At 37.5% G+C, this 1,042,773-nt stretch overlaps 90 protein-coding genes and 1 long non-coding RNA gene across 226 annotated transcripts; 50 read left to right on the top strand and 41 right to left on the bottom strand.

Moving 5' to 3' along the window:
• Positions 1-1,459: 1,459 nt before the first annotated feature.
• On the top strand, positions 1,460-9,026 carry Six4. Of its 2 annotated transcripts, none has more exons than XM_066730398.1 (4): positions 1,460-2,681; positions 2,970-3,431; positions 7,336-7,664; positions 7,779-9,026. In XM_066730398.1, exons 1-4 carry the CDS (start codon positions 2,368-2,370, stop codon positions 7,979-7,981), a joined length of 1,308 nt encoding a protein of 435 aa, XP_066586495.1. In that variant the 5' UTR covers positions 1,460-2,367; the 3' UTR covers positions 7,982-9,026. The 2 variants fall into 2 exon arrangements, with proteins under 2 accessions (XP_066586495.1, XP_066586496.1); XM_066730399.1 differs by having other exon boundaries at positions 7,785-9,026.
• Positions 9,027-9,594: 568 nt separating this feature from the next.
• LOC136776013 (baculoviral IAP repeat-containing protein 8-like) lies at positions 9,595-16,461 on the top strand. 4 transcript variants are annotated; one of them, XM_066731319.1, is made up of 3 exons: positions 9,595-10,260; positions 11,269-12,126; positions 12,206-16,461. In XM_066731319.1, the coding sequence occupies exons 2-3, from the start codon at positions 11,293-11,295 to the stop codon at positions 12,569-12,571; spliced, it is 1,200 nt and encodes a 399-aa protein (XP_066587416.1). In that variant the 5' UTR covers positions 9,595-10,260; positions 11,269-11,292; the 3' UTR covers positions 12,572-16,461. The 4 variants fall into 4 exon arrangements, with proteins under 4 accessions (XP_066587416.1, XP_066587413.1, XP_066587414.1 ...); XM_066731316.1 differs by having other exon boundaries at positions 9,596-10,342; XM_066731317.1 differs by lacking the exon at positions 9,595-10,260 and adding an exon at positions 10,353-10,980.
• On the bottom strand, positions 15,098-166,882 carry LOC136776012 (cysteine-rich motor neuron 1 protein-like). Of its 5 annotated transcripts, none has more exons than XM_066731314.1 (12): positions 165,070-165,572; positions 164,732-164,877; positions 161,653-161,882; positions 158,577-158,719; positions 137,363-137,587; positions 132,095-132,127; positions 21,478-21,657; positions 21,183-21,362; positions 20,365-20,705; positions 19,269-19,589; positions 18,495-18,695; positions 15,098-18,211 (listed from the first exon to the last, which is right to left on the bottom strand). In XM_066731314.1, exons 3-12 carry the CDS (start codon positions 161,793-161,795, stop codon positions 17,969-17,971), a joined length of 2,010 nt encoding a protein of 669 aa, XP_066587411.1. In that variant the 5' UTR covers positions 161,796-161,882; positions 164,732-164,877; positions 165,070-165,572; the 3' UTR covers positions 15,098-17,968. The 5 variants fall into 5 exon arrangements, with proteins under 5 accessions (XP_066587411.1, XP_066587410.1, XP_066587409.1 ...); XM_066731313.1 differs by having other exon boundaries at positions 164,988-165,572; XM_066731312.1 differs by lacking the exons at positions 164,732-164,877; positions 165,070-165,572 and adding an exon at positions 166,800-166,882.
• Positions 166,883-168,601: 1,719 nt separating this feature from the next.
• On the top strand, positions 168,602-175,454 carry Nup188 (nuclear pore complex protein Nup188). Of its 2 annotated transcripts, XM_066730810.1 has the most exons (7): positions 168,602-168,748; positions 168,821-169,028; positions 169,110-169,586; positions 169,669-169,793; positions 170,512-171,028; positions 171,095-174,976; positions 175,105-175,230. In XM_066730810.1, exons 1-7 carry the CDS (start codon positions 168,726-168,728, stop codon positions 175,108-175,110), a joined length of 5,238 nt encoding a protein of 1,745 aa, XP_066586907.1. In that variant the 5' UTR covers positions 168,602-168,725; the 3' UTR covers positions 175,111-175,230. The 2 variants fall into 2 exon arrangements, with proteins under 2 accessions (XP_066586907.1, XP_066586906.1); XM_066730809.1 differs by having other exon boundaries at positions 171,095-175,454.
• A 161-nt stretch (positions 175,455-175,615) lies between these two features.
• Positions 175,616-178,991, bottom strand: LOC136775760 (mesoderm induction early response protein 1). 4 transcript variants are annotated; one of them, XM_066730823.1, is made up of 6 exons: positions 178,455-178,991; positions 178,244-178,379; positions 176,975-178,009; positions 176,790-176,917; positions 176,460-176,707; positions 175,616-176,205 (listed from the first exon to the last, which is right to left on the bottom strand). In XM_066730823.1, coding segments are annotated over exons 1-6 (1,827 nt in total). In that variant the 5' UTR covers positions 178,457-178,991; the 3' UTR covers positions 175,616-175,927. The 4 variants fall into 4 exon arrangements, with proteins under 4 accessions (XP_066586920.1, XP_066586919.1, XP_066586918.1 ...); XM_066730822.1 differs by having other exon boundaries at positions 175,619-176,208; positions 176,460-176,704; positions 178,455-178,987; XM_066730821.1 differs by having other exon boundaries at positions 175,623-176,208; positions 178,455-178,987.
• Positions 178,992-179,467: 476 nt separating this feature from the next.
• Positions 179,468-183,314, top strand: CPT2 (Carnitine palmitoyltransferase 2). 2 transcript variants are annotated; one of them, XM_066730813.1, is made up of 7 exons: positions 179,468-179,855; positions 179,942-179,982; positions 180,066-180,621; positions 180,711-181,244; positions 181,314-181,803; positions 181,872-182,064; positions 182,139-183,314. In XM_066730813.1, the coding sequence occupies exons 1-7, from the start codon at positions 179,811-179,813 to the stop codon at positions 182,266-182,268; spliced, it is 1,989 nt and encodes a 662-aa protein (XP_066586910.1). In that variant the 5' UTR covers positions 179,468-179,810; the 3' UTR covers positions 182,269-183,314. The 2 variants fall into 2 exon arrangements, with proteins under 2 accessions (XP_066586910.1, XP_066586911.1); XM_066730814.1 differs by having other exon boundaries at positions 179,763-179,855; positions 180,050-180,621.
• A 134-nt stretch (positions 183,315-183,448) lies between these two features.
• LOC136775763 (V-type proton ATPase 21 kDa proteolipid subunit c''-like) lies at positions 183,449-185,192 on the bottom strand. Its single transcript, XM_066730828.1, has 5 exons — positions 184,971-185,192; positions 184,774-184,822; positions 184,630-184,713; positions 184,171-184,564; positions 183,449-184,100 (listed from the first exon to the last, which is right to left on the bottom strand). The coding sequence occupies exons 1-5, from the start codon at positions 185,029-185,031 to the stop codon at positions 184,068-184,070; spliced, it is 621 nt and encodes a 206-aa protein (XP_066586925.1). The 5' UTR covers positions 185,032-185,192; the 3' UTR covers positions 183,449-184,067.
• A 572-nt stretch (positions 185,193-185,764) lies between these two features.
• Positions 185,765-188,630, top strand: LOC136775759 (SET and MYND domain-containing protein DDB_G0273589-like). 5 transcript variants are annotated; one of them, XM_066730818.1, is made up of 5 exons: positions 185,772-185,859; positions 185,989-186,224; positions 186,519-187,356; positions 187,420-188,053; positions 188,123-188,630. In XM_066730818.1, exons 2-5 carry the CDS (start codon positions 186,205-186,207, stop codon positions 188,614-188,616), a joined length of 1,986 nt encoding a protein of 661 aa, XP_066586915.1. In that variant the 5' UTR covers positions 185,772-185,859; positions 185,989-186,204; the 3' UTR covers positions 188,617-188,630. The 5 variants fall into 5 exon arrangements, with proteins under 5 accessions (XP_066586917.1, XP_066586916.1, XP_066586915.1 ...); XM_066730820.1 differs by lacking the exon at positions 185,989-186,224 and having other exon boundaries at positions 185,765-185,859; positions 186,531-187,356; XM_066730819.1 differs by lacking the exon at positions 185,989-186,224 and having other exon boundaries at positions 185,770-185,859.
• Positions 188,631-188,688: 58 nt separating this feature from the next.
• Positions 188,689-192,287, bottom strand: Drp1 (dynamin related protein 1). Of its 2 annotated transcripts, none has more exons than XM_066730812.1 (7): positions 192,049-192,287; positions 191,283-191,847; positions 190,961-191,208; positions 190,192-190,893; positions 189,805-190,066; positions 189,507-189,718; positions 188,689-189,405 (listed from the first exon to the last, which is right to left on the bottom strand). In XM_066730812.1, the coding sequence occupies exons 1-7, from the start codon at positions 192,148-192,150 to the stop codon at positions 189,349-189,351; spliced, it is 2,148 nt and encodes a 715-aa protein (XP_066586909.1). In that variant the 5' UTR covers positions 192,151-192,287; the 3' UTR covers positions 188,689-189,348. The 2 variants fall into 2 exon arrangements, with proteins under 2 accessions (XP_066586909.1, XP_066586908.1); XM_066730811.1 differs by having other exon boundaries at positions 189,805-190,108.
• Positions 192,288-192,559: 272 nt separating this feature from the next.
• LOC136775761 (uncharacterized) lies at positions 192,560-194,727 on the top strand. Of its 3 annotated transcripts, none has more exons than XM_066730827.1 (4): positions 192,560-192,657; positions 193,243-193,628; positions 193,703-193,762; positions 193,848-194,727. In XM_066730827.1, the coding sequence occupies exons 2-4, from the start codon at positions 193,257-193,259 to the stop codon at positions 194,238-194,240; spliced, it is 825 nt and encodes a 274-aa protein (XP_066586924.1). In that variant the 5' UTR covers positions 192,560-192,657; positions 193,243-193,256; the 3' UTR covers positions 194,241-194,727. The 3 variants fall into 3 exon arrangements, with proteins under 3 accessions (XP_066586924.1, XP_066586923.1, XP_066586922.1); XM_066730826.1 differs by lacking the exon at positions 192,560-192,657 and adding an exon at positions 192,669-193,172; XM_066730825.1 differs by lacking the exon at positions 192,560-192,657 and having other exon boundaries at positions 192,671-193,628.
• An 848-nt stretch (positions 194,728-195,575) lies between these two features.
• sev (sevenless) lies at positions 195,576-222,141 on the bottom strand. The gene is made up of 21 exons (XM_066730110.1): positions 221,460-222,141; positions 212,585-212,644; positions 208,438-208,497; positions 208,278-208,368; positions 205,782-206,014; positions 205,384-205,623; positions 204,556-204,703; positions 203,983-204,479; positions 203,603-203,892; positions 203,177-203,533; positions 202,772-203,075; positions 202,369-202,692; positions 202,040-202,301; positions 200,985-201,963; positions 199,500-200,905; positions 199,004-199,411; positions 198,702-198,925; positions 198,158-198,628; positions 197,703-198,066; positions 197,374-197,427; positions 195,576-197,250 (listed from the first exon to the last, which is right to left on the bottom strand). Exons 1-21 carry the CDS (start codon positions 221,613-221,615, stop codon positions 196,412-196,414), a joined length of 7,767 nt encoding a protein of 2,588 aa, XP_066586207.1. The 5' UTR covers positions 221,616-222,141; the 3' UTR covers positions 195,576-196,411.
• LOC136775388 (cAMP-dependent protein kinase catalytic subunit 1-like) lies at positions 206,957-208,054 on the top strand. The gene is made up of 2 exons (XM_066730111.1): positions 206,957-207,538; positions 207,640-208,054. The coding sequence occupies exons 1-2, from the start codon at positions 206,976-206,978 to the stop codon at positions 208,052-208,054; spliced, it is 978 nt and encodes a 325-aa protein (XP_066586208.1). The 5' UTR covers positions 206,957-206,975.
• Positions 222,142-224,763: 2,622 nt separating the features above from the next.
• On the top strand, positions 224,764-231,713 carry LOC136775609 (dual specificity protein phosphatase CDC14C-like). 4 transcript variants are annotated; one of them, XM_066730539.1, is made up of 11 exons: positions 224,769-224,927; positions 225,120-225,587; positions 225,814-225,930; positions 226,032-226,300; positions 226,377-226,671; positions 226,732-227,101; positions 227,186-227,478; positions 227,582-227,732; positions 227,797-227,919; positions 228,053-228,328; positions 229,172-231,707. In XM_066730539.1, exons 3-11 carry the CDS (start codon positions 225,897-225,899, stop codon positions 229,257-229,259), a joined length of 1,899 nt encoding a protein of 632 aa, XP_066586636.1. In that variant the 5' UTR covers positions 224,769-224,927; positions 225,120-225,587; positions 225,814-225,896; the 3' UTR covers positions 229,260-231,707. The 4 variants fall into 4 exon arrangements, with proteins under 4 accessions (XP_066586638.1, XP_066586636.1, XP_066586637.1 ...); XM_066730541.1 differs by having other exon boundaries at positions 224,764-225,587; positions 227,186-227,391; positions 227,630-227,732; positions 229,172-231,713; XM_066730540.1 differs by having other exon boundaries at positions 224,769-225,587; positions 228,679-231,707.
• Positions 231,714-231,812: 99 nt separating this feature from the next.
• Positions 231,813-234,186, bottom strand: por (Protein-serine O-palmitoleoyltransferase por). 4 transcript variants are annotated; one of them, XM_066730543.1, is made up of 8 exons: positions 233,960-234,186; positions 233,833-233,861; positions 233,464-233,755; positions 233,198-233,390; positions 232,890-233,118; positions 232,723-232,829; positions 232,448-232,650; positions 231,813-232,372 (listed from the first exon to the last, which is right to left on the bottom strand). In XM_066730543.1, the coding sequence occupies exons 3-8, from the start codon at positions 233,675-233,677 to the stop codon at positions 231,930-231,932; spliced, it is 1,389 nt and encodes a 462-aa protein (XP_066586640.1). In that variant the 5' UTR covers positions 233,678-233,755; positions 233,833-233,861; positions 233,960-234,186; the 3' UTR covers positions 231,813-231,929. The 4 variants fall into 4 exon arrangements, with proteins under 4 accessions (XP_066586640.1, XP_066586641.1, XP_066586639.1 ...); XM_066730544.1 differs by having other exon boundaries at positions 232,899-233,118; positions 233,833-233,864; XM_066730542.1 differs by having other exon boundaries at positions 233,833-233,864.
• Positions 234,187-242,727: 8,541 nt separating this feature from the next.
• Positions 242,728-245,330, top strand: LOC136775492 (uncharacterized). 13 transcript variants are annotated; one of them, XR_010822933.1, is made up of 5 exons: positions 242,728-242,956; positions 243,051-243,186; positions 243,475-243,555; positions 243,646-243,734; positions 244,024-244,161. XR_010822933.1 is itself a non-coding variant. In XM_066730320.1 (4 exons), the coding sequence occupies exons 1-4, from the start codon at positions 242,857-242,859 to the stop codon at positions 244,063-244,065; spliced, it is 333 nt and encodes a 110-aa protein (XP_066586417.1). In that variant the 5' UTR covers positions 242,733-242,856; the 3' UTR covers positions 244,066-244,164. The 13 variants fall into 13 exon arrangements, 6 of the variants coding, with proteins under 6 accessions (XP_066586417.1, XP_066586422.1, XP_066586420.1 ...); XR_010822931.1 differs by having other exon boundaries at positions 242,737-242,872; positions 243,051-243,295; XR_010822936.1 differs by lacking the exon at positions 243,646-243,734 and having other exon boundaries at positions 243,475-243,504; positions 244,024-244,164.
• On the bottom strand, positions 244,148-249,596 carry LOC136775490 (protein Son-like). 9 transcript variants are annotated; one of them, XM_066730310.1, is made up of 12 exons: positions 249,146-249,591; positions 248,783-249,079; positions 248,102-248,705; positions 247,871-248,022; positions 247,662-247,807; positions 247,493-247,601; positions 247,259-247,431; positions 247,083-247,193; positions 246,906-247,019; positions 245,759-245,987; positions 245,569-245,684; positions 244,148-244,282 (listed from the first exon to the last, which is right to left on the bottom strand). In XM_066730310.1, exons 1-12 carry the CDS (start codon positions 249,459-249,461, stop codon positions 244,148-244,150), a joined length of 2,502 nt encoding a protein of 833 aa, XP_066586407.1. In that variant the 5' UTR covers positions 249,462-249,591. The 9 variants fall into 9 exon arrangements, 7 of the variants coding, with proteins under 7 accessions (XP_066586407.1, XP_066586408.1, XP_066586409.1 ...); XM_066730311.1 differs by lacking the exon at positions 244,148-244,282 and adding an exon at positions 245,360-245,499 and having other exon boundaries at positions 249,146-249,593; XM_066730313.1 differs by lacking the exons at positions 244,148-244,282; positions 245,569-245,684 and adding an exon at positions 246,148-246,223 and having other exon boundaries at positions 245,848-245,987; positions 249,146-249,596.
• A 375-nt stretch (positions 249,597-249,971) lies between these two features.
• Positions 249,972-251,245, bottom strand: Pmvk (Phosphomevalonate kinase). 2 transcript variants are annotated; one of them, XM_066730319.1, is made up of 5 exons: positions 251,114-251,245; positions 250,790-250,886; positions 250,488-250,693; positions 250,272-250,418; positions 249,972-250,181 (listed from the first exon to the last, which is right to left on the bottom strand). In XM_066730319.1, exons 2-5 carry the CDS (start codon positions 250,873-250,875, stop codon positions 250,063-250,065), a joined length of 558 nt encoding a protein of 185 aa, XP_066586416.1. In that variant the 5' UTR covers positions 250,876-250,886; positions 251,114-251,245; the 3' UTR covers positions 249,972-250,062. The 2 variants fall into 2 exon arrangements, with proteins under 2 accessions (XP_066586416.1, XP_066586415.1); XM_066730318.1 differs by having other exon boundaries at positions 250,790-251,179.
• Positions 251,246-252,199: 954 nt separating this feature from the next.
• On the bottom strand, positions 252,200-260,224 carry LOC136775685 (calcium-independent phospholipase A2-gamma-like). Of its 2 annotated transcripts, none has more exons than XM_066730668.1 (7): positions 257,790-260,224; positions 255,873-256,009; positions 254,529-254,749; positions 254,048-254,438; positions 253,546-253,967; positions 253,064-253,466; positions 252,200-252,989 (listed from the first exon to the last, which is right to left on the bottom strand). In XM_066730668.1, exons 1-7 carry the CDS (start codon positions 257,840-257,842, stop codon positions 252,736-252,738), a joined length of 1,881 nt encoding a protein of 626 aa, XP_066586765.1. In that variant the 5' UTR covers positions 257,843-260,224; the 3' UTR covers positions 252,200-252,735. The 2 variants fall into 2 exon arrangements, with proteins under 2 accessions (XP_066586765.1, XP_066586766.1); XM_066730669.1 differs by lacking the exon at positions 257,790-260,224 and adding an exon at positions 256,083-256,267.
• A 188-nt stretch (positions 260,225-260,412) lies between these two features.
• Positions 260,413-272,171, top strand: LOC136775571 (atrial natriuretic peptide receptor 1). The gene is made up of 19 exons (XM_066730470.1): positions 260,413-260,550; positions 261,527-261,695; positions 263,512-263,677; positions 264,087-264,161; positions 265,000-265,279; positions 265,868-265,977; positions 266,206-266,394; positions 267,617-267,837; positions 268,196-268,435; positions 268,738-268,864; positions 268,960-269,168; positions 269,572-269,722; positions 269,994-270,153; positions 270,334-270,494; positions 270,610-270,776; positions 270,928-271,074; positions 271,178-271,370; positions 271,466-271,739; positions 271,881-272,171. The coding sequence occupies exons 1-19, from the start codon at positions 260,424-260,426 to the stop codon at positions 272,162-272,164; spliced, it is 3,450 nt and encodes a 1,149-aa protein (XP_066586567.1). The 5' UTR covers positions 260,413-260,423; the 3' UTR covers positions 272,165-272,171.
• A 155-nt stretch (positions 272,172-272,326) lies between these two features.
• On the bottom strand, positions 272,327-278,678 carry LOC136775572 (zinc finger TRAF-type-containing protein 1 homolog). 2 transcript variants are annotated; one of them, XM_066730472.1, is made up of 7 exons: positions 277,441-278,205; positions 276,632-276,899; positions 274,954-275,192; positions 274,464-274,675; positions 274,214-274,374; positions 273,574-273,776; positions 272,327-273,497 (listed from the first exon to the last, which is right to left on the bottom strand). In XM_066730472.1, the coding sequence occupies exons 2-7, from the start codon at positions 276,860-276,862 to the stop codon at positions 273,470-273,472; spliced, it is 1,074 nt and encodes a 357-aa protein (XP_066586569.1). In that variant the 5' UTR covers positions 276,863-276,899; positions 277,441-278,205; the 3' UTR covers positions 272,327-273,469. The 2 variants fall into 2 exon arrangements, with proteins under 2 accessions (XP_066586569.1, XP_066586568.1); XM_066730471.1 differs by lacking the exon at positions 277,441-278,205 and adding an exon at positions 278,535-278,678 and having other exon boundaries at positions 272,329-273,497.
• A 729-nt stretch (positions 278,679-279,407) lies between these two features.
• LOC136775607 (rho-associated protein kinase 1-like) lies at positions 279,408-293,146 on the bottom strand. Of its 5 annotated transcripts, none has more exons than XM_066730536.1 (9): positions 292,982-293,145; positions 292,776-292,861; positions 292,511-292,698; positions 281,340-281,476; positions 281,042-281,263; positions 280,740-280,922; positions 280,530-280,661; positions 280,231-280,453; positions 279,408-280,159 (listed from the first exon to the last, which is right to left on the bottom strand). In XM_066730536.1, the coding sequence occupies exons 2-9, from the start codon at positions 292,817-292,819 to the stop codon at positions 280,095-280,097; spliced, it is 1,194 nt and encodes a 397-aa protein (XP_066586633.1). In that variant the 5' UTR covers positions 292,820-292,861; positions 292,982-293,145; the 3' UTR covers positions 279,408-280,094. The 5 variants fall into 5 exon arrangements, with proteins under 5 accessions (XP_066586633.1, XP_066586630.1, XP_066586629.1 ...); XM_066730533.1 differs by lacking the exons at positions 292,511-292,698; positions 292,776-292,861; positions 292,982-293,145 and adding exons at positions 281,962-282,184; positions 283,004-283,215; positions 291,403-292,088; XM_066730532.1 differs by lacking the exons at positions 292,511-292,698; positions 292,776-292,861; positions 292,982-293,145 and adding exons at positions 281,962-282,184; positions 283,004-283,305; positions 291,403-292,087.
• A 445-nt stretch (positions 293,147-293,591) lies between these two features.
• Rpn10 (regulatory particle non-ATPase 10) lies at positions 293,592-295,765 on the top strand. Its single transcript, XM_066729897.1, has 6 exons — positions 293,592-293,660; positions 294,202-294,342; positions 294,421-294,532; positions 294,605-294,979; positions 295,044-295,329; positions 295,410-295,765. Exons 1-6 carry the CDS (start codon positions 293,635-293,637, stop codon positions 295,625-295,627), a joined length of 1,158 nt encoding a protein of 385 aa, XP_066585994.1. The 5' UTR covers positions 293,592-293,634; the 3' UTR covers positions 295,628-295,765.
• A 79-nt stretch (positions 295,766-295,844) lies between these two features.
• On the top strand, positions 295,845-312,279 carry LOC136775271 (rhotekin-like). 15 transcript variants are annotated; one of them, XM_066729880.1, is made up of 9 exons: positions 296,308-296,661; positions 298,472-299,173; positions 308,942-309,135; positions 309,213-309,434; positions 309,509-309,688; positions 309,762-309,856; positions 309,923-310,137; positions 310,441-310,711; positions 310,790-312,279. In XM_066729880.1, the coding sequence occupies exons 2-9, from the start codon at positions 298,583-298,585 to the stop codon at positions 310,999-311,001; spliced, it is 1,980 nt and encodes a 659-aa protein (XP_066585977.1). In that variant the 5' UTR covers positions 296,308-296,661; positions 298,472-298,582; the 3' UTR covers positions 311,002-312,279. The 15 variants fall into 15 exon arrangements, with proteins under 15 accessions (XP_066585986.1, XP_066585977.1, XP_066585992.1 ...); XM_066729883.1 differs by lacking the exons at positions 296,308-296,661; positions 298,472-299,173 and adding exons at positions 301,869-301,995; positions 303,313-303,880; XM_066729882.1 differs by lacking the exons at positions 296,308-296,661; positions 298,472-299,173 and adding exons at positions 301,879-301,995; positions 303,301-303,880.
• Positions 296,671-298,615, bottom strand: LOC136775274 (uncharacterized). Its single transcript, XR_010822916.1, has 3 exons — positions 298,510-298,615; positions 298,267-298,429; positions 296,671-298,189 (listed from the first exon to the last, which is right to left on the bottom strand). It is a non-coding gene; the product is annotated as an uncharacterized lncRNA (long non-coding RNA).
• A 1,412-nt stretch (positions 312,280-313,691) lies between the features above and the next one.
• Positions 313,692-319,024, top strand: LOC136775577 (5'-3' exoribonuclease 1-like). Of its 5 annotated transcripts, XM_066730490.1 has the most exons (5): positions 313,692-313,813; positions 314,658-314,787; positions 314,998-315,387; positions 315,783-315,926; positions 316,443-319,021. In XM_066730490.1, exons 2-5 carry the CDS (start codon positions 314,713-314,715, stop codon positions 318,786-318,788), a joined length of 2,955 nt encoding a protein of 984 aa, XP_066586587.1. In that variant the 5' UTR covers positions 313,692-313,813; positions 314,658-314,712; the 3' UTR covers positions 318,789-319,021. The 5 variants fall into 5 exon arrangements, with proteins under 5 accessions (XP_066586587.1, XP_066586582.1, XP_066586585.1 ...); XM_066730485.1 differs by having other exon boundaries at positions 315,783-319,024; XM_066730488.1 differs by having other exon boundaries at positions 313,797-313,890; positions 315,783-319,024.
• Positions 319,025-319,207: 183 nt separating this feature from the next.
• LOC136775576 (5'-3' exoribonuclease 1-like) lies at positions 319,208-324,342 on the top strand. 2 transcript variants are annotated; one of them, XM_066730483.1, is made up of 3 exons: positions 319,208-320,158; positions 320,369-320,758; positions 321,161-324,342. In XM_066730483.1, the coding sequence occupies exons 1-3, from the start codon at positions 320,084-320,086 to the stop codon at positions 324,176-324,178; spliced, it is 3,483 nt and encodes a 1,160-aa protein (XP_066586580.1). In that variant the 5' UTR covers positions 319,208-320,083; the 3' UTR covers positions 324,179-324,342. The 2 variants fall into 2 exon arrangements, with proteins under 2 accessions (XP_066586580.1, XP_066586581.1); XM_066730484.1 differs by having other exon boundaries at positions 319,208-319,297; positions 320,532-320,758.
• Positions 324,343-326,204: 1,862 nt separating this feature from the next.
• On the top strand, positions 326,205-328,373 carry LOC136775768 (caspase-1-like). Its single transcript, XM_066730842.1, has 4 exons — positions 326,205-326,513; positions 326,577-326,836; positions 326,914-327,219; positions 327,293-328,373. Exons 1-4 carry the CDS (start codon positions 326,470-326,472, stop codon positions 327,541-327,543), a joined length of 861 nt encoding a protein of 286 aa, XP_066586939.1. The 5' UTR covers positions 326,205-326,469; the 3' UTR covers positions 327,544-328,373.
• Positions 328,374-328,728: 355 nt separating this feature from the next.
• Positions 328,729-329,172, top strand: LOC136775780 (uncharacterized). The gene has a single exon (XM_066730854.1). It carries the CDS (start codon positions 328,729-328,731, stop codon positions 329,170-329,172), a length of 444 nt encoding a protein of 147 aa, XP_066586951.1.
• A 162-nt stretch (positions 329,173-329,334) lies between these two features.
• ago (archipelago) lies at positions 329,335-337,390 on the bottom strand. Of its 6 annotated transcripts, none has more exons than XM_066730836.1 (8): positions 337,148-337,157; positions 333,721-333,831; positions 333,140-333,376; positions 332,718-333,047; positions 332,099-332,623; positions 331,625-332,032; positions 331,216-331,531; positions 329,335-331,136 (listed from the first exon to the last, which is right to left on the bottom strand). In XM_066730836.1, exons 2-8 carry the CDS (start codon positions 333,820-333,822, stop codon positions 330,973-330,975), a joined length of 2,082 nt encoding a protein of 693 aa, XP_066586933.1. In that variant the 5' UTR covers positions 333,823-333,831; positions 337,148-337,157; the 3' UTR covers positions 329,335-330,972. The 6 variants fall into 6 exon arrangements, with proteins under 6 accessions (XP_066586933.1, XP_066586932.1, XP_066586931.1 ...); XM_066730835.1 differs by lacking the exon at positions 337,148-337,157 and adding an exon at positions 333,998-334,102; XM_066730834.1 differs by lacking the exon at positions 337,148-337,157 and adding an exon at positions 333,925-334,034 and having other exon boundaries at positions 333,721-333,826.
• On the top strand, positions 334,923-339,874 carry LOC136775766 (egl nine homolog 1-like). Its single transcript, XM_066730839.1, has 5 exons — positions 334,923-335,680; positions 336,111-336,805; positions 338,673-338,792; positions 338,972-339,182; positions 339,381-339,874. Exons 1-5 carry the CDS (start codon positions 335,314-335,316, stop codon positions 339,410-339,412), a joined length of 1,425 nt encoding a protein of 474 aa, XP_066586936.1. The 5' UTR covers positions 334,923-335,313; the 3' UTR covers positions 339,413-339,874.
• A 601-nt stretch (positions 339,875-340,475) lies between these two features.
• On the top strand, positions 340,476-348,857 carry spas (spastin). 3 transcript variants are annotated; one of them, XM_066730829.1, is made up of 9 exons: positions 340,495-340,506; positions 340,596-340,621; positions 340,692-341,337; positions 341,416-341,586; positions 341,956-342,201; positions 342,447-342,793; positions 342,883-343,214; positions 343,599-343,909; positions 343,982-348,857. In XM_066730829.1, exons 3-9 carry the CDS (start codon positions 340,806-340,808, stop codon positions 344,143-344,145), a joined length of 2,103 nt encoding a protein of 700 aa, XP_066586926.1. In that variant the 5' UTR covers positions 340,495-340,506; positions 340,596-340,621; positions 340,692-340,805; the 3' UTR covers positions 344,146-348,857. The 3 variants fall into 3 exon arrangements, with proteins under 3 accessions (XP_066586929.1, XP_066586927.1, XP_066586926.1); XM_066730832.1 differs by having other exon boundaries at positions 340,476-340,881; positions 341,114-341,337; XM_066730830.1 differs by lacking the exon at positions 341,956-342,201 and having other exon boundaries at positions 340,476-341,337.
• An 84-nt stretch (positions 348,858-348,941) lies between these two features.
• On the bottom strand, positions 348,942-353,137 carry Rox8 (TIA1 cytotoxic granule associated RNA binding protein Rox8). The gene is made up of 4 exons (XM_066730841.1): positions 353,008-353,137; positions 351,943-352,899; positions 351,577-351,873; positions 348,942-351,489 (listed from the first exon to the last, which is right to left on the bottom strand). Exons 2-4 carry the CDS (start codon positions 352,528-352,530, stop codon positions 351,196-351,198), a joined length of 1,179 nt encoding a protein of 392 aa, XP_066586938.1. The 5' UTR covers positions 352,531-352,899; positions 353,008-353,137; the 3' UTR covers positions 348,942-351,195.
• A 728-nt stretch (positions 353,138-353,865) lies between these two features.
• Positions 353,866-356,918, top strand: LOC136775455 (transmembrane protein 242). Its single transcript, XM_066730237.1, has 3 exons — positions 353,866-354,693; positions 354,982-355,367; positions 355,428-356,918. Exons 1-3 carry the CDS (start codon positions 354,543-354,545, stop codon positions 355,431-355,433), a joined length of 543 nt encoding a protein of 180 aa, XP_066586334.1. The 5' UTR covers positions 353,866-354,542; the 3' UTR covers positions 355,434-356,918.
• A 6,286-nt stretch (positions 356,919-363,204) lies between these two features.
• On the bottom strand, positions 363,205-369,707 carry Baldspot (elongation of very long chain fatty acids protein baldspot). Of its 2 annotated transcripts, XM_066730460.1 has the most exons (4): positions 369,224-369,707; positions 369,058-369,148; positions 367,288-367,721; positions 363,205-366,561 (listed from the first exon to the last, which is right to left on the bottom strand). In XM_066730460.1, exons 3-4 carry the CDS (start codon positions 367,611-367,613, stop codon positions 365,994-365,996), a joined length of 894 nt encoding a protein of 297 aa, XP_066586557.1. In that variant the 5' UTR covers positions 367,614-367,721; positions 369,058-369,148; positions 369,224-369,707; the 3' UTR covers positions 363,205-365,993. The 2 variants fall into 2 exon arrangements, with proteins under 2 accessions (XP_066586557.1, XP_066586556.1); XM_066730459.1 differs by having other exon boundaries at positions 369,058-369,707.
• A 1,155-nt stretch (positions 369,708-370,862) lies between these two features.
• Fadd (fas-associated death domain protein) lies at positions 370,863-372,714 on the top strand. 2 transcript variants are annotated; one of them, XM_066730458.1, is made up of 4 exons: positions 370,867-371,806; positions 372,032-372,196; positions 372,312-372,439; positions 372,513-372,714. In XM_066730458.1, the coding sequence occupies exons 1-4, from the start codon at positions 371,479-371,481 to the stop codon at positions 372,633-372,635; spliced, it is 744 nt and encodes a 247-aa protein (XP_066586555.1). In that variant the 5' UTR covers positions 370,867-371,478; the 3' UTR covers positions 372,636-372,714. The 2 variants fall into 2 exon arrangements, with proteins under 2 accessions (XP_066586554.1, XP_066586555.1); XM_066730457.1 differs by having other exon boundaries at positions 370,863-372,196.
• Positions 372,715-373,144: 430 nt separating this feature from the next.
• Positions 373,145-380,317, bottom strand: LOC136775568 (eukaryotic translation initiation factor 4E-like). 3 transcript variants are annotated; one of them, XM_066730462.1, is made up of 4 exons: positions 380,218-380,317; positions 374,005-374,183; positions 373,603-373,920; positions 373,145-373,530 (listed from the first exon to the last, which is right to left on the bottom strand). In XM_066730462.1, exons 1-4 carry the CDS (start codon positions 380,251-380,253, stop codon positions 373,416-373,418), a joined length of 648 nt encoding a protein of 215 aa, XP_066586559.1. In that variant the 5' UTR covers positions 380,254-380,317; the 3' UTR covers positions 373,145-373,415. The 3 variants fall into 3 exon arrangements, with proteins under 3 accessions (XP_066586559.1, XP_066586560.1, XP_066586561.1); XM_066730463.1 differs by lacking the exon at positions 380,218-380,317 and adding an exon at positions 374,772-375,036; XM_066730464.1 differs by lacking the exon at positions 380,218-380,317 and adding an exon at positions 374,259-374,389.
• Pof (Painting of fourth) lies at positions 375,762-378,665 on the top strand. The gene is made up of 5 exons (XM_066730447.1): positions 375,762-375,919; positions 376,125-376,799; positions 376,863-377,365; positions 377,437-378,142; positions 378,225-378,665. Exons 1-5 carry the CDS (start codon positions 375,908-375,910, stop codon positions 378,279-378,281), a joined length of 1,953 nt encoding a protein of 650 aa, XP_066586544.1. The 5' UTR covers positions 375,762-375,907; the 3' UTR covers positions 378,282-378,665.
• PCNA (Proliferating cell nuclear antigen) lies at positions 378,938-381,272 on the top strand. Its single transcript, XM_066730461.1, has 4 exons — positions 378,938-379,314; positions 379,729-379,894; positions 379,983-380,127; positions 380,573-381,272. Exons 1-4 carry the CDS (start codon positions 379,094-379,096, stop codon positions 380,827-380,829), a joined length of 789 nt encoding a protein of 262 aa, XP_066586558.1. The 5' UTR covers positions 378,938-379,093; the 3' UTR covers positions 380,830-381,272.
• Positions 381,273-381,427: 155 nt separating this feature from the next.
• LOC136775563 (zinc finger and BTB domain-containing protein 14-like) lies at positions 381,428-386,086 on the bottom strand. Of its 2 annotated transcripts, none has more exons than XM_066730451.1 (6): positions 385,745-386,086; positions 384,025-384,266; positions 383,270-383,788; positions 383,035-383,142; positions 382,642-382,806; positions 381,428-382,549 (listed from the first exon to the last, which is right to left on the bottom strand). In XM_066730451.1, the coding sequence occupies exons 1-6, from the start codon at positions 385,890-385,892 to the stop codon at positions 382,163-382,165; spliced, it is 1,569 nt and encodes a 522-aa protein (XP_066586548.1). In that variant the 5' UTR covers positions 385,893-386,086; the 3' UTR covers positions 381,428-382,162. The 2 variants fall into 2 exon arrangements, with proteins under 2 accessions (XP_066586548.1, XP_066586549.1); XM_066730452.1 differs by lacking the exon at positions 385,745-386,086 and adding an exon at positions 385,480-385,674.
• A 767-nt stretch (positions 386,087-386,853) lies between these two features.
• On the top strand, positions 386,854-392,055 carry app (Palmitoyltransferase app). 3 transcript variants are annotated; one of them, XM_066730448.1, is made up of 11 exons: positions 386,854-387,002; positions 387,546-387,927; positions 388,003-388,288; positions 388,408-388,700; positions 388,774-388,934; positions 389,006-389,164; positions 389,241-389,378; positions 389,455-389,609; positions 389,688-389,805; positions 389,881-389,993; positions 390,058-391,268. In XM_066730448.1, exons 4-11 carry the CDS (start codon positions 388,552-388,554, stop codon positions 390,865-390,867), a joined length of 1,803 nt encoding a protein of 600 aa, XP_066586545.1. In that variant the 5' UTR covers positions 386,854-387,002; positions 387,546-387,927; positions 388,003-388,288; positions 388,408-388,551; the 3' UTR covers positions 390,868-391,268. The 3 variants fall into 3 exon arrangements, with proteins under 3 accessions (XP_066586545.1, XP_066586546.1, XP_066586547.1); XM_066730449.1 differs by having other exon boundaries at positions 388,012-388,288; XM_066730450.1 differs by adding an exon at positions 391,742-392,055 and having other exon boundaries at positions 386,893-387,002; positions 387,546-388,288; positions 390,058-390,157.
• Positions 392,056-393,209: 1,154 nt separating this feature from the next.
• On the bottom strand, positions 393,210-396,687 carry LOC136775564 (protein odr-4 homolog). 3 transcript variants are annotated; one of them, XM_066730453.1, is made up of 10 exons: positions 395,876-396,686; positions 395,497-395,748; positions 395,103-395,284; positions 394,808-394,987; positions 394,530-394,732; positions 394,296-394,461; positions 394,037-394,222; positions 393,732-393,942; positions 393,467-393,649; positions 393,210-393,394 (listed from the first exon to the last, which is right to left on the bottom strand). In XM_066730453.1, the coding sequence occupies exons 3-10, from the start codon at positions 395,196-395,198 to the stop codon at positions 393,240-393,242; spliced, it is 1,380 nt and encodes a 459-aa protein (XP_066586550.1). In that variant the 5' UTR covers positions 395,199-395,284; positions 395,497-395,748; positions 395,876-396,686; the 3' UTR covers positions 393,210-393,239. The 3 variants fall into 3 exon arrangements, with proteins under 3 accessions (XP_066586550.1, XP_066586552.1, XP_066586553.1); XM_066730455.1 differs by having other exon boundaries at positions 395,857-396,686; XM_066730456.1 differs by lacking the exon at positions 395,497-395,748 and having other exon boundaries at positions 395,876-396,687.
• A 210-nt stretch (positions 396,688-396,897) lies between these two features.
• Positions 396,898-399,841, top strand: Uba2 (Ubiquitin-like activating enzyme 2). The gene is made up of 7 exons (XM_066730446.1): positions 396,898-397,217; positions 397,373-397,527; positions 397,615-397,902; positions 397,991-398,058; positions 398,141-398,359; positions 398,423-398,680; positions 398,754-399,841. The coding sequence occupies exons 1-7, from the start codon at positions 397,074-397,076 to the stop codon at positions 399,602-399,604; spliced, it is 1,983 nt and encodes a 660-aa protein (XP_066586543.1). The 5' UTR covers positions 396,898-397,073; the 3' UTR covers positions 399,605-399,841.
• A 22-nt stretch (positions 399,842-399,863) lies between these two features.
• Positions 399,864-401,372, bottom strand: LOC136775781 (carbohydrate sulfotransferase 11-like). Its single transcript, XM_066730855.1, has 4 exons — positions 401,028-401,372; positions 400,524-400,804; positions 400,307-400,450; positions 399,864-400,242 (listed from the first exon to the last, which is right to left on the bottom strand). The coding sequence occupies exons 1-4, from the start codon at positions 401,286-401,288 to the stop codon at positions 399,864-399,866; spliced, it is 1,065 nt and encodes a 354-aa protein (XP_066586952.1). The 5' UTR covers positions 401,289-401,372.
• An 82-nt stretch (positions 401,373-401,454) lies between these two features.
• On the bottom strand, positions 401,455-405,057 carry Ythdc1 (YTH domain containing 1). 2 transcript variants are annotated; one of them, XM_066730194.1, is made up of 6 exons: positions 404,860-405,057; positions 403,476-403,961; positions 403,142-403,358; positions 402,871-403,075; positions 402,540-402,795; positions 401,455-402,459 (listed from the first exon to the last, which is right to left on the bottom strand). In XM_066730194.1, exons 2-6 carry the CDS (start codon positions 403,823-403,825, stop codon positions 402,120-402,122), a joined length of 1,368 nt encoding a protein of 455 aa, XP_066586291.1. In that variant the 5' UTR covers positions 403,826-403,961; positions 404,860-405,057; the 3' UTR covers positions 401,455-402,119. The 2 variants fall into 2 exon arrangements, with proteins under 2 accessions (XP_066586291.1, XP_066586290.1); XM_066730193.1 differs by having other exon boundaries at positions 404,058-405,057.
• A 505-nt stretch (positions 405,058-405,562) lies between these two features.
• Spn (Spinophilin) lies at positions 405,563-417,895 on the top strand. 4 transcript variants are annotated; one of them, XM_066730341.1, is made up of 17 exons: positions 405,563-406,037; positions 407,416-407,765; positions 407,850-409,303; positions 410,040-411,078; positions 411,248-411,268; positions 411,355-411,570; positions 411,714-411,891; positions 411,980-412,243; positions 412,302-412,660; positions 413,005-413,251; positions 413,582-413,635; positions 413,921-414,226; positions 414,300-414,686; positions 414,758-415,016; positions 415,089-415,433; positions 415,510-415,610; positions 415,680-417,895. In XM_066730341.1, exons 2-17 carry the CDS (start codon positions 407,503-407,505, stop codon positions 415,929-415,931), a joined length of 5,745 nt encoding a protein of 1,914 aa, XP_066586438.1. In that variant the 5' UTR covers positions 405,563-406,037; positions 407,416-407,502; the 3' UTR covers positions 415,932-417,895. The 4 variants fall into 4 exon arrangements, with proteins under 4 accessions (XP_066586438.1, XP_066586442.1, XP_066586440.1 ...); XM_066730342.1 differs by lacking the exon at positions 405,563-406,037 and adding an exon at positions 406,795-406,998; XM_066730343.1 differs by lacking the exon at positions 413,582-413,635 and having other exon boundaries at positions 405,564-406,037.
• Positions 417,896-418,135: 240 nt separating this feature from the next.
• Positions 418,136-420,206, top strand: LOC136775783 (dynein axonemal assembly factor 4-like). Its single transcript, XM_066730856.1, has 7 exons — positions 418,136-418,255; positions 418,323-418,557; positions 418,633-418,831; positions 418,900-419,497; positions 419,565-419,665; positions 419,742-419,895; positions 419,979-420,206. The coding sequence occupies exons 1-7, from the start codon at positions 418,136-418,138 to the stop codon at positions 420,186-420,188; spliced, it is 1,617 nt and encodes a 538-aa protein (XP_066586953.1). The 3' UTR covers positions 420,189-420,206.
• Positions 420,207-420,215: 9 nt separating this feature from the next.
• Positions 420,216-421,531, bottom strand: LOC136775509 (uncharacterized). Its single transcript, XM_066730351.1, has 2 exons — positions 421,033-421,531; positions 420,216-420,840 (listed from the first exon to the last, which is right to left on the bottom strand). The coding sequence occupies exons 1-2, from the start codon at positions 421,149-421,151 to the stop codon at positions 420,507-420,509; spliced, it is 453 nt and encodes a 150-aa protein (XP_066586448.1). The 5' UTR covers positions 421,152-421,531; the 3' UTR covers positions 420,216-420,506.
• A 2,915-nt stretch (positions 421,532-424,446) lies between these two features.
• Positions 424,447-426,730, top strand: LOC136775932 (uncharacterized). The gene has a single exon (XM_066731140.1). It carries the CDS (start codon positions 425,734-425,736, stop codon positions 426,241-426,243), a length of 510 nt encoding a protein of 169 aa, XP_066587237.1. The 5' UTR covers positions 424,447-425,733; the 3' UTR covers positions 426,244-426,730.
• A 184-nt stretch (positions 426,731-426,914) lies between these two features.
• Positions 426,915-435,972, bottom strand: Mgtor (Megator). Of its 2 annotated transcripts, none has more exons than XM_066731135.1 (8): positions 435,666-435,972; positions 435,031-435,193; positions 429,626-434,957; positions 429,142-429,543; positions 428,725-429,063; positions 428,421-428,607; positions 428,036-428,353; positions 426,915-427,967 (listed from the first exon to the last, which is right to left on the bottom strand). In XM_066731135.1, exons 1-8 carry the CDS (start codon positions 435,841-435,843, stop codon positions 427,852-427,854), a joined length of 7,035 nt encoding a protein of 2,344 aa, XP_066587232.1. In that variant the 5' UTR covers positions 435,844-435,972; the 3' UTR covers positions 426,915-427,851. The 2 variants fall into 2 exon arrangements, with proteins under 2 accessions (XP_066587232.1, XP_066587231.1); XM_066731134.1 differs by having other exon boundaries at positions 426,918-427,967; positions 428,695-429,063.
• A 741-nt stretch (positions 435,973-436,713) lies between these two features.
• LOC136775931 (type I phosphatidylinositol 4,5-bisphosphate 4-phosphatase-A) lies at positions 436,714-439,080 on the bottom strand. Its single transcript, XM_066731139.1, has 7 exons — positions 438,659-439,080; positions 438,474-438,589; positions 438,222-438,403; positions 437,876-438,085; positions 437,660-437,800; positions 437,527-437,581; positions 436,714-437,455 (listed from the first exon to the last, which is right to left on the bottom strand). Exons 2-7 carry the CDS (start codon positions 438,562-438,564, stop codon positions 437,370-437,372), a joined length of 765 nt encoding a protein of 254 aa, XP_066587236.1. The 5' UTR covers positions 438,565-438,589; positions 438,659-439,080; the 3' UTR covers positions 436,714-437,369.
• Positions 439,081-439,177: 97 nt separating this feature from the next.
• LOC136775929 (uncharacterized) lies at positions 439,178-440,555 on the top strand. The gene is made up of 3 exons (XM_066731136.1): positions 439,178-439,367; positions 439,479-439,956; positions 440,027-440,555. The coding sequence occupies exons 1-3, from the start codon at positions 439,334-439,336 to the stop codon at positions 440,541-440,543; spliced, it is 1,029 nt and encodes a 342-aa protein (XP_066587233.1). The 5' UTR covers positions 439,178-439,333; the 3' UTR covers positions 440,544-440,555.
• Positions 440,556-440,661: 106 nt separating this feature from the next.
• On the bottom strand, positions 440,662-442,481 carry LOC136775930 (phosducin-like protein). 2 transcript variants are annotated; one of them, XM_066731138.1, is made up of 4 exons: positions 442,267-442,481; positions 441,571-441,807; positions 441,094-441,508; positions 440,662-441,032 (listed from the first exon to the last, which is right to left on the bottom strand). In XM_066731138.1, exons 2-4 carry the CDS (start codon positions 441,769-441,771, stop codon positions 440,800-440,802), a joined length of 849 nt encoding a protein of 282 aa, XP_066587235.1. In that variant the 5' UTR covers positions 441,772-441,807; positions 442,267-442,481; the 3' UTR covers positions 440,662-440,799. The 2 variants fall into 2 exon arrangements, with proteins under 2 accessions (XP_066587235.1, XP_066587234.1); XM_066731137.1 differs by having other exon boundaries at positions 441,872-442,479.
• A 2,893-nt stretch (positions 442,482-445,374) lies between these two features.
• Positions 445,375-453,075, top strand: LOC136775540 (purine nucleoside phosphorylase). Of its 2 annotated transcripts, none has more exons than XM_066730409.1 (6): positions 445,375-445,714; positions 449,887-449,981; positions 450,280-450,488; positions 451,302-451,477; positions 452,217-452,407; positions 452,491-453,075. In XM_066730409.1, exons 1-6 carry the CDS (start codon positions 445,599-445,601, stop codon positions 452,712-452,714), a joined length of 1,011 nt encoding a protein of 336 aa, XP_066586506.1. In that variant the 5' UTR covers positions 445,375-445,598; the 3' UTR covers positions 452,715-453,075. The 2 variants fall into 2 exon arrangements, with proteins under 2 accessions (XP_066586506.1, XP_066586507.1); XM_066730410.1 differs by having other exon boundaries at positions 445,376-445,714; positions 450,310-450,488.
• Positions 453,076-455,788: 2,713 nt separating this feature from the next.
• Positions 455,789-656,516, top strand: Syn1 (Syntrophin-like 1). 3 transcript variants are annotated; one of them, XM_066730411.1, is made up of 8 exons: positions 455,789-457,413; positions 460,827-461,415; positions 588,612-588,800; positions 623,147-623,355; positions 641,395-641,615; positions 651,925-652,163; positions 652,658-652,875; positions 652,975-656,516. In XM_066730411.1, exons 1-8 carry the CDS (start codon positions 457,390-457,392, stop codon positions 653,065-653,067), a joined length of 1,782 nt encoding a protein of 593 aa, XP_066586508.1. In that variant the 5' UTR covers positions 455,789-457,389; the 3' UTR covers positions 653,068-656,516. The 3 variants fall into 3 exon arrangements, with proteins under 3 accessions (XP_066586508.1, XP_066586511.1, XP_066586510.1); XM_066730414.1 differs by having other exon boundaries at positions 455,790-457,491; XM_066730413.1 differs by having other exon boundaries at positions 455,791-457,413; positions 651,946-652,163.
• A 5,601-nt stretch (positions 656,517-662,117) lies between these two features.
• dachs (unconventional myosin-IXb-like dachs) lies at positions 662,118-694,594 on the bottom strand. The gene is made up of 17 exons (XM_066730857.1): positions 694,222-694,594; positions 668,637-668,999; positions 668,155-668,432; positions 666,122-666,293; positions 665,740-665,912; positions 665,501-665,660; positions 665,307-665,423; positions 664,979-665,214; positions 664,711-664,900; positions 664,337-664,614; positions 664,050-664,239; positions 663,781-663,964; positions 663,505-663,716; positions 663,128-663,390; positions 662,774-663,037; positions 662,605-662,704; positions 662,118-662,531 (listed from the first exon to the last, which is right to left on the bottom strand). Exons 1-17 carry the CDS (start codon positions 694,592-694,594, stop codon positions 662,374-662,376), a joined length of 3,711 nt encoding a protein of 1,236 aa, XP_066586954.1. The 3' UTR covers positions 662,118-662,373.
• Positions 694,595-711,343: 16,749 nt separating this feature from the next.
• Positions 711,344-712,997, top strand: Naa60 (N-alpha-acetyltransferase 60). Its single transcript, XM_066731349.1, has 2 exons — positions 711,344-711,867; positions 711,954-712,997. The coding sequence occupies exons 1-2, from the start codon at positions 711,618-711,620 to the stop codon at positions 712,541-712,543; spliced, it is 840 nt and encodes a 279-aa protein (XP_066587446.1). The 5' UTR covers positions 711,344-711,617; the 3' UTR covers positions 712,544-712,997.
• Positions 712,998-713,039: 42 nt separating this feature from the next.
• Positions 713,040-715,708, top strand: ecd (ecdysoneless). Of its 2 annotated transcripts, none has more exons than XM_066731338.1 (6): positions 713,040-713,162; positions 713,342-713,616; positions 713,683-714,176; positions 714,253-714,751; positions 714,990-715,188; positions 715,290-715,708. In XM_066731338.1, the coding sequence occupies exons 2-6, from the start codon at positions 713,361-713,363 to the stop codon at positions 715,699-715,701; spliced, it is 1,860 nt and encodes a 619-aa protein (XP_066587435.1). In that variant the 5' UTR covers positions 713,040-713,162; positions 713,342-713,360; the 3' UTR covers positions 715,702-715,708. The 2 variants fall into 2 exon arrangements, with proteins under 2 accessions (XP_066587435.1, XP_066587437.1); XM_066731340.1 differs by lacking the exon at positions 713,040-713,162 and having other exon boundaries at positions 713,477-713,616; positions 713,683-713,746; positions 713,809-714,176.
• Positions 715,709-716,348: 640 nt separating this feature from the next.
• Positions 716,349-719,472, bottom strand: LOC136776022 (tether containing UBX domain for GLUT4). Of its 7 annotated transcripts, none has more exons than XM_066731344.1 (8): positions 719,365-719,472; positions 718,478-718,602; positions 718,311-718,366; positions 717,998-718,247; positions 717,242-717,670; positions 716,804-717,161; positions 716,565-716,724; positions 716,349-716,487 (listed from the first exon to the last, which is right to left on the bottom strand). In XM_066731344.1, exons 2-8 carry the CDS (start codon positions 718,562-718,564, stop codon positions 716,394-716,396), a joined length of 1,434 nt encoding a protein of 477 aa, XP_066587441.1. In that variant the 5' UTR covers positions 718,565-718,602; positions 719,365-719,472; the 3' UTR covers positions 716,349-716,393. The 7 variants fall into 7 exon arrangements, 6 of the variants coding, with proteins under 6 accessions (XP_066587441.1, XP_066587439.1, XP_066587442.1 ...); XM_066731342.1 differs by having other exon boundaries at positions 718,478-718,630; positions 719,365-719,458; XM_066731345.1 differs by lacking the exon at positions 719,365-719,472 and adding an exon at positions 719,169-719,190.
• armi (armitage) lies at positions 719,001-723,177 on the top strand. 2 transcript variants are annotated; one of them, XM_066731337.1, is made up of 4 exons: positions 719,001-719,135; positions 719,236-720,117; positions 720,199-721,090; positions 721,168-723,177. In XM_066731337.1, exons 2-4 carry the CDS (start codon positions 719,266-719,268, stop codon positions 723,030-723,032), a joined length of 3,609 nt encoding a protein of 1,202 aa, XP_066587434.1. In that variant the 5' UTR covers positions 719,001-719,135; positions 719,236-719,265; the 3' UTR covers positions 723,033-723,177. The 2 variants fall into 2 exon arrangements, with proteins under 2 accessions (XP_066587434.1, XP_066587433.1); XM_066731336.1 differs by having other exon boundaries at positions 719,030-719,172.
• A 124-nt stretch (positions 723,178-723,301) lies between these two features.
• Positions 723,302-725,621, bottom strand: eIF3e (eukaryotic translation initiation factor 3 subunit e). Of its 2 annotated transcripts, none has more exons than XM_066731347.1 (9): positions 725,342-725,621; positions 725,166-725,282; positions 724,928-725,089; positions 724,734-724,856; positions 724,416-724,648; positions 724,229-724,346; positions 723,935-724,146; positions 723,618-723,855; positions 723,302-723,431 (listed from the first exon to the last, which is right to left on the bottom strand). In XM_066731347.1, the coding sequence occupies exons 1-9, from the start codon at positions 725,429-725,431 to the stop codon at positions 723,405-723,407; spliced, it is 1,320 nt and encodes a 439-aa protein (XP_066587444.1). In that variant the 5' UTR covers positions 725,432-725,621; the 3' UTR covers positions 723,302-723,404. The 2 variants fall into 2 exon arrangements, with proteins under 2 accessions (XP_066587444.1, XP_066587445.1); XM_066731348.1 differs by having other exon boundaries at positions 723,550-723,855.
• Positions 725,622-736,305: 10,684 nt separating this feature from the next.
• Positions 736,306-739,049, top strand: LOC136775704 (nudC domain-containing protein 1). The gene is made up of 4 exons (XM_066730707.1): positions 736,306-737,123; positions 737,197-738,160; positions 738,222-738,586; positions 738,682-739,049. Exons 1-4 carry the CDS (start codon positions 737,009-737,011, stop codon positions 738,879-738,881), a joined length of 1,644 nt encoding a protein of 547 aa, XP_066586804.1. The 5' UTR covers positions 736,306-737,008; the 3' UTR covers positions 738,882-739,049.
• Positions 739,050-739,072: 23 nt separating this feature from the next.
• Cmtr1 (Cap methyltransferase 1) lies at positions 739,073-741,567 on the bottom strand. The gene has a single exon (XM_066730706.1). It carries the CDS (start codon positions 741,446-741,448, stop codon positions 739,073-739,075), a length of 2,376 nt encoding a protein of 791 aa, XP_066586803.1. The 5' UTR covers positions 741,449-741,567.
• Positions 741,568-741,847: 280 nt separating this feature from the next.
• LOC136775696 (uncharacterized) lies at positions 741,848-746,700 on the top strand. 3 transcript variants are annotated; one of them, XM_066730691.1, is made up of 3 exons: positions 741,848-742,122; positions 742,276-743,095; positions 744,904-745,028. In XM_066730691.1, the coding sequence occupies exons 1-2, from the start codon at positions 741,897-741,899 to the stop codon at positions 743,091-743,093; spliced, it is 1,044 nt and encodes a 347-aa protein (XP_066586788.1). In that variant the 5' UTR covers positions 741,848-741,896; the 3' UTR covers positions 743,094-743,095; positions 744,904-745,028. The 3 variants fall into 3 exon arrangements, with proteins under 3 accessions (XP_066586788.1, XP_066586787.1, XP_066586786.1); XM_066730690.1 differs by lacking the exons at positions 741,848-742,122; positions 742,276-743,095 and adding exons at positions 743,130-744,259; positions 746,557-746,700 and having other exon boundaries at positions 744,904-744,993; XM_066730689.1 differs by lacking the exons at positions 741,848-742,122; positions 742,276-743,095 and adding an exon at positions 743,130-744,259 and having other exon boundaries at positions 744,904-746,530.
• Positions 746,701-746,767: 67 nt separating this feature from the next.
• Positions 746,768-747,727, top strand: LOC136775698 (uncharacterized). 3 transcript variants are annotated; one of them, XM_066730696.1, is made up of 5 exons: positions 746,768-746,992; positions 747,059-747,172; positions 747,335-747,394; positions 747,465-747,491; positions 747,552-747,663. In XM_066730696.1, the coding sequence occupies exons 1-5, from the start codon at positions 746,912-746,914 to the stop codon at positions 747,576-747,578; spliced, it is 309 nt and encodes a 102-aa protein (XP_066586793.1). In that variant the 5' UTR covers positions 746,768-746,911; the 3' UTR covers positions 747,579-747,663. The 3 variants fall into 3 exon arrangements, with proteins under 3 accessions (XP_066586793.1, XP_066586792.1, XP_066586791.1); XM_066730695.1 differs by having other exon boundaries at positions 747,335-747,491; positions 747,552-747,727; XM_066730694.1 differs by having other exon boundaries at positions 747,335-747,727.
• Positions 747,728-747,795: 68 nt separating this feature from the next.
• On the bottom strand, positions 747,796-749,167 carry Mnat9 (microtubule-associated Nat9). Of its 2 annotated transcripts, none has more exons than XM_066730692.1 (5): positions 748,785-749,150; positions 748,498-748,607; positions 748,368-748,424; positions 748,133-748,273; positions 747,796-748,013 (listed from the first exon to the last, which is right to left on the bottom strand). In XM_066730692.1, exons 1-5 carry the CDS (start codon positions 748,859-748,861, stop codon positions 747,796-747,798), a joined length of 603 nt encoding a protein of 200 aa, XP_066586789.1. In that variant the 5' UTR covers positions 748,862-749,150. The 2 variants fall into 2 exon arrangements, with proteins under 2 accessions (XP_066586789.1, XP_066586790.1); XM_066730693.1 differs by having other exon boundaries at positions 747,819-748,023; positions 748,785-749,167.
• Positions 749,168-754,773: 5,606 nt separating this feature from the next.
• Med (Smad/Smad4 homolog Medea) lies at positions 754,774-766,032 on the top strand. 2 transcript variants are annotated; one of them, XM_066730274.1, is made up of 11 exons: positions 754,774-756,490; positions 756,608-756,804; positions 756,877-757,025; positions 757,108-757,387; positions 757,615-757,920; positions 758,673-758,810; positions 758,981-759,172; positions 759,249-759,434; positions 759,496-760,032; positions 761,402-761,532; positions 761,643-766,032. In XM_066730274.1, exons 2-11 carry the CDS (start codon positions 756,738-756,740, stop codon positions 761,721-761,723), a joined length of 2,067 nt encoding a protein of 688 aa, XP_066586371.1. In that variant the 5' UTR covers positions 754,774-756,490; positions 756,608-756,737; the 3' UTR covers positions 761,724-766,032. The 2 variants fall into 2 exon arrangements, with proteins under 2 accessions (XP_066586371.1, XP_066586372.1); XM_066730275.1 differs by having other exon boundaries at positions 757,630-757,920.
• A 154-nt stretch (positions 766,033-766,186) lies between these two features.
• Positions 766,187-767,236, bottom strand: mRpS26 (mitochondrial ribosomal protein S26). The gene is made up of 2 exons (XM_066730276.1): positions 766,698-767,236; positions 766,187-766,628 (listed from the first exon to the last, which is right to left on the bottom strand). The coding sequence occupies exons 1-2, from the start codon at positions 766,937-766,939 to the stop codon at positions 766,208-766,210; spliced, it is 663 nt and encodes a 220-aa protein (XP_066586373.1). The 5' UTR covers positions 766,940-767,236; the 3' UTR covers positions 766,187-766,207.
• A 493-nt stretch (positions 767,237-767,729) lies between these two features.
• LOC136775785 (uncharacterized) lies at positions 767,730-769,070 on the top strand. The gene is made up of 4 exons (XM_066730859.1): positions 767,730-767,890; positions 767,986-768,338; positions 768,419-768,843; positions 768,903-769,070. Exons 1-4 carry the CDS (start codon positions 767,784-767,786, stop codon positions 769,068-769,070), a joined length of 1,053 nt encoding a protein of 350 aa, XP_066586956.1. The 5' UTR covers positions 767,730-767,783.
• On the bottom strand, positions 768,615-770,263 carry LOC136775786 (uncharacterized). The gene is made up of 3 exons (XM_066730860.1): positions 770,038-770,263; positions 769,771-769,945; positions 768,615-769,711 (listed from the first exon to the last, which is right to left on the bottom strand). The coding sequence occupies exons 1-3, from the start codon at positions 770,261-770,263 to the stop codon at positions 769,366-769,368; spliced, it is 747 nt and encodes a 248-aa protein (XP_066586957.1). The 3' UTR covers positions 768,615-769,365.
• Positions 770,264-771,637: 1,374 nt separating this feature from the next.
• Positions 771,638-773,604, top strand: Pdp (pyruvate dehydrogenase [acetyl-transferring]-phosphatase 1-like protein, mitochondrial). The gene is made up of 4 exons (XM_066730521.1): positions 771,638-771,940; positions 772,027-772,168; positions 772,250-772,720; positions 772,786-773,604. The coding sequence occupies exons 1-4, from the start codon at positions 771,812-771,814 to the stop codon at positions 773,466-773,468; spliced, it is 1,425 nt and encodes a 474-aa protein (XP_066586618.1). The 5' UTR covers positions 771,638-771,811; the 3' UTR covers positions 773,469-773,604.
• On the bottom strand, positions 773,549-776,353 carry Vps4 (vacuolar protein sorting 4). Of its 2 annotated transcripts, none has more exons than XM_066730522.1 (7): positions 776,208-776,353; positions 775,874-775,967; positions 775,698-775,809; positions 775,239-775,612; positions 774,901-775,168; positions 774,383-774,825; positions 773,549-774,309 (listed from the first exon to the last, which is right to left on the bottom strand). In XM_066730522.1, exons 2-7 carry the CDS (start codon positions 775,895-775,897, stop codon positions 774,208-774,210), a joined length of 1,323 nt encoding a protein of 440 aa, XP_066586619.1. In that variant the 5' UTR covers positions 775,898-775,967; positions 776,208-776,353; the 3' UTR covers positions 773,549-774,207. The 2 variants fall into 2 exon arrangements, with proteins under 2 accessions (XP_066586619.1, XP_066586620.1); XM_066730523.1 differs by having other exon boundaries at positions 776,155-776,303.
• Positions 776,354-776,910: 557 nt separating this feature from the next.
• LOC136775666 (ecto-NOX disulfide-thiol exchanger 2) lies at positions 776,911-784,986 on the bottom strand. The gene is made up of 10 exons (XM_066730642.1): positions 784,851-784,986; positions 784,431-784,695; positions 783,772-784,361; positions 783,469-783,686; positions 783,178-783,372; positions 782,793-782,976; positions 780,616-780,722; positions 779,481-779,675; positions 778,291-778,600; positions 776,911-778,176 (listed from the first exon to the last, which is right to left on the bottom strand). The coding sequence occupies exons 1-10, from the start codon at positions 784,897-784,899 to the stop codon at positions 777,959-777,961; spliced, it is 2,331 nt and encodes a 776-aa protein (XP_066586739.1). The 5' UTR covers positions 784,900-784,986; the 3' UTR covers positions 776,911-777,958.
• Positions 784,987-786,469: 1,483 nt separating this feature from the next.
• On the bottom strand, positions 786,470-788,563 carry LOC136775603 (ATPase ASNA1 homolog). The gene is made up of 6 exons (XM_066730528.1): positions 788,306-788,563; positions 788,003-788,211; positions 787,820-787,922; positions 787,599-787,749; positions 787,215-787,523; positions 786,470-786,746 (listed from the first exon to the last, which is right to left on the bottom strand). Exons 1-6 carry the CDS (start codon positions 788,431-788,433, stop codon positions 786,627-786,629), a joined length of 1,020 nt encoding a protein of 339 aa, XP_066586625.1. The 5' UTR covers positions 788,434-788,563; the 3' UTR covers positions 786,470-786,626.
• An 82-nt stretch (positions 788,564-788,645) lies between these two features.
• On the top strand, positions 788,646-795,638 carry LOC136775602 (probable phosphoserine aminotransferase). 3 transcript variants are annotated; one of them, XM_066730526.1, is made up of 9 exons: positions 788,646-789,262; positions 791,861-792,006; positions 792,528-792,658; positions 793,252-793,367; positions 793,724-793,885; positions 793,991-794,085; positions 794,188-794,357; positions 795,071-795,331; positions 795,416-795,638. In XM_066730526.1, the coding sequence occupies exons 2-9, from the start codon at positions 791,956-791,958 to the stop codon at positions 795,525-795,527; spliced, it is 1,098 nt and encodes a 365-aa protein (XP_066586623.1). In that variant the 5' UTR covers positions 788,646-789,262; positions 791,861-791,955; the 3' UTR covers positions 795,528-795,638. The 3 variants fall into 3 exon arrangements, with proteins under 3 accessions (XP_066586623.1, XP_066586624.1, XP_066586622.1); XM_066730527.1 differs by having other exon boundaries at positions 788,646-788,998; XM_066730525.1 differs by having other exon boundaries at positions 788,646-792,006.
• A 30-nt stretch (positions 795,639-795,668) lies between these two features.
• Positions 795,669-799,959, top strand: Cul4 (cullin 4). The gene is made up of 10 exons (XM_066730514.1): positions 795,669-796,704; positions 797,161-797,524; positions 797,583-797,771; positions 797,844-797,990; positions 798,070-798,256; positions 798,362-798,856; positions 798,934-799,164; positions 799,229-799,507; positions 799,594-799,746; positions 799,820-799,959. Exons 1-10 carry the CDS (start codon positions 796,401-796,403, stop codon positions 799,913-799,915), a joined length of 2,445 nt encoding a protein of 814 aa, XP_066586611.1. The 5' UTR covers positions 795,669-796,400; the 3' UTR covers positions 799,916-799,959.
• Positions 799,960-801,457: 1,498 nt separating this feature from the next.
• LOC136775598 (mitochondrial intermediate peptidase) lies at positions 801,458-804,881 on the bottom strand. 4 transcript variants are annotated; one of them, XM_066730519.1, is made up of 10 exons: positions 804,767-804,881; positions 804,020-804,156; positions 803,699-803,961; positions 803,354-803,620; positions 803,085-803,273; positions 802,863-802,998; positions 802,432-802,773; positions 802,136-802,357; positions 801,848-802,078; positions 801,458-801,780 (listed from the first exon to the last, which is right to left on the bottom strand). In XM_066730519.1, the coding sequence occupies exons 2-10, from the start codon at positions 804,149-804,151 to the stop codon at positions 801,487-801,489; spliced, it is 2,076 nt and encodes a 691-aa protein (XP_066586616.1). In that variant the 5' UTR covers positions 804,152-804,156; positions 804,767-804,881; the 3' UTR covers positions 801,458-801,486. The 4 variants fall into 4 exon arrangements, with proteins under 4 accessions (XP_066586616.1, XP_066586613.1, XP_066586615.1 ...); XM_066730516.1 differs by lacking the exon at positions 804,767-804,881 and adding an exon at positions 804,575-804,645; XM_066730518.1 differs by lacking the exon at positions 804,767-804,881 and adding an exon at positions 804,525-804,566.
• Positions 804,882-804,909: 28 nt separating this feature from the next.
• HDAC6 (histone deacetylase 6) lies at positions 804,910-810,754 on the top strand. 2 transcript variants are annotated; one of them, XM_066730512.1, is made up of 18 exons: positions 804,910-805,048; positions 805,447-805,611; positions 805,694-806,116; positions 806,191-806,288; positions 806,361-806,534; positions 806,605-806,797; positions 806,876-806,935; positions 807,163-807,252; positions 807,324-807,430; positions 807,513-807,656; positions 807,722-807,828; positions 807,905-808,074; positions 808,192-808,532; positions 808,605-808,800; positions 808,870-808,999; positions 809,075-809,793; positions 809,869-810,156; positions 810,339-810,754. In XM_066730512.1, the coding sequence occupies exons 1-18, from the start codon at positions 805,046-805,048 to the stop codon at positions 810,432-810,434; spliced, it is 3,504 nt and encodes a 1,167-aa protein (XP_066586609.1). In that variant the 5' UTR covers positions 804,910-805,045; the 3' UTR covers positions 810,435-810,754. The 2 variants fall into 2 exon arrangements, with proteins under 2 accessions (XP_066586609.1, XP_066586610.1); XM_066730513.1 differs by having other exon boundaries at positions 804,984-805,048; positions 805,451-805,611.
• Positions 810,755-811,085: 331 nt separating this feature from the next.
• PIG-Z (phosphatidylinositol glycan anchor biosynthesis class Z) lies at positions 811,086-814,381 on the bottom strand. The gene is made up of 4 exons (XM_066730520.1): positions 813,965-814,381; positions 813,499-813,899; positions 812,773-813,311; positions 811,086-812,232 (listed from the first exon to the last, which is right to left on the bottom strand). The coding sequence occupies exons 1-4, from the start codon at positions 814,140-814,142 to the stop codon at positions 811,281-811,283; spliced, it is 2,070 nt and encodes a 689-aa protein (XP_066586617.1). The 5' UTR covers positions 814,143-814,381; the 3' UTR covers positions 811,086-811,280.
• Positions 814,382-814,614: 233 nt separating this feature from the next.
• LOC136775651 (uncharacterized) lies at positions 814,615-821,560 on the bottom strand. The gene is made up of 5 exons (XM_066730628.1): positions 819,032-821,560; positions 817,923-818,125; positions 817,329-817,679; positions 816,145-816,225; positions 814,615-816,048 (listed from the first exon to the last, which is right to left on the bottom strand). Exons 1-5 carry the CDS (start codon positions 821,211-821,213, stop codon positions 815,848-815,850), a joined length of 3,018 nt encoding a protein of 1,005 aa, XP_066586725.1. The 5' UTR covers positions 821,214-821,560; the 3' UTR covers positions 814,615-815,847.
• Positions 821,561-837,189: 15,629 nt separating this feature from the next.
• Positions 837,190-840,013, top strand: LOC136775508 (glutathione hydrolase 7-like). Of its 2 annotated transcripts, none has more exons than XM_066730349.1 (8): positions 837,190-837,468; positions 837,543-837,709; positions 837,814-837,971; positions 838,048-838,400; positions 838,466-838,756; positions 838,909-838,975; positions 839,363-839,593; positions 839,666-840,013. In XM_066730349.1, exons 1-8 carry the CDS (start codon positions 837,450-837,452, stop codon positions 839,853-839,855), a joined length of 1,476 nt encoding a protein of 491 aa, XP_066586446.1. In that variant the 5' UTR covers positions 837,190-837,449; the 3' UTR covers positions 839,856-840,013. The 2 variants fall into 2 exon arrangements, with proteins under 2 accessions (XP_066586446.1, XP_066586447.1); XM_066730350.1 differs by having other exon boundaries at positions 838,912-838,975.
• Positions 840,014-840,383: 370 nt separating this feature from the next.
• LOC136775368 (ubiquitin carboxyl-terminal hydrolase 4-like) lies at positions 840,384-848,196 on the top strand. Of its 3 annotated transcripts, XM_066730080.1 has the most exons (14): positions 840,384-840,462; positions 841,248-841,333; positions 841,768-841,996; positions 842,168-842,370; positions 842,611-842,891; positions 842,974-843,256; positions 843,499-844,241; positions 844,751-845,023; positions 845,533-845,790; positions 845,906-846,214; positions 846,484-846,701; positions 847,004-847,120; positions 847,316-847,434; positions 847,507-848,196. In XM_066730080.1, the coding sequence occupies exons 3-14, from the start codon at positions 841,788-841,790 to the stop codon at positions 847,677-847,679; spliced, it is 3,186 nt and encodes a 1,061-aa protein (XP_066586177.1). In that variant the 5' UTR covers positions 840,384-840,462; positions 841,248-841,333; positions 841,768-841,787; the 3' UTR covers positions 847,680-848,196. The 3 variants fall into 3 exon arrangements, with proteins under 3 accessions (XP_066586177.1, XP_066586180.1, XP_066586178.1); XM_066730083.1 differs by lacking the exons at positions 840,384-840,462; positions 841,248-841,333 and having other exon boundaries at positions 841,914-842,084; XM_066730081.1 differs by lacking the exons at positions 840,384-840,462; positions 841,248-841,333 and having other exon boundaries at positions 841,914-842,064.
• A 1,261-nt stretch (positions 848,197-849,457) lies between these two features.
• LOC136775437 (hemolymph lipopolysaccharide-binding protein-like) lies at positions 849,458-851,059 on the top strand. The gene is made up of 2 exons (XM_066730201.1): positions 849,458-850,031; positions 850,334-851,059. Exons 1-2 carry the CDS (start codon positions 849,636-849,638, stop codon positions 850,625-850,627), a joined length of 690 nt encoding a protein of 229 aa, XP_066586298.1. The 5' UTR covers positions 849,458-849,635; the 3' UTR covers positions 850,628-851,059.
• A 599-nt stretch (positions 851,060-851,658) lies between these two features.
• LOC136775326 (acyl-CoA Delta-9 desaturase-like) lies at positions 851,659-861,070 on the top strand. Of its 4 annotated transcripts, none has more exons than XM_066730001.1 (7): positions 851,659-851,978; positions 852,190-852,257; positions 858,631-858,882; positions 859,080-859,210; positions 859,339-859,544; positions 859,735-859,917; positions 860,113-861,070. In XM_066730001.1, exons 3-7 carry the CDS (start codon positions 858,672-858,674, stop codon positions 860,387-860,389), a joined length of 1,008 nt encoding a protein of 335 aa, XP_066586098.1. In that variant the 5' UTR covers positions 851,659-851,978; positions 852,190-852,257; positions 858,631-858,671; the 3' UTR covers positions 860,390-861,070. The 4 variants fall into 4 exon arrangements, with proteins under 4 accessions (XP_066586098.1, XP_066586099.1, XP_066586101.1 ...); XM_066730002.1 differs by having other exon boundaries at positions 852,202-852,257; XM_066730004.1 differs by lacking the exon at positions 852,190-852,257.
• A 14,709-nt stretch (positions 861,071-875,779) lies between these two features.
• LOC136775353 (protein CASC3-like) lies at positions 875,780-877,802 on the top strand. Of its 5 annotated transcripts, none has more exons than XR_010822922.1 (4): positions 875,780-876,387; positions 876,486-876,695; positions 876,806-877,165; positions 877,247-877,802. XR_010822922.1 is itself a non-coding variant. In XM_066730047.1 (4 exons), exons 1-4 carry the CDS (start codon positions 876,385-876,387, stop codon positions 877,275-877,277), a joined length of 621 nt encoding a protein of 206 aa, XP_066586144.1. In that variant the 5' UTR covers positions 875,780-876,384; the 3' UTR covers positions 877,278-877,802. The 5 variants fall into 5 exon arrangements, 4 of the variants coding, with proteins under 4 accessions (XP_066586144.1, XP_066586143.1, XP_066586142.1 ...); XM_066730047.1 differs by having other exon boundaries at positions 876,486-876,712; XM_066730046.1 differs by having other exon boundaries at positions 875,784-876,163; positions 876,486-877,165; positions 877,247-877,798.
• A 7-nt stretch (positions 877,803-877,809) lies between these two features.
• LOC136775352 (uronyl 2-sulfotransferase-like) lies at positions 877,810-881,693 on the bottom strand. Its single transcript, XM_066730042.1, has 6 exons — positions 881,042-881,693; positions 879,833-880,042; positions 878,483-878,643; positions 878,333-878,407; positions 878,042-878,205; positions 877,810-877,956 (listed from the first exon to the last, which is right to left on the bottom strand). The coding sequence occupies exons 1-6, from the start codon at positions 881,216-881,218 to the stop codon at positions 877,811-877,813; spliced, it is 933 nt and encodes a 310-aa protein (XP_066586139.1). The 5' UTR covers positions 881,219-881,693; the 3' UTR covers position 877,810.
• A 1,372-nt stretch (positions 881,694-883,065) lies between these two features.
• On the top strand, positions 883,066-886,695 carry Nop17l (Nop17 like). The gene is made up of 4 exons (XM_066730162.1): positions 883,066-883,590; positions 883,694-884,911; positions 884,969-885,411; positions 885,486-886,695. Exons 1-4 carry the CDS (start codon positions 883,066-883,068, stop codon positions 885,853-885,855), a joined length of 2,556 nt encoding a protein of 851 aa, XP_066586259.1. The 3' UTR covers positions 885,856-886,695.
• Positions 886,696-903,567: 16,872 nt separating this feature from the next.
• Positions 903,568-970,729, top strand: Elk (Eag-like K[+] channel). Of its 5 annotated transcripts, XM_066730638.1 has the most exons (17): positions 903,568-903,872; positions 903,999-904,202; positions 916,405-916,515; positions 955,532-955,765; positions 956,374-956,505; positions 957,337-957,464; positions 957,580-957,808; positions 958,863-959,026; positions 959,712-959,925; positions 962,594-962,773; positions 963,124-963,323; positions 963,390-963,672; positions 963,816-964,081; positions 964,242-964,396; positions 964,530-964,695; positions 964,937-965,318; positions 965,568-970,728. In XM_066730638.1, the coding sequence occupies exons 3-17, from the start codon at positions 916,440-916,442 to the stop codon at positions 965,804-965,806; spliced, it is 3,048 nt and encodes a 1,015-aa protein (XP_066586735.1). In that variant the 5' UTR covers positions 903,568-903,872; positions 903,999-904,202; positions 916,405-916,439; the 3' UTR covers positions 965,807-970,728. The 5 variants fall into 5 exon arrangements, with proteins under 5 accessions (XP_066586735.1, XP_066586736.1, XP_066586734.1 ...); XM_066730639.1 differs by having other exon boundaries at positions 903,568-904,202; positions 964,245-964,396; positions 965,568-970,729; XM_066730637.1 differs by having other exon boundaries at positions 903,568-904,202.
• A 765-nt stretch (positions 970,730-971,494) lies between these two features.
• Positions 971,495-975,174, top strand: mIF2 (mitochondrial translation initiation factor 2). The gene is made up of 11 exons (XM_066730213.1): positions 971,495-971,847; positions 972,255-972,396; positions 972,479-972,780; positions 972,878-973,038; positions 973,120-973,346; positions 973,493-973,763; positions 973,851-974,104; positions 974,187-974,442; positions 974,520-974,684; positions 974,749-974,889; positions 974,992-975,174. The coding sequence occupies exons 1-11, from the start codon at positions 971,810-971,812 to the stop codon at positions 975,162-975,164; spliced, it is 2,130 nt and encodes a 709-aa protein (XP_066586310.1). The 5' UTR covers positions 971,495-971,809; the 3' UTR covers positions 975,165-975,174.
• A 102-nt stretch (positions 975,175-975,276) lies between these two features.
• Positions 975,277-991,064, bottom strand: LOC136775444 (uncharacterized). Its single transcript, XM_066730214.1, has 6 exons — positions 990,087-991,064; positions 978,525-978,640; positions 978,290-978,405; positions 977,556-977,700; positions 977,289-977,471; positions 975,277-976,679 (listed from the first exon to the last, which is right to left on the bottom strand). Exons 1-6 carry the CDS (start codon positions 990,178-990,180, stop codon positions 976,326-976,328), a joined length of 1,008 nt encoding a protein of 335 aa, XP_066586311.1. The 5' UTR covers positions 990,181-991,064; the 3' UTR covers positions 975,277-976,325.
• A 4,599-nt stretch (positions 991,065-995,663) lies between these two features.
• LOC136775556 (uncharacterized) lies at positions 995,664-1,000,912 on the bottom strand. Its single transcript, XM_066730439.1, has 5 exons — positions 1,000,806-1,000,912; positions 997,610-997,934; positions 997,126-997,359; positions 996,728-996,963; positions 995,664-995,915 (listed from the first exon to the last, which is right to left on the bottom strand). Exons 1-5 carry the CDS (start codon positions 1,000,852-1,000,854, stop codon positions 995,689-995,691), a joined length of 1,071 nt encoding a protein of 356 aa, XP_066586536.1. The 5' UTR covers positions 1,000,855-1,000,912; the 3' UTR covers positions 995,664-995,688.
• A 2,314-nt stretch (positions 1,000,913-1,003,226) lies between these two features.
• Positions 1,003,227-1,009,173, bottom strand: LOC136775717 (uncharacterized). 3 transcript variants are annotated; one of them, XM_066730730.1, is made up of 5 exons: positions 1,008,981-1,009,173; positions 1,008,466-1,008,508; positions 1,008,190-1,008,292; positions 1,007,916-1,008,110; positions 1,003,227-1,007,752 (listed from the first exon to the last, which is right to left on the bottom strand). In XM_066730730.1, the coding sequence occupies exons 1-5, from the start codon at positions 1,009,066-1,009,068 to the stop codon at positions 1,006,145-1,006,147; spliced, it is 2,037 nt and encodes a 678-aa protein (XP_066586827.1). In that variant the 5' UTR covers positions 1,009,069-1,009,173; the 3' UTR covers positions 1,003,227-1,006,144. The 3 variants fall into 3 exon arrangements, with proteins under 3 accessions (XP_066586827.1, XP_066586828.1, XP_066586829.1); XM_066730731.1 differs by having other exon boundaries at positions 1,008,190-1,008,303; positions 1,008,466-1,009,084; XM_066730732.1 differs by lacking the exon at positions 1,008,466-1,008,508 and having other exon boundaries at positions 1,008,190-1,008,303; positions 1,008,981-1,009,079.
• Positions 1,009,174-1,042,773: the final 33,600 nt, after the last annotated feature.

Below are 1,042,773 nucleotides of genomic sequence, written 5' to 3' on the forward strand. Positions count from 1 at the left end.
TTATGCGACATTACTCGAACTGACTGGCATAATTGATATATTTGATTGGGAATAGAGGAGTTCGTTTCGTGAATTCGTTTAATTAAAACGTACTTATCATTTGAAATTTTCTATTGGTAATAGTGAGGGGGAGGGGTGGAAGAGGGAGAAAGAGAGAGGGGGGGGGGGAGAAAAAGAGAGGAAAGGCTGATCCAGGGGTTGTTTGAGAGAGACCGGAAGGGGTTGTCAAGACTCGTAACGCCCTCGAAACGAGCCAATCACAACTGTCCTGGGATTTTCTACCAGCCAATGAAACCCAAGCTGCATTCTGCCTCTTTCCACCGGGATTCGCTGCGAGAGGGGAGAATAGGACTCACCAACACATGCTTCAACATCCACACACCTCGAGTAGCTATTTCACTCATACCTCAAACTCTTCAGCCGTCTTCAGGGACAAACTTATTACAATGTCAAAAAATTTTAATTCTTACGTAATTAAATTCTAGGATGCTCCAATTTTTATGCTTTTAAAATTAACTACGCGCGTAATCTATCCTCTTATTTTTCTTTCATAGGTTGAGTGACAAATGAAAAACGCATACGTTAAAGTATATATTTATTTTGGAGAGAGAGAGAGAGAGAGAGAGATTTTATTATATCATTTAAGTCGACCTTAAGCTTCCGAATAAATATTCAATAAATAAAAGACGTTTACCTGAAAAAATCTGTTGACGAAAAAAAACGTACTCATCAAATACAAAAAGTTGCAATTATTCAGCGAGCTTCAATATTACGCTTTAAATTAATGCTTTGTAGTCAACAATAAACCAGTGGGAACCGCACTGGTGCGAAATAAACTTGACGCGGCCCAGGTAAACAACCAACTGAACCGAATATCAAGTTAGCATTATTTTATTTGCTCTACCGCCACATCCAATAGACCAATAAGAGGAGAGTTCTATCTAATAAAGTACTCCTACAATTCGATTTAATATTAAACATTATTAAATTTTTATAAATCACAAAGGTCTTTAATCAAAAACCATTCTTGTGCTTTTAATATTAAGTTGTTAATTATAAATATTAAAAAATTCATTGGAAAAAATTATAATTTAATTATAATAAAAATTGTCTTTTTTAATATTTAAAGTTGTCGAATTTGATTTTATTAATATTATTATTATTGTGATATTTAACAAGAAATTTTTAATATTGCAATGTTACAAACACTATCAAATTTTAGACACCGATGATAAAACTAAAATACCATCCAGTATTACTACCATTGCTACTATAGTTTTGCACAAGCACCAATACCATCGCAGCTGCACCAATACAATTGCAAGTTTACGCGGCAGCCACCGGCATCTCTACCACCACCACCACTAGCACCACTACCATCAACCACCACCACTGACTCCGCTTTAGCTAGCAGAAGCAAAAGCACGTTACTTCGGGTCGTACCGTTCGCTAACTTGGTGACTTGGTCACTCAGTGACTGTGCCTTCACTCCGTTATCAAGAAAACCCTACGAAAACCAATTATAAACAGTTTTCCCAGTCCCTTTCCTCACTTCCTATCATCAGCAACCCTTAATTCATCCCCAAAAATTTGACGCAATTTTCGCTCGGTTATCTCAATCTGAATAACATTTTCTTTCCAAGTGATTTTCCCAAATTTTCATCCGAGTTTTCATCAGTTTTCCAAGTGTTTCTTCGGAAAAGTTTCAAGGAAATTACCAGAAATCGAAAGGATCTTTTTGCACCGCTCCGAAAAATTGTGAATGGATCTGTGTTGTCAAGGAATTTTCCACCCTTTCCAAAGGCTTTTCTTTTTAAAAATGGATGCTAAAGTTTTCCGGGGTACCGACATCCGCCTAATCTGACCCCGTCAAGTACTAAGATTTTGAAAGAAAATTGGAGTACAGCACTTGTCATTGATACTCGAGCTCTTTGAATTTTCTGGAAAATTGTTTTCTTCCGAAGATTTTCCGGAAGCTGACGAGTGTTCCGGTGGCAAACAAGAAAACGTTTTGCAGTTGTACGCTTGTGAATGGGAAGTTAGTGCAGGCATGAATGAATCGCGTGTGATTAAACAACCGTCAAGCTGGCCGTCGATACATCAAACAAATTTGATCATTCAGTAACCGTAAAGGAAAAGCCTAGGAAAAATCGAGAAAAAAATTTATCGTTGATTTACCGAAAAGATCGGTCAAACTCTTTCAGTGTACCAATGAAATAGTTTTAGTTATAGTGACAGTTCTAGTGATTGGCTAAACGTGAACAGTTACGTAATCAGGGAATATTGGAAGAAAATTAGGAAAAGAAAGCTTCGGAAAAATTGGTGGACAAGGTGTCGGTTTAATGCGAATTTGACAAATTTTTAAGGATGTCTGACTGTTCGGAGCAGTTGTCTTCGCCCAGTAGCGACTGCAACAGTCAAGTTTTGCAAAGAGAGACTAGTCAGTTTTCGAATTTGAGCCTAAATCATCACACGCACCCACCAAATGTGACGCCAACATCGAACGGAAGCCCCCTGTATTCACAAGAGCTGTTATCTTGCAATTCCTCCAGCGTTCCCGGAAACCTCTTTAACCTAAGCGGAATCAGCATCAGTACTTCCGCCAGCAATTTCACACCCGAGCAAATCTCTTGCATCTGCGAAACCCTCTGCCAGCGACAAGACATCGAAAAATTGTCCAGGTAAATCTCCAACTACCCTGTCAAGCCTCTCCATCCTTCCTTTCATGTCCCAAAATCATTGTGATTGACAAGTTTCCACCCTTGAATTCTCCAATAAAAAAAAGAAACAATAATTCTTGTGAATGGATCGAACACCAGCTTAAATATTTAACGATTGTTTATTGATATAATAAAGTTTCAAAACCAACCCTATATTATTATTACTGTGTTACTTTAATCGAGAAAAATATTTTTTTTTCAAGGAAGCTTTCGTCTAAAGTATATTTAACGAATATGACGTAATTAAAGGTTTTTGTGGTCCTTGCCACCTGGGGAGCTTCTGCGAGGTAACGAGAGTATTTTGATGGCCCGGGCAGCAGTGGCTTTCCATCGGGGAGCTTATCACGACTTGTATTCCATCTTGGAGAGCCATCCTTTCTCAACCCGACGGCACCAGGAACTCCAACAGATGTGGTTCAGGGCCCATTATCGCGAGGCCGAGAAAGTTCGTGGTCGTCCATTGGGTGCTGTCGATAAATATAGGCTGAGGAAGAAGTATCCTCTGCCAAAAACCATCTGGGACGGCGAGGAAACTGTCTATTGCTTCAAGGAAAGGTCCAGGAATGCCCTTAAGGAATGCTACATCAAGAATCGATACCCAACTCCCGATGACAAAAAAAACCTCGTGAAGAAAACTGGACTCTCCCTCACCCAGGTCTCCAATTGGTTCAAAAATCGACGTCAGAGGGATCGTACGCCTCAAACGAGAAGGTAAGTGCGTTGAAATTATTTTTTAACAAATGACAATTTGATAGAATTTTGTCTAAAATCGACCCGTAACTGTAGGAAAAGGAAGAAAGCAATCGGAGATTTTTTTATAAGAGGCTCGACAAATGTTGCAAATTTGAGCCAGAAATATTGCAAAAGTAGTCCAGTTGATAACGAGATGCGATAGAAATTTATTGCTAAATTCTGTATTTTTATAAAATTCAATTATGTGTAAATTTAATTGTTGATACTTTTTTTAATAACTGCTTTTAAATTCTATAATTTCTGGTAAGATCTCTTGTCTACTCTGTTTTGAATTAGTTTGAAAAAATTTTCTCTTATACTCTTTACCAAGTTGTCTTCGGCAAAGGATGCTAGAGGTGGAATAGGTCGAACTTAACTGATGATTTTTGCCTCTTAAGAGAAGATATATTGATCCCTTTGGCGGACGAAGGTCTTTGGAAAGGACTTGGGCTGGACACATGTCGAAACACTTGTTGCTCCTCCGAAAAGAAGACCCCCCATTGACACACGTGCCCTCCATACACGACTTTTCTGTCCCCGAACCAAATTCTTCGCGCAAATGCATCCAAAAATCTCCCGCAGTCAGGGCCCCATTGTTTTAAGTCCCAAGGAAAATAGCGTGTGTGCATAATTTCATTGCTTTTGAGCTCAGTAGATATTTTCAAGTTCTACGTCTTGAGAAAAATATTTCTTGGGCTGGCACATTTAATGTGAAAAAAAGAGCATGTGTGACTCTCTCATTGTTTAAGGCCCAAGAAAACCTCTATTGAAATATTGATTCAAACATTTTCAGATAAAGTATTCATGAGTGGTAAAATTTCTTGGAAGGTCACTGAATTTCTCTACAAATTTTTCGTCTTGAGGACAAGGTTAATGGATTATTGGTGTATTCAGTTTAAAAAGTAACATGTGTGGCTGCTTTGTTATTAGGCCCGAAAAATCTTTGCTTCAAATGCTGATTCTTAAATTTTTAGATACAGCATTAGTGAGTCGTTTAATTTTTGTAAAACTTATTGAATATCTGTGTAGCTTTTCATCTTCAAAAAATGTCTCGTGAATTGAATCATTGAATATGAAAAATAGCGCATCATCTTATTTAAGGCCCAAAACAGCTTCCCTCGAAAAATCGATTATAAATTTATTTTATAAGATTAAATATTCCCAATAATGTTTATCGTCTTAAGTAGAAAAAAAATTAATTTAAAAAATCATACAAGCCCTACAAAAAGGAACGAGAGTGTCTCCATAGAGATTTTACTGGACGGAAAAAAATGAAATTTAATCACCGATCTTGCTGTGTCAATAAAATTATGTCAACACGCGCCCTGCATTGTCCTGACTAACCTAACCTTATCAATTCGTTATCAGGACAATAACAATAATAATGTACTAATAAGGCGAGCCTAATCGTAATGAGACAACACGTTCTAACCTTACCCGGCGATCTATCCACAATTCGTGCTGCGGATATCAATACGTTTGTATGAATTAGATAATTAGCCAGATAAGACACGAATTATTATAGCATCCATCTCCTTCTTCCAGGAACCCAAACAATAAAACTTCAACCTTAATTAAAACAAAGGGGTGTCAAAAATCTATAGCTTCATCTATAATATAATGCTCTTTCAGATTATCTCTGTATAAGCTTCATTTTCCATTCCTCGAGATAATTGATCGAACAAGATAAACGAGATAATTTTTAATTGGAAAACTGACGGCTACTGGCAGTTTTTTTATACTTATCTGACTCTATATACCTTCCAGGTAGAAGGGGAAATTTTCGTCTTTTTTGCGGCGTCGACCGCCATTACTGGCGCGTTAAAACAGAGTGGCGTGAATTTTCGTGCGCGTGTGCGCTTGTAGAGTATTGGTAGAGAGGAGAGAAAGGAGTTATAGTGAGTGGGTAGGAGAACGTTGCGTTGTTATGGCTACGACGTGCTGCGGTCACGGTTCGCGCCATGAGCTCCATAGAAATACCAACAAACACCTTTCGCTGGTCCCCCCTTCAGTCCTTTCTAGATAATTCCTATCCTAAACTATAAACCGTAATCAGTTAAAACAAATACATAACTCGGACAACGATACTTTTATAGCTCGCTCTACTCCTTTCGTGCCTATTGCTGTATTAAGCTCCGATACTTTACAGACTACGAAAGAGCCATTTTGATCAGGGTGTTCTCCATCCTCGAATCTATCCTTTTGGGTTAAGATTCGGGGACTGAAAACATGGTCTCCTTCGATCGAAGAAAGATGGCGTTGGACGATTGAGAATGGATATAAATGAATGGCTAGATGGGAGAGAGAACATTTTCGATGGTGGAAAAGTGGAAAATGTGCTTTTCGGATTTGTCCTGGGAAGGGAGAAGGAAACGCGACGCCCCATTACCGTTTTATGACGCAGCTTCGGTTACATCTCGCGTTTCACCATTGAGCTGTTCGCACTACCAATAGTTTACTGCATAAAGGCCACGGCCGGCCCCCTGCACTTCGATTTATCTCTGCAAAGACCATTTCCCCCTTCCCTTGCTAAGAAGTACCCCTCTCACCTTCAATTGCACAAGGATCCCAAAAAATCCCGAGAGAAAAACAATTGATTTCGCCCAATAAATTTATTTTACAGATACTGGGTATATCGATTCTTCAGGCTGTGACCTTAGAATTGGTAGGCGAAATTTGACTGTAAGTCTATTTAGCGGAAACTAATGATTTTCGCATGGAACTTCTAAGGTCAAAGTTTCAAGAATTGGTACCCTGGGCTATTTTCTCTTATACGGATTTTTCACTCCTCGTGCAAGAGGAAGACTCTGGGTTACCTATAGAGCTGTTTTACACTTCTATTTATTTTCGCAAGGATCACTTCCTTTTTCACCTTCAACTTGCACAAGGATCCCAAAAAATCTCGGGTAACAAACAATCAATTTCGTCCAATAAGCTTATTTTACAAATATTGGACTAGTTTGATTTATACAGATTTTTCACTCCTCGTGCAAGAAGATGGACCCAAGGATTTACTAGAAAAAATTTGAGCTACAAAAAGAGGGTCTTGGACGCTGAGAAATAATTTTTTCTCCTTGCCTCGTACAGAGCAATTTCTTTGCTGGGCGTATTCTTTCCGGCTTATACCTTGAAGCGTGCCCCATAAAAATCGCCCCTCTAAAGGAGAATGTGGGGTCGGTCTAGAGGCGTTACACACGTATGCATAACCCCAACCCAACACGCACACATGCACAAACAATAATTAATTTGCAATACATGCAGCATGCGTCTCTTGCAGGAAATTACACATATTATGCATTACAAATTACACAATCTGGATTTGGGGCACGTGCGAAAGATCGAATTTCTAATTCGCTTTTGTTTATAAGCTTCTTCATTTTCTGCAAATTCATCTTGCTTTCATCTTTTTTAATACCGTATTTCTTGTGTAAAAGTCGTTACTAAAATCGCAATTAAAACGAAAATTCCTAAGCTAGAAAATCTTGAGTCAAGTCATAAATCAAGCTTGGTTTCCCGTAAACTCGAACTGGAAAGGGACACAATTTTTCTAGCCGGTCATGTGGTTGCCATTGTCTCACAAGGCGAGAAAAAAAGTGACCCAACCATTTTCTCGTATGTGTGGACAATTAGCCAGCTCTACATATGCACCGGAATTCCGGGAAAGCAGAGAAATTTAATGAAACGACGGGACCAAAATGCTCGTTTGGCTTCCCATTATTCTTCTATTGTTTTCCTGGTGTAGAAAAACAGAAATTTCCAACGTAAAAAAAATCACATGTTTTTCATTAAACCTTTGAATCTTATTCTCAAAATCTAGAATCAAAGTAAAAATTTACTGTATATATAATATATCATTTCTAATGGGTGAATTGTATGATTTCAGTGAAATGATACCGCTGAATTGTCTAAGTAGCAGCAATGCAGTGATGAATGGATCAGTGAGCAATGGCAGCAATAGTGTACAATCATTGCAAAGCATCGAATCTAGCAGTCCAAATCTCGCTATATCACCCCTATCCACCATGGGAATGTCTCCTGTGGGCATGAATCCCTGTAGCCCGATGGGCATGAGTCCCATGGGTGCCCACCACCATGGATATGCCACTTCTGTCACACCTTCGTCGGTTCACTCGACTCACTCGCACAATGGTGGCCTCAGTCCTATGAATGACGTCAAAACTCTCTGCTATGGACGAGGCGTTTATGACAACGGTACGATTTTTCATTCAAATGTTCTTAGACACTGAAACAAAAACAAATACTAAAAAGTAAGGTTAGTTTTAAGAAAAATAATAATGGTTCAAGCCTAACCTAAATATGTCGTAGGAAAAGATGTGGACCAGAGCTCTGTTTACTATTCGAGTCACTCGGGAATGCACCACCAATATTATCAGCAAACGCACCACCAAATGATGACGACTCATCACCATCACCATCATCATCAGCAGGGGATGCCATCGGGCTACGAGATCATGCTGCCTCCTCCGGCACAGGACGATGTTCAAGAAACGATTCGATCTTTTGCCTGATCTCCCAATCTTATTCTCGTCGAATCTGAATTTTAGAAACATCTCAAAATTATCTAAAAAGGGAAGCTTGCCAAGAATTTTCGAGTCTCCAAGAGCTGAGAAGTAAAAACAATGGTAGAGCCTTCAAAGATATTTGAGGTTAGGTGACTATTCGAATAGAACATCGAAGAAACGGAGAAAGCGATTGATCAACTTTAAGAGTAAATGTGATGGGTCGGATTGATTCAGTATATATGTTAGTCGAAGCTATATTTATTTTTCTAAAGCAGACTTTGCTGGCAACTGTGATTGTGAGAATGATGGCTGCAGAGATCTTAGCCAATGGAGAGGCAAGAGAATACTTAAAGGATGGAGGAGGAGCTAGAAAACTGGTTTTGCAATTCCCCTACGATTCTTACTTTCACAATGGCGAGTACCAGCTGCTTACCAACACATATGCTCAAACAATAAAATTGTAACGCAATACCAAATTATATTTTAGACTACTCGAGATTTTCACTAATTTTGCGAGCAAATTAAAAGCTCTCGCATATCACGAATTGAAATTTATTCAAACTGCATAAAATTAGGTTTCTTACTAAGTATATGACGAGTCTGATCCATCGATCTCTATTTATGTAAAATAATTGCTCAGTTAACTTAAAGTCATTTTTTTAACTCAAGACTACCCAGTTTATAAATGAAATATACACAATTACGCTAACGCTTGTGAATTAAATATGCAAATTTTGCACACAGAACGAAGATCGACTAATTTTCCTTTATTAATGTAATAAGAAAGTTGAAATAGGAAAATTGTATCAAAAACCAGTGATACAAAAATATGTACAGTAGTCCAAATGATTCTTCGTAGCGTTTAAGAATTAAAACAAAAATTCTATCTTAGATAGTCAGCATTAGCTTACTTAGTATCTAGTACAGGTCTGAGATTTATTTATATAAATATAAGAAATGTCAATGCCAATGTGTCATTCTAATTCATCATCTTTTTACTGTATATAATTAGAAACCTCTTATATCATGTTATATGATTATGTATGTAATGTATATAATGTGGCAAACTGTGTATTGCAAACAGTGGATTTTAATAAATAAAACTCCATGAAGTCCTGAGTATCTCTACTTCTTTAGTATAAAAACTTTAAAATGTAAACATATAAAAAAAAGGATTGTCTTAATTTTTTGCAAAGCTTAATTATTTAATTGAACAAGAATTTTTCTTGTTGAAATTGTTTACCGTTAGATGATCTTCCCTTTAAAGCTTACACACTAGAGGTATACCAAAGGTCGGTATGATCTTCTTTAGGTAAGGGGAACTCCCCGAAAGGTCTTTGTGGTTTCATGACCTTAAAGCCAGATGTCAGATGTTGATACATTCTCCTTTATTTTTTTGCAGAACTTTGTATTTGCGTGAATGCATGTGTCATTTATGTATAATAGAACTGAATATTTATTTTATCATTTTAATAACTTTATTATAATTTAGTGTTACCTAAATCCTCATAATTAAGGATTAAATTAATCAAATAAAAAAAGCGCTGTATTTCAAACATTATATTTAACATCTTTTATATCATTTAAAATTATTTCATATATATTTGTAATAGATGTAGATTCAATTATATGAAATTGTTCGCTTCATTTATATAGTTTTAAAATTTGTATACTTCGAAATTAGAAAATTTACTAAGGTGCAGGTACACGGCGCGTGAAGCTTGTGGAGCGGACGCGCGATGTGTAGTGTATGTATAGTACATATACGCGACGCGCGCGTCCAGTCCAACGTCGCGCCAAAAACTTGCATGCCGCGCAAAAATGTCCGCACCGCGTGTGCTTCACGCGTCGTGCACCTTTACAGTCAATTTGAGCCAAAAGAAAGATATTTCTATATAATGAGAAAAAGTTAGAAGAAAATAAAAAATAGAAAAATAAATTTTATCCAGCTGTTGAAAATGGTGTTAAAAAAAGGAGTAACAAATAAAGCGGCAAATATTTGAGCCAATTACTAACTGCGCATGTGCAACTAATCATATCAAGCGTTGCGACCGCATCGCCATCTGAACCCTGAACCTTTTCTCGGGAACTAACGTGATCCACATGATTCCCTTTAAATGCATAGGTGTGTCGGCATTGGTCAACATCGTTGTTGAGTCACACAAGCATTTTGCACTTCTCTCGTCATTGATACGTGCGAGCTTGGTGTAGGAGCATTTTTTTTGTATATTTACCAAGCACCGAAGCGTGGAGCGTTGTTTACGTGCGCGCTTGCCTCATTTATCGTGCGTGAGAGATCTTTTTCACATTTACATGTTTATTCCCATCCGTGTACTCTCTCGTCCTCCATCTCCATCTCACCTGTATGTAAGTATTATTACTGGACTGTTTAACATTTACCTGTTTTCCAATTCTTTTATTTTTCCTTGTGTCCCTGTAGGTGAACAAATGGTTTTATTTATAAATGTATTATGTTCATCGTGACATTTTCTTGCACACGTAAATGCATAACCCAGTTTATAAAATTGTTTACGTTGAGAGAAGTGCTTTGTATGTGTGAAACCCTAAAGGTATACTAATGTAGCCATATTGAATGTTTATAATCTGACTAGCTTATCGCATAAACTATGTATGAGTCGGATACTTAGTAAGTTTGTTGTGTCTCTTCTGTATAAATGCCAAGCCTGAGAACCGAGAGGGACAGATTCCTTTCCAAGAATTTCCTATCTTTGTTACGTTCTGGTGCGCGGGCGAGTAAATTTTCTACGCAGCTTACCGTATACCAAGAAAAATTTACTGCTCGGTCATTCACTAATAAACAGATTCGTTGTAGCACTCATTATCTGGAACGCCCCATAGCCAGAAATAGTACACATGTGTCTCGTAACATCATGTAATTTTTATATCTTTCTCCACACATTTCTGTTCAAATATATATGTTCCTGTACACAATCATAGGAAAAGTATCATATTAATGATATTCTTCATTGTGAGTTATTCTAGTGGTATGACTAAATTTTATGTTTGTATATTCTGAGTCATGAATGCAACCTACATTAATTTAGTTTCATTAATTCAGTATTGAGTGCATTCAGTAGAGACCATGGTTATGCTATTGTTAAATGACTCTTATTAAAATCTTACTGCCTTAGATGGCAACTATAAAATCTAAAATTGAGAAGCAGTAATAATATTCACTGACACGTTGTCTCTGTTGAATGATCTTATTTATTCCCTATAACTCAATGACTGTTGAATGATTTATATTAATTTTATGTTTTTCTGTATTCCAGGATCAATAAACAAGCAAATTCAAAATGAGTGAAATTATTGAATGTAGAAATTTGCGGAAAGAAAATCCTTCTTCCAAACCAAATGAAAATTCACACCTAATATCACTACAAAACTCTGCTTCTTCCAATTGTTATGAAGTTGATTATTTTGATTACCGTTTTGAGTCTGTTAGGTTAGCCAGTTACAATAATTGGCCAGTTCCTTATATGGAACCAATGAAGCTGGCAGCTGCAGGATTTTATTTTACAAAAGATGGTGACAGAATAAGGTGTTTTGAGTGTGGTATAGGAATTTGCTGGTGGATGAAGGGAAATGATCCTATGGAGTATCATCAAAAATGGTCTTCAAGATGTAGGTTTGTAAGAGGTCTTCCTTGTGATAATGTCCCAATTGGAGTAGATCCCTCCACTATCCCAGGATGGAGGCCAAGGGGTAAAGACGAATGTGGAATATACCGACCAGGTTTTGGTCCTAGCTGTCATAACACTCCAACTCCAACAAACTTTCAGCTAACCAGTACAGTTAAACGTGCATACTTAGGAACTGGAAAGCCTAAAGGTCCAGTGCACCCTGAATATACAAATATTGATGCAAGATTACGTACCTTTGATTCGTGGCCAAAATCCATGCCACAAACAAAAGAAAAGTTGGCTGAAGCAGGTCTTTATTATACTGGAAAGGGAGATCAAACATTATGCTATTACTGCAATGGAGGTCTCAAGGATTGGGAACCAAATGAGGATCCATGGGAACAGCATGCAAAATGGTACTCTAAATGTGGTTTTCTATTAAGGGTGAAAGGGCAAGAATATGTAAACAATGTTACTGGCCAGCAAATATTGCCCTCATCCAAAGTGGTAATTTTTTATTATAGAATTGAATGCTCTTTACAAACCTACTTGAATCCTACACTCACCTTTTGTTTTGTATTTCCAGGAAAGCATGACAATAAATTTACCTAGATTAATGAATGAAACTGAAAACCCGTCTATTCAGCACGCGGCAGAAGATGAGGAAAATCAACCTAGTACTAGTAGTGGATACCAGGAAGGTAGTCGTCCACAAAGTTTCGCTAGTTCTACAAACTTCACAAAAAGTTGTCAGCCACTGTCTGAAGCACAATTGAGCAAACAATCAATTGGTCATTCCATAATGTGTAAAGTCTGCTATAAAAAAGAGTTGGGTGTAGTATTTTTACCTTGTGGACATATGGTAGCTTGTGAAATATGTGCACCTGCTCTGAAAACTTGTCCAACTTGCAAGGGGCCTTTAATTGTCAGTGTACGAGCCTCTATATCATAATACAGTTCGTTAAAAAAATAACGTTTGAAGCAAAATTGTTCAATAATAGTCTTTTGTTGACAAAGAGAAACATTATAGATACGACACTGTAACAAACCAAGAGGCTAATGTAACGTAACTAACAATGCAAAAGAGAGAGAGAGAGAGCAATTGTCGCTTAAGAAAAATTAGAAAATATCTCAGTATGGACCAGTATTATAATTATACAGTATTCATAGGTATATCAAGAAATATTTACAAATTTGTAACATATCATAGAGATGCCTAGGCGCGAACGGGTTAATAACGATTAACAGTAATCTTTAAAATAATACAGATCTGAGTAAATCTGTATATGTAACCGAACATTTTGCTATTTGCATGGCTGCAGGAAAGAAAAATTTCGGACATGTTACTGGATTAGCAAATAGCAATAAACGAGAGGTTATTCGCGAGGCAGGTCAAATATTGTACTCGGTTTACAATTATAGTATGGGAAAAGAAAACGATCAATGATGCATAAATGAAACAAAGTTTGCAGGAATAATTCGTTATAGTTATTTTTCTCGATTTAGATTATTCTATTTGTGTGTTCTTCCCAAAATCAATACTTTATTAAACATTTGAAACTATAAGAATTATTCCAATAATCATTTATATAAATACGTCTATAAAGCGGTTTCATTTAGTTTGTTTTTTCCATACTAAAATAATTCGTGTGTTTGTGTAGCGAAATCCAAAATGCTTCTCTATAAATATTGATTAATTTAACTGCCAGTTCGTGTTAATATTTTAATCAAACAAATGCGTTTTTATAATTTAAAAGTCAGTTGTATAAATTGTTAGAATAGTCTTTTTGTGGGTGTAACATATTTGAGAATACGTTTAAGATATTTTAAAAAACTTTACTATTAAGTTATCGCAGAAATTGCGATTATATATTTGTATATATGTATAAAAATATAATTATTCTGACTGAGAGAATTCGGCAGTAAATTATTATACCTGTGTTTGATAACGCTGCAACATAGTATCATTTCATTTTTAAACAAATGTAAAGTAAAACTGTAACCATACGATAATATTTGTGTAGTACTGATGGGTATATAGGCTAGGTGAAGTGTAGAAGCAGTGGTGCCCACATTTTCTGGCTCTTATACGTGAGAGAGGAAGCTAATTAATAAATATATTACGCATAATTATTGGATTATAATTTATTTACAATTTTATAGGGCGAATAAAATTTGATATAATCGCTACGTGTGGTTACGTTTATGTGCTTTAAGCAAACTGCGGAAATACTTTGCGCATGCCCGTAATTATATCGTTAGGATTTTTCCTTTGGCGAGAAGCGTCATTATACAAGTGTCACCTACACATACAGTGCAAGAAATGACTGTCTGCGTTGCGCTGTAAAACGTTTGCAGCGCAAAATCTGTTTAATGAGTATTTTCATAAAAATTTAAAAAAATGTCGAGTATCTTTTCAATGTACCACCATGGTGTTAAAAGGACGTTGTGTTTTTCCAATATATTAAATACTAAGAATGATTCGGTGATAATTATATGATGGCAGAAAAACTTGAGCACGAAAACATTCTAAACAAAACAAAGGCTAAGCTGAGTCCAGTATTGCTACATACATTATAAAGTCGTTAAAAAATGACTGAAAGATGGTAGAGAATTCTGAAATTAATTTTTCAGGTTCTGTAAAAAATCCAGTAAAAGAAACGTTTTATTCCTTTTATGATATCCAAACGGCTTATCGCATGTCAAAATGACGTTATGGAAGTGAGAATGTGTAATGATTTATATGCATGCACATTATGGATTATCTATAAGTAAATTTGGTCATTTTGCGGCGACTTATTGTATAAGTTTACACACTTCGCTGTCATTGCGTTAAATATGCAGAGGGCTTATAGGAAATATCTCAGACAATATTTTCTGTATAAAATAAGAAAAAGAATATTGTACGATCAGTGTAAAGCGACTTATTTGCATTTATCTCCTTTTCTCTCTCTCCTGGCATTTAGCTTACCTCTTTGTAGTTAGATTTTTCTGAATTTATACTCCTATCAAAGATGTCCAAATTTAAATAAAATATATATAAAAATTTAATTATACTCTTTTCAACGGTAAGTATATACTTGTTACAGTACTAAAAAATTAATGAAAATGTAGCAAACTTTTGATTTATTATGTAATTTTCTTTCAAAAAACGACCATCAAATGATATTAGTAAAATTAATTACCGGAGCAACGATTCATCCGTTATTTATGAAGATAAATTAATAAGCAAACGCATGTGTAAAATTAATTGACAGAGGAATAGCATTTACGAAGATAAATTAATACTAAAATATGTGTTATATATGAAAAATTAATTGGCCGAGAATTGATGTTTATGGAAATAAATTAGTGATTGTTATGCAGAGCGAATTAATTGTTTGGAAATTGATGTTTATGGGTTAAAGAGGAAAAATGGATTCGGTATAATTATTACAATAATTATCCGAGGGATTGTCCAGACAAATCCAATTACAGGTATCGTGTATCAACAATTTTTATTTAGTCTCCTTTTATTTAACATACAAGAGCTATCGTTTAAATATGCAGTATAGTATACGCATATGATAAACAAAACTTTAGTTACACTGATACGAAGTTTAGTCACAGTGAAACTGTACAAAAGACTTGTTCAAGCGTTGTTTAAATGTCTTAAACAGAGTTATACGCCCGACCCACCCTATTGTCCCATCGAACAAGCCTTGATATGGCCACAGTCTAATTTATCCATTTCTGGTATAGAAGTACCAAAAAAAGAGCAGCCCCCGATCAAGCCACTTTTCTCAAAACGATCGAAAGGCTGTATCCTGACATATTACTATCGACAGAAACGCATAAATATATTTATATTATATTTTATTGTATGTATATGTATAGTATACTATGTACTATAATAGAAAAAAATAAATACCATCTTTTCCTATGAATTTTCCTAGAAAACTCCAAGGTTCTCTTGTTTTTAAATTAACTCTCGTTTTTCTCTTCCTCTCAAGTTACGCCCTAGCTTGCTTTTATCTCTCATAGCACACTAGACTAGTCGAGCAAATACCACCAATTTACAAGTTTTCCAATTATGAATTTTTACTGCGAGGACCCTTCTCTATTTTTCGGTCTCTATGATTGGAGAGAAAATATCGTATCTCGTGACAATCGATTGAACATACAAAATTTTCCGCTTCTCTATTCCATCACTAATTGTTAACGTACGGATCTTAGCAACAATAATTGGCCAGTGCTAAATTAATTTGCTGCAACTATATATTGTCTCTGAGGTATACATATACACATATGAGATAACACCTGCACTTCTCTCTCTTCCTCGCGCTCCCTTGCACTCTCGCTCCCTCTCACTTCGATCCCTTCTCTCATACAATTTTTTATATGCAATTATTCTGATTACGTTCAGCTTCCGCAAAATCCAGGATAGCTCGATAAAGAATTTACCGTCTAAAATTTTTAAAATGACTTTATTCTGTAAAATTTCTATGAATTATTTTCCGTAGAATTCTGGAAAGCCGTAAGTACCTCTCTCGATATAAATACGATACATGCTTATACATGATTTATTACAGAGAGTGTCACATTGAAAAAATATATATGTGTTAATTTAGGAGAGGACGAGACAATCAAATGCCCGTGCATGTGTTATGTGTATATGAGTGCTGCTGCAATTGTGTACATGTATAGGTATACAAAGATATATATGCAAATTTACTACAATTTAACTATTGCATATAGGATCGATAATATAGCAAGGTTTATTAATTCCAAATGGTATAGAACTACGATTTTTGTAGAAAGTATTGTGTAATTTTTTATGTGTGAGTGCTTGTTGTGACAAAACCCCCATGCATGGAATATAAAAATTTGTCTCGATGATGATTATTATTATTGCAACATTTTGCATGAAAAAAATCGCAAGCTTGTGTATGTACAAGTGAGAAAGAGATTTGCTCTCTATTCTTCGCTTTATATTTAGCAGTTGTATTTGTTTGCCTCTTAATCTCTGCATGTACACGTATGCAATGAAACAACACCCTACAGCTAAGGATAACTCGCCTGCATTAAAGCTAAAAAAACAAATTCGATTGTTGTTAAAAAAAGCAATTCCTTAAATAGTTACACCTCTCGTTAATATTAATATGTATATACATACACGCTCATTCACGCACGCACACACACATACATACACACTCTTCACCCCTTGTTTCTATTACTTCGATGCACTATCCAGTGTGGTTTGAAAAGTTCCCACTCTCCCCCTTTTCCACACTGCTGTTTAACTCTCTTCAAGATAATATTACAATAAATCCCCTCGTTATTTATAAGTATTACGCGCGTTGTAGTTAACGAGCAGCTCGTACGATTAATCATTGAAATTCGACTAATTAACGAAGGGTGTAGGAACGATCTAATAACACAGTTAACAATGCTTCAGTTAAAATTAACCTAGGATTTTTGTTAAATATACAAATTTGTTCAGTTTATAAAAACATCTCTCAATTGTTTTTGCTATCGCTGTTATTGTTTCGCGTTACATCTACACTACTATTTTCATTCTATAGAAAGTTATAAGTTAGATTTCTTATAATGTATATCAATCAATGTATTCAATTCGCATGAATTTTGCTTACCCCTCTGATAAGGAGTTTTTACAATTTTCTAAGAATGTCTCGCTCGGATTGATTTTTTTATCGATTCATGAATGGAAAGTATATACTTTATATATCAGTATATATAATTAAATTGCGTGATATGCATTATTTTGATAATTATTAATGAAACTGAGATATACCTTAAATTAACGACATATTGTATTAGCTTTATCAAGTTATAGCATTAATTTGTAGTGTTCAGCTCGTTAATACAGCGCGATATGAGAAAACTGGTCCAGAGATCAAGGAAGCTAATACTATTTTATTAATTTAAGATTTGTTGTCCCTCTTTCTACGACTGACATAAGAAGTTAGGAGCTAGGAAGGTTAACATTAGTACATTTATCCTTTCGAGTACGATAATTACCTGGCTAAGCTTTCTTTCTTCGTTATTATAATTTACACATTACATCGGTGTAATTCTTAAATTATTGGAGAGTCCATTAACAGTCCCTCCCACCTCTCGTCCCTCTCCTTTATACTTCGCTTATGAATAATACTGAATCTACACTGGCCAAGGAATACCGTCGAATTTCCAAAAATTAGACCATTATGACAGAAGTCTATCAAAGATTTTCTTTCTTCGAGAAACTCAAGCAGTTCTTTGTCCAGTGCGAAAAATCAAGATTACAAAATCGACCAGAGTTCTGGCGAGATTAGACCACAACAACATTTAGGCGAGGCTTGGCTAAATTTTAGAGGCGGACGATTTTCTCGCGATGATTTTGCGTGTCGTAGGCTGGCACACACTTGTAATATTGGGGTGGGTAGGAGGAGTAAGAGGCCTCCGAGGGTGCCAGTCGACCACGAAATCTGCTGCGGACCGTGTGAACCATCAATAGAATGCACAGCAACGCCAGAACGACGATTACTGTTATTGGTATCGTGCCCCATCCTTTACTGTGCTGCTGACCTCCAACCTCGTTATCCTTAGATTCCTGAAATCATGAATTAATCATTGTCACGTGATCAAAAGGAAAATTTCGAAAATATCCTTAAATATATAGACTTTCGAAATCCGATACTCAAACAATTCAAGAAATTGTGATATTTAAATTGAAATGGTACCATCTAAATTTCTAGCAAAATATTTTTATCCCAGTTGGATCGTAACGCGAATGGCGACAAATGGACCAATCTTTACTTCTGAAAATTCTGGAGAGCTTGAGAAATAGGACGAGTTTAGGATAGAGGAAACAGAGGAGGGAAGATAAAACTTACCGAGATGGGACAAACGGGACAGCAAGTGTCCGGCTCGGGTGGTAGTGGATCCCTACAGGCGACCGAGCAAATGGTCTCCTTGCAGCTCAAACGACCACCAGACTCACAAGTGCAGTTCGTGCACGAATTTCCCTTCCAAGACGTACCCTCCGCGTGTGTTGAATTCCAACGATCCGTGCAGGAAGCCTTGCAACGACAGGTCTGCGACAAAAATTGTAATATTTTTCCCATTTCAAAAATCTCACTTTCAACTATACTTAACCCCCAGAGATTTGGCCTTGCTAATTCCACAATTCTCTCCTTACGAATCCTATCTTTACATCCTACTTTATTAACGTACATTTTATTTTGAGAAATGACCATCCATAAATGACTGTTTCACTCAGCGATTTAATTTAATTTAGTGGCAGATTTGTCGAGATGAGAATATTGTGGCAAATTAATAGAGGATTACCAAGTTACAGATATAGCTGTATCTCCTGTCTCACTCTAGCTGAGTATTAATAATCTAAACTCCCGTCACGTGGTCCACTTGAGCGTGTATTATCCCATTAACCATTAAACATTCCAACAAGCTTGCATAGAAACCCGCAAGATAATATAATGCTAATATCAATGATTAAAGTGAAACCTGTGATAAACAATATTGGACTAGAAATTTTGATGGGCATTTCAATGATGCTTCAATGACAGGCAGTAATAAGTTTAACGTGTTTTTAGGTAAAGTTGAGATACTTTGTGTAATTGATAGAGTTTGGTGTACAGTATACTAACAGGGCATCCCCGTTTGTTGAGTTTGTATCCAAAGGGGCAGTCCTTCTTGCAGGAATTGAGAGGTGGACAGTCGTCTCGACACTGACAAATCCAGCATAGATTTTCATCCATCTCCAGTCCACGTGGGCAGTGTAGAGCACACTTGATCTCTGGGCAGACTTTTTTCTCTTTCTGGTCCTTTTCTTCACCAAAGGGGGTAGTTTGGCAGGCGCAAACGGGACAGCCACCCTCGTCTTTAACAAGTGCACAATTCAGTCCACAATGGGATAGATCTGGACAGATCCTCTCATCCTCGTTCGTTGACGTCACAGCCTCCACCACCTTCGATTAAAAATAGAGTACATACATTTTTAGATTAGTCAGAGTTAAATTTGTTCCTGAATTAAATCTTAGTTTTTATATAAATAGTATAGGGAGTATCAAGCAATAAGCATAAGCCAGTCTTCCTATCACTTTCCTATCTTAAAGAGTTTGATCCTTCTTTCATCCCCTTTTTCATCCCCCAGTGTACTACCTAGACAAGCTCTACCTCCACTTCTTAGTTCTGGCAGAGCTTCGAAGAAATTCCATCAGTCTCGTTAGCCCAGGGTCTTTTATTACTCACTCTTACCCCCACCTTCTTATGCCCCAGTCTCCAGCACATTTTCTCTCATCTCTTTTCACCTCACGCTATCTCAAAGCTGGAGTTTTACCACTTATCCTGCCTTTCTCCACTTTCTCGTATTCCCCCCTCCCATTGCTAAGACGGGGACTACTTTCTCACACATCCACATTATCCTCCTTTTTCCCCACTTACATTTTTCCATGAGCAACCAACACCAGCCCTTTTCTTCCTTTTCCTATCATCTCTTAAAGTCACTTTCCTCTTCATTTCCACACTTTCTCGAATACCTCTGCCCCACTCCCTTTCTTAACACCACTGCGTCTCGTTATTCTCCCCTTTCAAGATCCCAGCTTTTCTTCTTTCAACCACATTAACAAGAAGTTACATCATCCCAAGAAGGCGATAAACCAATGCTTGCTGGCTTGGATCAGTGTTTGAAAAATTTATCAGTGATAGAGGTCAACGATTGAGCGAACATCCAGAAAATATTACCTTTGACTCAGCACACTTGCACATGGGACAATTGTTGTCATCATTGGCGTAGCCATTTTCGCAGTGCAGGTGGCAATCGAAGTTCTGACAGGTCCTGACAGGACTCAGAGTGGAGTTGTCACGATTCGAAGGACAATGACCACAGCACTCACCAGGATCAGCTGGGATTGGATTCTCACAACTTTTGCACATGGTCACCTGACAGGAGAAAACTGCGTCGTACTGACAGACGCAGTGCTCGCAAGGACTCTCCTTCCATCTTTCACCCAATCTTCGCACTACTCCATTGTGCAAACAATTACCCTGCTTCTGGCCCTCCTCTTGCACTATGGACACTGGCTCTGGAATTCATAAACAATTTCACCATTATTTTATCATTTCATCATTCTATTTTTTCCACCTGTCCTTATGTAGACTGTTCGCCGGTTTACAGGGGTGGAAAATTAACTGAATTAGAGGATCAAAGTGACAGAATAATTAAATTTACAGAAAGGCGACTCAAAGGAAAACGCATGGGATTAGGATTGAAATTAATTTAATAACGAAGCACTCGCAGTTAAAGCAAGAGCCCAAGTGACTGAATTATAATTGGTGCAGTGTTTAACATGAGTTTAATTTGACGTATACAGGCTGAAGTTTGAATAATAGTTAGACTAAATCGATAAACATACTGTACTAGATGAAAAAGGAGTGAAACAGTTTCTTACTACTTTTAAATTATTCAAACGACACTTCGTGTAAAGTGAACTTAAATACATTAACATTATAATTTTTCTTGTAGCATATTGATTAATGGAAAAGATAATGCAACGATTTACCTAAAGGGATGCATTTATAAAGAGGGCAGCAACTACCAGGTGTTTCCGGTATGGCTGGCCTTACTTGCACAGGACGCTCGTTCCTATTACATGTATGTGGTGGACACGTGTCCAAGCATTTGCATTTTCCATCGTCAGTAAGAACGCTGTCCCCTGGACAGTACGTTGTCTCCTGTATCACTGTGAAGCCAGAAGTTTCATTATAAAGTAGACAAAATTCAACTAAAGAAGTCTTTTTCATTACACAAATTTCATAGGTTATTTTAAGAGACACATATTTTTTCAAGAAACTTACGAGCATTTATACATTTGTAGATGGTGCAGCATCTGCCAGGTGTGCCTGGAATTGGATGGCTGATTGGTGAAGCTCTCTGGCCAGGAAGGCAGTTTGGTGGTGGACATGTAGCTGGACAAATGCAACCAGTCCCGTGTTCGTTTTGCACACTGTCCCCAGGACACTCCAAACTCAAAGCACCTGAAAAACCAAGAGACCTTGGTATAAGTGACGTGACAAGAATTAACCACTCTTAAAACCTGAAAGGCCCACTAACCACTTTGGGTGCTTTAAGCTCAAAGGCATTTTTTGTAGGGTGACGCTTCAATTAAATTTCCTAACCAAAATATAAGAAAAATACAACTTTTAAGTGAATATCAAACGTTTCTAAAATACCTATAGCTACTTTTACAATTTTATCCATTATCCACAAAAACAGATATTATTCTTCTTGATAATACTGTCCGTGGTTACACTGAAAGTTTTATTTGACTGCGGAAGTAAGTCCAGTCCTTGTAAAGGAACGAATATGTTTATTTTAATTTAAAAAGAATTTTATCTCATTTTTCTCAAAGTTTATTTCTTTATCATAGCAGGATAATTTTCCAGCTTTTATAGATTTTCTAAACAGCACTTGGATTCTTTCATTTATTCCATTTGTCAATGTGATTGTAGTAAAAAATATTGGAGGCTTGATTTTCGTCTGTAACTTCATAGAGTTATGACTGATTCAAAAAGCGAGATTCGTTGCTTTAATAGGAATAATTTTATCGCACAGTTGGATTTGTCATTTGTTCGATCTTATCGCTATACTCGATAATTTCATTCTCTTCTTTATACCTTGTTAAACTGCCGAGACCAAACAGTCACGGTTAAATTCCTGCAGAGACATCCATAAACCCTTAGTTCTACCGACACCGATCGAAATAAACGGTGCCAGAGCATCCTGCCGGAGCCACCTACTAGTAACGTCTGACAAATCTCATCCGTTTCCACTTAAAAATCCCCTCGACCCAGCATCGATGTCTCCGTCGGAGAAATTTAAAAATTTATCACTTCCTCGAAAGAACCGCATGATTTCTTGAAATATCGATTTAACTTCTGGCGAATCTATTTGTATTTTTGATCAATTCCAGGATTTTCTCTCGATAATATAAATTCCTTTGACGTTGGTGGAGTTCTTTGTGAAAATTGATGGATGGTCAAGAAGGAATAATTGACAGGAGAAGATTTATCTTTTGTGGAGAAAATTGTTAATATTAAAGGCACGGAGAGAGCGAAAGGTTAACAGGTGTGTAAGTTTTTGAGAAAATTAGTGAGTCGAGTAAGTTGCGACGCCGGTTACAAAGGCGTCGCGATGCTTCAGACGTGAAACGCTTGGTTGGGGCTGCCTATTGCGAGTGGGTCAAAGGGTACGTAGCAAACGAAAACGCTTGGCAAACCGAATATACGCAGTAACGACGAGAATCCTTCGATACGATGACTCCACTTTCTTACGTCTGACTTCTCGCTTTTTCCACTTAAAAAAGTGCATGCCACGCTTTTGATATAAAACGATATTTCAGGCATTATTTCCCATACATTAAGATTTTGTTCAGTTAAAAACTTCTATTTTTAACCTTATGAATAAAAACATAGATTTGTTGACACAGTTTAAATTAAAATAATATAGTTTATTTTTTACTTCATGGGGGCAACTAGCTTAGTTTTAATTTCAGAAAAGTTCGCAGTTGCCTATAATAGGTTATAATTATTGTCGAGTAATTTTTCTCTTTCGATAGCGCGAAGTGCTAACGAACTGGTTTTAATTATTTGCGTAGCGGGAGCGCAGGTGGAAAATCACCTGGCCGAAATCGAGTTGGTCGTTGAAACGAAGCTAATGACAGCGCCGGGGCGACGCTAAATTGTACGCAAAGTCGTAATAGCTTGTCCAAACTTCATCCTTTCAGCGCCAAGTGTTCCAGAAAATTTTCGCAGGTGCACAAACATTTTAAAAGGTCGAAGTTCGAGGAACAACGAATAGGCGAAAAATGGGCTGCTAGAATAGACTGTATAAAAGAACACTTCCGGGATACACGACAAAGGCCATGAAAAAAGTGTGTGCTTGCACTAAATAAGCATAAAAAACGTGAGAATTGTTTTGAAGATTCAACAGATGATAGGGAGTCGAAACGAAATTATTGATAAAATCAGAACGACGGTGAACTGTACGTCCGAATGTTCCGGAGAATTTTCATATTTGAACAAAAATTCAAAAAGTCTCCGATTCGAGTGACAGTGAATAAATGAAAAACGGAGGGTTGAATAATAGGTTTGTTCGGTTTAGTTATACTTTTTACGCTGGAAATGGTATAATGCTCTTTACATATATACTTTAGGATTTTAAAATCAAATGCGAGCTGAGATGCTATTTTCTTAAATTTTTCGTTTGTTCTTCATCTGTTGTTTTAGACTTGCTCAGGAGCTGGTGTAGAAAAACAAATGGAAAATAAACGAAAAATGTAAGAAAATGCACTACAGCCTGTACTTAATTTTAAAATTCTAAAGTACGCGTAAAGAGTATTATATATACTATTTTCGGTGTAAAAAGCGTAACTAAAATGAGCAAACTGATAATTTACGCAGCGAAATAGAACAATATTCAAAGCACGCACGATACTTCGGGGATCTATGGAAATCGCTATAAAAGAATCTGTTTACATAAAATAAGAGGGAAGACACGCGAGAATTATTTTGGAGATTGAGGGGATGAGCGTGGGGGTTGAAACAAGCGCGAGTCGGTATCGCGTGTATGGCAGGTTGGAAAAATCACTCTGGCAAGCAGACAGGATAGTTTTCTGTTGTTTCAAATAATATTTTGTCAGCGTCCTGCGGGAAAAGAGCCGCGCTCCGGCTTTTTTAATCGATCAGTCGCGCGGAATTGCAAGGGAGAATTTGATTTTCAGATGAAAGGCGAGTTTTTCGTCACGCTCTCTGCCAATGCGTTGATGTAAAAAACGCTCTGGTGTAAATAAAGTGGGAGAAAAACGCGCGAGAATAGGATGGAAACACCTGGCAAACCTGCAGCTGATTGGCGTCTGACTCTACCTCGACTTCTTCCACTCGACTCAAATCATTTATCTCTTCCACTTATCTTGATTGAAGGAACGACAAAATTCTTTTTCTTCCGTCTTTTTCTCATTCTTCCTTCGGCTCACCCCTCAAAAAAGCCCCATTCTTAAATATGGCCCCTGAAATTGTCAAATAATAAACTGCTACTTGACTGAAGTGCTCTTGTCTGGAAAATTTTCTACTTTTCTTAACGTAAAACTTTTATACTGTACTTGCTTTGTCCACTGTCCGTGCAAAAAAACGCTGGTCAAAAGCCAAGGGAAGGGATTCTGCGGCGAGGATCCGATAAGCTCTTTTTTGAAGAATTAAAATCCTTTTTATCTCAAAAGGTATTATTAAAATTTGCATTAAACTGAGAAAAACCAGTTTGCCAAAGGGGCTGAAAAAGTTTCAATGAAAATTACAGAGAAAGTAAGAGGTACCCCTTTAAAAAACAGAAGTAATTATTCGTTCAACGAGTTTGCTTAAACTTTCGTGCCTCACTGAATACACACATTTTTTTAGTGGGTATCTTAATGTTAATATGATTTGCCACAACAGAAATTCGCGTACCTTCAAAACAGGATGCTCATATCCAAGGAAAAACAACTGAATATTAGAAATTATTATTTGTGTTATTCTTCGATCGAAATTCCTGTTACGAGGGTTGCAAAGGAACGAAATGGAGTTAGATGAAGCAGAATATCTACTTGGAAAAGGCTTCGTCTCTTGCGTACCTTATTTCATCCCCATCATGCCGAGATATCGACACACCTATCCTTGGATACCATCTACCCTCCCTGAAATTGCACTTCAGGCAATTATGATCCCTCCTCCCACATCCCCATCACAACCCAAATGATCCAGAGTTTTTTTCTTGATCAGCAAATTTCACTGATAACATTTGCTGCTTCATTCCAGATTCGACTGGATCGGATTGGGATTAAGAAATACCATTTCAAACCCCTTGGCTGATGGTTATTTCATCCCTTTCAAATCCACAAATTATTTTTAGCTCATCCGGTGAAACTTTGAAACTGCTCCCACAGCCCTTCACGGTGCTTTTATTTTAATTAATATTTTTGACTAATCGTGAATTCGTGTATCTTTAAAAGGATCAAGGAGGCTCGTTGGCTGACCATGAAGAACGAGTGGCATTACCGATTTATAAATCTCGTTTGATCCTGTTAATGGTGATTTTATGTAGCTTTTATCAAAGGATCAAAGCGGAAAGAAATTTATCGATGTCCTTTGAGTGGGAAAGGGTAATAAATAAGGATAAAAAGTGGCGGAAGGATCGAGAGTAGCAGGTGAAAGGACGAAATGGTCGTGGAATGAGCGGTAGTGATGTTGAGGGTGGAGAAAGGGGTTACGGTCGATATATCGAGGGGCAGGACGTGGAAAATAAAGTAAAGAAATGGAGAGGAAGGCACAAAGTCGAAAGAAGAACAGACACAGGAAAAGTCCTATTTTGTAACTTGGATCTCCCTCGGGATATTCCCACTCGTCCAACTTGGCTTATTTGATACTTTGATCGAGCCTGTAAATAACAATTTTCGACTTCGTACCGATCTTTCCTTCGTGCAAATACTACCACATAAACATTATTAAACATTGCATAAACATATTTTCAATAACACTGGGCTTCCTTTCACCACCGACGACGAGCTCACCAATACAGAGGCAAGTTTATATTACTCTACTGTATTGCTTCATAAACAATGCAAATAAACATTGTTTTCTCAGGTCCCATTTTTTTTATATGTATAGAAAACTCTCTCTCTCCCTCTCTCTCGGCTTATCTTCACTACCAGCGATGAACTCATCAATATACAGAGACAAGCTAAATTTTATTACACTGTGTGCCTCCACTAATAATGCAAATAAATATTATTTATTCAAATTTCAATTTACAAAAAAAAATCAATAACCATCGACCCGCATTTTCCCCCAGGACGAGTTCACACCAATATATATAGAAGCTACAGCTTATCCAAATGTATATTATTCCAGAATTTGCATGGCTATTAATAAAATTCAACTTACGTGCTATATGTGACAGTACATTCTAATATCTGGATAATCATATTTTATTCGTGATCCATGAATCGTTAGTCGGACCATTTTCTAAGAATAAAGCTTTGGGAAGGTCGAAGGGGTTGGGGTGGATTTTCTCAACAACAGCCAAGTTTCCCCCCTTTCGCGCACTAATTATTCTACGAGGATTCTCGAGTTTGTAATGGACTTGGTGAGTTTCCTGCTGAGGGAAAAAATTAGCCGCGAATTAAGCCATGTGTCTCGGGAGAGGCGACACTTTTCACCATCCGTAAGTTAAATTGAGTTCCGCGCCTCAAGCTCTCCGAGGAAACGGGACTTTTGACCCCATCCCAACCCCATGCTGATGTTACAGCACAAAAACAGATTGCCTCGATAATCCGACCCTACAGATTTATTATGTTTGTCTTAAATTTATTTCAGAGAGAAAATCTAATTGAAACGCGAAATTAAAATTAATCCCATGCTTCTCGAGAGGTGATAATTTATTTAACTTAATATTCAAGCCAATTTAAAGATTTAATTCCATGGACGAGCGTGAAATTCGTTAAACAAATTGGATAAGAAAGAATATGTCGAGCTTAGTAATGATGTATTAAACCCTAGACTGTGGTGGGGGATGATTTAAATTGAGTTCCGCGTTTCAATGAGAGTGAAGCGGTATAGGAGGAGGGGGTGAATTGTGCCCCCACCACCTTTCGATCCTTTGTGCCTACTAACTCGCCGACATAAATTCGATGGCTACAAAAGATCAAAGCTGTAGTTGCATTATTCATGCCTAGCGATCTTTTCGACGAACAAACGTTTACTCCACCTACCCACCCACCCACCCAGCCCAACTTCCCACTTCCTGGAAATACGATAAAAGAGACTTTTTATTTTTCACACCCCGTCAGTCATGATTTTTAAATAAACCCTCAAAAGCTTCTTATCATAATTTCTATGCATTTTATTCGACTCTAATATCAAATATATAATGTCAAATGTGATAGTATTTTTATGAGTAGATGCTCTAGGAAAAGAGACGTTGTTACGTTATTACCATTATTAATTACTTGTTCTCTCAATTTTATAATTATAATCTATAATATTTATTATAGTAATAATAGGATTATCTATATTTTTTTGGGAAAATAATCGATTTGATTTACAGAAGATTCACATTATAACAATTTAATTATGGTTTCTATTTGTACGATTTGATACTTTGGGGAAGAGGGGAGGTTTATTATAGTATTATAGATAATTGCCTAATCAATTTTAATTATCACCTATAAATTTTTGTTATAGGAATAATACGGTTTATTGAGTTTAATGGTAATTAATCAAATTGCTTTCAGAGGAATCATATCATAATAGTTTAATTGCACCTGCTAATCGTATGAGTCGATACTCGAAAGAAGAGGAAGGGTGTATAATGTTATTGAGATAATTGAGTAGTTAATTTTAACCATCACTTTAAAATTTTCTTGTGGAAATGATAAGTTTATCGAGCTTTGTGGTAAATAATCAAATTGATTTTCAAAGGAGCCATATTATAATAGTTTAATTGCGCTAGCTGTTGGTATGGTTGGATGCTCTAGGGAAGAGGGGTAGAGGTGTTATGGGAAACCGTTTCGCGGATAAAGGAGGCTCGCTTGATATAGGGGGAGACATAAAGGCAACCTGACGCATTCCATTACAGTGATGTCTACGGCGTAGCTATCACCAGCCATGAGCCAGCTGACGCTCTGCAACCACCAAGTTTAGCCCCCATCCCTTCGCAACTAGAATTCACTCCACCCCTCCTTGTATTTCCGCCCAGGAAACTCCACACGTCCGGGATCTATTACGTATGTGGATCTCCATTTGCATTTTGCCACACTCCACTTTCATCTCGATAAAAATTTTTCACTAAAATATCCTTGTCTCCTGACAAACAATCTCAATTCTTTCGACAAATTTATATTTTCACAAATTTCCTCTTAGACGAATCTATTTTTGTGGATCTATATTCGATAAGACGTTCAAGAAAATTAACTAATTTCTAGATAATATTTTCTGGACTTTTCTTGTTATCTTACTAATAGCCTTGTGCAATTAATAAAATTTTCATAGTAATTCCTAGGTAATAATTAATAATTCATTCAAAGATGTTTACATATAGTACGAAAGATTTATTAAGTATGTGTGTTTCTATTCGCGTTTTGCCATTCTATATTTTCAAATCGATCAATATTTTCTCCGTCTTCTGACAAACAATCTTAATTTATTAGAGACATTTAAAATTTAATAGATTTTTTGTTACGAATCGAGTTTCGAATCCCTATTGAGTAGGACGTGTAAGAGAATTAACTAATTTCCAGAAAATGTCATTTGGAGCTCTGTTATCTTACTGATAACCCTTTGCGATTATTCAAAGTTTCGCAGTAATTCCAGGATAATAATTAATAATTCATTGGACGCTGTTCATCATATCAATGAATGCATTATTGTATTACCTTAACCGGATATGAAAACGCGTATATACATACAATAGAGGATTGCAAGTTGGTAGGGGGTTGTTAGGGTTACATCAAATAATTCACTAATCGTTTCTCGATGGCACGCGCGGCTGGTCGAAAACCCAAATTGAATTCACCTAGGGGACTAACTGCCTGATTAAAAGCTCTGAAATTAGGTTAATCTGGAAAGCGTCGATCGTGGTACAATCGAGTTTTGAACAGAAAAGCTCGGTCGGTAAAATCGTTTACGCGAAAAGCATCGTACGTGCTTTCACTGATAATTATATAATTACCAGTCCCCAATTACGATTATGTTCGATTTGTTTCGTGTCCACCCAGAATCTACCCTTATCTTCCAAAAACACGATATGTCGATTCAATTTTAACCAAACTTGTCCCCACCATAAAATTCCTCATCCTCTATTTAATCTATCGTTCTATAAAACTGCAAATAATTGCTTGAAAAATATTCAAGTCAATTCTCTTCAATTATTTTATCCACGAAATTTATCAAGCTTTCTCTTAACGATTTTTTTAATAAAACTCTCGTTCCAATCATGGAAACAATTCGTAGGTTAGATCCTCTGATTGAAATTTTTAATTAAACCATCACGATACAAGAGCTACTCGAATAAATTGTACACCCTCTATACTAATGAGTAAAGGGACCAACCAAATGAGACGTGTATAAAGTTGTCGGAAGGTGGAACAGCTGCTACTTACCTCCTGATTTTTGTACAACCACAGAAAGTTTCCTCGCAAAAAATTTGTGATACAGGTTTTAAAAGAAAGCATCGTTAATAAATGAGAAGATAAGGTAAAATATAAAGTGGAAGAAAAGTTTGTCCCTACGACAAGGTTGGAATAAGGAAGCTTTTACTGGATAGTTTGGAGACTGAAAGATTGTACGTCAATGAAAATTCAATTTGGACCATCGGAGGGGGTGGAAATTCTCATCTGGTGAACTCCTGAGTCGATTAGATGGAGGAAGGGGTTGATGTGCAGATGTAAGTGCGATTTCATCGTATCTCGTCACTAGGGGGTGACGCCGTAAGTGGAAGTGTCGGGGGGGGGGGGGGTGGTAATTAAGGGATTTAATCAGGAAAGCTGTATCGGGGTGCCCTTACACCCCCCGGCTTCGAGAAAGAGGCCAGCAATCCTTAGAGGAATACAGTTAAGTCATGCCTAGCTACCCTTAAGGCACCTCCGGACAAATTTCATCCCCCTACCACACCCTTAAGACACGTGCAGCATGTTTCACCCACTTGCAACCCCTATGAGACGCGGAAATAATTAACAGCGTGCATTATGCGGCCGGTATCTGCATGCCGGAGTCCTGGAGCACCTTATCTCCTCCTTGTATCCCGGAATCCACCCCCGTCATCCCCTTTTCGTCTGATAACAGGGATAGGCGTCCCCTGTTGTGTAGTATACTATATACATTCCAGCGCTCTGTTGCAATACAACCTCCATTTTATGCATATGCTTTCCACCCCCGGGCCAGCTGAAATATTCACCAGTCACCCCCAAAATATTTCATTGCCCATTTCCAGAGACTTCATTCCTCTTAAGCAGGAAACATTTCTGTAAACCAGAATATACCCAACTTTTAAAAAAAAACTCTATTTGGGTTTGTAATTTAACTTCAATAACTCGATGGATTTTATTACGAAAATCTGGAGCAATTGTTTCATGGAATTTTGGATATTCGAAATAAATTTTTCGTTAATTGTTATAATATTGAGATTCATATGTAACGAGCGAAGAATAAAAATATTCAATACTTTTTGCGAGATTTTAATAAGTTAGTTGATGTTAATTAAGAATATCTTTAACAATTGATTCGTGTAATTTTTTGACATTCGGAATTACTTTTCTGATAATTATCAGTATCAATCATTTTACTGGCAGTGAAAATGTTAAATATTTAATATTTCTCTCTAGATTGTAATTTCCGGTTTCATCGATTTGCAAAATATGTTTGTCATCTTTCACGATCGAGCAGAGACAGGGAATAGGGGAGGACATAATGTTTCAAAATATATAGGAGGATATTAAGGCGAGTGGAAAACTCGACGTTACGCAAGTGACGATGGCTACCCCAGGCGACCATATCCGCTCCGTTCCCGAAGCTAACCGGTCTCAGGGGTACCTTTCGTTTATGGGGAAACTCCGTCGGTAATATACCGACTGTCTTATCGCGTACAAAATAATTCTTGATCGCCTTAAGACGAATTTATACTCTCAAGTTTATAACAGGGACCAATTTCAGGGGATTTTATAGTTAAGGGTGACTTTGGTCAGTGGCAGTGTAGAATTTATCAGTAAAGCATAGTTCATCGAACTCCATTGGATGTCTTCAGAGGGTTGGAGGGGGGTGGAAGGAGAAAATGAAGACCTCAGAGGGAGTTTGAAGGTCTAATAACGCGATAAATTGGTCTCAGGTTAATTTCCTAATTAAACTACCCTCCAGATGCATGGGTTATTATATTACTTAATTATTCGTTAACGTGTGTGGAATTACTATCCCCTCCCTCCCCCCTTACAACTACACCTATAACTCTCATCCATTCACTTCCTTAATCTTAAAGGAGAATCTAGTCCTGGAAATATTCTTCTCTACTCCATCGGAGAAATACTTGAGACGCCTAATTAATAAACTTGCCTAATTTATTTAATTAAAGGATTATTCGCAGTAATTAAGAAAATTTATACGTAGGTTAGATCTAACATTACCTGGAGAATGAAAAAATAGCCTCTTATTCTCAGAAATTGACTGTCGTACTTTACCCTTTTGTTTCGTTATTGTTATTATTATGAAGTTTGCCGAGTTTCTTGGATATTAAATTGTTGTAATGTACCGGTGCACGTTTTTGATTTATCAGGGTACGTTAATATTTCACGAGAAAGTTTCAACGTCCAGCTAAATAATGTCGAGCATAATGTTTTCGGCCTGGTGGGGGTTGCGCGAGAGGGGAGGGAGGGATGTTTAGTATCCGCAGGGCTGAAAGAGGAAAATTTACCGTGCCTTTTGAAATACACCAGTTCATAAAAGACCGCAAGATGAATGGTTACGCGAGGCGGAAGATTTCCATTTTATCGGACCATAATGCATTCCATGAACCATCCGAGCATAGTCGACCAACTCGGAATACGCCTGAAACTTAACAACCTTTTCATAAAGTGAACATAGGCTCTTGTCCGAGAGAAAAATTCCTCTCCCTTTTCTCCGTTATTTCTTCCCCAGGGCTTTCACTCTCTTTTCCACACATGAAGAAATCTGCAACAGATTTTCTCGCTTCGAATTTATAAACTATCTATTTGCCAACTGTTTCGGGCCATAAAAATCGCGAGCTTTCATTTGGCAAGAAATATTCAAGCTGGAATTATTGTAAACTTTGTAACAACTATTTTTAAGTTTACTGCTTCAGGCCATAAGAAATTATTCCTTCGTTAAAGAAAGATCAGCAAGAAAATTGCAAGTTTTCATTTTTGCAAAGAAAAACTTCATCGTTATTCGTACAACAACTATTTCCTAGTTAGTATTTCCGGTAGTATAAATGTTCTCCGTCATTAAACAAGAATCAGCGCAAAAATCACGAGTTTTCGTTCGAAAAATAACAAGTTTTAGCCTTATTAAAACTATTCAGCAGCTACTGTTTCAAGTGACAAGAAATTTGTCCATCATTAATGAAGAATCAGCAGAAAAATCGCGAGTTTTCATTTGGAAAGGAAAAATTCTGGTTGGAGTTACATAGTGAATGGGGATGTGGCGGTGGTTTCCGGTGGAGGATCAGCTTGAGTCGTGCGAGTGTCAGGCAGTTCTGGAGAAGCCGCAGACAGTTCCGCGAAGTGGAGTGACTTCGTGACTTGAGTCCAAAAACTTTTCTCTTTCTGCGAGTCTCAGTTCCTCTCTCCATACTTTTCTGTCTTTGTCTATGGTTACCTCCTGTCCCATCGTTTCTCCTTTGTACCACTTCACTGTATCTTCATCCCTCCTTTCTAAAACGTAGCCCCCTCCCCCCCCCCTCTCTTTATTTTATTCCTGAAAATGGCGTATTTCTCTTTCCAAAACTCCCCCCCCCCCTCCCTCTCCTTCTACCTCACTACATTCTACTCTTGTTCCTTCCGTCAATCCGCGTGTGTCTTTCCTCCCACCAAATGTTATGTGCTCGCAAAGAGAAATCCACGGATGCACCGTGAAATCATGAAAAGCATCCGTTATGGTCTGATAAAGTGAATATGCCGAGCGCGACTTCCGAACTTCTCAAGCAAATCGTCCTGTCTTACCAGCGACCACTATTATCCAACTCACCCCATTTCCCTCATTCGTCTACAAAAATCTCTATATCTCTCTACTTGGCAATTTTTTTTGTCATCAACAAATAAGAACTTTCCACGAGAGTCGGGAAATTCCCTTGTAAACAGCTTGCAGCTCTTGGAGAACGGAAAAAATCAATATTGAATTAGGGAAAGAGGTAGAGTAGAGGAGAAAATGGAATCGAATGGACAAAGGGAGAAATGATTAAGCAAAGAACGAGGGAAATAAAATTTTAAAAAATAAAAGAAGGAAACAGGTTGAAAAAAAATCGAAAATGTATTATTGAATTGACGAAGGGACAAGGATGGGATGAAGAGTGGAGGAGCGGGGGGGGGGGGGTAATAGAAAAGAAGTTAAAAGATACTATGAATGAGGGTGAAAAAAGGGGTAGCAATTATGTAAAATCAATTGCAGACTGAATTATTATTGCTGAGGAAAAGAGAAGCAGTGGACGACAATAAAGAAATAGGGGAGAAAAAGACTAAAAAGAGTTTAAAGGATATACTACGAATGAGAGGAAAAAGTAGCGATTATGCAAGATGATTAAAATGGTCATTATTAAAGCAGGGAGTTAGCAATTTGTACAAAAGTCGGGCTGAATCCTGGCTAATTGTAACTTTCTCACAGGAAGTTTCTTCGTCTCTGGGGAGAGTTGCCGATTCTTTTCCGCGGAATTTCACTCCGGAGGATCGTTGCTTTTTATCACCGCTCAACTTCCGGTTAATTGTCCAACCGGAAGTCCCAGACCTGCTCGCAACCTCGGTCATCTTATATGCATTATTCACACTTCGTACGATTTCATTGATCTGTAAAGTTAGTAACCTTTCGTTCGCTAATTGTTTTTTTTAATTTCACTTTTCACTTTTTAGGCTTTTTTGTTAAAATTAGAAAATTACAGAAAAATTAATAAAAATTTTTGAATTAAGTAAAAAATAAGAAGGTTAAGCGGGATCTAGGTGGTGAAAATATTAAGTTGGATTAATTTGTTTCTTAAAGTGGAAAACTTAAGGTTTAGTAAATTTTTATACTTAAATTAAGAATGAACTAGAGGTGTGATTAAGATGCCAAAAACACAGATATCTCAATTTAATTTGATATACAAATTTTCGATAGAATTCATTAAGATGCTGATAAAACTATAAAAAAATAAAAATTTTAATTTTAAACGTTTTCGAAGTTCTCTATAAACTTAATTTTTTTGTACTTACTATAAACTCTAAAAGTTTTATCATTTTGTCTAATAAAGTTTTTTGAGGTGCAACTTATTTTAAAAGTTACATTCAGTTTTATAAATTACAAAATAAAATTATAACAGTAAATCTTTATATCATATTTTCTCGAATTAAATTTTGAAAACTATTTTTAACACTCGACTAAAGCACTATAGATATAAGTAGAAATAAACTAATATGTAATTGCAATTTACGATTTGAAATTCTCTTTGTTTAATTCTATTAGAAATATTTTAAATTCTCATATAATTAAACTCTTATTATCTATCCTTTATTTTTTCTTACAATTTGTCGTACAAATTAAATAAAAACTTCAAAATTTATGCAGTACTTACAGCAAGTGAATACAAATGAATATTCCGAATTAGAGACAGGTTAGAATAACTCATACAGTACAAAATCGTAATACGAACGTAGTGGTTTAACTGAGGATTACGAATGCTGATAGGGAACTTTGGACTCTTCGAGACTTCGCTAGAACTGCTAATACTTTTTAAATGTGAGGCTTCGATGTACCTCTATACTCATTTATAGTAGAGAGGAAAAAGCAAGGGTTAGAAGTCGGTTTGAGGTTAGCTTGTGACGTCACACATTTCACCAGAAAACTGGGAGGCGCCCATGGCGAAGCTACGTGTTTAGAGACACGATTGAGATGGATGGCAGATACGTGATCGAGATCCAGCGAAGACCACTACGTTTCCTATCATTGAGAGACCCAGAAATGAAACTAGAAACGAAAGGCGCTCACTCTTGACGTTTTCCCATTAAAGAAAATCGCACTAAGAGCTTACCTCGAACTGTTCTTGGCTAAACAATTATACCAGTGATACGAGAGATGAATAAAATCCCCTTAATCCTCAAATTATAATATTTTATATAAAAACTCCTTTAGTCTTTCGTTAAAAAATTATCGTAAATAACAAACAATAAAATTATTGACATAATTCCTTCAAGTAGAAAAGTTCCTTTGTAGTACAGCCAAGTGGAAAATACACGTATTAAAGACGATGATATATAAATTAAATTTTTGCTCTATTTTCGTCCCGTTGCAAATAAATTGGCACTCGTTTAAAAATAGTCGAGGTGATCTCGAGTAGAAAAATCGAGCGACAGGGTTGCTCAGAAGGATTCCGAGTTGCTCGAGGAGGGGAAGGTGAGTGTGGAAAAAAGCTTTGCTTGTTAATTCTCGCCTTTGGTGGAAAAGTTGAAATTCCACGAAGCTTGCGAGAAAAAGCTTTTGGCTCGCTTTGCAATAAGCTCGCTAACAACGGGTTCGATCGGCGATAAAATACTTAAAAGGAGCAACTTCAGCTGGAAATTGCAGCGTCGAGAACGAAGAAAGCTCCGGATGAAACTGGCTGAATTTTAGCTCGGATAAAATTCGCTTGTGCGAAAAGCTCCTTAGTTGCATATTTCTCGCAAGCTCACGCGCGGTTTATGTAACTAATTCCTTGCGTCGAAGAGTAAACTAGAGCTTGCTTTAGCAGTATTGTTAAAAAACATAAAAATATGACATTTCAAAGACATTTCTTTTCATTTAGTTGTACAGCTGGTTTTTTAGAATTATAATTGCTTTTAGCATAAGATGCGCGACCCAATTGTAAAGAAAATCAAGAGAATTTGATAAATCTATTATAGTGAATAATATTATTAACAAAAAATACTTTGTTTCTGTCATCACGTAATATTTTATTTTAGATATAAAGACTAGTGGGTGGATGCTATAAAGCTTTGTCAAAATATAACTATAAACGTAAATTACGTTTTTTTTGGTCAACTAGCTGCAATACGAAATGTTAAAGAAAAATTAAACTAATTTATCCAGTGTTTTTTGATCGAAATAGATTTATTTGGTTTTGTGTGATCGTTCCACGATTAGGTGTATTGCATGAAATATTAATTACACAGCTTATAATAACAAAAAATAATCTGAAACCGATACGAGACGATTTTCCGAGGGGAAAGTTTGCTTTAATCGAGAAAAGCTTTAAGTTCTGGCCAAAAACGTCTCTCAAGAACTGATTTTTCTTTCTTACATCTTTCTTTCCTTTCTTTCTAAGAAATTGTAATATAACTGGCACACGCAGGTTTCTCATTTCGCTCCCTTTGAACGTCATGTGCCACTGTGTGCATCCTGCCTTTGGGTAAACAGTTATTTTATCACGTGATATTTGCCTAGAATATAATATGGAAGAACGTCTAGGATCCAACCTGCAAGATCCCAAAATATTAAGCAGACGTGAAAAATTGAAGAAAAAAGAGCTTTTCCTTACTTTTCCACGTTTTAACTGACAAGCTAATCTCGTCCTGTGCGAAAAACGCACGCCATTCTTAAGCGCATTCCACTCAAGCATTTTTACCCAACAGTTGATATTTGTTATGATAAAAACTCTTTGTATGGATTTTTCTCAAAAGCTTTGCTGTTTACTGTTATGAATGGAAAGGGAAAAACTTTTAAAAAAGCTGACATTTTAGATCGAAGCTTTCAAAACGTGACAAAACTTGAGTTTTCAGCTGACATCCATCTTTGCAATTGTTTTTCCTCAATGTGTATGCATTATGATACTTACTTGTACCTTGTAAAACTATTTCAGCAAACACACGACATTGGACTCCCATGCGAGGCTCGAGCTTTGAAAACTTCTTGATGCACTTTGCATGTTTCGAAAAGCACAGTTTTTACCACCTTACACGTATTTCCTATTTCCCCACATGAAATCCTGTTCTTCCATATATTACAGGTTAGTCAATCTGTAAATTAGTCATTTGATTTGAAAATGGTCTAATTTCATTTTTTTATCATTTTTATTCATGATACTAAAGTTTCTGTGCGAAAGAAAATATATATATCTTATAAATAATAGCTTTAAATATTTTCCTTAAATAGACTTATATTACTTTCAAATAATATTAAAGTGTATCAGATATTTTTAAGTCGATCTGTTGTTAAAAATTGAAATAACTTTTCTTCAGTATTTTGTCGTTAAGAGTAAGATTGTATTTACTAGATTTTTTACAGAAATGTAATGCCAATTCTCAAAAGTTTATGTGGACCATAAATGGATCAGAGTGGTGGTCCAAAGGTTAAAGGGATTTTACGATTTGGCATATTGACTTTGAAGTGTGCTTACAGTTGATATGGATGAGGAGGGACATGGTAGAGAAAGATTAAGTAAGCGAGAGACTATATAGGGAACAGAGAAAAAGATCGATAAAATTTTAGGAGTAGCGAAAGGAGAGAGAGAGAGAGAGAAACAGATTAAAGGAGACAAATAGGTAAACTCTATCGATATATATATTTTCTTTAAAATAGGATTTCATGTTTAGCAATGTTTACATAAAAATGTAATAGTTTCAACTCTAAAAACTCTCATGTGGACTGCAAATGAACCAGATTTTACAATTTGGCCTGTTGACTTTAATAAGTGTTTCAGATTGATATGGGTGAACAGGGGCACCATAGAGAAAAATTAAGACGAGGGACCGGGATATAGAGAGAGCAAACTAAAAGTTTTAGGTAAGGAGAAGAAACAGACATAAAGGAGACAAACAAGTACACTCTACTGAAATCATTCTAGAAATAAACTATTACATTTTTATCAGAATTTATATAAAAATATAACTTCGATTCTTCAAAAGGTCATGTGAACGACAAAAGAATCAGTTTTTACTATTTGGCATGTTGACTTTGAGGTATGTTTAAAGTTTACATTGATGAAGAGGGATACCATAGGTAAAGATTAAACAAAGTAGTGATTGGGATGTAGAGATAATAATCGATAAATTTTAGGAGACTGAATATATATATATATATATAGAGAGAGAGAGAAAGAGCAAGATGAAAAAGAGACAAATAGATAAAAAGAGAATCAGCCTAGACGATTAAGTGCGAAGGATCCAGGTTTAAACCACCTGGGAAATCATGTTACAACGTATATGGCAGCACGAAATGACGTGTAACTTATTTCCATAGCCGTTTCGTAGGTTTGCTCGAAATCGTTTGTACCTTGCTAAATTCTCTTCCCAATTCACCTCCAGCAATAAGTTTTGAAATTATTCAATGGCACGTCTGACCAATCACACTCGCTCAAAGAAAATTCTATTTTTACTAAGTAAAAAAAATACGTTAATTCTGGTCGGATAATAGTGAAATTTTTTGATCGAAATACGTTGAATGACGGAAGATGGATGGACGGGTATAGAATCGTTGTTTGATTTTAAAAGTCGTTTCTTTGGAGGAGTATCGCGGAGGGTGGATGAAATTTTTCAGTGGAAAAGAGCGGAGGTATCGCGTATATTGAAAAGTTCGCCGGACTTTATCCGTCTGCCAATATGCAACATCCGGTCGAATGCGTGCTTTTCCAATGCGTGCTGAGCTTTCCACTGCATTTTCTATCCTCTCCTTTTTCTCCCCACATACATGTACATATTTACCGTATGTGTGTGTATATATAGACGTTATATATATATATATCAACACTACCGCAGTGCGTCTCCATTTTACTCGCCTAGGTGAAAACACGCGCGGCATTTCGAACGAGCGATTTTCCATGCCAAAATTTTCACATTGTTTTTCCCTTTTGGTCATTCCGGGCACGCCGCAGAACCAACCCTTTCCACTCTTATGCTTCCGCAAAAAATACATCCCTATTCATTCGTCGAACCTTTAATAATCCCCGTGGCAAAATCACCTTGCCATAATTTTCCATCGATTCTAAGAATTACCAGAATGACAAAAAGAGTTTCCCGCCAAAAAAAAATTCAGTGGTGAAAATATGGCAATTATCGGGAAAGCTTATATTGGCGAAGGTATGAGAATTCTGTAATTCTTGGAATGAAAGATGATATAGGATGGAGAAAAAGAACCAAGTGTAACTTAAGACTTCATCAGAGTTCGACTACGTTTCGATATTCATTTATTTAAATGCCATAATCGAGACAAAACAACGTTGTAATAATTTGTTGTAAACTTACAATAATTTTCTATAGTAACAACTGTTAAGATGTTTCTCTGTAAATGAATGGAAATTTACAATGTACAATTATAATGTGTTGACGTCCGTTGTTGTAACATTACAACAATTTTTTATAGTGAATAAATTAGCTGGCGTTGCTATCGGGCCTGATGTCAGATATGTGTTTTTTACGAAGACAGTTACTTTTTCAAACAAATTGCAGTGGATCCTCGAGCCAACTTTGAATTACGATACAACAAATAATTACAACAATAAAATGCTTTTCATTATAGTTGCAAAATAATATAATCGACGAGCTAGTCTCGAGAAAAGAAATTTCTACGAAGGTTAAAGGGAAAGAGTATTTGAATGGTAGGAGAAAACACTGTAAAAATAAAAAGTTTACAATGGTATTACACGACACTCGTTTCGTTCTATTCCCAGATCGATGCAGACATTAATTTAATCATCTAAAATGTAATTATCGCCTGGGAGGGAAACAAATTAAATAAGACCAATCGAATAAAGCACTAAACTGGATTAAAGCCTCTGGTATTCTCTGGTAGAACAAAATAAATACTAAGAATTGTTCATAATTTAAGCCTTGGAAATCGGTGAAAGGTTCAAGGCTGCTTCACTTCTCTCTATACTTTTTTATACTTCGTTTTTTCTTTCTTCTCTCTCTCTCTTCTCTTCTCATTTTCTATTCATCCCGTTACGAAAAACCTGATTACTGATTTACAAGCAGCTTAATTTTTCAGTATTAATCTACCCCGATCGTAAAAACTTCGTACCTAATTTTGCACATTGACACTGAGATCCGTCATATTTGTAAATATGCCGCGCGGCAATTAACGATAATCGCAGGATCTAAATCCACTCATTAAATCCGATAACGTGAAAATACCGCAAAACCGCTGTACGTCCCAATAAGCTGTTATAGGTAATTAACGCGTCAACTTTTAATTGGGACATTATTGAATTGGATTTGTCAGGTGTTTGCTTCATTGGGATTAATTAGTTGGTGGAGTTTTAATCAAGCGACGAATAAATATGTTCTCCTGCCGTTGGTTCGGTAAGTTACAGAGAAACTAAAGCAGCGATGGAGAGTGGATTTTCGTGGATCTTTACCGCTCTTTGAGAAAGTCCTATACCTTGGGGATTAAGAGAGTTGGAGCTTTCAAATTATAGTTTAAAAACTGTTTTACCGACCGAGCAGGGCAGAAAGTTTAATCGGAAGCTTTTCCTGTCCCGAAGAGTCAGTATTGTTGCGGTCACTTGTCCCGGGCACCTCGTAGCTTCGTAACTTTGTTTGTTAATTCTGACACTGTTTTACCGACGGTCGGTAAAACAGATTAGCCAAAAGATCCCCTTAATTCCACCTTTTTCTCTCTGCACCGACTACCGTTGTCCCGTGGGTCTCCCCTCTTGCGTCACGCGCAAAATCTTTCCGATAACCATGCTGTCGCTATCAAACCGGATTAATTTGACTGAAAAGCGTAATTGAGGCAAAACGATATGGAGAAATGGCCCAGGCTAGTAATTTATTGGCGTTTTAGGGGTTGCTTCGCAGCCGATTGAATCGTACGAAGGAAGGATTCTCGTTGCAATTGGAATTTGGCTTGGTACGGTTGCATTTTTCAAGCGAGCCGAGCATAAATTGCCGAAGAGCGATGGGCCAATTCTCTCGCGAAGATTGACTGGTTCTACCTGAACCAGTTTTCACTCCTTCCAGCCGTGCAAACCCCCCTTAGCCCGTTGTACATAACGGGGGAAGCTTCATCTTCTCGTGTTTGAACGATTTCGAGCGTGTAGCGAGGAGATAGTTTGTCATTTTGTTATTCACCATGAAATTTCAGGCTCGTCCCTCTTTCCCAGACACCGCAGACACTTGTAAACGACTTTACGTTCCAACCATGACCAGTTGCCTCAACTTTCCCTCGCCATATTCTTATATCCTTCAATTCACCCCTCCCCCATCTTCCAACCTCTTCCACCCTCCCACCCTCTCTCGACTACACTACCAACCATCCCCTCAGCGAACTATCCATCTGGATACCAGGGATTCTCCTTATTTATCGCTATCTATTTATTACTCAACCCATCTATTTTCTTCGCAAAATTCACGATTTTCTCATGAAATTTAACCCTCGGCTAATACTCTGATCTATATTCGACCTCACAAATATTTATTCCAATTTTTTATACTTTATATTGTAAAATTCATATTTATGGCATTATTTGTCATTCGTAAATGTTAAAAATGGAATTAAGAATTTTAATTAATAATCACTGACTCACTCGAGAAATTTTTAAATATTCTTATATGAGTGTAGTAATTTCTTGATTAAAATATACAATTTTTTTGGCTTCAGGACTTTTATTTTTTACATTTTAGTTTTTTATTTTAGAATAATCATAAAGGAAATTTTACGAAAAGTAGCGAGGTAATATTTTAAAGCAATATTGAAAGAAGATATAAAATTGTTTCAAATAATAAAAACGAACGGCTTCTTCTCAGGAAAGATTTTGGTAGATGGAAACTTATAGTATAAGACCTCAGTTATGTTATTCTGAAGAAGTGTGCGAGTTAAGAGTTACATTACTTCCAACAAACTATCCATTTCAATTTTCTTCTTCAATTTTCCAATCGAGAAACAGTTAATCGGGACAGGGAAAGTTGGAACGAAAATTTAGGTGGAAAATTTACGAGGTAGCACTAGGGACTTTGAATCAGTGTATTGTGCATATTATATATGACGCGCGCGTTGTGTTGTGTACATATGTACTTTTATTTACGTAACACGATAAAGGTACAGAAGCTGGGAGTAACATATAAAGTTCTAGGAAACCAACTAAATTTCAACTTAATTTTTCAATTTATCGAGCAACATTGACCAATGTTGATATTTTCCAGCGGTGATTAAGGTTTCGATTACAGATTTCCACGAATAAAAACTACATCGTTGTTTGGTATTGTTATATTATTTTGAGAATTTTATTTAATTATGAAATAACAAAAGCACGAATACAAGTTAAAAATAGTCACTGGAAGCGAAAGAAATTTAAAGTTAATTTTTTAATTAATCCAGGAATATTGATCAGTCTGTATATTTTCCAGCAAGGCGTCAATTTCATACTTCCACGAGCGAAAAACTGCACCAGTCGTTTCACGATTGGATAGCCGTGGCTTGAATATCAATAATCGAACTTTTGATCTTAAGAGTCTTTCGATATTAAAACGAGTTCGGGACAGTAGGCACATAAAATACAATCCTCCCACTCACAGAGCCAATGGATAGGTATAACAAGGGTGAATCAAAAATCTCTTCGAAAGAGGATTATTTATTTTCCAATAAAGTGAGCGAGCGAGGTGCATTTGTGCATCATGGAAAACGCGAATAATTCGCGGACTACTTTGAATAGACGACTCAGTCATGGAAAAAGCTCCAACTTTTCCAGGAGGGGACGTGGTAGCGATGAATTACCCTCTGTCTTCTAGAACAAATCTGTTTTATCTCCCAACGTCCCATTTTTCAAGGGTTTTTCTATCCCCCCCCCCTCTCTCCCTTTCTCTCTCTATCTCTCACGAAAAATTCGAAAGCTTCGAAAAGAGTTTTCAATTTCGATACACTCAAGGACACTTGTAGCACGATATTCTCGAATAAACATTCTCGAAAATAACGAAAACTCCACCAATATCATACCTGGAGTGTCCCATCAACGAGACACTTTTTATCAGTAAGCTATAGTTTTCCCCATCATCTTTATAATATTTAATTTCCAACGTTCCATCGATCAAACTTTTCTCACGGTTTTTCTCGTATTTTCTTTTTAAACGACGACGGTGAATATTCCATGCTCCCGCGGACAAAGTGGGACTGTTGGGATTAGGAGTAGCGTGAAATCGGATAATTTTTATCGTCCAATCAGCGGTTGAATGGGAAGGGGGTGGGGGAGGGGGTATATATGGAAGGAATCCGTGATTAATTACAGAGAGGGAGACGAAGAGAGGGAGGGGGAAGAGGATGGCAACATACAGGAAGAGAGTTAGGCATCGTAGGTTGGAATTCGCTTTTTGCTGGACTGTTTCTTTGGCGGCTACAGAGTACCGAGTGGGGAGTAGAAAGAGCGCGTTGTTGTTGACAGAAATGGGTCAGGATCGTCCTCGACGGAGCAAGATGAATTATTCGTTGGATACTCCGGCCAGCGTTGCACCAGTTACGTAACGTTCAACCAGTTATGGCCGTCCTTTATGCTATGGCCACCGGGTAAATGACCCTAATACCACTACAGTTTCCCCCACTCTGATCACCCTCGTAAAATCCCACTACATCCCATACTCGTAAAATCCTACAAATCCCCCTCCTCCCTCCCTCCCTCTCTCTCTCTCTCTCAACCCTCACTTAAACACAAATTATTATCCACTCGGTTTAAAAATTTCTCACCCTTATTTAATCTTAATCTCATTTCTTGCACCGTGAAATTGTTTAATAAATAAACAGAAAATCATTCCTGGTTAAACTTTGATGCTTTTTATTGTTTGACTTGGAACATTTTTACGAGCTTTTTTAGGGCCTTCAGAGACACTAAATTGAAGGGGACGTTTTTTATGGTAAGCAGGATTTTTTTATCTGTGAATGGTGTTCTCTTTTTTCTAGTTCAGAAAAATATTCGTCGACTCTAACGAGTGTCCATTGAACTCGAGAAGATGCGAAATATGGCGATCGGAATTTGGATTCAGTTGAATAGTTCCGAGTAAAACGCGAATTGGATATACGTTGGCGAGCGAGGATCAGCGATGGGAATTTTAGGGAAAATGTTAAATTTTAAGGACGAGTGAGAATTGAATTTTTGGAATATTTCGAGAAGAAAGTGTAAAGGGTGGGAGTATTGTATATTCAACAAGGGTGACTTGTATAGGATTGAGGGAAGGCGAAGGGTAGAAATACAGAAATCCATCGCGGGATTCATTATGAATTCCGGTACGATAATGAATGGTTATAATGCAAACCCCCAAAACCACCCCTCCCACTATTGTCCCACCCCCTATACAGGACCAACTTCCACGTACAATCTCGGAGTTTCTCCACGTTGCTTGGAAACTAATCGTCGGTTAACCAAGCTGCCTTTCCCTGTATGCTATGATCGGAACTTCCCACCTAATAAAATAAAAGTCACACGAATATCTAGGAAATCCTAATCGAATACAACGCCATCTTGAGAATTAATCGAAACTCAGCCTCCGTATATCTGTTCGTAATAATTTCCAAGGAAACGCCCATCAGAATTTTCCCACGATAATATGGAAAATTAATATATCATGTGATAAAAAACCGTCTTTAATCGACGATCAGGTTACAGTCATTTATTGGTGTTTCAGTGACGTTAATCCAACGATCTAGGGTGGTTTTTCAACTGTTGCAAGGGAAGGGAGGATATACCAGATCACGCGACGTAATGGGAGATTTTACGAGAGATTAGAGCACGCGAGTTGCGAATCCATCTCGCGTGGGATTCTTCAAGAATCGTAAAGTAGTTCGACCTTCGACCCCTCCCCCCTACCCCACCCCCAGTACCACTTTCCCACCACAAATGGCAACGGTGCCGCCAAGGACGGCTCGTAACCACGCGTAAATTACCGCTTATCGATCTTGGCGAGCAAATTACACACCGAAACTCGTGAATCTCCTCCTTTACATTCGCTCGTCATTCCAGCGTCGAGATTTCAAGGACGTCATGACTATATATAGCGAGACATTTTTTTTTTTCAAATTTCACGTCGATACAAAGTAGCGAGAAGATAAATGGTGAAAATTTAGGTCCTATTGCACAGAAATGGTTATAAAGAAGGGAAAATTGAAAGAAGAAAAATTATTGGTGGGGGAAAGCGGGTGTGACTCGATGGGCGGGGCTTGTCCGGAAAATTTTTTAGTGATTTTTGGTCCATTATGGGCAAGATAAGGTTGTTTGGGGTAAAATTGAGATACGAGCTGGTCGTAAAATATTGCAGGAAACATCGGCACGCTTGTTCGTGAATGTTTTGAGCGCGACGGCTTGGTGGAGATACACGGGACAGTTTTGCTATCAGTTTTCATTCCCATCTGGCATCATCAAGCTTCATGCTGACTGGTCGGGTCACCGACGGTTGACACGAATTTACGAGCCCGCTCGAGTCCTTTTCACTACCGAATCACTCCATCTCCGTTTTTTTCAACAACAACAAAAACAAAAACCATGAAAATTTATAAAAAAAAATCTGTTAAATATGAAAATGATGTAGTTTTAGTATATATTAAAAATCAAGAGATACTTCGTTTAATCACGAATGTTGGAAGAAAAATAGATGTTTTACGACGAGAGGGACGAGTATGGGGCAGTAAATTAAGCGTGTGGAAAGCGTTATGCAATTTGCGAGAAGTTTATAGTGACAGCGATATAAAGGGGGGGGGGGATGGGGTATAGTAGAGGGAAAGCGAGGGGAGGGGTAATGTTGCGTGGGCGAAAGCAACGTCAAGACGGACACATCGAAGGTCTGCATTATGCTATCCTCGTAAACCTCCCTCCCCCTCCCCCTCCCCTGCCTGCCGTGGGAGTATACGATAGTACTCGGGAGATTTTCTCCAGGCTTATCCATCCAACTGACAATAACACCACGATACTACCCAAGATTTACCTCGCCATTGTTTCACTTTACCGATTCCAATCCCGTCGATTCTATATATACCAGTTAAATAGGCCAATGATGAAATGACCCACTTGTAAAGTAATTATCTCCGTGGAACCTCAAATATCCGTCGAAAAATTTAATCATCTCCTCTAAAAATAGTCGACGCTTCATTTGAATGAACTGGAAAATTTCTATTTAAAAAAATCTGGCTGATTGCCAGGGGTTTATGATGAAATTATTCAGACTGTTATAATCGAGCTGTTTAAAAATCTGATGAAAACGTTTCGCGGTATTTAATTGGAATAAGTAGTCGAATATTATATTGGAAAGATAATTGAAACTGAATTGAGAGTCGAAGGATTAATGGAGTAATTTGAGAAAAGAATGGAGCGAGTGCTCGATAATACTTTTGTGGTGGAAAACGAGAGGATTGTGAATTGATTGAAATTAAAGTGGTGGGGGGAGAGAGATAAGTAAAAGGGGATGGAAACAAGGGAAATAATTAGTAGAGACAGAAAAATAATTATTATTTAATTACAGTAATATTTTAATCCAGAGAATGTTCCACCACAAGGACAAGGACACTGAAGGATTTGGTGACGATAATTAGTAATAATTTTGTGATAAAAAAGTAAATAAGTTAATATTATGAGTTGAGTGGAATTAATATAAAGGGGTGGGAGAGAGGACAAATAATTTTAATTTAATTAGTAGTGTTTTAATCAAAAGTATGCTCAACCGCAAGATGCCAGAATGCTGAAGGACCTGGTGACGTTAATCCTTGCCTAACAAGGATTAAACTTTGTCTCTTCTCAACATCCAAACTCAACATGGGCGTTAGGGTATATGGACGGATATCTTCACTCGTGATACATTAAACGAACCACCCCTCTATAAAGCAAGAGACGTTACAAAACTTTTGCAAACTGTTGCATTAACAAGCTACCAATATTACAATCAACCTGAAATGTGGATCATCCATCATGAAAGTTTCCAAGAATTAAACTTTGTGTCAAAATTGTCCAAAGTCACGCCTTGTCAATCAGCAAGAAATATTGACAGTCTTGAAAAATCCAATAATAAAACCCACAAAATGGTTTTCGAATTCTGTCCGAAATATTGCTGGTTATACTACTGTAAATGTTGTTACTCGTACGTTGGGGATATTTCTAGCAATATCACTGTGGGCTTTATTAATCCAAGTTAGAGCAGTATGGGATTGGGAATAGGGTTGCATGGATTTAGATAAGTTTACGCGTGGAAACCACGAGTGTTCCCTCAAAATGTTTTAAGCTTACACACACATTAACTTAATCATGGTATCTTGCGAACTCTGCGCGTAAACGCATTTGGCTCCCGCCGATGTAAGCAGTGCTCAATGATCGCAATGTCTGCGAAAACTCAACTCGAAATGAAGGAAGCATCTGTCATCCATGCGAATCATTTCAAACTTTATCGTCAAAAGTTACTCATTTTCCTTAAAAATAAACAACAAATTATGAAGAAGGTTAATTCAAGAGAAAATTACACCAAATTAACGATTCGATCAAATTCCAAGAGTCTCCTGACATCTACCATTTAATAATTTGATCGAAAAAAAATGTCTATCCTATTGCCAATAAATGGAAGAGTCTTATTAAAAAATTGGCAAACAATCTGATTTCATTTAATTAAAAGGTCAACTGTGGTGATGGCTTTGTATTTCAGGAATAAAACGAGTTGATTGAAAAATTTCGTCGAGAGTTTCTTTCGAGAAGTTCCAAGTTTCGTTAAATTGAAATGGAAAGTGGTGATAGGACGAAGGAGCTACTGAAAGTAGGAAATCTGGCAACTTTCGAGAGTAAAACGTGTTTTACGAGGGAGGGAATATTTTTTCTACTAGCTTTAGAATGCTGTTGGGACACGATAAATAATTCATACAGCTGGTCCAGTTAAGCAAAGAAATCCCAATGATGCGTAAAACAAAGAATGATATTGGAAAATAAAAGTATAAATAGGATAAGAATTTGTATTTATCTTTTAAATATATACAAATGACCTAGATCTTATTAAAAATCAAGTGGTACAATTCAAACGCATTTATTAATCGAATAATTTCCATTTCATTTGAGACATTTGAAAGTTATATCAGAGTTACAAAGAAAATACAATTTTTACTAACCAAGATACTTTATTTTATGCTTTAAAAACTGGAATATACATAGAAGAAACAAAGCGAAGTTTTTCAAAAATTTTTTCAAATATGTACCAAACACTTTCGACTAAAAACTATATAATAATTCTTACCAGGAAAATGTCTTACAATACCACAAGGTAAGTTAAAAAATGTATTTTGTAAATACTAATTATTATGAGATTCTAAAAATACTGATGATAATCTACTAACAAATTTATAAAATCTTTCCATAAAAAACCTTATATTTAGTTTCTGTATAATTTTGTCCACTATAAAGTTTGAAATATTTCAAGAGAAATGAATATCTTATATAAAAAATTTTATCGTTTCGTGAAATGTCTGTCAAAGCATTAACCCGTATCACTTGATTCAGGATGACAAATCAGAGAAAGGCATGAAACGTGGAAGGAAAGGAAAGGTGTAAGAATTCTGTGTTATTTACCCTCGCTAGTTACTAGTGCAGTGAAAATTTATGCGCTGTCGGTACTACGGCAGGTGCGTCGTAGCTCATGCCAGGATCTCGTATAACTCTTTGCACACATATAGGGCCAGTACCGGTGTAAATACCAAGATAGTACCAGCCGCAAACACGTTCGTCAGCTACTCTCGACTTTATTAGCCCCGTTAAGTCTTAGACGAGCTCTAAGAACCAATTCGCGAACCTACACTAAGATCACAACTCCCACCCCCTCCCCTCCTACACGAATAAGCAAGGTAAGAAAATCTACAGTCACTTACACTATTCCCTTTGAAATTCTACCGAAAGCTTCGAAACGAAAAGTTCATTTGCAAAAATTTCATTCCCTTGCAAAATTGAACTGGTTAAATAAAAAATGTGTGTTTTATTACCGGTACAAATAAACTCAGAAAGTGGAAGAAAGAGAATTTAGAGCGATTCATCGTTTGGTTCGTTAAGCAAGTAAATTAGTAGCAAAAAATAATAGGATTTCCTTAGACAAACTTGAAATGTTGCACGGCTGGATAAGTTTGTACGTGACGAAGCTAGTATCTAAGAACGCGTACAACGGAAGATTGTGTTGATCCAACAAATTGTTTGGTCAAGAAGAAAGTTCTGGCGAGGAAGTTATACCAATATTACTCTAGTTTGAGACTATGGCTGATATAGCGCGGACTTGCACTACTGCTGAATCCAGTCTAGTTAGCACTAGCACACTAATCGACTCTGGTATCGTACAATTATGACAATAGACAATTAATTGAGTCATCCCTTCGCCTCTGGGATTGGAATTTCAGCCATCATGAAACTTACGATAGAGGAGCCCAGACGGCAGTAGTACGAGTCAAACATTCTATTTTAGCTATAAATAATGTTGAATGGAAAGTGCAGTTGAACCAAACATTGACACTGTAAAGACTGTTATTGCTGTTAAAAAGTTAACTAAAAATTTTTGTTTACTGTATTATAAAGTTGGTTAATGAGTAAAACAAGTTATTCCTGCATGGTGTAACTGCAGAGAGCTTGCCTAGCTAGGGAGGCCAACCACGTGATGTTATATTTATTTACTTATTGTCTCTAGTAGAAAACTACAACTCTATAGAGTGAAATTGTTTACAATTTTGAATGCTGATAAAGTTTTTGGTTACAATACCAGTATATGCGTCGTTTGAATGATATATCTCTAATTGAAAACTGAATGGTAGAAATGACATGCTTTTTCTCGAGTATAACCAATTATCAAGTGGTACGAGTCAATATTACAGAAAAAAGTGAACAAAACTCAGAAGCACTGTTGCTACTTTATAAATCAATTAACAACAAGTGGAACAGCTGTATGGATTTATAGGCAATATTGACAAGAAGCATAACGAAGCAAAAATTGACTCACCATTGTTGATCTTAACTGGCCTAATTTCATACAATTTTTAGAATTGCTTACCTGTAAGAAAAAAAAAACGAAATGAAACCTTAAAATATTCGGTACATAAAAGTGGCTTAAAGGGCAATTTGATGGAAATTTTAATGGGTATTATTACTCGTGATATGATTGTAGTATTCTGGGTCGGTAAGAGCGGTATTAGCGTTAAGGGCTGGAAATGTCGTTTAGCATATAGGGTGAACTAAGGGCGGCATACCTTGAAAGCCGATAGAGTTACAAGCTGGGATCGTTAGGGAATTGGCTAGTTATCTGTAAAACGTCTCGTTGAGTCACTATAATGAGCAGAACTGGCAATGAATAACTAAGTGGGAAGCAGAGCTAAGATACGGCTGGATATTAGGGACGCCAGCCAATGGAAATCCGCTCAGCAATGCCAGCCACGGTTTATCGTCTAGCTTAACGCGTTAATTAACACGTTAAAGCCTATTCCACAAACGCGAATTAATCGTCCGTAAAACCACTTGCCAGTCAACAACTAAGTAACGGCAGTAACAAAAGGATAAAGGACAAAGTACCAAAAAAGTCAAATTTACATCGTACATAAACAAAATAGTTATATATACAACACTCCCGCGCGTAACATCAGCTTTCATTTTATTTTTATCTAATAAATATACGCATTTAAGAATTTTATCAACCCCTTCAGATGTTGATTGCTTATCATACCACAGATATTTTTTACATTTAAATCTCAATGTTTGATAAATTAAAACTTTGACCCTTTGTTACTGCTACAATTGTAATTCAAGCATCAATATTGCTGATTATTGTCGACAATTTATGAAATAAAGAAGGAAATATTTCTTTCCTCCTTAAATTGTTAATTTAAATGACACTTTTTTCTGTTAACCCCTTGGAGCAATATTGCGAAGCAATATTACCACTATACCAGTGTCATGCAAACAAAATAAGTTTCTTTCACGATATTTGCGATCGCATAAGGCAGCTGGAGGCTGTTGCATAGAGGAATGGGTAAGTTTTATTTCCACAAAATTGAAGCAGTCGCGGTGCTTTCCACGATCGAAGAGTATCCCGGCAAGCCAGAGTCGAATGTTCTGTATATGGTTTGGGAGTTGCATTACCATATATAAACTCGAGGATCCTATCTCTAGGGCATTGGCGGTGTGCCAGGATCATCCCTTCTGTCTGGACACAACGCACGCTGGTCAGCAATTCTGTCGCTTCACTTTTCTCATTACGTTCACGCGCTTGTTTGGTCCATCTTGATCCAAAATGATCCTCTGACCCAACCAGTCACTTATACAGGTTGATGCTAATTAAACGATAAGTTTGCTCCAGACTCGACTAAACTTCGATAATTTAGCGTGATCCCAGCTTCTCTTGTGTCAACATAATCGACTTATCTCTACTACTCGCTGCTGTAACCTTGTCCATTGAATTTTCTTATTGCAGCAATAACTTGCCCGCACAATAGTTGAGCCAGCAATTCTCATTCTCCGAAAAAATTCGATTTTCTTTACCGTCGAGACGAGTACACATAATTAGCGTAATTCCCTCGTTACATTGTTATTCCGCTCTAGTACCTCCGCAACGAAATTATCGAAACTTTCTTCACGCATTGGAATACGTACACAAGCTGCACCGATTCGCTCCAATAGTAAAATCGAATTTTCCGAGACACTTCACGACGAGCACCGGTTTTACCGAATAAAACTTTTCCGAGAGAGGAAAAACAGGACTGGAAATACACGCGTAATTACGTATAATATACTTTTCTTGTTCTAGCTAATTTAGACCATACTTGGCACTTCCCCCAATATACATACAGTTTTTTAGCAGAACAACACACGTTCCACGGAATTTTAAGTAAAAGTGGAAAAAGAAACTACAATGGAAAATGGACTCGCAAATTTACGAGGGGTGCATGGAAATTTCGTTGGAAACATTGTTCAAGATTGGAGCAATATTTTTGCAGATCTACTTTATAAATTCGAGTCACGCGAAGAGAGTAAAATTTCAATTTTGCAGGACGGATTGATAAATATTGCCGCAAGGATTTTCCAATATTTCTAGCAAGCTCGAGGAATTTCGAAAGAAGTAGCAATTTAGGTTCGTTGATCGCACGAAATTTGAGGTTTGCAGGACGCTCGTCAAAATGACTGGTGGAATAATTCTGGATGTGTCCAAAACTTGTTAAAGATAATTCGGTTTGTCACCTTTGGTAAATTGGCACGTGGCAGGTGGAATTCGTCGGTTGAGTTTCCGTCTTTGCGTACCTTCGGGAGGACTTGGCCCACTTTCGAGCTGTCCGCGGCGGCGGCGGTTCGAGGCTAATCGAATCCGGAAGCAATACACTGGCAAATTAGAGTTTAACCAGGAAAGAACTCTCGACGAGACGAATTGTTTTCCAAACACTTTTACGAACATTGCCGCAAGCTGTCATGCTGGCTAGTGAAAAAGTTACGTTCTGGTCGGACGAGTATACGTATCAAGCCAGGAATGAACTTGCTTGGCAAATGAAAAATATTCTCGACAAAAAACGAGAGGGAGGAAAATACACATCGAGGCAGAATCGAGCTCACCTAGCCATGAAAATATTATCAACGAGCAGAGGATGGAAAAACATATCGTTAGGGAAATTATTGTTCAATTCTGGCCCCATATACAGGCCGCGTCACTTAAAGCTTTCAAAGAAAAGTCCATTAGAAAACTTTCATCTCTGTAGCTGTTACAAATATTAATTTTTGCACAGAACCTTTTTGAAACTCGTTTCTATTTGCATTAAAAGAAGTTTTATGCAAAAAAAAACATATATAGTTACAGAGATAAAGGTTTTTTCACGTCTATGCTTTGGGGCATTTCACGTGACACGCACTCTATACAACTATATTGGCCCATAAATATATGAAAGATTGGAGGATCGTTGAAGGGAAGCTGCAGAGTGAAAAATGGGGTAGTTCAAGGGCTTATTAATGGGCGAGGGAGCTGGCTGGGTATGCTTAGCGCTCAATTATGGGTGGCAGCTGGGCAAAAATGTCAACCGAGGAGGGGGGAAAATAAAAATGAAAAGCGTTATTCGCGGAATCTATGAATTCTCAAGGAGCCCGACCTCGTAGAGCTGGTATACCCACTGGGTGAGGAGCTACAGGCTTCCCGAGGGATATTGAATCCTGGATTCCCTGAATCATTTTTATCGTCCTGCTGGATCACACTCCCTCATCAGATATTCAATCGAAGTTTACAAAACGCTCGCCAGCCCACGGAATGAATCCCATTATACAGCCCCGTTGAGAATTTCCATTCGGAATCTCCCTATCCAAAAATACCTCACAATCGAGGATTAATTTCAGCAAAATGTAACGACTCGTCCTTGCTGATTCTTCTCGAAAATTGCCTGTCGCATTTCTCACGAGGGAAGATTCCTTAATCACGAGATAACGAGGGGATCTATTAAAGGACGATATCCAGCGGTTTCCACTGCTTTTCCTCCTTGAGATTGTTCCCGAGATGTCCAATAAACGAACGCAGCCAAATGAAATCACCGAGTCCCAAGGGGACATTCTGACACGCCCATGGTGAAAACGACCCGGAGTCTGGCATGCTAATTAGTTAATTTACGAGCTTGCACACTCACGTGTGTGCGCGTTCATCGGAGAGAGACGAAGCGACTGCGGTAGTTTTCACAGGAAATTTCCAACACCGCTGTGTGTAGCATTCAATTTGCAACAGTGGAAATTTAAAGTCGACGAGAGACTGGTCCAGGGATAGTTGTGTGTATAAACAGACGAGAAAAGTTTCGATTTTTGCTTTTCCGGGATTTTCCTTGGCAAGCTTGTCGCAATATTACTCCAATATTGCTTCAACCTTGACGGCAATATTGGCCGAGCAAGCTTGGGAGAAAGAAAAGTTTCTTGAAGTTCGTGTCAGAAAATAAGCTCGTAAACAGCTCGGTGAAAACGGCGAGTAACTGCCAGTTTTACGAGAGTCCTGCCCCAGCTTACCACGTCGGTAAAACTCCAGGGTCTTACAGATAATATTACAACGCTTTAAAAAGGCTCGAAATAGTTCTGTACACGTCCGCAACGCTCTCTGTCTCTTCTCCCCTCGAAATTTCATAAATTTCAAGCATCGAATGTTCAATCTCGATCCTTATGAATCGCCCGGAAATCCTGATTTTCCTCCGAGCTAACCTAACCCGAGCAGCAAGTGATACAAACGCAGATTTATCAGACCGTCCTTTTGCTTGAATTTCTCGCAGATGTATCATGGCGTCGCGCACTCGTATTTCTTTCTTTCACGTACCACTGGAAAAGCTTTTCAATGGACTTAAATTAGAGGGTTTCTTTGCTTTTCTCTCTGCTTGTGCGTCTGGACACTGCAGTTCGCTGGGTCCGATTCCTCTTGCTTAACGGGGATGACCAGTCGTCCAGCTTGTTATCGTTAGTTGACCGAGGAAAACCATGCGGATCGCCGGGTATGAAGAATTCTGCGCGGGATCAGCGTTTATTCCAGCTGGACGGAACTGGATTGAAGCGCGCGTCGACCGTAACTTCCCGTTTCCAGGTCGACCTCGACTCATCCCCGAAACGAGGTATAAATGGTAAATAACGACTATATAGGAGCACCCGAAAACGAATTTACAATCGAGTGTAAATCTAGCTGTGAATTAACTACGGAATCTCGATAGGATAACGCAAACATTTTTTTTTTTCAAAGAATTACATTTTTAAAAAGTATAAAAAATTGTCAAAGATCAAAAGTAACAGCTGTTTATAGGATGATAGGGTTTCCGTTTAAACGCGAACTTTTATATAAAATGTCACTAGTCAGCTTTTGAGGGAGAATACTGTGAACAAGCAAATCTCCATAAAATCAGCGAGAGAAAACCAGCTTTTAGCTTTAGAGGCTCTAATAAATGCGCGTCGAAACGGAACAATGAAAAAAGCCTTCCTATGAATTACAGCATTCATCTGGTTTGAGGGAGAGAGTGGAGTAGTCACCGGGATCCCTTTTACACTATTAAGCGAAATGCTATACGTTTATGAAACGTTATTAAATGCAACGGCGTAAACAAGGAAAATTGTCGAAGTTTTTATGGAAGCTTAACCTTTGCAAAGGCTACTGAGTGCTTCGAGAAAGTAGAAAACGTTAAAAAAAAAAGAAGTGGAAAGGCGCAGGAGCAATTGCGGAAAAGCCGCGATGGGAAGTTGCTGAAGGAATGGATTTTAAAGGGGGAGGGAAATGTTATATTCATCGTTAAGGTAAGAAAAAAAGACTTTGTAATTAGGGTCAGCGTTTTATTGGTAAGCATTAAAACGAAGCACTTTCAGCTCGCCGTATCGTAGTCCCATGGCGAATAATAAACCTATTTTCTTCGAATCGAATGCGAGCCTTGACACTAAATGCTACTGGCTTACTCATTTTTCATCAAATCTTTCAATAAAATTAATCCAATTGTTCAGTAAAATCGCCTTATAAAGAGAGAAAAGATTCATTCCAGAGCTTTCGTTTCTAAGATTTTTTTGCCAAGGATTCATAAACTGGTCTCTTTCGACCAGAGCTTTTGTTTGTTTTCATTCCTATATTAATTCTTACTCGGTTCATCTGTTAAAAATTGTTCAACTAGAGCGCTTGCTTAGGTTTCCATGGCATTAAGTTTCCTTCCATTTGCATAAAATTTAGAGTCCGGTATTTTTGTTTACGCTTTTGAAGCAGAAGCACCTTTGTCTACCTGGGACCTTTTATCCAGGTCACTGAGATTTTTGCTCCAACGTGCGTGCAACGTTCCATCATTCCACACGTGGGTGCAGCCATCAATTAAGCAGAATTCCGTTCCAGGGCAAAATTTCGAGTTTTCCAACGAGTTTTGCCGACACTTCCGGTTTTCCTCGGTCGTTTCCCCGTGATTCAGAAGTGGTCGTAATTAAAATAGATATAATTACCAGAGCGCGACGAGGCTGACACAGTGGCGTCCAGGTTGGCCCGGGGCCGAATATGTGCTTGTCGACAAACAAGCACACACGCGCCCTAGTGCAAACACACACTGGCCAAATGCGCATCGTATACGCTAACCGTGAAATTAAGCCTGCCTGTCGTCACGCTATATCGCGAGTAATAAAAGAAATTTTACGATCATCCACATAACGGTAGGAAAATTTAGGAAAATAGTTTTTTTATCCGTGGTATTAGAATTATTGATATAGACGAAGTTCATCCCGACTCGTTATCACAAGTTTGTGTATAAGAATGAATACAAAAGAAAATATTTTTTCACGAGTTTTGTACAACAATGGGAAAGCTTTGGAAAAAATGTTCTTTGTGATTTTAGGTATTGGGGCTGATGTAGGTGGAGTTACGTCTACCTCTCATGACGCATTCTTATGTGATGCAAAAGAAAATAATTTTTCACGAATTTTCCTCGACGAAAGGAAAAATTTTCCGCTATAAGGGGAAAACGTGAGAAAATCTTAATGCTTTTTCGAGTTTGAAGGAGATTCGCGTGCCGGCAGCTGTAAATGACTGAAAAGCTTGCTTAGTTTCGCTAGTCAGCGATACTGGAGCGTGATGGATCCTCGGTGGCGCGGTACCTTTTCAGGAAAACAGGGAAAACGTTTATACCGAGAGAGTGCTTCGCTGCCGACAATAGTCATAACGCAGAAATGAAAACGACCTTGCTCCCGTACCTTTGAAGATGCACGAAGCAGAAATTCCTTTTTGAGTGAATATCAACTCGCGTTACTTTGGAGCAATCATATAACCTTCTGTTTTTCTTCATAATCACTCGAGCTATTGACTACGTTGTTGCGCGCTTTCACCGATGAAAATCTGTTGGAAAAGCTGGGAAATTCATGAAAAATTCAGGAGGAAAATTCGGAAAAACGCGAAGCTTAAGGATTTCCATCGTGGAGATCAAGGACTATCCCATAAAAGGTGATCCGCGTTTGGTTTAAGAAGGGCAGGGAGTCCCCGCTTAACGCTCATGGAGCGTTGGAATTTCTCCAAGTTCCCAACTCTCTCTCTCTCTCTCTCTCTTTCTCTTTCGTTCTCGAATCGAAATCTTTCTCTCTCGTTTAAAGTGCAAAGTTGGCCGATTTCGCCGATATCGCCGGAGGATCCCAGACATCCCGGCGCAGCCTCGCGGGCATCCTAAAATGCCTGATTAAATTAACGAAGTAGAATATCCCGTTTTGAAGTTATCCCAGTGCTGGGAATTTACCGGGAAACTTTCGAGTTTCCACGTTGCGCTTCGCGTTTAGATAATAAAGTCTTCGTTTAACAGTCACTTAATCAATATTCAAAAATCTCCCTGGGTATCGCTCGCTCTTTAAACCTAACCTTACCGTGAGTGCGAGGCAGGTAAAAATCAAGAAAAAAATTTCCCCCAACTGGAAAACTCTTCCGCTCGCTACGAATTTTCCAATTTTCCTTTCATCGATCTTCAATCTTTCATTTTCCCTTGACGCTTAAAGAAAAGTGGGAAAGTCTTGTCCGGAAAATTTGTATCCGGCTCAAGATCAAGTTGTAGAAAGGTGTTAGAGAGATAATGAGATTTGTCTGAATGAAAATCCAAGGTTGAACGGAGGAGGGGGTATTGTTTGCCCGTATGTCCCTGTGCGTGTGTGTGTGTGGGTGGATGGATTCTATCCACAACTACAATTTAATTCGCTATTTCAAGCCATCCGTAAGATTGCAGAGACGCGAGCGAGAACTTACATCCGGAAGTTGAGACGAGTTAGGGTCTGGATAAAGTTTTGGAAAATCAATTTCAGCTTTGAAGCGCTGTTTTACGCCCCTTTGGATCGTGCGTGTAATTCCACCTCGTCTCGCTCGGCTTGCCAAAGTAAAACTGCTTAAAGTCTCGAGTATCCCGGAGAGAAGAAGATGCGTCAAAACTACATCATTAAATAAATTTGTTTTACGGAATAAGGAAATTAATTGGATTATATTGTACAAGCATGACTCTTCGAACGAATTCTCGAAAACGAGGCGTTAATGACGGTGGTAAATCAATAATGCAGCAGAATTCCTGAGCGATTCGCATTCCAGAATATTTTTGCGACTGGCACCGTCGAGAAAAAGCGTGCGTTTGGTCAAATATTTGCGTATCTCAAGAGAGTATCTTTTGGGCGAGAATGCGAGCTACGGAATGTTAGTTAGTTGGCACAATGATAAAGCCGGATTCCAGAGGAAGCTCGAGTTGCTCGAGCTATCAGTAGGTAAAAAAACATATCTATCATAAGGTACGTCTGTATATTACAGATTGTCCTCTATATTTTTCAAAGGCGAATCTCCCGTTGATATTTTCGAAGAAGAATAATTTGTGAATTAGTATATATATATATATGTATTTATAATAGAAGGAAAACTGGTCTCGTGAGATGTAAACATAGCACGCAGGTATATGAATTGTGGATTTCTCAGGAAGAACGAGGGACACTGATTTATCGGAGGTCAGTGGAATTAACCCCCGACACCCCCACCCACTGACGATGATCAAACGACGTTACGCAATGCCTGTGAACACGCACGCATAGTCGCGCTTCCTGCCAATTGGGCGCGAACACGAGAACGAATAACTAATGTTCCTCATTTATCAAGAAACTCTAAGCTATATGGAAACTTTGCACTGACAAGTGGGAAATGAGAGTGGAAAATTGCTCGTTTCAACGGGAAAAGCTGAAAAATGCAATAATTGTAGCGCGAAATTGAATCGAGACGTTGAAACGTTAAGAGGGGAAAACTGGTGGGAAAAACTAAGATGTGGAAATTTCGGGAAAACAGTGGTGGAAATTTTGGAAAATTCTTGGCAAGATTTTCTTCGAGTTTTCCGGCTTGAATTTTCCAAGCGGGAATTACGCAAAGTGGGAATGAGGAATGCATAAAGAAGAAGAGGATGGAGCGCGCAGCGTCGTAAATTTCTACGGATGTAAATAAATAAGCAACAGCGACGTTGCATCGGCCGATAACCGCTAATTACACGAGGCAGTTTATCAGCGATAATGTAATTATTGGCGAGGTTTGATGCTGGAAATTAATCCATTAAAGTAAACGCGGGTGAAACCGCATTACGGATAGTGGTGATCGTTTGCTTCGGCAAACACGAGACAGTTACGAGCTACCGGAATTCCGAGAATTAATTGCGCCTCCCACATGAGTTTATTGCAAGAGGGGGACACCCAATTTCTCGACTACCTCTGCATTTTTCCTTCTCCTCTTTGATCGATTGACGAGCGCGCGCGCGGAGATAAACGCGAGGAAAATTGTGGAAAATGCCGGAAAATTTGGATATTTGAGGGAAAATTCGCGATCCGGGGGAACATTAAATTTTCCGAGCAATTGTCAAGCAGCTGTTACGAGTTTTCCGGGCGAAGAAACTGGCACTGGCGATTCATGGAAACTTTGAAATGCGGCCAGATGCCCGAGGAATTCTCCTCCGCGAGACGTGCGCCGTGTCAAATTTTCCAACATCTGGCCAGTCTGAAGTTACGTGTCAGCCTGTAAACATCATTCCAGCTTGTATAGCCAACATATGTTGGATCAACTCAGCAATGGAATCCGCCAAAATAAAACATAGCTTCCCGCCTCGTAAATATTTCAAGAAATTTGGCTGGCGCTACGTTCTCGCACACATGCACAAATACACACACAAAAGCGATTTTCTATAAATTCTTTTCTTATCCGATTCTTAGCGAGTTTGAATAAGCTTGTCTGAGAAAAATGTACAATGCAAAATATAGTGTAGGCTCGCTGAGGCTAAATCTACTATCGCTTTGACTGCTATAAATCATGTTCCCGTTTACTCTTGGACGTAGCCCGGTTTTCCTACGCGTTTTGCCACGTTCCTCATTCTCAGAGCCAGCAACAATTTCGTCACGATTTTTCGCGTTTCTGCAAAACGCGAGCACATTTCACTCACCTTGCATAGTCTGCACATAATATACATAAAACTGAATTTCTAATTCACGAATGAAAATGCGCGTGGAAAAGTGGTGAGAAAATTGGGAAAACCATTGGTATATACAGAGAGGGAAAATTTAAGAGGTCGATTAAAAGAAATCTGGTCGTTTGTCGTATTGCTTCTGGAATCTTCTTTTTCAATGGCTTCTTCAGCTGTAAGTAAAATGATGGGGGACTATCGATTGAATTCGGAGGAAAGAATTCTTAGTCACTCGATATCTATGAGAATTATATATATACATATATATATATATGTATATAATAAGTAGCGTTTATTTCTGCGGCACAATTTGAGGCAATGAAAAGGAGCGAGTGCAACTGGCGCATTCCGTGGCACTGAATCATCCGGGCGAAATATCGATTAGCATATCGGTGCTTACATCAATAACAGATGTTCTTATTATATAAAGAAAGCTGACTCAACACGATGATTAATTATCGAACATTCGTCAGTGAGAATCCTGCGAAAAGATTGGTAAGACTTAATTGAAAGAAATCAATTTATTTCTATATATCATCATTTTATCCATCATCCACAGATGGACCGTTCAGTCTCTTTTCAAAGGAATCGAGAAAAATTGAAAACGTTGTTTCTATGAATTTTTTGCATCAGCAATAAATTGTTTATGCCACACGCACGTGAAGATTCCACGAATCTCTTCTCGTCTATTCCATCTGGGTCGTCGTTCCTTTTCCATTCGTAGAAACGCCTCGCGGTATACAAGTGGCGAGTATTATTAATAGACTCGTGCTAATTTTTCTACGAGCGATAAAAGCCAAAAAAATTCAAGTACCGAGAGTGCGAGGGAGAGAGAAGAGGAAGAAGATTCTGGATGATCACGGTTATGTAGTCGCGCTTGTAAATCAAAGCGATTAGCCAGTCTCGTCTGTGATACGCGCGTTTATCCAACCTTATGTGTGCGCACACTTATTGGGCTGGCTGTATTGGTGAATATTGGTGGTGGATGTGTGCGTGCGTCAGCGTTTTATTGCCCGAGCCAATCTAGGCGAAGCTGTCTAAAACGCGGCTTTCTTTGATTTAGTATGCGTTGTACGCTGCCTGCTTTCCACAAACGCAGGGCGCGCAACCTGTCACACCCTTCTACCCCAATATAGTATCCGTGTAACGTCCCCTTGACATTTGGCAACGTCGCAAAAATTCACTCATTAATTTCCATCATTAATCCCTCCGGACCCTTAATTATTGCTTTTCAGAATCCCCCCCCCCCCTTCCCCCTCCACCAAACTCCCCTGCAGCACCGGTACGATTTATGCGCCTCGCATTTACCTCAAATATTTATTTAAATAAATTGGTGAATTCCCCGACGAAGTTACGCCGCTCGTAAATTAGCAAAAGAGTAAAATTTCTTGTCGACTCTATCCAGAGTTTAAGGAACGCTGAAAGGATGAGTTAATAAATATATAGGCAAGACTCTCGTGGAAGACGAGAAGTTCGTCTCGAAGGCACCAAGTTACACGAAGAGATTCTCTGAGAAGTATCCGGATGTAATTATTATGGTGGTGACGCGGTGGGGTTACATTATGGTGATTCGAAAAAAGGTGGAGCAGTTATTTATGATGGTGATTAGAGACTCGAGAAGGAGGATGGCAAATTATATTCTTATAATAGTCTGATTATGGTGGTGAAAAGAGGGAAATGTTACATCGTTGTAGTGCAAAAGAGGTGCAAAGTTACATTGTTATACATGGGGAAATATTACACTACAATTTACTGCGTTTTCACAGTTCTAGGGTCATAAGTTCACACTTTAATCAAAATTATACTGTAGAATTACGCGAATAATTTTTCTCAAAATGTAAGCATGTAATACCAGCACTGTTTATATGTTGTATACGCAGTAAATTTTACTGTAATAAGTCATACGTGCACGAAAAGACATAGAAAAGAAAAGTTAAGCTATAACAGCAGCTTAGTGAATAAGTCTCGAGGTTTCATATCGCCTAATCAGCGATTCGAAAAAGCGCAAAGATAGGTTTCTTGTAACAGTGCTGAAAAAATCCTAAAATTACATTACCACGCGAATGAAAAGGCGAGAAAATTCGTTATAACAATAATCAGATTATGGTTACAAAAAAGGGAAAATTTACATCATTATGATCTAGAAAAGGTATAAAGTTACATTATTACATGTGGAAAATATTACACTAAAATTTACTGTACTTTCGCAGTTTCAGTGTCGTATGTTTACATTTCGAGAAAAATTACTTATGTACCTCCACAGTAATTCTTTTCAAAATGTAAACACACGACGGGAAAACTGTGGATATACACGGTAAATCCCGTTGTAATATTTTCTCCGTGTATGATAGCGAAAAAGGGGAAAGGTTAAGCTATGGTGGTGATTTTCGTGAATAAGACGCGAGTTTACATTATGGCAGCATGAAAGAAGACGCAAAGTTGCATTACGCTAGAGGCACGCACGTACTGGTAGCATGAATGAAGGTTTCCCTTTACAGACACGCTTCGATGACCGTATCAATGAATGGCGCAATAGATATTCCAGTTGCGTGTCTCTCACACGAATGCGTATAACTACGCACTAAGGAATTTTTCAACGTTTTTCGCTTAGCTAGCGACGCTTCGGCGCTTCCGGTGACAAATATCATCACCCCCACCTTGAATAACTGCGATACGCTAGCTCCACCGATGATGAAACCAGGAGTGAAAAATTTGAGAAATGAAATAAAAAATAAACTCGCCATATTTAATCGGAGATTAACGGAAGTTAAACAAAAGGGATGGAGCGATTTGGTGGTTTTTGGAATTGGGGGAGAGGGGGAGGTTGAATTTCGAGTTTTCATATATTTACCACTTGGACGGGCTCGGTGTTGCGGGAAATCCCGTGGGAGACCCGTATTAATTACGTGGACGCGGTGCGGATTCACCCTGTTCCCGTTTTAACGGTGGAAGAGCGTTACGTCGGACGTAATCCGTTTTGCCGCGTGCAAATGAAAATAAAGCTAGAGGCGAGGAGCGAAGGGGGAATTGTGGCTAGGTAAAAGAATAAGTTAAAGAGGGGGTGGCAGTGCGAGAGCGATAAAAATAAATATTAAATAGGATAAAAAGGGATAAATTAAAAGGAGAGAGAAAGGGGGGGGGGGTTGATAAGAGTGGAAAATGTAGAAGATAAAAGTTTAAATGGAAGAGGATAGAAAGGAGTGGTGGGGACGGATAGATAAGGACGTAGAAAGGGGAAGCTGCGAACAAAAAGAGAAAAGTCAAGGCAACCAACATTTCAACGTTCGGGGGGTGGTACCTGTGGGGAGGGGGGAGGAGATGTGAAGTAGAGGACTGTTTTTATCAGTGTACCGAGCTTCTATGCAAACCCTTGCAACTGTGACCCGGCCAACAAAATTATTTAGCGAGTTTCTCTCTTGAAATTGCTCGTCGTCTCATGAAAAACGCATTAAAAAATATCTAACAATTGCACGACATAAATTATTCACGCCTCATCCCGAATCCCTCTCTTTCTCTCCCCCCCCCCCCTCTCTCTCTCCCTATTTTCAACAAGTCATTAAAAATTCTCATTCCTTCTTAATCGTTACTCGACTGAATGTTCGTGAAAGAATTATTTATAAATTGACAGTCATTTATCACCTTAATTTAATTTAACACTGGGAAATAATTACTATTTTTTTTTATGTTCTGCTCTTTCGTATTTTACAGTTTCTTCCAGTCGAATGCATTTGTTTTGATTGTAAATTCACCAGACGTTCTCCAGTCTTTTTTGTTTCGCCAAACATTCCTGATCTTTTTTGATACGGACTGTATTTTAAAGCTGTTTACGTGTGGTTAATTTCATTCCATAATTTATTTTCACCAAGAGTCTTTCGACAATCCTGTTTACGCTAATAAGAGTCGACAGAGACAAAGAAAACTCGGTTAAACCGTTAAACTGGAGACTCGAGCAAACGCAAGAGAAATACACAACAGGTACGAGTCTCGTCCCTGCTCTAGGATACCCGAAAGACTACTGATTTGTGGTTCGTCCTTAATCCGATGGCCAACCAGTCGCCCATAAGCTTGCAAAAAATCGACCAATCGGAGCTCTTGGTTGAATTAACACATCCACCAATATAATTACAGGTATATCCAATAATGAACGAATGGACAAACGAGAACTCTTGGAAAATTCTTAGAAAGCTTTTATTGCTGCTCTCGTAATTCCATTATATTCGTAATATGATTTTCTGACAGAACGAGAGTTTCTTCTGTAATAATGAAAAATATAAGAGAGAACTGGGTTAATTTCACTTGAATGCACACTCAGGTATGAAAAGATCATTTATAGTTCTTCCAACTCTCATCGGTTACTTCTTTTTTCTATCCCGACAAGTACTTCAGATAGAATCCAGTGGCCCTTCGTGCAGGCTTTTCTGCCTGAAAACGTTTAATCTTTGATAGGAAGGCTGAAAAGTGACAGTAGAAAATTAAAATTACGAAACAGACGTCTGTCACGTACATACAAAGAAAGGATTAGAAATATTGCAAATATAACGAAAGTTTTAACAATACAAAAAGTTTATCCAATGAGATTAAAGAATTAGCGTTGAAGCATAATTTTTCGTAATTTTTATAGGAAAGTTTGGTGAATTTATTTTAAATCTCTCTGGTAGACTGTTAAAATGATAAATGCTTTATACTCTGCAATTGTGAAAGGGGAGAAGGCGAGGGGTATTTAGTTGGAGTATATTTAATGAGGGTTGATTAAAAGTTGCTAGTTCATGATAAAAAGGAAGGAGAAGAAAAAAAGACTTTGGTATAGCAGTGGAAGTTTTCTGGATTTTCTACAGGGAAAAGTCTCACGGTCTAGTGAAGGGAAGGGGTGGTGAGGGGAGGTCGCTTTTTCAGCCCTTTATTACCAATGGAAGACTGGGTGTTAATCCGACTATTAGATACTTAACGAAGTCTCGGACTTCTCTCTACCGGAAGTCACTAGCTGGATCGATAGATTCACCCCCTCCCCCCTCCCACCCTCCCCTCACAATCCCCCTTTCAACCCTCAACGCGATAATTGCTACGTGCTCTTCCGCGATTCTAACCCCTCCTAGATCCCTGACGTTTTTCACCCTGGATTGAGAGATCAGTGTATCGCACCTACCCACCAAAAAAATCAACCGAGCAAATCACACATTTCCCTCTTTTCCTTTTAATCCCACTTTTATCGTACTCCAATAAATATACCATAAGCTAAAATAATTTCATTGATATTTACAAAATTTTATGTACTTAAATTAAAACAAAAACTCTGCTTGGCTTACACATGATAATTTACCATTTATCGTATTACTGGGGATAAAAGAGAAAAGTGGCTTTTATTTATGATGATAATATTCGAAATTTATAACTCTTAATTTTATCAGGCTTTTATAAATATACAATAGGCTACAATAATTTCATTGATATTCAAAAAGTATTATATTTGACCAGAAAGACTCTGATTGGTTGCACACACACACACACACACACACACACACACGATAATTCACCGTTTATCCTTTACTGGGTTTAAAAGTAGAAAGAGATTGTTTTACGAGAATAAAATTGAAAATGTATTATTCCTAGCTTTATCAGACTACCATAACTATACCAGAAGCTGAAATAATTTCATTGATATTTAAAAAGTCTTGTACCCAAGCAAAATAAAAGCACAAGGTGTAGATAATAATTTACTCTATACCTTTTTTTACACGAGTTAAAAGAATGATTCTTTCCAACGATTATTAATCAATTAAATACGTATTTTGAATAAAAAGAGGGGTTGTTTTGTGAGATACTCGTGAGTTTATCACAGAAGCGAGGTAAGATTAGTATTAAGGGTAGATTTGAGTTGATTTTGTGAGAAAAAAAATCTGCTCTCGGTGGAAAATTGCTAGAGGATGAAGTGGTAAACGAGATTTTTGAAGGGATAAGAAGGGTTAAAATGAAATTCTTGGCTGGAAAAGATGCACTGACCTCTCGTGTAAAGAGGCAACCGCTCAATATTGTCTCTAGGGAAGGCAAGCGGGGGGGGGGAGCAAGTTGATTTCGTTCAGCCGCAAAAGTGAGAAAGATAAGTCAGGATCCGTTTAAGTCGTTCAAAGCTTCGTTAAATAAATAAGGAGGAAAAAGCTGGGGCACAATATCCCTGACCTAGGTAACTTTCCGACAAAGTGATTACGATTATTCAAATAACGCAGTTCAAGGGTATTTATATCCTCGAATCTTTAGAGATAAAATTGCAAAAAATTCTATAAAATTGTCCAGATGTTTTTAAGTCGATCCAATCACGATTCTGCCTTCTACATTTCCATGTAAAATTCCATTCGGACGTTTAGGGATTTTGCATTTTTTTATCTATTTTTTCCAGCCTTTTAACATTTATTAACACTCTACGGATTACTCAAATATTTAAAGGCGAGATGAAAAGCAGCTAAACACGCTTGCTTCATTTTTTTTAATCGAGATCCGTTTGCGAAATGTTTTATCGAGTTTTATTAGACGCAGCTAAAAATAGAAAGTTCATTCGCCTCGAGAACGCCGGTCCCACACAAGCCGCGCCTCTAAATCGCTCAGTTAAATATATATATATATATGTATATAAAGCGTTGGTTGATAAAATTAAATAAGTTAGAAGATAAACAAAAATTCAAGATTCATGAGTCTTTGAAATCGAAATATCTATAGGTATAATAATAATAAATTAGAAAAGTGAGAAATAAGTGAAAGCTGGTGAAATTTGAGGTTAGGACTCTTGATAATATCGTTGCATCAATTGGTATCGTGTATCTTTGCTTTCCGTCAAATTCAGCAAATTACTTGGGGAGTCTGGGAAGCGAAATGCTTGCGGCACTGCTGTTTACTGACGAAAGTTTGCCTGATTGTCAGCGGCCGTGTAATTAGTTCCGTAGAATCGACCATAACTATGCGCTCTTAGCTATGTGGAGCTAGCCTAAATCGAATTTTCCAATTATCTCCCCTCTCACCTTCATCATCTACCTAAAATCTAATTAAATTTTTGAAAAAACATGCAGCATTAATAACAATATGCATTAGGGAACGAAAGATATGAAAATTACAAGAGTGCACAAATTGTATCAATCGAATTAGTGTAATATATAATTTTGGAAATAACTCGAATAATAAATTAACAATATCCAACCTAATACATCGTGATGCAATGATATTCTCCTATTGATTATATATAGGTCTTTTTCTCCATAACAATAGTAATGGAAATTGTATTAATTCACTACACAATTAATTACTAGTATCACGTTTAATCAAATCTAAGTTTCCATGGCTATTACGATTATGATTAGCTTTTATATATCGTTATAAACAAAATGTAGTTGAACATTTTCATAAAAAGTTTAATTAAATACAGCTGTACTGTGTTGTATAATAAAATAACAGAGAATGCACTATACATGCAAGCTTGAGAGAAGCACCCTGTATAATGTACTTGTACATGTTTTAAGTAGGAAAGTGCAGATCGCTGTATACTCGGCTGAGTAGGATCGGACGAAAGAGAAGCGAGAGATTTTCGAAGATAAGAGTGAAAAAAAATGTGGAGCAAGAAAATCCAGATGCGCATTATAGGAGTGGATTGAGTAATTGGCGCGTGCTGACGTAGTTTGTCAGTGGTGGGAGTAGAAGAGGGGGTTGCATGTTTTGCTTCTCTCATCTATTTCGGTCTGGTATGCTCGCGTAACCACCCATTTTAATCGCATAGACGCTAATAGACGCAGCGTGCACATTCACGTCAAGACTCTGATCAGCTGAGCCAGCTTTTATTTAACCCCACTCCAACCCTTCACATCCCCACCACTTTGGGCGTCCCCTATCCAAACTACAGGGTGATTTTCATAAAATTCTTCGAGAAACTCTTATTTCACAATATGATTAATTTTTTACTAAAAAACACGTAAATTTTATTAATAACAATTTACTTTTTTATTCACGAAAAATACAGTTAATTAATTTGAACAAAAAACTGGATTGCTGCAATTTTCAAATTAAACGAGTACGAAGTGACAAATTTTCGTGACGTACGATTTTTAAATGGCTTTGTTTGTCACGGATCGAGATAAACGTGGTAGAATCTCGCACGAGTCGATTCGATGAAAAGCGATAAGATAGAAACGAGAGAAAATGAACGATGACTCTGACCCGTTTATCGCAGCGAGATTTTTCCGCGTAGTTTTTCCGTCTAGCTTCCGGATGAGCGAGCTATCGGCTGGTATATACGACGCAGTTCTATTCAGAGAGAGAATCTATTCGCGGCGAAGCAGAGGGGCGTATATTTCACGCTGTTTTCGAATTGTCGAATTAAACGATCGAGATGATTTGCTGCTGGCATGAATGGAGCCTCTACGTGACACGGTCCAAGGTCATCGCGATCCCAAATGGAACGATGCCAAGTTCAGCGAATATAAATCGTCCCTGAGTCTGGGATTAAATTCCAGAAGCCAGTTCGTTCGAGATGACACGCTTTTTAGCCTAATGGACAGTTTTTTCCCCTCCCCATGGCACTTGGCTCGACGGGGATCCCCCGGCAGAGCCTCGCATTTCATTCCACAAAAATCTCTCCTTCCATATTTATCCAACCACTCGAGAATTCTTTCGCTGATCGGTACGAGCGATTGGAACGAGTTTCATATATATTTTTTAATCGTTTCCAATTAACATCTCTGTGACTCGAAGTGATCCGAGGGGAAAAAGTCTGTGCGAGGAAGTTTCATGAAAGTCAGTGTTATAGGTGGGGAGGGGAAAGGGAGGAGGGGGGGGGGTGCTTTTTGTTGCAGCTAATAGCGTCTGGCGTACATAAGCCGTGACCATCGATGAAAATAATCCAGTCTGGACACGCGTCCTTTTCAGAACGGTCGAGGCACGCCAGCTCGATGAGAAAAAAATTCCATCACTCGCCAGTATAAATAAACACAGTTGCAATCCAGTTTCTGTGGCTCGAATCATTTTTTTCTTCTCTTATCGGTGCCCCCTGGCTTTTACCTCCTGGAACTGGCCAGTATTGACAAATTCACTGAAATGACTGTTACGACCTGTAGGCCGAGGAGTGGGGGTAAAGAAGAAAAGCTTGTTTTTCCGGTATAAATATAAATATAGCAGCAATCCAGTTTCTGGCTTAAGAAATTTTTGCTTTGCGCATCCATCGATGCCTCGACATTGTGCAGTCTCGTATTTCCAGCTGCGAAACACGGTAGGGAGGGGGAGACTGAGAAAGAGTGGGGAGAGGGTGGATTCCAAGGATTCCTATACCTGGGTAGCAGCCTAAATGAATTTTCTAATTAAGATTCAGACGCTTTAGTCGGTGGTTTCCTCCCGTCAGCCCTTTATATAGGATAATCCTACCCCCTCCCCCCTCCTTCCACCTTAATAAGGTAGAATTACGAGTTTGTCGCTGTTTCATCATGCAGCGGTATTAATTATTCAAATTAAACACATCCACTGGAACGATACGGAGCCACGTGAGAATTATTTTTGCATTTTCTCTTAAAAACGTTCGATAGACTCCCCCCCCCCCCCCTTTCGCACCATGTAATAAATTGAATCGAAGCGAATGTTTTCCTTTCTCTCTCTCTCTCTCTCTCTCTCTCTCTCTTTCTCTGTAACTTCTTCAGAGCTTTTATTGAAACGACAGCTCCATACGTGATCAAAAGACCATTCGTAAAACGTGCTGGAAACTCCGTCCCGTGGGGAAAGGATTGGCGAAGCGAAATGAGTTTTGCCACTGTTTAAACGTTGTAGGAAGAATGGATAAGGGAGGAGGAGGGGGAGGGGGTGGTGAAGGAAGATAGGAGCACGTCGTATCTGGTTTGCTCAGACTACTCGTCTCGGTAATTACTTTGCCTACAATTTCCCTAATTATGCTTGGAGACATATACTTTCTCTGTTTGGTCAGGAGCGAAAGCTCTTAAAAGCTCGTGATGAAAGTGAGAAACAAAGGACCATAAGCAAATATCCCTTATTTTCCTGCATTCCAAATTATTGTAGGAAAAAAGGGAGCCTTTATACGCGTTGGATAAAGATCGTTATCGAGCGTGAAACACAAGTGGAAGTTTGACAATGGAAATTAATTGAGAATAATTTAAAGACTTTCCTGATAAATTAGTTAGGAATCGCTGAATGGGAGAAAGTACGTTTTGAAAGGGGATACGCAGCCTTTCCCCGGTTATACTTTTAGTGTTTGCACACATGAAATCAGTCAGGTTATTCGCGCTGTGGAATTCCAACACAAGCATCGTAGCTCCAGACTCGGGAATCCCCAACGAAGGGTTAATTAAGTTGAATTTTCTTCCAAACTTTTCCCATTTCGGAAAATCAACTTTTCTTACAGTTTTTCATTTTCCGATGCGTGGGAGAGGACCAGGAAGATATTCTACAGAGGCTAAACGTTAAAAACAATTTATACAAGAATTTGATTAATTTCTAAATAGATTATGTAGAAAAATAACGTACACGTACATCTGCATCGAGGAAAAATGACGAATTTTATCGTTAAATAGTAAAATGAAAATTCGTCGATGATTTGTTAATTGAAAAGTGTTTGGAACGTGTCTGTTCATACGAGCATTTAATTATTGCATCAAATATGCGATTAATATTCTACCAAAGTTTAGGGAAATATTTTTACGGACAACTTTTTCCGGGGATTGAGCGAAGCATGTGCACCGATAAGCCGGAGATTTGGAGTCGAGTCTCGCCATTAGAGCTTTGTTTAACAAAACGACGATCCAGCTGGATTATAAAGCGTGTGGGGTAAATGCATAAATAGGCAGGAAGAGGGAGCTGGAAAAAGATTTCAAGCCAAAATTGGTAGGAGATATGCAAAACATTTTGTTTCCACTATCCCAACCCACTCCATCCTTTGCTTCGTGTCAGTTGAACGTATCGGGTCACGCAGGAATTAACCGTGTCCCTGTTGCAACGATTCGAAAGGTATTTTAGAATTTTAACGAATGTATAACCGGCACCATCGAAAAAAATGAAAAAAAAAGTACCTATAAGAGCACACTAGGGAAAACTTGGAATATTTTCGCGAAAAGACGAGGAAACTTTTTTGGCATTGCAATATCGACACTGAATAATCTATAACCCATTATAAAAAATCATGGATCCATTCGCATTTATCAAGACCAGCTTTTATCCTTTTACCCATTCCGGATAAATCCCAAGATAAAAATTGGTTGGAAGAATTTTTTCTACCATCTCTCGCGCGACATTCAATTATTGGATGAAAAATTGTTTTACGATGCTTCGAAAGTTCGAAGGAATATATTCATGAGGCAGGACCTTTATTTTTCTCCCTTTTCACAGTTTATTTTCATTTTATGCCAGAGCACCTCTTATTATTTGCACAGGCATAATCATCCAAGTATTACTGCTGTTTACCAACTGGGTGTTTTACGTGTTTCCGAGCAATTTCTCTGGTTTTTCCAGCAACGTGTAATTTCGTTCGGTATCGAATGGAGCGAGGTGAAAAAGCTAAAAAGCTCTGATGGGTAATGGGGGTGGTCGTATTAGCGAAAGTAGAAGCAGATGGTGAAGTAGAGATGGAATGCAGAGGTAGAATGGAAGATCGATCGTTGTATGGCCGATGAAGATTGGTGCTTGGGTCATTTCCGGTCTGGTTATTTACTTGCTATATAACACGATTAAAATTTATTATTTATATCAGAGGTTGATACTTTCGTCTAATATCGAGTGGAACGAGATAGAGAAAGCTAGAGAGCAGTGGTGAGAATAGAGTTCGTAATATTAGAGAAAATAGAAATAAATGCAAAAGTGAATTGAGAACTAGAGATGGAATATAGAGGTAGAAGGAAAAGGATTGGTAGCTCTTCCATATTGAAAATAGATGAAGATTGTTTCTTAGTCCATGTCTGGCATAGAAATGTACTTAATAACATAATTAATGTATATATCGAAGACTGAAATAGCGGGGATAAGAGCTGCAGTATTAAAAAAAATAGAAATAAATGGAAAAATTGGACAAAGAATAAAAGAGGATTGAAATAAATGCAAAAGCGAATGGAGATAAGAGATGGAATGCAGAAGTAGAATAAAAACCATCGGTAGCCCTGCTGTATACCAGAAGTCGATGAAGATTGGTGCTTGGTTCATGTCCGGCGTGGTTATTTAGCTAATAACACGCTTAACATTTATATTAGAGGCAGATACGGTATACCGGCGCTGTTGGCCTAAGTAAAAGGCACTCCCGAGGCCTCTGGGCCTCCACTTTCAGCATTTCAACTTAATTATACACCGACCAGTTCCTGTCCTGTCCTGCGCTATAGTGGAGGATACCGCTCCCCAAGATGTCTTCAGATTCGTCTTACGACACTCCCCCTCCCACTCCCCCTCCCTCTGATTCCAACCACATCTAGACATCTCTTCATTAAAGCCGAATGCAGTCCCTTTACACGAGAAACTTTAGCATATCCACACGGGTCTATTCGAAGCGTCCCCATCGATCTAAGAGACCCGTTAATCGTCCAATAATTTCATGCACCCTACATGATCTTAATCCTTCTGGATTACATCCAAGCTCAGAAATAATTTTGATATACTCTTGGACCCTTGGATTATCTTCAGTGTGGAATATTAGGATTTTGTTGAGTGGAATATCGAGAGATAAGCGAGGATATACTCGAAGGTGGTTACATATATTTTTGACGAGTACAGAGGGAAACAGGAATATATTTGTCATTCGTGCAGTAATTTCACTCTTTATGATTTTCTGGATTGCATCGAAGCTGAAAAGTAATTTTAGTATGGATGCTCCTTGGATTATCTTCAGGATGTAATATTAGGATTTTATTCAGTGGAATATCGAAAGATAAACAAAGGTGACACGAAGATGGTTAATGGACAGATTTTTCACGACAGCAGAGAAAAAGAGAACGAGATTTGTTATTCTTCCAGTAATTTCACTTTCCCTGAATTTTCTGGATTACATCCAAGCTGAGATGCAGTTTCGGTATAGATGTTCGCTGGATATTCTTTAAAATAGGGTATTAGGATTTTATTAGGTGGAATATCGCGAGAAAATGGAAGGCACTCGAAAGTGCTTCATGGAAGAATGAAATTGATGGACAGATTTTTTGCAAATAAAAAGAGAGAAAAATTTGGTATTATGGAACTACTACAATTTTCTGTTTATTACAAAGGAAAGTAATAGGTATTTAATTATAAATACTCTCTGAAACAGAGGGAGACAGAGAGATCTGTTAATTTTCCAATAACTTCACTCTCCACGATCCATCCCAATTAAATCCAAGCAGAAAAATAATGCAGCTAAAGATGCTCCTTGGATAATATTTAGAATGGAATATCAGGATTTTTTTGCTTGGATTATTACAAGAAAAGCAAAGGAGTTTGAAGGTGGTTAATGGAAGAACGAAGTTGACGTACAGATTTTTCGCCACTAAAGAGTGAGAGAGTGAGAGAAAAAAAAATGAGGGAGATATATAGAGAGAAGTTGGAGAATACGCCAGATGCACCTTAGTATATCCCGTATCGTTCCAAGTCCACAAAGGATTGTATAAGCTCGGGACAAGGATGGCAAGAGGCTTCGAGGTCGTGGCTAGCGGTTTTCTTTCGTCCAACCGGTTTCTTCCACCCACCCCCCCCCCCCCCTCCTCTTCCTCTCTTCAGCTCCACATTTTACTCTCCCTCACTCCTTCGATAGTTATGACGTCACCTTCCCTCCTACCTTCGATTCAACAATTAAAGGATACTGGAGGAACTTCAACAGGTGCAGAGAGTCCAAAAATTCCCTACAAAAATCATCATCGCAAGGCACTCCGGTCCTACGCCCATGATCTCATCATCCATTACAGGAAGCAAACTGGATAATGTATAATAGTATTGAAACCGAGCTTCTCGTGACGTCACGTAGAGGGCATTAATCTTCACTGTCCTGTTTATCCGTCCTCTCTTTAATTTCCCCCTTTTGACGCAACCATTTCCTCAAACGTGCCCAGTCTCCGTTACTAAAGTGGACCGGAAGTGACGCTAGAAAATATTCTTTTTGCTCACAGTATTTCACTCTCTCCTCCCCTGCCATCGAACATTTTTTCGTTACTCCTCTTACGCAAGTGGACAGTTGGAATGTTACTCCTCTCGTTTTCAACAAATTCTCTCATGCAAAATTGAACCTAAAAATACCCTTCGGACCCTGTATCACGAATTTTTATTAATTTTTTTGAAGAATCAAAAGAAGTTTTCGCTGATTTCTGTATTTTTGTAGTATATTTTTGTGTATTAGGGACTCACGTTGGTGGGCAATACTGTATTAATTGGCTGGTGGTACATACCTGGAACAAAAAGTAAAATATTTTTTAGTGACTTTTGTGCTGTAAACTGCACTGTGAATAAAATTTATTAAATTACAACGAGAGACGTAATTATGTAAGTTGTAATTTTGACTGTCGAAGTGTAAATTAATTAATGTATTTACTGATATAGAATTGTAAGTTGTTCTTTTAATGTAAATTTAAATTCACACACACATGCTACGAACTGCCCATGACTTTTGTTATAATTTTACATATTATTTTATAGTGTATATAGAAAGAACGAGATAAATTCATTCTCGATGTGTAAAAACCGAGTTTGTTTCAGAAATAAACTGTATGAAAGAGCAATTTCATGGTATTGGTATAAAGTTATTGGTTATTAGTTTAATGCAATTGTAAACCTTTAGTCGTGGGTTAAAAAATATTCCACTCTCCTTTACATTTGAAATATATTTTTATACAGAATGGAAATGAGATAAATCGAGTTTTGGTCATGAGTAAGCTGATTTTGTTCGAGGAAGTACAACGATTGACTCGTGTTTGGTACAAATTTTGAAAAAGGAGGAGGAAAATGAGAGGGAGAAGTGAGAGAGTGGAAAAAGGAGATTGTACGAAGAGAGGGGTAGGGTAGGGTGAGGCAAATAAATAAATAAATCATCAAAAGCATTGGTAAGAGATTCTTGCGAGCTTTAAGCCGAAGGAAGGAAAGCTCTCGCGGAGCTTTTTCATCGAATGCACTCGGGTAAAGCTCGGGAAAAGGAGATAATCCCGGCCTGCATTCTTCTATGACGCGCCACTGAAAGTCGTGGGACAATACTTCGGCGTCCCAAAAGCTCGAAAGCTCTCCACTGCATCTTGCAGCGGAAAAAGTATTGTCCCGGAGTCGAATATTCCGTCGGCGTTTGGAATTTTGGCAAGCAGCCCATCCGAGATAACAAAAACGTCGAAAAAAGCCAATAAGGGAAACAAAACAAAAAAGCCTGCTGGGTTTCCTCCCTTTTCACGCATTTCCCCGTCAAAAAAATCTCTGTCTTATTTCTTGATCTTCCACACCTTTTGAGCTTCCTGAAAACAAATCGAGCATCGCAAAAATTTATCTTCTCCTCAAAGCTCGTGAAAGGTGCTGAATGTTTAGAATTCTGATTACCCTTCCAAGATAACGCAAACATTGAAAAAACAAACAAACAAATAAAAGTAAGACGAAAAAAGCCCGCCAAAATCTGTCTTGATTCTTGATCTTCCACACCTTTCGAGCTTTGCGAAAATAAACCGAGCGTTGCAAAATTTTGTTTTCAACTCGAAGCTCCTGAGGCGTTGTGCGTCGAAAATTCTAATAATCTGTTAAAGATAATAGTATTGCACAGAACTGAAAAGATAGAAAAACAAAACAAAACATCCCACATTTCCACACTTGTCACGCATTTTCCCACCAAAAAAAATCTCGTCTTGTTTTTTGATCACTCACACCTTTTGAACTTTGCGGAAACAAATCAAACGTTGCAACAATTTATCTTCCTGAAGTTCATGAAAGACGCTGAGTGTTGAGAATTTTGATAACCCGTTCAAGAAAACAAATACATTGAAAAATAAACAAAAACAAATACAAAAAAGCTTGCCAGGTTTCCTCCTTTTTCATTTATTTTTTCCCGACAAAAAACTCCGTTATTGTTTTATCGTCCACACCTTCCGAGCTTTACAGAGAGAAAGAAAAAGTTGCAAAAAATTATCTTCTTCTTGAAGCTCGGCAAAGCACTGAAGGAGGATCAAAATAATCTTAAGGAAAATTTAGCAAAATGTAGATTTTTTTTTTAGAATTCTCATTGGTTGTCGAGTGTTTCCAATGAATGACCCGGATTCTTTAGGTAATATTACGCCAGGAGCATCACGAGTTCCACAGCTGACCGTTCGTTACATCATACCATTATCCAATTGCCACGACATTCGTTTTTCTAATCTGATCGAGACCCCGGCATTCCATCCTTGCCCCGCCCACATGTGCATCGACGACAAATATTTCTCCGAGCATCTGCCATCCCCCCTCCTCTTTTATACTATATATATTTGCACGAGATAATATTTTCATCGTAGAATGCATAACGTTGTGCTCGATAGACTGGAACTTGGACATTTTTTATCCCCCACCCACTTTTATATCCTCCCAATACAATTTCACTTCGATCAACCTGTACAAACATCTTCCACCTCGAATTCTTTTTACCAGGGCCTTATCGTGTTTCCCTTCTCGCAATTTGCAATTAATATTCCAAACCATGCGTTGTGTTGCTGCGTAAACGCTGAAATAACAGCTGTTATATATTTATTGGAACGGAGAATATAACTTTCGAAAAAAAAAAGAAAAAAAAAAATAGAAATAGGAGGCGTGGCCTGTTACTAAACTATTAGAAATATTGAACAGAATTTGCAAGGCCATTAGAAATTCTTAGACTCTGTCCCTCGCCTACTTTTATCTCATCCCTTTATTATTTAAATTCAATCAGCATAAACAAACTCTTCCTTTCGTTTCTCGCATTTTTTCATTAATATTCTTAATCGTACTTGGTTTTATCTCTCTATTTAGAATAACAGCTGTTCTATTTATTCCAAAAGAAAGACAATCGCAACCCTTTAATTTTTCTAAAAAGAAATAGAAACAGAGGGCGTGACCTATCGGTAAACTATGAAAGCCATTGAGCAGATTTTGCAAGGCCAATTGGAATTTTCAGACTTTAACTTGGTGGCAGAATGCAAGCCGCGTAAGATGCATAATGCATCGGCCCTTGTGCACTTTTCGTGACGCAACAGACCAGCGTGTGCCGGGAGATCACCTTAATGGAACGATCCTGATCGAAAATCCCTAATGCCCCTTTCCCCATCTGCCCAGCCAGCCGGCACCTGTATCCTATGCCGAAACCAAACCTAACCTGACATTAATTGCATGAATAATGAACGATCTCTTCCAATATCGAGCCAATCGTTTCCCTCGGAAATAATTGAAAACAATGGACAAAATACCAACGATAAATCCTAGAACCCTCAGAAATCGTTGACAATTTTGAAAACGACTGTACAAGGTGAAAAAAGAGGATTTAGAAAAATTACGAGCACGCTGAGAGGATAAATTTTGATTTGGGCGTTAAAGTAAAGTATAATGGGGAATGAAAAGAGGAAGATAAAGAGGACAGGTTGGAGAAGAAAGTTATTCAGAAAGTTAAGACGGAAAACTTAACGCTTGCTGGAGAGGTGACTCCGGTCTCATGAAAGTCAAGACGGTGGTTGTACATAAGTGTCTCTCTCTCTCTCTCAGCAAAATATATAAGATGCCCTCACCCAAGAAAGCAGACGTTAAATAGCTGATACGATTTCTGAAATAAAACTTTATGCAACACGAATCCTGAAACCAGAATCGATGCCTCTAAAATGACTAAGAATTTGCTCCACTGTACAAAAAAGCAGGATTGTCTTTCATCTTGAAAGATTTGCTCGTGAAAATATTGATCGACGGAAATTTGTCAAGATACCAGGACGATTTGGTCACACGATCGATAAAATCGAGTCAGTGACAGACTTAAATGGTTGAAAAATATTTCGTGCAAAAATGTAGCAGTGGAGAAATATTCTCGTGATATTTTTCACAAGTTATCCGAGGCATGTCATTGATAAAATTGACTGTGAATTTTATTAAGAGACAATTTAAGATCGTTTAACCGTTGGCCGAGGTCGGCCACTGGTTGTACGTGGGCCGAGCGAGCGTCTGGCGTTTATTAAGCAGCAATAATAAAAGTAAGAGAATGAGAATAATAAAAACACCGAGTGAAGTAATCTGCGATTGTCGTGGCACGTGTGGCGTGGCGTGGGTTGGGCCATTAAAAGTGAGAATCGTGGCTGCGAAATTAATCGGTCAAGGTGACTGGCTCACCGAGTATAGTATCTAAATTCGAATGGTTGAAGAGCATAACGATGGATGAAATATTTCACGAGGTGGAAAATGTGGGATAATTGCCAATTGATAAACGATCGTTGAGCTAATGAACTTTTTGCTCTCGATTGTTAATAATGATTATTCAAAAAGGAATTCGATGATTTCATCGGATAAATTGATCGATGAAGTGGCGGAGTGATAGATTGCTCCAATTTAGCACTGTGAACCCATTGTTTTCTAAGAACGTTCAATTCCATGGCAAATATACCGTGTATATCGTCTAGGAAATATAAGAAGCATTGTGCGCTAGCCATACAGGAGAAATCTGATACCAGCTGGAGATTTATATACACACATATACAGATCGAGTTAATATTTACAAGCTGAATGCGCGCGTGGTGGTATTTGAAATCTATAAGGCTCTTAATAGACCATCCGGTGCAGCATCGAGTTGTAACGACGTTTGTGGCTCCATTGAACTTCCTACCCCAGACAAGGTTATTCTATACCCGACAAAGGGGGATTCCCCTATAGTTAATTAATTCATCTTCCAGGAGCAGACAACTTTGCCAAACAGCTGTCCGTCGACGAAACTTGTTCCGTGTGCGTGCGTGTTGAGAGAGAATGAAATTTGATCGTGGAAAAATGTGTAAAAGCGTATACGATGAGTGAAAGCTGGCTTGGAAAATCCCCTAGAGTTAATTAGTTGGGTAGATTATTGTTACAGAGGTCGATGACCTATAAATATTAGAAAGGTTTTATGCAAAACGGTCGTTTGATCTTAAAGAACCTTCGCAGCAACAAATCGAGCATTAAAACATTTATTTTCTACTCGAAACTCGTGACAGAGATGAGGAAATTTAGATAGTAGACTCTCTAATTTATTTAAAGATAATTTTACAATACCCGCAACAAAAGCGAATTCCTCTATCGCTATCATTAACTTATCTTATTGCTGTGTGTACGCAATGTTGAGAATGGAATTAAACGATGACAAAATGTGTAAAAATGTATGATGAATGAAAATGAGCTCGGACCCCACTCCTTCCACTCCTAAATATAGCTGAATAGATTATTATAGCCGAGAGTCGACGCTCTGTAAATATTCGAAATAATATATGCAAAATGATCGCTTGATTTGAGAGAACTTAGCAGCGGCAAATCAAAAACAACAAAATTTATTTTATTCTCGAAATTTATGGCAGCGAAAGATAGCAGACTCGAATTTTTAAGGAAGATTTTACAATATACAATCAAAAGGAGAATCCCCTACTCGAGCCCCATTACCACCACTGATTTATATTGATAAATAATAAAGGATGAAAAAATGTTTGAATGTGTACGACAGGAGAAAATTGGGTTGGAAAACCTTCAATGAAGACGAGCAAAATAGTTGGATAGATTCTTGTAAACTAGCCAACACAGGACGCCCTGTAAATATTGACAAGGGTGGACACTATACCGAGAGGTCACTCATTATGTCAATAAAGGTTAACGCTAGGAAATAATTGAGTTCCAATGTCGCTGGCGCGCCATTAATTATACGTGTGTGATTTAATTAGGCCGTGGAGGTTTTTGCGCAGCTGCGCAGTAATTCGCTACTTTCACGATGGATTTCCCTTTTGAATATTCCATATTCATCAGATTGCTCGATTCGATGATAGCTTTATCAGTGCTGTCGGTAAACATTTCACCAAAATGCAACAGCTGCCGATCCAGCAAGAACATTCCTCGATAAATTTGTTATCGTGCTAAATTATAAAACCGTGAGACGAGAAGCTGTTAAATAGACTGAGTGGCAGGAAAAGTTTGGCAAAAGGATGGAAACAGAGCTGATTATAGCTTTATCAGTGACGAACCGACAACATTGTTTGTTTTGGTGAACGCTTCGATGCAGCTGCTGAAATGGTACAATTAAGAGAAAACTCGCAAACACGGATGAAAAGGAAATAAATTAATAATGCCCTTATCAATGATGGCTCAACAACGTTCTTATTGTTATTAGCCAGAAACTTGTGCGAACAATTCGGTCGATAAGAGACTCTTGAATAAATTCATTATAACGAATTGATGATCGAGGAGACTCCAGTGGTATGGAAAGATCGAGATGGGAAACAAGTTTATCCGTTAAAAAGTGAGATTCAAATTAGATTCTATCACAGGAATAGGTTTGTATAAAAATTGGGCCTGATTAAATTTTGAAGGTAAATTTGATCGGTGAAATTGGAAAGAATTGGCAAGACGGGAGTGGAAACGTCTGAATAATAAATATAGATGAAGAGAATGCGAAAGGAAAATCAATGGCGGATGGAATTATCGTGGAAACTGCACACCTCGCAGTTTCATTTCTTGATTACGTGAAAATTTGTTGAGATTCGCTGGTTATTCAGATATTTAATCGATATTCGAGGTGGCAAGAGGAGGGTGGAAGAGATTGATTTGAAAATGGACAATGGGATTCGTAGAAAAAGGCTGGGTAGCTTAGTTACCGACCGAGTAGTTTCTCGATAACCGTGATAAAATGTTCGTTCTTCCACGTCAATATTGGCAGTTCATCGATACTTTCGGTCACGTGTTACTGCCTCTCCCATTCCAATCCTGTATATCCGCAATTGATAATCTCGAAGATTCATCGAAATGCAGGAGAAAAAAAAACGATTCAATTGAATCCGGTAAAAATTGCCAACACGCGCGCGCATACAAATCAAGTACACGATCAATCTGGATTTGATAAATCGAATCGTTCGGGATGCCGTTAATTTATGTGGCAAAGTGCATGTTTGCAATTACGTACGACGACGTAGGGAGGATATTGGTGAAATTGTTTGTGAGGCAGATGTATCGTGTCAGGTTATAGTGATCGTAGAGCGATCGAATTTGCAGTAGAGCGTAATTTTTCCGTAAGTTTTATCAGGTTTTTGTCCTGACAGGACAATTAAAACCATTCGTTGCGGATAAGCAATTCACTGATTTATCTGCTTTTAGTCATCGTGTCGTTAAAGCCGTTCGATTTGGCGGCAAAAAAAATATTGTACAGGTCGAATGAAACCGACAGAGGAAGGGGGGGGGCGAGAGTCGTTAGAGACCAACGCGGACATTCCTTGATATTAAAAGCAATTATATCCGTAAATCCATCTCTTTTTGCATTCATTTAATCCGATTTGCCCGTCCAGATCGCTATCGGATTTTTCAATAGCAGCTGCTGCTCATCTACAGGGTGTCTCGGGCGATATTTCTGAAATTGTACAAAAACGAGAATCTATTGGATTAAATAAATGGGAGAAAATAGAGATATTGAAAGATGGATATATAGAAAAGAAAACTGCAAGCATGGAAGGAGTGCAGATGGGTTATGTATAGGTCAATATGGTCTTATTTCTTATTTGTATCTCAGAAGTGTGACCGGCATTTATAAGAGACTGTACTGGGCATCCATGAGTATCGAACTTGAAAAGCATTGTGATCGACTTTCCACGAGCACTGCGACTCGCAGTAAGCTCCTTTTTACGGTAAAAATGAATTTCCGGCCCAGGCGAGAAACGCCCTGTAGAAGGGTCGGGGCCTGATACAGGTCGTTTCAATCGAAAATCCGTCATTTGTCAAAACGACTTTCCAGGTGGAGGAGTCTCGTTTTACTCCGGTTCTTATTGCACATTGTATGTTAATGCTCGGTTCTCATCGCCAATTGACTTCGTACCTCGTATTGTATGGTAAAATCATATATAAGAGGACCGCGATGTTTAAGCAAAGAGAAGGGAGAGCGGACTATAAGGGGGGGGGGGGGGGGGGGGGAAAGAAAGAAAGTGTCTCGGAAGTAGATAGAAGATAGTCTGGAGGAGCAGCAGGACCATTGGAGAGCGCGCAAAACGTCGATAGCGAGGTCTTCCGAGTACAATGAAACCAGAGAAGAAAAAAGAATGTAGGTCTGAATGCACAACGGGAAATAACGAGACGATCGGACGACTTTAACGGAGTGGAGTGGGGAGAGAAAAGGTAGTTAGAAAATAATGGAGAAGAAGCGCGCGAATAGCCGAATAAAATATTGAAGGTTGGATCTAATGCCAGCTGGGAAACGTTGGAAAAATAACCAAGTTCCAAGGAGTTTTTGGTTCGAATGACAAAAATAAAGGGAGAAAAAATTGGAGCACCGACAGCAGATGAGAAAAAAGTGAGTTCCAAGAGCGAGAACCATTCTTGAAACAATTTGAGGAGAAAATTTAAACTTTACGAATGAATAAAGTGGCGTTGACTGGGGATGAGGTGGTTGGGTGAATTTGTGGAACCAGCGGAGAATGACTGGGAGAAAAAAGGGGTTTGTTGGGAATAAGAGAGAGAGGCGGAGGGGGAGAAAAAAAGACTTAATCGATTCGACAGCGAAAACCAAGCGAAAACACACTGGTAACGTTAAGGATGACGAATAGTCCCGACGTGACTGACGGAATGGCGTCTGCTGTGGAGAATCAGGTGTCAAGCCTGAGGTTTATTTATGCACGGCAGATTGAAGTGGAAAAGGACAAAAGGCGAAAACTCGCGTGAAACTTCACCGATATTTCACCCTGAAAATCGAGTTTTATCACCGAGGTCATTAATCATGCAAATTATGCCCCGGAGTCATCCGGCAGAGCTGAAAAATTTTAGGTTGCACACAGGACAACGTTGCGGACAAGTCTGCGCCAAGATCGACTTTTCTCCTCTCTGCCAAAACTCTCGACGCTCATTCATAGAATTCGACGAGCGCGCGGTCTCCTCTCGTTTTTGTTTACCTTGGCTCATTACAAATGACAGTTCATCGATTACTATGCAAATAGAATATCGTTAATGGAAGAAACAGGAGAGGATTTGCAGTTGTTCGAAGGTCTCGAGTCGACGCGTATCGTGTTTCGCGACAATTTCTCACTGCATTATGTTATATCAGCCAGAAATATCCACTGGAAATTCGATTTGGCAAATAAAGTGGACTTTGTCGCATGGTTGGATTTTGTCATATGATGCTAATTTTACGTTCTATTATAATCTCCAATTACGACGAATTTCATTCTGGTTAATATACCCCTCGATTCTTATAATATTAAATTTAATTGTCATACACGAGAGGCATGGACAATTGACAATTCATTCTTGTTAAAACAGTCCTCGATTCCTATAATATTAAATTCAATTGTTATACACGAGAGGCATTAACAAGCAAAATTTCATTCTGGTTAAACCGGACCTTCGTTCTTATAATATTAAATTTAATTGTTACACACGAGAGTCGTAAACAAACACATTTCATTCTGCTTAAAATAGCTCTTGATTCTTAATATTAATTTCTGCTGCCATACACGAGAGGGGCATGGGCAAACAATCCTTCCATATAAGAGGAAATAAAAAAATTGAATGCTTGTATATAATTCCTTCAATGAAAAAGGACGAAACGAGAAGAAACCAGTACTACAGAGATCGCATTGATTTTGCAAATGAAATATGATAGGAAAGCTGGGAGAAGACATAATTTATAGTGCACTATAAATTATGTTAATTTTTGTAATTTATAATTCGGTGTGAAAAGAAGTGTAAAAAAATGAAGGTCGTATCGTACTAGCAGTCACCTAATTAATTAACAAACGCGCCGCTATGGCTATACGTGTTTACGATACGCGGTTGGATATATTCGCGCGCGCGAGTTCTGATGCAAGAATTACGCTTGCAAATTTCACGCATGACGGCCCGATTGGCTCATTATTCATGCGGGAAATGATAATCCGTCTGGCGAAAAAATAGCACCGATACTCGCTGCGAGAATAATCTCATCCGCGATGATTAAGGCGATAGCGAAGCTGCCTCGGTCGGTAATCTTGAGGAGAAATTTTTATCGGGCCAAAATTATGCACCGTGCACGCAAACGTGGATTTTTGCTTGTGTCTCGTTCCACTTTGAATCCGTAATTATTTTAGCGATGGTGCAGAAACTCGATCGTACAGATTTTTAAAGCTTAAGGCTATTGAAAAGCTGCTCGGTCGATAAAAATAAGAACTCTTGAAAAACTTTTCTTTTTTAGAGGACAATTATCTGCGAGTCGTAAGATATAATCACGTATGGAGTACACAGATTCGCGTGGATTTTTGCTTAATCAAAAATCTGCTCGGTCGGTAAAAACGAACATCTTTAGCACAATCTTTTTTTCTGAACACGATTGGCAATAAAGTTTTATCGGTTTAGCCATAAAAATTTGCTGGATCTCTTTGAAGATTTGCCAAGCGTGAATATTACATGCTGGAACCATGCTACCAGCATGTTTTTCACGGTTAATATAGAATAATATTTTACGGATCAGTTACCCTAAAAAATATATCTAGATAGTATATATTGTATAATATCATTGATGATATTCAATGGTATATCGCACAGGGCACTGATAGATTAAAAAAAGCGTGCATCGAAAAAAGATTTGATGGAAGTTGTTCTGTTGTATAAAATATCGCTGTGTGGGAAAACTGAAAAGTACGTTGAAATGCGAAGCTCTCGTTTCTTCGTGTCGAGGATTGCATTAAACAGCGCTTAAACATCCGTCGACAGGCGCAGCCATTAAATCTGACCTGCTTGTTAGCCGTACGGGGGAGTATTTGACTTTGTAGGTGCACGCACCCACACAATTGCAGTTGGAAGCTGCCGTTACATCAATGGAAATCGAGCCAATGCGACGAAACGAACGTCGAACGTGTCGGAAGTGGAAAATTTGACAGTTGCTAGCTGTCGCGAAAGAAAAAACTGAAATATATACAAGGTGCTCGTTAAATAGGCAAATTATCGACCGAGTAGCTTCGACATCCCCTTTGGATCCGATCCACTTATTTTTTTCATAATCTCGATCATTGTTCACAATTTCTATCATTACGGGAACATCGATGCTCGTGAAATGCACATAAATGTAATACGAGATTCTTGAGAAGATAGCTTTAAGGGTATCTTGAAGCTGGAATTTCTTATTGCTTTTTTAAATTCATTAAATTATACTATAATGGCGTCTTTCTTGTGTTAAAATAAGATGTATACAAGGTTCCGCAAAAAATCGAGAAATTACCGATCGAGTGCCTTAAAGATCCCCTTAAGATTCAATTCACTCATTTTCTTCCCAATCTTCCTCATTTTTGCAACTTGTATCACTACAAGAACATCGAGACTCGTGAAATACGCATAAATGTAACATGAGAACCTTGAGAAAATAGTTTTAAGGGAATTTTAAATCTGGAATTTCTTTTCTAATTTTTAAATCGTGTAACATCGTCTTTCCTCCCTTAATGCATTGTCCATCGATTGCAGGGATTATTGTTTTATCTAGTTTACTTGGTGTATCCGAAGTTCCTTGGACAAGCGAACAAATAAACGGGCTGATTATCCCGTTTATCCTGTACTAGTCCTGCTGAACTCGCTATCTTAATGGTGTTAGGAAGTCAGGAACGTTTGAAGTTCCATCTGCGCACATTATATTTGATACGACCCAAGGACTGCAAGAGTCTCTCTCTCTCTCTCTCTCTCATTCTCTCCATTTCTATCTTTTCCAGACCACCTTCCCCCTCCCTCCCTTCCCGTCCCTAAACAAACTGGTCATTAACGTAAAACGTCAAAACACAACACGCCAAGACTTTAGCCAAACTAATTTTCATCATATAAAATATTTACGTAATTGGAAAACACTAATGTACGAAAATTAGCAACGGTGACTGTTGATTAATCTCGTTTCGACTAATTAGTGGGATATTGATCGATCATCTACTCGTTTAATTCAGACGAAATAATTACTCACTTCTGGTTCTACAAAGAATTTCTTGACTCATTAAACGAGTTTATTAGACGCTTGAATAAAATAATTCTTTTGATCCCTCTTCTCTTTCTTTCCCTCGACTAACTGCCACGTCGAATATTATAAGCAGACTTCAGCCAACTCAACTTTTATCGTATTACTACGCTGTGTGTTACCATTCCACGTCCAGCAAAGGCCGCATTATCATTCTTCAGAATTTCATATTCCACAAAAATTTCAACTTCCACCTAACCCTCCACGAGAATTTTTCATTAATTTTCACGAATAATGAAATAAACTTTTCACCCTTCTCTCGAATCGAGATAATTTTTGCAAAGGAAAATTTCAAAAAATTAAATGTAAGCAATTATACGTATACAATTTGTATAATCAGCGGATCTATATTTATCTATTTTATAGCAATATTTGCATATGTGCAGGCAATTTCTTACGCAAGCTCTCATTGGCCCACCACTAACAACCGCGAATTCCCAAATCTTGCGGGGAAACTCTCTGAATTCGGGCAAAACTTGGTAACGAGGAATTAGTGTCTGTATGCGCTATGAGTTTTCGGACATTAATTACTTTGAAGTTTGCCGGTCTCACGCATTTTCCGTGGAATCCTCCCCGATAATTATGTGTAACTATACTCCGAGCGAGGTCGTTATACAATTTTATGCAATTACACTTTAACTGGCTCAGACAAATTAATACGTGGAAACAATTATTAAATCCCTCGCATATAACCTAAAAACTCTATGAATCAAGTTTTCCCCTCGATTTTTAAGCCAAACAACAAACAACAGCAATAAAAAACTTTAATAATTAATTGTTAAATTTCAATAATTTTCCATCACAACATTTCTTCTTTTCACAGCACTACCTTTTAAAATAATCCTTATCAAACGATATTATTTTTTTTTACTCGTCAAATGCCAAACAAATATCGTTGAATGCGAATTGAAATCATCTTTTCTTCCGTTTAAAAAGTATAAAAACTCTCTAATCGAAAAATGTGCTAATACCAGCGGATGGATAGCAGAATTGGCAAACCAATAGCTCGAACGAAGTCTATCGAGTGGCATTAAAAGTTATTTTTATCGGCTTCTCACAATTCTGGATTTATATGTATACATAATATATCGATCATTCGGTAATAATGAATGTAACGTGATGGAAAATTCAATTAGCGTTTATTTATTCGCGGATCAGCTCGTTAAAGAAGTAAACATGAGATTAATTTTCAGTAAGAGAAAACGATCGGGTGAGAGGGAGTGGGGGGAGAGGGGGGGGGGAGTTAAAGAAACTAGACAGCATAATAAATATCGTTGATGGTTGAGCATTAGTATCACAGCAAAGGCAGCAAAGTAAAGAAGGAACGAGACCGGAGAAGCTGATAAAGGCTTAGTCTCGTATCAGATTTCAGCGTGGTCCGCAGAACTTGCGATAGGAACTGGAGTAAGGCGGGACACACAGTCGAGTAACGTACAAAGCGTTGAAAACTACGCCGTGCACCGATTTCCACATTTTTATTCCACTCCTCGACAAGCCACTATTTGAAATCCACTTTAGATCTGCCGTAAGAGTGTTTATTCCTTTCGAGAATCGATACCCCTTTTCTATCTCTTCCCCCTACTCGCTCTTCCCCTCTCATGGTCAACTTATCTCTTTCTCTCCTTTACCACTCCAGATGACCTTCCCAAACAATTTCCTTCGTTAAAAATATTAGAAAATATTTTTACGAAATTTGTCATAAATTGCACCCAAAAAAAATGAAATTATGAAAAAAAAATGGATAATCCGAGGAGAAAACTTTTAGAGGACAGTGAAATTATTGAAAGGAGAAATAATGATTGAAATGAGGAAATATTCACGAGTGGGGCTCTAGGAGAAAATCCACGTATAAAATTTGGAAATACATAAAGTATTGGGGGGGGGGGGGGGGGTTCTGGTGAAAATCCTTTGTACTCATTGGTCCAAAGGGGCTTGCCAACTCGAAAAGTGTCGAGTCGAAATTTCCAGATAAAAATGCAAACACTGGAGCTTTTAGGAGAATTTCCGGCGAATGTCGAACAATACATATTTCAGGCTGAGTAAACCTTAACTGCACTTAGGTACAGTGTGACCCAATGCATTTCGTTCGAAAGAAAGTTTCTCGCGAGGTTTTCGTCGCATTTACAGGAAGAAAAGCGCCTTAGCAAGGTTTGCAGCTGGAGGAAAATTTTCGTCGTCCGTTTGGTTGAACCTGGCGAAAAATTTAATCACTCCACTAATTTCCCACGCGACCTAACCTTAAAAAGAATGGACTCTTCTATGTTTTTTTCCTGCAATTTGCAATCTGATGGGATTTTACATGCGTTGGAAGACTCCGTGGTAATTGCATGCGATAGCAAGGAACCAAGAACGATTTTACGAGCATAACTTCCGCTTGCGCAAAACTACATCGGCGTTAACCTAAAAGCGCGACCACTTAAAGTTTACCGGTTAACTCGATGACCAACTTGCCTTTCCAACAAGTAAATTTTGCTGGAAAATTTATCGATACGGAGCGTCTCATCCTATACAAAGCGTAGAACCTAGTTTTCCATTTTATCGCAAGCTCCTATAATACTTTGCGTATTTTACAATTTGAGGTTAGGTTGGTCACGTGATCCAGCTTCGGCCACGTGGCCGAGGAGGTTCCGTCTGACGCAGTCCCTTAAAAATAACAGAGTTTCGAAGTCAATACTCGCAATGTTTATAGGAAAATAAATTGTATTTAATTCGATTCTGATTTATCTATATCTCATCACACGCTCGTATAACGCTTTAATGCGGTTCTTAATTTAAGGTTAGGTCGGTCACGTGGTCCCGACTGACGTAACTATTTATAAATGAGAGAATTACATAGTTAAGGTCCGTAATGTTGTCTTGTAGAAAAATAAAGGGACTCCAAGTCGATTTAGAGTTTTCCCAACAACAGTTTGAGGCAGCATTTCGTTTAAACTCTGAATTTCCTAGATGTTGAACGTTGTTCGTCGGATTATCGTTCTAACCTCAGAAAGGAGAGCCGCTCGATAATTACAGGATAACTGGAGATTACAAGTGGCGCTTTCCTGCTAGAATTACTTAGCTGAGAATCGATACTGAAGAGTCTCTGTGTGCAGAAAGGATCAACTCCTTGCTTAACTTTCTCCTCTCTATTACAATTATTGATAAACCCTTCTGATCGGTTAATAGCTAATTTCAGTTCTTCTCAGCAGGAATTTCAATAAACCGACTTTCGTGAACCATAAAAAAAAAAAAAATTAATATTAAGAGAAAGTAATGTTAAATCGCGTTGATGAATAGAAAGTAATTTTTTGTCTTATTATTAAACTTGTATATATATATATATATATAGTTATTTAACATTTCCTAGTTGATAAGGAAAGTTAGCAGAGGGTTTAATTTTCCAGTTGCTCCGGCATAAATTTTCCAGTAGGAAACTTGCAGTAGTCATCGAAGAAATATCGTAGTGGCAGGATCTTGTTAAGGTTGGCGTAAAAAAGGACACGATAAGAGGGTCCCACCCATCCCTGGAACTGAGAAAAGGTGTGTAGGAGGGGAGGGGGGATACGTGGCAGTATTCGTAACTATAACTCAGCAGAGAGAAACTTTGCGAGAAAAGGGAGGCCGTGAATCAATTTACGATGAAAATAAAAGGACTAAGCGCATGAACGGACAAGAAGAATGGCGAGGTGGAGAAAAAGTGGGAGAAATGGGGTGGGGGCGAGACTCCCCGCGTTCCAAAGAACTTTCCCGCCAAAACGAGAAATTAGTGTAAAAATCACACAAGGAGAAAACTTGGCTGATTTTCATGCGAAACAAATTGCACCACGATGACATTTTTTTTTATTTCGCCAAACGTTGATCCTTCTGTGCTTATAAAAATTATTAAATCAAAAAAAAAAACGAGTGATCCGTTAGTTTAAACGGAAGTAAAGTTCGACTCACCGGCGACGTAACAGAAGAAAAAGAGTGCGTGGATAATCCGGGACACCGTGGAAAGATCCATGTCGGGATAGAGGGATGAAAGACTGAAAACTCCGCTAGTCACGTCATAACAGTGACGCGTGAGACACTTTTGACCTTCTTCTTGCGCGCTCAACCAACTGCCATTATATCACGACTGCTCGAGCACTGATTAACACTCTGGTCGGTGTTAATTATAATAATAATCCCGCAGGCTCTTCTTTAAATGGACTCCTGTTCGGAAAACAATTAACAAATGAATTAATGAAAATAAAAAAAAAATAGTCAAATGATAAAATAAAAAGCATCAATCACCAAAAGTACTAAAAATTAACTGATTAATTTAACGAGTGAATTAATTAAGATTGGAAAGTCAGAGGTCGTTAAATTGTAATGAAGAGAGTATAAAGAGAGAGAGAAAGAGAGAGAAAGGGTGGGAAGAGTTTCTCGAGAGTAGAGGGGGAGGAAAATTTTCAAAATGGCGGGCGATCCTAACCTACGGAGAATATGGTAAAGTTTATACTGGTGAAATAATCAGGGGGAAAATAGTGTAATGAGTGGGTGAGAGAAAATTAGTCGAGGATTAGTGGGAAGAGGGTGACTGATGGGGAATACTTTATTGGTGAAGTTGGATGGTACGCGCGCGAAACAATTAGTTAGCGCGGGCGGCCTTGCACTGTCTGTTAACAATGTTCCATTACCAGCTGACACGACTACAGTAATTATGACTGCTTAAGTGCGCGCGGAGCTGACGTTAATGACCGGCCTGGCTTCGACGCGCCTTCAACGTTCGCTTACGCGACTACGATTTCCTCTCCCCACCCCAATTCTCTCACAACGCCTTCTCCCCCCACCCCAACTCCATCCAACGCTCCAATTCATCCGAGTGAGCCCCACTCCCCTCCGATTCCCACTAATTTTTCTATCAATCTCTCCACTCGTCGTTATAATTACTGCAAAAATTCTCATGGTTCTTGTTTACGAAAAAATTTCGAGGAAAAATAATCAGTGGAAAATCGATGGACTGTTTTTCCGGATGGATTTTGGTATCAATGCGTCGATCCGACGAAAAGAGAGACGAACCTGTTTATTATTAGCTGGAGAGACGCGGTCTTGTGTTTCTCAAGACGCTTCCCTATAAATAGCTGCATTAGCCAGAGGTGAAAACCAACGCAGCTCTTGAGGGGTTAAACGAACCTCGTTCACCCAATTAATTTTCCCGCCAATTTTGGCAATCTCCGAAATTTGCCAAAGTGGGATAAGAAAGGCGGGGATACGGTTAATATGCAATAATTGGGTGATGAAAATCGAGAGGAGTACAAGTGGAAATGCGATTTTCCTGTGGAAAACTGTGGGAAATACGAAAGTCTGAAAATCAATTTTCCTATCACGAGGATCGATCGGAAAGGGATCGTGGAAAATTAATGGAAATGATACGGAGAGATTATTATAGGTTAGGATGTTATGCAGATTTGTCCTTGGATGAGAAATACGAGACCCAATTCCTCTCGAGCACCGATGGCTGTTCGAAGGTTAAAATCACTAGCGCCGGGGATATATATCGTTTCCAGCGATAGGACACGTTTAAAAGTTATAAAGATAACCTGCGCAGATATAAAGATACCAAGCTGCAGTGACGTGGGGAGCAGAGGCTAAAGGCAGAAACGACAGTTGCAGTGAAGAAATCCGGTCACGTAGAAACTTTAATTCAGCGTGTCGCTTACGATTAGATTCACCCTTGGAAAAATATCGAATTACCATTTACGTCCCCTCGTCGCAACGTGATTTTCCACGTTTCGCTGAAAATTATGCAAGAAAAATAATCCTCCTTTTGGGGGAAAAATTCTCTTCTATATTTCGACCAAAAGTCGATAATTTGTTGATTTCAAACGCGACGAGGAATTCCTAATGGATTCTCGTAATTCGGAAGCGAGTGTTCGAGCCAATACCGTTATACAATTAACGTAATTGCGCGAGTGTCTGTGCAGGGAATGGCTTCCGTAACGTCGGGCTGGATCGATCGGACCGATTTGTTTCTTTTTTTTTTTGTGGCAGTATAAGAGCGACCTTCGTGAAAACGTGGGCCATTTGCATGGGAGTTTGGCGAGACGTTGGGCCGCTTGATTAATGACGTCTTTGGCAGCGTCTGTTGCCTCGCAGGTGTCGCCCAGTGCCATTGAAATTCAAAGGCGCCGCCGTGACCACAAAGACCGAGAGGGAGAGGAAAAAAAAACACTCTGACCACTCTTTGTTCGAACGCTCACGACTGCCATTCGACCAATTAACACTCGTCCACTAATTCCCCCCCCCCCCCCTCCCCTCCCTTCGCTCCTTCGGAACACTCGCTCGTCCCGATAAATCGAAACTCGCGAGAATCCCACGCCACGTGCTTCTTGAACGGCAAAAGAAACACGAGAAAAAACCAAGCACCTCGGTTAAATGCGCGCCTTGCGAAATGGCATTCCAGCGTTTGCCTGAAAAAGGTTCGAGAGAATTTTGACCCAACGCCTCGTTGATGTCTCGAGAGAGAAATTTGATGAATTGGGTAGTCGTTGTAATTGATTTGTTTTTAAGTAGCTTGTGTCTGCGAGCAGTAAAGTGGTCTAATGAGAGAGGGGACGCAACAGGATCAACACAGGATCCACGCAGGACGTACGGTAGGACCAGATCCGGTAGTTTGTTGCTGGAATTGTCTCGGAATTCACGGAATTTCGTAGCAGTCCGGGCCATTAAGCGTCAGGACGAGGGTCTGGAGTGCCAGAGGGTAAGGGGGAGAACATCCTGGGGATCCTTGCGGTGTCGTCCTTGTTGTCCCACGGAGATACCAGTACACGACGACTGATTCCAGTATTCTCGAGCCTTAACGATGGCTGATTTCGTTCGTTCGAGGGAAACAAAAAGAAATCGAACAATTATCGTCGAAAACTTTCCATCCAATTTAATCCAACTCGTTCAAATATCCTACGGACATCCTCCTGCGAGACGGAAGATAGAAAAATAGAAATTTCACGTTAGAACTCGCTATAGCGATTAAATCCAACCCAGTATATTACACACACAATGTTATTTATTTCGTAACGATGACAATTGGAAAATTAATTTTAACAGAGAAAAGTGATAAGATTCCTTGGTGCCTATTGAATTGCCGAAAGACTGCAGCTGAGAGCAGTGTTCGTGAAAGTTTGCACGCGTGCAGCGTGTAAGTTACGCATTAGCATATATCGGGTTGGGTTAATCTGGTCGGATCTGGGCAAAAATGGCGGTGTTTTCGAAAAGCAGGTATCGAGAGTGGTGGCGAGCGTGCAGGGGCCACCTATATAGCTGGCGACCCGCTGACATCATCCACGCTATTACATTAGCCTGCGTAAACATTTGCACACACGCGCGACAACCTATTCACACATACTCGCTTTTATTCCAGGCGGCTGCAGCGAGGAAAAAAGTGTCTTTGTCCAAATAACGTAGTCCCGGACTCTGCTTCGAGTGTTTATTTAGATCGAGATGCCCTTTGTTTGGCTCCTGGTTTTTGCACGAATTTACTCCAAGCCCTACAATGGCCGCTCCTCTACGATAGCCAGTTGTGCTAAACGAATTTCTTCGCAAAACTCACCAAACTCCATTGAAAGTCTCGTTTGCGATACTATGGATCGACTTATCAAATCTTGCCTAGTTAAATCTATACAATGATTATTTGCCCCAATCGTTCCATTGACAAATTTACCTTCTTCTTTGTCGATTCACGTTTCCTGCGAAATTTCTCTTCGCTTATTTACCGAATCCACAAGGATTTCCTTTGTTGGACTCTAGGTAAGAACGATGGGGGGGGGGGGGGTGTTTAAACAGCAAACGGAAAGGGTAACGATAACAGCATCGTAGAATGACATTAATTTGTTTTTGATAAAACCGAAATCGTCTCGATAGCCTCGACCTCCGGAATTCAATTAACCAAGATACTCGGAATCGCTTGGTACGAGGAATTAACGCTTGGGACCTTTCACCCATGCTGGAGTTTCCATCGAAATAAATTAATATTTATATTAACGAATCATTAACCTTACGATTACTGTGACATTTTTCGAATACGAGTCTTCCTAAATGGAACTTGGATGATTTGCTCGTCAATTTGAGAATCGGTTGGTTCGAGGAACTATCGTGAGAGAGAGAGAGAGAGAAAGAGAAGACCTTTGACCCTTGTCAGAGTTTTCGTGGAAAAATAAATAATTAAAAGGACTATACAAATTTTTCTGCAGAAATTACGAATCTTCCCAAATGGGACAGGCTGATTTAACTCGTGTATATAGTCTCCAAAGCAGTTTATCGTTCGATAATCTTTACGAAGGATCGGCGAAGACTACGAAATTGTGAGAAGCCGTTGATAAAGCGAAGATCAAATATTAAGAAAGTGGCTGTTCCATCAGGAGTGGACTCGTTAAATGTTTACCGGCGTCAGGAATTAAATGGATTTTACGGTGCTGGCCGGAGGTAGAAGAGTTCCGGGATCGATTCCCAGGGGAGATCCGGGATAGTCCGTGTGTCTAAGCACGTTCGCTAAACAGCCAGATACATTCGCCAGATAGTAGATACTTATGGCACTCGGGGCTACGAGAACGTGGCAGATACTGGTCAGGATACAGTTTCACCCTCGAGTCCTGCAGAACCATCGATTCCTATTAGTTTTAAAACTTGCTTGATCAATTATTGCTCTCTAACTCTTAATTGATTTCAACTATTTTTTTCAAACGATATTTACAGATAAAGTGTGTAAGCAAAGACTCGAGTAGCTCGAAGATCCTCTTAAAACTTTTCAACGATAGGCGATATCCCAAACCATTTAAATTTTATTTATGAGGTTATTTGGAGATAGAGGGAGATATATATAGTAGAAAAGGAACAGGTTGGAGACTAACTTAAGATTTTTTAATGACTATCACGAATTCTGTAAATTCGCATTGTCCCCGATGGCGTGTGCTAAGTGGGATTGTCATCTAAGCACGTTCGCTAAAAAGTAAGATATACGTGGGAGATAGGGTCGATATATATGACACTTGGAAGTAGGGACTCGTGACCGGTAGTGTTGGTTGGTACTTATAGTATCCCCCTAACTGGAACTTGAAGAGCAGATAAGGCAAGAATGAAAATGTTGATGATACATGTTGCAATTGTCGATGACGTTTTACCAAGGATGATTTATCATAGTGAGATTTACTACGTGGACTGGGCAAATCCCAAAAGAACCAATCATAGATACAACAGAGGACAAGTGTTTAGAGGATTTGGAAAGAAACGATTGGATCGTGTTGGAACTAATCCTGACTGATGCTTCTATTAGCGTCACAAACCATAAACCTTGATAACAGTTTGAGGACTATTCTGAAACTTTTGGCAATTTGGTTCATCGACTTCATAATAATTTAATAGACAAATCATTGGAACATTAACACTCATTTTCCCCCAACTTCATATATCAAGACTCGTTAATTTTATGCCATGTGTGCGCACTTCTGTATCAACATAGATCTTTCCACATCGTTTCCTCCTCATTAGCATTTCGCATCATCGGAGAATCTCATTGACGAATCGTTACTTAATTAGTTTGACTTGTTTTTGCATAGTTTCACTGTCCTCGCAATATGAATCTTGCTAATCGTAGTTGCATCATGTCACAGGTGTGTTGGGGATTTAGAAGGAAATGTTTAAATCTGATCGAGGCTAATGACGACTGATGCTTATATTTGCATCACAAGCTATAATCCGCGATAGTATTAAGGACTATTATGGAACTTTTGTCAACTTGGTCCATCGACTACACAATAATCTAGTAAGCTAATCATTGGATCCTTCGCACCTATTCATCCCATCAGCTCGCGTATCAACGATCGTTAATTCAATGTTCCATGTATGTACTTTAGTGCGAACATGGATCTTCCCAAATCGCTGCCTCCTCGTTAGCATTCCGTCCCATCATCAGCGAAGCTCATCGACGAATCGTTACCAAGTTTCAATCTCCTCACATTACGAGCCTCGCACATCGCAGGTGCATCAGCAGACAAGTGTTTTGGGAATTTAGAAGGAAACGATTAGTTAGGATTGGGGCTAATGATAATTGATACTTCTGTCAGCATCACAAACCGCAACCCACGTGATAGCATCATGAACTGTTATGATTATATGACTAGCTTGGTCCATCCACTGCACAATAATCGAGTATCCAAATCGTTGGACCTTCGCACCGGTTCATTCAACTTCTGTACACACCATGTGTGTGTACTTTGGTATAAACAAGGATCTCTCTAAATCATGCCTCCCAGTTAACATTTCATCATCAGCCAAGCTCATCGACCAGTCATTACTTAATTAGTTTCACTTTTACTTGTTTAGTTTCACTCTTCTCTCTCGCAACACGAATCTTGCCTAATTGCAGTTGCAACAAAGTAAGAGTTTTTAGGGATTTAAGAAGAAACAATTAGATCAGGTTGGGTCCGATGACCATCGATGTCTCTATTAGCATCACAGACCGTAATCCACGATACTATTATGTATTATCATCGAATTTTTGTCAGCCAGGTCCATCGACCGCAACATAATGAAGCATCCGAGTCAATGGACCGTTCACACTCACTCGTCCCACCTTCCTACATTAACGTCCGTTAATTCTACGCGCTTTGTGTATTTTCGTATCAACACAGATCTTCCCAAATCGCTGCCTCCCCATTGAAATTACGTTCCATCATCAGCAAAACTCATGGACCAATCGCTACTGAGTTTCACTCTCCTCGCACAATGAACCTTGCCAATCGCATTTAACGGTTTATACGCGGACAACTCGTACACGAAATAACCGGGACTCGATGACCCGGCGTTATCGATTACAGTTAAATAGTTTCCTGCTGGTTATCTCTGACGGTTGCTTTTCGCTATTTCGCGGCGGGCGAATCGGAATTCCAAATGGAAGAATTGCAGCCATTTTCATCAAAGCTCCATTTGGCAGGGGAAAAATGAGGGCTCGACGTGTGCGGTCAAAGTCCATTGGTTTGCGGTGGCGTTGCACAACCGGCATGCCCATCGGTGTTCGTCTCATCGGTTATCGGTTCGTGGTGGAAAATGAAACAATGAACCTGTGGTAAACAGCAATTGAGACAGGGATGAGACACAAGCGAGCCAATAACAGGACAAATAAGGCCGATGGATACACGAACCAAATTGGATACGTAAATATTAAGTAAAAGAATATCTAAGGTACCTGTAGCTTAGATACCTTTTATCATAGTCATTTGAGTATTAGGTGGTTGATATTTTTGGAGCTACACATGTGTTATTCAATTTGTGATCTCACAAATGATGATTTTAAAAAGTTAATAAATTAAAAGTTAAATTTTTATCAAAATTGATGCAGTGTAAATAATTTTAAACAGATTTAATGCGGTTGGCTAGTATCATAAGGATGCATCTGTCAATATGAAAAGTTTTTTATCTTAACAGACTATAACCTCGTAAAAAACAACTTCAATATCTAGTATATAATCAATAAAGATTTATTTTCTTTGTGAGAATCTGGAAAAAGTTTTGTAACAGTAATATATAAATATTATTATAAAATAAAATTTTTTCAAAATAACTGTTAGAGACAAAAGTTTATGGATAAAATTCTATCACGGAACGCTAAAAGAACGATCAATCAAATAATGTTATATAACCGCGCAAGCACTACTTTTTTACCTGGTTCACACTTCTATATACGTATAATTAAATTTCAATTTATTTTTCAAAAAATCAATTACACCTGATTTAATTAACACGTCTGTATAAAATTGTAAGAATTTTCTTTCCAAGTATTTGAAAAACCATTTTAAATCCAAGAAGATTAAGGAGGCTGCCAGTAGCTTTCCTTCGGAAAAATGTATGAAATCATTAAAACTTTAGAAGATAGAAATCAGATATTTCTATTTATTATTGGACGATGGAAAGATTCAAGGCAGAATCGTTACGAAGAACTTGAGTTAGAGATAATATTGGTTGTGTGGAGGATATCAAAGAATATTCTGGAAATTCGTTGGGGCTGATTTATAAGGAAATGGAAAACGTGGTTGGAGGATGGCTGAAATAGGGATTATCGATGGTTGGGATTTTTTTTCGAATCGGTCCACAATGAAACGAGTTACTGGTCGGTTTCAATCGAATCGATTAACGCCGTATGGGGAAGTTCGCATCCGTGGATAGATAAGCTTCTGGCTAGGTTATACGTTTCATATATCTGGACGAGGTGAAGATAAAAAACAAACCGATGGACCTGAAATCGCCGCACAACCGATCAGCAGGCGGAGGAATAGTCGGCGCGACGCGGTTAAATTGTTTTATGGCGAGTCTGACTGTGACTTTTTCCACTTAATCGAGCCTGCCAGTGGAAAATCCTTGTACGAGCAAAAAATATAATGACTTTGGCGAAGCCGATTGGATCGCTGCGATTAAGCAATATTTTATAATTTAATCAAAACTCGTCGATCAACGACTTTGCAAGGACTTTTCATCTATTTTTCCACTTGCTTCTACTTATTTACCATCCAATGTCGTAAATTCTAATCTTACCGTAAAAAAAATTCTGATTTATGCAGCTAAACGATTTTTTTTTCCAACTGTCAAGGTGATAATTAACAAGGCGAAGGTTATGAATTTTTGTATATTGTTGTAAAAGAAATACAATAAAATTATTCATGATTAACACGATTGGTGTGTGGACTTTGAGAATAATATTTATATAATTTAGATGAAAACTCGTCGATCAACGATCTCACGAGAACTTTTCATCTATTTTTTCAACTGCTCTTCCTTATTTACCATCCAACGTCATAAATTCTAATCTTACTATACAATACTCGTGATTTATGAAGCTATAAACGATTCTTTTTTTTTCAGCTAAGACAATAATTATCAAAGTGAAAAATACGAAGTTTATTGTAAATAATTGCAAAGCAAGAACATCATGAGATTGTACGATTAATATTATTGGTGAATAAATATATTGCAGAATATTATTTTATAATTTAATAGAAACTCTTCGATCAATAACTTCGCGTGGACCTTACATCCACATTTTTTTCAACTGCTTTTTTTATTTACCATCCACCATCATAAATTCTAATCTTATAATACAAAAGTCATGATTTATGAAGGTAACAATTTCTTTCTTTTAAAGTCAAGATAATAATTGTCAATGTGAAAAACAAAAATTTCATTGTAAACAATTGCAAAAAGAAACATCAGTGCAGATGATGCACAATTAATATGTTTTATATACAAATTTTGCAATTGACTTAAAAAATAAGTTTACTTGTGGTTACAGACAGACAGAGACGAACTACCAAGTAAAAAAAAATAAACAAGATTAATAAGGAGAAAAGATCAATATATAGATACGAGAAAAATTGACCAAACAGACAATTCGTTTAAAATAACATATGAAATTTGATGAAAACAAAAGAACCTTCTTATCTTATCTCAGAGATGAATAATGAGTTTAACAAAGGAAAATATATATTTTGAAGAAACGTCGTCTGGGTTAAAAATAAATCAACGAAAATTGTTCAAATCTCCCAATTTCTCCTTTCTAATCATATTAACAACCTCATCCTGAAATTCGATTATTTTTATTACGAACAATACAGAAAAGTAATAAAAATCACAATTTCTTATCTTCCTGAAAAAAAAGCACCATTTTTATCCCATAGTCCCATCATCGTGTGTCGTGCCAACGAAACCGCGTAAATTGGAAACTTTTTTCCAGGCAATTTTCCTCGTCAAATCTTCATCCATTCCATCTATCCAAACGTTCCAATGCTGCCTGTTCTTTCACGTATTTATTGGAACGAGTTGTGGACGAAGTTGACGGTTTCGATCGGTTCTCGCTGACGATACATCAAAACGTCCATTGGAAAAATTTTCGCCGAGGAAAATTCCTGGAGGAGAAGCTGCAATATTTGTATGGATGGAGGAGCAAATCCTAGGTGGATTATTTTAGCACGAATCGTGCAAAGGCAGCATTATCGCATTTTCCATTCCACGAAACGCTATCGGGCAAGCTCCTATATTCCGAAACTCCTATTACAGGAGAACTTTTGATATTTTTATCTGCTTAAACATATCCATTGCCCCATATCCTGGCAATATTGCAGGGGAAAGAGCTTGCTATAGAATTGTCGAGGGAATATTTGCTCTTTATCCATGAAATGGCAAATAGGGCCTGCGAGGCATTCTCCCCAAGTCTTATATATATACGAGATGCGTCCTTAAATCATACGAACCAATCATGTAAATCTGTGGGGGATATCCTTAACGAACCGAGCCCATTAAGGGAATAAATCTATCTTAATGAAACCAACCAGTTACGAATGCAGAAATTTATAGAGTCTCCCTTGTAACAAACACGAATCAAGATTTAATTAAAGAATTGACCTTGACAGACTTTACGTGTCAATAATACTGAATGACCAACGATGGAAAAATTGAATTTGACACATGGTGTAATAAATGACTGTCCGACGCAATTAAAACGGGCTAAGGGTAGATACTATCAATAACTATTAATTCTGGGAGCTTTTGATGCCAGCCAGAGCTTTAATGACTGAAGGGATCTGTCTTAATTAAAAAGAATCATTAAACCAGCTTGTACGGAACAGGTGAAAGTTCGAAGGCGTTGAATGGGAGAGAGAAAAATCCATGAAAAAAGAAATCAAGCTTTTCCACGCTCTTATCAGACCTAGAATCTTCCAGAGGTGCATGAATTCTAAAGGATTATTTTAATAATTCTGTCATTTTCCTCCCTCGAGTCAAATTTCATTATTATATTTTGTTCGCGACAAAAAAATAACAAGAGACGTACAAACTTATGATATTTATCGACTCGACGAGCGTGAACGAAACGGAGCTTTCCCGAAATTTTAATCCTCGGGCTTTTGTAAGGGTGTGAAAAAAATCCGTCGGAGCTTTTATTAATCCGATGAAAAGCTCCATTGGCTTTTTAGCGAGCTGAAAAGGTTACAGGGATAAACACAAAAGGTGCCCGTTCGACGACTAAAAATGACGAATCCAGCGATAAAGGATGACATTGGGGGGGGTGTGAAAAAATATTTGTATCCCTGCTTACGTCAATTATGGACAACAAGCTTGTGGCTGCCACCGATGATGCCTCAGCCTATCTTCTTTTTCTTGTCAATTTCTTGTCACGCTCTTCCCACTGATCCCTCAAAGCTCGTCCAATCCCACAAATGCAAATTTTTCCCACCTCTCCTTCTCACTATTTCCATAATTGCACAAGGTACTGTAAAATATTGTACGTATTTAGCTTTTTCGACGCGCCTTCCTAAACTTTTCTATGAATATCCGTCGACCCGTGATAAATGGCTTCTGACAAGCTTTATCCGTGGCTGTTCAAAATTCTGTCAGACCGTAATTCGGCGAGTTATGGAAGGGGTGAAAATGGTCAAAACGTAGGGCAAAATACGTCTGACGAAGCACGCCAGGTATTATTGATGCGAGTTTTTCGCAGAATTCTTGCATGGCAGGCAAGAAAAATCATCGTGGAACAGTTTCAAAGTGGAAAACCCCGGTGTATTTGGTGGACTTGGTTAGCGAGCTTTCGTTGATCCGAGTAATTAAGATTGAACTATATCGTTGATAGGGAATTTATCGAGGAATTTGAGGGAAAAAAAAACTTCTCTATTTAAAGGATCATAGCGAAAGACTTTTTCCACTTATAAGCAGCGACAGCGAGCAAGATACTTTTTCTACTTGTCGAAGGTACATTTAAGAATTTAAAGGGGAAAAAATTTCAATATGAAAATTTTCTAACGAAGCACTCTAAGCATTATCGGTGCGAGTTTCTCGGTGAATCCTCTAGGAAAAGTGCGAAATGGTCGTAAAACAGCTACAAAGTGGAAAAGACGGTGTTTGGTTGACTCATTAGTGAGGTGCCGTCGGTCCGAATAGTTAATATTATATTATCGTTGTGATCGAGGATTCATAAAAAAAAAATGGAAAAAAAACATAACTTTAAGTAAAGGATGATAACGAAAGAATTTTTCTACTTATAACCAGCGAGAGCGAGAAACTTTCTTTTTCTACTCGATCGAGAGAAGAATGTTTCCACTGAGGCCGACCAGTTCTTTTTCCACTTGTCGGGGCAAAATTTAATTATATAAAAGCGAAAAAAATTCCATATGAAATTGTTCAAACGAAACGTTTCGAATATAATCGGTGCGAGCTTCTAGCTAATTCTGCACTGAAAAACTATGGCATTATTGAAACAGCTAAAAAGCAGAAAAAGTTTGTTTTTGATTAGCCCATTAGCGAGATTGCTCAATAATTAATACCCAATTATCATCGATCGCAAATTCATTAAAAAATTGTAAACTTTACATTTTCAGTAACGTAACGAATGAATTTTTCTACTTACAGTGAGCGCGTGGAGGATTTTGTTTCTACTCGGTCGAGGCAGGAACGTTTACATTGCGGTACAGCAGTTCTTTTTCCACTTGATGATGGAAAAATGAACAGTGCAAATGCAAAAAAAATCCCATATGAAAATTTTCTGACAATCATCGTTGCTCTGCTTTTGTTTATTAAGAAATTCTCGCGTTCCCCTGGGTTATAGAGTGCAAGTTATTTCTCGGTTCGCGTGGGAACAACACAGGGAGAGAGAATGGTGAATTATGAATACGAGAGTCGACTCGCAAACACGCCGATACTTTCTACCTCCGCGTAAACATTTCTCTCTCTCTCTCTCGCGCGCGATTTATTAATCAAGCAACGCGAGTTGTCGAACTTCTCCTCGTGATTACCGGGAGAGCTTTTGCTCCATTTGGGAACGACTGGAATCCTCGGAGAGTGGTATCGTATAACTTTTCCATCGGAGAATGATGGAAAAAGGCTGTGCTCGCGTATACCACGCGAAGAGATTCCTCGAGGAAAATTCGAGATAACACGATTATCGACTCTCCACGGTTATATCATCGAAGAAACAAAGCACGATGAATTGATCGCTCCGCTGAAAATTAGCGATACAACAAAGAGCGAATTTTTACAATTCGTTGCCCCTTTGCGCGTACAGCACCGTTACGAATAATTGGGAGCCGTGCAATTAATATCGAGTCAGGCATTCCACAAAGTGTCGTCACTTCCTTGATAACGGAGCTTCTCGTCGGGTGCCGAAGAGTCGAGGCAAATAAAAATTGCATTGAATAGCGCAAGGTCCATTTACGAACGTAGCCCGCGATAAGCATTGGAATGTGCTGTGCTCTTGAAAAGTCTGACGTAACCGATAAGAGAGTATATCGATACGTTAACATTCCAGTGTGGCAGTCCCCGCACGCCAAATGGACGCTCGCTTATTAATCATCCGGAAAGTTTATCGAACCCCTCGTCGTTCCAGTTCCGCCTGCCACGCTTCTACCGGAAGAGCAAACTTTTGCCACGGATGAAAGAAGAAAAAGCTACCTTGACTAACTAAAAAAAAAATGAGGATTAAAAATAAATCGTCGATCGTAAAATCTCCATCGTTTTCAACAGATTTTTCGTGGCTCTGCCAATAGATAGAGGGTTTATATTTATAAAAATTGTAAAACTGTTTTTTTAATCGATTTAGTTGGATTATAAACATTTTGCCCCCAATTCTGTCAAATCAAGAATTAAAAAATCATTTATCATTAGCACCAATTTTAGTTTCACAAAAACGTCCGAATATTTTTGGAGCAACGTCAAACGAATAAAATTTACTAAAAATAAAAATTGCTCATTGTCTACGAATGAGAGTTATAACTCGGAAAATGTTGAATTGATAAAAAAATCCTCGATTCTCAAAAAAGAAAAGGAAGAAGAGAAAAATCATACGCTAGCTGTAGCTGCACTTTTCTTTTCCACACAAAAAATAAGATTCGCTAAAAATAAAACTTTGCCAGTGTCTAACAATGAAAGTTGCACGTAAGAAAAATCGGAATTAATTGAATAAGAGAAGAATGGCGAATGGCTATACGCGAAATCCAATAGAATACAACGACAAAAGAATAAAGTTTTGAAGCAGACTGTCACGATCCGAGTACCTTAACGCAACGTTAGAAAAACGAGCGTGTTTAGTTGGCCGTATAGCAGAGGAAACAAGTGTTTCCCAAGCAGTAGGAGAGATAAAGTGGGCTGAACGCGATATGGCCAAAAGAAAAAATCTCGGCATGCCTAATAATCCCATTGACTTTTATCACCGCATGATTAATGGATTCCGTGGAAGCTCTCCGACCCGTTTAACGATTCCGGTGCTACGATATACTACGAAATTCCTGGGGCAGGCCGAAATATGAGAATAGATTCATTCAGTGATTTACGCAACGTTCCGACGACCTTTTCACGCTTGCGTAACTCTTTCACAGATCTGCCTGGTTAAGCACGATAATATCCGCTACGATTATCACGGAAGCTCTTAATTGCCAACAAAGAGGCTGCCTGCGGAATTCTCCTTACTTCGCAGCTAAGGGAGAATTTGAATTTAAAATGAGATATTAGTAAGCACCCTTTGGTTTCTCTCTCCTTTTAAATATTTGATCGCGTCAGACGATAAATTCGTGTAACGCACGCTGCCACGAGGATTCCCAATACCACCCACCTAGCACGACCTAAGCTAACCTCAACGCAAGTGTCTATATCGCGATTCGTACGTGGCCCAAGGCGGAAATATGCTAACCAGCTCTCTCGCTCGTCACGAGCCTCTCGCCAATTATTGCCAACTTACGCCACTTCTATTTTCCGACCTTATACGCTATCTCTCTCTCTCTCTCTCTCTCTCTCTCTCTCTCTCTCTCTCTCTCTCTCATTCTGTATACCAGTTACGAGAGCCAGGAAGGCTTTTTCTACTCGTGGAAACTCCACTCGTTCGATTATCGAATGGAATTGCATGGAATAGGTGTAAGTGGAAAAAGCCAGTAGTATAGACACATTCCGAGTAGAAAAAGTTGGCGAAGATATGGCATAGAAGATTTTCATGGTCCGTCGCAGTATCTCCTTCCATTTGAGTGGCTTTATACAGGGATATTTTATAGTAATTAGAACACTGATTAAATTCTCACTAGATTTTTTTCCTAAGTACATTTTTGCCAGTATCTATTTATATTCGGAGTATTATCATATTTTTTCCAGTTGGATTAATCGGAGAGATTTCTTGCGTAAGTAGAGAAAGACACTGATAAATATCATTTGGATATTTCAATAGTTTCCCATTGCACTCGAGGCAGTATTTTAAAATACATTTTTTCAGATCGTTTAATTGGATAGATTTCTTACGTAAGTAGAAAAAGTCAGTGATGAATAAGGTTTCGTGTGTACCAGTGCAATTTTTCACATTTAAGTCTCGGTGTTAAAATATTTTCTCGCTATCAGGGCATCGATCAATCGACGAAATTTCTCACGTAAGTGGAAAAAGTCGTCGGTGGGTATTTGTCAACGTGCCAAAACGAGGCACGTGCGCCAAATAGTCGCGGTCGTTTTGTTTACTGACGGGGGCCGTGAAAAGGCGTGCAGTGGGCGATTTATTAATACATATGTGAGAAGTAGAAAATGTGTACGAGAGAGAGACGCAGTTCGATCGATTCTCGTTTTTAGAAACGTCTAGGAACTAGCAGAGCCACCTGTAGATTCCCTCTACTCTCGCTGCGCATGAATTCCAGCCATTTTCCCCCCTGCCCCGACTAGCCCACGAATAGTCAGAGACTCGCGAAAAATAAACAGCGAACCATCGTCGCGATAAACCGAGTTCGACCAAGGTCAACAGTGTGAATCTCCTTTGGATCGTCGACACTGTCACAAATCGACCATTCAGACTTTCAACCCTCGAACCTACGATTTTTTTTCTTTACCTTCTACAAAGCACCGAATACATTCCAACTTGTCTAAAAATTGACACAAATGTTACTGTACGTGCTTTGCACAGACTGTACATTTTTTTAATTGTCTTAATTTTTGGATTTGTCAGAAAGTGTCTTCGTGCTTCAAAACCGAAATGCTACGATAAGCATTACAATAGCTGTGCTTTTTTCTGCTTGTATTGATTTTTAGTCTGAGTGAACATATCCATCATCATATTTATGCTTCAAAATCTTCAAAAGCCATCATTTTTATTTTTTATCTTCTAGAAGATATCGACAGCATTGAAACTAATCTAAATATCGATACAAACGCTACAGTACACGTCACAGAAATTGTAAATTTGTGCCTGATTCTGTCGATTTTTAGGTTAAGTGAAAGCATCCATCAAGTTTCGTTTCATTTTTCATTCGTCGATCGCCACAATTTTGTTGGACTCTCCAATCAACGTCCGATGACTGACCAATTAAACTCATTCCAGCCTAGAAAATTGTAGTACAGCTACCTGTGGATTCTTGCTGCTCTTGGTAAACATGAATTCTTACTATTTTTGTTTTCTTTTCTTTCAGCGTGCAAGTAGTTGGAAACTCCTGAAGAATAAACAACAAGCCGTTGCAATAGATAAAGTTGAACCAAAATCAGGTTTGAATCACAAAAACAGTGATAAATCAACGAATTAGACTTTCAACCTCTAAAAAGAAACTATTATTATTCTCTAGCTATGACAAAATAAAAGAGATTTATGTTTCTAAGGCTGCTATAAATTTTCATTCCTTGAATCGTCACGATTCTTTTCACCCTCTCGGTGACTAACCAATTAAATTGACAAATTTAACTGTAAGAGAAATTTTTCAATATTTGACAGATAAGTCGAGTGATAATCAAAAGGCTCAACAGTATCTGAAAGGAATTAATTCTTGTGTACGAAGATTGGGACTTTAATTTTTCAAGTCCATTATGTTAAAAAAAAGGACAGCCCTTTTCCTTAACATAGAAGTATTTGAATTTCCTTTCAAGTTGTTAAAACATTCATGGAATAGCATTCACACACATTGATTTCTATATAAATCATACAACGAAGATATAAAAGTGTAGAGCTATTTGGAAATTTTCACACTATCCGGCTCAACTATCGATCAGCTGCATAATATAAATTTCTGAATTTTCTTTTAAGTAGAAAAAGTATTCATGGACCTCCATTCAGATCCATTGATTTCTGCATGGATCGTATAACGAAGATAAAAAAACGTATAGCTATCTGGGAGTATTTGCACTTTCCAACTCAACTATCGATCAGCATAATATAAATTTCAGAATTTTCCTTTTTCAAGTAGAAAAATCATTCGCGAACCAGCATTCAGACCCATTGATTTCTACTTGGATCGTACAATGGAAATAAAAAAATGTATAGATATCCGGAAATATTTGCACTATCCAGCTCAACTATCCATCAACACAATATATACATACATATATATATATATGTATATAGATTTAAGAATTTTCCTTCAAGTAGAAAAAGCATTCATGGAAAGCCATTCAGCCACATTGATTTCTGCACAGTTCGTACAAGAAAATGTAAAAAGAAACGTAAGGATTTGCAAGTTTGGCATCATCGAGCGCATTGAACGATCGATGATACGCGATATAGTAATGGTGGGGAGGAATTCCGAGCACGTTTGAACTGCAACTTCCTGATTGTGGATCGTCGCTCGAGCTAACCTTAGTGTGTGGAGAGTGTGCGCATGCGCAGAGGCCAGTTCGTGTTTTCGCCGGTGCAAACGAGGTCGACACGTGAACGTTCTGACATTTGCCAATAGCTTGCCTGGCCGATCTTCCTCTTCGGAAACAAGATCGGGCTCCCTCTTGCCAAACTACAATACTCCCTGATGACGTCACTCCATCTCATTTAACTGTCCAAGCAAAAGCAGTGTTTTTTCTGGCCATTCCATCAGCAAATTTTCCAGGGAGAGGAGAACCGTTGTAAGATGATATAGAGTGTTGGTTGGATTGTAAAGAGAGTCATGGAGAAGGATAGAGAGAAAGAGGGGGGGGGCAGTGGAGAAAAAGAAGAAAATACGAAAAGTAGAAAAAGAATTATATCGACAGACTAATCTTCGACTTACTGAAAGATCGTAATCCAAGGAACGTCGAGTCGGACGGACAGACGTGAAAAGAGAAACGGTACACACACACTAGTGCAAACGGGATCACGCATGAACGCACATGGAACACACTGACGTCTGGTGACCTCTGGCGAATCTTCGTTGCACGCACTCAGGCCAGCCTTGTGGAAAAGAAAAAAGTTTGTCGTTGGACACGTTTCTCCGAGTTTTAGGTGTATCGGTGTGAGAAGGAACGCTATGGTAGTAGTGGGAATACGCTGTTACCCCCACTCGTGTTAAAGTTTGCTTACGACACACGCGAGCGGCGCGAGCGAATGCGACTGACTCGAACGCTACTCGCTAGACGCTTTTATACGACTGACTGGTTTCCCCTTCGGCATTCCCCCCTTACGAACCTCCCGTCACTCTCTCACAACTCGCCTTTTGCCTTTACGTTTACGCACGCACCAGCCGAGCACAACCGGCCAAACTCACCTACCTACCTACCTGTCTAACCACGCTTCGTCTTTTTTTATACTTATTTTCTTCTTGAAAAAATGTCATTTGTTAGTTGTTGTTTTAGTACAGTTTTGTGTGGTTCTAATTGTTTTTTTGTAGCTTTTTTTCTGTATATAATGTTGTGGATTATGATATTTACGAGCCGATTGTTTGGGGAATTTATTACACATCTACTAGAATTATTCAATTGACCAAACTTACCTTTGATGAGAAGAGAAATTATTTCGTTCGCATAAATTTTGCTTTGAATAGTGACAATGAAATTATTTTTTGGCATTAATGAACTTTAATTTAAATAATTTGGTTTGTGTGTATTTATTTATTTAGGAAACCACTGTCTGCCTTTTCTTGTGGCTTTAAAAACCGAAATGTAATAATATTTCATTCCAGGTTTGTGATTTTTTAATTTTTTTCTTTAATAATAATTTTTTGTGGTTTATGTTATTAGCCAGTCAATTGTTTGGAAAATCGACGCATTGTTATATACTTTCCTCTTATTCGACCAACATCTAGCATTTTTTCACTTGTACTCCACGACTTGTTCTTTTCTTCCCCTATGAAAATGTATTATGGCCCACAATATTCACGAGTCGATTATTTGAAAAATCAACAACATCATATAAATTTTGTTCTCCAACTGAAATATGTTAATTTTTCATTCCCATTTCGCAATTTTGACTTTACTGCTCCAACTGTTTGTTACGTCCCATAATATGAGTGATTTGATTATTTGCTTTATTGACACCAGTAGTAATTTTTCTTGCGGCCTCCGGGCTTGCCAATAAAGTTTCACGAAAATTAGATTTGCCGGTGGTGATTTACGTGCCAAATGTTCGCCAAAGCTTTCATAATAAGTCAAGTGAGTCACGGCGCTATCAGGTAGGCGAGCGAGCCACGGTGACCCTGAGAGAGCGTCTGTACTTATATACTTTTCTTTTCTCTCCTTCACCGAGAGAATTTAACGTGCACCATTCCCATGAAAATATCTCCATTCGCATCGTGCAATAATCGTCCAAAAATCTACTCAACTTCTATCTTTAGAGCTTCACTCGAAAAACCCATCGAAAATTTATCAGTCGAACCCTCATTATCTTTATATTATCTTTTCTATTGTTTTACTTCTCGCGTATGTGTTCTGTACGTGTGCGTATATAATCTGACCGGAATCGGTCGATTATCACACACATTTTTATTATACATCTGAAGAAAAGTGTCCTAAAAACAATTAATCTTATCACAAGGCTATCGTGTGGATTAAACTACAGAAACAAAAATTTAATAATATTCGTTAAATCTATAGGGATAACTATTATAAACTGAGAAGAGAGAAACAGTTGACTTTTGGACTTCCTACTTGATGCTTTTGTATAATAATTAATTTTTTTATCTAATCTTTAAGGAAATTTCGAGAAGTTTTTAAATGGATAAAAAGGATTTCGTAGTGATTACATATTAAAGAGGAAGAGAGATTCTGTAGTATTTTGGGAATCAGCACTGATTGGCGGCTGTGTAAAAAGTTTCTCTATTGGAAGAGACGACAAAGTGTATAATGAGAATTGGTGAAAAAGGCGATTATCAATATTAGCAGCGTTCTCGTAGCATCTTGAGAGACCTCCAACCTACACGTGCCCATGCCAAAGAATAAATAACCACCTACTATCGATCGTTAGTGACTCACGGTACAGATTCTGCAGTTATGAAGGAATCGACCTCTATATTTAGTCTTTATCTCGATTGCTCAACGCCTTTTTCCCACACCCAGTCTAATGAGCGTTCCCCCAACTTTTATCAAACGTCCCAGAACCCATAAAATCCCTTAAATTTATGTCTTCCTACCAACCAAATTTAAATTACAAGAACAACAAGCCTCTCGAGATCTGCATGACATAAAACTGAGAGCCAAATTGCGAAACTGAATGATTCAGGTAAATAACTCTAAAAGGTTTATTTTGATAAGAGTGAATCTTGTCGTTGATGGTCCTCGTGATTCTTACGCTGCTAAAGCGCCCAAAGGCTGACATTTCCAAAGCTCGTTACATCCTTGCCAAGAAAATTACTTCGTGTAAACTACGAGCCTCTGAAGATCTGCATTGAAGCATTTGAGAAAAATTTACGTGAGGGAAGAAATGTGATAAACAAAAGTTTGAATGGTTTATTTTGATAAAAGTGAATTTTGCAGTTGTTGTTGATACAAAATGGCGGATTTTGTGCAATGCACCGGAAGTAGTTTGTTTTATCGCAGATATACCAACGTAGCTTCGTAGCCATAAGCATTTCCGCTTGTTCCACACTAACGATTCGGATATGATCCAGAATCCCACGATCTGGACTAAGCCAGGGATTCGTATAACAAGGTCCTCTTAGGTGAAAACAGCTGTTCGTAGTCGTTTAGTCCTCGTGGGTCTCGAGTTGGCAAAGTGTCCAAAGGCTGAGATTTAGCAAAATGTCCAACGCTCGTTGCACCCTCCTCAAAGAGATTCCCTCATGTACACCATTAATAAAGTGTCATGAGCCCGAATCCCCTTTAAGACTCTGGCATAAATGTGGATTTAAGCATCACTCGCTGCCTCCCACTGACATTCAATAGCACAGCGATAAATAATTTAAGGATTTGTTGCTACTCGGAACTATCAAACCTTCAAACTCGACTTGAGATTCATCGTTCCTCTCGCAAACTTTTATCCTCCCTGGAAACTATCGAAAGGGGCCTAAATCATCCAAAATTCTACTTTCTACACCCTTGAGCATTAATCATCCTGAAGAACAGGTTGTTTCTTTTTTCACTAGAAATGTTTACAGCTCGTAAACACGAATTTAACCTGATTGACGAAAGGTGCAAGGTTCAGGATGTTACAGTTTATAAAGGGAGTGGAGGATAAGATTGAAATTTATTTGTATCCTGAGAATCCTTTGGGTTGATAAAAGGTATTAAGGTTCGCGGCTGGTAACGGGTTAAGAGGACATTAGTCGGTCGACTATCATGCTCTTTAATACATATATACGCTACACGTAGGCTGTAATGTGGCAGATTCAGTCGTGTATATGTGTGTGTGTGTTATCCAGGTACATTCTCGGATATTCCAGTTAAGCTAAGCTAAGCTCCGAGTGCTACGAGGCCAATAAGAGGGATGAGAGGGGTGGCAGAGAGAGGCTTACGGACCTTACTGGAGAGACCTAAGGGGCTGTGAGAGGTTCGAGAGTGTTCAAAGAGTCTGCGGAGAAGCTTCAGGGAGACCATGAGCTTTGGACAAGGTGAGAGGTTGACTATAGGCTTGGGACAAGCCGTGAGGGTGAGACTACAGGCTTGGGACAAGGCGAGAGGGACCAGAAATCTTCTGTGAACTGAAATTCAATTCGTACTGATGAACAAATGTTCGAATTAACTTGTATAACATTAGTAGGGGAGAAAGTAGAATTTTTGTGTCAAATAAAAATATATTTTTCATGAGAAAGTATACGGTAGAAACGCGTTATTGAACAAGTGCAACGACGGTTGATGATAAATTTAGGGATATTCGGAAGATTATAGGAAGCTCTGATGAAATTCCTCGATCGCTGGTAAAAGGTTGATGTCGGATCGTGGGTTTTCTAGAAGAAATAGTTTTTAATTAGAAAGAGTGCAGTGTGGTAATGACACCAAAGGGGCCAACGAGAGTGTAATGATGAAATTGGAGATTTTCAAAAGACTATCGAGAGTTTTAGTGAAATTTCTGAATTCCTGGAAGGTAGCAACGAAATCGTCAGGGGGGATTTCTTTTAAAGTTGGATTGGAGGATCACCGTACGGTTCGTCCGGTACTTTGAATTGCGAACACGCGTCGATTCGTGCGTGCGTGATCACAAGCGGAATACAAACATGCAAGGAGCTTAGGTGAAATTTTTAGGTACCCTCCTTGATATTCCAGCTAGCATCGGATGCATCCAACAAAATCATAAATGCTGCTTGAAAAACGTACGAAGAGCTCGCTATTATTTATTTAAAGCACTGCTCGCACAATTTTATTCTTCCGTGAAATTCTTGGACATTTTTCCAAACGAGATCTGAAAATTTTTCATCAAAACGCTCCTGTACGGCATTTCTCGATAATGGAATATGAATATCTTATTGATAAAAAAGGGTGAGTTATTTCTGGACGATTCTTTCAGGAATAAATATAGAAGTTGTTGGAGAAATACGACCAGGTTCTCGTTATAAATTTTCCGAGCGTGTTGGCAGGATCGATTACATCGAGGTTAATTTTAGCGATAATTCAACGGGGCCGCGAATTTTCCACAAGAGCGCGTTCAATTTTCACGAAGGTTGAGGGGAAAAAACGAGTGGTATAAAATTTTCCTCCGCTTCCGTACGATCCTCTTAACGGTGCTTTAAAATGGCTTTGGAGAAGATAATTATCAATCCGAGGATTTGCGATTCTTACCGCGAGATTTCTCCCACGTGATTCTTCGAATTTCTCCTCAAACCAAAGAAATAATTTAAGGTGCTTAATATTACAGTTTTAAAATTAATAACTGCTGTTTAAACATTTGAAAATTAGTATATATTTTGATACGAGATAAAAATGTTTATTCCATTAACACAGTTTTATATCAAAGCTTAGAAATGTTGATAAATTTCTGCATGCTATTTGCAAAAACATTTAAAAACCATGGGAAATGGTAAATTGAGTCTGAAGATTGCTTGTAAAGGTCTTCAATTTAATTTTATTTCATTTTATTGCTATCTCTTATCAATTTTAATGAGTTTACATCAAGCTATGCTTCGATTACATTTGTCCCAATAAAATCCCTTCAATATTCACCTTTCAAATAATAATCGTTTTCACGAGTCAAATAAACATCTGAATAGCTTGAGAAAATTATTTAAATTAAATATATTAATGTGCACAAATTTTATAATCTTATTAATCAATTAGTGTAAAAAATGGTCAGAAAATTAAACGAGAGTCTGGAAAGATTATCTTGCTGTAATCACTTGGTCCTTTAAATAAAGCCGAGGTGATTCTACGCTGAAAACTTGCTGGTCAAAGAAACATCGTTTAAAGAACTTATTACGCGGCACAAAGACATTTTAAATTTGTCCCAGAAAATGTCACTTAAAATTGCATGTCCTTCAAGCCACTTAATTAAATGTGCCCTCAGCTGATCCGATTGGCTTTTGATGCCACATTATTTCTCGCGTTCTCCATGCACGGTTCATCAAAACTCACGTAGAATCCAAAAACACTGCCTCGTTAATTAATTTATCCCACAAATCTCCTCCTATGAAAATTTTCAATTCCAAAATAGCGAATTTTCATCATTATTTCCATCGATAAATTATCCAGTATAGTCCAAGCTGTAATACATAAAAAAAATAATTCCTGTGTCACAAAAACACTTCTGTCATACACAGTAAATTTATATGTTGTATAGCCTGAAAAAATGGTTCCAAAAAGACTTACACAAGCATAAATCTTACGTATCGATTTAAACATTAAAAAATTTAGATTTGGAAATTAAAAAAAAATAGAATTTAGTAAATAAATTCTGAGCTCGGACGAGATATAAATATTAGTATTACTCGCGTGATGAAAATGGGGATTCCCCTATATATATAGAATTCGTTATTGCCTCTTGTCCCTTTTTGTCACGGTGGCATCATCAAAGGAATACTTGATGTTCGCGAAAACTAATTACGGGGAATAATGGAGTTGTAGCATTCTATCCCAGAGACCCGCAAAACGGACACAAATAACTCACTATGTTTTTTCCTCTCTTTCCTAGGAACATTCTCTTGTATCGCGACTGTGCTTAAGAAACTGAGAATAATGAAGAAAATTTACAAAAAGAAGCTGAATAAAAAATAGCACAAAAATTAAATACCTTTGAAGCAATTTTCACTGTAAAAATAGCACAGATTATTAGAAGAAAAAAAACGTTCCAATCGGGATTGTTGCGCTTCGAGAATTTTTTCATTATAATCTTTTAAAACGAGTGCCACTCGATAGCGTAAATATTGATGATTACCTGGTTGAATTTCATTTAACTGCGAAATTCATATTTATCGTTCGTACTCCCCTGTAATATTTATTAATTCATTTTTTTTCGCGTATATTGAAATTCTATTTTTACGGACGATTGGATGCGTACAGCTAGGGAATATTACTGTATGAAATAACTTCCGGTGAGATTGGTCAATTGATTATCTCGTCGGCTTATCGGTTCGAGTGGAATCTAAATAGGGGGTAGAACCGGAAGTGCTCGGAGGGAGAAAAAACCAAACAAACAAAACTATATCGATTTCGATCGTGTTGCTTTTGTTCTCGCCTGCGTTGTTTCCGGTTTTAAGCAGAATAATGTGCATCATCCAGAACGAACATGGTCGGACACTTCAGTGATCCGGAAAACAAGACAATCCGTCGTGTAGCATTTTTACCGCGAGATAGATGGAAGCTTTGAGAAAAGAGGGGAAAACTGAGATGACTTCGGTCACGAAGCGTGAAAATCAACGATCTCAAAGTCAGATATGGGGAAAAACATTCGTGACCCCCCCCCCCCTCCACCTCTTTCAACGGAACCTCTACTAGAGAAAATATATCGTTCCGCGTAAGAAACGCAACAAAGAAATTCTAAGGAATTAATTTTGCTGCATTCTAGACTTTATCTGGTAGTCGATGAAATTTTAAGAAACTGTCGGCTCGACAAGAAAACTCTTCACTGTGGATTTTTGAACTTTGACACGAGTTAATGTTATTTTAACTATAACGTAATATTAAACAAATAATACAATTTTTAACACAGACGTTGGCTTGCTTTTCTCTATTTTGCAGTCAACTATTAAACGAGTTGTGAAACATAATTATTATATAATTATCAAGATATATCTTATTTGAACAAATTAAAAAGTGGAAATTATTGTGTGATCGATATAATTTAAGGAATAATGTAATATTGATGAAACGCTAGCTTATTTTTTAAACAAAAAATACTAGTTTTCTTTCCACCCTTTTTTACTTAACCCTTAATCAAGCTATTAAGTTTAATAACTGTACACTATTGTTACAGTAGCTAAAGTGATAAGAAATGGGAAACGATGTTAAATCAATAATCACGAGGAAAAAATTAGGAGTTAGAATTCAATTAAATCTGAACTCTCCGTAGGATTTATGACGGTGTCCTTGGGGAATTCGATTATTCGTGATTTAGCATGAAGGAAAGGATAGAGGTTGGTATAGGCATCTGGAAAATAAGGGGTTTTGCACTCTTTGGCCTTGCTGGGTAACAACTTTAACGGTCCGATTACTCTACTGAAGATCGACGATCCTCCCGGGGCATCGAAGACCATATGAGGGAGGGGGGATATCGCGATGTCGAGGATTCATTCGATTGTCCTTGATTCATAGTGACCTACCGCAAAGTCTAATGTCAATATTTTCTCCAACTAATTTTACCGGAAAGCAACGCGAAGAGCTGTTGAAATAAATAAACGTAAATATACTCTGCTCCATTCTACCAATTCTTAAAAGCCTATTCTTCCCATCAAAGTGACTGTTATTGTTGATATTTTTTCTCACGATTCCTGCAATTGAGCGAATTCCTCAATGCCTATCCATTGTTATTGATATTTGCCCTGTGACATTGCTACGTTTCGATGAACTCCATTGTTATTGATATTTACTCCAGATTTCCACGAAAGAATAATACGCTGCTTCTTTCCTCGAACCTTTTCTCTCCATTCTAATCCATTTATTGTTCTCCCGATCGGTCAACATGTTTTCTTCGCATTTTCGACCTAATCCGCTTATCTCGACTTTCTCCGTATTTGGAGCTCCCCTCTTTTGTAATTCTCGCGATTACCGTTCTCTCGTTTCCCGAATACAAAATCATTCGGCATTTTAGGAAAATCAACTATTTACGTAGTCCACGAATTTTCCTGATGGTTACAAAAATAAACAAATACTTAGGACAATTAAGGCCCATGACTCTTTCATTCATCAACCATTTAATCTTGAGAGTTGTTCTGTATTCTGTTCCATAAATGATTAACCGTAGAATAATTAAAGAGCTTAGCGGATGATCGCGTTAATGCGATATATTTTTAAAATTGATATTTTGGAATTAACATTCTCCTTTTTTTAATACGAATAGTTGTTTGGTTCTGCCAAGTATTTTAATAAAACGAACGGAGAAACAGTGACTAAGTGATCGAAAAAAAAGTAGCGTTGTAACACATTACAGCCAATTTTTTTAAAACATTTTTCATCCGAATAGCTCTTCCATTATAAATCGTGTAAAAAATTTATGAGAAATATAGTAGCCACTTCATGATTAGCACAGCACAGCGAATGAAAACCTGTTAGGTGATGTTTTTAAACATTTTATTTTTCCTATTAAAGGAACATTTAATTTTAATACGACACGTTCATTGGTTCTGCTAGATGCTCTATTGAGTCTAATGAAATAAATGGACAAATAATGATTGAGTGAAAGAAAAAAAAATATTCTAGCAACTTCACATACATCATTTTCTTAAAAAACTTCATACAAACAGCTTTTGCACTATAAATAATGAAAGAAATGTATAACAAACGTTACAACTATTTTACGATCTGTACAACACCTGACGAAAAAAACAGTTTAAAGCTTACAAAAACACAAAGCGAAAATGTTACGCTCACCTTCGGACGCGATGCAATATTTGAATAAATTTTTCTCGCGTATAGGTCAACACAGCATTGTCGTTACTACGTGACAAATATGTACGATCGAAATAAATCTCTATATTATATCGGGCAAATCTATTACTACCGATATCAATTAAATTGACATATAAATCATGCACAACGATACATTGGATTAAAAAAAAAACAAGTTTAACGCTTATTATGGGCCAAACGATAATACCTTTTTTTTTGTTCAAATTAAAATTTGATGCTGAACAATAATATCAATATTCATCAACATGATCAAAGCGTGCAATAATATACTTAAAAAGATCAATGAGAATCCAAATAAGATGAAGTTTTTAAAAATGAAAAATGAGAAAATTTCATTTTTTTTATACATTTTAAATCAACGCATATTCGTTAAAATGAATAAGAAAATATTATTGATGATGCAGAGCCGAATGAATGATATTTGGCAAAAATTATGAAAAGATAAATGACGGTGAGGAATCAGGTAGGGGGGGGGGGTTAAGGATGTGAATTAAAAGGGCTGGATATATAGGAAGAATGAGTGGGAGAATTAAAATGAACGAGAAGCAAAGGAGAAGTAAGAAGATAGATAGATAGAGGGATAGGAGGGGGGAAAGACAAAGGAGGAGGACCATAGTCGCAGGATCAGGGCCCGATGGGCGCTCTTAGTGATTACATTTGCAAGTCAAACGAGCCAGTCGACAAGATGGCAGAAATATATACCCCTGATTTGGCGGAGGACACGCTCCCTTTTACCTTTCCTAGAATGGAAGGCCAAAGGGATGCTACCTGCTGAAAGTGTCGATGATCCTTACTGCGAAATCGACAGATCCAATCTACAAACCCTTCATTTGTCTATGAATATGTAATCATGCTTTTATTTTTTTTACCATTTATTAAAATTTGGACTATTATTTCTGCGAAGGCTTATATATGTTTTTAGACGTCACAATTCAATTTCTGTACTAAAATCAGCTTATCCAATCTACAAAACCTTCATTTTTCTATGAATATGTAACCATGCTTCTATTTTTCCTCACAGTTTTCATTGTTCCTCCAAAAGCTTATTTATATTTTCAGACCTCAAGATTTAACTGTCAAAGGAATTTTTTATAGATTAGTACATGATCCGAAATACTTCGTTAATTACTGAATGATATAGTCTGTCTGGAATTTGACAAATTTAGACCCAGCTATTGATAGAGATAAAATAATCCATAATCACAATTGTAAAATCAACAGATCCAATTCACAAAAAGTTCATTTATCTATGAATATGTAAATACGGTTATATTTTGTCACCAATTTTTATACTCCAAAGGCATTTTTACGTTTCCAGACCTCGCGATTCAATTTTTGTAGAAACCTTACGTAATCGCACATGGTCGAAAACAGTTTGTTAATTGATGGGGTGATTATAGTTTGGGTGGAAAATGTTTTTAAATAAAGATTCTGGAGGAAAAAAGTTTCGAAAATTTTAGTCCAAGCTTCTGATTTATACAAAATTATCGATGATTGCTATTTCCACATCGACAGATTAAACTCATAAAGAGTTCTTTTCTCTACGACTATGCAAATATAGCGTGCTCTTTTTTTTTCCAATATATTTTATATTAATTTTTCAAAGACTTATATGTGTTTCAGACTTGACGATTCTTTTTTTATAAAAAGTTTACGGACTCGTACATGATAGAAAACTGTTTGTTAATTAACGAAGGGACGTATAGCCTGGCTGTGTGGAAATTTTTAAGAGGAAATGATCCAAGAGAGGCGTGAAAAATTTAGGCCAAATTACCTGATAGAGAAGAAAGTGGCGATGATGGAAAAAGTAGTTCGCCAAGTTTTCATGGAAATTGAGATGTAAGGGTTCTTCAGGGATAAAAAAATGCAGCTAGTAGAAAAAGGAAGACTCTGAAAAATACGATGTATCACAACGGGCGAGTATTTCTGCAAATGTCGTGAAAAATTCAGAAATTGTCAGTGGGTTCGGATGTGTTTGGAAGTGTTTAATAATTCAAAAATGTCACTGGGCAAATCTCCTGAATTATAAAACATAACATATTGGCAAATATTTTTTTGATGTCGTTGAAAAAGTAATAATTTAGGAAACGTGCAAAATCAAAGTTAAGGCATCATTAATAAAATGACCCACAATGATTTTTATTGTTGACTGTGATTCTCAAAATCAGTAATAAAGACAAATTTAACCATCTTGCAAGGCAAAAAACAAATTGTGAGATAGCAGCCATATTTTCCTGATTGTAAAATCTGTCATAATAAAATAATACTTAGGTTTGCATATTTTAATTTTTATAATACAAATCTTGCACACTTTCAAGTTGCCATTATAAGAAATTAAAGAAATGACTTTAAAATCTGTTTTGAATTTTTGAAAACAGCTCGTTACATTGTACCTGCATCCTTTCAAAAGTACTATAACTGACCTGCTTAACGATAAAACGTTTAAAGTTTACACCGTAAGTTGAAAATAATTGTGAAATAGCTGTAAAAAGTTTAGCAGACGGTTGTAAAGCGAATGCAAAATCTTTCTCGGAGCGGTCGAAACTTGAGCAAACTCAATCAACGGAGACGTAAAAGTGCCTTAAAAAAGCCAAAGGGGACGGGGATGAGCAGGGTGAAATTTTTACTCGGTGGAAATTAATTAAGGCGTAATAAATCTTGCAAGCTTGTGAAGAATAATGATCCCGGAATTTTAGATCAAGACCAAAGTTTCCGGCAGAGCGTGCATCTGTGCGTTTACTGCATTTTAAAGATGGTTAAGCTTAGAATAGATTGCTAGGTTATAAATTGAATGAAATTAATTAGTGCTACCGGAAAAATTTCTCTGGATCGTCCAAAAAATCGAAAGTCTTCTGCAAAGAAAACCATCGAAAACAGAAAAAAGATCGAGAGGAGCGAATCAAATTTAAATCTCGGTTAAAGTAATAAAAATAAACTTTCCGAGATTATATTTTTCATGAAAAAAATATGTGTCACTATAGAAGAAAAGAAACTAGTGAATTTGTTATTTGAGCATTCCGAGGAGTACTCGTAAAAGAAAACTTTATTCCACGTCGAATCTCCAGGGTGAAATCATTTTCCTGCAATGCAGTACCTATCTTGTACATGCGTCTAGTAAATTTCCTCCATCCCTTTTCATTTGCATAACCGTTTTCCTGGCAAAGTATCACTCGTGCACCACGTTTTAACCAATTATTAATTACCAACTGGGATTAATTGCTCACGCTACAAATTAATACAATTTTCTCAGTATTTTTCTTTCTTTCCTCAATATTGAAAAAAGCAGAAGAAAGGGAGTGGGGTAGTGACTATTTACATAAAAGAGTAAAAAACAATAGAGGGATGAATGTTTAATAAAGTAAAGATAGGGAGCATCCTTTTAATCAATTATTAATTACCAGCTGGAATTAATTTCTCGCGCTATAAATTCATGCAATTTTCCCAGTGTTTTTCTTTCTCGCCTGAAAATTGAAAAAGGGGAGAAGAAACGGGTTGGTCATTTAAATTAAAAGAAAAAATAGTAGAGGGATGAATGTTTAAAGTAATAAATATAAGGAGCATTCTTTTAATCAATTAATAAATTTATTAGCGACGGAAATTAATTTCTCACGATATAGATCATTAAAATTTTCTCAGTGATTTTCTTTCTTTCCTTGTATAAGATTGAAAAAAAGAAGCTAGGAACGGGGTGAGGTAGTGGTAATAATTTATACAAAGGAGACAGAGATAGTAGAGAGACGAATGTTTAAAATATAAAAATAGAGAGTATCCTTTAACCAATTATTAATTACCAACTGGAATTAATTGCTCGAGCTACAAATTAAAACAATTTTCTCAGTGTTTTCCTTTATCTCCTCAAGGCTGAGAAAAAAAAGAAGAATAAGTAGGGGGACCATTTATATAAAAGAGAAAAAATTAGTGGAGGAATGAATGTTTAAAAAGATAAAGATAGGGAGCATCCTATTTCCTTTTCCGGAAGTGTTTTGTGGCTTCCATTAGCACGAGCGTTCCCAACGATTGAGCTTTTTGCAGTTTTTCTTCTTCAACGAGTTTACGTATCTCTCCTCATACGGGGAGGATATTACGATGCGCGCTTTCTTTGCTCGAGCTACCTTGGGGAGCATGGCCTCCAGCTGGAGAAAAGCACGTTGGATAGTCGAGATAGCGATGGGTTCGTCGCAGGGGTGAACGGCGTGGGGTTGAAGAGGGCAAAAAGCGAAACTACGACAACGTACAGTGACAGAAACCCGGTAAACGAAAATGAGGCAGGAGGAAAAAGGAGCATGAACGGTGCATATGAATAAATGGCGCGGGAAAACTGGTGAAAAACTAGAAGAAAAAAAAAGAAAATTGGAAAAAATAACAAATGCAAGAAAATGCATAAGTACGCGCGTAAATTTAAATCTAGCGGTACAAGGCTCGAAACAAGTTTGCGTGGGTGGAAGAGGGGATGAAAGATGCTGGGGAAAAAAATATAATAAAAAAAATCCAGACAAAACGGAGAGTGGGCGTGTAATAGAAGAATAAAGTAAATTATGTGTAGTGGAGGGGAGGGGGGGGGGGGAGGGGTGATCAAAGAAAATATGAGGTAGACATGAAAAAATGTTGGAAAAGAAGAGGGGAACGAGATAAAATGGCGGAAACGTGTGTACTGCGTAGGAAGGGTGGGGATAGGAAAAATGAGGAAAAGCCAAATGAAGAAATAAAAGAGACGAAATGCCTAAAGAAGAAAGATGGAGTGGGGGGAGATAAAAAAAGATACTCAAATGAGATAACCGGAGACACAGGGATCCCCTTTTGAAAATCCTCCTATAATTAAATTGTCCTTTATATTCAGACGAGGGCTGAAAATGAAGCCAGAGGATAAACCTTCTATCCCGTTTTCTTTCCCACTGTGCCAATTTTCCAACGATCTCCCCCTCTACTATACTCACTGTACCGAGCGCCACCTAGCGAGCGCCCGCCATTTTTAATTTTCCGCGGGAAAAATATCCCAACCCCTTTTTCAACATGACAAGATAAAAAGGCTCTCGTCGAGGATTTAATTACTAAGATGACTGGTGGTCTTTTCAAAGTTATATGTTTGAGGTGAATCAAAACTTTATTTAAATCCAAACGGAAGCGAGGAGAATAATCTTTTCAACGAGTTTATTGGATATGCGCGATTGAATGCCTACTGTTTTTTTTGGCATTTTATTTTCACTTTAATTAATTCGTGAGACGCCGAGATGAAAATCTTTGCTGGTGCAGTACGAATATTTTTGCATCCAAATGAATTTCATTTTGGTTCATATTCCGTCCGCTGGCGCTTTTGTCCGGCGGCGATTCTGGGAAGCTTGCCAAAGAGAGCTGTGAGTCTCCAGAGGATGATGGGCAACAGTAAACAATGAGATAACCGCTTGAAAATCCTTCGTCGTTGGGATCCTCGACACAGAAACGCGCGGCTGGATCGGAAGATCTTTTCGAGACCGAGACGTAGAGAGGTGAAACGGAAACTGTGGGTTGAACAATGAGGTTAGGTTGATCGTTTGATGATACTGGCGCCATCTACGGGAATAAAAATTTGATAACCGAGCATGGATAAGGGTTTAAATAATGCAGCCGCGAAAGCGGTGCTCGAAATTAAATATGAGTATGATTTTAGGGCGTGCAATTTAAATGTAAATGGTGGCTGAAAGCTGGCCTGGCTATCTACTCGGAATATTTAATAATGCCTATTGTTTCGCTCTTTTGGCCAACTCGGTGCTCCCTAGCGGATTCAACGGCGGCCCGTGGCATTAAAGCCGTCCAATAACCGAAAAAGGCCTAGAAAAGCCTGAAATAACAGTATCCATGAATAATTGTAATTTGCAAAAAAAAAAGCATTTCCACGTGGACGGACAAGGCGGCATGCAAAAAAGTACAGTCATCTGGTCTTTCATTGAATTTGAAAAGTTAGTTTAAACCCGCTTTATTGTATCGAAGCGAATGAAACTTGGCCAGATCCATTTATTCGCTATTCGATTGAGATTTAGGTTAGTCGCTCGTTCGTCGAGTCTCTCGCATAAAAGCAGCTACTTTAACGAGAGTTTAATTACGTAATGATAGTTCGCAATTGCCCAAACGGTCAGATCTTAAGAATATTCCACCCAGCCAGTCCCTTGGGGTAGCTTCGATTTGTCCGATTGCTACATTTTTCCCCTCAATCTAACCCAAGCTGACCTAACCTAAAAGCACCTCGATCGAATCTAGCCTAGTCCGTTATCCAGCATCTGATCAAATATACCCGATCCGTTCGTTTGACATATTTGAATAATCCGAGATTAATTCGCGAAATGGCAAGAAAACGAAAAACATAATTATTCGATATCGGTGTGCAGCACGCGACTCCACAAATAGTGCCAATTACACGTTTCGATGGGAAACCGAAGCCTGCAAAATCATAGAATTATTCGGCCAATGAAAATTATGCCAGAACTCCTTTCGCATAAAATTTCATGCTACTGAGGATACTCGTCAGAATGATTCATAGTTTTTTTAGGTTATACGAGGTTTGGTTAGGTTATGGTTTGGCGAGACTCAAGCGTTTTGGTGCCTGGTGGTGGCGCGTGAATAATGGAAGGTGGCTCGAGAGATGTTTGACGTCGGGCTGGGGTGGAGAGATGCATTTTGAACGACTCAGCAGCTTCCTGGACAATGAATGGGAAGGGGGAGTCGCATAGTCACATTCTCCACCGGGCAAGAAGACGCCAAATAGCGTCTTTTGTGCTACGAAAGACGACAACTCCAAGAGTCAAGATGCGCGCGCACCTCATCCACTCACAATGCTACAAACCAACTTCTAGTTTCAAGCAAATTCGTATCTCGCGAATAAACAATGCCAGTCGCGAATTGAAATTAAATGGAAAAGCAATCGCGCGATTTGTCCGAAATGAAACGCAAGCAATACACATATGTATATATATAGTATATAATAAACGAAAATCCCGTCACAAAGGAATTTATTTAATTGCTTTGGAGGTTAGGTTCATCAAAGATCTGCAATTTGCAAAAATAAACTTGAAACACCGCTGTATAAGTATGAATATACTTTATTAATTCAATTTTTCAATCGCGGTATTGATTTATATGATATTTTGTACCAATCGGGACAGTTTTCTGTTTACTTTTAGTCAACAGCCGTGAAAATGCAGCAGCGGTCGAACCAGCGAGCAGTCAGTTTGCTTTTAGCGAGATTTTTAATGTCCATTAAAACGCTCGCTGAAGATAGCGTCTGTACACACCCATTAATTTTACTTGCACAAATTACTGGTGTAGTCCGTGTAGTCCGACGGAGAATTTTAGTGTCCATTAAAGTTTTTCAAATGTAAAGGCACTACTCTTTATGCGAGCTCGTTAAGGGGATTGGGAGGACATCTGTAGTTTCTATGAAGAACTATTCCGCTGGTAAATTATGAATTGCTGCCACTACGATTTATATGCGGCTTATTTCGTTGCTTCAATTTCTGCCATCTAAAAATTGCTATTTCTTGGAATAAAGCGCGTTTGGCAGTAAAAATCCACAAAATCGTATCGTATTCCTTCCGGATTGAAAGGATACCAGCCTAACCTAAATTCGTGCTTTTCCCTCAAGGACAACATTACACGTGACTAGAAGCCGAAAAGCTTTGATATCCTATGGGACTTGGAATGGATCGTTAAGTCCCTAATTACTCTCGGAAAAAAGTAATCCCAGATTCGGTTCGATTTTTACGATAATTAAAGCTTTCCTTTCGAAACCTTTTCTCTTTCTAGAAAATATTCGACGAATGAACCGGAAGTAGAGGGCGTGAGGGTAGGAAAGTGGAGACTTCGCTTTCGAACGAAAGCACAAATCGCTAATTTGTGTTTCGTCACCTATATAACCGTTTGGACATTGGAGGATAGTTGCGGTGAGCCATTTAGTTTACCACGAACTAACTGTACACCTGTTTCACTTAATACAGGTAATCGTACAGTTGTTTCGCTTAATTGGATCGCACGTATACCTAAATTTAACGTAAAAAAACTTTTATAGGGCATTGGTGATAAGCTTCGGTTCTATATCAAGTAAGAGGAAATTGGTGTTGAGAATTAAAGAGGGAGAGAGGAAGAGAGATAACTCGATGATTGCACATGCGACCCTAATAGCACAGGGTGTTGAGTAGACATCCTCGGTATGTCCACCGGACGCGTGGATATTCAATGAACGTTCTAAGGATGTTTTAAGGATATTTGTGTTATTAGAGGCATAGTAACAGGTAATTAATAATTTCGAGGCACAAAAAGGAGTTTTAAAAAAACTATAAAGTTACAAAAATATTATAAACAAAACAACGCAAGAGACTAAAGCTAAGAATTAAAACTAAGTTGAAATGCAGATAGAGCGAGATGGAGAGAGAATAGACGACAAAGGAAAAGGTACAAAGAGGTGTTGGATTACGTAGGGGAATCGAAGCCGAAGACAACGTGGAATTCGATAGCAAGTGGGATTCGTATCCACAGGGGGTGTCGTAATTCTTCGTACGGGCCATTGATGGTGGTGAGAATGCACCAATCAGTTCTTCCTAACGAATACGCGAAACAGGTATCTCCTTCCGTGCAAGGAATACAATACTCAGTAACGGGCCACATTATTAGTTTCCCAGTGCAGTTACAGCACTGATTGCGGCCTAGAATATCAGTTCCACAGTTCTGCTCCTGTTCCTCATATACTCTTGCACCGAACTACCGCAACTTCCGCTCTGACGTCACAATCTTTCACTCTCTCAATTGGGGGAGAGCGAAAAACCGAATTTGACCGAGTTTATCCGAAGTCTAACGAGTGATTTATAGCGGTGCAAGCATCGACTTTTAAAACTGGCCTCTCTCGTGCATTAAATAGAAACAACCCAAGAGAGATAAAAGCGAGTACCCCAGACGCGCTGGAAAAATTATTAATCCCGAACGACCGCGGCTGTCAAACCATATCTACCCATTTGAATTTTCAGTTTAATGGCTGCGTCCAGGCTGATTGAATGCTCGCAGAGGAAAGTCGGAACTGCCAATTACGCAATGTCAACTCTTCTCGACATTATATTGTAGTAGATTTTATGTAAGTATTTTTTTATTTATTAATTTTTTAAGTTTATCTTTAAACGGAAAAATAATTTGTGTGTTTTTGTTTGTTTAAATCATTTTCTTATAACTTTAGATTCATTTTCGTAAGTTGATCATCCTAAATGGATTGGCTCTTCCAGCAAGTAATATGAAACAGTTTGGTGTATTTAAAAAATGATTAATCCCAAAGGAATTGGGCTGGAAAAACGTATTTGCCTATTTGAATTTTTATTTTAATCGCTGAGTCCAGCTTGATTGAATGCTCGAAGAGAGAGCTGCAAATTATACAAAGCTATAACTCTTATCGAAATTATATTTCAAGAGATTTGATTTGCTCTTCAAGCTCATCTTTAAATATGGAACAGGAATTTATATTAATTTGGGACAATTTTGTGAGATTTTTAGAGACAGGTAGGGATTGTTTGAACAGCGACTAGATTATCCCAAATGAATTAGCTTCGCCAACAAGTTATATGAAATAGTTTGGTGAATTTTAAAAATGATTATTCTCGTACGGCTATAGATGCCAATATGCCTGCGTCCAGTCTGATAGAATTGTCGCAGAGGAACGTCGAAACTGCTAATTACACAAAGCCAGTTTTTCTTGAAATTATATTATAGAAGATTACATAAGTTTGTATTTGATTTTCTTCTAAAGTTTATCTTTGAATGAAATATAGATTTATTTGATAACGTTCGAGATCATTTTTTGGCAGTTTAAATGCAAGTATATATAGTAAACGTTTCAATGCAAGTGGACTATACCTAATGAAACAACTTCGCCAGCAAGTAGAACAAAATATTTTAGTAAACCTAAAAATTATTCATTCCACACGACTGCAATTTTTAAACAGACCAGGTCCAGTCTAACAAGTTTAAATTCCATTTTCTATTAAAATTTATCTTTAAATAGAATAAGAAAACGAATAATATATTTAAGAGAATTTTCTGTTATTTTTAGATGTGCACAAAGAGTCGTTTCAATCGCAAGTAGATCATCCCTAATGAATCAACTTGGGCAGCAAGTAGTACGAAATAGTTTGGTGAATTTGAAAAGGTGCTTACTCGGTAAATCGATAGTTGGCCTGAAATCAGTCAGGACTCGGATTTCCCCATCAAGAGTTACGAGAGGTGGCGGAGCCACGATAAAATATCGATATCCACTGTCGTAGCAAGCAATTCGACGAGGAAAACCGCGGATGGCAAAGTTTGGGACGAGGAGACCATAACTGGGAATTATTGCAACAGTTGGCAAAGTCCCCACTACTTCTCGCCAATTTCGACGCTCGTCACAGGACCGATGCAGTTGCGACTGCACGAAGGACACTTGGATATAATTTTGCATCTGCAACTGTGTACGAAGGACGGTTGGATATAATTTTACATTTGCAACTGTGTAGGAAGGACACTTGGATATAATTTTGCATTTGCTGCAAACTTGTCATTCTGGATGCTTCTTAGCTGTAGAGACACGAGTTTGTTTCGGTTTCAGGATTGCTATAAACTAATTGAGAATTTTCCATGAAACGCTGTGGTTATTTTTCAGGAGTGATTCGTTTTTTAAAAGTGGAGAAGAGGTAAATATGAGAGAGAGAGAGAGAGAGCGAAAGAGAGAATAAAGAGGAGGCAACGAATTCTTTGTGGGGCACAAGCTTCGTCGCGTGGAAATCTCTTTTGTAGGAAGTAGACGATGCGCCAACGCTTCAGTTTCCTGCCGCAATTTCTATTTGGCTATACGTATATATCGATATACACGCCATTCTCTCCCCTTGTATATATATATATACTCACCCACCCACCCTCCCTCGGCCAATATATGTACTTCCGTCCGTTTTATCGCTGCAAATATCTCGACTGGCCTACATTGCCATTCCCAAGCACGCTTTTCCCACTACGAGCATTCCTTTTGCAAAATTAAGAATTATACTTTATACGTTTTAAAACGTCTGCTGGAAAAACCTATCTTCGCAAAAAGCCAATTAACTCGTTTACAAAATCCTTCAAATTTACTCGTAATTTTTATCTGCTTAATTTATTATTTCATCCGCGGTTCCGTTTCTTTCTTCGCTCTTCCTTTAAATTAATTTTGGCCAAGCCCGGATTAAGTATGATTTAACGATACTGGAAATAAGCTCCGGCAAAATCCCCGCAGAGTCGAGGAGTGAAAAGAAAAAAATATGGCGAACATTGATATTCAGGATCCACGTACTTTCACCCTTTCGCGGATTAAGGATTAAGAGTTGTATGGATTTTTCTTGTTGAAATACGATAGATCAATAAATATTTAAATAGCGTTGGTGCGGTGAAAGAGGTTCTTTCAGAAATCGTTTGATGTATATACATTTTTATGCAAAAGTGTGATTGTAAAAGGACATTCTTATCGTTCTAGGGACTTAGTATAGACAATCTTGTGGCTGAGTAGATAATTAAATAGGAGATATTGTAGATTGCATTCTAGTAATTTGTCTGAATTTGCCGTGTATATTGGCATTACTCGGAATTGTCCTGTATTCGTGCGATCTCTGCGAAAAGTAACACACAAAGAATCTCTTCTCTCTCATTCACACACATACACATAGTCACACACACACGTTATTTCTCTTTCTCTCATCCTCACTCCTCCTAAAACCACAATCTTACAAACTTTCTACAATATGTTTCACAAATCTACATTGCAACGTGATTATACGCAGCCGGGAAATGGAGGTGAGAATTTTCATGAAAATTACTTTTCCGGAGGAAAATTATCTTCGTAAGTTTCAATAAATAAGCATTTTTCAAAATCAGCCTCTGCGATTGACAAGCGAGGAATGGAACAAGCAATTAATTGGATTGTAAGATTTAATTTTCCGGGAAAAAAGAGATGGAAAAATCTGGAATTTTCTATATCGAAACATTGAAGTTTTCCCGTGTGGTAGGGGAGGGAAATTTGTGGGCGAAAGAGCGCGATATTGTGGACAGGGTAACGGTGTAATTTTATCGGTAGGAAAATGCCGGCAGGGTGGCACATACGGGTCACCTTGCGGATTACCAACAATTTTCCGTTGGGGGAAAAGCGGAAAACCCACGGGACCCCTGCATACCAGTCGTTTCTTCGCACCTCCTATTACAGTCTTGGCGTTCCCTCATCTACCTCGAGGAATTCTCGTTTGCCGATTTTCCTTTTCAAACTGGAAAATAGGATGCGGTTCAAAGGCAAATTTCCATCAACATCAAGAAAAGTCTAGAAAAACCGTTACAACACACTTTTCCATTTTCCAAAGTGTTGATAATAATAATAATAATACACGACAAGTATATTGACCACAGAAAAGAATAGTTTTTTTGATGAAAAAAGTAGTAAAATCAATAATTCAAGGAAGCTCTATTGACAACTATATTAACAAAAATAATTTATTAATATATTTCTAGTAATATTTAGTATTTGTTAACGATTATTTCCACGTAATATTTTATTACTCGATAGACTACCATCCATTTTGAGAATTACACAAATAACCAAGTTTGTAATATTTTCCAAGTTGATGAAGATCATAATAATATAATAATTTTCGTAATAAATCTACTATTAATTATAATTTTACAAAAGAGAATAAGTAGAAATAAAAGTTTTCTCTCCTCCACGACGAGACTTGACTTGTTGGGGGCTGAAAGGGGTGAAGTGGTGGGGGTATACGTATATCTCGAGGGGAAAGTTCTTGACAATAGGTCGTAACGCGAGTCCAAACGAGTTTCACGTCCGGATCAGATATAGGAATGTAAGTTTCGACTAAAAGGACTCAACACTATGAACTATTCGCGAATAAAGCTACTGAGAGTCCTATTCCCATCCTGAAATAGCTTCGAACGGAGAGCAAAAGAACACTCCAAATTCACGAATAACTTTGATGGGTCCTTTTATGACCACGACAGAATGTCAGGAAGAAATTTGTCAGAATTTGACGTTGGAATGTAATAACGCGATATTTTCGTTCAATATTATCTTACAATATGGGTATTGGTAAATTAATTAGGCGAAACCAACAGTTTCATGAAAAGCTAATAATTAGCCAAATAATTACACAAGCTTTTATCAAGCTAATTGATTAAAGCAGAAAATTGAAATATCGTTTAGTCTTTTCTGCCTAAATCTTACTATCCTCTTTCAAATCTCTTCTTCATCCATCGTTTTTATACCTCAGTTACGACGTTCGTTTTATTTTTTCCTCACGTTCAAGGTGCTTCAAGGGAGCATTTAAGGTATAATCGGGATATCCCTAGCTGTAATCCTGCGGATCGAGCAGCTAGGAGTAGCGAGGATAACACTGAGCCGATCAGTTATGCCCCTGGGAAGGTCTTGACTAGATTTTTAACGACCTTGAAGGGAGAATTCAAATGGCTCTCGCAAATATGACGTTTAAGATCATTATAGGCATTAAAAATGATGGGACAGTATCCCTTACAAGATTCTGAAAAATTCCAGTCAAATTTAAGATTAATGGAAATTTTCCAGGATAACGTCAAAACAAGATGTGGGAAGGGAACGATTGGGGAAATGGAGGGGTGATAAATTTTTTAGTGGTTTGCATAATGTCGACTGACGTAAACACCAAATGATCCCACGAGGCCTGAGAAAGTCGTCCATGTTTTGATGGAAGATCGGTTTCTCGTCAGGGTTTTTCCTACCTTGTCGAGAGAAAACCTTAATAATTCATTTTCTTGAACATCAGTCTTCTAGGAACCTGCACTTTTTCTACATTTGTTTCTTTCTATAAAATTGATACACTTCAGAAATTAATGCACAGTTTTATAATGCTTCGTATCTCTCTATAGACTTTGAATTTTTAAAAATTCGCATATTTAAAATTTTTATAAAATAAAAGTTTAACAAATTTTATTTAATTCCACTTTTTATAGCGATTATTAAAAATAGCATTGAGCAGCGAAATTAATGCTTTAAAATATGACGAAACATAAAAATATTGAGTGCTATAGTTCAATAACAAGAATTTTTTATATCACCATTACGGAAAACCTGTAAAATCTAATAAAAGAGACTCAGTTTCCTTGTGTTACTGTCACAATTATTAAAATAAAATTCCAATCGTAATTCCTTTGCAAAAATAATTATAACGACTGCCTTAATGGACATTGTCTACCAATAGTAGGAATTTTCCAAATTTGTCAAAGCGATTTGTTCATAAATGATCGAACCATTTGTCCGTAGCGATTGATTTTAAAATTTGGAAAATTCGTGCATGGAATTTTAGCAAGTGAGTAGAATCGAGGGGGTCGTTAGCTCGGCGAGATAAAATTTAGTGTTGGAGTGTAGGAATTGATAATAGCTGACAGGCGTTTAGTCGGCACGTGGAAATAACGTAGGGCGACCAAACGAAGTCACGGATAGTTAACGTTGCTCGCTGAATTTCACTTAATTCCGCCTTAATCCTTTAAACTCGATCGTCGATGAATACTAAACACCCTCGATTAAAACTCCCTGGCAAACTTTGAAAATTGGCTGAAAGTGACTCTCACCGTTCTTGTCCACCCCGTTGAAGAACTGGTCGTCTGAAAACAGAAAGCAATGACCTCGTTATAATATTAAAACAATCCTATTTTTTACCTAATTACATAAATTTTCCTCATAAATTTTTCAACGCTCTAAATCGTCAATTATATAGAAATATCAAAATCAGTTACATAAATTTGTAATTTCACTCTACTAATATAGATATTTGTCTAATAATTATGTAAGTGTTACGTTCGTAATTTGCAGAAGGAATTTCATTATATCTATGTATAATAGTTGAGGAGAGTTAAGGTGAAAATTGGTCGAATGAATTTTCCAGCCAAAATTAGCGTGGAAAACCGTTTGAACTGATTAGTCGACCTCGTTTCTCGTTAAATATCGGCATCTCATTATGCAAATACTCGTACGGATTGTCGATTTATGTGAGATAGGTGAGTTTAGCGATATAAGCGAGAGTCCTAAACAAATACCGAAAGGCCCGGAAGTACTCTCAGCGAAATCCCCAACGTAATCTTACCGGACGACCATCAGTCCCATGCGATATTTGCCATTAATATTTGCGATCCATCCTCTCACATAATAGAAACTTAACACAAGCTGCATTACAACCGACGAAAGCTCATTAATTATGGAAGGACTTGATTGAAGCGTCGAGTTTTTTCCGAGGAGGTCAAGGACCGAAAATAATCAAAACTACGAGGACCTTCGATATACAAGGTTTGTCATTTAAAATAACTTGGACTATAGATACAAAAAGTCTGCTGTTAATTTTTTTAAATTATTAAAGACATGAATTTTTTATATTAGACCTTTTTTAGAATCATTCTTCGATTTGCAGTCAAAAAGGTCATTGTATATATAGTTTACTAGTCAATTTCTTAAAGCACACTAACATGGATCTTATAATTTATATTCTTATCTCCGAAACTGTAATAGATATCAATTTTTACCTAAGGATCTCTCGAAATATTAATAAGGAATAGCTTGAGAAAGGTTCCATGAAAATAAACGAGTGTTTGAGTCCAAGTTCTGATCCTAATTAAATGAAACACCTTATATATTGCAAAAAAATGTATTTCACTGGTTAAACCAGAAAGACGAGACGAAAAGCTTAAGGCGATGAGAAGTCAGGAGAAAGAGATTAGGTGGGGGGAAAATAGGATTTAAGGATTAAAAGTCAACGATATGTGGAGGAAAGAAAATAACGAAAAGGGGACCAACATGTGAAGCTGAAAAACAACGAAAAGTCACGGTAGAATTAAAAGTCACGTGACTTGCGTAAAAGGGAGGGGATATGTGTCGCGGAGTCGTTTCAGGAGAACTCGGATAAGAGGAATGTTTACATGTGTAGAAAACTGAAGTATAAAGTGCAACGGAGTGTAGAATGCAGATAAAGGGCTTTTTCCAAGGGAAAGGTAAAATATTCATAATTTCAGCATAAATTCCTCGCGTGATGCTAGAAATTGTTTATGGGGTTGGGTGGAGTCTGGGGTAAGAGGGGTGCAAAAGTGGGCCGTGGAAGAACATCGGACAGCATTCCTGCTTGCGTCAGAGAATTTTATTCTATATTCCCTTTGCACGCTCCTGTGTTAGTGTGGCTTTACTGTAATAGGTCGTGATGGGATTAAGCTGAGAATCCGAGGATCGATAAAACTTTCGTGTAATGACCCAATTATTAAGTTATTGACCAGCGAAGTGCAAAGTGAACCACTTCTAGCTTAAGACAGTGTATGCTATCTAGCATAACTCCTCACGCTCCACCGTTATGCCAATCTCCTCGATAACACTCCAGTGCCTTTCCTTTAAGGAAATCCCCCCTCCACACTAATTACACAATTAAACCAGTTATTTCCACCATTTCGATCAGCCAATCAATCTTAATGAGCAACTTCGGATTTCATCCCTTAAACTGTCCCTGAAGAAATCTCCACTTGGTAGTTTTATTTCTTTGATTCTAATCTCTCTGTAATTTGTTATAAAATTTTCTTTGCACGTATTCTTTTTGGCAAAGTGTATTTTTCCAGAATTTTATAATTACACGAGTTATTTCCAACATTTCGATCAATCTCTGAACAAAGTTCGAATTAAATTTTTCGTTATTTTTATCGTTTTATTATTATGGTCGTAAAATCTTCTTTCGTTTCATGACGACGTATATATATGTTTCTAGAATTCCATAACGTCTCAAGAAAAGTATACTCGATGTCTCCCTCACGTGTAGCTGAACTTTTACTACTTGGCATGAGACTCAATCGAGTCTTTTGATTGCATAACTTATTTTCACCATTTTCATCAATCCATCAATTTTAATCAACAACTTTCATCTTTCATTCCTCAAATACTGCCAGTAAAAAAATTTACTGAAAAGATTCATTTTCTTTTTATGTTTATTTTCGTCCTTTTATTATTAATAATGAAAGTCTCTTTTGCAACAGTTTTTTCTCTACAAAGTTTGTGTGTCTTCCAAATATTTACAATATCTCAAAAGGAAAGTAAATCGAGCATTTCTAATTGATATACAGCTTTAATTTTAACTAATTGGCACGAGACTCAATCGAGTCTCTTAATTACACAAATTATTTCCACCACTTTGATCAATCCATCAACTTGATAAACAGCTTTCATATTTCATCCCTCAAATGCCTCCAGTAAAAAAAATCGACTGGAAAGATTCATTTTCCTTATATTTCTTTTCGTCTTTCTATTATTAGTAGCGAGACTCTCTTTCGCATCTGTTATTTCTCGCGGAGGTCTGTGTTTCCTCGTGGAATTCCAGAGGTGAAATTCAGGGATGGGATTCGTTGATTTTGCAAGTTCGACACGTGTCTGGGTAAACTTATCGAGCGAATTTCATCGAAGAAGCCTGTATCCGAGAAGGAATTTCTGCATGGAGAACCTTGCCAAGAAGGAGTTTCAGCTGACAATATGGGATATTAGGATGTTTCGGCTTGGCATGATGTAAAAAGTGATTGGATCCAAAACGTGAGAGGCTTCGCTATTTTTTCTTTAAGCTCCTCGATATTATTTATCACCCCTTCAACGTTGATTTTCTTTTCTTTCCACTTCTCGCGTCTTAACATGCTGCAGAAAATCCTTCATCGTATCCTGTATCTCTTTGACAAGAATTTTTATTTACTCGTCGATTTTCTTTTCCATACCATTCCCCAAGCTGTTCATCTTCGTATAAATATGCAAATGGTAACTGCGAATACTTCAATTTACCAGACAGATAAAAGTCTACATTTATTGCTCGTTCCTCCAAGAATATCAGCATTTTTTCGTCCTATCGTGTTTAGATCGCAGCCTGATTGCCAGGATTTTATCTGTGATTTCCTGACGGAGCTAAAATTTTTCATTGGCTCTTTAAAAAGCTGGTCTTCTCGTGGCAGGCTTCATGATGAATCGAGAGCACTGAAATTAATCAATATGAATGGTTTTTCAGGAGATAAACAATTGCTCCAGTCGAGTGAGATATTGAAAAAGATTAGAAACGAGTGAAATGGAAGGGGGGAGCTTTTGTGTTATTAAGAAACTTAAATACTGGATTACGTAAAATCTCCTACAGAGACTAGTGATTTTTTTCCTGCACTCGAGAGCACGAATTTCTTTCGTGAAAAATTGAAACGATTGAAAATTAATCAGTATGAATGGTGTTTAAGTGGTCCAATAATTTATTGGCTCGAGTAAAATATTGAAAATGATTAGGGTAGAGTGAGATAACCAGAAGGAGAGAGATTTTGTGTTATCATTGATGAAGAAACTCAGACAGTAGACTACGTAAAATCTTCTCGAGTAATATATTCTATCCTTCCTATATATATCTTGCTTTATATTCTATACTTACAAGGACACCAATTTCATAAATTAGAGTAGATTAACAAAAATTTGCAAAAGCTGAAAATTATCTCTTCTGGGATATTGAAAGCGATTAAAGAAGGTTGAGATAACCAGAGGTAACGAGCTTTTGTAGCATCATCAATGAAGAAACTTAACAAGTGGCGTAGTAGGTGAAATCTACTCGAAAAATATATTCTTTCCCTTCTACGCGCTCTTCTTGTTCTATACTCGAAGACACGAATTAGCAGGAATGTTTCTAAGGGAGGGGGATGAAAATGGGTGGAATTGGATGGTAGAGCGAGGAAATGGTGGGGAGGGGGAGAGGTGGACATCCCCTTAGTACTTACACGATTAAACTTTCGCCTCGAATCGAATTTAACTTTCTGCGTCAGCGAAGGGGAGGGGGGGTAACTACTTTTGTTACTCGCTCACCAACAACCTCGTTACATCCAGGCCCAATCGAGTGGCTCGCGATGAACTTCCGCAACTTATACTCTCCCAGAAGAAACGAGTTAACTATCGATTTCAACCCTGCTTCCGCGACATTCTACCCCTTAATCGCCAACAATGTCGGTGATAACGCTTCACGATCTGCTGCTTAAATCTTTCTCGTGGCAAAAACTCGTCAGACGTGTAATAAAAAGCTGAGAATTTCAAGAAAGAGCTGGATTTCTTATTTTATATACAATAAAAACACGTTTGTACGTGAGCAAATCTCTCATAATCGAGAATCCTGAAGTGAATCGATCATGTGGGAGGATGGAAATAAATATGGCAGATTTAACAATGACCCCACGAAAGAGGGTTGTTATTAATTACCTTTTTATTTTTGTGTTATTAAAAGGGTCGTATCAAACGTCAAAACTTCTCTAGTTTCCCTCTTTTCGATCCCTAACCCACCCTCGTAATTTATTTTTCCTTTTTATTAACCGGAAGATCAGTTGCCTCCCTTTTCTTTCGATATTCAGCCTCAGACCCTCCTGTGGTCATGAGTCGACCTATAACAAAGTTACTCTTTTATCGTGTGCTCAATCACGAGATATAATTTATACTAGTTAATAAAAATATTATTGAACTAAATTATTAAGACGAGCCAAGATACAAAGAGCAATCCGAAGAACATTTAATGGTTTCTGGATATCGAAAGATCAAATATTCAATATCTTCCTTTTAGTAGTTTCCACGATATACGTATTATATACTCATGACCAAAGAGAAGGAATCGCGAAGCGAACTTGAATTTATCCACGTTCTCGATACGCACGTATCGCAAACTCTACAACGTCTGCAAATTGAACTTGAAATTGTTCGGGAGTCTGTCCTGTGGTTGGAACATTTTTCGAATTAATAGAAATTCGTTCTCGTTTCGTGGGAGGAGAAGATGATTTTCCCGTAAGTGGAAACGACAGTAAAAATATTTGAGTTCTTCAGCTAACCGTAGGCTATCTTGGCGAGAAGATTCAGCTTGCACTCGTGAAGATTCTTGTAATTGTACGGAGCTGGTTCATCCGGGCACCAAGGAACTGCAGGACCACACACGCATTTCCCAGCTATCAACGAATTTTCGCTTTCGGATGAGCCATTCTCACCGACCAAATTGCAACCAGCTTGAGACATTACAGTACCACGAGGGCAGTGTCTTCTCCATCTGCCTGGTTTTTCTGAAATATAGAAAGAGGAAATATTAAAAACCAACCAGTGATAATAGGCTGCAATAACACAATTGAAATTTTAACCTGTTAAAGTCACACATTAACTAAATTTAAAGTTTATTGATAACACATTTATACTTGATAAATTAAGGGTAGATAAAATATTATCGTTATATCCCTCACGTCAAATTAAAACAAATAAGAGACATCAAGTTTCAGTCGATATATTACTAGAATATCTATATAACGTAATCCCAGTGATTTATTTTAGAAATAGGAGTTGCAGAGTCACGAAATTTCCCTAGGTTCCTCTAGATCCCCAGTGACCTCGACAGATTAATGGCGAAAGAAGAATAATTATTGTCGAACGAGGGAAATTTCCGGATATAGTTAGGGAATTAAAAATTCAGTAAAAATAGGACAAACCTCTTTGACCATGATAAATAATGGGCAGAAGTGGATGCAGTTAATTTGCTCGCTAATTCCAATGGCTTCACTATTAGCGTAAGGAGAAACTGTTGGGAATTGGGCGATACCACCGATCTTTCCCAAGAGAACGTAATGTGGTTGGCTAATGAGACGCGGTATGTACCGGGACGACAAATTCCGATTCAATTGCAAACTCTACCAACCCCCGTAATAGCCCTGGCTGCCGATTAAGACTGGAAATTTTCCTGCTGAATGGCGAGAATTTCCTTAGCTTTCACGATTATAGGATTCCTTAAAGACTCGACGAAATACTCACTAGCTCCTATCAAATAACTCACTTAATACGCCAGATTTTTCCCTCCTTCCCTTTGCAAACTTTTCTGGTCTTAAAAAAATACTGTTTTTATCGCAGCCTGACGATTCGCCTCATGACACCATTATAAACATTTCGTTTATAACAAAACTTTTATAAATTATTATCCACCACTGTCACGTATTCTCCTCTACGAGTAAAATATTTTATTTTTTACAGAATTTATGACAAGGATTGATTTATCGAAAGGGAGCAAAATGTAAAAACTTTGTATAGTTTTGTAAAAGTGATGTATAGCTATGCATACGTATTACGTTTCACGAATACCAATTACGTTTCGAAGCTGGTAATCAATTCTTGTGAGTAAATGTTTCTATTGCAGGAAAAACCACTAGGGATTGGTATTTGACTGCGAAGGATTTCATAAATTTAGGGAACAGGATATTCCTCTCTTTTACCTTTGTAAAGTGATTTACTGAATATCGCAGCGTAGAAAAATAAAAGAAGCTGGGGCTATATTAATATTGAAAAAGTTAAATTCCTTGGAGAAAATTCATAAATGTTCCATCTGAGAGCTTTGAGGCAAAATGAAAAAGTAGTGGAGGAAGGAACGTTAAAAGCATTATTGGCAAAAGTATGAACAAAAAAAGTCATCGGAGGTTGGAAAACATTATAAAATTTTCACTATTTTTCCAGCTGGGTTAATGCAAAGAATTGGATCTGGCGTTTTTCCAGAAATGAAACTAAGCGCATTAAGATCTTGATTGGAATAACTGCTTCCTGAGATTTTTCGATAATAATGCATTCGGTTTATGAAATTTTATTTTGCAACTAAACGTGCCAAATAAATATAGTTACTCGTTTAATTATAAACATTTGTTAATTGGATAATCAAAAGTTAAAATATTCGACCTCGATGGATCTCCTTAAATAGCACTTATATTGAATCTGCTTTCATGCATTCAGATTTTCCAATAACAATCCTTTCAGCATACGAAATCTTAATTTGTATCAGCTAAACTTGCCAAGCAGTTACTCATTTATCTGGATATGCATATTAATTAAATAATTGGATCTTACAGTTTTCCATAAGTGAAACTAATACCACTGAGGAAGACTTTGATTGGAAATGCTTTCACGCACAAAGATTCTCCAATAACAATGCTCCCAGCTTGCGATATTTTATTTTTGCAACTGAGTGTACCGAACAGTTATTTAAACAAATGCTGCAAGCATTCATTCCAACGAGGACGGTCCGTGGCTGGAAAATGTACCGAAACTAATTGAACATTACAGTTACGTTTCAGTTAAAGTTGGATATTTTGCTGCGGATCTGCTGAAATAAACTGGGCAAATCCGTGGTTTTCTTTCCCCATGCGGTTTAAGTGTGCTAAGCGCAGTTTATTTCGCGGATAACACGGGCATTCTTCAACTTGGCGTCTGAAGTTAATCCGCGTAAAACGAAATGATTTAACGAGAAACTACGATAAATACAAATAAAATCGAATTGCGAATTTTGGCTGTGAAGATTAAAAGATAGTTCAAATGGGACGAGTAGCTGCAGAATCGATACCAGTGAAGGTTTCGAAAAAGCCAGAATTTATTTTTTCCCAGATTGACACTCTTATCAGATCGAAAGTTTATGCTTCGCAAATCCTCTATATACGAATTTGCTCCTGACTGCTTACACTGTAAACTAATCTGTAAAATTAGACAACAGTCATGGATTACACGGTGGCTCACAACTGCTGTTATATGTTTAAATTAAGCCAATAACTAATAATTATATATATATAGACAATAAAAACGAGTAATATTGCAGTCAAATCATAAATTCTTCTTGTAATGTAAACATTACAAGACAGTTTGAATGGAACGAGTAATTACAGAAATGATACTAGCAGAGGTTTATAAAAAGCTAGTATTTTCGCTCAGATTGACACTCTTATCAGATTCGAGGTCTATGCTTTGCAAATCCTGCATAATCCAAATTTGCTCTTCATTGGTTACTCTGTAAACTAATATGTAAAATTAGACAACAGTCATGGATTACACGGTGGCTCACGAATGTCGTTTTAAATTTAAATTGAGCTAATAACTTAATTATCAACGTAATAAAGAGTAATAAATTTTAGAATTGTGGGAAGCGAGAAGATTCAACGAGGACATCTGCAATAAATAATATAACTTTTTGGTTATAAAAATGATACAAAACAGTTTGAATGGAACAAATAGTTACAGAGCCAGTATCTCAGTGGAGGTTTCTAAAAAGCCACAATTGTTGTCGAGATGATACTCTTATCAGATCGGGAGTTTCTGTTCTGAACGTGTTTCTGATAGGCTACGACCAATTATTATCCAACCCACATTCGGTCCATTAACTCGAAACGAGTTCGCGATAGACACCCTTGTATTATGGCCTCTGGTCCACCGGGGCGTCTCGTATAAAATGATCCTTATAATCCAAAGTTTATTGAAATCAAATCCGAAAAGACAGTTTCACCCATTAAAAACCAATAACCTATATACTTACAAAATATTATCCTAGAAATAAAAAAATATTATTAGTTAACAAATCTGAAATTTAATTGTAAAAATAAGAAAACAATTTAAATGGAAGAAATATATATGTATATATAATTGGAGAGTTCATGGATATCAGTGGAGGTTTCGAAAAAGCCACAATTGTTGTTCAGCTACTCTTATCAAAACCAGAGTCCATGCTTGGAATGTGTTTCTGATGGGTTACGACCAATTATCAAGCTCGCATTTGGTCGATTAACTTGAAACGAATTCGCAACAGGATACTCTTGTGATATCCGAGCATTCGATTTGCAACTGGCTGTGTTATTAAACGCAGAGAGATCCCTTTTATCTTCTGAGGAACGAGCTCGGCCAAATTTTGTCCCTTTAGGTCCAATGAAAACCTTTGGCGAACAAATTAGCGAACGTAATTATCGACGTAATGGGAAGGAGAAATTTTGCAATTGCGGAAGAGCCGAGACTGCGCTGATGAACTCCTTGAAGCTCCAATAACCGTCGATGGTAGAACGGAATGCCACGATGAATTCGCCAACGTGAATTCATTTGAAGTTAATGGGGCGAACGCGCGCGCGAAAACCAATTGGGCGTGACCGCTCAGGATGCAAGCTCTTCACCAAATTTCCAAAGGTTACAACGAAGCCGGAATTTCTCTCAGTTGCTGTAACTTTAGCAACTTGGACCAACCCGACTTCCGCCACACCACTCCGTTCCATAACTTAAATGAGTCGCGAGTATATGTATCCGCGAGACTAAAATTCTTCAATTTCATTCTGGATCGTTCAAATGTGTACATTTCATTTTGTAAGAAGCGTTTTCCGCTTCGTATCAATGGTGGCTGTATCTGCAATCGCTCTGCTATATTTTTATTTGAAAAAAAAAAGCGTTAATTTCGAATTTTTTGTAAAATTCCATTTAGCGCGTGGAAATTTATTTGCAAAACTGAAATTCTGCAATTTTATTTTGAATCGTTCAATTGATTGAATTCTTTGATAAGCGTTTTCTGCTTTTTCTCAACGGTCACTGCATCTGTAATTGTTCTGGTATTTTCATTAGAAAAAAGAGTAAATTTCGAATTTTTGTTCCGACTGAGTCATAAAAGAGAGAAAGAGATTTAGCGGAAACCACGAGGCTCCAAGTCCAAACCTATCTGCCATTTTTCGAGATCTTCGCGAGCGAGGCGTTCGGACGGATAAACCCGTTTTATCTTAGCTTTTTCTCCACCGAATGAAAAGTAGCAACTACTGAGGGAGTAGGAAAAAAGCACTTCTTCTCTCCGACACAATCATGCTTCAATTCTACCGAAACAGTTTTCCCATAAATGGCGGAAAAATCGTCACTGGAATATTCCGCTACGAATAAGATACATCCCTGCATTAATTATGAGGCACCCAAATTAATAATCAACGAACGAGGGCCTTTTGCTTTTATATCCCGTTTTATGGCCACGGGCAGTCGTTTATGGGAAAATTTTGTAATTCGACCCTCCAGAGATCTATACATAAACCCGTCACAGAAAATCGCACCAATTAAACGCCTCTACCGCGAATGAGGGCGTGCCCTTAATTATTAATAATAATCCTAGCCGATTTTCGCTTGGGCAAACCCAGGAAAATCTCACGGGAGATCGAAATGAATATGAACCAGGCTTTTCGGGGATGATTTGAACAAGAGGTAGAGGGGGGTGGATAAACATGAAACGTTATACGTTCAAAAGCAGCTTTGCTGGATTGTAAAACATAGGCAGAAAGTGGTAAATCATAAACAACTCGAAATGGTTTGCATGGGAAAAAATTGCCCTTACAACCCTTTCCCCTTTTACTTTAATTATTAACACTTTTTTCCATAAGGAACATTGGCTAATACATATTTACAAATACTAGCGTGCAAAAAAAATAAAAACAAGACAGGCACCATTATAAAAATAGTTTGCTCCTTAAAGGGCAAAGGAGCAAATGTTTATAGGTCCACTCACATTAAATCGATGAAGCTAAAAAATTGTTAACGATCCAGATCACGTAAAAATATTACAATCTCGATGGGAAAGCTAATAAAATTGATGTATAATAATATACAGAATTATTTAATTACAAATCTTTGTAATTTTTCACTAAATTCCTGCAGCAGGTATTTGACCTCGACCTTCTGAAATAATCGTAGAGGGAATTTCAGAATCTTGGTTTTCAAATTTGAATGAGAAATTGCAGTGGGGTGAAATGGTGGTTTGTTCGTGTAGATATATATAGCTTAATAAATAAATAATCAAGAGGATTGGCGTTCTCTACATGGAAACAACTGTCTTTGACAAAGTCGAATGTCCACGTGGCTCTGCAAATAATTGCATTTAGCCCTTTCAGGCGTGAATTTGCTAGTAAAGTCGTGCTGTAGATTATTCAGATTGGTGCGTGTGTCGTTAAGTCGACGATTACTCGATATTGAAACTATAAGCGACTCGAAAATCGAATTGTGGCTAGCTTTCAAACCCAGCACAGCGCTGGTAACTCGATTAAACAGAGCTAGCAAATTCCTCTGCTACGAAGGAAACAAATAATTACTATCATGAAAATAATGATTCACGATACTCCAAATAAGCGATAATTCAAGAATAAGTAGAACTTTTCTAAAAATTTCTTTCGTTCCTCAATTTTTATCGACTACCTTTGCTAAATGAGGCAAGTGGAAGTGTCTGGGACAACTTACGCTACGGAATCAGATTTTCTCGACTACCGGATGACTAGCCGGTGGTCCTTTGGGGAATACCGTGTCGCACCCTAATTAACTACGTGAAATTGAGTCTCTGAACACGCCGTTATGAGCGCCTGATGCGCCATCGCAAAATTAACCTTTAACCCATTTAATTCCACTCAGACTCCAGGCTACTGTTTGTCAAATATTTGAGAAAGTGAGAGAAAGAGAGATATAGATGAAGAAAGGCCAAAATTGATCGTACAATTTAAAATAGAGATACAACATTTCTATCCACTTTACGAACGCTTTAAAGATCCTCAATGGATTTCTCAGATAGAGGGGCGTGAATTTCATTTCCGAAATAGGAAGATCGCTCGTAAATGGCACACTTTGGCAGTATCCATTGTTATTAAACCGAAGATATCGTGAATTTTACAGTCAACTATTAAGACCGTTCATATCCGAGTCGAGTATCGACTGGTCTACCAGAAAAGCTGCTGATAAATCATTCAGACCGATCGGGTCGTGAGAACCAGACATCAAAGGAATAGGGTGCCCTTCGCTGAATAAATGTCTGGATTTTTTACGGTGGCTTTATTGCGTCCAGTTCGTGTGATTCACGAATTAATCTCAACTGGACCGAAGAAGATTTTAACGTAGGACGAACGGGATGGAGTTCGGAGTGGCGATTTAAAATATTGTTGACAACGTGGTAAGATAAAGCGAACAGTGTGTGTCTCTTTTTGAGGTTTGCTCGAGTGGTTCGGGTGTTATTCTGTTCCATTGTAGTACCCTGCAGCTTAACATAGTCCTCCAATAGTAATGCTGATAACAAGCATGCGACATGCTGGACACAGCACACATACACAGTTACAGGATGCTCGTTATCCACACAGACACACTTAGCGCGAAATAGAGTAGGTAATCGATCGTGTGCAAAGCGTCGTTGCGGAATTCTAAACAATTGCACAGTTATCGAACGAATGGTGTCCCGATGCTGCAAGGGCAATACATCATGACTTTTGTCCCTCTCGAGCAACACTGATCCCAAATAGTTGCTAATTTTCAGGATTAACGGATCAGCTTGGCTCTGGTCCCAATAATTCCACAGGAAACGATGGTAACTCTTTGTAATAGTTGTGGACCAGGGGACAGAGTTCATTGCGAACGTTAATGATACTTGTAAACAGCTGTGGGCTCAGCCCTTTTCAAGAAGAGTCTTCGGTTAGGATCCGATGGTCATTGATCGACCCCAGTGTAAATTCGTTGATTCTTTATACTACAAGCTCGATGTTTTTCTTCCCAGTGTAAACTTGATGTTCCAGTCTTTTCCACAGTTTTGTATTTCTCCCTCGACTTTTAGTTTAAATCTACCGAGCTCCAGTCCCAATAACTCCATAGATAATGATGAGAGCACTTTGTAATAGTTATATGGACCAGTGGACAGAGTTCATTAGAAACTTTGATAAAAAGAACCTTGCACCTTGGGACATTCGTTAATTATTCTTAAATCAACATAATTTTCTAATTAAACAAACAAAAAATTTAGAAAAAAATTTGAAAGGATTAAATAGTCAATGCATAAAGCAAGTACCAATAAAGAATGTCAATAAAATACTTTATGTAACTAACAGCAATAGTAAACTAAACGAAAGTATCCCAAGGTACAAGGCTCTTCTATTCTTGTAAGTAGCTGAGGGATCAGCCCTTTTCAGGAGAAATCTTCAGTTCGGATCCAATGGTGGTTGATCGATTCCACTGCAAACTGATTGGTTCTTAATAGTGTAAACTCGATAGTTTTCTTTCCACTGTAAACTTGGTGTTCCAATCGTCTCCACAGTTTTGTATCTCTCCTTCGAGTCTTTTGTTTAAATATCCAACACTTCAACTTTCCTGTCTTTCCCCCAACTACTTCATCCTTTGACCCTTATCAATTCTCAGGTCAAGTTTTTCAGCCTGTGTTACCAAGTCCTTTGCCTATGAATATTTTACAGGCCATTGCTGTCGTGAGAATTAACGGTAGCCTAAGGGTATTCGGTTCTGGTAACGTAGGAACACGTCAGTTTCTCAACGTCAGCCAACAAATCTCGCAAGCGCCTAGTTACAACCAGCCTGCTCACTGGGCAACCAACTGCATTCCTATTCGGTAAACAGCCAGCAGCTCCGATCTAAATAGACTTGAACGACTACCACTTGGAGTCAGTGATACCAGAATTCAGACTATAGTAACTATTAGGACAGGGCTACACACACCCACAAGAAACACACATACATCTTAACTATACTCTGATTCAGTGTGCGTACACGAGTCGGTATCACCTGATTCATGGCATCACTGCTTGGAGTCCTACACAAAATCCTGCAATATAAATTAAAGGAAATGAGTGGCTTTTCATAAACAAACACACGAGAAACTCCATGGTAACTGCTCTTTATGAGCCATTCGTGCTGCCATGCATTTGGAGCAAAATGTTCAATATCGAGAATGATGAACAGTTTTTACTGGGATTTATCGAATGCAAATTAATCGACGTAACGTTTAATCGTATCGAAAAATTGATGGGTGCGCGAGCTCACTGAATAAAGCTCGAGTAAATCAACGATAAATGTTTATTAAACTTCGCTAGTAAATCTTGTCGGCCCATTATGTAGCCTAGTATTGTGTGACTAGGTACATACGAGGGGAACTCCATTTACATTTGACGTCATCATTAACATCTGTTAAACTTGCATCATGAATAATATTGTAACCGTTCATTGGACCATTAAACGTTGAGAGAGACTTAAATTATATTGACCAAAATGACCTGGATTTGCTCGTCTCTCGATTTACCCCCTTCGCCGGCTTCGTTACATCCAACGTCGTACTTTGGAAAATGAAGGCGAAAAAGATGAAAGATGCGAGGAACGAGCTGCTAAAATTTCACGGTTTAACTCTAAGAAGACCATCGTATTTTAACGATCTCGACTCACTGCCCCGCCAGATGAAAACTAATCCTACTTACACTTATAAATAATGGCTCTCAATGGCGTTCCACTGTTCTAATTATAGTCGAGAATTCCTAATTAATTAAGAGAATTGTTACAGCTTTAATTGTGAGAAATGTGCATTACAATCTCCAGTTAACATAAATACACTTTTCTATATATTGTTTATTCTATTGTTATCCTGTAACTTCTGCGTGTGTCGTTTTTCACTCTACGTATAATATCCTGGTGAACACAGAGATGCCTGGAATATTATAAATATGTTATCAGAATATTTGTGGAGCGTTGTATATTCTGTAAATATTTTTAAAATATTCTATGCACGTTTGTGTTTACTGAGACGGTTTTGGGTGAAGCGTGTCTTACAGTTCGAATAACATCCCGGAAAATAGCGTCACGTCTTTTTCACTTCTTTATCGGGTAATCGTTAGTCAATCGCGTCGTTAGACCAAATATCGATGTCGTAAAGACGTCTTTTAGATGACCAAAATTTCACCTCATAAAATAAGCAATATTATAACGTCGTAAGAACGTTATTTAGTGACCATAACTTTGCGTCGAAAAGTAAATGTTATTTTTTCATCTATCTCGCATTATCTTCTGATGTTTCTCGTCGTTAGAACGATACAATTAGGCCTTAAGATAGGGTTTAATGACGTAGCTAATGATGTCTCTGCAATGTGACAACGTACTACAGTTTAAATGACGTGATTTATATTACATAAGATACACGTGGAAGGCGTGTAAAAAAACGTGACAATTGCTTGAATGGGATCCAATCTTCGAGGTTTGGAACCTCTGATGAAGATCCTAAGTACCCACTAGCAAATTAGCATTAACACACTTCCATTATTTTCTATAATATTATTTTACAACAACTACATGTATCTTTCTCACTTTACAGACAATATGGTTTTGGTGCAAAGCGTGTCTCAGGGTTCGAATAACATGGGATCTCGTTCAGAGTTTCTGATGGAGATCTGAAGTATCTACTAGCGATTTTCTCGTAAAGGGTTTATGGTTCACCGTGCACGGGATCGTTTCTTCCCCCGAATTGAAATATCCCGCCGTGCCACGCCGGCAAGAATACTCTCGCGTTTTGCCAATTCTACAGGGTTCGTTGATGTTTTTATACGAACTTTGAAATGTGCGTTCATACTGTTTCTCCATAGAGATGTATGTTTCCTCCATAAAAGGGAAACGCTGCACTGGCCGATCGGTGCGAGAAATATGGGACGAATTTTCAAAGCTCATTTCTTATTTAGCTGCTGTATTTTTCACGTTTCGTCCCAGTGGAAATTTATGCCTCGCGAAATTGGTCTGCTGCAAAATTTTATTTCCACTTCCTTGTAGAGCCCGTTACATCTGGAAATGATCGGCTCCTTTTCTACTTTCAACTCACCGGAAGTCGAGTAACAACGAAGGAAGTCCTTGGAAGCTCTCGGTTTAAAAGCCAATGAGAGCTTTCGCCCTTGGCGAGAACGAGGCACGCGCTAACACTGAAAAAACCTCGTCTCAAGGGACTCCAACGTGCCTTGGTGAAATATTAAAGGAAACCTTGTTGCTAAATCTTTTAAACTTGCATGGAAAGTCGAGAAATATTTGTAACAGTCACTCAAGATTTCTATAATTCATTGGTATCAAATAATATAAACAATTTTAACCGAGTCAAACAAATTATACCACACTTTGGCTCTTTTAGTATTGGTTTAAAAAGTATAACTTTCAAAGTTCATTTAAAATTTCTAGTGAAAAGGGTGCAACTCGTGAAAGACGACCTCGTATCGTAAAGTTTGCCAGGAGTTGATTTATAAATTTAGATTCAATTTTCACTTGGCGTTTATACTGGGTAGTCGGGTCTGTACACATTAGTCACTCCGCAAAACCGAATCAATTTCATTTTCTTCAACTTCTCCACGTAGTTTACGAGATTTTCCACGAGCTGCGATTAAACCGCAAGCATAGCAAAGCTCGGTTAAACCGAAAGAGTAAGAGTCGGAAAACTCTTGCTATTCTTGGTTCCTTCTACCTAATGACCCTGCAAATTATGCCAAGGAAACAAAGAATTAATTTCTTTTACAATTTAATTTCAACGTTTCATCGATTAATCATTCGACTGGCTCATTAAATAAATTAATTTTTATGACTAATTATTCTTGTAATTTGTTTATGTGTATAGAAGATTAAAATTAAAATTGTAGCAGAAATTCATATATCGTTTATGAACTCCTGATCTATTTAAATATTGCAATTAGCTGATGTAAAAGAACACAGGCATTTGTCTTTAAAAAGTGAGGATAAACACGTAAGATGACAGAGAAGGGAGGATGAAATTAGAATAAAACGTTTTATGAGTAGAATAATTATATGCTTTATTAAAATCCTACCAGAAAAGAGCTCTGTTTTTAATAAAGAAGCAAGTAGAGAGTGCACGACAAAGAGCCCTTAGTCTCCCAAGGGAACGAGGACAGAACGAGCAACACGTTTATAATAAGTTCTTCTTGCAATTTAATGTACGTAAAATATTAGCACCAGAACTAATAAAATAAAAATTCACATTGCTTATTAAATCAAGATTTATTTATTGCATATAGACGATAAGCGAGAATTCAGTAAAGATAATGATAAATATTAAAAACTGACAAGAGACGATGAAATTAGAATTAAATGTTTTTATGTCTAGGATAACTATATGCTTCATTAAAATCCTACTAGAGAAGAACTCTGTTTATAATAAAAACGCAGGTAAAGAGTTTATACGACCAAGAGCTCGTAGTCTCCTGAGAGAACAAGGGAGGAACGAGCAACACATTGATAATAAATTCTTCTTACAGTTTAAAGTATATGAGAGATTAGAACTAAAAATAAAGCAGAATTTCAAATAGCTTATTAAATCATGATATATTTGTTTCTTTATATAACTGATGTCACGCATATTACAATAAAACGTTTTTATTACTAATATAACTACCCATATATGCTTTATTAAAATGCTACCAAAGAAGAACTTTGTTTATAATAAAAACACACTTAAAGAGTTTACGACAAAGAGCTCACAATCTCTAGAGAGAACAAGAACAGATGGAACCAAGTAATGTATTAACTTGTTCCAAAAATTAATAATTATGTGATCCGGATACTGGACACTAAATTCAATACTGAATCTCCCATTAGACCAAAACTAAACGTAAATCCTTAAAATAAATTTTCGTAACAAGAAGAAGGGATGAAGAAAGATTTTTTTTAAAGAGTCATTAATTCCTTAAGCACTAGTGTCACAAAGATTTGTGTGGTCCAAGTCCAAAGGCAAAGATCTTTGATGTCGTCAGTTAAAGGGTTCAGAAGCTCCTTGATAAGGACGCGTCCAGAGTCCAAATGCAAAGAGAGAGACTACTACAAGGTCGCTTCTTAGTTGCCAGAAGACGTAGCAAAGGGTATGTATCCATTCTCGATGACGAATCTGGTGTGTTAATTAGATGCTGGCTCAGTTCCTCCTTATCCTTAGCTACCAACTAAGTGGAAGGTAGATTGGAGCAGGGCAGTACAGTCCTAACAACCCCTAATCCAATGGGCACATCATACATCCTCAATCTCCTGCAATACTTGAAAAGTTCTCATAAACAAAAAAAGAAGAATCTTAGTGGAGAACATAAGGAAACCAACAGGCTGGATTTTATCAGTTATCACGCAACAATATTTCTTCGAGGAACCTTAAGACTTTCCATTAAATCCTATCTAGCGTGATAGTGCCAATAGACTTCGTGCTCCAGGTGGAAAGATAATGGAGTAGCGTCACGAGAAATTCGCACGAAACATTTTAATCGTACTACAGCCTCGTGTCAAGGTAAACTCCAATTTATCTGTGCCATAATTACAAGTCACGAGATTCTAGAAAATATCTCCTAAAATGTGAGAACAAAGGCAACGTTGGAATAAAAATGAAAAAAATCGAATTAGTGGATTAATGGGTTATTAGTTATTATATCAAGGGAAGGAATGATGATGAAATCATTAGGAGGGTAACGTAATTTAGGATCAGATTTACTTGGTTACGAAACGTCGAACTCGTTATAGAAGGAGAGCAGTTTCTTCCTGGGTGCTGTAGCTGGGATCGAATATGAGAAGGGGTGACTGCGAAGGGAGTTGAGACTGGTGTGGACTTGTAGAAGTTGTTGACCCAAAAACTGGTTTGCCTCATAACGGGTAAATACCAACTTTGTACAAAAGAAGGGAAAAGAGGCAAACCACTCATAGATTGTATATAGTATATATATATATATATATTCAAATCTTCGCTATAACTGGGGTAACGGTCAAAGGGAGTGCAAACGGCACAAGAGCCACAATGCTGTAAGCATTGTCCTTTCCTGGGCGATTTAACAAAGCAACTATACGCAGTGACGAGTGTAAATAATAGCTGAATGAATAATAAGATTTCACCTCTGCCCTTTGTCAGAGGTAAAACCAAATATTTGTTTATATTCTGCCTTTTCAAATATACATAAACAATGCCTTATAATTTTAATGCATTGTAATTGTTGGTATCGAGCAAGCAAATGTACTTTATAAATCCAGTAAACATAAAATCACAATTTTTTTGTAGTGAATACTGATTGGCTTTTAATATGAGTCATTCTCTTGCTCTGTTAAACTCTTTTAATTATTTACTATACAGATACGAATAAGGGAAATAGTGTAGCTAGTTTCTATTTTCAGAAAATTCACTTAGTGGGTGAAATAAAAAGCACAAAAATAGTTCTAGAGAAAATAGAATCGTCAAAATAGATACGTGAAAAATGTACTTGCTCCAGCGTCCTATATTTACCTTAATTATATCAATTTCTTGGTGACATTTTATTTTTAAATATTCTAATTGCACGGATAAAAATGATTTTAGCAAAAATTAAATATGTTTCCTACGAAGTAATACAAATCTTCCCATTAAATATTACAATCTTCCAAGAAATATCACAATTTTCTATAAAATATTGAACATTGCTTTAATATGAAGTCAATCTTTCGAATTTTACATATCACCATACCTCCTCCATTTTAAAATGATAAGTATTACAGTACAGAGCGGTAAAATTCACTGTGTGCGAAAAGAGCACAAATTACCTTTCAATCGCTATATGACGATTATTATTTCCGTTTTAAAGACAAATTCAGTAAATTTACTGACTTACACTGTAATATTTATTATTTCACCAATTCTCCACTGATAAATTGAAATATATTGTCATCTCGCAATCGAGCAGATTTGGTACCATACCATCATGGCAGTTCTTGCAGTTTTATTTTCTCAGTATGGATGAAAAGAGCAAGCTTTCATTGAAACTGCTTTCACGTCTGAAATATATTATTTCACGATTGATTTGTATCATTGCTCGTCGATTGTTGATATTTTATTAAACTCTTTCGCGTCATTGCCACTTCTCATTGCCAGCAGGAAATTGACCACTTCTACCTTTTCATTCTGGCTCTCCCATAAATTCTGAACAAAGCTCAATAAGCAAGGGTACAACGAGAAATATCTACACTTGAATATTTTAAAACGCAATTCATTTTAGGAAACAATTAGGTTCCCCTAATGAAAAAAATTTAGGACTACTCTGTTTTAGCATAAAATCAAAGTATGATTATTTGCACGAAAACTAACGGTAAGCTAATGAAGCCTATCGATTGAACTTTATGAAATTTCTCGTTACATTACAGAGTCTAGAAATCGTATCTCAAACTAGTGGCGCGTAAAAGAAGCTGTGGATGGGTATTTTTTACTGGGCCATTTTTCACAATAGGCGAACCGATAGGAGCAGCAGCATCATCCAAGGTAATTTCCCGAACATCGAAGCTGCTTGGTAAATTGTTCCCTGGGATGGCAAACATTAGGTTTCGACAGAAAAGAGTTGGAGGGCTGGTGATCATTATCCTGCTCCATTGAAATGAAGAAACCTAGCCTTTGTGCTATGAAAAAAAGGATAAAAGTCTCCACTAATTTTCTCTATCTTTTACTTGCAAATTTTACCAAGATCCCTATCTTTAAGCAACTCTGACACCATCACCTGTATGTGCAAAAAAAACAAGTAAATTAAAAAAGCCCAAATAAGAGAAAAAGCATGTTTAATAAAATGGGAAGAACTTACAGGGTTAATAAGGGCAATAATTCAAGCAGAATAAGCCAGTGGATGGTTTGACAAAAAAAAAAGGAAGTTTTGGGATGAGGAAACACTGCATATTACCAGGGAAGGAGGGATCTAATGCAAAATTCATAAGGCATCTAGGACACTTTTTGTTAGCATGGTTAATACAGAGGCTGAGGACTGAATGAGAGGGAAGGGGTGAGTTGAAAACTGATAATGTTCTTGGTTAGCAAATTTCAGATACTCCACCCATCCCTTACCAAGCAATAACATCATTACGAGGCTGAGCAAGGAAATGGCGTGTAAATGTTGAGATATCATCCCCTCACTCACACCCCTTTCCGTCATTCCACTGCACAAAGCTCTCTTGTCTCGTTTCTATTCACCCACTCCCAGCATTCTTCTGCAAACTGTTATTGATCACATTCTGCGACGTTCTCAACCTAATATTATTTTTTTACCAATATCTCCTCCCACAGAGGATAGATAGAAGCCCTTCCTGAGCGTCCACCCTTTGCAATTCAAATACCACAATGATCAGACTCGACCTTTAAAATGAGCCGGTAGAAGTGTACAAGTGGAGAATCGTCAGTTTATGGACCAATTGCAATGAGCCTGAAATGTATGCTGTGCAAATAATCCAATCCCAATAATACAGCAATTGCAATTATTGCCAGATTTGGGTGGTTAAGCCATGCTGTTCGATTTACTACGAGCGGATATTGGCGGTTTCGAGGATTAATCCCTCGCAATTTCAACACTTTGGCTCAAGGTCGATCATACGATCCATCGAGAAAATTGATAACATAATATGTAAAATGATTTTTCGCTCGAGCGTTTATTGGAACAGTCCAGTAGGAATAATGAATCACAATGGAAAGTTTCCAAGTTGGAACTGGAACGAGCGTGTACATATAAATTTCCCAACAACAGATAAATCAATAGTTACAAATAGCTCCCAGCTTTGCCCTATTGGCGAGATATCGTTCTCCAGCGATTCGGATGCTGTTTTGTTTATGAGAATACCTAAAATTTCAAGGGTAAACATAAACCAGCTTGGAAAATCAGCCAATCCAGGATGGAGCTGATAGTTACAAGCGACACTCGCCTATTTCATCTGCTGTTTATGGCGTCAGCTTTACGACGAATCTTCCGGTGAGAAAAATTCACAGTCCCTTTCATCCGTTGGCCCGTGCATAAACAAACACACAGCCACGTATGTATAAGCTCTCGCTCACAATGAAGAAGAATCGAGAGTTAAGCCGATTTTGTCCTCTCTGCAGCCTCGACTTATTTGGCACGACAATATCTCGACAATGGAGTGAAATCGAAAGCAATTTCATCTCCCAAAGACACTTTCCTCTATGGGCGAATCCTCACTTAGGTCCGGTAAAACCTCACTACTATATATATATATATATATATATATATACACCCACACACCATAGCATTGAAAATGCCTTGCTCAGCGAGAAAAATCTCCCTCGTGATTTTAATTGGTTCAATTAGACAACGTTAACCAATTACATGCAACTGAATCAGCTATAATTCACTCGACGAAGCAATCAAGCAAATGCTACACGGCTCCCCCACCCCTCCGCCATTCAATTTAATTAGACTTTTCACAACAGGTGAATAATGTATTCGAATAATTCCCAGAGAGATGAACTGGCAAAAAGTGGAATTAGTAACCGGAAGCAATGTTAAATGTTGGTAATTGGAAATGTGGAAATGATTTCCATGGAAAACTAAATGTGGGATAATTAAGGGAGGAAAAGTAAGAGATTGCAGGGGTAAAAATTGGGTGGGACTAGTGGTAAACACTGAAAGAGCTCATTAATTATTAACAAATTTGCACTAGCTCGTTAATTGGGTGCTCGAAAGACCGTTAATGGTGTTCAGCTATAGCTGAAAGATTTTTTGTCGAATAATACAAAATGAAAAGCGCGGAGAAGAAAATTCTTAACGGGGGTTGCAGTAGAATTTTTATCGGTCGAGTTAATGCAGACCAAATATTGACGATTCGCTGAAGAGGAGAGTGTCAGTGAGTGAGATTATCGTCGATGGGAAAGCTCGACGAGCTTGCGAGCTTTCTACGAAAGCACTGTTGCACAAACTTGGCTCCCTGCCACGGCTAGTCGAGTTTACTGCTGCTCGAGTGCCAATAAAAGCTCGAATTTTAAGCAGCCACCAACTCCTTCCAGCTTTCTTTCCTCAAATCCAGCGAAATATTTCCCAGGAACCATTTTTTCAACCAACGAATTTGTCGAAAACTTGGCCAAATTCTGTGGCTTGGCTCTCGTGTATCTCGACAACTCCTGGAAGATCTTCCTTCTGCAAAATTTCACTCTCTGGATCGTTAAAAATTCTTTCGTAGCTTCTCTCCTTGGTCTCGGTTATCTGCAATTTTTAGAATCAATTAATACACGCGACTCGAGCAGAAAAAGGACATTTTTTAATTAAAATAATAGCAACGGTGATAACACCGAAAGGAATCGAGCGAAGAGAGCGAATCTGGATGTTAAAGAGTGAAACAAATTGGGTTTATTGCAATGGGTAAAATGATATTGGAGTAATCAAATTTCGGTGTGACTTTTCCACGAGGTGAAACGAGTGATCAGGCAAATGCGCAATTTTCCTGGATGAATTTACAATGCGGTGAGCTTGTGCCGCTTGTGCCATGGAGTTTTAGTCGAGAATGCAGGGTCCCACAACATTCTCCTATTTCAAAAGCTTTTAACTTGTATATTGTGTTTAAGCCTATTATTGTACTGCATTAAGTATAGGTATACTCGTACACGAGGGAATAAGGATAGAGAAAGAGAGACACAGAATACTCGCATTTAACCTGACCCACACGTAAATTCCATTTGCCAAGAGAGCGAAAGTGCAGATTCAATTGTATAATATTCTCAGTTTTCACATTTATCAATCAGTTCTTGCCAAAAAGTTTTCATATCCTGTCTTTTCACTCTCAACTCCATTATAAAAACTTGTATTCCCAGCAAAGTAATATAGAACTATTAAAAGTTATTACGAAAAGACGAAACTGTGCAGCTAATGAAACAGAAATTTATCTTCACCCTAACAGTGAATAATCTAAATAATTTCACCGTCTGTTTCACTCTCTGGTTTAGAAGACTAAGAAAATTTGCTTAAAATCTGAAGAGTTTTTAGGGGTTTCAGGTAGGAAGAGAGTAAGCTGAGAGAAGACTTATCAGTTTGGCAAGTACGTAAAAGCCAAGTGAAGGTCCTTGTACTTGACGATGAATGTGCTGTGGGTTGATGTACAATGGAGTAAAACGGCTTGCATTAAGGTCATTCCGCGCAAGTGGCTTATCTGCCTGTCCTTTGCGATGACAATGGGGAATTAGTGCTCTAGCATAATGTATTTCCCCCTCCCACGGATCGACAAATGAGCCAAGCTCTCGCAACCCTCCTTTAAACTTCAATCACACTTGAAACTCTCCACCAACACACGTTTCATCCCAATTTTTCATCCTTTCTGGCCTTAATTGGTCCAAATAATTCCTCTTAACACTAACAATTAATAGTTTAACAAGTGCCTCCTTTAAATCTCCAATTAACAATTCCAAATGGCAAATAATTTATCTTAACGCTACAACGAGAATATTTTCGCAAACTCCTCGCTCTAAATATCCATTAACGAGTATAAACAGTTTTCAATATTAATCATTACAGTTAGTTCCAATTCATTCGTGATCAACAGAGTTTTTCGTGTGAAATAAATATATATATATATATATGTATAGAGAGGAATCAGAATGGATTTGGATTATTGGGAGTATCCGCGCGCTGGCTGAACGATTGTATTATTAAAACAAAGCTGGCCACCAAACGACTAATTCCCTGTTTGATTATAAGCATTGCTCGATAAATTCAACGTAATATTCCTATTTCCCAACTGGTAATCCAGGATTTTGCGCAAAAGTTTCACGTTAATACACGCTCCGAGTAGAAACAATATTTTCCAGATAATATTATCTACCACCGCACATTGTTCACCATTATAATTCCAAATTATCTCGCGCATTCGTTGATTCGTAAACATCTGAAAAATTCATCCACCACAAAATCACTCGTTTGCTATACATATACACTTACTCTGAGAACTTTTCACCTGAGCATTTTCATCGCTCGATTTCCCTCGGCTCTAATTTTATACAATTTTTCACCATTCAACTATTCTTTTGTCACAATAAAAACGGTGATGCTCGTGTGCCACTAATTTAGCGGCTAATCGGACGTAAGCCTCGTGTATTTTAATTACAACTGTGTATACCACCGGGGGACAAAGTTACTTTTGCAATTCACATTTATTTTCATAAATTTTCGCCAATCGCTTGTAATGCGCGATATTCCTGTGCTGGGAATTTAAATAAAACGAGACTTTTCGAATTAAAAAAGGTTGAAAGAGAGGAGAAAAGCCTGTCTGGGAATTTGGTTCGTAAAATCGCAGGGGCGATTATTGCCCAATGACCCGACCATTAACCGAGAGATCTGCAAGCTTTGTAACATTCTCGTTGCCTTTTTTTGCTTTCTCATCGACGATTATTCCTCTTTTCCGGCTCATCAAGCTCGCGTCGAAAAAGGGATTTTTTATTGCATCCAATACAAGAACGTATCGTCCAACGAATCCACTCGTTCGTTACAAAATTTCTCAATTACTACATTCACGACTAATCCTACAAAAATATTACCTTTGTGTGAGATATTACAGCAAAGAATTATTTTTACACTACGTCTGCACACAACGTTTGCTTAATAGAGTGGTCGAGTAAATCAGTATTCTACTTGTTTAGATATAAACGTTTTAGGAAAGTTTACTGACACTGCTTCTCATCGATTTAAGTGAATAAAAATTTACTCTTTTTTTCCAATCGATGAGACTACTCCACTACATTCTTGAAACTAAATCAAACATTAGTTTCGTGCGAATGCTGAATTTTAGTCGCCTTATTTAAACACTTTGTATAATAATTTGCTTCGTGTGAACATTAACATAAGTACTCGACTTCTTTGGACTCAATCTTTTCAGTCAAGTTTACTGGCATTAGTGCTAATCGTATTTAGGCCAGTCAAATTAGCCTCTGGAGACCACATTTTCTGCACAAAGCCCCAGTAGCAATTTTATGAGTGAAAATGGTTCTAATAAATATGTAGAACGAGATAATATCGAAAGGGAAACCATCAACTTTGTTCGCTAAAATAATTACTAAGAGTTAACATCGAAATTCTACACTTTTTACATTTTACTCTATTACAGTTTTAGTTGGAAAAAAGTAATTTCTATGAAGCACCAATGAAAAAAGATTAACGAACGACTTGGTTCTCTTTCTTGTGACAGAACTTTTGTTTGGAGCAATTAAATAAATTAGAAAATAAAAAATTAATTACTCCCTCTACGCAGGACATACTTCCGGTTTGAAAATCGAAGCATTTTTTTCCTCTTCCTCCACCTTCTTTTGTAGAACGAATTTTTTTGTTTACGAGCAATGCAGCAGGGGGTTTTTAACGAGCGTTAAAAAGTCGATAAAGCAGGTACGTTCTCTGCTCAGCAATTACACTCTCCTATTTTTCTCCTCCTAGTCGCTTTAGCTATGCAACTAATTTAAGGACTCCCTTAGTTTTACGTAAAATCCACTGACGCCCACAATTCTAAAAAAAAAAGAAAAAAAATAACGCGTGCGTGTGTTCACATGCCTTCACGAGTCTCATTAGGCTCATAACTATGCAATTGTCGAGGAAACGCTACCACACTACGCCCAGAATCTCTCACACAATTACTTACTTAATTGCTTAACTAGCCTATTTGATTTATCCTATTTTTATACCACTATTTATTTATGCACCTAGCTATTACCATTGGTTTACTCACTTGTACAGACACCTTCGTCGACTTCCCTGGTATGAGGGAGAAGATTTTTGATCACGCATTGCAGCCCTTCTGCGCAACTTCCGGAAAATCCGAATAATCCCCCGCAAGGCTCACCCTCAACACGGGCACAAACTCTGCAGCATCTGTTCGACACAAAAGTTTAAGTTTAAACCTCGAGAAGATTCTTCCACTCATCAGAGTGAATTATGTTGGGGGAGGGGGTTCTATTTTTTCTTATCTATTACAATATTCTTGTAGTCAGCAGGAACAACTGTTAAGTAAGCTGTGTGCGTTATTATAAAGGTATATCACTGAAAATGCTCAAAAGAATAAATATATAAGATCTAAATTATCTCCATAACTATAAGAGACATCCATTTTTTTCATAGGGCTTTTTAAAAGCCACTTTTTATTCACATTCTAAAAGATGCTAAACACAAAAATGATATCTGTTATAGTTTCAAAGATAAATGTTTTTTTACATCCATGCTCTGGTGCACTTTCATTGGTTTGGTATATTCTCTGACTGTTATTGTTGGATACCACAAATTAAACTAATGATAGTATGATTTTAATATCATGCAGTTATTCAACAATTGCATAGCTGCTATCTCTACTGAATTTAACTAGTTTACGCTAGGTGAAGATTATTGGGTGGTTTTCAGCACTGGAATTTTTCTTTGTGTACGTAGAAAATCGAGTCGAAACCCGAGACTCCATACATCTCCATTCTAGCTTTCCCCAATTCGAATGCCAGTGTACAGTAAACCGGAACACGCGTCGCGTGCTAAACATTTCCCGATAAATTCCAGATACGCTAATGCTTCAGTTTGCGCACGCAGTACACACACTTTCAAACATATTTATCTGATAGGACCAATCGTATTTTTTCGAATCCTCGTTATTTTCATGCCAAGAATAAATTATTCCTTCGCTAACTCCACGGCTTACTCGACAATTTCAAATTTGGTCAAAGTAACTGTTTTTTTCTTTTTTTTTTGGTAATTATTCTGTTTCATCAATAAAAATTCTCCAATAAAATTGAAAAATGATAACGATGGCTGAAAATAAATTGCCGCATTTAGATTGGTTTCAATTATGCGCATAATTACGTGTGATTATTCTTTCATGAGTTTGCATGCCGTTCTTGCAGAGTTCTTATCGCCAGATTTTATCGTACCGTCCAACTTGGAATGTCGCGTGCATTTTGTAATAATGACTCAGTCATCCTGCCAACAACTCTTATGTAATACATTGGTGGATTGGTTTCTTGTAAATCAATCAAACTGATAATTGCTAGAACCAATATTCGTTCCTTCGAATTTGTAATAAAGCAATGAATTGAAGAGCATGAGAAAATTGGTCAGAAACCAATAACTTGATGTTTTCAAGGGTTGCTGAAGAAATTGCTTCAGTCTAATGAAAATACATGAAAAGCAGAAAGAAGGGATCGGTTCCTTATCGAAATCGAACAATTCAACGATCTGCCATTTAAAGACGTTGAACTTTGAATATCGCGTGCACGTTAATTGGAAGAATCAATATTCTTCCCTTGGCTCATAATATATAAGTGAACTTAAAAGTATAATAAAATTCGTAAGAAACTAATGGCCCGATGCTTTAATTTAAAAGTCATTGGGGAATTTGTCTGAATCCAATGAAAATTAATGAAGAGGAGAAAGAAGAGGTTGATTTTTTATCGACATTGAAGAATTAAATAATATGCCAATTGAAGATGTTGAACTTGAAATGTAACATGCATCGTTAATTGCACAAAAAAAGTCAATATTCCCTCTGTGGAATGTGCAAAACAAGAGAAAACTTAAAAGCATTAAGTACAAAATTGGTAAGAAATTAATTCATCGATGTTTTAATTTAAGAGTTGTTAGAGAATTTGTCTGAATATAATGAAAATAAATGAAGCAAGAAGGATCGGTGCAATTTATCACTAACAGACTTTCAGTTTGGAATATCGAATAAGTTTCTGTGTAATAATAATTTAAAAGAGACTTCCTTTATCATTTTTAAATTTAGCCTTTAATAAAGACAATTATGGATTAAAACTTGCTTAATTCGACATTTTTATTGGCATAACAATCAGTGATTATCTTATACTGGTCAGACTTCACTGGAATACTCTTCGAAGCTACACGAAGCCTCGAATTAAGCAACGTTTTTAACAATTAATAAATAATTCATCAAGGGCTACATTTAAAAATGGTACAGTGAATTGATTCTCTCTCTCTCTCTCTCTTACAATTATTAATACAATTCTAATTTATACGTTTGGCCATAGTTAACAGGCTACCTGCTATAATAGCACGAGGTTTTAATTCGAGTGCCGTTGGAGAATTTACCTGGCTCTAATGAAAATAAATGAAGCAGGAGGGATCGGTGCCTTATCGATATCAAATAATTCAGCGATCTGCCACTTACAGGCGTTGAACTTAATTAAAGTTGGAGAGAAGCCGGAGGCACACTGCGATTGTTTTAGAAACTTGGACGACCGTTGCCCGGCCAGCAAGTTTGTTCAATTAAACGCGCCAAGACCGGGAGTTATTCGCGTTTTAAATTGCCATCGCGTAATCCACGTTTCTCGATAAATCGCTAATCTCCCGTACTAATTATCATATTTTATTAGGGAAAAGCCACACGGAACCGCAACCAATGAAAACGCTGCTGCCCAGCGCAAGAATTTCCCTTCATTCAATTACGAAACATAAATTTAGATTTAATGAAGTTGATCAGGCGTGTAACAGTAATTAGTTGGTAATTAACGACTTGTGGCTCTACCGAGGCTATTAATTCTCCACTGTGCATGCTTTACTATGTTTGTACTCATAGTACACCATCCCACATAGCGCACACAGCGTCAGAAACATTGCTGAAACGTTCCTGGATTCGATTTGACACGTCGGAACGTTCTAGTGATGTTCCAGGAACGTTTCTTTACCTTATGTCTATTACTTCGGTTACGATTACAATTAAGCAGAGCATTTATTCCTTAGTTTCTAGGCTTCTTAATTTTCTCTCCAAAGCAGCTTGGTTTTAACGCTGTTGGGAAAGCTTAACGCACTTGCAGGGATCCCAGGTGAGACCTCCGGGACAATCCTCGTCTGTGAGAACGTCGCATTCCAGTGGTGAACACACGCAGGAAAAAGCTCTGGCGACCGCAACGGACAGCAGTACAATCCCCAACAGTAAGAAAGGGGTCTTCATTTTTCTCTCTTCCCACCCTCTTTCGCCTCTCTCAAATCCATCGATACGACACTTCCGGTTCCTCCAGCACCGCCTCACAGGTCACTTCTGAAAATCAAAGGAACATTCAGAATCTTTCAAAATAAAAACCGTAAAAATATATTATACATTTTCATCGTCTACTCGCGGTGAAGTCTAAGGTTTTTTTTGCTTCATATACGTATAGGTTTAAATTTGCTACAAGCGTGTTCGTGGGAGCTCTCAGAATATGTTTCAACTTAAAAATAATTTGTTGCTGGCGAAAATAATTAAGTCGATTTTTTAAATGCGAATTCCTTATCAAAGGGTATTTTTTAAGCTAATATTATTACAGATACTTAGAGCGCAACAAATTATGCTGAATACTCCCTTTTTTCTATTATCTTTTTTTATGTTAGGTTTCCTGGAATGTAGCTCGTAAGCATTTCTACTTAAACTATTGGAGCAACAAATTATGGCATGCTTTTTCTTTTATTATGATTATTTTTGTGTTATATGGTAGGTTTCAGTGGAAGTAAACTCATAAGTATATCTGCCTAAACTATCGGAGCAGCAAATTCAAGAATGCTGCAAGAAAATTAGCATAAATTTTTGGTTATATTTCTTGTAGCCATCGTTTGTGTCGTTGCCAGAATGTACATCGAAAATATTGACTCTCCGTTAAGAATCAGTTTAATATCCTTCCAGTCATTTGTTTTTTTAAATTCCTCCCTCCTTTTTTCTTTTACAAACAATGGATAAATCATTTTTCTGTGATTAATAATTGATTTTCAACGACTCTTCCAGAACTGGTCGACCAATTTTTCTTTAGGCAATATCGAGATTCCATTTTGAATTTTTCCTAGAGATAATTGATCGTCGCGTTGGATAATGATACGGGTACCAGGGTAAACCAATTTTCATGGGAAATATTTTCCTCTTGCCATTTCTTCATGAAGCAAAAAATCACTAACAGATTTAACTCGGCATGGCTGATTCGCTGAAAATGTCCGGCGTAAGTATGGAATGAAATTTCGTTCCGGTCACAAAACATCCGTGCGTCTCATTAGCGAAACGTTTCATGGCTCTTCCTCCTTTTCACCCTGGCGACTTTTCATCAAACGTAACACCAAATCCCAGTACCAATTTGCCAAATTGAACCATTCGCCGATAATAAAATTCACCAACGAAGTTTCTTAGACTATCAGTAATTTTGCCTAATTAGCTCTAATTGCTTCAACGGATATTTTAAATAATTTAGTCCATAGAATTAAATTCGGTAAATGATTTACAAAAATTCAAATCTTCTATCGTAACCACAATTGATCGGTTTCAATATTATAATTTAGTATCTCTCTCACATACCCAAACACATATTCAAAGCGCATTAGAATACCACATAGTATCAGAAACGTTCCTGAAGCGTTCCCGAACTCAATCCGACACGTTTCTGGCACCATGTGCGGTAGGTGGCTTATTACTAAGAAACCGAGCCTTATAAGAATGACAAACGAGTCTAAGTAAATAGCTATTATCAGTTTGGTACATCTGACAGAGAATTTGGACACTTGCACCAGTGAGCACTGAGAGAGTACACATCCCTATATATTTTCTGTTCCTACTGAAACAAAACATAGAGACTTACTCAATGAGCAATGGTGCTAGCGACCAAATTCGCTACAAGTTGTATAGTAACCTACTTACAGTAAACAATTTTAGCGTCAGAAACGTGCCTAAAACGTTTCTGAACTCAATTTGATACGTTGGAACATTTAAGGAGCGTTAATTGGACTATTATTAAAAAAATTAAGAGCTTATAGCTCATACAAGACAAATAAAATCGAATACTTTTCTAAAACGTTCTAACGCGTTAAGCTGAATCCGAAAATGTTTTAGGAAGGTTTATGACACTAAACGTATTGTTAGGGTAGGAAAATATTAATTCAGACCCTCTACTTAACGTAAGAGGCAAAAGTAGCAGATTATAGTTTACTGGGTCCTTTCGCGATTCGAATCCTTAGCCGTGCCCTCTTTTCGACGAATTTCTACCGCCTTAAGATTTCCGGCGGAAGTGCATAATGTAGGAAGTATTTGAGAATCAGAAGATCTCGTGTCAGTGCACGTGCTTTAATAATTCACGCAGCTAGTCGAGTTACGCGCTCTTGTGCGTAACGCGAAGGTTTCTTCATTTTATACACCTGTACTCTCTACACTTCTTGCATTTTTTACACTGTCGACTTGCACAAAAATAAAGGCACATACACGCAAAATGCAGCAGATTCCAAACACAATTTATGGACCACTTCCGGTTTACAATTCAAACTCAACTTGGTCGCTGTGAAACATCGCGAAACTCTTCAAAACGTTTTCCATTTTTTTCTCCTCTCTTCTTTACATTTTGCGTATTCGAATCTTCAACGACCTCAGATCCATTAAATCAGGACCGATCGATTTGATCATCAAACTTGTTTTAAACCGTTCTCCTAGAACCTGCAATGAATTTTTGAAACTTTATACTGATTGAAATGTGCAAATATTTTCTTCAGATTACTTCGCAGAACCAGACCAGATATGTTAGCCGATATTACATTAATTAGTCGTTCCATTAAACGAGTACTACCTTCCTAATTAATTATTTCATTGATCACGAGAAACTAATTAAGCTTCCATTTCAGTTTAGTTGAATTTTTCGCTCCAACATTCTGACCTTTTCGACTGGAATTATCAATTTTAATCGTGACTCGTTTCCAGAGCGAGCAAGAAAATTCCTGGAAATATATAAGGAAAATTTTTCCGTCCATCCATAATCCGGCCACGATCAATCATGCTTGTCGACGCAGCGTGTTTATGTCGCAACTAATAATCGACTATTCCGCCAGTAAACAGTTTTTAACCCCGTCCGAGTTCTGCCAGTTTGAATTACACGCCACTTTTTTTACCTTCAAGCAACGTTCCTCTTATTTCTATTTCGGATTTATTTCGGTTCGAGGTAAAACTTCCATTGGGGTCCACGATTTCAGCAGAAATAAACAACATCCTTTTATATCAACAGTGGCAGTTTCCAGGAAAAGATCACTGACATATACTACAATAAAAAAAATTAACTCATAACTTTTAGAATCAACAAATTCACCACTTTTATAGCTTCAAAACAATGATATTCTACCTACGTAATTTGAATAAAAAAGTACTTACTTTGCAGAGAGTTTTCATCAATATTGATGAAATGTCTCTGCAAGTATTTGCTGTTATAGATATGTATTTATTATACCCGTACCAAAATCATTCGGATGCGAGAAAATCACTGGAACAGCGAGAAGAATTGAGGTTATTCAGTCCTTGTCACATCACGAGAAAAGAAAATAACTTGTCGCCAATTGTATTAGCTGGACCAGCTGGACAACTCAGGCTAAAGCTCTGTCACAGAGTCTATTCTATCGTTCCCAAAAGTACAAATTTTTTTCACCGCTTAAATTTCCACAATCGACGGTACTTTCAATGAAATCGGTATAAAGTTCTTCGGCTAAGTTTGTTGTTTTTGCTTCGCCCAATAAAAACTCGATTTAACGCATGGTACTTTCAACGAAATCGGTAATAAAACTCTTTGGTCGAGCTGTGTTCTTTTTTGCACAAGTTTACAAAGCAAAAATCTTAACGATTCAGTTGTAGTTAACTGTACATTAAGCAAAGTTGTTTTCACCACTTGTAGGAAAAACTGCAGTTTCGCACGTTTTCGGACGTGAAACTAGACGGGTTATACGGGAATCGCGAGGCGCTCGGTGTTCGAGACGAACGTGCACTGAGAGAACTGAAAAGCGAAACCAAACGATGCCGAGCGTCCCGGCGCCCGGCGTCGGCGCCCTATCACACTGCGACGCCAATGAGTTTCCTTTTTTTTCACAAACCTTCGACTTATCACGTCCCATTTTTCCAAACCGTCCATCCCTACACCTGCTTATGCCTTTCTACTTCTCCCACCCGTGAATTTGAATTTTATTGGCGGGAGGGGAGGGGTTAAACATTTCTCTGTTGACTGTTTCCCCAAAAGTCCATTTATACAGTTGTACTGACTACTGTATAAATGTTCGCGCATTCGATATCAGTAAATCTTTTCAAATTCTTCTTTAAACTTGTCACTTTGAATGCAAATTTGCCAAGTTTGGTTTGGAAAACCATGTGTACAAAACATATAAAAGCGTAGAGATTTCTGTGAAAAGTAGTAGACTGGTGCTGCCTTTGAAAAACGATCTTTTGTAGGTTAGATAGCACTTGGACCGTTCCATTTGATTACCCGTAATGTCCCAGGGATAAATTGAAAGAGCCTCTGACGTTCCTACAGCGAGCTATGGCACCTAAACCGTGATAAATATACTGACAAAAGTCTGAAGCTACCCTTTGCACGAAAATCCCACACTGTTCTCACAAAACGATTTTTCTTCGACACACGCGTTTTATATAAGTCATGCCTCGTTATTTTATCTATCAATTATTATTTCGACACAAATAACTATTCTTTTCTTATAATGATTTACTGATGATCTGCATCCACTTAGCTCTTAAAAGCTGTTTATCATTCAAATATATAACCTTATCAGTAGAATTTAATATATACTTTCTTATTTATTGATAATGTACATCATTATCTAATTACTTTGAACATTTGAAGCCGATTAACCGTTTAGAATTCGAGATAGCTTATGTTAAAGTTGGAGACATTTGCATTGCAGTGCATTACTTGTGCAAATAACCCAAACTTTAGCAAAAGCTATCTCTGGCTCTAAACGCGCTCAATCGACTTCACATATTCATCATTATTAGATAATAATGACCTTCATCAACAATAAAAAAATATCAGATTCTGTCAATTAGCTTATTTGGACAAAACTACCTTAAAAGGTTAGGTTATTCTAGAATTAGAAAAAAAGACTTTTTAAGCTTTAAAAGTTTAGTATAAGGGCTGTAAAAATAACATATTAATCTATAATGGTTAATGGTTCAAAAAAATACCTAATGTTCGAGTTTTTAATTTTATCGCTGCCCCTCGTGCCGGTAAACCCAGAGTGGAGTGAGTGAATTCACACACTTCACACGGTGAGTGGTGACTGCATGTAGGTTACGGGTATGAGAAAGCTCCCTGATTGGGTTCTGCTGCGCATTCACTGTCTCACATATTGTACAGATCGGACCACCCGCTGTTGGATAATTCGAGCCAGTCAAAGCCATTTCTTCATAAACCAATCGTACTGTATTTCATGGTCATATTTTTAACTTCCGGTTTAGAATGAAAACTGCTTTATGGTTTTTGCATTGTTTAAAGATATGCATCATTGAATAACTTCAAAATGTTTTTTGATTCTAATAAAACCGACTTTTAGTTGTTCTGACGGCCAAATCGACTTCGGCGCTGGTGAGCATGAAAAAGAAAATGATTGGTTTATAAAAATAATAGTTTTGCTGAATTCGAATTACCAATCGCCTTATTGATTGATAAACAAAGCTATAAGGTTTTGAAAGTCATTTAGAGTGTGAGAAATATATAAAAAAAAATTTTGTTTAATATTCTTATTTTTTGGCACGTAGAATCAAAACTTGTAATTAAAATACTATGTTCCATTTTAAAAAATTATACTGATATTAAAAAAAATCCATTTCGTATTTAAAACGGAAGTTGAAAATTTATAGCTATGTAATAGAGCGCTCCCGCTTTAGAAACATCTTTCATCGATTTGAATTGTTAATTCCTTATTACTTTTTAAACAAATATAATACGGATGGTCTGGTGTACCCTGTATATTGAAAACTGTATTAAGTTTTGTTCCAAATTGAAAATCTCGAACGTACTACATTTTCGCCTATTCAACTCCGTAAAGAAATGAAACAACAAAAAATTTCATATATCCTCCATATAGTTATAAACTAATTATCATACAAATATGAGATATTATATATCAAGTTCACACAATTATTACTTTTTAAAAATATATAAATTAAATAAAAATTTATATTTTTTTCTTACCCTAGCCATAGTCTAATGCCTTGATGACAGATATTAATCTTCATAACAAATTTCTGTAAAGCAAAAAGTAGCCTATTAAAATTGTTGTTAATTAAGTACAAAATTAATATTTCTTAGCTTCTGTGCTCAGTTAACACGATAGTGTTAATATTAATTCTATAGAGGTAGTGCCAAATAATGATGGAAGACTCCGTGTTGGAGTATTTGCAGCTTTTCTCCATATTCGCCTTGCAGCCTTTGAGATCTCCCTCGGTTTCTGCTTCTCGCTCTTTGTTCGGCTTCTAGTGAAACCGTACGAAATCCTTTTGTTCCCTAGGAGGACGAGACAATTAATTAGACGAAACATCTCGTTTAAACTACGGCCATTATGGCTCATAATTCATCCAGATTGGTCAAATGGAGCTAATTTTAATAACAGATGATTAATACTTTACAAGATTCAGGCCTTTTTAGATTTAAATGATGTTGTCTTTTCTGTTTTTATTTTTTTTTGCACTTTCTTTCTGTTTTTGCATGATTAATTAGAAAATGCTCAAAAGTTTTGCAAAATAAGACTACATTTGAAAGAAAACGCTCCGTGCCATGCATTTTATCTACCCCACCCTCTTAGCCCTCAACAACAACACCTAGATTACCTAGAAGATAAATTATCAACAAGTGTTTCTCGGTCGGTATCTCGCCATTATTCTTTTGATCGATAAGTAAGCTTCTCTTCTGCGTTTTACCGTGTGGTGTCAGTTGTGTCGCTGACAAGGACAAAAGATTCTGAAGAGTTGAAATGTTGGTTAGATTTACCGCCAATAACGCAGTTTGAGGTTATGCACCTACAATATACTGCTAATAAGAATGTTAAATGAAAATAGTAAATGATACATTTTATAAAGCTGTATATAACTTATTTATGATATTAAATAAAAATGTCTTCGTCAGGAGGTTTACCGTAAGTGAAATATTTTATTTAGTTTTTTTTTTATTTTGGAAGTAGTATTTTTATTGTTACTTGTGTTTTTAGATACTGTAAATATTTATGGTCAGTAATATCTGGTACTACATGCCGCTGTGAAAAAAAACTTGTTGAGGAAGAGATACAGGAGGCTACTCCTTTGCTCAGGGATGGATTATTGTATTTTAAAAAATTCACAGAAGATTCACTTAAGACGATAACAAAAAATGATCCACCAAAAATGTATGATTTTGTCAGTAAGCTTGGAGCACTTTTAGTAAGTATCCCCTTTATAAGTATATGAATATAATGTTGCATTTTTTTTTTGTGTTTTTTTTTTAATAAAATTATTTCTAAGAATTTAGATGCTACTATCACATGGGAGATTGTACAAAACTTCATGGCCTATGAATATAGAAATTCAGCAGAAGCTTTTGCATCTCACTTAACAGATTTGACATCCATGAAAGCTTTAATAGCAGACATTTGGAGTTTCTATTATTCAGAAAGAATTACATTGATAAAATGTTTAAAATTAATGGTTGAGTATAAAGACAATGATGCTCACCCAAATCAAAAAGAATTTTCTAAGTTTTTTGATGAAGTTTGTCTTGGTGACCTACTTGTATCTGTCATGAATCAAATTGAAGCTTTAAAATTCATAGACCCACCTTTAAGGTCTCAACTGTGTACAGAAGACCACTTACATTATTTGTACAATACTTCTCTCATTGAAATGAGAGAGCTGCTTCATGTATTGACAATGATTTTAAGTGATGTCCATATCTCTGAATCAAACAAAACAAATTTTGGTAAACTTTATGAAAGCATTGGGGTAATTTAAATTATTTAACTCTAATAATGAAAACAATTGTCCTACATACTAATTAACAAATGACTTTTTTTATCACTTTTAGGGAGAACCAAAAAGATTAACCAGTACTAAAAGTCATGAGGAAAAAGCAGCAATTTTCAAAAAAATTGAAGAGATACAATACAGTCAAGCAGCATTGCTCCTAGTAGTTGTAGATGTTTCAAAACAGTATGTATGAAAGGTGTAAGCATAATTGCTCATGGTGTTACAATGTTTAAGCGCTACAGTGAAGGGAGGCAGTCCTAAACTCAATTTAAAACTATCATTCCTTTGGTACTTTACACAAAAATTGGTCATTTTTAAGTAATTGAGTTTTTTTATTTACTACATGTGTGATAAAAAATAATTCATTTAGCGTAAGACCCAAAGATGACGAAACCGCAGTATTATATAAAAAAATATCTTACTCAATAATTGCTATTGAAAACCAGCAAATAAGTCTTCAACACTAATTGTTCTTTCTCGCTCCTCTGGTGCTTTTGGGAAGTGCAGGAGTGAATTGGAATGTTTTGCACAGCATACACAAGATTTCTATTCACTGCAAATATAAAAATTGCATACTTTCACACTTTCTAAGTACTTTTCTATTTATTTTATTATATCTAGCGTAACAACAATTTAAAAATAAATAAATTGTTGTAATTGTAAAATGTGAAATCTATTGTTACTCTTTTCATTCTGACGATATTGTACAGTTAATGTCATCCGCGTCAATAATAACGTCATACACATTAGGAATCTTAATATCTAAAAAATCACCCATTTTAGTGCAATATGCCAGAGAAAGGATAATTCTAAATTAGGTTCAGTAATGCATTCCTTCAATGTGATATGCAAATCTTGTAACGCCCTATATAACAATCTAATAAGACATTTATAATTCCAGTACCAATATAGACAATTGGATAAAAACTATAAGGAATTCTTCGGAATTAAAGTTCGTTCGGGATAGTGCGCCCCATGATGGCCCGTTTCTCCTAGCATGGATGCTGGCAAATTATGCTATAGAACCAGACAATCAAGACATTTTAAATCAATTTAAATTATTTGGACTTAAAGCAATTAAACTGAACGTTTTCCATTATTTACGAGGATTACTAAATAGTGAAATAGTGCAAGATGATACTTATTATGCAGAAGTAGTACGTAATAGCGTGTATAATATGTTCACGCTGTTGTCAGTATTTGTCGATAAAGAAAGGATGAGTTCTTTAGACGGAATTTTTCATGCTACTGCTGCTCTTCTGCAATATCCTGAAGTTGCTGACAAATTTTGGAACGAGCAAGAAGATGAACTAAGGACAATATATCAATGTGCGATTGAATTATTTCCTTACAATTTCAGTCCTCTTACAATAATTGCTACTGGATTGGCAAATGCATCGGAAAGTAGCGCGCAAAAGGTAAAATTTTCATAATAAATAAAAGGGAATTGCAAATGAAAATAAATGAATTTTTACCGATTTCAGATAGCTACAGAGCTGGATCATCTTCCATCATTAACAATTGAGGTACCAAGACAAAGAGATCACAGATCTTTGAGACCATACGAAAGAGAATGCATAATTCACAAAAATACATTCACGATACCAGACAGATGCCCTGGTGAAGTACTACACATTATCTCTAATACAAGAGAAATTATTTTGTTCAAAACAAAAGCTAATTATTGGGACGCTCTTCATCATAGGATAGAGCAATTGTTTCTTAAAGCTGGTGGAGGCGTTACTCACATTAGTGGAACAGAAGAGGATATACTAAACAGCGTTTCCGAAGGCTTAAAGTTACTAGTAGCGCTTCTGTCAAAGGATATAGATATAGTGGGAAGTATTATTATACCCACTGAATTAAGTTTCGACATCATTAATAAATTTTCTTATCCAGTGTTACCTCTTAAAGTATACAAAATTGTCACAGAATGCATGAGGATTGCATCTAAATTGGTACTAAAGTATCCTGAAGAAATTTTGTCGAGAATGCAAGCTGGCGTTTACCCAAGATTCAATAATTGGTACCAAAAGGCGTTAGACTTTGCAGAAGCCATATCCTTTGATGGTGGCTTGGTTGCTTCTTGGTTATCTGGAATTGATACAATAGAGCATACTTACCCCATACTTAACGCTTATTTAGATACTCTTTCAAATTACTTAATAGTGAAACATAATAAAGAAGCCATGTACACCATAGAAATTCCAGGAATGGTGTTCCTGTTACAGGGCGTCTTACCCAAATTGGATTCATGGTACTTCGAATCCGAGTCGGAAAGAATTGATTTATGGTTGAAAAGCATGTTCTGCCTTCATCGAGCACTTGAGTCTGCTTTACCAAAAGATGATATTAGAAATGAATTGCAATTAGTGGTAGCATATAGTCTTCTATATCTTGAACCAAGGCACGCAATTTTAAAGCTAATACGTACTGGAGAAAAAACGCTGCACAATCAAATGCTCACAGAAACTAATTGGATTTTTGGCAAAGGCTTTAAAGTTATCAAGAGTGTTCAATTAGCGTTATCGGTAGTGAACAGATTATTAATGTTTAGAAAGTCATTGGGATTGGAGCTGACAGATAGGTCACCCTTGGAAATTGCCTTATACACTTCACCGAGAGTTCCAAATGCATTGTTAATAGTTCCTACCATCGTTAATTATCTCTACGTTTGGTTCAGCCCTTCCTTGCAAGCTATGGCTGTTAGATTATTAAAAAAATTCGCTGAAGGATTTTCGATGTCTTTGCTAGTCTGTATGGGTATGGACGGTACTGCGATTCGTGAGACTTTCGCCTCTCGATTGATGTCTCCAACTTGTGCTGTAGAGGTGAAAGTTGCCATTTTGGAATTAGTTGCAGTTTGTTTGGAAAAACAACCCGGTCTTACAGAAGCTTTGTTCAACATAATGCATCAAGCAGAGCGTAAAAGAACATTTCCTAGACGAGACGAAGAATTTCACACCGAAGGGTGCAACCAATTTTTGGACCAATACTTGAAGCGAATCTACAACGAAGAAGAAATTGTCGAGGACAGCTTATATGACAGTACAATGACTTTGATTCGAGCCATGTGGTACCACAAGAACGAGATACTCGTCAATTTTTTCAGGAAACGAGAGAACTTTTGGACTTATCTATTCGCTCCTCTCTTTAAGGATTTAATGATTGGAGCCAAAGGATATTCTCAACTCCTTGACGTTATTACGTTAGAATTATTTAAGAATTCGTTACTTGAAAACGATTATTCTATAAATCTAAAAAAACTCTTGGATAAGTCTCAGTCACATTGGAAAAAGCTGGCAGAATATATTCTCAAGCCTATCCTAATAAACGAAGAGCAGGGAAATTATAAGAAATTACAGCCACTTTACCAAACGAATCTAGAGTCTTGGTACAATTTTATAGTGACCTTGACGGACGAAAGAGTGGCTAAGCATTATCATATTGACGTTCTCCAGGCACACCTGATAACTGAATTAACTTTAGACTCTTTGCTAGAACATATAAAATATCCTAAAGATCAAGATGTAGGAAAAATTATGATGCTCCTAGCATCCTTGTCTCTTCGATGTGTTACTTCTTGGAAACAAATGTGTGTAGGAGATTCTCAAGCTTTTAAGTCGAGACTGACTCAATTAACCCAGGAAATAGCTCAGTCTTATCGTGGGTATGGGAAATATTTACGCCAGACTTTAATATCTTTGCTACTGGGGTCTGTGCAACTTGTTAAATGCACTTTAGCAGACGATATAGCGAGTTTAGAATACTTGCTAGGATATTCTTGTACGATCGCAACTGGAGAACTGGAAGAACTGCGAGAGGCCACGGTGAAAATGGAGCAACGAAAGCAACAACAGATGTTGGAGATTCGCAGGACGGAGGATAAAGCTGCGTCACAGGAGAACACCGAGGGAAACGAAGTAGAAAATCTTAAAGGAATTAGAGAGAGCTTACCAGCAACCTTGGCAATTTCTATGGTCACTCAGCTTCTACGTTCGTCCGTAGACCATAATCCTTCCAAGCACTGTCGGAAACCTACCTGCTTACAACTTCGTCAAATGATACCAGAACTAATGAACTGTGTAGTAATGACTTTACAGAAATATTCTTTCTCAAGATTTAGCAGCGTAGCGTTGAGTCTTCTAGGTGTTATTGCCAGATCTGCGTACGTTCCCAATCCAATCGATGAAACAGCAGTAACGAAAATGTGGCTGAGCTTAATTCCACCTATGGAAATAGAGAATAGCATGTTAGATTCTCTGTACGACGACCGTCCAAGTGGCCAATGGAGATGTCAGGATTGGTGGCCAATTTACACACTTGGCCTTGAGTTCTTGTTGGGTTTTGTCAGCAGCGAAATGCCTACTATTTACTTGAATATAATTGTAAAATTTTTTAACTCCCATGAACAACAATTAATGGTGGCTTCGACACTTTTGAGACACACGGCTGACCTTATAGCTGCTGATTTGGTCCAATCCTTGGTTTCTCTGATTTATTCAACGGCAACTCAGCCTGTGCTATGGTATTCCGTGCAACCTAAAATTCGCGAAACTTTAATCAAGTGTATGTACTTGGTCTACGATAGCACCGTAAATTTATTACTCAGACCAAGGATTTTAAAATTCATCATAGACGGAATAAGTGTGAGCAGTGCTGAGGAACTAGAGTCCTGTGACGAGAAATTACCGAGTGGAGAATTGAAACTTTTGATGAACAAACTGATAGTCATTAATACAACTTGTGCTTTGAGTTTCATTTACTTCTCGCCAAGGCTAAATACTTTAGTGGACACCATATACACACAGAATTTCTGGTACACCCCAATGGCAGAGATTAATTTCAGTCCTCCACGAATGTGCATTAGCTCGGGTCCACGTCTAACTTATGGAACAATAATAAGCTCAGCACAGTTGTTTACCCAAGCTTTATATTCTCGATTCCAACACGGTGTAAACATTCCAACGAGTCAACCTAGTAAAGACGATAAGATTGAGCCACCTAGGAAAGATACAGAGAGGACTGACGTTTTACGAAAAATGCATCACACATCAAAAGATATCAGAAGGATAATTCACGCCCTCCCAGGCACCTCTAGATCGTCCGGTATATTGAATTTACCAGTTCTAACTAGTCCACGCTTAGTACGAAGACCTTATGACCCTCTGATATGCGAGAACACAGTGCTATCTAGTGTCATCTCATCAGCCTTGGCTCCTGGAAGGCATATTGCTAAAGGAAGTGGATCTAGTGCATCTACAACTGGAAATGGAAGTCCCGTAGTTGCTAAATCTCACGCTAATAAAACCAGCGATCCATGGTTTGCGTCTATGGAAGAAAATAACACGCGTTTAGCCTTAGAAGTTAGTTTAGTTTTAATACTTTGTCAGGCCCTGGAAGGTATTAAAAGTCCAAGGCTACCTTTGAGAGACCGTCAGCTAATCATGAGGGAAACTGATAATGAACTGAGTGTATTTTTCGATTTTCTTAGTCATAGAGGAACTCCTGATAATTGGCATGTCAAGGGTTCACTGATAGATACCGACACTGAAAGGATAAAATTTATTCAAGCACCTGAAACTACTGGTCAGACAATTTCACCAGTAAGATTGACAAGTAGCAGCACTATTGATAAAGCTCCAGTTTGCTATCCAAATCACATGCAGGAAGAGGAAGAAAATCAGAGTAATCAAACAAGAGAAGCCAGGTTGCAAGATAATATTTTAACTACTGGTAGTTTCTCGATAAACATGAACAATGTTCAATTCCTACCATTGATGGGAAAATTGCTGAAATCAGTGGTTAAACCACTAGATTCTGCACAATTTCGATAAGGTTTTCTTAATTCCCTGTTTAATTAATATGTATAAATACAGTTGGTCGTAAGGTGTAATATGTGTATATGTAAAATTACTTTTCTCAAAAACTGTTTCTAATAAAAAGTAAAATCATTTTAGTTTATCTATTTTTTTCTAGGATGTTTGCAAAAATGGTAATAAATAAAGGACTGTCGACTCTTAATCTTTGTTTAATCTGTTTTTAGGTATTTATCAAGATTTGTCAGATTTACAAAGTTGTGCAGAATTGCACAAATGCTTCTTGCCAACACAGATCGAATCAAATCGTTCCCCAACCTTCACAAGATGTTATCTCTAACCACGATAAGAGAAAATTTTTCGTGCTGGGGACAATCGATAATCGATTAGGATACAGTATAAAAATATAATTCGTGATACTAACGAATATTATGCTTAAGATAGCGACGAAGTAACGTATGGCCTATCAGAATTGAGGGCCAAATAATAATTTAGACGCTAAGGAGGTAAATGGGGTAAAATATTTTCTGGCGACGGTGAATCCTGCGGCTCGTTAGTTTTTGCTGCAGGTACTCGCTGATGGTAAAAACTGTTCGCCGTAGAGTTCGACGTTGAGCTGGTTATAGTACTCGTACTGATTACTGCAGTTGTCGTAGCCGAGGAAGCTACAGCTGTAGTGGTGTTGATCGTTATAGTCGTTATTACCGACGAGGTAGTTTGACCCCGGGATCCCAAGTTGGGCCAGGCTGGATTACATGCAGGATCCACTGCTGCAACTTCTAAACAAATTAACCCAAAAAAGGGTATTCAACTTTTTTAATACCAAAATTATGGAATAACCCACTACAACAATAGAGATATTCAGCATGTGATTACTCTTAAAGCTACTTACTGACCTATCGCATCTGATTGGCGCAATTGTAACTTACAATAAATCAGTCCAGTGCGATTGCTCAATAAGTAAATCAATGAATTTTTTTCGTTATGGACATCCCGAATATCTTTACTACTTCTACAATTATTTAATCACCTGAAGTAGAAACAGGAGGTGGAGGAGGAGGTGGTGGCGGTGGAGCTGGCGTTGGACCATTATGGTCAGCCAAAGGATCCACAGCCCCACTATCCCAGGTTTCTGGCTTTGTATCTTCACTATTTGTCGCATTGGCGCTTGTTCTCTGCCTCTTGACATCTCCATACAGCAAGCAATGTACGTTTGGCGAACTACTACGATCACGTACCCCCTCTTGCTCCTCCAGAAATCGATCCATATAGTCCCTGCTTACAGTTTAGTTACCCCGTTAAAAAATCTTTTCCATATCACATTCCAATTCATCATCAATTCATGTCCTAAGATACTCACGTGATACCAGGATGCAAGGCATACTTTTTCTTCTCCAATCTTGCTTTATAAGTGAAGATATCGTGTCTTTCTGTTTTCTTCCACAGATAATAAAATTGCACCAGTTCCCCAACTGACCTCGTTCTCACCTTTACATAAATTATTTGTTAAGGAATTATCTTAACTTCAATTTCGATTTATCTCACCTTATTTTTTTGTATCATATGAAAATCCTTGCCATAACTTCGTAATCCTGATTCAAAATTGTGGCACTCTTCTTCAGACCATAAGCTCACTGTTTCTGTAGGAGGAACAACGTTCATTCTTCGTCTTCGTAGAGCCTCTTCTAAGTTGTATCCACACTGCAGTAGAAGATACAAGGCTTGTTCATCGTCCCTTATGTGAGAGCCAGCAGGTAATGATCCACCTTTAACCGTCGGTAGTTGAGCCCGCTCGAGGAACTCTTCAGTTTCTTCTTCAGGTATGTGACTTGGATCCCAGAGCATTTTGTCTTCATTTTCGTAGGGTAAAGCATCGTCGTACTTGCAAAGGCCTTCGGGAATCGCAGCCTGATAATCGTTGCCTACCATTATTGTCTTTTTCCATTCTTCCTCGTCAGGACTGTAATCACAGTCATCTTCCTCCTCCTCACTCTGTGGCCTTGAAACGCTTCTTAGTAGCCTGGAAGTACCACTGCCTATTCCACCAGTAACAATACCGTCTTCACCGCCATCGGCTGTTCCTACACCACTGGCTCCTTCGATTCCATTATTGCCCGAATCCCCTTCCCCTTCACCAGCAAGTGCTGCAATTTTTGCACAGACTGCAGTAGCACCACTACCTACATTTTCTGCCAATCCTGTTGTTGTGACTCTTTGACCATCCACCAAAGGACTATCTTCCCCCTCTTCATCATCTTCCTCTTCGTCATCCTCTCTACGCCTCTTCTGAGTTTTTGCTGCACCTGAGGACTTTATGGATCCTCCTGATGGTGTGTCTTTTCCCTTTACCAACATCTCTGTATAAAACTGCTTTAGATCTGGCTCATTTGTGGTATCAGTTTCATCATCATCATCATCGTCATCCGCATCATTATCTCCTTTATCAGAATAATTTTCATCACCCTCTGCATCTCCACTCGCCGATGGAAGCAACATCCTGTCAGAACTGTTGGAGTTCTCTGTTGATGGGTCCCCATATCCGTACATAGCAAGCAAATCTTTCAAAGGCATGTCTCCTTCCTGAAAAAAGAAAAGAACATAAATTGATTAGAAGACCTACAGATACTTTGATGATAGGCTTTATATCTCACTACAAGAACGCACTTTGAGTCCAAAGTTTTGCGGAAATTTATCATTATTGTAACTATTTATGGGCTTGAATTTTTCTTTTCACAGGCTTGATCCTAGAATAGTCGGGATCAGAATAATGTTACAAGCTGAGAGATAGACTTAAAAATTGCTTAAAGTCTATACCTTTTGTAAGTTGAACAACTCGTTGTGAGAATCTTCACTACCTTCTAAAGCTTCTTCTTCGTCCAATGTTCGTTCATCATCAAAGTCATTACACATCATTTCTGTTGTAGGACCCATTTCATAATCCCGATCTGCCCTGTAATAGTTATCATAATTTGTCAAAAGCAACGTAATGAAATGTTATTGTTGCATGCCCCTTATTAATACTTACATGATTGGGTATTATGTCAAATATAGTGGACTCATATCACAAAATCACTAAGAATTTACGTTTGTAACAATGTCACAATTACAGGAAAACAATCATATACACATAAAATAATGTTTAAGTTTTTTATACATTTACATTTCTCTATATCTTCAGTTAATAATTATTGCATTTTTAGGTCTCTGAAGTTTTACATAGACATGACGCTGATTCTAACCTCAAATATGTGACAGTAGAGGTACACATATGTAAAACCGCAAGATATTTACACAATATCACATAAAGAAACGTCAAAATCATATCATTTCGATTTATTCATATAAATTTCACTCTTCATTCTTTGCCAAAGTCTATTCCAGTCACATAAAATTAAATATTTTGTACTTCTTCATTGGATAAAAAATGCACTGAAAATCTGATTAATAGAAAAATAATATCTCTAACAAGTATCTTAATAAATGATAACCATTATAAATTGTAGGAACTGTATTCTTGAGAAAAATAGGAAATTTATTGAAGTAAAATCAAAGACGCACACTCCATTATTTATATCCACGGTGTATGAAAATTATAGTGGACACTGGACAGCCATGGACCATGGTACTATGATTGACTAGACGACAGCTAGCTGGCTTCTTCAAAGTTTCAAACTGGTAATATACTACAATACAAGCTGTGTTTTATTTAGCTACACTTTTAACACTTTCTACACTTTCCGTATTTCTGTCTTTGTCCATTGTATAAAGGTATGATCTCGTTGGCCTACACTTTTAACACTTTCTACACTTTCCGTATTTCTGTCTTTGTCCATTGTATAAGTTGACATCTTAAAAAGTGCACAAAGTGTAAAAAGTGTAGCAACTTTTTGCTAAATAAAACAAAGGTACAGAATATACTACGTGTATTATGCACTATATGCAGGTGCAGGTAGGTAGGTAGGTGATGTAGTGTAGAAAAGAAGAGTTTCGTTTAGATGGTTTGATTGGAATAAGTCCAGATCGAGAAAAGATTTTTAGGGCAGTAACTGATATTTTCATCAAATGTATAATATACATATATATACAAAAATTATATTAGAAACATTATATATTATCCACAATATTTGATTCCTCACTAATCTTAACAATTTAAATAGAAATGCAAGCACGCGTACAATTTCAACAAAGTTAATTATAAATTTGTTGCATTTCAACACGTCCAAATAAATGGTCCAGTTTTCCAGTCAAAGACTTCAAGTTTGTAGTTAAATGGAAATGCCCATTTCTTTACGCGTAAAAATTTTTGCTTATGCATTGAATTAGATGAAGTTTCACTTGATTGACTACTTGCCTGTCATCAGCAAGCAAAGTGCTTTATAAAATGTTAAGCTTGACTATTCAACAAAAATGGATAAACAGAAAATTGGTATTTTTTCACCATGGTTTTTAATTTCCTGCATATTTGTATCTTCATTATTTTCATTATTCAATTATTTTTGTCTTTCAATATAGGTAAACAGAGATACTATGTTCCTAGCCATTTGTTTAAGCAGGTATTTTCCTTTATATAATACATATCTATTTAATTTAAATTCTCACAGGTCATATAAATACAAATAGGAAATTATTTTTGCAGAAGTACTCTAGCATGGAATAATTCTGATGAATGTCAATATATTAAACAAAGCAAAGTGCCAACTATGCACTTTCAACCATCTCTACCCCGTTTACCAATTCCAAAACTGGAAGACACTGCTAATAGATACTTGAATGCACAAAGACCTATTTTAAATAATGACCAATTAAATACAACAATATCTTATGTTAACAAGTTTTTATCTGATGAAGGTTTAATGCTAAACAAAGCTTTATTAGAAGAGAACAAAAAGAACAAGCATACAAGCTATATTACTGAGCCATGGTTTGATATGTATTTGAAAGACCGTAAGCCATTACCAATTAATTATAACCCATTTTTAGTATTTACACAGGAATCAAGTGATAACAATCAATTAGTTAAAATTACAAATCTTATTGTATCATCATTGAGATTTATGAAATCTCTAAGAGCAGGAATATTAGAGCCAGAAGTTTATCATTTAAATCCAAAAAAATCTGATACAGAATTATTTCGTACTATTACAAATTTAGTACCTTCTAGTTTAAGTTGGTATGCAGCTTATCTTTTCAAAGTAAGTGTTAAATATATGTTAATATGTAAAAGGTGATGGATGAACCTTTTATCCCCTTAGGCATGAGTCATAGAAGAAAACTTTCACAGGCTTTTCCATTGGACATGTCCCAATATCATAACTTGTTTAACTCTACAAGACTACCAGAATTGGGAAAAGATAGAATTTACCAAAATACTTCAGAAAAACATATAGTTGTATCTAGAAGAGGACATTTTTACGCTTTTAATGTTTTGGATGAAGCTGGATATATACATCCACCAAAAGAAATTGCAGCTTGTCTAAAATCAATTTTAGATGATAATAGACCAATCAATATACATTCTGTTGGTGTTTTAACAGCCTCTGAAAGAGATTTCTGGTGTAGAGCAAGATATCATTTAATTGACATAGGAAACAGAGATGTATTGAAAAAGATAGATTCAGCTTTGTTCATGGTTAATCTAGATGATGATGTGATGCAAGACAATAAAAGTAAATTGATCAGAAATTTTCTACACAGTGATGCAATAAATAGATGGTTTGATAAATCATTTTCTATAATTTGTACCAAGGATGGATATGCTGGAATTAATTTTGAACATTCTTGGGGTGATGGTGTTGCTGTATTAAGATATTTTCAAGTAAGCATCAATTTTATAAGATTTGATTACTGTGAAATATACTCATATATATAACCATCTATTTTATAGGATGTGAAAAAGGATATAACAGAAAAACCATGGTTCCATCCACATGACATTGAAAATCTCAAAGCAAATAATTCTGATATTCATAGAATTGAATTTGTGTTAGATACAAAGGCAAAAGGTATTATAGCTGAAGAAAGTAAAAAGTATAAACAACGCACACAGAATTTAGCAGTTGATTACCTAATAATAGAAGGATTTGGAAAAAATGAATGCAAAAGTTTCAATGTCAGTCCTGATGCTATCATGCAACTGGCTTTTCAACTGGCCTTTTACATGCAAGAAGGACATATGGTTCCAACTTATGAGTCTTGTAGTACTGCTGCTTTTAAGCATGGACGTACAGAAACCATTAGACCAGTAACACTTGAAACAAAAGCTGTTTGCAGTGCCTTAACTGACAAAAATTCTAAATTATCAACAGCTGAGATTAAAAATATGATTGTAGCTTGTAGTAAAGCTCATTCTAATTTAACTAAAAATGCTGCTATGGGTAAGAAGTTATTCTAACATAATGAATAATAGTTTTTAATCCATTTTTAAAATATTCATTAAATACAGGACAAGGTTTTGACCGACATTTATTTGCTTTAAAAAATCTGTGCCAAAGATTGAATAAGCCTCTTCCTGATATTTTTAAAGATAAATCATATGAATATATAAATCACAATATATTGTCAACATCCACTTTATCAAGCTCAGCAGTAATGGCTGGTGGATTTGGCCCTGTAGTTGATGATGGATATGGAATTGGGTAATAGTAAAAGTGTTCAATTAAAGGTCAAACATAAAATTGCAATTTGTATTATTGTTTTTTTTTAATTATAGATATATGATTCAAGATAAATTACTAGGTTCAATTGTAACAAGTTACCAAGATAAACGTAGTGCCAGCGACTATATCAAAAACTTGGATGAAGCTTTTAAGACTATCAACAAAGTAATGTTACATAAATAGTAGAACTGTAAGAATTTTCCAAGATGGTTACAAAAGATTTATCCCTTTATGAATAAGTATTATTGAATTTAAGTACTACTAATTTTATACAATCAAATTTATTATACATTTATACACTGTTTAAATATGCTATTTGTACCATTAATCCCATATTTTATAAAATGTTAGATAAAAAACATATTTTCAAGTAAAACTAATAACTTACTTTTATTCAATAAATATCTCTTCTAAAGTCCTATTTAGGTCATATTTAGAAAACTGGTAACAATCTGCTAATATAGGATAAAGTAATTTTTTAAAAGCTCAATACTTTACATGCATTCAACCAAATTTATTAATAAAGGCATAAGCCATCAGGATCCAGTTAATAATTTTAACCCAATTAATGATGCAAAATAAGATGACACACTTGAATATCAAAAAAAAATTTCCTATTGTTATGAATATAAATTAAAATTATGTAGGATATATGATTGTATTTTTGCTGCAGAGAAATTCAACTTTGGAATTACTATTTCAGCCTATCCAAAAAACCTTTGCAAAATGGAAAGATAAGAATAGAGATTTAAGACACCTCCTACATGTCTGATTGCAATAAAAATTTCAAGTAATTGCTCGGTTTGTGGTAACTGCTTTGTATCTTTTATTTCTTTCACTAAAAGATTTGACTGCATCAGATTCTCAGAATCAGATAATAATTTCTTTCCACTCACTCCAGTCTCTTGTAGATTATGCTATGATCCTCAGTCTAGTCCCTATCTATAGAAGATTCCTTTAAATTTCAGTTGTAGGATTTGACTTACCTATTTATATCTCAGTTTTCTGTTTCTATTAATTTCCTTTCTTTTATTTTATGCCAATATAATGAAATAATGTTTGACCTAAAGCCATATTCCAAAATTTACTGCCAGTACTGTGAATATCATTTATATCTTTGTCAATAATGAAACATTAAAAGAAGACAGGAATGACATTTGTGCAGTACTGGCACAGTGAATTCTGAAAAATAACTTAAATGTTATCTCATTAGTTTACCTGTGTTGCCTTGCATGAATAAAATGCATGACAAGTCTTATGTACCATGCTACATACGAAGTTACTACACAATTCAAGGAATCTGCAGTAAATCAATTTGAATACAAATTTTAAGAGAAAGTTATAATTTCATTTGTCATATATCTCTTGACATAGAGTTTTATTGTTACTTGTTTAATAGCATATTTTTTAATTAAGCTCAGTTACACTTGTTACAACTACACCCAGATTCATAAGGTGATTGTTATTAGTGTACATAAGTCAGCGTTTGGTACTTATAACAAACAGAGAATGCTTTAAATTGTAGGATTTAGGCATAACAGCTAGTTTTGAAATTATTTCTGATTAAAGTTTTCAGCAAATTTATTTTGGTACTTCCAATACTACTGAAGAATATTTACATTATAGGTATTATTAAGTGAGCACTATAACGTACTCAAAATACTGCAAATGAAAGTAATATTACAGAATAAAGTTAATAAAATGTTTTACACATACAAGATGAACACCTATTTATATTTTAGAGACAGTCACACCTTACTCTAGTAGTCTTTAATTTTAAAATTAAATTTATCCAACTTGAAACTAAATCCTACACAAATTGCAATTATAAATTCTGCACTAACTTTTGAAAATGTTCAGTACCTTGATTAAAAAAAAATTCGGCCATTTGTAAATATTTCTCTCAATTTACAGTGAATGCTACACATGGAATGAAAACAATAAGATTCTCATTTGAAGATAAAATTCTGTTTTTATCATCCTTATTCTTTTTTGCCCATTTTAGATTTTGATGTCTAAAAAATATTAATAAAAATTAATATTAACTAATTTTGGTTTTAAACAGAAATGTTGTGGAAAACTTACCATGTAAATACCAACAATTAAACCAAAAAGACCAATAGCTGATCCAAAGATTTCAACAATAAGAATTTTAACAAAAAGAGCAGAGTTAGCTGCATCTGATAAGGCTGCTCCTGAGCCTACAATGCCAACAGCTATGCCACAGAATAAATTAACAAGACCCACTGCAAGACCAGCTCCAAATAATAAGTAACCAGCTAACCAAGTTCGTTCATGTTGTACTTCATTCAACTCAGCAACATTGAATTCTTCTAGTAATCCAGACAAGACAATGGCAGTAATCAATCCATAAATAGCTACAGCTTCACAAAATATCACAGAAATTAAATTCTTGGTTTTTATGCGTGGAGCTTTTACACCCCCTCCAATGATTGATACTCCCGTTGTATGAATGCCTCTACAAAATTACAAATCAATAATGATTTCTTATATATAATTTTCTAATCATTGAAGAAAACTTACAGAGCAGCCCCAACTACAGAAAGTGCAACAGCCAGTCCTACACCCAAACATGCCCACATATAAGGAGATGATTGCTCCAAAAACCTGAGAATTACCAAATCTTTTTTATAGAAGACATAGCTGATACCATTCGCTTCCACTTACCATGCTAAACTGACTTGTTCACCCTTACCAGTGAATACGTAATATAGAACTAAAAGAAAAAAGGAAGAAATTAGGAAAATTTGACAAAAACTAAGAAAATTTAAAAATTAATGGTTTTAATATCATAATTAATACGAAATTTTCGTTTATTTTGTAATGTCGATAATTTAATGGCTGTTAAAGTATTAATATGATACCTAAAACAGTTATTGTAGCAGAGGCAGTGCCCGCAAAAGTGGATCCTAAAATGTATCTCATGATTTGCTAAATTGTGTAACAATTTCACAAATAATGCACAACGAATTTCTGTGTTTCAAAACGAATCAGATGATTGATTTTAAGTTATCACTGTTGGATTTACAATCAGAAAATCACTCGCACCCGTGGTTGTCATGTGACGACCAGTGAGGTTGAGGACCAGTGACGTGACGTCCACGATAGGAATAAAACTGAAAAAACGAGGATTAACTAAAATAATAAAATTCATTTATTCGTTAAAATTTAATTATAAATTTAACCCTAAATATTTATTTTAATGAATAACTAATTTACAGCTTAAAACGAAATTTAACGTTATATTTTAGCATTGATATTGTCCTGAGTAGAATCCAAAATAATACGCCTATTATTGGCGGGAATTTTGAACTACCTTTTAATGAAATTTAACTTATTGATTTATGTTCATTATTAATTTTTATGTTTATTATATTTTTTTTATAGGAAAATAAAAGCTGAACAAATAAAATTTTGTCGATTTGTATCCCTTACTTATATCTTTATTTTTGTTAGAGAGTATATCTTTATATTTAATTAATTATATATTATTTTATGAAGAATTATATTTGTAAAAATGAGTGAGATAATAATTTATTTGGCTTGGACGGTTGATTTATAATTAATTAATATTTTCTGAAGCTCAATCATTTTAGGAAAGGAGATGCTCTAGTTTCGAAACAAGCAATTTCTATATTTAGATTTCAGCTTTCGTATCTTTTAGTGACAACGTAGAAGCGGCTGTCGAATTAATGTTAATAAGAAAATCAACCAATAACAATAACCAGAATTAATAATGTCTTTATCGAAAGGGTAAGTTAAAAATTTCCATACAAACGATCCTCTACTTCAATGGCTGTTTTTAAAAAATTTGTGTTACAAGTGAAAATTGGCCAATATGGGAAGATATTATCAAATTTACTTTAATCCAAACAATTCTAGCTTTGGATTGAATATATAAATTTAACATCTACTGGTTTCTGAGGAGTGAAAGCATTGCTTTAGCTATTTTAATCGTCGACGAAATTACTCTGACAATTTTAGAGCAAGTAAATGAGAACTGGCTGAGATATTTGCAGCAAACTGAAAGCTAAAATGTCCCAAACTCCTTAATTAACACTGTGAAAGTTGAAAATAATTCTTGGCTCCAAGAACTTCATGAAATTCAAGCTAAAATAGTTAAGGTTCCTCAATTAATATTATAACAACTTTAAATGATATTGAAATTTAAAATATTCACAAACCTTCCCATATTTATATTCTAAAATTTTTTTTATTGATTTATAAAATTAATCTTTTATTCTTTAATGCTAACCAATTTTTTCCTGGCAACTAAAATAATGGATAATTCAGGTTTATATTATTATATATAATATATTACACTTAATAATTGTGGTTAATCATTTTTATTTGAACCTACATTAGCATAGTTCAACTGCTTAAATCTTGATTAATGATAACTGAAGAAATAGCACCTGTTCTAGAGTTGGCACATTTGGCGAATTTTACCGGATCGCTTACAATGCAGCATCTGTGGAGCCAATATCATCCACCTTCGAGGAATCTTCTAGGGCTGGTAATAGGCAAAAGATGATTCAATCACTTCTGGTATCTACAGTGGTGTGCAAATGGCAGTCAAAAGATTCTTTCTGTAGTAAAAACGACAAACAGGCAGAAAATCTATATAAAAATGCAAAAGGAAAGTTGAATGAAGAAAAAGCATGTATCCTTACTCAAGCACTGTTTGCAGCCAGTGCACATAGCAAACTATTCCTACAGGTCCTGATACAACGTGCTAAGCTTTGGTTTGATTTAAATGTTTTTGATAGTTGTATCAAAGACTGTGAGTGCATGCTTGCTCTCCCTGAGAATTTCTATGACTCTAAAGAGATAGCAAAATACTTTGCACAGTGTAAAATTGAGTGTTCTCTCTTGATATCTGAGTGCTCAAAAAAAATCTATTTAATAAATATGAATCCAGTTTCTTGTAGAAAGCATAGCTCTGATCAAGAACATGGATCCAAGGACTTTTCTAAATTAAATGAATTGTCACCAGCAATCCCTGTGGTTGAAGGAAAGCTGCATAAAACTCTTTTAAGTTGTTCTGATGCTGTAATATTGAAATTTGACAATAAAAAGGGAAGACAACTGGTGGCTCAAAGAAGAATCAAAGCTGGAAGCATATTGATTGTTGATCATCCATTTTCCTTTAGCACTAATGAAGATGCTTTGATGAGAAATTGTTTACATTGCCATGCTAGTCTGGTAATGAAGAATTGTAGCAAAATTCCTTGTCGTGGTTGCCAAAATGTTAGTTCAGTCTTAGAAAGCTTTGGCACTTACCATTTTGTATGAAAATAATTTTTTTTGCAGGTATTATTCTGTTCAGAATATTGTAGAAAAGAAGCCTGGATGAACTATCACCAATACGAATGTAGAATTTTTAATTCATTCTTCGAGTCTACTTCAAGTCAACACAGGCAAACTTCTCATTTGTGCTTAGCATACAGAACAACTGTGCTAAAAGCACTAATACCTCAAAGTGAAGAAATAATAATTGATAACAAAGAACGTTTGAAGTCTAACTTATTTAATTCTAATTTCATTCAGTATCACTCAGGAGCTACAATAAACGATTTTAAATTAGAAAGGACAGACACTTATGATCCTCTTGATTATAGAACTGTGCTTAAATTAAAGACTCATTGTAAAAATTCAGAGCCTATCATAAATCTTATAAGAAGCATAGAAGCAATTTTTTTAGCTAAATGTTTATTGTACATTTTAAATTTGGATTCAGCAGATGAAATATTAGTACCACTGGCTGTTGCCACTCTACAACACTTACAAGCTATAAATTGCAATGCTTATGATATTGTTGAAAATATAAAAAATGAAGATACTCATGTTTGGGAACCAAGATGTGTTGGTGGAGCCATTTACACTACAGTTAGCCTGGTAAATCATAGTTGCTATCCTAATGTTGTTCGACACACCTACCCAGAAGGTAATGTAGATAAAATTGAATTAAATTAGTAATATTTGCACAGAGATATTTAATAAATAAAATTTGTAGGAAGAGTAGTTGTAAGGGCCACCAGGTTTATAGAAAAAGGGTCGGAACTTTTAGATTGCTATGGCCCTCATTTTCTCAGTGAAGAACGAAATGCTAGATTAGAGCATTTGTGGAAAAAATATCGTTTTATGTGTGCATGTGAAGCCTGTAGGGGAAATTGGCAATTGCCACTAAAAGATGTAATTATTTATAAATGTAAATGTTGCTCATCAGAATTAAGAATAAGTGAAGAATTTAAAAATTCTTTGCATTGCAAAAAGTGTAATAATAAAATCGATTGTAAAAGAGTAGATAAATTAATAAAAATGTCAGTGGAAAAAAGAAAGTGGGCTACAGAAATGATGTACAATGGAAAATATGAAGAAGCACTGCCAGTTTTGCTAGATCATACAAATTCTATTGAAAAATTTCTTCAACCTCCAAGTATGGAGGGTATTAAAAGTCAGCAGTGTATCATACAATGCTATAATCGATATGGATGTACATCCCAATAAATTACTTACCTATGCATATTTTATGTATTGTTCTTAAATAATTTTTTAATCATTAATCAATCTATTTATTTAAGCTGAACATATTATCAATATTTTGAAATTAATAAACCAAATAAAATTTAGATTAATCAATTAAAAGAAAAGTATTTGATTTTTAAAAGTTTTTATACTAGAGCTATACAGAGAAGGCTATCTGCCATAAAACAATGAAAAAATCATATCATTTTCACTCGCACTCAGCAGTTATTCAAAATCATTTACTATTTATAATTCTAACAATGCATGGAGATACTACTCTACTTAAAACTTTTCCACAATACATGATCATATACAATAAAAGCTCAGGAGTACTATTGGCAAAAAAAGAGATAAAACCATCATGAGGGTTCATTATATTATAATGTTCACTCACTGGGTGGCCATAAAAAAATAAAAAGTAAAAGTTTAGGATAAGATAGTATTATAAACTAATTGCCTAAATTTTCCTCGTTTTAAATGCAAGTTTTTCTCCTGCTGCTTCGATTCTGCGTGAAACGAGCGATAAAATGAAAAAGAAATGAAGAGGGCATTGTTTCACTTACTCCGTTTGGTTGCATGGAAAATAAGGACTATATACAGTGGTCCAACATATACATAGTTGCATTTGCCAACTTATCTACGATAATGCGCGTTTATAATACCGATAATAAACTAATTAATTAATCCGAAGGTGCTAATGTTGTCGGTGATGATTTACCACATGTGCGTCTCACGAATTTCACTGATAATATGGCCTGCTTGTGTCAATGCCTGAAACACAATTTATGACAGTTATTAAGTAAAAACTATCACCTTTACTTTTCAAGGAATTTTGTTGTTATAGATTTAGATGAAAAGAAACGACATAATACTTTTAACATGTCTGCTGCTTCTTTACGTCTAACAGCAATATGTTCGCTTTCATTTAATAAGGCCTCAATATGATCTGACTTGTATAAATGAGTGACCAACTCGCTTTGTAAATTATCCTTCACATAGTTGACTAGAAAATGCATGACTGCCTTTGGAACACTGTCTTGGATGGATTTACGAACGATGTAGAAGTAAGATTTAATAAGTCTCTCTGTAAAAATAAAAGATATTGCATTGTATTTAAATAAAAAGTTGTTACTCTTGACGCATCGATTACTAAATTTTATATTTATTTACCAATAACATCACAGTCTCTTTGCTCTCGTTCGCTAAGTTTACGAGAAGCCTGGGTGGGTACCTCAGGAAGTAAATTAACCGGTTTTTGCTGAGGCGAGGCTTTCTGAATTTCAATCGCTGGATTACCATCAGGATTAGGTGACATATTTAGATCTCTGTTACGGACAGGCGAGCCATCCGTCGAACCTGTTGACTCGGATCTCCCATGTGGTAGTAAATTGCTGAGTAACCAATGATTCTGCTGAGTCTGCTGATCTTTGTTCTGCTCGGCATTTTCGTCTTGATTATTCATCGATTTCGTATTCTGTCAAGGATGTTAATGGGTCCGATACTTGAATCTTAGAGAGGATCTATGAGGGTGGGGTATAAAGAAGATAAAATACTCACAATATCGTTCGTAATAATAGTATTAGAACTTGCTGGAATTTGTCTTCGATTATGCTTCATGTTATCTATTTCGACATGCTTTAATAGAGATGACACCAGTGCTGCGTCCTTGTGGAAATCCGGATGTTTCGTGTTAATATAAGCCAGTTCGATGGCTACCAGATTTTCTACCATTTGATTTGTGGTTGGGAGCCTCCTTCGCAAAAGTTGAGTAACCACGTCGACGATTCTCTCGTGCAGTTTAGGGAAACGAAGCATTTCCTGTTGGACTTCCGTTCCACAATGCTGAATGATTCTCTGCATTTCCTCGTGAACAAGCTCAACGCAACGAAGAGATGGTTCTTCAAGTCTCCTGATTTGCCGTTTCACTAACAGCTCAAAGGAGACTTCCGATACAAATAAAGCCGGTCTTGGACCAGTAGCGTTCCGAATCGCCGTGAGAATATCCATCTTCGTCAACCCCGCCAGTGGGTTTATACAATCCAAAGTCCTTCCGAATGTTTCGTGGAAAATGTAACAGATTCTGGCACCACCGCATAATTCTGTCGTCTCAATATTTCTTGCGGTACCTTCGATAGTTGAGCAATAACTGCTGGCAAACTTTGTAATAATTTGTAGCAGAGTCTGGCTTTTGTCCCCCACATCCTCACCATAAGAATTTAACAATGTTTGAAACTGAGAAACCATGACATTCACTCTTGTCTAAAAAAAAAATATTTTTTAATTTGTGTCAATATTTTCTTATATTTAAAAATGGATTCTACTGTACCTTTAACTCTGGTAAGCAGTCTCGTATGTGATGCATGAGCAAACGATTTAATGTTTTGGCTAAATAAGGTGTGCCATTTCTATTTGCTAATGTTGGATATCTTCTTTGTAAAAATGCTGCTTCATCTTTCAGAGCTTCTTCAATACTTTTATTGTTCATTATATCTTGCTGTGATCTATTTACAACACCAATAATACCTAGTTTTACAGGTATAACCCGACCACAAAGAACATCAATTGCATCAGTTCCTTAAATAAAAAAGAAAGTTAATAAAAAATAGAATTTAAGATAAATTCACAACAAAATCCTATAAGAAAATTACCAGCATCCATTAGATCTAATTTAGTCACTACTGCAAGTGTACGTCTTCCATCTGGATCTACTTCCTTGCTTAATTTTAAGCTTTCACTTGTTGTCATATCTGTATTAGCAGTAACTACAGCTAAGATAATTGAGTTTGGACTGCAAATATATTTGAAAACTAAAGCACGAATTTGGCTTTCAATGTCTTCAGGTTGATCACCGACAGGTACTTTAGTTATACCAGGTAAATCTATTAGAGTTAAGTTTACAACATTTTCTGAATAGATCTTTAAATTGATTGGCTCAGGACAAATTCCTTTATTAGTTCCAGCCATTCGCTCAGTTTCTCTCTCAATTTCTTCTCGAATTTCATCAAATTCTTTGAAAATCTTATTTTTTGTATGCATGAACATACCCCATGCTGGACATGCATTAGTTCCATTTTCTGCACTCCTGTGTTCACGGTCAGTAAGTGGAGAGTATATCAATTGAAGAATTAAAGGACGCCTTGTAACTATACCAGTCCCTCTAGGTAGAAAAGATCTGCCAACTAAACTTTCCAACACAGATGACTTCCCTGAGCTCTAAAAAGTGACAAAATATATTAATTTCATTGGAACTATAAAATATAATATTTTACATGAGAAAACTTAATAGGGTGAGATCAAGGTCAAATGAAATATTTTAAACTCCTGTATATATAGAAAAAGAATGGAATAAAGGAAAAAATTTTTGAAACAAACAATGAATCAGGAAGGTAAAGAAAAATTAGTATTTTGACTAACCTGTGTCCCAAGAACCACTATCTGAGGTAATTGAATAGCATCAGAGCCAACAGTATTGAAAACATCCTGCAGCTTATTTATAACAGGAATTAGAGCTTCCATTTTCTTGTTTATAAATTGGAAAATGAAACAATTGTAAAAACTGCTTTTTCCAACAAGCCGGCTATATAAATTTTGGTTTTTTACCAAGGGATCTCACTTGCCAATAACATTGATGGCAAATCCACTGATACTACCATAGATGAAGGGGATGAAGCAAGTAAGGCAGCAAGGTAGACAGACAGCAGCTGAGCAGCTATAGTGATTCCAGCCAGACCCAGTTGCCAGCGCCCAGAGGAGTGAGGACGGATATCAGTGAACGCAAAACCTCAAAACCGGCAAAACGAAAGGAAGGAGAGAGAGGACGCTTACGAACGAACTACAATACAAAGCAGTCAAAGCACCTCTGCAATCTGCATAGTGCATGAGCTTCACGGCGTTCACGTATGTAGTACATATCTGTGATATGATGTGATGTGATGTGAGTTATGAGTTGTGAGTGTGTGTATGGTAAACTAAGACGCGGGGGACGCGGGTTGCGGGCGTTGCGGGCTGCGGCTGGTTGGTAAGGTGGGTAAGGTTGGTTGCGTGCACCAGCGCGCACTGTGTATTGTGTAGTTGCGTGTGCCGTATGGGTGCGTGCGGCCACTTGCTGCTCCGTCGTACTCTAAAGTGTAAAATGTAAAATAATGTATATAAACAAACATTATCAGATATTAAAATTTATATTATTAGTGCTATCAGAAGAAATTGGAAGTAATTCAGAGAAAAAGAGTGAAACCTTTGAAAAAATCATTGCAGCGCAGGGTGTGTAAGCTCTGTACGGATTAGACAATTCGAATTGTTTTAGCCAGTTTTATCTGTAATGCCAATTTTCCACTTGTGAAGTTATGAGTAAATTTATTTATTCGGGAGAGCCTCTTGGATAGAATTAACTACTATTTACAATTTTCAACAAGACGTGGAACCCTTAGAGCTACCAATCCTAAATGAACTTGAAAATTTGATATATAATATATAATTCTAATCAAAACCTTATACAAAGATATATGTGTAAACCTTAATAAAAAGATAAATCTCAAAAGGTTTGAAGTAAGATAAGTAAATGAAATTATTTATTTTCATAACAAGACTAAAACAACTTATTTGAGCTAGGCTTAAGCCAAAAAATGGTCCAAGCATGCTGCGTTTTAGGATGTAATTCAACTGCTGGTGTGCCAAGTCATAAATTTCCTGTTAAGGAAGAAAGAGCTGAAAAATGGGTTAAAGCTATAAAATTATTCAAAAGGCCTGTTGTCAATAATATGAATCTAAAAAATATGAGAATTTGTTATGAGCATTTTGAAGAGGCTGATTATAGGGTGGGAGGATACAAAACTAGAAAACTAAAAGAAAATGTAATTCCATCTGTTAATCTGCCAAACATTAGTTATTTTTCCCAGTTTAATGAACAAATTGATATTAATCTCAATGACCATAATGGAAAAGAAGCAAATAAATTTCTATTATATTCTGATTTAATCAATGAGATAGGAATGCAGGTATTTATATTATGTTAGCTTTTTATGATATGAATTTTTAACCAATTTTTAACTACATAAATATTTCTACTTAGTGTGAGCCAACATCAAACAATACAGAAAGTGACGATGTTATTCTTGAAATACAAAATGAGGTAATTTTGGTATTTTAATGTGTCAGTTTTTTGTTTATTTATTTATTATTTTTTATAAATACGTATACAATTTTTTATTTTTTAGTGTGAACAAGTATCAGACATTCTACAAATTAAAGTTGAAGGAGATCCTGAAACAGGAACTGAAGATACAACTGAAATAGTAAAAGGATGTAAACGAGTTAAAATGTCTCCAAGCATAATATCAAGAATGCATTTAACTCCAAAAGCAAGAAAATTATATCAAATAGCAAGTAATCTGCATAGAGAACAATTAAAAATTTCAAAAAAGTTGAAAATCTATAGACAAAGGTTAATAGATATAAAGAGATATTCTCAAAGTAAATCTGTAAAGAAGCTAATGTGTTCTTTAAGCAAAGAAGAAAAAGTAATTATAGAAAAGCAGCTTAGAAAGTCAATATTTAAGCCAAAAGTGCGTAGGAAATCAAATTTGGCAATTTTAGAAAGAAAAAAATGATTTATAATTTTATGACTTTTACAGAAAGATTATATTAATTACATTAATTATTAAAGTTAAGATTATTTGGTGTTGTTCTTCATTTTAATAAATTAAAATTGCATGTTTTTTAAATAAATGTTTTTTTTTAAATAGGTGTTTCGTACCTCAAATTTAATAATTAGCCTATTTTTTTTACAAAAGCTTATATATAATATATACTTGAAAGATATGTAATAAAATATTTGATTTCTTAAAAATTGTTTAAATTTTTTATTTACGAGTAAACTTATGGAATTTGTAAAGGATTTGGTGGGCTTCCAGAGAGCATTAGGTTAAATATGCGTGTAATTTTGCTTCGACGGGATGAAATTAATCACATAAAGAAGACACCTCTAAATCTTTATTTAATGGCCATTGTACAAAGTGTGACGTAAAGCTTTTGTTATACAAGGTTTTCTCTTTGTTCCTATTTATATATAGTATGTATAAAATACATTTTCAGAAAAGAAAGAACCAATCCGGATGATCTACTGCACGTTCCCAGCTGTTTTACGATATCGATTAGTTAATTTTAAGAAAGAAAATGGTGCAGAGGGAAGAAGAATACCTCCATATCTTATAGATTTAGAATTAGCTAACGGTACATTTGTAAATAACGTAAAGCTAGAACCAAGAAGATACCACGAGCTTTTAAAAAGAGATGTTATTAAATATGGATTTAGTTCAAGGGTATATGTTTTATTACATGAAAATAGCAAATATGATACATTGGATGACGATGATGTTTAAAATAGTATAGCTTCATAGGATAGCTGGTAACCGGTGCTATCAAAGATTTATATTTTAACCTTCATATAAAATGTTTTGTTATTAGTTAAATACCTGTCACACATTGGATAAGGTGTGCATGTTATAATGACATACCAATGATTACGTATTATTATTGAAAACTGGCATAACATTTCAAAAAGCAAATGATTTAAATTTTGTTAATGTGAATTTTCAATTGAACTTGTTCTAAATTGTATGATGCTAGTAAAATTATTAGAATTTGTGATTATGCTTAGTGTATAAATTAAATGTAAAAACTTAAATTTTATAGAATTATAAATTTAAATAATTTATGTGATGAAAAGAATTTTCAGATGTATCTTAATCAACTTATGGTAATTATAAATCCTTCATAATAAGTGTAGTTAAGTTTTTATTCTTAAAATAATATCGCAATTTGTTTGGCTCATATAAAAAAAAAGTTATACAATTTCAGTTTTTATTTAAAGATTTATGTACAACATATAAAATTTCATTAAGCCCATATGTTTATTTAAAGATTATTAAAATAATTTTGTTACCTTATAAATAGGAAGACATTATTTGTATGGAAATATAATTGATATTATCCAAACTTTGATTGTCCATGTGAATCCTCACTTTTTAATCTCTTAAATATATATATTTATAATACTTCATCCAAAGAAGAATATGGCAATTTTTTAATAGCTTATTAAATTCAATTATTTACATTTTATGTTTAATCTTAAAAAATATCTTGGACCTCTTGTTCAGTCTATAATAAGATAGGATTAAAATCTTTCATGACTAAAACTAAAGAGAATTATATTGTATTTGGATATATTAAATTATAGGTCAAACTTAACAATTTTGTTATAAGAGTTATCTGAGGATTATATGTAAAATGGAATTTTTACAATGAGGGCTAAAAATTTTTTAGACTTAAAAAAACAATAAATATACTATCATATCTTACATCTAAGGCAGAGCAAATTATTCTATGACTCATTCCTAATTTTCGTGCGCTTCCATGGCAAGTGTGGAGTAGTTTTGTGATTAAATTGTAAAATTGAAAATGAATTTAATGGTATAATGATTTTGATATGTACAAAAAGATCATTTGTAAAAATCTTATAATATTACACACAATTTAAAGCTCTCCATTCCATAACATTCATAGATCATTTTTCTCTACAAAATTCTCTACCACTTTACATAACAAGAAAAGTCGAGAAGCTAGTCCAACTAAATTTATCTAACAATAGAATTGGTTGATTTCTTAAAATCAATTTAATTAATTCAATCACAATTTTCAATCAAATTAATTTGATAAAATCATACTCATTGATCCCAACGAATATGGTTAATTTAAGAGAGTAAACAATTTCCAAGTTACTTCATGATCCATTTACTCTAACAGCATCAGAATTGATATTAGTATACGTGGCAAGATTACCATTATCTTCCACGACAGGAGTTTGCCTAAGTAAATTGAGAAGAGCACTATTGATTACCAATGGAATATTGGCTTTACCGGTCTGCACGTTCGAGAGAGTCTTTTGCACTTTTGGCAATCCGTTTTTTACACTACTATCACTATTGACCTCACCATTTGTGTTCTTAGTAAGAGTCTGAGGAATCATCAATGAGGAATTGGGTCTGGTTGGTACCGAAATGTTCAAATTCGATCCTGAAGAATTGCTTCTACTATTCAAACTCAATTCGGAACTACCGGAAATTGGACTCCTTCGGAATTTCCTCTGATCATTTAAGGATGCAAAGGAATCCCTCTTCAAAAGAGTTTTTATGGCTGGACTGGTCAGTTTCGAAGCATCAAGAGTACTGCACTTCTCAGTTATACTACTTATTGACGCTCTTTTCACGTCTGGCAAGGTCAAACTTGTCACCGATGATCTTTTGGTTCTTTCCTCTTCAGCCTCCTCTTCGGCATAAAGCTTTTTCTTGTTCTCGCTTTCCAGAAATTTCTCCACTGTCCTCCCCGTAGTCTCAGAAAGAGTTTTGGGACTCGGACAACTTTGACTCGAGATTCGAACCGATTTTGGAACTTCATAATCGCTCATTGGATTTTCCCAGTGGACTATCTTATCGTGATCAGACAATAACTCCAAATACTTCGGAATATCTGTGGATTGCTGTAGATTTGTACTTTGCACGTTTTGCAGGAACGGTTGCATGTCTCGACTACCCTCCGAGCTACTTGATTTCCATGAATTTCCTGAAATTAGTAAATCTAATAATTATGATCCTCTAATTAAATGAATCTGTGATTTACCCATGACAATTCAAAGTAAATTTGAATGGTTTTCCAATTTATTAGGACACAAGTGCCAGAACCTACCTGAATGGTTATGATTTTGATTCTCGTCAGCGAAATAAGCCATGTTAGACACGCCTGAAAGCCATGCAATGATAAGAATCTTGTATACGAAGCCAAAGTACCATTTTTAAGCAAAGATAAGAATTTCAAGGTATAAGGGGTATTATAAAAATTTCTTAGAGAAAAACTGAATTTTCAGAGTTATGCCATTTTAAAGATGTACGTAGTTTTGCAAAACCCTGCATAGTTAAGGATGATTTATGGTTATGGAATCTGGCATGAAGAGTTATGGGAAATTGCTAATATCGGGTTGAAAACATTTAATTCTACTGAGTTTATTAATTTTTTACCTCTTCTGACCAAATAATGTCCAGCATGTACAGGACTCAGTGTAGCATCCTCGATATTGGCTCTCAAAGTAACAATGTGTTCAAGACAAATTTTGAAGCTTGGCCTTGAATCAGCTGTACTCCAACATCTCAGCATAAGTTGGTGAAGAGCGGGTGGACAATTTAAGGGTTTTGGAAGACGTCCACCGGCTCTCACATGGTGCAACACCTCAAGATTAGTCCTGGCTGGATAAGGCTGTTGGCCTAATGACGTGATTTCCCACATTAAAACACCAAAAGCCCAAACATCGCTCTGAGACGTGAACACACCATCAACTAACGATTCTGGGGCCATCCAACGCACTGGCAAAAGTCCCTCACCTTCCTAAGCAACGAGAAAATCAGAAAAAATTAATTTTTACTACAAATGGCTAAAAAATGGTAAATGTTTATAGACAAAATTCTTTTAAAATTACTTTTCTGTAATAGTCATTCTTGTAAATATCCCTGGCGAGTCCAAAATCTCCAATTTTTACAACTCTTTGCTCTCTCTCTCTGGCGGAAACCAAGCAATTCCTACATGCGAGATCCCTGTGGACAAAGTGTAGTTCCTCTAGGTATCTGCATCCCCTGGCAACATCCTCGCACATCGATAACAAATCCTGTAGCCTCAAGGCCTGCGTGTCAGTCGCTTGCAAGGACCTACTGGCTCTTAAGTAGCTTAACAAATCGCCAGCCTCCATCAGTTCAAGGACTAGCAGGGGAGGATCCGTATCTAAGCAGACTCCGAGAAGCCTTAAAACGTGTTTATGCCGGAAGTGACTCATCAGTCGAGCTTCTTGAAGGAACTCTGTCTTCTCTTGAGCAGAAGCACCTTTCCTTAAGGTCTTTATTGCTACCGGTGTCATTTCTGCACCATCAAGGTCTTTGGCATTTCCTTGGAAAACCTATAAAATAAAAAGGTTCATGAATAAATTAAATTTAATTTTTTATATTAAATGTAATCATTAAGAAAATAACCTCTCCAAAAGCTCCACTGCCTAGAAATTTGGCTAATGTTATCTGTTCTCTTCTAATTTTAGGCAACAACGAGTCGTCCGAGTCAGTTTGTATGGCTGACGCATAAAGTGCGTTCGATTGTACAAAGTTTCCACGAGGAATCTCACGAAGTGTCGCTAGTTCAACATCTGATACAATCGGTGGAAGAACTGCCTTTTTGTCTTCTTTACGCTGCTTGTAAACTGCTGAAGGAAAACCAGGAAATTACAAAAATGCAGTTAAGATGGTGTTTTTTTACCAAATCAGTTGGATAGTTTACTTACGGCAGAGGAAATAGCAGAAGCAAACCAGCATAATAGTTATGACAAGCACACTGAGACCCAATACAAGGCCAAGGTGTTGTTGAGCAGCTAAAATTCCTCCAGTAATTTCAGTGAGATCCACAACTGAGCTGGATTCGCTCCAAGCACCAAATCCATACGCGTTTCTAGCCTGCACTCTAAATCGATATTTTTGGTCCATTTCACCAGTTATTATCCAATAATTATCTGTCCCATTATAGTACAACTGCCATCCTTTATTGTAATCATTTTCATGATCCACGACCTTCCCTTCCAATTGGTACAAAGTCACTGGTGATCCATGTGCTTGTGCTGGCTCCCAATTTAATTGATACACTGAATTTCTTAATTTTATGACTACTGGCATCCCTGGTGAACTTGGTACATCCCCTACAATCAGCAAGTTTAAAACGCAATGATTCAAGAATCTTAAGGGAAGAAAAAAGCTAGCTGAAAAATTTGGGTTTAATGAGCTTACCAAGTGTTTGATAAGTGAATCTAGCATCGGTAGGCCAAACAAAGTATTTCTCGTATAGTGGATATTTTAACAACAACCTAAATTTGTACAATGTCTTTGGTTGCAAACCTTTGATAACGTAAATTACTTTATCTTTCTCAATGATAGATTCATTGGCAACCTGCCATTTTTCTAAGGCAACATCTTCATACTCCAAAATAAAATTGATAGTTAGATTTTTCGTCGGTATCCAAGAAACATTAAAACTGTCAACGGTGACACTTGTTAAGGTCAGGTTATTAGGACCAGGATACATTTTGAGGATTTGTCCTGGAGACTCGCTGTAAATTTCACTAGAGTGGGTAGGATGTGCCCTGACGAAAACCAAATATTCCTGATCAGGTAAAAGTGGTGTCAAAGTCGTAAAGAATCTGCCATCAAATGTTTTTTCAGCGTCTTTGACGAGCTGCTCTCCCTTTTGCCTTACCCCATTTACCAATTTCACCGATCTCCAGTGAACCTCGTAATTAACAGCAGCAGCATTTAAGATTTTAGGTGGATACCAGTAAACTGCAGCTAATGTTGGCGTAAATGCCTGAACAGTAACATTCTCAGGAATTGAAGGAGCACCAGCTCCAGTTCTCAAAATTACTCCAGAACCAAATTCCAAACTCAATCCTTCAAGATCCCCATAATAATTGCTCAGTGCAATTTTTATTCTGTATTTAGTAAAAGGTTTCAAGTTTTCTATTTGGAATTCCCTATCATAAGTCTTTAGTTTCCTTATGTCATTGGATTCACACATATTGGGATCATTTTCTAAGCACTGAGATATATGGACAGTATAGAGAGTAGTTGGTAGATTATAAAATTCGCAGCCATAATGGGGAATAGATTGTGGAAGCTGGACTGTAATGCTGTTGGATGATTTAGAAATTTCTTGAACGTCGTAAGACACTTGATATGGGATGAGACAATCTATGATAGGATAAGGCTGGAGAGATTTACCCAAGGCTTTGATACTTTTCACGTTTGGCAAGTAAAATGATTTTATCTCTCCGCCATCCTGATAATCCTTGTTAACGTAATATATTTTATCTTCCGCCGATATAGACCAGTAAATGTTAATTTTATCCACTGTCAATGACGTAGGTGATAGAAACCTGTTAAAAGCAGAATTAACAACTAAATTGCAAATGCAACCATCTACATCTGCTATGTTCAAATGTCCTTCTAAGGAAATCCAATAGACTACTGGCTTCTGAATGTTTGTTCTGTCTATAGCCATAACTGAAATAATCGACGGCTGATATGGACACGAACAGTCTTCTACATGGTTGAAGAAAGGCTGAATATTTTCCCCATTTAAATCAGATTCCATTATTACTCCTCTGTCATGTTTAGTTAATTCTATCCAGTATAGCGAGCTGTAATAAAGCATATCATAATTATATTGACTATTGCAAAATAGTAACAAAATTGATGGTTTTCTTAAGAACTACTTACCCAGTCAAAGGTAGAATATCTAAATTAGTGATTTGAGATTTTCTAGTAACAATTCTCTCAAACTTCAAAAACCCAGCATACAAAGTAGTTAAATCAAGTTTTACAATGTAGCTTCCGGCGTCTTCATACTCGTACTCAGTCCAATACAGATTCCTGGTCACCCAATCCACACATAAACTGGTAGCAGTATTATTAAACCTTAAGATTTTTGTTACATTAGCACCGTTAAGTCTTGATGTAACTAACTCTTGTATTCCATTAATCCAGAAGAGTTTATTCTCAGCTGCCATATAAGCAACTTCGACTGCAGTATGTCTGGTGATTGTATAATTGATTTCTTCGTCCAGATCGGATAACCTGACATCGTCGCGAGTGGTAACCAGTAATTGGGGTACAGGATTCTCGTATTTAGTAGAAACATTGATTACATCAGTGAATGGACCAGCACCAACCTCGGTGTATGCTCTGACTTGAAAATAGTAAGTGGTGTTTTGTAGAAGATGATGCACAGTATGCTCTAAAACATCAGCTGGAACAACCACACTGTCGCAAATTCTTATTTGAATATCACTTTCTATGAACCAACAATCCACCGTGTATCCCTTAATAAGTCCATTTGGGAATTCTGGAGAATTCCATCTGAAAATAGCAAAAGTATCCACATTCTCCGTCAGATGTTCTTTGTGAAATTCGACAAAGGTTCTGGGCTTAGTTGGTTGGCTCGGAACGCTTTGCGGGGATCTTAAAATCTTCCTGGAATGATGAGCCGTCTCCCAGTAAGTGAAAGCCTTGACTGTTACCTCCAGCACCGAGTAGGGTAGTATTTGTTTCGAATTGTTATAAGGCATTGTTGTTTCTGTTGTAATCTCAGGATTGGAGTTTGTGTTAATGTAATCAGCGAATTTTATTTCGTAGAAGACCGTGCCATAGTTTATGTTTTCTACTGGATCCCAGGAGATGTTAAAGTTTCTCCATGTACCTTAACAAAAAAAGTAGCAATATCGAGTAAGACATGATAAGATAATAGAAATGAAGACAATTAGGGAAGAAGGTACCTTCGACTCTAATAGAATCAAGGTCAACGGCCTTGGGCAAAACGATAACATTTTCTGAGGTAAGATTTTTTGGATATCCGTGTAGAGCTGGATCCATTATCCCTACCATATGTAACCCAGACAATGTGACTCCGTTAATGATTGCTGTATTTTGACCAGATAGGTCACCAATCACGGCATTTCTGTCATCCTGTAACCACAGTAAATGTTCGGAAAAATAACAAAGTGGTCCTTGCATGTTTGGATGCTGCAAAGCTGACACCTAAAATTGATATTTTTTTTATTCTCGTATTAAAATGCAAGTAGAAGTTGTAAGGAAAATGGCTTACTTTTTCAGGTACAATTTTTTGACTCATAGGAATTCTCTCAGAAGTCGGTGCCCTATAGACAATAGACCCACTTTCATAACTTCTAATGATCCAGTAAACGTATCGGTTCTCAGTATCCAGGGTCAGTCCCATGACTTGTTTACCATTGAAAATCTCGTCGGAATGATAATACCTTCTGTCTTGTCCGTTTAATCTGGCAACTTCTACTGCATGGCCTGTAGACCAGTAGAGATAGGCTTCCAAGGAATCTATCATTAATTCTTTTACGATTGCCAAAATCGACATTGGTTCCTGGTGGGAACCATTTAAATTTGCCCTCGTTATCTAACAAAAGTAACAATAAAATAATCTCAATACTAAAAATAATTTTAAGTAAGTAAAAATTCTTTAAATTGATTATTACAATTTGCTGTTTAGGATTCGCCCAGTACAATTTCTTGGATATCCAGTCAACGGCAATACTGCCAACTGAGTGAATGTTTAGTTTAGTTTTTTGATGACTGGTGATATTGTATCTGTACAATACTGAGTTATTTCCAACGATAAACAGGACGTCCTTGTACCAGCTAACATCCACTATGTGGTATTCGTTCTCGGATTCTCGCAAGGTTGCTTTGTATATTAAGGTATCTATATTTTCACCAGTAACGTCACTCTTAAGTAATCCCTCGTTTGCTGACCACAGGATTGACGTTTGCGATCCCGAACTGAAAGATTATTCGTAAGTTGGACGTTTTGCAAGTCTTAATTTAATATTAATTGTTAAAATTATTTTTTTAGATTAATTCAGATCATTAATTAAAAATACCGTAAAGTACGTCCACGAAACTCGGTAGACCAAGGTCCTCTACCAGCACTAGTATATGCAGCAGCTTTGATGGAATATTCGGATCTTTCCCTGAGATTGTACACTGTGTGGAAGGAACCAGCAATGCTTTTTTGTTGAAAAGTTTCGCCCGTGCTTTCGTCCTTAACTTCCAATTCATAGGACCAATTTTGCCAGGCTCCTTTTCCCTGTCCACCTAATAAATGCGGTGCCTGCCACGATACTTTTGCTTTCTCAGCACCCAAAACTGCTTGAACTCCTGTTGGAGGGTTTACTGGTACCGGAACCGGCTGGCTTGCATCCATCAACACGTTTACACTTACAAATGAACCGTCTGATCTGTGACAAACATTGACCGATGAAAATAAAATTCCTTTCTTGTTTGCAAATTAAAAGAAACCAATCTACCTATCGGGATATGCATTGTGAAAATATCGATTTTGACCAGAATGATATCCTTCGGTCAATACTTCCTCTCCATTAGTCCAGTAAAATAAACCATTAGCCATCGTTAGTGAAACTACATTTTTGAATTTTGGTTGTTGAGTATTTGCCCTCAGATCCAAAACTTCCCGACCATCTAAGGAGACAGAGATCACAGTGTTTTGAGTATGATGAGGTACTAAAAGGCGAAAATTCGTGTGGTCCACAGCGAAAGCGCCCAGATGAGAATCTTCCAGTATCAGATAAGGTTGGACCTATAAAAGTAAAGAGCAAAGGTATAAAGTAAATGTATAAGTAAGTAAAATGATAAAATAAGAGAAAAATATAAAAGGATAAAGTCTTGCCTCGTGTTTTACACCATTGCTAATGTCAGCAAGGTCGAGTCTGTAGAGACCATCCCTGGTAACCCAAAAGAGGTAACCGTTGTAAGGGTCTACCTCGATGTGGGTCGGTCTAGTGAGAAAGCCAGCCATAGCTACGGTGAGTGCACGGCCATCCAGATTACATCTGGCGATCTGCCAGACGGTTGTAGCATGTTTTACCTCGCCCAGAACGTAAAGGTGCAAATTGAGCCAATCCACAGATAAACTGAGTGGCTTAAAGTTTACTTGACTTGGACTGAGAATCGTCGTTGGTTCTGTTGCTTCTAGAATGGACGTCCTGTATACGTATCCCATGGAATTTGAGACGAATAGTTGAGCGGATGCGACGTGGATCGCAACCCCGCGAATCGTGCTGGAGGTCTGATAAACAACGCTCGGTTCATCCAACATGTCAGCACCCTGCTTCATTACCACGTGTTCACCTCCCAGAATTAATACTGGCTGTTGCGTATCTCGAACTGAAATTATTTTGGTTTTAGCGTTATTCGATGTAAAAGGGGCAATTCCTTTTGCATTTAATTTTATAAATATTACCTGCTGGTTCAGGACTCGTGGAAATATGAATGATAGCTGCTGGTCCTTCGCCAACTCCATTCCTCATGGTCACGCTGATGGAGTAATTTTGATTCGGCTCCAAATTTTGAAACATGTAGTGATTGGCATTTTCCGATGCTGGTATGTCCTGTTATTTTAGATTAAAAATTAAATTGTACTGAAGCATATAATTGTACAATAATTCTCACCCAGTTACGACCCAGTTTTGTGCTTTCTATGCACGATCACACAAACACACGTACACATTTGCGCACCCACACATAACAGGTTCCCAGATTAAAAAAGTTGTGCTGGTAAAAAAATAGACGCCATGCCAGAAATGAGGTTCGTCTGGTTCGTACAAGTCTCAAATTGGTTTGTTAACTAGGAGAGTAAATTATTTTGCAATTGCAAATTAGCCAAGCGGGTTTCATGCCACAGGCTATTAAATCGCATCGAGCAGCGATGACTTATCAACGATTGTCGACAAAGACTAATGATTGACATAAATAACAAAAATATTAATACGATCAATCGTCGATAAATCAATGGATACAGGGATAAAACAGTCTAGGAAGGCAGTAGAGATCATTGCAGAACCAGATCTGCTAATAAGCTAAAGCCAGTACATAGATCGTTAATTAGTTGATTTGTTTTTCAGTAAGAAAAGAATTGACTTTTAGATAGAACAAAAAGAATCTAGATGGGTAGAGAAGAAACAAAGAACGAGACTGAAAAAAAATGGAAGAAGACGAAAAAGAATAAGAAAGAAAGAATCTGAGGGTAAACTCGTGTGGTCGATCGAATATTTCTGGCGTGGCGTGGTACCTTAAGCTGGGAGTGATTTGCCCCTTGCAGCCGTAGGACATAGGACAAAAGTGGCCCATTTGGGAATGGCCCAGGTTCCCAAGAGACGGACACGCGGCAGCTGTCAACAGCCGCTGCCCTTACAATTACCGGTGCTGATGCAGGCAGGTCAGCTGCCAAGGTCAATATCACCACGCTTGGGGCTGATACAATTGGTTCTGGATTATGTTGTGATGACCTTAACAGCAAGGCGACTCGAAACTACAAAAAAATAAATCAATTAATGAAGCTGTATTGTATACAATAATAGAAATACAGAAAAAAAGATTTTTTAATTGAAAATTAGTAGTCTAAAGCTTGAGTTGACCCTTTGAGAATTAAATATTGACTAAATTTGATGTCTTTCTTTTCTGGTCTACCTTGTACTTTGTGTAGGGTTGAAGGTTCTCCACAAGAATCTGATCATCCTCGCCCCAGGATTGATTCCTGCAGTATTGCCATGTTTCAGCGATTTCTGCGTATCTCCATTGCACCAGGTATGATACTCCACCACCACGTCTCTCTACATCCCTTCCTTTCCATTCCAGCCTAAGGGAAGTCGCCGTCAAAGAATCCGCTACCAAAGCTGGTGCTGGAGGAACTCCTATCTCGGCTAACGCACGTGTGGCAGAAAACAGAATACAAATTAAAATTAATATAAAATATCTCGATCAGCATTTTGCTTAATAAATATTTTGTTAGTTAAATGACAGCACACTGTCGCGAATCGATCAAACATGGCGAAAAATGTCAAAGATTAGAAAAACAAACAGCCTCCAACACAGGATGTGAGCGAAGAAATGTTTGAATAGTCTAATAATTATGTGTAAAGAGCGTTTGGTATATAGGTGCCAAACCAAAAAATCTAGATGGGGGAAAAAATTGTAAGAAAATATTTTTACGTAATTTTTACGCGTAGCCTCTTATTTAAAAATTTATTAAGGATTACAAAATCTTTAATTATAGGCATTCTATTAGTCAAAAGTTTGTCCTCATGTTACTTGGCCAATACAGCAGAGTTACCGGTTTTTTCGATCAATAGAAAGCCTCCAATCAAAGAAATTTAAATTGTTAACGAGATCCCTCATACCGACATTACAGAGCAAAACGCGTATCAGTGATATAGCGTTAAGTAAACACCGATTTCAAATTTATTATAACATTTTAGTGAGTCACTAACTGCTCTTTGCAGAGTAATAGGTGGATTTTCCCAAAAAGGAAAAATTGTTTCATTAATTGCTTTTATATAATAAAGTTGACTCACAAATCTTAAAAACGGATAATTTATAAGGAGACAATTTTAATTCGCTACGCTTGAGAGATCAACTTAATATGTTTTTGAGTAAGAGCTAAACATAACAAATTTATAATAGTTTTTTTATCTATTCCTCTATCTTTATTTTTTGAAAAAATGTCGCGTTTAGAACCGACGTACCATATATAGGATTATATAAATCACTTAAAATCTTTATAATTATTATTCACAATTTTGTGATGACTCTATTTTACAGACTGAAAGAGACAAAAATGCGAAACAATACAAAGAGATTCTGGATAAACTTAAGAAATCGTTTATGGAGAAATGGGAACAAAAATTGTCACAGAATGGTTCATTGGATGATTTTGAATGTTTCCCAACTGTGGGCACAGGAGCCTTCGGTAGGGTGAGTCTGGTCAAAAATAAGAAGAATTCAGAATACTATGCGATGAAAATTTTGGATAAAGAAGAAATTGTAAAACTCAAGCAGGTCCCACACACTATGAACGAGATCAAGCTTCTTCTTTCCATGAACTTTCCATTGGTGGTTTATTTGGAGTATTATTTTGCTGACTTTTCCTACATTTACATGGTGCTACCGTTCATTTCTGGTGGTGAAATGTTCACCCATCTTAGAAGAATGGGAAAATTCGACGATGAACTCGCCAGATTCTACGCTGCTCAAGTCACTCTGGCTTTGGAGTATATGCACCACTGCACCATTGTTTACAGGGACCTTAAACCGGAAAACATTTTGATAGATAAAGATGGATATCTCAAACTAACCGACTTTGGATTTGGAAAAATGGTCGATGGACGTACCTGGACCTTGTGTGGCACTCCTGAATACCTTGCACCGGAAGTCATTCTGTCAAAAGGGTACGACCTCCAAATTTTCTCCTTGCAATTCTACAATCTTCCATTTGTCATTAAAGAGCCTCAGACATGCTCGAATATGAATGGTACAGATTCAATTCCAGATATGGTAGTGCTGTTGATTGGTGGAGTTTTGGAGTACTTGTGTACGAAATGAACGCCGGGTATCCACCATTTTATGCTCAGAATCATATGAAGATCTATGAGAAAATTGTTGCTGGCAAGTTCAAATTTGCCCAGCACTTTAGCGAGACTCTGAAAGATTTTATAAAGAATCTTTTGCAAGTTGATCTGACGAGGCGTTATGGCAACCTTAAGGATGGGACCAACGATATAAAAAATCATCCATATTTCCAGTCGACGGACTTTCTGCAGATCTACAAGAAGGAAGTCAAGCCAACTTTTGTTCCACACAGCGGAGAACCGGGTGATGCGAGTAACTTTGACATTTACGACGAGGAGGAAACGAAAAAGACCGAAGCCGAGAATCGTTGGGCCAAAGAATTTGCCGAGTTTTGAAGAGTGTACAGGTTAATGCGAATCTCCTTTTCTAAGTTATAGACGATATATTCTTAAGTACTGCCCACACCCCCACCCAATTTTGTAGCTGTAAATACTGATTATCTCAAGATCAAATCTATACATCGAATAGCGTCGTACATACATTCCAAATTGAAACTAGTGAAAATAGAGGAAAATGCACAATTATAAAGAAAATAAATTAATATTGTTGTAAATATACCTTTGAGCTGCTGAAAATAACGATTCAAGGCGTCGTGGCATCCTAAAACGCAATACAGTTCTTTTGGCGGAAGTAATTCCTGAGTTCCGTTCTAAACAAAATATTCTTTTTTTAAAATCTGATGTTCTATATAAACGGAATAAAATGAAGAAAAACTTACGCAAACTGATTGACAGCTGGTGTCCAAAGCTCGTTCCCAGGCTCCGCATCCTTTCGTGCACTGAAAACAAGAAATTTTATGAAAAAATGAAAATTGACAAAAATTCTAATCAAAAAGGAAAATGACCTCTTCGTGTGAATAAAAGTTGAGGTTAGATTGAGGAAGGAAGGAGGGATCATTTATTTAATTGGAGGGAAAAACGATGAATTTATACAACACAGTGTCTCGAAGCCTAGAGTTTTCTTGAAGTCCGAGCTCGCTTGTTGCGGCAGACAAATGCTCATATCCTCTCCAGTGCAGAAAGTTAATGCGTTAAACTCTTCGGTTCGCAAATCCATGCCCGGCACGGAGCGCTCCGCTTAAATTACGAATGTGGGCGTAAAAGACTTGCGACACGTGCCACATGATGTCGAGGATCTTGAAAAATTGCCGTTTCTTTACGGTACGTGAGGTTATGTCATCGACGGTGGCGGCCATTTTGCATGCTTCCCCCTCCACAGGGACGCTTCCACAACGAAATTCCATTTCTGAATTAACGCGATTCAGTCTTCTCGTCGATTCCACCTCTATCCCACTCGCAAACTAAGCTTTAATTGCTAAAACATTCTGTGACTCACCGGACCTAACCTACAAAGAAAGCAAAACATTCACGTTCTAGTTGAAAACTTTCGAGTGAGAATAACGTTCCACGCGAATCAAAGCAGATGGAATCCTCGGGAGGATTCTGAAGAGGTGATCTCGTTGACTCGTGTAGGTCGTGTAGCTCTTAGAATCCACAAACAAACAGTTGCCAATGTTCCATGTAGGTTACAGTGTATTCACTGGGTCACGTGACAAATAGAATCCTCCGTGACTGCAGCTATTATGGGTCAGCTGCAAAATGTCTGCTCAAGCACTCCATTCTCGAGATGGATCCAAGAGAGATAATTTACCAATTGCAGCTTCATCGACACGAGTGGCGCCGCGTATAAATAATAATGGCCAGTGACATTTCGAAATAACAAGTAAATTGCTGTTCTTCGGCTTAAATCTAATCTTTTTCTAGAATCGAATTATATTCAGAGAGGTTATGGATGGAAGCAGTTGGTTTTTGTAATAAATCTATATAATCCTCAGATAAAACTTTTTTCTCGACGAGAACATTGAATTTTTGTCGCGATAAGGCTTCAGCGGCGAAATAAATATTATGCCCAAGCGAACTGTAATAAATCGGCCACTACAACTTTTTTTGTTTCGTAAGCTTTGTTATCAAACCATGATACAAGTTATAAGTTATCGGTTCTCGCGCTTTTTAGTGTCCCTCTAGATTCGATCTCGTTGATGTCACTCGGTTTTCGAACGACGACTTTATTAATAGTATTTATCTGTGCCCCAGTCCCTTTTCCTCCATTACCGGAATGACCCGCGTGATACCCCCGTACGCCATCTTGAATCTATTTAGTTCGTTATATTAGAACCCATTTTTGGGTTTCCGATTGAACATAAGTATCCGGAATTTGACGAATGTTTGGTTAAACAAATTGTATAAGTATATTTCTCCTGTCGATTTTGCAAATTTGACTTTAAGTGTGTTCTTTTGACCAAAGTATAATAAATTTTATGTAATTCTATATAGTAGAACCGAGTAGTTTCAACTCTTGCAAAAAATTGAGTTTCAACGTACGCGGTTGAGAGGGGATTTCAAACGCGTTGGAAAAGGCTGGAAGTTGGAGCTACTCCGCTAATTTCTCACTTCCTCATTAAATCCTCAACACATATTATGCCCCTTGCTCCCCCCTCCTACTTGGCTTCCCGTAGATCGTAAATCTCCATCCGACCGTTAATCTTCCGCTCTAGTCTTTACAGATAAACTAGAAATCAATAAAATAAAATTTTTGTAATCTTATATATAAACAAATTAAAGCTCTCGAATCTTGATAATTATTATAGTGATTCAAGTGGTGATAGATCTTTCTTCCCCTAATTTTCGTTCGAGTCTCATTTGTCTTACGGAGGACTTACATTAATGTCAAATGATGGATAGCTCTTCTCAGATCTTTGTTCTACATATTAGTCTCATCTGAATAACCGTCGAACCGGAAGTCGCGTACTTGGGTGATCTAATGTACATAAATGAATATTAAATAAAATTTCAAATATATTTATAACTATTTGTCAGAAACATAGATCATTTTGGTATCTGGTGAGTTTCGAATTTTAAAGTGTTTATTTTTGTTTTTGATTTCTGTGTCATAACTTCCTTCTTTAAGGGTATCAGTGACAGTCCAAATGACTTCCGTTGGTGAATGTCAATAGAAGGGATTTTGGCCTGAAATTCCTCGCCCCTGGTGGTCTTCTTTTACCAGCTTTTACTCGGTCATTAGGAAAATGTCTGGTTGCGGTTGTCGTTCCGAGAGTTTTCTTCAAGTGCCATAAATAAGCTGGTGCCAGTAGCCTAATAAGTCTAGCAATCTAGCCTGTCCCGCATAGAAAAGGTGCCAGACGAAATACCAGACGTGAAGAGTCATTGGAATGGAACGAGGAGGAAGCGACAAAAAAAATGAACAACTCTGTTAAAAATTGTATCTATACAAAATAAAATGTATTAAAGAAAAAGCAAAAATAAAGAATATACCTGGAAATATTAGAATTGTGTGGAAAAACTGATGCATTGTAAAATAGAAAGTGAGGATAGAACAAAAGGGACCAAAAATTAACGTCCATCCGGGTATGAAATTACCGGAAGTGCATTCCAAAGTTTATGAAATGTTAAATGCTGAACGAGGTAAGTACATCGTATGATTGTTCCTCGTGAATTTTCTTTGGAGCACGAAAATGGTTGCGTCTCAGTGGGCATGGTTCAAGAGGAAGGGCTTAATGGGTGGATTTTTTCGGACTCGATAATTAAGCGTATCGGAACTGGAGGCCCTTTGTCCTCTTTTGCGACTAATTGCGGTCCTCGCAGCAATGAAGACACGCGTTGCTGGATATCCTTCCGGCATACCGGGGGTCCTGTGCCCTTTCTGCCTCTGCTGGGAGGAAAGGGCACTCCAGCTTCCTGTTGTGCTTGCGAGTTAATCCGATGAAGCACCACTTTTAATTATTATTACAGCCCTACTTCGTTTCTACCGTCTCCCCACTGGTACCATTAAAATCAAAACGTTCATTCAGTTTTTCTACCCATCATGAATTTAAAAATAACGCTCCACTGTGATTTTTGCTTATGTAAAATCTCAAGGTCAAATTTTCAAAATTCTCGATATACCAAACATCACGATAAACACTACCAAATATTAGTTATGTACCCTTGAACCGGAAATAGCGATTCAAACGAAATTGTACGGGTACTTCCTTACGGCATAAAATAAAAATAATGGGAGCGGTACCAGTGAATTGCGACAGTCGAATAATTGCAAATTTCCATGTGGACTTCCGGATGAGGTTGGGGTGGGGGCGAGGAATAAATTAAGTGTGAGAAGAGCGAGAGGAAAGTGGGAGAGATTCTCGATGAAAAGAAGGAAGATGAAGAGGAGGGAATATTTTGGAAGAGGAGGGAAGATGTCATGATTGAAGAGACGGAGGGACCCAACAAATATGAATAACAAACGGAAAGAGAGAGATGAGAATAAAATAATTTATAAAGTTGGAGAGAATAAATTAAAATGACGAACATAAGGCGATAAAGAAGAGATCCATTTCATGGATTAAAAAAAGGGAAGAGTAAGCGAAAGATTTATTTATTCATGAGAAAGAGAGAGATAGATATGAAAGAATCCGGAGTCGCACGTCAATTTGTCAACATCCGCCAGTGGTCGCACTTGTACGCGATCCAATTTAAAGTTACGAAGCCATACAAGCATTCTTTCATTCGTACAGCATAAATACAAGTGTATAGGGCACCATGACCGGCCAGCGGGGACGGACTTTGTTTTTATTCGCCGTTTACCGCGTCGTCTCCGTCGGCAGTTACGAACGGGGACGTCGCCGGAAGTACCTTCATTGTCCTCAACTCTGCCCCTACCCTCTCAAAGTCCCTTTTATTTTCGTCCCCGAGCAAAGAGTTCGTTAGTAACGAACACGCCGCTTCTCGAATAGCGAAAAATCAACGCTACTTTTAATCCTCCTAAAGTTCTAAATAGCAAAGAGATCCAAAATGGCGGACCATTACCTGATCGATCTTACACCGGATGCCACATCCAACCTCCGTGCTAAAGTCATCCGTTCGATTCTGAAAAAGAGGAAATTTATTATTTTCTATGGTTGTAATAATACACAAAGAAATTCTTATTAAAACATTTATTATAATTTTCCAAGCGAGACATTCAAATGGGAAATGCAGATTTTTGGCAGGTGATCCAACGCCGAAGCCGGTTGGGATATAATTACCGAATGTGTGGAATGGATCAACCGATGAATTCTCATGGATCACGCATGGTTTCTCACCCTTTAACACGCTTTTTTTTTAACTCCACCAACCCTCCCGATTTATTTCGTTCGCCCATTACCTTTCGGTCTCGTGAAACGCACCTGTGTACCGGAAGTAACGTACAGGTGCAGAAAGCGTGACTTTCGAATTCTTCGATCCTACACAGAAATGTTATTTTTCGATACGTGTTTGTTTTAACCGGACAGATTTAATCTTCGCAGTCACACTTCGTCCATCTTCCGCAACCTGCGAACCGGAAATAAATGAATTGAACTCGAAGATTATTCGGCGATTTATTCGCGACTCGGAGTGGATATACCGGGGGTGCTAATTGAACCGGATGAAACAGTTTACTGTCCTTTAAGGTTGGCAAGCGATTCAATTTATTTTCTGCGACCCCTGTGCTTAACGTAATCGCACCGCTTCGGCCTACTAGTTCCTTTTTTTACGCTATTCGCTGAAGCCTTCTTCTTTGTTTTCCAACGGACGACCCTCGCTGTCAGCTGGGAAGGCTATTTTCGTTATAGAAATTCTTCGAGTGAACTATAAATGGCTCGATTAGACCTGGAAGACTTTCATATCAGAGTCGGAGTTTCTTCTTAGAATATTTTGTTTTTCATGAAAAAAAGCAGATTTGGCGATCGAGGAAAAAATTGTTGAGTGAAAAACGGAAGACCTTGTAGTGGAATCCCGGAAAGAAACGATCGCGGGCTTCGTGCTGCAGCAAAATATCTTTGGCTGTTATTAAAGACGTAGTGGGGATTACGTTTCTCGACAGTTGGCCAACGCCACGATGCGTGACGAAGAAAACGTTGACGGTCACTGCTCGTTTAGTCGATTAGCTCGCCTCGGATAAAGCGTCCTTTAACAGGTGATTTCCCCTTCCCCTCTTCGCCCCCCCCCCCTTTACTGTTCTTCTTCGAGCACTTCTTCTGCACCGGAAGTCCCAAGAAAGCAGCTGCAAAAAATTCCCTAATCCTTTTCCTCGAGATTCTCGCTATTTCCCATTTATCACAGAAATTCGGGACCAAATTTTAAAAACGCTGAGAACGCTTTAAATACTTTGGCTATTTTCTTAGGTGCTATGTAGCGTTTTTCAAAACTTTCATAAAATCTAGTCTCTAAAATTGAAAAACTCTGAAGAAACTTTAAACTCTTCAGGTTCCTTCCAAGGCATTTATGAAGCGATTTTAAATTTATAAACAAATTCTGTAACCAAATTCGACAAACATTTGTTACAGTCCTCTCCGGTTTCCTTCCCAAGGTCATTACAAAGCGATTTTCCATACTGACACGATAATTGCATCTTCGAGTTTTCTCGATCGATCCAGGAAATGGCCATAGGAATGAAATATCCAACTCATTGTCTGCTAGTATAATTTTAAGACGATTATCCTGTTCAATCATTTCGAGTATCTTCTTCCCAAGGAAAATGGAAGAAAATGAAGAAAACAAAAAACCGTGAGAGAGAGAGAGAGAGGGTGAAAATAAATGGTTCATTGTTAAGAGTAAATATTGAATAACTAAATTAACAATGATCCTCCATCGTATCACAAGGAATGTTTATTCTCCTTAGTGTGGAATGCTGCTTGATTGATCGGGTGCAAAGTTAAATGATCCGCTGCTTCTGAAGGAAGAAGAAAGAGCAAGATGAGAAAGTTGCATCGTAAAATTGATACATGTTCGGTAAAAAGGCGACGATTGTCGGAAAAACATTTGCTTATCGCCAATCGTCACTTTCTACTCGTGGCATTGTACGAGGAAAATATTAGCAAGGCCTCTCTCTCACTCTTTCTCTTCGTATCTATGTAAGTGGTAATAAAATCATTTAAATGATTGATTTTCATTGTCAAGAAATAAAGAAGAATTTTCATTTCTCTTGGACAAAAACTCAACGAGGAATTTTAAACAAGATTTCGAGGAAAATAAACTTTATCCCCCCCCCCCCCTCTCTTGCATTTTTTTCATTTCTGTTTATTTTCTGATCGTGGCATTGTACGAGGGAAGCATAACAGCACAGTCTTATCAGGAAGTGGCAATTATTCCTCTATCACTTTGTCAATGATTGATTTTCACTCTTGCGATGCTTGACGATGAGATTTCGAGGAGAAAAAAGTATTCTCGTGGAGAAATTTTATTGGATGCGAATAAAAATTGCGAGGAATTTGATCCGACAGCTTGGGAGTCGAAAGGGTGAGGAGATTTTGGTTTCAAGGTTTCACGATATCGAATTTACACCGGACTGGGTGCACTGGCTTGAAAGTTTTGGTTTTGCTGCCCTTTTACGTACCAACCGTCCACATCCCCAGTTTTATTCCTTCATTAATTAACGATTTACCAGTCTCTGTCTCTCTCTCTTTCTCTTTATTTTTTTCATTCCTATGTCCTCTCTATTCAACAATTGAACGTAGTTGTACAAAGTAAAACTAATATTTAAAAAAAGGAATTTAATAATAAATTTCTATATACCATATCTCGTTACTTAAAGTTTACAAAATTGTTAAAGATCCTTTTTGGATAAATATATGTTCAATTTTTTATAATCCAGCGTTAAAATCTAATTAATACTTTTTGATTTTGGTTTCAAGGTTGCACGATATCGAATGTACACCGGACAGTGTCCATTGGTCTATATAGAAATTTTATTTTTGCTGCCCTTTTAGGTACGAGCTATCCATTCCCAACTTTAATCCTTCGCTAATTAACGATCGGTCGAGCAGTCTCTCTCTCTCTCTCTCTCTCTCTCTCTCTCTCTCTGATTCTTATGTACTCTCCATTCAGCAATTTCTTATAATTCAACGTTCAAAGTTCAATTCGAACGCGTGTGTCCAGAATTTTCTTCGTAACCACGTCAATTATGGCTGAGCTACTCCTAAATTGAAAGGATCAACTTCTGTCCATCTACTAAAGTCGCGTTAATTAGCGTTTCTCTTATAATACATGTCCAAAAAAATAAAAGAAAACCAAATTCTTGTATTAATAAATAAAAATATTTATTTCGATCATTTGTGTTCAACTTTTTGCAACGTTTAATAATTTGCACTTATCTTCGAATAAAAAAAAGTAAACAAGAACAATTTAATTTCGCGTTAATAATAAACAACAATAATTATTTTTCGCTAATGATATTCAACTTTTGCAACGTTTCATCGATAGCGTTTACTTATTCCGCACTAAAATAATTCATTATCGTTAAAAGAAATCTCTGCAATTATCTAGCGCCTTTACGATCGTTTTAACGTACGCGTCTAAAAGCTTTTTTGCCATTATAGGCAGTTTTAATTATTTCTTATGTAAAGATCGCTCTTTACGATAATTTTATTGGCCAATAACGATAACCGATTTGTGTTCCTCAGCGTGAGATTTGAACGAGACAAATTTTGCGTTCGCTCATCATCTCTCGTCCTCTCCATACTCGCCGAGCACCAATTATTTTCTTTTAGGCTTAGGCGAATTCAATTGATGGACGGTCAAAACTCTTGCGTGCGCGCAAGGTTGTGTGTGTATATGTGTTTGTGCGTGTGTCCAGTAATTTGCGATTAGCTTAATTGGAGTGACGTCACTCGCGAGGCCCGAGACGTGGATTTGTCTATACGATGAAAAATTATCGCCGAGTTGAAGAAGCATCGAAGAAACTTTTACCAAAATTTTTTATTTTTATGTTAAAAAATTCATACATTTTTTATCGAGCTCAGATTTGTCGTCACGACTGAAAATATGTTGAAAAGCGAGGATCGTTCCTTATATTCAAGTCAACATTTGTTAATAAATTCATAGGAGTGTCAAAAAGATTTACAAAAATGTTTAAACAAATTTATTTTTTTTTTTTTATTTAAAGATCGATCAATTCCTGATCGTGCTCAGACTTGTCGTCACGACTGAAAATATGTTGAGAAGCGAGGATTATTTCGCATGTGCAACTCAATACGTGTAGCCCAGTGTACACAATGAACTTCCTGCCAGCCACATCCTCTCATGTATTCAGTGCATCGGCATAACTTGCTAGGGATTCGCATTCAAGTCCACCGATAATCGTGTGAAATTCGCTCGAAATCATTCCGCAGCCTCTCTTATCCAACGATTAATTACTTATAGATCTTATTCATCAGCATATACCAATCAAATTTCTATAACATTTAAATCTCTCCAACAATTATCATTTATCCATCGTTGAATGTCTTTATTATAACAATATTTAACGTTGTATGTATGTATATTTGTAAGTATTCAATTTTTAAAAAAGGTATTTTATTTCAAGTTCTAATATTTTACGAATTTTATTAATATCAAGTGAAAGACTATTTATTCTTTTTTGGAAAATTTATTTCTATTATTTTTTTCCAAAGCCGTTGAGATGTATATTTTAATTTTTTATACTGCATGGTTATTGCGTGAACTTGAAAGTTTATAACAAGATTGATATAGTTTATTACTTTTACTGTATTTTTAGCAATTCTTTTAACCATTTCAATTATGTTTACATTTTTCTAAATTTAAATTCAGCAGTTTAGAATATTTTAATTGGAAACGTCATAAATTTTAATTTCCAGTAATTAAAGCGATCTAGGCGGTGCACGTTGTAAATGCGATCAGAATTGAGACCGTTCAACTGTCTCGCCATTTTGAAAGAATTTTACACGAAGTATTAAAATTTAGGTTATATTATATGAATAATTTTAATTGTAATTTATTTTAATATAATCATTTTTCACACATTTAACAAAATCTTGAATAAAAGCCTCTTCAATTATTTTATCACCTCCCCCCTTAATATTTAACGTTACGTGAGATCCACGTTGGAATAATTTCATTGCAACAAAAATGTGTATTTTTATTTTACTAAATAAGTCCTCACACATAATCGTGAATGTAATATTTCTGTATAATTAATTTAATTTTTTAATAGCCACAATAATTTTATAAATGGTATATAATATGAAATGATGGCGTTTACCATTAACGTGTGCGTTAATAGTTTACCACGAATTATTACCACGGATAATTTACCACGTGTTTTTAGGACACCAGAGATATTTTTATTTTGTGGGGGTAGGAGCCCTCGCGCGAGCTAAAAATTATACGGGTACGCCCACATTTAGGGGAATTATGGAATTCGAATTGGTCAGTTTTCTATAAAGTGCGTGGAAAAAGGCTGCAAAGTACAGTCTCCCATAAAACTTTTTCAGCTACCATAATCCAAGATAAATCCTATTTTTCAATTATATATTCATCCCATCCTCAATTTCCTATAATTAATTATAACTGCTCGAGCAAGATTAACCTTTAATTTCTTCATTGAGTTTCTGTAATCCTTCGCTTAACCTCCGAATTAAATTTCCACGTTAAACCTCTTTCTCTCTTTCTTATAGTTGATCTTCCCAATAGAATCAAACGAATCTAAAAAGTTCCACGAACTCACTCCCCAGAAAAATTAGGAGGGAGAAGAAAAATAAAAAAAATACTGAATTAGTTAAAGAAAGTGGGGAACTGAGGAAAACAAATAAGATTCGTTGTTCGTAGTCTTGGAAGTGGCGCCTATGATGTTTACAAAACAAAAACCTCTCTCTCTCTCACTCTCTCTCGTATAAATTCATTTTCCTAGTTAGGGTCTACCGTTTCCACGATCTCGCTCTCGAAAAGAATAAAAAAAAATTGCTAAGTGCAAGGATGAAGGAGGGGGGGGGGGGGAGAGTATTGAAAAGATAAATAAGATTCGTGGTTGGTAGTGGCGCCCGTGATATTTACAAACCAAACACGAGTGGTAATAAGTCCTTATCGTATCTAGGGGTGATACTTCTAGTGACCCTATGGGACTTGCATAATAGAAACGGAATAGTGTTTTTCAAGAATCTATTTTCTCTCGACTGTCCGGATCTCAGCCATTCGCGCTCTGACTTACGACTGTAAACACCCGAGACGTTAATTGATCACAGCATCAATTAGTCGATAATTTGCAAATTGCATACAATCATTCGTCAATGAAAAAATCCTGCACATTTCGTGGAAGTCTTCCCATAATTAGCCGCTTGCAACAATGGCAGTGGAGTATTCAAGAGAAAACCGATTCCAAGAGGAAAAAGAAAACAATAATAAAGTGAAAAGAAGAATAAGTATTACTTTTTTCTAGCTAACGCTCCAAGTTTTTGTTTACAGACTTTTCTACGTTTTGAACATAAACAGTTAGCAGAGTCACGTGAACAATGGCGGAAGTTTTACGTAATAGATGGGAGCAGCATAGAAATAATAGCATTGTTATTATACCTACGTTGTATTTTGTACTAGAATTTAATTTAGACCGGTCTTTATTTTTATTGGATTTTTAAGAGCCGACGAATATATCGTTTAATTGGAACAACGTTCAGCTATAAAGTCATAGACCTTTCAACCCCACTACGAACGCTTCGTCCATTAAAACTTGATGTTTCAATTTTCCTGGGACCCCATAAATTAAGGGAACGGTCTACTGTTATCCAAACCCTTTCGTAATCCGTTCCCAGGCTAGTTGGATAATCGTGGTTTATCAATTCATTATACAGTGTTTATCGATAGACTGAAGTTTTTTTTCAAATCTTTAAAGAAAAACTAGTAATTTTTCCAGCAAAACTTGAGTTTTTTCATCATTTTAGAAGGCGTGAAAAGTTAAGTTATTGTTTAATAGGACGAATTAATAGACCTTCTTCTCGACGTTGTATTCAATTTTCTGGCCGGGGTCGTCAATTGTTAGCGAAGGCGAAATGGGCGTTAAAAAAGATAGCAATCAGTGCATCCAATAATGGTCAGAAATGGAACTGGTGCCAATTATCAATTTAAGCCAATATTAACGGATTCCGTTGATTCGTTCCTACCACCCATTATATTCCCTCGCGTTACACGCGATTATGTCGAAGAAAAACTTCTTTTAAAGGAGTCCATAAATTTTATGATAATTTTTCTTTGATCTAGTAACTTATAAAAATATGTACCAGTTTGAAATTTGAGTTTTTATGAAGAATAACTTTTTTTATGTTTTTGTTTTGGAACTTGTTTTTGGTGGTACAAAATTTGTAAAGTGCAATTGGCTGTCCTGGATTTGTTACATACTCGTCTTTCATCCTGCAGACTATACTTATGGAGACTGCGATGATGCGCCGACGTGTAGTTAAGTTAATTAATGAATGGAACAGTCGGATGGAGAGTAGACTTAAATTGAAACGTCCTTCGCTCTCAGTCATTTTTGTGCTATTACAGCTTTGTTGAAGGAACGAAACTCGAAAATCAACCAAGATCACGTCAAAATTACATTGGCCATTATAATCCGCCATTTTATTACAAATCATTTTTCAATGTCCGCCATTTGGCGCTACAGTTACCCCGCGGATTTATCTTTTGCACACTAAGCGAAAACAAAAATACCGATGAAAAGTTTGTTCTCTAAAGAAATACACTAGTTGCTAAAAAAATCTACGGCTTTCCTAAGCCGTAGTCATAAAAATACAAGGAGACGGTTATAAATTTCGAGAATACGATCAGCCTTTAGTGGGCGTGCGTTGCGAGGTTATGTGAACGAAGAATGAAAATTAGAATAACAAATGGGTTTTTATTCTTAGAACGAAGTAAAATCTCTGGACGATTTGCTCGAAAAAAGAAGCGAGCTTGTTTTCATAGATTCTTCGTGTGTTCTTTCATTTCTTATTTTCTAACTTTAAAAAAGTATTCAGTCATTAATTAGGTCTTTCTAGTCTAGTGATGTTATTGTTTAAAAATTGAAAATTCGAATGGATGAGTTTTTTGTTGATAATTCTTTTGATTTTATAGCTTTTATCTCTCAAACCAATAGTATCTTTATCATCAACAATGGCGAAATAAGAAGCTTGCGCCAAGTTATCCAAGGGACGTATAAAATTTAAGAGCTTTATGCATAATTCGGAATACACCCAAGATCGACTGAAGGTTGACTTCTCGTGTTTTGGTCACGTGGTCCATTGGTTAAGATGGAATTGCGCGTTAAGCGAGGGATCTCGGGTAGAAATTGAAATAATAAACGCGAAATATCGCTACGGCCTTAGGAACGAAAGGCTATCGGCCTCCACGAGCAGAAGAACGCATCATCTTCTGTTTTGCCATTCAGCAACAACTAAACGTGAACTTCGCAGCTACATTGACCTTTCGTTTATAAATTAATCGATGAAAGCTTGAAATCCCAATACACGAGACTGTATAAAACAAATAAAATTTATTAACACGAGGAGCAACCAGAAATTCTTTTTTAGCTAAACAGACCTGATAAATAATTCGAATGTTTTTATTTTCCAACCTCAAACTCGATAAGGAAAAAAAACGACTGCTGCGCCCCCGGGGGCTTCTGTCTACCTCTTACATCATTCAATGTTATAGGGAGGGGATGATCACCGATGAATTAAAATGTTCTAAAAATGAATGAAAATTGATACATTATAAATGTATGTATGTATACGGTTCTCCCCAATCAACTATATTTCAATGACAGTGATGTTGGATGAAGATATTACTTTCACCTTTATTTATTAATTAAAAACAGGTTTTATTCCTAAAGCCTTTATTGTTTAAAATGGATGAACTTCGCGGGAAGTGAAATAAATATTGTCTATAGTATATTTACCTGATTCAAGTCAAGATCAGGGCATTTCGAGGCACACTCCTCCTGAAGACTGACTGGTCCCGATCTCTCATCAAAATTATCCGGAAGAAGCGCGAGGACACCATTCCCGATACACACGAACACTGTCAGAAGCAAACATAATCCCTTCCCTAACATAATATTGCCACCCCGAAAGCCTCGATCAGCTTTGAATCCGGAGGACTCAGCTTCCTATCATCGTCTTCCTCCTGATTGGCTTGACGACTCCACGAGCCATCCACCTGCCAAATTCAAGTTCGGTACTTTAACAGTTCTCAACATCGATCGTGAAAAACATCAAACTAGTAATTTCACCAATCTAAAACTTAATCCTTCCCACGTCAATTTTCCACTAAACACTAAAACAAAACGAAGAAATTGTCTTTCAACTTTAAACCATATTAAACACGTATCGTAAAGTTTAATCCTTTCAATATTCATTCAGAGGCGAAATTTGCCGGAAGCACACTTATCCAAGGATATTTCCGAGTTTCCGCAAGGTTGAAACTTTGACCGTGCTGAGTGATTTGAGGTTTTAACAATTGATCGATCATGGATAGTTAGTTAAGTAATTGTGAAGTGATGACTTTGAGGGTAGTTTTGAAAAAATGGAAGGATGGCAAAGTGATATGGCAGTGGTGGAGAAATCGGCGAGAAGAGTACAGCTTGCCGGGTAGCTTACTGTTGACTGGCAAAGCAAATACAACTAATACAAGAGCAACCATGAACCAAACCCCCTCTCCCCCTTCTCCAAATGTGAGCAGAGTGGAGTCAAGAGATGCCCCCACTACTTGGTACCCTTATCTCTCGTGACTCCCCTTATTTCTATCCCCACTCCATTTCGCTCTCCGGACAGTTGAACACCCCCTCCCACCCGGCCTGGACACCTAGCGTACTCTCTATGCACTATCTCGTCTCCCGTCAGTCCCGTCCCGTCCCGTCTCTCGTCACTCTTCGATTCTTCAGCCAGGAGGATAGTTCAGGAGGGTCGGCCGAGTCTCTTCGCCCTTACAACTAACCTGGTCAATTGGCAGATTGACCTGTTCTTACTATACTCGTCGTAAACTTTCATTCATACATTCGCACGTGCCTCTAACCGTCAATCATACGCTTCTTTCTCTCTCCGACGCTCTCCCGAGCGCCACTCTCAACTTCACCCTCCCCCTGCTTTCATCGTCAACCGACTTTTTAAGAACACCAAAAAAATATAATTTTTATTCTTTTAGATCAATTGACCAATTCGCTTCAATTTCGTTAGTTTCGCTACTGTTGGCACTTCGAATTAAAGGCGTCAAAATTTGGAGGTCTAAAAATTTACGCAGGAAAACACTTTCATGTAAAAAAATGTTATTCTCGAGCGTAAGAGGTTGAGGTTAGAAAGAGTTTCGCGCTAATGTCGTCGGGTCGATGACGAACAAAGGGGAATCTGAGGAAAAATTCGCGTTCCGAGCTGAAATTAACTCGTCGCGAGAAGTCTAATTGAATTGGAATGTTAATCCAGCACCCTGAGGAAAGTACGAGCATCGTAAAATATGTTGAGCTCGTCCCTTTTCACGAACTCCGCGTCTGCCTATATCTCCGCGGTATCTACGGAAAAACACATGCAAAGAACTTTTCTTACGGGATACAATGGGTAAGGTATAACGATCGGTGACTGATATGCAACAGGCTTTGTGAGAACTTAGTTTTTCTTCGGGTCAACGCGGGGACGCGTCTTGCTGGCTCTACAATGCCGGTCCAGCTGTGCTCTCGTCGTCCGCAGATTTAATCTGTCGAAATGACTCATCATTTTGACGGCTCCACCGCGTACAAAGCGTCTTTTCCATCAACAACGACTGATAAAGGGCTAAGACGTTCAATTTTCCACCAAAATATTCTCCGGGTTTCTCAAAAACCAATTTAAGGAGAAAAGAATCCCTCCAATTCTATGTATTCGTCCTTGAAAAACTTACAATTAATTAATCGATCATCCAACGGTCTATTCCAGATCATCAAATAGCTATTAATTTAAATTTACCCTGGATCAAAATGGACGACCATTCTTCGTCCAACAGAATCATATGTATTTTAGCAGATTTTACGATTAATAATAAAGAGCAAAAACTTTAAATCGCGAATCGAGTTCAGTTACGAAACGATATAGCGATCTGTGGCACATTCATTTCTAACGTCAATGGCGGTTACAGGTTACCTAGGGCTTCCTGCGGAAATGGCCAATATACTCCTCCGACCTCCAACTCACTCAGCCAGCCGCTAGCTCGGATCGCTCCTGTTTGGTGTACCCCAACTTTATTCGATAGCCCCGACACGTACTCGTTACAAGTCATCAAAATGATCTATGCATATACAACAAACGTTATATTCCTAATCTAGTTCACTACATTCAATTCAAAGCTCGTGCGCTAGTCCGATTTTCCTTAAACTCTGTAAAAAGAAACAGCAATCCTTTTTAGAACTAAAACTATTCAGTCTTCGATTGATGATTACATTTTAAATTAAGGATATCGCAGTCTTCTTATTTTTACAAATAGGATAGACATTACAGAAATTTAATTTCTTTTGGGTGCCTAGCATAAATATATTTATAATTTGTGTTGGTGAACACCCGCACTCTGCTGCATGTATATTAGTGAGTCCGAGGAACGGATATGAAGGAATTATCTTAAGATTGACTGGAAGACGCATTCCTCCTCTTTCATACAGTTTGTCCACTTTATTGGTTCAATAGAACCGAATTGTTGCTGGATCAGGCTCTGAATCCTGTCAGCTATCTATCCAGTCTGGACAATTTAGGAGTTCCTTTTATCCTTCAATTTCGTTGTATGCAAAACAAACCGTAGAGGTCCAGCAAATTAGGTCACTCTAATACCAGGCAAAATTATCTACTTCATAATTAGCATACCAATATATAACTTAGCCCCAATTTTGTTGTTACCCATAATTATTATCGTCATAATCACATCATTATCAGCATAACTATACAACTATAAATAATATTCGGAATTTATTTTAAAATAATTAACTTTCAGAAAAACTAACTCGTCATCTTATTATATTTAACTTACCCAAGAAATCGTTGAAACTTTCAGAATAGTTCTATAATTAAATTATCCTAAACTTTTTTGAAAAAAAATATTTGATATCAGGTTGTTCCTGTGCTTTTTTTTTAAGAGGGTATTAATATTATTGACCGTAGATCTCGAGTGGTCACACTGGCCAGACAAGAGAGTGCCAGTAGAAAAGATCTATAGATAAAACAGTTTCCTAGAAGAGCTCAATCGGTAAGTCTTACCTTTGTAAAATCAAACGTTTTTAAAAATAATTTCCAAACTTGCTCCAAAAACGGTCAATATATCGATCATCGTTGAATGCAACAATGGAATGGAAAAACTTAATTGTCCTTCATTCGTTACGTGTAGAGAGTGGATGACTCAATCAATAATGAGAATAGTCTGTAGAATAAAATCAACCAATTTTCAAAACCAAAAAGGAATTGAGTTGGATGGGATGCAAATTTAACGCGTTGGAGTGAAACGAGAGAGAAAGAGATAAATATACGCACTACACATACACTGCATACACAAGTATCATAAGAGAGAGCGTGAGAGAGATAAAATAATTCTTCCTCTTTTCCCCCCACAGCGGCCACAGCTAGCCCTCAACATTTCCTCACTGGATTGGAAAATAGGAAGGAGGGAGCGAGAGCGAACGACATGTTTTCCTGTGCAGCGAAGCGTATCTGACAATTGTCCACTTAATTAGTTGGCAAGCTATAATGTGGATAGTGTCGATCGGTAGCAGAACTAGAAAAGTACAAGTATCGTGCACGGCAACATGGCAGTAGTGGTAAAATTACTTATTAATGCTCATGGAGGATAACTTGGTTTATATTTATTAAACGACGCAAGCAAATTTACATATTTTATATGTATCAAGTATCTTAAGGAATGTTTATTTGAGACTTTGGAGTCTTTGGAGCTTAGTACGGCTCCTGACTGACGACTGTTGTGACTTATTTTTCGAAAGAGGAAAAAAAAAGTACCGCAGCTGATCGGCCAATTGGTCCGACTGAAAATTTTGAATCTTTAACGGTCGCTTTGGCACCGATTGGTGAGTGAAACTTAATTATATTTCTTAGAAACCATTTCATTTTATAAATTTTCTTTTGATTATCGAAGGAAACTTTCTGTATGTAGAATGATTTGCATGGGCAGTAAAATTCAGTTTACCTCAGTTTCCCCGTTCTACACCCACTCTAACCCTACTTCCGCATGTTTACATACTTGGCATTCAACAGTAATTGAATTGTGTCATTTTTGCATTACCTACTTGACAGGTTTACCTGATCTAGGACAAGCATCTACATTGTAATAGTAAGCCTAGTGTGAGCCTAGATTACATGAAAAGCAGCTGTTAACAATGGACGACTGTGAGGAATTAGAAATAATTAAAGGTACTTACGTATATTGTGATTGTGTTCTAATCAACCACTTTAAATAGATCTGTTAATATCTTTTACATCATCTCTGAACTTTTGTACATTTTAAATTGTAGACCGGTTGTACTTTGTGGCATTTGAATCTTGGCCATTACCAAAAAGTACTCAGGATACTCACTACTTTTGTATCGACGATGAATTTAAATATGAAAATTTCTTTTGTGATTTTGGCCCTCTTAATCTTGCAATGTTATACAGATATTGTCAGAAAATCAATAAGAAACTAAAAACTGTATCTTTAAAAAAGAAAAGAATTGTCCATGCTACTATGCTGTATAATGAGGAGAAAAGGGTCAATGCAGCTTTTCTCATGGGGAGCTATGCAGTAAAATCTTGTTTTTAAACTAACATTTTTTCTCCTTCAGCTCTATTATTAATTCTCATTGTTGTATCAATTTCAGATTATATATTTAAATCGTACAGCTCAAGAGGCATATGATCTATTGATAGATCGATGTGGTCCACCTTATGCTATGTTCTGTGATGCTTCCATTGGGTCATACTACCAGATATCTTTATATGATTGTCTTAGTGCCATACAAAAATGCTACCAACTTGGTTTCTTTAATTTTGAAGATTTCCATGTAAAAGAATATGAATATTATGAACAAGTAGAGAATGGAGATCTCAACTGGATTGTCCCTGATAAGTTTATTGCCTTTTGTGGGCCCCATTCAAAATCAAAAATTGAAAATGGTATGTTTTCCTTGTTTTCCTCAAATTTATTAGAAGTTACTTTATATTTCAATCTTATAGGTTTTCCTCTGCATGGACCAGAATTATATTACAATTATTTTCATCGTAATAATGTAACAACCATTGTAAGGCTTAACAAAAAAATATATGATGCTTCAAAATTTATTGAGGCTGGTTTTGACCACAAAGACTTATACTTTGTTGATGGCTCCACTCCTACTGATGCAATAATGAATCAGTTCTTGAAGATATCAGAAAGTGCAAAAGGTGCAGTTGCAGTACACTGTAAAGCAGGCCTTGGTAGAACTGGGTCTCTCATAGGCTGTTATATTATGAAGCATTATCATTTAACAGCACTTGAAACTATTGCTTGGATTAGGATATGCAGGCCAGGATCAGTAATAGGACATCAGCAACATTGGTTGGAAAAGTAAGCAAATTTTCACAAAAACATCATTTTATCATTATTAAAACATTATGGATAAGAAACATTAAGATTTTTACTATTAATTAGGAAAGAAGCTTATTTGCATTCTTTGAAAGCACCACTTCAATTGGAAAATACGAAAGTTCACGAGTATGGTATCTATTCCATAATGGGTAGACCCAGGACTATTTCATTGGCGAATCTGAAAAATTCGCGTATAGTGCAAGACAATGTATCAGGAATAATGCATCGTGTCGATGGAATTAAACTTGAGGATTCAACACCCACAGCTGGTTCATCTGATTTTAGTGTACTAGCGCCTAGTGAAAGGTTTAAGAATAAAGCAGAGGAGCCTAGAAAACGAGTTTCCTGTCAATCAAGTAATTTCTTCACATTGTAAATAATGTCCTGGAATAAATTGTTTAATTTAAATTGTTAGAAAATTATTATAATAAGAATTATTAAAAGATTAATCAATTTCAGGCGAAAAGCTGGAAAACAAGGCAAATACTGGTACGATTACTAGAATAGAGAAGCTCACTCAAGGAGATAAATTGAATCAAGCAAAATTAAGAAGAAGAGCTTTATCAACCACCCAAAGCTCACTCAGTAATGCAAGTCCATCCAGTGTACAGTAAGTAAAGAAAACATTTAAAAAGAAATAAACATTGGTTAATACATAAATTATTTAATCACAGTCCCTACCTTGGATCATTACTCCACGTCAGAAATCAAAAGAGCAGTACTTTATCAGGTAGCAGGGAGAAAGAACCTTCAAAGAAAATTGTCACCAGAGCTGCAGCTACAACAATTGTAAAAAGGTAAAAAATATAATTTTTCTAAAATGCTTTTCACAAATACTTGAAAGGAAAAGGAAACTATCTTTCCCCTTGCTTTGCTTGGTGCTTAATAATGCATGTTCGACTACAAAAGGGTATGTTTCTTTGCAAATAGAAACAATTGGCTCGTAAGCAGTGGCTGCGATCCCGCCTCTCGGCGAATACGAACAAAACCAGCGAGTCAAATACATATTATCAACAGTACGACTACCTCAACCTCGTCTATTTCCGTTACGAAACCAGTAACCAGGGCAAGTATGAGGCCTATCGGTATCGCGAAGACACGAGCTACGAATTCTTCAGCAAATCACTCAGTCACACAGTCTCAGCCAGGCATGAAAATGATCCTCAGGTCTGCTGACCGAGCTGCTCGCTATCATTCTCTCAGGCAGTAAGTCTTAACAATTCTCATTTCGTCCCTTTAACTACTATTAATCCATCTTATAGATCTCTTTATTACTTGACAGCAAATATATCTCTAACTCTTTTCTATTACTTTCATTGCTTTCCAACATAACTTATTTTTATTTATACTCTGGTTACAATTACTTAACACTCTGGTTTTAAGTTGATGTAATATTTATATTGCTTGTTACGCTACTTTAACATTTCATTCTGCGACTAGATCGTTTAAACAATTTTCTGTCATTCAGTATGTGATTATATTCGTTACTTTGTTTTTCTATCATTATATTTTTTTTAATTTTTTTATGCAACTATCCCTAAATCATATTTTTTTAGGACCCTACGTTAGATATTCGATAGAAAAAAATACCATGAAGCGGTCGAAGAGTGCGAAAACAAAGAAATTGATTGCACGTACTCTCAGCACTCAAAACTAAAAAGAGCGCGATTGAGATCAAGAAGTTAATAATAAAGCATCGCAATTTTTGCATGCCGCATGTGTACATTGAGAAGGAGAAGTAATTATTGAATAATCACATTATATGCTTAAATGAAAAAAAAACATTCTTGAAAATTGGTTTGAGAGAAATAATAAATTTTAAAGCTGTACGAACAAAAGACGACTGCATTTCATTAGGAGAGGACATTCCTAAAATAATTATTTTGAAAAGAAAATAGAGGTTTTGAATAATCATTGCCCAGTTCAGAAAAGCAAATTAGAGTTGAGCATGTAAATTTGTTTTTAAGAAAAGATATTAAACATTACAATTAAGCATGTAAATTAGCAAATTGGCTAACTAGTAGACCCAATGATTTCTATGACTTGCAGTGCGCGCACAGCAAGAAGTTATAAAACGGCATTTAAACGACTAAGCAATATTCTCAGTGGCGTTGGGGAGGACCGTACAGTAACGTGAAAAATTCACCAAGATGAAGGAAATACATCATTTAATTTCCCCATCATACTCTTTAAATGCACTTCACTATTCTTCAATGTTGTGGAGCTCAGCAAACTCTTCGTTTTCTTTGTTATTTTATTTAAATTATGTAGCAAGGTTTTTTAATCGATCAGTCCATTTAACATCATCAGATTTTCATTGCAATTTGATTGGTGAAAACAAGTAATTATTTTTCACTGATTCAATTAATCAATTTGAATTCAATTTGATCTATAGATTCATTTAATTGAGCTTAATTCATACTAATACAGAATATTCATGTCATAATTTAAGCATATATCGCTCTTCGTGATATTTTCTGCAGGACGGATAATACACAGTAAAAAAGTAGTTTCTAGTTTCAACTTTTTAATGCATTACTAAATGTAAGTTTAATTTGCACACTTCTTAGATAATAAATGTAAAATGCATTTAATAATAATAATAATATCCCTGTTCATTCAAATAGTTAGTATAAATGCAGTAAATGTTTGCTTAACATAGTGGCTTATATAATTTCTACAATTGGAGAATAATCTCAAAGACAATAATTTACTTGACAGAGCCTCTGGTGAGTTTAAAAAATAATCTTGCAATTTCTCAAAAGAAAGTATACGAATATGTTAAAGAGTCCTTTTTTGCCGCTTACTGGACAATATTTGGTAATTTCAATTATTGTAAAAGTACTAGTAGTAGTTGAGAGAGAAGCTTAGATAATTTCTATGATAAAGTGTAAATTTTATATATTCACAGCTTTGTACGAATTTGTTATTTAATTTGTGGTTTCGTGCGCTGTATTGACAAACAGAATTATAATTTAATGAGTTAAATTTGTAACAAAAGATATTTACTTAATAGAGAAACGTATAACTGCGTCTTATCTTTATCTTCACGTCTTTTTTCTCAAGTATGACGATTTGATATTCCACATTTTTTTATTTTTTACTCAAACACATATCAAGTCAAGGTTTTAGAAAATTTTCAGCTTCTAAAAAGGAATCTATATTAAAAGCTGATAAATAATTGTAGAAATTCTTAAAAAGACCTGGGGATAAAAATGAATGTCAGTCTTCCTAGCGAAGTGTAGATTGTAGAACTGGATAAAAATTGAGTAGCATTGCTGCATGTACAATGAATAATCATTGTAAATTTAATTCAATTTTTTTCTTATTTTATATAGAGAGCACCGCTTTTCGCTCTCTAATAATCGCAGCTTCAATGAAGCGATATGTAACTAATAATTCTGCCTATTTGGGAAAAAAAAGTATGTAATGTACTTGATTTAAAATCCTATGCTTTTTATAATTGTAATTAATTATAAATCATGTAATTAATTGTTTAAATTAATTATTCTAGATTTATACATTATATATGAGATGTATATTAGATGACCAAAAGTTACAGAATATATTGTAGAAATCATATTGTTTTAAAAAATATTTTATTCAATTTGATATAAATATTATAACTGTAAAAGTAGCGGTCACTGTTAAAATAATACATAAAGCTTTTCTTGTATATGAAAGATTATCTTGTCCCATGAGTATTGAATATTGTCATTAAATAAGGGAAATTAATTGACAAATTTTTAAATGAAAAGTGTGAAACAAGCATTTTGACAATTTTGATCAAATTATTTGATAATACTGTTACTATATTATGTTAGAGTTTAGTATAAATTAGATAGATGTGGCAACACGAAATATTAATAGAAAATGATTTAATATGTGCTTATATCTAGTAACCATTTTTTACAACATATATATATATACACAAATACCTACAGGGTTTTCCACTTGAAACTAGGTGACTGGATAATTCGTAATGGAAAAAACAAAAAAATTTGTATAATAAAAGTAGTTTTATTAAAAGGTGGCTCAAATATATCGCCATTGGTTTAATCTTGAAAGGTCGTTTGGCAATCACGTGAAGATTATCTTCAATTTCTTAAATCCTTTATGAAATTACTGTTTACATTAAGTTTTTACGAGATATATAAGTTTGAATCATTTAATGTGAAGTCGCGATTCGCGAGTTATACAGAGCGATCGCTTATAAACTCTACTTCACATATATACATTTATGGAAAAATTTTAAAATGCATACCTCGTAAACGCTTGGATTAAATGATTTTCTCATTGCCTTTATATGGTTTTCAGAAAAACTCTAGATTGTTCCATTTAAAAAACTGGAGTGACCTTCAAAGGATCCTTTATAATCAACTAAATGCTATCTTTTATTATAGGTAGTATATAACCATACAAGTTTTAATAAACAATTCTTTCAATTCTTTTTCATTTTGAGTTATTTGGCAGGCCTATTTAAGGTGGGAAACCTCATATATTATATATAAATATCACCACTTATTAATGTTTTATGTACTTTATATATAAATGACATCTAGTGATCTTTATATTATGTTACATAATCAATAAAGACTATGTATTTTACGTATCCAAAAGAGTAATATTATTATATAGGCTATCCTTATTTATTGAAGGATATTCTTTAATAATGTTTAATCAATTTGTAGAAAAAGTAAAAAATTTCTTTATTCATAAAAATTTGTATAAAAGAAGTATCTTACAATATACTTATTAAGCTTTGTAAATATCACATTTAGAAAATTGGTGAATCTCACATTTTCGTTTATTTAATTAAGAAGTATACGCAATAACTAGCAAGTGCCAACCAGTGACTTTTATAACCAAGCTCGGACCATTTTTCAAGGGTATGAGAGTAACTATATCCAGTGTCTTGTGATTCTGATCCATCAAACATGACTCCTAAATAAGCCAAATGAAAGATCGTGATACAAGAAAATATTATATTTGCTATGACTGTCCACTTGCAGTTCTGGCTATTATACATATGTTCACATCTTTCTCTTACACATATCTTAGAAGCAATGCAAGCATTAAAAGTAGTGGCAAAGATATTTCTTAGTTGATATTCCACATAGGTATAAAATCCAAGACTTAATAATACTGCTGCAAGTTGAAAATTTACTCCATGTAAAAGAGCACTTGCTGAAAAAGTAAGTGTCACAGCACCAAATTTGCCCAATTGCTCTAACATTGGTCTAAACACATCTAAAAAAATGATTCAATTTTGTATATTCTCTCTTGTTCTTTACTTTGTTAATAAAATATTCAGTTTTTACATACATTTCTTTAGCCACATATGCATAGGAATATTCCAGTAAATAACTACTTCTACCAGAGATCTTGGGAATTCTATTTTAAGTGGTTTTGTTATAACTGACTTTGCTAAAGGATATCCTCCTAAAGATAATAAAGCTGAAGAGGTGAATGAAATGAAATAATGGGAACATCTGAAGGATAAGGCATCCCTGTATGCTCTTACCCACCTAAAAATAAGAAAATAGGAAAATGAGAAAATGTTAAAATATCTTTCAATTTCAAACTAAAAGTACACTCACATCCAACTTTTGTCACTGATAAACCATTGCACCCAGCAATTTGATGCACTTAAAAAGAGGAATGCCGAACATAAATACCCTGCTATCATCAATAGTGCCCAATTGTTCTATAAAATTAGAGAGATAATAAGATATTATTTTCACAATGTTATTATATAATTTAATACCAAGCATACTGTTTCATCATTTTCACGTAAAGACAAATAATCTTTAAAAGATATCCATGTTCCGAAATAGGTATTGAGTGGACATAGCATGTACCCACAATAGGGCAAAAATTTTGGCATTCTAATGGATGATCCATCAATATCAACTGCTACACTAATACTTTTCATTGCTGCAGTCATAATAATAATTCTACAGCTATGCCAAACTACCGGGTCCATGAAAAGCTCACTGTAATTTATAATTTCAACAATTATGAAAACTTTAATAATTATAATTTAACATTTTTTGAAAAGAAAATAAATCATACCAATATAAAATTATTAGAAAGGATGGCACAAATACACACATTCCTGTACGGTATTTCCTTGGGAAGTATAGCACAAAGTATGAACTAATAATGAATGCCAATAACAAATGCAAACATTCTAAGGCATAAAGTACCATGATATATAGTCCTAACACTGTGGATATTGCATGGAACATATAGCTGGAAAAGTAATCTATAATAGAAATATGAATAAATGATAGTATTTTTTAGAAATATGTTTTGTATAAATAAAAGAATAGACCTACTGGAATAAGAAATAATCCTGAAAAATAATGCAGCTGCCAAAAATGGAAGTATGAAGAAACTTATTAAGTTGGTAGAAGGAATGACACACAAACTAAATACATCTGAAATATTTTCATATTCCGGAGAACTTCCAAGGCTTTCATATTGATTTTCTTGGTTATAATCATCCATAAAATAATTTTCATCAGCATAAAACTCCGGATCATCATCCATTACAATGCAGATTAATAAAAACAACTAATATTTGTTATTAATATTCATTTTTTTCAATCAAAGATTTAAAAATAAAATCTGTAAAAGAAAAATAATTTTACAAAGTACAAAAGAATCTTTACATAGAAAAAACGTTGGTTCAACAAAATAAATACTTTGTCCTTAATACAACTTCCAGCAGCCTCTACTAATAAAAGAGAAGATATAATCAAAAGTTAGTATAAATTGTATTTAAGACTATAAAAAGTAAGAAATAATAATTTAAAACTTTAATTAATTTACCGCTCATTAAATAAACGTTAATCCTATTCGAAAGGAAATAATACAGGGCGCGATCGGGCTGATACTTTAGCGCTTACTAAGGTTTACATGATTTTATTTATATTTCTAATTGACACCATTGGTCAATTTTAAAAAGCGCTGACTGATTAACCCAATCGTGTCAAATGTGTCAATTCGCGCTTAGTAAACATTGTGTAGTGTGTAGACTGGTGTTAGAGTGGTGTAGAGTGTAGACGATAGGCGCGTTCACGGGTCGCTTGCCACGCTTTTAGCACAGCCAACGCTACTGCGCATAGAAAAATGATTGAAATGTGTGCGCAGTAGCGTTGATAGCGTCTCCGTGAACGCGCCCGATGTGGATGTGGACCAGTGAACCGAAAAGGCCGCCTATGGTACTTTTATCGCGAAATTCAACTTAAATTTATCGGTGGTAAAGAAGATTACCAAATGATAAAATGACCAAATGATGATATTTTTGCCAAAAAACACTTCCGAACACGAAATTCTTCCATTATTTATTTCGCATGCAGCATCGTCATTTCTTGAAGGATTTGCATTTTTGTGGACTTTTAGGAAACGTAAGAACATTATCTAGTGAAATACGTTGGGGGATTTTGCGATTTAATTGTCGTTTCTCAATAATGTTAATATATTTATTTAAACAAAATTTTTTTTCATTTTTTGTTAATTTTCCTAACGTAACTTAGTAGATAATCTTCTAGCATTTCCAAAAACCTGCAATAACATTACAATTCACCAACAAATGATGACGCTGCATGCGAAATAGTTTTCGCCCTGTAATGTCGGTATACGGATTCCCGTTAAAATGATATAGTTCCTGTGACGTGAATTATATCACTTTAACCCCGGAGTGAGTTGGTGAAACCAGAGATGAAACGGGAGATTGCTCATGGCATTGTCCTAAAATAATCCTTGCCGGTAGGCGGCGCTGATGTTTGTTAGAAGTTGAAAATTCCATAAAACCACTAACGTCATCTGTCGGACGCGAATGGAAAGCACTTTGTTAGGCACACACACCATTACTGTGGTGCGAATGCGTGTGCAACCTCCTTCGGTTACCATCGCTCAGCTTCGGACATCTTCGCTATACATCGAGTTCGAGAGAGAACGGCATAGTTTTATCGGATCTCTCTCTCCCTCTCGATCTAACTTTCGTTTAGCCGAAGAGCCGAGTAAAATTCCTTTTCGTCCTGCTAGGCCAGGCGATAGAGCATTTTTGCATGACATAAATACTAACAGCAAACCGCCTGTGCGATTATATAGAAGGGGGTGCGTAGATTAATGGCTATTTTAAATCTCTATTGACTGGCCTATTGAGGCTTCTGCTCTTAATCGTTGCAAGCATTAACACACACACATGCGTGCAACTACGTTAATTATTAATTATCAACATATTATAATTCTTCGCAGGGTCAAAACTATTCTTAAATTTAAAATTTCTATGAAAGAATGACAAAAATATATTTTTCTAGGAAGGTAATTTTTTCGAGGTACCTTCTCTCCTCTAGATCCATTGCTTTTTGCTAAATCAGGGGCACCTCGCGAAGGCTATTGCAATGGTCTTGAACGGAGCAGAGGCTATGTTTGTTCCTTTTTGCTTGATTTAAGTTTTAATTTATTTTTAATATACAAATAATTCATATATATTTAGAAAGAAAAAGGCAAAAACGAACAAAACTCATTGCGCGTAACTCCGTTCCTGAGCATGTTTGCTCTTACCCCCTGGAAGGGAGGGGAAGGGTAATAAAATTTGGAAATGGGAACCTGAAAAAGAAAGCCTACCTATCACCGAAAGCTATAACGCCTACCTATAGTACGCAAAGCTAAAAAGCCTACCTATATCGAAAAGCTAAACCTGAAAGAAAATACACACGCACGCAAAATATGATAACGCAATTGAAGAACCTGAAAAGAAAACACACGCACGCAAAATATAATAACGTAAACGAAGAACCTGAAAAGAAAACACACGCACGCAAAATATAATAACGTAAACGAAGAACCTGAAAAGAAAACACACGCACGCAAAATATAATAACGTAAACGAAGAACCTGAAATGAAAACACACGCACGCAAAATATATTAACGCAACGAAGAACCTGAAAGAAAAAAACACACGCACGCAAAATATAATAACGCAATGAGAACCTGAAAAGAAATCCTGCCTAACACCGAAAGCTATAATGCCTACCTAAAACGCAAAGCTAGGGGGCCTACCTATATCGGAAAGCTAAACCTGAAAACACAAGAAAAAAAGAAAAATATGGTTTTAACCGAAGAAGGACCGATTGGAAGCTACCGGTAGCTTCTCTCGGTCATTCTTAGGTTAAATAAATAAAATCCACAGTTTTACCCGTGGGACTCACTCGTTCGGCGAAAATCCAACGATGGTCGAGCTGCAGTCTGCGGGAGATGACGACGATGACGGAAACGGCACTCCCGATATTTAAATAATTGTATTATTTCGACGCGGCGCGACGCGCACTTTTTAAACGAGACTACATACGCGACGCGGATATTTAAACAAATTAAAAATCGCGGACGCGGAAGATTAAAAATTGCACTCGCGACGCGAAAGTTTCAAACTGTACTGCGAAAAATCGGGTTTAAAAATTCACTCCGCGACGCGGACGTTCGATTCGCGCACTTACACCTCAAAGTGAGGTCGCCCACTATAACAAAAAGAAACAAAAAGAACTCCATGTTATTAAATTCTATCTATTTGATTGTAATTGGATGTTTATTTCTAGCTTGAAAAGAAAAATAATGTACTTACAGGCTATGAGAGTCCTTGAGGCTGTTGCCCTTGGCCGCTGCATCCACCAAAACGATGCACTACCACAACACTCGCGCCGCGCACTGTCTTTATTTTCGATTTTTTTTCGAACGTAAATACTTTAATTTTAATCACACTATGCATATTTCACTATTGTATTCATTTAATTAAACCCGCACTGCGAAAAATATCCTCAATTAATGAATCATTTTTCATTATAACAATGGTTAAGTTTCGTTAATATAACAAATAAATTCATCGATTTAATAACGAATAGTTCATTACGTACTAAACTATTCGTTAAATGAATCAATGTATTTCTTATATTAACTCACTTTTTTCATTCTTATAACAAAAACTTGTTCAATTATTTCAGTATTTTATGTGGGGTATAATTAAAGAATCACAATAATAAAACTACACTTGTGTGATTAAAATAAAGTATCTTTAATTATTATTATTCGCGAATAATTAACTGGTTGTCGATGATTACGACGAAAAAAAAACCGGCGCGCGCGATTCACCGACAACCACCACGTGTAGATTCGGAAACTGAACTGCCACTTTTGACAAGCAACGTGCTCGTCCAGAAGTGACGTAATCGAATCTGATTGGCTGGAGATTTGGCTACGCCAATCAGTGCGATTACTGACTTTCGGTTTGGATGATTTAAAGATGGGAGCCATTTTGGATTTAAAATGGCGACTGCTGATTAATTATCTGCATTTTTATAACCAATCAGCGATCAGCATTCTAAATTCAGCAAACAATTAAGCATTAAGCGTGTTTAGACAGCTTAGCACTGTGATAGCGCTGCTTAAAATTAAAATGCGCCATGATTGATCTCGAATTAACAGAATTGACCAATCATAATATAGCGTTAAGGTATTTGGATTGCTAATAAAAATGATTTTCTTAAAATGAAACCAGGCTAGCAATTGGCTAGTTTTACTGGCAAGTCCATTTAGGCAGACACTATGCAAAAAGTATCAGGCAAACGCCGCATAAAGCTAAAATTATTCTTAATTTTGTGGCTTGTCCTTTCATAGAATGAAAAAAGGTCTATTTATTCTTAAAGGGATCCTTCAGGCTCTCGTCGTAAGCCGCAATAATGAAAAGATGAAACGACTTGAATGTTAATCTACACATAACGTCGTATCATTGCCCAAAAGTTTCAACTTAATAGGTGCTTTCGAGGATTCCCTTAAAAATAGACAGAAAATAAATTTTATACATAGGCCAGGCGATAGAGCATTTTTGCATGACATAAATACTAACAGCAAACCGCCTGTGCGATTATATAGAAGGGGGTGCGTAGATTAATGGGTATATGTTTTTCACTCGAGTTTCGTGTCCGGCTAATTGTTATAAACAATTTAATGCCAAAAAATCGCATTTTTTTCAGTTTTTTGCTTGTAACTTTTTATCTAATGGAGCAATCTTAATGCCCCCAGGAAATAAAATGTAGAGCATTAAAATACGAAGAGATTGCCGGGTCAAAAGTCCTGATCGGATAATTAGCAGCGGAGAAAAATCGGAAAAACCGGAAAATTAGGCGTTTTTTCAAAAATTCATAACTCGGCCATTTTTTGAGCTGGAGCACCGGCCTTTTGGGGAAAAAGTAGAGAATTGTAGGTAGTTTATGTGTGCAAAACCCTATTACTGTGAAACAATTACTTTAGTCACAGCAGCAGTTTGAATTTTCGAGAGCGCGATTTTCGAGCGAGGCTGTATGAAATTCTGTTGGGGTGATTTTAATTTTGAAACCAGATTTGAAAAGTTGACATCGTGCCCTACAAAACTGCAATTTCAGTTTTTCGATAAAATGCTTGTAAGTGGGTGAAAAAGCTACGTTAAGTCGGCGAAAAACGGCCGAGCGCGCTCGCGCGGTCGAGGAGTGGAGGACCGACCGGCGGCGGCGGGGAAGATATATGCGCGCTCGGCCGTTTTTCGCCGACTTTACGTAGCTTTTTCACCCACTTACAAGCATTTTATCGAAAAACTGAAATTGCAGTTTTGTAGGGCACGATGTCAACTTTTCAAATCTGGTTTCAAAATTAAAATCACCCCAACAGAATTTCATACAGCCTCGCTCGAAAATCGCGCTCTCGAAAATTCAAACTGCTGCTGTGACTAAAGTAATTGTTTCACAGTAATAGGGTTTTGCACACATAAACTACCTACAATTCTCTACTTTTTCCCCAAAAGGCCGGTGCTCCAGCTCAAAAAATGGCCGAGTTATGAATTTTTGAAAAAACGCCTAATTTTCCGGTTTTTCCGATTTTTCTCCGCTGCTAATTATCCGATCAGGACTTTTGACCCGGCAATCTCTTCGTATTTTAATGCTCTACATTTTATTTCCTGGGGGCATTAAGATTGCTCCATTAGATAAAAAGTTACAAGCAAAAAACTGAAAAAAATGCGATTTTTTGGCATTAAATTGTTTATAACAATTAGCCGGACACGAAACTCGAGTGAAAAACATATACCCATTAATCTACGCACCCCCTTCTATATAATCGCACAGGCGGTTTGCTGTTAGTATTTATGTCATGCAAAAATGCTCTATCGCCTGGCCTATGTATAAAATTTATTTTCTGTCTATTTTTAAGGGAATCCTCGAAAGCACCTATTAAGTTGAAACTTTTGGGCAATGATACGACGTTATGTGTAGATTAACATTCAAGTCGTTTCATCTTTTCATTATTGCGGCTTACGACGAGAGCCTGAAGGATCCCTTTAAGAATAAATAGACCTTTTTTCATTCTATGAAAGGACAAGCCACAAAATTAAGAATAATTTTAGCTTTATGCGGCGTTTGCCTGATACTTTTTGCATAGTGTCTGCCTAAATGGACTTGCCAGTAAAACTAGCCAATTGCTAGCCTGGTTTCATTTTAAGAAAATCATTTTTATTAGCAATCCAAATACCTTAACGCTATATTATGATTGGTCAATTCTGTTAATTCGAGATCAATCATGGCGCATTTTAATTTTAAGCAGCGCTATCACAGTGCTAAGCTGTCTAAACACGCTTAATGCTTAATTGTTTGCTGAATTTAGAATGCTGATCGCTGATTGGTTATAAAAATGCAGATAATTAATCAGCAGTCGCCATTTTAAATCCAAAATGGCTCCCATCTTTAAATCATCCAAACCGAAAGTCAGTAATCGCACTGATTGGCGTAGCCAAATCTCCAGCCAATCAGATTCGATTACGTCACTTCTGGACGAGCACGTTGCTTGTCAAAAGTGGCAGTTCAGTTTCCGAATCTACACGTGGTGGTTGTCGGTGAATCGCGCGCGCCGGTTTTTTTTTCGTCGTAATCATCGACAACCAGTTAATTATTCGCGAATAATAATAATTAAAGATACTTTATTTTAATCACACAAGTGTAGTTTTATTATTGTGATTCTTTAATTATACCCCACATAAAATACTGAAATAATTGAACAAGTTTTTGTTATAAGAATGAAAAAAGTGAGTTAATATAAGAAATACATTGATTCATTTAACGAATAGTTTAGTACGTAATGAACTATTCGTTATTAAATCGATGAATTTATTTGTTATATTAACGAAACTTAACCATTGTTATAATGAAAAATGATTCATTAATTGAGGATATTTTTCGCAGTGCGGGTTTAATTAAATGAATACAATAGTGAAATATGCATAGTGTGATTAAAATTAAAGTATTTACGTTCGAAAAAAAATCGAAAATAAAGACAGTGCGCGGCGCGAGTGTTGTGGTAGTGCATCGTTTTGGTGGATGCAGCGGCCAAGGGCAACAGCCTCAAGGACTCTCATAGCCTGTAAGTACATTATTTTTCTTTTCAAGCTAGAAATAAACATCCAATTACAATCAAATAGATAGAATTTAATAACATGGAGTTCTTTTTGTTTCTTTTTGTTATAGTGGGCGACCTCACTTTGAGGTGTAAGTGCGCGAATCGAACGTCCGCGTCGCGGAGTGAATTTTTAAACCCGATTTTTCGCAGTACAGTTTGAAACTTTCGCGTCGCGAGTGCAATTTTTAATCTTCCGCGTCCGCGATTTTTAATTTGTTTAAATATCCGCGTCGCGTATGTAGTCTCGTTTAAAAAGTGCGCGTCGCGCCGCGTCGAAATAATACAATTATTTAAATATCGGGAGTGCCGTTTCCGTCATCGTCGTCATCTCCCGCAGACTGCAGCTCGACCATCGTTGGATTTTCGCCGAACGAGTGAGTCCCACGGGTAAAACTGTGGATTTTATTTATTTAACCTAAGAATGACCGAGAGAAGCTACCGGTAGCTTCCAATCGGTCCTTCTTCGGTTAAAACCATATTTTTCTTTTTTTCTTGTGTTTTCAGGTTTAGCTTTCCGATATAGGTAGGCCCCCTAGCTTTGCGTTTTAGGTAGGCATTATAGCTTTCGGTGTTAGGCAGGATTTCTTTTCAGGTTCTCATTGCGTTATTATATTTTGCGTGCGTGTGTTTTTTTCTTTCAGGTTCTTCGTTGCGTTAATATATTTTGCGTGCGTGTGTTTTCATTTCAGGTTCTTCGTTTACGTTATTATATTTTGCGTGCGTGTGTTTTCTTTTCAGGTTCTTCGTTTACGTTATTATATTTTGCGTGCGTGTGTTTTCTTTTCAGGTTCTTCGTTTACGTTATTATATTTTGCGTGCGTGTGTTTTCTTTTCAGGTTCTTCAATTGCGTTATCATATTTTGCGTGCGTGTGTATTTTCTTTCAGGTTTAGCTTTTCGATATAGGTAGGCTTTTTAGCTTTGCGTACTATAGGTAGGCGTTATAGCTTTCGGTGATAGGTAGGCTTTCTTTTTCAGGTTCCCATTTCCAAATTTTATTACCCTTCCCCTCCCTTCCAGGGGGTAAGAGCAAACATGCTCAGGAACGGAGTTACGCGCAATGAGTTTTGTTCGTTTTTGCCTTTTTCTTTCTAAATATATATGAATTATTTGTATATTAAAAATAAATTAAAACTTAAATCAAGCAAAAAGGAACAAACATAGCCTCTGCTCCGTTCAAGACCATTGCAATAGCCTTCGCGAGGTGCCCCTGATTTAGCAAAAAGCAATGGATCTAGAGGAGAGAAGGTACCTCGAAAAAATTACCTTCCTAGAAAAATATATTTTTGTCATTCTTTCATAGAAATTTTAAATTTAAGAATAGTTTTGACCCTGCGAAGAATTATAATATGTTGATAATTAATAATTAACGTAGTTGCACGCATGTGTGTGTGTTAATGCTTGCAACGATTAAGAGCAGAAGCCTCAATAGGCCAGTCAATAGAGATTTAAAATAGCCATTAATCTACGCACCCCCTTCTATATAATCGCACAGGCGGTTTGCTGTTAGTATTTATGTCATGCAAAAATGCTCTATCGCCTGGCCTAGCAGGACGAAAAGGAATTTTACTCGGCTCTTCGGCTAAACGAAAGTTAGATCGAGAGGGAGAGAGAGATCCGATAAAACTATGCCGTTCTCTCTCGAACTCGATGTATAGCGAAGATGTCCGAAGCTGAGCGATGGTAACCGAAGGAGGTTGCACACGCATTCGCACCACAGTAATGGTGTGTGTGCCTAACAAAGTGCTTTCCATTCGCGTCCGACAGATGACGTTAGTGGTTTTATGGAATTTTCAACTTCTAACAAACATCAGCGCCGCCTACCGGCAAGGATTATTTTAGGACAATGCCATGAGCAATCTCCCGTTTCATCTCTGGTGAAACTCACCCTAAAGGACACACTCTCAGCCGGCGTGGCATCTGTCTCGTCCCCGCCCAGCCCCGCCAACCACTAACCAGTCTCGGCTGGACCGACTGGACGAAGTATTCTTCTGATTTCTTCTGGCCGTCTGGACTCTGGCGTTACTTATTACTAATATTACTAATATTACATACTATGTACGGCCGTGTTCCGTTATTGACTGTGAGTACTGAAAACCTATAGTTTATGTCACGCAAACTATAGATTACTAGTACTCACAGTCAATAACGGAACACGGCCTACATTATGTACGAACGAACTACGAACGAAGTACTTTTCCTTTCTCCATTCTCTTCATTCGAGGCTCAGATCAGCCGTTTATGTCAATATGGCAGGCAATCGTAGCAAGTGTTTTATTACTCTTGATTAAATTTATTGTGCATTAGTAAATTATCAATAATTTAGCAAAACACAGTAATGTTTGTCTAGTAATTGTAATTTATAAAATTTCCACCAAAAATTAATAGATGGTGGCACTCCGTAACGGGTTGTTGACAAAACTAATATTATATTTTCTTTTAGAAATGGAATTGCCAGAAAATAATCGTGAATCTACTAAAATGTGTTATGATCAATTAGAATGGCTAAAAGCAGAAGAACGAAAATATTCACGTGAAGAAGTGGATCGTAGATATGAATGGCAACTCAAAAAAGCAAGGTTAGCACTTCATCTCAGAAAACAAAGAGAATTAGGCAACATTATGGAGAATGACTATCTTAAAATATATAAGGAAATACCCTTAACCCCAATAGAAGAGGGATATGTGGTAAGACAATATGATCAAAAACTCTGGATAACCAACAAAGATTTACAAATGTCAGAAAAATAATATTACATACTTTTTAATATCAGATCCAGTTTACAATAACAATTATTCAAAATTATTTGGCTGATGTATTACAGATTATCGTGCAAATAATTATACTTGATATTTTTTGTTTGTAGTTCCAACAATATGTGCAAAACTTTAGACAAGTGAGTGGGGCTGGTTGAAATATTATATTTTTAATTTCCCGCAAACCTCTGGTAATTAGTTTGATACATATAATAAGCTGAAATAATTTTTGTAAAGAAAAATATAATGCAATAAAACAATCTATGAATCATTTAAATTAGGAAAAATTTTATAAAAAAAAGTTAAAAGGACTTACATGTATACAGTATTGATAGTTATGAGGAATACGTCTAGAATTAAGTATTAAAAGGTAAATTAAACAATTAATAATATTTCCATATATTTCATTATATATTTACAATTTGACAACAGAAATTATAAACACAATTTAACATGTTACCTCGATCGATTCTCGAGCAGAAAAAGAAAGAAATACCTTTTTACTAGAGCTCGAGGCCCCAGTTAGAAATTATATAGATAATTATATTTATTATAATAAATTCATTACAATCCCATAGTGTGTATATATGTATATATATACACATATATTATTTGAATTTGTAACAGCTTTTGTAGCTATTCAATACTTTTTCTTTTAGTACCAGCAGCTCTTTTCAAGCTCTCTAGGATGGAAATTTTAGAGCAAGGTCGACGCCGTCAGGATATCCGTGACGACTGGTTTCGAAGGGGGGTCCAAGCATCACACTCTCATCTCGTTCATAGTTACTTGAGACACACGGCTCGAAACTGTTGCGCTTTGCAGGCTTGCAGCAATGGTTGGTTTTCTGGAGGACTTTTTGCCCTCGGAGGCGGTGGCGCTCTAAGCACTATCAAGTGGATGGATCCGTTCGGTGAACCCTGAAAACAATACAAGGTCATTTCGAGTCATTCAACATATATATCTCAATTTTATTCTTATTCCAAAATACCGAATTTCGTCCGTCAATTTTGATCGGTCGATCGAGCACTCGCATTAATATACATACGAGTTGTATCATACACTGGTTTTAAATATCTAAACTTCGGCTCCAGAAAAACGGCAAATTTTAAGTTTTACTATCAAGAATAAAAAATGATAAAAAAGGTAATCCATGGTACCGGTTGATGTTCACGTGATGGAGGCACATAATATAAGAAAAACATTAAAATTATGAAAACTTGTAAATCATTTAATAATTATGTATTTTAAAAAATAATTTTTGTTTCGCAACTATTGCAAACAGTTGTACTACTTTTATTTATTAATAATGTGTAAGGATTTTTCTATTATTCTAATAATTTCGCTATTATATTAAAATCAAGTTTTTAACAAGAAATACGTTAAAATTTATGTTATTATAATTTATAATATCTACAAGTTTACAGTAGAAAAATATACAGTTGTACATTTATTTAAATTATAAATACAAATATGTAATGTGAAAGACTTTTTTAATTATTTACAATTTCCTTTACCTACTTCTATATATTCTTTCAAATTTGTAGACTTGTTTGACCTATACTTCTGCTTAATTTATCAGTTTCACAATTAAAATTTGTTGAAAAACTGTAGGGCAAATCTTTAACTTTTTAGCAACAATTTTCGAAATCATCAACTGCAGTTAACGACCAATGTCGCTAAATACAATAATAAGTGTATATTGAAATCATTCTTGAACTTTAAGACTGTTTCTACGTTTTAGTTGTTTATTCCCTCAGAAGCTTCGGGAAAATTTACGTTATTTTTTAGCTTTTACCTAAACAAAATGTGAATCATAGCTACCGTCTTTTGCGATACACTCTGGTGATCGAAAGGTTAACAATAGCTACTATAGTTTAAAATTTCTAGAATACTAGGCTTGAGACATACGCTCATAAACTTATTTACAATTTAAATAATCTTTCAATTTTTTTACAAAGGTGGCGAAAATTACTTTAACATATTACAATTAGATTGATAGATTAAGATTACACATATACACTTATGAAGGTAATAAGTCCAAAGTTTGAAGACAGATATGCGCTGCATCTGCTTTAGCTTGTTTTTTATTAGGACTTGTTACACTCGATTTGTATTCAATACCATTAACTTTGACCTATAATTGTACGGAAAATATAAAATGTTTATCATATTATTATTATGATAAATAAACAAAACGTCTTACTTTAAAAAGGAACATTTTCTTATGATCTGGTCCACATTCGAAGCATAATTCATAAACGGGGGCCCCATATTTACGTTTAGAACAATATTCTCCAAGTAGCGAGACTGGATGTTTGCCTAGAAAACCATATAAAGGACAGTCATTTATTATTCTATTAAGAGAGTCAAGTTCTTTAGTTAAACAAAATTACCCTCCAGTGTTTTTATAGTTGGAGTAATTGATTTTACCACTTTGTTAGTTTTTGGGCCAACATCTTGTTCTGAGACTAGACCTTTTTTATCTAGTTTAACTTCGAGTTGTAAAGGTACCAGTGTACCTTCTTTGTTTTTACCCAACCCTTCTCCTGGACGCCAACCCATTTTTTGAAGCAATGCCATTCCCATACCACCAGTAAGTGGTTGTGCTGATACTAATTGATCCTAAATAGTTCATTTTCTGATAAAATTTATAACAAAGAATTTTTATTACAAAATATAATAAAATAATTCGAAATATATATAAACATTGAGCAAAAATGTTAAAGTCAAAGAAAATAAATCCTTTGAATTAGCAAAAACCTTTTTATACAAGATTACTTACCAAACAGGTTCTAATTTGAGTATTAAGCTGCTGATGTAGTTTCCTCTCTGATGTAGCTACAAGCCTGTAACAAATCCTCAGGTGGAAATAGACTAATGCTAAGTATTTCAGTTTTTCTAATAGAAAAATATCTTTATCAAAGATTTATTGCAGACCGACGATAGTTAGCAATAGTCTTACAAGAAACCATTAAATTCACGATAAACAAAATTCTACATATAAATTTATTTACAAGATTATATTTTTTTGACTTAATTTTTAATGGTTGACTTGTATATCCGTGCAGACACAGATTCTACCTCTAAAAAAGAAATAGTCTGTGCCTACATCACAGCTCTACCGGATCAAAGATTTCCATGATCCCAATAAAGTCTGTACCTGAAAAATTGTTACAGGCAATACTATTACTCCACCAAAAATTGTTGTGTTTCTTATTTAATGTACACTGTGCCAAATTGATTTGTGATCATTTCAGCTAAACTAACTTCGTAATTCTCTGGCCTATACGTCTGCAGCAATTCCCCCTTTGTTTCTGGTATTGGCTGTATAGGCCAAAGAAGTATGGAGTAACTTTAGGAATTTAGCTGAAATGCCCATGAATCAGTTTGGCACAATGTACTATTTGTAAAATAGCTCTGTATTCATATCTCAGCAAAATCTTTTCACCAAATGTATTTTAATTATGCTGAGGTGCAAATACAGTGGAGCTAAAAAGTATATGAAAAAAATGGATAGCACATGAATATTACTGGTGTTACCTTCCGGGCCCAGGCTTGATAACCTGAAGTAAGTTCAGCAGGTGTGAGCATTTTTGCTCCAGTGCTGCCAGTAAATTGACCTGGCATCTGTTTACTTTTGGCCCAGTTTGTCATCTGAAACCAAATAATTAATTGGTAAGGCAGTTGTAAAATTACGAAATTAATATAAAAACTTACTTCTTTCTGAGCCTTATACATTTCATTCAAAGCATAAACGTCATTAGGATTTTCCCTTAATTTTCTCATAGCTGCTAGTCTTTGAGACACTATTGAGCCAATATCCACTGTCTACATTTATAACTTAATTATTATTATAATAAACCTTTAAAGAAACCAAAACAACAATTTTCTACCTCAGCTGGAAATTGTACTGGGAACACTGTATTTGGTACTGAAGGTGAAGGTACTGGTGTGGATAAGCGTATAGACTGAGGCAAAGCAGCAAATGGTTCTGTAGGGGCTATTGCTGGTATAAAAGTTTTTTTCGACTCCGTTGTTTTTGGAACAACCGGAATCCACTCATTTTCTATGTAAAATGATAATAATGATTAACCAATCAAATAATATTATGAAATAAAAATTTTTACCAGATTTTCTATGATGCTGCCCACTTGAAACTGGAAATTGAAGTCGAAGTTGATTTGAAGATTCTGCCGTTTTTTCTTGAAAGGTTTTTGTAGGCAATTGTTTAGCATCCTACAAAAGAGAATTTATTGAATTTCTACTAATTATAAGCCACTTTAAAATTTCATTTACCCTAATATTCATAATAATAGAGCTAGGTCTCTCCTTTAAAAGAAAAGGATGGTGAAAACCTATCTCTGATTCACTTCCATCATCATCTGATGAAATGTTGGATAATTCTCCAAGAGCTTCAGATTTTGACAAAGATTTGCAAAAATCTGGTAAAAGATATTAGATGTTATAGAATTTAATTTAAACCTGAAACAAATAACTAAACAAACCTGTTAGTTCATCCACTGTCTTTCCACCAGCTTGTATAGCAGCTATAGCTTTATCTTTTTGTGCTAATGGTAAAGCTCCCTGATTGATAATATTTATTGCATTTTTTCTTGCAATTTCTAATAATTTCTTTTTGTCTATTTCTATGCTATTTCTGGTTAAATAAAAATTTTTTCATAAGTTTAAAGTTGATAAAAATATAGATTTATTATTAGTTTTTCTTAAATACTTACTTTCTTTCCCTGCTTTTACTTCTGCTTCGATGCCGGTATTTATCTTTGCTTCTCTCATTACTTGGACTTCTATATCTCCTCCCTCTGCTTCTTGAACATTTTTCCCTGCTTCTACAATGTTCATATCTCTCTTTACTCCTCCCCCTTTGCCTGTCTTTTCCTCTGCTTCTACTATGACCTGAATTTGACCTTGCAGGAGAATTAGAATATTTTCTCTCAGAGGAATAACAACTTCTACTATGTTTTCTGTCTCTACTATTTGATTCTAGTTGATCCTTGTGTTCCTTTTGGTGTATTTTAGATTTGCTCTGCTTCACTCTTTTCTTTTCCTTTTCTTTTAAAATCATTCTAAGATCATGATTTTTTGATGATTTCAATGGAGGACTAAGAAGCTTTTCCTTCATTCTCTCTAAATTTGGTGGAGGTATAGGACTTAGTGTTAGAGTTCTATCTTCAGAGCTACTATCTGATAACTCCCCATCCTCCATACGAGCATCTTTAGCTTTCTTCTTTTTTTCTACTTGTTTTATAGCATCATTATAAACAGTACTATTCTTCAGATCCTTAATTAAAATTTTTCCTTGTGTTGTTGGCTTAGACTTATCTGTAAAATATAAGAAAAAATGACTTTTTTTCATTATAAATGAAAAAAATAATACATATTTTTTATAAGAAACAAACCTAATATTTTTGGGATAATAGTTTCATCACTATTATCTTTAACTTTTTTTGGTATTGGTGGCAATTTAGGACTCCCTAATCTTTCATTTAGAAAGTTGCTGGAAAAATTATTTTCCAATTGAAGTTTTGCACCATTAGAATTTTGTACAATGCTCTCATCATGATCAGGTTCTTCTTTATTATCACAATTGATTTTCAATTTGGATACTTTATTTTTTGGTTCATCCATATCCAAAACCTTATTAGATTCATGCTTACGCTTTGATTTTTTTTTATGCTTTTTTTTCTTCTTAGTATCTAAATTCAAAAAATAAAATGATATTTGTATTTCACATTAAATTAAAGTAAGCACGTTATACGTACCGCTAATTTCTGTATCACTATTGCTATCAGAGGAGTTATGTTTGGATCTTTTCTTATGTTTCTTTTCCTTGTGTTTGTGTTTTTTCTTACTTTTCTTCTTTTTGACAGAGTGCTTCTCATTCTTCACTTCCGTATCTGGTACTTGTTGGTCACTGTTTTCAGAGGAAACTATGCCCTCGTCAACATCAAACGTGCTGAAGAGTTCTGTCAAAATTTCACTTGATGATTTTTCAGGTAAACCAGGCTCAGGTTTTATTTTCACAGCGTCCACTCCCACCGTAGTAATTAAATTAGCTATATCGAATAAATCAGTCATTTTAACGTACAATTGAATATACAGAAAACTATTCAATTTTTCAAAGAAATCCGTTTTAAAATATCTTGAACTGTGCCATGCTTTACTTCGCTTAAAGTTATGCCTTAGGAAGGTAGTAGGGGAGAGGTGGGTTAAGAAAACCTAACCTAACTAAACTATTTAAACAAAACGAAACGTCCCATCTCCCAGCGGTCCCAGCTGCGCGTGCATCTGGAAGGAAGAGCGATTGGAACGGAAGATCCTGTAACTTTTTCCTTTATTGATTATCAGTAAAAAAAATTCTGATAGATAATCTTTATACCGGTAAGTTCGTGCTGCTTTTAAACTTTGTGTTATGATTTAGGTCAAATCATGACATGAAGCTAATGATCAAATAATTCACCATAATTTTCGAAACTTTTGCAATTGTTATATGTTACAAGATTTTATTACTCAACGTCAAATAAATTGTATTTTTATCATTTTTATTATAAGAGTAGCACTGAAAAAATAAATTTAAAAATTTTGTGGAATTGCTATATATATTTGTCATATTCAGTACAAAAAATAGTTTATACAAAATATTCAATAACAATTATTAATAAATTTAATAAAGATGAAACTATATTAATTCTATTATTTTGTTTAATATATCAGCAGTATTTGAACCATTATTAGTAACTTCTAAATCCCAAGTGTCTAAATTATCCAAATCGCACTCTGTTTCAGAGTCATCTATGTCTGAGAAAAATTCATTGCATTATTATATATTAAACTTTACAATTATGTTATGATTTATGATAACTTGAGCGATAAAATGTAAATATTTACCTGGCGTGTAAATCCAGCCACGATCTTTTCTTACTGAATCATCGCAACTGATTCGAACAGTTTTGCAAGTTTCAAAATTTTCGGTAAACCACTTGATGTCAGTTTTCCTTCTAATATCGCTTATTATCCAAATAGCTTTTTGTTGTGCTAAAATATTAATTATACGTACAGACAAAAGGAAAAATATGAACTTTTCAATAATATTATCCAAGTTACCATTGTACATATTTATAGCTGCACGACAAAAGTACCCATAATCTTTTCTCCTCAGATCTTCACTCCATTTTACCATTTCCAAACGATATTTTTCCTTATATTCCCCATCCCCTAATAATTTATCAATATCTAGATTCAATGTCCGAGCCCAATGAGTTTTTATTGGGCCAGATATTTTTATGATAACAGATTGTTCTGGTCCAATTCTAATTGAGATTTTATCATTATAAAAATAAATCTTCAGCTTGTTATTCTCTGAACAATGATCGAGATATAAACATAAATTACAAAAAATATCATACCTTTGGTACAAAATATCGGTTATATGGTCCTTCCCTGATTTTCTTTTACCCGAAAATAAAAAAATTCGTTCTGGTTTATCAGTCATTTTAAAAGCTTCTGGAAAGGTTAAGTTTTCACTTGCTTGATTTTCTCATGTGGCTGCCATACTGGTTTTTTCAATTAATGCACATTCCTACATATCTAAGATCTTTCAACTTATTCTATTTATGTGCACTCATTTATATTCATTTTAGAACATTAAGATTAATATTATCTATCCTATTATCTTTTAAACAAACGACTACCAATCACTGTACTTATTATGTAAATTAAAAAATATTTACTTGGAAGTAAAATAGAGAGGTGATGTGAGTTTTTTTAATTTTATTTTAATAAAATCATAGTCACAAATTATTTCTTAGCTTCACGGGCGGCCTTGCGTTTTTCAGCAACCTTCAATTGAGCTTTTGGTTTCAAATTGTGTTTCTTTGCAAAGCGCTGATTCCTCAAAAACTTTAGGTCCATCTGTATTATTAATATATTTTTTGTTAATTAGGTATTTATACTCTGGATTTATTGGTGTACTAATATTATTCAGTAAATATGATCATATAAATATAAACTATAGTAGACTTACGCCAAGAGTAGATTCATGCCTATAACGCTTTGGCTTTTTAATACCATTGCGATGAGCCTTGCGGTCTAAACAATAGAAAAATTTATTAGTTGCAATCTTTGGGAAAAGAAATAATATCCTATTATAACTGAAAGATATAAATTTTGACAAATAGCAACCTATAGAAAGGAGCACTGTAGACTTATTTTTATAAATTATATCTAGTCGTTTGGTAACTTACTTTGGTTGTGGTTTGTATGATTCTTTGACTTTGCCATATTTTGTCTTGAATCTTATTCTGAAATTAATTAATTAAATTAATATACTACTTAAAATATATTTTTAGGTTATGAAGAAATATAATGAAAATAAATATTATACAAAATTGTAGATCAGATATATCACAAAAAGAATTAAACACAAACTTATAATAATATAAATAATAAATTTAAACAAGCTCAATATTTATTATAAGCGCAAGGATTCAATGGATATTAATAAAGAAAAATATTAGAAACCTTAAAATACGGGCTTATATGAAGGAAACGGAAGTAGGAAAAGAACTTCTCCAGAATGTTTGTGGCAGCAATTGCGCCATCTACTTATGTAAAGCTCCGCAGAATTAATATTTTCCTTTTGATTAAAATTTTTTTACGAGTAATTATTTTACAAAAATCATTTAATAAATAAAGATATATTTGTTAGTTTCTTATTGTAATACTTCCAATGTAAATTTGAATGAAGGTTTAATTAATTTTTATTTAAAGATAGGAATTAATAAATAAGTTTTTGTCTTTTTTTATATGTTAATTTATTAAGACATGAAATTAAAAATGTACATATATGCATAGTTCGTTTGGTAATATGATGTTCGTATACATTTATTTGAATGAATGAGACATTTTTTGTTATATTAAAGTCAGGTACCACAGTTGACAAAGTATTTACAATATTTAAAGATTGTTTTGATAAAGAATATTCTAAAAATTAAAATATTTTAATAAATAAGCTTTTACAAAATGTATCAATGAAAGTCTTAATTATTCATCTTACAATTAAAAATTAAATACTATCAGTAAGCATATATCACAGATAAAATTATTTTAACATTATAATTTAGTCAAAGATGCATAAAAAGAATGCAATGTGAATATACTTGAAACCAGGCTCTCTTGTAAAATGATTCATTTTTAAATAATTCTTAATTTATAAATAAATATGAATTGAATTAACTAATATTTACATTACCAGTAGAAGTGTATTTTCAATTTTTATCAATTTTAATTGGTATAAAAGTGTAAATCGTTTAAACAAAAGTAACATTGGAATGCACACTGAATTTATAAAAATTTATAATCCATATGTTTTCTTTTGTAAATCAACCCAATCGGAAATCTTTTGTTGTACTTTTCGCTTTTTCAGTAAAGTATGCGCTACCTTTTGGAATTTTTCCTCGTTTCTTCGAATATACATTAGCGCGTCCTGTTCTAATTGGTCAATTTTTTCTGGTCTAATTTCTGCTATTGTTAACATTTCCGTTAAATAAGGATTAAACCTAAAGTAGATATGATCCGGTAATAAATCGTTTAACATTATATGAACGGCTGAAAAAATATAATACAATTTAACCAATGTCTCTGGAGCTAAAATAAAATTATATAAAATTATAAATAAATACCTTCTGTATCTGTCGCGCTGTCGAGAATTCTATCGAATTTCTCCTTCCAGCTAGAAACAGCTACCTTGCTTGATTTGGAGTCTTCACAAATAATATTTGGTATTCTACCAGTGCCAAATGAAACGACGCACTGAATAGGATAATTTGACCAAAGTTGTCGTGCTTCATGTATGGCAACAGCACATGGATTGTTGACCAATATCCCTCCATCTTGATGAAGGAATTCATCCAATTTAAACTCTTCAAAATAACTAGGTGCTGCTGCAGATGCTCTAGCAGCTTCCCATAATTTATGTTTATGAGATCCTATGTATTGGCTCTCTATTCTATGAGGCAGAGTGTAATTTCTAAATACATAAGCCATGACAGTTGCATGATTGACAACAGCCGACACAGCAGAGAACTAGAAATAGTCGAATAAATATGATAAATACTTTAAACTCTATCTAATCTTTTCTTTACAATTAATTTTAAGTGTTTACCTTGGGTGTAGTGATATCACGAGCAGTTTTAATGAAGGTCTTATCTCCTAAATTTTCTTGTAATAATTTCTCCCATAAAGCTGTGTCATAATATGAATGGCTCCAAACTAAGTTACTTGTCCCTTTTAAAGCACTCTGAGTGAATATCTTAGCACTCATATATTTATATAAGTCAGAGATTTCATCTAAGGATTTCTTCTTATATCCTCCTAATATTATAGAGAGAATTGCTCCTGTGCTAACTCCACATATATAATCAAACAGTTCGTGTATTCTTTTTCCTGTTAACTCTTCTAATTTTTTCATCATTTCAATAACTAATACTCCACGTGTACCTCCCCCATCAATTGATAATATTCTTATTCCTTGCCCAGGCAAAGGATTAAGATGGCCCAATACTGCAAGTGCTTCGTTAATTGATGCTATTAAATATTTAAGATAACATTTAAGATAATAGAAAAATATATACTAATTTGTAAAATTGTCTATATTTGAAAAGTACCTTTTGTTTGATCATCTGTAGCCTGCCGCCTTGCCTTAAGTAATATTCCAATTGCTCCTTCTTTAATTGCATAATGCCTAGCATCTGGATATTGATCAATGTGTTTCAATAAATCTTCTATTCTTCGCCATCTTGATGTATTTGATTCAGCAGTAGCTATACTATTTAAAACATGACGTGTTCTAGATATAATACTGTGCTTTGATACATAGCTAGAGGCATTTATTTTCCATTTAGGTGTGGGAATAAAAGTAACTTCTGGACTTTTATTTTTTAGCTTTAGAATTATGTTAGCAAAAAGCTGAGGGAGACCATAAATTGATTCCAATGTTTTTGTATTTGGCTTTTCTATCTTTTTATTTATTGGGTCTGCAATTGGTTCAGCAGTTTTCTATAAACATATAATGAAATTGATTTTTAAGGTAAATCAAGTCAAATAAGGCTATAATCTAAAAAAATAATATATAAACTGTCACAATACCTCTTCATTGGTTTGGTTTGTTTCATTTGGTAGTGTAACAGCTACACTTCTATCAGAATTACGCTTCTCCACCACCTTAGTATTTTCTGATTCGCTGCTTGAAGATTTTGAAAAATTGATAATTGACAATTTTTTTATAGTCTCAATTTGCATATATGTAATTCTTTGTAACAGTTCAAACCAATTTTTGGATAACATTATTTGAACACTTTTATCAGAACCTGCATTATGAACATATACATAATGTTATTTCTTTGAGAACTGTAAGGTAGTAACGGTAGTATAGATAATGGCACAAAGGTATTTTTACCCAAGTGTATTTTGGCACAAGGGTATTTTGACCCAAAAGGATTTTGTCCTGAAAAACGGCAATGTTCAGATCATTGAACGCTGAGATTGTAATGTTACCGACGATTACCCAACATTACAATTTCGGCGTTCAATGATCTGAACATTGCCGTTTTTCGGGACAAAATCCTTAGGGTGAGTCCGACCAAAACCTGTAAGGTAAAATTTTACCATGTAGGATTGCCAATTTGCTGTGAATTAGCCAATCAGCATATGTATTTTTGAAAAATTGGCAATCCTACATGGTAATATTTTACCTTACAGGTTTTGGTAGGACTCACCCTTATGGGTCAAAATACCCTTGTGCCAAAATACACTTGGGTAAAAATACCTTTGTGCCATTATCTATACTACCGGTAGTAACATTCTGTGTACGCTAGATATTGGAATGTTTTAAAGATAACATCAACATGATAAAACTGATAGCAAGACTGTGACCTAAAACCATACCACTGTCCTAGAACCTTATGTGTATTTGAGCATACCCTATATATACAGCCCAGTATAACCACTAGTACTCAAGCTGTCTACCCTTATATGCCAGTTATCTCAATATCTCTTCTTGACACTTACTTTGTAAGCTAGCTTACAATATTCAGTAAAAAGTATAGGCCAAAAAGAATCTGAGAGTATGTATTAGAAGAGGCAAACCAAGAATATTAAAAATTTCTCTAAGAGCAAAGTAGATAGTTTGGTATAGAGTTATGATAGGCCAGATAAACAAATTTATATTTTTTGGAGCTATATTACTTTTCATTGGACATATAAAAAACCTAATCAAAAACGAAGTAAAAAATAAAGATTCATTCTCTGGATTCCTAAGCTATTGATAAAATATATATTTAAAAAGAATAAATAAATAAATTGTAGTTTATATCTTAGCATTAATTTGATGTACACAGAATGGTTGTGTATCTTGTAATATTTTCTTTACGAGGTTTTCACATAATTACGAACAAAAGTCGTTCTGCGAAACTCGTTAGATTCTTTTATAACCTTTTAACTGTGCTAAAATTTTTCTTTGGTTCTGCATAGACATTTTTGGTTTTCCTAGAGTCCGCAAAGAGCCATATGATCTGATGTTTTTATTATTATTTCCAACATCTTGACCAGTTGTGACATTTGGGAATTGTCTGCAATAAAAAAAAACTTTCTTAAAATCTTCAAACATAACCTATAATTCTATCGATGCAATTCTTGTTTCACCTGTAGATTCGAATAAATCTTTTTCATGAGTTAATCTCATAGAAGAAAATTTATCACGAGTTCACGATTTCATTAAAGCGATCATTATGATATTACGATTACTCACAAATTTACTAAACATAAACAGGTCATTTTTTTTAATGGACCGAAATAAATTTGACTAATTTCAGTCAATTTCAGTATTCTACAGTTGGGTACGTTCAGTTTTCAAGCTGCATGCAACGCTATCAACGCTACTGCGCACACATTTCAGGCATTTTTCTATGCGCAGTAGCGCTAATAGCGTGTCTGTGAATGCATCTCTTGTGTTAAGGTGATTCATGAGCGTTTCAGCTAACTTCACTCTGAACTTTCTTTGACATTTCCTATATTACAGTGGGTGCGTTCACGGAGACGCTATTTGTGCTACTGCGCAGAGAAAATTGCCTATTATACGTGCGCAGTAGCGTTGATAGCGTCTCCGTGAACGCACCCAGTATAGGCGCTGAAATGCTCACGGATCAATTTAATACAATTGTGTTATAAGAAACTGTTGTGTTGACTGGATATGAGCGCAATTGAGCAGACAGAAATCAGCTGTTGGAAAATTTTTTAAATTCATCAATAGGCAGTATTCTATAGTTGCATGTTAAAGGTAGTATTAAGCGCATTGTTTTTTTCTATTGGTAATAAACGAAAAAGGACAATCGATGCTCTAGTCATCGGTCTTATTTATAAGATTTATTAATAACTTTATATGAATACCGCCTAATCTTATACAAAGTAAATATACGAATATATTCTTTATAATAAATTCCTAAATTATATATTTAAATAAAATACTAATCGTCTTTTTAATTATACTATTACTATATTTTTATTTTAAAATAGCCTACAAATGAAATATTATTGTCGGTGAATTGTAATTTAATGAAACGATTTATAATATGAAGGACAAGACGGAGGAATTAAAATGGCTTTCTAACTGAGTGTCCATTCTCCCGAGCATCTTGGAGTGTCTCGGACCCGAAAGGCATCGTCTGATTCGAAGTAATCAAATTGTTTTTGACATACTGAAGAATTTGGAGTATTGGCTGTTACGAAGTAAGTGGGGAGTAGGAAATACCCGTTTCTAGGGTGACTCTGCACACTGCAACCTAGTTAGTAGACACCGTAATCTTTGACGCGTATCTTACTGTACCTAATCAGCTGTCTTTTATAAATGTATTGTGTATATATATGAGCGATTGCGTATTAGATGAAGTTTGATTATAACCTCTCAATTGTTGTTACGTATGTAAATTTTTTAGTCCACATCAATACAAAAGCAATATAAATATGTAGATAATGTAATCTGGAAAAAATAAGTTTAAATCTATTAAATTTTTAATTAAATTACATGCACGCCAAATTCAGATAGTCTTGTTTGTACTAAATTTATAATTACAGTATACATAACTGTAAACTACATAATGCATAACAATGTTGTTTTTAGAAACAAAGTCGATAAATAAAAGTATAGTTTCAGTAGATAAGGATTATTGTGCAAGGCCAATTAAGTCTGTGTCGCTTGCACTTTAAATAAAAAAATTAGAATAAATTGATGGATATTGCGTACTCTAAAGTATAATAATAAAATACAATTAAAAATTTATATCGCTTTTGTACTGCAAAATTGAATCATTGATGAATCAGCAAAACATTTAAAACTGTTTTGGGAATAATTACCTTGTAAGTAAGATGCATTTTCGGTAATTTAGGATACGCCTATTAATAGACATCCTTCAGCACCACTCTCTTCTAATTAATCACAGAACGATGAATGAAAATCGAAGATATACCAAGATAAGAACGTAAATAAATTATAATTAAATGTCTTGATTCACTCTCGGTTGAAATATTTATAAAACTCTGTGACTATTAATTAACGTCACTCCTCTTGATTGAATATGTCCCAAGATAAAAAACACAAATAACACAATTGTCAAACTAGGATAAAAACTTCCCAAGTGGCTGATTATTTGATAGAATTGTTTCTGATAAATATCGATCGAATCTTTAACGATCACTGGATTTATCGCGCAATGGCACGTTTCTAGAATGAAAGAGAAAGATTGGTCGAAGCAGGTTGCGACTGTTGCTAGTCTTTTGGGTTTGCTGGCTGTTTGTTAGCTACTAAACTGACTCAAAGGTTTTCTCATGCTTTATATAAAAGACTTGTATGTGACGCATCACGCCACGCGTGGCTCGGTAAATAAAATCATACGATGCTATCGGGGGTAGAGTCTGTGAATCAGAGGAATGCTGGCACCGCTGGCACGCAGTCAGTGACCATTTGTGCTTTCGACAAACGACAACAAACAGTTCATCGGCTCAGAAGCCTGTAAACACTATTTACATCCGGCTCCTAAGTCGTAGGAAGCACCGCGTGCAATTAAATTATTTTTTTCAAGCGCACATTGTTATTTGTTTTTAACAGGTCGATACGCGTAGTTGTGGCCAAATTTTTTTATAATTCCTTATTATATCCAATGAGTTACATAACGAATGATGTTTCCAAACAATTAGTAAGTAAATTATTAATTAGAAAACAAATCGATCGATTGGAGCATCTATATCTTTTTTGGTAAAAGATAGTTTGGCAGTTTTTCAACTTACTGGCTGTGTGTCAAGAAACAACTTGATTCAAATATTAATATTATAAAAATTAGTAATGGCTATAATTATTCATATTTTTCGTTTAATACATTGCAAATCGAAAACAAATGTCGAAAGTATGTTGATGTCTTGTACAATTGTTTATAGTTAAGAGCGTTTGTAAATATATTATGAACTTAATAATTGAAACGTAATACAATGTTAACTTGTTATTGTTGGATGTTTTTTTTAAATATTTACTCCGACCAAAATTATCAGTAATAGATTTACTTATTTTTATCAGCTTCGTATTCTGTACTTTTAACAGTGAGTGAGGCAAAGGAAAAGAAGAAAAAAGCGAAAGAGAGAAGTCATTTATCAGTAGAACACAATTTATCAATAAAATGTCAGCATAAATTCTCGTAAAAGCATCTTAAACATTTTTTAATTTTTTAAACGAGAAATTTGACATGAAGTATGATTCTATTGGTTTTGAATGAACCGAGATGTATCAGCAGAAGGAAAGCGAGGATAAAAACAACAATTTAACATAAATTGGTTAAATTTGTGTAGAGGTTTATAGCCAGAAGAGAAACATTTGAAACGCATGATTCTACGCTGCTCGCGCTGTCAAAACATATGACATAACTACGCTCTCTAGCGATAAACATTGTTTCTGACTGAAGATACTGATTGGCTAACGAACATTGCCCTTGAGATTTGACTGGTTGAAAAAGAGGCTCGTCCCATCGCGCGATATTTCCTATTTTAAATCTTAATGTGACGATCAAAATAAGATGCGAATAATATGTAAGTTTACCGCGACTATAGAAAGGCCAAATGTGTAAATTTGGACGGATCATATTTATTAAAATTATAAATCTACTAAATCCACATGCATATATATGTAGCATTATACTAATTAATAGATTTGCACTCCATTGTAAACAGTTTAATCTACGAAACGATTTTTCTAAACTTACGAAGATTGCCGATAGTATACTATAATTAACAAAGTACAAGTTTTACGATAACCCAAATTATGATAGTTTAATAAATTTAAACTAAGCATTAAAATGATTCATTTAAGACTCTTCGCTACTGAAATGTGTAGTATATAACAAATTGTTGGAGATTTTAACTCTTTCTAAAGTATCAATAAAGTATTTTTAAACATCACAAATTTGTTATCATCAAAAATGGTAAAAGCGATTAATTTATCCAAGTCTACTAATTATTATTAGATTTTGGCGATTGTTCAAATATTTAACAAAATATTTACCTATTTGTTTTTCAACAAGGTTTCTCATCAATATCTCATCGTATGATCCATCGAGATAAACAATTAATGAAAATTGCGTATTGTATGGTTGGACTACTATTTGTTTCTCGCCATGTAAAATATATGCTGCGCGAGCATGGTTGGTATCGTTTCAACCCCTATATAAGGGTGGCTTCCTACCCCGCGAAAGTTTAGATGTTTCGCAGTTTCCGAAGTGACGCGTGCTCTCTATAAAAACCCCATAAATCTGAAACTTGTAATTTCTCTGGAAAATAATATATTTTGATTATATTAAACATTGTATATGTTATGTTTAATATTTTACCAATCCTTTAACGATAGTTTATATTTATTTCTTCAATGTACCTGATAACAAAAGTGTACAATCTTTTGTCACATAAATTTTTGATGTAGAGAATAATTCACAAAAAAAAAAAAAAAAAATGCATTTGAACGTGTTAACTTTTAGAAAAATTCAGAATGTTGTATATGATCCTTTTTTCGTGACAGTGGATTGTTTTCCTGCAAGATTTTTGGTTCAATTGCTTTGTTTCATCAGCTTTTACCCAGGTAAGAAAATTGAAAAATAATTATAATTAAGCTTTTTTTATGTAATAATTTTTTGTGTTCATAAACATATGCATTATTAGAGTATGATAGTCGCAAATATTTGTAGTCCTTTTGTAAATTAATTTTATCAAAAGATTTACAATTTCTGTACGTGTTGCTTATGCATGGGAAATTAATACGATGTGAGTGTAATAATAATTAATTTATTGTAATAAATATTTTCGATTGAATTGATAATTTCAACAATTAATAATAAAAAAATTCGGTGTCCTTTCGTACTTAGCGAACGATCTCACGTGAATACGTATGTCTAATTATTACGCATAATTTGTTAATCGCACAAAGTCGACCATTAGTGTTACCATGACCCTTCTTCGTTGTCACGAGCTGCCTCTTCTATGAATAAAATAAACATTCATTCTATACGATTTGTCACGGGGACTATTGACACAATTGCGAACTCTTCCTTTCTCATCCCCATCCCTCATCACTTAAATCCATTCGGAGCTCTCCATCGCTATTAAATATAGCATCAATTTTATTAAATAATAAATTTAACTTCTCTGTCTTTTGCCTAATATAAATATTTTCAAATACTCATCTATACTCAAGTTTAAAGTCTAAAGCTTTGATTACTACTGAAATCTTTAATTTTCACCTGTTGAAATTACAAAATTTTAATAATTTTATTAAACAATAATTAAAATTAGACCCACCTACAAATTTTCTATTCTTCTGTTTAGCCACTGAATGATATAATATAATAGTTTCAGTGTTAATTTACAAGACACACACTGATACTTTTATTTCCAGAATTAAATTTTTCAATATTATCTATAAAAAGTGAATTGTAATTTTTTTCTATCGTCACTTAATTTCATTGTTTGTTGCTTTTATTGATTTGATTTAAATTATTCTCTCTTTTTACATCGATACATTTCGAAGGCGATAAAGATGGTAATTTTTGTTGACGCAGTGGGTTTTGGTATTTCCCCGAGGATTTATAACGTAGGTGTACTGATGGCGTCCCACCTAGACAGTCCTTTTGATCTAGAACGTTGCGGACCTGCGGTTGATCTGGCCCTGGCAGAAGTCAACGAATTCCTCATCGTCCACAACGTCCAGCTTCGCAAAGTACAAGGAAGGTATTTATTAACTTTCCGAACATTGTACACGATTGGTGCAAATTACTTGAATTTGTTATCTCAACTTGTATTTAATTATAATTTTATTGTTATTTTAATTATTTGTCAACATTGATATCTCTCCCTCTTATTATTATTATTATTTAGGATATGTGTAATTGTTTGTTAAATGTTTTTAATAAATTTCTATGAATTATTTATCCCATGGTTTATTAATAGTTTTTCTTGTCAGTATGTTTACCATCCTTAAAATTATTTGTCAATAAAGTTTCAGCAAAAGAATGATTAGGTTTTATATATAGAAGTTTGGTCAGAGTTTTGTGTTGCTTCTACCATGTACACAGAATTTTATTAGTTTGAAAGGTACAAGCAATTTTTTAATTCTGCCTTATTCATGAATATTCTTTAAAACAGCTTTGCGTAGAAGAGAAGTTAATCAGTTTGACTTTGGGCAAAGCTAAATGGAGAACATGAAAAAAATCTCGTTAGCCTTTTTTGCTATCGCATAATGAGTGAAATTAAGACTGATTCGAGGCCCGAGGTAAACTCTCGCGCAACATAAAATATTTCCTTCTGCCTCATACGACACGTACCTACACTATATATATATATATATATATATACAGTATGTATTTGTATTAAACGGAGAGAGAACGTACGTTCTCCTGTAATTTTTATTTATAAACACGTAGAGGTTGTCGACCTGAAAATCTTGTTGTGAGATGCTTGGCAGCGTACCCAGGATCAACATTTATACATAAACAAATTCTACACGTGTATCTACGCAGTGATAATTGATTAAATTTTATCTACGCGATAAAAAAACACTTGCATTATTTTTAAGTTATTTGTGAGCAAACAAACCTTAATTTCTTAAATTAACCAACGCATTCGTAGAATATATTTTCTGCGTCATTTCATTTTTATTAGACTATATATATAAAGAGATATAGCTGTTTCATAAAATTTTGCAATTTTACCACAAATCGATCTTTGCTTTTAAAAATTTTCTATCAAATTGCACGATTTTGCATTTATCCAAGTTCCATGTAAATTTGAACGCGAGTTGTAATATTTTTCTGTTCGTTTCTCGCGGAGTACAAATATTAGAGATTTGATTACATATGCTGTGGGGAGAAATACCGAGGATTGTTAAGGTTGACGATGAATTTTCTAGCCACGCCAGAGTATCCAATGATTGGACATTGTCCATTTCGCGAGATAATTAATCCGCCGTTATCGCAAATTATTATTTACCCCAGGTTCTACTATCCACTACTCGCGCACTGTGTACACGACACACATATTACTCTCCTTTGATTACCCCTGGCATTCAGAGAACGATTAAACATCTTAAATCGATATCGAACTATTAAATAAATATTACCTAATTCCCTCTATTTTTTCTTTTACAAATAAAACATTGTCGATTGATAAGCAAATCAGCTTTCTTTCAAATCGATATTCGACTATCGAATAAACTTTAATTCTCTCCTTTTTTTAAAGGATAAAAAAGTATCTCTGTAAAGTATAAGAAAATTAGCTGTCATATCCTTTAAATCCCTGCAAAAATAAAATTCGATTATATTTGACTATGATATTAGCGATGATAAATAAACTTTGACTTTTTAACGAATAATTCCATTCAACCTAAAGCTCCCCCCCCCCCCTCCTAACGTTAAAACTTTAAAAAATATCGCACGAAAGAAACGAAATTTTTTCATTGTCAAGTCGAGTTTGTTTTATTATTATATTTAAGATAATGTGAGATAAACAAATTGCAACGTTTATGTTCATCGATTATCATTTGTCTCAGCTATCCATCATGTAGCGGTGCAAGGGCACCAGGATTGGCTGCTGATATGCACTTTCGAGACAACGTAATCGCTTTTATCGGGCCTGCCTGTGCTTTTGCCTTGGAACCTGTTGCAAGACTGGCAGCTTACTGGAATAGTCCAATTATCACAGGAATGGGGGACCAAGTATGTGACGATTCACCCATAACTCAAATTAATTCAATAGATTCTTCCATTTTCCTTATAAATGTTAATACAATAATATTAATTGATATATATATATATATATATATATATATATATATATATATATATATATATATATACAAAATGTTAAAATATTGTTTTTCTCAATGAATCGATATGAAAGCATTGCTAGTGAAATATAACTCAATCATTAACAAGCAAAAATAATTTCGATGAAACGATTGTGTTTTGTAAGAATTGGTTAATAAATTTCCACGATATAATAAGTGATTCGTGCGTGTGTTTGCACGTTACGATTAAAAAGGTAATAATCTGTTTGGTAAATGCGTCGAATTGGCGAGATACGGAAATGTATATTAAAAAAGTCTAACATGTTTTATTAATGAAGCCGCCTTCCGAAGGTGAATTATCCGTAACATCTGGAATTCTCGGGAGGCTGCACAAATGGAAAAATGAAACTTCGGTAAGTTGCCGTACGAAGGGGAAAAGAATAAAAGTTTATGGCTTTAGTATAACGAAATGCTGCTTCGCTCGCGCATTATATTTGCACTTGGTAGTACGTCAGGATTACTGCAAAATCCACTCAATCCACTCAAAGCTACGTCAAAGGTTAAATTTATCTCTCGAGCCTCCCCTGCATGCGCATTTCAAGAAATTTTACGTTCAATTGAAATTTCATTTTACATTGTATGATATTGTACAAAATATGTTGGTATACAATCGATGTATTACTTACATCGTAGCACACTACCAAATTTATTATTAAATTTTTCCCTCAAATTTCTCGTCGATTTATTTACTTGTATTAAAAGTATTTGTTATCTTTTCTTATTATAAGAAAAAAAAACATACTTATATATACACATTTTATTTCAAGTAGCAGAAAGTGGCGCACGGTGCTTTAACATCTCGAGGCAAATGGTTTTTCAGAGCCAACATTTAATTAGTAGTTTAATTAAGAGTAGGCTAATTTATTCCTCGCGGTGTCTTAACGAAATATTGTAATGCTCGTTAAAAAGAAAAATGTCACGTTTTCGGTTTGGCTTACAAGATTTTATTCAGACTTTTCCGCAGGGACTTTTAAGGTCGACTTTTCCTTTTTTCTTTGCAAAAGATTTTTTTTCCTCCAGGCTTTATCTCTCCACGTGCATACATCGTTCCCTCGAAGCCATTTTCACCGAATTAATTTCGCATAATAGGATTTATGAAAAGCGTAAATAAATTAAGTTTACTCGGAAAATTGACGAAAAATGAACGGAGAGATTTAACGCCAACTATTGAAATTTTTTTTTTTTTTTAAGGGAATTTTCAAGGACAAAAGTAAATATCCAACCCTGACCAGGATGTCCTATTGCCAGTGCAGGTTGAAATTGGTGTTTTCCAGCATCTTTAAGCAATTTGGCTGGTCGCACGTGGCCCTGATCCTCGACAGGTCAGATTTATTCTCCCTGACAGTGGGCAAAAATTTGGAATATGGCTTGCGAAAAGAAGGATTATTGAAATTCGTTCGAGAACTCGATGGCAATTCGGAAGACGAGTCTTATCATCTTTATTTGAGGGATGCCAGCATGTACGCAAGGGGTATGCAAACTCGCTCGTATAATACTTCCCCCCCCCCCTCCCCCCCAATATTATGCAGTGTGTATAAATATTTAACAAACTTTTCATCTTTAATATTTCCTTTTACTCCACCAATTCCACGTGGTAAATCCAAAAAATAACCTTATCTCGTGCTACAATTTTCTTTCGTTATAATCTATAGCTATACACGCACTAATAGTCAAATATAAAAAGTAAATAATTTATTTCAGTCTCTCGGTGAATCCTCGTAAAGTTTAGAACGATTCTTCCACCTGAGGTTTTACTGAGAAAATAATAATAGGAAGATGCAGAGTTTTTCTTTTGCTATCCGGTTGTCATTTTATTTGCCACGATTTTTCATCGAATGGACAGAGTTTCATGAAAAATTCACAGAGCCACGAGTTACGCAAACGAACCATCGCTGTGATATTGCGTAATAGCTTTTGTAAAAGGGGCTTGATCGGGGCTGAGATAAAAGAAAAACAGACTAAAGGGTAAAGCTCATTATGGGGGTGGAGCCGATCGTGCGAACTTGAAACTGGTGCATGCGAGACGACGCGAGAAAACTTGACGATTTTTCTGTAACAGTGGTGATTCTCAGTGTACGTGGAACGCTCGTGAGGAAATTCATGCTGGCTGCTCATCGACTCGAAATGACCAGAGGAGATTGGGCCTTTCTCGACGTGGAAATATTTCAGGTTGGTTTGAAAATTATGCAAAATTCTTTTTTATTTTGGTATTTAATTCTCTGTGTGTGTGTGTGTGTGTTTGTATGTGTGACTGAGCGAGAGATTACGTTGAAACGAAGAGCCCGAGCATTTTTGCCAGTAGAAAAACTCGAAATAAACGCTACGAGGAAACTAAATATCGTTAGAGAGTAGTTCGGACGAGAATTTTGAAAAAATAAATGAAGGAAATTTTGTTAGGGCTCGTACTGGGGTGACCACGACTGGGAGGTTGGCGACGAGGACGATGCTACTGCGAGAAAAGCCTACGAGGCCCTTTTAAGGGTCTCCCTTCTGCAGCCGACCAGTCCAAGATTTCAAGACTTTGCGGAGGACGTGAGACTGCGTGCGCAAAGTGATTACAACTACACATTTTCCGATGGAGAGGAAGTCAGTAGAAGAACCTTATATAACCACCACCTGCGTTTCCCTTAATTAAGGAAAACATGATCCTTGACATTCCTCTTTTGCCCTCAATTACCTATCCTCGCTCCTTTAATTACATTTTAAGAAAAAATCTATATACTTGGATAAAAGAGCATATTTTTTCTATTCGTTCAAACTAACGAATTATCTAATTTAAAGATAATAAAAAAAGTTTCCTCTATTTTATTCACAACGAACGAGTTTATTTTGAAAAAGAAGCTCTTTTTAGTATGCTCTCTGAATTTCTGGTATATATATATATATATATAGAATATTCGAGAGACATTTCTATGTCTTTGACAAACACAATTGCATCGAAGAAAATAAACTTTTTCATTGTCGATTATTGCTCAAGGTCAGGGCAAGAAATCGCAGCTTTCCTACAAATTAAAGCTCTCCCTTCGACCAAGCATCCGATTAATCGCCAGCTTTTAGCACTAATGCGATTAGGTTTATTGTTCAAATCGATCATTCCCTTGGCATTTCCCGGCACTTATCAAAGTAATAGATTTTTCGTTGGTTTCTACTCGATGAAAGAAGCAATGGTCGATGGGAAAAGAAAGTTTATAGCTAATCGACGTAAAACCAAGCTTCGCGCGTGGAGTAAGATGGGAGAAACTCGATTATAGCTTCACTGCCAATTAACATTAATTATTCGTTTGAGCCTTTTCAAAGCTCGATCGTGGGACAATAAAATAACATTTTGCTTAGAGGAATTAATTTCAATAAACAGTGCTACTTTAAAATTAAACATTATACAGCATTGATCGAAGCTTAAAGTTAAACCTATACTCGAGGTTATATATGCAATCACGTGAAAGCTCATTTTATTTAGTTAAATGCGAAGGACGATGATCGAAAATTGCGAGACTAAACGTTACGAATCGACTGGTTGATCGAGGGACGATAACAAATTCTACTTTGGTATTAATGAAAAAAAAATCGAGCTTGTATAAAGAAAGTTGAGTAAATTTATGCGAAAGCTCGTTGATAATGTTGAGATTAACCGGGTCCCCAACCGAGCAAGATAATCCGGAAGTCAAGCGAGCTTTAAAGCTCGAGTCGAGTAGCTTAAAGGGGAATAAATTTGTCTGAATCGAATGAGAGGTTAAGGGTGGGGGGTTAGAAGAGGCAGCAAGTTTATTAGTGGAACGAATGACTGAGCTGCTGTGCTACCCTCTGGCAGGTGAACTTCTTCATCGGTGCTTTTTACGACGGCGTTTACCTTCTGGGGATCGCCCTGAACGAGACCCTCAGCGAGGGTGGCGACATAAGGGACGGCATTTCCATCACAAGGAGAATGTGGGACCGGGACTTTATCGGCATCACAGGACACGTCAGGATTGACGACAATGGGGATCGTGATGCGGATTACAGCATTCTGGATTTAGATCCCATCACCGGAAGGTCCCCGACAATTAAGCCCAGTATTCTCAGCCTCATTAACTCCCATTCAAACGCCATTTGTTTCCCAGTTTCAACACGTAGCGCACTCGTATTATATAGACACACAGTATATACGTATACTCGAGTTCTATAATCGCGGACGCGCGTATGTCATAAGCGCGATTACCTTGAAATCCTGCATCAACTCCGACCATCTTCGAATATCCTTATCGATTGTATACTCTTATTTATCGTTTTATTGTTATTTTGCTTGTTCTCTCATCGAGCTCTTGTACTTTTTTCAAGTGTTTCTTTTTTTTTCATGAGTTTTTGTTCTTAGTGATTTTATTTCAAGGTCGTGTTATGGTCTTGTCTGTAGGTTCGAAGTAGTGGCTCATTATTTGGGAGTGAATCGAGAATACAGCTCGGTGCCAAGCAAGAAAATTCATTGGCCTGGGGGGAGGGAAGGTCCACCTGCTGATATCCCAGAATGTGGTTTTTTGGGGGATGATCCAATCTGCACCTCGAGAACGGAAGCTTATACTTTTGTTGCTTATACCAGCTTGGCTTTGGCAGTTTTCCTACTGACCATTATTGCTGCTGCCTGTGTTTTGTACAGGTAAGCTTTAGTTGCATTCTTCCTTTTATTAAATTTTTTAAATAAACAAATATTGAAAGAGGAGAAATTTAATCAAAGTCTCTTTTATCGTCACTTGCATCGTTATAATAAAGTTGAATAAACAAATTAACGAGAGAAATATACAAGATTTTAACAATTATTTTATTGTTACACTGAAATAAAATATTAAATAAATGATTCATTTGGTTTGTGTATCATTACGTTTTATTTTTAAAATACTAAATTAAACTAATTGATAAATTATTTAATATTTCATTTTGAAAATTTCGTATTATTTACAGGCACCTGAGGCTCTCGGCTGATTTGAATAATATGTCTTGGCGAATCAGACCGGAAGAATTACTCTTGGAAGTGGGGAAACCCTTTTCCTCGAAAATGAACTTGCATCAGGCCATGTCGGAGATAAATGTGAGAGTTCAGGCCATTGGAATGGTCGCTAATCATTCGCACTAGTCTTGCAAATATTATATATATATATATGATAAATATTTTTTAAAATATAGAATTTCGGATTGGAGCAACGGACTCGTCGCGGCTCCCAAGCAAGTTGTGGCTCTCTTCCACCAACCACAGTTTTCACCACTGTGGGCATTTATAAGGGTGAGAGAGTTGCCATTAAAAAAATTACCAAAAAGAAAGTGGTTGATGTGACAAAAAAACTGTTGTGGGAAATTAAGCAGGTGAGAGATGTCACTTCGGAAAACACCGTTAGGTAAGGACCGATGTAGTTGTCTCAAAATACAGGCTGTCTCAGAATTGATGCTCAGAATGCAAACCCTATTAGATGAAAGTATCGATTCTGAGAAGAAAATTCTTGTACAATTATTAATATTGCTTATATTTAACGAACTGCGTAAATGATCTGTAGATCACGACCTAAGGAAATTATATTTGGTGGCAGATTTTCATTTTACTTGATGAATAATATTAGCAATATTAAACAAAATTAATATTCTCCTGAAAGAGATATCAGATTCAAACTCTAATGAATTCCTGCATTAATTATTGTCATATATATTTTGATTTATAACTTATTTCTTTTTTTTTAATAATGCAGTGATTTTTGTTTCTACTTTTATAATTAATCAGATAAATGTAAACAATGATGTGAAAAGATTTATAGGAGCCTGCCTGTGCTCACCTTCGCCAACAGTGCTCATCCTCACAGAGTATTGTCCTCGAGGTTCTCTCAAGGACGTTCTAGAAAATGAGGCAATCAAGCTCGACTGGAACTTCCGGATGTCGTTGATCCACGACATCGTCAAGGTAGAGCAGGTGCAGAGTCAGTTTTACTCGCTTGAATCACTAAACTCCCCATAGATCCTCTACTATACCTTCATTTATCCAATGATCGATCAAAAAAATCCATTTTTATTTTATTAATATTATCATGAATTTTTATCTGATTTTAAATGACCTCAAAATTCATCATTTTATCAGTAACAAAAGTCAATGTTTCGATAAACAAATATTGTATTTCTACAATATTTCACTTTTTGTTGATCCAATCATCTGTACAAGAGCCTTTTCTCTTCAGGGTATGGCGTATCTTCACGCTAGCGAAGTTATTGCACATGGCAAGCTGAGCTCCTGCAATTGTCTAATCGACAGTAGATTTGTCTTAAAAATATCAGACTTTGGACTAAAAACTCTGACAACCCCTTCGGAACTGAATATGGATGAAAATTATTACATCAGTGAGTAAACATAGTGGTCTGCCCAATAAAGGACCTTTCTACTTGCTGCACATACATTATACACATATGCGTAAAACTAACGCTCTGTTGTTAGCTCTCAGATTAAAATATTATGGATAATTTTTAAATACAGTGATAACATTGAAAATTTTCATGATTTTTTCTTGTTTTTTTTTCTAGAATTATTATGGATTGCCCCAGAATTGTTAGCTTTAACTGTAACACCAGGAAGTAATGCAACGCAAAAGGGCGACGTTTACAGTTTTGGGATTATTCTGGAGGAAATAATTATTCGCGGAGGTCCTTATGAGATTGCAAGACGTTCAATGACGTGCCAAGATGTACTATAATAAATAACTTATATATATAATATACATATATACAATTTTTATAGAAAATATATTTATTCAAAAGTCATATGGAATAAAATCAATATTTTTTTTTACACCCTTATAGATAATAAACCGAGTCATAGAGACAGAAGCACCACCTTTTAGACCGGAAGTTGCTTTAACCGATTGCCCAATTGACATTTTAACTTTGATGGAAAAATGTTGGAACGAAATTCCGGAAGACAGGCCCACTTTCCATGCAATTCGTGGTACAATACGAGGAATTATGAAGTTAGTTTTTCACTGTTCTTAACCATTAAATTTTTTTTTAAGATATTCTCATCAAATGTACAAAATAATTTCACTACATATTTTGTTTAAATTCAAATATGTGTGTCTTTGCTACATTAATACAGTAAAATCATTTCGATCGATTTTCCAGAGGCTACTGTGAAAATTTAATGGATGATCTATTGAGAAGAATGGAGCAATATGCTAATAATTTGGAAGCCCTTGTGGAGGAAAAAACTGAACAATTGAGTATGGAAAAACGACGTAGCGAAGAATTGCTATATCAAGTACTTCCAAGGTAGCAATTATAATATTTTGTAAATTTTTAGTTTTAATCAATTGTAAAAGTGACAAGAGACACGACTCATTATATCATGTATACATTAATAATGAATAACCAGGCAAGTGGCAGGTCAATTGATGGCTGGGGAGCTTGTACAGCCAGAACAATTCGAGTGCGTGACTATTTACTTCAGTGATATTGTGGGCTTCACTGCTTTGTGTGCTGAGAGCACTCCTATGGAAGTAGTCGACTTCCTCAATGACCTGTACAGTACATTTGACAGAATTATTGGATTTTACGACGTTTATAAGGTAGCTCGTAAGAAATAATGATTAGATATTTAAGTGGAATTATGGAAATCAAATGATAAATTGGAGCATTAAGCCTTTATTAATTGTTCTTCAAGGTTGAAACTATAGGGGATGCTTATATGGTGGTGTCTGGTCTGCCAGAAAGAAATGGGGATGAGCATGCTAGGGAGATAGGTTTAATGGCACTTGCCATTTTAGATGCTGTCAAGTCCTTTACGATCCTACATAAACAGGAAGCTCAGCTAAGTATAAGGATCGGTGCACACAGTGGACCAGTTTGTGCTGGAGTGGTAGGACAAAAAATGCCACATTATTGTTTATTTGGTGATACAGTCAACACAGCTTCGAGAATGGAATCTTCTGGGCTACGTAAGTTTCTTTTGAAATTGATAAGCTACGGCTGATTAGGGATAAACAGATTAACTGGTGTTAGTAGTAAAATTAAAGATTATAATGTTAATGTTAATTAAATATAAATAAAATGAGAGAACATGTGACAACATTTTATAGCGTTAAGGATACACGTGTCCGAAGCAACAAAAAATATTCTTGACAAATTTGGAACGTTCGATTTGGAGCTTCGAGGAGAAGTTGAACTAAAAGGAAAGGGTAGAGTCACTTCTTACTGGTTAACTGGATGCTCTGAGCCGGATCCAAGACCACTCACGCCAAGACATCGTCAGCATAGTTCTAGTCCACCCGAGAATAATTTTAATCCGCTAATCTTTCCACCGAACAATACGAATGGTCTAAAAACTACTAATAATACATTTATTAATTTATCTGAGTTATAAGCTCGTTGAAATATTTTTTTGCAAATCGATTAAACTTGATTTTTATAAATGGAATATTATAAATTAGATAGCTTTGTATGTACAAATGGTAAATGACTCGTGGTATTAGATAATAATAGCCGATGAGCTTAGGTTAGTGTTAATAAATTTATTTAATTTATTCTATTATAATGTGTGGTGTATCTCTATGATTTTACATATATATTTTATAACACTTCTCGTTTAAGTAAACAGAGATGGGCTCGTCATGTTACAAACTCCCTTATAACTTAAGTAAATTCAGATTTCTCAAAAATGTGTCAAATCAAATTCAGGAAATATAATATAATTATTACTTAAACCTATATGTATATTCCATTAAAAAAGCAAGATCTACGCTTAATTAAAAAACTTTTCAATAATTTACAGCAGCAAATTAACACTTAAAAAGCAGGCACTTAAAAGTAATTCCTAAAATATTCTACACACTTAACTATTTTTTCTATAGTTTAATTAAAATGGCTGCGTTATGAATTGCACAATGATTATTACATTCAACATTGAATATAATTTTTCAGTAGTATTATATATTATTATTCGCCCATCTCCAAAAATAGAGAAATTTTTCACTAATTGCAAAAGTTTATGAAACTGTTGCTAGCATTTTTGCAGATCATTTTTATTCTCAATTAAAATATTATGCTCTTTTAGAAATATCTGGTAGAATTTCAAGTGAACAATTTAATACACGTTTATACAACAATTGGTGTCAAGCAAAATTCTGCTTAAATTTACAAAGATTTATAAATGAATTTCAATACAAGAGGAATATTAGATCGACCTATTATCGTTTCAACTGTAAATTATATGCTGTGCATTACGTAACATTATATTATAATGATTCATCTTCATTCTGTATAAGTCTAATGTCAGATAATAAGGACTTAAGTCAGTTATTAGTTAATTTTATTTTTGTGATGTAGTTACTGAAGATAATTTTTAGTAACTCGCTGCACAGTAACTGCTAGCGAAGTTTAATAATTTAAAAATATATACGTGTATTTTGTAATTGGATATATGAATACATTTATTAATATATTTTCGGCAGATTTGTGCAATATTGAATAGCGATTTTCTCAAAACCATATTTTTTACTTAAGTCCCTTGTACCTTTATATTCTACAGTGATATTAGCATCTTTCTCATTAAAATTACTACTGTAAACGATTATAATTCATCTTGATTTATGCGTCTATTATTAATATAACATTATAAGAAAATGAGAATTTGCTCTATTATGACAAAGATTTGTCAATGATGGCCAAACTACTTTGATGCCAGGAACATAATTAGTCTGAAAGAAATAGCACTGTATTTAATTTACAAAACAATATTTTTCAATGAGTCAGTTGCTTTTTAACTTCAAGTACCTGAAGCTAATTGCTTTTGCTGCTAGAAGTCTATTGCACTCAGCTGTATCTGGAAGCGGCAATGGTAAATAAGGACTTTCATTGACCTGCTCAGTGAATTCGAATCTATGAATCCTTGGCTGAACTTTCATATCCCCAAAGGGTCCTTTCAAGATCAGGTAATGAAGGGGTAATGGGTACGTAGTTTTCGTTTTCAGAATGAGCTAAACAGGAAAAAGAAAAATATTTAAGCTTTTGTTAAAGGCAATAGAATACTTATAATAATGAATAACAGTCATAGTGCTAATTTTGAAATGCTTTAGAGTAAACCACCTAAGATAATTTTTTAAATGATTAGCTTAGCTGGAAATATAGCTTATCAGAACAAAATTAGCATTATTCAGAATATATGAAAAATTTGAAATGGAAAATGATTTTTTTTTTTTTTTTTTGACACATACACATTTATTATAAATCTTTTGATTTATAGAAATGAATCATATATTTTAGTAGAGATTTCATAGAAGGACCTTATTTAAAACAGAAACGTTAAAAATAGGTATCTGTACTGAAAGCAAAGAGAAGGAGAATTAGGAAAATATGTTTTTCTTTCATTATGTCTTTAACTGAATTATTATTTTCTATTTTTTCGGTTACGTACTTGGTAAGTCATGTCACGTTCAGAACTTTGAGTCGGATCCCGTTGGGTATTATTAATTCTTGCTTTTACAACCCACTGATTGTTGAAAGCGGTGAAACGTGACGTTTCATAAAACAATTTATGAACAAATTCATCTGTACGATATGGTTTCATTTGCAAATCTATTCAGGAAAAATTCACCATAATCAGTCAAATGTATATCTCATGCAATAATTTAACAAACAAGAATCTATAAATAGACTATACAAACCACTGAAAGTAATTTTCTCATAGGATAAGAGATCGAATACGTTATCATAGAGCCTACGTTCTTCCAGGGTTCTGGCATCGATTTCACGCAAAGCTTCCATTACATCTGCTCCAGTACGATGCGGGTGTACGCAATGTTCTTCGTGCTCGGCACCTTCATGATTGGGTCCACGCCAGGGACATCCAATCCTGCTGTATTTACAGCTCGATATTCTGTACAAATATAAGTTATTAATTTTTATTCTTATAAACATTCATACAAATATTTATTAGTCTTCTTTTGAAAATTTAGAGCTTTCACTTAATAATATTAGTTTGACACCACATATAATAAATAAAAGAGATCTAATTTAAATGTTTTTCTATAAATTATATCTTTTCAACTGTAATTATTATTTATTTGTAGATATATTGAAATCATTTGTATATAATTTTAAAATTAAATGGTTTTGTGATTTACATTACCTTGACAAAAGATAAGAATTATTTACCTTTCTTCACACATTGTCTCCTCGTGTCTCTCCAAAGAATTCCTTGGGAATTCTTTGGCACAATATTGACATTCTGCTGGTAATTCAGAGACAGCTTTTTCAACAGCAAGATTTCGAGATGCCGATGTCTTGCTGATCTCGATTCTGCAGTTGGGACATGTAGCCAATTCATCTCGTAATCTGGCATCTGCGAGGACATGAGTGAAGCAACTGGCACACATCAAATGTCCATTTGTACACTGTGAACATCATAGCAGCGAGCAATATTAAAAATAAAGTTGGAATATCACATATTTAAATATGAATAAAAAATATTGAGCATGTTGAGCATGAAGGAATTGTATTGCACATGTAAAATACACATTTCTTTCATTTTATTCAGGTTGCCATTAAAAAACATTGTATTTATTTGAATAGAAACCAAGTATTTTACACATACTGGCTGTATTTAACATAAATTTCACGCAGAAATCCGACAAAAGAATTAAAATAAAGTATAATAACGAAACTAGTGCCATATATATTACCATGATTTTGTTGTTTTAATACCTGAAACACAAAACCGTATGGGTACTATTAATAAAATTCTAATGATGAAATTTTGATACATTCTATCATAATGAGTATCATTGTTGAGTATTAATTGTTCTTTGATACTTCTATTACAATGTTTACATAAAAAGGACGAGATGAAGGATAAAAATGCTAGGGATGTGTGAATTAGGGTATTATATGCAAAATAACTAACTGATAACCTTTAAGAACGTTTATTTTTTAATATATGTTTCAACTACATATCGTACAGATCTTTAAAAAATTCACTATCTCTCTCTCTCTCTCTCTCTCTCTCTCTCTCTCTCTCTCTCTTTCATTCTCACTCACTGTCTCTCGCTCTCTCAGCTCATTATAATTCTAGCTATTATTAATACACATAATACGATAAACCTAAATCTCATTCTAACATCAAAAAAACTTCATGTTTTATTCTTTTTTCTTTATACAATAATTTTGTTATTATTTCACAGACTGCTAGCATATTAACCATTGTAACATCTAAAGATCATCCAATTTAATTTTAACTATATTATATAACAAGTTACAGTTTAGTTTAATTAATTAATAATAAAAATTTTCTTTTCAAGAATAAAAGAAGAGAATATCTAAGTGCCTATTCGATATCCTGTAAAGCGAATACAAAATTAAACAAAAATTCATTGATTAAATACAATGAAAGGGTATCCCTATTAGTAGAATAAATATTTGACCTTAGCAAGCTTTTCTATGACACTGTACAAATGCAATGATCTACACTGACAGTCATTGCAAGAATGCAGAAATAAAGAAAAACAAACATGTGTACTGACCAAAAAGCATCTTAATCATTAATGAGGATTAATTTTTGCTGAAAGAGAATTTTATACGAATTTTAATTTCTGATAACATAAGTATATACAAACTATATATGCGTTGTAGATGTCTATATATATATATATATATAAAAGGGATGTCAATCACGTAATAAAAAAATGTCGGAAGAAACAAAAATTTGGATAAAATTTCGTGTAAATTCTGATTAAGAAACAAGCTGGAGGCTTGATAGAAGCTTTTCGTTGGAACGTCAGTTGGTCAGCTGTGAATTGAAATGAAAGAGAAGTTGATTGGTAAGTTTTTTATGTACCTGATACACGGCAGCCCTGGGTAGGTCGAGGCAAACGGCGCAGCAGAGGATTCCGCCCAGCCGATGCTCCAACTTTTGTTCGGTTTTCCCATCCGATTTTAAAAGTTTTCTGCGCTTCTTATCAGGCTCCAGAAAGTCTTCGATCTTTTCAAGGTCGTCACGTATGGGGGTGGCTGTCGAGGCCTCCGCGACACTGCTAGATGAAGCTGGCTCGTTGCTCGGATCCGCCATTTTGTTTGTTTTGATTTTCCACCAGTTAAAAGTAGACCTGAGAAATGCGCAGCTGTCAAGTCAAGTCTCCTTCTACCATTCCCTTTAAATTCCCAATTCCTCTCATCTCTATCCCAATCCTCTAACGTATACCCTTAAATTCTAACGAGTCAACTCAATTTTTTGCCAAACAACAAAAACAAAGAAACTTTTATTGGTTATCTGATCTAGACTTTAGGCTTAGTTTTTCCCGAATATTAAAAAAACGTTTATTCATTCCCGAGAGTCTCAAAGTATAGAATTTATTAGCAATTTTCTTTGTTTTGATTTTCTATAATTGTTCAAAGCGAATAAAAGTGAACCTGAGAAGTGCGCAGTTGTCAATTAGCCTCTTATAGTCCTATAAAACAATTCATACACTTTCTTTCAAACAATAGAAAAGGTTTATTTCTTAATTTTCGTTTGTTCATTAAAGTTTGTATACGTTGTCACTTTGTTTTGATTTTGCAACAACATGTCAGAATATGAACGTAATTTGAGAGATGCGCAGTTGTCAAATTTCTGTACCACATATATTTTTTTAATTCACAGGATGTTACCTCTTTTAGATTTTCCATCTCCTATAAAATTTATGAGTTAAAACTTTTGATTCTACAATTTTTCTTTTAAAACTATAAAAATCAACAATTTGTTTGAACAGCGTTCAAGTATAAGGATTGGAATGCATGTGCATCAGTATGCATCATCTGGGCAGGTCGGCCATTTTCTTTGTTTTGAGTTTTCCCTTCCCATATGATCGGGCTGCGCAGATGTCAGTTTTCTGTTGTTGCACATTTTGTCTTTTACTCTGCTTTTCTTTCTCATTATAACATTCGTTAATTTATTCTTTTTCCATATAAAAGAGATAAAAAAATTCAATTATTTATCTAAAGTTTATGGATGAGACGAGCGAGTAATGTTGTATTGTCTAGGTCAGTGAACCGGAAGCATGTGTGTTCCCCCACTACACTGCTGTTATGATGCTTTATGGTATCTCGCCGAGAATGTGTGTAGACATTTTACATGTGTTAGTGATATGCGTGTAATCGCATAGTATGCACGTTGGAACGCTCAGCTGGTATTACGAAACAAAAGTGGATCAATAAAATTTAAGAATTATAATGATTATTATACATTATTGTTGCAGCACAAGAATTAATAGATTTATTCTTCCAAACGTCATCAATATAAGAAGCGTTCCAAGTCATATATTAAAATGCAGTTCAATAATTATGTGATTAAATAAATATTATAAAGTATAATATATATATGAAAACAAAGGAACTTTTGTTCTTTTGTAAAATTATATATTATGGATCAAAAATAATTCCGAAAATACGACAGCTTAGTATTTGTTAATATATTGAAATACTTATTTTATGAATACGAATATATATAATATATCAAAAGACCTAAATTAATAATTATAACTTTAATTTTTTATTATAATTTAAAAAAAGTTGTAAAGCTGTAAAACTTATGATATAATTACTATTTATAAATGCATCTATAAGGATGTATACATATATAGAGATGTATGACGCCGAGGTAAACGATAAATAAAACGTGTATATTAATTTAATTCATTAGAAATAATTGATAACCATTAGTCCCTTTTAATAATAATAGATAGATAGAGATGTTAATGAATTACCTTTATAATCGAAGTTGAATGAACTGCGCTGCTTTGTTCTTGCAATTGGAACTGGCGACCTTCACTGTTGACTTTTCCAAGACTAATGCGTAGAAAACTCACAACTATACACAGTAGTGTGCAGGCCCACCCAACCCAACTGCTTTCGAAAAGATGGTGGAACACGTGTACGAGCCCCCACCATCTTCCTCTCTCCAGCTGCTTATGACACATATCAAACTTATTCAATACGCCTACACAACCCGCATAACCTTTTCTTATTCAATAAAGAATAAAATTTCTATTTATTGACTAATAACTTGTAAATTAATTCATTTTTATTATTAATAGTACTCTGTAATTCAGTATATTACTGATTATTAGCAATATATTAATTTATTGTAGACTACAATAAATCATGAATTATACAATTCTATAAATTTAATTTATTTATAGATTCTTACTTTTCATTGTTTACTTTTAACGTTGCTAGGACGTATAGAAGGAAAAAATAAGGAATATCATTTTCGTATTTATCTAATTCTTTATTAGCATTTTAGTATAATTAGGCAACTTGAAATGTCATATTTAGTATGTTTATATTTCAAAATTTATAACATAATTTATCTCATAGTATAGCCACTACATAACAAATTAAATTGAATGAGTTGCAAAGGTATAAGATTTTTAATCTTTGTATCTTTTTTTCGGTAGTATATTTGTTTAAATGCTGGAGGGATTTAAAGTTTTTCTTAAGTACATATAGAAATTAATAACTATTTTTGCTTTTGAATATATAGAAACGTTTAAAATTTATGAAAATATTACGTTTCTATTTTATGAACATGCTATTGACTAGATTTTCAGAAATAACAAGTCATTAAAAACGAAGAATAAGAATTATCGTCAAGCATGAACGTTTTATTTATTAAAAAAATTACTTTATCAGACCGCTCTTATAAGTAATATAATTTACAATAAAATTATTATATTAATTGTAAATATTGCGTTGACCGGACTAGCTCAGTTTTCAAAGTGCAATAGGGCTTATCGTAAACTGCTGCTAGCTATGAATAAAAAAAATGTATTTTATAAAACGTACAAGAATATGAAACTCTCTAGCAGAGGGAATTGTTTAATGCTAAATGTTAAAAAAATGGAATTCTAAAATTTTTAGTTTTGTACTTTCATCGTTTTACAAAATACACCTACAGCTTTTTCAAGTTCAAACAACGCTATTATTTAATATTTTAATTAACATAACGGACTTATCTATTTTTATTTCTGCACTTCACTGATACTAATATTCTACTGTATTTATACATTTGATTGCTCACTACCACAAGTTTAAGCTGCTAAGTCTTTCTTAATCACTCAGTACTCAAAAATCTCGAGTTACCAACGTAATCAAAACATGTTCTGCTATGACTTATATAATAATAACATACTTAATTTATTAATATTTACAAATACACAGATTTGCAATGAATCGTGTATCAAGATCATACTATACACATTATGGTAGAGAGAAAGAGAGAGACGTTAGATTAGTCATCACGCCATATATATATATATATATATCTACATAATTGTAATATTTGAAAGTAAAGATTTACCAGATGAATCGTTTATCCTAACCACTCCATCTGTAATTTAATAAGCAAGTGATCAATTAATGGAAATTGCTATAAGATTTTATTAATCATTTATAACTGACCTGCCCCACTAAGATCTCTCTGCATGGGTAAATTAGTAGTAGCTAAATCATTCAACGTATCCTCTGCTTTATTTATAGATGACTGCAAATATTGGTCTGCCTTGACCTTTGATACCATAGTCAATGGACTATTATTGGTAGAATTTTTAAATCCATTGTACAGTTGCTCTATATAATTCAATTTTGTTTTTAAATCTAGTTCTGATTTTTGCATAAAATTCACCTAGCAAAAAATCAGGTAATTAGTACAAAATTTCAATATTTAGATAATTAGTTATATTGATGTTTTTCAAGCATACTTCATCTGTCAAATTTTGAATAGAAGCTGTTAAATTGGTTTGTTCAGCGAATCTAGATCCGCATTCTCTTTGTAAAGATATAACCTTACTACTAACATTCTCCATTGTTTCTGTCAATTTCACCAAAGATATCTGAAAAATCGTTGATGTGTTAGAAATCTGGCTTATATAAATGCATATATTGCAGTATTCTTTTTTTTATTTACTTACATGGTCTTTCTTTTGATCCTCGATAATCCATTCAATCTTTTGAGCTAAATCAATGTTTATATGCGTTAAATTATCTGTTAAATGTAATATTGCTGCATTTAATTCATCAGTCTTAATTTTATTTTCGTTCGTGGTTAACAATTGCGGCTTTTCTGTTACGTTGGACAGTTCTATAACAGATTGCTAGAAGAAATCATAATAACGATAGATTAATAATAGTTTTCAAATACAAATATAACTATTCCTTCTTTACGTTTTTATTGTATATATATATATATATATATATATATTCTGAATGGTACCTGAATACTGGTTATATTCTGTTTCAAAATATTTTCAAGATTCTGAATATTGGCATTGGTTTTTTTCAATGTTTCCACGGTGGCAACCAAATCCTGTATTTGGCTTCCAAATTTGGCCACACTGTTTGATAACAATTTCAAATCTTGCGGCACTGTAGCTAATTCTGGAGCAGCTTGGAACCAAGCTTTGACCTGGGTTAATTCATGCTGTATTCCAGCCAGCTGCAATGACAGAAAATTAGTCGAAGCGCTTAACCAAATAATGTTACATATTTACTAAAATCAGAACGACATTTACCTGAGCTGTAAAATTGGTTATTTGGAGCTTGAAATTTGACAGTTGAGTGAAAATTACAGTTTGATTGGATTTAAGATCTTTGGACAAAGAGTGACATTTTTGTAAAGCATCTGGAACACCTTCACTCCCAGCTATGACTGTAAAAGAGAAAATGAAATTTACACTCTATTTGTGGTACAAGGTGAGTTTTGTCCTCTGTTGGAACTAATTATGGATTTCTCAAGCATTCATCAGGGCTTATCTTATCAGTTTCTTTAGTAACAAAGAACAAGGTGAGTTAAGACTAAAATGTCGAAACATGAAAAGTTATCCTTGTTTCTGAGACAAGAGCCAAGTACAAGAATTAATTAACTTTGTCAAAATCAGCTTTGTTTGAATTACTCGCCTCGGCAGTGGTTTAGTTTAAAAATAAAATTTTGTCATGGGGACGAGGAGAGTGGTGGAAGGGATACTGAGCAATTTTATTGTTTTTCACATGTTTTGGTCGTACAGTACGACTTTTCTGACATTCCAACAATTGTTTATATTTGTTGTAGCGCGGCTAGCCTTTCTTAAAGAGTCCTAAGAATATTTCATGGCATTTTCTTAGTGTTTGCCAATGGTAATTGGCATCTGCCATTACCTTGGTCCAGTTCGGTGCGCAATGCTGTGAGTTGTTGACGGACGTCGATAAAGAGCCAAATTAGACAGGCTGTAGTCAGGACGGAGGCACACGCCAGGAAGGCACTACAAGCTTTAACAAGTCCAGGACAGGCTCGTCCCCTTCTACCTCGATTTTTACGTCCATTCCGCAAGGATACGTTCCAGTACTCCGACCTCTCATCGCTGCTGTCCGTTAATAGCTCCTGAAAATCGTTAAAAATTAACAATGACTACTTGCCCATAATAATACAACAATAACTGCCACACTATCATTTCTATATCTTATCACAAACAATGATGATAATAAATAAGAATAAAACTAATTCATAGATATAATTCTCGCTTGAAAATTTAACAAAAATTTTCTAAGCTACACTTGTAAAAATTCGTGATATGGTATTAATAAACGTGCCAATAGATGACTAAAGTTTTATTCGATGAAAAACTTGATCAACGATACATTTGTCGTCCTGAGCAACAATATCGTCTCGCTTATCATTGATAAGGGGCATATATGTATTATTATGAGAAATAATACTAATGGCTGATAGCGGTATACCGATAAATAATGCTTTCAGTTTGTAATGAGTCATGAAAATTCTAAGTGATTCACTTAAGCGCGTGCAAATGTTTAAATAAAAGGCGTTATTGTTAAATAGAATGTTGCAAACCTGAGTTGTCTGAATAATACGCATTGAAAATATAAATGTTTTACTAACAACTTCGGAATGAACAGCGAATTAGATTGATATATCTATATAGATTAAAACTATTGATTATTACGATCAATACGAATTAGAAATTAATTAAACGGTAATTATACAGATAAAACTTAATATTGAAATAGCGAGTAATTAAATTTTCAAAGGCTGAATAATAAATTGTATATACGTAATTAAATTAATCGATCGATATTCAGATGAGATAATGGCGCTGCTGAAGATAATTAGGGATCAGAATCGAGCAAGGAGGGGTGGAAGAGTGAGAAAAATGAAAGTGATTTTTAGTGGGAGTGAAATTACCTGAGAACTCCGCTTCCCCGAGCTCCTACGGGAAATGGCATGAGGCGGTGCGAGGGCGTCGAGTTCTTTCCGCTTTTTCATCTTCTTGGTTGGTGGTCGAAGCGGTACCGTCACCGCTACGGAGTCCATCTCAAGAAGAACCAGCCTGGACAAGTTCCGGTACACTTGGTGCTGCACGCACTGCACGCACTGCACGCCTCCCTTCTATCGCCCTGCCCAATAACACACGCTTTATCCACTCTCAAAGCACTTTATGCTTTTTCCATTTGCTCCTTCATTTCCATTGCGTTCTCGCTACCTGCCTAAAATACCATTTTATTTTCTTCGTCGACTCTTATAAACATTTCGAAACACCAATTGCAAATAAATCTTTCATAAATTGCGAAGCTTTACGGTAAAATATCTAATTTGTGAAACCGTGCAATAAATTCTTTTAACCTACAGTTTATAATTACGGCCGTTATAGCATTTTGTATTATAAATAAGAAAATATTAAGGGAAAAAGTGGGTTGCAAAAAACATAAAAAACTTATATGAATGGATAATATTGGAATTTTCCTAGTGGCTTATTTTTGATTTGCTGAGATTAACAGAATCATTTTTCCTCTTGATAAGCAGTAATTATAAGAGTTTTTATCTTTATAAGTCATCATGTTCATTTATCTATTATCCAAATTATTTTTTTGTTTAAAGAGTTAAGCACCAGGAGGGTATAAAATATATTTTTATTTGATAAGAAACACAAATATGATAACTTTGTATTTTTACAATTAGACAAAAATTAATTTAAAAAACTTGTATAACTAAAATAAAATTTCACAGATTTTCACGAAATACTTGATCGAAATTGTTTTTCTTATTTCTGAATAAAAATATTCCATTTTATTCTTATTTATATTATTAATACACTATTTTATCATACATTTTTTATTATCCAACTTAATTGGAGTTTTTAAATTATTATTAACTTGTTTTAACGAATGTATCATTTGTAAGAATAAATGAAAAAATATATTTACTCAATTTCCGGAGTGTAAAAACCACGTGGACTGACCTTACCATTGAACAATTTGTCAAACTTTTTACTCGCGTTAAAAAATTTTACGGCAAGAAAATACTGCGTGCTCGACACATGGGGAGCGAAAATTTCACTAACGGCTACTGATTAACAGCTTCGCGAGTCACTGATAACCGCGGGCATATCGTCAAATTTATTCCAGACCGACACAATCGTTTGATCTGGAACTCGTTTACAGTGCTGATAAGCCTTTACAAGCAACCACTTGTCGGAAAAACTGAATGAATACTTGTATAAAAAGACTTCCGACAGTCGACAAAAAAGTCTAAATATATTTAAACTTGGATAAAAAAATCAACGCTTTAAATAATAAAGTTTAATTGAATCGGACAACAATTGCACAATAGAGATATTAAATTATAATAACTATTTTCTAAAATTTAATTATATCTTTTATTACTGTCAAATTAATAAATAAATTTGATATAATAAAGCAAGCCTAGTAAATTAGTTAGGTGATTTTTTAATATTAAAATGTAGTCAGCTACTTAGCTTATGGATTTAGTGCATAAACTTGATAATATCAGATTCCTCGGTGCTGGCTAATATTACTCGTTTAATTTATTTTATTAATTATTTTGCAACGCGCGTTCGCCTCGTTTTCTCTCTTGTTAATTATATATATATATATATATATATATATATATATATAGCTACGATGCAAGAGGCCATAAAAAAGGCACCGAGGAGACAAAACATAAAGGCTTTAATGAAATGGGAGAAAAAAGCATGTTAAAGCTCGAATATGGAGGGGAGGCCACTTTCAAAATTTTTGTTACAGCCAGTTCCTTCAAATTAACTAAAAGGGCTTTACTTGTTTTCCTGTAGATGACTCACAAGCTAACCACTTTCACCCGAGCATTCTTCGATTACTTTTTTTTCATTAAAATTACAGATATCTTATTAAAACTCGGACTATAACCTAGTGCATTGAACATTTAAATTATTCCTCATTAAAATATATTTTTTAATCATAGTAAAAAATGTATAATATATCGTTTCGACAATACTACACTTTTTTTATATGTATAGTTTTATCGAATCATTAGACTGGATTTTAATTTGATAGTTTATTCACAGAGGTTTAAAATAAAATTAACGGGACTTACAGGGTGTGAGAGTCCTTGAGATTTTTCCCTTTGGCCGCTGCAAGCACAGGAAAGCACTATGCAATACAAACACAACACACGCGTTTGCCACTGGTAACATTCACTAGTATTTCACTTATTGCACGAAAGTAAAATCTCGCAGTATCGCCTCCCGCACCGCACCTCGACATTACGCCGAATTGAAGAGATTGCGAGTGCACGACCCACGGACACCATATATGCACGGGCCCCGACGATCCCGACGGGCCTCGCTCCGAGGGATCCTATGCGACGAAGGGTGGGAAAAATATCGGCGAGTACGTCGAGGGGAGAGCCGACGGAGAGGCTGCACGTGCGCGCGGTTCGCGCCCGCGGTCCCGCCCACGAATTTCGAAAGGAGCAGTCGCAACGGCGGATTCGAAAAAAGCTGAATAAATATGGCGGAGGTATATCGGGAGGCGAGAGAACGTGCTCGGGCACACAAATTTTGAACTCCACTGCTGCCCACTTCACGTTGATGTTCTATCGAATTTTTAGAGATACAAAAGTTTTCTAACTACACTGTACACATTGTACTGCAGTATGATGTACGACAAATCTTGGAGAATCGAACGCTTCCGGTATCACTCGACACTTCGTTTGGACGTTCTATCGTGGTTTGAGCGATTTTCTTGATTAAAAGTGAAGAAAAGTGCGAATTCCGGCGAAAGAATGGAGGAAAAGCGAGGAAATCGCGCGCACGTGCAGCCTCTCCGTCGGCTCTCTCCCCTCGACGTACTCGCCGAAATTTTTCCCACCCTTCGTCGCATAGGATCCCTCGGAGCGAGGCCCGTCGGGATCGTCGGGGCCCGTGCATATATGAGGTCTGTTCTCGTTGCCTACACTTTTTACACTTTGTGCACTTTTTAGGGTGTCAACTTATACAATGGACAAAGACAGAAATACGGAAAGTGTAGAAAGTGTTAAAAGTGTAGGCCAACGAGAACAGACCTATGGTGTCCGTGGGTCGTGCACTCGCAATCTCTCCAATTCGGCGTAATGTCTAGGTGCGGTGCGGGGGGCGATACTGCGAGATTTTACTTTCGTGCAATAAGTGAAATACTATAGTGAATGTTATCAGTGGCAACACGCGTGGTTGTATTTGCACTTTTTTTAATTGATAATTAAATTATTTTTTCAAAAGAATATAACATCAAAGTGCACTATGTAGTGGAAATGAAAGCTTTATCTTTGTTAGAATTCGTCTAGTGGTTGAAATTTGAGTAAAAATTGTCAGTGATAAACGCATGTGTTGTGGCTTTTTTGTGTGTGTTTTCCTGTGCTTGCAGCGCGGGCAAAGTCAAAACAAAAGTCTCAAGGACTCTCGCACGCTGAATGTCATGTTGATTTTATTTAAAAGTTAAAAAAACGCGATTCGGCTTAAAACGGTACAAATTTTCATTTTCTTTCTGCATTACCGAAAGTGATAGAAAACAGGGACGGATATTTTTGTCTTATATGTTCGTATAATTTTGGAGAGTAGTCTTTAAGAATCTGTTATTGTTTTTTTATCTATCTCATCGTGTTTTTTCAATATTATGTACCATTTAAATATTTAAAGAACGTGAAAATTTACACATTATTTTTCAATCACCTGTAATTTTAATTTGGAAAATGAGGCTTGAATTATACTGAAATTTAGGATCGCGTGGGTGGCATATAAATATTTACTTTAACTTCTACAAGGGTAATTTAAAAAATTCAATATGGCGACTATTTTGTACGGAAATGATCATTTTTCGCTTTTATCCAATATTTTCTATTATTTCAAGGCAGATACTGGCAAATATTATTGAAAAATCGCTATTGCTGTTGGTGGAAAGTGTTACTTTCGATTTAAAGGCCTGCAGCCAAATCAAATTTATTTTCGTTTTCAAATTTTAACTGTTTCTTGGCAGTTTTTGTATATTTTATTAAAGACAATGATTTTCTGGTTTAAATTTTAAATATATTTAGATATTCTAATTGCTAATCTGAACTGAAAATGGCAAAATTATAAGTGGTAGATCCAATATAGTGCGATGCCATTTAAAATATACAAAAACTGCCTAAAACCAATTAAAATTTGGAAACAGAAATAAGTTTGATCTTGTTTCGGGCCTTTAAAATGAAAGTAACACTTTCCAACAACAGGAATACTAATTTTTTAATAACATTTGCTAGTCTACCTTGAAATAATAGAAAATATTGGATAAAAACGAAATTTACCATTTCTGTAATAAGTTCTCGCCATATTTTTTCCGCCATATTGCATTTGTTTAATTGGCCCTGTTAACTTTAAAGTAAATATTTACATGCCGCCCGCGCGTTTCTAAATTTCAATACAAAACAATCCGTATTATTCCAATTAAAATAACAACTAATTAAAAAATAATGTGGAAATGTTCATGTCTTTTAACATTTAAAAGGTAATATTAAAAAAATACGTTGAGATAAATAAAAAATAACAAACAGATTCTGAAAGAGCTCATTTCAAAACCATACGAACATGTAAGATAAAAATATCCGTCAATTTTTTTATATGCACTCACCAACTACAATTTCATTTGCTTACAGCGATAATTTGTTATACAGAAATATAGTATAAAATGACGTTATATATAATTTATTTATTCATTTCATAATAAAGCATCACACTTTTCCATCAAAGTTTGTTAATAAATTTCCAAAAGTCTGTCAAATTTCGCAATAATTATATAATATTTAAATTAATTAAAAGGATAGTGAATCGATGGTATTCTCGCGAGATTGTAATTTAAATTTTCTCAACAAAAGAGGAACTATTGGTTTAGTATATATAGACACCTCGATGGAATATTACTGATAACGCAGTTAGATACGATACCAAGAAGAACTAAGGTTATTATTTCTCAAGGTAAGAGTCCCGGTTAAGATAAGTCCAATAAATAGCTGCACCTGCTTAATATTTTAATACTTGGTCTATCTTTGGGATAGATTTTACGTAATCTCAATCCTCTAAAGTGGCTCAGCAGTTTTAATCAATGTGGCGAATTCTAGTTGAATTTAAGCTAAAATTCTGTAATCAATATCTTTTATTTAGAAAAATATTTAAATCCAATTGCCTTGCAATGTAAAATTTTAAATCGATGAATTTAAACATTTATGTTAGGCTGTTATATATGGGAGAAGTCACATTATTCACCTTATATACATATATATATACACCAGTATTTTAATTTAAAAAAGAACGTATATCTTACGGGGTTTTATAGCAGCACTCAAATGAATCATTTTAATATTAGGAAAAATAGCTGGGATGGTAATTTTGAAATAAAGCGAAATTTTATTATTTATTATTTTTTACTTTAATCGTCTCGACTGAAGAAAAACAAATATTGTTTCAACCGTGCTTTATGAGCGATTAAACCGAATTCATTTTAAATTTATCTTTTGTATCGCAGATGAAATATTTACATTTAAAATGACGATAAATTTTATTATATTAAGACCCAGTTATGTCTAAATCAGGTATACAATTATTAAAAAATCTAAATTGATAAAATTTTACAATAATTAATTAATCTCTCTATCTCGTAATAGAAAGGAAAAAGATAACACTTTAGTACTTGGAAGCTGCAAGAGTAACAATTTTAGTTGACTAGTCTGAATTATAGTGTGATTTGAGCGCGTGCCAAGGCCTAGAAGAATTGTACTCTTATCAAGGTTTCGTAGCTCGCTAAATTTTTCTTTGGAAACCACGTGCGGTAATCACGCAACCACATAGAATAGGCACTTGTCAGATACGAATTAACTACACGTGACAACACTACTGACACCGTCATTCGACATATAAACTTCGTATTCGCAATTTTTTAATTATTAAAAAAATATCTCTTGTTACATCAGCTTTTATATTTTGTCCTTATTTATAATTATTTTAATTTGTTCTTATACATGTAATTTTAGCAGAGTAGAATGTACATTAAATTAAATCTTCCGCTTTTCATTAATTATTACTATATATATATATATATATATATACGCTTTAAAATTGTCATTGTTATTTTCTAAACGGACAAGGATGAAAGAAAAACGTAATAATAACTAGACTTGACGCAACAATTCCCATTTCCAGCATGACACGTTCATTTGTCTATTGTTAGTAATTTTTTTCAATACCTATTTATCGGCACCATGACGTAATTTCGTACTACTCGGCACGAGATTCGAGAATTCCGTTCAGATTACGTATGTACAAAAATACTTGACTAAAAAATGTTCGCTTGATAAAAACTATAATCTCTAACGTCGGTAAAAATCCAATTGATTGTTTATGCCGATGCAATTCCGGTTATCTCATGAAAAATATATTTCATTGAGAATTTTTAGATTTCAAAATAAAATTGTTCGTTGTCTTGAACGATTGATTCAATCGCAATAAAAGATGCGTCAAGGATATAATAATAAGTTATTAAAAGTGAACCTTTTCTGGTCAATATCTGAAATGCTCGACCCAGAAAATTCTTAATGAAATTCTTATAAAAATATTTGACTTTTAACATTCCTTCAAATGCAGACTACAAATTTAAATTAAATTTCTTCTTGCTCAGATTTTTTATTCGGATAGATACCACAAGATAAAAGAAACGCTTGTTTTCTTTTTTCAACTTAAAGAAAGATTCGACTATGCACTTTGTGTAAAATCAGTCTAGAAAGAAAGAAGAACACTCGGAAGTAAACTACCATATTCAATAAATGTTACACACAATTGTTTCAGAAGAATAAAAAACTTGCTTCGAGAAGTAGTTTAAAACTGCAAAAACTCGAGTCAAGATTTTACGGATATAGATGTAATCTTTTTCACGGTCTTGTGTAGAGTTCATGGGTATAATTAAATTATAAATGCCTCTCAAGTATTTTTTCCCCAATTTGCAATAGATTTAAAGTAGATTTAAAATTTTTAGGAATTAAACCCTACGTAAAACCATGCACGTTACATGAGATATGTACAGAAAAGTTTGCTCTATTCAGTCACTAGAATAGCGAAAATATTCTACTCGTAAAAAAAGTAGCTTTTGCATACTTGCTTTATGAAATACCACATAAGCTTCGACAGAAAAAAAATCTATATACGTATAAATATACAATTCATACAAGTTTTATTAAATTCGATATGGACAGAAAACTCTATTTTTATAAAAAAAAAAGTAAACTCGATTGAAATTTACTATTTTATAAATATAAGCTAAAAATATACAAATGTATTGTAGGATAAAGTATCATAATAGTCAGATGACATTATGTATATATTAAATTGCAGGTCATAAGAATATAAGGTCAATTTCATTTCATTGGAGGTTCATAAAATCAATTTAAAAAAATACCTGAGGTACTATTACAAGATGCTAAATTTATTTGAAAAAATTGTAGGATATTTGATATTGACTGTTCCAGCTAATAAATAAGCGATGTAATCGATTGTAACTACAGACGGTGGGCTTCCAGCTATCTTCGGTTTGTCTGGCGAATTATTTATATAAAGTACTTGTAAAAAATTGTTTACGCTTTTGGAAATGGTGAAATGCGTATACATATGTTTGATTAGTGTTTACTACTGCAACCCATTCAAATATTTACTGCCCTCTCGTTATGACGGTATGCACGTACTCACACCAATGCAATTCCACACACACACAAATACATACACCCACAGGTAAACGTCTCAAATACACAAATTCATCCTGCGCGCGCATGATTGAAAACATCATCGATGATACATTTTATTTTCGACGTGAATAAACTTGTAGCTTCTACGAATTCTTTGGCCAACTAAATTCTAGAAAAAACTTCAAGAAGTTTGTATACAAAGTTACTGGTCGCTTGAACGAACATTGAAAATTCCACTATTATTCCTTACACACAGATTAGGTTCAGCTTTTCTTTGGTCTTATACAGATTATGGTAAGCAAAAATTATTAAAAGAAAAATAATTAACTGCCAAGTGTCGACGACAGTTCAATTACTGAATTTAATGGACTTGTAACAGTTTTTTGTGCCAGACACAATTGTTCACAATACTCATAGAAAATTCTATTTGAATAATTTATTTGACGTTTCATTCGCCCAAACATATATAAGTTGCGCGCGCACAAATGGAAATATCCTCGACACTGGCATCCTCTATTCGATTCTATTCCATTAAATAAAGAGAAAAGTTAAAGAGAATTTCTTACCTAGAATAATTCAAAATATTCCTTATCGCGTAATCCAAACAACATGTACGAATGATTTACATTGTAGTTCTTTTTAATTGCGCAATTTGTCGTTTCACTTGGGCAAGATGAGGAATAATTTCCGCATAACGGAAATTCGATTGCGACAAGCCGCACTGCTGCCTCAACACGAAAATTCAGTTGGAAAAAAGCCACGATGACTTAAAATCCTCTGCCCAAACAATGTATCCGATTGATTTGGAAATGTTACTGCAAGAATTACACCAACATACAAATGCCGTGACGAAATTTGCAAAAAAATCGACCTAAATACACGAATCAGCAACTTTGTAACTTATCGTCAGTGTACGTTCTTCTCTTCATCAAATTTTTATAATGATCGGAAATGCAATTGAAAGGATTCCGAAATTTATAGGATTCGCGTTAAGCTGCACTAGGAGAAATGCATTTCTTTAATAAGGCCCTTTCTGTTGACAAACAATTGCGATGAAAAATGTTGACTTTGGAAATATTAGTTCACTATCAGATATTTTTGTAGTGTGTAACTTGTTTGAATTGTGAGGGGAAAGTATACCGGCTTTTGACAAGTCGAGTCGACTAGAATAAAATTTTGACGTTCTCGACTCCCAGGTCTGTTATCGACTGACCGAGCGTTGCCGAACGAGGCTGCCTGAACTTAGCCGGGAATTCTCTGATAAGGGTAAACCATGTATACGTGACGTAGCGCGCACACGCGTAAAAATTATATTGCTCCGTTCATCAAATTCATTAAATTATACTTTTGAATTGTTCTTTTTATTTCTAAATTTTCAGTTTAGTGCAAAATATGGCAATAAAATCCTTCGTATTAAAAGTTTGAAGCAATTTGACTTACTTATTATTTTTTTCTTTTTTAAACCAAATATTTTAGTCATTTTAACAAAATTTTTTTTAAATTAATAATTACAGTTAAAATCGTAATTATACTTATGATTAATTAACTTTTAATATGGATTTAATCCTAATAAATGATTAAAAATATTTGCTTTATTGTTTTTGTTGTACATCCATAATTAGTTCCATAATTATTATTGCAAATAAGAGATTGGGTTAAAAGCTAAAAGTTTACCTGATTTAATAGACATATCCATCCTGTGAATCTCCCCATAAATCACTATTGCTAGCCATGATAAAAACACTAACCAAAGAGTAGCTAAAACTGCTGCTAACCAAAGTGCAATTGTTCTCACGTAAGACTTTTTACATCCGCATGTATTAATACTCTTAGATCTATTCAAGTTTCCAGCTCTTTGTCGTCTGTAACATACATATTAGCATTAATAACAATGTTAGGTTTATACAGTAAAAGACCAAAACATCGATACAGCCCATACCTTTTCAGTCTTTTCTTCTTTACTGGTACAATCAGATCAGACATAGAGTCGCTCTCTGACAATAATTCAAGAAGATTGATTGTTTCCTTGTCATTTGAGTTTATCATGATAAAATAAATTAATAAAATTATATTAAAAATTGTGTAAAAAAATATAAGTAGAGTGAGTAAGCTTCAATTATATTAAAACTCAAAACTAATCATCACCTAACGAAATATTTCAAATAAAAAATAAATCTTAAAATTTTGTGTTGCATAGAACAGTCTAGCATATTTTATGCTTTTTTATTATATTTTAAAAATGTTTGCACGACATATCCTAAACAAAAATAATAATTCAAATTACTGCAACATAACCTATACAAATTTATTCTTGACATCTTTTATGCTGAGGACATGATTCTAGAGGATTCTTTCAAACTATATGTATAAAATGTGTCACGGAAAATATAGATAGACCTTCAATACCGGCAGTTGATAATACAACATGGCATCTGCCTAGCAGTTTAACTGAATTAAAGTTAATTCTGGCTATATCTGCTTTACTTAGAACATAAAAAATATAATCAAAATAAAATTTATAATTCCTCACACACACAAATAATGAATATAAATAAAGCAGTATAAAAACAGTCGCAATTACTGTACTTGAAATTTGAGGGGAATGCCTTTCCCGGTTATACGTTCCGTTATTTACTGTCAGATGACTCAGATGATAAATCTCTATAAGATGTGTCACGGATAATATAATTCAGTACAAGCAGTTAATAATAGAACGCAACCTCCAGTAGTCATGGTTATTGGTATGGTAGAATCACTAGAATCAGTAGAATGAATGGTTAATGGTATACTAATTCAAGATGGTGCTGGAAAGTACGGTTATTTGGTAAGCTCAATTATTTTTATAGCTTTATTACAAATCCTGTACTTTGATAGAAAAAAAAACTGTCTTGACAAATAACATAACAAAAAGTACACATCATATACTAATTTTATTACATCCGATAAATCTTGTAAGCTCCTGCAATGTCAGAAAATATGAGTTTGTTTCTCTGGAGTGACAATGCAAATTATTATCATATGAGAACTACAATAATGGATTTATTCAAATTTATTAAATTTTGAGTTTGTTCATCGTATTAATTAAAATTTTATAGAATAATTGACGCAATATTCTATTATTTATTCAAGCAAAATAAATAATACATTTTGTGTTAACAATTTAAGATCGTACCCACAAGAGTACACTGATTTATCTAAAGGTTTCCTTAATCGAGTCTTATCAACCCACTTGACAGTTACTACAGGAATCCTTTAATTTAGAGAGTTAAGGAAACCTTATAGTGATATAGTGCTATGAATGTAATCATTTAATATCAAATAGGTTAATTTAGAATAACTATGTTTAACCTACTGTTTTATTTTAGTGTGGACAATAGTGATTATATGAGGAATGGAGATTTTTTGCCAACAAGACTTCAAGCACAACAGGATGCTGTGAATTTAGTATGTCATTCAAAAACTCGTTCAAACCCAGAGAACAATGTTGGACTTATTACACTAGCTAAGTATGCATACATAGTGAAATGAAAAATTTATTAATATTTTATAACAGATGTAAAAAACCAGTTCTATTAAATTTTTAGTGTTGAAGTCTTGGCCACATTAACAAGTGATGTAGGTCGGATTCTCTCCAAACTCCATCAAGTACAGCCTAATGGAACTCTCAGTCTTATAACAGGAATTCGAATTGCTCATGTAAACATATCATAATAACTTTTCATTATAAGTTGAGCAATGATTAGAAATTTCCATGTTATATTTTTTCAGCTCGCTTTAAAGCATAGGCAAGGAAAAAATCATAAAATGCGTATAGTTGCATTTGTTGGGAGCCCAATCGAAATAGATGAGAAAGAATTAGTAAAACTAGCAAAGAGGTTAAAGAAAGAAAAAGTAAATGTTGATATAATAAGCTTTGGAGAAGAAAGCATAAACAATGAAGTACTGAAAGCTTTTGTAAATGCATTAAATGGAAAAGATGGAACTGGCAGCCATTTAGTTACTGTGCCACCAGGTCCACATTTGTCTGATGCTTTGATCTCCTCTCCTATTATTCAAGGAGAGGATGGAATGGGTGGAGCTGGCATGGGAGGAGCTGCCTTTGAATTTGGTGTTGATCCAAATGAGGATCCAGAATTGGCATTGGTAAGTTTATGGCATAAAGCAAATCACGTCTGTTGTTAGTAAATAATTTTAAAAAAAATTATAGGCTTTACGCGTGTCAATGGAAGAACAAAGACAACGGCAAGAAGATGAGGCACGTCGCGCACAAGCAACTGATAATGCTGCGAATAAACAACCAGAAACAATTAAGGAAGGAACAAACGAAGAAGCTATGTTGAAGCGCGCTTTAGCTATGTCTCTTGAAGGAGCCGATGATTCTGCTGCTGTCAGTGACAGTATCGCTCAGGGTAGTGGAAGTGTTCCAGATTTCGCTCATATGACGGAAGAGGAGCAAATCGCTTTCGCCATGCAAATGTCTATGCAGGACCAACGTAAGGAGGAAAACCATAGCCATTGAAAAAATAATTTTTGTAAGAGTTTAATTCATAGAAGCACTTTGACTTTTTTTCAGCCGAATTATTAGAAGAACTTGGAACACAAAAAGAGGAAGCCATGGAAGTTGAAGAAGATTATGCAGCAGTTATGTCAGATCCTGCTTTCCTACAATCTGTCTTAGAAAATCTTCCAGGAGTTGATCCGCATTCTGAAGCTGTACGCCAAGCTGTCGGCTCGCTACAACAGAATAAAGATAAGGAAAAGGAGAAAGAGAAAGATAAGGATAAGAAATAAGTATATAATTTTTCATCAATTTTCGAATACTGCAATTATTATAATTATTCGATACTCATAACAGTGTATAACATTTTATCTGAATATTTGCACACATGAAATAGATCACGAATTTATATACATACTTTTTTTTCATTACCTGTGTGTCATTTTTATATACATTAATGCCATTTAATCTTCCTTACCGACCAGAAACTTCACCTTCACACTCTTCCTTCTCAAAATCCTGATGTACCTGCAGAGCACTGAAAAGTTTGTCGTTTGAGTCCCATCCAATTTTGTAACGGTTTTGTGGTGCATCGTAAAGTTTTGTGACAGTTGTATGTGAACACGTTTTGATTCTAATTAGATATAACCAAAAAGCCAATTTAATTAGGTCTGATGAAATGGCGCCACGTAAAAAAACTGATAAAACGTATCATCGTTCTTTAAATGGTGCTCCGGAAAAAGAAAACTTTTATTTACGCTGTTTCAGTGATTACCACACACGAGTGAGAAGACGAGAAACTCTACGTAATGCAAGAACTTTAGCGGTAAGTACATTTGATTTTTACTTCCTTTTTAAAATTCGCTATGTGATGTTTGAATATAATAGGTTAGGTTTTATCATTACCACATCTGTCGTACAGACGTCATGGAAGTCGCAAAGCATTTCAAAACAAACAATTATTCATTTCCATTAATTTATTTACATGTTACAACATCAAGATGTATATAAAAGTACATTATTATCTACCTTATCTGATTATGTTTACATCATTCGCTTATAGTAAGCGTTATATGATTATATCCCACTCTTTTCTTCTCCCACTTTCCATGCACTCCAAGAATGTTGACTATGTATACGCATACACGTGTGTGCAGATAGATAGTAACTAGCTGCCAGTCAAGATCAAAGTCAGTTGTCAACTTTTGGTTGACACTATATTTTCTACTAGTTTTTTTAAATTTTACTCTCAAACAAAAAATAAGAAGAAAAAGTGTGCCTGCTCTTTTATTTAATTGATTATTTTTTAAATGCAAATTAAAAGCATGTAAGTACTTATTGGTTCTTAAATTTATATGTACGATCACAAAGTTTTTATTCGCGGCATTGTAGCTGCCTTGTTTTTATCTCTGTAATAATTTTTTATCTAAACGATTAGGGCCAGTTTTTTCATCTGGTGGCAAAATTACCCAGCTGCAATAAATTCTATTCATTTAGAAATTTAATCAAACATTTATTTATCAAAAATTTTACGAATCAGTGAAGTACCGGTCCTTATATCATGGACTGTACGAGCTGCGTGATAAAAATTTGAGAAAAACCTAACAATAATATAGCTAATACCATTTTCATTGTATCCAATAAAATTCAAGTATTTTTTCATTAGTTTTACCTTCTCGTGAAATTTAACGTGTGTGCGTAATGTAAACAAATTTTAGCCAAGTATAAAATGTTGTTAATTGTGGTGTGACGTGCCTTGTTAGAAATGAAGTAAGGTAAAGGTTTGAAGATATATCTGTGTGCAAGTTTTATTTGTTTATGAAAAAAGGAATTTTAATGGTAACGGATGTTATGAAATTGGGATCACAAATAAAAAAATAAATGCTGATCGCGTGTTCAATAGAGCTATACATTTTGCATTGGTTCGTCAAAAGGAAAACAGCTATTTTAAAAAATTATCAATTTTTGTATCGATGGACAAATTTCACCTATACTGTGCTTCCTCCAAAAACTCCTGATCACGGGAATGGATGTTTGTGTGTTTGATACCTAAAATTTTAAATATGGAGAGGGTTCTCAAATCACAAATCATTCTAATATATTAAGAGCTCCATTACAATGTTGAGTTATTTTTTTAATTAAACGAAAAAAATTGAATAAGCGAGCTTTTTTAAAGTACAAAAAGGTTGATTAATCTGATAAAGTTGTTTCCCCACTGAGTCGATTTTCGATCATATTGATCGATTAACCCTTCAGACCTTAAACAGTGATTACGATGTTTAAAATACTGATTGAGCAAGTAAATCGAAAATGTCGACTCAGTAAGGACACGATTTAACATTTATGTGCGCTGCATGCCTCTGCACTCTTCCACCTGTCGCATAACTGATAAGTTGGTGCGCGGCAGTCGTAGCCTAGAATCTATTAATAAAATGTACCACTTCTTAACGGTTTCCTCGCTTTTCCCTACTTGGCTTTAAAATTGTCAGGTAAAATTAGGTTAAGAGGTCCTTTGCTTTTCGTCTCGATTTTGGAATTTCATTCCTACAACGATTTCTCTTCAGTAGTAAACAGAAGGTGTACGTACTTTCCAACGCATTGTATTATTATTATTGTGTACATACACAGAATAATACAGAAAGAATGAAATAGTTTTAATGAACTTCTTATACAACGGAAACTTTGCGGAAAATGCTTAACACTTACATAATCAGTGATATTTCACACAATATAACTGGCGAGTAATAATAATGTTATTCATCATTCACAGCACGCATTGATTAATCAATCCTTCCCTTCCTTTTGGCGAGTCGTGAACGTGCACGAATTTTTACCTCCAAATATAAGAGTAAGAACTAATGGTAAAAGTAGAAAACAGTTGATAGCACCACATTTATACTATGGAAAGAAAGTAATAGTACTAGTTTCTCACTTTTCCTGTAATTGCTCCGCAGACATTTTTTTATAAAAAAACGTCGCAATTTGTCTCGATTTAAATGGCAAGTGCTAGTTTTTCTCAACAGGTTTCTATTCTGTATACGCTACTGATCCCCTTGCTTCCTTGCTAACCTCACTTTCGATACTCTACCGGTTGACTATAATAGCGGATATTTATTGAGACTCCTTTTTCTATGTAGATCATTCGCTCCATTTATCAACTTGCTTTTTCACTCACCTGACTGATAAAACGCTAAATAAAGGAACACAACGGCTAATCTCACGCGTCTGATATTCATGGACCGCGCATAATGCACAAAATAAGACTTTACATTGTACCGGATAATGATGGTGATGCTGCTGAAGAGGGAGCCACGTTTGAGAGGGAGCAACGTGACTCGATCAGCCTTCGTTTCAATCTTTTACAAAAGAGGACGCCTCGTTCGACGACAATTGTTCAAATATCACAACAAACAGACTTCCAACGTGAAAGAAGGCAAGAACAGGATGCTACTGTATTTGGACAGAAACATTTTGGAGCTGATAATAGCGAGGATTCTATCAAAGCCATCCCACGATATTCTAAAAACGATATGAAATTGGAAAGAACGTTGAGTCGGTTGAATCAGGAATGCAACATTGATTTCTGTAAAATATCGATAAAGCCAACCATTGATTTTCAAGAGCACCACAAGATTAAGCAAAAAGCCGGGACAACTGATTATTGCGTTAATAAAAAGCGAGCTTGCACACACACACGTTGCATGAATATTAATAAAGGATTGAATTTGGAAAGTTCCCAATGGGTCGAGAGCGTCCAGTCCCGTAAGATCTGTCACCGTTTTAATAAATGCGTTAAGAAAATGGAAGATGCAAATTTGACGAGAAGGAAATGTTATAAGGTAAGTACCTACTACTGCATAAGCCTGTCGTGTTACTTTATTAGGAGTATTTCTACATATTTTTATATCCGACTTTGTCCATGTTTACAAATATTAGTTATGAAGGACTTATGTGCGACAGGGTCAATTCTAGTTTGTGTTTACACTAATTCGGGCATTCTCCCTCCATCACCATACGTAATCCTGCAAAAGAGGAATTAGCAAAGGCAACTCAATTGATTTCTTAAGATAATTACATCTCGATAAGAGTGCTATTGTGCTACGTGAAAACAAACCTGAATTGTTCGTACTCTGAATGCACTTCAATACACATTCGTTGGGATAAGTATTTCCATCGTTACCACATACAGGCTTGTAGTCCCTGCGACAAACGCAGTTTTCTTCCTGTGCTCTAACCGTCATTAGTGCGATTAGAGAAAGAAGAACAATGATAATCTTCGTAAAGCGCATCTTATCTACAAAAATAAATAGCTTTCCAAAATCTCGATAACGATAAACGCATTCATCGACGTGCTTGAGCGTAAATAATGAATATACAATAAATCTTTAGACGTCTGATAAAGATCAATCCAGACGTAGATACAAATCAAAAGTTTCTCATGTGGATTGTTGAATGTCACCTTGTAATATTAAAAATCAACTTTGATTAATTGAAATTTTTTAGACTCATAATCTTTTCTCTTGGAAATTGTCTAAATACAAAATTTCACTTTTTTCCATCACAATGGTCAATTATACAGAAATAGTAGTTCTGCAGCGCGGGAATTTTCGCATTGCTTCCGTAAAGCAGCGTCTTTCGATTTTTAACTAGTAGAATAAATTGTCGTAGTATTTTGTGAATTATAAGTACAAATATTCAGAATCTATTAATATATTTCCGTTATATATTCAGGAACTTTAAAAACCGTTAAAAACTTATTACTCGAAAATGCATTTTTTTTTATACTTTCTTCACTTTGTAGGCAGTCGGTAAATTTAAATATACAGACGCTAGCTATGTAGGTAGTGTGTAAACATTCATGTATGATTTATTAAGCAAGTTTATTTAATTGTTATTATTGGTTTTGGTGAAAAAAATCGACCATCCAGCAAAGGTTAATTATCATAAAATGGTAAAAAACTCTAACTACAGTTTAAACTCTCTTTCTCTCTGATATTGTGTTTGGTAAAATACTGCGTCAAGAAATTGATTTATATTGATATCGCAGTAGGATTGAAAGTGCAATATTACCTTATGCAACGCTCGGTAAACAGTAGGTCTATGTTGGGAACGGTAAAGTCATAGAGCTGCCATCAGTTGAATGCCCCAAGTTTGACTAACGTCAAGTCAGGATTGTCGGAAACCTGCTAAGACATTGATAAAAAAACGATTAATCTGTGATAAGAAATCTCTGCGAGCTGACTTTCAGCTTTTAGTAGCATATACCGTACCCCACCTGAGTGTAAAACCTGAGATACCGTTAAATCCTGATTATTGTTTATCATAAAGTCAAATTGATAAGCCTGACTGACGGCATTTTCGCATTGCGCTCCACATTTTTCATTGCGTCCCTCTCTTGAGGATATTGCACTGTAAAATTCACTTGCAAGAAAAGCACCTATGGTTTTATGGAAGCGATCTATATTATCGACAGAAGATAAATCTCCAATTAGTCTGATCTTAAAAACCTGTCTTTTATATCCTTCTTTAATTATTACCGAGCATTTATCCTTTAAACTAATAGTGGACACGTGTAATACAACATTTTTTGGTTTAAAAATTTTGTTGCTGATGAGGCATTTCTTATATTATATATTATATGCAGTAAGATAACCACAGAAACTCTCTACCAAACATAACTATATAAACATAATTTATCGCATATAGCGGATGTGGTTAATTGATAATTTCTTTTGTCACTTGGTTGTAACATTTGCGGAAATATGATAAAAATAATGCTTTGCTCGTTTCAGTGCTTTCTATTGTTCTGGAGAAGTATATGTAACCTTTGGAGGAAATGTTAAGCTTGAAAAAAGAAATTTCCGCTTGAAGCATTGTACATTTTTATATTTACACTTGTATTAATTAAAAAAAAAATATCAATTAGTCATACTGCTGGCTTGAAAGCTTATATAGTTATAAAGAGAGAAAACGTCGGTTGGGCGAATGATTTGAAGAAAATGGAAGTCGTAGCAATACACTTGACGCTGGTTGAGTAATGTTCTTTTGTAGAGAGATGCACGTGCGCACGAACACGCACATATGATCTCTCTGTTTCCGTCGTCGAAGAGGAGAGATCGAGGTTTATAATACTAACAGGGGGGGGGGGGGGGTTAAGTAGTGGCTGGCTGCAGGCTGCACTCGGCTGCAGGCTCTTTCATTTGGAGAGGAGGCCGGCCGGACCGGCCTCGAGAGTTGGAGACAGTGGTGAACGAGACGGGAGACGAAGGATGCGGGACGAGGGACCTGGGACGCGGCTGGAACCGAGGGTTTGGGGAGACGAGAACGAAGGCAACGAAGCTCTCTGTAGTATGCCGGAGGGTCTGTAGACTCTGTAGGCCCGTAGTGGCCGTGGTCGTGCCATAGCCATATTGCTCACTCTGCTCCTACCTACTACACCGACGTTCCTCCCCACTACCCCTCCAACGCGCCCGTTCCACGCTCATTGCCTCCATCCATCCGAAACCACCACGCCACACAGTAATGTTTCCTTTCCTTCGGTTCAGTTCTGTTCACGCTTTCAGACCAGTCATTCAAAGTTAAATCGTTCTTGTGCCATCGACGTCATCATTGGCGAGTTGTTGTCATCGACCGTCTTGTCCTTATCATCACAGTTGTCATCGTTAGTTTAGTTTTCTCTATTCGTAATCGTGCAACGGCATAATAGTATATGCATATAAATATAACACATCTTTCTTTCAAGTATCTCTCTTCTCTTCCATTAACCTATGAACACAAGAATTTTAGAGCATTCGATTGCGTTTTAGGAACGAGAAAATGTTTATTTACATGCATCGTAGGTCAATCAATACGCTACTTGTTTGGTTTTAGGTTATGCTTTTCTTGTTTTCTTTTCTACTTATATACACTGATTCAAACGGCCGAATAAATAGTATAAATAACGATGCACAGAGGGGGACAGGATCGTATGGTTTTGAGTAGTTTTCACCGCTGGCCCATGAAGTGTTTTCTATTGCCAAAATACAGATGGAGTAGTCTAATCTAGTCGGCGAATCGGACGATGACTAAATGCACGGTAGCGAGTTATAAACGGGAAACGTCGTCGAGAAAAGGGAAATGAAGAGATTACGCTAAATCTCCGTAGGTCCTTGAGTATTTTCGAGTGAAAAAGAAAGAATACGCGTCACCAACATCTCTCTCTCTCTCTCTCTCTCTCTCTCTCTCTCTCTCTCTCTATCGTTTCTTTCCCCCTGTATATACATAAATACTAAGAAGCACACGTTTTGAGCACGCGTCGTTGAACGATCTTCGGTTTCAGTTTCGACTCGAGTGATATTTCTGACCTCACCGCACACCGCACAGACTTGTGCCACTCGTACTCGTGTCGCTGCGTCGGTCGTCGGTCGTTTCGTTCCGTCCCGTCCCGTCCCAATGTTTCGACCTACCCGGGATACACGCGGCACGGAGAGCAAGCACGGTCTTCAACTTCGCTAACTCCTGTATTCCTTTTTTATATCAAATTAAGTTGTCGCGTTTATGTGTAAACTTGAAGAAAGTTTCAAATTATAACAGAGATCTTTTCCCTTTCAGTTTAGTGTATTTATACGTAAAGAATTTAAGCATAAACATGTACTTTCGTAAACGGTACTCGTTTGTAGCGCAGCGACAAAATAGCTATTTTGGCAACTGGCCAAGAAAGGCGACGTGCATTTGTTTTTATTTATTATCTTCCTCAGCTTTTGGATTTCCAGCTCTAGACGATACGCGACTAATGAACTAGCAAACGATCTTTCCAGGAGAAAGAATAATATAAGAGAAATAACTTAGAGATTGCAAATATAGGTTATGATTCGAAGAAAGCCGAGCTTTGTGGAAGCAGAAAGCTGTCGCGTCGTTGCAATTGAAACTTGTGAAGAAGCGTAATCGGTGTTATTGGTGAACAGTTATCCATTAAGAATTTTCTTAGTGTTTCCTTTAGACCGAAGCGATGTCGTTGTCAAAAGCGCACCTGTGTTTGCACGCGAGCCCGTTGAAACCACCTATTACCTGCTGCCTACCTGTTGTATAGCTCGGTCAAATGGGAAGGATGACGTCAGCTCGCCAAATTAGCCAGCATTTCATTAGGTCCATTCTCAGCGACCTTTCAAAGACGAACATTACTTTAAGCTTTAATGGATTAAGATTTGTGATCCGCTGAGCAAGTTTTTCACGTTGTACGCTTGCGCGAGGGAGAATTAATAATATAATTGATGCGTGTGTGGATGCGGAATATTTTGACTGAGTCGGAATGACCGATACGATTGGAATTGATCGTTGTGCAATTATTCGTGTCTCCGAATATTGACTAGAGAATGGATTCGTGCTTCCCACCCCTGGCGGCCTTGAGTCTAAGAGATCCAAAAAAGTCCTCGACAATCGTCGTGAGAAATCGCCATAGCAGCGGAGAAGACTCCCTGCCTTCCCCCATTACTACCAATCCTGGTAGAATCGAAATTTTACAGGACCTCGATCTCTATTACATTCGGCAAATTGCCCACAATTTGAAGGTAGGTCTCTCAACTTTTTACACGTTATACATTTTTATTAAGACTAAATATCGAATTACCAAATATGGACGCACGACGCTGCTGAGTAAATTGATGGAAGCGATAAAAGAGCTAACCTTCGTCAAAATTGTAATAATAAACGCTGGTATCTCGAGAACCATTAAATTGTACTTGCAGCGTCTTCAAATTTTTATAATCTGACAACTTTCAAGATTGTTCTCTTTCAAAATCGTTAAGTGATTTTGATACACCCTGTATAAGGCTCCTGCTTCTACTCTTCATCTTTGTTTTAACGTTTAAAACAATAATCTTTCATTGTAAGTGTTTGTAGCCACCTTACGCATAAATTGCTGACGCGTGAACATTCGCTTATCATCCGATCAAAAAATTTAATACCTCGCTTTTTTTAGTAATGTAATTCGAAGCACTTCCTAGCACGTGCTTAGCGATAAGTGCCGAATTACTGTACTATAAATGCACATATGTTTATAACACAGCTGTCCTGCTGCTATTTCATCAATCTTTCTCTCACCTTGACGATATGCTATGCTACATCTTGCTCGTCTGGTCGCAAGAATGTTTCTTCGAAATTTCGTTTAACATATTTTTCACCTTTTTCTAAAAAGAGATAGTTGAATCACTCTAATTTTACACTCCCCATTTGTCAGTTAAAATAAAGCGTTTTATACCACTTAGAAAAGAACAATTGAGTTTTATTGCGAACCATTATTACACTTCAACTTTGTGTTACAAACGATCGCTAAAACAATTGTGGATTGCATTCTTCATTTATCACTTCTTACGTGCAGATCTATATAGTTGACGGACTGAAGTCTTTCAATAGGAGTCATAACGGTTATGACAGATATCATATACCGTTTACTGGCTTTAATAACGGCACAATTCAAAAATATATAAATTTAAGTTAAACCTGTGCGTAACAATCTTTTGTGTGTTCTACCATAAAATAAAATTTGCTCCCCAAGACAACTCTTCCAAGTTCCGCTTGGTGGCGACAGTGTCACTCTTTGGTAAACACGAGTGTGCGGCTGAGAAAAATATGAAGCGTTCGTAAATATCAGGCCCAATTTTCAGAGATCATCGTCTAGTAATAACACTGCTACAAACGTTCTTACAGTAAACTCACAATATTAATTCTTCGTCTAGTCTAACTCAATTGTGTAAAACTAATGATTTGAAATACGTAATATATAAATGTTTCGAAATCTTCGTTGTGTCGTTATTGCAGCTAATGAGAATGATATATTCTAATGTATATGCGTAAGCATGCGCGCCCTATTGAAACCTTAGTGTAAAGTGCAAATTAATTGTCTTTGAAGAGAGACTATAAATGGTCGGTATACGCATATATACATATTGTGAACTGAGAACAGACAGCGTCGCAGTACTGTCTCGCTTATTTCTAGGAACGACTCTTCGGGTTTGCGCACGTGTCTCTTCAACAGAGGTTACACGAGAGTTCAGGAGAGCTTTAAACTTGGTGTATAAAATCTATTCGGGATGTGTGTCACTTTTTATGGTTGTGTCAGAATGGAAAATAGCTTTCCGGGTGTAGGGGCAACGATCTGTCGCTGACAAAAAAACCAAGAAGAGTTAGTTTAATTTTTGTCACGAATATTAAGGCAGAAATATACCTCTTTTACATATAAAATTTTCTCTCCGTTATATATCCTTCTGTATCAGCTGTAAAAGAATATATTTCTGCAAAATTTCATATTTCAAAGATGTACGTATACACCAGCACCACACTATTGGACTCTTTGATTTTAATCAACTTCCACGAGTTCCATAACAAAAATAAAGAAAATAATGCAACAGGAGATTTTACATTTTCACTAAAAGTCTGGATTTCAAATAATGAAATCTTATTTAAATACAGTACACTGCAGAATGCGCATGATCAATGAATTATATTGATATTTTATCAATAAGAAAAATTGTTTATTCATAATTAAAACTACATTTTATTAATAATAGCTAAAAACGTGAAATTGTCCGCAATTATACATGTACAATTATAATTTAGTTTTTGAAAATAAAATGATCTAGAGTGGTCTATTTTAGCGTCGTAAATCCCTCCTTGAGCATGGACATTAGTAGTTGCGCCCAGTCAGAGTCTGCCGCAGAAAATCAATATAGCATAGCTTGCTTGGTTGTCCAAAGGGGACTTGGGCTCTAAAGTCCAATGGCGAATAGTTAGAGCGGGCTGCAACTTGTGTCACTGGGACGCTGGGTACGCAGTCTCGTGAGAGGTTGAAAGACTTACGGAAAAATCTTAGACACCCCTAACCTAATCTAGTCCTAACCTAACTAGTCGGTGTTAACTTCGAGTGAGATAACGAACGTAACGGAAAATGAGACCAAATGACTACTTGTATTTAAGCTATTAATTTAGATTTGCTAACTTATACGAACAAATCTTACGGTTAACCTTATTATTCTAATGTTTGTTGATCGGCTTCAACGCGACCTCTTTACAAAAAATGACAAACTCTACACACACAGCAATAATTATCACCAGATCCTTGAAAAAGGTAAATGTTTATGTACAATTGGCATAGATTAACGACACTTTTCTCTACCGCTTTGAACATATATATAGGATGTTATAATATTCTTAAAATGTAGTAAAGGGCTGTACTCCTTAACTTATTTTGAAATATTATTCCTCTACCATTTTGCAGACGTACTAAATAATCCTTCAGCGTTATTTTGGCGTACCCCTGCTTCCTTGTTGCTTTCTCGACGTACAGAAAATATCTCAATGTGTACACAGCACTGACGACTCATATATGCTCAAAGTTTATCCTTTCATGATTGAATATATTAAAATTTGTCTAAAATTATTTTTTTCTTTTATAATAATATAATTATAGTTTACGACGTAGGATGCACAGTAGACATTTGTTTCTAATGGTGATATAATGCGCGACATCTGTGAGAAGTAAGCGGTGTAACTATTTAGGGACTTTCTTCTCTAAGTAATTATTGATTATCGATTGAAATTATCACTTGAGCATTGGTTATTTCTTATGTGGTTATATGTATGAGTGTTGAACGAGTTTTAATGAAAGGAACATAGATTTCAACCACTGTAATATGATTTTACCTTGTCTTGTAGGCACCGTCAAAGAATCTCACAATTGGTATTCTAAGTACAAAATATTCCGGATGTAGAATCTTGTTGAATGTTTTGAATTTCAATTGAATGTAGCACTTATTTCTGTTTTCTGTCTTTCAAGGTGAGGTTTTTTGTGACTCTCGTGTATATTGTATAGACATGTCATTGAATCAGTTAAGAAAAATTGAAATTGTGATTAACGTGAATTGAGCAAACTCTCGTTGGTTGATAATAGGCGACGTAAGCATAAGTGTCTTACGTGTTTTCAATTTTGTGGCGCAATCCAGCAGCTGCGGGTCGAAGATGACAAGTAGATTGGCAAATACAACTAATAAGAAGAAATATAGTATTATATAGGCTTTATTCTCTCAAGCTTCGTTATTGTAACGTAGGCGTGGTAATTTTTGACGTAAGCTTCTGTCATTATCTATCGCTCTCTCTCTCTCTCTCTCGCCTATTATAGCGTGGAATACGGGAATAAAATAATATCTCAAGACAATTTAATTTTTTATTGGAAAATGACACAAGTAAGAGTTATTTATTTTAAATTGATAAATTGGAAATTAATGCTTGCATATTTACCTTGTTGGAAAGGTGTTTTAATTTTCTATAAAAAATAGTCTGTATTGCATTTATATTATCAGAAATATAACACTACTAATTTGTTGTAACAAATATTGTGAATGAAATAAATTCTACTTTCTGTTATTTTACACAAAACAAATAACAATCCTAACATTAATTAAATACGAGTGGAAACACTTTAAAACAAGGCATACGAGGCCCTCCTTCCATTTTATAAAATGAGGAAGGGGTGGACAAGTGATTCAAAAATGAAACATTTACACTGCAAAATTTGACTGTCGAATAACAAATGAAGACACTACTGAATCTTTAACATAAATATACAGAGAATAATTAAAATAATTACACTATAGACTGTTTATTTAATTATCAGTTTTACGAATTTAGCTTGTGTTGGTAATTTTATAAAACCCTTTATTGAAAAATTTCTGCATCCAGTCGGAAATAGGGAAGTAAGGAGCGGCTGGATAAAGTTGGCGACAGTACGAGTGCAATAACCGGTGAAAGCTCTTCGCTCTTCCGTGTATAATTGTAGTCAGCATTTCGTTCATGAAAACAAGAAATGTGGGAAATTGGCCAAAATATGCTTAATTAATAATAAGTAACGATAATGAGAGAGGAAGACCTCAAGTCTACATTAGACGTTGAATAAAAAATTGTCTGCAAGTGAAGAAAATTTGTTTCGTCTTTTAAAAGTTTTCTTTTTTCACATGTTTGTGTCACTTTGGTGTTTCAATTTCATTCTCGCTCACGTTGTAATACGTATGAATAATTTGTTCCCGCTTCGCCAGAGATTGCGTCATATAGACATTTTTCCATGCAGTTTAGCACACGATGCAAATCATACATGAACTGCTATAAAACACTGTTACACTGCCACAGTTAAAGTAGACTTGAGTGGTTGAAACGTTTCTCGCGCCTGTTGTCCCTATATTCCCGTCCGGATGCGCATCACAGTCTCATAACAGCGTCTCTCGAAATTCATGTAGGCTATTTGGTACAGTCATGTAGAAAAATAGAAAACAAAAACCTCAGAGCTATTAAAGGTTTGTTTTCTTTCGTTACGTTGCTGTGCTACTGCAATAAGTTAGAGTGAAAACATGTACTTGTCTTATTTCAACGAATCTCACCAGTTTGGTGGTACAGCGAAGAAAAGACACTGAAGTGCCTCGATGGTAAAAAATGTAAACATTCACCGAGACGTTACGGCGTTATATGATTTCTTACTACAAGTTTGGTGCTCTGATATTTCAATACCTTTTTTAACATTATTTCGATTTTAAGAGTATACAAGCTATATATTATTAATTTAGAATTAATTTGTAAATTTACAGGAATATGATCTCGAGCAAAAAATCGAAGTGGAGATCAAGATGCGCGAAGGATCGGCAAAGCTGCTGGCAGCTGCGCGACATCGAGCACAAAGTTTGGAAGCGGCAAGAGCCTTACTCACTTCGAACGAGAGAATGTCAGCTTATATGGCTGAATTGCAGCGACGTAAGAAGGAATCGTCCAATAAAAAAAATAGGTACTGTGTAGGTGGAAAATTTAACCCTTTGATCTCATAAAAGTATTAACTTATTTATTGTGGATATCATATTTCAGCCTTGGTTTAACCTCAAACGGTAGTACTGCCAGAGTATCGCTGTCGGATCTTAGAATACCATTGATGTGGAGGGATTCTGATCATTTTAAAAATCGCGGCGATTATAGAAGATTCGCTGTATTTTGTCTGGCTCGAGTCGGCACAGAAATTCACGATACTGCCCTACTATGTCCTGTCGACAGAAATCTCACAGATTTAAGCTTTCCGGACGTTTTAGTGTTGTAAGTGACTTTCTTAGGCACTTCGATAACCGTCCATTTTCTTGCGATGTTTTCATTAAATTTTAATCGTGCAGCAATAATGTACCGGCTGAATTTGAACTGACCTTGGAAATATATAGTCACGTTTTACAAGAAGACCTGAGCATTGCCAGCACACCTAGAAGAATCAAGAGAACGATTCACTCGTCGATATCGAAAACTGTCGGTAAGAAGCTGGCTGCCTCCCTCAGGGACGAACTTAATTCTGGCAAGATGTGAGTTATTTTACAGTATTTTAGTCGATTGACTCAGAAAACATTCTACTTAGACGAATTTTTCTCAACTTAGCGGACCACATTTCGAACTGATGGCTTCTGCGAGACTAACTTTGGATGACACAGATAATAATATTCATACGCACGATTTGGTCATCAGTAGCTTGGGTATGACATGATAATACAGTTAGGTATTTTTTTGTATTATTGCTAATGCATTTATTATGTTTACAGATAATAAACAACATTCTTTGCCCCTTTTTGGACATTTTTGTTGTCGTCTGGCAGCTCAGCCGGAATGCATCAATAAAGAGATCTGTACGGGTAATGTTATTCTCAATGGTAAATCTTATTGGGCCCGCTTACGTGGCTTCACTATTCAAGCGTGGGAATCGAAGAAACTGGCAAACGAGGAACACGATCCTGTACAGAAAATACCCATTAACAGAGTAAGCTGAGGGTACAAGCTAGTTCAATAAATCGAATTCAGATTGATTTAAGCTTCTTTCATGTTTAAAGCGATCAATAGTGATGAATTAATGTAGCTATAGCGTATTGTAGATCATTTGTTTTTTTAAATTGGCTGAACCAAGTCTCAACTTAAATTCTAGCTTCTTGCAATCAACTAATAGCGGAAAGAAAATAATTTTATTTGAGACAGCAGCTGAGATTAATCACTGCTAAATTTGCCAATGTTTCATCAAATTGTTCGTTGAGTGTCGGCCCTTTTCATTTTCCTCTTCTTTTTTCAGGAAACATCCATTCAACCTTTAAAATTATCATCGAAAGAATTGCGAATAGCAAATAACACTGATGGTACAGAAAAAATTACTGTAATGAGATTTGATTCGAGCGAGGAGATGCAAAATTGGCTTAGAAATTTGATAACACACTCCAAGGAGCATCAACGATGGAAACACGCTGCCGAAACTATACAACAGGTACCTTGTGTCGAAAGTGCCAGAAATTCGTTTATCGGTAATAAGAGGCAAGGATCTCTGTATGATGAAACTCCATTGATCGGTAATAAGTCCAATCCTTATTTGTTGCATATTTTGAAATTTATCATGTATTATATTCATGTCTCTTCTTCGCATAAAGAATCTGTGCAATCCAATTATTCTTCAACCAGACCAACTGTACAAGAGATTTTCGGTCTCACCCCAAGTACAAGCCTTAGCAGCTGCAGCTCAACCAACAGTCCACCAAGCCTTCGATCAAGATCGTTAAGCACCACTGGCTCTCGCAATAAACTCAGCGCCAGTGTTCTTAAAAGTCATTGGCCATTTTCAAGTAAAAATAATGATCACTGATTGAACGTTGAAAGAGCATCACTAATTATACATCATTAAATGATATTTTCCTTAAATTACTCCATCAGTGCTATACTGTAATTTGTATATACGGGACGTTTAAGAAGAATGAAGTGGCTGAATATCATGACAGCTAAACGATTTAGAAAAACTGTGTTGAGAACATAAATTAAAATATTTTTAAATAGCTTTTTGATGGCTGTTTTGATTTAATCTTTGATGGAGTATAGAATATAATATACGTGAAGGTCACCTCGGTCTTTTTATTGAATAGAAGCTATATTTTCATTGCATATTCTTCAACTGCTTGCAAGAGCTTCTTAAAATACGTTATTAGTATATTATTTGATCTGATCTTTCTACGATTATTTACTGTTTCGCTCATGCTCGAGTAAACTTCTTACATGTAGTTATAAAAATATACAGTGGAAATATAATTTCGCAGTTAAAAAAATCTAGGAAGCTTTCACACGTACTACAATACACCATATTAAATGTATACGTTAATACCGTATAATTTTTAATATTACAGAATTTATGACCTCAACAAGATTTAAAAAAAAAACACTTAACTTTTCAAGACATTTAACTATTCCGACTTTTATGAGAAACTGTGTATTGGCCTGTATACATATACATATGCATACAAAGTGTCTCAAATATCCAAACTACCTCAAAACTGAAATAAGATTTGTAGGGCTCATATGAATCTGTTTATTCGTCTTATTAATATGACTTTTAGTTCACTTTTAAAGTTAAATGATATAGTTTTTATTGCATATTCGTCTAATTTATCTCAGAAGCTTTCCGAAACTCTTTATTAATGTTTTATTTAACTTAATATTTATGAAGTATTTGTGTTAAAAATAATACGTATGCGTGAGCAATACACATATCCGTAATTTCAGTCGTATGCGGTACTATAAAGGAAATGTCACATTAATATAGTGTTTTTAAAATCTCTCGAGTTAAGCTACAAGAATTTGTAATAAAAAAAAATCGTTTGATAAATATAAATAATAAGTTTAGCCAAACTCTTGTGATGCAATCAAAGGTCAAATTAATTAACCTAATACATGGATTGGTGTAAGCTTTACTACTTATGTATGTAAACTTTTTCGTGTAATAATTTATATCAGTCTGGACTTCTGACACACCTTGTATTTATATGAATGGTTGTGTGTATAATGGTAAGACTGAAATTATATTAAAAATAGCATGGTAGTTGAGATATGCACAATTGAATTAATGTTCAATAATTAAACATCTGTTTTTGTACTTTTTCTATATTTATCCATTGCTTGCAAAAGAGATGAAGTTATGAATAAAATAGTTGGATAAGTTGATAAGTTTCTAAACTTGGCCATACTTTAATAATATCTAATTCAATAAAGACTGTTTATATGTCTCCTTTTAGGACTTTTTCTTTAATCGATACCTCATGTGGTTGTATCATTCATAATAGGAGAATCAATTAATTTATTATTTCTTCTACTATTTTCTTTTTTTAATTATTTGTATTGATAACAGGGTAGGTTTCATAAACCTTGAAATAATAATATAAAACTTTCTACAATGAGTGATTAGTCATAAATAGAAGGAGAAACTATATACATGGAACAAACAAGGCACAACTATTGAATGACCTGCTCTTCATCGTTCTTTGTTTACAGAAAGGATGGCTCCTCCTGTACAAGCTAAAATTGTAAAAAGTTGAAAACCAACACGTGCACGCATTCCGTAATTTGACTTAAGCGAATTTCCACGTATAAATTGTGTAACTCCATAGACGAATGCGCCAACAGTTGCAAGGCATCCTGAAAAGAAAAAAAAAACTTAGAAATTGAATTGATAGAATCTTATTTTATCCTTGATTCAATCTAATAACTAAAATATGCATCGATCTGTGATAACTTTTTTATTTTATCAAAAGAATAGAAAAAAGATTTATGTGTAGAAGAGCTGCAAGTTAGTCTTACCTAATGGTATCAATGGATTTGCTTTAAATTTTCGCAAATTTCTTTCATACAAGCTTTCTTGATTGAACCCGCTTAGCTTATATGATGTAGGAATCCAGTCCAAATCGTCTAATTTCACAGGATCCGGCTCAGTTGTCATAATTAAAAAAATAAATAATGTATCAGTTACAATAAAAGATACAAATTATTTTTTGCGTATTTAGTTATTCGCTAATAGAATGGATCAGCTCTTTTTGCGATGTTTTTCTGAGGTTGACAGCTGATTTCAGTCATTCCACTCATTCCTTCTGCCGCATTCATGCCTGGTCATATTCCGATTATTCCAAGCTGTGTTCGTAAAATTACCCCCGAATGCACAACGGTACAAAATTAAGACTCAGGCCCGATTCCACAAGACTTGTTTAAACTGGATTAAGTTAATTATGCTATATTCTATGTGACATAAAATATAGCAAAATTAACTTAATCCAGTTTAAACAAGGCTTGTGGAACCGGGCCTCAAGGGTCAAGATTACTGAAGTTTCAACTTGCCTTGCATACACATACATTGGTTGCATTCAGTAGAGACAAATGTTGAGGGAGCGTTGTATGTTATTGGCTATTACTCTTAGATCCTATAATGTTTTCCAATAGAAGTAGAAGTTTAAAAAGAATTACTCAACAGTTCCGCAACTGTTGTCTCTACTGAGATTGTCATACATAGTTGCATGACGTTTCTCCGGTTTTAAGATGGGAGACATGGGAGTTGATAGGAGTGATGATGGGAGAGAGAGACCCGGGACGAGAAGTCGGGAAATACCCCAAATACGGCAAATACCTTGACCTTGCCATGCGTGAGTTTAGTTTTATCAATATACAATTTAGCTCGATGATCGCACTGATGATTACAGTTGTTAGTGGCGATTAATATGTAAGATTTAATTAACCCTGTATTAAAGTAAGGTGATTTTATAAATTCTTGCGACAGTTTTTGTTATGTCAAGGGTAGTTATCGGCAAATATCGCTATATATAATGATAGATGTATAAATGTAGGACCCGTCATTTAAAATGTTTTAGAGCCTAAATGAAAAAAATGTTTATCTATATAACTATAACAGGTATCAAATTTTTGCATAAGACAAGATCCCTTCAAAGCATTTTACTATAATACATTCAGTACGGTCTTGTATAAATTTTGGATGTATATAATTGCTATGGAGATAAATAAGTACTTTCTTGTATGTGTGCTTTTGGGCGTTTTAATTGACGGACCCTGTATATTAATTTTGTTCTTAAAATAAAAATAGTTTCCGTTAAAATTACAGAGTCCGGAAACTGATAATAAATTCCGATCTGATTGCATTGTAATAACTTCGTAATTTGACCTATTAACTTTCTTAATAAATTTATCTATTTAGCATAAAAATTATCAACAGAAATAAATAATATTTAATTGGAATCCTTAGACCTTAGCAGAAGGATACATTTTTTAAAAAAGTACTGATAAATGTAAAAAAAATAATCAATCCTTTAGGTCCTTATCAAATCAGAAAAATTTGCCAAACAATGGGGTAGTTGTTTTTTAAGGAATTAAAGTAATTGAATTGTAAATCTAATTTATAGTAATAAGAACAGAATATTTTAAATAAAAAAATTAAATGTGTTAATCTGTTCATAAAATTTCAAATTTTTTCAGATAATTGTTGTAAAAACGTATTCTTTAAACTCAGTTGGTGTAATAACACAATAACATGGGTGTACATGGACTTTTTGCATTTATTTGCCAAAGATATCCTTGTGTTTGTGAGACAGTCTCAGAATGCCAAGTAAGAAATAAGTTTTTAGTATAAAGCCTATATTGATAGATTTTGTATTAATATGTTTTCATATAATATATCAGTCTTTTGATCATTGAATAATAGCTTTTGTTTTAAGAATTGAAATAAAAATTATTTTGTTTTGTTATTTCATACAGGAATCTTTTTGTTTTTAATTGCTATTAACAAGTAAAAGGTTGCATGTGTGAATTTTTGCAGATCCCAAAATTTGATGCCTTGTATTTGGATATAAATGAATTGTTATATAAATGTGTAGAGGAGTTTACAGTCAAAGATGAAGATGTATTTAAAAATCTATTTAACTCTATTGAATTAATATTTCAACTAATACAACCACAGAAGCTGTTGTTCTTAGCCGTAGATGGAGTACATCCATCTGCAAAAATTAATCCCCATTATACTTCAATGTTAATGGATGAAGCTGAAAAGATGCTTCTGAAATCACAATGTAAATTTGATTCAAATAATTTTAAGCCAGGAACACTCTTTATGTGCAAATTGACTGAGCAATTGAAATATTTTATTTCATATAAAATATCTAATGATACGGAGTGGCAAAAATGCAAAATTATACTTAGCGGATCGGAGGTATGGAAAACACACATATATATGGTATGCAAGATCATAGCCACAATTCACTCACCAGCATAGAGTTCAAAAATTCTAATAGGAAATAAAAAAATTCTATGATCTTGCAACACTTATACAAGGTCTATCACTTAAAACTTCTTAGAGTAAGGATACAAGAAGATGTTACCCCAAAATTATAAGAAATATTAAACTTTCGTAAAGGATATTTCCTAAACCTCTTACAATTTGCATTCAAAGAGGTATTATACATAAATTGTTATTGTTTTTAATAATTACATTAATAGATTAGTAAATGTTTTGTTACAAATATGCTTTAATACATTTTGACTGGTAGACCCTATATATGTTAATAGTACACAATTTATACCATTGGATATAATTCTTCATTACAGGTGCCTGGAGAAGGAGAACATAAGATTATAGAATATATAAGGTTTATGAAGTCTGAACCTGATTTTAATCCAAATACAAGGCATTGCATTTATGGCCATGATGCAGACTTAATTATACTGTGCCTCTGTTCCCAGATCTCAAATGTTAGTTTGCTAAGGCGTAATAGATTAAGCTATGAGAATATTAATTCAAGAATTGAGGCACTAGCAGGAACAAAGTTTTGCATTGTTCATTTGTCATTATTGAAGAAATATATAGAATATGAATTTAGTTCACTAAAGAAAAAGATAAATTTTTTCAATATAGAAAAGATTATAGATGATTGGGTATTAATTGGATTTCTGGTTGGTAATGATTTTTTAACAGCTTTGCCACATCTATATAATTTAAGGGAGGCATTACCACTATTGTATAATGTATATATAGAAATTTTACCTGCACTAGGTGGATATATGAATGAATCAGGAACATTAAATTTAGGACGTTTTGAAATGTTTATAAAAAAACTTAGTGATATCGAGATACAACTACTCGCAAATTCTTGTAATGACTCAGAGTGTTCTGAGGATAATATAACGGAAACTAATGTTGACATTATTGTATTACCTAGCGATCTGATGAAAAATAATGCTAATTCAATTGCTATTACTTTATTACAGAAATTGAATATTGATAAGAACATGAATAGCGATGAAAATATTGATGAAAACGAAGATGATACGGATAATGAAAGTAGTTTCAAACGCGATATAATAAATGCATTTCGCTCGCAAGTAGAAAATTACATTAAAACGATTCAATGGAATCTTAGCTATTATTACAAAGATTGTTGCAGTTGGTCATGGCACTATCCTTACTCTTTTTCGCCTTTCATATTCAATATAAAAAACTTTAAAGATCTCAAATATGATTTCGAATTGGGAGAGACTACTCCACACTTCTTACACTTATTAAAGGTAACACCAAGTTTCAGCAAACATATTTTACCTATTGCATTTCAGAATATATGGAAGGATGAAGATGAAGAAAAAAAGCAACAATATATAAAAAATATCTCAACCACTTGTCTAACTTATATAAATAGTAAAAAGGAAGACAAGTGGAAAGCTGCTGCATCATTCAGTCTCTCGATGATATCTTTAAAAAATGTAGAGCTTTTATCAATTGCTATAGTGGAGCATTACGATAAGCTAACAGAAGAAGAGAAATTAAGGAATAATTTTGGACCATTATGGATATTTACATACTCGGAAGATGATTTAGGAGTTTATCCCGCACCGGAGTACTTTCCATCTGTAAATAACAATCATGCAAAAATTTCAGTAAAATATCCAGAAGAAATAATCTGTCCTGTGGAAAAATTGGTCTTGAGCCAATCCCCAGATGTGAGAGCTGCTGAATATCTTCCAGGATTTCCTACTTTAAAGTTTATTGAACATACTCCAAGATTAGAGAATTTCGAGATGGTACGAACTCAGCCGGCAATGTTACAGGATATTATGACATTAAATGTAGTTACTAAAGAGGACTTATTGGACTTGCAAACGATTGCCTCAGAGATATTGGAAAAAGTTGTTTATGTAAACTGGCCATACCTTACAGAAGCCAAGGTTGTAGCAGTATCCAATAGCAAAGTGAAGCTTTATACGAACGATAAAAATTATGAAAGCAACGATTACCAATTTTGTACTGCTGTAGTAAACAAATTAATGTGGAATCAAGACAAGGAAAATGTTACTGAGACATATAAAAATCGGTGGTTTATAAACATTGGTCGCACAGATATTTTAGTGCATGCTCATCCATTACTAGGTATGAGATATATTTTTGATACGCAAGGGTTGCTCCGTCGAGAAATGCAATGGTCGAAAGAACTAATGATCTATGCATATCAGATGGTATTGAAGAATGTTCCTACTCCCAACGACAATATAGAACATCAGAGAACCGTTTTTGATGTTTTTTCTCCTGGCTGCAAATGTTTCATGATTGACTATCCCTATTACGGAAGTATGGTCGAGGTATATGATAACGAACATTATTCGACTTCTGGTAAAGTAAAAATATCTACGACTGTTATAGAAGAACCTAATTTGAATAAAAGCAAGTTTACACAACTTCATCATAAAACCCAGTACATGTCTAGTTTTAAAATCGGTCAGTGCTTAGGAATAAATGGTGGTCTTGTGAGTTTAATCACTGGTATATTTTGGATTGCTAATAAAGATAATGACTTGAGAAGGTATAATCTTGGCTTAAATCTAAAACGAAATAGGCATAATAAGGAGGTACATGGTTATACGAAAAAATTAAACGGCCGATGGCTATACAGTGAAAAGGTTGTTGAAGTTATACAAAATTATATGTTTGAATGGCCAGAGCTGTTTGAGAAAATGGCTAATGCTAATTACAGCGATGTCTGTTATAAACTGGATTTACCCGTTGAGGAGAACGCTGTTCGGATTTTGGACTATATGAAGAAACAGAAATTTTACAATTCCCAAGCGCTGATCTGCGGCGCCGATTCTGTAGAAATGGAAACAATAAGCGAGATAGAAAAGGAGCTCGATGACTACGTTCATAGAGCCCCTAGCCTTAAAAAGAAAATAGTCCTAATGCAAGTAGAACCTAATCTACTATTGAAACCTGAGCTTCTATCACGGAATTGGCCACCAGATGTTAATTCCTATAATTACTTATTAGATAGAGTCATTTGTATAAGAGATTGTTTTACCGTTCCAATGGCCTTAAAGGGTGTTATCATCGCGATAGAGAAAGAAAAAATAGGTAGGGATAACATATATACTGTTCTTTTTGATACACCTTTCATTGGTGGGTTAACGTTTTCCGGCTGCGCAAAAAATCGATGTTATCGTTTGTCAATATTTGACTTTTTAAATATAAGCCACGGTGAGAGGAGCAAAAAGGAGAAAGTATCTGTTATTTCGTTTAACAATGAAGATGAGAGTACGTTGATTCAAAAAGTAGTTCTTGACGACATATAGCATATTAACTTATTTCAAACAATATGCATTTCTTTTGCCAACACCTATCAAATATAAAATGGAATGGAGTATAAAATTTATTCTTATATTTTTTTAACCAAGAATAATGTAATTTTATAAAACTGTACAAGAGCAATAAGTTAATAACTTTTTTACACTTATGACTGTTAAATAAATTAAGTTTATACGCTTGTTTTATATATATTTTTTGTTATTAATAAATAAACACGGTAGAACCGGAACAAACCCTCATAGATTAAACACTGGAGGAAAACAATTTGATGATTTCTTTTATTTTTTATTTTTGTTGGGTTGCATTTGCTTGTATTTGGGAAAAGATTACTAGCGGATTTATGAAACGGCTCACATGCAGACGAGATTAAGTTTCTGGAGTTTTGAGCAGTAAGCCTGTGTAATGTGGTTTGAGGAGCCTGCCATCGCCCGAATAACTGGAACTATCGGATTTCGCCGTTGGATGGGGGAAATACCCTAAAATCCTAAATTATACTGTATGTGCACGATATTGATCTTATCGGTATACAGATCAATTACTAGTGATCATAGTAATTAGTGACGGTTAATGCCTTAATAGTTTAATTAAGCTGTATTTTAAAATGGGTGCTTTTTCTAATTAGCTTAAAAATCGGTACAATAGAATACAAATGCATAGTTTCTGTGACGTACAATATATCATTTGTCTCCGATTGTTTCAATATTTATACTATTCAAAAGCTAATAATAAAGTTATTCTTCAACTTTTGATGACAACTTTTGGTATTGTAGATTATAGTGATCAACAAATATTGCCAAATATAATGATATATATATATATCATTATCTTGAGCAATAGCGAAAGTTGTCGTTAAAAGTTGCAAAGTACGGAAGCTAATAATCAGTTTTGATCCGGTTGTCTTCCGCCAAAATTCATAGTTTGGTCTTTTATTAAAATTTCTTGGTATATGTTTCTATTAGGCGTAAAAATTACAAATTGGAATAAATTTTATTTAATTGAAAGTATTAGTAAAAGGATAAATTTTTTAAGAAGTTTACCGATAAATGAAATAAGAAAAACCAATCATTTAAATTGTATTAATCCAAAAAATTTACCAAACAGTGGGACGGTTGTTTATTAATACATTAAGCTAAATGAACTGTAAATCTCGTTTAAATTTGTAAGGAAAGAGTGTTATGGCTGTTATCAAGAAATTAACTGTTTATAAGATTCAGAATTTATCCAATTAATTGTTGTGTAATTATATTATTAATTCTTAGTTGTGGTTTATTGACTCACTAAAATGGGATTAAAGGGATTTTTTGGATTTATTGACCAAAGATATCCTTGTGTTTGTGAGGCAGTCTTAGAGTGCCAAGTAAGGAATAAGTTTTTAATATAAAGTCTGCATTGAAAGATTTTGTATTCATATAAATTTTCATTTAATATTGGTCATTTGATCGCTGAATAATAGCTTTACTTTTAAGAATTAAAAGAAGATATTATTTTGTTTTCATTTTATATAGAAATCTTCCTGTCTTTAATTATTGTTACACATGTAAAAGGTTGTTTGTGTGAATTTTTGCAGGTCCTAAACTTCGACACTTTGTATTTGGATTTAAATGATATTTTATATAGACGTATAAGAGAGTTAAATATCAAAGATCAAGATATATTTAAAAATGTATTTAATGTTATTGAATTAATGTTTGAAGTAGTAAAGCCACAAAAGCTGTTGTTTTTGGCTATAGATGGAGTTGCACCATGTGCAAAATTGAATCGTCAGAATTTTTTAAATTCAAATGAAGAAGATGAAGTAATGCTTTTGAAATCACAATGTAAATTTGACGCAAATAGTATTAAGCCAGGAACACTCTTTATGACCAAATTGATTGATCAATTGAAATATTTTATTACATATAAAATATCTAATGATAGGGAATGGCAAAACTGCAAAGTTATACTCAGCGGACCAGAGGTATGGAAAGCACATACAAGAATATTATGCAAGATCATTGGTATTTGCCAAAACTAGTATTCATTCACGGAAATAGAGCCTAGGAATCATAATAGGAGAATAAAATTCCTATGATCTTGCAACACTTATACAAGGCCTGCTACTTATATTATCCTAAAGTAAACATATAAGATGTGTATCTTTATAATTGTAATAGATATTTAACTCTGGACAGCATATTTCTGAAACTTCTTACTATTTGCATCCCAAGAGATATTATACAAAATTTGGATATATTTATTAATTAATTTAATAGATAAAGAAACAGTTTCTTATGTGCATGCTTTGATGGGTTTTAAGTAGTAGACTTTAGTGTTGATATTTAGTACATTTCCTAGCATCAGATATTATATTTCATTAAAGGTACCTGGAGAAGGAGAGCAAAAAATTATAGATCATATAAAATTTTTGAATTCAGAACCTGATTATAATCCAAATATGAAGCATTGCATATATGGCCAGGATGCAGATTTAATAATATTGAGCCTCTGTTCCCATGTACCAAACATTTTTGTAATAAGAAATATAAAATTAAGTGATGTAGAAACTAAAGAAACTAAAGTACCTGCGGAAACAAAGTTTACCATTGTTCATTTATCATTATTGAAGAAATATATAGAATATGAGTTTAGTTCACTAAAGAAAAAGATAAATTTTTTTAATGTAGAAAAGATTATAGATGATTGGATTTTAATGGGATTTCTGATTGGTAATGATTATATACCACCTTTGCCAAATTTAAATAATTTCAAAAAGGCATTCCCACTCCTGTCTAATGTGTATATAGAAATTTTACCTACACTAGGTGGATATATGAATGAATCAGGAACATTGAATTTAAGTCGTTTTGAAATTTTTATGAGAAAAGTTAGTGATATCAACATAGAGCTACTTACAAACTTTTGTAATGACTTGGAATGCTGTGAGGATAATGTAATGCAAACTAATGTTGACAATAATGCACTACCTAAAGATCTAATACAAAATAATGCTGAATCAATTTCTGTTGCTTTATCAGATAAATTGAATATCGATAAGTGCAGCAATAATGATGAAATTATTGAGGAAAATAACGATGATACTGATAATAAGAATAGTAACAAATGCGATATAATAGATGCATTACGCTCGCAAATAGAAAGCTACATCAAAACGATTCAATGGATATTAAGCTATTATTACAAAGATTGTTGCAGTTGGACATGGTCCTACCCCTATTTTTTTTCGCCTCATACATATAATATAAAAAATTTTAAAGATCTCAAATTTGATTTCGAGTTGGGAAAACCGGTTCAACCCTATTTATTGTTGTTAAAGATAATACCAATTTATAGCAAAAATATTTTACCTATTGCATTTCAAAATATACTGAGGGAAGAAGAGGAGAAAGAAAGGGTACAAATTGTAAAGAATATCTCAGCCACTGGTCGAACGGATGTAAATAGTCAAAAAGATGACAAGTGGAAGGCCGTATCTCGAAGATTATCAAAACTACCCATCAGAAGTCAAGAAATTTTATCAACTGCTATAGAGAAACATTACAATGAGTTAACTGATGAAGAAAGGTTAAGGAATAATTATGGACCAATGAGGATATTCACATACACAGAAGATGATTTAGGAGTTTATCTCGCACCAGAGTATTTTCCAAATATAGATAACAATCATGCAAAATGTTCAGTACAAATTCCAGATAAAATAATCACTCCTGTAGAAAAACTGGTCTGGGGTCAATCTCTGGGAGAGAAATTCATCGAATATTTTCCCGGATTCCCTACTTTACAATTTATTGAACATACTGCGAACTTGGAGAACGAAGTGGTAAAACCGCATGATTCGGACCGTCCGCCAACGATACGTCATGTTATGGCATTAAATGTAATTACGAAAGAAGACTCATTGGACTTGCAAACGATTGCCTCAGAGATATTGGAAAAAGTTGTTTATGTAAACTGGCCATACCTTACAAAAGCCAAGGTTGTAGCAGTATCCAATAGCAATGTGAAGCTTTATACGGACGATAAAAATTATGAAAGCAACGATTGCCAATTTTGTACTGCTGTAGTAAACAAATTAATGTGGAATAAAGACAAGGAAAATGTTACTGAGACATATAAAAATCGGTGGTTTATAAACATTGGTCGCACAGATATCTTAGTGCATGCTCATCCATTACTAGGTACGAAATATATTTTTGATACGCAAGGGTTGCTCCGTCGAGAAATGCAATGGTCGGAAGAACTAATGATCTATGCATATCAGATGGTATTGAAGAACGTTCCTACTCTCAACGACAATATGGAACATCAGAGAACCGTTTTTGATGTTTTTTCTCCTGGTTGCAAATGTTTCATGATTGGCAGATCCTATTACGGAAGTATGGTCGAGGTATATGATAACGAACATTATTCGACTTCTGGCAAAGTAAAAATATCTGCGACTGTTATAGAAGAGCCTAATTTGAATAAAATCAAGTTTACACAACTTTGTCATAAAACCCAGTACGTAAATGGTTTTAAAATCAGTCATCGCCTAGGAATAAAGAGTCATGTCGTGAATTTATTCACTGGTGATTTACGGATCGCTGATAAAGACAGTAATTTTGAAATTCACAATGTTGGCTTAAATCTGAAATGGAACAAGCAAAATAAGGAGGTACATGGCTACTCAAAAAAATTAAAGGGCCGATGGCTATACAGTGAAAGAGTTTTTAAAATTTTAGACAAATATATGATTGAATGGCCAGAGCTGTTTGAGAAAATGCATCATGCTATTCGCGACGTTCACTGTTACAAGCTAGATTTACCCGTTAAGGAGAACGTCGTTCGAATTTCAGAGTTTTTGAAGAAACAAAAGTTTCACGATTCCGAAAGGCTAGTCTGCGGCACCAATTCCGTAGAGATTGAAACAATAAGAGAGATAGAAAAGGAACTCGATGACTATGTTCATAGAGCCCCTAGTCTTAAAAAGAAAATAGTACTAATGCAAGTAGAGCCTAATCTACTATTGAAACCTGAACTTTTATCGCGGAACTGGCCACCAGATTGTAATTCCAATAATGAGTTATTAGATAGAGTCGTTTGTATCAGAGACGACTTCACCGTTCCAATAAATTTAAAGGGTGTCATCATCGCAATAGAGAAAGAAGATAAAAGAATGGATAACAAATATACTATCCTTTTTGATAAACCTTTCATTGGCGGGTTAACATTTTCTGGCTGTGCAAAAAATCGATGTTACCGTTTGTTAAAATTTGACTTTTTAAATATAAGCTACAGTGAGAGGAGCGAAGAAAAGGAAAAAATATCTGGTACTTCGTTCAATACTTTAGATGGGAATGCGTCAAAACTTAATACTTCTTGGCGAAGTACGTCATATTAACCCGGAATAATGTTTTTTTTTTAATTAACATTGTAAATTTTAAAGTGGTTTTGAGCATAAAATTTTTTATTGTACATATATTTTTAATTAAGATTATTGTAATTTTATATGATTATGATTACGACAATCACCTAATGAATTTTACACTAATAATGACTGTAAAATAAATCAAGTGCATGCTTACTTTTTTTACTTTATTGGCAATCTTACCTGGATAAAACCTCATACATAAGTTGACCGAGCCGGTCAAGCGTTGTAGGATCAGCTTTACGTTAGTCGCTTACACTTTTAATATAATAGAAACCTCATAGTTACCCATCAGAGAAAAGGATTCATTTTTTAAAAGGATCCAATTTTCTACATGTAAAAAGAGTCTGTAAGGCCGAAAAAAGACGATGCTTTTTCACATGATGATGTACACCAATTCTGTAACTTACTAATAAATTTCAATATCGTTAAGTCGAAGTTAACGACAAATCGGTATGTGTAATTGCGTGTAATGATAAGTGTATATTCATATATACTATTTTCGGTTCTTATTGATAATTCCGATATGGGAAATTTTCTTTAAAATTAAGCGAAATTAGACGATGCTTTTTTACATATTTATCGAATTGCTTACTAAATTTAGAATAGCGACTGGTAATTGTATAACCGTTTATTATAACCAATCTGCAATCAACCTTTCAATTCCAACAAACAATCTAGCACGTGGAAAAGCATTGCCTGATTTCGGCTTAAAATTGCTGAGGCAATTGGGATGAATTTCACCAAGTTGACTTAATTAAAGTTTGACCTAAAGCAGTCTAATTCATATAACGGGAATTGCGTAACTATTTTATGTCGATTGATCAAATTATAAAAGAATTGATGAAGATTAATATAAGAGTAATCTACATGATTTTGTTCAATCAAATAACCCGCGTTTTTCCGTCCGTATAAGCTGCTGAGTGAAATAAACTGAACTTTACATTTTACCCATTTTACCAACTTCATTCTACACTTGCAATTGTATATATACATACATATATATGCACTGTATGCAGTGACGTGATTGCGAGGGTATGATAGGACGGATAGGACGCGAGTGGGTGAAAATATTTTCTTTGTGCAAGTTTAGATGAAGTAGAAAGTATACTATAGCTATTGGGATCTGACAATTCTGACATGGGAGAAGAGTGGGGGCAAATATGGCGGAAAGAAGCATGCATTATAATAAAGAAATACATACTATACATACATACATACATATATGTATGTAGACGTATGTTTAAAAATGTATTTAAACGTAATTGAAATAATATCATGGGTGGGTGATAATCCGAGACAAAAAAATTAGTAATGGTAATCAAATGATCGCCAGCTTTAGGAAAAGAAAGGAGTGTAATGGTTAAATCCTTCGTGGAATTACTTTGGCAAATGTTTACTGCACAATACAGTCCATTTTTTTATTTCTCACGTGCTGGAATAATTCCTACTTCCCTAATTTCTTATTTTTTATAATATTAATCAAACCTAATAATCAGTAATAGGTGTCAATTAATACCATTAATAGCATGCTTAAAATAGTTCTGATTTCTACCACCAGATGTCATATTTCAATCTGTCAGTTCCCTTCCCAATGTGTATGTATACATACATAGACTATACAGAGTGAAGTTAGTTGACATAACCGAATCAATTTCCCGCGGCGCGCTTTAGGCCCCGTTCCGCTATTGACTGCGAGTAGTGCGAGTACTGAGAAGTTATATTTAGGCCGTGTTCCGTTATTGACTGTGAGTACTGAAAATCTATAGTTTATGTCACGCAAACTATAGATTACTAGTACTCACAGTAAATAACGGAACGCGCCCTTAATGTGTAACCATTAATATCGATATTATCGAAATATCGATACACTGACTTCGATATATCATATGTATCGATAAGTCTGTTCGTAATACGTATCGATACAAAATATCGATATAATTGTATGATTTAGGCATCACCAACACACACACACACACAACAACGTGTGTGTGAGAGCGTCACTTTCAACACTACATAAACTCAATAAAGGAATATGAAAGGAGTAAACAGAACAGAGAGCGATAAACAGTAAATAGCAGCAAACTTGATTATAAAGAAAGTAAACGGTAAACGATAAAGGGGTCATTGATGTCGACAGGCTGAACCAGATTTATATAGAATTTGGAAAATATATTGGTGGGCAAGAGAGTAACTCCAAAAAGTATCTATTATTATCCAAGTACTGAATAGTATTGTCGTAATCGTGAGAGAGTAATAACATTATGGAGACCAACAAAGACGTCGGGGATGCATTTGGATGTTCAAGGTAGATTCTAGGTAAATGGTACAAAACAATAATGTGACTAACTTGTTGATCATTAAACTTCAGAAACACTGTAACTCCTTTAAACGGACCGTTGCAAACAGCTCCAACTCTACGATATGCAACGCATTACAACATGGAACATTCAAAACGCGGCCTAGCCATTATTTTTAATCACGAATTCTTTACCGTCAGTCATCTGAAACCGAGAAGCGGGACAAATGTCGACTGCGAAAATTTAAAAGAGACACTGAAGAATCTGGGCTTTGAGGTGAAGGATATTCACAATTCAAACCACAGAGACATAGTGAGAAATTTGGAAACAGGTAAGAAAAAAAAGCAAAAATATAATAAGGAACTTAATAAATTCAGAACACAATAATGAAAAATGTGATTGAAACAGTTGCTGCGATGGACCATTCCAGTCATGACTGCTTGATAATAACAGTTTTAAGTCATGGAGAGCTGGGACTGCTGTATGCTCATGATACACCATACAAAGCAGAATCCATCTGGTCTTACTTTACAGCAGACAAATGTCCAACTTTGGCAGGCAAGCCAAAATTGTTTTTCATTCAGGCTTGCCAGGGAGATAAACTAGATGGTGGAGCTACATTGAAGGAGCGTACAGAAACAGATGGTCATCCAACAGCAACTTTCCGTATTCCCAGCCAAGCTGATTTTTTAATTGCATATTCCACAATTCCAGGTTAGAATGAGTAGGAAATGACTTATTGGAAATTATACATTAGATGAGAAATAACTAAGGATATATTTAACAGGATATTATTCATGGAGAAATACAACCAAAGGATCATGGTTTATGCAAGCACTGTGCATGGAATTGAACGAAAATGGAACACGATATGACTTGTTGACCTTACTGACATTTGTCTGTCAACGAGTAGCATTGGATTATGAATCAAACACCCCTGAAAATATGATAATGCATCAACAAAAACAAATTCCTTGTATCACTTCAATGTTGACTAGATTGGTCAGATTTACACCAGCAAAGAATGGTATGGTCTAATTGTAAGAGTTTGAAAAATTAGTGGTAAATTTTCTACCAGAGTGATTGATAAAAATTGCAATGATGTCTTTTGGTACAAAGTATGAGTGAATAAGGCAATTTTTATTTTTATTCAAGTAAAGCAACGATTCGATTTTAGTTTCCTATCGATCGCTGAGAATTGTAAGAAAGAACGCGAGTAGCAATATCGAGCGATAATAGTTTACTCTAATAGCACAAAAATCATAAAAACACTACCACCGTTTTTAGGATATCCAGATGTTCTGTCAATATATTTAGGATGTTCTCTGGATATTATGTGCTAGTAGAGTAGGGGGAGAAAGGTACCAGCGGTCTTGCTCAATATAAACCATGCATTTAATATTACAAAGTATTTGTATAATTACCGATAATTTTTTTTAACAATTTTCCATTATATTTATATACAATAAATTTTGTACATTATAGAACTGAAATATTCTAGAATTATTAACCTCCAACACAATGCTCACAGCTGGGTCTTTATTAACTTAGAATGTAGTGTCAGAAGCGTAATATGCTGAAGGGAACAAACATCAATAAGACGTTTTGGAGACGTTAAAAGTTGATCGAGCTAAATACATGATTCACTTAGTTTTCTCTACCGCATTCGAAACCGAAGATTTACGTTTAACAAAAATTGTAAAAATATCCGTACCATACACATGTACATTGTAACGAAGTTTTCCGTTACGTATACGAGATACCGAATAAAGAACGTAAAAGCTACCGAATAGTGGATATTATTAATCCCTATGTTACCGACTCGTGAGACAGACTCACGACCGCTAGGCTAGGAGCCTAGGAGTGCTAGGTGAAGTCATACACACACGGTCCTGGTCCTACTGTCCTAGCAGCAGCTTTCTATGTGTGAGAACTGCGCGCGCAGAGAACGGCATGGTGGGGAGAATATTCTGACCATGATTTGGTTTGCTTGACTTTGACTATGCGTTTTGTTGACACTTGACAGTGACCAGTGGAGACCAGTTGACTACGTTGAGTGTTGACCGCTTCGTGGTGCCATTACTGCCATTTTTTGGTCCAATTAGTGTTATTGATGGTTACTGGTCCAATCAGGTTGAAGGTCAGACAATTCAATCGACTTACGAGACATTTTCTACCATCCTATCCTACAATTTGGCAGCTGGGTAACATGAAAAACTAATGATGACTTTTCAACAACGTGATGATGAATATGAATATGACTATTACGAAATTTTGGGATGTTCGACTAATTCGTCACACGAGGATATTAAACAAGCCTATCGTAAATTGGCGTTGAAATATCATCCGGATAAAAATAATATGCCCGACGAGAGTATTCGTCATTTTCAATTGATAACAAATGCTTGGAAAATTTTAGGTTCGAATAGAACCAGGAAAGAGTATGATGCTGAGCGTGAACAAGCTCGATTGGATAGTATAAGTATTCCTGTCTATGCTACTATAAGTCCTTGTGACTTGCAACCTACCACTGATTCCACTTTGTTAAAGTATCCATGTAGATGCGGCGATTATTATTATGCATCTGTGGAAGACCTGAAACAAGCAGATGCTATAATCCACATACCTTGCTCTGAATGTACCTTTGTAATTGCTGTAAAAACTTAATGTTAATGTTACTTAAATTCTTTATTTTACTTAATCTTTAGTATAAAATAAAACTATCATATTATTTATAAATATTTATGTTCTTTTTCTCACCTTTACTCGTTTTTACTTCTAAGTCTTTCAAGAGGTTCATAAGTTGATGATAAAGGAAATGCTTGTATCTAATGTATAGAGCAACATTTTCTATTTCTTATAAAAAATGATACAACGGATAACACATTCTTATAATATAAATCATTGAGCAATATACAAATGAAACATCCTTTCTCTGTCAATTGAGCTCTGTAATAAAAGCTGCGCATGCAAACGTTTATTTTTATATAATAATACTGACCGTGCGAAAGAGTCGAAAAGATCTAGGAACTACGTAACTTTGGAATTTTTCATCGGTCGATTTCGACTTACATTTTTCATTATTTACGTATTGCACGAGAATAGCGAGCATGCAACTTTTATTATCGGGCTCTTGCTAAGCTTACGTACTGAGGACCCATCGGAGTCAATATTCATTCCTTTTTCTTTCTCTTTTCTATTCTTTACATTACTTAATTTAGCTTAGCTCTGCTCTCCCTATGTTTGTATATTATTACGGATTGCGGCATGTTTCTCAGTAACATGTATTCGTCGCAGGAAATAATGTTACGACCTGTAAGAGCAATAAATTCTCCTCAGCGTCGTTATCTCTGTATAAATATTTTTCCAACAAAATTACAAAATTTAGAATGTACATAATAATTCATTTGCCCAAAATAATTATTCAAAATAATTGTCACGTATGAGGGCGAGCGTTGACATAATTCTTATGCCAACCTACTATACAAACAAAAAGTTAAAAAAAAAGATAAAGGGATTGAGAGTTTTATAACTAAGAACTCTATTAATTTTTTCGCCAACTGCAGATTAATGTTAGAACACGAAAGATGATTCGAGTTGTTTATTGGTTGGACGGGTGCTGACATCATCTTCCGTATAAATAATTTTAAAACATCAAGATTTCGATTACTTCGACGTTATGGCACGTGTATAAATAACCCATGACATTTTTCTATTACTGCGCAATCGCATATTAATATAACAGCGGGTCAATTACAAAAAAGAAAGTTCGGCAAATGCTACTGAGGTATTGGTCATATCTATAAATTTTGAATTCATTTCAATTTTTAACCAAAGATTTTCACTAGCCGGTCACAGCTTTAGTGGGCGCACGAGTTCCTCGTAAAATCCTTTTTCCTTTACCCCTTTGTTGCTTTCTGTTACTTTTTGCCATTTTTTATTTACTCTTTTTACAAGTTTTGCAATAAAAATTACAAAACACTCATTAAGAGGGCAAGCGAACGTTCAAAATCATATCAATGAGATTCTTTAATCTTACCTAACATGCCCGCATAAACTATTAAATTGTAATTGAACGATGGCCTGTCTTTCTTATTGGATCACTAACGATTTCACTAAATCGGACAACGATGATTCAGTGATTCGCTGATAAGCTCCTTTTCCTATTTCGTCCCATTAGCCCATCCCCCGCTATAACCTTGAGTCTTTTGAATCTCGCTATAATATTCGTACACCGCGACGAATAGGATTCCACTAATGATTAAATTAATGCCATCGGTATCGATCGGGTATCTGGTATTTTAAACATCACATGCCGCGACGCATGGCTATTCTCTCCTACAAGTGCTCATAGCTTCCCGATTTCCCGTACACAGTCTTATCACAATCACACCATGTAATACATGAAACATTGTACGGTAAATTAGTTACGCTATCCAATTGAATTATTTACAAAAATTTTGCGCACTATTTTACCTCCACATCGAAATCGAGTACGAGAAGTTTCGTCTCCTCGGTACCGTTACGACTACCTACTGCGCATACCAGTTTTGTATCACTCGCTCGTATCCTCCAAACGACGCCACCACTTCCACCGCTCTCCAGCGCTACCAGGTTTCTTATAAATTCACCTAAACAACGTGAAAGAAAAGGAAAGAAAATTTAGAAAAATACTCCTTTAGTTAGGATTCTATCAAATTTCATAAATACCCGTCTTAACGTCCCAAAGCTTCACGGTACCATCATCCGAGGAAGTGATGACAAAATGGCTATTGAACTGAAGACACGTTACTGCTGACTGATGCTTGTTGGGACCGGAAAGAGTCTGCAGGCAGTGACCACTGACAATGTCCCAGACTTTAACGGTAGAATCGGCATTGCCGGACACTAGAATATTATTGCGTAGTTCCATCCCCGAAGTCAGAGACTGATGTCCCATCAAAGTATGCCTGCAGGCCCCTGTCTCCACCTCCCATACTCTGATACTTGTATCCAGCGATCCGCTAACCACATGAACACCGTCGAACTTAAAGAAATGGAGAAAAATTGTTTTGGTTACTCTTGGAGATCTATTTCACTCCTTGCCAATGCCTACGTTCCAAAATTCATTTCATCTTACTTGAAGGGAATAGACTCTATTGGTATGTCCCTGCAAAGTATGTAGGCACTCTTCTCTTTCGGGATTCCAGACTTTGACCATGTAATCGTAAGCCCCGCTGACCACCAGCTTACCATCATATTGCACACATCTAACGGCTGCCAAATGTCCCACTAAAACGTGTAAACACTCTCCAGTGTCTACTTGCCATACTCTGAGCGTCGCATCCCTGCTGCCACTGACTACCTTGTTCCCATGTAAATGCATACACCTCACGGTTGAGGTATGACCATACAACGTGTGAATACATTGGCCGGTATCGGCATTCCACACTTTTAAAGTGCGATCAGTACTACCGCTGATAACGGTGGTACCAGACATCTGCGACGACCATACACCTCCCGTATGCCCGACTAATGTACGCAAACACTGTGAAAAGAAAAACACGAAACAACAAGAGATGTATCAATAGAATTGGAAAATATTTGCACTTACCTTGCCAGTGACGGCCGACCAAACTTTCAGAGTATTGTCGTCGCTTCCGCTAACTATTCGATTTCCAGAAAATTGAAGGCACGTGATTACGTGATCGTCGTGACCCTTCAAAACTTTTGGCGTCCGTATAGGTTTTGTCCTCCAATTCATTTTGATGTTGTGTTGTCTCATGTATGCTTGCTTCCACGGCGAAGACGGGACAGGAGCTCCTGAATGCTTCGAATTCTTCCGTTTCGGCACAGGCACATCTTTCACATCGTCTATACCGGCAACTCTACACTTTTCTTTCCATAATAAATTATCGTCCGCAAGAAATCTCCAGCTTCGGCACGTTTGCGCCGCCCTTAATAAATCCCTTGGCTCTAAAAAAGCTAATACCGATAAAGCTAATTCCTTGGGTAATAACGATATAAAATCTCTTTGAAACTGTGGTTCTATCACTTGCATCATGTGACGAACTTGTGTTGGCTCACATCTCTCTATTAGTTCATCTATTGCTAGCATTCTTTCTGCATTTGACCATCTCTGCAAGATATTGAGAAGATATAATGAATTAATGTTTGGTAAAAATTATGCCCCAAATTTAATATTGTAGATTTTATATGGAAAACAGTGATACCTGAAATTGTAAAAGCCAATTGCTCATTTCCGGAGGAGGATTGTCCTTTGTTGGAATAACACATCTTACAGGTTTACTTTTATCTTCCATTTTTTTAAAAATGCTATTAGGTTTATCTTCTGTGTTCAATTTTTTACAAGGCAATATACTCTCTGAATCACTTTTTCTTTTTCTTTGGGGTTGCACTATGTCCAATGGAACACAAGTATGCAAAATTGGACTCTGCACCCGTTGAGAGAGAGAACGCTGAGGTTGCAAAAGGGATGCTTGGTGGTCATTGGTCTCAGCTTCTTCTTCATCAGCATCACAAAATATATCTGTATCGCTTATCTGATTTTGGAATGAAACATATAACAATAAGTAAATAAATACATACAGAACTGAAGGTTATTAGAGTGTACATAAGAAAAAAATGAACTAACCTCGCTTTCCTCCTCACTACTATTTTCATCCTCATCTCCTTCATCTCCGTAATCAACAGACTCACCCTCTTGTTGTGCCAAACAATGCATGGCCTCTGATGAGTTTGGATCTGGAGTTGCTCTAATACCTCTAACAGGACTAAGGCTTGCTCCTCCTGACTTGTTATTACTCAGCTCTTTAGAGGAGGAAGATGGGCCGGACATTTCTATTTGGATACTCTTATTGTTGTTTAAATCCTAATAAAAGATTATCTTTCTAAGCAATCAATGGGTGGTTTGAATGACAAAGAGAAATGGCATAAAAAGTTTGTTCCTAATTATTTCAATTGTTAATTGAAAATGAGAAAGATTAGTGGGTCAGGAGTCGATGTTCACTTCTCGGTAAGTGAAAAAAATATGTAATTTAGAATTTTACTAAAACCCTAACCTTGATCATATACCTTTAAATTTTTTGATCAATCTGGTATAATAATGACAAGAAAAATGAACAGCCACACCCTTAATATTACCAAGAAAAGACGTACTATGGAGCAATATATAATTTGGAAGCTTGAAACGGCGTATAGAAAAATGAATCGTACTTGATCAAATGATTTTCTTCTGTTCCCTTGAGCGTAAGGCCAGTGTCTTGATATCCCAATTTGGAGGAATGGAAAAAATTTTCTAGTAAATAATCGAGGCATTCATCTGCACTGGGTAAGATAATAAAATTCAGTTTGAGTATTACAAAGAGGAATAATTTTACTAAACAATTACAACAAGAAAAATGAGAAAATAAAAACAACGGATAATTATAAACACTGCAAACGGTCCATCGGGGTCCAACCGAGGTTGTACTGTTGTTCTCTTCGTTCTCACCAGTTCTCACTCTCACCAGCAGACCACCCTATCTTTCTCTCTCTCCCTCTCTCTCTCCCCGCAATTCCGCAGTCCGCACTCCGCTGCCTCAGGCCTCCGCTGTCCGCAGGCGGCACACTGCACAGTCAGACTTGTTCCGTGTTCGACCTGTAGAGAGTAAGGCCCGGTTCTACATACAAGCCTTTTTTGATCTGGATTAAGTTAATTTTGCTATATTTTATGTCACATAGAATATAGCATAATTAACTTAATCCAGTTTAAACAAGCCTTGTGGAATCGGTCCTAAGTGGAGAGTGCTGTTCCTGTAGAGTGAGACTGTGGACCGCTTCGCTGTTCCCTTTCCTACTTCCCTAATTTCCCCTTTGCTCATGTAGCTTTTTAATTTTTACATTTTTATTTTTTTCTAACGATTTCAAAAGTTGATGGTTCCATTATTGGTCTGATCAGTGCCGATGTATTCTGCCGATTCTGCGGACTTTTGCTGCGGCCTGCGGAGTTACGGTTAAGCAATTTGATATGATTGGTCATTCAGTCAGCACTTCGTAAAATCAACCAATCGGCTACTTTTCAGTTAGGGACCAAAATGGCTATAAAATTGAATAGACCGATTCCACAAGCCTTGTTTACACTGGATTAAGTTAATTATGCTATATTCTATGTGACATAAAATATAGCAAAATTAACTTAATCCAGATCAAAAAAGACTTGTGGAACCGGGCCTATGTATGCGTCTCGTTTTTCCTCGATAGATGGTGCGCAAAGTAAATTTTTGATGCGCCTTCTGCTAAATTGTTATGTTGTCAATTGTCATAGGTATTTTTTACGGTGCACAGGATAGAGGGTGCTTTCTAATTAGGCTACAAATCGACACAATCGGACACAAACGGTACATTTCATGTCACACAAGCTGTACATTTGTGTCCGATTGTGTCGATTTTTAAGCTAATTGGAAAGCACCCAATGACCATTTGTATTACAGTATACCAGCAATCGAGTTGGGGAATTTGGAACTTATGAGAGAAAAAGATGCACAAACTGTAAATAAATCGCAGCTTGCGCGCGCGGAAGAATGGCGATAGGTTGACAAGTTATAAGGAAGATAAAAAAAGATAGATAGAGGGAGAGAATGAGAGAAATATACCGATAGAAAAATAGAGAGAAAGAGAAATTTGTGGTGAAAAACGGAGTGTCCGGAGGCCAAAAACCTCTGCCAAGAACGAAGAGTTTCAAGCTTTAAGCTTTTAAGACCGTTATCAAAATCAGGGAGTCGTAGAGATGCGGCGGTCAGGCGAAGAATAATCTGTGGGAAAGGAAAGATGTCCGTGCCGTTGATCAGTAGAGCTTTGACATCCGAAGTTGATGCTCGGGCGGCTGCAGCTATAAGCACGAAGAGTTGCTGCGTGATTTGCAGTACGACTGACAAATTGCTCAGGTGTGGGAGGTGTAAATCTGTCTTTTATTGTAACAAAGATCACCAGAGAAGAGACTGGAAGCGTCACAAAGAATTCTGTAATACCCAATCAACGTCAGCATCCAACGATTCTACCAAAATATCTTTGGCTAACAGCAGAAAAATTGAAACCAGGAAAACCTTGGATCATCCTCGGAATTATAACAATCCTGTCGTCTCCGATTTTTCTCGGGAACCCGGGGAAGACAGGCTAAACTCTTCAACAACAATAGGTGCGTTTCCACTTAATTTCTTAATTAATCTATATTTTTGCTGCTACTTATATAGATAGGGTTATAATAGGTTGATCAAACTTACATACATTTTATTTATGCAAATAAAATTTTCCTGGCATATTTATTATTCTCTTGAATATTTTTGTTTAATGATGTTTACCTATTGTTTTGCTTTTCCTGCAAATTATTCAATTCTCTATTGTTGTGATCTTTATATTTTTTTGTTATCATTATTGTTGACATTGCCAATCATGTTTGAAGTCTGTTTACCATGTTTCAATTTAAAAATGAACAAAGATGTTTTATATTTAAAGGATTTTTACATAGACCTTGCTTGTTTTTCAGACCTTTGCTTAATTTGTATATTATTTTTGAGGAGTGATAGTAATTTTAATAATATATTTTTTATATGGTTGTTTGTTGACAGTCTTGGAGGAGGAGCAACAGAACGCTAATGTAGATAGCTTGGAGATTCAAGATTCCAAAAGAAGGCAAAATAGCAAGACAAACGGAAGTAGAATCAGCAGGCCTGACGGTTGGACTTCACCAATTACATACGAAGGAAGTTCTGAGGATACAATCCTGGGAGCTAGAGCAGAATCCTTGAATCCTGCTTTAGAGAGCTCTAGAATTCTTCTTGATCATTTGAAGAATTCCAAATTCGAAATGCCTACAAAACATCACAATGGCATAAAAAACTTTCCAGAAGTGAGACTGGCTAGAGAAGTAGATCTGCTACCTCCGTTTCTCCATAAAAATAGAAACAATATTGAAGAGTTAATAGATGAAATCTGTAGAAATGTTATTAGGGACATGGATGAGTATGGAGTTTGTGTGGTAGACAATTTCTTAGGAACAGACAAAGGTTTAGCTGTGCTCAATGAAGTTTTAAATATGTATAGTGCTGGTATGTTCAAGGATGGTCAATTAGTGTCTAACAAAGCTGGTGCCAGTGATCTAAAGACGATTCGTGGTGATCAGATAACATGGCTCGATGGCAAAGAAAAGCAGTGTCAGAACATAGGATTGTTGATATCCCAAGTGGATGCCATTATAATGAGAGCAAACAAAATGCACAATAATGGCAAAATGGGAAACTATACCATCAATGGTAGGACTAAGGTAAATAAACTTTCATTCCATTCTATTGTTCCACCAAAGTCCAAATTTTCCAAAAAAACACTCCAGAAACTAGTCTCATCCATTTGAAAGTCCTTGACTGATCTCTTCGTTCAGACTGAGTCATTTAGCTGTGGCATAATGGAATCAATGAGATCATCCAATAAGATAAAAAGAAACGCGGTTCTCTTTCTCATCATTGATGAGATTATAAAGCTGAAAAGTAGTTGAAAAACCCGGTCAAACGAGGATCAAACAAAAGATAAAAACTAGAAAAGTGTTAGTAGAAGCAGAGTGTGAAGCAATGTCGAACGTTGAGAGAAGGTCAGGATCCTAAATTCTTACTTTGTGTGTGAATGTGTGGTTGTGTGTACGTGCGTAAGTGCGTGCACGCCGTCGATCCCCAACGCAGCGAGTTTGCCCGCCGGTGGTTAGCTGGTGGTGGGAGTCAGCTAAGTGCAACTGGTCACGTACGCCGTTTGCTCTCCCCCCTTCCTCTTCCCACGTCAACTCTTTCCTGCTCGGTTACCCTATGTCATCCTTATCCGTGAACGCCCACCCACACTTTCAACCATTTATTTGCACTTTTACGTATACCAAGACCAAAAGTACGTATACAAAGTTAACGACTGCATGTTTCTCTCTCAATCCCTTCTTCTTTTCCCCCCTTATCTACTCCCTCTCCCACTCTCTCGCTCTTTAAATTCCTTATTTGTCTCACCCCTTCCTAATTCTTTTAATTCTATTTAATTTCCCTATCCCCTCTCTTCTCAAAAATGTCTTCCCGCTTCTTTTCCCTTTTACTCTCCTTTTATCTCTCTTGCTCTCTCATACTTTAACCTTTCCGAAGGTGAAACCAATGAGGCGGCCTATACGAACCAACACGCGCGAAAAACGAAAGAATTTCATACGCCACTCACCGGGAATGAGTTGAATCACCTATGCGAGTAAAAATAAATAATGCCCGAACACGAATAATCGGGTCTATATTGAATCTGTTTTTATGATCGCTTGCCTACACGTTTTCTGTCTGGCGAATTCTCATTAATAAATACATTAGCTACGTTCTTCCTATTTTTTAGTAAATTTATTTATTTGGTAAAAATCAGGGAAAATGTTACAAATTTAATGAAATTTAGATATTTACCGAACAAATAAATTGAACTAAACTTAGACGTTTGTCAAATAGATCAAATTACCAAGAGGCTTAATAAAATCATAAAGAATTCTGAAAAAAATAGTGAAGAGCAGGGACAGGTAGGGATTTTAATACTTGAAATCTGCAGTGCAATGCGTTGATATTCTACGAGACGAAAGAATTTAATCGACTATTCTTGGAAAAGAATTTAATCCTCCAACAACATGATGGATTAATGCAGCGTAGTAGAAATATTCCAATAATGAAAGTCGGCAGATAGAATTTTCATAACTGGTGTTTTGTTAACGCGGAATAATTGAATTATCTTTGTTTTTGGTAAATTTGTAAGGATTTCAGAATCTCTATAGCAGACAAGTAGAGTTAGCATTTCAAAATAATAGGTTTATTTTGGTAAAACCAGATATACAGCTCCTTTCGAAAAAGCACGTTAAACACGATCTTTATACACTAAATATAATAGAAGAGTAAAGTTTCTATGAAACAATCAAGAGCTTCTTTTTCAAAACATTATTTCATTATTCTTGTAACGTGACTTCGAAACGTCGAATCAGAAGAGTTTTATTTTAGCGATTGGGTGAATAAAGAATGTTGAAACTTCGCAAAGAAATTGTGTAACAGAAATAAAAAAAAGTATTTATCACATAACTGAAAAAAATAATAAAAATCGATTGATGTATCCAACAAGAAAGATTTATATTTTTTGTGTTTCAGGCTATGGTGGCTTGTTATCCTGGACATGGATCGCATTACGTGAAACATGTGGATAATCCTAACAGGGACGGCAGATGCATCACCGCAATTTACTATCTGAACAAAGATTGGGACATTAAGGTAACTTTTGCTTGTTTGTAAAGATTCGTAGCTAAAAAATATAGTTCTGCCACACGTACAATATTAAACACCAAATGCACCTACCAAATAAATGTATAAATTTGTATTAACATTTGAAAATGGTTATTTAACTGATAAATAACGATAGTGTTAATAAAAATATTTTATGAATATTGCAGAAGAATGGCGGTCTTCTAAGGATATTTCCGGAAGGCTGGCGCGATCAGGTAGCGGATATAGAGCCTCTTTTCGACAGGATATTGTTCTTCTGGTCTGACAGGAGGAATCCGCACGAAGTCCAACCAGCCTACAAAACGAGATACGCAATCACCTTGTGGTATTTCGATGCTGAGGAGAGGAATCAAGCTTGCCGTAGATATCAAAGAGAAAGTATGTAAGAAATTTGTCGCGGTAATATTAATTAGAAGAGAATCTCCCGAGAGAAAAGAATTCAGGGGTCCCTCGTTGCGTAGCGTTGAAATGTACAATAATGTAAACAAGTTTTTGTCTTAATGCTTAAAGATGGCGGAAAAAATTTAGTCGTTTTAACATTGAAATGTCATAAAAAACGATCGTATATTTTTACAGGAGAATTGCATGCGGAAACAGAAACTTATTAGATCCCAATCTATGAAGGACCGCTACACCGTCCGCTGACTGATTATGAAACTCTCCCCTCCCCATTTTTTAATTGTACATAGTTATCATTATAAGGAACGCTGGTACATAAAAAACATTATGTATTATTATGTATTAATTTAGTACGCATCAATCAACGCGGAACGAATTGAATAGTGTAAATTATATATTGAATTCAACGAAGTTATAAGCTATGTTATATATATATATATATATATATATATATTATGTATAAATTAAGTGCAATAGTTCTTAAGCGTGTTTTTCTTGTGATTGCCGAAATGTAAAATATGTAATAATGCGAAAAATGCTTATTAATGCTATTTTACGAGTATTTTGATTTTTTTGTCTTTATTTATTTCGATGAACGAAGGGAAATTTGAATTCGGCTTCGTCCACGTTATACTTTGAACAAAATAAACCAATTATAAATAATTGCTATTTTCTACCTTGACGAGTATTTTTTTTACTCTCTTTTACGTTTTTATTTTCCTAGTAATGTCTCTGGTATTAATTTATATAAAAAACTAACTATACTTTTCCATCTCCAAACACTCTTCCATTGCCGTCCTACTAATTATCTTGCAGTTCCGGGAAGAATCTTAATTTTTTTCTCGTAAATAATTACAAGTAAACCTTTTTATTATTGTTAGGTTAAGAAAATTAATAATAGTTTCTTGTGAGTAATTTTTTGCCTCGTTTATAAAAATTGTTGGTCAGGTAGCAAAGGAGAATAGTTAATGAAATGAATATTATGCATAAATAAAAAGTAACCACAAAATGCTACACTTTAATTTTTGAAAAAAAATCTAATCATCTATAACCTCAAAAAATGTAAACTCAATAATGCAGGGAACAGCCCAGAGGAGCAGTGAGCACCCAGCGCTCAGCGCCTAGCGGCCCCGGGCCCAGACAACCTAGCTAGCGACTGTTTCTCGAATGGAATTCGCCTTCCTATTGGGTAAAAATAAAGGTTGTCTGCTATTCCGCTTATATTACACCAATTGGCCATAGTTGATTCTGCTACCTATACAGTCCATCACGGGGGATGATCGCGGGCTCTGGTCTGGTAGTGGTAACACGTCAGATGAATTCAATAATAACAAAACTAATGTAAAAAAATCTTACAAACAGAAACCATTTTTGCTATATTAACAATTACAGGAAGTTAAAAGTTTCTATTTTTACCTGTAAGGTTTCATCTCGAATGTTTTTTTGTTAATTAGAACATTTTTTAAATTTGTTATCAATGAATTCAAGCGAGGATCCGGCGTTTATTTGTCTGTCGAATGTCAGTAAAGCGGTTGGAATTAAATGCCAGGAGGGAAGGAAAGGAAAATTGGCGTAATTGGGGATTGGAAAGTGGAATAGGCAATGTCTTATAATGACGGTGGGCGTTCCATACGAAAATTTGGTTCCAAATCGCCTAAGAAACTGCGCGTGACAAAAAGTGAGAACAGCGATAAAGTCACGACTACAATTAATTATAGCAGTCATCACAGTCACCGTCATCATAGTCATTGTTTTCTGGATGGTTCACAGCCATCTGTACACAAGCGTAACTTGTATATTGTCTCCTTTCCTCTAATAATCCTTTTCAATATCTTAAGAATCATCCTTTATCAGCTCTTTATAGTGTTCAAATACCTTTATACCTCTACATCTCATCTGGTACATCGCAGGAAGAAGCTCAAGCGTGCTTGCAATCTGGAAACTGTTGTAGAACAAAAAAACATTGTACTCAATGAAAATATTAGAGAGATAGAAATTGAAGAAATGGCTCATATACCCAAAAGACATGCTGGACCTGGCCCAGGGGATCCTCTCCTGGCCAAACAAAAACATCATCATAGAAGGGCTTTCGAATTTATCAGTAAAGCCCTTAAAGTGGATGAAGACAATGAAGGTTTGACTTCGATAAACGAACTATCTTATTCTTGTAAATTTGCTTCTTTGAATTTTTTCAAGAAATTTATTTTTATAGGACAAAAAGAAATGGCTATTGAATTATATAAGAAAGGGATAGGAGAGTTGGAAAAAGGCATAGCAGTTGATTGTCATGGGGGTGGTGGAGAAGTTTGGGAAAGGGCTCAACGACTCCATGATAAAATGCGTACAAACCTATCAATGGCCAAAGATCGATTGGATTTTCTTGGTAATTATTTCTTATCTCAGTTATTACAATTCTATTAGCATGTTCATATACTGTGTTTTCTTAAATCCATTTAATGTTTGTGAGAATGTATACGTGTTGCATACTTTATGGCATGAATGCATTGTTACATTCATTTTTAATTATTGCTTAGTTTTTAATGTGTGATACTAGGAGTTTTATATCAATTTCAAGTTAATTTACTTCTTTACTAGAACTCTAATTACTTATAGAATTATTTTTTATTTAAAACTTTAAAAGAAAATAATTTAGTAGGAAGAGTAAAATATTAAAAGAAATTTGGCAAATTTTATCTTCATTTTTACCATTTAGCCCATTGCAGCATGGCACATATGTTTTTCCTTTTTGTAGTGAATGTTTGCAAGCTGAAAAATATGGATATCAGCAGTGAAAGTCCTGGATCAAAAAGGCCTGGAAAAAACTTGAGGTTCCGGTCAAATGTTCATAATTTAGAGACAACTATGACATCGTCCAAAACTAATTCAAACACACACACTATTACTACACAGACAGTGATAACTGGACAGAACATAACTTCTCATATTCCTAAATTAAGGCCACATACTCTGAAAAGCTATTGCTCTCATACTCCTGCAGGTATTAGCTTTTTGCTGTGTTATTTTCAAAATGTTTCATTTGAGTCTTCTTATGTTTGCATGTGCATAACATAATTAAGCCCTTTTAGCACTGTCATTAAATTTTCTGGAATTTTAGTTGAAGATAAGCTTCTTAGCCTTTTACAAAAATGTTGTTATGAATCAGCAGTTTATTATTTATTGTTTTAAAATTATGGAGAGATTAAAAGGAATATGCCTATCAGAATACTAAATTATTTCTTGTAGTATCTGGGAGAAAATTATCCATTCCTGGGAAAAGATCAACAGCAATGAGTAAGAGTCAAACATTACCAAGAAGTATGGGTCGCTCCACTCCAAGTTTGCCTGGCCATAGAGTACCTATCAAACCTATTTCTACACCCCCATCTGTCAAAAGACAATTATCAGTGCCCAATAACGGATCGCCAATTAAGAGGCCAGGTACCCCTACTGCCTCCAATAATGGCAAAGTACTAACAAATCGAAAGGTACCAATGCTCAAAGGGGTAGATCCAAAGTTAGCACAAGTAATACTAGATGAAATCATAGAGGGTGGAGCTGCTGTTCAGTGGGAGGATATCGCTGGACAAGAGGTGATATAGCTCCCCACGTTAACTTTTCTATGTAAAAGATTAAAACATAGTAATTATATGAAGAATTTATTTTAACCAAATGTTTTCAGACCGCAAAACAAGCTCTGCAGGAGATGGTTATTTTACCATCATTGCGTCCGGAATTATTCACGGGATTAAGAACTCCTGCAAGGGGACTTCTGCTCTTCGGACCTCCAGGAAATGGGAAGACTTTACTAGCTCGTGCTGTGGCCACTCAATGTAACGCAACATTTTTTTCCATATCCGCTGCGAGCCTCACTTCAAAATACGTAGGTGAAGGCGAGAAATTAGTGAGAGCACTCTTCGCATTAGCGAGAGAAATGCAACCATCTGTTATTTTCATCGATGAGGTAGATTCGTTATTAAGCGAACGCAGGGATAACGAGCACGAAGCTTCAAGGTACAAATAAACTTCTAATATGATAAAAAGAAAATGGAATATAAGCTGATCAAGAAACGGGATAATGTCTCATGGAAAGTGCAGTCTGAATCAGAGAGTTTTATACCTATCATTATTACCTTAAAAATACACTAAAATATGGATATGTATTATTAAAGTAACTTGTTCATGAGATAGAAAGAGAAGTAGTAACAGTAGTTAAATGTAAAACTTTCTAAGTTCTTGACTGTGCATAAAAGAAAAGAATGTTTGATTGCACTAAAATCTCTTATGCAGCTAATTTGAACTCTATAACGCGAATACAAAATTTAAAACAAACTATTTCAATGAAGTTTCTTTAATAGATGATTTAAAGATATTTTATTAATATATTTGTTTTAACAGGCGACTGAAGACTGAATTTCTGGTAGAATTCGATGGACTTCCTTGCAATCCTGATGAGAGGGTCCTAGTGATGGCAGCGACAAACCGTCCACAAGAACTAGACGAAGCTGCTTTAAGAAGGTTCACGAAACGTGTTTACGTTACTTTGCCAGATTTGCAGACCAGAGTCGTATTGCTTAAAAGGTTGCTGGCAAAACATAACGATCCGTTAACAAATGAAGAGCTGATTGAGATGGCTGTTCTTACTGAGGGTTACTCTGGCAGTGATTTGACTGGATTAGCGAAGGATGCTGCGCTAGGACCCATAAGAGGTAATTGATTAAATTATAAATCTTATTAATTCTGATATCTAAGTCAATAATAAATTATCTTTGAATTTTCAGAACTAAACCCTGATCAAGTGAAAGAATTGGATTTGAATTCTGTACGTAACATAACAATGCAGGACTTTCGTGATTCCTTGAAAAGAATTCGCAGATCAGTTTCACCGGGTAGCCTTGTAGCTTATGAGAAATGGAGCTTGGAATACGGAGATGTGAGTCTTTGATTTAGAAACGTAGCAAAAATTGCGCGAGAAAAGCAACAGGAAGAGATTATCTAAATAAGAGTAAACAAAGTTTTACGTTATATCAGGAAGTATCGTAAGTAAATTTACAAATACGTAAAAGCCTTCTGAAGCTTAAGACTTTCATATAAAATATTTACATCGGTAACAGAATTTGAGAACTCTTCACACTGTACAGAGATTTTTTATACTATCCAAATACCAAATAATACCCCTAAGTTTAAAAAAACAATGGAAAAAGAAAGTTTGTGTTCAAAAGATTCTAGCGTAAGGATACAATTTGCACTGATGAGTTTAGCGTGAATAATTTTTCAATTTTTATTTAATCTTCCTGTTAACTTTAGATCGATACGTTTTTATTAACAATATCCAATATATCTCAATAAATTGCGAAGATTTTGTAGATTCGTGTAAAATATCAACGATGAACAAATAACCGTTTCTTCCATTGTTAAGGTCCGTATTATGGTTATTGCCGATTTTCTCACACGCTACTTTAATACTTAAAAAGGTATAAAATGTAAGTTATCGCGAAAACCACTGATAAAAGTTTATATTTTAAGATAAAAAAGCAAAGGCAGAGAAAAATCACAAGCTTCATACTAATAGAAAAAGGGGGAAAACTCTTATAAAAAGACTGCTAATTTGCAGGTGTATAGAACGTCCAACTTTTAAGATAATAAATGATAAAAATACAGCTAAATATCACATTATTTTATCTGTATTTTCTATAATAATCTTGAACAAAAAATGTTTCAATGAAAAACTGGATATTATGTCTTTAATATAATAAAATTAATATATATGAATCCGGTGATCTCTTCCAATATCCTAGCAAATCATTTACATGTTACATATATGCAGTTACTTTATCAGAACAAAATGTATATTTCTTCAGCACACGCACACATGAACTGTAATATTACTATAAGAACGTAATATGACGCAGCTACAACTGTTGACATGTAACATTCTTACATATTTTTTTCTGCTGTATATCCTGTTAGTATAAATAGACATTTAATTGATACGTATATTTTATAATCAGGGCCTATTCCATGCCAAGACGCATACTTTTCTCAGTATATGATTGATTTAGCTGGAATTAGTAGGATCCCTCATACCGAGACATGACAGAGCATAATACAAAAATACATGTCACGATACAGCTCTATTTGACGACCGATTTGAGACTTATTATACTATTTTATTGAAGTCGCGAACTGTTTTTTCCAGTAAAATAATCACATTTTTGAGAAAAAAAGGTTTTTGTAAGTATTGTCTTTTTAATGATATTTTTTCTTTCAATTTTTCGATAATCTGACTATTTTATTAGGAAAAGCAGTTCGCGACGTGACTAAAATAGTATAATGACTTATTAATCGGTCGTCAAATGACACCATATTGTTGACACGGGTTTTGCTTTGTAATGTCAATATAAGAGATTCCTATAAAATATCTTAATAGAACGAAATAAAAAAAAAAATAGCTGAATTAAGGATGAAACTTCTTTGAAAGTTTTGGAGATTCACCGATTATAATCGCTTACAATATGTAGGTAGTAAAATCATAATCATACATTAAAATGAAATTGTGTAGTGGAAGAAGCATCGATCTCGTAGGATCTGGGTTCACGTGCCGCTATTGGAACCAATTTTTTACAACGGATTTATGTGAAATAATAAGTTAATAAATAAAGCATTCCAAAATAAATTGAAGTAAAAGAATCTAGATAGAACGAAGTTTTGCTTATATCTGATACGTATATGATCAATCTACTCTTTCTGAAATAGAACTGTATCAGTATGTTGTATTTATCTTAATAAGAAATATTAAATACAGCTTTCTGTAATGTAATTTATACATAAATGTTACATGTTTTAGTTTGCTGGGATATAATATTAAATATTTTACACTCTCGGCTATGTACTATATAAACATAGACTCACCAATGTGAAAATCGCGACTAAAGTTGAAAATTTTATATTTCTGGTTCAGAAAATGATACAGAAATCTTGGTCTCATCCAAAAGCTTTTTTTAAGTTCTCCCAAATTCAATTTAATTAAACTAATGAAATATTTTTTTAGCTTTTAAATTAACAAAAATTTATACAATAAAATTTCAAATAAGTATCCGCTTTAAAATTGCGTGCATCCCCAAAGATAATAATAATGTTAATCTTTAAAATATTAAAGATTTTTTAAATATCCTTCAATTAAAAATTGGAACAATTCTCTATCTTTATTACCAAAAAAATGATATAGCAGTTTTAATTTAAAATAATAAATTTTGAATATTTCAAAATAACTTAGAAGCTTCAAAATCCGATAAATTCTTTGAAGAGGAAAACTGAGTTGTTGTGCGGTGAATAAGTATAAAATTTTTTAACGGTTTTGAAAATCGACTTTTTTGTTTTGTGTAGAGTAGATAGACTATACAATCAGTATACATATGGCACATATAGTCCTTGTTATCAAATCAAATGAAACGAATGTAAAGATACGCTATAAGTCATAATATTCTTACTGTAATAAAATTGCATAATATTTACAGCATAAAAAACATACAAAATCCACTTTCAAATAAGTTGAAAAATAAGTACTTATTTCTTTCACAAAAACTTACACTTTTCTTCTGTAAAATTTTCCTTTAATGTTTGAAGCTTCTGAGATATTTTCATTAAGTAACAACAAATGCTATTTTAAAATTAAAACTGCTGTACCTGTTTTATTTAAAGATATCAAATTTTTATAAGTTTTAATCTTGATAGGTATTGAAAATATCTTCAATATCTATTATTTTAAATATTAATATAATTATTCGCGTCGAAAATGCATGCAATTGTAAAGACAAAAAAATTAGAAAGATACAACTATATAAGAAGCCTTGAAATTACCTTTCGAATAAAATCAAGAAGACTTTTGTATCAATTTCTGAAATAGAAATATAAAACTTTGAATTCTGATCAATTTTCACTTCGATGAGTCAGAATTCACGGCCGGTAGTGAATTTAGGATATATTAATAAAATATCACTAAACTAGTGTTACTAATCTTTTGGAGCACAAATGAATTAATTCACTCTGCTATTAATCATCTAATAAATATGGATACCGTTTCTTGAGAATAATTATTATTGTATTAGCATAGAGCAACGTATGGTATTGAATTACGGTAGATTGTCGATTGTATGGATTGCAAACTAGATGATCAATATACTGAAATGGATGATTTTATTGTAATATTTAATTTTTTATGCTTCGATTCATGTAAACTAATTGCAATTATATATATATTATATTATATTAATTATTCAGCGTTAGTAACAGATGTATTGATTCTTTACTAAAGAGACAGGGGAAAGAAACGAATATTTCATTTTAAAAAGACAACGTATAGAAAACAACGAAGTCCTAGATGAATAATCGACATATTAAGTCTTAAATTTGTCGTTCCAGTGAAATCTGTAAATACCAATTAAAATGATATTGTTTGTAGAATCATTGATATATTTATGTATGTTAACCATCAGTTTTGTTAACCATCTTCACTAAGTATAATGTAGTGCAGTATTATTTATTCAGTATAAGCAAACTATTAATTTATTTATTTGCAATGTATAGTTTGTGGGAAAAGAACGAAGGAACAAATTAATTATTAAGGATCTAAAAGCTAATAATTGTAAAGCTTTGCCGATATGATAATTAAGCCAACGATAATTCAGTTTTATTGTGATTTTTGTTATAAGCCTCTGACATAAGAGTTATCGTATCGTTGGCATTTCTTAATATACAGGATTAAAAGGATGCATGGTACAAAAATGTCAAGTCAATGCGATACTTTGCGTTAATAACCGGTATGCCCCGAAGTATGGTACACGTGACCTTATTATGATACATATTATAATGCTAAAATAATGCTCAGCCTTGATTATTTTGCTACTTTTATAATTAAAAAGAAAAAACAGCCGATTACTTATAAAACATTGATATGTGAAAACATAACGCATAAGAGCATGCAACAAAGTGCTGAACTGCATTTAAAAAATCCTTTTTTTAAGCTACTGCTTATATGAGCGTACGTGATTTATCGTTAAACAATCATAATTTCCCCAAAGGGAAATAAACCGTTCAACAATCGATATGTTAGTGGTAATGAAACAATTGGTAATTAAACATAATAATAATCATTAAAAAAAAGTAGTTATCTTGGTCACAGAAGTCATTTGGCTGTTTCTATGATCTCTAGTTATTTTTGAAGATTAATCTCACTTTAGGAATCACTGCTAATCTTGCAAAGCAAATACTATAGAATAGTATTTCTACGCGTCGCGCAGAATTAAATTCACTACACGAAACTTTTACGTTCCGATAATATTTACATGCTTCCATTATTGTTTTCTCCCAGAAAACAAGTATTAGGTTGAAAATAAGAGTAAAGTGCGTTAAAATTAAGTTGTTAAAGATTCCACGAGATCATATACGCAAAACAGTACTTAAGAATTTGATTTTAGAAAAGTTTACGATTGAACTATTCAGTATGTAGTATTGTCCTCGTTGAATGTAATTGTATCTAAGTATCGTTTATCTCATTTAATGTTACTGCATTTGTTAGAAACCTAGCAAACTACACGTACAAAACAAAAATTACATTTATCGTTAATGGAAGTAATCGTTGTATAAGCAAATATATGATATTACAAAATAAAGAAATATTAGAAAAATTTTATAACGAGTGTGTCTTTCATTGGAGCTAACTATGAATTAAAGAAATGCGTATGTATTTTAAATATTTATTCCTTTCTTTTCATTTAAAGGACAATTTGTTTTTATTATAAGATAACATTATCCTAAGCATCTTCGAGGGCGCAATACCCTGCCGTACCTAAATTACTTTTTATATAACATTTTTTTGTCTTCTTTTAAATTCACTGATTAATAATCCACAAACACATTCCAGTATTGGCGTTCTTCGTATAAGACATCACTTATCGCAGTCAATTTCTCATTTTACTTTTGTTTTATAATTTGTTTGTTTTATTTAACTTCCTCTTATTCCTTTTTTCTCTCGCCACAGCACTCTCTCACTTCGCTGTTCCGTCCACGTTTTCGCGTACCGCACTACGACTTTATACAAATTGGTTTCTCAGGTTTTTTGATGGTATTTTTTGTATAAGTTTTTATCGGTTCTTTTTTACCGTCGGTGGTGAAGCTACATCCAGTCCAATCAGCAAATTTCAATTTAAGTAGAGAAAGTCGAATGTCATTTGCGCGGGTCGATGATAGAAATTTAGGATTCAATCAAAAGGACGATCTATAGTTCCCCCTTCTCTTCCGTTAAAGTGAAAAATGCTGTTTTATCTTGCAGATTCATGAAGTATGGATCAAAACGGGCCGTTTGGAAGACACGTAAAAGCGTGCCAAGTGCGACAATAAACGATGACACCGGTATTAAGATTGATACCGATGATCTTTGTAGAACAGTCGGTTTTAAAAGAACAAGACTCGCTCCATTTTTATCAGTGATCTCTATCTTGCATTCACTGCATTTCATTATCTCCGAACGGATCAGGGGAGATTTATTTATTTACCTTACGATGAACGCTCGAATTGTCAAAACGCAAGACTTGCATGTATTTTACCATACGATTAACGAAGTGATCTGTTTATTAAGAAGAAAATTTTCATTCGCTTCAAGATAAACACTCGGTCTTTTGTTAAGAACACGACTAACTTGTTCGTAATTCATTAAACGACCCTCGAATCAATCGGTCTATCTAGAAAAAAAATTTTATTCACCTAAAGACTAATGTTCAGTTTGACTATGAACAAGACTTGCTCGCTCGTATTTAATTAGTGATTCGTATTTTTGCATTCATGCACTTGGAAGTATTCGTAGAAATTTGTCTATCGTACTTAATCTTACACCCAGTAATCGTATCCCGATCATAACTTTTTTTTCTGTACAATCAGAGAGAAATCACTATAACAGCATTAACAGTTTATCGATAATTTCTGACGAGAAGACATGGATGTAACGCATTTGACTAAAAAAGAAAAAAGAATAATTCCTTACTCATAAAGAGTTCTTGTACCAAAATGGCCTTTATACACCCAACCACCGACGATAAACATATATATATATATATATGTATATATATATATATATATATATATGTAGATATATATACTTTTTTTTATATATATACACATATTTATTCATTCACTCGGCATATACATACATACATACACATGTGTATATATATAGGTTGCTTAACAAAGAAACTTTGAAACTTTTTTGCTAATTCGCACAGCTTAAATTACTTCGTGGGCCCTGCACATGTTAAAACGTGCACACAAGTCTAGCTTTTCATCACAGGCACTGCGTCTAGCTACGCTTTACTATCTTATTCTACACTCAACGTCATACTCCATGTTTACCGGAACTGAACATTCGTTACGTTGCTCTCTAATGACTCAAAATAAACTAAGAATTGATTAATTGTGGCAAAAATATTAAAAAATATAACAACGTAATAATGATCTCTCATACATACGTACTGCAGACGGAATATAACGAATGCAGGGCCTTTGCGTTTTTCTTTTCTATTCTTGTTTTTTATGTGGTTGCTGTTTTTCAGGGACAGGCAGGAAGAGTTCTGATATATATCCTGCTGATTGGCAAATAAAATGCATTGGCGTAAACAAGTCCCGCTTGATGCATAATGTTCACTTTGACCATAGTGTAAAATTTGCGATCGTTCTTACAGTTTCCTTATGAAACTATGTAATATTTACACAGTTAAATTGACTATTTGGTTAAATAATATCTCTCACTCTTAACAAATGTCAATCATTTGTCAAATAATAGAATTTAGATAGAATACAATAAACACATTGTAGAAATTTGTTGCAAGCTGAAACACTAATTTTACACTCTAAATGGATATATGACAGAACGCTTCAGTTGACAATCCCTGGGATGAATGTTTCTCGTATGTAACAATTACTTGATGCCGATTCGTATTCAGTTTCATTGTGTAGGATACTGAGGTGGCATATATGCTACCATGGCTGGTTGTTGGCCAGGAGGCAATGGAGCAGTAGCAGTTGGTGGAGCAGCTGTTGCCTGAGCAGGCTGCCATGTACCTGTAGTAGGAGTTGGCATCCTCATGCTATTCATATACTGTGCTTGTTGTCCATAATATTGTTGCCCATAGTATGGGGGTTGCAAAAATTGGCCTTGCATTTGTGGGTAGCCTTGCTGGTACCAATAGCTCATCTGTTGGCCATATCCATATGCATATTGACCAGCCCCAGCTGTAACCTAATATGACAAAATACAAGATAGTTATTGCACTTTTAATATTATGACTTAATTATTTTCATATACTCGAGTCTTAATTTAATTCACCTGTTGAGTTTGATGATTGGCATTGGAGCCAGCATTGTTAGGGTCCCCTGTTTCTTTCCCCCAGAAGCATTTGACAATGCTACCATTGATTTCTGTATTTCTTATTGCTTCTATGGCGAGAGTTGCAGCTTCTTTTGTAGTAAATTTAATAAAAGCATAGCCTTTGTCCTTAAACACTCTTATATCCTGAATTGTACCAAATGGAGAAAATGTCTTAGTTATTAATTCTTCCGTAATACCATTTGTAAATCCACCGCAATATACAGTACAGTTGGTTGGACTACTTTGGTTATATACCTAAAATGTCACAAAGATTATAATAAAAGTATAAACAGAACTATGGCTAAATATTAAGTATAAACTTACTTCTTCATAATTAGGCTTACTGCTGTTAGAGTGTCTTGCTCTCTCAGACCTTGGTGGAGGTGGTTTCCTAGTAGACCAATTTGTCCTGATGCTCCTCGAGCCAAGCCACTGTCCATTCATGGCATTAATAGCAGCCTCAGCCTCTGACTTCTTGACAAATGATACAAAGGCATAGCCCTTACTCTTTAATGTCTGAGGATCACGTACAATTCTACAATTGCTGATCTCTCCGAAAGGTGCGAAAGCCTCTTTAAGAGTCTGGGTCTCAATCTCCGGTGAAAGATCACCCACAAATATGTGATGATGATTGCTGGTATCTAGCTTGGGCTGATTGCCAGGGCTGGTCGCCCAGTTAACCTTCATCTCCTTGTCGAGAAAGTTTCGCTTATTCATGGCGGCTAACGCTGTAGCCGCCGACTGGTGATTGGTGAACTCGAGGAAGGCGTATGGGTCGTTGCCCGGTTCCCTGATGATTTTGCATCCTTTGATGGCACCAATCTGAGAGAACAGTGTACACAGTAGGTCCTCCGACACCGACGTGTCCAGATTCCCCACGTAAAGTGTTCGTGGATTGCTTTCCTCGCTCATAACTACCTCTGTCTCTCTTTATTTCTATTTTCCTCCGTCTCTTTCTTTCTCTCACTCACTCTCTCTCTCTCTCTCTCTCTCTCTCTCTTTCACTCTCGCACTATGGAGACTGCCCTGTCAACTCGCCGATCTCTGCTCTCTCCTCGATCCCGCTTTGTCCTTGAAACGATTCCCGGCCGCTTAGAGTCTTTCCGCGAGGACTGCACGCGTCTATCTCGAGAACAGCAGCATCAGAATTTTCATCACTAGCTGACTGGCTTCCTTCGTCTCTCCTTTCTCTCTCTCCACGCTCCACGCTTTTTCTCTTCCTCTTCACCACTGAGACTCCACTGACTCCACGGACGGTTGAACGCGAAGCTACACCCAGCCCTACGTCATACCAAACATAAAATGGCCGCCCACAGCCACACTACCCCCTTCTCGCGTTATCCTCCCTCATATATAACCCCCGACAAACCCGAACCTCCCTTTACTCACCAATACTCCTCTCCGCTATCCTCGATTTGTCAGTCGTCCTTCGAACAATGTTTTTTTTTATTTATCCATTTATAAAACTCAAGCTTTTTCGGGGAAACGCTAAAGAACACGTGTTTTTGCCTCATCCGTCGGAATTCATAACAGCGCGAAAACGTACGGCAACTGGAAATGGCGTTGCGCCCAAAGTTACTAGCCGGAGTCTTTTGGGGAATTTATTACCACAATTCTTGTGTTCTTTTTCGCTTTTGAAAATATTTAACCGTATCCGTCGTGATAAAGATAAACTAAATATCATCTAATGAATTTTGAACAAAACCAGAATAAGTATAAGTATATAAAAATATATATGTATCTTACTAAGCGGTAAGCTAAAGCCAACATAGGTGCTTTCCAATTATAGCTTAAAAATCATCACAATCGGACACAAAGGTACAGTTTGTGTGACATGCAATGTACCATTTGTGTCCGACTTCTGTTGATTTTTAGGCCAATTGGGGCGCGTTCCACTAAGGCCCGCAACTACCCGCAACAGCAAGCAACAATGTCAATAAATGTCATATGAACTATTGTTTCTGCTCGTTATCGTTGCACTACAGATTAGTACAATTAGCTGAAACGTGACAAGCATGTTTTTTCTTTCCCATTTATTGCACTAGTACGGTACAGACCAGTGCAGAGTGCGACTGGTGCAGACCAGTGCTGCCAGTAGTGCCAGTGCAGACGAGCCTTCGGATGCTATATTTTACGTAAAATATAAATATACCATACTTTAATTTAATTTAGCTTAAGGTTGAGCTTCATCAAATCGGCTTAGGGCCGGTTGTTCCACCTATTGGCAAACGTCTGGATAAATTTATCCGTTTGGTAAAGCTTGAAATTGAATAGAATTTACTACAGTTTGTAAATTTTACCAAGCAGATAAATTTTACCAATAGGTGGAAAAACCGGCCCTTAGTCCCGGTCACCCGGTGTCACAATGGTTGCATTCAGTAGAGACAACAATTGCGGAAGTGTTGAGTAATTCTTTTTAAACTTCTACTTCTATTGGAAAAAATTATAGGATCTAAGAGTAATAGCCAATAACATACACCGCTCCCTCAACATTTGTCCCTACTGAATGCAACCAATCTTGTAAGCCCGGATTAAGTTAATTATGCTATATTTTATGTCACATAGAATATAGTATAATTAGCTTAATCCAGCTTTAAACAAGGCTTGTGATACCGGGCCTAAAGATACATAAAACGCTGACTTAAGCTTTTTCTACATATACATAGGATATACTACACACACACACACACACACATTAATATATACATATCTACCTGCTGCATACCATTGAAACGAAAGAACGCAACAAATACAACTTTAGAATTTAATCATTGTTCAACTAAATTTTAAGAAATGAAAAGATTAAAACACAAATTGTTGGATAATATTTATTTAAGGTATAGCCTTTATTAAATATACTAGATATATTTTATTATTACTCTCTGAAAGTGAGCTGAGGTTAGCCGTGTAACCCTGGTTAGCACATGCCAGCACATGCTAGGTCCGTCCTAGGTCATTTAAAAATGGCTTCAGAATTGAAAGGTACTCCTATTGAAAGCGTAAAACAAATTAGCTTTGAAGCTAATATATATGATAAAAATAATGAGAAAAAGCAGAAAATGGAAAAATATATACGTAAGCCTCACTAATATTTATTTGCTGCACTAAAATCTTTATATTAATATTTACTTAGTTCCTAACCTATATGGGGTTGTGTTCCATTCAATATATCCAATGCTTATAAGTATATAGATTGTGTGAAACATTATACAAATTGGACCGTTGGAAACAACAAATGGAATATGCTCATATTCCTTTGTATTTGAATGTATAGTGTATAATACTTTGTGTGAATTATGCTTGAACTATAATATAAATTATATTTAACTTTAACTTTAAAGTAGAATAATTACAAATTTTCAGGTGTATTTGTTGTTATGAGCATTGGCTTTATGAGTAGTATAATAGGATTTAGTGCAGCATACAACCTTGCTGTAAGAAAGGATCGAGAAGCACTTAATAAAAGTCTAACCTCTGTAACAAAGAATGGAGAAGTAGCACTAGAAAGTGGTACATCATTGGCATTCAGAGCTCTTCGTCGAGGATCTTTGTATGCTGTAGGAGGATGTAGTGCCATATTTTATAGTATTTGGAAATTGTCTGGAGCAAATAATTTTGAAGAGTTTAGGTATAAAATGGGCTCAATTCTTCCAAAAATACCAAAGAATGATCCCCCTCAAAGTAAAACTGAGTTTGAAGGACTAACAGATCTACTCACCTATGTATCAGAAGACTGGAATCAAAAAAAGGTACTATTTTTCAATATTTGCATTTTTTATAGAAATATTAATATGAAATATATTTTACAGGAATAGATATAGATGAATCTTTATTCTGTGATATATACCTACAAATTGTCATCATATGCAATTAAAACTTATTGTATACAGGATGTTACATTTATCATGCACAAGCAATTTTTGAATAAGCTAAAAATTTGAAGGAAAAATGTTTCAAGCAAAATTTGTTTTATATGAGAGAGTACTTTAGTTGACCTAAAAAGGTTCTTAATAAATGTCTTTTTAAAGGACATTTTACAATTATTTTAGTTTCTTTTAGTTGAACTTCCTACTATTTATTGCAAATTCTTGCACAGTTTATGTAAAGAAGATTGCAAAACCCTGCTTTCATTTTTTTATTTCATGTAATCATAAAATATTTTTATTACGAAGTATACGTGGATAACAATATGCGTGTGTCGCGTTTTGTCACGCACACTAAGCAAACTTACTATATGCAATTTTAAATTAAAATATCTGGTAAACTACTATACGGATAAATAAAAAAAATGAAAACGGTTTAACACACCTCTTGGGATAAGCTGTAAAAATATACAATATAAAAATGAGGTGTTTTCATTTGAAAAATTGATCGAGCCTAGAAATGATCATTAAATATGTTTTAAAAATATTTTCAGTTTAATAGAAGTGTCCTCTCATATCAAAAAAATTTTGCTTAAAACGTTTTTCTCTCAAAGCGTTAACTTTCGAAAACTGTAAATTATGATAAATGGAACAACACATAAATTGTAATAGATATATTAAACAATTGTAGACACTTTAAGAACAATTATATCTTATAAATGTTTTCTTTTGAATAATGGGTTAGTTATTTTTCTAATTTTACATAGAAGCATATTGCTTTTGATAAAAATAAAGATGAGAGATTGAGTCAGTGTATAAAAGTATTTTATAATCTCTATAATACTTAATGCAAAATAAAATAGAATAAATAAAATAAATTTGTAGGCAATAATTGTAAAATTTATAGAAATTACCTAAAGCTGGCTATTGTAATACAAGTTTAAGAAGAATCTTGTTTGATGATGCTAAGTGTAATTAGCTAACAAACAACAGTACATTGGCACATAAAAAGGCCTCTACTGACTCGGAGATTTTACTGTGATTATTTATGGACACGTTAACGGTATTGGATTAAAATGGTTATTGTAATAAGTTTGTCATTCAAGATCCATTGTACTATGATCCTCCTGCGCACTCCAACTACAAAACTTCCAATACTTAACTTTCAGTATCCAATTTGTCAGACGCATAGTATTAATTTCTCTCAAATAGAATGTTTTATTATACTAATTCCTAGACTCTAGCTACATTGAAAAAATACAATTGTGTTTTGATAATAAAAACTAAAGCAATAACGTCGGTGAAGTAATACCCTCGTTAAAGTACTTCCTCCCTAAAAACTTAAATTTCTAAACATCCAAATATTCTAGGTACATATTTTGAGGACTTGTACCATTTTAAATCTTTTTTTATACAGCAATATCTTTATCTGTAAAAATGCATAGGCGTTTAAATATTCATTGAACAAATTTTGTTATTGGAGATACATGGAGCTAAAATTGTTTTTAGATATCGCGCTTGACTTCCACTTAAATCGTCGATCTTTCGACATCAACTTTTACCGTTTTTTAGCATTTTTTTCATTTAGAATTCTTTAAACCAAAAATTAACGACTAATGAATTTATTGTAGAATTCCATAATTCAAGAATCCGTTTCACTATAACAAGTTGTTATATAAAGAGTATATTCCTTCATATGATTCTAATTAATAAATTATTATAGAACTCTAGAAACGAAGAAAATCTACCATATACCATTATTAATTCCAGGTTTCCTATGAATTATCAATCTCAAGTCCACGCGCGTAGAAAGTGTTTCATATGTAAGAGTTTACATAGTGCAACGGTGTAAGAGCCATTGCATAATGGTCAATATTGAATGCAAGAAGGGGTATCATGATTAAACATAAACTACAAAAAGTGTAAATGAAATCTTAACTTTATATGCGGTATTGCGTAAGCGTGACGGACAAAAGGATAAGAAATTAACGTGAGAAATGACGTAAATGCAAATCTATATTATTTTCACGTAAAGTAAATAAAAATTATGATCCTCAAAGTCCTGATGAAATACCGTGTGACGCGGGAAGTTTTGTTTTCTTTATCAATTAAACGTGTGTAAAAAAAAATATGTGTTTTCAGGAGAGCCGAAAAAAGTTGCACGCTAATCGGGCAATTTCGCAGTAATTTCGTGGACTGTGAATAATAAGAAATTATGTTGAATCATCATTGTTGTCGACCGTCTATCGTAGCATAATACTATAATAGATTCATCAGAAAATGTCATATCATACGTTATATTCTAATCGAATCATCTCTTAAATCATTTAATTCCATCCTAATTTATCATCGTCATTCGTGCTTAATCAATTCAAAAATTGCAGTAATCACGATAAATCGGATTAGATCGTTCGTTTTACTCGTGTTTCACTCGAGTTTATCGTGGCTCGGTCGTGCTCGATTCGAATTAAAGAATCGACTTAATCGCGATTAATATAAAAGTCGGGAAATGTGAAGAGTTGAAAAGAGATGTTTTTTCTTGGTAAATCACGTTGACGATGAGTGATTGGGGAAAGAAAGGCCGTGAGCGATTAATGAATGCGAGAAAGGGGTTTTATTATCTTCGATGAAAAATAAAAAAAAATGGCATACAGAAGGTCATAGTATTGTCTGCCGAATATTTTAAAGTATAATTCATTGTTGTTCCATTTTGCTTTCGAAAACGAATAGCACGACAATGGTAAAAGATTGTTGAAATTCCGTAGATCTTCCTAGCTATATAGTGTTTTTTCATCAGTCTAGTCAAATGAATCAAAATGAGTATAATCTTTATTATAATCAGAAGGAGATCAAATGTTGATTTTTACATTTTTTTCACGATGAATCAATTAAGTAATTTTCCATTGGGACAAAAATAACGGTTACGGTGTAGCACAAACAATTTATATTAATTAGGCTATCAAGGATAAATGCAACGTTGATAAAAAGATACAAATAGATCGAATACAACTTAATCAAACTTTTATCCACAAAATTTCTTGTAAACTAGTGGAATAGTTGAATGTGGTCAAAATATTTATATTGAAAGTTATTCCCGAGAATGACCATGTTTCCATTGAGAGTGAAAATCGGGTCAGAGTCCAGAGTAAGGTTAGAACTAGCGCTCCTTCAACGGAAGCAGTCTCAGACTGTACCCCAACTATTTTCATTGGAGGAACGCTAACTCTAACCTGACTCTGACCTAATGATGGGAACATAGTCAATGAAGTTGCGTATTCATTATTTCATTGGACATCTTTGTCAGTTTTTGTATGAACGCGAATAGAGGCTCAAGTGTTCCTTGTTTCATTAACCTTGAATGAATGAGAAGTATTTCATTATAAATTATAGAGTTAACCCGGCAATGGGCGCGCGGGGTGTTCAGAACACCCCAAAAATAGAAATCTATTGGTAACGTAGCGAAAAATTGGTGCAGTCACTTAAAAATATTAGCGTTTAATTAATACAAATAATGTAAAGAAATGCAATTGCTATTGTATACCAAAGGGAACTTCGCATAGATGATATTTATTGAAAAATAAATCTGTATTTGTAAATATTTTACGTCTAATAACGAAAAACAAATGGGGTGTCCGTGGCACCCCACGCGCCTATCTACGTAAAAAAAAAGCACGCGCCTATTGGCGGGTTAATTATTATGCGACTAACTATCCTATACAAATTGCATATTTCTTAAGATTTTGTCTGTCTCGGATTAGGTGTGTGTAATGCAGTGTAGTAAACATTTCATTCAATTTCGAATACAAGAAATTAAAACTTATTAACTTAAAACGTGCAACTATGCATCTTTGCTGAGAGACGTTGAAATTTAAATCCTTTTTGGCACAATAGTTATCGATAATTTGAGCAATCCTAAGATAGAACAGAGGAGATAAGTCAAATCGAAGAATCCTTTCATGCTTGAGCAAACTAGTCACGCGAATGGTTTAATATTTACAAGAATTTTGCTTTTCCTAAAGAGTCAAGTGGCTCGGCGCGTTGCGGTGAAGTGGAATGAACACTCTTAGTATTTTCAGAATCAATGTACGTTCGACTATATAATAAATAATGTCGAATGACTTTTTTTTTAGGACGAACAAATTTTCGTGTAAGAGAAAGGAATGTACAAGCCAATGTTATTTTCAATTCTGGTGCAAAGAGTACAACGATAATTACGAATGAAGAACAAAATCAACACGTTTGTTAAGAACCTATAATTACAATTATCGAGGGAAGACGTGTTTTGTTAATTGCAAAAGGCATTTAAACAAAGCACGCGCATTACTATTGATTAATCTCTAATTGTTTTTTGGTATATTTTGTTTTTTTTTTTTTACTTTTTTCAGAAAATGATTGACGCAAATATGAGATCATGTCGTCACTTGGTAATTGAAGAAGACCATGAATTATGCAGACTCGAAAGAATCCACTGAAAAAAAACAAACTTGAATACTTTACGTACTGTCGGGAACAGTCAATGCGTGTATGTTTCCCTTACTAGAACGCCCACCATTTTCTGTCCTTCCCTTTTCTTCTACTCGTTTATGATAATTTTTTACCGTACATTGTTTTATTTAATAATAATTAAGCAACTTGTTTAAAAATTCACATATTTCACAATGATCTAAATATTAAGAAAATAAATAGATACGAAAGTAGTGGGAGTATGTAGGGGAAGTATTCACTCTGTACTTGACTGTACACATTGACCCTTTTTTGAGGATTACTCATCGACAGAAGTGAATATCGAACTAATATGAACTTAAATTATCGATCTATACGGCTGAACTGGCGTAAAAATATACACATAAAAATTTGTTCCGAGAATTGTTCGCTTCCAATTAGAATATCGATCAAGTTACAATGCTTTAAAATTTTGATAGGCGCAAAAAGTTTAGAAATTCCTTGTAAAATGTTCGTCTCCAAATTCGGAGTAGGAAAAAATCATCTATATACAAGTTGACAAAAATAGAGAAAATTACTCAAAAAAAATATTTAACGTAAACGTGTAAGGCTATTTTAAAATGATCTTACGGGCAGAAATAATAGTCAAAAGTATCAAGCATTACTGTCGCTATAAATTATTATGAGATAAAAATGCTCGTGTTAAAAAGAGACAATCATGATAATAATTCGCTGCAACAGCCTTCGAGAATCTTGTATTTTCTGATTAAGCTCTGTAAAGTACAAAAAGTGCAAGAGCAAGAAGAAGTTTCTCGATGATTGTTCACCAATAAAAATCTGAATGGTAAGCGAGGTAAATGGACCAAAAAACAAGAACAAAAAGAGGAGTAGATGCTAAACGAGAATTGAAACGAGTTGATTAAATATATGAAAAAAATGCTCGGACGAAAAAAAAGCGTACAAATAGTCGGCATAGATGAAGAGTTTTTACGTATTCAAGCGTGGTTCTGAAGGAAATGCAGAAGCCATAAAGTATAGGTAAAAGCAACAAATCGTCCAGTGAACTTGTTTGTGCGATCAGACAGCTTAGTCGCGACGATCTAAGCCGATTACTTCACCCAACTTAAAAGCAAATGTCAGCAGCTTAGATCGCTATTAAATAATATTGGATGGATTGATGGTCAAGTGGATTATTAAGAGCCCAGTCCTATAGACGTAGTAATATTATTATACAGCGATAATACAATAAGTTATTCATAATTACTTTTAGTTGAAAATACAGTTTAAATGAATAATAATAATGATGATAATTCAGGAATAGCGTTGGCATAAGAAAAGTAACGTAAGAAATTAAAACATAAGCGAAAAAGAGAAAAATAACAAAGAGGGAAAGAGAGTTATTGTTTTGTATATAAGAGTTTGTTATGCTGGAGGGCGACACTGTCGAGCTCTCGAGGAGAGTGACATAATGGGCCGGTTATACTTACGTGGATGGCGAAATCGTAATGTGGCGTGATCGAAAGCCAAGGGCCCCCTACCATTTCACGAGAAGGAAAACAAATTGACAAAGACAGAAATCCCGAGCCATGCTAAAAGTCTTTTCGTTCTAAAGTTATAAATCTACATTCGCTATCATTGATAATGAAACGTGAACAGCGTTGACTAATTGCTGGAAAATCTTTATCAATGATAACACTCGACATCACTTTGATAATTAACTAATTAATTCATCTGGTAAAACTTGACTGGTCAAGTTCAAATAACGAGATTGAATAAGTAAAATAAACAATATTCGTGCAGATATTAGTTGAGGAGAGTAAAAGTAAATGTAAATACGAGTAGAGATAGATTCCAAGAATCCTTTAGACTAAGGGGTAAGCAGAATTTTTAGTATACACAAATATTTGTCAATCACATTGCTTGGCACGGGTCTGATTACCCTATTTTGACGTAAGTAATTAATAACAAGTTCAAAGTATAAATCCATTCTGATGAACTGAACTTGTTTAAGCCGTGCCGTAAAAGTTTTGTTTATTTTCAGGGTTAACGGTTGGCGGATTCGCTTTTACAAAGAAACGAGCGATCGATGGAATAATATAGTCTGCAAAAAATTCCGTTATTGAGACAAATATTAATTCAAAGGTTTGGTCAATGACGACAGATCCAAGACTCTGAATGTTGTTTCACCCTAATCGCTATTAACCAATGCTTCTTTTCATCGAACAAAAAACTTTCAATCTCGTTTCTGCTATTAGGTGATTCATTGATATACCAAGAAACTTTCTTATGCTAATATTTTTAATTTATCACTGTACGTTGTAGACTTCATTGCCGAATAATTTTGGGTAAATTTTGATCCTAATAATGATGTTTTTTCCGAGTCGTTATTCGATTGATCGCTTGTCAAAAAATATTCTATGAAAAATGTTCAAATGTGGTGTAATAATAAAGGATCTGCCAAACTATTTGAGCAATATAATTCTTGTAAACCGAAATAATAATATAATAGCATGTTTTAAGGGTTGCCCTACGAGTTCCTCAATTGAATGCAAATAAATGAAAAAAGCGTTTCTATACGTTGATTGAGAAACGTTCTAAAACCGTTAATAATCGAGTCTTAGACGAATTTCATTCAGCAATCAATAATAATTGACCATTCGAATAGAAATTAGAACAATTGACAAAAAAATCCTCCAGGAAAAAACTGTGGAAGGATGTCGTAAAAGTTTTGTTAATACTCGTGCTTGTTAATTTTCGAGGACTGGAGTACTCTACGTCAATTTACTGGTGAAAAACTAAGAGGAGGTTAATTGTGGCTGATAAGGGACGCGAGGCTAAATAAAAACAACTATGTTTTGTTTCGTTTAACAGTGCTCATAGCTGAAGTAACTTTTGCAATGACGTTCTCTTTCCTAAAGTGGTAATCTTTTCTAAATGGGACACGACTTTTACTTCATACGCAAAGCATCATCTCTAAAGGCCTCTGAATGCTAATTGCTACCAGCTTAACAGCTGACTAAATGAGACACACACAACGCAACTGATTTTTCAATATCCTTCCTGCTCATGTAGCAACTCCAAAGGAGAAATGTCAATAGAAAGTTTTTTTCCTTCTCTCGTTCTTTCACCGGAATCTCTGAAAAATTCTGAGACTCCCGGAACGCTATTACCTAACGCCAAATACGGTCCTTAATTATGCAACGAGGAGCAACTTACGAAAATCATCATCCAGTCTGAAATCGTTCAAGCAGTTTAGGTAATAATAAAAATAAAACAGCCATAAAGGTAAAATCTATATTCAATGACTTGGAGCTTTATTGCTTGGACAAAGATGTAATAAAATATATAGAAATAAAATAAATAGGAGCTAGAGTAAAGACATGCATTTAGGAATTTTGCTTGGAGAAGGAATAAATAGCTACAAGTACACAGTTTCATTCTCGTTATAAATTATTATTAAATAATATTCAGATTCTTAAATGTAAATGCTGACGATAACAAAAATTATATAATAATAATAATAATAATAATAACAATCATTAGTTACAGTAGCCTGCGGATCTTGAAGCCCATATACAGTAACCCAATACCAATAATTATTGATAATCTGTTTAAAAAAATTTTTCGACGCCATTCGTTACATTCCCTAAAGCAAAAAAGGAAGGACCCGTATCAAGTGTTAAAAAAGAACAGAGGGAGAGAGAGAGAGAGAGAGGGAGATATATTTATATATGTAAATTATATTACATTATTATATTAAACATTTTAAAAAGTAGGATGCGATTTAAAAATAGGAGTAGGGGGAATGAGCGACGTTTTCCTAGAAGACATCCAATGTCAATTACACAATAAAAAAAGAAGTATCACAACCCGATCTACCCATTAATCTTGCTCTCTGATTAAGTTACTTTATCGTAATTTGTGAATCGCTAGTGACGAGCTACAATCAATTCTTCTCGTATTAAGAGTAAAAAATATTAAATTAATGATATGGTAGTATGTCGTAAAACTTGGACTTTAACATTCTTCCATAGCTGGAAAAAGCCGCGGAAGGAGACTGATTAAATTGTGGAAAATTACAATTTGGAGAGTCAATAGTGTCAATTTCTGGTGTAAAAATTCAATTCCTGAAACGGTAGGATTTTCCGGAAATTTAGAACCGGTTTCCCTCTTACGTGTAGATTCTTTTTCCTTGTTTTGTTTCTCTCCCTCTCTCTCTCTCTCTCTCTCTCTCTCTCTCTCTCATACATACACGCAAAAAACACGCTCACATTTGACTATTTCACTCGCGCTATTCATCCTATTAATCGTTCATTAACCGGCACGGATCTTATCTAATCGTTGAACAAATTTGACAAGATAATTGGGTACAGTAGGAAACAATGATGCATAGATAAAATATCTGATTACGCGAGTCCAATTGACTAAGATCATTTAGAATCGACGATCAAAGATAAGGCAAACAACGGGCAATTTGTAAGATTCGATATCTCTTAGTGGTCAAGTTAAGACCGGAATCGCTAAACAAAGTAGCAAATTTATTTTCTAGGTATCTTTTTTTGTCATTATTCTGTGCCTTTGCTGGATTTCGAGCGTCCAAATAAATCAGCTCTCCGCACGTGGAAGAGCAAGTTATCATTGTCTTCTGCTGTATGGGGCAGGCGTTATCGCATCCAGAATCAAGTTAATAGTATCGCGAGCAAAATACAAGAAAATCTGGAAATGCTGATTGGCGCAAAGCTCGCCGTAAACCGGCGGCGAACTTTCACGCGCGTGCTAGAATGCACGAAAAATGATGGCCGCTGACCCCGTTCGGGTCTCAAAGTAGCCACTCGTCAACCCTGCGCGTTGTTTAACTACCGACTCTCTGGCGAGGATCGACGAACATGCGGGAATGCCTGGACGAGCCAGCCCGGAAGCCGTCATCGACGACCGAATCCTCCATTCTCGAAGCTACCTGGATCCTCCGAAGCTTCGAAGAACCTAATTAGCCTCCAAAATGAATTTCCAAGCCCCGGAGCGATAGCGAAGCCTTCTCCACGACGGCGAACGCGATTAAGTCCCACCCAATCAGCTTCGAAAAAGTAGCTGATGTAAAGTCTCATTTTAAAGAATCGAGATAAAATATTGGACTAAAATATTCTTTTTGCCAAGTTCTCGCCGCAAAACTGATGTAGAAGTTTTCATAAATAGTATATAGTACTCTCAAAAGTAGCTGGTATCATGCTTCTTCTCGCTCCATAGTCGTAGATCAACTACCAATTGGTCTCTTCGAGTTGGACTCTGGAGCATACGCCGCGAAACTCCAGCGACGATTACCCCAAGGTCGCGTAAAATGATATTTATCGAGCTCTCGATTGGACTGTTACTCGTGGGAAAAGTGGAAAAGTTGGTGGGAAAGGGTCCAGGGGTGGGGGTGGTTGTAGGAATCTGTCCTGCAGATATCGGCCGTTCCGAATTTCGGACTAGAAGCATCTTGCGTTGTCCTGCTTGAGCCAGCTTACACTTACGCCTTCTGGATCGAACTTGATGAGCTTGGATAACTCGCGCGTATAACTTGGGCTCGAATGTTGAACACCTTTAGTCTTATCAAGAGGAATTGCAGCGAATCCCGATCGGAACACCCTCCGAGGCAACAATCCTTAGTCACTCGCGACACTCGTTACTTTATCGACATCGTTTACCACTGGCGAACGTTCTCTTGCGGGCACAAATCGGTGATTTTGTTCATGTTCCAGTAAAACAAAGTCGCGAATCAGCAGTCCCTCTAGTTTCTTCGTCCAATATAACATAAACCGAGCACCAATTGGCTGTCCATCGGCGGAAAACGAGTACCGACCGATGATTCTCGGTCTCTCCTCATGGAATTTTCTCAAGATATCAGTAACTAGAAGCTCTTGGTTAGTTTGGTAACGAGACGTCGATACCTGACGACCATTCCGATGTTGGAAGGAGCCCGGACTAATCGACGATACCCTGGGCTTCAAATTCGCAATTCTGGCGTGTTCCTTACCAAGCCAGGGCTCGGTTACGCGTATCCGCTTGCCTCGAACCAAGGGTTAAAAGGTTTTAATTAGCTTTGAGCTTGCTGGCGGAATAATCCTTCGATAAATGATTGGCGGTTCCATCGACGTAGAGCTTCTTGCTGGACTTGCCACGTTTGCTGCCAAGGTAACTCTTGTGGAAGAACCTGGCGAATAGGACGAAGTAGCTGAAGTACATAGCTAAGCTGAACTTGATGTTCATTCTCGAGATGTGGCAGTCAACCTGACCGCTTTCCAGGTACTGATAAGCCCATACGTTTATCGCGCAGCCTATCACCATCTGCGTGAGCTGGAGGGCCGTGATGATCATCGAAATCACTTTTGGTGGCGAATAACGCATCGCCCTTAACGCATAATAAGTGTACATTATCGAGTGGACGCAGTAATTCATCACTACGAACCACCTGGCGGATGCCGTGTACTCCGTATAAGAGAACCAGGAGTACAACAGGACGGTTATATGATGATACCAGTGTAGAAAGATCAGTGGCTGCTTGCGCAATACTATGAACACTGTGTCACCCAACTCTGGCAGCTTCGAAAGCACAAACATCCATGTCCAAAAACCGGACACGCGATCCTGCTCGATGAAGCTGAAACCCAAATTCAACGATTGGTCAAACTTCCTCATTCCCGTTTAATCAAATGCAAATAAATGCCACTGACCACTCTTTTTCCAATTGACAAATGGTACGAAACACTTAAATTAACTAAGAATTACGTTCTCAGTGATAAGTTTAATCGTTCTTCAAGTACTATAATCAGTATTTTAAGTCGAGCTTTTGACACCCGATTTATTCAACAATCGTTTCTTATCAGCTGAGTTAAATTAGAGGTCGTTCCCTAATTAATATTGTACGATCTCCTCCTCGCCGTCTCCTCGCATTCTTGTTCTTTAGCCATCACTTACTAACGATATCCCGAGAGAATTATACGTTTCCACCTTTTCGAAATCGTTCAATGAAAAAATAACAAAAGAGAACTTATGCATAACAAAAAGCGGAACTCATTTGTACTCCAACTTATGCCACATTCGCACGATTTCTGCAAAGGTTTCCAACGATAACAGTGATAGTGATAACGACAACAATCTGAAAAATTCGCTGACGAAACGTTATCAACGGACAGTTAAGCGTCGGTCATTGAAAAGCTACTTTTCTAAAAAAAAAGCCTGTAAACAACTAATTTTATTTGTCTTTTTTTTACTAGACAAGGATCAATTTTTCTTTCGTTTCTAGCTGCCGGCGATGAAGAGATCGATGAAAATGATTCTTGTGTTATTGAACGAGAAGAAAAAGCAACTATTATAAAGTTCTTACCTAGGTATGCAAATGCTATGATAAAGGCCATAGTTCCTGAGAGTATGAATCAATTCCGGCGCCGTTCTGGTGAAACCAATGATGGAGAAAGTGGCCAAAAGCGTGTTCCACAGGCTAAGAACACCCCTAAGTTCGAACTTCGGTCTGCTAGCCATATAGTGCTGTCCACCGAAAATTAATATCATATAAATAGCGCAATAATAAAATCCATTCGTCCAATTTTTCGTCATCCAGACTCGGGTATCCTGATGAATGAACTCTTCCTCGAAGTTAAAAACGTACGAGTAGTTCGGCAACGTCACTTCCATGTAATCCATCTTATTCATTTTTGTGTTCGCGTATGTGTATATATTTATATATATATATATTTCTCTATTTCGCTTTCCTTGGTTAAAATCTGATTTGGTTTCTATTTCCTCAAAATTTTGGATTTTCTGAAAAATTGAATAAAAACAAATAAAAACAAACATTAGACATAAATTTCCGATAATAATCGTGTTTTCTTATTAAACACATTCATGAAAAATGACGCGATTACTGTGATTTACCGGCATTTCCGGTATCATTTGAAGGTTAACCGGAAACCAAGGATTCACCGAATAATTCATCGGGGAAAATCAATGTTCTTGTCTCGTTAAACCAGTGTTTCACTCTCAAACAGAGTTTCTTTAAAGTTCAAAGTAACAATAAATATTTATAAAGAAGGAAGTAAAAAATTAATTATTTATTAAAGGAAAAGGAAAGCAGTACATTTTATGAAGAATGTATGCGAGTTCCTGGTTATGGTTGGTATTTAGGTTAGGATGGCGTTCGATCCTGGCTATAGACGCTATGAGACATCCGGAATGATGCGAAAATTTTCGTTTGCTATGAATAAAAAAGTCGTAAAAAAACGTCGCGACGAGCCTAATTATCTCTTAAAGAATGCGAGAAAAAATATACGGAAATTTCAGAATTGCTCTAGTGCGCTGTATTATCGCGCATCACACCACTATTGTGATCAACTTCACTCTGTACTTCCGATTTGTGTGCACGTAGAATAATTCCCCCCAAAATTCCAGGAGTTTACGCGAGAATGATCGCGACATAACCTTAAAAAGTATCGTATTATCTGTAAAAGAAATATTCCTATTTTTTTAAAACAGACGATGAATTCAAGAGGAAAAATGGTATTATGAAGAATCGAGATGGACAGAAAAAGAATTTATAAACAAATTTGCAATAAGTATTTAATCATTTTTTTCAGCGGGGAAAATTTTCTTATAAAACTTGCTTGCGAGGAGAAGAAATGCCATATTGGTTAGCTTCTACACGTGTTGGAGTGGGAAACGCCAGGTTCCCGGCACGTAAAAATCGCTTTAATCGTGAGAAAGTTAGCATTGAGGAACAGTGGCAGCTATGACGGACATGTGATAGACTGTCACGCGTTTCGATTTTCTTTGGCAATCAAGCCAATTTGCAAATGCGCGCGACACTGCCGCTAGACATTATTCGATAACTGCGTTTTCCCCAAATTTCACTACAAAAAACATGTTTATGAGAAATGAAGGTTGTCGAAAAATTAAGAAAAAAGCTTGTAAATTCCCACGTGTATTCCGTCTATATGTCAGATAGACTACCTAAATCTTTAGGTACTAGAGTGAAAGAGAGAAAAGCACAGGGGGAAGAAAGAGGGTGTATATATGTGTGTGAGGTAGAGAGGAAAAGAGAAAGAACACGATAGAGAGTGGGAGAGAGAAAAGGACAAGAATGGCATAAGTATTGACTTACCGGGGAACGAGAAACGATGAACACTTTCTTCCAGTATTTTTACTAACTGCTGATGAAGGTAACACTCCGCGGCGAATTTAACGATTCGTCGCTGTAAAAACACAATTATCTTCTCGCTGTACTTCCAAATAGTGACAGAAAGAGCCGGTCGCAACTCGCAACTCACCTCGCCGGTGTCTTTCGTAAAAAAAAAATCACAAATTTCACCGGTAGGCTTAAAAACTCGTGCCTTTCCATGCACGGCTCGTGCCAAGCTCCACCCCTTTCTTCAAGTAGGTAAATTACTATTGGCAATTTGATTTTTCTAGGTTTTCCCCCGAAAGCCCGGCTGGGCCAATTTTACTCAATGGGAAGGCAAAAAATGGAAAGAAAGGAGGCTCAAGCACACAGTGAATATGAGACGATTATAGAAAACTGTCCTACTGTCCAACTCCCAGAATTCCTAGATTCCTTCTCCGACAGACAGGTTTTCCCTTCCCTCACTCCGGTTTTTCCTTTCGGCACGAGAAATTTTCCTTCAGACAGTCTTCATAACGTATGTACACCGTGCGACGATCTGCGGAAAACTGCGGCTATATCAGGCGATCACACCGCCTTTTACATTGGGTGATTCAACCTCTCTGACCATTCGCATACGCTTAGATCGCACTATCGACTGAGAGAGGGGACTCTATACCTGTCTCTCCACTCATCTCCCATTGGTCAATCTCCTCCGCTTGATGTTCTTAACCGCCAATCACGCCTCAGCCTTCTCACATTTTGCACTCTGGTTTTCAATAGGGAAGAACTTTTCGTTTTTATTAAACATCTATATATATATATATGATGTGTTGCCTTAAGTCGCTCCAGAACGCTTACAAAATTTTATTTATTTTCGCAAGTATAAGAGATATACATTTTTTTCACAAAAACTTCAGAAACTATTTTCTATCTAGATTCAACAAGATTTTATCCAGAAATTGATATCTTATTGTTACAAACATAAATGAATGTTCAAACCTGCCCTATAGGGCGAGTTAAATAGTAGTTTAACATGCTCAAAACATAAATAGGCAATAGACGTAAGAATCAATTTATTGTATAAGAATTTTTTTAAACTTATTTCCAATTTGCAAAATAGGTCTTGCGCAAAAAATGTAAATGATATCTCTTTAGAGTTACGCACAGGTAACAGAAGTTTACCTTCTAACCCTAGCATATGCCTTTAGTAATTTTTAAGTGCCTAACCCTTTACCATATGATGTAGAATTTATAAGGTTGTATACGTCATATATGTATATGAAATGTATATGGTTTCAAATTTAAACGTTTTAGCAAATCAGAAATCAACCTTACTTGTCTCTTCAAACATAAGGTCTGTTCTTTTTATATGTATTGCTGTTCTATTGTAATAAAATTAAAATGAGAAAACATATATTTGTCTTATTTCAACCAATTGCACCAGTTTGATAGTGCAGCGAAAAAGAACAAACCTATTATATGTGTGCATATATATTACATTTGTTGCGCAGCACACGCATCGCGTGATGTTTATTTCCTTTTCTCCCTTTACAAGTTTTATCTTATTTCTTTTTTATAATTCGGGCAAACTTTCGTACTAAATTAAAATCTTCATTTTTCTTTTATATTTTGTTTGTTTAGGATTGTATAAAGTAAGCATGGCACATTCTTCTTAAATTTTTTTATTTATTTATATATAGTTATCAATATAATTAAGATCACTAAGAAGTTACTTATAATGATAAAATAATATTCTTTACGTAGATGATCATGATATCTTTTCATAGCTTTTCGTTCCTCTCGTGTCTGTTGTCAAAGTCTGACTACACGGTTATCGACATTTTTATGTGTATATTTTTTTTATAATTTCTGGCTAGTAAGATCGAGAAAAGTAATCCCATTGGCTCATTTGTGATATACCGACAGTTTTATTAATGTAACATAATACATACATATTACATAGACATACTAATGTTACAACGATAACTGATAAGCTGATAGTGATAACGAACGGCCAATTAGATACAAGCACAAGAAATCCGAAGCTCTTCGATTGGTCGTGGCAAAACACTTTCGCCGGCCGTCAGTAAAGTCAAAGCAAATCTTTGGAAGTGTTTTTAGTCCTCGTAAAAGATATAGGTTATTTTATCGATTAAATATTACTGCTGCTACTCTTCGATAGATAATTTTGGTTTTTGCTCTATTTGTAAACTGTTTAATTACCTTTGTAAGCCTAACATATGTGCTAATCGAAAATTATATTTTTAAGAAAAATCTTCACGGATTTCATGCATAAAATGTAGGAAACTAATAACGGTGAAAATGATTTGGTTGTAAATGTCTTGAGTGAATTAGTTAACAAGGGGAGTCCCAAAACTGTACTTTTAAGAGTTTCTAAGGTATAAAATAAATTTGGCCAACATGGAGGATTCTTGGTATAAGCAACTATGTAAGGATTTTTTATCTATGGGAAGTAAGTTCATAGATGATAAAGCACTGACAGAGCTAAAGCATAATTATGCTTTTATAATTGACTCAAAACGAAAACTCGAGAAGGTTAAGGATTTAGAGTCTCTACTTAAGGTATTAGAAAAACGTGATGAACTTAATGCTTATGAAATAGAACCATTGAAGTTAATATCTCAAAGATACATTAAAAATATTTGTTTACAAGAAAGAATAAAAATTTATGAAGAATTGATCAAGAATAAAAGTTATCCAGATATAAACATGTATTTTCATAGTACTGGTAAGTACCAGAATAAAGGAGGACCTCTTGATTACCAAAAGAAACTTCAACAAGATAATTGTAAAATAAGAAAAAGACTTAATTCATCTTTTTTTATGTTAAAAATTTATGATGTTATAAATATAATAATAACCAATCTTCCATGCATTTCTATTTATTATATTACTAATAGCTATACCTTTACTATATTGGTTGTTTTTATAAAATTGTGTTTATCTTCAAAAGAGCATGAAAGAAGCGATGAAGCCAGAGGGCAACAAGAGAGTATCTGTAATTCGTCAACCTCAATGGCATCGCAAATAATAAATCCCACCATAAATCTTCAATCTGGTGGCACAAGAACTTATGATTCAAATTATCAAAAATACCAGCATCTATTAAAAGAAGAAGGTACTTTTTATTTCAACTTATGACTGCAAAATATTTTGGTCAATTTAAAATTAAATTCATATATTTTATTAATTACCTAATATTTATTGTGTAAACCATATGTATTACAATGCAGTGGTACTTCAGCTGAGCAATAGATTGGGACGCTCATGGAGGGATGTGGGTAGACTGCTTAAGTTAAGAGAATGTGACATTACATCCATATGTATGAAAAATTCGAATGTGCAAGTACAAAGCTATGAAGTAAGATAGTTCTTTTATAAAAGTTGCATATTTGTAAATGTTTCAATAATCATAGCTGTCTTGAATTTTTAAGGCACTGAAGCTTGGTTTGGCAAATTACGATTTTGATGCCTGGAAGATAAGACTGCTAGAATCATTAGGAGATGCTAGGAGAAAAGACTTACAAGAGTTTGCCAGAGACTTAATTTGCAAATAGCCTTATATATAAATAAGCAACAAGAAAAAATTGATTTACAGTAACTGCGACAAGAAATAAAAAATATTTTATATATTTTATAAAATAAGGGGAAAAAATTGTTAATAGAAATATATGATCAGTTTATATCATATATGCTTGCCTGTTAAATGGAATTCAAGAAGTGAATTTTAATGTATATTTTACTAAAAGATACAAAAACAACAAGATGCTGTATTTTTTTTCTCCTTTATTTCACATTTATATGTTTAGATTTATTATAATACAATACCTTTTAGTTACAATATAAGCTTAGTTTATTAAATATTTATCTACAAGTCTCAAACTTGATAATAAAACAAAGATATGAAAAACTCATAAATCATTTAATCCAGTAGAAAAAAAAACTATAAATAATGTACCATTAATAAATTTTATTTTATTATCCATAGGAAAATACAGCAGCCTGCTTTTTGTTCAAGAATTATCTTTGCAAGATATTTAATTGTTTAAACCTTCTGTAAATGTAATATTTGTGTCTACTCTCTCTCTCTCTCTCTCTCTCTCTCTCTCTCTCTCTCTTAATTACTTATTAATTGATCTATTCATTTTTCAAATAATTAAAATTCGTAAATTTTGCAACTAGCCAATTCAGACTTTGAAATATTTTTCTCTTGAGCAGATATGTAACAAAGATTGATACTTTTTCTGAACAGACCAACTAAATTTTAAGTAACAAGAGGTTTTGACAATCAAGTTTTTTATGCCAAATTAGAAATAATTAAATAAATTTCAATCTTTCTAAACGGTGTAGGTAGTTTTCGTTTGACTTCCAGATTTTATCATAGTATCTTTATGGACTTCATAATTTATTTTTAACTTTGGTGTAATTCTCAATCTTTCTTTAAGCTTACGCCTACAAAAAAATAGTAAAGTCAATAATATAATAGCATAGTATGAATTAATTGATTGAAAGTTTTGCACTCACCCTATTTCCATAACACCATCTTCACTATTGGCATTTGACGTCCAGACACCAAGTTTATCTCCTTTTGTCCTAACATTTACTACTGCGCCACATACGTCATCTGAGTATTCATTAAAAGCTTCTCCAATCATGCAAAGTAATATCTCTAACCAAAACCGGTCTAGATCTGATGTTCTCTGCTTTTTTTCTAAACTAATCAACCATCTACCTCCACATTTATTAGCATCATCCTCCCACATAGGTCGAATGCCTTGCTTAAACATACTATAATCACTGCCTTGTCTAAGCTCTGAAGCCAATTTTATGTGATTGTACAAGCTGTCAAAAATTAACATTCATATAATTATTATTGCAGAATAAAAATAATATTTGGTAAATGTAACATTATTTAAAACTATATACCTCCAGAAATCTTCAGCCGTATCAAAGCTAGTTATTTCACGCTGATTCTCTTCCCAACTTTTACTTCTATCATTTTCATAATACCATAATGTCCAAGTATTCTGCAAAGGATGCTTAATAAGCACCTCTGGTGGAAACTCATCAAATGTTGCAGCTTCTTGCTCCTTCCTCTCAATTTCCTAAAAATGTGAAAAAACTTAAATCCTGCTGCATTAAGAATGCTTTAATTTTTTCCAAAACAAAAATAGCTATACCATAGCTATCAATGTTAGTTCTAACCACTAAAAATGATTACTGTAAAAACAAAAGTGAAAACATTTTACTGAAATTAACAATTGACTCGTGTGCATGTTGGCTAACTTCTTTCGTACGATACCCTACAATTCTACAGTTTAGTATAGGGCAAGCTTGCACACAACTAAATCTTCACAAGCTGTGCCGCCTGTGCCTAACTTGCCACACAGAAGCAGGGAAAGTAAATTGTGAGCAGGCGATTCAAACAAAATTTTGCCTTTTTAACTATGTTTTTCGGGAATGTTCTTCAAGAATTCCTTTAGAGAAAAAATTGATAATTACAGAGAAACATTGAATACGATATGTAAGAGAAATCTGGAAATTAAGTGTCAGAGGGGGGTTGATGAATGGAACCATGCTGATGCATGGAATTTAAGTTTTATAAAAAATGATTTAAACAGTCAATGAAAATCTGTCCGATCGTATAAAAACTTTACTGTTTCAAATAGGATTGATCAGGAATTTAGAATTACCTCGACTTCTTCAGTATTACTTGTAGCCATGTCACAGTTACACGTATAAACGTTCAATCGGTGAATGCAGTGAACACCAACAAGGGCATCTGTCGGCAAAATTGTCACTTGGAATTGGAAATCCTTCTCTCCTTCTCACTTTTAAGTGCTATAGAGAGCTAACCGACCTAACACAGCCTTACCAAGCCCAGCCCTCCTGAAGCACACCAACGCGTCTGTGTCTTCTTGTCTCCTTCTTTCTCACCATCAACCAATTAAATAAAAATTTTAACTATTGACAAAAAAAATACACCAGATTCCACGATACCTAATTTTTTCCTTGACACAATAATTATGATTTCATACATTTGAAATGATTTTATTATATAGTGCTACTATCTCAAATCTCATTTTTTTTCTTTTCTATAAATGTATATGTATGTATGTACTATATCTGTATCACGATGGGTATAGTAAGTACCATATTTGGCGAAATGAACTCAAAAAAAGTTTACTTAAATTGACTTACAAATATTTTAATCAAGATTTAATTTTAAAATTATTTATATGTAAGTACTTCATATAATTCTTATTTTATATTAAAACGGATAAAAAGTTCTCAAACATCTCGATATTTATAAAGGGCAGCTTTGCTTGCTATACTTTTTTATTTAGCAAAAATGGTCCAATATAATAGTGTAGTACTTCCGGTCCTAGTTTGTATAAACTTTTATGTAGGCTGTCACTGTCAACCAATTGTTAATTTTACTTAATTAAATGTATACATATACATATTTATTTCCATTATTTCAATAGCCATCGTATTTAAAACTTATTAGACGCTTACTTAAATCCTTTAAATGTATAATCTACGTCACTTATACTGTAAATTTCGATCACAAATGTACCATCACTCATGTCATTTTTAAAAGCGTTCCAGTTGGCGTTTAACAGGCTTACTGAATATATAGTTTGTGTAACACAAAATATGTAGTTCCGGACATTGTAAACGCCAACTGGAACGCGTCCTTAATTAAGCCGATGGCTTCTGATACTTTGTATCATTTTTTATCGAATTCTTTATAGAATGAATCTACTCTATTATTTGAAAAAGTTTTCATGGTTTTGAAGCATTTAGTAGAAATCACATATGCAGCATGAAACGCTCGGTAAGTATTTAGTTCATAGATCATTAATGACTGTAACACAATCTTGAATTCCTTACATTTATAGGTTAACATGTAAACATTTGAAATATTTTTGTAAGCAAAGTGTAACATTAAGATAAACATTTGGTATTAAATACATTAAGATCGTTGTAGCTTAAAAAACTTATTATTTCTTTTTAATTTTTATATTAATTTCTTATTTTAGACAGAGAAAAATGGAGATTTAAGCAATAGAAGTTGTGATCACCAAGAATCTGTTGCATATGGATATGATACTAGTTATGGCAGCTATTCATCAGCTACTGCAACTGCTTCAGCAATTTCTCAGCCACTACCGGGTCAACCACCTTTACCTCCTATGCCACCACCTGCAAACACAATTCCTCCACCTCCTCATATATTTCGAGCTGTCCCTACTGCCCAAGTTACTCCTATTCAAACATGGACTACACCTCATCCACCCCCACCTCCATGGCAATGGATAACTCCTCAAACCTCTACTCTACCTCCTCAAGCCCCACGTGAGATTACTGCTAATGCTTTTCAAAGAGACTTATCTATAAGACCTAGTTTTAACCGACGAGATAGATTCTCTCATAACAGGAACACTATATACCCTCATAGAAATAATTATCATCGTAAAAATAGAAGATTAGCAAGATATGACCAATCTCAGCACCAATTTGATCAAGCAGCATATTTTGGTGCAGCTTTGACCAATACTCTTGGATTGGATTGGCAACGAAACAATTATGTCACATCTGCAAGTGGTGCAATTATTAATCACATACCTGTTGCTCTTCCAAATCCTATGACTTCCATTGCTTCTAGTATAGTGACTGAGAGACACAGGGATGATTCTGCTACTAATATTAAGAAGGTATTGGCAATTTATAAAATATCCATTGTCCTTGTAATTCTACAATAAAACTGATGATTTTAGGAGGAAGTCTTTACAAAAAAGCTTAAACAGAGAAAGCCAATGTCTCTGTGTTATCCTAGTCGTCCTTGGAACCAAGATGATGCAGAGAAAGCCCTTGCAATTGAGAATGAATATACTAAAGCTATCAAAGCTCAAAGCTTAATAATAAAATTTCCAGATCCAGATCTTAATAAAGAAATTGTAAGAGCTTACCACCCTGGAATACAAAACATACATTTTCAGAGTCCCAGTGGTCCCCGTTATTGTTTCATTCAAATGGCAGAGAATGTCAATATAGATGAAGCTATTAGAGAATTAGAAAAAATTCCTTTTGGCGTTGGCCATTTAACAGCCGAAAGAAAGTCCTTAAGAGATGAGGATAATCCCATGCCCGATGAAATAGATCCTTACACTCTTTACATTGGAAATTTGCCAGAATCCGTAAACGTTAGTGAGGTTAAAACTAAATTTCCAACAGCTGTTCGCGTAGATGTTGGATTCGCGCAAAAAATGAGGAATACCCGGTACTGAATATTAATTAATTATTTTAACCAGTTGATTAGCTACTAACTCAGTTATATCGTTTCCATTTTAGATATGCATTTATAAGATATAATTCTGTGGAAGAGTCAATCTCTGCATACAAGCAAGCTCATAATTTAATGTGGGACACCAGAAGTATTATAGTTCGTTTCCGAAGACAGCGTGGAAACACTTGCTTGCCGGGTGAACAAAAGCCGAACTTGAAGAAGGTCAAAGACGAACAGAAACCTAACGCGAAAAGCGGTAAAGACGAGCAGAAGTCGGATTTGAAGAGCGGCAAGGGCGAACAGAAGGATCAGAAATCGGTGTCGAGTGAGAAATCATTAGAGAAGCCATTTACAGAGAATCCTGTGGACGATAATGATAAATCTAAAAGCAAGACGACGGAAGTCGCAAACCCTTTACCGATTCCGGAAACGGCTGAAAGCTACGAGAAGGCGGCTTCCACATCGGACGTTCCAAAGAAAAATGTTACGGAAGAATCAGTTTTGCTGTTGACAGAAATTAAAGAAGAACCGGAGGATTATTTTGATATGGATACGTCTCCTGATTTTCCGATGGAAGATGAAATTGATAATGATGACGATGAGGACGATGATGATGATGATGACGATGACGATGATGAGCCAAGGGATGAAGATGACGAAGACGATGATGATGATGAAGACGATGATGATGAAATTGACAACGGTATTCAAAACAGCATATTACTGCACGGTAAAAAACAACAGGATTCCAAAGAAAATGAAGCGACTGATGTAAGCTTTTTTCATTGAATCAAATGATCAATTTTGTTGCATGAAGAAATAATTTGTAATCGAGATACTTCTTACTTTTCAGCCACTTGATCATGTATTTAACCAGTTGGAGGATATGGCGAGTGATATAATCTTTTAATATTAATAGACTGAGAAGAATCTAAAAGAATGATTTAGTTTTATGAAACTGTACGTATGTGCATGGAATTGTAAATATTAGTCATTATTGCTGAATAACGTAAGACTGTATTTGAAATGAAAAAACACATTGCATTGATGCATTTAAGCAATTATTAATGCAATTATTTTAGTCTTAAATTTTATTTCTATTACGACAGTATTGCGCCTGATCGCGCTCGTGTATACGTAATGTTATATACATAGTGTATAAAAAAAGTCAATTTAATCGTCGTTAAAATTAATAATTTTCCTGTAAATTATTCATCATTGTTCATTCCACCCGACTTGGTCTTATTTATAAAAGCATTCATACTGTTTTAAGGTACAATTCTTTTAATAAAAAATATTCTCATGGAAAAAAATGAGTGATTTATTAAGCTGCGTTAATTCTAAGGAATTATAAGAAATTTTTAAGTTTATTTTTTACCGATGTATTATTTTAATAGTGCGGCACATTAGAAAGAAAAAATATTTTTTATTTTCAACTTATTGTAACACAAGCAGCAAGTTAACAGTGATTCCTTTTCTTTCGACTGATTTTCGTTTGAAAATTTGATATCTATCGCGCCACTCGGCAGTCATAAGCGGGAGCCATCTATTTCCGGTAAATTTAGGCGGTAAGAAAGCGCGGTTAATATCACGGCTCAACGCTCTGAAATCAAGTATATCTGTTAAAAGTGAACCGTCGCGTCCCTGTTCCTAGAAAATCGCGATTTATCGAACGGTTAAGTTATATATCTGCGGGAAAAGTCTCTTAAGGATTTTGGAAAAATGTTCGAGGCACGTTTGATCCAGAGCGCTATTCTGAAGAAAGTCCTGGATGCTGTTAAGGACCTTTTGACAGAGGCGACTTTTGAATGTTCGGATTCTGGGATTCAAGTGCAAGCCATGGACAATGCCCACGTTTCCTTGGTCTCCTTAAATCTAAGGAGCGATGGTTTCGACAAATACAGGTGTGACAGAAATCTGTCCATGGGTATGAGCATCCCTTGGTAAGTGTAGTAATGCTTCTTTTCCAGAATTTCTAGGTTATATTCATCCAACGAACAAAGAAACCGCACGTTTTCAGCTAATGCCGGTTGATCATGACCAGGAAAATTTTACGATACGTCATTTTATACAAAATTTCTATTTAAAAAATGATTTAGATTTTGCTTAAAAACAAATGCTGTTTATAATTACGCAGACAAAGGATTATTTGAACTTTACTTCAAAAATTAGTAGAATTACGATTGGAAGCTACGAGGAAGAATAGATACTTTATTTATTCTCGAAGACCATCTCCGGGCTTATGTTGGTCCTTTTGTTATTATCTATTTTTCTATTTTTACTTGTTATTAATTTCTAGTACGAAAGAGAGATTTAATTATATAACGAGGTCTAAAAATTTCTATACTATTTCGCAGCATGTCAAAAATCCTACGATGTGCCGGTGCCGATGATACGGTGACCTTGAAGGCCTGGGATAATCCAGAATCCATTGTATTCACATTTGAATCACCGAATAAAGAAAAACTCGCTGAATATGACATGAAACTTATTAACATGGACCAAGAACATCTTGGCATTCCTGTGAGAATCATACATAATTTGTCTCACCTATTTTTTTAAGTTAAAGTTAAACCTATCCCTCTTACTGAAAAATTTCATTTTTCTTTAGGAAACTTCATATTCCTGTGTTGTAAAAATGCCATCTCAGGAATTTGCTCGTATATGCAGAGATCTAAGTCAATTTGGTGAATCAATCACTTTTGCTTGTTCCAAAGAAGGAATTAAATTCACAGCGACTGGTGATTATGGATCTGGTAACTATCTGTTTTCATTAATTTTTTTTTGTTTTATGTACATTATTTCACTATTAAAAAAATAGGGCAAAATAATTTGGTAGTACTTACATTCACTGTGAACACCTTAAAATGTTGTCCTAGCATATTGAAATGATACTTCTACCACAAGAGTTATTAGCTTACTAATTTACAGAGATCTATGATTCTTTGACTTAGTATATGTAGCATTTGAAGAAGGTCAAACCAGTGTTTATATGTATATCTTGTATCATAACTGACCTTGAATGATATAGTACTATTATAACTATGCATTTAATTTAAAATAGACAGAGAAAGGACACTAAATTATTTTTGAAGCTTTTATTGTGAAAAAAATACTTTTTTACCTAATGATAAGAAGGATTTTATTTGAACCATGCTTAAATTATTCTATATCTTAATAATTATTAATTTTGGTTTCTAGCTAATGTGAAATTGGCACAAACAGCAGATGCGGATAATGAAGAGGAAGCAGTGACAGTAAATATGCAGGAGCCAGTAAAATTGACATTCTCATGCCGTTACTTAAATTGCTTCATTAAAGCAACTCCTCTCTGCAACCAAGTACAATTATCTATGTCCAATGATGTTCCTCTGGTTTGTGAATATAAGATTGGAGACATTGGACATATTAGATATTATCTTGCACCTAAGATAGATGATGAAGAAGAGAACAACTAGAATTTTAAGTGAATTAGTGCCTTTTCAATACTAATTAGTATATATATATATATATCATTTAAGTCTACGTAAAGTGATGACTCACGTAAATTATTTGCAGTTTTTAGATACATAGTATTTTTTTGATGAAGAAAAGTTAGTTATTTAACAGCGATTCTGAGGTACGAGTAAGGCAAGAATCAAGGAAATACTTTTAAGATAATATATTATTTAAATTTTACATTTAAAAGTTATTTGGCTCGTCACAGTATCAACGCAACGTGGAATTGACACTATTATTTCATAGTAAAGTGATGTAATCATGATTAACAGCATAAAATGTTATAATCTGTTTTTTCTTTAAGGATTACACCATTACTATTTTCATAGACTGTGACAGTATTTTTGATAATATCGCACTTTTTTATATGTAAGAAGAACTGAATATATTTTCCCAAAAACTTTTTGGTAAATTTCTGAATTACGAGTTATCCTTAAGTACTAGATCCTAAGTAAAATTCAAATCTTCACCTATCGTACGTATTTTATTCCTCATACACCTTTTTGCTTTGTATAAGCTACTGTTATATAAAAATACATAATTAACTTACGAGCTGAGGGGGAATAAGAGGGCTACCATGGATGGAATAGCCTAGAAGTATACAGTTAAATTTTACATAATTTAGATCTCACATAATCTTAATCTTTATTACCTATACTGCTGTTATCCTTAATTGAAATTAGTGTTATTTAGTAAATGTTGATTTTATCTTAGTCATTACTTTACATACTAAGTATCCATTGCGAGGACCTCCAAAAGTGATAATTTTTTCATTCATCGTCGTTACCCAATCATGCTCACATGAAGATCTAGCTCTCCGTAAGTAAATGGATGTATAATATACACACATATACTCATTATACGTGTGTGCATATATATCTTTGGTATTTTACATTACATTTTAATGAAGCTTCAATAGCAACGAAATTACTTTGGCAATGCTCATCAGCCTCTTTGGTTTTTAAAACCTTGGATTATCTTCTCAAAATTCTTAAAAGCGCAGGATTAGTCCTGAAATACTTAAGAAAATAATGTAACTCCGTCTTTTTCAGGGACAGAGAATAAAATTCGCAAGATTATCCTAAGAGTATCCATGGGATATTTAACGAGTTTGTAAAATGATCGAGAGCTGTTCTATCGACTTTTAGTGGATATCAATATGACCTTGAAACTAGGTAAATTGTAGAGATTGACAGGAAAATGAAGAAATTATGGAGAATCCAGCGAATTTCGTGGAATAATCAATTTGCGAATTGTCGGATCGTCGATTATCGTTCAACGGCGTAGAAATAATTAAGCGTTCTTGTTACCGTTGCTCCCATAAAGACTAGGATGCACACACTTGTCATGCAGTGTCCTTAAATGCCTTAACAAATTGCTTTTTACATTGAAGCCCTTTTTACAGTAGGAACAAAGAAAAGGTTTTTCGCCGGTGTGCGTCCTTTGATGAATCACCATGGACGCGTGGCTTGGAAATACTTTTTGACAAATGTTGCAAAGCTTCTGATGGCTATGGACTCTCTTTGGTTTTGGTGGTGCCGAATTATTCATCAATGCCAACTGCTCTTCCGTGTGCTCAGTTTGTATGTGACGTACCCATTCCTGTGGTGTGGGATACATGTTTCCACAGAGATCACACTTCAATGGTGGAAAATCTTTGCTATCGTCATTCACGTCTCCCTGCAAATTATAAAAGGTAAGCACAATAATATTTCAAGTTTTTAAACTTTATATTTTACTTGTTTTTTTTACAGTGTATAAATGGAATTTACCTTTCGTTTTCTTCTTCGATTTTCCGTCATATCAGCATGTGTGAATTCTATATGACGAACCCAATCCGAAGGTCTGTTGAATGTCTGACTGCACATATCACAAGTTAACGGCGTGTATTCTTCCTCCTCCATGTCACCATCCTCATCTGCACTGTGTACGATTTCCTGAGGATTATACGGGACTGGTTAAGTTATATAAATTATACGATTAAATAAAGTATAATATTTATATGACAATGATATATCGCAATATTAATCTAAAGGCTTTTTGATGCTTCAACTTCCTGGTATATTTATTTGCTTGGTAAGAATTATGTACTGTACTATGTTTTATATTTTAAACCAGAATTTTACCAAATAGATAAAACATTAATATATTTACAATTCACTTACAGGTTTGATATCTATCTCATGATCTATCGTTAGCGATTCTGATGGATCCATTGACTCTTCCCAATCAATAGGTTCGTCTTTTACCAACAACTCCAGATTTAATTCAGCCTGCAAAAATTAATTTTTTTACTGATAAGTAAAAACGTTTTTCCAGAGTAATTGCAATACATAAATATAGTTTAAAATAAAAACAGAGATGAAACGAAGCTCTAGTTTTTAAAAATTAAAATCTTACGTTATCGCCACTTTCGCTTCGCGATTTAGCAGAATCCGCATCACTAACGCTTTTCCTCTTTTTTGCATTAGCCTCCAAATTTTCTTTATTCTTATTCTGTTCATTATTTTTTGTTTCCTCCAAGACCTTTTTGGTTTCAGGTTCAGCCGTTTTCTCATCGACTTTCTCCACAGATTTTCTCTCTACTATTTTCTGCGGGGAACTCACAGAGTTCTGAGTCGTGACAGGCTGTTGAGCTGTTTCCACGATTTTCTCAGACGTTGGTTGGACTAATTTAATCTTTTGAATTTGTCCGGTCAGTGGGGGCTGCTCCTTTTTATCTCTCTCCACTTTCTGATTGTTCGACTGAATGTTTTCTTTCTTACTGCCCATATTGGATCTCCATAATCCCCGGACGCGCAAAATGTCGCCAGCCTTCAGAACACCTTCCAACTGGTCATTCGTCACTGTCGCCTCGCCACTGTACATGTACTGGATCAGAATTTTCAGAGTTCGGTATCCAATCTCCGTTGGCAATACCTGAAATTTATTATTTCTTTGATAGATACTCGCCGGACACAAATTCATCCCTCTTTTTACATAATCATTTGTAACGACTAATGTATAAATGTGGGGTATTCATTTTTTAATTAAACCAATGATGGTAATGAAAAGGAAACAATTGGTAGCCTGAATGACGTGCAGAGTGAGAGCGATTAAAAATTTAATCCTTGATCACAGGAGGAAGGGGGGTTTAATTAGAATTATGGACGAACCACAATAATGGGAGCATTGGTATTAGCTCCAAAATGGCACGTCTGAAAAATATGGCTGAGATATGAGGAGCAGGCTGCGAGAACAAATCGATGGGCTGCCACGTGCCTGCCGCAGGATGTGGCAAGCAGGACATCAGCGAAGGATTCGGAATGGAGAAGCGTTGCTACGGAACTATGCAGATGTGCCCCATAACTGTGCCATTTCAGTTGATAGTTTTCCGAAGCTGCGATAGCCATTTTTCCTGAAAAATTCAATTCATCATAATTAACAACAATTTCATTTAAAAGTCCAAAAAATGACGATATATTAACTTTCTACAGGTTACTTCTATTCGTTAAAGAAATTCTATACTAATACATTTTTTGACATTCGCCCCAAATCGTCGTTTTACATTGATTTTAATTAACATAGAAACGAGAAATATGATTACGTTATTTTACATTCATGTTTTGTTATCCGCGACAGTGCTAGTTGCTTCCATGATATTAATTAAACAATTATTTTTTATTTATATGAATATTTGGCCAACTCTGAGAGCAGAGCGTAACAATTTTTTATTTTGCAAAAAGCGATATGAATTTTATGGAAAGAGACGAAGCTGAAGTTTCGTATTCAATAACGATTGGAATCTATTCCCTAGGGTTGGAATTATATAGTCACTTCATTGATCGAAACTACGAATAGCATTATTGTAGGATCCTCCGCGTTCCTCGATATCGATTTTTCCTAAAAATGCACACATGCAAGTACACACTGATTCACTCTACGAAGGAAGAGGCTAAAAAAACCTTTTTAAAACTCAACGGCATCATACTCAACCCTAAAATATTATTTTCACTCTGAGAAAAAAAGATAGCAGTAAAAATAAGTAGAAATATTTACAGACTGGTAAATGTTTGGAAATCGCAATTTATAGTTTTGCAAGTTTTAAAGCTTTTCACTGCATAAACACCTAAAGAATGCTATTACTTGTATAAAACAACGTACAAATATTCGTGTAGAAGAAAAGATCTTTCGTCAGAAGAGAAAACAATGCACAGAAGCTGCGGTCGATCGAAGTAGGAAACTGAACAAAAGCCCGGGCGGGGGATTCGAGAAAAAACTAATGCAGAATTTTACTCAAACGATCATTGACGGCACTCGTAAGCCGGAAACGGAAGCACAACAATCCTAACAGAAATATAGCGCGAATTCTTGCTTACAAAACAACCCAATTTCTGAGACAAAGATGAGAAAATATAAATATACACTATGAACATTCGAATCTTCACAAAGACCGGAAATGGAAGCACATATATAATTAGTACCAGTTAAAAATTGAGCTAAAATCTAAAAAAAATTAAGAAGCCATAACACAGGGATTCGAGATGAGTCACAAGGAGAGCAGTGTTGACTTTCACACGAGAGATATCGGTTAAGAATACTGGAAAAATGTATCAGAGAAAGAAACCCACCACAAAGAAAAAACGTTGAAGGGGGGAGGGGAAGGCACCGGGGTTGTGTCACGTTTTGTTTATCACACACAGCATACACAGCACACAGTTATTATCAGCAGCGTGTAGCGAATTGAGCGAGCAAAATATTTTGTCCGAATATTTTGTGATGATTCTAAATGAAATGGCGACACACACACCGTTGACGGCAGGTTGGAGCACATTGAGTGGCGATGGTTTTTCGGAATTTAATCCTGGAGGTTAGACGAACGATATAAATAAATACCTGATGACATGGACGAGGCAGCGAGAGAACGGTTTTTCTTGATGTTTGGGAATCTTTCGGAGAAATTTGCAGTTGGGGAGTGATCGCAGAGCGGGGTTAGTCGGTGTTTTGAAAGGCTCACTGGCGGACACGGGGCAGATATGAGCATCGAACCGCCGCGTAGGGGCCTAAAAATCGATATTTCGGTCTTTGCTCCATCCTCTCCGGCGGTGCAGCCGTGCTGCTTTCGCTGGCTAGGTAGGGTGCCCCCCTGTTCATCATCGATTTTCCTGGCTACCAATCGCACGCATCCATTTATCGCATCGATCGCCCGAGCTGATTTCAGCGTTTGCGTCTGTCCGTCCATCCGCGCCCGATTCATTCCCCTTCTCCCCACCCTTTTCCCGACTCACAAGCAATCCCCACCCCCTCATCCTTCTCCGTCCTCCCAGCCCTTCCTTTTCCCATTTCTGCCGCGCTGCTGTGCTGCTGCTGTTACTGCTTTAGCTGCTGCTTTGCCTGCTTCTCTACTTCTTTCCTTTGCTACATACGCTATATGCTGTAGCTACCCCTACTCTTTCCTACTACATACCTCCTATCCATCCCCACTTAAATCCTCTACAACCCCCTCTTCTTTTCCCGTCATCCCCTTGCTTACCACGCAATCCAGTGCAACCTTTCTTTCTTCCTCCTTCTCTTCTTCTTTCTGTACCAGCATCTCCTTCCCTTCCGTCCTCTTCCTCCTACTCCATGATCATTCACGCGATTCACGCAAACATGTCTATCGCGACCTTGCTTTTTACCTAGGAATGCGAATCGCGCGAATCTACGAAAACCCGGCTCTCCATCGACATCCCTGAATCCCTGAGATCTTGATTTTTCATTTCTCACATAAATTTTTCTAATTCCTTTTTTTGCAAGCAATTTTTTTATTTACCAATCTGAATTTTTCCCATTTACCTGTCCCTCTCTTGCCCCTGCCACATCCCCACCCTCTCTCCTATCATTCGCTCCCTTTCCCTCTCTTGCTCCCTCATTCCCCAATCGTATCGCGAAATATTGATTCAGTTTATTTTAAGCATAAAGATTTGATCCTCCCGTGAATTCTTAGCCGGAATACTGCAAAATAATATTTTCGTTATCAAAAGTATTTTTTAAAATTAGAATATAATTCTTCAGTGTGTTTCTTTTTCACTATTTGAATGGGTTTAGACATTTATACAAAAATCAATTCACTTTCTCGGTCGAACTCGTTTTTTGGCAAAGGTTGAAAATGATGGTAAGATGGAATTGTATGTGCGTACGTAAATAAGCGAAAGATATGTGTGCATCGCAGATGTATGTACCGCATTGCGTCGACGACCCATTTTGTAACGGGGGCGTTAAGTTGGCGTTTGCACACCCTCCTACCGCTAAATAATCAATCGAGAGTTCCTCCGCGCAATCGAATCCCCGATCATTCCTACAATCACGCGAATTCCTGGAAACCCCTTCAACCTTCAACTCGAATCTATTAGCTCGCGATCGCCAATTTCCGTCTTTTCTCTGCACAATCCTTACCATACCCCCTCTCAAATCACTATTCTTTGCGTCTGACAACTATTTATCTTATAATTACTAACCCAATCAAATTCTGGAAAAATTAATTATTGTAAATCTCAGCATAAATAATTTTTTCTTTCCATTTCAAAATGTATACAGGATTTAGTAGAAAATTTATTTTGTAAATAATTTATAATTATCAAGGCTATTCTATTTTTAATCATTTATTTAAATCCTATTTAATAGGAGCAAAATTGCTAATTTTGATGTTTTCTTCCAGGTGAATTTTTTAAATCTACCCAATGTTTTCCCGGTTTAGTCACGTGACTTTCGGTCACGTGGGCTGTTTACATTCCCCGCTAGATGATGTTGGTGCAGTATTCGAGAAACCCTCGGGCCTCGCTTGCTGGTGCTGGTGTGTACTGTGTACTGCTGGTAGTGGTAATGCCCTGTGATGGGTAATCAGGAAGGAGGGAAGAGAGCAGGCTTTTCCTTGTGTGTAAATATACGTGTTACTGTCACACTCGAGACTTGTCATCCTTGTTATTGAGTGGTCGAATGATTCTTCCCTCAAGAATAATGACCTCGACTTCTCTTAAGAAATTTAAACGCTGAAATTAAGCACTAAACGGCCAGTTGTTTTGGGAAAAAATGCCTTTTGGGTACTAGTTCATTGACTTAGTTAATAAATAGATTATCAGTAGCAATTTTTAAATTTTTGGACTAAGTTTTCGTAGCTATTCCAGTTTTGTGAACTCTCGCGGTTGTGATCATTTGAAGAAATTAGGGGAGTGGAAGGAGATGATATTAATGGAGTAAAGTAGCTGCGAATAGTTGGTCAGAAGAATTCCACCAGGGAAAGGTCATTTGCACCACAAGGATGCCGCGGACTTCTCTCAAGGCGAAGGCTACAAGTGAACTATCCAAAAGAATTAGGTTAAGTTGACCCGAGGTCAAAATTCTTTATAAATTCATTAACAAGCACGATATATATAAATCAAGGACTCGAAAGATTCTGATTTAGTAAGTAATTGAATATTTTTCTATATCTAGATTCATTTTTGTTCTAATTGATTCTCCTTTAATGATTAATTGTGTTTCTCTATTACTTGCTCTTTTTCAATAGAATCTTTTCTTCGTAGGTAAATCAAAGTATAAAAGTGATCAAAATGAAATATGAATATCTTTGTAAAAATATTAGCATAATACTCAAAAGTTGGATGGACTTGCAGAACCATCTGCATTTCAAAAACCAAATTTAGGTAATAATTGCCAAATTCATAAAAATGCCACATGTGACTAGAAAATGGGAATTGTTCCCTGGAAGAAATCGCTTTTGTTGCGATGGGAGAGTAATGATGGCACCCCAGACAGGGGTATTTTATGTTACTGTTTGCCTCATTGCTGGAACTAGTGGATTATTCTTTGCTTTTGAGTAAGAATATAATTTTCCTGTATTTATCCTCTATTTAATAAACAAATATGTCAGATTTTAAATCTAATTTTAGCTGCCCTTTTCTGGCTGTACATATAACACCAGCAATACCAGTGATAGGTGGTTTATTATTTATTTTTGTTATGTCTGCATTGTTTAGAACAAGTTTTAGTGACCCTGGTGTAATCCCCAGGGCAACTCCAGACGAAGCTGCTTATATTGAGAAACAAATAGGTCAATTTATTAAACTTAATTTATAATCTTGATATTAACTAGAAAAATTATAACCTTTCTTTTTATTCTAGAAGTTCCAAATAATGGTAATGCAAAGACTTACAGACCACCACCCAGGACAAAAGAAATCTTGGTCAGAGGACAGCCAGTTAAATTAAAGTACTGTTTTACTTGTAAGATATTTCGACCACCAAGAGCCTCTCATTGTAGTCTATGCGATAATTGTGTAGGTTAGTAAGAGATATCTGAGTATTTCTTCCACTTTTATAAATAAAGTTTATATAAATTTCATCTAATTATTTTTAGAAAGATTTGATCATCATTGTCCATGGGTTGGTAATTGTGTAGGTAGAAGAAATTATCGATACTTTTATGCTTTTATTTTATCATTAGCATTTTTATGCGTCTTTATATTCGCATGCGCTGTTACACACCTTATAATGCGTAAGTATGAAGTATAGACTTCAGCAAACTATTTCAAAGTTACAATTAAAACATTATTTATTCTTGTCAATTGCAGTTACAAGGGATGATAAACCATTTCTAGAAGCTGTAAGATTATCTCCTGGCAGTATTGTTGTTGGAGTAATATGTTTCTTTTCTGTCTGGTGTATACTTGGTCTTGCTGGCTTTCACACATACCTAACAACAAGTAATCAAACCACTAATGAAGATGTAAGATAGACCACATATTCAATCATTAATACCTAAATCAAGTTTGAATTTGCTATTAAGTAGTTTATCTTATATTAGATCAAAGGATCCTTTACAAGTAAGAGGGGACAGGAAACATTTAATCCTTATAGTCAAGGAAATATTTGTGGTAATTGTTTTTACATACTCTGTGGACCTGCACCTCCTAGCTTGATTGGTACATTTTTAACTAGTAGCAAGTTGGTATGAGTTAAATTAGCAGGCTAAATGTATTTAACGGCATTATTTTCAGATCGCAGAGGAATAGTTACGCCTGAGTTTCGTGCTGAACAGGAGAGATCTGGTAGCGAGAGTACAATTACGAACAACAAAACATATGGAACGGTTAAAATTGTACAACCCCAGGTATGACAATCAATTTTTCTATATCTCTTAAGAGACACCCTGAAATTCATTTTTTTTTTCTCAGATAAACGGTATTAATATTTCAACAAGTTTGAATACGGATCTTGCGGGATCAATGAATAATCTTGCCGGTCAGCATTCGCCGAGGCTTGAATCTATAAACGGTGAGTTATCGCTTCTGAGACATCCAACACGTTATCCGGAAAATCTTTCGGAATATTCGCGGCAGTACATCAGCGACTCGTATGTACCACTGTACACAATGCAGCATTATTCTCAAGAGCCAGTTCCTCTTCCGCGATTTAACGAACCGGATGGATTACATTCAGATCTAAAAAAATATCCTTGCAAGTGCGAGGAAGGCTTCCACAAATATTCACAAAAATGTAGGGAAGAGTATCACGGTTGCTCTGACAACAATTTGATGTACGATCAGTGCATGGGAGCGGAAAAACTTCGTGTTGATCTTCAAAAATATCCACAGAGATACTCGGAAGATCCGTTGAGATACAAACCAGTTGAGCAAGCTTATCCGGATCTTCAAAAATTTCCTCAGTGCTATTCAGAGGATCGATTAAGATCCTCCCATTCTCAACAGTCGATGAAATATAACAATAATTTCCGGTGTTCCGATCACGGTTTCAAATACCCCATCTCTAGAGGTTTATTACCACCGAAAATTTTAGGAACTGGTGGAATTCCTATGATAGGGCAAGCTGCGATTGGACTTGTTGTTAATAGATTCGGTTCTGGACCGTTGACCAATAATATAGGATATATGGAAAATTCTTTTTGTCCCAGCGATGCTACCGAGGATGATTTGTTGAATGGACGTTACGTTATGTCCTCTTTGAGCGATAATGAAGATATTTAGCCCTCGTACAGTTCAAATAGTTTTTTTCTTAAATCTCACTGAAAAACACCACTACTATCTAGTTATATCTCGTCTAAATCATTTGTTAGATAATGATAGCTTTGAACATTTTAAGAATGTTAATGAACAAAATCCAGAAAAAAAATATTAAGAAATTAGACTTCAGGTTTCATCCAATTAAATGTATAGAGGCTTGCTTGAAAAGCATTTTCAACTATTATAAGACTGCATTGCAATTATTAAGAATACTCATTAGTTTTACATGGGGATTCTTTGTTGAGAAGAGTTATTTAGGTTAATATAATGTAGCATTTAAACGAATTTCTATGCATTTTACAATAAACTGTGTTTCTCTGTTGTTTAAAATTACGTCCGATTATCGAGGGCTCAGTGCGTACCGTTTGGTAAGTCTGTTTTCTTATTCACGAAGCATCCCTGATTGTAGAAATTAATACGAGAATGATTTAACATTAATCGACAGTATTGATAAGTATTGGATTTCTTTTAATCACCTTTACTAATTTTTAGTCTTTTCTCCTCGTTTACAGGTTTTATAACTAATAACAATAGACCATGGTCTCCCGATTAATATCACACATTAATGCTAGTGATCGGAAAATTAGGTTTCTTTTATTTATTTTCAATTCCAATTTTGTTCGTTTAACTGCAATACATGCACTTTGGTAGTATGTTTGTCTTTATTTTTTATGGACGTTTACATTCTACAGGTTCAAAAACTCGTAGAAAGTAGAATTATAAAACGAAGAAGCCTATTAATATATTCTTTTTGGTTTCTCGTTTATGCCAAGTTTTATATAAAAAATCTATCGAATGGTTTAAAAATTTTCATTGTCTAACTTTTTTTTAATTGTAGGTAGTACCACCAACAGCGTGAGTCAGCTAGTTACCAACGAATTACCATTAGCCTCTCTTAATATATCACCAATTGACATTGACGAAATCGCTCCGTTGCCATCTCGTCAAACCATGATGGTTTCTTCAGCACTGGATACGTCTGCTATTCCTCCTGTAGTGGTTAATGCACCATTATCAGCCTCCAAACTTAAATTCCTGCAGGACACAACGATGATCGAGTCCGCGTTAGACTTAGACTCATTGGAGGACGCTAGTGTTGGCCGAGGCAGTCAAGCTGGTCTTCTTAAAATGGGTGCTGTCTAATTGCTCGGTGACTACACTGTTGTACCAATTAATTAGTTACAAAAAAGAGTTTTCGTCAGCTAAACTTTTTTAGGTTTGTGATGCATTTTCATAAGACGAAAGATAAATTGAATAGTTTTTGGTAGCTTCTTACCATCTTTATTCTTCTATTTATAAGATCGAATGAACAAAGATGTTGGCGAGAAAAGTTCGACATTTTTTTTTATATTATGTAAATGTAGGATGAATGACGTGTGTGTATAGAAATTTCATTCAAGCACTTGTTTCTTATATGCACTTGCAAATACGTAATGTGAGGAAAGGTAACGTTTATAAATTTAAGATTTAAATTAACGAGGTGCTGCAGCGTATTTAATATATCTTTACTATTTTATGGCATTAAGTGTGTCAGACTGAATTTTTTGTTTTCATGTACAGTGTAAAGAAACAATTGTATATAGATAAAGTTTCGTAAATATGCGATTAAGCTTGGAAGTGATATGTAATTACATCAAGCATTTTATTAATATAGGATCACTGCCTGATTTGAGCTCGACCTTTTATTAAGATTGCAAATCGGTAAAGTTCTATGCAATAATTACGTAGTGATATTATAAAAGACATGCGATAAGAGCAGCATCAAATTATTATTGTAATATTGTCAATATTAGAAAGAAACAAAAACTATTGGTGCACTGTCATTGGAAAGTATGTATTAAGTGTATATGAATTTGTATATATTACAATGCTATAGTTCTAACATGATAACATAATAATATAAAAGATAATTTACTGTATATTTAAAAATTATAGGGTTGGACAAGATTTCATTTAGTATTTGATATATCTACCAAACGTTAATTCATGAAGCTTATGATTTTAATTCATCTTTGTGACAACTGTTATCGTTTTTATTTATCACGTTTTACACTTGTACTTTGTTTTAACATTATAAAAATATCTATTATAGCGTTAATACAATAAAATGAAAATTAAAATTAGATATGTAAATCCATTAAAAAACTGGTCAAAATATGAAATCTTTAATATAATGTATTAAATAACTTATTTTATATCATTTTTTACCTAAATATACAAATTTATATGATTTCAATAAGCCCTATATCTAAAATTTTACTTTTATTTCTTCCCTTAAAAAAAGACAATTTATTTGTTGTGTATGACATTTAATATAAATATACTTAGTTTAATTTTTAATATAATTGTACAAGAATGGCTATCAAAACAACAAGGAATGCAACGATTAGTCCTGTCATATAAATTTTGTACCGACGATTGTTAAAAGGAGCATGCGACTGATCGCTTGGCATTGCTTCCATTTCATTTCGGCAATAAAATTCTGATGGATCTATAAAAGATTAGACAAAAATAACTCAGTAATGTTTTAATTATTCATGAATCGAATACCATAGTCTCTTACCAACTTGAACTTCAATTTCTTTTTGAATATTGCTCTCATGAACTTTCAAATCTAGAAGTTCTTGTAGGGAGATCAGAGCTTCTTGCGGCCCTTCTCCAGGGAATAAATAGTCCGAGAGAGTTATTTTACTTTCGGGTAAAGCTATCAATATCCTTCTTGGAGGTTCATGTAGTGTAATGTTTTCTAAAATAATGCCTTTTTTTAGAAAAGTAAATATTTTTTTGAGTTTAATTAAACCTAAATATTATTAATCTTCTTAATTTACCTTCAGGCAATCCATTTTCCTCCTCTATTAAGCTGTCCCAATGCAACTCTAGTCTACTTGCCAAAGATCTAATTATATCTTGTTTCACTGCATCCGTAACTTCCTGAATAGTAGCTTTTTGGTGAAGAAATGTTCTGCTTACCAAATTCCCAACTAATCTTATTGAAGCAGTGCAAGTTTTCAATTTAATAACATAATTTGGATCGCTAAACTAAGATTATAAAATAATAATTAAATTATATGCTAAACTATCAAATCTTTTAGAAGCATGCACATACCATAGGTACAATTTAATTAATACATACACATGGAATGTAAAGACTAGCTTGAAGTGGTTTCTCATTAGCTTTTTTATTTTCATTACTTTTGAATTCCTTTTTATTTTCTTTCACTGTAATTATTGTTTCTAAATTATCATCCTTATGCCTTGCTTCCCCTTCTATGAAGACAACAGCTGAATTAATTAATTCTGAGACATCTTCAAGGATATTCTATAAATGCAATTTATTTTAAACAATCATTTTTTTTTTAAAGTTATAAACATTGTTAAATTAATATATCAACCTGAAGTTGGTTCTTCAAAGTTTCTGAATTTTCTTTGGCTGATATATGAAATAATTGATCAAAATCTATAAGAGTTTCTATCTGATGCCATTTTATAGCTTTTCCTTGAAATTTACATTCCGCTGGCTTTAGTATTCCATTCTTACTTACTGATCTACAGGTGCACCTAAAATTTTAATTTTGTAGAAAACATGTGTACAAGATTATTTTATAATTAGTAAAAATGGTTCATACTTTTGAGTATTACTATTGAATCCCAATATTAGCTGCTCTTCATTGTTACTTCCATATAAATATTTGTTATATGAAATGTTTCTTTCAATTGCTACAAGTAACAATTTTAATTTTTCTAAATTACTATTGTCATTATTGATATCCTGAGGACCTACAATAAATATTCCCAAAATATACATTCCTCCAGGTAACATTCTAATAACCTGTAAATTTAAATGATAATTTGTCATTGCTTGTAAATAATTCAATTCTATATACATATAAGTGTTACACCATACATGCTTAGCATGATCCGCTAGCCAGTTTGCAGGTATATCTTTAATTGATTTTATGTATACATCATTAATTTCATTTGACAAAGCTATACCAGAAAGCTGAGCTGTTTCTTCCACCACATTTTTTGGAGCTGGAGGGGGAGACTTTGTTAAATGAACAACATAATCCTTCTGTCCAGCACTCTAGAAAAATGAAAAATACTATAAACTTCAAACATTTTTATATTTTTCTCTAATATTTATTTAACATATGCAATTATTGAAAAAAGGTTGAAACAATCAAAAAATAAAGACTAACCTGGCCTAGAATTAACCCTATAGTAAAACCATCTGGTTTCGTCAAGGAGATTAGATAATTAAACAAATTTTCTGGTATAAATATTGTTCTTCCCATTTTCTGTTACGGTCTTTATTAATTTTATGGATAATAATCATAGAACACTGATTATAAGTGATTAAACTTGAAAATCACGACCCAAGCTATTAATTAATAAACGTTTAATAATTAGCAATGGTTAATAATAATAAAAATAATAACATATGCCATATATCATTTTTTGGAATTTCATTGACGTTAAAAACTTTTGTGCATCTGATATCACTTATGGTTTGAGTGTATGCTAGTTTATATACACATTGATCTTCACTAATGCCAACACTTAAAGAATTTACTGAGTTATTAAATTTTTTACCTAAATTTTAATCCTATACATTTAGAGAACTGGTAACCAAAAGTATAAAAACTCAATTTTATTGGTATATATATATTTTATATATTCCCCTAAATTTGGATTGTTTATTTTTCTTATATGCTTGAAGGTTTTCAAGGTCAAGTTTGTATGACTTAGGGCTTGAGTCTTGAGTACATACGGTACATACTCTTGAGTCTCAAGCTGCTTTAATTCTTTATTCTCGAATATCAGTTCTCGTTCTGCAGTTCTCTACTAACAAGTAAAGCAGTAAATCACTAGTGATTAGTTAACTCGAGTGAGCAAGTGTTAAAGCTAGAGGGTGCTTTCCACTGTTGCTTTGATATTGTACATACTACATACATGTCATATGTATACATACTTTCCGTTCTATAGACTATAATGTAACTATTTTCAATCTTCCATCTGCTAAACGGACTAAACATTAATGGCACTACTCTTGCATTTATCTGCAATTTGCAAGACCACAATTCGATATTTGTTTTCTGGTTATACCATCTTGTCTTTGCCAAATTGTTATTTGCACTAAAATCGTTACCAATAAAAGAGGATTGGAAGCCGATGGCGCGGCACTGGACTAATAGATTCGTGAGGACCAATGAAGGTGCAGATATGAACTACAATGCAACAATCTTATTCTCTTTAATCTCATTGGTTCTTACAAAACACAAATTGACACGGATTTAACGGGATTCCTCACGCGTGCTTTACCGACAGTACAAGTCAAAAAACAATTCGTTTAATAAAAGTCAAATGCGAAGCAAATTGCAAAAACGGGCTTCTTTAAGACAAGGTGCCAATTTTAACGACTCAATCGAGCTTAAAAAAACACAAATCGGATGAAGAATAACGTTGAACCACTGTCCTGAGTTCTTGAAGTGGAAATAACCAAAAGTAACCTCTCTTCAAGAACGCAACACAATGGTACAGCGTTATTTTTCAACTAATTTGAATATTTTTAAGTTCGTTTGACTCGTTAGGACTGGCACATTGTCCAACAAACGCCCGATTGTTCAATTTGCTTCGCATTTGAATTTTATTAAACTAATTGTTTATTGATTTGAACTATCGATAAAGTAGGCGTGAGGGATCCCGTTAACATACATATGTATATTTTGGATTGAAAAACTTTGAATAATAAAATCTAAAGTCTTTTTTAATTAAAAATGTATGCTGAAACGCACTTTTCCGTATTGATGACGTTAATGCGTAGTAGAGGTGTAAGGGCGTGTCCTCAAAATAATTTGAAAAAAGCTTTCACTCTGGCCCGGTTCCACAAGCCTTGTTTAAACTGGATTAAGTTAATTTTGCTATATTTTATGTCACATAGAATATAGCATAATTAACTTAATCCAGTTTAAACAAGTCTTGTGGAATCGGGCCTCTGGAAGTCAACGATAGATAAAGGCTCCCTCACAGTTGAGTAGAATTTACATAGTATGTATGTAGTGTGAGTAACGTTTATAAATACGGCCATAATAACGCAACATAAAAGTGGCCCTAAGCCTAAGCCCCATAGCAGATAGCTGCCTAAAGCGCCTAAAACACAAAGTAGAAATATGGCAGCGAGTGTCAGCGGCGTTTTTAACGAATCTTTACAGAATAAAATATGCAACAGCAAAGTTTTAATAGTGGGTGCCGGTGGAATCGGTTGCGAAATATTAAAAAATTTGGTAATGACCGGTTTCAACGATATTGAAATAGTAAGTTCATGATTCTCTTTGATTCTTATCACTTAACCTCTTTCACTTAGTAAAGACGCTATGTGCTTTTCGTAATTATTTAAGGAAAATTGGACACCTTCAATTACTTTTCATATACTCTATTAATTATTAAACTTTCATAATTTTTTCGTTAGATTGACCTAGACACAATAGACGTTAGCAATTTAAATAGACAGTTCTTATTTCAAAAGAAACATGTTGGTAAATCAAAAGCCGCGGTTGCAAAAGAAACTGCTTTGATGTTCAATCCTGATGTGAAAATTATTCATTACCATGACAGTATTACATCGTAAGTACTTGCTTTCCATAAAAATTAGTGAGGTTGTTCGTAAAATTTTGTACAGTTGTATAAATGGATTATTTTATTCCCTTCTAGTCCTGACTTTGGTCTGAGCTTTTTCAAAAAGTTTACACTAGTTATGAACGCACTTGACAATAGAGCAGCTAGGAATCATGTAAATCGGATGTGCCTGGCAGCAGATATTCCTTTAATTGAATCAGGAACTGCTGGTTATGAAGGACAAGTTGAGCTTATTAAGAAAGGCTTAAGTCAATGTTATGAATGCACACCAAAAGCTGCTCAAAAAACATTTCCAGGATGTACAATTCGTAATACACCTAGTGAACCCATTCATTGTATTGTTTGGGCAAAACACTTATTTAAGTAAGTAATTGCATTTCAGGAAAATTCAAGATGCATAAGCAAGTAAAAAGATAATATTTTAATATTATTAAGTTGATATTTATTTTAGTCAGTTGTTTGGAGAAGAGGATCCAGACCAGGATGTTTCACCAGATACCGCAGATCCTGAAGCAGCTGGTAGTTAAGGCTTTATTACATCCTTTAATACACTTTTTTAATTATATTGAAAAATTAATTACTTTATTATGGATTAAAATAGATAAAGCTGGGCAAGAGGCTTTACAGAAAGAATCTAATGATAGGGGAAATGTAGATCGTGTCTCCACTAGAGTATGGGCTCAGGCTTGTGGATATGATCCTGAAAAATTATTCAACAAATTATTTCATGATGATATTAAATATTTACTCAGTATGGATAATTTATGGAAAAAAAGAAGACCACCTATTCCTTTAAACTGGGATGAATTACCAGATGGAGGTTTGTTTATTGTTTCAAAATTATTGAAGAAAAGATTTCTAATAGCCATGCTTTTATTTTTAGTACCAGGATGCAGTAAAGAAATAGAAGCTGTTGTATTAAAAGACCAAAGGAGGTGGAGTATAGAACAATGTGTTTTAATATTCTCCAAATCTGTTGTGAATTTAAAAAAAGCATTAGCAGCAATTCAAGAGAAATCAGCTGATGATCATCTACATTGGGATAAAGATGATCAAGATGCTATGGATTTTGTAGCTGCTTGTACCAATATTCGTGCTTACATTTTTGGCATTCCACAGAAAACTCGTTTTGATATCAAATGTAAACTACACCTTTTTTGCTTTAGATATAACAAGTTGTTCTTAATATTAATAATATTTTTTTTTCCTACCAGCAATGGCAGGCAATATAATTCCAGCCATAGCTACAACAAATGCAATAATTGCTGGAATAGTTGTATTGCATGCTTTTCGTATACTTGAAGACAATCTAAAGGCATGCAGGTCAGTTTACTTGAGGTTAAAAATGAATCATCGTAATCAACTGTTAGTACCAGAGAAATTTGTGAATCCACCAAATCCTAAGTGTTATGTATGTGCACCAACACCACAAGCTATTTTAGCTGTTGACACTTCGAAAATGACAATCAAGGAATTGGAAGAGTTGGTGCTGAAAAACAGACTTAACATGATTGCCCCGGATGTGATGATCGACGGAACTGGCGCGGTTGTGATCAGCAGCGAAGAAGGAGAGACTGAACAAAATAATGAAAAAATTCTTGAAGAACTAGGCATCAGAGACGGAAGCATTCTCAAGGTCGACGATTTCCAGCAGAATTATTCTTTAACCGTTACAATAGTTTATCGAGAACGTCCCAGTGTCAAAGGAGAAAGTCCAGATTTCTTGATTCTGGCAGATGAAAACGATTTAAAACCAAAGGAAGAAAATGATTTGGAAAAACCATCAACTTCGAAGGAAATTACACCAATGGAGTCTGAGAATATTGAGTTGACCGCGAAGAAACGTAAAACTGAAACTCCAGATCACAATGTTGGTAGCAAGAAACGCCGAACAAAATCCAATGAAAATGATGATGATGAAGATAATAATGATGACGTTGATGAAATTTGTATTATTGATGGCAAAGAGAAGAATCAAGTCAATTACAATAATTCAGTTATTAATAAAAAAGCAGCAGTAAATACAAATCTTGAAGATGATGACATTTGTATCATCGATGATTAATATCGTGTCCTATGTAATTAATATCTTTTTTATAAACTTACTATTTATTTTTGTGATCATTAAACTAACATATACTAAAGTTAATTTTATTAAAAGATATTATAAGTTTATTTAATGATCTTTTTATAAGAACTCATCTATTAGTTTAATGAACAAAAATATGTGAAGATCTTACATGCATTACATTAAAATTGTAAGATGTATACATTTGTGTTTTAAAATAAACATCTCTTTATACATTCTGCCTTTATTTTTAGCTTTATTCAGACTTATTGGCACATTGTATGTACCTTGTTAAATTATAATCAAACATTTCAAAATCCACTTTATATTTTTCATATAACTTTAATACGTCATCCTGAGCCAAAGTTGCAAAATATTTGCAAGTTTTTTCAAAGTCTGTGAATCCTCCACGGCTCGTTTCAAAATTAGGTAAAAAATCTGTAGATTCGTTGAGGCCGAATTTTGAGAGTATAAAATTAATTTGACCAAGTGTGTAGTCGTTCAGTTTCAATATAAAATTATATTTTACGCTGCAGGTCGAGCAATGTTTATAATATAAAGCCCAATGAATATCGTCATCGGTGGATTTTAAGAGATACTTTATAAATTCTCGGAAAGTAGGAACTATCCTTAATCTAGGGGAGAAACAACATGTATTTGTTATATAGAAAAACTAATGCATTTGCGCGGTATATGTACCTTTTCTCAGAGTCAAAAATTCTTCTTAAAGAATCACCAGTGGTTTTGTTTGAATAAAATAAGTTCGGTCGTGTTAAACTGAATATCCTTCTTGCGTAAATCCAAGCTTGAGCTGTATATTTGGAATTGTCCTCTAAACGATCTCTGCGATATTAATGATTAATTATTTTCTTATTTTCTTTTACATTAATTCTTTATTAGTATAAAAATATTTTACCTATACGACGAAACAAGTCTTTCAAAAGGATGTCTTACAAGTAAAAACTTAAAAACGTCCGTATTATTAGAAAGGATTAACATACTTTCATTTTTAGGAATTATAACATCACTCGCCTTTTTCATAAATAATTTAGTAAAACTAGTAGAAGCCACTTTACGTATCCAACAATATAGCGATTTATGTTTACGATTATATAAAAAATGTTTACTTCTTATTGGAGTAATCAAATTATGTTTTCTACATGTTTTCGGTATTTGCTGCAATATTTTGTAAGTTTCCTATTAAAAAATAAAAATTAAATTAAATAAACTTCTATATAAAGGTCGAATTTCATTGCGATGTTCGGCCATAGTAACTAGCAGCGGCATTTGAAAAATTGGTAATGATTATTAATATTGCTTCTGTTCAGTAGTCATAATTACTAGTGTTTCGGATGCTGCTGCTGATTGTAACGGTCAGACGTCGCATCGAAACTTGGCCTTAATTTTTATTAAATTATAAAAAGTAAATTGCCTGAGGATCAAGTGCTGCACTTTTAAACTCATCGAATTTATCTTTTACTTTCTCAGATGGCAAGATTTTCGTCCTATTCCTCTGTTTGTCAATATTTATCAATTTCTGCAAATACTGCACTTCACTTTCTGTCGCCTTTAAGTCTTTATTTTTGTAATAATTGGACTTTACTTTCATTAAAATAACACAGACCACCAAATATAAAACTACAACTAAAGTACATTGGAGAAATTGAAGTTTTAACGACATTTCAGAAGCATCAAGTTCTTCTGGAAACAATAAGAGATTAAGTTTCCGGCTGTAGTGTAGAAGCGCTGGACAAGATAAATCTTATCTTCTAGTTCCGTCACGGATTCTCAAGCTTCTCTCAGTGAATAGAATAAAGCCAAAAATTAATAAGCCAGTCCCATATTACAAATGTTGTTTATTTAAAGAATACGATCAATTACAATATATGAATTATATATTGTCAATAAAATACAAAATAATTGCTAATTTATTAAATTGGCAAAAGCCTAAACATAAATGGTATATTTTGAAAAATAGCAGTGACGATTATTTTCTTACATTATATACTATAATACATGAATATTGGTATGATATATATATGTATAATCGAAATTATATTTAGGCCGCGTTCGCGTTTATGAGCTACTAGTACTCGCAGTTAGTAAGTGAACGCGGTTTTAGTTTTACATACAAATTCTGGGCCATTTTAATTAAAAGTTTTGCGGTCTAAGTTATGAAAGCCCAAAGATTCACGGATAAAAACGATGAATGACAATATAAATAAATGAATTAAAAATGATTTTAATAATCTTATCTGCAATTCTTCCATTGATAAAAATCACTGAGAGGGATGGCAACTCATTAGAGATATTCATCAACGATTGTTGTGAATTGATCATTACCATTATTATTATGATTATCACTGAGACGGCTAGCAATCAATTGAAAAAGTTCATTCAAGTTACGTCTATAGATCAGTCTGACGTTTTGGTGATATTATCGGCTACTACACGGTTGCCTGCTTCCCATAAAATGTAATTATAATTGATTTCAAATGACAATTCGGCGATTTTATCTGCGTTCTCGGCATCTGTGATGATGATGGTGATGATCGCGAGAAGACCGATGGTCGCTGTGCCTGCCGTGTCTACTACTTGATGTCCGCCATAGAAATTCATCTACGCTTCGTTCGTAGCTTCTTTTATCGATGGACGATGATGATGTGCTGTAATCGGGCGGTAGAGGTAACCCATCGTAGTACCTGGGTGGTGGTGGAGGTGGGGGAAGAGTATCATATGGATGAGGAGCAGCGTAAGGAGGCAATGGTGGAAGTTGTGTCATTGTCCTCATATAATCTGCCACATAAGCTTCTGCTGCAGCCGCTACCCCTAATCCAGAACTTCCATAAGCTCTAAAATATTATCCTATGTTATTCTCTTATTTCTTATGATTACTTTTTTTTAATTGGTCAGTTATTACAAAATCATATACTTTGAGTACGGAGAGTCTCCGCGACTGAACCAGGAAGAATATCTGTGATGATCTCTTGATCCTCGATGATCTGACAGATGAGATCCACGAGCCAAGGAAGCAAGACGAGATCTGGAGGTGAGGAACAATCGACGTCCTCTACCACGTGTTCGTAAAAACCGTAAATGGTTAGGTCTCTCCCGATGTGCTCGTGATGGTTTTATTACGTATTTAGCTGCCTCCTTAGATTTTCTCAAGATTGGAGTCATTTCGATTCCTGCAAGAAATATTTTAATATTCGTAAAATAATTATTTGCATTTTTGAAGCGATACAGTTTATTTATCTTCCTACCTTCATCTTCTGGGAATAATCTACAAAGCTCTTCGGCGACTCTTGGCTCGATCTCCTGTCCGTCCCTACCTATTTTCACTTGCTTCCCATCATTCCATGAATTGTACAAATTTAAAGTTGATGTGAAAGGCAATTCGTTTCTACATATCCAGTCAACTTTGAAAACTCCATTTAATGCCTTGGCTGATAATCCTGGTGGTAACACCTGAAACCAAGTAATTGATTATTTAATTTAATTTGACAACATTGATGATAAGTAATGTATACCAACCCAAGAGATAGTCGTTCCATCTCTTTTTGATTCAGAACTTAATCTAGCAAAACCAGCAAATTTTCCTGATTCCTTTACAGAGAATATTAGCAATACATTTCGAGATTCCCTGTATGCTTGATTCAAATTTGCTTCATTTTGGGGTAGTGTACTCCATACTCCCATTGCTTTTGATAGAGTGATATTCTCCGCATTATTGGATTTGATGATGAAAAATCTAATAAAAAATACTTTAGGCTTGTTTTCTTAAAAAATTACATAAGTTTCATTTATAAATAGACTAACTTAGCACCTAATAAAATTTAATGAAAAAGTTAAAAAAAAAACATCAAACCTTGCATCTCTAAATAAGTAGTTTAGTTTTGTAATGTAATCATAATTTTTGCTAATTCCTTTATTATTCTCTTTTGTTCTGGCATGTTTAGCCTCTGGACTGGATGATTTGGAGGTTCTTGATCTGGATCTTTTGCATGTAGTTTTTCTGTTGTTTGCATTATCTTCACCAGATGATTTGGTAGAAACTGAAGTGATACTAGGCTGACTGGAGTCAGAGTCAGAGCTGCTACTACTGGATATTTCGCTACGAGTATCATAAGTCTCGTCTGCTCCAATTTTAAGCTCATCTCCAATATCATTTTCCCCGCTACTCAGATTTAAATTATCACCATCTGTGTTACTGCCCATAATTACTTCCACTCTTTACTACTATCACAGATGTTAAATCAGTTCTAATACGATTGATTATCCAGTATCTATATGTTTGGATATATCCTGGATATTTTCAGCAAGCCGCCAATGTTCTGATGAGTTAATAATATTTCTGAAATAAAAATATAAAATGGAGCTTACTAGATTGATATCCAGACTAAAATAAACTTTGTCCAAGAATAATGTTAATTTAAGAACTTCTGCATACATCTTATAAAACCTATGCAGTAGTATGTAATTCAGTAACAGTTCTAGTATAAGAAACAAATAGCTAATAGCGCACATAAAATAAGATTTAATGTCACTGTAGCCTAAGCTATCTATTTTAAAATAATTCATATTTATTAGAAAGTCCATTGGCCAGCAACTTGCAAGTAGTTTTTGATACTTTATATTTCAAGATATTTTAGTTGAAACATTTGTGTATTCCATGATTTTAGATTTATATATGGGAATGTAGTCACAGGAAGAAAACAAACAGTTCTTGCTGTAAATAGATATATAAGGGAGGTCATTGCATTTTTAAGTGTACTTTTGTACAATTGAATTATATTAAAAAATCAGTGAAGTATTTGATTTCACTTTCGTTGATTTAAATGTCCCATTAGAACCAAAATGGAGGGTCGTAAAGTTTGTGATTCCTTTGCATATCCCTTACTTGGGAAGTTTAATAGGATATATGAGCAACTATAAACTCAGATATTTAAAGGATTTGAATAAGCAATAGATAATCATGTCTGTTTTAGAGCATTTCAGCCTACTAGAGAGAATAGAGTAGTCCTTTATGTTAATTCTAACACCAGAAAAGATAACAGCAAGTGGCTAAATTGTCTTTCAAAGCGCAGGGGTATGCCTACGACAATGTTCAATGTTAATATAAATTTTTAACTATGTCCTGGCACCACTAGACATGCTCAAACCATCCTTATTAATTTTCGCAGAAATGTTCATGATTGGTAACAAAAGTCATTTTATTGTGCGAGCCCTTTAAATAGCTCACACACACTTACGTGTACACTTGTTTTCCTCACTAACACACTTAGCACGTCACCAGGGATTATCATTCATATGACAGCTGGAAAATCCCCCGATCATTTCCTGCCACAAGCCTCACTGCGAGCGATACGAATTCTGTTTTAAAATAAAAACGACCACCGAATAAACAACTTCACACAAGACAAGCACAAGTTTTGGCGTCCATAATGCGCCCTACGATCAATAGTGATGAGGACTGAAAATAGGGGTTAGGAGGGGGCTTGAAGCAGAAGAATGTTTGACAAAAATTCCCTAGAAACCCTGGAAAGAGATACTAGTCCGCACACCACACCTACAATTTGTCATTCTCTAATACATTTGAAACAAAAATTATTGTATTTGGAAGAACTATTTATTTTTTAAATAAATATTTTTATCTTATTAATACATATATCTTTAATTTTATGCCATCAATTACATTTAGATATCTATAAAATTGTCAAATAAAATCTGGAACTAGGATTTCTGTCGGATTTTCTCGATTTGCGAATCTCGACAGAAATTGATTGTCAATTCTGGAAAGAAACTCCCTAGAAAGTCTCATCGACGTGTTTTCCTCTCAGCTAAACCATAGCGGTGTAGAGTATTATCCTTGTAGGAGGACAATTAAATGTAAAATTAAACGGACGGGGATGAACGTAATTAAACGAAATTATTACTGTTTGGAGTCGATTTATTAAACTTCTTTAGTGAAAAATCCCTAGACTTGAGGGGTCCATGTCTGGAAAGAATGGGAGCCATCTTGGGCCATTTTTCACGGGTTGTTGACACGGATAGGTCCCAGCCGGTTGTGAAAGTCTTTCATACTGGAAATCGATTCGCAAATAAATCAAATGGAGCTGGGAAGAAATTTTTAACGAAAGAATCGGCATTTTTTCCTTCGGACGATTTACTAAAGATTTAGAACGAATCCTCTTTTGAGTGTGAAAAATCGGTCCAACACGAGCGTCTGTCATGAAAAGCGACTGATCAATTGGCGACGTAGAAGAGAAAAATATCTTCCCTCACCCCTGGAAAACGAATTTCTATGAAAAATTCTCAACGATTCCACGATCTTTCTTCAAAGAAGAAAAAACCTTTTTATTAAATCGTAAAAGGAAGTTTCTTAGTGGAAAAATGTCTCAGTGCACATGCTGACACACACATACCTCCGGTTAGTTTATTCATTTAATAAATATATTTGTCTTTTTTTAATTCAAATCAATAATTTAGAAGATTTAGACGGAAAAATTGCTTTCTCCCGTTTACTTCAAAACGGTATTCTCATTAATAATAATCTTCTTTTAAGAACAAAATTTTCATTGTTCACTCCTCCTTCCTTCACTTTCAAATTTTCTAAATTATTTATTAACGAATATGATAATTTATTTTTGTTTTCTCTTCCCTCAAAGAATAGTTACCATAAAAATTAATTATAGGCTATGATGAAATTGTTTATGAATAAAGATTATTGGGAATATATGATAGGTTTGTTATTAGTTTAGTTCATAGAAAATTAATTTTATGATTATACTTTTTATAAATAATTTTTATTTGTTATTCAGTACAGATACCTCTATCTTACACTTACATTTTAATTATGGTGTTTTTGCTCTGAATAATATTTTTCTATTTCCTCCATTTTAAGTTTGTAAATTGAAAATGATTAAGAATCATTTAGTCTTTATAAGTGGTAATAAATATAAATTCATTGATGCCTATAATAATGATAATGATAAATTAGAATAATAATATAACAATTTTTACTGTGTGAAAATGCTAAACAATTAAATAAATCTTAAGTTTTATAATTAAAGCAGAGGTAGACATGTTTATAAAAAAAGGTTTTATCTTAAAGCCTGATTAATCTGATAAATGGAGCATGATAAAAGTTCTACTTATCTTTTGCTGTTTGACCATTTAAATAAAAGTCATCCACTCATTATAACATAATTTTTTCATGATTTAATTGAACAATGCATTTTGATAATAAATATAAATTTTACAAGAGTGTTAAAAGCTGTTTCATATGAAATTTAAGGATCTTGGTCCAGTTTAGATTCATGCTTCTACTCTAGGGATAAGATTCAAGTATTGATTGCAGCAGCATGGTGTGCTATGACAATGGGAGGAGGGTAATACCCAGACAACTTATACCTTTTATAATATTTCCTACTTCTAAGCCCAGTTTTGTCTCTACAATTCCTCACAAAATGTTATATATAATGAAAAATGATTAATTTGTATTTGAATAATTATTCAGTTTATCAAAGATTTGGAAACCTTATTCTGCTCAATTTATTTGATATCTCTGTTACTAAATTTGTATTGCTTAAACTGGTTTTAAAATATAATAAAAATTAATTGAAGCTTCTTTTATTTTATGGGTTAGTGGAGAATGATGAGCTTACAAAGGTCAGAAGAACCAGTGAGCCATATGAATGCTCAATGTGCTAGTAATAAATGGCAAAGCTTTAGTGATTTAAGACCACATATGTATTTATAAATAGACTATAGAAATAAAAATTACTAAGAATAATTTTATTTTTTAGATTACAAAAAAGATGATTAAGGATTAATTACGAATGACAATGGGATGAAATAAGAGTGGAAAAAAGAATTAACTAAGAACAGTTAGAATGGCTGCTATAGAGGAGAAGAAGCGAGTTGGAGGATCAAAAGTTTCAGCAATAGCAAATATATTTCAATCAAAGCCACAGATTGACAATAACAGTCACAGACCTACTACAATTTTGACAGATGGTTTTAAGGAACCTTCCATTCCATTAAAGGATTCACCTACTCAAGTGACAGTAGTTAGAACGGAAAGTCATGTTGCCAGATTTAACAATGCTCGGGCATTATTTGAAAAACTGGGAGAGGAAAATAAAACAAATAGGCAGTAAGTGTGAATTTTTTTTAACCTTATATTTTATAATGTAATGAAATTTAAGTAGAAAATTTAATAATATGGTTTTCAAAACAGGATCGACCGCGTGATAAAACCTTCAAACTTGCATGGTCTGAGATCACGTTCGAGCTCGGCAAATTCAGGATCTGGATGTACTTCGCCGACAAGATCACCAAGGCCGAGGTCACCGTCACCACCAGGTTCGAGGGACCACTTGAGCAATTGGAGTGCAAGCGTGCCAGCCTTGAATACCGAGAAACACTTTGAGAATGGGCACAACTTTGGTGTTAACAATGTAAACGAGAAAAAATCACGTGTTTCATCGAGTAAATTTGAGAAAAGTTTCGGTAAGGAGAATCGCCTGGAAGAGAAGCCAGAGAAACCAGAAAAACCAGAGAGGCGGCTCAACTCTAAGGAATTAATAGAGAAACAAAAGAATTGGACTAGCCATTTCTCCAAGACCAGGTCGAGCAGGTACAACTCAGATCCCAATCGATCTGTCGTTCAATCCTCCTTGAATCAAAATTCTGCCAAGATCGATAGTTCGTTGGGTAACGTTCCAAGCTCGATTTCCCAGAATGAAATAAAAAAGTCTGTTGATTCTCCGGTGAATTTGGCAACGAGATCTGCTAGTTTTTGTTCCATCAGACAATCAGGAAATGTGTCGCCACCACCACCGATTCCCCCATTAAGGAACTCGTCGAATGCGAAGAAAGAAAGACCAACGAGCCTCGCGGAACTACCAGACAGCCCTGAATATGCAACCGTGGAGAAAAGTTTTGATGTCTCTCCCACCATTCCTGAATATGCCGTGGTTCAAAAGCCTCATCAAAATTCCAAAAGTCAGAAAAATCAGGAAATCCAAAGAGAAATCGCAAAAAATATCCCAGTTGTTCAAAAAAGTCAGGACTTTCCCGAATATGCAGTTGTTCAAAAGAATTCTTCGGGGAAGGTTACCATCAAGAGTATAGACAGCTCGAATGGTACAAGTTTTCAAGCCAAGAACTTAACGAATGAAATTGCTAATCAGCCTCAATCTCGAGTTTTTGTTTCTAGCTATGATAAGACCAAAGAGTTTACTTCGCAAAACTCAGAAATTTCCACAGGGAAGGCAATGAAGAATCCGGAGCATTTGGAGTTGCCGGAATATTCGAATTATCCTGCAGCTCCCGTACGTTCTCCACCGAAAACTTCTGAATGGAGAAACGAATGGTTGGCGAAAAATGACGAAATCTTGAAAAATACGGCGGATTTAAAATCACCGAAAGATATGAAAACAGAAGTTAAAAAGGAAATGGTGAGAACCGAGCCGAGGCCAGATTGGGCTAAGCCGTGTGTAAATACTGTGAAAAGAAAAGATTATTCTAACGAGGAGAGAAAAGTTGACAGTAGGTCTCCAGAAACCGAATTGAGACCACCTTCTGGCGGAACTGACAGTGCTTCATCCAGTATGAGTTCCCCTAGTTCTCCATCTAAGGACAGCAAGGAGGAAAAGGCTGACAAAGAAATGTCTGAGAAATTTCAAACAGGTAAAATACCACACGTTTATTTCTTGAAATATCTTCATGTTCTTTTTGTCGTTAAGTTAATTGATCAGGAATCATACAAAAAATATTTAAATTCCACTCGTTTATTTCGAACAAGATCATCATTTTGCCGAAATGATAATTTAATTCAAAATTCGCCTAAAAATGCTTTTTTAAATAAGTCACTAAATATTTACGTTTGTTTTGCATAAAATTTGTTAATATCGGGGAGTGAATAGCAATTAATGAAAACCTAAATTGTGTAAGTTACTTAAAATCGTGGAAAAATGGCAGGGTGCCAAAATTCTGTAAAATAAAAATACTATAAGTAAAGCTCTTCCTCCTCATTCCCTTCTTCTTCTATCCTTACACTTCTCCTACCCATTTCAGCAGTATTATTTATAGAAACCAGTATGAACTCTGTTCGGTATCTGCCTACTAGTAGTTACATTTATATTATGAAAATATATTGTACACATATAAATTTTCACGAGTGATTTAATTATTAAGAGAAGGATGTAGTACATTAATGAAACTAAATTAATAATAATAGGACAATTAATTATTTTTACTGATAGTGACATGTGTCTAAGATTACTTTGCATTGATTGTAAAGGTGACCAATGTTGATTATATAATTTCTGAGTTTTTTCGTTATATTTCTAGTGCAGCTTTTATTATTTTGAGAAGATGACATATTTCAAGTGAGAGTGCAGTTTTGACGATTGATCTTTTTTAGGTCGTAACAGCTATGACTTGGAGGCTGAAGAATTGGAAAAAGGAATTACTTGTACAGAAAGTGTATTGAATAGAGATATCAATTTGGACGAGGAGTCGAAGTTCAACGAGACTGATACCACTACGGTTATTAGACGATCTCACGTACGAATGGATTTTCACGCAGCTGGCATGGTTCAACGCCCACCGTCAATTGTAAGCTCAGACCAAGAGTATCTACCACTGGAACATAAGGATATTCCTATACCTTCGCCGTATGCGAAAAGAAGTCTTAATCAAGATCTTAGTCAAAAGACAGAATCGAAGTCACAAAATTCAAGCGAGGATCAACCAATGGATGAAATGTCTCAAAACCATTTGAGAACTGGCGAAAAATCGAGAGAAACCCAGAGCTTGGGGGAGAAACCGTGTCAAAAGACAGCGTCTAATGCTAAGAACGATCAAATAATGATATCAGTGAGAGAGAAATTAGCGAAAAACATGGAGGAGGTGACTGAGAAACGATCGAGTTTCTCTGAAAAATCGGATGAAATTGACGAAAAATGTTTTAATCAGCTGAAGGAGGAAGTTGAGACGAAGGCCTTGGCTTCTCCGAGAATTCAGAAATCTAATGAGGAAATGGAGGAATCCAGTCAGAATTTAAGCAGGAAAGAGGAGGAGGAAGAGCATATTCAAACGACTTGGGAGCAAGAGAAGCAGAAAGCAGAGTTAGCCAAGATGCGTTTATCAGAAAACTCCCTCATTAATTTAGTTCAATCATGCAAACCTCAAGCTTCACCTTCGCCAATATCGATGGACAAGAAATATTTTACGGATCATGTTGATCCGAATGAAAACATTGTCGACGACAGTGACTCTAGTGATGCAAAAACCGTGACGAATCTGAACCATGAGGAAGTAGAAATCAAATCAATTCCCGAGCCAGAGATTAAATCTCCAGCCATACAAGAGACTCCGGTGAAAAATCGCTTCAACCAAAGCTCCGGCGTAACTCCGGATACCATGACTGCGGATGAAGCGGAAAATTTGCTCAGTTCACGGTAATTCAAAGAAATTGTTTTAATAGAATAATGTTCATTTCAAAGGCTCAGACAGGTTTGAAGTTTTGCAGTATATTATTTGTTCTTTTTTTCTTGCTTTTGCAATCTAATATGATTTTTGTTTATGATTCTCCCAAAACAAAAAATGTTGTACTATTGGCTAATGCAGAATATTGGAGAAAAAGATAAGGTACGTATGTTCAGTGACTATCTTTTATAATTAAATTTCAACAATTATACTAAAAGTTTGAATTGTCGCTGAAAATTGAAAATCAGACAAGGTTCGGCTCTATTATCGGATGAAGAGGCACAGGAAATAGCTAGGTTATTGTCTCCTTCGACGATTGAAAATGTTAACGAAGAGAGTTTGAACGAGAAGGGCAAAATTGGGGAAAAAGCTAAAGAGGAACAGGATAATGCACCAGACTGGCTTTCCGATATCACTTCGAACCAAGATTCCAGTATTATCAATAGTACAATTCATGATTATAGGTGAATTTTCTTTGCTTTCCTTATTTGTTTTCTATTTTAAACGTTGATTTAAGCAGCTTGTTGGCAATTCTTAAAAGATTGGGGAGCGGCAAGCATCAATGAAATATTGAATATTTGCTTTCATTATTCTAATTATTTTTCAGTTTATCGCAGAGATCTCGCAGCGATTTAACGATAGATTCTTTAACCGAGAGTCAAATAGGATCCGTGACTGGTAGCGAGAGTGGATTGCTTGGCTCCGTTAGTAGCTTAAATGACACCCACAACGAAGACACGGAAACGGAGCATCAGGATGATTATATACCAATTCCAGGAAAAATTGTAATGTCTCCATTAATAAAATCGTACTTATTTGAACTAATTTTAATTTAGGAATGAGGTTATTGACTGATAATTTAAAATAATTTAGATATTAGTAGAGAATGGAGTCCATTATTTCGAGGATGGTCATTTTTGGATGGAAGTTGCTGGTCTTCCCGAATCCGAAGACGAGGATGAGGAATATCCAATATCTGTGCCAATCAAAAAAACGTCAAAGGTCTCTTTTGACACTGGGCCAATGAGAGTGTATTCGACTCATTCCGTTAATGAGTACGATCGACGTAACGAGGACGTTGACCCTGTTGCTGCTAGCGCAGAATATGAACTCGAGAAACGTGTTGAGAAAATGGAGGTAAGATTAGAGCATAATAATCAAATTTTTAAAATTATTTCGAGTATTATTTCATCAGGTTTTCCCAGTGGAATTGATGAGAGGCCCAGAAGGCCTAGGCCTGAGTATAATTGGGATGGGAGTTGGTGCGGATGCAGGTCTGGAAAAGTTGGGTATCTTTGTGAAGACCATAAATGAAAAAGGTGCAGCAGCCAGGGACAAGAGAATACAAGTAAACGATCAGATCGTAGAGGTTGATGGAAAATCTCTGGTCGGTGTTTCTCAAGCGTATGCAGCTAGTGTTCTACGCAATACTTCTGGTTTAGTACGCTTTGTCATTGGTAGAGAACGCGATCCCGAGAATTCCGAAGTTGCCATGCTAATACGCAGAAGTTTGCAAGCCGATAAAGAAAGGGAGCAGGCGAATGCTGCGAATAGGTTTGTATTGCTTTAATACAAAATTAACAATAAATAATAAATTTAAACGATCGATCACACACAAATACAAAAGTAATATTATTAAATAGAAAGTGAATAACTAAATTAAGGCTCGCTAATTGTAAATTAAACTAACTAATATAATCAATACTTTTAATATTAATAATAAAATTTCCCAATGATGGTTTATCCTTGCTCGCAAATTTTCTATGACGACAGTTCATGGCCACTTCACTATGAGCCCGAGGCCTAGTGAGGTACTGAGGGAATATGAGATATATAACTAACAAAGTCATAACTACTGGAAAATCAACAAGTTTTTTTAAGTATTTTTTTTTCGGTAGGAAATTAAACTTTTCGGATGCCTCTCCTGATGGTCAAAGGGAGGAAGTCGGTAGTGGCATGGGAGGCATCCCAGGTTCTCCTGCCATGTCTTCGTGTTCAGAAGGGGAACCCCCGCATAGTCCTATAGAAAACTATTTATCTCCTTCTAGTCGTAGCAGATCTCCCATACTTAGCTCATCGATGCCCCCTCATACACCCAACACTACTCAAAGTGACGTTGATAGTCTCAGACTACTATTACAAGAGGTACATGGCATTATGTTTCTTATTATTTCCATTTGAAATTTATGCTAAGAAAAATTGTTTTATATACACAGAACGTTATGGTTTTATACAATAATTTTATAATCACAATGAGATAAATGCTTCTTGTGGTCTCATTTTGCATTAGATTCTTATTCATTAGGAAACATGTGATCATTATTGTCGTATATATTTTTTTTCTTAATATTTTTATACAGCTCTGAATGTGCATATTTTTATAAATAGATCCTGTTTATATTTTTTTTTTACGAGTTTTGTATATAATTATGTTTTTGGTTCGCTTATGCACTGTGTGTTGTTGGCTACTTGCAGAGTCAGTATAAACTCTCGCTAGCAGACGAAGACGTGGAAAAGTTAAAAGCTAAGGTAATATTAAGAAAATATTACTGTGCTAACCAAACGTTAATATTAAAGCTTTTCTGTTCATCCACTAACACTAGTCTATTGTTTTTTTTTTGCATGTTCATTTGCTAATGCTTCTTTCCTGCTTGTAAGTAAACTATGTTGCATGTTTATGTGTGCTTGCTTTAAAAATTACATATTGACATTTCAACGATATCTTTGTGCTAAATTGATATCAATTTGATAATATTTATATTATATTTAGAGTATTTGCTTAAGAAAATTTGATATATATCTCGTGGTTTTTAGTTAGTTGAATTGGAAAATAATGGAGCGAGTAGTGAGGAGTATGCAGCAAAGTTGAGAGAATCTGGATTGCGCCTCCATGAATCTGAAAGAGCATTGGGAATGACCAGACAAGATCTGAAAACAACTCGTGAAATGTTAACACAGTCAACTACGCAAAGTGCAACCTTACAGCAGAAATATACGAGAGCCAAACGGACTGTCAGGGAATTACAAGCTGATATTGCTGCCAGGGATGAATTTTACGAACAACTCTTGCAAGAAAAGGATACTGAGTATAATGCTCTGGTGAAGACTTTGAAAGATAGGGTAGGTCCAATGTAATAAATGCAAATTTACTATATTTATGTATTTTTATAAAAATTGTATCAATTTTTTTAAGGTGATCACTCTTGAGGCAGAATTAACAGAGACACAGAAAAGATTTGGTTTACCAGTGCGGTTACCTTACGATAATGCAACGGCAAGAATCGTAACTCCACAATTCAGTCGTCGGCAGCTACCCCCACCTTCCTCATCAACAAATTGTCAACTTTCCGACACAGAAACGTCGGATCTTAGCAGTCCTGACGACGGAGACAAAACAGCAACCGTTGAAAGAAAACTCCCACTTCCACTTCCTGTCAAAGAGGAATTAGATCGCGCTGTACCAGCTCACAGGCTTCTTGATAATTCAGCTGGGAAGAGCAAAGCTGATTTGGCCAGTCGTGGGGGACTTGCCAATCGTCAACTTCCTAAGCGCTCGGGGGGTCTTAGTAATAGTAGCTCGGTATGAAATTATGTTTGATACTGGTAAGCCATCAATTTATAGAAAAAAACTTGATAAATTTTACTTTTCAGGATTATGGTTTGGATGAGTCTGGAGATAACACTGACGAGGATTCCTCATCCAAATTCATATCACAGGACAACAGTATTCGGTCGGCAAACGACGTAACGTCAAAACACTCAAATTTAAGTTCCTATTCGAGCAGTTCGTCCATCAGTTCGTTAAAGAGCAAACAACACTTGGACTCCACACACTCTATCAGGCAACACAGTACAATTAGTTCACAAGTCAGGGCATTGACTGAGCAAAGCTGGACGCAATCCCAAAAAGGTTAATAGCATTTTTTTTATAGATACAAAGATAAAAAAATAGACCTCTTAAGAAAAATTGAATTCGAATCAGGTTTATCCGGTCCACCAGCATCGCTAGCAGAACAATTAAAGCAGGTTTTAGCGGAGAGAGAAAGGCGATTGGGGGGAGACATATCGTCTTCTAGGGAGAGTTCTGGTGATTTTAGTGATTTGAACAGTCCGCATAGTAATGATCCAACGCTCGTCACCCATCATTTAGTTGAAGAAATTCGACAAGCAGTAAACGAGGCTAACCAAAGGGCAAAGAAAGTTGCCAGTTCATCATCAAATCTTAACAGTGGAACTGCACCGTGGTACCATCCTGGTAGTTCCCCATCCAGCTTGTCTTCCGGAGGATCCATCAGCCCAACTGCTGTTGATCCAAGCCCATCGAAAGGTATTTTTAATTTTGTTAATCGGTGGATTTAATTGTATACTTAAAATTTAATTTCTAAAAAATTGATTACTCTTAGATACTAGCGAGGTTTGGCTGCCACCAAGTGATTTTGGTTTCGGCGACAAGAAGTCTCATTTCTGGCAAAATGCATCCATTTCCGACTGGTCCAAAGAACAAGTAAGACTCCAGTGAAATAAAGCAAATAATAGTAAGAAAAAGAAATGTTAATGATTTTTTTTTCACCAGGTATGCCAGTGGTTATCGGGAATAGGAATGGAGCGTTTTGCACCTCGGTTTTTAGATGCTGGAATCAGTGGTGGAAATTTACTGAGACTGGAGTCGCGTGATGTGAAAGCTTTGGGCATTTCGGGGGAGGAAAAGGCTCATTTAAAGCGGAAGCTGAAAGAACTGAAAGCTCAGGCAGAACGAGAAAGAAAGGAGCGCAAGGCCATAGAACGAATGCGACAAAAGGCAGAAAAGGCTGCCAGAAAGAAATAGTTTATTGATGATTGCTCGTAATAACGGTAAAGCCAATTGGTGTAAGAAACTAAACGTTTGCTGTTTCTTAGAAATATCCGTGGCATCAATTTATTCCTCAAGCTGTTCTGCACAACACCGTTTTAAAAACTAAAGTCTTTTAAAATACTTTAGCATTTATTACGATAATCTTTTTTCATCAACTTTGTCAAGGTGGAAAATTTTTTGTTATAATAACTAAAGAGTATGTGGGAGACGTTCGGAATTCGAGTGAATGTGTCATATAGATAATATTGCTATATGCCAGAGTGCATGTGATATGTATGTATAGGATGGAAACATTTAAAATTTTTATGAAATGTTATTAATATCTAGATATTATCCGAAATCTTTTGTAACTGCGAATACGTCTTTGTACCCACAAATTTTTGATGCGAAGTTTCGACCTCTTGTATTTATTTTAGTATTATTTTATTGTGACATAATGATTAATAAGGTTTTTACAAGTTGATATAATCTTTTAAAATGAACTCTAGCCAAATTTCCCGTTGAAGAATCAATGTAAATCTAGAGTTTTCTCCATTTTTATCTAGCAATGCAATATCTGTTTATACATTTACCCCTTTTTCACACAGATGGTAATGATTCTTCCTTATATTTATATTGCGACTTATGATCGTACTATGAATGGCATTATTTTATTATCAGAATTAAGAGCTTCGTTTTATCCATTGATCCTAACGCATACTAAGTCAAATCTTTCGTCACATTCCACACACGCACGAAATTACTTTGCACTTTTTGACAAGAATACAAAGAGAATACAAAAATTGATTCCGAAAATAAGAAAGTTGCGTGAAAATCGGACGATGGATAAATTTGGAAGAAGTATTCTGTATTAATGGAAGACTAGTAACCAAACGAGAGCGTATACGAAATAATCGAATCTAGTGATCTGCGATACTCGTTTGGCTATGATAGAACGATGTACTTATTTATAATAGCATAAAATGGTTCATGAGATATTTTTTATGTTAATCGCATCGAGCTGATTGATTAAAATATTTGAATCGACTTATTTAATTAGCAAAGACTTCGGTGCGAATTAACGAGAAAAATGTCTTTTGACACACAAGCATTGTATATATTATACATATATATTTAATTCTTATTCGCAAAAGTACTTATTATGTAATTATAGTGTCATATCGTCGGATAATTTTTAAACTTGGTAGCTCTTACGAAAGTCCTAGGTTTTTTATTGTTTGCTCCGATCATAGTTTGTTGTGATCGTTAATTAATTTCGAGCCGTAAGCAAAAAGTTGCGATGAATTTTTAATCGATTTGCATTCGTTCTGCTTGTTTTCTTCCAAAGAAAAGACGAAAGAAGGAAAAATGGTTTAACCGTCCGGAAGTGGTTTTTTAATGATATAATTTATTCTATTTAAGAGATTAGTTCACAAATGAATTGTGTTTACTTTTTGCCTTCGGCTCTCTTGACCGTTACTACTTTTTATTATCAAATTGAATTGAAAGTGTCAATGTCAGGGTCTCGTAAATCGTTAGCTGATAAATTGTTAATAATTTTTTGACATATCTCGCGTGATTAGTATATATATACCCGTCGGCGTGCGCATTTTTCGTCTGCCAGCTTTTTCATTCAGCAGATGTCCGCGAAAACTGACTGATTTATCATAAGTTTTTTAATCGATTTAATCAACGAATGGTTTATAATAAAATGTAAGTCGTGAAGTGTCCAAATGTACGTAAGAGTAGAAAAGCAAAGGAATACCAGTTAAGAGCTCTATGTTTACGGCACGTTTATGTTCAGAACAGATGTAGTTATACAAACGCATTGTCTGAACATTATCTGAAATAAAGGAAAAAATGTGATTCAGTGATCGCAGCAGCTTTTTAATAATGTCTACAAAAGTATTGTCAGCAAATACTCTTGAACGTTTTAATTAAAAGTATTCATAGAATAAGTAGAAGTTGTTGTTTTTGCATTTACCTCTTCGTCTTGCTTTTCTATATGTAATTTTGTTGTTTGGTCAATAGATACCACTCTTGTTTCGTTCGGTCCATCAAATCGCTCAATTATATTGTCTCACCACGTCCTTTTAATTTTCCGCATATTTTGTAGCAACCGCTTTGTTTGATCGATATTTCAATCTGTTCCTGTTTTCACTTTCAGCGAGGCTTTCTTAAACGAGTATTTGCCGACCATGCCTGCTATTGTCGTCAAAGATTTTAATTGGCGCCAGAGTTTCGACACTGTGATTATCAGTGTTAATCTACATGGCTACAAAAAGATAGATTTTTTTGTGATGGGCAACTATGCGAAGGTAAGCAATCGATTCGTAATTTTAATTTTGTCTCAAATCAGTTTTTCCCTCAATGATATCCTAATAGGCAAGCTACCCTCCATTTTTACTTGAATTATTTTTGTGGTCCGAGGTAATTGACGAGGAGAGTCAATGTATAGTGGATGGGGAGAAAGCAATAATTTCCTTGAGGAAAAAGGAACAAGTTATGTGGCCAAATCTGGAAATGGGGAATCTGACAAAGGCTATAAAATGCAAGAGAAGAAATTTGGCCATTGAAGAGGCTCAGAAGGTTGCCGAGGAAAGAGTAAAAAAGAAGGATGGTATACTCTCTTGTATATCCATTTTCTGTTCTTTATTTTACTGCTGCTTAAACCGATTGCATTTATATAATTTAGAGAAACTACACGAATTGCAGCAGAAAGCTGTAAAGGCCCAGATTAATTTGGACACTGCCACGATAAATAAAATAGACGCACTTAAGAATGCTCATAGAAATGAGGCGATGAAGGAACTAGAAGAGTGGCGTGTAAACTCGGAAATTCCTATTTTAAGGGATAGCTTAAACGAGTTGCAGGAAAATAGAAAGGCTTACAGGTATATATTGCAAATAAATACTGAAGGAATAATTAGTAGACGTAACAATTGGCATTTGTTTTGGAAAGGGGTCCATTAAAATGGTTCGTGGACGAGGACAACCGGGTAAAAAGCCGAGAGCTGAGCGAGGAAGAAGTGCTGAGTGGACAGGAAACAGGAAAGCAATCGAGTGAGTTGAAAAAGTTGGAATGGAAGGAACTAATGGACGAAACTAATGAGCAATCGTCAGAGATGGAAAAAGTCGCTCAGGAACAAAGAAAACAGGGCAACACAAATGTCGAAGAGCAAACAATAACTGAACCGGAAACCACAAAGATCCCTTCTTCTTCTTTCTATTCTCCCTCAGGAGTAAAAGAGCATAGCCTGACAGATGATAGAACAGCTTCAAATGATAATAAGTGCGCTATGAAAAAAATAACGAAAATCGATTCTTCAGATTCCTCTTCTTGCGAGGAGGAGGAGGATGCGTATAGCAAGGAGAGAAAAAGAAAAGAAATGTTGATCGATAAAATTATTAGTGGAAAACCTTTAATGACAAACAAAATATTTGACGAACCATCCGGATACGTTCCTTTGCCTAGGAAAACTGGAAAAATTAGCGTGACATTCAGCGAGAGAGCTTTTCCTACACCCGCAAGAGAGAGTCGGCAGTTGGAAGAGCAGGAAGTCAGTAGACGGATAATCTTTACAAAAATAGTTAAGCTCGTAAAGATTCTAATGAGTTTACTTTTAGTGGTTAGAAAAACAAGCAGAAGCCAGACGACAGACAGGATTTTATGCCAAGGATCTCAAGCCTGAGGAGCAGGATCCTATTTGGTTGAAGGATAAAGGAGAGTTAGTGTTATATCAGTAACAAAATTGTTTTGCAATCTCTTATAATTTTATCTCTATAAGTAATATTTATTTACAGCGAGTTCTACAAGGCTAAAAATTATCTGGCAGCAGTAAGTGCATATTCCCACGGGATAAAACTAAGTCCAAAAATGGCATCTCTGTATGTGAACAGATCTGCCGCGCAATACTCTTTGGGAAATTATCGTAGGTGTACGGAAGACACTAGCACGGTAATTGTGATTGATTCTAGTGCGATAAGATATTACTACAAGGAGTAATGTAGCTCTCACAGTTGAATTAAAAATTTCTTTAGGCTTTGGAGTTAATGGTACCAAAATGCGAGGGTAACAGGGAGTCCAGAGCTAAGTGTCACGCGAGAAGAGGAGCCGCTCTCTGCAAATTGTCAGCTCCTCAACATGGTATTCCAGAATTGGAGGAGGCACTGAAATTGGTACCAAATGACGAGGCTATTAAACGAGATCTCGCTCAAGCTAAGCAATTTTTCAACGTCAGAGAGGAATAAGTATAAGCTGCATGGAATCAAATATTTATTCAGTTTTGTACAAAAGGCAAGCTCTTAAGAAATACAATTATACGTACAATATCACAGATAGATTTGAATGCCCGAAAATACATTGCAATGAAACGAATGAACGTTCATAAATGATTTTAAAATTGATGATCCACGAAATAGACAGAAAAATGAATGAAATCACGAATGATCTTTATGGCGATGAAGAGTAATGATTTGATAATGAATACGTTTAAATAATTTAGAGATAAATCGATGATCTTCGAAATGGAAAGTGGAATGAAGGATAAGTGTTGTTTAGGATTTTTATTAATGATTTTGGAGGTCTTGGTGAATGCAGCCACATTTTGTGTGCTCGATGGCATGAATGATTTCGTGGTGCCTGTCCCTTTGACGATCGATGGAATGTCGAACCATGAAGACCAGACTGACATTTTTCGTCTCCGTCGGTGCACAAATCTGCTTAGCGTCCGGGCAACAACCCGATCCTCCGCATCTCGTCAGTACGGTCGACGCTGGATAGAATATCTCATCCGGGCTTGGACCAACTGACAAAAGCTCTTCCACTGGAACTGCTCGTGGCTGAGGCAAAGAACACCTGAATTGGTGAACTGTCTGCACGTGATTCAGAAAGCCACCGTCTCTGTGATTAAATTAATAACATCGATTGATTCCTTATTTATAAATGAAACTTGCTTCAAACAACTATTGTATAATTGTTCAAGAAATTTATCCATATAATAATTAAAAACTTCTATAAACCATAGTGAGATAGATTAGAATTAACATAGAATATTGATTTTTATTATAATCCAGCGTTTTAATTTATATTTACCTGTGATGCCTTCCAATTACGAGCGAAGCAGATTGCACAACAAGAAGCACAAGAAAAATCTTCATTTTTAAATTTCCCGCAAAAGACTTGGCAAAAATATACAGTTTTCTCAGCGTCATGCAAAGTGTAAAGTGACAAATTATGCACCAACTATTAACTATTGCAGTGAAGATTGAAAAGTTTGAAGCACAAAGTCACGAAATTTCCGGTATTGGCGAAAGTTGAGGAAACGCAAGGGTTTTCCGAATGCGTCCTTGAAGGTCCTTGTTAAAAATGCTCGACGGTTCCGTTCTGTCTGGTAGTAGTGCGAGTTCTGGCGATTCGAATTCCATCCTCCTTAGTATATATATACATATACAGAATCAACTTTCATCTCGGCATCCCCTCCCAAGTTCCACCTCTTCGTCCTCTTATTTCCTTCTCCATCCGATGCTGATCTTTGGGCTCTTTCCTCTTTGTCCCGTCCACTCCACCCCCTCTCTGCTCCCTTCTCTTTTCTCTTCACCTCCACCCCCTCCCCTCTTCACCCTCACAGTATCCACAGAGGACCTACTACTTCCCCGTAAACTCCGCAGGGTTTCGTTGCCCACAAAACCCTTCCTGGAATCCTTCGGGATCACTGTAATTACTGCACAACTCGCCCTCTCCTACTTTTCTCTCTTTTTTCCCCTCCTTTCTCCTTTCTTTTCAACCACGTAGCCCACCTCCCAAAGTACTTTGCGTGACCGGGTGCACTTTGATTCAACTTTTGTGCCGAAATTCGTTCCAGTTTTTGGTCGCCTCAAGAAAAATTTTCTTACGGTTAAAAAAACAAAAAATGTCCTGCATTTTATCTCAACAAGTTTTTGCGGATTGAAAGTGTAATTGGAATATAATTGAAACAGTAGTCGGACTATTTTAATCTTTTGAGGGTTCAGCGAGAGAGAGAGAGAGAGAGAGAGAGAGAGACAGAGGGTGATAACCGATTGGTTAAACGAATTAATTAATTCGGGCTATCGAGAGGTTGGTTTACTAGGAAGTTATACGATCCCGCGGGTTGTGGCTATCGTGAGTCACGAGTGTGGTTGTGGCCTGAGAAATATCTCTAAGGACTATGCTCTCTGAGTTCGTTTACGTTGCAATATCCAATTGCGAATTCCCCGCACTCGTAATTGCATATTAATCGCTTTGTCTCTTCTCGCGAAAGAGGCAGAGAGTATGAAGAAAATTATAATTATGATTAATTACATATACAAATCAGTTTTATTTATATTCATAATAAGGGAGTTTCCGCTCTGTCAAATGTTTATCGTTTAACAATTTTTACTTTTTGGATAAAGCAAAAATGACAAATGTTGAATTATTCAAGAGGAAAATTATTGATTTTTGCTATGAGATATTCCAAAGAAATTTTAGTTTGATTGAATTAGAACCATAAATGGCGTACGTGTGCTTTGATCCAACGTACGAGACAGAAATTCCACTCTCCAAGAGAGAGTAGGTTTGAAGCGATCGAAATTGGGGATTCGGTGGCGAATATCAGGAAGGGATTCTCGGTTCTGATTCATACCCGATAGTCTTATATGTGCCGTACACGCCTCGCGCGTTAATTTATGCGTAAGGAAATCGCCTCTATAACGGCCGCTGACGTCATCGATAACTCGACGTACGGAACCGCGTGAAATCATTCACGCAACATCCAGTTTTTCTATCGTTTTGCTGTCTATTAGCGCGCTGTTTATTTTTAAACAACGCCATTACATCCATTAACTTGTTTATTACGTCATTATAGCCTCGTTAGTGACGTTTACTTCCGGTTTATTTTTTGTGCTGCAAGTATCACTCGACCGTCAAATGCAAGCTGATTACAATTTCCATCCACTTCTTCCTCTAATTCGATCGATGCTCTTCTGTCCGAGATAAGCTTGAATGTGCGTTGACAGACTGTCTCGATAGTGCTCGTGTTAATAATTCTATTATATTTTTGTACTCCCCCCCCCCCCCCTTGGAACAGAATTACAATTACAATTTTATTAACCGATTATTAAATCGACTAATTAGCATTTTGGTGCGAAACCAAGTGTGTTATTATTCTGCATCTCAGATTATACTGCAAGCTTGCAGCAGAATTTCTCGGTACTGATAAAAATCACACCTGCAGAGAACGCCAAATGCAAAATGGTCGACGACAATTCAATCTTGATTTCTCCGGAACAATACCACAAATTTTCTTTTGCTCGATAAACTCTTTTTCCACGCGTGTATCGTTATTATAAGTCAATTTTAATCTTTGCTTCGTGTAACATGATATACAGCTTTAAATTTTATCATTTTCAAGGCTTTGTAGACGATTTGATTAATGTGAATGATCGCGACAATAAATTGTAATTGTCAAGTTTTTGCATGGAATTCGTGTGAAAGTTTTGGTGGAAAGACAGTATATATGAGATCATAGAACCTGCTGAGAAATATCGATTAGAATTCGAAGAACTTTCGTGGGAAGATGTTGAGTTAAAAATAACGCGAAACGAATGGCATGTGGATAACTTTGTTCGTATCACGTGCTACCGCTCTTATCCTAATATACAACTTTTCTTTAACCACAAATATTTATCTCGTCCCTTTTAGTACTTTTTGCCGTTGAATCAAAAAGCATTTTTAATAACAGTGGCTTGTAGTAAACCGAAGGAAAAAGAATTAAGAACGTATCAGAGTTTTATTTAGAGAAAAATCTTGTAAAACAGTCTCTTTTAATTTAAGAAAAAGTCAATTACTATTGCAACGACAAAAAATTGCAATATCACAGTAATAATTGTCTCGATATAGCATAGTTTTTTCAAGATTGATGTGCAATATCGAGAGGATTTTCCTCTCTGCATATTGCAAAACGAATATAAATTACTGGGCTTCCCATACAATAAAACAGCATAGTACTTTGTGGTTGAATTGCGAGCTATTATTAAAACACGAATTCATACTCATTCTGTTGTACATTTCGCGCTAATCACGATTTAACTTCTCTCTCTCTCTCTCTCTCTCTCTCTCTCTCTCTCTCTCCAATTCGCTTTTATATTCGGATGCATCATGATTTGCGTAAATGGACTAATTTTCCCCTCGAATCCACTGATGTCATTCTATGAATGGACGTACAGTTTGACGCACAACATTGCGAAGGGGTTTAATTGCACACGAGGATAAATTTGAACAAAACGAAAATCGAACTTTAATAATGATCATTAGCATGCAGCGCGTAAGCTCGCTGAGACACATTATTCAACAGTCTGAATCAGCTTTGCTCGTTGCATCCGAGGGTGCGAAGATGCCAAAATTTTTCCTCCTTTCCCAAAAGAGGAAAATTCTTATTTTTCTGTCCACTTGGTCTCGAGCAGAAATCAGACGAATTTTTTAAGAATTAATTTCATCGAAAATACCAGGAGAAGAAGAAGAATTTTGCGACCGAGGATTTTCTGGTATCGAGAGCGATTATTCTCGAGTAAACAAACTATTGCGCTGGATCGCGAGCAATCAGCGCGACTTCGAATAATGAAAAGGATAAAAATAGATCTCCTGGCCGGTGAGTATCGGTAGACGGAGCCGGCGTGACCGGAAAACTTGCGGAGGCAAAAAAGAGGAAGGAAAAGCGATGGAGGTGAGATAAAAGGTAGAGAAGAGGTGAGACAAAAAATTGAATTTTGTAAAATATATAATAAAGAAAAAAATGAAGGGAGATAAGGAGAAATTGCGAGGTAAAGCAAAGAGAGAGAGAGAGAGAGAGAGAGAGAGAGAAAGAGAGATGGAGAGGTAAAAGCAGGGTCTGAGCGAAAAAATACAAGAGGACGAGAGGAGACGCGAGAAAACGAAACAAACAGTTTGACATTGTTTCATTAGCTGACGGTACGATATTACTGATGAGACAGGAAATTCGCAACGTCCGAGGAAAGGCTCGACATTGTCACTTGGAGTTTCCGGAATTCCGGAAGTAAGAAGATTCAGGAGCGGCACACGACTCGTTCTTCAGCGACACCTCCGTGCGTGTGCCTCTTCATGTATAAATACTCCTCTGCCACCAGGAAAGTCTCAGTCGACCCCAACTTACTCCACACAACCAAGTCTTTCCTACAATATAATTATTTCACAGTAGACTTCTCAAGAGATTTTCCAAAATAAAAAACTGCACCTCTCCGATTTTCAAAACTCCTGCTTTAAGCCGTCTCAACGGAGTGAGAAGAATTCCCTTGGATTCTTCTGTCGAGATTTTAATCGGAGTCCACTTTAATGTGAATTATTGCCAGGTCAATTTTAACTGTCGTTGGTCGGTCAATCGACGATCCGTACGGTCGATCCAAGGACGTATCGCTTTGGTGATATCTCGCTGACTGGTAATATCAGTGGTAAAAACTTGTGTTTTCGTCGTACCCGGCGAGAAGTGAGTGCATGTGTCGCCAGGAATAGAGTACCACTATCGTAAAGTTCCATGACAGTTCTTTCGTCACTGGGCCAACTCGTGCCAGAAATCAATTTTCGCCAAGCTCTGCTCGTAATCTGAAGACACCGATTCGAAGGAGCCAGGCCGGAAGGGTCGAGTTCCAAAGAGTTGCTTGAAAAATATATATCTGGAAGCGGCGAAATACGAGAATTAGAAAGGCTACAAATTTTCTGATCTTACTGTTGAACAAGGGCAGAAGGAATATTCTAAGCTTCTCCGAGTGACCCAAGGATGAGATGGGGTCCAAGATGCGAGTGCAGAATAAAATTTCGTTTCTTCGCGTGATGATAATAGTTTTAGCAGCTTTGGACGACGCTTCTTCAGCGGTCAACGAGCATCGTCATCCGGGTAATCACTTCCGGAGAATCCATTTGCCAAAGGGCCTCGAGATGTCGAGGAAGTTCGCCTGCAAGGAGCCCCAGAGTCGGGCCTACAATCTCAGGGATCTCATGCAGAGACATCATCAGAATGCTGGGGAGACCGCCAATCAGCCCATCTACATCGTCCTTAAAAGGTGCGACCTTCACTCTGGATGCTGTAGGAGCCCAGATATGAGCTGCACTCCTGTGGAGTCCGACGTCTACTTCGAGGACTTTGAGATCGAAGTCTGGAGTCTCTACAACAATGACACCAGGAGACAGTGGATCAGGGTGGCTCAACATGGTAGTTGTTACTGTGAAGAGACTAATGCGAATAACAGGACTCAGCTGGAAAAAGAAAATCCACAAGTTCTTCTCATCAATTAATCTCTTGTCGTCTTCTATCAATTTACTCTTCTTCTTTATTAAACTGCGGTGAAAACTCTACTCCACACAAGGACTACTAAATTTTTCCTATTTAACATCAAAGACATTGCTTACCAATTATTAATTTTATTCTACTTAACAATAGTGAAAATTCCTTCTTCTATATTTATATACACATTGATGTCGTCCATGGGAAGGAAAAGCATCAAAGACATTATTCTGAACCTGGTGACTCTAATTACCAATAACCTTCCCTTACAATAGTACTATTGTACTATTATCTGGATCATAGTGTCCCACACAGAATCAATGGTTTTCTGACACTGTTAACAAAATCATGCATTGATCTGTTTAAAGTCAACGAAAAATCTTTGGTGAGCAATAAATTTGTAAAAGTGGATAGTGTCTGAACCTCTTGGTGAAATATTGAATTAGTTTAAATACGACGCACCGATGTTCAAGTGCGACGTGAGAGAATCAAATTGGCAACTTTCCTGGTGAATTTTTTCTCTGAAGAATCGTCTTTTCGAAGATTGTGAAGAATATGAAAACGTTAGTTCAACATGTATGGATTTTTAAGCAGCTATGCACGACGCTGCTTCTTGATTTATTGCCAAGCATTGTGATATTACGTATATATATAAACATATTTTATAATCTGTATATAATGCTCCATATCGTCATCTCAATAAGACTGGAAAGTCTGTTGAAAAGGATGATTGCGACAAGTTGTGAAAATCCTGATATTAGTACACTATCGCTTACTGATAAATCTATTATATTTAAATATTTTATTATAGATTACAATGTACATAGTTATTTTGTAATATTTATTTGATTTGTTACGTGGATAGCATAGTGTATTCGTAATATCCGAAAATAATACAATTACCATATGTAAAACTCATCCGAAGATCGTATTGTTACATTGAGACCTTATCTTATATATATGTATAAAGGGAATTTTTTATTCCGCAAGTATCACACTGAAGTAATATAAGTAAAAAATCTGTTCGTGTGACAAAGATCACGTAGATTTTGTCACCTTATGTCTCTTAATAAAATGCAATTTATATGAGAAGGAAAATGCAGATCATATTCCAATACAGGTTCTCTTTGTAATGTTTATAACGCTGATGATGGAATGTTATGAAAATTCGTGCAAAGCTAATTAGGAGAGCTTAGTTTTATTTTCTTCCTCGTTATTATTGAATATTAATAGCATGAAAAATGCATATTGACAAAACACTGTAATCTATTATTCAATTATTACAAAAATAATTATTTTGTGGCATGATGAAAAATGGAAGATATACGATACGCCTGAGCAGCCGATGATCGTTTCTAGCACCTAAGGACTACAAAATCTTAGTATAAGTTAATTACCGAAAATGTGCAAATTTAGACTTGGTAAAATAACAACGCTTTCCAGATAAAAATAAAAATGAAGCAAAACAAAAAGAAACAACATCAATAATTGACTTTGCATTAAAAATGTCGGTCATTATTAGATGTTTGATGACATTCTTTGAGAAGATTTTTAAGAAATCAATTAATAAAGTATGCATGAATATATATCTGTTGAATAAGTCTATGGTGTTGTATAGCTTATCTATGGAACGGAAATTTCCCACGCATTCTTCGACCTCTGGTACTTCTCCCACGTGCAGTACCTTCGTTGTTTATGCCTCCTCTGGTTACTTGTCCACGTCCAGGCGATTGACCTTAAAAAGGGAAATGAAGATGAATTTGTTCAAAGGAAGAAAATTCATTACGAAATTGAAAAACTAACTTCTTTCTGGATGGCAGGACCAAACTATCGGAGTTGGTCTGGCTGTCCTGGTAGTGGCCCTGTAAGATGATCTTGTTGGCCTTCGTATCGATCCTCGGGATCCATTAGCAGCCGCAGCTGCAGCAGCAGCAGCTCTCTGACGGGTGTTACTCGATGGCGAAGCCTCCGCTTCTCTACTCTGCTCATCCGCATCCTCACCCACTAATTCACTCCCTCCTTCGTCAGTTACCTCAACCTCGGTCTCCCCTATCGAGTCATCCTCAACCGACGCGGAAGTCCCACCCTCTTCCAATTGTTTCTCACTCTCCGAAGTTACTCCTGCGCATTAACTAAGTTAATAAAAAATTATATTAATAATCAGTCCAAGCAATTTAAGAATTTTTACCATCTGACTGAGCTGTACCCGACTCGGTTATCCCTTCTTTCTGGCCATGTTCTTGTTCCTCGGGAGAAATAATTCGAATGTTTGTTATTTCCTGTTCCTCATTTATCTCTGGGCCAGAAGCGTGGCTCACCACAATCACTGGAGTCACTGATATAGGGGATTCCTGGTCTTCCGATGATCCACTTGTCTAAATAATTTTTAAAAGAGTTGAATTAATCGAGTTGCTTCTAACAATAAAGTAAATAAAATATAAAAAAAAAACATGTGTCTATACAGATGGAGGTATATCAGCCGCTGGAGAGACCTGCAAAGGAGTGGTAGGTACACTACGACCCGTTCCTGCATCCTCGAGTTGGGCAAGATCCATTCTGGAGTCATCAATGCTTTCTTGAATAACTGGAGCGACTCCAGTCGTCGAGGAACTAAAAATAGTTCGAGCTGCAGGATTAGTAGTAACTGCGTGAGATGACGACGCAGGTGTGTGACCGCTAGATCCTGAAGAATCGCCGAAGGTGAAACGTCCTTGAGGAACTTGAGGGGAACTGACAGCCTCGGCAAATCCATCTGCACGTCTTGGTATGAACAAGGTTGGGGTGCTTGGCACTATGCTGTCATCTCCGCCATCTTCATAGCCTTGCTGAGGCTGAACAAATATTACATCATTGATAAAAAGAAATAAGTCACAAGAAATTTATTCTACAGTATAGTTCTATCGACTAACTAAGAGAAGATGCTGCTGCTGCTGCTGTCTGGGCATAGGTGCAATTCCCCGAGCGGCTCGGGAATTGAAAGGAGGTTCTCCAGTCTGTCCAGCACTACTAATAGCTTCTGACTGCTGTTGTTGATTAGTGGACAAAGTACCAGATGGTTGTCTAGGTACCTCTACACCAGCAGAATCGTCTTCCATAATAATCTCCACTTCATTATTGTCCCGTTCCACTTCTACTCCAACTTCGTAAGGCAGTTCTTCTTCCTCCTCCATTTCCTCATACGTATCATTTTCAAACTCCTCCTCTTCCTGAACTTGATGAGTACTACCACCTTCTCCTTCATCGCAATCCACAACTACTATACAGCCTTCCTCGACTTCTTCGTCCTGGTCGCGCTGACTTGACGTAGGCACCTGACATGATGAAACAATTAGTACATCTGATGACTACGCATTGGGCCCGACGATAAAGATTGATCAATAAATTAAGAACTACCTGATATTCGATCTCCGAAATGCTTGCACTGGGTGCAACGGTTCCATCGGTTCTACTTCGTTTTGATTTAGGACTAGGAGCTTGGTCTTGCCTTACCAGGTCAAGACCCTCAACGATACCGGATCCGGAAGCAGTGGAATCCAGCTGTCTGGGACGTTTATGTCCGCTTTGAGTTTGAGAGGTGCTAACGGATTGAGTGGAACTACTGGCTACTGTTTGTTGGGTTTCACTGGCTACAGCTTGCTGCTGCTGCTGCTGTTGTTGCTGTTCAACTCTCGGACTGACAAGTGCAACAGCTTGTTGTTGTTGTTGCGGTTGTTGACAAGGTTGCTGCAGCACCGTGATATTCTCAACGTTCTCCGAATCCTCCCGCTGCGTTGACTCGGCGGTTTCGCTGAGTTGCGGTTGAACCACTTGTCTCAGAGGTCCAGATGCACTTGGAGTACTAGTACTGGCTGGTTGAAAATCCGTTAAGCTACTGGTTGGTGAACTGGTCTCAGTGGTATGAACCTGCTGGGCTTGTTGATGAGGAGCTACCAATACCGGTGCACTGGCAGTTGTTGGCAGAACAGCTGCAGTTCTTGATTGGACGACGCTCATAGGTCGTATACTCGCCAGAGGAGTCTCGGATCTTGCTGACATTGGCTTAATATTCGCTGTGGGAGGCTCAGACGTAGGACTGACTCCGCTCGCTCCAGTCAATTGTCTCTGCAACTGAGCCACTTTCTGCACCAAAGTTTCTTTCTCATTCTGTATCTCAGTTTTCTCATGCTCCAATCTTGATATTCTTCCTTCCATTTTGGATTTCAATGCCACGATCCTCGATTCGTGCTCGGAACAATCCTGATCACCGGCACCAGACTCGATCTTAGTTTTTAATTCGAACAGCTCCTTTTCAGATACTTTTTGAGCCTCTGTCAACTGCATAATTCTGGTCCTGGCACCTTTCAATACCTGCTTAGCTCGAGCTTCCTTCTCCACGCTCGCCTTGTTCAAAATATCTATTTCTTTTTTCATGTTCTCTCCGTCTTCATGAAGAGACGCTATTTGCTTCATGAGTTCTTCGATCTCAGTCTTTAACTCTTGATTGGCCTGACGTAACTCGGTTCTACCTTCTTCTCTCAGTTGGTCCTCGCGCTCCTGCGTCATTTGAGCCGTTTCCTCCATTCCAGCTGCCTTCGCTTCTGCCTTTGCCTTCTCCTCCTCTACAGTCTTAGCTAGCTCCTCGAATTGAGTCTTATACTTTTTAGCTATTTTTCTGATCTGTATCTCTTTGTTCCTTACATCAGTCAGCAAAACTTCTTTCTCACCCAGCTCTTTTTTAAGGTTCATCAAATCCTTGGCTTTCACATTTGAGTCCGTTAAAGCGTCATTTAGGTCCTGGCCCAATTTGCGTGCCTCCTCGGACTCTTTGCCCAACTGCTCACTCAAGCTATGCACTTGTTTCTGAAGCTGAGCAACTTGACTATCCAATTTAGTTTTGTCTGCCTTCAACTGGTTGAATTCTTCGAAACGTTTTGCGTGGATCTCCCGTTCAGAAGTCAGCAATTTACTGAGATTTTCACGTTCGGTTTGCAATCTACGCCAGTCTTCGGGGCTAGCCCTATTGACCTTCTCCACTAAGCTATTGGCTCGTTGTCGCCATCTCGTTACATCGCCTTTGAGACTCGTGTTCTCTTGGCTCAGAGATTCTACCTTCGCTGTCAAATCCCTACAAGTGTTACGCAACGGTACCACTTCTTCCGAAAGATCATTGACTTGCTTCATAAGTTCGTTGACCTTTGAGTTTAGCTGATCCCTCTCCTCCCTAAGAACTCTATTGGAATCGGTGATGGCGTTCAAAGTCTCGACTTTCCTCAGTAACTCGGCATGCTTCGAGGTAGTCACCACGTCGATCTCCGACTTCTCCCTCTCAGAGTTCAGCTGCTGCTCAGTGTCCTTCAAACGTTTCTCCGAAATTTCTATCTGCGCTTTCAGTCTGAGATTCTCTGCTCTCAAAACGTCCACCTTAGCCACTGCCAGATCTTTCTCTCTTCTCAGGTACTTCATGACCTTGAGCAATTGTTCGGTTGACTTGGAATCTTCATCAGCGAAGCTTCGGTTTAATGATTCTACGCTAGTGTCCATATTGGACTCCTGCTCTCCCATCTTGGATTGCTGGATAGCAATTTTATCGCTCAACTCTTGCAACTGGTTGTGCAATAGCGAATTCTGCGCGTCCAGATCGACGATCCTCTTCTGTGTTTCCGATAATTCCTCGTGGAGCTTCTTCTCTCGTTCCTTGTACAAAGAAGTTTCCATTTGCAATGATTCCAAAGCGGAGTCCCTTTCCTGGGTCAAAGTAGCTAGCGTTTGCTGGAAGACCTGCGATTCCTCCTTGAATTTAGTGAGCATTTGAAGATCGGTAGAGTGAAGCATCATCTCCCTGGTGTATTTTTCTTCAGCTTCTTTAGCAGCCTGGGCAGCTGCTTGTAAGTCACTCTTAACAAGCTCCAGTTCCCCTTTAATCTCATCTAATGTTTCGAGTTTTCTTTGAGCTTCCGACAGCCTCTCTCTCAACTCAGAATCCGTTTCCTGCTTTCCACTGGAAACTCTCAGCAGCTCATCCCCAAGATCCTTGATCCTCTTATGATTATTGAGAATCTCCACTCGTGACTCTTTCAGAGCGTTCTCCAGCTCCTCCTTTGTTTTATTATGCTGTACCGTCATTTCTCTTAATTGAGCTTCTACGCTTTCAGCGATATCGCAATATTGCTGACTCTGCTGATGTGCAACCTTCAACTGGTCCCTCAATGATTTCGCCTCCGATTGAGTGTTCACCAGCTGGACTTCCAGTTCCTTTATCCTGTTGGTCAAGTTCACATCGCCCGAAATTGGTTTTGAGATGGAATTTGAAGCTGCTTGTCTTAATTTTCCACTAAGTTCTTCGATTTTCTGCACGTGCTCAGCCTCAGAATTCCTCACTTGGGCTAATTCTTCCCGAAGAGTCTCAGCGACCGTTCTTTCCTCGTTCAACCGATCCTGGGCAGCTGCCAATTGCTTCTCCAAGTGCGATGTTAGTTCTCTGAATCTGTCCTGTTCCTCCTGCAAACGTCTTCTGAGAGCTGCACATTCCCTGGTTACATCATCCAATCTATGCTCGGACCTCAGAACGCTCTCAGCCTGTACTCTTTCGAGACTTGCCTTAATAGCCTGTACATCGGCTCTTAACATAGCTTGGGTCTGTCTCTCCCTTTGATAAACTTCGCGCTCCTTCGACAAACGACTTTCGGAGTCTCGAAGAATTTGTCTCTCCTGTCTCAAGTTCTCCAATTGTACTTCCGCCCTGGACAGTTTGCTTTGTGCAGATAAAGCCTCGTCCTTGAGAATCATAAGAGATTGCTCGTGCTTTCCTATTGTTATCGTATAATTGCAGCACTTTTCCTCCAGTGCTTTTATTTGTGCTTTGTAAGAACCTACGTTCCCCTGCAGAATTTGGAATCTCTCGTTAGCAGAGTCCAGCTGAGCTTTTAACCTGCAACATTTGGAAGAATTAATCTCAGCCTCTTTTCGCAGTCTCTCTACTTCTTCACCGAGCATTCGCTCGTGGGCTGTTTTCTCCTTCCTATAAGTCTCGAATTCAACCGTGATTTGCTTCAACTTGGCTTCGGAATCCTTTAATTTTTCCTCTAATTCCTTTTGTTTGGTGGAAACTTCTTTGTCCCCTGACGTTTTATCCTTCATTTCTGAGTTATCACTAGCTTCCTCCTTGTTCTCACTTCCTTCCGGTGCTGAACGCTTCAACGATTGTTGATACATATTCTTGTACATATCTCGCTGTCTCAAAAGACCATCGAGCATTTTAGCCTGTCTCTCCTGTGCAGCTTTCATGTCCTCCAGTTGCTCTACGTAACTTTCTAGTTTTTCTTTCATGGCACCTGAATTAATTTCGTCGGTAGCTCTTTCTATTTCCTCCTGTCTCGAGGACAAAGTACGAACTATGGATAATAATTTCTGATTGTTCTCCTGCAACTCCTCGATGTCTCTGAAGGTGACGAGTTTTTTACTAATGATATGAGAGGAAGCTAGATCATCTGTTTCCATGGAATTGTTTAGGTCATTGTTACGAACGGTACTTCCACTTCTACTTTCTTGGACTTCCTTGAGGAGGAAGCAAACTTGCCTTGCCAAATCAGTCATTTGCGTTTTTAATTGTTGATTTTCTTTGGTGTGGTGATTTGCTATACGTTCTGCCGCATCAGTTGTTTCCTGCAATCTATTATTTTCTACAAGTAGCTCATCTAGTTTTGTGGACAATGTAGCAACGTTGGCTACCGCAGTGTCATAGTCCTCTCGCAGTTGCAGTACCACAGGTGCCTTTTCCTCCAATTCGCGGAGAATAACGTCCATTTGGGATTTTAATCTCTCGTTCTCCTCTCGCTCCATTGTTAGTTCATTAACTGTTTCTACCAGTTGAGTGTAAATTTGAGTCAAACTCAATCCTTTCTTCAATACTTTACTGGCTATTGCTGCTGTTGGTGCTAATTGTTCTACTGCAATATCCAATCTCTCTTGTTTGATATTTTTCAGAAGGTCGTTTGCCATCTCCAGCTCCTTCGAGAGGGCGCCAATCGCTTGATCCCTCTCTTTAATGTCCTGCTCATATTTTAATTGTAACTCATTGTGCTTTGTTTCCAGATTTCCAAATTGTTCTGTGGCTTGTTCCAATATTTCTTGTAATTCTTTTACAGCTTTGCTGAATTCGTCTGCTTTAGAATTTGCATCATCAGCTATTCCTTTATAAAGATCCGCTAATCTAGTTTGAGCTACGATTTCTTCCTGATATGAAGCATACATAGAAAGATCTTGCGTTCGTTGCTCCTCCAGTTTTTGCGCTAGTTCATCACGACGGCGCTGAAGGGTCGAATTAACTTCTTTCAATTGAACTATGGTTTCATTAGCAATACGAATTTCTTCTTCTCTTTGAGATAATCTAGTGTCAGTCAAAAGTGCTCTGGTAGATGCTTCAGCCCTTGTAGCTTGTAGCTCAGCAGTTCTCTTGGCCAATTCTTCCTCAAGACCAGCCATTTGCTGTGCAATCAGAGTCCTTTCTTGCTCCAATCTCTTTTCTTTGAAGTCTAGTGTCATTTCACGGCTTCTAATTTCTTCAGTTTCTGTCAAGGCTTGGCATTTAGCAGTGATTGCAGACTGTAATTGTGAGGTAAGTGAGGAAAGTTCCACGCGCATTCTTGCAATATCAGCATCCATACGTTCAATTTGTGATTGTAAAAAATTTCTTTCGTCGACTGCATCATCCCTTTGTCTTCTAAGCTCTATTGATTCTCTCTCCAACCTAAAAGGAATTATTCTGATTAATACCACAAATTTTTTTAAACCACCTACATTCTATTTTGCTAATTTGGTACCTTTTTACATTCTCTTGTACTCTAGTCAGTTCACGTTTAGCTTCTTCTAGATTAGATTTCAGTTCAGAATTATATTTGTCAGCTATTTCCAATTCTCCTTTACACTCAACTAAATCTGCTTTTTTTTCATTCAAATCCTTCTGTATTGTTTCTACTTGTTCTTCTATAAAATATAAAATTTAGTGTATGTGAGTGTCCAGTTTAAGGCAAATTATCTAAGAAATGTAGATAGAGGGAGACTGTAAGAAATAAAAACTTTTTAAAAATTTTCAGGTTTAGTCTTTACTAAAAAAGTTATATCAAGGAGGAAAGGATCTTTGATTCAACACTTTTATTGATTGAGTAATTTAGTGACTCTGCTCTGTTGGCCAAGTATTGTTAGGACAAACTGTTGATTTATAAAACCTCTTAAAATAACACGTTTTAAATCCTTAATATCATTTTAATTAAGTACTAAATCTAAGTTTTATAAGAATTTTTTTCTTTAAATCCCTTTCCCTATCTACATTATTCAGGTTGGCATCCTTATACCAGGCACCGAACTCATAATCTAAAGTTGAAATGAGGTTAGGTTTGCAAGCAATCAACATTAACTTTTAACAAGGAAATATCGCAAGACTTAACATAGAGCTTACCAAGACTTTGGCGATTGGTCTCGAAAATAGCTTTAGCTGTTATGAATTCCTCACACTTTTCATTAAAATATATTTTAAGCTTTTTGCCGACCGATTCGGGAATTTGAGCTAACTCGTCCTCGTCTAAAATATCTTTTAGCACATCGTGCTCTGTTTCCTCCTGACTCTCCATACTCATCAATTGTGATTGACACTAATCAACCTTTTAATAAATTTTTTAATGACTTGGATAAATTTACGATAAATTTTTTTAAGGCTCTTCGTTAGATACCGCCATCCACCTTACTGCACCTTACTTGCTGTGTGTTCACGGTGCGTTCCCGGCAATCTCGGGCGGCTCGGCAATCGGCATTCGGCATCACTCGGGCCATTCGGCCGCCATTCGGGCTTCGGGCGCTTCGGCTTCGGCATCAAACCATCAAACTAGTAGCAAATAAACCAAAGAGAAAGAAGTCGAAGGAAGATTCGAATTGGTAGTGTTAAGTGTTGCGCCTTTTCATTGGTCCATCAACGTATCGGGTTATTCATCATATTTCATCACCAATAGAGTTGCACAATGACGATTGTTTCAATAAATTTAAATAAACGTACAATAATTTACGCAAAACGGTAGTAGAAAAATTAATACAATTAAATTAATTTTGTGTTAGAATAATCAATATCTATTATTTATTCTTATATTAATCAATTTATTCAGCATTTATTTTGATATTAGATGCGAAGATAACATATTAAGAATTGAATTGAAATACATAGATCAACTTAAAAAAAAAGTTTTTAAAAACCAGAAGACAAACGATTTGATAAAATTTTACTATGCTCATTTATTAATTAAAATTTCTAATAAAAAATATATAAACTTATATCAACAAGTCTTTGGTCAATTATATATAATATAGATAAGAAAATTATATTAATTTAAAAAGTAATACATTTAAAGATAAAATATTATTTAATGATACGCGTTAGCATTTTTCAAGATTTCCTTATTGATTTTAAGAAATATATTTTCTACAGGGAATCGTAAATAAAGATTTCAGCAACTTAATATTTATTGCATTAGAATATATTTTCATAGGGTACATATATTTATATGCAAATGTAGGGACAGATGTAGTTTATAGTTGAGGATATCTGAGAGCTGTGCTTAATTGATTATAATAATAGCAAATAATAGCAATAATAATAATATACAAATATAAGAATATACGCCCACGTATATTCCTCTATTATTTAAAAACATAGTACATTTCAAATAAAGCTTTGATAAAAGAAGCTTTCCTATGGCATCAATTTGAATGTAAAAATACAATTGCGTCATCATTTTTCAGATGGTATTGAGTATAAAATGGGAGAGGAATAATTAAAAATGGAATGGATAAGCTAATGCTTGATAGTAATAAAATTTGAATCATTAAAATTGCATGGAGAAAGTAAAATGAAACAAATTTACCCTCCCTTTGTCTTTCGTGTTTTGATACACGACATATACTTAATCAGTAATCTATGTGCGCATGTTTGCACTTATACAAGCGAGTATATGTCTAATATATTGGCCTCTTATGAATGAGGTTTAATGTCATATTCCTACAAAACAAATTATCTAATTAATTAGCTCGATGGTGAATTCTGTTTTTCTTTCATGCTGTTTTAATGTAAGATCTTCATTCCGGAAATTTGATCGTCTTGCAATTATTCAAAGGACTACATTGGACCTTCTATCAAACTGATTTTCATTCTACAGTAATAAAAACTACGCTCGACGCAATACACAGCTGCTATAAATGCTCCTAAAAACAAAAATTAATAGGTCATTATGAGTACTAGATTATCTTATAATAATTGAATTCTCTAGACTTACCAACGTATAAAACGTAAATTCCTCCATGGGATCTGGCATACGAAAATGTACAGGCCTGTTTATTGTAAACAAAAGAATTTTATTAAAATGAGATATCTAGTATAGCAATTTCTAGATATATTTTAATATTTACCGTAACAGCAATAGCAATAACCAGAAATACAAAACTTCCTATAATGAATGCTATACCACGTCCTCTAGTAAAGTCTGGTCCAACAGATGATACTTTTCGACAATGTGGACATCTTGCTAATGCATTTGTAAGTGTCTTAAACTATAAAGATTGCAATAAACAATTAATGTGTAAAAGGATCAATTTTTAAAATTTTTTGAATCTTGTATTACTTACCAGAAATGTGTCATGGCAATGGGCACAGCAGACCCTGCACATACCAGGCATGGGTAAAACTGGAGGCGTAATTGGGCTTGGAGCAAGGTTAATAATGCGCTTGCAATTTGGTCTTGGACAAGCAATTCTCTGTGAAGAGCTCTTGCATATTAGCAAGCAATTGCAAGGGCATCTGACATATTTCTTCCCAGCTGGTGCATTTCTGATTGGCTGTGAAGAAAAATTGAAGTTAATATAGCTAGTCAAAGCAAGAGTGACACCTCTTCTCATAAACTCAATTTCAGGTATCATTCTTGCTTCTCAGAGTTATACTTTAGTTTAATTGATGTTTCTAGTGATTGTTTACCGTTGCTTCATTGCATTGGGTACACTTGACTACATGTTGGTCTCTTTTACCACTAATGTCTATCATGCCCTGACAGACTCTACAAGTGACCAATGGAACTCCACTCTGGTTACTCGAGTCATAAGAAGGTGGTAACTCATCTGGTCCTATTGGTGAAACTGTATTTATAATTGATGGGTCGTCTAGAAAATTACAGAAATCAATCAGAACTAATAAAGACACTTGAACCCTTTATATACTGTAATTATTTACCATTTGTTGGATATTTTGGTGCTGTATATGAACTGGGACTTAGTGTTTTATTTAACAATGATTTTCGCTCGTCATCTCTGCCGTCCCCCATTTTGCCCCGATGACCAGTCTAACGTCTATAACCAAAAATTATTATAGCAATTTTTGACAGAAACCCTGGTAATTTGGTAACAAAGGGGACTAACTTCCTTATGACACAGGCCTAAGCTTTATTGTTTCCTAGATAAGAAACCCTCCCGATATTTTCGAATTTTCAAAACTTACTTTATAACATTAATCTAATTTACAATTCAACCTTGCTTCTTAAAAGTTCTTCTTAATCTTGGTTCTACTCAACAGTCCGTCTTTAATCACTGACACTTTCGAGCTCTGATCAAAGTTTTAATCCCATCCCATCTGATCATCATTCGCACAAATCGCAACCACCATATTTTCTATAAATTCAATTGTCAAAAGCTAGCATAACCTCGAATATTTTTTTTCCGATAATCGAAAAGTATTTTTTGGTTTTTTGACTCCTAAGCGTTGTTCTAACAATATTATATTAAATATATTATATTAAAAAGAATTTAATTTTTGAATAATGTGAGTAATACGTTTATTGTTGTTAAAACCGGGATGAAATACAGAGTAAAACGTCAAAGTCTTTTCGTAACGTTTTTACCGACGTAAGCGCTAAACTGTCGGATCGGAATGATCGGATTCGCAAGTTCGCAATATCAAAATTTCAAAATGGACAACCTTCTATACATTTGTAAATTTTGGTTTGGTTGTACAGGCACTTTTAAATTTTCAAAAGATTGTTTGGACTGTTTATTTGATTACCCTCACTATTGTGAATAAACAAAGTTCTGTCAAATATGGATAGCTTTGGCAATATCAGTGGAATTTTAGGTACAGATTAAATTAATGGTTTACACAAGTTAATTATGAATAGGATCTTTTTTCTCAATTCTCATTGTTCTCTATTTAAATTTCATTGTTGATATCAATTTTAATTTATAGGTTTATCAAGTATATTACAAGTCTCACGTACTAATAATAACCGTATGGGTGGTCCAATAGATTCTTTGAGTAATTTAGTGGAGCAAAGTGCTGTATCTCAAACAGACGTAAGCAGAGTTGCTTCTACTAATGACAATAGTAAACTAGAAAAGATCATAAAGTCCTTTAATAACTGTGAGCATAGTCTTGGAAAATTTATAAAGATAAAGATAATTTTTGATTGCTTGCAAGTATCAGCTACTGATGAGAAACGGATACTGTCTGAAGATACCAGAAACAAATTAAAAATGCTTTTACACAATCATGAGATGTCAAAGTATATGCAGTTGTCTTCAGTGGATAAAATTTTAAAGAACACTTTGCCAGTGTTAGGTATTCTTGATTTACCAAAAGTAGAATTTTCTTATGAAGAAAAGTTGAATATCAAAAGTTCAATAGAGTCATTGTTAAGAGAGAAAATTCATAACTTTATAATAGAGTGAGTATAGATATTTCTAAAAAATAAATCTGAAAAATCCTTGTTATATTATGACTTTTTTTTATTTCAGATACAATGAATTGGGTGGAAATATTAAAAATATTTTCAAAATGAATGAATCTAGTATACAAAGTAAATTATTTAAACCCTCTGAGCTTCAGATTCTTCAATGGAAGGATAAAATTGAAGATATTTGTAAACAGCATGAAGCTAATCTTATACAATTATATGATTCTTTAAGATCGTGGAGAGAGGCAAAATATTTATCTGTGCCACATATATATTTAAATAAAGCAGAAAACATATTCCTACAAGCAAAAATAGCTGAGGTGCAAGCAAAAATTACAGTTGCTTCGTGTGTGAAAAAAATGATGACTGAAGCTCCGTTAACGATCAATGCATTTCAGATATTAAGTGATATGGTTAATAAAAAACTATATTCAACTATTGAAGAGGTTACTCAAAGAAATGCCTTGCTGCAATTGTATGAAAATTTACAAAATACTAAATATGATGAAATTTTAAAAGCATATTTGCATATTTGTAAAGCTATTAGAAAGAAAAAACGTTTACTAGAGGAACTTTGAAGTCAATTTCTATTTTTTTTAATTTTCAAGCCTGAATTTTTTGTATGTCTGTTTCATCTATTATATTAAGAGCATTACGCAAGTAAAAAGAAGGATTTTACATCCATAGAAATACTCATTATTTTCCCTGGTATAATATATGTATATTAATCTAGCATTATCTATTTTTTTTTACAAATAATTGAGAAAAATATAAAAACATAAAAAAATACATTGTTTTTTTCACTGAATGTTTATCATAAATAGCATTGAGATTTTAATCACTCTCAGAGCTTTTCTCTTCGCGCGGCTTTAAAATTTCGGGAATACAACGTTTATCACTTAGCATTCCGTGCTCGACCAAAAAGCTTTGAACGTCTGAGGCATAAAAATCGGTTCCTAAATACTCAGTAATACGGACGTAATTTCCAATTAGCTGTCCATGCTTATAAATTAATAATGCTGGTACACCTCTCTTCTTGAAATAATCACTCAAACCAGCTGTTGATCCTGTGAAAATAAAATTTATTTTAATATTAAATTATACAGAAATTTGAATAGCAATACTCACCCCTAATTATACAAAATTTTACATGTGGATGTTCTTTGGCTAAAACGAGCAAACAACCATTCATAGTTTCACATCCAGGGATATTGTCTTCATAAATATGTATTATGACTTTTACTAATGGATCTTCTTTATCTATAGCTTCTAAAAATTGATCCGCAGATTTCAAAACAATTAGTTTTCCAAAAGTTAGTTTTTCAGCTTTAGCTATCATCTCTTGCATTCTTTGTTTCTGATATTGCACTAAAAATTCATCTGCTAGCAGTTCTGCTAATTCAGGATCTAACTGTAACAATTTGTCTTTATCTTCTTCCAGAGAACTTTGACATGTTAAACTTATTTTTTTAATCATTGATAATCTTTTTTGGTCTTCTTCTATTCTTTTCTCAGCTTCTGCCTTTTTATACTGCTGCCAATCCTAGATAAAATAATGAAAATAAATAAAATAAATTTACTAAGAAAATACAGCAGTACTCTTACTTTAAGGACACCCTTCGGCCCAGTATTGCTTGATGTTCCTCCCCATTTGGAAAATGGAGCTACAGAAGCAGGTTCTCCAGTCTGTTCTTTTGGTTCATTCTCCTCCTTATCAGAGTCAGGCGAATCATTATTTTCATCTTCAGAGCTGCTACAATAATATTGTGCTTTCTCTCCTAGAATTTTATCTTCCAATGTTGACATATTTGTTGTTGAATTAAATATTTATATGAGTCAATGCTAAAAATATAAACAGCATTAAGTTTCAGAAATATATAAGAAAAAATTGACAATATTAACAAACCTGTATAAGTAGGCAACTCTAGTTTAGAATAGTTAATATTTAAAAAACAACCAAAAGAAAATCAGTATATTTGTTCTCCCTCAGAACCCATTGGTTCCAAAATTATTGAAAAAAGTGAATAGTTATTCTATCAATTCATGATTAAATTAGGACATAATTAAATTATAACTAAACTCGATTAATTCGTCACAACGTTTCTCATTTTTTGTTTAATTTATAAATATATAAATCTTAAAACCTTTAAGTCATACGAACAGTTAAAACTATAAAATATTATTTAGATGCAATATAAAATGGAGCTAAATTTTGCCTAAACCGGAGCAATGGTTGCTGCTATAGTCTATGTTTACAAGCCTGTATGGTTCCTTTAGGATTTCAATACTCCAATAGTTTACCGTTGCTTCCTTGCGTTATAGTAATATTTCTATCTCTCTTTAATTTAATATCCTAATATATAATAGCAGTATCTAATGCAATCTTGTATCTAATGTTTTGTTTCTCTATAATATCGTTAGATATAGAAACATTCTTCATGATAGAAACTCAACAAACTCAAGTTCGAACTTCGAAAGCTAAATCATGAAGCTGGAATTGTTAAATTTATGTATACATACATATGTATGCCTGAGCGTCTGAGCCCTGAGTATTTGAGACTGACTCTATCGCCATCTACTAACTCTTACACAAAATAATAGAAATTATTAGCAGTCGATAAATCAGTGTAAAAGAAAGAAAAAAAAAGAATTAATTATAACACTTCCATTTTTGCATTGTTTTGTACTATCAAGTGCCGTTCATACAGTTTATTTTTCGGGTCTATTTAGTTTCGTTTCTTTTACATTCAATTTTAATCGATATTTTTAGTAGCAAATTACTTGGTTACTCGAATAAATTTACAAACTTTATGAACCGATGAATATTTATTTCAATTTAAACTAACTTATTTACTTGTAGTGTTAAAAATGAGTGGAATTCTATCTTTACGTGGGGAGATGTATCAGGACTATTGCCGCAATTAAGACGTCTGTCATCTTGTAATATGTTAGCAAAATTTTATTGAAACATTTTTGAAGATCTAATGCTTTTAGAGATATGCAAATGAAATGAAAATAAAGTTTTAAAAATTTCCATCTTAATCACTTTATAAAAAAATAATAATGCATTTCATCCCCTGGATTTTTACCGGCGAATGCACGGCTGCTCTTTTTTCATTAAATGAAAAGAATACGTAAACAATTATTACAAACATAAAAAGATAATAAAACCACATTCCTTTTTTAAGGTTTTATTGAATGACTCTATTCTGGAATATTTACGTTACTTACTAGTGTCTCTATGTTTGCTCACTGATAATTAACTAGGGGTCATTGATAAGAAGGAACCCCAGCAACCAGATCGGCACATAAAACATCGGTCTACCCCCAGGAGCCGGACTGACGTTATTTGTTATTTCGTAATAACTTTTTAGCTTATCTCTTTTCAGCCTTACCAACGACACAATTATGCATCAGTAAACTAATCTAACGTAATTATTTTGCTACCAACTTACCATGCTTAGCATTTTCATAATTTTTTATATAATACATGTGTAAATAATGTACCATGTCCTCTCATAATAATTCAAACGTTATATATTACATAAATAAAAAAGTAACTTCATGGTTGATAAAAATAAAGGTCTAGAGAGTGGAGGCAATTAGTCAATATATTGTTTTTATGAATTACTTTAAAGTATATCCCGAGCTCTTAGAGAATTAAGTAAAACAGTTTAATTACAGAGTTACTTTTATAAAAAGTTTTGTAGAAAAATAATGGCCTTGCTTAACTTTTTCTATTTGTTTAGGATGGGGTGACGTAAGAGAAACAAAACAGTATTGGATAACAGGAGGCTTGTTTTCATCTCCCATTCCGTTCTTAGAAACAACATTGAGAAGCTAAGGAGGGGCCTTTCTGGAAACGGAAAATTTTACTTTTTTCTCTGTTTGGAATTTATGAATTTCTTTTTTCAAAACTATACTCATAAGAAATTATCAGTATTAGTCAACGTATGGATCGACACACCGTTTTCTGGCAAAACAAATGTAATTTTCTGAAAATGGAAAACTTCACTCATTAGTTTAAACGTTTACTGGAAAAATCGAAGGTGAAAAAGTCAGGTTTGGTGCGTGCAGACTTAAATTATAATTCTTCTGACGAATAAGTAACAACAAATGATTTCTGTCATAAAGGAGAACTCGATCAGTCATTGGTTTATTTTTATTTCGGCATATGTGGTCACATAAGTTGAACATTCTTTGTCACGCTTATTTGAATCTGACACAGTGTCTGACTCTGTCAAACCAGCGTCCCTCACTGATCATTTCTTCTTGCTCTCTTTGCCAAGGCCTCCTTAGATTCATCGATGCCAGCCACGTTCCAATCGAGAAAATCATTGCAATTGACATTGGATGATAAATAAGGGTCGATTGCCCGTGCCCGCCGCTTGGATTTTTATCATAAAAATCCGTACGGATCCTTAACCAATGAACAATAGGGGAATCAATAAAAACTCGTTGGATAATCGACGCCTCCATCTTCAATATTTTCAAGGTCACCCCAAGCGTAATTCTAAGAATTTTCCGCTCAGATTCATTCGCCAACAGCTTAAAGGTCTGTTTTCTCTATGTTTTTATGTTAAATCTATTATTCTCTTCTTTTCTATAGCAGAAGCGTTGAGAATCACAGTAATCGGCATTCGCTTAATTATTATCCACACTATGACATAACGTGAAAAAGTCCTTCCTTTAATTAACAAAAATAATTTATTTAATCGAGCAAACTATTATAAAAAATCAAAATTGTTCTAAGAAAAGATGTAGTGTTTACGAGAAATTTTAAATTCTCCAGACTGTTCCAAATGACAACTGCAACGGTAATCAGATGACTGATTTGTGCAGAATTGGACACAATGATCCTATTTATATAAGGTCGCAGAGTTATTTGCGTTATTTTTATAACGTTCCGTTATATGAAACGTATTGGGCGATAGCATTTAAATTATGTCACAGCGAGATACACTTTATCGTTTGGGGTAAGTACGGCGGGGAGTGGTTCATCTCCTTCGAAAAAACAAGAGAGGTTATGTTGTAACCTCGAAGATGATAAACAGATTGACCAAACGATCTCTCAGGCTAATCGCCTTAGCGGAATTGCATCGCGGTTTTAGCGTATTGTAAGTAATGACGAAATTTTCTTTAGTTAGCGCCAGTTAGGTCGCGGATGTTCGACACTTGGACCGATGTTTTGTGCACAATTCAATATGGCGGTAATTGGAACGCTCTCTCGCGGACTTATCAGAGATCCCCCTTCCAACGGCCGGTCGGCGGCTGCTATTGGTCGCTGCCAAAACAAATCGTCCAGATCATTGGCCGATCGGTCCCGCCGATATCTTTTACTTTGCGTCAACTTCCTCTATAAAATAGCCGTCACTAGGCGTCAATTGCAGTTCGTACTCTTCTCTCACGACAAACACGTATATCGTTTCTTTTATATTGCACTCGACTCTTTTATATTACCCTTCCCTTCTCGTACATTACTTTCTCAGCTCTACCAACCACCTCTTCCGGTTCTCTTTCATTTCCGGTACAGTCCCTTTTAACCCTTCTTCTTCTGCCTGGATTTTTTCCAGATTGGATTTTTTTGACCATTTCATTCGGTGAATCTCGTGTTTCATTTAAAAAGACCAGAGATGCCGTTTCCTGACACTGAAATAGTTAATGGCCACAGTCATAGCAATGGACCCCTTAAGAGGCCTAACGAGAATGAATTTCTCCACTCCACTGTCAAGCACGTACCTCATTCTGCGTAAGTACTCCTGTCTTATTTTTCCTTTTCTCCAGCATAGCCATTTTCATTCTGACTCTTATCTCTTGTTTTTTTCCTTTTTTATACAAGGTGGACCCGAATTTGTAGTAAAACTGACTTCGTCTTGATTCTACGAGAAAAAATTAGAGAAAATTTGGATATATATACAAATTTTACTGGGCCCTATTTTCGAGAAAATCGATTTTAAAGTTAGCGAAACTGGTTTAACTGCTGCACGATTTAGTACAATTTGCTTAGCCTGCATTATTCTAGTACCATGTTTTCGTTTATGCCTCTGACGATGTTTACAAACATTGACATCAGGTGAAAAGTATCTCTCTGCACACTTTAGTTTACGCGCGCGCGCGCGATAGGAGTAATTATTTATATCAGTCTGTATCTTAGTTCACTGTTTTTCATTGATCTCTGTCAAATTATGACACAACATTTTCTCAATGTCGCAGCAGTTTACCAAACTTTAAACTCGAATTGTTCGAAAACAGAGTATTCAATAAGGAAATGTAACGTAAAAATTATCTCTCACTTTGTACGTAGAATCACCCTGTATGTATATACTAAAACGTTTCATCTTTTTTTTCAATCTCGTCCCTTTATATTTTTTAATCAAGGGCTATTTATTTTATTGCTACTTTCCGAACGGTGGCCTTAAAAAACTTTGTTTCTTTAGGATCGATCGATCAACGGAGAAAAATTTCTTTTAAAGTTCTCTAATATTTTTCCTTTTTTTTCAAAAATTTTGTTGGACAAAGCTTCTCTCGAGTTTTTCATGGAGAATTTTTATCTCGCTTCAGACTACAGATATTTTATCTGCCAAGCCTGTTGACTGAGATTCTTAAGGGGGTCTCAGCGAGATCTCAGAATTCCTTTCGACCGAGCATATTTCCATTCGGATTCTTTCGTGCATTTTCTTTTTTTCTACCCTCAACCTGTATTCCGCCATTTTAATCCTCGTCCGTCGGCCTGGATTTTCCATAATAGGACGCCACGAAGAATTTCCAAATCCTACGGATGACAGGGGGTAATCGGAGTAAGAAAATTTCGAGAGAATAATTATATTCGGTACTCGAATAATTGTACGACGAGAGAGAAAACGTCCCCCCCCCCCTCTCTTTCTATTAACTATTCGGCGGCTGCTTGCTTATTTGGGAATCTCTAATGTAAAGTACACTACGGGGTGGAAGCAAAGATTGGACGAAAAAGGGACGAAGGAACTGTTAATTAAACTGTCACGATTGGTACTTGGCGTGAAATTCTTACTTTTTCGTTTCAATGTCCTTTTAATGTAATGAAATCTTCTACTCGTCCTTAGAATCTCTCTCTTTTTCTACCTCCTTGGCTCTTTCACCTTTAGGCGATACTCCACAATTATTTAATCGCAGTATCATTTGGTCTAATTGATCTCGAGTCTCGCTCGGCCTTCCAATTTAATTATTAAATTACCAGACTCAATAGTCTGAATTCTTGCTTGGAAAAATGCAACATTATTTTTCGTCGGATTTACCTGGATATCTTAAGAATTAAGCCGTTGGAATGAAAGGGAAGAGAAATAATTTGTCGTGAATCGTACATCGAGATGTCGGTTAACGCTCAATGAAAATAACGGTGGATGTTGTCAATCGGAAAATTCACCGTTCTCTTCTATTTGTTTATTAGCTGAACTTTACTAACTATTGACCGAAGCTTTTGCGTCAGCCTGCCATTCCATATTAGCAACTTTTCGAGGAGAGTTAATAGAGTCAAGACAAAGCAATTCAATTATACGCCACCGAAGGCCACCGAGTGGGACTGACGTTTTTCCTCTTTAGCTTCTTGAGGGTTCCCGTGCAGCTTTTATAACCCCTCCTTCGTCTACTATCTCCCCCCACCAATCCTTGTTGTTGTTCGATCTTGCTCTTTTTCATTTTACTCGAGCTCTAACAGTTTTATTAATTCTTATCGACTCTTGTTTAGCTTTTTTCTGAATCCTTCGAGCTATCTCTCGACTCCCTTCGATCTTCTCAGATATCAAACAGTTTTCACGATGGTAATCTGCTCTTTTTCCTTTACCATTCACGCTCAGTCCCCACTCGGCTCACTCACTCTCACCAGTACACCAGTCTCACGGGTCTCACCTCTCACCCACTCCACTCACTGCTCGTCGAAGTCGAAGCAAATGCTCTGTATCGCCTGGCTGGGGTTAGTCAAAGGCCACAATGCACTCACCTCATCGCGGTTGAGCTAATCGCGTTGCCTTTTCCAACTTTTGTTGAAAAAAACTTGGAAACTTTCGGAAGCTGGCTCGATTTATGGCCCGTGGAGCCGGCTTGGCTAAAAGCATAATCTTTTGTTGCGCCTTCTAAATAATAGAGACCGCGCTCTGCTGAGTATTATTAATGGGTGAAAAGTGAATTTTTGTACGTATACGAGAACGTAGGATATAAAGGTCGATATCGATGGAGCACGACGGTGGCGCGTCTTGTCCGACTCGTTGGAAAAAGTGAGGTTAGGACGAAAATCGGTTTGTTTTCGTTAGTTCTCTCGTAGCACCGTACACCTTGAGAGAGATGCGTGAAACGAGGTAAAATAACAGATTGAAAGGTGGAAATGTTGGCGAGAGTGTAGTATTCGGACACGCGATGAACGATTTGATTCAACGACGAGAGAGTGATGGAAGGGTGGAGGTGGACATTTATGTACTGGACATGCAGAGGCATATGGAATTTCCGTGGCGCACAATGGCGAGAATAACGTGGGGATTTACTTATTGACGCTTTAACCGTTCCCGTTGTTTCGTTCGTAATGGACCACAACCCTTTCACGAATAATTCGCGGCCAAATAGCGGTGAATCGAGTTGGCACGATATAATATCGGTCGAAATTTAATGTAGTCCCGTTGGCGCGAGCCAAATGTTCGCACTTGCCAGTAAATATACAATATTATACCTATGTATATATATAGTATAGTACATACATGGCTACGCACAGGGAATCCCCGGTTGGCCGCCTCTTCGCATTTCCATAGGGTTTCCTCGAATAATTGCGACATTTGCCGATGGATAGCGAATAATCTAGGAAGCATTCACGTTGGACGTATAACGCGTAAATAATATCGACTGCTTTCAGGGGGGGAATGGGACGGGGACAAGATCGCAGTGGCACGCTACACCGGAAACACGTGTCTAGCCGGAGAATACGCGCGCGATTTAATAATAATCCGGCTCTGGGTGAAATCAGTTTCAATGGGCGGTGCTTAATCGCGTTTATCGCTAGATTTACCTTGTAATGCCGACTGGGGACTCTACGGAGAAGCCTTTGATACTGCATCCTATGTACACGTTATACACACCGAATACCATTGGACCAATAACCCCGTCTCGCATAACGTAACATAACCTAACATATTACGCGAGAATCGAAATTTCATCCATAACCATCATAAGCAGGACTCGTCTATGCAGTTACAAACAGCTTTCTCCTTCTCTCGAGTATAACGTTTGTGCGTCTCTCTCTCTCTCTCTCTCTCTCTCTCTTGATCAAATGATGCAGTTTAATGTAGACATATACATCGCGCGAGGAGAGTGATAGGCTAGCGTAAATAAATTTGTTTCGATTATTTTCTCGATGAAGGGGAATAGTGTGACGAAATAAGATAATAATCACCGAATAAACGAGAGAGTCCCACGTTTCTTTCGCGAGAGCGATAACGCGGCAGCAGTAAACTCTTGCAATTCTTGCGCCAGATAAGCCAAGCATCCCCAGCGCGTCGTTTGTTTTTTCCCGTTTCCCGTTATGAATTATTCAAAAAACCGAGATACCCCAGTCGCACTTTACGCCGATTCCTTTATCAGTCTTACATGCATTTTGTTTACCATAAACGCTGTATCGCTCTTTCTCTATCCCGCCGGATTTCCAGGCGTCACGATGAATGCAACGTTCGCCAAATAAAAATATTTTTCGAATAATTCTCTCGCCTCGTTTCTCCCCTACAAATCGTCCAATCCTGCTCCTCGGAAATGTCCAAAATTTCCATTGAATCGGCGTACAAACAAAATTTTAAACTTATCAAAAAAAACAATAAAAATAGTATAGTATTTCTCGTTGGGATAGGGAATAAAACAACTGTATAATTTTTCCAAACTTTATAACATAAATTTCGTTATTTCCTTTTGCAGCTACAGTTTCGAAGCGCTACAGGAGTCGGCGCAGTACCTGCTGGACAGGATCAAGTTTCAGCCAAAAATTGGAATAATATGCGGCTCCGGAATGGGTTAGTGGCACTTTCCTATTGGCTCATTTCCTCATCGATTCGTCAAGTTTGCACAATTGATTTGTACAGCTTCGACTACTCGTGTTACAGTTACAGTAGATATAAAAATATAGCTGTGTACTGTATATGTAAATATAAATATACGTAGTAGTACATATATAGTTTATTGGAAAGAGAATTACGTAAGGAAAGTATGTGTTGGGCCGTAATCAGACGGGATAACATTAACACGATACTGAGTTACGTAAAAATGTAGTCTTAATTGTACAATATATTGTTGTTTGATATGATTGTCCAGGATCATATGAGAATATCGAGTTGTGTCCAGGTTCGATCGCCGATTCCTTGGAGGACAAGCAGATTTTTCCGTACCAAGACATTCCCCATTTTCCAGTCTCCACCGTCAAGGGCCACAATGGTCAGATGGTTTTCGGTTACCTTCAGGGTGTGCCAGTCATGTGCATGCAAGGCAGATATCATTACTACGAAGGATATCCTCTTTGGAAGGTAAAATTCTATTGTTACGTATATCCATTAGTATATATATATATATATATATATATATATATGCTAGAGAGCTTTAATCTATCCAGATACTCGAATAATATCAAATTTTAGATTCGACCTGTTAAGAGCTTTTAACGATTAATAATAGTCATGCTTAGCGGAGAGTGAGAAGAAGTCAATTATAAGGAAGAGAGAGAGAGAGAGAGAGAGAGAGAGAGAGAATATTCTTGATAATGTGGCTGCAAGTTGTGTTAATTTAAATCGATCGAGCATATCCTGACTGGCGCCAGTCTCCACCATATATCAATATTCTTCAAGATGCCAAATGATTGAATCAACTGTTATCGAAGCTACGATTAACACGACCCACTTTGGATGATTTTGTTGTTTTGAGTTTGTTAGTCCCTCGTGTCAATTACCGGCTCTATTTAATTCCACTTATTTATACTCGCGATTCTTTCATCGACATTCCCAACTAATACCGCAGCATTAATTATCTGAAATTCTTGGGCGCACCTGCAAAGCTCTGCTCAACGAAATCCCAAGTGGTATTTTAAGAAGCACTTTAAAGCACATTTTGCATAATGAATTAATTGGATCGCGTTTTCAATCGTGTAATTTACATATTTTGCGTGCATCGTACGATAAACTCTTGTGCCAGGGTATAATAAATTATAATATATATTATTGCAAGTATATTAATAATAATATAAATTCTTGCAATTATGAAGCGAAACGTAGTAAAATAATGTAATTTTCGTTGCGGCGAATCACCCTAAATTTTGTCACTTAAATTGATTACGATGTTTTTAGTGTGCCATGCCAGTGAGAGTAATGAAATTAGTAGGAGTGACCTCCCTGATTGCGACGAACGCGGCTGGTGGACTGAATCCCAGCTTTAAAGTCGGTGACATTATGCTGGTGAAGGATCACGTGAATATGATGGGATTTTCTGGCAACAATCCTCTTCAAGGACCAAACGACGACAGGTACTTTCCTCCGGCGACAAATTTGCTTTCCCCTTGAGATTTTTTACAGCGATGTCTTTCCACGATGAAATTTTATAATGCTCCGCCATTATATGCATATATGTATGTATGCAGGAGGGATGAAACGACGAGTGAATTAGGAAAGTAATTAGAGTAAGGAAGAGGAAGGGGGGGGGTATATGGTCGAGGTAGCAGAGAACGAGAGGGGTCGAAGAATACCGATTCTTGAGGGTTGAAGGCGTCGAAAGGGTAGAATAGGCAGTCAAGGACGATCCTGGACGAAATGAGTGAATTCGATTCGTTGACAAAGGCTTTGGGGAACCGGAAGTGGAAGACTGGATGATCCCGAGGCTCCTTCGGGACTCCCTATTTGCCAAGGGGATCTTGCTTCAGGAGTGGGGAGAAAAATAGAGGGAAAGAATTAATTTATTTCGTTGGAAAAACCCTCTAAGCGGATTCATCAACTATTTGCACGAGGATATAAAGCGGTTGATTGACGTATTTACTCATGAGACTCTTTTCACCTCTGACTCTTATACCGGTCGGTCTCTATTTTCTTTTCTCCGCCATCTTTTTTTCTACTTTTTTCTTTTATCTCAACTTCTCGTCGTTTTTTCCCTATCCTGCCTAACGTTAAAACTCGCGAAAAGTTTTCTCGAGATTGCTCGTTACGCTTTAGTCTGATAACTAAACTGCTTTACTCTCGAAGAAGTTGTTTCATTGAAATGTTTTGTCGCAGGTTTGGTCCGAGGTTCCCACCGATGAACAAGGCGTACAATAGCGAGCATCTGGAGATTGGTATGGACGTTGCCAGGGAAATGGGAATCACCGATATAGTTCACAAGGGTGTTTATACTTGTCTGGGTGGACCTAATTTTGAGACAGTCGCTGAGCTGAAGATGCTCAGGATGGTTGGAGTCGACGCTGTAGGTTAGTTATCGTCGGTCGTAATTTCTTAATTCGACGATTATCGTCCTGAAAAAAAAATCAGTCATTGATCGAATATTTTTTAGGTATGTCGACTGTCCACGAGGTGATAACTGCACGTCACTGCGATATGACGGTTTTCGCATTCAGCCTGATAACGAATCAGTGCGTTGTGGACTATGCGAATCACGACGAGGCTAGCCACGAGGAAGTCATGGATGTTGGCAAGTCCAGACAAAAGTTGCTCCAGGAGTTCGTCAGCAGGTTCGTCCTACGAATCAAGGACACAACCAACGCGGATGCCAAATGAGCCACCGATCCTCCACTCACGCACGCGCGATTCATTCTCGAATTTTGTCTTCATCCTCGTCGAAAATCGCCCCACCCTACCTGACCTGACACCTTAGGAGCGATTCTACGATTCTTGTCTCGCACGAAAAATTGTAACAAGACGGCCGAGTCGTTAAAGGTATCTTGCGAAATGACAGAGAAAAATTAGGAGCGTCGAAACATGGGCAACCACCTCAGACACTTTCGATTCTGGAAGCTGGAGATTCGACACGATCACCGATACGATAAGAAACTGTTAATTCTAATTGTTTGTATGAAATGTAACGTATTAGACAATAAGCCACTCTCGCACATAAAATTGTATCGTTATTATATACAGAGCCGTGTCTCTCTTATTTTAATTAGCGAGGTTCTAGCGTAGTATTTATATTATTATTACCATTAGTATTTGCACGGACTCCTCGTCGAATTTTAACGAATAAACGGTAAATATTGTTGAAGCGACAATGCCCTCAGTTTGGGCGAATATTCCATCTATTATCAGTGGATATTTTATTCGTCATTAAATTATTATGGATTTTCTCGAGCGTTGCTATAGGTGAATTGAATCGTTGCGAGTGTCGAGGGGTCTTGGGGACCAAGTTGAGGGTGGTTGAAGGGTGCGAGGAAGCGGAGGGTAGACTTTGCACTCCTCGATTTTCCTTGTTCGCTTCGTTACCCTCATCTCGTTTCCGTGCTCTTCCATCGCTAATGCATTGGCGTTCGCTTCCGATAAATCTTCAGACCGGAGACCATACGGCTGCTCGTCCTATCCCTCCCTCACCCTCCGCCATCCTTCAATTAACTTATGATTCGACTGCCAGAAAAATTCTCCAGCCACCCCCGGACCACGCCTCTCCGCGATTTTTCCCACCCATGCAGAAGTAAAATTTCACACCGCGCTCGTTCCCCTCGATCGTTTGTCCATCGATTGGCATAGAAATGGCGAATGCCCTCGGGAGATTCGATTTTATTCGTTAACGATTACGGTGTCCCATGGAAACTTGGCGTTCCCAAGTTCTGAGCACAAAACTATATTTGAAAATCGTCACTCCAGACGCTTCGTGGCTCGACGCGCCATCTCCGGGCTCCTCTGTGTGCCTGATAATTATTTAGGAGGGCATCTGCTTTACGGATTAATATTGGCGAGTAGGAGGCGCAGCTTAATATCCGTTGGAGGGTATGAACCAAGGTAGAAAGTAGGAAGTCGTTTTCTCGCGAACAAAATCACCTGATAAGATAAACTGGTTTCGTCTCTTTGCAAATTTTACTCCCCCCCCACCCCGGCCCCTCCTCTCCCCTCTTTATCCTACCCTTATCATTAAACGAGATTTGCAGGATTATCAAATAGTCGGAATCGCGAGGGTCTCGCCAGATTCTTCTATCAACAATAATCACGATCATGCAAATAACAACATTAAGCCTCTCTTAATTAAGAGACCTATACATCTCTTGCTCAAACATGACCTGCGTTAACTTAAATAAGAGCAAGGTGGAGACCGAGATTACAGAGCGTTTTCACTTGAAATCTCTGTTTTTAAAAAGCAGCGTTATTCCAAGACAGATTTCAGTTTCAGTCATGCTTTAGAATCGTTAGAACAGCAATTTTTGTAGAAAACTACGAAATATTCGATGAAAATATAAAAAAAAACAAGTTTTTTTATAAATTAATTGTTACTGTATAAAAGAAAAGCTAAAATTACAATATCGAGTTGTTTTGTGGAAATATGCTATTCCGAGGATTCGAATCGCTTTGCTGAAATTTAAATCGAAAAAGTTCTCTTCAGTGCTCATTCGAAGGGTTTTAAAATATCTAGTAAATATGAACAAATTGTCAGAGCTTTACAAGTGAAAAATGAGTTTGTTCCGCAACAAAAATAATATCTATAAGCTGAAAAAAGTATTGAAAACAAGAGATCCTTTGATCAAGTGCCCCATTCTTACTCGAAAAATATGTTTGTAAAAATTGGAGAATTATATATTGAGCTGTTTTCCAATAATCTTGCACAGCGTTTTGAAAAATTTATTTTCGAGGAAAACGGGCTTGAAATTTAAAGCTTGTTTTTATGGTAATTTCATTTTTTTATTATTTAAACTGTGCCATCTAATCCTTCAAGGTCATATATGTAGAGTATTTTCTAGCGAAAGAGCTGCTCCTAAATGGTCGATTTTCCATTATAAGCGAAGCATTTTCTCTCTCAAGCGTTCTCCTACGCGAGTTTACAGCTGAGTTTGTTACGAGCAGGTCCCCTTTATGTGCAAAATTATGTGCGTTGACACTAAAAATAATTGCAATTGTATTGATTATGGTTAAAACCACATGGAAGCATTCCTTAAACGTATAGGTACCTATATACGCTGCTGAGTTGCTCAAGATCATTACAGTTGCTTTTCAAAACACTCTAACACACATATAGGTACCGTTTAAGTGCTTGCAGTATTGGTTGCTTCTCTCCGCAGACGATTCAGCTAGCAGTAAGGCAATAACCAATACACGAGTAGAAAGCAGCTGGTCTGATGCACCAGGATACTTATTGCTTAAAATCAGTAAAAACCAGAAACCGTTGCTCCGATGCACATTTGCATCCAGGAAACCGTTAATTTTACCCAAAAACTACGAAACTTTGGGAAAATAATCTTAAGAATTGCTATCTGTACCAAATACCAAAATTAAATAATCAATAATGTCAAAAGTTAACGAATGCACGTAAACCATAATTAAACATAAAATTTGTCGTATAATTAAATTGATGACAGGAGGAATAAGTATTGTGAGAATAGAATATATATAGAAATAAAATTATATAAGTGAGGTAAGTCGGTAAGGTAGATAGATACGTAGAGAGAGAGAGAGAGAGAGGATACGCAGTAGTGCGCGCGTGAGAGAAACAAAGAGCTATAGTCAGCTATAGTCTACAGCGAAAGGTTTGGAACTCGACGCAGAGATAGCGCTGTAAGTGGGAAATGGCACAACCCCGCACACAGTCACTCACACTGACTGAGACACTCTGCGCTGGTCTCGCGCCTGCTTGGCTGTGCGGCGCGGGCGCGGGTCCATCTCCGAGTTCCGACCGACCTCCGTAGTCCGTCGTTTAGTGCAGGCAGCGGCCGCCACTGTGACTGAGAAACCAGAGACCCTAGTTTAGTACGTCCCGTGACGTCGTGGACGCGACTTGTCCCGTTTGTTCGTCGTTCGCTCGCTCGCTCGCTCGCTCGGTCGATCAGTCACTGACGATGTGACCGCTTTTCCGTGGTGACGTGCGAGCCGTGATTTTCCTCAGTGACCTCGGCAAGGTCACCCAGGATCCATCAGGAACGACGAGAAATCTTTCCAGTAAGGACCGTCGGCTCTTGAAAGTGCGGAAAAACTCGCTGGAGCATTCCCGAGATGGATGGTTGACAGTGTTGTTCGTCTGCGAAAATCCGAATAATTCGGAAAATTTTTGTTCGGCGCTAGATACGCGATTTCTCCGTAGCGAAAGCTTGCTCTACCGGCGCATTCTTGCTTAATTAAGTAGACTCGATAAAACCCACTCGCCTTGCCTCGTCGAGCGGCCCAGAACGAGTCCCGATGAGCTCTGCACCGAGAAACAACGAGTGCGCGATTATAAATCGCTGATGGTTAATCTCGGAAAAATTATTCCTGTCAAGATTTCCACGAGGAGAATACATCGTCAATTTTTTTCGCAATCATTCAACCATCTTGCTCTCTGCTCGGGGGAGTACTGTTTTCGAGACAAGGTGGAAAGATTCGTGTCACCTAAGTAGGTCATTTTCAACGAAGAAAATTGCCGCCTACAGTTTTCCAGCCTGGGAAAACTGTCATTAGCGCAGTTTGCTCTTGGCGATCTTGGAAAAACTGTTGTTTATATGCTTGTTAATATTATTGTCAGAATCGATTGTTCGATGGAGAAAAACTGTCAACAGTGACAGATCTCGGATTACGAGTTGTCAAGGACGGAAAATTTTTGGTTTTACTGTCAAAGTTTTCCCGTAGTTATGGAAAATCGTTCTCGTTGACGGACGAGCTACTGTCATGAAAAGTTGTTTCGTTACAGGTGGAAAAATCAATGATATTTTGGAAATTTGCTTTTCTTGACATCAAAATTTCCCGTCTCCCGGCGGAAAACTAGCTGCCAACTACTTGCCGTTTCGATATTGACAGTTTCTTTGCCACGTTGGGAAAATCCGCGTTTCTATCGTTTTCAGTGTTCAGTGTTTGTTTTCCGGCGAGGTAACCCGTGAAAAGTGTCAGTGTGACAGTGTGAAAACTCGTAGGAAGCAAGGAAAATCTGTCAAAGTTTGTCTATTACGAATTGATCGTGAGGTTGAAATAGGTCTTTGGCGCGGGGGCCGAGTGCATCGGTGGAGAGAGTGACGTTTTCGGCGCGATTGGAAGATAGATGGCGGATCGATCGAGGATTTTGGATGAAAATTGAGGAAAAGCGTGGAAGTGGAGGGGGGAGGTGAGACATGCCGGGGTTGCTGAAAGGCCAGCGAACCGACGGTTATGTCACTGACGGGAACGAGGATCCTGCTGCCAATTAGCCCGTTCAGCGAGAGAAATCGAGAAAACAGCAGTAAGACTATCTTCAGCCTGTTGCGAGCTTGCCTACCGGAAATAATCAGGCCACTGCCTTCTCACCGGAAGTCATATGCCCATACACGCGCGTAAAACGGTAAATCACCAAGAGGCAGCAAAAAAAGCTCCCGTTTTTCCAAACTTCCTCCAGCATTGATTTGCTTCCGATCTCGAGGTACGTTTTTCTTTATTTTGCTTAATTTTTTTATTCGACCTTCGCGCATTCCGTCTCATCTCGCTCGCGATAAATTCATCATCAAGCTTCCATCATCCTCCGCTATTTACTCCGATCAAGAAAATCCTTTGCGCCATTAGCTATCGCGGAAAATGCCGAAATTTTCCATTTTTCATTTTCATCGATTTCCCAGCCTCCGCTTTTTATGACTCGCGATCGAAATGAAATTTTTTATCCATTTGGGCTTCTGCTTTTTTCATCCTATAGATTTCAATCCGACCTGTCCAGCTTTTGTTGCCGATCCGACTGGTGGAATAAATTAATCAAGGATTCCATTTAATTAACAGTGTACGACGGTCATCGAGATTGACGTCGACGCGCTGTAATATCGATCGAGTCGCGCTGTACGTGGTGAAATATTGTTTACAAAATTTCTCGCGAATCCTGATGTTCGCGACAAAAGGAAGGTCCATTATAGGAATCTTGCCGTTTCGTTGCGAGGCTTTAGTTTATGGTACTCGGTTCCACACAACGCGGATTATCCATCGTGGCCTTGACATTTGGACATTGCTGGGCGGAAATGCAGAATTCTGCCGTCTCGCCGGGAGTCTCTTATCCGTAAGGAAAAATCGTCAAGACGATTCTTCCCTTTTATTTCCAAGGAGGGGAAAAAAATTACCGGGCGAGCGAAAATTGTTGGAGAAAACTTTTGCCAATTAACCGGAGAATCCCGGCGGAAAGTCCATTCGTCATTTATCATTGATCCGCCATCGAGGCTACTATTATTTTCATCGCGATTATTATCAGTCTTGTCGCTGTAATTTATACCCATCGTTATCGGGATCCCGCTATTGCTGCTCTAATTCACCCGGATTTATTGAATGAACGCACCAGCTGAAAATAGGCTGGGAATATTATTCTCGCCTAAATATTTGAATTCCAACATTGACGATATTATTTTCCCTGTCGTAATTAGGTTCTTAAAATATAGTTTTAATCAACAGTGGTAAAAGTATTTTTTAAGAAAGGTAAAAAAAAAACATTTATAGAGTAGTTAAATCGACTCTGTGCAATAGTTAATTTAGCGATAATCGCGCTGGTGTGGTTGAAGGAATTGGTGAAAAAAAACGATATTGAGAGCATCTGGGTGGAATTCCGGGAGTCCTTTGAGAAGGATCAGGATCGGATCCTTTGGCAGGATTCGTTGGTTTAGGTTAGTGCCAAGCTTCGAATGAGAATGAGACGGAACGATTTGAAAGGTTAAGCGATGTTTTTCTCTGCTGTTTTCGAGCGCTCCTACCTTTCTCGGTCAACTCGCCTCTCCTCTCTTTCTCTCTCTCTCTCTCTCTCTTTCCGTTCTTTTTTGTCCCTTGTCTTCTCTCTCTTTCTCTCAGTCTCTCTACCTTGAGAATTTATACAGGTCCCTTGTTGGGACCCTTTCCTTTGTCATTATCGTTTACTTTATTTCTCTCTCTCTCTCTCTCTCTCTAATTTATTCACTTTCTCTTTTATATCATTCTTTTTCTCTCTTATAACTCTTACATTTTCCTTCGGTTACTTTCCCTCTCTTTCCAACGTAACAGAATTTTTTCTTATATTCATTCTTTACTCCCCCCCCCCCCCCCAACCTCACCCTCTCACGCACACATACGCAAACAGAAACACTCTTCTGTTCTCCCTGGTCGCTCCTGTCTCTCTATCGAGCCATAAACAACCGGTGCTCGACGTACGCCGAGGTTATTGGTTTTTGCGAGGGGCCCCCAGTGCTGTATCTATCAAGTCCCGGGCCCAGAGGATTTTTCGGGAAAAGCCTGTTGTCTGCCAAGGGGCGCGGTGTAAACAAATCGTTCAGGTTTTTGCTCGGGAAAAAATTCTCTCGCTCCTCTCGCTCTTTCCACTTCCACTCCTCTCTCTTTCGCTCAGCTGTGACGGGAATCATTTGTAGCCTTGCGAGAGTCGGCCAACGCAGCTCGTTTTACGTTCTCCCAGAAGGCTACACAACAATAATAATTATATAAACGATTATTTGATATTACGCGAATCGTTCTCGCGTGAAGCGAAATAAATGGACGAGGAAAAAATTTCGTTTGCGAGGTCAGTCCGCGAAACCTCAACTTTCCAGCCTTCTCTTTCGGTAAATAAATTGAGTAATGGAGGGGGGGGGGGGGGGAGCAAATAAACTATTCACAACTGGTAAGTAAACCGCGTTAGGGAAATCACCGCGGGCGAAAATTAAGCGGGGAAAAATGTGGATTTGAAAATAAAAACAAGGAACGAAGAGAGGGAGGAATTGAAGCGGTCCGTGAAATTGGCTAAAAATGAATCGATGGCACACACCAACGCCCGGCGCTACCCATTTTCTACAAGCCTGGCCCCGCCGCCACGCCGCCGTTCTGGTAGCATATGCGCCGGATTCACCTCAGCTCCCTTATCTGTGTGCGTGCACGTCCGTGTGCCCCCCTTACCCCCCTACACTCCACGTTGAGTCGAATAAGTTTTCTACACTCGCCGACAATGCTTTCTCCGGCTGAGATACTCGATTACATTCTATTTTTAAAATACACTCTGCAAATCTCCCTCGTTACCAAACCTTCCAATCTTAATATGGCTACTTTTCAATCTTACAATTCAAGCCGATATACTTTTACCCCCTGGAAATCCTCTTACTTTCGATAGTCTTTTTATTTAGCAGTAAATCTGGAAGTAAATGTTGCAAAGTCGTTTGGATGTAGCTTGATGGACGATCGAATGATTTATGATGGAGGCGAAGAAAATTGAACGTGGGTCGAGAGAGAGAGAGAGAGAGAGAGGATGGATTTAGGTTAGAGAGTTAATGGGAGAAAAATAATGGAGGAGTAAAAGCGACGTTGAGCTGGCGTGCACACCGATTCCTGATGAGAGACGTAATAATTGCGAGGTCGTCGCGCAACTACGTGGCTCGGGGAGCCCCGTGACCTCGGGATCGATGTTTTCATCGTGCGTGGGTACTATCCACGATATTATTATTGTTACCTCGTTGCGCTTGTAATCTTTATTGGAACGCTCGCTACGTAAGAGTTCCCCAGGTTCGTCTTCGTGAATTATTCATGAGTCACCGGTAGAAATTTAGATACTCTCACTCACGCGCTTAATCCCCGCTTAATATCCTCTCCTTCGCTCTCTAAACTTTTTACCAATAAAATCATACAGCCATTACGTCGAATAGACTAACATACGCAAGCTTATTCGCCGATAATATTCGTAAGAGCGTTATCAAGCGCAAGAGAGAAAGAAATAAGAGGGAGAGCGTGCGAAGAAGGATTGTAAGAGACGTTTTGTTTGTTTTGAAATTTCAGCGTGCATCCTTCGAGGAAATCGAAATGGTGGAATTGAGCGGAAGTGGCCAGGCTACACCAGCCATGGGGGTGATGGGAATGGGCTCGGTGGTCTCGGCAGCCACCTCTTCGTCCTCCTCATCGACCACTACCGGCGCGTCGTCCTCCACTTCCGGTAGAGCGGGCGTCCTCGAGACCCAGGTCAGAGGTCAGTGGTACCGAGTGTTCGTGTCCTTGGAGGACGATTATCTGAGCATCTCACTGGACGAGAGCTGCGAGAACAACGCCTTGAACAATGGCAATCTCAACAACAATAACGTGGACAGCCTGAACGACCCGGATGTGCCGGACTCGGTGGCCAACCAGAAGAGAGTCGTTCGGGTGGTCAAGAGCGACAATAACGGCCTTGGAATCTCGATAAAGGGCGGAAGGGAGAACAAGATGCCGATTCTCATTTCGAAGATCTTTAAGGGTATGGCGGCGGATGCCACCGAGCAACTTTACGTCGGTGACGCCATCTTGGCCGTCAACGGCGAGGACCTCAGGGAAGCTACCCACGACGAGGCTGTCAAGGCCCTCAAAAGGGCTGGCAAGATCGTCGAACTAGAAGGTCAGTATATATATATATATAGTTAGGTTTCACGTAAACCTCTCCGCAATAAATAATACAGCGTTACGGGAACAATAGCCCAAAACGTTTGATAACCACGAACTCGGAACGGAATAACGATGCAAGCGACGCGTCTGCAGTGTTATTGATTCACTTGCGTTTAGAGACACTTGAAAACACGTCTCGGAGATAAGACATTCTTACTTGCGTCTAATATCCTAATTCTCAAAGTGCTCTGTAAGAATATATGTATATATATATATATATAACGCCAGTTTCTCCTATCTTCTCCCTAAGTTTCTATCACCCAGCGCGACGCGACATCTCGCGCAACACCGGTCGGAAAAATAGGACAACATTTTTCCGCCTCGTAAGAGCTACCTCAAATATTCATTAGCAAACTTCCGCGAATCGCACACCCTCCGTGAAAAGTTCCCTGTTATTTTTGCGGAATTTTTAGCAACTCTCCGCGGAACTTGGCCGGCAAGCTCAAGAAAAAGTATTTTTCTTGCCGGAAGTATGGAAATGGGATAATTCCCGTTTCTAAGAGGGCTTGGACCAGAGATAAAAGTAGTCGAGTCACTTTGACAAAAATTCAATGCTAATCTACGGATAAAAACTGCTAGATTTTCTTCTGTTAATGTTTCTTGTAAAACGGTCGGTTGGCTGGGGGAAAATATTAGGATGTTCCGGATATTTGACGTACGTTCCTCGAACGCGTGCGCTCCGCTTTTTATGTTTAAAGAGTGAACTGTCTCGAATTAAAGAATGTCTCGTATACTCGATAATTTTTTGATCTAGGAATAGACTTAAGAATCGTATAAAGAATTTCTCTTTATAAGATTGCCTCTTCTATCAAGATTTTTGGGGCTCGCGTCCTTAAACCGGACGCCCTGTGTGTATAGAGCGCAGTCACCTAGTGTTAGTAGGGCTGTCGTTTAGCTGGCAGGTGCGGGATCGAGCTTTTAGCCGGATTAATGCGCCAAGGTGGCGTTGGTCGTTCGCAAAACTCCAAGCTTCCTTCTCCAGTCTCACTCTATTCCACTTCCGTCCGGGCCCGGAAGTCTGCTGGTTCCTTGATATTCTGAAACTATGAGAAAAAGCATGAAAATTTAGTCATTCTAGGAGGAAGCTAATTTAACCAAAACTTGAAAGGATGGCCAAAAAGTTTTAAAGAAATTGCCGAGAGTAATGGTTCGATAAAACAATAATACAGGAAGGTGGAGGAATTGTTTTGGGCGAAAAGAAAAAAAAAAGATAAATATTGAGGGACACGGAAGGTGGGGGGGGGGGGGGGGGGGGGGCCTCGAGACCTCGATGTTTGTCGAGCGCGAGGACATCTGTCGGGGAAAGTGGCGATCGAGTAATCGTCAAATTAGTTTCGTCGAAGCAAAACTGTCGGCTGCGTCGGAGTTTTCCTTGGCATTCGTGAAAAGCTGAATTTTTCTCTCCCCTTGGGAAACGTCTTTTCGCGAGTTTTCCCTCTTATAAATAATTGATAACGCAAACTATGAGAAACCTTGGGAAAAAGAGCGACGGAAATCTTGTTTCGGCTAAATTCGTATCGAGAGAGAGAGAGAGAGAGACGAGTAAATAAATATCCTGCATCAGGCGTAATTAAGGAATACATTTGTTGGATTGCTAGGAAGCTTAATTTTTGTTCGAGAGACGTCCACTATTTTACCATTAAGGCGAAGTCGTAGCAAGGTTGCCCCCTCTACCTGCTAACTCGATCACTTAAACCGTCTGCAACAAAAATCTATACTCCGCAAAAGGATGCTGAGTAACATAATCAAATGGCACAACTTCTCTGCGATATTCAATTTATTTAAAAAGATTACAAATAGTTCTTATTTTTCAAAACTCGATTAGATCTATCGTAAGATTAACAATTAAAAGACAACGCACGTTTGCCAATAGGTTTACTCATATTTATCTGAATAATCTTCTAGATGGCGCTAGGCAATTTCACAAAATATGAACTTCGTATATAATATTTAACAGTAGATATTTACGATCTTGTAAAAGTTTTTGTAAGTTATGAGCGCTGCGAGCCGGGTGGATAAATTGAGCCTGGCGTATCCGGCGATACGGTTGAATAATAAAGACGCGATGACGTCGCCATTCCGGCTGGGCTGGCCCGAGAACGTCCCTATTACCTGCTAAACGCCGGGAAATGGCTTTGCTGTTCGCTTCTTCCGCGAGAAAATGGCGCGAATCACGTGCAGCCTCCCCCCCCCCCCCCAACAGAGCCTCACCTCCCCTCCATTAAAGCTTTGAGCACCTCCCATGAGAAATTGTTTCTCCTTCCTCAAGAAGCTCTCCCTCCCCCCCCCCCCCTCCTCTCTCATTTTCATAATAAATGATTTCTTCATCAAGCTGGCGTTACTTCCTAATTATGCCATTAGAACGCCTCGTTATCTCAAATCGCATCTCTATAAAGTACGATATCGATGAGTTTTGCGTTATTTTTCTGACTTTCTCGATGGAAGGAACTGGAAGCTTCGTGCACCAATAATAAAACTGATAAGAGAGCAGTGTGAAGTGGTCGGGTGGTTCTGGCCTGATGAGATCTAAATTATCTCTCCGCAAGGTGAATTCGTGACGTTGCTGTAAATAACGCGAGAGCGATGTATAAAAGACTGGTCGATAATGTGGCTCTATGAAGGTGCGTTCATAATGCCCCGGTCGATAGTGCAGTATTGTCATCCGACTGGATTTAGAGATTTATTAGAATGCCAGACTATAGTCCCTATATAGCACACTTGACTAAAAGTTGTCCTATAGACATCTTTTAGTCATGCAATTGACTAAAAGACCTCTAAAAGATGTCTATAAGTCACTTGTTTCTGTATGGGTCGATACTTGGATCAAGTAAAACTGTGTAGATTTGACACAACCCTGGCAGCATCACGCGTGTACGTACACAAATATTGACGAAAGCAAAAGTCTCTTTTTTTTCAAATGGAAAATTACGGCGATCAAAGGGTGAAGAAAGGTCGGATTGCACCGGAGGTAGCAGCTGAGTTTCGTTGCAAGTATGCCAGTATGCAAGTATGAGCGCGCCTTGAGGCAGCGGAGTTATTACCTAACCAACGACGCGCCGGCTGATGTTTACCAGCCGGTCTGTTTACACACGCGTGTCCGGACAGAGCTGGATCGCACGTACGCCAGGACACGGCGATCCATAATCAAGGACACGCGATATATTTTACCAAGAGAATTCTCCAGATCCGACGTGTTGATTGCCACTGTACAGATAACCGTGTGGAAAAGTCACGCGAGCATCTCGCTCCCTCTTGTCTCTGATTATCTCTGAAAACGAACCTAACCTCAAAAGTTCGCTTCGCGTATGACGAAAGGAGCGTCCCAGCACGACCGAGCCAATAACTTACCCGTCTTGACCGATCGCGAAAATTCTAGGTCAACTGGATTTGGAAAAAGACACGGGGTATACAATATAGGCAACTGGGTTCAGTGTACTCGACAGCTTCCCACGCGCAAATACACGACTATTTGTCTCGAGCGTTCCCCGCCACGCTCCTTCCTCGGCCATTTTTGGTGCAGCCTCGAAATACCAGAGGGAGCGTGCACGCAAAATCGCACAAACACCACGAATGCACACACACCTAGGCACACGACACGACACTGACACGAGAAAACGCGTGGAGTCTCGCATTCCAGGCGTTTTACGACCTCTCACTGTCCTTCCGTTCATTCTCCTATTAGAAATTGTATTTATTCGTCGTGCGAGCAACTGACAAGGAATTCTCCGCTCTCGAATCGAGGAGCTCGCTTGTAAATAAAAGAGAGGAACTGGAATAGCTCTGAGGAGCGCGGGCCAAATAATTGTGGAAGAAATTTCGTCGTTACGAATAAGCTAGGGAGGGAGAGGTTAGTTTGTGTTTTGGTAGTGGGGGAAGGGGGGGGGGGCGCCGTGAAGATCTCTGAAGAATCGTGGAAGGGGCAAATGGTAGGGGTGGGAGCGAAGGTAAGACTCGGCGTGTGGATGGAACACCAACGAGCGCACAGTGCTCCCTCCCCTCCCCTTCCCCATTATCATTTTACCTCGCTAAATCCTCTGCGTTCGCGCAGCGATCCAAGCTGCATAACGTATTGTTGTGAATAAACCAGACAGAATCTCCCAAGGAATTTCTGTTGGCGCGACGACACACGCGACTATCGCCCTTTTGCTGTTTAGCTTGAAAACAATGGAACACCCAAGAAACATTCGCTTTAATCTGTCTCAGCCATTTCCACCCATCTAAAATTCCTGCGAGTGCCGAAAGAAATCCAATCGCTCCACCGGAAGTTTCCAATCGCTGTTCGACTAAGAAATTCTGCACTGTTTGTTGTTTCTTCGGGATCAGATAGATCGGAAAATCGAAGAGAATCACTGGAGTGATAATTTAATTTCTGCCGTGGTTCGGCGAATCGTCCGGGGCTGCTTACGGTTATTGCGAATTGTTGATCGGCTGCTCGGAAGTTGCGCGCGGAGCTACCGGAAGTGGGTTGGAGGGGGCGCGGTCGAGGCATTTAAACGGAGAGAGCGGTTGTACACATAAGGTATAGAGGTACGTATGCTAGTATATCACGAGGTATCGTGACTCGCGCCGCTGTTATTACGAAAAACCCGATTTGGACCTCGCCAATTACCGGCTCTCGTAATTAATAGTAATTACGTCTTGGCGCTCTTCGATTTCTCCCTCCCCCCGTTCGATCCTTCTCAGCTTTTGCCGGAGTGATAAATCTGACGCTGGGATTCTCGCAATTGCCGAGGTCACGTGATGGAAAATTTAGTTAGCTTCCTTTTGATTTATTTTCTCGCCCGATTGATTCCTCCCCCCTCCCTATTTCTCTCTTTACTCCCCCCTCTTCGCTTCTACTATAAACTTTTTCTCCCTCGGAGTAGTAGTCATTTATCGAGGATCAGAGTTTTCAATTTCCTCGTCGATTGTTTACAGAAATGTTCCACGTTTGGTGGATCCGGGGGAGTGGGGGGGGGGGGGGGGTATAAGTGAGAGAGGGAGGTACCGAGAGAAGTAAAAAGTAGTAGAAAGAGAGAGCTTTCTATTGCCAGAAGGCGTAAGTGATTCATATCGACGTAATAAATGACAATGCGAAAGAGGCTGGTTTTTTTAAGTGTGGAGAGTGGGGGTAGGGGAGGATGCTGGGTTACACAATTCCGGACGGTAAGTGTATTTATGTACCGGCTCGAGCAGAGTGCTCGCACGGACTGGAATATAAGGAACTCTCAAGCTCTTCCTTCGCAAGCTCGCGTTATATTCCCCGCGTTATTTCGCGTGCCTTTCACTTCGTCCTTTACGGTGCTCCGTCATGATTTACGGGCTATCCGCATGAGGAGGAGCGATGTCCTCGCATTTACCTCCAACCCCGAAAGCCCTCGCAGAGCTTTCGTTCCACCCCTGGACCACCCTGCACCTTCTTCCACTCGCGCGCCCAGCCAACGTTTCTCGCTTGTAATTTTCAGGACAGTGTTGGAGGGGTTTGGGGGTGGGGGGAGAGGAGACGCAGGGACTAACCGTCGTGGACGTCGCGGAGCGGAGGGATGGTCTACACTTACAGGAGTATGGCTCCCGCATTGAGCCAGGTCACGGCAATAAAATCCTACCAACCACGTAAAAGCGTTATAAACGACTCGCTTCTCCGTTTGTATTTCCACTCGACATTATTTGCTATCGAGGCGTCTTTCTTCTATTTTCCCGCGCACTGCTACTGTTCTCACGCTCCCCTCTCCCCCTCCTTACCGTCGTCCGTTCCATTCTTCAAACTTCCCCCCCCCCTCCCTCTGCATTCCTGTCTTTCATTTTGGCCAATTGCATCCTTTCTCTACGCAAGCTCTCCCCCCCCCCCCCCTGCGTTCTCACCTCTCCCTATTTACCACTCAACCTTTTTCCTCCCTTTTCCCGTGTTTTCTCTCGTGTCCACAATTTTTCTCTCTCTCCGTCCGCCAACTACGTACGTGACACTTATTACGTCCCCCCTCCCCCTCCACTGAGCTCCGGGCCCTGTCAAACTCGCAGGCGAGAGCCAAGCGTCCTCAACGGGCCAGCACGCTCGTTCGTTCGTTCGACTCGGCTCTTTCCACTTGCTTCCGCTGGCGCCAGAAATCACGCGACCAGCGGACTTTTCCCCATCGATTTTTCCCGCCACGCGCCGGACCATAGCCATCCTTAACCCCTGCGCGCGTTACGGGCTAATCACGCGTGACGTCATTTACCCCCTCTCCTGTACCCTCGCAGATTTTTTCATCAAAAACGAAAGGCGGCGGGGTGTGAGTAATGGTGACTAGCGGGGGTTGTAGGTCGGGGGGGGGGGGGGGGAATGGGACTCTTGCATATCCCATCCGAACGAAACTATTCTCGTTTCCGCGAAATCGTTATGCTTTAATCCAACAAACTGAATGACGCCGGATTGGAAAAGTTTCTCGCGCCCGGATCCAATTAATCCGCTCTGCTTTCGGACGCTTTTCCCTGACTGCTTGTCGCGACGATACGTTTACGGCTTTATAAATTCCAACGGGACGTCGATTTCATTCCCGGTCCGCCAGCTGACCGGACGATATCCGACGAATCGAAGCCCGTACGATTTTCCACTCCAACGAGCGAACCTCGTGATTGGACGAGGACGGGGAGTGGGCGGGACCTCTTTTCTTTAAATTTCATTTCGCCAAAGCGAAGATCGTCGCGAGGCGAGCGACGCTCGAGTGGAAAAATCGGCGGAAAATCCGGGCGATCGAGTCTCCTCGAGGAGAGTCGGGTTTTGGAATATTTGTGGGAGGGGGGATTCGGTCGGAGTCGGGGCCTCCGAAGGCGGCCTATAGCGAACCCTTTCTCCTTATCAGGAGTAATATCGCGAGTCGGCAGTTCGCTCCACATTTTCGCCGCTGGAATTGCATAAGATCGAGCGATAGTTCGCACGAGAGCTCGTGGGGGTTGGCCCGTGTGAGAATTTCGTGGAGTTATCGCCCGTCGACCGTATCTGTATATGTGTATCTATAGTGTATGTATATATACGTGTATATACATGTATAGGACGGCCCATGCGATGCTGACTCGTATAAGGGATACTCTTGTGAGCGAAATCGCGTGCCTCATGCCATTCTACGAGCTCCCCCCCCCTCCCCCCCCTCCCCTCTCCCACTCTCTCCATTTTCCCATCCTATCCTTTTCATCTGCCAAGGTGTCACTAAGAGAGAAAAAGATGGATAGATAGATTATTATAGAGAGAGATTATTTTAGAGAGAATGTGTGTGTGTGTGTGAGGGAGAAGGAGAGCAGAGTAGAGTAATTAGGAAAAAAATAGAGAGATGAAACAAAAATGGAACCAGAGAGTGAATGCAAGAGAGAGCGAGAGAGAGATAAGGTATAGAAGTAGCGCGTATGCATTGAGGTACCCAACCCACCCACACTCGAACGTTGTCGAACAAGAGATGATTTCTCAGCTGGTTCGATATATTTTCGATATTTCACCGGGAGGTCCGGCCCCGATAACGCCTCGGGGAATAAATTGGAACTGTCCCCGACGTCTTGCCATTAATCGTCATTTGTTCGATACCAGGCTTTCTCCCTTCGCCTCTTTATCCCAGCTCTGATTTGCCTCTCTCCACCGTCCCTATACCCCGTACGAGCTTCCTCCAAATTTTATACTCCATTTCTTCTCGATAAATAAAATCAATTCGATTCCATCTCGATCGTGTGTAATAAGTGTCGCCTCTCTCTCTCTCTCTCTCTTTCTCCCTTTTTCTTCCATTTTAATCTCTACACGCGGAGTGGTATATGTGAGAGGGAGAACACACTGGCAGGAGAACACGTAAACGGAAGTTGGATAAGAGGTCGATTATGGCGGAAATAAACGTTTCGATCGTTAAACTTCGGACGGTACGTCGACCAATTCGATAGACTCATTAATGCGTAATGAAATACACATGAGTACGTAATTAATTAGGAGTTGCGCAATCGGTTGACCAATCCTCCCCCCTCTCCCTCTTTGTCTTCTCTACCGTATTGGTCCGGACCCCTCAGAACGACAAAGCTTTATTCCGTCCCGGTCTTTCGCGTTATATTCCGATCGGCATACCGCAAAGTCCACCCCCCACCCCTGTTCCCTACCACCAAGCCAAACAACAAAGCAACCTCGCGTTTCAAATAATTCACCGACCTCTCGCTGTTAACACCGTAAGAACTTTCAGCCAACCCCCCCCCCCCCCCCGAGGAGCTTCATTTGTTCATTTCCACTTTAACGAGCTCGCCCGAAACTGACAATAATCGATGGCCTTTCGAATTCGCCGGCTAACCAATACCTCCCCCCCCCCCCATCACTCCACCACTCTAACCATCCTAACGAGTCGGCCGACAACAGCAAATATATATAATGCAAAACCCAATCTTCCATTTTCGAACCTTACAGCCCACTCGTTTTGTTTTTTATTCGATAAATTCGTAGCTTTTGTGTCGTATGTTTTATCGGATGGCTTTAATTTTTGAGCCTCGGGAGAAAGTAGGAAGGGCTACAACGCCACTTCCGGTCTCCTCACTCCACCAGAGCACAAACATCCGACAGACGTACTGGGTTCTGGTCGACCGTCCGATGAATATTAAAGCTCCTCCCCTTACACCCTGTTCCGATGAATATTGATACTCGAACCCCCATAAACACTGAGAATCATCGGGCTTTCAAACTGACCGCCCTCGGCTTTCATAAACTCTGCCGGGGTCAGCCGGAAATCTCCAATTCTGTCCCTGGCTCACATCTTTTTACGCTGCGCTTCGGAGCAATTTATCTTTCATCCTCCTCCCCATTTTTCTTACTCCTTCTCACTCTCTCCTCTCTTTTTCTCAAATCTCTATTCGAAGGTGCGAGAAAAATCCTGTGGTCAAAGTGGACAATCGGCTGAGGTAGTTCAATCGTGGATTTTTCATAAATTAAGAGACCGGAAGTAATAGTGGTGAAGGGTGGGAAGGAGAGAGAGAGAGAGAGAGATATACATAGGAAAAATTGGCTTCATTTTCAGGAAAATTTCACGAGAAAGAGAGGAACGTGAAAATCGATGGTTCGGTGCTTAAGAAACGAGATGCGTTTGCTCGAGGGTTACTCGCTGTCCCACCGGAAGTGAGACACTTTTCTCTCTGTTACTTGGATAATTTTATTCGATCGCTCGTTTTATCGTTACATCTCGTTCAGCCACCACACTGGCAGAGACTCAAAGGAGCCCTCGAACGACATAAAATATATCTAACGAGGAGAATAGCATAATTGAACCGGTATATCGAGGAGGATGATGCGATTGGATTTCTTCGGGGATTTATACGAGCTTTGTCCTCCTCGATGTTGGCCCTATAATTCGGCAATATTCCGGCGGAAAATGAAAATGAAAGCAGCTTGGCGAGGGTCCGGGACACGATCCCCCATGGAAATCCTTATAGCTTAATTGCTCGCCTCCAATCTCATTTTCAGCCTCGTGGCGGAGAGATTGCGCCGTCGTCGCCTCTTCCCGGACTTTGCGTTTATTATTGCTGGCAGGAACTCGACACCGAGTGACGTCACAGGGTGACTGTAGAAGAAAACTCGCTCCTTCTAAGGGAGGAATTCAATTTTCCACCTGATTTTAAGGTTCCTGGTCGCCTCGAAACTGAGATATATATATATATATATATAAAATCTTTTTGTATAATTTTCTCATCTCGTCAGGACCTTGAAATGGTCCAAAACGCTCCGATTGGTCGAATCACAAACGTTTTCACTAATATCCTATAAGCTTTGTAGGATGAGGAAGCTTAACGATAATTGTTAATTGTGGTAGTTTTTACACATTATAAACTCCTTTGTGTTAACATGCGTTTAACAAGGGAAAGGGGAGGGGGTGGGGGAGGGGGGGGGGGGTAAAGTGGCTGTTTCGGTGCTGAAAGCTGACGGAGCGCAACGAGTGATCGGCTGGAACAATCATGGAGAGATTGAACGTAGAAACACACCGTAACCCAGCAATGGGACGATAATACGTTCCAGCCATTGTTCCTCCGTTGCGGCTAATTTCCGCTTCCGGTCCTCTATGAGTTCCGGACTAACCGTTCAACCCCCTTCCAAAGCTCTCGTCACTGCAAATCCCTCTTACATCGGAGAATTCGTGCGTTTGAATCTCGATGGAATATTTAATGAATTTTCATTTTGTATTTTTTAATATTTTCTCCATGCTGAAAAAATGGCGGGGAAAATTCGATTCTGATTAATTTCCGAGACAGCGTGAAGTTGGCGGTCAGGATCGGTGATGAAGTCCTGGGAAGCTCATGAAATTAACTTCGCACGTCAGTCTCGAAATGACGTGGCGGATTTGAGAGTGAGAATCATCGCGTGTAGCACCTTCGAGTCAATTTCAAAGTCTCGAATAGCGAGGCCCCTACTCGTATCCTTTCAACGTTGAACTGAATAATTTCGCTATTTTTTGCATATTTTCTTCTCTCACTCTCTCTCCGTGCCTAATTTTCGCTCTCTTTTACACTTTATTTACGCTTTATCGTTGTGTGTTAATAATTCTCATTTCCAATCTTTTACCCTTCACCCCCCCCCCCTTTCTCTAATTACAAAAATAAAAAAACGATTTCCCCATCATTGCTTGCTCAGCATAGATTTTTACTCCGGCAAAGTTTCGAGCGTCCAAGAGACGAAACAGGACGAATTACCAAGTCTGATTTTCCTCGTTGAAATATGCATGAAAGTCACGAGAGCGTCACGCGTGTGTCCGACAAGAACCGGTACCCGTCGTGGGCGGTCAGAAACCTCCTGAAAAGTCTCTTTCACGTGTCATTCGAGCAAATCCTGAATCACCAAATTTTCACCGCCTCCGTCTCTTTCCTCTTATTTCAAAGGCACGCGGGAATATAAAAATTTTAGATTCATCAAATTCCAAGAGGCGGAAGAAAATCGAGGCAAATCGTTGGAAGATTGCTTCGTATTTGTGATAGTGGATCGGACTATATTTGGGCTGGCAAAGAGGGAGGGGGGGAGGGGGGAGGAGGAGTAAACAATAACGCGTCTTATCACCCGAAGCAACGTGGTCTTCCAGCTCGCTCCACGGTTATATTGGATAGGATAGTCCGGAGTGATCAGATTGTAAACAAACCTGATCAAAATATGTCTATATAATAGTGTTGGTGTTGCAACAGCTCCCCCCTCACAATATTATCCATAATCCAAACACTCACCACTACTCATCACTGCGACTAAGAGTGTACATATTATCATTATTATTATTTTTCTGTAAATCCCCAAAACAATAGGTATACTGTGTATACCGTTTCACTGGACGATCAAACATACACCATTCCCCTTTTACAGGAAAGAGACCATCGAATCAGCAAAACGCGTCATGAATAATCCAAGCGAATTTTTCCAAGTCTCACACACACCGGCGTAGATCCGTCCGATTGTCAAACTCGTGAAAATTCGGAGCTTTCGACTCGGGGGGAAATATTCCAGTGGAAAGAAATCTCAAGGTCGTTGGCTCGTTCGGCCGGAGATAAGTTTTTTTGCGAAGCGTGCGCGTCCGGTGTGCGGTCGGGTGTTTCCGGCGGTGGGAAAGTTAGCGGAGGGAGTGTGGAAAATTAGCATAGACGCGGTGTCCGTGATGGCGGTGTTGGTGGTGGTGCAGGATGGTCGAGTGGTCGGTTTGGCCCTTTGATGTCCCGGCCCGGTTAGATAGAGCGGAGCCTCCGGAGCTGAGGAATGTTTATGAATGAGCGGACTGCGATCCTGGAACGTCCAATCGCCATGCACTGCTCCCCGGCCATCCTGGCCGCCGCCTTCCCATGGGACCTTAAGCTGCTTTCCCGTTCGAGCCGATAGCCGGACGGTCAGCGCGCTACCAACCCAACCTGACCTCTGGCTCGGCGAATTTCGATCCAGCAATAATCTAAAATCGATGCAAAAGAAATTTCGCAGCCAAACGCCTTGCCATTCGTTGCCATGGTTTCCCGCGAATCGCGAAACTCCCCTCGGTGATCCAGCGGCACTCGCGGCTCGCTAACTTTTTCCACCGAGTCCCGGAAAACACCGTCAAACATTTCTCGCGCCGACGGAAACTTCCCTATTATTCGCTTGATCATCGATCCTTTATTCGGGATAGCGAAAAATGTGGAATATTGCGAAATTGGCGAATGGAGTTTTCTATGGGGAAAAGTAATGAAACGCGTGAGGATAAAAAGGAGGCTGTATGGAGTGTTGAATTATGTCTGCGAAGGGGGCAGAGACTGGAGGGGTAATAATTCATAGCGGTCCGTGCACAATACCATTGTGTTGGTCCTACGGATTCTCCAGGAACTACCAGCCTCGTATAATATTTTCTGTCTGTGTATATATATATATGTGTGTATATACGTGATACCTAAGTACAATACGAAAACTAACACAATCCTTCGTTACTACCACAACTCGCCTTTCACGCGAGTAAAAATCCTGGCGGGAGTCCCCTTGAAATTCGTCAGGGTTTCGTCACGGTATGGATAAATACCTACTTGAAAATCCCCTCCACGTTTACTTCTGTCTACTTTTACTCGTAGAAATAAAATATTTCTGCCATAAAGCCACGGTGTGATCAGTTATGACTTTTGACATTTTTATAAGGCTTTGTACGTTTTATTATTACTATTATTTTAATCACGAGTCTCGCCACAAGTGTTAGAAGTCACGTCATTCGTGAGATATTCATCGTGATATGTATTGAATTTCAAAGCCTCGCTTTTTATCCATTCCGGTGCAGGTGTCCTTTGGAGAAAAAAGGAAAATTTACTCACGATTTTCAGGACAATTTCCAAGTTTCAATTTTTTATAAGTTACATCGTTGTTATTGTTTTATTAAATTTACCGATTTTACGATGTATTCCTTGATTTAGTTTTGGTATTTTAGGAGAGATTTATTTTGCTTTTGAGCTGGTGCGATACTCATCGAAATTAGCGATCTTGAAACAAAGGCTTCCGTAAGGGGCGTTAGGTTGCTTTGGTGAACGATCCCCCACGGGCAACCGACCAGGACTCTGCCAAACAATCAACCCAAGTTCAACGCTTTTGTTGATGTCCGGTCTCCTTCCGGTACCTCGCGAGCGCCCTAGTACAGTCATTGGTGCCTCGGGCTTCCAACTCTCAAAATACATCAAATTTCGTGAAGATGGAAACTTTTATTAGTGCTTTTTTCTAAACAGTTGATTTGTACTACTTGTTGCCATGGAATAGATGTACTGCAATTTCGAATTTTTCTTAAAAATTCGCAAAATATCGTACGATCATGACTCCAGGAAAAGACAAATATCGCTAATGGGATTTGTTGCAATGGACCGATGGGAGGTTTGGTGGTGTGTGAAAATGGTTAAACGACATTGACGGGGGGATATTAGGCAAGGACAACGAGTGGTTTTGGTGGAAGTGCATTACTGGATGGCGTACACAGGTCGAATTCCGAATAGCTTGATGCGTCTGGATGTGTCCGGATTAGCATGCACGCATCTCCCCGTGCAAAATTGAGCGTGCGTGTCGCGTATCGCACGTGCTTATGGCAGTCAGCGAATAGCTAAGCCACCAAATCGATTGGCGTCTTTCCCATATATCCACTTTTCCTCTAATAGGCTCTACGTGCATTGTACGGCCTACCCCATTGGAATTTAACCTACCACCCTTCTTTTAACCTCGTTTCGAACCCTCTGCATTTACCAACCCAACCCCTTCTAATACCAATTTTCATACATTTTCTTTTTCTCGAAATATCTCCAGAATTCTTTCGTTTTTTTTTTATAACGGAGTGTACCTGATGTAGCGAAGAATCAAATTTTATTTCAGTCGCAAAAATCAACCCCCGAAAGATAATCCTGGCAGAAGGTATTACGCGTGCTTCCCTCGCACAAATGGCACCGTAACTCGTAAGAGCGTCCGCTCTTATCGGACGCCAAAAAGAGGATGCCAGCTTTTTTTTTCCACACAGCTCCGGCGACTATATTTATACGGACGGGCCCTAAACAATACCGGCGAAAAAACAGGAATTCGGTGTCCAATGTTGAAGAGGAGTTGCAGCAACTTAATTACGAATAGACGGATGTCTCCAGTGAAACATGGAAACGTCAAATGACCAAATGCCACAGCGACGATAACACTGGAGCAGTTGGATCGACCTCTGAACTTTCGCAAACCATTATACATTATAACGACCGTGAAAGCCGAAAGCGAGCAATGTTGTTATAACTTTTTTCGAACCGTAATTTCGCCCCGCTCTCCTTCACTGTCTCCACTTTCTTACCCCCAGCCCTCCCCTTCGGCTTTAAACGAGAATTCTACCAATTTTTCAATTTCTGCCATTAATCGCGTTCGCCCCAGGTGGTTTTCGAGAGTTTGCCATCGTTAGGAATTTTTTCATTGGCTCGAGGACGCACTCGAGCTCGAAATTCTCCCCTGAAAATCTAATTCTGCATAGACGCGGAATTATCAGGAGGCGGGGGGGGGGGGGGTGGTGGTGGTGGTGAAAGTTTCGAGAAGGAATCGTGGCTTAGAATTTTCAACTGGTGGGGATTTTCGCGAGAGTCAAGGTAATCGACGTTGCGCGGTGTTTGTCGTTCGAAAGGGGTGGGGGGTTGCAGGAGGGGAGGCTGGAGGGGTAACAAGTGCAACACGGAAGGCAGTCGTAAAGATTAAGTGGCGGACGTCCATAAAGCGGACCGATAAACGGCCCATATATGCTCGCTAGACTTACGACCTTCTGCAAATCGCTACGGGGGGTGAGGGAGGGGGTGCTTGCGGGTCGAATCACTGGTAAATGGCTGCAGTGAGTATGTCGGATGAGGGGTGGGGGAGGATTGAAGTGTGACGAACCGCCACTTGGCTCACGAGTGTTGTGCGTTGAGTGGATTGCTGGACAACCACGTTGCATTAATTGTCACAGCGTAATTTTTCTTGCTTAAGGAAATAAGCCGAGAAGAAGAAAGGAACGAACGAGGTGGACAATTGTCGAAGGGTTATCTGACGATTTAATAAATAAAATATGGCCAGGCTGTGTATACTTTACGTTTTCTAGGCATGCACAGCGTTCGTGCGCTGACGTTGAGGGGGTTGATCGATCGGGAGGGGGTGGGAAGGTCACTCCGGGTGATGTAAAAGTTCGCAAGGGATGAATTCTGCTGGAATTCCGTGGATGAAGAGGAGGAGGGGGGAGGAGCGGATATTGCTGACCGTAGGTTGGAAGTCCCCGGAGGACGAGGTCTTTCGAGTCGAGGCTTTCAAGTTGGGAAAGTCCGAGTCTCCTGGAACCGTGGCAAAAGTTACACCATTATGCGATAGGGTGGTAAAGCGCGAGGGCAAAGCGGTCGCTGTTAACTCGGAGGTCTCCTTCGTGACCAATGCTAAACCGACGACTCCCTCCCCTCCCCCTCCCATATTCTGCCATCGACGATTTCCCCCCCCCCCCGCGATTACCATCGGAAAAAAGTTTTCTTTGCGCGGCGAGTGCTCAATTTGCCGGCTTGCACAAAAACCTAAAATTACACGACGAAATTTTTCTTCCCACTTTTACTGTGGCAAAATGGAAATTTCGGCTGGCGTTAAAGCATTGTCTTCGTTAAATGATTGTTCAGCGGTCGACAATGGCCCTCGGGAAGTTAGGAGGGGCCTTGGGAAGGTCCTGGCGGTTCCGGTTTGCTGCATAATAGGCCACGACGCCTGCTTGGCTTGGTTTGGCCTGGCTCGCTTGTGTGTAATAGCGGCTTTAACGAGCCGCTCGCCAATTCCGAGACTAATGCTCCTCCCCCCCCCCCTACCCTCCCACCACCCTCCTCATGCCCTATCTTCACCGCTTTTCCCAAACGCGCGAGATTCCTCGCAGCGCCAACAGCCAAAGTCCTTCTCACCGGGATCCTCCTCCCTTTTTCCACCACCACACGGTGACACGCGTGCTCCAAAACGCGAGAATCCTTTCATTCTAGCCACCGTTGGGATACGTACCGTTGCTGAAAGGAACTGCTAATCGCGGCTGCCTACGGGACAAACCACCGGGTCTCTCTCCTTTCATCCCTCGTTCCCACCTAATTATCTACATCCCCTCCCTTCTTCGCCTATACTGTCCTCAAAACTTACTCCCTTACCTAACCTTACCCCTCTCCTTCATCAGCAAGAATTTCCAGGGAGAAAGAAACTTTTCACCGGTCAATCGGTCGATCCTCGCACAACCACCCGATTAACGCGCAGGATGTTCATGGGACATTCTCGGTACGTCAAGTAAACTCTTGGATATCCTCGGAGTGATCCAAGTACGTCTTAAGGACATTCGCGTTTTTGTGCTCTAAAAACAATTTTTAAAATCAACGTTTCGTTCCAGCAACATCATTCCTACGAACTTTCCCATAGTCTCGTGATATTTGCTGAGTCGAGTCCTTTGAACAATCCTATCTACATTCTTTTGTATCGTTCCGGGAGGGAAAATCTTCGTTTCCAGCGAGCCAATCGAATTCTCCGCGCGGAAGAAGGAAGCAGCGACTGGTCCCGCGACCTTTGACCTCTGATCCGTTTTCGGTAACTCTCGAGCAATTACCGTATTAAAGGATTATCCTTGCGGAATTTCTCCGTGGAGGAAAGGGTCGATTGTAGTGTTCCAATGATTCTGCGGATACCGAAACAGTTAGGAACTATGGAAGAGTTTGCTTTACAGGCATCCATAAGTTAGCGTCAGGGGATCGTCTCAAATTTGGAAATAGTTTCTTCCAGGCTCCCCCTCCCCTCCTCGAGCCCTTTTCACCGAGAGGAGAACGTGTACAAACACGTTTAGCCCTGCTCCGGGCAGGTTGCCCTCCTCAATAAGGGTAAAGGGGATTCCCCGTTCAACTGCTGCCTCGCATTTCGCTTTATGGACGCGTTAAGGCTGGTAATAATAATAATGATAATAATAATAATAATATGTTTCCTAGATTACCCCAATCCGTGTTTATTACGACTCTTTGTGGCTCGTTACCGGAAACCCAACCTCGCTCTCCGTAATTCCCAATTTGCGCTCGTCAAACACTCCGACGAGCGACGCGTCCTTTTGTTTCAAACGTCGCGCGCCTCATCTCCCCCCCCCCCCCCTCCCTCTTTACTCTTTTCACCGAGCTACACCGCACAGGAATAAAATGAGAAACGTTACGCCTCGAATCCCTATAACGGGGAAGATGTTTCTACTCTCTATCGTCGGTTTATCTTTCACCGCGGGGTCGATCTCTCGTTTACCGTTATCAGCGGTACGATTTACTTCCTTCCCCTCCCCCACCACTCGCCAACGGAGCATCGAAAGTTTGCTGGAATTGAAATTGAGGCTGGTTATTTCTTTGCCGGCAAACGGACCGGCATATTCTTGCCGATGAAAAGAAGAAAGGGCGCTTAATCTCGCATTAACGAGTTTCCGGCTGGCCGCTCTAAATTTCCGCTCACGCAAAGAGCAATGTTTGAGCAAAGGGCAACTTTTAACGAGCAAGTTTACGATAAAACAAGAGTGAGGAAGGCCCCCACCCGCGCTGGGAGGGAGAAAAGTATTATTGGCGGAGCGGAGAGAGAGTCGGCAACTTTCGCAGTCGAACGTGGAAGGAAAAGTTATGGATAACGGAGGCGCAAAGGCTGAAGAGGAAACGGAAAGGGCAAAAAAGGGTGGTTTCCGCCCTCCGGCCGAGGGGAAACGGACCGGTAAGTTGATCAGCGTCGATTGCTAGTTTAGTTTTGGCGAGGGTGAGCCAACCGACGACGCCGTCCCAACAACCACACCCGCGCGCGTTACGGCCAATTCCTTCAGGAATCTTAGTCTTCCTCGTCCTTATGGAGCCTGGAACAATATTTGCTCGAACCGACCAATCGAAACATCCACCCCCCACCCCCACTCTCACATATTCCAGCCGACGAGATATTACGTTAATCGCGCGTAGGCTGCTTCCATCTCTTCAGCATCGACCCTGAGGAATTGATTTTCTTTGCAAATACATCCTCCTCGTCCTCCTCCTGGTCGTTCCTACACCAAACTAGACGTCGATCCTTCTTTCGCGTCATTCTTCTTACGCTTTTTGCCATTTTAACAGGCAGAGAGGGTCCATTGTTACGCGCCGCATTGTCTTTCGACCGATCGAAGCTTCGACAAATGGCGTTTGGCTTCCGAAAGACACGCGACATTCATCTCCGGCTGGTAGTTGTTGTTGCGTTCCGACTGCTCATTACTCGCGCGTCGCTTTTTTGCCCCTTGCGACGTGACTCTTTGTTGGCCCTGAGGACTCCCACCCCCCCCCCTCCCACCCGTTCGACGATCGACACGGGAAAAGGACGAGAGAGCCATTCTTGGAAAACGCTTTTGCGCGCGAGAAAAATGGAATTTCACCCGGAGCACTGCGATTAGTCAACTGCTGGCACGACATTCGCGTTCGCCAACGTCCGAAACTCACTCGCACTCGTATTTCACCACTTATATACTCTGGAATCATCCCCCGTGACCCTTCATACGGGTCGCTTCCATCCACCCCCCTGACACCTAGCCGGACCAAAACCGTTTTTACAAACGTCTCTTCGTAGGAGAGCGTTGGGAGGAGAGTCCCATGGTACACTCTGTGGTTGCAGCACGGTAAAATCTTTAACGATCGTATAAGAGACTACACGACCTGGAAGGTCCTTCATCTTTGGACGCGATGAGTCGATAAACTTCCATTCGATTCGGTTCAAAAGTTTGTTCACAGATCTCTTGGAGGAGACGAAGACCGATGGTCCCTGCGTACACTGGCTCGAAAATAATCCTTTACGAATGTCAAGGACTGTATAACCTCGAAGGTCCTTAATTTTTAGCTCCGACGAGTTCATAAGCTTCCTCTCAATATTGGATTCAAACTTCCTTCGCAAATCTCATTAAAGGAGCGGAATTCCAAAGTCCAGCATAATACACCGAGTCTGAAATAATCCTTGACGAGCATAACCTCGAAGGTCCTTGTAATTTTTAAACGACGAGTGGATCGACCAGCCCAAAACACACACACAGTTTTCACATCCGCTATATATATATATTATATATACTCACTGAGAATAGACAATAGACACCTCGGTGATCAATCAAGGGGTATAAGATCCTTGATTTTTCGGCTACGAGTTGATTAAAATTCTATTTATAAAAAACTGGCCAATTAATTACAAGAACGGATCAGGAGGCTACGGTTCTTCGGGCGTTAATCCTTTCAGGATGTTTTTGCGGGAGCGTCTGAGCCGACCGCGACCTTAATATCATCCTGGAGACGCTGGAGTCTTGGCACTCGGGATAATTAACGACGGACACGCGCGGCGGGACGGGAAGGACGAGAACCGTTGGAGATGCTCGTGCTAAGCTACCGCATCGATTAGGCATTATCACCCGGGGCAAAATTGATTGCACCTATTATAACCACCGACGACGAGCCGCTAATGAGAAACTCGTCATCCGCCAACCGATTTTCTTTCTCCGCGTCCCTGCACGGAATTTCCAAGATAGTTCTCGTCCGACTATATATTTACCTAGACTACTGAAGCGGAATTACTCCAATTTTTGGATTTATACCAACAAAAAAAAAAAAAAAAAAGAAGAAAAGAAAAAGGGAGAAGAGTTTTTACAGCGGAAGAGTTAACCGGTTAATTCCGAGTCTTCTTCGTGACGGTGAGAAATTTGGGAAGCCCGAGGGAGATAAATGAGAGTGGAGAATAAAGGAAGGAAAGAAGAGGGTGGGGGTTGTAGAGGATGGAATTCGTAGTTGCGCGTGCTGAATCATGACCAGAGCAGAGTCAAGCATGGTCTGCAAAGCAGACGCAGACAGCGAAGGCAACGCTGCTGGAGTTATGCAAACTTGTCGGGATTCGTTTAGGGCTGGAGAGGGGCGGGGTGGTTCCGGGCTGGTTCCAGGGAGACAGCAGAGACACAACGACGATGCCGTTATCAATGGACCGTGATTCTCGTTAAGCTCAACAACATATTCCGCTCGCATCCCTAATTCCATTGTCGCGGTACGTCGTTACGGAACTGTTGTAAATGGCGACGATGAGGGTATCTTCAACTACGACCTCATTCGACTCGTTACGGATTGCCGTCGTAGTCACGATGATGACGACTCTCGCTCTCCGCAATTTTGTTTCAGAAAGTGGGAAACATGCCTGATTAAAAGACATTTTAAACGACTCTCCGATTACCTGTAATTAAGCCATTTCCAGCTGTCACTTTACTCGCACTTTGAGAATTCTTGTAAATGACGATGACGATGGTATCGCGGACTAAGGTAAATGTTCCAATTAGCACGCATACCCCAATTAGCACGTAGTAATATATATTTTCATGAAACAAAGCGATATGTAATAATTAACCCATTTAAAAGTAATGTTTGCATATTCAACAATTATTTTATCACAAAAATTAATACAGGTTTGTATAAACAGTATTTAAATAATAAGCTGGATGAATAATCACTCGAGTCGTTATCTTTGGTTAATCAATCGCTGTTATAGTGTTATTTTTTGTTCGGTCACAGTTAGCAGGTTGCGTCAGTGTAAGTGAGACCTCGAGATAAATAGTGGATTAAAGAAAATTATTGATAACTGTTATTAATTCAATAAGCTCTTGTTGCTATGTATTAGTACTGTTAGCATTGTGTAATCAAAATATAGAGCAGGTTAATACCAGCCTTTGTACGACCCACAGCACGCTACATTATCAATAATAAATCTTGTGAAAAGTTAACAAAGGTCTATATGATTACAATTATCTAAATATTCAATCTTTTCAGCTTCTATAATTATCCATTTGAGATTTAAGAACTTTAAAAAGATTTCGTCGTCGTACTACGACGAAGACCTTTTGAACTCTTATTAATTGCACCATTCGCCTTACAACTTTTTCGCCTTTAGACGAATTTCCCCCCTCGTCGTCACATCGATGACAATTCGACGCGTATAACTCTTCAGGATGTTCTGTTGGGAATCGAGGACCTTCCTGAAAGAAATGTATAGGAAAGGTTTGATTAAAAAACATTTCAAACGACTCGTTCCGATTACGTATTTACGGTAGTGCTATAAGTGAAAAAAGAACTATTAGGAATTACGCCAGCAATCACGTTGATGAAAACGTTACTTACCCTCTATATCCCGATAACAAATGCTGTAATAAGCCAAAGCGAATCGCTATCTCGAGCATTCCACCCCGAATCGTTAATTAAGCACCACATGGCCAAATTCCTAGAAAAAAGATGAGGATACGTGGAGAAGGTTGCTCGTGGAAAAATAAAGAATAGAGATAAGAGATTGCTAAGCTTTTTTTTTGTTCGAGGAAAAGTTGGGCTTCCGACGATGAGCAATGGAACGTGACGAACTCGCCATGCTATAGAAGAGGTGGCTCGATTATTTAGAGAGATAGCAAGAAGCCAAGGGCTAATTTCCCGAGTCCTGCTACGGAATTCTTTTTGCCGACAGAACTCGAAAAGTGGGGCCGAAAATAGGACGGATGCCTTAAAGGGGAAGTTACGGGCCAAGGTAGTCCTATGGACGATCTTCAGGAATTCCGACTACGAGTTTTCAAATTTTGCATTTAAACTCGAAGAAATGTTTGTACTCGAAGAACGCTGATAGGATCATCAGGGTGGGAAAAGGACGGCTGGTGAAAAAGTCAGTCGAGCGGGACGGTCCAGGTGCACGGATGGCGGAGGATTGGTCGGTGGACAATGGACAAGCTAGGTTGGTTGTCGGTGGTTTGTCAATGACTCGAAGGACTCGACTGAAGTTGCTGCAGAGCTCGATGTCGTGGACTCGTGGTCGTGACGCAGGACGCTAACTCGCTCGACCGCTTTGAGGTCGAGTCGAGAATGCTAACCCCCCACTACATCCCCACTCCTCCACCCGACCCTCGCGTCATCTCTCCACATGGTTCGGTTCGTCTGCAACTGTTGCCATCGAGTATCATCAATTACGCAAAGTATTCATCGTCCATCAAACGAGGACCGACTCTCTTCGACATCGGGACCTTCCGACTCTTCGTCCTTGGACCCCGAGATGACCGATCGCCTCCGATTTACTCGCCTCACCTCTGCAAATTCCATCATTCCATTTCCGATCTATCATCGCGTTCTTCGCGCGACCTGTCGAACCGCGCGACGCTTCCAATCTTTTTCCAAACGAGACGACCCTCGCTCTTCGCACGATTCGACCTCGAAAATTTCTCCCGGAAGTAACCGATTTTAGCACTCTTCATTGCACAGGCTTCTGAGATTACTGCTCCTGGATTTTTTATAATTTAGTTTCCAAGAATTAGAGACAGAGGTAAACTTTTCTCTCTAATTGGTCTTTTCTCTGTGCACAAATTCTGTCTTGAAATTTAGTTATGTTCGACTTCCTTTAAGAAAAACATTGAACATACACAGAAGAACATTGAGAAGAGACTCGATGCTAAATTCTTCGAGTTTTCGCTACCAACTTCACGGAAGACTGCATACAGAGATGTGTGATATATTTATATAGGCTTAAAAATAACTCGTGTGGGAAAAATTGGAGAAATCCACCGAAATATGCGAAACAAAAATTTCCAGCATTTTCCCTCCGCCGAGGTTTCCAAACTTTTGTTGCACGATTCTGGCGGAGAAAATGCAGGAAATCGGATTTTACATTCGAACTTTTGACGATTGTAATTAACTGAACCGAACAGTTCAAAGTCCGTAATTAATTTAATTAAATGATACATGTAATAAAATAAATTTAATCAACTGTCTTAAATTTACGTATTCCAATAAATCTGAATTCTGGTGCAGTACAACTGTTACTCCGCACTGTCGGCAGTTTCAAGTTGCGAGTAAGTAGAATTCGCGTGGAATATTTACAGCAAAAGCCAAAAACTGTTTAAAATTTGTATCCCGAGCACCGAAGAGCTTTGAATTCTGCAGAGAACGTAAGGTTAAACTTGGGGTGAGAGCGAGAGAGAGAGAGAGAGAGAGAGAGAGAGTGGGGGAAAAGATGTATGGAAACGAAGAAGAGAGCGGCAGGAAAGAGGTGAGTCACGTTGGCTGGTGTGGGATTAATGAATTCTAAGCAAGGAGTGTCGTTATTCACGCGCGAAATTCCAGCGTTATCTCGAATTCGCCTTCTAACCAGACCGCGCGGCGCCATTCTTGACCAGAAAACACGTATGCGCCGCGAATGCCGTAATTAACGTGATTGTGCACTGCGAATATTTGCGGCCGGTGCAAGAAGCGCCAGGGTTTCGAGCTTTCGAATTAAACGTCCTATCTCGATGGCGCATTTTCCACCTCTAGCCGCCTCTAACAAATTTATTTGTTGCGCTCGGCTCGTTCCACCGAGTTATTTGACGAATTTATCAAATGTGAATCGTCCGCTTCGAATTTCTTCCTAATACCCCCCCCCCCCCCCCTATTTATTTTTCCATTATCACAAAGTCGCATCATTACCTCGACCACATTATAAAACGCGAGAAACACAGGCTGTGGTAGTTTAGCTCTCGTTTCTCAGATTAGTTGCATGCTGACTGGCATCTCCGACTCGACTTCTCCGTAACCGATAACGACTGTTCGCCGTCCATTATTAGTTTCACCGATGTGTTATTACCGCTCGCTGTACCTTGCACCTATATATATATATATATATATATATACAGCGCACGGATGTTTCTCGAGGCAGCGAGATCTTTCCGTGCAGGACTGGCACGTTTATATTCGTGCTTCGAGCTAGTCGAAGGCCAGCCGGGTGCGAATAAAGCGAGAGGAATCAACGAAACAAGAGACGCGGAGTATATAGGCACGCGAAAAACTTCCACTTAGCGTGGGATTGTGAAATATATTACATATAAAAGACGACCCCGGGCACACCGGGCTTCTCCGTACGCGAGTGTTTGTTAAAAGTTCCGAGAATACGCTTCAAGAATTCCTCTATTGTTGTTTACCTTGTTTCACGCTTTACTGCTATATTTGCCAAACGGAATTTTATCTCCCCCTTCTGAGAATCTCTCGCCGTAGGTAGCTCTCTTCCGAATGTTATTCTATGTGCGCTGTACGGCTACACTCGTTAAAATTGAAATTTTCTAACGCGCCTGTCGAAACTTCCGGCCATTGACGGACGTTGCTTCCGTTCTTCTCGGTTCTTTACTGTTTTTTTCTCCCTACGCGATATTGTCCTTCCTCTCGCTCGACTCGTGTGTATAGTTCTAACGATGAGGTAAGAGTTCTTTAAGGTGTTTCGAGTGGAAAGTCGTTTTGAGGATATTCGGAGGTTTCGGTGACGTACTCGGGACGTCCCTGGGACGTTGTTTACTATTAGAAAAGCGCCGGATATAAAAGAGATCTTTCGCGAATTTTGCGGGATGTTTTTAGCGAGGTAAGAAAGTTCGCGCGACGTATCGTTAATTTGAATAATTAATATACGGATGCGCCATGCATTTTAATACCTCGTCGTTGGTTGAATAGAGGGAACGAGGGAGGGGGGAGTCGTAGCAGCACAAAGGGGCGAGAGGCGCTTTAAACTTCGCGTTAGACTTGTGCGTGCATATACATTAAAACAGTTTTAGAACTGAAGGAGCCCGCTAGCTACTTTAATGAATTCGCTTAGGTCACTGCACGCCGCTATCCTTAGCCGGCGCACTTTGCTTGTTTATTTTCAAAGTCCCGAGAACGTGGGTGGAGTCGCCCTGCTCGCCAGATAAAGTTGGAAACATCCCTTTTCGACACGCCCCTCCACGATTATGAACGTCGAGATTACGCTCGTCTATTGAAAACCACGCTACACCCTACTAAACTCTGCTGGAATTATTTCGTAAATTATATAAGATAGCCCTATTTTTTTTAAATAAAGGCGACTCCAGCTGTACCGTTAAATTCCTTCGTAAGATTCTTATCGCTTAAACGTTATCGACTCTTCGATAAGTGCCTTGGAAAAGAATCGACATTTGGATAATTTCAGGGGATGGAATTGTAGAAAAGCTAAGAGTTTGTCGAGCAAAAAAGACTCGAATTCATCATTTGCTCGGAGTAGAAAAATGAGGAGATTGTGCGTCATCGTTTAAAAAGAGGGAAAGTGGAGGGGGAGGCGATGCCTGTAACACGGTGGTGATAGTGGGAGGCCAGGCACATCGAGCATCGTGTGCTCAGCCGGTAGAATAATTATTATTTCAAGAGAGATACTAGACAGGGGTGTATTCGTGGGGGCGAGGCTTGTCGGAAGAGGCGTATAGGGCGAGTAGATAAACCCCGTTACTCTCAGACCGTCTAGCGTTAAGCACCGTTCACACCAAGCGTTACTTCGGAGACTATAATCCGATCTTACGTTCGATCGAGTTACACCCGGATTAACGACCACCTCTACCCCCCCCCCCTCTCCCCCTCTCCCATTTGCCCTCTAAACAACTCTCGGATTTCTTACTTTCCCATCATACACCGGTTTCGACGGCTTAACAAACTTTGCGCTTTAACAAACCAGCTTCGCTGTACGCTTCACGCCTGATCCATCAAATTAATTAATTTTCCAAATTAATCAATCCGTGCGGTACGTGTCTCCTGTAAGAGAGAGAGAGAGAGAGAATTCGACTGTAAAGCATGAATGTAAATCTATTTATTACAACTGTTATATTGTATGTGTGTGTATGTGTAGAGTAATTAAGTTGTTACGGAAAGAACGGTGCAATTAGGCTGGTGAAGGAAAAATGTGGGAATTTCCGAGGGAATTGAATGTAAAGCAAGTTTTGGAGAAATTTGCGTTTAGTCAGCAGCTGATAGTGGCAAGTAGCGTTTCTGAATTTCGATTTGAATGGCCGGAGGCTGTGTTTCATTGAATGAGGCGAAGGGCGGGGGTGCTGCCAACGGCACAAAAGGCGGCCAACGGAAAACGCGGATTAATCAAGCAGCGAAAATGCCTCGGTCATAAAGAGAGAATTCAGCCGCGACATTATGGCTGCTGAATATGTTTTGCTTGCAAATTGCCGAGACTATAAAAGCAACCGTAATTACGAGTCGAGGAATTTCCTTTCCCACCCTTCTGTATGGTGGTTACTCCCTCCCCCTACCCCCTCCCGCAATTCGAAAAGCTGGCAGTTCCGGCAAAGACGCTCTAACCCCCCACCCCCTCCTCATCCCGAGACTGTCACGTTTCTGAAAAGCCGCAAAAACTTCCTCTGCAGTTGCGTGGCCATCGTAAATACGAAAGTACGAAAGATGCAAACGTTTGAAATTGTGACCGTCGAATGGGGCTCTTGCAAAGGCTACAGCCTGGTGTAAACGGCTTCGAAATTGCACCGAGTCAATCCGAATTTCATGCGACAAGTGGACCCGGCAAAACCGCCCCAAACTTCGTTTTTTATTACCTTGTCAGTGGCTCTCAATCACAAACCACGGAATTGTGAATGTAATAATCTTGCTACTACAGTTGGATGGATTGTTTAGTTTTAACTATTATTTAACTCATGTATCCGAGATACTGACAAAATCTACTAGAATAAATTTTGACTTTTTTTTAATTATAAAAAAATTTTCAGTTTAGTCACGTGGGTCGTAAATAAGAAAGACGTGCAAATCTTTGGAGCTTTGACTGTTAAATTAAGGGGGGGGGGAGGATAGTAAAGGCTATACAGGGTGGTATAAACAAGGCCAAAATTACACAGAATCGATTCCAATTTCACGTGACAAGTAGACCTGGCAAACGCCATCCTAAAATGTGTTTTTATATCGTATTCAGTGGTTCTCATTCATAAACCAGAGAACTGTGATAATAATACACTCTTTCATCCATGATTTGGCAAGTGCACCTTTGAGCCCCGAGCCGGTATTTTCGTGAAAAGCCGGAAAATTCTACAGCGCCATATCACCGTGCATAACGAGTGTACAGCCGACAAGAGCCACTGAAAATTCGTGTTTCACCCCCGCGTGATCAGTAGCTGCTTTACTTCAGTTTAAATAATCTGTTTAACTTGCGATTTGTTTGTTTTTATTGATAAGTTGGCAGTTCCGATTGCAGTGCATCTTAATTAGAAGATAATTTCACGCTCGGACTTGTTTACGGGGGGCAGGCGAGTTTCGGGGGTGGGGTTAAGGAGGTAGCATAAAATTACCGAGTAAATAGCACAAATAAATAAGCCCTTCAGGGCATACACGCTCGAGTAATTTTCAGCGAGCAAAGCCAGCGGCTTGACTTATCGCAATAAGCGGCTTCGCCGGTTATAGCGCACGGGCTTGGCAGTCTGGGGGTGCCGGGATATCGAGGGGCGGAGGAAACGGGGCCGATGGATTATCGCCATTTCGAAGCCCCTGAGATAGGCGACAGCTATACTCTCGCTCTTTCGCGAGATATCGTTATCGCGATAAATCACGAAAATCACATTCCTCCTGATAGATATACACAACCCCACACCCCAGACTCTTCGCTCAACCTCGATAACCCAAAATTTTCCAATTCTGGAAGGTACCTATATATACACCGAGTGTCTCTCCCCACCATTTTCAATCAGTCACGTGGGAAATATAATAATAACATGTTGGTGCGATAATCATGGCAAAGATTTATATATACAAATATAGAGTACAGTCTTTGGGTGATTATAGAAAATGAAGAATATTTAGGGGTGGATATTGTTGGTGTTTATTGAAATTAATTCCATCCTCGTTTCTGTTAACCTTGACCACAAATTTTCTGAAACGAGCGAGAGCACACCGTGTCTCTCGGAGGATTGAAATTCTGGATAATAAGACTGGCGAAGAGGGGGTGGGGGTGGGTTGGGCTGCTGGAACGAGTGGTTGTAGCAAGAGGGTAGTATTAGTTTTGCGCGCGAAGCTTGCCGTGAAGCAGCAGTTAAATCTGATTAGCGGAGGGAAGCTCGACGGGAGCCGTTCTGTTAAGACAAGTTGCCGTGACGTCACGTCCGGAATTATCCAACAGGAAGCTTGATCAGGCCAGGCAGGGGAATCCCGTGCAATTGCACCAGGTCAAACTTTCTTCGGACAACGGCACGTACGTTCCCTATTTTTCCAAAGCTCAGCGCTGCCTCCTCCTGCGCGGCCATCTTTCTTTACTTGTATAACCTCCCTCTACCCTCCACCATCTTCCACCCCACACCGTCCAATCCTTATCGACACCTGCAGCCGGAGATGTTGATGGGGACACAGCAGCCTCGCTGCATTTTCTCCTATAAAAATAACGCCTCGCTCTAATATTTTTTAAACAGCCATGCTATTAGGGCTAAGCAGGCTTTCGAATGACGTTTAATACGATTTTCTCGTATGGGGTCGATGACCCCACGCTGTAGCTTGCAAAGGTCTTTCGCCAATAACCATCGATCCACTTGGATTTTTTTGTCAGCAACCTAACCTGTAATTATCACTTACGTGTAGATATAGAGATATATAGGACGGTTGATCCTACGACAAATGGGTGCAAGTGGAGTGGGGGAGGTCAATAATAAGGTTTACCACTGGGAAGTGGTCGGACGATGATAAATCGAAGCGATGCATTGTTTTTGGCAATTTCGGGGACAGGCGCGAGTGAAATAATCCGATAAATCGGGGTAGGGATGAGAGTTATTTTCAATCTTAGCGTTCCTGGTGGTAAGTTGCTTCGGGTAAAATGAATGGAACAATGGGACCGATGATTATACTCGCCATTAATAGGAAGATCCCACACGGATCATCCCTCTCCCAGTGTCGATTTCATCGCACGACTTCAAGTTTGGGCAAGTATGCGGGGATGGGGGTTGGTTTCCGTGGAGTTAGGTGGTAGGCAACGATAATGCCACGTCGCGTTGGGTATTATCTCCCAAGACTTCGGCTCGCTTCCTTCGCTCCTATTGCAGGATGCTCCTTTTACCCCTTCTAACATCCCCTTTCAGCCCTTCAACCCCCTCCCAACCACTTCTCGCAGTTGCTCGAACTTGCACCTTCTTCCTGGAGTCACCTTCCACCTCCCTCGCATATTCGCTTCCAACATCCAAAACCCTTCACACCTTTTGGTCCTTCAACCCTGTCCTTCAGCTCCCTCCTTTACCCTCCAACCCTCTTCCCTTTGCTACCAAATCCTCCGAGTCTCGCATCCCATTTCTCCTCCCGTCCTTGGCACACCTCCTCCACTCACACCGAATCTACCCCCAGCCCTCCACTCGAAGCATCCCCCAAGAAGGGGTGGGGCATATCCTGAAGAAACCCTCGCCGATTCCCGAGCGAAGCTTCAACTGGGAACTGTCGACATAATTGCGGAATCTTCCCTAGCACCAACTCGTTTCTCCTATACCAACCGTTCCACGACAGTCCTTTAAACGTCGCTACGCTGTTTCTCAACTGCTGCTTCTCCTGCAGCTCTTGGCTCCGTTTCCACCCCTTACGCTGCACCTGTTAACGAGAAAATTACAGCCTCCTCCAGCTAAATCGATATAAAAAATCTCTGGAAAATCTTTACCATTTCCCTTTGCTCTCTCTCTCTCTCTCTCTCTCTCTCTCTCTTTACTCTATTTTTCCCCCAAATCCTCTTTTGGAGAAATTAACCTTCCCCCTCTCACCGGAAGTCACCTTTGCTCGCATCGGCCAATCACAAAATCCCCCTCTAACATTGTCTGCACTCGTTTCTATCAAATTTCAGCTTTCACCGCTCGGCCCAAATTTTGCGTAGCAGTGGAAATTTTGTCAGAGAGTCACCCTCTCTCCCTTTCTCCCAGAAGAAATTAAGTTGCTTTTTCACGCGCGCGAAGTAAAAAAGCTTCCGGGTGGAGAAGCCACGATTCTCCGACTCCATCGTTGGTTACAATTGAATTTTGTAGGCAGTTGCTCGAGAGCTCGAGATTCCTGCAAAAGTTTCGTCTACGCCGTAAGGTTTTCTCCACACGGTGCACCCTCTACCCCGAAGGGAGAGTTTCGCATCGCGCAACTAAATTTTCATACCGTTCGGGAATAGATCAGCTGATGTGGTCGCAGTCGAAAAGCTTTCTGCGGGTTTTCCCGGAGTGGCTCGCAGCATCTCCAGTCAGCAGAAAGCTTTTATTAACGTGGGGTGAGGATGGGGTGGTGGTATAGTGGATGGAGGGGTGGAAAAATAGGGGTAGGAAGGGGTGGCTGCGGAAAATCGTCGTCGAATGGATTTTCCATCAGCGGTGGTGGTGGGCGACGTCGTCGATGGTTCAAGAGCGTAGGTCCACACTGGGTCCTCCTCTTCGTCCTCTTCGTCCTCTTCGCCCCAGTCGATTTTGCGGGGTAGAGCAGACCGGAAAAGTGGCGGGCCAGAGTCAACTGGAAGTTCGGAGACCCCAGCCGTTCGCTGGCCTCCGGCTCTTTTGGTCTTGGCACGTCATCCTTGACACAATGTCATCCCCCCTCCAGCCTCAACCTCTTGAAAACTCCACGTCAAATATTGCCCCATGGAAATTGACTGCGGGCGTGAAAACTCGCAAATCGACCATTTCACCATTTATCCACGTCGCGACCTATTATCCTTTTGGTCCCCTCCTCCATAAATAATACCGCGGAATAAATACATTCGCCTGCAAGATTCGAGGAAAACTGCAAAATTCAGCAAGAACGGTTCGCCTCTGCGATTATGGGATACCGTCTTTGAAACTGGCCAAAGCTTTTTTATACTCCCTCCTCTTTTCACATTCCCCTAGAGTCATTTGTTTCTCTTTGTTCGCGGCTCGTTTTGCCTTCAGACTTTTTCAAACGCGCGAGTTTCGCTCGCATCAGTCGAGTCGCATTGTCATCTCCCGGAGTACGCAGCCAGGGAACACACCCCTCTCCCTCTCTCTTTTTCTCCTTTCCCTCCATCAACGCTCGTATAACCCTTTTCCACTTTCCCTAACGAACACCTCACCACTCCCCCCCCCCTCTCCCACCACCGACCGACAAAAATTCATCCCTCTTCCAACCACAAAAGACCGAGCGTCAAAGCACACCCCTAACGATTCTCCAATTTCCTAGGACCGATCGTAATAACATTCCTCCTTATCGTTGAATCACGAGAGAATTCCCACAGCTCTATATATAAATTTTTAACAAATGGATTTATAAATCGCGAGGACCGTATATACGGTTCCAATGGAGCCTTTGCCTTATATATATATATATATATATATATATATATACCTGTGTGAGATTCGATGAAAAATTTCGCTGGAAATCCGTCGCCGAGTTTGCCGAAAGAAGAGTTGGAGGTGTAAAAAATTTCGTCTTGGCGACTTAGCGTGAACCGGTAGGACGAGAGAGCGTCGTTAGGAATTCTCTCCGGGCAGTGCTCAAACTTCGCCAGCAGCCCGACGTGATAAAATAATAGAGACGTCCAAAGTTTTGAGCCGACTTCCGGCAACTGCAGTCCCCGGAGAGGGAGCCACTATAATTATACTAGGAATCAAGAATTAACGCTGGCAAATTCACTCTCTGGCCACGGGGAGCTCTTCCCTCTTTGTACACCTTGTTCCACTAACTAGCGGGGAAGCTGCTACAAATTTGTTATAATACAACAAAGGCTATCATTTTACTGGGCCGGCTATCATTCGCCATCCCCTTTCGCCATAGATAAACTTACACACCCACGCATTCCACTCGCCCCCCCCCCCCCCACTCCGCGCTAACTTGCACGAATTTATCGCCAAACCTAATAACCTTGGTCAACGCGAGCTCCAATCAGAGCTCTTGACAAAAAATGCAATTTTATTATTTCTCTGGAAAAATCAACGTAATAGTTTTCTCCATCCCACCCTTAAATAAAGCAGCTCGCTTGATCTTCCGGCGGATTCTATTTGTCGCGGCTACGTCAGTGAAAATTTACCCTTTAAAGTAATAAATTTGTTTACTTGGCGAGGATTAAACTAAAATAAATTGTCAGGCTTCGTTATTGACAAATTTTCCTCTTTTTATATTTTGCGTGGACTCAGCGGGTTATTCGCTGGTTTGACAGACCGTTCGGAAGGATCGGGGGTTGAGGATATTTTTTAATATAGACGAGAGAAGCGGAGCGAGGGTGAATTTTCTAAATTATTATGTATACGCGGGAATGATGACTGGCTTGATTTTGGTTTCGCAATTCAGGGTGATTTTCACTGAAAAATAATGCTCTCTGGCATATTCTGAAGAGGAATGGGAAAGTAGGAAGATTAATTTATTTTAGTCGTGGGTAATGATAAAGATATAGAGGTGGGAGTGGATTTTGAGCTGAATCAGATTTACGGTATAATTCGCGAGTTAAGATTTCTGAACCAGAGAGTTGGCGACTACACAGGTATTTCCCAAATTATTTGCAGTCATGCGAGATTATCCTATAAGCTATTTCGGTTTCAGGGGGGGGGGGGGGGAATGCTGTTCGTTAGGAAAGTTCTCGAGACTGAAGCGAGAATATAAATTTTAATAAGGAAAAGGTACGAAGACGGATCAGTTATCGGTGGGGAAGAAAAAAGGAGGCGAGGGGTGAATTTGGAGCAGAATCGATAGTGGACAGGTGTTGGGAGTGCAGGGAGTTAGGATTGAGGATTAGAGAGCGGCACCTGCGGGACTCCTCCGAAGGATTTAAGGTCACGTGGGAGTAGGAGCATGCGTTTATTAAATTGCCATCCCCCAGTACCGCGACGTTGCCACGTTTAAATCTGAATTAACCGTCCGGGCGTGGTTCTCAGGTACGTGCAACAACCACCCCCGAGCCCCGTCCTTCCTTACCCTCGCCACTTTTACCGCAAAACCCCCCGCGATGCCTATCAAACTCGCGTTTAGCTCGTTGCCCCCTCCCCACTACCCTCCCTCCCGGCACCAAATGGACCAACTACTAAATTATGATTCTCGCCCCTTCTGCCAAATTACCCTGGAAAAAACCCTCCGTGTCAAACTTGATCGAGAAAATTCCGAGGAAAATGAGGAAATCTCTGCTGAATTAGGAATTATAGCTGGGGGTGGAGGAAGGGGGGGGCGAGGGGGTGGAGGGTAGAAATAAATAGCTATGTATACATAAATAATGATAATACGCGTAGAAAATGATATTGGGGTGGAATGCGGAAGAATTTAATCAAGCTGGTATTAAAGAGTGGGGGTGGAATGGTAAATAAAGCGAAGTATTTTTAATGGGAAGATAAAATTAAACGGGGCAAATAATTATGCGCAATAATGGGTTCCGAATGCGCGCGATAAATAAATAAGAGTTTTACCAGGGACACGAGGCTCCATCGAATCGCTTCTTCGTTTCAACCCCGCCTTTCGCAGCCCTCGAGGAATTATTGCGAAACGGGCATGAAAGAAAGCCCGGAGACGGGCTGCACGTACGACTTATTCCGCGTGGATCTCCTTTGCCGCTTCGCTCCTCGCCCTCTGCGTAAACTTCGGGCCAATTGGAATGGATCAAAAAGGTCTGCCCCCACCCCTCGTCCCTTCCCAGCCCTTTCTCATCCTCACCCTTCCATCCAACGGGTTAATTTCCACGTGTAAATATTTGCACGGAAATCGACGACTGCGAAACTGCATTTCAACCCCCCTGAGCCATCCGAGTCGGCACGCGCTCAATTATTTGCCCGAAAGAAAACGGCCATCCGCCATTTTGCAGCCCTTGGTACCTCCCGTCTATCGGACTCTCGGCCTCCGCCTGCCCATCGCCCAAAGAATTATTCGGAAAATGCCACTAAAAGACGCCGAGCATCCTACAGTGGGAGTAGTTGCAAAGGAATTCGAGAAATTATCGAAGCTTATAAACCGTAGTGAAATCCTTTTTAATCGCTCTTCGTCAAATGCTATACATCGGACGGACGTGTTTTATCGGATCTCGATGCCAATAAGGGAGTCGACCGGGGGTGGAGCGAAACGGGTCGAATTCCGAGCAAACAGCTCGACAAGCTTCGGAATCAGCTGTATCCTATTACTAATTCGCTCCCGAAGGGGTGCAGCTTTCCCGCAATTTCGCACACAGTCCCGAATCTGTGGATTCCCCGTGCTGCATTGTCCTTGCCTCAAATTAGTAAGACTCTGCAATCTGCTTAACGTGAGTCCCGCTTGGTTATTCCTGCCAGCAATTCGGGATCGGGGACGCGTAAACCCCCCTGGGACTCCCCGGCACTCTTCTCCCGGAAATTTCCCGACAAAAGACACGCTTTCATAATTATTGATAATTGTATCCTGAATGGAATGGAATTTCAGAGATATTCTCTCGGTAAACCAAATTTTCTCCTCCTATTCTACTCTTCCCTTTGATCGCTCTTCCACTCTTCCATGAATACGTCCCTTTTGTAATTATTGATCATAATCGAATTTAATATTTCAGAAATTTATTTGTACATCTACGACAAAAAACCTTCTGGGACATAAATCTCTGTCTCGCTCTCCCTTGTCGTTCAACTTTTCTTCCACAGAGGGTGAATTTATTATTTTTCAAGGTCCTATATATAATCATGTCCTTATGAAAATTAATGCAATTGTATATTAAAAGTGTCGAAAATTTTTCTCAGGTTAAATTAAAACAAGTTTCTGTAATTTTTTTGTCTCTTTAATTCCATATTACCGTTCAGCGTTTATTCCATGGAATGAATTATTTAGGGTCTTTCGGGTCCGGGCTCGCACACACGTACTCTTTACCATCAACACACAGCTTTGTAATAATTAACGAGATTTGTATCGAAGATATATATATCCAGTTAAAAAATCGTTTACTCTTTTTGTTTCCCCCTTCCTTTATCGTGCAGCTTTTTTTTCCAAGGGGTGAATTTAGGATGTTTGAAGATCGGGGTCACGATCCTGCGGGACTCCTGCGGGATTCCGTCTTAACGACCGGCATCCTTACTTTTTCGTTTGCCGCCATATTGCCACTCAAAAAGGCATCGGCCGGAATGCATATCCTTCCCTGCGGGATTCCCACTCCTCCGATCCCCTAATGCGAGTCCTACGGGCTCTTCCCGGGGGAGACTCGAATCACCCCGCAGTGGCAGTTCCCGCAGACCCATTTCGGTGACTCGGTATGCCATCTTCAGCGAGATATCACCACCGGCAGTCCTTAAAACTTGCCAGACGTGCCTGAAATTAATTTCTCCTTCTCGTCCAAAAATGGTGGCGAACAAATTTTCGATTCCCCGTGGAGAACAGGCGGGAACTTATCGACCGGAAGCTCCTCTGTTTCTGCGTCGGACAGCGTATTGCCCGGTGACGTCACGAAATTATCCAATCGTTACGCCAGCTCCCTTCAGTTTGGGAACTCGGTCACGGTGGTACGGGCTATAGTTTTCATAATCCAGCCTCAAGTGAGTTGCCTTACTTCAGGATACCAGACACTTGCCTTCTACATCCACCAGTTCGCCCCTCGCTCGCCTCCACCATCCGCATCGTTCAATTTGCTAAATTACCAAAAGCTTAAGCAGCCATACTCGGGAAAATCCGGCTTAAAATTGTTTCCCTTCGAACCCGCTACGTCTTGCTCGAAAAGCAGCTCTCTGTAAACATGAACCATACATCGTAAAAATAATGTAAAACTTGCACGGGAATATCGTCGAATATTTCGGGGATAATAAATCGAACTCTCTTGAAAAATCGAGTGGAGAAATTTTCAAGTATCGTGAAACTAAAAAGGTGAAAGCAAATACGTTGGTGCTTCTTTTTCTGCCCTTTTTATTATTAAGAGGGGGTAAAATCTGCATGAATTTTCTACGAATAAACATTTTTTCTCTACAGCAGTCAGGAGGAGTTTTCCATTGGGATTTAATATTAAGCATAATATTCTCTGTGGCATTGGCCAACCGCAAAGATTGCTATTTGCAACGGTAAAAAACTTGGGGAAAACTCATTTCGAGCAGAGTTCTTGCATGGCTATAGCTCCTACTTCGCGCTTTGGATGTAAAGAAATTTTGGTATTTTATCGCAGCATTATTCCTCTTGCCCCTATATATAGCACTTTTGCAACGAACGCTCGTAAATAGCCAGTGGTTGATGATAAAAAAGTGTAAAAGGAACGAATTAATTTTAGGATCCTATAGATAAATAGATTCGCAGTGGGGAAGAGTAATATTTAAAAAGTGGTTCGAGAGGGGGTGGCTGGGGGCGAAGAAAAAGGAAAATAATAATTCGCGGAGTATTTTAATGGGAACGGTGGTAGGAGTTTGTATAAATTGTAGCCGGACGAGGTCCCACCAGCCCACTCGAGCGTTATCGAATCTGCAATTAAAAAGTTTCGCAACTAATTTTAATTTAAACGTCCCGCACCCTGCTTTCCACTGCAGCGTCCCTCCTTGCCTACTTCCCATCTCGTCTGAATTCCTCCCACCTCGCAAACGCCTACCTATTCTTACGCGAACGCTTCTTTAAACAAAAAACCATCTCACCTCCCCCCCCCCTCCCCCCTCCTCTCACACTCGCTATCCAAGAATTAATTTAAATGAGAACTTTGTGTAAATTCCCTCCTACACAACTCGCCCCTATCCCACGAGATTCGGTGCATCTATTTATCGCTCTCATATATTTGCCATCTCTCGATTTACGTGCCTTTCTCCCTCATATTACCCCCCCCCCCCCCCACTCTCCCAGAAATTCCATCGGTTTTGGATACCGTCGCGAATCCACGTACAACCTTCCATCCACCATTTTACCAGGACCGACGCGGACACTCTAATTTTTTCCATTATTATTTTCAATTCATTTCATTCGTTACGACCAAGTACCGCGAGCACCGAGTCTCGCGTGGAAGGTTTTTCGTGAATTTGTGAATCGAAAGTTTTAATGAGAGTGGGAGAGAGACGGTAAGTGGTAGGTGTTAAAGGTTAGGTTAGTGGTCTGGGGTCAGCGTTAGGTCACCACATTTGGTCTCGCATTGGCTACGAGAATCTCGGACGTTTACGTGAATATCGTAGGAGGAAGCTGTAAGGTATTAGAGGCTTAAAGCGCATCGCTGCACTATCGATGGAAAATTCTCACACGGTGTAGCCGGCAGACACGAGCACGCTTCGCAGCTTAGGAGAAGATTAGTCGGGCCCCTCGTAACGATTGGATTTGACCATTCAGCCAGGATTACCTCCGCCGAGAACCATTCGACGCCAATCCAGCTTTAAGCATGTTACGTGATTACCACCGACAATCCCACTGACCACGCTTCTCCATAATAAAGACTCCAACACCCCCTCGCCCTACCCACCCCCATTCCCTCGTAATAAAGACTCCAACCGCCACTTCTCCGCGATATAAGGACTCCATCTCCGCGTCTCAACCTGAAAACCCTCCAAGCTCCACTTCTGCACAGCTATAGCTGACAAAATCTCAAGGACGGTAAAAACTCTTCGAGAAAAACCGAGGAGCTTCCCCCCCCCCCCCACTCTCCCTCTCAGCTGTTTTTCGCCCTCCAATTTTCTCAATCGTCTCTTCTTAATTGAACGGTGCGAGAAATTATGAGGAATTTTTACGCCCACTCTCCTTCTTTTTATAGGGATGATAATAAAAGCTCGACTCGTCGGAAAGCTCGCGAGCGAGGCGTCGCTTTATTTTAGCCGATTGCAGTTGCGTGGTGCACGCTGCCGGGGGTGAGAAAGCTTTGCGTGGCGCGCGAGGGGGGGGAGGGGTGGAAGAAAAGAAACAGCTGCCAACCGATAAATGGAATTGCTTCATTGTTGCGGGCCAACTTCACGCTTCCCGCAGTACTCGGTCTCTGGCTAGGGGCAAAGGAGCTTTTCCCACGATACCAAGTGTAAATGTACTAAATGCATTTCGAGCTTTGCTGGCTTTAACCGGTGGTAAGTCGTCGGGTCAGTGGGGCGTATTGCAAAAATGCTGAATTAACATGTTTATCTAACGTCGGGAGCTGCATAAAACATCGAGAAAATTTATTACCGGAAAAGGGGGAGCTTGCAAGCTCCGATACACTTGGTAAGACATTGTCTCCCTCGAAAGAAAAATAATAAAATACTTCCGTCAACCGTCCCCACGATGGTAAAGTATTATTAATGCGCGATTAAAAACAGTTTCTCAAACGAAGAAACGGAATCCTTCCGAATCATTGGACTGTATCAACATCGAGCCAAACATTATTAAATTTTCGATTCCCCATGAGAAATGCTCGTTGGGTATTGAGAGCTTGCAAAAGATTTCGATCGTTTTCTGGATGAAGAATGCCACCGTAAAAAATGAACAGAATTTGACACGATTAATTTATATTTTAGAAAATTTCCAAGGAAAAGCCTTGGAAAATATTCAGGTTAATTTGTGGAAATTAAAGAGTGGTAATAATATGGGTAATAGGTAAAGGGTGAATAGCAGGGATGATAGCAACAGGGGCAGTTAGGCTGGAACGCAATTAAGCAGCGAGTAAGCGGTATTATTAAAGAGCGAGTTCTGATAAATGGAGTCTGCTGGTGCGAGTGCCTCTTGCGACTCCCGCTGCTTCTGTCTCGCAAACGCGGGCCCGCTCTCTCAATTATGAATAATGCATTATTAAAAATGAAAACCTTCCTTCGTTTCCTTGATTATAATCCGTCGGAAAATTTAGATAAATCTCCTTCGTGTTACGGCGCCCAGGGGCTCCTCCCCTCATCCCCTCCTCCCCCAACGCACCACCGCGAGGTTAAGTTATGAACTGAAACTTTTCGAGAGTAGCTATATAATCTCGAGAAAGAGCCGCTTGCCAGGAGCCCGCGTTGCTTGGCAATGGTGGGAGGGGATGGAGAGGAGGGGTGAGGATATGAAAGTAGAAAAAGCCTCGTGCGGAGTCCCGGAAGTTGTAATATACCCCAGAGAGGACCCATTTGGCTATTTGTCAGAGCGTCGCCAATCTTGCAACAACTTATATGAAAAAACCCCATACGAATATACATATATATTATATCCAACCACCCACCCCTCCCCCTCTTTTTTAATCTTTCCGAAAGAAACGCCTTTAACTTTATCGGCCGACGGATTTTCAAGCGTTTCTCTCGCGATGGAGGAAGAATTATTTACAAAGTTGGAGAGTCCCTGTGAATGAAATTTTTGTTCAGTTTCCCGGAGGTCCGTTGGCGCGCAACAGGACGCATTGTGTCCGCGCGAATCTTCGATTTGCTGTTGGACGAGGAGAGTAGGGGGGGAGGGGGGGGGGTGAAATCCGGATAAAGTCGATTTCCTGCAAGCAAGCGTTTCCAAGCCGAGGGAGAGTTCGAGGGATGGGAATGGCCGCTAATATGTAATCCGGTTCTAGTATCCCCCGTCCTGCCAGACGTCTTATCCATGGCTTCTTCTGGGAACGTGCCGAGAACCTTCCGCGAATCTTCTTTTACCCAACGAAATATCGCGTCTCTCTCTCTCTCTCTCTCTCTCTTATTTAGCCAACACTCTCCCCTCCGCGTTATCTCGTACCCTATTATATCGTTTGCCTCGAAACCTTATCACGTCACCGACTTACGTCGGTAATATTACTCGTTAAAGCTGTATTGTTTTTATTATACCTAAATATATCTCATTATATTTACGGGGCGGTTGGAGAGAAAAGTAAAGTTTAGCAGAGCTTTACGAGCGGGAGATCAGAGAGAAAGAGGCGCGCTAAGGTGGTTACGACGCTTAAAGTTATTATGTCCCGGTGGTAAATTCACTTTTAAAAAACTTGAAAAGTATATATAGTATATATACAGAGTATAGGATGGCGGATGTTGGTGGCTTCCGGTAGCGGGTCCAGGGGGCTGCTCCGCTGACTTTTCAAGATCAACTTAAGTGGCCATGGATGTGGCTTGCGGGACTCTGCCGGGGAAGCCTGTCGTGGTAAAATAATAATAATAATAATAATAATAATGATAATAAAGGAAGGAGGGAGGGTCGCGGCTGAATTATGAAAGGGGCCGGAAATGCAAGCGCTTGCAAGGTGTCGCGAATGCTCCGGCGTGAAAAAACTTGCCACGAAACGCCCTCCTTACCCGTTATAACGCGCCTCGCACCATATTAACCCATTAGTGTCCTCCTTCCCCTCTACTCCTCCCTCCGTGACCTTCTCGATGAATAAAAACGACCTCGCTTTATTAAAATTCTCTGCCTCCCCCCTCCTTAATACTATCATTTTATTACGTCATATCTCGGATACGAGAACACAATTCTAGTCTATAAATTTATTTACACTTGCTAATGACGTTTGGGAACGTGGGTGAAGCGGACAGTTTTGGTAATTTTTGTCTGGTTAAGGCGTTGTGAGCGAGGGGAGTAGAGAGGAAGAGGGAGGGAGATAAGTGAATAAATGGTTGGGAGTGGATTCCAATGCCACGCGAGCCCCTGCTTGGATAAATAAGAGGAGAATTTCGTCTCGAAGCTTCCCAATGGGTCTCACGCTGGTTTCGTGATACTCGAAGAATATAGTGGATAAACCATTCGACAGGTTCCACACCTCTGCCACCCCTTTTTTACCCTTTTCAGCTTTCCTCGTTCTCTCTTTTCGCGACCTCGAGCCCTTCACCGATATTATCCCACCTTTTTGCTCGTCTGCTTCGACCGTCCACCGATCCTTTTTTAATCCCCAACCCTCTATCCTTTTTCTACACTTTTTTTAGACATCCCGAGCTCTCTCGCTTCGTCACTGGAAACTCTTTCCCGATATTATCCCAGCTCACCACTTCCCCCCCCCCCCTCAGCTGGTACCACCCTTCGTCCTATATAATCATCCATCGACACGCGATTCTTCGCTGCTGATGCACGTGCTGCACGTGGGAATGCGATTGAATCCTCGAGATTATATAGGCACGCGTCGATGCCAATCTATCCTTCGAATTCGTACCTGCGATTGGGTACTCCGGTACCTGCCTTTCAAGGACTCACCGAGGTTCATCAACCCCCGCAGATCGCTTCCAGATATAACCCCATCAATCTCCTCGCCAGAACCCAGCCCGATCGATGATCCTGCGTTTTCATCCATCGACGAATCCTACGAAAATGACATATATATTTCCTTCTATTCGCAATTGATTTTATATTGACGATGCACGTTGTTTGTTTGTTACAGGTAAGGGGAGGCCCTTCCCATTGGTCTATTTGCGCTCAAGAGAGCTTGCGCGTTATCAGTGAGTAAGTAAACTAGCGAGAGTTGATTAATTCGAGGGGATGAAAGACCAGAGAGAAGCGGTAATTGGAATGGAATGTTTGACGTTGAGGGGTGGCAGAAGTTGGCAATATTTCGCTAAAGATGGGGCTGCAAAAAGTCAGTGTTGGCGAGGTGAGAAAAAGCGCAATTGCAGAAGGGAGTGCGAGGGTGACGCACGGCACTGGCCACTCCTCGCACAAACCTTAATTAAGACGGACCCACAATAATTAAGCCATGCTCGTCCCTGGTCATTTCTGCAGAAAATGATCCACGGAACAGGATTGCTAGCTAGCTTGCCGAGCACGTAATAGCTGTACCTCGTTATCCACCCCCGTTGGGATCAGAATTACGTGGCCTAGCGGAGAAACATAAGTCACCATTGTAATTCCATAGAAAAGGATCTTGCCCATTGTGCAATAACCGCTACAAGCGTATAGAGATGGGATAATACAAAAAACCCTATTCATTAGATCGAGTCATGCTTTATTAATACCTCGCCCTAATACGTTATCCCCTAATAATCTGTTTTACTCCATAAGAACCATATTAGCCATTCTAAGAAGATTATCGTCTCTGACGTACGTCTCATTATTAATTTCTATTTTACCAGATTCTCTCTGATCCATCAAATTAAACCAATTTGTCGACATTGCTTTCGGGAAGAAATTAATGAATCAATGATAGAAATGGGTTACACAGTGACCGATTTCTGAGCCACTTTGCTGGAGGAGCGACAGTTTTTATTTCCATTGATTTTCATTCGCTGGATCTTATTTCGCAACAGAAAAATATTTGTGCTTTATTGCTAGCTATATAGTAGCGCAATTCACCCTTTTTTTATCTTCCATAAATTTGTTCCTCTCGCAGTGAAATCTTTCAGTCTTTCCCGAGACCGAATCTCCTACCTAGGTTTTCCATCTAGTTCTCGTAGCTAGATCTTTAAGTGAATTCTTTTGCCGGGGACTTTTATCTGCTTTTTCCTTTATCGAGGTCTTTTATTCGAGTTTTCCGTCTAGGAGGTGAATTTCCTATCCCAGACGTTTTACCCGGAGCTGCCTACAAATCATTTCACTGTACACAAAGCTGTGTGCGAGAATCATAAAGCAGGCACGAAGGGCTCGTTGGGTAGAATTTTACCGCGTGTACGTAAGACGGGAATATTGAGAGGGTGGTTTTTACCCGGCAAGCCTGTATCCTCCCTTGTCTTGTCGTCTAAAAGGCTGAATCTCTCCTATCGGTGCCTCCGTCCTCACGTTCATGCTTCATAATAAAGTTTGCCCCCTTTCCTCCCTTCCTGCAAATATCCACGATAAAATCACCGTCAAGGCTTATGAATCGTCCTTCCATACGATTTACCACTCGAAACAACGCATTTTTAAGCTCCCTCCTAGAGAGAGAGAGATAGAGAAAAATATCCCCCCCCCCCCCTCCACACCTTTAAACTCATTTCGTATCAAAGCAAAAAACACGAGAGATCGGACTAAATCCTTTTACATCACGCATTAATTTTTCATGCTAAACGTTTTTCCTGCCACAGCTTTTTCGCGTTGATAAATCTGGCACAAGTTTGTTTTTTGTCACGTATTGAAAGCAGCGAGAATAAAAGAGTGTCGTGACGACTTTAGATGGACTAAAACAAGCGAGATTCGGTTCGCAGGATGGATATGGAATCCATAGGTCGACATATTCGTATTCTTGGAGGGTGACTATTCACAAGTGCACATCCACCATACCCTTCCCCTTCCCCTTCCCTTCCCCTACTCAACAAACTCGTACCAAATGCAGATACTTGAAACTTGCTGAATTGATCATAGGCGAGAGAGAAAGAGTGGGTGAGTGGGGAGGGTAAGGAGGGGGTGGTTCGTTGAACCAACGACTGAACGATAGTCGACGAGGAAACGGAGTCGAAGTTGAAAGAGGGGTGGGGAAGGGGTGAGAAAAAGGCGTCGAGAGTTGGAAGAGGAAGGAGAGGGATGAAAGAGGGTGATATGGAGCGTAGGTGGTTAAAAAAAGCAAAGAGCTAGGGCACAGTTGGGAAGAGAGAGAGAGAGAGAGAGAGAGAGAGAGAGAGTTGGGAGAGAATAGAATGGCTTGGCGATCGTACATATGGAACGCGCTCTCTGCAAATAGCATCCTAAGCTATGTACCAGCTGCCCCATTATTATCTATACACTATATACATTATACAATATATATATATATTACCCTATATTTTCCTCTCAACCAAAAAAGGGATTCTGACATTTACCAATCTCTCCATTCAACTTTACATTAATAGTTCTCTCATTTGCATGTTATATTTATCTCTATTACCGAATTGTGCTTATATACCAGTTCACCCCTCACCTTGCCCCGACCAATCGTCTGTTTTATCCCAGTTTCGTGGTGCTTCGCTCAATAATCGTTTCATTGGTCGAATGTTTTATTTAATGCAGGCAGCTGCTCATTAATTAATCGGGAGAGCACAGCAGCTGGATTTTTGGGCAGTTCACTAAAGCTCAAGCCCCAAGCTCCACCCCCACCCCCCACTTATACCCGCCACACCGAGGGACATTTCCGCTTTACGTTTATGAATAAAACGTAATTGACGCGTAACGACGTTTCGTTCGGATGCGGCTGTACACGCATAACTCGCTTGTTCGGCCAAATTGATGCACGCGCCGGCCGTTATGCAAATTTATTACGTGTTTCAAATTTTACGGTAACCGACCCCTCCAGAAAACTTTTCAATGGAAGCTCTTCCCCCCTTCCCCCTCCACGTTGACTATAATTCTGTTTTAACCACCGTTTCCCACTTTTATTTCAATTATCCATTTCCCCGTCCGCCCGTCCTTCTATTCTACCCTCTCTCTCTCTCTCTCTCTCTCTCTCTCTCTCTCTCTCTCGCCTACCCCCGCCGTCCGACCAAACTTTGACCTTCTCTACTTCGGTCATGATTTTACGCGAATATCGACGGTCTGGACGCTTTTCGAAATTACATCGCACCAATCTTATTTACGGCTATTCTCTGCATCTGTTTTTAATAGTACTTTTTTTCTTTTTTCATCGAAAGTAGCATTTTTTCAGGGACTGTACCGGCTGCGCCTTGTTCTCGTGCTATCGGCTGTCTGACACCGTGTTGCGTTAATGAACACCAGCCTCTTACAAGATTACCCATACGCGCATTAAGCCGCTCTCTGGCTTCACCCGACGTTCACCTCTGGTCAAATAAAATATTTTCCTCCGTGCCGATGAAACTTCGACCTCGCAGCAGATTTTCTTTGTCCCCTGCGGAGAAATCGCTAACAGCTCCTATAATTTGTCTAAAAATAAGGCTCGCACCGTTCTCCTTTGAAAATAATTGCAATTTTTTCCCTTCTGCTTATTTCTGTTACTCTCCTTTATTCTCTCTATTTATTGCTTTAGATCTTATTCAGATTTCTCGACAAAAGCGCAGCTTTTACTCTTTCAGAATTTCGTGCTGAATATTAGGAAATTAATTGGGGAAAGTGAGCTAGCGCATTAATTATTTGATTTAATATGCAGCATTAGCTTTTTCATTGGAATAATTACGGCGCTCGAGCAGCAATAATTAGAAAGCCGGATAAGAATTGCTATCCTTATTGAGAAAGAGAGGAGAGAGGCAAAAAGTGCGAGAGGGGTGGAAAGGGAGAATGAGGTGCTGGAGGGAAAAGGTTAAGAGATTCTGCTGACTCCAACTTTCTCAATTTCTCTCTTCCTTTCTCTCTCCCTCTCTCTCTCTCTCTCTCTCTCTCTCCGAACGAGCAGCATTTATAAAAAAGCACGCTAAAAACTGCCTGCCTATTTTACACGTTCTATAAAATATATATTTAACCCTTTTTCTCCATTTATTCGCGCGAAACAAAACTATTAATTTCACTCGCGTTCTCCTTCCTCTGCTTAAACTTAATTTGCCAAATGTCCTTATTATCGTTAATATAATATAGCAATTTCGCGGAAAGAGGTTGGTGAGAAATGTTGGGTAGTCTGGGTTTTTTCAGTCGCCCATCCTGGAAGGATCGGATCTTATTCCCCAGTAAGAGGTAGATTTAATTGAGTAGCCTCGGGGGAGAGGGTGAGAAAATAAGGAGCCCAGGCTGGATTTGACACGCGCGATTTCGCCTCCTCCAGATCTCTTATTGTTAGTCGCTCGATAAATTATCGAACGGGACCCACCCCTTTTCCCATTCCCTTCCAACCCTCCTGAGACGTCTAACCTATCCACCCAGCACCGAACCATTTCGCCAAAGCTCACTGTTTTTTCCTGATTTATACTTGCCATGAAATTAATTCATCCCGTCAACTCGACAAATTCATCACCCTTTGTGCCACCGGGCCAAATTTCTCCCTTCGCCGCACGAGATCCAACAAATCACTCGACCAAAAGATTTAGCAAATTTATTCATTTCTCTGACAAATCGTATCAAGGATAATGTTGTTTTTTTGCATGAAATTATCAGAGAGGTCGTTTCAGGGAATCTGGGGATTTTGGGGAATTAGTTAAAAAGCGGTTTGGGATCGTGTTGGATATCCCGGTTAATTCTTGAGCCGTTGGGGTAGGTCCTGGTCGTCGGGGGTGGTGAAATGGGGATGGTCGAGGAAGGGTTCTCGCAGAGGCCGTCAATCGCCAGGTCCTGCGGGTGGCATTGGTCCTTTTGCTTCAGGAAACACGTCATGCGTCCTTTACTACTCGCCACCGGAAATTCTCATGGCCCACTACCACGCTTTCACACTCCGGATACGTATGGAAATTACTCAGGATTCTGCCAGTGCTTCTCGTCCCAAATATAACCTATATACCAACTTCGTGAAATTCATACTGCTGCGATTGTTTATTAATACTACCATTTGTCTCTGTGTGCAAGTTTTGCTTGGAAAACTTTTGGTCAGCTCCGTGAAAGGAGCTTTTCAATCGGAGGAGCCAGGTGGAGGATAATCGGGTGATAAACAAATCAGACGGTGGCTGCTCGAAGCGCAATTGAATTAATTTTATACAACTAGGAGCCCCGCCGATTAATTATACCAATAAATAGAAGCCAATGTATTTTATTAGAATAATAACAAACTTCGTTCCAGACTTGACTAATTATTATGCAAATGCTCAACCGTCGATAATTTTACCCCGCATAGCTTTTGCATTGCTTCGCGTTTGCTTGTTCCCTCTTTTCACTGGAAAATCCCTCCTTCGAACAGGCTCATTAATTAATTTCTCATTCGGTTGGTAATTTCGCAAAATTATTGCTACTCCCCTCCAATTTCAAACTGATAAGCTAATTACGCGAACACTGCGATTGAACTTTGAACTCTGGAAGACGCTTCCGGTGGTGGGGGGTGGCGAGTGTGTGTAAGTTCGCAATCGTCGCTGGGTTTTTTTCCGGCGAATATCGGTTATTTGTCCGCGAATTTGTATCGATCTCACGGCTGCTTCCGGGTCCCCGTCGCCCATACGGAAATTGCATACGCGTTGCAGGGTGAAAACCGCCCCATAAATTATAGCCGCATAAGCGATACTTTTATTGGGCCGCGAGCGGAATGTGACAGATTCACTGGTTGCGGGGTTTTACTACTGCATCCTGACACGATGGTACATCCGTTTCCAGCGCGGCTTGCCCGTTGAATAAATTATTACAATCGACATCCACGGACGACTCGGCGGACTTTTACCCCATTACGAATAAAAGCATCCAGTAGCCGGAAAATCTTTCTCTCTCGCGTTACGTTCTCTTCACCCTCACCTCACCCCCCCCCCCCCCGCCTCTACTCGCAAACATTCATAAATCAAGCCGAATGCATAACTACTTTTCTCTCAATTCGCTCGTACGTCAAACGTAAATAACGCGGAGTGTTAAAATCTCTGGTCGTACGTCGTTGCTCGGGCTCCGCGCGAGTTTCAATTTGATTAATTGGCGAAAGCTCCGGTCGAATTGTTGTGCGAAGCTTTTACGTCGAATGGATTCTGATTATCTGGTGAAAATGATTGGTAATGGCTTGCTGGGTGACCTGCAGGAAGGGATCGTGGAAAGTTCCGGGATAAAGGAGAAGTGGGAAGAGAGAGAGAGAGAGAGAGAGGGGGGGGGGGGTGGTGGTGGTAGTTGTATGGAAACTGCGAAAGACAGACAAAGCTCGGGGGTTGAAGGCGGAAGGTGGTTGCAAGCTTGGGATTTCTATCGGTGGCGCCTTGTGCTTTCTCTCGAGTTTAATCATTTCCACCCTGGGTCGTTCCCGATCGTTCGACCTTGTCTCCTGCGGTCTGGCGAAGGCCGCAATTTTCTCCCAGCCTCTCCCTCCCCCGAGTGCCCCTTGAATTCCCAGTGGACCAGCAGCTTGCCTATCGCTTCTTCCGATTCCGCGTCCCATCCAACCTGAAACGCTAACTACCGCCGCGTCTACTCTAATTTAAAGGGGTTGCATTGTTGCAACCCTCCTGTGTATGCAGCGCTTGCAGTCGAAGAACCACCCCTCAACCCCCGACTCCATCTCTCTCTCTCTCGCTCGCCTCGAATAGAAAGCAACCAGCGAGGGGTGGCCGAGCTTTTCAACAAACTTGAGCATGGAAAGTTTTTAAAGACTGTCACCCTGGGACGCACTTTCACCCCCTCCAACCCTTCTTCTTCGGGCACACAGACTCCGGACAAAGCCCTCTTCTCACTGTCCTCTCCAACTATACAGAAACGGTGTTAGGCGTTTGAAAGTAGTTTAATGGGAAAACATCTGTCTTAATATTCTTTTCAAAACACTCTTTCCCACTTTTTACTCATCCCCTTTAATTTTAATCATTGTACCTTAAGTATCGTATTCTTTGCGAAACACCGCGAGAGAATCCTTCGTGGAAAGTTCGCTGCTGATGGATTTTTACCGCGTTGAAATTAACGAGGGTGATTATCGGCTGAAATTTTTTGACCTTGCGTGAGAAAGATGGGGAGAGGGGGAGGGATGATTATCAAGGGTGGAATTTCTTGACCTTTCGTGAGTGAGAACGAGAGGGAAGGGGTGGATCGTGGAAGGTGAGGGATGATAGCAAGCTCTGCTCTCTGATTTTTACCGTCTGGTACTCGACAAAAGCTGGAACGGAGGAACGCTGAATGGATAAAGCTCCGGGAGAGAGAGAGAGAGTCGTTGGCGGTACTCGCGCGAGTTGCGTGCAATCTCTATTCTACGCATTCCGCAGGAAGAGAGAAAAGGAAAGGTTAGAGAGTTGAGGGTGGGGGTAGGAAGAAAAAAGAAGCGCAGCCCCATCCCGTCGCTAACTTTTGCAATATTCCCAAGCCTTCCTGCTCTTTGCAGAATTACCCCTTCCCTCCCAGCCCCTTTCCCCTCGAGCTACCCTTCCTCGAGCCCTCACACGCCTCTCTTGTAATAGTTTCACCCCTACACGCTGGTACACACTTGCTAGAAAGGGGATGCCTCGTAAAAAGGGGGATTGAAGGGTTGAAAAGCATTGGGGGGGAGGTGTGTTCTCGAGAGACTAAATGCTCGCGATCTTTTACGGCGGCTCGTAGGAAAAATTTGAGTAAAAAGTTTGCCCACCTCCACCTGCATCACTTAACAAGGCTGCTGAATAAAGTATTCTGAAAGCTTCGACTTCTTCGCCCTTTCCATCTACAATTCGATAATACCTTTTGTCCTCTCCGTTTTCTTATTCTGCCTTGAGTAACAATTTTTAAATATTTCTTTATCATTATATATATATATATATAGTCATGCGAGAGACAGGATTGATCAGATTTCAGGTAGCATTTTATTCTATGGTCCACTCATGTATATATATATATATATATATACACGTAGGACGTCGATAAAGAAACCTTTTGGTCCGAACTAGCTTAATCCAATTTCTGGTAGGGGTGATTTTGGCGCGAGGCGAACCGAGCAAAAACAGAGGGTTCCTTCCATTTACCGGTGGTCCACTAACAGAAATTTCTCAAAGGGTGTTCGTGCGAGCTCCTCCAGTATTTTGGACGAAAGTCAACTTTGCTTGGTACGCGTCAAACCGTGCTCTGCTCCGAGTCTTGCGAGAGCAGCTGCGCCAAGAAAACAGTAGTGGTCGTGCAGAAACACTCTCCTTTAAGAGTGCCTCGAGTAGCTAGCCTTGGGAGCCCCAATGGCCAAACGATATTTCCCCTTGGCCAAATTCCTCGCCATTCCTCATTTCTCGCGCAACAAAAACAACTGTCGACAAACAGCCGCTGCCGCTGCTGCAGCTGCTTTTAGAAGAAACTAGTAAAGCTCAGGCGTTATAAAATAAAACCTTGATAAAAATACTCGTCCCGTTTCAAGGTCGTTGAAGCAAGCGAACCTCGATTCGTGGTATTCTTCATCAAGGCTCGCACATACATGGATTTCTCTTTATTTCGTAGGATTTTTCCTCGAGATTTGAGGAGAAAACGACGATTGTGTTTCAGGAAATTCGTTCCACGTGTTACTAGCTGTCGAGAGAAAATTCGACGATCGAAGCGCAAGCTGGATGGGGAGATGTGGAAGGGGGGAGGGGATGCAGCTGGAAAAAATGATTTTTGGCGAATGAGAGATATTGGAAAGAGGGATTGGCAAGGTGAAGAAAGGGCTCGGTGAGAGGTGAATGAGGGAGTTGGTTGGAGAGGGTTAAAAATAGCCACCCCCCCGGACTGCTCCTCGGTTCGGTCGTTCAAACAAATCGTCTTCGGGTCGGTAGGTAAAACAAACCCCAAACTCGTTTCCTATCATCCCTCTTATTCCCTTGCTTCCCTCCAAAGTCAACCGACTCGAGTAAAACTTAACCCCCGTGCAAATCTTGCCAAAAGCGTTATAGTCGAAAATTTTCCAAACAACTGGAAGGAGTAAAATCGACGAAAAGCCAGCCATGGTAAAATTTCGTATAAATTTCATTAAGGGCCGGCCTGTTTCTTCTGGGTCAGGGCGGTGGCCGCGAGTGTAAAGGGAGGCAAAAAATTGGATGGAAAATATGAGAAACGTGGGAAGGCTGAGGAAATATGTAAGGGTTAGGGGTGGGAGGGGGAGGGGGCAGCTGGCTTGGGAATTTGACGATTCCTGCTGGCACGTTCGACTGGAGTTATCTGGAGCGGGGGCGACGTTGCCACGTATAGCGCGCAAGGCCGTACGGAAGAGGGTGAATTCGTTTGGAATCGGCCAGGCAATATCAGCGTGTGACCGCTCACCGGCCGTGCATATGTCTGTGTCAGTGCATACGTGAACACCTCCCCCAGCCCCACGAGCCACGGCAAAACGGGGGATGCTTTTTCGCAACACGTCACGTCCGGATGACAAATCCCTCTTATACGATCCTCCTACGCTTCCCTCCAACCCCTATTTAGATATTTTTTTCCACCCCCTTGAAAATTCTTTTTCTCGCCCGATACATCCGTTGAGAATCGGAATGCGATTATGAATAATGGCTCCGGTACGTTGCATCGATCGTCCCCGAGATATCGACCCTCCGCTCGGAAAATACCGCGAATGATTCGGACGATTTTTTCGTCGATGCAGAAATGGATAGAGATCGATTCTGGTGGGATTGTTTGGGGTAGAGCTAGGTGTTGGAGGTTAGCACGTGGATTGATAAATATGAGGAAGGATTAAGCGATGGCTCTGTGGGAATTTATAGGGAGGAGAGAGAGAGAGAGAGAATCGAGCGAGAAATGGACAGGGAATGCTCCGAGACATCCCACAGGCTCGATCAGATACTACGAGTTACAATAGGAGTTGACTGGTGAGTCCAGGAATCCCGATATTTCCTTCTATATAGAGAATCCCGCGTGGTGCCTCACGGCAACGGGCCGTTGCACTTTTTCGCAGGGGGATCACGTAGCAGCCTGGAGAATAGCAACGAGCACAGCGACGAGGGCTCTAAAATCATTTTTGAAATGGATGGTATCTCCCTCGTCCATATATGCTCCGCCTCTCTCTCTCTCTCTCTGGCCAACCTCGCGCTAACCCCAACACACACTTCTGACAGGCACCAGCTATTCCCACCAAAGCAATCGATGAAAGGCTAAATCGCCGGAAACGACGTGGAGCTTTTACATTATTCCATGCAGCTACCTATCCTTTCAAACCATGAACATAACGGCACGAGAGGGGAGAGGACGTAGAATAAATATTAATCGCTCAACAGATTTCTCAAATATAACCTTGCTTTTTAATTCTCGGTACGCTCGCAGAACCTACTTCGAGTCTCCGAACGCTCGCTGTTTACATCGTACAATAATAAACTCCTCTCGGAACTCTGCAAACCCCGTCACCGACGAAGGATTCGGAGTTTTTGTTTGGAACTCTGACCTTCGGCCGCTGGAGAGTCAAGAACGGTGCAGCGAGTGTTTCTGTTTACTCGAGCTGCGCGAAATTCCTTTGTATATGTCTCGAGTCTCGACAAAAAAACATAAACATAGCACGTGAACTGGAAAGAAAGTCGCTCGCAAGCGTTTTCCAGGAAACATTTGGTTGTTATGACTTTGAGAAGGGGAATAGTGGACGTTTTTCCGCGTATAGCGCTAAAGGAGAAAAGTTGAGGGAATCGATGAAACTGGAGAAAGGAATGGTGCTCGTTAGGGGGGGGGGGGGTGAAGGAAGAGGGGAAAAATGAAGAGGTTTGTGCAACGCTTTGTCTCGCGTACATCGTTATCAGTGGGGTGATTTACCAAATCGAAAAGTGGCTGATCGTCCGAAAACGGACTATTCCGTCTGGCTTTAGCCTGGATTCCTCGAGTTTGGCATTTGTTTTCCGGCTGACCAGAAGAGAGAGAGAGAGAGAGAGAGAGAGAGGACCATCCCGTTTACCGGTGGATTTATCGCGCAACCTACATCGGACGTCGTAGTCCCGATCTCGTTGCTTCGTTTCTCTCCAGGGAGAGGGAGCGAGAGGGAAAGAGTTAGGAGGGGGGAGGGGGTGGAGTGGGGAGACGAGAGCACGCTCCATTACTCCCGGCGCCTGTGGTGGGGATAAATATTATGAAGACAAAAGATTCCGGCACGCCCGTAAATTATGAGCCGACTAGCTCCCCCCCCCCCCCCTACTCTCCAACGTGACGCTGGGATAAAAAAGGACTTACGGGAGTGGTTCGGTCCTCCCAGGGAGGGAATTGCGGTGTCTGCAGCCGCGGCTTGCTAGAAAGGGGTGATAAATTCGTCCAACCACCCAACCCCTCCTATCCATCGCCAAGCTGGCAATCTCGTTTTGCAGTACCTCACGATAATGTCCCTCTTTAATTATTTATCGCGCGCATTGCTCGTCCAAGAAGTCCTCTTTCCAAAACCAACCGCCACCCCACAACCACCTCCCCCCCCCCCCCTCCCTGTAGGGCGGCTTTCTCATCCCGGAGCATTGCTTTAGGGAAATTCCTCGTTTTATGAGGCAACGCGATGGAATTATAAATCAGCCAGAACGAGCGTTCGCCTGGCAGGTTGTTTATCCCGTTCAGCGACGACCCTCTTACGACAAATTTGGAATTACGACTCGTGAGGTTCTGTCCCATCCATGATCCTACCACCGGAATCTCCAAAAATTCCCTTTTATTTTTTTTTTCGCCTTTTTTTTCCTCACATTTTTATTCCCTTCCTGTCCATTAGTCAATTTGGCTTTTATTTGCGGCGTAAAGAGGTTCGGTCTGGTTTTTTCATTTTTTAACAGGTTTTTTGTTCGGCTTTGACGAATCGTGGGATCAGGCGTGAATTTGGCTTATCGAGGGGAAATTTTAATTTGCGCGAGGCAGGTAAGAGGGGAGGGCGAAAAGTTTCTGGAGATTGCGAGTGGTCGAGGCAACGACTTTCGGCTCTTTTGTTCATTGTGTGTTGCATTCATAAGTTGGTCCATTGTTGCTATCGCGAGCGGAACGTATTTCCAGCAGGAGAATGCCTGCTGGAAGGAGGTCGGGAATTCCTGGAACAGAAACGATTGAACTTTCCAAGGAGTCCGGTCGTTAGACATTTCCTCCCTTGTTTCTACACCGAATTAGCGCACTTTTATTTTGCGCAATAATAATAATTATAGCAGCCTTATATATAGAAAGCGAACTAAATGGAACAGGTCGATAATAAGTTGGTATCTTAATTTATTATATATTTTAGATAGTCGAATAGTGATTTTCGATGTGAGAAGTATAATGTTGCATGTTTGAAACGTTATGGGAACAGTTAGTTTTACTAATCTCCAACGATGTACAATCTGGATCATGTAAAACGTTGAACTAGTTGGATTTCAAATATCCAACAGCTCGAAGGTGATTGGTTACGGATCGAGGTAGCGGTGGGACGAGGAACACGAGCGGATTGAGCTCCACTCTTCGCGCATTACCTCGTTAGTTCTCCCCCTCTCCTCCCCTCCCGTTCCTATCGGAGTCGGGCAGAAATTGAAAAATTGATACCATTTTGTTTTATAATCATTTACAGACTCGTATATATATATATATATATATATATATATATAGAGAGAGAGAGAGTTCTTTAATCGAATGTAAAGCTCGCGTGAAAATCCTACGCAGGACCAATTCCATTATTGTTTCGGGCACCCCGCACCGATTGGTCCATTTGCAGACTACCTCCCCCCACGAGATGAGAGACCAGACGAAGGACAAACCGAGGAGTCACACTGAAAACCCTTCGCGTAATTTCGTACTTTTGGCTATTAGCAAAGTTTGCAAGGACACGGGCGATTAAGCAATTATTATTCGATCCTTAGCCGACGTCACGCTCGACCGGGTACCGTCTCGTGTCACCGAAGCTTGCCAATTCCCCCGAGTCCAGGAAATATTTGCTACAAAGAAAAGATTATTAACGCACCTCCAGTTACCAACCTTCCATTACACCTCTATACCTGAATTTATACGCCGACTCGTCTCTCCGATCCTGTACTTTATTTTATCCTTCTCATTTTAACTCAGGATATTATTGATTTAACTTTTATATCAGCTTTCCCGATGAAATATCTTTTTTTTTCGCTTCACCTTTTTCCCCTTTTTATTAAAATATCAATTTTTCTTCCTCGTTGTTGTTTATTATTTTCTCCAGGCAAGTGTAAGATTGATAAGGCTATTTGGCGAAAGAAGGGGGTCCTTGTAAACCAGCGTGGTAATTAAATTTTAGGGAGAGGGGGAGAAGAGAGCGAGAGGCAGGATTTGAAGATCATAGAATGGTTCATTTCGAGTTGGGAAACGAAAGATGACGGATGACTGATGATGGATGAAAGGGAACTGTCGGGTGGTACCGAAAATTCTTGCTAGCGGGATATTGCTCGGTAAGACTCTGAGGGTAGCATCTTCCCAACATCCGATTAGGGTGTCTTCCTCTCTTCGGACGGAAGATACTCCGGGGACGTTTCCTTACCGCACTTATTTATTTCATTTACTGTATAGAAACACGCAAGTTCCATTCGCCCGAGAGATGATGTCGTTTCGATTAGGACGGTCTTCCTAATATAAAATATGATGGCCAAATAAGCGAGCATTACACTGTCTCTCGTGGGGAGAGAGTGTCGAGGTTTCTCTTTCGATAGAAGAGTAATTCAATAAAGATATATTACTTAAATAATAAAAGTCCACTGTTTTTCCATTGGAATCGAGAAAAATACAAGCTTGTTTGTACTAATAACGAAAGAAGAATGGAAAAGAGGGGTGAAAGGGGACACAGGGGTTGTGTGCGTAAGTTTAAAAAAGTTGAGAGAGTGCAAGCTCATCCATCCTGGATCCACAAACTAGTTACGTGAGAGAGATGTCAGTTGTAGTTGACAGCTCGTCTGCCAAGATGACATTTTGACCGATGGTCAAAGGATCCTCGACCAATGAGGTTGTTCCAGGAGCAACGGTTGGATAGGGACTGGCCAGGCGAGTTTCAGCTGACATTGCTTTTTGCCCTGGTAACGAGAAATAGCTTTTACCCCCTTGGCTACGGGGTTAATGGGAAAGTTAAATGTCTTGGTACCATAAAGAGAATCGAAGATTCGAATTCCAACGTTGGCACAGGGGGTGGCGTAACGGGGGTTGCAGCAGTAATGGCCGGGGTACATCCTGCTTTACGAGGTTTAGGGCTTCCAGTCTCGCTGTTTACGAACTCCTAGCAACGTGACTCGGTTTCCCTCCAGAAAAACCAGAAAACTCTTCCCTTTCCACCGACTCAACAATCCCATCTCGTCCTTATCGAATCTTACCAAATTACTCCCTTACGATAAATCTTGCAAAAAAGGAAAATTCGATCAAATTTTAAATTAAAAAGAAACGAATACGAAGCCTTCTCGAATACCGACCATTCTTTAAACTCGATTTCTTCTCTTCCAGTGGAATTTCTTCGATGGAGAGTTAAGGGTTGTTACACGGGGGGGGGGGGGGGAGTAGTGGAAATCCTGGTGGTAATAATAATAAGCACGATAATGCCCGTACGCGATAAAGCAGGGGATGAATCGCTGCTTGGGTTGATTCGCAAGTGACGATATCGCTGTGATAGAGGGTGAAAGATCAAAGCTACGGGAGATATCGACTCTGAAGGGAAGGAAGAGCGGGAAGGAGGGGGGGGGGATGTAGCACGTGGGGAGGGTAGCCAGACTTTTTCGTGAAGCTGACCATGTGTTAACAGATAACACACCAGTGGGAAGGGTATCGAGCCAGTACAAATCCAAAGGTTCGATCTTCTTAGAAACGCTATTGTCCAATAGCACCCCCCCACCCCACAATTTTCAAGTCCCCAGACCAGCCCCCACCCAACCCCTCTCAACCATCCTTTTTCACGAAATATATTGCTAGCCGATTCGCTTCACTGCTCTCTTTCTCTCTATACATCTGTACTATCCATTAAACGTCGGTTGAGAATCACTGCCAGTAAGATCCAGCGCACCTCTTTGTCTTCCCTCCCTCGGGGTAGGACTTTTTACCCCAGTTATACGCGATATATTTCGCGCGTATGCCACCCCAGACCTCGCACACTCGCGTACGATCCTCGACTAGACGAATAAAATCACCCTGCTTGAATAAATTAAACAAAACGCTTTACACAGAGACCACCCTGTTTTTCTTTTTACCTCTTTAAATTACCCCCACCCTCCATCCATTCTCCATGCTTTAGCTAGAATATCCCGTTCGAAGATTCCACGACGAGGAAACGGATATCGAGTCGAGGACTGTGATTTAGCGTCGGCAATGAGAGAGAAATGATAATGTCGCCAGTTTCAAACGCGTTTAAAATTTTCCTGGATTTTCACTCGATCGTTCACGGACGCATCGGAGATTCTACACTCATTTTCCTGCTGGAGATTCGCGATAAATTTTTCCACGCTGCAATGGGAGATTATTAAAGGTGATTGGGTCGATCGGATCTCACTGATTCAGCATCCAAGATTTACCTTCTTCGTCCATCGGCTTTAGCAGACGCTATATCGATTCTTCCAGTAATTTTTCAATCTAGGTAAACAAAGATTATGCATAAAGTTCCATCGATGCTTTGCTCTCTCGTCTCGTCCTCTTTAAACCTTTGGCTCCCTCGGTCACATCGATTTAATTGCTCGAAACGAGTGTGCGTGTGTGTGTGTGCGATCCTCTTTGTACAGTTTCCAACGACACGCCTTTTATTATATAGAACTAATCGACCTATCGACGACTCGAGAGTTCCCAAGCTTCTTTTTACTAAGAAGAACCGTGGAAAATGTTTCCAAGATCTCGTAATCCTTCGAGCTCCTTGTAGCACGGGCTATGGAACACTTAGTAATTTATAGCTTTGGTAAATACACTCGATAGTATAGCTTTATTTACTTCTTATCAACTCTGTTGAACAACGAGTCACTACTTTCCGAGAACCTTCTCGAGCGTTGCTCCCTGCTGCTGTTATTGTTTACGTTTCTTATACCATTGGGAGCTCATTGGCAATTTTCAAGAAGCAAAATAAATCCATTAATATCCCTATAATGTCTCAAACGGTTCGATATCGAACGATGACAATTGGAACTGACGTAAAAAAAGATAATAAGTTTAATTTACGGTTTAATCGAGTAAAGAAAAAGTTTGCTCGATAAATCAGGGAGTTTCGATGGGTCAAGGGAGATCGAAGAAAATTGTGAAAATTTCCAAGTGCATTTGTTGCGGCCGGGAGGAAAATGGCAAAGTTTTTCCAAGGGAAGATCGCGCAGAGTCTCGGGAAAGTTGGCCGTGTCAAATCCGCCACGTATCACGTACGACTACGAGAAAAGATTCCAGGGCAAACTCGCGGCTGGAATTCCATCAAGTATTAACGTTAACATTTACGAGTCGGGGGTTTGGAAGGGGTGGAAGGAAGAGGGTGGGGGTAGTGGAACCCCCGACAAATCGATAATCGATCCCGCCGGGCATTACCAGAACGGTTTGGCTTTAACCAGAAATGCTTTAAATTTCGCATTAAATACCTTGCAATTTTTTCCACCCCTTCTCCATCCATGTATAAATTTCACCATCCACCTCGTTACTGTACCAAATATTGTGTCCCGTGCATTTTAATTCCACCCTACCACCCCCCCCCCCCCCCACTCCTCTCTCCACATGTACGTTTTACCCAAATATTTTATATCTCGACTAATGGAAACTCTGATACCTCCACCAAACCCCCTGGCGCTCCCAATAATTATACCGAAAATATTTATATCATCTCTAATTGTGTTTTCCTTTCGCGCGCTACTTTTTTATTCGACCTGCTGTGTTATTTCGGTCGTATATCCGTTATCGGTCCACCTCGTGGTGGATATAGGTTCGTGTTTGGTCACGAGCTCGATGAGCGGTGGTTCCGACAAATCCTAATCGGGAAGCTTTTGACTTTAAGTGAACCGAGTGGAGCCCGAGCCCGACATTTGTCGAGGGAAGCTTCGCTAAGCCGAGAACTTGGATTATCCGGCCCATTTCATTGTGATTTTACTTCCTGCGGAATCGTCCTTGGTGCGATCGTTCATTGGATCAAAAGATTTCTCGAGGAATCTCGAAATTTGCCAGATAACCGTGCGGATATTAGTTCTCGATCTTGGTGATTCTTTTCACGCGTGTTACTGCTAGACCCAAAAGGGTGGGAGGGTGCAAGAGGGGTGTGTTGGGGTATTATCGTATTCGCGTGTGGGAATGTAGAAAGGAGTTGGACTCGGGTGGCGGAGGGGGGGGGGGGAGACGCGTATAGGAATTCGGAAATAGAGACGTTAAAATCTCGAGCTGGGATTTTGGAGAATGGCGGATTACCCTTGAAAAGGGCACGAAGGAAATGGCTAAAAAAGAGACGACGTCTCGTACGACAGAAAGCAGAATGGAAAATTGACACCGTGTCGGGCCGTTTTTCCGCGGCAGCTGCTCTTCCGTTTCGTGTTTTCCTTCGGAGGAAAATCCTTCTGGTTCTCCCACACCACCACCGCCCCCGCTCTTACGTACCCCGGAGGAATCCCTCGATTCTCCGACGTCACCCTTACGAGAATTACCTGCTGCTCTTTCCCCGTCTATTTATATTTTTTTCTCCACTCTCTTTTCCCCTCTCCCCTTCTTTTCTCACTTACTCATTCGTTCTCCCCCCCCCTACCCCACCTTGTATCTCCGATTCGCTCAGCATTTTCATAGCCCCGCATTTGCCAAAGCCTCTTTGCGCGATTTTTCTTCGCGGATTTTCCCACTCCTCTTCCAAGGTGCTACTTCACTAGCCAAATTTATCCTCAAAACCACCATTCTCCATTATTCCCCATTTCTCCCAAATCTTTTCCGTTTTTCTCCTGCCACTCCCCTCTCCTCCTCTCTTTCACCGTATTTTCTACTTTTCTCCACGACTCTCTTCGGATTTTCTAATAATACCTCTCTTAGCCCTATACCGATCCTCAGTCAAGTTTTCCGAAAAAGCCTCGCAAAAGTTTTTCAAAGCTTTTCCGCTTACCCTCCACAAAGTTCTATCCAGATTTCTGTCTCCCATTCCCGGGTCCTCTGTTCTTCCCGGGGTGAATTTGCTCGCTCGCGAAAATCGTCTCGAGCGGATATCGAGTCGTGGATGATTTAGAGGTGCGGGAATAAGAGGAAAATGAAGAGGAGAATTGAAACAGCGGAACGCCAGGCCGAAAAAGCGGTTTCGATCGGGAGGATGACTTGGACAAAGGTCGATCGCGATTAAGAGACGTCGTTGATTTTGTCTCCGGCAAAAGAAAAACTCCGACCTATATATCTACCTTTAACTCCTCCACTCCCTCTTCATCGCTTCTTTTCTCACCCAATTCGATGACTTGCCACTTCCGCATCAATTTATTAGAAACACGAATTTCCCAGTTCCAGGAAATCACCCCCCCCCCTCCCTCCTCCCTGCAATTTCTCTCCGCAGAGATTTAATTTCGAATATTGAAAATAATTGAATGGGGAATTATTGGAGAACCGACCCGAAGGGGTTTCTGAAAAATTTGTAGATTAAATTTATATGGAGTCGGGAAGGGTTGTTCGTAGTGTGGCGGTGGAGGAAAGGCGAATTTATCGTGACAGTGGCAATTCGCGTGACAAACGACACGCGTGCCGGGATACTCGCGTCACGCAGGATCCGCTGATCCAGCTATAAAGAGGTGGGCGTTGTGCTGGAAAAGGGGTTCCTCGCGACGGGAGTGGGGGTGACAAGTATAGCAAGAGAGAAGAAGTAGAAACCATCGATCAAATTTCCGAGAGCGACCTACCAGCACCCATCCACCGACTGTCGCGGTCTAATGATAACTTATTTTTAAGAAAAGGACATCCTGCAAGAAGAAGGACACACTTCTCTTCCTCGGATAAAAGAATCCTCTGCCACTACCCTTTATCCTCCGAGTCCGGACAGGATCTCTACCTCGCATCCAGTACTCGCTGGTCAGACCGATTAATGGACTTGGATAAATTTCAGTCAAACCTAGGTACTCCTCGAGTACGTGTATAGAGATATGAAGATGAACAGTACTGCTCAAAGCCACCCTCGAAAATCCCAAATTTATCGTATTTGCCCTACGCGATCTCGGATAACACTCGGGATATAAATTATCCAACATTTTCGATCATCGGATTGTACCGCAGCAGTTTTCCGGCTGATTCAATTAAGTTTTTGCTATTTATGCCTTTTTTCCTGACGTCAGCTGCTAAGGACAAAATCAGAACGAGCGGTTGGAAAATTTATGCCGCGAGTCCATCGTCGGAATGCTGCCTGGGAGAAAACTGGTCCTGTGGTCCTTGCAGATCAGCGTAGTCCTTTAAGAGTAATTTATCTGACTTTCTCCATATCGTGTAAGATTCAGACTGCGAGCCTGTCGACGATAATACCACGGGCATGGAGCAAAAACCTTCATCATTCTCCTTTCATCCTTTCTCCTCTCGCGTTCTCCTAGTGGAAAAACCACCCCACCGCATCCCAGACTCGAATTCCGGGATCCTGGAGAGGACGCGATACAGCCTTCTGCTGCAATTAATTTTATCCTGTCAGGACTCATCATTTCTCACACGCAACTCGTATTACCACCTTCCAGGACACTCGTTTCATGCACAAAGGACCTTATCTCACTCCATGAAATAATAAACCACGTGTGCGATATTTTTGTTAAATTTATATAAAAATTTGCAAATTGAAAATTCGGTCGATTAATTATATAGTAAGCAAATATCGTGCTAAGGGTTGTGCTTCGTAATTGTGTCTATGTGTGTGTGTGTCGGTTAATGTTTCTGAGGAGATTCGAGCGTGGTAGAAATTGGTTGAGACGCCGATTGCGATGCGGTGCTATCTGGTCTGGGCGATATTTACTGCAAGACTGCGGCAATTTCATCCGCAATGCGTTATCTCCCCCAGTATTAACTAAATACCATAACACTGTACCGCTTTTATCCTCCCCTGCTACGGTATCGTTGCCATTAAATATGTGTCGATCGTTGCTTTTTCCCTTTGAAAAATGTTCTGCAACACGAGCGACAAGTTTTCTCTCATTTTCCTATTTTTTATCCCATTCACCGAGGGAATTAATTAGCGTTTAATAGGAGCGAAGAAGGTCGAGTCAAAAATTTATCCACTCGCGTTTACCACTTGTTTCTTGCAGTTTAACAAGTCTAATTATTGAAGTTATTTTATGTACCTGCCTACCGACGATCGAAGTTTATTTAGGAACCACGAGAGATCGATTTCATCGTAAAATCGAGCACTCTCCCTCCTTCAGAGATTCAAATAAAAATGTGCTTTTACCTGCTACGGGCATCCCTCAACTTCGTTAATTACTTCTTTTTGCCTGCCCACCTTTCCTCCTTCTCCCCCCCCCCCCCCTAACCTTTTCACTCCACGGAGGCTTTGCAGCAGCTTCATCAATTCTTCTGTTTTCCACCGCGATCCCCGTCGGCGCAAATTAACATCGTGTTTACAGAAGGCTTTTTATAACGAAATCCCTGAAATTAATATTTGAACCCATACAACTACCTCCCAACGGCTCCTCAAATCCCCACCCCCACCCCTGACGTCCCACTATCGTTCTATCAGAACTTTATCGATTTCAATGAATCCTCTCCCCACGCTAATTAAATTACACCTATTATCTAGAATTTTCAAGAAACTCGCATTAATCAAACTTTCGATTTTATACGAGCCCTTTTTTTCCGAGGATCACCATTTTTTTGGTTTCTTTTTCACGGAGCATTTCCATTTTTTTTTCTTGCAAGAGAGAACGGATTAATCCGAGATTTCCGGTTGAAACTGATAGCAGGTATGTTTCTGCACCGGATGATTTTTTTGCGAGAAAGAGCGACGAGGAACCGATAAATTCATCAGGGGTCATAAGCTGTTTAGGCTTGGAGGATACGGTGGATATCTTCACGCACGCAGAGCCTGACCTACCAATTTTCAGCGTCTCGAAAAGCTCGAGCAGGGAGTAACGACGCCATAAATACAAATGGAAAGGAAATGGGACTCGAACGACGCCAAGTTTCTCGCATTTTTTCCATTCACCCTCCCCCCCAAACCAACCCCCAGCACCTCGACATCGGCCAACAATCCCACTTTTTTTTCCTTTCCTCCCCATGCGCATTTTTTTCTCCTCCTGCTTCAGCGTCCCGCCTCGATCCTTCAAGCTCCTCGGTCTTTCAACCCCATCATTCCTACCCCCACCCCTCGTACCAGTACAGGTCGCCACGCTCCCTCCAGCAGCGATATATCTTGTTTAAGTTATCGGTTAGCTAGTTATCCTGAGTGATCGCCTCCCCCACCCCTCAAGGCACGTCGCAGTTAACTTCAGACCATTGCAACGACCGGCCGCGTTATTCCTTTCTGCCGAAGCGTAAAATGAAAATTGGTCGGCATGCGTTCCGCCTATCGCTCTCCGTGCTTTTCTATTTTCCACTGCTGCTACCCCCACCACCTCCCCCCTACACCGCCTCATAAAAGCCTAAAATTGCTACCTTCATCGAATTGGTAATTGTCTTCCGACGCTTCTATAAATTTCAACGTTTCTCCCTTTCCCACCCCCTCTCCTACACCCACACTCACCCTCAGCTTTCACCGATTTTTCGATAAATTCGTGTGTTATTTACGTTAGACAAGCAAATTAAACGCGACGAATCTGCTAGATTTTTTCAACGTTTTGTCCAATGAAATACGCGAGTCGAGTGGGAGAGGGTTGTACTTCCGCTTCGAGGGGTTTAATGAGGAAACGGCTCGTCCTCGAACCATATTTAGGCGGCTGGAAAAAGCAGCGAGAATTGCGTGGAATCGATGGCCCGCTCCGCGACAGCAAGTAGAAAAATAACTGTGGTGGAGGGGACTCGCGAGTCAGAAATTCTGCCCCGGGACAAATTCCGTGTATCCTGTACCAGTCTTCCCTTGCGCGGGAATTAAAAAGCTTTCGAGAGAGAGAGAGAGAGAGAGAGTGCATCCTATATATATATATATATATATATATAGGAACCACCATTTCTCTTCCTCTTTTTCTCCGTCGTGGGAAAAGCTCGATGGCCGATTTTTGCCATTTCTGCCCTGGAAAAAGTGGAAAAGAGCGAAATAAATCCTCCTTGCCCCCCTCTCGAACGAACGAACGCCGGCACGTCGGTGCTTCCTGACTGGCGAAATAAATTCAATTGAAATTTAGTCGCGATGGAGATAAGAACGAATTTCATAAATTTCATTATCTGCGCGATGGCCAGACATTTTTTTCTCCCCCCCCCCCTCCCGCCCTCCCTTCGTGTACGGTCGAGCACCAATGCCAAATAAATCTGCCGAGAGAAACGTTGTTTGCCAGTAGCGCGAGGCAAAAAAGAACGGAGGTGAACAATAAAATAATTGCATCCCGGCGATAAATAACGAATAAAAGGCAGCAGGAAGTAAAACTGGCTCTCATTAAATGAAATAAACAAATGCGTCGATCAAAAGCTGGAAACGCTCCCGGTCGGTGTTCTTTTCCATTTGAAATAATGATTGCAATCAATGATATGTGCAGTTCGAAGCTCGTTTGGTCCAATGTTAAATCGCTTTCATAAATATGAACAAGCGAGCGCATTGTTTGTTATAACGGGATGAAGGAGAAATGGAGAAAAATGGCAAGGGAGTGTTTGATAAATTAAAAACCCAGGGTGAAATTGGCTAACAAGTGGAAAAATTGCTAGCGTTAAAAAGGGGATGGTGAAAAGGGGTGAGGAAATTTTGGAAAATAGAGGAAGGAAATTAGAAAGTAAAATATCGGGAAACGCCGGTGTTAACTGGAAATATAAAGAGAGGAAATTGAGGGGTGGAAATTTGGTGGGATAACGAGAGAAGGGGAGGGGGTGGTAGAAAGTGGAACGACGGAAAACTGAAAGTAGCCGGAGAAGCCCCGTGTAATTTGCTTTAACTCGCAGGAAATTTCGCGTCTAGTCGCACGGTCGCACGGTAAAGAAACGACACGACGAGTAATAATTGTAACTACTGTGTGTGCACCGCGCTAGCCACGCGGTCAAATATTATTGTCAGCTCCAGCAGTTTCAACGAATATTTCGAGGCTGCCCCAATAATCGAGCCACGAAATTTTACGAAAATTCAACTGACAAAACCGCTCTGATAAAACCCAGTTACAAAATATTTCCCCCTTAATTTTCTATTGTTTGTAGAAAGCATTAAACTCGCGAAGAAAAAAGTGAGACTCCGAGAGAATTCCTTTGGTGCTGAAAAGAGTAAAGAAAATTACGCGTACAGTGGGAAAATCTTCCTACTGCGAATTGGCCAGAAAAAGAGCAGCGTCGTTTATGAGAGGATGTAAAGCGTGCCAGGGCTCGTTTTATTTATTGGAAAGTTTCACGAGGGCATTTTGCCCGCAGTGCATTAGCTCCGATCTATATCCGACGTACGTAGTACGTCCGTAGTACAAATATCGCTCGGTTGCATGAACTCATCATCCCTCCATCCCCTCCCCCACCCCTCCTTCCCCCACGTAACACGTGAGCCGGCAAATAAATCCCCTGACCTCGGTTAACCTAGAAATTGCCACCCCAACCCTGGAGAAATCGATTAATTAATTTTTATCCACCTGTGAAATTAAATATCGCGCGGTGGGGAGAGTAACGCGAGACATCCACGCCGTCATGGCCAATAAATTCGCGACCTATTTTCAAACAAGCGCCATTTTTTCCCACCACTAATCCTGATAATGATCGCAACAAAATTTATTATCGCTTTCATTATAATTAGTCATTACCGTGCACTATGCGGCATGTTACTCCTAAGTGCCTGAACAAAGAAACGTAAAGGAAATTAAAAAGGAAAAAAAGCAGGGATATTAATCTATATGTATATATATATACGTAAAAAAATTAATGATTGGAGAAATTATGATCGGTATAATCGTTCGTTGCGCTGTGGCGTATACGTAGTTATGGCCTAAGTGCACGGAACTAAAGAACGACTAAAGTTATAATAAAGTAATGGGCAGCCTGCTCCACGTCGTGTAAATAAAAGAGAATGTTTATCATCTAATATCGAGTTAAAATGCAGCGTGTTCGGCTCGATGCATAATTTACCGGACGATGAGGATAAATAAATAAATATGCATAAGAACACGATACCTGGGGCATCGCTGCCTGACAGACGAGACCATTATTAATTCAGGCACGTTGAAAACTTTACCGAAGAAACTCGAGCAGCTTCAGCCCCGGGAATATAGATAAGGATCACTGGTACACTCGATATTCCATAGGTGTACCACTGGCAATTCCAAGTACAAATCGTATTCCTGTTTTGCTACGATGTTCCGTTTATGACGTAAGCGAGCTTTAGCAATAGCGGAGGGCCAGGGGATTGGAGCTTCAAAGAGAAACAAACACTCGAACCGAATCGTCCTTTCCCTTTAATCCGAATAATATGGTACAGGGGAGAGTTCGGTAAGTGTGTTGCCTACCGAGATGCTGTAAGCTTTGCGAATTTCTTTTTAAACCTTCTAAATTCTTCTTGAGAACTGCAACATTCTCGAGAAATTTCTATAAGACAACTGTTGCTAAATAATAATTCATTTTAATTAGTCGCAATGAAAAGGGTGTTAATATTTGCAAGTGGAGTTTTATCGTCATTAATCTTTAGGGTTGGGGTTAAATGAATAATTTTGAGTGATCGAGAGACTCCAAGTCAATTGTTTGATTATTCAGTGGTCTACAATTAGATTTTATGTTGAAAGACAATACGTTTTTTGTCACGGTAAAGTTGAATTATATAAATCAGGAGATAGCAAAATAATTGATGACGTGTCTCGTGGTTACAATAATTCCTGCTAATTTTTACTGAAAAATTCTCTCTGTGCATACATCTTATTTTTCCCACTTTTCTATTACTGTTTTTTACACATCATGTTCGAACTTGGAATACTAACTCGAAAAATCTAGTTAGGAAGGAAATTTGAAAGAAGACAATCTTATAAAATTATACTGAATTTGTCATTTTATTGGAATATACATTTTATTTTAACCACCTTATTCCAAAAATTATCAATAATACATGCATGAAATTACTTTGTGCACCAAACCACCGTCAGTACAGTAAAGATGAGCATTATAAACACTCACGAGACTACTATAATTCTTGTTGAATGAAACACAAACGTTACATCCAGTCTGTCAGTTTACGCGTTGTCAATAACACAGGTCATTACAAGGATGATAAACAAAGTTTCGTGCTTGTCATGTGTAGTACGACCTAGGTGCTTTTGAATAATAGTGAGACTATTCTGTTTACGAGATTTCAGGGGAGTAATAAATTGAATTTGTCATCTTAGATGCCTCGTCTCATCTTACTCGGCTTTCCCCTATCTTCTCTCTTCATCTATTGTGTTTTTCTCCTCCCATTTTTTCTTCCTTCTTCAACTGGAGCTTTTCGCGAAACTTCGTTTCCGGTAAAAAAATGAGCATTTGTGGTGGGAGAAGGTGGATGGGTGTGGGAGCTATAAAACATAATTTAAATTCAAGAAGGACGGGCTGCACTTGACATTTCGGTGGGTGCTGGAGAGAAAGCTCCTGGCATAGAGTAAATATGCAGATAGCGATACAAACAGTGAGAGAATTCGTTATCAGAGCCCACCTCGGACTTCATTGATAATAGTGGTATAATGGATTGGAGAAGGATCGGTGCATCAACGATTGCCACTTGTACTCACTTTACACGTTTGTAGCTCCAAACGTGTAAAGTGAACAATTGTTCTTTTCTATTGCATTTGATGAGATTTATAAGACTCTTTTTTATCCAATTTTGAATAATTGCGATAATTGAAATAGTGATTATTGGAAGGTTAGAAAGTTGTCACCATCATTTTCATCGAGCGGAGCGACAGATGGGGGGGGGGGGGGAGGGGGAGGCAGGGATGAGAAGAGAAAACGAAAAACCGAGCGCTGGGGTTAATAATAAGGTTCGTCTATCGGGACAAGGCAATCCACTTTACAGCCTGATGAAGTTTAATTTCGAGACCCTCTATTTTAGATTAATTACACAGATCAAGATTATTTACTTGATAAAATCAATCTGGAGGAGATGAATCCAATGCCAATGCCATAAAATTAATTAAACTATATTAATCCAATTGTATTTTGTGCTTAAAAATAAAAGACTGTTCCGTAACTGTGTAAATTTTTTACTAATTCTGAAAAGGTTCCTTTATTATTAGCATATAAAATGTTTCAATTCAACTAGGATTTACACGTAGTTCTTGCAGTATATTCAGACTGTATTAGTCAGACATTCTATATTTCGTAGGGTATAAAAATCTATTATCTAATTAAATAATTGATGACGAAATATATTCATAAACTAACTAAAAATAGTGAAAGTGTAAAATTTGACTAGTATATTGGTATCTAGAACAATTATTTTGTCCTTTTTTTATCATTACGCATATTTTAATATAACGTTTACATTTTTGGCTAAATTTTAATTTATAAAAAAACATTTTTTCGTGAAAGTATACTGTGAAAATTCAGCCTCTTAATTTTATAAAAATGTGGTGAACATATTATATTTATAATTTTTTTTTTACTTTGCAAATAAATGGCTATTTAAACAAAGGAGATTAACTTTTAATTAGACTTCTGTAGTTAACTTAAATAAATTAAGATAGCCAGTTTTCAGAGTACATTTTTACTATTAGAATGGCTCTTCCATACAAATTAAAATCAAGCTCAAAATAAATATTTCCATCAAAACTTCTCTAATTGAAGAGAAAAAAAAAATTATATATAAAAAGAATAAATGTCAGAAAATTACATTGAACACCAATATACTATTTAAATGTTTTTTTTTATATCATTTTGTAACTGTTTGAAATATTTCATTATTAGTTATTCAATTACACGACAGAATTCTGTTCCTTCGAATTGAAATCATGTTTATGTGACAGTCTGAACATATCGAGTCTGAATATATCGTAAAAAAATCTTGAATATTATTTTACTAAATCCTTCGGTATCTCAGCGATAAAAATAATTCTAGGTTGCGCGTAATGCTACGAATGATCCTAGGATTACAGCAAATGTTTTTAATTGTTTTATTTCTCCCTACAGATTGCTGGAATTTTTTTATTACATGTATATCCATATCACTTTCGGACGTTGCGTTGAAATGCAAAGAATGGATCGTTTTTCATACCAACGCAAGAACCGAGGCTCTCGAAGGATTCTTTCAAATTGGCGTTTTCGGTATTTGCTCGAGGCTTCGAGCATGTCTGTGAATCGCAAGGAAAACATGGAATCCAGCGCGCGGTCCCATTAGTATGTTAATCAGAAAAGCCCAGGGAGCTGGAATTAGATATCAGCTGACTTTGCTTAATTATCGACGTAGACGCATTTAATTGGATTTTGCCAGGCAACTTAATGCGCGTAACGAGACCTTAATAACGATGTATAACCGTGTGTGTGTGTGTGTGTGTGTGTGTGTGCGTGGGTGCAGGGTATGTGCGCGCGCGCGCGATGAATCCACGCCTGGTCGGACATTTTATTAAAGTCTCGCTTCGTTAGCAGATATTACCATTCGACCAATTAACAATCGCGCACCACGACATTTATTAGTCCGGTTCGAAATTTCATCCATCGCGCATCGTCCTCGGCTCGTCTCCTTCAATATTAACGCTGCGTTTACAATTCTAGTATAGGAATTGATTCGATAATAATACACACCGCAAATATCTAACTGCAAATGTACATCTATACATTAATAACAATATGATAGATTGCAAATATTATTAGGTTAATTAGACTGTTTGTTTTATCATTTCGACAATAGAGCAACAATTACTAAATTATTACTATTCTGTTTATCAATTAGCCAATCTTCTTTCGCAAATTTAATCATGGTTTATCTTTCGACTGTATTCTCTGGCTATATGGTAGAATTTTGTCAGAATCGATGTTGCCCTCGCTTGTGCGTTTTAATTGCTTGTAATTGTGAAAGGGGAAATATGGCGATTGTAGAGTAATTTTGTTGGTGTATGAGAGGTAAAGGACGTTCTTCAGGGTTAGGTAGCCGTGGGTGGAGGGCAATGAAAGGAGCTTTTTCCACTTTTCGCGAAAATGGCATTCCAGGTACCGGCCATGCCACTGCTGCTCATTGTCGGGACATTAATTTTTATTACGACCTTTTTTCATTTGTTCCCCGCCTACCGTCCTCCGCCGGCGGACAACAATAATTACTCCCTCGTGCAATTATAATGATATCTAATGAAACGGCTCCACGGCGTACTTTAACCCCAGCAGCTCTGTGAATCCACCCCATAAAATGTGAGTATGAATTCTCCTTCACCCCTCGTCTAATTTTTCTCTTCCTTCTTTTACCCCTTTTATATTAAATATTATTACAGCACAGATATAATATCATTATTATTATAACCGAAGATTCTCTTCGTCCTTCCTTTTCCGATCTATCGACGCTTCCGGTGTCAAATTTAGCACAAGCAAACTAACTGCACGCGGATCGCTATAAAACAACTGGATAAAGTTTCCTCCGAAAAGATCAACCATCGAGTGTCAATATTGCGACAGAGATTTTTCTTATCCAAGTCACACCACTGGACCGATCGGCTCCCGCATGGGTAATTAACTGTGCTCGGAGAGAAAGGGGGAGGGGGAAATTTGTGCGTTTGAAATTCGCGGTAAAACTTTGCGAAGCGTGGGTCAAAGAGCGGGCAGGGATGGCGTTGGAGGGGGTAGCCGGTGCAGATTCAGAACAGAAGATTAACGCACGGGGTAGGAGGAATTTGCAATTGGCGGGGTCAAAGGACGAATTTTGTCGAGTTTACCCGAAGCTTCCACCTTGGCCGACCGCTTTTGATCTTGAGCCTCAAGGAGCTCGTTATATTCGCGGCATTCGGGGAATAACGCGGCTTCCTTGCCTGATGTTGTTGTTTCGTTCGCTCCCTGACCCCGTTGTATTTCACCGTCAGACACTTCTTTTCTGTTCTCTACCGGGTTGGGTTTGCCCCCCCCCCCCCTCCTTTGCATCCCGCTTCTCCTTATTCATCCACCACGCTTTTCCTCTCACCCCCCCCCCCCTCTAGGACGGATCCTCTCAACCGAAACACACCAGAAAAACGTTCTCTCGCACCCCCACCAACCCCTACCCCTTGAACCAGTAACTTCCCGAATGCTCCGAGGAGCAACAGGCGTTTTTTCCATCAACCCCCACCCTTCCTCCCCAAACTTTCCATCAATTATAATTTTTCACGGACGAGCTAGCCCTTTCACACAGCGCCCCGTCACAAGCTATACTCTACACTTTTGTATTTAGCGATTTTTGTTACCCTCCTCGTGCAAATTCAATGCTTTATTCAGTGGCAAGAACCGCAGAGGATAATTTCAGGAGTAATTGGGAAGTCTGGCCAGGCTGAATTTTCTGGGCTTTTTTTTTGCCACGGCAATTGCGGAGTAGCATAAAATTTCGCGATAACCCGCGATTTGTCAACCCGTATGATCGCGTTGAATTTACCACGATGCATGAAATAATTCACAATAGAATTTCTGCACAAAGACACCGACAATGGTCGCGCGCACTCGCCCAGCCAGCTTAAAGCCAATCGTAACGGGTCAATGGAAACAATTCCACTGCGAGATTTCTATAGCGTATAATTTTCTCAATGGAAGTTCTCTGTTTTTTTTTTATCGAAAGCTGTACCATTAATGGTCCAACGGGATCGCTCCGGCACGATTGACGTTTATCGCGATTTTTAACGCGAAAGGAAAACCCGCGTGCCCCTCCCCTCCACTCGCACCACTCTTCCCCCACCTCGCAGCTTCCTTAGAAACCACTGATTAACGTGCGTTATATTGTGTACAATTTTTCCACGTAATTATAATAAAAATTTAATTCTCTTATCCCGATACTCCGTCCGTATAGGATTATTAATTTACGATAGGTGTTTTTAAAGGCCCGTTTTTTCTAATATTTAAATTTTATCGTTCAAACAATTCATAGCGTGCGCTTTTATTTACCCTGCGGTTTTTGTACAGTCATTTTTCATAATTAAAAGTGGAAACTTTTCTCGCATTAGCTGCTTTTAGCGGGCCATAATATTCGGTTGGCAAAAGTGCTTGGGGAATTTTTAAGTGGAAACAGACTGTTTGGATAATACAGTTTTGGTAGTGGGAAAGAGTTTTATTGTGCATCGTGTGTTTTACGATGATAATTATACGTTCGGGAAAGTTGGTGAAGTGTGGCCGGTTGGTGGAACTTTTCTGGAATAGCCGATAAAGTATCGGTAGGCTAGTAGCGGAAACGAGTGTAAATTTTTAGTAGCGATAAGTCGTCTACGAGACTCAAATGGTCCGCGTTCATCTTTTATGTCTCACCTTTTACAGAACACATATTTTCCTGCTCGCTCTTTGTATACATTCGTCCTACGCGACAGAATCATTAATAATCATAACAAACATTCTTCTGTCTACACTCACAGCTGCGTAAACATTTCACGACCTTTTCAACTCAATGTAAACGGAGCGTACCGCACATGGGAGGACCGCAAAAAATAGCTTCTTAGTATAGGAATGAAAAAAAAAATGGCTCGTGTGTGAAGCCTTATGACTGTTTGAACGCAATTTTTTTCAGCCCCGGAATATTCGATAATCATTATTGAATCTTGTCCGGTTAAATGTTTCCCGTTTCGAATGGGACGGGAATAGATCCGTGTCTTTTGATTCAATTCCAGCGGATAAATCGGCGAGAATTTACAGTTTGGTAATTGACAGGTGTTCCGGTTGGTTTAATTAAGTCCCGTTGTAACGGCGATCAGTGGTAGTTCGCGTCCCGCAAAATAAGGAAAAGCTTGTACACGCTCCATAGTATATTATATATGTATACGAAAGTGGGGGGGACATAAATTAAATCCAGGGACAATTCGTCGATCTCTCACCCCGTCCGTTTCAATCCCCGGGCACATTCCGTATACTATATATATATATTCGCAGTGTGCATACCTATAGATGCGTATATGAATTGTACATGGGCAAGGTTCGCAGGTTCGCTTAACCGTGGCAACCGGCACGTCCGAATTTTTGGTTGGCGATTTAACTTTGCACGCACCGCCAACCGTGAATTCACCCTACTAGCGGTCCCGGAACACCTCTGAACTCTAGTCTACCTCCAACCCTAGCACCCCCTCCATTCCTCTCGTTCGCTTTATCCTGGAAAATTTTTAAAAAGCCTTTTACCGAACGTCCACCGTAGTTTGAATAAAATGAAAAATAAAAAAACAACTCAATACCTCGCGCTTTATTTCACCTCCAAAACCTGACAAGGACATATCCCATCTGCTCCTCCTCCTACCATCACTTTCCTCCATTGCAAATCAGCAAAAATCGCCAGGCACGTTCGTTAAGCGTAATTAGCGCTCGCCTAAAAAAACTCGATTGGCGCTTGTTAAGTGGCAAACATTCGCATAAATTAGCGAATTCCGTTCGTTCATGGCTTGAATATATCAACCCTTCTCCTCCCACCCTTACTCGAATTTCGTCGAAAACAAATCGATCGTAGCGTTTTGTTGTCCTGTCGAATCTTCTAGTTTCTATTTTTTCTCTTTTTTATCCACCGGTCTGAGATATGATCGAGCTATATCACTCGTATATATAGTTCATCGATAAATCAAGTGGAGAATTCTTGATGATGAGAACAGGGATATGAGAAGGAGGGGAAGGGGAGGGTGGTTAACGAAAGAAACTCCAAGTTGGTATTGGCTTGAGAAAGAAGGTGAAAGGTCACGAAATGACATCTCGTGGGATTCATCCGTACGGCGGAGGGGATGAAGCTGAAATTAAGGGAGAGTGATAGGGGGGCAAGAGGGGGTGGGATGTGGATCTTTCGTTGCTGGTAGAAAGTTTGAAACTATCGAAAAACTCGTCTGAGCCGGCGGCGAGGTCTCTTTGGTCAATTAGCCGACTTCCTACAGCTGATTTGTTATCGGCTGTCGGTAATTAGCGTCTTCGATGGGGCTGCGTCAACCAGCTAGTGGCTTTTCAAGAAAATCCACCTCTCTCTCTCTCTCTCTCTCTCTCTCAAACTACGAGCTTCTCCTAGTCGCTATCTCAATCTTCTCGCAACTCTCCAATTCCGTTTCAACGCTCCCCTTGACTTTTCCATGTATTACCCGGAAAACTTGCTGATATTCTCGCTAATAATCAAACTCGAGTGCATTTCCTTAATCCTGTTACTTCATCCATAATCGTTGCTCAAAGATCGCAACGTTCACGAGCAGAGACTGGTGGATGAAAAAAATACGCAGATGAGAGAAAAATAAGAATTCCTCGCGAAAATTCGCGACAAAAGAAAAGCAAGTTGGAAATTTGCGTGAAAAAATTTACATGGTTAGCGATCCGACTTTGCGTTTGAAGAAACGAGACAAGGACGGTGAGTTTAATATAATATGGATGTTTGGGGGGGGGGGGGGTGGGATCGATTGAAATCGGGTCGTTCGGCATTCCGGCGTTTACAAGGATCATAACCGTATTTTATACGAGGGAGTGGCGTGGTGGTGAACAGGTACGGCTTGTAGAGGGGGTGGATTCGCGCTTTATGTATAGTGCATGGGGGATGTTCACTTTAGAGCTAGAACTTAGCCATAGAAACGTATTAGCTATAAAGCGCCCAAGTACACGTCGCACTCCGTAAAGTATGGTCGAGGCAGAGATATAATGCTGAATCACCGTGGAGTTTCATTTCATCTGTTTATACATTGAAAAAATACCACGCTTTTTCCTCGGTCTCACGCTAGCACTCGCCGCGCGCGGCGCGGAATTTTTTATCTCATAAGCGCGGTGAAAGCCCTGGTGAATGAACTCGAAACACTTGGCCTGGAAATCAGTTTCCTTCACTGGCCAATTTATAAAGCGATTGTTCCCGATTAATCGAAACTAATCGCTTTACGAAAATTTTCCATCGCTCCTAGTGTGTTTGGTCCGCGGCAGATTCAATTTTCATCCCATTCAATTTCTATTATTTCTAATTAAACGGACCCGGCCGAATGAGCCGGACCAAGTGAGCTGGCGAGGAATTTTCAAAAGGGATTAATCGAGTTAAATCGCTACTGACGCGAAGGGAACGGTGCAGGTGAGAAAATGGATGGTGTTAACCAGGGGGGGGGGGGTGATGGTTGAAATAATTGGGAAAAGAAATCGGTAGTCCAGGCACGAGCCGGTCCAATTGAATTGGCGAAGGTCCGAGGTCAGACTGGCCCGAGGATGAAAAAAGCAAGTTATAAATCTAATAGAAGCAGAGGGGATGCGAGTCGTTTCGCTGGTGGCGTCATCAAATTATTCCCATTGTCCTTTGACGCGCGCAGAAACCGCAACGTCTAATTCCAAAACGCCTTACTGGTAAATTTCGTTATGCGACGTGGCTTCATCCGGCGTTAAATCCATTTCCGGCCTAACCCCTTTCAACGTCGACAAAGAGAACGAGGGGACGGGATTTTTTTATATGGATTTGGATGTGAAGGGAAAAGTTTATCGATCCATTTGATATTGTTGTACGCAAAGTAATAACAAATTATTATTAAGTAATTAAAATAAAAAAAATGTTAAATAGGAGAAAGAAGAAATAAGTGAATTCCTTTGGGAAATCTTGGCGAGGACAGTGTTAAAATTGACGAAGGGTAAAGGATTGAATTAATCCAATGAAAACTGAGGTAATCCTTGTTCGTGATAAATCGCCTTCCGGGAGTGGTCACGTTCGAAAGTCGAAGAAATTCATAAAATTATTATACACTCTTCTCCAGTCCTGATAATAGCTGTAAGCAGGTTACTGTATTTTTTTCTCTCATTTTTTGGCCTCATCCTTGCGCTCGTGGGTTCTTCTGCTTCGTCAACTTCCGACGACTTATAAGTCTCTCCAAGGACGGTGCAGCTTAGAGTTCCGGCGTGTTGCAGCGGGGAAGCTTGCAGGGGAGGGGGTGAGATTCTTGGAAACCGAGACCCACACTTTGCCTTCAACACTTTGCACAGTTTCCTCCTTCCCTCTCTTCAGGATCCGTATCAACGCCTTTCCGACAATTAAGATTTCAAGCCGCGAACTTTCAGGATAAAAGCTTTCTTTCTCCACTGCCCCCTCTCCTCACTCTTCATCCCTTTACCTTGTTGCCACTTTGCAGATGGCTTCTCAAGGATAAGTCGTCTAAATATTGTCAGACCTCAGGGCTACTGCGGTTACTTCGCTAGCTTTGTGAAACGTCCAGACTCTTTTGCAGAGATCAGAGCTGATTCGAGTACGGTCGGAGATCACAAGAAGCTTCCGGTCTAATCGATACGAAAAGGAACTCGCCGCATCAAAGGATCCAATAATAAAGAATAAAACTCAGCAGAGTGGTGGCTCGATGAAAGCGAGGAGCAGAGTGTACTTGAGATTTTCCTCGGTAAATTTGGATGCAGCACCATTGATTTGTAGGTGGAAACTTGGATAAGCAGTCGCCATTATATATAAACAATTTGAACACGAGAAATTAATGGAAACGCGAGGCTGTAAGCCAGATAGGAAGTGTCGGATCGAAGGAAGTTTGGTGCAAAGGTGGAATAGGGTAAGATTGATTGACGCAAATATGGCGACAAGCAAGGTCAAGACAGGGTTGCCCACAGGCATATCCAAAGGGTTCGGCCAGACCACTGTGAAATCCTAACCCTTCGGTCCCTTAGGGATACAAGCGTCATCCCATTTTCGTCTGGGATCACGGCTAAGGACGTCATTCGATCACGAAGTAGTTTGCCGAGATCAGCTTTGGTCCTGGATAAGGTTTCAAGCTGGTATTATTATCATACACCAGTTTCGTGTTTACGTTGAAAAAGATAATTTATGTAAAAAGTTTTGGACTCTAATCTTCAAGGTTGAAACCGGTTAGAGCCTTCTCGATCGTTAGTCCAATCCATCTGGTTAATTTTGCCGTGGGTCCGTTTTGTTGGAAGGAAGCAGCAGTTGTTAAGTCCTCTTATGAAGGGTCCTCGGGAAGTCTTCATTAAAGTTTGCGGGAGTCGACGGGGGCGGACGTTATACATCAATCAGCGTAGAATGGAACTGTTTCGTGCTCCCGTGGAAGATGCCAGGGTCTTCCGCCGTTGTTGGGAATGATCAAACTTGGATATCGTGGTGTGTCTGGATGGTTATCACCAGACGCCAACGGAATCCTCTAGCTTGTCCCGGCTTCCGGAGATCGTTGTCACGTACGGCAATAACGGTATCGAGTGGCAGAGTTAGTCTCCACCTGCCCAAAGTCACACCCACCTCTTCTCCAGCTCCTCAACTCCTCGCGCCGCGGGGTGGGGAGGGAGGATACCGTGGGATTTCGGGCTAGGCCGATTGCCAGAAAAACTCCCGAGGGATGAAACTGGATTTGGGACACACGGTAAATTTGCTTGCCCCCTTGCCGCTTGGTTTGAATAAAATCGTAAAAAGTTTCCTTTCAGTGGCGGAAGTGACGTATAAAGGCTTAGGGGGGTTGATTGAACACGGAGGGGGTGCATCGAGGAAATGGTCTAACCGGTAAAGGGAGAGAAACGTTGGAGGATGAAGTTGGCAGGAGAAATAGAGATGAGAGGACTCCGCGAGGAAGATTATATCCGACGTCAGGAGTGGCGGCAGGATGGAGGGTGGTTAAAGGATGAAGGAGTCTGGGAGGTTCGAAGCTCGTCGAAACAGGCTGCAGTATCAACTTGGCAAGACGATATCCTTTTAGAAGTTTGACTCCAACTTACCTCCCTGCACGCTTTTCCCTCGACCGACCCCCACCACCCCCCCCCCCCCCCCTATACATTAGCAATTTAGCATCCTGCCTCTGCTTCGGATTCAACCCTTTCTCCGTGCATTTCTTCACATATAACGAGCGTGCGATTCACTTGACAAGACGCAACGATACTCGTATCGACCGGATCTCGATTCATCCTGCGTCCCATCCGTCCTTACCCTTAACCCCAGCTGGACAAACCTCCCTGATTCCTGGAGTTCCATTTCGGTGTAAACTCGCGTTCTCCACCAGTCTATCCATTCCAAGATCCACAGTCACATTCCTTCCCCTCTTCCTGTACCTCTCTCCCGCTTTGAGCAAACCTAACTGGCACCCAAAGATTTAAATGGCTCGTCTGATGCTAGACAACCAAAGCTGACCTGGCCTGTTTGCCCAAAACGTTAATTGAAGCGCTCGTATATCTCGTCAGACTTTCGAGGCCCTCGGTACTGTACCAACTTTCACAAAAACTTCGTACACCTTCAAAGACTGCCAAACTGGATCAACTCAAATTTGATCTACACGTGCGCGGATGAATAAACTACGCGCTGTTAAAAATCACGTGAATACTACACGATTCGCCCGAGGGTACGATCGGAGAGAGAGAGAGAGAGAGAGAGGTCTTGAAAGACTTTCGTCAGGATGGACAATTCTTTCTCGGTGCTCCTCGAAGAGTGCGCTGGATGTACTTTATGGTGGAATTTGGGGGTGAAACTGGCAATTAGCGGGTGACCAGAATTCTCTGGCTAAGCAGTGAAAGCTCGCATTACTAGCAGAAGGTGAGGTTAGGTTACGGGCATTACGCTCATTGATAGCGTTTAATTAGGAGAAAAGAGAAAGGAGTGGTTGAGAGAGGGGGAGGGTCAGTTTCGGGCAGCCAAATATTGCCGGCTAATTTTCACAGTTGGAATATCCTTCCGGGCTGGGCGCCCCCTGGCTTCCTTTAATTAGAATCCAGCCCTCGAGATCTGGCCCTCGTGGTGAGAAACTTCGGGCATCCCCCCGGGCCCCGTGCCGGCACATTATGGGATTCGGCAAAATTGCGGTCGCAGATTCGCCAATCCTCGTGAGAAATTCCAGGCCAAAACCGACGAGCGATCCACGAAAATTAGTTGCCGACCTGCATTCAAACTGCTTCCTTATTTTCACGCCTCCTCCCTCCCTGCATAAAACAAAAGCCACCCTGAGATACTGGCGCGAGACGGAAAACTTATTATTCCCGTTACTCGATTCCTCGCAAGAATTTCTCCCGGAGAAATTGTCAGGTTCGTTAGCGAAGGAATTGGCTCGAGTGGATTTTCGTGACAATCTCGAAAAGCGAGAATTGCTATATAGCGATACAGGGTAAAACTGATAGGGGTTTGATCGGGCTTTAATATCATACTTGGAAGTTGGGTCATCGAGTGGGAAATTGCGAGCTTTCACGGTACGAGGGGATCGTATCTAAAAAGGCTCGTCATTGTTTGCATGGTAAACAGGAGTGATAGACAAAGCTATCGATATCGGTCGAAGAGTTTACAGGTGTGCGCCGTCGACAAGCCAAAGAAACTTTCCCCCAGGACACGTTTACCCCTTCCACCGACACGAGCTCGAGATTACAAAACGGCCAGTCACACCCTTCTCACCCCTCTCGAAACTCTTCTCGCTCCCACCCCTCGTGTTCATTCGCCCCATTCTCCCCCTGTCCCTTTTCTCTCTCCAGTTTTACCCCATTTACCCCCACCCCCACTCCTCCTCCTCTACCCCAATGAAAACCGATCACTGAAAAGTTTCGCGAGCACGCCCGGCCCGAATTTCCAAGGGGTAACACGCTCCGAGGGGTGAAAAGGCCTCGACCTACCGGCTAGTAATACTCCGACCCTTATTATCCTGTTTATACCCCTCTCGCACACACATTCTGCCCAGCAGCATCCTACTTTTTTCCTCCCATTAACATAACCAACGACCTCGCCGACCCTTTTATCCTCTTCTTCTTTTTACAATACCCTCGCAATTTAATCAACTAAAATTCATCAATCTTCTTCTTCTTCTCTATTAAATTGATTTTCTTTTTAAGCAAAGAAACATGCAAAATTCTCCAGGATTGCGAGAGCATTTTACTCAGGCGATTTTGCATTTTTTATTATATCGCAATTATGTAAAGTTACTTTTTCACTTGTACGTTTCCTGAATGGTCTGTTTGGATTCGATCCATTTCTATCGTGGAGGCCAGAAACGATGGGCCTGGCTCTCTCGCACGCTCGCACTCGGTTTTTAATATCGTCGGGTATAGTGGGGGGGGGGGGGGGGGGGTGGTCGAAGGGGAGTTTATTACAGTCAATTGATTATCCCCAACGTCAAAGGCAAGCGGCGATCGTACGGAGCTTGTCGCAAAATGAAAATTCTTCGAGTGTTTCTCGCGTGATAGTTCATACGTCGCCGGACCGGCATGAAAAAGGTCCGTTCACATTATGATCGATATGGGGGGGGGGTGGGCAAGGCGTTGTATAAGGGGTAAAAGCACAGTGCAGGACGGCCGAGCTTTTAGCCGGCTGGTAAAGAGTTCAATAACGCCTGGACGTCCAACTATTCACGGATCGCAGCCACTGCGGCCAAACCGCAAATTTCCACCTTTTGGACGGCATAACTTCCCCTTTACCTCCTGCTGTCCAGTGCCAGACCCACTTTTTTCACTTGCCGTTGGCGCGTCAATATCACTTCTTCTCCTTTCCACCCACATCCGCCGAATTATTGACCTTTTCCCCTTGAAGCTGTACCGAGGCCCTCGCGCACCATTTTCTTTCAATTATTCTCACACTCGCCTGCGTTTTCCCAGCTAAATTCACGCTCGTTCCAGTTCAAGGCCCGGTACCGGTAGTGGAGTTTGATTTGTGCGGAGAGCAGCAAAGCCTGGGCCGGAATTCCGACGCATTTAAAATGACAAGAATTCGACGGTAGCGAGGAAAATCCGGAACTATCGTTTGGAAAATTGCGTGGGAGGGCGACGCGTAATCACATTTTCCCGTCTGGCGGCTACATCATGGTGTAAACGGACGGAAATGAGGGTAGAACAGAGGCGAAGCAGACTCTGGCATGCTAGCGAAAGGGGTGGGTAGGGGGAGGGAGCTCAGGGGGCGAGAATATAGGGTGAGTAAAAATCGGCTTGACTCCTTGCACCGAGGCACGCCCGGGAATATCCTCGTAGAGAATCTCGTGGATATAACGTCCTTGCTGCTGCAGGGATGGGGGTGAAAAGAGGAAGCGTCAAAGTGAAGCTAGACGTCGTTATACCGACAGAGATCCGCCGCTGTTCTCTGTAAATAACGAGTAAAGAGGGCTCGAAGCTTGAATAAGGCCCTGCTGGTACGGGATGAAACTACTGCCTCCTCCAGCCTGCAGGATCAGAGAAAATTGAAGGACTAAGGGCTTCCCATAAAACTGCTTGTCCTCTGCCACTCTAATGACCAGTAAGTGTCACGCATTTACCACGCCTTGTAAAGCTTTTCCTCCATTCCTACAAAAATTCATCGTCCTCTCAAGATTGTTCACTCTTATAGACAATCGAGTTTCAGTGCTTGGGTGGTAATTTGCATTTTACTATTAATTCTCTCAAGATTGAGAAAAAGAGAGAGAGAGAGAGAGAGAGAGAGAGAGAGAGTCATGGCAAATGGATGTAATAAATGTGTGCGTATATAAGCTATAAGGAGCAGGAAATGCTGAATGGTCAGCTTATCAGAGCTTGCGAGCTTTTTCTTGTCCAAGTTTGATTTATACTCGTTGAATAAGGAATGTCTGGCGTCGGGTTAGACAAAGTATGGAGATGAACGGTTAATGTCTAATGTAAGAGGGGCGAACCAAGATATCTGGGTGTACCGCGCGTGGGGTGGTTATGGAAAACCGCGCAAAATTCAGTAGTGCACATCCGTCATGGTCTCGGCACGGCGGGACCGATCCTGGAGAAACTCCTGGGGGGAGGGAGGCAGTCATTGAAAATTAACGTAGCTCGCAGAACTTGCATCCACCTGCTCGACAAAGTCACTTTGTTCAATGTCCTCTATGCCAGACTTAACCAGCCTGGTACACCGATATTAACCCTCTTCGTTTTGTACCATGCAGACAGTCTAATTAATTTTGGAGCTTAATCTTTTAAGTAACTATTAGATATATATTTCTTTCTCAGCATCCTTTCTCGTTTCAAGCGTATTTTTGTTTATTTTATAATTCGTTTCGTTTCTGCGAATTTTTCGTGTCTTGGAGAACGTGTTGCATGGCGGGTGGGGCTGGCCGAGGAGAATCGAGGTTCGTGAAGAGCCGAAGGGGGTAGTATTACATTGCAGTAAATGCAACCCAAGCCAACCGATTCGATATGTCGCCGCAGTGTGGATAGTGCGGATGGCTACATGTAGGGTGAGGGGAGGAGGGGGGGGGGTGCTGTATATATATCGCTATGTGTTTTGCGAACTAGACAACCCTTTGCCCTCACACCGCCCGAATATCGCAATGCGTCGCGACTGATATTGAGAAATACGGGTGCATTATACGTTTTTCAACTATAGATACTGCTAATCTTTATCTCGTTCCTACCACAATTCCACTTTTTACAAATTTCTCTCCCTCTTTTTTGTTGTTGTTGATTACGGCTTTATTTTATTTTTCACCCCTCTTCGCTATAAAGCCCGATCCCGTTTATCTCTCAATTTATCTCATTTCGCGTGGAATATTTTTCGAATGCTCGTGCATCTCCACCAGCTAAAAGCACCATAATATTCAGCATTTCTTTATTATTATTTTACATTTCTTTCGCTCTTTGTATATTTCTCTCTGAAAAAATCAGTCTAATAAATCAAATTCGTCGCTTTTTCTTTACAAGATTTTTTCGCCTCACTGCTTGCTTAATTTTATCGCGAAAAATACAATATTTACAAGTGCCACATTTGTACCCCGAGCCTTTTGAGCTTTCTGATTTTTTTAGTTTTCCATACGCTCCTTTTTCAAAGGTACCCGAGTTCAGGTGTTTTTTTTCTTTTTTTCTTTTTGCGCTCTTTTATTGGGAAAATTGAGTTTTTTATATCGCGAAACACGTCACGTTTGAGCTATCCGGTCCGGCAGAAATTTCGAATGGAGCAGCTAGAAATTGATTTATATTTATATCGAGCTGGCCCTCATCGCGATATACGCTACTGCTACAATTTCGATTCTTGACGAACTGTACGACACCCTCCTCTCCTGTTTTTTCGCACTGTAGAATCCTTCGGGTAACACCCTTCATTTGTATCATTACGTCGCTCTTTAATTTGGAGGATATTTTTTATTACCAGAAAGTGGAAAGTCGAGAAAAAAGCGAGGGAGGGGGAAAAAGTTGCATATTGGCTTATAATATAAGTACACTTGTTTGTTATCGAAAACCCCCTCAGGATTGGTTACAACTGGTGGGCCTGGAAAGCCGATCCTCCATAACAATCCCGAGATGCTATTATCCACCTCTACAAGCCTTTTAGCCCTCCCCTCCCCCCCCCCCCCTCTGAAAGCGTTGGCAAAACCCTCAGAAGCATCCCCTCTTGTTTCACGTGGATGTGTCGTACGGGGTCAAAGCGATGTCGCAAACTTTTCGAGCCTGTCTTATCGAACAGTTTTCCTCTCGAAATATGCCATTCGGGGCCAAAACTCGCTTATCGCCAGCTGCAAAACTTTTTCGACCTTTCGCTCGATCCCATTTTCTTCTCCCACTTGATATATCTCTCCGTGGGATATTATCATATCCTGCATCTGCTATTTTTCCAATTTCATACCCTTTTTACCCAACCACCATCCTTATTATACTCATAAATTATTCTCCTTTTCCATTCAATCCATTTAAATGAAACTTATTTACCATATTAAACATAATATATATTCTTGCAATTTAATACCGAATATCATTTACGATATTGTTCCAACTAATTTAGCATGGCAACGCTATTCGCAGGTCGCAATTAAGAATCTTTCGGAGTTGAGAGATTTGGGAGGCTAACTAGTTGTTGGGAGCAGGGGGAGGGGGGGGGGGTGAACGTCGCAGGATATTCGCGTAACAAACGGCGAACGTCATCTTCGAGTTCCTGGCCAAGTTTCCGGCTGACTTACTCGATTGTCCTGTGGCTATTGATTTGAGGATACCATGCACGTCCCAGTGCAGGAGAATAATACATGCTGCGTCGTGTCCCTACTTCCGTATTATTTGAGTAACAGTCCCACCAGTTTCCCTCCATTACGAATCCAATCCCGAATATCATTTCGCGACCAGCCTTGAAAACAATACAAATGTTGCCCTCGATTCTCCTAATAATAATCCTTAGGAGCAGAAGAACCGTTGCAAGGAATTCCATCCTTTTTTTCTACATTATATTCATTAACCATAATTGGATCGAGCAAGCGAGATAAAGCAGGATCCATTTTTCCTTGAACTTTATTCACTCGTAATATCGTATCGAGATATACCATCGGGCACTAAAATATAGGAGCGTGAATTTTATTCACTGGGCTGATAGAAGGGGCTCTCGAATAATCCAATTAATCGATGGCTCGAATTACTCTGTTTCTCTCGTTAGGAAAATAAACTGATTTGCATTAGCAGAGTAAACGAGTGGATTAATCCGAGTGAATACACGGCAAGGACAGAGGCGAGGGCGGTCGTACAGTGCGGCAGAAGTACCATTTTACGATTTTGCTGCGGGGACCCCTTAAGGGTCGGTAGGATAGGGATCGACTTTACCGATCGAGTAACGTACAAGCTGAAAATCGACAAATCCCTCTTGTTCGCAGTGGAACATAAATCGCCCCGGTTCGATTCTGACCTGGCTAAACTTTATTACGTTACCCGTTCGGTAATGACTCGGTGTTGGGGGGTGCAGGGGGTGGCTATCTTTCTCCCAGTCTCGCTTCATCCCCTCCAACGAAACCCGACCATCCACGAGACACCCTCCTGTAGCGGTTAACCAACAGCAGGTGAGCTACCTGCCAGATAGGAATCGATTTAACGAGCAAAGTCCGCCAATTTCATCCCCCATTCCTTCTTCTCCTACTCCCTCCTCCTTTTTTACCCATCCAACCCCAGCACGAAAGTCGCCTAAGATAAAAGTCTTTTCTCTTGAAAAATGGTTTCCACTGTTCGATAGACTTTTCCAACGGCAAAAACTTCCACGCAGGAAGCCAATCCACGTCCTAATTTTTTTTTCCAAATTAATTTCGCCGGAATAATCGATATGGAAATATCGCGCTGCTGCCTCGATTTTTCCGCGAGAAATCATGAACGTTTTTCTGCCGCATCAATTTCCACGTTAATCCGGTTAGGTCGAAGATGAGACGGCCTTGGGAGTAGCGGGTCTTGGCGAAATTCAGGATTCGTAGCTCGAGGCTGATGCGAGGACTCGCATCCTGGAGAATTAACGCCGAGAGAACTTTGCTAATTCTCTCGATTGGCTTTGGGATTAGGGACCGAAGGACTTTGCCTCCAGGACGACCCGTCGATGATTCTTACTCGTCACTCCTCGCGTTCCTACGTAGTTATCCTTCTTATGCAGCCTCGCCAAAGGATTCCACACCCCCCCCCCCCCTCCATTCCTCCTCTCGTCCTTCGAGCAAACAGCCCGAGACTACACTGAGAAAAATGTTTTCATCCAATTAACAGTTATTTGTGATATCAATAACTAAATTTATTGATATTATGAATAAATTGATAATCAATTCTTTTTTCGTAATATTAATAAAATTAATTTATTAATATCACGAATAACTGTTAATTGGATGTAAATTAATGGGAAATTTTTCTCAGTGTACTTTTGAAATATCGAAATCGCAGGACGATTCCTGGAAAATAAATTCCGGCAGATTGTCGAAGGAATTTATTCTCTCGCGAAGGGCCTTTCAGGATATCCCTGTAACGAGATCGCTCGTGGTGGTCGAGTCGGAGGAAACTTCGGTCACCGGGAATGGAAACGGGTAAGTGTGTATATAGGGAGGAGGTTTGAAGAGGGGGGAGAGGGTGGATAAAGGAGAAAATGTAAGGCCGCTTTACGGTGTCTCGCGTCGTATAAGAACGCGCTTTATGCGAATCTTTTCTTCTTTTCTTTTTTTTTACGATCGGCTAGCGCGCCGGAGGAGACCGAAATGGAAGTGGAGACGCGCGTAGATACGCCACGGTGAAAAAGTATTCCAGCGATAAAATGCAAAATCGGCACACGAGTTCCGTTGTGATATACGGCGGCCAACTTCCGCCATGTTCTCTCACGCGTCCCGCTACTCTATATTACGCTTTTTCACTCTCCCGGAATAATTCAGACGCCTCGCCAATTTCCAGCCATTCCACTAAGGGCCCCAAAAGCACCGATAAAAACTATCGCTCTGAAAAAAACATGCCCCAGCTTCGTTCGCGTTTCGTCTCATCAACGGTCCTCCCAATATTTATATTAACGCCAATCTCCATCGGTTGAAAATTCGCCTGGCCCGAATCAAAACTGCGCATATAATTAATTGATGAAATATCGTTGGGATTAATTTTGTCCGATTAATAATCGATCGAACGTTATGCGGCATTGAATAATGAAAACGAATGAGGGGAGGGTGAGAAGGATTTTCGAACGGGTCGAGATTCGATCGGTTTTCTCCCTTTCCCCCCTGCTCTTGCTATTGTGTTGATTTTTTTTTAGGATAGCCATTGGCTAGATTCGGCTCGATTCTCCGTCGATCGGTCCGTGCGTTTGAAATCGATTTGCTCTACTACGCACACACACATATATATATATATATATCTGCAATTTGACAGATTTGTCATTGGAAGAATTCTGTTTGCTATTTGCCACGGTTAAACAGATTATAAAGCACGGTAGACTATTGCTTTGCTCTTGTCCACTTTAATGTAACTCCGCAGACGAACTGAACACGCTAATCCATTGCATACACGCGCCAGGATTACGCGTGCTTGTGTGCGCGCACGAATCCACCGTCGGTGTGACTTTATTTGCTTCCGGCTGACAGGGCTGGATGCTAGCGCGAATGTGTTTGCACGGGACAACTTTATCGTGGCTACATTGCACTTTGGTAAGCAGCACTCCACTATGTCGCGATGTTGCTTACCATTTTGCTTTGTACCAGCCACCCACCCTACCAAAATCCCACCGTTCGCTTCGCTCCCCCCCCCCCCCTCCACTACGCCCCCACCACCCTTTTCTCCCATCCATCTACAACCACCTTCTTCATTTATGTACACAGAGCTACTCCCCTTCTTTATTCCACCATCAAAACACGCTTCCAAACATTCGCTCTCGTATAGCTTCATTACCATCCTGCATCCCCGTTTTTCACACTGCTTCGCCGAAATTATAAAAGTATACGTGGACAGGACCATTCGCGTAAATGTTCAAGGGCTCGGGGATGCATATGGAGAGTCCTGGAAAATTGCGAGCTGTGTAGGCTCGACTTGTGTAGCAACGGTATAAATCTATGCATATAGAAGGGAAGAATGGTATTATTAATGGTAAGCAGTTGCGTTAATAATCGAAATTCGATGGTGTAATTGGCAGAGCTCGCTGTGAAAACGTTGCCTGGATGGCTGATCGTAAAGTGGCTTTTACTACTTGCCAATTGAATATAATGGGGTAGAGCTACGTTGTCGTTGCATTAAGAACGCCGCGTCGCGCGCGATACATCACAGACGGGGGCTTCTCGGCAAATACTCCAGCCTCGTAAACCGTTTCGTGCCACGTCACTGTCTCCCTTAGCACGCTCCGATTATTCCCTTCGAGATTAAAGCACGCGTTCTTCGCTTCTAACTGCGACGCTTCTTACACGCCGCGCCAAACTTAATATCTCGCGTCTCTCTAAGCCTCCTCTTTACACACATCGTTATTTTCCTCGAAAAATTCATTTGACTTTCCAAAACATCCTAAAAATTAAAAAAATTAATTAATCGTATTTTCTAGAACAATTGATAAAATTAGAGAATACACTTATCGCTTATTTTCTAACGTATATTATATATATATATATATATATATATATAGTATTTGAAAGCTATTTAACATGCGTTGCAGAGGCTTTAACAATTGTGGTATGCTTGAATGTTTTACAAGAGGATTTAGATTTGTCGAATAGCTTCTACATGTAGGAGATGAATTATTAAGGTGGTGTTAGTGGGATATGAAGAGACGAAAATATAATGACTCGCGCGAAATCATAAATAAGCTGCTCGACGAAGACTGCAAATAGATCTGAATTATTAAAAAGGTGGTAGCGGTGGTTGTGCGCGCAGAAAATGCGAGAGAAATAGGGGTGTGCGGTCAGTAGTTGTTTGTCCGAGCCGGTGGACAGTGATATCCACGTGAAACAAGCCGGACCATTGCTGGTAAATGCAAGTGAAAAGTCTCGCGGGGGTGAGTGGAGGAGGGTTGTAATGCAAATTGCGAGTGATATTAATATTAACGGGAATAGTCATTAGGAATCGGTGGTAACGTTCAAAGAACGCTTTCACGCTGGCTAATTCGCTGTTTCAGTGGTTACTTCCGGCGCTGATGATTATGCCATCAGAATTTCACGGTGGCCGAAATTCTAACCGCGGAGCTGTCTGCTGTCGCGGTAAATTCCAATGCACAGGCCCCTTTGACAAACGACAGAGCTATCTCGTCTCATCGCTGCGCAGATTCTTCTCGTCGAATTTTGAATTTCAGTGATAGAGATGAGAAATTTCTCTGGCGAGACTGGCCGACGCAATAACGCGGCTTGGCCGGAAGTGTCGACCGGAAGCCAGATTGGTCGGCCCTAAAGCTGAAACCGGATTAAGGAGGGGGCGTTTAAAAGGTTTGGGGAGGGGGAGGGGGCGCCGGTGGAGATGCGAGTATTAATTAGCGTTCACGGCTCACGAAGGGTAGTTGGCGGCATTTGCGGGGGATAATAAACCGACGAGGGAGAATAATGGCGGAAAGAAAGCAAGCAAGCTGGGGTTAAATCGGTTCGGGGGTGGGAGGTCTGGTCGGAGTGCGGCTAAAAGCTACTGGATTTCGCCCAACGACCTTCGACAAAGGAAGAAAAGACCTTTCGACTACCCTCCACGTCACAACTCAACCACCCCCAAACTGCATTTCGCCATTTTGCAAGGAAAAGCCAGGCTTCTGCAATGTCCCTTAACGCCGTTGCTGGAAACAGTCAGCTGAGAGAGGGGTGGGGGGGGGATGAGAGGCTTACGGAGAGGACGACGGACAAAGGAGTGCTAGGGGTTGCGGGGGTGGGAGGGTGAAAACGGGGAAGGATGAAGAGAGGATCGAGCCTCCGGCTCTTTGATACAGAGGCTCGCGTCATTTGTTTTCCAACCGCGGACACCGTATGGAATAAAAGGCCTTAAACACATCCCTTATCCACAAAAGGGCGCTATCTACCCCTCGCTTCTTTCTGCTTCCTGTTTTTATCGCCGTAAACTTTGCAATCGTGTGTGAAAGCCTCGTGTCCGGCCATTACCTGCGGTTATTTCCGCTTCTGACATACTTTCGCCCTCCCCCCACGCTATTAACACTCTTGAAACTCACCCCAATATCCCAATCTCTCGCGCGCTTAAATCACTTGTACTTTCCTTCTCCTCATAATTTAAATCCATACGTCGCATTTAGAATTTTGTACACCCATTCCCTTTCAACGCGGGACTCCTCGCATGGAAATGTAACATTTTTTAGCTGGCACAGATTTGGCAAAATATTAAACAAATGGACGATTATATTCCTGATGACTGACTCCACTCTGAATTTTTTACAGCAACTTTTAAATCCACGCTTATTTTCGGTTTTGGTTAGTGGACAGATTTCGGGATGTAATTTATTAAAATGGAGAACGGGGCTCTAGAATTATTTCAGTGAGCGACTATTATTGGGACTGAAGCGAAATAGAGAATTCCACAGGAATATCTTCATAATTTTGTCAAACGATCTGTTATCGAAGTCTCGCGAAATATTTATGAGCAGCCAAGACATTACGGTATTATGCAAACAATCCGAGACGTTTGTGTGCGGTAGAGAAAAACTTGCGAGTGAGCAGTGACATTACGTTAAGGTCGCATTAAGAATTCACGAGAGCCTCGAGAATGACGGATGTGGGACTCGTACAAGTTTTCACGGGACCGATATAGCCAGTGCGAAAGAGGGTAGAAGTAGAAGGGGGTTGAATGGATGTTTCGAGGTTGATCGTCGATGAGAGAGGAGATGGATGATGGAGATTAAGTGGAAATAAATTTAAGGAGGATTCTGGAAGGGAAGGAAGGATGTGATGGGGTGGTGGGGAGGGGGAGGGGGGAGTTTAAGAAACGGAGGGAGTTTTGAGGGGGTGGGAAATAATGGCGGGCGCTATGTGGGCTAGTGGAATACTCGGAATAGTCGGGCACCGATAAAGGCACCTGGCGCTTATGCTTCATCATGGCTCTATGGCTGGCTCGATCGAACACCAACACACATCTATACAAAACTACCCTTGTCCATACACACTTGTGTGTGCTTTTTATCCTATAGCTGTTATTTACTACATATATGTCTGACACGCGATCCCAGACATTCTTCCACTTGGAGCGAGAATATTCTCGGACATAATTACTTTTACCGCTATTCCAACACGACACTGTTACATTTATTACGAATTAAATTTGTATTACTAAATACATCCTCTCTCCGAAACCTCCCGCACTGCGATCTCCATCCTTTCCACCCTTTTCTACGTTATATAAACATAACTCAATTAACTTAATGTTTCAAAGCTTTGAAACATAAATCCATCCCCCTGATTTATCAGTGATCTCTACGGCGCAAAATTCATCTCGCTTTTTTTACATTCAATATATAAGGCTCCACTATAATTTAAAAGTTTTTAATGCGACTAGGAATAACACGCGAACCCTCCCCCACCCCTGGCTCTTTCACGTCACAAGAGGAAATAATTATTATTCTAGATCTGAATATGAGAAAGAAACCGTGGATTAAATGTCGCTTGAGTTATTATATCTGATTCGATAAATATTATGGACAGTCCAATTAACCACTCGAGCACACACAGTATACGTGCGTACGGATCGTTGCCGCACTTGAGAAGTAGAAAAAAGGTGTGTTTGATCGACGGCGGCGAGAATTATCGCGGGGTTGGTTTTCAGGTTATCGTTCAAGTTTCATGGGTAAAATAAATAAAGGAGAGAAAGACGAGCGGAGAAAGAACAGGAAGGGCAAAGAAGGGAGGAGAAAAGTAGCGGAAAAGTCTGTGAGTTAAAGTAGCGAGGTAGGAAAAGTAGGCTTTTGGCTAACCGCAAGCAAGCGCCGGCGCTTTTATTAATGCAAGACATCGCAGAACTGGAACGAACTGAATTTTTTATGCCAACCCACCTGTCATCCTCCTTTCGTGACTCCGATGGAACTAGAGGATACTAACCTTCAACTTCCCTCTTACAACAACCTTATCACTCGCCTTGCGCGCACACACACACACACACACACACACACACAGACGACATCGAGAACCACCCCCTTTCGAACCACGTATCTCCACGAGCCACCCCCCCCCCCAGCCAGACGCGTCGCTCAAATTTTTATGCACGGACCGATCGCGTTGAAACTTTCAACCTTCCTCGATATTTAACGATCCCTTTTCTATTGTTTTCTCTTTGTTTGTACAATCGCTGCTTTTTCATTTTAATTAAAAGCGCGGGGCGTTTGATTATTGTTAAGCCAACCGGAGTGGCTCGATTCGGTCCGATTTTGGTGCAGCAGCATGGGACTTTATCGAAGTTTTGTCGGCGGACGTGACCTCGTTCCTTGCGTTTAATGGCGCCAGCTCGCTACGGATCACGTTACAATGGACGCGACGAGACACAAATGAGCCGAATCATTCGTGACGAAGCGACGAAGCTTGTTTTCTCGCTTCGGCATTCGTCAGAAATCTCTAATTAAAGCCAACGGTCGTGCTCTCGCTCTCGCCAATTAAAAAAGCGCGACTTCAAAGGCCGATTCAATGATGAGCAACGCGCCATTTTCTGTATCAACGTCGATCGCCGAAAACTAACGCTCCGATTCTTCGCGTCCTCTCACTGCGTACTGACAATAATTACACAAGTGTCGAGAAATTCGTTCGTATTTCTCCGCTAGAAATTTTCCCACTTTGGAAAACTCGCGGAAGGATTTTCCTCCTGCTTTTCCGGAGGGTGACTCTTAAAGGGAACGAAATTTGTTAACGTCTTGGAGGTTTTAAACGATTAGCATATTTCTAATTAATGTCTCATTTGTTTTCAGGTAAGGGATTCCCGGGTAAATGACTGCAGCGATGAAAGCATAAAGTACAAAGGATGCCGGGTAGCGATAAGGTAAGAGCCGTGGTAGGACGGTGGGTGCTTATCTTAATTACTTAACGATCATTAAACCGACGGCTGTCACGCGAGACTTCGGGAAAACGCGTGGCGAGTGTCGTGTAATTAGCGACTGAAACTGCCCAGTAAATTTGCGTCGCGGACTCCAATACGCAGCGGAAAATGGCCGAAGCTGGGAAATCCCGGAAAAACGGCGGAAATCGCTGGCGAGCTAGCCGAAGACTCCATTTTTACAGCCCACTTCAAGCTTATCTCAATTCGGAGCTATGAAAATTTTAATTCTAAACTCTAAAAAGAATTTTACACCCGCGTTCTTCAAACGGCTACCCTTAAATCCGTTTCGCAGAATTTCCCGCGATGGAGCATTTTTTCCCAGAAGCATTTTCCATTATCCTGATTTTTCCTCGTCGGAAAATGCGAGGGGACTAATTTTCTTGAATTTTCACTCCGAAAGTCTTAAGGCGAGGGTGTACAGCTTTCTTGGTTAATCCCGTGAGCCGCAAGCGCGAATGAATTTCGTTAATGAATTCTCGGCCGGGTATCTTTTGGACGTTTTGTTAATTGTATTTATTCGCGGGTCAAATTTATTCCCAGCACAGTGGCTTGTAATTAATTTTTTGGCTAGCTGCACGGGCGAGACGGATCAAATTTCACGTGGAGGGGGCGTACCAGGGTGGTATCTGGCCAATCTTGATTCACAGCGAGGGCCAAAAGGGGGTTCTGCCTCGTGACAAATAGCTTTTAATTTCTCGGCCCTGTTTACTCAAGCTACTCCCGAATTAATTGGCCGTTACCCGCCTTCCGGACGTTATCTTATCGTCGACCACTTAACCCTCCAGCCTGTAGCAGGCTCGAGGGCCGATGCTTCCTTGCAACCGAACCCTTTTCCACGACACGTGTACAGAGTACCAGATTCCTACCTTACGATTATAAATGCTGCTGCGTAAACATCTTGGTGGTCTTTTCTTTTATCTCTCTCACTCTGAGCTTTTCTTTTTCCCTCCACTACTAACCCCTACTCAAGCACACTCTCTCTCTCTCTCTCTCTCTCTCTAAAATTATCCATCTCTATCTCTGTCGAGCCATCACTATCACCCCCTCCCCTCTTCACTTTTTCTCTCCCTTATTTTGCCATCCAGATAAGTAGCAAAAAATAACTCGCCTCTTCCTGCAGATAAAATATCCGCGCGCGCGCACACACACACACACACACACACACAATTGTAATTAATCGATCGATTTAATACCAGCGATGCAAATGAGATAAACCAGCTTTAACGATTACGCAGGAGATAACGATGGGAAGGATGTAAGGGTGGTTTAATGACGCAGATTCAACGTGCGAATGACATTAAATATTAGCGCCTTTGACAGGTAGTCGTTCATATATCCCATCGAAATCCTCTCAAAGGGTAGGAAAGCGTGTAGCGCGTGTTTATAGATAATATCCACAATGCCTGAAATCCAGATTACAATCGTGCCTCATCGTTATTGAAACAACGTATAGAGAATGCCTAGGAAACAGCTGAAAGCAATTGGAAGCTGAAATCGAACTGTGCCTATCGATCCTCGTGAGAAAGCTGGGGTGAGAGGGGCTTCAAAGGGGTTGTGTTCATTTTCCGTTATTGGAGGCTCTCCGTGACTTTGTTTAATATGCTAATGGCCATTAAACAAGTGTTACCTCGCACCTTAACACGATATGAAATTCATTATGTGATCCTGTTGAAGCTGCTGCTACTCCACTGGCAAATATTAAATTAGCATAGAATTAATAGCAAACCTCTATTTCTACTTCCACCCTACTTCCCCCTCCCCCCTTCATAACACCTCTCCTCTTGTCTTTCCTTTTCATTTAGTGCAGCATGTACCCTATATCTTCCTACAACCATGCAGCTTTGTTATTATTTCCAGTTGGCTTTCGCGCTTTGCAAATCTTCCTCTGATCTCCCGACTAAAATAAATTTAATTAAACCTTTGCGATTCCTTCTAGAATTATTCCTTTGACATTATTTTCTCAATTTATTTATTCATCACTTTACTCGCTCCTCCTCTGTGTAAAGAGATTTAAGCATTCAAGTTTTGCTGATTTTCTGGTAAGAAGTTTCCCCTTGTTTCTCATTTTTCTCCTTCTTTCTCTCTCCTTTCAAGAATTTCTTTATGTGATAAGCGAGATTAGCCACCTCTTTACCCCCCCCCCCCCCCCTCCCCAGTTTCATTTTTTCTCGCATTCTATCCGTTCATTCCGACACGCGTGTTTTACAACGTCCCTTTTCTCGTTCTCACCTCCAACCCCTTCTCTCTCTCTCTCTCTCCCTCTCCCTCTCTCGTTTATTTTCTATTCTCTCAATAATGAGAGAGGTCACGCTTTGTTTCCCCCCACTATCGTCACGAGCATATTTCTTTCCGTTTTCCCCTTTGTACGCACAAAACGAAACTTTTCTCCGCTCTCCCTCGCTCCCCCCGAACGCTAATTTCTCATAGTTTCCATCAGTCTCTCCCCCTCCCACCCGTCCTCCATCTTTGAAAAGATTCCACGATGAAGATATTTTGGAGAAAAATGCAACTCTGGTATTAAAAATAACAGAGTTTTGTCATGAAAATTTTAACGACGCGCATAACTATAGGCATTGTTTCAGGGATTAATTGGGATGTTTCGCCGGAGGATCGAGGGATATGCGACATACGCAAAAGCATCGAATATCGAGGCACGTGTTGAGCAAGTCGAATTGGAAATTAGCTGGTAACCTGATGCGCGTTAATTGCAACCACAAAGAGATCAAGCCAAATAAGCTAATTGAACGGTGAGCTTCAATGGGTTACTTCTCGATAGGCTATAGCTAATACCACGTGGTGGGATTATATTAAGCGCGGATTTGAACTCTGCTATAATCGTAACTTATTACACTTTCGAAACGTTCCCCAATGTTACACACGCTTATCCCCTGCGATCGCTCTTTGTCCCTCGAATACCTCGCTCTTTTCGCGTACCGTTCGAAAATAATATAATGGCTGTTTTAAAAATTTGCACGAAAACGCGGGGAACAGAATTTGTCAGTGAATCTCGGTGAGATTGTTGCTGAAAATAGATGACGAGATGGGGTAATTATAAAAGTTTCGCAGTTAATGAAAATGACAAGAGTGGAGTGGTTTAGGGAAGGGGTGGAGGTTCTGAGCCACAAGGCCACGGTGCTCGATGATCCTGGGAGATGTAAGTGAAACACTGAGTAGCTGGCAACTTCGCCAACAGCGATTATAACTTAACGCAGGTTCTCGCATATTCATAGAAACGCTGTTGCTGGATTAATGTTCGTGTAGCGACACCTATACGGGATGCCTCGTTTTACACCCTCCCTTGTACCACTAAAGTGTCTTTCACGGACGCTAATAAATTGTTTCTTCCCTTTGACCAATGCTCGTGTTCCTCGCTATTGGACCACTCTGCTTCTCCTCGGAAGCATTAAAGGATCAAAGAGTTTGTGTAAAAAATAAATAAATAGATTAATGTCAAAGTAGGGAGAGTGAGAAGAGGTTTTTAGTGAAATTTTCAAACGAGAGATGTTGATCAAACGTTGAGATTGGCTGATGGCCGAGGACAAGTTGGCACTGGAGAGCGATGACGACAAACGAGAAATTTCCAAGTACGTCCTGAAGCTCCCTTGGGATACGTTTTCGCGTTCTGCTACGCGTTTACGACGGGCATCGTTAAATTCGGTAGTGACAGCGCATTAGAGACACTTGCCAGGTAGGTTTTACGAGCAGATAGCGAGATAGATACGACCGTCGGTCCGGCAGGACAATGCAAGGAATTAACTCCCTCACAGCCTTTTACGTCCTTCCAGCAAAACTACTCGCTGCTGACACTTCACGCTTAGGAATGACCAGAACCCTCGGGAATCCGACTACAATCAAATCTTTACGCGGCCAACTTCCCCTAGAGTCTACTGCCCCCTTACAATTCCTACTCAACATCATAATCAACATCAAAATTCTCCAGCTTCTTCATTCTCTGCGTCAACGTCAACCTTATGTATATATATATATACATTATATAAGATCGATGCGAGCATCAATGCCTCTAGAGATTTCAACGTTGATCCAATCAGCTTCCTGGAAATTAATGTCGCAGTATCATCAGCGTCACTCGTCCTACCGCAGCATTAAAAGTCTCGTTAATCCAACATTCTTTCTTGTTAGATCTTAATTAATTATCGCCAAATTCTGGCAGAATCCCCAACGAATGAATATTGCAGCTCAGAGTGGGCCTGGCAAACGCAGCATTCGATTAAAAAAAGCCAATCGCATATTGGAATTGATACTGTGCATGACCCTGAGGATCCTACCGAATTGTTCCACGCAAATATGCGAAGCTGCATGCCAATTAAATCGGCTTTGTTTCCCCCGGGACGGCCAGTTTTATTAAATCGTCCAATAATTATCACGAAGTAGGTCAAGAGTCCATTGAGCGGACAAAGCACGCCGGGGTAAAAGGTTATCGATCGTACACCCGAAAACCATCCCCTAACGAATGTATCGGATTTACGTCCATCTACTATTTAATTGGTCAAATTTATTGGCCATTCGAATCGACTGTACACAAGCTCATCGACGATTCTGCTCCATGCTAAGGAGAAACCGAGCTGGGAAAACTTGATGGAAAATTGTCCAGACTGATACAGGAAAATGGAAAATGGGGGTGGTGTGTGGTAAGTAGAAGGGGGGGGGGAATGTTTGGGCAGGGAGGAATCAAATTTGGTCCATTTTCGTCTCGTTTCTAAGGGCTCCAAGTAGTAACAAGCCAAATAAATCAGCCGATCCTTGCCATCGCGATATTTGCAATGTCGGGCGGGATTTAAGTTTTCCACCCTCTCTCATGCAAGAAGAGGAGGGGTTGAAAACTTGTGGATCCAGCTAGGTCCGATTGCTAATGCCACGTTATTACACGCGATTTCATATTTCTTAGATTATCCATGGGAAACCTCCCCCTTCCCATTCTTTATTCCTCCTCTGGTACATCCCTTCCCAGGATGCTATAGAGGATCCTCTTTCTTCCCCTGACTTAAACGAAACTGCTTTCATTTCTCCACTCGAACGAGCCACCGATAGAGAACAAAATTAATATACAGTTTTTCCTCGTATTTTCCCTCCTCATAGCGAATTATGCCGGTGAATTCCTTTCCACGGAATTATTTCCACGACGGGGCAAAATTACCTGTGAAAGAAAAGGTATTTATGAATTTCATTCAATTAAATATGAGAAGCACGTTTCACGGCAAGGTGAGATTGAACTATGCGAAAAAGAGTGCGGACGGGTCTTTGGCACTTTTATGAAATGCCATTCGTTTCTCTCCTTACCGATCCTAGAATATTAACGATAATAACGAGCGAGAGACCACTTTTAATCTCGTCGCCATGAATGAAATAGCCGCGCTGCTTCCGGAAAGTATCGCTTCCGCTTGATTTCTCGATACTCCTTCAAAGGACCAACCGATTCCACCGAAGATTATTTTCCCATCCCACACAACCCTTACGATTTTAAATAGAATTACAAAATTCCTCGCTCTTGCTCCCGAAATAAACTTTAATAGCATTCGCGGCAAATCAAGGAGAAAACTCACTCAGTTAAAATAACTGATTAGACAGTTTCCCTTCCATTTTCCGAAAATTTACTGAGAATTTTCATACGATCAAAAAGCATAAAAATACTGGCTTTATTCTTATGTTTGTATTTTATTTAAAAAAAAATCAAACATTCAAATTAGTTTTTAATCGTTTATATAATTTGGTGTCTTCTCTTCTAGATGTGAAGAAAAATTGGTAAATCCGAATGACGAATTTTAAAGATTTAATGGGCCAGGAAGGGTGGGCGGAGAATTTTCCGTGGGGTGTCCCCCGTTTTATATGCACGGAACTGCAATACACGCTGGTGGGGCGCACTTTCATAAGCGGAGCCCGCGTGCGTTAGCGTTTCACGTGAAATATTTAACGCCTGGGAAATGCGAGAAATATGCTGCGAAATGAATTTCGCGAAGAAAATGACGAGAAAGCTTCTGCGTTCGTGTGTGTAAGAGAGAGTGAGAGGGGGGGGGGAGAAAACTGCGAAATTGGGGCTGATAAAAATCGCGCGACTATATTTCCACGCTATTCTCACCGTACAATACTCTTTTTTTTCGAGCAATATGGCAAAACGACTATGGAGAATTTCTCCGAAATATTTATGCAAAAAGACGCATACCGCTTCCTGAAAACATAACATTCCTTTCAATTGCACTTCGTTATTTATACCTGCGAAATTTTTGTACGTCCATCGTTATTTCGATTTATTCATCAGTTTTTTTATTCTACTTACATTGCATATAATTCATTTGTAATTAATCGATAAGATAAGGAAAATGTTAATTAATGAGTACAAAGGAAACGAATTGCGAGCTCGTTCATATGAATTTAGAATTTCCCAGCGCTTTTCTTTCCTTATCGAATCTTTCGTGACTGAAAGAAATCAAAGTTTTCCGTGAAAAAGGGAAATTCCCTTTTCATGCCGGAAAATCGTATTACAACAAGAGTTAGAAAGAGAAGGGACTCGGAATTGAAATATACACGTTTCTGTTTTGAGAGGAACTATCGCTGAAAATCCGCGCTTTTTTCAAAAATGAGAATTTTCAATTTCCGATGTTGCAAGGCTCCAGTGGCAACCAGCCAAAAATCTAGGAATGATATTGAAACCAGAAAAATGGTCTACAATCTGCTGGAGGACTGTCAGACTTTTACATTTCAATTGTCACGATTCTCCTTTTCCCTTTGAGAGTCCCTTTATATTACGGTATCACTCGATTTCATCAAAATTTACAGTTCTTCGTTCCCCCATGTTGGGTCGTCTTAATAGAATTGTTAATTTAGAAAAACTACTGAGAGATAAGTTATTTACAATATTGGAAAGAATTGCTCGCGACATCCGGTATAGAATAGTATTTAATTTAAAGGGTGGGGGGGGGGGAGGGGGGGGGGGAGTTGACAGTGAGGTATTGAAAATTGCGTGGTTCGTCGCTTTAATTGAAAATCGGTAGGGAGGAGTATCTCAGCGGGTTAGTCGGCCGTGACTGAATATTCGGAATCAGGATGAATTTGTTTTTAAAGGGCGTCGTGGCGCCGCCAATGCCAGCCGTGCGGAACGTAATTTATTTATCGGCCCGCCACTTACTCGCCGGTCGTGTACTCCACTTTATCACTCCCTTCGAAACTACCAACCAAAAGCTTCCCACCTCAAATGCCAACTTTAATGCTCCACCACCAAGCATCGATATTAAAATTTCTACAGTGAAAACTTTTCCACCCTCCCATATTAATTTCACAAATTATTATCAAGCCTGCCAAATTTACACTCTGATCTTGCAAAGTTTTTCAATTAGACTTAATCGAGTTATTAATTTTTCCAGCCTCATCTCTGTGCCTTCTAACGTAGTGCCATTCATTGTTAAGCATAAAGTGCCACCTGGAGAAGCAGTCCATCGAGCAGTCTTGGCGAGACCTTAACATGCGTAGCGGTACGCGTGGCTGATTTGCAGGCCGCGTTCGCCACTTTGAATTATTGCTCTTGCGTTTCATCGTTCGATGCGTCCCGAATGAATTACACGAGCACGCTCTGCCTCCTACTACCGATACTCCTCACACTTTCCCCACGTTTTCCAATGAAATTTCCCTGAAATTTCATTTCTTTTTCATTAAAAATTGTTCATTTCCACAAATTTTATCGCTCAGTGATCCAAGTCGCTGATTGATCGGACAGTGGAAAGAAGAGGAGAGATTAGGGATTAAAATAAACTAGGGGAAGATTCCGTTATTATCCTTGAGAGGTTCCTTTCTCGTGGGGGATTGCTTTCGCTGAAACGTCAAATTCTTCACTTCCAATAAGATTCCAAGAATTCCTCCCCAGCAATTTGCTTTTTATTATAATAATTGTTGCTGTGTTCAGACTGTACAGTAAAGTGAACAAGCTTATGCTGTTGGATTGGCAAGTGCAAGGAGGGGAGAGGAATAAAGATGATGGAAGGAGAGGATTCTACTATTATTCTAAGAGGTTCGTTTTGCATGGTTGATTGATTTTGCTCATACGTCAAATCCTTCAGTTTAAACGAGGATCGAAGATTTTACCTGAAATTTGATCTTTGTTACAATATTTGCTGCTTTGTTCAGAGACTGTACTGTAAAGCGGTCGCGTTTGCTGTTGGATTGGAAAGCGGATGGTAAAATGGGGTGGAAGGGGGTGAAGGTAGTCGAAGAAGAGGCTAGGGGTTGAAAAAAGTAGGGGAGAGTTCTGGTAATATCCTGAGTGGCTCGTTTACCGTGGTTGGTTCGTATACGCATTGCGCTAATGCACCACCTTATGTTTTATGCGCCACCCCCGATGCAATGCCACGTCGTTCAGGAGAAACCATTCCAGAAACATCCCCTTGCTTCCCTCTGCATCGACGTCTCCTGCAACTTTCCATCCATCTGAATTGCCAGATCAGTTTTATCATTCGGAACGAACATAAATAATACAATGGTGAAATTCTATCGTACCTCCCACACCCTCCTCACCCCTCCACAATCTACCTTCTCCTTTCATCCTTATCGGCCGTACAATCAATAACTTTATCTACTTACCGCGCTTCGCCGAATACCACCCCGTTTCCAGTAATTTATGAAAACCGCACAATTTGATTTATTTCATTTCGTACAATGAATTTCATTAATTACCAATATAATTCATCCCGATCATTCAGGTTTTGCTGGTTCGGCACGCGTAGCCATCCTTTTTCAGCCTCCGTAGGCGAACGGTCTCAGCGATCGGCCTGGGAAAATTCATTCGGTGGAATTTTTGCGTTGCTCGGTTCATCCTACAGAGGGGAATGGCGTGTGCCTGCTCGGCTGATGGAAAACAGCAAGCGGGAGGGAGCTACGTCGACGGATTTGGCCGGAATCCAACCAAATGAATCACGAACGAGTCTGTCCCACGGCGTGTAAGCCGTTACTCACACCAGTCAACCCATTCACGGCTCACTCACGCACACGCCACTCATCTCTCCCAACGAAACGCCTCGGACAAATTTTCCCCTTTTCAGTCCGTTCCTGCCTACTCGGATGACAACCTCCCTGACCTACACGCAAGATCCCACCTCGCATAAATAAACTGTTATCCTTAAAAAGAAACAGATTCTTTCCACTCGAAAATTCAAAAAAAAAAATTAATTAAGGGATGATTCCACCACGAGCAAGTCTGACTCGTAGTGGGAGCCATGATCCAACTCGGATTCGATGAGTCTGATTGTGAAGCCATAAAATGAGAGGGAAAAAAAAGTAAATTTCATTCTTCTCTTCAAAGGACACGCGTCGATTTGGGGGATACCGATAGTCGATGTCTCCGGACTGGATTTGAGGGACGATTAACGAGTGAACTTGGAAGTTTTCTCGTCTCTCACTGCCTCCCTTGCTCCTCTTTTTGCAATCGACGCTCGCTTTTCAATAGCCGAGGGCCGAGTGAAGCGAAGCGAAACGAGAGCTGAAAGGAAGATCGGCCTTGGCCAGCACCGAGCCATGAACTTTCTAATTGCAATTCCGATTTTATTCCAACGATAGACGCCCGTTGTAAGTCTGTCGGCGACGATTATACCATCGCGCCATTGCCTACCCCCACCCCTGCGCCCGCCTCCACCCTCGCCCTCTTTGCCTCGCACCAACTCCTTGATTTATCGCCGCTTTTTTTTATTGACTTTCCGATATGTACGCCTCGATTCACTCAAAGAATATTCTCTCGTTACTACGCGTCTGACGATTGTCTTTAAATATTTGTCGAATCCCTCCACTCACCCTCTCCTCACCTGCACCCTTATCTCGATGACCCATTCAATTCAATACGATTCGATGAATTTTTTTGAACCCCCGCTTAATTGATCCGCTAAGGCAGGTAAGTAGTAAAATCGAGCATTATGTCAACGTGAATGTAACGAAAATTTGTTATTGAAATTGACAGGTCTGGAGAGACACGCTCGGGACGATAAATTCTTGTCAAAGTCATTTTTTGGGGGCTTTTCGTCACGAGAGGGACTTGATCCAGCAAACTCGTCATTGTTCCCGGCTATTCCAGGCAGTTCTCGCAGGTTCTCGCCGCTCGTAATACCGGGCGAATCATCCTAATCCATCCTTTCGACGGTACCCGTTGCGAATGGAATGGAATGGAACTGGAATTATTTCTCTTCTGGCAGATTGAGTGAAGCCGAAATGTAATTTTGCTAAAGCCATCCTGTAGGATGCGAGCGGCTCTCCCGCGGGACACCACCTTCCGAATCGACTCTCTCTCCCCCTCCCACCCTTCCAACCACAGACATTCGTGCGTGTGCACGAAATCACTCGGGCCTTTTTCTTTATCGAAGACAGAAACTGCCAATCGATACCCTATGAAATATTCACGCGCTCCTCTACCGATTCCTGTATGTTTAGTGTACTTTATTTCCTTCCCAACGCACGGACCATTTCCTAAATTAATTCTCTTATGATGAGAAAAAAAAAATACTTTGGTCGTGCCATCTTATTTGCCAGTTTAAGTAGAACAGGTAAATAATTGAGCAGGCACACGTGTAGTTCTTCCCCTGGCAAAAAGGAGTCCATCGATGATCGAAAGGACAATATGTACACGTGTACGTGTGTATGTACAAGGGATTGGATGATTTTAGTGCAATTTGGGACTCGGAGAAATCTCGCGATCGCGTCCAATTACGACAGTCGTGTAAGAAAGGGACGACGGATAGATAGAGGAGAGCAGGGTGGAGTGGGGGTGTAGGAAAATGAAGTTTGTCATAGTGACAATTTCACAGACGAAGAGTTGCTTAGGGAGAGGACATTGAAGGAGGTCTTGGAAGGGCCCGTTAAGGGGAGCAATTACTCCCGTTCGAGATAAATTCACGACGGCGGAGCACTTTCGAGGGAGTAATCTGATTTCGAGATTCTCGGTTGTGGAACGTGAAAGAAATAGAAAGTGGCTCAAAAACGTTGCTTCCCTCTCTCTCTCTCTCTCTCTCTCTCTATTTCTATCTTGATCTATTCATTCACCTCCACCTCGTCCCTTTTTACTTTTTTCTTCCATCAAATTCCCCAATTTCCCACCGCCTGATGACATCTTCATTTCAGCCATCAGTCGTGCTTCTCCCATAATCAAATACCTTTTCAATAACTCGACTATTTAATCGACCAAAGTCACCTGGCTTTTCAATGTTGACGAAGCTCGGGATTGTTTGGTAATTAGGTTTGTTAGCAAAAACATGAGATAAAGAAAAACCACGACAGATATAGAAAAGCAAGGATTATGAAAGGAGTGGAAACTAAAATGTAGCGGACGTTCGATGGAAAAATAATCCTAGCAATAAGAAGAAGATTGCAATCGAGCTTTTATCCCAAGTTAACCGAAAGGGGATGGAATTATCCTAATAAGGAGCTCGGGGAAATTATTTCAAATAAAGCGACACCGATAAGGAATAAGCCGCGACAGTAGCTCTGGCGTCGCAGACTGTACGGAGGGAAAGCTGGTGGCTTTAAGCTGACAATTATCGGAGGATCTCGAAAAGCTTAAAGATCATTTTATAGAGGCTTCTCTCTCTCTCTCTCTCTACCCCTTTTTTACTCCCCTATCTCTTTCTCTCTCAGGGAGCCAGAATCAGATTGTTTGGCCGCTTAGCGACCGTTTACTCAGATCCCAGGATACTCCATGTTTGCTCAAGGATACCTCCACTGTTCACCAAGCTTTTCTTCCACCTGATAACCCTCTGAAACTTCGCAAAATTCCACACAAAAAAATCCAGTCAAATTTTCAATTGCTCACACGATCAGTGAAAAGCTGATCACGCTCGAAATAATCATCAGTGAAATGGAGTCTGCTCCCAGGGAGGAACGCTTAATTCGCACACACAGTGCAGAGTGCAAAATAATGGAGACGAGGAGAATCGCGGTTGCATTAGTGTTATGACGATAGCGAAGAGCAGATCGGGTGTAATGTAATGCGAAAGAACTTTATCGATGCTTACTACCACCTTTTACAGGTCACCCCCAGCCTCGGGCAACCCCATCCCACGAGGATCCCCTACAGGCTCCACCACCACATTTCCCAGGCTGCTTTAGAGTTAACATCATATCGCGTGAAATATCTTTGCTCCCGTTGAAAATGTGGCGGGTACGCGTGAACTCGCCTGTAATTCACGCGTTCCAAGAAAATTTATCATTCCAGGTGGAACGCGCGCGTCGCTCCTCGGGATAAGATATATCAAGGACTCGAATTAATTTTAATAAATCGATACTGCTAAAACGTCCTTCTCACCAAAGTCGAAGGAACTTTTCCAGTAAACTCTTCGACTCTCAGCTTTTTTCGCGTCCATTAATTTATACGACAAAATTGCTCGTCGAACGATGATTGAAAAGCTTTTTTACGGAGATGGATGAATCGATCGACTGATATGAAACGCAACAATAATTTTATGAGTGCAAATGAAATCGATTCGCTACTATAGCGAGCGAAATTGGGCGATGCATTGGGCCATTTGTTTAAATGAATGAGAGGATAAATACCTGAATTCTATTGATTTCCATTACAAATTTGCTTCTAGTGAATAATGAAATAAGCACGCAATGTACCGGGTGTCAATATTCCATGTGAAACTGTTATTTTCGCGGAGTGTCCTGTGAAAGATTCATCGATGGGTAAATCGAGGTACACACGCAGGTACAGTGCTCTTGATCCAGTTGACAGCCTCTCTTTCCGCATGAATAATTCCACGGTCCATGATTAACTTTAGCTGCATAATATCCGTTATTGGCCACCAATCGTAAACGCGTCATCGTACGAGCGAGCTCTTTTCAAGACGATAGCTCGAAAAGTAAAAAAAAAAAGGAACTTGACGAAAATCGGTGGATTAAAATTTCTCGAAGGCTTGGAGAGTAACGAAAGTATAATCTAGGTCAGTCGTTTAAAAAAATATTCACGAGGAAACATTAGAGCTTGCGATACTAATTAGTTTCTCCACCGGTGATACGGGACCCCGTTAAAGATCGATATTCCCCAGCAAGATGGCACAGTTTTCCTCAGCAATAAACGTGCCAGGAGTTCGCGCACTCCGCTTCTTCATAATCAGCGAGCAAAGCTACGCACACCACAGTGCGCTAGTGTGTTTACTTCGGCTTGCAAATGTGTGGAACGTGCAAAGCAACTGGGAGTAATAACACCGTGGATCGATTCCGCGAAACGAAAGGGCTTGAAAAATGATGGCATTTGGATTGGGGATGGAGAGAAATAATTAGTAGTCGCGTCGTCATGGAAGCTTCGCTCAGAGTTTCGATCTTCCCATTACGTTAATTAATATTGACTCTTCGTCATGGGCTTCTTTTATAACTCTACGGGGCTCAGAGAAAAGGGGTGGTTTGCGCTAGATATAAGGTGCCCGGGGTAAACAGACTGTAATAAACCTTATCGTAAAATGTTTCCACCCTCTCCCCCCCCCCCCCTCGAACTACCCCACTCACTTATCGTATCCTCGCGCCTTTTGTTTACACCCCCATCTATCCCTGGTACACACAATCTACTCCCACCCCAACATCCGACTGGAACAAACAAAAGAATAGCCAGCTAAAACGAAAGCACGAACGACTGAAAGAATGGTTATACGCTGGGATGATTTATGGGGGAGTGGGATTAGCGAGACCAGTCATGGGAAACAGATATTTGCCATAAGGAAATTTTTGGGATTTACGTCGGAAGCGCGATATGCCCGAATATTTTCCAATGCTCGTTACACGCCGTCCCGAGACTGGCGAAGCGTCCATTCAGACCCTTTCATCCCTTTCCCAGGAATTTTTGGTCAAGACGTTCCATCGTTTAATCGCTTTTGCGTCTTCGATATTTTTATTTACATTTCTTTCTCTAATTACACTTTTAATTATGATAATAATAATAATTTAGAGTGTTGCTCGAACAACTGAAAATAATCTCATCCCTTCGGTGGGAAACGACACTTTTTTTAGTGGAAAAAGCTTTCGAGGACAGACCTTGTCTTTTAATACGAAGGAGGGGAGGTAGTTTTCCAGGCAATGATGGGTGAGGAGATGGGGGAGGAGCTTTATAGGGGGACGTATGCAAAATACACTCGGTGGCCTGCAGCATGCGAAACTAACGTTCATTTTATGCATCCGGAATGCCTTCGAACCGGTAAAATATCGAGCGACTTATATTACGTATGCACTATCAGCGACACACCACACTAACACGTTTAGAAACACACCTATACATTTATACGGGAAGATCTTCCTCTCCTCCAGGCTGATCATCCTGAAATACAATACGTTCAATTTTCCAGTAACTCTAAAAATCGATTGAAAAACTTTTTATTGAATTCTTTAAGAGCCTTTCTATTCTTTACAGGGGTGTGAGAAATTCCTCTTCTGATTTTATTACTTTTTTCCATTAAGTTTGGTGATCTTCTTATTTAATTGGTCTTTTATCGTTGTCCATGGAAGCTCTTTGCGCGTTCCCCAAATACGTGTATAATACAAGTATTTACACACGAGTCCCGATAAAAAATTTCGTCAGGATTTCTTGCCGAGAGTCTGAGGGAGGTTAGGAAACGTACATTGAAATGCACACGGTATCGCGTGTGAGGGGGCAGTTAAGCCGTTTAGATCTGCATAGCCTCGTGGCTAAGGAGGGCTGTCCCATCCCCTCCCCCCCCCCCCCTTAAGGGGAAGGTAGCACTGGTAAAATTCAACCCCAATCCCCACCAAGTCGTCCCAGAAGCACCGTACAGTGACCAGTTTCTTCGCGAAACGTGCAATCAGCGACGCTAAAACTGATTCCTCGCACACTTCCGGTTTCTTGCCATTTCCGGCCCTGCCGGTACGATGGATTTCCTCCCGTACAGCCTTGCACGATCTACACGACCCTGTAAATATTAACGCCGCTTTTGCCTTGTCTGACACGTGTTGCGTTTTCTACTTGCTTTCGCTAATGTCCGCTTTTTTTAAATCTGTATCCCTTACAATTTGTAACCTACGAAATTCAACATATTTTCTTCTTTCTTCGCATTGCGCAAATACAGCTTTAAATGAAGATGATGAAATTTGTCGATTTTAGTAGAAATTCTATAGTAAGTTCATCAGCATAATAGAATTTGGATCTTCGCATCCGATTGTTCCGAGGTATACGCGTTCATATTCAGCTATACATTTCCAGGCCAGTTTGGCGGATGGTGTTTAGCCCGTTGCACGGGATCTTTGTTTTCTCAGCAAACTCTCTGGGAGCACTTAGGCAACCAGGTTAGACTTTTGGTCCTTCAAGCTGAAAATATCGGATTCTGATCCTGCCGATACGGCACGGCCCATCCAGTAACCCCGGCCAACGCTCCGAGCTATTTTTCCCAGCATCTTTGGCGAAACTTCCCTCTTTTTAAAGTTAATAAACCTGAAAATTCACTTGTTTGCTCATTTCACTCTGCTATGTCTACTCTTTTCTCCTCATATATATTATATACAATTTTACCTCCCACCCATTTTTGTCAATTCTATTAAAAATAATTACTAGGGAGATTAAATTCTGGATATAATAAAGACGAAAACGTTTCAATATTTTTCATGATAAAAGAGTTATTGGGGTGTAAAGCTGTGTACATCTATATATGTATACACAATATATATTATAGGAAAGAGAAGGTGTGACAGGCTTTAAACGAAATCGAGCGAGGGAGTCCACTTTCAAAAGGGGTGGGAAAATAATGATGCAACATTCAACGAGATTGGGTCGAAGCCCAGCCGAACTGATCAAACATGGCAGCACCTTTAATTATTTATTTACGAGGTCCCTGTCGATCCTGGACAAAGGAATTCTTGCTCACCTCCAATCTTCCTTCCTCCCTTTACCAGCATCATCTGTTTGCTCCAGTTCAACCATCGCAAGTTCGCTCGCCATCCTCCTAACCAAGGAATACCACTTTTCTGCCCTAATATTAATCAAAGGCTAATTTACTCTACTGGCAAAAGTAAGTTTACCATCGTTTCGCCCCAGGTGTTATGGTTATTTGTACCCAATTATCGAAACTGTTAAGTCAGCGATTTTTTTTTTATTTTTCCCGAGTTCTAGCAATTTCGGTTGGTACGTAGGACAATCAAGGCCAGCGTAGCTCCGCCACCCCTCTTTCACTTGACTTTTTTCTAACCCACTCCAATCCACCGACCGGGCCAATTTTTTTTTGCAGTAGAGCGTCGGACAAATCTCGCCCCATGGCTTCGTCATTAATCAAATAAATTGTCCATGTTCGCGTTTCGTAACGATGCCTCCCCCTCCCTCCCCTGACAGTGTGATTTCACACCGATCTACTGATTTCTTTCTCCCTGGTCTACCCTGGTCCTTACTCCATTTCGCTGTTGACCCAAATCGACATAATTCACTCGTGACGGAGAAGAATTACGACCGGAAAAATTTGGTACGGCAAATATGCGCTCTCCATTTTTTTTTTATACGATTGGGGGAGGGGTGAGGAATAAAAGAAGAAGAGGCGAAATAACAGGTCGTAGCGTATTCAGGAATGTCCCTTGAGAGGCACGATGGTAAAACTGAGAGTGGTACTAGCGCTATGGGGCTAATTAAAAAAGACACTCGTAGGATCTTAAAAAATTAGGGTAAAAGGGTGGTGGTGGTGGTAGACGAGGAGGGTCCAGCGGTTAAAAGCCGCAGAATTAAAAGGGCTAGGGATGGTGGTAAGGACAGTTGACATATATTAATTTAACGACAGGAAAGCTGTTTCCGTAATAGGTCCTGGAGGCTTTTCCTCGTTTCTCAGTGGGGGTGAGAGGCAACTGGTCGAGGGTAGTTGGGGGGCTGTTAAAGTATCGAGCCGAATCGATTAAACGAGCCCTTTACGAGCGGCCAGTCGACTCCGGAGTGACGCGATGAAAATTCAAAGTTCATTACCGTCGTATAAAGCCTCGTGTTACATCAACCAACCTCTCCCACCCCTCGTTTCCGCCCAACTCCCTCACCTGAGGCCCGCCCGTGAGGCGGTGCACGCTCAATTTCGCAAAACTCTTCAGTGCCGGTTTATACTGCCTCATAAAGGGGCTAATTCAACGAGCCAGGGCCTAGCAGTTTCGTGAAGCGTCAGCCTTCACTTTTATAACCCTCTGGAATCATCCCTTAGCTTCCCGATGTATTATGGCCACCACTTGCTGACAATTCTTCATCCGCGGTTTTTATTAATTTAACCCGACTCATGAATTACCTTTCTCGGCCATGGACTATTACCCACCCCTGCATAAACGGTACCCCTAATACTAAAAATTTATATCTCGTCTTAAAATTATACATTTTTTTATTCCACTTTCTCACCCCTTCCCCTGGACTATACATAAATTATTCCTCGGCGATAAATTCGTCAGTGTTATCGTTCTATTCACGGCGTACGTAATTATAATTGCTTCAAATTTTCTGCTGTTGGATTTTGAATTTTTAACGAGTGGGGTGTCTCGAAATAACCATACGAAATTGGACCTCGGAAGCGTGTAAGATCCGTGATTAAATTATTCAAGCTGTAAAATGATTAAATAGCGTTTTCGAAAGTTCTCGTTAAATTCAGAGTACGACGCGTTATTGACTGATGTAATGACAAATGAAGTTTCGCAATGTACAGTAATCGAAATTCGCACTGTACACTATATGTATATCGTACCGAATGTAGGTGCTCCGTCAATCGTAATACTCCGCTCGAAATTACTGCACCTGACGAAGGATACGTCGGCCAAATTAAAAATTTTCGTACCGTTGAAGCGTGATACGAGTAATAGGATAATAATAATAATAATAAGATCAATGTGTTTTTCCACTACCCTATAATTAAAGAGATTTCTTCCAACGGATTGCAGCAGCACGGACGTTAAAGATTTTTGTGGCTAGAACGTAATTCTGGAGTTTTTATAGCGCAGAAAGTCACGTGCTACGCGAACTGACCAATGGTCATCTACGTGACGTCATTAAGGAGGGAACTACGTCGTGGAGCGTGGAGGATGTTTGCTGGCTAATTGTAATTACCGCAACGTGCAGGCATCCTAATAGCCAGGAACGCGATGAAGGGGCCAATCAAAAGCGAATCGGACCTGAAGAAACCGATCGAACAAAGGAGCCATCTTCCCTTTTGCCAAAACTTTTCGAGCTTCCTTCCTTCGAAAAAAAAAAAAACAGCCCTTTTCACCGGGGGGAATTTCTCGAAATTGGCCAATTTACAAATCTTCTTCGGGAGGAGCAATATTCTTGGCGGAGAATTAATCGACTGGTTCGTGTCGAGGATGTGTTGGGTGGATAATGAAAGGAACGATGCTGGCTTAGTCCCGGGAGGCTATTGACTGGCATTGTTGGCAGTGGGCTGCTATTGTTGCTGGAAGGTAACAAAGTGATGGAAAAAGAAATGACGAAACAAAAAGCTGAGACGCCTTGGAAGAACGCTGGACGACATTTCTTCCACCGCCAGTTCGTCTTTTCACCATTATCGCAGCCCCTGCCAGCCTCCTTATAGCACCTTCCAGCAACGGAACAGTATTATCCTGTCTTCATGACTCATCCCCCTACTATCCTGGCCACTCCCCGCCAAACCCAACACTCCCGCCTCGCTTCCGGAGAAACCAGCCGTGAAACTTTTTATTTCACCGTGAAATATGCAAAATTTTCTACCAAATAAATCCCGGCAACCTTCGGAAATCATTAATTAAGTTACAAGACCATGCTTGAGATCCGGCGGACAATGGAAATAATGTACTCGTGATAAATTAGCAGAATTCCTAGCGCGAGAATAGTTCTCCATTTTCCTCTCTAATGTCAGATTTTTTTATTCCGTGAAAAGTTGTTCCAGCCGGTGGTAAAAGAGCCATCGAAATCGTTTTCGAATTTGAAGCGTCCTTTCGGATATTTCTTTACGTGAAATTGGAACAGAGTCGGCTCTAAAATATCTATAGGTTTCGAGGGGGTAAAAAGGAGAAAGAGAGAGTATACCGTATGGTCTCTCCGAACCCAACCTAACGCGAATTCGATCAGGGAACTTTCCATGCGTTTCCCTCTGCCAACTTCCGGCGCTCTCAACTTCCTCCCGCCCTGTAATAGTTTTCACTACTTACGAGATGGATCCTGGAAATGGTACCGTTTCAAAAATCACTTTTACCGATAAGAAGAATCACCGTGAATTTTTCTCTCCTTACAAATTGCTTAATTTCTCTCCCCGAGAGAGAAAATATTTCTCTTCTTCTTTTTCACCCAAGATGTCGCATAACGTGACAGTCTCGCTGGTAATTCTACGACGATCCTCCTCTTCTTCCCGTATCGTTTATTAATAGGTTCAACGGCTTCTGCAACCTAGCAGACGATTCTTATAGTAATTCTAAGATAAAAATAAGCGCGGAGGAGATCGAAGCCGACGATATTCGCTGAATTTTTAACGCGAGATTCCAAGCTGGGAGGATCGGAGATTGGCTGGTGAATATTTCGTTTTGTCTTCGCTAGGAAACCCGATTAAAGATCAATTCCTTGGGATAGCAATTATAGCACCCTCCCGTAATCGGATTCTCTCCATCCTGCTTCTAAAGATGCCAGCCCACCCACTCCGACTCTCTATATACCTCGTACACAATATAGATTCTGTACTTGGCGATTCAATTGTCTTTCTGGTCGCTGAAATCAGCCTCGGAGAGATCTAATAAATCGTATTTTTCCGGCTGGCGAGTGCCCGGGGCCCTCGCGGATCTTCATTTCTCTTAACAATAAGCCGCGATGGATTGCGGCAGAATATATTTCCTGGCAATGAACGATACAAATTCCCCGGGTCATCGATAAATAATGCTCGCACACGAGGAACGATAAATAACGAAATTTTGCGAAGAAACGAACGAGTTTGATCAATTATTTATACAAACGAGGCAAATAATGAATTGGCGGAGGGACACGATGAGGGAATACCGTAGGAATGATTAAATAATGATGATGAAAATTTAAGGAATCTTTCGAGATCGGGAAGGAGAGACTTTAAAGGGTCGGTAATAGTTAATAAGAGCACGATTGGAGCTTTTCGACGGGTTTTTGTTGTCGGAGCTGCGAGTACGACTATATAGCGAGCGTCGAGGGCGAAATCTACGCGTCGAAGGCAAAGAGGTACTTTGTACATCCGGAGGGACGAATTGCGTGTACACAATTGAAGGTAATCCGATTTGGTAACCCTAAAGTAAATTTGTTTTCGCGCCGCCAACTCATCCGTGTCTTCGACGGAGCGCAAAAGTTCCAAGTGTGTTTTTCCACTTAGAGGGCATTACGATCTTGCGTACTTCGAGGGCTGAATGTAAAAAGGCAGTGAAAGCCAGCGCGACGGGCCGGGCGGGAAGGGGTGAGAGACGCGATGAGAAGGACTCGTAAAAGGTAGGAAAAAATAAAGCAGGACTTTTGGGGGTGGTTGGGGCATTAAGGGGGCCATCGCGCCAGTGTCAGATCCATAAAACGATGGTGACGCTTCGTACGAGTATGCTAGTGGGTGGGGAGGAGGGGGAGGGGGTGCGGGCGAGTCTAGAAGCGAGGGTAGAACTGCGTTTCGAAACGCATAAAAGGAAATCGTTCGTGCATGAGGCCCCTCTCGTATTTTCTGTCGTCGCGACTGCCATCTTCCATTCCGTTTCATTCCTCCAGCCACCATCAGCACCCCCAGAGACTCTGATTTCTTTCACGCAAATGCTTCCTGTCCGCTCGCGATGAACTCTTATTTTAATACCAACCACCATCCCCCACCCCTCTAGTTTTAATTTCTCTTTTGCCCGATTGGGAACTTCCACCCATCTTAATTCTCACCCCCCCCCCCTTATTTCTTCTCTCTTCCACCGCCCCACACCTCCCCCCTTACCCTCTTTCTCTCGACGAAATTCCTCGATCGCTATACCAACCTTCATTTACTTTTATTACAGAGAAATTTGATCCCCGTAAACATATACCATTCCCCAGCTTTACTTTTCCCTTTATCATTTAAATTCCGTTATGCTCCCTCTCAGCTCATTTCCAGCCATGAAATCCTTCTTCCTCTAATCGTATTTAAATCAAATAACATCAAATAGCTCGTTGTATAATCATAATCCCCTTTAGCTCCCGAGGTTACTCGATACAATTGAAGGATCGATGCATTTCGGTAGTGCAAATTTTATTTCTTCGATTTCTAATTACGTCTATTTTGTCGCATCAGCCAGTTTAATGGGCCGGTTAATTAATCGAAAAGCATGAAGATTTTCCATCTACCGAGATTGTTGAGAGCGACTCTCTACTCGGTGTCTGACTGGAGACTGGCTTGAACTACTTGAAGGGAACCAGCACAAAAGTGGAATTCCTTGAAAATGAAGAGGGCATAATTGAGATTTAGGTTGAAAGGAATGCAGCTTTTGTTTGTAACGATTCTTCCACGCAATTTACGGTTCCCATGGTCCAAAGTATTTTCAAGCTTGCTTCCGTTCTCGTTACGAAGACCAATCACGATATAGTCCGCATATTCAAAGAAACACGAAATTTCCCACTCTACCAAAATTCACTCTTGAAATCATTTGGATTTTCCATTGTCTTATACTTCCTTTCGATTCTGCAGAAGATTATTTTGTTTTACGATTGATTTTATTACAGATTCCCTGGGAGATTTTAGTCGCAATAAAAAGTGGATAAACTCTCGTGGAATCACTCGATGGAACATTGAAGAATGGCAGCCTTTCCGATATAATGCCAGCCAAGTGGAGCAAGACTGGAATATGAGATTTGGAGAACCGGCGGTACGCGTTATTAGTGGTCTCGGCTCAACTTGTAATTGCACAAATATCGTATTAGTCCGTTTCGAGGGAAACGCATTATAACTCTACTCTTCTATGGGATAATTACGAACGGCAACCGCGCCAGCACGGGACTCCTGTAATTTTGAATTTTGCTGGAGCACTCGATATTTCTGTCAGATGTCTGTTGGAAATTTCAGGCTAATCGATGAACTTGCACGCCGCAGCACCACCAAACGAAATAAACACACCTAGTTTTGCCCCCTCGTCCCTCCTGCAAGCACACCCCGTTTATACTTCGATTTCACACAGTAATTTCCTACTCGAAATTCACGGACGAAACATTTGAAGCGAAATATTTTTTAATCGTTCCTTTGTTAATAATAATTGTAAAGCTTGATGAAACAATCGCTTCCTACAATTTTCATGAATATTGTTTTCCACACCAATTACAAATTTGAGAATTCGTCGTGGATTACGGCAGTGTGGAGGATTGGAAGTTGTGGGATTTTCCAAGAAGTTTCTTTTTCTCGTATTTCAGTAATATTAGTACTGGTAATAAACGATTATAGAGGCAGGCTTGGTGGTTTTCGACCATACAGAAATGTTTTCTTTGGCCGGAGGCTTTTTCCCCAAATTCTCGTGAAATTCACGACTCCCACGGGACGCTCTCGACCTTCCCTGGACCCTCGCCTCCCAAGGTGATCTTGAGATTTAGGGGCGATCCGACAGAATTTTTCGCTTTGCCATTTCCTACTTTTCACGATCTCTAATCTCATCGATAAACAACGACGAAATAAATAGGCACGTGATAATGATGAAGCAATAAATCGAGAAATTTTCAACGAGCAGCATTTAGCAATTTTGATGAGCCTAAATTGCTGTATATTATATTACAATGGATAAGAAAATACAATGGGGGTGAAAAGTCATAAATAATCAATGGTCAACGTGAAATGCGAATAATGGAAAATGGGAATATGGGCAGGAGGGAGTAAATGGGGATAATAAAGAATGCTGAATCGTTAACAATGTAGAAATTTGTAATTTCATCGGGGGTTTGTGCGAAAATATGAATTATGAATTATAAATTAGCAATGGTCCAACGAGCCGGAGGTATAAATTGCCTGATAATTATTCCTACAGGCTTGCACTGGCTGTGATAATTCCCTGAATTTTACACACGGTTCCCGAAAGCCAGGAAAACAATGTGTTCCGGTCAGGAAAATTCTGTTTGGTTCCGCAAAAGGAACCTTTTAGAGAGGGTGCTGCTGTTAACCGAAAAACGAAAATGTGCCAAATCCATCTTTACGATCTATCTCAGAAAATACATTGACGAACCATCGAATTATAACCCGACCGATCGAAATCCAGCAATAATTGCGTTAAATATTTTACTCCATGAATTTCACGAAAATTTAACTTTTCTCGTTATAGGATCTCATTAAAGAAATGACAAATTATCGTCATAGCTCGACAAGTTAATAATTCCCTGACCCTCGCACCATGCACTGTGTGCCCGCAAATACTTTTCTACGCTCGTTTCACCGACCCTATAAATTTATAATGCAATTAAATCTTGTGCATGAGAAAAATATTTGATGTCTCGTTTCGAAGGAAAGTGGGGAAAGCGAGACGACGGACCAGAGGGAGGGATGAGGGAGCTCGGGGTAGAGAAAACGGGAGGACCATCCCAGTGGGTTTGAGTTTGAGATAGAAATTCGTGACTGACAGGAAGTGATTCTTTAGTGTCAAAACGCGGTACCCCGGTCTTTTATTCGGTCGGTAGTCGAGGGGATGACGTAATTCACGCCAATTAACAGTCAGGCTGCGGTTTCCCAAGCGTCAACCCTTCCACCGCGTCTTTTTTCAGCCACAGCACCTCTCAGTCTCAGCCTCGAGTCCGGCACTCTCACCTCAGCAAGCAGAAACTTAATGAACACCTTGTGTTTATAAAGACCGAAAGGACTTGGCCAAAAAAAAAGAAAAATTTCTTCAGCGTTTAACACGCCTTGCTCCGACCAACTTTTCTTGATGAATAAAAACTTGCAGAAGTGGAGGCTAAAGTGAGGAGGGAGAAAGGACGCGAAGAAGAGGACGTGGTAAATAAGGGTGTACGAATGGAAAGAAATGGAGCTGCTGAACGCGAGGGTGAAATATGGCTCGAGTCACCGTCGATGCTAATAACAATAATAATAATAAAGGCGAAATAAGAGAAAATGGGACTCGAGAGAAATTCACGGGTTCGTAATAAATTCAGGGCTGAAACGGCGTTCCATTTGCGGCTAAGGACTTTAATGGGGAGGAGCAGCGAGGAACGAGAGGAAAAATAAGGAAGGACAAGGATTGCTGGACTCTGGCCTAAAAATTCTTTTCCACGCGAATATAAACATTCGATTCCCTTCGACCAGCTATCGTCCTTTACCGATCTCTTCAACCGGATCATCGATTATAACACAGTCCTTTTGACACGGCCGGCCCATCAGTGTCTTGATACTTCAATTCCCAGTGGTTCTCAACTTGCGATAAAAATGCCACGAATTTCGTTCCTTTCAAAAAATATTTCGCATTCGGGAGAAAAAAGTAAATGGATTTCTCCGTAGTAAATATTCCTGAGGCTTTTTACAAATGTGGAGAAATAGAGTCGAGCATTGTTGTTATGGATTTATTAGAAAGGGTCGAGCGGAAATAATCGCTGGACTCGATGGATTTTACCTTTCCGTGTCACTGCTTCACCTGAAAATTCGTAAAAGCTCGCTGGGCATTCTTTAGTCGCTGGCAGATGCAAACCGGAAGTGACGCTGGAATTCACGAGAGAAATCGTCCAGCCTTTTTCTCACCGCTCGTAAATTCTATTGTTATACTATAGATTTTCCACTTTATCAACTTTTGTAACTTGGAAATTTCTGTCTTTTTATTTTATGTTCTCTCAATAAAGAGAAATAATTTGATAAATTTAGCTTTTGCCTACGATAATAATAATCGAAAGACGAGTGAATGGTTCGTCGTGCAATTAACCAATATAATGAAATTTGATTTAATTGATCTTTCATAGGTATTTCTAGCGTCCGACAGGTAGAATCAGAATTAAATAATTTTACAGAGGTCACACATATTTATATACAAAGCATATTCGTGTACATGTACGACCACAATCACATCTACTCATAGGTATGAATCAATGCGACCCCAAGCTCGAGAGTGAGAGAGAAAAACACTATTCAAACTTTATTTTACTGACACTACTTTTAGCTTGCTCGAAAATTCCCAATTTATCGCTCCGATCACCTCCTTCTCCTCCCCCGCACTAATTCATTCATAATTTTATATGCTCACTCACACATACAAATTCTGTATATTTCACGAGAAAAATAAAATAATATTATTTATATTTGGTCAAATCTAAGGAGCTACTTCAAGGCAACTCTCCAACTTCCTCTTTCACATTTTTAGTTTTTCTCGAGAGAAAAGTGGACGATAAATTGCTGCAAGAATTAAAGCTTGCTCGAATTTCGTGGAAAATTCGGGAGAAACGGAGAGAAGGAGAGCAGCGACGTTAATTTTGCTTCGCTTTTGAAAATGTCAACGCTGCGTGATATACGCTATTAAAATTATGTAATTAAACGTGTACGGTGTCCCCGGAGTAACTTTGGCGAGGAATTAGAAGTCGCTTCGTTACAGCTCGCAAGGGTTATAATAACGCGGGTGGCTTCGTGGTGTGTTAAAGTATGTTTGTAAAGAAAGAGAAAGGGTGAGGGGGCGCGGTAATAAAATAGAAAAAGAATTCGATGGTAAGTGAGAGTGTGTATGTGTGTGTGAGAGAGAGAGAGAGAAACGGCACGCGAGTGAAAAATTGAGACTGGGTCAACGGGCACTGCTGGCAAAAGCGATGAAAGTCACGCGAGACGCGATTCTAATCGTTAGGTTCGCTTTTTCAATCTCGAGCACCTTTTACTCGCCACTTTTATCAAGTAGACACAAATCTTGGATTGTGAAATGAAGACGCCCCAATAATTTCATCGGCTGATCGATCCGACGAGAAAATTACCTCGTGGCATGCTATTGCGAAAAATACAACTATTTATCGTAAAGTAGAGAAAAAAGCGTGCGAATGAATTGTTACAAAAGCTGCAATCGCCGTTCGTCTTTTATCTGGTAAATTTCATCGAGTTGCAGCAGGCCAGATTCAAAGTTGTGCGGTGAATTTTTCGTACAGCAGTGTGCTCAATTGTTTGGGCCGTAAAATTTCATTTTAGCGGGGAAAGCCGTGGAAAAGTATGACGCGAAATGGCCCGGCTTGGTCGAAATGGCGAAAAGCCTAAAATATTCAATATTGCAAGGTCCGCGTAAAAATCTGGCTGACGACTTTATTTCCTTTTCCCAGACCCTTTATCCCTTCTTTCGCTTGTACTCGTGCCCCTGGCGCTCTTCTCACTTTTTCCAAGACCCACGGGATCCTAAGTGCCACGTGATTTATTTAAGAAGCGGCAGCCTTGTCCACCCCTTACAACCACCACCATCGCTACCTTCCAACATCTTTTCTATTCCCCTCACGTCTCTGCCCCCAGTCTGTATCATATTCTGCTATTGCTAAAAGCTTTCCTTTAATTCTCTCTCAAATTAATAATTTCACTCCTCCTTCAATGCCTTTTTCAAACCCATCCTCATCCGGCTGACATTTTTTCTTTGCGCCAAAAGATCAATAAAATGGGAAACAAGTGAAGCAATAGCGAGCCGCATAACTGGCTGATAACTATCGCTTTATTTTAAGAGGCAGAATTGTTGGAGGAGAGTGGGGGTGAGGCGGAGGAAGCTTGGGGTAAATATGGTAATGTATTCCAGCTGGATATACGAAGGTAATCGCTGGGAGAATGTTTCATTAAACTCGAAATATGTATCTCGACGTGAAGCTTTTTCCGCTCTCTTATATTTCCCTCCCAGCCACCCCGTAAAAGCTCAAGCTCGTATTAAAATTAACCAATCGAACAGAGGAGAACGCCTCGCTGCCTGCCAAACTTTTTCAGTACATTTTTTAAAATATCACAATCCAGTTAAATATTTGCTGAGAAGCATTTTATTTCTACGAGCTTTCCTGCTTCGGAGCTTTCGAGGGATTTTCCAGGGATTCGGGCAAATAATATGTGGATGGACAAATTATAATCTTACGAGTGACAAGATTGGGACAAAAATGTATTTTCTTTTTGCAAGAAAGTTTCGGCAAAATTTTACTATTGGGGATGAGTAAGGGGTGGAGGGGGTGGTATCGACTTTCGGCGAAGCTTAGCCGACGTCTCGTCGGTCGTATTACGCGAAATTTAATAGAGAATGCCGCGTCACGTGGCGTTGGTGGAGAGGACAGGGGTGGAATTCTGATTGTATCGTATCCATGATGATCCAATATGTCTGCCATAACGGTACGCGTAGATAGTGTACGTGTAACACCGACGTATTTGCTACCTCTCGACCCTCTCGAACGACATTTCGCCAGATCACGCCAATCCCCTTGATTGAATACATCAGCATTCATCAGCCACCAACTCAACGCTCAACGTTTGCTTCGACTAACGATACACTCTGGCAGCCCCTACTCCCACCCACCATCTTCTCAAACTCTCCCTATTCGACTTTCCTTCTGACGCCACTATACACCTCTAATCTTACATAAATACCACCTCTTAATATTTTCATCATTTTTCTCCCTTCGTCATTATTTTTTCTACAGAGATTTACAAGAGTGGGGGAAGAAAAAGAAAACAAGGGAACGTCTGCTCAAACTCGGTCTATATCACTTTCTTCCTCACACAGCTATCCATTTAATTTTCCATAAATACCTTCTCTTAATATTTTCACAATTTCTTCCTACGTCTTTATTTTTTCTGCATGGATTTACAAGTGGGGAGAGAAAAAGAAAACAAAGGACTCTCTCTTCTTGAACTCAGTCTATCCCACTTTCCTTCTCACACAGCTACACCTAATTTTCCACTAATGGCTCTTATCAGTGTTTTAATAATTTCCTCCTACGTCAGTGATTTCATTGTACGTTCTGCACTGATTTCCAAGTGGAGAAGAGAAAAAAGGGGAAATATCAGTAGGGGCAAGGGTTACTTAGTCGTTGCTCTATTTTCTCGTGTTTCACCGATGTAGCCATCATTCTTGCTTCCAGGGAGACGACATTGATATTCGACAAGCGTGCACACGATCGAAATGCTTTTTCCAGTAGGAGACGGAGATCCTGCAGGAAAAGGGTGGCGGGTACTGCGAGCTTATGGTCGATTGATTCGCAGTGTTGTCTCGTACATCCAGGGAGACGATCGCTTTCCAAACCGATCGCGCGATGAATACGCAAAGAGATTTTAATAGCTTCTACGCCACTCAACCTTGTCAATCGGGTTTCCTTCAATCCGTAGGAATTTACCACGAAAATCTCACCCAACCCCCGAATATACGTCGTTCGATCAGCTTTCGCACTGGTTCCTTCTTTGCTTTCTGCCACGGTCAGCTAATTCTTTTTTCTCGTCAAATCCTGCCTGTAAAAATTTCTCGTTTTGGTACTCTGAATAGCGTCGAATTCTCCCCCCGCCCCCCGCCCCCCTCACCCCTCCCCCAGGGATTTATGACGATTTTACTTTCGTCCTCGGCAGACCACTGATACGAGAAACCCTGCTCGAGCCTTCTGATTTTTTTACCCTGCTGGTGGAGTAAATTTTTTACGTTACAACTTCATGGGACCAGATTCGTCTCCTTTCTATCCCCGGATTAGCGTGGAATTTTTTTTCTCCCAGGGGATTGAATCTTTCGGTGGCGCGTACGAGTCATAAAAATCGTAGACGCTGGTTTCTGGAGCAATTTCGATTCAAACGGGGTATCATGAGTATAGCAACCGTCTAAGCGGGAGTAGGAAAGCAATGCATAAATTGGAAATCCTGTTGGATGCAAGAAACGAATCAATAAGCGGAAACACCGAGTTTCGAGATATTCCAGGATTAATGGCAGCTATCGAAATCAGAGACGTAAAGGGGTTTTTCCGGTGGATCCATGAGGAGGTGTTGGAAATTAATTGGCAAAGGTGAATCGATGGGAATGAATTGGCTTAAATTAAGATAATAATCCTCTCTCTCTCTCTCTTTCTCTTTTCGCCTTTCACTAAATCCCGCCCCCCCCCCCTCTTCTCACGCTAAGTAACACAAGGATCATCCCACCTGCCAGTCGCTAGGGAGGTAGTGGAAAGGGGATGATAGGGGGTTGCAGAAGGCTGTTTCCGTAGAGTTATGGCCGGTATGAAACCCATAGCAAATGATGCGGGTGTACGTGACTGGCAAGTGAAGCTTCATCCCTGTCCAGCCACCCCTTTTGCAGCAATCAGCAATGTGAGCTGGCTAGCCTCGAAATAAATTCAATAGGAAGACCATGCTACTATAAAGAGTTACCGCAAAACTTTTAACTTTCACCACTGCTTTATTATAGCTTCGCGTGTACTCATCAACATTTAATCTGGATTTTCACCGAAAATGCATCTAATAAACCGTGTGCATCTGTCTTCGTGAGTTGAATTACATTTTATTTGATCTATTAGCACACCTTAGCATTGTTGGCAATACTTTACTCGTTAGTGTCATTTTGTTTCTGATTTATATTGACTTTAGTTAATTCCGTGCTTTTTCTTTCTATTTAGCATTCTTTCTTGCTCAATATTGATATTCAGTAATATTACACAATTAAGGAATGCAAATTCCTTTCCCGATTTATTCGAAGAATCGATTCGACCTCGACGATTATAAATTTACCAAGAGTTGTATCACTGAGGAAAAGCGTTAATTATGTTGATGGTTATGTATATCAGTGATCTCATTCGTATCGTTTTTTGCCTAATGTTAGGAACGGTTTATCTATATTAATTATATTGGCTGGTGTATATTCGCAAATTGAAACGCCTTTGGAATATAACAGTTGGTTCTTTGATATTACATCTTCAATGATAGCTTAATTAAAAACAGTTTTCAAGAAATCTTCATGTATCGATTATACCGATTTTCTTTTGTTTGTTTTAATTTCTGATTATTCAATTCGCACCCCCTCTATTTCTAATTCGAAGGAAATTTCTTCATTGTTTCGAAATGACAGCAGAGTTTGTCAAGGTGTTTTTTCTCTTCAACGTTATAAATTATATTATTAACCGGATCGTTGTTTTGTCCTTAGGTGGAAAGTTTTATTGTCGAATGAATCGAACGTATAAATTTCTGTTAGATGCGTGTGTGTAGATAGGAGCTCGTAAAACAAGAGGACGTATTGATAATTAATCGAATACGGAGCAGCTGGAATGGAAATTGACAGATAATATTTTACGATATCCAGCCGATTTCAGGGGGTAGGCGTAAAATACAGTTATAACAGATGTGTGGATTGTTTCTAATTGCTTTTCAAGTGGAGAAAAGAGGCCTCCATCTGCCATTTGTTTCTAAAATTCTATCATGGCCGATAAAATTGCAAATCGGTGATACCAATACGACGGTTCAATGTAAGACTATTTTGAATCAATGAAGAAGGGAAAGGGGATGAATTTTCCTTAAATCAATGACCGTGCTAACGACTCACCAACCTCGTTTATTTTTTAGAGGAAGGAACCAGAATTTCTCTAAAAATCACAATTTTTATCTCCAATCCAATTAACGACTAATATATCAATTTAAAAATCCAACCAGCTTGTAAATTTGTATGAAAGCATGAAAAAAATTTGTCGGGATATAAAAATCATTTTTATTTCCATACCATAATTTTATTCGAATTAAATATTAACTGCGATTGAAATTCTCGATTGGATTTTATAGCTGCTAATCTTAATTTGAGATTTAACAAAAGCATGCATTATTCAGTAGTATAGGTCAGCGTGTGTGGGTAAACTTGTACTATTTTTACTCTTTTTTTTTCTAGAAACGTAATAAAGATAGCACCTCCAGAGTAGAATTATACGTAAAGGCGGAAGGTTAGGTTTTTAGTTAGTCATTCCTGGTCGTCCCGAGTACTTCGCCGACACGAAATTTAAGAATTAAAATTAAGTGGAAAAACAGAACAGTAAAAATAAGAAGGCCGGTTGACCCTTATCGACCTACCAGACAGCTAAAAAGCTACCGTAGACAGTAGTTCCTCTGTTATTTAAATTCAAATAAATATAAACACGGATAAATAATGAGAAACTTTTATTCTAGCTTCAGTTACAGCAGTTACGAGTAAAGAGCTTCTATTCTTACGCTTAAAATGAATGTTGGGAATAAAAAATAGGCGTCTGCAATACTTTTCGTGCTCAGTTTACTAGATTTATTCATATTTTAGCTCTTCTTTGTTAAATAGATTTACAGGAATCAAGAGATTTTTCAAGAACGATGTTGAAATCTCTCGATACATTTTTCATTTCTAAATAAATTCTTAACACATTTTCTTATCGCGTCAATGTAATTAGTACGATTTTACCAAAATTTCAATTATATTTCGTTCCTGTATTGAATTTATGCAAGGAGAAGATGGTGGTTTGGTAAGAGAGATGTCTTGGTTCCTCACCAGTAACAATTGACATAGCTTTTGTTTCACAGGCGAGTTTGTGCCAGGATTTGAGGGAAACTTGGAAATCCAAGGTGAATCCAAGAAGAAGAATACGAAGAGAGTCTTGGGAAACGGTTTCAGGAGGGCTTTACGATCTTACGCGAGGGGGGGGGGTGGGTAGCAGGAGATAGTGATAGATATAGAGGGGCTGGAGGGGTAAAGAAAGATAGAAAGAAAGAGAAAGAGAGAAAGACACACATATATATATATATATATATAGGTTCTGGCAGCTCGTAAGGCTTGGCGAATCGCACCGTAAGACTTCGAAAGGAATATTGGTCTCAGGACAGGCGACCAGATTCCTTCAGTATCGCTGTCTCTACTTTTATCTAAACGACCGAGAAACGCGCGCCTGTTCACTATTCTAGCAGAGTCATCTTCAAAAATATTCAAGAAAATTTTTAATGCTCCGAAAAGCTTCTGGAGCGAAGATCGAAATGGGTGACTGAAGTGGAGGAGGGGCAGAATAAGAGGATGAGAAAAATTGAAGGACGAGCTTCGTGATACGAAGCAGCAAAAATCACACGGAAGAATTTCGAATCGAGCGGAAGTTGCGAGGACACTGGAGAGCATCGGGACACTTATCGCTGCTAGCGTGGATAAAAAAAGGAGGGGGGAGGAGGGTGGATATGACCGAAGGGGGATGAAGGATGGAGTGAAAAAAATGTCGCGAGTGTTTCCGGTTGACTGGCTGTTACGTAGAATCGCTGCCCCTCCTGAAAATATCGGCAATTTGTCGGCTGCCCAGCCGGTGTTGCGTGACCTCCAACCCCCAACCAACCCTCCTACGCCCCTCATCTGCAAACACACGTTTTACAGGCAGGATATATCAGATCTGCACTCGCGCTCGTGTTCCTCTGCATTTCGGACCATCGGAGCGTTTTGGAATTCCTCCTTTTTATCAAATCCGCCCCCTACCACCCCATTTGACTGCTGCCTCCGTGCAGTAAAAATAAAAAATTCAGTCGGAGCAAAGCAAAACTAAATATTACGTCAAATATTGATGAGCAGAAATTTTATCGAGCTGTTCGGACAAAATTGTTGGTCGAGACTCGACCAAACGAGGATCGTATAGGCGATGTTGAGTCAAGGGTTGATTTTATAGTTGGAGGAATTCGCGTTGGGGTGTAGAGAAGTGTTTAACGGTAAAGAGAAGATGTACATATATGTATCGATTTCTTTATTATTATAAATCGTCGACAACACTGGGGTAGCAATTAAAAAGAACGTGTAACAATTAAATAATTAGCGGTATTCTCGGTACAGTGAGTAGCAAACACACTTGAAATCTAAACCCAGTTACGCAATCCTTTGTTACATAACAATAAAGGATTGTATACGCACGGCGTGACATGAAATAAGGAAGATTGAATGTACAGCAAAATAGTACGAGATAATTAAATAATATAAAGTAATACAGCACGTAAATAAAGTAAATTAAACTAACTTGAGTTAAATTGGGTAGAGCTACATGAAGCCGATATGGTGCGAGTCGAGAGATTAAACGTAAGGGACGACTCGAGATAACTCGAGACACCCCAATGTCCAATGGGGTGGCAGATCACATGGTGATCTTCCGATAAGGATAATCAGTACGTGCCTCGGACACCCCCCCCCCCCCCCTCCCCTCTTCCCCGTCCACCATGGAGAACAAAAAGTGGCAAGATCCCGATATAACCAGATTAGCAATCATCCTGCATGCCTTTCTTCCCTATTTTCCTTTGATTTCCCGATACGCAGCAAGATTAACGTCGATCAACTTCACCTCGCTTCCTATCTTTTCCCAAACTTACGAGAGATTACTCCTCCTTTAGCTCATAGGATTAAAGACGAGCTCACGCAAGAAAATGTGTCAGTGAGAAAAAGCAAGGCTATTTTTTCGTTCCCCTGCGCTGTTCTATCGGAATTTTATTATTACTGCTGTCATTGGCTCGTACGCTGCAATAATTAATGGACTTGGTTTTTCTCGATGAAGTGGGGGAAAAAAGTGAAGAGATCGGTAAATGGGGATAACGAAGAAAATGGGCAAGGAAGAATCGATAGGCCATCGGTGTTGTTGGCTCGTGGAGGGGATAGGGGTGAATTGGGTGAAAAAGTAAGTGGCCGTTGAAGGGCTGTCGCAACACGAGAGGCCAATCGACCTCGGATGGCAGGGAAAATGGAGTAAAACATCCTGGCAGCCGGAAGTCGATCTCCGTTGGCTGGCAGCGGAAGATATTTTTAATATCCGGTGGAGTGCTCCGAAGTTTGCTCCTTTTCTTTCCCCGCGCCAACGTACACACACCTGCACCCACATACGCGCTAACACACACAAGCTACTGTCAACGATATCCCATTGAAATTGCGCGGAAATTCGATCCACGCATACTTATTTGCCGCCGGCAAAGCGATTTGATATCTGCATGGCCACAGAGAGCCAAACTACCATCCATTTTCACCATTTCCATCATTCCCGTATGTTTTACATTCCCGTCCCATGCCATGGTCAATCAAGTCCCGTATCCTTCAGTCTATACCCATTCTCGATTCTTCTCTCTCTCTCTCTCTTACACACACGCACACTCTCTCTCTCTCTCTCTCCCTCTCCTTTTGATTCCTACTCTTGTAACGCTCACCCTATACTCCCACCCTCTACTCCCTCCCCCACTATTCGCTTCTCCTTACGTGTAGAATCGGCACTCACGTACAGGCCGTTTCAGAATCCAATTTGTCTGCGATGTTTCAAGCCCGGCGTGATTATATATGGCGGCGATGCTCGTTAAATTGCCGCGTTTCGCGGAAGATTCCGAAACATCGAAACGCCAGCGTCTTTTCGTGCCGAATGAGAAAACGGCGCCGTAAAACGCTACTCGTAAACCCCTTCCCGATAAGCTTCACGGAAATGGCGCCTAATATCGGATCAATGCCTGGCATCCCCCCCCCCCCCCTCCTCCACACCCCGCCTATCCGTGCAGTTTCTTCGTGTTCCAATCCACACGATTTCTTCTTCCTCTTTCTCCCCCTCAATGTTTCGAAATATCATTCTTGCTTCGATAATTTTTCCCAGGGACAGAGAGAGAGAGAGAGAGAGCCTTGATTGAATTTTACTTATAGGAAAATTGAGGAATTAATTTGTTGGCGCGTTTTATAATTTTATAGAAAGATTTTAATTATGGTGTTAGCAATCTAAATTTAATTTGTAATTTATATTTTCATTAATGCGCCACTGAAATTTAGCGTAAGGTAAATGAAGCTTGAAAGTTATGCGAGGGTAATAACAATAAATGGGGGGAGGGAGAACTGCGTGATGTAGGTGGTAATTCAAATGGTGGAACTATGGAAAAGCAGGTAACGTCTGATGCATCGTTCCACAAATAGTTAATCAGAGTTTGCAGCAGTTATAGTTATTAATAATTAGGTTACATTTCGGTAAGCAAGATAAAAATCCACTCTACGTGATCCAGGAGACGGGGAAAAGATAATTAGACGATTCTAAAGTATTTGTTGTAAATATTTTGCCATTTTTCCAAAGAGAAAACCTTTAATTTGAAATCATAAAACTTTGAGAAATATGTTTCCAATACATCGTTGCACTCTTGATGAAGAAACGTTATAACAATATAACACGTGATTAAAAAAGTTGGAGTGGGGTAAACGGTTCGCCGCCAGAGGCAATAGTTACCTGGTGACCCAGTCCAGTGTTCTCTGTACCTGCTCTAGAAACCAGCGCCTCAGGGAATCAATATATATTTTTTTCTTTACTAAACAAGACTAAAGCAAAAGTTATAAAACAAGCGGTTAATTAAGGAAAAAGTTCTCATATAAACGTAATAATAAAATATTGCATTCGACGCGCAAAGTTAATGAAAAATAGAATTTACGAAATAGGAACGATTGGTTCTTCATGAAACGTAAAGGTCGAAGAATAATAATGGCCATTAAAAGAGGGGCAATTTGACATGGACGTATCGACAAGAAATAGTTATTGCCGACGTTAATCCCAGTAGGAACGAGACAATTCATAAATCGACGTTGCATTTTTTCGGGAGCTGGGTACAGGGTAGCGGAGGAGGGGGTGGATTCGGTAAAACCGGAATTTGATGTTATCTCGCTACAGTTGCAAAACGATAGCATGGCAAATACAAGTAAAGGGAGCACGCGGAACAAAAACCGGGGCGAATGAGGCAAAGTGTTTGTACGTACGTGAAAATGGTTTTAATGGCGGTGAAGTCTCAGCGTTTGGTCCAATTCCTATTTTTAAGCCCCGCCACCGGTACTTGGGTGTTTTCCCACCGGTTGTCCCGCTCCCTCTCTCTCACTCTCTTTGCTCTCTTTTGCATTTCTCACGCGTACAGCAAGCCGCCATCGCCACCGGGGTAGAACGTTCGCCACTAAATTTTTCTTGCCGCAGCTGCTCGCAAAAGACCTCCCGTTCTGGAATGTGCTATTGGCTCTGAAAACTTTTCCTGCTTTTCTTTTTTTTCCTAGTTTTCTACCACCCTTCTACTCACCCCCTCGATCGTTAATGAGTTTCAAAGAGAAACAAAAAATGATTATCCACAGGAGAGAGAGTATAGAGGAAGCAAGCCACAGAATCCACTGCCTTATTTTTCACGAACAAAGCAACCCCCGTTTTTTCATATTTGTAAAATAATTGAAAAGTTTATTGAATAAAAGAGTAATGGAAAAAATTGTCTCGATTTAATTGGATTAATTGATGTCTACGATGGGTTTGTGGGATAATTAAAGGGTAACTGGTGGCGAGCATCGATGATTGTGTGGGTGGGGATCGATGGAATGTATGGGGTAAAAAGTGGATGTTCAATAATTTTCTGTGCTTTTCTGTTGCAGTGAAGTACTTGAGGGAGGTCACGCCATACTTCAGGAAAGCTTCGATCATTCAGGAAGTGGGCTGGGAGCTTCAGAGAGGATTCCTCAGTGCGACCCCGCCGCCCCCCAAGTCTCCACCGAGGGCGGACACGCGTTATCTACCACTGCAACTCTGCAGGCTCACTAGGACGCATCCTTCGGTTGATCCTGGTAAGTCCATGATATCCCTACTCTCCGCATCCACCAATCGATTTAGCTAACAATAATAAAGAAATCTTGCAATCTTTCGAACAACAACTATGTTTCTTGTATTTATATACGTTGTATTCATTTAATATATCCATAATTGATTATCGTAACTTAATATTTTTTTTAACCGTCAAATTTTGTCTTGAATAAAATCACCAAATAGTCCTTCGAGTAGAAATAAATTTTACGAATTATTCTTGAGAAAATAGTGGATAGTGCAGTCATAGAATCGAATCTCCAGTTTCGGTTACGAAATTGGCGTAATCTCTGCAGTAGTGGTGGAGATGGTGAGGGTTAGAGGGGGGATGAAGAATCAGGAGTGATTTTTCCGTGTTGGATAGAGCAGGTGGTAGTAAGTGGCTCTGGAGGTATCCAGGATTGGTCCGAGAGTCTCGATCGACACACTCTCCCCACTTCTATACCTTTTCTACCGAAACTCTGACAGGAGGGTAGAAAAAGAACTATGAAACTCCCAGGCATCCCCCTCCCCCTGTCGACGGGGCCGTTTAACCACCTTTAGCCTCCTTCGGTTCCCTATAACTTCTTACAAGGCTTCGTACCCCCTCCCATCGTGCCATCAGGATCCACCTAGAAAACGAAAAGGCCTTGACTATCTTTCCTTAGGGCCACAGTCGACTTAATGAAAGCCGAATGGGCTCTTAATTCTGTAAAGCTTCCACCTCAGCTCTCTTTTTTTATTTCTACCACACGCCAAGAAAACCGTGTCCTGGGCTAGAATGTCTGTGAGTGAGAGAGAGAGAGAGAGAGAGAAAGAGACAAAGAGAAATAGAAGAGCTCGTAAGCTAAGAAAAGCAATCAGAGACGTGCTGTATCTTTAAACTGTATCTTAGCTAAGCCACGTTTGCTGCGCGATATTTTTTTCTTCTCTCCTCTCTCCTCGTCCCATTCTTTCACTCATCTACTTCCAGCCTTTAAATCAGCGTCGGGTGATATCACAAAATTCATAATTTTATTTTATACCACTCCGCATTTTAGCCGCGCGTCTCTGTTTTATAACTCATTCCAAAATATCTCTTATCAATCTTACGATCTCGCACTATCGATCTTTACGACTAGTTTTATAACTCGATCTTGTTCGGTTTTTCGAACCCCGGTATTCCGCAATTCTAGAAATAGAGGGATCCGTAAATTTTTCAATTTTAGTCCATATTTGTTTTAAACGATTACTCGATCATATTAATACGAATCGTTATCAAAAACCCCTGTTTTGTTTTACGTCCAATAAAAGAGTTTATTCTCAATTTTACTTTTAACTCGAAGCTTCAAATTTCGGTGAAAAAATAACACGAGAAGTATCCGAAGCTATTAAATATTGATCGATCTATAATTCTCGAGTATACTGTCTCTACGCAATTTTGTGAGTTTAGTTTGGTGGTTTAAAAAGGTAGATGTGTGTCTATCGATTGAACAAGAAAGGTTAAAAAATTGGATATGGTAGGAGGATAATGAAGAGTGGATGTCCGGGGGCAAATAGAGGGATAGCAATAAGAGAAGGGAGTCGAGCGTCGATTGAGCAGTTTTATCGGGAAATTAAAAAGGAGCAGCGAAGCGAATCGGCTAATTGAATTTGAACGGCGAGATGACCACGGTTATCTCTGTCACTGACGGTACGCTCCTCTTCACTACATACGTGTTATACGTATATATGTATATGTATATAGTCCACCGGAAGTACAGATCCAACCTAATTATAATCAAAAATTACCTACCAACGAATTGGGGAGTCCTCGATGGGCGATACGACGAGGAAGAAGTAAAAAATAGAAAATTACATTCAAATCCAATGACCACCACCTCGGTCAATTATCATTCTCGCTATCTCCGTTGATAACCCCTCTGCAAACATAGAAATCTCATTTTGATTATACCGTGGACAAAATTAAGTTGATCAAACCGTCCGATTTTTCCTCTACATTCCTCCACTTTTTCTACTTCCTTTTCCATTTCTTCTTCTCCCTTTTCCCCTTTATTTCACTCTTTACCGGCCAGAACCACTTTGGCACCAAAAGTTAATCAGCGCCCGACTCGAATCGTGTAAATTACTAATTTCACCGCATCCTCCTATTTTTCCCTTTCATCCCCGGTTTTATTGTGCGCCACACACCACGTGCAACTGCGGCGCTAAGGTCGTTTGTTAATTTGTCTGCAGCTTGCTGGAAATAAATCCGAAAACTCTCCTTTTCGCTAAGAAGTTTTGCATATTTGGCCGCTAATCGAATTTCGACGATAAAACGATACAGTTTTTGTTGTGGCCTCGTTCGTGAGCAGTGTCGAATATTATTGGTCGAAGATGATGAGACACAGGTACGTACCATTAATCTATACATTCATATACATATATATATATATATAGTACATCCGACAGTAATTAACTTGGTAAACTGCAACCCGCGAAGTCTGCGAGAAGGACCACCCGGTGTGGCACGGTGCGTCCTTTTCGCCGAAGACTAGAGTAGGGGTGGTGAAGAGGGACGTAGAGGAGGGGTGGGAAGGTTCTTGGTGGGTTACGGCCTGATGGAGCTGTTCTGGAATTATACACGGGGTTAGCCCTGAAAACCAGCCGGCAGCCAGCTTTTGCCCCGGAAACTAATTTAACTCTTGCATCCACCCCCTTCCCTTTCATTCCCTCCCCAGCTATACCCCCACCGTTATCCTCGCGCGTCCTGTGCCAGCCTCTTTGCTCAACCCTGTCAATGACCAAACTTGGAATAATCCAAAATTTCAATCTAAAAATCCAACTCCCCCATCATTGCTGTACATTTACAAATTTATAAATAAAACATTCAACGAGAAGAGTGCGGAATAGCGGGAAAAAATGTTAGGAGTCGATGGAATTTTGCAGATTTTTGTCGAGTCTCGAGGAAATTTGGCAGGAAGTTATCGAAGGAGGGTGCGGGGCTGTGGGGGAAACGGCACGTGCAGAAGATAGAGAGAGAAAGAGGAAGAGGAGAGGGGCATTTGTGGCTCGATTTTCAACTGGAAGCTCGTAATGAGAGCCTCGCCAAAGGGGCTTCCCCGGCATAATGCAATTCCGCTTGTTACTGATAACAGCGACGCAATTTCGGAGCACTCGTTACCACCCCCCAGCCCTTTTCGCGCTACCATTTCTACCATCCTGCCCTACCGAAGCAACTTCTTCCAGCAGCGTATCACTCGGAGACCCGCGCTACGTTTCCGGAATTTTCCGGATACCGCCACAAGATTTCAGCTTCCGTCGACCAGCTGCTGCTTTCAACCAACGGCAGTTTAGCTAACGATATCGGTCCAAAAGCTAATTACCCTCTGCGCAAAATCTGCTGGCTACGATTTTCTCCAAATCGCTTTAAACACCGCTAGATTTCATTTTCGAGCTCCACCTGCTTACGGGACTTTTCAATATTTATCGTTTCTATCGCCTCGTATATAGGGTGTCCTAGAAATACTGTCGCTTTCTTATTTTCCCAAACTTTAAACTTTTCTTATACTCGTAGCTTTCAGAGTTCAAAAATATTCCAATACACGTGGATAATAGAGACAAGATTTTTTCTACAATCTTTTTTTCTCTATAATTTTTGTACAATTTCTTGATAAATTTACGTTCCGAGAACGTCTGGTGTACGTTTTAGTAGAATCTACAGATTTGTGTCGGATGAATTTCGTATTTACAATAATTATGTGCTTGGCTGGCAAAGTCGAACATGATTACTACACCGAGAAGGTGGTCCAGGTGAATCCCGTAAATCCCAGGCAATCCCTGGGAATCAGGATTGCGGTGTAGGGAGTGATTGCAACTGCGCGATAGCACAAATATTAATTAATCGACGCGAAGGCCAGAATGGTGGGAGTAAGGGAGGGGATAGGGGGATGCCGGGCAAAAGAGGCTCGAATATCGCAAGGTTGCCTCTCAAAGCAAATCGCGCCAGCATTTGGCATTCGCCAGACGTTTGCTCGTAGAATTATTAACCGAGCGTCCCTGCAAACTGATTTCCAAAACCACCCCTACTACCCAACCTTCCTTTGCCCATTTATTCTCTCCACTACTGTTTTGACATAGACACTCCAAAACTCGTGAATTACTTGTAACTCTCTCCCTCTTTCGAACAAGTTACAAATTTTTAACGATAGAAGTTCCATAAGAAAAAATGTGGTTTGAGAATTTCTAGTGAATTCACAAAGCATTTCAGGCGAGACTTTGCTGGTATTGTAAAAATTGTTGCTTTTCGAGAGATTGAGCTAATTTCTAGGATATTCCGGCGGAGTATCCATGGGATAATTTCGTTGTAGGTGAGCCGGCTATAAAGGTATTCGTAGATGTCGTGTATGTCTCCTTTGGATCCAGGGGTAGGTGTCCCCAGCGCCTGACCCTAATGTCGTCCTATTGTCCTGCACGCCCGAGCGAGCCACCGCGAATCCGAAACCTCGTTAACTCTCCGGAAACTGTTAACAGCGTCACGTTCGACGGTATTGCGTTGTGGCGTTGAAAGCCTCAGAGCCCGGCTCGATCCAAACCAAATCACGAGCTTCTACGAACAATGTCCTACACTTCTCTCTTCACCCCCTCTCCAGCTCCTTCGTCACCTTCCAATAACTCAAACGAAATCTGTCACGCTCACTTTTACCAAGATTTTCCACATTCCGAAAGCGTTTCGCTGCATACGAAACTCTGTAACGAACCTTTCTACCCCTCGCCAACCCACCCCATCGTTCCGAATGCTCGCTGTACGAGAGTAAAAAAAAGTTTAGTCACTATCATATGAAAGAAACCTCTTACCTCCTCAGCGAGAAAGGAAGAGACAAAAATTGCTCACATCACGAGTTTTACGAGCAATAATAAGAATGAAATGGAAGTTTGAGCGTAGCTGATGACTCGTGTGAAGTTTCTTGTACGAGTCACGTCAGTGAGAAATCAGGATGCTTTCTGGATCGTGGTGAGTGCAATGGGAGGGGAGAGTCGAGAGCGTGGGAAAGTTTGGTGAGAGTGGAGGGGAGAAGGGAGAGTACAGTTTGACAGGTCGGGGAGGTGGTGGATAGGCAAGGGGTGGGAGGGTCGCGATTTCCCTCGATCGGGAAGCAAACGAGCGTACGTAACGAGGCATGCGTCGTTTGGTGTATAAAAGTTCGTAACGTGTGATGAAAGTTTTTGGGGAGGGAGGACAAGTTTGTGGGCCTACTGTCGAAAAGGAGTCGGATGCTTCGTCTTTTGACTCCCTCCCCCTCTACGCATCACCACTTCCGAAACGTCCCGATGAGCTGTACAAGTCGAGAAATTGCGAAACGAGGATCGCGCCAGGATGCCGAATACACGTGTCTCGTGACCTCGACGACTCTATCCGGAGCTGGCAAGTCTTCGCTCCCCTCGGAGCTCTACCCCCACCCCATTCCTCATAGACCTTCTTCAACTCCGACAATTAACGTCTTCGATCAAGAGGCAAGCGAGCCGCTGCTTCGATCCATCAGAGACTGCCACGCCTGCCTCGCGTTTACTGCCCAGATTGCAAAACTACTTCAACCCTTCCCCCTCTTAAGCCCCCTTATAAAAGTTCCTCCGTTCTCTCGTCATAGCGAGCTTTGCTTCTCTAATCCAAGGGAAAATCATCGAAATATCTCAGCCATATTCCGAATTCCAGAGATTGAGCAAATTATTCCCAATTATTCAAGCAATAATCCTTCTTTATTATTTGTTTATTAGAGTCTTAGTAGTTTTTTAAGATACAGTACCTACATTGGTAACGATTGTGACGTACTTGAGATGGGAGAACGCGTATATTAAAGTTGCAAAGAAGGGAGAATTTTTTCGTAATGATAAACTATTTCAAGTATTTCTTTTCAAAGACAGGGAGTGTAATTTTTTTCTTTCATGGGATAATCTTAGCGTTAAATCCTTAACCAGTAAATCCCTTGGAACGTTGCATTCAGCAAAAGTGTCTACTGCTAAAGGATTACGGGGACAGTCGGAGGAAAGTGTCGAATTACTTATCGAATGAGGGGTGAGGGAAGAGAAAAGCAAGGGATGGGGTAGCACGAACCCTCTCATTTTCAGAGGATTCGAGATAACGAGGGAAACCCCAAGGAAAGGGTGTCGTAGATGGAAGGGAGGGGGCTGCGTCTTGCATTTTCGAGCGATTCCCAGGTAGTACGGAGGGGGTGGTTTGAGGGGAATTTAAGGGAGTCGAGGGGGAGGGAGGGTGCAATTTTCTCACCGAAGGTAGTCGCATTTCACTCTTTGTGCGTGGCTGCTGCGTGTGTCACGCCCCGCCTACTTCAATCTATTTCACGATGGGGTGGAAATAGCCAGGGGCGATACGAAGAAACCGTTAAAAACTCGGCTTAGCTTTTTTTACCTCTCATCATCTCCACCACTTCCTAGCTTTTCGCTCAAGTACTAACTCCTTGAAAGGAACTGAAATTTCATCTCTTAATGTTTTTTCTCCTTCCCCTCACCTACCACCCTCCCAACGCCTTTTTTACAATTTGACACTTATTACTCTCATAACAATTCCGTATGCTTCTACTTTCATATTTGTACACGACAATCGTACACTATCTCGTGTACGGATTATAAACAAAGTCTTGAGAATGAGTAACATACGGTTATTATATTTATCTTTTGTATTTTATCGTTCCCATTCTACGAGTTTCATCCGGCTTGGCAAATATTGATAAATGTTGAAAGGGGGAATTGGTTATGTTGCTGGAATCATAGTGAAAAAAGGGGAAACATAAATTAAATACAAGCGGAGTAATCAAAGTTACAGGGTGTTTCGCAAACCGCAGCAGCAACTTTGCGATGAATTGCCAGACGAATAAGAGCTTGCGAATACACTTGCGCAAATCCGTTGCATTGGAAACAAAGCGAGTTTTGGTACAGGGATCCACCCCACCACCCCCACCCTGTCCCTTCACCATCATTTCTCCAATACCTAATCCAATGAAAGTAGTAATTAAACTATTATCCTCTTATAATTGAACTATCCACTTTCGTCGAGCTCCACCGCTAATGAAATGATTTCACTTGGCGCTTGAATCGATAATAGCTTGTAAAGTTTTGTCATAATGAGAGAAGGGGCTGGATAAAGAGACTTCCGATAAAACGAGAACCTTGAATTTCACTCATCGAATCTCTCGATTTACATCGTTATCCAATTTTGTCAAATTATATCAACACCCTAATTGATTTGCTTCCCAACCCCACCTTTCTTCAGCCTCGCAATACCCGTCTTTCGCCATTAGTTTGAAATAAGTGAAATAATACCGAAATTGGTCAGACGGTGGAAAATAAATTGGAAATCGATCGAACTGGAAGCTTTTCATGCCAAGTTTTGTAGTTTCTAATAGCATTATTATTATAATTATTGGCTACTCTTCATGTATAATATCGACAAACGCGCGAGTTAAAAAATAGATGTCGAAGAGGGGAAATTGGTGAAAGGTGCAAGAGGATGGCCTCTCGGCAAGAAACATATTATACTGCGCGGTTTCCCATATTTTCCGGTTGATGACTGTTGACGTAGGTCCGCGTGCTAGTTGCCGCCCAGTGGTATTTTTAATTAGCAATTAGCAGGCTAACGCATTAATTTCTGACTCGTCTGCCGCGGGTCTCTGTTCAAGGGGTTGCGGTGGGGTAAATGCAAATAGGCGAAAGCTTCGTCTACCAACCAATTGATTGAATTGAATTGACTCTGAACTCGGTGTAGTCGCAGTCTCATTTCTATTTATCCCCTACCATCGACCACCCCCAATTAAAATCATGCTCTCCTTCAACCCCTCCCACAATTTTCGCCTGTTGAAATTCATATACGATTTCTGAAAGTGACTGTATTTTGCGCCATCTGTTTTTATTCGTGGCTATAACTTTATCGATCCTTGCTCGTCGATGCTGAAATAGATATCAGAAACAAAGCTAGAGATTGCTCCAGAAAGCATAAGAAATTGACAGAAATTATCGTGTGTTTGTGCTTGAAAGCTTTGAAGAAAAAGCTCCACTTATAAGTAGTAGTGTATCAATCTTATCGGTAATTCTTAGTCAATTATAGTACAAAGAGATTGGACTTGGTTTGTGAACAATTTTTATCCAGCCCAACATACACTCTCTCTCTCTCTCTCTCTCTCTCTCTTTCTCTTAATTTAATTTAAACATTTTCGTTGTTATATTTTTAATGAAGTAAAACTGTGCTTCTTGCAAGCGTTTTTCTATATTTACATCCTTCAACACGTATGTCTGAACCTTGTAAAGAATAAAAATCTACCTCTCTCCCTCTTTCTCTCTCTTTCTCTCGACCGAGCTTTATTCCTGTTACCCAATTTTCATCTCCTTGTTGAAAAAGAATTAATTTATACAAGCAAAACATTTTTATTTGCAAAAGCTTCAACCCGTTTGGTTCATTCTCTCTTCATTTCCCCCCACCCACTCACTCTACTGTTTTTTATTGAAACAATTCGTGCAAGGAAATATGATGGACATTGAATTTTTAATATTCAGTTCAGCAATATCGAGAGAGGATTGCGAGTAAATTTAAATTATAAATTCTTGTTTAAATTTAAATGAAAGGAAGGAATTATTTTTAAAGAATGGCCGAGTGTTTGTTACAGAGCTGGTTCGGAAAATTTGTCGTCCGTTAGTCGTGGTTCCTTCGGGGTTTGGTTTTTGGGTCTGGTTGGGTACAGAGGTTCTCGTTAATATCAATTAATAAGGGATCCGAGCGAAGCGATGTCGGAAGTAGTTATGGCAAACATTGGCAGGCGCGTACACGCTTCATTATTAGTCGTGTTTGATGATTAATTACCGGTGGATATCGACTGGGACATTGCATATGCGATAATGAGACGACATTAATTGTTTTTAGACGCGACTAACCACCCATCAAGCTGGACATCGCAATGTCAGAAGATTATTTTTACGAGCAACCAGCACAAAATTTCACCAAACTAGCCACTCGTTAAGCCCACCCCTCAGCTTGCAAGCCCTTCGGATGATCAAACCTTCCCTCCAATAAATGGGCCAAAATTGATTCTGAAAGATTTATCGCTACTCTCCGTATTATCCACTGCAATTTTTATTCCACCCCTCTCTCCTCCCCTCCTCTCTACCCAATTCCTCATCCATCTGTCAACACGATAATCCCCAATGTCACTCTATCATTACTACGAATCATTTCGAGATGGAAGATTGTCCTTTATCGTTGATGAAATTGGAATGATTCGTAGGTAGCAAGGACGATCCTCAAAAGGAATAAATTAATAACATTTTTTGTAGTTGCGTGAGATAAATTAAAAAGGCACGATGTAATAAACTGGAATTGAATTGGTATAAAGCCAGGGTAGATGAAAGGTTCCTCGAGGTTATTGTCCCGAAGATTTGAGGTCAATTTGAGAAATTTTTCCTGTATAGGTCCTTGGCTTGGATTTCACGGGGCTCTCATGGCGTCCATTGTTGCCAGTTTCTCGCGAATCGACCTCGCCAATCGATAAGGCCGACAACAATCTTCGTCGTATCAAAGAAATCAACGAATCCACCCCTTTCTCAGTCCCTCAGCCAAGGGAATTGGCAATTGTGAGCGTTTTCAGGTGTCATCGCGCATCCCCTCCACCCTATCCCATGCACCCTCACGTACAAGCAACCTACTCGCGTTCCGGATTCGCCTTTATTTTCCCTATCAAGCTCTCCTGGCCTTCGTGAGAATGAAACCTCTTTTCATTCGTCCTGAAGATCCCTCCAATAACCCCTCGAATAGCGAAATTCCTTATTGTGCCTCGTAAATCAACTCTGTAAAAAACCGCAAATAACGTTCCTTCCACAACACAAACCAATCCTCCTTGGTAATGAAATAAACCATTTTTACTCGCAATAATTTACGATTGAAAATTATTTACAGTTTTTACATTTTTGTTGCACAATTTTATAGAAACATCCTCATCCACCTCAGTGGGTGAAAGAGAATGAGGGAGGGAGGGGGGGGGGGGTGTGTGGATGAGGTGCAAAACTTTGAAAATTATAGGCGATTCTCTGGGGAGAGAAAGAGGCTATTATTAGTTCAGGGTATGATATTAACGATATTACTGTAGGATTGGATGATTATCGCTGAGTTAATTGACAAATCGGATCGCATAATGCATTCGCGATTGTTTCGTGGTATATGAGGAAAGCATAGTGGGTAGGGGACGCTAAAATATGGGCCAGGATAATTTCTGGCTGGAAAATACGCCGGTATCTGGTAAACAACGTGCCGTTGTAATTGTAACGAGGTCGTTATTGTAAAATTTGACCATAGATGAGAAGTGGGCTCCTCTCAGGCTAGATTTACCATATCGTACAATAGGCGCAACAAAATAAACCAATTTCCCACGTGCTTTACGGTATCGTCGATGGGTTGTCATTAGATAACCACCTCGCAAAGCAGGACAAATGTCCCTCACTTAAATTCATCTAGTTAATATGTCTAATTTCCGTTCGCAGCCAATTTCTCGTGTGTGAAATCGTATAGTTTTATTAAAATAAATGTTTGCAAAGCATAGAGAGGGAAGGTTTGTTGCTTCTTCTTAAAACCAAGCACATATTTTTCTACGTCATATGGCAGGCAATTTAAAAATTTTCCGTTGACACAAACCAGCCTTTATTTTTATCTCCAATTCGAGAAGCCACTTATTCCAGATAACCATTATAGTCTAAGAATCCAATCTTAGCTGCACGAAAATAGCCAGTAAAGTTTCTACGAGATAACCAGTAGCCAATGTTCTGGACAAGACCACCAACGACGAGTTATTCCGTAATTGGTCGTCAACGGGTTAATCAAACGTTTCATCGTTCGCAATTAATTCGTAATTAGACCCTCGATAAATCGTCCAGTCCCATCAATGGCGAATCGATCGAACTTGGAGGAACAAGGGGAGAAGGGTAATGTTTGTGGAAAAAAAATCGAAAGTGCGCTAATAAAGAAAGGAGTTTTCTCTTTCTAAAGGGTAAGAATGGCGGGGGATAAAGTTCAGTTGCTTCATTTTCCATAGTAGAAATATTGAATTCATATTTACGATAACGCGCGAGCTTGGGCTATTTTTCTGGATTGCTGGCCATGTTTTTTCCTCAACGGTTGGAGATATAGCAAGATAAATTACAATCGATAGGGAAAAGGGCTCCTAAAACTTTTCTCGCACGTAAATCCCGGTGCCCAAAACTCGGAGTAAAAGTTGCTGGAACAAAAGCTGCCGCGACGGCGCTTTCCTTCCAAGTTTCTCCCGTAGGAAGCCAGAGTAGCTCGGAGATCCTTCTGGATTCTCGTTCAACTCTGGTTCCTATCGGTGTACTCGACTGACAGTCCGGGGGCGATATTCGACGTGTCCAGGGGATGAAAGCTCGTTAGATAAACAACTCGTACCCTATTAAAGGTTCCTTGTCCGGTTGTATTTGAAATCCACCCGGATGTCTGAGAAATATTAAACTTTACTCCTTGGAGTAATGGAAGGAATTTTCGAAATCTCTTTTCGCCGAGGGAGGAAGTTGAGCGATAAAAGTGCTGCTATGGAAAACTTGATGAATAACTTAATAAATCACGTGGTATTAATTAACGCGAGAAATATGATTAGGTGGTGTATGGAACGTAACAAATGTTTTTACACGCGCCATTTCGTTGGGAGTGGATGTCGTAGAGTGTAAAAAGTGTCAGGGCAGGTGGCGCAGGGGGTTAATTGATTGACCACGACGTAATTAAACTAGCCAGGTGTTTCCCCGGAATAACGAATACACTTTTAGTCGTCGAAAATGGACAATTCCTCTCTCTCTCTCTCCCTCTCCCCCTTCCACCCCTACCCCCTCTGTTCCTCCCACGTTCGCGTGTCAAAGAAATTGGTTTGTTATTCGAACAATGAGCGACCTGGTGAAAAGTAGGACTGGAGAGGGTTGACGGGGGATGATAGAGGGATGAATGGAAGCGAAAGAGGAGTGGGGGGAGCGAGAGAGATGAAACGGGACGAGCCGGGGCTTGAACTGGAAAATGCGAGGGAAAAGGAGGCACTGCTCGATTACGCTAATGGACCGAGAGATGCGGTTCGGCCATTAGTATGATAATCCACTTCCGCTATTGGCCAGAAACGCTCGAAACAAAAGTGTTCTCGGTATTAAAACAGAAGCTAAGCGCCATCATTAGAAATTTATCGCTGCTGTAAACAAAATACTATCGCCACCGAGCTTACTACAGCTTTCCAATTTTTTCCTCGTTAAATTATACGTGAAACCTGAAAATTTGCCTCGGCCGAAGATTAACAATAAAAATTTCACGGTCGAGCTGGAAACTTGTCAGTTCTCGGGAAGATAAGAGAGTGGAAGGGGAGAAGGGGAGAGGGGGGGGGGGTTGAATTAACGATGGTTCACTTCAAGTCGAGGAGAAAATGTTGGCAAAGCGGAGCCTCCCAAACAATTAAAGCGCTCATCTGTTTACCGAGTTAATTCGAGCCGAGAAAAGAAACGTTTAGCCCGAACCGGCTGCGGTGAGCGCGCAATGGACGACGCTGAAACGACAGTCGAGATAAGCGCCAAGGCCGAGGAAGAAAAGACAGAGACGCAGAGACCTCGGCAAAGGACGGAAATAACGCGGTAGCGAGAGACTTAAAAATTCCGCTTGAAAACCTCTGCCTTCTTGCTGGCTAATTCCTTTTGACAAATTTTTCCTGTCTCACAGTTTCTTTCTCCAGCGAACTTGCGGCCATTCCTCGCAGCTTAGTTCGAAACTCCGTCGATTATCCGTCCCTCCTCAGCTTTTCAGGAAAATTGATGAAATTAAAAATCAGGCCTGCGTAATCGTTGATCGAATCTACTTGGAGGATGTGGATATGTATCTGTATGGCGATTCGGATGGTTTTAGCCGATTGGGGCACAATGATGGCTTTAATGGAGATTGTTGGAAGAGGGGGGGGGGGGGGGGGGGTATGTGGAGATGGCTGGAAAGTTGGCAGAAATTCGCAGCTTGGCGGAAAAGTTTGAACGATCCTTGTAGCCGCATTGTCATTTCGTGAGAGGAGAGCTGACCGGTTCGCGACGATAGCCGCGGGCAAATGGTCTAAAAAGGAGAGGGGTGAGAAAAGACACGAGGGGGTGAGAGTATGGTAGTTCCTAGAGAGCCGCAAAAACTTCCAACACAGAGCTATTCAGGCTGCGATGTTCAACGCTTCGCGAAAACCACTGTCCTGCGAAAAGCACACCACCATCCCTTGTCCAGGAACTCCAGCCTCACAGAGAAATTTCGTCATTACCAAGCAACTTCTTTCATCATTTTCTTAAATCACGTTCTGGGAGGCTGTTATGGCTCCCTTAATGAAATCAAATTCTTTATTCTCCGGGAAAGTACGGCGGAGAGAAAAGCGTGGGGAGGATCGAATACTCGTTTCGGGGAAAAATCGATTTCCTCGATACGGAAGAGGAATTCCGCGTTGAAAAATCACGAAAGGGTGAGAGGAGGGAGGGGTGGGGGGTGAAAATTTGAGGGGGAAAGGGCCAGCGAATGGTAAGGACTTTGGGTGTTCATATCGCTGGGATAAGATCGAATTGGAGAGGGTGGGGGAACATTCGGTATTCATGGAAAACATTTCGAGTGCGAAAGCACGAATGCTGTGTGTGTGTATGTGTGTACCAGGGAATAAGTAAACCCGTATAACCGGTGGAAACAAGCGCAATTGAGATCCCCGATAGAAAAGTTTCGGACAACACTCGACTTCGACGGAGGAGAACCCTCCAGCGTGAGTTTTCTATCAGTTGGATGGAATCCCCACCATACCTCCCTCCCCTTGCTAAGAACCAACCCAGCCAGCAAGATGCAGCCATCCCTCTCGCTCGTCTATATTTTCTTTCGACCCTTAATAAAGAATGCACTGCAAAAACAAATTTTATCTCTTCTCGCTCTCGAGCCACTACTCTCTCTCTCTCTCTCTCTCTCTCTCTCTCTCTCTCTCTCTCTCTCTCTCTCTCTCCTACATGCGATTCATCATTCGAGTTTTTCCTCCGATTCTTCGTTTTCTCTCTCGTTAAAATTATATCGAACGTGTCTCTAAATATCGTGCACCGTTCTCTCGCTGGCTCTCTGCGAAAAATGTGGATTTTTCAGATTTGAACTTTTTCTCAAAAGTCTGCAAAGAGTTTGAGATAAAACGTTTGCGTTTCCGCCTAGGTGCGAGTATGTTGCCTCTTGACTCTTCATAAAGAACCCGGGGTAAAAACAAATTCTACTCCGACTCGGTAAATCTTTTATTTTTGTTCAAACATCAGATTTTACGCAGCGGATATTCCTGGATGGGTTTCTGTATTGGTGCAGGAGCGAGTGGATTTCACGTAGTTTTTGCCGAAAGTCTGACGGGCTCTCGCCGGGATAAAACGTTTACGGTTTTGCATAGGTGGGCGAGAAATAAGACGCAGTTTTGCAAGTAGATAGTACTCATGCGCTGGTAGAAATTGTATCCATTTCGCTGCTTTTAAACGCCTTTCGTCTCCCGTGTTTACCGTGTCGAGAACGAGCCAACTTCACATCGTAAAATCTCCCAGGGACATACCGTGGAACTTTCCCCGCTGAAATTCTCGATCAACTCTCTTTATACTTTTCAATTTGAGCTCGTTTCAATTTTCATCCCGACCCACTTTCCAGCTGCTGCGCGTTAAGTACACTCGCCAGAATTTTCTTCAATAAGCCGGAGAAAAGGAAGCATCCAGCGAATTAATTAAAACGTTTCAATTGCCATTTTTAACGAAGAATAATTTTTTGATTTGGCGCCGTAGCCCCGATACTTGTTCCCTGCTGAGGCAGCGCTGGAAAGTATTTTTTTTTTTTTTTTTTGCGAGATAAAAATGTTTGTCAAGCAACAGATTGAAATCTGTTGTACGCCGAACGTGTGCAGGATGTGTACAGGATGTTCGGGATGTATATATAACGCACACTATACGCATGACGATATTACGATTCGATGGCATCGTCGATTGGCCCGTTGGGAAATCGCCATTCAATTGTCCACTCCTCTGCAATTCTATTTCCAAACGCCCACAGAGTACCCCGTCGCGTCTCTAGATTCATATTCAGCGATCGAGTCCATTCCGTATATGTATAGCTTAAACCGATTTCCCATCTCCATTGTTCATTTCTCTCGAACAAGCCCCATTGCGGCACAATTCGCTCAAGTCCACTTAAAATTATTCGAAAGATCCGCTCGAGCGTTCCCACGAATTTTTCCTTTTTCTCCTCGGAAGGTTTTTTTTCCGAATAAAGGAGATCCTTTTTTACGAATGCGGTTGTAAAAAGGCTCGTTACTGAATTCATTCGGTAAGCATAAAAAGTCCCATTGCAGCGAACAAGTAGTTACACGTGTACATAAAATGTGCCATTTCTGGGGAAATCGTCCTGCCCGACCTAAAATTATTTCAATTTTCCAATACGGTTATGCAAGGAATTTTTTGATTTTCGCCGAGTTTTCGGGAACGAGCCTGTCACTCTTTTTGATTCTTCGAGCGTCGATCGGTCGAAAATTAGAAATCCTCCGGTGCGCGGGGAAGGGTCGTTGCTGCATTCGTTCGCCGCGCATGCCACGATTGTTAGACTCGCTTGTAAACGAGGAATTACGCGATGGTCGTTCATTCGCAGCTATATTCATCCTCTATCGTTAGTTTTCATCTTTCCAACCCCCTCAAGCCTACATTATCCCTTTTTATCCCCACCGGTGTTCTTTTTACCACCTTGTAATCCTTTGCATCCCCTTCGCCCTCTACCTCCTCCCCGACATACTTATACTTTTACGCATCGTCGTTATCGCGTTAATCATTTTACAAGGCAACCGCACCCCCGAGAACCTCGCATGAAATATTAAAGTGGCCTGAAAGAAAACGCTAATGGACGCCTCGTGAAAGTTCGGCAGGAAATTAAGGATGTGTGCGAAGATATCAAGGAATTCCTGCAGGAGAAACAGTTGCAGGTATCGATCTGCAAAATATTCTTTTCTTTTTCGTCGCACCGAATACGAAACTTTTCAAATTCAATTTATCTGATAACGAACGCGCGAATTTGGAATTTCGAACACGATTTTTAAGAAGTGACGATTATCCATCATTTTCCAGGGCTCGTCGTCTCTGGTATTAGCTGTAACCGGAAGCAGCTGCCATTATTAGAGTCACGTGGTACATTGGCAGGGAGTCAAGTCGAATCTACAGTGAGGTGATTTCCGGTGCGAAGCGTGGCCTCTTCCTGTCGGAGGACCCCCGAGGAGTCGAGGAACGTAGCTTCCTGGCCTGTATTGGTCGACTTTCGGCCGTTAATCTTCGTCAACTTCCGGCCGTTTAACGTCCCGACACTCGAGCGCTAAAGACCTGATAGATGCTTTTTAAATTCGACTTTTCCACCTGGCAATCGCGTGTCCAACTTTCCCACCGACCTCCACGACGTGACTGCATAATTATCGAACTGCCATGCCTGTACACGCCAATTAAATCCTTATGCAAATCCCGTCGTGTTTAATAACATCCCCACTCGGGTCTAATGAAGGTCTCTACAATTTTTCCCGTGAATTTCAGCGCGATGATTCAATTTGCCCGAGCGAATAAATTTTCCTTCGAAAACTTTCGATTTAGCGCGACGAGCGACGAGCGACGAACGGCGAGGGTGGTGGTCCTCCTGGAAAATCAGACTATGGAAAGTTCTTATGTTTACAGCAGCTCCTTCGTTAATACAACAGAATTCGTGGAATTCGGAGGGAATCCGACAAGCTGGAGCATCCCGCGCTTCAGTTTAATCCGCGCGAGAAGCTTGAAACTCAATTGCGAGGAAGCTGACGATGAGGGGGTAGTTCGCGCACAGCGCGAGGTCCTAGCTAGAACTGCGACTAAAATTCGATAGCTTTTATTCGCAACTGGTCGAAGGCTCGATCGGTCCGTCGAGCGAGCTTTTCTTCCGAGGTCGAGGGGTGCCAAAACTGGCGGGTTTCCCTAATTGGAAAATCGCTTGACCGCGAGAAAGTCGAGTTTCCAGAGTTTCGCGGTTCTCCAAGATGGCGGCTAACCGCAGCAGTATCGCAATTAATTGCGAATTGAAAACTTCATAATGCAATCTCAGCGATATTGCGACCGCACAATGGCTGAGCAATTAGCTCGCGATTGGATCTGCTTCCCTGGTTTTCGGACCAACCCCTTACAGCCAGCCCTCGTTCTCGGTGAACCTGTACCACTGAGTCCTCTGTTTTTCACCCCCTCCGACAACTTTCCGTTCTTGGTGCAAACTCACCGATTCTCCTACGTATTCGAATTCCCTATAAGCCTGCATTCACGAGAACGACGAGGCGAGACACTCGTAGCGAACTAACTGAATTCCATCGTACGACTGTGTATTTAACCTCATTTTCAGAAATGGCTCGAAATAGCTCGCAATTGGGGAGCAACGCGATTTTCCTGCAAAAAATGATTTCGGTTGAATTTTGACGAGTCAGTTATATGGTTTAGGGTGGAGATCGCATGTGTATGGGAATGATTAGTTGGAAGACACCCTTGGTAGGGGTTGGTTGGCGATGCCGGAGGGTCGCGTAGGTCGCCTGGGTGTTCTCACGTATCCGAGTGCGGGCGTGTATACGTGTGTGGCCCGTTGAAGCTGTTGAAGGTTAGTTACTCCGGCGGCAGGTCAGGTTAGGTTGGGTTAGGTCAGGCAACCTCGCATAGGTGCACTGTAGCGCCCAATGTAATGCGATTTGCGAGCGTTATCGGAACCCTAACGCGGCCTAACACGGATTTCCATAAACACCAGGTCGTACGAGTATTGTTTTCCGCCTCCAATTATTAGCCCTCTTAATTATCCTTACAAAACCTCACCCCCTTCTGCCTGCAAATATCTCCCTTTCGAACACTCCTGCATCAACACTTCGACTCGTGAAACGTTGCGTGGTCTGACCAATTTCATCCATAACTACTTAATATCTCTCCCCCTCCCCTCTCGATGCAATAAGGAAAATTTTTAATAGAAATTTCTGGAGAATAGTGATTAATGCGAATAATTCATAGATCGGAGAAGCGAGTTTCACAAGGCAGCAGTGTAAACAGTGGGAGAGACTTGGTAAGATAGGATTGAGCCAGTGGTGGAGCAGCGAGAGACATCTCAAGGGGGTGGTAAGGGTTGGAGAGGGTTAGAACGCAACCACTAATGACGCCCAGTGTCGACGACGACGACGACGACGACGACGACGACGAACTGTTTACGCTGCAAACCCTGTGTGCACGAAGAAGGAGGGGTGGACATCCAGCAACCACCTCGATCCCCACCCCCACGAATTGCTCCACCATCATCTATCATTTCATCTTACCACGTATCGAGCAACCTATCATATCGTCGATCGATCCTTACCCCTCTCCTGGATCAGCAAATTAGGTTATCTCGTCGCATCCACCCTCCTATCTTGCTACAGGTCACCCGAGGACTGTCGGAGATCCCACGAGGTCATTGACCTTTCCGAAAAATCTAGCAGTATTCATTCGAGACAAAAGATCGTTGCATAATTTTCTCCTGGAATATATATATATATATATATAGCAACAGCAATTTTCAACCTTTTCGACCAAATTAGAAATTGCTGCCGGTTGATTCACGATTGAAGTAAAATGCGGGTATAGGAACGTGAGCACGAATAATACGTCCAACGACATTTTTTGATCAGCTAAAAAGGGACGGGCTTAGGCACGTTAATAAGATTTTTGCGGCCCGTTAGCCAGAATAAAGCTCCGTGCTTTTAAGTGGCCCTAAAGTGCATTCTCCGGGAATACACTCTCGTGCCTCTCCACCCTAACTAAGCCCTAATTTTCGTCGAATAAAAACGCGATCCTCCCACGCCAAAATTCTCCCTCGGGAATCGGCCATCAGCAGCCGTGAAAAGATCCTTTCCTCAAAAATTCAGTATAGGTATATTATTATATCCGTGCTATTAAAATGATGCTAATTTCCCACGATGGCAATGATAGTTATAATATTATTGTTATTACACGTAGGTATTCAATTTTTCAAATCCAATTGCACGAACGGTAATTATTCTTGACTCGGTTGATCCCAAAAGGGGATTGAGATGGCATTTCGCAGGTGTTTCTAGCATTGAACGTCTTGAAGGGTTTGTTAATTAGCGTGTTCAGCTTCTATCAATGGGGAAAGCTGGCATTTCGTGCATGGAATACGTAATAGACGCGCGTGATTACGTATCAACGTTGGCGATTGAGCTAAATTGGGACGCGTCGGTGCGCCCGACGGAATGAAAATAGAAATTGGCCCTGGCGATGACGAACGAGGTGCGAAGTTGAATCGCTCGAAAAGGCAAATTCTCCAGATGGAGAATAAAAATGTCCAATCTGCCCTTTCTCAGTGCTTTTTAATTTTCCAACGGAGATGGAAGGGTTAATTCGACACTGGTATGTCGTTCGTCGGGAAACTGAAATTTTTAATCAAAAGCTTTTTGCGACTCTACTCCTACTATTTTTTGCAGGAAATTTTACAGTTTAATTCTTTATCCAGGCATTGTAAAGCAATTTTTCGTAGTGCACATTTTCCCCGGGGTTTTTGAGGGGAAAGATTTACGGGGTATCAATGATAGGAGCGTCGTTTCCCGTTAATCCGCCTGCTCAACTTCCATTTCGCGCGTGGCGTCCCATAGCGTCACGTGATAGTAATAAAGGCAATGGCAAATAGAAAAAGCCGTCAACGATACTGCGATAAGCTTCCACGAAAGTACGTCGTGTTACGTGATCGACTGTATATAATGCGCAATAACAAAATTAATACGTTCTAATTTCGTGCCGCGCGATGACTCTCGTCCTTCTGTCACCAAGAAATTTTCATGAAAAAAATGTAACACGAAGCCGGTGACTATAGTCTCATGCACGAAAACTACAAAATTTATTCCATTACCACGATAACAAAAAATTCTGTAGAAAAAACGCGTTTATCGAAGCAGGTACATCTTCTAATTTGTCTGAAAGAGAGGTGGGAGGGGCCAGGGTTAATTAAAAGGAGATAACAAAATGTCACAACATTGATGGGAATTTTTTTCGAGAGCTTCGTTGCGTGGTTAGGGAATTTGGTGAATGTGGACGAGAGGATCGATTAGTGAGAGATATAGCAGAGGAATGATAGGAGATCTTGCAAATTTGTCGTGGAGTCGTTGTCATGAGGGTAAAATGGAGGTGGAGGGTTCGTAGGGGTGGCTGTTGGAGGGTGTTGGGAAACAGGAAAAATTTGCATGACAATCGGGGATAGAAATAATTACGCGAGAAAGGGGTGGAGAGATGCAAATTCCTGGTGAGGCTGGGAGGATACGGGAAGAGAGGGGAGTGGCAGGAATGCAGATAGGAAGGCGGAGGGAAAAATATGTAACTAGCGTACAGGGGGTTGAAAAGTCATAGTGAGACTTGGTGGGTAAAAAGAAAAGTAGTTAAGAATGAATTAAGTTGGGTTTACACTCTGTACGGCAGAAGCCCCCGGGAGCATAGTGTACACGATAATCACCCCTTAACGAGATAATATGGAGGATCTCGGAGCAATTTGGAAGGAAGAATTCAATTAATGAAAAAGAAAGAGACGCCGAGAGTGGTGGAGTGAGAGAGCAAAGACAACAATAGCAAGAGAGTCTGTATAAAGAAGGAAAAAAGCAGAGTGGAGGAGCAAGAGAGAGAGGGAGAGAGGGGGGGCGGGGGGAGGGAGCAGAGGATGGAAAAAAAGGAAAAAAGCTCAAAGGGGTGGAGGACAGCTTTTATTTACACGAACAAGCTAAAAAAGGTGGAGAAATTGCTGGACCGGAAGTGCCAGCCCCTTGCACGCTCCACGCAACTCCTGGATAAATAAAGAGGTGGGGTGCTTGGGGGGGTGGAAGGTCGTTATCGTTGTACTCGTCTAAAGCAACTATGGGACCGTTTGTCTCCGGCGACTCGCTACTTGCATGAGATGCGAGTTTTCTCGAGCGGAGTTTGCCAATCCAGCGACGGTATTGACGTTCTGGCCGGATGAATGCCACTCACCCCTTAAACCAACCCCTTGCCTCTACTCTTCTCTCCGCTTCTTCTTTCCTCTCCACTTTAACCCACCTATAGTATATCGTTTTTCAGAAGCCTCAAAAACTCCACACTTTACACTTAAAAAATTCACTTACATTTTATTCTATAGTGGAAAGAAAGAGAGGGGGTAGATTCTTACGTCTACACCGATAAATATTTCAAAAATGCCACTTTTCCAACCTTCGTAATAAAGAAACGCTCTATGAATAGCTATGGATTTTTAAAGCCATCTATACCATTTCAAATAAATCCTTCATTCGTTCTAGAACGAGGAGTTTTGTCATTTAGATTTTTATATAATTTCAGACTATTTTTCTCCTTGATTTATTTGATTTTAAGATTGTTAATATAATTACATAAAATAAGTTTTTCAAGCCGCATTCTTGAGGTAAAATTGAAGGCGACGACTGGATGGAGCTGGGATTGGTATAATCCGCTTAATTACCGCGGACTAGCCTAATTATCCTGCGTTAGGCTTGGAAGGGAAGGGCGAGTGGAGGTTTACCAGAAACGAGCAGCAGCCACGAGGATTAAGGAAAACCTCGCTCAGGTTTATCGTCGTGCTTTAAGCTCACCTCCAAGGAGAGAATATCGAGCAGCTTCATCCCCCCCCCCTATCCCCACTACCTCCAGTAATGGATGCCTTTTGATAATAGATTCGTTAAACCGCTTCCCAGTAACAGAGTCCTCCTCAAATTTGCCCTACAACCAAGAAACTTTTTTAATTACCGACTTATACCAAACCCTGCCAATGAAACACGCAATAATCTCCGAATATCTTAAGATTTCCCGCGAATAATTTTCATCCCCTTAACGTCCTGTTAACATTTGCATAATATTCGTAATTCTTTCCAATTCAACAGCTGAATCCGGCGATTGAATCGTAATTGGAGGGAAAAAACGGAGAGTTAATTGTCGGCTATGAGGCAATTAAATGTTTGCGAGGACAACGATCCGGATCGTTTATGCCGATAGAAAATGGAAGAAGGAGACGAAGAAAGTGCGAGAAGAAGACGTTTCACTGAATTTTGCCAAGAATAGGAATGTACTAAAACCCGCATAGGAATCGCAGGAGCGAGCTCGCAGGTACAGGTCGTTTCCCGCGGCTGTAAATTTTACGATCTTCGGGCCCAATACCTCAAGCAGCTCCATTTTCGCGAGAACACTCCTTTTTCTACTGATTGCGATGTAACGATTGCACGATTGGCAAAAAAATGCGGGAATTGAGAGGAAGAGACTGAATGGAGTAGTAAAAAAGGAGAAGAGGGGGGAGGGGAGGGGGTGGTAAGGGTGAGGAATAGGGGTGCCCATTAGTAAATACAATAATCCATTAAAGGAAAGATCCAAGGGGAAAATACGTATATAGAGTCAGACATCTACTGCGAGAAAGATTCGCTTGGATTAAATTTTTATATATATGCACGTAGCGCGCGTCTGGCAGTTGCACTTATCCTCTCTTCCAGTGCAGCGATACGAGGTTGTGTGAAACGTTGACGAGTCTAACGCAATTTCTTGATAATATTGTCAATTCGATATTAGATTGAAAAAATGGTAAATGCGATTGTGTATATCTCTCCTATACCATAATTTGTATAAAATTCTCTCTCTCTCTCTCTCTCTCTCTACTTCCTTCTCCTTCCCTCTTCGTAACGTATTTACGCACGTTTCACTCGCACCGGGTGTAAAAAGGTGAAAGCCCTTTGCGTTTGATCATGAAAAATGATTTTCCCGTTTTACGTTTGACAAATTTTCGCAAATGTCAAACAAAATTAATTGCCGATTGTTTGGAAAAGGCTCGCCGGCTGATTTTCAAGTTCTGCTTGCACTGTTTGCATGGCTGGGAAGGTCGAACGTCAAAATTGGCCCGGATTTAACGATTATTTATTAATGAAAATGGTAAACGGCCAAGCACGAAATTAACTTTGGCTCTGACCGATCACCGCGGCACTCGATGGACTTTGAGCGTGGAATTCGGTGATTAACGAACATTAATAAACGCGTTATTGACAAGCTCTTTTATTTATTCGGTCTGTTGCACTCGACAGAGAAAAAAATACAATATCCATGCTTTCACGCTTCGGTGTATACAATAAAATGTTGCTGTTAAATAAATGGGAGGAAAAATTATCATGGTTTTTTTTTCAGGTTAGAAATTAAAGTATAAAATGACGATGAACCGGAGCGAAATACCTCGAGCAAGCTTGGTCAAAAATAATTGAGAAACTGAGGCAGTGTTGCGATGCGATGGGAATTTCGTCCCTACACCAAGACTTCCAGACGCTACGCTGGTGAACGCCTGGAAATTGTAGCGGGGGATCAAAATTTCTCCACGGTATCGCAACTCTAATTTCAGGCGGGATGATTCAAATAAGAGAGCATTTATATATATATATATATATAGTGTTGCAAATAAATTGAGAAATTTTGAATTTCGAATGCTCGGCCAAAAAGGACTGACGAGCGCGTTGTCTTAACTTTTGTCTCTTGCTCGATTCCTCCTCCCCTACTTCTACATTTAAGAGTGGTGGGGAAGGGATGAAAGTACTTATTGAAAAGTTGGCGATTTACGAGGGAACTTTCAGGCTCGAGATCTCTGCGGGAGTACAGCGATAAATCGAAATTGTATGGGAGACCCTGCTGAATATAACTCAGTCATATACAGGATCTACAGCAAGGGGATTTGTAAAAATAAAAATTAATCGTTGATTAGAATTTAGTTTGCATTTTTTACAAAGGTCTTTGTTTGATTTTATAATTAAAACGTAGAGTGGGACAAGGATGGAAAGAAAGGTTGACAATAATCCAGTCTCTTTTTCAAGTGTCTCTTCTTCCTCGTTGTTTGTCTCATTTTATTTTTTCTTCCTCTTTTTTTTGACCGAAGTAAACTCCGGGTGAAACAAACGGTACTCTGCACTTTTCGAGGACAATGCAGCTGCCCGCAGGAGAAACGGCTTTTCACCACCTATCGACCCTTGCAAATATCCCTCCACTATACCCATCCAGCCCCAGCCAGCGTCACCATCCGGGGATACAGGTGAGAAAGAAATTCGTCGTCCGAACGAGACAATGGCCCACATTGTTCGCCAACCAAGAAAACAGGAAACTTTGAAAATGAAACGATCCTGTTTCGCCACTTTCAAAAGCCTTGCCGACATTTTTTACTCGTACAAGGGAATTGACACAGGTCCACTATACACACTCCTTCTGTTTAAACAGGAAAAATCCACCCTCGAGTTCAACCGTCGTGTTAAAGTGCAAATGAGTTCCACGTTAATTATTACAATCATCCTCCACTTTCAGTTCAGTTTTCTTAACCTCCGATACCTTCCGATTTCTTTATGTATTTAGTTTTTATAGTCGAGAGACGCGAGAGTTTCAACGTTCTTTCCTGCGGGATGTACCATCCATATTCGAGAGGGAGAGGAATATAACAGCTCTAAGGGAAATAATAAAACAGCCAGCTGAGTCCAGTCAGGTGCATCCTGGAGAATAGGATGCATCATGGCCAACCTCGAGAAATCATTTCGTTCCATTCTCGTTCATGGAATTTTTCGTGCAGGATTCTTGAAAATCTGCAGTATACCCATTTCAATTATTACTGTATACAGCACTGCATAAATCAAATTTGTTAGAATGGTCGAAACGTTTGCAGGAGTTATGTGGAGGAGTCCAATAGCTGGGATGCCTCGAAGAAAAATCTTTGGAATTAATTTCGGGGAAAAGGAGACTTTGGAGGGAATTCTTGAAAAAGTAAGAGGGGAATACGAATGGGGAAAACAATCGAAAGGAGAGAATTTCGTAAAATGGAGATAACGATGAAGTGGAAAGTGGCAAGAAGTGTTTTAGGAAAGTCAGAACGAAAATGCGATGAATGAGCTGGATTGAAGCTTGATAGTAGAAAAGAGAGAAGGGAGGGGGGGGGGGGGGGGGGAGATAGGGAAGTGGAGTGGCGAGATATAAAATATGCGGGGGAAATATGGCTGATGCATTTCCCTTAAATATTCGTCGGGGCGTTATGCGAAAAGGCCACGTCAAGCAAAAGGTGGAGAATAGAGAGTGAACGCAGTTGGAGTCGGCAAAGGAGTCGTCGAGCGAGAAATAATCTTAGTTTCCCTTGGACGTCATTTTTTCCATCCCCTCCCTTGCATACTTGACGTAACGTAGCCGACAGGTTGACTGACGTTTTCAAATATTATTTTACTTTTCCACCCCCTTCCACGCTGCTCCATCACCCACTCCAGACTCAACCACCCTTTCGTTGCCTGCTATCTGTGATCTTTCTTCTCTCGTTATACGTGATATACTTCATATGTACCTTCTTGCAACCCTTATTTTTTTTATAAGACTTATTTCCACACCCCGAACTCCCATTTTCCTCCCCGTCTGCCGGTATACCTATCCTTCGAGCGCCATATTCCAACGGAATTTGACAAATTCCCCGACCAAATTTAAATTGTCAAATTCATGTTTGTCAATGAGGTGGATTTTCGAGCGATAAGCGTTGAGCAGTTGTTGAAATAATTAGATTATAATAGGCGTAATATGCTGGCTATATTTTAAATTGAATTCTGGCCCGAGTTTCTCTCTCGGGATATTTGCGCACACGTGTGCACGAGCGAATTAATGTATGTACGCCCAATCCTTGGCTGGGATCTACACGAGTCGTCGGTCTGGAAATGTTCTTGAAGCTCATCTTGCGCACACACCCTTCCCTACAGCCCTCCGCGCGAGTGCGGCCCGCAAATCAGTAGACGAGTAGGGAATAAAAGTTTACATATTCACGTGTGTGCCCCAGACATTAGCCAAGAATTTTCTCTCCAGCCCCTCTCTCTCTCTCTCTCTCTCTCTCTCTCTCTCTCTCTCTCTCCTCTGTTGTAAAGTAATAACGTGGATTTTCACTGCTCTCCTTTTCTACTGTTGAACTTAATCAGTTAGAAGTGCCTCCACTGCAAAGCGTACCACGCTCCAAAGTCACTCTACAATTTCTCGCTCGTTTCCTTTGCCCAACCACTTTTTTCACGGATTAATTAGCCCACCGAAAGAGATCCCCTTCCTTCTTTACATCCATGAATATCCCTTCGGTCGGTCCACCAACCTTGGAGGATTCGGGTGTACAGCAGCGATAAGCGCTCGCGGCCCGGCGAAACTTGGCCGCGCTGAATTTTTCGTCTACGAAGTTTTCCTCTGAATTTAATTTCTGAAAAATCTTGGTCGATTCGGTGAAACGAGCGGGTTCGGAGGATTTGCGATAAGTCAAAGCTCGAGCCGAGGATAAAGGTCTGAGTGGGAGGGTTACGTGAGGAGCTTTTGCAAGCTTGACAAGCTCGCGATATGACTCGTGGGAATCAGGGCTACACGGGGGAAGGGGGAGGTTGGAAATAAGGATTGCTGGGGTTGGAGGGGGGCAAAGTTCGATCGGATTCCGGGAAAATTACGTCGGAGGAAGCGAATCAAGCTTTTAAGGGGGAAGATCGAGGGATGGGGTTGGAGCGAGACGTAAGAAGGTCGCAGGGGTTGACTGTGGAACAAGAAAACCTAGCTGGTACTCTTGCATTTCGATTTCCTATGAATGAGGCACCGCACAGGAGCTGTTTGTGCTCGTACAGGCCTCGAAACGGCGCAGTTTCCTCGGCACTGACGACATTTTATTACCAAAGCACCAGGCTTCCTCCTACACCCCCACAATTTTCTATAGCCTCCTCCTCCTGCACCTCTGCCATTCAACGACCGTTCGCAATTGGACTTTTCAGGCGCTCCACGTGCCAAAACCTTTCAAATTCATCCAATCGGATGGGACCCTTTAACGCGTCGCGCGAGGAGAACAACTTTTTCCAAAGACAAATATTTCACGAAAAAAGATATATGGAGCCTGCTGGAAATTATTGTTTATTATGGATAGGTAAAGTTTGGGTTCCCGGGTTGGACGGGACTGACACGCGAGGGAAAATCGCTCGGAGATTTTCTTGATGGTCTTAATTTGGAAAGTTTGATGATTCGAGATCTTAAGCCGTTTTCGGGTGAGGGGATTGTCGAGGGTGGTCGTATCTTTGAGCGAGGGCAGGATTTCCGGCGTTGAATCGTGCGTGTCGTAGCAGTGACAGTTTGGAAGATGGAATTTTCGCGCGGGGCTTGCAACGCCACTGGCACGAGACTCCCTCGTGAAAAGCTCGCATCGGGTTAGGTTAGGTTGTCGAGTACGTGCAGGAGTCATGCCGTTCTAAATAACCGATGGAGGATGTTCGGGCGGACACGTGTTGGGCTTGTCGTTCTTTGAGTACCTACTCGGCTTTCGTGTGCCAAGCTTTTGCTTTCCTATAGCCAGTGCCACCCTTCCAAAACACCCACAGAAGCCTCCATTACTTCTTCCTCCACCGTCGATACCCGCTGCGTCCCTTTCCCCCTGAAACTTCTCTGTTTCGACTCTCCCACACACTTGTTTACTCTTACGTATATACTCTTCTACCCCTTCCAGTGCGGATCACCCCCTCCCTCTTTAGACTGCTAAAAAGCATGTACACCACCTCGACTCGATTTACACTCAAAGCCCTCTCCACCCCCAAACTTCCCGTCGCGTGCCCCCTCTGTTCTTATTCCTGAACGTTTGCCAAGCCTGGATTCACTCTCGTACTTTCATCCCTTAAATCTAACTACCGTCTGCCTGCTTCCAGGCCGGATTCTCTTGTCGCGTGAAAATTATCCTAATCTCTCGTGAATCCCTGCTTAAAATCACTCATATAATTTATTTTCTAAAGATGCAGGTGGGGAAGGGGGAGAGAGAAACAGTGGCTGCAGTAACTATATGATAATTTTCTCATTTAACGCGGCTGTCTACTAACTGACGATAAAATTATGTTTGGATATAGATAAGTTGGTGGAGAGGATGAAATGGGAATTGTGTGGTATATAGCGTGCATCGCGCGGGACCATTAGAAAAGGTTTTGCAATAGGTGGAGAGAGGCTGAATGGGTAGGGGGAGAACTCTGTCTGAGGCCCGAAGACAAGAGGTGGGGAAGAACGGAGGTGGTAGGGTGAGTTCGAAGAGGATGGCTTTAAAGTTTGATGGGCTATCCCGTGACTGCTGGAAGCTTCGGCAGTCTGTTCCGGGTCTCTTTATGCGAGCTTAATGCATTTTTGAAGCTTGGAATATCATAAAGGCGATGCAGTAATAAACTGCGCTGAGCCAACCCCGTGTACCAACCCCCCGAGCATCGCGAAGGGGTGGTTGCGCGCCATAAAGGAAAGTACCCGGAAGGGGACTTTGAAGGGGCCGAGTGAGATGTTAACAGCCAGACAGCATTGTCGTCGAGCCACACCCACGCTTCCTAATCAGGGGTGCTCATTCACCTTATTTTCCCCTCCCCTCGGCCCCCTGCACTATACCATCATAAAACTCAACATTATTTCTCTCACTCCTCCCCCTCCACGGTATTTCTGATTATCCATGCCGGCATTAGCCGGTCGAGCTAATGGAACTTCCTTTGTGGAATGCACTTTTTGAATAATCTCATTATTTATAGGGTAGAGAGCAAAAAACAGATGCTTGGTCAATATTGAGAAGAAAGATGTTTGCCAAGGAGGATGGATAGGATTTCTTCCCTGTGTGGGTAGGGTTGTGCTGAAAGGAAGAAGAGACTCTTTCCGGGCGGAAAATCGTCTTGCGGAGGATATTGGGGTGGGGAGGGTAGATTAGGGTATGTAGTCCTGCAGTATTGGCCACTCGGTGCAGTCTTCGTGCGACCGGTTGCAAATCTTATTTGAATTGGAGATGGCGAGGTTAGCCGTGGTCACTCCAAGGTTGGTCGCGCTCTCTATAGGAAGCTTAGGGGTGTGCCTGCTTGAAGGCGGAAGTGGAAAAGCGATGCTGCGAACCAAAAACGGTTTGATGGTAAAGAGTGGCAGGGGGAGGGGTGAAATAGGGAATGCTACTGAGCCGAGAGGAGGTAAGTAGCTTATACCTTGGCGAGACTCACCCCCACCGCATCTATTGTGGTTGGTTCTCTCGCCGCTTCCTTTCAAGACCCTATTTTGATGCCGACCACTTCAGATCCAGGTATATACTATACCAACTGTATCTGTCCCACGGGATAACCCCCCGGTTTCCTTATTTATACTTACAGCTGGACAAATTTCTGCCAATCCCCCCAACAACACTCTAACGAGATCAATTTCGTCTCCTTCCCTTCTGTATACTCCCTTCATTCCACTTTTTCTTTAATTTACTCCGAGCTAAATCAAATTCTTCGCGTAACACGATTTTTTCCTCAATTTCTATCGATTTCATCGATTGATAAATATATCGTGTAACGTTAAAAGCGATTTGGCTAGAAAATTCTATTGAGCGGCGAGAGAGTCTGATCCAACAATCGAATTTCTATACTTACGAAGCAAAAGCCGGCAGCTTGTTGAGATTTTGTTTTGCTTGTTTCCTTACTACCTTTTTATCCCTTTTTATTCAACCACGTAGTAGAATTAATTTTATATTTTTTTCCAACGCCTGTACCCACGTACAGAGAATAATTACGCAGGTAGAATTTACTCTAGATGGAATAATAAAATTCTGCGGTAGAGGAAGCTGAATTTTGCCGGGCGGTGTTGGTTTCACTTCCGCCCTCGCCCCTCTTTTCGTTTCTTTTTCCATCACTAGCAGGCCTTCTCGCCCTTCCCCCCCCCCCCCCCCCCCTCCTGTTTTCGGTCAGAACCACTAGCCCAGCCGCCTCTTTTACCTGGCGAACGTTTCGTTTTACGATGCAGTTCCGTGCGAGCATCCTCGCTGAGCTGGCTCCATCCTGATGAGCCATAGAATCGCAAAAAAATAGCTAATCCCTCAAATGAAACGAATAATCGCCATTCTCCCACCATAAAACTGACAGGGGAGACTTAATCGCTCGAGGAAAAACTCTCCTTTGCCTTCTTGGAACGATGATGGTAAAAAGGGTGAAAGGATCGGGAAATCTGCGGTGAGGGATTCGAGAAATATTTTGTTTAAGAGGACAAAAAGAGGAAATAAACAGATTCATTACATTAGGCAGAGGAGAGTGAAATTTTTCAGCGAATCTGGGGATTTCTTAAGGGGGTAAGAACGAATTTCAGAGTGTGGGGGCCTCATCCTTTTAAAAGATTAGACGAGGAGACGATCGAAGGGGGTGTTTCGGGTTGAAATAGGACAAGGGAGGCTGAGGATGGGGAGGGGGTGAGGGGAGTGTTGGGGTAGGATTTACCACGCAGAAGGAAATTCTTTCTTGCGACTGTGTGGCAGGCAGGAGTTTCCTCCGGTTCCACTAGTACTACTGGGGCTGCTCGCCTGGGAAATCCGTCCTTTTATTATTTCAAGCAGAGAATAATAGGAAGTGCTACGCTGACAGCTATCCAGCCGTCCTCTATAAACGCTTCCGTTTATCGAATAACTTTTACCGACTTTCTCACAGGTTTTGTTTCCTCTCCCCACCCCCACCCCCTTCCTCCACCGTTTCTAGCTTTGGTCCTCCCTCACTCGATTCTTCGCCCTATTTATACTCCAGACGTAATTAGCCCTCCGACTTTCAAATATTGTACAAACCATTTCGCCGACTAGTAGATAGTATCAATCAGCTATTGGGGACTTTCTTTCAATTATTCAAATCAGTCAAGGTAAATTTGTTTAATCAATTGGCTAACCGAACGAGTGTTAAACGAGCTCCATCAATTTATCGATCGAATTACTCGATGGACCAGCGAGAGACGGACAGTATTTGACCTCTCTTCCGATTCAAGACAATTCAGAGGATTTTTGTTGTCATTGACGAATTTATCGAATTTTTTGTTTCAGAGAAATCAGCCGAAGTACTTGATAAATTGGATAACGTAAAACGAGTTGTTGGTAGATCCAGCCTTGAAATTCCATCGCGAGAACAGTTTAAAGTGTATTAAAAGCGAAATCCCCCAGTTGTTCCTCGTCTGCTCGGTGGATTAATCGTGAATAATATATCCCAGCGCGGCTAGTGCGCGCGAACTAAATTGAATTTTCCCTTTCGTAGGAGTCATCGGACTCTATTCGCCACGATCACTGGCTGATTTTTATAATTGACCTTACAATGGAAAATACGGAGTCATCGCAGTCTTGAATTTTTGCTTCGAGAAAATTCAGTGTGTTCTCTTCGTGCGTGTATTATTTCTCCAATCCGTCTCTTTAAACTGAATCCGCTTGGAATAAAGCACAGTGATAATTTTAGATTTCACTCCAGGACGTTTGGATGGGTTCGGTTTGTTATTTTTTTCATTAGCAGATGAGAGTTGAGAAGCACTGAAGAAAGTGGAGAAGAGGGGTAAAGAAAAATATAGTTTTGCAGATGGAAAACATTCGAGTGGAAATACGACTGTCGTTAAAGTCGAGATAGCAAAGTTGCGTCTCAAAGGGGGTAGTTAACCCCCTCGGACACCTCGCAGCCTCCGCTTTTAATTATGGCCACTTACGGCGTGGTTGACGGCGTTCCTTTAATTAACGAAATAATGACGCTCCGCGGAGACGCGACTTTACTCCCGAGTATCGGCATTTGCTTTCCCACCAGTCTTTCGACAATTTCTTTCATCCCTCAATCTCATGGCTCTCGCTTTGATCACTTTCCCCCTCCACCTTGAGAACCACTGCTATTCTCCTTCCTTGACCATCGAGGAAGAGAGAGGGCTTCCTTATTCCGCATCCAATAATTTGCGTTAATTCCCCTTGCTCCACTTTTTAATTTTTCCAACTATTTCTGTTTTTAAAGAGGGCAGAAAACTCTGAAATTTCAAGATTTCGTTTACATCCCCATTGACGCTCGCAGCATTTTACGAGTGGCATTGGTAGCAAGAGCTACGGGAAGCTTCGTGGAAGAAACGTACAGGGGACTACTAAAGCGAGAAAGAGAGAGAGAGAGAGAGAGAGGGAGGTTTGGGGAGGGGGGAGATGAGCAAATCCGAAAAGTCCCTCTCAAAGCGTTCTCGTCGAATAAAATTGCGAGGAATGTGAAATCCTTTTAAATATCGCGTAATGGAATTCCTGGACCGGCCATTGCTGAAGTCAGTGCGTTTTATTAGATGCGCTTAATACGACTTAAGGAGGTTTAATGTTGCAGCGTTGTTCGTTAAGTTGGCGTAGTACCTCCGGGATGCTTCACGCCACTAGAATCCCGAGACTCTTGATAAAATTCATATCTACAACCAACCCCCTTCCCCTCCCTTCCCCGAAAGCTGCCTGATCCTGCCCAATTACCCCCTCAAACCTTTTGTTATCTTTTTTGCCCGCCCCAACTTTTCTCCTACTGTAAGCTCTGCACTCCCCCCCCCCCCCCTCCCCCTGCTTATTACATCCATTACACGAAATACTCGTGGCAAATGTTCCCCGTTCGCTCTGCATTAAGCTTTTCCACACTTCGCTACCTCGCCGCATCGCCAAACACCCGACTAGAGCTCTTTTACAGATTTTTTTATTAACAATAATTTCAAATCTGATTTCATAGTATTCATGACTTTTTTAAGTCTGAAAGAGAAGCCTTGTGTAATAAAGCTCGGAGCTTTTAAGCCGAAAGTCGTCGTAAGGAATCGTATGGCGGACTCCGAAAAAAACGTAATCCATCCGTTAATGCACCTTCATTTTCACCGTACGAATCTCGGAAAATAGATCTCGTATTTTCATAACGCCTGCTTTAACCAGAGCTTTTAATTGAAGCGGATTGCCATACGATCTTATTTCGGATCTCGTTACCGTTCATTATCCTGCATTATACGCGACTCCGTCGAAACGAAAGCTTTAAAAGCGCTACGGTTTACGATTAGCCTCATTGGATTAGAATAATGCTATTTATAATGTCATTCGATATAACGAGGAAAAGCTCTTTGGGATCGCTTTCTCTCTCTTGTGAAACTCTTAGGCCGGTATCATCAACGGGAACTCTTTTGTTAAAGGAAGACGATTCGGAGCTGGATAACAAGTTTTGACTGGAACGTAATCAGGGGTGAGGAGAGAAACTGGGGAATTGAGAATAGTGAGAGAGGAAGGGGTGAGGGTGAAAATATTGGTTTTTCGCTAGTTTCCTCTGCGAGGTTAACGCGCGTATGACCGGCAGTGGCGCATAAAGCGCGGCATGTCAACCGCGGGGACGTCCGAATGCGAGCTTGCGAGCTTGTGCATGCGCAAAGGGGTCGCGAAGAGGATGGATGGACGGACGGGCCAGGCAGTTTTGAAGCGCACGCGAACACGTCAGAGCCAACTTGAAATTGAGTTGTCATCCACTCGCCAAGTTGTATGGCGCCCTTTATGATGGCCCTGGCTATTCCATGCCAAGACTATTAAGCTACGAAAGCTCGCCAAGCTTGCACGAGCCCTTAATTAAGGCGCCATTCTTTTCCTTCCCTCACTCGTTCTACACCCTTTTATTTTTTCACTCATCCTTCGCTTCATGAAAACGCCATCTGCTAACTACTCGTCGATTTCTACGATAAATACTCCCCCTCCACAACGTTCCTTCCTGCTCCATTTTATTCTCAATCCATTTCTCGTTCAACCGAGCTTTCGGGCTGTTTCACGAACAACAGAAACGTCGGGTCAAGACGGAAAATTCATTTCTGGACTATCGAAGCAAGCTAGGAGAAAAGAGGGGTTGGTAGCGGGGTAAGTTTTCAGGGCGATAGGAATTTATTTCTTCCCCTGTTGTTCTCGTCGAAATTCCTTGCTTTTTAGCCGAGCTAACGGAGCGGCGCCCTTCGCTTCCCGGAATAAGTTAAACTCCTCAGATATTGTCGGTCCGACGGAATTAATTCAAAACAAATAAATTTCCGGACGGAGTTTGCGCCGGACTTAAAAACTTGTTTCAGCTTCGTGACCAATCCGCTCCATTTTCTGCAGGACGCATTAAAGTTTTCGCGTTAAGCTAGCAAAAGGTTTACGAGGCACTAAGACCCGTGCCAGAACTCGAATTCGGGATCATATACCCCTCCCCCTCCCCTCTTAACTCCGTCCCACTAGCCTTTCGATTGGTCCACTTCAACCTCTGATTACGCCGAAAACGTGCACGGTTCTGGACACTGCGCAAAGAAGGTATATGGAATTATTACTATTATCAAGCTCGAACCCTCGAAGAGCTTGCAGACGAAATGAAAAATTCCACAGAGATGGCCTAAGTATTGCTACAATATTTTCATCAATTGCCACCCCAACCCCTCGAATTATTCAAAATCGTAAAATAGAAAAATATTTAAAAAAATTGTCTATAATATTTATTCGATCCAAAATCTATAACGAATCTATTGTTTCTGATTGCAGAGGGTCGCATTTTAGAGCTGCATTCACCAGATGGAGTTCACGAGTGCTGGTTGAGAGCCTCTGACAATGCCGAGGCCAATGTCTGGTTCAACGCGTTACACTCGGCACTCGCTGCACTCACCCTGAAGGCTTTAAGACTTGCCTCTGCCCTTCCGGATCCACCCCAACTTCAACATATCGGCTGGCTAGCGAGAAGACACTGTCTCCAGGTGAGAAAATTAGCACCCCTATATTGCACCATCCCCTCTTCGCCCTTGTTTACCCATTTTCTTCGTTCAATCCACAGCCTACACCTGCCTTGGTTTACCCCAACCTGGACCCATCATCCCCCGAAGCTCCCTCGCTGCAATCTTCACCCCTCTTCAAGTGCGAAGCCCACCTCGATAAACGTCCCTCCAACCCTCCCACTCCTCTCCCATTTTTTTACCTACAACTCTATTTACCCCTTTTAGCCATTACTTCGCAAGCTTCCTCCTCCGTCTCTTTTCATGTTTCCCCAGGCTTTGTCCTCGCTCCTGAAGATTCTTCACAGAATCTTCAGCCCCTTCAGGTGAGAAATCCACCACCACCACTGTGCCTAGCTAGCCCTTTTCCGAATGCTCCTCAACCCCTTTTGACCCTTCCCCTGCTCCACCGAGCATCTCCAGCCTCTTCCATCCCTTTCAAAGGGTAGCCCTTGAACCGTCAACCCCGCTGTGCGACTCGTCGTTATTCGAGTTCTCGAACGGCCAAAGAGCGGAGACTGCTGCCTGCTGTCTCCACTCGAGTAGTTTCTCTTAAACCGGAACCGGATAGGCTGAGACTGCTCTTTCACGAGTTCCCCGCGACGACAAAGCCACGGCGAACTTTCTGATAAGAGCCACCCGCATCGCACCACCGCTAGTTATCCCATTATCCTAGTGCAGAATTACCTCACAATGCTCATGGTTTACTTTCCAGGCTACTTACTGCGCGCTCAGCATTATTTTTCTTCGTCTCAAATACAACAAAATTGCTGAAAAAATGTATCATCGTTCGCGCACTTTTACTTTCTTCACGCTGAACCAATTTTTGCAACAGATTCTCAGCATTGATATTCATAGCCTCGTTATATATAAAATTAAGCGGCTCCATAAAATTTTCCATCTCGAATTCATCAGCCGATGAGGTCACTTAACCGCGATAGACCCGAGAAGCTCAATGATTTATCATAAAGGCCAAGTCAGTTATGGACATGACGGGAGAAATAGTAATTGCTGTCTGATCATCGCAAGCAGTTACCACTGTCTGATCATAACCATTTCTTACTACTGTGCATCGGTGCGATAAAGCCCGGCCGCGATGGTTTCCAGCTTGGCTCTGATCACCGATTAACAATCCTTGCTAATTACCGAGTTCATCAGAGCAGGAACCAGTTTTCGTCGTTAGGATAGCACTCGTCCGGGGATTAATTAGCGCGTATCTAATTAAACTTTCGAAGACAATTTTTGCGCTATCAAAGGACCGAGCAAGCTATACCTTCTCAAAGGACTTTTCCAGTTAATTAAGCGGCGAGTGCTTGGTTCAATCGTATCGCAGCAAATATTGCCCTTTTTTATCCTTGCCCCCTCCCTCTAACGGCTCTCTATTACCACTTCCATCGACCCCTGCAGTCACTTGCAGTTTGCCCCTCCTCACCGAGCTTAATTGTACGGGACCTAATTATCCGGAACGATCGAAATTCATTAGCCGCGCGTCTGCACGCATTCCCGATCGGCCAGAAGTACTCGCGCGATCTCAACTTTTCCCTCTCTCGCTCTTTCCTCCTCGAATTTACCTCTCTCCCCTCCCCAATGCCTCCAGGTGTTGCTCGCTCGTTCCGAGAGACGCCATTAGCCCCAAATCGCTAAAATTTCTTCCACGAGTATAGCAGCGCCAAAAATCCCACGGCAAAATTCGTGACGTCGTTCGACGAGTTTAATTAAAAGATCGAACGATGGAAGATTTTTGATTGGGAAATGTAGCGAAGATTTCAGGATTGGAATGGGAGAGCGCGGGTCTCGTTTGGGAATGTTGGTATAGAAATTGGTGCATGGTCTTGCGGGTGGAGGAGGGAGGAGAGAGTTGGTTTTGGGTTGGATGCTCGTTAGATCCATCGGATCTCCGTGATATTAGCTGATTATTGGCTCGATCCGTTCAAATACGCGCTGCCGGCTCAGACGTACCACCGGGGGACGCAAAGGGGATGGTGGGGAGGGGTGAGAGGAGTGGCTGAGGACAGAGGGACCGGAAGGGGGTGTGTTTAAGCACCTCGTGGGACAGTTTCGGAGGAGAAGCCATGGCAAGGCAGGGTAGCGGCAATCAGGTGCGCTAATGCCAATCAATTATGTGCTATGAACTCCCTTACAACCCCCTCACGCCCTTTATCAATAAAGCCGTATCGGGGCCAGCCTGGATATATTAGTTATTGATTTCCACGTTTCACCCTTCACTGGCTACGAGGTGCTCCCCATTCTCGCCTCTCGGTACAGTTGCGTTCCTGTCGCTGACACACACACACACACACACACGTATGCACACATCTCATAAACTGACCTACCCTTACCCTCCTTCACCCCGACCAGCACAACCCTCCCTTCGTGTCTCTTTATTCCCGTAGTCTGGTGCTTCGTATATAAGTTATTCAATATGAGAAAGAAGCACACACGCGCAAAATATTGCATGCACATGCAGTATCGGCTTAAAGTCGTTCGATTTAATGGAGATGAAATGAGAATCAACGAGTATGCTTCGTTCGATTTCCAACGGATTCCAAATTAAAAACAACAATTTATCTCTATTAATGACGATAGAAAAATAATTGTATCGACGAACGCATCGGGGTTGAAACAGTTGTTTCTACTCGGACGCGTGAAGAGCTCGACAAATGTTGGTGGACATTTTAATTGAATTAATGGGAATGACTAAAATAATTCTATTGATTGAGATAGACGTTTGGCTAGTATCGATTTTAATAGGAGCTCTGCGCCCGTAGCGATTAAAATAGGCGCGAGACTGGATTTCAATGGGCGCAATATGTTTATACCGCCTTTCAACATTCCACAAATATCGATTTATTCGAGCAGCTGATTGATCCGCCAATAAAATCCTAGTTTCTCCATTTCACCCTTCGACTACCCCCCCCCCCCTCTCCCGACGCAAATGCAAATTATCATAGCTTAAACGTATGTCCACTCATTAATTAAATGATATTGCTCGAATGGATCATCGATCGATAAAGCTTCGAAATTTATACTTCTTGAAAACACACATCGTCATCAATCTATTTACGCCGATCCCTTATCGATCGACCAATTTAATTAACCACCGACAATACCAGCTATCTCTATTTTCAGATTATCCTTCATTGTTCCGGTATTACTACAACGAGGGTCTCGCTTTTTCCTATACTATTATTTTATTCTCCGCCTATTTTTCGCCGCTGCACAGATCTCCCTTCCTCTCCCCCCTACTCGACCACAGTTTGCTTTCATTGGCTTACTTCGTTACATTTTACTTTTTAATTAAAGTTTTCATCGCGCTGTATCATTCGATGTTGTTTTTAACTCTATTACATCGGCGTTCTCTATACTTTGTTTTCATTTATTTCCTCTCGGATCTCGTCATATATACGTCATTTGTGCAATGGCAAAGCCGAAAACATTGCTGAGAAGAACAGTTATCAACGTTGCATGCGTTAAAATTCTACGATGCTGCACACCGCATATAATTTATTTGTCGATTTTGTTCCGGTACGATGTCAATGGGATTAATTTAGTTTTTGTTTCGTTTGGTCGAGAGGAGAATGTTTTAAAGCCTGTTTCTCCCTTTTCTTCGCACGAGGCACGTGTTACGTGTTACTTTTACGAGTGTCGAGGCATCGAAAACCACCAATAGTCGTAAAGAGGCGTGGGGATAGTATATCGGTGTAAGGGGAGGAGGGCTGAAAGGAGGTTTGTTTGGGAAAGCTCGTAAATGTTAGGAACGACTTAAAACGAGTCGAAGAGTGCTGAGATTTTCGCTCTGGCCGCGGCGGCCAGCTGTTACCAGGGATACGCGCGTTTCTTTCAATGCCAGGCTTAATATGAATAGACCCTAAACTACCACTGGATATCCCGTTTAACGAGGTTGTTACACGAGAGCCGCTCGGCCATTTTCCACTCGTCCGTTCGACCAATCCGACAACGCTTTGTCCTTGGAAAATGTTAGTACTAATATCGCCTTACGTTACATTCCCTTCTCTTAATAAGAGCCTTGACGAGCCGGCTAATAGAAGCCAGATGAAGGGCATTTTCCTAAATTCACCCGAACAACCCTTCGCCCTATCCCCGTTAAATGAATCGCTCGATTCCGCCATTATGCCTCAACAAAAGCACCCAACTCCACCAGCATCGTGCAAGCGCCAACGAATCGAAGCACCGAGCCCAGACCATACTATATACTTAGGCAATAATGCCTTGCATGCTCGAGCAAGATTTCCAGAAGACAAAAATTTCGCGAGGAAAATGGTTCTGGGTCAAGACTGGGGAAAGACTCGAGCAACATATTGGTCCAGCTGGTAAATCTTGCCGGTTCCAGGTCCACTCGGTCCTAAATCACTGCAACTAATTTCGCGTAATCTTTATACCGGTAGTAAAATAACAATTCCGGCCTTAATAAGGGTGAGTCGTGGATACTCGGACGGCGTCCGGCTATCAAAATACTTATTTAATGCTCGGGGAGCTGGCAGACCTGTTACTCCACTTGTAGATATTACCGGCGAGCTTGTAAATGGCCGTGTCTTGCGGCTCCGGAACCTAAGCCCCTACGAATGATATATCGCTCCGGGGATTTCAGGGATGTTGCCCCCCTGACCCTTAAACAACGATTACTCTCGCGAAGCTTCCGCTTCCTTTTGGGAAGAATATCAAGAAATATTCTTTCCTCTCTTCGAGCGTTAGAAAATTTCAGCCTTTCGCTGATCGATCGTTCAACTTTTGCACGGGAGCTTCTTATACGCGAGCTTTTGTCTCCGTGATTTAACGGCCGATGCATCGGCAGGCCAATGGAATTATCTTGCAGACCGCTGATCAGACGATTACTCGCCTCGTTGTTGCCTCGGGCGCCCTCGATTATCGGCATCGCTATGGAGCAATATTGGAGCAAGGTTGCAACGAGGGCTCAACAAAGTGGATTAAGCGTGTCTCGCGAATTGCGATAGCTGGATCAATATTGGATCAATGTTGGGCCAATATTGCGGAAATATTGGTAACAACATTAGCGCGATGCACGGGGCTGCTAGTTTAATCGCGTATGTCACATTCAACAGTTCCAGCAACCGTTTGACCCGCTTATGAATTTCTAAGGCTCGATAGACGCGAATATCATTGGAATCGCTCGGTACGCCAATCCGCAACTGGCACACCGGAGGCTATAATAGTGTAAGTGTGTCCGCGTCCATGTGTGAGTGCTCGATACTACACAGGTGGAGCTTGTTAGGCGGGCACCGGGTGCACACGTACGAGGCCGTATCGTGTTATACAGTTCATGGGAATCTGGGTTTTGCAATATTCCCCCGTCGACTCACCCCGCCCAGCTCCTGGCCACTCGTCGCCGTCTGTCAGTTTCCGGTACGATCGTTTTGCCACGCGTTCCAATAGAGACATAACCGCATATAGCCTATATTCGTGCGGCGCACACGTGTAAAGGGCCTTATCCTGCCCCATACCTCCAGCTAAAAAAATTCCACGTTCGATATCACTCTACCCCCCCCCCCCCCCCCACCCTCCTCCTTCCACCCTACATCCCTCTACCTCAATTACCTTTCCACGACCATACCTTGGCCAGCTGCAATTTTTTCAAGCCCCAAAAGTAACACAAGAAAAAACCTCCATCCTCGATATACAATTTATTCCGTTTAGTCGCTGCTGGTGTATTCGTTTATCATTCGAAAAAAATGGTTAATCTTCAATCTTCTCGCTGGATGGATATCGATTTTCTTCGGGTAGCCTTGCTAAGTTTTTATGAGAGAAAAAATGAAAGGGGTGAGGGTTGATTGATTGGGAGAATCGAGAAGCCACTTGGATGAATCTTTCGACCAGAGGGTGATTTTTCCGTCAACGTGGCGGGGGATTATTTAGTGGCTCGTCGGTCTCTTGAAAGTGGAACAAGCCGGGCTTGATCAGCCAAGGAGGCATCAATCCAGCTCCGGTCGTGGGAGTAAAGAAGAGGATAAGGATCGTCATTAAACTGCGAATCGGGACTTCTTAATAATCCTCCCGATAACCGAGGTCCTGCTACACTTTCGCAATTCCACTCGGGCGTCATTGCTGGCTGGAATTTGGCAAAATGAATCCCTGGCATTGGTAATAAATTAAGCCAGCAGCAGCAGCAGCAGCAGCGATGCTAGCAGCCAGGCTAGCAGTTCTTGTACATACGGCCCGAAAGCGAAATGAGCTTTTCAGAGACGAGAGACGAGCTTTCGTAGGGTGAGACAAGTAAATACGATTCGACCGTCAGAATGGTAATAGCCGAAAGCTTATTGCCAACTACAAGAAGGAGAATGTAAATTACTCCCTGAAGATGGTAAAGAGAAGACGTCGCCCCCCCCCCCCCCCCACCTCCCTCCTTCCCCCGTTCAACCCTGAAACCTTTGCGAGCGTTATAAGATCCCATCCCCAAACCACCCCTTAACCCCTTTTCTTTCCTGGACAAACTTCGCCGAATACGACTACAAGCTTTTTCCTTTGACTGCTCAAGTACAAAAAGCTCCACTGTTCTGGGGTTATTTAAATCTACCCCTATCGATTTATGCAAATAAATAAGCCTTTTGTTTGTTTTTAGCTCTATTTACTATACTATATTCGCTGTTGTTTCTACGTTCCCCCTTTTTTTTTTGTTTGTTACATCGTAGTGCATGGTTTAAACAAATTACAGATATGGTTATTGTAGAAATATCAATTCTGTCGGAACAGGGTTGATTTTCGATTGCAGTGTAATATCCGGTGATTCGCCGGATTCGTTGGAGCACAAATACGATGCATGGGACTTGTCGGGGGGATTGGGGAGGGGCGAGGAGAGCCGGGTGAGGTATGTCGATAAATTTAAGCGAGTTCACATATTGAATCCGTAAGGGGCCACGTAGGAAAACGCGCCCGGAACGCGTTCACTCGCATGCGGGAATTCGCTGTCCTCTAATCTCGCGCATGCAATAAAGTGTCAGTCTCGTTGAAGCCGAAACAGCAAAGCCACCACCCCTCCCCCGAGCCCCTTGTCGTCGCCTTCGCGCTTCTGACTCCTTTCACAGTAGCTTCTATTTATTACCCTGCGATATTTCCGCGATATAAAACACAGCAGCTAGAAAAAATTCTCATCCCTCATCATAAAAAATCATAAATTTACGCTGACACCGCGAGTATTTTTTTTCCCTTCTTCACTGAAATATTATATAGACCTAGAGACCAAAGAGATCGTTATATTTCTGAGATAGTGCTGGGTCTTTCTCATTTACGCTCGGAAATGGCCTTAAGGGTCGGTCAATGAGATTCCTTCATTATCGACTGGCGCTGTTTCCTGATTCCTCATTGGGAAAAATTCTCCGTGTCGTCGCACGAAGCTCGTCCAGCTTTTACGATCCCGTCCCAAGGAGAGTTCTCGTCGTAAAAACTTTGCCGGTTCCAAATACACAGTCGTATCCCGCGATTTATTTGAAACTTAAAACGCCGAGCTCCCGTTAAGGCATTATTAACGCTCACTGCAACTCGTTAAACTAGGAAATCAGTTTCGGAACTTCGTAATTGCATCGAAAGCTACGGATTATTATTTATCGCCCATTGCCAGCTTTCTGTATTTGTCCGTATGATTGTGCTGGTTCCTTCGGTCCATTGTACTCAAAATTGCCAGAAAGTATCGTCCATTAGATTTTATTGTTTCGAAAATTAACTGCGCCTAATTAATGAGGTTCTTGTCGCTTGGAATTTTATCCCAGAAGAGTTAGTGCGAATTCTGCGATTTAACGAGTCTCTTAATGGGGTGGTAGGACTCATTGTTTCCACTGTGTGATATCGGCTTTAATTTATGGAGGGTGAGAGGGACGATAAAGTAGGCAGAAGGACAATATCTTCTTTCGACAAGCCCGTCCGCTTTAAAAAGAACTTGAAGAACCCGCTTTGTGGATGAACTGGCAGACGTACAGTGGAGCAACGGCTTTAAGAACCGTATCATAGCGTTTCCGCTTGCTTGCATGAATGTCTCTGTCGTTCCAACCCCTCTTGATCCCCTCTACCTCTAGCCTTACCTACGTAGCATAAAAGCGATAAATCCTAATGTACTTTCCATTAGGGCCCTTTCGCGAAATAACGGCCTGCACCTGCCGATATATATACCGAGGAAAATCCTGATATCCCACTTGCTCTCCCGAAACCTGCTATATCATCCTAGATGATACCCTTATTTATTCATTTTATCCCTCATTAAAGCTTTATCTACCCCCCCCCCCCCCCACCCATCAACGTTCCATCGTAGTAATTTAAAAAAATACATTGTAGGGTGATATTAAAATTGACTAATTTTTGTCTTTAAAATTGCACGTAATCTCAGATCGTGCCTGCTACTTATTTTTATTTCATTTGTTTTTTTTTCACACGTTTAAATTAGACTCACAATAAATTTCCTCGATTCACTGGCTGATTATTCAAAGTAGCCACTTCTTAAAAGTAAGACTGAAACGCGGTAGTAGAGGGAGATAGACAATCAAGGCAGCCAGTGGCGAATAAATGACAGAAATATTAGATTCCGTATTCCAATCCTGTCGAATTAATTTTGCCAGCCAATTCAATTACACCTTAATTGGCGGGACTGTAGGAATTTGAGAGATAGAGAGTGAGAGAGAGAGAGAGAGAGAGAGACGCTTTTAAAATAGTCAGCGTCCAGATGAAAGAGATATTCAAAGCTTCTGTTTCTTTTTTTATTTTCATACTTTAATTATTGTAAATTCCTGAAATTTATTTCACAAACAATTATACGGATATTATTTTAACTTCATAAAACATTTTATTCCGTATTGAAAAGAAGATAAGAGAGATTTTGAGAATTTGGTGGAAATAAAAGTTTGGAAAGATTTTTTATGCGAAATTAGGGTGAGCATGGAAAGTTTAATAAAATTATTAAAAGAGTGAGAGAGAGAGAGAGAGAGAGAGAGATTACGTAAAGATACAATTCGTGGAGGTGACGAAAGCAGCAAAGTAAAGGGCAAACACTCGACGGCGAGTTCACGCGACATATTTGCCCGTCCGAAGTTTGTCCAATTGCAGAAACGAACGAAACTTTTTGGGCCAAAGGAAAACGCGAAATCCGCCATTCGTGACTTTAGCTAAAATCCGGAAATCTACCACCTGGAACGATAATTTTTGATGATCCTCTTGCTTCTCGTAAAATCACCCCATCTAAAATTTTCCAATGAGTTTTCAATTATCCCCACTAAAAATAATTCACCATAAATAATCCACAGAAAATTTTGCCTAATTTTCACAAACGTTATTTCGTGAATGTGCGGATGAACGTGAGTGGGAAACCGTGATCTACGGACTGAACAGAGCACATGACTGGGTGAGCGAGGGAATTTTGGTCCGATCGAAAGTGAACACCGAGAGTGATCTGGGCTGAATAGAATTCCAGACTGAAGGTGTAGAAAGCGAATTCATTATGCAGGGACACTTAATTCAGATGATGAGTCGATATCGAGCGATAGGGGTGGTTCCTACTCACGCTTGCCAGCCGTTTTCCAACTGACCGAACACAGTAGATCTGACCAGCCTCCGGCGAGCTATCCACCCTTCAATTGATCCCTCGGCCACTTCGAAAATCCACCCCAAACCACCCCGTCGCAAAGACCAAGAGCCCTATTTGGATCACCACTGTTTTAATACGCAGATTCGCACAAACCCAATCGCAATCCGACAAATTTACTGATCTAGAACAGCTTCCCAGTAATTTGTTAAACAATTGAATATCGAGAAAATGACACATTTGGCCTTAAAAAATGGATTTCTGCCGGAGGCCAAGATTTCTGATTCTGATCATAGTCTAATCACCCAGTATCATGAACGATATAAATAGTTAAGAGTTGTAAATTTTGCTTGAATTTTGTAAACTATTTTTCAACTTATATTTACATAAACACTGTTTTTCCTTGGAAACAATCCTCCCCCCTCTCTTCATCCATAAATCATAAACCCATTCGCGATTAAACTTTGTTGAATCGTTTTTTAACTAGTCTTTTACCTCTTCTGTTTTCACCGCACAAAGAAAAATATAATTGTACAATTACTGTCTATTATTTATTCATTCATTTATTCATTCCATTCGTATTTACTCGTGCTCGTTTTCCCCTTTCAGATGCTCTTTCTTTCGTCCCGTTAGCTTTGAGCATTTCCTTTTTCCAGCCTCGCCTTTATATATTTTATTTCAGTGTAAACAAACGTTATGTAATTCCGCTTTGAGAATTCTTCTCTGTATCATCTTTCACGGAAGCACTCTCTTCTTTTTATCCCTGCCATTCTCTCCTCGTAACGCTCCGCTTTCTTTTCCGCTCCTCACTCTTAATTTTTATGCTCCTTTTAATATTTATATTATTTTCACATTAAATTTCAAATTTTCTCCAAAACTTATTCGCTCTTACTCACACGGCTCTATCCAGTCTTCGACTGTTCTTTCCTCGAGCGTTATTAAAATGGATGCTCTAGGGTCTACGTACATTTTCAAGATCACTCAGACTGCCGCTGAAAAATCGCGTGGGTCGAGCACCATTATTGTAATTGAATGCATCGGAATTAAATATTTGTGTGCCTGGCAGTGATGAGCTAGGCTGGGTATTATGCATATATGTGTGTTTACGAGATGTCCATTAATCATGCAGTATCGACTACGCCGAGGCTCCATCGCGTGTGAAATTGAATGGCATGGCGTCTCCTGCACCTTTTTTTTTACCTAACACCCCCATCCCCTCGAAAATATCTCAGCTTTCCATTTTATTAATCGTTGATTATCATCGATCCGGTCAGCCCCGATCGGTTCTTCAAACTATACCTGTCTACATTCTGCCACTCAACTTTTCCCTCCGAAAAAAAAAAAAAATACATTTACATCTTCGAAGACCAGCATCAACTCTTGTAGGGATAAAAATTCGAAAGGAACCTTGTGTATAGGAATAACAAAAGGACTGAAACTCGTGTGTGGTCGAATTAGGATGAAAAGTATGAGAGAGAGAGAGAGAGAGAGAGAGAGAGAGAGAGAGAGAGAAATCGTAAAAGAGAATGGAAATAAAACAGCGATCGTGCAAGCACACGAGGCAATAACCGTGGAAGTTTGTCGATGGCGCTGCAAATGGCCTTGGGGTGGTTTCGGGTGAATGGGGGTGGATGGATGGAATATCGCTCTCGTTTTCGCTCGATTTGGTGATTGACTCTGGGAAATATCGACGACGAAGTCAACGATAAGACTTAGTTCGCTGACGAGTGCTTCCTCGGTGACGCGTCTAGTCAGCCAAGTCCCACTCCCTCCCCGAACCTTCTAACAAAATACACATGATAAATTCCCACCAATCACCATCCCTGGCTTATCATCACCCCCTCTCCATCTCATTCACATACAAATGTTTGTCGTCTCTCCCTCTGCCATTTCGAACATCGGTCGATATAAATCATTACTCGTACCACTTCCGATTCTTATGGAAAACATGGAGAATGGGAGAATCTTTAGTCTACTTCCGGTTGGTCGTTTGTTGAAGTTTCTATTCAGCAAACGACCATCGAGAGAGCGAGAGGGAGAGAGAAGCGATTTTCATTAAGATAAGAAGACAGATAGAGAGGGGAAGAACAAGAGAGAAATAGAGTGAGAGAGAGAGAGAGAGAAATATGGGAGGGGGTGGGTTGAATAATTTAAAGGGATGAGAGATAAAATTGAAGAAAATTGCACTCATCTGCATAGCGATAATGACGAGACGTCCTAGGTTATTAGGGTTTCTAGAAATATATATAGAACAATGTAAGGAAATAGAATATTTCAAGGAGAGAAGAGAGCAAGGACGATGGCGGAAGAAAGGGAAGGAAAATTGGAATTCTAAGGGTTTGAAAGGGTTTAATAGCATCCGGCACGTAAAGTTAGCGATACGTAGGTAAGGGTGCTTAATAATTAAAAGGTTAATGCGCCACGTCTTGCGAAGGGCACGGTGTCAGAAAGGCACGGTCCAAACAGGTGGTTCGACCGTTTTATCCTTTCACCATGTAGATGTGACGAGTGTGCTCTGCCTTTTCTCCCTATCTATCTCTTTCCCTCCACGTATCTCTGTGTTTTCCGAGGGAAAAAATCGCGATGCAATTCGATCAACACCCGGACTAACACGCGAGAGGAATAAAGATATCCGTCTGACCCAAATCACGATCCTCCCATGCTGGAAAAACTCTCGGGAAATTTGTCAGGAATCAACGCCTGGCCATTTTCCCCAGGTGAAAATGGCCATTTCCTCCAGTCATCTTACTTTACACCTGCTGCTCACTGCCCGAATCAGAAGATAACACTGGCTTTCTTTTTTTGCTTATCCATTCCCCCCCCCCCCCTCCCTTTTTTTCTCCTTCCTTCGCGACCATCCCGATAAGAATAATCTCCGGATGAATGAAAAATTCGAGCCGAGAAGATTTTCATGCATTCTCTTTATCCTCCATTGGCTTCATTTGGAGTTTTCCTTTCTTCTCGCCATTTCTTCAATTACAGTCTATCCGCTCGTTAAGAAAACTCCCCAAGACTGACAGTGATGGTCATCCAGCATTTTCCAGCCTCAGCTTTATTCCTGAACTTCGAGACAGGCGACCCCGGGGTAAAACGAGCGGAAGAAGACGCGTTAAGAAAAAGTGTCCGATAAGAAAGCAAACTGTTTTCGAGGGTACTTTCTACTGATTGGCTTCGTTTCACCTCCCTTCGCCCCCGCCCCATCTTTTCATGTCTGACGAAAAACTTGTCAGCGAATTTCTCCCTTTGACCCATTACTGAAAAAAATACTGGAAATTAAAATAACCGATTCACACTTTGACAGCTTTTGAGAAAAGTATATAGGTTTCTTCCAATTATAGTCCAGTCGAGAAAGCAAATGGCGTGGATGTTGTTTGACCTACAGACTATTTTTTTTTTTTTTTTAGTTGGCCGGAAAAAATATGTATAAAATCAGAATGTCGACCTGCTGCGTACAGAAAATAAAGAGGAGCTTGTTGAAAATTACAAAATTTCTCGTTTTTGCTCGAAATATCCATTTAATCTCAAAAGATAAGCCTCGTACGAAAGACATCACTCTTAAATTATTTGTTTATCCTAAAATTATCTCTAAGATAAATCTGTCACTGAGACAAAAATTTTGATTTCTTATTATAATTGTAATATATATACACGTAAACTATGGACTCTGTGACAGAATTAACTTGTGGATCATTTTAAAATAAAAAAAAAAGTAAAAAGTGATGCGTCTCTTGGTGCGAGGTTTAATTTTCGAGATCAAACGGATATTTCGAGCAAAGATGAAAATTTGTGCAGTTTTCTATTTTTCAACAAATTTCCCGTTATTTTCTGCACGTAGTAGATCAATATTCTAATTCCTCATATTTTTTTGACCTATTATAAAAAAAACGTTTGTATATCGAACAAACGTCCACCCGCATCTATTTTTTCTACTCTTACAACTGGACTATTATTAAAATGTTGCATCGCGCTTTATTTTTGGCCGAATCAGCGGTTTGCTAATTTAACTAAGGGGACTATTTCAATGTCGCTAGATAAAAAACAAAAAAGTAGAAAAAAGAAATTCAGTGAGACCGGAAATTATCCGTCCGAATGTCAAACTTCTCGTAAGTAGCCAAATGCATTTCGTCCTTCCCAAGAAGTTTCGGCAAAGTTTTTTCCTTTTTTTTTCTCTTTCTTCCTTTTATTTTTCTCTATCTTCCCGTTCCCCGCCCCCATCTTTTTCTTCTCCCACCTTAAGTTACCCGCTAGTCGTCGTGAGCGTAAAACTTTGGCCGGCAAATTAAAAAAGTCCACTTGGCCCCCCTCGGTAGGTTGTACAGCAGGCATGTAAGCTTTGGGAATGAAAATGTTCCTACATGACCCTTGAACTTTTCACGATACGTTCTTTGAAAAAGTTGAGATTAAGACGCTGCTACTCCAACTTTTCTTTTTTCCATATTTGCACATCGATTCAATCAACTCGAATATACGGTCCCTTCGGTTATCGATATTCATTGGCAGAATATTTTCATAGTTTTGGTTGAGGATTAAAAGCTCGCCAGACGGGAAGTTTTTTTGAAGAATTTTTCATGGACGGCTGATAATCGAGTTGAAATTTAAATTGGAAGAGGAAAGACGTTGGAGAACCGGGAAGGTTTTATTGGGTTGGAAAGTTGAGCACGGAGGAGCGTTCGTTATCAATTAGGGAAGGCTGGCCTATCATTTTTCAAACAGAACGGGAGATTCCATCTTGTGGTTAGTGCGGATAGTGCATCAGCATTGCTAAGCAAACTGCGGCTGGGAGGAACCTCTACAACCACACGTCGTCCTGCAACCCCTGCTGACACGCTTCGATGATGGGAATTAGGCCCCTTTACTCCACCCCCTTTTCAAACCCCTCAAACTCCTGCCCAACCTCCCAGCAACCCCATTCCTTCGGTATATATCGTTATACTCAGTCCCGAATATGGAATCCGGCTATTCCGAAAGGATAAGCCACTGGCATCCTGCATCCTTCCAATCCAGATGCTCCTTTGGGATTGAACACGTCGATGATTAGCAATTACCTAATTGAATTACTCTGGAATAGATACTATCCAAGAATGATATAGTCTGGTCAATTGTATTGCTTCGGTCCTTGTTATTCGCTAACAATTCATTTCCTTTCGAATTAGCTTTTTGTGTCTTTTCAAGGGGAAATGTACGAGTCTAGTCGGACAGATTGCAGATTTTTAATCAGAAATTTTAGAAGGATGAATAGTTTATTGTCACGTTCGAGTTTCCATTTTCTCCCTGTGGCACATTTCATTCCTGATCCCAGTCAAATTCGGCTGCACTTAGTACCTACCACTAGATTCGAGAACCAACAGTGCCCAAGACGATTAATCTGGGAAAAGCATAGGCTTTCAGGAAACGATTAAAATTTTATGGTATCCACGAATGGCCTAATGAAATATTTATCCATGCTCCAGGAACGTTTCTAGTGAATGTGAATCGACTAAAAGTTGCCTGATCAGTTCCACTGTACTCTATCAAAATTTCTATACGAAACCATCCATTAGTAGGAGCAAGCTCCACATATTTAATCGTATACTATATCAATTTTAGAAATACGATATAATCACGGAAAAATTATATAGATCCCTTTTGAAAGAAATCCTGACAAAATTAAACATTCTGCATATTTATGTAATTCGATCAAAGAGTAAAATTCTATATTATTAATAATTCGTAATTTCGATATTTCTGCCGCAATAAACTTTTTTTACGAAATTATTAATAATTCAAGCATACACACATATATCTTGTAACAAAGCTATATTCTAAACAAAATATTTAACTAGGAAGCTTTGGTAATTTATTTCATAAAATAAACATTATATAATACAATAGAAGAGTTGAATTAACGAAACGAATAAGAAGCGACGTACGAAAAATTATATAATTTGTGAGTTGGATGAGAAGGGAGGAAGGGTTGACACTTTATTTGTAAAGAAACAAAAAGTGCGTAGTAATTGCTTTTGAACGAGCAACAACGGCTCCAGGCGGAGATATTCAAAATGTCTGGCATTGTTAGTATTGCCAGTGCTTTATCCCAGGTTCTCACATTGTACCAACTGTCCTCTCATCGTGCTTCGAATGGCTGACAGCCTGCAATTTTGGGCATTCGCCTGGCACAAAGGAAAACGTTGTGTTATATTTTCTACTAAAAAAAAAGAGCAAAATTCGCGTCGGACTTGGACCTTTATCCCTATCCCTCAAATTTTTATTCTAGACTCTCATGTGAGAATCGAATAAGGCTATTAATTCCAATAATTAATTGATATATAATGCAAAACTACTTGTTGGTCTTTCCATTTATTTGGACCGCTTTATTATGGCGTAAATTAATTGTTAGCTCACGAAAGGGTGCATCTATATACTTTCTACCGATAAATAATTCGTCTAACGAGACTAAACGACAATCAAATAAAATACAGGGCATGAATAAAAAAATAATTTAATGCAAATAAATCCTGCTTCGAATATTGACAATGAAATATTTGACTTAGTTTTAATTAATTTTATTCGAACCAATTAAATTAAATGTAATTTGAAACAGTAGTAGAATATTTGTTGAAACTAAGTACACCATTTCATTGCGAATATTCAAAGCAAGATTTGGCTCATCAAATACTATTTTATATCCGTGTACGCGATCTTTAATTAATGCTGCTCCCAATAATGTGGATATGGTTGTTTACATGCCGAGCCTTATCTCCACCCTTATCTTCTCGTACCAGTAATCCTCTTCGGGCGACATGCGTCCTATATAAAATAAATATGTCTGCAGATTTTCAGTTTTAATTACTCTTCTCGTGGGTTTATAAAGCACTATATCGAGAGACCGTGCTATGCACAACAAGGCTCAGATTGATTTTTGACAAAACTCCGTTCACTCAAAGTATTCGATAGGTTGATACAGTATTTAGAAGAAATCCCGCGTGAAATCTGTGGACGATCGGGAAAGCGAGAATTTTTGTGGCTGAATCGATTATAGCGATGCTTCGAAGGTGCCAAATGATAGTTGAAAAATAACGATCGGCGATCAAAGCAATTCGAATGATCCCTCGCGTGAAAAACACGCAACTATCTAGCTGTCTGTACACAAAAGCCTGCAAACACACACAGACACACACACACACACGAACCGAGCGCAATTTATTTCGTGGAAAGCTTTACTAGCTTTACTCACGCTGAGCTTTATGTACTTTACACGCTTTAATCTAAATGCGCAGCGTTTTCCCGGCCAAAAGGCAAACATCCTGGAAATTTTTCACTCTCGTTCAACCACAAATTTCCATCGATCCAACGGACCCTCCCCGAGCAGCGATCTCTCCCCGATATTTTCACTCTCGCCCTAACCACAATCGGACCTGAATGGAATCAGAATTCGGTGCTCCCGCGAATAATCGAAAAAGTTACTAGCAAAAAAGCTATAGAATAAGGGAAAATATTTCAGGAAGAATCGTAAATTCCTACCCTGGTATTTCTAAATGTTATACGTAAAATAGAAATAAAATTATCCAGGCTTTTCCACAGGAAGAGTAAAAAATTGGTCAGAGGATTTTCGTGAGATTCTCGAGGCTCCGATAGGAACGCAAGTTGAGTCTAGTCGTTCGATTTTCGAAATGGAAAAATGAGTGACTGTCGGTTGCAGGCGGAAAAATGTCTGGGGGCCTATGGCGCGTGACTCGCGAAGGGCTATGAAAGAGGAAGAGGATGGAAAAATAAATCCGAGCCGAGCACACACACGCACACACAGTCTTCGTGGACGAGTAATTAAAGTCGGTGGATTCAAAGCGAGACAGATGAGCCGGCCGGTTACAACAGGCCAGCCGCGCCCACTATATATGTATCCGTACTGACGTTTTTAGCGAAACGTCAAAATTCGACAGTTCAATTAATCGAACCACCCCTCCTCCCCGTTCCCCATCCAGATTTCCTAACCCACCTACGATCTTTGCTCGATTGGCGATCAATGAAAACCGATCATAAACCGAAAGGCTTCACCGTAATGTTCCATGAATCTCCAACCCCATAAATTTTGCCTGCTTGGTTTACGTTGCTTCGCTACAATTATTACATAATTCAAGTTACTCGCAATCAATGCTATATTAACGAGCATAATTTAATGTCGATTTTAATGAATTTGATAAGAGCTATAAATGTACTTTGGTTTAACGAGCCAGCTAAGTTGGATGAATTCAGAGAAATAGATAGGTATAGTCGAGTGGAAATAGAGAGGCGTGATTTTAACGAGCTATATAAATTCCCCAAATGAAACTTTATGGTTTTCTTGCCAACCTAAGATATAATTATTGTGCTTGTATAAATAATGAAATTTGAGAGTGAGCTGGAGAGGGTTAGGGTTAATTGGTGAAAGCGTAGAGTGGTGGATAATATATATATATATATATATATATATATATGCAACATTAATAAGGGTTGCTTTTTATTTGTTTCAGAATGGACGAGCGAGTAGCGAGAGTAGCGAGGATGGAGCCGGAAGTAGCGCGAGCACGTCACGCGCTGCAGGAAGTGGCTTCGGCTTGGGAGGCTGTGCGGGCGGATGGCGCAGTGTCTTTGGCGCCGTTTCCGGTCGAGAACTCAGGCTGTACGAGTGCGCTCCCTGGAGCCCGGAAGCCTGGGCATCGCCCAGTATCATCTGTCCCCTTATCGCTACCAGGTAACCAAATTTTCAACCCTCCAATCAGCATCTAATGTCATATAACAACCGGTTGAAATAAAACGCTAAACTATCAAGGTTATTCCTGATTGAAATGTTCGCCAATTTCGGTAAGAAGATCAATTCGAGGTAGAAACCACGAGAATTTTGCCTGCAATCTTATTAGACTAATTTAGCGAGCTCCAGAAGTGGATTAAGATTCGAGGTGTTCCGTCCACTTGACCAAAGTCATTTGGTCTCCGGTCAGTCCAGCGTGGAATTAAACTCGGTTGGCCAAGACAGTTGCTTCCCTTAACTTTCCGCCTCGCGAGCACAGGAGTTCTAATCTTCATCAATGCGACCTTGAGTCCCGAGACACTTCACATCTTGTGTGATCGCATATATATATAGAAATATATTTCACCGAATAGTTTCCAGTCTGAAAAATGTATTAATATTTGCTGATAAATAATTTCTGGCGAATGAAAAAATGTACTAGTGGAAGAGAGGATGATTGAAGATATTAAAGGTAGAAGAAGGGGGAGGGGGGAGAGGGAGAAATGGGTAAAAGTAAACGCAATGGTTGGGTCTGGACTGGAAATTAGCCGAAGAGCTCTAAGTACACGTCTGGTAGGCACGTTCGGCACGGGGCAGGATGGAGGTGTTGGTGTTGGATGGTTGGAAGGTTGAAGGGGTGGGGGATGGGGTAGCAGGAGCGAAAAGCCATACTGGTGGCCAGATGCCTTCCGACGTTGACGTTATTACGGTGAAAACGCGCGTTGCACGAATGTCACGTCGCTGCACGTACGTCTCGTCGATTTCACGCTAGCGAGCCGCCAGCCCCTGTATAATCGTTCACCTCCAACATGCGCCAGCCAATCCCCACCCCCTCGCCCCTCGTTTACCCCCGTAAAGCTACCCACCACACCTCGCCCCCGTCCCTAAATATCCCTTCCCATCCACCAAATCATCGTTCCTCTCCGTCGGAGCAAAAGCAGCCTTCATCCCTTATTCACCACCCCTCCTCCGCGTAGCCTCCCCACCGCCACCCCACCTACGTGACGCATCCGTGTCCGTCGCGGTGGCCGGGGGATTACCAATGAGGCACGTCGGATTACCGCATTTAGCGGTGTTCGTTACACCAGCATTTTAATCAACACTATTAAATACACGCAGCTACCTTCAACCCCACCCCCAACTCTTTTACCGTCATTTCCCCCCCCCCCCCTCCCCCCTCCCCCTCTCTCGAGCGGGAAATAACCGGCTCGATAGTGCAGTGGATGCTGCAGAGCAGCCGGAAGGGGAGCCTGAAAGACGATCGTGACGGGGTCGTCAGGAATTTTATTTTGATGGCTGCTAACGAACGTGCGACAGGAAGTTCCGGGTCTCCCGATGGGAGCGCCCGGAGCCCCGGCAGCCAACGGGGATGGCAAACGACATTAGTCTGTCACGCTTCTGGCACGCAGTCGCTTCCCTGTTTCCTCGAAGGCGACGCCAACTCCCTAGACACCCGTCACTACCACCTACGTCGCTTTCTATTTATCGCCTCTAACCAGCTCAAAGAAATTCACCATAACAATCAAAACGCCAAGAATTCGTCCCTAACGTCAACGATCGACCGTAACGATTCGTAACGGTGAATTAGTCGAGGCAGATCGATCGTTCGAAATTAAAAATTGTTTATTCTTATTCGCGGATAAATTGTACACAGATGTTTAAAGGTTTTCCACGAAAGTGCTTTTTTATCCATTCGATTCGAGGGTGTAAGAAATTAATTTAGGACGTAGGCTGTTATTAGGTCTGGTACAGAGGGACGAGTTACGCGCGAGGAGTACTACATAAATCTTAGTTAACAATTACTCGCGGAGCTTTGCACTGCGTCAGGCGAGCTTTACGAGGCGCCGCGAGAGCTTTACGCGCGATCACACGCCAAATTTCCATATTTATGTATTTATCCACATAATTAATTTACCCTCGGCTTCCTTTTCTGGCCGGCCCCGGCATAAATCAGGCAGAATCCCGAGAGCTACCGGGCCGACCCCTTTAAAACCCTCCCTACACCCGCCCACCCACGCTGCTCGTGGGTTTAACACGAAGACGGAGTCATATTTTAAGGGATGATACGCGCGGTCATGAGGAAATCTCGGCGAACTCGACACTAGTGACGCTGGTACTTTATAAAAAAAACCTACGGACGAGGTAAAGAAGTGCTGGAGTGGGAGGAGGAGGGGTGAAAGGGAACTAGGTTTCGAGCTTTCAGGAAAAGCTTGGATATAGATGTGCAGACGCTGCCTGCGAGCCGTAGAATGGGCAGAGTCTCTTTGCTTCCTCTGCCACCCCTCGCTCTTTTCCTTGTCTACCCTCATCCAAAGACCTCACCCCTCTCTATCCTCCCCCCTCCCCTCACCGCTTACCCTTCACCGAGCTTCCCAGCTTGCACTGCTCGTATTTGCAGATCACGTACGAGCAGAGCTCGGAGGTTTGTTTGACGAGGGTTGCCCAGCTCTGACGATTAATCACTTGCTATTAATTAACTGGGAATCGACCCACCCTCCCCATCTTCCCAGCCCTTCGCCTCACCTCAACCACCGCCCGAGAGCTCCTCTTCCGTTCCATATCGCCCAGATACCATCGCTGAAAGCATCCCTTACGTCCTTTGCTTTCAGATCCCTCGCAACATCCACTAATCCATGTTTTTAAAGATCCTTCCTATCCCACCACTTCTCTTCTTCCACGCAGCTGCTCAATTTGCTGCATATCGCATTTCCCCATTTCCCGCTAATCTCGTGAAACTCGAGCAAAATTATCTTCCAGTTCGACCGTTTTATTATCACGGACTCGAATGTATGAAATGCGAGGTTTCCAAATATTTTCACAGTAGACGAGAGGTAGATGACTCGCTAAGATAAACGCCAGCTATTTGATATGGCGTCTGTGGAAAAGAGAACGGAAAATGCCTTTTACCGCGTCGAGCAGACCAGAGATCAGCTGCAGGTATTACAGCTCGCTCGCCCGTTCTCGTTTTCTCCTCGATGAATCGCCATGATTCTCCTGCTGATTGCTCAACGAAGAGTCTAATTATGGTGAGATCGATTTATACGTCGGAGGGTGACACGCGCAGTGTAAAAGTGAGACTTCGGTAGTAAAGGTAAACATAAATCTGGCATGTTCGAGGGGATGAATGGGACAGTTCAACAGGCGCCAATTATTAGAGTTTGAGCTGTTAGGGATTTGTCGAAGGGTTGAGAAAACAAAGATGTAGGGGGTAGGGGAGTGCGAGGGGTAGTGAAATGGTTGAAAAAGTGTCGGGATTTGAGGGGAAGAAAGAAGGATTGTTCGGGGCTGATGAGAGGGTAGAGGATGGATTTTTCGCGGTATTCGTCTTCCTGACGGAGTCTTTGGGCTCTTCGGGATTCTGGAAGAAGCGCGTTAAGCCAGTGAAGTTCGGCGTGAAAGAAACTTTATCGGGCCTGTCAGTCCCGAGGTAGACGAATGGCGCCCTTAGCACCCTTATCTATCCGCAATTTTTACGGGCCTGCCTCGCACTTTTCTTACTCATCCACTCCCCTCTCGCACCTTTCTATTTCAAACACCACCACCCACTCCCACCCCTTCCACCTCCCACACCCCTCTACATTAATATCCCAGAGTCCGCGATCCGTCAAACTCGAGTATTTCACCCCCCAATGAAGAGGTCTCGGCCATAAACAATCATTTCCATTCTGCGAAAAATCACATCGAGCAACAGAGTCTCCACGGTGACCTTTGAGAAAGTAAATCGAGGCAGCACTGATAATTTTAATAAGGGTGAAATATTTCATTGGGTAGTTTTCGAGGAGTACCAATTAATTAATGAAAACGCGATGTAAACATCGTGAAAATTCAAAGAACCCATCAGGAAAATGGGGTCGGATACTTAGCCTGGAGTACTTGATTGTTGCAGAATGATTCAGCGAGTCGTGAGAAGCACTCGGCCCCCTTTTCAGAGAAGATCAATTAGCTTCAAAGTTTTATCTGCTAAGACCGATAGTGCAGGAGGGCGCTTCAGCAAAGGCCCCGATGATACAGGACCATCCGTCTTAAACTATCCGGATAATTTTTGATTCTGACCCAATTAAGTTAGATTGATTAAACGTTGCATCCTTAATTAATCGAGCCTTCAGGAATATCCGATGGAATCCAATTCGCTGATTCCTCGCCACCGGCTTGGGGAACCTCGTTTGCAACGTTTTTCCAGTGTCCATGATTTATCTTTATTATTATTACTGACACCACACAGTTTTATCGAGGCCCCTCGATAACTCTTTGTTCCCGGATTTCTGAAATTTTCCGCTTGTCATTTGTAGCCGATGATCACGGTATAATTATCGCATTAATTAAGCGCGCACAAACGCCTGATGTAAATTAATGCGTTTTCCCTGCGAATAAAACCATACCAGCCGCTCCAATAAATGCTTATATCGTCCTATCAACTGTCCATTCGTTGTTTATGTCGTTCAAAATTGCTGCTACTTCAACCCACCCCCGCGTTTCCCATTATTAAACCGAATCAGTTTTTCCACCTTTCCCGTTCCTCTCTATATACTTCTATCTAAAACACTAACGTATGCTGCGATGTCGACAAACATATATAAAATAATAATGATATAGACCATTCGACTGATGAACGAATTTTAATAAAGCTGTTGAAAAATGGCTCGACGTTAATTTAGTATTTAAAAAGGGGTAGAGGGGGGGGGGGGTAATCGAGGTAATTTTAGCAATAAATAGCGGCTAAGGTGGGAATAAATTTCGACGAGATTTAACGGGTGAATCTTTGAGGTTACACAGCGGTTGTTAAAAGGCAAGAGAAAGCTCATTCACGTCTACTTTGGGGGTATGAAGGGGGAGGGGGAGCTTAATTAAGGGGCAGAGATAGGAGAGTTGGGAAGGGGGATGTTGGGAGGGAGGGGGAGGCGTCGCTGCGTGGTGTGAAAGATGGGCTCTCGATAATCGAACGGTGAACCGGATCAATTAAACCCCCAAGGTGAGCATTAATTATTGAAGGTGTCGTCGACAGTTTCCTCTAACGCACGTGCAATCCAATTGCGATATTCCCAACGACCTCGGGATTTTCCTCCCGAACCGCCATTTCTCTCCCCCCTCCCCTCCTCCCTCTCCCACCCTCTCACACTTGCGCCTCCCGCGCACCTCGGCAATTATAAACTTCAATAATTATACTTTACCTCAATTCCCATCTCAACCCCTCCATCTCGTTATTTTCATTTTGAACTTACAGAATTTATCCTCTAAATCAATTGATTCGATAAATAAGTTTGAAACAAACGCTCGTCTACCTCGCTAAATATAATGTTCATCGCGCGATTAATATTTAACGTTGATCCACCACTGCCACTAGTTTTTACAAGCTTTTTCCTTTTTGCGCCATTTATTATTTCATGCGCGCGCTATGTCAGCCGAGGCATTTTGGTTTTCCGAGTAAACGATCGAGAATGAAGCCTGTCTAGGCGATATTTCCGGATGGGAAATTTTTTAATGAAAATGTGAAGAGAGAGCAGGAGGGGTGGTATCGTATAAAATTTCAATCCGTTTTAAACTGGGTGTCAAGCAGTCAGCTGAAGCTGAGCTATCGCTGATCCGCGGGCTTAAACCACGTTTAAATTTTAAGTGAAAGCGGGAATCGATCGGTCCATCCGCCAAGTTTACCCCGATAAAGGACACGAGCTCGTCATATCAATTATCCGTTCTTTTATTTTTTCCATCCTAACTCACACGCGTCAAAAGCTAGATTTGAATCAATCCGAATCAGCAGGTTTTCGTTTTGCAGTCGCACACTGGGGGAAAACGAAGTTTTCAATGAAATTAATCTCAGCCTTGAACTGGAGCGTTGGGCGTCCCTACGGGAGGGGATCGGTGATTAAGGTCGAACGATTTTTGAATATTAATCGATTGGGCGGGATCCAAGGGAACTCGATGCATTTTTCTTCCTACGGAAACAACGCGTTTGGAGACTTATCGCGTTTTATGGGCGCACTGCTCGTAACTGGTTTGACCACGATCACGGAACGATATCATTTCAACCTCCCCCCCCCCCCCCCACCCTCCCTCCTCCTCCTCTCCCTTGTGTCAAGAGCAGTGCAACAAAGACTGTGAAACTGTGTAGCCGCAACCGCGACCACTCAGCATGTGGTGGTCGTGGCCCCGCGTAATCGAGGCTAAATGGAGTTACGGAACATCCCAAAGGCAAACTTCATACACAATCCAGCCTACGACAAAAAAGGGATCCTGCCCTGCCATTAACCGTATACCGAATTTCCACATTTCCGTCGCGATAACTGTAGCTCGCGCTTACAGACTGGAACACAAAGCGAAATTCCCCATTTATTCCACAATTTTTAATCGTCCGACCAATCTTACTTTACTCCCCTCGATTCTCAGTTGTTTTCCCAGACTATTTTTCTCACCGTATCTCCATGCATTTCGCAAGTCAGAGCCGAGAGAAAAAAGCTGTCGTAACTTTTTGAGCGTGGGTAAAAAGCGTAAAGATCGTTTGGAGGTTTCTTGCAATATCGTAATCTCCTTCGGGGGAGTCACTGAGACGTTAATTCGCGCGAAGGATCGCTGGATGAATAGTTGCGGAGGTGATGGGGCGGGGGGGGGGGGCGTAAGTAGAAAAGGAAGGTAGGAATTTTGGGAAAGTTTGCATTGTCCGGAGTTTGCAGGATGGTTGTGCCGGGAAAGTGTGTATATATATATATATATATATAGTATATTTCCGGTCGAAGGGATCCGTATCGAGAGTCGGAGGAGCGTCAGACGCGCCGGAAAGTACGAAATGGCCGACTTAAGGGAGTTTTACTGCGAGACAAACCGGAAGTGATTCGGTTCCGGCGGTGCTCTTCCCCGTCCGACGAAACTTTCGACCGGCTTTCTTTCCCCCACCCCTCCCAACACCTTTCCCTTGGATTACGGCCACGGGCGAACATCCATTCTCGTTTAACGCCTTTATTTACCGACCGCTCTTCCTTCATCCCTCTGGAAAAGAGTAAAAATTGTCTTCCCGCGGAAAATTCAACCCCGACCCTCTCTCTCCCTTTCCACAAACAGACCCTACTCCAATCTCATTAAAAGAATTACTCGTATTTCTCGTGCCCCGGTGCATCAACCATGTTCCATTTCCCAATCGATTTTCACCCTCGGCTACCCACCCACGGACGATTTCGCGAATTTTCTTAATAAAGGGATTTATCGCCGGAAATACTCCCCCAAGCCCCATCCCTCCACTCCCTACTCCAACTTTCCCCTTTTGTTTTATTTCAATCAAAGTCACACAAAGAGTAACACACTTTGTGCAGCTTCTTAACATTCTTAAGTAGACTTTAATGCGTGATTTACGACACAACTCGCCCTACCTTCCGTGAGCTTTCCCAACTTGAAATTCAAAGTAGCCTGGAACTCGTTACGAAATTAATTTCTTCCACATTTTTCCTTTTATTATTAACTCCAATCTCATCTTACTCCTAGCTGGCCGAGTTCGGTGGAGACCCGAGGCGCGGCTGTGGGGAGTTTTAAATATTTTAACCGGAAGTGACGCGAGCTTAAAAATCATCCGCGAGGCTTTTCTCAACGAGCATTCCGATGTTGGACGTATAGCATGGCTATTGGTAGGAGCGAGCCATCAGCCATTGCTATCCTTAAGGAGGGATTATTTTCAGGGTAGAAATTGATCGGGTGAAATATATTCCCAGAGCTTCAATTAACGTGATCGAGTAGGGAAAAAGGTAGAGTCGCAGTGGTGGGGGTTTAGATTTTGAAAGCGCGTCACGGGGGTACGTGGACACCAACACGGGTGGTAGTAAGAGTGTGTGTGTGTACGTTGGTCTGTGAGAGCTGCGTGGGAATAACGTACGAGGTCCTTTGGGTGCGATTGGCTTCGAGTGGTCCCTCTGGATCCTGGCCAATAACCTTGTTATTCCTATTCCATCCCTTTCCGCAAACCCAAGCACATGGAAAGAATCCACTCCTACTCCTGGAAAATTTCTAACACGCCAAATTTTCCATACATTATTCCACCCATTATTCTCACACATCAACCTCTAAAAGAATTTTCGAAATTCTTCCGTCTCCCTAATTTTCTTGTTGCATCACTTGAACTGTAATTTTTCCTTTAATTAGAAAACAATTATTAATACTGTAGCATTCCGTCCATGAAATGTGAAATCTGAGAACATTCAGTGTCTAAAAAATGTTAAGTGGTCACGAGAAACAGAAGCATTCGATTATTACCGAATAATTCGATTTGATTTACTAACCCTCGGTATCGAAGCCATCGTATTTTACATATTTTGCAGGAAATATTTGCTCGAGCAGTATAGCTCCCTATGGACTTCAATGGATGATTTTGGAGGGGGTACGGGAGTATTTTCAGGGGGTAGTTTCGAGCCGCGGTTCCGAATCCGCGGCCGGCCGTTTTTTTTTTTTTTTCAAACGAGGTCGTGCCATTTTATTCGGCACTCCGTTCCCATTTCTCTCGGTCCAGGATAGAATCTACGACTCGGTAAATTTGATATCCGTGTACCAGGGAGTCGTTTAAAACCACTCAGCGCTCGGCCGTTATAATAATTCGCAATTTACCAACCCCTCAATATGGACTCTGTCCTGTTTCCCACGGAAGAGTATCTAGCAATAGCGCGAATATTTTTTTTAATCAACAAGGACCCACAATCGAGGAAGGAAAGTCGGAAAATAGAAAAATCGATGTTTCAGCGAACACTTTCGTGGCTTTCTCCATTTTCAATGGCATTGCCAGGGACATTTGGAATTTCGGAGAAGCGTCGATTAAAAAGACAAACAGCGGGACGGGAACCGAGCCGTTTGCTTGGGGGGGGGGGGGGTGAATAAACAACATTTATCGTGAGAATAAAAAATATTCGCTCGCTCGGTAGTGAGAATAAAATTAAATTGCGAGGGAAAATATTTGAAGGGTCGTGGCATAAAAAAATATGACGGTATGCTGGCTTCTTGACGATTTACTTTTCAATTTTTTCCTCGTATGCCTTGGCCGCCCGGTGGGAGGGACTCGCAAAATTTATGAAGCTTGCGAGTTCTTGCGTTCCGTGTCTCCCTCGAATATCGAAAGACCGGAAGTCGAAGGCTGTAATAAAGCTGCGACGATTTTACGATCGAGTCAAGCCCGGACGACGGGCTTATTTATCCCGAGGATTGAAAAGGGGGGAGGGGGACGTACGGTGTCGAAAGGGGTGAGAGGAAGTGGAGTGGGGGAGGGTTAGAGTGTAAAGAGTAAAAACGAGTGAGAGAGAGAGAGAGAGAGAGAGAGAGAGAGCAAAAGGATGGACTGTAAAGGTTCAGGAATCAGCGTCATGACTGGCTAGCCGGTACTTCGGTTCGAACGATAAAACTTCCGGTCTTTTCCAGAAAACTACCCCCTTTCTGCCACGATGCAATAGACCCTATCGTTTTCATAAAATTCGCTGAACGGACACCTCCGCAATTGCGTTATCGCTTCACCTCTTCGTGCGTCGAGTAAACCAATATATATGTATATGAACAAATTACAAGTAATTAGAAAATTATGCACTATCGATTATAATGGAGGAGAAAAGAGAAATCTCATTTCCTTCATTGAATCGTTGAAGAGACGAGAGTATACGAGAATCCACTATTCGCCTTAATGCTCTACGTTGGTTCTCCGATGGAGGAGGTGAGTCCCGCAGCACACGTATATCCCGTCTTTCTCTGTATAGCATTTCGCTGCTCGTCAAAGTTTCGGTATAACCACGAAACTTTGATCTTTGTCTCCGTTCACTACCTCGTTACACGTAGCCTTTCGAAACACGTCATTTCGCAGCTCGTCGTCAAAATTTCATTGTAAGAGCGCGAATTCGTCGATCTACCTAACCCAGCCTCGAGTCACTTACCCGCTTTGACTCTCTCCGCAATACTAAGAATTTTCAAGATACTCCGAGCACATGGTTCAAAGCTAAATATTCGTATTATAATATAGCTTGCGAATGGAGCTGGATCGATGGGAAGACTCGATCTATTCATTTCGAGCTTTCATATAGCTTCATCGAAAATACTGAATCATTTATTCGATAACTGCGAGTCTTCGAGAAATACAGTGATAGAACGAAAAATAAAATAATTACGTTCTTCACGTGACTGCAAAGTATAGTAAAAGTAAAATAACTCTGGCAATGGTTAAGTAGAAGAACCCTATAATAGGTCAGAACAATATTTTAATAACCTACACAGCCATTTTTGGGAGTGTTTTCGGTTGGGAAAATTGCACTACAAATATTTCTAATAGACTCGACTCGTTTGTTTGCAGGTTGGTGTCCTCGACGACGAGGCAAAACGAGGCGGCGAGTAGCAGCAGCGGAGGTCCCATTCAGCACGGTGCTACGTTTGCCGTTCGAGTTGGCACAATCGATGGAGTCGTCACGCATCACTTGCGGGCGGAAACTCGAAGGGACTTGGCAGCCTGGGCCAGGGCCATAGTTCAAGGTTGTCACGCGGCAGCCCTGTCTCTCCGCGAGTACACAGTTCGTGAGTAGAAATTGTTATTTCACCCCACGTCCATCGAAATTGAAAGCTTCGCCAAACATGGAACCACAAAAAAAAATCCAACTGCATATAATTCGCGTTTAACGTTGCCGATTTTTGTCTGGTCGCATGCATACTGGAGGAAATAGCAAGGGTGGAAATATAAATTTACAAGGACAAAGAGATTTTTTCTCTCGACGTACATATATATACAATGGTCGTCTGGCTATTCCAACGATTCTCGTGTCTCGCGTAGACACAGCTTTGTGATCGATGACCTCCCCTGCATTGGTCGATGCTAAAAAGTCGACTCGTATTATAACGGGAGGGGGTGGGTTTGTGCAAGAAACATTAATCTCGATTTTATTACCGTCGTTTCGCGCGAGAAGAAATTAAAATTCAACGAATCACACGGGAGAACAAGAGGATCCTCCCTTTTCTCCGTCCGGATCTGCGACAGTGGTTCTCAACTGGAATTTTTCGATGATTCTTCGTAGGATGCACGTGGCAGGGCAGGGCATGTCAATTGGTGGTGAATCACGAGGAAGGCTTTGCGCTTTACGTGGCAGGTACGAGAGGGATCGGTGGAAACGGTGTTAGTCCTGGCTCCCCACCCACTCCACTCTGGAGAAGACCCTTCGACAAGCTGAAAATGTCTGCCGATGATGGGTCTCGACTACTGTGGCTGGACTTTGGTGGCGAGGATGGTGAAATTGTGAGTATGGTTGAAATTAATTCTGCAGGACATGAATTAATTAAGCTATTAGAAAATTCGATAAATTCCTATATTTAATCATTCGTGGTATTTTGTCAGGAATTGGATCTGGAGAGCTGTCCAAAACCGATAGTGTTCGTTCTGCACAACTTCCTGTCGGCGAAGATTCATCGATTGGGACTGAGCGCATAGGGGTACGAGGGGGCCCCGATGGAGGCCCCCGATCTGCCGCCCCATACGACCAGATCCGTCACCAACGTCTTCCTTCACTGATCGGATCGAGCCTGAATCAGGAACGAGGGCCAGGGGACTGTTGAGGACCCCCACCCCCTCCTCCACGCAGCCATCAAGGAGAGAGAAGTCTCGATGGACGAAGAAAAACCTGACGAGAATTCTTGGTCGATGAGGGAGACTTGGCTCAGGTGGATTTTCGGTGGAATAGGACATTCAAGGTGACCTTGGTGGTATTTCCCCGGTCCAGAGGGTGCTCGGCAGGACCGACCAATGAGATTCAAGCGGCCACACACAGCCCTCATCCCCCCCCCCCCCCCCCCCCCCAGGAAACTCGAAGCCATCCAAGCCAAGAATATTGAAGAAAGTATATCATCGACACCCCTTTTTGGGGGGGATGGAACTAGCCAGCCTCGCCTGGGATACCGAAGGATTAATCAACGCGCCTAATTAACCAATTAATTATCCAATTAACGCTAAGTCTAACGGAACTAACGAAGCGCGGGTCGCCGCGATGTTTACAGATTAATTGTTAAGATGATAAAGACGAATATGGATGGAGTCAGCAGTATTTCTATTATTGTTCGCTCCGCCCTACCCGTTGGACGTACCGATCGCTTCGACTCGTTACCAATTTCTATCGATCAGTCTTTGGATCGAGTGCTTTAAAAAATGATGATCGTATACCTTGCAATTCTTTATTTCTATCACTAAATCGACCCACGAAGCGTTTTCATGAATTTTTAGAGCAATTCTTCAGCACAGTTTGTATAGAAAAGAAATTTTCGCGATAGTTTTGCTCCTCCCGCACCTTTCAATTTTCTCCCCGAATTTCTTCAGCATTCAATTTTCGCTTTAATTATAGCCACCCCATCAATTTTTCCCAGGACGCTGAAAACCGAAGGCTTTAACGGTCGAGATAAGAAAAAGTTAAGAGGGAGGGGGGGGGGGGGTCTTGGGACTGGGCGAGGAAGGAAATTCACGTGAAACACGTCCCGCAGAAAAGTTGGAGGGTACCGAGACTTTCCCGAGCGAGGACTCGTGGAATTTACTCTCCCGATCCCCGAAAAAAGCCAGTCTGGATAACGTGTATCGTTCCAGGAGATATTTATGTCGCCGACTCACCGGCCATTTGGACCTTTTCATTGCTTGGAAAAGCAAAGAATAGAAATACCCTGAGCGCAAGGGCAATGAAATCCTAGATTAAAGCATCGAAGAAATTCTCCGAAACTCAATTAGAAGCAACTTCGGGCCATTTCCGGTATACTTCGACATGACTGGAATTTGGGAAACGAGTCGACGATCGGTCATTCTGTCACGCACTGGTAATCGCGATTGTCGAAGTGATAATTGCGCGGAATTTCCGAGTCCAATGGGTGCAGGTCTTGATTGTTTTGTACCATTCGTAACTTTAACTAACCGTGTAAGATGCCAAGATTTTGTGGTGCGAGTGTGGGTGGAGAGGTAGAATGTACGAAGGAGACAAAAATAAAGGAAAGTTAGAGTATAAGGAAAGACGAAGTAAGGGTAAGAATAAATATGGGGGTTCGGAAGGGAAGTTAAGAAAGTAGTTTCGGCTGGTGGGATAAAGTGGTTCGATTTCTTCTTTCTGGCGAGCTTTTCTTTCTTTCGATGTCGCTCATACTTTTCATGTACCCTGCACGAGTAATAATCTATCTATCTATCCGTCTATCTGTCTATCTGTCTATCTGTTTGTCTAGACTCGTAGGTGAAACCGTCGATTCTCGGTTCTCAATGATTGTCCTCCCTGCCTCTCTCCCCTCTCCATTACACCCCTCACCTTGTACAGTACTTAGTCGCTAAACTTGTAAATACACGAGTGTGTTTAACTACCGATTATTATTTTCTCTCTTCGTCTTTTATTTTCGCCACTGTGGACACTTTCGAGCTTTGTCGAGAAACTCGCTTTGTGGAAGATAAATTGCCATTGTAAGAAGATTGAGGTACGAACAGTGGGACGGAATAAAAGCGACCACACAAATTAACTTGTACAAATGATAAGAAAAATATTACTTAGATAAGGGTCTATTAGTAAACACGTTGATTCCGTTGCTTTTGCTTCAAGTTCGTACGAGTCCAGACTGGCTATTGACTGCTTAAATTCGAGATCATTGAGAACCTGCAACGACCACAAGAAAGGACTTGTACAGATGATAAAAAGGTTCCGGGACGCACGGCGATCAGGAAATCGACCGTTCGAGGGACGAAAGTATTTTTGGTGGTATTGTTACTAACGATTAATAAACGATTAACGATAATTAGTTAATAAAGGAGAATCGTTACTTAATTGTAATCAATGATTAGGGCTTCGCGCGGAAGGTAAGAAATCGGCCGTCAGAAATCTATTTGAAGTTCGTATTAAGAGAGCGATCGACTGGATTTTTCTCTTTTATTTCATGTATAAAATAAACGATTGAAATATTTGTGTGTGGGTGTGAGTGTATGTATGAAAGAGAGAGAGAGAGAGAGAAGAATGGGAAATTTGAGGCAAGAGCGAGAAAGCCAGGGTGACTCGTTTTCCACCCGAGGAGACTCGCCGGAGGCGTACAATAATAAGATTTCGAGATTAAGTAGAACATATCAACGAAGTCGCGTACCGTTTTATTGTGTCCATCTTCCTCGACTCCCAACACGACTCTCCTATTCTGAAAGATATCATTCGCTCATTTCTCAACAGCCTGACAATAATATCAATCATGGGTCAATATTTTTAACTATGCTAAATCTTGTATCAATAAACTTTTTACTTTTTCATTGTAATTTAATTGGACTGTGTAACTGTACGAAGTGATTATAGCAGGATGTTACAATTGTGTGTTCATTGAGAAGCACGTGATTTCTCTGCAGAAATTGTATGGTTGCAAAGATTTTTGATGAGACTGACGATTCAAGTTGTATCAGAGAGAGAGAGAGAGAGAGAGAGAGAAGTGGAAAGAGAGATACATATCAAGGCTAAACGAGAGGGACGTAATTCGGACCCTTCTCCCACATCCTAACTCAAAGTTTGTACTCTGGCTGTTTGGATAATGAGCAGTTTGCTATCATGTATATACACTATTTACGTGCACGAGTTTTAAGCTTAATACAAATGAAGGACCGTCGTGGCTGGGAGCACACAAACATCTACACATCCATGTACACGTACGGAAGTAAACATAAACACACGTACACGTACAAATAAACACAATCACATTAGGAACAACTAACGTTATTAACGAATCGTTTGACATCGAGAATTTAGTTGAAAAAAAAATACAATGAAAATTCACAAGAAAATTATGTATTTTTATAATGATTTCGCGCTTGCCCAGGCAGACTCGCCACCTTTTTTTTCTCTCCTTGGTTCTACGTATCGACATGTATGGTTTCAGTTACCAAATAAAACAAGAGCGGTTAGAATAATTAGTCTGTGTCTCATTTAATTATCCTGAAATTATTTTTCTCCTTTCGCAGAATGTGTAGAAAATAATTTGGTGCAGCGAGGGAGCATTGATGAAAATAATTGAATTCGCGAGAAGAAAGAGAATCATCAGCATAACAATAAATAATGTATGACAGAAATCCAGGATCAGGAAGAAGCAGGGGAGTTCCATCCGGGATAAGGAAAGGGAGTCCTGTGTCGGTAGGTGGAAGGGGTTGAAAGTACCGGAGGACTTTGTCATTTTTATCGGCATACGATATCCAGCCCTCCTGATTGGCTCGCGAAACTTTTCCGATCCGTCTCGCGGAATCCAAAGCTTTCACGTAAATCACAGGGAGACTCGTTGCACTTTCTGGCAACCACCCCCATCCCCTTCCCTCCCCCAATGCATTTGCTACCGTTATTTCCGCTTCGTCGAATTTGATTATCGATAAATCACCCATACTTTCGTTCCACCGATAATGCAACGATAACAAGAAAATCATGCATCGCCTATAAATTATTTTTATTAATACACGTGAATGCAAAGACCCTGATAATCATTTTTCACCGTAAAAAGAACACGTTTGGGAATGCGCGTTAAAAATACTACGAGAGTGAGAGGCGTGTAAAGAAGAGGGGGGGGGGGATAAAAATCTGTGAAAAGTTGTAAAAAAGTCGAGTTAAAAATCGATGGGAAATCAGTTAGCAGGATTGAAATAGTCCGTAGATGGGAGCTTCCCGAAGGAATTCGGTGGAGTCGGCACGATAAACTGTCGCGATCAGCCGGCGTGAGCAAACATCGATGGCAAATTGCGCGTCGCCCTGCAAATTCAGGGAGGGAAATACAATTTTTCCCCGCTTTTCCCCATAAAATACACAAAGGCAACTGCAAATATTTGGCCGAATAATTGAATACACTTGTAAATACTACGATCGTTGGTAATGTCGCGTCAATTGTCGGCAATCGTCCAGTGATAATAATAAATTGCCACTTCTACTACTCCCTTTCAGCGGCCTGAAATTATCTTTCCACGAAAATCATTACGCTCGATTATTTGCCTGGCCGGAGTTTCATGCCGGAATTCGTTTAGGAGATTTCGCAGGGTACGTTTGACAATAATTCATTTCCACCACTGATAAATATTGCGTTGATTTGCAGGTGATTGTTAAGAAAAAAAAAGCAAGGAATATTCATATTGTCTATACTCTTACGGGTCGAAGTAGTAGAAAAATATTAAATTATAGGTTCGATAATTATAATTTTTTTAAGAGTGTCGAGAGAGTGAGAGAGCAAGCACAAGGATAGGGGTGGGAAAATTCTGGAGAAGAGTCCCGCAGGAGCACGCGCGCCGGTCTGGTTTCACTTTTTAATTATCGAGGCTGCTTCGCGGCTCATCCCGGGCGGCTCCATTGAGATGCAAATGAGGTCTCGCCGAGTTATTTCAGCTTCGATCCTCGTTTCTGCACGATATAAAACGAGGCTTCATCGGCTAGCTCGCCCTTTGACAGCTTCCCGGCCCTTTTCACCAAACACTATGCGACATTGAGGAAAAAGTGAAGTGCATCTTGAAGAACGAGAAAAAAACAATTTCAGAGAAAAGGGCAAACGTGAAATTTCCATTAAGTCTCTCGCTATTCAGCGAAAGCTCCATCTCTCTCTCTCTCTCTCTCTATATATATATATATATCCGATCTTAACTCATCTTATGGAAAAATAAGTTAATGCCAGATATAAATATTTATTTATTATTTACCGGGCGTAACTAGGGAGCGCGCGCGCGCGAGCGCACGGCTCGAGAAGGTCTGCCGAGTTGAGAAATTCAGTAGCAGGTGTAACAATTTATCGCGAGAACTTTTAGCCTGGCTGCTATTATGCAGCTGAAAGTTTCCATTAAGTTTGTTCTTAGGTGGAAAAGAGACTGTTACCGTTACGAAGTCCTTAATTATTCTGGAAATGTTTGCGATTCGCATGAATAAATGCCTCGACTGGTACTAACGCTTCGCCCTATTAACCCATTGAGTTGACAGAAATTGGAAGTCTCTTTTTTCGAAGCTTTCGGCAAATAAAGCTTGTCGAGCGTCGAGTAAAATGCATCTTTCGCTGGTGTGCTTCTTTTTCCATTGTGTGCGAGCGTGCGTGTGTTTTTTTTACAACTGGCGTGGGAGGGAGTGGTCTGCCCCGGAGGGAGAGTCGCGATCGAATTGGAAACGACCAGGGCGAAATCGAGTTGTCGGCTAGCGGGCCGCCATTGCAATAACCTCGTCCCCCATTTGCATTTCAATCGCGACTCGCCGTCATTTTTCAGCTCGCCCGATTAGCGAGAGAAAACCAGGAAAAAGAGGGGCCTTTTTATTCCTCGCGAAACACCCGAGCCGTGCACCCCCCTCCACGACGACCCACGAGAAATTGAAATTCTCCACGAAGAATCCTACCTAAGACGATCCCTGAATATCCTTCCACGATTTTCAACGCAGAAATAAAAAGAATATAGAATATAATATTATATAGTATATATATATATATATATAGATGGATTCAAGCAGCGGTATAGAGCTTCTCATTCCCATTCTTCTTAGTTCCATTTTGTATGAATCTCGTTGCTTGGTGGTAAATAAATAATAAATAAAAGGAAAGGCTGACGGTGAACTGGAAAATAAGGTATTAGGGATCAGGAGGGATTCGAAGGGAACGCTATAAGCTTACTAGGGATTCTGGAGGTAATTTTCTGAATTCAGTGAAAATGCCCGTAAATAGTCAGACATGGCTTCGTTCATCGTTGTACATTACTCCTTTTCGCAATCCCTTTCACGCTACCCGTTTAGGGACCGAATTACATTTCACCACGAGAAAGGATCATCTTTCCGATTATCCTCTGTATTCCTGGATCCTTAAAACAGGATTACTCGATACTAGGAATTACGGGGGAATTAATCTAGCAAGGTCCAAGCAAAAGATTTCGTCTCCTTTTAATCCTTTAAGCGAGTCAATGAATTTTATCGTTAATTTAACAAATCTCTCAAAGATTTTATTGTATTCCATTTACCAGTTTCTGAGGACAGTTTGAGCTTCTGGAATAGTTTGTTGGACCGTCTCCGTCTCTCCTTCTCTCTCTCTCTCTCTCTCTCTATGTATATATACGTGTTTTTTTGAATCTAGAAATTTCACGAAAATCGTGAAAGAGGATCGCTCGTTTCCGCTTTTATATTTCACGGCGAATTTACTTCCGTGACGCGACCGAGCTCGATATTAATATTCATTCCTTCTGCGGGCTGCAACAAAGCCGCCCCTGCACTTGGCCATCGGTCAACCTGGCCACATGCTTCACCTTGTTGTACACACAATATAAAATATACAAAATATATTACTTTGAAAGAGAAAGAGAGAGAGAGAGAGAGAGAGAGAGAGAAGTAATAATAAACAAAAGCAAACAGGGAAAGCCTCGTAATCCCCTGGGATGTAGCATAAACATGCAGAATTGTTCTTTCAATTAAAATAATTATGCATTTCGAGCAAAAGAAATCAAAACGTATTTTTATCGTGTAGAAAGTTTACCCGGAAGACTGAATTAATCCGCAAAAGGAAAAATTGGAAGGACGCGAGGATTTTGCGGAGGCTTAATTAAAGAAATAGATCGAATTTCTAGGATGCGGAGCTTCCACGCAATAAATCATTGAAAAACAGCAAGTTCCAAATGGAATCAGAGGTGGGAAAAAATATTGATCATTGCTGGAAAAACAAGGCCACGCATTGTGCGGAGATGAAAGCGCGAGCTGCAATAACTGCGATTATTCGCTGGAAACCCACCCCTTTCAGCCCCTTTGCAGCCCTCTTGAAAAGGGGTTTACTGTTGGCATGAACAGTAATGAGGCACGATCACACAGCACTGTCCATTTTGGACCGAGGCAAATTTACATCAAATCTCACCATCCTCCTTTCCCATTCTCCACTTTGCCTACATTAAAACATTCCCTTTAACGCATATCTCAAAATATAATCCTGCAGTATCATTAATACCTTCCTTTAATTAGACCTGGTCAAGCTTGACTTTCAGTGGCTTTGGTCCATACTCGAGATACCACTACATGGAAGCTTCTCAGCTATGACGTAAGTATTTAGTGCGAGGGTCCGGAATATACAGGATCCGGATAAAAATGCGAATTAATTAATATTTGTGCCGGAAGTCCAGTGGATGACAGGGGCAGGTGCATTGACTCGTGACGTTGCTATAGCCAAGTTGCAAAAGGCTCTCAGAAGTTGGGAACCTGCTGGCGGTCCGAAGTTGGTTGCGGGCAAGAAGGGATTTCATCGAAGATCGATAATCAAGAATTTTCGTGGATGAAGATGGAGGCTAAGGGAGTTTCACAGGGTCGAACGAAGGCTGGCAGGGGTGGAAGGGTGTCTCGCGAAAAGCCGCGAGACGAAAACCACGAAACACAATATCGCGAATATTAAATTCCCCCCTCCAGGGAGACTCGGGCATATCCTTTCTTTAATAAAGCCCTCGCGCAGTGATAAGGGATGACTCTTCACCGAGATCGATAAGAAAATACCACGAAACTTGCTCGACGCCGCACAGATCTTCTTTCGAAAGCTTCATTACGTTGTTCCCTTCGTCCTTGATCGAAACGAAAAATCACTGTACATTAAAATTACTCGTGGATATAATTTGTAGAAAATTTATTTCATCTCAAGTTACAATTTCGTTTATATATATATACTTACTTATACATACCATATCGGTAACGTATTACGGCACTATTTACAGACTTTGAAGACTCCTCGAAAGTAAAGCGCAATTATCTATTTACAAAAGAAATTATAGCCACCTTGGGAAATTAGTAGTGAGAATAATTATTGATCTTTAAGGATAATCATGATGCTAACTTGTTATGCTCGATAATTCTTACGTAAGCATACATTATTATTATCAGAATATTCTTATCATTATCATTGTTATTCGCAATGGCGATGTGATTAATCTTTACTCCTATTGCACTCTACTACCACTAATATTACCTGTAGGACTATTAATATTATTCGTATATTCTTCTTGTTATTATTACCGTTATCATTACCGTGGCTGATTTTTCTAGAGATTGGCACTAAGAATTCAAGATGAATTTATAAAATATAAAATACTGATGGTAAAATACCTCGAAGGCATACATAGTAGAGCAGACTGTGCGCTGATTATAACAGAGTCATTTTTAAATCTTTAAGATTTTTCATGATTAATTGATATAAGACGGAAGAGAATTTCTAGGATACTAGAGTCCTCTAAGGGGTCCTTGACTAATACGAGTTATATAATAATAGGTAGAAAAAAATAGAGGATATCCGGTAAATTATTTTCACCTATAATTAGAGATCTGCGAAGAAACTCGAAGACATTCAGAAGTTTTGAGTACAGCATTTAACGTCTAAATAGACAATTTTCGTCTAAGCTTATCTACATGGAAGACCTAGCACGGCTCTCAAGCTCCCAAGGACAGGGAAAAGCTTTGTTTGTTTCAGTCTGAAAACTGAATGTCCTTGAGAGATTGCAACGCCGCGAAAAGCACGATGGGTGCTCCCTTAATCCTAATAATTGACCGATTGTACTACGAACGAGACTTTCCACCAGTGTGAAGTTGGCACCCCAAATTTTTAATAAGAATTCAATCTGCAGAACTTTTTTTAAAAATAGCAAAGAACTGTAGAACTTTTCCGGGTGCTACTAGAACTGTTTGGTTTTCTTCCATTTTAAAAAATTTTGAGTGCTAACTTCACACTGGCAGACTTTCCTCCCATCGTAATTCTATGGCAATTTCTTCGGCAGTCGCGAGATGTAAACAATAAATATCTATATGTTAATATTGCAGGGCTTCAGCTCCAGGAACTGATAAGGCACGTGTAGAGTTGAGTTGTTGTGCTCGACGAGAAGATGGCCGCGTCTTGGCGATGCACCCACCACCAAAACAGTTTCACCCTTCAACAACACCACTTCCCCCTCTCCTTCTTCTGCAAAACACGAAGAGCAATAATAAAACACAAATTTCCTATCTAATTAAATAAGCAGCATCTCGATAAGTACCTGGAAAAGGCATTTTCATAACTCGAGTCTGTGGATAACCAAGTTTCGTGTTTCCGGTCACGGTGTAAGATCTGCTTGGTGGAACTGGAGGTGGTCGTTCCTAGAAATTTCAAACACAGCATTGGCAACGCGTCGGGGGAAAAGAATCTTGTTAAAAAAAATAGCTGACCAAGTCCAAGCCGAATAGAGTGCAGGTTTGTTGAATCATTTTCTGATCGGCACACTTCTCGGTAGGCTCAAGAGGTGGAGTACCAGCTATTGGTTGCGGCCTAGGACGAGTTCCGGTCCCGGTACCGGAAGTGATGCCTCTCTGGACTGTTCCAGAACTGTTGGAACTCTGCTGAATTTTTTTCTGTCCAATCCCAGCTGATATTGCCAGAGTTGATTTTCTCAGAGGCAGTCTTCTACGTACGCGCCAGCCTCTCCAAGTTGCCTAAATAATTCAATCGTATTTTCCACGTTAAATTCCATGAATAAGAGAAGACAGGGAGACAAGCATGGAGAAAGAAACGTGTCGATTGACCTGAATAACAGTGGCAGCCCTCCTTCTCATTTCCGCTCGTAAGTTCTCCAGCTGTTGTCGAATCCCCTCGCTGAGGAAAATGTGCCTCTTACCGAGGGCCCAGCTGGTGCTCGCACCGAATTTACTTTTCAGTTGTTGCGCGTTCTGCAAAATCAATTTTGTGTCCTCGACAGCCTGCTCCTCGGCACGACGCAGCTGTTTGAATGGTGCTATCAGTCTGTATCGAGAGTTGAATGCCTTGAATCGCATTCTGTGAGGATACCCTGTTAACAACAACCGCCCCCAGACAACATCTCAAATTCCAATCTTTTTCACGATGCCTTAAATACAGGGTTGCTAATAATTCATCGCTGTGCAAGAGTGGAGCGAGTTCTTACCTCCGGCCATTAGATTGACCGTTTCTAGAACTTGAAGAGAACGTATTTGCCTCATGGCCACGCCTCTATCCAGATGCAGGGGTGTCTCGGTTCCGTTACTTCTGATGCAACGAACGAAATGAGGTCTCGCGTGAACCAGAGTCCTCAATAGGTTATCCAGCCTCGTGTGAAAATCTTGAGTCAAGGTTGAAATTGGTTCGTCGCCATTCAAGCTAACAAAAATTGAAACAATTTTACGATAAATTTGAGTGTCGTCGATGAATCAAAATTATGGACGAAGATACCAACAGGTCAGTGTGGGAGGTTGGTGATATCCTGAAGCTGACGCCCCTGGGGACCGTGTCGCTGGCGTACAAGGCCTTGAGCTCGCTACCAAACAGGTGAGTGGCAAAGCCAAAGCTGCAACTGTGCTTGTAAAAGACCGCTACAAGGTCATCAGGTACAACGTCCTTGTTGGTATCTGCAGCAGAAAAGACGTACAATGAAAAAATTCGCTCGATACGAATGAAAGAACTTCTTCGACTCTTGAGGAAGCACTTTCTCACCAAGAAAATCAGAGGCATCGTAAGTGACTTTTCCTGCAAAGTGTTGAATACTGAAGGATCTGCAGTCAACATTCCTAGCCTCGCAGAGTCGTGGATTTTGCTTGTGTTGAACCTTGACCTTGGCTACGTAACTCTCGGCGGTTCCCCTAATGGAGCACTCGACGTCCAGCATGCTGAGCAATCCGGTTCTCTGGAAAATTGACAAGGGAGAAATACTAGTATAGACGAGGTTCTGGAAATAGAGGATTGGGGCGAGACGAGGCGAGGCGAGACGAGAGAAGCTTTACCAGAGAGGAAATAAGATCGATGCAAGGTACGTTGTCCACGTAGTCGACCTCGACGTCGCACCGGATGCCCTCGTCACGGCAGCTCTCGATGGAGCTTTTGAAGATGTGGGTGTTGTAAAAATGCTGCATCGTCTCGGCGCAGAGATTGATGCAGAGGTGCTCCAATTGGCTGGGCTTTGGGTCCTCGAAACCGAACATATCCAGAATACCGATAAAACCGTCCGTGGCGTGTCTGACAGCGTTGTTCAAGGCCGTCATGCTTCTGGATCCGGTACCACCTGATTCGATTATTTGGCAATGTTATTATAAAGAATCGAAGCAACCAAAGATTAAAGCTATATGAATATAAATGACGTTGAATAGTGGAGGCTCACCTGCAGAACTTCCAATGGTGGAAGCATGTTGACTGGTAACCTCCGCCTGATTATGGACCGACTCATTGGAATCGGAAGACAGTGTACCAAGTGTGGATCCTAATCTCTTTAAACTGTTGGCTCTCCTCACGATAGTGGCAACCGTCCTGCAGTAAAGTGCTTTCGCCAGCGAGTCTCTCGTCATGTTTGACTGAACCACAAATTTCAATTAGTAATCGAGACTGAAGGATTCATAGTGATTTAATGGAGAAATTGCGAGTGATCTAACCATATTGGCATCGCAAACGGATTTCACTAGCTGACCGCGCGCATTGTGGGTCCTTGAGGTGAGTCCCCTTAGCAAGGCTGGCGAAGGGACTCCGAGCAAGGCAGCAACGGAGGATAATTCGTTCTCCCCGATCACTCCTACCTCGACACCAGGACCATCCGTGAAATTTACGTTCCCCAAAATTAACACAGCTGCCAAAACCCTGACAACATCCAGGAACGGTATACCCAGTACCCCTGGAGGATGAAGATTCAGCAATTTAAGAATGAAAGAGAATTTTTTTCGTAAAATCGATAAAAACCAAATTTTGATAATCGTTTCAATTTACCCAGACATGCCTTCCAGGCTTGGAATCTTACGGCGTCCTCAGCTTCGTCCTGTCGAGTATCTCCATGCTGAAGATACCTCAGATTTTTCAGATTAAATCCTTCCAGATTCAATTTCACTGTCGATAAATTTCCGCTAATTTTATTTCACGATTCAAGAATTTCTAGATAATTTCTGCAAGCACGTATCTCTTACCTCTTTCCTCGTGTGAGAGGCCTGCCAGCATCTGATAGAATATATGATAATTCTTCTCATCGGACAATGGTCTGATGACTCTAGTTTGATCTAGAAAATAACAGTGAATTTTCGTTCTGTACAAAGCTCCATCCGTCACTTGAACTTCGATGAAGTGACCCTGAAGAAATAAAAATTCTCTTTTATATATATAAATGCTTGATTTGATATTTGAAAAAGAATTTCGCAGATGTACTTACAATTCTGGAGCTTTCGGAATTAGTAGCAGTCTTGGCGGATCCCAGTGATCTCAGAACGGTGAAAGCAGCTGCCAAATGTTTAAAGGCGTCTGTTTCAGGACCACCGCCAGCAACGTCAAAAAGCTGTCTGAGCAGTAACATAGAGGAATACGTTTTACCCGATCCACTGGTACCTGTAGAAGAGATAAAATCCAATCCAGAGGAGGAGAGAGTCATTAAATTATATGAAGCTGAGCTGTTTGGTGGCATTTAAAAGGATCAGGAGGGATTGGAAAAGGTGAAATGGTCTTTTAGTTACAGATTAACAGGAGAATCCAATTTTCTTGTCGGTATATTTGAAGCTGACTGGGGGTAAAAGTAGAAGAAGCCTTGGAAACCTTACCAGATAGGATGATTGCTTGTGGGTATCCGGTCTCTGATTGTTGGCGAACTGCTTCCTGGACGACTCTGTTCATTTGCGGTGCCAATGGGACTGCCCTCGTGCTCGTCAAGGTCAATGGATTTCCAACGTCCGTGTAAGGATTGATGCAGACCAAAATGGGACCCACGTTCGTCTGTAATTATATTCAATCTCAATAACGTATAATTATTGAAAATAAAATTGTCAAAATCGAGTGATAAAATTAATTATTTAATTTCTTTCCTCACAAAACACGCATGTAAATAGATAAATAGGATAAGAACTCTACTGCTACCTCGTTGAATTCCTTCGATAAGCTATTTTAATTCATTAGTGTTTTTCCTCGGTTTTAAAGATCCGGCTAAAAAACTTTATACACTCGCTGGCGTTTCCACGCTTTCTTTTCCGTACAACGTGGCTATGTGTAGGTGAGTGCCCAGAGGAGTCACACATACTTACCGGGCTCTTTCATCGTTTTCATTTCGAAACTTCCAGCTTTCTCCGTGTATGCGAGTTAAACTCGATCAGCCACTAACACGAGAAATTTAATTTGCGTGGATCGATATGAAAATTTATCAGGAATAAATGGAATCGACCAATTGTGAAATTTATTTTGCACATTGGTCGTGGTTGGTTGGGAAATCTTCGAAAGTAAAATAAATACAAAAATGGGAAATCTGAAGGAAAATATGTGAATGCTATTGAAAGGATAAATAAATATCGAATGGAATTGATCCTGAAATTTTGCAAGGAGACTTCGGCTGATTAGGCAGAGAATTGGAAACAGGAAGAAGGGTTAGAGGGGAAGGGGGGGGGGTGAAGATACCACTCTACGATATATATAGTTCCAGATAGTTTTCCCAGTAGCAGAACCGAGTAGAGCCGAGGTAAGCACCGAAGCGCGATGGTAAAGCTTAGAAATCGGGTCAGGTTAAGTTAGAATGGGCTGAAGGGCCAAGGCAGAGAAAGCTAAGAGGGTCTTTGGCTGCATTAGACGTTCGTTGAAGGAAGGCGTATGCTATCAGTCAAGCAAAAAGACTGGAAGGAGCAGTTTCATAGTGGGGAGGAACAGGTTCCGTCCTACAGGACTTTTTGGCTACATCGAGAATCCACTTGGTAAGCAGGACAAATTCCAGCCTAACGTTCGCGTACATTACCGACCGATGGTAACTCTTCGAAATCCTCTTAATAATATAAATTTCAGAATTATTTCAACCGTGGCTATCTCAACCATTCTCCCGCGTATAAATATTATTTTAAAAACACAATTCTGATAAAAACCATTGTAAAATATTTCTCAATAAAAAAAGCTCATTGTTTATGACAAATTGAAATGGACGAGGAATTAGGGCAGGCTTTATATAACTGCCGAATGGAAAATACGGGGAGGGCAAATTCCGTGGATGTTGGAGATGCCAAGGGGGGCAGGTTGGTATAGCATTGGCACTCTTGGGTGGATCGTCCACCGACGATAATCGCGTTCCCGTCCAACGATCCGCTCAATTTATAGTTCAACTCACTGGGAGAACGAGGGAAGGTGTCTTCGCTAAATACCAGCCGGACGTATCTCGAATGAAGATCTGCTCGCTTGTACAGTCCCGTCAATTGGACGTTTATCTCAATTAGGCGAGGTGCCCTCTGGATATCGACCGGAGGCCTCCCTTTTCCTCTATTATCAACAAACCCCTTCACCCCCTACCCTCTCCCCCTGCCAAGCCTGACCCATTACCCCAGCATCGAAATTAATTTGTCATCTGCATTCGCGACAAACCACATTATACTGGATCACGATGGAAGGCGCAATAATGTTAACATCTTTCACGAGACAATACAGTAATTGTGTCCTGGGAAATTTCTCTGTTCCGGATGGGCCACGGAAGGTTTTGGTCCGGATCATCCAGTCTGACGAAGCAACCCTGTTGCGTTTGCAGGTTCGATCGAGACTTTTCTCTGGATGATCCAGAAAGGTGGCATTTCTTCGTCTGTACATAATTATTAATATCGAGAGCCCTTACATGGTACTGCTTGGCACAGAATCGAGCCTGAAGGCATTTGAGGACAGCGTCCTCCGTAAGAGGACCGGGCAGGTGAATGAGGTCGTCCAAGGTCGTGGAGGTGGCAGCACCGGAGGACTGGCCTCCGGTTTTCGGCAAATATCGATGCTGGCTCTGCTCCCTCTTGGAATTCTTAAGATCAGAGATGATGCTGGAAATTGGTGGTGAACGCAAACAGCCCCTGGCCGTCACGCAGGACACCAGGGCGTTATCGGAGACCCTCTTGGGATTGTCCGGATCTGAAAAGAGACAAATTTATCCTCTAACCTCACTCGTGCTCTTTATTCAATGCTACGTACGATCGAATGTAAAGGGCACGAAATGGAAAAGGAGCTCTTATGCGTTTGTACGCCTCTGGTGGTATTTTTTATAACGAATTAATTGAAAGGAAGAATTTTTTTAGAAAGAGAGGGGTGGGGAGTTAATCGATAGGAATATTTTACCGGCAGAAACGTTGATGGTGGCATGATTGACGTGGGGGTGTACAACGGCGGAAGCTGTCAGGCCATTGAGGCTATGATTTTGATGGCTGAGAATGGGAATAGTGTTCGGAGGTGGGGGTGGAGGTGCGTTGCCGGAGGAAGGAAGACTACTCCTCGGTGGGACCGCAGGTGCCGGTTTTTCCGAGCTTTTGGGACTTGGAGTCTCGTTCGTTAGGTTGTTCGTCCCTGAATTGTTCGATCCCACCACTCCTGACCCCACCCCCGGCTGGTTCACGTGCAGCCGGTTCCTCAGGGTCACCAATTCTGTACTGAGACTCCTCAGCCTCTGCTGGAGGTGCACGGCTTCGTTCGACGACGAGGCATCTGTAAATAAACAAATTCCTCTTTTAACATTCCCTCATCCTTTCCGAAGAATATTCTCTCTCCATTTTTTCATTCTCCCACATCCCTAATATTTTCCTTATAAAAAAACCCCTAACCCTTTTAGAACGATCTAACGAACTTGTATTAATCCTTTTCGATGCAAATAGCTTTTATTTGATATTGCGAAATTTCAGAGATTTTCCGGGTAGCATCCTCGGGTTAATGCTGGGAGTAGCTGAAGCAATAGTTGCCGGCATCTAATATTCCAGGGAAATACACAGAGTGCATGAAATTACACTGTCACTCAAATAGATATAGAGTACTGCTCGGGACCTTGTAAAGCGGGCTTAAGTATGCGTGTGTGGGTCTGAGCGAGCGTGCATTCAAGTTTAAAGACAGCCGGGTTCTATGCTAGCCTGTGTGTGTGTATGTGTGTGTGCGTGTGTGTGGGTGGGTGGGCGTGGAACGAGCTTGCTAGGAAACTGTAAACATCTTAGTTGGCATAATCGCTAATACGAAGCGGCTTTATAAATAAAATTACGACAAAATGAGCTGGGGAAATTTGTCGAATTATATCATCTACCTTTCGCTAATTATTCCAACATTCGTTTAATCAAGCCATCCAAGGGCCAGAATTAATGTTAAATTATTCCAAGGACGAATTATCGCATTTTCCTTCATCCCGTTCTACGTCGGTTTCAACGTCGAGATTTTCCGGATCGGAAAAGCGACCAGGCCGGGGAGAAAAATGCGAATAAACCAGCAAGGAGTCACATATACAAATATTACGCTCCAGTAATTATCCATACGGAGCCACGTGCTCGTAAATAGAACCAATTTTTCACCTCTCTTTGCTCCCTCACCACCCCCCCCCCCCCCACTTTTCTCCACCAACACGAGTTCACCCACGTGAATTTGGAGAGCGTTGCAAATGAAAAGCTGGCACGCAATTTTTCTCGCTTTTCCAATCGCTTGTATCGTGTATAAAATAAGAGGAAAATAAGATATTATATGCTCCTTGCTCTTATACACACGGACAGTAAACAGAACCGATATAAACCGTGCTCTCGCTGAAAAATCCCATGATCTCTCTTGCTCATTTTTTATCTCGCTAGATATTAGACACAATTATACGCATGCACACGCATACTAACGGCACACGCATATTGTATATAAGAGAGCGTATAAACACGTGCAGTTTTTCATGCTCTCGGATTAGAAACCAGTTTGCGGAAAGAAATTGTGATATCGTTGCTTTCGATCGCAGCCCTCGTTGGCCCGGAGGAATACGTTCGAGTAAATTATTCAACAATGCCATAGCCAAAGAGTCCCGCAAAAATGAGGATTCTCTCTGTAGCTGAAGAATGTAAGAAAAATCTCCGAGTTTCCAGTTGAAGACGGCAGAACTTTCACGCGTGTTTCACCCTGGGTTGTTTACTTTCCGGCTATTGCTGTCCCTCGCCAAGAGCAAATCCAACATTGTATGGGTAGGATTAACGGGACTCGGAACGGCTAAAACGCAAGCAAGGATTCGATATCCCCTCGAACCGTTCAGATGTGCCAGCTCTACTTTCCACTTGTCGATGATGAAATATCTGACAGCCTTGCACAATTGCACGAATAAACTCTCTTATCCTTTCTCGTTTGACACGTACGTATATATATACACAGGGTAATAATAATAATATGAAGAATTTCCGATCGGAGGATCGTTTACTGTTAAGCGTGCGCAGGTGGATCTCTCCTTCAGCGTTGTGTTTTTGCAAAATAATTTGGTGTCCGTGAACGTGAGTGGAAAAAATGATCCTCGGTGGAAAAGGGTGGCCGGAGAATTGTGTGCAGAGAGAGAGAGAGAGAGAGAGAGAGAGAGAGAGCGAGAGAGGTCGTAGGTATATGTATAGGCGAGAAGGGGGAAAGGTGGGATGTTCGGAGTGGAAAATAATCGGGTGCTTGGGGGCTGACGATTTACGATAGAGCACGCGAAAATCACGATACCGAAGAATCCGTGGGCTCCCTCTCTCATTCATGAGCCGGCACAGGCGGTCATTTTCATTCATCTTCCGGCCGGCAGCCCCTGTGCACACTGCACGATAAACCGCGAAACGATCGAGATACTTTCGATTATCCGTTACACTGGCTCCAGCTGAAACCACTATCGCGACACTTGATCGGATATAATGCTTTTCCCTCTCCACCCGCGATAAAATCACCTCGAGGGCCAGCAGCGCAGCCCGGCGAGAAAAAGAAAATCATTAAATTCATCTCACGACTCTCTTTTACCGGCTCGACCAAAATCTTTCCCCGGCGCGATAATTATAAATTTCCTCCGAGAAACCGATAGGAATCGATATAAGTTTCCGCCTGACTTTTTAACGAGAGTAAATTTACTCTCGAGCGGATCTTGGGAATTCATGGGAAACATTGCATCGGCCGGGTATAAGGTCGCTCTTAAAATTCGAATTCTGGAAGCGCATAGAGGATGCCCGTTGCATAATGCAAAATATACAAAGCTGCTAACGCGCGATATGTCTGGTAGATGGCGCATTCGCGCCGAAGTGGGAAGCGTCGTGCGCGAGCTGCAACGATGGTGCTTGCGGGGCTTATCGCGAGACGGTATGGGGAAATATTGGCCCAGGTATTGGAGCAATATTGGTCCAGCAGCAAGGAAATATTCGCGCCAAGTGGTTGCGCTATGGAAACACGTACGTTCCAAGGCTCGGGCAAGTATCGCGCCAGTATGGGGCAAGCGTTGGGGAAATATTGGGCAATACTTGGAGCAAGCTTGGAGCAATTATATCTCCCAGCTTTTTCACGAGCCAAACAGTCGGCCAAGAAACGTAGATCGACCATCCGGCGACAATATTGAGCCCCGTGCGACACGCACGCGAGGATAATGGGGACGCATAAATTCGGATCGCGTTCATCGCGAGCGACATAGTCGCACGGGTGATTTATAAATGGAAACGCGGAAATGCAAGCAGAGGGACTTTGCGGGACGTGTCTGGATTGGCCGTACAGTCATATCGGCGCTTGCAATCAACGAGCGGCGCTCGAGCTGGAAGAACCAGTCGAAAATCGATTTCCCAGAACGATGAGCCTTCCGCTTCGAGTCTCGAATTACAAAGGAGGCCCGGATCGCAAGCCTACGGCAGATTCCGGACTTTTGAAACAAGCCGCTCTCTTATTCCCGTTTGTGCCATAAAATAAACAGTGATGTTGGATAAAAAAAAACCACCATACACGTTTCCCTGGGCGTGCGATTGTTTCCGTTCAACGTCAAAATAAAATTAGCGACGGATCATGGCCGTGATGAGCGACGGGCTTATAATTAAACGCGAGCATTTGCTCGGGCTCGGCCGAACGATCCGTGCATGCTAATTAATAGCCGCTCGTCATAACGCAGTGCCGATTGATACGCCAAATTAAATCGAGCGATTCCAATTGGAGTTTAAGTATAGCGCGAGTTTTCTATCGCGGTTGGTTCTCGATTACAGACCTGTTTCTGCTTAAAAGGATGATAAGGATGGATGAGGGGAGGACAAGGAGAGGGGGGGGGGTTAAAAGATTATAGGAGGAAAGCGCGAGAAAACGCAAGTTTGCGATTCGTACGAGTTTTCGAAGGAACGATCGAGCAGCGTGGTGAAACGAGGTGAGCTCTGGGTGAATCGTGGTCGAGGGTGGGGGGAGGTTGGAGGGGCAGGTTGACGGTGAAGTTAGCTCGAATTAAGCGTAGAAAGGCTCGCGCGCGGTCGTGAGAAGAGGACGAAAGCGAACCTGTTTCTGCTGCTAGGGGGAGGAGCGAGGTGAGTATAGAAAGAGGGAAAGAGAGTATAGTTAGGTGAGGTGTCTCCGTGTGTGTTGGAGGGGGACGGGGGGTGGTACCTGCTCAGCCTCGGCATCGCTCAGTTTAATTCCTGGGTAAGTAGGACCTGCCCGCTGTGCGTATACCTGATCCAGCATCCTTTTTCGTTCGTCTGCTGTCCTTTTATTCTTACCATATTCCTTCCATCCACTCTTCCCTTCTCTCCCCCCACCACCTGCGTCACCCTTTTAAATCGCTTTACCGCTTTCGTCCCCCCAACGTTATTTTCTCGCGCACCATGTGAGACACCACAAGAGAGAGAGAGAGAGAGAAAGAGAGAGAGAGACTCTCCCACATCTAACCACAAGCAAACCAACGTCAGCCTTCCTTTTATCTCCACGACAAATTCGCTTCCGTTGACCCTTTAACCCCCTTCTTTCACCCCAGTGAGAAATTTTTTGCACGTAATCGAAAAAAATGAAGCTTCCAAGGCAATACGTAAGATCGTCGGGCTGTCCCGTAATGAAAACAGACGGCTGAGCGATCGTCGGTCGATGGAGTACCGTTAATTGAGAACGGTGGGCATTGGCTCTAATCACGAGTTAAATTTCGAAAGAGCGCAATTAGCCGGATCGCGTTTTAACTTCAGGCCCGGCATAACATTGGAGAACCGCCAGACTTTTCTTAATCGATCCTTCTCCATTGCATTTGTGCCGAGAGTGGCACGCGCAATGGAATTCGACGCTTCTGCCACGAGAATTAATTCGTTCCTCTCCTTATCTCTCGGCTGTACGTTCCGATACTCCGGCGAATCGAAAGAGCAGGGGGGGGGGGGAGGAGTAAGAGTAGGTAGAAAAATGGGAATAACCGAACGCAATGACCGTGTGGAAAAAAAAAGAAACAGGAATGACCATTAACGTTGGAATCCCGAAAGAAGCGAATAAACGACTGTTTCGTTATTGCATGGCATTGTGGAAAGGATAAAAGGAACGAATTTCACAGTTGACGGGATTAGGACTAGGCCTACTCTCACGCAAACCGTCAGGATCCTTGAAAATCGAATCTTCCGAGAAAACACTCGAAACGAAACGCGAACGAGCCTGCAGGAATATAATGTGTGTGTATATCTCGGTATATCCGTTTGCCTGACCTTTTGAGCGAAACCGAAACCGAGACCGAAACTTCCCCGCCTCCTCCTTCTCCCCTGCCTCCCCCCACTATCGTCCCCTCGCTCCTCGTCGAGTGAAAAAAATGAGGAAAAGGGCAAGAGAACCGTAGAAAAGAATGGCGAGGACTCGCGCAAGCAACAAAACCTCGGATTTTAATCACATGCGGGTTAATCCCCGAACCTTAAGACCCCTGCACACTGACATGAGAAACTCCCAGCTCCTTCTCTAAATTAAAGCCTTTATTCCACAAACGAGATAATTCCGGAATTCATTTGGACATTTTCCTCCTTTGGCCCAACGTTGAAGCGAGAGAAAAAAAATCCCCTCTTTCGCTGGGATCGAGAAATCCTGCGAGATTTTACGCGCTGGAAGGAAAAGAGGAGGACCGATGGCTGAAAAATCCTGGCTGTTTTTTAGGGAGCTGCATGGCTTTCTCACGGTGCCAGTTGGCTCGAAACACTCTTACACGCGTAACGTCGGCAAAAGCAATAACCGTAACGACCTTGCGCCTGGCCGAGAGAGTCCCTATCACACCAGGAAGTATCGAGGTAATAACTGCGGCGAGTCCCGAGAAATAGCGAAGATTTTGAATATGCCCGATAAAAATCTGATCTATGCTAATGTGCAGCAAACACACTGCGCTCCCCATGCTGCTAAATATAACAAGGGGAAGTGGGAAAATAATAAAAAAGCCTTGCGGAATTTCGCCTTGACACCTCGCGGAAATTCCTCGGGCGTGTTCGAATTTCAAATAGCTCATTATAATCTACCGCGTGACTAATTAAAAGATTTCTATCTCTGGAGGGAGGGAGAGACGGGGGGGGGGGGGGGGTTGAGGAAACATTATAAATCGCCATCGATAAATATGAAAGTCTTTTTTCCCCCGGCGAATCGTGCATATCAAATTGCCATTACTACGTGAGAATAATTACGTAAGCGCGATTAATCAAATTTTCGAAAAGCGCAAGCTACCTTTTATCGAATTTAAATTGGAATATTTGGAAGCCAGGCGATTATATAATTTACGAGCGGTTTGAAACGTCGAATAAAATAATGATAACAAAAAAGAGATGGAGGTCAGCGAGAATAATACAATGATCGTGTGTGCAGGGTAATATGGAAAACGCTCGATAAAATAATCTATGATTGGGGTAGACTGATAAATGTGGTCACTGTTGAGCAGAGTGTAATAATCGATTTGGCTAATATTCAAAGCGCATTAGAAGTTTCAATAATTGAAAAACTCGTTGCGTTGAATTATTCAGCAACGATTGGGAGGGATGATTTAAAGGGGGTAATAAAATTATACAAAATTCAGAGGGCAAAACCCAGATAGGAGGGCGCGAATCAATTTATCATGGGTCAATAATCGATCTGGTTGTGGACGCCGTTTAAAGTTCGCCAAGAAATTCTGCGTCGCAGGTATTCCGCGGTGTACGTGTTGTGTACACGTGCTTCTGTGTGTGTGTGTGTGTGTGTGTGTGCGCTGGCGGTCCGCCCATGGCTGCGCGCGAGCTGCAGAGTCGGGTCTAAAGTGGATGCACACTCGCTTAGGCCGTTGCCCCGTGTAAATCCCGCAGCCTCAAGAAAGTCTCTCCGACCAGATCCACTTCGCAATAACAACGAATTTGTTTCGCGAACTTACCGATCTGGGTCAGCCGATTTAAAGCTCCGGCAACTCGAAACAAAACGCTATACATTTTACCCTCTCGCCTTTTCTCGCGAAAATATCGCGACGCTGTGCAAACGATAGAACACTCTCGCCTCTGCTAAAACCACGCGCAAAACTCTCTCTCTCTCTCTCTCTCGCGAACGAGCGATGCGATTGCTTATTGCTCTTCTCGAGCGAACTGCTCTGTTTTACCGACCGAGCATTAAGGCGATCCCCGAGCAAAACTATACGCGATATCGACGAGCCTCTCCCGTTCGAGGTATCCATAAATTTTGAATTTTCTCGGGTAAGGAAGGAGATGGATTATACTACGCACCGTTCGCGCTTTAGGGTTACTTAATAACGGAAATCAGCAAAGAGGATTTCTCCGTGGAGGATTTATCTCTCGTTTTCGAGACTTACGAGTCTCCGGGGTCCGGGCAGCAGCGAGCTACTTCAATAATAAACGCGACAGCTGCCGGATTCGCGTGTTTCAACCCTTCCGAATTACCCCGATTCTCTACCAATCCCATAATTAATCACCAGAGCTGAATTTCCCTAAAAATCCTTGGAAAGAAATTGGAAAATTATGAAAGTTTAATCGAGAGGAGCGATAACTCTTATGGAGTGATGGATTTTCTCTGTAGAGGGAGTCGTGCACGACTATGCAGGCAGAGGGTGGGGGGATGTCAGCTGTTTCTGAAAGTTCCCCGACGGATTTCGATGCCCGCGGTGACGCGTATCGAATGTCATGTGTCACTGACATCCCCTGGCTTCGGTTACTAGTGCCTATATTTCGACCAGAACAAAAATTAACTCGTAATCCAGCGGACTTGGTTATTAACTTAATATACCTCGTGTAACTCGTCGTCGATTCGATCGAAGCTCCATTCGATGTAACATCTCGGATTTTAACAGCAAAATACTTTTACCTTTATTTTAAAATCATTAAAGCACAGACTCTTTACGCTAATTTAATCAGATTTTTCGTTCATTGAATAAATCCCTCTTTTTAATTATAATCGGATTGCCGTTTATTAAATAGTGCTTCCGGATTATTTACCAAAACATACAATTTGCTCGGCAAATAATGACCGTTCCATTTATGAAATAATTATTCGTTTAAACAACTAAACCAAATGTCTCTATTATCGATTAATGAATATAAAGTAGATGATGCGATTAATCGAGCAGTGGAGAAATTATGTTTCTTTTGCCAAGAGGTTCGTGCTGCTGAAGATTTGCATATACGAGATGAATTCTGGAATTAACAACAGGGTGGACAAGGCAGGGATAACGTGGTAAAGAGCACGGGAGCTGGGCAGAAAATAAGAATAAAGCTTTTTTTCGCAACAAAAAAGAGCAGAAAGAATTTTGCATTAGAACGTGCAAGTTTCGCCGCAACTGGCCGCTTGCAAATCTTCGTTTCCTGGAGACAGGGCTGCGCAGCTATTTCACCCTGCATCCCCTGTCCCTCTTGATCTCGAATACCCCCCACCGAAACGCTGAACTAGTTAAAGCTTAACAATCTAAATATAAAAATGTGCGCAAGCTCGTTTGCATGAAAATATATTCACGATTCTCGTCTCCTTCTTCTTCTTCCTCCTCCACCTCACCTCTTTAAACAACCCTTCCTTCCTTTTTCTTCCAGTAAATTAAAAATCCATGGCGAATGAAAATGAAGCTGCTGGAGATTTAAAAAATACCGGGCAAGCAGATAAACCCGTCAAGGGGAAGATTACGCGTTTCATTAAGCTCATGATCGCGATGGGAAATCTTACGTGCTTTCCTTTATGAAACGACTTGTTATACTTTTTCACAAAATCTGCTTTAAATTTAACCCGAACAATCGTTCGCCCATCAATTTTACTCTGCATTTTTTCGAAAAATCCATCACCTCGTTCCTGCTTGTTCCTGTCTCTTCAACGAGCTCTTCGTACATAGATTTAATCAATCTCATTCCTGTTGATTTAATCGTAAAAATACTTTTGAACGTATGGAATGAAGCAAATGAAATATTTCCATGTGTATGCGATGGTTTGTTCCGTGTACAAACAAGCACCGTCCAAACGAGATGAAAAACCAACTTTCCATGCATGGATCAAGTAGTCGCGGTGACTAGGATCAATAATGATCTAATTAAACACGACGTATAAGCACATCCAATCGCCAGAGTGGTTAGGTGAATGTTTTTTCTCAATATTCAATCAGAGCGAGTTTTGCACGTTTTTTGATCGGCCCTACGAGGCATATTCCGGTAGAATTTTCCAACGTCTCGTTATTAGGAAACTTGGAAAATTGGAAAGAGAAAAGCTCGTTAGAAAATTGCAAAATATTTCTGATTTGTGGGATAAAAGGAGTGCTCGATGGTAGTTTCGAATGACAGGGACTGTACCTTGGAGTTTCTTCTCGGTCTCCCAGAACTTTTGCAGTTCCGTGAAGTATTTGTCCAGTATGAAAACCTTGGAGAGGCCGAGGGTGGCCATCTCAGGTGCTCGAGGCTCGATCTCGCCCAGAATTTTCCACGACCAAGCTCGAACCACGATTCCTAAGTAGGATAATATCACCGGAAGCTTCGAGTCTCTCAATCACTGATCAGCGTCATCCTTCCCCAGGAGCTTGTTCCTCGTGTCCTCAACACGCTCCTCACCGCACTCGCACATGTTCATCCATCCCGCAGGATCAGGACTGAGGAACGTTCGTCCAGCACATTTCACCCAAACACGATTCAGAGTGTATATGTATAATCCTGCCTGTAGAATACACCTGCTGCTAAAGTGCACGCCTCACCAATATCCACGGGACATCAGGACCCGAGGAACCGATCGATTTACTCATAAAACGACGAAAACCAACGTTAAAAATACCGACGAGGAAGCAAAAATTCCAGCGGATTCCACTTTCGATTTTTCGGGATACGGAGCGATCGGTAAAATTCAGATTAAAAGGGGGAGGGGTGGGGGAGGAGGAGGATAAAGGAGATAACGATCGAAGGACGAGGGTCCTTCGAGCCTGGAGATTGAGATTCGAGAGAAAACGAAAGAGTTTCTTCAAGGTCGATGAGTATTTTTCCCGCGATGTTTGGCTGATTTTGTTTCGAAGGGAGAGAGGGGGAGTGAGAACGTTAGGGAGAGGAGTTTGTGGGCTGACGGTGGCAAAAGGACGGACGACCGCGCTGAACTGGGCGTCATTGTTGGTTCGAGCTGGAAACCGAGCTTGGGTCCTATCTCTCGTAAGGTGGCTTCGAGCTAACTCGGGTCTGGCCGCTGGCCTCAGGTGAGAGCAGAGGCCCCGAACAGTTAGGAGGAACGGGGCACCAGGATATCCTCCGTGGGGGGAGTAGGGATACCCCCACCCTCTGCCTCTCTCACTGCCCCCTCCCCCTCTCACCTATTCCTCCACCGACACAAGAAACTTCTCTCTTAATTTTTCTTCTTTTTCGTTCTTGCTTTGCTCCCTCCCTCCTACCTCCCTCCCCTTACCAATCCTCTTCTCACCATACATCTCTCGGAGAATCTCTAACTGTTTCTCTCTATCCGTCTATCGAGCTCTCGACTCTCCGTCTTTCTATTTCCCTCCATTCGTGACTCCCCCCCCCCCTCTCTCTCTCTCTCTCTCTCTTGCTTCGCCAGCACCATCTCTACACCACCGGTCCCTGAATGTCGAGGAAAAATGGCTGAAGCCCTAGACTCACCATTATCTGACCTCCTCGCTGCTAAGAGCCGACCATTTCAATGACGAAACTTCGTATTTACCTACCTTCTTCGCAGTGTTTACAGTATAGAATACGAAAAATTATGACAATAAAGCGTGGGTCGTTGGAGGAATAAATTGGGTCTATACGAAATTTGTTATGTGTATATAGAGGCTTGTTTCTGATATTACAGTGACGTCACGAGGCGATTCTATTGGTCCACGATGGTTTTCCATTTTCCGCAGTGCCGTTCCTTTCGGCAAAGGTCCCGATGCGTAGAGATAATAACAGCCTGGCCGAACAAGCGCGGCATCATTGTTAGACGCTCGTTATCTCTATCGTTGCTCGTTCGCGATGATTTATGCCCCTCCGAGGCGGCAAGTACACTTAAGTTAATGGACGGGAAATAGCATTGTGCTTTAACAACGAGTCTCCCGTATCCCCCGGAATATCTCCGATTAACCGGCGGGAATCGGGAGAATTCACGCTGAATTCCGTCCGGGACTCCTGCAAGGGAGCTTCGCCAGCTGGAAGAAACGGAACTTCGCTCGACTTCCCGGAGAGATGCAAAAGCGAACGTCGCGCTCTGCAGGTGCATTATTTCCATCCTCCCTCCCCACTTCTCTTTCTCGCCCCCACTCCAACCAACGCACACTCTTTACGAAATTTCAGAGCCCTGGGACCACGGCAATCTTCCTCGATTCGGTATTATTCAACGTGGCTTCCCATTAAACGACAATTTTCTTCATTATTTTGACATAAATATATGCAAGTTTTGTAAATCTGATAGATCGATCGAAGTTGCCAAGGTCGATGGAGCGGGGCAAGAGTCGGCGAAAGGAATTTTGGGCCCGTGACAAAATGACACTTGTCGCGGGGGCCTTATTATTCGCTCCCAAAACAGTCGATAAATACGTTTGACACAGATGCGTAGCGATAAGTGACCAGTGCAAACGCAACTTGAAGTGGATTGAGAAAAGAAGGAGGAAAAAACGAGGAGAGAAGAGTAGTGGGCCCAACGGGAACTTAGTGGTGCGTTCCGCCTTATAATTTTGATCCACGGTCTCAAGAGGAATCCAAGATGGCTGTTTGGCCCATCGTAAACAATACAGCATCGTTGGTGACCGGAGAGATTTCTCTCTCTCTCTCTCTCTCTCTCTCGCTCGCTCGCTCGCTCGCTCGCTCGTCGATACTCAAAGCGGACCCAGCATCAATCCGAAGATTTCCGAACTCAGCCGAGGAGTCCCAGTAGCGAAACAGAAGTAAAAGTATACACCTGTCCCTTTCTGACGACCGAGTTGGGTCTGTATACGTATCCGAGTCGCGCCGAACTTAACCGATCGTGCACGGGGTCTTCTCTGGATAGACAGATAGCTATCCTTTTCTACACTAGCCGAGGCGAGCCGAACGACTCCGATCGGGAGGCCCCCGAGGCCCTTCGTAGCTCGGTCGCGGTAGTGGGGGAACTGGGGCCGACGACCACCGTGAATACCCCTCTCTCCTCCACGACACCACGTGACTTCAACTCGCAGCACTGCTTTCGGTCCTCATCTACGATTTACAACGCGAGAGAGACCTCCAATAATCACTCATAATCCTATTCCTTTGTTTTTAATCGACCAACCAAATTCCACCGTTTCTATATCATATAGCACGAATATGGCTTTTAAGACGATTTTAAAGCTCTTGATAAAAATTGCTCCTCTCGACACCGAAAGGTCTCTCGCGCCGAATGAAATTATTCGGATCTTATACGGTTGATCACGTGGTCAGAGCATGCATGCAAGTCGCAGTGGGTATTTTGCAGGGGGCAATTACTCGCGGGAAGGATCCCTTAGCGCACTGCTCGACTGATTAACGAGTGCGTGCTCGGAAAGTACGCCGGTCAGCCCTCCCAGTTTGATCTTCGACTACCAACCAACACCTGTCGTATAAAATTCTTCAAAACCTACCGAAACCCCCCTGTACGCTCGCGTTGCGCGTAATTGCCGAAATAATTGCTTGGGAGTTGAATGAACACCGAGTCAATAGCAGCTCTCCTCGTATATACATACATACATATATAATTGACCGACAGATCTTCTCGATAGAATGAATTTGCCATTTTAATCCACACCTAGTACTAATTATTATTGCGAGTACAGCACATTATTGTCACGAAAGCTCGAATAACCTATATAGAGACAAAACTTTAAACTTGCTTTATTCTAGTAATATTAAAATGTCAAACAATTTAACAAATATGTTAAACACGAATGACGGGGAATGGGATCAATGGGAATCAAGCGTATCAATCGAATAAAAATATAAAAACAGTGGAGAAGAAGTGTTAGGGGGTCAAAGATCGTTTTTCTCGTCCCCTTTTCTCCCGGCCCTCGTGAATAAGCTTGAGTGAACGTTAAATGGGGCGATATCCGATATTTCCTCGTGCTCGCGTGTACCGAACTTTTTCTCCTTTTTTTTCTGCGGCTTTGCACATCGCGTGGCGATAATATGTCGAAGGGAATGCATTGCGCAACTAGCTGGATAAATCGCCACCGGACCCGCGCGTGAGGCAAGGCCCTAATGCATTCGTCTCTCCCGCACAAACTCGTCCATAATAATATTTTATTATTTCACGTACGTGTGTGACGAATTCGTACGAGTGATAAGAGCTCGGTGTTCACTTGACGAAATAAAACAATGACGTATAGATATGTATTAAGGATGTGGTGGTGAAAGGAGAGAATTGTTTGTCAATGCTTAATAGGAATAAGGTTTCTCGATTTTGGGTCTTGGGAGAGTTCAAGAGTAAAGGGAAGAACGGGAGGACGGCTCGATGAAGGATGTTGATGGGAGGAGGGGGGAGGGGGAAGAGGATCTGGCCTCTGCGAAGAAATTCAAATCTCCGTCGGAGATCGGTCGGCGACGCCCCGCGATAAAACCGGTTTCGCTCGGCTATAGTGCGACGAAACAAGTCGAGTACAGTCAGCAAGTGCCTGTAGCACTGGGCCCAAAACTATACTCCGCTCGAGCTAACTCTCGTCGATAAAATAGCAAACTCTTCATACCTGGGTCTGACCGGCGTTACTAACGAGATCTACCGGCGATCTGCCATATTGAAAACCTGTTTTATCGACTGAGTGTCGGGGCCTTACAAGTCCCATTATTGTCGACCGTCTACCGGTCCTGAGTAAAAGGCAAATCTACCTTACCAACCGATGGTCAAATTTTGACGTTGATAATTAATAAAAAAAAAATTACTGTGCAAATTCAAATTTTGCAAATTACAAGAATAAATAATGGACTGTGATGATCTGAAAATTTGAAAACTATAGAAAAATGTCCTAGAGTTTTGAATGATTTATCAAGTTCGAGCGTTGATAATAACATAGAGAAAGCTGAAGAATGAACGCGGCACGATTTAACCTTCGATTAAAGGGATCAGACCAGTCGTGACCAGCTGTAATGAGCGTAGGTACTACGATCTGACATGTATACGGGGTAATTCAGGGTGATGCAAGTCGTGATATATATTTACTCGAAATTGGTCCATACAATGCTGGGTCAAGTACGAGCGAGCAAAGCGCGCAACTTATCCAGAATATTTGTCCCATAAAGAAGGATTAAGTCCGGGGCTAGAGATTCTTCTCCGGGATTTAGAATTCCTTTGAAGGAAATTTATGAATTCATATAGCTCCCGGTGTAAACATAAAATTGTGGAATTTCAGAAATCTTCCAATTTATCAATTTTCGCCAGTCCCATCATTTATTAAACGGCATATAATTTTAGAAATTTCCCTCCGAGCCAGCCCCAGTGCCGCTCTGATTTTCCAGTCTGCTTGCATTTGCAAACAGCCTAATTTAGCGAGGAATTCTGTGGAATAGCGAAAATTCGTCGAGGACATAAATCTCGTCCCAGCAATTAAAAGGCAGGCTTTAGAGTGGCGAAATCAGTTTTAGGAAGAAGTATAAAGTCGCGGGACACGGAGGCGAGCTTATCTTTATAGGAACACAGCTGGCTCGTAAATATTCAAGATTTTCGATGGTCTTCCCCTCCCCGTGTGCAAGGAGGTAACGAAGCATAACTTACACGAACTTAACGCGATCTTGTGGAAGGAGGCAGTCGGGAATATACACACAACCACGGGGGTATTCTAATTAGCCAAAGTTTCATGGGGGTGGGAGCAGAGGCCCGGTAAACTGGATTAACAATCCCCACCACCAATCCCCGTGGCGTTATCAGCTGATAACTCGAGAGAACCAGCAACGACCCATTTACCCGGAATGGGACCCTTTTCCTCTCTCTCTCTCTCTCTCTCTCTCTCTCTCTCTCTCTCTCTCCCGGCTCGACCATTATCCCGTACAAGCCAGCAAACCAATATGGACAACCCTCGCGATCCGACCACTTTATATCAGAAACTTATTTTTCTTCGCCTCCCTCCCCCCTCCTCATTTTCCACATCCACGAGCATATATATTTTTGTATGAAAAAAAAAAGATGTACATAGAGCAGAATCATCAGTGAAATATTGTTTTAATTCAATTTCAACCACGAAAATCCCTTATTCACTTTGGTGTGCTTACATAATATATAATTTAATTAAACCAGCTCGCCCCAACCGGTAATCTTATCTGGATTTTTTTTCACTCGCTTATTCGTTTCCCCCGAAGAATCCCATTTTTCCCAGCCGAAAAATCTTTCAAGATTTCGCGCTGAAGAAATTATGACGCAACGGTGGAAAAATTATCGGATCTCTAGTTAATTGCAGCTGCGGAGAATGAAAATTATTCTCTCGTGGGTTTGTGCCGGTGTGTATCGTAACCGGTGGTGGAAGAGAGGAACAGGATTTACGAGGGGGGAAGGGAGGTGGGGGGGGGGGGGGGATATAACATTGAAGGATTTTTTATCGGATCGGGGCTTGCACGGAGAGTGGGAAATGTTTGAAAGGGGGACGTTGAGGTAGAAAAAGGCATCGGCGGCTTGTCAACGAGTGACGGATGGACCAGTCGGAGGGTCCGCGACGATTTCGGGGCCCTCTGTCGGCGAGATCGCGGCCCCATTAAACCAGGAAACGCCTGGCTTGCTAAAACCGGGTCAAGCGCGGTGTGGATATCCTACGGATTCGAGAAAAGGAACTGGAGGATCGGGAAAAAAATTATGACAGGGTTAACGACCCCTCGCTCGTCTCTCGGCCTGCTTTTTATTTTCCCCCGACTCCTCCCAATAACCTATACTACGGATAAAAAATTATTCCCATGCATGAAAGAAAACATTCTGCATCTTTTATATATATATAGTTTTTCTCGACCGGGCAAGAAACCGAGAGAGACGGAAAAAAAAGGAGAACGCGCAGGATCGCGCACGCTGCAAGGTTTTCCCTGCACTAATTTCGTGCAACGAGGATTCTCCGTTCGATTAAAATAATTACGCGATTTATTTCCCAGTCTGGCGGAGAGCGAGCTCGACGGATGCGGCAAGAAGCATGGCAAGACCCTAACTAAATGAAAATCTTATTTCCTTAACAATATCTGGCGAATCGGGGACCGGAGAGAAGAAACGATCCAATAAAATTACCATTCAAGCTCTCCGAGTAAATCGGCGGGGATCGCGGCTCGAATCTATAATGGGAGGGGGGAGGGGATGAAGGGATATCGAGGATACAGGTTGTGTGTGCGGAAGGGATAAAAAAATCATTCACCGGACTATCCCCCTTCCCACCACTTATATCCGAGGCTTTCCAGATAACCGCAAAAATATTTCACTGCTCGGTCAACTATTTTTATCCATTCCACCCCCCCCCCCTCCCTGAATCTACCCTTTAACCTCCTCGACCTCTCTATTCAATTATTTTCTCCCGTTGGCTCGCTTGATCAATTTTGATAAAAAAAAAACACACACATAAGGAAGACTCGAAGCACAACTCGGAGAGAATTGGAAAAATAAAATTTCACAGGGGTTGGAAATTCGGTAGAATAAGAAAATCTCGTGAAATTAGAAACAATTCCAGAGGCAGCAGCTGGACTTTTGCTTTTTGCTCGGGCGATTCTGGCCATTGGGCTCTTGCGGAGAAAGAGGGATACGATGGCGGACTATGATGACGGGGAGAAGGAGAAATATATATATATATATAGTCGAATGCCAGGGACATTCGGAGAGTGATGAATTCCTTCATCTCGTGCCCACTCGAATTCCTCGTTCTACTCTGCGGAATCCTGCAGCTTCTCTGAGGTCCTCGGCAAACCTAACCTCTCTCTCTCTCTCTTTCCCTCTTCATATTTCTCCCTGATTTTCCACACAAGAAAAATATCACCCTCTCTCACGACTCGAAATCAATTTTCAATAATCCGAATTGGATCAAAATGCATTTTACGCTGGAAGATTACGAACCGAAAGTTAGCATCGAGCCACAAGATAACCGTGCCTCGTTGAAGAATAAGACCGAGTGTACAGAAGCAGGGGTAAGAGGAGGGGGAGAGGGTAGGGTGATAGTTTACTTTTTCCTCTCCACGAAACCGGACCCACGACTTTTCAGTATTCGACCGAGCGGATAAATCGAGTCGAGAGCTTTTATCAGTGCTTTTATATTCGTTTGGCATTCCTGCCAACATATAGGGAGAAAAAAAGGCCATTATTATTTTTGTCTCCATCGAATCGTGCAGATAGATTCGCGAGATAAGCGCGAAGGCTTTTTGTGTTTCGAGAGTTTTAAGGTGGTTTAAAGGTGCTTTTAGCGCGTAATTCCGAATCGATTAAAAGGACGGCGGTGTGTGGTGCAGTAACGAGGCGCTACCGATCTGATAGTGGCTACGAGTGGTTTGGTTGTTGGGAAAGGGGCAGGAGGAGGAGGGGTGGGGGTAAGAGAGGGAGAGAGAGGCGTTGGAGGCGAACGAGGGGAAGGAAAAAGGTACTCGTATAGGTTTAGTTAACCAGCCACGGTGGTCAAGAACGTGTTACATTGTGATAGTGATTTATAACCGAACGCCAACAACGAACTTCCCGCCACCGGGATCGTATTTAGCGTCCTTCGGGACTTTGTATCAAAATTGAGTAAAACTCTTACTACCCCCTTCTCCTCTTCCCCCGCTATCCCTATTCGGTGCCCTCCGACCAAACTAGTTAGGAAGAAACCTACGATGAAACTGGATACCGGAAATTGAATCTCTGCTATATATCTATAATGAACACACACACACACAAATGGCGCACGGGATTGGAAATTAATGTCGAGTGTTAAGAGTGAAAAGTCTACACTACACCTTTAATTGAGTTTATTACTGTGGTTTAATCGTATTAAATGCACACGTAGTATACGCGCCGGCTAATCAGATTGAGTTAAATGCACCTGCGAGCCTCATCGGGGAATAGTAATCGTGCTTTATTGTTATTATACGAGAACGGTCATGAAATTATCATCCTGAGATATTTGTTTGCTCGATGAAAAGCGGTTTTATTGGGACAATTGTGGAAAATCATGGCTACTATTTTCATGTTTTATAACCCGGAGGAGTAAGCGCTATATAGACGAGAATAAATATTTTTATCATTCTTAATCCGAATTATACGGAGGTTCGAGTGGAGCGTTAAATTTTAGCCGGCGTTAAAATTTAAGGTTAACGATGACGGTTAAGGTTGAAACGTAAAGTTTCTCAAGGGGCTATGGAAAATTCGCAGGACCAGGCTACGTAGACAAGGATCTCCGTCGTAAAACATCAGGCATTCTTCGGCTGAGCTAGGGGAGGGGTGGGGGTAGTAGGGGTGGTGGAGAAAATTTCACGTCGAGAGAGTAGCCGAGGAGAGATTTCGGTTACACGTCGTAAAAAATCATTTGAGGATGAGGTAGGGGGCGAGGGAAGTGGAGAGGAGAGGACTCTGGTTTGCACGAACGCGATTTTCCGCGAGCAGCTCGTCTTCTGGCTGAGATAAGCTGTGCTTTCGCACCGGAAGTGGAGGATCCGAGCGTGACTCGTGCGGAGACCGCAAGCGCAGCTTGCGATAAGCTCCAATCGCTCCCGGCTATCTTCGCCGAAACACATCTCGGAATTAATGGCCTCCCCCCCCCCCCCGTCTCTCTCTCTCTCTCTCTCTACAACCCTCCCTCACCACGGCCATCTTTCCTTCATTTAAAGCGAACACTTATCACACCTGCTTAGAATCTCAACGGCTCCCGCACCAAATAACCTATACCGCTCTCACTACGTACATCCTATTCCTCCAGCGAGCTCTTGGAAAACCTTTCAATTTTCTATACACGATATTGCGCAATTTTTATTATACGTATATTGTTAAACGAACGACGGTGGCTCGTGGATATTTCTTGAGGAGGGGGGAGGAGAGTGAGAAAATTGTCGAATCGCAAGTGGAGAAGGAACGTGTCGGTTGGACGGTTTTTGCACGTAGCACCTGCTCCTGTATCGACTTGTACACCCTGCAGCTTTAATTAAATTCACCAAGAGGCTTCCTATAGTATCGTACACCTCGCTGCTTTTTGCCTCCCCCCCCCCTTTGCAATCTTGCCGGAGCTAGAAGGTACCCTCTCACGCACGTTGACCGTCGCTAATTGACGGATGAATCAATTAGAAACGATGATCGATCGACGCCTTCGATTTGCCCGGAAACTCCATTAACCCTCCACGGACCGTTTCACGATAAACGCTTTCATAATTTAATTTAAGGCGTTGTTCATCGATTCTCCCCTTAATCGTCGATTAAACCACGGGTCCAACCGGTGCTTTCTCCAAAATTCTCACTCCGACTCTCTCCAGAAAATTATTATTATTATTCTACATATATATATATATATATAAAGCTGGATCTTCATCGTTCGCTGTTTCGTTGATCGGAGAAAGCATCCAGTTGTTTTTTAATTTATAGAATTAGACGACGGAGGCAGAGTTTTGTTTTCAGACGGAAGCTTCGGTGGCAAAAAGTGGCTGATGCAAATTTATGTTAAACGAGCTTGGCGAACGTCCCCTTCGGGGTGTCATTTAACAGTAATCTCCACCCCACGATTTGCCTCTCTCGCAACGAGAAGTGGTTGGCTTTGCACTTGCACACTGACGTTATATAGCCATAACTACGCACTCACCTGGTCAATGAAAATACGTCGAATTGCAGTTGACCGAATCGAGCCACCCTCGATCGGTTGCACGAACCAATCTGTCTCTATCCACCTACCCTATAAATTTATCTATATATATATATATATATTATTCACTGGTGAAAAATTCCTGCATCAACGAGGTTGGAACAGTCGTTATATAATTTTGTTCCTTCCGTTATCCAGGGTTGCCGAGGAAAGGGTTGGATATAACTTAGTGGCCAATATGTCTATAGAAAGTGGAACAATTGTAGCATAATTAGAAGCAGAGGTTTCCCCGTTGCATATACATCGATTGGATGGAAGGCGTGGGTTCTCCAAGGGGTTGAAGAGGGTAGTGGATGAGGTGAACGGTAGCGGGTGGGGGAAGGGGTGGTGAAGGGGTATTGCGGCGTACCACGATGAATATGCTGGCGTAAATACATCTGTACTAGAGAGCCCGTAGACGATAACTCAGTAGCGAGGTATATAATTATCAAAGCACGTAATTGTTAATTATTGCGCCATTGTTGCTGCCGAGTAATTAATGCAACGCCGCCCTCTACGGCTAACCCCTTCCAACCCCTTGCGAGTCTCACGCTACGATTGATGCAGGATGGATACTAAGATCAAAGCATCGATCTACCAAACTATTTCATTTCCTGGCAGAACGGAATTCCGTGCATCCTATTAGCCACCTTCTTCTATTCTCTCTCTCTCTCCCTCTCTGTGTATCCCTGTTTCTTGCAACCGTACCTCCAATGCGATACACAGGTACTTCAAAAGAAGTCATTTGTTTGAGAGTAAAAAGTAGGAAAAGAAGAGGAGGGGGAGAAAAATTGAAGGACGATTAGCCGGGAGGCACGTGCTCGTTGCAAGATTTACGAAGTGACGGTGGCTGGGCACATCCGGCCAAGGTTTTATTTATCAAAATGATCGTCTGAGAACTGCGCGAGAGTGGACGACAACACGCGGCAAAGATCGAAGGAAGGGACGAGAGGGGGGGGGGGATGGGTAGAGGGGCTGAGAGGGAAAAGGAAAGAAGGAAGGTGGTACGTATACAAGGTGATTTATGGGAGCAACACCTGACGGCGTTTTGTTCGCTTTTGCATTACAGAAAGAGAAAGGAACAAGGAGGGGGGAGCGGGAAGAGAGAGAGAGAGAGAGAGAGAGAGAGCGTTGTTGTTGCGTTGGCAGCCAGTTCCGCCTTTTTTGCCCTCCTCGCGCCCCATTAGTAATGCCTTGGTCATTACGAACCCCATTCGATTTCTCGCGGCTAATAAATCCCGATAAAATTCCACCCTACTCCCCCCCCCCCCTTCTTTCTTCCCCCACCAACAACCCAACAACACCTGGTCAAGCTGACGTAACAAGACCCTAATCCCTATTAACTACATATCAAATGAAATGGAAATTACTCAACGATAATATTCTACCACGACCGAGAGAAGAGAGTTTTACATCTCTCGTGAACCGAATCGACAAATTTCTTGGAGAAAAGAAACTTGTTCGATTAATTCGAGAAGTTTATTCCTCGGATTGTCTCCAAGGAGAGAATGAATTCGTCGAGTGTACTTAATGCGGAGCTATCGAAGGAAGAAAAGGTGTGGAGGTATACTATAAGGTGAAACAGGCGATCGGAGGGAACGAGGCTCTGTACTATTCGCGTAATTAGTTGGCCAACGATAATGAGTCCGCCATTATGCCAGAGGATCGCCAGTTAATTAGGCTGCCTCTAGATTTATCGCGATAGTTGAATATCTTCCCTACTACCACTACTCCCCCCCCCCTTCCCTTCCTACTCTTTCTCCGTTCAGAAACCAATGAGAGCCCTTTCTTTATCCTTGATGCGTGCTGCACTGAACATAACAAAAAATGCAGTCAATTTCCAGTTTGCCATTCCCTTGGGGAATAGATAAATAAATGTTGTTCGCGGTGAATATGGCAAAAAAATTTTCAAACGCAAAATGTTAATTTCAGGAGCTTCGATAGTGAACTATATTGTGGTAAGGAGGGAGGGTTTTGGTAGCAGGGCTCTTGTCACGATAATTGAATAGCTTGTATTACAATGGGCGTAAACAAATGAAGACAATAAATTAATTTAATTCGTCGATACGCAGAAAATTTTGCGAGCGCTAAAGTTAAATTTCAATATAATCTACATTTCAATAATAAATGATGTAGGGGAGAGTGAGGAGGGTTTTGATATCGTAACATTTGTCACGATGTTTGAATAGCTCGTACTACAATAAGAATGTGAAAATAAAGACTGTAAATAAATGCAATTCGTCGTTTGGCAGAAAATTTTGCAAATGCGAAACGAGCGTTTCAAGAGTTTCAATAATGAATATTATTGTGTGGTAAGGAAGGAGAGTATTGGTAACAAGGCTGTTGTCACGATAATTGAATAGTTTGTATTACAATGAGTGTAAACAAATGAAGACGATAAATAAATTTAATTTGTCGATTGGTTGAAAATTTTGCAAGTGCGAATGTTTAATTTTGACAAACCCATTTTAATAATAAATGATACAGGGAAGAGTGAGGAAGGTTCTGGCATCATTACTCTTGTGGCAAAACTTGCTTGGCTGGTGGTGCAATTTGAATAAAAAAATGAAGACCACATAAATTCATGTAATTCGTCGATGGGCAGAAAATTTTGCAAAAACAAAAGGACGATTTAAAGAGTTTCAACGAACAATGGTATAATGGTGAGAGAGGAGGTTTTCAGCGTCGGTGCTTTTGTATCAGCTTTTGTAACAGTTAATGTTGGACAAAAGTGATTGGCCGAATCGGGCTTCACCCATTGACCCAGCTTGTTCAGCCGGTAAAACGGAGCTTTCGTCACGGTATCGTGGCTTTACAGCGATTTGTGCCACGCGCTATCCCCCTACCATGGTTACTCGTGCCCTTCAGCCCTTTACCACGATGAGCAGTTTGCAAATTCTCACAGTCCCTCGATAATGGAAATCTCTCGATCGCTCGTAACCTCTCGCACCTTATCGTTGGCTGAAAAAAATTTGCAACGTGCGAAAAACTTGTCTATGAAAAAAACTGGGGGGGGGGGGAGGGGGGGAGTTGATAAAATCCATTCGTCGAGTTTTGCCAGTATATTAAATTGCGAGAACTATTGGGGCTGATGGAAGAAGACTCCTCTTGCACAGTGCAAGAAACTCGTTGATTAGCGAATGCATTTTTGGTAAGAATAAAAACAAAGCGGAAAAATGAAGAGTGTGAGAAAACTGGTGATTTTTCTTCGATAAGTCTGAACAGTGACACGTGAAAAATTCTACATAGAGCTACGCTGGTCCAAGCTTTATTTTCTCCCATCGACTTATGGATAAAGCGTGGAAAAAAAGGTGGAAGGATAATGGTATGCACGAGTTACCCAGGCAACGGTTTCGCGATATAGTCGCTATCTCGAGGATAGCAAATTCGAGGCTGGAAAAAGAAGGTGGGGAGAGGGTTTAGGTTGGGGAAAAAGGGGTAGAGGATGGGAGAATGGATAGAAGGAGTGAAAAAGGATAGGGGGGGGGAGGGGTATGAGGGATTTCAAGGGGGAAAAAGCCAGAGACGAATATTTTTGGGTGGTGGAGGGGGGAGGATGAGGACGTGAAAGCAAAAGAGGAATATAGGCTAGTAGTGGCTGGTACGTGTGTGCTATATACAATATGACTATAATACGCGGCATATACGTGGCAGCTTTAAACCTCCTGTCTCTGCAGGATACGCGACCAGAATAATTTATTTATCCGGAAAAAATCCCTTGATGCACCGGACTAAACGTCACCTTAATAATAAAACTCCGAGCGCGTGATCATAGCGAATATCAATTCTAATTTCCACCTTGGCTCACCCCCACCATGCACATAATTATCGTTTCACGCGCCGTTGGACTTAATTAGTTCGCGCTCCCCCAGCATCCTAAACGTTACCGAATTAGCTTCCTCTTATTTCTTCGGCTCGTTTCAAACCCCGCAGTCTGTCTCAGTTATAATGAAGATTCTACGAAAGAAATAGTGGCGAAATTTTCGCAAAATTGTTTCGCCGATATAACAAAAATCTCTATATATATATATATGTGTATATAATGAGGGTGGAAATAATTGTGTCTATTTATCGTGGAGAGCGGATCGATACGATTCTCTCGCGGGACGTAAATCACGCTTACTATGATTACCACGGTCGATAAGGCAGCACGAATCTTCCAGTCGGGACTCGTAAGAAAGGGAATCGAGTAATTATCTGGGACGTTATCTATATCCGGGAGAAATAGCGGAGGGTTGTTGGAATCGAAAAAAATCTTTCGGCGATGGTCGAATAAAAAGAGAGCGTGTTGAGAGGATGAATAAAATAGGGGGAAGAAATTTGTTTCGTCGCGGGGATAAAGATTAAGGCGGGAAATAATTTGGTGATTGGTAAAATTCATTAGGAGAGAAGGGAGTGGAGTTGAATTTGTTCAGGAAATAAATGAAGAGAGGTAAATTTGTGTTGGGCTGGGCTGATGGTGCAGGGGTGTTATCTGCTTGCTGGAAATGCAAATCCGGCCACAAGAAAATTCCAAGGGGGCAAAACTCGACTTCGTCTTTGGATTTATTCGAGTCCATTGCCGTCCTTCCGCTGCGTTTCCATTTACAAAGAAAACAGACGCGCTCGTGCGAAAAGCTAGCGCGAGTCGCAAGCTTCTCTCTCTCTCTCTCTCTCTCTCTCCCTCCTATCGAGCTTTTCTTCCACCTAAAAATCTCCGCTGGAAATACGTGTACTTCCACTTTTACATCTTTATGCACACACACACAAACACACACACACTCGCATTCACACAGACTGCCTCTCCATAGGTGTGTTTATTTTTATACACCGCGCGTCTGTCTCTGCGCGTGTTTACGTGTGCTTTTCTCCGTTTTTCCGTCGGTCCGTGCTTCGCTCGTTGAGCTTTCGAGCTTTCACCAAAAGTGAAGCGGATGTGAAAAGAAACAAATCGCGTAGTCGAGATTGTTCATCGGAAGGGAAAGAAAGGGGAGTCGTGTTTCGAGCTTTCGTGCAAAATTAAAAAACTGAAAATTCCAACGCGCGACGCTCGCAGTCTTGTAAAAAGGTTTCCGCTCGATTTTGATCGTTTGGCGAAGTGCGCTGCGAATGGGACGTAAAGCCGTTACGCTCTGTATAATGTTTGCGTGTATATATACAAGTGTACGCATTTCGAGTATATATATATATATATATAGAGAGAGAGAGAGAGAGAGAGAGGACGCGCTCGCTGATGGAAAAGTGTGGCAAAAGTGGGAAGAAGCAGGATATGTCGGAGCTTTTTGGAATATTAGTGTCTCGTGGACGTTGGATTCCGGCGAAATCCAACTAATTCCTCGCTGCGTTAACTTTGCCCCGAGCATTCCTTCGTGATGATATAGTTGCTTGCTCTTAAACTAAAGCGTCGAACGTGGCGAGTGCACACACACACATACACACGTGCATACAAACATAGTACAGCGAGTATAATACCGCTGAAGCTCCGGAGTTGCAAAACTTCCGGTTTGGAGATATCCTGAGAGAGAGAGAGAGAGAGAGAGAGAGTGGGGAGGGAGGAGGGGGGGGGGGGAGGGATAAACCGCGAAGCAACTCCACACCACAACTGACAGTCGTCGATATTAATCAGAGCATTCGACAATCCAGGAAATTAATACGTCCACGGAGAAACTCATTATAAACAGCTAATACAGAGGAAATCCCTGGTTGTTTACGCAATCGACTTAACCTTTTTATTCCTTACTCAGCTACTATCGTTAATTATACACGAATGTCATTAAATATAGATTTTAATTATATAGAATCTTTTGAAGGGAGACTCACCGGAGCAAATTTTGGACCTCTGAATCAGCCAAGTCTGCAGAGCCAGACGCTCCTGGTGCCTGCAGAAGAATTCGGGTCGGATGCCGTTTCTCTTGAGGAAGTCGTCGCACTTCCGGAAGACCGTTAGGGCAGCCTCGACTTCCGCCAGGTCCACAAAGCCACCGGAGCTCCGCCTCGAGGACGACGATCTCTCCTCGTAGGTTTCGTCCGGCAGAAGCGTACCGTCCATTTCCGACTGGTTCTCCGATTTTTCCACGGAGTTCTCGCTGCTGGCGCGGCTCCCCGGGATCCTGGGCCGTCCGATGCACATGTTGAAGCCCCGGGGGCCGTCCGCCAGATCCTGGGGCCTCAGCAGACACGTCAACGAGCGCATCTCGATGAGAGAATCAACGGAGACTCGGGAGAGAAGTACCAATCTCGCGATTTCTTGTACGACGCGCGTGGGAATCTTCTTTACCGACCGTAGGTAATCCTTAAGGCGATCCTGGATACCTCGCATCTTCCAGAACGCGCCGGTCCCTCGCTGCCCCGCCTCCGGCTATTCTCCTCGTTCTTCATCCCCGACAGCTTCTCATCATCCCCTGAAATCCATGAATGCTCTTCGTCAATTTATAAAACCCCTCAGCGACGCGCTTATCGTAATTTCCATCGCTGGTAGTTCGCCACCTTATTTATCAAAATTTGCCCCATTCAGGCATCGAGGCGCTTCTTAGCCAATTAGCGAAGCATTAGCAGAATCGACTTTTTCCCACGAAGATTTATGGATAGTCGCTTATAGCGGAAACCGGGACGAACTCTGTGGAATTAATGAAACTTGCTCGGGGTCTTCTGCACTGGCGAACGGGAACGATCCGAACGTTCAAAATGAAGTCTCCAGTGCCCACTTTGTGGCTTCCAGGAACGAATTGTACGACTCGTACCAAGTAACATTGCTCGATGTAGGGCCGGCTTAGCGCATTAATTAGCAATAACAAGCAACGGATTCGGCTCGCGAAAGGATCACCGCAGCACGCGAGCACATCGACTCTAATTAATTGCGCTTGATTGCCAATAAAATTCCCTCTCGCCCCAGTCTTGTCCAGCCTTGATTACTATATAAAACGACCAACTTTGAAAAAATCTCAACTTTATCCAAAACTCTCCCTCCTGCCATTGTTTCCAAAATATTTCATTTGTATAATATGTACATATAAAGAGTGGAAAATCCAAACGTTCCAAATGCCAATTTCTTAAAAACTAAAATTTGTTTTTAAATAAGTTCCATAAGTGTCTCAAGGCTAATATCCTTCGATACCTTCTGAGTGGTGTACTAATTAAAATTCATTAAAATATTGTCTACAGCATTCCCAAATATATAACCTTACCATTTTTAACAGCATATATAGTTTTATTACTTTGTTGAGAAAAAGCAAAACAAAAGGTGCAAAGAAAGTTTGGAATTTCCACTCTTCGTACACACATATATATTTGTGAGTGACAGTAAACAGATGGGAGTTCGATAGATTGCAACACAGACGATGGGTAATTCGTCGGTGGGAATTCCGGGATCAAAATATCATTTCTGGATGGGTAGTCGTTGAATCCGTGGCATTAAGGATGCAGTGAGTACGGGTGGGAGCACGATACAGGATAGTTTGCTTAGCATAAATGCTTTCTAAGCCAGGTGGGGTGTATCGATTCTCGTATCGAGCGTGGAAACTGTGTGTAATCTGATAAAATCACAAGGTTAGTGGGGACAGAAGGAGCTTAGAAAGCTTAGAAGAGAATATCGTCGCTGTGGGAATTGGGATGAAAGTTTAAAGGAGATACGTTGCAGAGGTACGGGGGTGGGGATGGATGGAAGGAAGTTGCAGTGGAAGAGCCGGGGTTGTTTGTTGGAGATTGGAAGGGGAATGGCGAGGAACAGAGATGCAGGAGGAGGGGAGGGGGGAATCGAGGGGTTAAAATTTATCGTTCGCTAATACGCATTAAATTCGTCGGACGTGAATTTATCAGACCTGTCGCCGGCTATTTCTACTTGAGCGTTGAACGGGGAGAGATACCGGTAAGCAGAGTGGATCACGCGTGCCTGCACGAATATGATACACGAGCGTACGGGAATAATGCGTGGAATAATATCGTAGAGTCGCTTTTATGGCCCCGCTTTCTGCGAAACTCGTCGAGTGGAAGATATACAGATAGCTGAAGCTTCTTCTTGCATCGGGCCAGATAACGTCTTCATTCTCCGGGGGGTAAAAGAAAACGGAAAAACTCTCATCTCGACTCGGAGATAAACAGAAACCCGTGAAAAAAAATGTAAGAGACGCGCGAAGACGCAAGATGGTTCGATTCGCCGACCTCGCAACTCGATCTCGCGCGAAAAAGCAACAATTTTTCATTCCGCGTCGATCGCCGCGACTTTCCTCATTTTCGCATTATCGTTATTATTCTTATCGCTCTGGATGAATCCCAGCGTCGCACACTCGGACCGTTTCCTTCTCGTATAGGCACAGCCACGCTATATATATCGGAACCAATCATCAATTTTGCGCTTCCGCGATGCGGACGAGTTTCGCGCTCCGGTGATTCCAAGCACTGGAATTTTCTGCAATTTTGTGTCCACGAATACACCCGTTCCCTCCGTTAGCTTCCGCTTTGTTCCCCTCGCGCAGAGTCCCGGCGCGAGTCTCGTTGGCAGGATTAATTTTGTCGTCCGTCCACCAACGGGGTTCTCCACTGGCGGAAAGTGAAAGAAGCGGAGCGATTCGCGAGGCGGAGGGATCAATGGAGTTACGGGCGCAAGACTCGGATATTCGAGAGTGGGCATCGTGTTCGCGGGATGCTGGATCGTCCATGTTCTTATTCACTGTGGGTGGCACGCGTGTCTCTCGTAGCCTCCCCCTCCCCTTGCCTCGTCGTGTGTCACGCCGAGGATCGTACAAGGCGATCGTGATCGGGAATAACCACCTCCCCTCCCCCCTCCTCTGCTATACACGGAGCAGCCCCTATGCAAATCGGATATATCTTCCGGTTTGATTTTCGCCGTGATAGCTCACTCAACTTCGGACACGGCTCGTGTCTATATATATATATATATATATGTGCGATTTTATTTTCATTCCGAGACTGACGTGGGCCGCTTGAACTGCACGAGGAACGAAACTCGCGAGGAAGATCCATCAAAATGTTGAGTCCAGCGGGTTCCGGCAAAAATCGGACGAGGAGAGGCGAGGAGTTAACGCTGATCGAGGTACTTTGAGAAGTTTAAAACCAGCCTGATGTATGTGGGAGATACAAATAAGTGGATAGAGGAGTGGAATAATTTTACGAATTGGGGGAGGAAGCAACGATTTGGGTGAGCAGGCTGATAAATAAAAAGAGGAAGGTGAGAGCTGGTCGAGGCGAGCTCGGTGCAGCCGGGGGACACGTGGAAGAGGAGCGTGCAATAATTTTCTTTCGACGCGCGTGTAAGTCTTAAAGGCTCTCTCTTGTATATATAGTATATAATAGTATCTCTCTCGTTCCTCGATCCTTGGCGCGTACGTTAAGTATTCGCCAACAGCAATCCGAGGGTTCTACATGCTCGAGATTGAAAAGAGCACAGTCTTTTGAGGATGTTGTGATAAAAGAATTTTTTAATGTGATATTTTTTTGATATTTTAATAAAGAAAAATTGAAAAGTGAAACTTTTTTCTTGTTTTATTTAATAGAGGAAGCGATGCAGTTTTTACGTTGGTATTAGTTTTTTTTTCACTTCTTGGTACACGTGGGCAGTAGGGGGGAGGGGGAGTATTACGGTGTTAAGGGTCTGTTGGGGGTGAAGAGGCGTGATAGACGAGCCGATACGTTCCCACGCGATGTAAGCGCGAGCGGAGAACCCTGAAAGTTCCACTCTTGGCCAATGGTGGGCGGTTATGGGGCCGCAGGGCCCTCGGGCCCCCTAATCACAGGCTCGCCCGCACTTGCACGCACAACACATGCGTCCTTAAAAGCCAAGTAATACCAATGCTCTTAAATACATGCTGTTAAAGCCCCTACTACCACCGAAACCTCCCACCTCTCCGATACTCCTCCTTTTTCTACTCCCCCCCCCCCCCCACTCCATTTACTGCTCCTTCTCCTTCTCCTCCTCACCTTGCCCACCTGTTCCAGCTTTGCACTTAAATCTTAAATTCCATTATTTCACTTCCATCGACTCTATACTTACTCTATTTTCTATTTCCTTTATCGTTCCACCAAAATCAAGTAGAAACAGAAGTTTTAAAAGCAAATGGAAGAAAGAATTAACCGATGGTGGTACGAGAATTAAAAATCATTTTATAATAATTAAAAAACTGTGGTTCGTATATATACGAGAGGTTGGAAGTTTCACGATGATAAAATTAGCAGAACAAATTATGAGAGTATATAGTATATATGTGTAAGAAGCTTTTCAAGAGCTTTGCGGGAGAACGGACATCCGTGGCGAAAGCTTTGAAATATTCCGAGCACGACCAACTTATTTATTTCCAGGCTCTCTCCAGAGACAAGTCGAGGGCAGGAAAAGCTGAATTTTCCGGTAGTGGCAGAATTTTCATTATATATTTTTGTTTAAAAATCGCGGAAGTGACGTGACGCAACGGGTGTGATTCGCCAAGACTTTTATCGGGGGAGAATTAGAGTCTCGTCGCTCGGCAGTAGAAAATCCCGCAGTGGTAAGACACGTGAGATGTGCGAGTGGCGGCGAATCGGTCTGATCGTGCACTCAACGCAATTTGATATTTTGCAGCGAGGCAATCGAGATAATTCGGTATATCGGTTCGACACGCGAGAAAATCGTAAAAGCTCCGAATTGCTGGAATTTTCGTCGGAATTGCAGCGGCAGGCGGAACGGGAGGCACGCGTGAACGTTACCGGGAAATCTGCGTGCGGATTCCGCGGCTTCTCACGAAAAACAGGAAGATCTTCTCACGATCGAGATGCCGGATGCTGAGGAGAGTCACGTGACCTTCGCCCGCTACAGAGATCCCGATGAGCAACGGCCGTGGACGACTACACACGGCATTTTCCACTTACCAACATTTTCCCATTTCGGCCTTCGATCTCCATCCCCTCCTCCCCCCCCCCCCCTCTCGACCGCATCGATCCACCAAAATTTTCACTCCGCTCGCTAATTAATTTCACGCTCGTTTATTTCTTCAACAATCGCGCCTCGATCGAATTTACGAAAGTTATCCAACCACTAATTACACGGTCGTTGGGTCGATTTTTCCTGCAGCACAGCGTGAAAACGAGAGTGTCCAAAAATTTTCACGAGGCGAGCTGACGACGTGAAATCATAATTTGCTCGTTGGCCTGTTAAGGCTTATTATTTCGTCTCTTCAGGGTCCGTTACCTCGTATTAAGCGATGTTTTAAATCACGCCGGACAAGTTTTGCCATACGGTATTCTCTGTGAAGAGCTGAAATATTCTCGATAAAGGGAGTGGGGATATTGCTGGAGAAATATAAACTATATATATATATATATATATACTTCCTTGCTGGACCCTGACCGCTCAAACTACCATTCGTGGATAAGAAAATAATAAGCTGACGAGACCTCGCAATTCTATGGGATTTATGCGTTGACCTTGACAAAATTTGACACTCGTAAAAATCGCAGTCCATGCGTAAATCAGCCAACAAAATGAGCCAAGAACAAACAGACTCGGCTTAACGAGAAAAAAGTTTTTTTTTCTTTCGGAACGTCATATGTTACACACGTGCATATATATATACATATGCATATAGGTACCGGTGCGCTCCGTTTGTGTCGAGACTCTTAGGCGGTACACTAATATCCGGAAGATCCAAGGATACTTATTTTTGTATATAAATGATAAAAGGCTTTTTTTAGCCAGCATGGGCTCTCTCATCCATAGTACCTATAATCTTCCGGATCGACCATTATTCAAATAACACGCTGAAACGAGAAAAGTATCTTCTCTGGCTCACGTATATACACGTACTTGTACGTGTATGCGCGCGTGTATGTATAAACGCATATACCACTTTTTCTATTTTCACAAGTGAAAAAAGATCCATATAATTAATCCCCGTCGTGTTTCGCTTTTGGCGTAGCGCTTATTTCCACGGCAGGTGCGAGAAAAAATCTTAAACGCTCCTTTTAATTTGAATCGGGGCCACTCGTTAACTGGAGCGAGTTACCGCTGGTTGGAAGGATGCTTGCGGGCCAGAATGTAATTTACATTCGTTCGTTTGATATCAAATGTCACCTTAATCCCCTTTGAGCGTGGATTACGCCGCTACTAATGCGACCGGTATACTTCATCGCTTTAAAACCCACGTCTCTATTTCCCTCTCTTTCTCTCCCTCCTCCCCCCCCCCTCCTCTCCCTTTCTCTTCGCCTTTAAAAAATACTCCAGCCCGTCATTAACCCGTAATTACGCCCAGCTAAGGAATTCTTCCACCTTTAGCGGCTACCCTATGAGAAAAAATACAGGAAATCTTTTTGAGGTTAATCCAATTAAGCGTTTAATATATTAAGAGCAAACGTTTATGCAAGGGTAGATAAAACTGTAGAGATAAGCTTTTTATTTGTTTCTCGATATTTAAATGAATCAATGATCGAGCGTCCAATCGTTTTTATGTAATTTTATTCGTGGGATATATGGAGTGTCGTGGAGTCCCGACGGAGTCTGGAAAAGAATCTCACTGCAAGATGGCTGGTTTTTGTACAGTTGGTAACCCTGACCCTTGACCCTCCGCTTGCTGTGCGATATACCATATAATTAGAGGGTCAGACCAGCTGGAATCTCCTCGACCCACTCCTCCCGAAGGCCCAACTCCCGTGCGGAATCTGAAAACGAGCGGTCTTCGAAAAATGCAGCAGAAACGGCCAACCGCAGATTTGCTTTTCCTAACCTAACCTCCACTGCTGAGTCTCAACCTCTTCCCGCGCGCTAACTCAGTCATTAGCTACGGCAAACGGAACTTGTCGGATTTTCTCCGACAGGGATCAACTCGTGTGGCGCAAGGAAACCGAGACTAAGATCGATAAACTTGGAGGAGTTCCTGAAAATCGATGAAAAGTATTTTCAAGAGCAAATATCGATCTTTGTTGGAAACTATATATAGGCCGATGTAGGTGCAGGATGCGTGAGATGGGAAATTGTTGAAGTGTGGATTATATTGGACTATCGAAGCAATAAAAATAATATTTTTCTCATAGGAAGCGCGTCGGTAAGGTAGAGCGGATACAAAGGGGGAATCCCCAGGATTATTTTCTTGTCTTTGCTACTGTCGGCGGGCTTAACAGAGAAGGAAAAAAAGAGAGGGGTGGCAGAGGCAGACGAAGAAGAGGAGAAGGAATAAAAGAAAGGACGAAGATGCTGCGATAGTAAAATGTATGGCTAGCCAGCAGTCTTAGAGCAGATAGGACTTAGGTTCGTATGGGTACAATCACTACAAGCTCCATATTTACACGCGTATGCGTCCCGTGTATACCAGGGTTCCTCTCTTTACCAGCTAATCTTTCATCTTAGATCGCATTCCCCTTCACCTTCGCTGCGCCGTGCTCAGCATCCTTTCAGGATTCTCTTATTTGATAAATCCACTCGCTGCCCTTAAAATTCACTCGACAAATTAATTCTGAAAATTTCTTCCATTAATCCTGCCACGAATCCTCCATACAATTTATTTAAACAAAGGGACGAGAAAAGCCAGCACGATGATATCTCGTTCGAGCGAAGAGTGGGAGAACTGGTGGGGGTGAGAAGGAGTCGTGAAAAATAGCGAGAGGAGCACGCGGGATTGGGGGGAATTATTTGGACAAAAAAGTGGGGGGGGGGGGGAGGCGATTAGCTTTTCTGGAAATCCATTTGGCATTTGTGCTCGCTCGAGGCCGTCCTTAAGCATTTATGAGCACTGAAAGAACTACTGGAAAAGGCCCTAGCCCCTAATGTGTGGCGCAGTCGTCGCTATAGTCACGTAGCGAACGGCGGAAGTTATTTTACGAGCACTCAGCGGCGCGCGCGCGCCTCTACAGGAAGTGGTGCAACTTACCCACATCGATAATCTTTACAGTAGCGCCGCGTCGCGTTAAATCGTAGTCTCAGGCTCCATATTTTTGCCGTTCGTACCGGTAAACGCTTATGCCTGAGTTCCGGGCAAATAATTCCAGCTGGCTCGTAAAAGAGGCCGGCTTGTTGAAATAACTCGAAAAGAAAGTCTTATCGGCGCGGACAGAATAATTTGCATAAGAATGGATTCCCAGTAGTTAATGGAACGACCGTGTCAGCCCCGATCGTAATTAGTTTTTATATTATTTTACGTTAAATCGTTGGAGCCTCGTAAGAGAGTCATGCCGGAAGTGCAGGGGGATTTCTTGGTTAGTTAGGTTATGGTACAGTGGCGCGCGAGTTTCCTCCCGGGAGGATCGTCCAAAGCTAATTTTATGAACGAATACAGGGAGCTCGTGTGGCAAAATAATTTATCGGACTAATTTAATTAATTCAAAGGACGCCATGCTCACTGCTGTTTGTTGTTGCTGCGCGTAGCGTCCGAGGTAGAGCGAGAGAGGCGCTATGTTCCGGGAAAGGAGGGGAGGGGAGGGGGGAGAGCCTGTTGGTAGGTACAAACGGCACGAATGGTAAACATAGCGCTGTGGAATAACGCGCCATTGTATTGTAATACAGTTTAAGCAAGTAATAAGACACGCTTACAAGTATTTAGAATGTACCGAGTGTCCAGCTTTAGAGTTACATGAGTAATCGCTCGTAGATCTGTTTGAGCTTCTCGTGGTATTCGGTGCAAAACAGCGGGCAAAGCAAATAAAGGAAAGCAACGAAAAGTGTCTCTGATAATTGAAGAGGTTAATCGAAGGAGAATAGACTGGAGAGAATGGATGTGTAAACGAGGGAAATGCAAGGAAATAGAAAAAGTAGATGGAACGAGTCTTGAAGAGGGAGCGAAAAGGGAGGAGAAGAAAGTGGAGAATTGACCAAAGTTGTGCGAGGCACAGTCACGATTTTGTATTCATGCATTTTACATGTGTATTGTTGAGGGCTTTAGATAGAATGATTTCATTCGTTCCCGACGGATACGCTTCGTTTTTCTAACAGTACATAATACCCCGCGATAAGGTATCTATCTATCTCTACCGAATAACATTTATCCTACGAAATTTCCACGAGATATTCCATTCCTCTGAAAATTTCTCCATTGATTTCAAGGACTTTTCGAATAATATATATACCCTTTTACCAAAGTCTGCTTAAATATGCATGTATATACATTAGGGTGGTCATTAAAAAAAAATTGTTGGCGGATCCTTAAAAAATACTAGTATTTGATAAGAAACTACAGTGGTTTAAACCTGTGGCCTGACAAATGATGGAAACACGTGCCTCAATGCGATCAAATATAATTTTCGAAGAATTTTAGTTTTTCGTAGATAACTCATTAAATATTCGATTCTATGAAAAAATGCATATAACCTTTTCTCTGAAGAATTAAATTCTACATAATAAAGATTCTATACATTTTTCTTCTAGAATGCATACTAATCGAGATATTCTTGAAAAATCAATCCTCTTTTTCGTTTTACACATTATATTGATATGTTTCTATGAATAATTATTTTTAGTTTACCATACAATTAACATATTTTATTAAATTAAGAGAAATAAAATGTGTAACTACAGCGAAATAAGAATAACTATTCATATGAGCATATGTCAATATAATGTGTATAAACGAAAAAGAGGATCGATTTTTCAGGAATATCTCGATTAGTATGCATTCTAGAAGAAAAATGTATAGAACCTTTATTATGTAGAATTTAATTCTTCAGAGAAAAGGTTATACGCATCTTTTCATAGAATCGAATATTTAATGAGTTATCTGCGAAAAACTGTAAAATTCTTCGAAAATTATATTTGATCGCAATGAGGCACGTGTTTCCATCATTTGTGTCAGGCCACAGGTTTCAACCACTGTAGATTCTCATCAAATACTAGTGGTTTTTGGGGATCCGTTAAAAATTTTTTTTTAACGACCACCCTAATATACATACATATAGAAGCTAGTCTATAGAGAAAAACAAATTTAAGAAATAAATTTGTTTCTCGACTGTGCAACACCGATGCTCGATTGATCGAAGGAGAAATGAAAGGAAAGATTATTCTTCTACCAGAGAGACGTACGGCTCAAGTTTCATGGTAGCTAGAACTGATCCTCTTAACGACTCGTTTCGTAACGCACGATCGAGAATTCGATGTGACAAGAAGTACAAAAAAACAGCAACAACAAGGGAGAAGAGGACGGGGGGATAAGAAACGGGGATCAAGGAACACGAAACGCGATGCCAGTCTGGATACTCTACCTCGCGCTGCTGGCTAAGGAGAGTTTCATCCCGACTAATATCGGTTTCTCTCTCGATCCTCGGTCAATCGGACGTTATATACTTTATACCATACCCCCGTGCCTCCGCCCTTATTCTTCGATCAACGAGCAAAGTTGTACAAACACGATTGCTAAAAAAAGATAAATAGTCCCTCTCTGTGGTGATGAGGAGTCATATACATTGATATAGGGGGAGTGGAAAGAATGTGGAGGATTAAGAAGACAGAAAAGGATCTTAGAGACAAGATAAAGGATGAGAGGAGAGTGGGGAAAGAGGGGGGGGGGGGGAGGATGTCGAGAGCAGAAACAAGAGTGCCGGTTCGTAGGCGTGAGTGTCGAAAACTCGAGCGTGGAAGGACCGACGACCGCAAGCGCAAACTGCAAAGAGGAATCAGCTTTGGACGGTTGCGGACGTTTATCAGCGATGGAGTCGACACATGAATGGCCCCGGATGGACGTGCGAGTTTTTGCGCGGGCCTGGAATATTTTCAGCGGCTCCTATTTCGTCCTGGAAAGGGCTGCTCGCCTCTCTGGGAAAAGCAGGCGTTTTATCGAAAACATCTCAGGATTCCTGACGAAAATTCATTATTCCCACTGGCGAAACCTAATATCCAGCCTCCGATCTCTAATTAATCCTTGTGACGATGGGATGAGCCGGAAAGGAGGAAAAAGCCATCACACAGACGGGAATGTAGGATGGAAGGGGGAGGATATTTTAACGAAACAATTAGTGCGTGGTAGAAATACATAGCGGGATATCGAGCGAGTGGATCGAGGATTAGGCCGGAGGAGAAGAAATCGAGAAGATTGAGTGGATTAATTGAATTTCATGAGGGATTTCCGATTTGGTATACGCGATCGGTATAGGCGATCCAGCGGGATCGGGAGTCCCTCAAAGCTGGACGTATGACGTGGGTGATATGCAAATGCGAGAACAAGCATGGAGAGAGAAAGAGTGAGCGAGGATCGGCGACAGGAACGAGGAGGCTAATGAATATTTAAACGAGACTTGCTGCTGGACGTGCCGATTAAATGTATAATTCTCGAATCGCAGCAACGATCAAATCGTTAAACAGTCGTTCCATGCAAATCGCTGGCCGTTTAAGGATATCGCAGCTTCTTTGTACCTGTTCAGCACCGCCACTCGCCTCTCTTCCTCTGCTTCTTCTTCCTCTCCTCGGCGAGATCTACGCTCGAGCGAAATCGGTAAAAGTTGCGTGGTCCAAATGTCCGAACTTATATACCGATGAGATACCGTTGAAAGTGATCGGTATAAGGATGATCGGGTGTCCCGTAGGGGAAACACCGTATATTAAAGATAATAACGGGTTTTCAAAGGATATGTTACACCTGGTATTGACAAATCACTAACGCACGACACAATCACAACTCTCCACTGATGAATCTCTGTAATTATTATTAGTCATGAAGAATTAATATTATCAACGGTAATCAATCACTCGGTTCTCATTAGAAGAATTAAAAATGCCGGCCTAAATATCCCTTAAATCTCTTTGGGCTTTTAATGGAATTCCTGAAAAACGAGTTAATCACTGTTATTCAACGATTACACCTGTCCAGCGTGGGACCTTGATAAGCACTTTTGGTTTGTTTAAATAATTCCCCGTATGCGGCGGAGCTGTAATCAGGCAAATTTATCAGGAAAACAGGCTGTGCGTATAAATTGTAGGGATTTTTTTCTTGTCGCTCGCGCTCGGTGTTATCCATCAAAGTTCGCGGGTACGTGTCAGCAGGCGCGAAGAAAATCACGCGTGGCTAATCGAAGATGACGGGAGCGTTGAATGAACTCGCATTAATTCGAGCCAAGTGCACACAACGCGTTTCTTTGCGCTGCAGAAAATCGTTGCCTGTGAAATTTTCATTAAACACCGATCGACCGATCTCGCAACTTCATTCATCAGTCTGACGAGGAAATTAATTCGCGGCAAACATCAAGGGAACCCAATTCTTCCAAGAATTTTGTTAAGCGATATCGCGAGCGAGGCGTCTCTCTAATAGGGTGTCCTCTCCTCTATTTCTCTGCCCTCTCAACGACAGCGATTAAAATTTCGCAAGCCCCGCTCTTATTCTAAAGAGCAGAGAGAGAAAGAGAGAGAATATTTTATGCTGAAAGCGTGGAAAGTCTGTGATGCATTTATGAGTGAATGCATGAAACCTGGATTGGTTGGTGTACTATGAGAGTAATTAGGGCGGAGGGTGCCTTGGGGCGTGGGTGTCCCTTAAATGGCAATTTTGCGCCAGTCGCGGATCGCGTGACCGTTCAAAAAGCGATCTCGCCGGGACAAACGAGAGCGAAGGTTCAATTAACGGAGATAGAGCTACTCGACGACACGTTAATTCTCCACCTGCGCGTGTGTCACCCCCTTTCTCGCCTCACCACGTGCTACGACACGTTCCTTTATTTATTCTATCCTCGCAAGCGCGCCACACCACGCATCTGCTCCACTCTCATCCCCAATCTTCGAAAATATCCCAAATTCACGCCTAAACGAATCCAACCGAGCCACGAAGATTTTTCTTTCGTCCAATTTCAAACTTTTCCAACGTATTTCCATATTTTTTGTTTTTTGTTTATGTCAAAATTTACCTGTTACTCAATCCAATCCGACATGTTGCTTCCACGATCGATCGAAAATAATTCCTCTTTCTCATCAGCCACTGGTCACAAATATTTTCACGACTTTTCACTGGATCCACAAACACTCGTAATCCCCAGAATATATATGTGTATGCTTACAAATTGAGATCAGCGCTCAAATAAACAGATTTTCCCGGCTGCGGATCCGCGTTGGGAAATCATTTTCAAGAGGCGAGTAGTTTGAATAGAATTTCGCAAAGGTTTCCACGCGATGTTTTTCACCGGGTACCATCCATTTCCGGTTATTCGCGGCAATCACCGAAGATTCTAGGAGGAATTCCCGGTTTTTCCCCGGGACATCAAAGCTGCCGGGTAGAATCATCCATCTGCATATCCATGCTGCATCGGTGAGAGTCACCGAAAAGACGTTCTCGCAAATATTCCTCAATTTTCCGGTCCACTCTTTAACTTGATTATACTTCAAAGACCCGACGAGTCCCGCTTGACGAACGATTCACCTCCCAGCCCCTTTTTCCTTCTTTCTTTTTCAAGGCCGCAGCTTTTCCTCGATATTCCGCCGGATAATGCCGTCGAACTTCCACCGTCGCGTCCCCGGAGGTTCCCGGAAAAGCGACAATTTTCCCGCCTCGAAAACTCACGGCTAAAGAAAACCGGAAGTCCGTCAACACCGGAGGTTCCGCACTCGCGCAAGAGCACCGATTCTTAATCAACAAATTTCAAAAGGACTCTTCGTCTCCCAGATATATCCTTGGCCATATTTCTCGAGTCGTCCTTGAGCCTCGGAGAATGTATTCGGGTTCGGGACTCTATCCCGACTACTTCCGTTCTCCATCCCTTCGATCGACAGTTGGATTCACAGGCAGATCTTTTACCACCACTTGTCACTGTTTTCTTCGGCTCCTCCAGGAAGATTGCAGGGTCACGTATCGGTATAACATCAAAGAGAGCTCTTCCTGTCTTTTTCGTACTATTATCTAGGTTTTCGGAGGAAGCTGAAGATGTTGCGCGAAGTTGGCGCGATCTAGCCGAGAGTGGTACCACCGACCACTGAGGAAGAGAAGTGGCGTGTGCGGATCGCACGGCCGAGTGAAACGAAGACGGCACTCTTGAAAAGGGACGGAAATGGTCGGTGGAGAAAGATGAAGAGAGCAAAAGAGAGGGAGGAGAATGAGGGAGAGAGAGGGACAAACGAGGTCCCAAGATCTGCGCAGGAGGGGGAATCGGGAATGATTCGTCAACTGGACTCTACCAGTATATAACCTCTACTTTTTCTATCTTTATTATTTCACATTATCTCTTTTACGATTTTTCATGCTTTTCTCGTATCGCAAATATCACCTGACAGGAGAACAGTCTTCGTGGGAAGCTGCGAAATTTTAAAGAAGACCAATGATGAGGAATGCAAAGAAGAAAAAAAGGTCGTAGAGGAAACTAAGAACGCTATAATTGCAAATTATTCAACTCAACCCTGCTAATATCTTTATTACTTAAATTATGCGTTTCATAATTTTTCATGCCTCTTCTTTGTGCCGCGAATAAGTCCACGCAACAGGAATGCAAACTTCGTGGTAAATTGTGAATTTTTAAAGGGGACCAATATGGCGGAGGAGAGGGGGGGGGGGAGTGCAGGAAGGGAGAAACGGGAGAATAGGACGAACGTGGAGGAGACCGAGGAGGAGGAAGAATCAGGAATGATTCGTCAACCGGGCTCCAACGGACTACTATTCCTTTTTACCATTTCCCGTTTCTTTTTAACGAGCAAAAAAGTCCCTGGCTTATGTCGTCATCATGAAACGCAAATGGTTCCTTTATGACAAAGCGAGAAAGCTAATCCAATTCCGATACCAGATGGAAAAATTTCGTCTCTCTGCGTCAAGGAGTATGTACCGCGTAAACTTTTCTGCATTTCCGAAATTTTTCTTCCATTTCTATATATACAAAGATGCTTCGAGAATTGTTGTTAAACAACAATGCGCCAAAGTTGTTTGATCACCGGCAAAAATTTCGGCTTGAAAATGGCGAGATGGGATAAAGGCCCACATTTAATTATGATGCTTTGAAATTTATTTACATATCGGCAATCGCAAAAGTTTTTCAATGCAATCTGTCGAAGGGCCGGCAGATCCGATGGATCCGACCGAATAACGAAATTCGCGCACCGATGAAAAATATCGTACACTGTCGGTGTGTCCATCGATTACAGCAGTTTTCAAATTTATATCTTTTTCTCGCCGATATTTGTTTCATATTTTTGCAACCGACACACGCCGCCATTCTCCAAATGAGAAAGAGACAAAAAGCGAGAGAGAGGTTATGTACACGTGTCGTTGAATAATACGCGATTTATCTCGTACGTAAAAGCGCAGTCGATTCTCTATTAACAAATAAATTGCTCGAATCATCGAGCATCCCTCTAAAACTTTTTAATTTTATACCGAAAGCCCATACCTTTGTTACTCTGATATTATTTATCGATATAATTTTTTGTATCACTACCTTCTGGTAATAACACGAGCCAATTTGTTTCACGAACGGTATGGTGTTATTAGTGGATCTATTTACTTAGTCACCAAATTTGTAGCTTAGAAAAGTTTATACCGTTCCTTAATTAAAATTAAAACATCGAATTTAGAAAAGAAAGTGCAGTAATAAGGATCGATACTATAGAAGATAAACCAACGTTGGCAAAGTTCGTATTCCACTCTGGTAAGATTTTTAGGTGCTCAGGGACTCCCGGACGGGATATCACGTGTCCACAGCGAGCTGCGTTGCAAGAGGCTCATCTCTGCTTTTCACGGTCCTCTGATGCATTGCTACCGTTCGGTACCGCATCCTGTTGCCCTCCGCCAGCTTGTATTATGGTAAACGAGACATTGGAAGGTAGGAGAGCTGCCAGTCAGGAATTCCCTCATCCCTCCATCCCTTCCCTTCTCACCATTCTCTATCCCTTCGCCCACGACAGTTCCCCATATCCTACTCATTCTCATCTTATTCATATCCCATTGGTCCTCCCCCTTCCCCATGCCCCTTTCATTCTCTTTTTATTTATTTCCCTCATAATTATTTATTTTATTTCAATTAATATAAAATTTAATTGCTTATTCTCAAATATATTCACTATAAATATTATTTAAATGCTTCAGCAACCATTTAAGAAATGGCTCTAATCCCTCATTTTATTATTATTTTAATTAATCTGTACTTGTGTGTTGTAGTTGGTCATTTAAATAATTTTCTTTCTTTGGCATTAGCATGATAAGCTATCAATCAGAGTGCATTACACTTAAATCCTAAAATGCTAATAATAGTTATGTGACACGTATTATATATATATATATATATATATATATATATATATTGCGAATTTGCGAGCGTTATATGAGTATTTAGTGGAATACACGCTCTCAGGCGTGTTATATGTATTTCAATAACTATAAAGATGATATTTATCGCCACTAGGTAGCTGCTGACACCTAGGTACTAGGAAGGAAGCTCATAAAGTATTAGCATTAGGTAATATGGTAGTATTAGGTAGGACGACTATTATGACACGTATACAGATTTTCAACCAAGTGCATTTTGTCAATATGAATTATCACTCAAAAGGATTTTGTCTCACCACAAACCGGTTAGGTCCAGATCAGTGAACGCTGAGAGTGTTTGAGGGTTGTTTAAGTCAGAAATGTGACTTTATCCAACTCTTCATACGTAAACTTCTGCGTCGGTAAAAAAATTTCAAATTAGTGTCATGCGCTAAACCATGGACTATGAACGTAATGGAGGTATGTTATGTATGTAATGTACACTACATACATACATACATATGAAACACTAGCACTACCGGCATGTATGTATAGTATGTACATATGTATGTATATGTATATTATAGGTCGTTCTCGTTGCCTACACTTTTTACACTTTGTGCACTTTTTAGGGTGTCAACTTATACAATGGACAAAGACAGAAATACGGAAAGTATAGAAAGTGTTAAAAGTATAGGCCAACGAGAACAGACCTTATGTATGGCGTCCCCCGATGCATTTAGGAACTGCATTACAGAGCCCCCAGCCCCCCACTCACGATTCACTCGCAATAGTCGCAATTCGCATGCGCTTGCTAAACCTTGCTATTCAGTATTGCTAGATTATTACTACTTTGCTAGCTATGCTATGGCTATGCTAGCTAGCTATCTTCCGCTTGTTTATGCACTATGTCTGTTATTGCGACTGACTTCCACTTCTACTGTAGCGAAGTAGTACAAAAGGAAATTGTTAGCTTGGTGAGAGAATTTTTAAAAAAGGAGAAATGTTTGTGCACTTTAGATACTTTTGCAACGTACATTCTTACGGAACGTGACACATTTAACCCTGATAGAGAAATAACTTTTAAAATGCGAGAGAAGCTGTGGCGTGATGGCCGTGACCTTTAACCGGTATATGATCTTACCGGAAATTACAAACAGCACCTACGGGCTTAGTACTATCGACAAACGTAGATACAATGATCATTCTTCGAGCAATTTACCAAATACAAATAGCCCTATAATAACTTCATCATCGGTGACTGTTCCACTCTGTGTATTGGGTGAGGTGCAGTTACGTTTCCTATGTCCTGACGATTTAGAGGAAGTACGAGCACTTTGCCAAGATTGGTTTCCTATAGGTAGCCAGAATCAAGTGATTTTTCGAATTTTGCTTCATTATATTTACATATTATTCTAACGAGTAATTTTCTTTTAACTATAATAGATTATCCATACACTTGGTACGAAGATATAACAAGTTCATCACGCTTCTACGCTCTTGCTGCAGTCTATAATGGAGTGATAATTGGACTAATTGTTGCTGAAATTAAGCCATATGCAAAGTTGAATAATGAAGACCGTGGCATATTATGCTCAAGTCTGGGAAAAGATTCCTTAGTAGGATATATTCTTAGTATAGGTGTACGCAGAGCTTACAGAAGAAACGGTATTGCTTCTTTATTATTAGAGCAGTTGCTAGCTCATGTTACTGCTCCAGAAAGATCATCAGTGAAAGCAGTCTTCTTACATGTTCTATCTACTAATGCTCCTGCTATTTTGTTCTATCAGAGGTGTCATTTTCGCTTGCATAGCTTCTTGCCATATTATTATTCCATCCATGGTGAATGCAAAGATGGTTTTACCTATGTTTTATATGTAAATGGTGGGCATGCACCTTGGGGCATATGGAATTGGATGTGGCACTTAGCTGGTGCTGTTACTAGTCTAGGTCCTTGTAGAGTCCCTCGTTGGATTTGGCAGAGACTTTTATGGGTAACCAATATTCTTTCTCATAACAGACGAAACACTTCATGATAAATTAGTGTCTAAAGACTGCTGTTTTCCCTTTAAGTTTTCAAAAGTAACATGTTTCCAAAAAATTGTATAATAACTGAATTTGTTACATTTCCATATAATTTTTTTGTATACTATTGTAAATTAGACGTATATTGATACAAAAACTATAAAAATTAGAAATATTTATCCATTTGCTACTGAATCATAATGTAGAAGCTTTTTTCCATGAATAACTAGTATCACTGTAATTATTATATTTCTAATGTAATTCAGAGCTACTTAGCTGATAGAAACAATAAGCTGAAAAATTTCACATGTATAGAGTTAATAATAATATTGTCGCTGTTTGATATGTATTATTTAAGTAATTAATATAATTGCTGTTTCATCATTATTATATAATGCATCACTGCCATTGTATTATAAAAATAATCACTGCTTGTATTAATAAATATTATAAGTCTATAGAGAACTGACATATTTTTATGATACAAAATAATAATTTTTTATTAGAATTTCGACTCTGTATGTATAAACCTATTTTAGGTTTAGCGCTGTCTTAGCCTGAAGATCAACTGTCTCACTTCAATCTTCAATTCTATGCTTAACAACTTGGTCTCCGTCTTAACACACAAGGGTATTTGTAACTATGATATGTATAACTGATAGTTAAGAGAATGGGCTATTCAGCAGTTGGATTATTAAATTCGGCCTCTCTTATATTATTATTTCTCAAATGATGTGACCGATTGTCGTTAAAACAGATTTTCTCTCCTGGATAAGAAAAATTTTACACACGTATTTTTTTCTCTACAGCAAAACAGAATAGAGAAAAATGGCGAATGTAGCAACAGCACACAAGACAAAAGAAGATGATATTCTCGAATGTTTTCTTTATCCAAAGATTTGTTACGTAGCGGATGGAGAGAATGCTAACGAATCAATTCTTAAAAATGAAATTACTAAATTTAATCAAGAAATTGAACGCTTCACGAAAGATTATATTTGGCACAGGGATCCCTTGTCATTTTACCCTCGTTTAAAGCACGCCTTAATGCTAGACAAATTTTTTGAAAATACGCCGATAGCAGGTAAAATTGTTTTTAATATTTTTTTCTATTTTCATTTTATTATTAAATATTTACGTTTCTCTGTAGATCATGAAACAGTACCTCATATACATGCTACGTTACGTTTTGATGAGGATATTGGTGATGAATGGTTCGTAGTATTTCTAATATTTCATATTACAAGAGTTTTTGATGGACTCATTGCCAGGATAGTCGATTCCGATGGGGAGTTTCTTTTGATAGAAGCTGCAAATGCATTGCCACCATGGGCCACGCCAGAAAATTGTCAGGATAATGTATTTATTCATAATGGAACTATTCATATAGTTAGAGAAAAGGAAGGCTCGTTTTCATCAAAATTATGTGATATTTATGAAAACACTCAACGCACAAGACTTTCAGATAAGGTACAAGCTATTCTATTGAAAAGAATTATGACATATCCAGAGGAGCTTAAAAAGAGAAAGCATAAAGCTAGGGCTTTTTTGCCAGAAAAAGCAGCTTCAATTTTGAGACAGGAACCAGGACTGGTAGCATCAGCTATTAGAACAATTTATCATTCTGATCCTTTTGAAAGAAGAGTATGAAAATTTATTTACCAAAATAAAATAATTTGTCAAAAATGTTTTATTATTAAACATTGATTCTTAATTTCAGGTTTGTCGTGCCATGAGATATTTCCCTCCTGAGCAACGCACCATGTTTAATGTAAAAATGACAAAATGCTTATATGCTATGGCCACTCACTGTCGATATACTGGGGATCCAAGAACAGGTTGGAATTTGCCACCAGCGAATAGTACCAAATATGCAGCCCACCTTCTTGGTGTTAAAATAGCATGTGGGTTAGAAATGTTAGTAGCTAGAGCTAACGAAAATCGTAGGCAGAGAAAAGATAAATTGGATTCAATTTCTCAAACATCCAAGTTCAATGAACGAGCGCTAAATGCGTATTTAGGACGATTAGAAACCAATGGATATTTTAAAGACTTATTACCTGGTAGTCAAGAGCATGCCAAGCTTGTGATTAATGCAAAAGATTATTTTCTGAACCATTTGTGTATTCACAATCCTGTGGTTGAAAGTAACAAGAGTGATGCAGAAAGAGTATTAGAGGCATGGGAAAATATACAAACAAACGACATTGAAATGCATGGTAAATTTATTAAATTGATAACTGTAGGAATGGGCTGATTAAGGTCTAATCATACTAAACTTTGTTAAATCAGACTAAGCAAACCATAGATTTAGCGATATAGTTCCCATTACGCGAACTATATACTTTAAACCATGGTTAGCTCAAATTTAACTAAGATTGGTCGTATTGGCCCTAAAGTTTACATTATACTGCTATAATCATTGTTTTAATGTTAATTATATCACTATTTTTTTAGAACAAGATGAGTCTGCACTAAGTCCTGCTGACAGTAGTAGTTGGTTAAATATAAACCCCGATCAACTAGAGACGCTACTGAACCAACAATGGAACGGAGATAAAGACAGAAATACCGAGCAAGATCATTTGACGCTTCGAGAAAAGGTTCAAGCATTTCTGAAACAAAGCAGCGACGTAGACGGTGTAAAATTTTTCGAGTATGTAATTCAAAAGAGTTAATGCTATATATATATATATATATATATATATATAAATGTTTATTACCTTTAAAGTGTTAAATAAACATGTTCGTTTATAGAGATCAGTCGGAAGATAGCAAGCAGGATGTAGACAACGGAAAAATAGAATTTGATGCGGATGTTTTTGACAGCGCTTTACGGGATATTTTAGATTTGGTAGTCCCTGGAGGTGATGGAGAATTTGAAGGGAGCTCAGAGGGTTCCTTGGGTGGGGATGATGAAGATAAGGGAGGTGAAATGGACAAGTATATGCGGCTATTAGACACTCAGCTTCAATCTGAAATGGTAAAAGATCAAGAAAGCACAGAAACGATTAGTGTGGATACTGTAGAAGACAATTTAATGAAGAGTATGGAAAGCGAAGCGGGTAGTTCTGGACCGGTTGGAAATATAATTGGTGGCCCAGCTAGAAAATTTTTGCATTTACATTTACAGTCTCCTACAATGGTACCTCCTGACTTACAAAGCTAATAACTTTTGGTACTTAGCGTTAGTTCCAGTACAAATTTGTTAAATCATAACTATTTTTAATTCTATCGACGAATCGCTTCGTTTAACAGTGCTGATTATTACAATATTGTTTTAAATTAATTCTGCACAACTTCCATATCCCTAGACATAAAAATAATTTCTTCTAGTCTAATAAAAAGTGTTTTCACTTTAGATGACTCTAAACTTTCATTAATGTAATATTAAGGATTCAATCACATGTTCCATCATTATACAGCCTAAGTCACAATATTGCTTACTGAATACTAAATAATAGGCAAGTTCAGCTCCAACTTAACACTCTTTTGAAAACAAAAATTATATATGCACAAAAGAATCATTAAAAAATATAACTTTTTGCAATTGTTAACATTTTAAAATTTAAAATACTCATTTAATTAATTACATAGTGTGCAAATAAAATAATGCTTTCGTAGCAGGCAATAAAGATACGTCTGTGTATAAAAGAATTTAAAAACTGAATTTATTCATAAAATTTTTTGTTTAATAAAGCTAATCTTCCTTGTAATACAATGACATATCACTTATTGTGCATGAATATTTTAAATAACTTTCTTTTATTACAATCGATTTAACTTTTTACACTTACTTAATAAATTAATCGTTAATCTTGATTTAAACAAAAATATGACTTTTCATTGGTTAATCATGTTTCATTTATTACTTGGGCCTGGAACTGCAGATTCAGTTTCTTGATCTACTTCCATACATTCCTCCAAACTGCCACTTCTTTGTGTAGCTTGCGATCTGTCAAAAATAACAACTTAAAAATAAGGCAATGTAATTGTCTTATTTAAACATTAATTATTTGATTAATAATTTACCTCGTCTTTACAGCTTCTTTGTATGCGACTCTAGGGTCTGTATTTTTTATATCTGGTCTAAGTTTTGTCTTTCCCGAGAAATAAATTATTGCAGATGGAACTAAGTTTTCGTCAATCAATCGTGAATTTAGATTTAGTATGTGCTTTGGCGGTGAAGTATCTGAAAAATTATAATTGCGCTATTCTCATAAAAATAACAATGTTTCTTGATGATTGATAAATAAAAACTTTTGAATTACAAATTGTGAATTCCTCCCCTGGAACCTCTAAGTAACTTTTAATAAAATCTTTTATCTTTTGTACTAGTTCTAATGGACCAAAAATTCCTTGTAAAACTTGCTGATTTGGGAATTGTATTCGAATTACCGTCTGACGATATTTATTCAGTTGACTTAATATTTTTTTATCTCTGTCTAATTGACGCTGTGAATCGGTGAGAAGCGGAGCTTCTTCAAGTTGCTCTCTTTGTATTTTTATATCTCTCCAAAGGTACCTCGCATCTTCTATGGTCAAATCAAAAAAGCTATCTGGTATATCATCCTTTGGCAGCGCTCCAGTCTCGGAAGAATCATATACTAAAGCATTTCTTTCTCCCAACTGTAAAAATAAATATATTTAAAAGATATAACTATTATATATTAAAAATTGTTATTCCCTTCAAATGAATTCCACCTTACAAATTCTGTTTTTATTTCTTCCATAATAAGCTCCTCTGATTTTGACTCCTCTTTTGCCATTTCTTCGTTATTAATTATATTGTCAGTACTTGAAAATTTATCTTCACAATGATCAACATCAGACATTATATTTTCTACTTTTGAGACTTTTTTATTATTAACTGTAAATTCTTGAGTAGTTAAGCCTTTTTTTTCCATTTTTAATAATTCTAAAGGATCTAACTCATTCTTCAATAAACATGGCTTTGATTTTCTACTATTCTCATTTTCCAATGCAGTTGGATTTACTTTTGGAGCAAGTGGTGCAGAAATATGAGCTTGTGTTTTAAGTTGTCCTGGGTCCCTGTGTATCAATCGTAAGATAGCTTTTCCACTATGAAGTCCTAAGCATTGCAAGGTAGTAGTTTCTAACTTTTCCTTTCCACATATCTGAAAATAAAAATCTTATTGAAATCGTATTTTAAATGAATAATTGTGGAATTTTTTACAGAACTGAATAAACCTAACTTAAGGAAATGTAAATCAGGATAAGTTACTAATCCAATTGTTAAAATACACTGTATAAACTGAGTTTTTCTTATCAAAACTTATAAATTATAAATTTTATTTATTCAATTTTATTAAAAACTACTTAATTTATATGATGTATACTTTAACAATTTAAATGACAATTGTCACTGATGCATGTCATCATAAAAATAGATTTATTTGGTTTTGCCCTAATGCTACTCAATTATATCTTTGAAGAGATAGTACCTCTCGCTGCATGTAAATCAATACAGCAGTATTCAAGTCTTCCTCTTTACAAATAGTTTCCATCACTTCTTTTAAAGTAGCATTTGGTAAGAACTCGTTTGTCATACGCACTCCACTCTCCAGCTGAATTCCTACAGTTATGTTGGACACAGTACGTTTTTTCGTACAAGGTACCATTTCCAATTGAGCATTGTTTGGTAAACCAGAGAATCGGAAGATTGTCGTAGGATCCAATATCTGATTAAAATGTCTGTGAAACAAAAGATTGCGAAATACATAATATTGGCTAAGGTAGATTGAAAAAAATACTTACTTAATATCATAATCATCTGCATTAAATCCATATTTCTTACAAGCTTCCTCCAAAATCTAAAAATATGCAAGTCAGATAATCTTGCCAAGCTGGTATATACAATTTTGTCTTCTTTTTTTTAATGACATTGAACCAAAACAAAACAAAATGAAATTATATACGATCACCTGTAAAATAGTTGTATTGGGCGTAATTTTCACAGTTTGCCGGCGACCGTTCGGTACGAGAATAATGACATTCTTATTAGTCGCCATTGTGCCAATTGCTCCCAATAAACCCGAACACTGAAATGCTGAAATTCACGAGAGTTGCAGCTACTTCTTCAATACAAGCAAAAAATATCAAATTAAAAACACAGGATATAAGTCTCATTTAACCTTATAATTCGCGTCTGTTAACGTCAAACGTTCTAAGTAATTTAAAATTCCAATAACAATTTTTGTTTATTAAGTTATTTCTTTATTCGGAATTAGAAATTAGAAGCAAGAGAAGATTTTTATAGTAAAAATTGACTGTTAATAAGGGAAGGGTTTTTGTAATTGCAAGGGAATGCAAAAGTAAAAGAAAAAAAATGAATTCCTCGACATTATCATCGAGCACCTTGGGCCACTCCGGAACACAAAGAACACCAGAATCTCAAAGCTCAGAAATAACATCTAGTGCAACACAAACTTCGAAAATTCTTAATCAAATGAAATCTGAGCTGCAGGATCAGAAACAGCAAAAGCGTTTTTTACGAGAGCTTCATCTAAAACGGGTAAAAGCATTAAGAAAAGAATTGGAATATTTAAAAGCCACCGAGTGGAAATATCAGCCTATAGACCGGTATATGAATAACTAAACTGCTTTTTTATTTACTTTGGCAAGTATCACATGTGACTTTTGCTCGCTCCCATTTTATTAATTCATTATTTTTATTCATTAGATATTTAGATCAAAACAATAGAGGTTAGAAATGCTTTCACTAGCCATTGATTTTGTCAAAAAAACATTGGGATATGACAGCCTAGAAAAAACAAATAATGATGATAATATTAACAGATTAATAGCTCACATTGAAAATGCTAATGCTGAAAGTAAACCCTCCTTGCAGGAAGCTAAAGATTTTTCTCAAAAAGGTTGTTTTTATAAAACAGGTTATGTCACTGTTATTACAAATGATGGTATTCTGATAGATGATAAGTACATGTGTGCTGACTTTAGTACAATAAGCGGTAAACTTGACGTAGGAAATAAGGTATATTACTTGGCATATCAGAGAAATGAAGAAGATGATTTAAAAGTAAAAAAGGTATTATCTATAATCGAAGAAGATTGGGATACCCATAAAAGAGAAATAAATACAGAAAGAAAAGAACAACTAGCAAGTGAAACTGTTCACTGTAATATAATCACTAGAAATATTATTGGTAGAGTATTAAGAAAAGATGGTAGGAATCTTTTTATTGAGCCAATTAATATAACCATAAATCTGGACAAAGTACGCTCAGAGTTTATTCCACAAATTGGTGATTGGTTAAAATTAGAATCTTTAACAGAAGTTAATGAAGAATCAGTAGATTTAACTGGAGAAATATTGGAGGTTGATAAATTACTACCATTGAGATCAAAACTGGGAGTTGGAACTGTAACTACTTATGATATTACTAAACAGTCTGGTATAATAGAGAAAAACATTTTCTTTTATAAGAATGCATGCGAAATAGGATATATTCCACAAGTGGGTGATCGAGTGGTCAGTGATAGCATAGAGAGTGATCAGGGCATATGCACTTGGAGGTCATTAACAGTAGTTCCATTAAATAAGGTGAACTTAACAGATCCTTAATTATTAGTCACAAATATTTTTCTTAATAAATTGTAACAAAGATTATAAATAATTTTTCAGGTTTCAGAAGGGAATTCCAAGTCACCTCCAATAATTATAGGCTTTTCAAATAACCAGCAACAAAACTTAGATGAATTGCTGAAAGATAAACATGGAATAAAAATAACAGATGATTTAAGATTTAACTTAAAGATAATGGAACAACAAAATTTAGAAGTATTAGTAGAGAATATTGGGGAAATGAAATGTGTATTAAACAAAGGCACTTTTATGAGCAAGAAAGCACAATCTCAGTTATCTTTAATTTCTCCACCAATTGACAGTGCCATAGTTTTAGAGCCTTCTCATAGCATAAAATTTATATTTCAATGTAAAGCAAAATTTGTTGGAGTAACTAAAGAATTATTCATTTTCTGTTTTAATGGGTTTAAAATAGGAAGGTTGTTTCATATTTCAATTAATCTTAGAGATAGCATATCCAAAGAGCATTCTTCATATGAAAGAAAACAAAGAACATATAGCCAAGCTGAACTATTAAATGAAGACATAGATGATGTTATTATAATCCCTGGGATAAAACCTTTGAAAGCCCCAGCGTTTATAAAAGTACGGAGTGGAGTTTTTAAAGTACCCTCATTCATTTGGAGCACAGTACTGACTCTTGTCAATGAAAACAAAAATGCAGCAGAATCTGAATTTGCTATTGCAGAAGCTATTCCTTGCTTATTAGATAAACTTTGTTTTGAAAATTACTGTCAAAATTTTCATTCTTTATTGTATTTAGAAGAAATTGCACAAATATTAAATTTAAGAGATTACGATATAGAAAGTGCTGTAATGAGATCCTCGCAAGAATTTTTGATCCTAACTGTTCCTGGACTTGCTGAGAATAGGCCTTCTCTTATTCCTGGAGATAGAGCAATAGTGTCTTTCAAATGGGATCAGTCAGGAGGTAGTTTTATAAAAAACAAATAATGACTATTAAATTAAATTAACTCATGAAGTAATATTGAACTAAATTTTTTGCAGGAAAATGTAAATATGAAGGGTTTATACACAAAATATCAAGTTCTGAAATTTATCTTAAATTTAGTAAGAGATTTCACGACGATTATCATGGTGAAGATTGTAAGGTTTCATTTCAATGCTCGACAAGCCAAATCCAACGCTGTCACAATGCTGTTAATTTAGCAATAAATCGGTTAGGTCGGGAATTTTTATTCCCTACTCGTGTAGTACCGAAAAGTCCTCAATTATTTTTAGAAGAAGCTAAGAATCCTGATGAATTAAGTTTGATTCCTGTTATTACTTCTGCCGTGGAAAATACTTCAAAAATAAATTCACGAACGACGATATTAAAAAAATTGATAGAGATGAAAAAATTGGATTTAACTAATAAACTTGGATACCAGATACAAGAAGACGCTCAAAAGACTGACAGCGATGAAACTTATATAATAAAAATAAAAACAAGAAAGTTAATATGGTTTAATAAGATTTTAAATAAGTATCAGAAAGAAGCGGTGAGAAATATACTGCTTGGCCAAGCTCGTCCTTTACCTTATGTAATATTCGGACCCCCAGGAACGGGAAAGACTATCACGCTTTGTGAAACTGTTTTACAGGTTTTAACAATGATTCCAGATAGTAGAATTATGGTAGCTACACCATCAAACAGTTCAGCTAATTTGGTAGCTGAGCGTTTATTAGATAGCAATGCCTTACAGCCTGGAGATTTAGTAAGGCTTATAGCTAATCATTGTTTGGATGATGGTACAATTCCTGACAGATTATTACCTTATTGCGCAACAGGAGAATTAGCTCAAGAGAATTCTAAAGAGCACACAACTTATTCAGGGAGCGGGCCAAAACTTAATTGTACCATGAGTATACTCGGTCGCCATCGAATAACTGTTGGGACCTGTGTAGCTTTAGGATTACTGCACAATATGGGCTTTCCTCGTGGCCATTTTTCCCATATATTTGTGGATGAAGCTGGTCAAGCAACCGAACCTGAAATTTTAATACCTTTAAATTATATTCATTCAGATTATGGCCAAATTGTGCTAGCAGGGGATCCTCAACAACTTGGGCCAGTGGTACAAAGTAAATTAGCCCAGCATTATGGATTTGGAGAATCATTCCTAACTAGACTGCTGCAACAATACCCATATCAAAAAGATCCTGAAGGATTTGAAACTGGGTATGATCCACGACTCGTTACCAAACTCTTAATAAACTACAGAAGTCTTCCAGAAATTCTTGAATTGCCAAATAAGTTGTTTTATGATTCAGAATTAGAGCCTCAATTGTGTCCCATTAACAGCAAGGAAGCAAAGCTTTTACAATCTCTATCAAGTGAATTGCCTGAAAGAATAGGCAAACCTCCCCCAGCTATTTTATTTCATGGTGTCGTTGGATCCAATTATCAGGATACTGATAATCCCAGCTGGTATAATCCTGAAGAAGCAACTCAGGTTTATTTTTACCTAATGCGATTATACCAACTTGGACTGTGCGCTGATGATATTGGAATTATAACGCCTTATTTAAAACAAGTATTGCATATTAGAGACTTGCTCCTGGAGTTGGAAGTGGACATTCCTAAAATTTCTAGTGTGGAGGGATTCCAAGGTCAAGAACGAAAAATTATAATTTTATCAACTGTAAGATCTTTGTATGATCTTATCAGTTTTGATAAAAAATATTCCTTAGGATTTGTAGCTTCACCGAGACGACTAAATGTTGCAATCACACGTGCCCGTGCCTTGCTAATTATTATTGGCAATCCTTTCGTACTCTCAAATGATGTACACTGGAGAAATATACTTGATTATTGTGTAGAACATGATGCATATGTTGGTTGTTGTATTAATTCCTTAGATCTTTCATAAACTTATGACATTAGGTACAGTTTTCTACAAGCTGTTTCAGTTGAAATATTATATTTTTTTGCTTTAATCTTTGTGATATGGAGAAATATTTTTATAAGTGTGTTATTAAAAAATTTTTTTAATTATTAAGCTACAGTAAAATTAGATATATTTTTTAGTAACTTGAATATGAGAAAAATTTTATGTAGAGATACATGTTACAACTATGATAAAATTGATGTACTTTGAAAATATTATACTTTGATAATGTATAAATAATACTATGCAGATAAAATAGTATAAATTTTTATTTTTTTGATGATTAAGGTTTATTTTATATGAATACAGTTAACTGAACTTTGGTAAGCTCCTGCTTCAGCGTTGCTTTTGTCGCTAGTCTGTATTCCAGGAAGAGTGATACTAAAAGGATAGAAATTTATTGTGATTGCATTGATCAATGAAAGTTAAATAAAAACTGCTTTTACATTTTACAAAAAAATTCCCCTTTTGAGGTTAAAATAAAGAAAAAAAAATTCACCTATGATGAAAACAATTTGTAATAAAATTACAAATGATTATTTTTCATTAGTTCCACACAATGCTTACAGGGTCTTGATTTTTGGCTTTTAACTTCCTTTCAATCAAGTTCTCTAACGCTTCACTTCGGACGCTCAACGTTTCAATTTTCTCCACTAATTGTTGGTAAGGTGATGCTGGTTGTCCTCCCATCACCACGTGTCCTAGTTTGCTGTCTATTTTAGCATCTAATCTGGCATTCCGAATTAAATTAACAATCCAGCATTCTGCTACATCTGCCTTCATATTCAATTTCTCTGCCAGCATACTGCAACATAACAATTTATTAATATAATTGACATAAAGAATTTTAATTGTTTATTTAAAATTAAATAATCTAAATATACCCAATACTGATGCATTGATGAATTCTACAGAATGTTTCAAAAATCATAAGTCTAGCATTTTCCACAAATTCGTTAAGCAAAGCTATTAAGAAAAAGTCATTAAAAACTACTGTCTGACATTCCTGTAACTTCTGACGGGCTCCATCAAAATCAAAATTAACATATAAATGCTCCAAAAACTCAGTAATTGGATCCCTATAGGTATACGATTCCTAACAAATTAAAAAACAATGCATTATACTTAATTTGGTAATATTATTCATTAATTATTTTTGATTGCATATATTTTAATACCTGCTGTATAACTTTCACAAGGTCTTTTAGAATAGAACGTCGAGAACGGTTTACAATTACAGCTGCAGCTAAATAACGTAGAATGTGGGGACACATTGTTTGTATGGCATTTAAATAGCTAGAAACAAATGAAACTTGGTTAAGAAAATAAACTTATCAAAAAATATAATTTTATAGATATACATACTGTGGTCTGTAGAGAAACATCTCAATAATTAAATCCCGGCCTTTGACATGATTAAAGAAGACAAACAAACTCCAATGAATAAGCCATGTTCGCTGCTGCAGAACTTGCAAAGAGTTTCCAATGACATTGCTATCAATATATTCACGTAACTTATTAACATCCTCTAAGGCTGTTTCCCAATTTTGAACAAGAATTTCTGATGCCAATTTTCCCCACAGTACATTCAAATAATTCTATAAAGCAAATATAATTTTATAATAATAATTATTGATTCTAAATAAAAACATTGTTAATTATTAAAGATATTTATTATAGTACCTTATCAGTTTGTGGCATTATCAACATATAAAAGTAAAGGTATGATGTAGAAACTGAATAATTACCACATTCGTATCTGTATTTTGCTAATTTCACAAAACTATCCATCATTTCTACTCTGAACTGTGAATAAAAACAGTTTATAGTAAAAACAAGAGTTGATTGTGCTGTATAACTTATCAAAATAAACTCACATCAGATTCTTGGGTTAAGTAATTATTAAGGGCTTTTGAGTCCCGCATGTTCTCCATCTTTTTCATGACTTCCTCATTATTCATAAGGGCAACAACAACAGACACATTATTCTGCAAAATACTAAGTTCTTGCAAAACTTCAGCTCGTCTAGCTTTTAACTCCTGTAAAAATAGAAATGTTAACATATCCTATAAAATTAAAAAAAAAATAGGTGAATCAAACAATTGCAAGTTTTACCTCAGGAACCTCTAAGTTGGGATAAAGCTGTTTTCTTATATCAATGGTATAATCAATCATGTTGGTTTTACTCAAAATATCAAGCTTGGCTTGCAGTAACTCATCTTCGTCGTAGATCTGAAATATTTTTTTGCTTAATTTGGGAAACATATGTAATTATTGCATTATTTAAGTACCTGTTTAGCTGATAAAAATTCCAGCAAGGGAAATACTAAATGTCGATCAAGATATTGCCCTATGCGGGATGTTAAATCAAATTTAGCCATATTTCTGCTTTGCAATTTTTTCAATTTTACTCTTTTTTAACGCAACTAAAGGATTATGCAAAGTTAAATAATACAAGCCGCGTGCTTGACATTAACCTTTTCTTTCTAACAGCTCTGCACTCTGCAGTCGCCAGTCGGCACTCGGCAACCTCGGCAATGCTCCCAGTAGTCCCAGTGCTCCCACACACCGGCCACACCGTTCCGTCAAGTGTCGTCAGGGGCGTCAGGGCCGTCAGGGCCGTCAGATTGCTAGTGTTGCCCTGTGTTGCTACTTGCTACATACTACATAGAATGTTCACAAACTGATTGCTATTATTGCTAATATTGTATGTAAAAAAGTATAAACAAACGCAACCACAGGCGCGTTTTTGAAGCAAAAGAAATTTTGCTTAATTTTTTTTATTATTGACAATAATAAACCAAGCTGAAAATATTTTAATGTTTGATCTGATGAACAGTATGCAATAGTGGACAAAGGAAAGGAACTAGCTTTTTTTTGTCCATTAAGTTTGATCTTATATTACTTAATGCATACGCTTTTTACGCTTTGTGTACTTTTTACGGTTCCAGATTATGCAAAGGATGTAGATAAAAATATGAAAAGTGTAGGCAATAAAGAACAAAAAAAAAATAGGGTCTGTTCTCGTTGCCTACACTTTTTACACTTTGTGCACTTTTTAGGGTATCAACTTATACAATGGACAAAGACAGAAATACGGAAAGTGTAGAAAGTGACGAAAGTGTTAAAAGTGTAGGCCAACGAGAACAGACCTATAGACGTCTTGATTGATAGAACTCTACAATCTACAGTATACGTTACATGTATTGTACCATTTTAAGTGTAAAATGTACAGGTAAAAAATTACAAATAACGTCTTTCCCAAACGCAACCCTATAGTTGGTTTATCATTACATGTACATATGTATGTATGTACACTCAGTATTGTAAAAAAGAAACCAACGTAATGTATGTACTACAACATACTCAATGTAGCCGCTGTCAAAATAAAAAATTTCTGTAGTTAGTACACTGACATTCATCGAATCTGCTCGTGAAGAATGGCCTACTAGATTTGTAACTAGCTGGACAGCTTCAGGTCTCTAGTTCTCACCAAAGCGTAAAACGTCACGGTGACGTCAGATGACGTCACGATGACGTATTGGAGTCGTGGTGGGGAGAATAAGGAGAATCTGGTAAATTGCATATACACTGTGGGAAATTGATTCGTCGACCTTTCGGTTAACTTCACTCCGTACTTTTCTGAATTATACCACAGTATAGAAAAAATCATTTAAGTTGGTATCTGTTGTAGAAAGTATAGAAATATGAAAATAATATATATATTTTCATACTCATGTACATATAGTCTACTCGACATTAGTTCATCAAAATAGTAAATGTCAAATAGGTAAAATTCATGAAATATGAAGTATCAGTTGTTTGTAGCACAACAGAAAGAATTATAATAAATAGTTATTTAACCAATATTTTCAAAAATTATGTATTTCTTTAAAGTATGAAAATATTCTGTTTGTCTACAAATAAATCCTTCATTTGTAAATAAGTGTATGCAAGTTATTTAATCAAAAGTTGGACCAGCTGAAGTAAAGGGACTAATGCATAGCAGAAAGAAGAATAGTTGTCAGATGAGTATTCCAAACCACAAAAGCAAAACTGATTGGGATATTTTTCTTGGTTAAAATGTTTGTAATCATTTTTGTTACAGGAATCATTCATCAAGACACATGGTATAATTGTTATTATTTATTGCACATCTCTAATAAAACAGTGATTTGTGAAGTGGACAAAAATTCTTGTATATTTAAAAGTTGAGTGAAATCCATCTATTGCAGTCGCAGCTACTCCGTAAAACTTGGATTTGAAGACTTAAGTAAATCTCACCTAAAAAAATATAATTATTAAAATTAAGAAATGTAAGTCTATCATAATAAGTTATTATTTGTTTACCGTCAAAAGTCTATAGCATGGCCATTATTTTCTAAGACTTTGTTTAGTCTATGCGGGACGGAATTTACCAAATTTTCACAAATTTCAGGTTCTCCTCTCAATTCTTCCCAAACTCTCAACACATGATTTCTCAGGGCTTCTTTAGTTCTTTCAGCCTCTGGTCTCCATCGTTTGGTTATGATGCCCCAGATATTCTCTATGACATTTAAGTCAGGTGATTTGGAAGGCCAATCAACCAGAGAAATTTGTGGATGCCGGTTAAACCAATCTCGTGTCTTGAACGAGGTGTGTACGCTGGAATTATCCTGCACATAGTGAATGGTAGGCATTTCCTCCTCAGGATAGATTGCTCTTACTGTCGGCAGCATGACATCTTCCAATACATTGATATATATATCCGAGTTCATCTTAGTTTCTATTTGATGAAGCTCTCCAATGCCATGCTTGGACATCCAGCCCCAGAATGCCAACGATATTCTACAACTCCTGTCTCGAGGAAGAACATATTTTTCGTTCAACCTTTCGTCATCTGGCCTCCACACGTGCATTCGGCCGTCTGCTGTTGACACAAATACCTTCTCATCTGTCCAGATCGTATTATCCCAGCAATCATCCTGTTGGCCTAAATATTCTAGAGCAAATCCTACACGTCTTTCTCTGTGCTCATTTGTGTATTTAATTTTTCTGCAAGGACGATGGCAATGGACACCTTCTCTATGCAGAATATTACGCACTGTTTTAGGTGTAATATTTAAATTTATCTCACTTAGAACTCTTGCAGATGCTTGGAAAGGATTGTTTTCCATTGAACTACGAATAATTCTGTTTTCTTCTGCAGTTGTTTTAGCAACTCCATGGTTTTCTTTTCTATGATCTGATAATCCTTCCAGGCCATTCTCTCTATACCGATCTATCCACTTACTCACTGTCTGCCTATGCAAATTTAACTTTCTTGCAATTTCAATATTGCTATAATTTTCTCTCTTCAATGCAATAATTTGCCCTCTTGTAATTAAATCTTTTTCCCTTTGATTCATTTTCACTTTTACTTAATTGTAACTTGCAGTCTTTTGTTTTAAACAAAAGACTGCAAGTTACAATTAAGTGGGAAAAAAACAAAAGACAAATAAAGACTGCAAGTTACAATTAAGTAAAAGTGAAAATGAATCAAAGGGAAAAAGATTTAATTACAAGAGGGCAAATTATTGCATTGAAGAGAGAAAATTATAGCAATATTGAAATTGCAAGAAAGTTAAATTTGCATAGGCAGACAGTGAGTAAGTGGATAGATCGGTATAGAGAGAATGGCCTGGAAGGATTATCAGATCATAGAAAAGAAAACCATGGAGTTGCTAAAACAACTGCAGAAGAAAACAGAATTATTCGTAGTTCAATGGAAAACAATCCTTTCCAAGCATCTGCAAGAGTTCTAAGTGAGATAAATTTAAATATTACACCTAAAACAGTGCGTAATATTCTGCATAGAGAAGGTGTCCATTGCCATCGTCCTTGCAGAAAAATTAAATACACAAATGAGCACAGAGAAAGACGTGTAGGATTTGCTCTAGAATATTTAGGCCAACAGGATGATTGCTGGGATAATACGATCTGGACAGATGAGAAGGTATTTGTGTCAACAGCAGACGGCCGAATGCACGTGTGGAGGCCAGATGACGAAAGGTTGAACGAAAAATATGTTCTTCCTCGAGACAGGAGTTGTAGAATATCGTTGGCATTCTGGGGCTGGATGTCCAAGCATGGCATTGGAGAGCTTCATCAAATAGAAACTAAGATGAACTCGGATATATATATCAATGTATTGGAAGATGTCATGCTGCCGACAGTAAGAGCAATCTATCCTGAGGAGGAAATGCCTACCATTCACTATGTGCAGGATAATTCCAGCGTACACACCTCGTTCAAGACACGAGATTGGTTTAACCGGCATCCACAAATTTCTCTGGTTGATTGGCCTTCCAAATCACCTGACTTAAATGTCATAGAGAATATCTGGGGCATCATAACCAAACGATGGAGACCAGAGGCTGAAAGAACTAAAGAAGCCCTGAGAAATCATGTGTTGAGAGTTTGGGAAGAATTGAGAGGAGAACCTGAAATTTGTGAAAATTTGGTAAATTCCGTCCCGCATAGACTAAACAAAGTCTTAGAAAATAATGGCCATGCTATAGACTTTTGACGGTAAACAAATAATAACTTATTATGATAGACTTACATTTCTTAATTTTAATAATTATATTTTTTTAGGTGAGATTTACTTAAGTCTTCAAATCCAAGTTTTACGGAGTAGCTGCGACTGCAATAGATGGATTTCACTCAACTTTTAAATATACAAGAATTTTTGTCCACTTCACAAATCACTGTTTTATTAGAGATGTGCAATAAATAATAACAATTATACCATGTGTCTTGATGAATGATTCCTGTAACAAAAATGATTACAAACATTTTAACCAAGAAAAATATCCCAATCAGTTTTGCTTTTGTGGTTTGGAATACTCATCTGACAACTATTCTTCTTTCTGCTATGCATTAGTCCCTTTACTTCAGCTGGTCCAACTTTTGATTAAATAACTTGCATACACTTATTTACAAATGAAGGATTTATTTGTAGACAAACAGAATATTTTCATACTTTAAAGAAATACATAATTTTTGAAAATATTGGTTAAATAACTATTTATTATAATTCTTTCTGTTGTGCTACAAACAACTGATACTTCATATTTCATGAATTTTACCTATTTGACATTTACTATTTTGATGAACTAATGTCGAGTAGACTATATGTACATGAGTATGAAAATATATATATTATTTTCATATTTCTATACTTTCTACAACAGATACCAACTTAAATGATTTTTTCTATACTGTGGTATAATTCAGAAAAGTACGGAGTGAAGTTAACCGAAAGGTCGACGAATCAATTTCCCACAGTGTACTCGAGTGTAGCGGTTGATCGTCTTACTTTTGTCAAAAGTATATCATCTCGGGATAAAATGGTATAGTAAGAATTTTCTTCTTTCTCTGTCTAATAGCATAAGAGTGAGAGAGAAAGACATATGATACCCCATGTGCCCATTGATTCTGCTCGAGCACGTTTTTGGTATAGTGATAGGAATTTTGGTATACTGATAGAAGCGGTAATAATATAGTAATCAAACGACAGATCAATAAAAAGAAGAGGGCATATTCCAATGAGTGAAGTGTCAAAATGTGCAACTTAACCTCTGTAATTTGTATTAATTTATTAAAATAACTTGTAAGTGATGAACTTTTAATAAAATCATATTAAGTGTTATAAATTTGTATAAAAAATATGTATTTTAGTTTTAACCTATTATTGTGTAACATATGGTGTATAAAAATAACTGAAAATATATATTTTAAATTAAATTTATGTTGTTGATATTTTGTCAAGAATAACACATCATTAACTTTTATATTAATAATAAGGAGCTATATTCTTGAGTCGTAAAGTCCATTGGAGCTTGCAAGTCAACTATGGATCCCAAGCTTACAGCAATAAGATTCTACGAATAAAGAAGATGCAATTCATTATTAAAATAGATAATCGTTAACTCAGATTTTTTTGCAGAAACCTAATATCAATAGTGACAAGCTTTCGTATCTATTTCCAATTGGTGATGCTGGAAGAGAACCTCTGAGAGCTCCTGACAGCTCAACTGCCACAGGTCCAAGAAACAGCTATTTACGTAAATCTGTCCAGTGTCATGCAATACATTATCCAGAAGCCATTCTGCTATTATCCAGCTAATGTTTCTACGCAATATAATTAATTACTTATTAATTTTCAAATATACTAAATATGTAAAGAAGAAAAAGCCAATATATTAAAATCCATTTACTTACACTACATCTCATTACGTAACCATGAGTGAATATTGTTGAATGGTGACAGAACAGTTTATAGTTGCAGAATCAGAATACATTCCTGTTGTGGGTAATGTTGCTGGGTCCTTTTGTTCTTTCGCAGTATCCAAAAGCAGCAAATTTGCAATGATTTTACAATTATAGCCTATATTCGAAGAAAACTTTAATACTTAAACTTAAATTGAAGAATATTCAAATGATTAATAGTAACTCCTTACGGATTAAGATATCTTGCATTATTTTCAATTTCTGCTACCAGTGCGTATAGGCAAATTCAGTGGTAAATTGTTATTCTCATCACTTAGAGCTTGTTAATCCTGTAAGTTACGTAGCACTTTAAAGTGGGCAAACAAATCCTTACGCTGCATTATATTAGTCTTCTCTTCCTTCGCTAACTTTTGAAAATTCATATATTACTGTTATCCACGAGTATATTTACCCAGTGGCTGAAAAATATTAGAAAGAGTATGAAAATTCATTCTTAAAAGTAAGCATAAATTATTTCCATATTCATAAAGTTATACATACCTATTCTATTATTTAGCTGGATGTTAGCTGCCACGAAGACATCCATATGTAATGTGCCTGCCCTCCTTCCTTTTTAATCCAGTGTATTATCCTAATAGTTTGCTGCAGGACAGTCTTAAGTCAGAAATAGATTGAAGTGTGATAATTCGGTTCTACTTTCTCTTTACCCTGGCCTACCATGAGGAGATACTCTTTTTTATCTTGATTTTTCATAACGTAAATGATAAATAATTATTCCTGAAATAAAAACGTGCACACACACACATATATATATATATATATATATATATATATATTATTGTCTTTTCAGATTATATACTCTATTTTTTATCTTATATAATTTATTTTTTTTTTCTTTTTTTCAGTACTCCGAAAATTGATTTACGTTAAATAATATTGGTGGCCCTGAAAAGGGCCGATTTTTGGATCCGACACGTGGCAGAGCACATTCCTTTTTTATACCATGCAATCCGATCCATCTAAAAAAATACCCATTCGAAACCAACAACAGTAAAGCTCATTCAATAATCCGTCCAGTAGCCATTCCGCTCGATCACTTGATTAAGTCGATTAGGTATCGAGTTAGTCAAGTTAGCTAAGAACTCTGGGTCAGACCTAAGGCCTTCCCAGATATTCTTCGCTTGATCGAGAATCGCTGCCCTCGTCCTCGCGCCTGGCTCTATCCATCGTCTGGACATCAATGCCCAGACGTTCTCAATTAAATTGAGATCCGGTGATCGAGCGGGCCAATCCACCACTTCCAACTCCGGGTGTCGCGCAAACCACGCTCGCGTTTCGCGTGAGGTATGGATCGCTGAATTGTCCTGCACAAATCGGATCACCGGTACTTCATCCGCGGGATATACATTACGCACGCTTGGGAGAAAAATTTCTTCCAAGATGCGAATGTATTCCCGGGAATTCATACGTGGAGAAATCTCCACAAGATCACCGATATGTTCACCGGAAATCCAGCCCCATACGCCACACGATACGCGTCCAGACCGATGAGTCTGGAAGACGTGGTTTGGCTGCAACCGGGTATCGTTCGGGCGCCACACGTGCAAGGCCTGAGCCTGAGAGGGCAACGATATGAAAACCTTTTCATCGGTCCATATCGTAGCCTTCCAATCTGCACGGCTCCGCGAAAGATTCGCGAGGGCATAGCCAACTCTCTGCTCACGGTGAGCAGGAGTTAATGGGATTTTACGCGCTGGACGACGGCAGTGAATACCTGCAGAGTGTAAACGCCGCAGGCCGGTGGTCACTGAAGCTGGATAATCTATCTCCTCCACTATGTCGCTGACACTAGCGAAGGGATCTTCTTCGATCCTGCTCAGCAGCTGCTGGTCATCGATCTCCGAAGTCCTTTTCTGCCCTCTGTTCTCCGCTCTCCGGTCACGCAGTGCGTGGTCTCCGCCTTCGCGGTACCGACGTATCCAGCGCCTGACGGTGGTCTCGTGTGCCCCGCAGAGTACAGCGATCTCACTCGCGCTTTTCCCGCACTCAAAATAGCCAATGGCTCTTCCTCTGGTAGCCTCACTATGCTGTGACATCGTCGACGTATCCAATAGATATGAATGTTATAACAAATTAACGTTATTATCGATACTTCTAATTCAATAATCGAGGCATTATTCACTTTTATCTATAATAACGTTAATTTGTTATAACATTCATATCTATTGGATACGTCGACGATGTCACAGCATAGTGAGGCTACCAGAGGAAGAGCCATTGGCTATTTTGAGTGCGGGAAAAGCGCGAGTGAGATCGCTGTACTCTGCGGGGCACACGAGACCACCGTCAGGCGCTGGATACGTCGGTACCGCGAAGGCGGAGACCACGCACTGCGTGACCGGAGAGCGGAGAACAGAGGGCAGAAAAGGACTTCGGAGATCGATGACCAGCAGCTGCTGAGCAGGATCGAAGAAGATCCCTTCGCTAGTGTCAGCGACATAGTGGAGGAGATAGATTATCCAGCTTCAGTGACCACCGGCCTGCGGCGTTTACACTCTGCAGGTATTCACTGCCGTCGTCCAGCGCGTAAAATCCCATTAACTCCTGCTCACCGTGAGCAGAGAGTTGGCTATGCCCTCGCGAATCTTTCGCGGAGCCGTGCAGATTGGAAGGCTACGATATGGACCGATGAAAAGGTTTTCATATCGTTGCCCTCTCAGGCTCAGGCCTTGCACGTGTGGCGCCCGAACGATACCCGGTTGCAGCCAAACCACGTCTTCCAGACTCATCGGTCTGGACGCGTATCGTGTGGCGTATGGGGCTGGATTTCCGGTGAACATATCGGTGATCTTGTGGAGATTTCTCCACGTATGAATTCCCGGGAATACATTCGCATCTTGGAAGAAATTTTTCTCCCAAGCGTGCGTAATGTATATCCCGCGGATGAAGTACCGGTGATCCGATTTGTGCAGGACAATTCAGCGATCCATACCTCACGCGAAACGCGAGCGTGGTTTGCGCGACACCCGGAGTTGGAAGTGGTGGATTGGCCCGCTCGATCACCGGATCTCAATTTAATTGAGAACGTCTGGGCATTGATGTCCAGACGATGGATAGAGCCAGGCGCGAGGACGAGGGCAGCGATTCTCGATCAAGCGAAGAATATCTGGGAAGGCCTTAGGTCTGACCCAGAGTTCTTAGCTAACTTGACTAACTCGATACCTAATCGACTTAATCAAGTGATCGAGCGGAATGGCTACTGGACGGATTATTGAATGAGCTTTACTGTTGTTGGTTTCGAATGGGTATTTTTTTAGATGGATCGGATTGCATGGTATAAAAAAGGAATGTGCTCTGCCACGTGTCGGATCCAAAAATCGGCCCTTTTCAGGGCCACCAATATTATTTAACGTAAATCAATTTTCGGAGTACTGAAAAAAAGAAAAAAAAAATAAATTATATAAGATAAAAAATAGAGTATATAATCTGAAAAGACAATAATATATATATATATATATATATATATATATATGTGTGTGTGTGCACGTTTTTATTTCAGGAATAATTATTTATCATTTACGTTATGAAAAATCAAGATAAAAAAGAGTATCTCCTCATGGTAGGCCAGGGTAAAGAGAAAGTAGAACCGAATTATCACACTTCAATCTATTTCTGACTTAAGACTGTCCTGCAGCAAACTATTAGGATAATACACTGGATTAAAAAGGAAGGAGGGCAGGCACATTACATATGGATGTCTTCGTGGCAGCTAACATCCAGCTAAATAATAGAATAGGTATGTATAACTTTATGAATATGGAAATAATTTATGCTTACTTTTAAGAATGAATTTTCATACTCTTTCTAATATTTTTCAGCCACTGGGTAAATATACTCGTGGATAACAGTAATATATGAATTTTCAAAAGTTAGCGAAGGAAGAGAAGACTAATATAATGCAGCGTAAGGATTTGTTTGCCCACTTTAAAGTGCTACGTAACTTACAGGATTAACAAGCTCTAAGTGATGAGAATAACAATTTACCACTGAATTTGCCTATACGCACTGGTAGCAGAAATTGAAAATAATGCAAGATATCTTAATCCGTAAGGAGTTACTATTAATCATTTGAATATTCTTCAATTTAAGTTTAAGTATTAAAGTTTTCTTCGAATATAGGCTATAATTGTAAAATCATTGCAAATTTGCTGCTTTTGGATACTGCGAAAGAACAAAAGGACCCAGCAACATTACCCACAACAGGAATGTATTCTGATTCTGCAACTATAAACTGTTCTGTCACCATTCAACAATATTCACTCATGGTTACGTAATGAGATGTAGTGTAAGTAAATGGATTTTAATATATTGGCTTTTTCTTCTTTACATATTTAGTATATTTGAAAATTAATAAGTAATTAATTATATTGCGTAGAAACATTAGCTGGATAATAGCAGAATGGCTTCTGGATAATGTATTGCATGACACTGGACAGATTTACGTAAATAGCTGTTTCTTGGACCTGTGGCAGTTGAGCTGTCAGGAGCTCTCAGAGGTTCTCTTCCAGCATCACCAATTGGAAATAGATACGAAAGCTTGTCACTATTGATATTAGGTTTCTGCAAAAAAATCTGAGTTAACGATTATCTATTTTAATAATGAATTGCATCTTCTTTATTCGTAGAATCTTATTGCTGTAAGCTTGGGATCCATAGTTGACTTGCAAGCTCCAATGGACTTTACGACTCAAGAATATAGCTCCTTATTATTAATATAAAAGTTAATGATGTGTTATTCTTGACAAAATATCAACAACATAAATTTAATTTAAAATATATATTTTCAGTTATTTTTATACACCATATGTTACACAATAATAGGTTAAAACTAAAATACATATTTTTTATACAAATTTATAACACTTAATATGATTTTATTAAAAGTTCATCACTTACAAGTTATTTTAATAAATTAATACAAATTACAGAGGTTAAGTTGCACATTTTGACACTTCACTCATTGGAATATGCCCTCTTCTTTTTATTGATCTGTCGTTTGATTACTATATTATTACCGCTTCTATCAGTATACCAAAATTCCTATCACTATACCAAAAACGTGCTCGAGCAGAATCAATGGGCACATGGGGTATCATATGTCTTTCTCTCTCACTCTTATGCTATTAGACAGAGAAAGAAGAAAATTCTTACTATACCATTTTATCCCGAGATGATATACTTTTGACAAAAGTAAGACGATCAACCGCTACACTCGAGTATATGCAATTTACCAGATTCTCCTTATTCTCCCCACCACGACTCCAATACGTCATCGTGACGTCATCTGACGTCACCGTGACGTTTTACGCTTTGGTGAGAACTAGAGACCTGAAGCTGTCCAGCTAGTTACAAATCTAGTAGGCCATTCTTCACGAGCAGATTCGATGAATGTCAGTACATACTTGGAATTTTCGCTTATCTTTGTTTAACAAAAAATAAAGTGTCGGTGGCGTCGGTGCATTTAGTAAGGACAATTTTGAGAAAGCGATGAATGTTATTGGCTAGTACTCTTAGACTTTAGAATTTTATCCAATGGTATTAAACTTTTAAAAAGAATTTCTTAACAGTTGCGCAACTGTTGTTTCTTCTGAATATTACTATTTGCTTTGTAATATTTATCGTATATCATAAATAAATTACTAAAAATGACAAAGATTATTGAATTAAGGCCGGATAACTCATTACTGAACAACAAATTTGAAAAGTATAAATTTTCGCCTGATACTGTTTGCATCACAAAAGAAATACAATTAAAATATGGTAAAGTAGATCTATTGTTTATTATTTGTTAAAAAATAATGCTCATTTTACACAATTTTCTTTTAACTTTTAGAAGTCTTTAGATTAGAGCCAAATAACAATCAAAGTTCTTGGCTCGAAGCTAGATTATTTGCATTTCACAATCATTTATTTAAAAATCCTTACGATTCATCTTGTTGGTTTGTTGATGAAAACTGGCTAATTTGGCAATTAGATAAAGATGGAATTCTTAATCAAATTTATGAATTATCATCCATGAAGGAAAAGGAACGAATTTATAATCCATCCTTTGGATTTCTATCTGATAATATTGTAATTTTTTTGGATGGTCATAAGACTATGCTATTGCTGATGAAAGATGAAGCAAGAAAAACAACATTTATAACCTTAGAAAATGTGGAGTCTGGCTTAATCTTAGATGTGAGATATTCAAAGAATAAATCATTGTTTATCATCACAATTTGTGTTATAACTGATATAAGTGGTAAAAAGTATTCACAGCTTTTACTGCTTTATTATTCTTATAATATTTGTAATACGATTTTAGAAAATGTGGTATTTTTAAAAAAATTGGTTTTAAAAGTACAAGGAGCTGTAGATTATGTTTATGTAGAAGAAAATGCAGAATATTTACATTCAATTTGTCAGGATACAATTAATTTTGAAGGAAATAATAATAATGATCATAATAGTGTGGAAGGTATTGCAAATCTCAGAATTCCTAAGTATTATTGGTCACAGGATGAAGAGACTCTTACAGTTTGGATAAAAATATCTGAAGATGATTTTAAACAAAATTTAAAAGTAAATGTAACACAGACTACAATTTCAGTTTTAATAGATGAAAATATAATATTACAAGGGCAATGTCAGCATTGCTTAGATAAATATCTAACTACTTGGACTTATGAGAATGACAAATTAAAACTAGAACTAGTCAAGTCAGAAAGTGGTTTAATGTGGAATGAGCTGATTTTAAGTGATACTAATGGAGAATGTATACCTAATGATGTTTTGGCTAGAGAGATTCATTCCAAGTAATAACAAGTTTATTTATTTATAATTATAATAATTTCTAATCAAATTATTCTTTCTTAGATTGGCTCATCTTTGTACAGATCAAATGGAAAGTAGAACTGGAGAGCAACCTGCTTTAGGTTTTAATACAGAACAATTAGAAGAGTGTGACATTGAAGGAAAAGAAAATCATTTACAAAGAATCAATTTTAATACACATAAAACAACTCATTTGGCTATACTTGGCAGTGGAAATCATGTTTTATTTACATGTAAAAGTAAATCTGGACAATTAGTATGCCTGCGTCATGATAATGATGCTTGCTTTTGGTTATTTAGTCAAGGTGACAATGAAGAATGGAATTTTCAACATGTGCATACATTTCCTGGTTTTGGGTATGTGGAAGCAAGTAAAACAAATAAAAAATTTTGTGTATCTCCTACAGGTAAGAAAAATAATCTTTATTTACAGTTCTTATATAACTTTATTTACAAGAATTCAATTTACTCATGGATAAAATCAATTACTACTAAATTTCAGATGGATCTTATATTGGTATTATTGAGCATACAAGACACATTTTTCTTTATCAAAGGCCAGAATTAAATGGAATTACTGGAAAGCAGCGTATAATTGACTTAGGAAGTGAAGCTACTCCAATAATGGGTGCTATTGCCACTAATAAGTTTCTCATTTTATTAACAAAAAACAAATTATATCTTCTTAAAATGGAATCATGATAAGCTTATAATTATTTAGAAATTTTCTAAGATTCAACTTTCCTAGCCATTTTGATAAATTATAATTGGTATATTTTAGTACTATTGGAAAAAGAAATACAAAATGTGTATATTTACATCTTCATGTTAAATGTGCTATTAGATGTATAAAATTATTTGTTTCCTACATTTTGCAAAGAATTTTCTTGAACTTATATTGACTTTTTGAAGGAATTTTGATAAAAATCTTCATACGTGGTTGGACATATTTCTTTAATATGGTTGATCAGAGTTTCCAGTGAAAAAGTTTCTTCATTAGGCCAATAAGATACCAACCGTTCTTTAAAGGCAGTTAAAAATGTGGCATTGGAGCTGTCTGGCCTGTCTTTTTCGAATTTACTATTTTTATCATTTGTATTGTATACATAAGTTAAATTTGTAGTTTTGCCATAAGCTCTGATCCAGGGGCTTACTATACTTGGCAAAAAAAGTATACTTTTAGGGAGAAAATATATTTCTTTGTGCTCATTTACCTCTTGATGAGGAAAATTTCTCACAAAAGTGTATGTTGAAGCAGGTTGATTATTTTTTAAAATTCGTGTGGTCAACTTCAATTTTTTCTCAATATCGATGCTTAATGGGAACATTTCTCTTTGGTGAACAGTACTGTACTGATTATTGTTTGGCTTCCACAAAGCTTTACAGAATTTTCTAGCTAATTTGTATCTATCCCATATATAGCAATCATTAATATTTTCTCCTCCAAGAATAAAAGAATCCAAAATGTGTAATGCATAGGTTTTATATTGAGTTCTACCTTCTTTCCTCATTTCAATTACTAATTCAGCATAAACAAGAGTATCTGCAGGTAGCTCAATTTTAATGTCACCATCTATTTGCTCCCAATGATTTCTTTGATATTGGTAAACTTTTGATCTGCCCATACCTAAGTAAAATGTAGCAGACTGCTTATGTTTATCAGTAATGCAAGGAAAATAAATCCAGTTAAGCGGTTGATTCATTTTTTCCTTTAAATTACCATTTTCAAGTTTTGTTGGTATGCTTGACAGTATAGAAGAATCTTTAATAAGTTTTTTAGCTCTATCTTGAGGGTTTACTAATTGTGGTATCACACGTTTAGTATTCGGTAGATTCCATAACTTTAAACATAACTCTCTCATTTCTTCTTGACGTGGCTCTATCAAAGTTGGATCTTCACAATATGCTGCTATCTTCAGTAGACCAGCAATTTGTTTTTTGCCAATATAATTATTAGAATCTTTTAAATAATTGTAAAATGCTTGATCAGATATTAATATTTCAAGTGGAACAAGTTCGATAACATCTTTATCATCATCCTTTTCTAAAAGCTGGTGGTTCACTTTGTCAAGGTATTTCATAATATCATCTGTATGAGAACGTTTACCTTTACATATTAAATATCTTTCAGAGTTTGCGGGTCTTGAGGTATTGGGCTTAAAAATACATACAGAATGAAAGCATCTATACATTAAATAAATAAGTCCAGCACTGAAAGGTGTAAACACATCAAATAATTTTGTAACAAAATGTCCACCTTCTCTTACAATCATAAGAGCAACTAAACATTGGCAAAGATATAATTGTTTTGACAATATTTCTTGAATACTTTCTTGTCCTTCAACAGAAAAACCACCATCAGACATCATAAAATGTACACCTACTTCATCTGTATGCTTCATAATTAAGTCCTTAAATGCAGCTTGATTAGTTGGATCAAATACATCCCCATTTTCTTTTGGGCCATAATAAGGATGGAATGTTTCAGGAGGTCCAGCAAGAAAATCATCCAGCTTAAAATCATTTTGTCCTACAAGAGTAAATCCAAATCCCTTGGCATGCCATTTCTTTCTCCATAAAACATATTCACTGAACCCACCAGGTCCTGCACATACATCTGCAAAGTATAAAAGATCGTCTTGTTTCAATTCCTTCCACTGAGTAAACGAAAAGTTACAAGCACTATCAATGTTAGCCATTTTCACAGCTGCTCGGTTCAAAAAGATTGCCTTTTTAATTGTTTCATAGGGATTACAGCAATTTCTTGCACGTCTCATCTCATTTTTATCAAGATTATCAAATATAGACTTAGAACTAACCACTTGTTTGACTATTTGTGGATCACAGAATGTATCTTCATCATCAATAGTTTTCTTTGCAAATCCTAAAGTCATCCAGCCTTCTATTTCACTTGATGAAGGGACATATGAACACTCATTTATTATCCAATTCATATCTTCTTTTTCCTTAATTTCTTCTAATGAAGAATCCCATTTTTGACTAGCTTCTTTAAATCCAGGTATATAATGACCTAAGCCTCTACGTCCAAGCTGTTTAGAAGCTTCTATTGGATCTACCCTTCCTTGGTTGTGTTTTCCCAAGCCCTCACCTGGTTTTAAACCCATTCTTTCCAACATTCTTTGACCGACATTCTTTTTCTTAGGGACAGGAGAGTTTGTATCTTCTATGATTCCTACTAATTCCTCCACATCACTTTGCTCTTGCCTAGGTAAAGCTCGTTTAAGTTTTACACTGTTTGACCGATCCATTGTTACATTTATAAATCACAAATTCATAAATATTTGGGAGTGGTGTTGATTGATCTTCACTCGTCAATTTTTTTCCGCAAGTGAAAAAAAAACTGTAGATTTAAAAAACAAATACTCTAGATATTCGCTTTCGCACGCAGATTGCAGAGGTCAGCGCCAACTGGTAGCGAACTTCAGAGCTAATTTAGAAAGGAAAACATTCACCAATTATATTTCAAGCCTCGTACTTCGAGATTACAATGTAGTACGCTTTGTACTCACTAGGTGTCGCAACGTTTTTAGAGTAAAAAACACTCTTCAGAGTTCTATAACACTATAGTTTATGTTAAACAAACTATATGTTGAAAACGAAACTGTACTATCCACTACCTCTAACAACCCTTGGACCCTGGGAACTCCCGGATCTCATTCGTTTTTGTTGCGAGCTAGGTGAAGCACGTTCAGTAAAATGGAGTCGAGGAAGAGGAAATTTGAGAAGTTAGGAGAGGAAATTAAGTTAATGGAGAAATATGTAAAACTAAAGAAGAAAATTGCAGAGATGGGAGAATCAGAGTTAATTCCGGGAATGGAGCCTGATTTGCAACCTAATGAGGGAGTCCAGGCTGAAGGAGATTCAAGGCATGATGAGGGAAGCCATTTTGAAGATGAGATGGAAAGCATAATGCCCGTTGGAGGTAAAATCATATTACTGAGAGTGCTGAAACGAGTGTTCAGTCAGTTCGGTTGATCTGTGGGTAGTGCCAGTACGGGTGACTGGTCATCCCCAGATTTTAGGAAGGTTTTGTTGTTACATACCTTTTCTAATTTTCCTCACATGTTGCCAATAGGTGAATATGCTGAGAATATTCTAAATCAGAAGGAGGTGGATCAGTTTGACCCCCTAGATGAGGACATATTGAAGATTCTTGGAGAGGACCCTACTTCATCGAAAGCCTTAAAATTATCTCTTAATCCATCTGTGGAAAGAAGATGGGTTTATTGGCTTCAGAAAGGTATAAGTAAGGAGAGTAAAGAAGAACTTCTTAAGAAATATGAAAGACCTAGTCTTTTTGAAGCACCCAAGTTGAATCTAGAGATAAAATCATCACTAAGTGAGTCAATACTTAGGAAAGATGATTATTTTTGTAATCAACAAAATTCTGTCGGAACGGCGTTAGCAGCGTTAGGAACTGCATTTACAATGTTGCTGAATTTGGACGAAAGCGGCATGAATAAGTTGGAATTCCTGGAAAAATTAGGAGATATGGGTAAAATATTAACTAATTTGCAATTTGAACTATGTAAAGCAAGGAAAGCCTTTATTTTACCTGGTTTGGAGAAGGATATGAAAATAGTCTTAGCGGAATGCACATCAGATGAGTGGCTTTTCGGAGATCAGTTGGCTGATAAAATTAAAGAAGTTAAGGTAGCAAAGAAGCTTAGTCAGGAGATAAAAACAATTACTTCTAGGAAACCATTAAGAGAAAACAACAATAATCATTTAAACTCCAAGAACCTGTCCTTGAAGAAGCCCCCTTACTTGAGGTCAGGTTGGAAAAGAGGGGAAATGAATCGACCAGAATCGTCAGTGAGGAAATCAGAGATGAGGAGATATTCTTCGTCTCGGAACCAGAAACCATACAGGAATCCATCCAGGAGGAGCTGAATGTAAGGTTATATGCTGGCAGATTATATAATTTCTACAGTCAATGGGAGAATATTACTTCGGATCCCTTTATCCTAGAGATAATTAGGGGATATAAAATTAATGTCAGAGATATTATTTCTAAGTCAGAGAGCTCTCTAGAACCAAATTGTTTTGGGTTGAATACAAGGGAGGTAGAATTAGCATTAGAGAATTTGTTGGAAATTGGGGCAATTCAATGTTGTTCAAATGAAAGTGGGCAGTTCTTGTCACCATTCTTTTTAGTACCGAAACAAAATGGTAATAATAGGTTTGTTCTAAATTTAAAGAGACTTAACCAAAAAATTCAAACAGATCACTTTAAAATGGAAGACATAAGAACAGCACAGAGATTACTAAGGAGGGGTGATTTCATGGCTTCAATTGATTTGCAAGATGCCTACTTTGCTGTGCCAGTACATAAGAATTCGAGGAAATTGTTGAAGTTTAAATTTAAGGAAGTGTTATATCAGTTCACTTGTCTTCCATTTGGATTGTGTAGTAGTCCTTATGTTTTTACAAAGTTAATGAAACCAGTGATCAGTCACTTGCGTGAGTTAGGTTTCTTGTCTGTGATTTATCTGGATGATATTCTATGTATAGGCGAAAGTTTTGAAGACTGTTTAAGAAATGTTAGGGCCTCGATAAAAACTTTGGAAAGTTTGGGTTTTTTGATTAATTACGAAAAAAGTAAGTTAGTCCCGTTAAAAATAAGAAAATTTCTAGGGTTCGAATTGGATTCAGAGAAAATGATGTTATATATACCTCAAGAAAGGAAAAGAGAGATAAGAATGCTGGTGACAAAGTTTCTTAGGTTAGAAAAAATTCAGATAAGAAAGTTTGCGAGTCTAATTGGCTCATTAGTGGCAGTAAGCCATGCTGTTAGATATGCTTGGCTCTACATTAAAAGAATGGAGAGGTTAAGATATATCAGTTTATTGAAAAATAATGGAAGGTACGAAAGTGTGTTGAGGTTATCGATAGAAGCTAGAGAAGATTTAATTTGGTGGAGAGATAACATTTTAAATGCGGAAAGTCCGATTAAAGAAGACATTTTTGATTGTGTGATATTTACTGATGCGTCTACCACAGGTTGGGGAGCAGTTCTTGGAGATAAAAGAATTTTTGGTTTTTGGTCAAAATCGGAGGTAAATTTACACATAAATAGGCTAGAATTACTGGCAGTTTATTATGCTTTACTAGAGTTTACGCCTTATGTAACAAACAAGAAAATTTTATTAAGAGTAGATAACATTACTGCGATTAGTTATATTAATAAAATGGGGGGTGTAAGATTTAAAACACTTAGTGAGACTGCAAGGAATATTTGGTTATGGGCAGAAAGACACAGAGCTTGGATTTTTGCGTCTTATATTGCTTCAAAAGAAAATGTTACAGCTGATATGCTATCCAGAATTAAGAATATTGATATAGAGTGGGAATTAAATTGGCGTTATTTTAAAATTATAACTAAGAATTTTGGATATCCCGATGTCGACCTTTTTGCTACTGCAAATAATTCCAAATGTAGAGATTTTTGTTCCTGGTACCCAGATAGAGGGGCTTTCGCAGTAGATGCGTTTACGATCTGTTGGACTGGCATTCGATTTTATGCTTTCCCACCGTTCGCGGTGATATTGAGAATGATAAGAAAGATTATAAATGAAAAAGCAGAAGGGATAATAGTAGTACCTAGGTGGTTGGGACAACCGTGGTATCCATTATTTCAAAAGATTAAATTGAGTTCGATAGATTTAGGACCAGAAAGGGACTTATTATGTCATACTTCCAGATCGAGTGTTCATCCATTGGCCGAGAATCTAACTTTAACAGTAGCGATGGTATCAGGGAGACGTTAGTAAGAAGAGGTTATGGTCAGGAGGTAATAAATATCCTTCTTGCGTCGTTAGCGGAAAGTACACGTAAACAATATAATTTAGCGCTAAGGAAATGGTTCGTATTTTGTGAAACTGAGCATTGTGATCCTTTTAAAACATCTCAGGATATTATCATAAAATTCTTATTGAAACAGTTTGATACGGGTGCGTCGTTTAGTGTTATAAATACCCATAGGGCGGCTATTTCATTTATTAACGAACTTGATGTAACGAATAATAAGATTATATCGAGATTTATGAAAGGAATTTATAGATTAAGACCACCAAGACCAAGGTACGAAAATGTTTGGGATACGTCAGTAGTAATTGATACTTTGAAAACATGGTTTCCGCTAGAGGAATTATCTTTCAGGGTACTAGCACAGAAAACTTTAATGCTTTTAGCATTAGTATCGGGGCAAAGGATACAAACATTAGCTGCCATAAAAGTTTCTAATATTATATTTGGTATAGATAATATCGTTATAAGGATAACAGAGATGTTAAAAACCTCAGGTCCGGGAAAAGCTCAACCCTTTATTTCAGTACCTTGGTTTAAGGAAAAACCAGAAATATGTGTGGGTAAGACACTGATGGAGTACCTAAAGGCTTCGAATGATTTGAGGGGGGAGATTGATAATCTTTTTATTACATGTAAGAAACCAATCAAAGCGGCATCTACGCAGACATTAAGTAGGTGGTTAAAAGAGACCTTAGAGATATGTGGAATAAATACACAAATGTTTAAAGGGTACTCTACACGGCATGCATCCACGTCGGCAGCCTTTGCGAAAGGCGTAGATATAAGTACAATAAGGAAAACTGCAGGCTGGTCTAATTCTTCAAATATGTTTGCTAAGTTTTATAATAGGCCAGTATTAGATGATAAGGGTTTGTTTGTAAAAGCCGTGTTAGACAGTTTGTGATAAATATATAACAAGATGTGTTACGTAATAAAGACATGCTACTAAGAGTTACTACTCTAAACAACTACATTGTAATCTCGAAGTACGAGGCTTGAAATATAATTGGAAGATTGATCGAGCTTCGCGAAGCGAAGCGAAGGTCGATCAAAATTATATGAAGAGCCTCGTACGAGATGATTACAACCCTCCCTCTTTCTTGTTTTTGTGGAAACAAGTAAAACCCACCCCAAGGGTTACTATGTACTCTAAAAATAATGAGATCCGGGAGTTCCCAGGGTCCAAGGGTTGTTAGAGGTAGTGGATAGTACAGTTTCGTTTTCAACATATAGTTTGTTTAACATAAACTATAGTGTTATAGAACTCTGAAGAGTGTTTTTTACTCTAAAAACGTTGCGACACCTAGTGAGTACAAAGCGTACTACATTGTAATCATCTCGTACGAGGCTCTTCATATAATTTTGATCGACCTTCGCTTCGCTTCGCGAAGCTCGATCAATCTTCCAATTTTTTCACAGAAATTAGTATAGCTCTTAGTCTAACATATTGCAAAAGTAATTCCATTAATAGTAACACGTTAATTATATTGATTCTATTTTTCCTACACTTACACTATCTTCTTTTCTTCAATGTTTTCCTTTCTAGCGGACATTTTTGAATTTTGTCACCACTCAGATTTCGACGTGCCATTGCGTGCCACGCGTGGTGCCACCTGGTGCCAACCTAGGCTGCGTTCGTTTATTAACTGCGAGTACTAAAATTCTACAATGTATGTCACGTAAAATATAGGTTTTCAGTACTGGCAGTACATAAACGAACTCAGCCCTAGTGAGTGCATTGGATGATTGGACGCAATTGGACGCAAGAGCAATAGACGCAAGCAGCAATTTGCCAGTTGCCGCTGGTTGCTGCCAGACGTCAGCCTCAGTCAGCTTGCTGGATGGATACTGCTGCCGCTATATAGCCAGCCAGACAACGACTGACAGCGTATTAATTTAAAATGACGGACTTGGCATCCCTGAAAACCGTAATAAAAGAAATGATTTCTGCTGAAGATGGACATGTACCAAGACCGTGCAATGTAAATGAGTAAATTATCTCTTAATTATAATATATAATATACATAATAAATATGTTCGATTTTCAGTTAGAGGAACTTGTTCAACAGCAATCGTTAAAACTTGATTCTACTCATTCAACATTTAACCTAGAAGAATTATCTGATAATGAAGAATTTTGGCTTATGGATATTCCAAAGACTGTAAGCCTTAAATTTTTAATTTCCGATAATAATAAAAGGTAGACATAATGAAAAAAATAAAATAGTTTAAAAGTCTAGTTGATTTATGTTTAATATTTCATTGTAACTCATTGTTTCTATGCCTTTATTCTTGTTTTTATCACGTCATCAAATTTCTTATAGGTTGATCCAAAGCAACTTAAAGAACAAAGCATAGCATTAGGGAGTAAATCAAAGTTTAAAGTTAAGGATGAGAAATATTATACTGCTAATTGTAGTAATAAATTTAATATTACTTGCATTTTTAAAACAGGAAAAAGAGAGCCCCGATTTAAAACTGGTAAAGTCTTTTTTATATGTAGTTTAAAAGATTTAAGTAATATTGTATATTTGGTTTTAGTTAATATTAAGCCGGAAGGATCAATAGTTCTGAGGAAGAAACTTTCTAATATGCCAAAAGTTAAGCCAACATCGGTAATAAGTGCCAGTGTACCTTTTCCACAAAATTTAAAGCCTCGACATCCATTATTTGGTGTAGTATACGATGATATAGTGAAGGTCAAAGGACAGAATTAAGTATATTATTTAGATTATTTTATAAAAAAAATCATATACTGTATATGATTAAACATTTGTAGCTATTTTTACTCGTTGCAGCATGATACGTCATAAATTGCATTAGATGTTTGAGAAAATAACCAGTTTTTCCAATCCTCGTCCACAATTTTTTCCAAAGTTATTTCTTGAAAAACCATACTTATGTCCGTCTGCACAAATTGTAGTTTTTCGAACATCTTTATACTTATCATATTATCAAGAGATATTTTTACCCTGTATCTTGTTACGTTTAAGTTTTCTATACCTGAAAAAATCTATAGACACATAAAGAAATAATAACAAATGTAACATATAATACTATAATATATTATTTATTATGTATATTCTTTTGATACGTAGTGATGTAAAATATATTACTATTACCATATCTCAACATCAGAATCATAGATTCTGTTCCACGGTTTTTTCCACGGATTTCAGATTCAGCAATCATTATTTCAGCTTCAGCTGCAGTAGATTCATTAATGTCATTAAAAAACAAATTTGTATCACCAATCATAGAGCCTGTAAAACCAGGGAATATTTGGTTAATGATATGATTTGTTAAGAAATAAGAAAAAGGGACCAAAGATATGAATTTAAATAAAGATAAATCGACTTGTTTCACTTTTTGTAGATTCATATAGTTTCTTCTCCAAAATGATGAAAGTGCATTCTAAAAACAAAAAGTAATTTTTTTGAATTCAAAACAATCATAAAGTTTGAAAAAGATATGTTATCTATATTACTATCTTCGTCTTCAAGCCATTGTTTTTGCATTTGATATTCTTGTTCTAATGATAAAGGTTCAGAAGCTGTGAAATGTAGAAGTTCCGGTGATTTCATCCATTCATGATATCTATAAAACAATTATTAATAATCGTGTATACTATTTTTTATAGTGGATGAATATAATGTGCATTATATTAATGCTTGTATTAAAATTTGATATACAAAATAACGTTAATAACGAAAACTCAAGTTAAAGTGTTAACTAATATTAAATAAAGGGAAGCGATTTATCTTTAAAACAGACCTTAAGACATGTTTTTCCATGTAAGGGACTAACACTACATTTTTGCCTATGATACGTGTATTTTTATTTAACTTCATATCTCGCTATTTGCTTTATACTGTTTTGTATGTACTTCGATCTTCCTTTCCGCTTTATTTCCTTCCTTCTATTTCATCTGGTCCGACGGGTCCGACCACTCAGACCTCCGTTAGTTGGAAATCCATCCAAAACAGAGGACACGATAGTATTTACCCAGGTTCATATATACATATGTATACACCAATACACATTCTCATCTCACTGTCATTGTGTTGATGTGCACGGCCCTATAATGGTATAGTTGTGCCTTGGGCCGTTTATGTGCAGTAATGTGCACTGGGTGCAGCGTTGCCAAGTCCGCCATTTTGAATTACACTACGCTGCATAGTAAGTGGCGAGAACAAAATATACTACTCTACGTGGTATAGCAAGTGTCTAGACTACAAACTGTAGTTTCAACTGGAGGTATACCTAAGATGCGTTCGAGAATGAATGACTAAATATGATTGGTCAATTTGGAAGGACGCTGACCAATCATGAAAAGTCACTTGCAAATTAAAAGATTTCGATTACCGTACCTGCAAAACAGATGATTTGTGCCGAAAATCGTATGCCAATTAACTGAGTACACATAAAATCATATTATTAATTACTTAGGATGAAGAGTAATGTCTTTTATGGAAGTTTCAATCGAGAAAAATTTATCTTTGTTAAGACTTTGATAAGCTGAAATTCCATTTTAACAGGATCGGTCTTTGGCGTCTTGGCTAGCTTCGTTGGCTGTATTAGCTGCTATTTTCGTCATTAATATGATGATGCATATAACAGAAACTCAATAAAATAATAATATGATGTATAGTTTTTCAAAGTTTAGGAAGTAACATAAGCTCTCATTTAAAAATTATTCAACCGATCTTGATTAAATTTTCAACAGTGCTTCATCATATTAATAATTTTTGTATGAAATCTAGCTATTTGTTTTTATATATTTATAAATAAAATATTATTTTTATGCAATGAAAATGAGATGAAGAAAAACATTGTAAGAATAAACATTATTTATTTAAAAGCATATAACTTTTTTACAAATTTAAAGAATTTTCAAATATCGAAGATTCAAATAAAAACTATAGATTAAGTTACAAATTTATATATTCTTTTTAAATTTAAGATAATAATTGAAATATCAGTAAATTACGCAATTTTGAGAAACGGGCGTTACATCAGCATAAAGTATTCTGAATCTTCATCGGAAACACCTTCATTTTCATTATCTGTATTTGATGTATTAAAATGTACATGCTTTGATTGCAATGATCTATCATATCTGCGGATGGTTCAAATAATTTACAAGTACCACTATTCTTAACACATTCCCACGCAGTCAAATTATTTTTTAATGTAGTTGTCTTCATTTTGTTCCTGTTTTTCGTTTTCGTTAAATTAACTTTACTAAAAAGTCGTTCGCACTCAGCGTTTGAATGAGGTAAGCAAAGCAAGTTTAAAACAAATTGAGATAAATTCGTGTACTTTTGTAGGTCCATAATATCATCATAATTTAATAATTTAACCCAAAAAACATCTATTAACTTTTCATTTGTAATGTCGAGTGGTAGCTGTGCGAAAGGTAGTAGACGCCATTCATCATCTACTGATTGCCTGGTGAAACAGGAAGAATCTAAATTACGAGGAAACATTTCAAAAATAGAAGTTAATGTTGGTACCGTTACATGAAATTGGGGATCAATAGATTTGTGAGGAATAAAACATTCCAAATCTCTCAAACGTAAATCATTAAAATCAAAACGTTTTTATAACTCTTTGCTTGCTTCTTTTAAAAAATTAAACGTATTCAGACGAAAATTCTGTACATGTTCCGCTTGTTGTATTATCTCGGGTTTCTGCAATTCGGTATTTACCTTTAAACCTAAATAAATTTCATTTATTGGTAGAAAATGAAGCTCGTTATCAGGATCTATGTCCTTCACATTCGTGCTGAGAACATAGCTATTGTCCATATAACAAATTAGAATATCTTTAAATAATGCTGCTGCTTGATTGTAAAGTAATGGAATAATAACTTTTTCAGACTGAAATAGTCAATTAAATTTTGTAAATTTTGGTAATACCCATTTTAAGAACAAATAATAACATTTCACGAATGGATGAGTTATGGATGAGTAAATTATCTCTGCTGCTGGTAAATGCTGTTCTTCCCACAACTGTGTGAAATACATTTGAAGAGGCTCCCATTGCTCTAAAATTCGATCTACAACTGCTTTTAATGAAAGCCATCGCGTTTGAGCACTATATAACATTTTATGCACTTCAGCATCCAACAAAATGTGAAATTCCTTAAATTGGTGTTGCCGCTTACTACTAAGTTTAAAAAAATTATAAATATTGCGCCCTAAATCTTCACATTCACGTGGTAATGTTTTACAAGCATAATTCGCACATCAATGTGCAGTATGACATATGCACTTCAAAATAGTAATATTAGGACAATCATTTCTAAATCTAGACGCTACTGAATTATGTGAACCCATCATACTATTGCATCCATCTCAACCAAATCCGGTTATATTTTCTAAAGGAATGTTGCAAACAGTGAATGAATTAATAATATTGTTATATAAATTTTCTGCTGTTTCATTGCTATCTTCATCTCTATAAATTTCAATTAAATCCCATAAGGCGTAACGAATACGTTGTATTTCTGCATCGAAAAATCTAACAATAATGCAAATTACTTTAACATTGGAGACGTCTGTACTTTCGTCTGTCATTATACTGAATTTGCGTTTTTGTAAAGTAATACATAATTTATTATTATACGAAGATGCTATTACACCTGTCATCGCGGTTAATTTTGTTCTTCCCAAACGTAACATTTTGCAAACATCTACATCCTGAAAACAATGTTTTAATAGAGGTATTAGATGATCTACTATACGATACGCTATGTTATGTTCTGCAAAGAATCCTGTCAAAATTAATTCAATTCTTGTTACTTTTTTTTGAATTTCTAAAGCAGTTTCCACGGTGTCCAAACTATTTGTGCTACTTGTACGCCTCATCAAATCCAAATGTTTCTTACTTCGAGTGTGTTTTCGTAATGTATGATAGTACGCCGAAATGGAATATTCGCACATAGAGCATAATGCTTTCTTGTTGGAAGCGTGAGGCTGAAGCCAATCTTTCAAAGCAGGATCCGTTTCCCAAATCTTTCAATACGTTTGACCCCTGCTTTCAGACAGGGCATTTACTGAAAATTCTTGCTCAGCTTCCATTATCAAAATACTTTAAAGAAATATCAACGAAATTGTTACAAATTTAAAAATTAAAGAATGTTAGTAGAAGCGACGAAGAGAGATTTTATGTAACAAACTTACCCCTATTTTTCTGATATATGCTTCAAATGTATTTCACAGATGTTATTGATAATCCACTAATCGAACACTTATTTAATTCGAACAAAGGACGGTTTTACGATACTTTGCTTTACCGCTACAGCTCCTTTTAATCTGGGGAATAAACCATAAACCGTATTTCTTTGGATTACAAAGAGATTTTTATTATTGATGATTTGTATATTCGAGATACCGTCTGTGTCACTAAGCGTAATTGGATTGAAGATGGTAGTTGAATGATGTAGTTTAATTTAAAGCTTATATTTTGCTTTATTTATCACTTTTACTATTTTTAAAAATGTTTTCACACAATTACACTAAACTTCACCAAAGAAATCAGTAAATGAAGAAATTAATTTAAAATAATTGTCGATTTTCGCTGATACGCTTAGAGCAAAAACTTAAAAAACAAGATCAAAGACGAAACAGACAAAAAGACATTGCCTAAGGGCTAACGAGGGCTTTTAATGAATTATCCCTCCTTGAGAAGAAAATGAAGGGGTCCATCGTCCACCCTGTGGACCAATCAGATCTTCAGTTTAGCGAATGTTGTTCCTTTGCTGAGGAAATTTTTGGTACACCGAGTAGGGAAGGCTAAGGATATTTTTTCTGGACGGGAAGTACTTCTTTTACGTCACAGGAAGATTTTTCCCAAAAACAAAGTTGGCGATAGCAGGATGTTTGCATCGCAGGATGGGTTTTCGTAGATAGTCATAAAAAAAGAGAAACTCCCGGGTGGCTTATTTGCACCGCAGATGGATTTCCTCGTATGTAAAAAAAGATGTCTGAAAAGGGTAAATTGTATAGATAGTTCTTGGTTTATTGCTCTATAAGCGATAATTCAGGTAGAGAAGGTATAGGGATGCTCTCTTTGCACCCAGGATAGGAATGTTTACTCCAATGTATATTCTATTTAAAATCTATGTTTTAATATAGTTATATCAATAAGTTAAGTTCAATGTCTACCTGATATTCAAATATCATTGCTTTATTTTTTATTTCGTCTAGCTCATATATGGTGATACTGGAGAGTGAGGCAGCATGTAACATTCCACACTTTTCGTTATTCCTGTATATATAGATACTTTATTTAAAGAAGTATGACTATTATTAAGGTGGAAGAGTAATTTACAAATTGTTTGTTAACAATTTTTTATTGTAAAAAGATTCTTTAACATGTGAAGAATATATTCCCAAAGTTTCAAGTGAAAAAAAATAATTTAAGAATCTTTACAAATCTATCGAAGCTATACTCTCAAAACGCATATATGAGATGAAATAAGAAAACGAGTTCGCAGTTTTGTCTTATGCCTTGTTTGGCCTAATAAGCTTTATACATAATTTGCTATTTGAATATTATTCAATACATATATGTACATGTACGGCAAACAGATTAAACTTTGATAAGGATGAAATTCATAAAAGTGTTAGTAAACAGAACTTTTAAGTCCAAAAACTTTAAACGCGTTTTTCTCAAAACGTTTAATTTTTCGCGTCGTGAAATGCAAATAAAAAATTATTTGTCTAATTTACTGGAAATTTTGCAAATACATTTTTTAACTTATTGGCCTCAGCAATAAGCAAAGTATACCTCAAACTTCATTAAAAAAACCATTATAAATAAATTTTTTCTCCTTTTGTTTATAAAAAAAACGACATTTCTGTTCAAAACAACCTCAAATTTTAATTTTTAGGCTTTTTTTTGTTAAATTTCACTATATTGTTATGGGTTTACACTGCGATAAGCAAATTCAATCACATTGGTACAACTAAATTTATTCTGTCCTCGTAGAGTTATTTTACAATGTTGAATAGTATAAAATAAATTGATAGGAAACAGGTAGTGACCTCTCCCTTGACCTTTTTATCTAGGTCCTTCTCGAGGTCTTTGAGCTGGGCGCTGAGGGTATTATCTGTTCGTTGAGTTTACTTAGTATAGTGTGGAATCGAGGTATCTTGTTGGTGTCCGCTGCATTTATGCTGTTTTTGGGATCAATTGTATTAAGAGAAAATTTATGGCTTGGAATATAATTCCTTCACTTGCTTATTTTATAGGTTTGTACTGTTTCCAACATAAAATCAGTAGCTGTTAACAAACAATTATTATGTAAATAAATCGTTCCGGAGCCCACTAATTCTATGCTGAACTTAGGTTTGTTTTTACAAATTACTTATAGAATTTCTTTATGCGGAGTTGTAAATATCCATAACGATGGATTATTCATTGGCATCAGCATTGGGTGAATCAGCAACGTTTAACTTTAATATTAATTAACATGCACTTTACGGCGAATCAATAAATATTTTACTCTTCTTGTAATAAAAATTCTTTAAAAAACAACGTTTTACAGGAGTATCACCCCTTAATAATAATTTACAGGAAAAAGAACTCAGTTGACATTTACATAAATTTATAATCTCCACAACGATCATTTTCACATAAATAAAGACATTTAATTTCAATAAAATTCATATAAACAAGAAAAACAACTATTTATTATACAAGAGTAATAAATTTTCATACTTTTTAAAATTCTTAAAAATTATAAAAAGGATAAACTTTTTACAACATTATTATAAGGGATCATTCATCCTCGGGATAAAATAAAAGAATAAAATTATTTATTTAATAATGACCAACACGATATTTAAAAATTTATTTAATTTTCAATTTACTAGGTAATTATATATGCATATAAATGCATTATCAGAACAATTTTCACTTCAATATTCTTTACAAAGTTCAATAATAACAAACAATTCTAGATAAACTGTCAAAATACACGAGGAAGATAGAAGTATTACGAAGTATTGTTCGTAAGACTATTACTACACTATAGAAAACTAATATACTAACAGAAATTATAGTGTCGTACTACACATCTTATAGCGTAGTATCCGAAATACTGCACATCCTATAGCGTAGTATCTCAAATGCTACATATCTTATAGCGTAGTATCCCAAAGGCTACACATCTTATAGCGTAGTGTCCGAAAGGACACTACGCTATAGGATATGGACACTACGTAGTGTAATTACACTACACTTGGCAACGCTGACTGGGTGCTTTCCAGTTAGACTGAAAATCGACACAGTCAGACACAATCGGATACAAATGTACATTTTGGGTGACATGCAATGTACCATTTGTGTCCGATTATGTCTGACTGTGTCGAATTTCAAGCTAACAGGAAAGCAGCCACTGACGAGTCAACGGACACATTAGGTCTGTTCTTTTTTGCTGTATAGCTGCACTAGTAGTACATAGGAGCTTTCCAATTAGCTTAAAAATCGACACAATCGGACACAAATGGTATATTGCATGTCACACAAACTATACATTTGTATCCGATTGTGTCGATTTTTAAGCTAATTGAAAAGCATCCAGTATAATAAGTTAAAGTGAAAAATCATACGTTTGTCTTATTTCAACTAATTTCGCTAGTTCGATAGTGCAGAGAAAAAGAACAAACCCATTATTCTTCTTTCTTCTTTCTTCCTCTCCTTTTATACACTTTTATGAATTGACAGTTGACATTTGATAACAGCATATCGAAGGGAGCGTTCAGGAGATGCTACATTATAGTTGCTTTCCTTTTACTCCTAAAGTGAGTCTGATCGACTCATTTGTATACAATTTAAGTAACATAAACTGTACTCAACTGAGTCACATAACTGAGATTTATTGCCAACTTCTCATCGTTGAATGCCGATTTTTTTTATCTGTGTGGTTATAATAACTTATACACTCAAATCCAAGTGCAACCTAGTTCAACTCAATTCAACTTTGTTTTTCTACGATAATAAACCAGTACATATTTTCAATAATAGTTATTTAGATATCCCAAGTAATATGATTTATATATTTCTGACGGTGTTTATGCATTAGGCAGTTGTATACACTTCTGTGATTCTCGGAGTAGTTAAAGTAAATCTGCGTCTTTCTCTCTATTTCACTTGGTCATAATACTAGAAATGCTAATATTACGATTTGCTTCTTATTACTTTTCAATCTTTCCACTTCTAAAGTCAACAAGATTACACCAAGTGCAAATACAATCGATCAAATGAATATTGATCAAATGAATATTCCTAGAATACCCGTTTTAAGAAAAGAACCAAAATAAATGCATATGTATATATATATATATATATATATATATATAAATATGAATCTTACAAGATGAAATCGCAAAAAGGAAAATTACAAATAGAAATTGCAAAAACATTGGTTGTGTGACTGCTGAGAAAATATACAGAAACATAATTTATCAGTAAGCTGAGAAAATGTTGACCATCTTTCTAAACTTCATTTTGTGTCCCTTTTATTCCTTTTTTTTTTAAGTATTTAATTTTTTGCCAATTAAAATAATACTTATTTTCTCCCTTAGGTAATCTCACCAATACCTGCTTAAATTGCTAGATGGTATTTCATAAACAAAGTAGTTGGTTTTGGGCCAAAGAGAAAATTAAGTACCCATTTTGGGAATTAAAACTTTATCAGCCACGGCTTTTACAGAGATGGTTGGGCTGGCGGGCGGGGGAGGCCATTTGTATCCCTCGCCCCCTATGCAACCTAACCCAGAGTGTGAGTATGAGTAATCTAGTAACTTTTAATATTGAATTACATACAATAATTTATTTATTTTCTAATGAGTAGTGAGAGAGATGACAGGAATTGCACCAAGCGCTCCAACTAGCGCAGATGCTTGTCTGAGCATTGTTCATTCTCTAATGTGTCATCGACAGGGTGGAGAAAGTGAAGGATTCAGCAAACGTGCCATTGAATCCCTAGTGAAAAAACTCAAAGTATGAAAGAATAATTTACATAATACTTAAATGTAATGTTTTTTCTAGTCATCAATTATTAATCATATATATGTATATGTAGGAGAAGAGAGATGAGCTGGACAGTCTTATAACAGCAATTACAACAAATGGTGCACATCCAAGTAAATGCGTTACAATACAAAGGACTTTGGATGGAAGGCTACAAGTTGCAGGTCGAAAAGGCTTCCCACATGTTATTTATGCCCGCATTTGGAGATGGCCTGATTTACACAAAAATGAGCTGAAACATGTAAAATACTGCCAATTTGCTTTTGACTTAAAATGTGATTCTGTATGTGTCAATCCCTACCATTATGAAAGGGTTGTATCTCCTGGAATAGGTAAGTGATTTTATACCATTGGCATAATAAGCTAACAAGTTTAATTTCTTCAGTTATAAAATGTAATCTGAAATTATTCTTAACAGCATGCACATGTTACTTATATTTATAAAATGCTACCCTTTAATTTAGTTTGCCTTAAAAAAAGTTTCTTTTTGCACATATGGTGCAATAGTTTATCATTTTGCTATCGATGTTTGATGATATGGGTTGGTTTTCCCGTACAGACCCATTTTTTACAGACCTCTCAGGATTGACGCTACAATCTGGAGTTGGCGTTGGACCAGGAGGTAGACTTGTCAAAGATGAATACACTGTTGGTGGAGGATCTGGAACAGGAGGAGGAGGTGGAGCAGCAGGAGGAGCTGTAGGAGGGGGAAGTACAGCAACTGGGACAGTAGGCTCAGGAATGGATGTTGATAATGAATTAAATCAGACTATACAGCATCATCCACCGGCTCAGCCAGCTACATCCAGCAGTACTCAACAATCGCAGCAGCCTTTTATACCAGGGTTGACACCTTCAAACTCAAGTAAGTACTATTATACAGGGAAAGTAGGAGATACTCTTTTTGTAAAATTTTAAAAGAAATGAAATATTAATAATTATAAAAGCTAATGATTTTTGTGCCTGAGCTTGTTTTACATTCATTAATAGTTTTTTTTTTAGTTTAATGTGCTTTTTATATAATATTCTTCCAACATTTGATAGTATATTATGACTGAAATAAAAAACAATGATATTTAATCCTTGGCTGCCCCTTTGGACCATAAACAACCTCAGTCCCCTTCATTGGTGGATAAATCCTCTTTTTAATATAAAAGTAAACCTTTTGAAAAAATACTTAATATTTAGAAAGTTATGGATTTAAAAAAAAAGGATATTTATTCCATTTTTCTACATTCTTTAATTTCCCTTATAAACCTTAAAATTCAATTTTGCTAAATTCAACCATTTATTTTATTAAAGCAACATTTAAGGATTACATACAAATTTTTAAAAGTGAAAAAATTGTATTGTGTCCTCGTATCAAACATTTTAGTGCTTGAGATCTTAATCAGTCCAATAAGCCAATTATTTCATGCACTGAAGGTAGACCACAGCTAAGGGTTAACAGAAATCTAGTTAATGTAATTTGTTATAGTATTACTTTCAATAGTAATAATTTTTAAATGATTATGAGATGCATGTTTTATTATTGAATGAATTTATAAATATTTTTTTATGCAGTTAACTCAGTTTGATTTTGGCTTTATTTCTTTCTCCTTTTGTTGTCTCGCACAGCTAGTGGTGAAGGTATATTTGGTGGTGGTGGGGGAGGAAGTAGTGGTAACCCCCACGCTAAACTGGAGGACAATAATTGCCCTAGGCAAACTTGGATTCCTACACCTCACCACTCCACATCACGCAATATACATCATCGTACGTATATAATTAAGCTTGTTTTTGTAACATTGCTTTGTCCACTAATTTAAGCCTATATTGCTTTTACATGAACCAAATCAATATTTAAACTATAAGACTTACAGTGCTTCTTTTTATTTAAATACAATATGAATTTTTATATAATAAATTGATGTATACTCTTGCAGCAGTAGTACATCCAATGAGCCATACAGTAGGTAGCCAACAGCAAACCTTGAATACAGCTGGTGGTAGCAATAGTAACCAAATTTTAAGTCCATCGCAAGGACAATCGTCAGACTCATTTTATGGAACAGCCACTCCACCTCAGGATCTCAATCCACCTCCGACTAGCGTCGATGCGTTAGCAGCTTCATTAGGTAAATAATTTTATGATTAAAAGATATTATTGGTAAAAGCAATAAGAGAAGATAAAAGGAAGTATTATATTCTTAGTTCCAGGAGAGAATCAGAATTCTCCAGTATCACCAGTGCATTTGCATCACCCGAATGGTTTTGCCGTTGTTACAGTGGCAAATCCTTACAATACAGGGGCACCACAATGGACAGGAGCCAATACTCTTACTTATACCCAGAGTATGCAGCCACCGGATCACCGACATTTGCACGCCACTTCTTACTGTAAGTCTGTCAAGTTAATAACTAATGAAAACATAATTAAACTTTGAGGATTTCTTATCAGGGGGTGGTCATAGCGGAGATGTAAGCGGTAACATAGGAGGATTATTGTCGACTCAGCCAGCACCGGAATATTGGTGTTCCGTTGGTTATTTTGAATTGGACACTCAAGTGGGCGAAACTTTTAAAGTTAGTAGCGGATGCCCCACAGTGACCGTGGACGGCTATGTGGATCCTAGTGGAGGAAATAGATTTTGCCTAGGAGCTTTAAGCAATGTACACAGAACGGAACAAAGCGAAAGAGCGCGTCTCCATATAGGAAAGGGTGTTGTATTGGATTTAAGAGGCGAAGGTGATGTCTGGTTAAGGTGTCAGAGTGAACATAGTGTCTTCGTTCAATCTTATTACTTGGATAGGGAAGCGGGCCGAGCACCTGGTGATGCGGTGCACAAGATATATCCTTCTGCATACATAAAAGTCTTTGATCTTAGACAATGCCATAAACAAATGAGAGGACAGGCTGCAACTGCTCAAGCTGCCGCAGCTGCACAAGCCGCGGCTGTCGCGGGACATATGACTCATGGAGCTCCCATTACAAAAAGTAAGCGATTCGTTTGAAATACATATATACACTCAATAAAATTAAGAGAACAAAAATATTCCAAAACATTTTCAGTGATTTTTGACAGGCCGTAAGTATATGAGAAATGACTGTATCAACATGAAACAAAATATTTTGAAATTTGAACATTTTGGTTTTCAAATCTATTAGCAAACATTTTTCTGAACAATGGTTACGTTGCAAATTAAATAGCTACTACAAGACAAATATGATCTATTTGTTAATTTTTTCTTGGGCATTCCTGGACTTAGGAATTATTTTTTTCTTTTTTTCAAAAACAGATATTAATTAGTCCGTTTTATCTCTCTAATTTACTTTTTTAAAAAACTTTATGTAACCATTTGTTGCTGAGATATCGATAGTTGAATGAAACAGGACGCTTTTTTTTATTGTCAATATCTCAGGAACTAATGATTGTACTGTGTATAAAAAGACAATTTTCAATACTTGATAAAAACCTAAATTTGGTGAATATTGTAAGAGCGAAATTATACGCAAAGAGTAGTAAAAAATTGTTTATCTTAGCAATCAGTAAAAGCGGTTTCAAAACCATAATTATGTTACTTTAATTCTATTACACAATTTGGTTGCTTGAGAGGAATAAATGCTTCTATGGATCAAATAGAAAATTTACAGATTTATAGGAAGTACATTAAAGTAAAACAAAATCTTGCAATAATAGTCTTTCTCTCTGTTTGCTAAACAGAGGTAGAATTTTTATGTCAGAAATATCATTTTTTGGTAACTTTTTAAAACTAATGAGCAAGATATCAAAAATTTATGCTTAGGAACATTTGCTATTCAATAGCATTTTTATCAAATTTAATAAATCATCCTTTGATTTGTTATATGAGCTCTTAGCTTATAAAAGATTGCTAATCAAAGATAAAAGTGTCGTATGTTTCATTGATTTATTCAACCGTCGATATCTTAGCAATAAATGATCATTTAGAGTTCTTTAAAAAAGTAAATTAATTAGAAAAAGCAGACTTAGTCTTTGTATCAATTTACTTAAAAAAAACATTTCTTTGGTTGAATGATGCCTATGCAAAACAATAAAATTATACAATTTTTATCTTGAAGTAGTCATTTGAATTGCGAGAAAATAGTTGAAAATTGGTTACCGCAAATTTTAAAAACTAGAAATTTCAATCGTCAAGATCTCTTTTTCCATCTCGATACGACAATTTTTTAAAATGTTACGGGTTTTAAAATATCACTCAAGTTTTTGGCATATTTTTGTTTCCTTAATTTTCTTAAGTATAGTGTAATCATATTGAATTTATTTAAATTATCTATGCTGAAGGTATATTTTTAATCTAATTAAATAATACTGATATCGTTTTAGGTTTAAGCGCAGCAGCTGGTATCGGAGTGGATGATTTGCGAAGACTTTGTATTTTACGTTTAAGTTTCGTAAAGGGATGGGGCCCTGATTATCCTCGACAGAGCATTAAAGAAACACCATGCTGGATTGAGGTAAAACGAATATTACTGACTTTCTTATTAATAATATTTATAACACATCATAAAGATACTTCAACTCTCCTGAAACAGAAGAATAATAAATATATCTTATCCATTTCTAGGTTCATTTGCACAGGGCTCTTCAGCTTTTAGACGAAGTACTGCATACCATGCCTATAGATGGTCCTCGTGGGATCGAATAATTTGATATTGAAAAACAAGAATTCAAGCTCAATTTTAAGTATGCAAGAATTTAGTGTCCTGCCACAATATAATTCTGTTCTTGTATGATAATGAATTTACCAGTAAACATTAAAGCGCAATAGCACGACTAATGAGGTTACTTTCGGTTAAATGGTAAAGGAGGCTCTATTTAAAATCGAAATTTCTAAAGTCAGAAACTGGAAGTTTAAAGTTTTATTGCTTGAATCATTGTTTAAATACTTAAACTTTTTACACGTGATAATATCATAATATAGGATAAAATGTGTGCCACGGCCTTGTATTACAAACAATGTACAAAAATTAAGCAAAGGATCATTATTTTTTTTTAAGCAATATTATTTTTTGAACAAGAAAAATAAGTTATATAGTAGGCCTACTAAAACGGAAATACTAATGATGAAATACTTATATTTTATAAGAACGCGTCTATATTTCAGATTGATCTATTCGTTTTTTATTTCTGCCTGCAAAATTATGTAGCATTAAACAAGAAAAATCTAAATATTAGCTTTTCTCGTGTTGTTTGTACTTTTTATACTTTTTATTAAAAGTGTATACTTTGTGTGACATTTATAATATACATTTTTAATTAAGAGTGCAGAAAATGCAAGCAACACAAACAAGGCTATTATGTACACGGGAAGACTTACTCAATATAATACTGAAACAGTTGATAATGTCAAACAGTTTTTTCTTCGATTTTATTGGCATACACTTGTTTATAATCAGTTGTTGTTTTTCTCAATAATGTCGCAATAATGAAAGTTTCCATTCAAATATTTAAACAGAATATGATATACTAATATGTTGCGTTTTTCATCTTGTAGTATAAATATAGTTTAACTTTAGTTGCAATAGCTCGAATGATGGACGTTTTCCATCCTACCGATTAAAAATTGACTTTAAATCTTAAAAGAGCAATTTTGTAGATGTGAAATTAAAGTTAAAATTACATTTTTCAAATTTGAATTTTTGATTAGTATAAATTGCAATCGTAATTTTTTTTGTAATGTTACGTTTTTCTATATTTATCGTAAAATTTAATTTTATATTTAAAAAATTATAAATATTTAGCTTACGTATAGCATATATTTTACGAAATCAATTAGCAATAGAAGTACAGAAAACTGAGTTTATAATTCATACTTTCACTTTATATTGGATAATAATGACATTTATTACCCTCTATAACTGAAAATTTCAGTTACTTAGATCAAATCTCGTTTTTCCTCAATCTTACATGTTTTGACATGAAATGACAGTTTAGTAATAACCTTTTTTTTTAGTTTATGTAGAACGTACATATTATAATGTTCAAAAGTTTTACTACTTTGTTACGGTTGAACATAGATTATTTAAATGTTTGTGTTTTCGTTATCCTCGCGTATTTTCTTATAAAAATTTTACAAATATATGCAGGTAAAGACGAATAGTTATTGCAGCAGTAGTACGCGATTATTAATGATTTTTTTTTTGTATAATAATGTGATTAGTTTACAAATGTGTGTACGTGTTACGTTGTGTTTTAGCTGTTTCGTAAATTTGCATATGAAGATTTTTTATAATACAAGTATAATGAACGTAATTGTATGCGAAAAAGAATAGATTCTAAGAAAAATAATGTAACTTACAGATCGTGATTATTGAAAGGAGCAGTGGAATTGTGGGATGTATATTATTATTAGCATATAAAATACGGTGGAAATTAACGTTACCGTAGATTTCTCGAATAGTTCATTGCTAAGAAATATAACCGTCTCCTGTAATAAAGCTCGATCTAAACAGGAAAAAGAATACACTTATGCACTGCTCAATTACAATCAGCAGATCTTCAACATACAGCCAATTTCGTATTAAAGATCAATGTGTGCCATCGTTTTCATACATACTTTATATAAGATTAAAAAAAGAGTAACATTTAGAAATTTGTATGAGACCTTATATTTTTAACAGACCTATTTTCTTTTTTAATATACTCTTGTAACATGGTACTTGAGACTTTTTACGGTACTAACGCACCTTCAACTGGACAATTATATGATATATCGCCAATCTAAAAAAAATCATTGTAAGCAAACGAAAAAAAAGGTAACTGTCGGCGCCTTAAGTAACCTCTAGCATAATATAGAATTAAAAGACATTAAATGTAACTATTTCATATATTACCATTTTTATAGCTTGACTAAGCATATTTCTATGTTTATTTGCAGAAACATTTTAAGATGAGTGTTATTAAGATTAGACTTTCAGGCGAAACAAAATTTTGTTTGATACACTTCGTCAAAAATTCAAGATGGAAATATATGAGACGTTATATTAATTATTTCGGGATGTGACGAGGATTAGAGAAATATTTTAACGATAATGTTAATTCTCTAATCTGCTACATTGGCTACAAATGAGAATATTAAAAATAGAAAAAGTTAGGTTTCTGGATTTATATATGGTTATATCTCAATGAATTGGAATACATCAGAAATTATATTTAAGTCATCTCAACATCAGAGGTGTTGATTATCTAATATTCTATATAAGCAATATAATGTTTTCAATATGTATGTGTAATCTATAATTGCTACACAAGATAAACGTTTATTACGTTTAACATTCATATACTAATTAATTCATTACGAACATAACATATCTCTTTCAATATTTTAACAGTCACATGAAAGTGCAGTAGCTCCTACTCGTTTATTTCTTTCTCGTTTTCTATGATCTCATCATTATTTTATAGCTTTTTAAGTTGGGACCTTGTCTGATATTTTTTTCTTCCAGCCTAAAATGCAGATCCTATCTTATTCTATTTATTTATGAAGCTAATCGATTGCCCTATATAGTATATACTCTTGCAATAGTTAAATGTTCTGTTGTTTTTCCTCTTTTTTATTTCGAATTAAAACTAGTCTGTTAAATACTTTTATTGCTTTTTATTTAACGTGGTTAACTGCGTGATTAACTAACCAAAATACCAGCTTTGATAAACTTTTTATAATTGACGGTTCTAATCCGATGAAGGGTACATTTCTTGCATAAAGATATCTTGTTACTGTTTATGCTCTATTTTTATCAGAGATGATGGACTTCGTAATTATATGGATTATTAAATTATCTTATATAAAAGTAGCTTTTTGTAATGATGCCTGCAAGCTCTTATTAATGGGTTCTTGGCTTTTACAAGATATGCTGTTTTTTTTTACTAAGAATTTTTATTCTCAACTTAAAATTCTTCTATTTTTATCAAAAAATAAAAAAATATTTTAAATTAGGAAGACTTACTTCCTAAATTAAATAACTATATGCATATACAATACAGAGTAGTTCATTTGAATCATTGTAGGAGAATATTTCGAAAATACAGGAAATATAGCAAAATCGTTCAGACAAAATTTATAATTATATGTATAGCTCCAAGAGTATGTACACTATAAATGACATCATTATTCTGAACTTGAAGAGTCATTTAAAGGTTGCGTGAATATCATCTTAAACTTTTTCGACGGAATCTGGTATTTTTCATTAAATTTTTTATAGTTCATATCAAAAGCTTTCCAAAATATTACATTAATACTCCAATTGACTCTGGTATATGAGAGTAATTCAAATTTAAAATCATATATAGGAGTCTGCTTTAATGAAGAAATGTGAGCAAGTACATTATAAGTATTTTGAAAAACTGGAGATTAGCTATAAGAGTATCTAATAAAAAACGTTTTATTTGAAAAGCTAAAAGAGATTTCAATAATATAAGAAGATCAAACTAAAAAAACCGTTTTAGGGTTCTTGTTAATACCATAAAATTTTTATCGTTTGAAGCCGAAATAAAAGGGAATGGAAATGGTCTTGAATACTCTGTATGTATTTATATATACTATATGTAAAGATATGCGTTTGTACAATGAAATTACGATATTAATAATTTTCCTAATTGTTAGTTTAATCGATAATCTTTATTTAAAGTAATAAGTTAAATGTATATGAACACCTTCCAAATTCATTAGACCACCTATACAGAAATTAGGAATTTATTTTTTCTTCTATTTTTAATCTTTTGTTTGCTTGATACAAAAAAATACAGTGTTTAAACCAAAGATACTCAATGAGTGTAATAATTATATTAGAATATTACACAAACCAAATTCAAAATGCAGCTAATGATAAAATAGTTCCAAAGGACTAAGTAAATAATATATAGTTATAAACATAACTAAAGTTTAAGAATGTTATTTGAACAAATTTTATCCATAATTTTAATGCATCATACAGCATTATTAAACTTATCATAGTAAAACCTTCTGTTTGCATTAGTTTACGTAAAAGATACAAATTGTAGCATCATTTCTAATAAGTATATAAACATATATTATACACTTATAACTCAATTTTTCTAAACATAGGTTAAGGTATGTTAAACATTGTGATTGAAATAAAGAGCAGAAAATTTAAATAATTATAATCTACTTTATTGCTGTAATTCTTTTTCTTTTCTTAATTCTATAGAACTTTCTCCAGTGTAAAAGTTTCCTAATGAGTCTATAGCAGCATTGTGGTCAATCACATTAGATAGTGCCTCTTCAATAGCCTGATCAATATTTTCTGCCGTAATGAAAGTTACTGCATCTTCTTTCACTGTCTCTAATCTTTCAAGAACCTTCTCCCGAATTTGAGCATCTCTCTTTTCCTTTTCTATCAATTTTTGTAAAATTTGTTCCTTCTGTTGCTCACTAGCTTTTGCCACTCGCTCATTTCTTATTAAAACTATACTATTATTCCATTCGTCATTAATTGCTTTACAATGTGCAAAATCTTCCTCTTCCACTTTATTTATAGCTTCTAAATCCAATTCCACTTCCATTTCTCTTTCTCTAGCTCCCATGTACTTTCTGTAAATGGTTTAATATAAATTTTTAAAAATTACTTCGTAGCTATTGTATAATCTTTTATAAACATACCTAATTGATTTCATATAAGTATTATAATTATTATACAATCGTTTGATTTCTTCAAATTCTTCGGTTGGAATATCAGGCCTGACAGGTATTCTAAACATTTTCGATTTTGCTGTTGGAAGCCAGATTGGCTTTCTCCATCTTATGCTATGCTTAAATACAGTGGTTGGTATTATCTTTGTACATGTGCCAGAACGGCACATTGTTAACACACTAAATCCAATTGTTTTGATAACTGGAATCATTATTGCAAAAATCAAAAAATTCAAGTTTAAAATGGTAAATGTATTAAGTATAATTTAATATTAAAATTAAAAAAAAGAAGAGAAGGGGGCAAATTAGTTGATACAGATCGGAGGTGTGCCGAAATGAGCGGCCAGGATCGTCCGGATCCGGGATCGTTCGCCGTCTGCGGTTCGGGACTTTCGCAGTTTCGCTCGATCGGGCCGTCTCGCTCGCCCTCGCGTCAGTCGCGTCTCGCCCGTTGGGTGCTGGCGTTACGCCGTAACCGTATCTTACACCGCATGTGAAGGCAGCCTAAGGGTGATGGCAGACAACTCGATGGAACTGACGCAGCGGCCGTAAACGTAAACATAATGTAAGACAGACGAAGTCGTAAACTTAAGCGGCGAATTTGAATGATTTGATATTGTCTGCCGATGTCTGGTCGAAATCGTTAACGTAATTTTTGCAATTGTGCTAGCTGTTTTGCAAAAATACTTTATTTATATCATTATTTAAGAAAAATATAATTCTGTAAGTAGCATTTTAATAAAAATTAAATTGAAATAATATATTTCAATAGATTTTTTATACCCTCACCTTTATTAGCATAGATATTGTTTGTATCATGCAAAAATGCAATTTCTAGAAAATATGGATGGAGATCTGGAAAATGATATTTTAATTTTATCAAGTTATTGGCTAGCATTCATTTATATATATATTAGAAAAAGGAAACAAAAGCGTTGGTTGAATAGAAGATGGTTAGTAAATCCAATCAACCAGAATAGGCTATCTCAAGGAGATTACAACAATCTATTTGTAGAGCTAAAAAATGAACCACATAGATTTTACCGCTACACAAGAATGTCTGAAGTACATTTTAAAAAATTATTGAAATTAACCGAACCATTTTTACATAAAAAGAATTGGCGAGCCTTTACCCCAGAGTTGAAGCTAATAATTGCTATACGGTATTTATATATTTTTCTAATATTTCATATATTCTATGTACGAGATATAATGTTTTTATAAATAATATATAACACATATATATATACTTTTGAAGATATTTGGCTACTGGAGACTTGCCAAATACCATAGCTCTAGCTTTTAGAGTAGGTGAATCCACAGTAAGAAATATTGTGAAAGAAGTTTGTATGGCCATAATAAAAAGTTTAAAAACAAAATATCTTGCTGAACCTACTGAAGAAGATTGGAAGAAATGTGCCACAGGATATTGGGAAAAATGGAACCTACCAAATTGTGTAGGGTCTATAGATGGAAAACACATTAGATTACGCGCACCACCAAATTCTGGAAGCCTATATTACAATTATAAAAAATATTACAGCATTGTTTTAATGGCTATCGCCGACCACTTGTATAGATTTACACTAGTAGATATTGGTGCATTTGGTGGTAAGAAATTAACAGTGAAATATTATGTGAAATTTTTAAAATGTATATACATACATGTATTATAATTTTTTAATTTATAGGAATGAACGATGCAGGTATATTTAATGGCTCGAATATAGGAATAAATTTAACAAATGAAACCTTAAATTTGCCAAAAGAACAAATGCCTTTACCTAATAGCGAAAATAAAACATCGGCTTATTTTGTGGCAGATGATGCCTTTAAGCTGTCTCATAGAATAATGAAGCCTTATTCCAAACATAATTTAACATATGATGAGAAAATTTTCAATTATAGGATTTCGAGAGCCCGTAGAACCGTGGAAAGCGCTTTCGGAATTTTAAGTAATAAATGGAGAATATTTCATACTGCTATTACTATACTTCCAGAAACAGCAGACCTAATAGTAAGCGCCTCTGTATGCTTACATAATTATATTTTGAAGGAAGAACAAATTGATGGATATAAATCATACAGCAAAGAATCAAATTACCGTCTTGTTCAGGTAAAACAAAAGGAATTGAACAATTTTATTCGGTAAAAATTTTGTTTGAAATATTTTAGCATCCTCCTTGGGTTGAAATTAGTAATGAAACTATTCACGCATCCAATAATTCTGTACTAACGGGTGAGCACCAAAGAACCATCTTAAACAACTTTTTTCAGTCAACAGATGGCCAAGTAGAATGGCAACACGAATATGTGCAGAGAGGGATTTATGCAGACGAATAGATCGATACAAAAATAGAGGATAATGTTTAATAACTATTAATCTGTTAGATTGAAACAATTTTAGTATTAGACATTGTTTGAGAAAAATATTTATTCCTATGTAAATAATTAAAATTTTAATTTAATATTTCTTCTTCCCAACAATTAATGTTGAACAATTAAAAAAATAAATAAAGTATTTCCTTATATTTGCATTTCAACATAAATACATATTTTATACCTTATATATGTTAAATTATTTTGTAGCAACTATATAGTCATCATTATTAATTTATGTATAACATAGTGTATAATATTACTCAATCCGTGCTACCAGAGCATCCATTATCATTTTTTTCCTTATAAGCTTCTCATTATCAGAGAAGGTATCGAACTGCAATTTTAAATATTTCATGAAGGCATCATCTACACTATCCATTTCTGTTTTCTTCTTTTTCATATATTCAGAAATAGTGTCACCCATATTTAAGAATGCAGTCTCTAAAGATTTTGTTTCATGAACTTTACGTCTTTTCATAATATTTGGCTCAGTATCACCTGTATTGATACATTCTTCGTCAAGTACCTGCTTATTACTTTCTTGCAAGTTATTTAATAAATCATTATTATTATTCTTATTAATGCTGCTATTAGTGTAGCTTCTAAAAAATAGAAATTGTAATTCAAATTAAAACAAAACGAAAACTAAATATTGTTTTACCTTCTTCTTTTTACAATCTTGTCCAAAAATGAAAGCTGACGTAAATAAAGAAATGAACTTTGCTTGACAGCTCCACTTCCACTTCTGCATTCAAGAGCTTTTCGTTTTTCTCTGTTGTATTGATCTCTGAGAGAATTGCATCTTTTCTGACAATAAATAGGAGTATACATATCATCTAAAATTAACCAAATATACCAAAGCATTCAAAATAATGTGTGACAAGTTAAATTGCTTTCAGTTAAAATAGAAACTTTGTAATCTAAAAACCTTCATGCAATTCTGTCATTATCGTAGATATCTCCTTCCATGCATTGCTTTTCATAATATTGTCTTTAAAATTTTTATTCTGCTTATCATACAAAAAGCTTCTTTCCTTGTACAAATCAATAAGTAGCTCATCACCAGTTTTTCTATTATTATCTAAGTCATCATCAGGATCGTCAACCGTGTCATTTATTATATCATACGAAGCACTATAATCTTCATGATCCATACTTCTACATAATTTAAAAATGTACAAAATAAAACGGAAAATTTTAATCAAATCTAAGCATTTTTAAAATTCCTGAATTATAAATTTTAAAATTTACTATATTTCTCCAAAACTAATATTATAACCTAACAGTGATAAATAATAACTATATATATATATATATATTATTTAACGATTTCTGTATAACTTAAGGAATGGGTACGAAAAACTAGTACAATACATTTTTAATTAAAAATGCTACTTACAGAATTATATTTTTCTTAAATAATGATATAAATAAAGTATTTTTGCAAAACAGCTAGCACAGTTGCAAAAATTACGCTAACGATTTCGACCAGACATCGGCAGACAATATCAAATCATTCAAATTCGCCGCTTAAGTTTACGACTTCGTCTGTCTTACATTATGTTTACGTTTACGGCCGCTGCGTCAGTTCCATCGAGTTGTCTGCCATCACCCTAACAGCGGAGCATAGGAGATTCGTGTTAATTGACTATAGCACTCGGAATGATCGAATCTGAGAGCGCTACATAGGCCGTTACCAATAGGGACCGTGCACATCAACACAATGACAGTGAGATGAGAATGTGTATTGGTGTATATGCATACTATCAGCGCAAACTATCGGTCAATTTTCGCAGTTTTTGAGTGAAATTTATTTATACGTATATAGTTACACATTGACACTTCCCTATCATTGTGTTGATGTGCACGGTCCCTATAGTTGGATACGAAAAATGAGATTCATCCGCCATTTTGGTGTGGAGAAATGTTTACAATGCTGATCGTAGCATTCGTAGCAGAAAGAGGTGTAAAATGGAAAAATGTCAAATGTTGTCGTTACTAAAGTAAAAATTGAATACTTTGAATGAAAATGAAGAATATTCGTACTTTCCATTCATTATTTTCCATTTTTACTTTAGTAATTTCACTATTTGACATTTTTCCATTTCACACCTCTTTCTGCTACAACTAGCATGTAAACACTTCTCCACTCCAAAATGGCGGATGGGTCTCATTTTTCGTATTCATCTATTGGTAACGGACCATTTCATGTTGGCACTACATGATATTGACCAATCAGCGCTCTCAGATACCATCATCCTGAGCGCTATAGTCAACTAACACGAATCTCCTATAGAGACCGTGCACACCAACACAATGATAGCGAAGTGTCATTGTATAACTGTATACGTATAAATAAATTACACTCAAACCCTTCGAAAATTGACCGATAGTTTGCGCTGATTGTATGCATATACACCAATATACATTCTTATCTCACTGTCATTGTGTTGGTGTGCACGGTCTCTATAGTATGTACATATATATACGATTCAATTTTCCACACTACCTTCACGACCTCATGTAAACAACATACAACATGGTAGCTAACCTAACCATTGATCAAAGGGTTAAAAAAAACGATAATTTTTGATGATCCAATTCACTTACTTTAACCTATAAAAATAATGAAGATGTGTTGTAAGAATGACGGTGACAAACAATAATAATATCATAACAAGAGCAATATATTTCTTGATATAATGATACTTTGCAAAAGCATTAATTTCTTTTGTAACAAATTAGGTAGTACAGTGATTGATAAAAGATGTGGCAGCAAAAGCTTTATTCTTCGCTTTTATATGACATTACCACGTCTAACACCTCAAGAAGTAATCTTCCTTTTCCCAGAAAAATAAACACAAACGGAAATTTTTTTCCAATGCCGCTGAATGATTCATTTTGATATATGCCATAGGTAACAACGATTCTACAAGCTAACGAGTTTACCAAAGAGTTCAATGGTTCTGGTTCTATCAAATATTACGACTCAAATCAGCTAGCATCCAACCATCCCATAGAAGATACACGATCAGAAGCACAATGTTTATTGACAAAAGGTAAGTAACTTAAATTTGCATTAACTGACTGTGATATTTTTTATATTTCTATTTATATCAAACTACTTGATTATTTCCTAGGCATACTACTAGGTGTATTTGATGGGCATGGAGGTGGAGCTTGTGCTCAGGTGATTTCTAAAAGACTCTTTAGCTATATAGCTGCTTCTTTTCTGCCTCACGAGCTTCTGAAACAGTACTTGAATATGATGGGAACAGATGAGCCATTGCGTTTACTTGAAGAATTCAATGATAAGGTGGAGCTTTTGGCTGAAATTAAAGACCTCTATAGAGCAAGCTTTTTAACATTTCTGAGTGACCTACTACAAACGGAGCCAACTAGTGAATTTCAAATGGAAACTGCATTGGAAAGTGCTTTCCTTAGGCTAGATACAGATCTGTCCAGCGAAGCATTGTCAGACTTTAGTAGGAGAGACGCCACGCTGACGGTTGCCATGTCAGGAGCCGTTGCTGTAGTTGCTCACATAGATGGTCCCCACTTACACGTTGCTAACACGGGAGATTGTCAAGCAGTGCTTGGCGTTCTTTCAGGTAATTTCTGTGATTCCTTATCATATCTCAAAGTAAATAATAAACTTCTTTTTTTCCTTTTGTAGAGAACAACGAATGGACTGCCAAAATTATGACCGTAGAGCATAATACTGATAATCGCACTGAAGTGGAACGAATATTATCGGAACACCCAAATAATGAAAGGTCTACCGTGATAAAAATGGAACGCTTATTGGGTCAGTTGGCTCCGCTACGGTCGTTTGGCGACTTTAGATATAAATGGGATAAAGAGATTCTCAAGGAACAAGTGGTACCTCTTTTCGGTGAAACTGCGATACCCCCTAATTATCACACACCTCCATATCTAACAGCCAGACCGGATGTTAAATATCATAGATTAACCCCAAAAGACAAATTCCTTATAATCGGAAGCGATGGACTTTGGGATATGGTATCTCCGTTACAAGCCGTTCGTCTAGTGGGAGAACATATGAGCGGTAAAGTCATTCTGAGCCCATTGAGATTACCAAGAAAAAATATGAAACTATCCAGCATAAATGAATTGCTATTGCAGCGTAAAGAGGGTTTAAAAAAGAAACCTTTGGATAGTAACGCTGCTACACATTTATTAAGAAACGCCCTCGGTGGAACGGAATGTGGAATGGACCATGTAAAATTATCACATATGTTAACGCTGCCTGGCGAAGTAGTTCGTGTCTTTCGTGATGACATTACAGTTACTGTTGTCTATACAGACACGGAATTTTTACGACACTGTCCCCCATGATTGTGCAAAATATTTATATTTTTTCCTCTATTGTATTTTTACAATGCTTATCCGATATATTATCTATCAATCCCACTTGATACAATGTATAGTTTGTTATTTATTCAATTAACAATAAAAATAATTTACAAGAGAACTGGATATTGATTACCAGCATTACATATACTACATGAGTGTATATATACGTATTAATGGATAATATTACAACTATATATATTTTCTCATTTTGCTCGAATCTCGTTGTTATAAGCTATTATATTAACTATTCGAATCGCAAGCAAATTATGCAAAGTAACATAACCAGGATGAGCGGGTATCAGTTTTGTAAAAACGCTCAATGATATATATGTACTACAGTTTTCGTAAGATTATCTATGTAAAATTTCTAAATCTTTATTCTCATTCTCTCCTCTTTATTTCTTTCCTACTCCCTATCCTTGACATAGAAAACCTCTTATTTAATCCATTTGTCTTAAATTACTTTGTTAGAAAATATACTGTTCTCTATTATATATAGAATTAAAGAAGCAGTAAGCTTTTTGTAAGATTACGAACGTACATTATTGTAATAAGTGATACTTTATGAAAGAACCAAACATACTATTCAAATTATTATTATACAAACACTTTAACGTGTATGCGATATTTCATAAATAGTAAGGCAAGTGTGTAAAAAACTTAAATCATCTCTGGTTCGGAATTTAATATTGATTGATAGATATTTCAAAACGGTTGTGAATCAACCTTCCTGCCCAAAGTCTTCTTTAAACTTTTCAAGCTTTGCCATGTCTTCCTCATTCACCGTAGGACGTGTGGTCGATAAAGATTTAAGCATATCTTTCTGAAATTTGAAATTAAAGTCGTAATTACAGATTGTATCTTTCTATTTTCATCACTTTTTTATTATAATTTACCATTGTAACTGGAGGTTCGTATAATTTATCGCCTTCTACTTCCATCCAGCTCATTTCAATAGCATCTGGATCACCTGGCGAGCAGGGTGTAAGTAGATCGTCCACGATAACCGAAGGATCTTTTGGCGATGGTCCTCTCACCCGTTTAAAATGTGTTGCCGTTTGGACTTGTCTTACTGGTTGCATAAGCGCATCACGCACGATAATGCTAATATCCGCGCCGGAATAGCCTTCCGTAGCCGCCGCTAATTTTTTAAAGTCCTCTTCTGACAAACAATGTGAAGTACTGCCCAAGTGTAATTTAAACATAATGCCACGTGCCTGTTCCTCTGGAAGAGGAATATAAATTCTTTTCTCGAATCTTCTCCTTATTGCAGAATCTAGTACCCAAGGTATGTTTGTAGCTCCCAAGACCAAAATCCCATCATTATCCGATCCCACGCCTTTCATAGAAAGTTAATAAATAATATTGGAATAGTTTGATATTTAAGGTAAATAAAGAAAAATCTCCTACCTACCCTGCATTTGTACTAAAAACTCTGTTTTTATCCTCCTTGCTGATTCTGACTCATTGTCTGACCTGGATGAGCAAAGAGAATCCACCTCATCGATAAATATTATGCTAGGCTTGTGTTGGCGAGCTAGTTCAAATAAATTCTTCACAAGCTTTTCTGACTCTCCTAACCACTTGCTTACCAAATCAGAAGAAGAAACTGAGAAAAAAGTAGAATTGTTGGCTTCTGTGGCAACTGCTTTTGCTAAATATGATTTACCAGTTCCTGGAGGCTATTTGGAGAATGACCATTATTAATTTGATATTCCTTTAAAATTAGTAGCTACTGTTATTAACACTTACTCCAAATAGTAGTATTCCTTTCCAAGGTATACGCTTCCCAGTGAAAAGGTGAGGAAAACGTATTGGTAATATAACAGCCTCCTTTAGAGCCTCCTTTGCTCCATCTAAACCAGCTACATCTGTCCATTTTACATCAGGTTTTTCTATAATAATAGCTCCTTCTAATTTACTCTGCAATTTTTTTTTCTCAGGATCACTATCAGTGTCACTGTCACCGCTGTCACTTTTCTTATCATCTTTTGCATTATCCTCTCCAGCTTTAACTGGTTTCTTTTTACTTTTCTTTAAGTATGCTTTCAATTTTTCAGCTCTTTCTAAATATTGCATACACTTGGACCTGATGCTCTCCTTTGCTCTATCACCTTGGGCTTCGTCTAAGCATATTGCATAATTTCTTCATTATATGATTATATCTTATACTTGGTAAAAAATTATATATTATTATTAAATTAAACTTACATTTGATGGAGTGTAAAAAATATTCTACTGCATGTTCATACAGTTTAAGTGCCTCCTCATAATTTTTATTTCGATCCTCCTCTGTAGCTTTTGTAACTAGGTCTATAGCTTTCTATAAGAGATTTTAGATTATCGATTATATCAATACTGCATATTAACGCTTTTAATTAACAAACCTGCAAAATTGTACCCGAAGTCATCCTAAGAAATTTTTATTACTCTTTCTAACCTTTCTTTTGTACACTTCTTTACTAGACAAATCTACATCACCTATATGTACAAACAGTATTTTAATATTGATGAAAACTGGGCATTGCGTTCTATTAAATTTTAGGGCCGGTGTCAGTACGAAAAGCAGGCAAGCCTCATATTCAACATAACTGCAAAAATCTGAAAGAACACATTTTGATTGGCAGTTTTTCAGATTTTTACTTCTTATGTTGAATATGAGGCTTGCCTGATTACTACTGATACCGGCCCTTAATCGGTCCAATAAAAGTAAATATTAACTCGTGGATTCTCCGCTAAAAGACGATAAAAAGTTCGACTGGTTTTCCTGTCGTTGAAATATTATAGCCTTCAAAAATTTGTCAATGTGATGAAGACACAAACCAACTGCACCAACACAACGTCGTTTGCCTTTGCTTCGCTGCTATTATACATTGTATGTATATAAGACATGTAAGGTATACATAACGAAACGTCACTGATTGACAAATTCCTAACCTAGCCTAGCAGTTCAAAATGATCAACATTTCCAAATGGTTCCATAAGAAATTTGTTACTAAAGTAGCGTTCGTTAGTTGGCTGGGAGTACTAACACGACTGATACAGTATGTATGTACTATGTACCGAATTTTTTTGGTGTAATTGTATACAGGGTCTTTTCCTAACGGCCGGAGTGCATGGGATTGTGTTATTTGACTATAGCATTGAAGCACTTACTATACATTAATATAATTAATAAAAGCGTAGATAGTTAAGTTTTAATGGTTACTTTAGTTTAATTGCTTCTATTATTTATTATAAATATCATTTTACTTAATTAATCTTGGTGACTTCGATTAATACTTAAATTAAACGGAAAATAGTAATTTGACTATAGTAGAAAGTACTATAGTCAAATAACACGAAATCTCCTATGTCCCGCCGTTAGGAAAAGACCCTGTATTAAATTTAATTTGTTGTTATCAGTCAGTATTCGCATTCGCAATCGCAATCAATAAATAAGCTCGGCAGGAAGCTGCAATAAATTTTGAAATATACTATACTCTATTACATACATCACAATACATCACTATCAGCGTATGTATATGTAGTACATACATACATATGTGGTATGTACATATACATATGTACTTGTGGGGTTACTGTACATTTTTTTAGGGACCCCCAGTTTTTCCACCTACATTATCATATGTATGTTAGATTTTATTTGTTTGGTAAAAATTACAAACTGTAGTAAATTCTATTAATTTTTAAAAAATTTTACCAAAGGATAAATTTACGAAAATGTTCACCAACCAATATGTAGAACTGACCAATAGTAGGCGAGTTCGGAACCGGCAGATTAAAAAACGTAGTGAGCGTAAATGAGATACAAATAAGACATTTTTCGCTTGTTTTTTAATTATATTTATGTCTACTGCGTCGCTTTATCTGCCAGTGCCATCAGCCCATCATCCTTACCAGTAAATAGTATATCACAAAATGTCTCATACAATTAGTTCAACAGTTTTAAAGAAAGAACAAGGGAGGAATAGCTTTGAAATTAGAATTTTATAGTTCTAAAAATTCTTCTTATATTCAAATAACCAGTATTGTAATTTATTTTAATTGTATTAATTTTTTCCTATATCAAAAGCAACATATTACTTTCAACATCAAATTACTTATAGATGGTAAAAATATTTATACAAACTATTTAATCGACTTATTTTATTGATTAATTGCTAGAATTTAAAAGACTTGTGTTTTTATCTAAATGAGTAATAATTCTTTGGATGATATTATATAAATTTAAATAAGTTTAGTTAATTGAACAATATAATATTGATGGATAGTTAATCAAATAATATATTTATATACATATAAAAACTTGTTTTATAAAACAGCAAAAAAGTCTAGATTCAAGATGCTACATTGCTCTTATAATTGCTAATTTATTCTGTACATTAAGTTAAGTTGGTGTCAAAATGACTTGTATTAGATAAGAGCTTCCTCTCATTAATATATGATAATTTATGTTTTAAGAATTTAGACTAATTGTTCCGGTATACTCCAAAACCTGAAAATTGCCAGCGTCTCTCCATATTAGCGCCAATACCAAATAATTCTTGTTTAAACACTTGTGGAAACCTTTGCATTAGAGCTTCTACTTCATTAGGCTTAATACCAGGCTCCATCTTTTGTAAATAAGACCATAAATAATCCACGCTAGCTCCAAATGGATGAATATGTAGGAATGTTGCGATTAATCCTAAAGACATAAGATTCAATACATAATATCGGATAGAGTGAAGGGTGTAGGAGGCAGAGTAGTATGGTGAAAGCCGTAATAAAGTTAAATATAAAAATATATTTGCTATCCTACCTATAAGTTTAGCGTCCTTCTGTGTAACTTGTATACAGCTAGAACTAAGTATCAATTGTTTTGGCATTCGTGGTTCTTCGTTTACATCGTCATCTTTATCCAGCGTTATGATTTCACTCTCTAAAGGGTCTTCTCTTTTTGTTGCGCTTAATTTCACTGTTAAATCGCGAATTTTTTGATCATCTTGAGCTTGTTGTTTTCTAGATTGCATCAACTGTTCTTGCATTCCTTTGAGAGTTTGCTGTAACATTTTCATCTGTTTTTCCTTTGCTTCTACGTCGGTTTTCGTTTCCGACTTCAACAAATCCACCTGAAACACATGTTTTTTATTTAAAATACAAGGTGCGTTTCTTTTGCATAACTTAATATTTCTAAAATTACTAATTTTTTGAGAAAATTTATTAGGCAAAAGTTATTTGACTTAACGGAATCCATCAGATCGGTATTATAGAATGAAACGTGGGTCAATAATATTACGTTATTCGACGAACAATGTCAAATTTTTTAGCATTTTAGTAATGTTACAAAGTGCGTTTTCTAGTAAGATATCAGACTTTCGAAAATAATGAAATATAAATCTTTTGTTACAAAAGCAAATTATTTAAACAATTTTTTATCTATTTTTAAAAATTTGACTATTTTATTAGAAATAACAGATCGCGATGCTGCTAAAAGTCTATAATATGTTTGAAATCAATCGTCAAATAACATTGTATCGTTGGTAGACATTTTCGGAACCGTCTTCTAATTTCGATATGAGGATACTCGTTAAGCTGGGCATTTACAATATTTGGATTTAAATTCACTTAGGCATACGTAGTTATCGCATGCACCATTTCAGTCTAATCTCATAGACTTGAGTGTGTATAGTTTCAATTAGAAATATTTCCTATACATTCGAATTAAACAATATATTCATAACAAGTTTTAGGCAGATCTTTGGATTAATTACACGAACATGTTATACAAAATAGGAGTTTCATTTAAAATGTCGAAGCTGACCTTTAAAATAACATTGAAAATATCTATCGAAAGAAAAAGTCCATGCTGCTTATCCGCCCGTTTAGTGAAATTATTTTTGTCTAAAAAAGTTTCTCATAAAATTATTAATTTTTGGAATATTGATGTAGGTGAAATTGGAAAATTAACAAATATGGAAATAACAAGGGATATTGGTTATTAACGCTTGCCTCATTTTTATATGCTTCTAGTTGACAGCGCAAGCTATCATTTTCCTCTTTAAGTGATTGCAGCCTTTCGGCGTCCTCGTTGGAGTTTGAATGACTTCGGTTCTTTTTTCTTTGCGGCTCTTCTTCGTTATCGGACACCTCCATTTCACCTTCACCCTCCATTAATGCCTCTTCCAACTGGACTGCTTTAATTTCCTGTTGTACAATCATGAGTAAGTGCTACATTATAAAAATCTTTGTTTTATATTAAAGCAACCAAAATTTAACTCTACACACAATTTGAAAGCATGCAAAATATGTTGCTCCATATACTTTTCAAAAATGGTAGCAAAGACCTAAAATTTGTTGCCAAAAATATTACATTGCTTGATAAATCATAAATTTTGCCATGTCTGCATTTCCATTTTTTCTTTATATTCATATAGAAAAATGAAGACTTCTGCAATTCAGAGACCGACCGTAGGACGATGAGCTCGTGTAATCTTCTAAATTTTAACAGTTACCTTCGAAATTTAATATCAAAACCACTCTGAATTACAGAATCGTCGATAAAAATAATACTAAAAAGAAAAGAGAAATAAAGACAGATTTTTTTTCATGTAACGTGTTGCTTAATTAAGTCCTTGTTGAAGATTGCATGTATTCGCGATATATTCCAATTTCTTATTACCTTTTTTTCCAACAGTTGTGGGAATGATTTTGTCTTTAATAAATTTACCTTTTAGTTCGCGAATTCCAGTATTAATTACAAATATCAAAAAGCGTGTGTCTGACCAGTTTGAAAATTTCTCGATTTGTGAGGGCTTTGAAGCACAAGTTTTCTGTAAAATACTTACCTGAATTTACAAAAATTTTGCAAAAGTTGCGTGCTTAATTACCATGCATTTTGCATAATAAAGAAGAAGCTATGTAGTTGTGACGATAAGGCTTGATCATTATAACTGTTGATTATCCAAAATTAAGGAGACAGAGAGCGTGTGTGAGAGAGATGGGGGGGGGGGGGGTAAAGAAAGATTGTAAGGAAAGAAAAATGAAAAGGAAAGGGCGGTGGGTGGGGGTGGAAGACAAGACAAGGTTGAAAAAAATAGAAAACAGACGCCACTTTCGCAGGCAGCGCTGAGATGCAAATACATACCGAGGATTGTTTCTTCCACATTTCAATATTCTTCCGTTGAGCCTTTGTGAAGTGATCCCACACCTTCTTGTGGCTGGCCGCAGTAAAGACGCGTTCGATTTGACTGACTGGGTACACGGATGTCGCATGTTGCATACAAAAAACACAACAAATCTTCTGTTGTATAGCCTCATTCATATTCTTTATACTGAGTTGGTCAACTATGCGTATTACGCCGCGTTTTTGGATTTTTCTCTATTAGTTACCGATATGCATTTGATTTTTCAATAAATCTCTACACATTTACTCTGCGTTAAAAGTTATTCTCAATTTTTTTCTTTAATTTTACAATTTTATCTTTCAATGCAAATGAACTGGGAAAAAGTTTCCACTGGCTATTTTCAATAGTTTAAACGATTTTGGGTGTCAAAACAGCTTAATATTTTGAATTAAAACTTCTGTTAATAGAATAGTACAATTAATTTTACACAAATTTTTAAAAACTTAATTTTCAACTAGAAAATATACATCCTTCCGTAAATAAGAATACTCAAAATTTTTTTACAAGAGTTTAATTTTACAAAAAATTATTGAATTATGAAGAATATACAGTTATTTTTTAGAATTTTGTATAAAACTACTTTATTCGTAACAAACTAACTCACGAGGAGGCATCTTTTTCGGAAATTTGTATGCATTATCGAATTAACATACTTTTTTATAAAAGCAATTTTTAGTTTAAACGAGTTATGAGAAAAAAAATTGTCTTTAATTTTTCAAAACAAACATTTGGAAACTTATTATTAATTATGACACACACATAATAATGATTTTTTAATTCAAAATGTAAGACTGTTTAAAAATGTTTTTGGAAAAGAAACACGCTTGTAAAAAAGGATGAGATTTTTTACTTCGCTTCATAGATCTGTCCAGATAGTGGCATCTGAGAAAAGGGCAAAGCTATTGAAAATGGCTATTGAAAAATTTCTTTTTGGTCCCTTACATTAAAAGATACATAGCCGACAGCTGAACAGAAAATGGCTTTCCCGACGAGATTGAAAAGAATTATGAGTTTAATTATATTATTTGTCAGCCTTGTATTTTTGTAACAACTTTGTGGTGGTGGTAAGGGAGGGGGGAAACTCGTTATAAGAGATAGCTTTCATCTATATCAAGCTCATCGTCTGGTATACAAATTTTAATTTCAGTTATGAGACAATTCTAACATATAGCTTACAGGCTTGAATAATTAAAAATGACAATCTGATCGTATTATTGCTGAGAATAAAATAAAATTAAACTGCAATATATATATGAAAATTGTCTATTTAGAATTGGCTCACATTATGAATCCGATCTCGATATGGTTTTTCTCCGATACAATATTCTTACGAGTAATACAATAATAATTGGAATATAGGCATTGTTTTATATGTAAGTATATTGTATCGGAGTAGATACATATCAAGAGCGCATCGAGATTGGATTCACAGTATGAATCGACGCTTAAATTCCTCCACCCTTTTACTTCTCAGTATTACTAAGCATGCATATGTCGAGTATCCACTAACGTCTCTATAAGATCGGGCTCTGCGATGAACCGCATTGGTTCCTTGAATAGTTAAAACCTAAAACCGAAAGACAGCATTCTTCACCCACCTTTTAGCTCTTGTCTATTCACTTTGAGCCGTCTACCGCGAGTCATCCATGATCGTGCATTGACCAATAGCCATGATGAACTCTTAATGATTTGTATAGTGAGAAAAATTAGCATAGACTTTTTTTTCTTTTTTGTTTTCTCAAGAAAAAAAAGAAAAAGAAGAACTGTCAACGTTTGTTATTATTAATATTTCCAGAATAGAGAAAAAATGTTTTTAAAATCCACTAGCTTTTTCCAAATGAAAAATAATCTTGAAGAAACTATTGGACTTAAAAGATATCCATACTTATGTTATAGATATTTCTTTAAATTCTTCTTCCTTACAAGGTGGCAGTTTTGTAATTTAGTAACTGCAATGGTGTAAATGATGTAAGTAACATCCGAAGAGTTTTCACAAAATGAGAACAGAAATACTGAGGCCCATTGTAATAGTTTAGACTTACCAGAAAAAGTGAAAATATGTGGGTATGCTTTTGTATCGTAAAGAAATATACGATAGTACAGCTAAATAAAATTACTGAATAATATTAAAACATACATTGTATTAAGAGTCCCAACATTCTTCCCTTCATTAGATCTTTAGCTTTCTGCAGCTCCTCCTCATAGGCCGCTTTCTCTGTCAGTAATCGACGAACGTGAGAATTGGTTGATTGAATCATCGAATAGAAGGTATTGGCGTTCCTCTTTGTGCAGTCACCTCGTTCTAACCATGTGACAACGACCTAAGTTTACAATTAAAAAAAAACTGGTATATTACAGTTCAGAAGAAAATGAAATAAGAAAGAAAAGAGCTAAATGGAACTAAGTGATTAATGATAGAGAAAAGCAGAATGAGAAAGATTTGAAAAATGCTGTTTTCTGTTCCATTTTCAGTAATTCATTTCAAAACTGTAGAGGGTAGTCTAAAGATAAGAGTTAACTACCTGAACAGCTTTCATAAACGTATCATCTTGCTTAATTTTTTCACAAATATTGGATGCTTCGTGCTCGGTGTAATGTATAACCGGAGGAGGACTGGACGGAGGTCTCTGCCTTTCTTTCTCTACTCGCTCTCTATGACGTTGTTCTCTTTGTAATTGGCGTTGTCGGCATTCCCATTCATATTGATCGTCCCTAGCCTGATAAATGAATTACTTTCAGCATCACTTTGCATTTTATATGCATATATTAGATTTTTTATTTAAAATTTATTTAATATAGAAACAATTTTTAACCTGAGCAAAGTCTACGTGCAGCCTACCGGTATTAGCGGAATCTCCGCTAGATCCAATCCTTACCCTATAGCCAGATAAATAAATAGCTGAATCAACGCTAGTTTCCAAGACAAACCGTATATGACAGAAATTTTTTTTTGACAAACGAAGAGTAGTAATTTCTCCACATTTTTCAAAGATTTCTTGTATAATAGATTCTGTGATATTTTCTGGGAGTCCTAAATAGAATGATTGTTATTTTATGTCTAATTATTTGATAATGATTAATAATAATACATATGTATGTACATAGGAGGAACTTACCACCAACAAAAATAGTTCTACAACCAGGTGGTCTCTCCCTAGTGGTTGGTGGTGGTGCATTGGGATTTGGTGGAAATAAAGTACAACTTTTACAATGTATTATTTCCTTGGTCCCTTGAGGATTTGTTGATTGAGGAGGTAAAGCACCTCCCAACAATTGAGCAGCAGTGTCAGTCATTATTTGTTCATGACCCAGCATTTGAGCACCCATCATATTTCCTTCATGGGGCAACATACCCATTCCCATTGGGCCATATCCATGGGTATGTCCTATATGAGCACCTAATGTCATGTCTCCCATCATAGATCCCATTGGCCCCATTGGACCCATTCCAACCATAGAATATCCAACACCCATACTCCATACTCCACTTGTGGTCTCCATTTGAGGACCTATTCCAGATGTACCACTTGAGCTTTGGGACGCAACCTCTGTGCCATTAGAGTTATTATGACCACTGCTACTGCAACTCACAGAGTTAGAGTTAACTCTTTCCTCAGCAATGCGTTCATCACGTCTGTCTCTCTCATTTCTCTCATCTCTTCTATCCCTGTCTCTCTCCCTTCTGTCACTCCTGTCTCCTCTTGACCTTAGATTGTAAAAAAATAAAAATATTTGTTTAATTCAACAAACAAATTTATAAAACCTTTAGCCTTACCTCCTACAGTTCTCACGGTTTTCTCTACCTTCCCTATTTTCTCTGTCTCTTCTGTTTTCATTTTTATCACTTCTTCTTTCGTTTGTATCATCGCAAGTTTCTCTCACAATTGGAGGCTGATTTTTATTAGTACTAAATTCTAATGGAGAATCATTCATCCCAGGTAATGGAATTGGAGGTGGCAAAGGAGGAAACCCCTGACTAGTTAGTTCCATAAAACCTTGAGGTCCAGGGATAGGGCCTAATGGACCCATAGGACCCATACCTTATAATTGAAAATATTTTCTTAAATTAATTTATGACCTCCTTTTTCTCATTTACAATTAGTAAATTAATGTACGTATATGTATATATGAAAAATGACAGAACTTCAATTAGATACTAATTTATAGAATAAATACGTGTTTAAAGGAAACATACTCATTGGTGGCATAGCAGCAGTCGGAACTCCGGGAAAGTTATAAGCCATTTTTTGATGTTCGATGCTTTAATTAATGTAAACTGTCAAACTTTGTGTAAGAAATTCGATGCATCGCATTGTACGAAACAGGAAATCAGCCAAATTGGCAGCAATATCTGTAAAATAGTGATAAGTACGTTTCAACTTGCGAAAAAACTGATTAATGTTGTTCAGCTCGTCAGTTCTTCTATTTGCTCCGTACAGGGCGTTTGGTTCAACACAATAATGTTGAGGTGTGTTGAGGTAAGAAGATGGGAGGGGTGGGACTGGTGGGAGTAAGAATACTAAGAATTGCATTGCATATATGTACATACAATCAGCGCTATCTACGGCCGTGTTCCGTTATTGACTGTGAGTACTAGTAATCTATAGTTTGCGTGACATAAACTATAGATTTTCAGTACTCACAGTCAATAACGGAACACGGCCTACATATCTTCACTTTTGGCCTTGCTCATGTGCGTTCTAAACACTCCCAACCCAACCATCTCCCAATCCCAACACATACGGGAGGTTCTCTAACAGCGGCATACTATAGGAGATTAGTGTTAGTTGACTATAGCGCTCAGGATGATTGTATCTGAGAAGTGAGAGCGCTGATTGATCAATATCATGTAGTACCAACATGAAATGGTCCGTTACCAATAGATGAATACGAAAAATGAGACCCATCCGCCATTTTGGAGTAGAGAAGTGTTTACACTTTACATGCTAGTTGTAGAAGAAAGAGGTGTGAAATGGAAAAATGTCAAATAGTGAGGTTACTAAAGTAAAAATGGAAAATAATGAATGGAAAGTTCGAATATTCTTACTTTCCATTCATTATTTTCCATTTTTACTTTAGTAACCTCACTATTTGACATTTTTCCATTTCACACCTCTTTCTTCTACAACTAGCATGTACTAAACACTTCTCTACTCCAAAATGGCGAATGGGTCTCATTTTTCGTATTCATCTATTGGTAACGGACCATTTCATGTTGGCACTACATGATATTGACCAATCAGCGCTCTCAGATACCATCATCCTGAGCGCTATAATCAACTAACACGAATCTCCTATAGAGACCGTGCACACCAACACAATGATAGCGAAATGTCAATGTATAACTGTATACGTATAAATAAATTACACTCAAAAACTGCGAAAATTGACCGATAGTTTGCGCTGATAGTATGCATATACACCAATATACATTCTTATCTCACTGTCATTGTGTTGGTGTCCACGGTCTCTATATATAAGCAACGACTATGAATACCGGCCATAGGCTATACGTTCGTTTAACTGCCAGTACTGAAAACCTATATTTTACGTGACATACATTGTAGAGTTTAAGTACTCGCAGGGCGTTTTCCAATTAACGCAAAAATCGACAGACATAAATGGTATATTATCAGTTACGCCAATTATATAGTGCTGGTAAATTGCTAATAACTCTCCCCGAATATCGCGCGACGCAGCTTAGCAATTTGCAAATGATAGCTTAGCAAACATTAACTAAAACTTATCAAGAGAATAAACGGGTATAAGCCCATCTCTAAGCACAAGGAAGATATAAAATATTAAATAAAGCGATTTTAACTAATTTCGTACATTTTTAGTCAAACAATTGGTTAAATCATCACATTTCCAATACTTGATTTCAAATTTTAATTAGGATCTAAATTATAAATATAATTACACGATAAGCTTTGTATTTTTTTGTAATATTTTTTTTTTTGCTGTACTGATGTTAAGGCTTATATGGTTTAATCAGATTTCCTGAAAATGATTTCACATGTTGTGCTCCACGAACTTCTTTCTCCAATAAAGGAAGCTTAGTTATATGAAAATCTTCGTATAAATCTGCAATCTTAAACAGAGAAACATGCATGTATAGACCATAAATTCAAGACTTTACAAAACTCAATCATCTTTTGGAAATATATGTTTTTAAGGAAATTAAAACTTGTCATTGAAAGTTCTAATATATTAGAGAGAGAATGATTGATTTTTTTATAATAAAGCCACAAATATCATTATTGATAATATTAATTCTATAGTGGGAGTAGGAAAATCTCAGAAAAATAAACATTTTCACAAATGAAATTGAATTTTGAGGCATCAGCAGATATAAAATTCATCACTTAATATTCCCTAGAGCATAGATTTTTATCCCTCCTGGATGTGTAATAGAAAAGAATTTTGAAAAGGTCTTTATACAAAAATTATTATATCTTAGAGTTGTTGAGATAAACCCTGTATACTACATAATAAAATAAATTGTTCAGTCATATATTTACTGTTTTTTAAACATATTAATATAGATAGTTTTAATTACCTGAGATAAATACTTCTCCTGAATCTTATGTCTTGCTTGGCAAAGTCTACAAGGAACATCCCCCTCTTTTAAAAATAAAAGTTGATTTACTACTATATTATGGGTATCAATGCCATATTTTGTCAGTTCTTGTACCAATCTTTCAGTTTCATAAAGTGACAAGAATTCTGCTATGCATACACACACAAATGTGGTTTGTTCTGGATTTTTAAATTGTTCATTAAGTTGACGAATTACTGCCAAAATTTCTTCCATTTTACTGGAAAATGTGTCAACATTAAAGTCTGACATTCCAAGTAATGAGCTAATCTGTCAAATAAATTACAAGATACAAATTACTTATAGTTAATTCCATATGATATAAGTTAATAATATTTATCTTACTTGTGAAATAAATGGACCAATTTTCATCCTAATGCGCATAAGTTTACCCAATCCTTTTTCAACAACTTGTGGAAAAGATAATAGTCTTAAGGTATGTCCAGTTGGAGCAGTATCAAAAACCACAACAGAAAAATTCATTCCTTTTACCAATCTGAAATATTATATATAATCAGTCATTATTAAATAGATGTATAAATAAATTTTTTGGTAGATATTTCTACTTCATAACTTCTGCGTAGCTCATTGCTTCATCAATACCAGGAAATGCACCAGCAATTTCTTGCATTAAATTTCTGCTCAAACGCATAGCTTCTCCTTCAGAAACTAAATTAATAAGATATTTTTCATTAATTTTGTCAATAGCACAAATTGATAAAAAAAATAAACCTATAAGTTTCAGATACCTCCTTCAGTCTCAAAATATTCTTCAGGTAGCTCTGTAAGACCTACATTAGGGTCAATCTCCATGGCAAACAAATTATCAAAACCTTTTACTTTTGTAGGAATTTTACTAAACTTTTGATCAAATGCATCAGATATATTATGTGCAGGATCTGTAGATATAATTAACACATTTTCTCTCACTTTAGACAGTTGAACAGCCAAAGAGCAACTAGATTTTTGACGAAATATTTTTAAATAATTAAAATGTTAGCATTTAAGTAAAAACACTATGTTATAATTATTAACATAAAGGTTAACTATACCTGCAAGTGGTTTTACCAACTCCACCTTTACCACCGACAAAAATCCAACGTAGTGTTTGTTGTTCAATAACATTTTTAAGAGAAGGTTCATATTCTTCTAATTTCTCTGAATTTATATTGATATTCATCGTGTAAAAGTTAAATGTAGAAAAATCAAACACGTCATATCAATGTATCAAAGTTGAAAGTACTGTATGGTACTGTATGTAGGAATTTAGGAGGGAGGGAGGATGAATAACGAATCGACTCAGTCGGCAAGTCACGGTTTTCAGTTTCGCGCAGTCAGTCAGTATTCGTACTTTTCGCAGTCGCACTCGCATTCAAATTCAAGAGCCAGTGGCCGTGCGGAGTGCGGACAGGAGTATGTATGTATATACAGTATGTATGTATGTACATACTGCATACATACAGACTGCGGGTCATCATCATGGCCCTAAGTAAGGAACTAGGGAGTGGGGATGCTGTAATTACAGACTGAAGACTGAAGAGACCCCAACTAGGCCAACTAGCCAGCCTATGGCAGCCATTTTTCTTTAAACTTTTACGGGTGATAGTATAATTTTTAATTAATCAGTTTTAAAATACTTTTGTTCATTGACAAAACGCATATTAGTGTGCACTAAATTGCATTATAATAAAAATACATTGCTAGGAAAATATGTGAATTTTAACAACTTAATCATTAACGAAATCGTGAGTTTGTATACATTGCTTTTACAAAGGATGCATTAAAGGCCAACCTGTCCAAGTGTAGTTAAAGCCCGCTGCACAGTACACACTGTGATAGATTTAATTTTAGATTATTTGCTAGATTTGCGAAGGCCAATAACGACTCAGCTGTAAATTAAATGTAAAAATCTCATTGGTCCCAATAAATCTAGCAAGTAAGCCAGAATGAAAGCCAGCTAGTAGTATGTCACGAGCTTTAACTACACACTTGTTGGGCTAGTCCTAAGGGTAAGTCGGACTAACCCCGGGATTCATAAACAAAACTTAAGCTCAAGTTCAAACTTAAGACGGGTAAAATCTATAGTCTACGTAACACATCTTATAGGTTTCAAGGTGAGCTTGAACTCAAGTTCTGTTTATGAATCCCGGCCTAAGTCCCCACTAAGGACCGGTTCCACAAGCCTTGTTTAAACTGGATTAAGTTAATTATGCTATATTCTATGTGACATAAAATATAGCAAAATTTACTTACTCCAGATCAAAAAAAGCTTGTGGAACCGGGCCTAAAACCTGTAAATTAAGCCCCCTTGTACGATCACAAATCAGGTATCTAGTATTCAACAAAGCGAGTAAAAATCTTAAAAACTGCTAATCACAATTTGCGGTTTTTTAATTTTAGCTTGTTTGTTGTACATGAAATACCTGATTCGTAATTGTACAATGGACCGAAGTTAATTATGCTATACTGTATGTGACGTAAAATGTACATAGAAGGTTACGTACGTGCTATGTTCTACGACACAATAATCACCGGGCTATTCGACACTTATCTTCCTGTTGAGGGAGGTAACTACATTTTTATATATTGAATGTAATCCGATAGACATCAATAATATAAAAAAAATTCATCACAGTTTTTTATTGCTCTTTACAATACCTATAAAAATTATGCTACACTTTTTATTAACTTTATTTTTATTTAACGAATTACATAATAATATTTGTAGGCTGTAGATCTAACGAATTAACACCTAAACGGATTTTTATGTTATTTAAAAAATATTAGTAATATGAAGAAAGAAGATATTATAATTTTATTCATTATAATCACATCTACAAAAAGCTTTTTAACATATTTTTAATGTCATTAATATTTACAATTTTGAGTAACAATTTATACCATTTTGTGGCCTAAGCATATTGTTATAAGTATAATATCGATAAATATTAACAGTATTATAAAAATTGTGTAATAATTTTCTTCTTAAAATCGGTCCATCTATCCAAAGAGTTTAGATTGCTAGTAGATAATCCAGATATCCTGTATCTACATAGATCGATGGGTCAGTGATATTTTGCTGAGTTTCAATTTTGCTTCACCTTTTGTTGTTATATATGGATAATTACTAAATTTTATAAAATATTTTTTTTGCATATCGAAAATGTATAGTCACGTAATAAGTATTACAAAAAACGAAAAATCATGTAGCTAGGAGATCGTTCAACGGATACCAATTTATTGATAAAGATATATATCGCGAAGAAACAAAATATACCAACGCGAAGAACTTGTGCAATGCAACGATTGGACATGTTATTGTAAAATCTATTATATGCACTTAGACGTTTTAATGGAATTGTTCACTCTTTTCAATTTAAATAAGTTATTAGAATAAAAAAAGCTTCTATATGAAGTTGGAATTGCCGATTAATCGGTAAATCACTCTTATCGCGTTAATAGATTTACCTATTAAATTCAGTTAAATCTTTAAAATTGTTTATCCGAAAATGAGCTGGGTTTCATTCGCTTTGCTGGGAAAATAATTAATAAACCAATTAATCAATAATTTTTGTAAAAAATAGTATACGATCACAGAATATTATCTCTAGGAATATGAACACTTACTAAGGACGATTTCGTTGTTTAAAATATTTTAAGTGTCCCTAAACTTCGAACAAAATGGTAAAAATCGATATATTTCTTTTTAAACTTTTATAAAACATTCAATTTTTAACTTTTATACTCATAGTTTGGTGCATATTTTTAAGAGAAATCATGATAATGTGTTAAAAAAAATTGTTATATACATTTCTGATAAAAATTGCAACTTCTAACGTTACTGCAAAACGCTGATGTATACGAAGATTTGTCGTTATGTACAGTCAAAAATAACTGAAGTTGTAGTTTAAATAAATTCTAAAAATGCTCTAAATAAATTATTAATCTAAATGATAGAGAGATTACAAAATATAAAATCTAAAGGTCCATTAAACGCATATAGAAATTACGAACACTGACATCAAATGCTTTATTATAATTGTAATCATTACATAGAACAAAAATTGCACATGAAATATAAAAAGCCGTATGGTCAAAAACCACAATCCTATATTGTTTTTAATTTTACATCATCAAAATTATTGATCAAAAGGAAAATGAATAAAATGTTTGCCACTTATAATACGCAATAAAGAATTTCTGAAATATTTGTAAAGAAATAAAGTAGAATTTCTTCTTATATTAGTGGGGTAAAACGGTTGATCTTTAAGATTCAGACTAGTCTTAATTTGAGGAGTGGATCTTGCAAGAGTGTTATCTGTAATAGGAGCCGCGCTTCTTTCCCAATAACGTCGACCTTACAGACATAGCTGGTTTCGTTGACTATATTAATGGGGGCATCGGGTTTATCCGGATTTAATCCACATACGGAGAGAGCAGCAAACTCCCTGAATTGTTAAGATTGGTTGATCATTCAGCGATTTTTGAAATCGACCAATCATATTAAGTATTTCAATGAGCGCTGTACCCGGATAAGAGAACGAATTGCTCGCTGCTCCAACTGTAGACTTTTATCAGTTGGTTTACTTTCCACTTGTCTCTTTAAGTCTCTTAGTATCGCAGAAGTCAAAGCACTGCCCCAGGCTACGATCAGTTTCGTCAGTGTATTGGTATCAGTTGAGCAATCAGTACTTGATCAAAAATGGCATGTGTGTACAATTTCGGAGCTGGACCAGCTAAGCTTCCACAAGAAGTAAGTATTACTTTCTATTCCATTCAATCACTTCATTTCCATCAAATTAACTTTAAATTCTTTTCTCCGATATCCCCCTTTGCCAACTTTAAATAGTCTCTTCAAAAATATGATCAAAATATGTTTTTCTGCTGCAAAAACGTCATTGTACATGAAGTAAATAAGATTTAAGAGTTAGTGAGAGATTATAAAAACATTCGTTAATCTAGAATCCTACAAATTTAATCTAGGTATAAAAACATAATATGTTTTGTACTTTGATAAGATTAGTAATTATACTGAAAAATAGACTAAATTTTATAATCGATAGTAGTTAAAAATGGCATTGAAAACAAACAAATATTATTTTTTTTTTAATTTCAATTAAAACGATTAAATTGGAGAGTCAATGGAATGTAGATAAATATGAGAAGTCTGCTAGGAGCAGCATGGCTAATAGTTGGCAGAGTACCAGTCTGTGTCCTCAAGTGTATCATATGTTTAGAATATGTTATTAATTATTTGTGTAAACATTGTGATAGGTATTAAAAAAAGTTCAGGATGAATTGATTGCATATGGCAATACCAAGATAAGCATATTGGAATTGAGCCACCGCTCAAACGATTTTAAAGAAATAATCGATGATGCTGTAGATACGTTGCGTGATATAATGTAAGTAAAAGTTCTTTACTAATCACACAGGGCCCATCTAGTGTTGGTAAGTCGAGAGGAAAATATTTTTCCCCACTATACCTTCGAGACCCCACATATAATGTATGAGTTTGGGAGGCGAAGTGGGGAGACGGATATCCCTTAAATTACTATCACTTAGGGCCGTTTCAACGAAACATATAGTTAAAGTAACCATAATTTAAAATTACATTTTATTGTTTATGGAAACTAATATAAGCGTTCTTGGTTTTAATTAAATTCCCTTTATTTAACTCTTGCCTCAAAACAATTTTAAAGGCTAATTTTATCATTATTGAGCAAAACTTAATTACAATTGTTTTTCATTTACTGCAATTTAAAATTGCGATTAGAATTTAATTTCTAAGTTGGCAGCATTGTTTTGTAATAGAAGAAAGCAGCCGAATTTGAGAAAACTATGCATTTTTCAATTTAAAGTGGTTCCCACTTTGTAATTGGATAGAAAGAATATTCACTATGCAAAAATTCTATTACGAAATAGAATATTGTAATAAGATAATACTATGTCAAGAGAACAGAGTTATTGTTATTTTTTAACTTATATATTTTTCTAGGAAAATTCCTGATAATTATAATATTTTGTTCATGCAAGGGGGTGGAACAGGATGCTTTGCATCAATTCCTCTTAATTTAATGAATAGAACTGGTACTGCTGATTACGTAGTTACAGGTAAGTAATGTGCGTCCTTAATCCTTTAAAGACGTAATTTTCCATTGAAATTGACCTTCTTTCTATGATACAATTATTTCTAAATTTAATAAATATCTAATGTAAAGTCGCCAGCCATACTGCAAGTCGAACTTTTGATCGGCCAAATCCTCCAAGGATTAATTGCCCATTTTCAAATTAAAAATAGTTACGTCATTTATGATCGTACTAAAGGTCTTTGACCCTGACAATGGCCTTTAATAAAACATTTTCATTGTTTAAACTCAACATTATTTGTTTAAAAATTAATTTATATTTTTATACGTACCATCGATATAATTATATATATATATCAACTTTTTCCTCTTGTCATTTAGGATCTTGGTCTGCAAAAGCAGCAAAAGAAGCTGAAAAATATGGAAAAGTCAATTTAGTATATCCAAAACCAGACAAATTTACGGGAATTTGCAATCCATCGACTTGGCAGACCAATTCGAACGCATCTTATCTATATTATTGTGCAAACGAAACTGTTCATGGTAAGTAACATAGGACTGTCGTTCCGATCATTTAAAAAACTTTTAATGCTCAGTTATGGCTTATTCGAGCACTGCTAAAGATTACAAGATTTTTTATTTTCTTAGGCATAGAATTTGATTTTGTACCTGACACAAAGGATGTACCTTTAGTAGCTGATATGTCCTCAAACATCCTGACTAAACCATTGGATGTCTCAAAGGTATTTAATAATATTTTTTTATATATCTACAAAGAATATAACTTTTGCTTATTATCAACCAGTATCATAATTAATTTGCAATTTTTGCATTATTTTGAACAGTTTGGTCTCATATTTGCTGGGGCACAGAAAAATATTGGTCCAGCCGGAGTTACTTTAGTAATTGTGCGCAAAGATTTATTAGGAAGTCCAATGAAAATGTGTCCAACGGTTTTAGATTTTACTGTTCTCGCAAAGGATAATTCTTTACACAATACTCCACCAACATTCCAGTATATACAATACATTTAATATAAATATTTTAAGGTGGTAATATATGACGTTTGACACGATACACCGCAAATCTGTATCTATATACGAGTAGAAAAAACCAAAGTAGCGGCCTCCGAGCCACGCTTCTGTGTAGGTGGACTTATACCGATGTACAAATTGTCACACACAAGTAGAGATATATGCAGGTATAAACTTATCTATACACTGCGTAAAGCTAAGTAAGGGATAATTTACTTATAAATTCCTGAGATAAGTATAAAAAAAAGTCTGATAAAATTTATTTCTCTCGGGCACCTCTCATCTTTAATGTATTTATTTTTTAAGTCAACGAATCATGTGCCGTTGTATGCAGTAAGGGAAGCGTATACTAGTAACGGCACGACAACGGCGCGCTGTTTCTATTCTATACGCTTTCCCCCTTCATGCGACAAGTCATTCGTCAATTTAAAAAATGAATATTTCAAAAATAAGAAATGTTAAAAAATGTTTAGAATACTTTTTTATTTATAATTAAATCAGGAATCTGTGGTTAAATTTTTTCCTATACAACTTTACACCGTATATGTACAGAGACGTGGAGTGATCGAGGGTCTCCACTCCGGTTGTTTCTTCCTATGGATAGTGATACCAGACGCGTCGCATCACTTCACACGTTGTATCATGACACCTTTATATGGTTTAGTATCAATAGTAAATATTTACATATTTTTAGGATATACGTCGTCGGACTAGTGTTTAAGTGGATTAAAGAAAATGGTGGTGTTGAGGGAATGAAAAAGCGTGCTATCGAAAAGAGTCGGATGATTTATGAAGTAATCGATGAGTCAAATGGTTTTTATACGTGCCCGGTTGAGGCAAAATCTCGAAGCAAAATGAATATACCATTCCGAATAGGAGCCAATGACGAAGAATTAGAAAAAGAATTTCTCGCTGGTGCTGCAAAACGAGGAATGCTGCAACTAAAGGGCCACAGGTCTGTAATCACACATCTTTCTTTTTATTTATTTTAAACTTTTGCTAACAATCGAAAATTTTTAAAAAATAAAAAAAACAATAGGTCTGTTGGCGGAATTCGAGCATCATTATACAATGCTGTTTCAAAAGAAGAGGCTGAGGAATTAGCAAATTATATGAAATCATTTTTTGCTCTACATGGTAAAAGAAATTGAAAACTGTGAATACAAAATCTGTAAAAATAATTTATTATAACTGATATGAATTTCATATAAATAAGAAATATATTATTTTCTTAATTATACAAACTAAAGGATCAAATATAACGTTTTGTTTATTTTGTTATGTGCATGTGTCTAAGAACACCCATACGCCCTTTTTCTTTCGTGTACTTAGAATTTTAGAGAAAAACATTTTGGACAAAACTTGTATGAGAGGCGTATTGAAGATATTTTGGAGATCATTTGAGTTTTTAAATGGAGCACATCGTATAATAATTGCATTATTTTTGCATAATTGGTCTCAATAACGTTCAAGAACCTTGCTTTAATCTTTTTTATTTCATCTGTTTATGGGATATCTCAATTTAAAACTGAATAAGCGGGATAAGTTTTAGGTTTAACTAAAACGTCACAGGCTACAGCACAATTCCTACATAGCTTTGCGAACAGCTGTAATGTTGTATAGCGCAAAATAACATCATCTCAAACGCGCCTTTTGTCAACCTTAAAATAAAAAATTAGCCGAATATCCAGATTTCCATTCGGAATACGCCCAGTGGGCCCAGTGTGTGACAGTAGATTCTCGAACGCAACCCATAAGATAGCACCATTGGATCGTGAGCGATCAGCGCCACGGATGTAGCTTTACGCATGCGCAGTCGATAGCAATTGTTCATCGGCCCTGTCCGCTGTTCGCAATCATATATACAAGTCGAGAGGTCGGATAAATGACTTGGAAAACTTGTTCTGCTAGTGAGATAAAGAGTTCACGAATATCGGTGCAAAGAACTGTTGAAAAATCTCAGTGAAAAAGAGGGATTACAGTTTTTCACGAGGTATAGGCCAACGGCCAAGTGATGTACGCATATGTCTAGAATCGGGAGAAGTCAAGTTTTGGCTACAGCAGCACAGGTGAAAAGGTCGGCCGCTGAGCACCCAGCAGTGCTGAACTTCAGTGCTGCGAAACGCAGCAAACTGTCTTCCGTCGCCGCGAGCTTCGACGACGAGTTTGAAAACATGACGGATACCGCAGCTGCCACTAATAATCAAAAGAGAGCTAATTTTTCAGCATTAACTGCCGGCAACCCCAACGGCGTTAACAAAATCTCTCCAAGACTGGCCAATGCGAAATCGGGCTCCGCTAGAAAGCTTGTCATCAAGAATTTTAAAAGTAAGCAGGTTTACACTATCACATAACCTCAAATCTCATCTCAGTTAATCACTAATATTTAGAATTTTTCTTTGGCATTGTGCCATTCTGTTTTACGCCATATCATCCTTCAACATTACTTACCTTTTGGAACATTTAATCTCAATGATTTCATTTTTGTCAAGGACATTGCTTTAAAATAGACTAACATTGTTCGCTCGATATCAACGTAACATAACCTTACCGTGCCATTTAACATAATTTAATAACTTCCTTTATTCATCTTATTCCTTCTTACAATATCTATAAGATCCATTGTCATATTTGCTGGACTAGAAATTTAGTTTACTCTATGAAAAACAATTATGTATATAATGTTATGATTCTTACTAATACAATGGTTGGTATATTTCTTGCCTGAAACTTAGTTTAATAAGAAATTTTGTTTGAACTATAATTGAATAATTCTATATTTAGGTAAGCCAAAATTGCCAGAAAACTATCAAGAGCAAACATGGGAAAAGTTGGAGGAAGCAGTTGTAGCCATACAAACTAGCAAGAGTATTCGCTATTCTTTGGAGGAACTTTATCAAGCTGTAGAAAATATGTGTAATCACAAGATGGCATCCAATTTATACTCAAATTTAACAATATTAACAGAGTCTCATGTAAAAGCTAACATTGAACAGTTTCTGGCAGAACCTATGGATAGGCATATATTTTTGAAGAAAATGAATGAATGCTGGCAGTCTCACTGTAGGCAAATGATTATGATCAGAAGTATCTTTTTGTACCTGGATAGAACATATGTTTTACAGAATCCTAGTGTTTCTTCCATTTGGTATGTAAATTAGTTTGCCTCCTTTTTACCTATAGCTAAATAACAATTTTTTTTGCAGGGATATGGGATTACACTTATTTAGATTACACATTGTACTAAACAATTTAGTACAGACTCGAACAGTAGAAGGCCTCCTCATGCTCATTGAAAAAGAACGACAAGGTGATACAGTGGATAGAACTCTTTTAAAATCATTATTAAGAATGTTATCAGATTTGCAAATTTACCAGGAAGCCTTTGAATCCAAGTAAGATATATTAAACTAGTATTTAATTTTTTGTGTACCATTAACTTTAGCGACTAATTTACTTTATTTTAGGTTCCTGGTAGCAACAGAAAGATTGTATGCTGCTGAAGGTCAGCGGTTAATGAATGAACATGACGTTCCTGAATATCTGGCCCATGTTGACAAACGTATTCAAGAAGAAAATGAACGATTATTACATTATTTAGATACCTCAACAAAGTAATCAATGATTTTTTGGTACCTCTTTTCCTTTTCATTAAATTTTAATAGCCAACATTACAAATTTTATATCTCTTAGGTGGTCACTTATACACACTGTAGAAAAGCAATTGCTTTCTGAGCATATAACAAGTATTTTACAAAAAGGCTTAAGTGGTTTACTAGATGAAAACAGAATTGTTGACTTATCATTGTTGTATAACCTTTATAGCCGGATTAAAAATGGCCTTGCAGAATTATGCTTAAATTTTAATAGCTACATTAAGGTAAAGATAGTAGTGTTTAAATGGAATTCAGAATAGCATACATATATATATATATATATATATATATACATTTACATTTTAATAAAAAAAATTATTTATTTACAGAAAAAAGGAAAAACAATAGTCATAGATCCAGAGAAAGATAAAACAATGGTTCAAGAACTTCTAGATTTTAAGGATAAAATGGATAATATAGTTAATACATGTTTTCACAAAAATGAAAAATTTGCAAATAGTTTGAAAGAAGCTTTTGAAGCATTTATTAATCAAAGAGCAAATAAGCCAGCAGAATTGATAGCTAAATTTGTGGACTGTAAATTAAGAGCTGGTAATAAAGAAGCCACTGAAGAAGAGTTAGAGCGATTATTAGACAAAATTATGGTATTATTTCGTTTTATACACGGGAAGGACGTATTTGAAGCATTTTATAAAAAAGATTTGGCTAAGCGTTTATTAGTGGGTAAATCAGCCTCGGTAGATGCTGAAAAATCTATGCTATCCAAACTAAAGCAAGAATGTGGTGGAGGATTTACTAGTAAATTGGAGGGAATGTTTAAAGATATGGAGCTTAGTAAAGATATTAATATAGCATTCAAACAAGTGAGTATTATCTTATACTTTTATATTGATTCTGATGAAGAATTTCTATTTAATATGTAAAACATTATATCATTTAGTATGCAGGAAATTTGCAAAGTGAATTGTGTGCAAGCAATTTAGATTTAACAGTATCAATACTTACAATGGGTTATTGGCCTACTTATCCTGTAATGGAAGTGACTTTGCCAGCAGAAATGGTGCAGTATCAGGATGTATTTAACAAATTTTATTTGGGAAAGCATAGTGGTAGAAAACTTCAGTGGCAACCAACTTTAGGACACTGTGTTTTAAAGGCTTGGTTTAATCAGGTATTATGAGTTACTACATCTCAAGTTATTCTTTAGCTTATCTTATAACGGATTATTTTAATAGGGTAATAAAGAATTACAAGTGTCGTTATTCCAAGCTTTGGTTTTAATTTTATTCAATGATGCTGACAATTTGTCTTTGGAAGACATCAAAACTGCAACAAATATTGAAGATGGTGAATTACGGCGAACGCTACAATCTTTAGCTTGCGGAAAGGCTAGAGTTCTTCAAAAAAATCCTAGAGGAAGAGATGTTGCGGACAATGATAGATTTATTTTTAATGCCGAATTTACAAATAAATTGTTTAGAATAAAAATTAATCAAATTCAAATGAAGGAAACGGTATTATTTTTACTCCACATGGTTCTCATTACCTCAAAAGTTGTTTTATAAATTTTGTAAAAATGAAAAATTTTTTATTTGTACAGAATGAAGAGCAAAAAGCAACAGAGGAAAGAGTTTACCAAGATAGACAATATCAAATAGATGCAGCTATTGTCAGAACCATGAAAATGCGAAAAACGTTGACGCACAATCTCCTTATTAGTGAATTATTTAATCAACTCAAATTCCCTGTTAAGGTAAAATAAGGATAAGAACCGCAAGTTGATTTGATGACATATTTAAATAAAATATTAACATTTTTTTTCACAGCCTGCTGATTTGAAAAAGCGTATTGAATCTCTAATAGATAGGGATTATATGGAGAGAGACAAGGATATTGCAAATCAATACAACTATGTTGCATAACCTAAACCAAAAGCCAAAGTTATATCATTTTGGATTAAGTCGTACTTTGTTTGCACAATCGATCAATCGCTCCAAATAATTACCCTTGAAAATGTGAAACATTGAAGATGCCAGAAAATAATGAATTAACTCTTCATTGACAAATTAAGTACTGCAGTGTATCAACTGTTGACAAACTAGGATGGACTAAATGTTTTGTCTGTGTAGTGCATATAAATGCTGGACAATTACATTTTCTCAATGAAAAGTGCTTTTTTATTATCATTTTTTCATATTATTATCAAATTTCACAATAAAGGACCATGTGCAAAGTATCTTAAATAATGTAATACTTTAAGGTGTATCAACAATATTTCATGCAAATCAGTTTTTCATAGTGTATTAAAGATAAAGTGCGAAAAGTGAGAGTAAATATAATGTTAAATTATAACATTTGATGATATAATTTAAATCTACAACTGAATGCACATATTACTTTTCATTAAATAGTGATAATTTAAAAAAAAATATACTTTTCACAGCATCTAAATCTTATAAAACCTATTGAAAAGTCAAGGAATAAGAAAGTAATTGCAAATTTTTCTTTCAAAAAAGAATTCTATATTTTCCTAATTTTATTATAGCAGGATAGTCATATTTCTACCAAATCTTGACTTTCTCTTCAGCAGTCAAAAATTTTTTTTATTTTAATCTTTTAAAATTGCATATAGGCTTTATAATACCATTTTACTCATAGAGCAAAATTTTATATGATATTAATCTAATTGTGAACCTATAGCAGTCCAGTTTGCTTTATGGTTGGGTGTTTTTATATAAACTAAATTAAAAAAGACTTGTTGAATAATATGCCCAGTGTTTTATTTTTTCGTCAATACGAAACTAATATAGGAAGGTGAAGTAATTCAAAGTTGAAAAGAATACACAGTGAACAAAAATTAAGAAGCAAATAATAAAAATACCAGTTGTTATTAATGAATTATGTAATAATATATTATCTCTTTTACTAAGGAGAATGAAGAAAAGGCTCTTCAGTGCTTTATTATTGCCTGTGTGTTTTTAATATTATTTAACTTGTGGAATTTTAATAAATGCAATAAAAACGTTGTCGATCAAACGTTTATTTACGTCAATAGAGCAATGGTGGAGTCTCAAATTAAATTAGTCTTTAATAGAACGCAGTACAAGGTAATTTATTTATATATTTAGAATTCTTTATCATAATTTAAGAGTAGAACTGCCGAAAAGTTATGATTTCTGAGAAACTTATTTTACTCCTAATGAAATAAGATAACCTCAGGATTTATAAATAGCATATTTGAATAAAACCTTGTGAATTACTCTATGCTGCGTTTTATTTATATTATTCTATAAAAGTTATTTTTGTGTAATTATTCTTAGAATTTAACAAAACTGTAAATAGAATAAGGTTCCATACTTGTAATAAAATACAACGAGAAATTTAATACCTGTTAGTGTAATTATTATTATGAAAGCAGTTTTTCTTTTTATTTACAATATCTTTAAGATTATGTAATATCAACTTTATATGAAATTTGCTATAAAAATATAAATTATCTTTTTATCATTTTTATTTGCTCATATTTAATATCAATTTCATTTAATAATGATTTTGCAAAATTAGTTGCATTTGCTTCTTTATTTAAAAAGTCTAAAACTAATGCAGAAGGTGGCTTACCACCCCCATAGGCCAAACATTCTCTTCTATATTTTTCACCTGCTGAACGACTAAGTGGATCTGCTTGGAAATATGTTTGCCAAATCCAGAAGGATATTGCTCGTGAAATTAAATAGGAATAATATTTCGCTCCATAGCCAACAAGATGAGAAAATCTGAGTTGCCATGCCTGAAAAAGTAGATTGTTGTTAAATGTTGAAGTAATACACACATGATAAGTTAGTAATATTACTTACAGTATTCTCTACATAAGGAATGCCATAATATTTTCCTTGTATTTCTTCTAAGATTTTTGTGCTTGATCTTTCTAATTTATTAGAATGGTAGACATGATCCAACATGCTATAAAATACTTGTATTTGCAATTCTGAAGCAGGGAATATATTTTTTGTTAAAGATAATTTTTGCAGTAAATTTTCAGGTATTGATTCTTGTGTTTGAAAGTGTTTTGCAAATAATGAAACAACCTAAAATGATGAAAATATTATATATTTTATTAAGTAACTACAATGTTAAATACATACCCTTGGATCACTAGCAAAGTATTCCATTAATATGCTTGGTACTTCAGCAAAATCTGTACTGCATCTAGTACCAGTTACATGCTGATACTGAGTTCTAGCAAGCATAGAATGTAATGCATGACCCATTTCATGGAATAAATTGTCTACAGTCATTGGGCTTAATAAACATGGATTTCCCCAACGTGGAGATTGAAGGGACAGCATTAATACAACTATAGGTTTCTACATTTAATACAAATTTCCAATTAGAAATTATTTAATTTTAAATATATTATTATATAAGTGGCAAAGCATACCTGATATGATCCATCTTGTAATTGTTTTCCTCCTCTTATAGTAAAGTGGCAATCTTGATTAGGTTTTCTTTCCCTTTCATAAAAATCACAATATATATATCCTAGGATATCACCACCTTGCTCATCAATAACAGCTAGTTTATGTACACTTTCCACCCAGACTTCTCCATTTCTAACTGGTACTGTTTCTAATCTGATACCATATAGTGCTTGTGTCAGAATATTTAATCCATCCATACAAGTTCCAAGTGAGAAATAAGGAGAAAATTCAGTACTTGATGTATTTAGCCAATTTTTTTTTGCTCTATTCACAAGATAAGTAATATCCCATGGCATTAAAGGCTGTTAGATAAAATATTATATAATATGAATAAAACAGATTTTCAAAATATAATTGTATAATTAACATTACAGTTTATATAACTTCTTACTCCTGAAGATTCAGCATCTTTCATCTTTTGCATTTCTTCATAATCTGCAGTTGCTGTAGTACTAAGTTCATCATTTACAAAATTTAAAAATTGATTTATTACTTCTGGAGTTTCTACAGTGCTTCCTTTTACTGCTCTTTAAAAAAATGGTATAGATATAGCAGAAACATTATTACTCATAACTAACTCATTTTCATGTTTTTAAGAACTTTTGCAAATCACCTATGAACATATGCAGGAAAGCCACAGAGTTGAGCTAACTCATGCCTTGAATTTAAAAGCATTTCCAGTAATTGTTCCTGCTGTTTATCTGGATATAAATATAATTTATATGCAGCTTCTCTAACTGCTGTATTAGCAGAATCTGTAAATAATCCTTGGACAATTAAATTACCATTGTCCATAACAAAACTGTAAAATTAATATTTTCATTAAAATACAGATATCAAATATAAAAAGATATTGAAGACAATATATTTTGTTTTTCTCACTGTTGTTTAATAGGATCAGGCAAGGCTTTTGCATTTACTATTCGAGGAGTAACAGCTCCTGCCATGAATTTTTGTCCAATTTGCAAGACATAATCATTTAACTGTACAACCTTTTCTCTTTTTCTCTCTTCCAAATGTATACCACTTTGTTCGAAATCAAACAAAAACAATTTTGAGACATGATCATCTATTGCAGTAGTATTCATAATATCTCCATTCCTTATTACTTTTTGTAATGCATTGTATAAGTCTCTATGAGTATTTAATCTGTTTATAAATAATGGATATAGAAAATTGTAAACATTTTATCAAAATATATTTCAATAGAAGTAAAAATAATTATACTTTTCAACAATGCCACTAATTGAAATACTTGCATCTTCAGCAGCCCTTACAAATTTTTCATCAGGATGAGCAATTCTTATAAACTCTGCTAAATCAGCAACTTTGCATAATGTATCAGAAAGCTCATCAAAAATTTCAACTATTTTTCTTTTTCTATTTAGACTAGTAGCTTCGTCAATAAGTTGATCAACTTGTGTTATAGCTTTATGTTTTAATATTTTAAAGCCATCTGCTGTTTTCAGTTCAGGAATTTGAAATAGACCCTAAAGATATTTATATCAAAACAAATATTTTAATATTCTCCAAAATGGGATTACTCACTGTGTCTTTGAATCTGAAGTTAAATTTCTCCTTTCTGGTTGAATTAAAGGAAGTAGCTAATGGTGACCAAGAGCTGACTTTTCTATTAACTTTTAACTTACTGAACAGTAACTTTCTAAATATTCGTATCATTTTTCCTAAAAGTATGAAAAAAATTCAAAAATTGAAATAGCAGTAAAAATTAATAAAATTATATTACATTAATTCTACAGGTTAAAGATTTTGTAAGAAATACTGTTAAAAATGTTAATATAGACAATACAATTCTACGATAAATCGTCGAAATTATGTAAATTCAACGAATTACTGTAAATTTTACACTGATATACAAAAATGATTCAATTATTTGAATTGTATTTGTGTTTTTATTCTGAATTAAAATACCACATATTTTATTAAGATTTTAAGAGCACCATGAACATTACATATTATAGTAATTACACATTTAACATATATTAGTATTTCAAGCCTCATTCCTTATTAACATTTTTACATCTAGCAGTACCTGCATTGCTACATATCAAATTTTTAATTAAAATTGAATGAAATACATACAGAATTCTTAACAAATTTTGCCCAACCTGACTTGACACTAAATATCTATAACCTCTGACTACACGCTATAACCTATAGTCCTATAATCTACGCTATACAATAGACAATAACAATTAGCTTTTCTTTAATTGCAGAAGAATTAGTGCATGTAGTATTTTGTCATTTTGCTATCTAAGCTATAATTCAGAATACATTTTTTATTATAATGGTAATGGCATTATTGTTTTTATTCTTTTTCCAGTCGTCTTATTAATTATGAGAAGTTCTGTGTATACAGTATAAGATTAATCAAAAATGAATAAAAAATTTTAACTAAAATTTTTTGCTTCAATGTTTATTCAACGTTGAAGAATAAAGACTGTAATTGCTGGAATCTGTAATCAACGTTATCTAAATTATCGTAAAACCATAGCAATTTATTCGGAACTTATCGATGCAATTTCAAATGTTGATATTATATACAAAGATCAAATGGTAAGAATAAATCAGTTTCTCTTTATATCAGTTTTTGAAATGTTTTTAAACATTTTTTAGTATTTATTGTGTTATTTAATGTATATATGTAGAATTTTTTGTGATATCTGCCATGGAAGGGATACGATATCTATAACCAAATAAGGACGCGTCAATTCCTTATCGCCCACATATGCTTTTTAATGAATTAATAAGTTATATTTTTCCAGTAACTCTAAGCATTTGAAAACGTTTATTACTCGTCATAAACAGTTGCAAGGCCTTACATTCTTTTTTAATTTCTTATTAAAAAACTTAGGCCATTCTATTCTTACTACATTTCTTTTCACAAATATTGTTTGATTTGCAATAATATTGACTAAAAATGTATAAATAACTTTATCTATATGGCTGTCTAGACAGATCCTGGAGTACGTAGTAATTTATTTACTGCTGCTAAACAGCTGGCGGAAAGTGAAATTCAGCTGCTTAAAACAATAGAAAAATCGGCACGGAATAAAAAAGAGGGAAATGCAAGTACAATGTCCTCAGCCACAAAAAAACATAGTAAAAATTCAAAAAAGGTATTATTTAACATTATTAATTTATTAAGTTCAATATTTTTTTTTAAAGAAATATATATAACTTTTCAATTTTTTAAATAAGAGTCATCCATCTGCTGCAATTATAGCAGCTAAGAAAGAAGCAGTAAAAAGACAAATGTTGCAAGGAAAAAAAAATAATCAAATCATAATGCAAGATATATATCAGAAGGCTATTGATTCATATGACATTATGCATAAAGGTACAGGATTGGTGTATGACCATTCTATGATAGAGCATGTTTGTTTTTGGGATTCAAACTATCCAGAGTGTCCTGAGAGATTTACAAGAATAATGCAAAGATGCGAAGAGCTAGGATTAATAAGCAGATGTAAATATATTGAACCTAGATCAGCTACTGATATTGAGCTATTGACTAAGCATACTCAAGAACAAATAGATGTGTTAAAAGCTACTGAAGGCTGTAAAGATGAAGATAAACTGGAAAAATTATCTTCTAAATATGATGCTATCTATATTCATCCAGTAAGTTAAAAAATTAAAAAAAAAATACATTTTTTAAAGGCTTTAGCTGTATTATGTCGTAAAATTTTTTTTAGACCACATACAAATTGTCTTTGCTAGCAGTAGGTTCAACCATTGAGCTAGTAGAAAATATTTGTAAACGTGAAGTGCAAAATGGAATGGCTATTATTAGGTAAATAAATATAGAGGATATATATACTTGATATTTTCAGATGTGGCATATTCTACTCTAATATCATTTTAGACCTCCTGGACATCATGCAATGAAATCTGAATACTGTGGTTACTGCTTCTTTAATAATGTAGCTATAGCTGCAGAAAAAGCATTGAGAGCTAATCTAGCCAACCGTATATTGATAGTTGATTGGGATGTTCATCATGGACAAGCAACACAGCAAATGTTTTATGATGATTCAAGGTAATTTATTATATTGCAAAATTCTTTAAATATAATGTGAGCATTTTTGAAGTTTTACTAATGCTTACAGAGTTGTTTATTTTTCAATACACCGTTATGAATATGGTGAATTTTGGCCAAATTTGAAAGAATCAGATTACCATTATATTGGTGATGGACCTGGAAGAGGCTATAATTTTAATATACCTCTTAATAAAACTGGTATGACTAATGCTGATTATATTGCAATTTTTCAACAAGTTTTACTACCAATGGCTTATGAGGTAACTTATGTAAAATTTTTATTCAATTATGTAAAAAATATAATGACTTCTCACCTACATTAATTTCAATGATTATAGTTTCAGCCAGATCTTATAATTATCTCAGCTGGTTATGACGCAGCCTTGGGCTGCCCAGAGGTAATATAATTAACACTTAGTAATGTATTTATTTTTGCTATAGTTTTGTCCTGATCTTATTCTTATATCTGCCGGTTTTGATTCAGCTATTGGAGATGAAAAGGTCAAGAAAAACAATAATATGGTTTTTTATATTCTTAAAAGCAAAAATATATTGAAAAAACTTATTAATTTCAATAATTCTTTAATATAATTCATAAACTAAAAATATATATTAATTTATTCAGGGGGAGATGGAAGTAACACCTGCCTGTTATACACACTTATTATCATCTTTAATGAGCCTAGCAGGTGGTAAAGTTGCTGTTATTTTGGAGGTACATATGAATTTTTATAACTAAAATAAAATCAGTTACATAAGCTATTACTTTAGATGAACAATTTTTAGGGAGGCTACTGTTTAAAATCATTAGCTGAAGCGGCAGCATTAACGCTGCGAACTTTATTAGGAGACTCGTGTCCCATGATGGAATTACTCGATTTACCCTCGTTAAGGTATAATTTGATTAAATAAATGAATTTTTTAAAATTACATAGTAAAATATGAATGAAAGATACATAACATTAAATTTTATAGTATTCGAGAAACAATCTTAAATGTAATATATTCTCATAAGCAATATTGGAACTGTTACCAGTACCAAGATGTTTATAGCACTACCAATGTTATAAGTAATCAAGAAGAGATTAGTAATCGGCATTTTCCTGTTGTCACATATAGGTATGCATATTATAAATTGCATGCTAATTTATAATATTTTGTGTTTATTGAAATATATTTCTTAGAGGGGAAGTTTCTGTAACTAAATGTTATGAAACAAGAAATTGTTATCCTGTTCAAAGTAAGGAGAAACTTGATGAAATTGACAAGAAGCTCAATGATTTAATATTGGGTAGATATTAACACTAATATTTAATTGCATTATATTATATCAGGCCTAATGTAGATTGAAAATTATATTTCAACAGGTACTAGTCTAAATAAGGCTCTTAATAGAGTATGCATTTGCTTTGACGAAAAAATGTTGAGACATTCTAATATTTCTGACAATTCTCATCCTGAAAAACCCCAGAGGATAATGAGCATATACAAACGACATGAAGAGTCTGGTTTACTACAACGCTGCCAAATTTTGCAGGTATGCCGCGTTTCTTAAAAAAATAAACATGACTTGGCAAAGGAATTATAACTATACTTGAGCTTAAGTTTAAGCCTATAATTCATAAAATATAAAACCTTTTCTCATTTTTAACAGGGAAGAAGTATAACATTACAAGAGCTACTACTAGTCCACTCAAGAAACTATGTAGAGTCAGTAAAAGATACTCAGCGTTTAAAACCAGCGGAACTTATAAAGCGAGGATCGAAGTATAATTCCGTTTATTTACATCCTGAAACATGGTCCAGTGCCTGTGTAGCTGCAGGTTCATTATTGCAAGTGGTTGATAATGTTTTAAATGGCGAAAGTCAATCAGGTATAGCTATCATAAGACCGCCGGGACATCATGCCGGAGAGGATGTAGCATGTGGCTTCTGTATTTTTAATAATATTGCTATTGCTGCTCGATACGCAATAGAATGCCATCACTTAAAAAGGTTAGATCTTATTTAAATTTTATGCTACTTATGTTTATATATCATTAAGTTCTATACTTTGTTTATTTTTAGAATATTAATAGTAGATTGGGATGTACATCATGGTAATGGGACGCAAAATATTTTTGAAGAAGAGCCAAAGGTTCTGTATATATCTGTTCATCGTTATGATAATGGAAGTTTTTTTCCAAACTCTGATGACGGTGATTATACATTTGTTGGATTAGCGAAGGGTGAAGGATATAACGTTAATATACCATGGAATAAGGTAAGTAATAATTAATGTATAAAGTTTTAAAGTACATTTTAAAATTAATTCATGTTAAAATTTTTATAGAAAGGAATGGGAAATGCCGAATATATTGCAGCTTTTCAGCAAGTAATAATGCCAATAGCTTATCAATTTAACCCCGAATTAGTATTGGTATCTGCAGGATTTGATGCTTGTATTGGTGATCCTCTTGGAGGTAAATTATTAATGAAAAAAAGCAATAAATACAGATTTTTTCAAAAATATAATATTGTTTCTATAAATGATTTAGGCTGTCGTGTAAGTCCAGAAATGTATGCACATTTAACGCATTGGCTATCATCGCTAGCAAATGGACGTATTATTCTTGCTCTGGAAGGAGGTTACAATATATACTCAATTTCTCATGCGATGACTATGTGTACTAAAGCTTTGCTTAACGATCCTTTACCCTTACTCGACTCGAGGCAAAGTCCGTGTACGAGTGCTGTGACTTCTATAAATAATGTTCTAAAAGTACAAAAGAATCATTGGCCTGCATTGATGTTTAACGTGTCTCTTCCAAAGGAGAACGTAATAGAAAATGTAGAGATTACTAATACTGAAACACCTGACGGTGACAATAAAGCTCGTAAAAAATCCGAACCGAAGATTGCGCAAGAAAGAATTGAAAGTGAAAAATTGGATCTTAACTTGTCTTTTGACAGAAGCATGTCGAGTCAAGTGATTGATCAAGAGATAACTAAATTACAAAACGAAATCGAGAATATAAAAATCAAGACGTCCAATAATTTTGTTACAATGAAAGATACGAAGCAAGAAACTCTTTCGATTGTATCGGAACATATTAAACAATGCGTGAACCCAAATGATTCGTCAAGAGAAAAGAATGATAGGAATGCTGAAAGTTCTGCTGGCAGTTCAAGCAATAATAATAATACAGAAAATGCAGGAGCTTCATCCTCTCAACCTGCAAATACTTTGTCCAGCTATCTTTCTGAAAATCTCCAAGTCAGAATTTTTTATTACCGTGTTATTATTTAAATATTTTGTTATATTGCATCTCAAAATCTTTTATTTATGCAGGCATTACTTGCTGGAGAGATGTTTGCTGTGGTACCACTACGAGACTGCCCACATTTAGATTCTGTTACAGAAGTACCAGCTGGTGGCATTGATGTTAATATACCATGTTCAGAATGTGGTGACGATGCTGAAAACTGGATTTGCTTATGTTGTTACACTGTTCATTGTGCACGCAGTATTAATGAGCATGGACTAAGGCATAATGAAGAATCGCAGCACCCACTAGTTTTAAGCTTCAGAGATTTGACTGTTTGGTGTTATGGTTGCGAAGCTTATATCGATAACTTGGTAAATATATGTATTATATATATTTTATATTGATAGATATAATATTCTAGGGTGAGCGGCATTAATGACATCCTTTCCAAATGCAAGGAACCATTATTTCCCATAATTATTCTATAAGCAGTGATTCTCTGGTGCTTAATGTTTATTTGTATTAATACTTATATTATTGTCGTTATTTTTAGCGATTATACGCAGCAAGAAATGCAGCACATCGAAGTAAATTTAACGAGGAGCTACCTTGGACATACGGAAGCGAAGTAACACTCGAAAGACAATAGTCTCATATCTGATTTCAAAGTAATCTTGAAGTCACTACGATATGAGATATAAAGAGTATTATTTATACTTAATTAAATTACACAGCAACTAATTTCAGATCTAATTGTTAAATGAAAAATTTACTTCATTTTCAAAATATAATTAATTACGAAACTTCAAACATATGTGTAAAGGTCGAGTTAAGCAAGATTATCAATTATTCCAATTAGAAAAAATCATAAATTCTAGACTTTCCTTTTCAATACTTATTTTATTCTAAACCAGATGTTAATTTTTCTTGTATTTTAATCTAAATATTAACTAGAAGAACACTAATAGAAAATTGTTTTCTTTATGTGTTATCAATAAATTAATATACCTTAGCACAGATTTAAATATAAGATATTTTTTTCAATGAATACATGAAAATTTATACATCATCTATTTTCTTAAAGAATATCAAAGACTATATTAATAATTATGGAATTAGTATTACTTATTAAAAATGAAGAGAAATATATTTTACTATAAATTTCTCTGAATTGCATAATTATGATGTATTTAAAAAGAAGGCCTTTAATAATATCTCAATAAATTCATTGATATAACAAAACTGAACAAAAATTAATTCGTATGCAATCTGGTAATAAATAACTGCTTTTACTAACAAATGCTTATAGATTTTATTGTAATATTATATTTACAGCCTATATTTCTAGTCGACTTCCACTAATGTACATAAGTTACAAATATATGTATTTTGTAATCTATTGCGTGTATTAGTTTCATAATAATAATTTACCCAAAACAATTTCGTATAAAAGTAAGCAACTTACAAGAAATTGTTAATAAAATTAAGAGATTTATTAATGTCCATTCTCCGAGTAAAATGATGTTTCAAATAATTTAGGCGTTGCAGTATTTGCACCACATTTTGATAACTTAACTCTTATTAGTAATAGGCCCAGTTTTTTTAAAAAATGCGAGGCTTCGTCTATTGCAAATCTTATATATTCTGTTGGTAGTTTATTTAATGTCTGTAAATTAATCATAGCAGCTTCGATGTTAATTATCGCTGGTAAGCTTTCTATAGATATATGAGGATAAAATGTTTTAACAATATTGTAACTTAGAGAAAAAGAGTGATTCCAAGTATTAAAAGAATTCAATTTTTCCAAAGCACTGACTGGTATAGCATAATACAATCTGTATGGTATTTTTCTAAACATATACTTTTCTTCACATTCAATTAACTTTAAATTAATATTATTGTAGACTTCTGTTATGTCTTTTGAGCCTTGTTCATATAAAAAAAAATCTTGCCTTAAACGATATTTATAATTACTACTACTGACATATACTTTGTCAATATTCCTCAACTGTAAAAGTGCAGTGGGTAGAGGATAAAGGTAAGATGTGTATACATGTATATGCATGAGATGTGGTTTTGATTTTAGTTCAGTAGCCATATGTGATGTCAATGGCAAAACTCCTCCTTGATGTAGAAATCCATAAAAAATCAAAAGGACGAAATTAGAAATGTACCATATACTTCGTAAACTTGTAATTTTATATTGTTCCATTTTGTCAGATTTAGCTGGAGATTTGTCAATTCGAGATACAGAGGTATTGACAACTGATATCTGACCCAACTGTGGAGCATATAAAAATACTAAAGGTAGTATTACAGGAAGTATAAAACGAGGTTCTTGATGAGGAACGATAGATAATAGTGCGATAGGTATTATAAAAGCTGCAGTCATCAAACCAACAATACTTTGAATTTTTGGCAAATCTAGCCATTGGCCTTTTAAAATACTGCAATGAAATAACTGTTAATAGTTAATTATATTATAACAATTTTGTGTGATTTATATACAGAATGTAATATAAAGCAATTATCATCTTTTAAAAAAAGAAAAGTGTAGGTAATTTCAAACAGTCAAAGACGTTTCTGTGTATAATGAACATGTTTTAACGAATAATTGTATTTTCCTTTACCAGTCTCAACTGGAAATATTCTTTTGTATCAGGATATTCAATTTTTTATGTAGAATTGCAAAATTACATATCTCGTGAACGAGTAAATGGAATGATAATATAAAGAGGGCTTTGGAAAGCTGTTGAGAAGAATACAAAAACATGCAATGAAATATCAGGAACTTCACTTACAAAATTGAACTTTCTAAAAACAATACTATTTTTGATTTGACATGAAGAGGAAAATACATTTATTTGTTAGAGTTTGATTCGTATACATGGAGAAGCCTTGCCCTGCTTCAAATTACCTACTTCCTTAGCTTTGAAAAGAATGATATGAGTGCTCTGTTACACCAGTTATACATATATATATATTACCTGTATATCATTTTCCCAAATTTAAGAATCCCTATAATACCAAGGATATTGAATAACAAAGGTACATTTACCAAGAAATGTAAAAATCTTGGATGTAAACCATGAGTTTTTAAATTTTGCGTGTTTGAATTGTATTTTAAAAAATTTAGTGGAGTAACAACAAAATTTTTCATACCAATATCTAAGCCACCTATCTCTCCCATGGTTAAGTAACCAAAGTAAAAGCTATCAGCTAAAATAAAGAAAATTATGCTAGGAATACTGCATAACACAAGGGTGATTATTCTAATGTTAAAGTCTCCAAAACCAACAGATCTTGAGCCTAAGCCCCTTTGTAGCCAGAAAAATGTTGTAGGAAATGCAAATGCTATAAAAGTTGGTCTATTGAATATGCCAATTACAATTATTGTAGAAATTTTAAAACAGTGATTTAATGAATGAGATGGTAATGAGCCAAGTAATTTATAATACTTTACACGCTCTACTCCATTTTTTGCTTTATCATATTTCTGTGAAAGAAAATCACTTTGTATAACTACCTGCAAAAGAAGAATGAAGTTTATAATTTTTATATATTTGGTATAGTTATATATCTATTAGTTTGTAAAAGATGCAATGTCCACTTTTCAAGATTAACTGATACATAACAATAGGACATTTCATATATTACAATAAAATTTTAATAAAACAAAAGGTAAAACTATATACATGCTTAAGCTATACTACCTTTTCTGAGAAAGCCATACACTCTGAAGTAAAATATAATAATAAAGAAGTTAATACAAGCTCTATAGCATTTGAAAATGTTCTTGTTGCATACGTTAACATAACATAAGAGCTTGCTAAGGTTATCAGTCTCACTTTATAATTTTGTCCATACATACAACAAATTTTATATAGGCAATAATCTGATATGAAAGATAATCCACACATTAACAGACGTGGAAATAATATAAGAAAATAAGGAGATTTTAAGGAAACTTTAAATAATGAAAATGATATAGGGGAAAGATTTCTTAAAATATAATATGGAATGCCAATAGTTAATTGTGAAATAAAAGCACTCCGAATAGGGAAGGTAGCATTAAATTCCCATGGCTTATACACAGTTATATCAAAACTGTCGCCTGAAAAAGTGAATGATTTTTGAGAATTATTAAGCTTTTTTATAATTAATTACAAGAATTCTCACCAGAAATGACTTCTATTGACTGAAAGTATTCATCAGGATGAATATATCCAGTTTGCTGTACTGTGACTAATACTATTCTTAAAATACATAGTACCCAATATAAGCCTATTTTTCGCCTTACGGGAGAAACAGATTTATATTCTTCAATGGACCGACGATATTCATTTTTATAGCGCATTTTGGTTTATATTTTATATTAGAATTTTGGAGGTTAGTTATACAATCATATCCGTTAGTGTAATAATCATTCCTAATTTATCGTTATTGTTATCAAATGTAAATGAATTACAAAAGGATTTATGAAATAGTATCTTTATAAAAATTGCAGTTTAATCTGTCGGGTACTTGAGGCTAGATATTCTTTACATCATTTATTTATAGGTTAGCTCTCTCGCTCCGGCGCACTGTTTGTTCAGGTACTTCGTAGTCTTCGTAGTACAGTACCGTACCTCCATGTGCTGTACTAACTCTGCTGAAGGCTATGACACCATTAATTAAGTAATCTCGACAATCTTATACAATATTAATGTAAATTTTAATTAACAACAATGCCATAAAAATAAAACTTTCTCATAAAATACAGTAATATCATAATATTATTACTATATATATGTATAAGGCAGTCTGATTTTAAAGGGAAAGAGTTGATAAAGCATTTTTTTATTGAAAGTTTTGTTTATTTGCAAATAAAATTAATAACAACGTATAATAGCGTTTGCATACGATAAGAAACATCTAACCATGCTTTTTCGTGAAAATATCTACAGACGTTAAGTTATATCAAGCCTAATTTCATAGCGTAAAAAATTACATCATTTGTATCATATATGTTTTCATTCTACGCGAAATTTATTATCACACGAAACATATGTGTAAGACTTATAATATCCGTATGTATATAGAATTTCTTTAAAGGCACGATTTTTCTTTTCTCAAAGCATAAAAATAAATTCTTTCTCAATTTTTGATTACAACTCTTTGATCTTAACCCCCGACCCCTCCTTCCTAAACTCTCGACCCTTTCCGATTCGATGTGCGCGCTTTGCGTTATGACGAATAGTAAAAAAAGTTACATTAAACATTCTCTATGTAGATATCTACGTATATACATGTATATTTCGAAGCGTCAATGGAATTTATTGTAATTACACGTCATTTATATGTGAAAGAAAAAATTTGGCGTCATTATTCTCGTTTTAATCACGGGTTTTTCACCGAGAATGCAGTTAGAAATTAATTATATCACTCGTTTTTTTCTTCGCTTCGAATTGGGAAAGATAATTTTTATGTACAATGAGATATCGATAAAGTCAAATTTATACGCAATCCTCATTACATTTTTTTGTCTTAAAATTTAAATTGATACCATAATTTTTAATTCGAACCAACATTTTTTTATTTATACATTGGCTTTTGTATTTTTTCATAATGAAATAATCTTGCATCGAATACAAGAATGTAACTAGTTGAATAAAAATTGCTTCGTTCGTTACGTATCAGCGTGACTATAGTTAGCCCCTTAATTGTTGCTTCAATTTATATAATTTACAAGCTAATAAATTCGTTCGTAAATTCGAATTTCATTCGGATGGAGTTAAAGAGTCAAAGATTAAAAAAGCTACTTTTTCTCGCTCCAGCAAATGTCTCCTTATTAGTGAACATAATTAGTTTATGTATCTATTTTTTATTATTCTATTCGTTACTCAGCTTCTGGAGCAATAAAATTCCTTCTTCATTTATCATTGTATTTTTCAAGAACTCGTATCTGATGGAAACTCCAATTGATAAATCCTCGTTAATCGCTAATCTTTCTCCGTTTAAACTTCACAAATATACAATATTTTGTTCAAAAATTGTTTAATCGCCGAGGTCTGCAAAAGTTTTTATAGGTCCACATCTTCCTGTTTAACTGTTGGAGCAAGTTTCTCCTTATTTTCTTGATCTTTGACAGGAGAGTGCACCTCCGCAACTTCCACTGCAGGCGGAGCTGCTGGCTTTATGGAGCCATCGTCTTCGGATACTTGAAACCCTATGGTGGCTCCAATTTTATGACTAGCTTGCCTAAACGAGTCTGACAGCATTACCTGCAAACATATGATATTTCATTAAATCCTATCGTTATTATCTTAATTGTTGCTTTAACAATAATACGCCTAATTATATAGAACGTTTATAATTACCTGAACAACGTTGATGCACATGGAAGTTAAGGCCAATCCGAAGACCAAGTAGACAATTGAACACATCATATACATCGGGTGCTAAATTAATCAATAATAGAGCTAATTAATAACGGTATCATAATAATCATTAATCTCTTTATTTCAATATACCCCTGTAGGTAGCATGAAATTTGCACATGCACCGATACATTAATATTTTTATACATTTTAAACGAATCAAATAAGAGCTTTTATCATCCTTTATTGAAACTAAAGAAGGTATAATATTCACTCTCCATTCATTAGCTTAACAATTGCATTGAATTTTATACGCCCCTATGCATTTATCGTATAGCCATTCACTTGAGTAATTTTAATTCAATAATCTTTCCAATGATAATTAAAATGTTTCTCCCATTGACTATTGAAATATCTCATTATTGATTATTATTATTAGTCGAAACATTTGTTCTCTATGTATCTCGCTAAATGCACAAATGATAATATAATTTACTTTGGTTATTTTTTGGTAGTGTTTACTTTTAGTTATGAAAAATTTGTCTCAATAACAGGATATCGATAAATTAAAATTGAAGATATTTATAAAAATTATCAGTATGTTTATAACGTTTTTAGGAAATATATTATAATTTTTTGGTATTTACATATAACAATATAAAAAACCATGCAACTCAACAGAAATATCTACATGTTTTAATAATATTAAGATACAAAGCTTACCATCTATATAAGCGCCAGCATAGAAGTAAAAGCAAATTAAAGTTTGGTTAGTTAATTAATTTTTGTTTAAATAATAAACAAAAGTTTATACTAATTGGTGCCAATGATATTAATGTTGTATTAGATGAGACTTAATCGCATATAGAATTGAAAATATAAAATAAAAGAGCTAAATGATTAAACTTTTACCACCTAAATAAAAAAGTTAATTGAAAAAACGAGATCTACCCTATTGAAACGCTCTATATAGAACAAATTTTACGATATTTTAGTCACAAAACGTATTGCCCAAAGCCAAGAAGTTGCACCACTACAAATTGTTACGTTTTAAAAAATTTGGAATCTTGATAAATAAATGAAAAATCGTTGTGATAAAAAATAGAAAAGTAAAAGATTATATCCAATCAGTTAAGGAAAAGTGTGATCGCAGAATAAGAAAAATTGGCAATAAAGAAATATACCTGTGGCACGTAATCGCCGAAACCAATGGTGCTCATGGAAATGAAGACAAAGTAGAAGCTCTCGAAGAAGCCCCATTGTTCCCACATGTAATAAAGAGTGGCACCGATGAATATGTAGCAGAGCAAAATAACAATGGCGACGGATATTGGCAGATTAAATTCGTCATCGATGGCGTACGTCGACATGGCAGGTGTTCCCGGCGTTTCTGGCATATTTCCATCCAAGTTTAGAACGGTCTGCGTTTGATTTTGTGCATGCTTCTGCATCTCCTCTATCTCTTCTGGATTCATTTGCGATGGCCTCCTAAAAGTTGCTAAGTCGTACACCAGCTGTACACCCTTCATCATTTCCTACAACCATGCAAACATTCGAATTACAACACATCCTTATTCTCCTTTCAAAACTAATCATTGCTATATGTTTGTTTTATTTTCTTTTTTTCAACACTTTCTTTCTAACAAACAATCACCAATGATGAATAATCCAACAACTGGTAGAGTGCTCTAGGTATCGCAAGGGAGCTTGATAGGGATTTTGTAATTAATAGTAAGGCTGTGCTCTTGTTTCTCTGCTTTGTTGCTTGATTTTCTTACCTGTACTGGAACTGTGCGCCTAACTTTGCGACAGCTTCCGGTGTAATAAACTCGTCTGACAAAGGCCCAGAGAAACTTGATCCCACGAGTAAACAATTTACCAAAATCAGCCAAAACAATGAGAAACATGGGGATGCCGAATATTGCGTAGACTATCGTGATTGCTCTCCCTGTATTGGTGCTTGGATAAATGTGACCATACCCTGTTAAGAAAAAAATACCAAATGAAGAATAAATTCTGCTGAGTATAGACCAAAAGTTTTTTTATATTTTTCTTTCATATTGTATCTTCGTATAATAAGAACAATGTTTTAAAAGATTGTAAGAATTATGTAAGGATAATATTTTTGTATTACAAATGAAAAATTTATAAATGCAAATCATAGTAATTCCTATGCTTCAAAAGCATAAAAGATAAGTGAAGTTTTCGATTTTTAGGATGGCTTGCGCGTGCGTTTTCAGTAACGAAGCTGTAAGATTCGTCGAAAGATCAATATAGAAAGGTTGTAAGTTGCATGTAGAATTCCTGCATGTCTAATATATTCGCATTTCTTGCAATGCACGTACATACTAGTGGCAGGTTAAAAAAATAGCAAACGCAACAACTTGTTTTCTTACTGTCTAAAAGCACGCTCGTACTTGTACTTTTTGTTACAAAGATAATCTTCTTAACCAAAAGTTATAATAGATAAAAATACTAGCAGTCCCAAGAAAATGATTCAAAAATACATAAACATTTTCTGATAAACCTGTAATATTGAGAAATACGTTAGACACTTTACATAATGTTATTTTTGATCAATAACAGCAGAATGGTTCGGTAGAATTTTTATGAGTAATAATAGTAAAAAAAGCAGAAAGAACAGTTAAGAAAGTTTAGCTATTTTGGAATGATTATATAACGAAGAGTATGAAATCTCTACAGTGAATTTTAAAAAGTATATAATTGCCTATCAAAGGAAGAGACAAATAGTAGAACGAGTCAGTAATTATTTTGGTCAGATTAACAAGTAGATAGGTATGCGAGTGGGCAGACAGGTGGACAGGGATACAAATAAACAGAATAATTGTGCGCTTGGCTCGTTTGAAAAATCGTAAAATTGTCTCACCGATAGTGGTGATAACGGTCAAGCAATAAACGACAGCATTTAAAAAAGTCCAGCTTTTCTGACCACTGTAGGTGTGTACTCCGGCTTCGTGAGCGGTGTGCAATTGTTCCTCGAACTCCATTAATTTCCTACGCGCCATGCTTTTCCAATCGTCCTCCCTCATGTTGTGACTGTAGTTCCACAAACTATCCAGGAAATCTCGCTTCACCCTCTTAACTCCGCATTTGTAAAAAGTCTCGAATGCTCCCTCAGTGAACCGGAAAACGAAAGCTCCTAAACCGCAGTAAATAATCGCCAACAATAATTCTGCCATGCAACGATTCCTCAGACTTCTAATTCTCATCAACTCCTGAGGATTTTGATCCTTGAACGCTCGAAACTCCCCGAAAATGTCCTTCGTCACCCTGAAGAGCTCCATCAAGGTCACTCTTTTACGTACCACTTGGCATTCTTGCTCTATTTTTGGCACTTCCGGTTCAGGCTTCCTCTCCTCTTTCATCGTTATCTTTTCATCTTCCTGGTCTTCGTTCTTAACCTTCTTCGACCTGAAGAACGGGAACCAAGAGAACCAGGACCTCTTCTCCGCTTTATCTTCATTAGTTTCTTCGGCTTCATCCTTACCTCTTTGCTCCCTGTAAGGAATTTTAGTTTTCCTCCTACGCAACTCCATGTCTTCGTTGTTGTCATAAAAATATTCCGATGAGTTTGGTTCCAAAATGTTTCGTCCTCTCAAGTAAGCTTGTTGTGCTCTTACTAGATCATCAGCAAAACTGTCTTTTCTGATCGGAATAATTTGTTTCCTAATTTCACTACCGGTTCTGCCGATCGAAGCCTGCCTTACCTGCAAAGGCTCCCCTGAATAGGTTTCGGGCTTCTTCTTCATCATCAATGACTGATCCTCGTCAGTATCGTTTGGCTGACTACTTCGTCTCGTTCTTCCGGGTCTTGTTTCTGATTCAGCTCCTATATCATTCCTCCTGGATGCAATGGAAGATCTTATTTCGGACTCCAAACGTTCACTCGTGGTCTCTATTCTTCTGGGTCTACTGGAAGATCTTTTTTCCGACTCCACTCCCTCCTCCCCTCTTCTAGGTCTACTGGATGATCTTACTTCGGAAGCAGAACGTTCGAACTCTATGAAACTCGACACGTTTTCCATTCCGGATGTGAGAGGTCTAGACTTGGTGGATCTTTTTGTTCGAAGTTTTGCCTTCTCCGGTGACCTTGTCCTTCTGGGACCTCTATCAAAATTCTCATCTACGTCACTCGAGTCCGTTGACCTTGCATGTTTCTCCACAGCCCGTTCTCTAGACTTCTTTTTCTTTCTTTCAGGTTTCGTTGCTGTTTTTGGCAAATTATCTGTACCAACAGGACGAATCTCCAACGTCTTAGGTCTCTCCCTTAATTCCTCGCTTCTGCGTCTTTTGGCATCGGTATCCGCTGGTTCCGGTGAAATTCTTCTTAACGACTCGTTCATATCAGTTTCACATGCCCTACTTTTGTCATCTTCGCGAATCGTCCTTGAATCCTCCTCGTTAGTCCTCAAGGACGTTTTCCTTTCATAGTTTCTGGGCTCTTCCCTCCCTAAGGACGATTTCCTCTCGGATTTTCCCAGTTCACCACTGGACCTCAATGGCGATTTTCTGTCAAATTTTCCCAAGTCATCGCTGGCCATTAACGAGGATCTCCTATCGTATTTTGATAGTTCCTCACTGGTCTTGAAGGGCGATTCCCTGTCGGATTTTGCTAATTCATCACTGGTCCTCAACGACAACTTCCTTTCTGATTTTTTTACTTCTTCGTTCCCTATTAAAGACAACCTCCTTATCTCGGACATATTTTCGGGACTAACGTCGAAGGTCCTCATGGGCGACTTTTTACCCTCTGACCTTGAACCATCAAAACTGATAGGACTCACTTTTGACCTTGATCTTTCCGGTCTGTCCAGATTGGCATCTGCAGGACTGAGTAGAAATCGTTTATCACTCTCAACGTCATCCTGTTTGCTCCTACCTTCCGTCTCGGCGTCCTCCGCCATTTGCTCCATCCTCGCCCTTCTCGCCTCGTCCTCTTCGTCCTCCGAACTCTCCTTCTGCATGTTTCTCGAGAAAGGCTCGGGTGTCTTTTCCCGTTTCTTCCCTGCCACCTTGCGGCGCCGGTGCACCGCGTAACTCTCCTCCATTTCCGTGACCTTTGACCTTGTTCAAAAATTCTAAAAACACCCACTCCTTCCTAAGAACAAAGACACTGTGGAGACACTCGTTACGCGAGATTCGACTGGAAAATTTCTTCTCAGCAAAACTCGTACACTCGTGGAGGATTGGTCAATCGAAAGTTCGAAGGTCGAATCGTTGAGAGTCGTGGAAGCATTTGTGATTTTCCAGATCCAGATGGGGCTGCGTTAATTAGCGGAGCTGCTGGATGATTTAACGAGCGATTTTTAAAGGTTGTAATGATGGATGAATGCAGGTCCACGATGATTTAGTCGATGGTGCACTCGCGGTTGTTAGTCGTGTCCGGGTGGGCTGGGCGAACGACAGGACGGAAATAAAACGGAGCCTGCTCCCACCACCGCGTGTTTTGTGCGTCTCTTCCCTTCCCTCTCATCTCCCATCGTCGACCTCGAAATTTTCCCCCTCCACCGATATGTATTTCGTTTTCTAGCTTTTAGCTTCTCTCTCTCTCTCTCTCTCTCACACTCGCTCTCTGTTTACCTTTTTCTACCCCTCTCGATTTTTCCTTTTTCTCCATTCGTCTCTTTCATCATTCTTCCACTCCTTCCAAATTTTTCTGCTGGTATATTTTTATCTCCTTCCCTCTCTATCTTTTTTCAATCGACTTTGCTTTCCTCTCTTATCTCCATTGTCTCGTCACTCTCTCTCTCTCTCTCTCTCCCTTTACCTCCCCCAACCCATCTGTCTGCTCCTGCAGATTCACCCTCGCAACCCCTTTTTATAAACACAACTCCATTCGTTCCTTACTACCTCTACTTACGTTCGCACGCTTACTTTTTATCTCCTTTCACTCGCGTTCCGGCTTCTCACCTAACACGATCCCTCAATAGCCGTATGTACGTTCATGCTTCATCCACTCCATTGTTTTCCATTTCTAACCTTAATGAGTTTGCTAGCTGCTTTTTCCTTTAACTGTATATATAGCGTATATCTTTACGTTCAATTGAGACGTTTGCTTTGTCGCGTGGAGCTTTCAATTTTATCATTCCGGTCTTTCAATGGCTTTTCCTTTGTGCAGCTAAACCTTCCTATTTTTGTCGTCTCGAATCCATTGTGTATTGTGTTCTTCAGAATCAGTAGTAAATTTCGATTGTAAGAATTGTAAACAGTTATGTAAGTCGAGAGAAGACCAATAAAATTACGTAAACATTACATAAAATTTTGGTGAATGTGGTCGAAACGAGTTGTGTGAGAAGGGCGCAAGTAGATGTGGAACGATGTGGGTGGACAAGTAGGTAAACCGGTAAGTGGTCAGGCGAGTAGGCTGAGCGACAACTAGTCATAGTAGTAGGCGAGTATACAGCTGGGGAGGTAGGTAAGTGTGAAAGTAGTTAAATGCATTAGTGAGCAGACAAGTGTTAAGTCTGAGGAGTAGATAGACAGACGAGTAGACAAATGCGTAAACGAACAAGACGAAGTGGGGACGAGTGGACAGGCAAGTACATATATAGATATAGGAAGTAAGCAAGTAGATAAACGTGGAAGAGTAGATAAGTATTAGATGAGCAGGAAAGTAGACACGTCAGGTATAAACGCGTAAACGGGTAGAGTCAGAAATATATAGTCGGACATGTAGGTAACTGTATACTATTGCAGGAATACAAATAAGTATCACGACATTTCATGTATATAGCTATATCACTAGATATTTATACAGCAATTCAAGTAAATGTTTTAAATATGAATTAAATTTTTTTTGATCTTATTAAGAAATGTTAAAAAATAGTTCGAAATTAGTCTTTGGATATTTAGCTAGATATTAACCTATATTCAAGTTATATTAATTATTTACATAAATTCTGAAGAAAATCGATAAATAAATAATAAAGCAGTGAAGCATTAAATGCGTAAACGAGTAGATAATCAGGGAAACAGGGGAGTAGATAAATGTGTGTACAAGTAGCGAGAAAAGTAAATAGTCGGACAAGTAGATTGATATTTGAATTAAGTTGACAAGTGGAATCGTATGTATGTAGGCAGACAATCAGATGGGTAAAGATGCAGGTAAGCAGACAAGTATTTTGCTGCATCAACGATTTAGGCGCTAGTATCGAGCGCCCCCGCAATTGGCGTCGTTACGGTAGTCGCAGCCCGTTCGACGACCCAACAGCACTGCCAAATACTATCAAAATTCGCCCTGCACCTAATCTTCCATCGCTCGTGACTGGCCTTTTCAAACTTCCCACTCCACTTACTTAAATTTCATCATAATAGCGCACGCTCATCGTACAACTTTTTTGTTCGATGCTAAAAAATTAGTATAATTTTTTTTTGGCAAACAAAATATAACAATAATCATATGAAATTATATTGTAGAAGGAATTATTAGTTTTTCATACTTTTTATGAATTAATCTGTAAAGTATTCATATATATTAAATTCCATTTTTTTTTCTTTAAATCCCTTTTTCCACGTATAATATTTTACGGGAATAAGTCCCGGTAATTTGTAAAAAATTAGGAAAGTTAATTTAAAAAATTATATAAAACATTATATCTTTGCACAAAATGTAAATTTAAATTCAACTTAACAGTTTTTTAAAAATCTAGTTTGATATTTTTTAATGTGTGAACGCAGAGTTCTATTGGTATATGTTGTCGCTATTTTTATGAGTTTATTTTTTTCTGTAACATTAAACGACCCTATAAACGTGAAGCTGTATAACTAGACTTTTTCAATTTTTATGAGGTACATATGAGAAATATATGGTCTATGTAATGAAAAGGCTGTTACGTCAAAAATTAGATTTATCGCGTTTTATTTGATACACAAACATTTCTACCGCAAATTAACCAATAACTAAGTTAATTCCCGAATACACGTATTTTCTGCATTAATACTTTATTTGCATTCTACCCTATTATCAGATGAATTCTATTATACACAAATTACTTTATATTTAGAGCAATGAAGATACATGATAAAAACTAATTTGTTTCAAATATCTTTGTCTCGTTTTCATATTCTTATTATTTATAATTTTTAAATTATCCTTAAGAGATAAAAGATTGAAAAGACTATTTTTGAAAAAAACAAATTTTGTTTGAGTGTTTTCTCAAGTGCTATATTTTATTTATAGAGTGTGCCATGCTTTATTTATAATTATAGGAGTTTAATCAATGAATATTTCCACAAAGTCAAAAATTCCCTCAATTAAATCGTGAGTGACATTCAAATTTATAATTATCCTGTTTATTTCTCATCACAATTTGGTAATAAATTAAATTAAAATTAAATAATTAACTTTTAACTTTAAACATGCATTCGTCGTATCATTTTGTTATAATTAGTTATAAATGTTTTTACTTAATAGTTTTTCAATCATTTATTGCACTAACAGAAGATAATAAATGATATTTTAAACTAAGATTTTTTTCTGCTTGTACTGTATTGCTTTTCGATTTATAAGAGAATTTCAGAAACGATAACTGTAAAAATGACATTTCGTTCCCTCGTTAGTATTATAGAACCGGGTCGACTGTCAGTTTTATTTAAGGGCCAAATTAATAGCACCGGCCTGCAACGAACTTGTAGTCATTCTATAAACCAGTTTATCATTTCGTATCTCACTGTTAAATATCAGCCAAATCCAACAGAGTCTGACGCCTCTTTGGCGATACAAATTCATAATATTTAATAATACATGCTTTACTTTAACCAGAAATACTAAAAATGAGCTTTCAAATATAATTATTAATAAGCCGATTTTAAAATAAAAGTGCAACATTTTTACTTAAAAAATGCTCATATGATCATAATTTACATTTTATACCATTTATTCATTTTGATTTTGTTTATTATAAATAAAAATTTTTTACTTGCAATAGCCAATTTAATACTGTTTTCGTTAAACTCTAGTATTGCTGACACATTGTCGAATATTCTATACGATAAAGGAAGTTTGTGTAAGAATGAAGAGATTTTAGGCTAAGAAAATGGTTTCTATATATATAGGTGTGAAATAATATTTCACTTATATAATCTTGGAAATAATATAAGTACGTTAGTTTAGGATAAACGCGACAACCTACTTTCGGTGGGAGACAGAGGATTGACTCTGGTAGGTTTATGCATTGTTAACAAGTGCAGATGCTCGAAGATGCTCTTAAGATTGTAAGCTACAGCTTCCCCTGTTTACGCCCCCGGCAAAAAAAGCTCATGAATAATTCTGTCGTCTTCCCTTTATCGCTCAGTTCCTTTTATCTCGGATATAAATAGCTATACATGATTTTTGTTTCTTCAATTGTAAGGTCTATTAGAAAGGCTAGTTTCTCATTTATCACAGAACTAATTAATACGATAAATGATATTATTAAAAATATAGAAGATTTACTATGTGGGTAATATAAATACTTTAAATTCATTTTTCTTTTTTATAAAAAAAAAGTATATATGGAATGATGTAGATTAATATAAAGAATATGTAAGTTATGATTAGAGCTAACAAATGTAGTTTTTTATTTGAAACAATTTAGATTTATATATACTATGAATGAATTGTATTAAAAATAACAATATTATGACACACTATTCAGACAAGTTTTGATTGATAGATAGAATATATGTTATAGTATACAAGTCGTGATAAAGTTTTTCCATTAACAATAAATTGACTCTGTGTGTCACATTGGTTTATAAAATGATGGTGAAAAATCATAGAACTCCCACAAAATTACTTTCAACATTTTATTGATGCTAGACCACAGGGAGATCTATCAATAGATTATTCCCACATTATGGTCACCCTCAATTTCTACAACCAAATCAAGGGAAAGCTAAGAAATTATACACTGAACATAAGCAGAAGCTACTAGATTGACTCTATTCTCTTAACGTCATAAACAAACCTAGTAAACAACTTGAGTGAATTATAAACTTCTTAGTTATAATCACATTTCAGTTTATGCTGAGAAATGTAAAGCTTTATGGTTAACGTATACCCAAAGGAATCATCATAATTACATTTTTTATGTTCTATCTATCGATCTTTGTCATGAAGTATATTTTATATGAGATAAATAAATATATAGAATTATGAATAGTTTAAACTTTTGTCATATGAGCACATACGGTATTGACTAAATATATTAAAAAACATTTTTTTAGAAATTGTAATTAAAGACTTGAATCGAAGACTTTTAATATAATATAGTATTAATTATTTTAGTCAAATGAAAGAATGGACTATTCGAACCGTTTAGTTTTTTGAAAAGATTTCAGGGAGATGTTTTTTTAGTATTTATTTTGAGACCTGACGGACAAACGTAGAATCTGATCAGATTTAAGTAGCTTGAAAAATTTTGGAGGCAAACGTAAAAGCAGAATTTTCGATGATCGTGTTGCTGGTTATGCAATGACGATACCTCGAAATAGCGCGCGTGGGCACTCTCTGTCAGCATTTGAAAGACATTCGCGTAGCTTACGAAAATTCCTAGACAATTGATGTTCCACTCCCACTTACACTACTCCGCTTTTTCAAGCCGATTATTCACCCCAAAATTCGCATAATAAAAGTATCTACGTAATCATTCTATTTGATTCTTGTAGTAAAATTTCAATTTGTTTATCTCACATCTTTCAATATGCAACTCATAAAAACAACTGTGTAATCCCTTGGTATATATAAACAGAATAATATAAATTTTACGATAGAGTCGTCGAACATTTCCGTTAAGAAACTTTCTCGTCTTGTATATTTTTATAATATCTATATAGTAAAAGTCACAATAAGTTGAATCGTTTTCTTTACCAATTTTTAGTATTATCATGGGCGTTTATTGTACGACACACGTATTATAATAATACAATCTATAGCGAATAACTTTCATATAATCATTTGACAATTATAGACTTTTGATAAAAATATAGTTCATTGTTAACTGTGAATCCAGAGAGAATTTAATTTTTAGTATCATTTCAATTGTTAAGTTAACTACTACTTTATTAATTTCACATATACATTTGCAATTCATATCAGCACAACTTGTGTTTATACAATAACAGTAATTTGTCATTAGTCTAGCTTCTGTTTCAATCACTGTGCATTAATTTGAGCATTCAAGTAGTACAGATCTGAGATAATGAAACAAAAGTAGTTTAGTGTAAGTAGTAAAACAGAGTAAACGCAAAGCTTGCTCTCTCCTATCTCGCTTAAATGTAATAACATGAAAAATACAATTATACATTACAGGCTATTTAAATAGTTAGAAACTCTTAACATTAATAAAAAGAAAAAAAAATGTTTGTAGAATCTGATTGAAATTGTTCCATTAACTTTATTTTATTTTTTCAGATTAGAAGCGAAACAGCCGACATAAAATGCAAAATATAGAATATTCTATGATTGGTTTTAAAAAGACATTAAGTTAATAAAATATTGATTTGTTCAATTCTTCATTTATAATCAATAGTGACAGGGATTTAATTAATTCTTGTATTATTATTATTATTATATGGAAATGTCGATCTAGAATATTTTAATACATTTGCGACTGCTGACATATTGCAGCATCCTATTATCAGCATAGACAGAATTCACTGGCGCGAAATATGCAAATCAATGACGTAGAAAAACTTCTCGTATTTTCAATGTAGCTTGCAGTTATGGTAGATCTATCTTATACATATACGTATATAGATTCATAGATACCTCCATATCAAACAAAAAAAATTTAAGAGGAAATTTCCAATACTTTATAAACCACTCCAAGTAAGTGATTCAATCATCAGTTTTTTTATACAATCTGCACTTATTCCGTTCTATGTTTACCGAAAAATCTGTTTGCCATCGTTTCAATCTCGTTCAACATACTTTCGTTTATGATCCTACAATATGCCCTAAAATATTTTAGCCCCAAAAATTTGAAAATGAAGCAACTAAAATTTTCTCGACAGAAACTGAATATTCAGCATTTAATTATAATCTATTAGATAGCAAAGGTCTATTGGCAGTTTTAACTTATAAAATAATAAATTATTGTATTGTAAAATAATTTCGTAATAATTTAGGAAATTGGAGAATCATGAATATTATAACAATATAATTAGGAATAAAATTCAAATAACGTTATAATATGACAAGAGTTAGTAAAAAATTAAAACTCACCAATAGTCGTATAGATGGTGCCGCAATAGAAGACTGCATTCCAGAAGGTCCAAACTTTTTCACCGCGATCGGTGACACCACGTTTGAAATAGTCATAGAGCTTTTTCTCGTAGAGTAACAGATGCTCTGCAGCCCTACCCAGCCACCTATCTGGATTGCTAGCAAGCACTTCGTCATTCCAAAGTTTCCTAATATCATGTAGCGTAGCATTTCTGCAATCATTTTTAACTCTTTTTAAAGACCCTCCTCCCCTCCCCCTTCCTCTTTCTCTCTCTCTCTCTCTCTCTCTTTTAGACTCCCAAAAAAATCAATAAATTGAAGGACTAGTTCATACACATTCATTTTTCATGTATGCAGCTCATATATATTTATTTTTCCTTTACAAACGAATTTCACACGGGAAAAGCATGATTTTTAATGCAAAAATGATGACAAAATGCATGTTATAAAAGAAGCATAAATATATAAAATCATATATAAATCTTGTTTGTATTTTATAGAAGAGAGATACAACGATGTTTACGTTTTATTTTTTACAAAAATTGTGAAAGATTTCTGTTATTTTATATAATTGTAATAATATTTCATAATGGAAAATTAATATTTATTCATTTCAAAAAGCAGTGTATTTTAAGTGCAATCGAAAAAATAGAACTAAATAGGTTTCTGGTTTTCAGTAAAATTATAGCTATACGGAAAGTTAAGGAGCGTTCGGCAAATTTGAGCTTATTCATGGTGATTTGCTCATTTTACCCTTCTGATTATCTTTCATGAACATCTCATATTCTAATAGATTGTATTAAATTACAAATATACTCTAATGAAGAATCAAATAAGAATTTTGGGCTCATTTTATCTGGTTAATCACATTTTAAAGCTTTTCAATATTTTCATTAAATTTTAATTAAAAAACTTTGCTTATCAAATTGATTACAATATTAATTGGTTGTTTTTCTTTGACAGAATAAACAATTTAAGAGTACTATGTTGGAGCCTATACATATAGGCACAGCATATATTATAAATTAAAGAGGAGCTCTACATGAATTATTTAAACCTTTCTGATCGAGTCGTGAAATGTACCCTCAAGCACATTCCATGCTTGAAAAAACTAAAATGAAATATTTTTGAAAATAGAATCAACGGTTAAAATACTGTTTTAGGCGTGAGTAAGGAAGAGTATAGGATTTATGAAAATAGCAAATTGCTTGCATATTCTTGCGAAGAATGAATAGAAATAAAGAATTATAGTACAGAAATGCTTATTTCGTATGAAATATAGTATGATACTATTCTATTGTATATTTTATTACTTGGAATAACATTTGCTGTGAGATAATTTCATGCTGTTGGCAGGAAAGCTTGCACACCAGATAAAACAAGCGAAATTAAGTACTGGATCATCACCCAAAGGCATTTTCCTCGAGTTTCTAATATAAATACAGATAAAATGTTTAATAACTTCATAAAAACTTATCATTAAGTAATTCCTACAATTGATTATTTTATAAGCTGACTTTATTATTAGTAAATAGTTTAAATTAAATTTGTACAAAATTAAATGAATTCTTTTTTAAATTTTATTCAAGTCTTACAGTAAAAAAGAACAAAGGAACTATGTCGCTTAAAATTTTAAGCTTAAAGTTTGGAACAAAAAATTTATACAAAAGCAACAATATGATGGCTGTTTAAAGTGGTTAAACAAACTTAATCAATTAGAAATAATTTTAAAGAAATACTGTAATTTTACTCGATATTCCCTGTTTAATTGTCCTGATTTTAGTTAATTGTGCTTCTATTTTTACCCTGGCTGAACTCTGTTACATACTTTTTGTTTATTTTCATTTCAATTCTACAGATTTAACTAAGTAATTTAATTAGTCTAGGTAGTCTATTCACTTTCGATAACTTTTGCTGTCGCTTATGGTCATTACGAATATTTAGGGATAAGAATAATGCTAAATTTTATGTAGGCAGTAAAATTATCGCATATAGCTAACTCATCCTGTCCTTCTTGATTTGTGGACACTGTAAATGTCTGTGGAGATTCAGCACAGACTGTGCAAGTTTACTCGTCTTCACTGATCTATTTCCATTTAAACTTCTACCAGCTAGACATTTCTCAAATAAATGATATAATGACAAATGAAAAGAATGATGTTGCAGGATTGATTACTTCTAACTATCATTTGGCAATAAGGGATCTTATTATCTTAACTTTTCTTATCAAACTTTTATAAAAGCAACACTCCCGATCTTCTTGTCTAACTTAATTTAAATGCCACTTGAAATATATTATCACAGGTATATTTCCATTTTACATCATTTTTATAACTTTTCAACTTTTATATGAATAATTCAAATTTCCCTTTCATGCATTACTGCCTATTCTTTCAAATAAATAGTAGTGAGAATTAAATTAATAAAGAGCGCAAAAAATAAAACAAACTATAAATATCTGTAAAATAATCAGATAATTAAAAAATAAAATTTATAGTACTTTTATTGACTAAAGTTTAACTAAAGTTTTTTAATTGAGAAAAAACAAAAGAGAGATGAGAAGAAAACTTCTGTTATATATTTCGATAAGTTTACGATCTATTCATTGTATGTTTCTTTAAAAAATTTTTGAATATATTTAATTAGAGCTATTTTACTCATGCCTTTAATCAGGGGAAAATAATGAAGAGACGAGTACTTTACACTCTCTCTCGTGCATTGAGAGATTATGTGTTATGTTTATCTACATATTCGCGTAATCAGCCGTCGCTGCAATGCGAAACAGTGCAGACTGGAAGGGAAAAGCGTCATTCATGGTGATAACTGTCATGCAGATACGTGCCAACTAAAATAGCCACGTGCGCAGGCTTTATTTTGGTTTTATTTACTTTATTTTACACATTGCTTCGCCAAATATCCCCCTACAATCAACAAATTTACTGGTCACTGTTATATTTTATAAATAAACAGAATACAAATTTGTTCAAAGTAAACATAAGAAAAGAAAATGTGACGATCGTTAATAACGTTGTTAATTTCGTGAAGGTGTATATATGTATATTGTTTTATTAAATATGTATGCTTAACAACCTCACTGGCCCAATATGCTAAACTCTTTTTTGTAATTCTAATTATTATGAATATACATATACATTATGTTATTATTAATTCGTATTCGTTATTATCGTGCTGAACTGCTTATAATAACGCTAAATAATAAAATGTTTCGGATTTTGAAGAAAGAGAGAGAAAAAGAGAGTAAAAGTTTTTCTATATAATATTATTACTTAGGGTACATCACAAAGTCTTTTATACGTAAGCATAGATAAAATGAAATAAAATTCTTTACAGAATAAAGCTATTGTGAAAGTAAGCGAGTTTGACAAGCTCCGTAATAACTTTATCATTTATATTTTCTGTAATAAAAGTTTGAGAAGCTTGTAAACATGTGTGTTGGGGTTACATGGTTCATTTCAGAAACATTGTATTTATTGATCCTATGGTGTTGTAAATATCAAAAATCATATGAGGCTGGTCAAATTTGATTTATAACTATACTATATACTACACACACGTGTTAGTTTATTTGATTTATAATCTATTCAATAAAACGGTCACGTTTAAATACTACGCACTAATATACTACGTGCATATAATGTATATTTACACATGATCTATCGTCATCCCCAGCAGTGTATCACAATAAACTATCCAAAGCCATGTTTCTTAAGTTAAAAATTATAGCTCTAAAATCTCGTTTAATTATTATTGTTTTATTCACAAATATATTTTCAAACTCTTATCATACGTGAAATAATTAAAGAACTCTATCGCATTATCAAATTATCGTTCCCAACACAGTGTATCTCTATAAACTTTAAAGACCAGTTTGCTTAATATCAAAATATGTATTGCTTTCCAAAAATTTATTTTAAAAAGTTTGTTGATCGCGAATACATAATAACAAGAATTATGATTCCATTATTATTATATTTTCCAACAAGAATTTTCACTGCAAACTGAATTTTGTTACTTTGGAAAATGGAATTATTTAGAGAAAGCACGCAGTGGGGTCATCGAGCTCCGAAATAAAGGAGATAGAGGAACGCTAGAAGAGGCAATAAAACAATCTGCACTTGATGCACCGCCTGGTCGCCGCCAGTCACGTCAATATTGCAATTATACACTTTTACCAAGAATCTCAGTAATTTAGTTTTGTAAAAGGAATCAATTTATATAAAAAGTGGAAGAATTCAATTAGCATCGAGATTGAATCGTGGAATAAAATGCGATTACTTTGTGATTTACCTATCTTGGCGAATATTATGTTGACGATGGTCCTCGTACGTTCCTTCGACAGTAACGAATAGTGCAGCTCCAGCTACGCTATACAGCAGGATGATCACGAATAGGAATATATGTGTAAACCACCGCTTACTCCAAGAACTCACCTATAAATATCATCAAAACATTCTTGCTTCTTCTTCTTCACAATCAAAATTTCTCCTACTCTCTCCAGAAATTTCTCTTTTTTACCTATTAAATCCTTTATTAAAAATTTAACATTCGACATTCCTGCATCTGCCAGTATGGTTCATTGTATACCTTCTTTTACCCGTTGTGCTTCGTGTATCACACATATAGTCTTATATTTAATATTATATTTATAAACAGAATATATAAAAGAGACTTTTTTTTTAAACATAAATCTGCTTAACTTTACTTTGAACAATTTACCTCTGAGCTCTATGGAAAATCGTTTTTGCTTTGATCTTCTCAAATAACGAATAATAGCACTCATATAATATATAAAAAGTCTACTCGTTTTAGCTTTGAAAGTAATTAAAGTTTAATCAAACGTTATCTAAATTTTTAACAACCTATTCGCAAATAAGTATAAAAGACTTTAGTCATACGCTTAATCAATTTAATTATATCAAGTTTTTAGGAGTTTATCGACTTGTTTATTTTGCACAAACCTCGATTTAACTATATTAGAAACAATAAAGATTTTCCTCTGTCAATTTTCGTATATTGCGAAAACATGTTTCGAATTGGATCTGTTTCAAGAAAAGTGAAACATATTTGAAAGGTAAAACATTTTAAGAGAAAAGTGTGGTAAAAGGTTTCACGAGATGCAAAACTGTTATTGGACAACAGATTTAATAAAAAACAAATAAAAAAACTAATTCAGCAATCGATTCAGAAATTAAAAAACGTACAACGATTAAGATCCCAGATGAAACTGATTCATGAGTGGAAAAATATAGTTTTGAAAAAAGGATAGCGGATGGATATGCAGAAAAAAGTAGAAAATAATCAGAGTAATTGATTAACGATGAAGGATCAGTGGTAGAAAATAGAGAATTATATATATGTGAGAGAAGTTTAAATGAATAAATAAATAAGATTTTTTTAGGGATCATACCTTCTCGTAGAGCCAGAAAGCACTTTTCTCCCCAACACTGAGGCCAGATTTCGTGAAATCCTTGATGCCCTTAAATTGTGCAAATACGAATTCACTGGCCCTGCTTGGATACATAAACTGGTTCTGGCCTGTGGCCGGTGTCAAGGGCATGGGGGTTTGCCCATAAGGAGTCTGTACGTAAGTCCTCGCCGATTGGGGATAATGACCCCCAAATTGACCCGGAACTGGCAGGGTAATTTTTGGCCTGGCTGGCAATTTTTTCACCCTTGGTGAATTCGACATTTTCTCTCTTTTTTCTTCCACTTTTTATTCCTTGATCTCTTCCAAGCTCCTCTCCCCTCCCCTTCCTCTTCTTACTACACTATACCCTTCCTCTTTTGCTTCTTCTTCTCCTCTTCTTTTCTACTTTGTCCCTCCTCGCCAGTTTCCTCCCCATCCACCCTCCACTCTCCCCTGTACCACTCTTCAACCACTCAACGACTCATTATTTTTGCACTAATTTGGCTTTCATCACACACACACACACACACGCACGCTGTCTTTTCATACACTCGTCTTACTACTTTATTCCTCTAATATCCTTTATTCTATTTTTCTCTTCTTCCTTCGAGCCTGTTGTACTTCCCCTATCAAAATATATTCAATTTTATTCGATAAGTCGAAAATAATCCAGTGATTTATCATGCATACGAAAAATATAAAAGCTTGCAATCTTTACCCGTGGGAAACAATCCTCAGTAGCTTTGGTTTTCTCGACACGTTTTAGACATTTATCAAGCTTTGTTACAGTAACCTTTTTCAAAACTGAACACATATCACCTCTCGTCAATTTTCATGTCTGTACCGTGCATCAGTGCACTTTATCGATGTACGATTATTTTTATTGCGAGATAAATGATTTATGATTATTCGAGTGATTCACAACGTAACTAATTGACACGAGAATTAAAAGCTCCGCATCAAACTTCGCGTAAATCTCACGCTTTTCAAGCTCCAATTCCCAAGCACAATTCACAATACATTCGCTCGTTAATGAAACAATTTTCCAGCGACTACTTGATTTCCGATATTCTCCTGGTCAATTCAACTGACGAGTCTCTTGAACTTCACGGGTAGAAAAAAACGTTAACTGAACTTTACGATAAAAGTTCAACTTTCACGATATCTCTCCCAGAAAACTTAACGTCATTAATCTCACAATACTCCTTTCACCAACAATACTTTCGCTACTTTCACTAAAACACTGATAATATTAATTATTTTTAATCACAAAAATCTCTTTTTCTCGATAGAACTTCTCCCATCGCTCTATCGAAATGAGTATTTTCGTTGATTAATTAATAAAGTCGATCGATCAATCAATGCACAAATCCTTGTAACCACCTCGTTCGTATCTCTCGATTCTCCAAGTTCATTATGTTTTATTAAATGATACCAAAAAATTTCTTCCCTATAGCTTTTTTTGTCACGCGGGCAAAGCGATATTTTATAACGTTCTTTTGTTTCTTTTCTTGTCTGTGGTGCATGGTACCATTAGAACCGCGTGTTTCTCACTCAACTTGTAATAGCTGTCGATTCGGATCTTCGGCAAATATTTTATTACGCGATATAAATCACAAGACGTTCCCTTCAATAACACTCTATCCTACTTTTCCGTTGACATTGAATCCATCGTCAATGCGTCTTTCGATAACGTCTAGTTACAGAACTCTACCTTGTATTTTCATTCCTTCTTACTCTCTGTAATCTTCCTTTTCTACTTAAGCCCGCCTCCACCCGTACCTTTACTACTCGAGCCTTTTCTACTTAAGCCCGTTTCAGTCCAAACCTTTACTACTGCGAGGCCTTTTCTACTTAAACCCTTTCCACTTCTCTAGCTCTTGCACATATACCTATTTACATCCCTCACTCTCCTCATCCGTTTGTACCCGTTCTTTTTCTACTCTTTGTACCAATCTGGAGCCTTTTAATATGATAATTGAAAAAATTGCAAGGATCTCCCCAATCTCTTTGATCGAATTTCCACAGATTTGATCGATATAGACGACTTTTGATAGGAACGATCTTCTTTTGGCTTAAAGTAATTTTTATGTAAATTCCGTCCACTGTCAGCTGTGAAGAGATACGTAGCTCCCTCGCAAAAACGACGTCCAGCGTCCTTCAGCTACGGCGTCGCGACGCCAACTGATGAACATGCTCGACGCCGGATCAGTTTCAAAGCAGCATCGCAACGACAGGGCCGTACTTATAATTGTCGCTCGCTTTAGATTTAATCTAGAAAAAAATACGTGTACTTAATTTTAATTCGACTGCTTTTTTGTATTACACTGGCAATATGTTTATAATAATAATATTAATAATTACCACCCTCGTTGACTAGAAAAAATAGCGCTGTATTATTATAAGACTATAAGATGTTATCTAAATATATATTTTGGCGAAATTTTCTTGGAAACAAGAGTGACAAGAAAAGTGAATCCGCGAGTCACCCGAGATGAAGAGAATATAAATAGGAGCTTGCTGAATATTCCCCTCGTGTGTGTATTACTCTCTTTATTTTGGCGAATAGACCACTTTTCTGCGATATGAAACAAATCACGGAATGTTTTTGCTCGTCTCTAATAGGTTGAACAATCATAATATGATTTAAACGAATAAATTGATGAACTAATTGTATGGCAATAGATTTAATAATAGTCATTAATAAATAAAAGAGTCCTATCATTATAATATAATAGAAAACGTATAATTGACTAAACACTTCATCATCAGGAAAACTTGAGCCTTTCGTGTTCGAGTCAAACGAGCAAATCATTACTTTTTAATATTGCTTAGTATTTCATTCATTTATTTAAAGCTATATGAACACAAATTTATTTATAAATCATTTTATGATTGATATATGCTTCAAATAAAAGCTTTGAATCATTCATTTTTTTTTAATTTCATATAACTGCACATTGTCATACCGGTGAGAAATGAACGATACGTGAATGATCCAGGTTATAAAAGAAAGGTGTTGAAGAAATGTGTGTGTGTGTGTGTGTGTGTGTGTGTTTACAGAGAAAGTTTTAAAAAAAGTATAAAGTATAAGTTGCAGTAATATAAAATGGTTTATTCCTTCCCAAATTTTGTCATTTCATTGTTCTTTTTATTTATAATGAATTAAAAAAAAATAGAATTATTTATTCCGTTTAAATAAAATAATACTACATTTTTCCATAAATTTAATGAGATTTAATAATATTGCCTGACTAATTTTATATCTTTCTACTGATACAGTAGCTCTTTATTCTGTTTTATCAACAGACAAACGCCTTTAGTTAGGTAGGTTAGTCGTCAGACAGGTAAGTCAGGTAAAAACGTATGGTTTGTGTGTACCTTTTTGCGCGTCGCCGCGTCATATGGGTCTGTTACGTTACGTATGTTAGAAAGAACCAAAAGTCATAACCTACGACCTTTAAAAATTATGGTTTATTATTAAACATTACATGTCTATAATTATTAGTATAATATGCCAAGTAGTCAAAAAAGATATTATTTTTATTATACGATTTTACACTATAAAGTATGTCACAATTGTTAATAAGTCATCATACGTGATATGATCCACTTTTTAAGTTAGCGAATACTAAATTTTTTTTATCAAAAATGCATTATTGCGATAATCGTAAGTGATACAAAATTGAATAGTAATTGTATATTATATCATTAAATTTTAAAATGAAAATTGTGTTATAACAGAATTATCTGAAGATTGTCCCCTAACAAAAGATAAGACTTCAAAATATAAATGTTTTAATTGCTGTAAAGGAGGATTAAAACTTATTGTATGTTGCTTTACATTGCTGACTTTGTCTATCACTGCTACATTGGTCTTCCAATTGTTATATAGTAATAATACTACTCAGGTGAGCATAATTAAATGTTTTTTACAAACACAGTTACTACGAATCATTGCTGTATTAATGTATGTTAACCCTATGTTAATAATTTTAAAAAATATTCCTTATAGATCAGAAGAAATCATCATGGCGCAGTAGCTACAGATTACACCAATTGTTCCCAAATTGGAACTAAAATTTTAAGGTATGGTGGCAATGCTGTTGATGCAGCAATAGCTGCTACTATTTGTATGACTGTTGTAGCACCTCATAAAACTGGACTTGGAGGGTAAAACAAAAATGTATACTTTTATTAACTTTCTTTATTTATTTAGTATACCTATTTAACTAGTATATATTTTTAGAGGTGGCTACATTATGATATACAATCATAAAGATCAAACAAATCCAATCATTATAGATTTTGCAACAAATACCAACGAAGGCACATTTGCTTCTATAAATGAACGTATACCAGCTGTATTAAGAGGCTTAGAATTTGCATTAATATTACATGGAAAACTATCATGGAAAGAAGTTATTTCACCCTCTGCAAAACTAGCTAGGGAAGGATTTATAGTATCAAAAGAATTAGCAGATGAAATTTCCAAGAATAGTGATTTTGCTTTACTTTATGGACATTTAAATCCTGGAGAAATGTTAAGATTGGAAGAATTAGCTAATACTTTAGATGAATTGGCAGAATATGGTACTAATGGTAAGTAATAATATTTTGTATACTTTAATTATTTTAAGAAATCTCAGTCTTTTATTAATTTTTAGTGTTTTATAATGGATCACTTTCAAAGAAAGTATTATACAGAGATACTGTAAATGCTCAGCTACTTAAAGAATTAGCAGCTTATGAGCCTCTTGTATATACTGCACATGAAGACTCTTTTTATGGATATACTATTTATTATCCACAGTCTGCAGAAAATTTGTATAGAGCCTTAGCTGAGTTGAAGCATTTGAATTTTGTAACAAACAATGCATCTGAGGTACATTCTCAATTTGTTCTTGCGGAAACTTTAATTAATACAAACCCAATTTCATCAATTTTAAAACAAACTGGTAAATTTTGAATACATTATGTACCACTTATGCTATTAACAATAAGTCTATAATTAATATTCTATGAACTATATTTATATTTACAAATGACTATCTGACTTAATGATAATAATTTTAATTTTGATGAAATATTATAAATTCTTTGCTTACAGCAGAGGAGGAAAAATATACTGGAGTAATGGCAATGGATTGGCAGGATACATATGTTGCTGCTTTAACGTAAGTTAACTGAGTATTTCATTAACTGAGCACTATGTGAGAGTTAGAAGCTTCTGAAATGAATCTGAGCAAAAACTGCATTCACAAATCTCAATTTAATACTCCACTTTCAAGTATTGCAATACTAGAATTAGCGTTGATCAGGCATAGAAAAGTCAAAGGTTACCAACTCTCTTGCATGCATTAACTGACTCATCCATCTCAGCAATGTTAATCTATCCTGTTCAGTTAGATTTATAGCAGAAAAGGTTTATTTATTGTTTAGACTGATTTTTCATGAAATTTTGTTTTATGTGTTACATCTTGTATATGCAAGAAAAACTGTTAAATTATTAAGAAAAATAGATAGTTTAATTTATTAATTTATTTTTTACTATTTTTTCACAGAGGATTAAGTACATCTTTAGGTTCGGGGTATATTACCGAAGCTGGTTTTTTACTTGATAAAGGCAATAATAATAATTTTTCAACTTTCACTCCAATTATTTTTAAAAGCAAAAAGAGCATATGTGGATTACGCGGTATATTTGGATCAGACAATAACGTTCTTAATGTTCAAATTTTGTATAATCTTCTTATACAAAAAATGAATGTTTCTACTTCTATTGAATATCCTAGGTAAAATATGTTTTATGCTGATAGAATAAATATACTTTATTTAAAAATAGTATTTAATACATTTTTTTTCAGATACTATCTGCTTCCAGATGGAATGACTGTGGAGCATGATCACTCTATAAAACCTACTGAATTAAATATACCTATATCTCACATTGATGCTATTACTATTTCTAAGAGTGTTAATGTTATTATTAAGACAAGAGATTCCATGACCAGTCATTCGGATAGTCGAGGGGGTGGAATTGCATCAAGATTTTAGAATTTTTTCTCCATTGTATAAGTACTGCGTGCAATACTCTTATGGTGCTATTACATATTGAAGAAGCTACAAGTATCTGTTTTATTTATTCATGTATTTATCCTTGTATTGTTAGATATTTTCTTAAATTTTATAGTTTTTTTTTACAATAAAATGGTTATAACAAATATCAAACTTTATTTGATTCCTTTTCCAATATTATGAAATCTAAAAATATTTAATTTTCATTATCTAAAAGCAGTCATAACTTAATTAGCATAAAAACCATTTAGTTTGACATTTTTTAAATTTTGTGTACTAACTTTGTAAGAATTAATCGAAAATAATTTAAACTTTGATAAAATAGGGTTTTGAAAAAATTCAAAAATTGTTGGCATTAAAACAAATGGTGATTAGTAAATTAGCATCCAATGAACTGAAACTTTTCTTTTAACTTTTGTAAGCAGTCTGACCACGCGCCAAAAATATTGAATATTCACGGTCCGCCGATGTATAGTAAAATAAAGTAACCAACACTGATAGGAATAAGGCGAATAAGGGGCCATAATGGCCATGTAGTCGCAGCTTTGTTGAAGTGTTGCGAAGAGATTTGATTATTATAAAGAAAGTGAGTATATTTATTTATTTATTTTTAATATTGTAATTCATCTCTTAACAATTTCCCTATATAATATCAATTTAATACAACCGTGGTGTTTAAGGTTGCCATTTTCTTGCTATCCGATATTCCGAAAACTTTCCCATTGGCAAGAAGCTTAATTTATTGTAGTTCATTTAGTAGACGTAATTATTACTATATTCCTGGTTTGTGAAAAAATTAAGATTTTAATTCACTAAACGTTAATTTAAATGTTTTAAAGTTGATGGATTAATCTGTTATAAACTCGTTCGTTAAAAAGTTTATTTAGTAGGTTAGGATTCGTCTAATTTAGCTTTTAGAATACATATGATTCAGTATATTATTTAAAACCGTATTCATTTTTTAAAAATATTAACAAATTTAGCTTGCCTTGCCTATAATTTTACGATAAGAATGGAATCTTTCGTGAAGTATACATATATATACATCTACATATATATTATATATATGTATATCCTTGTGTATCATTATACCATTATTGAATACTACTTTATAGCAATTTTGTTAAAATAAAACTCCATATTATCTTGAATGCATAATGATAAATAATATAAGATTCTAGATAATGTAAATGTAGAATCTTATTAGCCTAATAATATTTAGCATGTATTATGTGAGAGATATAATGATTAATAATTAATATAAGGAATTTCAAAACAAAATCCTTTAATAATAATTTTTGTGGTGTTTTTTTTAAGTGTTTTACACAGTCTGCATGATTTCTGTATTTCATATCTGTATATGTGCTATAGGATGATTCAGAATGTTGGATTTGAAATGGCCTTATAGAAGTGAAAGTTCTTTTGCATGCTATTGATGGGAAAAAACTAACTTAAAGGTAAACTTATTTAATGTGTCATATTTATTTTAATTTGGAAAAGAGCCTGCATCAGTTTATTATTTGTTCCAATGTTTAATTTTTTTTTATTTATGTAGGATACAGCATTAATTTGCATGTTCCATTATATTTACTTATAGAATATAAGTTTAATATAGTTTGATGTTTTATTTATAGTGGTCATATGTTTTTAAAAGAAAGCAGGTGATTTTATGAATTGATATAAAAAGTTAATATATTCATTTTAAATTTGCACATATTTCCTATTAAATAAAACAAAAAAGTTAAATAATGTATTAATTAATATCTTTTTTTAAATTCTTAAAATACTTGTAATTTATTTTATTATAAAATATGATTTCTTAAGAGTAATGAGATAAAAGATTATTGTGCTCAAATTAATATCCTAAAGTTTATGTTTCTGTATGTTAAAGGATCACTAGCTATTATCTGAATGGACAACTTGGTGGGAAGACCTGAAATAGAAAGAATATCAATGATAGAATCCCACGAAAACTCTGACCTGCCTGAAGTCCCAGATATTTCGGAGGTTTTTGAATCAACTGGACTGAGCCCCCTGACATCATCCCTGGATCACACCTTAACACTCCAAGACGACAACCTATTATCATCCGAGGTTGATATGGGCATCGAAGATACATGGTTAGACGATACTTCTGCTCGCTTTGGCACTAGCTGTCCCATAAAGCCTGCTCTCATCCATCACTGAAGTACTTACCAATATTTTGGGGTACCAATTAGAATCTAGTTTGCGTACGAGTGTCCCGCATTCCATGTTTATTCTTTTAAAGTAAAATATACATAATTTATTAGGGCAGAGACTAATAGCTCAACAACGGATTACGCAATTCCACTCCCACCACCTCCCCGTCTCAATGATTTTGAGGATGTTGGTGCTGACCCAATCACTGATTCTGGAATTGGTTTAGAGCATGGACCATTTCTTCCTACTGGTTCACCAGCTTTAAATAACCTTTTTGCTGATACTGGTGGTGATCAAGATGATTCGCTAATGGGTGAATGATTATAATATTTCTTTTGTCTTAAAAATGTCAAAAATTATCGTAATCTCATTATTACATTTCTTCTGTTTTAAAATATTGATGTTTCTTTAACAGATATAGCAATGTTGTGTCAAATAAATATGATGTATGAATATTCCAATTCCTGCAAATTTGTTGTCATAGCTAATACTTTTTTTTAAAATGATAATAATGATTTTAATCAAATTATAATATTTTATCATTATGTTGCAGAGGTGGTCCCTTCTCCTGCTGGAGTATGCGGTCTGCGAAATCTTGGTAATACTTGTTTCATGGCAGCAGGATTGCAATGCCTCACCGCGACCCCTCCGGTTCTTAGGCATTTTTTAGAACTACAACAACGAGAAGAGAAATTACCTCCCCCTGGATCTTTAATGGCTCACTTCAGTGTACTTCTTGGAAAAATGTGGTCTGGTAGATATACCGTTCTTCGCCCAGCAGAATTTAAACAAACGTTAGGAACTTATCATTCTCAATTTAAAGATTATAGACAAGTATGTACAAACTGTCAAAAACAATCAAATGTAATTTATGTTTTCTACAAGCAGCCTTTATTTTCTAATTTCATATGAAAAGCATGATTGTCAAGAGTTCCTCGCCCTTTTGCTGGATTCTCTACATGAACAAATGAATACAGCAAAGTCCGTGAAAAACTGCCATGATCAAACTTCCGCGGCTTCTGCTAATTCATTTCATAGTGATGAAGAATTTAGTTCTAAAGTTAATTCTTTGGATAAAATAATAGTTACTGCCACAAACAACTCTATCTGTAATAGTGAATATCTTGATATGTATGACTGTTTACCGTCGCCGGAACGTCCAAGCAGCCCTAATGTTACTATGGCTGGATCTCCAAGAGGTAAATCGTTTCAGAAAATATTTAATTCAGTCAATAAGTTTTTGCTTAATAATATTTCTTAACCATAACATGAAAATCATTTCCGTTTATTTATTATAACGATTTTCGAATTAAATTTATATTACAATCTATGAAATTGAATGAATATAATATTACATAACATGTCTTTCAACACAAATATAAATTACATTTCGATTTATAATATAGATTGAGTTGTTTTATTCTTATTGTTTTTTAAATAGGTTTAGACTCGCCAATAGGCGAACTTGATAGTACGGCAAACTCTCCAAGAGCTTCGCCTGTAAATGAGAGAGAAGACGAAGATGAAGGAACTTTAGATTCTGACGAAACGGCCGAAGCGATGTCCAGCTCATTTATTCATAATAAAATGAATGGCGAAAACGCAGATGGTGAGACAATATCCAGCAGTCCATTAAGACTTAGCGCTTTAATAGAATTATCTAAAAAAGAATCACAATATCATGGACTGTATGATATCCATAAAGAAGCTAAAACCAGTAATGCCAATTTCTTAGTAACACAACAAGAATGTAATAACGAGATTCATTTCGATTCGCAAAAGTTTCCCAAAGAAAGTGCTCGACGAACGCCTTTGGATAATTCCAATTTAATGGAGAACCATGATTTTGACAATAAGAACGTTAGTATAAAACGTATTAAAGAAATTAATGTGCAAAAGAATATTATTAGTAGTGATTGCACAGCAAATGGCTCTGACATGGAATATGATACTGGTTTAGAGAAATGTAATGTCAAAAGAATGCGTTTGGATGATCAGGAAAAAAATCATAAGCGCGATGGAATGGGTAATGGGCTTGTTCATTATTCCCGTATTTCACAAAATTATGGAAATGATGCGATCGCAGCTCAAGAAGAAATTGAAGCAGACAAACACTGGGCCAGGCATTTAAAATCCAACAGAAGTATCATAATAGATACGTTTCAAGGACAATTTAAAAGCACGGTAATATTTATGAATAATTATTTATATGTGAAATTAAATGGCTAAATTATTAGTTAATTGAAGAGGAGTTAAAGCATCTTTAAGTAATATATTGATCGATTTATTGAAATACAAATAAGTGACATAAAAAATATGTGATCGTATAACATTAAATCGGTACTACTGTTTTTAATTGAATCCTCTTGAAAGTCGTATAAAGGTGACATTACATGATTTTAATCATTGCCGGATAATCTGGTGCCGCAACTTCTTACGTATAACTTGAAAATATAAATAATAAGATAGCCATTTAGTGTGAAGACGAAGGAGATTAAATATTTCGGTGATTCTGTTAGCTATAAGAATTACCTTAAAATAAAACTCCTAAATAAAAATTAATAAGTTTTCCTTCCTGGTTCTTTCAGAAGTAGATTTCAGGACTTATTTTATTAAAACAATTCAATGTAACATTTTGGTATACTTTAAAGTGTAAAGCTTATTTTATTTGATAACTTTGGGATGTATTTTAGGTGATCTGTGCAGTTTGTAAACATGTTTCTATAACTTACGAGCCATTTATGTATCTGTCGGTACCGTTACCTCACGCTATGGAGAGGCAGTTGAATGTAACTTATGTGCCCGCAAATGGCGACCAACCCATAAGATGCGTGGTTTCCTTGAACAAGCAACTACGTATTGGAAAACTTAAAGAAGAATTGCTTAAAACTCTTAGCAAGCAAAATGTGTCAGTAGTAAACGTTGCTCTCGCCGAAGTCTTAGAAAATCACATTGCTAAGATCTTGGTATGTATTTATGGTCCACCATGATTCGTAAAAAAGTGGACCTTATCATTCTCAAAATTAATTTCTTTAATGTTATGCAATTAAGCTGAGCAATATTCAATCATTGGTAGAGCAATTTTAGTTAATTAACTCTAATTATAAATCTTTTAATATTCATGGTAATGTGCTTCCTAGTATAAGATGCACAAATTTAATTATTTGATTATGGTAGAATGTACAGTTTTGTTTAGGGAGGATTAAGAAGGCAGTATGTTTAATAGAATTAACTGCTGCCGATACTATCCTCCTAGATGAATTTAGTGGAAGAACATTTTCATAACATTAAGGCATTGTTATGGAGCTACATTTCACAAAACAATTTAAATTAATTCATCTAAATAAATGATAATATGGCAAAGGAATTAAAATATAATGGAATTAACATTAATAGAGCATTTTTAAAATATATGATTATTTATTTCGTAGGTTATAAACCTTGCTACGATGTACATGTAAATTTTTCATTCAAGGATGATAATACGCTCCTGAGATACGTTAATGATACAAATCGATCGATTTATGCATTCGAATTGACGGATCCTCCTGACGCATATACTTCCGTACCTGATGGTGCTGGTGATCGTTTGACGGAAGCTGGTGCTTGTCAAGGAGACACTACTTCGGGAGAGGAAGTACAATGCATGATTTGTTTAGAAGAACTCGATGGTGAATTGAACAAACACAGTGGAACTAGTTGTAGTTTTATCATCTGTAATAATTGCATAGAAGTAAGTGAATCAGCATTTGTTGCTTCGATGTATTGATGTTTTATTTATTTTTTATAATTGAAAATGTTTGATAAAATATATTAATAATGACTTGTATTTACCTTCTTTATCATAGGACTACTTCAAGAATCAAACAGAACCTCAAACGTGCCTAATATGTTCTACGTTTATGACAGCATCCTCTTTCACGAAAATAGATCAAACGGGGCGGCCGAGGCCTACAGTTCGAATCTTAAATGTTCCCCTGGTTCTACGTCATGATACGACTAATGAAACGACGAATAACCGAAAATCCACAAAGCTCTTTGGTTATCCACATTTAGTTAGATTACCATCCAGGGTTAATGCTAAAGATTTATATGAAATTGTAAAAAAGAATGTGCCACAAGAGAAGAATTACACTATTCATTTTGTTGATGGGCAGGTAAATATATGTTATTGTATATATATAAATTCTTTTTTTATTCTTAGACAATCGGAACGAATCAATTTTTGCCCTTTCTGATTTTTTTCTTTGATCTAATATTCCACAACAAGCAACTGCCTTGTCTGTTATTATAAATTGGTTTTTTCGATTTCTGTCACAGTTACTAATTCGAGTTTAATGACCATTATTTATTAAACTTTTATAAATTTTAATTTTAAGTTTGGTATTTGTAATAACAATAACATATAAAGAAAAACTTTTATTAGGGCCACCACTGTTCTCGCTGCATGTATACTATGCATTGTACTGGGTGTAGCGTACCCGAAACTGGAATGGTTGTTTTACAAAATGGCGATACTCTCGCAGTACGGTACACAGAAAACGTATCAAAGATCTTACAACCAATCGATCATATAAGTGTTAGCAAACAACGGCCACATCATCCATTATCATTGTATGATTGTCTCCAGGCGTTCAGCCAAAGGTAACAAGACTTTGTACATATGCATACAGGGTGAAGTACTTACAATTTTTCAGAGCATAGATGCATAAACTTAAGAAAATATTATCTCATTAACTATAAGAGTGATCGATTTCTTGGACACAACTTTTTTAGAACTTCCGTTTATTTACATTCAGAGAAGTCATATTCAAAAAATGAATTTCTCTTAGGATTATTCAGATAAACGACTAACTATATGGCGTTACGTCTAACTCTAAGTCAAAAAATAATAACCACTTGTTTACACGTATTTAAAATTGTTTTCTTGTCTTGATTTTTTTCAGTGAGACTTTGGATGAACATAATCCGTGGTTTTGCCCGAAATGTGAATGTAATCAGTGTGCTACAAAAACTTTAACCGTCCACCGATACCCCAAGTTCCTCATAGTTTATCTTAAAAGGTACAAAAATTATTGAACAGTATCTACAGGTATTCTAATACACTTTCTAAGATTCTTTAAATATCTTAATTAGATATTTTTAAACACCAAGTGAACGTACAAGCTAGCGAAAGATTACACAGAATTAAAGATTAAAATTATTTATTGAGTTTTTTGTTGTAGTTATAAATAAATATACAAATTAATCCATTACAGGTTTGTTTTCTACGAGTGTACTAGTATGAAACTGGACGATAAAGTCACATTCCCTCTAGTCGGTCTTAGCGTAGGTCGGCATCTTTATGATCTTTATGCTTGCGTGTGTCATTTCGGAGGTAAGCAATTCCTTTGTTTTTGTAAAATCTACTTGTTGCTAGGAAGTCGATAATGTAAATTTCTGCTTATAGGTGTATCTGCTGGGCACTACACAGCGTATGCGAAGAACCCGCGTACTGACACGTGGTACTACTACAACGATGAAGCTACAAGTAGACAGAAGCCTCAGGAAGAAGATTTTAGTAATGCGTACATTCTGTTTTACAGTCGGCAAGGAACAAATTTAAAACCGTGCAATATATAACTGATAATGCATTGGTTTAATTATAATCTTATATGGTGATATTAAGACACGAAAAAGGGTTGGGAAACTTGGAACAAAGTTCCAAAAACGACTGAAAGTCGTGGTCCTGATGATAAATAATTCCTACACACACAACATACACATGTACTTGGTTTCTTGAAGGCCTTTTATTGCTATGCTCCGTTTCTATTATTGTTTCTTTAAGAAAATATTGTTATAAAGTGTGATAAGTAAACGTATGATACGTGAGATTGTTGTTGATAAACGTCTTCTTTGGAGAGATTCTTAGGTCGAAGATTATAAGATCTTATTGTTCGTTTGTTTTAAAATAATGCTGAGTGCATATGCACTCTGGTTACGATAATATTTCCTTCTCTTTCGGGAAGAATGGAAAAACCCTTGTACTACAAGTCTACAACATCACGAGTTAAATTTGTACAGTAGGCATTTAATATAGTTATGAACATTCTGAACATACATAATTTATTAGTGAATAAAGTAAACGTTGTAGCGAGAGGATTCGACTTGAAACTTTTCTTCCCTACATTTGTCCGATTATTCCAGTCTTTATTGCGGCATTTATCATTTAGTTTTATACATTTAAAAATTTCAATAGGATTATAAATGTCTGTATTTTGTTAAGAAATATAATATGAAAAAAGCAACAATACATTTAAGATTATTGATAAATTTGATTTTAAACATTAGATATACAGTAATCTATACTTTTCATTTAGTTACAGTTTATAAATTAATGATAATTTATCGTATTTTAATTTCTTTTACAGTAATACTTATTGCCAATTTAACATTGTTGTTTTATTGCTCTAGCTGTGACCTAACTTTTTTTATTATAATTATAATATTTTCCATTAAAAACAAAGGTACAAGATAACTTGTTAAACATTCGTTTAATTCGTTTCATTTATATAATTGTATTAATAGATTTATGAAATAATTTTAACTTTCTTGTAAAATATTATAATAATTAATTTTTAAAATAGTTAGGGAATTTAAATCGCAATTTACATATTTTTTTATAGATATAGAGAGATCTTAGGCCATGGGGTTGAATTTGCATAGGAAGACTATTTAGATTTATGAATAGTTAATAAATAATTCAGCTTAAAATTGATTTCGTTAACTCTCTTTTGTTAACTATTTTTTACAGATGAAAAGCGAGAAACTGATCTTGGCGGTGTAGTAACTTCCGAGCTCTATCTAATTGAGCAAGATTGCTACAGATTGGATAGGTTTTTTGCTTATTTAATCGGAACGTAAAATAAATCTAAATAATCTTATGTCTTCATACAGAACGCAATTAAAAGAGCGATGTAGCGTGATGCAATGCATTTAATACAGACGTTTATGAACATGTACATATTACTTCAGGCGACTAAGCAGTAAAAGGTAGCATTACTTTTCACAATGCCTTTTATAAAAAATTTTTACGTTATTTTTAACAAACGTGTGAACAATTGAATGTACGACTTCTAAAAATGATTAAACAAGGAATTTTCTTAAAAGACTCAGCATTGATTTGAACAATTTTACTCTATTAATTAGAAAAAGAGAATGACATTTGCTAGGCTTCAAAAAGAAACTTAATTTTAAGACTTTCGAAAATATCGGTATTTTTGGTACTTGGAATACGAGTTGACCTTGACCAGGCATTAGTCAGGGGTCTCGGATTCGCTCTAATTTGAAGAGGGCCTCTGTCGTGTCGGTACAGATCGGGCGGGTCCGGATTAGCTTCGGACATGTCCTTTGTTCGTACTCAGGAGGAGGTTCAGTTCAGTTCTTATACTTAACTCAGTCAGTTTTCTGACGCCTATTTGACTAAACGCAGCGTCTGATGAACACACACTGTTTTCGACTATACGAAGATTCACATTTCCGGTGATTAATAATAAAGAAACCGAGAAGTAAAACGTGCTATCACTAATACGTATAAACATGCGCGCTATTTTATTAGCTTCCATCTTATTGGAAGTTGTTCTCGTATGGTCTACTCCTCTATTATCGACCAGCAGTTATGAATCTAATGTCGAGGCTGATCCTTCGATAACCGGGGTCTCCCAAACTTGCAATTGTAGCCGGAACGATATGAATGGATTTCCATGGCCCGGTCATGTGATGGCACCGCAATTGCACAATTTGGTAGTTCACGGAATGGCTTGCACCTGTAACATCGCTAAGAGGACCTTGGCAACTCGCGACGATTACCATTACAAACCAGGAATCGGCGCGCACAAACTCCATACGAGAGCAGCCATTTGGAACGATGCTAGAAAACTCTGCAATGAGGAAGGGGCCCATCTCGCTGTTATCAACTCAATTGCTGAAGCTCAGGTTTCAAAAAGAATATCTATTTTGTCAACAGTTCTTTTTAATTATCCCATAATTGAATACGAGACTACATTTTAATTAAAGTATAATAAAATATTAAACTAATTACACACCAGAACCAATATTTCATTTTAGTAAAATTAGCTAAGCGAAGTTTCTGATTCTTTTGTGTAAATATAATATTTACTTTGGAATAAATCTTTCGTTAAGTTTAATCTAGATTCGATTTACTCAACTATTAATTTTAATGTTATTTTTCTGGTTTTAATTTTTATTATTTTATGATTCTCTGTACATGTGTGCAGGTTTTACAGGATATGCTGAAAAATACGGGGAGCATAATTGGAGCAGCTTATCCAGATGAAGCTTTATTAGGCATTCATGATTTATACACCGAGGGAGATTGGGTGACAGTTTTAGGCGAATCGTTGGGAAAAACTGGCTACACAGTTTGGAGCGACAAATGGGGAGGCCAGCCGGACAACGGAGGAGGCAAGCAGAATTGTGGTGCTTTGTTGAAGGATGGGGGTATGGACGATGTTGCTTGTTCCGTTGCTTTCCCCTTCTTCTGTGAACTACCGGCCTTACAGTTCTTCTGAGAATTCTCCACAGATTCTTAGTCTGTTTCTATTTCATTTTTCATTCTCATATACGTTTATACACATTTGCTCCATCTTCGTAATTATTTTTAATCAAAACTGTCTAAAAAATTTTATACTTTGTTTATTTGAGGTAATTGTTACTTGATTGTAAGTTGATAATAATGTAGATCTTTTTTACATTGCCTCTGCGATTTAAGAACATTACATAAATTATATTGAAATGTTTTATGAATTGTAAATCTTTCATTTTTAAGCTTTTAATGAATTTAATGAAATTAATACATATACTTGTTTTATTTTCTTCTTTCACCTTCTTATACTTCATTCCTCGTTACTTTTATATACTATTCACCTTTATTCATTAATTTTGTAATTGTTGATAGAGTTTGCTTAAAATAAAATTTATTTCTTGTTATCTCACAATTATAGTTATATCACTTGTCATATTTATCAAACCGATATTCATGAGTATACCGAATAAATGTTAGACGAGTTGAGATCGTATATGTATATATAATACAATGCTAAGCTTAGTGTAATTCAATCTTTGCTTACTTAATCGCAGATGCGATATTATTTCACGAAACTCTGACGGACCGAATCTTTAGGTGCAAAACACTTGCAATTAAAATTACTATTATTAATAACACGCCAATAAAAATACCACCAATTATTTTAACATAGAAATACAGTTACTCAAAATATTAATCATGCAAATCACAACAAATGATAAATCTCGTAAAATAAACACTTCAACATTTTTTTTTCTATAGCCCTTTCCCGTACTTTAGCGAGTATGATTCGCGATGAAGACTTTGGACCAAACATGAATATCGCGAGTCTGGCTAGCGACCAGATACTTGTGCGAAACGTAAACATAACATAATAGTAAAAGCATTAAAGTTTACTTCTTCAACAGCAGTATTGTGTAAAATTGACTATACCACAGGTGTCGCGGGCATCTACATTTCGGTTCGTATTGCGACTGTTTACAAGAGCATCAGTCAGTCCAGTCTGTTTAGCAGGCTTCGAAGCCTACCGCTTGGGCCCGAGTTTCGTCGAGCTAAATGGCACGGGAAGGGCCTGGGCTAAATAGCTAGCGTTCGTTAGTTAACAGAGCCGGGCGGAGTACAAGAGTGATATATGCTAAAATTTGCAGCTGTAGGCATGTATAAAAAAAGAATGCTTGTTAGAGCAGTACGCATAGTGTACATTAGTACCTTATTTTCCATATTCTTTTTGGTTCAGCATCGTTTAATAGATATTCCTAATCCTATCGTACATATGACGACTCTTTCTGTGGGATTAATCTATGGTATATTGTTCAAACAGTGATGTTTTAAATGAGGTACATTAATACTAAAATTTTATCATAAAATCTTTTAACGATTCAATTTATAATCGATATTCTTAGAGTTGCAGTTATAATTCTAATTTTACATAATAAATTTTCTGCAGAAAAATATATGATCAAAAATGGAGTTAAAGTGTGCTAGATTGAGTTATAAGGCACGATAAAGTTAATTAATTAATAATTTAAAACGTATTAACATTTGCAGTGTCAAAATAAGTTACAGGTGTCGTCGGTTTGATGGAGATTTTACTTTATTGAACAATTATAAGTGAGGTATGGCAATGACAGTTGATTTAATCGCGTTAATTAAATAATGACCACTTATATGCTAAACTAAGTGCGCTTATTAATGTCAAATAGATAAATAAGTACTATTCGTAAGTCTAACGTCGATTGGCGTACTGCTGTGAATGTTATACGCGAAAACCCGTTATTTTATCTATGCAGTATTGCTAGTATCACAGTTAGAGAATGTTTCATATATAATACGTGTAACACTTTCTTCTCGAAACGGTGTTGATGGATCAAAAAAATCACCAGGATGTACCTTGCGATACAAAATTGGCTTCATTTATCAATCCCTTCTACTAACCATCATCACATAATCTCGTTACTTGTAAAACTGTTAAACATAATTGCTAATGTGGTTACTATATGCAATATGTTACTGCCACTCTTCTGATATTTTTTTCATTACAAAAAATCCCATCCAATTCTATCCAAATTTTTTGACCAAAGAGTAAAAAAGTTAATAATTTGATTCCCTTGAAATTATAAATTAAAGGATGAATCCATATAAAACTTTGAAATTGGGACTGATTACGAAATTTTCAGGGTTAATGCAGGATCTTGTAGACTTTTCTTTCTTACATGAAAAAATTGAAACGTAAAGAACTTAATTGCAAATAATTTCTTTCTTACTCATGTCATAAAAGTAACAGGGTGCAATTCTCTTGTGAAATGGTTCATTTTTAATAGTCATTACACACAGTTCCATTTCCCACTCTGGAATTTTGTTGCCCAAACGACGAGTAAACGAGAAAATCTCTGCATTATTTACGATCTTTTCGAGAGGAACCTCCGTGATTGAAATATATTTTTACATGAACGATGGTTTGACTTATTTGTTTAGTTTTATTTTTCTGTATTTATACCTGTGCTCTCATAAGTCGATCATTTTTTTATTACAGTTAAAATATACACGATCTGTTAAAATGTATGTTATTTTAAGTTTTGAAAAGAACATATGTGGCATTTTCGAGAGGGAAACTTACACTAGAATAATTCTTGTGCTGAATTAAAGAGAGCATTAGTTTAATAAAAAAATAACAGGATATATGATGTAAAATATTTTAAAAATAAATGAGTGATAGTTTGGACCGAAAAATCTAGAATTATAGTAAGTATTAGTTGAGAGCAAAGGGTGGGAAGGAAAGAGTAGTGGGGTATCGAAAGCAGTGGTGATGCTAATGTATGATGTATGGAGAAGGGGTAGAAAAACGAGAAGCAAATTAAAGAGATTTCTCCTACCAAAGATAGGATTTCCACTACACGTACTCTCACCGTAGGTTATCTATCTACCCCTCCCTAAAACGGAATCTATATCAAACCAGCCGATTCGATGATTCCCTGAGAATTCGCGCTCATGTTGATCCATCAGCTTCAAAAGTTTACCTAATATTGTTCTCTTATACCATTTAACAGATTAGTTTTTACGTTCCATCGTTTTTAAGTTTCTTCTCCTATTGTGATTAAATGGTAAGTTCAGGAATTGTATTTTTTTTATTCGACAAGGCTAAGATAATGGGATTTTTTAATTTTAATTAATATTTTTATATATTACTAATTTTACTATGACAAACTGCTTTAAAAGAAATAGTTTATATAGCTTTTCTGATATTATTAATTTAAAACATACATGTTCAAATTTGTTAGATAATTTAATACTTGTTCAATAATAAAATAATATAATATTACTGTGAATTAGTTTAAGTTAATTTGTTACAATATAGTGATTCTAATGTTATAGTTCAATTTAAACAAATTATGGTAGTTTTAATTGCTACATTTTTATTGTAGTACTCCCTCCGGTTTGTATGTATATTATTTAAAGTATTTTCATACACACACACACAAACGTTGGTCATAATGATTCTCTGAAACCTTGAATAATTAGTACAATTTTGATACTGGAATGTATTTTTTGAAATTGACCCACAGATTATTTTATGTTTAAATATTTAGCATTTTCGATAATAATATAGTTAATATATTTATTTAACCAATTTACAAAAAGTCGGATTTTTTTTCAAGATTACTTATGCCGTATATAATTAAACATTTAAAAAAAGTTATTGAACATAGACCGAAAGGACAGAATAAATATTGATAGAAGTAGATTTATTGGTTTATGTACAGGAGGGAGAGAGGAGGGAGTGGTGTGTCTGACGTAGACTACTGAACTGTTCTCTGATGAGAGGACGAAAGTAGCAATTGACGTTAGGTCAGTTTCCGTGATGAGAAAGTGTTCACTCTCGGAAGGTTCGCGGCAGACATATCCTATCCAATTATTTCAAAGTGTTCAACTCTCGATCAACGTTTTTCCTTTCATATCCCACATATAAGTACACGCAGCAAACACACGCGTATCCGCCTTAACCACTTCCTCAAACATATATAGTTTACTACCGGTGGTACTTGCTCTACCCAATCATTCAGTTGTGATATACCTGAGAATGTCATTAAATAGTTCTGCTTAAACATTTAAAAATTCCTATACATCCTGCTTTCCTATTGATCTTATGTAAACTTATATTGATAATGACTTCTTATACTTTAATTCTCTATTTTTCTCAATTAACTATTTTTATTATAATTTAGAGTTGTTCGTATATAATTATTACCATAAATATGTATAAAAAATAATACAAAAAGCTTCGATACCCAAAAAACATTTTATTTGATTTAATAGTACTATCATAATTGTGTGATAAATGTGTGTATATGTGTGAATATAAATATAATTTAAGTTATTCGAGACTTTAGGAGACTAAAAAATGTTCAAATTATATAATTATTGGGCAAAGTTTTATGACGCTGCTGTTACTTTTTCGCTTTATTAAATAAAAAATCTTTGACACACTTATGTATTTCCCATTGCACATGCGCTTGGTAACATAGGTAAGCAGAAATTATTTACTGTCAAGTAACTTTCACAAGATCTACGTTAATTGCAAAAATCTTGTAAATTCATTAACCTCATTTTTTTTGTTTCATATAGCAAAAGCAATAAACCAATAGGCCAAGACCCCAAGATGAAATATATTAAAATAATACGTTTATCATTGCTGGATTTCATGATTTTTTATATAAAAATAACTGAATTTTAGATTTCGAATTCAATAACAGTTGAAAGCTCAAAATAATAGCAAAATTTCATTAAATTATATAATTTCTAGTTAAATTTCGTAGCTTCTTGATTTAAGAATTTTCAAACAGAATATTTACAATGTCCATTTGTTTATAGCATCAACTTTCACTTTTCTTCTAATTTATTAATGTTTATATATGGACGTATTCCATTTGATGTTTCTAACACTCCTAATGCATAAGTAGTTGGACATATCTATACAAAATTGGAGCAATGGAAACATCAAATAAAATGCGCTCTATATATCTTTGGTACTTTAATCTTTTATACCTTATGACATATCGGTGTATCTAGATTTTTTTATAAATGTTACCAACACTTTTCAATCAGGAATGGATTGAATGACCTAGACAGACAGTTTTAGATATACCTTTCTCTTTGATCTAATTGTTTTTTCCTAGTTTGAATTAGATGCGGATCTCTTAGCGTAAATGCAGTTTTTATGGACGCTATATTGAAAAGCTCCGGCACTAACTTACTTAATTTATTACGGTGGCCATTTTATCGTTTGTTTTTTCCTGTAAATAACATTTTTAATACTGAACTTTAATACTCGTTTGATGAAACATTAACCTAAGTGCCCTGCTTTCGATACTTTCTGGCTCACACTTTGTGATATAAATCATATATTATATTAGAAAATCTCTTATTTTTCCTTAAAACTAATTTTCAACATTTTTAAAAATATTATTTTATTTACGTACAACTCTCTCTCTTTCTTTAGAATCAAAAACTAAATTTATATAGGATTAAATTTTTAATAATTAACTTTTGTAATATAATTTAAACCATGTATCACTACTGCATTTTCTTAAAGCATTAATAAATTTAGTATCTAAGTCGTGGGGTAGGGCTCAGTAATTCACAACAATTTTAAGAGACATTAAAAATTCGTAAATTTCTTAAAAATATATCTATAGGTAATTTTATTTTGTCCCTCATGTCAACGATTACAAATACAATCATTTATGTAACAAATAAAATTAACGTAAGACTATAAAATGTTTAGCTTCGTATTGGTAAATTCAGTGAAATGGAGAGTTTACTATCCATACGGGAAAAGACAACTGATGAACTAAAATCTCGACTCATTTTGGCCACATCTGGTGGGTTAGGCAAAGCAAATAAGAGGAGAAATACGTTATTATTGGTAGCGGAAGCAAAGCAACTAGCTATGAGGATTAGGCTTCCTAGGCAGTTCAATGGAAATCTGATGAGACTTTCTAATAATTTATAGTAACAAATTAAAAGAGAAGCAAAAGAAAAAAAGGGGTGGGGGAAACCGAGAAAGAGAGAATTAAAGAGGATAAATACAGAATTAAGATAAGATGAAAAGGGCTACTTATATAATCTTATCTTACTGAAAAATGTAAAAGAACAAAAGAAAGTGAGAAAAAAAAACTGGAAAGGCGGATATGATTGTAGATGAATGCTGATAAAACAGGAAGCAGGATTCAATTAACTGTTAAGTAAAGTTTAACATGCTAATCTTTACTGACGGATTGTTGCAATGAGTGTTTCAACTTTACCTATTTAAGGAAATAGTACATTTACATTAAAATTATTAGAGTCCAGCCACAAATACATAATATTAGAATTTTTTTAATATTTTCATTATGACGAGCAATAACGAAACAAGATTTTATTTGATTTTTAAAATGAAAATTGATATTCCTTGAGAAAATCGGTGTGATATATTGCGATTTTCAGCCTTTCCATGTCCCAAACGTATTATATATCACATATACATACGTTTCACTAAATTTATTCTATATATACCAATTATCTGTAATTCCCTAATAAAATATTTTTTAATCTAAATACGTCCTCACTCAACATATTAGTTCTTATAACCTATTCATAATAGTATAAAGTTTCTGCATGCACTTATAATAAACATAAAACTATATACACTACACATCGGGCAGCGTTTACCTAATATGTATATACAAGTATGCATATCTTGTAAATAGATAGTGGAATGAATGACCTAGTTTATCGAAATGATTAATATTATAGATTATCGAATTTTTGTTTTGCATTTCCTATAAAATTTAAAAGTGGAATCTCTAGTAGGAATAAAAGTATCGTCGATAGATGCATTGCTACAAACACTTGTTTGCATGCAGTATATAATTGCTAAAAGTTAAGATTATGCATTTTTTAATCATAAAAAAAATATAATTAACAACTAAATTTTGTATTACTGTTACAAAGCTTCAGCTGCGATTCAATAAGAAAAGTAAACGTATTATCGATATTACTGCGGTAACGGCAAAAGGTTTTCTTTTCATTTCGAAAGCGGCATTTTATTAAAATCTCTTTTTACTTTCAAGTTCAACGCTCGTTAACGACGTTCTTCCATAAGCATCTCTATTTGTTGGTTAAGAAGACCTTAATCGAGATCGTTTCGTCCCACTATATTAACCATGACTGATCGATAACGATATTTTCACCATCTTTCTCTTCTTTTCACCAGTGTTAGAAAATCTTTTAGTTATAGAATATATTATATGCCGGGTGTAATATTAAATTATTGCTTTATGTCGAAAGAATTATTTATTGAGGGCTCTATCTGCTTAAATCCATTCAACTGCTAGGATCTATTCTAAATTATGCATATGCGATAAAATGCTTGAGACACTTTTATATAATTGCCATTATGTTGGCATGCAGAGCAATTTGCACATAACGAACAGTGCAAATCTCTCTTCCTAGTATCATACGCGTTTGGGACGCACGTTTCTATTTATCCAAATGGAAGTGAATGAAGCAAGACATAATAACCTTAGCCTCGAACTTGTGGCTGGTTAGAATGCGGTTTGCCTCGCCCTTGCAAGAAAGTATGGTTTTCATTCGATCTTGAAAACTCGCATCACTGTCTCTTTCTAAGTACATTGGACCGGTTCCCTCTGACCGGTTCTCCGTTATTAGCTGATCGATATCAGTTATACTTGTAGTTTTGAATTAATCATTTAACCGTACATACATATTAGAACGGTACTTGTTGTAAATATTAATAACTAACACAATTATCGATAGTAACTTTACTTTGCAATTAAGAAATATTTTTTAATGGTTATTAATTATTACTATTTTCTGTCGAAGTTAAATCTTGTAAAAATTTTTGTAATGTTTTTGACTTCATTTTTAGATAATTATGTTCAAATTTGGTAAAACTGAAATAAAGGATCCATATATTTCACAATATTACAGATAAACGGAAGTGAGGCAGCTTAAAAAAAATTTCACGCAAAATGTATTCTTCAACCATAACGCAGTATGAGGAAAGAGCCCCGGAGCCACGAGTAGAGCCAGATCAACCGATGGAAATTAAGGATGTTCCTCGTAGACAATTACAACCATTCATATACAGAAATATTATTGTGCTTGCTATTTTACATGTTGTTGCCTTCTACACCTTATTCTTCCATAGTCTTGAAGCAAAACTGTACACCTGGCTTCTTAGTAAGCATAAATAAATTATATATAAAATAATAAGAAAAAACAAATACCTTTTAAACGTTAAATTAAATTATATATTTATTGAAAAATTACCACTTACAATTTTCACATGAGTGATACGAGAACAATTTTATTTATTATTTTTTCTATTTTTATTTAAACATTTTATTATTATATTAAAAATAATTTCGTATTTAAAGGTCCATTTTGGGGATATACTGGTGGCTTAGGTATCACGGCTGGAGCGCATCGGCTTTGGGCCCATCGCAGTTATTCGGCGAAACTTCCACTAAGAATATTCCTCGCATTTATTTATTGCATGGCTGGACAGGTAATTATTCGCTTAACACTTTCACGCCCACACGGTTCGTAAAAATTTTATTCTTTGTAATCGAAACTTATTAATTAAAATGTATAATATAAAGAAAAATATATAAACAGAGAATATTCTACTTTTAGACACATTTGTCAAAATGGATTCGTGATCACAGAACTCATCATAGATACACAGAAACCCCAGCTGATCCACATGACGCAAATCGAGGATTTTTCTTTTCTCACATCGGCTGGTTGATGATGAAAAGACATCCTGCTGTGAAACAATATGGATCAAAAATCGATATGAGTGATATCAAGGCAGATCCTGTGATTCAATTCTTTGACAAGTACGTTAAGATTTCGCTGTTTATTTTTAATTGGATCTTAATTAGATTTCAATAATACTTTGATTCGACTCAAAATTTGAAATATTCTTTATAATGGAATTAAGCTGATAAATATCCAATGACTCCAACTTTCCGATATTGCTAGACATTATTAGTATTAATTATGTTTGGATTTTTCTTAATGTTTTAGATACTATATACCAATCATGATTCTTCTTACGTTTGTAATACCAACATTAATACCAGTTTATTGTTGGAACGAGACCTGGCGTCTTAGCATCTATGCTGTGATAATTCGTTATGTATGGCTACTGAATGTAACTTTCTTCGTTAATAGTTTTGCTCATATGTGGGGTAATCGTCCATACAACAGGTAACTCTTCGATTAATTGTTCAAAAAATGGATTTTCAAACAATGCTAGAAATTGAATAAAGAGCATTTTGTCTGACGAAATTTAATCAGTTTTTAATCTCAGTGCCCTTAAAAGCGAAGTTAAAACAAATTTTTGTCAGATTTTAATTATAATGTCGTATTAATGTCATTTTATTGTTAATATTTAATTTTTAGTTCTCTCAGGCCAACGGAAAATCCAACCGTATCTTTTTTTACACTTGGGGAAGGTTGGCACAATTATCACCATTCCTTTCCATGGGATTACAAAGCAGCTGAATTAGGTAATTTCAGTCTTAATGGCTCAGCAGCATTCATTAATCTTATGGCGAAAACAGGTTTAGCGTACGATTTGAAATCGCCTAGTAAGGAACTTGTAGAGAAAACTGCTTTAAAAAAAGGTGACGGAACTCAAAGTTTATGGGGTACGAAATTTGAACACAAAAAGTATTAATAAACAAGATTTATATACTAATATCATAAACGTTCTTAATTCATTGATGCGAAAATTGTTGAAAGGTTTGAATAAGAAAATGAACAAATTTTCAATTCTTTATGTAAATAGTTTATTTTTAAATAAAAGATTCACCAAACCTATGCCCAATTTTTAGCAGTCAATCAGCTTTTAAGAGCGTTTATATTTAAAATCTGCAATTTTTTTATGCATCACTCTCAATAAAACTATTTGTGGTGGTAAACTTCTATAGTATAAAACGCTCGAAGATAGTGCAATGTAAAAAAATTGTAGAAATACTCAGTCGTTTCGAGAAATGTAACCTTGAGTAAAAATTTCTTTTATGACGTAAAAATAGTGATTGTACAAGTATTAAACTCATTGAGAATGAATTGTTATTACATTCTATGCGAGTATATTTCCGCCGAGGCATATCAAATTTTAAAAGATTTGACAGCTCTTTATTGTATATACATAAATGCATTGCAAATGACATTTTAGTCATGTTGTTCATTTGTCTCTAATGATGATGGCTTATTTTTATACTTTGTTTTGCGAAAACCGAACAATACGTCTGTTTATCAATGTATTTAATTGTAGATATTAGACTGTTATATAATTTTATGATTTTACTAGACTAATTTTTACTTATAGAAATATGTATAAATTATAAGAATTTGGATTATGCATTTCATGAATATTTTGTACTATTAAATAATAAAATATTGTTAACTGAATGAAAAAGAATAAATAAGGAATATATTTTTTTGAGCAATCACCTAAAATTGAAACCCATTTTCATTTACTTTCCAATACCACGTAGTGTAATTTGAAAGAAAAAAGAAAGAAGTGGTATTTGACGTTTACTTTTATTAGTTTCGATAGTGAAAACTAAAATTATGATAGAATTTTTATTCGCGAGTAAATTACTAGGTAAACCATTTTAATATAATTATACCCTATACCACTATAAATAAATCGCTGTTTACTTTCACCAGACGTCTCTAAAGACTTGTCGCTCAAATGCCATTTAGCGCTCTTAACGAGATCTTGCACACTGCAATTAAGAGCGAAAAGCCGTGTCAACGATACACCGAACTTTGACGAACGATTACAATTTTTTATAATAAATATCTTAATGCCGTTGCTAATTGATTTTTCTAGTAAAACAGTCATACACACATAGATATTATCAAAGAAATGAAAATAAATTTTATTTTAAAATTAACACAATTAAAAATGTTTTATATTTTTTGAAAATCTGTTTTACAATAAAGAACAGTTTATATCTTCGTTTAAATAATATAATAATAAATTTGGAAACGGCTTGTCAATAACACGTCGAGTCGTTGAAGCGCATTTTTATCTTAAAAGATTATGTTCGGTAATATTACCTGGATGCACTCGAAAATCTCGTTGCGACTTGCAGCTATATACCGTTTACGCACACTATGCGACGCGGATTGTTTAAACGACATTACACGACGTGAAATTTTTAAACGCGCACTTTTACCCCAGAGTGAGGTCGTCCATTGTGACAAAAGAACGTTATTCAATTAAATTGTAGTGCGAGTTAACTTTACAATTAATTTTTAATCTTAATATTAAAATAATGAAACTTACAGGCTATAAGATTCCTCGAAGCTTTATCCTTTAGTCGCTGCAAACACATATATATACACACATACACAGCGACGCGCTACGCACTGACAATATTTACAAGTTTTCTGATTATTACACGAAACTTACGCAGATAAAAAAACTTTCATTTTCACCATACACTGCATTCCTTTACTATAACTGTTAAGATATCTCAATGTCATTACTTAAAACGCACTCTTGATATAATTAAAATTGCGGAAACTATACAGAATTTAATATTAAATGTGTAAAAATTTATTTGTTATTAACGTAGATTACTTATATATTTCCAATACTAAATAGTAGAATAGTTTAACCGTAGATTTGAAATTATTTAGAAATTAATAATTATTATTAAAATCTTGATGAAAATTAAATAAAATGCAATAAACTAATGAATGTTAATTAAATTTATTTAGATTTAATAAAATATGGCACAATTTTATTAATATAATAAAAGAAATAGTAAATATGTGATGAAAATAATATATTAAATTATTTTAACGGGAATCCGTATACCGACATTACAGGGCAAAAACTATTTGGCATGCAGCGTCTTCATTTATTGGCGGATTGTAAAGTTATTATAGGTTTTTGGAAATGCCAGAAGATTATCTACTGAAGTACATTGGGCAAATTAACAAAAAATGAAGAAAAATTTTTGTTTAAATAAATATATTAACATTATTGAGAAACAACAATTAAATCGCAAAATTCCCCAACGTACTTTACTTGATAATGTTCTTACGTTTCCAAAAAAATCGACAAAAATGCAAATCCGCCAACAAATGACGACGCTGCATGCGAAACAGTTTTCGCCCTGTAATGTCGGTATACGGATTCCCGTTAATCGGCACTACTTCGAAATAAATGTCAATGTTGCGCAGTCTCAAATTACAGCCAATCAGATGCGATTATTTAGTAAATTGCCCAATGGGCGGTACATACCTGTTCAGGTGGTCTTCCGCGTAACGTGGCAATCGGTCCAATTGTCAATTATCCGCGAACGGGGTGTCAGTGAATCGAGTACCGCGATTTTTTCTAATCACTGACAATTATTTCGAGTTACTCGAGATTAAATAAAATTTAATATTTTATTTTCATCGCATATGTGCTATTTATTTTATAATATTATTAAAATTGTGCCGGATTTTATAATATTTAAATAAATTTAATTAGCTTTAATTATTTTGTTACAAGTTATTTAATTTTAATTAAGATTCTAATGGTTATTATTAATTTTTAAATAAATTTAGAATTATGGTTAAAATATTTTAATAATCAGTGTTATGAAATAATAAGTAATCGGTATTGATGATAAAAAAATTATTTAAAAATTAAATTTAGCTTTTTCCTATATAGTTTTCGCGTATTATAATTACGTCTAAGTGAATTTTAAGAAATGTCATTGGGATATATTAATAAAATATATAGTAATAGAATACGGTGCGTGATGAAAATAAGAGCTTTAATCTGTGTCTGATTCGCGTAATAATTAGAAAATTTGTGACTACAGTCAGTGCGTATCGCGATTATTGTGTATCTGTGTGTAAGTGCTGCAGCGATTAAAGACAGAAACCTCAAGGACTGTTATAGCCATCAGTTTTACTTTTATTATATTAACGTTAAATAAATTAAAATTAACTCTATAAAAATAAATGGAATAATTTCTTTCTGTTACGGTGGGCGACCATACTACAGGGTCAGAGTGCGCGTTTAAAAATTTCGCGTTACGCAGTGCCATTGAAAATCCGAGATTCGTAGTGTCAGTCGAGAAGTGTTCGTCGCGGAGTGTGGTTGTCCCGCGTAGTATACGTTAAAATAAAATTCGCGTAGCGCAGTGCGGTTTTAAAAATCCGAGTTTCATAGTGTTAGTCGAGAAGTGTTCGTCGCGGAGTGCGGTTGTCCCGCGTAGTATATGTTAAAATAAAATTCGCGTAGCGCAGTGCCATTGAAAAATCCGAGATTCGTAGTGTCAGTAGAGCAGTATTCGTCGCGGAGTCCGGTTGTCCCGCGTTGTATATGTTAAAAAAAATTGCGTCGCGCAGTGCCGTTTGAAAAATCCGAGATTCGTAGTGTCAGTCGAGAAGTGTTCGTCGCGGAGTGTGGTTTTCCCGCGTAGTATACGTTAAAATAAAATTCGCGTCGCGCAGTGCGGTGTTAAAAATCCGAGTTTCGTAGTGTTAGTCGAGAAGTGTTCGTCGCGGAGTGCGGTTGTCCCGCGTAGTATATGTTAAAATAAAATTCGCGTAGCGCAGTGCCATTGAAAATCCGAGATTTATAGTGTCAGTCGAGAAGTGTTCGTCGCGGTGAGCGGTTGTCCCGTGTAGTATACGTTAAAATAAAATTCGCGTAGCGCAGTGCCATTGAAAATCCGAGATTTGTAGTGTCAGTCGAGAAGTATTCGTCGCGGTGTGCGGTTGCCCCGCGTAGTATACTTTAAAATAAAATTTGCGTCGCGCAGTGCCATTGAAAAATCCGAGATCGTAGTGTCAGTCGAGAAGTATTCGTCGCGGAGTCCGGTTGTCCCGCGTTGTATATGTTAAAAAAAATTGCGTCGCGCAGTGCCATTGAAAATCCGAGATTTGTAGTGTCAGTCGAGAAGTGTTCGTCGCGGTGTGCGGTTGTCCCGCGTAGTATACGTTAAAATAAAATTCGCGTCTCGCAGTGCCATTGAAAATCCGAGATTTGTAGTGTCAGTCGAGAAGTGTTCGTCGCGGAGTGCAGTTGTCCCGTGTAGTATACGTTAAAATAAAATTCGCGTAGCGCAGTGCCATTGAAAGTCCGAGATTTGTAGTGTCAGTCGAGAAGTATTCGTCGCGGTGTGCGGTTGCCCCGCGTAGTATACTTTAAAATAAAATTTGCGTCACGCAGTGCCATTGAAAAATACGAGATCGTAGTGTCAGTCGAGAATAGTTCGTCGCGGAGTGCGGTTGTCCCGCGTAGTATACGTTAAGATAAAATTCGCGTCGCGCAGTGCCATTGAAAATCCGAGATTTGTAGTGTCAGTCGAGAAGTGTTCGTCGCGGAGTGCAGTTGTCCCGTGTAGTATACGTTAAAATAAAATTCGCGTAGCGCAGTGCCATTGAAAGTCCGAGATTTGTAGTGTCAGTCGAGAAGTGTTCGTCGCGGAGTGCAGTTGTCCCGTGTAGTATACGTTAAAATAAAATTCGCGTAGCGCAGTGCCATTGAAAATCCGAGATTTGTAGTGTCAGTCGAGAAGTGTTCGTCGCGGTGTGCAGTTGTCCCGTGTAGTATACGTTAAAATAAAATTCGCGTCGCGCAATGCCGTTTGAAAAATCCGAGATTCTTAGTGTCAGTCGAAAAGTGTTCGTCGCGGAGTGCAGTTGTCCTGCGTAGTATACGTTAAAATAAAATTCGAGTAGTGCAGTGCGGTTTTCAAAATCCGAGTTTCATAGTGTTAGTCGAGAAGTGTTCGTCGCGAAGCACGGTATTCCCCCGTAGTATACTTTAAAATAAAATTCGCGTCGCGCAGTGCCATTGAAAATCCGAGATTTGTAGTGTCAGTCGAGAAGTGTTCGTCGCGGTGTGCGGTTGTCCCGTGTAGTATACGTTAAAATAAAATTCGCGTAGCGCAGTGCCATTGAAAATCCGAGATTTGTAGTGTCAGTCGAGAAGTGTTCGTCGCGGAGTGCAGTTGTCCCGTGTAGTATACGTTAAAATAAAATTCGCGTAGCGCAGTGCCATTGAAAATCCGAGATTTGTAGTGTCAGTCGAGAAGTGTTCATCGCGGTGTGCGGTTGTCCCGTGTAGTATACGTTAAAATAAAATTCGCGTAGCACAGTGCCATTGAAAATCCGAGATTTGCAGTGTCAGTCGAGAAGTGTTCGTCGCGGAGAGTGGTTGTCCCGCGTAGTATACGTTAAAATAAAATTCGCGTAGCGCAGTGCGGTTTTAAAATTCCGAGATTCGTACTGTCAGTCGAGAAGTGTTCGTCGCGGAGTGCGGTTGTCCCGCGTAGTATACGTTAAAATAAAATTCGCGTCGCGCAGTGCCATTGAAAATCCGAGATTTGTAGTGTAAGTCGAGAAGTGTTCGTCGCGGTGTGCGGTTGTCCCGCGTAGTATACGTTAAAATAAAATTCGCGTAGCGCAGTGCGGTGTTAAAAATCCGAGTTTCGTAGTGTCAGTCGAGAAGTGTTCGTCGCGAAGCACGGTTGTCCCGCGTAGTATACGTTAAAATAAAATTCGCATAGCGCAGTGCGGTTTTAAAAATCCGAGATTCGTACTGTCAGTCGAGAAGTGTTCGTCGCGGAGTGAGGTTGTCCCCCGTAGTATAGGTTAAAATAAAATTCGCGTCGCGCAGTGCCATTGAAAATCCGAGATTTGTAGTGTCAGTCGAGAAGTGTTCGTCGCGGAGTGCAGTTGTCCCGCGTAGTATACGTTAAAATAAAATTCGCGTCGCGCAATGCCGTTTGAAAAATCCGAGATTCTTAGTGTCAGTCGAAAAGTGTTCGTCGCGGAGTGCAGTTGTCCTGCGTAGTATACGTTAAAATAAAATTCGCGTAGTGCAGTGCGGTTTTAAAAATCCGAGTTTCATAGTGTTAGTCGAGAAGTGTTCGTCGCGAAGCACGGTATTCCCCCGTAGTATACGTTAAAATAAAATTCGCGTCGCGCAGTGCCATTGAAAATCCGAGATTTGTAGTGTCAGTCGAGAAGTGTTCGTCGCGGTGTGCGGTTGTCCCGTGTAGTATACGTTAAAATAAAATTCGCGTAGCGCAGTGCCATTGAAAATCCGAGATTTGCAGTGTCAGTCGAGAAGTGTTCTTCGCGGTGTGCGGTTGTCCCGTGTAGTATACGTTAAAATAAAATTCGCGTAGCGCAGTGCCATTGAAAATCCGAGATTTGCAGTGTCAGTCGAGAAGTGTTCGTCGCGGTGTGCGGTTGTCCCGTGTAGTATACGTTAAAATAAAATTCGCGTCGCGCAATGCCGTTTGAAAAATCCGAGATTCTTAGTGTCAGTCGAAAAGTGTTCGTCGCGGAGTGCAGTTGTCCTGCGTAGTATACGTTAAAATAAAATTCGAGTAGTGCAGTGCGGTTTTAAAAATCCGAGTTTCATAGTGTTAGTCGAGAAGTGTTCGTCGCGAAGCACGGTATTCCCCCGTAGTATACGTTAAAATAAAATTCGCGTCGCGCAGTGCCATTGAAAATCCGAGATTTGTAGTGTCAGTCGAGAAGTGTTCGTCGCGGTGTGCGGTTGTCCCGTGTAGTATACGTTAAAATAAAATTCGCGTAGCGCAGTGCCATTGAAAATCCGAGATTTGTAGTGTCAGTCGAGAAGTGTTCGTCGCGGAGTGCAGTTGTCCCGTGTAGTATACGTTAAAATAAAATTCGCGTAGCGCAGTGCCATTGAAAATCCGAGATTTGTAGTGTCAGTCGAGAAGTGTTCATCGCGGTGTGCGGTTGTCCCGTGTAGTATACGTTAAAATAAAATTCGCGTAGCACAGTGCCATTGAAAATCCGAGATTTGCAGTGTCAGTCGAGAAGTGTTCGTCGCGGAGAGTGGTTGTCCCGCGTAGTATACGTTAAAATAAAATTCGCGTAGCGCAGTGCGGTTTTAAAATTCCGAGATTCGTACTGTCAGTCGAGAAGTGTTCGTCGCGGAGTGCGGTTGTCCCGCGTAGTATACGTTAAAATAAAATTCGCGTCGCGCAGTGCCATTGAAAATCCGAGATTTGTAGTGTAAGTCGAGAAGTGTTCGTCGCGGTGTGCGGTTGTCCCGCGTAGTATACGTTAAAATAAAATTCGCGTAGCGCAGTGCGGTGTTAAAAATCCGAGTTTCGTAGTGTCAGTCGAGAAGTGTTCGTCGCGAAGCACGGTTGTCCCGCGTAGTATACGTTAAAATAAAATTCGCATAGCGCAGTGCGGTTTTAAAAATCCGAGATTCGTACTGTCAGTCGAGAAGTGTTCGTCGCGGAGTGAGGTTGTCCCCCGTAGTATAGGTTAAAATAAAATTCGCGTCGCGCAGTGCCATTGAAAATCCGAGATTTGTAGTGTCAGTCGAGAAGTGTTCGTCGCGGAGTGCAGTTGTCCCGTGTAGTATACGTTAAAATAAAATTCGCGTAGCGCAGTGCCATTGAAAATCCGAGATTTGTAGTGTCAGTCGAGAAGTGTTCATCGCGGTGTGCGGTTGTCCCGTGTAGTATACGTTAAAATAAAATTCGCGTAGCACAGTGCCATTGAAAATCCGAGATTTGCAGTGTCAGTCGAGAAGTGTTCGTCGCGGAGAGTGTTTGTCCCGCGTAGTATACGTTAAAATAAAATTCGCGTAGCGCAGTGCGGTTTTAAAAATCCGAGATTCGTACTGTCAGTCGAGAAGTGTTCGTCGCGGAGTGCGGTTGTCCCGCGTAGTATACGTTAAAATAAAATTCGCGTCGCGCAGTGCCATTGAAAATCCGAGATCTGTAGTGTCAGTCGAGAAGTGTTCATCGCGGTGTGCGGTTGTCCCGTGTAGTATACGTTAAAATAAAATTCGCGTAGCGCAGTGCGGTTTTAAAAATCCGAGATTCGTACTGTCAGTCGAGAAGTGTTCGTCGCGGAGTGAGGTTGTCCCCCGTAGTATAGGTTAAAATAAAATTCGCGTCGCGCAGTGCCATTGAAAATCCGAGATTTGTAGTGTCAGTCGAGAAGTGTTCGTCGCGGAGTGCGGTTGTCCCGCGTAGTATACGTTAAAATAAAATTCGCATCGCGCAGTACCATTGAAAATCCGAGATTTGTAGTGTCAGTCGAGAAGTGTTCGTCGCGGAGTGCAGTTGTCCCGTGTAGTATACGTTAAAATAAAATTCGCGTAGCGCAGTGCCATTGAAAATCCGAGATTTGTAGTGTCAGTCGAGAAGTGTTCATCGCGGTGTGCGGTTGTCCCGTGTAGTATACGTTAAAATAAAATTCGCGTAGCACAGTGCCATTGAAAATCCGAGATTTGCAGTGTCAGTCGAGAAGTTTTCGTCGCGGAGAGTGGTTGTCCCGCGTAGTATACGTTAAAATAAAATTCGCGTAGCGCAGTGCGGTTTTAAAATTCCGAGATTCGTACTGTCAGTCGAGAAGTGTTCGTCGCGGAGTGCGGTTGTCCCGCGTAGTATACGTTAAAATAAAATTCGCGTAGCGCAGTGCGGTGTTAAAAATCCGAGTTTCGTAGTGTCAGTCGAGAAGTGTTCGTCGCGAAGCACGGTTGTCCCGCGTAGTATACGTTAAAATAAAATTCGCATAGCGTAGTGCGGTTTTAAAAATCCGAGATTCGTACTGTCAGTCGAGAAGTGTTCGTCGCGTAGTGAGGTTGTCCCCCGTAGTATAGGTTAAAATAAAATTCGCGTCGCGCAGTGCCATTGAAAATCCGAGATTTGTAGTGTCAGTCGAGAAGTGTTCGTCGCGGAGTGCAGTTGTCCCGTGTAGTATACGTTAAAATAAAATTCGCGTAGCGCAGTGCCATTGAAAATCCGAGATTTGCAGTGTCAGTCGAGAAGTGTTCGTCGCGGAGAGTGTTTGTCCCGCGTAGTATACGTTAAAATAAAATTCGCGTAGCGCAGTGCGGTTTTAAAAATCCGAGATTCGTACTGTCAGTCGAGAAGTTTTCGTCGCGGAGTGCGTTTGTCCCGCGTAGTATACGTTAAAATAAAATTCGCGTAGCGCAGTGCGGTGTTAAAAATCCGAGTTTCGTAGTGTCAGTCGAGAAGTGTTCGTCGCGAAGCACGGTTGTCCCGCGTAGTATACGTTAAAATGAAATTCGCGTAGCGCAGTGCGGTTTTAAAAATCCGAGATTCGTACTGTCAGTCGAGAAGTTTTCGTCGCGGAGTGCGGTTGTCCCGCGTAGTATACGTTAAAATAAAATTCGCGTCGCGCAGTGCGGTGTTAAAAATCCGAGATTTGTAGTGTCAGTCGAGAAGTGTTCGTCGCGGAGTGCGGTTGTCCCGCGTAGTATACGTTAAAATAAAATTCGCGTCGCGCAGTGCCATTGAAAATCCGAGATTTGTAGTGTCAGTCAAGAAGTGTTCGTCGCGGTGTGCGGTTGTCCCGCGTAGTATACGTTAAAATAAAATTCGCGTAGCGCAGTGCGGTTTTAAAAATCCGAGTTTCATAGTGTTAGTCGAGAAGTGTTCTTCGCGGTGAGCGGTTGTCCCGTGTAGTATACGTTAAAATAAAATTCGCGTCGCGCAGTATCGTTAGAAAATCTGTTTTTCGGGAATGAATAACGTCAGGGTCTCCATCTCCATCTCCATCTTTATAGTCATCATCAACGCCATCAACAACGCTATCCCCATCGTCGGTATTATTGCAAAACATATCTGGATAATTACTGGGAATTCGCCGAATGAGTGAGTCCCGCGGGTAAAACCGTGGAAATTTTTTGTTATTAACTGAAGAATGACCGAAGACCTACCGATAGGTTGTATTTCGTCTTTCTTCGGTTAAAATCATTTCTTATTTTTATTTTCATATTATTTCTGATCCTCCATTGCGTCTATTTATATTTAACGCCCATTTTCTGTATTTCATTTAGGTTTAGATTTGCGTATGTAAGCTCTTTAGCTATGCGAATTAGGTAGGCATTATAGTTTTCGGTATTAGGCAGGTTATCATTTTCAGGTTTCTTATTTCCTTTAAAATTAAATGGATTCACCTCAACATCATTCTCCACGGAGTTTCTATCTTTTGACATGTCCAGTTCAACTAATAAAGGCACATCTTAATTGAATTAACGTTCACTCTCAACGGAAAAAAGTTTCTCAATTAATAACTAGAATCAAATACCATTTGCTCTTTTTTTTTTACTCATATATTTTTGGTAGAATTTTTGTATTAAATACCATTTTTGCCAGTTCTTCAAATTCGTAATTATAAACTGAAATACGGAAATATTTTCATTGAAAATTCTTCCCTATTTCAGGTTAAATACTCATTTTTTCAAATTGTACTAACTTTTATTTTTTTCAGGTGGAGTGGGAGAGGACTATTCCTAGTGGCAAAACTGTCCAATATCGATATAAATTCAATAACGAATCGGTATCAACCCTGTTCCACTTTCTTCCATGGTTGGAGAAAGGCAAACCATCATTTGGAGTCAAACCGTCATCGGAGGTGGACGTACTGGCAAATATCATAATTATCTTTCTATTTTCAATACTTGTTTTATTTTTTTTTAAGTTTTAGGTGGGACAAGTATAAGGCAAGGCTGTCAACGAGTAGGGCTTAATTACCAGTCCGTTTACTTAAGTCCACATTTATTTAAATAATTTCAAGGATAGATAAATTTAATCTTATTATTTTCATTCATTGTTATTTCGAGTACAGATGTTTATTGATAAGTGGACTCTCGAGTGTCAACTGGCTCAGGCTGATCCTCCTTCAGTGGCTAACAACCCTTACTTACTTTGTCCTTGTGGACTCTCGACGTTGGCTCATTAAGTTCACCTAATAGGGGTCCATCTTTATTGATGTGTAAATCGTTTCCTCGACGTAGTAGTTCTTCGTGTGACAACTCGGATCCACACCAAGGGACAAAGAAAGTAAGGGTAATTAGTCACTGAGGAGAGTATCAGCCGTGATCTGGTCGACCTTTGTGTGAATTAACATTCACGCTCGAGAGGAGGAAGCTTCTCAACTAACCGCTGGAAAGAAGTAACAATTTTGTTAGCTTCTCTGTTCATTCACTTTTTGTAGCATGCTTCATTAATTTATATCTTTGTCTGTCCTTGAAATTCCCAATTAGAATCTGAAATGTGGAAATATTTTCCTTGAAAATCCTTCCACATTTCGGGTTGAATACTCGTTTTTTCAATTTTATTTTTGTTTTCTTTCTGTTTCAGTTGGAGCGGGAGAGAGCCATGGATAGTGACCGCATTTTTCCAATATCGAGATAAATCCAATACTAATCATGCGCCATTGCCATCCTGGGTTGGACCAAGTCAAACCCTCACTTGGAATCGGGACATCATCGGGGGAGGACGTACTGGCAAATAATTTATTTTTTTATTTCTCATACTTGTTTAATTTGTTTTATGTTTTAGGAAGGACTCTTGTAGGACAAGGCTGCCAAGGAGTAGGGAGTACACACTGTCCGTTTACTTAAGTCCATATTTATTTAAATAATTTCAAGGATAGATAAATTTAGTCTTATTATTTTCATTCATTGTTATTTCGAGTACAGATGTTTATTGATAAGTGGACTCTCGAGTGTCAACTGGCTCAGGCTGATCCTCCTTCAGTGACTATCAACCCTTACTTACTTTGTCCTTGTGGACTCTCGATGTTGGCTCATTAAGTTCACCTAATAGGGGTCCATCTTTATTGATGTGTAAATCGTTTCCTCGACGTAGTAGTTCTTCGTGTGACAACTCGGATCCACACCAAGGGACAAAGAAAGTAAGGGTAATTAGTCACTGAGGAGAGTATCAGCCGTGATCTGGTCGACCTTTGTGTGAATTAACATTCACGCTCGAGAGGAGGAAGCTTCTCAACTAACCGCTGGAAAGAAGTAACAATTTTGTTAGCTTCTCTGTTCATTCACTTTTTGTAGCATGCTTCATTAATTTATATCTTTGTCTGTCCTTGAAATTCCCAATTAGAATCTGATATGTGGAAATATTTTCCTTGAAAATCCTTCCACATTTCGGGTTGAATACTCGTTTTTTCAATTTTATTTTTGTTTTCTTTCTGTTTCAGTTGGAGCGGGAGAGAGCCATGGATAGTGACCGCATTTTTCCAATATCGAGATAAATCCAATACTAATCATGCGCCATTGCCATCCTGGGTTGGACCAAGTCAAACCCTCACTTGGAATCGGGACATCATCGGGGGAGGACGTACTGGCAAATAATTTATTTTTTTATTTCTCATACTTGTTTAATTTGTTTTATGTTTTAGGAAGGACTCTTGTAGGACAAGGCTGCCAAGGAGTAGGGAATACACACTGTCCGTTTACTTAAGTCCATATTTATTTAAATAATTTCAAGGATAGATAAATTTAATCTTATTATTTTCATTCATTGTTATTTCGAGTACAGATGTTTATTGATAAGTGGACTCTCGAGTGTCAACTGGCTCAGGCTGATCCTCCTTCAGTGACTATCAACCCTTACTTACTTTGTCCTTGTGGACTCTCGATGTTGGCTCATTAAGTTCACCTAATAGGGGTCCATCTTTATTGATGTGTAAATCGTTTCCTCGACGTAGTAGTTCTTCGTGTGACAACTCGGATCCACACCAAGGGACAAAGAAAGTAAGGGTAATTATTCACTGAGGAGAGTATCAGCCGTGATCTGGTCGACCTTTGTGTGAATTAACATTCACGCTCGAGGGGAGGAAGCTTCTCAACTAACAGCTGGAAAGAAGTAACAATTTCGTTAGCTTCTCTGTTCATTCACTTTTTGTAGCATGCTTCATTAATTTATATCTTTGTCTGTCCTTGAAATTCCCAATTAGAATCTGAAATGTGGAAATATTTTCCTTGAAAATCCTTCCACATTTCGGGTTGAATACTCGTTTTTTCAATTTTATTTTTGTTTTCTTTCTGTTTCAGTTGGAGCGGGAGAGAGCCATGGATAGTGACCGCATTTTTCCAATATCGAGATAAATCCAACACTAATCATGCGCCATTGCCATCCTGGGTTGGACCAAGTCAAACCCTCACTTGAAATCGGGACATCATCGGGGGAGGACGTACTGGCAAATAATTTATTTTTTTATTTCTCATATTTGTTTAATTTGTTTTATGTTTTAGGAAGGACTCTTGTAGGACAAGGCTGCCAAGGAGTAGGGAGTAAACACTGTCCGTTTACTTAAGTCCATATTTATTTAAATAATTTCAAGGATAGATAAATTTAATCTTATTATTTTCATTCATTGTTATTTCGAGTACAGATGTTTATTGATAAGTGGACTCTCGAGTGTCAACTGGCTCAGGCTGATCCTCCTTCAGTGACTATCAACCCTTACTTACTTTGTCCTTGTGGACTCTCGATGTTGGCTCATTAAGTTCACCTAATAGGGGTCCATCTTTATTGATGTGTAAATCGTTTCCTCGACGTAGTAGTTCTTCGTGTGACAACTCGGATCCACACCAAGGGACAAAGAAAGTAAGGGTAATTATTCACTGAGGAGAGTATCAGCCGTGATCTGGTCGACCTTTGTGTGAATTAACATTCACGCTCGAGGGGAGGAAGCTTCTCAACTAACAGCTGGAAAGAAGTAACAATTTCGTTAGCTTCTCTGTTCATTCACTTTTTGTAGCATGCTTCATTAATTTATATCTTTGTCTGTCCTTGAAATTCCCAATTAGAATCTGAAATGTGGAAATATTTTCCTTGAAAATCCTTCCACATTTCGGGTTGAATACTCGTTTTTTCAATTTTATTTTTGTTTTCTTTCTGTTTCAGTTGGAGCGGGAGAGAGCCATGGATAGTGACCGCATTTTTCCAATATCGAGATAAATCCAACACTAATCATGCGCCATTGCCATCCTGGGTTGGACCAAGTCAAACCCTCACTTGGAATCGGGACATCATCGGGGGAGGACGTACTGGCAAATAATTTATTTTTTTATTTCTCATATTTGTTTAATTTGTTTTATGTTTTAGGAAGGACTCTTGTAGGACAAGGCTGCCAAGGAGTAGGGAGTAAACACTGTCCGTTTACTTAAGTCCATATTTATTTAAATAATTTCAAGGATAGATAAATTTAATCTTATTATTTTCATTCATTGTTATTTCGAGTACAGATGTTTATTGATAAGTGGACTCTCGAGTGTCAACTGGCTCAGGCTGATCCTCCTTCAGTGACTATCAACCCTTACTTACTTTGTCCTTGTGGACTCTCGATGTTGGCTCATTAAGTTCACCTAATAGGGGTCCATCTTTATTGATGTGTAAATCGTTTCCTCGACGTAGTAGTTCTTCGTGTGACAACTCGGATCCACACCAAGGGACAAAGAAAGTAAGGGTAATTATTCACTGAGGAGAGTATCAGCCGTGATCTGGTCGACCTTTGTGTGAATTAACATTCACGCTCGAGAGGAGGAAGCTTCTCAACTAACAGCTGGAAAGAAGTAACAATTTCGTTAGCTTCTCTGTTCATTCACTTTTTGTAGCATGCTTCATTAATTTATATCTTTGTCTGTCCTTGAAATTCCCAATTAGAACCTGAAATGTGGAAATATTTTCCTTGAAAATCCTTCCACATTTCGGGTTGACTTCTCGTTTTTTCAATTTTATTTTTATTTTCTTTTTGTTTCAGGTGGGGCGGGGCCGCCTCCCTCCCCGAGGTGTGCCACCTTGTCGTGGTGGGGAGGCTCACCTCTACAAGATTTCTTCCGACTGAGTGAATGATATGAATTCATTTTCTAGTTCTTTGGGAATCTTGTAGAGGTGCTAAGAGCACACCACACCATTACTGAAATATAACTTGTTACACCTATTGCATGTAATTTAATAAATATTCCTAAATTTTTTTGCGTACTCGTTGAATTCTTTGTAAAATTATATGCATAATACTACATTGATATAATATAAGAATGAATTTCGTAATAATAGAATATATTGTAACGTTAATTTTTTGTATATAAGCATTATAAATAAAAATTTATTTCTTAACACCCTTGGCAAATTATAATTGATCATAAGGTGGTATCATTTGATCAGATATAAACTAATTGGATGAAATAATTTATTAGGAAAAGGTTTTTCATTGAGAAGCAAAGATTTTAGGATAGACAGAGAGGTCTGAATATACTGTACAGAACGCCATAATCTGGCAATGCCTGTACTACCGACTAGTACCGACCGACCGACAGTCCCAAACAAAACTCCCAAGGCAAGAAGTACCGACTTCCGTCAGCTCCAGTGCCTCCAGTCAGCTCTAGTTGTCTCCAGTTGTCTCTAAAGACTAAAGACTCTAAAGAGTCTAAAGACCCCGATCTAAATTTTCAGTCTAGTCTGTCTGGTGACTGGTCTATGCTCGAAATTTGCTTGGTTTAAAGAACTATTAACTTTATCTAGTAAAAACATCATGAAGCAAGTTGAAATGTAAAGGAATCGATCTTGTATATTGCATTTTCTTGAAAAAGTATCGACTATCGAGTGAAGTTAGTTGAATATTCAATAATCAATTTCCCGAAGTGTAGAGTGTATGTACGCGTAAATGTTATGATTATTTGGTTAGGTTTTCCAGTGTTTATCATCAACGACAATTTATTCAAGATTATTTTTCGTTAGATAAACTTAATTAGACAGTGTAAATCTATTCCTATTTCATTCCTATATTTATTAAGAATCTTAGAATCGTTATTTTTAATTATGTAAATGAATCAGTATCTCTTCCATTGTATATTTCTACTGGGTGTAAAACATGGTATTTATTTAGCATAGAGTTGTGTTTGTTTATTAAACTTTTTGTTTTTAATATTATTAATCTAATAAATGAAATTTTATTTATGATTTTTTATACAGGAGCAAACAAAAAATAATTCCTTAAAAATGAATATTAATGATGGGCCAAATATTAGTAATATCTCTTTAACAAATCATATACAAGCAAGAAATGCAAGATTAATTAATCAAAACGAAAGTATTAATTTCATTTATGGTGACAACTCTACTGAATCTATGTTAATTAAACAAGAAAACAAAGAGCATCTATCCACAAACCAAAGTGAAGATGTAAATAATTTTGCATGGTACACAGATAATTCTTACAGCTGGTATCAAGAAAGTTCAAATGATATTGCACCTAGTTCACAATCTAATTGGTACTATTCTACATTTAACAGTATAGTTCTGGAATCTATTAAAAGTAGCCTATATAGTAAGTCCAATCAAAATAGCATCAGTAATCATGAAATGTATAAGAATATGCAAACCAGAAAATTGGGCTCCTTTTATAACAAAAGCTTAGATACAGATAATAAAAAAGCAAGCTGGTACTATCACAGAACAGGTGATAAACCAAGTAAAAGAAGTAAAGTGAAAATGAGTAATAGAAATTTTTACATGGAAGTTAAAGAAGATAAATGGTGTCACGATAAGTATAATGATACTGTTCAAGCTCCAAAAAGTCGAGAGGAGATTATAGAAACTTATGGCTATGATATTAGATCTTGTGAAAATCCACCAAATAATATTAAAATGAGGTAAATATTAGTGACTTTTTTTTAGAAATATTCTATAGTATTCCTAACTTGCATAAATAAATTTATAAAATCTATTTTCAGATATAAACAATTACCAGATAAATCTATTTAGCTGATTATATTTTCATTTACCTATACCAATCAATAACAGTTTGTGTTTCCTTTGATTCTTTATTTTAATAATGATTTTCTGACTCTCTGCATTGAAAAATGGGAAAGACTGTTATTTATTTTTTAAATCATTTAAGAAATCAAAATCACACAAGTAGACTTTGCACACAAAATTTGTATTGTCAGGTGCTATCTATTTAAATTTTATTCTTAGATAAGCAAGTTCCTTTTTGTATTCAGATATAGATTATGCATTTCTTTAGCCCCTTTAATTTTAATTAATACAAGTTACTATTATCTATAATAAATAATAGAACCTAATTATTTTTAATTATTTCTTAATTTCACTGTGGTTATATTACTCTTTGATGGAAAGAATGAAAATATTAAATTTAATTGGTGTTTTGATTAATAGTTCTATTTTATCAGCACCTATTAAAGCAGAAAAAGAGGTAACCATGGTATCATAATATGTTAAATTGAATTAACACAAAAATGTGACAGCTTTTTTATAATACTGTATTACTAATATCATCAACCATTATCGAAAGTCAAAGTCTTATTTATAAGTCGAAATTTAAGCCACTTATAGAATTCCACTTCATCTGCTAAATATTTCCTAAGTATCTTCATTGTACGTGGCTTTAATGTTACTTTTGTCAAAGAGGCCATTTTTGAACCTAGTTAATCCAATTGAAAAATATGTATTTGAAGATTTAGTATATTTAGCTTCAATTATTTATAAGAATACTTTGTAATACTTACTAAGATTAGCGGCATAAACATTTGTAGCTCCAGAAAAAAAGTTAGGAAATTCTTTTTCTAATTGCATTAAAGAATCTTCCATGTGATCTAAAATAGCAACAATGGGATACCATCTTATAACGTTTTCCTTTGCTTGATTTAATGCCCACTTGCTTTTTTTTTTCCTATAGTTTATATTTAAAATTTACCATATAAGATAGAAGTTATTGTCCTTTTAACATTTAAATAATCTTGCTTTATACATATAAATATATATTTTTTGAAGATTTGTTTAAATAACAATAAACTTACGTGCATGCGGGCATATGACCACAAAAATAAGATATAGCACCTTGATAAAGAGCCTCTGGTCCTTCTCGCTGAAACCTGAAACAAAAAGATTATTTAAAAGAACATTATAACAAGTCTATCGTACATTATATAATATTTCAATAAAATTACCTTTCCAAAATTCTTGGATCCAAAGGATCTCTAACTAGAGAAATAAATGTCGGAGCTTGGCGACCATAAGCTGAAAAATTAAGGAAACGTACATTTCCATCGAAACTTAACGGGACAGCTTCCTGCCGAATAATACTCGTTATGTCCTCAACCAAAAGCTCCTGTAATAAAAGCACCACTATAATCAATTGTTTGTGCGAAGGCATACAATTTTCCGATGCCGTTTTATATGCGTTATGTAATTTTCATTAAGCTCATAATTATTATACATTTTCACCGCAAGAAAGTGCTACGATATTATTTTTTATGAAACTCAATGCGTTACAGTTAATTGCTCTTGTTCTGCTTATAAGTTATCATTTTCCTGTTTTATCTGAATAGTACAGCTGTTTTATGCATATTATACGCTATATTCAGTCTTGCTACTATTAAAATTTTGCAATGCTCACACTTTACGAGTTAGTTTTTGCATTCAGCAGTTGCAACCATTTACGATTTAAATAACATTGTAGCATAAAAGAAATGCAGTTTTTCATTTACCTTCGAAGTAATTATGAGACAAGAATAATATAACCATGGCTCATCAACGGTTATTTTAATTTTTCTAATTATCAGTCTAATAACGGAGCATAGGCTTTGTGAGGCAATAGATGAGCATGCTACATTTGAGGCTCTAAATGGGTATATTGTGAGAAATGTACTGTAACAAACTGAATAAAAAAAGGCCATAGATGCGTACAACAGGTTAAAAGATCCTTCAAAATATAATTATGCTGCGATCAGTGCGTTCCATTGGTCAAGTTATTTGACATTAAAACACAATTTTAACGTTTGACCTTAACGAGCTTGAATTATGGGTTTTGCTTTCTTAACAACAAATTCCAGTCGCAAGAATCATGCAGCATCCAGAACGATGTGAAGCAACGGAACACGAACGATCGGACAAAGAGCAAGTTACGCAACAAAATCCACCCATAAGCCATTCTTACTTCAACCTTTCATGGCAACCTATGCCAATACTTTAGCATTGATCATTCATTAAAGTTGCTAGCTTATCACCCATTAGGCATTGTATGCTAAGTAGGCTTCTCAGCAATTTTTTTAAGCTTTCGCTAATTTAGAAACTAATTACTTCACTTTCCACGCGTATCTCTCTCTCTTTTCACACGCAACATTATTTAATGATACGTTACTTATGAAACTCCGCTTTCAGTTGTTCTAATTATTATTTTATTAGTATTGAGCGACTATAAAAAAAACAATGAAATTCGCAAAATATAGAACTTTGATTTATTTTCTAATTTTGTAAATATTATAGTGAAATATAAGAAAATGAAAGACTTTATTCACCTGTTGCAAAGTTGTTAAACTTCCTTGATCATCGGGTGGTAGTCTTATGTGTTTAAAACCATTTTTACCCTGTAAATGTTGTAAGGTAAATACCAGCGTCTCTGAACCTGCGCCTGGTACACGAGTCAGCATCAATATATCTTTGTTCATTTCAGGTAAAATACCTCGTTCTCCTAACTCGGCGAGAGAAGGAGTCACGTGTCGGTTCACCTGTATATACACATTTATGTGTTATTTAAGAATAATACAGGGCAGTAAAGCAATATGCAATATATATATATATATATATATATAAATTATACTATTCATTATTAGTAAAGCATCCATCTAACTATTATAGTTTATAATAAACTTGGATGAAACTATAAATTAGTCGATTAATGCAACGAAATTCCTACAAATTGTTGAAAATGGTTTGTCTGTTAAATTCATATATTTCTAAGTTGTACGGTTCGCATATAAAATTAATTCTTGCAAATTTACAAAAAAACAGGATACTTTAAAAATAAAAGCTTTTCAATAAATTTAAGAAAAAAACCAATTTCATTTTAACATTGTTAGATTATTTTCAAACGAATACTTCGCTGCTCAGATTAGTATTTTGCCATTTATAATAGATATAAACAGTTTTACGTTAATAAAAATTATTGAAAGGAATAAAGAGCCTCCGCGATGACTTTAATTGGTCTTTAAAAATGATATTTTCCATGCAGTTTTGTGAGAGCATCTAAACAGTGAGGATTTCCAGAAATGGTACCAGCAATTTTTTTCGCAATGTGTTTAAATTCAGAGTGCAGCTCACTTTCTCATGTCTTACTTCCTATCAAATACTTTCACTGCTCTGACATGAGAAATGTAACGAGCACACTACTCCCCACGTGCGTTTGTTGTCAGCTATGCACGAAACGTGACTCACTCGAAACCATAAAATTCCAAGCTTCGTATACATATATGGCTACGCTTGTTCACACAAACTCACTTAAACATTCTAATAATTTGTATCATTGCCATTGCACAATTAAAAAAAAAATTGAGTAAATACACATTATTAATACCTCCTGCACTTTGTAATTGCTAATGATTCAATCACGAAGCATTAAAAATGTACAAAAATATAAAAAGAGAATAGTTTCTTTTTTATATAAATTTTGTCTCTCCCTTACAATAATTACTTACCGAATATAATACTAATTTACGTATCGCATTTACCTGATAGAATCGTTCACGAGTGTTCTCGCGTATTTTATCGGTATCAACCGATCGCGTATCGTGAAACTTCCGGTTTTCAGAATGCGAAAATTCTTCTTTTGATCTCAAGATCAAAAGAAGAAGAGCTACCGTTAGACAAGCAGCGATTAGAGTGAGGATACCCCGATTGCAGCGCATCTTTACACCAAGACTGTGTCAGTTTCATCGATAAAGATAAATCACCATAATTTTATATATATAGTCCACTCTGTCCACTTAAATTAATTAACAATCACAAAACAAGTAAAATGTTGTTCTAAGAGATTCCGTCACGATTCGAGTGGATGGTCCGCTGTTGAAAAAAGATATGCCGGTTTTTCATATTGCAATTATAAAGAGGGCTGAAGGGGTGATAGTTTGCAAGACGAGTATGACGATGATGATGGTGTTGATGATGATCGTTGTTCTTTAGAACGAGTATAAGTGGTGCACTGGGAAATTTGAACATCGATACGCGAGCGCGAGTTTTATATCGCGACTGAGGAGAGAGAGAGAATGTCAGTGGGTCAGTCGGAGCTCGGAAAGTCAGAGACGGAGACTCTCCTTAGGTTAGTTCTTGGTGAAGGCGATTCCCGGGATCCCCCACGTTCTTGTCTACCCCGAGATCCGCCGATCCCCCACCAATGAGCATTGCGTGAGACGCAGTGTACTTTACTTTCTTTATTGATGCACGCCGCGTCCTGTCGTTGCCCTTGCAGCTCCCCCTGCTCCTCCTATTCCACACGTGCACGGTTTACCATCGTCGATCAAATTACCAAACAAACACTCCTCGTCGTTATCGCTCATATTCCATCGAAAACTATTTCTAATTTCGCACGCTCAACTCTCTTACGCAATTTCTCAGCTATGCGGAACCACATCCTGGATCAATACACATATATTTCTTTCCAATTTTAGAACTCTTTAAAAAAATATCTTGTAACCTATTGCGGATCGACAAGAATTTTTTTTTTTTACATAATTTTACTCTGTCCTTGAAAGATCGACACTTTTATCGTCGATAATACACCGCAATTAATGCGATGAAATAAACACGCTGAGAAAAGTACTCTTTATAGTTATTACTCCGTTGCTTTTTTAGTACGATGAAAAAGTTTTCACGGTGTAAAAACATGTCAATTAATTATTATAGGCCTATCGAATATAAACGTGGATATAGATATTTCGGAAATTAGGAATTGATCGAGATGATAATTATAGAGTTTAAAAAGTTTTTATTAGCTAATCGATGCAGGAAATTGTATATATTGATCAAACATCCGGCGTGACACGTAAATAAATTATAGCTTTGCTTACGTAAAATCGCAATCATTTTTTACCATGTTCAGATAAAGTGACAGTAGTGAGTTTTTTGTATAATAATTGTATATAACCACTGAAAATTATCATATTTTGTAATCTCTTAAAAAAAATATTGATAGATAACTGATCAAAAGACCTTTAATATTGAAATTTTGCTCATTTATATTTTGTTTGTTCTATGAATTAATCTTTATTCGTTGATAAAATTGCACATTAATGCTGTTTGTACATTTTGAGGAAGAATGATTCTCTACAAATTTATAGGACGAATGTTCAAGAGTGACGCTAAAACCATAAAAATTCTGAAAGAGGTTAACGAGGTGGGATTAGAGTGGATAGTGAAAAGAGATTTATAAATATATAGGTTAAAAAATAGGAACGAAGTATGTCAAAAAGATTCTAAATTATTTGAAATAGAAGAGTATTTTAGTTCGGAGGACGGCCGATAGCCGGCCGGCCGGCAAGGTGGTGCACTGGTCCACGTGGTAGAAACTTATAGCTTCGGGATCTTTCGACAGCACGAAGGCTGTGTTCCATTATTAACTGCCAGTACGGAAAGTCTATAATTTACGTAACACATCTCATAGAGTTTCAGTACTGCCAGTAAAGGCGGCAGTAAATGATGGAACACGGCCAAAGAGTTTATTTGTAAACACGCGATCTACGTATTCATTTTAAATAAGATGGACGCGTACGAAGCACGTAAGAGAGAATGGGAGAATTTGGACATCACCAAAGAGGAATTAAAGAGTTTGACGGAATGTCTGAAAAAGGAGGAATTTCGCAAATTGCTTAGCGAATATGCTGATGAAGTGACCGATCCTGAAAATCGAAAACTTTACGAGAAGGAGATAACCCAGTTGGAGAAGGCCCGGGGCGTAGACGTTACGTTCATTAACCCCGAAGCTGGTTACGTCATAAAGACCAGTGTTAATGATGAACAAAAATGTTTTATTAACATTAGCAAGAGCGACATTGTTGCTAGACCTACGAGTCAACCAACTTACGAAGGGGGTCATCGAGGACTTCAGTGGTCGATACCCTATACTTTAATACCACCCCGAGATGACCTTGACAAAAAAAATGTGCGCTGCACAGTTTTCGATGTTGTGTTTCACCCTGATACTATCTACCTTGCATCGAAAAATATTCGTTTTAAGGAAATCGTTAACAACACTGCCATGGATGGAGTGGAAAATACATTTAAGGTTAGCATTACTCTCCCCTTCTATAGTAGAAACCTGTTTCCATGACAGGTAAGTAAGCTATTGTATTTTTCTAACCCCTGCTTACAAGTTTTTTCATTTGCAGGTGAGACTGGATAGAAAGAATCTCAAATTTCCAAAAATGAGTTTTAAGGGTTTAAGTCATCCTAGTGTCATTAGAAAGCCTTCTAAGGACCCTCCAAATGAGTCACTGGATATGGAGCCTGAAATTTATCAGAAAATAATGAGTAGCTATGATGAATCCAGGGAAAAACAGTTTCATAATGAAGAAGACAAATCAAAACGAGCATCCCCACCTAAAAAGTATTATAAAACAAAAGAAAATACAGAGCAATCAACAGCTTCCCAGTACACTACTCCAAAATTTGTGATAAAATATTCATCAGACATTGAAATGAATGACTTTTTGGATACAAAAGATGCAAAATTACATGCAGCTATGCCAAAGAAATTAGTGATTGTGATAGATTTACCTCTGCTCTCAAGGGCTAGTGATGCTTCCTTGGATGTACAAGAACGTTATCTCCACCTGACTAGTGAGACACCTGCAAAATACCAATTGCATTTACCATTGTCATATTCTGTTGATGCAGATGAGGGTGATGCAAAATTTGATTCAAAGCTGAAAAAATTAACAGTGACATTACCAGTTGTTCATCAAGTAATTTCTTTAACGGATGGAAAGGAAGATAGTGGAGTTGACAGTGATCATGATGCACCACAAATTGTAACATCTAGTGATCCTAATGATAATATTTCCCAAGAAGAACCTGATTTGGAATTAACTACAGAGTCAGTGAAATGTGATCATTCCTCTAAAATTATTGAATTGAGTGACAAGCAGAGAGACACAATTGAATGTGAAGATATTACATTACGGACTAAAGAGTTACAGGAGCCAGTTGCTCCATTTATGATTCCTAAAATTAAATATAACCTTCCAACATTCACGTGTAACATTTATAATAATCAATTAGCTATTACAGTGAATGTAAAGAATGCAGATCCTGATTCAATTAGTCATAGAATCTTAGATAATAATATAGGTATACACATTCTTTTAACATCAATTGGAGCAGGGTTCTTTCCACTTTACTATTCAATATGCCTTAAACTGGAAGATAATACTTTAAATCCAAACAATGTTTCAATTGAGCCATGGGACAATAATGTTGTCTTTACTATTGAAATTGTTAACCCTGAGAATTTATCTCGGTACTATGTTGGATTGGATGAAGAGATAATGGAACATAAGGATTTACCTGTGGCACGAACATTCCAAAATGAACTTGAAGAGTTAATGGTGAGTAAAGAATCAATAATTCTTTTAGTATTATGTATTTAAATATTCTTTTTATAGGCAATGCCTGAGGAGCAGCCGGATCAAAATGTTAAAGTGAAAATGGAAGATGGAAATGTGGTTATCAGTATTAATCAAGAAAATAGAAATCAGCTGGATTCTGATGATGAAGAAGAAAATCAAAATACGGTCGTTAGAACGAAAAAGGAAAGAAAACATCAAGGACGAAAGTCAAAATTAAGATCTGTTTCGGAAAGTAGCGGGGACGAATTGACTTGTAGTAACAATAGTAGTATAGGGGGAAGATCAAAAGGAATATTGAAGTCACGAAGTAGCAATTTTTCACGTTCTTACTCTGAATCAAGTGCGGATGAAAGTCTCTTTCATGCATCCTCTTTAGATTTCCACGATGATTTTGCACATGATTTTAATTCCGAATCTGATTGCTCCAGTTTAAAGAAAACGGTACGCTTTAATGATGTGGTTTCTCGAAAGTTGTTCAGGTAAATATAAAGTAGAAGCCAAATTATTTTGATTTATAAGGAAACTACGTTAATTGTAAATTGTGCATTTTTAGGAGCAATTCAAGCATATTAGGACAGAGAAAGAAGAATCAACGGAAGTTGAAGAATAAGAAAAGAGCGCACGATCGTAGGTTGAGCGAAAGTGAAAATTCTGAGACTGAGGAACGAGATAAATATAAAGTTGATCAAATATATGCGTTGAGTGAAGGGGCCACCGATAATGTTAAGCCTATACTTAATCGTGATAAACAGCCAGAACAAAAAAGAACGGCTAATATAAAAATTGAGCAAAAATTATCTTCGCATAAGAGAATATCAAATAGCGAAGAGGAAAAAGTGGATAAAGAGGCGATAAAAGGTTCTACCGAAAGTTCAGTACAGGCTGAATTTAAAAGTGATCTGATTTTCGATCTTGATTTTTAAAAGTTGTACTATCTTAATGAATTTGTGATACCTTAGACAACTCTAATTAATTTTTAGTGATATTCCTACTATACAATATAATACCGCATATGAGGTGAAAAACTAATTTTAAAGGCTGGTTATTTATACAATTCATTTAGGATATCAAATTCAAATGATTAGGTGAAAAATTAAATTAAACTTAAAATTATAATCAGTACACTGCCTTACATATATTCGTTGGAAAGAAAAGAAAGTATCTAATCATGTGCAGGGGGAATGATATGTTAAATCTAAAAAGATTATGCATTAAAAATGTAATTTCGTGTCTTCATACACTATTATATAGATTTAACTGTATTATTTCTACTATATCTCATATTTTTTTAGCTGCAGTAGTTACTACTATAAACAAAATGGGTTTTTAAGGTTTTGGTGTATGCTATTATATGACCATAACGATGAGAATTATATTGCGTATATGTACTTAGAGATATTGAATGAATTATAGCATATTTTGTAGATAAAACACAAATGTAGAAATCTAATCAAGGAAAAACTACAGTGCAGCCTATTCGACACTATTTTATCAATTTAAAAACAAATACTTCTGAGAAATCCATATGATGCATTTCTAAAATATTTCATTTGATGATAAGCCATTTTTACTATTTATTGTCACATATCAAGTGAAATTCGTTTTAACTAATTATATCTCTAACATGATACTGCTAAAGCTGAAGAATCTGTAAATTATAAAAAGCTTGCATAAAATCTTTGAAAAAGAGCATGCAACGTTTTTGCTATGGTCACAATTGTTTGTATACCAAATGAAATAAAGACCAGAACTATCTTACCATTTGTTTGTTTAATATTTACTTTAATATATAAACCTCTATTTTACAACCAATGCGTCAGTTTTATAACATAAAAATATTTAACATAATTAAATCCAAACAGTGTCTACTCTAGTTTCCTCAAACGGGTCAATAAAACATATAGGAGCAATTCATTATATAAATTAATATATGAATAGTAGAAATACAGGTTTAATTTTTACACCAATAGAAAACTGTGATTATAATGTATCTCGTGTTTAACTTTAAGAAAAAATTAACAGATCTTTTTAACACAATAAATTCCGGTATATACTAAATGCAGTAGTTTGGTAGATATGGTGTTAAGATACTTGGTTGCCCAAGTAAGAAATGTCGCATCTCAAGAAGTTAAATATGGGTACAGGAGAATGCAGTCGAAGTTGGATGCATACAACATAAGGTACCTGCAAATATCTGTGCAAAGGGACTCGTGATGAACGGGCAACAAGAGCGAGCAACGTGTAAACAGCTGAGGTAGGGGTAGGTAGAGGTGAATAGTAGAACGATTGGTGGCGTCAGGTGGGAAAATGTAGCCGAAAAGTAGGGCATCCCAGAGAGCTAGTTTTGAATCGCGTTCCAACATTTTCATTGCAATCCAATACAATTTCCTCATTTACTCTCCCCCTCTTGAAGCAAATTTCGACTACTACTTTATTTCGTGGAAAGATGAATTTCAATTTTTCTACATATAAGCACAACTCTAGTATTCCTAATAATCACAGGAAACAATTAAAAATATACGTTATTCTCGTTGAATAAAATAATAAATAAAAATAAAAAATATCCTTTTTCCCTATATGTTGTATTTTTTAATTTGCTTCCATAAACAAATTAATACATTATAAACGATATTTTGCTAATAAATGTTAATCGCTGATGAATTTTATTAAAATATTTTTGGACTATAGAAGATTATAAGGTTAAAGGGGCAGCGTATAGGCTGGAGTTTCGCGCGAGCCCGAAAGAAGTTGCGGAGCCCATCGATCTTAACTACTGTGCTCCCGTTAGGTCATTACACTTTTATGCACCTATGCATCGCCTGCATCATTTTACCTTGCATTATTCCTATTGATGCTCCAACGCTCCAGAAAAGTTTTGCGTTACTCCGCACCCACTCCAATTCCTTACTTTTACTACTCGAGCCGGCACTACATTCTCATTTACCACCATTTACTACCTCAACTTAAATAGTATTGCATCAATTATTCATTAAACATCATAGTACCAAGTCGAATATCCTGTATCGCTCGTGCTAATACTTTAGGCTTTGAAGATGAGACGAGTTTGCGAACTTTAATTTTGACGTATCTACAATTTTAAATTTCCCTCCTGAATTTACCACAATACCCATGCAATATATAGTGTCTATCATCAGTACTCGATTGGCAAATTATTTCAGATAAAATTTCTAGTCTCATATTTGTTTCATCATCGCGCCAAACAGAAGCAAAATAAAACTATACCGATAATCGCAATCACTGTTTTCGACAAGTCACGTGTTTACGCATTAACATGTGTATTTACACGTAGTACTTGATATTTGAAAAGTCACCGTTTACGTCCTGCAATCTGCATAGAATGCTGCATTCTATTGCTGCATTGCCAGCAGCGGTAGCCAGCAGCGTTGGCTTCCCTGATTTATTCTTTTTCTGCTCGCTTGCTTTCAACTCTTTTCCAGACTGGCACATAAAACGTAACAAAGAAAATCCTACCCGACTTAATTCGAGTGGTCAATTAAGTTTAACTCTCAGTGTACCATAGTGCCATTATTTTATCCATTCTTATTTTAAAAATTCCATTCTCATCTCTCAAAGGAATTTCACGATAATTAAAAGTATTCGGCAATGCAGTGTTTTTCGTAAACGCGAAATGAGAGAAAAAGCAAATTTGGCGAACGATTGGCTGCTTCAATCCGATGAAGGAATATTGAGAGGAGAATTGAGAATTTAAAGGGAATAGAAATTGTTTAGAATCGGATAAAATCAATCATCGAAGTGGAGCAGGAGTTTGTACTAATGCTCCATTGTTATTGTTATTGTTATCGCTATCACTATCATTATTGTTGATCGTTATTGATATAGATATTATTACTGCTATTGTTATAAATTTCTATCGATACTGGCACTGTTATTGCTATTGCAATTGCTTTGGCAATTATTGCTACCGCATTGTTCTTGTTTTCAAGTTTGCTATTGTCATCGTTATTTGCTATAGTTGCTGCTGCCGTTATCAATTTTAATATTATTGTTATTGTTCTCAGCAAACGCGAATGCCAATTTATGAATGGTCCAATACTGGCTCATTGCTGCCAGGCTGCCACCGCTTGGCTGTTATTGGTCCTTCGCGAATTGGACCTTCATTTTTACACAGTATTATATTTCTATTGCCATAAGTGCCAATATTGGTGTTACGTTACCATTGCTGTTTTTATTTCTATCGTAATCGGTTTTGCTATTGCTATAGTCATTGATTCTGCGGCAAAACGATTGTCCTCCTTTGTTCTCCACTTTTTCGTTTCAACGCTACCGCAAACCTCCTTGCTCTAACCTCAAGAAAGCCTCGCGTGATTACCACAAAATATCGCTAATGCAAAACTAGTAAAGCCCGATACAGTTTAACCCGCTGCCCTGATTTTTAACCCTTGTGCTGCATGATTTCTACATTTTCTTCGCTTAAGTGCGAATATTGTTTTTAGTATCCAATATTTCATTCTTCCAAGACTTAAAAAGATGGGGAGTTTTAAGTTATTCCAGCTTAATTTCATGGTTTTTTTTAAAAGATGACTGTTTTAATTTTAGAAAATGCATTTCTCATTTTGCTTTTGATGGAAAATTGTTTTTATTTTGTATATATTCGATTATTGTCAATAGGGTCTATGCTCAAGTGATTCTTAAAATATATTTCAACTGTAGCATTATAATTTTTCATTTTTTAAAATTTAGTTTGGTGTTTCATCATTCGCCTCGAAATATAACAAAGATATGAATAACGTTTTTGTTTCTTGGTTGTTTGTGCAATTCGGTTCGAGCTCTGATTTGGTGCGTTCCTTTCCAGCCGAAAATTAATACTAATTACCCTGTCAGCTACAAGTAGCTACAGAGGATGGATATTCTACGGCTTGTGATGCTACGTGTCATGGTTATCCGATCAATGCGTCAAACTATAATACCAAGCTGCGCTTTCGAATTTTGTCTTACCTCTTTAATATATTATGTATATAGCTTTAAATTCTATTATTTCCTGCTAATATTATTTACACTAAATCGTGTTGCGACTAATTTACTAATTCGCATAATACACGGTACAATTTGTTCAATTAATAAACAATTAATCTCATCTTTGCTTCACGCTCAATTGGGCTAATGCTTATTACATCACATTAAAAAAATTATTTCGATATTGTTCGAGCTTAAAATATTACTAATTTTTAAAGAACTTTTAAAAAATTACTTTTTAGTATATTACTTGCTATAGCTAGTGTATTTGAAGGAATCATCTTATAATGGTCTTATATAAATAACATGAAATTCTCGAGAGTCTCATACGACATGGGTTTACGAAGTATTTTAAAGCTATTGATAGAAAAATTAAATTCAGCATTGCAATATTTAATTTTATTTATTGGACTGGAAGGCATTTCTACAAGGAATTGCAATAAGAGTGCATTTACTAATTAATAATCAGTATTGATAAAATATCTATAATTTTAAGGTCGTTGCATATCAGAATGAATGATTCGCACACTCGAAAGAATTCCAACTTTATAAATAGACCTTTCCAATTGTATATATACCTCCGAGAAAATAACACAAATTTTAAGTATAGCCAAAGCGTTAAAAGCTTGAAAAATTATAGGAATAGCTTAGCGTGGGTGTGTGATTTTCAGTGCTTCTTAAGGCTCGAAAAACAGTTTATGCAACGTGACAACTTTTATGTTTGATTATTGATTGCTAGTGACTGAAGTGGTTTCCGACCGTAGGCCATGGCGAATCGCGTGTAATCTAACACGAAGAAGCCATAAGATGTTGGAAAAAGAGCAAAACGTAAACGAGTAAAAGTGGGAGGAAAGCAATAAGTTAAACGAGTTTGCATGGTGTTTCGGTGCAAGGGCGTACCAACCGGCTTGGCTACTCGGCTCGCTTGATGAAGATTTCAGACAGCAATCTTTTTTAGGAGGAGGAGGGAGGGGGGGAGGGTGGCTAAAGAAAAAGGAAGACGATCCAGCAGTTTATTAAACCTCAACTTTCGTCGACGAGTGCATTGGAAAACTTTGATCGAAATACAGTTTCTCCTCTGACGTTATACTCTCCACGAGAATCCGGGCGATCGGTATTTTAAATTAGGGTGGATGGCCGAGTACCGTTGTTAGGAGAGGGGGGTGTCGGGAGAGTATATACACACGTATAACACTCCGGAATAAGGAGAGAAAAGAAGTTGGAGAGTGTGTAACGAGGTTTTGGCGCAAGGAGATATCAGGCTCGCGATTAGAGTTGGAGTGGTGGGATAATGGGGTGAATTGCTCGGAGAAAGAGGGAGAGGGGGGAGGGGGTGGAAGAAGGATCTAGCGGTAGGCCTGGTTGGCATCAGGTCAATAAGTCGTCCACCCCTGGCAGGTGGAGGGTAGCTATGCATATATATATATATATACACGTGTACGTGTTCTCCTACGGGTATTATATTCCCGTGGTTACGGGAAGCACGACATCGGCAATGCGGTAACCGCTTTTAAGCCGTTACATCACCGAGCCGCAACAAAAGCTCTGCTCTACCTGGCACTCGTTCTCTCTTCCCTGCACGAAAGCTCGCAATATCCACTATGGGATAGGGACTTCCTTACTCGCTAAATTACCACAATCGGAACGTCCAATGCTGTCACGAAATCCACACTTTTTATACTCCACTCTTTATAATTAACGACGGTTATGCACATTAATTCTTTAGAACCAATTTTACGTTCGACGACTCTTTGCTATTTTTATATATACGTATACTTTGTTATAATGCAGCGCTAGATTCGTAGATAATAACGTTAGGTTAAATGTACAGTCTTACACTTAAAATTTTATAATTGGATAAAAGTTTCGTGCTTGCACTTGTTGGTTCGGGTGGCGAGCTCGATCTAGCGAGATTAATCACCGAGGAAGCCAGACATATCAGATACAGCATTGGAGCATATAAGCCATGGGATGACAAAAGTTTTACTCTCTAATAAAATGCCTTCGAACCTGGAAGATTAAAAGCTTCTATTCTTCCCTTCTGATCGATACTAGTCTGAAATCCTATTGAATACTTTGAATACCAAACACTGATAGGAGGAACAGCGTACAACGAAGTTTGTACACTGCGCGACTACGACAATCTGATGGGCTCGTATTGTGGGAAATAAATAATGTTTATCGGATTATGTGAAAAATAAATTTTCATTCTATATATATATATATATATATATATATAGAGAGAGAGAGAGAGAGAGAGAGACGATGCGAAATAGCGAGGTTCTCCGGACCGAGGCTCTCCTCCCAAATTTTCAAGCTACCTATAGTTTTTACCCAGTTATAGTTTGGCGAAATTTTTAAATTGATTTTGACGTTCTGAAAATAGAAAAAAATCGAATGACCAGGCTTTGTATTCGCAATTAGTTCATTCGTTGCTTTTGCTTAACTATCAATTTCCATTTACCCTTTAACTGGATCTTCTTTTAAAAAGCATCTCTTGTTTCACGCCAGTAAACGTACGGTATACTATTGATTTTTAGTGGTCTTTCAAGCTATCGACAACTAACGCTCATCGGAAAAGTTAAAAAACAGGGGTTTAATATCGAGACAGTAGAAATATTGAAAAGGCATAAAACCAAAAGGTACAATAATATGCAGCTGGAACTATAAATACAAAAGTTCCAAACATCCTCGTCGTTGACGCGTATTCCTACCATCCAGTCTACATTCCACACTTGAATTTCAATTTCCCTGCACAGATATTAGCAGAATATTGTCGCGTTAAAAGAAAAATTAATAGAAAAAAAAGAAATAAAAAATTGAAGAACAAATGTTAAGAATGAGAAATGGTCGAATCGTGACTGATCGAATATCGCGATATTTTCCTAATTGCGATCAGCCGTGCGAGGCAAAAGTTTGGAGAAATTCGATGTTGCTGGGGGTAAAGGAGAGGGAGGATGAAAGAAAGCTTGCGGATAACTGCGGAGAGAGCGATTGAGGTCGAGCGAGATGAGGTCGAATAAGCAAGGTGAAATTGCGAGGCAGCGTGCGCGCAAGGGACACGCGTCAGTGTCAGTGGGTTATTCGGGCAACGAAGAGACGTTGGACGACGAAACACGCCACGAGAAAACACGAAACGACACGCGACACGAGAGAGCAACGCGCGGTCACGAAATATATATATATATATATGTATGTATAGGGTCCATTTGATCGATATTTCGCCACTGGCGGTTTACGCTCCTCCGAAGGAAATCAGGAGCAAAGGAACCGTCCCTGCGGCGAGGACTCCATCAGGGGACTCGGTCTGCACTGCGTTTATATCGGGATCCTCCGATGTTTCATCAAAGAATTCGTCGATCATCAAGGATGAAGACGCCCCCGTTCAAACAAAACTCGCTCGCACGTATGACATCGCAATTAACGAGCTTCTGTTTCTCATTACCCACGCTTTGCCCTTTGCCCTTTTATTTGCCCCCGAATTCCTTCGTCCACTCTCTCGTAAAACTAATTCTAATTGCAGCTTGCAAATGACTCACCGATACTCCAGAAGCTTTATATTTTATGGTATATCGACGAAATAAAAGGAATTACCCATAGAAACGTATTTATCAAACTCGATATTTTCCTTCGGTTCATAGTCAGACGTTAAAAGGGAAGGCTGGAGATGAAGAAGAAAGAAGATTATAAAGTTATTAGAGGTAAAGCATTCTCATGAAAATTTCATACAAATAAGTTGATTAAGTTTTCCAAGGACACTGGATAGATTTTCCGTTGGGTCGAAGGTTTATCGAGGGGAATTGTGAAAAGGGGTGGTATGAGGGGAGTGGGGATAAGGAAGGAATGCGTGGAAGGTTATGGGGTACCGTGCAAGAGAGTCGTAAAACGAAGATGGAGAGGAAATACTTTGAGTCGGAGAAATTCGTATGCTTCGGCCAATATTCTCGAGTATGTATACCTATATATGTATGAAGGGTGGGGGTTCTAGACAAAAGATTCAGCATTATGTATGTGTACGCACGCTTCGCGCTCGTGAGAATATCGACGCTCTTCTTCGCTTCAATCGTTCGTAACGACAAGCGAGAACAACATAAATCACCAGTCATCCTTATATATATATATATATATATATATATATATATATATATACACTTAAATCTTAGCAAACTCCGAGCAATACTGGAAATCTTGAGGTGATTATAAGAAAACACGAAGAATTGATCGATAAAATTAACGATACCAACATCTATATTATACTAAAACGGTTTAAGGCCTAAATATTTATTCGTTCGTGATAAAATGGCATTCTTTCGGTTTAACCTACATTCGTTAATTGGGAGACTGCAGTTCGAGTTTGCGACGATTGCAGAGAAACGCTCGTTGACTCGAAACTTGAAAATACCTTTCTTTTTTTTCGTAGTGATCTAGACTAGACTCACAATACTAACTTTTAACAGATTGCATAGTATTATACCGAGGTTTCACCGAGAGTGCATGGCAATTTATCTTGATTCTTATCAGGTGACACTTTTCAATTGTGAGATTTATTTTTGGATCGTTTTCTACTAGAATGAAAAAGTCCAGAGGGTGGTACTCTGTATCGTACGGTAGAAATGCGTTTGCTGTACCTTGTGTATGTTGTACCATATATATATTTATATATATACACAGGATAGCAGCGTATATGTTCGTGCTGATATCGATCCTTGGAGAGATTAGGAAAAGGTGTTGTAGCATCAAGGGTGGCGAAGGAATGTCTCAGGGTTCAAAGAATAGGCCTAAATATTCATTCATCGGTGGTAGAGTGGCATTGTTCTGGAGTAACCTAGATCTGTTAATTAAAGCGGTGGAATTGGAGTCGGCAATGATCTATGCAAACGTCGGCTAAAACTGAACGACGAACGTGTGTAGGTTTTTTCGTGACGGTGATCTATATCGGGAACTCGTACAGATTGTGCGCGGCCTCTGTTCATGCGAGACTAGCACGCGAATACAGTCATCGACCCCCTTTGGCTTCACCGAGCCTTTCGAGGCAACACTATCAAACTGACCTACGCCAACGTTTCATTCAACGCGAACTCACACTACTTGCTTGGGCTCCCACACGTTACATTCTAAAAAAGGCTTCGAAACTCGCGCTACTTAACATCCGCTTCCGTTTTGTATAGACTAAACTGATTTCTTTTTATTCGCTTGTAAACCTCTTTTCTTCCCCCCCCCCCGTACAAATGTTCCTGAGCATTGTTTGTCGATTCTTGAAGAATTGTTGGAATTTTTCTTAAATTTCCTGGGGAAGGTAATTATTGTTGATCGAGATTCATATTGATCCATGACTCGGTCTTGCGTATAGTTTTAACATTTTTTGTTCAATGGAATGACGTTGATCACAAAATAGAAAGAAATATAATATATAGTTATAATTATTTTTAACGCTGTACGTGTGATATTAAAGGTTGGATGCTGGTGGTAGATGCTCGAGTTTTAAGAGGATTGGCTAATTATAAATTAGTGTGGGATCTTTATTATTAATGCACTAATATAGTGATTTTTTGTGCGAGAGACGTGGGTAGATTATTTATGCACGTCCATTGGTAACAGACGAAACGACGCAATTTTTATGCATGTAATACTTGGAAACTGACTGTTGGGATTTCTGCTCGTGACAGAAGGCTATTATTAATCGCATGGACGCGCAGATTTTTCTCTTGTGGTTGGTAAAACGGCAAGTTGAAAACCAATCATTTATACCGATAAGCATCCAAGCGGAAGGTCAATTTTATCCTTGATAGCAGCAACGATGCCTTCTATTTACTCACTTCTGTCTGATTGCTTCCCTCTCCTCTCCTCCATCTATCAATGAGAGACATAATTATATAATTTTTAACTTAATTTTCTAAACATTTCCACTCAACCTCGATTTTCATTCTGAATGAAATTATTCAAATAACTTACGATATATACGAAATACGCGTGTTATACTTTTCAATAGCAATCGTATCTCAATTCTATGCACGAATATTTATTATTCCTGAACCTTGCAAAATTTCCAGAATAAATTTTCGAAAATCTCTTTCTCACAACTTAAGGAATATTAGGTTTATTTACAGCTTTCTAGTGAACGAAGTTTAAGGGTGAATAAAAATTTTTTATCGCAGCTTTTATTACTCGTGTTTGAAAATATAAAGCAGAAAATAGAGAAATTTAGATGTGTGTGAAATGGTGGGAGGAGGAATAGGAGCTAGAGGGGATAGTGGAAATAGCAAACGATATTTATACGTGTCCAGTTCTTGTTCTTTCTAACGTTAGTTTTATTTGTTCCATTAAAGAGAAGATAGTAAAGGGAAATAAACAAGATAGCTGAGGGCATTGCGAGCTGGGGGACATCCCTCGAGGTATCTTCCAAGGACTTTGCTACTTTTCTACCCTTTTTAACCCGCAAAGAGTCCGGTCTACGAGACCGATAATCCTTCTTCATAACGAGCCTCTTCGTATATATAATATAATATATACGTATATATTCTTGAACCAGCTGGCCCTGTCAAAGTTAGAAAAAACGTTGCAATCTTCTTCTTCCAGCCCCTTCCAAACAATTTTCACTCCTTGCTAATCCCATCTGCAGTTGGAATCCTCTTCGTAATAATAAGAAAAAGAATCCATTCGTTATGCTTTATAAAGCATTAGGACGTCGAAAAATTGTATAACGGAGCTTTTCGTGTGAATTATAATGCGCACTTCCACCTTACCTGATTCACCTATGTGCCACTGATAAACTTTTAATTGGAAGAGAAAAGTTTTGCACGGAAAATAAATTAAATTTCGTTGGAAAAAAAACAAGGTCGCTGATAGGTTAGGTATGGTAGAAAATATATTAGAGAGGAGAAAGGTCTGTAAAAAAGGGAGAAATTTACGATAAGAGGGAATCATTTTTATAGGGCAGACATAAAATAGATGTTGATAATACTTCATAGCAGCCCTCGCACTTCCTATCAAACCATATACTAGCATCATAGATAAAAAGGACGTAACGAATTGGTACTTTTCTCGTTGCTCTCTCTCTCTCTCTCTCTCGGCTTCTCATTTCCTCACACAAACCAGTTACAACATTGACACTTGCTATATCCACCGATCGTCGTTTGGCTTGGAAAATTTACCAACCACTGAAAATACAATCGCGTAAAAATAGCTGCCTCTTTTATCCGGTACGGTTACGTCGAAAATTCCAAAAATAAGGTAGCCTAATTCTATATGTAAAATCTTTTCGAACAATAATGCAAATATATTTACAAACGTTATTCTATTTTTTCTTTTCATCAATCAAAGTTATTATTATATATTTATGTGTGATTAAACTAAGCCTTCCGGAAAGTCTACATTTTTCCATCGCGCATGATTAATTACTGTACGACTTTAACAAATCACGTTCTTGTTAAAAGAGAAGAAAGTTTGATGCTTACGATTAATTTATCAGGTGGTTATCACGCAAGATACACTCCATTTAACGGTTCTTGCAGACCCCAGTCATAAATTTCTACTTCTACTTTTAGGATAATCCTACCGTTGAGCATGTGCAATATCTTAAATTTCAATTATGTTGACATTCAGTAGTCTGTATCGTTGCAGTTAACAGTTTAATGGTAATGGCTACAACTATCCTGTGACGGTGTATTTGTATTGGGGGAGTAATTCGTGAGCCGGTAACAGCAGTTCTGACATCCTTAAAAGTTATCGCACTATATGACTATACCAAGGATCTTACTTCGTAAGAGATGATCCGATCTTATCGAATGACGTGGGTGACGACCGAGCGAAACGTTTATTTACAAAACAATCTCTTTCTCGGTCAAAAAAAAAAAAAAAAAAAATTGGTGACCCAGTGAAAAATAGCTGGATACGTTAATTAATCTCTCATGCTGATTTTCTTATATCGAAGAAAAATAAAGATCAGAATAAGTAACTATATAGAAGATAAAAAAACGTTATACATTAGAAAGATCGAGGCTTGGAGAAAAATCTGTCAAAATATCGCGTTTCGCGTCTATCAGCGAGAAAATTCGATTTATTCGGTGTGACAAGCGACTGACAAAGCTGTGCTAGGGTAACTATGTTTCTACCTTATGGATCTTGCACGTATCGTGTGTATACGTGTGTTTCGTGTGCGTGACTGTTCTCTCTCTCTCTCTCTCTCTCTCTCTCTCTCTCTCTCAGTTCCGTGTAGAAATCACGTAGGTGGAATGTCGAAGTTTGAACGTAGCCAAAGTTTTCATTGGACGAATTAGCAAGAGCAAGTGTGGCCAACGCCAGCGATCCGTCAGTGTCAAAAAACTTTGCGGAGCCTCGACAGAAAATGGGAATCGGAATAGGAGTCAGTAGATTTTCATCTCCCGAGTCAGACCGTATAAATACTACGTGGCAGGAGAATGTGCCGTAATCGGTCAGCCAACTGAAATCTAAACACTTTGCTGGAAGAAGGGACGACGAGAGAAGCTTTCATGCACGAGTCGAGTAAGTGTCTGATTAATTCGATCCATCCTGGTACAATCCGAGACCAACTTTGTGTCGAGTTAATTCTTTGCCATTATTATTCTGATTTTTATACTTTGGAATATTTTTGTAAAATAATCAGAAAATATTGCATTTGTTTTTATGCAAAAGGTAAAACTGTGCCTCGCAAGTGAATCAGTATCGAAATGAAGTATCTTTATTGTACTTTACTGAGGATTTTGTAGATTGCGAGTTTCTGAAACTCGGCAATATTCCGGGGACTGTAGGTAATGTTTTTCTTTGCTATTACTTTTATTTTTTAAGTTTGCACGATAAGGATAATAAATTCGTTGATATAAATCGGTGTAAAAAAAAAAACGATTGTGCTTCCTTAGTTATTAGTCAAGATAAAATGCGATCTAGATGGTGCAAGAAAGATATCTTGGAGCAGAAATTATTTTAAACAGCAAGTTTGCACCAATTTCATCATAGCTTTCAGATAAAACTCGCAATAATACGTTCCACGAAAATTTCATATTTCAATTTGGCTTGGAAATGTGCATTAATGAAGTTTAAATAAATTAATTAATATTTATGATATACGTCTAATAAAGCTTGATACCATAATCGATAATACAATTGAATATATGCATAATTACAAAAGTCAGATTCCTCTTTTCATGATTTATTTTTCTTTCCAGTTTAATATATATCTCTTGGTGTGTTTAAGTAAATGTCTTTACTTATAACTGTAACATAGAGAATCATCAGTTATTGTTATAGGGATTCAAGCTGTTGAACGTTTAAAGCGGCTTTGTTATTTTAATAGATGACATCTCATGAGCACAGTGTAGGTACATAATGATTAAGGACATTGCATAATAAGAACGTATATAGTGCTTAAACTTGAATAACTTGTAACGATACGAGACACGGATTATAGCATTAAATTGACCATTAGAGTAATTGCTCTGTAGCTTTTGACTAATTTTCATTCAGATTATTTACTTCGTTAACGCAAAAGCTCCTGCCTCATTCAAATGATGCGATATATTAATAATTATACAGGAGTGTAGGAATGGTAGTTTTTTTCTCTTCCATTTTTGAGAGCATTGCAAACAAATAAGCAATCAACGTAGTTCGTTTGCCTATTCATAACGAACAGAGAATGAAAATTGTTTTCACCCTGACTATCATCTGGTTTTCACCATCAAGTTTTTATATCGATATATTTACCAATTAAATATAGGCATAAAGGTATAAATAACAGAAACCCTTTGACACTCAATTTACCATTATTGTTTATTATAAATGAACATGAATATTAATAATGTTGCACGAGAAGACCTACTACTATCTAATAAAATTTACCGGTATAATGTTATGTTCAGAGTTTGCTTCGCTCAATATTAGTTTAATTTACTCAACGGGATGCTCAAAACCACACAGTTACAGATAGAAAATTATAAAGTTTATATCTGCATAAATAAAAAGCTGTATATGAGATGAAAATTTAAAAAAAGGTTTAATAAAACTTGAAATTTATAGAAAAATTTATGTAGTTTAATATCATGCAGTAGCCTTTCGAAAGCTACATAAAACATTACTATACAGAATTACGAAAAACCAACATATTTTATGAAAACACATACATTTTCACCAAACTGGACTTCAAAATAAACAAACATTTTTCTATCTAAGCTTTAACATCTGGACTCTTAAAAATTGTTTTAATGAACATCCCAAAATTACCAAGAATACTAACTTATACATTGCTGTTGATACAATTTGTTGCGTAATTTAATAATCATTTTTGTGCTTTGCAACAAAAAAATATATTTATATATACGTACAGCTACTTTCAAGGTACATTTACCATAGGATTTAAAAAACTGCACCGTGTAATTTTACCCTTACTCAGGTATGCTTACAGGTATTTTATATACATTTATATGCCATTATGTATTTTTAAAATTGCGGTTTCATATTCTCCTTCGCGCATACAATTACTATAAATTTGCATACTCCTGCAAACAAATCTCTGCATTAGTAAAATATATACTATATATATATATATATATATATATATATATATATACAATTGTTAATAGTTGCGTTTTTAATTACCTTTTTCTTACCAAGTCGTGTGTTTTGTACAAAGTCATACACACACATATATATATATATATATGTATACCATCAGTCGACAAATTTTCATGTACATAGAAACGTCACATGGCGCAAAAGGAAGGACACGAGGTTTACTCGGCAGAACAGCGTAAACGTGTTTACTTGTGGCGAGCTTTTGAACGCGTACAAATTCATTGGCTTGTGTGAGCAGGCGTACGTATATCGCCACCCTCCGTGTGTAAGGCCAGCTTTATTAGTCGTGTGAATGTCATCTCTCTTAACCTATTTCGAACTGATTACACACCGTATGTGTGTAATGTATTTCCTGGCCAAAGACCAGTAGTTAAATCCCTTATTTCGGATCATTATCACTTTCCTTTGTCACTGGCTAGCAAAAAATAATCACAGAGATCAACTTTTTCTGTGATTGTACGAGTTAATAAATTGAAACAATATCTTATATTTTTACGAATCGCAGTGTCGTAAGATACGAACGTTTCGTGTGTTAGAGTAGCTTTATTAGTACAGTGAATGTCATCTCCCTTAATTAACCCATTTCGAACTGACTACACACCGTGTGTGTGTGTGTGTGTGTGCAATGTATAACCTAGCCAAGACCAGTAGCTAAATCCCACATTTCTGATGATTATCAATTTTCTTTATCAGTCTGTAAGAAAAAAGTAATTGTGGAGATTAATTTTTTCTATATATTGTACGAGATAATAAATTGGAACAATAGCTTATATTTATACTGTTTTTGAAGATGAATCATGATGGTGTATGAAATGAACAGTAATTTCTCGCTTGGGATCATTTTCATTATAATTCTTGTAAGAAAAAGCTGAGTAGTATTCAGCAGCTCCCAATTAGTTCCTCTCCTTTTTTCTTTTGCCCCTTTTCTCTGATACCGATCGTCTGCTGTCAGAAATAGGGTTTCGCAATCTTCCCGCATTCTTCTTTGCAACAATACCTCTAGAAAGCTCACTTCCAGCTCCCTTTAATCATGCCAAGCTCGCTAAAATTATGGACGTCTTGATTTTGAAATTATTAAACGCATTTGCTCTAATGATAGATCTCGCTTTAACCGATAAAATTTATGCTTTTCGTGGAATACCCCGCAGCTACAACTTTATGTTTGTCACGTTTTCTAATAATAGCAATAGCACTAGAGACGAAGGTATCGCTCATAAAATTTTTACAGTATATAGTGAATTTTTGTTTCTTTAATATTTGCATTCTATATAAAAGATTTTTATTTAGCTTTGTATATACGATTTGAGGGAACTTTTATTATAGTCCGAATAAGTGGTCCGTTCGTCGGACACGTAGTAGCTTGAATAACCGTCTGGAGAAAAAAGGGTAGGGATCTTTATGTGTACTATCTACACTATACCGAAATGTACCTGAAATAATAAAGAGAAAATGTGTTTAGCAATACCAGCAACATGCCTCGCCAGCGTCTTATAATAATATCACACGTGTAATATCAGAGTACTCTGATATTTTCGCCTTAAATGAATTTTATCTTAGGAGTAAATAATCAGCAATATTATCAATAAAATAAACTAGGAGTTTTTCTAGCAATTCAATCAAATAGGCGAACGAATGATCGAGTAGTAATCAGAAAGTGTAAAATTTAAGTAGAATTTTTAATTTCACTTTTATAGAGCTCGTACGAGAGATTACCAACGGCTATTGATGCAGGTAGATATTGATGTGATACAAGAGTGATTCATGCACGTATCAGCTTATCACTGCTATGAACATGGCGTTTTGCCAAAGTACTCGTGTTTAAGCTCCCGGTTGTGTGATAAATGTAAACCAGTGCTTTCGCGCGAAACCAAATTTCACATTCGTTGAATTATCGATATATAATTTTGAATAAAAATCATATATCAGAAAGATATTTTTCGCGCGTTAGAATCATAAGAGAGGCGCATAAATTAAACCTCAGATGCCTATCATTCTGAAATAAAACGTCACTACCAGATATGGTGTTTCCATCATAAAACTTTATTAAACATTTCAAATCAAACTATTGAAATTTATTTCAACTTTCAACCTTCTAATAAATATCTTTATCACTGTAACTATAAAAACTTCCAAATCCTTCCACTTTAAAAAGGAGAAAATATCAGACGAAGAAAATTTCTCGTATAAAAACAGTGTGGTCTCGAGTGGAGAACCTATTGATTAAATGAAGTAAAAAAGAATTCCACCAAAAAAAAAAAAAAAAACGTCTCCGAGACAAGCGGTTCAAAAACAGTCGTCATAAAATATTACAAAATTTCCAAGGATAACGCAGTGCAAAGAGGAGAATAAAATGTTGGCAAATAATAGAAAAATATGCACCGAATGAAAGTGCAGTATTTTCGGGAGGCGCTTTTACCAAAGGACTATATATGGAAGGAAAGATTTAGTCACGTATTTGACGTAGTGTGATAGCGTAACTCGCGTAAGGAGGGTAGTAAGAGGAGCAGAAGTTGGAAGTGAAGGAGGGGGATGAAAATAGGGACGGAACGCATAGAGGGTGGACACCCCTATTTTCTGTACACCCCCGCAGTGCTGGTGTGCGAGAGGGTTTCCCGGCGCTATATAGAGTGAGAAGGAGCACGAGTGAGAGGGGAGGGGCGAGAGAGAGAGAGAGAGAGAGAGAGAGCGAGAGAAACGGTTTCCCACATGTTGCGCGTAGTTGCGCGGGGCGCAAGTCAGAGTGAGGCAGCTGGCAGGCACAAGGCAGGAGAGAGCCCGGGCGGCCGCCGTGGCGTAGCGTCAGGATAGAGCGAGAATCTCTCCCCTAGCTCTGTTCGGTTCGCGTCGGTTCGGTTCGGTCAGTAACGCGAATGCCAACGTTCGTTCCGCGCGCGACTCCTCGCTCTCGCTGGCCGCCGCTCTGTCTCTAACTACTTGCCACTACACTGCTTTACCGTTACTACTTTTTCCCTCCTCGTTATCGTTACCATCCCCCCCCCCCCCCCACCCTTAGCACCCAGAAATTTTTCCAACCAAAACTCGCACGGGAGCTTTGAATTAAATATTCTTTTCCGTCTCTCTCTCTCTCACTCTCACTCTTTCTCTATCACTCTTCATCATCAGCATCAATTCCATCAGAGATAACGAGGACGTACGCGTGCACGTTATATTTTTTATACATCCATCTCTCTCGATCAGTGCCTATCGGTGATTCGCTCGCTTTTCGTGAGAGGACGAGCTTCAAAGTCCTCCGGAGGGATTCGACTTGTACTACCTACCCCTCGTCCCCTCCCCACACACCCACCCTCCCCCCTCTTCATCGCTCCAATCCATTCCACCTCGAAGCCCGGGATATCCACAGGTGCAGTGTGCCGACCATCCTGCTCTTCGAGTGCCGATTCTAGTTCGCCAGTGAACACTCGACACACCGCACTCTCGTCGACTTCCATTATCCACTTAATCGTCTTTTTCTACTTGCACGGACCAGCTGACTCTACGAAAGCCACCGTTCGACAGCGAGGAATTCCTCTTCATGCTCCAGGCCTTCTCCGATTCGCGATTCTCGTGCTGTGCCGTTTCCCCCGACGTTTTGCGAATTATTTGAAGAATGACAAGGTGCACCGATCAAACGCTCCCTCTCCTACAGTGTCAAATTGTCTGAAGACACGACAGACCCACCTGTTTTAACAAGGTGCGTATCACTCTGCGTGACCTCGCGCTTTTTTATATCAAGACACGGAGAACAAAGCCTTGTAAAGTTACACCCACCACCATTTAACTCGTCCGACACTTTTCTCTAAAAAGCTCGGACGGAAGGTTCTTTAGAACCTCACGGTTTATTCGGATCCGCTTCGTGACCGATGCCTTTTTCTCTCGTTACGAAAGACCCTGCGAGCGAGCTCACTGGATAAGACGTTGAGTGAATTAAAAGGATTTTGGTTCTGCTCAGTGATAATTATGGTGTAACGAGGAATGGAAAAATTTTATTCTCCCAGGTCTCATGTAAATTCAGGGATTAAGTGTTTCGTTGTAACGTCGAGTGTGCAAGGTGCAGCGTTAGATTGCGTTTCTCAGCCTTCTTTTTTGACTCGTGGCAAGCAAATTGGTTTACGCGAACTGTGCTCGTTTACAAATTAGCGCTCTCGAGTTTTGCTTCATTCCTTTTTCATGAGGAAAGCTCCGCTCATTTCCCTGCAAATTTTAGTTTCGCGTAAAAAGGTTAACCGATTCCTCGCTATAGAAACATATCGGTCGAGATTTTTGTCACAGCAATATTATTCAGAAATATATTAATTTTTCATTGTTTCGATTAATATTAGAGTTGGATATAAAATTGTACAAGTTTTTTTTTCTTTGTAACGGGAGTTTCATTGTTTATTAATTTTTTTAGCTTAATCAAAGAGCGTTTAAAATTCTTTGTTTCTTTTTTAATAAGAAGAGGGAGAGGAGAGTGGGATATTTTTGTAGTAATGATCCATTGTTCAGGAAGATTTAATATTAGTATTTTGGCTCGTAAAGCAAGGAGGCTGCTGATAGCTCCAACCCTAAGTAAAATCATATATGAAATTGCTATAATTTCAGAGAAATTATTATCCAAGTCTCCCTCTGCTACAAGTGAGCTGGCGCAAAACGATTAAGTTTTAAGATATTAAAATTTCAAAATTCACAGCGACTATAACGACCAGTGCTTACTCGTTTAAACTTTATGGAAAATTAAAGCGGAATCTTAAATAGAGTTTAAAATTAAATTTTTCGTTAAACGTGACATAAAAGCGCATAATATCTACAGTGAAAAGATTATGATAATAATGAGGACAGGAATGGAAACGAAATATTCGAAGCTTTGTAGGATAATTCACCCCATCGTGTGTCAATGCGATAATTTTCGAGCGATTACTTTAGCATCTACCCAAGATTCCATTAAAAGTCTAATTTACTAAAAGAGAGTAGCGATAAAGAAGAAACCACCTTTTCCCTTCATGATTTATGTCAATAAAGAGAAATTGATAAATTATTGACTATATGTATATATACCACATTGATAAAACAAAAACCACATGGATAATTCTACGCAACACTCGTTGGATCTCGAGCGAAAATTAAATGAAAAGTTTGAAAGATACTCGAAGATTTAAAAGATAGAATTTAATCCACGTATAATTAAACGGAAGTCATTTATGCAAATTATTCCAACACCAGCGTTTTATCTCGCCTTACATAATACGGATTTCTCGCGTTGTTTTAACCTTTTCGCAGCATCTGATACAATATTTATAATCGAAGCGTGGAACAAAAATTTAGATTAAAAGTTGTAGAGAGGATTTGTGGATATTATGGATCAACGCGTATTAATCCCAAGATAAGAATCTGCCTTGGTATTAGTGTGTACTATATACAGTGAAATCAGAAGGCAGCACGTTCCTTTGAGTCCAGCATAATTAACAATAAGCGAGAAGCAGCAGAACATCTGCCGGAACATAATATTCCTTTCAAAAGTGAGCCGGATATTATTGATTAATTTTATCCCCATAAGCGTTTATGAAAGTCCCGTAATTTCCAACGAGCCTCTTAAACAAATGGAAAATATACAGCATATCCCCGTATTCTTAAAGAGCAGGTTTAATATTTCAGCTCTACATATACATACACATGGCAGAAACGTAGATGAAAAAATACTTACTGAGATTTTTCATATTAATATTATACGAGCGCTTTTATATCATCCCTGAAGCTTTCACTGTACTTGGAGTATAAAAACGAAAAGCCAATTTTTTTCAGAATGGACAATTTCCATGGAAAATGTCACGTCTAGGAACAATATAAAAAAACCTCTTAAAACAATTCCTTTCAACTGTTAAAATTTCCCAAACAAAACTCCTCGTGCTGTCATCGCCCATGGAATTACATATATGTTTGAATTTTAATGGAGGTTCCATTGACTTTCAAAAATTTCTATCGTTTATTATTATTTTCATTCGGAATACCAATTGATCGAGAGAGGAAGGAGAGAGAATTTCTTATTACCCGGATAGCTCTCGAGCGATAAATCAAAGTGCTTGGCAATAAATTGTTTCGTACGAATTTTTCATTCGAGAGATTGGATTCGTAGAGTGCGAGAGAGAGAGAGAGAGAGAGAGAGAGAGAGAGAGAGAGAGAGAGAGAAATTTTTGGAAATTCGTCTGACACGAGTTTGATTATATGGCCTTACGAAAATAAACCGAGTGTGCCGGGAGAAAGAGCGCGAGGGAATGACGAGAAGTGCGTCTCGTGAGTGTGAAATTAGCTTGGTTATAGGGGGGGGGGGGGGGGGGTGGATTCGGCAATTCTGCGTCGATGCGCGTTCCTGCATGCATGCGACAAAAAAGTTTCCTCCGTCTGCGTCCAAACTTTTCGGCTTCTCGCGAAAAGCTATGCGGCCGCCGTGCAACCACCAGCTCCGGCAAATTACGCGATTTATCGTTTCTCGAATCTATAGGTAGCTTTCAAGGGCGACTGGAATTTTTCGAAGCCAATTCCAAGCTTGATTGTAAAACTGCGACGGAAATAGCCAAACGTCGAAGCTCGGAACAAGGTGGAAAATTCACTGTGAGAGTGCGAAGCGTGCAATTTCGTGCTAGTTTATCGTTTAAATAGCCCTCGCGCGCGTATACCACCACCACAAAGCCCCTGAGCTCCCACGGTGCACCGCAAAAAGTTTAGCTCCAGCTGCTGCTGCGACTCTTCTATTTTAATAGCCAAAAATCCTATTCGTTATATATTGTCCATCCAATATTACCAGCCTCTTACGTAATCCTTTTGTGTGTTTCAATATTTGGCCATTCGACATTGTCGAATATAATACCCGCATAAAGCTTTTCCAGCGATATATATATATGTGTGTGTGTGTGACTGTATATATAGCGTTGTGGCTATTTTTCAGCGGGGAAAAGAGTGGCTGATTGTTCATTATTGATTGCGTTGTATGATTTCTTGTTATATTTGGAGAGGAGCGGTAGAGAGGGGGGGGGGGGGGTGAGCTATATCCGCGATGAAATATTTGCTTAACCGTGTTTACAGGGTAGTGGCCAACGTCACGCTCAATTTCGTGAGCGTGCGACCATTGAATAGACTGAAAGTGTGTATCGATTCTGCAATTCCGTTCAAAAGATCCGTGAAATCTGTGCCGTGCGATGCAACTGAATCTCTCACTTGTGCTGCTGCTTCTCCCAAATCAAATTCTTCAAATTCTTTTCTCGAGTCTTTCGATTCGGAATTGACTCGTTAACAAGAGTTTTCCTTGGCTCTTCTTCATTATCCTCGAGGAACATTATTTGGTGTGTACACTCGTAAAAGGGCTCGAAGTCATGAAAATTAGCTCAGGGATGGGTATATGTATATGTTTCATTTGAACAGTTTTTTAAAAATCATAAACAAAGTTTGTTGGTTAGTGTCTAATTTTTGTTTTAGCTCTGCTTTTATTGTTGGATTCTTGTAGAACGTTGATAAAAATTGTATTAATGTTTTCTGTGTGTGTTAGTCTTCTTGGATACACTGCTCTGTCTCTTGTTTCAAACTGAAGAAAAAAAGATTGTTTTATCGTGAATCGAGTGATTTATTGATCGCTTCTACCTTGAATTTTGCTTGTGTGTTAGGTTTGGGTATCAATTTTTTGCTTCGGGCCTTTCAAAGCTCCTTTCCATTTGCATTCAGAGAGGTTTTGTGTAAAAAATTGATATTTCTTATAGTTACGGAGATAAACGTTTTCTTACTTCCATACTTGGAGGGGCCTGGCCATGATGGATTGTCACGTGTCAGTGGATGCATGCACATAATATTGGAAGACCAGATTATACGTATTAGAAGAGGTGGTTCTCGACAATCGTATTATTTTTTCATGTATGCTTGTCGTGGAGCGATACACAACCTGTACTTTCATATACAAGCTGGAAAGAATTATTTTTATAGTGAATCGATGTGTCGGTGGCTTTCACCTAAAATCAAGGGTTAACTGTGGGACGAATTTAGTATAGTTTGTGTATGTCTGTTCGGCTCGTGGACCAGGCACCACATGCACGAGTAGACGCAAAAGCAAGAGAAATTCATCTGTTTATCGCCGATTGTCGCGCGTCAGCACAGATGCATATACATAAACTTATGAGTGGTCATTAAACGCATCGATCCGATTAAATCATTCGTGAATGGTGCTATCATAACATTATTTTGATCCTCGGCGTGTCGTAAAACTTAACGAAGGTCCAGAGGGTGGTTATCATTTGTTTAGTCGTTGTGTGCATAATGTTAAACATTTTGCAATTAATCAGATTATATTTTATACAAACTATCGCTAAATATATTATGGAATAGCTTGGATGAATGATTAAATTACAAGAGAATGATATCAACATTTTTAATTGTTATTAAAATATTGCATTTGTAGTTGAGCTATTTTATTAAATTAAAGTCTCATTATAAGGTAGCCTGAAACTGAACGCGATTCTATTTTACTAATAGCCTGCTTTTCACCTAATGGCAAAGCTAATTAAGAGTAAACATTTTCAATCAAAATTAAATCTAATTCACATCTATCGTCACCGAATATGTCAATCGCAGTATTTAAAATTGCTCCACCGAAATTGCTATTTCACCGGAGCTTTCGACAATATATGTATATCCACAGAAGAATATTTACCAAGTTTTATACAGTTAGTAATTTAATTGTTTCAAATGGATGAAACAATATCGCGCTTTTACAATCACTTACACTGAAAAAAGAAATCAAGCGATCCACATAGAATATTCATAGTGTTAACCCAGTTTTATTTCTTGTTACATGTTCAATAAGCAGTTGTAATATCGAGCTTTTGAACAACGTCATGTTAACGTACTGGTATAGGTACCTACTACTTATCCCTTGCACGTGCTGAGAAAACTCATATTTCACAATTTGTTTGAAATCACACTTTGCATTGAAAGAGCTCCGTTATTTTAGCCTAAGAAAAAATGACACTTGGATGGATGGAATCTGCTTTACAGATATCGTAAATATCCGCATGTTGAATTCATAAATCTCTGAATTTTTATCAAGTTGAATCTCTTAAAGGATATAGGCGTTATTTGGCGAAACTTGGGATAACTCGACGTCTTATATCCACAAGCGCGACGAAACTCCATCGAGCTTTACTGACACTTGGTCGGAAGAATCCGTGAAATTATCACGAAAGTTCGCACGTAAATATTCGAGCCAACGAAATAACCTCTTGGAAATTTTCTGTCTCGATTCATCTGGCTTGTACCTATATATAAATAAAATGAATTTCTCATTGAGATTCTTTTTTCAACGAATCAATCCTCTGATTTAGAGAATTAATAAGTTCTTTGCTATGAAAATAAAAAACGCTTATCGAATTCCAATACTCAATAACCCAATTTATGGGGAGAATGTGATACAGTTGAATGGATAAGGGGGGGGGGGGATTTTTGTTAATCCAAATATTTTTAAAATAGTTCCTTGTCCTTGCGATTCGTCGATACTGGTCCTCAAAATTCTATATTTACGATATTCCTTATTATACACTTACGTAAATAACTTTTGATCCAATCGCAATCGGTGATACTAGATTCGAGTTTCAATCATTTTTTCCCACAGCTCGATGATTAATGGTAACAACGGTACGTCAGTCCGAGTCTTTAGGGAAGCGTTAAAAAAATCACTAAGAATAGACTCGAAATAAGAGAACCGAACTAAAATTAAACTCATTAAAGAAAGAATGACGGATTATTAAAAACTGAGCAATCTTATATTTGAAATGGCATTATTGCATTTTTATATTCCAAATAAACATTTCGCGAAATAAAATGGGAATAAAAATCTACGTGGAGCAATAATTAATGATAAATGAAGCGTATTATTCCAATCCGCCAAAAATGAGTTTCGCGAATATTTCGACCGATGAATAAAATCTTTTTATTTTATCATAGAGCTAAAATTCAATGAATATACATAGCAAGCAGTATCACTATTTTATCACGAAGAGCGAATCGCATTTAAGCAGATTTTTGGTATCCAAAAAACAGAGCAGAATAGCAGGAACACATGGACGCTGAAGCGTCACAAGACGGAGCTTGTGAGCTTATTTTTTATAACAAACAGAGCTCTGGTGATATTTTCGAATATCGTCCACCGCACGCGTTTTCTATTTATAATCCAGCGAGTTGTCGTTAACACTTAACCTTGTGCCAGATTTTCTTCAAGCTTTGTGTCGATGTCGAACTGACAAGAGAGCTTTTTCTGATAAGTTAAGCCAGATGAGAGGGTCAAAATCCAAACGTAAAACAACAGACATCAACTTTTAACAATTAAAGAAAGCGCGAGACTACACAATAAATGATTTTTTCCCTCGCCACAACGAAAAAGTGAAAAATATCTCTAATCGATCTTGTCGATAGCTAGAAATTCAACAGGCCGAACGAACTATATCATGAGTCGAATGTTTTATTCATCGAATCTTTGGGGATTTTCGTGCTCACTGCTCTTCGGAAAAAAGGAATTTTCATCAAATTTTTTGGCGAATTTAACTATGCGAAAGAGGATGACAATTTTTTAACGCTTTCCACGCACTATATTTCGTCGAACGGTGCACAGTATGGTTTGAAATATTTAATTAGTCAGCTCTGAGGACATATCAACAGGCTCTTACGTTATTTGCCTAATTCTGCTTGTTCGTGTTAGCTGAAACTTCTGGCTGCTTGATTTATTTAGATTCTCTTGTGGAAAGAGAACCTTTGTTCTTTTGGCTTGATGCAATCTAGACAGACTGTTGAAGAATAAAGAAGGAGCTAGACGATAATAAATAGTCAACTATTCCTTAAGGCTGTAAGGAAGTAGTTTGATTTGGATCAAATCCAGAGAACCCACGCAGGCTCCGTATATAATTTTGTCTCAGCGATTCCAAAGTGTTCCGTTCAACGAAATTGAAAATTGCTTTGCTTTTCTTCAACAAAGAAAGAGAGAGAGAGAGAGAAAGGTACTAAAAAGAATCCCCTAATCTTTATTTTCATAAAACCCCTTTTTTTGAAACTTTGATCTAATTTAGGTAGAATAAAGTGGCTTTGTTGTATCTATTTGTTTACAACGATTTATCGTTCCCCTTTCGGATGACATGTCGCCTTTATAGAGGGCCTTATCACCCTCTTTGTGAATCACTGAAGCAGAACTTTATTTAAGAAGTTCAAAAAGTCATTCAAGCAATGTGTTCAATGGCTCCAGCAACATTTCTCTTCCCACATATACATTTTTTTCTTTCACTGTTAATTTTCTTTACCGACGCTTATCGTCGTGTCAACTTCATGCTGTTCGTATGAAAATGAAATCATCGTAATATTTTATAAAAAGTTAATAATAATGTGAGTTAGCCATATTTACGTAGAAATTTATTAAAACGTGGTAAATTGATAAAACTTGGAGTATAAGTGTAAAAAAGGCTATAAAACTCTCACTCGTGTGATAAGTAAAATATAATAAAGTCTCTCTTAGTGTTTTATATCAGTTTATATTTAAATTATTTTTTAATAGGGCTACAAAAAAAAGTTTTTAAAGTGCACAAACCTAGCATCTTTTTGGCATTTTTTATGAATTTTTTCCTCTTGAATAATCCAACAGAGCTATAGAAAACTTAGGAGGATTATTAGTAGGAAACTAGTTTAAACATACTTTACTAAGCTACAAACCAGTTTCAAAACTCTACGTGGAATCCCAATAAATAGGAATCCATAATATGATGCAGATGAAATAATATTTTTTACTGCATTTTGTAATAAAATTTCTAGCAAGGCACAAGTTGCTGGCGATTGCTTATTTAGCGAAAAAGAAACACATCTGTATAAAAAATCAGTTCTCTAATGGATACTTTGTAAGACGTATAAAGCTAAGCGAAGTTATGAAAAGCTTTAGAAAATTATTGAAAATGAAAGTGTTTTGCGTCAAAGCTTTAGAAGAGTTTTCCAAATAGCGGCTCAATATTACACGTAATGTCTTTTCGTGAATTTCCGTAACTATATAAATCCAACATGTATTACGATCGATAAAATGATAGAATTGAGTTAATGAAAAGCTGTTGATGATTTACAGTTATGGGGCTTTGAACAATAATATCTATCCAAAGATTTCTTTGGGCGCAATCTAACAAGCTGACAGAAAGTTTTCATAATATAAGATTGCTGGAGGCAGTAAAACACAGGATTTCTCTAGGTTGAAAGTAGCATTTATTTTTCCTTGACATCGTTATCGAAATATATAATGATATATGCTACTTTACTACTTATTAAACTTAGAGTGTCATTAGAAGATTCGATATCCTTGAACCGAAACAATTGACAGAGAATTTTCCAAAAATCAATTTCTATGAAAAATTCAGTTTTCTGTGTACGTATCAACTTCGTAGGATAAACATAATAATATTCACCTTAACCTTTCGTAAATCACTCGTAGTTAGAACCTTGATAAACTTTATAACGATATTTTTTACAAATCCTTCATACTCCAATCACTAAATTATTATTTCTCAACAAAGTGTTTATTTGTACGGAAAATAGTTGGCTACGATATTAATTTAATTACCCCTCGTTAATAATTAACACGAAATTATATCGTAAATTAACTTTTATGCTGTTGATTGTTGAAAAGTTTTGATTCGTATTACAATTTATAGTGTCAGTTTAATATTCGTTTCCACATGCAGAAATTAATGCTTTTATGATTGTCATAATCATTTAGATTTTGTAAATAACCTTTCCATCAAATTTTGAGTTGGCTTATTTGCTCGCTATAAAAGAGAATAACCCTATGATCTTTGGAATAACTTAAAATATCATAAAATAGAGCGTCAGACAAATACGTAATCGTGATCCATGAAACTCTTCATTTTTATTGCTCGTTACCGTAGGTCGTGCTCCAGTGGCTACCATTGTTGGTCGATTTATGCAAATCGCCTCTTTTGTCCGCAAAATTCCGTCGATAATTCCTTCCTGCTCCGTTTAACAATGTAATTTTAATTTTCATTGTAGTTCTTGAAAAAAATCTGTTTGTAATCTGCCTATACCATCATTCCCTGAATTTCTATGACAATAACACCCTATATTAAAACTATTTATCATTTAATTCAACCACTTTCAATATTATTTATTCAATTTGTAATCAAGTCAGATCTGAATAACGAAAAATGGTAAAATTGAATTATACGTTATTGATCAATCGCAATGCTTTTTCTATAATTAAAAAAGGCCGCTTCATTTCTATCGGCTGGGCAGAAATCTGACAGCATCCCTAATAATAATCCTCGTCTACTGTCATTCACTATCGAGCTGGCGCAAATGTCAAAAGAATATTTACGAAATATCCGCAAAAGCTTTTATTTCAAATATGTATTCAAACTTGATCCGACAGTTTTCAATAAAAATAAAAATTAATTTAAACTGTACAAGAGAAAGAATTCGTTTATATTTATCACGAAACTAAACCTTCGATACTGTATAATTATCCACTTTTTTAAGTCTCTATTTCTCTCTCTTCCTCTCTATACTCCTATTTGATAAAATTTCTATATTTTTAGAACCAATTAATAATCGAATTATCGATAGAGCGTGAGTAAAGGGGTTGAAAGGATGGCATACTGTATTTTTTCGAGGTCACATTGTTTAACACGACTAGACTCGCAACAAGTATAAAAACTTAAAGACGATGTGCATATAATATACGCAAGAGACAGTATATAGCTGTAGTGTTTTGGATCTAATAATAGTGGTTGGTATGAAATATTGTACAAGGTCTTGGAGAGTTCAATGTTCTACTGGGGAAAATCGAAGAATAGAGATACGCACGGTATATACATATATATATATATATATATATATATGTATACAGGAGAAAGAATCTAGTAGAGTATACATCGAACGTAGCCTATGATACCTAATCTTGTATGCTGTACTTTAAACTCTCACACGTTCTCATAGGATATGAATACACAAACACAGGGTTAGAAGAATCGATAAACCCTCGACCTGCAGGTGTTTGAGATAGGCGGTTTGAAAAACAGAGGGGGAAGCTTCTAGAGGTAGCTCCAGCGTTCACATCAAATCAAATTTTTATAACTTGCATTTACATGTCCTTTGTGTCTATCCTCTTTCAAAAACTAAAATAGGCTTGTCGCCATGTTATCATTTAATTCGGTCAATCGACGATGGAATGTCAAATAGCTAGTTTCGAATCAATCGAGATTTTCCATTACACAATCCTCATTAATAGGAGTAATTAAAACACGTTTGTTCATGGGTGTAGACTGTTCTCTAAATTTTGCAATAGCGTACAATAGCCCATAGTAACGTCTTAGGTCATAATGCAATCTGAGACAGACCATTAAGTCGCCCCTAGTTAGCTTCTTACTGATATGATTGAATTAATTACTTCAAAGCAATTGCTCGCATTACATATGCAGTTTGCGAGCTCTTTAACAACAGTAAACTTTTATTGTGCGTTATTAAAATAAAGTGTAAATAAATATTATCGATGTTCATATAGAGAAGCTTTTTGTTTTTAATTCCAACATCCAATTCATTAAAATATAATAATTTTACTGCTATTCAATTACTGCACAAAAAGAAAATAGTGATTTACAGAGATTCGTATCACTTTCAGATGGAAAAGAAATTAGCTTCAATGGTCGGTAGTTTAGAGAAACCTTATCCCTCTAGAAAATAAGGTGTAGCTCTGTAGCACACACTCCAATTTAAAGTTGAAATGACTGGGCCGTGGTAGATAACGTTCTTATAATATATATATATATATGTATATATATATACTTTTGGTTTTCCTTTTAACAGTCACGAATGAGAATCATAATGCACAATCTTTTTGACGGGGAGGAAGTAAAAGGGTCTCGATAAATGGTATAAAGTAAGTTTTTTATTCCTTTGGTCGTTTGAAGATCTCAGATTAATATAAAATCTAAGCTATGCTGTTTAGCTTATTACGAATACTATATTTAAATAACACTTCAAAGACACCGAAAGAAATTTAATCTGCTTTGTAATATGACAAATAACAGTGACAAGGACAGTAAACAGAATAAATTGGAATCACGTGAAAGCAATTATTATGCTTGCAAAAGCTAGATTTATGTTGAACTTCCTTGAATAAACATAATCCGCGTAAGCATAGATCCGTCATCCGCAAATGTTGCAGTAATAACGTATTCAAAGAATGACTTCTCTTTTAATTAATGATGGTGTTGCAAATATTCATCGAGATCTCGACAAAATGCAAATGATTTTATCCAATCCACAAGATTGTACACTTAATCGATGTGCAAAATTTACCCCTTATCATTAGATTTTTAACCAATTTTAATAGTACTCCTTTCGAGTTCAACATTTATTGCTTTTGCACATCTCGATAGATTCATTCATAAATCCCGAATAGAAAATATGCTGCATTTGCCATTTGCAAACTCTATAATACTGCTTGAATTCAAATAATATTTTTTAATCCTGCGACGAGTGCCCATAATTACCCGAGATAAGCTGCCAAATATCAATCCTCCACGCTTATTATTAATGATATCACTAAATTCATAATGCGTTGGTCTAATTAATTTGTAATCGTGACTGTATATACACATCGATTGAATTACTCAATCTAACACAAGGGACGTACCTCCAATTTATCCCTCAAAAGCATATTATTAATAAATAAATTCATATATTATATCATCTAAATTTGGTAATAAATTATTATTTTCAACTAGACCCTTGTGCTATTTTAATAATTTTATGACGTATATTGATTGTAGGGAAATGCAATTGATTCTTTTTTTCTTGTAATTATACACAGAATAATCAAGAGATGTGGTTTTTGATTTCAGATCCAAGCGCTTGACGGCGCGGGGGGGCGGCCCCGATGCCGGTCAGGAAGGGCCTCCTCGCCCCACAAAATACTTTTCTCGATACCATCGCAACACGCTTCGATGGAACTCGTAAGTCTTTTTTCTCTACCACGTTAACGTTCTTTAAAAAAGATCACGACTTTTTGGGCAAGCTGCGAAACGTAGCTTATAATGAATTTTGTTTCATTCGATTTGGAAGACTACTAAATTTCTCCAGATTTAATTAATTTATACTGTTTTATAAAAAATTGTTTAAACTCAAAATTGTTTCAACCATTCTGAAAGGGTTGTGACAAAATGTTGAAAATTTAAAGTATGTAACGATGATATACTTATGATATTATTTATAAACCATAATAAAAAAATGATGACTATCTTTTGCGGGTAGGGTCATGTGCAGGGAGAAGACTGCAGGACGCTATATTCTTAGACCTCAAGTTAATCAGGATAATAGAAACTATCCGTTATAACTTAGTTAGGCAATACCAATTTACCTCCCTGGGAAATTTTAGATGAGCTGTCTGAAGTAGTTTTTGGACGATTCACCAACATCCAGATAAAAGTCCCTGTATGGTTCTTCATTAAAGAATCAACAAAGTTTCAAATGGGAGCATTACTAATAAAGTACCAAATTTATTCTTTATTTTATTATTTGTCATTCAACTCACCAGACATTGCACCGAATATATAAAAGATTATATTTAATATTTGTGATTAAATCTAGGATCCCAGAATTAGGCAGGGGGAATATTTGTAGGCTACTTTTCGAAATTCAATATCCTTGAATAGAAAAAGAATTTCACAATAGGTGCACTTTGTACTGACAAAGAGTCGTTCACTATTGTATTTCTTGATATTTCAAACACTCAGCAATTTCAACTTATTCTATACGTAGAAATTGGTTCGACCAATGCATATCGAGAAACTATAGGGGTTGTAGAAACAAATTGTGGTTAATTCAACGCAGACTCTGTGATACAATTCGCATTACTATATTCATGCGCGCCGAACAATGATTAATGTAAAGGTAATCTACATGCACATGAAATTAGTGAATCAATCTAAATTAATAATCACTGTCGGCAATTCGCAAGAATCGCTCAAAATGCGACAGAGAATCGACAGAAATCCTATTAATTTTGTAATCACCTATATAAGATTAGTCGATTTTTTAACCTTCGAAAGTCATTAATAGACTGCACATTCTAGCTCCAAGTGAAAAATACCTCGCAGCTTGATTGTTCGATCACTGTTCAAACATGTTGTATAAAAGGAATTTTTACACGCGTGTCGTTTAAAATTCCGCTATTGGTAGTAGGATTTTTCCGAACGAGCGGATTAGGCTGATCGAAATGCCTCCAAGTATATACAGTGACTCTTTCGGATCGATTATGCTTCATGATTAATTTCTCCCTGCAATTTGATTTTTCTTTAAATTTGTCAAATTTAGTTACTCGTATACTGATCGCTCACGAACTATTCAGCACTGTCAAAAGTATGGAATATGACAAATTACGAACGTCGAAAATCCTGCATGCGAAATAGTCACAAGAGCTGACGCGATGAGCCAAATATCGATGGACTTAACAAACGTGTAATATTAGTGCTTTGGTGTAATTGAGTGAGCGAGTGGTATCTATGATTTTGATCCGTATGAATTAGTTGTTCAGTCTATTCGATAAAAATCCAATCAACTCGAATAATATGGCAGCTTCCATTCTTCTCCTCCTTGCTCCTATTCAGACACGTGCTAAACAAGCCTCCACTTCATTTTTTTCTCCTTTCAGCGTCATCATTATAGATAATACTTGCGTGGGCAGTAAGAGCCGTGTAAACTGACTAGCATACGGATTTTAAACCCAAGTTCAGAAAGAGAAGACTTTTATTAGGTAAAACACGTTGATTATCAATTTTTCGAAAATAAATTTAATGGAAGAAAGTGTCTTAGCACCTTTAACCTACTATCCGTTTCTCCCTTTCTCTCTCTCTCTCTCTCTCAGTGACAAAGCACATCCGCTTTCTCCCACCCCCCCCCCCCTTCATCATCTTCCTTTTTACCACCGCCCTTTGTCTCACCCTTGAAACCACACATCCGCGTTACTTCCGCTATTCTTTTTGTTCTCCGATTTTCTCAAAGTTTGTCTCATTCATTCACGTGCAATTTCTTCAATTTCTCACGCTTAGCAACCACTGCCTACCACATATTATATGCTGCTCCTTTGACCCTCTTAACTTTTCTCCCTTTTATACCGACTTTTCTTTTCAGTCTCATCGCAACGCACATCACAAGCCGCTCTACTTCAATCTTTTCCACTACGTTTCATAGCCATTTTCCTCCTCTCCCGAGCCTAACATATTTAGCATATTTTAACATTTTCATATTTGCCCCTTCCTTATTATTCTTACACAGCAGAAATGCTTTAACGCCTGAAACTATATATATACGAAAGATTTGAGAAATGATATAAAAATTCACCAAACTTCAAGGACGTAAATGGGAATGAAAATTGAAATACCAGCTTATATGGTTATTCCATTTCCTCGCGAGTTATCATTTCTATTGTGTGATTTTTGCTTTGATCGTTGACTTTCGTTTAAAGAAAATTCTTCTTTGCACTTTCCATCAAGATTTCTGTACTGCCATTAGCATCCTGTTGCAAAAGAGTGGATTTCTCCTTCCTTTTTCTTCGCTTATTTTCTCTCTTTGATGTCCTCAAATACTATCTCACTGGGTACCCAAGCAGATCCCTAAATACTGCTGCCTTTACACATTCACTTTGTATCTCTCGGAAGAGTCACACGCTCACGTTTACCCTTCTTCGTGCTCTTCCACCCTCAGTCTTCCTTCAAATGTATCGCGTTTATTTCATTCAGGATCTTCTTTCGTAGCTTTTTTCTCTCCTTCTCATTTATTTCTCTTTCCCTCTACGCGATTTCCTCCTCCAAGATCAACCTTCCTATTTTTGTTCCTCTCTATATACTACAGTTTTTCCTTCAATTTCAGCGTCTCGAGTCTTGGGTCAATTTTTTCCCAACCACCTATCTACGCCAACCAGCTGCAACCGAGGTTAACGATGACTCTTCAGAGTTGCAAAAAAGAAAGCCTCGAGCAGCTATATATAGCTGCATATACACACAGAGAATGATTAATGGCAAAAATCGATCATTGGTCGAGGGATCAATTTCAGTGATTTTTTGCCACGGATTATCGAAGCGGCAGCATTTCGATGGAAAATTTGGCAAATGCATTAACCTGCAGTCATTTGGTGTTTACGCGCAGCTAATCGCTTATACACTGCTGGTAAATTGAAGCGATTTATCCGTTCATCCATCCTTCCGGGTGTGAGTTCTCGTTACGTCGTGTTACAGCAAGATCTATATATTGCGACGAGGCTACTACATCCAGCAATTTTCGGCAAACTTTAACAAGCTGACTTTATTGCTGCTTGACAAATTAACGTCCCGTCAACTCCGTTCCGCTTTTCCTCCATCAAATAAGATACATCTCGCTCTGATGAGCCACGGCACGCGCTCCATACTTGCAAAACCAGCTACTACAACCTGTTGGCTCTGGTTCGCTTCGCCTATACCGTCTGTTGCTTCTGGAACCTTGCCGAATCGCCCCGATCGCCAGTCTTATTCATTTCTCAACCGTGTTAAATCTACTCGGCTAATAAACCGAGAGGAGCAAACTTTCCAGTCCTTGTATAATGTTGGCTAATTATAAATATACGGCTCTTAATTATTGGACGGTCATGCTCTTATGAAACGGCTAGTGTATAACATGTACACGAAATATCTAGATAGAGAAATTTGTGGTCCAGCACCTAATCAAGGATCGAGCGTTCTTTTATTCATTGGTTATAGACTCGAAAAGAATCTTATAAAAATAAAATATATTTCCTTAAAATTCTCTCCCCTATCCAGGTTTTTCTCGTTGGAACGCTTAGATCTGATACTTTGCTTATGCATACTAGATAAGAGAACATTGTTGCCATAGTGTACACATGCATTTAATTCTAGCTTAACTCCAGTTTACGCGGTATTTCCACAGGATTACTTTTGTAAACGAAAATTTAACGCTATACGAAATGAATTAAAGGGGCCGCGTAATTTGATTTACGAGTATAATTATGGAAGAAACACAAGGCGAGATAAATTATACCTTGCAGAAAGATTGGCTTTGATCCATCGGAGGTATCCGTCGGAGTTTTCTTCTCGAAAGCTTAAATGCGTTTCGGAAAGCCCCAATTCTGTTTGGTTTCAACAGTGAGAGCAGTGAGGGATTGGAGCTGAAGAAACAAAGGAAAAAAGTTAAGCAGGCATTATTCAAGATAAGTCCGAAGAGACTGATACAAAGTAGGAAAGAAAAATATATATGTAAAGGATCATAGGTGTGGGGAAAGAGGGTTGCTTTCGAATTTGTGTGTGGGTGAGGGTTACTGTACCATGTATAGAGGAGGGAGGATCCACTAATAATTTGAATCTCGAAAGGTGGAAACTATTCCGTCAATAGGGTTCTCTTTGGTAGAGTTGAACATTTAGTCGAAATGTGACATCGTCAATCCCAATATATCGGTCCAATTTGATCGAATCCACGGACCGGAAAACTGCATGACGTAGACTAAGAATTGGCCTCCCCTAGGCTTTTTGTCGACAGATTCCCAAATACTGCTGATCCATTTTCGTGTCTTATCGTCAAATTCCATTCGCCTTACAATGTATTATTGGGTATAACTATGATAGAAAAGGACTCATTTCCTTTTGTACGAGTGAAATTTTGATATTGCATTTACTTTACAAGGAAATTTTAATTACGGTGGGAAATTGAATCAGTATATGTAGGTCTCGTGTAATTTTATATAGATATATGTGCTTTATAGATCCGAGGGGAGCATTTATGCAGAAGTATACATAATGTTGTATAATAAATTTTGCAAGTTCGTAGTTAGTTTCGTTGAGTATCAACGTTAGTTAAGCAGCTACAGATTACGTACTGCAGATTACTGCTCGTTGAGGCAGAGCACGTATAACCTTCGATCCTGAGAAACTCTTTAATACTTTTCATCTATGTTGATAACCTATGTCATATCGTTAACACTGTCCAGCTGATTTAAAAGATTTTTCAGAGAGAGATGTTGGTGTTATAATAACGTCTTAAAGAAATGTAATTCTTCTAATTATATATAATATTTCCACACACACACACAACTCTGATTCAAACAAATTTAAAGCAGAAACTGTTCGATTCGATAATATTTATTCGTTTACTATCGAAAGTATTTTTATCCAATTTTAATTTTAATTCGGTATAATTAACAGCGAATAGTAAATATATTTAAAATACATCAACTTAATTATATAATTCTCCAGCGGATAGAGTATAGAAATGTATCGTTTTTTCTCCAATTTAAAGGACCTGTATCTGGCCGATTCATTATTGGATCACTAGCACATCACAATAATTGATAACAGCACTCCGATAGGTCCATTTATTCCTTCCTCGCCATTAATGCTAATGTCTATCGCTAAACTCCAATGAAATGGTTATCTCTTTGCTAGCCAGCTGATATTTTCAAATCACGTCACGCATGACCTGTATTAAAACCTTGCATGAAGCCATGAATATAAGCTTTGCATTTACAATAAGGCTTTATGTTCAATAATTTTACCTGTTTTCCAATAATTAAAAAATTAGTAATTGCTCATACAAACCATAATTGTTTTAAAAGAAATATCAAATTCGAAAAATATTTCATCATTTCATTGAAGATATCTAAGAAATCTTGCTTATATCAACACGTAACGATTTAACTTCCTGTTATGGGCAAAATTACCAGAAAGATCTAGGTTTATGTCGTGGCATAATCCTACGCCATCTGTTTTCTCCGAGTATAAGAGCGCCTCTCTGGTTAATCATTCCCTCCTCATTAACCCTCGGGGGCTATAAGCTAGTTTGGTCTTAATTCCCGAGATACAAGTTGAGGGTGATACCGATATTGGATCAAACTGAGCACCTAGGTAGAATCTAATTATAAGTGAAATTGTTCTTCGAATCACCATCGTCTCAATAAGCCAGATACGATTTTTCTTTACGACTCTTATAAATATACTTTTCTTCAAGTTGTTTGAGCATTTGATTTCTTGCCAATAACAACAAAAATATTTTAACAAATTGTCAACCAATCGATGCAAAAGCTGCTCTTTCATAATGATGCATCGAACTCACTCTTTTCGCTCTATATCAACAGCTAAAACAAGGCATATCGAACCCTTTTTATTGATGAGCTGTGTACAAAAAATCAATAGAAAGACCATTCGAGCAATTGGGAAAAGTGCAATTGGAGAGAAAGGATTCGTCGAGCCGGTTATCATCCCAAATGAACTAACGACCAATTACATCCTGTACTTAGGTCCCCCTCCTATTTTGAAACTGGCACAAATCTGTCAGCACAAAAATTATACTGCGCTATTTCAATAAGCTTCCAGGAAGTATAAGAACTTTCCCTTTTTACTCGCTTTTTCTTCTTTTTCTATAAAAGTTTTTTATTCTATTATTATATTTTCTAAGAAATGAAAAGTTGTAACAATTTCGCCATTTGTCCAAATAGAAATGATATGACATAACAATAATTCTTCAACCTTCCATTAAAATTCCGTAACTTTTACGACTAGGGCTGCACACTTGCTCACTATTTCATATAATAATAAAAATAATAATGTAGCTGCAAAATTCAAATTAACAAAAATAGTAAAGTTTTGCCATATTAGGTAAAACAATATTTTTACCAAAATTTTATACATCTTTTGAAGTATATTCGGTGCACTATTTTGAAAATAAAAATAGCATTATGATAATGCTTAATTAAAGCAATTGACCAATAGTAGAGATTGTTTCCTTCGTTGCCTATTATGGTTCATTGTATACTTTAACGAGAACAATTTGCTATGCAACTGTACAGGGAAAATCGGAGATTTTAGTCAACTTGTAGCTCCTAAAGTGGTACCTGAGCATACTTCTCTGTTTACCTAAGAATTAAACTTTCCTCTGGGCAAAACGAGCTACTGAGTCTTCTTAATTGTTGAGATTGCGGCCACTTAGTAAGTCTAACAAAATAATTTCACAGTCCAAATTATAAGACCTGATGACAAAAGTATATTAGAGCATTACACCAATTACAAAATATACTTAATAAATTCATTCATAGTAACAATACATTCCATGAAAGTCTGCATAACCAATTTATTGCCACTGTTACAGTTTTAATCATTCACAAGGCTCACCTATATTTATTTGTTGAATTTCGCGCGTGTGTGTGAATTTTGTAAATTTGTTCATCCATAAAATAATTAAAAGTTATATATTTAAGATGAAGAACAATCAGCAATTTCTTGAAGATTGGAATATTCTGCTAAAGCCTCATTGAATGAGAAAAGTTGAATTCTTAATTACTTTTTAATTATATGGTCCAAGCACAAAAAAGAATTTTCTCTTTAAAATACTTTTACTCACTTGGAGTTTTCAAAGTGGCACGAATGAATCTCGTATATACGTAATATATTATGATAGGAAGACGTTACATCGAATGGTCTGACAGACGCGTTGAAAGACTGATTTGTCCTTGCTGACCCGGAGAAGCGCGAGAACCATTGAGATATTCGATTTCGCACGGTTTTTCGACATCTATATTCGACACTCAAACGACTGGCAGGCTTTTGGCAAGTGCACTCGAAAACAAGTACATCAGAATGGAGGTCAAGAAGCGTCGAACCGTCGTTGAATATTTGCAACGAGCATCTAACGATCGCAACATCCAAGAATTCTCTTCTTCCTTTTCCACGTATATTCTCCCATTACCATAAGCTTCCCGTGATTCCGATTCCACACCACAATTCCACCCTAACCCCTCCCGATTGGCGCAGAGGATATCACTTAGACTCGATAAGCGTTTCCAACGAAGAACGTTATATTTCAACAGCATCTAGCTTCACTCGAACTATCGAGCTTTAAAATTCTACAAAAATAAATAATCCATACTTTTAATAATATCTTAATTAAACTCGTGAAATATTTACTCTCGTGTAAATAATGCAGCATCGATAAAATGATCCGAGGCGATGCGAGGCTCGAACCAAATTTAACAACAAAAATTGACTAATCAACGTTCAGGCTATTAATTGGCAAACAGTTGAGAAATATAATTAAAATCGTTTTAATTAATCGAATCTCAGCTGATAAAAGTAGGCGATGCGTTATATGGATTTTCAAGTAGAAAATGATTTATTATGCTCTATTTATATGCTTTTTAAAAGAATTGAAAAGTTAGGATTGAGAGATGTATTATGGCATAAAGAAAGAAGACGCGAAGATCTTCTCGCGTGAAGTAATATATTATTTATAATACTGAGATGTAGATTTTACTGCACAGTTTTCTGTATACTGTCTGATCCGTAATATACGTGAGAGCCGTATTCATATTGAGAATCTTGTTTATAAGATCTGTCTATGAAAGTTATCGATCGCAATAAAAGGATGGGATTATTCAGTTGTGAATATTCAAAATCTCACAAGTTTCCAGACAGTGCGATATAGCCACGCGTTACCTAAAAATACCACTCGAAGAAAAATCTCAACAATTCCTAGGAATGAATTCTTGCTCCCTGAGGGAGACCGGACTGACCCGTTACCTTAGCTTAACGATGCGTGCTAGACGCGCACCAACCAGGAAATTGCGCTCAAACTTGATCGCTGGATAACACGATATCCTGCTCCCTTCTCTGATTTTCCTATATCTATAAGAGATAAATTCAAGATGAGCCCATATGTATTTCCGTTAACAATTACCGATTCCTTCCGCAACATAAATTATTTCCATACCCCACCCTACAATTATTTTCACCGAAAATCAAACTTTCCTCCCTATCGAGTACCATTCCTGATCAATTTTGCTGCAAAGTTTAGCCTGTCTGCTTAATTTCGCTTCTTTTCACTGAGGAATTTTTCCGAATGAAAATAGAGCGTTAACACAGGACTCTTGCGCTTTTAACTAACGCGATATTACAGAAACAACCATAAAACATATAGATTTGATAAATTTATCGAAAGCAAACACATCAATAGCACGATTAAAATTTTCACATTAGGTTTCAAGATTGGATCGTCCCGTCAGTTTGATTTTAAACGGTCTCGGGTCTATTGTATAATTGAGTATGAAAAGCTCTGTTTGGAGATGAAATATTACAGTGGATTAATTTATTGCTTCTATTAATTCCACACGTGTGCGCAAGTAATTCGATGGAAACGTGTTTGCTTTTAACAATTTTCGTGAAGTATCGACTAACAGGCAGGATTAATGGCCACTCTCATGCAACAAATACTATAGGATGCTACTAACGAATTCTTGTCGTATACGTTATACGCTACTTTCTTATCCAATATTTCCGTTTCCCTAAGAGTATATCGTTATAGAAATAAGCACACTCTGGTAAGCCGAGCACGATCCTCAAGATTTCGTTCGTTTATTCGATTAGCTACTTTGTCGAGCCGTGTAAATCCTTATTTCGAATAAACTGCTATATTTTGCATAACGTTTTCGTTTCCTGCACTGAGAAAGATGCAGCTTTCAGCTGGCAAAAGAAACTCACAGGCACAGCTAGTGATGTGCATCAGTATATAGAAGAACAGCAGACAATGTAATTGTACATCGACTGGAAGATCCAATTAGCGATGGCCTTGCCATCTCGTTTTAAGTAAACATACTCTCTGCAAAAATTTTACAATCAAGATAAGAGCTACTTAGCTCCTTCTTTCTCCCCTGCCTTCGTTTTCACTTGTTTTATATACCATAAATTAAAGCAACAAACTAAGCCTTTCTATCGAAAATCTCTTGTATTTCTACCTTGGAAACATTAAACTTTCCTCTTTCCTCAGCTAATAGAAGTGTTGTCAACTGTTTTAGTGGTCGCTTGTTAGAAGTCTCGTCTTCCCTGCAAGGATTTAAAAGTCTTTTGCTCGAATAAGAAGAGTTGGCTTAACCATTTTTCTTTGGTGCGAAACGCATAAAAGCTTCCGAGTCTCGATTTATCTAGAACGAAAATATTTTTCTAATTATACGCCCGTGTTGCAGTCACGTGAAAATATTTTTACGAAAAAGTACAAATGTTTGTTTCAATTTAAAAGCCATTACAAAGTAGCGTTATTTCCATTCTGTAGAAGAGTTTTTAGATTTGAAAGGAAATACAGTAATTCATATTTTCTACCATTCACATGTGCACACGTATTCATGTGAGACAGAATAAAAAGTGAGCGTACGTCTGCATTTTTTGCTAAGACGCAAGTGCTTTTGAAGTTTCCGTTTGCCAGAAGATGTAAGCTTCTTACCGAGCTTCTCTCTTCCTTCGGGTTATATAACGCAAGCATTCAAAATTAATGTGTTTCTGCCAAATTTAATTGTTTTATGCAAAAGAAATTTTAATTGTTGGAGGTAATTTCGAGTATAAGAAGCAGATCGTATTGCAATTGTTATAGAAACAGTTTACGCTTTCCTTCAACTTCCATTCAAGTGCCATAGCTTTTACGACTCGATTAATATAATTGCTCCATTTGTGATTCAATAGTCAAGCTTCGTAGCTGAAAAACATTTCTTTTATTAACAGAGCTTTCTTCTAATATTAATAGAGATAAGACTCTGTTTGTAATCCATATATTTTTAACTGTGCACTCGTGAAGTAAAGTATTAATAAATTTAGCAATATTAATGGATTTTTATGGATAAATCAAAATTTGGTAATTAACACAATTACTATTAGAAGCGTTTACAATAGGAGATATCGCATGAAGCCGACTAACGATCAACAGGGCTTTCCATTCCAACCGAATGACATGGTTTAACTATCGGCAGCAATTACTCCACGTGAAAACAGTGCTTTGCAACACGAAGCAGGGTGAAGCAGTTAATTCTCCAATGTTAATTAGTAACCGCATCACGACGTCCCTAGGTTAACCAGATGATGTATGTACACTTGGAAAAAATTTCCGCTAAATTTGAACGTTTAGCACGCCTGAATAAACCACTCGAGTAAAAGATACCAAATTCTCGCATCATTCATGTCCGTTGAAATTTAATACCTTACGAAAAACTTGGAGTCAATTTGTCTTCAAGAATGAGATTTTTATAAAATCTTAAAAAAAAAAAAAAAAAACAGAAATCTTCCAAAAATATAATAAATACTCTCTTGCAAAAACTCTATCTGGCAATTAACAAGCTTTGTCCTACGTTTCACATTCAAATAATTTCTCATATTATATAATACACTTTTACTACTTGGTGCGAGAGTCTAACGAGTCTCCTGACGTATAATCGAGCTCGTTTCACCATTAATATGATCCTCCTGGAAGATTGTATGATAGAACTTTTTTTCTTACTTAAATTTCACAAGTAAAACAGATGGATATAGATTAGGTTATTTATCAAGGGAAGGTTAGTATTCATAGTTTATAATTTTTCGCACTAATACATTGAGCGACAAAGAACAATGAATTAATAATTTGACCAAAACTTTCCTACAACAAGTGACAAAAAGTTGGTCTTTCGAGAAAATTAAAAGCAGCACAAACAACATTCGTATCAAAATTTATTTGAATTTTTGGATAACCTTAGTTCTTCTCTGCATATTTTGTTAGATATTATCATGCAAAGCGTTTGATGATTTTTTTAACGTGTTACAAATGGTCATTGACACTGCGTTGGAACTGTACTATATTTACACGTGGTTTTTTGGGAAGGTGATGGATAGTCGAAAATAAGCAAGGGTGGAAGAGAAGTGGGAGGGGGAGGGGGGGGGGGGTGAAAGAAGGTAAGGATGGAGGACAAGGAGGTGGTTGATAGTGGGGTTAAGGTGGAAGAAATTGTCATCCCACGTAGCCGGCGAACGACCTATTTATTTCTCGCGACATCTCTGGCCGCTGCTGCGCCGCTCTCCCAGTGGTCACGATCGATAGACCTTTCGACGAATCCTGCAAACTCTCTCTTTCTCGTTCTTTCTTCCCCTTTCTCGCTCTATTTTCTCACCCTGTTGGGGAGTTGGGCATAGTAAGGGGAGGGGCCTCCACTATACCTCTCCCTTTCCACTTTCTCTCTCAAATTTCCGAAGGGAGAATCGACTTGCGAGCTCCAAAAATTGCCTCCATCCTGAAGCGTTTGATTTATCGACACACGCTATCCAAGCATCCTGCTGAAATCCATACGAGTTCGTCTAACTCGAACGTGATTCTTTAAACCCTTGCACAACCTTCGTACTCGTTCTTATCAGTTTAACGACCGTCGTTTTACTTTTTTAACAAATATACGTCTTCCCCTCTTTCTTTCTTTTGCTTTCGCTATCTTGTCAGCCAATCTTATGATTCTGTTGTAAACTATTTCTTTTCTCAAACTGTAATTTTTATCGTACAATTTATTTATAAATTATAGGCGACTGATTTTGGAGTAGAGTCTTATACACATGCACGTATAGATTGAAAGTAATTCTAGTTTGATTTCACAATGTAATACGGTAGCCCTGAGCATGATGTCAGTTTTGTAGCATAAACTAGAAATTTTAAGTCAGCTTAATTGTTGTACGGAGAGTTAGGATCAAGACAATTTATGAAGTCCAATTAAATAAGCCTCTTTAACACACTATAACGTGGTACGTTGGTTTGACCAAAATTTGATATCCTCTATTTGGCGTAGGAAGAATTTAGAATGAGGAATAGAGCGTCAAGTTTAGAAATTACATTAAAAAAAAATTACAAACGTTATAAATTTCTATTATATTTCTTTCAATTCCTAAAATTACTTATCTATGCTTAGTTAAAAATCATGAATGTAATAATTCAGTTTACATATGTATAATAAAAATAAAATACTCTGTATACATAAGATTAACGAAATAATAAATGACAAATACCACTCTTATGTTAATGGAGGCAAATAGGTGTGAAATGACCTTATAATTTATTATTCAATAGCTTTTGAATTAAAGATCGGCACATTAATTTGCATTATATATTTATTTCATGAGTTGGTATGAAATTTCCATAGCGCGTGTAAGAAAAGAAATAATAAAAATAGAATTCGTGAATACTTCATCACACAATCTATAGTATTGGTTAATTACGTATGTGACAGTTTATATGGAAAGAGACAAACCAGGCGGTAGAAATTGGATGGTATTGGTAGTTTGAAGATTCGAAGAATTGGTAGAAACTCAGTCCAATATATCTGTGACAGCTTCAAACTTCTATTTTGTCGATAGTTTTCTACTTCCCCATTACTTCAACGGTTTCAAACGTTTCGCCCACTCCATGTTGAAATTTATACTCTGATTTCTGATAATGAATTCTAGTTTCATATAAACAGTCAATCCATACGTAAATACTGTGCAGCCCTTCAACAAAGTAATTAGAACGTAAAATATTCTAAATATAATCAATTAATCCAGCGAGCAGCTTCTAGCTCCGTTTATAAAATTATAAAATAAAATGAAAACCAAAATATTTCAATTTCAATGAAAAGCGTTTTTCCCTCATTACTTAAAAATTAAGTAATAAGGGAGAAATAGTAATAAATAAGTAGAGGATAACAAGAAACGAGAGTATACCTACTTCTAAAACGAATGCATTGCTATCAAAACTTTCTGACAGCTCCATTTTCATATTATTGCTAACTGTCCATCGACTTCCTTGACTTAATTTTCACGAAGTATACTTGTGGTAGTAGTTTGATCTAAAATTGACGTCAAATATCTCGATGATTTAACCATCCTATACCATCCGTCCATGCTAATTGTAAGATTAAAGTTTTACGATGAATTTGCTCAGATTGAAATTACAATGCTAGAGAGTTGCCATTCAAAAAGCTGTAATTAATAATCGTCTATTTTGCAAATGGCATTGGAAATGAAAGCAACGGCTTAAAATCCGACAAACGTATAATACAAGTATACAATCTATTATACGGTACACTAATATCTTTATTAGACTATACACGAGCTTTGGCAGTGTTTCGGAAAATTAATTGTATTGCAGCCTCGCAAAGACGTATTTCGTAATCCTCTCATAGTACGGTGTACTATATATACGTATAAGTGTGCATGTTATATATATATATATAGCTTAGTATAGTCTTGAACTACCACGAAACTTTTGATTGACACGAAATGTCATTCTGCATACCTAAGTGCTTTCAGTTAATCGATAAATGGTTATCAAGAACTCAATATCTCATAGGTAATCAAACTTATGTCTGTTCGATTCTTATCATTGATTGGGATAATATACCACAAAACGTTTGTTCTTGGTTTATAGACACAAAATTAATATTTGACCAAAGATCAGATTTAAGGATCCATTTTCTATGGATCAATAACAACGTAATTTGGGTTACAATTATAATTTCATGCCTATGAGTAAGGTTTCGATAGATAAATATGAAATTTAACCGAGGAATCTATATTGTTTTTAAAAAATGCTGCGATTACACTTGTTAGAAATATTTCGTCATTCCCTCTCGAGTTTGGTTTAAAAGCAACAAATGATTTCACTTTAATCATCGATTAAGATTTATATCGATCGACTCTAGTTAATGTCCTTTTCTCGTTCTTCACTGAAAAAGATATCAATGACGGAGCTAAATTTTTCTTATTCCGGCAGTAAATTATCCGAAGACTCCATTGATTTCCTCTCTCATCTCTCCAATACTTCCCTTCGGATAATTACTTAATATTTTACCACGGGGAGAACAAAATTAAACCACTAACTCCTCTCGTTTAATCACCTTTTTTATTTCAACAACCGGTGGATACCAATCGTCCAAGAAGTGGAACAAATCAATAATTGGCAGGTCGGTTAGTGGTAGAAGCTATTCATAATTATTATTATGAAAGCTTTTATGGAAAATAATCGATTTTATATATTAAAAGACAATACCTATATGCTATTTCTTTGACGACTCTGACTATTCGATGGTTTAGATATGAGCCAAGAAGTATCTTGTTAAGAAAAACTTGATTTCTGATTTGTAAGGTATAAGAACTATTTATTCTTTGTGCCAGGCACTCGCTATTCTCTTTTCAAGAACCAGAATGGGAAAAATTGAAATCTCATGAATTTTTATCACAATGTGAAAATATCGTATCCTTTGAAATCATATAAAAGGTATCTGTTGGACAAGGCTCTTTTGGATGGATTGTTATTCGATGCTATAACCAAACTTCAAATTTAATTCATTAATTTATGAAGTTATCTTTGAGTGCCTTCGTTACTTAGGGGCATGGAAAAAATTACTACGTTATCTTTGCTGGTTTTTTCAATCCTTTACATTGATTTACGAGAAGCGAGCACACAGAGAATTTTATGGCACAATTTTGATGATATTATTGAATTAAAAAATATTGACCGTAACTTGTAGCTATAAAAGTGCATTAAACTTTTGTGTAATCGTTCTTCCTTTTTGAGAAATAATTATCATTAAACAAGAAGAATAAAACAAGAGTGACGAGAAAAATTTTTACGACACAACTACATAGAACATTGCAGATCTTATGCATATTTTGTATTTGTATTTGTGTCTCCACAATGTACTTCTGTGGAAACTGCACAGATTATTATATTTTTTTTCAATGTCTTATAACCTGTGTCATATCTTCCCAATATTACTTAATAAATTAAAATTTTTATATACGCTTTGGATTCTTAGAAAAAATATAATAATAATATTAATAATAATACTGAAATTGTTGTTTTAATTATTCCCTTAAAAAGATAACGTTTTGATAAGGAATTACCTTTTTGGAAACTTTAACACTTTATCTCTTTAAGGGCATGCATGATTTGGAAGCATGAGCTTTAAACCTATGATTTAACGAACTTATTTCTACTTAAACAACTTATACATATATATACCATGCATACATCATTGCATAAATGCATTAATACATCATTAAAATATGAATATAAATACGAAAAGATTAAAATTCGGGGGCATTTCATTTATATTAGCTTAAATGATGTAGGAACGAAATGTTGAATTTTATACGTGAATGCTCACGTATATATCAAGTTAGTAATTTGGTATTTTGCAATTCAAGCTCCTAAAATCGATCGGTGATTATTGGCATTTCTGAATTTTCTTCATTCCCAGACCATTCGAGGCGAAGTCTTTATAGAACTGGCAATGCTGAAATACCAATAATTGCAATAGCCAAATTTCAATCAAATATTTCTTAATAATTTTTTAGGGTATTTACAAAACTACTCCAATATTACTTTTATTTGTTTTTGGAAGAACAGAAAACGGATATAACTGCAGAAAATATGTAGCAAAGGTTGGAGACCCAGTGGCTATAGGCTAGCGATCGATTAAGTGGACACTCCTTTAACAGACATTGGTCTCAGTCCTATATATGTACACCTATATTTGTGTGACTTTGTATGTGTGTGTGTGTGCCTCCACATGCTTTTAATCGCTTCGATCAATTTATCGCTGAGACTGTGCAGTAAAATCGCTTATTTTCATGCTTCTGTATCTCCTCTTAATCAAAGCTTATGGCAATTGTACTACATAGAGTTGCCTGCTGAAAATATATTGCTGCAAATACAGCAGAAAAATGTTGCAGTAAGCCTTAAATGTAACGTAGATACAAGAAAATGTAATTCATTATTTAATTTAATTTAATTGGAGTAAAATATAAAATAAATAAAGAGTTCATAATGGGAATTAGTATAAATTGACATATCAGAGAGCGATAAAAGCTGAGATTTTCGAGAGAGAGAGAGAAGGCGTAGAAAAGCGGAGGTCACTTGTTGCTGGATTTCAAAGCCTTATATATATACTTTGTACACATCCGTATATAAATGTAAAAGAGATCTCTTTTGACCACAAATGACGACAGTCCAGAAATGGTGGAAACCTTTGTGAGTTTAAAACAGAAACTACACTTTTAAATTAAATGAGAAAGGGTTGGCTATAAATAGAGTATATATATCCGGAGTTACTAGAGCAACCCTATAGTGGAGAGTGTGATTAGGGCTGGGGCATGTGGTTATTTTTTATGCGATCCTGTTAGACTATCTGATCCCTGCCGGGTACCATGATCCGATCGGGATTATCAGGTGTATGACACTAACTAGACTCATATTAATATATACTTAATTTATTACTCAATATTCTAAGAAGTTATTATCTAGACCGATGGATAACATCATTCATATATATATATATATATATATATATATATATATATATATATAAGCATAACATTATTTATCTTGAACCATTCATTATAAATACTATTTTGAAGTAACGAATTTCGGCACTGGTTTTGAATTTTTCTATAGAAATTGCGTTTCCCAGTAGAAATAGTAGAGTTTCATCGGACGCTGCAAAGAGGTATCCTGTAACAAAACTGATTACCTATAGAAGTGCTTTGTTAATGACAACCAAAGAGAATAGAATAGCGCTGGTTGCCTATTGACTGCTGTTTGCAAAATCGAGGGCCATGCCTGTTTGGTTTGTATTGCAATTGTCAAAGTACCAATTGCTGCGCTAAATGTTGCCAAAGAGATATTTGTTGCTTTCAAATTTTTGAAAATGAGAGTGAAATAAAAAAATTAAAAAGGAGGAACTAATCCTGTCAGCGGCATTGCTAAACTGAAAATAAATCGAACAGGGGATACATGAAAGTATTGATTGATATGACAGGCCTAACGATTCGTTCCTCGAGCGAGTTAAAGGTTATCTTATCGATGCTGGAAAAGCAGCGACGCAAATTGCACGGAAAAAAAGAGCGAGCGATATTATTTATCGATAATGGTATAAGAAATTCAAAAAAGACATATGTCCTTTAGGGTCTCTTAATGAGAGATTGCTCAATGTGGCATTTTATTGCTTCTTCCAGAGAGATAAGTCACTTAATGGTCCAGCATAATAACATATATGTGATTTTCCGTCATGATACGAACAACTTTGCAATAATATGAAGAATTATGAACAGAACTTGAAAATCCTAAAACTATTTTTCCCTATTTATTTTCCATCACCAATTGTATAGATCTAATCAATCATGTGCTTCTAGCGGTCTCCGCTTTATTCAAGCTTTTTAAAATTAGCTCACATATTTCTTCAGTACACGTAAACAAGGCATATAGCTCGCTGGATTGTTCTCTCATTTATCAGTTTTAACGATCCATTAATTAAACTTTCATTTCTACTGTTCAAAGAGGCTTTTATTCTATTTGATGCGCATACATTCAGAAAATCCTGATAATATTTTGAGATGAATAATTTTGAAAATATCTATACGATAAATGAATATTTATTATTCTTTGAATTTATCGATATTTTCTTAAATTTTGGTAAAGTTGAAATATGTATGAGGAAGGAAGGGGTGCAGAGTCAATTGTCATGAGTTCTTTCTTATTGTACTCAAAGAATGTGATTTACCATTATAAGGAGGTCTTTTCAGTATTAAAAGGGCTTTTACATGGTAAGTGAAGTATCAACATTATAACTGATATTTTTGTAAATTTTGAATGTCAAGTGGGATGATAAGGATAAGGAAAAAGTGGATATAACGATAACTTTCGCCTACGAAGAGGAGAAGGTCAGTTCATAGTTGATATTACGTAAATAATCTGTCCATTCACAAATATAAAGATGCGAAGGGACAGGGATAAAGCCAGATGAAAAGGTGGATACGTTATCGGTCAGCTTTTTATCATTGTAATAAATATTCTTCGAAAGCCTATATAGATTGGTCCAAACCTCTAACGAGATTTGTTAGCACAGTGTTAAATTAACTAAAAATAATTATAACGTGTATAATTTTCTTGGTAACGAAGGTAAATATGATACGAGCAAATTTATTAGAGTGTAATAATTTCGATATTGTAAAATTGGGGTGATAGTTAGTAAGTATAGTATATAGGGGGAGGGGGAGGGTAGAGTTAATCATTCGATATCACGTACTAAGGAGATTGTTTAAATGGGAAGAGGTAAGAGAGCTAAACGAGGAAGGTAGAGAGAGGGAGAGAGAGTGAGAGAAGAAGGCTAGGGAGGGTAAGAGAGGGGAAAAAAGATAATAAGGGAAGGAGGTAATCTCATGGGAGTAAAAGAGAGAGAGAGAGAGAGAGAGAGAGAGAGATCGAGGCGCACTCAGTTGATGGGATGAAGGTCGCCTTTTATTTCAAGCCTATACGCTGCTTCGAGCAAAAGTCTCCAGCGAATATTTCCTCCTGCTGAATATCAGTTTAGACTCATCGTGGTAAAATTTCAAACAGATCGTTATACCCTGAGATAATTAAAATTTTTTCCAATGCATATAGTGCAGAAAATTAATAAACCCAATTTTAATAAGATCTTTTTAATTAGTATAAAAAATAATTGCTATAATTATTTTGCATCAACAATTTTTTAGAGAAAACGTGCAAAGCGGCTGAAGAATTTTCTTGAGCATGATATAAAAATATTGCAGTGGTAAATGAATGAGTGGTACAGACAGTCTTATATAGAAAAGGTCAAACAGATGGGACTGAATGGGGTGATGGTAATGGAGAAGAAAGAGTTAAATAAATTTTTGTTTGACGATAACAATAGGCAGAGCCCTTTTGTTTATTATTACAACGGGTAAGGCTGCACCCGTATTATAATAGAAGACGGAAAATGGAAAGGATGAGAGAAGCAAAAGAGGGACTGAAGTAAGTTTGAACGACGAGGAGAATAAAAAAAAAGTGAAATGGAGGAAAATGGCTAGCTGATGAGATGGTCCCTTCCGTTATTTCATTCCGTTCCCTTGAACAGCAATCGGTTTTGGGATATCAAGGCTTCGTCCTTCGTGATTGTGTGTGTGTATATAAACGAAAGAGGGAAGGAAGCCAAAAGTTGGCCGCGTGAAATGAACCAATTTAAACCGCGAGACGTTTTTACCTGACTCGAGCACTTCCAACGAGAACTGATTAGGGTGACATCCTATCTTAACCCCTTCGCTCTGAGATTGCTATACCTTATTATCTCCCCTGTGCACCAACAAAATTTTCAAAATTATGCCATTACCTAACAATCTTTCTTAAAATTTATTCTAGCTTCGTGCTTTAAACCTGCTACGCTATTTTTTTACAAAAATATCGAGCGAAAGATGGAACAGAATTCTTTTCTGATAAAAACATTGTATCTTGCAACTTTTAATATGGTGAAAATTCGATAAACGCAAAAATTCATGATTTTATTGCTTTTATGTAGTAGAGCTATTTTCAACATTAAACGGAAGACTGCCAAGAATATAAGCAACTGAATTTTACGTATTACAGTCTAAAACTGTAATAAAATGCGGAAACCTTTGTCATTTAAACTTACGGGGAGTAAAAATGTTTGAGCATCAAAAGTATTAATTATTTGTAGTTTCTTTTTTCCATTAGTAAGAGCAACCGTTTGTTTCGCTAATGTCTTTAAAGAGCGGAAAAGGGAATTTCTCTACGTGAATATAGAACGTCGAACGACTGCTTTTACGAGAGAGGGACATTCCTCCTCTCTCGAGACCATGCAGACCTACTCAAACCACTCGGAAGGGTAAACACATTTTATTTTAATTAAATGCTAACTCTGCCTTTTGGATTTATAGCATTTCCGCCGTCGTATCGCCGACGAAGAAAATTATTGCCGCTTATGACGTCACTGTCGAAATGCTCCCAATTTCCTTTTATGTAAAACGACGTTTATTTGCCACACGATATATGTGACACGCAAATAAAAAATAGTAGCTGCACTGAATTACGAGGGACTTGGGTTAACAAACAGAAAGCGAGAGGAAATAAATGGAGTTTATTGTGTTCGACTACGAGGAGAAATTTGAAAAATTTTATTACTCCGAAACTTGGTTAATTTCGAAAGTATTCAAGAAGGCAAGCGGTACACGACATTGACGAGAAGTGTAAATAAATCTATTTGCGCGAGGGGTGTTTGCACCGTACCATACTGAATTGACCGAACATGAGTCAACAAGCATTTCTCAACGGGCGTAAACAGAAACTTACCCTAAGCTTTAGGTCTATCTGTTTTTTCCTAGAACACATAGCCCTCTGTACTACTATTTCTCCCTTTTAACTGCAAACCCCCTGCAGTCGATGATAAATTTCAAAGCCTTTTAAATGTTCCGCAGTCAGTGCAAAACTAATTTAAAAAGCGATTTACAGTCTTTTGCCCCCTTTTCTAAAACGAACGATCAAATTAAATTTTACGATCTCATATATATCGATCGGACTTTTAAGGGGCGAAAAACCTCCAAGCATTAGAGTGGACTTAAGCTACATAATTTCATTTCTGCCCAAAAAGGAGGAAAACTAAAGTATTATCAAATTTATGAGCTTAATAATCTCATTCGTTTACGTTTTGCATCAACTTTAAAGAAAATATCGATGAAAACAATCAAGAAATATGAAATGTTTCAAAAGAGTGGCGAGAAATTAAATGGCGTATCTTACTAGCTACGAATTATACCTGTGTCGATAAAAGTGCAGGAGCGAGTAAACTCATTTGGTTCTTTCATGAAAGAAAATTACCTTTGAAGGAAGAGCGATGATTTTGTTATAAGAAGGCGCAAATCTTAACGCCAATTGGTTATTTCTAGAGGGATGCAAAAAACAGTAAATAGAATAATACAAGAATATCAGAGTATACATCTATAGTTTATTTACTTTAATCCAAATCAATGACAAAATCGTGATAAAAGTGCAGGTTCAATTGCAGGTTTTTCAGTAGTAATGATGAATATTATATCAGCCAGGAAATCAATTTAGTAGACGACCACAGGGTTGGTGTAATAAGTTGGATAACTGCGGTAGGTGTAAGCGTAAGGAAGGCTGTAACTGGAGTGATAGACAACTGGTGCAGAGTACGCGCTGTATGCGTACGGTGCTGCATAAGTCTCAACGAACAATCCTCGTTTATTCCTAGCAGCATCTTCCATCTTCTCAGTTTTCGTATCTGGCACAGTCGGTTGTGGTACTTTTTCTACTTTCTCAGTATTAACGTCGGCCAGAGCAACAGCGGCGAAAGCCAAGAGAACTACAATCTGCGAACATAATTCTTTCGGTATTATTAATGAAATATTATGAATGTTAGTCGTACCAGAAATTTTTAATTTTTCAAAACTTAAATTAATACAATTGTTAATATTCATGCTTTATTCGATATTTGCTATTAGCAAATATTTCGCAATTGTCAAGAATGAGATATCGAAATATTAAATTAAAGGCACTTACAGCCAGAAATTTCATGGTTGATTGGTTAAATTATTGGATGGTGGGTGAGCGTGAGATCTGCGATCTGCTGTTACTCTATGGAGGAACAGTTGCAGTTTGATGCCTTTGCTTCTCGATCGATAGTCTTTTATACCCGAAATATCGAAGCGTTCAAAATTGTAGTCGCGTCATCAGCTGTTCCCACGCATATCATTAATATCAATGAACATCCGTGCTCTGTGAAGGAATCTCTCCCTTTTTTTACTCCCTCCAAGTTTTTTATCATGCTCTATCAAAAAGATTGGCAAGAAAAACAAATGTCTGGAATTCAGACTAACCATTTATGAATATAGATTTATATTTTTTTTTACTACCACACAAGGTTTTAGTAATACACTTATAACACCTCTCGGGTGACTAGTATGCAAACACTCTAAAATTTATGTATAACGACAATATAACCACGTACATTGTTTAAATTGTACATCCCATTAATATTTTGACGATTAAACTAATTTTATGCAAAAGTCAAAGACTTCAAAGTAGAATCGTAATTTTAACTCGAACATAGCTTTAATTTATAAAATTAAGTAAACTTCGTGTTAGTGAGAGTGAATATAAAATTCAAAAAATAACGTGTACATAAACGACTTTAAAATTATTGAAAAAGTAGTTATTATTAATATATTTGTTACTGTTCAACCTCGATAAGTAATTCATCTGTTATTTTTATTAACCATCAAAATCTAGTCCGGTTACCTGACCTGCGTAAGGAAAGAAATCAAAATTTATGAAACTTAATGCATTCTCTTCGATTTGTCACTTGGTTTTATTGCTTGTTTACTCGTGTTTTTTATATCGAAATGTTAATTTGGGATGAGTAAGCATCATCGTCTGCCCTGATGGTACAATATCGTCTTAGATAGCTCGTTATTTACAACTTATAACTTATAGCTGTCGTTGAATCGTTACCTAAATTATGTTCTTTATCTCTTAGGAACGACCATTTCTAATTTCTTAGAAATTATGCTAATGCAAATTACATTAGGAATCAAGCTTCTGAAATTCCATTGATCGCAGAAGATTCGAAAATGGCAGTCATTGGACGCACCGATTTTGGTCAAATATGCACATAATTCGGTAAAAACCGGTTTGACTAGGTTGAACCGCTGCTCCAATATCGCGTATCGCATATTCACTTTTTTTTATTAAAAAAGATCAAGGATGTAGAGCGAATCCTCGTTTCGGTATAAAAAATAGTCATTGTTTTTCTTCGTTTGCATCGGTATGTACCATTTATTCTGCAAAAGGACATTTTTTGTTCTTCAAAAAAAGCGCGATATTTTACAATTAAGCTTTAATCAGCATATTGTCTAGTTGAGATTAATAATAATAAACGTGTAAAAATGCTCCACATTATTTTCCCTATTTTTTAGTACTATATAACCTAACTCTGTTTGTTAATCTAATTCATTATAATTCAGCGATACTATAATTTGTACGCAAAAATTAAAACTAAACAAGAAAAGTCTAGGAAAGACAAATTTAAAATAATTTATGTCAATGACAGAGAGAAAATTACCGTTCAATCAATTTTTTATTAAAGTGAAAATTTTCAAATTGACATAGCACACAGATTTAAGCGTAAAGTGCTGCTTTTAATACTAAAATAAAGTATAATTTAAAAACTTTGTAAAATAAATAGAGGTAATAGCAAAGTGCAGTATTTGAACGCTTGATTGCAGCGAATGAATATTCATCAAAGATCGTAAACAATTAAGTTAATTAAATTAAGTTGAAGTTTTAAGGCAATAATAATAACAGTGTTAACATTTAATACATAAAGTAAACGAATTTATTTCATGGATTTTTACAAGTATATCGATCGGTCAGAGTTTGGTAGAAATTTGTGATTCGCTTGGGTATATTCGAAGAGTCGTTAGCGCAGTCAAATAGACGAATTTAGTAGACGCGGACTACTGGGCTGCTGTAGTAAGATGGGTAGCTGCGGTATGTGTACGCATAAGGAACGCTATAACTGGGGTGGTAGACGAATGGTGCTGAGTATGCGCTGTATGCGTATGGAGTTGCATAAGTGCCAAAGTACAATCCTCGTTTGTCCCTTACAGTCTCTTCCATTTTCTCAGTCTTTGTGACTGGCACAGTCGGTTGGGACACATTTTCTACTTTCTCAGTCTTAACCTCGGCTAGAGCAACAGCAGCGAAAGCCAGGAGAAGAATAACCTGAAAAGATTAAACATGCAATTTTTACTGACAAGAATATTGAAATTAAATAAACAATGGAATGAAAGAAAGAGCTTACGACAAAGTATTTCATGGTTGAGTTTTGAAGATGAAGGTTTATTGTCGAAAACTTCGAGATCAACTGAATTGTGATCAGAGACTAAATGATACTCCTAGGATCCTGCGGACAGGCTTTTATAGTCATCCAGATAGGTTAATTAATTTATGCGGATGGATCCAAATGATCAAAGCGCAAGGCCAAATTCCATTAACAAATTCAGATACAACGAGAAACCTGGAACAAATCTATGGGTAGTGGGGTTAAATCGGATCTCCTACTCCTTTTGTTGCTTTGTCGATGCAAATCACATCTGTATTTGCCAGAGGATCGGTGGAAATATTCAAACAGATAATATTTTTTTCTCAGTTTTTATAACAATGTTTTCATTAAGCGGTCTACAAATGCTATAATATCTAATATTATAGATAGAATACTATACTAACTATGTGTAGTACATATATGTATTTTTTGTAAACATACAGGTACATTTCTATTTGAATTGTACGAATATTCTAGAAACTAGCTTGATATGCCATCTGCAGCCAAATACTTAGTGAAGTCATTTTAAATTCTTATAAGATGATTAAGAATATATGTAGCTTCTTCGACAACTTGAGGGAAACGTTAAAAGCATTTCAGAGAGGAACAGAAAATATTTATCAACCGATTCTATTATGTTAAAAAATCAACTGAATTGTTAAAACTACAGAATAAATAGTTTGTCTCTAACATAAAAATCGTGTTGTTTAACAATAACAGTTACTATTATGATGTTTTGCTCTGATTTTACATCGCTTTTTTATTTTAATCACCTTCACTATTCATTTCAAATTTTATTTTTCCTCAGCAAAACTCGTTCTCACTATATGAATACTTAAATAAACTAAATATGGTAATACTATAGGATGTTGCAGTCAAATAATAAGGAAATTACCTATATGCTGTGCCATTAAAGAAGAACACAATATAATCCCAACTAACTCACCCTTTTATGCTTCACATCTTTATTACGAGTTTCGTTTATATTTCTTAGACGAAAGTATAAAGTAAGTTATTGTTCAAGTTTAACAGTAATTGACAAACCATAGTAAAATTGATTTATTATTTAGATTTAAAAAAGATCATACTTATTATTTTGTTTCTTAAGCCACAAATAATTATGTTTTAAATCGATAAGAGCTCTGCCAAATAATTAATGGACCAAAACCACGTTACTATCATTAAATTCTTATAATCGTTAAAGAATTCATGAGCTCATCGATAATCAAGTAGATTTATAAATCAATTAATCAATTGAAGAGAAATATAAGTCCATTCGCTAAATTTCGCATAATATTATAGGGTTCAGTAAGAAATAAAAATGTCAAATTGATGGAAATTTGATGGATTTATTCATTAAAATTGATGTGTGGAAACATTGACGATAAATTTTATTGAAGAGTCTTGGGATTCATATCCCGACTGATTATTGGTCAAAATGACGATTGTATTCAGTAAACGACCAATGGGCTGCTGTAGTAAGCTGGGTAGCTGCGATAGGTATAAGGGGTATAAGTATGGGGTACGCTGTAGCTGGTGTGGTAAGTCAGTGGAACTGCAGAATATGCGCTGTAGGTCAATGGAGCAGTGTACGTTTCAACAAACACTCCTCTCTTATCTCTGCTAATTCCTCCCACGGAGCTTGGCCCAATCCCTAAACCCAATTTCCCTTTTTCTGCCTTCTCCTCTTCCACTGGTTTAGCCAAAGCCATGGCAGCCAAAGCAAGCAAGACGATTACCTGAAAAGAGTAGAAATTTTTATTCTACAACAAAATTTAAATTCATTGAAATAATCAAATATTTTTGTCACTCCATTCTTCTAAACCTTAATTTTCCAAAGTTAAAGTCAGTATCGTATATACAGATTCGCAATTAACTTAATAATAAAGCGGAATACTCTCTATACTTACTGCGAAGTATTTCATGGTTGAGTTTCAAGAGTTTTGAAGCAAGCCTTATTATAAACTTCAACGTCAACTGAGCTGTAAGCAGTAGGTGAATGATGCTTCTGCTTTACGGTGGAGAACCTTATATAGTTGCCTGTTTCTCAATTAATTTATGCGGATGCATCCAGAAGACGATCAATTCACAAGGCCAGTCACTCCATGAAGTCTGTTATACTTTTCGAATGGTCTAGCTTTCTATATCTAAATATAATAGCTTACTTATATATATATAGCTAGTGTAAAAAGTTGAGCGAAGAAAACAAGCTATAACGAAGAATACTGGCTACGTCACGGTGGCAAAAAAATTCACGCCTTGATGATCTGGTTTGGTTTCTTTCAGTTTTTGACTAAAATGGTTATAGTATAGGATAAGTCCTTTTTATAATATTTTTTATAGCGAAATATATATTTCATATACATAAATATTGTCTTATTATCCAGTTTTTTACATTTTTCAAACTGTTTGTTCTGAAACATTCGATTGTATTTGATCCTATGTATTCGCAATTTTTGTCTGTTATGCAAATCGTTTTAGTGATGTAGGGATTAATTTTGAGGAGTATACAAAAATAAAAAGACTTACTTATTAATGACGAAAGAAACAAATATGCATAAAGGCGTATCGAAATCTCGAAGAGTTGCAAATACTGTTATTGTTTTAAAGTTTGCAAAAATGTTTCATCGATTGAACGGGTCAATGTTTTACCAATTATACGTATCATTATTTAATTGGTATTATTAATTTGTTATATTGAATGGTTGATTTATTTGATTGTTAACGCATAAATAATATATCCATTATATCATATGTTAATTTTATTAAACTATAAAAATACTTTTTATTGCAATGTATGTGTGTGAAAAGAACAGCACACTTTTAAAATTCATAAAGTAAGTTTATTCAAGAATAATTCATTTAAACCAAACTCTCTACTATTATGATGTAAATACACCGTGTAGTAGCACGTCGTATGATAGTATAAGGTTAAAAATTAGATGTCTAGTATAGATGGAAATAAATTGAATATCCTACTATTTTGGAAAATTATTTGGTCTAATAATAAACTGCATGGAGCATGGTTACTAAAACATATTTGTCATAGCTGTACCTGTAATTTTTACATTGAAAGCTTTTACAATCGATACATATTTTAGTCCCACGAAGAAGATGTCTACAATGACCATTCTTATACCTACTGCATTAAATTCTAAAGAGTATTCAAAATAATACATCATGAATTAAATGACACATTATGCAAAAGTCTAATGTATTCTCACTAACCAAGCATTTCTCCATTTTAAGTTAGTTAATTATTTTTTACATGATTTCACGAATCATACAGTAATTAATAAAAAATAAGTTTTATATATTAATTGCTTGGTAACGAATAGATTGCAATAATATCATTAGTATATTATAAAACTTGCATGTATATGCTTAAGGAGTTTATGGTAAGGTTTCATAGGTACAATATTAAATCGTGTTATAACATTTTTGGTATAAAATTTGCAAATTTATTTTTTGTAATTTATTCAAAGTACATCAATAGAAATAAGTTTTTCAAGGATGTGTATGTCATAAGGAGTTTGTCGAGTTGTTGGTAACTTTGTTGATCAGGCCACATGAAGATTTAATAGTACACTAATGGGCTGCTGTAATAAGTAGGGTGGGTTTGGTAGCCATAGCTGTAACTGTAAGGTACCGAGTAGCTAACCGGTAATGTATATGGGCTGTATACGTAAGGGGATCCATAAGTTCCAACAAACACTCCCCTCTTGTCTCTAGCAACTTCCATAGGTTTCTCTTGCGGTACGTGCTTTGGGTCACCCATTGTTTCTTCTACTTTTTTTACTTCTGTTGGCAGGGCCAAAGCTACAGCAGCGAGGGCCAGCAGAACAATAATCTGTAACAAATTTCTATAATTCGTTAAAAAGTCAAAGGATATTTGAAGTATAGTTTTAAATACAAACGTAATACTTACTGCAAAGAATTTCATTGTTGCTTTTTATACTTTTTCGAGTAGGACTTAGGATGTGCTTCAGGCAAGTCTGTGACTGAATGATGCTCCTGCTTCTGGATGGTTTGTTTTATATAGTCTTCTATATCCGGGTTAAGAAATATAGATGCATCTAAAATGTGCTCGAATTTCAAGGTCCAGCACGTCCGTTTTGACTATGCTTAACCGCCAGTCTACGAGTTCTATTATACCTTCTATAACAAAGTTGAGATTTCTAAAAATAGTAACATACCTGAGGTAAAAAAATTATGTAGGAGAGAGGAAAACTTGCAACTGGAGCCTTACTTACCAATTAGGGAAAAAGATGGTCTTTTCATGTTCTGCTCTCAGCATAGCATTCAAAAAAATGTACTGCTTTCTGTATTAATCAGTAATATGTTTGTTATGTAAAGGTATAATAATGCTGTAAAAATTACTTCACTATTTTGTTTCGCAAGAATGGGTAAATATTATTAAAGAATCGATATTTTTGCAATGAAAAGATCATTTGTTTCAATTCGTTATGGTTATAGCAATTAAAATTTTACACTCTGCTTTAATCTAATTTATAAGGTGATCGTTATGCTTGAACGTACATGATTTATTTGTGTAATAAGACTGTTTAAATACAATGCAAATAAGTATATGTATTTTTCCCTTTTAAGGAATAATCTGCACCTAAGTTAAATTTAGTATAAATATAAATAGTACATTTTGCTACTTTTTATTTCTTCTTCACAATTAAATATTTCGATTGCAGCAAATTCATACACAAGTGCTACTTATTGCTAAATATTAACTCTTAGAGTGCACGCCTACGTAGCGTAACTTTAGCACATACGTTGAGTTCAAGTTGATTCCATACGACCATATTTATACTTTTTCCAGAAAACCATTTAACACGTTCATTATACCAGATTTATTAAATTTTAAGTATATTAAGTAATATTCGAAAATAATATTATTATATCATCTCGAAAAACGTGCTAGAAGTCGATTGCTCAATGCTAAGTGCTAAGTTTGAATACAATTTTTGAGATCATAGTGACCCAGTATGCACACTGAGAATTTATAATACAAACTCTAAGTAGCATGCATTTGTCGATAAAGTCTATATGTAATTAAGTTTTCTTTTTGAAATCATTTCTTTCTTGCAACAAAACTTTATCAATTAATATATCGTTTCTGTTTTTAAATTACATGATATAATCAGCTTAAAAGATCAGTAGATTCTCTATTTCGATTTATAAGTTATTTTCTTCTGTGTCTTATAAAATGTAAATGCAGTATTTGTTCCAATTAAAGATATCTTTTTATTTAAACAATAGTACATTGAATTATGAATAGCAGAGCAATTAAAAGTGCAACATTAACCCGCCAATAGGCGCGTGCTTTTTTTTACGCAGATAAGCGCGTGGGGTGCCACGGACACCCCATTTGTTTTTCGTTATTTGACGTAAATTATTTACGAATTCAGATTGATTTTTCAATAAATATCATCTGTGTGACGTTCCCTTGCTATACAATAGCAGTTGCATGTTTTTAAATTATTTATATTAATTAAACGCTAATACTTGTAAGTGACTGCACAAATTTTTCGCTAAATTACCGATAGATTTCTATTCTTGGGGTGCTTTGGACACCCCACGCGTCCATTGACGGGTTAATTGGGGCATTAATGAAGAAAAAAATTATCATTAATTATTGATTTGTTATTTTTATTGGTGTATAAAAATACATTCATTAAAAATAGACTTGAGCAATCGAATGGGCCAGTTACAAATTTGTCAGTATTCTATATTTTCAGACGAGGGGGGGGTCTAATAGACGACTAATGGGCTGCTGTAGTATGATGGGTAGCTGTGGTATGTGTAAGCATAAGGAACGCTGTAACTGGAATGGTAGATAACTGGTACTTGTGCTGAGTAGGCACTGTAGGCGTATGGAGCTGCGTAAGTCTCAACGTACAATCCTCGCTTATTCCTAGCAGTATCTTCCATTTTCTCAGTCTTTACTTCTGGTACAGTCGGTTTGGCTACTTTTTCCACTGGTTCAGTAGTCGTATCGGCCAGAGCAACAGCGGCAAAGGCCAAGAGAACAATAACCTGAAAAAAATATAATGCTTGTATAATCTTTTGGCATACTTTCAAAAAATTTCAATAGATATTATACCAAGTTCGCTAATTTGCTTTAAAAACGAAAAAAATCACAAATTTTAAAAGTTTTAATTGTTTTAACAAGGACAATCAATGGACCGATGATTTTCAATCAAAGAAGAGTTTAAGTTATGATGGATAGAAACTTACGGAGAAGTATTTCATGGTTAAACTTTGAGAGTTTCGGAGAAAGCTTAGAGGTAACTTGGAGATCAGCTGAGTAGTGATCAGTAGTAATAGTGAATGATGCCCCAGCCATTCGATGAACCACTTATATAGTCGAGCGCTCCGCTAATAATTTATGCGGATGCATTCGAAGAATGGTCAGTTTACAAGGTCGGGCACGTTTGTTTTTTTGATTCAAATCTAGCAGTCTACGGAATCTGTTTTAATATCTGGGCTGTCAGGATTTTTATTCAGTATTTCAGTCTGTTGAATTCTATCGCAAAAAAAAGATGAAAAGGTAATCGATCCTAAAGAAGAACTCGATGAATAAATTATTCGTAAATGTATCTTCTACATTCTAAGTAGTTTCATGTCATAGCTCTTAAAAGAATTCTTTCAATGTTGAGACTGCAAATTTTTCTAATTTTTTCCACATCAATATTATCCTTTAAAAAACGTAAGTTTTATTAGAGTCCGTAAATTAAGTAGTTAACAGAATATTATTATTGTTATTTAAGCACTAAATTTTTTAGTTGAAACAGAAATTAATCAGGAAAGTTTGTTCTCCGGGATATTTTATAATTCAGTGAGACATTGTTATTTTAAAATCGTATTAAGATTTATGCAAAAAAGTACATATAAAATAATGACAAATTAAAACATCAAGTCTGTATACATATGTAATTTTTATAAGTTTATCGGTCAATGTTCGTCGAAATTAATTTTGTTACTCCTTTATGGAAAATAATTGGAAATAATCGAAACCTGTTGCTATTTTCATGCATACTCAGATCGTTTTATTGACTTTTTATATATCCTAATAATAACAATATCATGCTTGCTCCTATTAAATATTTTATAAATGGTAAAATACTGAGTGACGAAGCCTATAATTTTAAGCTATATGTATAATTCTAAGAAAAAAATGTCTGATCTCAGGAGTATTTTGCAAAATCTGACCAATCGAAAACAATAACCGAACTATTATATAGATTCATCAGAAAGGACAGGATACAAAAAAGATTTTATTTTTAAATTCACTTTCTCCTACTTAAAATTAAATAAGTGTGATACGAAATAAATATGAAAGATTTTGTCAAAAATCCTTAACTACGATTAAATAGAGGTAATCGAATCCACGCTTTCTTTGAGATACATTGTACAGACGTGTGCTCCACAAGAATTGAGCAATGCATAAATAATTAAAAAAATGTATACATTCATTGCAATAACGTATTACATCATTTGCAACCACACTAAAAGTACATTTATGTAATATAAACGTATAAATTGTTTCAGGAAAATAAATGTGCTACATTGTTATTACGAAAGTGATATATTTATTTAGATATTTTATATAAAATAGAGAGTTGCGTGTGGTTGCTGTAGCAGTTTAAGGGCACGCTTGCATCACATTAATTTCGTGAAGGATAGTAATTTAATAGACGACCAACGAGCTGCTGTAGTGAGTATATAGGGCAGACGTAGTTACATCAAGTATATACACATATATATATACATATATATATGAGGGATACTGTATACCGTTAGCCACGTAGTGGTGGGTAAAAGGAACGCTGTGCTGCTATCGTGATAAGCAACTGGTAAGGTGTACGGACTGTGGGCGTTTTAAGGAGTCGCATAAGTTCCAATAAGCACTCCTCTTTTATCTCAAGCTCCTTCCTCGGTTTTAGCATTTTCCTTCGCTCCTCTATCATCTATGTATTTCCGATGCCTCTGGCACTTTCTCCACTTCCGCCGGCTTTACTAAAGCTGCGGGAGCCAAGGCCACTAGAACGATAACCTATGCATATAATGAAAATATCCATTTGCCAAGGTTTATTTAGCTTCTGTACCATCGTAAGCAATCCCATTGGAACAAATGGCTTCGCTGAGAGAATCGAAGAAACAAACAATGTGATACTCATAGCGAAGAATTTCATGGTTAGCTTTGAGGGCTTTCGGTACCTGCGAATGGAGTAAGCAGCTGGCCAGATGATACTTTATAGTTCCCAGGCAACCTTATATAGTCGACCAGGCTCCGAATAATATATGCGAACGCAGCCGAAAGATAATCAATTCGCAAGGACGCGTGTGGTGGTATTTATTATTGCCATCTGTCAGTCGGCGACCCGTTTTGCCTTACTTTATTCGCGATTCTCGTAATTCTCCTTAAGCCTTACCTACCTCAACACAGTGCTGTTCCACTCGAGAGAAATAAACAATTCTCGATAGAAGGGAGTTTGATTAATTGGACAAAAAAGGAGCAGATATTTGCATCTGGGTTAGCTATTTCCGCTCTGTCGCTGAAGATTCCCCAATATATTTTGTATGCGGAGGACGATCTTATAGAGTGCTCGAAGGTTTTTTCTTGCCCAAGTAATAAATGGCTTGACGAGTCAATGTTCGTCTAAAAATATTGCTAAAGCAATTTTCGTTGAAAGAACGTCGTAGCATAAATGAGGTAATATCCTTATTACCTTAATTGGCAGTCTCGGAGGGAAAACGTAAAGAAGGAAGGATGGAGGTTCTGTTTAAAGTGTAGGTGGAAAGGGATAGGGGTGGGGGTAGAAGTAAGAATATTTTGCAAAGGACGTCTTCCGAGCTGAACCTTCTAAATTCCTTAATGGGGCCACCTTCTCGAATGTCTTCCATTTACAGGAAACGTATGTTCCTTCAACCAATTGAAAGCAATTGTCATTATTTTACGTCTCAAAGGCTCCTCTCTAACCTATTTCAATTCCCACCATGACGCATCTACCTTTAATTAATCCTGTTTAAGTAAACTGTAACCTTGTTTCAGCAATGTCTCTGACAACTTGAAACACTTTATCGTTTCGATCACTTCCATTAGAATTTGGCTTTCACCCACCACATGCTGGGCTTAACCCTCTGAACTGAACTCAATGCAAACCAGTGGAAAAATACTTTCGATATTCGTAGTATAGATGAAGCCTATAGAAATTTATATGGGATGACCTTATTTGTAAACTTCTGTATTAATTTAATATGTTATATATATACATATAAGAGGATTGAAACGTGATGTTATCAATATTCAGAAGACACGAGTACGAGATAACCGAGCTTAATTCACTTATTATTTGGTCAAATAGGTGAACCTGAATTATTATTATTACTGAAGCTCCAATTGTTGATAAAGTCGAACGCATTAGGCTCGACGTCGTGACTCGAAGTATCTCGTCGATTCTATTATTAGAAATTCTGGCAAAAATCAGCCGACGAATATTAATGACTTGTAAAAAAGCAAAACGACCATGCTCCTCTTTCCTGAAGAAGGATACAAACGTGACCACCGTTTCTCGAACTCTATATCTCCTCTAAAATAGATCCAATTAAAAGCGAAAAGAGAATTTTTATCTGTCTTATCAGCAATATTCGAGAATAAAATATTGGTCAAATACATGCTACTAATGTAAGGCGGATGGTTTTAAAGTAGAAATGGGGAAGGAACTCGTTTGGTGAAAGAATAAGAGATTTCTGCGAAATTTAAGAATTCCTTTGGATATACGGTTCGAGAGAAACTGGCTTGGACGAAAAAAGACCCGGACATTCTTTAAAATAGCAGTGCACTAATTAAAATGAACTGGAGGTCTGCACTAATTAAGCGTTATTGCTTTTGTTTCCTCTGGCATGAAAAACTCACCTTAAGGCAAAATCAAGGTTAAGACTCTTCCACCGTTTTCAAATTAAAACGTTTTTTCTCACATTTGTTTCTCACCCTATTCCAGTATCAGGAGGTTTTATTCTAATAGATGCGCTGTGCTAGTTACTATTATCAGTTTAACAATGACGTTAATTGGAATAAACTGGCAATTTATGGGAATAAGTAAAAGATTTTGATAAAATAGAATGGATTGCACATCCCAAGTGGCACACATGCATTTTCTCGGGTCTATGTAAAACGTGGACTGATTTTTCAAGACCCTTTTCGACCAGGTGACCATAAAAGATGAAAAAGGATCCTATTCGACATCGACGTACCAGATAAACAGATAGCCTTCTGGACTTTTATAACTGGGTCTTGAGGTGCTGGTTTTCATCCCAGCATCGTAAGTCTCACTCGGACTATTTCATTTCTCTGCAATTTTGATAACGTTAATCTTTCTAAGCCAATTTCCTTTATTACGTATATATATACTATATCTAATTAAAGATTTAATTTTCGTTTTCGCTAACCAACCGTAATTCGAATTAACTTGGTTCGATTAATAATTCTTCAACTAAATTTTCGTAAAAAATATTATTAGTTTCTTTTTCAGTTATAACTTATAATTGTTTTTCGATTGAAGTAAACAGTGGCATAATAATGAGAGTACGTAATTTAAGTATTATCCTGGAAAGCTTGTAACGATACTACAATCAACGATGGACATGGCATATGATGAGAATTTACAAGCAGTGTTGCGCTTGTTAATGCTGGCGATACAAACGAGCTTTTTATTATACTCTTGTGTTTAAATGCACATCCCCCAATGAAAATAAGAATAGGGAGAAAATAATTACTACATTCGTAAGCAGATAAGGCTTCCGCTTAATAAGCTTTCCTGCTCTTTTTGTAGCTTCTCTGTGCAAACTCATGAAAATAAAGATCGGCCTAATGAACATTGCGTAACTTATTCCTCTGGAAAATTTGTGGAAAAAGAGTAAAATTCTTCCCGTTAATTAATTATTCTTATTCTTTTGCCAATAGTGAAACGACTGAAAATAGTAGATTCTAAGTCATCCATTGAAAATCTTTCTGGTTTATCGAATTACCACAGCTTCTATAGATCAATGAGAAAATTGTTCAGTGATAACAAAAATACGTATGCACGTATAGATATCAAAGCTATAATAAAAATCTCGCAATGGTCGATTTCTATTTAATTTTACAGTAAGGCAAGAAATCTTTTATGATTTATTTATCTTCTGTAAAAATATTGAAGCGACGAACGTGAATTCGATAGAATCTGAGCGAAATTCTAAAGTTTCGAGGTTTTTCCATGATCAGCTTTTTACAAGATTCGAACAGAATGGAAACAAGTAAAACCACCCAGCGTTATGACAAGATTCCTTACTCCGTGTAATATAAAAGTCCAACAGAAACTAAAATGATTCGCGAGTTTAAAAAAGTACAAGTTTCGCTCGTACGATATTTTTGCAATAGTCCATAGAAGATATGCTTCTCTCGAATGAACGGAAAATTGGAACGTTTAAAAAATTATTATTCTAATTTCGTATTTTACAATCCGAACGTGTCGAATGTTCCAAAAGTTTGCTGGTAATTTTTCGTTTAGGTTTCGAAAGTTTGAAAAAGATTTGCTTCGGTAATGGGAGAGTAATGGGTGTTTGAACGGGGTTTCTGAGGACATTGATAAGCATGCGTGTATTGGGTCGATGCATGTTTGCTTTTACGCGTGTTGGTGATGCTAGGATGGGCGAGACACACGTGCGTTACGGATGCTCCTGCTGCCTCGGCAACATTCCTCTTTGTCCCGATTCCCAGTTGCTTTGAAGTCGTTTACGCCCCTTTTAGCAACTGACGAGGTGACCGTAAACTCTTCATTGATGTGATCACGAGCCTCTATATCGAAGGTACATTCGTCAATTCTGACGCACTTCCACTTCCACCTCGTCCAATTACAATACCGTCCTAACGTAATAATTCATTGATCGAAACTCAAGCAGCATGGAAATGTTAAATGGTCTATTTGAATAAATAGAGTCAAACATTTTCAATCGCTTCGTCTTTCGGTATAGAATTTTACCAATTTTTCTGAATCATTACTGTGCTCGCTTGAATTATTAACCATTCGAGTTTCTGTAAAATAAATAATGATTAAAATATATTCTGGTTCAATTGCAATTTAACATAATAAATGAAAGGCTGAAATTTGATTATTATTTATAAAATTACCTTTCGTGTATTAATAATGCAAACAAAAATTTCAAATTGTCTGACATTGGCTAATATACATAACAGTTGTACGAGTAAAGAGAAATAGTAGAAATTACTCGACTCCTGATTTAAAGGTGCTTTATCTGCAAATTAGAATACAATATTTGCTCGAAGCTGGAGTTGATAATGTATATATATATATATATATATATATACGAATATTGATCTCTGGACAAAGGGTATCTTATTAAACTCGATATAATTTAGGAAAGTCCAATTATGGTTAATGGTCTTTTAAGCCCATATTTGATGAAATTCATGAAATGGAAGTTCTATATTTTAGAAAGAGAGAGCGAGAGTATCGACTGGTGCTTCACGATGAATTCATCGAGTGGTGCAGCTAATAGTATTATTCTTGATCTCGGAATAATTCTTGTCGCGAAATTGGCACAATTTGTTCGTAATTGTTTAAACGCAAAATTGATTGCTTCGGTGGAGTAGAAGTTTAGTGGTGGGTATAAAAAGCTTTTGGATAAGAGTGGTAAGAAAGAGCTGGAAGATATAAGGTTTCAAAGGGCGTCTCATAAATCAGCGGATGCGCCACCGAGCACGGAAATCTTTAGACAATAGTGCTCATCTCGCATGCTCCCCTTTGAAAAATAAGAATCCCTGATAAAGACAAGCCTCGAGACTTCAAAAAATCACATATCTACGCGACTTGATTTTTCCTTTCTCCTTCATCGACTAGGATTCTTCTGCAAGGCAAACTCTTCCTAGCTGGAAAATTGGCATGCTCCATTTGAAAAATTGTCCTTTCCGCTCAAACAAAACTTACTCAGCCTTGAAAGCTCTGCCAGGGTTCTAAACATTTTACAACCCAGAAAGATATAATTGAGAAACGCTGAGTCTTCGAGAAGGACACTGAACAAAATTATATAATACATTTGTAATAAATTTTTCTTTAAATATAAAAACCCATAGAAAATTTTAAGCATTTTCTAAACAATGTAAACACAAAAAACCGAGGCTAGCTTCACGGTACAAAAATTGATTGATCGGAACGAGTTGATTAAAAAAGCTAACTGTGAAATATACCGTGTCGAAAAAAGAGAGTGTTTAGAAAGCAAAATATATTTATCGAACCAAGTACAAATTTGAAGCAGTTGACAACAATTAATTAGTCGATTGACACGCTACGTTGGTGCTTCTCGTTGATTCTTGTGTAATTCTAGACGACTGGAGATGCATTGCATCTAGTAATTGACAATTATTCGCATGAAATCATAGTTTTACGAAAACCTCGGCTAATTGCGAGGCGTTTGTTTCTGAAAGTGATTCGCAGAGGAAAAAACATTGTCGAGAGAAACCAATCGTATGATAGAATAGAGAATGCAACAAAGTTTTATAGTTTTGGAGTTAAAAGGAAGAGGTTTGGGATCCGAGTTTTCCCCGGTAATAAAAGTATGCTATAGAATTCAGCATGGCAGTGGTAAAAGCATAGCACGTTTCAGACGATAACGCCGAAGCTTTATTTTTCCCCTTATAGCGGTGCAACCAGAGCTCGAACTACTCGATTCTCCAAAGTTTTCTGCGTAAATACCACCAGTCTCCGCTTTACCAAAGCTCTTCGTTGGGTCTTAACGATACTAAAGCACACGCCAAGAATCTTAATTCCCATATTCAGCGCGTCCTGTATAAGCTTTCCCAACTTGCCAGAGAAAACTTTGCCCCGGCACGATCTAGCGTTTATAAACGCATTAACCAGAAATGATATTTTTTCTTTGACTAAACAGGTACAGGTAAATTCGCAGCGTTCTTCCACTAGTTCGACTAGCATAACGATAAGTCGACAGTACATAATATATAAAGGACCCGTCGGATAAAACCATCAGCCAAATTAAGACAAATTTTCAAGAAAATGTCAAACGATGAAAAATAGTGTTAATTGCGTGGATGAAAATTTTGTCTCAGCTTGGACGATGGACACGAAGTTCCGTTTATCTTCGTAATCATAAGAGATATCAAATTTGTTCATACAACCTTTTCGATGCATCTTTCAATTTGCATTCGGAAATGTGTTATAGTAAAATTTGATATCTCTTCCAGTTACAAAGATAAACGCAACTTTATGTTCCTAGTCCGAATGGTTTTATCCAGCGGATCCTCGGTACATCTAAAGTTTCGATCGATCACGTAGGAACGTGCTGAGAGCAATTAAGAGGTATAAAATAATGACAAAAATGTGTTTTGCTAGACGAAGTTGTCTACAGGGAAGCCTTCTGGACGAGTTTAATCAGATTGTACGATATTTATCTGTTTGCAGATAGCAACTTCGTGCTGGGAAATGCGCAGGTACAGACCACGTATCCCATCGTTTATTGCTCCGACGGGTTTTGCGAGCTGACAGGATTTGCGCGAGCGCAAATCATGCAAAAGGGTTGCGCTTGCAAGTTCCTTTATGGACCGGAAACAAAGGAGGAGGACCGAGCGATGATCAACAAGAGCCTCGAGAGCAAGACTGAGCTAAAAATAGAGGTCGTCTTTTACAAACGGAACGGTAAGGATCCTAGCGAGCCATAAAAATCTCATCTGCTCAATTTATTATTATTATAACTTCTATAGCCATTAGCACTCTGGCAAAAACGCTTTTCCTCGTAAAAGCGAGGAATTTCCCAACGAGTCTTGGTAAACCGATAGGTTGACTTATTAAAATTCAACGCGCTTATAGTTATTGCATTCCCCCTTATTTAAAAAGGACGAACAGTGATTTATATTCACCTATTCAGCAATCTTTTTCAAAGCGTTATAAATTGTCCAAAGCTGAGAGAAGATTGCTGTAGATTCTCCCAAAGAATATCTGTTGGCAATTAATCATTCGTGTATTATGATGCCTTCCTTGCCTTTCTTACCCCGAACAAATGGACAAATTATGCAACTGTCCTCGAGTAAACGAATTACTCCAAAAATTTCTATTTCTTCTTACCACATTTCTGTTACTGTCAAACGAACAATTTTGCTCTTCAATTCTTAAGAAAACATATAGATCTATATATTTTCTTTAATTTATCATTGAATATTCTATAACAATAATTCACGAAGCGAGAAATATATTACACTGTGGTTGATCGTCGAGTGAGGAATTTTTGTTGCTTTTTCTGTTCACAGGAACACCATTCGACTGCCTTCTCGACATCGTTCCAATAAAGAACGAGAAGGGCGACGTGGTCCTGTTTCTCGCATCCCACAAGGACATCACACACACGAAAAATCAGTCGCCCTGTGAGTTGCCCGACAGTGGTGAGTTTCGGCAATGCTTTGCTAAAAATCAGCTCGACGGGACGATTTTCAACGCTCACCGGTCGGTTGCGTAACAATTCCTCTAACCAATAACCGTTTCCGGTATGATCTGACACGAGATGTAACATTATTCACGTTCCCGTCGTTTCCACGCTTTCAACACCGCTCTTCACGCTCTACTCGATACTTAAAAATCTTATTTTACCTTATCTTTACATCACGCATCCACGAAATAGCACGCTCCAATATTTCAGCCACCTTTCAACATTCGAAGCTACCCACAAAAATTGAGAAATATTCTTTTCACCGCGAGTATCGAAAAATAATTTAATTGCAATTAGAGAAATATCCATGAAAAAATATTAATCTATCAGAGGCAGCATGCAGCATTTTATTGTATGAAAACTTTGTTGATCCATTCATAAGAGTCAATCGTACCACACGTTAATTAGAAAGCAATGAAATATTTGATAATTTTGTTTCAATTAACGAAATATTCCACTGAAAGGATAAACTGGCTTAATACCATATAGCACCCTCACAAAAGATAATTGTTCATTTTTTTTTTCTTTTTTTTTGTAGTTTTTGAGCTTTTAAACTATTTCTCTACGAGAATAATACCTTTTGATATACACGCTATTATTATATATACGTAGATTTAACTGAAAAACTGCACTTTTTCATACGACTCTCACGATTTATAATATACCATTAAACATAGTCAAATGCAATATAGAGAAGCTTGTTGAAATTTAAGTGACTGCGGTGCACAGAGAAGCTGTTAAACCAGGATACGTTTAAAAAAAAGTAACAAAGCTGTGAACTTTTTAGATGCGAATGGTAACCTCGATCCGGAAGCACCACCGGCGAATTATGGCAGGAGAAGAAGTCGCGCCGTCCTTTATCAACTGTCAGGCCACTATAAGCAGGACAGTAAACACAAAATTAAGTTAAATAGCGTGAGTATGAAAAAAATGCGAAATTTTTACTCAATATATATATATATATATATATATATATACTATATGTATAGATGGAGTATTCCAATCGAATCCATTCCATTGAAATTTTCAGACTCTTCTGCATTCCAGCGCGGCTCCCTTGCCAGAATATAAGACGTCTGCGGTAAAAAAGTCTCAGTTCATTTTAAGTCATTATGGAGGTTTCAAATCGTGCTGGGATTGGCTGATTCTCCTGGCAACTTTTTACGTAGCGATCATCGTCCCGTACAACGCGAGCTTCATTAACATCGATAGGCCAACGATGGTCAGCGACGTTGTAGTCGAAGCCCTCTTCATTATCGGTGAGTTCCCCTACCAAAGTCCACTTTTTCCACTTGCTCAGACCCTATCGTACCACGACCCTTCACTGACACGATTTCATCCAACAATTTTATCAAACGTAATAAAATTTCGACCCTTTGAACTCCTTCTTTGTCAGCATTAATTTCACCTTCGCCATAAAACACTATTTCAAACGGTCCAGAATTGCTAATAAATGGCCTGGAGTCTTTATTCTTATACAGGGTATACAAGAAGGTTGGAAACAAAAGTATTAGTTTCCAGTTTTGTGGAAACTCGCTGTGAGATTGAGGAACTTTGTAAAACGTCGAATGTTTTTTAATTTTAAATATTGCAGGGTTATCGTTATATATTTGCTGATACAAGGATTTATTATAAAAAAGTTCGACCATTGCTCATAATGAATTTCTTGAATTAAAAGTGAATACTTTACGTATCATTTAAGATGTAATTGGTCCAATGCGTAAATTAGTTATACGAGACGAATAATGATTCGATACCACGAACAACAGGTAATAGCAGACCGAGCGTAACGCTCTCGGGAAATTGAGGAAGCTAAACTGGTCAGCGATGCATCAGCTTACCAAGCTACATTTCGCTTAACATTAGAAACTATATCCGATAGTACAGCTAATTATTGTTGCTCTTCCACAAAGTTCCGACGATGTTGCTGTATTTAGCTCAAAACGTCAGTCTTCTCTGTGATTTCCTTTCAAATCTCACTTAATTAGGACTATGCCTCAACATCTCACCATCTCATCCATAATTAGACGTAGTTATGCAAAAAAAACTCAAACCACACAATGAAAGTTTTGTAATAATTAAGATTTTTAAACTTTGCCTTATAAAGGGGAATCGAATTTAGACACAAATTTCTGTTACATCTCGTTAACTAGATGACTGTAATCTTCACAGCATTTTCAGAAATTTCCTGGCTGGTTGCTTTTTACTTGTAATAATTAACGATAAATACTTGTATTTTGTTACAATTATATTATTAGCACAATCTCACGTTCACGTTCAATCTCTCATTACAAACCTTTGTTTGCTTTCCAGATATCGTTTTGAACTTCAGAACTACTTACGTGAGCAGGAAAGGCGAGGTAGTGAGCAATAGCAAAAGCATCGCTTTAAACTACGTGAAAAGCTGGTTTTTCGTTGATCTCGTAGCAGCTTTACCATTTGATTTCTTATACGCATCCGATGTGTACAGTGGCGAGGTAAGCAATTATTATAAACCTTAAATTCATAATTATAATTGTGAAAGGTAAACTTTTCCACTTTAAGCCTTTAAAACAATTAAAAATTCATTTTTTAATTACTGAAATCACGTCGCGATAGAATGACAGTTCCAACTGACGAATGAAAATGTGTTAATCAGCTTTCTACGGCTGAAAATTGAACTGTTGGAAATTTGAGCCGATTGGAACGTACGTTGATGAAATAACGAGGAGATTCATTTTTTGGCATGCAAATAGGAAATTAAACGTACACTTGGAAAATTAATATACAATTATAATATACATCGAGTAATATTATGTATGTAGGGGGTTAATTCAATATCCGAAGGTGTCAATCAAAAAACCTTAAATGTAGAGGAGAGAATTTTAAGGAAACAAAATATTTGATCATTTTTTTAGAGCAGCCTCTTATTAAAAATGTTATTAATCATCAAAAATTCTTTCAATCCAAATTTGTTATTGGTCGAATAATCCACCAGCCAGTTACAGCTGATATAAATCGTTAACTAATAGAACAACCTATAATCTTGAATAAGTTTTTATCAAGGGCTAGACCTAAAAAATTTATAAGAACTATTTTATAATTCCCTCTACTCTTTATTTTACTGTGCAAACTCTGTGTGCATTTTTAAACGTGCAAAATCTTCGTTTGATTTTTACATAGGAATCGGGTCACGGTAACATCCATCTGGTAAAATTGACCAGGCTGCTTAGGTTAGCACGATTATTGCAAAAAATGGATAGGTACTCACAGTACAGTGCTGTAATTTTAACGATGCTGATGCTGTTTTTTATCTTGGTTGCTCATTGGCTGGCGTGCATCTGGTACGTTATCGCTGAGAAAGAAAGATTGAGGAACGACAAGGATTGGGATCTGGGTAAGCATTGTACATGATAAATTAAAGCCTAATAATGTTAATAAAACAAAAGTTTGAAAATTTTATTCATTTATCAATTGTATCAAAAATGAATATCTTACTTTTTGGAGATATAAAGAAGAATTTATGTCCTTATAATTTTTAACGCGTTACAGGATTACGATTTTAAAATTAACAAATGTTTTGTGTAAAAACTGAATAAACGTGGAAAAACACATTAATCGCTCATCGATAAATCGCTGTTTCGTACAACTTTGTAATTATCCTTTGAACGTACTTATACGGGCGTATTAATCAGGAGCTGATTGAGACGCAGCTCTCCTTTGACCTTCACCCTCGATCAGCGTTTTCACAGGTGACTTCCAGCTTATACTTCGATTCTATTTCGCGTGACTCCTACCCACTACGAGATTCACCAGCAAATTAGCCTAATTGACTGTATCAATTACTTTATAGTACTCCAAGACTTTTTTCTTAATTACACACTTTCGACTATCCAAAATATGCAATAATAAACCTTTACCATGAAGTTGATCTTGCATTCAGGTTTTCTCTTGTATTTTTTTAAGACCAAGGAGAAGTTATCATAAAACACTTTTGTATAATTTTGAATAAATCTTTCACAGATAGTATTATAGTTTGCTATATACAGTCAATAGCCTGTTGCTTTGAAACAAATTTATACGAACAGATTTCACTAAAAATATCTATCTATAGCTTTAAGTATATCCATATAAATTGTGCACAATTTGACGTACAGCAATCGGTCTCTGGGGTGCCATTTCGTACAAGTTCCCTTCAGCAACTGAAGCCTCCAGGTTGCTGCTACCCCTTCACAAAGTTAAGATTATACTTCGCTCGGAAACTTTCCTTTTAGAGGAACTACCGACGCTTAATTACTCCAACAATAATCCCAATAATTATATTACATCACGCACACCCCCGCACTATTAATTAAAAATTCCTCATTACTCCATGCTTCTCTTTTTATTCGTCATTTATTAATATCGATGCTCCAGAGAGAAGAAACAATTTGCAATCCATCTCGGTGGTTAAAATATTTGTTGTCCGGAGATTTCGGTCGATCTTCGATTAGCAACTTTCTCCGAAGAAAATAGTGTGTGGAGAAAACGCGAGGTGCTGACAAACGTAATCGATTACTGAGAAATCCTCGGGAAACAGTTTCCCCACTTTTACCATTATTTATATGTTACGCTTGTCCGAGATAAGTAACATCTTAAACGAATGGTTTTCCTTGAAAGAGAGAAAGGATTACGGTCCACAATGGACTTCCGGAAAGACACGAAGAAATCTCCTTTCGACGTTTTCTATTCTCGATATTTAATGATTCAAGAAGCCCCAGAAAAAGTAGAAGTTGTACGCGAGAAATCGCTCTTCGGCTTTCAAATATCTCAAAAATAATATAAAACTTGTATGTCAAGCGTTTGTTGAAATATCAAAAAACTTTCATGATAAATTCCTACTTATTGAAAATGCTGACAAAGTTTATAAATTTTACAAAGCTACGCGTTTTTACCTTCGAGAGTTTCAAATTTTATATTTATATCTTATATGCTATATATATAGCTATATTTTTTATGCAATTGTAACAATTTTCAATGTTTTCTGCTTTCTCAAAGATCAGAGCTTTCCGCGAGTCTTTCAATTGGAAATTCTGATTGGAATTCCCCTGGCTTCGACCGGTATATACCATTAAATTTCGTCCCGTGTAATAGCCAAGAAAATCGTCTTTTCTTTTTTAAACTGATTTCGCGTTTCAAGACATATAGCCGCGTTATGTAATTCTATTTCTACCAATGGATGAGACTTATTCTTAAGCAAAGTTGCGGGTCAGAGTCAGAAAATCCAAATTCGACTAGGGTGTACGAAATTTATTAGTACACATGAGATATATTAAATAATTTATGGCAATTGACACACTTAAAGTTTGAACAAATTTAAATATAATGTTAATACACCCCCCCCCCCCCTTAGAAACATTTTTATCTTCCATTTAGTGTTGATATCATTGAAAAAAGAGCCAAACCATAAAACAAAAATAATCTTTGAGAGGATCGAATGGAATAAAACGTGGAAGAATGATATTTTTGTAGAATCAACGTGTCACCTTTGTTCCTTGGGCAGTTTCACAAGACTATACGTTTACGCACACACCACATAGTTTATACCACGCTATGAGATATTCTTATATTTCATAGGAAAGCGCGCTTCACATAAATTCCAGCGCGCAGTGGGTATGTTTGCAGGTAGCCTGGAAACGCAAAATTCTCCCTCAGCTGCAAATCCGCTCAATCGTGTATAGGGGGCACAAATCCCAAACTGCATAAACTGAATTCCAAGTTGTTGGTTTACAAGTCGCCCCGGGCTTTTACGATGCAATTTGAATATAACTAACCGGCTGCTCCCATAATGATCAAATGATACATTTTGCATGAACCATGGAGAAAATTGTTCAGTGTCGCATAGGAAATTTTAATTGCATACCTCTTACCCTATTTACTGTCTGGAATTATTCGATTCTTGGAATTTTTCGAATAATCGCCAGTCCTGTTGGATGATCGTCGCAAATAAGAATTGGAGCAAATTGCTGCTCGACGCGTGACAAAAATCTTGTATGTAACGCATGTTTTATATTTGCATATCGCAGGCTGGATTCACACTTTGGCGGAAAGGCTGAAGATCACCGTGCAAAATGTGACGCACACTGAAAGTTATATCACGGCACTATACTTTACCTGCAGCAGCCTGACATCGGTTGGATTTGGAAATGTGTCAGCCAATACATTCTCGGAGAAACTTTTTTCTATTTGCACAATGCTCATAGGAGGTAAAATTTATTTCCAACGAATAAGACACGTACTTCGGATGGTCTCCATAATTCTACAAAAAAATGTTCCTTTATCTTTTTCCATTCTAGCCCTTCGTTAAAAAGTTGCGAAGCTTTAAAAATAGCTAGGACCACCCGACCAATGGGATAGCTCGAACGAAGAAACTTGGAATCCTTGATAACTTTTTAATTAAGACTTAGATTAAAAAATGATAGAGGAACTTTTTTCTTAGAATTAACCAAATAACACGAAATTGTTGAATTGGTAATAACCGAAGGGCCGACCTGTACATCTATATAGTACGTACCTGTATACATATAGCATATATTATAGTCCGATTGCATTCCAGCTCTGATGCATGCCGTGGTATTTGGTAATGTGACGGCCATAATCCAGAGAATGTATTCGAGACGCTCCCTTTACCAAACTAAGTTAAGGGACTTGAAGGATTTCTTGGTCTTACATCAAATTCCCGAGGAATTGAAGCAAAGGATGCAGGACTACTTTCAAACTATGTGGTCTTTAAACCACGGTATTGACATAGACGAGGTACTTATTTACTCCCCTCTTAATTCGTTTTCGTTTCATTCCAATATCCTATATATATATATATAGGTTTATACACTCATTAACGATCCTCGCTCGCAGACTCTCAGACAGTTTCCCGAAGAATTGAGAGGCGACGTTTCGATGCATCTACACAGGGAGATCCTCAGCTTGCCAATATTCGAGGCAGCTTCTCAAGGCTGTCTAAAACTGCTCTCCCTGCACATCAGAAGCAATTTTTGCGCTCCTGGAGAGTTTCTCATTCACAAAGGTGACGCCCTTTCGTACATCTACTATCTCTGCAACGGATCCATGGAAGTGGTACAGAACAACATGGTAGTTGCTATCCTCGGTGAGTCTCCATACGTTTTGAACTTTGACACGCGTAAGCTGGGTTTTTATTAGATTTCAGAGATTAGCATGATAAAGCTCGTCTCGTGGCAATATAGCGAGGAGCGAGAGAATTTACGACGATCCCTCTTGTGTGTTTTAAAGGTAAAGGTGATTTGGTTGGCTGTGACATAAGCGTGCACCTGCAACATGGAAACAACGGGGGTGGCAATGTTGGCGGTTCCGGACCGAACGACGTGGTAGTTAAATCGAGCTGTGACGTCAAAGCACTCACATATTGCGATTTAAAGTGCATACATATGCAAGGACTGGTCGACGTACTTCGACTTTACCCCGAGTATCAACATCAATTCTCCAACGATATACAACACGACCTTACGTACAATTTGAGGGAAGGATACGAAGCGGAGGTAATACCTCAATACGCGTGATCCTTCCTATAGCGATCCTCCTATAAATCTTTCAATCTCTCGTCATAAATCTCACGGCTCTGTACACATTGCGTTTATAAATCTCTGCTTTTATTCGTCAAATCTAATACGCAAATTATGTGTAATCCCATCATTCCAGCAGGAATCGGATGTAAATGGCGTATCTTCGTTACCCTTGCCCTCCATCAGCGAGGATGATGAGAATATACCGGAAGAGGGGGAGACCTCGCCACTATCCCCACCCAACAAATCGCCCCTTCATTCTTCTTCGAGCCCGAGACACGCGAAATTCAGGCAAGTTATCAACTTTCGCTGAAAATTTCAACTGCATTATTATTCGTGCGCCTTCGTCATCGACCTTCAAGAGTCGAGATTGGAATTTTCGGGAGATCGGGATAACACGTGGCATTTGATTTTTGTTCTGCAGGGATGAGTACAGGGATGGTAGGAGAGTCAGGGTGGCTCTGGGTAGAGGCAGAGCAGCTCAAGTAATCGCTCAAGAATCTGTCGAAGATCACATCAGGGGCTCCGTTGAGAGGCTAGACACGCAAGTGCTGACTTTGCATCAGGACGTCGCTACCCTCAGTTATGAGGTGAAAATATTTCTATGCAAAAAACACCTTTTCCACTTCGTCATCTTTATGTATCATACTTTGTATCTTTAAGAATTTAAATTCTCAAGTTCTATCGTCTCTTTCTCTTCACTTCCATTTGTTCCTATATATATATATGTATGTATGTGTGTGTGTACTCTCGACCAATTATTTTTCAACTCGAAGAGAAAGCTTCGAAATTCCACAACGAACAAGACTAAATAACGTTTGATTGGTTCAGGTGAGGAACGCCATTCAAGCCTTGCAAATGTTGGCGAGTTCGCCCCAGAGCAACCCGAACCTTCCGATGCCAGGAAGTCGAGGCAGCTGCGTTCTAGCGAGGAGTTCTTCGCACCCACCTGACGCTATATGTTGGAATCCACCGGTGCGATTGGCGGACGTTTTCACGCAGACCGACTGGCCAGTGGACATGTTCGAGAACTGGGTCCGAGCGAATCCTCACCGAGTCTTGAGGATCCTCGGGATCGAGGCTGAATCCGTGTACCTCAGGCCACCCTCGCCACCGTCGCCGACACCCTCGCCGTCTTCCCCACCCCCACCACCCTACGAGCCACTCTCTCCATTAGCTGGAACGCCCACGCAATCTCCACCACGCTCTCCAGGTGATTTAGCATATAGCTATACGTTCTCGTATACCCGTAGTCTGCTGGAAAACATGGCACTATATATATATATATATATAGCTAAGTGCCCTCACTCTTCATTGTTAAAACTTTTGCCAAAAATCCCCTCGTATTTTTCGTCTTATGAAAAAAATTAGATAATTATATGTAGCAACGCATCGGTGAACGATGATGCGTTTCCTGCACAAGAGTCGATTGAAAAATTGATAGAGCTAACGCTATTTTTAGGCAATGGCAACTACGTGTTCAGCGATGCTCGGAATGACCGGCGGCAAGCGCATCGATTTTACGAAGCGGCACCAAATTCAGCTTGGGATCCGGAGAACAAGGTGTCTCATCGATTCAGCGCCGGAGACGCGGACAACGCTTCCCTTTATCAAGCATTCAACGCCCTGCATAGATTACCAGAGTCACGCTCGCTCAAATTCGATCCATTCGACAATTCGACTCACTCGGACTTCTGTTAGCACCATTGAACCGTAAATCCCTATAATAGTGCTGCGATAACGGACAAACCGACTCTTTTGTCCCGTTTGCCCACTGACGAAAACTTTACACAGTCGCCAATTTAATGGATTTTATTTTAAAAACAGAATCTCGTCGCCCGAAGCATCAAATGCTTCGGTTTGATCTCTTTGTTCATTCAAATAGGCACGTAATCAAATTATCAGCTTTAACGCAGAGTATAGAACGCCAATAGCCATGGTAGTATTGCGCAATTTTTTTCTCTCTCTCTCTCTCTCTGTCTCTCTCTTTTTTTTTTTTTTTTTTTTATATTAATTTGTCTCCTTTATCAATATTTTCGAGTAATTCGATCAAGATCTCCATGCTGACAGTAACTACCGCACAAATGGCTATGTTGAAGTATATTATATAGTATATAAATATAAATATATATGTATGTATAATTAACGCAAAAGTTATCAGGTATTCGATATTTTCCTCGAGAGCAATGGGTACACCCATATCTGTATGATTTGAGAGTTTCATAGTTTCGGAGATCGATTGGTCCTCCGACGATTCTCAAGTAATTCGTGTATATATGCCAACGTTTCTAAATGCAAATATCTCACTATTCTAACATATCATAGGAGAGTATAATAGCTCATATCTCTGTTCATATCATATTTTGTATACCAACACAGTATACAAGGATGTCTGTGCGAGTTACAGAATACGAGTTGCACGAATTTTGATTGTTGCCCGGAAAATTGAGAAATTTCGTTTCAGTCGAAAACTTTTAATAGAACAATCTTGAGAAAAGCATAATGAACACACGATCAAATGCATTTCTGGCGATAATAATAATGCTTGCGATCATTCCATGTACACTTACAGCTGTGATGAAAACAAAACATAAATAAACAAGTTTGGTGATCATTGACGATTATTGCAAGAGACGATCCTATCGGTGAATCAACGTTGTACTCGAGTAATGACAGAAATCGTCAGGAAAAATTGTTCTTCATTTTCCATCTTAACTATTGTGCTGATGTTTCGTATTTTTTTATTTTTATTTAATTGCTTCACCCTAAGCTTATAATGATGCATAACTTTCTCGCTGATGAACGTTAATCTTTAAATTCATATACTTGTACATTGAATAGAGCATAATTTTCATCTCGTTTAACTAAATTGAAAATAAAGTTGGCGGTATGTTTTTGTTTGAAAAACTTTACCGAAAAAATATCAATGGATCATTACTTACTCAGGATGGGCTTCAGCGGATTAATAATCCATCTCTGTCAAAAGAGAGAATTCGCGAACAAATCCACCGATGTATTATATAATCCGATATAGCTTCAGCAAAATTTGTCTTGCGCGAATAAAACAAACACTTATTTAACAATAATTCAAGAGGTAACCCATACTGAGTACAGAAAATTGCACATAGAAGAAAGTAATATTAATTTATAAAGTTAAATGCTCGCTTCCCATTTCAATGAATATCAGATCCAATTGCTTATGAAAACTGAAATAGGAAATAAAAAAGTTTAAAAGAACAATTATACTTCGAGTCACTGAAGCATCGCCTAAGAACACTTTAATCCAGCTTAATATCTGATAAATCTAATTATTTTTCTTCTCATTAAAGAAAAATCTCTTTCACTCTGTAGCTTACCGTTTTAAGGTTCTGTAAAGATTGAATTGGATATTGCATGACGAAGGAAGGACGCATCTTCCAGAATTATCTCTTTACCTTGACACAATGCATTCTCGTTTATACAAGATTTAAAGGGAAAAAAGTGTCATCCAATAGAAGTTTAGTGTAGCAATAATGTGCACAACAGTTTTCAATGTACACCATTAACGTCCAATTTACGATGGTAGCAAATACAATCTAGTCTATACTGTACATTTTTTTCGTCGAGGAAGAATCGACGTTAAGCTGTAATACTAGTATTTCGAGAATTAGTATATATATATATACATATGTAGACACAATAGTATTAGGGATAGAAGCTTGAAAACTAATTCCAAACGAGTAAATATTAATCAAACCTATAGAGAAATATCTCAAAAATGTTTCAACATGACATAATTTCTAAACACACCTATATATATACGACACTTTTATTTGTCATTTAATGGAAAAACACAAGCAATCTCGCTTATAAAGAAAATTATGTATGGATCTTTGAATAATTTTCAATGTATGTGCATAAATAATGCGTTATCGAAAACCAGAGAAATATGAATATATTATTGAAAATAATAATAATAATAATAAACATTATATACATATAGATATATAAGAATTCTGTAAAATGCTTTGATGTAAATAGTAAGATGATCTTGAAAACATGTGATAAGGGCACGGCTTTAGCCATGCACAGTTGTATTAGTTCAAGACTTCCATCGTTACTTGTGAAAATTTGACGAAAATATTAAATACGTTATTGTATATGTATAAATTGCATATCGATTAGCGTAATTCGAACATGACAATTTAGGAAGAATTTGAATGGAGAAAATCTATATATACTTTATAAAGAAATTAATTGTTAAACGTGCAAGATTATATTGTCAAAGGACTATACTATATACGGGAAAGTAGATTTTAATAGAATCGCGTATATAAATATATATATATTATATATTTTGTAGGCATTGTGATTGAAAAGTATATGAGCGGAAAGTTTTACGAAAATTTATTATTATTAATTTTATTCGATATACGAACAATAGGAGAGAAATTATTATCATAATGTTGTGGGAATAAAAAGATTCTAAATTTTTCGAGAAAGGGAGAAAAAGTTGAATGGTGGCTTAGAGCGAGAAAAGGATCCGTTTGTCCTTTTTCAATCAAGAGACAATCCATATTTTGTGCAGTAATAATAAAATAATATTAATAACGCGCGCGCGTGCGGTATCTCTGTACGAGGCATTGCGAAGGAGCTGACGTGGCACACAGGCTTGAATGCGTTATAGATAGAAAACAAAAACCATTGTATATGCATGTACAGTAGAGTGCGATTGCAATAAATGACTTTTGCGATCTTTTTTATCGTACTCGCAATTTCAATTAACTTCGTTTCTCGACATTCAAGCAAAATAATAGACATGCTAAAAACCGATATCTGAAAACTGGAAATAATTGACTAGATTTTGAGACCAATGCAAGTACAATACAGTAATAATGAGAGCATGTAATAAATATATGTATACGTATGTTACTCGTCACTGTATTATTGACCTATATATTCACAAGTTACGATGCGAACACGGATGTTTTATAGATATTTCATATATTTTGTTATACTATTTCTAAAGCTCTTCACGTTATAATTCAAAATGCTGACTATATATATATATATATATAATACTATATATAGTATTCACCCACTTGGCGTATTCTACCACTTTTTACACTGTTTGTGATGGGAGTACAGAGTACAGATAAAATATGTGCGCATATCCCTCGAGTAGTAATGCAAAATGTCAATAAGCACAAAAACGGAAATAGAACAAAAGATCAAAATTAATATATTTCTTCCGTACGTCTGTCCTAAAACCAAATGGCCCATGCTAATTATTGCAGTCTATTGATATAATAATAAATAAATAATTATTATCTTTAAACGATATAGAGAGCAAAATGTTATATCATCGTCGTTAATCGAGACTTGACTTGAAAACTGGTTGAATGAATTATGATTGTTTCAATATCGCATTATATAAATATGCATACCTATCGTCAATGTGTATATATATAAATATATATATATATATATATTATACGTGTGGGTGCATATATCACGTAACACATGAAATGCGAAAATCTATACGACTAAGGTTTAGGCTAAAGTCTACAAGAGTTAATGATCTTGAAAGCTTAACTCAATTACATTTTTTATCGTAAACTTTTTATCCGAACTAGTTAGAAAATGTGTAAATCAACGGCCTTAAAAACTATAAGAGTTATTTTTTTCACGGCTAGTAACATCTTAATATATATCATCGGAGAGTAAATGTTATTAACAAAACCTAATATCTGCTGTATCAACCAGCACGACACATCTTTTTTCGATTCTGCATCTTTCAATCTTTGAAACTATTTTGCCTGATGATTTATATATATACTATATAATTTATTATTATCAACTCACAATAACAATTTCTATTCTTCTCTAAAATTTTATTATAAATACTTCATTGTTTTTAGATGATAATAAATCTGAATTATACTTCATTACTCTCGTTAAATTCTTTTTCAAGCTATTTTTCAATCTTTAATAATTAATATTCGATAGAAGAAGCATCAAATTAAATAAATATCGTACAGTACAATTCACGACATTTTCATCTAAAATACTACTGACATTGTACAAATATAAAGAAATAAAATACATGATATACATAATAATATATAATTAACTCTTATGGTATAATAAAAAATATCAGAATATATATATTTATGAATCGTTGTAGAATTAAGATAGTTATTATTGTATTAAAAAGATTTTTAAAAATGATGCTATTTTTGCCCCATTGTATTCCACGTTATCTCCGGAAATCTTTATTCAGCTGATATAATTTTCATTCTTTATTGTTATTAATTAATTAATTACACCTACACCCTAAGAGGATAATACGAAGAGACGGGAAAGCGAAATCTGAAAGACATTTGTAAATAGTTAATAATGAATGCTTATTATTATACTGTACAGTGTGCATTATAATGATCTAGAATTTAATCAAATTTCGTCCTTTGTTTCATAGATGCATTATAATAAGTATAATATTACTTAAATAAAAATAAAGAATATAATGCAAGTTAATCTGTAATATTTTTTTTCATATCTTTCTATTTAGAAAAATCTCTGTAAATATATTTAAGGACGATGATATCCTTGGATTGCAGAGGGGATAATTTTGAGCAACTTTCCTTAATAAACAATTGGTCGTTGATCTATCAAAAATTTAATACAAAGATTTGAAAATTCTGTGATCTTTATTGTGGCAAAGCCTTAATTAGCGCCATACAACCATTTTCTAATTAATGACCGATAGTATATAATATAATTACCTTTTCTAAATTTATACGTTATTACAACACAGGGTGTCCTGCAATTCGCGACTTTCCCTTAAGTGTTCAACAGGTCAACGTTGAAATTTAGGAAGGAAAATTCCCTTTCCACTTTTTCCTAAAACCACTTAGTAATTTTAATTATTAGATAAAAATTCGGCTAAACAGGTGACTCGCTTAAAATCCGTTCAGGGCCAATATAATTAAGTTATTAGTTGGTTAAAAGCTTTTAAATATTTTATGTTCATTATTTTGTCTCTTAAATTTTTTTACTGTTTTCAATCCCAAATATTTATTAATTTAAATAATACCAATATATATAGTAAAGGACTCATAATGATCACTTTTTCAGTGTAGTTATAAAAAATACTCGTCTTAAATTAATTAAATTACAATTTTCTATCCGGTAAAATATAAGGTTTACTTGTTCTTTTCTTTTGATATTTACATTTTTATTACTTTCATTTTTCTTCTATGTATTATCGATCTGGCAAAGTTACATAAATACAGATTTTTTACACATAAAAAAAATAAAAGTAATTAAAAAAAGAATGCAATAAAAAACAAACATAACTTTAAATGGAAGGATAAAAAATATAGTTGAAGAAATTTGAGACGGATTTGTAAAAACTACACACAGAAAAAGTGATTTTCTCCTATATATAACTCAATCAGTACTGAGTTAATATAGGAAAAAATGGAAAACCAGTTCTCTTTTTCATTTTTCACCAATTTTATGATTCTACCATCTGTTCAATCATCACGGAACAGTCGCGAGTTATAACACCTTTCATAGAATTCTCCATTTAACTCCAATATTACCTATCACGTTTTTCATGTTGACAAGTGGTGTGGAAAAAGAATAACATAACCTATAAGTTCATCACCACATATTACATGTATATAACGTGATCCATTCAAAATAATACATTAAGAAACTATGGCTAGACTTATTTTTAAAACTTGTTCATTAAAAAGGTAATTAAATCTAGTTTAGTAAAATATGTGTAACTTGTCGCATAGTTTAATGTAATTCTACCAAAATTAAACTAGATACAAAAACTGCCTAACCTCTTTCATTAGAGAGAGAGGTAACCTTTAAACTCTTTTTTAATTATCAAAACTTGACAATTTATGAAGCTATTAATATAATGCTTTCATTGGACTTAATATAATATTATTGTGTATAGGGCCATATTTCTTTATGAAAATAACATGCTGGAATTTAGAGCCTACCCTATTTTACATTTGCAAATTGTATAATGAACTATTAACTTAAATTAAATGAAAACAACAATCACAGTGTAGCTGCAGTTGTTAGATAACATGCTTGACTACATATTAATCAAAAAATGTTAATCATATCATGTTATAATTGTTTCCAGTACATCAAAACTAATATTGAATATTACAAAGCCGAGCCAAGCAACCAAGCTTTTTAATGTATTTTGTATATCATGTGTATCCTGTCAGTCTTATCACAGTACACCTATCTATTACAAAAGAAAAGTAACAGAAGAGGAAAAAGTAAGAACTTTTTTATAATTTACTATTTATTACTTTGCTATTAAATTTTTTATCTAAAAAAATTTTTTAATGAAATTACCAGGTTAAAGTAGCTTTCAATACAGTTATAAGTCCAAAAAAAAAATTGCCTTTAGTAACTGTATGGCCAGATATAACTGTATCAGAATTAGCATCTGTAATGCAAAGAGATATTGATGATATTTGTGAGGCACTCTTTTTTGCTACAAAAGGAGAGAAATATACACCAAATAGTCCAATTAGTCAAACAGATATTTTACTTAAAACAGTAAAAATCCTAGGGTCAAAATGCTTTATAACAAAAAGACAAAACAATGAATCACAGGTGTCAAAGAAAGAATTGAAATTTTTAGATGCAGTTAAAAGGTAAGTAGAAGATAAATTTTAACTAAAAATTAATCTTAACTCCTTATAAAACATAAAATTTATTTATACTGTTATAACCAAATAATATTTACTACAGGGCTCCACCTGATCCATCTACATTAATCAAAAGACATCCAGTAGTGACAATAATGGGGCATGTTGATCATGGTAAAACTACTTTATTAGACACTTTACGTCATACATCGGTAGTAAAATCTGAATTTGGTGGTATTACGCAACACATTGGTGCTTTTAATGGTAATTAAAAGCATAAAGAAAGGTATACCAAAGCTTTTACTTTTTTATTACTAATCTCATGTGAAACTTTTATACATTAAGTGACTTTGGATACTGGTGAAGTAGTAACATTTTTGGATACACCTGGTCATGCTGCATTTAGCACTATGAGAGCAAGGGGTGCTCAAGTAACAGATATTGTAGTATTGGTAGTAGCTGCAGATGACGGAGTAATGGAGCAAACTATACAAAGTATACAGATGGCAAAAGATGCTAAAGTACCTATTGTAGTAGCTGTAAATAAAATTGATAAGAGTGAAGCAGATGTTGTAAGTATTTGTTTAATATTTAATGCATCAACCGTATTTTTGTGCAATTGTTCAATTAATTTAGTGTATAAATAATGTGATAATATACAATATGCAGGTACTCATATCTGTTAATTTACATATAGATAATATTTTTTGTGTCTCAGGAAAGAACGCATACAATGCTTGCTCAAAATGGCGTGGTAGTTGAACAATTGGGTGGTGATGTACAATCTGTTAGTATATCTGCTTTAAAAGGAACAAATATAAATGGCTTGATAGATACCATTGTAGCACAAGCAGAAATAATGGAATTAAAAGGTGACCCGACAGGATTAGTTGAAGCGGTTGTAATAGAGTCTACTGCAGATCAGACTCGCGGTAAATTGGCAACAATTCTTATTCAACGTGGAACACTAAAGAAAGGCACTGTACTCGGTATGGGGTTCAGTATAATATTATCCGTGACTAGATATATGTTCAACTATACATTCTCAAAATAATTCTGTTTCTTCCATAATATAGTAAGCGGTCTGGTATGGTGTAAAGTAAGAGCCATATTTGATCATAAAGGGACGCCTGTTAGTAAAGCAACATTGTCAGATGCAGTGCAAGTTATAGGGTGGAAAGATCTACCTATAGCTGGTGATGAGATTTTAGAAGTAAAAAATGAACAAGCAGCAAATGCTGTTTTAAAATATAGGAAATCTAAAGAAGATGAAAAAATCGGTTTAGAACACCACAAAGTTTCAAAAGAAAAGTATAAAGAATTTTATTCTGTAAGAAGATTTTACATATTATTTTGGTTAGAAAAAATTATGATAATGATACTTATCTTTCATTAATTAAAAATATTCATAGGTGTATAGAGAAGAATTATTGAAGAAGCGATTAGCTGGTAACAAATATAGAGCGTTACGCATATCACCAGAAAATGAAATAGATACTACACCTCGCGTTAATATTTTAATAAAGGCAGACGTCCTTGGGTCCGTAGAAGCAATTTTAGATGTTGTAGAAACTTATGACGAAGAAAAAAATTGTCGTTTGGATGTAGTACATTATGGTGTTGGGCCATTATCTGAGAGTGAAGTAGACATAGCCAAAGCGTTTAATGGTAATTTTTAAAAACACTATTTATTTTATTATAGTCTTTCATTATTTAAGAATTCATAGTATAAAATATGATTACAGCTATTATTTATTGTTTTAATACAATCGCACCAAAGAAACTTCAAGATGAAGCGAAAAAACAAGGAATACCAATTCGTTTTATGAATGTTATATACAAACTCGTGGACAGTGTTAAAGAAGAAATTAATAAGAAACTACCAAAAACGACGGTTGATGAAATAATAGGTAAAACAATTAATCATTATGCTCTCCATCAATTACTGGGGGTTATTTGTTTCTTTATTCAAAGGACAAGCAGAGGTTTTACAAGAATTTGAGATCGATATTAGACGAAAGAAAGTAAAAGTTGCTGGATGCCGTTGTGTCAAAGGAATGCTGGTAAAAAGCGAAAGTTTTCGTGTAGTGCGGAATGGCGAGGTTATTCACACAGGTAATTGAATCTGATCAATTGTGAGCTATATTTTCTTTCTGCAACTATTTGTATTTTTCATCAAATTTGAAACCATATGACAGTGTAAATTTGATATTGTAGGAAAATTAGCTTCAATGCGACATTTAAAGACTGAAGTCAACACAGTTAAAGTTGATGTACAATGTGGTCTTAGGGTTGAAGATCCTACTGTATCCTTTATGCCAGGTGATATAATAGTTTGTTTTAAAACTAACGAAGTAACCCAAGAAACAAAATGGAATCCGGGCTTTTAAAATATTATATTTGTATAATTAGAAAATAAATATTTTTAATTAATTTTGATTTTTCAATTGTATACTATACATTGAAATTTACCATACAGGAGTGGAAAAGATAGTTATAAGATTAAGTACAAATTTATTTATTATATATATATACTCAAATTGATGTACATTGTTTGTATAAATTATGAGATAAGTTTCGTATTTTGTGCCGTAATGCGTCAGTTCAATATATTTAGAATAATTTCAGCTAATGTAAAATACGTCCATAGCCATTTTTATATGAACCAATTATAAAAAAGGTTTCTGAAAAATAGAAATTTTTCTATTTATGTAATATAAAGTTAATCAACGAATAAAAGATATTATTTTTCTAATGAAAATAATTTATGACATGTAGCTAAAAAGTTTTTACAAATAGTGGTCCATGGAATAAAAATGATTTAAAGTTCATCTTTGTGCATTGCATTAGGATAATAAGTATGTTTTTTTAAGCACACATAAAAAATTAACCATCGCCCCTGACTGACGGTTAAAATCAGTTCGTTTCAATTATCAGCCAACGCAATAATAATTACGCCAATTCGATACATTTCTTCTTTATTCTCGCAGCAACTATTTTTATGCGTGACATTAATATTTAATCTGTCGGAAACGAAATTTTTCTCAAGTGATGAGCATTTTTCAAATTCTTCAGAATACTTGACGCATATAACGTGCATGTCCTGTGCGCGAACAGCATTAAAGTCGCAAATTTGTCACGATCCATTGAGAATCCAAGTTGGTAAGAAAAAATACCACTGTTAACGCCATAACCAGTATTCTTGAACAATGAATAATACATTATTTATTCGATGGTAAAGAATTCCCCCAGGATGATGAAAATAGTTCTCTCCAGTCATTTCAATAAATTAAGCATTAAATAAAGAATAATACGCGTTTCGATGATTGCCACTATGAATATTTTGGATTAGAATGGATTAAAATTCAATAGCTGATACCTATGTTTAATAAAATAAGGAATACTGGCCAGATTTTCGAAATGGATTGATGAATTGAACGTATCGTTGCTGCGCGCGAACGAAGATACCTTTTGGTACCCTTGGAGCTTCGGTGAAGGAAGACGATGAAGAAGAGGATCGGGACGAAGAAGAGCAAGAAGGAAGTGTATCGTTAGGATGCATAAGTTTCTCGAAATCGACGCTGAAGATGTTGGTAGGCTGTAAGTACGCCACGTTTCTTCTTCTGCAGACGGCAGGGGGCTGGTTCTTGAGCGGCCTTGACGATTTTTGTCTCGAGCGGTTCAATGGGCACGTGGTTATCCGGATGTACGAAGAAAGCAATAGAATGTCGACCACGGCCACAATGCTCAGGCACGACCACTCGATGTCTAAGTGCTGGCAACTGGTCGCTCGTCCAGCTAGCGAGAATGTCACCGGTGTTCACCAAAATGGCACCCGGTAAATGGCCTACTCTTCCCCAGCGTTCTCCAAACGGTGTCTGGATCTCCAAGCCACCTTCGCAGTCCTACGAATTTCAATATTATCAGCTCAAGTTTCACAACCAACTTACCAATGTCAGCCATAAAATTGTATTATTAACCAAACGACTGGTGGAAAATTAATTAGCGTAGCTTTTCTCCTAGAATCAATGAACGCCTGTGTTTGTATAGAGTTTAATACTCGATACGCAGAAACTATGCACTAGCATAGAATTTAAAACGTTACGTCGTTACGGATGGGCTGCTGTAGCTCAAGGTTCTTCTTAATAGCTTTTATAACTCTGACTAATGATATGCAAGATATTTGAAGAATATTCAATTCGAGACGCAGCAAAGAAAATTCGTTTTTCCAAAAAACACAATATTACGCGTAATCCATCGGTTAATTGTAATTTCCTACTCAATATAATTGTTACATAACGCATGTTTGATATATTGCATTTGTATTGTTGTGTAGGAAATTACAAGAGCGTCGAGTACGCGTTACATGCAATACTGTGTTTGCTGGGTGAAGAATGGTCTCAAAGAAATAATTGTTGCAGCAATATAAATTTGTGTTATTGGCGTGAAAAGAAAATTGCTATGATTGCTCGGAGCTTACAAATATAAAATCAGCAAATTATCGAATCCAATACCTGCGCAAGTAAAGTGAAAGTCCCGAAGTCACAATGAGCACCACAGCGAGTCAGTCCTGATTCTGGTGCGGCCAGGGGCGGATAATAAAGAAGTCTTAAAGTTGATCCATTATCTGGACCTAGCATATGGGCATGTTTTGACAGAAAAAAGTCGGGAGGTTGCTCGAGACCTATGGCTAAGGCCTACAATACGAATGTCCATTAATACATTGATATCGAATTATAATATCTATATCTGTCATATGATATGGTGTAGAAGAAAATTACTGTTAATAACATTGCTGACAGTTGCTTGAAATCTCTAGCCAATTCTTCAACGGCTGATTGGAACTCGGGAACCTCGGCTTTCGGTAGAGCTCCGTCGCATCCTGCAATGTTGAATGCGTGCCTAATTTCACGATCCTCCGAAAATCTGCAAAAAATAAATCCCAATGAAGATATGCAACTATGGGTCGTAAACGCTTTAAATAAAAAGTCAATGATTTACAACTGCTACTGTTATACATATCGAGTTACCATTTGATCTTACAATTTTGTTTATAATTTTAAGAACATTAAAAATCTCGTAATTACACAATCGTTTTATACATTAATCGTTCAAAATGTAGTTGAAGTTTGACTGTAACATTTTTCGAGCTTCAAATCAAACATGTATGAGATTTTATGTGTTTTTCTTCAGATTTTGAGTTGTATAATTCGTAGCACATAGTTTTGAAGCTCTACCAAATATTAAATATTTAATTTTTATCATTATTCTTCTATTCCAATGTTTAAGCTATTAATATAATATAAAAGTATAAAATATGTTTCAACCGAAACCTTATTAACGCTTCTAACCTTAACTTCTTTTCTCTGCCACATACATTATTTTAACATTTGTATTATCACTTAGATGCGAAGATTAGTAAATAGTTGAATGACTCACACTTGAGGGACATAGAAGAGTTAAAATATGAGAATGATAAATAGAGTAGTGATTTTTCACATAAAAATCAAATTACTTTTCCACTCCTGGTTTTACGTAGCCGTGATTCGTCTCCGTATTTCGTTCATATTTGTCTCTTAGATCTTCTGGCAACTCGCAAAACATATCTAAGGCCCTGTATACCGCTTTCATCTGGAAAAGAAATTATTGGAGGCACAAATTGAAGTAATTTAAAGCGAGCAGGTAAAAAAGTGTTGCGTCGATGAATGGAACAAACGAAATTGATTCCAAGTGGCAAAAAATCTGTGTACCTTGCATTCCGGAATTCCGTGATTAACGAGTAGCGCTAATCCTTTCTCGGAAAGTGCGCGCACCAGCTTAGAGGCCACTTGTTTGACAACACCTTTCTGGGGGCATCTCTCCGTGCCTGGAACAAACAAATGCATTTAATTCAAAACAGCAAAGACACTTTGAAACATAATAAATTTCTTCGCGACATAAATATAATTTTGTCTCCTCAAACTTTTCATTAACACATCTTTTCTTATCATTTTAATCCTTGTGCAAACATTGTATCTTTTAATATTTAATATCAAATAGCTGATCCAATTTTTTTCCACATACTCAGGATTATACACACGAGAAAGGATATTTAATTAATTAATAGGCATTTGATTTTAAAAAATAAGAAATAACTTATGCAATAAATTAGGTCACATCGGTTTACATTTTAAAATTGGTCAATCGCAATGTACAAATTACTGTTTTATTCTCATACGATTACTGCTAGTTGGAATTAAACGAGGTTTGACATTAAGCTGTAAGATCATACTTATAAAATGTACTAAATTTGATTTTCTATTGACCTTACTAGAATGTTTTACTATTCACCTCGCTCAGGCCTCGAGGAAGACGACACTTTACAGTTGGAGGATAATGCTTGCAAGATTTATACGTGCACACGATGATTCATCGAAACCTTGAATAGCTAGAAACGTTATATGTTCTCTTCCGCTAAACACGAATAAACAGTTTGTATCGATTGGAAATAAATAAACAATGTTTCAAACTAGTTTTGGACTTGTCAATCTTCGCTCGAGCCAATAAAAACAGTCAAACAATTTTTTGTGCAATAGCAATGCATGCATCATTCGAAAATATTATTCCACGCGAGTCGCACAAAACAATGAATCTTAACACTAATGTGCAATGAACGCGAAGTGAAAAAAGTGACTCGACAGCATCGAGCTTGCAGCGATACATCAGAAATATTGCTAAAATGTGTCTTTCTGTCACTTTGTAACGTTCTAGCTACTGAAATATTTCTGCAACTTTGATGCTGTCAGAGTAATATTGATTAAAAATATAGTGTCGAGTGTCGACACTGTGTGTTGATATAAAAAAGTGGATGATGATTTCTTAACCCATTGCGCGCGTCTATTTTATTACAAAACTAATGACGCAACCTTCGTGTTTTTTGTTTATTAAAACATAAGGAAACATATCGTAATTGTACAATTTATACTTGTAAAAAATAAAATATGACGTATTTTAAACATATATAAAAAGAAAACCGTAATTTTAAATCTGTACTTGACGTTGGTTGTCAATGAATGCTATCATGTCCATGGCAAACTGATAATCTAGTTGCTATTTTAAGCACGTTACTTTTATTTTTTCAATGCCTGTTAGAGAACTTCTACAAATAGAATATAATATAATTCTGAAAAAGTATATCATCGTTTGTTTCATAAAGATGCAACTACTGTAAAATAATTATATATTGTGTAACAATTATAGACTGTCGATACAGTGATGTTCAGAAAATGAGGGTGTAACGAAGTTTTTATGCAGATATATATCCAGAGTATCTCTGTATAATACTACAAATACGATAGCTGGTATTGCCTTTTCTTCCTTATACTCCCTTTTGCAAATTCAACATAATTAATCAATGTATAATAATAAAAATACTTATCTTTCAAGTATCTCATGCCAAATACATTGCAGAAATATATAAAAATAAATTTGAATTTTTTATTTTTACGCAATTTAAGTCCAATATCTATGATAATAATAATATCCTGCGATGCATTTTCTTTTTTTTTTTAATTTAGATCGTCAAATGAGGGTTGCGAAATAAGATCATACGGTGTGAGATAGAGAATGACGTAATCAATGTAACGATAGAGTGGTACTTTTACCAAGTCATGCTTACTATAATGTAACGACAGAACTCATTGAGTCTCCGTTAATATTTCATAATATTTAATTACGCTATACTCATGTTTACAAGATGATTAGTGCACTGGCAAAAAGGGCTTGAAAAATTCGCGATAAGTAAAAGCAGCTTGATACACACTATTGAATTTAAACGAAAAAATTGTCAATGCTCTCGATAGTTTTATTACCAACCAACATCAGTCTAGCTTCTTTGTACATTAGCTTTTCCAATTTCTTGTATACATTAATTACAACACAATATAATATAATAATGTATATAAGAAAATAAAACAGTTGGAATTTCACATTTTGCAGCACGACAAAAAACGTCATGTACTGAAATCCAGGTAGGCTCATTCGTGATACAACTTGAGCGAAAGTATTGGCAGAGTCTGTCGGTACCAGGAGAAACTGTTGTGGCTTTTCTCTAGATTCTACACCGCACGCATTTTAAAATTTGATCTTGCGTTAAAGCCATTCCTCCTTTCTCATTGTTTTGCAACAAAAAAAAAAAAAATAAAAAATTACAGTGTAACGAGGGTACGGCAAGATTTCGTGGATAGAACTCGTTTCCTTTGTAATTCGAGACATTGGTTGTGCAGTTGAAAGTTGATATACGACCTTAAACCACTTTATCGAGGGCAGTAATTGGCCTGCCCTTCGTAGGCTGATTTAAGCAATCACTCGAATGCTCGAGTATCGTGAAGATAATTTTTCGCTGTGCTACTTATTTAACACAGCTGAGCAAATTCTGTGCCCATGAGACACTAAAATTAAGGTCCAAGGTGAAACGTTTCCCTTCGGAACGTTTTATTCGACCTTCTTTTTTTCCTAACCACGGATTACCCGTGTTTTAAATGTTTACATGCAAAAAAGAAAAAGTGTAATTGGTCCTTTATGCGGTTTAACCATATCAACGTGCGTTCCACCGATATGCGCATGCAAGAATATTTATTGTCTCGAGCTGTCAATTGCATGAAAAAGTAAAACGTGAGAATAAAATCCAGTTTTCTGATCTTACGATACTTGCGACTCGCTCTCATCTACGTGTAACTTTGGTGTTAATATTTAATAGCATCGATCACTGTACAAAAAGGAGAAGCATTTATTTTTTCGTCAAGAATTCACGTGCAAGATAAGATCAGATAGTGGAATCGTAATTGCAGAGACACTTATGTAGATACGTGCTAGGTGTATAAATTTTTATCTAGTTATAACAATATTTTATTTATCGAGTAAACTTTTTTTTCTTCTCCACTGATAAATATAAAAAGGTATAATATTTATCCAGTCTTTTTAATATACATATGCATGTCTGATGAAGGAAGCTGGTTTTGCATAATGATAAACTAATTAAAACAAAGCTGTATAGTTAATCTTCTTTCTTCGTCATTGTTAGACAGCTTTCGCAGTTGCGATCTTCGAATATTTTTATAAAATATACTTTTTTCAATATTTCAGAAGAACTTCTAATCGAATTCGCGGAACAAAATCGATACCTGAGCTCGATTGCGCCGCTCAGGCCAATCTGATCCCAAAAGAGTTTTAATCACTGACCACTTCTCTTATTAACGATCGAGGGCATTCTAAATAACTCGATAACGCTGTACATCCCAATCGCTAATGATATTTATCAGCACGGTATCTTCGTAACTCGATCATTAATTTCGAGCGAAGATCCTGAAGAAGCGGGCAGTACCTTGTACCAAGAATCAATAATTTGGTGCGTATATCAGAGTGTACAGGGATGAGTGTTCGGGTGAAATAACTTAGATTCTCGAGATTCGTACGTCGAGCACCTTACGTATACGAATTTTTCTGTGTAATGACTCGAGACGACAATAGGTAATTGCTGAAATGATCGAGATTTGAAACTCGAGACGATCTCGTGAAATTTAAAGCTCAAATAAGCGTTATCAGTGTGCATAAATCTGCCGGGGCGGGCTGTCATATCTTTATTCGTTTATTAAGTCAGCAGACGTTCTTCGCATTGTGCTCTCTTTATTTCGAATATTTTACACGTATCATTGCAACGGTCGCTGAATAATACCTTCGACCACTCTGTGACTTTATACTTCTCGACGAAGCCTTACGGTCGCGAAGGAAAATAGAATAATGGTCTGCGAGTAATCATTGAGATTAAATGACCTTGAGATTGGAATAGGAAAAGAGATAAAAATATCTTACGATCCAAGTTTTTAGCTATTTAAATTTGGATTTCTATTTATAATAAATATATGTTTAGTCTGTGAATAAATATATCGAGACTGTGTCTATCGTGCTTTCATCGAATAAGGCAAGTTTTCCTTGTTTTAAAGTAAAGGGAGGTGAAGGATGAGGTATAAATTACAAGCACACGAATATACTTGAAAATCAATTGAAATGATTGGTGGTGCTTTCGATTGATAAGAGCCGGCAATGACAATGAAAAGTGTGCTGCGTGTATTTTTATGTCAGCCTGCGATTTATTCCATTGCATTTAAGCGTAAGCATCTGTATATGTAGTACATACGTCGTGATTATTCACACGTGTAAAGTGCGCTGCGTCAGTCGCTACGTAAGCTGCCAATATCGCGTTTGCGAGCATACTTATACGTATAGTATATATATATATATATATATATACGTATATATATTTACAGGTGTTTAAACTCATTTACGTTTACTCTTTCAAAATTATTATCAATTTATCTTTCTTATTATGATCACCAATCACTTTTCCTTCCTTTGTTCTCGTATCTTTCATTAAAATATACAAACTTCTACGTTTGCTTATTTGTATTTTTACAAATGTTGAATGCCCAACGTTTCTTTGGATGAAAAAGAAAGTTTGTATTGTCATTTAAAAAATAATTTTCAGAATTGTTTGTTTCGCTTTTCAATAATTTCTCAATTATTATTATGTAATTGAAAATGGTATTTCTAGTTAATGTTCTATTACCAAATTAGTATATAAAAGTATTATTTTTGTATTTTTGTTATTTTTATTGTTTAAGGATGTGTACAGTATTAAATTGGTACCGAATTATAATTTACAAGTACCTATTATCGGAAAAATATATATGTACAATATTAATCGAATCATTTTTGTTTTAATATAATGAAAGTTTTTATGGTCTCATTACAGTTCTTGCAAAACAATTTTTTGAGAATAATGGTGTATTTCAGTAGTTATGAATTATTAAGTTTATAGAGAATAATCCAGTTTTTATCTACATACGATCATTGTTTTTTACTTTAATACACTTACGTGATCTCACGTGCCTCGTCTAAATAAACAGCCGTCTTCGAATGAGCTTGGAGTTTTTCTTGCAAGCATTACAAATTTACAATGATATCTAATCTTCGCAAACTTAACATGTTAATATATAATAATTTAATGAATTAACATTTGTAGGGAATTTATCGATTGACATGCGTCAGCAGGAAAAAGCATATTCGTGTTATTAATAGGCTTGTTTAGATTTCGAACGAAATCATATTTTCAAAATTGTTTTCTACAGATGGTTACTACATTCCATACAGTTATTATTTCTTATCAGCTGTTGAGAGTTATCATGAATTAATTAACAGAAAACAATGTAGGCTTGGTCACTAAATGTGTTAATCAAGTTTATCAATAAAATTATGGGAAAACATTTTTGAGTATAATACACCTATTTAAATGTGGACGAGTCTTCTTATCTATGTCATATTTTATATTACATACAACACACACATTACGAAATGCCCTTAAGAATTCTAGATTTTTCAAATGCCCATGTAACAATGAGTTTGTTTGCAGTGGTTTTAACGAAATAATTTCTAGTCGTAAAAATGAAAATTTGTGTAAATCCAAAGGTGTATCGTAATGTCAGGGAAATAGTTTATTGTCGCAGTGGTAAAACGTGTATAACTGACACGTGGAATACCGTAGCGTTACGAATTGTCGGAAATGAACGTGTTCCTGAACAGTATCTGAAAAGAATTTTAATGTCTCAGTCACGTCAGATAAGTCAATATATTGTTATGAAAACATTTTGTATCCAGCACAAAAAGTCTAATCAACAAAGCATGAAACGTAGTAATTATACCGAGTATCACGCAGTTTTTACATTTCCTGCATCGTACACATTCGACAACGAACAAACAGTCGTCAAACGGTTTCGAGGGAAAACATTTTTTATATTTAAAATATTTAAAAAAAATAGCAAAAATTTCACCTTACACATCAACGTTTACCCTTGCACGAAACGATTACAGAGTATGCAATTAGAAAATCAGCATCGTGACGTTTCAATAATTAAATTACAACAAATAGTTCGTTTGTGATTTTACGTAATTGCGTTCGAGAAGAAAAAACCTGCTGGTTCTGCGAACGAAGGCTTTGGAAGACTCAAGATTCTCAAGATAAAAGAAACTTTCAGCAAGATTCACAAAAGTCACGTCTTTTCAACAGGTTGTTTGGTACTCTTGTTTAAATATTAATGAGAGAGAACGTTAATACATATAGCTGTCATTTGGGTCAATAAACGATGCCAGAAATTTTCCATAAGATTTGCACAAATGAGATTAAAATAAATAACCCAAAATTATATATATAACGATATTCAAGGGATTACACTGATCGAGGAAAATCTTTGTATTCGTAGGCCATATCCAGTGTACAGTACTACAAGTAGATGACTAAATCAAATTGCCTGGAAGCCGGTTTGCCAACTGGTTAAAACTGGTGTTTAAAGTTTTAATAAGAGACTCTTCGATTTAATACGTACTAGACTGTGAATTGAAAAAATGAGAAAATAGACACTCACACCAATAAAGCGAGAGAAGGCGATAGAGCAGAGTGACTCCCACGGGAATTAAATCCTACTCTCGGTGTTTGGGATAGAATCATATTTCTTCAAACGTCAAACGTTACATTAACTGTAGTATAACTTGTATCATGGCCGCCACGTGAAATAAGCGTGACGATCGAGCTGCGAGTATATCGTAACGGCATGTAAACGATGTAAATCAACAGCCTTGACCAAGAGTGCCAATCAGGGGCGTCCCTTTATTTTTTCTACTCCTCCAAATTTATCTCCCCGTAACAATCATTACGCCACTGCTTCATTATGGCGTTTTACTTGTGATTCAAGCTCGCTCGAAGAGAGCTAGCTCGTCGTCTTAGTGATTAGGTCTGTTCTCTTTCACTGCACTGCTGCATTAGTACAATGATGAGTTGGAAGGAGATGGACGATATATATATATATATATGCTCGTCTCATTCCAATTGATCGCATCGGAGCGAAAAAGAACAGGCCCATAGCGAAGTTTCACTCGTTCCTCGAATGACACGGGAGTGCCCTGAAGAATTACATAAAAGGTGCTATGCTTCGGTAAAATTTCGTAATCGACAGGAACGCTAAAATTTACGCAGCGCATATCTAAATCTTGTAACCTTGTAATATTTCAAAATACCGGTATGCCGAAGAAGAGAGTCGAGTTGAGTCGAGTCGAGTCGAGTCGAGCAATCCTCTTCCCTACCGAGGTTTTCTTCTCCTACGTAATTATTTCAAGCAAATTTTTAAACACTGCTTCGTCGTCGTACAAAATTATTTTGATAATTCTTGATTTTAAAGAAAAAGTTTTAGGGCAGTAAAAATTCATATCGAAGAAAGTTTAAATTCCTGTACGTATACGTAAAATGCTTTCGAGCAAAGCTCGAGGCAGCTTCTTCGCGTCTTTCGCTAAAATTAACAATTGATATATCACGAGCAATAAATCCATCCGACTTGTAGGAGATATATTTTTTCAACGGACTGATGAGATCCATTTGCATGATAAATGCAAAACGGAAAAGCACTCGCGATAAAAGAGAAAATCACATATATGCGATGCAAAAGAAACTTTGCGTTTAAACACGCAACAAAGGTCCTTACAATGTGTGGTTAATAACTGAATAAGTTACCGAGCAAAATTAATTATACGTCCGCGACTCGTGACACGCGAAGAACTTTGTTTCGTAGATTTTTAAACATATATATCGCTGAAAATGACGACTTTGAACTGAAAATGATTGTTTCTCGATTCGAATACTCAGCAGTTGGATTTTCTGGAATTTTCTTCAAGTGGTCTGAACATTATCTCCAGCGTTGGGTATTTCCAGTATTCGAGTCTCATCATAATTGGCAAAAACATAGGCATACTGTGTACACGTGTTTGCCACTATTCGCGAATATACGAAATAAACTTTTCAATTAACACGAGTCTCAAACTTTTTTTCTTCAAAATATCAAACAAAGCAGATACGTACAGCTGATCCTCGACTAAAGTTTGAGAACACAATCGTATATCATTGTTCATGAAAACTTGTAATTAATTTTCTAGTTTGCTTATCGGTCAACGAAAGAAAAATGTATCATCGTGCACTTTGCAATTACAAAATTGCATCAGTGACAAGAAATCTCGTCCATAACAATTTTTAGTACAAGAAAATAAACATTCATCATTACTAATCGTTTCTTGTATACCAATACATTCATTCAATAATATTTCACTATTATTTTCCTCAAAATTTAATCTGGAGGAATCGAAAAATACTTTGAATGAAAATGATTATTTCTCATTTTGCTCGTCTTCATTTTTAGACGCTTCGTAAAGATTTGATCGTTTGTATGCGAATGCAGAAATTACAATTGTTTGCTGTACAACAAGATATAGCACACATCTGACGATTTGATTAATGTTTATAGCGCTCGAGCGCGATTATAGTAGCGACTCGGTCCAGTTGAAATTGAGTGAATTGCGTCGGCCTCTTCTCCTACCATTATTCCTCTAGTATCTTTATCTCTGACTGGACGTGGCCCGTGGGCCGGCCAGCTCTCAAAGGCCATTTATCCCTTTATCCGTTGCGGCCTAATGGAGAACAAAGATATAAACGTACAGGAAATCGACTTCCACGCGTGTCTTGCACGCGACAGAAAACGTGTTTCCATTATAGTATTCAATCACCACTCGATATCCAAATCTTCTCAAAAAACCACGCAACCTATCCTTCAAAATACCAACGTTTAACACTATTTTTCAAACACTATCATCTCAAGGTCAAAACTTGATAATCAAATCCTTCGATCAAGACAGTTTTGAATTGTCACGGTCATTTATCTACACGAATGAAGCTAGCTTTCCGTCGAGGCGAATTATGCCAATGAGTTTGGCGTAGAATGACAACATTTCCAAGGGAAGAGAGCTAGGAAGAGAACGTAGTGTTCGGTAAGGCGGATGGTGCTCGGTAATGATGAGTCGAAACAAAAAAAGACTAAGATTGTCAAATGAATGGTAGAGCATGGTCAACATCCTGTATGGATGACGGTGATTCGCAAAGGGAAGGGGCCCTTTCTTTGTAAGAGACAAGAGGGGCTCTGACCTCAACGGATCGTCGATCCCGAGGTAGCAGCCAGGCGCCTGTCTGTCCATCTTTCGGTCTGTTCGCCTGCCTGCTTGCTTGCTTGGCCTGTTCGCCGTGCTCCGAGTGTTCGCCAGGATAGCCAGTAGTCTTTTCCGACACATTGCCTGCTTGTTCGTCCACTCTCCGTCCTGCTTACTTTTCCTGTTTACCTATCTATACCGATTTACTCGCAATTACGTGACCAGTCGCACTATTTTTTCCCGCTAATTCGCCTACCGATATACCGACTACGTCTCATTTGCCTATTTCCCTACAAGTTATCTATATGTACAACTATGGCTTCTCGATTCTCTCACTTCTACTTGTATATATATAAACGTCTGTACTCCACATATCTAACGCTCGTCTTCTTGCTTATTTGCAATTTCTCACAACTGCTATGCATACTCTCCTGTACGTACATTAATATATGTATACACATGCTGTGTTCAGCTTCTTCTGCTCATTTGCGTCACCACCGCTTCTCTCTACCTCTGTCAACTCGCTTGTTTCAATATCTGGCTTCATGCCTGGCCTAGTTACTTCTCAAACAGCCACTAAAACTCTTTCTCCAAAGCACTAGCCACTATTAATTTCATTTATTTTCATCTTTCAGCATCCATTACAGCCTCTCCATCCGATATAGCTCTTTGCTGTAATGCGTTATATTTGTAACACAAACAACTCGGAGCCCGGATCTTTACAAGTAAGATGATCCTTGGATCAATATAAAAGAAGGCTTAGCAGGAAGCTGATAAGTGATAACATTAACACTTTCGAGATAGACTTATCTGATGTTTTAAATGGAGTGTACGTAGAAAATATTAACGATTCTCTTGTACTTTCTCCTCCGTTCGATTGATTCCCCGAAGCTCATGAATGGGCTAGCAAGCTTTTATATTACTATTGCAATCTCTGTTTCCCATCTAATCGAACAAATCAATGATTCCTCGTGCCACGTCCTTATCGTTCCACCGATGATAAATGCATGTAGGATACGTCGATACTAGATTGCGTATTTACTCTTGGAGCTTTCGTACAAAGACTCGAGTACGCCGGTATTCTCATCCAAAGAAATCCCGCAGAGTTCCTTCCAACTAATTAATGAGAGGTTTCGCTTCTTGCTAAATAGTTTGCCCAAAAAACCCGTCTACTCGCACGTGTAGACTTTGAGCCTATACTATATTTAGAAGCCCTTCCGAGGTTCTACGAAGTTGGCTGACATATAAAAGCAAAGTTCATATACTCTTTTGTCTTGGTATGCATTTGCTTTGAAGCATTTACTGCTCTATATATGCGCGTGTATCGACGAAGAACAGCTTGGGATTCCACTACGGTTCACGCTACACATAATAGTGACGTTTATTAACATTGTCGTACACGTGCGAGCTTACACACACATGTGTGCATGGACTTGTATATAAAACATAAGGAACGATCGAGAATCATTAGAATTCTATATTCGCACGTGCTAACAATTTTTGGATATGTAAATTTTCTCCGAGATCAGAAATGAACGAGGAGGTACATTATAATTCGCTATATTTTCAATGACCACACCACACGCCATGGCGACTTATCGCAGATAAGTAATGTCAAAGCTACTTTATGATACGACGAGTGTCATCAGTAACGTCTCATCAAAATTTCTGCACACGCCGAGGTAACATTTTTCAATCGAATCGCGCGCACGCATTATCAGGCACCAGAATAGCACGACTTTATGCTACCCGAGCGTGTGTTTAGTATTTCGAATGTTGAGTAATTTTGGAATATCGCAGTCAGCTTTTCCTGCCGAACGCTGAACAAAGTTTTATTCAACAGAAGAATGAATAATCATGACTAACGGCCATTACAATTATTAACAGAATTATCACTTCCATCTAATTGGACACCAGCTCGTATTCGCCCTGAATTCATTCTCCAGTTTCACAATTTATTTTACAAAATTCATCTTAACTCATCTAAAGCTCTTCTCGCGATGAAGAGTTTATTTGTTTATGATACAATAACGCATTGTAAGAGGTCTGCTTGGGTTACAATGACCAACGATGTCACTCAAGTGGAATCCTAGAATTCATAGTATGTTGGCTGAAAAGAACGGTAGAATTTTGGTGAATAAGCAGTGTTGCCAGTGTACATAGACGAGACTCGTGAAGGAGATTTGAAAAGGCGAGCATGGCAAGGCTAGAAAATAACTGAATAAGAGTTGGAATAAGAAAAAAGTTTTGACACTTACCCATGTGTGCGAGGTCGATGATCGGAACCTCACACTTGCTGAGCAAAGTCTCGCAAGTTTGCGGCACGATTGGGGCACTACTACAGCAACTCATCTCGCACGGTGTCAGGTAGTTTCTTTCGTTTCAACAGCCAATTTAGCTTTCGAGACTTTTCGTCTTCTCACTATTTTCTTTGCACCCTTTTTTGCTCCTTTCTCTCCCTCTCTCTGCTCTCTCCTCTCTTTATATTTATATATCCGGACAATATAATTTTTATTTACTCCAATTCACGTCTCCCCCCCCTCTCTCTCTCTCTCTCTCTCTCTCTCTCTCTCTCTTTCCTAAGCAAACATAGAGGACGGAAAATATAACAACTTGCGAAGGCACTTCACTATCGGGACACGTGTGCGAAGGAAACGTAGCAAACCACCGAGTGATAAAAACGACTCACTGGAATATCCAAAAGAATATCATATCACTGCACGATCTGAAGCAAGCGGCGTGTAAAGTTGGTCGTCTGGGCATTCACGGGGGTTGGAGGGGAAGTTGTGCTGTGAGAGAAGAACGAAGGAGAGAGGGAGAGAGGCGAGAGAAATGGAAAAAGAGAGAACGATTTGGCGCGTCGGGATAGGTGAGAAAAAGAGCACTTGGCCAAAAGTAGGAAAGGGAGAAAGATCCTAACGGTAGCCGTAGGAGACAAGTTTATTGTGAGGCTGATGGTGCGGCAGGTAAACGTATACGTGATCGTGAACTGGTGGGCACATGCTACGTTATTAACCGAGTGGCGGACAACCAACGAAGCACTCAAATATAATACGAATGGTAGACTAGAATTACAACAATTCTTCGCTATCGTCGCGGCGAGCGTGCCGAGTGCCGACGAGACTGACTGGCTGCCGCAGCCCCTGCCTGGCTTTTCTTGCCAGTTGCCAATATACCACTATTCAATTTCAGAACAGCTCAGTTCTGTTCTCTCTCAGCTGAACGAGATACGAACCGAACCGGCCCCGGCGGCGCGCCGATCACTCGAAAACCACCGACCTCGCCCGATCTCGCACGAACCGCTCTGACACACTTGCCGAACTTTACCGAATCCCTACTTCTTTCAGTCGGCTCTACTCGTCACTGCTCGTAACGTAGCTTCCTCGACACTCTCCCCCACCGCTCTGCAACTTCCAACATTACCGACTCCAATCAGCATTACACCCTATTCCATTACACGCTCTCTTGGCCTCCTTAATTTTTAAATATCACTCCTTTCTTTTTTACTCTTCCCTCCACTCCTAGCAAATCTATCTTCTTCCTGCTTTTTAATTTTATTTATGTCGTCTTATAAGGAGAGCAGGGATTATATATCGCTTTTTCGTCGTTATTTTAAACATCCGCTCCACGATTATCCGTTTTTTATTATTTCAATTTTCTGCTTCTTTCCTCTTACCACTTGTCATTTGTAAAAATTATCTTTCCTGTTTTGATATCCCGTCTGTGTGTATATATTTGCTTATTTTATTTTACCGTAGTTTCCCTGTTAAGACAACCATGAATTCCAAGCTAAATTTTTCTTATTCCTCGATCATGCCTTGCCATATCCTGATAGGCTTCGTTAGCAAATCAGAATTCAAAGTATTGTTTTTTTTATTATTATATAATTAATAGTTCAATGCACTTTGCCGATTCCATAGATAAACTCGTTTCAATCCCTCTAACAAAGTATACAGGGGTTTTGTATAGCAACTGCATATTACTGTTGATTTATTCGTGTTACTTGACTATAGCACTCAGTATTTTATATTTCGTTTAATTTAATTTTTCGCACAGTGACCGAGATTCATCGAGAGAAAATTATACTTATAATGAATAGTGTCGATTAATGAACTAAATGGGTAGCAAATTAGCGCTTTTAAATCTTATTAAACCCGATGGTAGAAAGTCATAGCACTCGAGGTTTAACGATAAAAATGCATTAATTTGTACGATTTGAAAAGTCATGATTCATTTATTTCATTAACTCAAGTAGAAATGTGAATTGCAAAAATGTAAGCATCTGCCGTAATTTAGCGGTAAAGGTTAATTAAATTGTAAAAATAGCCTATATCTATTTATAAGGCAGATCGATCTAGAAGTTTTATTATTAGTTTATCCTACTGAGAATTCTAACTTGCACAAATTTATTCGCATAAACGCATCGCCATACGTGTACCGCGAATTCCTTCATTCGTTACAAGATTTTCAAGTTGCATATTAATTAAGGAATTTTATAATTGTGTAAATGAAAGAAAAATTATAATATTTTTTAATAAGCAGTATACACAAAGAAAATAGGTATTAATTTAAGAATACACTAATATTTGTTACGATTATTGTTATATTCACTTTTATTATTGCTATACTGTATTTTTATTAAATGAATAAACCAGTGCAATATTTCCAAATAGTATCTTTTATTCAAAGCCTTAATAATTGTTTGCCAACCAAAATATTTGTGTATAAATTTTAATAATTTAGTCATGCTAACGCTCACACCTACATAGTTCTCATTGTTCTCATAATTCCAACTAATGAAACGTTCGATATTAATATGTATAGACGAAATACCATTGCCATAAGTATAAATTTCAACTACGCATTGAAATATTAGTATTATTTGCTTATATTTTCAACCACGAAGTAAAAAAATTCCACTGGAAATTTCCTTGAGGTAAAATAATAAGCGATTTATTTAAAAAAAAAAAGTTACCTCCGCGCTCGTTTCTCTCTCGAAGTATTGAGTAAAATTCGAGTAATAATTTAATATTAGAAATGAGTAATGTTGTAATTGAGCCGACTATAACGCCGTAAACTCACTTTACGCGTTGTAAAACTATGCTATACTATAATAATACAAGCAAAAAAGGTTAGAAGATGTAAATAACAAAACTGTCAAGGGTCTGGCTTAACCTGCACTGACATCAGCATTTGGAATCTCGAGACTTTCGAGTGGAAGATTTTTCAACCTCCCCACTACGTTTTATCATCTCCTTCCATTCATGCGGATTTCTAATTAACTTGCTAACACAACAATGCATTTATCCAATTATTAGGTATAATTACATAATCTTTCGAAACTAATGGAAAAACTACCTTCGGTTTTACTGGCATTGATCATCGAGACAAACGTCTTTAATTTAATAATATTTACCAAGCTCGCCTTTTTACTGGGCACATTTAATCAACGTTGTGAGCTGTTTTTAATTACAGGCACTTATTGTAATATTAAATAAATGCAAAAAAGAATTCATTTTCCTTCTTATTTTACGAGCAAACGGTTAAATGTTGTAACCTTCGTCTGCCGGTTTTAATGGGTGTTTCTTTTTTTATAAAAATGTATCGATTAAAAAATGGAATAATCTTATAAGAGCAATCCCGTCATAAATATTAAATATTCGAGCATCTTCGGAAACATCGTGAGATCATTGAACTGTTTACACACATGTTAGCTATTAGTCATAAGCTATTTTTATCAAAATTAATTCTCTATTGTACCATTTGAATAAAAAAAATCTTTCTTATAGCATTTTCTGTTGCGTTATATGCTCTTGAAATAAAAGTAAATAGTTGGTAGAAATTCTCAGCACAAAAAATATTATCCTCTTATTGTTATATTACATCTTATTTAATGTCTATTTATCTATCGTCTTTAGAGAATTACTTTTAAATGCCTTGTACTGTTTAACCTTACCCTGAAATCTTACTTTCTCGGCATAATTAACAGAAAGAATTTTAAAATGTATATATTTGCTAATTGGCCATAAAAACGAATGAAGCGTAATTTTATTTAATAGATATTGTTATATCGTTATTGCTGCTTGCGTAGAAACAGTTTATTGTGCAAGGTAATAGCTTTGCTACTGTGCAGTGTACAAAATGTATCGTGCCACGTTTATGACACGTCGATTGCAACATGTTTTGTCAGTGCTGTAATAGATAAATTGTTTACCCTTTTTTATTCGTTCGAACAATACTCTTCACGATGCTCGTACGTTATCGCTTGAAAAGTGGCATCTTGAAAAACTAAACTAGGGAGAAATATAAATATTACTATTGATTTTTTTTAAAGGTGAAAAAAATATTATTACCCTGCCAATGGAGCTATAAATAAAATTATACGCAACGTGGTGTTAATTTTTTTATGTGTCAAGTTCGCATCATATTCCTCTATGATTGGGTATTGAGCAGAAGTTTTATGGCTCCCTTGGTAAATTCAAGAGATATAAATAAATATCTTAAAATAACACACATATGTACCATTGCAGTGTCATATTTTCTGTATTGATATATTATATGTGTATATACATATACGATTGAGGACGATAAAGAGGAAAAGGGGGTAAAAGAGTATCGTACGGAGTTCAGCAGAGAGTACCGATTATTTAGCTGCGTGCCGGATTGCAGTCGTTTGCCTCTTATCGGATTAACACGATACGAAACTTTATAGTTGCACTACTTTATCGAGAAATTATCCGATTATCGCTCAGACTTTGATTTTCAGCGTAACGTGAATCATTCGATTTGGATAATAGGATATTATTGTTTCGTAGAACCAGACGTATGTACTTGCATGCATATATATAGAGGTTTTTAGGAAAGCCAACCATTAATTCTTGCAGCAAGAGCATTTTGCATCGGCGAAAGTGAGTTTGGCTTTTATCGTGTAAAACGCGATCTCCAAAAATACCAACCTCGATCTTTCAGATAACGGACCCGCAAATACGCTTCCTGTTTGTCTTACTCGCAGTTACTTTTCAGTCCTACTTTCGATTTAGCTGATGACAGAAATATACATTTATCACTCGCTTAGTCGGTCTCTTATTATTTACCAAGCTCATCCTTTCTTTGTAAAATTTATCCTTGCTTGGAAAACATTTTACAAGTGTGTCAAACGATTTCAACAGTCTCACAGGTATACACTCGAATTTTAAAATATTCTCGGTAATGAATAAAATTTTATATAAATAATATTTTCTTTTTTATTATTATCATAAGTAAAAACAAAATACTATTAATACATATTTTATGCGTAGTAAGTGTAAAAATATTAAAATTACAGCGTTTCTGTGCTCTCTTAACAGTAAATTATTTTCTGTTGAAAATGCAAGATTGGACACGAGTAGGTACATTTTTCTTTTAAAATACAGCTTATATTAAGAATTTGACGATCTTTGAGCGCGACTTACATCAATTAAGGTACGTACGTCAAATACATATATATATATATATATATATATATATATAATTCAAATCTTACAACAATTGCTCACTTTACATCGATTCTTACACTAGCTATTCACATTTGCCAAGAATATGAGTATTTTTTTATAACGTAAACTAAGAAAATAGTTACGTTACACTAGCACAAAGCTTGCTGATCCGTAACTTTTTCTCTGATGCTTATCTTGGTCAATAATTATAATAATAATAGTTTCAGACGTTTGGCATTAACAATATTGCAATAATTTACAATTATTATCTTATACGAGGTACACTTAAATGACTAACATTGGACGGATTGTTATAAAGTTATCGATTTCTTTATCCTAGTTGGTTGAATAATTTTAATGTTGGTTTTGCAGTGGCAGCCAACATTCAATGTAAATAGTATTTGTATATGTTGACTTGAGACTCTCTATAACCAAAGCAGTAATAAGCCAAGAAGGGGAACTTCTCTGTCAAGAAGATAGCTATGCGCATCTGGGTATTAAAATATGCTCGGAATATAGGTGCCCACCAATAAGTAGGCGCTATCAGGTACTTTAAAGCGAAGAGCTGAAGATTGTACATAAATCTGCTGTAGCGTGGCATACTCTCCGTATCTGTAAAAAAACTTTTTTTCTAATATACAAATAAATAAAATCATTATTCAAGATTAAATGAAACCGAATAGTTTTTATATACATTTTTGAAATAAGCGTGAATGCTTGGTATACGCCTATGCATTAGTGAACCCGCACGATACAATGTGACGATAAACGCAGCTGTCATTAAGGTATGCAATGGATCAAGAATCTCATGACAGCTGCATTCGTAGCACAATGAAAAAAATAAACTATTTTTTCCTCTGTCATAAAAGAATTTCCAAAACATTTATCATACAATTTTTGCTATTTTTAATGATTATTGTAAGGAAAAAGATTGGAATTTAGCGTCTATTTAACACGAGGTTCTAGGAAAATTTTCTATTTTAAACGTCAATTAATCATGCACACCCTCATAATTTATCATATCGTTGCAAATAATTAATTTTTTAAATATTTAAATAAATTATGAAATTTAAGGGGGATTTTACGATCATTTATGACCAGCCTACTTTACCTTCTTAAGGTACAGCAGATGTTTTTAAATCTTCCGATAAACTACTCTACGATCCGAACGAAACGTTTTACTCTCTTCATTAACTCGATGAGTTAATCCTAGATGGCGAGAGAATATTTAACATTTACCGTAAGAAAATATTAAATTTTGACACGAATTTTAAAATATTTACCATTATTCTGTGCAAGGTTAGTAGAGATTTTCTCAAATATACAAATCACACAATCTCTCAAAAATAGAGTATACTAGTGTTAAAATAAAAAGATATTAAAAAACTTTGATTAAAATAAGAAAAGAATGAGAAAAATCTAACCAATGACTAAGGAATGATTGTTGTTGGTTGCACCAGTGACAGCGAGATGCAGAGTGAATGCTGTGAATGCTTTTGTATCTAAATGTGGATTTACCGGCCAAAGGCCTTCAATCAGTACACGTCCCATTTCATCAAAGTTTTTGCTCCTTGTAGCAAAGGATGGTAGGAAGACTTCGTCCAATAGCCTCCTGCAAAGTTCCGTAGCTTCTTCCACGCTACCCGTGCATAAATTATATCTGTGAAGAAATCGATATTAATGCTCGAACGTAAAAATTTCTCGATTAAAAAAAAAACAATTATTTTCCCAGACGTTCCTCGTCCACGATGCTCGTACTCTTGAAAAGCAGTGAACGTGTTAAAGGGATCATTCAATAAAATTGCTCCGAGCATCGACTTACTTATCCTCCATGCCAAGCATGTACCCAATGACCCTCCACATGTGTACGAAACCCTCGAGTTCTTCTTTGGTACACGTCAGTCCTAATTTCTCGCTGCAAACCAGAATGAAGCCGATGAAGCCAAACTGGGCCAGTGCCATGTCCGTTTGAGATGCCTTTGTCAGGCCAGCTTCTGCGCTTCTTCGAAATGCGATACAGTGTTTCATGTGGACGTTCTTCAACGAGAGTAAAAATCTGCAATTTTTTTAATCCTTCTAAAATCTTTCCCTCGAGAGATCGATCGAAATCTACGAGAACACACGGTATAACAATGCGATGCATCGTTAAAAGTGAAACCAGAGTCGCTTAAGAGATTCAATATTCAACGCGCGAACCAAATTAATGAAGAACGACGACGTTGGATATTAAATAATAAACGATTCGCAAAAGAAAGAGGGGAGCTTTCCAATCGCCAAATATTTTACGATATTTTTTTTTAACTTACTCGCTAGATTTCTCTGGTTTCTTCTCGTACCATACGAAGGTGTGAAGTATCGTGGAGACGTATCTGCGGAAGGCTGTACAGGGTGTACCGCTTTGTTTCGTGAAAACGATGATATCGAGAATGGTGGGCACTGCCAATAACGCTATCAGTCCGGTTAGTTTACCCAGCATCATCGAAAAGACATTGTTGTAAAATGCCTGTTGGCCGAGCCGAAATTTCTTTTCGTCCAAATATGGTGGGAAATCCACTTCGGTCGATGTCCAATCAACCGCTGCCGCACGACCTTCGTTTAGAAGAGCTTGCAGCTTCGCTTCCACATTTTCCTCTGAAACAATATTGTTCCTTTTAATTTATTATCGAGTAAATCCATTATATTCGTGCCTGAATATGTGAGTAGAAAAGGTACCGAATGTTTTTACTTGAACGTAAAATGAAAATTCATCTGATTATGCGTATACACTGATTTTTGTCGAACAGAGCGAATATTAATAGGACTTTGTTGTATTTCAAGTGTCTAATTTGAGAATAAAATATTGGAAAAATTGTGAGAATTGCACGTTATGCGAATATGCTTAGTGCGTGTGCAGAATGAAACGCTATTTTGCTTTTATTTTGATTCTCTTTTCGCGTTAACAGTTTATACCCATGCATCGTTAGGTGTGCAGCGTGATCGCGATAGCACGAACCGATAGAAAGGATCGATTTGGTATGCGGTGTGGACTAAACCGGCTACATCTGTGCAATATGTGCGCTCAGAATTTTTAATCGAACGAATCGACTGATATTCCAAGATTGAAAGAAAAAGCCAAACGGGTGCCAGTACGAGTTGTGTACGAATAGTAATTACAATGGGTGTACAGCAATGTGCTCAGAATCACAAATTTCAACTATTAGCATTATTTTACAATCTTGTAAAATTATATTTTTAGCAAAACATTGTTTTTTTAGTTTTTTAACTTTGATGAAAATTAAGAACAAAAAAGTAATTGTATGCAAAAATAAATTGTTTATATTTAATTCAGGCACGTACGAAATTAACAAACAAAATAGTAATATAATGGTTTTGCCTGTATTGGTGGTATAAAGTAAATAGAATTTACTCTTTTTTTGTTATATTTATATATACTCACTTTTCTGATTGTTATGAAAGAATTAATCAATTCATCGAATATACCTGTAAATGCATTTAAATAGTTTCTTTTTCAAATGTAAAATATATCGTGTAGTGCATTTTCAAACAGATCTTTCTAGAGAAACTGCAATAGGCGTCTAAACTAAGGTTCGAGTGCAGAATCCGAAATGTAAGTCGAGGCCAGTCGGTTTCCGTTCTTACTTTCATTTGATTAGATTCTTTGTACAGTATTGTACAGTATACAGTATACATACCTATAAGGTGTTAATGAACACGTGCTAACAACGTAACAATAGGCTGACTGTGACACATGCATAACAATTAATAATTTATTACAAATAAACAGAATCATATGCGTAAGCTCGTATAGTTTTTGTATTAAAATTTATAAAATATTTTACAAAGTTTTAATAGTAGTATTAGCAGTGTTAATGTTTATAAATATCCAATAAATCATTGTAGCATTTGTTCATAACTAAGCATCTTTGGTTGATTTTAATATGTGGCAACAATTATTAAATTCCATTAGTTGGTATTCGTAAATTAGTTAAAATAATGTAGATAGGTATTTGATGTTTCGTAAGTACAACACTCGCTGCATAAAAATATCATTGCAATTAGATATTACATTCTTTTTTTAATTAATAAATTAATCGTGAACAAAATTGAATAAACAGAAGATTTATTTAAAAGTCCAGTATTATTTTGATAATCCATTTTCATATGTACATATTTTAGACAATTTCTGCACGTTTAACCTTTGGACACAATATTTTAAATCACAAAAATATGTGTAAGAATGTTTAATAAATTAATTCAGGATTCTCATAACTTCTTTTTCGGAGCCTTTAATTCTTTGTAAATTTTAAAAACTTATTTAAAAATTCAGGTATGTATATATAAATGCATCGAGAAAGATTACGTGGGTTTGGTCAGAGTGAAATGATGGGCCAACCGGTAATTTCTCTAGATTTCGAAATACTCGCTTCTAGCTTTGAAAGCACCTTCCATAGTCAACCTTTCCTTTTAGTTATATTTAGGTTTAACTAATTTCCTTTCATTTCTTAGAATTTTACGGTAAATCTTACCTCTTACAATTTTTCTTACCGATTCGCGTAGAAAATAGACACTTATTTAACCCTTTAAAAGAAATGTTGACGCTTGCTTGCTTACGAGATTTGAAAAATATTTTATTGACCCTTGCATTATTCATGATTTATTATAACTTATCAAAGCATTTTTAATACCTCGCAGACTCGTTAAGTAACATGTAAATTTTAGAATCCCAAATCAGTTTTAAAACTTGCCAAACTGGCTATTTCTTTTTTTTATATGTTGAATTATTATTAGCACCAGACGGATCTTGGTAACTGATAAAATTAAAGTAACTTTTAATTCGGATAACTAAGGGAAGCTTGTATAATCGTATTTGATTATTGAGAGTATGTTACATAAAGCACCCTAAAAAATTAATATTAAATAAAATTTATCTACGTAACCATAGAAGATATAATTTTTTGTTTAACACTTCTTTTGATGCAAATAGAAAGAATAGGAGGAATAAAATAGAAAAATTGACCGTTCTAAAATTTACGAAAATAAACATTTTTATGCACGCCCATGCTCTGGGGCATTTTACGTGACGTACCCTGCATATACTTTGTCAGCTTTCATATTTTTACAAAGACACAGAGATGCAATATAAGTGAAAGAAATCTTTTCCTAAAATACGAAATTTAAAAAATACAAATTTTACTCATTGTTAAAACAATTGTTAAACAGAATAAATAAAATATACAGGCCGAGTATCTGTAGCTTACAAGAAATTCTTCAAGTATAAAATTGCTGTAAAGAAAAACTACACTTACAATATATTAAATAATTTAACATTGCTCGAAAGACAGACTCTTCTTGACAATCCAAACTTTGGTAAAAATAATTATGAGCCCTAATGTCCAATAAAATAATAAATGCTTTAACGAGTAATTCACGAATGGATAAGTTCTATTTGTTAAGTATTAAAGACTATTGCAAATTAAAGAGAAAAATAAAAAATATACCAACCCACTGATCGTGCACCAGCTGACGAGCCCTTGACCCTAGGAACCACCATGCTTTCAATGCATTTGCACGTTCGTAAAAACCAAGAACTCAACACTCACTCATTCGAGTAGCTTTCTGTCTCGATAAGAAGGTAGCTCTGAGATAAAAGGGTGTCGCGTCTTATACGTAGTTGACGAACCAGCAAAATAGCAATGTCATGAAAATCAGAGAAAATTAAAGGGGGAGAAGTTTGTTTCCGGGGAGGCTAGTAATGGGGAAACATTTTTGAAGAACTAGCGAAATTGTCAACGCACATGGGACGAGGCATGTTTTCTCCTCTTCCACAACCGTTGCACACTGTGTTCTCTTATAAACTTAACACTCAGTCATGCCTACTGGGCCCCGTTCCATTCCAACTCTCTCGCTTCTCCGTACTAGTTTCATGCCTCTAGCTTTCTGGTGGGGGACTGGGCAGGACTACTCGTCGTAAGAAAAGCAAGAACATCCTCGCCAGAGAAAGGCCCCCCGAAGTACCCTCTCTGCCCTCTTCTTCCTTCCACATCTCTCCACCACCTCTTCTCCGTCGATCTTCGCTTGTCTCGCAGAGACCTATATACAGGGCGTCCCAAAACAACCGCATCAATTTTCAAATGGTCCGTTCTGTGAGAGTGTAAAAAAAATAATCCCTTGATAATTTCCTTTTACGTTCATTATTTCACGAATTATCAAACTTTGATAGTGACCAAAACCGTCTTTGAAATTTAGCGCTAAGCGCTCAACTGCAGTGCAACCTCGCACAACACGTTGACTGCAGGATTGTGACAAATGAAGTGTCTTTATTGATGGTAGCAATGGTTACTCAACAGTTACAACAGCACATTATTGATACTGCAGTACATATTGTTTTCAAAATTGTATGGTTGTTTCGAAACACCCTGTATATTACGCTCAATATAGCTGTCTCTTCTTCGGTGCAATACTTAAACTTACTTATTCGTTAAATAAATAATAGACTTGTTAGTATGGATAATGAAAATGCTTTTAACGCTTGTTTCAATTTTTTACTTTTCTATTCTTTGTTACTTTTGTATCCTCTACTTTTTATAGATATTAAATGAACAGACGTATTAACGAAAAAACCTATAATAATTGTTTTACTCTACTGCAATTTGTCAATTACTGTGAATGTGTACGTAAAAGAATTGAAGTATTCCTGATAAAAAGTACTAAACAGAAAGTTAAACATCATTGTAACTATTCACACTAGTAAATTGGCTGTAACTTTTCTTCTGAAGAAATAAATCTAATTTTCGTCGTTGTCACTGTAAATAAATCGCACATCATTGGAAAGTTTAAAAGTCTCTGGAGTGACTTTGGCAAATTAGGTTTGCCCAGATAAGACACTTTCTACGGAAATAATAAGTAGAAAAATATACAAGTATATTTATTAATATAACTTAGAGCAATTAGTGTAATTTAATCAGTAAATATACTAAACTACAATTAATATTCTGAATGATCTCTCAAGTTAGCAATCGATTAAAAATTCACACGACAGTTTTTATATATTCTGAACAAAATTCAGATGTAATGCTACAAAAAGAATTGAAAGTTTTAAAAACGAGAAAATGATTATGCTACAAATCATGTTGAGCTAAACACTATCAGAGTACTTTTATCCCATCATCCGAATAAATTACTGGAAATTCGGTGATTATGCGCTGCTCCTCGATGACTTTGACTGAATGGTGCAGAGCAAGGGGAAAACTAAAGAAAATCAACGCGAGGTATAGGAATAGATTAGAATAAAAGTGGCCAAGGGACAGTGACAATTGATAACATGTGGTTTGGCACGTGCTAAATGAAAAGGGAAAGTTTCTTTTGGCCCTAACAGCCTTGAGAATTCTGCGCTCTGATCCAAAATCGTCTCGTCATTCTATATACGTGTCAGTGAAAGTAAACGGGCTTCGCTTGTGCTACTGTCTCTCTCCTCTTTCTTATCTTCCAAACCTTTAAATAAATTCTTTCTTTTTTTTACCTTAATTTATATTTGCAAATACTGAAACAGCCAGTAAATAAATTTTTAAATGCTAAACTTAGTTAATAAAGCAAAAAATTATATTCTAGGTCTTAGGACAATGAATAACCACAATCAAACTTTGGAAAAACCATGTATTATAGAATAATAATAGATTACAATATGCTCATAGTAATAATGAGGCAATAAATCATTACCGGACAAAGAGATAATAAGAATTTAAAATAACATAAATACTGAATACATATTATTAACAATAACAAGAGGAAAGATGTGGTGAAATTGGTAAATGAAAAAAATTCACCATATCCATCCGCTCTGTTACAACCAAAAATAATAATTTGTTTAAAATTAGCGAACTGTGATCTAGTTACGCGTTAAATAACATAAATAAATGCAAAAAATAATAAAATCAAATCGAATATGTATTCTTTCATATTAAGAAAAACATTGAAATCAGTACAATAGCTTATTTTACTACAAAAACAAAAAAGTAATAATAAAATGTCCAACGCAAAGCGATTTACTACGTCATGTAAAAATCCGCTCCATCTATTTTAACTTAATAATTTTTTTTTCTTAGGAAGATCCGAAAAAATCCATTGAATAAAATAGAATTCTTTAAAATATTTTCGGAAGATTGCTTTTGTACAGTTCATGGGCGATAAAAATTGCCGTAAACTTCATATTCCTTAAAATAAACGCAGTCGTAATGTATGTAGTCAAGATTTTTTCAATGTTTAAAATATTACATTTTGAAAATAGTAAAAGAGAGATTTATATCTGTACTCTCTACGGTATATCTTCGTCGTTATAAAAGAAGAAAGATTGTTGTACAAATTATTATTATTATAATATGCATTTTCGAGTAAAACTTAAATATAATTTTATCCAAGCTTTACTTACACTTCATACCATAGCAAGAAGTTTTCTTACACTTTATTTTATTAAACATGTATTATTTAATTTACTCCTGATATATCCATTATAAAATAGAAATTAGTTATTTAATCTCGAATTTTGCAAGTTAATTTTAGTGATGATTTCTAATAAACGTATCAAAGATGGCTAACAACTTTTTACCAAATCTTAGCTGAGTTGTATCTTTTTTTATCTAATAATACTTTTTCAATAGAAAGCGTATGAAAATAACATCTTGTATTTACTTTATTAATAACGAGTATTATTAATCTTTTCAGTAAATATCAATTTTGCACAATAACGTCTGCCTTCATAATCCTATTAAAAATAAAAGAAACCAAATTATCATGTGCAATTTTAACTACTTGTTTAAATAGTTACATCATTTAATAAAATAAAAAATATTTTATTCTCGACTTCACTAATTTCTGGTCAAAACATTATCGTTAAGTATACTAATTATCTAAAATAAATATTCTTCCGCGAATAATTATAAGAATTTTTTATTGAATTTCGCGAAGCCAACGTATTTTATAAAATTATTGGATATTACTTAATTACTATTTTTATTGCTAGAAAGGCTTCTTTCTTTCTTTCTCCTTACTCTGGTATGAAAATGTAAACAAATGTTTTTCCTGACAATGTTTTTGAATGGAACAATAATTCTTTAATTTCTCATAAGAGCCATTTTCCTTTCTTTCGATGCTCGGCATAAAAAGAGGCTATTAGTAATTCTACTATGCAGATTGGTCCTTTACACTATTTCATGTATATGAGATCTGACCATTCCTACGCAAGCATCTAAATGAATAAAAGTATTAATCTCCATTATATCAATAGCTACGTGTATTTTGTTTGGTGGAAGCATGCTGTTTCTGATAAAGAGATGTCAACTCAGCATTGTCTAGCTGTTTAGATCGCTAATTGTACTCGATATCATTATGTGGCAGCCATATGATTATTATATATAAAAGGACTAGACTATCATGTGTCCACATGATAAGTTTTACCTTATTATAATTATCAAAATCGCTGGTTACAAGTATATAGAAAGAGCTATGTAGTCCACTGCTTGCTTTTGTTATCAAGGATACAATTCATTTTTTAAAAAGTTTGGTAAATTCTAAAATTAAATATCAGCAATTCTAAAATATTTCATCGGAGGATTTCCTCTCAACAAACTTAACTGTTAATATTAAAAAAGAACAAAATAAAATTGATCAGGAATTGAATTGTAAATATAGTATAATAGCTCTGTAGTAAAAAAACTAACGAAATCCAGTGAGTAAGAGGGATCACTTTATAAATTATTTAGAATAAAATAATCAAATTCAGTTGTATGACGAAATTCCTTACTACAGTGCTTAAATTATAATAGAATAATTACTTTAAGAAAAATAATTAACGATTGTGAATCCGATCAAAAGTCAATTCCTGTTTTACAAGATGTGAAGTAACCAACTGCTTAGTCGACCTTCATAATAATTTAATAAATAATAGTAGATTGCGCTTCCAAAACTAAAATTCTTTATAGCTATTCTTTTATATCTTGACAAGCTCTTCTGGCAATGAAAATGGCTTTCTCTACCTAAAAAAAAACTTATCACAAGCATACCAGCTGCATTTTTAATTTCTTCACTTTGCTCGATATTAATGGCAATGTGATAAACTATTACTTATGTATATGCAAATAAAAACAAAAAATAATAATCTACTATATCGAATGAACTTCATCATTTAAATATAAGCACACTTACAGCTCCGTTTCTATTTATTCTCCCACTTTCATCATTATTTTCTTCATTCTTGCAAAGCTTAAATCATTCTTAGAAACTAGAATAGGTCTTTTACTTTTTCTTGATAGAACTGTGAAGAAGCTTTAAAGCCTGCTATCTGTACATTCATCAGGTAAGATGTTTTCCATAACCAGATTACGCGTAAAACTGCTTTAAAAGACCTGTTTCTCACTCTCCTCCATTTTTTTTCTCAAGATTCTCAGCTTAATCCTCAATCGCCTTAAGGCATAAATAACATTGACCAAATAAATCGAAAGTTATATTGCAAATAAAACCAACAAAATGGGCAATTCGTTTTTATTTAAAAGAGTTCTATTGAATTATTGCATCAGCTCGGTCAGAGAATCACTATAAAAGTTTACGCCGTTAAACATTAGAGAAGGAAGACGAATGGATTCGTCAGATGTGAATAGCATTTGAAAAATCTCACATATTTTGGCGTACTATCGGAATTGTTTTTAAGGCGATTATGAGTGTTTTTTCTACCTTTCGCATAATGTGCGCTTGTGTTATCATTCTCATTTAAATAATGTTCTATTTATGTACATATAAACTTATCCCTCTTAGCTGAAAGCCAGCACTTTTGTACTAGCTGTATTAGGCTATCACGACAACACAGCACTAACTTCATTAGTATCTTTACAGTCTTGAATGGATAGTTGAGTAGTCATCTCATGTATAACAGTTTCTTGAGAGAGCGGTTCAGTTTTCTTTAATATTGTAATTCCCTGCTGCTGTATTTCATTATTCTCACATACATTTTTGGTATTGTATCGTGTCTGCCCATTAGACTTCTTTTTTCCTAAAGAGCCTTCTTCGCCAGCCATACCCGGCTGCAATTTAAATACACTCTTAATTATACTATTCACAGTTGTTTGAGAACGTTTCGGGCTCTCAATCGTCTTTTTCACTTCTATTTTCTCCGCCTCTGTCGCTTTATGATTTACGGAAGTTTTATTAGGTATATTATCCGAATTGTTGGCTTTATCTTTAAGTGATTTATGCGATTTTTTCGACTTAGACTTGGGAAAAGTCAGGTTTAGGCCAAATGAAAAATCACGATTCAGATCATAAATATCGTCATCCTGCGCATCTAAGAGGACGGGTGATTTAAATATCAAAGTTTTTTGCGTAGTTTTTACTTGAATTTTTTCAGGGTTAGCTTTGTAGTTTTTACCCATCCGCTTGGAATCCGTAGTCTGTGCAGGTTTAGCTTGCTCCTGATCAGAGGTAGCCTTTGGCTGTTCTACAGATACTTTGCCATTATCAGTCGGCGTAATGGAAGACTCCACTTGGTCTGCTTGTGCTTCACGCTGCAATACTTTAACAGGGCTTTTAGGTTTACCATTATTTTCCATATCCTTAACCGAGCCATTATTGGAGTTTTGAGAAATTTGCTTATTATGTGTGTTGTAGCATGCATAGTTCTTTTGAGCTATATTCACGTGAGATTTTACTCCTCGCACTGCGCCTCCCCAACAATTTGGTTGATTATTAAGCGATGCTATAGCGTCGAATGGCATCGCAGGCTGCTGCATTTGTAGTGGCAAGTTTAAACTCATTCTCATATGACTAGTTGGGACTCCCGCAAAAGCTGTAGGTTGATTAGTGTTTATGCCCGAACACGGAGGATTTAAGATCGGATGCATGGTATTCATGTATTGAGGGATCATTTGTCTAGAATCGCAAGAGTATGGCCTCGATGTGTAGGCTGGACAGTTTTGTTGAGGAATATTTTGTATAATATGTTCTCTACTACGATCTCTAAAATTAAAACGATCCTGGGAATACATGCACAAATTTCCTGGATATTGTTGTTGCATCATTTGTCCAGACTGATACATTTGATCACTTTGAGTAATTGGTACTTGTACTTGATTATAATTATCATAATGCATTGAAGGCTCCATATTCACTGGTCTGCCATATGAGAGGCTTGTGTGATACTGAGGTGGTTGAGAAGTGTATTCTTGCTGTTGGACCTGCTCCTGGTATTGAGGATATTGGGGAACTGGAGGTTGTGCATCTATCCAAGTCTCTTGCTGTGGTAGTGCATTTTCTCTGTCACGTAAAGCTTGTACAGCATTCCAAATCTCCTTTAGTTCACCAGTTATGTCACGGTCCTTTAAAATCGTGTAATGTCTTGTAAATATCACTCCAGCATTCATTGCTTCTACAAAGTCTAATACAGCTTCAATTAAACCGGAACGTTCCTAAAACAGAAAATAAACAAACATAGCTAATTTAACTGTGATACTGATAATAAATAATTTAAATATAGCTAGTGCTCCTTATTACAGCACTATTTAAAATAATTTTAATAAGGGCTTTTACTTTTAGTTAAGAAATATCAAATAAATTAAAGTCTTTCAATACCATAGGATCCTCCGCATTTTTGCCACTAAAACGTAAAACTTCTGGATTAACCATTACAGCAAATATTAGAGCTTCGTGCATGTTGCGAGGTGATGGCAATCTCATACCACCATAAAGTGGTATAATCTTTGGTGGTCTAGAAACAATGCTCACTTTTCCCCAGGATAACACATTAATATAGCATGGTGTAGATCCCTGTATTGCATCAATTAGTAAGTTTTATTTCTGCTAAATGACTAGAATGATTGGAGAAAATATTATTCAGTTTATTTACCTGTATAAAATCTTGTATACACATATGAGGTTGGGGAGGGTTCTTAAAAAGCCTAGCAGCATTGCGTTTCATTCTAGGAGGGCCACCTTCCGTCATTTTGTGTCTAAAAAATATCTAATTTTATAATATTAGAGTTATTTTTCTATTATAAACACTTTCAGCTAATTCATATAGTTAGTTTGTATAAAAGCTGACAGCAATTTATTCATGAAATAAAAAATGCATAAAATTTGTCCTATACATCAAGTAGTACAAGAAATGAAATCATTATCATACCTTACAAATGCATGCACTAAATGATGAAAAACACTTTTCTTTACTAAAAATAATTAAAACAGTGAGGTTTTCGTCATTCTTTCCCTTAGCTATTAAAAATTTGATATTTAATGCTAATTTGCAAGCACAATAGTTTTTGCCGAAGAAAGTACAATCAGAAAATATTTTTTGTATTAAATGTGGCGGAATGAATGCGTCGGATGGTACATTGACAGAGAAAGTACAGTATATTTTCCCGTTCTTATTTGTTTAAAGTTTTTATATTAAAGATTCGATCCTTAAATAGATTATTTCAATAATTTTTCCGGGAACAGAAATAGAAAAAGATTGACTTTTGTCGAATGTTTGAAATTGAAGCTCTTCTTGCTCGCTTAGGAACTCCGGATTGTCAACATAACCTTAAAACTTTTGGAGCTCGCACTCTTAATAATTGTACAAGTAAGCAAGAGCCAACGATCCTCATGGTGGTAGGATAAGACACAAGTGATAGACAATACGTTTTTATCGAAACTCACCCCGTGGTAACGTTTCACGCATAAAAGTACTTAACGAGCACGGTGTCGACTTGAAAATTATCAAACAGCTTGGGAGGAGAAGAACCATCGCTCCTTTTGTTTATTATTTTTCTAGCGCCTGCGCAGTAATGGACATATGTCTATCTGCGCTGCAGACTGTGGAGCGAACAGCAACAGAAAGCGCAACACAGGAATCACAGCACTGAGCACAGCCAGCACAGGATAGGATTATTAGGATTTGACAACAAGCGCCAAATCTACCTTCTGCGGCAAACTACCTAACTATATCATTTAATTAAGTCGGCGACATATTTAACTGAGGATTTAATATCCCCTTTAAACTCTTTAAAGAATCATTTAAGATCTTATTTATTTCTGAATTGTAAGATAGTTGAGCATTGGTCGTCCTTCTTCTTCTAATTATCTAAGAAAAAGATAACTTTTACTTTATATACGGTATTATAATTATTATTTATAACGTTTAACTAGAATTTCGCCTTTAAACTTATTTTCGTAATTAAGTGATATTGACATAAAGTTGATTTTGATCACCTGTTTATATTCGAGAAAAACGTAACTTACTATTTGCAATTTTACTTGCATATATTCTATCGATAAACTTACCTACAACTGGTAATCTCTATAATACTTAAGCAATGACAATGGATTATTCACAGAGATAAATCGATTTGAAAATTGAGACGGCCAAACTTGCTGTATAAGAGGGTAGTGCCTCGACGGCGGTATAGATACGTCTATACCTACTTTTATGTACTTGCCGTCGAGGCACTACCGTGTCTCTTGATTCAACGTTTTTCACAACGAGCACGCGGCGGAATATGCTTTAATATTACCCCCCCCCCCCCCCCCAACGCTATTGCACTTAAAAAAATGCTTGAAATATATGCGTAGTAGCGTTGACAGTACTAATAGCGTTTCTCGTAAATACACCCAATGTTCAACATTTACCTTACATAAATACATAAAGTAAATAAGATACTTTTAAGATGTGTTATTGCAGTTTTAATGAAAACTTTATTTTTCTTTCAATACTTATTTATATCGATGGATAAAAATACATATTTAAAATATATGTTATCCTTGATTCTTTTGTTTTTCACCCAGGAAAAAACTGCTCCTATATAAGAATACTTAGGACACTCACGAAAAAACAAGTACTCTAAAAAAAAATCTAAAAACTCTAGAGAACTCAATATTATTTTCGATACTCCAAAAAAATGGAAGCTATATAAATAAAGAAATATTTCTTACGAATTACAGTTATACTACTTCAATTATTTCATACCAATAAATTAATCGAACCGTTCCGTTTATTAAATAACCATATAATTAAATAATAATTTAGCTTAAAATACATCCTTCTACATCAACTCTGCAGAAGCCCATAAAACCTTCAATGTTCAAGCATTATAAACAACCAAACCTGAAAAGGAATAAATCAACTGAAATTTTTATTGTATCCAGTAATATAAAAGTATATAAATTTGATCGTTGATTCATTCTCAAACATTATTAACAATTTTACACGTGATTTAATCAGAAAAAAAGCTAAATAAAGTCCATATATATAAAAGCTGAAGAAAAAGAAGAGAAAAGTGGGGAAGATGTACACCGATGCGCATGCATACGCATGTGGCAAAGTTCAAATTGGGAAAGCGTGTAAAATTATCGGTGCAAGTTGGCACCGTGTGTGTACTGGATTATGTACATGTGTCTATGTGACGTGGTAAGTATCGTAAGAGGCAAAAGCATCGAATCGATGGGGCCCGTTGGGTCCGGTCGAAACACACCATATCATTATGACGCCTCGCAGGCAATACTATCGATCCCGATCGATGATATTAATAGTCGCTAACTACAGTCTTTCACACACCGCTATAGCTATACCTCTCAAACTCGCACGCGGCTTTTGCTTACACCTCGCAATACTCGAGAATTAGCTGGCAAACCGCTGTAAATTACAAATCACTCATTGTTGCGAAAAAAAAGCTCCCCTTAAACGCGCTTTTGCCTAGAGTCCACCCCCCCCCCCCCTCTCCCCCCTCCTCGATCGTTTATCAAACCCAACGCATCAATTCCTCCGCGCGAATCAACATTAACGCGAGCTGATTTCTCCTTACTCGCATACGTACCTCAGCCATCATCGATCAAAGCGGTAATGAAAGGACGATTTTAATGAAAACAATGACGCAAACATCGATGCGTTCGAGGCGAGCCGTGAGCGATGAACGACGAGAGCAATTAACGTGCCAATTGAACGGATGATTTGGGAGACGCGAACAAGTGTGAAAACTTTTGATGGTAGTGCGATCTTTTGAGATCGGTACGATCGGCCTCGATAAAGAGACCGTGTAATGTCGAGTAATTGGCAACCACGCACTCTCGAAAAATTGCACAACTCGCGCAAATCATATACACGCTTGATCGAAGCTGAATAATCTGCACAATAGAAACGTAATTTCGCACGAGAAAAATAAATATACCAATGGTACTTTTTTATTTTAGAATTTTCTTGTAACGAGTGGATGAAAGCGGTGTGATGATAAACCATTGGTGAAGTTATATCGTGTATTTACAGGGATACTTCTGTGTTTTTCGGTTAATAACGAATAGTTGTGGGAATAGATAGAGTGGCAATAAAATGTGAGCGAAAAAAGGGAGAATAAATTTAGCACAGGTGTTTAAGAGGGATATTTATAGTTTGGGGCCTACGGTAGTCAAATCGAACCCTCGGTTTATAAGAGACCTGACCGATCGATAAGGTCAATTAATTATCGGAAGGAAGCTGCTCTCGTTTAATTTGAATGATCGACCGCATATTATGTATATATGTGTATAGTTCATATATAGCACATGTATATGTACGATGCTAGCCGCACCTGGTCAGATTCAGGGTTTCTTCTATTATAATATCGTCTGCCCTTCGAGCGATCAACTCTCTCTCTCTTCAATTTAATAACTTGCTATGCGTCATTCGCTTTATTTACTTGATATTAATAAATCTCTGATAATTATAAGAAATAAATTACTCGCTCTATTGATTTACTGGAAAGCTGTATCGAATTTCCAGATCATTTTTCGATTAATACTATAATTCGGTAAAATGCCAATATTTATCTCCTTCCAATTAGTTCAACGATTAATGCTAATTTGATAAAAGCACTTGGCACGTTTCCAAGAAACGAGAGAACTGATTATGGTCTTTTTACAAACATTAAACATTCGAGCGAGCTATAATCTTCTCGACACACTTTCATCAAAGCGAATGTTTACTAGCAACGACAAAGAAGAGAAAGAAAGAAGGTGAGGGGAAGCTGAAGGAGAGACAGAGCGGAGAATCGAAGTTGGCGTTGTTTATATTTACTTTACTTTTATCGCCTTTCGTGGTAGGACGCGCGCAGACCTTAAAGTTGGACGATATGCTCGGGCGTGATTAGAAAAGACGCTTCGGACGATAATATAAATATAAAACAATGAAAAGGATATGAAGCGGAAAATAAAGAGTGTGGAGTGTTATAGAGTTGGATATATACGTGTTGGTGTAAGTTGGTTTCTTCGTTGGACCACCGTACCACACGCAGAGGTCTCGCCGGTCTCGCGAGACGTGTTTATAGTAATGAGCCTTGTCGTTATTTGTCCAGTGAAGGGATTTATTGTGATGCTTTCTCGGATCTTCTTGCTCGATCTTTCCCTTCCCTCAATTTCTCCCTTTCCCTCCTTCCTCGCTATTTTTTCTCTCCTCGCATTAACAAACTTGGCCGGTGCTTCGTATCATTATTATTATTATTATTATTATTATTAGCGCAAGAGGACTTTTCAAGGAGACAACAAAAACCCTTAAACTCCCGAAGAATCCATCGCAAAAACCGAAGTACGAAAAAGCCGAGTGATTCGGACTCGGTCGGAGGGATTTTCAAGGTCGATTGTCGTGTTTCGTACCAATCGATGACCTCAAGCGTCCCATTGTTAATTCTGAGCGAGGAAAATACCGAGCTTCGCGTGATAGACTCATTATAGAATAGTGGCGCGTGTAAACTCGCGCGCTTCAGGGTAGGACTGCTCTTACAAGTCAGAGATTATAAATATTTCGCGGCTGCAAATTGTCACGTTGGCTTAAAGAGGTGCTACACGGGGGGAAGGATTACGGTAATGAGGTTCGAGATATTGGACCAAGAGGATTATTGAAGCCGAGGGGCGTTAGCCGCTTGGAAGATTATCTTTAAGCGTGAATAATAGTTTTTTTTCTGCTCCTCCGAAGCGAGAGGGAAAGGGAGGGAGAAAATGAATTGGGAGAGAGAACGAGGGGAAGAAAAAACGAGGAGAATGCCAATATAAGTATAACACTGAGGAGCCGAAGAGGTCACGAGCTCGTTGGGCACGCTACGACCTTATTATACCGTGGGTGATGATGACCGTGTTTAGCTGGTGGGCTTGCCAGATTTAAGGATACACCCGCAATCCCTTACACCCCCATGATTACAGTAACCACGGATCTTTAATCGCAATGACGATACTCGCACGCGTTCTTTCCTCCTTTCATTGTTCCTCGAAAAATAAAAATAAAGAAACAACGAAAAGACTTAAAACAAATTTTACAATAATCACCCAGTGTGAATTTATATACAATATTCGAGTTATTCAAAAAATATAATATACATGGTTTGGTTATTGAAACGGAAAAAGAGGAACGGAAATTCTGACAATAATTACGCGAAGCAATGATAAATAATCGCAAGGATCTTTGAATCGTGAATATGGACTATCTGCATAGTGTAAGTAGATACAGTGTTTTCGATAGATAAATACGAGGACTTGGAGAGAGTGCAGGATTTCCTCGCGAGTGTTAAAGTCTTGCTGTTTTCCAAGAGAGTTAGGGGGAGGGGGTGTAGAGAGGAATAGAAGGCTGCTGCTTTATTATTGGCGCGAGGCTTTAAATCTCGCGCTCGTAGAACGTAGCGTGCTCGTCGAAGCCTCTTGGCAGGAGTTTTGCCGAGGCGCTCGGTCGGCCATAATACATTATGTCTACCTAAGCCTGTTAGGGGGCCACCTCGTACAGGCGCGTTAAGTTATTAGAGAATCAATTACTCCTCGCTATTGTTTATGACGGTCCAAGGGTCTGACGTGCCTCACCCCATCTCTCCCTCTCCTTGAGCTCCCCTCACACCCCTACCCACCTCGGTCACCTTCACTTTTACCAATCTACTTACCTCTCCTCCTCCGGCCACCTCCTCCTCGACATCCCAACGTTCGCAAAACGAATCTCGATCATTCCGAACCAACGAATAGAAGCTAAATGCAGTCCAGCAACAAAATCAGGAAGCAACAAAAATTTCCTCATTTTTCCACGCGATTATAACGAATTTTATCCATGTAGCAGGTTATATAGCTATGTAGAATATGTTTGCGGGGGGAAATTGTGAAAAGATGCGTATACGAGCGAGGGGAAAATAAAGAAGAGAAGACGAAGAGGAAAGGAGGTTGTAGGGGGAGGGGGGGGGGTTGCGATGGGTGGTCGATCGCGCATGAATGTTTCATGGCTCCTAACTATCCACGAAACATGATCGATGGCTGGTTAGCAGTGAACTCGCTGCTCGCCAGGCCCGGGCCGTACGTTCAGCCTCGGCCCGAGGTGTGCTAGGCGTAGTTCATAAATACGCTGCCTTTTGCCAGTAAATCTTTGGTAGCCACCGAGAGAGTGCCCGAAGGTGGTCTCCCTCGTCCTTCTTGCCGTTCCTCGTTGTTAATTATCGTGTTTTAACGCCTAGCACCGGCCCACACTCTTCTTCTTCTTCTTCTTCTTCTTCTCTCCCCCCCTCCCCCTCTTTTCCTGTACATCCCGTTTATGCAGCCACGATCCTCATATTTTCTCTCAACGGAGCGAACCGCGTAAGGTCTTACGTCAGTCCTGTGACGTAGCAATATACCAAAGATAGATATAGTAATTTTTAATTAGTCCTCTATGCATACTTTGTGGTATATATAATGCACGTTGCGCCTCGCATCCTCCCTCATCTTTAGCATTTTTTTAAACAAGAAGATTACGCGAAACGCCTGCTACCACTCGTTATTCTTCTACAGATTACGACACCGAGTGGTACACGAAAAAAGTGGAAAATATTTCAGCACCGATCAGCATTGTTTTATTAAACAAAAAGCTTTCGTAACGATGGAAAAACGATATTCGTTTCTCTTTCGAAATGCGCGAAAAACTCATCGCTGTGAAATGAAAAAAAGCAATGCTGCTAAATGTGATTTAGCATATACATATATATACAGTATATTATGCGGTAATTTTTTCGGTCTCCGCACAATCGTTCGCTACAGATTATCAAAAGGAATTTAATAGTGGATCATTTTTTCAAGTCACGTGATCCGTGCGATAAAGCACGGAGGAAGATTTTAGGAGATTCGAAGCACGGAAGTTGGACCGCGCCCAATGAGAGCTCGGATTTCAACAATTTTCGAAACTGACTATCAACTCGAAGATAATCATACTCACGCTGGCTACCACTCTTCGTAAATCGTCCGCGGCTTCTAATTTACTCGCGCTTATATATATACCACGTGATTCCACAAGACCGATCGTTCGACATTGAAAAATCTGATGCAGCGACGATCAGCTACTTCCAATTACGATAAGAGCAACAATGACCTTTTATCGTTTCGGTAACTCGACGCAAGCTGAATTAGCACTCTCGCGTTTCATCGAGAGTCGCCGGATGACGCGCTAAACAATAACCAAGCCAGATATAATTTAACCTCGAAGATTTCGTCGTTCCTCGTGTCTTTCGCATCAAACGATTCCTGCAGCAAATTCCTGAATGTCCGACATGGTCCCAGAACTGGTATTCCAAAGCAAGTAGTTACGGACCACGGCACGCAGGGCTCCTCTATCTCTCTCCCTCTCGCAGATTACATGCCGATAAGAGAAGAGAACGTGAACGACGTACACATTGCTCGTTCAAGTTTGCGCGTCTTGGTAGAAAATGGTAGAGCGGTTAAAAACTTGTCGAGTTGGGGTGGGGGCTAGAGTTTTCGGAACGTTTCTAATTGAATGAGTGTGGAGGGGGGATGAGTCGAGAGAGAGAGAGAGAGAGAGAGAGAGAGCAAAGCAAAGGGCCATTGTGCACAGTTCCGCCCTGCAGTGGATAAGAGATAAGAATCGGTCGAGGGGGTTGGCTAGGCCGTGCGACGAGTCTGCGCAAGTCGGGAGCGAGCCGGAGCACGCGCAAAAGCGGAAAAGGCCAGGAACCAGGAGGAAGGAAGGAAGAGAGCGCGCGGGCGCGAGCCGCGAGGCCAACGTCGCATCTACGGCCGGTTTGCGGCCTCTCTACCACCGGACCAGCCAGACTCGAATCACCAGAGCCTAAACTGGCACTATGTTAGAGAAAAAGGGCGTGACGCATGATACCCTCGGGCTCGCGAAACCGCCTTTCCGAGCACCAACGCGCCCGCTGCTTATATTATTACCAGCATACATATTTATGTGCTCCTCAACGCCTGAACCTCGTCCGAACTCCCCCCCCCCCCCCTCTATCCTTGCTTTGCTCGTTTATCTGCTGCTGCTTCTCTGTCTCTTTTCTACTGGACAATAAAAAAATCAAATTAAACGCTTGTTTTTTTATCAGTCTTATCGGGAATGACAAAAGGGTAAATTGATAAGGAGTTTGTACGGAGGGTTATATATATATATATATATATATATAGGGAAAGAGAAAATGTTGAGACGAAGAGGAGAGCGGTGTGGTTAGTGGCTAGCTGAGGTGAGACGCGAGGAAGGAAGGATTCGAGTTGAGTTAGTTATTACCGAATCAATTATACTCGCTCGTATTTATAGGTGTAGTGCCTTCGTTCTTCTCCCTTCTTTACCCCTCCAACCCCTTATCTTCTCTGTGCTCTCAGTCATTTTAAATCTTTTCAACGCAGCAATGATAGTCTCAGGTATATATAGCATGCTTTGCCAATTTTTTTTCTATTCACTATACATATATATATCATTGGAAAATTTACGTTATCCACACACACACACACACACACACACATGGAATAGCGTGAATGTGCGATTGGAGTCTGGGGAGGATCGGTTTGAACAGAGTCGATATAGTGGAAGAGTTTGATTGGATTGTTTTGTGACTTTGGGGGGGGGGGGGGAGGGTGGAAATACGTGTGTGGCTGCAGTATCGACTGTATAATAAGGGGACAAACGTTCGCAAATCAATTACCACGTCTCTCCTTAGCACCCTCGAGTAAGTAGGTAGCTGGCTATTTACGATTATTGCCTCTTTCAGCTTCGTTTCATTACCAATGCATTGCCCGTTACCAGTCGCCTATTTTCCACTGCGCCGCCTTACCAATACTACTATATACTACTACTTCCAACGTTCGACCGACTCTTCGTGCCAGCGGCATCGCAATTTTAAAGTCACGTGAATCTAATATTCCAAGACTCGTAAATATATATGACTGAAGGAAAGCACTCTACACGCGTCATTCCGGGGTTAAACAGCTTCGTGCCCTTTGGAAAACTTGTCGAGAAAATTACCAGCTTCTTCCATTATCCCTTCCTTCTCTCTCTTCTACTCTTCTTCCTGTACCAGCTTTTCTATACCGGTCGCTAGGCAGTAACGGTTGTTCAAACTTTCTCTATTTTTTTTTTGGTTCCTTGATCTTCGATCAAGCATTGCGCAGTTTTCTTTTTATTTATCATGCATGAGTATACGATGTATATTGATTAGAAATTATTGCGATCTTAAAAATAGAGGGATTTTGGTAAGTTTGTAGCAGTGAGATTTGAATTTGACTTAAATACTTGCTATTTAGAGGAAAGGCCAATAAAATATAAATAAAAATTAAAATTATAGAATTATTTTTAAAATTCGAGTAAAATGATTGTTTTTCATCTTATTTTTAATAGAGGGTAAGATGTTGAAGTATACAAATAAGAATATTTGTTGAATCGATTTGTGAAACTCGAGGTTAGTGATTATAACTCAAATATTTAATCATACAGGTAATTTTACAAGAATGATAAACAAAGTTTCCTGCTTATCCTGTGCGATACAACTACGATGCTCTTTAATAATAACGAAATTATTGTGCTACGCGAGATTTGAGGGAAGTAATAAATTGAATTCATCATCTTAGACACCTCGTCATCGTACCCACGACTTTCCCGTAATACGATTCCATTTCGCACGCTTCTGGAACGTACAATACATCGATTTGTGAAACCGCAATAGTGGTTTAACCTGCTGATTTTTGCACGATAGTAACTTGTAATAGAGCTCGGCCATAAAACAACATGCTTTTCAGTTAATTTTTTCATCAAAATGTAATAACACTCGAGTACTTGAGGTGAAATATTTTTACCGAAGCTCAACTCAGTTTGTGCTGCGAGAGAACGCAGATCTTACGAAATGACGTATCGCAAAAATGATTATTGTTAATAAAGTGAACTAATTAAAACAGACAAGTATATATATATATATATATATATAACACCAGGAAAATTATAAAACTTGAATACTTTATTGAGAAACAAACAAAAGGTGAAAATCATCGGAGAGGATTTTTGGGCTGCGGAAGGGATGAAATACATGTATATATTATCCTGGGTAAAAGCTTCCATTCGACGAAAAACTTGCGAGAGCAAAAGCCGAACTGAAAACCGGGAGAAAAGGAGACGGGGCGACGGGGCGTTTGTTGTAGAAATAACGAGACTAATTCGTCGGGACACGATAATGAGGGGGCTGTTAGAGGGACGAGGAGGGGTAGGGGTAGGGCTATGGACAGGGAGATGTGCCGCGTGCCTATTTTCCCTTTTTGCTCTTACGTTCTTCAGCCCTTTCGCAGTCTGCCCCCTCCCCTTCCCCACTGTACCTAAAATCCAACCTCCCTTCATTCGGTGCACCACGCAGCATATTTGATATCCCTAGACTAAAATTGCTCACGCGTGTCAATTGTTCATCCTCGATCTTCCCATAGACTCGGAAAATATTATGCCAAATACTTCCATCCAGTTTATCATTCATACCATCTCCCACCAATAACAACAATACGATCAGATTCTACGACAGAAAACTCTGAAAAATTTGAAGAAACGAAAGAATCAGCTCGGAGCTGGTCGTGGGACCGAGCGACCATAACAGGAAAAATATTAATTATAGGCGGAGCTGAGTCGACCTAGATCTTTTGAAACCTGCCGAGTACCTGTTTGCGTATTGTAAGTACTACACGTAAGGACGATCGAGCGATGTCGTTAATGCGTGCATGCAAGTTTTTCTCGTAACCAATACCCTCGAAGAGTTCTCCAGTTTCACTCTAAGAATGGTACTGTGATCAACGTTGCATTCATTGCACTCGAATATGGATGTCCTCCGCGTGTCTTGCCACAGCTCTTCCTTATCCCCTTTACCTTCTCGAGCAATCTACTTCTTCGTCAATATCGGCAGTAACATTGAGGTTGATAAATATGTACGACTAGATGGCATAAGCTCGTGGAAGAGCAAAGTGGAGAGGCTGAAGAGAAAGAGTGGTATTTGCAGGTTGGGAGGTGGGTACACACGGGAGCATATAGCGTGATGGAAGAAATCGATAGGCCTTATTTTCGTGAGGGACGTTCGGAGTGGATTATTAGAGGCGTCGAGGAGGTTGGCTCGCACGATCTTCCGTACTTAATTTCAGTGGCATGATCTCGTTACGGGACACCCTTGCCTATTACCGCCCCTCCCCGTTGCCAGAAGTCCCGCTCTCGATATCATGAATGGAAATACGGCTTTCTTCCGCTCGCACGTGGATCAACACGTGGCGATGATGCCGATAATGGCTTTCTGGGAGGATCACCCCACCAAGCCATGTCCATCCGATTATTTCTCATCATCATCATCATCATCATCATCATCCCAATCATCCGCTCTAATCTGAGACAACAAGAGGAATTTATTTACAGGTAATTTATATATATATATATATAGTTTGCAAGACGATTCATCCGGAAGCTGAAGTGACAATCATCTTGAGGCGAATGTACTTGTTGTGATTGATAATAAGGAATAGGATGCTGAAGAGAGGTTCAAGATTGCGTGGGTGAAGATATATCGATAAATATAGGATTAATTAGAGTGGAGTTTTGGCGGAGTGATGTTCCCCGGGCACATTTGGGTTGGTCGTCGGTTGTTTTGCGAGCGAACAAACAATGGGAGGGGGGAGGGTGCGTGAAAGGAAGAAAGGAAGAAGGAAAACAGGGCGAAGCGAAAGTGAGAGACGGCTCGTAGCGCGCGGGGGTCGATTAGGGGATGTTATGGTGAGTTTAATACACTATAACAGAGGGACCTATGGAATAGGAGTGAGAGAGAGAAAAGGCTGAAGAAGAAAAGTTGGGCTTGTCCGTAGTGTTTCCAGTTACGGACACCCCAGTATATACGTCGTTATCGATTATACACCCTCACCCCGACGCGGCTACGTGGCGATATACAAAACGCAGCAGGGGTGTGTCGAAGGGCCGTTTTAATTATCCACTGAAGTAATTATAAATGAGCTCACCGGATGCCGCGGTCGATAAGTCAAGGGGAATCATTTCGCAAGTACCTTGCCCACCTTTGACGCATCGATTCTTGCAAAACCCATACAACTACCTCCTATGCACCTCCTTGTTCCTTCGCCTCTCCCTCTCGACCCATACACCTGTTTAGCATCGCAACGATATCATTGGGACGTCCGTGGGACGTCCTATCGACCTCTCCAACTCCATATTCGTTGAAAAACTTCAAGGGCGAAGATACGAGAAGAAGCATCGGGAAAATGGAAGGACGAGCGTGGTAACGAGCTTTTCGCCGTATTCCACTTTTGGCAGAATGTGAAAGGAGCTTTATTACGCTGGTGAGTTTTTTGTTCTTGGCCGGGGACGCGTGTAATTTTTAATTAGGCAGGTGGTACCGGAGTAGGGGCTACCTGGAGGACAATAAGCTTCCAGCATCCGGCAATCTTCATCCTCCCATGGGACATAATTGAGTTCTTCCAGTTTGCGGCTCGTGATGCACTCTTCCCTGCCCCTCGAGCCCTCACCGCCTTATCCCCCGTTCCCTTACCGCTATTACTGCCGCTGTTGCTGCTGGCAGCTCACCGTGTTGCTGGATTCACTGTGGAGAGGGGTGGGTGATGGGAGGTCGAGGAGGTGGAGGAGGAGGAGGAGGAGGAGGAGGAGGCGAAGGTGGTGGAGGTGGTTGAGAATGAAGACGCGGCGAAGGGTAGGTGAAACAGAGAGAGAGAGAGAGAGAGGGAGAGAGGAGAAGCAGTGGTGAGGAGAGGAGAGAAGGAGGAGGAAGGTTCTCACGTTACCTTCGGTGCGGCCAGGTGTCGGGTTACCTCCGACCTCATCTTCCTTCGTGCCTCCGCGAGTTTGCCACCATCGGCATCGTACGTCCGTACGCCCGTCCATCTCCCATCCGTCTTCCCAGACGAGCTACCGCTCCCCTACTTCTTTTCTCTTCTCCGCTCCTCTCCTCTGTTTCTCTCTTATCCCTCCCCTCGCCCCTCGATCCCTCGGAAAAAAACTGCAGAGCGTTGAAATTCTTGCCGAGTTTCACTCGATTGCACACGAATACTTTCGCTTCTCGGAAATTTTTTCTCCACCGGCACAAGCCTCCTCCCGATCAATGCCACGACGCAATGTCCATTCTTCTATACCGGGAGACAATTTACCCGTTCTTCGTGGTCTTCCTCGCGATTCTCTCTTCGGTGCACCATATCGTAGTCGAATTTCATTGGCGTACGGCAAAGAATTAAGCTGCGATTAGAGATCGGTAATCCTCGAGGACGCGAAAAGTTCCTTCTCTTATAATTTTTCTATAGGTATATCTGCGTGGTACCACTACGAGTACACGGGCGGAGAGTAACGGTAACCGCAATTACAACTATGAAAATTAATACAAACTAGTAGGACACGGTGCGCGAATACTACGTAATTTGATGCTACTGTATCATGTAACTTTCTTATATGGACAAATATAATCAAGAGTCTAGCACGAGGCGCGATTAAAGATTTTATAGTCGGAGAATAGCGATGCTGAAGAGTTTTTTTAGTCCAGTAGTAATACGGAGTAATATATACATTGGGATTTTCATGGAAAAACATCGATGTCCTGACCAATCTCGCGTGAGTTTCACGAGGATAAGCCTGAAGGGAGGAAGTTGGCGAATAAAAATTAAAAAAAAAATAGAAAAAAGCGAATAGGAGGAGGGAAGTGGGCGAGGTGTCCCGCAACAGGGACAGCCCTAAGAGAAAAATGTGTCGATACAGTTTCCGACGGGAGGTTAAGTAAGATAGTTGCCACATAGGGGCTCAAGGCGGTAATTCAATCCTCTCGATGTAGGTAGGACGCATTTTGCATGCATGCGTGCGTGCGTGCGTGCGTGCGGGTGGTAGCTCTCCGGTGCGTATATATGCGTGTGTTCCTCTCCGCATTTGTGTGGAGCATCTAAGATCGGCCACACAAGGGCGCGCTGACGCGACCAGACCTGGACAAAGAGGAGGACGCGGTACAAGCCGAAGAAGAGGAAGAGGACGCGCGAAGAGGAGCCACGCTAAAGCTACCCCGAGTTTTGACAAGGAACCGATATGAAAAAAAGGCCCCTGTGAAGCGGAACACACCAGTCATTCGCGAAAAAAGCGATTTTACAAACTTCAAACTGCTGGAGATTTTGCAAAAAGAACTGAGCGGAAGGTTTATTTTTGGTTGCGTAACGCAGGCGAAGAATGGACGCGAGGAGGTAAAGGATGAGGAGAATGATAAAGGATGAGTGGTGACGTAGAAGCGAGGAAGAGAATCGTACGAGAATGAATGGTAGAAAAAGGAGGGAGGAGGAAGGGATTAGACGGGAGAAAGGCAAGAAGAAAACAAAGTGGATGAAGGAAGCTCATGTCGCAAGGCGGATTGGGTAGTGGAGGAGCGTATGTTGTATATGTGGCCGCCTCCCACTATACGATGGTCCACGACCAAGAGAGAGAGAGAGAGAGAGAGCACTGACACTGGTACAAGCTGCACCAAGCACCAGCAACTTCGCCATCATCTCCACTTTCTTGTCCCCACCTCTTTACTACCTATCCTCCGCGCGTATCCTGCACCTTCAGGGTGGCGTCACACTCAAGACGCTTCCGGTGTTAAATTACCCCGTACCTCTCTCTTTCCCCGAACCACCTCTCTCGCCCTTCACCTACATGCTGCTTTATACCGTACTCCACCCCACACTCTCCTACCACAAACACCCTCTCTCCGCAAAACTTCTCCCTCTCGTTCCCATTCTCTCCCGCGAATCTTTTGTCTCCTATTTATACGTTAGCCCGTTTGCTTCTCTCTTCCCATCTAAAACATTAGCCGCGAACAAAACACCCACTTCGGGCCTCTTTGCCTCAAAGTATACCGATACAGCTTAATGATACCGATGCTACCATTTCGGTACCACTGTTTACATTTTTTACATGGATCACTTACCACGCTATAGATATAGGCAGGTACATGCGCGTAGGTAAAGGAAATAAGAATCAGTGTGGAGATTCGGTCACAGGAAAGAGAGAGAGAGAGAGAGAGAGAGAGAGAGAGAGAGAATGGAAGATGCGCGGTAGGCAGAAGAGGACCCTATAGGCGAGGGCGCAATCGAGATGTGACTAAGATAGGAATAATTAATACGACTTGTTTGAGGAAGAGCTCGAGGATAGATCGCTGTGGCGCATCGGGATACGTTTAAGTAATATCTAGCTGGTGGCGTGGCTTAACGAGCCGGATCTCACGACGTAAATTACAAATAATAAATATCTGGTCAGTAAGTTTATCGCGAGCGAAAGATCGGGATTTCGGGATCGGGGTCCCTTCCTGTAGCAGAGTCCCCTGTGCGCGTAGCCCCGTGAGGCCCGCTGCTATGTGGGCGGGCCCCTCGGGGACCCCCCATCGGGTAACACACCGCGTGGTGCCCGTTGTCTTACCTGAGAACTTATCAGGCCCTCGCCACCTTCCAGACAATGCTTCCATGTCGCAAGCACATATGTGCGCACAACCCCTCTCCCCCCTTCCTCTCCTCCACCTTCGCACCGCGATTCATCCCGCATTAATCTTCCACACGCATGGAATCACCCGTGGATCCTCCTCCCCCATCTCTAACGGCCTCGCTGACTGACTGACTGACCGACCGAACGAACGTTCTTTTTATTCCACCCAACGAGTTCCACTTGTCACCTTTCCTTATCTCCACTTCGCATCGATCTTTCGTGTCACCACTTTGCATTTCCAACCAGCATTTCACACTTCTCGTCCTCCCGATCCACCGATGCTTTCATCGATGCATATCACTCGTATATTACTAAATCATTTAAATATTGTTAAAAAAAACAATCGTTAGGATTAGCTTCGGGCAGCCTAATTCGTGTTTCACGAACAAGGTGGAATTACTAATACTCTGGCACGCCTTTAAGGGAAAATGATGAAACAATATCATCCCCTCGATTATATTTGCCAAATTCTTCGCTCTATCACGTATCGTTGCTTTTACACAGGTTATATTGCTTCTTCCCTTTAATCCATCATGAAAATTGCTAAATTACTGATTAGCAAAAGCGACAAAAGGATAAATCATCATATTTTACACGGTCGAGCGAATCATAAATCTGTTCAACTCGTGTGCTTTTTAACTTCTTTTATATTTGAGAAGTATAGAGAGAGAGAGAGAGAGAGAGAGAAAGTTCGTGTCGATGAAAGATATCGATCTCGTGAAATTCCACGGTGTTAATCCGACAAAATTAGCGTGGCGCGGTGGCTGCGTGAGATACAGCTTGTTAGTAGAAGAGGAGGGAGGGGAGGGGTGGGAAGATGCAGGAAAGAAGGGATGAATCGTTGCGTGGCGTAGGCGTGAAGAGCGGCTGGCCGATAAGTTTAGTGGCGAGAGCAGGACCAAAGAGACTCGAGTCTGGAGGCTGTAAAGGTTTACAGGCTGGCGCACGCGACGTTACAAGCGTGCGTGTTCGAAACGCAGAGGTGTTGGTCCCACTCCCCTGTCCATGCGCGTCTGTGTGCGTGTGCGCGCGCGTGTGTGGGTGTCGCAGGGTGGCCACCTGTCTAGCGAGGTATGCGCCGATAGCATCACCAGAGCCAAACGGAATGAACGCCCAACGTTAAGGAAAGACAAGGGCGGTAACTCACCCCGACAAATTATAGAGTGCCCGGACAACGCGACTCTCTCGCAACTCTACCTCCTATACCACTGCTCCCCCACCCCTCCCTCTATATACCCCTCCTCTCCTCTCCTCGTCCCCTGCTTTCTTACTCCGACCCTTCTTTCGATTTCAACACTCTTCGCTCATTTTTCAGAAATTTTTTCCAATTTCGATCGAACGACGAGAATTGAAAAAAAGATTATATATGTGTGTGTGTGTGTGTATAGGAGATTGCGATCAATCGCACACGCTCCGTTACGCAAGCGGAACCTGTCGCGAGAAAATTGAGACCATGCCTGGTGGTTTTATATATATATACGTCATACCATAAAAGCTTCGCGTATCCAAGCTGTCGACCTCGCTACGTAATTCTTGTAGATGAGTCGAAAAGGTAAATGATAGGTTTGTTCTGGGAAAAGAGTGATCCAATGGCCGCGTCAAAGGTATCGGTATGATAAACGTTCAACAACAATTGTATCGACCGAAACGTCGTCCTTGCATGGTTCGAAAATCGGCTTTGGATGGATGGTTTTTGCAAGGACGAAGAAAGTGGAGTAGGAGGAGAGCGAAATAGAATAAAATCATGTTGCGAGTGAAACAGACTTGGGTTAGAACGGGCGTAGCATGATTGGACGTAGTTAGTGTTCGAGGCTGAGGTAGCACGCATCCCAAAGTTTGATTAAACGAGTCGCAGGGACTCGCGGCACGACTCATTTGTCTGCCGTCTTTCCTCCCTCCTCCCGCCGCCCCTTTACTTCAGAACAGATTTGCTCGCCTTATATATCACGGCTTTTACTCGCTACCGAGAATACCTGGGGTTCCCCGAAAACCTCTAAACTTTAACACGGTCCCTCCCCCTCCTCCCCTCCGCCCTCCTAGCTTCTTTTTTACTTTATTAAAAAAAAAGCGTTACACCAGTAGCCCTTCCTCGAGTCCCACAATTAAAACTTTCAGCAAAGCGCACCCTTCCCAACGTTCCTCCCCCCCCCCCCCCCTCTCTGCTTAATTCGCAAGAAATTTTAAGACCGATCGAGCTTCGTAGCTGCGTCTCGATAACAGTTGGGAAAAATTACTATTTTACGTCGGCGAGCATCGGGAAAGCACGATATACATATACACCTGTCTGTGTGTTTACGTAACCCAATACGCCAGACATCCGAAGGATTTTACTCGATCAGTACAAGTATTTGCATGAACGTGCGAATATCATTTTCATGACCTACAAGCGGTACAGTTAGGAAGTTAGGATCCACGTTACTACGATTGTTCGAAGATAGGGATAAAAGCAGTTACTTCAAGATCTTATCTCTCATCGGTGTTTCCCCTATCTCGGCTGATCGTGAGCGAGCAAGTTCTCGTCGGTGTAAACTCGCCATTATTTATACAGCCCCAAGCTATATTTCAATTACTGCTGTTGAATCTTCGCAACACATTTATTTTACGAGGCTGCCTAATGTCCGTGATCTATGCAAGATTTTTCCTCGTTCATCAGTAATGTTACCAATAAGCTTCTTCGATTGATTTAATCTCCGGAGATGTTGAACCAGTCGACGGAACAGATGTATTTCATCTTTAAGGAACATTTCTCCGTGATACACGGCTCGACCCTTTGTGCTTCCCGCATTTGCCAGTCGATGTTCAATGAGCATTCGAGGCACGAAGAAACATTATAGAATCGTATATCGACGCGAGGTATATGCAAATCTGGAAATTCCGAATAATGTTAAATACGCGCGACTGATGACTCTCGATAGTGGTTATCTCTTCATGGTCTCGCTGCCGTTCCCGTTGGAGGTTGCCGCTGTGCAGCCGCAGCCCTATTCCCTTTGGAACATCTGTATGGGAGCTGTCTACGGGCGGGTGGATATGTCGGTGATATCGAGTTACTAACGTCATCGTTGTTGAAGCGTTCCACTCCACTCTCCCTATCCTACCCCCAGCGCACTACCTTCGTCCCAACTCCAGCTCCAAACCCGCTCCCTCCCCCCTTTTCGAAGAACCGACAAAACAGAGAGCAGAGAGATGGCCCGGACCACACACGGCTCTCCTGCCCCTTTCACCCTCTCACCCATACTCCTCCAACTCCTCTACTTTTCCATTCCTTCGAGCACCGGTACCAGCTTCCATGCACCTTATGTATTTATATATGTATATATAAAGTACACTAACTCCTTTCGCGGTTATCGCGCTAAGGTAGATTGCTCCAAGTGATGCAATCGATATACCGACCTGTGGCGAATTTGCTGTCCTCGGCTGATGGTTTCGCCCAACGGAAACACGCACTCCGGGCCCAAACAACGCGTAAAGCGAGCAACCATGGCTCTGGCTAAGAACGAACACCTCGTAGATAAGCAATTACGATGGAATCCGCAGATAGGGACAAATTCGAATTCCGAGATTCGGGACTGCCGATGAGATAGGAATCGACGTGCCGGTGTGTCCTCTCTCTCCCCATACATGCATGTACAAAAAATACCGAATCCTCCCGTAACTCCCCTCCTCCTCACCCACCTACACGAACAAAGAATTTCATCACCATGTTCACGTAACGAATGGAATTTCTCACAGGAATCCTAAACGCTGAATATCTTCGGGAATCCCGCGATTAATGCCATCAGGTATTTATAGGTTTTCCGTCCAAATTTATGCGAAAGAAAAATAACTACTGGAGAACGTTACGGGAAACGTTGGCAGGTCTCGTCATCGGGGTAGAACCGATAGATTTATCGATCAGTGTCACGATTGATAGATGTTGCAACGAGGAAGAGAATCTTGATAGAGGTTATCGCGTGTGATATCGTTATCACATTGGTCAGGGTGTTGGTAGAAATTGTTGTCGGCTGTTGGTCCTATGGGACCGGGACGACGAAGAGCGTCGGTGGAAAAGTCCCATTGGGAGGCATCATCGAGCCCGGGGATCTCGGAAGTCGAGTGTAAGTAAGCATCGAGTGTTTCAAATGGGATAAAAACTATCTTGTTACCATGTCGACAATATTGCGGCCAACATATGTTGGGCTCGCGATAACCCTGCTCAACGCCTCGCATAGGCAAGCCTATAAAGCAACTCGCCGTTTTCCCTCGACGATTCAATGGAGAGCCCCGTTCCACCAATGACGCTCAATTGGCTTTCAATTAAGCTACGATAAGTCTCCTGCACTCCCTCAAATGCACCACGAATTATTCTTAACGCGAATAATCATAACTCTCGCGATAAACCCTTATTCGAGAGATTGATCGTGATGATCGATGGCGAGGACTGTTACAGAGGATGAGAAGGGGAGGGGGATGTTGTTTTATTTCGCGATGCTGAAGAATCGTCGTGCAGTTTCGCAGAGGAGTGACGCGAAATTATCGGAAGACACGTTTTTCTCAACGTGGCTGTTATGGAGCACAGGGAAGAGGACAAACTGTAAGAGAGGGGGGGGGGGGGGGATTGGACACAAAGAATGAGTTAGAGAGAGAGAGAGAGAGAGAGGACATAGCGAGGGGCAAGCTTGCTGACGCGTTGCTTGCTCGCTGCGTTGCGTTACGTTGCGTTTGCGACAACAAACATATCACATTACCGCGAACCAACGTCCAACCAGTTCGGGTGGCGCTGCGCAAATTTGCCTAGCTTGCGAGTAAAACGCACATACTCCTCTTCCATGTGTCCCCTCCTCTTTCTATCACTTTAAACCAGCCTCGCGATAACGTTCGGTCATCATCGTTTTACTTCGCATAATTCTCATCATTATTCGTTACCTCCCATAAGAAAAAGATCATTCTCGAGAAGTGAGTTCTTTTTAAACATTTTCCACTCATCTGCTTCGTGAACCACAATAACCTCATCAGCATGACCGAAACTAGGCTGAAGCAGGAATGTTTCATCAACTGATGAAATAAATCTATAAAAAATATTCGTACCGATGATTGCGAGTGTCTGACGATTACTCGTCCCTGTTCCTAAGTGAATCTTGTCTAGCTTTGGATGTAGCGAGCGATTTTCATGATAGATGCGCAGCTTGATAAGGATGGTGGGGGTTAAGGCCGGTGGTTAAGGAGATTTAGAGTCCGCTTCCGAGACTCGTTTGGTTTTTGCATGAAGTTCTCCACTCGCCCACGGCCGGTAGTAGATTACACGCTTTTTGCACAGGGGTATATAGCTTCCCGGGGCCTTCCCCGTGTGCGAGACAGATTTATCGTTTATACAAACAATAAGGAAGTTGGCGAAGTGCGAACGCGGAGAAATGTCGAAGGGTGCCAGGCGAGAAAGGATTGGACTTTCTCTCTTGCCCCCTCTCTCTCTCTCTCTCTCTCTCTCTCTCGACGTTTCTCAAGAACATTTCAGCTCTCGATGCCCCTCTCCCTCCCCCCTCTTCGATTTACACGCAACTCGCAACTCCCTTTCCCCTCTCGATCGTTACTCATCGTGCCAGTCTCGTCGCGCGCCACTTGCAAATTTACCGACCAACCGCTAAATTATTTTACCCCCTCCCCCTATTTTAATTCAACGCGAACCTCTTCCTACCACCGAACACGCTCGCCTGAAATATTCCGACACTTTTTCATTCGTTACTCATTACACGCGCGATAATTACGCGTCGCCAAGTGCATTACAAACAATTTACGATTTACATTTAAATTGAAAGTCTCCTTTTCAGCCTGCTAAAGAGATTTCGACGTATCGATGGATTTATTATCGATGCTTTTGCACCGACAACCAACTCCAGTTAAAGCGTCTTACAGCCTCTTGGGGACGAGATTTTCTGTAACAGAAATCACGATGAGTGTCGAACGAGATGAACGCAAATAAAACCGTAGAGATTCAACATCAGCTGATGGGTTTAAAATTAATGATGAACTTGTCCATGCCGAGTATGACCGAAACATCCCTATATATATATATATATATATATATATGTATATATATGTATATAGATATAACAGAGATTATAGAGAATAGGTGACGAATCTATAGAGTTAATGGGTCATTTGCGCGTCGCTCGGGGAAGACGAGTGATTCCAGATGAGCGGATGCTTCCGAGGTATACCGATCGATTTTGTCTCGAGCTTACTGTCAGATCGGTCAGGTAGTCGAACACCGTATTACGTTACCAGCAGCCTTCGCTCCGCTGCGTTTGCCCGTGCTGCCAGTTGCGCGTCACCTGACTTTAACTTTCTTGAAAATTAATTAATGCCGAAGTGTCCGGAGGACCTTCCTTCCACGACTGGATCTTCGAGTCGATTGCGCCTACCCTCCCCCCTCCTACTCCTCGCACACACCACTATTTACACACCAGTCCCCCCCCCCCCCCCCCCTCTAGTCCGCTTTCCTTACCCGACCAATCATCCGGAAAAAATTATCGTCGGCTTTCCACCAGCCAACGCCTCCTTGATCCATTCACGGTCACAATATGCTAAAAATCCAACGATTCCTCTCATCTCGACAGGTGCGCGCGCCCACCTCGGCTCCTTCATCCTCTTCTCCGAACTTCCAAACAACGAAAATTCGATTGTCATTTTGAAATAGCGTCGCGAACCGATTAACTCGTTCCTCGAGCGACCATGAACTTGACACACATATGCGCGGGCGATCAAATCGGTAATCTCATATCGGACGTTAAATTGTGACAAGGGAAAAACACGTTTGACTGGTAAAACGATCATTCGAGCTTTGGCGAATTATCGAAATACCTGTCCTATGGACGTTTATGCAATTCTCGATACTTTAATCCCTCAAATTCGTTCGGTTTTCGCGAGAAAAGTTCTTTTCTTTCGCGATTCATCCATCACTATCTGACTCATCGCACTGACAAATTGATCGTGTATCGCGATTACGACATTTTCGAGGTGGTATCGCAGTTTTTGGTGGGAGGCTTTGCCAGAAGATTGATAGTGCTGGTATAAAAAAGCTCGGTTGGAAAATTCTCCTCACACTTTCCAAAGTACGAGTTTTCTTTTCGTAACGTGAAAATTTATATCGATTGGTAGAACGAGATGATGGGTGAGTAAAATAATTAATAGTGAGAATTATGTAAAAATGAATTATTATTTGAATTGAAATTAGAGAAATATGGAAAAAATTTATTGACGTAAGATAATTTTTTTCTCATAGCTATCAAAGTGGCAGGACTTTTATTCGCAATGACTATGCTTTGGACAGGGGTGAGAGGAGATGGCGAGAATGAGTTAATAGAGAAATGTTCTGCTATAAATGGTGTAAATGCCACGCTACTACCTAATCCAAACGACTGCAACACTTATTACGTGTGCGATTGGGGCAGACCAATTTTGATGAAATGCCCGAAAGGCCTGCATTTCAATAATAAGCTGAAAGTCTGTGATTGGCCCTGGCGAGCAAACTGCAAAAGTAAGGAAAAATCGAGTGGCAGGTGTCCTCCTACGAATGGTGTGAATGCCACGTTGCTGCCTAATCCTAAAGACTGCAAATCTTATTACGTGTGCGATTGGGGAAAAGAAATTTTCATGAAATGTCCGGACGATTTGCATTTCAATGATAAACTGAAAGTCTGTGATTGGCCCTGGCGAGCTAATTGCAAGAATAAGAATAGTTTCAATAACAAGTGTCCTCCTACGAATGGTGTAAACGCCACGTTGTTACCTAATCCCGAAGACTGCAAAACTTATTACGTGTGCGATTGGGGAAGAGAAATTCTCATGAAATGTCCAGATGGTCTGCATTTCAACGACGAGCTGAAAGTTTGCGATTGGCCCTGGCGTGCAAATTGCAAGGAAGTCAAACCGACGCCAAAACCGACCCAAAAGCCTACGGTTAAGCCTACACAGAAGCCTACGGTAAAGCCTACGCAGAAACCTACGCAGAAACCTGCGATAAAACCCAAAAATGAACCAGAAGCCAACCCTATATCAGAATCCTGAAGACCTTGACGAGGCCACGGTGTACTACGAAGAATGTCTATATACGATTAGTGTAAATTTTATTAGTTTTATCGTGCAATTAGAGATTTTTAGGTAGTTTACTGAATTACGTAGCAGTATCGTAAGAAATTAATAGTCTTTGTATCGATATTGAAAGGATATAGGAATTCGGCTGTATTCTAAAATGAGAGTTTTATTATATAAAAAAATTGCATTATCCAAGCTCGTATTCGATAGTTGAGTAAAAAGAAAGAGCGTTGATTTATCGTTTACGTATCTTTCGAATGGAAGGAAAAAGGAAGTGGGGAAGAGAGGAAAAAGAAAAAGAGGGTTGGAATAGGCAGATGCGCCGGTCCACTCACGGTTTCCATGGCCGCCAGTAATCGATCTGCTCGATGTTGTTGCGTGAACCCGAATGTCTCCCGCCACCATATTTTTACCATTTAACAAAGCCACATCGTTTCAAATAAATATCATGTCGAGCGCATCTCGATGCAAGAAAATACACTGATGCGATCGATTATATTTATCAGATATTAGAATTCCAAATAATTAACTCACTGATAATTTTAACACTCGATACACGCTTAATGCTCTTCCGGTTAAAAACTTGCATTATCTTTTCTGTCTACGTATCTTGGCTACGACGTAATAGAGATAAGGTCGATCGATCTATTTTATATTCGTCATAATCTTTCTTCATTTTGGCAATGCAAAGTTTTTACCTGTAAAGATAAGACAGTCTAAAAGTGGACGTTTACCCTAGCACGCGTATAAACGAATTTAAATCATTCTTTCTTCGAGATGAAAAACATTTTATTGTGTTCTTTGCTCGAATAAACTTTTGACTGGGTATGGAAGTATACAGATTTTATTGGATAGTTATCTACTAATTAGAAAGTAGAAAGGAAAGTGGAAATTATTTTTGTGAATTAAATCAATGTGAAGCAGATCCAGCGAAGCTAAGATATATCGCATAATATGCAGGATAGCCTGGGAAGGTATTAACACACTCTGGCTTGAAATTTCTTAAACTTGTATACATCTACATGTATACGTAGTTTGGAAAGTGTGCAACGACCATAATACGTCTAAACTATTGCTATACTGTTGCGGGAGAACTTAGCTCGTTAACGTGTTTCGAAAACTTATATATGTATACTCATTTGCGCCAGCTTCTCCCAGCCTTTGCAATTCAAGACTCTCTTTGGAAGCAGCTAGGTGTTACACGTTTGCACCTGCAATATCTCTTTTTTATTCGCTGCATATTATATTCAGTTTCATTAGAAATCGTGCTTGATATATAACAATAATTAATCTCTATATGTGATCCTTAAGAATAATTCACGAATCGTATAATAATATTTAAGTTTTTGAAAATATATACATATGCTATATTATAAACATTTCATTTGTCTATCGATTATTCACTAGAAACATAGTATAGTCGATAAGCCACCTTTTTTTTTTATCACCATACTTCAGTCCAATGAAGTCCATTAAAATGAAAATTCAACCAACATCTGACCACTGATTTTGCCAAATCTACAAAACCCTGGATCCAAACTTTCGTTCGGCTAAAATAAATTTGAAGTAACGAAACAGAAAAATATAAGTTTGAGCTAAAAATCGAGAAATAAATAATAGTGGAATTTTATTAACAACGATCCTGAGTCTTTCGATAAAATGCACGCCCTTAAATTGTTTCACCATGATTTGCAACTAGCAGTTATTGGGAAAACTCCAATTCAAGTACATTAAATTCAAATCACTAATATTTCATTAATATAATTTTGACAAATAACATGACATTTTCAAATAAATCATCACTTACGTTAACCTGCTCGAAAATCATTGAAATTTCGTCTACAACCAGACCATTTGTTTATCTGGGAATTGCGCAAATCGATCATCACAATTGTAATTTAATATTTTAGGCAGAAGTAATTAGCACGGTCAACAATCAGCTTTTCAAAACTCTTGATCCAGGGTGCCGGAAACGTTTCAGTACCATTGTAAGCCAGGCTTGCAATGTTAAAAACGTTTTGAAAAACGAAAACGCTGCATCTCGGACGAAAGATTTACCAGCAAATTCTCTCACAAGCAGTTCTACTAAAAATGGACTCTTATTTAGCTGCCAAAGGTTCAGTAGCTCCGGTTGCAATTTGCGCATGGGGAATAATAATGAAAATGGTAAGTGAAAGCTCTTCGTGTTCTAAGATCGATAATTTCTTAAGGTAAGAAACATAAGTTTAATTTTAGTATTAAAAAAGTGTAGTTAAGTGTTGAGTGGAACGATATATTTAGAATTCTGATCTCGTCATGATATATTATATTGATTAATCTCTAGGTTGATGCACTGACTATGTCCCTTGTAATTTGTGAATATATATATATGTTGAATCCGATGAAGTAGTAATCATAAAGATTAAGAACTACCTTTTTTCTTCATTACTTACTTTTAGGGAGCATCATTAAACTTCCTTTGTTCTACGAATGGTTCCCACAAAACTTCAACCAAATTTTCAATAAAAAATTGCCATCGATAGAGTTAAAGGATATGTCAGTTCTACGATCATCCTCCGATCAGAAATCATGCAATACTAAAATACCTACCGAGAAAAAAACAAACTGGAGGGAAACGCTTTGTAATGATAAAGCTAGATGTCAGCCAAAAGAAAAATCTGATATTCTCAAACCTCCCAAGGTACGACTAAATATTTCATCGTTTATAAGCGTTTGGAGCTACGTATTTAAAATTTAAACAAGCTCAAAGTTAAAGTAATTAGGTTAATCCAAATATTATTTAAGTTTGACGTAAATTTTAAGTATGCTTGGACTAGTGTTAGCTTTTATTAAAAGAGATTATAAAAATTTTAATTGTAGAGAGAGTAATATTAAGTATTGTAACCTTTGAGTGAAATTAAAAATATATTCGATAGAACGAGTGCGCTGAGAAGGTACCTCAGGAAACAAGCAATTGCCCTACGGGTTCCTGCAGTCATATAAAAGATTGCATGATGAAAGATTGTAAGAAGAGAGAGCCTTGCAATCCAACTTTGGTGTTAAATGGAAAAAAAGTGAAGAGAGCTCGTCGAAAAGAATGCGTCACTAACCCCCATAAAACGCTTCGACGATGCTGCAGAAGTAATTATAGAAAACATGCGTTCAGACCAACCATTTGTCCACAAAACAAAACGGAGGATGCAAAGAGCGATCCCTGCAACTTAAGCAATTTGGGAAAAGATCCGTGCAAAAAGGAACTCAGCAAAAAAGATCCATGTAAAAAAGATCCTTGCAAGAAGGAGCCACCCAGCGGTCCTTGCAAGAAAGATCCCTGTGATCCTTGCAGAAAAGAACCCGTTGAGAAAGATCCATGCAAGAAGGATCCTTGCGAAAAAAGTCCTTGCTCCTCGAATCAATACGATAACGTGAAAATTACACCTGTTCATCTGAGTGAAAATCCTCAAGTTCTCGGCAAGAATGATCCTGGCAGTTCAAATCAATTTGATATCTTCAGGATTGAACATTTTCAACTGAGTCATTATCCTGAACCTCTAAGCACGAAATATCTTGGTACGTCTGATCAATATGACAATTTTAGAAACGAGCCTCTTCAGATGAGCAGTTTCCCTCGAGTTCCCTGCAAGAAAGATCCGTGCAAGAAGGACCCATGTAAGAAGGATCCGTGCAAAAAAGATCCGTGCAAGAAGGATCCATGCGATCCTTGCAAGAAGAAGGATCCTTGCGACCCTGGTGATCCTTGCAAGAAAGATCCATGTGACCCTTGCCCGGATCCATGCAAGGAAGATCCTTGTGATCCTTGCAAGGATCCTCCTAAAAAGAGTCCCTGTTGTCCAAGTAATAATTTCCAGCCAATTCAAGTGAAGGAAGATTTTGGAAATAATATTTTCCAAATAAATCAACCCATGACTTCTTCTGTTCTATTCCAAGGGGCTGATGGTTCAGTCAGCCCAATTAAAAAGAATGAAACTAGTTCTGCGGCAGAGAATATAACTAAAAATATTTTGATGAAGGATACAAAGCTTCATCCAATAGAGGCGAAGGATCCTATCCAGAAAAAAATTGCAGGACTTAATTTACAAGCGAAAGACAATTTCAGCACGACTCAAGCGAGAAGTTTTACGAGCTCCGCGTCGAGTTTACTTCCAAATCATCAAACTTTCAAGGTGAGACAATTTCGCAATTACGAAATTTAATTGAGTAAATTCCAAACAATTGACAATATCAAACTTTCCCATTATTATCCCGTTTGCCATATACTACGTACAGATGGATTCTACATCAGCGATCAACATTGTGACTGCAAGAGACTCGAGTCAGTTTCCGGCAAGCAGCAGTCCAAGGGATAGAGGCTCTTCCTCCCGGAAGTTGAATAAGTGGAACAAGGAAAAGAAGAGCAGCATGAAGAATTCCAAATCGGGTGGCAGTAATAACGAGGATGGATCGGACCGATTTCAGCGCGAATTGGATGAAATACGTACTTGCAAAGAGGGTCCTAAGAAGAAAGTGAAGCAGGACATTTGCAAGGACAGAAATATCAATCCTTGCGGGACTAAAAAAATGAAGACGGATAATCCGAAGAAAAAGTTTTCCACCCTGGCAGCACCATTGATGCAACTTTTTAAGGAAGGTCAGGCTTCGGGAATGCATACCAAGGATAAAGAGGTGAGACGTTATCTATCTATTATTCTTATACCGTTCATTCGATAACACAAGAACTCGCATACTTATCAATTCACCGAAAACAAAGGAGATGGATATCGCCAGCGAGGAGAAAGAGATAGACTTAATCCCACTGTTTATCGAGTCATCGGAAGTTGAGCCGACTGAAAAGGAAGAGGAGGAGCATTGAAACCATGTCAGATCCATAACAATGCTTGTTCGACCATAATAAATCTGAGAAAAAAAAACCATAAACTACTATTCCTTCGTCAACTTCGATCAGAGTTGAGAGAGTGTTTGGTGAGAATGGTATATGAGAAAGGATCTGGTAGTCAATTTCGAAAACGTTATTATATTCGGTGTTGGCGAAGAGCTTAGGGAATAAAAAAGCAATTGGGTCATCCAGCGGTATTTGACGAGGAGATAAATAGGTTTTTGAGGTTAGGTTAGAATAGGATCATCGGGTATTTCGTAGCGCGTACGTAGCGTGCAAAGGGATGGGAAAAAAGGGCAATGGTAGCAAGAGGGGGTTTGCTTGTAAAGCAAAGAGGTCAAGGAAGAAAAGATGAAGAGAAGAAGATGAGGAGGTGAGGAGGCAAAAGCGCGTGTGCATCGGGTGGATAAAGTAGGGGGCGATGGCAGGTATCCCGTGGAGAACTCTGAATAACTTGTAATTGGCCGTTCTGGGGCCCAATGCCCATTGACTGGGTCCTCGCGCGCATGCTCCGTGTCAGGTACAAAGACTGCGCAAAAGCGCTGGAGCCCCTGGCACTCCGGCACTTTGCGGGGCCAGCCGCTTTCCTGCACGTCACACACGGGAGCCCGAATGTCCCGATCGCGTCACAAGACCCAACCTGACGTGACGTGACATGACGTGACGTGATGTCTAGTGTATATATGTCTTAACCTCAGCATCCCTCCGGCAGAAGACTAGGGGGAAATCAATTTTACTTTCATTCCTACGAATATCGCCACCTCTCTCTCCCTCTTCTGTATAATCATGTGTATAATACATTTACATGTATTTTTACCACTACAGAGGTATAACTGACACGAAAAAATCCCGAAGCGCGATTATCCTTAAATCGGCTAAGGATCTTACGCGGAGAATCAGAAATCTGTTGGAGAAGAAAAGGCAGAATTGTGGACCGTGCCATGCAAGACTGGAATTGAGGTTATGTTGGATGAGATTGAGTGAGGGAGAGGGGAGGGGGGAGGCAGGTCCCTTCGGCCTGCAAAAGAGGGGCCTCGGTGGTTTTTCCAAGCCGTCTCACAGGATCGTCGTGATGGATCCGAACGAACGAGCAAAGATGAAGCGGAAGAAGATGGGACAATGTACACGCTCCACGAGAAACCTGCGTCTTCCAACTTTAAAGTTAAACACTCGTGCTTTCTTCCATAAATCGCTACACGGGTCGTTTCCCATTAAAATCACGTTACTCGCTGCGCTTTTCAAGGAGCATCGAGAAAGGACGCGGAAGTTCGGTAATATCTTAAACTTATTTAGAAATTATAAAGCGCAATATGGCGCTTCTACCGGAATATGTATAAAAGAAATTTCGTGGTGGAAGGATGAGAATCGTGGCTAATAGTTGAAACGTGGAAAAGAGCAACGAGATTGAAACGTTCGTAGTATTTGTGAGAGGGAGAAGACCGAGGAGGTAGAGGAGAACGGAGAGGAAAATGGGAAGATGGGAGTGAGGACGCGTAGATGCGGGAACCCCCGTAGGTCCCTCATTTATTGGAACGTGATACGCGTTTTTCGTGGGATGCTCTCTTGCGTTTTCGCATTGTTGCGCAACCTACTACATAGTCTATCCCCAAGCTTACCCCTGCCCCTCCCCTCACTCCCCGTCCTCCTTCGATTCACCCGCCGTCACCATCTCACCCTCTTTCTTCGGCTACCTATCCTAACCTCTCCTATGGTATACATACATAAGTGTACCCACCGTAAAAAAGAGAGTCGATATCAATGCGTGCCTTCCGTTCTCTTTGTGTGTCCCTGGTTTTCGGAACATCTCGATGAATGACCCTCGTTTAGCTACCTCAAATAAATTGCCCCTTTTTGCCTACCAGTGCCCAATCGTCCATCGACCTCCCTTCCTCCCTTCGTCTAACGTACCAAAGCGTTTCTTCGTCTCTCCAAAACTTTCGATGTGTTTTCTATCGGGGCCTTGCACCAATAAGGGAAAATGAGAAATGATGCTTGTCTTGCCTCGTGGTTTGCAACAGCTTCGGTCAACGACACGAAAGATGATTTTAGTATTTAACAATTTCTTTATAATTTTTATCGTAATAGAACTACCCCTTTCCAACAAACCTATGTAATATCGTTCAGTATTATTCCTATCTTGCTGGTAGCTTAAATTCTCTTTTCATTTTGGGAAAGCTCTTCCAACCGCGTTAAAAGGATTTTAATCATGACGAAAAATTTTCATCCCAGAAAAACCATAATACAGTTAACTAATTGGATGTGAAATTTTACACTGGTTCCTTCGTGAAATATCTAGTAGTGTAGGGAAGTCAATTCTTTCCAAGTTGCGTGTTTTTTACGAATTCGCTCAATTTATTCGAGTTCGCAGTACGCTGCACACGATATACCTAACATAAATTTATATCAGAGCTAAAGATCTGAATCGTTGTTAATTATTATCGATTCATGATTTTAATTGTAAAATAATTAATGTAGTTTTGTGAGATTTTTAAAATATATGAAGAAAAAAAACGTAGAAACTAGAAAGCTTTTAGGGTTTCATTTGTTTTTGGATATTTATGATCTGTTTTTATTTTATAATGAACCCTTGAAGGTTCCTCTTCCTTAAAATTATATCATGAAGAACATACACAGTTCTTGGCACACTCTAAGACATACCAATTTCTACGGTGGGATATTTATTTGCCAGAGGTAATTATATTATGAATCTTTTTATTTCTACTTTAAGGAAAAAACAAGTTTACATTTTGTTGATGAACTATTTACGCTCGACATTCTTAATTCAGTACAATTGGGTAGAATACATAAAATTTACTGGACGTCAAACGCCCTTACTGCACTTTAAGGGTTAACCACCGGATAATACAAATCGCTGTTCGTTTATCGCACAGTTATCTGTTTCTGGATAGTACTATAATAAAGAAATAGAAGTCCATCAAGGATTCCCCCTTGTCTCGTTCTGGCTCATAAATTGGCACTAAAACGGGGCTCGGACGACTCACAGCACTTCCGTTTCCAATGCATTGGTTATTTATAAGAAAAATATGTATGATATTCCGCTGCGGCTCGAGATAACACGAACAAATAATTGTAATAATACCAGATTAGTTAATTAATTTTCTAAATTATATAGTATATGAAAATAAACCATACGATGGTATTAAACATTTTCTTGGCCCAAAAATATAATTGACAAATTTCTGTTTTTTTTTTCTGTACATTTGTAACGAAGAGAAAAAAATTAAAAAATTTTATTCGAGGTAAATGGAGTAAATTTGTACGCAATTACCAATTTTACAGGATTTTTCAGAGTCAATGGCCAAGCCAGAGTCAGTTAAAGGAGTCGAGAAAAATCCTTTTTACGATTAGGAGATGAAATAAAATAAAATCGCAAGAAATTTGAAAGCTGAGCGTATAATATATTTTTATTGTTCGGTTGGGGATGTTCGTATGTTACATGGTATGGCTACATTTTGGACAGTTATATCGATAGAGGGGATTATTGGATTATGGTAGCTGGTAGTTACCGTTGGCCGTGTTACCACCCGTGGTGCCCCCCGTCGCCACTCATAGTATTCTGTCCGAAGAAACGTGTGGGACGGTTTGCGGTACGTGTAATGATTGACTCGTCGACAGGATAATTTGACGGGCACGTTTCTTCCATCCCTCTTTTTCGCATATCCTGGACACTATCCTACCTCTTTCCAAACACTTACACAAATACCAAAACCTACATGGCAATAAAAACTGCTAAATCTCACTTATCGTGAAAAATGTCCATCTTCTACAAAAACTCATGATTATCACACGATGTGAACCAATTATCAAATAATATCCATAAATTACCACCTTTGGTCACGCGCTATTCAATCTTATCACTAGAATAACACAAAGTAGGCTTTTATTTATTTTATACACGTGCATGCATATGTGGACAGAGTAAGAGAGAATGCATATACTTACCAGGGAACAGATGAAGCTATCCAGAGGCGAAAACACGTGGTGAAAGGAAAAAGTTTCCGACCCACGTCAGTCAAAGTACAAAAGTTCGTTTTTCTAAAAACAAAAAATTTCTGGTTTAGATGGAAAAGCAGAGAAATGGAGAAATGAGCGGAAAATAGAGATAGAGTAGGGGAGAGGGGAAGGTTCGGCTAACAAACCAGATTTGACATTGTAATCCGGAGAGGGGAAAAATCTGGCGGACACTCATTATTTTAGGCAAGCGAGTCGTGTTTTGCCAAAGACTTTTCGCCGCCGGCCGCTGCGCCGTTCTGTGAAAACAAAAAGCACAGCGCCACTTGGTATACACTGGCACAAGGGGCTGCACTCTACACGTACACAGTTTACACTCCGGAGTCGTTTCAGAGGCGCACGCGCTAATTCCTTATGGCCCATACCATGCACACACACGGACTTAACCAAGAGGTTTGCAAATGACCTGACCTTCCGAAAAGTCAAAAGAATACACTGGACGGATCGCTAAGGAAAACACTGTACCACACTCTCTCTCTCTCTTATATACCTACGCGAACCATAATCCAATAACACCACTGAAATAACACTGAGATCACTGTTTCGTTTTTGTCGTCATTCGTATTATTTACTCGTATCACTAACTAGCCGTATATTAACCATCGTTCATCTGCCTCGTAATGTCGTACCAAAAGAACGATGATCTCTCGTGGAATAACTAGCATTATCACGGAGTATAATTATCTGCGAAATTTAATTCGAGGAGAACTTATCGATTAAGCGTACTCGGCAGTTTGGAAACTCGTGTAAAAACGATTGTTGTAAAGTGCTTAGTAGAAGAGCCGGGATAAAATTTCATATCTACAGATATATCTCTGTCGCGTAGCTTAGGTTTCACGCAGCATTGAATGTATAACGTGTAAAGTAGCCCGTTTTCGTTCAAAAGCTACGCGTGACGGATCAATTTTGGCCATTCAAAGTGATCAAGTTATCCTGTTATTTGTTGCATCGAGAGACACGGTAGTATACCTCGACTTTAAGTCTATCGTCTCTTATACAGCAAATTGTACGCCGTACCTCGAAACCAATTTTGGATCGAAGTATCTTAATTAATTGTCTCAATTAATATATTACAACAATCATTTTTTATAAATACCAATAAGCTGTCTATAATAATAATATTGCAAAATTATTTATCCTCTGCGGAAGTGAAAGAGGTAAGACTGAACATTTCTGCAGACTCTCGAGGATAAAGATTTGAGAACTTGTTGAAGAAGTTGTGGTACAATACCGCTGATCTTGACTAGAATCCTCGTAGGTGGAATGGGATTGATTAGGTCCTGAAAACACAATGCAATATTTAGATTTAGTTTTTCTGGAACAAGGTAGATGGAACGAGGATGAACGAAGGACACGGAAGTGGATCGAACGTGGCTCTTCGCACGCGCTCGTCGATCTTCAATGGTCCGAATCGTCGGAGCTGTTACTGCCAATGCCAATAGTGCCAAAGCTATCGACTGGTGTTTCTGGTTCCTGGTGGAGTTAAGTTAGGACTGACCGAGAGAAAAAGAGGGAGGATATTTGTCGCGAAGGGTTAGTAGAAGTGGGGAAAGAGAAGGAGGGGAAGGGAAAGAGAGGTGTCTCGTTGAACGAGGGTGTAAACGTGGCTGTCGTTTGGCCAGCATTGCGAGAGAACCAATGGAGTTGCGAGTTGCTCGTCCAAGTCGACGTCATCGGCCAATGACGAGAGTCTCCTCCGCTTTTCCCCACTGATATTCGAATGTTTCCAGCCTCGAACGAAGCAAGCCACGCCTCGACCA

Source organism: Prorops nasuta, unplaced genomic scaffold (genome assembly GCF_024137725.1).
Source record: "Prorops nasuta isolate Cenicafe-Biocafe unplaced genomic scaffold, Cenicafe_Pnas_1.2 PNAS00008, whole genome shotgun sequence".
Taxonomy (NCBI): domain Eukaryota; kingdom Metazoa; phylum Arthropoda; class Insecta; order Hymenoptera; family Bethylidae; genus Prorops; species Prorops nasuta.

Coding starts and splice junctions, on each gene's coding strand:
- Six4 (XM_066730398.1), top strand. CDS start 2,368: ATGTCTGACTGTTCGGAGCAGTTGTCTTCGCCCAGTAGCGACTGCAAC. Junction 2,682..2,969: donor GACATCGAAAAATTGTCCAG/GTAAATCTCCAA, acceptor ACGTAATTAAAG/GTTTTTGTGGTCCTTGCCAC. Junction 7,665..7,778: donor ACGAGGCGTTTATGACAACG/GTACGATTTTTC, acceptor AATATGTCGTAG/GAAAAGATGTGGACCAGAGC.
- LOC136776013 (XM_066731319.1), top strand. CDS start 11,293: ATGAGTGAAATTATTGAATGTAGAAATTTGCGGAAAGAAAATCCTTCT. Junction 12,127..12,205: donor TATTGCCCTCATCCAAAGTG/GTAATTTTTTAT, acceptor TTGTATTTCCAG/GAAAGCATGACAATAAATTT.
- LOC136776012 (XM_066731312.1), bottom strand. CDS start 161,795: ATGAAGACCCCTTTCTTACTGTTGGGGATTGTACTGCTGTCCGTTGCG. Junction 21,658..132,094: donor CAACGGGGTGGACAAGAACG/GTGAGAGTCACT, acceptor TTGGTTTTTCAG/GTGCTTTGAGTTTGGAGTGT. Junction 18,212..18,494: donor GTCCCGTTTGTCCCATCTCG/GTAAGTTTTATC, acceptor TCATGATTTCAG/GAATCTAAGGATAACGAGGT.
- Nup188 (XM_066730809.1), top strand. CDS start 168,726: ATGTCTTCGTCAGGAGGTTTACC. Junction 168,749..168,820: donor TCTTCGTCAGGAGGTTTACC/GTAAGTGAAATA, acceptor TTGTGTTTTTAG/ATACTGTAAATATTTATGGT. Junction 169,794..170,511: donor GTTGTAGATGTTTCAAAACA/GTATGTATGAAA, acceptor TTATAATTCCAG/TACCAATATAGACAATTGGA.
- LOC136775760 (XM_066730821.1), bottom strand. Junction 176,918..176,974: donor ATATGATACAAAAAAATAAG/GTGAGATAAATC, acceptor ATTTATGTAAAG/GTGAGAACGAGGTCAGTTGG. Junction 176,708..176,789: donor GCCTTGCATCCTGGTATCAC/GTGAGTATCTTA, acceptor CTAAACTGTAAG/CAGGGACTATATGGATCGAT.
- CPT2 (XM_066730813.1), top strand. CDS start 179,811: ATGTTAAGCTTGACTATTCAACAAAAATGGATAAACAGAAAATTG. Junction 180,622..180,710: donor ATGCAGCTTATCTTTTCAAA/GTAAGTGTTAAA, acceptor AAACTTTCACAG/GCTTTTCCATTGGACATGTC. Junction 182,065..182,138: donor GATGATGGATATGGAATTGG/GTAATAGTAAAA, acceptor TTTTAATTATAG/ATATATGATTCAAGATAAAT.
- LOC136775763 (XM_066730828.1), bottom strand. CDS start 185,031: ATGAGATACATTTTAGGATCCACTTTTGCGGGCACTGCCTCTGCTACA. Junction 184,714..184,773: donor GAACAAGTCAGTTTAGCATG/GTAAGTGGAAGC, acceptor GGTAATTCTCAG/GTTTTTGGAGCAATCATCTC. Junction 184,101..184,170: donor TAATTGTTGGTATTTACATG/GTAAGTTTTCCA, acceptor AATATTTTTTAG/ACATCAAAATCTAAAATGGG.
- LOC136775759 (XM_066730815.1), top strand. Junction 187,357..187,419: donor CTTGTCGTGGTTGCCAAAAT/GTTAGTTCAGTC, acceptor TTTTTTTTGCAG/GTATTATTCTGTTCAGAATA. Junction 188,054..188,122: donor TCGACACACCTACCCAGAAG/GTAATGTAGATA, acceptor TAAAATTTGTAG/GAAGAGTAGTTGTAAGGGCC.
- Drp1 (XM_066730811.1), bottom strand. CDS start 192,150: ATGGAAGCTCTAATTCCTGTTATAAATAAGCTGCAGGATGTTTTCAAT. Junction 190,109..190,191: donor CTATTATTACGAACGATATT/GTGAGTATTTTA, acceptor CATCCTTGACAG/AATACGAAATCGATGAATAA. Junction 189,406..189,506: donor AAGCAGCAGACATGTTAAAA/GTATTATGTCGT, acceptor ATTGTGTTTCAG/GCATTGACACAAGCAGGCCA.
- LOC136775761 (XM_066730827.1), top strand. CDS start 193,257: ATGGTCCAAGCATGCTGCGTTTTAGGATGTAATTCAACTGCTGGTGTG. Junction 193,629..193,702: donor TCAATGAGATAGGAATGCAG/GTATTTATATTA, acceptor ATTTCTACTTAG/TGTGAGCCAACATCAAACAA. Junction 193,763..193,847: donor TTCTTGAAATACAAAATGAG/GTAATTTTGGTA, acceptor TTTATTTTTTAG/TGTGAACAAGTATCAGACAT.
- LOC136775388 (XM_066730111.1), top strand. CDS start 206,976: ATGGAGAAATGGGAACAAAAATTGTCACAGAATGGTTCATTGGATGAT. Junction 207,539..207,639: donor GAAGTCATTCTGTCAAAAGG/GTACGACCTCCA, acceptor ATTCAATTCCAG/ATATGGTAGTGCTGTTGATT.
- sev (XM_066730110.1), bottom strand. CDS start 221,615: ATGTTAGGGAAGGGATTATGTTTGCTTCTGACAGTGTTCGTGTGTATC. Junction 200,906..200,984: donor GATATTCTACCTTTGACTGG/GTAAGTAGTTCT, acceptor GCTTTATTACAG/CTCGCTATACTGGATAGAAT. Junction 198,926..199,003: donor CTTCTGCTATTTCCTCTGCC/GTAAGTAAACTA, acceptor GTTTTCCTTCAG/CAGTTTACAAGCAGCGTAAA.
- LOC136775609 (XM_066730538.1), top strand. CDS start 225,897: ATGGACGACTGTGAGGAATTAGAAATAATTAAAG. Junction 227,102..227,185: donor CAGCAACATTGGTTGGAAAA/GTAAGCAAATTT, acceptor ACTATTAATTAG/GAAAGAAGCTTATTTGCATT. Junction 227,479..227,581: donor ACGAGTTTCCTGTCAATCAA/GTAATTTCTTCA, acceptor AATCAATTTCAG/GCGAAAAGCTGGAAAACAAG.
- por (XM_066730543.1), bottom strand. CDS start 233,677: ATGGATGATGATCCGGAGTTTTATGCTGATGAAAATTATTTTATGGAT. Junction 233,391..233,463: donor CAGGATTATTTCTTATTCCA/GTAGGTCTATTC, acceptor TTTCTATTATAG/ATTACTTTTCCAGCTATATG. Junction 232,830..232,889: donor ATGATGAAACAGTATGCTTG/GTATTAAATTAT, acceptor CTAATTTTATAG/AACAATTGGGCACTATTGAT.
- LOC136775492 (XM_066730320.1), top strand. Junction 243,296..243,474: donor CAATAGAAGAGGGATATGTG/GTAAGACAATAT, acceptor TTTTGTTTGTAG/TTCCAACAATATGTGCAAAA. Junction 243,505..244,023: donor ATGTGCAAAACTTTAGACAA/GTGAGTGGGGCT, acceptor TTTTTCTTTTAG/TACCAGCAGCTCTTTTCAAG.
- LOC136775490 (XM_066730310.1), bottom strand. CDS start 249,461: ATGACTGATTTATTCGATATAGCTAATTTAATTACTACGGTGGGAGTG. Junction 245,685..245,758: donor AACTATAAAAACACTGGAGG/GTAATTTTGTTT, acceptor ATGGTTTTCTAG/GCAAACATCCAGTCTCGCTA. Junction 244,283..245,568: donor AGAAAATGTTCCTTTTTAAA/GTAAGACGTTTT, acceptor TATTGTTTTCAG/GGTTCACCGAACGGATCCAT.
- Pmvk (XM_066730319.1), bottom strand. CDS start 250,875: ATGACTGATAAACCAGAACGAATTTTTTTATTTTCGGGTAAAAGAAAA. Junction 250,694..250,789: donor ACCGATATTTTGTACCAAAG/GTATGATATTTT, acceptor AATCTCAATTAG/AATTGGACCAGAACAATCTG. Junction 250,419..250,487: donor AGCTATAAATATGTACAATG/GTAACTTGGATA, acceptor TTAATATTTTAG/CACAACAAAAAGCTATTTGG.
- LOC136775685 (XM_066730668.1), bottom strand. CDS start 257,842: ATGTCTATTAATAGGCGTATCCTAAATTACCGAAAATGCATCTTACTT. Junction 256,010..257,789: donor AAATGCATCTTACTTACAAG/GTAATTATTCCC, acceptor TTTTTATTGCAG/ACAATTCCCAAATGTCACAA. Junction 253,467..253,545: donor GTGATATCACTACACCCAAG/GTAAACACTTAA, acceptor GACTATTTCTAG/TTCTCTGCTGTGTCGGCTGT.
- LOC136775571 (XM_066730470.1), top strand. CDS start 260,424: ATGCATTTGAACGTGTTAACTTTTAGAAAAATTCAGAATGTTGTATAT. Junction 260,551..261,526: donor TTTCATCAGCTTTTACCCAG/GTAAGAAAATTG, acceptor TTGTTGACGCAG/TGGGTTTTGGTATTTCCCCG. Junction 270,154..270,333: donor GGATGAAAATTATTACATCA/GTGAGTAAACAT, acceptor TTTTTTTTCTAG/AATTATTATGGATTGCCCCA.
- LOC136775572 (XM_066730472.1), bottom strand. CDS start 276,862: ATGGCGGATCCGAGCAACGAGCCAGCTTCATCTAGCAGTGTCGCGGAG. Junction 274,676..274,953: donor GAGACAATGTGTGAAGAAAG/GTAAATAATTCT, acceptor ATATTTGTACAG/AATATCGAGCTGTAAATACA. Junction 273,777..274,213: donor AACGTGACATGACTTACCAA/GTACGTAACCGA, acceptor TTTCCTGTTTAG/CTCATTCTGAAAACGAAAAC.
- LOC136775607 (XM_066730533.1), bottom strand. CDS start 283,132: ATGGACTCCGTAGCGGTGACGGTACCGCTTCGACCACCAACCAAGAAG. Junction 281,477..281,961: donor GCGCACCGAACTGGACCAAG/GTAATGGCAGAT, acceptor TCTCTTTTACAG/TCATAGCTGGGAGTGAAGGT. Junction 280,662..280,739: donor AGGATCAAAAGAAAGACCAT/GTAAGTAAATAA, acceptor ACGATTTTTCAG/ATATCTTTGGTGAAATTGAC.
- Rpn10 (XM_066729897.1), top strand. CDS start 293,635: ATGGTGCTGGAAAGTACGGTTATTTG. Junction 293,661..294,201: donor CTGGAAAGTACGGTTATTTG/GTAAGCTCAATT, acceptor GTTTTATTTTAG/TGTGGACAATAGTGATTATA. Junction 294,343..294,420: donor GGACTTATTACACTAGCTAA/GTATGCATACAT, acceptor TTAAATTTTTAG/TGTTGAAGTCTTGGCCACAT.
- LOC136775271 (XM_066729880.1), top strand. CDS start 298,583: ATGCACAAAATAAGACTTTACATTGTACCGGATAATGATGGTGATGCT. Junction 299,174..308,941: donor CGAGAAGGAAATGTTATAAG/GTAAGTACCTAC, acceptor GTAAATTTACAG/GAATATGATCTCGAGCAAAA. Junction 309,689..309,761: donor GAACTTAATTCTGGCAAGAT/GTGAGTTATTTT, acceptor TTCTCAACTTAG/CGGACCACATTTCGAACTGA.
- LOC136775577 (XM_066730485.1), top strand. CDS start 314,713: ATGGGTGTACATGGACTTTTTGCATTTATTTGCCAAAGATATCCTTGT. Junction 314,788..314,997: donor AGACAGTCTCAGAATGCCAA/GTAAGAAATAAG, acceptor GAATTTTTGCAG/ATCCCAAAATTTGATGCCTT. Junction 315,388..315,782: donor TTATACTTAGCGGATCGGAG/GTATGGAAAACA, acceptor TCTTCATTACAG/GTGCCTGGAGAAGGAGAACA.
- LOC136775576 (XM_066730483.1), top strand. CDS start 320,084: ATGGGATTAAAGGGATTTTTTGGATTTATTGACCAAAGATATCCTTGT. Junction 320,159..320,368: donor AGGCAGTCTTAGAGTGCCAA/GTAAGGAATAAG, acceptor GAATTTTTGCAG/GTCCTAAACTTCGACACTTT. Junction 320,759..321,160: donor TTATACTCAGCGGACCAGAG/GTATGGAAAGCA, acceptor ATTTCATTAAAG/GTACCTGGAGAAGGAGAGCA.
- LOC136775768 (XM_066730842.1), top strand. CDS start 326,470: ATGGAGACCAACAAAGACGTCGGGGATGCATTTGGATGTTCAAG. Junction 326,837..326,913: donor AGTGAGAAATTTGGAAACAG/GTAAGAAAAAAA, acceptor TGATTGAAACAG/TTGCTGCGATGGACCATTCC. Junction 327,220..327,292: donor TGCATATTCCACAATTCCAG/GTTAGAATGAGT, acceptor TATATTTAACAG/GATATTATTCATGGAGAAAT.
- LOC136775780 (XM_066730854.1), top strand. CDS start 328,729: ATGACTTTTCAACAACGTGATGATGAATATGAATATGACTATTACGAA.
- ago (XM_066730836.1), bottom strand. CDS start 333,822: ATGCCTCGATTATTTACTAGAAAATTTTTTCCATTCCTCCAAATTGGG. Junction 333,048..333,139: donor GTAGTGAGGAGGAAAGCGAG/GTTAGTTCATTT, acceptor TTCCAAAATCAG/ATAAGCGATACAGATATATT. Junction 331,137..331,215: donor GCTTTGGGACGTTAAGACGG/GTATTTATGAAA, acceptor CACGTTGTTTAG/GTGAATTTATAAGAAACCTG.
- LOC136775766 (XM_066730839.1), top strand. CDS start 335,314: ATGTCCGTGCCGTTGATCAGTAGAGCTTTGACATCCGAAGTTGATGCT. Junction 335,681..336,110: donor AAACTCTTCAACAACAATAG/GTGCGTTTCCAC, acceptor GTTTGTTGACAG/TCTTGGAGGAGGAGCAACAG. Junction 339,183..339,380: donor CCGTAGATATCAAAGAGAAA/GTATGTAAGAAA, acceptor ATATTTTTACAG/GAGAATTGCATGCGGAAACA.
- spas (XM_066730829.1), top strand. CDS start 340,806: ATGTCTTATAATGACGGTGGGCGTTCCATACGAAAATTTGGTTCCAAA. Junction 342,202..342,446: donor TTGCTCTCATACTCCTGCAG/GTATTAGCTTTT, acceptor TATTTCTTGTAG/TATCTGGGAGAAAATTATCC. Junction 342,794..342,882: donor AGGATATCGCTGGACAAGAG/GTGATATAGCTC, acceptor AAATGTTTTCAG/ACCGCAAAACAAGCTCTGCA.
- Rox8 (XM_066730841.1), bottom strand. CDS start 352,530: ATGAGCGAGGAAAGCAATCCACGAACACTTTACGTGGGGAATCTGGAC. Junction 351,874..351,942: donor GTAAGCCTAATTATGAAGAA/GTAAGTTTATAC, acceptor GTGACATTTTAG/GTATATAACCAAAGTAGTCC. Junction 351,490..351,576: donor CCAATCATCAAACTCAACAG/GTGAATTAAATT, acceptor TTGTCATATTAG/GTTACAGCTGGGGCTGGTCA.
- LOC136775455 (XM_066730237.1), top strand. CDS start 354,543: ATGCCAGCACATGCTAGGTCCGTCCTAGGTCATTTAAAAATGGCTTCA. Junction 354,694..354,981: donor GAAAATGGAAAAATATATAC/GTAAGCCTCACT, acceptor ACAAATTTTCAG/GTGTATTTGTTGTTATGAGC.
- Baldspot (XM_066730460.1), bottom strand. CDS start 367,613: ATGAATAAGATGGATTACATGGAAGTGACGTTGCCGAACTACTCGTAC. Junction 366,562..367,287: donor CATAGCATTTGCATACCTAG/GTAAGAACTTTA, acceptor TTTGGGTTTCAG/CTTCATCGAGCAGGATCGCG.
- Fadd (XM_066730457.1), top strand. CDS start 371,479: ATGGAGGATTCTTGGTATAAGCAACTATGTAAGGATTTTTTATCTATG. Junction 372,197..372,311: donor GCATCTATTAAAAGAAGAAG/GTACTTTTTATT, acceptor ATTACAATGCAG/TGGTACTTCAGCTGAGCAAT. Junction 372,440..372,512: donor TGCAAGTACAAAGCTATGAA/GTAAGATAGTTC, acceptor TGAATTTTTAAG/GCACTGAAGCTTGGTTTGGC.
- Pof (XM_066730447.1), top strand. Junction 376,800..376,862: donor CTGCTACTAATATTAAGAAG/GTATTGGCAATT, acceptor TGATGATTTTAG/GAGGAAGTCTTTACAAAAAA. Junction 377,366..377,436: donor CAAAAAATGAGGAATACCCG/GTACTGAATATT, acceptor TTTCCATTTTAG/ATATGCATTTATAAGATATA.
- PCNA (XM_066730461.1), top strand. CDS start 379,094: ATGTTCGAGGCACGTTTGATCCAGAGCGCTATTCTGAAGAAAGTCCTG. Junction 379,895..379,982: donor AAGAACATCTTGGCATTCCT/GTGAGAATCATA, acceptor ATTTTTCTTTAG/GAAACTTCATATTCCTGTGT. Junction 380,128..380,572: donor GACTGGTGATTATGGATCTG/GTAACTATCTGT, acceptor TTTGGTTTCTAG/CTAATGTGAAATTGGCACAA.
- LOC136775568 (XM_066730462.1), bottom strand. CDS start 380,253: ATGCTAGGACAACATTTTAAGGTGTTCACAGTGAAT. Junction 374,184..380,217: donor TTAAGGTGTTCACAGTGAAT/GTAAGTACTACC, acceptor TCACATTTTTAG/GAAATTGAGAGGAAGGAGCA. Junction 373,921..374,004: donor ACGGCTGAAGATTTCTGGAG/GTATATAGTTTT, acceptor AATTTTTGACAG/CTTGTACAATCACATAAAAT.
- LOC136775563 (XM_066730451.1), bottom strand. CDS start 385,892: ATGCTCATATCTGCCCCGTGTCCGCCAGTGAGCCTTTCAAAACACCGA. Junction 383,143..383,269: donor GAAGCGAAAGTGGCGATAAC/GTAAGATTTTAA, acceptor TAATTTTTGCAG/GCTGAATTAAATCTGGAGTT. Junction 382,550..382,641: donor ATCGAAGAAGAAAACGAAAG/GTAAATTCCATT, acceptor TATAATTTGCAG/GGAGACGTGAATGACGATAG.
- app (XM_066730448.1), top strand. CDS start 388,552: ATGCCACATGTGACTAGAAAATGGGAATTGTTCCCTGGAAGAAATCGC. Junction 389,379..389,454: donor TGTTACACACCTTATAATGC/GTAAGTATGAAG, acceptor TGTCAATTGCAG/TTACAAGGGATGATAAACCA. Junction 389,994..390,057: donor TTAAAATTGTACAACCCCAG/GTATGACAATCA, acceptor TTTTTTTCTCAG/ATAAACGGTATTAATATTTC.
- LOC136775564 (XM_066730456.1), bottom strand. CDS start 395,198: ATGGGAAGAACAATATTTATACCAGAAAATTTGTTTAATTATCTAATC. Junction 394,462..394,529: donor TTCAATAGTAATACTCAAAA/GTATGAACCATT, acceptor TTAAAATTTTAG/GTGCACCTGTAGATCAGTAA. Junction 393,943..394,036: donor CTAGTCTTTACATTCCATGT/GTATGTATTAAT, acceptor TTATAATCTTAG/TTTAGCGATCCAAATTATGT.
- Uba2 (XM_066730446.1), top strand. CDS start 397,074: ATGGCAGCGAGTGTCAGCGGCGTTTTTAACGAATCTTTACAGAATAAA. Junction 398,059..398,140: donor CGCAGATCCTGAAGCAGCTG/GTAGTTAAGGCT, acceptor GGATTAAAATAG/ATAAAGCTGGGCAAGAGGCT. Junction 398,360..398,422: donor GGATGAATTACCAGATGGAG/GTTTGTTTATTG, acceptor TTTTATTTTTAG/TACCAGGATGCAGTAAAGAA.
- LOC136775781 (XM_066730855.1), bottom strand. CDS start 401,288: ATGTCGTTAAAACTTCAATTTCTCCAATGTACTTTAGTTGTAGTTTTA. Junction 400,451..400,523: donor AGACTTGTTTCGTCGTATAG/GTAAAATATTTT, acceptor TTAATATCGCAG/AGATCGTTTAGAGGACAATT. Junction 400,243..400,306: donor ATTTTTGACTCTGAGAAAAG/GTACATATACCG, acceptor TTTCTCCCCTAG/ATTAAGGATAGTTCCTACTT.
- Ythdc1 (XM_066730194.1), bottom strand. CDS start 403,825: ATGGGCAGTAACACAGATGGTGATAATTTAAATCTGAGTAGCGGGGAA. Junction 403,359..403,475: donor TACTTATTTAGAGATGCAAG/GTTTGATGTTTT, acceptor ATTTTTTATTAG/ATTTTTCATCATCAAATCCA. Junction 403,076..403,141: donor ATGGAACGACTATCTCTTGG/GTTGGTATACAT, acceptor ACTTGGTTTCAG/GTGTTACCACCAGGATTATC.
- Spn (XM_066730341.1), top strand. CDS start 407,503: ATGGCTGCTATAGAGGAGAAGAAGCGAGTTGGAGGATCAAAAGTTTCA. Junction 411,269..411,354: donor ATATTGGAGAAAAAGATAAG/GTACGTATGTTC, acceptor ATTGAAAATCAG/ACAAGGTTCGGCTCTATTAT. Junction 412,661..413,004: donor CAGGCGAATGCTGCGAATAG/GTTTGTATTGCT, acceptor TTTTTTCGGTAG/GAAATTAAACTTTTCGGATG.
- LOC136775783 (XM_066730856.1), top strand. CDS start 418,136: ATGCCTGCTATTGTCGTCAAAGATTTTAATTGGCGCCAGAGTTTCGAC. Junction 418,832..418,899: donor GAAAATAGAAAGGCTTACAG/GTATATATTGCA, acceptor TGTTTTGGAAAG/GGGTCCATTAAAATGGTTCG. Junction 419,896..419,978: donor GTACGGAAGACACTAGCACG/GTAATTGTGATT, acceptor AAATTTCTTTAG/GCTTTGGAGTTAATGGTACC.
- LOC136775509 (XM_066730351.1), bottom strand. CDS start 421,151: ATGACGCTGAGAAAACTGTATATTTTTGCCAAGTCTTTTGCGGGAAAT. Junction 420,841..421,032: donor GTAATTGGAAGGCATCACAG/GTAAATATAAAT, acceptor ATTTAATCACAG/AGACGGTGGCTTTCTGAATC.
- LOC136775932 (XM_066731140.1), top strand. CDS start 425,734: ATGGGGTCCAAGATGCGAGTGCAGAATAAAATTTCGTTTCTTCGCGTG.
- Mgtor (XM_066731134.1), bottom strand. CDS start 435,843: ATGAGTATGGAGAGTCAGGAGGAAACAGAGCACGATGTGCTAAAAGAT. Junction 434,958..435,030: donor GTACAAGAGAATGTAAAAAG/GTACCAAATTAG, acceptor AATTCCTTTTAG/GTTGGAGAGAGAATCAATAG. Junction 428,354..428,420: donor GGGTACAGCTCAGTCAGATG/GTAAAAATTCTT, acceptor GTTAATGCGCAG/GAGTAACTTCGGAGAGTGAG.
- LOC136775931 (XM_066731139.1), bottom strand. CDS start 438,564: ATGGGGGACGGCAGAGATGACGAGCGAAAATCATTGTTAAATAAAACA. Junction 438,086..438,221: donor CCCAATGCAATGAAGCAACG/GTAAACAATCAC, acceptor TTTTCTTCACAG/CCAATCAGAAATGCACCAGC. Junction 437,582..437,659: donor TTATTGCTATTGCTGTTACG/GTAAATATTAAA, acceptor TACAATAAACAG/GCCTGTACATTTTCGTATGC.
- LOC136775929 (XM_066731136.1), top strand. CDS start 439,334: ATGGATAGCTTTGGCAATATCAGTGGAATTTTAG. Junction 439,368..439,478: donor CAATATCAGTGGAATTTTAG/GTACAGATTAAA, acceptor TTTAATTTATAG/GTTTATCAAGTATATTACAA. Junction 439,957..440,026: donor ATTCATAACTTTATAATAGA/GTGAGTATAGAT, acceptor TTTTTATTTCAG/ATACAATGAATTGGGTGGAA.
- LOC136775930 (XM_066731138.1), bottom strand. CDS start 441,771: ATGTCAACATTGGAAGATAAAATTCTAGGAGAGAAAGCACAATATTAT. Junction 441,509..441,570: donor GGCCGAAGGGTGTCCTTAAA/GTAAGAGTACTG, acceptor TATTTTATCTAG/GATTGGCAGCAGTATAAAAA. Junction 441,033..441,093: donor AAAATTTTGTATAATTAGGG/GTGAGTATTGCT, acceptor TTATTTTCACAG/GATCAACAGCTGGTTTGAGT.
- LOC136775540 (XM_066730409.1), top strand. CDS start 445,599: ATGCCGTTTCCTGACACTGAAATAGTTAATGGCCACAGTCATAGCAAT. Junction 449,982..450,279: donor AATATGCGGCTCCGGAATGG/GTTAGTGGCACT, acceptor ATGATTGTCCAG/GATCATATGAGAATATCGAG. Junction 450,489..451,301: donor AAGGATATCCTCTTTGGAAG/GTAAAATTCTAT, acceptor CGATGTTTTTAG/TGTGCCATGCCAGTGAGAGT.
- Syn1 (XM_066730411.1), top strand. CDS start 457,390: ATGCCCATACACGCGCGTAAAACG. Junction 461,416..588,611: donor CAAGATCGTCGAACTAGAAG/GTCAGTATATAT, acceptor TTTCTGTTGCAG/TGAAGTACTTGAGGGAGGTC. Junction 641,616..651,924: donor TGTCCCCTTATCGCTACCAG/GTAACCAAATTT, acceptor TATTTCTAATAG/ACTCGACTCGTTTGTTTGCA.
- dachs (XM_066730857.1), bottom strand. CDS start 694,594: ATGCGCTCGTTGACGTGTCTGCTGAGGCCCCAGGATCTGGCGGACGGC. Junction 666,294..668,154: donor TCTGTGCCAAGCAGTACCAT/GTAAGGGCTCTC, acceptor ATATAATTACAG/ACGAACGTGGGTCCCATTTT. Junction 663,391..663,504: donor GGTCAATCTAATGGCCGGAG/GTAAGAACTCGC, acceptor TGTTGTTAACAG/GGTATCCTCACAGAATGCGA.
- Naa60 (XM_066731349.1), top strand. CDS start 711,618: ATGGCCGTGACCTTTAACCGGTATATGATCTTACCGGAAATTACAAAC. Junction 711,868..711,953: donor CCAAGATTGGTTTCCTATAG/GTAGCCAGAATC, acceptor TAACTATAATAG/ATTATCCATACACTTGGTAC.
- ecd (XM_066731338.1), top strand. CDS start 713,361: ATGGCGAATGTAGCAACAGCACACAAGACAAAAGAAGATGATATTCTC. Junction 714,177..714,252: donor CTGATCCTTTTGAAAGAAGA/GTATGAAAATTT, acceptor TCTTAATTTCAG/GTTTGTCGTGCCATGAGATA. Junction 714,752..714,989: donor AAACGACATTGAAATGCATG/GTAAATTTATTA, acceptor CTATTTTTTTAG/AACAAGATGAGTCTGCACTA.
- LOC136776022 (XM_066731344.1), bottom strand. CDS start 718,564: ATGGCGACTAATAAGAATGTCATTATTCTCGTACCGAACGGTCGCCGG. Junction 718,367..718,477: donor CCAATACAACTATTTTACAG/GTGATCGTATAT, acceptor GCATATTTTTAG/ATTTTGGAGGAAGCTTGTAA. Junction 717,162..717,241: donor AAGAAATAAAAACAGAATTT/GTAAGGTGGAAT, acceptor TTATTTTTACAG/TTGGGAGAAAGAAATGCTTT.
- armi (XM_066731337.1), top strand. CDS start 719,266: ATGCTTTCACTAGCCATTGATTTTGTCAAAAAAACATTGGGATATGAC. Junction 720,118..720,198: donor CAGTAGTTCCATTAAATAAG/GTGAACTTAACA, acceptor ATAATTTTTCAG/GTTTCAGAAGGGAATTCCAA. Junction 721,091..721,167: donor CAAATGGGATCAGTCAGGAG/GTAGTTTTATAA, acceptor AATTTTTTGCAG/GAAAATGTAAATATGAAGGG.
- eIF3e (XM_066731347.1), bottom strand. CDS start 725,431: ATGGCTAAATTTGATTTAACATCCCGCATAGGGCAATATCTTGATCGA. Junction 724,347..724,415: donor ATGTTTCTCTACAGACCACA/GTATGTATATCT, acceptor ATTTGTTTCTAG/CTATTTAAATGCCATACAAA. Junction 723,432..723,617: donor AAGCCAAAAATCAAGACCCT/GTAAGCATTGTG, acceptor CTATCCTTTTAG/TATCACTCTTCCTGGAATAC.
- LOC136775704 (XM_066730707.1), top strand. CDS start 737,009: ATGACAAAGATTATTGAATTAAGGCCGGATAACTCATTACTGAACAAC. Junction 738,161..738,221: donor GCTAGAGAGATTCATTCCAA/GTAATAACAAGT, acceptor ATTCTTTCTTAG/ATTGGCTCATCTTTGTACAG. Junction 738,587..738,681: donor ATTTTGTGTATCTCCTACAG/GTAAGAAAAATA, acceptor ACTAAATTTCAG/ATGGATCTTATATTGGTATT.
- Cmtr1 (XM_066730706.1), bottom strand. CDS start 741,448: ATGGATCGGTCAAACAGTGTAAAACTTAAACGAGCTTTACCTAGGCAA.
- LOC136775696 (XM_066730689.1), top strand. CDS start 743,438: ATGGAAGACATAAGAACAGCACAGAGATTACTAAGGAGGGGTGATTTC. Junction 744,260..744,903: donor GTTTTTGGTCAAAATCGGAG/GTAAATTTACAC, acceptor TCATACTTCCAG/ATCGAGTGTTCATCCATTGG.
- LOC136775698 (XM_066730694.1), top strand. CDS start 746,912: ATGACGGACTTGGCATCCCTGAAAACCGTAATAAAAGAAATGATTTCT. Junction 746,993..747,058: donor ATGTACCAAGACCGTGCAAT/GTAAATGAGTAA, acceptor TTCGATTTTCAG/TTAGAGGAACTTGTTCAACA. Junction 747,173..747,334: donor TTATGGATATTCCAAAGACT/GTAAGCCTTAAA, acceptor AATTTCTTATAG/GTTGATCCAAAGCAACTTAA.
- Mnat9 (XM_066730692.1), bottom strand. CDS start 748,861: ATGAAGTTAAATAAAAATACACGTATCATAGGCAAAAATGTAGTGTTA. Junction 748,608..748,784: donor ATGGAAAAACATGTCTTAAG/GTCTGTTTTAAA, acceptor ATTGTTTTATAG/ATATCATGAATGGATGAAAT. Junction 748,425..748,497: donor ATGGCTTGAAGACGAAGATA/GTAATATAGATA, acceptor TTTTGTTTTTAG/AATGCACTTTCATCATTTTG.
- Med (XM_066730274.1), top strand. CDS start 756,738: ATGGTTGGGCTGGCGGGCGGGGGAGGCCATTTGTATCCCTCGCCCCCT. Junction 757,921..758,672: donor GTTGACACCTTCAAACTCAA/GTAAGTACTATT, acceptor TGTCTCGCACAG/CTAGTGGTGAAGGTATATTT. Junction 761,533..761,642: donor AAACACCATGCTGGATTGAG/GTAAAACGAATA, acceptor ATCCATTTCTAG/GTTCATTTGCACAGGGCTCT.
- mRpS26 (XM_066730276.1), bottom strand. CDS start 766,939: ATGATTCCAGTTATCAAAACAATTGGATTTAGTGTGTTAACAATGTGC. Junction 766,629..766,697: donor ACTTATATGAAATCAATTAG/GTATGTTTATAA, acceptor AACCATTTACAG/AAAGTACATGGGAGCTAGAG.
- LOC136775785 (XM_066730859.1), top strand. CDS start 767,784: ATGTCTGAAGTACATTTTAAAAAATTATTGAAATTAACCGAACCATTT. Junction 768,339..768,418: donor AGATATTGGTGCATTTGGTG/GTAAGAAATTAA, acceptor TTTAATTTATAG/GAATGAACGATGCAGGTATA. Junction 768,844..768,902: donor CAAATTACCGTCTTGTTCAG/GTAAAACAAAAG, acceptor GAAATATTTTAG/CATCCTCCTTGGGTTGAAAT.
- LOC136775786 (XM_066730860.1), bottom strand. CDS start 770,263: ATGGATCATGAAGATTATAGTGCTTCGTATGATATAATAAATGACACG. Junction 769,946..770,037: donor AATGACAGAATTGCATGAAG/GTTTTTAGATTA, acceptor GGTTAATTTTAG/ATGATATGTATACTCCTATT. Junction 769,712..769,770: donor AAGATTGTAAAAAGAAGAAG/GTAAAACAATAT, acceptor TCTATTTTTTAG/AAGCTACACTAATAGCAGCA.
- Pdp (XM_066730521.1), top strand. CDS start 771,812: ATGATACTTTGCAAAAGCATTAATTTCTTTTGTAACAAATTAGGTAGT. Junction 771,941..772,026: donor CACGTCTAACACCTCAAGAA/GTAATCTTCCTT, acceptor TATATGCCATAG/GTAACAACGATTCTACAAGC. Junction 772,721..772,785: donor AGTGCTTGGCGTTCTTTCAG/GTAATTTCTGTG, acceptor TTCCTTTTGTAG/AGAACAACGAATGGACTGCC.
- Vps4 (XM_066730522.1), bottom strand. CDS start 775,897: ATGACTTCGGGTACAATTTTGCAG. Junction 775,810..775,873: donor CTTCGGGTACAATTTTGCAG/GTTTGTTAATTA, acceptor AATCTCTTATAG/AAAGCTATAGACCTAGTTAC. Junction 775,613..775,697: donor TTTTTTACACTCCATCAAAT/GTAAGTTTAATT, acceptor CAATATGCTTAG/ACGAAGCCCAAGGTGATAGA.
- LOC136775666 (XM_066730642.1), bottom strand. CDS start 784,899: ATGGCTTATAACTTTCCCGGAGTTCCGACTGCTGCTATGCCACCAATG. Junction 784,696..784,850: donor TGCTGCTATGCCACCAATGA/GTATGTTTCCTT, acceptor TTCAATTATAAG/GTATGGGTCCTATGGGTCCA. Junction 779,676..780,615: donor TGTGGAAGAAACAATCCTCG/GTATGTATTTGC, acceptor ATTGTACAACAG/GAAATTAAAGCAGTCCAGTT.
- LOC136775603 (XM_066730528.1), bottom strand. CDS start 788,433: ATGAATATCAATATAAATTCAGAGAAATTAGAAGAATATGAACCTTCT. Junction 787,750..787,819: donor AGCTACGCAGAAGTTATGAA/GTAGAAATATCT, acceptor ATAATATTTCAG/ATTGGTAAAAGGAATGAATT. Junction 786,747..787,214: donor AGGAGAAGTATTTATCTCAG/GTAATTAAAACT, acceptor TCTCTGTTTAAG/ATTGCAGATTTATACGAAGA.
- LOC136775602 (XM_066730525.1), top strand. CDS start 791,956: ATGGCATGTGTGTACAATTTCGGAGCTGGACCAGCTAAGCTTCCACAA. Junction 792,007..792,527: donor CAGCTAAGCTTCCACAAGAA/GTAAGTATTACT, acceptor ACATTGTGATAG/GTATTAAAAAAAGTTCAGGA. Junction 794,358..795,070: donor AATACTCCACCAACATTCCA/GTATATACAATA, acceptor ACATATTTTTAG/GATATACGTCGTCGGACTAG.
- Cul4 (XM_066730514.1), top strand. CDS start 796,401: ATGTCTAGAATCGGGAGAAGTCAAGTTTTGGCTACAGCAGCACAGGTG. Junction 797,772..797,843: donor CAGGAAGCCTTTGAATCCAA/GTAAGATATATT, acceptor ACTTTATTTTAG/GTTCCTGGTAGCAACAGAAA. Junction 797,991..798,069: donor TATTTAGATACCTCAACAAA/GTAATCAATGAT, acceptor TATATCTCTTAG/GTGGTCACTTATACACACTG.
- LOC136775598 (XM_066730519.1), bottom strand. CDS start 804,151: ATGATACGAATATTTAGAAAGTTACTGTTCAGTAAGTTAAAAGTTAAT. Junction 803,274..803,353: donor CCTGATCCTATTAAACAACA/GTGAGAAAAACA, acceptor TTAATTTTACAG/TTTTGTTATGGACAATGGTA. Junction 802,774..802,862: donor AAGATGCTGAATCTTCAGGA/GTAAGAAGTTAT, acceptor TTTATCTAACAG/CCTTTAATGCCATGGGATAT.
- HDAC6 (XM_066730512.1), top strand. Junction 806,936..807,162: donor CAGCCTTGGGCTGCCCAGAG/GTAATATAATTA, acceptor TAATTTATTCAG/GGGGAGATGGAAGTAACACC. Junction 807,253..807,323: donor AAGTTGCTGTTATTTTGGAG/GTACATATGAAT, acceptor AACAATTTTTAG/GGAGGCTACTGTTTAAAATC.
- PIG-Z (XM_066730520.1), bottom strand. CDS start 814,142: ATGCGCTATAAAAATGAATATCGTCGGTCCATTGAAGAATATAAATCT. Junction 813,900..813,964: donor GTCAATAGAAGTCATTTCTG/GTGAGAATTCTT, acceptor TCACTTTTTCAG/GCGACAGTTTTGATATAACT. Junction 813,312..813,498: donor GTATGGCTTTCTCAGAAAAG/GTAGTATAGCTT, acceptor CTTCTTTTGCAG/GTAGTTATACAAAGTGATTT.
- LOC136775651 (XM_066730628.1), bottom strand. CDS start 821,213: ATGGAGGAGAGTTACGCGGTGCACCGGCGCCGCAAGGTGGCAGGGAAG. Junction 818,126..819,031: donor GACCGTTATCACCACTATCG/GTGAGACAATTT, acceptor TTTTCTTAACAG/GGTATGGTCACATTTATCCA. Junction 817,680..817,922: donor GGCGCACAGTTCCAGTACAG/GTAAGAAAATCA, acceptor GCATGGTTGTAG/GAAATGATGAAGGGTGTACA.
- LOC136775508 (XM_066730349.1), top strand. Junction 838,757..838,908: donor ATCAATTTTAAAACAAACTG/GTAAATTTTGAA, acceptor CTTTGCTTACAG/CAGAGGAGGAAAAATATACT. Junction 838,976..839,362: donor ACATATGTTGCTGCTTTAAC/GTAAGTTAACTG, acceptor ATTTTTTCACAG/AGGATTAAGTACATCTTTAG.
- LOC136775368 (XM_066730080.1), top strand. CDS start 841,788: ATGGACAACTTGGTGGGAAGACCTGAAATAGAAAGAATATCAATGATA. Junction 842,892..842,973: donor AATTTAAAGATTATAGACAA/GTATGTACAAAC, acceptor TCATATGAAAAG/CATGATTGTCAAGAGTTCCT. Junction 847,435..847,506: donor TTGCGTGTGTCATTTCGGAG/GTAAGCAATTCC, acceptor TTCTGCTTATAG/GTGTATCTGCTGGGCACTAC.
- LOC136775437 (XM_066730201.1), top strand. CDS start 849,636: ATGCGCGCTATTTTATTAGCTTCCATCTTATTGGAAGTTGTTCTCGTA. Junction 850,032..850,333: donor ACTCAATTGCTGAAGCTCAG/GTTTCAAAAAGA, acceptor ACATGTGTGCAG/GTTTTACAGGATATGCTGAA.
- LOC136775326 (XM_066730001.1), top strand. CDS start 858,672: ATGTATTCTTCAACCATAACGCAGTATGAGGAAAGAGCCCCGGAGCCA. Junction 858,883..859,079: donor ACTGTACACCTGGCTTCTTA/GTAAGCATAAAT, acceptor TCGTATTTAAAG/GTCCATTTTGGGGATATACT. Junction 859,545..859,734: donor GTGATTCAATTCTTTGACAA/GTACGTTAAGAT, acceptor TTAATGTTTTAG/ATACTATATACCAATCATGA.
- LOC136775353 (XM_066730044.1), top strand. Junction 877,166..877,246: donor CCAAATAATATTAAAATGAG/GTAAATATTAGT, acceptor ATCTATTTTCAG/ATATAAACAATTACCAGATA.
- LOC136775352 (XM_066730042.1), bottom strand. CDS start 881,218: ATGCGCTGCAATCGGGGTATCCTCACTCTAATCGCTGCTTGTCTAACG. Junction 880,043..881,041: donor CTCGTGAACGATTCTATCAG/GTAAATGCGATA, acceptor GTGTATATACAG/GTGAACCGACACGTGACTCC. Junction 878,408..878,482: donor GATCCAAGAATTTTGGAAAG/GTAATTTTATTG, acceptor TTTTTGTTTCAG/GTTTCAGCGAGAAGGACCAG.
- Nop17l (XM_066730162.1), top strand. CDS start 883,066: ATGGACGCGTACGAAGCACGTAAGAGAGAATGGGAGAATTTGGACATC. Junction 884,912..884,968: donor ATGAACTTGAAGAGTTAATG/GTGAGTAAAGAA, acceptor TTCTTTTTATAG/GCAATGCCTGAGGAGCAGCC. Junction 885,412..885,485: donor GTTTCTCGAAAGTTGTTCAG/GTAAATATAAAG, acceptor GTGCATTTTTAG/GAGCAATTCAAGCATATTAG.
- Elk (XM_066730637.1), top strand. CDS start 916,440: ATGCCGGTCAGGAAGGGCCTCCTCGCCCCACAAAATACTTTTCTCGAT. Junction 963,324..963,389: donor ACGGTATTGACATAGACGAG/GTACTTATTTAC, acceptor ATATATATATAG/GTTTATACACTCATTAACGA. Junction 963,673..963,815: donor CATGGTAGTTGCTATCCTCG/GTGAGTCTCCAT, acceptor TGTGTTTTAAAG/GTAAAGGTGATTTGGTTGGC.
- mIF2 (XM_066730213.1), top strand. CDS start 971,810: ATGGCTAGACTTATTTTTAAAACTTGTTCATTAAAAAG. Junction 973,764..973,850: donor AAAGAAAGGCACTGTACTCG/GTATGGGGTTCA, acceptor TCCATAATATAG/TAAGCGGTCTGGTATGGTGT. Junction 974,443..974,519: donor CATAGCCAAAGCGTTTAATG/GTAATTTTTAAA, acceptor ATATGATTACAG/CTATTATTTATTGTTTTAAT.
- LOC136775444 (XM_066730214.1), bottom strand. CDS start 990,180: ATGAGTTGCTGTAGTAGTGCCCCAATCGTGCCGCAAACTTGCGAGACT. Junction 978,406..978,524: donor ACGGAATTCCGGAATGCAAG/GTACACAGATTT, acceptor TTTCTTTTCCAG/ATGAAAGCGGTATACAGGGC. Junction 977,472..977,555: donor TGTCAGCAATGTTATTAACA/GTAATTTTCTTC, acceptor TTCGTATTGTAG/GCCTTAGCCATAGGTCTCGA.
- LOC136775556 (XM_066730439.1), bottom strand. CDS start 1,000,854: ATGGTGGTTCCTAGGGTCAAGGGCTCGTCAGCTGGTGCACGATCAGTG. Junction 997,360..997,609: donor AAACCAGAGAAATCTAGCGA/GTAAGTTAAAAA, acceptor AAAAAATTGCAG/ATTTTTACTCTCGTTGAAGA. Junction 995,916..996,727: donor CAATCATTCCTTAGTCATTG/GTTAGATTTTTC, acceptor GTTTTTTTACAG/ATACGGAGAGTATGCCACGC.
- LOC136775717 (XM_066730730.1), bottom strand. CDS start 1,009,068: ATGGTTCTTCTCCTCCCAAGCTGTTTGATAATTTTCAAGTCGACACCG. Junction 1,008,509..1,008,980: donor GCGTGAAACGTTACCACGGG/GTGAGTTTCGAT, acceptor AATTATTTTTAG/TAAAGAAAAGTGTTTTTCAT. Junction 1,007,753..1,007,915: donor AAAATGCGGAGGATCCTATG/GTATTGAAAGAC, acceptor TTTCTGTTTTAG/GAACGTTCCGGTTTAATTGA.